Source organism: Rattus norvegicus, chromosome 7 (assembly GCF_036323735.1).
Source record: "Rattus norvegicus strain BN/NHsdMcwi chromosome 7, GRCr8, whole genome shotgun sequence".
NCBI classification, from domain to species: Eukaryota; Metazoa; Chordata; class Mammalia; order Rodentia; family Muridae; genus Rattus; species Rattus norvegicus.
Window position 1 is genome coordinate 131,177,227 of NC_086025.1, and position 1,023,461 is coordinate 132,200,687.

The following is a 1,023,461-nucleotide window of genomic DNA, read 5'->3' on the forward strand; positions in this document are numbered from 1 at the left end:
GGCTAATTTTTGGTTTTGGGAAATCAATTCTCTTATCTGTCCAATATATATCTTAAGTTATTTATTTAAACATTCTGACCCCGGGGTACTTTAAGATAGTTTAATTTGGTTTTATTTTAACAGCAGCAGTAAGACCGGCATAGATGAAACAGTTCTTTGGTGCCATGAAAATTTCCCTGGCTAGACACTCTTCACCACCAAGACATACAACCAGGGGAACCCAAGAACACACTTGCAGTTACTGAACTACTAGTGACCAATAACCCTCACCCACCCTTAGTTTTTTCTATAGTTAGATGGCACTGTTAATAAGTTTCTCCTTCCCAGATTCTTATAAACTCAGTAGTTTTGATCACTTGCCTTCTGGCTTCTTTTTATCAAAGTGATATTAGCATGTTATAGCCTACAAGTTGACTACATTCCCAGTCTATGTAATCTCTAAATCTATTATAACCAATTTTTCTTCTTCCTCCTTCTCTCCTCTACCCTCTGAGTAAGGGAAGGGGTTTTCACAAAGGACAGGGGTGTTTAGTGGGTATCTAAACATGGGTACTAGGGGCACTGACCCTACAGCCGTTAATAATTCACTCAATTGCGCGGCTGTGCAGTGTTAACTCAGATTTAGAAACACTACAGTTCGGTCCATCAAGAAAATGATTCAGCTGAGGTCTCCGAATCACTAAGGAATGAAACGAAATTGTATTCAGGTCTTTTGAAGTCCACTGTGCGTGGGCTGGAGATTTCTGGAGAATCCTGGAGAAGAGAATGGTACTTGGTGGCTCTTTTTTAAGTATCCATTCCACAGATACATTATGCATCCGCTTTCTGCGTCTCGGACGCTATTTTAAGCGCCGGGGATCCTGTGATGGAGGGCGCAGAAGAGGGGAATCTGTTGGTATGGAGTTTTCATTCTCAGAATTCACTTAGCTTCATCATTCTCGTAAACTCTCAGCAACCTGGATAGAAACAGCTGGGTCCCGTAAGGGACTGAATCTCACCCTGAGCTTTCTGGAGGGAGGGAAAATTGGTTATGCTGCAGAAGGGAGAGGCAGATCGGTCGTGCCTCCGCCTCCCTCTGCACCGCCAGGCCTGGTGCGTCCAGCTCGCCTGGGATTATTAACAATCGCTACCCAGTCCTGCGGCCCGGAAGGATCTGGCTCTCGCTCGGTCCTCCGAGGAAGGAATGCGGAGAGCGGGTGAACCCCTCCGCCCACCCCTTCCCCAAAAGCAGACGGTCCCTCTCCGGCTTGGGGGTGGGGGTCGTGCAGCAAACTGCTTTCTCATGCTGTCCTATTAAACATTGCAGCCACATGCTCTTTGCAGCTTCTCTGAGGCTACTGCAGCGTCCCTGCCCCGCCCGTCAGCCCATACAACAGTGCTCCACTGCAGCTTCGGAACCCTGTTCTTTTTCTTCTTCACTTCCTCGTTGCCATGGAGACATACGTCATTTACGTGCCGTGCGTCGCCTTGGAAACGGGGGAGCATCCGCGGCGCCGCCGGGAGACCCGCCCCTGCCGCTCCAGCCGCACTCGCGGGCACTGCTGGTGGATGGCCGAGGGGAGTCCCGAGACCGACACGCTGCGGGTCCCCGTCTGGACCCCGAGCCCCTCTGCATGCGCCTCTGTGACCTGGGGGACACTCTTTGCTGATGATTACCGGGAGGGCGGCAGGGACATAGGTACCACACTGGAAGCGAGCGGGCAAGCCACTTTTGCCCCTGGGAAAGCCTGAAGACGCTCGTCCCGGGACCCTAGACGGGTCTTCGTCCTGTCGACTCTTCTCAGCCCTCCTTGATCCTGTCCGCGCCCTTTGCCTGGTGCAGCTCTCTTCACGTCGGCTCCCCGCCCCTCTAGGGAGCCTAGGTGTCACTGGGCTCCACCCCGTCCCTCCCGGGACCTCTCCCCCTCCACACCCTTCCCCCCACCCTGGAGGCCCGGCTGGACACGACCCAGAGCTGCCATCGCCCGCTTCTGCCACTCAATGGAGGACAGTCTGCTGGAGATCATGACCAAGGACGGCGGCGACATGCCGGCTCCTCTGGAGGTGTCCACGGTGCCAGCCGTGGGGGACGTGATCTCTGGGGAGTATAACGGCGGTATGAAGGAACTGATGGAGCACCTGAAGGCCCAGCTGCAGGCCCTGTTTGAGGACGTGAGGGCCATGCGAGGGGCACTGGACGAGCAGGCCTCGCACATCCAGGTTCTGTCGGACGACGTGTGCGCCAACCAGCGGGCCATAGTCTCCATGTGCCAGATTATGACCACTGCGCCCCGCCAGGGAGGCTTGGGCGTGGCCGGCGGAAAGGGGAGCTTCCCCAGTGTTCCCCATGAGCCAGAAACACCTTCGCCTGGGATTGGGGACAGCGGCTTGCTGGGTCGAGATCCTGATGAAGAGGACGAGGAGGAAGAGGAGGAGAAAGAGACGGCTAGCCCCGCCACACCCACCAGTCACTGCGAGCGCTCTGAGAGCCCGGGTCTCCTTGGGGAGAATGGGCCACTTGTGGAGCCCCTCGACCTGCCTGACATTACCCTTCTGCAGCTGGAGGGCGAGGCCTCTCTGTGAGGGGGACCCCACCGGGGAAACAACTACCCGGGCTGGCTTTGGGTTTCCAAGTGCTTAACCCGAGGGGACTGAACAGTGCGGTGCAGAGTTCTTCTCTCCAAAACGTACGTGGTTCTTATAGGTCAGGGAGAGAGACTCCCTCAAAGAAGGATTTGTAGGGTGAAGGACTTTGGAAGCATCGCGAATTCCACCAACCAGGCATCATAACAAACTACAGAAAGGTGAGGAAAGGAAGTGCCCATCTCTGGACTCCCATCCATTCCCTTACCTTGCCCTCCGCCTCTTCCTAGGAAACAGGAGGACCATTGAATTATGTAAATAAAATTCTGCCTTTTCTATTCTGAAAAAGGAGTCATCTAGGACTTTGGCAAATAATCTCTATTTACCTAGAAATTAAGGAGTTGGGGTATTCTATTCTGGCAACAGGAAATTTTACCCTTTTGCTGACATCCAAGCTGTACAGTGCTCTGTGGAAAGCTCTCCCCCTTACAGATCTCTGCAGCTGCCGACTGGTAAAGGAAGCTTGAGGAGGGAACTGCAGCCCCAGGAATCTGGGGACGTGGGTTCCCAGGGCCCCAGGGCTGGGAGGAGCAGGCTATGAATGTGCCTGAAGACAGCTGGAGCTCTGGCCTTGAGCATGCAGAGCAGAACCTGCCTGTCATGTCACTGACTTCACCTGGGATTGCTTTGCCACTCACCTGGGCCTAGAGAACCAAGTGCTCTGGTCACAGGCAGAGACTTGGGACTGCTCAGCAGCAGTCCAGATTTAGGGGACGGTTGAGGAACTCTTGGGGGGAGGGGGTGGCGCTGTAGCCCCCGAACTGTCTTTTCTGGCTATACCTGCTTAACCTTGGTTCCTTCTTCTGTCAATATGTCAGTGCCCTCTGCTTCTTGGTGTCGCCTCCATAATGTCTTGTGTCACGTGTGTGCCCACCTGTGTAGTAGTGTGTGAGCCCTCAGGGCCAGGGCTTGTGGCTCTAGCATTAGGTTCAGGGGGCTTCAGACCCGTCTGGGAGCCCCAGGCAATCATGGCATTTTCTGCTCCTTTCCCCTTTGCCCCACTCCTCAACCAGGGCATGGAGCATGTGGCTGTCCTGAGGTTCCTTAACTTGATGTGCCTCCCTCCTACCTTCTGAAGTGGTGACTGTGTGCGCCCTTCCCCCCTCCTCTGTGTATCCTTTCTCAGTGCTTTGCTTGGTGTCAACCTTAATAAAAAGGCATCATCTCCCCTCTTGCTGACTGGTACTAAGCGGGTTTAAGGCTGGGGCTTCTAGGTCTGCCATGTGGAGCAGGGCTTAGAAAAATTTAGGGAGCATGCCTTCCCTCCTCTCTCTTTGCCCCCAGTCCCAAAGAGTTAACTGACCTTGTCCTGATTGGGACAAGATTGCCAGCTCTGTCTGCTCTCCCTTCTGCCCTGGTCCCTGATCCAGAGGACCTGGAAATGCAGTGGGAATGCCCAGTTCACAAGGGCTCGGGTGGCCAGCACTCCACACCTGCAAGAGCTTTCTTTTTAGTGAGGCAAGCCCCACGGGTGTGTGTGTGTGTGTGTGTGACTTCTGAATGAGAGCCCTGGTACAGCAGGCATGCCACCTGTTTTAGGGATGGAGTGGGAGTCACTGTTCTGGAGAGGTTGCCCAGGGTTCTGGAGTGGAGTGACACATCACTAAGGAAACCACAGTAACTGCCTCCGGCCTCCAGTGAAAGATGCGGGCAAGGAACTCCCCGGAGAGTCAACACTGACATCATCTCTAGGCAGCTCCCTCGGGTGATGGAGATTTCCCGAGGCTGCCCCAGAACAAAGGGTGGGAGTTGACTAGGCCTCGTGTGTGTGTGTGTGTGTGTGTGTGTGTGTGTGTTGTGTGTGTTGTGGTGTGTGTGTATGTGTGAGTGTGAGTGGGTGTGAGAGTGAGTGTGTGGTGTGTGTGTGAGTGAGTGTGAGTGTGTGTGTGCATTGTGGTGTGTGTGTGGTGTGGTGTGTGTTTGTGTAGTGAGTGTGTGAGTGTTGTGTGTGTGTGAGTGTTGTGTGTGTGTGTTGTGTGTGTGTTGTGGTGTGTGTATGTGTGAGTGTGAGTGGGTGTGAGAGTGAGTGTGTGGTGTGTGTGTGAGAGTGAGTGTGAGTGTGTGTGTGCATTGTGGTGTGTGTGTGGTGTGGTGTGTGTTTGTGTAGTGAGTGTGAGTGTTGTGTGTGTGTGAGTGTTGTGTGTGTTTGTGTAGTGTGTGTGCATTGTGTTGTGTGTGTTGTGTGTGTTGTGGTGTGTGTTTGTGTAGTGAGTGTGTGTGTGTGTTGTGTGTGTGAGTGTTGTGGTGTGTGTTTGTGTAGTGTGTGTGGTGTGTGTGTGTTGTGTGTGTGAGTGTTGTGGTGTGTGTTTGTGTAGTGTGTGTGGTGTGTGTGTGAGAGTGAGTGTGTTTGTGTGTGTGCATTGTGGTGTGTGTGTGGTGTATGTGTGTTTGTGTGTGTGTGTGGGGGGTGGTGTATATGTGATAATTCCAACACTGAGTTGACTGCCCGAGACTTGCTCTGCACAATCCATATGATAAGAATAAAAAATATAGGATTCTGAGGATGTCTGGTGCAAAGGCTAGTTTCCTTATAGTTCTCCTGGGGATGCAGGATGGGGATGAGTCCTCCAGCAAAGCAGAACCAGGGTGGGTCTTAGATACAACCCCCTGCCCCAGTTTTAAAGGTTTATTATTGGTGTACGCGTGCATTTGTGCCTCTGCATTTGCACATATACGTATGGAGCCACAGAAAAGCCAGAAGAGAGCGTCAGAGTCCCAGGAGCTGGGGCTCTGTGCACTGATTGACGTGGGTGCTGGGGACCACTCATGTCCCCTGGAAGGACAGCACATGTTAGTAGTCAAGACATTTCTCCAGCTCTTATTTTACAGGTCAGCTTTGTGTCACCCTTCCTTTCTTACTCCCTTTCTTTTCCCCTTCCCCCTTTTCCCTCTTTTTCTTCTTTTTTTTTTTTGGTTCTTTTTTTCGGAGCTGGGGACCGAACCCAGGGCCTTGCGCTTCCTAGGTAAGCGCTCTACCACTGAGCTAAATCCCCAGCCCCCTCTTTTTCTTCTTGAGACAGGGTCTCACCATCTAGTGCCTCATGGCTTGGAACTTACTACGTAGAGCAGGCTGGCCTCGGACATGGAGTGTCATCTGCTTTCGCCTCCTGAGCACACTCTTTGAATATAATCTTTTCCTATGTAAAGAACCCTTGTCCTTGAGGACAGAACTAAGGAAAAGGGCATGGTTAGCTCCTCGAGAGAGTGGGGAGAGCTCGTCTTAGGTAGAGATGAGCCAAAAAGGCTGGAGGACTAGCCCTGAAATTCAGAATATGCCAGAGGAAGCCTTGAGGTGTACAGTCCTTGGGTAATGAATGCTGGGCCCCTCAGGAGAACAGCTAAGAGTATATAGCTGAGGTCACGGACTTAGGTTTTTGCTAAAAATTTCAACGTTCAGCATTGATTACCATGGCAATGATCGGTTCTTGAGCTCCGATTTTTATCTCCCAGCGATTCTATGAGGTAGAAACCCTTGTTACTTTTACATAACAGCTCAGAAAGAGATTTAAGACTTCAAGGTCACAGACTGGAATCTGGCAAAGCCAGGAACTAACACCGAGACGGTTTGATTTAAAGGAGCCTGAGATAGAAACCGTCTCCCTGATTGCTCTTTTATTTGGCTCTTCACAGAGCTCGGGAGAATCCTGAAAAAGAAATCAACCACATTTGGGCAGTCTTCAGCTTCTCAGTTTGAAGAGATTGCAGTCAGGCCTTGGTTTGAGACCTTTCTCAGCATTGGGTGGGTGAGAATTTACGAACTGCACAGCTTGGACCTGCTGTTAGAGAGGAAACCTCCAATGCTTGCAGGCATCCCCGTCAGTTTCTTCAGTAGGTGTGCTCTTTGTGTTCCCTATAGGTCAGATTCTCTGCCATTTGACCGGTATCCCAAAGGCAGCACGCACAGCCCATTTAGACTCCATAGAAAGTTCTGGTTGAGTCCTTCAGTGTTCCTATGCACACTGCTCTCCGTGTGCCCTCAGCCCCTAACTTATAACCTGCAACCCTGCAAGTCCAGATAGAAACCTTCCCACAGAGAACAATTGTTCTGCCCCCCTCTTATCTGCGTCAAGAGATTTTGCACAGGTTACCCCCTCACCCCTGTTTCTTCCTTCTCTGTTTCCCTCTGGCCTCTGAGGCTGCTTCAACTTGCTGGTGAAGAAGTTTGAGCTGGAGTTGAGGGAGCAACAAACACTGGACGTTAGATACAAACGCCTGCAAATACATATTCTCTCTAGAGATAAAGGGTCATTGTTTTGACTTGGTCCTCAAGAGTAAGAACCTGGCTTTTGTGAAGTGGTGAGAGTCATTGAGTAAAGTGTAACGAGATGTTTCAACTCAGAAAGCACCAAGGAAGAAACCACCGTGAGCTGGGCCCTTCCGGCATCCATGCCTCCTGAGCCTCCAGAGGATTTCCTGCCTGGAATTGGAATAGCATCTCCATCTAATTACTCAACACTTTCTTGATGAATTTTAATTACATCAGCATCTATCGGGTGCTGCAGTCCTGGGTCCCATCACTTCCAAACCTCTAACAGTAGAGGTTTGTCAAAGTGAGGCTAAGAAATGTCTGAGTTCCCCTGGGAACGCACAAGCACATCCCCATTCACCCCAGATAAGACACCAGAGACAAGTCGATGAACCATTTCACCCAAGTCTAGGTTGGAGAACGAGTGAGTTCATTGGGTTGTTTAGTAGAGGGGTTGGGACTGAAAGGAGTATTATTTACAGTTAGCCTGGCTAAGTCCAAGGCATCGCAAACAGCCCACCCCAGCCTGCGTGGCTGCTCCCAAGAGTTGCGTCCATGGAACTCCCTAGCCTACTGGCAGGCAGCTCTCTCTAACACCCATAAGTCCTATTTCTTACCCAACCTTTCAAAGGTGGCTCTCCCGAAGTATGTAACTTTCAGATCTCCCCCTCCCTTCTGGAAGGCACATTTTAACTAAGAAAATAATTTCATATCAACCTCCATGGCTTCAAGCTAAACTTTCAGTTTGGGGCCAAATCCAATCCCACACACAACTCATCACTACTTCTCTACTTTGACCTGTCCCTGTCATTTAGTTCATGTTTCTGGAACTGTCGTTTCTAGCCTGACCAAAGTGCCTCTCGAAGAGGTCTGTTCTTAATCTCAGAGACAAAGCACATACAGTGTCACAGAAATAAGCTACAACTTTAACCTGGTACAGCCAAACTCTGCTCTTGGAGAATGGCTTGCTTCCCTGTGGTATAAACTGGCCGTCCCCACAGCACTCAGACTTACGGGCTCACAGTGGTGCTGCAGATTATGCTTTCTGCTTGACGTCTGCAGTGGAAAATTTCCTAGGACCACGCTACACCTCGAACATATGTCTATATTTCTCAAACGTCTTGCTTTGAAAGGCAGCTTTTCATAAACTTCTTCCTTCTTAAAATGCTTAACATAGAAACTGTACTCAAGGCACTACTGTAGTGGGAATACTGAAACACATAACGGTTGTTCATCAGTCTTTTATACTAGCTATCACCCACCCCACCCCTACCACACACATTCTACATTGTCCTGGGAAGGTGAGTTCCCACTGGAAAAAACAAAAACAAAAACAAAAACGGCTTCTCTGCTTGGAAGCACTGTGTTTAGAGAAAGAATCCGGCCCTGCAAATATTGCTGTAATAGCGCCACCTGTCGCGGAATAGAGGCATTACAAGAGGAACCTCAAAGTGGATTTACGTCTTTTCTCTTCGGGACTGGCAAATGCCTATAAAAGCTTGGCTTCCTGCCATGCGGTGGGTAGTGAGACAGGAAAACTGAGTAAGTAGAATGGATCTGAAGAATATAAAAAGCAACTGCAATAAACTAGGTTCGCTCCTCCCGCAGTTACCTACTGCAGAAATTAATCTTCCTAAACCAGAGTTCTGAATAGTTTATCCTCCTCAACAATCTGTGACATCTCCCCAGTGCTCCCCATATTAAATATAAAATACGGCATGCCCCCGCCCCCATATATTTCTTTCCCTAGCTACTAATGGGTAAAGTCGAAAGGAATAGTGAACCTGTGGCCAAAGGGTCCTGCTCCTCATTCTCGGGAGATGCCTCTGCGTCCCAGCACTTGGTAAATCTGACTTCTCTACTTTGACCTGTCCCTGTCGTTTAGATAAAATCCTCTCCATTCTTCAAAGCTCTTCAGCGCTTCCACTTAAGACGTGGAGAAATGTGTCTGACGTTTCTTTGCGTTTGGCGGCTGCAGCAGCAGCGGGAGGGATGGGGGCGGGGTTCGGGGGGAGGCGTGAGGATATGACAACAACCTTACTGTCTTTTTGCCTGCTTGTGTTCAGCCCTGGGCACACTGTCCAACGCTTTCCAGACTTATGGGAACCTCGAGAGCTGCAACTGTCTATTCATGCCTATAGCCTCTGAGATGTCTACCGGGACTTAACGGTACTGTTGATTGAGTGGCACCTCATTGAAGGAGCCCCAAAGAAAGGGAAGAATGCTGCCAATCACAATCATTGTTTTCTTATCACCTGGGGTCTTAAAGTTCCATTCTTATTTAAATATCGTTTACTTCTCATTTTCAAAAGGAACTTAAAAATATCACTACTACATACACAGCTACAACTAAAAGTCAATACACAATTATAATTTCTTTCAGAGTCTGGCACTTCTGAATCACTTTTGGCGTTGTCTGTATTTTTCCACACATTTCTATGATGGGCCATAACGAGTTTTAGGAGAGCAGAGTTTCTTAGGAAGAAATTGTTGCCTCTGGGAGTTCCCTCTGGGGCCCTATTCTTAATCTCCAATGCTGCACTTCCTTTGATCTTGCCAGAGAGAGTTTAAGGTAAGTGTTTGAACAACACCCAGCACCAGTATTTCTTCAGGGTGTCCTTAGAGGACCCTTAGAGGGTTGGTGAACTGAAGGTTTCCAGTCACTTTGAATGGCTTGTGCAGTGTGATCTTTGTGTCATGACTTCCGGGAGCTGACAGGAATTGGAAGCTACCATCGGTTGTATAGGGCATTCCATTTGAAAGATGTGTAGATGTGCGAGAGAAAACAGGTGTCACTGGAATTACATTACTGTTACTGTTTTTCTGAGAAAAGAGCTCACTCAGTAGAGCAGTCTGGCCTCGAACTCACAGAGATCCACCTGCCTTTGCCTTGAGAGTGCTGGGATTAAATATGTACCCCATCACACCAAGCAAAATTTACATGATTATAAAGGACCATCTTGATTATAGTCCAAAAAAGTGTTCAGTTGAACAACAAAAGGAAAAAAGGAGCAATTGAGAAGCAGAGGCCAGGATGGAACTGAAACATTGTCACCTCTCAGAATCCCTAAATGTTTTTTTTTTTTTTTCTGAAAGAAACTTTGTTGATGTTTGCCCAGCTGTTTCATATATAAGCTAGATGTCTGAAGGGACTTCCCAGTTCTACTAGATCTGATTGAATTTGACACAAATTCCAGTTCCTAAGCCTGGGAAGTCTGCAGAATCCCAGACAGCTCCTGCAGTGTCTGGTGGGAACTACTCAGTGCCCACACCCAGACTTCATGCAGGCAGTCTCAGTGTGACTCGTCAGGAACCCTAAGACACACAAAGCATAGCCCCTTTTCAGCAGTATACCAGGAAATAGAATTCTACTCGACGTTTTAAGCCTTTCCTTGTAGACAACTAGAAAAGTGGGATGGGTGAGAGAGCGGTGAAGAGCAACCATGGGGAGTCCCACTGAGGAGCCTATGCCTTTTGCAGACTTCTACCCCACCTCCCCACTTTCTTATGGTGCTCACCATATCCTGATAAGGCAATGCTATGTTCTTGAGTAGGGGCACTGTGGGTGCTTCTCAGAAGACGGAAGGAAAAGCCTCTGCTCTGTGAGTATCGATGACTAAATTGGGAATATTTCAATGTATAAATGACATGTTGTATGGGTGGCCTTGGTGGGGACAGCAGAACAAGGTTCCTGCCCCTTGGGGTATTAGGCTTCTTTGTATAATAAGGTATTTTCATATCCCTCTGAGGAATGTCCTCCCTATTAATGTTAATGACTGCATGATAATCAGACAGCAGAAGGTGAAGGTGTGGCTAATGTCTCAGCAGAATGGTAATGACTGGGACCTTCAGGACAGCCCTTAAGGCTGTGGGAAAGAAAATATATACTTAGCCAACTATACAAAAACTAAGGATGCACTAGGAATTATATGAGGGGCTTCGTGAATCTAAAGGAACAGAGGCAGCTGCATTAATGGGCCAGCTTGTCAGAAAGATACAAAGGCAAGCAGATTCCTGAGTTCAAAGTCAGCGTGGGACACAGCTAGTCCAGGCGCGAAGGGGAAAAGATGGTAATTTCAGTAGGGGTCCCACCCAGCTAGTTTATCTTCTGTGCTTAACCGAGGCAGGCAGGCAGGCAGGCAGGCAGGCAGGCAGATTTCTGAATTCTTTTGCAATGTTAAAAGGAAATATGTGCTTCCTGTCTCTTAAGAATTAAGGGGTTGGGAACTTAGGATGCTGATTCATAGGATAATCAAAGGGAACCTGGAGTGAATCACTGAATTGATATGTAAAATAAAAAACCATTGGTCTATAGGGGATGAGCTAGCAGAGAGTGACAGCAATTCTTCCTTAGAATTTTCTCTAGAGACATCTCTGGAGGTGTCTGGAGAATGAAAAACAGGGTTTCTGACTTGGTCAGACTTGGTCAGAAATCCCAAGAATTGCTCAGAGAGCTGATGCAGCTCTTTTAGAATGTTTTCTAGCAGCTATCCGGAGAAGGCTGTCTGAAGAGAGAACATAGCTCTGGTAGAAATCTTTCTGATTTTCTGATTTTAGTCAGAAAACCCATGAGCTATCCAGAGAGCTTTTACAGTTTTTACTAGGAGAGAGAGCTGTCTCAACTAGAGTTTTTAGAATAGAAAAAAAAAAGCTGTCTAGAACAGAGCAGAACACACACACACACACACACACACACACACACACACACACACACACACAGGGGACGGGGAGGAGGTCTGGAAAGCAGAACCTAGGCTGCCAACTTGGATCCACAATTTGACTTTGAGTTATTTTTTTTGACATTTCCAGACACCCCTTCTCTCAGGAAGCCCACTCCAAGCCGAGGCTGGTCCTTGGCATACAGGGAAAGTAGGTGTGTATGCAGGCAGGACAAGGTACAATAGAAATGAAGTACTATAAAGATTTACAGTACAGAGAATATGTAATATAACATTGGAAGCAAAACAGCAGCTGGTGTGGCATTGGACTCTGGGAAAAGGAAGTAGAGTGGTCTTGGCCAAACTTCCAACAAAATTTCCCTAAATGAACTGCATATTGTCACCAATAAACAAAGTATATTGTGTAAAATAGTTCTTGTATTTTACACACAGAGACAAAGTATCACAAGCAAAAGAGAAACAATTAGACCGGAACTCCTGACTGAAACATGGCACTGAAAAAGAGCCAGTTCCTTGTTCCAAAGAAACAGAGCTAAGTTCTGGTGTGGAAGAAGGGCTTGCACACTACACACAGGTCACAGACTGTGTGTTCTTGTTCTCCTGGGACAGAAGCAGCTCATTGTAATCCACAGAACATTGGCCTTGCATTTGCAAACTTTAGGAAGAAGAGGTTAGGGAGAGGATGACAAAGCCAGGTAGGTGCAGGCCATAAAATCACACTCAAAGGGAGAAAGAAAGGCAGAGCATAATTTCACATTACAAAGGCAGCGCTCTGTACTGAACTCCCACATCCCAGAGTGGGACTCAAAAAGGAGTCACTTCCGTAAATAGGAGAAGGAAGAAGTACCTTTGTAAAAATGTGTCAGAGGCTAAGAAAACAGACAAATAGGTAGGATTACGCTCAAGAACAAACAAGGGCATGAAGCCAGGTTCCAGAAAGAAGGGGAAAGTTAATTTAATGAAAATGTTATGAGGCTGGAGAGATGGCTCAGTGGTTTAGAGCACTGACTGCTCTTCCAGAGGTCCTGAGTTCAAATCCCAGCAACCATATAGTGGCTCACAACCATCTGATATGAGATCTGATGCTCTGTTCTGGTGTGTGTGAAGACAGCTATAGTGTACTCATATAAATGAAATAAATCTTAAGCCCAAAAAACAAAACAAAACAAAAAAAAAACACCTTAGCCCTTAGAACAGTGGTTCTCAACCCGTGGGTCGTGACCCCCTTTCACAGTGCTCATACATCAGATATCCTGCATACCAGATATCTGTATTACGATTCATGACAGTAGGAAACTCTGAATTAGCAACAGTTGGAAGTCGCTGTAACTTGAGAACTTGTGTTAAAGGGTCAGAGATAGCAAGGTTGAGGACCACTGTTATAGAAGGAGGGGCAGCAGAAGTTGCTACTGTGGGTCTAATTGTTCCTCAGGAAAGTCTCGAAGGTAACCATGTGGATGAGTTCCTTATACCCAGGAGATCAGGTGAAATAGAAAACAAGCAAGCAAACCTCACTGCAAACGCTTAGATCATAGCCTTTTTGTAGTTGGAAAGTCTATGGGAATAAAGGTTCAAAGGCGACACCTAGTCGATAGAACGGCCTTAGAGGAGTGTATGCCATGGCTGGTGGGAGCCCACCTAAAGAACATGCAGAAAATCGACTTAACTGAGAGAGTGGTACCCACACACCAGTGCTTTCAAAAGCACCACAAGGACGCTGCTCACAAATTTTAAAATGTCTGAGATTAATAATAAAAAGGTAACTGTGGCCAGAGAAACGGTTTGGCAGTTAGCACTTGCTGCTCTTTCAGAGTTGCTGAACTCAGGTCCCAGAACCCACTTTGGTTGGCCCATAACCGCCTGTAATTCCAGCTTCTGGTATTTGCCGCCCTCTTCTGGCCCCAGGGGGCACTGCATGCTTGTTCCTCAAAGGCTCGCTCGCGCACAGGGTCTTGTTCTCATCCCACCATCTTTGGAAAGTCATTCCGCCTTTCTTACACATGTGAAATAGAGCTGTAACTAGTGGCTTTACACAATAGAAGATACATCTTTTTACAGTCCCAGAATGGACTAAGCAAGGATGCCCGATGTACTTATAACCTTGTGAGCAGAGCTGAAGGGTGACATCGGCGTCTGCCACTGTAGAGTGGGCCAGGAGAGGCAGAATAAATGTCAGCATCTGGCAAAGTGCATGGAGCTGGACAGCCATGCTCAGTGAATCAAGAAAGCATAGGACAGGGCATGTCTGTCAGCAGCTTTGGAGAACTAGAAAAACGAGTGACTAGGAAGGGGGTTTGGCTCACTCATGCCGAGCATGAGCAAGGCCCTGGGTTCAATCCCCAGCAGAAAGAAAAAAAAATCCACAAATATACACAGTAGAAAATTATTAACCTATCATAAAAGCAGAAAGATGAGAGTAGAGACAAAAGATATGACTCAAACAAGAGAGTTTTTACTTGCAGATACTAATAGTGGTGCATGCCATGAGCCTGGGGATGGCTAACTTGATCTCTCGGGCAGCAAATAGAACATAGTGACGATCTCTCAGAACGATGTCCGGAAGAGGAAGGGCCGGAATGAGAAAATCTTGCAGAAGAAAGTTCCCCAACTCTGACAGCAAAATGAACTTGTTTTTCCAAGTAAGTACAGAGAAGAGATTCGTGGAAGTCAGGGCCCTCAGGGCATTGCTAATAGTTGTTAGTGTTGGTGGTAACATTTCCCGAGCCTTCTATAAGGCTGTAAGGTTGTTCCACAAATCAAGGTGCAAAATGTTAGACTGACACAAAGTGTGTGTGTGTGTGTGTGTGGGGGGGCGGCGGCATTATCTTAGGTTCTTTCCTTGGAGACATGGCCTTTTATTTCTGTTCTCCCCACCCCCAACTTCAACAGACTCTCTCTGCGCACCAATTTTTTTTTTTTTTTGTCAGTCAGGTGCTCCATAGCTCGAGGCTATAGGGTCAGCTGTAGTGATGGTGGGTGGATGCGATACAGAATTCCTTGGTGGCAACTGTTATTCCAAATAAGTACAGAGAAGAGATGTGTGGTACCCCTGTGGGGGAAGAGTTCTTGAAAGGTAGGCTGTGCAGCGTAACAGACGCACTCCAAAGTATCTATGCCTCATAGGTTCGCCAAGTGAGCGTCATGTTCAGATTCGCCTATCTCCGGGGACCCCGTCATCCCTTTCAGATGTTCCTATGTGAGGTGATGGTTTCTGCTCCCCAGTAAGGGAGGCCGGTCTTGTATTAGGGTAGGATAATTTGAATAGAATTTAATGAGGAGTTATTTTTCAAGACCCAGGTGTGGGTGGGCTGTAGAAAAATCACACAAAAAATATCTAGAAGCAGAGAGCTCTGTTCCAAATAGTGGAGACAGAACCTGGAGGAGATAGTAAAAATAGGGACCCCCCCTAAAAAGAAAGCGGATAAGGTAGGGTGGGGTGGGGTGGGGTGGGATGGGGGGGACTAGATATCCAACCTCGGGCTCCACCTTGCCATTCTTGGATCGAACCGGATGGAAGAACGAGAGCAGTTTATGCAGGTCAGTCTTCCACGCCCTGAGATGGATAGCAAGGACGAGGAGTTGATGAGTCAGACAGAAGACATCTAGGTCTTTAGATTTAGTGATACAAATTTTTAGAGTTAGCGTTTAATTTTCGTGACCCGCATACGCTCTATTTCCGTATGCTAAACTGTTTCACAAGACTCGGGGACTTGTGGGGTGAGGACTCTATAAATACTCCCTCTCCTGTCCTGTTGGAGAAGCTTTGCTTTTTTTTTTTTTTTTTTTTTTTGCTTGATTTTGCAAGGAATACCATCACAACACGTACGGTCAAAGCACTCGCGCCAAGGGTTGAACATATACTAGTTGGGTAAAGAGAAAAGTAAATCACTCAAAAATAACGAGGGCGTACAGAGATAAGACACACATCGTGGGAACTCAGAGGTCCCAGGGACTCCACGTACGTGGCAAGAGGGTCTTCTCGAGTTGTTAACTGAAAGGGAGCGATAAGGCGGCTGAGGACACTGCAGTTGTTTACGGGCGGGAAGAGCAGCCCAGCATTACACAATTCGCTAAAAATGGAGCTATCGCTTGGAGAGATTCAGGCTCCGCATCCTCAGACTGGACTGGCAGCTACCGAGCCTTAACGTGATTGGTAGAGGGCTCTCCGGCTATGCTCCGCCCACACCCCAGCCTCCGCCAAAGGGGAGGGTACGCGGTTGGATGGGTATCCCACGCCCTGAGCTCCTGGGCTGCATCCTGCAGCTGCCCACCAAGGCCGCTGCAGTCATCCCGAAATAGACCTTGTTTCTCAGAGGTGGACAAATCTGGATCCGGCGCGGGAGGGTTGGCCAAGGAGACGCCTCTCATTGGTTGCACAGGGCGCGCCGAGAGGCTGAGGAAGGCTGATTGGTGGCAGGTTCCGCCTGGTTCTAATCAGGTCAAGGCGTGCTGCATCCTCGGGTGCTGCCACCAGGTGGAGCTGTGCAGGGAGATGTGAGGACCTCGGGGAAGAACCTCAGAACTTCTGGGTTCCCTTCCTGTTTCTAGCGGGCTGAGCTAACTCTAATGCAGTGGTTCTCAACCTTCCGAATGCTGCGACCCTTTAATACAGTTCCTAATGTTTGGTGAAGCCGCCAACCATAAAATCATTTTTGTTGCTACTTCATAACAAGTTTTGCTACTGTTATAAATAGTAATGTAAATATCTGATATGCAGGATATCTGATAAGAAACCCAAAGGAGTCGAGACCCACAAGTTAAGAGCCGCTGCTTCAGGCCCACCTAGTCATCTTGTCTTCTTGAATCCAGTCAGACCCCAGCCTCTCCAGAGCCCTTCTTAAGTAGTTGTCTGGCTTTTTGTGAACCCTGCAGCTCTTCCCTTCCGGGAAGATCTGGCGCCGGCAGTAGTTTTCCTTGTGAGCCTTTCTTGTGACCTGTTCCTCTTGGGAGGCTTGACAGTTCCAGGTCACCCCAGGTCAGATTTCTTAGTAATTCCTGGCCCCAACTCACCTTCTGACATGCTCGTTGAACGCAAATCTGCAAGAAATCAACTGGGGGGGGGGGCGGGTGTTGGAATTTTAGTCCTAATAGCCAGTATCCCTTCCCGATCTGCACCTAACCGCTTCTCCGTATTCTTCATGGTTTAGCTAACATCACCTCCTTGGCATTCTTCCGGACCTCCAGAGGTGAGCTAAGGACAGTAACAAAGTTCCACCCCAGTGTAGCTGGTGAACCAATGAGTTTATTTGACGTCAGTCTCAGGGGTACTGACTACCCAGGGGCAGGTATGCTGTTAAAGAAAATATTGCTCTCCTTGAAATCCTTGACCCTGGATATCCCCAGTTCTGCTCCCTCTATTAACTAGCTAGGTGTCTTTAGGAAGAGGAGAAGTCTCATAAGTCCCTCCCCTTCCCCTTCAGTGACTAGTCAATGGTGTGCTCAATCACCTTTAGGTAATCACAGCTGCGGAGGAAGAGGTCCAGAGGATAATAACAGGGTCATCCCAGAGGAGGAGGGGCCTAAGTTGTGGGGACAGGGCACCTGAGTGAGAACGGTAGCTACGCCCTTTAAATGCTGTGTAATTTGAAAAGAAAAACAACTTCTAGAAACTTCTGCTTTTGATATCAAATAGTGCACGATAGTATCCCATAATGATCCTACTATCGTGGAATTCAACTGTAAAGGTTTTAGGACCAAAGTACTTAATAACCTTGAGCTGCTGTTATCTGTGCTCCAATGGTGTTTTTTTTCCAGACCTTTTAATAATGCAGCCTTTGCTGACCTGCCCTGTTCACCGCGCCCATTGTCTACAAGTGCGCAGAACTGCCAGGGAGCGGTTCTCAACCTGTGGGTCATGACCCTTTCACAGGGGTCACCCAAGCCCATCAGAAAACATTACGATTCATAATAGTAGCAGAATTACAGTTATGAAGTAGCAACAAAAAGAAGCTTATGGCTGGGGGTCACCACAGCATGAGGAAAGGTATTAAGGGCTCTCAGCGTCAGGATGGTAGAGAAGCACTGTTGCACAGCTATGATGTAATTCTCAAAAAAAAAAAAAAAAAAAAGCCTCACAAGCACACTGTTTCCTTTCTCTGCCTGAACTTTACCGGCTTGCTTTTCCTTTTCAAAGGCTTTTTGCAGATTGGGATTTCAAACTTAGGGAAGCCAGGACTACAGACAGGAAGACAAGGTTTCTTTTCCTCCGTGGTGATCTGGAAGGCCTAGACCTTCCCCCGAGTTTGACAACTTTAGACATGGTTCTTCTGGGTTGCAAGTCACTCCTCTCTCTTTTTTCTTTTTTCTCTTTTTTCTTACTTCAGCATACTTGCAACGGCTAATTTTCTCTGGGCCTTTGATATATATAAATAAATCTTGGAAATTTACTGACAGTTTTGGGACCTAAAGAAGGTCTTCTCAGGACCTGAGCTATTGAAGGTGCCAGCCTTGAGGAAGATGGTGTCCTCTCTCCCTGAGGATGCGTTAGGAACCCGACTCCACGTGGGTAAACGAATAGTCTTAAAGACACAGGACAAGTTTACTTTCCCTTAGGTAAGACTGATTAGCGGTTCAGGGGCCTGTTTCACTTCTAGCAACCCTCCCTTCCTGGGAGTTGGTTTTGTCAGTATGACTTCCAGGAGTTGCTTACCTTTTACTTGAGGAGCCACCTCCCCACCTCTCTCTCCCCCTCCCTCCCTCCCTCCCTCCTTCTCTCTCCCCCCTTCTACTGTTTTGTTTGAAACAGGGTCTCAATATATAGCACTGGCTATCGAGCATCCCTTTTAAAAATATTTTTATTTAGCTTACAGAGTAGCAAGATCTACAAAGTGGATCAGGAAGCCTTTTCCCACCTTTTTGCATTTCCGTTAGTCCTCCCGACCCTTTTTCTTCCCGTATTCATCCTGCTTGGATCTCCCCTATACGCTCACACCGAATGTGTCCCGCTCCTCTTCCCTCACTTGAGGCCCTTCCCTTACACAGCCCTCGGCCCCCTTTCTAGCTTTCTGGTCCCTACAGGCCTTCCAAGTCAACGACACAAATCCCCAACTTTGACTCTAAGATCTGAGAACATGCATCGTTCATCGGTTACCGTGGCGCGATGTTCCCCAGTTCATTCCATTTTCCTACGGGTTTCACGTTTTAATGATGAATGAAACCGCACTGCGTGCAGGCGCCGCATTTTCGTTATCCGTTCTTCAGGCAACGGGCAGCTAGGCTGGTACGCTTTTCTAGTTATTACGAATCGAGCCTCTGGTTCAGGATACGGAGCCCTCTGGGTATAATGCCGTACGTGTGATAGCTGGCTCTTATGTTAGCTCTATTCTCAGCGTTTCCAGAACCTCTGTAGGGATTTCCTTAGAGGGGGCACCAGTCTACGGTCCCACAGCGATCAAGGGACCCACTTTCTCTACAGCCTCCCCAGCATTTGAAGACGGAGGCTGATTGCATTCTTTGTTTCGATTCTTCAAACATTTATTTTGTGTGTGTGTGTGTGTGTGTGTGTGTGTGTGTGTGTGTGTGTGTGTGTGTGCATTTGCAAGCACCTACAAACCACAGTGCCTATATGGAAGGCAGAGGCCAGAGTCTATGTGGAAAGCAGAGAACAGCTTGTGGAGTTGGTTATCTCCTTCTAGCAGTGTGACTTCCAGGGGTTGCTTACCTCAAGCTCCTTCGCTTGACGAGGAGCCCTCTCATCTCCCTGACCCAGTCATTTCATTTCCTTTTTGCTTTTGGAGACAGGGTCTCACTATATAGCCCTGGCTGTGCTGGAACTCACAAGGTAGACCAAGCTGGCCTCGAACTCACTGCCACCACACTCGGCTGTCACTTGTTTTCTTGATGACAGCCATGAGACAGAATCTCGAAGTAGTTTTAATTTGCATTTGCCTAATGAATTGGCAAATGACATTGGACATTTAAAAAAACACATTGAGTTGTTTTCTTCATGTTTAGCTTTTTTTTAAAAAAAAGTTCTTCATATATTCTAGACATTAACCCTCTGTTCATTGTATAAATAAGAAAGATTTTCTTGCAATTTATAGATTGCCTCTTCACTTGCCTGACAGTTTTTTTTTTTCTTTTTCTTTTTCGACACAAGGATTCTCTGTGTAGCCCTGGTTGTCCTGGAACTCACTCTGTAGACCAGGCTGGACTTGAACTCGCAGAGATCCCCTTGCCTCTGTCTATCAAGTGCTGGGATTAAAGGCAAGTGCCACCACTGCCCAGCAGTTTATTTTGCTGCACAGATTCCTTTTAACCACACAAGGTCCCGTTTGTTGGTTGTTGTCTGGCGTTCTACTCAAAAAAGCCTGTACCTTGAAGTATAACCCCACATCTTCCCCTAGCAGCTACCTTCAGAGTGTCATGTCTCACGTTGGGGTTCTTGATATGTTTGGAGTTCGTTTTTGGATATCTACAAGTAGACACCCAGTTTCCCCAGAACCGTCTGCTGAAGAGGCTACCCTTCTGCAAAGAGTAGTTTGACCATCTATCTTCATTTCTTTTTCTCTTGCTGGGGAAAATACCCCAGCAAGAGCAACCACAACAACAAAAAAGGAATTAATTGCAGGAATTAATTACACCTGAAGAACATAGAGTCCATTCAGACCAGAGAGATAAGGTGGCAGGAGCTTGAAGCAGCCGTTCACGTTGTATCCACACTCAGAGAGCAGTGTGAAAAGCAACCTTCTACTCCCCATTGGGGAAACTTCTCTACATGCCCTCTTTCTGGGCAGATGCTGCCTAAGCCAGTCTGCCTCTCCCAAAAGCCCTCCCCATGGCGCCCTTCATTTCCTTGTTGCGGAAGCTGTAGATGACTGGGTTGCACATGGGCATGATGATGGTGTAGAGGAGGGAGAAAGGCTTGTCTTTGTCAGGTCCATGTGTACTTCGGGGATTCATGTAAGAGAACATGGCTGAGGTGTACAAAAAGACGACCACGGTCAGGTGGGAGGCACAAGTGGAGAATGTCTTCCCCCTACCTGAGGAGGAGGAGGCCCTGTGGAGGATGGAGGCCAGGATTCGGGCATAGGAGGTGACGATGAGCACCATGGGGCTGAGTAACACCACAATGGCATCAACAAAGATCAACTTCATGCTGAACTTGAGGTCCCCACAGGAGAGGGCGATCACTATGGGCGCCTCACAGAAGAAGTTTTCTATGTGGTTGCCTTTGCAGAAGGGATTCCTGAAAGACATGTACTCAAGAAAGATGCCATTGACCATCCCAAAGACCCAGGAAGTCACCACCAGCCTGACACACACCTTGTGGCTCATGATCTGGGCATAGTTCAGTGGGTGGCAGATGGCAACGTAACGGTCATAGGCCATGAAAGCCAAGAGGATGCACTCGGCCACACCCACTAGAAAGACTAAGTACATCTGGGTCATGCAAGAGACAAAGGAGACCGTGTGGTTCTTGGTCACCAGGTGGACCAACATCTGTGGGATGGTGGTGGTGATGAAGCAGATGTCCAGGAAAGACAGGTGTCCGAGGAAGAAGTACATGGGGCTGTTGAGCCTGGGGTCAGTCCATGTGATGAGGATGATGAGGCCATTCATGGCCATGGCGAGGCTGTAGAGAGCCAGGAAGAGGGTGAAGAGCAGTGCCCGGGTGGAAGGGGAGCTGTGCTCAAAGCCCACGAGGATGAACTCAGTCACTGTGCTGCCGTTCCTCAGGTCTGCTGTCTGGGGCCTGTGTGAGGATGGGGGCAGGGAAATCACAAAGGAGGCCGTTGTGTGGAAGTCAGATGGTCACCTGGACCACACCCAGCAAGAGGCTTTCCCTGGGTGATGGTAAAAGCTTTAGAACTTAGCAAGCTCTGGACAACCTGTGTAGTGAGGACATAGTAATGACAGATGCCAGGGTCACCACGGGCTCTATGCATAAATTCTAAATCTAGAGTCAAGGGTGGTTCCCCTTGACTGTGGACTCACCGGATGCCCTGTGGCCTGTGTGTGCTCCCTTTGTCCACTTCCTCTTATTTCTCGCCCCATGAAGTACTAGCTTCCCTGTACCCCGATGTCAGTGCCTGGCAGTCATTTCAGTCATTCATGCTTTCCCAGCCAGACTTCCCTAGAAGTGCTCAACAGCCATGCTGTACACAAGTTAAGGGGGCATGGCTGGAGGAGACCCTTCAATACATGGCACGTTTCCTTTCCAATCTGTCTTACATATATATACCATCCAGCAGAAAGGATGTTGGGGAGAAGGGAGGTCAGCAACAGCTGCGAGGAGTGGAAGGAGAAACTGCTTGGGATGTCTTGTTTGTGAGAATAATCTATTTTCAATTAAACATAAAACCCAACCACATCTTTGAGAACGGGGCATGGATGAGCAAGGCTCACAGATGCCAGCCTTTCTGGGTCTGGGCCTGCAGAGAACACTGAGTGTGTGCGTACTTGAGTCCTGTGAGTCCAGAGTGTTTATTTTTACATCTTTGGAGACTTACTATGCTCTTTTCTCATTACGGTAACATTTAGGGAGTTCAGATTATGTTCAAATTAAATCCCTTGTACGTTCATCACGTTTGGAGCTAAGATGCCCCCCCTCCCGCTGCAGGTGCTTTAGATGCCAGGCTGTGCCTGCTGAAGCCAGTTCTTCTGCTTTTTCATCTTCTCTTTTTGCATCATTTATACCCCCCAACTCCTGCTAATTCTCACTGTTGTCTTCTCCCCCGGCTTTCCCATCTTTCCTGGTTACCACACAGCTATCGAAGTTGAATTGAAGGCTCTAACCTTCCAAGGTCTCATCCTCCCTTCTTGCCTCATGGAGGCTACCTACCCTGTTATGGCCACCCCTTACAGGACTAGATTCCCTCCATGTGGGATTTTTTTGGTTGACCAAGGCATCAGCAGGGCCTGTTCCTGTCATCTCCCCATGGGAGAGTTCTGCTAACTAGGGATATTCTTGTGGTCTGGAAAAAGAAGGAAAGTTGAGGGGAGGCAAAGGAAGGGGAGGAGAACGAAGGGAAGGTAGAGGACATAGTTTAATACGGGCCCACAATCCTTCACTTGGCAGACATGTTGACACTAAGATAATGATTGGGCAATGTATGTCACCAGTGAGCCACAATCCACAGAGTTCTTGGACTTGGCCAAGAAGACGTTGGAATTTAACTCAAGGACTCACTGAGCCCCACTAAAGGTCAATGCTTGCCCATAGTTCACTGAGTAGAAATAATCTGTGCCTGCCAGCATCTTGTGCCTTGTTAGGTACCTTAGGGCTGGCCAGTCAGGCACCTGTGTCCACTCACGGGATTTTGTGACTCGAGCCACGCCTACCTCATCTCGTGACTCTGCTGCTCTTGCTGTCACTGAATCGCTGTCCCCAGAAACAGAGGTGGCATGCTGTTTGAGGAAGAGCTGCTCCAGGGAGGATGGTCTGAGCTGGTGGGCCAGTCTGGAAGACAGTGGTACCTGGTGAGCTGTCCAGTTCTTTGGCATCTGTGATGCCACAGAGGGAAGCCATCTTAAGCACGTCACCACAGTGCGTGTGCAGGGCAGCTTCTGGTGTAGGCGAGAGCTGTCTGCCTCCTTCTGCCGTTTGCCGACTCACGCTTTTCCTCTACCTGTATTTCAGGCTGTGTACTTTGGTCTTTAGTTTTTCTGTCCATGCCTGACTTAAAAATCCCATCCTCTAGCTGGGTGGTGGTGGCACACGCCTTTGATCCCAGCACTTGACAGATAAAGGCCAATGGGAGACTGGGAGTTCGAGGACAGCCTGGTCTACAGAGTGAGTTCCAGGGCAGCTAGGGCTATGGAGAGAAACCCTGTCTCAAAACAAAATGAAGAACAAAACAAAACCCCACGCTCTTCTGTTATTTTAAGAAATTCAATAAAAAGAAAACTGTAATTCTGTTGCAAGCTCCAACTGAAATATCCTCACTCTCAAAAAATATTACTTCTGAAAAGAATGTCTTAAAAAAGAACCCAGGTTCAGAGCACTTTCTGCTCTTCAGAGAGCCCAAGTTTGGTTCCTAGTACTCACATCTGGGTATCACGACCATCTATAACTTCAGCTCCAGTAGGTCCGGACCCTGTGGCCTCTGTGTGTCCTTGCTCTCATATGCATACACCCACATGTAGACAGACACACAGCTGCACATACTTAAAAACAATTAAAATGGGGGCTGGAGAGAGATGGCTCAGTGGTTAAGGGCACTGACTGCTTTTCCAGAGATCTTGAGTTCAAATCCCAGCAACCACATGGTGGCTCACAACCATCTGTAATGAGATCTGATGCCTTCTTCTGGTGTGTCTGAGGACAGCTACAGTGTATTCATATATAATAAATAAATAACTCTAAATAAATTAAAACAAAATGGTAACCAAACTAAAATAAATGTTAAACAAATAAAATAAATTTAGAATATAATAAGTAGAAATAAGAACTAAGTGGTAGAAACTGTTTATGCCCCGAGCAACCGACATTAAGCGCTGACATGTGTTCAGAATGGTCTTTTTTTTTTTTTGGTTCTTTTTTTCGGAGCTGGGGACCAAACCCAGGGCCTTGTGCTTCCTAGGTAAGCGCTCTACCACTGAGCTAAATCCCCAGCCCCCAGAATGGTCTTAAGTAATAGTAGTGGTGATATGAATGTGTTTATCTTTCCAAATGACATATCTGTGTACACTGACACATACACTGGAGGGAATCCTTGTCAAATCAGAAGAGTATCGAAACTGCCCTCTGCAGACTTGAAAAAGCACTATTTACAGTTATACTGATTCCCTATTCAAAAGCTGGACCATCCGAGGTCTCTTAAATGAGCAGCAATTGTCAAAGCAGTTCAAAAGCCTGGTGATGTTCCAGGCTGTATTTTGTTGCTGTCCTTTCATGAGGCAGTTTAATCTCATTGAGGACTTGCTAATACATTGCATCGATGGCGACGCTGACCGTGGCTTGGCCATAGAAAAGAAGAGTGCGGATTTTCCCTGGGTCTAGTGCTGTCACAGCTGTTAATGTGACCCATTGTTATGATCATTTCAGAACCATCTGTAAGTGAAAGAGGGAGTTCCAAAATGTCCAACATCTCAGAAGAGGAGTGACTAGTCCTGTGGGGTCTCCCGTGGACAGGGGGGTGGCGAAGACTGCCAACCACAGACATAACAAGGTCGGTGGATAAACTGAAGGTCTCTGAATAAAATGGTAGACACTGTTCAGTGTGGAAAGAGAAGAGGAAGAGAGACACTGCTCTTCCGTTTCTGCTGCTTTTTTCCACATGAAGGGGAATCATCTGAATTCCTTTACACCATCACAGAGGTCAGCAAGTGGCTACCCGAGTGGTCTTTTTTTTTTTTCTTAAAGGGAAAGCTATCACTTCTGTTTTCCAAGGCGGGCGTTGCTGTCTGGTGCTACCAGTGGCTGGGGAATGAGTCTAAGTGCACACAGAAGTCCACGTAGATATTGTTAATAAGGCTAATGTATTGACCACTCCATTTGTCGACTCTCTCCCCAGTTTCTTCAGTTTATTCGATAGCGGATAAAAGAGCAGTAAGTACTTACCGGCCCCCTCAGAGCCCCAAGTGGTTATTTAATGCTAATGGTAGCCCATATATAAAGATACGCTACGAGCAAAGGAATATGATAGAGCTGAGGCTGCACTGAAAAGCAGCTCTGAGCTAATCACAATCTGTGGCGGATCCTGAAAGGGAGAGCATTCTGCAGCCTTCCATACTCTGAACTATGAAAGCACACCACGGGTGAGCTAAGGTGAGCTCTCCACCCGTGACGACAGGAGCACACAGAATGGAAGGCGATACCTGAGGGAACGGTCTCGTGCCTGCATGAAGCTGGGATTCTTGCCATATCTACTGAAGTCAAGGAGAGACCGGAAGATCTCTGAGCTTACTGGAGCCCTGGCTCAATCAATGCGCTCACAGTCAGTGAGGCACTCGGTCTCGAAAGGTAAAGACAGAGAGCAAGTGGAGAAGACACCAGACACAGGTCTTTGGTCTCCATATGTGTGCACACACATATGTATTTGTACATGAGCACACATGGTATTGCATACACACAGACAAAGAAAGCAAGTTAATCGTATCAGAAACATGTGAAGGACTTGAAAATACATTTTTTTCCATGGAAGAAAGATGTAAAGATATATAGTCAACATGCAAAGGAAGACATAAAATTCAACATTAGTGATGGTCAGGGAAGAGAACCCTCACTCCAGTGACATGTGACTTCCATCAGCCGCTGTGGTAAGGTAAACAGAGGCAGAAGAGGGGCTGGAGTGGTGCTCAGTGTCAAGAGTAGGAACTGCCTTTGCAATGGACTGGTTCAGTTCCCAGCACCCATGTAGTAGGGAGCACAAGCACCTGTAACCCAGCTCCAGGGGACCTGACATCTTTTTCTGGTCTCTGTGGGCACTAGACTGATGGGCACAGCCTCTTACACATATACTCATCGTTAAATATACTCATAATTAACTATAACAATGCAATCAGGACAATGGAGATGGCTAAGCAGTTTAGGAATGGGCACTGCCTTTCAGGGGGACAATTGGTTCCCTGCACCTCTGTCTGTCAGCACACAGTTGCCTATAACCCCAGCTGCAGGGGATCTGATGCCCTCTTCTGGGTTCCAAGGCTCTATGTTCACATGTATGAGCATATACATTTGCACACACGCAAACACAATTAAAAGTAAAATTTTTTTACAGATAAAATAATAAATAAAATTATTATATATTACTTAATATTAATCAATATTAATATTAATTAATGTGAATTAATATTAAATTGACATTATATGTTATTATTATAGATATGGAAGATAAGTGTTAGCCAGGATGTAATGGAAAAGGACCCTTTTTGTACACTGCTGGAGGGACTTTGAGTTCAGCCGTTATATTAAACATTATGGGCCTTCCAAAACAAACTCAAAATGTACTTATCATTGGATAAAGTATGTTTGAAGGAAATTAAACTAGCATGTTGGAGACACGTCTTTGCTGCAGTGTCCACTGGAGTGTAGCTTACAACTGTTAAGATGTAGATTTAATGGTCATATCCATCCATAAATGCCACACATTTTAAAAATGTGGTGTTTAATAGCGAAATATAATTTAATCTTAAAAAATTAGGAGATCCTTTCATTTTGGATAATATGAATTAAACTAAAAGAGTATCATCATGTGTAAAATCAATACGGAAACTATTTCATTAATACCGTATGACGTCACTAATATATATGGAATCTAAGACTCCACTTCAAAGACACAGAGAGTAGGGAGGTGGTCGTCAGAGGTGGAGTGGAGGCTGGGATTGGTCTAAGGACATACACCCTGAGTCAGCCATGAGAAATAAATTTGTGAAATCTGTTCTACGACGTGGTGACTATGTTTAATAATTATGTGTTATACACTTGAAATTGTTGAGTCAACGTTTTCTTTTTAACACTTCTCGCCTCCAACAGGTGACTTTATGAGGTGATCAATATGTCGATGGGATTAGTTTTTTTTGTTTTTTTTTTTTTTGGTTCTTTTTTTCGGAGCTGGGGACCGAACCCAGGGCCTTGCGCTTCCTAGGCAAGCGCTCTACCACTGAGCTAAATCCCCAACCCAATGGGATTAATTTTTACAACATTTGCATATATAAAGACATCAGTGGCGCACTGAGGCACTGAGGACGTAACTCAGTAGGAGGGAACTTGCCCACTAGGGGCAAAGCCCTGGTTTCAATCTTTCTGAAGCTCAAGAACTTCAGAAAACAGGCAAATAAGGGAAGGAACCCCTCTCCCCTGTGTTTGTCTGAGGCTCTCAGCTGTCCTGTAACTCACTGTGTAGACCAGGCTGCTCTAGAACTCGAGAAGCTCCACCTGCCTCTGCCTCCCGGTTAAAGGTGTGTGCCACCATACCAGGCCAAGAAATACCGCATCTTATACCACACATAAATGGAACATTTACTTGTAAATGAAAAAAAATGATGTACAAAGTGAAATGACATCATTAATTCAAGCTAAGCGTCTTATAGGACAGTTATTTCCCTTGAAATTTTAATCTTCCCCCATACAGAACCATCTAAAATTGATCATTAAAGCCAATGTGCACGTTTAACACACACTGTTAATAAATTAATGTTCAGTATTAAAAACAAACACATCCCACTTTTAGCTCTGTCCCCAGTAGACGCAGGGGGACTTTGGTTTGGGTTAGGCGGGCCTGAAATTCAACTCTAGGCATAAGTTGACAGGCAGTGAGGATTAGCTCCAATCATGGTTTTGATTCGGTTTCCTCTCGTCTTCCTATGACTTCAATTCACATCTCCGAGGACAGCTTCAAGGCTGTCTAGCCTGTGACTCAGAGCCCTAGTTGTTGCAGAAATCCAGAGAAGGGAGAGCCTCACACACCCTTTCCAGTCTCCCCTGATTCTTCCTGCTTCTTATCCACAGGGAGTTCTATACACTTAACTTAAAAAAATGTTCCATAACTTATATGTCCTTTCCTCTTATCTGACTCCTGTAGACATTGCAAACTCAAGCCCCCTATCCTATGCTCAGAAAATTCCCAGAAAAATATGGAAAGTGTGTTTTTTATCATAGTTTCTGAAAGAGGACCATCCACAGGACACTTCCTAACTTCCGTTTCTACAGAGAAGGAGGAAGAGAAGGAGGAAGAAGAGGAGGAGGAGGAGGAGGAGGGGAGGAGGAGGAAGGAGAAGAAGAAGAAGAGGAGGAGGAGGAGGAGGAGGAGGGGAGGAGGAGAAAGAAGAAGAAGAAGAAGAAGAAGAAGAAGAAGAAGAAGAAGAAGAGGAGGAGGAGGAGGAGGAGGAGGAGGAGGAGGAAGAGGAGGAGGAAGAGGAGGAGGAGGAAGAGGAGGAGGAGGAGGAGATCAAATAAGTAGAAAATACCAAGATGTACAAACACAATTTTTCCTTAGAAAAATCAAAAACTAAAGAAAAAGAAAGTAATCAGAGTAGAAGGAAAGGCATAGAAAACCAAGGGATTCAACTGACCAAAATATAATAACCCACAAGAAGTGTGGAAATGAACAGGTCAGGACAGAAAATGACTGCAGGTGGGATTCCAGGAGCCCCACCTACAGAGGAGAGGTAAGCAAGACAAACCCAGCATGGAGGGTCAGGAGGGCTGGCAAAAGGCTGTGCCTGCTTGGCTGCATAAAGAGTCAGCACTGGGGAATCTGGTTCTCCGAGTTCTAACAAGAAATATTGATCTGGGTCTTCTTCCTTCTGGGTGTCCAAAGTAAGACTGAGCAAGAGAGGGGAGCTCTCCCTGTCATGTCTAAGTTATGTGTGCCCCAGCCAGGAGGGCAGGTGAGTAGATTGAGAGCTTGAAGTCATTATGGAGAGAAGACATGGAGGAAGAAGGGACCAGTTAAAGATTCAGGACAGCAGAGACTCTGGTAGGCTCCAGAGAGGGAGAAAGCGAGCAAGGGAAAGGTTAACAGAGTCAAAGCTGTGACCCCTCCCTCTCACAGCCGCTGTGTGGTGTGAATGCAGAGAGTCTCTGAGAAACCCAGAGTATGCTTGGCTCTGGTGACAAGGTCAGAGACAACGTCAGCTTCATAGCAGGAGAGAGTTCATTCACTGACCTTGACCGTGGGGTTTAGGACACGCCGAGGAGGGCATTGTGTTGGTCTTGGATGCAGAAGAGGGATCCAGCAGTTCAGAGTGAGGGTGCAGGGCGTTTGCTGCAGACTAGCCGCGCACTTATAGGGCTGTGGACTTGGGTTCCTCTCCTCCCTGCTCTCCTTCCTATCTCTCAGGTGTGCTTGCCTGAGCAGGTGAACCCTTCTCCCTTCCTCAGGCCAATGGGAGCTTCCAGTTGGTTACTATGGCAGCCAACTGAATTAAGGCCAAGAATTTGTTCTCGAGGCCTGACCATTCCAAGTGTGCCCCTGGGGAGGGCGTGGTTTTACTTGGTCCTGTTCAAGGCTCCCTTGTGAGGCCATGCTCATGGCAAGTGGCCTAGAGGGCCCAACACACACTCCTAGGTTTTCTTGAATAATTTGTGTTCTACTATAGATAGCAAGTATGATGGGTGCAGATTCATATACAGGCTAAGAAGTCCTCTGCATGTGTGTGCGTGCATGCATATGTGTGTGTATGTGTGTGTGCATGTGTGTGCGCGCGTGCATGTGTCTCTGTGTGTGTGCATGTGTGTGCGTGTGTGTGCATGCATGTGCGTGTGTGCGTGTGTGCATGTGTCTATGTGTGTGTGCATGTGTGCATGTGTGCGCGTGTGTGTGCGTGCATGTGCGTGTGTGCATATGTGTGTGTGTGTGTTGCATCCATACAGTGTAACTTGTGTCTCTGTTTTCAGGGCTCACCATTTGTCACTGGATAACCAGTTGCTGTGCTCTTTCCTGGGGAGAGCCACCTCTCCCCGCTCCTAGCTTTCCTCAGTTGCCTATCGGTGTTGTATAGGGTTGAGTCCTCACGGGCTTTTCCATATCCACCTTGGTATGTCCATCGGTGCCATCCTTGTTCGGGTCACATTTGACCGTCATGCTGGTGGGACCTCATGGGTGTAGCTTCTGCTGTTGCTAAGAACACACAGTCTCACAGAAGAGTCACGGGCCCTCTGGCCCTTCCAATCTTCCTGCTTCCATCTGCAATGTTTCCTGAGTGTGGGAGTGTTTCGTAGATGTATCCACTGGGACGGGGATCCGGTGTATTGATTGGTGGTTTGCTCTAGTGGTCTCTATCTGATGCAAAGAGCCGTTTTCTTGGTGAGAGGTGAAGACTGCCTTTAACTGTGGATAAGGACAACTCTATAGATTGTTGTTAGGAATTATGGCGGGTTGGTAACTTAGTACTTGTAGATTCTCCCCCAATAGCCATGACTTTGCTAGTACTGAGTAGTTAGCCAGGTGTCCAATACCAGGCCTGGTCTTTTTCTTGTTGAATGAATAGACAGCGGTTGGTACGACCCTGGCATGCCTGCCACTACAGCACCCCTGGGGTTATGAAGCTGTTCATATGTCCATATGTTGATGTGGTTCATAAATGTCATGGCTATTAGGGCTGTTAACTGTTTCCTTCCTTTGGAAGTTTGTACAGCACCTTCTGGTACCATGAAGGCTAGTCCTCTGGGAGGAGACATTCAGGTCAGTTCCAGTCCAGGGTGTACTGGCTGGTATTGTGTGTCAACTTGACACAAGCTGGAGTTATCACAAAGAAAGGAGCCTCCCTTGAGGAAATGCCTCCATGAGACCCAGCTGTAAGGTATTTTCTAAATTAGTGATCAAGGGTGGGAGGGCCCATGGTGGGTGGTGCCATTCCTGGGCTGGTGGTCTTGGGTTCTATAAGAAAGCAAGCTGAGCAAGCCAGGGGAAGCAAACCAGTAAGCAGCATCCCTCCATGGCCTCTGCATCAGTTCCTGCCTCTAGGTTCTTGCCCTGTGGGAGTTCCAGTCCTGACTTCCTTTGGTGATGAAGGGCAATGTGGAAGTGTAAGCTGAGTAAACCCTTTCCTCCCCAGCTTGCTTCTTGGTTGTGATGTTTTGTGCAGGAATAGAAACCCTGACCAAGACACAGGGCCCTCCGGGGCCCTGAAGTGTGTCATGTCTTCAGCAGTAAAGACTAACCTTCCCCCTCAGGGGACAACCAAGAGCACTAGCAATAGGCTGCATGTTCTTGGGAGACTCTTAGACATTTTTGGCTGACAACTTAAAATCTCACCACATCTGGTACTGGGGCTTTTGTTAGGTGGTCTTTGGCTCTTAGAGAGAGTGCCAACAGCTCACATGAGAAAAGTTCAGTAACTATACATACATATATGTCTATGTCTATGTGTATGTGTATGTATATGTGTATGCATATGTATTTATATGTACATGTGTGTGTATGTGTATGTCTATGTATATGTGTTTGTCTATGTGTATGTGTATGTGTATGTATATGCCTATGTCTATATCTATGTCTATGTCTATATCTGTCTATGTGTATGTATATGTATATGTGTATGTATATGCTTATGTGTATGTGTATGCTTATGTGTATGTATATGTATATATATGCATATGTGTATGTATATGTATATGTATGTGTATTTATACACTGAATCACATACTTTATAGGAGTTTTTTTTTTTTTTTTCGGAGCTGGGGACCGAGCCCAGGGCCTTGCACTTGCTAGGCAAGCGCTCTACCACTGAGCTAAATCCCCAACCCCACTTTATAGGAGTTTTAAAGGTGATTTCTTGTGGCTTTTTAGGCATCCAAGTTGCCATTTATTTATTTATTTATTTATTTATTTATTTATTTATTTATTTATTTATTTTGCTTCCCTCCACCCTTATTTACCTTCCTTCCCCCAGGGAGTCTCCTCTTTTTTCTATTTCCCATCGGCTCAGTTGTTGTACCCCAGCTCTTCCCCTGTATTCCCACCTCCTTCAGCCTCTGCCCTTCCCCTGTACTCCCACCTCCTTCAGCCTTTGCCCTCCCCCCTCAGGAGCCCTCCTTCCCATTTCCCTGATCAGTTGTATCCTTCTATCCCCTCTGTGTTCTCCCAATTCCCCAAATCCTGGCCTTGATACCATGCTACTTTCCTGGTTTCTATAGTCACTGCAGCCTGTGTGCTCACATCTGAAGATTTGGAGCTAGGAGCCGCCAAGAGAGAACGTGTGACATTTGTCTTTGGGGGCCTGGGTTTCATCACTCAATATGACCTTTCCTAGTTCCATCCATGGACCGGCAAAGTTCATGACTTCATCTTTTCTTTACAGCTGAATAGTATTCCACAGAGTACATGCACCACACTTTCATTAGCTACTCAGTGGTTGTAGGGTACTATGTCATTTCCATTCCCTGTCTGTGGCTGACCTTTGCCACTTTTTGGGTTCTGCTTTCCCCCAACCCTTTACTCACCAAGCTTCAACTCTAGAAAGAAGAATAGACAGACAGACAGACAGACAGACAGACAGACAGACAGACACACACACACACACACACACACACACAGACACGCTGGAATCTCTGAATCTAATTTCTTTGTTCTCGTTTCTTTGTCTGTAGCTGGATTTTGCTACCTTGTGGGTTCTTTTTTCCACCCTTCATGCCCCTGGTTTCACCCCTAACACTAGAAAGAGAAAGAAGGAAGGGAGGAGAGATAGAGATCTCTGAAACTAAATTATTTCTTGTCGTTCCTTCTTTGACCATGACTACTAACAAACCATATCCAATCCCCCCTGACACCAATACCCACCCACTCTGCTCTCGGGGCCCTAGCATTTATTACACCCTCTGAAGAGTTCCCTGAATTCCAAACGTCACACAATTGCAGAAACTATCAGCAGCTGGAAAAACCACGCCTGTGCTAGAGCATGAGGCAAATCATAGTCAGCTGCTGTGTACAGTCTGAAGCAGCCCCACATCCCACACCTGGGATTAAAACAAAAACATATCCTTATATTTCTGTGTTTTTAAAAGAAAGCTAAATCCCACAATGTCTCGACATCTATTTATTCTGAATAGAGCTGCAGAGAATGTGGCTAGGAGGCATCTGAGGAGTTATGTCAAGTCCTTCGGGCACATGCCAAGGAGAGGTAGAGCTGGGTAATGTCCTAGATTTGTTTTTAGCCTTCGGAGAATTCTCCACACTGACTTCCAGAGTGGCAGCACCATTCTGCAATCCCATCAACAATGGATGAGGGGTTCCCCCCAACCCCTCATTCTCTCCAGCATCTGTTGTCAGTTGTTTTGTTGATTTTTGCCACCCTGACTGGAGTAAGATGAAATCTCAGAGCTGTTTTGATTTGCATGTCCATAATTTCGAGGGATGATGGGGAGTTTTTGAGCCATTTCTTAGTGATTTTTCTTCCTTGAGGACTCTCTATTCAGGCACCAGGCCCATTCTTTAAATGAGTCTTGTTTGTTTGCTTGTTTTACTTTGTTTATTTATATCCCAAATGTTGCCCCTCTTAATCTCCCCTCGAAGATTTCTCCCCAACCCCTCCCCTTCGCCTCTGAGAGGACAATCCTACTCCCACCCCAGGTATTGCCCTATCCCGGTGCATCAAGTCTCTGCAGAATTTGGCACATCTTCTCCTATGGAGGCCAGATATGGCAGCCTCTGCTGCATATGTGCTGGGGCTGTGTAAGCTCTTTGGTTGGTGGCTCAGGCTCTGGGAGCCCCTGAGGACCAGTTTCGTTGACACTGTTGGTCTTCTGTTGAGTTGCCATCCCCTTGGGGGCCTTCAGTCCTTCCTGTAACTCTTCCATAGGGGTGGGTCCTAGAGCTCTTGTTTGTCTGTGGGTGTCTGTCTTAGTTAGGGTCTTACTGCTGTGAACAGACACCACGACCAATAGTTTTATAAAGGACAACATTTCATTGGGGCTGGCTTACAGGTTCAGAGGTTCAGTCCATTATCATCAAGGCAGGAGCATGGCAGCATCCAGGCAGGCATGGTGCAGGAGGAGCTGAGTTCTACATCTTCACCCAAAGGAAGCCAGGAGCAGACTGAGCATCCTCAGGCAGCTAGGAGGAGGGTCTCCAAGACCACCCCATGTGCCAAAACAAGGCCACACCTTCTAATAGTGCCACTCCCTGGGCCAAACCATCACAGTATGTGACTCTGTGTTTGCTTGTTTGTTCGATTTGACTCTCTGCTTTTCATCTCTTTGTATACTGGATACCAGTGCCCCGGCAAATGAATATCTGAGAAGATTCTCTCCCATTCCGTGGGCCTTGTCTTCAGTCAATTGTTTCCTTCACCATGCAGAGCCTTTTAGTTTTATGAAGTCCCACTTGTCAGTTGTCCTTAGTTCCTAGGCAAATGGAGTCCTGATCAGAAAATCCTTTTCTACATCTACATCACGTAGGCATTGTGTGTGTGTGTGTGTTTAATTTATTCTTCTCTCATATATTAATCCTGACTACAGTTTTCCTTCCCCCCTTTAGTCTCTCCCCCTCACCTCCTTCTCCCCAAGACCCACCCCCTTCACCTCCCTTAGAAAAGAGCAGGCCTTCCAGGAGCATCCATGAAATATGGCATAACAAGCCACAATAAGACCAGGCTCATACCCTCATAGTCAAGGCTGGACAAGGCAACCCAGTAGGGGGAAAGGGGCTCAAAGGCAGGCAGAAGAGTCAGAGGCAGCCCCTTCCCACTGTCAGGAATCCCACAAGAACACTGAGCTATACGACCACCACACATATGCATAGGACCTAGTTAGACCCACACAGACTTCCTGTGTCCACTTGAGTCCCAGTCAGTTGGCTCTATGGGTCGTGTTCTTGGTGCTGTCCTGGATCCCTCTGGCTCCTTCTATCCTTCCTCTCCCTCCTCCACAGGACCCCTGGAGCACCATTTGTATTTGGCTGTGGGACTTTGCATCTGCTCCCATCAGTTGCTGGATGAAGTCTCTGGTCTTTATGACGATGATGCTAAGCTCTGGTCCTAAGGCATCCATGTTTACCTTTCTGGTCTGGGTTACCTAACTCTGGATGACTTTCTTCTAGTCTGCCTGTGTTTTCTTAGAGCAGTTTAAATGTCTCAGGTGTCAGTGTAGGTGTTTGTCCCTTGTGGTGTTACCTTTGGTGAAAGGTGATAGACTCACGTCTAACGTCATCCTTCCCCGTGTGACGTACGGTTCTACGCGCACCTTTCGTTGAGATACTTTCTTTTTCTCCAGCTTTTTTGTCATCTTGGTCAAATAATTAAGTGGTTGAAGTTACATGGGCTCATGTTTGAGTCCTTGACTTTGTTTCATTGGTCTACGAGTCCGTTTTTTGCCAATCCCACATTACTTTTATTGCTATATCTCTGTACTGTGTATTTAGACCTGGAACTGTAAACCTCCAACCGCCCTCACTGCCCACCATTGTTTTGTCTTTGTGGGATCTTTTATGAATCCATGTGAATTTAAAGCTCATTTCCCTTTTTGATTTCTTCAAAGAATGAGAGGCGGATTTTGATTGGTACTGCATTAATCTAGAAATAGCTTTTGGTAGGATGGTCATTTCCACAGTTAATTCTACCAATCCCCAAGCACGGACGCCATTCCATTTTCTATTGCCTCTATCTCTTCGGAGGTTTAACGTTTTCAATGTAGATGTCCTTTGCTTTGTTACACTCCACCAACAAACCTACAGAGAAGGCGGCCATAGACACAACAGTCGTCAAATAAAATAAAATAGAAATACCCTGGCCCTCTTTTTCTTCTTGGTCACAATATGTTTTTGCTTTACTTCATATGCAAGCCGTCGTATCCTGCCTTGCCACAGGCCTGAAACAGTCAATCACAATTATCAACCCAATGGGGGCTGGAGAGATGGTTCAAAGGTTAAGAGCACTGGCTGCTCTTCCAGAGGACCTGAGTTCAGTTCCCAACAACCACATGGTGGCTCACAACCATCTGTAATGGGATCTGAAAGCCTCTTCTGGTGTGTCTGAGGGTATCTACAGTGTACTCATATACATAAATAGTTCCTTAAAAAAGAAAATACACATATACATATAATTAAAGTAACATATTTAAAAAAATCAACCCAAATAAATCTTTCCTCCATACACAGTCCTGTCTTAAGTATTTTGTGATAATGAGAAAAAAAGGTCAAAATTAAAACACAAAAAACCCCCCAAGAACCAATACAAATATATTAGGAAAAAGGAAGCATCTCAACTTTTAAATGAAGTTACCATGAATTCAACACCCAAATCTAACAGAACAAAAATCAATTTTCTTAGATTATAGTAACAGAATTCTTATACAAACTTCCATCAATCTGTACCTTACAAGATATTCAAATTAATACTCTATATTATAAATTAAGTTTATTTTAATTCATAATTGATTGAACATTAAAAAGTGAATTATTATAAACCACCATATTAACGGACAAATGAAAATGACAGATGATCTCAATTTATTTAGAAAATCCACCTACTTGATTGCAAATTCACAACATCTTAATTTTTACATTTTTTTTTTTGGTTCTTTTTTTCGGAGCTGGGGACCGAACCCGGGGCCTTGCGCTTCCTAGGCAAGCGCTCTACCACTGAGCTAAATCCCCAGCCCTTAATTTTTACATTTTATTTTTGGAAAGGCCTTTAGCTAACCAGGAATGTGAAAGAAGTGTGAGCTGTTTTTTTTTTTTTTGTTTGTTTGTTTGGTTTTTTTTTTTTTTGGTTCTTTTTTTCAGAGCTGGGGACCGAACCCGGGGCCTTGCGCTTCCTAGGCAAGCGCTCTACCACTGAGCTAAATCCCCAGCCCCGAAGTGTGAGCTGTTAAGATTGCAGACTAACAGACACAAACCCAGATCTAGGAAAAAATTGTCTACACTACAGTTGTTGGCCAGTAAGGTCCCACAGACCCCCAAATATCACAGGCTACCATTGCTCTTGGAACGTAACAGGAAGACCCTGTTGCTGAAGAGACCTCACAGCTGAGTCATAAAACAGAAAAATCAAGCTGGTATTTGACCTGGAATCTTCTTTCCTACTGGTTAGTTTCACGGTGCCAGGAGGTGGGATGAATGTTACCAGAAAAGTAATCACGTCATACCAGCCGTGAACCCTCTGAGCTACAACGCAACTGGCCTGCTATGGCATGATAGTCCCATCGTGGCACAAACACGGGAGTAACCAACCTCTTTCTACTCAAGTCGGGTTCGCTTTGTGGGTGACCATTTCCGTTTCACAGAGAATTTTCCCCTGGATCCTGACAGCTGTTCCAGATAGAAGCTGACCCTTACAGGAGTGCCTGGGGTCCTGAATACCAGCCTAACAGGAAATGACACTTCAACCATACAACAACACGTCACCCCTGAACATTACAAACACCTCCGATGAAAGAAGATGACTTAAATAAATAAAACCCACTCACCACGACCGATCTAACACCAGAAATCAAAGCCCCAACCTATAGATAAAAAGAACCTTAGTGTATTCTCTGGTTTTGTGTCACTTTGACACAAGCTAGAGTCATCAGAGAGAAAGGAGCCTCAGTTGAGGAAATGCCTCCATGAGATCCAGCTGTAAGGCATTTTCTCAACTAGACATCAATAAAGGAGGGCCCCACCACTTTCTGGTTGGACTTAAAGCCCCCTCCACAAGATAAAACCTGTCCCTAGCACCAATTTCAGAACCCAGAACCTGTGGCTAGACAGTAGGTACATTCATCTAGATGTATGCAGTATTACACGACTTTCTGATGACTTACCATCACACCTACAGATTAAAGTATCCCTCATCACAGGCTCTTGGATGAAACTCGATGGCAAACAATACAGAGGCCAACGATTGGTCATGGTGCAGGGGGTGAGATACTGAAGAATTTCCAACCCTATGTGAGGCATGTGTTTCACACCCCTCCTTTCACGGCTTAGTGATTCTTACAGAAGATGGAGTACAGAGAGCATAGAAGCCGGAAGCGGTATGTGACTATACAAGTAAATAATAGTTTTCAGAGAGCAACTGCACATATAAACTAACAGACATTGGGATAGCATGTATACCTGCAAGAGCTCAAGCCAGGTCATGTGAAATCCCAGCATGCAAGGGGAGATAGTCATCAACTCCCATCCCTAGCCAAAACGTTATTGACACCAGCTACAGCACTCGGGAGAGTGGGCCCTTCACCCTGCCTAGGCGGCAGAGGAGAGCTGCCCCTGGCAGCAGAGATTGGGTGTGGGGCATAGAGTTGGCCTGAGGGGGTAAGAGCAGGAGAGCTGGCCCTGCCCCTTGCCTAAGCAAAGCAGGCGCTGGCTGTGGTGGTGTGGGCATGGGCAAGCAACTGGGCTGACAAACTCAGTTTCCACCCAGGCCCAGATCCAGGGCTTGGATTTGGCTCAACCCAACATCTACGTGTATCTATGCATAAACTGCTGGGGCAGGTGAAGGCACTGGTCCTGCAGATCCAAAGATTCAGGATCTCCATGACACAGGGCAACAACAGGTTATCCAAGAGAATTCCTGGGGAGCATCCAGTACTGATCGCGCAGCAGAAGCCAGAGGACATGGACCAGGCCAATGACTCATTGCAATGAACACTTCCAAATAAAGCTGTGTGTACAAAAGGGCCTACTGTGTGAAATGCCTCAGCTTCCTCGGTGAGATGGCATCTTTTCTTTTCTTTTCTTTTACATTTCTATGCAATGCCCACAAACTCTTTTAAAGAAGCCAGCGTTGCTTTGATAGCAAAACCAGACAAATGTACAAACAAGAAGCTGTCTACAGACTGATGTCCTTGATGAACATAGGTTCAAGTGTTCTCACCAAAATACTTGCACTTGACTACAGGAACACAGCGGAAAGATCATTCTCTGGGGACATTTTATTGATTAGTGATTGATGTGAAAGGGTCCCAATGGCTGCGGGATGCACATCCCCTGAGCAGGTGATCTGGGGTGTACAAAAGCAAGCTGAACAAGCCACGGAGAGCAAGCCAGTAGGCAGCTCTCGTCCACTGACTGCTCTTTCAGTGCCTGCCTTCAGGTCCTGCCTTGAGTTCCTATTCTGACTTCCTTCAGTGAGCACCGTGTACGCCGAACCAACCATTTCCTCCCCAAGTTGCCTTTGATCTTTATCACAGCCACAGAGAGCAGACCAGAGAAAGAGTGCTCAGGACAAAAAGACAGATATTGGTCAAAGTGAGGATCCTGCAAGTGAACGAGAGACAAAAGGTGAATTTCTAGGAGGTTTTCCTACAGGAAGGCATTCTCCAGGTCATAGAGTTTGCTGAGTTCTCCGGGGGAGGCTGGGGCAGGCAGACTCACCAGCTGTGAGTGACTTATGAATAGAATGTACATCCCGGCTAGTGACATATTACAAGAATCACAAATGATTGTGAATCCGAGTCATACCTGGACTTGGAGACTAGGCTAAGAGGACCAAGACTTGAAGGCCCTGCCTCAAAAAAGAGAAACAATTTCAACCATTTGTAAGTAAATTTGTGTGTATGACAGATTATTATCATCAGTGCACATGTATTTGAATCTGTACAAATAAATAACGTACACAACAGGTACACATGTAATTAACACACACATAGACACACCACATACACACACACAGGCACCCACACAGACACAGACACATACAGATACAGACACACAGACACAGACAGACGCATACACACACAGACACACAGACACAGACACAGACACACACACACACACACACACACACACTCTCAAACACATAGTACTTCTCCTAAAACATGATCTGATATATCTTCTTCAATTGCTTTACCTCAATTCATGAAATCAGTTCTGTGCATTGCACTTCTGTACAAGAATAAAAGTGTGTTACTAAGGTGTTGGGGACACAGAGGTCTTTATGCTCACAGACATGCAGTAGGGGAACCCGGGATGTTAAGCACATGGGGTTATTCCTTCAACGGAAGGAACCCAACACATGTTTTCCTACCAGATGGCTAAAGTGGACCTGCTCTCTAACCTGGTGATCTTTGTGCCATCTGTGTGTCCAGGGATGTTCTGGCCCAGGACCCTCCCTCTGACCCTTCTAGTAAACTCATTTTTCTCAGTCAGTCTTTAGAACCTATCTTTATGGAAGCTGTCACATGTACCTTACAAAGAGTTTTGATGCAGTCACGTCTGATCTGTATTTAGCCAACTTGGTTCCGCAGAGAGATTTATGTGGGCTCTGTTTTGCTCACAGGGTTGGGTCTTACTCCTCAGAAGTATAGTTTTCACCAGATTGTACCATGTTTACATACGCCTAAATAGCAATTTGGGTCAGACATCAAGATTGAACCAACATTGACTACCAAGTTATGTTTTGCTGAACGGCCTCCTGAGCTTGTCTCTCTGTTGAAGAGAATCCCGCTCTCCACAACAACGATAGTCAGAGAAGATTTGTTTGTGCTGAAAGCCAACTAGAGACACAAGATATGGACACCACCTTAGTTAGGGTTTCTATTGCCATAAAGAGACACCATGACTAAGGCAACTCTTATACGGACACCATTTAATTGAGGTTGGCTTACACTTCAGAGCTTCAGTCCATTACCATCATGGCAGGAAGCAAGGCAGTGTGCATGCAGACATGGTGCTGGGGACCTGAGAGTTCCTGTTGATCTGAAGGCATCCAGGAGAAGTAGGCAGCCAGGATGGGACTCTCTTCCACACAGGATAGAGCTTAAGTACTAGGAGACCACAAAGCCTGCCCACACAGTAACACACTTTCTCCAACAAGGCCACACCTCTAAAGAGTGCCACTTCCCATGGGCCAAGCATATGTAAATTACCACAGACACAAAAGAAATGTCATCTTGAGTCTAATGCTATGGTGTCAATGAATGCTCATTCCTGGACTCTGGCAGAAATGACGAGGTCAGGAAGGAGTTAACTCTTCACGATCCAGTGGAGGGAACTTCTTCCCTGTGAAGCTTTTTTCTAGACAGACTCTGCCTGAGCCAGGTTGACTCTCCCAAGAGCCCTCCCCATGGCCCCCTTCATTTCCTTGTTGCGGAAGCTGTAGATGACTGGGTTGCACATGGGGGTGATGATGGTGTAGAGGAGGGAGAAAGGCTTGTCTTTGTCAGGTCCATGTGTACTGCGGGGATTCATGTAAGAGAACATGGCTGAGGTGTAGAAAAAGACAACCACGGTTAGGTGGGAGGCACAAGTGGAGAATGTCTTCCCCCTACCTGAGGAGGAGGAGGCCCTGCGGAGGATGGAGGCCAGGATTCGGGCATAGGAGGTGACGATGAGCACCATGGGACTGAGCAACACCACAATGGCATCAACAAAGATCAACTTCATGCTGAACTCGGGGTCCCCACAGGAGAGGGCGATCACTATGGGAGCCTCACAGAAGAAGTTTTCTATGTGGTTGTCTTTGCAGAAGGGATTCCTGAAAGACATGTACTCAAGAAGGATGCCATTGACCATCCCAAAGACCCAGGAAGAACACACCAGCCTGATACACACCTTGTGGCTCATGATCTGGGCATAGTTCAGGGGGTGGCAGATGGCAACGTAACGGTCATAGGCCATGAAAGCCAAGAGGATGCACTCGGCCACACCCACTAGAAAGACCAAGTACATCTGGGTCATGCAAGAGACAAAGGAGACCGTGTGGTTCTTGGTCACCAGGTGGACCAACATCTGTGGGATGGTGGTGGTGATGAAGCAGATGTCCAGGAAAGACAGGTGTCCGAGGAAGAAGTACATGGGGCTGTTGAGCTTGGGGTCAGTCCATGTGATGAGGATGATGAGGCCGTTCATGGCCATGGCGAGGCTGTAGAGAGCCAGGAAGAGGGTGAAGAGCAGTGCCCGGGTGGAAGGGGAGCTGTGCTCAAAGCCCACGAGGATGAACTCAGTCACTGTGCTGCCGTTCCTCAGGTCTGCTGTCTGGGGCCTGTGTGAGGGTGGGGGCAGGGAAATCACAAAGGAGGCCGTTGTGTGGAAGTCAGATGGTCACCTGGACCACACCCAGCAAGAGGCTTTCCCTGGGTGATGGTAAAAGCTTTAGAACTTAGCAAGCTCTGGACAATCTGTGTAGTGGGGACATAGTAATGACAGATGCCAGGGTCACCACAGGCTCTATGCATAAATTCTAAATCTAGAGTCAAGGGTGGTTCCCCTTGACTGTGGACTCACCGGATGCCCTGTGGCCTGTGTGTGCTCCCTTTGTCCACTTCCTCTTATTTCTCGCCCCATGAAGTACTAGCTTCCCTGTACCCCAATGGCAGTGCCTGGCAGTCATTTCAGTCATTCATGCTTTCCCAGCCAGACTTCCCTAGAAGTGCTCAACAGCCATGCTGTACACAAGTTAAGGGGGCATGGCTGGAGGAGACCCTTCAATACATGGCACGTTTCCTTTCCAATCTGTCTTACATATATATACCATCCAGCAGAAAGGATGTTGGGGAGAAGGGAGGTCAGCAACAGCTGCGAGGAGTGGAAGGAGAAACTGCTTGGGATGTCTTGTTTGTGAGAATAATCTATTTTCAATTAAACATAAAACCCAACCACATCTTTAAGAACGGGGCATGGATGAGCAAAGCTCACAGATGCCAGCCTTTCTGGGTCTGGGCCTGCAGAGAGCATTGAGTGCGTGCGTACTTGAGTCCTGTGAGGACAGAGTGTTTATTTTTACATCTTTGGAGACTTACTATGCTCTTTTCTCATTACGGTAACATTTAGGGAGTTCAGATTATGTTCAAATTAAATCCCTTGTACGCTCATCTCGTTTGGAGCTAAGATGTCGTCCCCCTCCCCGCTGCAGGTGCTTTAGATGCCAGGCTGTGCCTGCTGAAGCCCGTTCTTTAGCGCCCCCTTCTGTTTTTTCATCTTCTCTTTTTGCTGTATACTCATTTACCTGTGACACGAGCCCCCAACTCCTGCTAATTCTCACCGTTGTCTTCTCCCCTGGCTTTCCCATCTTTCCTGGTTACCACACAGCTATCGAAGTTGAATTGAAGGCTCTAACCTTCCAAGGTCTCATCCTCCCTTCTTGCTTCATGGAGGCTACCTGCCCTGTTATGGCCACCCCTTACGGGACTAGATTCCCTCCACGTAGGATTTTTTTGGTTGACCAAGGCATCAGCAGGACCTGTTCCTGTCATCTCCCCATGGGAGAGTTCTGTCATCTAGGGATACTCTTGTGGTCTGGAAAAAGAAGGAAAGGGAAGGGGAGACAAAGGGAGGGGAGGGGAACCAAGGGAAGGTAGAGGACATAGTTTAATACGGGCCCACAATCCTTCACTTGGCAGACATGTTGAGACTAAGGTAATGATTGGACAATGATGTATGTCATCAGTGAGCCACAATCCACAGAGTTCTCGGACTTGGCCTAGAAGAAGCTGGAATTTAACTCAAGGACTCACTGAGCCCCACTAAAGGTCAATGCTTGCCCGGAGTTCACTGAGTAGAAATAATCTGTGCCTGCCAGCATCTTGTGCCTTGTTAGGTACCTTAGGGCTGGCCAGTCAGGCACCTGTGTCCACTCACAGGATTTTGTGACTCGAGCTATGCCTACCTCATCTCGTGGCTCTGCTGCTCTTGCTGTCACTGAATTGCTGTCCCCAGAAACAGAGGTGGCATGCTGTTTGAGGAAGAGCTGCTCCAGGGAGGATGGTCTGAGCTGGTGGGCCAGTCTGGAAGACAGTGGTACCTGGTGAGCTGTCCAGTTCTTTGGCATCTGTGATGCCACAGAGGGAAGCCATCTTAAGCACGTCACCACAGTGCGTGTGCAGGGCAGCTTCTGGTGTAGGCGAGAGCTGTCTGCCTCCTGCTGCCATTTGCCGACATATACATTTTCTCTACCTGCCTTTGCTACCTGCCTTTTGGGCTGTGTATTTTGAACTTTTTGTCCTTTTACATTTTTTTTGGGTCCATGCCTGACTTAAAAACCCCATGCTCTGAAGGAATCTTAGAAAGGACTGGAAGAGCTTGAAGGGGCTCGAGACCCCATATGAACAACAATGCCAAACAACCAGAGCTTCCAGAGACTAAGCCACCACCCAAAGACTATGCATGGACTGACCCTGGGCTCCAACATCATAGGTAGCAATGAATAGCCTAGTAAGAGCATCAGTGGAAGGGGAAGCCCTTGGTCCTGCCAAGACTGAACCCCCAGTGAACGGGAGTGTTGGGGGGAGGGCGGTAATGGGGGGAGGCTGGGGAGGGGAACACCCATATAGAAGGGGAGGGGGATGTTGGCCTGGAAACCGGGAAGGGGAATAACAATCAAAATGTAAATAAGAAATACTCAAGTTAATAAAGATGAAAAAAGAAAGAAAGAAATAAGACATAAAATATTTAAGACTGTTTTTTGCATTTTCTTTTTAATTTTATTTCATTGTGTTTTTCAAAATTGTATTGTTTTGTCTATTTTGAAGTATAATATAAAGTAAATTATACTGCAAAAAAAACCCATGCTCTTTTTTTCATTTAAGAAATACAAAGAAAATGAAGATATTAATTCTCCTTCAGTTTCAGATGAATCCACACTATTCTCTTGCAAAAACAAAGCAAACAAACCAGATAGAAATAGCCTCACTAAAACAAATCACTTCTGACAATAAACTGTAGAAGTTTCAGTTACATCTTCTTAAAATAATCTCTCTCTCTCTCTCTCTCTCTCTCTCTCTCTCTCTCTCTCTCTGTGTGTGTGTGTGTGTGTGTGTGTGTGTGTGTGTGTGGTGTGTTTTGAGACAGGGTTTCTCTGTGTAGCACTAGTTGTCCTGAAACTCTCTCTGTAGACAAGGTTGGCCTCAAACTCACAAAGATCCTCCTGCCTCTGCCTCCTGAGTGCTGGGATCAAAGGTGTGTGACACCACCTTCCACCATCTCTTCAACTTATTTTAACATCCAAAATGTAATCAGAGTTGTTTGTCTTAACATAAATGATGATATTTAAATTGATGTCATTTTTTTCCGAAGGATACGCATGTAAACACTGTCATACATACTTGTGGTTTCTCTGGTAAGCTAGAAGAACATCATAATTGCCCTCTGCCGATCATAGAGAGAAAAGGCACCATCCTCAACTCTACTGACTCCCACTTAAAGTCAGAGGGTCTTTGGTCTCAGTTAAATTAGCAACAATTTTCAAAATAGTTTATGCATATCACGATGTTTGAGCCTCTATTTTATTACCTTAATGAGGTAATTCAATCTTATTGAACAGTCGTAGGTAATTCAGTTTTCACAATGGAGTCACACAGCTTTCAGTAGAGAAGGACAGAGAATGAATTTTCTGTAAATCTTGGGTGGTCATCATTGATTTAACTGACCCATGGTTTTGATAACATTTCAGAACCATCTGCAAGCAAAATACAAACTTCCCAAAGGTTCAAGAGCTTCTTTAAAGAGTAGCTATTTGTACTGGCAGATCAGTTACATGAGAATGTAGCATGGTCACCTTGATTACTACTGTCCCTTCGGTTAGCCGTAGGCTTAATGGATAGGAAAGTAAAAATCTAAACACTACTAGATGTTGTCTTAGGAGTATCTAGAGGAACAGAATAGATAGAATGATCAATATATTATGATTTATTAGATATATATTATCAATATCAATATATATTATGATTTATTAGAGTATGGTACAGGCTCCCATCCAGCTAGTCCAATAGCTGTTTCCCAACAGCAAGTCCAACAATCAAATAGCTGTTCATCCGTGAGGCTGGATGTCTCACGGAGTCAGCTGGTCTTTTGTCTATGACAGAGTCCTGAAAACCTAGGCACTATTATCAGTGAAGGAATGTCTCAGCCACAGGATAGATAAACTTGCCGTGGAGAATGAGAGGAAGGAGGCAGATAGCAAAAGTTTCTTCCTTTCATGTCCTTTATGATGGCTGCTATGAGAGGGTGTGACCTAGATTAAAGACCTTCTTACTTCAAATGATCTGGACTTTTAAGGTGGGTTTTCAGAACTCACATGATCTGGATTAAGAAAACTCCCTCACCCGTGCGCAAGGCTGCTTGGGTCATTAGTTAATTCCACATGTAGTCAAGCCTACAACCAATAACAGCCACCACAAAGGTCCTGATACTGTTTGCCAGGTGAAGGGCATTGTCACAATGTGTTACTCCTGTTCTGTGCCTGTCCTTCCGCTACACCATCTCGGGGGACAGGACAAATCTACCTAACCGGTGTTTGTAGAAAGGGAAACTCACCACTTGTCCACTGTTTTATTCTGATTCTCCTGGGGCATGGCTTTCTCTAGGACAGTGGTTCTCAACCTGTGGTGTCACGATCCTTTTGGGGGTTCAACCACCCTTTCACAGGGTGGCCTAAGACAACCAGAAAACACAGTTATTTACATTACAATCCGTAACGGCGGGAAAATGGCAGTTATGAGGTAGCAACAAAAGTCACTTTTTGGTTGGAGGTCACCACAACATGAGGAACTGCGTCAAAGGTCGCAGCACTAGGAAGGTTGAGACCCACTCACTGCTTTAGGGCATTCTGTGGCCCTATTTGGGAGGCTTTGTTGCTGTCTAGAGCTTCCAATGACTAGAGAACAAGGCTACTTAACTCCAGGTTTCCAGGCAGAGACACCAAGTAGATCTGTGATCTCAGTTAAATTAGCAACAATTTTCAAAGTCGCTCATACACACCATGCCAGGAAGCACCGGAGTCTCTTAACAGTGTTTAAATTTTCATTTTCCTACCCATTAAGCTTATGGTTAACCAAAGGGGCAGTAGTCAAGACTGCTGTGCTCCATTCACTGAACAAATCACTACTCTTTTGAGTGGCTCTTGTAGAGAGGATCCCCACTCTTCCATATTCTGGATTACAAAGTCTCAGGGCTCTTGAGTTTAGGGGAGGTCTCCATATAGGACCATGAGCTCAAAGAATGAAGTGTGATGTTGCAAACCAGACCTGTGGGGGAAATGTCTCATTGCAATGGGATGCTTGGATTCTTGTCATATTTACAAAGACAAGTCTTTCTGTTGTTCTCCCATCATGCTCTGAACACAGGAAACAAGGGAAATATAGCATCTTATTATTAGCTCATCGTTTAATAGTCAAGTAACCTGTTTTAGAATGAGGTCAGTTCATCTGAGCCTCACTCACATGGCCTCGTTGGCCTTGTTTAAATTATATCTATTATTTCTTCTAAAGCCTCAGTCTGCTATTTTTCAAGTAGTGTGTGCCTCTCATAGTCATGTTTACTATCATCTAACCCTATTTTTAATGTCTATTTAGGACTGTTATTCTTCCGATCAAACCCTTCACTTCATGGTATAGAAAATCATCGTTTTCTGGACAGAAAGCCCATATGGTAGCTCAAACTTGAGGCTCAAGAACCTCCATGAATTGGTATGTCGCAGGATATTTGATCACACTGTGGCCTTGGGATTGTGTTGTTTACTGGAAAAAACTGGTTTTAGCTGGGATGTGGCTCAGTCTCAGCACACACCTTTCAATCTGAAAGACAATAAACCAAATCCTCTTGCTGATTGCATCCTGTGGTCTCGGTCTGGTCATTGAGTTGTAGGGTCTCCATCCCGAGGGAAAGTTCTCCCTGAGAACTTTTCAATTTGGTGCGTTGGCCGGGAAGGGAGATCCTCCACCCAGGGACCACCGACCACCCACTGGGAGGTAAGCCGGCCAGCGTCTGTCTGTCTGTCTGATTCTGTCTCGTTCTGCCCTATTCTGTCTGTTCTGTGAGCGCTCAGCCAGGTTGTTTGGAATTTGGGCGGGACGAAGAAGGAGCTGACGAGCTCGGACTTCTCGCCCCGCAGCCCTGGAAGACGTTCCAAGGGTGTTAGGGGCCCGACTTTTCGGGGCTCAATCTGGGACTCTGGTTAGAGGAGGAGGATCCGGACATACGGCACTTCTGTCTGTAGTTTTGGCTTTCAGAGGGCCCCGGACTTTGCCACCTCCATCTGACTTTTTGCTTTCAGTTTGGTACCAAAGCCGTGCAGCACGCCTGTCTGTTGTTTGTTTGACTGTTGGTGTTGCTTGTTTTCTCTGTGTCCTAATCTTCCTTAGAACTAACATGGGACAGTCTCTAACAATGCCCCTAAGTCTCACTCTTGAAACCTGTCCTCCCGGCAGACCCAAACTCCCCTCTCATAGATCTTCTCTCTGAAGATCCTCCTCCCCCATATCGTTTACCTACAGGCCCGGCTGAAACGGAGGAGGCAGAGCCGCCGGCCAGATCGGTTGCCGGGCCACAGTCTGATAAGGGTTTCTCCCCTGTCGCAGGGAGATTGCACAATAAGTGCGAGGTGATGCCAGATTCAACCTCCCAGGCTTTCCCACTTAGACAGGGAACCGGTGGCCAGACCCAATACTGGCCGTTTTCAGCAGCTGACATTTACAATTGGAAACAACACAACCCTTCTTTCTCCAAAGATCCGGTGGCACTCACCGACCTAATAGAATCTGTTTTACTTACCCACCAGCCTACTTGGGATGACTGCCAACAGCTCTTACAGGCCCTCTTAACCTCAGAAAAAAAACAAAGAGTGTTCCTAGAGGCCAGAAAGCATGTTCTGGGAGATGATGGGCATCCCACCCAGCTGCCTGAGGAAATTGATGCTGCATTCCCACTTAAGAGACCAAACTGGGATTTTAATACAGCTGAAGGTAAGGGACACCTACGCCTTTATCGCCAGTTGCTCCTAGCGGGTCTCCGAGGGGCTATACGACGCCCTACTAATAGAACAATTAAGGAGACTTTATCCAAACTTACGCTTGCAACTGGCTCAAAGGATTGGGTGGCCCTCCTTCCCCTAGTTCTATATCGGGCCCAGAATACCCCGGGCCCCCATGGTCTAACTCCTTTTGAAATAATGTATGGAGCACCACCCCCGTTTGTCCATTTCTTTGATTCAAACATTGCTGATTTTGCTGACAGCCCTTCTCTGAGGGCCCATTTACAGGCCCTACAGATTGTGCAGAGAGATGTCTGGAGACCTTTGGCCGCTGCTTACCAGGACAAGCTTGAGCATCCGGTGGTGCCACACCCGTTCCAGATTGGAGACACCGTGTGGGTGCGCAGACACCAGACCAAGAATCTCGAGCCACGGTGGAAAGGACCCTACACCGTCCTCCTGACTACCCCGACCGCCCTAAAGGTAGACGGAGTCGCGGCTTGGATCCACGCATCACACGTCAAGGCAGTCCGGTCTGAGGAATTGACTAATCACAACACTACACCCCAGACATGGAGAGTTCAGCGCACTCCAAACCCCTTAAAGTTAAAACTCCTAGTCCTTTTGTGGCCTAGAGTCAGTGGGGGAATAAGCCCCCACCACATTTATAACATTACCTGGACAGTCACTAATCTCATGACAGGAAGGCTGGCTAATGCTACCTCCGTAAGGGGGACGCTGGCCGATGCCTTCCCTCCCTTATACTTTGACCTTTGTGATGTGATAGACTACAAGTGGGAGCCTGACACTACCCATAATTGGCATCCCTCAACCACCTACTATGGTTGCAGTCCGGCTTCCCACAGCAAAGAGATCTACGTTTGCCCTGGACACAGAGTGAGCCGGCAGTGCGGAGGGCCGGGGAGCGGGTACTGTGCCCAGTGGGGATGTGAGACTACTGGGGATGTGTATTGGAAGCCATCCTCATCTTGGGACCTGATAACTCTGAAACGAGACGGTCGGCTTTCTTACACCTTGTATAAACGGGGCGCGAAATGCAATCCCCTCGTCCTCCACTTCACCAACTCAGGTAGAAGAGCGACCTGGGACGGGCCCAAATCTTGGGGCCTGCGCTTATACGTAACAGGGACCGATCCGGTGGGTCTGTTCTCTCTAAATAGACAAGTCTCTCCCCTGGCCACTCGACCCATTGGACCCAACCTAGTTCTACCAGATCAGAAGCCTCCCTCGCTCCCAGCACAAGCCCAACCCCCGTCATTGCCTAAGGTCACCCAGGCCCCTGGTAGTACCCCTACAAGCCCCTTCTCCACAACGGGGGGCTCCACCATTTTGATCTCCCCGTCGCCAGGCACCGGGGATCGATTATTCAATTTGGTGGCTGGTGCATATCTGGCTCTCAACTATTCAGACCCTTTTAGGACTCAGGAGTGCTGGTTGTGCCTCGTTTCCGGTCCGCCCTATTATGAAGGGGTGGCAGTCATTGGAAATTATACCAACCTGACTGCTGCCCCAGACAGTTGTGCCAATACCCCCAGCCACAAACTAACTCTGCCCGAGGTCTCGGGACAAGGGTTCTGCTTGGGGAATGTACCCCACACACACCAGACCCTCTACAACACCACTCAGAAGATTCCCATCGGGAACTACTTCCTGGCAGCCCCAAAAGGCACATACTGGGCCTGCAATACCGGACTAACACCCTACATCTCAGCCACAGTCCTCAACCAATCCTCTGACTATTGTGTATTAGTAGAAATTTGGCCCAAAGTCACCTACCATGAATCCGAGTATATATACTCATTTTTCGAGAGACAGACTCGTTTCCGACGAGAGCCTGCCACCCTGACTTTAGCTTTACTCCTAGGAGGAATCACCTTGGGGGGAGTGGCCGAGGGTATAGGGACCGGGACCACTGCACTCATAGAAACTGGTCATTTCCATCAGTTACAAACAGCCATGAATGCAGATCTTAAAGCTATAAAAGAGTCTGTGAGTACATTAGAAAAGTCCTTAACATCGTTGTCTGAAGTGGTCCTCCAAAATAGACGAGGGCTAGATATGTTGTTCCTCCGTGAGGGTAGATTATGTGCTGCTCTAAAAGAAGAGTGCTGTTTCTATGCAGACCATACTAGAATAGTAAGAGATAATATGGCTAAGCTTCGAGAACGCCTGTCCCAAAGACAAAAACTGTTTGATTCCCAACAGGGATGGTTCGAGGGGTGGTTTAACCGATCCCCTTGGTTTGCTACCCTCCTGTCTACCCTGATGGGACCCCTACTTATTCTTCTCCTAATTCTTCTTTTTGGACCCTGCATCCTTAATAGGCTGGTACAGTTCATGAGGGATAGACTTTCAGTCATTCAGACCCTCGTACTGACGCAGCAGTACCATAGGCTGAGATAACAAGAGACAGAAATTTCTTGACCAAGTCGAGTGAAAGATTTCACTCAAAGTTAACAAAAAAATGGGAGAATGAAAGACCCCAGCTTAGCAGCAGTAACGCCATTTTGCAAGGCTGTACTTAAGATGACTGGTTCAGGGAAAGGTTAGAACACTGAGTACACAGCGGCTGCCAAACAGGATGTGTATGGTTGAAGGCCTGGCAACAGGACGACTGCGGTTGAGCACCTGACAATGAGAAAAGCCCCGGGAGAGGTCCCACACCCTGGTGGGGGGCCGAGTCAGCCGTTATGTTCCAGGAAAGTAGCTAGGAAACTTGCCCCCGGGCTGAACCCTTGCCACATTAGAATCCACCAATTATATCCCTGTAACCATGCATCTGCTTCTGTATGCTTGCTTCTGCTCCCCAGAATCCTATAAAAAGCCCATCCTTGGTTCCGTGGCGCGCGCCAGTCCCCCGAGTGACTGAAGCGCCCACAGGTGCCTGTGTATCCCGACAATAAACCAAATCCTCTTGCTGATTGCATCCTGTGGTCTCGGTCTGGTCATTGAGTTGGAGGGTCTCCATCCCGAGAGAAAGTTCTCCCTGAGAACTTTTCACAATCCAAGAGCTTTCTGCTTGAATATTGTAAACAGGATTAAGTAAAGTCAACCAGAGGTCGAGAGGCGAAGCAAGCAGCCAGTTGACAGGAAGTGAACATAGAATTATTATGAGGAAAACAGAGAGAGCAAGAGGGATAGAAGTAACAGGAAGTAGAAGGGAGGGATGTTGAGTTTGAAGGAGGGTTTTTCGAGATAACATGGGAGAGGTCAGATAAGAGGGAATGGCTCCTGAGTCTTCCTTGGTCAAATCAATGATTGAGATTTTGTTAAAAACAACATTGACAACTATCTTTTACACTGTAAGTCCAACCCTGAAACACTGTAGGAAAAGTTGACTATATTAGAGAGTGGGTTTTTTTGTTGTTGTTATTTGTTTATTTTTAAGTTCCATATACTTATCTCCTTTTGATTGAAAAGCACTCTCTTAATTGCTGGATTATTTCCTCAGGAATTTTCTTATGAAGCATGGTTCGGATCGGATGGCATTCAGGGCACAGAGTTCCTTGTGCTCACAGATAAGCACTAGGGAAACCTGGAACGCTAAACACACAGCGTTGTCTCTTCAAAGAAAGAGGTGTATCATCTGTTTTCTACCCAGAAGGCTGGGAATGGATGTGGTTATCAGCCTGGTGAGTTCTATGCTCTCTGTAGGGCCGGGCCACATCCGACTTCCCCAGACTCTGATGTTTATCTCAGTCATCCTCCCTGGACCCTTGAGCACTGCTTCTCAGTCAATAGAATCCATCCTTATGGAAGAGGCAATGCGGACTTTGGAACAAGTTTTAATGTAGCTGCACCATAAGCTTTGTTGCGTGCACAGGATCGAGTTGATTATCACCAGGAAACTGTGTTTTCAAAATAGCGCTGTGCTTCGATATGTCTAAACTACCTGGTGTGTAATTCTAGAAGTTCCAACCAACACGGGGCACTGAGACCTGTTGAACTGAATTTTCTTCTCTCCTCAAATGGCCTTGGTGGTTGCAGAGACCCCCACAGGATTGAACATCTAATCCTACTACCAGGTCTCTCGTGAGGAAGACTTCCACAGAGAGGTCTAGGGAAGTCATTTATTTGGCTCTCAGCTATTATGGGGGAGATGCCCTGCAGCGTGATGAGCTCTTAATTACCTCCTGCTAAAAGTAGCTAGAACACTTTAGACTACTCCCCCATCCATAGGCCTGTCTTCTAATTTCGCCTTCATGGCTAAAAGGAGAAATGACCTAAGGACATCAGGAACCGAGCAGGGACGGAGTGAATAAATTCAGCAGCAGGCTTGTAACAATCAGAAAACGGCATTGCTTTTTTTAGTCACCATCAAGGTGACCCTTCAGGCCTTACGTGTAATAGAAAAACTCAAGACACCGAGAGTCCTTGACTAAAATATAGCTAATTTTCAGTTGTGCAATGTTACACGCTCGAGCAAGTTAGATATTTTAAAGCAACTCCTTAGCAAAAAGAGATAATAATAGATTATCATTTATTCTATTAGAATAGATTATTATTCTAGTAATACTGGAAAAGGGCAAAGGACTTGAGTAGACATTCCTCAAAATAAGATAAAGAGCCAATAGATGTATGAAGAAAACGTTCAACAGCCAATTATCGGGAAAATGCAAACTACCCCGCAGAAGCTAGGAACGTGATAGACGAGCTGCCCTCAAAAATGGAAGCCAAGTGTCGGCGAGGAGGTGGAGAAAAGGGGTCCTTTTCCCTCATGGCCGGCGGGAATACGAGCCCAGCTGTTATATTAAACATAGCGTTTCCTAAACGAGTTTGGAATAGTTTTACCGTCTGACACAGCAGTGTCAAGTTTGGAGGAGTCTGAACCAGCATGGCGAGCATGCCAAAGAAGCTCTTTACTTCTGTCTTCACTGCGGCACTGTTTATAGCAGCTGGGACGCGAAAGCAAAAATCTCATTGCTAATGGAAATTTTGGGGAAGATCTACCTCGGTCGTTACCGGGGAAATCAGGGGACCCTCTTGGGTTTTTTGAGTCTTGTTAATAAAAGAATTTAAGAACAGACTCTGAAGAAAGGTCAAGAGCACGTTTATTAGCATTTAAAATTTTTTTTCCAAAATCTTGGCGGCTGCCCAGAGGAGGGAAATGAAGAGAAAAAGAGGAAATTGGGTCATTTGTAGGCAGCGGCAAGGCAGCGGGGCAGCTGCACGGTGGACCGGCAGCCGCAGGGCAGATGGACAAGCTCATGGTGGGGAGGGGGCTTCAGAGAAAGAGAAAGCCCACACTACCTGAGGTAACATACGTAGACTCTGGCTGGAGACCAAAAAACGCTATGTTTTTCTGAGTCAGGACTCAAGAAGGGTGGGCAGACCTGACAGGCTCCTGGTGGGCTCCATGGTGACTGCGGCAGGCAGTGGGAAAGAAATGTAAACTGTTTCCTTAAAGGGCGGAGAATACGAAAGAAGAAGCTGTGTTAGCAGAGACTGGTTTTCAGATTAGAGCTGCAGTGTTGTGGAGAGGCTGAATTCCGGATCTGAAGGCTGATTACCTTTACCTTATGTAGGTCTAGCTTTAGCACCCGGAACTACTATTCCTTGTCTACCTCTGTCAGAACTAGCATCCTGTGACGAATAGATAAAAAACCTTTTGGAATCTGCTGACTTAGCAGGTTACTAGTTTTCCAGCAAACCGAACTCTAAGAATGACACCAGGTAGCATCCTGCACCTCTGGGACAGCCTCTCCATCTGGGACGATCACCTCTCTGCTGTAACCACCAATGCATTTTAAGCTGGTCTTGTTGCTTGAAGGACCGCCATGACCAAAGCAACTCTCAGGAAAGGGTTTATTTGGCTTCCACATCACAGGTCATAATCAAAGGAAGTCAGGACAGGAACTCACACAGTCCATGGAGGTTGCTGCTTACTGGCTTGCTTATTGTTCATCCTGTTTTCTTGTAGAACCCAGGACCTCCAGCCCAGGGGTGGACTCCACCCACAATGGGCGGGACCTTCCCCATCAATCATTAATTAAGAAAATGCCCTACAGTCTGGCCTACAGCGAGTCTACGGTTGGATTTCCTCCACTGAGGCTCCTGAGGAAGCTTCCTGACTCCATTTTGAAGGTGTGAGCCATTTGAGTATTGTTAAAAACAAGTTTCCCATGTAGGTCCTGAACAACTCAAGCAGGAGGCTATCCCAAAAGCAGTTGCCTGTACGTGGGAAATGTTCTACTTGCCGGCCGCCTCGAATGGCCTCAGTGGGAGAAGAAGCGCCTAGCTCTGCAGAGACTTGAAGTGCCAGTGTGTGTGTGTGTGTGTGTGTGTGTGTGTGTGTGTGTGTGATATCCAGGAGATGGGGGAAAGGAGGATTGTGGGAGGGGGGCTGGGAGGAGGAGCAGTGAACTGGAACACCCTAACCCTCCCTAATTGGTGATGGTGACCACCGGAAGGTGCCTTTCTTCTCTTCTGGAGATTTTTCTGTACTTCCTAACTGTTCTGGTGTCCCCCTTCTGTAAACCTGCTTTGCAACTGCTCGTGACTTTACTCCTTAAAAGGGCCTGAGGTGCAGACTTAGCAGATCCAGCACGCGCTCTCTCTAACCCGAATCAGGAGGCAGTCGGCCAGTTTTCTGATGCAATGAAAAAAATAGAGCTTGCTTCAAATTTGGCCCCCAAATTGTGGCCATGGTTTTATATCCACCCCGTGGGTTTAACTCTCCCTCTTCTCCGATGACTATAGCCTATGTCAGGTTGATGTAAAACTAGCCGGCATACCTTATTTGTTCTGTAAACGCCAAAACTTCAAGAAACTACTCTCACATTGGGACATGGAATTTGGGGTAACCCAGGCCATGGTCACTCAAAATGGTCCCAGAGTAAATTACTCCTAATTCCCTTTAAAAGGAGAGTTTTTAGTTTCCTCTCACAGACAGGGTTGGTTATTCCTCTTATCTCTTCAGTTTTGCCTAAGGGGATCCACTTTCCTGGGTAAGCGGGCACCCCAAATTTACTGAGGGGTGGCCTCACTTTCCTAAGAAAGTGATCATTCTCAACCCCGTGACTGATATGCTTAACTGGGGTGTTGAGGGTGCTTGCTTTTCTGTTTTCTGTTTTCTGTTTTTGTTTTTGTTTTTTGTTTTTAATCTCCAGAACGTCTGACAGCAAACAGGCAATGAGATAGCATGTTATACATCAAAAATGTATGCTGTTTATTTATTAATAAAAAAACCTCAGTCTTGCTTTGAACTTGAATCAGAATCACAAAACAAAATTGTAACTGGCCTGGCAGGGATGACACTGCTTTGAAGGGCCACTTGTGTCCCTTCTTTTGGCTATCAGACCATTGAAACAATGGGCCCCAAGAGCCTAGAATTCACCCCTGAAAGCCTGAAGCCTGGGCCAGCCAGAAGGGAAAGAGATTTGATAGTTGCTAGGTTACTTTATATGTGCGACCTCACCTAGGACCACTTAGTGTGCTTATCTCTGTCTGTCTATTAAAACCTAAACCTCACTTCAGGACCCAAAGATGAACGTGGGGGATGCCTGGACCTGTTTGTTCCCTCCCCAGTGGGGCCACATTGGATAAGTTTCCTTACTCTGCTTTTTATTATTTATTTGGCTATTTTTCTTTACTAAAAAGATTATTATCATTGTTACTTTGTGTGTGTGTACATGTGTGTGTGTATGTATGTGTGCATATGTGTGCATATGTCTGTATGTGTGTGTATGTGTGTGTGCATGTGTATGTGTGTATGTATGTGTGTGCACATGTCTGTATGTGTGTGTATGTGTGTATGTATGTGTGTGTATGTGTGGGTGTATGTGGGTGTGTGCATGTGTGTGTATGTATGTATGTGTGTGCATGTGTGTGTATGTATGTGTGTGTGCATGTGTGCATATGTCTGTACGTGTATGTGTGTGTATGTGTGTGTGCGCATGTGTGAGTGTGTATGTATGTGTGTGTGCATATGTCTGTGTGTGTATGTGTATGTGTGTGTATGTTTGTGTGTGTGGTATATGTGTGTATGTGTGTATGTATGTGTGTGTGTATGTGGTGTATGTATGTGTGTGTGAATGTGTGTGTGAATGGATGACAGGAATGATGTATGGGTGACCACAGAGACAAGAAGAGAATGCTGGATCCCTTGGAGCTTGAGTTATATCGGGTTCTGAGCTGTCTGCTAGAGGAGCTGGGAATAGAACTCAGATCCCCTGTAAGAGCAGCAAGTGCCCTTAACTACCAAGACTCTCTAACCCCAGTCTAGCTGTTTGAATTGGATTATCAAGGATGGGTAATCAAACCTGGCTTCTCAGGGCACAAACTGGGACCTTAAATCTTATAATGAAATGTCTCTGTCATCCCTCGCTGGGTAGCTTGCAATGCCATTATTCCTCTTGAATATAAAACCCATTTTCTTCAGACAGAGTCATTGAGACACGATCTTCAAGGGTAATGCGTTTATTTAGTAACAAAATATGTAGACGCTCATGCACGCCCTCCTCCCAAACCACAGCCCTTTCCTGGAAACAGTGAAATTCTGTGTGTATAGGCAGAGGGACTTTGGGTTGGCCCAGGAGCACCTGAAATTCAATTCTAGAGAAGTGTTGGCCAGCTGAACCTCAAGTTTTTTCTCCTACAAAATGAAGATGAATTCATCTAAGTCGTATGAGGTGGTATACATTAGTTTCAATTGAGTTTTTCCTCATCTCCCTATGGTTTTTTCTTCATATAGAAGGAATGCTACCATGACTTAGTCCCTACTCATAGCCCATCTACTCTGTAGTGGAGAGAGAGGATGCTGCCCTCCTTCTAGCCTCTCAAATTACAACCTAATTCCCAATGATTCCTGCCACCTCACTCCTAACAGCCAGACTTGGGAAAGACACGTGGTGCTAAGAATTTTACTATCAACAAGGAAATGACCACTGATCTCTACTCTAATAGGACTCCATGCCAACAGGTACATTCTCTTAACATCTCTAACAGGATGGGCCACAGTTCCTTCCAGGCAAATCCAGCTCGTGACCTGATGATTTAGAAGCCCTAAAAAGACCAACTTTATCAGATTTAAAAACCTTACCAGGTCCTTAAAGCTCTCAACTCGAAGGTCTTTCATCAGAGAATAGAATCAGCAAGAACTAGACGCTTTCCTTACAAGCTCCAGAACTTACCGTAAAACTTTGACAAATTCTAAATCCCAACATCCCAAGTGGCTTAGAGATGGAGGTAATTTTTTATGGGCAAGGCATAGGCTTCTGCAGTAGTCATTTGTTTTGGGCCCCATCCTGAGCCAGTTCCACTTCAGCCCCCAAACCTGAAACAATCTCACTTAGGGCTCTGCATCTGAGTGCAGAGGTGAGACCTAATATTTATACAGATTTGGCCTACGTATTCTGTATGACCCACACCCATGCAGCCTTCTAGAAAATTCTCTCCACTACCCATAGTCCTCCTAGTAAACATGGCCCCGAGACTTTGGCTCAACCGGAGGCCATGTAGCGTCTGACTCAGGTAGCCACTGTACATTGTGAATCCTACAAGGAGGGTTCTCTGTCTGACAAGAGAGGGCATCAACAGGCAGCTCTAGTTCAGGCTGCCTTAGTTTCTAAGTCCACCCTCAGGAAATAAACAGGTTTTAAACCAGGGCTTTGAGGTCACTCTGAGGCATTGTTGAAGGTAGAACTCAGAAAACAAGGTGCTTCTGCCCGGTCCTCTTAATAGAAGACCCTTAGCAATTGTTACAAAATCTGGGCAGGGCATGGGGGGGGGGAGTCTTTTAAAGCCCGATTGAGTCTCTCCACCGTCATGGGATTTCTATAGACCTTGTAGCTCATCTCTGGAGCTTGTCACACTTGTCGTCAGGCCGGTCCTGAAGGAGCGTTCAGACCCCTTCACAGACTGTCCGGCACAGGGGAGCTATGTCAGGATAAGATTGACATCTACATTTTACCCACACGCCCCCTTACAGGGATGGATGGATAGAGGCTTTCCCCACTAAAACAGACCTCCTGTCCTTAGTTTGATATTAGCATGGTTTTAATTTCCAACGTTACTCAGAGAGTACGAGAGGCTGCTGGAATTGTAACCTCTCCACAGCTTGGCATCCACGGTCCTCCGGGAAGGTGAAGTTTAACTCATAAGAGGGTTTTCACTTTACTCACACCTTCCCGTTCTCATTCTCCCCTCAGTCGTGTCTTTACGGCCCCACACGACTCCCAGGTCCACAAGGCACCTGCATCCCTTTGAAGTCCTTGATGGCAGAGATTTCCTCCAGACACATGGCTTACTAGACCCAGAGACCCACTCTCCGTTTCCATGTGACATCCTTAGGATAGATGGACAAACAAGGCTGTTCCTGGGTACCAGGTTAAGTATAGCCCAAACCAGGCTCTGCCCTTTTTGTGGTGGTGGTGGAGGGATTGTCTCTTTACATCAATCCGGAGATTAGGTCTACCCTCAAACCTTTCCACAAGATAAAAGGTCTCCCAGACCCTGTCAAGTCCTGATGTATTCCTAACTGCAGTCAGGTTACAAAGTCTGTCCCGGCGTGTGTCTGTCTGTCCAGAGTCAAGGTAGCTCTACTCCCAGAAGCTCAAATGGTCTCTTCCTGTCAGCCTCTTAGAGATCCTTGTCTCCTTTTCTGGCAAGGTGCAAGCGAAATCCATCCTTAAACACCTCAGGTCCCAATGGTAAGTCCCGTTGGCTGAACTCCCGTACAGCAGGGTCACTGGGCCCCTGTGCTGGCCACTGGGCTTCCCATCCCCACAAACACTGTTCTCATATTTACCTGTCTTCCCCAGATCTTCCCACAGAGTCCTTTTAAACCACGATGACTTTTGTTACATTTTCTGCACTCCTGAGCCTAGACCCTTCGTTTTTGTTTGAATTCTGCTCTGTTTCTTTGGCCCCTGCTTGTTTAATCTTCCTGTATGATTGGTACCATCCACATTACAGGCTATTAAACTCCAGCTGATATTGTCCCAGGGTTATTAATCATTATCCCCTATATCAAAACCTGTCTCCAGTCACCAAGGACTTCTTGACCTCTAAGCCACACCACAGTCCAGCCTTCAACCTCCTGAGGTTGAACCCTCTTCTCTCCACAGCATGGCTCAAGTATTTTATGACTCATGGTCATATTACCCCATACCACACCAAGGATGCTACGGTCCCTTCTCCTCTCTGAAGCAGAGCCAGAGGCAAAGAGAAGTGTCCCTTGTCAGTGACTCACTCTTGTTGGTTTGTCAGGGGATAAAGGTGGAGACAATAAATCTGGAAGGGCTGAAAGGATAAGCTAAACCCTTCCTCGCCAACACTCAGTCCGTAGCAGCTTGGAGTGTGACCCAGAGAACTGACGCCCTAGAACAAAAACCTAGTGACCAATGGCACTTTACTCCAATGGACAGTCACAGGAAGGGCCAATGATGCTGTAAAATGTGCTTTCTAATAAGCTAGTGACATAGATGACCACCAGTTACCTGTCCAACTAGACACAAATAGATCGAAACACCAGGTGACTTCTCTAAAGTGCTTTAAAGGGATTTCCTTTTCTCCTCAGTACAGCTGATTTCCTCCCATCTCTATCCCCACTTCTATCTCTCTTCTCCCCCTCCTCTCTCCCTCCTTCTCTGGGAATTTTTAAATTGTTTCTGTCTATACTGTCTATTCTTTATTAAAATGTTTATATGGATATCCGTCTGGCAAATGTCTTACCCGTGCCCTGTGGCTTATCATTCCAGATGCACATGCCTCACTTGCTCTTTTACTCAAATATTTAAGGATCCTTTCTCTCTACTTGGCTCCAAGAAACAACCTCTCTCCATTTCCCCAAACCACACAACAACAACAACAACAACATGTGGGACACATGGTCTCTACCACAAGCTGTAAGAGGTCTGACAATGAGTTACTTCTCAACCTCTTTTTCCAAGAGAAAGGAAAAAAAAAGCCAGATGGAAAAACAGACACAAACATAAAGAGAGAGAAAGGGCGAGACAAAGTAATCAGAGAGAGGGAGAAGGGTCTCTCTACCTGTGGCTCATGATCATCGGAAAACACATAGTTCCAATGGTCTTAGGAGCCGAGACACCGCTCCATAGCAAAATTACACTTAGGACGTAGCAAGGAAAACCAGGTTATGGTTGGGGGTTCCTAAGACTATGAGAAATGTGTCTTTTCTCATGGTCACAACCTACAGGTTGAGAACCACTGCACTAAAGAATATAGAAAGACAAGGGGAAGAGAAAGGGAATTGTTTAATTAAATTGAAACACAATGAGAAATTGATTCAAGTGTATATCGAACCTGAATGCTTCTTTCCTTCTGGCCAGCTTTCATAGTGCTAGGAGGTGTAATGTGTGCACAAACATCATGGTCTGTTGTATCCAGCTGTAAACTCTGGGAGCTACAATGATTGACCTGGCATGACATGTCCACGGGTAAAATAGTGGCATTAATTTCATAAGAGTAACCGACCACTTTCTGCTTGGATAAGGCCTACTTCACAAGTTGAAAGCCTTACCTGAAACTGTTACTGAGGTCAAGAACTTGTGGCTAGCCAGCTCAAAAAGCCCATATAAGAACCTCATACCTTGTTAAATGGGCATAAAACTAAACAGACTCCTAATGACGTACTGTTATACCATAGACAGTGTACCTCTTAACCCTCGCCAGAGAAGTTTCTTTTTGCAGGAAATGGCAAATCATACAGAGACTTAGAATTGGTCAAGGTGCAGAGATGAGAGATCAAGGAATGCTTAGCCCTAAATCAACATTTTTATCAAACCCCTTCCTCTCAACGTTCAGGGCTCATTGTGCAGGAGTGGGCAGAAAGAGTCTAAGAGCCCAAGGTGGTGGATGACTGGAAGGAAACCGGGCTTTCCAGGCACACGAGGGCCGCTCTGCATACGAACTTACAACAGTCATGGCAGCATGCACAAGACTGTAGCTGAGCCAGACAAATCCTCAGCATGCAGAGGGGAGGTGGGAATGAAGTTCCACTCCTAGCCAAGGAAGCAAGTGATAGATGCCGGGAGATCGGGAGAGGGAGTCAGCTTTCTTTAAGGGTGTGGTCCCTGGCATGGTGTCCGTGTTCTTGCAGAAGGCCAGTACACTTAGGAGTGTAGACAGAACAAGCTATACTTGATGAGTTAATTAAAAAAGTGCACAAAGTTGGATGAATAGAGGTGGTGGATCTGAGAGGAGCTGGGAGAAAGAATGTGATCAAAGCCTAACAAAATTCCCAATGAACTAATAATACAAATGCCAAAGAAGGGAAATCTGAAAATAAAGAGGTTAATACAGAGAGGCACATCAGGAGATGCAGATAACAAAAGCCTCCATTTACAGATGGGGACAAAGAAATGAGGTAAGAAACCCCTTCTGGAAGGAGCCAGGGAGGCTGGCATGCTTGCTAGTCATGTGGAAGCAGAACTGAGGAGTTGGGTACCACTTCAAGCTCTAGGAAGAAGATGAGCTGTCTCTTTCTGCCTGGTCTTGGAAACTGGACTCTATATGCCAGTTACATCCAAACTATTGGCCTTCAGCCCCAGCCAGGATGGAAACCATGTTGGAATTATAGAAAGAAGAAGACACAGAGGAAGAAGGGACTGGTTAAAGATCCAGGACAGCAGAGACTCTGGTAGACTCCAGAGAGGGAGAAAGCGAGCAAGGGAAAGGTTAAGAGAATCAAAGCTGTGACCCTTCTCTCTCACAGCCGCTGTGCGGTATGAATGCCGAGAGTCTCTGAGAAACCCAGAGTTTGCTTGGCTCTGGTGACAAGGTCAGAGACAACATCAGCTTCATAGTAAAAGAGAGTTCATTCACTGACCTTGACCATGGGGTTTAGGACACGCTGAGGAGGGCATTGTGTTGGTCTTGGATGCAGAAGAGGGATCCAGCAGTTCAGAGTGAGGGTGCAGGGTGTTTGTTGCAGACTAGCCATACATTTATAGGGCTGTGGACTTGGGTTCCTCTCCTCCCTGCTCTCCTTCCTATCTCTCAGCTGTGCTTGACTGAGCACGTGAGCCCTTCTCCCTTCCTCAGGCTGATGGGAGCTTCCAGTTGGTTACTATGGCAGCCAACTGAATTAAGGCCAAGAATTTGTTCTTGAGGTCTGACCATTCCAAGTTTGTCCTTGGGGAGGGAATGGTTTTACTTGGTCCTGTTCAAGGCTCCCTTGTGAGGCCATGCTCATGGCAAGTGGCCTAGAGGGCCCAACACACACTCCTAGGTTTTCTTGAGAAAGTTATGCTCTACTGTAGAAGAGGACCTAGCAAATATGATTGTTGTAACTTCAGACCAGAGAGTCCTTTAACCCTTGTCCACTTAGTTCCCAGCTGAACTTTGAATTGATTTTCTTGTTGGGTTTCTGCTGGCCTAATTGCCATCTCTTATGCTGTCACCAATCGTCTTGTCAAGCCATCGTCCTGTGTTCAATCCAGCAGTCAGCGTTACCACTGACAAGTCAGTGTCACCCACCAGACAGCTTGGTACCAATGCCCTGTCAGCACCATAATAAGGTGGTTAAGCACCCACAGAAGATTTCCCCGATGGAGCAAGTGTGTCTTGAGGTTGATTTCCTCAGATCCGTCATCCTTTTGCCTTCTCTGCTATCACAATTCTCTTCTTAAAAAGGTAGATTTACCCTCCAATTCAATATACTCACCATTCTTTTCAAACCTTGATGTTTTCTGACTTAGCTGCCCTTTAATTCTTCATGGTCTAGACCACTTCCACAGATTCCCAGAAGCTCTTCTACTCCTATGCTTTTCTTCTCAACCTTGAGTCTATTGAATGTGGCGGTTTGAATATGTTTGGCCTAGGGAGTGGCACTACTAGGAGGTGTGGCCTTGTTGGAGTAGGTGTGGCCTTGTTGGAGTAGGTGTGGCCTTGTTGGAGTAGGTGTGGCCTTGTTGAAGGAAGTGCGTTACTGTGGAGATGGGCTTTGAAGCCCACCCAGTGCAGAACAGTCAGTCTTCTACCTCCCTGATCTCAGTCTGCTCCTGGCTTCCTTTGAATGAAGACGTAGAACTCTCAGCTCCGCCTGCACCATGCCTGTCTGGATGCTGCCATATTCCCGTCTTGATGATAATGGACTGAACCTCTGAACCTGTAAATCAGCTCCAATTAAATGTTGTTCTTTGTAAGACTTGCATTGGTCATGGTGTCTGTTCACAGCAGTAAAACCCTAAGACAGAGTGCGAATCTGTGATGCTTGTATTCTAACTTATTCTGAATGTGGAGGGCTCTCTACTCCCAGAATTCCTTCTACCGTCCTCTCCCAGTTTGGGTTTTCATTTGATCTAATATACTTCAGATATCTTGGCAACTTATCTCAATTTGTATATAATAAGGCACAAACTCGAAACATGAAGAAGTAGACATTTAAGTAGATGTCTGATGCTTCTTCATATAGTGTCCTGGTTGGCTTTTTGATTTCTGTAATCAACTTGATGTAATAATCTAGGATTATTTGGGAAGAAGAACCTCAGTTGAAAAAATGTCTGCATCAGAATGCCTGAAGGCAAGACTGCATGATTTTGTTTTTTGGTAATTGACGTGAGAGGGTCCAGCCCTCTGGACAGTGCCACCCCTGGGAAGGTGGTCCTGGGTGTATGGGAAAGCAGACTGAGCAAGTCATGGGGAACAAGGCAGTGTTCAGCACCCTCCATAGCCTTTGTTCAGTTCCTGCTTTCAGGTTCCTGTCCCGGCTTCTCCTGGGGATGAATGTGACCTATAAACCTGCTCCTCCCCCAGGTGCTTTTGGTTATGATGTTTTGTTACAGCAGCAGGAAGTGAGCCAACATATAGAGGCACTCAGAATCTCAGAGGGCAACTCTTCAAAGCTCCTTAAGATGTTTGAGAACAATTTGAGCTGAAAGATGCACGGATGTATGAAGCAAGGAGCTCATTGCTCAGGTTTCTGTAACTTCTGCAACATTTTACTCACAGGATCTCCAACCCAAACACACTGCAGGGTTCTAACTGCTCTTTCTGCTGTTCCTTTCCTACGAAGCATTGTCTCAAGTAAGTTGTGGTCTTGTCTAAACGTTGCAGTATTGAAATGTCACTTCCTTTCTTCATCTCTCATCTATCTATGTTTGTCTGTCTATCAATCATGTATGTATGTGTGTGCATGTATGTATGTATGTGTGTGTATGTACGTGTGTATCTATGTGTATGTATATATGTATGTGTGTATGTATGTATGTGTATATGTGTGTGTATGTGTGTGTGTGTGTGTGTGTGTGTGTGTGTGTGTGTGTGTGGTTTTTGAGACAGGGCTTCATGGAGCCAGCCTGGTCACACACTTGCTGTATAACCAGGGATGGATGACTTGATGTCTGGATCCTCCTGCCTTTACTCACCACGTGTTGAGATTATAGGCATGGACCACCAGGTTTATGCTGTACCAGGTGTTGAACCCATGCCTTATACATACTAGACAGGCACTGTATCAGCTGAGCCCTAACCCCAGCTCCCAAGCTGGGGTTTTATATATATATACATATATATCCTACATAGTTCCATTCATTTAGATTTTATGGCTAGTGCCATTTAATTATTTTGTATGCAGTTTTTTTTCTATGAAGAGTTTCCATTTTTACTAAAATTATTCTAACATGCTTTACATTTTTTATACATTTAAAATGTTATCTCTTTCATATTCAGAACCAGCAAAAGCTGAGCAGTGGAAAGGGAGAATGGAAAAACAGCTGCCAGAGACCAGAGAGAGAAAAAGGGGAAGAGCTGGGGGAGGTTGATCAATGGGGGAGGTTGATCAATGGGGAGAGGTTGATCAATGGGGGAGGTTGATCAATGCGGAGAGGTTGATCAATGGGGAGAGGTTGATCAATGGGGAGAGGTTGATCAATGGGGGAGGTTGATCAATGGGGAGAGGTTGATCAATGGGGAGAGGTTGATCAATGGGGAGAGGTTGATCAATGGGGAGAGGTTGATCAATGGGGAGAGGTTGATCAATGGGGAGAGGTTGATCAATGGGGAGAGGTTGATCAATGGGGAGAGGTTGATCAACGGGGGAGGTTGATCAATGGGGAGAGGTTGATCAATGGGGGAGGTTGATCAATGGGGGAGGTTGATCAATGGGGAGAGGTTGATCAATGGGGAGAAGCTGATCAATGGGGGAGGTTGATCAATGAGTTCAAAGGCATATAACTAGGAGGGATAAATGTTAACATCCCAGTCCAAGGCAGGATGAGCAAAGCAGCATATTGTATTGTATATTCCGATCTAGCTGAATGAGACATTTTAGGATGATTTCACCATCAGAAGTGACAGGATTGCATGGGGATGATGTGGTAATTACCACGACTTCATCATTATATAATGTTTTCATGTATCAAACCATCACCCAGTACTCCATAAATACATATAGTTACCATTAATCAAAAATAATAAAATAGGTCAGTTAGTGTGGTACACACCTTTAACCCCAGCACTTGGGAGACCATTGTAGGCAGATTTCTATGAGTTCTAGGCTACTCAGGGTTACATAATGGGACTGTCTCAAAAAAATTTTAACTTAAAGTTTAATATTTTTACTTTTTTGTAGTGATAGGATGATATTACGTGTGTGTGTGTGTGTGTGTGTGTGTGTGTGTGTGTGTGTGTGTGTGTTAATTTTGTATCCAACGATCTGGGTGGTGGTGGCACACATCTTTAATCTCAGCACTTGGGAGACAGAGGCAGGCTGGCCTGGTCTACAAAGCCCATGAACAAGGTCAGCTTTGAAACACAAAGCCCCTTGTGAGGCAAGGTGGACAGAGACACAGCACTTCACTGCATGCTGGTGGAGGCAGACTGTAGGTAAGCCAGGAGAGGGCACACTGTGTAAGGAGCCTCACCATGGAATGGCAGAGAGATGTCAAGATGCGGGGGCTCACGGGGTGTGGTAGTTGCCGCTCTGCTAGTACATGGAGAACACACAGGCTTGACTCGACATGACCACTGAGCCTACCAGCCTTCAGCTCTACTTGTGTGAATGCCACCAAGGACAACCCCGGGAGCAGAAGCAAGAAGACCCTACTGCGAGAATAGCTTTAAAACATCATCCCCACCCTGGGTTAGCACTTGTTATATGTGTGGATGGGTTGGTGGGGATGGAAGCATGGGTTTGTTTACTTGCTTGTATGTATAACTTAGCTATATTAGTCTTTGTTTTTTGTCTTTCTCCCCTGACACTTTAAAGTATGTTAGTTTCTATTTAAGATTTTATTTATTTTCACGTGCATTGGTGTTTTGCCTGCAAATGTATCTTGTGTGCGGGTGTCAGATTCCCTGGAACTGGAATTACAGACAGCTGTGAGCTGCCATGTGGGTGCTGGGAATTCTCAACAGAAGAGTCTTGAATGGTCGAGAAGCACTGAAAGAAATCATCAACATCCTTAGTCTTCAGGGAAATGCAAAACATTTAGGACCCCAGCCCACCCACAAAACTTTTGAACCCAAATTTGTCCTGTCTACAAGAAAACCAGCAGCAAAGGTGGAGGGGAGACTGAGGATTGGCCAACCAATCACCGGTCCAACTTGAGACCCATCCCATGGGCAAGCACCAATCCCTGACACTATTCATAATCCTTTGTTATGCTTGCAGACAGGAGCCTAGCATGACTGTCCTCTGAGAGGCTCACACCTAGCAGCTGACTGAAACACATGCTGAGCCCCAGAGTCAAACATTGGACAGAGATCAGGGACTCTTATGGAAGAGTTGGGGGAAATATTGAGGGACCTGGAGGGGATAGGAACTCCATGGGAAGACCAACAGTGTCAACTAACCTGGACTCTTACGGCTCTCAGAGACTAAGTCACCAACCAAAGAGCATATGCGGGTTGGACCTAGGCCTCCCTGTTCACATGTAGCAGCTGTGCAGCTTGGTCTTCATGTGGGTCTAGCCTGTTCTGTCTTCTCACCTGTCTCTCTAAAACTGCCCCCTTCTTCTCCTTCTGCCCTGCTCCTTACGTAGCTTCCCTTTCCTCTCTCTCCTCATCAGAGCTGGGCAGATCCTATTCTGTCAAATCTTTCTCTGACTTGTCACTTTGTCTGCTACTCAATTAGACATCACTTTCAAGCATAGGTGCTTCCTTCTACAGACTAACTTTCCCTTCACTGGGGTTAAAGGCGTATGGGAAGGCTGAGCTACACCACAACTAGAAACAGCTGTTTTCAGCAAACAACACCACCCCCAGGATCAAATATCCTGCAACATCCTTCGAATAAGAACAAAGATATGGAAGCGTGTAAACCAAAATAACCCTTTCCTCACCAAGGTGTTTTGGTCATGGTGTTTCATCCCAGTAACCCTAACTAAGACAGTCCCTAAGCAGGAAATGTAGGTAAATCACAGTCCATCTCTGTCCCTGCCACCAGGAGCAAGGCCAGTCTTGTACTGGCCAGAGTCTGAGGTACCTGGGGTTATAGTCACACATTAATTAGCATATCCTATCTGTATCCACCCTATTACCTCATCAGTGTGGCTAGCTCGTACCCAGCATTTATTTGCCACACTCCGTGTTTTATCTTTTATCTGGTTTCAATCGTAACATTCCTCTTAACTGCAACATCTATTTTTACCATGTCAGTCCATGACTCGCCATATGCTACCTTCATATATAGACAGGTCACCTGGGCAAAAATTCAGTGAACACTGGAGGTAACATTATAAATGAAAGAGACCCAACAGACATATCCAGAACTGTCCATCCAAGGGTGACAGAACACACATTCTTGTCAGAAGCCCACGGGACATCTTAAAAAAATAGGCCACGGGGTTGGGGATTTAGCTCAGTGGTAGAGCGCTTGCCTAGCAAGCGCAAGGCCCTGGGTTTGGTCCCCAGCTCCGAAAAAAAAAATAGGCCACATGTTAGAACACCAAACAAATCTTAACAAACATAAGAAAATCGAAATAACTTCCTGCATTCTGTCCGACCACGGCTGAATACCAGCAGCCGGACAGGGTAAAAAAATATACACAAAGTAATGGAGATTAAAATCACGCCAATGGACACAAGACTCCGCACAGCGGCAGGTACACAGGGGAGAGACACCCAGAGGCACACCCACTGCTGCTACTGCTACAGGGAGGCACCACTATGATGTGCAAGATTGTGGTGGAGAGATGGGAGAGAAAGAGAAGCAGATGGTTTGGGCACTGAGAAGAGAGGAGGATCTGGAAATGCAAGGGTGGGTGAGGAGCAGCTTGATGTGACCAGCCTGACTCGCCACTTAAGGCCCTGGTCAAGTCCTGACTCATGCTGCCACCAAGGGCCATGTCTGGATCCATGTCTGCTTTGAAACAGCAGGGGTCTGTGTCAATGTCCATGGCCCATGTTACAACCAAAGGCTATTTGGATATCCCTGTCTGGGATGCCTTCTGGGGCCATCTTGATGTTCAAGGGCTGCTCAAAGTTGGCACCATCCCTCGGTGTCATTGGCATTTCAGAGAGCTGACCCCGTGCCTTGCCGGCTGTGCAGGGGTGTGATCACAGGAGAGTTTTTCCCGACCCCTGGCCCCTCACGACCTTCGGCTAGTGGGAGAGCTGGCCTTGTTCCTCACCTTGGCAGCATGGGAGAACTGGCCAAGGACATGGGAATGAGTGAGCTGGCCCCACCCCTTGCTGGCTGCAGCACTCCAGCCCTGCACCTTGCCTGGGCAGCACAGTACAGTTGGCCTTGGTGGCATATGTGGGAGAGCTGGCACCAACCCCTGGCAACAGCAGGGTGGGCTGGACAAGGAGGGATCCTTCACCTTCCACCTCTTCAGCCTTCAGCAGGCTGGAGAACAGGCCCAGGTGGTGTGGGTGCAGGAGAACTAGTAGGCTGAACACACAGCCACCACCAAGGGCTTTGAGTTGACCTATTCCACTGTCTACAATCTCTATGAAATGCTTGGGCACGTGAAGGGGTCGGCCCTGCAGAACCAAAGCTGCAGGATCTCCATGACACAGGTCAATCACAGCATATCCAAGAGGAGTCCTGGTGAGGATCCAGTATTGGTAGTGCATCAGAAGTCAGAGGCCTCGAACCAGACCAATGACTTACCACACGGAGAGTTTGCAAGTAAAGCTATTTGGACAAAGTGTACTGTGTGACACATTGTGACACACTACAGCTTCCACAGCAAGATGTTTATTTTTTTATATTTAATTTTATGTGAGCACATTATTGCTCTTTTAGGTACACCAGAAGAGGGCATCAAATCCCATTACAGATGGTTGTGAGCCACCATGTGGTTGCTGGGAATTGAACTCAGATTCTCTGGAAGAGCAGTCAGCGCTCTTAACCGTTGAGCCATCTCTCCAGCCCCTATTCTTTTCTTTTTCTTCTTTGTTTCCTTTTTCCCTTTGCCCTCAAGGGCAGAGGGCAGATATGGAGAGATGGCGAGATGAGTGAATTGGGGTGCATGATATGAAATTCACAAAGAATCAATAAAAATTAAGAAAAAGAGAGAAAGCCACACTACTGAATGATGAAGCAATCATCAGAGAGATCAAGAAAGAAATTTATATAATCCTAGAAATGAATGACAGTGAAATTGTATCATATCAAAACCAACAGGATACAGAAGCAGCCCAAAGAGGGATATTTATAGCTACACTTACACAGTATAACCTACATTAAAAAAGCAACAGCAGATAGATTCAAGTAAGTAATGAGGATGGACCTCAGAGCTTTGGAAAAACAAGAACAGATCAAAAGCGGTAGAGTTTCTTTAATACTTCTTGTTGATTTGTTTTAATTTTTCAAGGCAGGGTTTCCCTGGCTGTCATGGAACTCACTCTGTAGACCAGGCTGGTCTCAAACTCAGAAGTCTACCTGCCTCTGTCTCTGCCTCCTGAGTCTTGGGATCGAAGGTGTGCACCACCATGCCTTGAAGTGGAAACTCAAGGGTTCTTTGGAGAGTCAGTGGATGGTGTTTTGCTGGGACAAACACATGAAAGAGTGTTTTCCTGAAGTGGACACAGGTGAAAGACTAAGGCTGACTTGTGGAGGAATGTTTAGCTGAAGCAGACACAGGAGAGAGGATGTTCTGCTAAAGCAAGCACGCGAAAGGACTCGTGATGAAGGATTCTTTGCTAATAGCACACATGTACTGGTCCGTCTTGCGTTGCATAGTTGAGCTCCATTTGCATAGGGAGAATTGCATAGAGAGGAACGCATCACATTCTGGTGATGTGCTGCAATTTCTTGCTGCTTCCTCAGACTTGGGCTAATTGGCAGAGTGATGTCAGCTGAGACAGACGCACGTGCTGAGGCAAGACACGTGCTCAGGGGTAGAAAAGTCTCTTTATTTTGTCACCATGAAGCCAAAGTCAATCATTCCTTATGTTGTTGATGGCAGGTATTTGATCACAGTGACTTAAGAACGACTAATGTGGACTTGGTCCCCAGGGCACTGCCACAGAAAGATGAAGAGTGGGGACCATTGAGAGCCTCAGTGCCATGGAGGTCGTGCCTTTCTTTTTTCTTTCTTTCTTTTTTTTTTTTTTTGGTTGTGAGCCTAGCCACAAGTTTAACGGCTGAGCCATCTCTCCAGCCCAGTCGTGCCTTTCAATGAGGTTGTGAGACCACAATCTCCTCATTAAAAAATTATTTACTTTATATATATATATGAGTACTCTGTAGCTGTCCTCAGACACACCAGAAGAAAGAGGGCATCGGATCCCATTACTGATGATTGTGAGCCACCATGTGGTTGCTGGGAATTGAACCTCTGGAGGAGGAGTCAGTGCTTTTAACCACTGAGCCATCTCTCCAGCCCTCCTCCCCCATCTCCCCTTACTTTGGCTCCTGATTTCAGAGAGATTCCAGTTCTCCAAAGTAGAAGAAAATACAGTGATGGGAGTGACTCCACCCACGGCATCTCGAGCAAGAGACAGTAGCTGTCCACACAGTGTAGACTAACAGAGCCCAAGATGCAAGGCAGACTGAGCATCACCTTTAGAAGCTTGGTACCCGACATCATGGTCTTTTATTGGATATTGTCTTTATTTACATTTCAAATGTTATCCCTTTTCCTGGTTTCCCCTCTGGCAACCCCCATCTCATCCCCCTCACCCTTCTTCTATGAGGGTGGTTCCCAATCCACCCACCCACTCCCTCCCTCCCTCCTCCCTGCCCTGGCATTCCCCTATACAGGGGCATTGGGCCTTCCCAGGACAAAGGGACTCTCTTCCCTTTGATGCCTGACAAGACCATCCTCTGCTACATATGCAGCTGGAGCCATGGGTCCCTCCATGTGGACTCTGGTTGGTGGTTTAGTTTCTGGTTGGTTGATATTGTTGTTCTTCCTATGGAGGTGCAAACCCCTTCAGCTCCTTCAGTCCTTTCTCTAACTCCTCCAATTGGGATCCTGTTCTCAGTCCAATGGTTGGCTATGAGCTGCCGATTCTGTATTTGTCAGGCTCTGGCCGAGTCTCTCAGGAGACATCCATATCAGGCTCCCTCCTGCATGCACTCCTTGGCATCCACAATAGTGTCTGGCTTTGCTGATTGTATATGGGATGGATCCCAAGGTGGAGCACTCTCTGGATGACCTTTCCTTCAGTCTCTGCTCCAAATTTCTGACATCACAGTACCACAAGCCGGGGACCAAGTCTTCAAAGCAGGAGCTTGTTGAGGAACATTCCAGATGGAGAACATAGCAAAGCCTTACCATATGGGCCTTTATGGTCTTCCAAGATCCCGGCTATAGCAATGTTCAAAGGCAGACTTTTCTTCTTGATTGTTTAGTAACATCAAACTGTCTGTCTGTCTGCCTCTATATTTGCAGGGATATTTGAACTGCAGATTTAAATCCATGCATGTTGATGATCTGTTTCTAATTCAACCATATATCACCTTCAGGGGAAAGGAAAGGGAACAGAGATATCTATGACCCTGAGATCAAGGCTGCAGAACCTGGGCGATCAAAGGAGCCAGAAAAAATAAGTGTACCTAAACACCGTCTCTCTGTCTTGTGTTCTGCCAGCAATGTTCCTTAAGTTAACGCAATGACAAGACTCTAAATGACAAGGAAGCTCACTGTAGCCATTAATAAAGATTCAGCTAGCAGGACCCAGCCTAAGAGGGAAATAAAGGCATTAAATGTTGCAACCAGGTCAGTGATTAAAAACTTCAAGTGGAGTCAGGCGTGGTAGCTTGTGAATGCATTTTCACTATTTCCGAAGCTGGGGCAGGAGGATGAAACCAGCAAAGAATGTGCAAACGTTTTAAAGTAGCCCCGCTCTACACTGTTGAGTGGTAGGAGTCCCTCCAAGAGTTCCTGGCTGTAGGGCCTTCTGTGGTACAGAAATCACAATCACAAGCTGCACAGGCTGCTGCCTTGAGCCTTTGGCTCTAGTTCCATTCTCCTTCCTTGGCGTTAATCTAAAATCTTGTGCCTCCTCTTACTGGGTTTGGAAAGTAATAGAAGTCCACTCTCATTAATCCCCCTTTTTTCCTGTGAACTTAAAGAATTTGTGGACCACCACACAGGGATGGGATGCTGCGTCCCTCGCACAATATTCCTCCAACCCACTGCCTCCACATCTTGACTTTCAAACTATTCTGTTCCCTAAGCAAAAGCTCTCCAAATTATTTTGGTTTTTATGCTTGCGGTGATTTGAATAAAAATGGCCTCCACAGGCCTGTAGGGAGCAACACTGTTAGGAGGTGTGGTCTTGTTAGAGTGGGTGTGGCTTTGTTGGAGGAAGTGCGTCACTGGGGGTGGGGCTTTGAGCTCTAGATGCTCAAGCTGATTCTCTTCCTGCTTCCTGCCGATCCGGATGTAGGACACTGATCCTTCTCCAGCATCATGTCTGCCAGCATGTTGTGATGCTTCCTGTTATGACAATAATAGACTAAACCTCTGAACCGTAACCCAGCCCGAGTTAAGTATTTTTCTTTGTAAGAGTTACTGTGGTCGTGCAATAAAACCCTAACTAAGATTATGCTAATTGCTTTATCTTGTAAAGCAAGCCTGTCTCTTCTCAGTTAGTGACATAAGCCCTGTAACATCGCATTTGTCCCTCCAACCCCGAAAACAGATTACCAATAGAAATCAGAGACTCAGTTTATGCTGGGAGCCAACTCAAGACGTCAGGAGAAATTACTTCAAGATCTGAGTCTGCTGCCAAGGAAGACATGAACGTCTTTCTTGGAGCCCTCCAGCATTGGGAACAAAGACTAGGAAGGGGATAAGCTTCTATTTTCAGTAGGCTGAATTCATTCAAGTAATTTCAGGCTAAAAGGACTCTGCCTGAGCCAGGTTGGCTCTCCCAAGAGCCCTCCCCATGGCCCCCTTCATTTCCTTGTTGCGGAAGCTGTAGATGACTGGGTTGCACATGGGGGTGATGATGGTGTAGAGGAGGGAGAAAGGCTTGTCTTTGTCAGGTCCATGTGTACTGCGGGGATTCATGTAAGAGAACATAGCTGAGGTGTAGAAAAAGACAACCACGGTCAGGTGGGAGGCACAAGTGGAGAATGTCTTCCCCCTACCTGAGGAGGAGGAGGCCCTGCGGAGGATGGAGGCCAGGATTCGGGCATAGGAGGTGACGATGAGCACCATGGGACTGAGCAACACCGCAATGGCATCAACAAAGATCACCTTCAGACTGAACTCCGGGTCCCCACAGGAGAGGGCGATCACTATGGGAGCCTCACAGAAGAAGTTTTCTATGTGATTTTCTCTGCAGAATGGACCTCGGAATGTCATGTAATCAAGAAGGATGCCATTGATCATCCCAAAGACCCAGGAAATCACCACCAGCCTGATACACACCTGACGACTTATGATCTGAGCGTAATTCAGAGGGTGGCAGATGGCAACATAACGATCATAGGCCATGAAAGCCAAGAGGATGCACTCGGCCACACCCACACCAAAAACCAGATACATCTGGGTCATGCAAGAGACAAAGGAGACCGTGTGGTTCTTGGTCACCAGGTGGACCAACATCTGTGGGATGGTGGTGGTGATGAAGCAGATGTCCAGGAAAGACAGGTGTCCGAGGAAGAAGTACATGGGGCTGTTGAGCCTGGGGTCAGTCCATGTGATGAGGATGATGAGGCCGTTCATGGCCATGGCGAGGCTGTAGAGAGCCAGGAAGAGGGTGAAGAGCAGTGCCCGGGTGGAAGGGGAGCTGTGCTCAAAGCCCACGAGGATGAACTCAGTCACTGTGCTGCCGTTCCTCGGGTCTCCCTTTGGGGGTCTGCTTCAAGAAGGAAGGACAGGTGAATGGACAGTGTATAGGGGTGCTTTACTTTGCTCCTCTGTTTCTGTGGTAAAATGCTAACTAAAAGCAACTTGGGGGAGGCGACAGGTTTTTTTTTGTTTTTGTTTTTGTTTTTTTTTTTTAGCTTGTAGACAGGAGCTCAAGGCAGGGACTGTGAAGGAACACTGCCTACTGGCTTTCTTCCCTCAGCTTTGCTGAGCTATGTGTTTTTACAGTATCTAAGCACACCCACCCCAATATACCACTGTCCACAGTGGGCTGCCCTGCATTGACTGACAGTTAGAGCAATGGCCCACAGGTGTGCCTGCAGGGCAATCTTGTGGAAGCAAGTTCCTCAAGTGGGATTCCTTCTTCCCTGGTATGCTTAGGTTTGTGTCAGGCTGACGAAGACTAACCAGCATAAGGAGCTGTTTGGATCACCTGCTTCCATAAGCATAGACTCGGGGTGAATAAACAACAAAATAAAAAAAACAAAATAGGCTAACAAATTATAGTTACTCTAAATTCTATTTAAGGCACAGAAGATGCTATTGTAGGCTGCAGTTGTGTGAGCATTAACCATGGATTGCTTATAGGATATTGTGTCTATTAGGTTGGACCTGAAATACCATCTTCGGTCTCTCTCTCTCTCTGTCTGTCTCTTTCTGTCATGCACAAACACACACACACACACACACACACACACACACACACACACACACACACACAGAGAGAGAGAGAGAGAGAGAGAGAGAGAGAGAGAGAGAGAGAGAGAGAGAGAGATTGGTTTAAGATTCACAGCAAGGGGGTTGGGAATTTAGCTCAGCGGTAGAGCGCTTGCCTAGCGAGCGCAAGGCCCTGGGTTCGGTCCCCAGCTCCGGAAAAAAAGAAAAAGAAAAAAAAAGATTCACAGCAAGAGTTGAAGAGAGATTAAGAATTACCTTCAACCCCCACATTATTATACACAGCTCTCCCATCCCCACCCTCAATATCTCATAGCAGAGCATCTGGTAAGTGTTGAGACTACATTGACACCCCCGAGGCACCAACATTAATAGCTTACATTCCAGTTAACTCCTGTTTTTGGCTGTATATTTTCTGGACATTTGGAAAAATAGTAAAAACTTGGGCACTAAAATATCGAGTCTAGTTTTACTCAATCCTAATCTTCTAGCTGTCTGTATACTCCCCCAGCCCACCTCACCACCTGACTGATATTTCCATACTTTTCTGGACTGTCCAAGTGGTCTTGAATGGGTGGGATTGTGTCTAGAGACAAACAGGATGGCACAGGATCTAGAATCACAAACAGACCATTGAAGGGAACGTTGAACTGAAGACACAGGCAGAATCTGAGAGCTCTCTGTAAGCGTGAATAGGTTTCCCACCAAGAAGAGAGAGCTTCCCTTTCCTATGCAACCTCAGTGAGTACGCTGGACTCCAAAACAGCAAAAACAACCACACAACCGCGCCTTTTGCTTCGCAAAACTCTATGATCAGTTTAAAAGCAGGGTGGAAATGGGCATTTTTCTAGATTAACATAACTCACTAAAATTCACTGGAAGAAAAGATGAAGTTAGAGTAATATTCTGACTGAAGTACCTCATTATAGAATGTAGTAAGCGGTTCTGAATGCTCTCTCCATGTTATGGTCTCTTGGAGAATTTTAAAACACCCTGAGCCCGGGGTTGTTCACCAGACCATTAAAACAGAAGGTAATGGGAGGTATCTAGGCATCGATGTGTTAAAATATGAATTGACAAATAATAATCACAGACAGACAAATGGACGAACTGACAGATGAATGGACGGACAGACTGGTGGTGGACACACACACACAACACACAGAGTTGATGGATAGTAATATATAGATAGATGATAGATTTACAGATGGCAGACTGATAGATCGATGGATGGATGGGTAGATGGATGGATGGATGGATAGTCGTGTGTGTGCACTACAACATGATGTTTTGAAATATGTTTATGTTATGGGATGAATCAAAATAATAACATATCCATAGCCTGTCCCCTGCCCCACGAGTAATTTTAGAAGTCCTGCAGGTGATTCTAATGCACAGTCAAGCCTGAGAAAATAGATGAAAATGATAAAGATAAAAATCCCACTAAGAGCCTAATAGCCCCAGCTTCTGATTACCCACAAGGCAAGTCCCTTCTATCCTGTAGCCAGTTTCATGTTTCCCAAGGCTAGGGAGGTTTGTGAAAATAAAAACGAGATCTTTAATATCTTCATAAAGAAATGGAGCTATCAAGAACAAAACCATTGAAAGCACATGAAAGATATCTATAACAAGAGAATGTGCTAATGATGCTGACATGGACAAAACCAATCATTACTGAACAGAATTCAGCATGGCATTTACAGAGGACCAGGCCAAGTGGTGTTCATTGGTGGGTTCTAAGTGTCTTCTAGTAGGACTGCTGCTACATAACTCACTACACTAATATATAAAAAGTTAAATCTTCTAGTAAATTACATCGATGTCCAGAAACATTTGATAAAATTATACATTAGCAACTACCTGCTTAAACAATTCTTAGTAAAATGCAACTAGAAAGAGGTTTCCATGACATTATGTGATTCTACATCAAGATAATTGTAAGACAAATGGTATTACATATTCTGTGTTCTACACGCACATCGTAACTCTTTTAAGGTTCGAGATTATCCTATGTGGTAGATAGCCTTTCTGCCATCTTTGATGTCTATGAAGGATCAATACCTTTCCCAAGATCAGACAGTAAGTAGTGAAGCTCAAATTCGAACTCCGAGACTCTGATTCTAGAAGTTTCTTTGCCAATGAACCATTGCACTACTTATGGGCTCAGGGGGTAGTTCAGCTGGTGGAGTGCTTGCAGGAGTATGAGGAAGGACCTGAGATTTGAATCTCCAGAAACCATGTGAAGTTGGGTGTGACTCTAATCCCACGGCTCTTGTAGTACTCTGTGAAAGCCAGACAGGTGGATCCGTGGAAGCTTCTGAGCCCGCTAGGCTGCATATGCAGAGAATCTGCAGACAGTGCGAAGAGAGACCCTGCTCCAAACTAGGTGGAAGACGAGGACCAAATTCTCGCTTCCACTAATGTGCCGTGGCATGTGCATGCCTCCTCACATATACCTATATTATATACACATGTAAACACGCACCACATACATACATACATACAGACAGACACACACATATACACACACACACATACACAGAGAGAGAGAGAGAGAGAGAGAGAGAGAGACATGCACACACATCATGCACACAAACTGAAAGCATAGATAACAATAAAATGTGGTGACCAAATCAGTGAGCGATGGCTTTTGAGTATTTACTATATTCGGTTTTTTTTTTTTTGGTTCTTTTTTTCGGAGCTGGGGACCGAACCCAGGGCCTTGCGCTTCCTAGGTAAGCTCTCTACCACTGAGCTAAATCCCCAGCCCCACTATGTTCGTTTTTAAGTATAATTCATTTAGTTGTTAGTCAAATTATTTGTTACTAATGACCAGGGACACTGTCCATGGACAGTGGTTCCCTGTGTGACGGCGCATATGCGGAATGGGACTCTTGGAAGGATTCATGCCTTTCTTACCTCATTGTGTTGCCGTGACTAAAATGGTGAGTCACGGAATCACTGCAGCAGGTAAGAGAAGAGACCTCATGATGCTACCCCAGGGAGAGCGCCTGATGTTGGATCCACTCTGGAATAAAATGGCTTGTTAACAGGGGCCAATCTGGAAGGGCATCTTCTTAATTGTGGCTCCCTCTTCCGAAACAACCCTAGCTTGTGTGAAGTTGACATTAAAGTAGCCAGGGCAACCTAACTCCTTTGTCAAATGGACATAGTATCAACATATCTTCTAAACTCATCTCTCTACTCAGAGGTGAGTGTAAGGCTCTCAGACCTCATCAGAGACATTTCTTCGTGGACTTGGTGGTTAACCTAGAGATTCCTCCAACTGGTCAAAGCACAGAGAATCAATGTCCATGGGCACTCAGACACAAACGGGACATCTATGTCTCACCCCTGCAGAAAGGCTCGGGGATCATCTTCAAAGAGGGAGCTTAAAGACAGTAAGAGCCAGAGGTCTAGGAAGACTGCGAAAAGCAGTGTTTCCCAGACATGGCTGGACTGCTACAGGCAAGGAGTCACAATGGCTGAGCTCGCCTGCATGAAACCTGCACAAGGTCAAGTGTGTGGACATCCTAGCAGGGAGGGAGTAGGGTGATGAACCCTGAACGAAGGTTTATTGAACGGCAGGTGATGGTTTGGAGAGAGAGAGAGAGAGAGAGAGAGAGAGAGAGAGAGAGAGAGAGCGCTAGTTTTCCCTAAGGATATGGTTCCTGAGGCTGGCCTCACCCTGAGTATACAGACATCACAAATTCAGGCTGATGGGTTATTAACTTTTTAAACAAAGGGCAGAAAGTGCAGCAAGTAGAGGGGTTTGGAATGTGGGTGGCTCTTGGAGCTGGGGGAGAATACGATCAAAATCTATGGTATGAGATCCTAGGAGAATTAACCGACACATATCCATTCCCTTAGTGTAGAGACCGTTTACCCCGCAGGAAGTTCAAGGACCTGAATTTAAACCCTGGCCCTTCCACTTTGCCAACGGCGCAACCGGAACTGACTTAAGTTACCAGGTTTTAGTTTCCTCACCTCCAAAACAAAAAGTAGCAAAGGCTCTGATATTATTGGGTTAACCTGAGGAAGAAATAAAAAAAAATTCTTATAAGATTCTTGAGAAAGTGCTTTGCCACAAAATGATGTTACAGAGGCTTGCTAAATAAGTAGACATATCCACTTAAAATTTTTCATCTAATAGATTACCAATTAAGAATCTTTACACACAAAATCGTACATCCAAGTGTGATTTATATGGAAAAGATTAGGAATGATCATATGGGGGTTGTTGTTACTTAGAGAAATAAATAAAGTTTCTCGTAGGTAATAAAATTATATTTATGAACTCATGATAACGTTATAATTGAAGTGAAACAAGAAAGCAAGAAGTACACCATTGTGTTTGGAATATTCATAGGCATATTACTTAGAAGCTAATTTCTTTCGCCTCAAAATATTGCTTATAAATGATGGGGCTCTGAGAAGGTTAATTGTTTATTTCATTTTTTGTTTGTCTTGCTGAACTAGACAGTTGCAAAAAAATCAGAAAACTCTGAGAGTTGAAGCACTGTATATCATCGTATGATAAACATTATGGGGTGCTGGAGAGATGGCTCAGTGGTTAAGAGCACTGTCTGCTCTTCCAGAGGTCCTGAGTTCAAATCCCAGCAACCACAGAGTGGCTCACAACCATCTGTAATGGGATCTGTAATGAATAAATAAATCTTTAAAAAAAACCATTATGAATGTGATACGTAGGAATTCTAGGTGACCTGTCATTAGGAAAATGAATCAGTGGACCCACAGTTAGGCTGGCTGTTTCATACTCTGTGTGTTCCCTTTAAGCCACCTTGGAATCAACTTAAATAATTGTTAGGATGGCTCCTGGAATTAAGAGACACTGGTGCTGGATTCATGACTAAGTCCCCGCTACCAGTCTTCTGGTGGAATTAGTTTTGTCCCGGCCTCAGCAAGAACGAGATTTATGTCTAAGCCTTTCTTTATTATGGCTTAGATAAATTTAACAAGTTTTTTAAATATTATAATTTTTAACTGGGACACACCCTGGTTTTGGGGCTAGGTTATAAAGGGTCTTGGGGGAAACCCAGTAATGTTATTCTGCTAATTGGACATAGTATAGACATCCTCCTGAGTCCTTACCCTTATTCCCAAAGACCAATACATCTCTCCACCCACAGCGAAGAAGTGCTTTTGCAGTAGATGGTGATCTGGGCAGAGCCTCACCACTGATTATCTGCAGCACACGAGAGACTCTGACATGCTCAGCTCTACCTGGGACAGTTATATCACACCCCTCCCTCCCAAAACCCAGGAATCATAGTTAAAGTCAGATGTAGTGGGCACTTGCTACAAAACAGTGTTTCCAGGACACGGCAGCACTGTCACACATGTGACCTTAGAGGGGCTATGATTGCCTGGACAAGGCCAAGCCAGCCAAAACGGTCTGTAAATTACAACGATCCAATAAACCTGACCGTAAGACCCTTCTGAGAGTTCTCCCTGAAAGGCTGTTTAATGTGGAAGAACAACATGAAGGGAAGCCTCTATTTTCTAAAATGTACCCAAGCTCACAAAACCCTCAGAGGAATGGAGAAACATCGGTTGAGAATGTGTCCAGTTAGCGCACACACAGAATTAGCCTCTAGATGTAGAGGGTTTGGTTGTTCGCACGGAAGAGGTTTGTAAGGGGCTGTAAGTCAGTTGTCGACTCTGATAACAGCAGGAGTGAGCGCTAGACTGGTTATTCTCAGCGACCCCAGCACGGCCGTGCTTGTGAGGGCTGTAGGAGGGCTGTTTAAGCCCATTTAAAAGCATATACTGATTGTAGAAATAACCGACACAGGACGAGATGACATCTAATCACCTCGGAAAGCCCTTGAGAGAACTAAGCAGTTAGTTGCTCAGTGACAGGGACAGAATTAGGGAGGGAAATGTACATTTATTTCAGACCCAATATTTACACGTGAAAACCATATATGGGCAGGGTAGATAAATACCCAGAGATCAAGGCTGAACTTAGATAAACTAAATCAAATCAAGGATCTCTTAGCTGAAATGCTCAACACCAGAGGCTCTTAGCTTTCAGATGTTTCATATCTGTATATAATGAGATAGCTCGAGGAGGACCCCCCAAATCCAAAAGCAAAATTCACTTATATTTCATATAGTCCTTATGTGCATAGTCTGAAAGTAATTTAAGATAGCATTTTAAATGATTTTGTGCACTTTGAGCCACTAGAAGTAAAGCAAAGGGCTGACTATCTCGGGCACCCATGACAGTGTCTGTGAGAAGGCATATCCAGGTGGAAACGGGCAGGAAGGGTCTTCTTTCTCCCTGGGGACACTGCATCAATGTGTGACCCGTACCCGTGTCTTGATGACTAGTTCCATGAAGTGGTTGATATTGACCCTCAACAGGTTTGGACTTTTAGCCTTTTGTACCATGTGCGTTCAGACTGTGAGTGCTCAAAACCTGCTTACACCTCCGTTCTGTCTCCAGTGCAGAGCCCTTTTGCTAAGACCATTTTCTTGTGTGGGTTGGTGTAAGATCAACGGATAACAGAAATGCTAAAGTCAGTGCAAGCGGTGACCAGTGGTTGTCCACATGTGCCCTCCTATTTCTCGTCACTATTTTTCTTTTTCTCCTTGCACTGCTCATGTTGGAAGAGATCTTTGAAGATTTTGATCTCAATGGTTTGTTTAAAGACCACACTTCTAGGTCAGAAGGTTCTCAGAGAGCTGTCCCGTTGCTTGTAGTTAGGGAGGATGTCTGGTGAGAGTGAAGAGGGCACATGGGAGGTGTTAGAGGAAGGGACAGAAGGGGAGGAGTGATGGATTGCATTTTAATTTAAGCAAATTTAATTTAAAAAACTCCTGTCATATCCTTAACCCCTGTTCTGTTTCTTTTGCAATTTCATTTCTTCTGTGGCTCTTAGAGAGCACGGATCCTTGTGTTATGTAATGTAACATATTTATAAACCTCTGCAGGAAGCACTAATTTTTTTTTCTCAAAGGAGACAGAAAGGAAAATGCATAGACAAACAGAAGATCTATTCACTTGGAGAAAAGAGTGAGAAGAAAGCATTATCCTGGAAAGAGGGGGAGGGATCAGTTAGGAGGCAAAAAATAAAAGGGAGGGGAGGCAGACAAGAAATTGAATCCAGAAATGGGCGCGAACATTAGGAAAAGAGGAAACAAGAGTAGATTGAGGAGACATAACCCTCGTCACAACAGTTTCTTCAACAACAGTTTCTGCAGGACTCTGCAGTTTGCATCCACTTCTATGTGTGTGGCTTGTGAGCAAGGCACAGGGCGTAGTGCAAAAGGTTTCTTGCATCCGACTTATGGATGGGGAAGGCAACCCCAGAAATGCATAAATGTGCTGTGGGGCAGAGGAAGCAAAACTAACTCTTGAGGATCCTCAAATCTCTCTCCCCTTGAGCCACTTAATAATAAGTTATTTAATGGGATAGAGACAGAAGTAGGGCAATACCCTTTTGGCTACTGCTGTGGAAAGATAAGAAAATGGTGAAAAACGAAAGTGATAATGGGTGTAGGCAGAAAGCCAGAGTCCTAGAAATAGAGGACTTGATGAATAGTCAAACAGAAGACAAAGACATCCGCAGAAGTGTAACGGGACTTTCTGATCATTGGTGCACAGGCGACTTCCTAAAGCAGATGTTTGGAATGATTCCACCCCAGCTCTCTGGCTCTGAGAACACTGGGGGCTTTTTGTGTTCTTTCTAAGCACACAGGTCAAGTCAAACGGAGATTCATCCTGACAGTGACACACAAGCCATCTTCCTCTTACCAGAGCCAGGGCAGGTGGGTAGAGAGAGTTCCAGATGGTAACACAAAGAAGAGACACAAAGGGAGAAGCATCTAATCAGACAGAGCTGGGATGGCAGAGACAGAACCAGACATCTCCAGGACAAACAGCAAGGGTGGGGATTTTGGAGTCAAGATCTGTCACCTCTCTGTGGTGCAGGTATGATCTGAATAAGGGATTAGGAAGGACTAGCCTCCAGGATACCCCAGAGATGGCGGGGTCAGCTTTTGTTTGGAAGAGAAGTCACTAACCTTTTCTGTGAGCTGAGACACAGGTGAAGTCATTGGTTCTGTCGATCTTTACATTGGAGCAAAGGTGCAATGACTTACGCTGCAAATCCATTGGACATTTATAGATCGTGAACTGTAGTAATCTCTCTCTCTCTCTCTCTCTCTCTCTCTCTCACACACACACACACACACACACACACACGCACACGCACGCACACGCACACATACACACAGGGGGCGGTGGTTAGGTAGTAGGGCAGCCAATGGGCTTTCAGCACGAAGGAGGAAGGAGCAGCTTCTCACCGGTCACCAATGGGAAGCTGACCCTAACTGACAAATGCTCTGCTCTTGGAGGGCGTCTTAATTTGGCTGGAGTTCAGGAGCCCAGTTACTTTAGTACACTCCTAGACTCCCCGGGGGACTTGCTCACTGACAAAATGCCCTGGAATCTCTGAGAGTTCTCTTTTTGTTTCTTTGTTTTTCTTTTTATTCTTTGAGAATTTCATACATGTATACAATGTAACATCGCCATATCCTCCCGCTTTCTTTCTCAGCTCCAATCTTTTTATAACTCTCTAGTGTGTTCTCTCCCAACTCTCTCTCTCTCTCTCTCTCTCTCTCTCTCTCTCTCTCTCTCTCTCTCTCTCTGTGTGTGTGTGTGTGTGTGTGTGTGTGTGTGTGTGTGTGTGTGTGTGATCCGCTGGCCACACCCTCACAGAAGAAAGAATTCTTCCTGCCCCTGCAACAACCAGCCGCCAGTATACCGATTGTTGGTGTGGGCCAGGGACTGGAGGGCACCTTCTACGTCTATGCTAGAATTTTGGAGGGCGTAATTTCACACAGTCCTGTGCACTCCCGTAGCTGTTTGTTTTGTTTATATTCCTTCTACTCCATCTTTCTCAATGTTTACTGAGTTTCAGACAGCTGGGAAAGATGTTTCCTTTAGGGATGAGCACGCACAAGTCTCGTGTCCTCAGAGCCTGGTTAGTTGTATCTCTCTGTGCTGACTGCTGCCTGCTGCCCCAAAGAAACTTCTCTGATGAAGCCTGAGATCAGCCCAGGTCTTTGAATGAATATATATATTTAGAAGGCAGTTTGACAACATGACGATTTGGCAAAATAATAGTAGTATCTTCTACTCTATGGCCTATGACCCTCCCACCCCCAGCCATGGACTTTTGACCAAGATTGTAGCACCAGACATGAAAGTCTCTCTTTTGGAGTGGCCCTCAAATCCATTTAGAAATTAGTTACCATGTAACGGTCATGACACTATTGTACCAGTGCCCACGTCTTGCCTGGAAATTGTTGTCGCATGCAGGGAACACTTATGTCTTGTCTCCGCCAGATGCCAGCCTATCACCTTCTGGCACTCTAAGATCTAGCCAGCAGGAAGTTTCTTGGTCGGTTTGTGATTTTTCTATGTCGTACACCCACAGTGGGTGGTTTCCTCAGCAATAGATCTTGCTACCTAGTTACGGTGCATAGCTAAGAGCAATGGTGAGAACCTGTGTTATTTTAGAAGCTTCCTGGTCACAGTGGTGATTTAATATTTCCTCTTAGCACTGCCTGGTCTTCACAGCACCGCGTGGATTTTGGTAGGCTGTGCTTCATTTTAATTCATTTTCATTCAATTCTGCAGTGAATCCTCCAAGATTTTTAAATTTTCCTTTTAATTTCTTCAGCAACCCACTTATTGTTCAATAGTTGTTTAATTCCCATGGATTTGCGCTTTCTGAGGTTTCCTTTCTGTTGGCATCTACCCCTATTCAATGGAGGTCAGATAGAATACAGAAAATTCTTTAATTTTCCCTATATTTATTGAGAGTTGCTCTGTGGTATATTTTGGGAAAAAATTCATTCCATGGGTTGTTGAGCAGAGTGTGTATTCTACAGATGTCTATTTAATCCAGTTGACTCTGGTGTCATAAAGAACATTTTAATCGTATTTATTGATTCGATGTCTACATGTGTATGTGTGGGTATGTGCATTTCGCTGCACATGGAGGGAGGTCAGAACACATTGTAGGCATTGTTTCTCTCATTCCATCATGTGGATCTCAGAGACTGAGCTCAGGTGGTCAAGCTTCCCAGCAAATGCCTTTGATTTGTGGTGTCATTTAACTCTGATGTTTCTCTGAATGACCTGTCTCTTGGTGAAAATAGGGTACTGAAGCCACCTGCCATATTGGGATTAATCTGTGGTTTCACATGAAGTATTGTTTCTAGCTCTTCCAGAGTTACCTTCCTATTCGAATTGTCGCTCCTAGTTCTCTCTCTCTCTCTCTCTCTCTCTCTCTCTCTCTCTCTCTCTCTCTCTCTCTCTCTTCCTGTCCTCCTTGCACCCGATCCCTCCTGTTTCCATCCTCACTCCCCCATCTAGATACCCACCCCTTTCCCATGCTCTCCACCAGAAACCTAGTGCAATGGAAACTCCCAGGAATCTAAGACGGGGATCCTAGCTAAGACTCCTAGGAATGGGGCACACAGAACCTAAATCAGTCACCTCCTGTAGCCAGGCAAGACTTCCAATGGAGGGATTGGAACACCAAACCAGCCACAAAACTTTTGGCCTACATTTTGTTCTGCCTACAAGATGTGTTGGAGTAAAGGTGGTGAAGAGGTTTCGGGAGTGGCCAACCAATGACTGGTCCATCTTGAGACAGATGCCATGTAAGAGAGGGAGCCCACCCCTGACCCTGCCTGGAGTGCCAGGAACCAGAGGCTGGATGGCCCAGAGACCTAGAATAGAACCAAATATGAATGGCAGAAAAAAGTCAATGAGATGATTCCCAGCGATATTCTGCTATGCTCATAGACAGTTGGGTGTAACCCAGTTGTCATCAGAGAAGCTTCATCAGCAGCTGATGGGAACAAATGCTGTCAAACATTAGGCAGAGCTTAAGGAATTCCATGGAAGAAGGGGAGGGAGGCTTATAGGAGCCAGAGGGGTCAAGGATACCACAAGAAAATCCCCGGAATAAACTAACCTGGGCTTATAGGGGCTCACAGAGACTGAACCACCAACCAAGGTCTCTCCCTGGAAATGGGATAACAGGCATAGGACTGACCTAGGCCCTCCACATGCTATACAGTTGTGTAGCTTGGTCCTCTTGTGGGACTCTTAACAGCGGAAGCGGGGGCTATCACTGACCCTGTTGCCTGTCTTTAGGACCCTTTCCTCCTACTGGGTTGCCTTGTCTAGCCTTAATAGGAGAGGGCGTGAGTAGTCTTACTGCCATTTGGTATACCATGGCTGGTTGACATCTATGGGAGAACTGCCCTTTTCTGAAGCGGAGGAGTGGATGACTGGGGTGGAGGTGGGGGGGATCACTGGGAGGAGAGAAAGGGGGGGAAACTGTGGATATAAAATTAATTAATCAATCAGTTAAAAAGAAGCATTTGTTTTATGAATTGGGTGATGCAGTGTGCTTGCTGGATGTCTATAACTTTAACCCTCTCCTCATGGGTTGGCCCTTTAATGACTTTGATGCAATCTTTTCTATGTCTTCTAGGTAGGTTTTATTTTGTTTATTTTCTCAGGTATTGGAATAGTTAGGCCTACTTTTTTTTCTACTTCTGTTAGCTTGGGATATCTTTCCTATCACTTAGTTGGTACCTCTCTTGGATGGGGAGTTATCTTTCCTAGAGACAGGAAGAAATCTGGATCCTGTTTTCTAACTGAATCTGGTAGCACCAGAACTGAATCTCTTTCTATTGGGGAATTAGGACCATAAATATCCCGAGACTTATTACTAAAAATTGTTTATTAATTCCTGTTGTTTTGTTGATTTGTGTGCGTCTGTGTGTGTTTTCTTAGACCTCTTCTTGTCAACTGTTCTGGTATTGTTTATTTCCCCCCTGTGGCCTCTTGGGCATGTTACCTTCTCTTTACTCTAAAGCATTTCTTCTGGAATTCTCTGTATTGCTGGCTGTTGATCCTTTAGTTTGATTCCCTTAGTATGCTATTATTATGGGCAGTTTTTATTTATTCCTCAATTTTAATAGGTACTCTTTCCAGGTAGGATAACTTGGGTGGACAGTTGAGGTCTTTCAGAACTTGGAATACATTTTCCCAAGACCTTTAAAAGTTTCCATCAAACTATCATCTGATACTCTTCTTGACCTACCTCTATTATATGGCATGGCTTTTCTCTCTTTCATATTTTCATCTTTCTTTTGTTTGAGTTTTTAGTGTTTTAGCTATACTATTTCATGAGGCATTTCTTTTCAGGTTCTCTATTGTGCTTTCATTCTGTATTGGAAAATATGTACTATGGGCATCTCTCTCTAGATCTGAGAATTTTCCTTCAACAATTTTATTGAAAGTATTTGCTATGCCTTTGGCTTAGACTACTTCATATTCTTTGAATAGAATTAAAATACCTTGTCTCTTCAGGTGTCTTGAATTTTCTGAATATTCCATGCATTGGTGTTCTAGTCAGGGTTTCAATTGATACAATGAAAAATCATGACCGAAGCAACTTGGGGAGGGAAGCATTTATTCGGCTTACACTTCTGTATCACTGTTCATCACTGAAGGAAGTCAGCCAGACACACACACAGAGCAGGAACCTGGAGGCAGGAGCTGATGCAGAGGCCATAGAGGGATGCTGCTTATTAGCTTGCTCCCCATGGCTTGCTCAGTCTGCTCTCTTATAGAACCCGGGTCCACCAGCCCAGGGATGACATCACCCACAGTGGGCGGGGCCCTCCCATATCAACAAGGAATCAAGTGAGACCCCCTCCTCTCTGATGACTGTAGTCATGTCACCTTGATATAGGAAGCCAGGACAACTGACCCTTTGTTAACTCGAAACACAAGCAAGTCAGTATTAAGCTGTAACCTTTCCTTTCTATTTTTAAAAATGTATTTACTCATTTACCTTACATCCTGATTATAGCCTCTTCTCCTTCCTCTCATCCCAGGCCCATTCCCTCACCTCCTTCCCCTTCCCCCATGTCCCTTCCCTTTCTCCTCAGAGAAGAGGGGACCTCCTGTGGATATTGATCCGCTTTGGCATATCAAGTTGCAGTAGGACTAGACGCATCTTCTCCTATTGAGCCTAGCAAGGCAGCCCAGTTAGGGGGAAAGGGTCCAAAGACAGGCAACAGGGTCAGAGACAGCCCCTGCTCCAGTTGTTAGGGCTCCTGCCTGAAGACCAAGGCACATCTGTGTAGGGAGCCTAGGTCTGTTACACGCATGCTCTGTAGTTGGTGGTTCAGTCTCTGCCAGCCTCCACTGGCCCAGACTAGTCCATTCTCAATGTTTTCTTGTGGTGTCCTTAACCTCTCTGGGTCCTCCAATCCTCCCCTCAACCGTTGATTAGATTCCCTGAGCTCCTCCTAATGTTTGGCTGTGGGGCTCTGCATCCATTTCTGTCAGCTGCTGGGCGAAGCCTCTGAGGAGACAGTTATGCTGGGCTCCAGTCTGCATGTACAGCAGAGTGTCATCAATAGTGTCAGGGGTGGGCTGTCTTTCATGGCATGGGTCTTGAGTTCGGCCAGTCATTGTCTGGCCGTTTCTTCAATTTCTGCTCCATTTTTTTATTCCTGCAAGTCTTGTAGGCAGGACAAATTGTGGGTCTTAAGTCTTATGGCTGGATTGGTGTCCCCATTCCTCCACTGGAAATCTTGCCTGGTTACAGGAGGGGGCTATTCCAGGCTCCATATATCCTGCTGCTATGGGTCTTAGCTAGGGTCACCCTCATAGGTTTCTGGGAGTTTCCCTGTACTAGTACTAGGTTTCTAGTTCATTCCAGAACCTTTCCTTGTTCATTCCCAAGATTGCGCACATTAATAAATAACAACATAGAACATTTTACAAACTTAAAAAGTCACATAACCTTAAATATTCAAACACTTTAAAAAGTTGTCTCTTTAAAATATGCAGTCTCTTAAAACCCAGTCTTTGTAAAACTCCAAAATATCTCTCCTCTCTCTCTCTCTCTCTCTCTCTCTCTCTCTTTCTCTCTCAGTCTCTCTCTCTCTCTCTCTCAAAATTTAGTCTCACAACTGTGGGCTCCTATAAAATAAAAAATTAAATTAAATACTTCCTTACTTCAAGAGGGAAGAACCAGGGCAGTTACAATCTGAACAAAGCAAAACCAAACTCCAACGGTGTAAATATCTGGGATTCACTTGTGGATATTCTGTGCTTCTTCGAGGGGCCTGGGTTAATTTTCTGGAGCGCACACAGCTTGTCTTCTAAACTCGGGCAGGCTGCACTCAACTGCTACTGTTCTTGGTGGTCACCCCATGTTACCTGTCTCCCAAAATGCTGGGAACTTCTACTGCAGCCAGGCTGCACTTTTACTGGTAGCCCCTCATAGGCTCGCTTCCTCAACTCCTTGGCATGACTCCTTTAGTCCCGGGTCTTTAACTGCCACTGAGGCTGCACCTTCACCAACAGCCTCTCATGGCCTCTCACAGTGCCAAGCCTCAGCTGCTCTCCATGGCCCCTTCATGCCTTCAAAACAAGTTCCGCCTAGGTGTCTCTTACACTACCAAGTACAGCTGTCAGCATGAGGTACAACCGTGACTACCTTTGGAACACAGTTTCTGTGTGCTGACTCTGAGGCAACGTTTCACAGAGGATTTCACCTCAGTGATGCTGGCTTCTTCTCAATCACTGATAACGTCCAGCTCCACCTAACCAGCTTCCATTGTCCCAGTAATGCAAACAGTTCACTTCACAAACAGTTCACTTCAATGGTGCTGGTCTCTTGTTAATTACGGCTGACTCTTCATCTCCAGCTGACCAGAATGACAGAATCCTAATTCAAAATAGCAAACAGCCTTGCCAGGGTCTTTAAACTCCCTCTGAAACTTCACAAGCCAGGCTTCCACCATCTGCACCAAGACCTTCATTATCTTCCAAGCTCTCAACAGCTCACTGGACTCTCAACACTCAATGGCTTTTCTAGCCCAAAGTCCCAAAGTCCTTCCACAACCCTCCTCAAAATAATATGGCCAGGTCTTTCACAGCAATACCTGACTCTCCGGTACCAATCTTTGTCCTAGTTACAGTTACTATTGATGAGGAGAAAAGTGTTTATTTGGTGTATACTCCATCATAACTGTTCACCATTGAGGAAGTCAGGACAGGAACTCAAGCAAGGCTGGAACCTGGAGGCAGGAGCTGATGCAGAGGCCATGGAGGGGTGCTGCTTATTGGCTTGCTCCCTGTGGCTTGCTCAGTCTGCTTTCTTGTGGAACCCAGAATCACCAGCCCAGGGTTGGCCCCACCCACCGTGAGGTGGACCCTCCCACATCAATCACAGATTAAGAAAATGCCCTGCAGTCTTTCCTATAGCCCAATGTTATTGAAGTATTTTCTCAATTGAGCCTCATCCTCTCTGAGGACTTGAGCTTGTATTGAGTTGACATAAAACTAGCCAGGGCAATCAGTGTTAGAACATTTATAATTTTATGTGATCAGTGATCCAGTTCTATTTGTTCCATAGCCCAGACTGTTGTCTAGGCTTCCCATTTCCTAGTCTTTCCATTTCCCCTCTCATTCGGTTTTGATTTTCTTTGGTGTTTCTATCTCTTCATTGAATTTAATTCACGTCTTGAATTGTCTTTATCATTTTAGTTAGTCATTTGTGTCTTCCTGGACTTGAGTCAGTTTATTCCTGTCTTCCCTGCCAGTCAGGTGTTTAGCCCCCTTAGAGTTCTTTGAACTCACTGAACACATTTATACTTGCTCTTTTAATTCTGTATACTGCATTTTATTTAAGTCGTTTCTTTGTGGGGACTGTGGCTACAGTATTGGTGATTTAGGGGTGAGATGTACTGTCCTCTTGTTTTTTTCAACTGTGTTTTTTGTGATGGGACTTGGGCATCTGGAGTTATGGTTCTTTAGCTCATATATTTAACCCATCTGGACAGAGTGCAAAGGTAAGGCAGCAAGCTAGACAGCCTTCCAGGAGGCAGCACTGAGGGGCTTCTGTCTCTTATTGGGTCCAAGGCTGCAACCATTCACGAAGCAGTTAGAGCCATCACATGGAGTCTCTGGACAGCGAGAGTCCAGGGGCAGGAGGGATGGGTGGAGCCTGAGGTTGGGGCAGATTCTCTTACCAGATCCAGTCTAAGGCTACGGTAATGCTATGGAACAGTTGGCGTGAATGGACCTAGAGGCTGAGGGAACAGGGAACTAATGTGGGGTTGGAAGCCTCTTCCCAGTCTTCACAGGTCCACATAGAACAGACAGAACAACAAGTTCCATGGTAGGGGTTGGAGGGAGGCAGGACAGGGGCGGGATTTCTTACCAGGTCTGGGGCCATGGCCATAGATTCTGTATCTTCATAGGAAATGTCGACTGTTCAACTAAATAGATTTTACCCAAACTTGTTGAGCTGCTCACTGAAGATTTAACGATCCTTCTGTGTGTGTGTGTGTGTGTGTGTGTGTATGTTTATGTATGTGTGTGTGTGTATGTATGTGTGTGTATATGTATGTGTGTGTATGTGTGTGTATGTATATGTGTGTGTATGTGTGTGTGTATGTATGTGTGTGTATGTGTGTGTGTATGTGTGTGTATGTGTGTGTACGTGTGTGTATGCGTGTGTATATATATTAAATATTTTTAAAATTAAAAATATTTAAATGATAAAAACATTAAGAGTTAAATAAAGGGAGTCAATTTCTCATGCAAATGCAGACACATACACTCAGAGGCCCATAGGTCCTGCGGGATTCCCGACAGGACTGTAAGTTTGGGTGCACATTATCTTATCGTTTCATTTAACCTGCTGAAATGTATCATCTTACTTTAAAGAAGAAACCGCACACACGATAGAACACTGCAAGTCCTGGAATCCGCCACAACAGGAAACTTCTGAGATGCCAGGTGCTCCATGTCTCTGGCTCTTTTACCTGCTTGTTGGGGCCCTTGTCCCCCTCCCGGGTTGCGTCATCCAGCCTTGATATGAGGGTTTGTGCCTGGTCTTAGTGCGTCTTGTTATGCCTTATTCAGTTGATCTGAAGGGAATGAGAGGAGCAGTGGATCTGGGGGACAGGGGAGGTGGGGACAACTGGGAGGAGTGGGGAGAGGACGCTGTAGTAGGAATGTTTAAGAATGAAGAGAAAAAAGATTACATTAAAAGAAACTTTTCTTTTCTTTCTTTCTTTTTTTTTTTTAAATTTATTTATTATATTTTAAGTACACTGTAGCTATCTTCAGACTCACCAGAAGAGGGCATCAGATCCCATTACAGATGGTTGTGAGCCACCATGTGGTTGCTGGGATTTGAACTCAGGACCTCTGGAAGAGCAGTCAGTGCTCTTAACCACTGAGTCACCTCTCCAGCCCAAGAAACTTTTCTATAGCCAAAAAAATTCATCCAGAATGATCAATATAGAGATAAGGTTGTTGAAGTATAAAAATTTGTGTGTGTTGTGTATGTATGTGTGTGTGTGTGTGTATGTGTGTGTGTGTGTATGTGTGTGTGTGTGTGTGCACATGTATGTGTGCACATGTATATAGAGACCAGAGGTCAACCTCCTGTATGATTCCACAGGTGCTATGCATGTTGAATTTTGACATAGAATTCTCTTTGGCCTTGGGCTTACCAACTAGGTTGGCCAGTGAGCCTAAGAGGTCCTATGTCTCTAACTCTCCAGTGCTAGGATGACAGGCACATGTCACCATGTCCTGCTTTTTACATACATGTGCCACCATGTCCTGCTTTTTACAGACATGTGCCACCATGCCCTGCTTTTTACAGACATGTGCCACAATGTCCTGCTTTTTTACATATGTGTGCCACCATGCCCTGCTTTTTTACATATGTGTTCTACCATGTCCTGCTTTTTACATACATGTGCCACCATGCCCTGCTTTTTTACGTGTCCTAGGAAACTGAACTTAGTTCTCTGTGCTTGTGAAGTTCATACTTTACCAACAATGCTCTCCTCAGCCTTAAGACTACAGGATTTTAAGCAATATAAAAATTCTTCTCTAGGGGCTGGGGATTTAGCTCAGTGGTAGAGCACTTACCTAGGAAGTGCAAGGCCCTGGGTTTGGTCCCCAGCTCCGAAAAAAAGAACCGAAAAAAAAATTCTTCTCTAAAAAGAAATCTATCACTAATATACACTAATAAAAGTTTCTTTAAAAAAAAAAGAATTGTTTGGGCATCTATATATCCCTATAAATAAAGTCATTTACAAGTTAAAACATATTAGGTTGCATCAGATTTTCAATAGTAAGACCACATACCAGAAGACAATGGAGTAATATATTTTAAATATTCAAGACAGAACATGCGAGTCATGAATTTTACATCTAACCAAACTGACTGTCAAACTGAAACACTGTGAACAAATTCACAAGTAACCAGGAACAAGAGGTTATTGTTTCTGAAAAATCCATTGCAATGACAGGCTCTAGACAATCAAAATGTTTAAGAAGCATTCGCTCAGAGACAGAAAGGCCACCAAACTGCCAGAAGGTTTTTCTGTAATGACAAGTGCAAAATTAATAGAACTAGAACATCGGCATTCTGTAACCTGTGATGGATTCATGGATCTGGTAATGACCGGTAGCCAATACGAAAAACTACCAGATTGCAGATGTACCGTTTCTGACATACGTGTTCCACGCCAATCAGAAGTCGGGAGAAACAAACCCAACGCAAATCAGATGAGTCTCTAGGTCTAACCTCCACTTTATAAAATACAAGGGAAAGAATAATGCCGCATGCATGCAGTCAGAAAAACCATTCAGAACAAACCCGGACTTCATTAACAACTTAGGAAGAGGCATGGGCACAGTCTGAATACTCACAAAGTGGGATCATTTAGGGTACAAACTTACAGGTATAGCAGAGAAGGAGTATCTTTAATAGGTTAGCTGAGGTAGGAAGAACCATCAGAAATGTGACCGGCACCACTTCACCACCTGGGATCCTGGACTGGATAAAAAGGAGAAATGGATGCTCTACTTGGTCTGCTCTTTGGGGCTAGCACAAGTTAAACAGTTTTGTTCACCATAAAATTTCTCAAATATTTCCTATGCCTATGCATGTTATTGATAGAAAAGAAAACAGTTCCCAAACTCCTATGTTTGAATACTTGGATTCTAGTCGGTGGAACTGTATAGGAAGGATTAGGAGGTGTGGCCTTGTTGGGGAAGGTATCACTGGGGCAGGCTTAGAGGTTTCAAAAGATCAAGCCATTCCCAGTATGCTCTCTGGTTCCGGCTTGCAGATCAAGATGTGAATTCTTAGCTGCTGCTCCTGCTGTGCCTTTGTTATGGCATTGACTCTAACCCTCTGGGACAATAGGCCCTATTAAATGTGGTCTTTTTTGAAGTTGGTCTTGGTGTTTTGTCAGAACAATAGGGAAGTAACTGAGACAGACAGTAAAGTGCCTGCCACACAAGTAGGAGGACCTGATTTCTGATCTACAATGCCCACTTCAGAAGCTGACTATGGTGTTGCACGTCTCTAAACTGGGCGATAGGGATGTGGAAACAAGAGGATCATCAGAGGAGGCTGGAGAGCCAGCCTAGTCAAATCTGTGAGCTCCAAGTTTGATGAGAGACTCTGCCTCAAAAAATAGTAGGTAGAAGGGAAGGGGAGAAGGCATGGGGGTTTGTGGAGGGGAGATTGGGAAGGGGAGGACAACATTTGAAATGTTAATAAATTAAAAAAAAAAACAACAACAAAAAATTAAGGTGGACAGAAACTGAGGGAAACACCCAGCATTGATCTTGGGCCTCCGTATACATATGTACATATACGCATGCACACACACAAACAACAACACACATTCAGCAAATTTCTGGTTGGAATCAGTAACAGTTCCAATACGGTAGGAGGCATAATGTCATAGAGGAAGTCAAGAATAGCACATTGTGTGTCATAGCAGATGTCCTATGGCATATGATAACCAGGCCTTGGAATGGCCCATGATGTCAGTTCAGGAGTGCATTCCATTCTGTACCTAGACGGAGAATTTAGTATATGTATAGGTACCGAGAATTTTGTTACTTCGCACACGACTATTAAGAGCTAGGGTGCGGATGCCTAGGGCTATTGCTCAGTGGTAGTGTCTGCCTAACAGGTACAAGGTCCTAGGTTCAATCCTCACTATTGCCACCAAATCGGGGTGGGGGGCACTGGAGAGGTGACTCAACAGTTAATAATGCTTGTTGCTCTTGCAGAGGACCCCAGTCCAGTTCCGGGCACTCATATCATGAACTCAACAATCACCCGTAACTCCAATTCCACAGAGTATGGTCCTTCTGACCTCCAAGAGCACCAGGCACACATAGGTTACCCAGACATACGTGCGGGCAAAGCACTCATGCACACAAAAGAAAAATAAGACGCTTAACGAGAGCTGGGGATACAGCTGTGGGCGTGCCTCTTCGTAATAATCTCCTCAGGTCCAGAGGCAAGAGTGGAGGATTTAGAGGACTGAAAGGCAGAGGTAAGAAGAAGATTAGAGAGATGACAACTTGCGTGGAGCAAACATTTCTACCACACATCTGCTCCGTCCCAGCGCTGATCCCGAGGCGCCCGCTACCATTGACGAAGTGCATTCTTCTACGCATGCGCATGCGTTTAAGCCCATGTGCCGGATGGAAGGGAGGCTTTCTCACTTATAGGCGTCCTTTTGTGTCACTAATGAGATTCAGCCCATTCTCCTACCTCGTCCTCTGTTCACCTCACAGTCTGTCGCAGAGAATCTTCTTTCGTATTGTTCTTTTGTTTTGTGCAATTTGATGAACACTGTCCTGTGAATGGGTGGTTCGTTCAGCTGTTAGCAGTGTGTCGCTGGTCACATTTTGCTCTCACAACCAGTGCTGAGTAAAATCTTTTGAATCCTGCATATATTTCTTGATAACAGGTATGATAGGTAGAGTTCTGCACTGTAGGGCATGCTCGCTGAAAAAATTAGTAAACACCATTAAATCCTCAATGTGTGAGACTGTTTCCCGCTGTTGTTACTGTTGCTTTTCATTGTTTCCCAGTCTGTCATTGTGTTAATTCGCATATCTTTTGATTACTTGTGGCTAAGTATCTTCTCACATGCTTGCTTCCTATACATTTCTGTTCAACTTTCTATTTAATTTCTGTTGCCTTTTTAAATTAGGAATGTTTTCCTTCTTGCTAGTACATGTTGACTGTCTCAATCATAAGCAAGTTATTGCAAATATTCTCTCAGGTAAATAATTTGTCTATTTTGATTGTTATGTCTTTTGTCATACAGAAGGTTTCATTTTGACACAACCAATGCCTTGTCTTAAACTATGGACTTTGCATTTTGTATCCTTTTTTTCTTTTTATTAATTTATTTATCTCCTTGACAAATCGATCACAGCTTCCCCTCCCTCCTCTTTCCCCAGCCCATTCTCTTACCCTTTGTCTTAGTCAGGGTTTCTATTCCTGCACAAAACATCATGACCAAGAAGCAAGTTGGGGAGGAAAGGGTTTATTCAGCTTTCACTTCCACATTGCTGTTCATCACCAAAGGAAGTCAGGACTGGAGCTCAAGCAGGTCAGGAAGCAGGAGCTGATGCAGAGGCCATGGAGGGGTGTTACTTACTGGCTTGCTTCCCCTGGCTTGCTCCGCTTGCTTTCTTATAGAACCCAGTACCACCAGCCCAGGGAAGGCATCACCCACAATGGGCTGGGCCCTCCCACCTTGATCACTAGTTGAGAAAATGCCTTACATCTGGGTCTCATGGAGGCATTTCCTCAAGGGAGGCTCCTTTCTCTCTGATGACTCCAGCTTGTGTCAAGTTGAAATACAAAACCAGCCAGTACAATTGAACCCTTGTCAACTTGATACACAGACACATCACTATTAAGCCTCAACCCTTAATTTCTTATTCATCCCCAAGATCTAAATAACTTTAAAAGCCCCACGGTCTTTACAAATTCTTACATATTAAAATTTCAATTCCTCCTTTCTGCTCTTTGGCGATGCTGAGGAATCATCACTGAAGGCTCTCATCACCCTGTCACCATGTCTAAGTCAGAGTCTTCCAAGGAGCCGGAACAGCTGCAGAAGCTCTTTGTTGGAGGGCTGAGCTTCGAAGCAACACTCGAGAGTCTGAGTCTGACAAGCCATTTTGAGCAATGGGGAACACTCACCGACCATGTGGTAATGAGAGATCCGAACACCAAGAGATCCAGGGGCTTTGGGTTTGTCACATACGCCACTGTGGAGGAAGTGGATGCTGCCATGAATGCAAGGCCACACAAGGTGGGTGGAAGAGCTGTGGAACCTAAGAGAGCTGGGTCATGAAAGATTCTCAGAGACCAGGTGCCCACTTAACTATGAAGAAGATCTTTGTTGGCGGTGTTAAAGAAGACACTGAAGAACATCGCCTACGAGATTATCTTGAGCAGAATGGGAAAACTGAAGTGACTGAAATTACGACTGACAGAGGCAGTGGAAAAGAGGGACTTCGCTTTTGTCACCTTTGATAACAATCTGTGGATAAGATTGTTATTCAGAAATACTCTACTGTGAATGGCCACAACTGTGAAGTAAGAAAGGCTCTGTCGAAACAAGAGATGGCTAGTGCTTCGTCCAGCCAGAGAGGTCGAAGTGGTTCCAGAAACTTTGATGTGGTCGTGGAGGTGGTTTTGGTGGCAGCCATGGTGATGGTTGATATGGTGGCAGTGGGGATGGCTATAAAGGATTTGGCAATGACCGAAGCAATTTTGGAGGTGGTGGAAGTTACAATGATTTTGGCAATTACAACATCCAGTCTTCAAATTTTGGACCGATGAAAGGAGGAAACTTCGGAGGCGGGGGCTCTGGCCCTTATGTTGGCGGAGGCCAGGACTTTGCTAAACCACGAAACCAAGGTGGCTATGGAGGTTCCAGCAGCAGCAGTAGCTAAGGCAGTGAGAGGAAGTTCTAATTACAGCCAGGAAACAAAGCTTATCAGGAGTGGAGAGCCAGAGACGTGACAGGGAAGCTACAGGTTACAACAGATTTGTGAACTCAGCCAAGCACAGTGGTGGCAGGGCCTAGCTGCTACAAAGAAGACATGTTTTAGACAGTACTCATGTGTGTGGGCAAAAACTCCAGGACTGTATCTGTGACTAACTGTATAACAGGTTATTTTAGTTTCTGTTCTGTGGAAAGTGTAAAGCATTCCAATGAAGGGTTTTACTGTAGACCTTTCTCACCCATGCTGTTGATTGCTAAATGTAAAAGTCTGATCATGACGTTGAATAAATGTGTCTTTTCTTTTTTTTAAATGTGCTGTGTAAAGTTAGTCTACTCTGAAGCCATCTTGGTAAACTTCCTCAACAGTGTGAAGTTAGAATTCCTTCAGGGTGGTGCCAAATTCCATTTGGAATTTATTTATGGTTGCTTGGGTGAGGAAGCCATTGTCTTCAAAAACCTTGGTGCTGCTAAACTGTCAGTTACTGTTGTACCTTAATGAGTTTCATCATTGAAAGGGTCATCCAAGCAAGATCACAATTTGGTTATGAAGTGGTTGTTGGAACACCCTATGCAATAACAAAATTGAGTAACGGTATCAGATAAAATAACAGATGGGAATGAAGCTTGTGTATCATTTGTTATCATGTGTACTCAATAAACGATTTAATTCTCTTGAAAAAAATTCCATTCTTTTAAAATATCCAATCTCTCTTAAAATTCAAAGTCTTTTTTCAATTCAAAGTCTCTTAATTGTGGGTGCCACTAAAATACTTTTTTTCAAGAGGGAAAAATATCAGGACACGGACACAATCAAAAGCAAACTCAAACTCTAATCGTCTAATGTCTGAGATCTACCCACAATCTTCTGGGCTCCTCCAAGGGCTTGGGTCACTTCTCCAGCTCTGCCCTTTGTAGCACACACCTTGTCTTCTAGGCTTCAGATGCCTGTACTCCACTGCTGCTGCTACTGTTCTTGGTGGTCATCCCATGGTTCTGGCATCTTCAAAACACTGCTGTCTTCCACTGTAACTCTTCATGGTGCCAAGCCTCAACTCCTTTGCATGACCCCTTCAGTCCTGGGCCATCAACTACAACTGAGGCTGCACCTTCACCAACGGCCTTCCATGGCCTCTCACAGTGCCCAGCCTCAGCTGCTCTTCCTGAACCCTCCATGCCTTCAAAACCAGTACCACCTGGGCGACTCTTACACATTACCAAGTCCAGCCACAGCCTTAACACTTCCCAGAAGATACCAACTTCTGTCTTAGTTAGGATTTTTCTGCTGTGAACAGACACCATGACCAAGACAAGTCTTATAAATGACAACATTTCATTGGGGCTGGCTTACAGGTTCAGAGGTTCAGTCCATTATCATCAAGGCAGGAGCAGGGCAGCATCCAGGCAGGCATGGTGCAGGAGGAGCTGAGAGTTCTACATCTTCATCTGAAGGAAGCCAGGAACAAACTGGGCCTCAGGCAGCTAGGAGGAGGGTCTCACAGCCCACCCCCACAGTGACACACTTCCTCCAACAAGGCCACACCTCCTAATAGTGCCACTTCCTGGGCCAAGCACATGTAAACCATCTCACTCTCCCATGCATCCACCCTCCGCCCCCACTTCTCAGAAAAGGAGAGGCTTCCCATGGATGTCAACCAGCCTTGCCATATCAAGTTGAAGTAAGACTAGGCATATCTTTTTCTGTCAAGGCTAGATGAGGCAGCCCAATTAGGAGAAAGGGATCTAAGGGCAGGCGATGTGGTCAGAAACAGCCCCTGACATTTTGTGTCTTTCGAAGCTGTGTTTTCTAAAACCATGCTAGATTTCTTTCTACTATTTCAAGGAGTCTGTTCTACATTGCACGCTTCCCTTCTGTCTTTTGTTTTTGGTGCTGTGTACTTGTTGGGACTCAATGGAGGTCCTTGGACATGCTAAGCCTAAATCCACCAAGTTCATGCCTACTTTGTACATTTTGTTCTTTAATAAACTTAGACCTTGCCCTTAAAATGTTAGAAATTTTACTTTCTTCCTTTGTGGGATAGCTAACTGCCCTGATGTCATTTATAAATTAATCATTGGTTTCTCTGTGGATCTGAGATATCACACTCTGGTATAAATAAACCTGTTTTTATACATTGTATTCTGTCCCTTGTTCTGTTTCCCAGGGCTTCTCTATTATGTTGCCAAAGCTTTATATGTTTCAATGCAAGAGTTCCCTCCCATTCTTCTTCCTCATTTCCATGGTTCTGAGGATGTAACTCAAGATCTCACAGATGCTGGGCATGCATTTTGCTGCTGCACTACGTCCAGCCCTAACTTGTGTGTGTGTGTGTGTGTGTGTGTGTATGTGTGTCTGCCTGTCTATTTCTCTCTCTCTCTCTCTCTCTCTCTCTCTCTCTCTCTCTCTCTCTAATTTATATATAAGTATACTGTCACTGTCTTCAGACACACCAGTAGGGGGTACCAGATCCCATTACAGATGGTTGTGAGCCACCATGTAGTTGCTAGGAATTGAACTCAGGACCTCTGGAAGAGCAATCATTGCTCTTAACCACTAAGCCATCGCTCCACCCCACCCCACCCTGCCCCCCAACTTGTTTGAAAGAACACATTTGCCATTATTATGTGTATGCTGTCCCCCATTCATTTTGAAACTGATGATTGAATTTAGACAGCTCTTATCAGATCAGAAATAGAAATGTCTTTGATGAAGAGTATCTACTAGAAAAAAAATAGGAGGGCATCTTACTTGGGAAATAGAATCAATTTCCTTGGAACTAGAAATAAGACACGAATAAGACAGGCGAGACAGGAATGTTTGCTACAATGGTTAGTATACAGTGTTGCATTTGAAGTTCTAAGCAATGCCATAGAATAGGAAGAAAGATCCATGAGGTGAATGGGTTACAAAGTGTAAAACTGATGTCAAAATGTTGAAAACCTCAGAGATGCCATTAGAAGTCGAATGAATTATTCCATCATGGAGATTTCTCATCCAATGCTGCTCTCGGCTTTCAGTCCTGAATAGTTTAAATTCACTTTTGATTTCCTCTGAGGTACTGTATCCTGTGTGGCTTGGGTTCTGGAACTCTAGATAGAGGCAGTGATGGAATGAAGAAAGGACAAACACAGACACGCATACAGAAGAGCTGGGCTCAGGTGGGCCATGAACCAACTGCACAGGAACACAGAATCTCAGGTTGTGTTTATTAGGTACACTCCAAGGGGAGGGGTTGGCTAGTCTCTCTAAAGGTTGTATTAGATCGTTGTATGTCAACTTGCCACAAGCTGAAGTATCTAAGAGGAGGGAGCCTCAGTTAAGAAAATGCCTCCATAAGATCAGGCTGTGTAGGTAAGCCTAAAGCATATAGTGTAAATTAATGATGGATGGGAAGGGTGGGAGGGACCCAACCTATTGTGGCTGAGGCTGGTGGTCCTGGGTTCTATAAGAAGTGAGGCTGAGCAAACTAAGGGGAGCAAGCCAGTAAGCAGCACCCATACATGGCCTGTGCATCAGCTCCTGCCTTCAGGCTCCAGTCTTACTTGAACTCCTGTCCTGACTTCCTTCTATGATGAGCAATGATATGGAAGTGTAAGTCATATACACGCTTTCTCCCTCAAGTTGCTTTGGTAATGGTGTTTCCTCATAACAATAGTAACCCTAACTAGGACAGAGGTGCTGTAGGCTGGCAGTCTCAGACTTTAAGCACCGGGGAGAAAGGGACCACAGTTGCTGGGTTTAGCACATTGATTAATAGTTCATAAGCTTGTCCTTTGTACATAGGGTCAACATTTGCACTCAGACCACAGGAAAGTTTTGCCATTTCTGAGCCTGATCCATATGGGGAAGGCGTTGCAATTTCCTATAGGTCTGAGTCCTTGGTCTTCAATATTGACACATTCATTCCTGACTGGGGAGAGGAAATTAGTTTCAAATACTTTGCTTTCTGTTTTAAACCACTTTTTTATGATATGGTCAAGACATAACAACTTGCAAGAATTTAATGTCTTGAAAAGTTTGGAGTTTAATGTGCATCTATAAACCCATCAACACAATGGATGTAAAAAACATCCATTTGTTTTTCTTATTAATTTTCTATATTTTCATGCTTCTCTGTGGTAGGTAGATGGTATTTGACTGGTTTCTGCTTGAGGAATTCGCTGCTATTTTCTGTCTAGCACATTTTCTATATGCTAGTAACTATGACTGTCTTAGTTCCTTTTCTATGCTGTGAAGAGACACTATGACCAAGTCAACTCTTTCTTTCTTTCTTTCTTTCTTTCTTTCTTTCTTTCTTTCTTTCTTTCTTTCTCTTTCTTTCTTTCTTTCTTCCTTCCTTCCTTTCTTTCTTTCTTTCTTTCTTCCTTCCTTCCTTCCTTATTCCTTCCTTTCTTTCTGTCTTGACTCACTTTTCATTCAATAATGAATAAATCAATTAACATGAGTTTATAAGATTTTTGTTGTTTCTGTTGTTGTTGATATCTATTTTTAATCTATGGTGGCCAAATAGGATACAGGGGGTTATTTCAATTTTCTTGTATCTATTGAGACTTGCTTTGTGTTAAGTATGTGGTCAATTTTGGAGAAAGTTCTATGAGTTGCTGAGAAGAAGGTATATTATTTTGTGTCTGCATGAAACACCCTGTAAATATCTGCTAGGCCCATTTATGATGTCATTGAATTCTAACATTTATCTGTTTAGTTTCTGTGGGGATGACCTATCAGTGAGAGTGGGGATTGGAGTCTCCTACTATCACTTGTGTCATTTAAGCCAGAATAATGTTTCCTTTATGAACTCAGGTGCCCGTATTTTGGTGAATATATGTTTAGACTTGCAATATCCTCTTGGTGGACTTTTCCTTTGTCGAGTATGCGATGTCCTTTTCTCTCTTCTGATTAGTGTTGGCTTGAAGTCTATCTTGTCAGGTATTAAAATGAGTGTGTCTGCCTGCTTCCTGTTCCATTTGGTTAGAAACATGCTGTGCCCAGGGAGTGGCACTATTAGGTGTGTCACTGTGGGCGTGGGCCTTTAAGACCCTCATCCTAGCTGCCTGGAAGTCAGTCTTCCATGAGCAGCCTTCAGATGAAGATGTAGGACTCTCAGCTCCTCCTGCACCATGCCTGCCTGGATGCTGCCCTGCTCCCACCTTGATGACAATGGACTGAACCTCTGAACCTGTACGCCAGCCCCATTAAATGCTGCCCTTTAGTGTCTGTTCACAGCACTAAAACCCTAAGACAAACACTCTTTTTATCCTGATGCATCTTCAATGGTAAGGTATGTTTCTTAGATGCAGAAGGAGGGATCCTGTTTTATAATCCTATCTGTTCATCTGTGTATTTATTCAGGAATTGGGACTATTGGTACTGAAGGTCATCAATGACCAGTGTTGATTCCTGTTATTTTGTTGCTATGGTGAGTTTTTCTTCCCATCTTTTAATTTGCTGTTCTGGGATTATTTATTCCCTGCGTTTTCATGGGTGTGGTTAATCTCTTCAGATTGAAGTTTTTTGTTTTTTTGTTTTTTGTTTTTAATGATGTCTTCTGAAAAGCTGGGCTAGTAAATACATGTTTCTTAAATTTGGTTTGATTATGAAGTGTTTTCTCTCTCCATCTATTGTGATTGAAAATTTTTCTAGGTATAGTAGTCTGGTCTGGTATCTCTGAGCTTTTAGATCTTGCAGAACATTCACAGAGGCCCTTGTGGCTCTTAGGGTCTCCACCGAGAAGTTAGGTGTTACTGTAATGGGTCTTCCTTTATATGCTATTTGGTCTTTCCCCTTGCAGCTTTTAAAATTTGTTCTGAGAATTTAGTGCTTTGATCGTGCATTGTGGGGAATTTCTTTCTGGTCTAATCTATTTGATGCTAATTATGCTTCTTATACCGTGATAGGCATCTCCTTTAGGTCAGGCAAATTTTCTCCCATGATTTGGTTGGAGTATTTTCTCTTCCTTCGACCTGGATTTCTTCTTCCTCTATTCCTATTATTCGTAGATTTAGTCTTTGCATAGTGTCTTGGATTTTCTGGATGTTTTGTGCCTTGATTTTTTTTTTCTGTTAGCTGTAACATTTTCTTTGGCAGGGAAATCCCTGTCTTCTATCTTGTTTTCAGTGCCTGAGATTATTTCTTGTAAGTCTTGTTCTCTGTTCGTAAGACTTATCTCTGAGAGTTGGTTTTGCTCGATTTTTTTTTCTTTCCAGTTTTTCCTCAATTTGGATTTTCTTTAGTGACTTGATTTCTACTTCCAGATGTTGAACTGTTTTATTTATTTCCTTCTGTTGTTCTCATATTAAGGGGTTTATTTGTATCCTCTTAGAGGTCCCTGAGCATATCCGTAAGAACAACTTTGAAGTACTTGTCTTGTGTTCCAGCCATATTATTTTTCTCAGGGCTTACTGTGGGAGAGTTGCTGGGTTCTGGTGGAGGCGTATTATTCCTGGTGCTGATGGCTATGTTTTTGCAGTGGCATTTAGGCATCTCTGGTTTTGTGATGATTGTCATCAAAGGTGCTGATATCTGGTCTTGTCATCGTTGGGTGGCTGTTCTGTTCCTTGGTGTCTGTTGCCCTCTCTGAATCTGAGGAAACTGCAGGGACAGTGGGTTGCCTGGTAGGCAGTGCTTCTTTGTCCCTGCCAGGTGTGGCCCCTGGGGGTTCCAGGAAGAATGTGTTCTAGGTATTGGGGACTAGCGCTAAAGAATAGACATGGGCTAGAAGAGTAGGGGGTTCTGGAAGTGTCTACAGGAAGGAAACCTGGTTCTTCCACAAGGTTTGACAAAGTCCCCAGCAGGAAGTGAAGTCAGAGAGTAAGAGGTGGGCTTACATCTCAGAGACTGGAGAATTGCTAATGGGAAACAGAAAGGAGAGTGAAGATGGATTATCTGACTCCTAGGCAGGCGTGGTCCGTGGATTCCCAGTTAGAGTTCCTAAAGGTAGGTTTACTTTCAGGCCTTGTTAATACAGTGCTGTAGCAAATAACTGTATCAGTGCACATGCATAAGTATGCAAACCAGACACTGACGATGTCCCCATGTCCTTGGGCATTTGCTGAGGAGGTGTGACCTAGTCGGAGAAGGTATGGAACTAGAGGCATGCTCCGAGGGTTTCTGACCTGTTGCCCTCTCTGCCTCGTGCTTGCCGTTCAAGGTGGGAGCTCTCTGCTTCTGCTCCAGATGCCATGGTTGTTGCTTTTACTTCACCACTGTGGACCCTTACCCTCTGGAACCGTAAGCCCACCCAAACTGTCTTCTATAAGTTGCCTTGGTCATAGTGTTTTATCACAGCAACAGAAAAGCATCGAATACCAGCACTGTCTGTGCCTGCCCATCTCTCTATAGCCTTGTAGGTTCTGGAACATTCTGGTATGTGTTAATGTAAATACAATCATTATTTAATGTGCAGTTTTCTCATAAGTTGGACCTCTCCATGATTTAAATGGCTACCACTTGTTCTTAACTGTTTATCTTAACAAATATTGAATATTTGATCCTAGAGGGCATCCAGTGTAGTTTAATGGTTTTCTTCAGTTAAAATACTCCCACTTGGAGGGAAGCTCTTTAAAGGACACAAGATAGAAAAAAGGTAAAGCAGTATATTCTAAGGGGAGATGACACATTCCCTCCTGCAGGGCTAGTTAAAACACTGAACAACTCAAAGATTTTCAAAAAGTCCCTGAAATTGACTTGTGGTGTTTTGAATAGGAATGGCCCTCATAGGCTCATAGATTTGAATGCTTGGACACTAGGGAGTGGCACTGCTTGAAAGGGATTAGGTGGTGTGGCCTTGTTGGAGTGGGTGTGGCCTTGTTGGAGGAAGTGTGTCACTGGGTGGGGGGGGGCTTTGGGGTTTCAGAAGCCCAAGCCAGGCTAGTGGCTTTCTCTCTTCCTGCCACCTGCAGATCCTGACGTAGAACTCTTAGCTCCTTGTCTGCCGGTGTGCTGCAATGCTTCTCCTTTTACTCATAATGGACAGACCTCCTGATACTTAAGCAAGCCCCAGCTAAATGCTTTCCTTTTTAAGAGTTTTCCATAGTTGTAGTGTCTCTTCACAGCAATAGAGCACTGGCCAAGTCTCTCCTACCTTCACAGACATTACCTTAAGCTGTAAGGAGTGCTGAGAGACACTCTCAGACCAGGCTAAGACCAAGTGAGCTACCTGGAAAAGATGTTCTCTGACCTCCTGAGTTACCAGTGAGCTGTGCAGTGGGCTCCAGGCTCTCAGCTTTCATGAACTGTCACTTGTTCTAGAATGGGTCTATTTGGTCATACAGCTGTCTTTGAGTCATTTCTGCTCCTATAAGTAACCCCTCACCCATATTCCTGTAAGGAACCCCAGTAAAAGTTATTGGTTCCCCAAGTTGGACTGTGGTGGTGTCCTCCCTTTGATCTGGAGTAAACAGATGTTTATGTCTCCCTGGGAATAGTTATACATAATTGTTTATAACTTTAATGCCCAACAATGATCTGATTAGTATTCTATTAGACAAATTAGGCAACACGAAGTCCAAGAATCAAGTTTGGGGACATTTCATTTGCTTTGATTAAAATAAGCAAAAGGAACAAGTGGTGTTGGTGTGTGCCTTTCATCCCGGCACTCAGGTGACAGAGGAAGGTAGATCTCTGTGAATTTGAGGCCAGCCTGGTCTATGGAGCAAGTTCCAGGACACCTGGTGCTACACAAAGAAACTCTGTCTTAGAAACAAAACAAAACAAAGTACTCAAAGGTTCCCACATGTCTTAGACAGGGTTTCTATTGCTGCAACAAAACTCCATGAACAAAAAGTAAGTTGGGGAGGGAAGGGTTTGTTCAGTTTTTACTTCGTTGCTGTTCATCACTAATGGAAGTCAGGACAGAAACTCAAAAGGGCAAGATCATCAGGGTCCTGGGAGTATGGAGGAGTGCTGCTTACTGGCTTTCTTTCTTTTTTTCCTCAATAGAACCCAGAACTACCAGCCTAGGGATGACACCACCCACAATGGGCTGGGCCCTCCCCCATTGATTACTAATTGAGAAAATGCCTTACAGCTGGATCTCATGGAGCCATTTCCTCAAGGTGAGGCTCCTTTGTCTCTGATGACTCTAGCTTGTGTCAAGTTGACAGAAACCCAGCCAGTACACTGTGAAACATATATAGAAAAGTAGGTATTGTGATTTTTTCCATTTTAGTGTTCTCGGGATACCACCCAGATTCTGCATTAGTGACTGGATGTGAGGGCTCCCATTAGCCGTTTGGAGGAAGTCCTGTCAGAGCATGCAGATAGCCTGAAGACCCAGATCGCCTCAGGGTTTGGATCTCCTAGTTGCTACTGGTCCTAGATAAGGTAGACTCTTCATTAAGTTGCACTGAGCGAGGGCTGGAGAAATGGCTCAGCAGTTAAGAGCACTGACTGCTCTCCCAAAGGTCCTGAGTTCAATTCCCAGCAACCACATGGTGGCTCACAACCATCTGTAATGGGATCTGATGCACTCTTCTGGTGTGTCTGAAGACAGCGACAGTGTACTCATATGCATAAAATTAAAAAAATAGCACTGAGTGAAACTTTGCTAAAACAGACAGCAATACTAGAATTACAGTTGTTTTTAGGAAATGAACCCCAAGTCATCCACAACCTACTTTAGGCAGAAATGGCTAATAGCAGACAACTGTATTCTTCAGGTTACAACAACCCAAGACTACAAGAGCAAGCCAGTCACCCACAGCCATGAGAGCTTTTGGTTAGCTTCGTTCTGTGTTTAATAGATAATGTTTGAGTGCCTCTCTTCAGATGGGCCCCCATTCTAGTTCCTTTTGCTTCGCTCCGCCACTCACATACAAGTGCATAGAACCTCCACATGAGACGCTCTGCCAGTGTGTTTCTGATTTGGCCTTTGTGAGATTCGAACAGTGATTCTTGTGCACAAAAGCAAGTTAAAAACAGCAAGCTAATACACATCACTTAAATACATATTGCTTGAAACACCTATCATTGCTCCCCTTGTGGAAGACAATATTTTTCCTGGGGGGGGGGGGGACACGACCAGGCATACATCCTGGAAAACTCCTATGTCCAGTCTATGCCCTCTTTTCAAGAATAAAAAAATCACCTTCTGGAAGCATCTATTCCTGCAATTATTCGGCTTCACCTGGAAGCAGATTGCCCGCCCAAATGTCTAACTTATCTAGGAAGTTTAGTATCCCAGTCTTCGGTATGAGTACTAACCCCACTGTTTCACCCTTGTACCCCGAACTAAATCATGCATTTGCCAGTACATGGCTTACTGCACCCATTGTAGATTTGTTCAGGAAAAGTGCAAGAGAGAAGAGTTCATAAGCATGTGGTCAATAGTTCCTCTCAGAGTTAGCGCTTCCCAGCTGACAAGCCCCTCGTGAGTCTTGTCAAGCAAAATCTATGCCATGATGCTTAGTCCCTGTTGCAGGATATTTGGTCACACCATAAACCCCAGGATCGTGTTATTTACTGAAGGAAGCTACCTCTAGTTGTGGTGTGACTCAGCCCTAGCACACACCTTTATTTCTTCTGTCTGGAATACAGACACGACCTTAGTATTCACACCTTTAATCCCAAACAGGGAAGGAAAAGTTAGTTTGTAAAAGGGAGCACCCGTATTTGAAAATGACTTCTAGTTGAGCGGCAGACCAAGTGACACATCGGAGAAAAGATTTGACAGAATAGGATCTGCCCAACTCTCATGAGGAGAGGAAAGGGGAGCTACTTAAGGGAGCAGCACAGAGAAAGCGAGAAGAGGCAGTTTTACCAGGAGAGTTTTACAGAGATAGGTTGAAGAGAAACATGTTAGACACAGGTGAAGACAGAGGAGCCAAAGGATGAGAAGGAGCCAGAAGATTCGAACAGATTGACTGAGATAGTTTGAGGTCAAGCAGAGCAATTCAAGAGGAGCTGAGAGAAGCCAGTTTGAGTCAGTCAGCATGGAGAGGAGTTTGACCCAGAAGAGCTGAGTTGAACCTGCCAGTCAGAGATCCGGAAGAACTAGGAAGGGGTGAGAGTATTCAGCTGTAAGTCTCAGAGGCTGAAAACACTTAGACCTAGGTAAGATTGTATGGAGCTAGAAGCTTCCAGGACTAGGTGTAGGTTAGCAGACTGTGGCAATAAGTCTTTGAGGCAACAATTATTACAGGAGAATAAAAGCTACTTTTACAAGTCCTCACTTTACTGACACTTTAAATGTCCTCTGCACAATCCCAGGATCTTACAGAGAAACAGCCCAAGATCACAGATGCTTAGCAAAATGGCTCAGGTCAGAAGAGCAGACTATGGCGGCAACCAGATTTTTCTAAGCCCCCATCCAATGCCTCTCTGCTCCCCAGCAGTGCCCCATCAAGAACTACTCACACACATTCATGCTTGTGCATGAATACTCACACTGTGCCACATCTGGTTTCACACACCTTGTCATTTAACTCGTACTTTCCACACCCAAGAAGGTATGTGGTGGTTTTTTGGTTTTTTTTTTTTGTTTGTTTGTTTTTTTCAATTAAAACACTGTGGTTCAAGACGAAAGCTACAAATTCTGTCATCAAATTTTACTCTAAAATTAATTTTAAGACCACATCTGAACCACTAGGACATTTAAAGACTCTTTTTCTTCTCTTGCCCTCTTCTCAAAACCCGCACTGAGGATTTGACAGTGTTCCTGATGGGCATTCTTGTGTAACCCTGGTGATTTCCCTCTTCCTGTCTCTACTTTTTCCTTTTTCCTTTCCTTTCTTTTCCTTTCCTTTCCTTTCCTTTCCTCTCCTTTCCTCTCCTTTTTTAACTTTAACCCTCGCTCACAGCCACCCCTTCCCACAATCCTCTCCCCCCAACCCCCAGCCTGCCACCATGAAAGGCACTTCTCTGGGTCCTGTGGGATTAGCAGAGTCTCAGCTCTCACTTCCTAAGGCCCAGCTATAGATCTCCCCTCAACAGCCCACCTTTCTCCCTTCCAGTAGTGAGCAAGAGGAAACACAGACACGGGAAGGTCTTGTAAATTGCTTCAATGAAAGAGAGTCGATCTCCTTGGAGCCCATCTGAAAAGGCAACAGTGCCCAGAGGAACATCCCTGGCGTTAAGAAGTCCCTGAGCACCCAGGATGACCACTTTTAGTAGAAGACTTTGTGCATGTTTTTCCTTGTCTGCTGGGAGCGTTGTCTACTTTGACCACAGCTGGCTTCTGGTTGGTTTGTTTTACTGGCCTCTCGGGTTCCTGTCTCTTCTCTTCCCTAGGTTTGGTTCTTGACCTCATCTCATCTGTAGACCAAGGACTGGTATCTTCCATGGTAGTCTGTACTCTGTTGTCGATCGCCTTGATCCTGGCTTCCTCCATGGCTCCGATACGCATCTGTTCCCTGGCCTTGGCACACTCCTGCTCCTTGGTCCTGACATACTCCTGCTCCTTGGCACTGACGTACTGCTGCTCTTTGGCCCTGACATACTCCTGTGCCTTGGCCCTGACACAGTCGTGTGTCCTGGCTCTGGCATGAGCTTGTTCCCTGGCTCTGGTACGAGCCTGTTCCCTGGCCTTGGAACGCACTAGGTCCTTAGCTCTAGACCTGGCCCTTGTCCTTGCCCTTGACCTGGCTCTTGACCTGATGCTTGACCGGGCGCTTGACCGGGCGCTTGACCGCACGCTTGACCGCACGCTTGACCGGGCACTTGACCGGGCGCTTGACCGGGCGCTTGACCGGGCCCTTGAGCTGGCTCTTGACCTAGCCCTTGACCTGGCCCTTGACCGGGCTCTTGACCTGGCCCTTGACCTGGCCCTTGAGCTGGCCCTTGAGCTGGCCCTTGATCTGACCATTGATCTGGCCAGTGATCTGGCCCTCCTGGACCTTGCCTTCAAAGCCCTGGCCTTGCGTCTCCAGACTTCTCTGGCCTTCTTGGCCGCCTTGCGACGCGAGCGGGGCCTGAGTGGTCTTGGGGATTTGAGCACAGTCTTCCCGTGAGAGTGGCTGCCCAGTGTCAACCGGGACCGTGGCGCCTTTCTCCTAGGCTTTGAAATTTTCCAGACCCTGAAGTAGCCTGCAGCGTCGCTGCCACTGACCCTCAGGAGCGTGTATTTCTCCGACCTGGTGGAGTCCCCCGCTTGGTGAGAGGAGATCTTCCTGCGCACTTCGTAGCCGGCGTTTCCCAGCTCCTTCTTGAGTGCAGCCAGAGTCAGGCGCTGGTGGCCAGCAATGGCCCTGAGCAGCAGCTGGGACACTCTGAGCACGGACTGTGCACCCCGCCTGACCGGCGTCCTCAGGGCTCTCTCCACAGGCTGCTGGATCTGGATAGTAAGTTCTGCGCCTTGGGATTCCCCAGTGGGCTGGGCGGCCTCAGCCATGGCCCCGCTTCCCCCCAGCCGCGGGGCCACCCGCTTTGATCTGGCCTCTGGCTTCAGCTGGTGTGGGGTTCTGGGGCGCCTACGTCACAAAGCCCTCCACCCTGACTCCGTGCTTGTGCTTGCGTCCTGGTTGAAAGGCAGATGTAGCTCACTGCTTTCCTTTGACCTCTGCTCCATCCCCACACTTCACATCTGCATGTATCTAACAATTGCCAGTGTAACCATCACCTCCATGGGTTTGTTCCTGGCTGGTTCTTGCTGAAAATGTGAATATTTGGAAAGAATATATACTCTGAAGAAATTAAGGAAGACCTATTTAGAAAGATAAGACTAAGGGGAAGGGAGACAAGAATGAACAAATGAAATGACTGCAAAGAAAACTATTTCTTCAGTCCTCACAGAAAACAAAAACCAAAAACAAATAAACAAAACCAAAAACAAAAAATCCCCCATTCAACTCTTAAGTGAAATTTCCCCAAGGAAAATGAGAGAACACTTTTTTTTTTTTAATTCTGTCTTCTTCTTGTGCTGTTTTGTCCTTGGACATATTTGTGCTGAGAAGCCCCCATGTCCTAGAAAAATGTGTTTTCAGGGAATTTTAGCATGTGCCAAGCAAGGGTCTGAATAGGATAACCTCAGGAAGATAGGGCCAGAGGCCTGTGTAGGAGGTAGAGGGAGCCTCAGGAGGCTGGTAGACTCCCGAACTGCAGTGACTGGGAAATCTCTTTTCCAGAGAAAGCTGAGGAGGAACAAGCTACACCTCGAGCAACCAACACAGGAAGGAACACAAGTGGCCTCAGACCAGAGAAACACAGGTCAAAACAGTTCAGCCCAGGAGGTTCAGTGGTGCTGCCATTTCAGAAGGGGACTCGTCTTCTGCTCCCCTTCAAGACGGGGCACGTCTTCTGCCCTTCTTTCTGGAGTCATTGCCTGGTGAAAGCACCGGTTGGCTCATAAGAACAGCTGTTACCCTGGTACTGTCCCAGGTCAGGGAGAGCCGTAAAAGGCTCTTTGAGCATCTAAAACGGAACATCCCGCCTCATACTTAGGGCTCTTAGCTTGTAGAGCCCGAGTGGCAGAATAGTTTGGGCTACAAAGCAAGACCCTGTCTCAAACCTTCAACCATCCCAACCAAAGAATCTTCTGGAGGGAAAGCAGTGGAAACAGACTTAAGCATCAAAGAGCAAAGGGTGCATAGGATAAGGCCAGAGACTGCAGAGGCCAAAAGGAGCACAGAGAAATGGCAGGTGGAGAGCTGGGGGAGGTGGACACTGGAAGAAAGAGCAGAATCCATAAGCAAAGCAGGCTCCTATATATGTTTGGATGCCTGGTCCTAGTTTGCATTGCTATTTTGGGAGACTGTGGGATCTTTAGGATATGGAAGCTGACTGGAGAAATGGAGTCTGGGGTAGGGAACAGGACATTGCAGATTATATAACCATCATCCTATTGATCTCTCTGCTTCCTGGTCCTCTGGGATGAGAAAGTTCTTGCCCCATCCACATTGTAATGAGCTCTACTGCATCTTCCCCACTATAATGCTATACACTCCTAAGTCGAACTTCCTCCCTTAAGCTGCGCCAAGTCCAAGAAGAGTAAATAGTGCAGAAAATTAACCCAAGAAATGGGGCTACTGCCCTGAAAAAACATGTCCGTGTGGTGTATAAGCCCTGAACTTATTTGCACAAGGAATGCAGAAGAGTTTGCAAGCTAGGAAAGACCTCACATGCTCTAGGGAAGGATTAGTGGGCCAATCCGATAATCATGCCAATCGTACTGTGGACAGTAAAGGTTTGAACATTCCAGAAGGGAGCGCCATCTCTACCTGGATATAAGCAAAAGGCTGTTCTTATTGTTGGGGCGAGGCTGAATTCAAAGGTACTGAATTAATATGTTTAGTGGAGGACATTTCAAGAAAGCCTACGGACTAGTGATTGTTCAATATTCCTAGCCATATTTACAGTGACAAAGAGCAAATGGTGGAGCAGAAGGATGCGAATCGCCATTCTTGACCTCAAACTATACTATAGAGCAACAGTGATCAAAACAGCATGGTATCAGTACAAAGACTGGCAGGTAGATCAATGGAAGAGGATTGAAGACCCAGAAATAAAACCACACACTTACGGACACTTGATCTTTGACAAAGAAGCCAAAAATATACAATGGAGAAAAGAAAGCACCTACAACATATGGTTCTGGTCTAACTTGAAGTTTCTATGTAGGAAAACGAAAATAAATACATATTTGTCACCTTGCACAAAGCTCAAGTCCAAGTTGATCAAGGACCCCACTATAAAACGAGATATACTGAATCTAATAGAAGAGAAAGTGGGAAAGAGTTTCGAACTCATTGGCACAGGGGGAAATTCCCCAAACAGAACTCCAATGTGAGCCAATGTGAGGCTTTAAGAGCAAGAATTGATAAATGGGACCTCATAAAATTGGAAAGCTTTTTTTTTTTCCGGAGCTGGGGACCAAACCCAGGGCCTTGCGTTTGCTAGGCAAGCGCTCTACCACTGAGCTAAATCCCCAACCCCCATGGAAAGCTTTTGTAAGGCAAAGGACATAGTCAATAAGACAAACCAGCAACCAACAGATTGGGAAAAAAATTTCACTAACCCCACATCTGACAGAGGGCGAATATTCAAAATATATAAAAAGCTCAAAAAGCTAACCATGAAAAGAAAACAATTCAATCAAAAAATGGGGTATAGAACTAAATAAAGAATTCACAATAGAGGAATCTCAAATGGCTGAGAAGCACTTAAAGAAATGTTCAGAGTCCTTAGTAATCAGGGAAATGCAAATCAAAACGACCCTGAGATTCTACCTCACACCAGTGAGAATGGCTAAGATAAAAAACTCAGGCGACAGCAGATGCTGGTGAGGATGTGGACAAAGAAGAACACTCCTCCATTGTTGGTGGGATTGCAAGCTGGTACAACCACTCTGGAAATCAATCTGGAGGTTCCTCAGAAAATTGGAAATAGATCTACCTAAAGACCCAGCTATACCACTCTTGGGTATATACCCAAAAGATGTCCCACCAGGCCACAGGGGCACATGCTCCACTATGCTCACAGTGGCCTTATTTGTAATAGCCAGAAGCTAGAAACAACCCAGATGTCCCACAATGGAAGAATGGGATACAGAAAATGTGGTTCATTTACACAATGGAATACTACTCAGCTATTAAGAATGAGGACATCATGAGTTTTGCAGGAAAATGGATGGAAATAGAAAATATCATCCTGAGTGAGGTAACTCAGACCCAAAAGGACATGCATGGTATGTACTCACTAATAAGCAGATATTAGCCAAAAAAGTAGACACAGGACTCAGAAGGTCAACAAGCTGAAGGACCCAAGTGAGGATGTCTCAATCTCACTTGGGAGGGAGAAGAAAGCAGGCACAGGGGGAGGGCAGAGGGAGGGACCTGGGCAGAAGAGGAGACAGGGATGGGAAGGGGGAACATGATCAGATATTGGGGGGATGGCAGGACTGAAGCCCTGAGGGCCAGCAGAAAGAACGGAATCAGGCATCTGAGGTAGGAGGTGGGGGGACCTTCTAGAATGTACCAGAGACCTGGGAGGTGAGAGACTCTCAGGACTCAAAGGGAGGAACCTTGGATGAAGTACTCTATAATGGGAAGGGGGAACTTGTAGAGTCCACACAGGGCATCAAGTGGAGGGATGGGGTTGCTATTCTATAGTCAAAAGCTCTTAACCAGAATTGTTTCTATATGAAGGAACTGCAGGGACAAAAATTGAGAAGAGTATGAGAGAAAGGAGGTCCAGTAACAGGCCCTAATTGGGGTCCATGCTGTGGTGTGCTAGCATGGCTGCCCTCTGTGAGGCCCAACAAGCAGCTCAAAGAGTCAGATGCAGATACTAGCATGCAAACAATGGACAGAAACTGGGGACCCCTGTGGTTGAATTGGGGAAAAGCTGGAAGAAGCTGAGGAGGAGGGTGACCCCACGGGAAGACCGGCAGTCTCACCTAACCTGGACTCCCAAGATCTCTCAGACACTGAGCCACCAACCAGGCAGCATACACCAGCTGATATGAGGTCCCCAGCACATACAGCAGAGGACTGCTAGGTTTGGCTTTAGTCAGAGAAGACGCACCTAATCCTTGAGAGACTTGAGGCCCCAGTGAGTGGGGAGATCTGGTGGGGTGGGAGTTGGGGGGGTGGGGACATCCTCTTGGAGATGGGGGAGGGGGGAGGAGGTATGGGAGGGGGTCTGGGGGGGGTGTGCAGACCGGGAGAAGGATGAAGTCTGGACTGTTAAAAAAGGATTAAAGAATAAAAAATAAATATATTAAAAAAACAAGAGTTTCTATTTCATGTCACTGCTTTCTACAATTTTGTTTCATATGTTGGTTGCTTAGATTTTCTTTCATTCATACTTTTTTGAAATTTGTTTATATTTGCAATTTATCATTTACAAATTTTCAATCACACACACACACACACACACACACACACACACACACATGAGGCTTTCACGAGTGCCCCTTATTCTATATCAACAGTAATTTCTAATATGTTTTGATATGTATGGTTGGTCTTCGACTACCTCTCATTTACTTTTTACCCTCCTCCTTCCTCCTTTTCCCCTTACTTACCTGTTTTATAATGTGCATACCGATTACCTCTCCAATCTATCAACTGCGCTTTCTTAGCTGGACATAGTGGCTTATGTCTGTAATCCCAGTATCCAGGTAGCTGAGGATCACAGTGAGTTAGAGGCTAGCCTGGGCTACATAGACAGTTTCAACAGTTCTACCTTTCCAACTAGCACCCTAATACCACTATCCCTGAACCTTAGTAGGCACATGAATGGACACACAAATGTCTCCTACAGCAAGAGGAACCTGGGAATGCTGGGAAACTAGTGTGAATGTTACTGTCCATCTCGTTCCTAAACTGCAGCAGGAAACAGAGTCCCTAGTGAAGACAAAGCTCTTGCAAGACTAGTATAAAACAAATGAGCCAAAAGAGTGCGTAAAAGTTACAACTAGAAGACAGACCAGTTCCAACAGATGTACCAACCGAAGCAAAGAAAAAGAACACACAACAGCACCCTCCCCCACCCCCCCAGAACACACCCTAACCCAACAGCTTAGTCATCAAGGTAGCTGACATGTTAGAGGAAAAAAGTTCAGAGTTCTTCTTTAAATAAAGATCAGTGACCAAATCAAAGAAGAAAAACCAAGTCAAAAGCCATTCAGGACCTAGACAAGACAACTTTAAAAGGGAAGGAAATGGTAATTTGGAAGAGAAAAATTTAAAATATGGAGGAAAAATCAACCAGAAAATTGGAACACCGAAAAGGAGCCAGAAGGAATATTTGGAAGGGGATTGAGGCTGGGGTTAGGAGGAAGAGGAGGAAGAGGAGGGGAAGAGGAGGAGGGAGATGAGGGTGGGGATTACAGTCATCAGAATATACTTTACGTATCCATAAATCTGTCAAAAAATAAATTCAGTTTAAAAGATAATCCCAAAACAAGACTATCTGAATTCTGACTGGCTTTTAAGGAAGACCAGCAAGAGAAGTAATATTACCAATCTCAGCTTATGAAGTCAGTATGACACTGTGATGGTTAGAGTTAATTGTCAACTTGGCAGGAGTTAGGCTTGCCTGAGAGCTGCTCCTCTGGGTGCACCTAGGAGATGTTGCTTCGATTGTGTTTATTGAGTTGGGAAGACCTACTCTGTTTTACTGCTTTCAATTCCTCAGTGACCCGGCTGAGCCAACCAGGGCTCGCTATCACCCACTTAACTTAAGATCATCAGTTGAGTGAACCTCTTCTTCTTTTTAGAATATTCATACTCAGCTTTATTGAATATTCATTCCATTGCAGCAACGAGAATTGGACCATACAATTGAAATCCATACCCTTCTCTCATTGTTTTCTTTTCTTTTCTTTTTTTGGCCAGGTTGTTTGCTCCTAAGAACTCTACATTTTTGATGAGAAAGGAAAAACGGTAGCTCTCTGTTAGTGTGTGCTTGTAAGCAGTTCTTTAATAGAATTGTTCTCTGATTAAAATAGCCAGATTAGGAGGGGGAAAAACCGGCTTTAGACAAGATTATTGTGTTATTGCAACGGAACAATAAAAAAAAAATGTAAGAACTGTAGTGCAGGGCGGGAATTAGGAGATCTGTGTGCAATTGCATGAATTGCATGGTATATTTCCATAGACATTTCTTGACCCCTGTAAGGTTACACTGACTGAAGAGGTGCACAGTGTGAAGGAATCTCACAGGGAATCTGCTCCACACACAAGGTCCATTAAACTTGAAGCAGGGAATGCAAAACTATGAGTTCAGCCACAAAGTAGCATTTCAAAACTACATTGCAGACATTGTAGCCATGTCTAAACACAGGCAGACAGACACCTGGGCAAATCACAAAAATGACCAAGCAGCCTCTCTTGCAGCTAGCATGAGGGTTTGCTGCTGTTTGTTCATTAGTTCTTGCTCCATGATGTTCCCAACTCACAGATGACAATTAAGACATCCAATCATCCTGTTTCCTGACAGCCCCACTTAGCACAGCACTCTTTTCCCATGTTACTGAGATAACTTCCCAGATTCCCAAGGCTCTTCTCTCTCTCCCTCTCCCTCTCCCTCTCCCTCTCCCTCTCCCTCTCCCTCTCCCTCTCCCTCTCCCTCTCCCTCTCCCTCTCCCTCCCTCTCTCTCTCTCTCCCACCCCCTATGCCTCCCCCTCCCCCTCCCCCTCTCCCTCTCCCTCTCTCGCTCTCTTGTGCTCTCTCACTCTCTCATTCTCTGCTCTCTCACTATCTCTAGCTCTCGCTCTTGCTCTCGCTCTGACTGTAAGAAGCAATAGGCTCACCTCTGCTCCAAGTGCCTCCTGGTGTCTGTGGGTGTCTCCACATCATCTTTTTTGCTGTCAGGCATGAGAAGGATTTTTTCCCCTTGCTCTTCTGATCTCTGAACCCTGTTTGGTCTTTTCTGTCATGGGTAAGTTTCTTATTCTATGTTGCCAGCTTTTAAAATCTTTTCTTACAATGGCTTCTTAGCTTTATGACTTGTTTCTCTACTAGATTATTAGTAAATCATCTTGCATTTTAATATTTTAATATATTTTAACGTTCCCTCCAACCCATCTGAATTTTAATTTTGCAGACATATAATGGGTATGGGGGGGGCTGGTGTTCTTTGTTATTGCAAACCTAGGCTATATCAGGAATTAATTCACAATGACCATTTAAGTTATTTTACACTTGTGAGTGTTGTGTGTGGTGTGTGTGATGGTTTGTATGTGCTTGACCCAGGGAGTGGCACTATTAGGTGTGGCCTTGTTGAAAGAGGTGTGTCATTGTGGGCATGGGCTTAAAACCCTCACCTTAGCTGCCTGGAAGTCAGTCTTCCACTAGCCGCCTTCAGATGAAGATGTAGAACTCTCAGCTCTGCCTGCACCATGCCTGCCTGGATGCTGCCCTGCTCCCACCTTGATGATGATGGACTGAACCTCTGAACCTGTAAGCCAGCCCCGATTAAATGTTGTCCTTATAGGAGTTGCCTTGGTCATGGTGTCTGTTCACAGCAGTGAAACCTTAACTAAGACAGTGTGGAAGGGTGCATACACCATAGTATCAATGTCAAGGTCAGAGGACCTCCTACCCCCTGGGAATCAAACTCAGGTCATCGGGTTTGACAGTGGGCTCCTTTACTGGTGCCACCACCTCTGCAGCCTGCAGCTGTCCTTTTGATGAGGAAGGAGGGCTTCTTAGGATTCTTCCTCCCCTCTAAAGCATGCCTAGCATTGTTTATACAGAGCACACACCAGCGTAGCCATTACTCTATAACAATTTGCTTGCGTGAGAAGCCATGTTTTATTACCATTGGAGAGTCCAACGCTGCTGGAGAATGAACTAATCCTGTGGTCATTGGCACGGCAATAGAGAGTGCCATAGCTGCACGAGCTGGTGCTGGAGTGGCAAAGATTTCTAGGGACACTTGGAACATTGTTGGCTGGCACTGGCCCTTCACTCACTCATTTAATAAAACCCAGCAGCTCCTGGTCCCTTGGTTCTGTCACTTACAGAGTTGCTGTAGGCATCTCCCTAACTAACCTCCTGAGACTCATTTAAAGTCAAAGCAAACTTCAGGCTGCTCTTAATTGATCTGAGGTAAAGCTGCCCATGGAGATTTCCACAGTTGCAACTTCCAGGAAAGTGTAGGTAACAGATGCTAATGATGCCCTGAGAGCCTCCACTCAAGTGCCCTTCCTCCTCAGAAGGCCTACTTCCTCAGACACCAGAGAAGTTTGGAGGATAAGGAGCCTGGACTTCACAGTGAGTGGCTGGGACCCAAGGGTCTCCTCAGCCTATGCTCAGCATTACAACCCAGCCACCCTTGGGAGAAAAGTTCAAAAATACAAAGCCATTCTTGTGAGCCTAGCTAGCAGATGCTAGGCAGTGCCCTGTGTGATTAAAGCTCTTACCTGAGATTATTAAATATGGGGAAAAGATGGAGTCACCTGTACCTTTCTTTCATTTACCTCAGAAAGTAGGGATGTTCATGCTCCCTGGGAAGAGAACTTTTGCAAGGAGCCTGTAAGGCTCTGTCTAGCATGTTGGGACTCTCTCCAAAAGGCTGACTAGCAGAGAAAGTATCCAGGGATCCAATTCATGATGATCCTTTACCTGTACCCTACACCAGCCAAGTCCCCACATCATCCCTTCATTCAGAATAGATATTGTTGTGTGCCAAGCATCATGCTGGCTACTGTGGGGAAAAGAAGACTAAGGTAACAATGACTTTTGCCTTCAGATGGGCAGTACTTGCCAGGAGCCATCAAGGAGAAGCTAAAAACTAGCAGGTCATCTTCCTGAGATGGTTCTGCCATGGATTGTTAAAGTTAATGACATATTTTCTTCTCTAGGCAAGGCCGAGTAGATTACATTTTAGGAAAGATTCCTGCTATTAATATTCTTTTCCTGTTATTATTAAATATATATGTGACAGTAGCTAGGTATTAGCCCACCCTTTTGAGCAGATCTCTGCAGCTCTATAGTGATGCTATATAGACAAATAGATGATGTCTTAATTCTTAATGATGATTCTATAAGAATTCCTAAAATTATATTAGTAATTATTAAGCTCTTTTATAATAGCACTGCTATTAAGTCCTCTCTGATGTCAAAACTGCCAGTCTTCAAGGGCCATCAGTTATTTGCTTCTGAGATAGCAAGAGGCACATACAACTTAGAGCATATTCCAAGAGATGGTAAAACAATTAGCCAAAGGTCATGAAAAGGGAACTAAAGATTTACTGTAGATGCAAGGATATAAGATAAAACATTTACTGGGTTTATCTAAACAAAACTTCCCTAAAACCTTGGTCATAAAAATTATGGTTTTTAACTTTCAGTGAACCAGTTGAGCTAGTGACAGATAATGAATGTTTAGCCAGATAATTGTTCTTAATGGCTGTGTATGTAAACATTCACTGTTGTAAACTTCTCATTCAATTTATGATTTGAGGCTATGTGTAAACTTTTACCATGTGGTCGCGTATTCTGAAAGATGAGTAAGTGCTGAGGACACCGATACAGAAAAAACTTTTTAAGCAGAACTGAAGGACCTTTTTAGAGAGAAGAACCTTTCGGAAGAACTTTCATAGAACACTTTTTAGAAAGAACTTAGGAAAAGAAAGATTAAAATCACTTTTCAAAGTGCCACTCTTTTCTTTTTGTGATTTCGAGTAGCAGGCTGCAGAGATAGAACAAAGGCTACTTGACCTAATCCCCTGCTATGTTAAGATGAGGTCCTAAACCCCAGAGACAGTGGCTTCTGACCTCAGAGGAACTCAGGCAGGCAGGTCAGCTACTGCAGCAAAGTGACTTAGACTTAAGACAGGTAAACATTTTATTATTACACAGCAACCCTAAATATCTTGCGAGATCAAGTCTTGCCCCTCCACCCCCAATGCTCTTCCCCCTTCACTATCTCAACAGGAACCAAGAATAAAGTGCTGGGGCTGGCCCCTGACAAAAACTAGCAGGAACAAAGATTCACCCAAGGCAGTCTCCAAAAAGTATGTTAAGACCCAAAATGGAACACGGAGAAGCAGAAATGGGAGAAACGTTCAGCAATTGGAGATTATGCTCGATTTCTGAGTGGAGAGTGTGTGGATCTCAAGGGGTTAGAAGTCTAACTTTCCAATTTCTCTCCTTCACCCCCAGGCCCAGTGCTTACATCAGTTTCATTCCTTTATGTATCCATTCAATCAATTTTTTTTTGTCCTAGAAACCTACAAAAGTGCTAGCCATGGGTAAGCCCAGGTGAAAGTACGCAACAGTAACCAACCCAGAAAGGACTTTCGGTGTAAGGTAGCTTGTATTTTAGTGAGGGAATCAGTAAACACATAAACCAGAGGGATGATGGGCTAAAATGAGTTTGGAGAATAGAGTGTGCCAGCTTATGAAGGAGAATTAGAGGCCAATAATATAATATATATGTATATATATCATATACATATGCATACACATACATGCACATACATATACATCATATACACATATGAATACATACACATACATATACATATATATTACACATACAAAATATATATCACATGAGCTGGGAATTTACAGCTCCTTGGTAGAAAAATGTGTGTACAGCCTGCGCTCAGGATCAGGGCAAGAGAAATGGGTCAGCAGTTAAGAGTGCTTGCTGCTCAAGCTCAATACTTATTATAAGGTTATAGTAATCAAGACTTTGACAGATCATTAAGCAACAAACATACAAATAAACAATGTTCTTAAAGCTTTAGAACACTCAGTCTCGATGGGACGCCTTATATCAAACCGTCCCCTAAAGGCTCAGGAATCTATGTGGAAGGGGAGGCAGAAAGGCCGTAAGAGCCAGCGATGGAGACTGACTTTAAGGAAACAGTGTCTTGCAGACATGAAGGGACTGGTGCACGTATGAATCCACAGAGACTATAGCTGCACACATGGTACCTCACAGGCTCAAGCCAGAAGGGATCCCGACACTGAGAGGAGGAAGTGGACACAGGGTCTCCCCCTAACCAAGAATCTATCTGCAATGGACAGCCATTGGCAAAGAGGAATTTGTTTTCTCCAATACAATGCCACTGGGTATACCAATCACACCCCAGGACAGGCCCCATGTCTAGGAGTAGTTGGGGAACAGAAAATTAACTACAGTTTGTTTGTTCTCTCTCTCTCTCTCTCTCTCTCTCTCTCTCTCTCTCTCTATCTCTCTCTCTCTCTTTCTCTCTCTCTCTCTCTCTCTGTTTAGGATTGATTTTGGATTTTTGTTTTTGTTTTTGTTTGTTTGTTTTGAGTTATTGGTCTTTTGTTTGTTTGCTTTTTTTGTTTTGGGTTTGGGCTTTTCTGAGAGCTAAAAGGAACATGAAGTTAGGTGGGGAGAAGCTGGAGAAGAGAAAAATGATCAAATATATCATAAAAATTTAATACAAAATTAATTTTAAAAAATTATAAAAGGAAGGTATGAAGATAGAAGGGGCATGTAATGGGGAACCCTAGAGGGTTAGAGTGGGAAATGAAGGGTAAATATCACACACACACACACACACACACACACACACACACACGCACAGATATGAAAAATTCAAAGAATGAGTAAAAGTAAACATAAGAGATTTTGAAAGTATAAAATGGAAGGCAGTTACGGAATACCCCTGGCACTGGCCACACACATTCATGCAGACATGTGCGTGCACACCTGTACACACACATGCACACACAAAGAAAGAAAACCAGCTTGAATCAAAACTTTTTTAAAACGTTAGAAAAGGAAAGATGAAATTTAACCCAACTGTCCTCAACGAAGGACTATGACCAAGAAAAGGGCAAAAGCGATCTCAGACATAAAAATAAAGTTAACGTTATTTTTAACTTTAACTTTAATAGGGCTAAGTAAAATGTAACAGGAGTAAGAAAAGAAAACAATCAATAAAAAAGAAATAAAGCAAACTGTAAAACTAGGAGGTTAATTAAGCAGAGGGAAGGTGGAGTCTCAGAAGATGACGTACAACTGGCTAATAAACATGAAAAACGGTCAACATCCCTAGCCATCGGGGAAACGTGGATTTAAAAGATGGAGGCTCCACGTCCTCCGGGTCAGAATGGCTGCAAATAAGGGGAAAAAAAGAACAACCAAATTCTGGGAGGACGTGGGGGAAGGGAACCCTCAGATGCTGCTGGGGGTGGAAAGGGTCAGTCCTTCCTACCACTGGGAACAGTGTGGAGTTTCTTCAACACACCAAAAGCAGAACTCCCACAGACACAGCTACACAGCTCATGAGAGTGTACCTGACGGACTTTATCAACACACCACGGGGATGCTAGGACAGCTATTCAAATTAGCCAAGTACGGAGTCAGCCCAGGTGCCCCTCGGCACAAAGTCACAAAGAAGACCTGATGGACCAGCCTGACGCCACCTCAAAATTAAAAGGCAGCATATTACAAGGTCAAAATAAGTTCATTCCTTTTTCTACACTCTAGAACCTGGCCATACCCTGACCGCCGTCCTGATAAGATGTCTGCCAAATAATTTTGAGATGTTCTGCCAAGTTCCTACATAAGCAAAAACCCTTGGAACTGCCCTAGCCTTGCAAGTTTTCTGGGCCATATAAGCTCCATTGTCTCCTGTGTCCAATGCTATTCTCTCAAACCTAGCTTTAGGAAGACATCCCTATCTGACAGAAAATAAGGCTTGCTTAATGCAACCGAAAAAATGGTCTTTACTCTTACTTGGTGAGGTTAACATTCGGACGCCCCAGCGAGATTAAGATCCTAACACAAATTCTGAAGCTGGACCTTCTCTCTGGCACCAGAGGACCAGGATGCTGCCTCAGGAGGTGTGCACTTTGAAGATGTTTTGGGCATGGTTTTGGTTTGGCAGATTGATGGAGCTAACTGTCACACTAAAACGAAACCAGCAAGGACCTGTCTGAGGAGACCTCCATCGGTAAGTCATAATAAAGTGTCTCCTGTGACATCTGGTACTATTTCTGGTGGGATTCCATCTGGCGGTGGAGAGGTGCGTGATAAGGTAGACAAACTTCTTTCCAAGGCCCTGGTGAGAAGTCGCATGTTTTGTTTTTGACACATCTTTTCTGACCATGTGAATGTCCTGTGTCTTTGTTCGTTTTCCTTTTTGCTGTCTCTGTCCCTTTAAATTCACAACTGCCCAAAAGCCATGAAGTGGACCTGGTTGGGGAAGACTGACCAGCTCTCCCTTCGCTGTGACCGCTGTTCTGCTCTCAAGATTCAGTCTTTAGGTGTGGATAATCTCAGAATATTACTTTCTGCTGGCCTATGTTATTGAAAGCCTGGCTCTGGCATCGCTTATGGCTTCCGCTGCCCTAACCTCAAGTATGGTCATTTAAAATTTTCTGCCACATGTCAGGCAGAACTTTGTTACTCTCTGTCAGAAAAAAAAATACCTCCTATGTGAGAGTCCTGTCTCTAAGCACAAGATACACTCGAACTATTTAACAGAGATCTCCCGGGGTACAGGCAAAAACCAACCTTCAAGGAGTGGCCCACCACCAAGTTCCCAGTTCAGGCACCTCACCCAGAGGACGGATGGAGTTAACTATAATAAACAATATTTTAACCAATATTCTGTTAGTAAAATACGAAAGCTGCATTCTCCACGCGCTTATATAGAGAACTGAACCTCGCGTTGGGAGCCAAACTCGGTAGCACAAGAGCGATCCAGGCGGTGCTGGCTTTAAAATCGTGAGGTGATCGTGGAGAGAGGCTGAGGCTTAGCACTGTTCAGCGGGACTGGAGACCCTGAGAGAGCCCAGGACCGACCATTGGTGAAAATGCAGCCCAATTGCAGCAAAGAACGCCATCGACTTTGGAAGTGTGAGGGCCATAGGATGCCTGGCCACCAAAAACAGCGGCCACAGTAAAATGGAGCCGGTAGAGCATAGACTAGGGCAGAGGGCAAAGCCTGAGAGATAGCCCGGGTCTCTCAGAGGGACCAAACGGATCATGAATGAATCCAAGACACTAAGCATTGAATTACTGGAATTTTGGTCTTGCCTCGTCCAGATTTTGACCGGGCCCTGGTTTTCCCTCTTGAGAGATCTATCAGAGTCCCCAGACCCTAACGCACCTGATTTCATGACGAAAGTAACATCTAGGCTAAAGCGCAGCATGTAGACAGCATCGCTGGACAGACTGAAAATGAGAGGCTAATGAGACTAAATCGGACAGACAATCAATCTCTCGTGCTCTGTGTGCGCCGCCTGTCCGTAAAAATCTAATTGCCGAAAGCTGAGGAAGGATCTGATAGCGGTGCTCTCGCTGTGCCTTCCCGCAGAGAGGGTCAGGCAGGGGATTTTTCTTTTTTTTAAGACTGGGATGTGGAGAAGATGAATGTAAGGTGATGAGGAGAAGAAACCAGCCACATAAACCAGGTTATAATAAAACCTCGGGTTAGAATAAAAGGGGTAACGAGCACTATTAAGCGTTTGGGTTTTATTCTGGGTTTTGAGGCACAGGTAGCCTGTAGAATGTCTCTCCTGCCCTGACGTCCACTCAGGCTCACGGAGACATAGGTCTTGCCTCCTGGTTTTGCTAACTTTGTTAAGCTTGGCAGATTTTTGATAAACTGAGTCATATAAAAAGCTGGAATGTTCTGTAACGATACACTTTGAACAGACCAGGAGAATAAAGTTGTCAGTCTCCCTATGGACTGCGCTTATGGTTTAAGGTTTTATTTCGATGCTAAAAGAGTTTCAATTCAAAGTTGTAAAAGTTTTTTTAAAAAAGGCTTCTTCATAGGAATAAAAATAAAATTCTTATAAAGGCTACTAGCTTGTTGTAAACTGGAATAGATGATTAAAACATACAGATTGATAGTCACCTTAATTTTTTTTAAAGATTTATTTATTATATATAAGTACACCGTCACTGTCTTCAGACAGTATATAATATATATAATAAATTAATATATATAATATATAATAAATGACATATATAATAAATGAATCTGATCTCATTTCAGATGGTTGTGAGCCACCATGTGGTTGCTGGGATTTGAACTCAGGACTTTTGGAAGAGCAGTAAGTGCTCTAAACCACTGAGCCATCTCTCCAGCCCCAGATAGTCACCTTATATATGTCTTTAATATGTTCAGAACTATACTTGTATATAAGTATACATCTTGTACTTCTAAGTACAGATGCAATTTCTTTACAAGAATAAACTTTGTTCAGCCTCCTATATATGCTTTCAAGGTTAAGCCTGAAGCAAATAACTAAAAACAAGTAAAACTTTATTGAAAGGCAGGTATTTAAAATGTTTTAGGAATAAGCTTCCCACGACAGAAATGCCAGCTCCTGGCAGTGACCCTGAAGTCTCTGAGGAAGATGGTGGATCACAGAGCAATTGCGCCTGGGTTGTGGTAGTGATAACCACTGGGCAAAGTGCTGCCCCATGCCTTGCCTGCAACCAGGTCCCTGCAAAACTGTGGACACTGTTGGACTGACTGACCTACTCTGCCTAAGTCAAGGCAGGCCAGCATTCCCAAGTTCCTCATCCAAAGGAAACTCTCTCAGACCTTTAGGGTCGGACAGCCAAAAGCCTATGCTGTCCTGTGTGACAGCCAAAGTCTGACCTCTGCCTCCAGTGAAACTTCCACTGGAGCCTAGGGTAGTCGTCCAGGTAGCCGGTTCAGGCTCCATCACTTTAAGTGATATAGAGGCCATTTTGGATTATTCTTCCTGCTACAATTTGCCCTTCTCAGGTCTCTGATGATATTGATGGCTAACCGTAGATTGATGAAGGGTCTCTTTATATAGTCTTCGCTGCCCTGGAGCCTGCTATGCAGACCAGGTTGGAACCTCAATCTGATTCCATTGATTCATGTGTCTGTTTATGTGCCATGGTGGTCTGAATATGCTTGGCCCATAAGAAGTGGCACTGTTGGGAGGTGTGGCTTTGTTAGAACTATGTCACTGTGGGGGTGGGCTATGAGACCCTCTTCCTAGCTGCTTGCAAGGCAGTCTTCTACCTGCCTGGATGCTGCCATGCTTCCTGCCTTGATGATAGTGAACTAAACCTCTGAACCTGTAAGCCGGTCTCAGTGAAATGTCGCTTGGTTATGGTGTCTGTTCATAGCAATGGAAACACTAAGATATGTGCCAAGACCATGCTGTTTTTATTACTATATCTCTGTAGTGTAACTTGGAACCAGGGATAGCAAAACTCTGGCAGGTCTTTTATTATTTAGAATTGTATTAGCTATCCTTTCTCTCCTTCCCCCTTCCTCTCCCCTCCCCCTCCCCTCCCCTCCCTCTCTCCTCCTCCCTCCTCTCTTCCTCCTCCTCTCCTCTCTCCTTCCCCCTCACCGCTCCTCCTCACTCTCCCCTCCTCCTGCCCCACCCCTCTATCCCTCCCCCTCACCCCTCCTCCTCACTCTCCCCTCCCCCTTCCCCTCCCTTCTTTCCCTCCCCTCCTCCTCCCCTTTGTTTTGTGTGTGCATTTTCCTGAGAATTGTCCTTTGACTCTCTTTCCGTCTTCTAGGTAATATGGCTAAGAGTCTGTCAACCTTGTTGATTTTCTCCTCCATTTCATTGATTCCCTATATTGTTTGCTTGTTTGTTTCTATTCATTTATTTTATCCAGAAGTGATTATTTCTTGCTGTCTCCTCTTCTTGGTCATTATTTATTCTGTGCTTCTAGAGCTTGACAATGTCTTGCCAAGTCATTAATTTGAGATCTCTCCAGTTTTTGATGTAGGCACTTGATGCTATGAACTTGCCTCTTAGAACTTCTGTCACCATGTTCCACACGTTCGGATATGTTCTGCCTTCATTTTCATTGGTTCTGGTGCATATGTTCTTTTTTTTTTTTTCCCATCTTTATTAACTTGGGTATTTCTTATTTACATTTTGATTGTTATTCCCTTTCCCGGTTTCCGGGCCAACATCCCCCTAACCCCTCCCCCTCCCCTTCTCTACAGCTGTTCCCCTCCCCATCCTCCCCCCATTACCGCCCTCCCGCATAACAATCACGTTCACTGGGGGTTCAGTCTTGGCAGGACCAAGGGCTTCCCCTTCCACTGGTGCTCTTACTAGGCTATTCATTGCTACCTATGAGGTCAGAGTCCAGGGTCAGTCCATGTATAGTCTTTGGGTAGTGGCTTAGTCCCTGGAAGCTCTGGTTGCTTGGCATTGTTGTTCATATGGGGTCTCGAGCCCCCTCAAGCTCTTTCAGTTCTTTCTCTGATTCCTTCAATGGGGGTCCTGTTCTCAGTTCAGTGGATTGCTGTTGGCATTCGCCTCTGTATTTGCTGTATTCTGGCCGTGTCTCTCAGGAGAGATCTACATCCGGTTCCTGTCGGCCTGCACTTCTTTGCTTCATCCATCTTATCTAGTTTGGTGGCTGTATATGCATGGGCCACATGTGGGGTAGGCTCTGAATGGGTGTTCCTTCTGCCTCCGTTCTAAACTTTGTCTCCCTATTCCCTCCCAAGGGTATTCTTGTTCCCTTTTAAAGAAGGAGTGAAGCATTCTGGTGCATATGTTCTTAATGTCCATCTTGATCTCTGTCTTGACTCATTTTTGTCTTTAGGGTTTCCGTGTGTATGTGTATTTTCTTCTGTTTCTGTTGTTGTTGTTGTTGTTGTTGCTGTTGTCCTGCTTTAATTCATGGTGGTCTGATAGGATGCAGGATGTCATTTCAATTCTCTTACATATCTTGAGAGTTGCTTTGTGCCCTAATACATGGTCAGTTTTGGAGAAAGTTCTATAAGCTTACGAGAAGAAAACCTATCCTTTTGTGTTTGCTTGTGTGAAATGTTCTGTAGATATCTGTTGGGTCTGTGTGGTTTGCAATGTCTTTTAGCTTTAGCATGTCTCTGTCTAGCTTTCGTCTGGGTGGCCTGTCTGTTGGAGAGACTGGAGTGCTAACAGGAACCACTGTCCCTGTATGAGGGTCAATGTGTGATTTTAGCTGCAGTAGTGTTTCCTTTACAACTTGGGTGCCCTTGGTTTTGGTGCATATGCATATGTGCTTAGAATCCTAGCATCCTCTTGGAGGACTTACTCATTTGATAAGAATGTATTGTTCCCAATTTCTTTTGGTTACTGTTGGTTTCAAGTCTATCATGTCAGTTATAAAGTAGCAATGCCTGCCTGACTCTTGGTTCTGTTTTGGTTGAAATTCCCATTTCTGTCCTTTTATCCTGGGTGACATCTATTCTTGTTAGTAAGGTGCACCAGAGAGATGGATTCTGCTTTCTAACCCAATCCATCTATGTTTTTATAATTAGGGTGTTGGGAATAGTGAGAGTTATTAATGAGCAGTGTTTGTTAATTCCTGTTATTTTGCTATTTTTCCCCTCCTCTTTTGACATAGTTCTTCTAGTGTTACTTATTCTTCTGTCTTCTAGACCGTAGCTAACTCCACTCCGAACTTACGTTTTCCCTCTAATGCCTTCTGTGCAGCTCCATCAGTGCACAGTGCTTAAATTTGTTTTTTTGTTTTTGTTTTTTTTTTTAAATCATGAAATGTTTTTCCTCTCTCTGTCAGTGTGACTGATATTTTTTGCTAAGCATGGTAGTCTGGGTTGGAATCTCTTGCTTTTTAGAGCGCGTAGACCATCAACTTAGCCTTTTACCTTTCGTGATCTCCACTGGAAAATCAGTGCTATTCAAATGAGCCTGCCTTCCTATGTTAGGTAGTGTCCTTCCCTGGCAGGTTTAATATCCTTTCTTTAATGTCTTGATTATTATGTGTAGTTGGGCGTTTTGGGTCCCATCTGTTTGGTGTTCTGTGTTCTTCCTGTAACTTGAGGCATCTCTTTCTCTAGAATGAGTTGGTTTTCTCCTATAATCGTGTTAAAGATATTTTCTGTGCCTTTGACTGGGATTTCTCTCCTTCTTGGAGCCTTATTTGTAGGTACAGTCTTCTCAGTGTCCCAGATTTCTTGGATGTTTTATGCCTAGATTTGTTTGAATTTAACCTTTTCTTGGACCGATCTATTTCTTTTATCTTCAAGACCTGAAATTCTCTCTTCCATGGCCTTGAATCTCTGGGCAAGGCTTAGCTCCAAGGCGTGTGTCATTCCCAGTTTTATCTCAGCTTATGTCTTAGGTGATTCAGTTTCCTTGTTAATTTCTCCTTCCACGCCTTAAATGGTTTCCACTGTTTCATCCAACTGTTTATGTGTTCATGAAATGAAGCATCCACTCAAGTTATCACGAAGGTCTTTGAACATACTTATTATTGCTATTTTGAATTCCTGTGTTTCAGCTAAGTGGCACTTCTTAGGGCCCTAACTCAATAGGTTTGCTGGCTTCTGGGAAAGGCCTATTTTCTTTTGTTTGTTCATGTTTGTTTGTTTGTCTGCTTGTTTATGCAAAGGCAGAGAGTGTTTTATTCTGTAGAAGTCCATCGTGCTGGGGTCTACCATCTACCCAGACGGAGGTTTCCAAGTGATCTTGGAAGTCCTGATTTAAAGCACACTAGGGGGATTCCGGGGAGGGAGTAGGTGACCTTTTCCTTAATCTGTTGCCTCTATCTTGAGGGATATTCCAGAACCACTGCTGGGGCATGGGGGTCTGGAAACTGTTGCTGGCCCATTGCCCCTGCCTCTGGCCAGGTGGCCTGGCAGCTTCTGATGGCAGGGCGGTTTCTGACTGGCTGTCTGAGGCCTGCTTTGTTTGTTTGTTTGTTTGTTTGTTTGTTTTCAGTAACTGACTTGCCTGGACTTGCCCAGTTCTTGGAAACAGAAATTTAGGTGTAGTCTCCTGAACTGCCAATTTAAGGTCTGTCATGGAATCAGCCTGCCTCACACCACACCTACCCCACCCCCCTACCCCCTCACACCCCCACTAGTGATGAGCCATCTCAATCCCTGAGATGTATCTGTGAGCTGGCGTTGTTTTCGAGTCATCAGCTGATTGGTGGAAGTCTGTTCTTTACCAAACGTAACTAAAGCATTTATTTCACAAGTCAAGGCCAACATCAGTAGGTTAAGAGGGGCCTATCGGGGCGCAGAAACAAGGGTAGTGAGCCAAGGAGACCAGCTGAAGAGGGACTCATACCAACCCTGAGATTGTTCTCTTTCTATTCTTCTCTTGTGTAGGTAGTGTCTTCCTGACTAAGGCCATGGATTCTTTGACCACCCCTGAGTGGTCCACATAGTGGTCCCTCCCCTGTGATCACACAGGGTCGTCCCTGCTGGGGGAACAGCAAGTCTAGGCCTCTTCTGCTCTATAAGGCTACTTCTGCCAGGGAGGGCAGGGAATCCTGCAGGGCCGGGATGGACTTTTCCACCTCCTATATATCTGTGTCTGTCACCATCCACAGGGCCTTGTGATTTTTATTAGTATCAGGGCTGGGGTTCCTACACTAACAGCTCTGGTCACCCCTATGCCAAGGAGAGAACCTAGTAACACAGTGGAAATGGCCACCCCTTTGTACTTGATTGTTTGGAGGTCGTAGCTGGTTGGTGACATCCTCCCCAGAGAAATAAGTCATTCTAGGCACAAGCTGTACTGAAACAAAAAATCCTCCGTCATATTCATAACGAGACCATAAATGCATGGGTAAGCCCTGAGGCACAGGCCCACCAAGCGTTCTCTGGGGCAGCATGTATGATAGATGATGAAATTTAATTCTGATGATTTTCTGGTGACTAAGGCAATGCTGTATGATTCAAACTTTAAGGTCAAAGGCTAAGACTCAAACTTTAAGGACAAAGGCTGCCTTGGGCAAACAGTGTGGCTGGGACATTAACACACTGTCCAAAGAATTTAGGATAACACCGTGTTCCAGGAAATGAGATAACCGCAGTAAGGGCAGCATCCTTCACCATTCCCTCTTTGTGCCAAGATATTTCCCCACCAAGGGCCTCCAATGAATTCAAAGGACAAGGAGGCCACCAGTGAAGTAACAAAGTAATAGGCCCCACCAATGAGAGTAACCAACTCATGCTATAACCTAAAGCCTATACCTGAGACAGTATAAAGGGTGTGGGCCTTTGTTCTTCAGGGTCACCCCAGTGCACTGGATCATTAAACCTCTTGCTTATTGCATCGATCTCCGTCTCTGGGTCTCTGTGAGTAAGACATTCCATACGTAGGGCTTGGGGGCCGAGTCTTACGACGCCATCTCTGCTTGAGTCCTCTTTGTGTTTGTTTAGACAGTTCTCAGCTGTCTACCCCCACGCCAATAGTCACATCAGCCTTGGCAACACATCTGAGATTTCTATCACCCTGTCCAAGGTTCAGATGTATTAACCAAAGCAATTTCTCAAGTGAACTGTCCCATCTGTTTCTTTCTACCCAGAGGTTGAAACCATCGACTATTGCTGAAGTCAGGATAATTTGTATCTTGAAGTCCATTGGTGTGATTTTTTTTTTTATGAGACTGGATGTACCAGAATTTTGAATTGTAACACCTTATCAGTTAGTTGTTCCCGTGAGCAGGATGAAATGGCCTTATTTATGTCTTTTGATTAACTTTTATTTGACGTTTGGTTTGTCAGATATCGTCACAGCAATGTCTGCCTGCTTTCTGGTCCAACTCGCTTGGAATGATGTTTTTGTCTGTTACCCTTTAAAGTGTTGTCTGTTCTGAAAGTAAGATGATTTTCTTATAGACGACAGAAAGGCGGGTTCTTCTTTCAAGCCCTTTCATTTAAGCTATGTCTTTTGATTAAGGCGTCAAGGCCATTGGTGTGTAAAGCCTGAGACTTGCATTTTTGCTTCAACTTGGCAGATAGCTCTGCTGGGTAAGGGGTCAGGGACATTTGTGGGCTTTTGGGTTTTTTTTTTTAAGAACTTAGAGGGAATGCACTGTTCTCTTCTGGTTTTTTGTTTTTATTGAGAAGCCAAATGTTATTCTGATGAATTTACCTTTATAATTTATCTAGAAGGTTATCTAGAACTGATAAAATGTATATGTGCACACACACACACACACACACACACACACACACACACACACACAAATTTATTAGAGTGCCTGTGGTTCAGCTAGTCCAACAATGGCTATCTACCAATGGCAAGTCCAAGAATCCAGTAGTTTTCTCAGTCCCTGAATCCGGGTGTCTCGGCCATGAAGAAGTAGGTTCTAATGTCTGTGAAGGAATGAGGAGATTTGCCAGAGTTCCAGCAAGCAAGCAAAGGGCGAGCCTCCTCCTTCCATGTCCTCTCTATAGGCTGCCAGCAGAAGGTGTGGCCCAGCTTAAAGGAGGATCTTTCTGCCTCTAGAGTTCTTGATAAAAAGTGGGTCCAATTAAGAAAAAAAAAATCTGTTAGAGATAGACCCAGTCACTTGCGTGTAAGAGTTAATTCCAGATGTAGTCAAGTTGGTAACATGACTTGTGATTTTGCTCTTATCAGTGCTGGTAAGTAGGGGTCTAGAGGCTTCTCTCTACAGTGTGGAGTCCCAAGGCCCCTAGACTATGTTCACGCATCCAGGCAGTTCTGTCTGCAGGCCTGAAGCTTGGTATTGAAACAACACATTAGTGGGTCGACCATCAGCCTCTCTGTCCCTGCCCCGCCCCACTCAAAGCAACCCCAGAGCCAGCTTTCTCTATGCCTAACCCCACCTTCGCCCGCTCGATTTAGCTCCTGAAAACATCCAGTTTCTGTGAACTTGGCTAGAGGTCAGTCATTACGTTGGGCTCCACACTATCCATAAAGGCATAGTGTGCACTTACAGAGCAGTCCCAGACTGAGGAAGTCCAAGGTCCCACCCACTCTTTTTCCGGCTGCTGCAGAACCCTATGGAGCTGGTCACGTCAAGGAGCCAGCAGCACCGGAAGCTGAGCAGGATAGGGGGGCGGCTAGGGCCTATCCAGACTGACACACAATCTCCCTTCAGTTCTCCGTGTCACCCCTCAACACAATACTCTGCTGTGGTTTAAAAAAAAAAATCTGGAGAAATGAATGAATTTCTTAGCTACTAAGTCTGTAGTTTTCTTTGGATATGTTGCCCCTATATTAACTCCTCGTCCATCTCCCTGCTTGTGTGCACGAGCACACACCTTTATGTGTGTCCCCTCCCTCAAGTTGAGACAGTTTGAGGCTCAGGAAACACAAATTACGCCGCCCCGCCCCCCGCCCCCCCCCCGCCCCCGCATCAAAGATGGGAAATGCGTTTGAAAGGGAAGACAAGCATCTGGGTAAAGGGGAAAGAGCTAGAGCTGGACCAGGCAGAGGAAGGCGAGCAGTGGGGCAGGGCGGGGCAGTGCACTGTGGGTCCGCACATGGAGGGTGAGATTTTGAATACAGTAGAAGAGGGAGGAAGACAGAGAAAGGAAAGAGAAAAGGAGGGAGGGGAAAGACTAGGCAGCAGGCGAGGTGGGGTGGGGGTGGCGGACAACAGATGGGATTGTGGTGGAGTGGAATTAGCCAGAAACTTAGAGAAACTAAGTTTGCAGGGACAGAAATGGGGCAGAATAAGTACCCCTGGGAAGGGGTGAGATTGCTCAGGCAAAACAAGCTCAATGGAACAACAGAAGTGAGAAGGAAACAAGTAGGGTGATGCCTGTTGGGGAAACAAGAGTTGGAGGAGCAAGACGAGGGGCGGAGCCTGGGGTGTGGAGCTAAACATGTTTGCTTTTTGTTTTGTTTTTTGTCCCCCCCTCCCCTCTTTTTTTCCCCCCAGTGTGAGATATAAGATATTGAAATCCCCAGTCCCAGGCAATTACCAGAGCTTGGCTGAAGGTGGCGACTAACTAGTTCTGAGGGGTTGAGGGAACTAGGGGACAGACCCCAGGACGAGCTCTCTGCGTGTGCTGGTCCATTCAGACGGTGAAGTATCACTGCTCAGATGACAACTGCGTCTCTAGCCAGTGGGTTCTCAATTCCGGAGGGCATGTTAAAACAAAACAAAAAGAAAACAAAAAACTGGTTGTTGGGCCCCAAAGACCACATTTTGAGACCCACAGTGTGGTGTGGCACACAAAGTGAGAGGGAATTTTAGTGGCGCAGTCCTACCCACGGACTCAGTGTGATCACCTGAAGAGAGATAGAAGGAACCTCTAGGCCTGGGGCTGTCCTTGGTGGAAACAAGGAACAGTGGTTTCCTTGTAGGTGTGTTGAGAAGGGAGAGAGGCTCTGTCCCAAACTATGGCCCCTGTACCTCTCCTGAAAGTATAGCATCTCTCTAGCAGGGGGAAAAAAAGCTTCCACTGTGGTTTAAAATGACAAGAGCCTTGAGAAAACACCCTTTGGGAAAGTGTGTTGTGTAAGGGTTCTCCAGAAGGGTGCAAAGGGGCAGAATCCCAGATCGTGACAACGGGTCACAAACCAGGTGCTCCTCCAGGTAGACCTCCCTGTTCTGTAGCTTGCCCAGAGAAAACATTGGCATGTTTAATTAAAGGGGCTAACGTGGGTCTGGAAAGATGACTCCGCCTTTAAGAGCCCCCGTTGCTCTTGCAGAGGACCTGGGTTCCATTCCTAGCATCCACACAGGAGATAAAAACAGTTCATGGAGGTTCACTGCCCACTTCTGACCTCCAAGGGTATCAGACACACGTACATGGCGCACATACATACCACTCAGGCAAAGCATTCTCGCACACATAAAACCTTTAAAATGTAAGGGTCTTGGAGAGTGTGGTCATGACACCCAAGGGTTGAGGAGGTCAAAATTTGGGGCTGACTTCCTATGTGAAGAATCAGACCCATTCACTGGTTTAATGGCCGTTGCTTGTTTTATTGTTTGTCCAAAGGCGTTGGTATTGGACCGAGGTAGAAACCAGAAATGAGTCAAAAGACTGTTCCTTTTACAAAAAAAAAAAAAAAAAGGAAAAGAAAAAAGCCCTTAAACTCTGTGCTGCTTCTCAATTGGGTGCTGTAACTGCACCTACCCCTTGGGTTGGGGGGCTCCACTTTCTATCCCTGCAATTACTAAAGTAGATAAAAGGCTGGAGGTTTAAACTGTTAAGAGGTATCATCTGTTAAGTAGGAACATAACTCCCACAAGTCTTTAAAACCAGTTGTGTGAGCTGAGCCGTGAGCATGGCGATGTTCCCTAAGAGCAGAGTACGGTCAGTATAAGCAGTATCCAAGTCATTGCAGGCCTGGCTCTGTCCTTGTCTCTTGGTGCCTTCCAGTATTTAAGTCCTTAAAATACTTACTGAATCTTGCCTTGTAATTCTTGGCACAGGTATCATGTATACAACAACCAGAGTCAGGCAGGTTAAGTTCCTTCTGTTTTTTTCAGACAGGACGGCATTATATTGCCTTGGCTCATCCAGAACATAGAAGTAATCTCCCTCTGCCTCCCCACCGCTGGGATTAAAGGTGTACGATATCGCTAACAACTATTCCTCCCCTTCGGAGATGCCCAGCAGGCTCAGAGTCCACTTCATGCATATGCAAATGAGTGGGTTGTAAATGTCTACTTTTCTGCAAAGTTAAATTCCAGTTTCCATCAGATTCCCAAGGGATCTCTTAAGTTGAAAGATGTTCTGCTACAGAGAACAGTTCTGGCTTTGCACAGAACTGACTTCTCTTAAATCTTTGTATCAAAGTGGGAGATTTTTTTCTCTCATTCTCATAACACTGGTTCTAGAGTGATTCTAATCCTGGGAGGCCAAGGCCTGCTTGCAAAAGGCTGCCCATTTTTTTGCTTAATTCATCAGAGCATAGGCAAGAGAATGCACCCCAGCTCAGGGAGGGAGGGAGGGAGGAAGGGAAGGAAGGAGGAAGGAGGAAGGAGGGAGGGCATTCTTAGCAGCATCAGAGAGGGGTTGGTGGCTGGGTTGCTCAAATAAACAAAATGCCCAGTCAGCAGAATGACTCCATTTCAATTCCTCTTGAGCCAAGGGCCCAAGGGCTCTGTCTGATTCACCCAGCTTTGCCTGAGCAGAGCGCTCATTAACTAGATTTCTGAAAACCCACTCCCTCCTGGCTCTCTGGCTAATTCCAACAGTGTTGGAGAAATAAATACCTCAAGGAGAAAAAAGTAGCCTGGGAACCTTGAAAACACCCACTTTCACATTCTTCTTTTCCTCCCTCACCCCAAACTTCTCTTAAATAGAGGTTAAGTTGTAAGACGGGCATTAACACAATCACCAAAAAGAAAAAAAAAACGATGAAAACAAATGACCAGACAAGTGTGAGCATGTTTGTCTGAACCCCCCTGGTGCAGGCATTAACCTTCGAGGCGAGAGTCTTGGGTGTGAAGCCCTTCCCAGAACTGGAAGGTTCAACACCGGCAGGAAGCTCATTACCCTCAAGCTGCCAAGGTAAGCGACAGCCTTAGCTCCTCGAGTTCGTTTTCCTGGGAGAATGAGGTGCTCAGCAACAATTCTTCCCTCTGATGAATGCCAAACTAGGATGATGAGAAAGACTCCCAGCGCCATGATCCCTTCCCTAATTACTTTTAGCACTTCACACAGAACAAGACCGAACCCCACGCAACACGAACCACCGTCACATCGCTTGAGGTCAACAACAATCAAAAGTCACTGTCCCTTTCTGTCTCTGCAGGGAAAGAGAATTTCTTCCCAGAGATCCGGACCTAGATATACAAGTCCACAACTGTCTACATCCCGGGAATACCGAGGAAAACTTTGTACACAAGTTAAGCCGTCATTACACCACTCCACCACGACTCCCTTCACCGCTCAGAATACATTTGAACAAAACCAAAAACTCATACTGTCCCCACTACCCTTATCCCTAGAACACAATTCCTAGAAAAGCTAAATTGTACAATTTGCACTGAGCATGCTGTCTTCAAAGACCCTGCACACATATACACACGGACACAAAAACACAGACAAGAGAAAACTCTGTTCAAGGGAATATTTTTCCTTCCGTGTGGGCCTTGATTACTTAGGGGTATAAAATTCACTCTTCAGTTCTGTAACCTGATCTCTCAACCTCATATGTGTGTGTGTGTGTGTGTGTGTGTGTGTGTGTGTGTGTGTGTGTGTGGTGTGCATGTGCATGTGTGTGCATGTGTGTGCACGTGTGTGTTTGTGTGTGTGTGTGTGTGTGTGTGTGTGCAGGATGAGGGGAATACGAATTTCGAGTGAACAGTCACTCTATACTTTGCAGAGGTAGGAGTGAGAGGTGTGTAATCACTGGGGAAGAGAGGCAGACCCACAGAGAATGTCTGGCCCCTGGCTCTCAGGCTCTGAATGCCTGGTCACCATCTCTTTCCTGTTTCCTCCTTGCAGTTTAGCCCAGTGCTCACAGAAGTAAACTTCATGGAGTCACCCATTCTGTGGGATATGAAATAGATCCTGGGGCCAAACAAATTTAGGAAACATTACACAAACAGAAACCATCTGCGGAGGATCTCAGAGCCCTTGATATACTCACAACGGACCCTTTCACCTATTCTCTCTGTAGAGTAAATATTTAGAAATTGGTACCGCATAGACCTCAACCATCACTGCTGGTTCCGCTGTACCCTTGAGAGTAGGTTCAGGATGAATAGGCACAAACAGACTTTGCACCATTTCCCCAAATTTTGCCCAAAGAACTCTGTTTTTGCACGTTGTCTCACAGAAGAGGTGAGAAATACTCCCGTTCTCTGGGTACAGGAGAGGGACGGCTCTGGCAGTGGCTGCTGGTAGCACCGGCTTATAGATATCACCGTAGCTACAGAAGAGACAGATTTCAAAAGGCAGATGTCCCTCTGTCCCAGCTGCTCCCAGGACTCTGTCCCTGGTGGGTCAGCAAGTGCCTGTCCAGGTGGTGCTTACGGCCAAAGCTCTTCTCACAGCGAGGGCAATGGAAGGGCTTCTCCCCAGTATGGGTTAGCCAGTGTCTCACTAGGTGGTGTCTTCGGCCAAAGCTCTTCCCACATTCCGTGCACACGTGGCACTTTGGCACTGGTGGGGCACACTGAGCCCCAGGACTCTCTCCAATTTCTTGGCCCTTGCAGGACTTGCTGTCCGCGTGCACTCTCTGGTGGCTGGCCAGGTGGGAGCTGCATCGGAAAGTCTTGCCACACTCAGGACACCTGCTTGGCTTGTCGTGCAGATGGGTTTTCTGGTGCCTGATCAGGTGATGCCTTCGCCCAAAGCTTTTCTCACACTTGAGGCAGCTGTAGGGCCTCTCTCCAGTGTGTGTTTGCTGGTGTCGGGCAAGGTGGGAGCCCCACACAAACTGTTTCCCACACTGAGGGCACGTATGTGGTTTTAAGAGAGAGTCCGTGTCTGTGCTGCGTAGGAGATGAGAGACGCTGTCCTCCTGAAGGAACCGTGGTCTTGGGAGCGTTCCTGTGGAACTGCTGGGCATGGACCTCCAGCTTGGACCCTGCCCTGGGTTCCAGAGAACAGTTTCTTCAGACATACTGGATAATGTTCTGGAAGGTTCTGTCTCTAGCTCAGGAGTATCACCCTTGGGTTCACCTCCGTCTCCTATGGGGAGGGAAGAATGTAGCTCTTAAAAGGAGAGTCCCATGATAGGATCCCAGCACCCAAGTCCCAGGGAACATTGTTTGATGCCAAACGACAGTGCAGGATAGCACAGTGGCTACGGAGATTTTCAAAAGCCTAGTTTTCATCAGAGACATCTTAACTTTTTAAGTCTTCTTCTGCAAAACGGAATGGATCGTCTGTGTGTGTGTGTGTGTGTGTGTGTGTGTGTGTGTATGTGTGTGTGTGTGTTTGTATATGTGTGGGCATATGTGTGTGTATGTGTATGTATGTGTATATGTGTCTGTCTGTGCATATGTGTATGTGTGTATGTGTGTTTGTATGTGTGGATATATGTGTATTTGTGTATGTGTGTGTATGTATGTCTATAGGTGTGTCTGCCTATCTATGCACGTGTGTATGTGTGTGTATGTATATGTGTATGCATATGTGTATGTGTATTTGTTTGTGTGTGTGTGTCTGTGTGTATATGTGCATGTGTGTGTGTCTAGGTGTCTGCATGTGTATGTGTGTCTTTGTGTGTATATGTGTGTGTGTCTGTGTGTCTGTGTGTGGTGTGTGTCTGTGTGTGTGTCTGTGTGTGTGTGTGTCTCTGTGTGTGTGTGTGTGTGTGTGTGTAGTAGGACTGAACCTCTTCTTTTTTTTTTTTTTTTTGGTTCTTTTTTTCAGAGCTGGGGACCGAACCCAGGGCCTTGCGCTTCCTAGGTAAGCGCTCTACCACTGAGCTAAATCCCCAGCCCCGACTGAACCTCTTCTTAAGGTAATCATATCTGTTCTTGGTCAGCACTCAGTAAGTGATAAATGCTCTCTCACTGCTCTCTAGTCACCAACACTATTTACTTTCACGTTTGCTACTGTGCATCACTACTAGGTACCATCTTCACACTTCTGCATGGAACGAGAGCGAAGGCGTGAGCTGCGGCCATTGCTGGTAGCTGTCAGCGTCCTTGGACAGAGTTGGAAGACATCTCTACCATGGCTCGGATGCTGAACGCCAGCGTCAACTCTCGTCAAGTGCCTGTTATGTGCCTGGGCCCTCGTCTACTGCTCCCGGTGTTAGCGTATTCAACCATAACATCTTAGATAGTAAGGTCTCATGGCTGCAGGCTGCAGGCCAAACCCACACAGCCTGACTTCCATGCCTTCCGCACCCAGCCTTGCTTTTGGAAAACCAAAACTCTCAACGTTTTGGTTAGAGACATGTAAAGATGATGCCCTCGTGCGTATTTCTAGGTCCTCACCTGCATACGTGACCTTCCGGATGTCCCTCCCCTCTACGTCCTGGGGGTCAGGGACCCACTGTTCTTCTCCTCCTTCTAGCTGAGGAAGCATGTCCAGTTTGGGGATGGGAAACCCTGTCCAGGAGAAAAGGAAACAGACACACACCAGGTTAGTTCAACAGCAATTCTGTATTAATGGACAAGACCGCTTCCTAGATTCCTCGCTGGGATGAAAGGACAAAACAGCCAGACACAGCCTCCAGTCACATCTCAAGTCCCTCTTCCTTTTCCTAGAAAACCACAAACTCCTTCCCTAAGAGCCAGTTCTCCTCAAACCCTCGGGCTCTGTCCTTTCCGCTTACAACGTTACCTTAGCACTGCTAAGTCTGACCTGCCCCACCTTTCCCTTCCCCAGGGCAATGCTCCAGTTCCTGGGACCGAGCTCCAGTCGTCCCTTTCTCTGCTGTATGAGGAGCCTCAAGTTTCCAACCAGGACGAGCCTCACCGTTTCACTCCACAGTTTAGCATTGTTTCCAAAGAGATCCCTCACTTCGACTCTTTTGGGCTCAGCACCAACATCTGTCTTTGTTGCCTAGATAGAGTCCCAGCCAAGGAAAGTCTCCTAGGCAGGCAACTTCTAACACCCAGAAGTGGGCAGCCCCACCCTTCTAGGGTACATAAGATCCCGCTTACTCAGAGAGACGACGATCCCACAATTTTCCTGCATGACATATTCTCCGTAAAAGTCTGTCTGGGAGGGGTCCAGGCTCCGCCACTCCTCCTGAGAGAAGCATAAGGACACATCCTTGATAGTTACTAGGCCCTGAAACAAGACAGGCAGTTGTCTGTTAGCAGCTGCTGTGACGGGAAACACGACCTCACTGTGAAGGGCTGAGGCGGTGGACGAAGGAGGGCAAGAGGGGACCCTGAAGAAAACCCACTAGCAGGTCACTCACTAGGCAAGGCACGTGGCTTTCTTAAAGAGAAAAAAGGAAACGAGACCGAGACGTGAACGCGGGTAAAGTGATGAGAGCAAGCTCCCGACTTAGACCCTGAGGAGTCAGAGGCTCCAGGATCCGTCGGGCCCGTGGCTTAGCTACAGGTGTCTACTGTATCCCTTCTTACCTGCCTCAGTCTTTCCTGTAGACTGTACCATAGCCTCCTTCCTCCACTTGACCTTCCCTTCTCTGTCAACACAGCACGATAGAAACAGAACATGCCTGTCTCCCTGGAGTGCTGATGACGTCCCCCGGGTGCTACAACACAACGGATAAGCCCAAAATCTGGAGGCGAATGGATCTTAGCTACTACCGCAGGAGTGGCACCATCCAAAGGCCTCCATCTTCCTCTGCCCCAGTGTTCTCGGAGTGGAGCGACTGAGTTGTTCTCACGGTATTTAGTACGTATAAAGTACGTAGGAAGGCTTCACATGGTAAGCGTTCTGAGATGTTGCCGCTGCCAACACTGCTATCCTTCCACCGCTACTCTCTCGACTTACGTTCTCTTTCCAGCTCTTTGCAAAAGCTCCATGATCTACACCTCCCTGTCTACTTGATGATCTTCAAAGCATTCTTGGCCCCTCTTTTCTCACCTTTTCCAGGATTTTTCTTCTCCTTCCCTTCCTTCCTTCCTCCCTCCCTCCCTCCTTCCCTTCCTTCCTTTCCTTTCTTTCTTTCTTTCTCTCTCTCATAAGGTCTCACTGTGCCACACAGACTGGCCCAAAATTCTTGGGCTCAAGCTGCCCTCCTACAACAGCCTCCCTAGTAACTGGAATTACAAGCAGGCACCACCATGCCTGGTTTCAGATTTTCTTCCTAAAACAATCGGATCAACTAGTCATTCTGAACTCTCCACCCCCATCCCGCAGATAACATACTCACCCAACAACACACCGTGGTACATCCCTTAAACAGAATCTATCCCGTTACAAGCACACCTTAGCGTTCACGGGAAGTAGCAAGCCAGTGGGAGGGTGCCCCAGCTGTAGAACAAGGGGAGCACGGCTCACCTGGGACCCAGCTGCAAGAAGTGCGGCTGCCATTTCCCAGTCTCCAGTGTCCCCCTCCTGGGGGACGGCAGGAACCCAGGGAGCAGACGGTGCTGGTGAGGGGAGAGAGGAGCCGTCAGAGATGAACTACCCATCTTCTTCCCCAGGATGCACTGGGCCCCATTTCTCTTCTCAATCTGCGTTCACGGGTACAACTCAAAAGCACATAGAGGCCCCCACTGACAGAGTTTCACAAGGATCTAGGGACATTTAGTTAGAATAGCTGTAGTTTGGATGGGCACTGCTTGACACTCCTCTCGTCAAGTGTACATATCATTGACCGAGTCCTCCAACTGTCATGGGTCTCCCAGCACTCCGTGCGTCTCCCATGTTGAATACCATTAATGACACACCTGCCCGTAGGAGGAATGACCGTGTGAGAAACAGAAGAGGCTTGTTTACACAGTTTGGAAGATGCAGGACCTCATGGCTTACTGGACAGCAGGGCCCAGGAATAAAAGACTGAACCTGGTGTTTGGTACAGACTTCAGGCAGTGGCAATTGGACGTTGCTATTATTGTTCGAGACAGCGCCGTGTTATGTAGCCCAGGCTGGCCTGGGACTCATGGCAATCCTCCTAACTATCCTCCAAGGATTGAACTTACAAGTGTGAGCCACTGCATGTAGGGATTTTTAATGCCACGTTTTGAGCAGAGACAGAGACTTCTAGTGCTTCCCAACCCCCCCCCCACTCCCCCATGTGCTCTTACCCTTCTCCTGAAGGGACAGTGTCTCGTCTTCAAGACCACTGTGAAGGTGCTCCAGCGGCCTTGGTGCTGTTCTCCACGGGCCCTCTTCCCGGGCTCCTCTTTCTGACCCGGGTTCCGCTGCATCCAGCTGTGCACTCATTGGCTCCCATCCTGCACCCGGGGCTACGCTCTGTTCCGAAAGCATGTCTGCAGTGAGTGCCCGCTAGGACCTGGAACAAGTCAACAACGGATCTACTCATCTATGGAAGAGGATGAGACACAGTTCCCAAGGCTAAGGACAGGAAGCAGAGGAGCCCCGTGGAAGATGTGCTTACAAGGCAGTGTGAGCCTAGCTTTCCTGGAGGAACTCAGGAGCCGACAGGTGATCCACAGTCAGGTCCCGGGTATTCAAAGGCCTCACGCTATAAACAGACCTCACTCGAATTCATTGAAAATGCAGGAAGGAATCCACTCAACAAAGATGGGTGCGAACATACCGAGAGATTCTATGCCTCAGATTTCATTTTCATCAACTGGTGTAGAAGTCCCACCCAGGGGGTAGACCTGTCCTAAGTACCTGTTCAAAATGAACCAGATAGCCCTCCCTTAAGTCTCAGTGAAGGGACCCATGACCTGTCATTCCTACATAGGAAATGAGAACTGAGACAAACACAGCAGAAAGACAGTGACCTGGACCGCTACACAGGCGAGCTGGATGTACCCAGCACAGGCCTGACAGGGAGCAGAAACTGCAGGTCGGTGAAGAGCTGAAGTTTAATTGGGAATGGTGGGAAGATCAGAGCGTGGAGAAGTGGTGGGAAGCGGGAAGGCGGCATTATTAACACAACGTTAGAGGCTGGAGTACGTGATGGGCACCAGTCACAGCGCCTTATAAAGAATATATCGAACTCCAAGAATGGCATGGGGAAGCCGGTGTTTGTTCACGGGAAGAGGTTTGAGTTAAGAAAGGGAAGCTGAAACAGCAGACATAGTTTGGGCTTGACAAGCAACAGAAGGCCGGTCAGTCACGCCACCCATAAAACAGAATAAATGGGGTTTGATCGCAAGAAAGGGATTTAGGTTAGGGTTTGTTTTAGAATCCACAGCAGTCCTAGAACAAGACAGGACCCATTTGACAACCATGGTAGAACCATGGTGCCAATGGATTTCTGTCATTCCTACTCCCTTCCCATGTAGACGGAGCGACCAGTAATCTCCCTAGAACAAGTCAGAATTTCAGGGGCTGTTTTGACTCACAGGATCATTCAGTAACATCTGCAAGACCCCAGGAGGCTTGGAAGGGCTCCAGGCCAGCTACTTCCTGGTCCATTTGCCTGTGACAACAGATTTCTAAGAACAATGTACTAAATGAACAAACTCCTCTTCCCACTGTTGAAGCTCAAAGATGACTCTGGGGCCTCATGGAGGCATCCTGGGCTGATTCCCAGCTTGGGTGGTGTTAGGAGAGGAAGGGAAAGAGGGTAAGGCAGCACTTAGTGGAATTTCCATTTTAGCTCTCCTCTGGATTTCAGCACCTGTGCCCTTTCTCACTTTTAGACACGCAGGACACCAATCACCCTTCTGCACCTCCAGTCCCCCTCATTCCCTCGCTGCCTAGGCAGGCCCTCCAGCAGTTTCCTCTCCAGTTTAGTACTGGGACACCTGTCTCAACCCACTTCCCTGTCACCTCCTTCAGAGGAGAGTCCTCCATGGGAAATGTGTCTGCACACTGGGCGAGCTGGATGAGGACAGAAAACCTGTGGAGATGTTAACAGGAACCGAGCAAAGGATGTCACCTGCTACTGTCACCTGCTTGTATTTCCTAGGGTGTTCGAGGCAGGGCCAGCACCTGGCCTTTCAGCTTTCACCTGTTTTCTTTTTTCCCTTTCCCCTAGTTCAGGACAATCCCAAGTCCGCTGGAGCCTGGGTTCCTGGGCTTTCATTTCTTGCCTGCTTATGTATCTGGGAGGCAGGGCACCTGCTGATTTTTTTTTTTTTTTTTGCAGCAAGTTCTATGGACAGTCTCAGGACCCTGGTTTCAAAAAGTGGCCCAAGGGCACAGGGACGAGAGTGGTTCCCAGTGGCCGGGCCACCACGGGTGTGGCACCTCGGGCCCTGAGCCCGCAGCAGGGTAAGATTTCTTCTCTCCCGGTCACAGCACCACGGGGAGGGTCAGATTTCAGAAGACTCTGGAGCTCCCTAAGTGAGGCCAGAAAACAGGTTCCTGCGAGCCGGGGCTATAGCAAGTGACAGAAGGGTGCTGCGGGGACGCCCATGCCAGTGACAGCGACGGGACCGGGCTTGCGACACCGACGCCACAGTCCCCACGGTCAGGCTGGCGCCCTCCTCCACGCCCACCCGCACCCCGGCCCCACTCACCCGGGCTCGGCCCCTTGGCACTGCCTCCCGCCCGGCGCGGCCGAGCCCGTGGCCCGCAGAGCCAGCGACAGGCGACAGGGCCGGCGTGGGGCGGGCACAGGAAATCCCGCCGCTTCCGGGGCTCCGTGGTGCGGGCGGGGGCGGGCGGGGGCGGAGGGGACCGCTGGACCCAGGCTCCTGTCGCTGCTGCCGCAGCCCAGGGGCTTTGCTACTCCCGGGGCCCCGCCCACAGCCTGCGACCACCCACAGCGCCTGGCGGTGGGGGCGACAAGAGGGCTGGAACCCTCCCCTCAGGCTAGCCCTCCTGACAGACAGACAGACAACCGACTGGACAGTGGACTTCTAATGACGCCTTCCTTCACGTTGGCTCCACCAAGATGGTGCTGTGTGAAGTGGGCTCTGCTGCCGCATTGCCTTCGTATCTGAAGAGACATGAGCTACAAGTGTGCCCGGCACATTTAGAAGACTTGATTTTTTAAAATGCAATGTTTACGCTACATTGGGTTAAGTGTGTTAATTTTGCATATTATAATTGCGACTTGCACCACATTTCTGCTGGGCAGGGCTACCCTAAAGCATTAATAAAATGAAGGAGAGTGGGAAAGACCAGAAACATCTACAAAACAGATAATGGTAGAAAGAACCTAGCTGGTAAATGATACATTCCCGTTGTTTTATCACAGTCGTTCCGCAAAATCTTATAGCCTATCAGTGGAGGCCATGTGCCAAAGGCGTTATCATAAGGTATGTGATACGTGTTTTTAAAAATCTACCCCGAGCCGGGATAGAAGCAAAGAGAAGTGATTGTGTCTGGCAGGGAGGTCAGAGACTCACAGAAATAGAGGAGCAGGGACGATGGGATAAGAGAAGAGGGAGACCTGCAGTTGGGAACCCGTGTAGAGGGCATTCTAGGAGCAGCTCACGGGATGTGTGAGGATGGTCGGACCAGAGCGGCTATCCTCAGCTCCAGAACCAGTGCTGGAAGTTCTCTTAGGTACGGGAGAGGTGCTTATTAGTGTAGCCCAACAAATCGGTACCGTAACTCTAGTAAAGGCTTTTTCATGTCCTTCTCTACATGTGGGTGGACGGTGTGAAACCAGTGGGGGATGGGGAGTGAGAGAGGATCTCTGCTCTTTGTTTTTATGAAAGGACCAGGTTCCTTTCACCTAGCGTCTCCACTGTCTCAAGTGGCCTTAGAATACTCCTGTCCAAGGGTAAGAGGGAAGAGGGCTGTGGCTGGCCTGTCAGCTGTATTAGGAATCAATCCTGCAAATACTGTTTCCTTCCTTCCTTCCTTCCTTCCTTCCTTCCTTCCTTCCTTCTTTCTTTCCTTCTTTCTTTCTTTTCTCTCTCCCTCCTCCTCTCCCCCTCTCCCCCTCCTCCCCCTCCCTCCCTCCACCTCCCCCACCCTCTCTCGACAATAAAAGTGATCTTTATTAGAAAACAATTATTGTTAATTCCTCTATTGTGGATAAGTTCACTCCAAACTTTTTCGCCTGACTAGTCTGTCGTTTGTTATGCACAAGAACTCATGCACGTGTGCATGGGTGTGCACTCACGCACGTGCACGCGCGCGCACACGCCCACACATGCAAAGTATGTATTTTTATTGACCTTTTTTTTTTCTTAAAAAAATTATTCACTTTGCATCCTGATCACAGCCTTCCTCCCCTCTCCTCTCTTCCCAGTCCCATCCTTACAACCCCCCCCCCCATTCCCTTCTCCTCTTCTCCTCAAAGAAAGGGAGCCAGCCTCCTTGGTACCACTCCACTTTAGGACATCTAGTCCCAGCAGGACTAGGCACATCCTCTCCCACTGAGGCCCACCCAGGCAGTCCAGGTAGGGAAAAGGGATTCAATGGCGGGCAAAAGAGACCGAGACAGCCCCTGCTCCACTTGTTCGGGGACCCACATGAAGACCAAGCTGCACATTTGTTACAATTTGTAGCAGATCTAGGTCCAGCGCCTGCATGCTTCCTGGTTTCTGTGAGTCCCTGTGGTTCCAGGTTAGCTGACTCTGTAGGTCTTCTTGTGCCTCGGAGTTGCTCACTTCTGTCCCCCAGTCTTCCACAGGATTCCGGGGGCTCTGCCTGATGTGGATCTCTGCATCTGCCTCCATCCACTGCTGGATGAGGCCTCTCAGGAGACAGTTATGCTAGGCTCCTGTCTGCAAGCATAGCAGAGGATCATTAATAGGGTCAGGGCTTGGCTCTCTAACATGGGCTGGGTCTCAAGGGGCAGTCATTGGTGGCTGACCCCTCAGTCTCTGCTCCATTTTTATCCCTGCACATTTTGTAGGCAGGACAAATTTTGGGTTGAAGGTTTTGTGTGTGGATTGGTGTCCCCCTCTCTCCCCTGGAAGCCCTGCCTGGCTACAGGAGGTGGCCACTTCCGCTGCTATATACCCCTCTTGTAGGAAGCTAATGTAGGGTCACACCCATAGATGCCCATAAACCTACAGGTAATTATCAGCTGTAGGAGTTCTCTGGTAGGGTTTTGGGGGTCACTTCTGTATACTATCACATCATCCGTGAATAGTGATACTTTGACTTCTTCATTTCCAATTTGTATCCCTTTGATCTCTTTTAGTTGCCTTATTGCTCTAGCTAGGACTCCAGATACTATACTAAAGAAAAAGGGAAAGAGTATTTTGTCGCTGATTTTAGTGGAATTGCTTTACGTTCCTCTCCATTTAATTTGATGTTGGCTATTGGCTTGCTGTATACCGCCTTTATTGTGTTTACATATGTGCCTCATATCCCTGATCTCTACAAGACTTTTAACATGAAGGGGTGTTGGCATTTATCAAAGGCTTTTTTTCAGCATCTAATGAGACAATCATGTGATTTTTTTCTTTCAGTTTGTTTATATGATGGATTACGTTGATGGACTTTTGTATATTGAAGTATCCTTGCATCCCTGGGATAAAGCCAATTGGACCATGGTGGATGATGTTTTTGATCTGTGCCTGGATTCAGTTTGCTAGTATTTTATTGAGTATTTTTGCATCAATGTTCATAAGAGAAATTGGTCTGAAATCTCTTTTTGTATTGAATCTTTATGTGCTTTAGGTATCAGGGTGACTGTGGCCTCATAGAGTGAGTTCGGCAGTGTTCCTTCTGTTTCTATTTTGTAGAATAGTTTGAGGAGTATTGGTGTTAGCTCTTCCTTTAAAGTCTAGTAGAATTCTGAAAAACCTTCTGGCCCTGGGCTTTTTGGGGGAGGGGGTGGGGGGAGGCTTTTAATGACTGTTTCTGTTTCTTTAGGGATTATAAGACTGTTTAAATAGTTTACTGATCTTGATTTAACTTGGTAAGTGGTATCTGTTTAGAGAGTCATTCATTTCATTTAGATTTTTCAATTTTGTGGAGTATAGGCTTTTGAAGTAAGACCTAAGGATTCTTGGAATTTCCTCATTGTCTGTTTTTATGTCTCCCTTTTCATTTCTGATTTTGTTAATTTCAATGCTGTTTCTGTCTTTTAGTTTGGTTAAGGGTTTGTCTATCTTGTTGATTTTCTCCTCTTGGTTTCTTTGACTCTTTGTTTTGTTTTCTTGGTTTCTAACTGATTTATTTCAGCCCTGATTTTGATTATTTCCTGCTGTCTACTCCTTTTTGGTGTGCTTGCTTCTTTTTTCTAGAGCTTTCAGGTGTGCTTTTAGTAGCTGGTATGAGAACTTTCTAATTCCTTTATAGAGGTTCTTAGTGCTATGAACTTTCCTCTTAGCACTGCTTTCATTGTGTCCCATAAATTTGGGTCTGTTGTGCCTTCATTTTCATTGAATTCTTGAAAGTCTTTAATTTCTTTCTTTATTTCTTTTTTGACCCAGAGGTCATTAAGTAGAGAGTTGTTCAATTTTCATATGTGTGTAGGTTTTCTGGTGTTTCTTTTGTTGTTGAAGTCTGGCTTTAATTCATGGTGGTCTGATAAGATCCAAGCGTTATTTCAATTTTCTTGTATCTGTTGAGGCTTGCTTTGTGACTAACTATAGGGTCAATTTTGGGAAAGGTTCCATGCGGTACTGGGAAGAAGGTATATTCTTTTGCATTTGCATTTGTTCTGTAGATGTCTGGTACATCCATTTGATTCATAACATTGGTTTCTTTTATTATTTCTCTGTTTAGTTTTTATGACCTGTTGGTTGGTGAGAGTGGGTTGCTGAAGACTCTCACTATTAATGTGTGGGTTTCATTATGCAATTTGAGCTTTAATAAATGTTTCTTTTACAAATGTGGATGCCCTTGTGTTTGGGGCATAGATGTTCAGAATTGAGATGTAATGTTGGTAGATTTCTTTTTTCTTTGATGAGAATGAAGTGCCTTTCCCTTTCTCTTTTGATTAATTTTGGTTGAAAGACTATTTTATTAGATATTAGAGTAACTACTCTAGCTTGCTTCTTGGGATCCGTTTGCTTTTCCAGTCCTTTACTCTGAGGTAATGTCTATCTTTATTGCTGAGATGTGTTTCTCATATGCATCAGAATGATGAATCCTATTTTCCAATTCATTCTGTTAGCCCATGTCTTTTTATTGGGGAATTGAGTCCATGATGTTGAGAGATATTAATGATCAGTGATTGTTAATTCCTATTATTTTGATGGTGCTGGTGTGAGTGTGGTGTGTGTGTGTGTGTGTGTGTGTGTGTGTGTGTGTTTCTCTCTCTCTCTCTCTCTTTTTTTTTTTTTTGCTTGTTTGGAATTGCTTATTTCCTGTGTTTTCTTGGGGGTAGTTTTCCTTCTAATATTTTCTTTAGGGCTGGATTTGTGAACAGATATTTTTAAAATTGGTTTTATCTTGAAATATCTTATTTTCTCCTTCTATGGTGAATGAGAGTTTTGCTGGGTATAGTAGTCTGGGTTGGCATCTGTGGCTTTTTAGAGGTTGCAGGATATCTGTCCAGACCCTCTAGCTTTTAGAGTCTCTATTGAGAAGGCAGGTGTAATTCGGATAGGTCTGCCTTTGTATGTTACCTGGCTTTTCCCCTTGCAGCTTTTAATATTTTTTCTTTGTTTTGATTATTTAGTGTTTTGATTATTATGTGGTGGGAGGAATTTTTTCTGGTCCAGTTTCATTTGGTGTTCTGTAAGCTTCTTGTGTATTTATAGACATCTCTTTCTTTAGGTTGGGAAAGTTTTCTTCTATGATTTTTGTTGAAAATATTTTCTGGTCCTTGTTGCTGGGACTTGTTACATTCTTTTATTCCTAAGTTTGATCTTTTTATGGCACCCCAGACTTCCTGAATGTTTTGTGTCAGGATTTTTTTAGATTTAACATTTTCTAATGTATCAATTTCTTCTATTGTATCTTCTACACCTGAGATTCTGTCTTCCACCTCTTGTATCCTTTTGATGATACTTCCATCCATTGTTCCTGTTCTCTTTCCTAGGTTTTCCATTTCCAGGATTCCCTCAGTTTGTGTTTTCGCTTCTATTTCCATTTTCAGGTTTTGATCAGTTTTATTTATTTCCTTCACCTCTTTAATTGTATTTTCCTGTGTTTCTTTGAGGGGTTTATTTGCTTCCTCTTTAAAGGTCTCTATCATCTTTATAAGATTGGATTTGAGGTCATTTTCTTGTGTTTCTGTTGTATTAGGATAACCAGAGCTTGATGTAGTAGGGTAGCTGTACTCTGAAGATGCCATATTGCCTGACTTTTGTTGATTGTATTCTTTCATGGGCTTTTAGCCATCTGGTTGTCCCTGGATGTTTCTGTTGTAGCAGGTATTGCCTAACCTCAATGATCCTGGTGTGGCAGACCTCTGGTGGGTATCCTTGGCTGGACAGTGGAAATTTGAGGGTGGTGCCAGTCTCCCAGCAGTTGGGTGTGCCCCTAAGGATAGGCAGGAAGGGGATTATGGGGTAGAAGGGAGGTGCAGGGATAGAAGGCCACTCAGGATAGCTGGGCATCCCTAAGAAGACTTGGTGTGCAGGGGAAATGGGTGCAGGAAGGGTTCCAGATCAACAGGCCTGGTGAAGGTGGGCAGAAAAGTGGCCTGATAGTGGAAGGTCCAGGGTGAAGTCATGTCACTCAGGGCAGCAGGGCATGCCCCATAGGGCTCAGTATGGTAAGGAAAAGTGCTGTAACTGGAATTCATACAGTTGGTTACATGGCCACAAGTAAACTCAGGCTGTGAAGTAAAGTGTGCCTGCCTGGTAGAAAAGAAAACACTGTTGTCTGATGCATGGTGTGAAATTAAACTGACCACCTAACCCTTACCTTTATCTGAAAAGCCAAGCTGGGAAAAACTGGAAAATGTTTTCCCCCTGGAAGTGGGGGCATTGTGAGATAATATCCTATGTCCCAAAAGAAGGAAAAGGAAGCAAAATAGGTTTAAATCCAATGACAAGTGGGGCATTAACATCTAATAAATATCTATTCTATGCCAGGCAGGGTATTATTTCAAACGCCACAAGGAATAAATGTAAGATGCAATTATATTTTGTTTTGGCAGTTCCATCTCTTTAGCAATCAATCAACAAACACTTGTCAAGTGTAGACATTGCCTCTACCTGAGTTCAGGGCCACGGAGTAGATGAAGTAGGGAAGAAAGCAAGCCCTGATTTGACTTCTAATCTGGTGCGCCTGTCTCTGGGATGGCATCTTTTTATCTTCCCCTGTAATTGCATGGAAGCCCAAACACCATGCCACATCGCAAGGGGAAACTACACATGTGGAGACCAGCCATCAGATGATGCCACCTTTACATTGTTTGAGGAAGAGTTCCAAGATCAGCTTCGGAGGCGGGGTGTGAGAAACCTTGCCGGCTGCTCAGAAGGTGCTGGTGGATGTGCTGTGTGATATGGGAAACTCACAGACAGAGGGATGTCCATCTAGAGCAGAAAAGAAATAAAATAGGAAGCTGGTGGAGTGGGCCAAGGAGTTAATGTGCTATGTCAAGTGACAGTCACATGTGTTGACAATCACATGATGTATCTCATGGTTCTTACTATGTCATCATTAAGAACCCAATGGTCCCTGACCTGCTCCATTGATGAAACTCTGGTTTGTTTTATGGTTTTTGGTTTTTGGTTTTTTTTTTAATGAATGAATTGTATCTGGTTAGATTCTAACACGTAGAATACAGACTTCCTTAGAATGTAGCAGGTTTCCCTGGGCACAGGGAGAGGTCTCAATCATTTTAGAGTTCTTGGTTCTAAAGAAAACTTGCTATCTTTTTTCCATTGGATGGTTTTGGCTCCTTTGTCAAAAATAAGTGACCATAGGAGTGTGGGTTCATTTCTGGGTCTTTAATTCTATTCCATTGGTCTATCTGTCTGTCTCTGTACCAATACCATGCAGTTTTTATCACTATTGCTCTGTAATACTGCTTGAGTTCATGGATAGTGATTCCCCCTGAAGTCCTTTTATTGTTGAGGATAGTTTTAGCTATCCTGGGTTTTTTGTTATTCCAGATGAATTTGCAAATTGTTCTGTCTAACTCTTTGAAGAATTGGATTGGTATTTTGATGGGGATTGCATTGAATCTGTAGATTGCTTTTGGTAAAATGGCCATTTTTACTATATTAATCCTGCCGATCCATGAGCATGGGAGATCTTTCCATCTTCTGAGGTCTTCTTCAATTTCTTTCCTCAGAGGCTTGAAGTTCTTATTGTACAGATCTTTTACTTGCTTGGTTAAAGTCATGCCGAGGTACTTTGTATTATTTGGGACTATTATGAAGGGTGTTGTTTCCCTAATTTCTTTCTCAGCTTGTTTCTCTTTTGTGTAGAGGAAGGCTACTGATTTATTTGAGTTAATTTTATACCCAGCCACTTTGCTGAAGTTGTTTATCAGCTTTAGTAGTTCTCTGGTGGAACTTTTGAGATCACTTAAATATACTATCATATCATCTGCAAATAGCATTTTCAGCAAATGGTGCTGGTTCAACTGGAGGTCAACATGTAGAAGAATGCATATCAATCCATGCTTATCACCCTGTACAAAGCTTAAGTCCAAGTGAATCAAGGACCTCCACATCAAACCAGATACACTCAAACTAATAGAAGAAAAAATGGGGAAGCATCTCGAAAACATGGGCACTGGAGAAAATTTCCTGAACAAAACACCAATGGCTTATGCTCTAAGATCAAGAATCGACAAATGGGATCTCATAAAACCGCAAAGCTTCTGTAAGGCAAAGGACACTGTGGTTAGGACAAAACAGCAACCAACAGATTGGGAAAAGATCTTTACCAATCCTACAACAGATAGAGGCCTTATATCCAAAATATACAAAGAACTCAAGAAGTTAGACCGCAGGGAGACAAATAACCCTATTAAAAAATGGGGTTCAGAGCTAAACAAAGAATTCACAGCTGAGGAATGCCGAATGGCTGAGAAACACCTAAAGAAATGTTCAACATCTTTAGTCATAAGGGAAATGCAAATCAAAACAACCCTGAGATTTTACCTCACATCAGTGAGAATGGCTAAGATCAAAAACTCAGGTGACAGCAAATGCTGGCGAGGATGTGGAGAAAGAGGAACACTCCTCCACTGTTGGTGGGATTGCACACTGATACAACCATTCTGGAAATCAGTCTGGAGGTTCCTCAGAAAATTGGACATTGAACTACCTGAGGACCCAGCTATACCTCTCTTGGGATATACCCAAAAGATGCCCCAAAATATAAAAAAGACACATGCTCCACTATGTTCATAGCAGCCTTATTTATAATAGCCAGAAACTGGAAAGAACCAGATGCCCTTCAACAGAGGAATGGATACAGAAAATGTGGTACATCTACACAATGGAATATTACTCAACTATCAAAAACAATAACTTTATGAAATTCATAGGCAAATGGATAGAACTGGAAAATATCATCCTGAGTGAGGTAACCCAATCACAGAAAATCACACATGGTATGCATTCATTGATAAGTGGCTATTAGCCCAAATGCTTGAATTACCCTAGATGCACAAAACACATGAAACTCAAGATGGATGATCAAAATGCGAATGCTTCACTCCTTCTTTAAAAGAGGAACAAAAATACCCTTGGCAGGGAATAGGGAGGCAAAGATTAAACAGAGGCAGAAGGAACACCCATTCAGGACCTGTCCCACATGTGGCCCATACATATACAGCCACCCAATTAGACAAGATGGATGAAGCAAAGAAGTGCAGGCCGACAGGAACCGGATGTAGATTTCTCCTGAGAGACACAGCCAGAATACAGCAAATACATAGGCGAATGCCAGTAGCAAACCACTGAACTGAGAACGGGACCCCTGTTGAAGGAATCAGAGAAAGGATTGAAAGAGCTTGAAGGGGCTCGAGACCCCATATGAATAACAATGCCAAGCAACCAGAGCTTCCAGGGACTAAGCCACTACCCAAAGACTATACATGGACTGACCCTGGGCTCCAACCTCATAGGTAGCAATGAATAGCCTAGTAAGAGCACCAGTGGAAGGGGAAGCCCTAGGTCCTGCCAAGAGTGAACCCCCAGTGAACGTGATTGTTGGGGGAGGGCGGTAATGGGGGGAGGATGGGGAGGGGAACACCGATATAGAAGGGGAGGGGGAGGAGGAGGGACTAGGGGGATGTTGGCCTGGAAACCGGGAAAGGAAATAACATTCGAAATGTAAATAAGAAATACTCAAGTTAATAAAGAAAAAAAAAAGGAAAAAAAAAGAAAACTTGCAAATGTCTCAAGAGGTTAGCAGTTGTACTAGCTGGTTTTGTGTGTCAACTTGACACAAGCTGGAGTTATCACCGAGAAAGGACGCTCAGTTGAGAAAATGCCTCCATGAGACCCAGCTGTAAGGCATTTTCTCAATTAGTGGTCAAAGGTGAGAGGGACCAGCTCATTGTGGGTGGTGCTGTCCCTGGGCTGGTGGTCTTGGGTTCTATAAGAGAGCAAGCTGAACAAGCCAGAGGAAGCAAGCCAGTAAGTAACATCCCTCCATGGCTTCTGCATCAGCTCCTGCTTCCTGGCCCACTTGAGTTCCAGTCCTGACTTCCTTGGGTGATGAACAGCAACATGGAAACGTAAGCTGAATAAACCCTTTCCTCCCCACCTTGCTTCTTGGTTGTGATGTTTTGTGCAGGAATAGGAACCCTGACTAAGACAGCAGTCTTTGTGTATTAGCCCTGTCTCCTCTATCTTTGTACATTACCCCATAAACACAGTTTTCAGCACTGGGGAACTTTACAGTATTGGTGCCTGGTTCTCAGACTCATCAAGGCACAAGATTCTGTGTGGGAACAGGACCAAGGATGGGAGTTAAAAGGTATTATAGTCACATGACAAATCCTGGGAATCAGACTTGGGAGAGCAGCATCGGGGTGCAGATCTGAGTTTATTTGCAGCGCATAAGCGCATGTACAATGTTTGAGTCAATCCCAAACTCCTAAATCCTTGGCCAATTGTATCTCCTCACACCATTACTGTGCCCCAATGAAAGCCCCTGCCTGATGAGGTTACTCAGAAAGAGTGTGCTGGGGAGAGAGTAGCCACTACCCTGGGCTCGGTTTCTTTTTATTGTCTCCCTGGTGTTCCGGGAGCCATCTTAGATCTAATGATGTGTATAGCAGATCTGGACTCTTTGAGGAGTCTCAGAAACCTGCAGGGCCTGGCTCTCCATCCCAGTTTTTCCTTCATGAGGTTGACCTTCACATCCTCATAATTCTATTCTAGAGTAGATCTCTGTGGGGTCTTTTTTTTTTCTTTCAATCTTTCTCAGCAATTATTACACTTGCCACCACTGGGGATCACTTCCCTATGAGATCCTTGTTTGAAGCCTAAGACACGAATAAGTAAACACTGTAAAGCACAGCACAGGAAACACAGGGTCACTGGAAATGAGTTTCAAAACCCAGAACACATGTGTTGGTTTCAAACATTTTTTTTAAACCTCTTGCAACTTCGTTTTTTCAGATTAGATATCGTTGAGTGCTGTGAGCTCCCTCTGCCAAAGGAGTTTCTACAGAGTCAAGGATATTTTCCCCTTTTCTTCCCCACCAAGCCAGTTCTTCTGTAGGATTAAACTGTGATCCAAAATCGTGATTTCTGTTACTGTCAGGTGTTCAGAAGTCTAAGGCTGAGGGCAAGATACATAACCAGCCACCAACAGCACCCATGCATCATGGGTGCACCATTTAGACAGAAAAATATTGTGACCAGGTCAGTCTACACAGGAAACATGTCCCACTGATTGGGGGTTCCATTTTGTCCCTAGAGTGTCTGTAAGAAACTCATTAGGTATACCATGACGTAGGACATTCTGACTGGGAACTCCCTAGATCAGCAAATTTATAAATTTCAACACCAGCATACCTAGGCTGCATCAGAACATTTCTTTCTAGTTCATTTTTTAATATAGTCATGTGAACCCCAGATGTATAACTGTGGAATTTCCATGCGCTACACAACCAATTGTACCTGAATCAGCTGTGACCTGTCTGCTGAGAACTGAACGTGCATGTGGATCAGCTAGGCAATGCTCGCAGTGGGGAGATCCTGCCCCAGCCTCACCCACACCAGCATGCCCAGAAAGGAAGGAAGCTTCTACTCATTTTTACCTTTTTTTTTTATCTTTTCATAAAGTCATTCATAAGGCAAGGCATTTTACTCTTTATTTGTACGCAAACACACACCCTCACTCTGATTTGTTTTATCAATGAAGTATTTGAATAAATTATGGATTTTAGTTTCCACATAATAGTATTTATCTACCTTTTTTGGTACTTAGTGCTTTCATGACTTGGTTTTAATCATCGTTCTTTACGGATGATGTCATCGACACTGTAGAATACAATGGTCTCCTGAGTAACCATTCCCACGGACACAGAGATGGCACTGGTAAAGAGAGAAGGGCAGGAAGTTTAGCTCAGTGGTGGAATACTTACTTAAGCACGGCCCAACAGACAAACAAACAAACAAATGAACCAACATGTTTCATGTTTTAGGAGGAACCAGGGAAAATTCACAAATGTGTAGAAACCAAATAGGATATTCCTGAGCAACCAATCTCTTGAAGGAAAAATGAAAGGATGAATTGTTTACAAATCCTCTTGGAAAGGATTGAAAGAGAAATGGATGCAGGAAAAGTGATCCTAAGCGGGAATGTCATAGCCATAGACGGCTAAACATAACAGGACAAATCTCAGCAATTAAACGTCACCTCTTAAGGAACTGTGGAGAAGGACAAACTGAGTCAACCTTAGCACGAGGGCAGAGACAGCAAGAGTCCCATCATGTGAAGGAGATGGGAGAAGGAAGCTAGAGAAGATGGGTGGGACCGGAAGCTGCACTTTTGACAAAAATAAAACCAGCAAACCCTTAACTAGGCCAACACAGAGAAATAGAACTCATAATCAGGAATAAGATACTTACATCCAATACCACAGACACGCAAAGGACAGTCAGATCTACTGTGAACAGGAACAACGCATTGGAAAACCAGGAAGGACTGATACACTCCTGCAAGGCCGCCAGCTGCCCAAATCTACGGGGCCTGTAGATTTTGCTTTATCTCTAAAAATTTCTGAGGGGCCACATAATCAAGCTGTTTTCTATAAATTCAAAATTTCTTGAGACTGGAGCTGTAAAACAAATGACCCCTAAAGCGGTTTCAGACCAAGTCCTTGACATTTAGACAGGAGATTCCCTACCAGAGAAAATGAGAATACTCTGAAGTCGTTGTCACCATAATTTGGAATTGTTCATGCTGACCTTTGCAGCTTCCCAATCCACAGGTAGAACTTCGCCTTCCCTTTCAGTCCTAAAGAAATCCGATCGATGAAAAGAATGGTAGAATGCAGATTGATAAAGTCTCAGACTTTTCTATTGATATGACAGCTCTGTCCTATGCCCCTCCTCCTTCATCATCATCTTTTTCTTCTTCCTCCTCTTCCTCTTCATCCTCCTCTTCTTCCTCCTCTTCTTCCTCTTCTCCTTCCTTCTGCTCCTCCTCTTATTCCTCCTCTTCTTTTCCTCCTCCTCCTCTCTCTCATCACATGGACTAAGAATCAAACCCAGGACCTCATGAACTCTAAGCAAAATTCCCCAAGTGTATTACATTCCTAGCCCTTTAGTCCTTCATCCCAAGCTGAGTTTCCACTGCTGTGAAACAGCCCTGGAACTCCTAACACCAGAACTTAGTAAGAATGGAGGAGCTCGGAGAGTGAGTTTCTGCCACCTGCTTCACATCGAAAGGAAATGATGTAGAATATTCCAATAATTCAGCTTTTTAAGTCTCAGAAGTTGGTTTTCTTTCCCTAACCAAATAAAAACTGAGTAGGTGTCTTAGTTAGGGTTTTACTGTTGTGAACAGACACCGTGACCAAGGCAACTCTTATAAGAGCAACATTAATCGGGACTGGCTTGCAGCTTCAAGATTCAGTCCATTATCATCAAGGTGGGAACATGGCAGCATCCAGGTACACATGGTGCAGGAGGAGCTGAGAGTTCTACATCTTCATCTGCAAGGCCACTAGAAGATGACTGACTCCCACATGGTTAGGAGGAGGGTATATATTTTTTTAAATATTTATTTTATTTATATGAATACAACATTGCTGTCTTCAGACACACCAGAAGAGGGCATCGGATTCCATTACAGATGGTTGTGAGCCATGATGTGGTTGCTGGGACTTGAACTCAGGACCTCTGGAAGAGCATTCAGTGCTCTTAACTGCTGAGCCATCCCTCCAGCCCAGGAGGAAGGTCTTAAAGCCCAAGCCCATAGTAATGCGTTTCCTCCAACAAGGCCACACTTCCAAATATTGCTGCTCCTTGGGCCAAGCATATTCAAACAACCACAGTGGGTAACAACATAGACAACACAGAACATATGTTTAATTTTGGATAGACACAAAAATGTTGGCGCGTGTGCATTCTAGTTGGGTAAACGGTAAAGTGTTGACGTGGGTGCGTTCTGATTGGATAAACACTAAAATGTTAGTATACATGCATTCTGATTTGAATGAGTGCCTGTTAAGAAGCATTGGGCATCTTCATTGTCTTCTTCTTCCTGCTTGTAAGGATGCTCCTGGGCAATCGGTGTGACACTAACACTTTCTCGTTTGTTTTCCTCCTGCTTGGTTGCCCTGTGCTAGGCTGGTTGTAGGTCGATGAATAAATAATTAGGGTGCTGTTTGTCTGGGGGAAGTTCATAGTCACAGAGGAAGTAACAGTATGCGCATGTGTGGAGGGGGTCTTCTTTGGTCTTTAGATTATAACTGAATGCTTACTCAGAGGCCATCTGTGTACAGCCCAGAAGAGGGATAATTAATTGATAAAAAGGTAGATTGACACTTTCTAGAAGGAGGATTCAGCGGCACCCATTATCTTCCTTTTGGAGCTTCTGCAGAAAGCCCAGTGGCCGCCACTGGGTGAACATTTCCCTCTCCACATTGTTACATTGTAACACCCATTTACTTCTGACTCTTATTGCAGGGAGAGAAACCTTGCTGCCATCCTCTTGTTTTGTTCCTTGTGTGAACAGCAATAGCTGTGTTCGGCATGTGTGCAAGAAAGTAACTTCTCTTCGAGACAGCATTATTTTGCTCAGGTCCTGGTGTCCATCAGGCTCCTCTCACCCTGACGCTCTGGCCCACTTTACATCCTTCCCTAAATTGGGCTGTAGCCTTCAGAATGAAAAGCAGCTTGTTAGAGACCTGTCTTTGATGCCCACCTTGACTCTAGGGTCATGTAGTCACCCATGGCCATGTGGCCTAATAAAGAACCTGAGAGAACTTACCACATCCCTTTATCACCTCGTCTGCATGGAACTGGTCACTCTTTGATATTTCACTTTCTATTCCTCTTTGGTCGACTTGTCAGTGTGCTGAGCAAAGCTTGCTGCGTGTGAAACCACACCGTCACGGAGAAGTGATGAATTGCGGGTGTCACTTTAAAAATCCAGTTTCTAGCAAGCACCTCCACAAGTGTTCCAGTCCTCGGTTGTGACATCTTCTAGAAACAAAACTTCTGTGAGCCAGTGGGGACAGCCACCGAGCCACAGGGGAATGCAAAATACCTTCTTCATAACTTGCCTTCCGTCTTTCCTCACTTAGGTTTTAAACTTTTTCTTATCAGCATGCACTATCAACTGGCTGTAGAGGGCCGCAATAACATGCGCGACCATTAGATGGCGCTGGCTTCCACTGCGCCCCACGTGGAAGGCCAAGTCAGTCAAGATGGCGCCAGCCTTCGCTGCGCCAGCTGGCCCCCCTATCAGGAAGTTAACTGTGCACATGTACAAGAGTGCCTTCCTGCCAGGTCTTTGCCCATTCCAGGGCGTGCCTGATGAGATCATGAGTAAACAACCAATCAGGCGTGGATGCGTGCCCGAGGGTTAAATAGGCGCGCCTGGCTGGCGCGCGGGGCTTCTCCATGAGATAGGAATAAAGTATCACTCATAACAAGAATTTCTATGTCTCGCGTGCTTCTTGCCGGCGGAAAGTCGCGCGCGGGACAACTGGCCATAGAGTTCTATACTATTTATTGACTGAATTTTGACCCAGGACTATTACCAAAAAGAAAAAAATAAAGCATCAGTTCTTTTATTTTTTAAGACTTATTTCATGTGTATGAGTACACTGTAGCTGTCCTCAGACACACCAGAAGAGGGCGCCAGACCCCATTACAGATGGTTGTGAGCCACCATGTGGTTGCTGGTGATTGAACTCAGGACCTCTGGAAGAGCAGTCATGGCTGAGCCATCTCTCTCTCTCTCTCTCTTTCTCTCTCTCTCTCTCTCTCTCTCTCTCTCTCTCTCTCTCTCTCTCTCTCTCTCTCTCTCCTGCATCAGTTCTTTTAAAATTATTATTTGTACCTAGCATACAAAACGGTTGGTATCATTACCTCTCACACACGTGTATCACGCACTTTACATTCATGCCTCCCCTCTGGTTACTTCCCTTCTTCCCCTTTAATGGTCCCCACCCCACCGCCAGGGTCCTTTGGAGGCAGTTGCACCATGTTGGTGTGCAGAAAAATAAAGGCCAGACCAAAAAGGAGGAAATGGAGACAGTTGGGGGGATAGTTCCACTTGAAGAGCAGAGTTGTAGGTGATCTTGAGGACAAAATACAGACTAAAGGAAGGAGAGAAAAGTGTTCCAAGAACCCTCATGGGATATCTACCAAGTCATGGCAAACGTAGCTGCCGTGGTTTCCAGTAGAAAGAGCCTCCACCCGCTCTGATCTATGGAGTGAGGATCTCAACAGAACTTTACCCAGAGGGACAGAGCAGCAACCCTTTTTCTCCGGGAAGCTGCCTCCTTTGTCCGCCTAGTTGCCAGTCATCTACAGAAGAAACATTCACTCATGTTTGCTATGTTTCTGTATGTACACCTGCCTGCCCTACCATGACCTTCGGGACTCTGGGCTTGACCTTGCTGGGGTGACAAGGAGGACAGACACATGGAGGAAAGGCTGGGGTTGGGTGAGATACGCACTCTGAGAGAGATGCACCAGCACCTCAGCGGGTTTACGTTAGGACTCTGAAGCGAGATGTGTTTATGGCACAGAGACGAACAAGGCCATTGGGGTTATAGTACATGACTGACCAGGAAGACGGGTTTATATCATACAGATGAACAAGGAAGCAGGCTTAGCTGATCTTGCTAGGAAGTCTCTGTAGTGAGCAGTTTCAGGCTGTACTCAGACCAGCAGAAGGCCTGACGCAGGGAAGGCATTGCCATTCCCATGGGCATGAGGCATCAGGGCTCTTGACACAGCCCATGTCCATGTTAAGCAAAACAATCCACTCCTTACTTCTGCTCCCTGTTTGTCCCCAAAGTTTGTATGTTGGAACCTTAACTTTTCAGCATGGCTGGGTTTAGAAGTAAGACCAACAGGATAGTGTTTGAGTCATGGACTGTGGTGCTCGTGACTGAATTCCTCCTGGACCTGGGTTAGTTCTCCTGGTGTGGAAGTTCTTGCTTTCGTGCATCTGGATCTGTCACCACTAGAGTGTGTTGTCATAAGGGAGCTTGCTCTGAGAGGCCAAATCTTTTCAGTTCAGACTCCATTTTTAGAGAAACTGACCTAAGTTTGAACTCAGGTAAACTAACAGCCTGGTACCTAGCATTAGGTTACAAGTTGCCCCCAACAAAACATGAGCCTAGCTCCAGTCTCTAGGCTAAGCCCCACAAGACCAGCATTTCCAGGTTATTCCCCCATCAAACCTGCACCCCCAGGTCACAAACTCACCCTGTGCCTTACGACCACCAATGCAGAGGGGAGCAGAAATTAAGTTTATGACATGACTCCCAGCAGCGGCCAGTTATGTTAAAGGTCACAGTAGCTCTCCAATTAGATGCTTGCACACTTACCCCTTGCTTGCTGCTTACTAAAAAGCCTTGCCCCATAGATTTTCAGCCCCTCCCCAAAACCATCCTGTGTGATGGCAGTGTGTTGGGGACACACACACACACACACACACACTTGCTCTCCCAGTTTTTGACAATGAATTTCAAGCAGTGGAATGCCAGTGTCGCACTTAGATCGAGAGCCTAAGCGCACTTCTTTCTTTCTAAGTTCCCAAGTCTCAGGTACTCTGTTGCAGCGACAGGAAGTGGATGAAGATGGTGTGCCAGGATAACCCTCCAGGCTCAGCATTCAAAACGTTTCGAGGATCTTCTGATCTTGTGCTACGTTAAGTCAACAAGGAAACACTGATTCTCAGGATACAAACATGTGGGCAGTCACCCAGGCAATCGCACCATTGGTCGGCGTTCGTTTGGTTTGGTTTTTGTTTTTTCCCCATGATTTCCTTATTCTAAGTGTTTCTCTGAGCTGCTATGTAAGTAGACCAGACTCGTCAAGTACAGTAATGCAGAAGGCTAGCTACACCCAGGTAGCTAATGAGTGACAGCTGAGCTTGCCCATCTAGAAGATAGGTGAATTGATGTCTTAAATTTATTAACTGTTTGCTTTCTTGACTTAACTAGCTTAGCAATCTCCTTATATGTATTGAACATGAAACCCTTTTAATTCTGATTTTTTAAAATTTTTTTTTGTTTCAATTCTCTCTCATAGGTTGTGTTAAATAATAAAAATTGAGGGGCTATCCCGCGCTAGCTCCGGCTACCCTCTGGCCCCAACGGTCTCACTGCATCCATGGCTAGCCCCACTCATCGGCCGTCCATCTCCCAGTTAGCTGTCACGAATGCCAGTAAAATCAAAACTCTTCAGGCTCGTAATTTATCAATCAGATTTATATCAGTAAATTCTCACCCCACAAAATGTCCACACAATGAACTCAGAGCCGCTTGATATTGATATAAACTGCCCATCTAGATAAGACAAATTGTCCTGTAATTATCCATCCCTTATAAGAGATTCATAGCTACCTGTGGCTATTTAAAGCCACACGGATGTGGGCCGTCCTTCTCTTCCTCCATCTTCCTTCCTTCTCCCTCTCCATCCTCTCTGTCCCATCTCTAAAATTCTCAGCCCACTTGTCTTTTTCACTACCCAACCACAGGCCCTGTCTTATCTTGTACCTCACCTGCACATAGACAGCAACCCATACTCATACATTACGTCTGGACCAAAGTTTCCCCTCCCTCCCCTCTGCCCAGCCCCTCCCCCACCTCCCCTCCACCCCAGAGCCACCCCTCTTCCATTTCCTTTCAGAAAAGGGCAGTCCATCTAAGGATGTCTAGATTTATTTTTATGTTATGTGTATAAATGTTTTGCCTGAATGCATGTCTGTTCGTTGCATGTGTGCCTGGTCCCTGAGCATCAAGAAGAGGACTTTGGTTATGGCTACTGGGAATAGAGCCTGAATGGCAAGTGCTTTTAACTACTAAGCCACCTCTCCAGCCCCAATGACTCTGTTTTTGTTGTTGTTTGTTTGTTTGTTTGTCTTTGGTTTTTTTTTTTACTTATGTGTGTATGTGTTTGTGTACTTGTGTGAGGGTACCCTAGGAGGCCGAAAATGGGATCAGATACCCTGGGGCTAGAGTTACAGGCAGTTGTGATCATCCTAATATAAGTACTGGGGACTGAACTCTCATCTGCTCGAACAGCAGTGATAGCTCTTAAGTCATCTCTCCTCCCAAAGTTCTCCCTTTACTTTGGAAACCCTGAACTTGTAAATTACTTGTTTGCCTGTTTGAACTGTACAGGAATACTACCTTGACCTCTGGCCAGCTTTACAACCCGGGAATGTCTCTCACAAAGACCTAGGGAGCGACTTTAAAGTAAAAACACTGCAGGGGAAAGCATTTCAGGTTGTGACTCTCTGACAACAGAGACTCAGATGGTCTAACCCTAGTGGCAAACACTTGAAAACTCAGAATGACCCAATGTGCTTGATATATCCCATTGACTAATGTCGTGGATAATATCATCCAGAACCTTCTACTAACTCACTCCAGTGTTTAAACACTGTCCTGCCTTTGGGGTCAGTGGAGCTATCTCTCCACTCTGCCACAATAGTTTCTGGTCTATTTAACTCTGATGCTTCCTTTGGCGACATAATTAGAGGGTGGGTTTAGTTTTACCAAGTACACAAAGGAATGAGCTTAATAGAACGTCTTTGTTCACAGGACATCAGGCCGTAGAGCCCTGTTCACTGTTTTGATACAATGTTTCTAGTCACAGTGTAGTGACTACCGCCCTGTTCACAGCTTCTCTTCAGAACATGTAACTTTCTCTTCCACATAGACATTTCTTCTCCGATATGTTTAGCTCTTACCCATCGGTTTATAGGAATTCTTGACTGTTGTAAATGCCTGTGTTTTTTGAGACAATAAAGATAAAAGTGCTGTAGGTATGAGCGAATTGTACAGACCAGTTATCTTTATTTCTCCAGATTAGTCAAGAGATTCTATAAACAATAAGAACAGAAATGGAATTTTGAATGTGGATGCTGCTGCACATAAAATAGAGGGCACTCTACTGTAAAACAAAAATTTATTTATAAGAGTAAGTGTTGTATTAAAAATAATTGCAATATTAGTTAGAAACTCTGTTTTCAGACTCTTGAATGAAAGCTTTTTCCCGAGACTATATTATTTTCCTTGTCTGATTTTGGTATCAGGATCTCATAAAGTTACTTGAGAATACTGTGCTCTTCTGTGTCTTGGGAGGTCTTGTTTTAAATTTATATTATTGCTTCTCATAAACTTTGTTAAAAATTCACCAGAAGGTTCAGCAGTCTTAGGGTTTCCTTTATGAACGTTTTTAACATACAAACTGAGCTTATCTGAGTCTACTTGAATCTTGAATTGGAAAATACATCTGAAATATATTTCCAATACCGAGTATTGGCAAGGATTTAGAGACCAAATGGGGTTTTCATAGACTATTGATGGGAACAGAATCGTGCAGACACTTTTAAAAGTAGCAAGGCAGGTTCTTATAGACTTAAATATGATAATCATTGAACCCCATAATTCCTCTGCTAGGTATTTATTTACCCAGGTGGATGCCCACATACATCTTCACAAATATTTCTACTCATATATGTGAATTTGAGAATAAATGAATATATCAGGCTTATTGTGGTGAGGGAAAGGAAACAGACACAAACATTTACTTTACACCATGACTGACTGTATCGATGTGAAATTCTAGGAGAGGCAACATTAAAGTCACTGAAGGTTGATCTGTGGTTGCCAAGAGCCAGGAGATGAAAGGAAATATATTGCTAATAGGCCCATGGGCACTTTGTGTTCGTATAGAAATATTTTATTCACGATTGTAGTGGCAATTTCCATTCCTATACATGAAGTTCTCAAAAATGCCTTTATGAAACTCATCACAACAGACAATGAATATAAGCCAGTACCATTGTTAAAAGTAATGATCACGCTGAACCTTAAAATTGGTAATTCTATGTAAGTCATGCCACAGAGATGGATTATTTAAAAGCTATCAGACATCATACAGTCATTCACATGCAAGGAGGAGGGAAATAGATGGGGAAGCTGCCAAGTCACGCTGAAAAGATTATCGCTACAGGAAGCTGGATAGTCTGATCAGTCGGTCACACTCCTGGGAGCTGAAACAGAATGACCAGCCCACAGCATCCCGTGAACATCCCTATTGTAGTAAAAGGCACTGACCCTGATACATAGATAACGGGACACTGGAATTCTGCCCAAAAGAAAGTGGGTCCTGTTACCAAAAAAAAAAAAAAAAGTATTTGGAGTTGGGGGAGACAAACTAAGACATGTCCTCTTCAAGATAAAACAATAGACAAATACTTTTAAAATTAACTTCATAATAGGAGAGTCAGGTGATTTAGGGCTTTGACTCTGAACAGGGTTAACTTGAAGGCCACTGAGGGAAGTGTCATTCCTCAGGGAAAATCCCAGCATTTTCACATAGCGTCTGACTTCTGCGAGTCGTCCCTTTCGTCCCTCTACATCCTGATTTCAGTCTGCTCAAGACTTCACCCTGCGTCTCCGACCAACATACCCAAAATGCTGGCAGCATCTTCCGAGCAGCTTCCTCATAGCCGTCTTCACCTCCTTGTTCTTCAGGCTGTAGATGAAGGGGTTCAGCAAGGGAGTGATGACGCTGTACTGCAGAGAGAAGAACGTTTCCACGGGAGACCCCGAGGTCGGCAGGACGTAGCGCAGGAAGGCGGAACCAAAGTACAAGGTCACTACGGTGAGGTGGGAGGAGCAGGTGGAGAAAGCCTTGCTTCTGCCCCTGGTGGAGCTCATGTTCAGGATGGTGGAGAAAACGCAGCCGTAGGAACATACCATGAGAAGGAAGGTTCCAGAGGCGTGTACGAGAAAAGTCCAGAGCAAGGCAGTGACGTTAGTGGAGACATCAGAGCAGGAGAGAGGGAAGAGGGAAGGAAGCTCACAGTTGTAGTTGTGTACGGTTCCATGGTGACAAAAGTCCAAATTCACAGCTAAGAGGGTATTAATGAGTGAGTTCAGTATGGCCAGGCTCCAGGACCCCCACACGAGCCCCTGACAGAACCAGTTGCTCATCATCTGGTGGTAGAGGAGAGGATGGCAAATGGCCGCGTAGCGGTCATATGCCATAACCGCAAGGAGCAAAGCCTCGGTGCCTCCAATGGCAAACACGAAGAAGGCCTGGGCCAGACAACCCTTCACGGAGATTGTTTTCCTCTCAGACACTAGATTCTCCAGCATCTTGGGCATGGAGACTGACGAATACAAAAGGTCCAGGAAGGAGAGGTGGCCCAGAAAAAAGTACATAGGAGAACGGAGGCGAGCATCAGTCGATATCGCTAGCAGAATCATAGAGTTCCCCGTCAGGGTCAGGACGTAGATCACAAGGAAAACCATAAAGAGTACAGCCTGGACCTGAGCATCAGCAGACAGACCAAGGAGGATGAACTCAGAGACGGCACTCACGTTCCCCATAGCTATGTAGTGCGCCCTCCCTTGGCGTTTGAAAAAGAAAGAGACCTCCTTTTCTGTGATGTCTTCTCTTCTTCAAGTAAATAACTTCCTCAACACCCTGGGATCCAAATTTTGTCCATTGTTGGTCGAGACATGATAATTACTTTGATATTTTAAACATCACACACTTTTTTTTTTTATCATGCCAGCCAACTGTCCACATTGGCCATTCTTACCCTTCAGCCATGGGCTGTTGGGATTTTGTCATTTGGGATTTTTTTGTTTTGTTTGTTTTTTTGTTTGTTTTAGGTCTATGTTCTTCTAAAGAAAGCCGAGGATCTGAAAAATAACATGTCCAAAGAGCAAGGCCACGAGTGGATTCAAAAGACTGGAATTCTCAGTTCAGCCGAGGAGTCACTGGGGTCATGGAGTTGCCTAGCCAAGGATAGTTAGGAAAGAAAGAGAATAGATATAGATTAGATAGATTAGATAGATTAGATAGATTAGATATAGATATAGATATAGATATAGATATAGATATAGATATAGATATAGATATAGATATAGATATAGATATAGATATTGGTCATATAACATTGGCCACAATGGGGATATAGTGGAAGAAAGTCTCTTTGGAAGAAAGAAAAACAATGGCCAGCCTGATCAACTCTTGACCTTCAATGTCCTAAGGCTACACACCGCTTAAAAAAGAAATGTAAAAGAAGGAACCAACCAAAAACACCTGGAAGAAAGCACATAAACAAAAGGATAAAGCGCACAGACGGTGAAGTTGCAGCCACACAGTTGATTATAACTTAACGCCATCTTCTCTTGCCCTGGTTGACAATCAGATATGGACGTCTAGCTCACAGAGGCTGTTCAATGCTCTTGGCTCTGTTTCAGCATCATCCGTGGTCCTCACCCTTTTAATCGCTAGAGGTTAAGACATGGTCTGGGGTCAGGGTTGGTCAGCTTTCACAGGACTTACGCATCTTCCCTAGGTTCTGTGTCAGCATTTGGAGAGTGTATTTCCCATGAGTGCTTTACTAAGGCATGAGAAATGGTTAGCACGCAATGCCTAGAGGGGGTTTCTTGCTTTCCGTTCTGAGATGCACCCCTCATCTCCTGACAGTAGAAGAAAGCACTTGGCAGATAATAACATCAATAAACCATCTCTCCCGAGCACAGAGACCGTGGTGTCTGAGAGTCACAAAGGAAGCCACACGACTGATAGAGTTTGAGACACTTCAGCAAAAAGAAGTGCCCCCCTCGGACAGAGTTAGCCCCAACTGCAATTGCCAGGGCTGACTTGCCTTATAGGGTTGTTTCCAATTTTAGAAATTAAATTGAAAACATAGACCTCGTGTGTGTGTGTGTGTGTGTGTGTGTGTGTGTGTTTGTGTGTGTGTGTGTGAGAGAGAGAGAGAGAGAGAGAGAGAGAGAGCATGTATGTGTGGTTGCATGTGCTACCCATGCCTATGCAGAACCCAGAGACTAGGAGTGCCCATTCCTTGCTCCTTGAGACAGCATTTCTCATTCAACCTGGAGCAAGGCTAGTGGACTATAAGCCCCAGCTATCCTCCTGTCTCCCTGACCCCTGCCACCATTTCCAGGGTTACAGAAGCTCCTGGCCACACCAGCTTTCCACATGTGTTCTAGAAAGTTCCAATTACGTTCTCATGTTTGTGCAAAAATTCTCTTACTTAGAAAAAATATAAAAACTTTTTTGGGGGGTGGTTTCATGTGAAACATACAAGGATATTTAATGACATAATCCAGGATCCTCACAGGGGTTTTTGTCTTTGCTGGAAGAGTCCCAGAAGGGTTGGAGAGGTGGCTCAGTAGTTAAGAGTGCATAGTTCTGAGGAAGAAGATGTAGTTCAGTGCCCAGAACCCACCTGGGCATCTCAGCTCAGGATGTGACACTCCCTTCCAACCTCTGTGGGCCCCATGCACACATGTAAACCTACACAGACACGCATACACATAATTAAAACTACAAGTATTTTAAAACACAGGGTCCCAGAAAAACAAAGCAATATCTATATAATAAAATATATAGGTATATTTCTTTGTCTTCGAAACTGCACTCATTTTAGCAGTTCACGTCTCCAGACTCTAGGTAAAACACAACATGAGCCAAACTTGGGGAAGTATAATAAAAGCGAGTTTAGTAGAAAAGAAATAAATGTAGTACAGTCCAAGGCATTTCCTAGAATAAATTATCCCAGAATCAGACAAGAAATTAAAACTTTCCCACAGACAGTTTAAAAATTGTATTTGAAACAAGGAATAAAAGCAAAGCCCAGACAGTGAACACCATTGTGGGAGCCACCTGGTTATCTTGAAACAAGTTTGGGTCAGCGTCTCTCTGGATGGGTTGTCTGGAATCATGACAGATCTCCAGCTTTACAAAGAAGCAACAGAAAGTTAAGATGAAAGGACACTGTGGATAAACCTGCAGATTTTGTCCTGACAATGCCTGCCATGCCCATACACATGTCTGGTGGCAGAGGTGAGAGGGGTTCTAACAAGAAGTGAGCTCTCTGTAGCCCATAAACATACCTTACTGGATCAGGAGACACAGAACACAGCGATTACATTTTATTCTTTGTATCACCACTTCTTCCCAGCCTTGCTTCAGCAGCTCTGATACAGCTTCCTGACAGTCTAGAAAATCCCTCCAGATTCTGATCCCGGGATGGCATGAGAGGGAACCAGAACAGAGAGAAAGTGGTACTGGAGAAAAATATCGAATTCATTTAACCACTGCACAAGCACGTGTGTGTCTCTGTGTGTCTGTATGTGTCTCTGTGTGTACACGTATGTGTGTGTCTAAGTGTGTATCTGTGTCTCTGTGTGTATCTGTATGTATACATATGCGTGTCTCTGTATGTCTCTGTGTGTACACATGTGTGTCTGTGTGTGTACACAATGGGTGTATAGCTGTATGTCTGTCTCTCTCTGTGTGTATCTGTATGTGTGTGTAGCTATATGTCTGTGTGTGTGTGTGGTTGTATGTCTCTGTGTGTCATTTCCCCCAAATTTACAATGTGATAACAATGCTATTTGCAAAACTCTGAGGACTTAGCACTAAGCACACTACGTCTGGTATTTCTAACCTGCTCATCATTCTAATTTTAATTATTCGGTTGTTACCCACCAAGCTGAAGAGAAAGAAGAAACAGGAAATGAGATGGAGCTGAAAGGCAGAGTGGGGTTGATAATCCACCACTGCCTCTACCTCGTGAAGCAAGCTGGGTCATTAGAGTGCTGAGAGAGAGAGAGAGAGAGAGAGAGAGAGAGAGAGAGAGAGAGAGAGAACTCCATGGTGAGCAATGGAAACATACAGAGGGAAGGGAAGAGGGGATAACCAGCTCCAGGAGGCGGGCGGTCACGTTTCCCTGGTCTTTGCACGCTGCAGATGGAAAGAATGAACCATTAACTGAACCAGTTAATCTGCTTCGACAGCAAACAGCTCTGACCTTAGGAAGCCTTTTCCCAACCATCTAAGTCCTGTAACTGGTAATCCTTTTCTTTCCTAGAAATATCTGTGAATAAATGAGATAACACTTATAGGGATATACTATATATATATATATATATAATATATATGGTCAGAATTGCTCCTGAACTCAGGCTTGTCTGCACCCTTGAAAAGAGAAGCTAGAAACACTAAGTCAAGATTCCCATCCGTTTGTTTTTAATCAACTTGTCTCTGATCACCTCCGTCCCAGGCATGCGTCCATTTCTTCCTTATGGCTTCCACGGTGCTCCCGGCATCAGAGAGCAGTTAGCAGGCACGGAGTTCTCAGGGGTAACACGCAGTCAGCAGGTTTAAATAGTTGGTAGATGGTAGCTGAATTAGATCCCCAAAGACGGCTGGGTTGGTGCCTTGTATTCCTTGAAGGCACAACTTAAAACCAAAACTTTCGACTCATTAACCTGTTACTTGTTTTGGTTTGACTTGATTTTAAATTGGCATCTACGTGTTCGTTAGGCACATAGTGGGACGCTTTAATACAGGTGTGCGCGCTGCCATGATCAATCAGAATAATTAGCACGTCTATCGCCTCAAACACTGTTTCTTGGTGGAGAGTGTGTGAAAATTCTCTTCGTTATTCTGAAACACGAGGTTCGATGTTGAGAGCAACAGCCACCAGAATGTCCCCTCTTAGGTCTGCCTGTTCTTCACCAACCTCTCCCCCTGTGCCTCCCTTGCTCCCTCCACAGCCTGAGGACGGACCCATGTCCTACTTTTGTTGAGCTCAGCTTTCCTACAGAGAGTCCACGCACGAGTGAGACCATGGAGTGCTGACCACGCAGTGCTTGACTTACTGCGTTCCGCGTAGAGATCTTCAGCTTCAAGATTGTCATAAACGACAGGATCTCACTCATTTCATGGCCGACGTGTATTATACTACATTCAAAAACTCCACTCACCTGTCTATGGACATTCAGGCTGCCTCTGTGTCTGGCCTGAGTTCTGCAATAAGCATGTGTGTGCGCAATTCACATTTAACATGCTCACTTTGGCTCCTCTGGCTAACACGGCCAAGGGTGGGGTGGCTGGATCATGTGGTGTTAGTTCCAGCTCTAGTTTTTAAAGGAGCTTCCACAGGGCTCGAGTAAACTTTTCTGCCCACTGAGAGAATGCAAATGTCCCCCTCCCCCACACCCTGACCCACAGACATTTGTTTGTTCTGTCTTACTATGCGCCATCCCAGGCTAATCTCAAATCACCTGCCTCTGCCTCTCAAACGTTTGGATCACAGCCCTATGCTGTGGCTCCTGATTCTTTGCTAACAGTTCATTTTTACTAGGCTTAGGTTATATCTACTTGTGGTCTTGATTTGAATTTCCCTGATGATGAGTGATGTTTAGTGTTTTCTCATGTAGCTGTTAATCATTTGCATACCTCCTTTCAATTGGCCATTTGCATGCCTCCTTTCTATTCATTTGCATGCCTCTTTTTTATTGGCCATTTGCATGCCTCCTTTCTAGTGTCCATTTGCATACCTCCTTCCTATTGGTCATTTGCATACCTTTTTATTGTCCATTTGCATACCTCTTTTCTATTGTTCATTTGCATACCTTTTATTGGTCATTTGCATACCACCCTTTTATTGGCCATTTGCTTACCTCCTTTCTATTGGACATTTGCATGTCTCCTTTCTATTGGCCATTTGCATGTCTCCTTTCTATTGGTCATTTGCATGCCTCCTTTTATTCAGTGTCTGATAGTCAGCCCCTGTTCAGTCGCTTTTCTGGTCTGTCTATTGTTTCTGTTCTTGAGTTGTTAGCTCCCACTACATTCTGGGTATCAGCTCTCTGTCCCTTCCCTGTACACCGTTTCTTTGACCTATTGATCACTCCCTTTGGATCCAGAAACCTTTTAGTCTTATGTAGCTCTAGTTGTCTATTTTTGTCTTTGTTTTCTGGGCTTCTAAAATCTAAAACAAATCCTTGCCCTGCCCTGTTGTAGAAAATATTTAATCCTGACTTGGGGTTTCGACCCTGCCTTTGACCCTTTAGTTCCAGGATGAAAGACACTCACAGTCTTTATATTCACAATAAGCCTTAAACAACACAACAGGTGGGCAGCTGCCCACCCTCCATGCTGTTACGATCTACTTTCCTATTGGTGAACCCGAGTTATTACTGTTTCATCTGGCCTGCTCTTAACTCCAATTGGTCAGCCATCCCTCAGGGCCACAATCTCCGGATTCCGAGCCCACGGCTGCTTCTCCTTCCTCTTCCTCCTCACTCTCTCCCTTGCCCTCCTCTCCCCCAAGCCCTCGACACCTAAACCCCACCTATGTCTCTCCTGCCCAGCTATTGGCTGTTGGCATCTTTATTCACCAATCAGAATTAACTTGGGGGCAGGGTCACAGAGCTACGTGTAGACTCCAGGTCTTTCAGGCCTGCATTTAGCTTTGCAGTAGATGGTGAAAGGCAAAGCCTCAACACTGCCCAATACCAAGAATCATCTGCTGTATATTTTATTCAAGCTGCTTCATAAATTTAAATTTGGTCTTACATTTGCGTGTTCCGTCAGTGCTGAGTTTATTTTGTATGAGCGGGTCATGAGGTCTAGTTCAATTTAGTTTTCAGCTTTCCCAGGAGCAGTTTATTGAGAGGATTGTTCTACTAGTGTGTGTCTTTGATGTCTTCAACAAAAGGAAGTTGGGGGCAGGGGAGGGCGTTGTTCTGTTTCACTGTTCCGTGTCTGTTTTTACACACGCATCCTGCTGGCTGAGCATTGTAGTTTTGTTCTGCTTTCTTCAGATTGCTTTGGCTATTTGAGTCCTTTTGAGGCTCCACAAAAACGTCAGGGTTCCTTTTTTATTTCCTGCACAAAGTGTCATTGGTGTTTTGATGGAGAACGCAGTGAGTTTATGAGCCCCTTAGGGAAGCAGGGCCGTGAGCACCGCTGAGCTTTCTGATCTGAGCGCAGGGGCCTTTCTTTTAACATCCTCCTCTCTGATGCTTTTCACCCTTCCACCATACTTCTTGTAAATGCAGTCTGCCTCTTTGGTTGAAAGTATGTCCGGATAATTTGTGATTGTTACAAATGAGTTCACTCTCTTTTTCAGATTACTCACTGTGAGGATGTCTGAATACCTACTGATTCGTTTGTTTTCTTTCTGTCTCTTTTACTTGTTTGTTTTTATTAATTAATTGTTCCCCCCTACACACATGCAAAGTTCTTCCCCCATCCTTCGCCTTTGGGAGGGTTCCTCTCTGGGTATCCCACCAACCCTGGGAAATCAAGTCTCTGTAGGATTAGATGCGCCCTCTCCCACTGAGGCCAGATAAGGCAGCCCTCTGCTCTACGTGAGCCCAGGGATTTGGACCATCCGGTGTATGCTCTTCGGTTGCTTCAGTCTCTGGGAGCCCAGGGGTCCAGGTTAGTTGACACTGTTGGTCTTCCTAATTCTTCCATTGGTGTTTGACTGTGGAAATCTGCATCTGTCTCAGTCAGCTGCTGGGCTCTCAGAGAATAGCCGTGCTAGGCTCCTGTCTGTACGCTCAGCATTGCATCAGTAATAGTGCCAGGGGCTGGTGCTTGCTGTGGGGTGGACCCCAAGTTGGGCCAGTCACTGCTCAGCCATTCCTTCAGTCTCTACTCCATTTTTGTCCCTGCATTTCATTTAGACAGGAGCAATTTGGGGTTGAAAATTTTGTAGGTGTTCCCATTCCTCCACTGGGGATCTGGTCTCATTATTGGGGGTGGTCTCTTCAGGTTCCACATCCCCTCTGTTGAGCATTTTGGCTAAGGTCACCTGCATTGAGTCCTAGGAGCCTCCCCCACCCCAGGTCTCTGGGACTTCTTAGAAATTCCCCCCATTCCCTTCCCCACAACTGCATATGTCAGTTCATTCTCCTGGCCCTCTGGGCCTCTCTCCTGTTTCTCCTCACACCTGATTCTGCCCCCTCCCCTTCACACTACCCCTCCCTTCCCCTCTCTCACGAATGCCCCTCCCTCCCTCTGCCTCCCATGATTATTTTGTTCCCTCTTCTAAGTGGGATTTAAGTATCCTCATTTGATCCTTCCTTCTTATTTAACTTCTTTGGGTCTGTGGGGTGGATCATGGGTATTTTGTGCTTTATGGCCAGTATCCACTTATCAGTAAGTACATACCATACCATGCTTGTCCTCTTGGGTCTGGGTAACCTCACTCAGGATGCTATTGTCTAGTTCCATCCATTTGTCTGCAGAATTTATAATGTCCTTGTTTTCAATAGTGGGAGAGAATCTCATTATGGAAATGAACCACATTTTCTACATCCATTCTTCTGTTGAGGGACATCTGGGTTGTTTCCGGTTTCTGGCTATTATGAATAAGGCTAAGCTCTAAACATAGAGGAGCACGTGTCCTTATGGTATGGTGGAGCATCTTTTGGGTATATGCCCAGGAGCGGTATAAATGGGTCTTCAGAAAGAACTATTTCCAGTTTTTTTTTTTTTTTGAGAAATTTCCAGATTGATACTAATTTTCATTGTTCCTATTTTAATTATTATACTTTGAAGTTTTCATACTTGTATGTGATATATCTTTATTATATCCACGATTTACTGCCATCCTCCTCCCCTCCCCAAGATAACTCATCATGTCTCCCTCCCAACTTCCTGTTTCCCTCCCAACTCCATGTGTCCTCATTTGATATTTTTAAAGGGTCTTATTGTGTTTTAACCCACTGAGCCCAGTTAGTCCTTCCCATATGTGGGTGTGGGGCCCTGAGTGTGCAAGGGGAACCTACCAGTAGCCACACTCCTGAAGAAAAGTGGTTCTCCCTGAGCAGCCATCAACCACCAGTAACTCTTCCACTAGGGGTAGGGCCATGAGCACCCCTCCAGCCTCTATGCTGGAATTTTTAACTGGCTTGATCCTGCACAGATCTTTTGTGGGTACCCACAGCTGCTGTGAGTTCCTGTGTGCAAATCCTGTGTCATGTTTCGAGGACAGACAGCACTTCACACACTGTTCTCCATCCTCCAGTCTCAGCTCTTCCCTTCCCTCTTCTGCAGTGACCCCTGGGGATGTCGGGGGATGTTGACATAAATGTCCTTTCACGGCGGCATGTTCACAGTCACTCATTTTCTACACGTTGAGCAGGATGTGTCTCTGAATTAAATAACTGCTACCCACCACGGTGAGTAGCATCTCTGACCAAAATTGGAGCAGCACAAATCTATGGATGTAAACATAAGTATTTAGAATTCAGTTTGATGACATGAATATTTATAAGAACAATATTTAGGTTCACTCCTAGATCCAGGGACATCCTTAGCTCTAGGTTCTGACCATGCTATAGGTTCTGACCATGCTATAGGTTCTGACCATGCTCACGGTGCCAACCAATGATTCCCTCCTAGGGAACAAATCTTTGGTTATCCCCACACACAATCTTACCACCAGTGGGCCTATCCCTTCTGGCAGAGAGACACTACAGCATGAAGAGTCTAGCAGTGAATAAATACGCCATTAATGTCTTTTCTTCCCAAGAAAAGAAGCCTGCATAGCACCTCCCAGCACTAGAACACCAATCATCAGGGACAGTTTCCTGGTCAGCCCAAGACCGATTTTCCTCTGTCCTACAGCCAAAGTGTGTACAGTAGTTCAGCAATACGTCTTACAATCTAGTCATGGTGAGCAACCAAGAGGAATAGCAATAGCCTGCATTTAGTGTGCCCCTGGGGCCTCTCTGGCCAACAGCTCATAGGGAGATAATCTGTGTCCGGCACTGGGTTATCATTTGCTAACCCACGTCTTCTAGGAACATCATTATTTACTAATGCGAGGTATTTCCATTCAAGCACCTTTCGAAATTATATGTTTAATTATCTTACACACTAGTGGCGTCTCACAAAGCTGCTTCGTGCATTCTTGGTTCTGGTTAATCAGCTCCTCTCTCTCCTCTCTCCAACGTTCTGTCTCCGTCCTCGCTTGAAGCTCCCAGCATGCTCCTCTGTTCTTTCATGCCACAGATGCCTCCCTGGCTTATAGTTATTTACTTGGGTTACAGAATCCTACGAGGCTTCTCCGGGTAAACTTCACCCTGGTGTCACCCTTCACCTGCCCCCTCCTTCCTCCATTTCTCCCATTGTCTGCTCAAACCATTTGTCCTCTGTGTTCCTCTACCTATTTTCATTTTACCTATATTCTACCATTTCCTCTCCCTGAATGCTCCCCCAGCAATGACCTATTTCCACATATATTTCATGTTAAATATACAAAACGGACAATTTGAAGCTAGGACCCTCATATGAGAAAAGAACTTGCTGTGTTTGTCTTTGGGGCTTTGGTGACCTCGTGCATTTGATTTTTTTTTCTCAAGTTCCACACATTTACTTTCAAATTTCACGATTTCATTTTTCCCTTTGAAACTAAGTAATATTTCATTTTGCATCAGGTTTGTATTATTCCACAGAAATATTGCAGGAAGTATTTGCACACCTGGGTTCAAAGTATGCTACAGAAACGTACGTTATAAAAACAGCATGTTACTGGCATACAAACGGATGTCTTGATCAATGGAATACAATTAAAGATCCAGATAAAATGCCATATAACTATAGCTACTTGGTCTCTGACAATGACGCCGAAACACTCGACTCCAAATAGATGGAGGACCTCAACATAAGACCTGATGCTTGGAAACTTCCGGAGGAAGATGTGAGGAGCAAACTCCAGCTCATAGGCTTGAGTGAGGACTTACTAAACAGTGCTCCCAGTAGCTCAGGGAATAACATCTTCTAAACGGGACCTTGTGAAACCAAACCACTTCTCTCCAGCAAAGGAAACTGTCAATCAAGTGAAGGGGCCGCCCACAGAATGGGAGACGTCTTTGCCAGCTCTCAGACAGAGGGTTAGCATCTAGAAGATACAAAGAAGCTAAGACAAACTAAACACCAAGAAAACAAACCACCCAATTAAAGACAGCCCTTGGAACTGACCAGAAACAACTGGCTTTATCTTGTAAGTTGGCTGAATTTGGCTATGAGCCCTAAGGGTTTTTTTGGGGGGAGCCCTCAGGATTTTATATCTATAAGATAGTGTCCCAGGCAAATAGGAAATCAGAGTTCATCTGATCTACTCCACGTGTCCTTCATTGCTTTCTTTTGTATAATACTCCCAACCAAGGCACCAAAAGTCATGTCAACTCTCAGAGCAAGAGTAAACATCACTGTGTCGTCCCTGGTCTTAGAGTAAGTGTTCTTACCTCTTTATTGTTGACTGTGGTGTTTGCTGGTGCTTGGTTTTACTGCGTTAGGTGCGTTTCCTTCATGCATATCCTGTTGGGAGATTTCATCACAGATGGGTATTAAATCCTGTAGGTGTTTTTCCTACATCTGTTGAGAAGAACACAGGGTTTGGTCCTTCATTCTAATAGGGCGATGTGTCCTATGTCTTGCCTGGCTCCTTTTGCACTATTCGTCCATCCTAAGCGTGAATTCCGTTTGAACATGGAGCTCACTTAACATGGTATCGAGTCGATAGTAGCTAACGAGGGATTTTTCCATCTATGCTTGTCAAAGTTAATAGTCCGTGGTTTTAGTTTCCATGGTGCCCTTGTCTGGCACACACCTCACTGGCTTCATAAAAAAAAAAAAAAAACAAACTCATAAATAAGTTGAAAGATATCCTCTCTCTTCCAGCTTTTGGGAAAATTTGAAAAGACATGTTAGTTCCTAAAATGGTTGATATAATCCAGCACAAAACTAACCTTGCCATTTTCTTCGGTGGGAAACAATAATAAGTAGCTTAATGTTGCTTTGTGTGTGTGTGTGTGTGTGTGTGTGTGTGTGTGCATGTGTGTGTGAATGTGTATATGTGTGTCCATGTATACATGTGTGTGTATGCATGTGTGCATGTGTGTGCGTGTGTGTTTGTACATGTGTGTGTGCATGTATGCATGTGTGTGTGCATGTGTGTGCATGTGTGTATGCATGTGTGTGTTTGTACCTGTGTGTGGTGTGTGGTGTGTGGTGTGTGTGTGTGTGTGTGTGTGTGTGTGTGTGTGTGTGTGTGTGTGTGATTTACCACTTGGTAAATTGTATGTGTCCAGGATGTGAGTTTTCCAAGTCATTGGTATGAATTTTTTTTCAAGTAATCTCTTCCGACTCTTCATGCTTTTGTTGTAACGTCTTTTTATCTCTGATTTTATTTGAATCATCTTTATTCCACTGAAAAGATATAAATTTCTCTGTGGGGGCTATGGAGGAATAAGTGGTTAGCACAGCACCGTGGCTCTTTTGACTCCTTGAGGAGTCCTGATCTGCTGTGTGTGGTGTAGGATCTGAGATGGCACACGGGTGAGACAACACAAAGGACCCGAGGCCAGGGCGGTGGCTGCTTCCCAGTCTTCTTGGAAGTCTTCCTGGGTGACTGACTCCTCCCCTACAAGGTCACGGGCAGATGACTCAGAATCAGTGAAGTAACACGTTGTGCCCCAATTTACCCTTGAATACATAAACATACCCCATTCCGATGAAAAACTGTATATAAGCTTAACACTAAACAATAAAGTTAGATCTGCACCTCATGCTGGTGTCCAGAGTCTGAATCATGGCAATTTCCCCCCACTTCCTGGTCCCTGTGCCCACATTTCTCTTTTTGAAACAATTATTTAATCTTTCACATTGTTTTTAGTCTATATTTTTAAATCTAATTAAGATATAATTACATGATTTACCCCCTTTATTGCTTCAACCCCTTAAATTCTCCCCATTCCTCTGACCCATCTGTGCCCTTTTTCAAATGTATGACCTTTTATTCTTTAATGATTACCGTCACGTCTATGCGAATAGATAGATAAACGCAGCGATTTGAGATTGGTCTGTTTTATTTCTGTTCTGGTATTATTTTTTCCTGCCTACTAACTTTGGATTTGGTTCATTAACATTTTTTACTTTACTTTTGTTTGTTTCTAGTTATCTGAAATCTTTATTTTTTAAGTGGGTGTTTATTGTTACAGGTTTTTTTCTCCCTATGATTCCAGGCTTTGGTACACCGTGTTTCCATTATAATTTGCAATCCCTTTTTATTTTCTACACTGACCCATTAATTGTGCAGAAGCAGGGCATTCTGTTTCTATTTATGTTTGGGATTTCATAGTCGCCCCTTTTATCAGTTTTTATTTTATTCCATTTTGGTCAGAAAATGTACTTGATTTTTTTCATTGTTAGGACTTGTTTTGTATCCTGACGTGGCATGGCCTGCAGAATGTGCACCTGCTGCTGAGAATGTGTGCTCGGGGGTGACTGACTGGGGTGCTCTGTAAGTAGGGCCATCTGGTCTAGAGCTCAGATTAACTCTGATGGTTGTGGGGTTTCTGTCTACATAGGCTATGGCTGAGAGAGGAAGACCACTCTACTGTTACCGCTACCAACCTTTCCAGCCAGGTTTCTATTGCTGTGATAAAACACTCACCAAAACCAACTTAGGGAGGAAAGGGTTTATTTGCTGTACAGGCCACACTCTATCACGGAGGGAAGTCAGGGCGGGAACTCAAGGTAGGAACCTAGAGGCAGGAACCGAAGCAGAGACCTTGGAGGAGCGCTGCTCACAGGCTTCTTCTCTGGGTCCAGGATTGAATCCTGCTACTTTTCTCACACCTACGGGGCCACCTGGGTAGGAATTGAACTGCCTAAGGTGGGCTGTCCTCTCCCACGTCAATCATTAACTAAGAAAACTATCTCACAGGCCAATCAAATAGAAACATTGTCTCAGTTTAATGTTTAAGCTTCCCAGCCTCCCACGGTTGTTCTCAAGCTGACAAAAAAAAAAAAAAAAAAAAAAAAAGAGAACTAAGCAGCACGAGATGTTTTCTCAAGGTCTCTTTGCTTTATATAAACTTAATGCTCCAATGTTGTGTACCTGTGTGTATGTACACACACACACACACACACACACACACACACACACACACACACACCTACAAACATTTGTTACTTTTCAGTTACTATTTGTTCTTTTTCAAGACTTATTTATTTCTTATATGTGAATACACTGTCACTCTTCAGACACACCAGAACAGGGCATCGGACCCCATTACAGATGGTTGTGAGCCACCATGTGGTTGCTGGGAATTGAACTCAGGACCTCTGGAAGAGCAGTCGGTGTTCTTAACCGCTGAGCCATCTCTCCAGCCCTTGTTACTTGTTCTTATACTAATTTTTTTTAAAAATCATTATACAGTTGACTTCTTTCTTAATTTTCAAAATTCTTGACTAAAGTCTTGTTATGGTTTGAATATAAAATACCCCAAACACTCTTGTGTTAAAATCTTGGTGCACAGCTGGTGGCTGGGTTAACCCATTAATGAATTCACAGTTAAAATGTAATTTGGAGGTGGGGCCTAATTGGAGACAGTGTGGCACTGGAGCATGCTTTAAAGTATATACACTGTCTCTTTCCATATGTGCCCCCTTCACCCCCCACCCAACCTCAGACCCCAGGGTTTACACTGCCCCCCTAACCCCCTCCATCCCCAGGGCTTAGCAGTTTTCTGCTGGTCCCCTCTCTCAGGATGCTTCTGCTTCTTACAGCCTGAGGAAAACAGAGACGCCAATCAGAGGTGAAAATTTGGAAACTAAAAAACAAAATCAGTATTTTCTTCATTTATTTGGTACTTTGTCATAGAACTAAAACCTCAATGTGAACACAGAAATGATTCCAAGAAGTGTGGATGCTGCAGGCTGACTGTGTGCTTCAGAGGACACTGGGCTTGTTTGGAGACACAGGTTGGGAAAAATCTTAGTACGATGTGATTCTTTTTCTTTTGTCTTTTTCTTAGTTAAATGTGTCATTTGGTGATTCCATGCATGTATACATGTGTTGCATTCAGATTAGTTCCCAATCTCTTTTACCTGCCACTCATGCCAACCAAACTGCCCTTATTGTGTGACTCTTCCTGGGGAGAAGAAACATCTACTCACACCAGGTAAGTAACCGACTACAGAGCAAAGCTGGGATACCACCAAAGCGCAGTTTGGTGAGCCAAGAGTTTTATTGGGATTGTTTACAGCTGCAGAAATGACTCAAAGATAGCCTCGTCAAAAAAAAATTCCACCCTAGCATTGGTGACAGCTCCAGAAACCTGGAAACCTGGAGCACACAAACATCAGGTAGCTTAAGAGGCTGGAGGCTGTCTCCTTCAGATAGTGCAGGTAACAGAGCCTCCTCCAGTAGCTGGTTCTTTTTGGTTTCTTCTAGATACCTCAGCCTATCTCTCCTTTTTCCAGGCAGTTTGTTTCTTTCAGGTGGTTTGGCCAGTGTGAGCCTATTGGAGGCAGTTCAAGTTTGTGTGAGAATGTCTCTCAGTAATCCTTACTGATTAGATATGTTTGTGGTGAGAAGAGCCCAATGAGGACTAGTGAATCTGGTCAGTTTCAGGGACTTCCTGAGGCTGTTGTACTGTTTACTTTCTAATTTAAGGAGCTTCTCTGTAGGATGAAATGCTTTCCCTCTGTTTAGAATATCCTTCCCTCCAAGAAGGAATGTTTTAATCTTAACAGAAAGTACTATATACGACAGCATCCTGGGAGTTTCTTGGACAATTTTCTGGAGTCTCCTCTCCCTAGCATGTTACTGCTTTTGGAACCTTCCCAGGGGCTTTGTGAATTGTGCAATATTCTGAGCCTTGTTAAGTTTCTTTAGCTTCCTAAAACTTAGGAGCCTCCCTCGAAGAGAGAATGTTTCAACTTGGAGGAAATGGCAATAGCATGTACTGTAAACGGATGTGGCAGGGGAGGCAGCTCTGGAGCCAGACAGATTTATTTCTAAACCTGAGAAGGGCTCTTACCAGGTGTCTTAGTCAGGGCTTCTACTCCTGCATAAACATCATGACCAAGAATCAAGTTAGGGAGGAAAGGGTTTATTCAGCTCACACTTCCACATTGCTGTTCATCACCAAAGGAAGTCAGGACTGGAACTCAAGCAGGTCAGGAAGCAGGAGCTAATGCACAGGCCACAGAGGGATGCTACTCACTGGCTTGCTTCCCCTGGGTTGCTCAGCTTGCTCTCTTATAGAACCCAACACTCCCAGCTCAGGGATGGCACCACCCACTGTGGTCCCTCCCACCCTTGATCACTCATTGAGAAAATGCCTTACAGCTGGGCCTCATGGAGGCATTTCCTCAAGGGAGGCTCCTTTCTCTGTGATGACTCCAGCTTGTGCCGAGTTGACACGCAAAACCAGCCAGTGCACTGGGGGAGGGCGATAGCAAGAGAGCAGTCTGGTCTCGTGTGCAGAGTTTTTTTTTTGGGGGGGAGGGGCTTGGGGAAGGTTACTCGGAGGACTGAGGATTTTCTGGAAGGGGAAAGAAAGGTCCTTACAGCAGGAATTTGGGAAATTGCGAGCATTAGTCACAGGAAAGAGACTGCTCAGGACAGAATGCGGCCGCCTTCTAGATGAGGACATTCCTGTCTGCTCAACTACAACAAGCACAAAGGGACAGTTATACAGCCAAGCCCAGAGGGCAGCTGTTTGACCCTGCGAATATGACATTATTGTATTACAGGGAAGAGATTTGCTGAGAGAGTAGATCCTAAACGTTATTAACGCACAGGGAAATATGTGAGTGAATGTTTGTGTTAATTAGCTTGAAACCCATACAACTTTAAACCAGCAGCTCAGCCTAAATAAAGCTGGGAAAGGAGAGATACATTTGATAAAAACAGCACAAGACTTCTGGTTTCTGCCTGTGCCCAGAGCTGACCCAGTCCCACAGCTCTGTACCCACAGATCTGTACCCAGATCCCCTGGGGAGAGAGCTAGACTCTCAGAAGTGCAGACAATCCTGAGAGCGCAGGGGAGACCTCCACTTCTGCTCACATTCCTGGTCCAAGAGGAACCCGCTGGAGCCCTCTGGCAGGATCCTTCTAGTTTCTGCCTGTGCCCAGAGCTGACCCTGTGACACAGCTCTTGGGAATACCCTTGGGAGGGAATAGGGAAGCAAAATTTAGAATAGAGTCTGAAGGAACACCCATTCAGAACCTGCCCCAAATGTGGCCCATACATATACAGTCACCAAACTAGATAAGATGGATGAAGCAAAGAAGTGCAGGCTGACAGGAACCGAATGTAGATCTCTCCTGAGAGACACAGTCAGAATATGGCAAATACATAGGCCAATGCCATCAGCAAACCAAACTGAGAACAGGACCCCCATTGAAGGAATCAGAGAAAGGACTGAAAGAGCTTGAAGGGGCTTGAGACCCCATATGAACGACAATGCCAAGCAACCAGAGCTTCCAGGGACTAAGCCACTACCCAAAGACATGGACTGACCCTGGGCTCCAACTGCATAGGTAGCAATGAATAGCCTAGTAAAAGCACCAGTGGAAGGGGAAGCCCTTGGTCCTGCCAAGGCTGAACCCCCAGTGAACGTGATTGTTGGGGGGAAGGTGGTAATTGGGGGAGGATGGTAAGAGGAACACCCATATAGAAGGGGAGGGGGAGGGGCTAGGGGATGTAAATAAGAAATACCCAAGTTAATAAAGATGGAGGAAAAAAAACTTCCCTAACCTAAAGAAAGAGATGCCCATAAACATACAAGAAGCCTACAGAACTCCAAATAGATTGGACCAGAAAAGAAGTTCCTCCTGTCACACAATAGTCAAAACACCAAATGCACAAAACAGAAAAAGAATATTAAAAGCAGTAAAGGAAAAAGGTCAAGTAACATATAAAGGCAGACCTATCAGAATTATACCAGACTTCTCACCAGAGACTATGAAGCCAGAAGATCCTGGGAAGATGTCATACAGACCCTAGAAGAACACAAATGCCATCCCAGGCTACCATATCCAGCAAAACTCTCAATTAACAAAGATGGGGAAACCAAGATATTCCATGACAAAACCAAATTTACACAATATCTTTCCACAAATCCAGCCCCACAAAGGATAATAGATGGAAAATTCCAACACAAGGAGGGAAACTACACCCTAGAAAAAGCAAGAAAGTAATCTTCTGGCAACAAACCCTAAAGAAGAGAGCCACACAAACATAATTCCACCTCTAACAACAAAAATAACAGGGATCAACAATCACTATTCCTTCATATCTCTTAGCATCAATGGACTCAATTCCTCAATAAAAAGACATAGACTAACAGACTGGATATGTAAAGAGGACCCAGCATTTTGCTGCATACAGGAAACACACCTAAGTGACAAAGACAGACACTACTTCAGAGTAAAAGGCTGGAAAACAACTTTCCAAGCAAATGGTCACAAGAAACAAGCTGGAGTAGCCATTCTAATATCGAATAAAATCGACTTTCAGCCGAAAGTTATCAAAAAAGATAAGGAAGGGCACTTCATATTCATCAATGGAAAAATCCACCAAGATGAACTCTCAATCCTGAATATGTATGCTCCAAATGTAAGGCCACCTATATTCATAAAAGAAACCTTACTGAAGCTCAAAGCACACACTGTACCCCACACAATAATAGTGGGAGACTTCACACCCCACTCTCACCAGTGCATAGATTATGGAAACAGAAACTAAACAGAGACACAGAGAGACTAACAGAAGTTATGAACCAAATGGATTTAAGAGATATCTATAGAACATTTCATCCTAAACCAAAAGAATATACCTTCTTCTCAGCACCTCATGTTACATTCTCCAAAATTGACCTGTAATTCGTCACAAAACAGGCCTCAACAGATACAAGAAGATTGAAATAATCCCAGGCATCCTTTGAGATTACCACTGACTAAGACTGAACTTCAATAACAATAGAAACAACAAAAATCCCATATACACACTCTACTCAATGATAACTTGGTCAAGGAAGCAATCAAGAAAGAAATTAAAAACTTTTTAGAATTTAATGAAAATAAAGTCACATCATACCCAAACTTATGGGACACAATGAAAACAGTGCTAAGAGGAAAACTCATAGCTCTGAGTGCCTCCAAATAGAAACTGGAGAGAGCATACATTAGCAACTTGACAGCACACCTAAAATCTCAAGAATAAAAAGAAGCAAATACACCCAAGAGGAGTAGAAGGCAGGAAATAATCAAACTCAGGGCTGAAATCAACCAAGTAGAAACAAAAAGAACTACACAAAAAATCAACAAAACCAGGAGCTGGTTCTTTGAGAAAATCAACAAGATAGATAAACCCTTAACCAGACTAACCGGAGGGCACAGAGAGAGTGTTTCCAAATTAACAAAATCAGAAACAAAAAGGGAGACGTAGCAACAGAATCTGAAGAAATTAAAAAAATCATCAGATCCTACTACAAAAGCCTATATTCAACAAAACTGGAAAATCTTGATGAAACGGACAATTTTCTACCAAAGTTAAATCAGGATCAGATAAACCATCTAAACAGTCCCATAACTCCTAAAGAAATAGAAGTAGTTATTAAAAGTCTCCCAACCAAAAAAAGCCCAGGCCTGTATGGGTTTAGTGCAGAATTCTATCAGACCTTCATAGAAGACCTAATACCAATACTGTTGAAACTATTCCACAAAATAGAAACAGAAGGAACACTATCCAATTCTTTCTATGAAGCCACAATTATGCTTATTCCAAAACCACACGAAGACCCAACAAAGAAAGAGAACTTCAGACCAATTTCCCTTATGAATATCGACGGAGCACTACTCAATAAAATTGTCACAAACCAAATCCAAGAGCACATCAAAACAATCATCCATCACAATCAAGTAGCCTTCATCCCAGGGATACAGGGATGGTTTAATATACAGAAATTTATCAACATAATCCCCTATATAAACAAACTCAAAGGAAAAAAAACCACATGATCATTTTATTAGATGCTAAGAAAACATTCGACAAAGTTCAACACTCCTTCATGGGAAAAGTCTTGGAAAGATCAGGAATTCAAGGCCCATACAAAACATAGTAAAAGCAATATACAGCAAACCAGTAGCCACATCAAACCAAATGGAGAGAAACTTGAAGCAATCCCACTAAAATCAGGGACAAACAAGGCAGCCTTGCTCTCTCCCTACTTATTCAATATAGTACTCAAGTCCTATCCAGAGCAATCAGAAACAAAAGGAGATCAAAGGGATACAAATTGGAAAGGAAGAAGTCAAAATAATCACTATTTGCAGATGATATGATTGTGTACTTAAGTGACCCCAAAAGTTCCACCACAGAACTACTAAGCCTGATAAACAACTTCAGTAAAGTGGCTGGATATACAATTAACTCAAATCAGTAGCCTCCTCTACTCTAAGGATAAACAGGCTGAGAAAGAAATTAGGGAAATGATACCCTTCACAATAATCCCAAATAATATGTTACCTCGGTGTGACTCTAACCAAGCAAATTAAAGATCTGTATGACAAGAACTTCAAGTCTCTGAAGAAAGAAATTGAAAACGATCTCAGAAGATGGAAAGATCTCCCATGCTCTTGGATTGGCAGGATTAATATTGTAAAACTGGCTATCTTGTCAAAAGTAATCTACAGATTCAATGCAATCCCCATCAAAATTCCAACTCAATTCTTCATAGAGTTAGAAAGAGCAATTTGCAAATTCATTTGGAATAACAAAAAACCCAGGATAGCAAAAACTATCCTCAACAATAAAAGAACTGGGGAAAATTTCCTGAACAGAACACCAATGGCTTATGCTCTAAGATCAAGAATCGACAAATGGGATCTCATAAAACTGCAAAGCTTTTGTAAAGCAAAAGACACTGTCATTAGGACAAAATGTCAACCAACAGATTTGGAAAAGGTCTTTACCAATCCTACATCTGATAGAGGGCTAATATCCAAAATATAGAAAGAACTCAAGAAGTTAGACTCCAGAGAATCAAATAACCTTATTAAAAATGGTACAGAGCTAAACAAAGAATTCTCAGCTGAGGAACATCAAATGACTGAGGAGCAGATAAAGAAATGTTCAACATCCTTAGTTATCAGGGAAATGCAAATCAAAACAACCCTGAGATTCCATTTCACACCAGTCAGAATGGCTACGATCAAACGTTTACTCAGGTGACAGCAGATGCTGGTGAGGACGTGGAGAAATAGGAACACTCCTGCATGCCACAAGTGGTTGATTGGCGTGGCTCACTTTCTTCAGTGCATTTTAGCAATTAATCCCATATAGCCTCCTTTTCCTGACAGGTCTTTTGTTGTTGTTTTTAATCTACGAAACAAACTGTAGATTTCACTGACAAGTCACATTTCCTGTTTCAAGGCCAGTTACCATCCTTGGGTCTTAAGGAACTGAATCAGATTGTGAGCATACACAGAGGACATGGGAGACGTAGAGGTAGCAGTGATGGGTTGTGTTCAGTAACTGAGAGCATGGCTTAGCCCCAGTTTCCTGGCTTAGGGTCAGGCACCATCGTCTTGCTGATAGCAACTTCTCAAGCACACACATCTTACGTCTTATCTCTTCACAGTAGAACCTCTCTATCCCACGTACCTGTTAAGACGATTATTAAGTAGAATATTCAACGTCATGGTATGCATTAATTTTCTATTACTACCATAACAAATTATTACTAGTTTAGTAGCAGAAAAACTATACCCGTGCCCCCCAACAAACCCATCTATAACACGACCTCTACACTAAAGCTCAGGGAACATGGGAGGAAAGAGGGTGGAGTGGCTGTAAGAGTCAGAGGAACGGGGAGTATGTCGTGAGAACTGAATCTCCTAGAGACGTCAAGAGAAGCTACACCCATGAAGTCTCATCAACATGTGTAGGTTTAGATTTCTTAAACCTACTTTTAATAAGAGTTTTTTTAATGCTTCGACCCCACCCCACCCTCTTGGGGCGATTCCGATCTCTGTCAGGATACCATAGTCCAGTTCAGTAGTGTCAGGATAGCAAACCGAATCAGCAGTAGTGGCATAATCCAGCAGAAACCACCAGGCCTCCTCTACCGAATCAGCATGAGTCAGCAGAGCAACCAGGACCAGCCAGGATGCCTGGAGAAGTTCTCCACTGTGCCTCTCTCAATGATGTGAAGATCAGCGAAGACCAAGTGTTGCAAAGCTAGCTGTGCAAGTGCACCACCACTGTTCGTTGAGTCCTATTTTCACGTGCCCTCCCACGGGTCTTGCTTCAGCAAAACACCATTGTGAGGTAGCTCCTCCGCTTGAGTCTGCATCACCTGACATATCCAGAAACTTCCACTCCAAACATGGCTACCTAAATAGGACACACTACCAATTGAAATGGCAACGTGGGTGGGGGAAATCCCACAGGGCCTCATGCCCAGATGAAACACTGCAGGCAATTAAAGCCTACTGAGAGAGAATCGGACCTTTTCAGGGCTTACCCAGTTAGATCTTAAGTGGTCGACTTTAAACACATATCCACATGAGCAGCACAAAATGGACTCAGTGGGTTGTATGTGTAGGGGCGGGGGGTAGGACAGCAATAATTAAAGAAGAAGAAACTCATGAATGTGAAGAGAAGTGGGGGGGGATATGGGAGTAGTTGTGGATGGGAAAGGGTTTGTGATAAAAATGATGTAAATACAGTACTCGTAGATGAAATTCTAAAAAATGAAATAAAACATGTTTTAAGTCATGAAGATACTTATGTTATAATACATTAGGTCAGAAGTCTGGGTGGGCTGCACACTCTGCATTGCCCAAGGTTTGGCTGATCTGGAGTGCGTGTGAAGAAGCCCTGCCTCTTCAGCCTCTACATCCTCTTCTGCTTCTTCCAGGCTCTGACAAAGCTCAGTGCTGAGAAGCGAGTGCCCGGTCTCCCTGCTGCCTATTGGCTGGTGCTCTTCGCTTCTAGAAGCTGGCCACAGTTCCTGCCTCATGGCCTCTTCATCAAGAACGCCAGCATTGAGAGGCCGGGGTGATAGCAAATCTTTCTTTCGCTTACATTATCTCTGTCCTTCCAGCTTGCCTGGCCTTTTCTGTGTGTCTAGCTGTAGAACGCTCACACTGTATGGATTCGTGGGTAAACCCCCGTGGGTAATCTAGGATACTCATAATCTGAAGTAGATCTGTCCAGAGGCCCCAGGAATTACAAGTGTCGCCTCTTGCTACCCCAGGAATGTTGAGAAATATATCAGATATGACATCGTTATTCTTTCTTCACACATCAACCCAAGGAGAGCTGCAAGAGAACGGGGCTACAGTTCTTTTAAGGAGGTACAGTATTATAGGCTTGGTTCCAAGGGATTTCTTTTTGTTTATAAATAATATTTGGACTTCCTAGAAATGATTCTAGATAACTTTGCTTAAGTCTTGATTTCACTCCAGGTTAGAATGTCTGGGTTGGAACGCTTCATCAGGAGGAAGAGACAAGACTGTCAGCCTCTCCGGGGCCACAGGTTCCTCCAACCCCATGATAGTCATTGTCTCTGGGGGAGTCAGATTTCCTGAAAACTTGGGGTCTATCTCCTTAAACATGAAAGAGTAGTGAGCTGCCAATGATTACAGCTATGTACACAGCTATGAAACATAAATATTGTTGTAAGATGCTCTCCTGGAAAAGAGGCTCCACTGATCCGTTTACCATTTTGTGAATGAGATCTATCACCCAAAGAGTTCTGCTTCTTTCACAAATATTTCCAAAAAGGCAAGAGGCTTGTCCCCAGTAGCACCTTCTCATCGTGGACAACCAGGAACTCTCCTCAGAGCCCATTATTTGGTCACGTAGCACCACGGTTCCGTGTCTGTCTTACCGTAACGTTGTGTGTGATGTTCAAGAGGCTAAAAATGCTTTCTGATCATTCTTCCCATGGCTGCCTTCACCTCCTTGTTCTTCAGGCTGTAGATGAGGGGGTTCAGCATGGGGGTGATCAGGCTATACTGCAAGGAGAAGACCATTTCTAGTGGGGACCCTGAAACCGGTAAGAGATAACTGATGAAACCCGAGCCATAGAACAAGATGACAGTGGTGAGATGGGACAAGCAGGTGGAGAAGGCCTTGCTTCGCCCCGTGGAGGAGCTGACCCTCAGGACCGCGGAGACTATGCGGCCATAAGAGCATACAATCATGACAAGGGTTCCGAAGAAATGCACAACGGAGGAGCACAGCAAGAGTGTGAAGTTGGCGGCAGTGTCAGAGCAGGACAGAGGGAAGAGAGAAGACAGCTCACAGCTGAAGTGAGGGATGGTTTGGTCCTCACAGAAGTCTAAACTGACAGCCAGAAGTATGTTGAGGAGAGCATCCACAATGGCCAGACCCCAGGACAGCCACACCAGCCCCACACAGAGCTGGCTACTCATCACCTGGCTATAGAGCAAAGGGGAGCCGATGGCCACGTAGCGGTCATAGGCCATCGCTGCAAGTAGACAGGCCTCGGTGCCACCGGTGGCGAAGACGAAGAAGGCCTGAGCCAAGCAGCTTTCAACCAGGATGGTTTTCTCCTCAGAAAGTAGATTCTCTAGCATCTTGGGAGCCGTGACAGAAGAATGGCAGAGGTCCAGGAAGGACAGCTGTCTCAAGAAGAAGTACATGGGTGTGTGGAGGTGAGAATCAGCCGCAATCACGAACAACATCAGGGAGTTCCCCACCACGGTGAGGAGGTAAACCAGAAGGAACAGGACAAAGAGAGCAGGCTGAATGTGGGGATCGGTGGACAGTCCAACAAGGACAAACTCACGGACAGCACTGTGATTCCTCATGGCTGTACAGAAGAACAAAAAACAAAAACTAAGATCATTAAAGACCCTTAATTACTCCAGATCAAAATTTTATTCACCATAAATCTCTGCTCAGCTAGTAAAAAATGAACTCCCTGGCCATGGCTAAAACCATTAACATTCTAAATCAGCTATGCTATCTTTTACCATGATGCCTTTCTCTGAGCCCAGTCGCTGCTGAGAGTGACTCGTGTGAGAAATGTTTCCGATCCGAGATAGAGGATGTGCCCAAGGGCGGGTTACCGGGGAGATAAGGAGCTGAGATGGGGATTTTAGCAGGTGCACAAACTCTGTGTGTATTCGACAAACAACAGAAGAAAAAGGCAAGAGTGCTGGAGCAGACACCACAAAGTCAGTCCTTACCTCATTGCTTTCATTTAACTTCTAATGAGATCTTTGCTTGTGTGTGTGTGTGTGTGTGTGTGTGTGTGTGTGCGCGCGCGCGCGCGCGCACGCGCGCACGTGTTTTGCTATGTCTGCTTGCCTGACAGAAGTGAGAAACTCTATAAGCACAAGCCTGTAGGTACATAGCCAATGTGAAGTCTCAGAAATGGCAGGAGAGAGCAAAGTCTCGAAGAACCTGAGGGCTGTGAAATTGAAGTGCTTGGAGTTTTTCTTCTTTGAAAAACACCCAATTGTTTAGCGTTTAGAGTCATACTGTTATTTAATTTTCAAATGTATGCATATAATAACGAACTTTTAGAATGGCGGTCTAGATTTCTAATGCCCTGGAAGTCGGTGGACGTTTATGAGCCATTCTTTGCCTACACTGAGTCATGAGATGCTGCTGACCCCTGCTTGAAGCATGTCCCTGTTAGAAGCCCATTCTAACACCCATTCATGTGATAGACACGCAGTGGCCTCCCATGTGCATAGCATGTGTGGGCTTTGTCAGCCCCTCACAGTACCTAACCCGCCTTCTCACATTTGCGTGCACTGGGCCATGCCAGCCTGAGTCACAAGAGAACTGTCCAATCATCTTGCTTTCTCTCTCTTCTCGCTCGGCCTTAATTCACCCAGTTCTTCTGTGATAACTGTGAGTGACCCCTCTGTCACAGGTGGAGCAGCTAAACTTCCCAGTTTTGGAGAGAAACAAAACCCAACCAGCTCCATTTCTCAGCCGGTCCACCCTGGGTTATGGCATTACATCGAGAGCAACATTTAAAGGGAGAAAGGCCCTGATAGCTAACATTTTATAGACTTAGCATTGATAATATGAAATGGTAAAATCGGAGACCATGTCTAGACGTGTATTTTACTAATTTGACAGGAAGAGAGAAGTCATCTTCTTTCTCTCTTTAGTCATGGAGATTCTCAGATCCCCTCCTCAGACCCGCCCACCCCACCTCAGAGGAAAGCAATGTAGACGAGACCTCAGGTGAAAGTTCCAGTGGCCACGGCGGCCCGCGCTGTGGGATTCCAGGGCCAACACATGTCAAAATCCTCCTTTCCCTCTAAGCACAGCCCAATGGGCTGCCAAGATTCCAGGAGTTATAGAGAGAATCCCAACTTTTAATATTTTTTCTTTACAAGAAATTAAACCTTATTCGTGTAATTCAGATGGCTGCCCATAAGAGCCTCATGTCCAAAAAGGAAAAAGAAAAACTAGTGCTGTGTGACATTGGGATTGAAGGGAAGAAAGGAGTCTAGTGTCACATGCCTTATTTCCTGCTGCCAGGAGGGCAAAGTGAGCAGCAGAAAGAAGGACTGTGCTGGTGGCCATGGAGAGTGCCGGTGGCCAGCATAATACAAGTCATTTCAGAGACCCTCAGGGGAAAAGTCTTTCAAACATAAAATGAAACCTTTCCATTTTGCCTGTGCCTGATGCCTGAAATTCCATCCATCGTTGACTTGTGCAACTTAATGCATCAGACTGAAGTCAAACAATCATGGGATACCACACGAAAGGTTTTCCTTTAGACCCAAGCGCTACTGTTGGTGGTGGGGGGTGATGTTAATTGACTCTTGCTCAAGAGAAAAGGCTCTTTGAGAGCTGTTCATCTCAAAACCAAATAAGAGGTAGCACGCCTAGTAACCGATCCTCTGTGGTTCTCCTTGATAGAATAAAATGAGAGACAGAGATAGAGTAACCGGGAGAGAGGCAGAGAGCACAGCCCAATCTATGTAACTGCAGTGTGAGCATCTGAACAGGTGGAGGTCCCTATGCCACAGACACTTGGCACAAGCAGGAGGGAGAGAAGGGAGAGGCGCCAAGACTGAATCGCCACCACTCACTAAATGCGTCCCGACCTTGCCCAGTGCCTTCTCCCTTCTCCTTCTCCAGTTGGATTCACTGTGCTGTTGGTAACGGGAGGCACCTCTCTTGGTTTTGCTCTGTGAAGCATTCTTTAAAACTGTAGGGTTGACATTACATATATTAGAACGAAGCAAAACCTCATTAGATTTCCATGCAAACCACGGCTGTCTCTGCCGTGCAACCAATTGATGAAGATTTGAAGAGGACATCACCACAGGGCTGGGGAGTGAGCTGAGCACACCACACACGGCAGGCAGCTGAAGTCATCTTACAGAGCGCCCATTCCTGCGTGCCAGGAGGAACACCAACAGCAAAGCACACTGCCTCTCACCTGTGACATCTAGTGCTCAATATCCACCCTAACATTGCAGACTAAATAATGGGGCTTCGTACAGCATGGGGCAAGAAAAGGCGCCATGCCTCTGTGGGGACACAGCGAGAAAGTAGGCAGCCACCTTCGAACCAAGGAAAATGGCCTCCAGGGAAACCAAGCTTAATTTTACCTTGACCTTGGACTGCTAGCTTCACCAGGAATACAATAGAATTTTCTGCTATTAAGACAATAATTCTGCATAAGAGTTGCTTAGAACTGATACACCAGCTCTAAGACAACATAGTACTACTATTACCTGTATTTGAAAATGCTTTCGTATCCAATCTGTCACAAAAGAAGGCTGGCAAGAAGTCTCAGTGTTAACTACCAAGACTGATAACCTGAGCTCCACCCCTGGGATGTGCCCCGCACCCATGGTGGAAGAAGAGAATTGATCGCCGCATGCTGTCTTCACAGCACATGTCTGCCCGTGCTCACATGCAAACATGCATACTCGGTATTAGGTATTGTTTGAGTTGTTGATAATTATCGTAGGGTAGTGGTGGGGCTGAGGTAACACAAGAGGACATGCTTGTTTGTGTGAGTGGAAGAGTTATACCAAGGGGTGAAAGTTACTGCCTCCTAGTACTTCCGAATGATTCAACAGGGCAGATTCTACCGGGGCGTGAGCACAGAGCTGGTAAGAAGGAAAGACGCTTGCACATAGAGAGCAAATTATTAATGCTTGAATCTGAGTGTAGGTTAAGTTATGTTAGTGTATGAGTCTTTCGGCCTCCTTGTATGCTTAAAGTTATTCTAATTTTACAATGCTTTTAAGGGCTAAAGCGACAGTTAACATTTGCCTTACAGCATACAAGTATCTGAGCTCGATAGCTGGAACCCACACATAAAGAGAAGGCTGTGGTGTAGGCAGACCCTGGGGATCGCTAGCCAGCCAGCCTAGCTTGCTTGCCGAGTTCCAGGCCAGTGACAGACACTTTTAAAAGCAAAAGGGAGGAGTCGGAGACAGCTAAGAGCACTGGCTGTTCCTCCAGAGGACCCAGGCTCCTTTCCCAACATCCACATGACAGTTCATAAGTGACTGTAACTCCAGTTCCAGGGGATCAAATGCCCTCTTCTGGACTCTGTGGGTACCAGGCACACACATGGTGCATAGACACACATGCAGGCAAAACACCCATATGCACAAAGTATTTTTTTTAAAAGTCAGAAACAAACAAACAAAAAGCACCTAGTAGACAACACCCAGGATGTCCTTTGGGCTCTACCCACATTCCCAAACAAGTACACTCAACCACACATGAGCACACACACACACAATTTTTTAATTACTTGGTTAAATTTCCACATATACATAAATTAAATGGTTAACTTTTAATTAACAGACTTACCTGTCAAAGGGATTTGAATTAACACAAAATAATATTTTATTTGCAATTATATGTGCATTTATACATGTTATACATGTGAACACACACACACACACACACACACACACACACACACACACACACACCAGCTACATTGTAATTCCCTTGTCCCGTGTGATGCTAACTTCTGGCAAACTGCTGTGCTTGGTTTACACGCACACCCTCCCCCCTCACCAAGGCCCTCTCTACCTACATAGTAGTTATGTGTGTAATTAACAGCTCTTTATATGCTGCTCTTCCTGCTGTCATTGGGTGACTGATGCAGATCATTATCTCTAGGATGCAGAGACATACATAGAACTCACTGAATCTACAGAAAAGATGGCAGACAGTAAGCCAAACAGAAGAGTGACTGAGGGATTCACCTCAGGTCCCTGCAGTAGGAGGACGAGAGTGTTAAGATTTATTATTTGTTAGGAAAATGGTAGTTAGGGAAGCAAAATCAAACCTGTTGTTTTCCCTGTGGCGTGTTAACCACAGAACCAGATCGATGCTTTAACGTTCAATGTGGTGAGGATTCGGCCAGTGACCGATACTCACGGTCCTCAGAATCAGTCAGCCTCTGCCCTGAGCTCTTCTGTTAACAGCTTGAATACCACGTTTCGCTGTCAAAGTTGTCCAGTAGACACAAGTCAGCTCGGTCACAGAGATGGAAAACAGTCTCCAATTACTGTTCAGGCTAATGGCAATTTTTAACTTGATAATTTTTTCTGTGTGTGTGTGTGTGTGTGTGTGTGTGTGTGTCTGTGAGAGAGAGTGTGTGTGTGTGTTTGTGAGTGTGTGTGTGAGTGTGTGTGTGTGTGCACACACACACACTCACACACACTTGAGATCAGGTGCCTCAGAAGCCAGAGGTGTTGGATTCCCTGGAACTGGAGTTACAGGTGGTTGTGAGCTGCTCAACAAGGATGCTAGGGGGGCTGGGGATTTAGCTCAGTGGTAGAGCACTTACCTAGGAAGCGAAAGGCCCTGGGTTCGGTCCCCAGCTCCGAAAAAAAGAACCAAAAAAAAAAAAAAAAACAAAAAAAAAAAAAACAAGGATGCTAGGGACCAAGTTTGGATCTTTCAAACCAAGTTTGAAAGAGTGATCTATGCTCTTAACCACTGAGGCAACCCTCCAGCCCCAATTTTCCCGCCTTCATTTCAGTGCTGTGAGAATTTAATCAAATAATGAAAGAGCTTTAACGAGCTCTGTCTCCAGTTTGATTTAAATGATCAATATTCCAATGGAGGAGAGGTCCATCTGAGAATACATTAGAAAGGCTTAAACCAAGGGAAGAGACTCCTGGAGCTGTGAGTGTAGGAAATCTCAGACTAGAAAAAAGACTCATGACAAAAGGAATTAAAAACGAAACAATAATATCTCAGAAAGGCAGGAAGAGAGAGAAGGACAGGAAAAAGCCTCAAGGAGCTGAGAGAAGAGCTGGGAACATCTAGGCAGCCAGGGACAGCGGTGTGCCCCTGGCGTGTTTCCTGAAACTCAAGAAGCAAGCACGCCTTACCTCAGGTGATTCCCATCAGGAAAACACATCCTTAGCTACTCAGCTCACAAAAATGTGTAGTCTTCAGTCTAGGGAGCTAAGTGAGAAGTGTTTACACGGTCTCCGGAGCTCCCCTAGATAGTTGAGGCCGCTTCCCTAATTTCCGTTTGGGAGTCACCACAGTACACTCCATTTTTTGAACAATTTCTTTCCTGTTTCTTAGTACTGATCACAATCATTTGTCCACTTGACATCTTCCAGGACTGATAGTTTGCTGTTACCATTGGCTGAAAGAACTCTCCAGTGTATAGCATCAGGAAGGCAGCGTGGTTTAGAGTCGATGAGGCCAGCGGATTGAGTCAGGGAGCCTAAGAAGCAGTTGACTCAATGCCAGGAAGTCCCTGGAGTCAGGCAGAAGCTTGACTTTGGCAACGTTAATTAAACAGAACTTTTCTTTAGGGCAACAAGGGACTTTATTATGCATTATCTTTGGAAACTCTGGATTAAATTATTGGACAAGAAATCTTGCTGTGCTGACAACAGCTCACTGGAACAGGACAAAGCCTGTGTCTGTGTAGGAAGACATGATTTTTTTCCAGTGACAAAATCCAAGGGGAGCAAAAGGACCATTGGAGATTGAACATGGAGGCTGAGACAATTTGCTTCCCTCCTGGTTATTTTCCCATGTGTGTGAGGTAGGTTGGGAAGAACAACTGCACTGAGTAGCCAAAGGGCCAAAGGAGGAAGAAGAGTAAACACCTTCTCATTACTACTCTATTACATAAGAAGTTACAAAACGATTTTCCATTACATCATTAGGCACCAGACCTACTTACCTACGCAAAGTGATTTAGCAGATATGCCCAAGGCACTTCTTAGGAATGTGGTCCCCGTCTAGGGCTAGCTTGATTGGTTTTGTCATTTAACCGTGTACCCGAGTGCTTTTTTTCCATGCCTCCAGGAAATAACCAACATACTCATTCATACTAGACACACCATAAAGTCTTTCTCCTACTGAGAACTATTCAAGGTGATTGTAAAGTGAGTCTTCTGTAATCTGTTCTATACTGGGCATTCTATGCCTGCACTGGGTGTGTGTGTGTGCTGGTTCTTCTGTATTCCAACCCTGTACTCTAATGACTGCATCAGAGTATGTGCCTGATAGCCTTGTCTCATGGCTTGGATAGCACACTTCTCATGGCTATCAGCTTGCTAGGTGTATATTTGACTGGCTTCAAGGTAAGGTGTCTGTATGGTACTCACACTCAAAGAAACTGTGCACATCTCTGTGGAAGAAGAGGAGGCCGGATAGTCTATAGTTACAGCACAGAACCACTTAAAGCCGTGATCTAAGAACATTGGCACGAAAGAAGAATGTGCCACAGTAAGAATATTCTACTGAGTCAGGAAAGAAATAGAAATTGGGGGCTGGAGAGATGGCTCAGAGGTTGAGAGCGCTGTCTGCTCTTCCAGAGGTCCTGGGTTCGGTTCCCAGCGACCACGTGGTGGCTCACAACCATCTATAATCAGGTCTGGTGCCCTCTTCTGGCCTGCAGGTGTACATGCAGGCAGAAAGCTGTATGATGTATACATAATAAATAAATAAATGTTTAAAAAAAAGATTTATTTAAAAAAAAAAGAAATAGAAATTGAAGACTTTCTAGAATCCAGTGGCAATGAGTTATGGGTCACAGTGAAAGCAGTGCTAAGAGGAAAGTTCATAGCACTGAGTGCCTTCATAAAAATCGGAGAGATCTCAGACTAGCGACTGAAAAGCACACCCGGAAGCTCTAGAACAAAAAGAAACAAAAACACACAAGAGGATTAGAAGGCAAGAAATAAAGTCAGGGCTGAAATCTGTAACTTAGAAACAAAGACAACAATACAAAGAATCAACAAAAAGAGGAACTGGTTCTTTGTGAAAACCAACAAGATAAACAAACACTTAGTCAAACTAACCAAAAGGCAGAGAGACAGTATCCAAATTGACAAAATCAGAAATGAAAAGAAGGATGTAATAGCAGACCCGGAGGAAATCCAAACGGTCATTATGTCTGTATCCCTTTCACACCAGTAGCCCCAGGACTTTCCAGTGAGGCTGAGCACTTGTTACATGTGGCCTTGGCCTCTATCATTTATCATCCTCCACTCCTGCAACATGAACTAACACTTTATTCCTTTCATACAAAGGAAGGTTCCATTTGTGACCATATTATGGTTTGAATATGAAGTGTCCTCAAGTTGAATGCTAGTCCCTAGTTGTTGGTGCTATCTGGAGGAAGTTCTGGAGACCTTAAGATAAAGGAAATAGGTCACTGGGGTGGGGTATTGTTGGGGGCTACCTCCCCTCTTCTTCCTGGACCCATGAGAGGACCAATGCTGCTCCACATGCTCCTCATCATGATGTCCAGACTCGTAGTGGAACCAACTCTCCGTGGACAAAAACCTTGAAACTGAACCAAACTAAAGCTCTTCTCCTTTTCTTCTCCTTCTTCTGTCAGATATGAATGTTTGTCATAGCAGTGAGGGACTGGGTTTCATAATGGGTTGATCACTTTTGATCTGTTGGGCAACTAAGGATCATTGGATCATTTCTGATCTGGGACTGGTATAACATGGCTATGAGTGTAGTGACAATTGGAATTTTGGTTTATTTTAAAAACACAGAAATATAAGAACATGTTTTTTGTTTGTGGGGCTGCTTCAGATTGTCCACAACAGCTGACTATGATTTGCCTCACGATTTAGCAGGGATGTGGTTTTGCCAGCAGCAGTAAGTTTCAGTGACTATGTGACATTTGGAATTCTGGGGACTTTTCAGAGGGTATATAAATGCTACAGCCCTGAGAGGCATGGTGGGTTGTTGGTTGTTATTGTTTGCTGTTGTTTGTTGTTGGTTGTTTTCTCTTGTTTGTTGTTGGTTGTTTTCTCTTGTTTGTTGTTGGTTGTTTCCTGTTGTTTCGTGTTGGTTGTTTTCTATTGTTTGTTGTTGGTCATTTTCTATTGTTTGTTGTTGGTTGTTTCCTGTTGGTGGCTAGTTGTTTCCTGTTGGTTGCTGTTGGTTGTTGTTAGTTGGTTGCTGTTGTTTGTTGTTGGTTGTTTTCTATTGTTTGTTGTTGGTTGTTTCCTGTTGGTGCCTAGTTGTTTCCTGTTGGTAGTTGGTTGCTGTTGGTTGCTGTTGGTTGTTGGTTGTTTCCTGTTGGTGGCTAGTTGTTTCCTGTTGGTAGTTGGTTGCTGTTGGTTGCTGTTGGTTGTTGGTTGTTTCCTGTTGGTGGCTAGTTGTTTCCTGTTGGTAGTCGGTTGCTGTTGGTTGTTGTTGGTTGGTTGCTGTTGTTTGTTGTTGGTTGTTTCCTGTTGGTGGCTAGTTGTTTCCTGTTGGTAATTGGGTGTTGGTTGATTGCTGTTGGTTGCTTGAAACCCCTAATCAGCAAGATGTAGTCTAATGATAATATTGCCCCCTTTCCTTTCTATCCTTTTCTCTCTCCTATCTAGTGTTAAGGTGTTGAAACTTTGAAAAAAAAAAAGCATAGAGGAGTACCTATGCATTGTAGAACTTACAAAGTAGCAAACACAGGCTACATATGAGTATGCGCACATTTTGTGTTGACATATGTTTTATGTTTTGACTCTTTCTAGTATAGTTCAAGAATTCAGTTCTAGTTCAAACAGTAACTCTGTAGTCCACTGTCTTAGTTACTGTTGCTGTGACAAAACACCATGATCAAGACAATTGGGTGTGTGGCTTTCAGAGAGTTAGAGTCCTTGATGGTGGAACAAAGGTATGCTGACAGAAACAGTTTAATCTGCAAGCAGGAGGCAGAGGATACACTGGGAATGGCACACGTGTTTTGAAACCTAGATGTTCACTCTCTGCAAAACACACTTCCTGTAAGACCACACCTCCTAATCCTTTCCAAAAAGTTCCACCAACTAGGGACCAAACATTCAAATGTATGGGCCTATGGGGGCCATTCTCATTTAAACCATCACACTTATTTTATGAGGAAAAGCAACTAGTTCCTCAACATCCACTATGACTATGGGTGATTTCTAATTTCTCCATAGCCTATCTTTAAAAATATTTAGTGACTTGTGTGTGTGTGTGTGTGTGTGTGTGTGTGTGTGTGTGTGTGTGTGTTGTATATGCTCAGGTGGCTAGGTACACATGAGGTGTGGGGTTGACATGTAGCAATTTTCTCTGAGCTAAAACATTCCATGCTGCTTGGACGCTTGTTATGACACAGGTTGTTCTAAGGGAGGTGAAAGATTCGATTCTGCATGGAAACTCATTAAAGCTCAAGAAAAAACAACTCAAAAGCTTTAGGAAGTCCCTGAAACTGACCATGCACACTAGGTCCCTCCATCTCCAAAAATGTCCAAGAGGTGCTGCCTGGAAGAAGACAAGCCAAGCTTCTAGGCGTTCAGACCAGCTCAGCTGCCTAAAGAGTTAAAGATCAACTGCCCTGCCTGGAGAAGAAATTCTCCATTCTGTTAGGCTACCTGCAGTTATGCAGTGTGCTTCAGATTTCTAGTGTTCATGAGCTCTCATATCACCCACGCTGAGGTGGGCTTAATGGCACGGCTCTCTCTGTGAGTATTTCTGTTCCTGTAAGCAACCCATATTCGTGCAAATGACCCTAATGCGACACATGGCTTCACCAAGTTGGACTTCAGTGGTGCCTTAGTTTGGTTTTATTGTTGGGAAGAGACATCATGGCTGCAGTAACTCTTGTAAAGGACAACATTTAATTGGGGCTAATCTATAGTTTCAGAGGTTCAGTCCATTATCACCATGGTGGGAAGCATGGCCGTGTGCAGGCAGACATGGTGCTAGAGGAGCCAAGAGTTCTACATCTTGGGGTTGGAGATTTAGGTCAGTGGTAGAGCACTTGCCTAGCAAGCGCAAGGCCCTGGGTTTGATCCCCAGCTCCGAAAAAAAGAAAAAAAAAGAGTTCTACATCTTGATCCACAGGCAATAGAAGGAGATTGTGCCACTAGGAGTGGCTTGAGCATATAAGAGACCTCAAAGCCGACCTCCACAGTGGTACACTCCCTCCAACAAGGCCACATCTCCTAATAGTGCCACTTCCTATGAGCCTAGGGGTGGGGGAGCAATTACATTCAAACTGTCACTAATGGGATCCTTACTGAGGTCTGTCATGGGCTCTTTATCTGGAGCGAGTAGAATCTATTAACATCACACTGGGAATAGTGTCACACAACAGAGGGTGCATGTATACATGCATTTGTCTATGTATATGCACACATATATACATACATTCAATATGCATGCATGAGGTTAATGTCAGGAGTCTTCAAGTGTGTTTCCTGGTCAATCCCTACTTCCTTTTTTGAGACAATGTCTCACTAGACCTGGGGCTCATCAATTCAGCTAGACTACCTGACCAATGAGCTCCAGAGATCTTTCTCCCTCCCCACCTTTTTCCAATGCCAGGGTTACACACATGGGCCACCATGGACAGCTCTACCGTGGGTCCTGAAGATCTGAGCTTAGGTCTTCCTGTCTGCATGGCAGACTCTTCGCTAACTAAGCCATCTTAGGGTATTAGCCATATTTTTTCATTTCTTTCTTTTTCATTTCTTCTTTGAGCTATTGGCTATTCAGTTGTGCATTGTTTAATCTCTGGGTATCTGAGGAATTTTTAATTTTTCTCCTGCTACTTATTTATATTTTTTCATATGACTGTGGCTGGAATTGAGATATTATATGATTTTAATCTTTTTAAGTTTATTGAAATGTGTGGGCGAACATCTATCTTAGAATATATTCTACTGCTGTTGGGCAAAACGTGTGACTTGGGTCCAATCTATATTAATTTTTTCTATATTATCTGTCGATTTTTAGGCGCATAGACGTCCCATGATGCTATGGTGCTACTATCTCTTTCTTGCTTTGGATCTGTTAATATTTGTGATATTTATTTAGATCTCCCATTTGAGGTGCCTACATATTTACAGCTGTTATAACATCTTCAGGGATTAACCTCTTCATTACAACATGATGATCTTTTTCTATTACTATTTTGAGCTAATATCTATTATATATGAGTATACCCATCCCTTCTCTCTTGGCTTCCATTTGTTTGAAAATTCCATCCCTTCACTGTCTGTCTGTCTGTCTGTCTGTCTGTCTGTCTGTCTTGTAAAGTCAGTCCTGTCAAGGAAGCACATGGTTAGATATTTCTATTGGATCCTTTAAAGATTCTATAAACTGCTCTATATCTTGTGATGAACTGGACTGATATAATTATTGATAAACTCGGGATTTATTGTCACCCCCCCCCTTGTCTCTGTCCCCTGCTGCCTCTTGCTCTCATCCTTTGTAATTTGATCTTTCATTGGCAGTGGTACTCTTACTTTTGCCTTCTTCTCTGGGCAGCTACAATAGATTTTTTAATGCACAGCCTATATATAAACTTGATGTTTATAACCATTTTTAACCCGACAGCACTTAATTTTCGTTTCACAGGAATATACTGCACTCCTACATCTTCTCTCACGTTTTCTTTTTGATTTTGCAATTTTTATACTGCATACGATGACTATATTATCACAGCTATAGTCATTTTGTCACTTTCGTCTTTTAATTTTTACACTCAAGTTGTAAGTCATTTAAACATCATAACCATACTGTTAAGATTACCTAATTCTACTCTTCATTGTCTTGGTCATAGATGGATGTTTTCTTAATTTTCAGCTTAAAAGTCCCCGGGCGGCCAGTGTGGCGGTAATGAAGACCCCTGGCTTTTGTTTTCTAGATAGGATTTTATCTCTTCTTCATTTCTCGAAGACAGGCTTTCTGGGTATAGCAGCTTTAGCTGATAGACTGTCCTCACCCCAGGAACGCTGAATGTTCCATTCCACTCTCAATGCACTCTCAAGGCAGCAGATCTCCTGACCTCCATCTGGAAGCTCCTTTGTATCCGATGGGCTTCAACTATGGTTTCCCTCAATATTATCTCAGGGTTCTGAAAGGCTGGTTATAATACATATTAGTGAAATCTTCCTTAGGCTCAGGCTTCTTGAACACTTGAGCTTCATGTACGTGAGTGCCCGCATCTGGTACACACCCTTTGGAAGGTTTAGTCATTCTTTTCTTTAAGTAAACATTGTCTTCCTTCCTCTCACTGTCTTCTGTAACCCAGGAATGTGAATTCTCTAGAGGTTAAGCTGTAAACCCTGGAGTACTCACGTGCCCCTCCCACCATACTTGAGATTCTCTGCCATGCCTTACCACTAAGATGGACCCTCTAAAACTGGGAGTAAAAGTCTTCCCTCCTTTAAGTCGCTCAGTCAAGCATTATGTCACCAACATGCAAAAGTAACAAGACAGAAAGCGAGTGTCAAGTGGACAGGGATGTTGCTGCAACCGAATCTGGTCACACAGCTTTAGGCCTCTGGGACTGGTTCGCAAAAAGAATTTAGAAGAGTTTGGAGATGTGGGCCAGAGAAGCTGTAGCATTCTGTAGGCAAAGCTTAGGGGGAAATTCCGGTGGGAGTTTAGAGTAGCAGAACTCTAATAGAAATCCAGTCAATGGGAGCCGAACTCATGAGGTTTCTACGGGGACAGGGACTCCTTTGGGAACTGGATTAGAAGACATTCAAGTTACATTTGGGCAAAGACTTTGTCTACATTTTCCCCGTGTCCTATAATTTTGAGTGAGGCTGATTATCTTAGTTAGGGTTTACTGCTGTGAACAGATACCATGGCCAAGGCAACTCTTATAAGGTCAACATTTAATTAGGGCTGCCTTACAGGTTCAGAGGTTCAGTCCATTCTCACTGAGGAGGGAACATGGCAGCATTCAGGCAGGCATGGTGCAGGAGGAGCTGAGAGTTCTACATCTTCATCTTAAGGCTGCTAGCAGAAGACTGACTTCCACACAGTTAGGATGAGGGTATTAAAGCTCACGTCCACAGTGCCACACCTATTCCAACAAAGCCACACCTCTTTTTTTTCTTTTTTTTGGAGCTGGGGACTGAACCCAGGGCCTTGTGCTTGCTAGGCAAGTGCTCTACCGCTGAGCTAAATCCCCAACCCCAAAGCCACACCTCTTAATAGTGCCACTCCCTGGGCCCAGCCTATGCAAACCATCGCAGCAATTCAAAGGTAGCAGGTTAATCAATGTGATGAAAGATGTTTTAAGACAGCAAAGCATTCAGGATCTGGCTCGGCTGGCACCGGATGCTTTTATCCTGGCTTACCGTGAGAATTGAGAGCAACAGGGAGAGCAGAAAGGTGTGTAAATGTGCCCATTTGGTCCCAGACGGAGCTCATTTGAAGTTGCACACACAGACAAAAGCAGCGGGCGCAGTGATACACACAACTAATCCCTTGGGAGGTTGAAGTAAGATCACGAGGCCACCCTGGGCTAGGTAACAAGACCTCATCTTAAAAAAACAAGAGTAGATAAAACTGCAAACCAACAGTCAGAGTCATTAAAGATTAGTGCTGTAGGAGAGAAATCCACCGTTTTCCACCGGATCCCTGGGAAAGGTGAAGCCATCTGAAGAATCGGTGATAAATCACCTGTCCCAGACTGCAGCGTTCAAGCCACCAACTCATGTAAGATTTCCCTTTGGGAACAGACCGTCTCTATAGCACTGTGTTTACATAGACAACATAGGGAAGTTCTCTTGGGATCATTGATTCAGGACGGTTCTCTTGGGATCATCCTAGGCAGACATCACGGTTGATTCGGGATGGCCTGGCTACCATTCAGACCTGCTGGAGCAGGTTATAGATACTGCTGGCTTTCCAGGAATGCACGCACAGTGATGGAAGGCTATGGGAACTTGCACTGACAGCTCTCAGGAAAGCCTGAGAGGTGAAACACTGTACAACCAAGTCAGAATCCTTAGAGGGAGGGAGACTGGAGAGGGAATGTGCCTAAAGCTGGGACTTCTGGGGTAATTACCCAATAAGCCCGTATGAAAAACACACAGCTCAGTTACTATATTTGTAAGCCAATGTGTTTAGATTGGGCAGATCTGTCACTGCACTAATCTATTCCCCAGCTGGGGGGCCCCTTGTTATTTGTGGTCTCTAGGCCATGAGGTTCTGTTCCATCTTCCTTTCTCCTCCTCCTCCTCCTCCTCCTCCTCCTCCTCCTCCTCCTCCTCCTCCTCCTCCTCCTCCACCAATTTCTTCTCTCTCCTTCTTCCTCTCGGAGACCTCCAGCCTCACCTTTCCCCTCCATTATCCAGTTATCAGCTCTAGCCTTTATTTGGAGTCAGAATGGGAAGAAGGTTCAGTGAGATCACTCAGGTACGTGATCTACTCCTTGCTGGGGGCAGCCCCTCTTGAGGAAGCAGAATTAACGTCAAAATACAAACACCACTAGGGCAACAGTGGGACCACGAACCCAAGTTGCAGTGGAGTCCCCAGGATATTGAAGAACCCACCTGCCAAAGGAAACTGCAGGCACTGAGCAGAGCCAGCCCAGGATGTGGTCGCTTAGGATGCAAATGACAAGGTCATAAAGACTGGGCCCCCCAAAGCCTTTTGGAGCTCATGTGGTACCACTATGTGCCCTGGATGCTGAACATGGATGTATAGTATGGGGTGTTTGCCCTGCTGGGTGCGTCTTAATCTTGCTTTGTTTCCATTCCTCTTTCCTATGCCTAGTGCTTTGACAAAACACCATAACCAAAAAGCAAGTTGGGAAGGAGAAGGGTTTTTTTTTTTTTTTTTTTTGGTTCATATCATGGTTCATCATCAATGAGGTTGGGAAAGGAACTCACATAGGGCAGGAACCTGGAGGTAGGAGCTAATGGAGAGGCCATGGAGGGGAGCTGCTTACTGGCTTTCTCCCCATGGTTCTTATAGAACCCAGCCCAGCTATGGCACCTCCTGAAGTGGCTTGGGGCTTCTGGTGGTTTAGCTAGATATGGCCCCCATAGACTCATGGGTTTGAATGTTTAGACCCATCGAAGGTGGCACTAATAGGAAGTGTGTCCCTGTGGGGAAAGCTTGAGGTCTTCTAGGTTCAAGCTATACCCAGTATGGCACACAGACTCCTTCTGCTGCCTGTGGATCAGGGTGCAGAACTCTCAGCTCCTTCTCTGGCATCACATCCGCCTGCATGCCACCATGCTTCCTGTCATGCTGATAATGGACTGAACCTCTGAAACTGTAAGCCAGCCCCAATGAAACGTTTTCCTTTATAAGAGTCCACAGCAATAGAACCAGGACTAAGATAGGCCCTCCCCACAGCACTCACTAATTAAGAAATGCCTCACAGGATTGCATACAACCTGATTTTACGGAGGTTTTTTTCTTAATGGAGGTTCCCTCCTCTCAGATGGTTTTAGTTTATGCCAAGTTGACAGAAAACTAGCCTGCAAAAGCCTCATTTCTTTCTTTTGAATGTGTAAAGTTTAATTTTCCAGGCATCTTGACTAGACTCAGACCCACTTAGGTGACATAATTCTGGGGCTCTTATGTGGTGGAGTTTCCAAAGGTTATCTGTGGGGAGATGCAACCTGAATATGGGTGGAACCATCCCAAAGACAGAGTTCACAGAAGGAATAAAAGGGGAGGAAGGGAAGGAGGAAAAGGAGGAAAAATAAAGGAGGGAGGGGGAAGGCGGGAAGGAGAGGAGAGGGAAAGGGAAGAGAGGAGAAGAGAAGGAAGGGGAGGGGAATTGAGGAGAGGAGAAAGGAGGGGAGGGGGATTGATAAGAGGGGAAGGGAGGGGAGGGGACTTGTATTCATCTTTCTGCTCCCTGGCTGTAGACGCAATGGAACTGTCAGTCCTATCTGCCCACAGCCATCCCTTCTGATCATGATGGATGACATTCTCAAACTTTAAGCCAAAATAAACCTTTCTTTCCTTAAGTTGCTGTTGTCTGGCAACCAGAAAGGCATTTAATACAGTTGATATGGAATATTACCCAAGTAAATCTAAAGGGTCAGGAAAACACTAAGATGTAGACATATACTGGGACTTTCTGAATTGGTTTCTAGTGCCTGAGGAAATAATGCTAATATTGGTAAAGGGGTCCCATGACATTAACAAAGAAACAGCCGAGTGAGGAGACAGCCTACACAATGGAAGAAAATCTTTGCTATCCACACACCCAAGAGATTCATATCCAGAGTATACAAAAGATTAAAAAAAATCCTCACCAATAATAAACTAAACAAGGCAACCAATAAATAGGCCAAAGAAATGATCAAACTAGTCTCAAAAGATAAGGTACAAATGGCCAATTGACATATAAGTGTCCAGTCTCACAGGTCATCAGATAAGTGTGAATTAACACCACACTGAGACTCTACGTCACCCAAGTGGGAACACTCTTTTTATTAGTCAGGGTTCTCTAGAGTCACGGAACTTATGGAAGGTCTCTATATGTTAAGGGAATTTATCTCGATGACGGACAGTCTGCAGTCCAACTAACCCAATAATGGACAGCTATAAATAGGAAGTCCAAAAATGTAGCAGTTACTCAGTCCTACAAGGCTAGTTGTTTCAGCTGGTCTTCTGTATAAGCTGGAACCCTGAAGAAGTAGGTTCCAACATTTGTACTGGCAAGTAAGTAAGTGCAAGCAGGTGAAGAAGAGTGAGTCTTCCTTCTTCCCACGTCCTTAAGTAGGCGTCCAGCAGAAATGTGTCTCAGATTAAAGGTGGGTACCACCACACCTGGATCAGGAACTTGCTTTGACCCAGGCTAACCCTGAACTCAGAGATCTTCTTGCCTCAGTCTCTTGCCTGGCCCTAAGCTTTTCATAGCCACTATGCCTCAAGATCTCCATTTCAAGATCTGGGTCAGAAGCCTGTGTCTTCCAGCCTCAAGATCTAGATCACAGCTGTGCTCTCCATTTCCGTATTGTAGTTCATTCCAGATGTAGTCAACTCAACAATCGGGAATAGCCATCACATCCTTCATTAAGAAGAGAAATAACAAAAGCTTGTGAGGATGTGGAGAAGGAGTGACCTCTTACACTCTAGCCACTAGGGAATCCAAGGGAGGCTCCTCAGAAAACCGAAAGTAGACCTACTAGATGACACAGTTCTTCCACTCCTGGTATGTACCCAAAGAACTCCACATCAACACATTACAAAGATGCTTCACACTGATGCTTGTTATGGACTCAACCTAGATGTCTATCAACAGAAGAATGGCTTAGGAAAATGTCCTATGTGTATATGATGGAGTTTTTCAGCCATAGGAAGAAGACGGATGCAACCAATAAGAATCATATTGTGTCAATTAAACCAGACTAGGATGGATATCATATATTTTCTCTCACATGTAGGTCATAGATTTTATGCCAGTATGCAAGATCACATGTACATGTACAACCCAAAAGGAGAAGGTAAACTTTTGAGAGGAACAGAGAGGAAGACGAAGAGGGTTGGGATGAACAGAAAGAGTACAGTATGCTTGTATGTAACCCAGTACCGTGTGCAGTGAATATACACTAGTGAACAAAAGCAGACAGTAGTTCCTTCTTTTCTATTTTCTGGAATGAAGTGTACACAGCACAGGTATGCACATGTATGCACTCTTAAAGGACAACAGAATTCACCAACAAGAACATCCATGCCTAAATTGCCCTTGTTTGATTTGTTATATGAAAGGTGTTTCTGAATACAAGCTCGATACTACTGTTCTGTTTTCCTTTACTAAAATTGGACGCTTCAGCTCTTTCAAGGAATGTGGCTATGAAAGAGTCAGAGTTGGTGTCAATCTAAGGCTAGTGGGAAAGTTCTACCACAAACCTCCAAGCACAAAGACCCCTCCCTTCCAGGGAGTAGTTAGTTCCTAGAGCAACTGCAAGCCAAACTGTCAAACAAAGCTACCTGTGACTCTCAACTGACCTCCCCTTGACTCCCAACTGTCCCCCCTGGAACGCCCAGAATGGTCCACTGATTACGAGTCAGCTTGGAGGTCACTTTGCCCCATCAATAATACCCTGCCTAGTTACCAAGTGTTTGAATTTTGCCCCAATTGTTTGCAAGGTATATAACTCCCTGTCAGAGTCTGCTGGGGTCATCTCCCCTTGAAGTGGGAGGACCCCGACATGCTGGAATTAAACACCTCTTGTTATTGCATCGATCACTGTCCCCGTGAGTCTCATTCAAGAGGTCCTGAAAGAGGTTCAATTCAGACCTCACAGCTACTTCATCTAAGTTACCAAACAAGCAGAGAGTTGTGTACTGCACTCTGGCTTTCTTCCCCTGGAGACCTGAAGTTCATGGTCTGATTTTTATTTTGAATGTGCTGCTTTATTATAAGTTTAAGGAAATGGCACATCTCATCACACGATCAGTAACACCGAGAGAAAAATGTTTCTCCTATTGTTGATTTGAGCTTTACTCATGAGGATTGGGTTAAATGGATGGTTTGCACCGTCAACCTCACCTGATTGTGTGCGTGTCGTATAGTAACTGGTGAGGAGCGTTTTTCAGTGTCCACCTACAGCTGTGACTTTGGGTTTCTTCTCATACCTATAGGATTTTGTGCCCCCCTTTTTGAAGCTGTAATTTTAGATCATACACATTTATATTTCTATGCATTTTTGGAGACAAGATTACCTTATCATTGAATAATGACCTTTCTTCCCAAAAGCCTTTATTCCAAAGAATACTTTGACAAATGAGCCCACATGAGCCAACTGTTTTCCTTTAATGCACAATAATCCTTAATTTTTTTCTTTTTATAGAGAGTATACAGTATGATTTTTCCTTTTAGATCAGTTTTGATCACAGTGGCTTACTCTGTGTTTAGTACTTGTCTGGAGAGCTGCCATGCGCATTTTTAAAATAATCTGACTTCATTTTGATAAGCATTTCATTCACGTGGTATAAAATCCTTTAACTGTTTTCCTAAATGTGTGCAGTTCTCCCACCCTGTCCTCATCTGCATCTTTGTCATATGCTGCATTTATACATAAATATTCAACATAACCATTTCCTTTAATCAGACTTTGAGCGTCCAAAGGTTTCTTTTACCTTTAATTTCTTCATATTTGCATTCTTCACTTACTCATGCACACCCAAGCTTCCAGTGTACATCATATTCTGTCTAACCAGGAAACTTCAGTTTACTCTCTTGGTAGGGCTGGTCTTCTAGCAACAGGTTTACTCGTGTTTTGTTTGCCGAGAGAGTCTGAGTTCTACTTTGGAAGGTAACTTTATAGTCTCACCTAAAGATCCCCTTCCCTTGTCTTCTTGCTTCCACCATTCTGATGAGAATCTTGTCTGCAGTGAGGTTCCTCAGCCTTGGTTTCTTCACATTTCTCACAGGGAAAAAAAATCTGACAATAGAGTACACACCCCCTTGTCTACAGCCCCAGGGTCAACACATCTCTCATCCATCTACATCGAGCCTTAATTAGGAATTAGTTTTTTAATGTGCTTATTTTTCCAGTCAATGTAGATGAGTTTGGGTGGCATCAGTTTTAATCTACCCTGCTGGTGTCTTTATCTAGATTTTAAGTTAGTTATTTGCATTTCAACCTGGAAATCTTCCCTGCTTAGGAGTATGTGTTAGCTTGTTAAGTGTCTAGCCAGCATCTAGCACGGAGGTGAGAAATATGGTCTTTCCATATAAAGTTTCGCTTTAGTATTTCTGGTATCTTGCTAATCACAGTTGATTCTTCAGCACCAGCTAACCAAAACCACAGAATACTCACAACAAAATATCAATGGCCCCAATAAGGGTCTTTAATCTTCCCTTTGAAATTTCACAAGCCAGGCCTCCATCATTTGCGCTGTTCTCAACATTATCTTCCAAGCTCCTACAGAATATCCTACAGAGCTCTTAACACCCAATGGCTTATGTAGCTCAAAGTTCCAAAGTCCTTCCACAGTCTTCCCCAAAACACAGTCAGGTTGTCACAGGAATACCCCACTATGCTGGTACCAATTTGTCTTAGTCAGGGTTTGTATTCCTGTATCTGACCTCAACGTATACCTCAGAGTCACAGAAGTAAAATAAAGTACGGTATGGTCTCCAAACAGACACAGAGATCAATCACAGAATATAAGACTCAAAAACAGCCAAAAGACTCACATAGCTACAGTCATATAATTTCTAATAGATTTGTCAACAGTATACGAATCTACAACAGTATACAAGTCTACAACAGTCTTCTGCAAATTGCACAGCAAAAACTGGTTATCAACATGCAGAAGACTAAAGCTAGATTCATGTACCTTACCCTACACATACATACATACACATACATACACACACATACATACATATACATACATACACACATACTCACACATACATAAATACACACACATACATACACATACCTACATATACAAACATACACACACATACACATACACATACACACATATGCATACATGCACACACACAAATACATATATGCACACATATATGCACACACACACACACACAATCAATCATTTCTAAATCAATCAAAGACTTTAATATCAGACCTGAAGCTTTGAAATTGTTGGAAGGAAATTGACAAAGCACTTCCAAAGGTAGGTATAGGCAAAGATGTTCTGAAAGTGTCTCAGACAGGTCGTAAAATAATCCAAAGATTTGATAGATGGAATTAGAACTAAATTATAAAGAAGGAATGGAAATAAAATATAAAAGATTCTGAACAGCAAAATAAGCAATATCCAGAGAAAAGAAATAGCCTAAAGACCAGGAAAATGTGCCCACCATCTTAGGCAGTAGATAAACATCTAGAATTTATAAAGGAGTACAAAAAGTAAACACTAGAAAAATATTCTAACCGGTAAGTGTGCTAAATAGTTCTTAAAGAACCGTGGACAGCCAGTCACTGTTTGGGACAGGGTCCCACATACTCAACCATCAGGGAAATTCAAATGAAAACATCCTTGAAATGCTTTCTCACCCCAGTCAGAGAGGCTGTCATCAAGAAAATAAATGTTGGTGATCCAGAGTATTTGCTGTCCTCGCAGAAGTTCAGTCCTCAGCATGCACCTCGGGCCACACACTAACATCTGTAAGTCTGGTTCCAGAGTTTCTGGTGCCCTCTTCCATAGGCAACACACACACACACGAAAATGAAGCTTCTAAAAAACATTAGCAACAAAGGCCGACCCGGATGTGGGTGAAGAGACCCTTAGGCACAGCTGACATAACTCGTACAGCCATTATGAAAGTCAGCACAGAGGTTCCTCAAAACAGTAAAAGTGGAACTGCTATATGACCAGCTAGCTATCCCATTCCTGATATTCAGCCACGGTTCTGCATCCCATCACAGAGATATTTACACATCCGTGCTTATTGCTGTTCTGGTCATAGAAGCTAAGAAAAGAGCCACGGTAGACACCCATGGGTAAGATCATGGATAAGGAGTGTGCACAGGCGCAAAGGAAGTTTCCTCATCTGTAATGAGAAGGCACAACGGCATCCACAGGAAAGCGGAACTGGAATGTTGCAGCGAGTGAAATCTCTTAACTTGGATAAATATTTTCAAGAAAGAAGCAGGACATAAAAATCGCCACACAAAAACCAGTAGCCTTTCCGTAAACCAGTAACAAACCCACCAGGAAACCGATGTGGTCTCCGATAAACAAAACCTGAATGGAAACGTGTGGGTGGTTGTTAGGTGGGTGTGGTTGTGTAGAACAAGAAACTAGAAGCAGGACTGTGAAAATGGAAGAGGAGATCTTAGAAGAAGAAGAGAAAGGGAAACAGGATTCATGGGATTCGGGAATCGTGAAGTTAGCCAGCCTAGCTGCCAAGTGAGGCGAAGTGCACATTGTAGATTTTCAGGTGAGAGACCATTGCTCCAGGGCACAGTGTGCCTTCCACTTCCAGAGAGACCTTCAAACAGTGAAGCGTTTGGGCCTCTTCCCTCCTCTCCTTTCCCCCTCCCTTACTCCTTCCTTCCCTCCCTCTCTCCCTCCTTCACTTCCTCCCTCCTCCTTCCCTCCTCTCCTTTCTCCTTCCCTCCCTCTCTCCTTCCCTCCCTCTCTCCCTCCTTCACTTCCTCCCTCCTCCTTCCCTCCTCTCCTCTCTCCTTCCCTCCCTCCCTCCCTCCTTGCCTCCTTTCTTTTCTTCCCTCCCTCCGTCCCTCCTTTTTTCCCTCCCTCCTTTCGCTCGTGCCTTAGGAAGACTCAGTCTCCCTCTCGGGGCAGTCATTAGCTCTTCATCGACCATTTTTAGCATTCTTGAAATGGTGGTAGAGACATGAGAAAGTGTCCTGGTTTTGTATTGTTCTCTCTCTCTCACCTCACCTCCCCCCTCCCTCAACCCTGTTTACCTTCCCCCTACCCCTACCCCTCTCCTCTCTCTGTGTGTTTATACTTGTGTATGGTTTTCTTTTGTCCTGTTGTAATTTATGCTCTTTGCTGCTGAGGGACACAACATGAAAGGGAGGGGGAGGGCGACAAGTGACAGCTTGTAAACAAATCAAAACAAAACTAAACAAAAGGACACTCTGAGAAAGAAGTCATTTTGTAGCACAGTAATTTCATCCCCACACCTCTCAGAACTCTAATGGTTAATCCCACCGTCACCTTTCACAGTGTAAGGCGTCTTTGCTGAAACTCTGTCCTTTTCTTCTAGGAGAGTAACATGGTTCCGCCCATCACTCGCTGGGCTGTCGGTGGTCTCACGGTGAGACACCTCGACCTCGGGAGGGCTGAGCTGAAGGACAGAGTTGCTGGCAAGGTGAATAATCTGGGGGATCTTTTCTCATCATCAGGCTTCTCACAGAGCAAAGCAAAAAGAGTTGTTTGACCATTGGGCTAATAGTCTAAAGTAGTCATGTCATTGGTAGTCTCTAGGGACATGGATGGGTCCAATAAGCAGCTGTCGTCAGTTGTCTACATGTAAGTCTATTGTAACATCAATGTCTCTTTTGAGTCCCTTGTTATGAAAATGGCAAGATCTTACCCTGCCTTGAAGTAATAGAAAACAGTGCTGAATATTAAAACAGCACAATTCATTCATGGGCCCGGGATCGCAGGAGGGTCCGTTATCAATACGGCAGTGAAACAGGTAATAAGTCTGCTGGGCTCGAAATTCCAAGCCCATCGCTTACCTCCCCGAGACAGTTTTCTCTTCTTCAGAGTAGAGACAACCGAAATGTTTACTCAACGCCTTTGCTGCGACAGCTTAAATGGGGTGACACATGCAAACAGTTTAACACGGTATGTGACACACGTGAGCATGTAGTGGCGAAGATGCTGTTGCACCTTAGAATCTCCCCTCACTTCTCAGCGTGTAAATGATCTGGACTGCCTCTGTGCTTGCTTCTCCGATACCTGCCAGACCCGAGGCGTGAACACCAACCTGGACTGAGAAAGGACTTTCGAGACACCAAGATGTATGGGCTTTCTGAACCCACATCAAATGAGTTTGATTTCTGGCAGAACACAGACTGAGCAGAAAATACCAGTGTCCATCAGACAATGTATAGGGACTCAATACAGTAATTTACAAGAGAACATGTTAGACTACAAGTTTACCTTATCCTCTGAGTATAACCACACCGATAAAGTAACTCTCCATCTTTAAGAAAAAAGGAAAGGGCTTGCAGAGACATAGCTCTCCGGCCCGTTCAGCATCCGGGCACCATTCAGTAGAGTCCTAGCCACATGCCCACGATTCCGTTTTTATTTGAGACACTGCACATATTTTCTGACCATTTTTCTCACGGCAGCCTTCACCTCCTTGTTCTTCAGGCTGTAGATGAGGGGGTTCAGCATGGGCGTGATGACGCTGTACTGCAGAGAGAAGATCAGCTCTTGAGTTGACCCGGAATTTGGCATGAGGTAACGGAGTAACCCTGAGCCGTAGAAGAAGCTCACTGCAGTGAGGTGGGACGAGCAGGTGGAAAAGGCCTTGCTTCTCCCTGAGGCGGAGCTGATCCCCAGGATGGTCAGCAAGATGCGAATGTAAGACAGGAGTATCAGGAGGAAGTTCCCAAAGAAGTGGATGACGCTGGAGCAGAGGAGGGTGGTGAAGCTTGCAGACACATCAGAGCAAGACAAGGGATAGAGAGAGGGCAGCTCACAGACGAAGTGGTGAATATTCTGAGCCTCACAGAAATCTAAACTCAGAGCGACAAGGATATTGATGAAGGCATCCAGGAAAGCCAGGCTCCAAGAGCCCCACACCAGCCCCGCACACAGCTGCCTGCTCATCACTTGGCCATAGAGCAGAGGAGAGCTGATGGCCACGTAGCGGTCATAGGCCATCACGGCTAGCAGGCAGGACTCGGTGCCTCCGGTGGCGAACACAAAGAAGACCTGAGCCAGACAGCCCTCCACTGAGATGGTTTTCTTCACAGACAGGAGGTTCTCCAACAGCTTGGGCACCGTGACGGAGGAGTGGCAGAGGTCTAGGAAGGACAGCTGTCCCAGGAAGAAGTACATGGGTGTGTGGAGGTGGCGGTCCACCTTGACCACCAACAGCAGCAGCAGGTTCCCCACGAGGGTCAGGAGATATATCACCAGGAAAAGCACGAAGAGAGGAATCTGGATCTGGGTGTCGGCGGACAGCCCGAGCAGGAAGAACTCGGGGACCGTGCTGCGGTTCCTCATTGCCGTTAACGTTTCTTTTGGGGCAGTAGAGAGAAACTGGAGATATCCTTCCCTCTGCCTAGCAGACGTGTGAGCGTCTGGCCCTCTTCCTTAGACAGAGTTTCGAGCTACTTAAAAATGCATGCTCAGAAAAGGTTAACTGGCCCGAGTCACTGGAGCAGAGCCTCGAGCTCCAGAAATACCTTTTCTTGGGAGCGCTGGCTGCTCTTCCGAGGATCCAGGTTCAAACCCACATGGGAGCTCACACCTGTGTACAACTCTAGTTCCAGGGAATTCAACCCCCCCCACACACACACAGACATACATGCAGGCAAAACATCGATGCACATTAAAAAGAAAGAATGAAAATAATGAAGGCCAGAGTAAACATCTTACAAGGTCATCTTCAGGTCGGACCACTTCCAAACTGCTCTCCCCGGAACTAAAGCTCCATCATGGCATGCGCACTCCGTGACATCTTTGTGAAATTCACAGGATTAAAGGCATCCCCCCCCCTCCTTTTTTTTTAACCTGGTGCTGGAGTTCACTGCTCTCAGAGCTTCAGTTATTCAGACCCCGAGACCCAGCTTTCAGGGGGAAGGACTCAGAGAATGTAGGCACGGTTAGCATTTCTGTTGTCCCAGTTACGTACAGTGTGTGTGGCTCTTTTCCAGAAAGGACCTGGCTGGGAAAAACATTTTCAGAAGGGGACGCACAGAAGCATCTAGCTTGGTAAATGGCTCAAATGTGCTCAAAATGCATTATCTCAAAATAAGAATGAATGGGTTGATGAGCGGAGGGCAACGCGGATGAGCCCGGGAGAACAGCCAGAAACCTTACTATGCAGAGAGCTGGCCTGGGTGGGGACCAACAGGGGATTTCACACAGCCGCGGCTTGCATTAGCACAGATGCAGCAAAGGCAACAGACAAAAGTCTGTCAGCTGGAAAGTTTTGTACCCTGTTCTGTGCTGTGGCAAACCTCAGGGTTACAACTAGCAGGCACACAGATAGTTAAACTGTATGGCTGCTTTCTGTGCCTTGTGCGTTTGGAATTCTTTATGAATCCCTAAGTCTCCCGCAGGTGTCCTCATCTACTCCACCCCTGGTACGTGCATGGCGTTCTCCTACTAGCCCCCCTCAACTTGTAAACAGCCTATCAGCCTTTGTATGTATGAGAGTGAGAGCTCACTACTCTGGAAGGCCATGTGGGGTCACAGGGCGGGTGTGTGAGGGGGTGGGTACTGATTTGAGTCTAGTGCTAAAAACAGCAGAGGTGCTGAAGTGTTGTCCGATTTTCTTTTCCTCACCTCTAACTCATATTGAATTTTCCTTAAAAGTGGTAGAGGAATTATTCTGAGGAGCAAACCAAACTTCTTACATAACAGAAATGACTTTCCATACCAGAGTGGAGCCTGCTAGCCCAGGAGCCAAACTGCAGACAAGAGGTCTGGGTAGGGGGCAGGGAAAGAGAGAGATTGGGAAAAGGCTAGAGTGGTGGACACTGGGAAAGCATCAGAGAAAACCACGGGGGCTGGGGGACGCAGGCATTACCGTGCTCCACCACCGTCTCCCTGTGCAGAAGCATCCCATTTTCCTAAGGTGTTTGGTGTGTCTCTGAATGCAGGAGAAATTCGAAAGAATCTGTGCGAGCACCCGATCTCAGGGACTGATGCTGCCATATCTGTTTAAGGTCTTCCGTGCATCAGCACATGCGCTCGCCCCTCAGTGAGCCTTTCTGGACTTCCACAGCATGGGTGACCCCATTATAGACTTAACTACAAAGGAAAGGAAAGCCATAAGTTTCCAGTTCCTAACGAGCATCACAGCAAAGCTTCCACAATCCTCTTAGCACAACCACCTCTCCGTGGCTGTTAATATACTGCTAAGGCACCATCCTAACAAAGAAGGCTCAGGTCCAGCCGTTTAGATGGGCCACTGTGTAAAGGTGGCCAATGGGACAGAGAAGCAATGACCTGAAAGCCCAGGGGACAGCTGTGTCTCCTGGATGCTAGAAAGCACCTCCTGGGGCAAAATTGGGCTCCTTGGCTTAAAAGGGTTACTAAATGATCCCCCCAGGAATTCCCATTGAGGTTAAGTGATTCACGGTTTATTGTAAAACATCTCCCTAAAGCTGTACTTCTAGATCCACTATATATAATAATCTGATATATATATATGATCTATATGATATATATAATATATAATATATATATATATTATGTAGTTGGTGATGTTTTGCATTAACCAACATACTCACTTACTTTACTCAACTGATCTGCATCCAGAATTGGAAAGGCTCAGTAGCTAAACCAAGAGACCTCAGTGGAAGACTTTGACCCCAATCAGACACAGCTGAAAAAGGGGTCTGACTGGGGAACAGCCGCCCAGGAGCATCTCTTTTCAACTTGAAAGTGTCCCCTCAGGGTTCTGTTCATGGAGCGTCTTCTAGTGATGTTCACCTCTGCATTTTAAGTATATGATTCCATTTTGTGCGGTTTTTTTAACCATTTTTGTTTCCCCATATTTAAGGGCTATCATGCTGTGATCTTTTTATAAGTGATGCCACACATGCACGGTGTGTAATGACCAATGGACACGGACTCCCAACGGATAATATTATTTTTGAGACCAGGTCTCATTACGTAGCTGCTCTACCTGACCCGAGACTCATAGATACCCACCTGCCTCTGATTTTCAAGCACCGTTGGCCACCATGTCTGATCTAATGAATCAATTAAAAACATATGTTTCAAAGCTATCACCATGTTGTCTTCTCGCTCGATGCCGTTTCTTTTAGGAAGTCAGTTTGGCAGTTCAGTTTTACCTCCTCTGGAGTTAATTTTCCTTTTCACGCAGTCCCTCACTACTTTTTCACTGTTTCCCAACTTGACTTCCTAGAACTGCATTTGATAATCACCTACTATAGAGATTTTTACCTCTTCTGTGTCTGCTATATTTGTTTCGGGTTATTTTTTCAAAAATAAGCAATTCGGGGTCTAGAGGTTTCTTTTGGCCATGCCTAGAGCCCCTCTCCTCCTATACACTATACTAAAGTCAAAATGCAGCTTCCACGGCAACAGGATGCCTCCCAAGGGACCTCTGAAACCTCCAGACATGCAGGAGAAGGGCCTGCCATGGGAAAGGGGACTTGGCAGATGGTGTTAAGGTCACAGGTCAGGGAGGGAAAATGGCAGCTGCCCACAGCTCCAGCCAGCCAACGGGCAGCCAGAATAGAAGTCCAGGTAAGCCGTTGGGATCTCTCTCCTTCTCCTCTAGCCCAAGAGGAGATGGTTGTTAGTGACAGTGAGCACTCCCCATCCTGTCCTGCCTCTGAGGCCTTGGGGTGACGCTGCTGTCCATGCCGCTGCTGCTCTGGGAAGCTAAAGACATCTGTTACAATGGCCTTCCAAGCATCCATCCTCTTCGAGATTCTCGGACGGACCAATGGACTTGCCTGCACCAGGATTTCATCGGAATGCAAGGACGGGAAATGTGTTTTATTTCTTAAGACAATGGTAGGTTGTGTGTCAACACTGCCCCAGACCCTGGTCTGACTTCAGACATGTTTACAGAGAGAAGTGGATTCAACAGAGGTCGTTCATTTTTTTCTTCCTCTGTGAGCGCTCATCTTCGGTCTAAAAGCCCCATACCAAGAAGAACAGTTTTCTAGTTTATGAAACAGACAACAGACATAACTCACCATGGCAAGGTAAACAGAACGCAAGGGTCAGAAGTCTACATTGTGACATGCGAACTGATAAGAACTCCCTTTTCTCTACAATACCACTTCCGGCACTGAATTAACTTCTCCATTAAACTGAGACCTTCAGAGAGTGCCCTCTCTATGTGTCGGGGCGTTGTAAAGACCTCTCCCGATGTGATGTGTCATCACAGATTTTGAAGGGCTCACGGGCCCAGCATGACAAAAACAGTGAGGCAGACCCGGCCCCTCCCGCTTCCCTCTCCCTGGCTAAACTGTTCGATTACATTTCCTACAGCTACCTCCAATGAGTGTCTGTTTCCTTATTTGGCCACTGACTTATTCCTGAGACTAAACGTCAAGGTCCAGCCATCAAACCTCATGATTTGGCTACGCTGTCTAAACTGTCCAATCAGGATTTATCAAGTCATCCTAGCATAGACTTCCTTTTTCCTCAGTAAAAGCCACTCTTGCTGCTGCTAATGGTGGTGGTGGTGGTGATGATGATGATGGTAGTGGTGGTGGTGGTGTTGGTGGTGGTGGTGACATCCAATCCAAGCAGCCCACCCTCCCACCCCCATTGCTTGTCCCTCTCAGGTAATAATCCTCCTTCCTGCTGAGAACTTGGTGTCTGGGTGTGTTCTGTACAGACTCCAAAGGGGGAGGGCAACCGCCTTTCAGATCTTGAGTAGATTGCTCACAAGATTGTCTAAGGATAGAAATCCCTTGAAGTAGTCAATGATGTGAGTTAGTTACATTTCTGTGGTAGTAAACACCACCACCAAAAAAAGAGGAAAAAAAATTACAGAACAAAGAGTTTATTTGGGCTTATGGTTCCTGCAAGGTAAGAGTCCACCATGATGTCGTAGCAAGCAGAAGCTGAGAGTTTGCCTCTCAACCTGGAGCAGGAAACAGAGATCTGGTACAAGGCTTTCACTCTCAAACCCTGTCTCTGGTAACGTGCTTCCTCCATCAAGGCTGCACCACCTAAGCCTCCCCAAACGGTGACACCAACTAGTGGCCAAGTGTGGAAATGCTCAAGACTGTGGGGGACATCTCATCCTCAAACCACCTATCAGTTGTTCAGAATATACTGAGCTGTCTCGCTGCCACGACACTCACTTGATACTCAAGGGTGACATCCTGACTGAACACCGAAGACTGTTACGATGAGGCGGTGGCTCTTTGCCGCCACCATTGTAAGTGGCATCCAGCTGCAGAGTGGGGAATCTACCCTGGTAGCATTTTGATGTACCAGCTGTTCGAAAGTCACTTGAATTCATTTGTGGCCAAGAAGACCGGAGCAGAGTTTAAATAGCACTGAAAATAGATGTGACATCGAAGCAAGCCCTGGGATGTTGCTCCACAGGAGACCAGAGTTTGCACTAAAAAACTCTGTTTTTCAACTTCTAGTTACAATCAGGGGTCAGCAGCAGGTGACGCTATAGAGCCATGTTGGCAATGTGCTAACTGTATACTAAGCGTGAGCAGTGGTGGCTGTAATCATACGCCTGTTGTCGTGGTTGTGAGTTACATTGGCTGTGTGCAATAAATCTCTCGTTTAGATTATTTAAGTCTACCAGCTGGTACTTTGGGAGTGAGACAGGAAACCCTGGAGCCGAAAGAAGAAATCCTTCAGCAGCCGGGAAGCCTCGTTGGCACTCCTGTAGGAACTACCTTGATAGTAGGCATTGCTATTCGTGACATGGTCATTGGCCTTCCTGGGGGTAGAGATAAAGCTCATAATCCATATGAAGGCAAGGATGTTTCAAAGGAGACATGGGCTCTGGACATGGTATAAACTGCCTGTTGTTGTGGTAATAATCTGTAACCCCAGTAGGAGCTGCAGTGCCTGTAGGTATTGGTGTCCTTGTTCGGTTATCTTCTGTCTATGACATCGTTCCAATTTTCCTCTGCTCAAGGGGAGATTGGGGGTGCTCAGCCAGAAATGGGAGAGTCAGGATTAAACTCGATAATGAGAATGGTATTGTATCTGTTGGTTTTCTGTCGCCATGAGAAAACACCGTGACCCAGAGCGACACATTGGAGGAGTTTAATTGGCTTGCAGTTCCAGAGTCCATCATGATGGGGACGCTTGGTGACCAGCAGTATGGCAGCTGGAAGCTAAGAGGGAGAGAGAGATAAAGAGGCAAAGAGGAGAGAGAGAGAGAGAGAGAGAGAGAGAGAGAGAGAGAGAGAGAGAGAGACGAGACAGATATTTTGAACTGGAAGTGGCCTGAGGCTTTGCTCTCAAAGACCACACCCAGTGATTCACGTCCTCCAACAAGACTTCCTAAACCTCCCCAAAGAGCACCAGCATCTGGGGAACCAAGTATTCAGGTACCCAAGACTATGGGGACGGGGGGTGTGTGTCTCATTCAAACCACCACATATATAAATGCTGGTGAAACTGTAGACAAACATCAGTGGCAGAACAGAGCACAACCTTGACATAGAAATAGGGGTGTGCTCATGTCTGACCGTTTTATACACACACGCATATATACCTGTTCTGGGGTTCACAGAAACTAAGCAGTTTGTCCAAAGCCTCACAATAGGAATTTGCAGACGGTGAAGAGTCAGGGTTTATTCCTGAGTTTATTTACATCTAAAGCGTTTCACATGGTACCTGCCTCACATACACACGTTTCATGTGTGAAAGAAAGCTAAGTGCCGAGTCATATATCCGTATCTGTTGACGAACATACCAACATGCCAGTCCATACATGTCTGCATGCAAACTTTTGCAGCCAATATGAGAGAACAGAAATTGAGCTATTTCACACCTGGAGTGATTTCTTCTAAATTTGAATAAGACAGACTTAGAGGCTCTGAGCTCAGAGAATTTCCGTCACCGTAGAGAAGTAAAGCTGAGCTCTGAGCTACACTAAGCAAAATCAGTACGGTGTCTCAGTGAGATCAGACCCGTCCGCAGTGCCCATTTGATCCTGCCATGGAAGTTGGGTGGCAGCCATCACGACTATGGGCAGGTAAGGAAGGCTTGGAGATGTGAGGTTTGGCCAAGGAAGTCTGACAGCTGTTGTAGTAAATGTTAATTGGGGGTTTCTAACCCACCTTAAGTCATTCAGTTCCCAAATAAAAGACACAAAACCTTTACATTTATAATAAGCCTTAGAGCACTCAAGCTGGGCAGATATTAAACCCTCTACTTTGCAAAGTTACATAGTATCACTTGGTGTAGGTGAGGATTTCCTGGTTGCTGGGGCAAGCAGACTGGAGGGCCAGTTTTTCTCATCACAATACACAGTAACCAGGCTACTTTCTCCCCTCTGCTTTATCTCTCTTCAGTGTTAGGAAGGATGAGAAGTTATTTAGAATAAGCTCAGGATCGAGAAAGAAGAACATATATTTTTTCTTGATCTCCTGTTTAACATTACATCACCTCTTCCAACATCAAGTCTGAGTCAGAAGACCAAGAGACGTACCGTGAGTGTGTCTCCCTGCCCCGTCAGAGGCTCTGCCCATAGAGTCTCCCCCGGAGCTGAACAAGAGGAGTAACAATAGGTTTGCTCCTATGGATGAGGGAACACAGAGAACCAGGGAACAAGGACTCTGAGGGCAGAAGTGGTCTCCCCAGGGAAGAGCACACAGTACCAAGTGGTCAACCCTGATAATATGAGTGCATGTAGCATTATACACATATATGCAGGTAACCACAATGAACGAAGTATGCCCCAAATTTGAAAGAGAGTAAAAAGCGATACAGAGCTTGGAGAAAGGAAAGGGAGGGGGAAATGTTGTAATTATAACATCAAAATTTAATAATAATCGTTTATTACGTTTAGTGTTGTGTAACCATTGTCACTGGTTTAAAAATTGCAAGGTGAAGGTCATAAACGTAGCTCCACGAGAGAGTAAAAAGTCCGCCTCCTCCAGACCTCCCGCTAGGCCCTCCATTGCCCCCTGGTGGCACCTCTTCAGAATGACAAGTTCCCATCACTGCAAGTTTCTTCAAATCGGTTTGACAGGGCCATACGTAGCACACAGGAAAAACTGTCAATGGTCTTAGAGAGGCAGAGGCAAGATGCAGTATGAGCATTGAAGAAGATCTTGTGTCAGGGCCCCAGACCTGTATACAGAAAGACTAAGAGAGTCACCTAAGTAGTGAGAGGACTTGGAGTTGAGAAGCCCCCAAATGAATAGTCACACATGACTGCACAGAAAGAATGACGGACATTTGCATCAAGTCCAGACAGCAGGCTCTGCTTTTCACATGCCACATAAGATTCTGTGTGTGTGTCTGTGTGTGTCTGTGTGTGTGTCTGTGTGTGTGTTTGTGTGTCTGTGTGTGTCTGTGCATGTGTCTGTGCATGTGTCTGTGTGTGTGTGTCTGTGTGTCTGTGTGTGTCTGTGCGTGTGAATGTCTGTGTCTGTGTGTCTGTGTCTATGTGTGTGTGTGTGTGTGTGTGTGTCTGTGTGTGTGTGTTACTGTGTCTGGTCAGGTGTCTGTGTGTGTGTCTGCATGTATGTGTGTGTGTGTGTGTATGTGTGTGTGTTACTTTCTGGCCGTGCATCTGTGTGTGTGTGCCTGTCTCTGTATGTGTCTGTGTATCTGTGTGTTTGTGTGTCTGTGTGTCTGTGTATTTGTGTGTATGTCTCTGTGTCTGTATGTCTGTGTGTGTATGTGTATGTGTACGTGTATTGTGTCTGTATATATATATGTACATATATGTGTGTATGTGTGTGTTACTGTCTTCTGTGTGTGTTTATATCTGTGTGTCTGTGTGTGTCTTTGTATGTGTGTCTGTGTCTGTATTTCTGTCTGTCTGTATGTGTGTGTCTGTTGTGTGTCTGTGTGTTGTATTTTTTTCTCTCTCTCTCTGTCTGTTGTGTGTCTGTGTGTCTGTATTTCTCTGTCTCTGTCTGTGTGTGTGTGTGTGTGTGTGTGTGTGTGTGTGTGTGTGTGTGTGTATTACTATCTAACCGTGTGTAAGTTGCTGGCCTTTTGTCAGGCATTTTCTCGTTTCTAGAATAGCCACAATCATAGCAAGCACTCACTGAATTCTACCTTGAAATAAGATTCTGGAGTTCTTTACCACGCACCACATTTTCCGTGCTTCACGTTGTCTTACTCAGCCCATACCTAAGCACACAGAGCTCTCAGGCGCTGCCACCAGCAGCTCATTCTCACCAAGTCCCGGAGTTTGAAGTCTATCAAGTTCTGCATCTCAATCAAGGAAGACAAACACATTTGTTTAAACACGCCAGACTGCAGTGATCTCCCCTCCCCACCCCCAGGCTCCTGGGATATAAAGATGAACGTGTCAGACTCTGCCTCTAAAACACCCGCCACGCAGCGACAAGAGAAAAACATGTCGTCAGCTAGAGTGCGGTGTAAGGGGTTACTTTACACCAGTGTGGCAAGACCACCACCGTATGAGCTCAGGGAAGGAAGAGCCAAGCTGTGACGGCGAGGAAAATCCCATAGGTCATTCTGTGTCACCCTATGTGCACGAGCAAGTGTAAGGCGGGCAGATGGAAGAGAAATCATCCAGGTGGGGACCATAATTCAGTGTACAATGTTAGAGATGGCCAATGTGGATACTGGCGTGAATAATTTCAGACTGAGGCTAAAGGCGATTTGCACAGGTAATTGGATGTAACCTTCAAAATGGAAGCTCCCTCAGAGCCCCTGGGACTTCTTCCCCCTCTCTGCATTTCTGCAACTTTTGATGAGTGGACTCTGAAGACAGTGTGGGCATCTGGCCAACTTCTTTGTAAGTCTCCAGATGAGGGAGAGGGTGCACAGGCTCTCTTTGTCCCTGGCTGAGTTGTTCCTGGGCCAGACCCCTGGGAGGTGTGTCCGAGTTCTTCCTAAACTAACTTTCCTGAGACCTGCCAGCAAAGACAGTAACAAGACCCCAAGACACCTGGACAGAATCGCACTCCCACGCACCCAACCTTCCCTTCCTTAATAATGCTCAGTGGGACCACAGCTCTTTCTCTCTAAGACAGAACAGTAGTGCCACCGTGGCTGGAGAGAAATATGTGCTAATGCCAGAAGAGGCAGGGCCTGGAACAGTCGTAATCTCAAGGATCGGAGGCAGGCTTGACTAGCCCACGAGAGACTCGCATAAGCCAAGTGCTTGTTGGTCCCTGGCCGATGGTGTCAATGTTTCTCACTGGTTCTTGGGACAACAGCAGCAGCACTGCCCAGAAGGTCAACAAGAAACGTTCAAAGCTTGGATCACATGGTCAGACCCTGACTGCTACACCCTAGCCCTGCAGTTCTTGGTTTAGTAGAAAATTTGCCTTTCTGATGACTTCTTATACGGTGCTGATAATTCTGATGCTACGGTTCCTTTTGTTTTGAATTGTCATGTGCAAGCACGGGGTGAGGAGCTAGCAATTAAATCCAGTCAGAGACCTTTCTTTGGCACCAGTTTAGCACTGAGCTTAAAGCATGTTCCTTTGAGTTCTAATGAGAAGCCCTAAGGGCCTTCTCTCAAGTGCCCTATGTTGATCAGATTTGGTTTAATTTCAGTCTCTGGGGTCGTCACTGTGTGCCCAGAAGATGATACAGACAGAGCGCAGGTTCTAACTGGGAGAACACGCTGGGGTTAGAGAATATTCGTTGACTGCAAGGGAGACACATGAGAACAGAAAAGCCTGGAGTTACGAACATCAAATTATTTGAGTTTAACATGCACAGGATTGTATCACCAGGGTGGTAGAGGGGACAGGCTCCTCCTTTGTGTGGGCGCTCACCCAGGCAGCTGTGTGAGTAAGAGCCTGAGTAGTGAGCAGTTTGAAGGAAACCACATTTTTTCAGACAAAACATGGCAGAGGTGCATATGAACTGAGTGCATGCACAGGACCTGTACAAGCTCAAGCCAGACAAAATCTGCATGGAGGCAGGGAAGTGAATGCAATTCCGCCCTAGTCAAGAAGCTATTCTCAAATAGCAGTTAATATGAGAGAGGGGAAATCAGTTCTCTACAATGGAGCGGTACTGAGTACATTAACCACGTTCCAGGGCACCACCCATGCTCAGGAGCCGTTGGCAAGAATAAATCGAACTCCATGGTTTCTAGCGGGTTTTTGTTTTTGTTCTTTCAGAGAAAGAACATGAAATTGCATGGGTAGGGAAGAGGCGTAGGATACCAAGTTGATGCCACAGAAAATCTTTTTTAGAATCACAGAAGGACATGTCCCCAGACTAAGGAACGACGTGTCCATTCAGCTACAAGAGGCGCAGAGAACACCAAAATGCAGGACCAAAGGGAAAGTCCGTGTCATATTACACTTAAAAACTCTAAATATGTAGACATAGGAAAGGTATTGAAAGCTTCTCGAGAAGATATGTGTCATATATCGGGGAAACTCATTGGTAACGACAGCTGACCTTCCCATGGAAGCTTTAAAAGCTAGATCTTGGAGCCGTGTACCCCACAATTTAGAAGACTACAGATGCCAACTCGAACTGCTATACCCAGCAAAACTACCCGTTCTCGTTGACGCAAAAAAGAAAAACTTGCCATGATATAAGTCAGATAAAAGAGCTCATCCCCACCAAACCAGGCCTACGGAGAACACTGGATGTGATCACTTAGATTGAAAAGAGGAGAGGGTGTAACAAAGAGGCCGTGCAAAGACAACAAGAGGCCAAAGGGGAGCAGAAGGCAGCGGCCAACACAAACCTTTTCATAATAACTGTTAGCGCCCTCAATACACCAACCAAAAGATGGAGTTAGATGAATGAATTGAAAAGCAGGAGCCTCTGTTTGTTGGCATCAAAACCCTCATCTTACCTTCCAGGAAAGTCACTGCCATCAACCCAAGACGGAAAAGTTATTCCGATGGATGGGGAAATGGGGCCGTGAGGCGGGCAGGTATCAATATCCGAATGACCTAACGAGATAAACTTCGAGCCAGAATCAACCAGAAAAGACAAGATCAAGAGAACAATCATTTTTATCATTCAGATAAAAGCTAAACAGAAACGTGGGAGTTAAATGATATCATAAATCAAATGGCCCGCCTCATATCTATCGAATGAGATAGGTATTATCACCTATACCACAGAACACACATCTTTCACATGGCCCCACCCTGTCCTGAAAGTCTGGTAGTTGAGGGCTGCGGGAACACAGGAAGTCATAGTCTTCAGTGGTGTAGCCATGGGAAGCTACCTGTGCTCTGGTTTCGCCCCCTTGCTGGAGGGGTTGGCCCTGGTTAACAGGTCACAAAGCAAAACCTCATCCACAAAAGCTAAGATGGCAGGATTAGCCTGCTCTATCCCCATCTCTCTCTCAGTTTTGGAGAAACCAACCCTACCTGGTACCTTAATTTCAGACATTAGATCTCTGTGACCATGAGGAAATACATTTTCATTGCTTTAAAAAAAAAAGATTAAGATAAGTTAAATCTCGTGAAGACAATCAAAAGCTTTTAAACGCCCACCAACTTTGAATTACATAAATGCAAGAACATCGCTTGCTAGATAGGTAACGGGCTTTTCGCCACGGTTGCTCAACTGACCAAACCCACCCATTATTATTTGTTTATTCATTTGACATCCCACCTGCACTCCCCTCCCTTCTCTCTCCCCAGTCCCGCCATAAACCCCCCCATTCCACCTCCCAGAGAGGGGGAGGCCCCTCATGGGTGTTTAAGTCCTCAGTGCTGTGGTAATGCTTTATTACATCTCTAGGAAAACACTTCACAGAGCAATGGACTATTACACAGCATTGCAAAAGAACAAGCTAGTGACACACACAGTAGCATGCGAGTAAACATAAAAAGATCGATCCACAAAAAGTACGCGTTATAAAACGCTACTCATTTAATATGCTACAGCTGTGTTTTCCAGTGACAGGAAGCATATCAGTAATTGCTTTAGGATGGGAAGCGTAATAAAGGCAAATAAGGAGTTAATAATTAAAACCAGAGGGCAGGGGAAGTGGCTCAGCGGTTGAGCGCACTGACTGGTCAGGCACACACTTTGAGGTACAGCCAGTGCCTCTCGACTGTAACTCCAGTTCCTGGGGAATCTGACAGCCTCACAGACAAGCCTGCAGGCAAAACACCAATGCGCTCAAAACCAAAATAGAGAAATCATTTTTTAAAAATGATTTTAAAGAGACACAAGGAAACTGCGTGTCCTGGGGAGGCTTTCGACCGGAGCCATCGGGTGTACCATCTCACGCGGCAAGAGGGAATGGGTGAGTGGAATTAGAACTTGATTTGGGATGGAGTGGAAGTTTCCGTTGATTTGTGGGCTATGTCTGTCCCTGAAGGGATAAAAGTCTATGTGGTGTGAGAAGAGGGAAGAAACTGAGGTAAACAAGGAGGGCTACTGTGAAGGAAATGGTCCCAGACTCTGGTCTCTTCTGGCCACTTATCCTATAAGCAATTCACACTAGCAGGAAAGGGGTGTTCACCTAGGCAGAGGGGCTCTGGAATGTTCTTCTACCTAGGACCATCTTCCTCAACACATGCCAAAGTTCCTACTTTGCTGGGAATGCTCCCCGTTGGCTCACTGCTTCTCTAAGGCCGCTCCTCCTGAGAGTCTGGAAACAAAAGAAGCAAGCAGCCCTTGGTCCTGATGCTTCTGGGACTCATAGGCACATTGGCTTCCACAATAATAGTCACTATCATTCGACAGTTGTTGGGGGTTTTTAGTTATTTTGTTTTTGGCGGTTTTTTTTTCCTAAGTCAGAAACTTTTGAAATTCAGAACAGAAAAGTTTATCTTTACAGAAATCTTGAAGTCAGATTTTTCAGGCCCTCTTTTGAAACTCAGAACAGAAGGTAGAGTCTGCTTTGGGGCTCCCTCTAAAGGTCAGCGGATGTTTTATAAAATTAATAGAGGAACACGAGGAGGCAAAGTCTTCAGAAATTAAACTTAAAATTTTATATCGTCCCTTTGTTTCACCAATGTGGAGGTGGCAGGGCCCGAGGTGAGCTAGGCCTGAGCTGATCCCTGCCCCACATCTATGATGTCATAGCTGAAGTCACAAAGTGTTGGGAGGCAAGGGTCAGCAGCAGAGGAAGGTTGTGATATGGGGTTCAGAAGGGAGGAAGCGTAAGGGGAAGGGTGTGGAACATGGTCAGGTGAGTTGCTGGGCTGCTGGCCTGGTCTCTGATGGTGTGGATGGTGAGGAGGAGTTGGCAGGAAGAGTAGAACGGGTCCCCACCAAAGGCAGGCTTGTTCCTCATCTGGGTTTCTGCTTTGGCCTTGCAGACCCAAGCATGTTGACTGTGGGTTTTCCTTCCCCCTTTTCAAAGTGATTGACAGCGAGAGCTGACTGACCTCTGCCCAGGTTTCTGCCCTTAGCAGATGACTGAGTCCGAATTCACCGTATGATCCTTCCTGTTATTGTCTTAGGTCTTCTCTCAGATCAAGGAGTCTCTGGCCAGCCCCCTTCCTACAATGTTAAATCTGATTTCTTCAGGTCATGAAGGAGAGCGTTCTTTACACATACCTCCCCTACACACACACACACACACACACACACACACACACACACACACACACACACCATGACATAGGTTCCTGTGCAGAAATAAGTATGTTCTTACCGTGTGCCTAAGAGTCTCCTCTTATTTATTTCAGGGCCTGAAACTGTCTCCATCTTCAACTGCAGGGGCCTGGCCATCCCAAAAACAAAGGCAGGAATGACATCTGAGCAGCAAAGAAGGTAGTGTGCACTGCCCTCACGAGGAAAGGCCCTGGGCTTACATTGATCTACGGGAGGAGAAGCAGCTCCCCGCTCCCATCATCTGGCTGTACCTAGGGTGTGGTAAATGAGGACATATTGTGTCCCCATAATCTTCTCGGTAGAAGGGACAACAGTCTTTCCACTCTAGCCAAGAAGGTGGGCTTGCTCTGCTGTTCCTCCATGGGTCGTCTGGGCACTTCATCCTTTAAACACTGATCATCCCGGAGCCAATGCTCTCCGAGCACTTTGTGTCCTTCCTAGTGTGAATCAAAGCCAGACATTCAAAATCATGTTTCCGTATTGGAGAGAAGGCTGGTGGTTTAGAACATTGGCTGTTCTTCCAGAGGACCTGGGTTCAAATCCTAGCACCTACAAGCTAATTCTCAACTTTCTGTAACTCCAAAATCAGACACCTTCACGTAGACGTGCGTGCAGGCAAAACACTGACACACATAAAATAAAAACAATATAAAATACATGCTTCCCTTGGAATAGGATAGAAAAAGACAAGATAAAACAAAAAGGGCATTTCTGTTAAATAAAAGGGGCTAAGTGGGAGACCTGGGCGATGTTAGCTAAAATGAAAAGAGAAATAGAGTTTGCTTTTATATATCAAGGAAGTTTCAGGAAGAAACTGGCACTTGGCTTAAGTCCTTAAAGCATGTGACAGATGTTCTGGGACAAGACATTGTATGAATTAGGACAGAGAGAGAGAGGGCCTCTCATGGGCTCGTAACTGCCTGTCCTAAGAGCTCTGGGTGGTTAGATTTGCCGAGATCGAGCAAGGAACTGAGAGGCTGAAGCTCTGCAAATAGGAGAGGTGTCTCCTGCAGAGCTCCTGACGCCAAGAAGACAATGCCAGGTGTCTTATAGTTTTATATGAATACGCACATAAGCCATGCCGACGTTGTGGGCTCTCTCCTGAAGTGTTGTTGTTGTTGCTGTTGTTGTTGTTGCTGCTGTTGTTGCTGTTGTTGTTGTTGTTGATTTATTGGCAATATAAGAATACAAGACATTGAACAGATAACACGAATCACAATGTTTGGAATGAACTTAACCACTGCAAAGGCCTTCCTATAAGTCTCCAACCCCCCCCCCCCCAGAACTCAGGTCATTCCCCTCGTTTTATAGATGAGAAAATGAACTTATCTAGGCAAAGAGATTTGAAAAAAGACTAGAATTGTGGCCCAAAGTTCCACTCTTCCAACTGTAATCCGCTCTCCTAGAGCTCAACTACAAAGCCAGCAGGTTGTAGTAACTAACACACTGACAGCAATCGAAATGCTATGGTGGGGTCAGGCAGATCTGAGTCGGAATCCAAGCCTTTCCTGGTGACTAAGCGTGTATCACAGCCTGATCTGCTGCGCATGGAGTGGGCCTTTCACATACTCACACTGCAGGCACAGGGTGTCTGCAGACAGAACGCAGGCCGGGACTCAGTTCATGAAGGCTCAGTCTTCTGAGTCCCTCTCATCTTTGTTGTTCTAGCTTAATGACAGCACAAACACATGTGCGCACACACACACACACACACACACACACAGAGAGAGAGAGAAAGAGAGGAGGGGGGGAGAGACTTGTCCCACTGTCCTTACCGAGCATGATTAGTCACCATCTCTGTTTTAAAGAATTTGGATTAAATATCAACATGGGATGGAAAAAAAATGTCTCAGTGTTTAAGAGCAGAGACTGTTCTTGAAAGGACCCAAGTTCAATTCCCAGCATCCATGTCAAACAGCTCAGTCACTTAACTCCAGTTCCAAAGTGATCAAATGCCTCTGGCCTACACACCACACACAGACATGCACACACATACACACACACACACACACACACACACACACAGACACCACACACACACACACCACAGACACCACACACAGAAACACACACACACACCACACACACACACCACACACACACACACACACACCACACACAGACACCACACACACACACACCACACACACACCACACACAGACACACACACACCACAGACACTACACACAGACACACACACACCACACACACACAGACACACACACACAGAGACACCACACACAGACACACACACACCACACACAGACACCACACACACACTCCACACACACATACACTACACACACACACTCCACACACACACATAGACACCACACACACACACACACTACACACACACACCACACACACACATAGACACCACAGACACACAGACACACACACACACACACCACACACACACACACACACACCACAGACACCACACACACACCCCTACATATAACTAAAATAAAGTGCCTCCATAAGCAAAGCCCCTGTGGATCCTAATTTGTTCTCTTTACCCCTGGAGCACAGAACGCCGAGGGAGAGAAGGAAGGGTATTTTAGGACAGGGCCATGGCTTGAATGAGGACCATCTGTGCTCAGATTCCATGGAGGAATCGCGTGAATCACCTGTAGGAATCCTAGGACAATGTCTGCCCTGTTCTAACACGTTGCTCATTAAGGGTCCTGTCTTACGCAGAGATCTTCTGGGGCTCAACATCCTTTGGGGATCCTTCGCTGTCCTCTGTGTCCCCAGACTTCTTGAGATTACAGGCGTTTATGTTTTCCCTTGGAAAAGCTACTTCTGATGACAAGGACAGTTCAAGCAGGACCCAAGACAGAGACAGCAGGGTCCTCAGGTTCTTAACCGTGTTTTCCCCTCCATTCACCTTCCCCTCTCTTGTCAAATCCTGTCCAAGGGGCTCTATCCAGAGAAGCCCGAAGCAGGTCTAGGAGGGAATGGCCTCTTCCTGATCATTGCCAGTCCCTGGTTCTTGTGTCACTCCTACACAGTCCACACACGGCCATAAGATCTGAATGGACTTTATTCCAGTCCCCTCTCCAATCAGATACTACCTACCCCATCCTCAGCCCCTCCCTCTCCGGGGTGACGCTGGCATTCTCGTAGTACTTAGGAATAAGACCTTACTGGACCACAGATGCACTACTGAGGTTTGGCCTGTAACTCACTTCATTTTGACACTATGCCCCTGTACTGCACCACCCTTGTATTGTTCTGTCCCTGGAATTGTACTTCCTTTTTTTAAAAATTTATTTATTATGTAAATACACTGTAGCTGCCTTCAGACACACCAGAAGAGGGCATCAGATCCCATTACAGATGGTTGTGAGCCACCATGTGGTTGCTGGGACTTGAACTCGGGACCTCTGAGGAGCAGTCAGTGCTCCTAACCACTGAGCCATCTCTCCACCCTGGGAATTCCGTCTCCTAAGATACAACACTTGAGGAAAACAAGACCTTCAGTTCTGCTCCCCGGGGTGAGCCAAGCCTTTTTCCAGTTCTTCCTCAGCAGACCACCCCAACTCCATCAGAAGTCACCAAGGAAAACTAGAACACACTTGGGGACACAAAGACTGCGGTTTTATAATTGCAGGCGCCTCCTCCAAGGGGGCCTACGCAGGTCAAAGACAAGAGTGGGAAGCGGCTATATGGGCAGGAGAATGGTAGGTACCACCTTCAGCACAGCGGACCCGTGGCATTCTCGACGCTCTGTATAATAACCCGGCATACCCAGAAGACAAGAGTTCCGGGGCAGCAGGGGGTGGGAGATAGGAGATGTAGGGTAACGAGTATTTCTAAAATTTAAGAATTCCCACTGGTACACTGGAATTGGCTTGTCTTCCTCATAAGATTTCTTTATTTTCAGCACATCCATTGAACAGACAATGAAGCCCCGGGTGAGTGAGTCGGCCACATGCGTTGGTTTTGTGGGGGCTCCCGGAGTGTGGGGGGAGAAGAGAAAAACTGGGTGCCAAATCTTATATCTTTGGGACACATAGGCTTTGTGGTTTGGGTCTTTGAGAGGCCGATAGGTCACCTAGTAGCAAGGCCAGGTCACAGTTCCCACGCCACTTCTGTACCTGGTGGTTCCGGGCCAGGCTATGGGATGTTGCTAAGGCAGGTAAATGTGAACGGCTGTTATTGAGGCTCTCAGCTACTTAGGGTGGGGGTTGGGGAGGAATAGAATATCTTCTAGAATGTCACCTCAGTTCCAAGAAATATCTCTTTACCCACCGCTTACGTGTTATGTCAGGCCAGGTTCGTGGAGAGTTGGGATAATGTTTTCAAGACTTGTCTGTTGTTTCAACAGGAAAAAGATTTGATAATCACTGAAACCCTGTGGGAGCAGGTAAGTCCACGGGTTGCTTTTGACAGCACGGGGACATGGGAGAAAGGGAGGGGCTAATTTTCCTCCCTTTAATGATGAAGAGTCACATCCTGTCCCTTTCACTCTCTGAGCCCCAACGCACCCCCATTCTGTACATCTCTGTGCAGCTTCCAACACCCACCATTCTGGCCCTGTCAGGAGTCCCGTTTGTGGTGTTTGGTTTCACAGCTGTTGAACCCCTCAGTGCTAAGGGGCCGCCACGGACTCGTCAGCGCAGCTTTGGCCTCTCCCGTGGGCTCGACGTGCGTGGGCTCAACGCGCCGCAGCTGTGCTCTGATCCCCCACGGTAAACGTTGGTGTGGCTGCATTCCCAAGCCAGTTTAAATGATTTAGATGTTATCTACTACCTCCATCTGCAAGGGTTTAAAAGAAAACTCAGGTTGGAAAAGAACGCTGCAGATGAGCCCCAGTTCCGAGTTCTCTCCCTGCAACAGCCCCTGCAATAGGGAGATGGAACCCCGTGGAAAACTATCTCCAAGATACAGATTGAAGGAGGACCTTCTGTCCCCAGGGCCACGGACAGAAAACACTCCAGTTAGCGGAGGTCTGTGTAACGGCACGTTTGAGTACCACTGTGTGGCTATTGATGGAACCGCTGTAGTTTTAATTTCCCCGAAGGCTAAAAATGGTAACACTGTTTGAACTGTTTACTCGACAACATTCTGTTCCCTCTTTTGAGAATCGAACGTTCAGTCTATTAACCATTCGCTGATTGGGAGATTTGGGAGGGTGTGGTGTTTGGTTTTTGCAGTTCTTTGTGTAGATATCAGTCCCCTCTGTTGTGTGGTTGGCAGACCCTTCCCCTCATCCTGTAACCGCCTCTTCACCCTGGAGACCCCTTCCCTTGCTGTGCAGACTCTGATGCATGTAACACCCTTTGTCAGTTCTCGCAGTGATTTTTCTGTGCTGCTGAAGTCCCTTCAGAAAGTTTCTACCTTTGACTAGCTGTATAATTACTGTTTTTTATTGTTTTTTTTTTTTCAGTCAGGCATGTACGCCGGGCTATTCTCAAACCAGTGACTTCTCATTAGTGATGCTCAAGGCCAGGGGGATGTGGATTGACACATCTAAGGTCCTGAAAGTAAATAACTGCCAACCAAGATCTCTAGATACAGCAATGCTTTCTTTTTTTTTTTTAATTAACAGACAAATAAAAGCAGATCAAGACTCTGTATTCAAAGTCCACTCGCTTTATACTTATATTTTAAAAAGATTGTTTTGATCCTTTTGAGACAGGGTCTCTCTATTGAGCAGTTCTGAATGGCCTAGAATTGTTTATGTAGACCAGGCTAGCCTCACACTCACAGAGATTCACCTGCCTCGGCCTCCAGAATGCTGGGATTGAAGGCATGCACCACCATTACCAACTTATATAGAAGAATTTAATGAAGTTTTCTTACACTGGGGATAATTCTCCTAAAGGTCAGTTGTAGATTATCAGATAAAACCCAAAGGCCAGATATGGTATAACACCTCCCAAGTTGTTGGTCAGAGGTGTCCAAGGAGCCCCCCAAAACAATAAAAACGATTGCCACGACCCCCAGAACCTAATAGTAAAACCCCATTGCTGAAGACCACGTTCTTTGGTCACATAACATGGGGATAGCAAGGGTGCTTATCAGGAAACTTCCTGAGCAGCTTCCGTAAGATTGGGAAGTGCTGTAACGGCTGCTAGGGGGGAAAGACAGCAGCAGTGTTAGCCAACTGTGAGCCCTGTAAGCTACAACACGAGCAATGTAGCAAGGTATGCCTGCCTGTGAGTGCAGAAGCAGCAGGTTCTGGCCATCTTCCCACCTGAGGGTACCCAGCTTGGTGGTGTGTTCACACATCCTTCTCAGCCTCTCTCTCCAGCTTGATGTGTGTGTCAGTTTGCGTGAGAATGGCCTGAAGTACCCACATTCTATACTGATGCCAGTAAGTTAGGAATGTCAGGCTATACATCAGACCAAATGAGCAAAGTAACTATATATATATATATATATATATATATATATATATATATATATACATATATATATATATATAGTGTGTGTGTGTATGTATATATACATATATATACTTCAGCTCAAAAAAATCAGAGCTTTTTGCAGCTCTTACAGTATTATTAGCTTTTCCTAAGTCTCTTGATATAATTACTTAACCTTCAATATGCAGAAGGAGTTGCTCTGCATATAGAAACTGCTGGATTTATTCTGGATAATTCAGAATTAACTTATATTTATTACAAATATGACAGACAATCCTAAGTAGAAACTATTCACCATAGATCACCCACATTAGGTCTCACACAGGCTTGCCGGGTCCAATGTGGAAATGTGTTGGAAGCCTCAAAATTTCATGAAAAACAGCACGTTAACAGCCAAGGTTCAAAGAAAAAGAATTCTCTCACCTGCCAGCAAGCCAAGGACATTGTAAGGAAATGTCTCACTTATTCCCCCGTATAACCAAACTCCATTACCTGCAGGGAGTAACCCTAGGGACACCAAAAGAAATGAAATCTGGCAGATGGGTGTGTCCCATCTTGCAAAATTGGGAAAACTAAAGTCTGCACCCTACCGTCAATACATGCTCAGGGTTGCAGTGGGCAACTGCTTTGAGTTCTGAGAAGGCTGATTCTGTAATTACACATTTACTGGAAGTAATGGCTACGGTGGGGATGCCTGTACAAATCAACTGACAATATCTCTGCATATGTCTCCGGTAAGATGAAGCAATTCTTTACATATTGTAATATAAAGCACATTACAGGCATACCACACAAACCTTCAGGACAGCCAATTGTAGAAGGATCTAATGGCACCTTAAAGGAAATGCTTAGAAAACAAAAGTGAAGGATAAAGACCCTCCCCCCGCAAGGATGGACTACATAGTGCTCTGTTAACTTTAAATATTCTGAATGTTAACAAGAAAGGATCAGCAGCAGCCGAAAAAAACTGGGTTACAGAAAAAAAAAACTGTGTCATTAAATCAGCCTATGTACCGTAGGGATGTGTTAACATCAGAACAGAAGCCTTTGAAAGTTTTGTGTTGGGGATGCAGATTTGCTGATATTGCCACAGAAATGAAAGGCTGTGGAAACCATCAAAACCGACAAGATTAGAACTGAGCAGAAGAGGTCTCCGGAAAACCTCGGCCACTGACCCAGAAAACACTGATTTCACTGATAATGTCTGTGTTTATAATGTCCTGCTACACCCAGCATAACTGATAACTTAAAGCAAAAAGGGGGAAATGTAGTGAGAATTTTGCTCTGGAATTTTGGTTTCTTAAACACACACACACACACACACACACACACACACACACACAGACACAGATCTGGTGATGGGGTGAAACTGGGGGGATAAAGGGTGGGAAAAAGAAGAACCCACAGAGTAGTAAAAAGACAAGCTACAATGGCCCACATAGGCTCATTTGTTTGAATACTTGGTCTTTAGTTAATGGAACTGCTTGGGAAGGATTAGGAGGTGTGGCCTTCTTGGAGGAGGTGTGTCACTGGGAAGCAGGCAATGAGGTTTCAAAAGTCCATCCTATTCCTCTCTCTCTCCTTTCCCCTCTCCCCTCTCTCCTCTCCCCTATCCCCCGTACCCGATCTGTACACGCAGATCAAGTAGTACTCTTAGCTACTGCTCCAAAACCATGCCTGCCTGCTTCTGGGCTGTCTACCGTGATGGCCATGGAGTCAAACTCTCTGGAACTTTAAGCCCTGTACAAATTATTTCTTCTAGAAGTTACCTTGGTCATGGTGTCTCATCATGCCAATAGATAAACATTGTTCTTAGAGTGCTCATGGGCATGGAGGTGTGGGATGGATACAGCACCTTCCCGGTACCGACCACTGACCTCATGTGGTGGTTTGAATGAGAATGGTACCCTTAGGCTCAGATGTTTGAATGTTTGGTTCTCAGTTTCCTTAACATTCTCCTCCCAGCCCAGGTATTTTTAAATAGATTAATAAAATTCAGTCACCACATGCAAAAATGATAGCCTAGAGATCTATGTAGAGTTGAACTCATTGGGGGCTATTCCTGGGGCTAGAAAGCCCTAGTAGGTGGAACTCACACTGCACACAACGTGGCAATCAGGTTATAATATAACCTGGGAGGTTAGGTGACTTAATTTTCTATATAAGTTCCCTCTAATAAAGTGATACTTTGTAATGCTAACCTTTTTGCCCCTGTCAGGTGCTAATGGCCTTTAAAGGAATACAAAAGGAGGTAAGGTTATTTTGGTTTTCTAAATTCCCTGGAGCTTAACATTCCTTTTTTCCCCATGCCTTGCTGAGATGTGAACCCTTTCCAAGGTTTTCATTTCAAAGTTTTATATGACTGACTTGTCATCCTAAGCAACCGAGACGAGAAGAACCCCCTCTGAGAAACTATAGTAAAATACTGGGGAAAAGATGAACTTACCTGAAATTCTCTCAGCAGAAATTCTTGATCTGGCTATATGAAATGCTGCTCAGAGAATACATTGAGGAGACCCCCTCCAGGTAGTATGATAAACTGCCCTGGGAGGTAGTCTGCCTATTAACTGCAGGAGGTGCAAATTTTAGCCCAGGTTTAAACTTGTGTTCTCTACACAGAGTTCAATTTCTTTTCTAAACACGGATCAAATGTTTAAACGTTACATTGAAGCAAGCACCATACTGCTTACCTTTCCCCAGAGCCTAACTTGACCAAAATGCTGAAGTGTCTCAGATCCTACTTCACCATCAAGATTGCTTCAGTCCCCAGAACAATGTCCCTTTCTGTGGCCCCCGTAGCCACAACATTGTCCTGCTGTGATGTCTGGAACTTCCTCTCTTGAAAATCTTAGCAGGCTTTGCTTCTGACTGAGGTAAAATAGACTCTCAATGGAGATCAGAAGCCTCACAGTCTCACGGGGTGTGTTTTGTTTTGTTTTGTTTTGTTTTGTTTTGCCTCTGGGGTCAAGACACCTTCTCCCTACCTGGAATTTCAATCTCCCAAGACAACAGTCTCCTGCAAACAGAACCCTTTTTCACAGAAGCGAAACTTGTGTGTGTTGGCTTACAGCTTCTCCGAGTGTATGTGAAGTTAACAGTCCATCTGTTCCCCCATCCCTTGCAGAAAGCCTCTCTGGTGCTTTCTCTTGCAGTCTCTTCCCTAATAGATCCTTCGTGTTGGTTCAGACAAGATAACCCAGCCATGGTGTAAGAGAGATTGTTTGAACACAAATGCTAAGATAAATCAAGCATAGTGCTGGAGAGATGTTTCTGCGGTTAAGAATGGTTACTGCTCTCGGCGAGGGTTCCCAGCACCCACAGGCAGCTAACAAAACTGTAACTCCAGTTCCACGGGTACCGCACCCTCCTCTGGCCTCCACAGGCACTGTGGGACATACCAATACATGCTGGGAAAACAATCGTACACATAAAAGAAAGATAAATCTTTTTTAGAAAGAAGTCAAGCAAAAGAGACCATAAACGGTGGGAACCGGGACAGTCCTTATTTCTTACTAGACAAAGCTCAGACCCGCACTAGAGCAACCATCTGGGTGCCTTGCATGAGCTCAGGAGGACCAAAATGACCCGCCAGCAGCTGTGTGTACTCTGCAGTGAGTAGAAAGGACTTGCAAAAGGCCCTTTCCAAGTCTACAGAGAGTCACTGATGTCTCATGAGGAAAGCAAAGGGGGAGAAGAAAAGTCGAAGCAGAAAAGCTGAAGAAAAATAAGTTAAGCTCATCCGTATGTGCTGCTGGGATGTTCAGAAATCTCTACATGCTTTAGGCACTCAGAGTATATGAGCCACATAGTGCATATGAGGCATCATCTTAATCATAAACAACATGGGCTCTGCTGCTAGGGAACATAGAGCTTCACTCCCACATGTTTGTGTTTCCCAAGTACACATCTGACAGCCTCTACATCTGACCAACCTGTAGCCAGCACACTGAACATCCAGGGAAACCAACCGAAGTCTCTGACCGCTCAATCCTCCTTCTCTTTCAGCTTCAAGAAGATGCTCGGACTCGAGGTAAATGAAGAAAATGAAAAGGCCTGGATAGGGAATGAGGGATGGAATTTGAGGGTAAAGAGTTTGCCCCAGAGTCTCATCTGACGATCTGCTATCTGGATCACAGATGGACTCTGGCTTCCTTCCCATCAGGCTGAGCCTGGCTTTCCCGGAAGCCCCTTTCCTACTCCGTGCAGCCTGGTCACCGCTCTCTTGGTTAACACTATTGCCACAGAATGTAGCACTAATGGCTCATAAACCACAGAAATGTATTCCTCCTGGTTCTGGAAGTTAGACAGCCCCCAGAACAATTTAATTTTATAATGGGGTCCAGGCAGGTCTTAGCTGCCTCTCCTCTACTGACCAGAACCAGGCTACTTTCTGGATCATGTCTCTCCTTTCAATTATTTTGTGGGGGTGGCGGTGGGGTGAGGCATAGCAGAAACGGGACAGGCATTGTCTTTTATAAAGACACTAATCTCACTAATCTGAGAACTCTGGTTTAGGGTCTGACCACCTTCCAAAGCTGTACTTCCAAAAACCATCACGACAGGGATTTGGCTTCAGTATATGATTGTGGAAGGGCCATGTCCTTCCGTCCAAAGCTCTTGGACAGTAATGAAAGGATCTTGAGGCGTAAGGAATGACTCTTGAGAGACTGAGAACTCTTAGTACTCAGTCAGGCGTGGCTCTTTGCAGTGGAGAGGCCATACACGGCACAGAACAGCTTTTCCAGTTCTCTGGTTCTGTACGAAGGGCTTAGTCGGGAAGAGAGATTGGAGAGGTTAGCATGGAATTAGGAACCAAGTTACAATTCTTTTAAAGACTTCTGTGTGTGTGTGTGTGTGTGTGTGTGAATGTGTGTGTGAGTGTGAGTGTGTGTGAGAGTGTGTGTGTGAGTGTAAGTGTGTGTGAATATGAGTGTGTGAGTTGAGTGTGTGTGAGTGTGAGTGTGTGTGAGTGTGTGTGAGTGTGTGTGAGTGTGTGTGAATGTGAGTGTGTGTGAGTTGAGTGTGTGTGAGTGTGAGTGTGTGTGTGAGTGTGTGTGAGTGTGAGTGTGTGTGAATGTGTATGTGAGTGTGAGTGTGTGAGTGTGAGTGTGTGTGAATGTGAGTGTGTGTGAGTTGAGTGTGTGTGAATGTGAGTGTGTGTGAGAGTGTGAGTGTGTGAGTGTGAGTGTGTGTGTGAATGTGTGTGTGAGTTGAGTGTGTGTGAGAGTGTGAGTGTGTGTGAGTGTGTGTGAGTGTGAGTGTGTGTGTGAGTGAGTGTAAGTGTGTGTGAATGTGTGTGTGAGTTGAGTGTGTGTGAGAGTGTGAGTGTGTGTGAGTGTGTGAGAGTGTGAGTGTGTGTGAATGTGTATGTGAGTGTGAGTGTGAGTGTGTGTGAGTGTGTTGTGTGAATGTGAGTGTGTGTGAGTTGAGTGTGAGTGTGTGAGTGTGAGTGTGTGTAAGTGTGAGTGTGTGTGAGTGTAAGTGTGTGTGAATGTGAGTGTGTGTGAGTTGAGTGTGTGAGTGTGAGTGTGTGAGAGTGTGTGTGTGAGTGTGAGTGTGTGAGTGTGAGTGTGAGTGTAAGTGTGTGTGAATGTGAGTGTGTGTGAGTTGAGTGTGTGAGAGTGTGTGTGAGTGTGAGTGTGTGTGTGTGAGTGTAAGTGTGTGAATGTGTGTGTGAGTTGAGTGTGTGTGAGAGTGTGAGTGTGTGTGAGTGTGTGTGAGTGTGAGAGTGTGAGTGTGTGTGAGTGTGTGTGAGTGTGTGTGAGAGTGTGAGTGTGTGTGTGAGTGTGTGTGAGTGTAAGTGTGTGTGAATGTGAGTATGTGTGAGTGTGAGTGTGTGTGAGTGTGAATGTGTGTGAGTATGTGTGTGAGTGTGAGTGTGTGTGTGAGTGTGAGTGTGTGTGAGAGTGTGAGTGTGTGTGAGTGTGTGTGAGTGTGAGTGTAAGTGTGTGTGAATGTGAGTGTGTGTGAGTTGAGTGTGTGTGAGTGTGAGTGTGTGTGAGTATGTGTGTGAGTGAGTGTGTGTGTGTGAGTGTGAGTAAATGTGTGTGTGAGTGTGTGTGTGTACCTTCAGAGGCCATCATATCTGCTAGAACTGGAGTTATAGATGGTTGTAGGCTACCCACTGTGGGTACTGGAAGCTCTGGTCATCAGAAAAGACGGCAATTGCTTTTAACCACTGAGTTCTCGCTCCAGTCCAAACTTTAGTTCCCAAAATATACAAGTGTCTGGGATTATCAACAAAGACACACTTGGGGTTCTTCCCTCTACTCATCCAAGAAGAGAACCCATCTGTTGTGGTTCCACTCTATTTCTGTACTTATTCTAATCATCCAGGTCTCTTGCTAAGGGGCACAATCTTACGCAAGAGTCCAAGGGCGGGCTTGAGTTCTTAGGATCCAGATCTGTCTCTCCTGTGATACCAAAGCTGCTAATCTGTCTGTCAGGATGAAATGAGATTAGTTCAAGGGCCTCCAAATGCCATGAAAGGGTTGGTAGGCAAGGGGGTAATATCCTGAAGATTAGGCGGGGAGGGGGCTTCTCCACAGAATAGAACTCATAGAAGTTCAAATCCTGGGAATATTTAAATAGTCTAGAAAAAAAACCCCTCTGATCTTTCTTCAGGCCTGGTCCATCAAGCCCACTCTGGAGCAAGGAACTATGGTCTGGTAGAATCCATTGTGAGATGTTGGCACACAATATTTTCTTAGATAGTGAGCTCTAAGGTCAAAGGACAAAGGGCGACACTTACCCCTACTTGAAGGATCTTCTCTAAGCAAACTTGATCTCTAAGAAGTCATTGTGAGCCACGGGAATCCCTCTCTGAATACCCACACTGTGAAAAGGTGGAGCTGGGGTATAACAGCTATTTTTCCAATATCCTTAAAGAGAAATTCTACCTAGCATGCACAAATCCCTGGGCTCAATATTTAGCACCATGTAAAGCCTATAATTTAAGTACTCAGAGGACAGAGGCAGGAAGAGCAAGAGTCCAACGCCGTCCTAGGATACATCATACTCTGTCCCAAATAATATAAAATCCACAGACTGGGGAAAATTCCGTCAGTAACATACTTGTCATGCAAGTATGAGGACCTGGGTTCAATCCACAGAACCCACGGTGCGTGGTTGCTTGTGCTTATAACCTCATTGATGGAGAGACAAAGATGGGTAGATCTTTGAGGCTTGCTGGCCTCGCCTTACTTGATGAATTCTAGGCCAGTAAGGCATCCTGTCTCAAAAAAGCAGGGTAGACAGTGCCTGATGTTGACCTCTGGTCTACACACACACACACACACACACACACACACACACACACACACACAGCCCCACTTCTTTCCCATAGCCGAAACAAATGTTATAAGAAGTAAGAAACCAAAACTGACCCCTCCAGTGGCACTGTGTGAGATTGAGGCAGTTGACTGGCCAGCACTGACTGAGCAGAGATTGACAGAGTCACAGCTATCTGGTGCCACGCCTACACTCCTCTGACAGATCTGTTACCCTGAGTCTACTCCTCCCACACTAGACCCTTAACCAGAAAAGTGCGCTTATCAACTGGGGAGACATTTCCAGATCTCTGTAACAATTTCCTTCCTCAGGCATGAGCAACCGCACTGTGACATTCATACCACCTGTACTCCCCAGAACTGGGTAAGTGTCCCTATTCTAGCGATCTGCAAAAGGGATGGCATCTACCTGGATATGGGTGTGGTGGCCAGTCATGTAGCTAGCTATGAGCCTGCCTTCAGAAGCCTACAGTTGTAATCCATGCTCTCCTGAAACAGTATGTGTCGATCCTCCCTCGCTGTCAACTGAAGGTGAATGGCAAAGTTAAATTAAGGCTTTCCTCCCCATCCAGAGCCCCCATCAGAAATTCCCCTGGACCTCATCAGAACAGATTTTGGGAAATTCTCCTCATTGAACTGGGGAGCAGGCTTGAAACCTAAGTTTCTCTGTATCTCTCATATGACGCCAAAGCTAACGATAAAGACGCAGGAAAAGACAGGGAATCAGAAAGAAAAGTCATGGAGAACGGAAGGGAACTCAGGGCTTCCTTAGCAGGTTATGAAGAAAAGGAGGAACACTTGAGAGTCCTGTGCCCCGACACTGGACATATTTCCACAGAATAGACTGAGGAGGAAGATCTGCCCTCCTGTTAGGGACTTAATCTAAATATCAAGAATGACTTCTAACCATGGCAGCCGGAAAGGTTTTTAGCAAGTAGTGAAGAAAGACTGTAGCATCATGCTTTGTGTCAATGTAGAGATTTTAAAAATTTATCTATCTGATATGTTTCAGGCATGAACCTGCCTAAACCAAGAACTGGAAAAGGTGAGCCCTCCCCCTCCCCAGAACCATAATTTGTTCCTTTCAGAGCTCTGGCCTCACAAAACCAAGCCACTACCATTTATTCCCTGGGACTCTGTGCAAAGGCCGAGCCAGGCAAGTGCTCTATCACTGAGCTGTATCCTCAGCTCTCTTCTGGGATTGTTCATTGCTCTCACGAAGTTCCCCAGCCTGGCCTCTAATTCATTCAGTAGCCTGGGCAGGCCTTGAACTTTGGCTCCTCCTGCCTCAGCCTTCTACGTGGCTGGAGTTACAGGACTATACACCCATGACCAGCAAAGGCTTTTAAACAGCTTTAACTCGGTTGGTCCTAAATGTGGAACACTGATAAGCAATGTCATTACAGTTTAATTATCATACATGGAACAATTGTGATTGGCCCAAGCTTTTCTAAACCTGTCATCTAATCTCCCTGTTCCTCTGAAGCAAGCCAGAGGCATTTTCCTGGTGAACACTTGGCTCTGCCGGGTTACCCCTCTTAATCCTAACAGCCCCCAAAGACCTTTAAACCATGAAATTGGAACCTCGGAGTCAGTGACACCTGTTTCTGCTGATGCCAAGGTCCAGAGACAATAGAGAACGTGATAGAGACCCAGAGAGTTGTATCTCTCTCCTTTATGGTCTACCAGTCCTCTCATTTGATGCAGAAGCTTCACGCCTCCAGATCTCTCTACATCCCAAAATAAGAATCACAGCTCAAATTCTGGAGAGTAGTCATCGGAAGCCCATTCCTACACACCCAAGGATACAACCCCGTGACCAGCCAGCCTTCTACCCTAGACTCTAAACTTTGTCATCATGAAATGTCTCCAGTGTTTCTTCCAGGTATCTACTCAAATATCCTTCCCCCTTCACTGCCTACCCTCCCTGACTATCCTGCTATACATAGTGGGAACCCAGACTTCCTGGGTACTCTTGGGACAACATGGCAGAGAACTATCTTGGCAAGCAGGTGTGTAGTCCAGAGCAGAGGAACGAGGTTGAAAAAGAAAACAGGTGAGGGCAGGGCTGGCCCATGTTGTTCTGATCTCTGTGGTCAAGAACTAAAGAGAAGGTACCAGGCATAGATGGTTCTGTACGGGAAAGAGTGTTCCAGAATCAGAGAGAAAAATTGGAGGTAAAGATACACAATGGTAAAAGGTTCAAACACTAACAAACACAGAGTCCACAGTTCATTTACAGAAGGTATTTTGCACTTCTCACATTATTTGGGAGACTTAATCCAGTATCAAGAGTCAAACGCTAGACAGACATGCACAATGGGCGAAATGTGTTCTCTGACAGTTTCACACAGCATATAACAACTCCCTCTCTAATCTTCCTCCCACCCCCTTATGATCTGATCCTCCCTAAAGTCTCCCTTCCCGCACTCAGAACCTTTTTGTCTAGGTTGTTGACGTTCTGTGAAGATCCAGTGAGTTTAACCAGAATCACCTGTGGGATCGCGGGTTTGGAATTATCTCTTCTGTGGGTGCTAAAGAAAACGACTGCCTCTCCCCAGAACCCATCGGTAGACAGTAGTTCAGTAATGAGGGGTAGGCCCCATTCTTCCCAGTCCATGACTGGTGGTTGGTAGACTGTGTAAGTTCACTGTAGGCAACCATAAGCATCATGAAGTCGCGGCTACATTGGCTGTGTCAAATGGACCCATGAGACGGTGTCTCACAGCCCTTCCTCCTCTTCCAGCTCCTACATTCCTCCCTTTCCTTTTCTGCCATGTTCCCTAAGCCTCAGGAGGGTGTGGTATTACATGTCCTGTTTAAGGCTGTGTACTCAACTGTCACACTATCTTTGAGCACCCTGAGTGGCCTTGTGTGACCCTGAGTGATCACAGTGACCTTGAGTGACTATGTGTGACCCTGAGTGGCTGTGTGTGACCCTGAGTGGCTGTGTGTGACCCTGAGTGGCCCTGTGTGACCCTGAGTGGCCATATGTGACCCTGAGTGGCTGTGTGTGACCCTGAGTGACCACAGTGACCTTGAGTGGCTGTGTGTGAGCCTGAGTGGCCGTGTGTGACCCTGAGTGGCCGTGTGTGAGCCTGAGTGGCCGTGTGTGAGCCTGAGTGGCCGTGTGTGAGCCTGAGTGGCCGTGTGTGAGCCTGAGTGGCCGTGTGTGAGCCTGAGTGGCCGTGTGTCTTTGCATTCACCACCATGCCCTGCAGAGAGACTTCGCTGATTAAAGGTGAGAGTAGTGTTTGTCTATGGGTAAAAAACATAATATCTAAAGGGACTCAGTTGCCTTCAGATTCTATTTCATAATAGGGTTGATGTAACCCCCACAGACACTACTTAACCAACAAGCCATTTCTTCAACCCTCTTAACACTCTTTACCTCAGGCGCATCTGACTCCTAACCCCACACGCAGAAGACTTTCTCAGATGCTTGCCCTCCCCACAGCCTACCCTACAGTTTACAGAGAATCTCCCTCAAGACACAGACTGAGTTGTGGGTGGTGGGAAAAAATGGTTTCATCTGCCTCAGTCTTAGTAGGGTGAGTGTATATTTTCTTAAGTGTCCCCCTTCAAATATTTTTGTCCTGTTTCCCCAATAATCAAAATAGATGGAGATTCCAATATCCAAAAATAAGATTGCATCTTTCAAAAAACATGAGTCAGTAAGCTTTTGTTATCGCTCAGAAACCCACTTTTTTATATATTTATGATATTTATTTTTAAATATAAAATGCATTGTAACTGAATTCTTTTTTTTATCTTTATTAACTTGAGTATTTCTTATTTACATTTTGATTGTTATTCCCCTTCCCGGTTTCCGGGCCAACATCCCCCTAACCCCTCCCCCTCCCTTTCTATATGGGCTTCCCCTCCCCATCCTCACCCCAATTACCACCCTCCCCCCAACAATCACGTTCACTGGGGGTTCAGTCTTGGCAGGACCAAGGGCTTCCCCTTCCACTGGTGCTCTTACTAGGCTATTCATTGCTACCTGAGGTCAGAGTCCAGGGTCAGTCCATGTATAGTCCTTAGGTAGTGGCTTAGTCCCTGGAAGCTCTGGTTGCTTGGCATTGTTGTACATATGGGGTCTCGAGCCCCCTCAAGCTCTTTCAGTTCTTTCTCTGATTCCTTCAACGGGGGTCCTATTCTCAGTTCAGTGGTTTGCTGCTGGCATTTGCCTCTGTATTTGCTGTATTCTGGCTGTGTCTCTCAGGAGAGATCTACATCCAGTTCCTGTCAGCCTGCACTTCTTTGCTTTATCCATCTTATCTAGTTTGGTGGCTGTATATGTATGGGCCACATGTGGGGCAGGCTCTGAATGAGTGTTCCTTCTGCCTCTGTTCTAAACTTTGCCTCCCTATTCCCTGACAAGGGTATTCTTGTTCCCCAGAAACCCACTTTTGATTCCGATACTTAAGCAGCAATCTTTCCCTTTGGGGCAGGGCCTGCTCAGGCACAGTCTATGGTAAGAGGTAGCTTCCCTTGGGTGTCTGTTCACATCACCAGGAGCACGCCTCACACGGCGCTGACCAGTAAATTATCTTCCAGGGCCTGGCTCAGTTACCTGATACTCAAAGGCTATGACATCATCCTTGCCAGAACCTATGGGCAGCGATTGTGAACTTGGACATCACCCGAGAGCCAGGCACATGCTAACTGCCAAGCAAAGAATCCAGCAGATAAAAAATGGAGGAAATAAATGTGATGTAAAACAAAGGCCTGCTTGGTCCTCCCTGGTTGTGGGATGTGAGGACAGAGCTGGTAAGTCACGGCTCCGTGCAGTGGGAGAAAACCCAAGACACAGTTCGTAAACTCACTTGTGGTCTCTTATTCATCCTTGTGGGGCTCACTGGCCTTCTGTGAAGTGAAGGGGCGTCAGGACTAAGGGATAAAGGAGGCCTTCGAGTCTAACACACCATGACTGGAACAGTCTCAAGGTACCTGTTCCAACACAGTCCCCCGGCCCGTGGGAGGACCACCTAGTCCAACAGAATTCTGTAAACTATAATTTTGTAAATATGAATACGTGTGTCATGTGGTCTGGAAAGACAGCTTTTATTTCTCTTCTGAACAGACTCTGAACAAACAAGCATAGCACATTAAATAACTCGGTGACAGAGCACGTAATCCTAGGAGTAAGAATGTGTCACACAGCCAGTACGACAGTAACTCACTAGAGCAAGATAGTAAGTTCCTGAATTGTCCGCTTCCTTATATGCTGACCTGCTGTTAGTAAGTGCAGACTTTTAACTCGTTCATTAAAATAGGATTACTAGGGGCAGTTGCGTAACAGTCATCAGAAATGACTGGGTTTTTGCTAAAAAACCAACACCGGATGCAGAAATTCTGTTTTCATATTAGTTTACCAGTATTTAAGATATGCTCTGATCCTATTTCTAAAAGCAGAAAGTCAAAGGACAGCCTCTGATGGAGGAGGAGGAAGAGGAGAAGATGAAGAAGAAGACGAAGAAGAAGAAGAAGAAAGGAACCAGCAGCGGGTGAAGGGGAGGAAAAGCACTGTCATGGGGTGCTGTGATAAAAGTATATGGTGTGAATAGACAAGCGCCATAATAAAACTCATTGTCCAGTGAGTGCAGATGCTAGTGACGATTTGAAAGGATTGTCTGCCTCGGAGGGCTATACAAAACTGCAGCCTTTCTCTGCAGTGAGAGAACATCAGTATTTCATTGCATTTAAAGGTGTAAAATATTCCTGAAAATAGAACCAAATGACCAGAAAAAAGGAAGAAAAAACCTACAGAGGCATCTATACCTGACTCATACTGGATTCAGACTCTGATTTGTTTAAGAGAGAGCAAAACAAAGGGTTTCTCTAGAGACCTGGAATCTACAGGGGAAAAAATTTTATATATGTGTGTGTGTGTGTGTGTGTGTGTGCCAAAAATAAGCAGATTGGGAGCAAAAAGAAAAAGAGAAGCTGAGAAAATTGTCAGTAAAATACAACATGCAATGATGAAAATCTTTTAGAAAACAATGAAGTCTAACATGTTTAGAGGCTCAGAGTAGACTATACGACAGAAAAATGCAATCTCATATAAACCAAGGTAAGCAGAAGCTGAGATAGATAGATAGATAGATAGATAGATAGATAGATAGATAGATAGATAGAGAGATAGATAATAGATTAGATAGACTGATAATAGACAGATGGTAGATAGATAGATAGATAGATAATCAATAGATTAAATAGACTGATAATAAATGGATAGATTAGATGACCAATAGATTAGATAGACAGATAATAGATTAGGTGAGCTGATGATTGATTGATAGATAGATAGATAGATAGATAGATAGATAGATAGATCTAGACTGACAGATAATAGATTAGACAGATAATAGATTAGATAATAGATATAGATAGACAGATAATAGATAATAGAGATGGATGGATAGATAGATAAATAGATAGATAGATAGATACATAGATACATAGATACATAGATACATAGATACATAGATACATAGATACATAGATAAAAACAAAGTAAGGGACTTGTCTGGTAACACTGAGGTCATAAAGGCTAGGGAACCAGACTGACAGCTAGACACCTGGTGCGTTCTCTCTCTCTCTCTCTCTCTCTCTCTCTCTCTCTCTCTCTCTCTCTCTCTCTCTCTCTGTGTGTGTGTGTGTGTGTGTGTGTGTGTGTGTGTGTGTGTGTGTGTGTAGTAGCTAGAAGAAGGTGCCAGACAATGCTGACATTGGAGTTACAGGAAGTTGTGAACCACCTAGTGTGGGTGCTAGGTACTGAACTCCCATCCTCTGAAGGAGCTGCACACTTTATCCTGAGAGTGCAAAGGTCTGTGGAGCTGGAAAAGGACTCCTTGCTGCTGTTATTTCTGAGAGACAGCTGAGTAGCATGCCCAGGCTGAGGGTTGCACACAGGAAGCTTGGCGGCGAGGACTGAAGTAATTAGATTCTCTAATACATGAGAGACCCAGAGGCAAGCAGAGCAACTGGCTCTGTGGGCCTCTGTAGTTTACGCTGGGAAATCAAGTAGCCATGGGCCTGCCTTGAAGGAGTCACCTCAAGACTGAAATCTGTTTCCCATCAAACACTAAGTCAGTCTTTTTAAAACTAATGAAAGGAAGTGCTAATTCTAATCTTACACTTTAAAAAGAAAACATACATCAAGTGCTTCAAGGGGCGTGTGGAGAGCGTGCCCTGGCCTCCATCAGCCACGAGGGATCTGGTTAGGATGCCTCGCTCCCTTCCTAGGTGTCCATTCACTGCAGTGGTTTGCAGGAGCTGTCACAGTGGTTCTTCTGGGCCCCATGGCCAGGGACTACCTAGGAGGGAATAGCCTAAAGGACAGGCTACCTTGGCTTGAGAAAACATTGCATGCTGAGGGGGAAAGAACGTACGGATAATTTTACCGAACATTGAACTGCGTTAACCGCAGTAAAGACTGGCACGGCAGGATACACCAGCAGCCAAAATCGCCACATGAAGGTTATGGGAGTAACTGGTTAATTGGATTTAAAACACACTCAGTGGACATGAAGAAGCACATCCTGGTACTACAGATCTGGGCCACAAACCAAAGGTTGAGGAGCTCACAGGCCCCAGGGCTGACTCTATGGCTTTTATTTTGGTAAATGGACTAGTATCGGGCTTTTCTCTAAATCCATATCTCTTCAGTTACAGATTTGTGCAGCTCTTAGACCCCCCCCCCATCAGAAAAGTTCCTTTGTGCAATTAATACGATGGTTAACACAAGCTCACCGTTGGTTAAAGGGCAGAGAATAAGTAGTCCTGGAGTCCTAAGCCGTAAATGGGACAGAGGCTATTGCAACCCTTCCAGAGGCTATCATACCCCGCCCCCAGGCTAAGGCAGCATCTCCAAAGAGGGGACAGAAAGATCGGAAGAGCCAGAGGAGAGGGTAGGGGGCCCTGAAGAAAAACAGTGTTTTCTGGACATGCTGGGACCACCACACTGTCAAACTCTCAGCCACTGTGGCTGCCTGCACAAGACCTTCACAAGATCAAACCAAACAGCATCCCAGCATGGAAGGGAGATGGGCTCACATGTCCCTCCCATAACTGAGCATCTATGAACAGTGGTGGCTTCTGGAAAAGGGGGAGTCAGTTTTCCTCAAGGATGTCTGTGGCTCCTGACATTTGACCACACTCTAGTGGATGGCCGGGGGTATATAGACATCACAAATGGATGTGATTTATTTAAAGGACACAAAATTGGAGGGGAGGGGGTCAGTGCACAGGGGTAGACCTGGGAGGAGTTTTGAGGAGGTCGTTACGCTTGAAAGTGATCAAAGTACATCATATGAAATTCTCAAAATAAACATTGTAAAGCTTCCTGCTTAGCTCTGCCTTCCTCGACCTCTCTCCAAGTTTGCACTATCTCTGGGAATCCAGTCTGCACTGTGCACAGCCTTCTGGGACTTCCTTGACCTCTGCAGCGGTTGATTAAGCAAGGCAGAATGAATGGACAGACCATGGCTGATGCCATCAAACAGCCAATGCCCGTGGGCACTGCCCTGCCACCCTATGGCAAAGCCGAACCTGGCAGTGAAGAGAAACCCAGCCTCTCAAATGTGGTAGGCTGTCCTTCAACCATGGTGCCAAGTATCTTGGAAGACAGATTAGCAGACGTCAACAAGACCCAAGAGAGCGAGGAGCAGAGATGACTCCAAATGTGTGGCAACTTGCAGATCATCAAGCCCCCTCAACCCCGTGCTAGCCCCTCCTTCCTCCTGATAAAGGGTCCTCGGAGACTAATGTGTTCCATCGGGTCCAGCACTCCCAGCTCCGTACACCCTACAAGGAGGGTATTTGTTGCGGCAATGGTGTAAGGAAGTCAAAACCTTTGGGTCTCTGATGACATATGGTCGTGCTGCGTTTACTGCAGTTGTGGAAGATAAAGCGGGTGTTAAGATCCACCCCCAAAACTATTTGATGATAGATCAGAAAAGATCCCAAGGAGGTTCACCATGGAACTAGCAAAGGCGGGATTTCTTGACCTAGGGTTGATGTGCCTTCTCAGATGGGCACAGGTGAAATTGATGGATTATTGATACCTATCCCATCGCCATGGGGTTCCTTGATATCAGTGCACAGGGCTTTTACTGATGAACCCCTCAGTCCCTCGGTCGGGGTTGCATGCAGGGATCTCTGCTATTGACTGTAAGGTTTTCTGTGAGATGAAAACTTCCTCAACAGCCCGTCCTATGTGAGCATTATAGGAATGCCACCAGGGTTTAAAGACAGCACGCGTCTGCTATTGAGAGACTTGGTGACATAGGCCTGCGCATTACAGGATACGTCCATAGCTACAGTGTTGGTGGATCTAATGGGAATCTGTGAAACCCTGATGGCACTGACCCAAAGGAACTGGAAGACTTCAGTTTACAACATGAATCAGTACTGGCTTCCCCAACGCCAACCCCCACAAAGGAAGCATTTTAGAAGCAGACAGTGCCCCATCAATCCCTGCTGCCACCAGGAAGCAGTTGAACAAAGTCAGGGCATCCAGAGCCAAAGCCAAGCTCATAGCTGAAGCTTCCGATGCATTAGCAGCTCCAGAAGCTGAGGCATTTCTGGAGAGAAGCATTCCCACTAGGAAGTCTTTGTTAGCCAGTCAGTGACTACACGGATGTTCAGGATCCCAGTGTAGACCAAGCCTTTCTCAGGGTAACGCTGAAGCACACAAAAACTACATCCTAGGTTGACGTACTTCAGATACAAGAACGGTTAGCCAGAAACAGAACCACAGAAGCCAGAAGAGCAAGGTTAGCCTGTTCAGGGCCTTTCCCAGAGCTACGCACTTTGGTAGACTAGGTCTTTGTTCTTCCTCTGGCTGGTGCTGTTGCCTACACACTGGGTTCCAAGACCTGAGAGTTCATCCCGGGTTCCGTGTCCAAGGCTGGGTTCCATCACTGTGTCTGCTGTGCAAAGATCTGAGGGCCTGTTATACATGTGCTCGTGTCTATTCAAAAGAGCCTAGAGGGGAGGAATGGAGGGCACCAGAACTCTTCCCACTATGCCCACAGCAGTGATCTAGGTGCTTGCAAGGGAGACACCACATTCTGGTTTAGCTCCCGGGAAGAAGGTACACACAGCTACAAAGGGCAACCATGAGAAAAGTTGCCTGTATGCATTCAGGAAGTCTTCAGGGTACCCCTGGCAGCTGCTTTGACCTGCAAGCAGAACCCATTTCCTAGCCTCATCTTCACCCCGCAACCTCTGCGACCTCCCACAAGCTTACACGCAGCCACATCAAGGTCTTTCCAGCGTGGGTGCTGTGCTGAGCCGACACATCTGCAGAGAAGGAATCTGAATGGAGAAAATGCTTCCGACTGACTTGCTCAGTTTTACGAGCACAAAAATAAAAGTCATTTCTTGTGCTACTAGTCTAGAGGAGAATTGTTTTAAAATCACGTGCACGGTACTGTAATAAAATCACCATTAACCACTGAACAAACCTATCCTTGGCTCAAGCAGCGAATCCTTATAAATATATGGGAAAACTAGCATTCGTGACAAAATAGTACCATTTATAATTTATTAGTTCCCTGGTGCTGTCCACCCAAAAGCTGACAATTATTTTCACCATCACAGATGACTGTTATTTTTATTGAAACTCCCCCAAAATTGCTAAATATAATTTCCACATATAATCCAAATAATGCGGTCATATCCTTCTAACTTAGCTGTCTCGTTTATTTGAAGCATCTAACCAGTTGCCTGATTGAGCAGTAATTCAAGTAGCAGAGCCGGCGGGGGCGGGGGGAGATTACTTGAGCCCTCTCTGGAGCCTGCCTCACTTGTCTCAGTATTTCCAGTGCCCCCAACTCTGTTTGGCTCTGCACCTCTTTTCCTTCAAAAGTCACAGCTCAGTTAACAAAGTGTAGCTTGAACATTGGGTTGAGTTCCTAATTTGTGATTTTTTTTTTTGGTCTAGCACCTTTTGAATACCATTTCAAATCAAATACTTAGTTATAAGCTTTCATAAATTTCTAACTAAAATAATCTGCAAGTGTGTGGCTTAACTCGGCAATAGAAGCAGCCATTAGACGTGTATCATCTAAAAATGGAAGAGAAGTATTTTCGGGCAAAATGAGGACATTTGGCATCGGCACACTTGCACAACATTCAGGGTTTCAGCATGTGCGAGGAAAAGGTTTCTGTCGGAAGTATCAAAGTCCAAGAGTGACCAGAAAAAGTGAAAATGTGATCATTTGGGTAATTTAAACAAACAGTAATCTGTAAAACAGCAATGTCGTGTCACATACACACACACACACACATGCACACACACACTCACACATGCACACACACACCCTCACACACACTCACACATGCACACACACTCACACACATGCACACACAAACACACACACTCACACACTCACTCACACACACATGCACACACACACCCTCACACACACACACCCTCACACACACACCCTCACACACACACTCACACATGCACACACACACCCTCACACACACACACTCACACATGCACACACACACTCACACACATGCACACACAAACACACACACTCACACACTCACTCATACACACATACACACACACCTCACACACACACTCACACACACACTCACACATGTGCACACACACACTCACACACACACGCTATAAAAACATACATATGCAAACACGGGTGTATAAAATAAGATATATGATGATAATTCTACAAAAAGGAGCAGAAAGTGTTGAAAACATTAAAAATTCTTACAGCCCAGGAAGAGATGAAGATACAGACAGAAGGAAGGCGGTTGACCACACCCAGGTACAGTCTGCATCCGTTCCTTGAAGGACCCTGGGTAAAAACTATCAAAAGAGGAGGACGGTGCATGAAAAATTGTATCTTTAATACAAATACTTAAAAGAGAATTTTACAAAGCAGGAGAGGGAATCCAGAGTCGGCTCCAGAGGCGTTCGTTTGGTGTGGGAGAGCTCCCCTTACAGACAGACAGTAGCTCGGCCCCGGGCACTGCTGAGAGAGGTGAGTCAGATGGACAGACAGCTCAGGGTTCAGAGAGCTTGATGTGCGGCTGTGTCTCCTGGGAATGTCAGAAGCTACAGCCATGAAGTCTCACCAACATGACTTCCTGAACGTGAGCTGTGCCAGGAGGACTCCAGTGGACATCCCAAAGTGGATGGGGGAAAGCCCTTAAAGGCTTAAAGGCAGCTGAGGAGAGCTGGGAGTGGGAGGGGTGGCCGTCCCCATGGAAGGGGACACCAATTGTTCGGTGCTAAATGGTCCGGCCAGAAAACATACACACAGAGAGCATTTAGGACTAAACAGGCTAGATTTAGGAATATATGTGTATATATGTGTATGGTGGGAGGGGCGCTTCCCTACGGCCTGCACCCGCTCCAGCGGCAGTGTGGGGTCAAACTCCCTGAAATCTGCCGCCTTAAGAGGCGTCCCTGGAAGCGGAGCTGACAACGCAGACCAACACATAAACATATACGCATGCTATAAGAAGAAGAGGCGATGTGTTTAAAGGAGGGTGGGTAGGGGTATGTGGAATGGTTCTGAGGGAAGAAAAGGAAGGAATCAAAAAAATTTTTCAAGATAAGTTCATAAAAGTAGCATGGTCTTTCCAGCCTTGGACATTTTTAAAAGCAGAAGAGAAAGGATTCCAACAAGGAGGCAGCGGCAGAAGTAAGGCAGGGTTTACACGGGACACTCAGCCACAGGGCATCTGCGTGACATTTGAAAAGCAGATGAATGGTCGGCTCAGCAGCCGGTGACCCGTGGTGAACTGCACCTTCAGGAAGCTCGGTGTATCTGGCGAGAGCCCAAACTAAATCTGTTAGCACCCAGTAACTGATTGCCAGGCTGCAGAGCCCTCTCTCCCCATGCACGACCTGTGGCAGCCAGTCTTCAGGGAAACTTAAACACCAGTTTCAGGCAAAATGCCAGACAGTGAAGGCTTGCACAGGGCAGGGCCAGCACTGGCAACTGAATACTGAGGGACCCTTCAGAAGCAAGACAAGCATCTTTGAAGAATTTCCTACTGGCCAGCCATATATATAACCCAGTCTCCCAGAGAAAGGTCCAGAGTCAAACTGATTGCCCAGACATGACACACACTTCTCAGGCTAGGGAACACTCAGACTGCAAACTGGATCTAGCCACGTGGAATTCATACTCCACACCCCAACACAGCTCTCTCCCCTTCTTCTTCCTGTATTCCTGCCCAACCTAGCAAGGCAGCTCTATCCTGCCCAGTTCCTGTCCTGGGTGTTTTCTTTCCCTGTACGCTTACCATTGCTGCTCCCAGAGAGCACAGACTGGCCTGATTTGGGGATCTCTGCACCTAACCCTCCTGAGAACTGAAACTGACGTGCACCTCTTAGTTCTATTTTTTCACCTCTCTCTTCAGTCAACCTTCAGACAAGACTACCTCAACCTTTTCCTCTTTTGAGTACATTTCCTCCTCCTCCTCTTCCTCCTTCCTCTTTCCTCCTCCTCCCTCCTCCTTTGTCCTCCCTCCTCCTCCTTTCTCCTTCCTCTTCCTCTTCTTTCCTCCTCCTTCCTCCTCCTCCTTCCTCCTTTTCCTTCCTCCTCTTCTTCCTTCCTCCTCCTTTTCCTTCCTCCTTCTCTTCTATCCTCCTCCTCCTTCCTTCTCCTCTTTCCTCCTCCTCATGCGTCAACCCAATTCTATTCACCGGTCTTATCCTGACTTCATCCTTCTTTCCCCTCACACCTACAGGAACTGGTGTATTGCTGCACACATTCCCATCAGTGCCCCTTTACTGCCTAAAAACTGGCAACTAGAGGGTGACCAACTTTTTATTTGACTCTTGCTGTACTTTAAACGTGGACATATTCGTTGATACTGATAATCTTACAGACAAGAGTCTAATTCCAAGGGAGTGCTGGAGATTGATCCCGGTGTCCCAGGTCTGACAGGAGCAAGCACCTCAACTCCACAACAACACAGTCCCTCTCGAGCATTGCAAATATCTCCCTCTAAATAAAAAGGGTTTTTTTTTAAAATGATAGATAAAACTTTTTAAACAAACCAATTAAATCAACCAATAACCTAACTTTAGATGCACACGAGCAAACACTTTGAAAAACTAAGGCAACATAATTCCCCAATAAATTACTAGTCCCCCAGTGATTTCCTCCAGTGACAATGGAAGGTTGAAATGCCAGACAAATAATTCAAGAGAATAATATGTGTATTCGAAGGCCTCAAGCGGGACACAAATAAACTCCTGAATGAATTCCAAGAGAAGAGAAACAAATAACCAAGTGAAATTTAAAAGTCAGTGCAAAGTATGAAAGGGGGGGATTTACTTTTAAGAAGAAACTCTGAGAACAACCAAATAAGTTCGGCAAAGAACACGATCCGTCCAGTCAAGGGTTCCACGCGGAGTTTTGCCAATAGGACGGATCGCAGAGAAACCAAGACCTGAGCTGAAGACAAGGCAGAGGAACTGGATAACCTGAGCAAAGACAAAGCTAAGTTAATAAGAAGGTATGATCAATACTTTCAAGATATACAAGGCACTATGGAAAGAACACATCATGGGCATAGAAGAAGGATTTCATTCTACTGGTAGAGAAAACATTTTCTACGAAGCCAGACAAGCTTCCCAAATTATAGAAAGTTACACCAATCTAGGTACAGAGAGCATGTATGACATCTAACAGAAAAGGTTCTCCAGTCATCGTAATAGCAACCTGTAAATACACAGAGCAGAACCTTAATGTCAGCCTCCATTGCTGTCCCTCGGCTCCTCTCCCTGTCCCTCCTGTCTCTTCCTCCTTCTCCGTTCCAGGCTCCTCCTCTTCCTTCAAACTTTTCTCCTGCCCATCGTTCCTTCTCATCCAATGACAGGCCTCCTTCTATCTTGTACCTGCCTCACCTGTGACATCATCCCACAGATATATGCCAAGTTCTGAAAGCAAATTAATTCCAAATTAGACAAACATTCCCCTGCAAAATTACCCATCATAACTCAAGAAAAGCTTCCCGGAATCAGACCACCATGACAGCAATACTAAGAAGGATCAATATAACAATCACTGGTCATTAATATCCCACAAGTAATATTGCTCAACCCATTTTATGAAGCCACAGTTACCCTGTTACCCAAACCATATAGAGACCCAACAAAGAAAGATAATTACAGACCAATTTCCCATGTGAACACAAATACAAAAGTGCTCAATAACTGAATCCAAGAACACATGAAAATGATCATTCACCATGATCAACTAGGCTACATCCCAGAGATGAGGGGATGGCTTAATATATGAAAATAAATACATAAAATCCACCATATAAACACGCTGAAAGACAAAAAGCACATGATCATTTCATTAGCAGAAAAGGTCTTTGACAAAATCCAATACTACTCCATGATTAAAAGTCCTAGAGAAATTAGAGGTACAAGGGACATACTTCAATATAGTCAAGACGGTTTACAGCAAGCCCATAGCCAACATCAACTCAAATGGAGAGAAACACAAAGCAATTCCACTAAAATCAAGAACAGGATAAGATTGTCCACCCTCATCATACCTGTGCAATATAGTACTTGAAGTCTCAGCAAGAGTTTCAGCAATAAGAAAACTGAAGGAAAAAAAAAGATACAAATTGGAAAGAAAGGAGTCAAAATATCTTTATTTTCAGATGATACAATAGTATGCATAAGTGACCCCCAAACTTCCACCAGAAAATTCACAGAACTAATAAACACGTCCAGCTAAGTAGCTGGATATAAAACCAACTCACAAAAACCCAGTAGCCCTACTATACACAAACAAAAAACAGACTGAGAAAAAAAATCAGCGGAATGTTTTCACAGTAGTTTCTAATAATATAAAATATCTTGGGGTAACACCAAGCAAGTCAAACACTTTCAGTGACTTTCTTCAAGTCGTTGAAAAACTTAAAGAAGACATCAAAAGATGGAGGCTCTCCTATGCTCGTGGAGTGATAGAATTAACCTAGCAGCAGTGGCCATCCTGTCATTTTGAATCTACAGATTAATGCAATCCCCATCAAAATTCCAAAACAATTCTTCACAGATCTTGAAAGGACAGTCTTCAGCTTTATATAGAAACACACACACACACACACACACACACACACACACACACACACACACCAAACAAACAAACAAACAAACAAACAAAACAGGATAGCTAAAACAATCCTAAATAATTTGGAGGTATGCCATCACCAATTTCAAGTTATACACAAAGCTATAGTAATAAAAACAGCATGGCATCATCATTAAACCACACACATTGGTCAATAGAATCCAACTGAAGACCCAGACATAAATCCACACCTGTAGACATCTGCTTTTCCTTTATAAAGAAGCCAGAAATACACAGTGGAAAAAAGACAGAATCTTCAACAAGTGCTGCTGGTCAAACTGATGGCTTCATGTAGAAGAATGCAAGTAGACTTAAACTTCTCGTCCTGCACAAAATTCAACTACAAATGGATTAAAAACTTCAAAATAAACCCAGATACACTGAACCCGATAGAAGAGAAAGTGGGATATAGCTTAGAATACATTGTCCCAGGGAAAGACTTTCTGAACAGCACACAAATAGCACAGACGCCAAGATCAACCATTAATAAATGGGGCCTCGTGAAACTGAAAAGCTATGCACAGCAAAGCACACTGTCAACAGGACAGATCGGCACCCTACGGAAAGGGAAAAGAGGTTAACCAACCTCACTTTCTAAAAAGTCTATTTCTCTTTCCTTTCAAGATCTGCCTGTTCTCTCTGGTCCCTCACTTAATACTACCCTCTGTGGTTCTATAGATTGTGGGTTGGTCATCATTGACTTAACAGCTACTATCCAAAATACATAAACAACTCGAGAAACTAGATCTCAAGAAGACAAATGATCCAATTTAAAAATGGAGGGCAGATCTCAACAGAGACTTCTCAACATAGGAAGGGCAAATGACTAAGAAACGCTTTTTTAAAATGTATAAAAACACATTTAAAAATGTTCGACATCAGAAAAATGCTAATCAAAACTACTTTGGGGTCTTATCTTACATCTGTCAGGATTGCTAAGAGCAACAGAAAAATGTCATCTCATGCTGGCAAGGACGTGGAGTTCGGGTTGACTCCACAGGAAGATGGGAATAGATCTGCCTCAAGACCCAGATATACAGCTCTTGAGTATGCACCCAAAAGACATTTCATCCTACCACAGAGATACTTGGTCAGCCATATTTATTGCTGCTCTATTCATAATTACAAAAAGTGGGGAGCAACACAGATGCCCCTCAACAGAAGACTAGATGGAGAAACCGGTATATTTTCACTACTCAGCCATTTTTTTAGATGACATGAGATTTGCTGGTAAACGGTTGGAAGTAGGGAAAAAAATCATTCTGAGTGAGGTAACCCTGACCCAGAAAGACAAATATGTTGTGTATTTGCTTATATGTCAATATGAGCTGTTAAATCGATGATGGCCAACCTAACAGTCCATAGAATCTCAGAGGGTAGATATAAAGGAAAGGACCAAACAGGACAGGTAGATCTTGTAAGGGAAGAGAAGTAGATATTTATGGATGGATGAGGGTCTGAAGTGCGAGGATCAAGTGGATAAGGGAAGGAGTAATGGGTTACTGGAAGGGAATATAGGAAGAGACATGTAAGATACAGGGACATTTGAGGAGTAGTATGGAAAGGTAATATACTAGAAACCTCTTAAAATAATACATACATGAAGACAATTGTCTTAGTCAGGGTTTCTATTCCTGCATAAAACGTCATAACAAGATGCAAGTTGGGGAGGGAAGGGTTTATTCAGCTCACACTTCCACATTGCTGTTCATCACCAGAGGAAGTCAGGACTGGAACTCAAGCAGGTCAGGAAGCAGGAGCTGATGCAGAGGCCATGGAGGGATGTTTCTTACTGGCTTGCTTCCCCTGGCTTGCTCAGCTTGCTTTCTTATAGAACCCAGGACTACCAGCCCAAGGACGGCACCACCCACAATGGGCCCTCTCACCCTTGATCACTAACTGAGAAAATGTCTTATAGCTGGATCTCACGGAGGCATTTTCTCGAGGGAGTCTCCTCTGTCTGAGGCTGCAGCTTGTGTCAAGTTGACACACAAACCAGACGGTACAACTGACCCCCTGGTCAACTTGACACATAAACACATTGAGCCTCGACCCTTACTTTCTTATTCATTCCCAAGATCTAAATAATTTTAAAAGTCCCACAGTCTTTACAAATTCTCCACCATGAGAACATGGCCCACAGAATCAACTAAGAAGGATACAGGGGCTCACAGAGACTGACTGACGTGACAATACGGACCCTGTGTGGGTCTGAGCTGGGTCCTCTACATATACTTTATGGTCGTGTAGCATGCTAGCCTTGTGAGACTCCTAACAGTGGGTGAGGGTGTCTCTAACTTTTTTGCCTGCTTTTGGGACCCTTTTCCTCCTACTAGTCTACCTCGTCCTGCTTTGATATAAGTGTGCATGCCTAGACTTACTGTAACTTTTTATACTATGTTCAGTTGATATCCCTGGGAGGGTTACTCTTTTTTTTTTAAGGGAAATGGAACAGAAGTGGATCTGGGAGAGAGGAGAGATAGGGGGCATGTTAGGAGGAGAGGGAGGAGAGGAAACTATGTTTGGGATGTAATGTATGAGAGAAGAATTTAAAGAAATACTCTGTCCTAAAATATCGAAGAGGATAAAAGGGAGAGAGGACTTAGCTAGTTCTCACAGATCTTCAGTAAGATCCTGCCACACTGTGACCACTTGCTAAAAGCCCCAACTGTGGAAACTGTTGCATTTGGAACTGCCTCAGTACAAATTTTTGAGGGGACACAAATATTCAAGCCACAACACTCAGCAAGAAGAAGCCAGGACCTACCTTCAACTCTTTTCAGAATGTCCTTACTTAAGTATACAAGTTCATTACTTACAAGTTAGTTTTCCTAGCAACTGTAGAACATAACCCGTCTAAATTTACGGGACCACATATAAAGATTTTCTTTTTCTCCAGTGTCCAGTGGGGGAAAAGTATGTCTCGTGCAGCAACTTCAATATTCATATTCCTACCAACAGTGGTCAAAATGAAACATAAATTCTCTAACACAATAGAAGCTGCCTTTGCTGAGCCCCTCAGTTCAAACTGACCCTCACTAAAATATCTCTGAGCAGCCATATTTCAGATTCTTTAAGAAAATTCAAGTCTTTCTATCCTGGGCTTCAGAATTCTTCTTGTATCTAATCATTACTTAATTCTAATGCTTCTAATATAGTTTACATTAACATCCCATGTCTGGTGGCAAAATTTTCTACTTTAGTTTCTGGAGCTACTATTAACAGACTCTTAGCTGCATAGAACAATGGAAATGTATTCTCTCGTGGTTCTGGAGTTCGAAAGCTTTTGTCCCTTTGGAGGCCCCTAGGGGCTGCATGTTCTGTACCTCTTCAGCTTCTGGTAACTGTCAACAACTGGCTACATCTTTACCTTCATGGCCACACTGCCCTCTTCCCTTTCTAGAATTTTCTCCCTCAATCTATTCCATTGTGAGGACACCTGACATTAGGATTTAGGGCTTGCAGGGTAATCCAAGATGATCTCATCACGACATCTTTAGTTTAATTTAATAAAATTTTCCATGGCTTTTACAAGTTCTGCATATTAGGACTTGGGGGCACTGTTTGGAAGGCACCATTTACCCACCACATAGTGAGATACAATAGCATAGCTGGGATAAAATAATACCCGGGTTAAAGAGATAGGGAAGTATAATTTGAGTTCATCCTTTTTTCAATAACCTTAACTTGGTTTTTCTTGTATAAGTCAAACTATAGATATGTTGAAACAAAACAGAGAAAGTTAACACGCTTTCTTTAAATGAGAGGAATTAGATGATAATAATAATAATAATAATAATAATAATAATAATAATAATAATAAAGAGAAGTCTATATGATGGCTATTACATAAGAAAAGTGAATGGCGCTCGGTAATGTGTCTTAGCTCTGCTCACTTTGATCTCCCTAAAGAGCACTTTAGTTCCCGTGTGGTCAGGAAGAAAATAAACTTGGTTGAGAACTAATTTCCTAAAAAGATACCTTCTTATTCCTCCCTAATCTCCATCAGTTCTCTTTCAGGCTTTAAACCGCTGTCTTAATTCGGAGAGTTCAAACACCCTTTTCTCCCATTGCTTTCCTGTCTGGCTAATGAGGAACTGTGTAATTAGTGAGTCCAGACATTGGCTTCAGTCTGAGACTTCGGGGATACGGGCCCAGCATCCCCTGGGTGCCAAGCACAACCTATACACAAGCACAGATGACCTTCTGATTGGTTCTGCTAGAGAGTTCCTTAACTAACATTCTTAAAATGACAGCATTCAGAACATCTCGAAGGGAATAAATATTCAGAGTAGCAGGGAGAGGTGACAGCTCACCTGATCCGAGATCATGTGATGAAGTTGTAAAGACATGGGTGCTGCATGGAATATCGGCCTCTTGGGTGGTTTTCCTTAGTGTTTGCCCTGCAGAATGACCTCACTCTAGGGTCCACTGCAGGATTATCTGCTCCAGGAGAACAACAATCTTAATGTTGTAGCACTTCACGTGTTTTTAGGGCATTCTAAACCCAACACTTGTTGGCAGAAGGCAAAGACCTGCTTTTCCCAAAACAATGCTCTTGTGACAAGGCGCTCTCTCTCTCTCTCTCTCTCTCTCTCTCTCTCTCTCTCTCTCTCTCTCTCTCTCTCTCTCCCTCTCCCTCTCCCTCTCCCTCTCCCTTTTCTCTCTCCTTTCCCTTCTTCCCTCTCTCCTTCCTCCTCCCCCTCTTCCTTTCCTCTCTCTCTCCCTCTCCCTCGCTCCCTCTTTCTCCTTCCCTCCCTCCCTCCCTCCCTTCCCACCCCATAGAAGACTTTACGTACAGTGCATTGACTTTCATAGGAGAGCCAGAGTGTGAAGAGGCTTCCTCCTCCAGAAGATTCCAGAAGCATGGTACTGTATGCTGGATAGCTGGTGCTCCTCCTAATCTTTCTTTCTGAAAGGCAATAACTTTTAACTTTGCTAACCATCCTTTCCTCCACCCCTGATCCATCCCCGCAACACTAGACACAGAATCTCCTGCTTGGTGCATCCTACTTCCTGCAGCCAAAGATGGGTACATCCCAGCCCTTGGTAAGCCCTCTCCTTCCCTGTGTTAACCTCTGTGGTCTGTTTCTAAACATGTCACTGTTCCAAATGCTCCAGACAGCTTCTCAGAAAGGTCTCTCTCCCCTCACTGCATGACTTAGGGAAGAAACATCTTAAAGCTTTTGCCTAAGTCCCTCCGTATTTTAGGACCCCAAAAGATTGCAGAAAACCTCTCTCTAGAATGCGACAAGAACATCAGAACCCATTAGCTGCTTCTCCCCCCGCTTGCACAGAACCCCTGTTAGTAAGGTTTTCTGTGATTAAAACCACCATGGATATGTTAACCACGGAGACAGTGTGAATAGTACGGATGAGCACAGGAAATGGGTGGGGATATCTTCATCCTAAATAAGAACTACATTTTCCTCCCAGCTGCAAAGATGCTGGGTTAAGTTGTCCAGGCTGACCTTCTAAACCTATGCTCCACCCACCTTCTTATTCCAAAAACAACTCCAAACAACCAATGGGTGGGAGACTATCGAGGGCCCTTCTGAAGTCCTCTTTCTCTAATTTTTACTCTTAATCGTTTCTTACTAAACTTCAGTCTTTAGTTCTCACCCTTCTTTCAATAAATCTGGCATGAGTCTTAAGTGTCAGGATAAAATTAGGCTGAAGTCTTTCACTCAGAATAGTGAGTGGAACCTGAGGCATTCTGCCTGCTTAGAATTTGTTATCCAGAATTTAGGAGAACCTAAAATGTGCATGGTCATTATAAAATCCCTAGAATGTCACCTGGGCTGGCTCATCCCTTGTGAAGCAACCTGGTGGTTCCCCGACAGCCGACACAAGGTGAACTCAGTGGTTCCTTGGGAGATATTTTCTCGAAATTCTCTGCTTGGGCATTCTTTTAAATCTTATTGGACTTTTGCTTATAAATTATGTTTTTTTTTGATTGTGTGTTTTTAAGGATTTTGTACAAGTGTGTGTGTGTTTATGGGTTTATAAGATTGGGTGTCTAGATTTTTATACCTTTGTTTGAGATAAAGTGTGTGTGTGAGTGTGTGTGTGTGTGTGCGCATGTGCATTTTTATGGGTTTGTTTGAGAGTTTGCATGTTGTATGTATGCTTGTTTATAGGTTTGAGTGTGTGTGCATGCGTGTTTATGAGTTTGAGTGTGTGTATATTTTTATGGGTTTGTGTGAGTGTGTGTATATGTGTGTTTATGAGTTTGTTTGAGTGTGTATATTTTTATGCGTTTGAGTGTGTGTGTTTATGAGTTTGAGTGTGTGTGTTTATGGGTTTGTTTGAGTGTGTGTGTGTGCATGTTTATGAGTTTGAGTGTGTGTATATTTTTATGGGTTTGTTTGAGTGTGTGTGTGTGCATGTTTATTAGTTTGAGAGTGTGTGTGCATGTTTATGGATTTGAGTGTGTGTGTGTACATGTTTATGGGTTTGTTTGAGAGTGAGTGTGTGTGCATGTTTATGGGTTTGAGTGTGCACATGTGTGTGTGTGTGTGTATATATACACAATCCATGTACTTCTTATGCTTTTTCTTTGTTTTTGTTTTTCCCTGTTGTTTGCTTTGTTTCATTCTGGTTTGGTTGGTTATTTACCTGCTTGTTTTCTAGAAAGAGTGAGAAGGAAGGCGTGGAGCTTGCTAGGTAGGGAGGGGAGGATCTGGGAGGAGATGCAGGAGGAGAAACCTTGGTCAGAGTATATTGTGTGGTAAAATTTATTTTAAATTTTAAAAATCCCTAGAATCAAGGCTCTGGGGAAATGGCTACATCGGTAAAGTGCTTGCTACGTGAACATGGGGACCCATGGTTGATTCCAAGCACCTACTTAAAATTCCCAGACCAGTGGTGCATGCCATAAAACTAGCACGAGAGAGATGGAGACAGGGAGGTACCCAGTCTTACTTGCCAGCCATTCGGGCTGAATCGGAGAGTTCAGGGTTCAGTGAGAGAGCCTGCCTCAAAAAATAAAGAGCAGTAGAGGAAGACATCACTCAGTGACTCTGGCCTTCACATGCAGTGACCTCTGGCCTTCACATGCACACACACCTATGTGCACACACATATACACATATACACATACACACAAACATAGTTACAATAAAACAAAATATCTCTGGGATCCATTTGAGATGCCCTTTAAGATGAGGAAGATTGGATCCTTTCTTTGAAATGCTTCTAAAAATCATATGACGTAAAAAGATTGATTCCTTCATCCATACAAAACATGAATGTTACAAGAAAAGATCCTCCAGACACGCTACGTTATTTTTGAGTGAGGCTTCAGGCTCCCCAAAAGACCCTGCGCTGGCTTCTCCTTGTGACTAAAAGTAAAATAGTTAGTCATGGTGGATGCTTCACCCACAAACAGTTTTAGAATATCCAAATCCTCGAAAACGATGGGACAAATATTATCACCTCACATTGCTTATATAAACCTTAAGTACAACATTTGCTTTCAACAATGTTCATAAACTTATTTGTGCAGCGTCCTCAGAAGCCGTGACTACAGATGTCCAAGCTTTGGCATCTCTGGGTGCAGCTGAAGGTACGCACACATCGCTCTACTTGGAGACACTCACAGGTAACCTTGGCGGGGATCTGAGACACTCTTTAGCTTTGACTGCTCTTGGGAGCAGAATTTAAGCTGTATTTGAGGAAGGAAATAACAAGATGTTGTGTTGATACTGAAAGGCATATATTAGTTTGGATCTCTAGAATATAAAAGGACATTGAAATGGACAACAGGAGCCAAGCCACCAGAGAAAAGCTTCCTGTTGTTTAAAGGAAAACCTGGTCCAGGCACATGCCTCTAATTCCAGCTTTAACGCAGGAGAAGCAGGAAGTCAGGGTCACCCTGGGCTAAATAAAGACCCAAAGCCTGCTTGGGAACTTTCAGAATTTGTTTGAGAGAGAGAGAGAGAGAGAGAGAGAGAGAGAGAGAGAGAGAGAGAGAGAGAGAGAGAGAGAGAGAGGAGGGGAGGAGGAGGAAGAGGAGGAGGAAGAGGAGGAGGAGGGGGAAGGAAGGAAGGAAGGAAGGAAGGAAGGAAGGAAGGAAGGAGAAGGAAGGAAGGGAAGAAGGGTGGGGCAGAATGGGGCGGGACAGGGCAAGGAAGGGCAGAAAATCAAAAAACAAAACAAACCTGTCCTTTGTGCAGTCAGTCCAGAGCCACAAAAAAATGTCTATCTGTCCACCCCCCTTTCAAAGTTCTAAATCAGAAAGGTGTGATTTATCCTTTTTCTTCTCCTCATTTTCTTTCTGATGCTAGCCAGGGACTAGGCAATCTTTAACATTTGGGGTTTCCACCCTCTCTAAAACTTTCCCCCCTGCTATGTGGTCGCTCGTCCATACCTAACTCAAACAGCATGGCTGCCGTCCTCCAGCTCCCTCCTCTGGAGACTTCGGAGATCTACAGTTTGCTGTCCTAGGGTTTTTCTTTTTAAATTCTAATAAAATTTTCCTCAAGCTTCAAAAATATTGAATAGAAGAGAGACGGAAATGACTGAAAATTAAGCTAGGGTGGGTGAGGGAAATTCCAGAATATTGTTGTAGGAAAATCGGTCTTTACTCATGGGGAGAGCACCTAAAATGCTAGACTAAGAATTAGGAAAACAACGATGGCGTATCTTTCCTGACTCCGCCACTTCAGTGTCACTTTTCGAAAGGGTACAATAAAAGTTACTCTCCGGGCCTCAAATACTTCCTAGAATTGTCCTGAGAACAAATAAGAGTAAGAAAGTCCTCTGGATACAATTGTTATAATGTGAACAAAATGTCATGTGCTGGTAAGTAAAAATCTGTGGCTTCTGCTGAACCGGGAAGGGGGTTAGTGGGGGGGGGGGGTGTTTGGGAACAGCCACTGTCCTGTGTGGAACAGAGTTCTTTAGGTGCAATGAGAGTGAAGGGCTCTGAGCTACACTAGAGCATGGAGTGTATAAATAATCCCGCAGTACTGCATGTCTGGTAAACCCTGCGGAGCAGAAATGGGGCTCTCTGAACCATGCGCAAAAAAGTGATGAAACTCATCCCACGATGTACGCAGAAAGCAACCTGACATGACGTTGTTCCAAGTCAGACAAGGGAGAGGGAAATGTTGAAACACACAAGATGGTGCCTTACATGACAGGGAGAAAGGCCTAGAAAACCTCACCCCGCTTTCCACTTTATTCCAAGGAAATAATCACAAATGGCCTGGAGCAACCACAGCAGCATCACGGAGTTCGTGCTCACCGGGCTCTCTGACGACCCCCTGATCCAGGCTCTACTTTTCACGCTGTTCCTGGGGATTTACATCCTCACCATGACGGGGAACCTGATGATGCTGTTGGTGATCGGGGCTGACTCCCACCTCCACACTCCCATGTACTACTTCTTAAGCAACCTGTCGTTTGTAGATCTCTGCTTCTCAACCGTCACGGTACCGAAGCTGCTGAAGGACCTCCTGTCTGTGAAGAAAAGCATCTCAATAGAGGGCTGCCTGGCTCAGGTCTTCTTCGTGTTTTTTTCTTCTGGTACCGAAGCCTGCCTGCTCTCCGTCATGGCTTACGACCGCTATGCTGCCATCTGCCATCCCCTGCTCTACGGCCAGGTGATGAGAAATGAGTTGTGTGTACGGCTTGTGCTAGTCTCGTGGGGCGTGGCCTCTCTCAATGCAACCATCATCGTGCTCCTGGCTGTGAACCTGGACTTCTGTGAGGCTCAAACCATTCACCACTACACTTGTGAGCTGCCTGCTCTTTTCCCTCTGTCCTGTTCGGATATCTCCATCACCGTCGATGTCCTGCTTTGCTCCAGCTTATTGCACGGGCTGGGGACCTTTATCCCTATCTTCTTCTCCTATGCCCGGATTGTCTCCGCCATCTTGAGCATCAGTTCCACCACCGGGAGGAGCAAAGCCTTCTCCACCTGCTCCTCCCACCTTGCCGCAGTGACCTTGTTCTTCGGGTCCGGCTTTCTTTGCTATCTCATGCCCCCTTCTGGATCTTCCCTGGACTTGCTCTTGTCTTTGCAGTACAGCGCAGTCACGCCCATGTTGAATCCCCTCATCTACAGCCTGAAAAACAAGGAGGTGAAGGCGGCTGTGAAGAGGACCCTGAGAAAGTATTTGCTTTAGGTAGTAAACTGTGTAAAGTTTTCTAATTATATTCTCTTCTCATACATCCCTAAATCACACAGTGTCAAATATTGGGGGGCAGAGGGGTCTCTTCTGAGGTTTATTGAGATCTAATCTTATCATTCCAAGGCATAGTGGGCATTTCTTGATTTTGGACTTTTATTTGGAAAGTCTATAGTCTGTTGGCTGGAAGGGAACGTGAAGATAGTTTTCCACGGAGTAGAATAATATATGATAGCAAAATAACAGAGGTGAACGGAGAGACGTTGGGAACACGCACAGTGGTAGAATGCTTGACTAGTAAGTACACAGCTCCAGGTTCAGAGTTCCCTTGCTCCCACCAAAAAGGAGGAGGAGAGGAGGAAAGAAAGAAAGAAAAGAGGGGGGGGAGATGCAATAGTCACCTAGGGATATCTGGAATCTACCCATGAAGACTTAGTGAATGTTCTAATGACAATTTTACCAAAAAGAAAGAAAATCCTATGTCAGCAAAGGCTCAATAGTGTAGACTATTGTGGACATAAGAATGTTTCATTGTAAAGCTATGAAGCACTGCAACAAAGCCTTCAAGAAAGACAAAATGTATCATTAAGTACCTATTAATAAACAAACTTAAAATGTCTACATGTTCAAATCTAAACTTTGGAAAAATAACAAAGCCTGAGCCCAGGAAGCGGCTCAGCTGGTAGAGTACCTGCCTAGCATTCACCAAGCCTTGGGTTTGATCCCCAACATCTCACACACTGATCACAGTGGCACATGCCTGTTATCCCTCCCCCTGGAGTACAGAGGATCACAAGCTCAAAGCCAGACTGACCCAGGTAGCAAGTTCAAGGCCATTCTCAGCTGCTTGAGAAAAGTGAGGGGAATACTTGGAGACAGGTTTGTCTGTAGAGTGCTTGCAAGCACAAAACCCTGAGTTCAATCCCCGGCAACCACACAAAAAGCTTGGCGTGGCACACTTATAATCCTAGCTCTAGGGAATTAGAAACGGGTGGACTCCTGAAGCTCAATGGCCACCTAACCAGCCAGGGGCCCCAAGTAATAGTGAAAGAACTCTGCCTCAAAAAACAAGGTAGATAGCTCATAAAGAATTTTGAACTCTGGGCCCCTCACACACATAAATCCAGAGGTACACATATCCACACACAAGTGAACATTCACTTACACATACACCAAAAAAGATGAACAAACTAGATATAATAAAAATAGAACAAGATGCATAATTAAAAGTGAAATTAATAGAGTATTAAAAATAAAAAATCTGGGGTTGGGGATTTAGCTCAGTGGTAGAGCACTTGCCTAGCAAGCGCAAGGCCCTGGGTTTGGTCCCCAGCTCCGAAAAAAAGAAAAGAAAAAATAAATAAATAAATAAATAAATAAATAAATAAATAAATAAACTATGTGCCAGTTATTTTTTTAATTATAAAATTTGGCATATTATTGGAGATGATATTCGAGGGAAAAAAAAGATGGAGAAACTAATTATAAACCACTGAGATAAAGAACATTAGCCAGGTGTGGTGGTGCAAACCTGTACTCTTGGCACTTGAAAGACTGAGGCAGGAGGACTACGGATTGGAAGCTAGCATGGACTACACAGCAAGACCCTCCCTCCCTATCTCCAAAGAGATAGAGGAAATGAGATTGAAATAGATAAAGAATGAAAGTGAGATTGGAGTGGGAGGTCAAAGAAGCTGGGCAGGACGGTACACGCCTATAACCTCAGCTCAAAGCAAGCTGAGGCAGGAGGATCGTGAGTTTGTCGCTAACTGAGCTTCTTCACAGTAAGGACTTTTCATAGATAAGATAAAATAATAAAGCAAGGGGTTGGGGATTTAGTTCAGTGGTAGAGCGCTTGCCTAGCAAGCACAAGGCCCTGGGTTCGGTGCCCAGCTCCGGAAAAAAGGGAAAAAAAATGTATGTGTGCATTGGGTTAGGGTTAGGAGCATGAATGCAGTTCCATAGAGACCACATGGATTAGGACCCCCTGGAGTTAGATATGGGAGGCTGTGAGCCCCCTGAATGAGTGTGGGAGTGTAATCGAGGTCCTCTACAAGAACGGTATGAGAGACTCACGCCTAACTGCTGAGCCAAGCCTCCAGACCTCCTGCCGATTCTTATTAAAAGTCAGACGTTTATATCATTATCTAATCCCTACTATTAAAGTTAACTATTATTTTGACCCGAACTGCTTAGTGTAAATTCAGCTCATTCTTTCTTTCATAAAAATATTTACCTTTAGAAAACAAATGGAGGAGGGAATGACCATGAGGACCCCACTCTACACAAAGAACTACAGGCAACTAAGGAATCTGAGAGCCCGAAAAATAGTCTTCCCTGGGGAAGAGCACATCAATTGTTTATTTAATACCAAGTGGTCGGACCTGAAAAATTACATCCAAGTAACAATATACAGACTGGACAGATTATATTTAGGAAATTATATGTACCCACATATATGTATATGCATGCGACAGCAAGTAATTTAAAAGGCCATGAATTTAAAAGAATAAGGAGAAATAGATGCGAGGGTTTGGACAGAGGAAAGGAAAGCAGGGAGTAATGTAATTATATTATACTATTAAAAATAAAAGAAATAGCTAAAAACTTTACCTCTAAAAATATAAAGCCATAAGCTTTATGATACAAAAATCGCAATGAAGCCAAATCATATTGTGAAGAGCAGTGTGTTTTACTAAAGTCTATTAGCTTACATTTTAACAATATTTATAAAACAGATTCGGGCCAACTGACACTCAACAGAACAACTGACTCCATTAGAGTAACAACTAAGCCATTACAGTACCAAGCAAAGATGGTGTGGCAGGATATTTGATCACACCGCAAACCCAAGATTCTGTTGTTTACTGTAAAGACCTGTTTCCAGGTATGGTGTGGCTTGGCCCTATCACATGCCTTTAATCCAAGAACTTTCGGATTGTTATAAACAGGATTAAATAAAGTCAACCATAAATCAAGAGGCAGAGCTAGAAACCAGGTGAAAGGGAATGAACGTAGAACAAAAAGCATAAAGAGTAAGAGGAAGTCAAAAGGATGGATAGAGGGAGACATAGAACTTTGTTTTGGGATGTCAGCTATAGAGGAAGGTCAGCTGGGTGCTTCCTCTGCCTCTCTAAGCTAGCAGGCTTTTACCCCAGCATCTGGCTCCAGAATTTTCATTGGTAAAATTTTTTTAAAAATGGGATTTTGTTAAAAACATTTGGAGCCCAACATGGGGCAAGATCATATGTGTAGGATGATGTCATCACGCAGGTGTAGTCAAGTACAAGTTAGAACGAGGCCTGTCATTGGACAAGAAGGAGGGATGGGCAGGAGAAAAGTTTTAGAGAAGGAGGAAACTGGACGAGAGGTAAAGGAGGAAGCCACCGAGAGAACATGGAGGCTGATGTTAAGATTCCACTCTGTACCTTTACAGGTCGTTATGAAATTTTTTTATTAGATATATTTCTTTATTTACATTTCAAATGTTTCAAACCTTTCCTGGTTCCTGTCCATAAACTCCCATCCCCTCTCCCTCCCCCATACAGGTGTTCACCCCACCCACCCACCCCCATTAACACCGTACCCCCCAACATTCCCCTGCACTGGGGGTCCAGTCTTGGCAGGACAAAGGGCTTCCCCTTCTATTGATGCCCCAACAAGGCTATTCTCTGCTATATATGCAGTTGTAGCCATGAGTCTGTTCATGTATATAGTCTGTGGATAGTAGTTTAGTCCCTGGAAGCTCTGGTTGGCTGGCATTGTTGTTCTTATGGGGTTGCAAGCCCCTTCAGCTCTTTCTGATAAGAACAGATACTACACTTGATCTTAGCCAAAAGGCCGAGAAGCGATGCCCTTCAGCTCTTTCAATCCTTCCTCCAATTCCCCCAAAGGGGGTCCTGTTCTCAGTTCAGTGGTTTGCTGCTAGCATTCACCTCGTTATTTGACATGCTCTGGATGCGTCTCTCAGGAGAGATCTATATCTGCTTCCTGTCAGCATGCACTTTTTAGCTTCATCAATCTTATCTAGTTTTGGCTGCTGTATATATATGGGACACATGTGGGGCAGGCTCTGAATGGCCCTTCCTTCAGTCTCTGCTCTAAACTTTGCCTCCATATCCTCTTCTATGGATATTTTCATTCCCCCTTTTAAGAAGGAGTAGGAGCATCCACATTTTGGTCATCCTTCTTCTTGAGCTTCCTGTGGTCTGTGGATTGCATCTTGGGTAATTCAAGCTTTTTGACTATTAAGGAATGGATGTGTACAGGGCTTTGTATGCTTAGGTGGGCAATGATATCTTATCAATTGGATCAGAGGTTATTGTGTTGTGTGTTCTTTCTTGTGGCGATTTGAGTTTGGGAGAGTGTGTGGCACTAGGCCGCCACAGAATTGGGATGTATGCTTTTGGCGTGGCAGCCTGCCTTGGGAGCTGGATGGGTGGAGGGATTGCTGTCAGGCTCAGAGAGGGGCCTTCGGCAGTGTGATATGGGGTGGAGCAGGGCCAGTGAGAGGCTTTGCTGACTGCGATGAATATGTCTACCAGATGTCTTTGGGCACTGCAGTGCCAGACCTAGTTGAGGATAAAAGACAGCATTTTATTTTTTTGTAATTTTACAGCAACACATATGGACAGAGAAATCATGCCAGCTGCAGAAAAACTGGAAGGCCATCAGACTTGAGAAGTCTTCAAGGATGGGAAATACCAGAATACAAGGTGCTGTATAGCGCTACTTTAGATGGCTTGAAAATGGAAGCAGAAAATGAAAAGGCAAACAACATAGTTGAGATTGACATAATTCTGATTATACTCATGATCAGTCTGGTAATTCATATTTTATCCTTAATAGACATAGTAGTTTCTGTGCCAAATATGAAAAGTAGATTGATGAGGTATAGAAAGACTTACAAATGAAAATGAGAAAAGTACTCAGACACAGACAGAGGAATTTAGACAAGAACCTACTGTACCACTTCATGAAGAAACTGAAGTGTAGCAGCCCAAGGTTGTTAGAAAAATAGGCTTAGTTTGTCCAGTTACTATACAAAAAGTACCAGCAGATGACAGGCATCCCCCCCAGGCTATAAAGAAATTAAATGTAATACTATAGCCATATTAGATTTGAGAAGATTTAAGGAAGCAATTATTTTGTATCGTATGCATTCACCCTATATGAAGCAGATATTAAATTAATGGGCAACTCAGAAAGAATTATCAAGACTAGAAAGATTTGGCAATAGCAATATTGGAAACTGGTCCTCAGTTACAATGGCAAACATGGTAGAAAGAGAAATCTAGGGCCATAGAACAATTAAATATGGCTGGAGGTACTAAGATTGACTCCAGCTGTAAATAGAATACTATCAGATTCAGAATCAGACAAATATTAATCGAATCTTTGGCTTTTAAAAATTCTAATTCTGAAAATTCTAATTCAGAATGCAAAAGGGTGATTAGAACTTTAAAGGCAAAATCAGAACCAAGAGATGAATGGATTAGAAATACGGCTGACATTGGGTCTCATTACCTTTGCCATCAGGAAACACCCTAAATAAATAGCATTGAAATTGAAGGTTTAGTAGACGCAGGGGCAGATGTAACAATAATTTCACCAAAATATTAGCATCCAGTTGGCTTCTTCAAGAGGTGAATATTTCGCATTTAGGGACTGGAATGTTATCTCCGGTAAAAGAAAATGCAAGATGGGATTGAGTGTATCGAGACAGAAGGACAAATAGGAAAATTAAGTCCATATGTGGCTAATATAGCCATTAATTTATGGGATGTGATTTGTTGCAGCAATAGAAAACAAACCACAAGATAAAGAAGTCTTCTGAGAAAAATATTAAAAGGAATTATCAAGAACAGTCATAGACTAACAAGGAATTATCAAGAACAGACATAGACTAACAAGGAATTATCAAGAACAGTCATAGACTAACAAGGAATTATCAAGAACAGACATAGACTAACAAGGAATTAGCTAGAACAGACATAGACTAACAAGGAATTATCAAGAACAGTCATAGACTAACAAGGAATTATCAAGAACAGACATAGACTAACAAGGAATTAGCAAGAACAGACATAGACTAACAAGGAATTATCAAGAACAGTCATAGACTAACAAGGAATTATCAAGAACAGACATAGACTAACAAGGAATTAGCAAGAACAGACATAGACTAACAAGGAATTAGCAAGAACAGACATAGACTAACAAGGAATTAGCTAGAACAGACATAGACTAACAAGGAATTAGCAAGAACAGTCATAGACTAACAAGGAATTATCAAGAACAGTCATAGACTAACAAGGAATTATCAAGAACAGTCATAGACTAACAAGGATATATGCAGGACATGACAGGTGTTGGTCTTTCAGGATACCAAATGCCCTATCTTTAAAACAGTTAACTGACAAACCTGTGTGCTTGGAAAAATGGCCTTTGACATCAGAAAATTAGAGGTACTGGAACAACTGGTACAGATGCAGCTAAATGTTCAACACATTGAAGAATCTACCAACCCATGGAATTACCCTGTCTTTATTATTTAAAAAAAAAAAACAAATCAGGAAAACGGAGGATGTTAACAGGTTTAAGGACCATAAATAAGATGGTTCAGGCAATAGGCTCTTTACAGCCTGGTATCCCATTGCCTTCTTTATTGCCTAAGTAATTTATTTTAAAGATTTTACTTTCACAATCCCTTTGCATGAGCATGATATTCCGGGAAAAGTTTGCTTTTTCAGTACCTACTTGAAATAATAGTTATCCAATAAAGAGATTTTTGTTAAAAAGTGTTACCACAAAGAATATTGAAGTCCTACTTTGTGCCAATATTTTGTAGAACAGCCAATATATATAATTCATAAACAGATTCCTCAACCTAACATTTAGCATTACATGGATGCTATTTTACTGGCTAATTCAGGTGCAGATGCCTTAGGAAAAAATGTTTGATGAAGTAAAGAAAAATTTGCCTTGCTGGGAACTACAGATGACTCCTGAAAAATACAAATAGGAGATTTTGTTAATTATCTAGGATATGTGATAGGTTTACAGAAAATATGACCACAGAAAGTACAAATCAGGAGGAATCAATTACAAACACTTAATGATTTTCAAAAATTGTTGGGAGACATTAACTGGCTATGTCCCATAATTGTATTAACTACTCAAGAGCTAAGTGATTTATTTCAAACCTTACAAAGTGATAAGGAGGGTTGGGGATTTAGCTCAGTGGTAGAGCGCTTGCCTAGCAAACGCAAGGCCCTGGGTTCGGTCCCCAGCTCTGAAAAAAAGAAAAAAAAGTGATAAGGATTTAAATAAACCAATATATTATATTATAATATATATATCATATATATATACATATATATATGATATATATATTAGCTGAGACTGAAAGAGAATGAGTTCTGGTAGAGAATAAATTACAGGATGTTCATGTGAACTGTTTGGATCCAAAGCTGGATTATGTTTTAGTTATTTTGCCCTCTACTCACTTTCCACTGGAATTCTTATGCAGAAAGAAGATAATATCTTAGAATGAATATTTGTAGCATACAGAGTAAAAGATTAAAGACCTATGCAGAAAAGATTTCTGAATTGATTCTGAAAGGAAAAATGATACTTCATCAATTAGCAAGAATAGATCCAGCAGAAATTGCGGTACTCTTTACTAATGCTGAAATTGTCTCATGATAGGCAGAAAATAAACACTGGCAAAGAGCTTGCAGTAACTTTTTGGAAGAGATTAACAACAAATATTCCAAAAGCAAGAGACATCAGTTTATGAAAAGAACTAGTTGGATTCTCCCTCATACAGAATAGAAGCAGCTAAATGTTCAACACATTAAAGAATCTACCAACCCTTTGGAATTCCCCTGTGTTTGTAGAGTAAAAAGGACACCAATTTCTTAAGCCCCTACATTCTATACTGATGCAAATAAATCAGGAAAGTCTGGTTATAAGTTAGGAAAAAATAAGTAAAGTGGCTCAGAGCCCTTATGAGTCAGTCCAAAAATTAGAGCTGCATGCCATTATTATAGAATTATTAGATTTTCTTCGGTCTCTTAATGTAATTACTGACTTTCAATATATAGAAGGAGTTGTTTTACATATTGAAACCATTGAACTTACTACAGATGATTTCAGAATTAACTCTGCTATTTATTCAGCTACAAAAAGTAATCAGAAATAGAAATCATTCACTGTATGTAATACATATCAGATCCCAGATGGGTCTCTAGCACAAGGTAATAATGAAATTGATCAGCTATTAATAGTAAATGTGCTAGAAGTCTCAGAATGCCTGAAGAAACACAATGTAAACAGCAAAGTTTGAAGAAAGATTTTTCTATCACTTGCCAACAAGCCAAAGAAATTATAAAGAAATGTCCTACCTGTTCTTTGTATAACCAGACTCCATGACCTACATGAAGTAGCCCAAAAGGTACCCAAACAAATGAAATTTGATTAATAGTTGTGTTTCATTTTGCAGAGTTTGGAAAATTAAATTATCATAGACATATATTCAGGATTTCAATGAGTAACTACTTTTAGTTTTTAGAAGATTCTATAATTACACATTTATTAGAAGTTATGGCTATTGTGGGGATATCTGACAGTGCTCTAGCATATGTCTCTAGTAAAATGAAACAGCTTTTGCATATTATAACATAAAGCATATTACAAGTATACCACACAATCCTACAGGAGAAACAATTATAGAAAGATCTAATAAGGCTGAAAAGATGGCTCAGTAGTTAAGAGCACTGACGGCTCTTCCAGAGGTCCTGAGTTCAAATCCCAGCAACCACATGGTGACTCACAACCATCTGATGCCCTCTTCTGGTGTGTCTGAAGACAGCTACAGTGTACTTATATATAATAAATAAATCTTTAAAAAAAAGAAAAAGAAAGATCTAATCATACTTTTAAAGGTATGCTTAATAAACAGAAAGGGGTGATAAAGGTTTCCAGAGATATATTACATAGTTCTTTATTAACTTTAAATTTTTAAATGCTAATGAGACAGGAACAACAGCTGAAGAGAGACATTGGATAGTAGAAAAAAAACCGCTGAATTGAGTAGTCCTGTATATTTTAAAGATATGTTGACCTCAGAATGGAAACCAGGATATGTGTTACACTGGGGAAGAGGATTTGTCTTTGTTTCCACAGGAGGAGAAAAGCTGTGTATACAGTCAAATTTGATAAAGACTAGATTCAAACAGGAGAGGTAACTAACCAAGTAGAAGATAGAATAGTTTGAATGGATTAAATAAGTTATGAGATTGTCAGGGAATGAGCCAAAGCTATGGCCAAGGCATTTATTAATAAATAATTAGACTCAGAGTTGTCGTTCCAGGAGAAGAGGCTGGGAAAGGAAAAACTTGGAATTTATTTTACAATAAACATTATCTCAGAACCTATAAGATTATTAATTCTAATTAATTTTATTTTTTTTGGTTCTTTTTTTTCGGAGCTAGGGACCGAACCCAGGGCCTTGTACTTCCTAGGCAAGCGCCCTACCACTGAGCTAAATCCCCAACCCCTCTAATTAATTTTAAACTGTTAATTATTAATCACTAATTAACCAATTCTAGAAGTAAGCCTCATCTAGCTTCCTATGTGTGTTTTCTGGCTTGAGTCTGAATCAGGTGACTACAGACAAAGTTTGTGTGTCTTAGATGTACTTAATATTTGGGGGCCCCCGACCTCTCTGATTTGTGCTCAATAAGACATTTAAAATGTTGAGGTTTTTCTATTATTCCTAACAGTAACCTTTGAGGTCTCCGAGAAGATGATGGGGGAATAGTAACTGCATGCATATATAACAACACTAATCAGAGAGCCACAGGAGTAGCCTAACTAAATAAAAAATCAGGTCTTCTTTTGAAAAAATTAATCCACCAGTCAAAGTAAAGATAAAAGTGCAGGAGAGGGAAAGCCAAGAATCTCGACTTTAGTGACATCATTCTTACCAAACCAAATGTTCCTTATCTGTGTTTTGTTCTTTTTCCAAATTTCTTTTTTTTATTAAAAAAGGATTTGTTCATACAATCTGTTCTGATTGTAGTCTCCCTTCCCCCAACTCATCCCAGATCCTCACCATATATCTACCCAGTCAAATTTACATCTTTTCTTGCTCTCGTGCTCTCTCTCTTCTCTCTCTCTCTTCTCTCTCTCTCTCTCCTCTCTCTCTCTTTCTCTCTCTCTCTCTCCCTCCCTCCCTCCCTCCCTCCCTCACCAGAAAACACACAGGCATTCAAAGAAAAATGAAAAATAATAAAGTAAGATAAAACAAAAAGAAACCTGAATAGAACAAAATAAACAAACAAAAAGAGAAACAAAGAGTCAAAGAAAAAGCCCAAAAAAATAGATACAGTCTGATACACGCACATTGGAAATGCAGAAATCCCATAAAAACACAAAATCTGAACCCATGATATATAAGCAGAAGACCTGCAGGGTAAGAACAAATGGGGGGGCGGGAGGAGGATTCCTCAAACAAAGAATTAGGAGACAGAGAAACCCTCCAAAAATATCACTGTGCTTGTTTTGTATTGGTCATCCACTGCTGGGCAGAGCCTGGTCTTGAAAGTAGTGGACCAAAACCAAATGTTTAACGACAAAACCCAGTGGACTTTTCAGAAGGGCCAGCTTTTCTACCTTTATTCTAGTTCACTAGGTTAGACCCAGATGGCAAGGTGTTGGAATTATTATTTTAAATTAACTTTGGTTTTACTTTCACCCAAAACCATTACCCAGGAGGACAGGAGGAGGAGGAGAAAAAGGAGGAGGAGCAAAAAGAAGAGGAGGAGGAAGAGGAGGAAGAGGAGGGAGAGGAGGAGGGAGAGGAAGGGGAAGAGGAAGAGGAAGAGGAAGAAGAATGAAAGCCCAAGTTTGGATCCCCAGCACAGAGATAAAAGGCTGGATATAAAGATACCGTGGGTGCTATGCTGGCATGAATGCTATGGGGGTAAACAACCACTTTCTAATTAAGTTTAAGTTGTAATCTACAAGAGGAATGTATGGGTGGAATTGTAGATCTGGCCAAGAATCAATGGTGTGGGAGCTGTCCAAGAACCCACAGTTTAGGAGCTCATAGGCACTAGAGATGAAGCTAAGCTTTCTGACTTCATCAGAGCTGTTTCTTTGTACAGAAGACAGTAGTTAACACACTCACAACTATTCTAAGCACAGAGCAAGTGTCTAAGGAGTACTCAGCTATAAATGGGACTTCTACATTACATCATCTCCAGTCAAGGCCCAGAGAACATCTCTGAAGAAATGCTAGAAAGATCCCAAGAGCCAGAAGTCAGGGAGGACTGGGAACAGTGTCTTCTGAACATGACAAGACAGCTTCACGGATGCTCTCCCAGCAGCCACACCACGGTTGTCCACACAAAAGCTTCCCAAGGTCAATCAGCTCTTGCAGGCTGTCCTCTGACCTCCACACATGTGCTATGATAAAGCTCAGTCACATACCACACACATACAAACACACACCACACACACAAAAACACACACCTCACACAGACACACACACACACACACACACACACACACACACACACACACACACACACACACACACACACAAATAGATAAATATTTTAAGCCAAAAACAAAGTCAATGGAGACTAGACACATAGATACAAGGCCTAAATCTATAAAACAGTGTGGAAACTACATGGCATTGGTCTTATTCATGAATTTTTTTTAGATTTCACCCCACAAGTGCAGGCTACAAAACAGATGTATAAAAAGCATCTGGCAAAATCCAAGAGCTTAATATAAGCAATTAAAAAATATGAGCTAAAGAAGGTAAAAAGTAAATTACACAATATGGGTCATATTTTTACAGGGACAGCAAAGGTCACACTCAGTGAAAACTGAAATTTTCCCTTTTTTTCAGCAAATGGGGCAGATGCTCAGTCAGGCACACCACAGGAATGGAGAAGAAAAAGCAATCAGAGGGGAAATAAAAGTCACATATAAATCATAAGAGAAGAAATAAAATGATCTGTTTTCAGATAATACGACCTTACACATAGAAAACACTGACGACTCCCTAAAAATACTAGAAAATAATAACGAATTTAATTAGCTTGCAGGATTCAAACTCGCCATACTAAAGTTGGCTGCAGTCAACGGCGACACCATCCATAAGGAAAATACCACTTATAAAACTTTAATAACAATGAAATACTTAGAAATTACCTTAGTTAAATAACAGAGAAGTGTAAATATATACTAAAATAACAAAATATTAATTAAAGAAGTGTTGTTTGATGATTTCATATGTACAGACTGTGTGCTTTGATCAAACCCCGCCCTTCATCGTTTCCTCCACCGTCACTTTCACCTCCCAACTTCATTGCCCTTTTTTTTTCACCTACTGAGCCCCTTAGTGCTGCCCACATGTGCATGGATGTAGAACCATCTACTGGAGCCTGGGTAGTGTATTGGGGCTGCATCCCTGAAGAAAACTAGTTCTCCCTGCCTATCTTAGAAACTTTCGTACTGCTTTAAAAAAAAACAAAACAAAACACCATAACGAAGGCAACTTATAAAATAAAGTGTTTAATCAGGATTGCCATGGGGGAGGGGGGCGTTGGAGTCCTTGATGGCAGAATGAAGGCATAGCAGCAGGAACAGATGAAGTTCACCTCTTGAACCACAAACAAGAAGCAAAGAGCACAGTAGGGATGACAGGAAGCTTTAAGTGTCAAAATCTGCCTCCATTGAAGCACCTCCTTCACTGAGACCACACCTTCTAATCCTTCCCAAACAGTCCCACTAACTAGGGACCAAGTATTCAAACACATCAATCTATGGGAGCCATTCTCATTGGAACCACCACAATTCCCTAGCACCCAACAGTTGTTGATACCTTCTGAGCTAGGGTAGGGCTTCATGAGTGTCTCCTAATACATGCTAGGATTTTGGCTGTATTTCCCTAGGGCAGGTTGTGCCCATGTGGTCACAGCCATCAGATGCAAAGCAAAACTACATTGAGGTTTCAACTTATACACATTAGAACGGCAAAGATCAATAGCACAAATGACAGCTCATGCTAGCAAGGATGTAGAGTAAGGGGAACACTCATCCAATGCTGGCAGGAGTACGAACTTGTAGAGGCACTGTGGAAATCAGTGTGGCCGTTCCTGAGGAAGACGGGAATCTATCTACCTCAGCATCCAGCTATACCATTGTAAAGGTAACGTTTGTTCACCAAATGTAATTGTCTTCTTGGAGGCTTACTGCTGAGTAAGCTCACCCTTTGTAGCTCTTTCTGATCTATGGTTGGCTGGTTCAACTCAGCTCTTCTGCCTCAAAGCTCCTCTTCAAGCTGACTGATTCAAACCGGCTTCTTTCAAGGCTTCTGACTGAATTGCTCTGCTTGTCCTCAAACTAACTCTGACAATATGTTCTAATCTTCCGGTTCCTTCTCATTCTCTGGCTCATTCTGTTTTCACCTATAACCTGTCTCTGTAAAACTGTCCCAGTAAAATTACCTCTGTGTGTGTGTGTGTGTGTGTGTGTGTGTGTGTGTGTGTGTCTCCCTCTCCCTCACCCTCTCTGTCTCTGTCTCTCTGTCTCTGTCTCTCTGTCTCTCTGTCTCTCTGTCTCTGTCTCTCTCTGTCTCTCTCTGTCTCTCTGTCTCTGTCTCTCTGTCTCTCTGTCTCTGTCTTTCTGTCTCTCTGTCTCTGTCTCTGTCTCTGTCTCTCTCTCTCTCTCTGTGTCCGTGTGTGTATGTATGTGTCTCACTCTCCCTCTCTGTCTCTGTCTCTTTGTCTCTCTGTCTCTCTGTCTCTGTCTCTCTCTGTCTCTCTGTCTCTCTCTCTCTGTCTGTGTGTGTGTGTGCGCGTGTTGGGTCATGTGAATGTTTACCATCTCCTAGACCTTGACACATCCGTGTTTACTGTTCCATCCTAACTTTTAAACTCCTATAAGTACTTCTCTAGCAGTATAAACATGCTGTTTTGTCCCATCATAAAAACCGAAGTTGTCCAAGAACTATGGCACACATCTGTAATTCCAGTGCTTGAGAGGCTGAAATGGGAAAGGCATGTGTTCAGGGTCTATATAGGGAGACGCTATCTCCAAAAAGCTATAAATAACAATCTTCCTTCACTTTTGCTTCTTAGTTTTATGACCTATTGTCAAGGTCACACTCGTATGTTCATAGACTATTGATTCACTGCTAGATAGAAAGATGGTGATCAAGATGCACTGACTTTAAGGAAACTGTCAAGGGTAAACAATGGTGTTGTAAACAGTTAACTATATCCGTACATCGTAGTTTGAACTCAGACCATGAGCACACTGGCTTTCCTTCTTCCATCACGGTTTGCTTGTTCGTCCTAACTTCTTACTGCTGCTCAGAAAACAAAGACTAACATGGCCAGGTGAAGAATGTCAGCGAACACTTACTTAAACAAAAGACATCATAATAAAGAGGACCCTCGAAGAGGTGCTGCCAGGAGGACCTTGACTCCTTATTCCCTGAGACTGAGCTGCCAGGACCTTCTCTCCTTGTCCTCTGCAACTGAGCTGCCAGGACCTTCGCTCCTTGTCCTCTGCAACTGAGCTGCCAGGACCTTCGCTCCTTATCTTCTGCCACTGAGTTATGGGGCTCTTGGTGTGCTGCCTTCTGTACTTCCTGATGGTCACTCCCAGGCACAGAGATGAGCCCACCCCAGTCTGTTTGTCTCTCCACTTCTACCTTCCGTGACATGCCACTGCACACAAAACTCTGTCCTTGGCAATCTTTGCTCTCCACCGTTCATGCTTCCCTGGAATTATTCCATTTACCTCCGTGGGATCAGTGACCACTCACTTGGTACTCACTTTACAATCTATAAATGTGGCGTACTGTTTTATCTCAAGGGAAATATAAAATCAGGCACATTTTTCGTACATTCACAAAACAAATACTGGTTAAATTCACGAGCAATCCTAACACTGAGAACAGGCGCACCCATTACATCATCCCCATGCACCTTTCCCACTAACAAGTTAAGCCCTCTTAGTCTTCATGTTTGCTGCACCTAAGACAGAAGAAACTTACTGTGTGAAAGTCACATGGTCGCCAGCTGTCGCACTTTAAAGCATGTTTGTTTCCAAACTTGGAGTCAACAAGGAGTTAAATTAGATAAAGTGTTTCCAAGTGTATTCTAGCCTCGATTACATTATATTTTTTAATCTAGCATAAGAACATAAGAGATTGGCTAAAATGGACTCATTCTGGATTAAATGACAGCTTTGAGAAGATACAGTCCCTGCCGACACTCTTTTCCTGGCGGTCCCCCCAATAAGTCTACAGGGTGGCTCTGATCCTCACCAAGGAACATCAAGTCCTAACCTTCCAGAAGCACCAAAGGCACTTGATACTTTGTTTATCTTCATGTTCTGGGTCTGCATGCTGGTGTCTTAGTGTTTGTATTGCTTCGACAAAACACCAGGACCAAAAAGCGAGTAGAGTAGAGGAAGAGAGGGTTTAGTCGGCTTACATTTCCACAGCACTGGTCATCACTGAAGGAAGCTCATGCAGGGCAGAAACCTGGAGGCAGGAGCTGAGGCTGAGGCCATGGAGGGTGCTACTTACTGTCTTGCTTCAGATGGGTTGCTCGGTCTGCTTTCTTATAGAACCCAGGACCACCAGCCCTGAGGTGGCCCCACCCACCATAGAATGAACCCTTCCCAATAAATCACTAAGAAAATGTCTTACAGCAGATCTTACAAAGATATTTTCTCAGTTGAATTCTCTCCTTTCAGATGACTCCAATATGTCAAGTTGATGTAAGACTAGCCAGCACACCAGAGTAGGATGTTACAAATGCTGCCAGAATTACACCACATGGGTAATTATTACCCTGCATTTATATGCCTTTATTACCGGCTTGCTTCCTAGAACTGAGATGTTTCTTTTCTAATAAGCCAACAGTGCTCAGGAATCAGTCAAGGCTAGATTTAACTTTGATTGACATTTGAAGATAAGGCTGAGGCCAGGGTTGTAGTTCAGTAGTAAGTGTTTGCCTAGCAAATGCAAGTCTGTACATTGGATGCCCAATGACGTTTAAAAAAAAAAAGGAAATTTCTTTCCAACCTCCATCTCAGAGCCAGCTTGATGTTGATGTCTAAGAAGAATGGGATTTCCATCTATGAAGTCCTTTTTAAGGAAGTCATGATGGCTGCCAAGAAAGAGGTCCACATGGCCAAACACCCCAAGCTGGCAGACAAGGATATGCCCAGCCTTCATGTAATGAAGGTCATGCAGTCTCAAGTCTCGGGGCTCCATGGAGAAGCATTTGCCTGGAGACATTTCTACCGGAACCTTATGAATGAGGGCATCCAGTATCTCCAAGGTTACCTGCACCTACCTGCAGCAGCAGCCATCCTGAGACTGGCAGGCCAAGGTCCAAAGGTTCAGAGAATGAGCAACATATGAAATTCACAAGAGGGGGACAGACAGAGACACCTACAGAGGGAGTGCTGTGCCCCCTGGAGCTGACAAGAAAGCCGAGGCTGGGGCTGGCTCAATAACTGAATTCTGGTTTAGAGGTGGCTTTGGCTGTGAACATGGTCAGCCACCTCAGTGAAGCTAGAGACTGCGTTGTATTGAATAAACTTTAAAGGAAGAAATAAGTAAATAAGTACACAAATGAAGCTTACGTGCACATAAGAGAGCCTTAAGGCTTTAAGGTCATGACGAGTTTTTCCTGGAATCCTGTCCCTCATTGTGCCTGGTCCTTAGCAATAATGCAGTCTCTGTGTTTCTTACCAAGACATCAACTCCATTAAAACACTACTGAGTCTTCCCTGATCAAATAGTAAAACGTTTATCTTAGATACCTTTTAACCCAAGGACGCTTTTGTGCAAGAATTATTTCTATCAGACAAACTGTTAAAAATGTGTTCCATGTGGAACTGGAGAGAGGCTCAGTGGTTAGAGCGCTGGCTCTTCCTCCCAGGAACTTGAGTTCAGCTCCCAACACCCACAAGGCGGCAGCCTCAGATCCAACACCCTCTTCTGGCCTCCTTAGGCACCAAACATGGAATTGGTGCACAGACGTACGTGAAGGCAAAACACCCGTACCCTTTTTAAAAATATGAATTCTGAGTCCCTTTTTTAAAAATGTACCATATATTTGAGATGAAATTGAAGGCTCAATTACTTTTTCAGGACAGAAAAAATAAAGAAACCCTGGGGCTAAGGTTCAGCTGGTACAGCGCTTGCCCAACATTCAACAAAGCCCTGGGCGCTGTCCCCTGCACCACATGAGACCAGGCGTGGTGCCCCACGCCTATAATCCCAAAGTTCAATCATCCTTGAACTTAGTGAGTTCAAGGCCATCCTGGGATGCTTGAGACTCAAAATAAGTAAGTAAATAGTACAACAAACTCAGCATGCACTGGAAAATATGGGGTCTGTAACCTGTCACAGCTCTGCCCCCTTTGTGACCACTGGGCATTCTGGCCCCAGGCTGCCATGAAGAAAATTCCCGTTTTCCAGCTGAGTCTTTTTCTTCACGTCCTTTCCTCTTCTCCCTTTCTCCAGCCCACCCCCAGTGTAATAAGACTTGACGTCTACGCTTCAGATAATTGTCTTAGCTCATAGGTTCGAATATTGCCCTGCGGGCTGTCCCCCGTGCCTCCAAATTCAACTTCTCAGGAAATTGGAAGCCAAGCTCGGCTTTGGGCTGAGACTTCAGGGAACCTGCCTCTGGTCCCTTTCCCTTGGGTACCTGCCTAAGCACAGAGAGGCTTCTCGTTGGTTGGTTGTTTTTTTCTCCCCCCCACCTTAAATAGTACTTCTCCGAGAATATTCAAAGTCACAGATGAGGTCAGGCACTGCACCGGACACCTCTGGAGAAGGTTTGAAAGCGATGCCTGCCCCTTGTTCCAGGTACCAGCGGCTCCGCAGACAACACCCTTGTCTTTCTCTCCAGGGTCCTGCGGTGCAGAATGGCGCTCTAGGTTGAGATGCTCAGAACAACCGTAGTTCTGTGAGGTAACCAACAGTTTCCAAATCTAGTGTCTCTAGTGTCTTTCGCTTGACTGAGATCAAAGAGAGAGCCTGTCTTTTCTACAGTCAGACTCCGATGGTTTGGAATTACATCGTACGAATTTTTTTTTTCCCCTGTGAAATAGTCGTCGTGATGAGAAAGACAGAGAACGTGCAACTACTTCCTCCAAGAGAAGCCAAGAGAATGGTAAGGGGGGCAATCTCTGATCTTCCCGTGCCTCGTGTTGTCTGCGTTCTAATTCTGCTGTGTCTTCAACTTAAGTTTCAATGCTATGCACTTTAAAACTGCACCCCCTTTGTGCACGCCTCTATTATGACTTTACAATGCACCCCCTTCATCCTGATCCTCCTCCAAGCATCCTTCATGCCTAAGCTTCCAGAACCCTAGCCGACCATCTCCTCCGCGTGGGACCCAAATGTCTCTGTGTTTCCTGAATGTCTATTCATACCCCTTGCCTTAAACACCTTATCAGAAAGGTCTTTATTTAACACTGAGGACAGTAATGCCTTAAAAACTGGGCATAAACCTTTTCACTCCAGAATGTACAAAATAAAGAAAGCAGTCGCCTATGATGCCATTAATGTATAGAAATAGATGTTCTGCATGCCCCAGCTTGCTCGGATCTCCGAGTAGGGAAGCGACACTAAGCCTTTGCTGTTACTGAAGCCACCCTCAAATATGTGCACCACAGGCACATCACAAATAGTGTGAGTACATGCAGAAGAGGAGGACAACTCAGAAAACAGCCCTTCCTGCTGCCAGCTCTGCTGTCCTCTCCCTCCCCATGCTAATTCCCCATGCCCCCACAGTTCGAATGTTAGTCCTCCTCTCCCAGGACCCTCTCTCCACCTTCCCATGATTCATCTTCCACACCTAGCCACTCGCTTGTTTCTTCATTCCAATGATGTCTAAAAGCAGCGAGTGTGAGGAAGCCACTTTTTCCTCTCACGTCCTTGTAATAACTTGAGAATCAAAAAGAGCAGAGTAGCTTCAACCTCATACAAAATGTAGGTTCAGAGATGGACGGGGAAAGGTCCTCCGGGAACACCTCAGCACTCTTCACACGAGAGCCTGGTACCCCGATCCTACACTGAGGCCCCTTTTAAAACGAAACAAAACAAAAGAGATTTTTCAGGATAGCTTTATGTGCAGACACCTTGAAACAGCCCAGCCTTTGCAGAGAATGTGTCCCATTTGACTAGCTTACTACGTCATCTCTACAGAATCCTCGGAAGTAACTTCTCCGGCTGCCTGTGTTTCCCCAGCACTGGCTCTGCGCTCTCAGCCTCCCAGAACACAAAGGTAAGTGTTTGTTCGGGTGCACAGCGGACCTAGACTTGGATCTAAGATGGGCTGAAGCCGGGGTTGGTAGAATTGTTAATATATATCAGAAGTAAGTTTCTCTCGATGAGTCGCTACCTGTTTAAGGATTCCTGGCAAGGATATGCGTGTTGGAAACACAGCTGCCTGGATAAACAAAATGAAACTTTATTTAATGCAGAAGCCTATCATAGAAACTGATTACGGAAACCAAACGGAAATGGAATATTGGTAAATTAGGTTACAAGGGGTGGGTGAGCGGGACCTCACCCAGGTCAATGACTTACAGTCCATAATCAGGTTTAAATTATTCTTAGTATCGCCATTACCATGAACAATGTACTTCTGGCCCTCTTGGACAAGAGAAAATAATAAAAGTTTCATGATTCGTGATGATATAGCAGATGAAAATAAAGAATCATATATGGAGAACAGGAATATATATCATATATCTGAGTTAATGGCAGTACTGTTTGAAGCCTCTCCAAAATGGAGGGCATCCGAGGGTGTTGGGTGGTTTACAGGATGCGCTCTGGTGATGAGAGCACCCTTAACATTCAGGAGCTTTGACAAGATCAGCAGGACTTCTGCTGGGCATCACTGTTGTTAAGGGTTACAGGGTTGGGGCTTCCAGAGCAGCATGAGAGGTCTGGTCTGAAACGGCATGAAACGAGTGCTTGTCGGTGCCAAAAGGACGTGACATTTTGAGACCGCTGTTATATGATGGTCTGTATCACAGTCTAGAGGTGAAAACTGAAATACATGTTTGACATGAGAGAAAACACTATTCAGGCTAAGACTAAAGCAAGAGAAACTGTGGGCTGATGAAGGAAGTCACCAAGATAGACTACTTTCTTTAAGTGGTCTTTTAGGTGACAGTGGGAAGACCACGAAAGTTTAGAATTGCAAAACTAAAAGGAGGATATATTTAAAGTGGTAGAAAAAATAAAGTGGCAGAAAATGCAAACAATGACAGAGAAAGAGGCAAATCTTTTATAGCAAAACTAAGCAAAATGGCTGAAAGATTAAGAGTGGACACCTTTCTCAGTAAGAAACCATAGCTCCTCACTGTGATCCAAGCTAGACATTGAGTTGGCAACCAAAGGAAAATTGTGGCATTAATTTTTTTTTGTTCTTTTACATGTTGCCATGCTGACATTACAAAAAATATCCTTGGGTATCAAAATTCTCACAGAAAAAGTAGGGCGGGAACTCCGTTTCCTGGGGACTAGAAGTTCCTAGCTATTCTTAGAGATTCAGATTTTCTTTGAAACCAGCTGAGACATTGACTGAGGAAGTGTTCCGGGTGAGGCTCTACTGAAGTGAGGACTTCCACACACACCAGCTGCTTTTGCATAAAAATTTAATTTATATTTTATGGTTACATTGTCATAAAGATAACTAAAAGTAGCCTCATTATACCTATGGTTTCTGTTTTTCTTTTCTTTTCTTTCTTTCTTTCTTTTTTTTTTCCCCTGAGGTTAACATTTTTATTTTGTACCTGGGATTAGCCCAAAGTGGTCTGGAACTCATAGCAATCCTCCTGCCTTAGCTTCTAAAGTGCTGAGATCTAAGTCTTCACCACCATACCCTAATCTTATAGAAATATATTTTTACCTGTACTGAAAGGTGGTGACCCCAGGAAAACTGTGTCCAGTCACTTAATGGAGTGGTCTCTGGTAAGGAGCCGTTGAATGACTTTGAACAAAAGAGAGAGAGCGAGAGACAGTCAGAGACAGAGACAGAGAGAGTATGGAAAGGGGGAGAGAGGGAAGAGAGAGAGAGAGAGAGAGAGAGAGAGAGAGAGAGAGAGAATAGTCTCTGCAAATATGGGCTACACATCTTTAAATTTCTGAACTGATGAGAGTGCAGTATGAGCTCGGTCTCTGAGTAAGCGAGGATGCAGAGACACTCACTTTTCCTGTAAATGGAATAGAATAGAATTCTCTTGAAGCTGGTGAACACTGTGACCTGAAATCAATGATGACCTAACAGGATCTGAAACTCCCACCCAGGTACAGGTAAGGGCAGCTCTGAGATGCCTGGGCAGGGTCCAGACAAAGCAGAGGGACGTACTAGATGGGACCCCAAAGGACATGGTCGCAATCATTAGAGATGTCAGCTCCTTCTATTTAATTCCAAGGACGCGCCATCCACAAATGGCCCGGAGCAACCACAGCGGCATCACGGAGTTCGTGCTCACCGGGCTCTCTGACGACCCCCTGATCCAGGCTCTACTTTTTGCTCTGTTCCTGGGGATTTACATCCTCACCATGACCGGGAACCTGATGATGCTGGTGGTGATCAGGGCTGACTCCCACCTCCACACGCCCATGTACTACTTCTTAAGCAACCTGTCGTTCCTGGATCTCTGCTTCTCATCCGTCACGGTTCCGAAGCTGCTGAAGGACCTCCTGTCTGCGAAGAAAAGCATCTCTGTGGAGGGCTGCCTGGCTCAGGTCTTCTTCGTGTTCATCACCGCGGGAACGGAAGCCTTTCTTCTTTCAATGATGGCGTATGACCGATACGCTGCTGTCTGCCACCCGCTGCTCTACGGGCAGATGATGAGCAACGAACTCTGCCTGAAGCTGGTTCTGCTCTCCTGGGGCCTGGCCTCTCTCAGTTCAGTAGTCATTGTGCTCTTGGCTGTGAACCTGGACTTCTGTGAGGCCTACACCATTCACCACTACACGTGCGAGCTCCCCTCTCTCTTTCCTCTCTCTTGCTCCGATATCTCCATCAACGTTGACGTCTTGATCTGCTCCACCTTGCTGCATGGGCTGGGAACCTTTCTCCCGATCTTCTTCTCTTACGCACGCATCGTATCCACCGTGCTGAGCATGAAGTCCACCACGGGGAGAAGCAAGGCCTTTAACACTTGCTCTTCTCACCTCATAGCCGTGGTCTTGTTTTTTGGGTCGGGCTTGGTTCGTTATCTTATGCCCACGTCTGGTTCTTCTCTGGACTTGCTCTCTTCCTTGCAGTACAGCGCGGTCACGCCCATGCTGAATCCCCTCATCTATAGCCTGAAGAACCAGGAGGTGAAGACCGCTGTGAAAAGGACATTAGGGAAATGCCTGCGATACTTGGAGTAACGGCACAGACCCGGAATGGCAGGAAGACCAAGGTGGTCAAGCAGACCGCTGATGTAAGGGGAGGCCTACCGGCTCTCCCTAGCTAGGCTAACAAAAGTATATAAAACTGTGTTTAGATAGAAAACATACAGCCCATCTTTTCTTTGCTTTGTTCTCTGACATTTCTATAGCTTTCTTCCTGAGTTACACACTTGAGAGTTACAACCCCTAAACTAATATTTCTTAAATATTCCTATTAATTTTTGAGAAGTTCATCCAATGTTTTCTGACCATTTTCACCCTTACTCTCTCTCCTAACTTCTTTGACATCCACACCAATTGTCCCATCCCCAATTTCAGGTATTTTTTAATTTAAAATTTTTAAGAATCTGATATCAAATTTATATCATTTTTATCCTCCCTCTCCTCTCTCTAACTCTCCCAATGTCCCCCATCTAAATTTCATGACCTTGTCTTCTATAGTTAATATTGTTTGGGGGGTCCTGGGTGCTATACAGAATCAGACTGAGCAAGCCATGAGGAGCAAGTCAGTAAGTAGCACCCCTCTGTGGCCTCTGCATCAGCTCCTGCCTCCAAGATGTTGCCCTGTTTGAGCTCCTGCCCTGACTTCCTTCACATGTATGCACATGTGTGTGTTCATGTGCATTCATGTGTGTATATGTGTGTGTGCATGTGTGTGCATGTGTGCATTCATGTGTGTATGTGTATATGTGCATGTATGTGTGTGTGCATGTGTGTATATGTGTTATAAAACATACAACTCCTTTTAGTGTTACTCGTGTGTTGATGTGTTGAAGGCTGACTGACCACTTATCAGGGCTCTCATCTCTGGAGAAAATCTCGATTCTCCTCAGCAGCCATTGATCACTTATAGCTCTTGATCTAAGGGTAGGACCTTATTTTTTTTTAATGTTTATTTATTTATTGTATAAGAGCACACCGTCACTGTCTTCAGACACACCAAAAGAGGACATCGAATCCCATTACAGATGGTTGCAAGCCACCATGTGGTTGCTGGGAATTGAACTCAGGACCTCTGGAAGAGCAGTCGGTGCTCTTAACCGCTGAGCCATCTCTCCAGCCCAGGACCTTATGACATTGTCCTTTAGTGTTAATATGTTAACTGGTGCTGTCACTGTCCATATCTTGTTTAGGTGACAATATTGTTGGGATTTCTCAAGTGCGGCATCCCAGGCATGACCAGAACACCCTGTTTCACAGCAGACACCCAGGACCTCTGGCTCTCACAATCCTTTCTCTCCCTCTTCCACGGTGTTCCCTGAGCCTCGAGTGTAGGGGTTGTTACATTGTAGACGTATTAGTTGGGGCTGGCCACTCCATGATGTCTCTCTGCATTCTGTCCAGTTTGGATTTCTGAGATCTTCATGGCTTAGGGACTGACCTAACTGGAGTGAGAGGGGAATGTAGAAACCAAAGACGCATAGACATACAGACACACAGACACGTTGTGCTGACAGTTTTATGTCAACTTGACCCAAGTTAGAGTTATCTTCAAGGAGGGCACCTCAACTGAGCAATGGCTCCATTACCTGCAGCTATAAAGCATTTTCTTCATTAGCGATGGGTGTGAGAGGACCCAGCCCATCAGAGGTGATGCCATCCCTGGGCTGGTGGTCCTGGGTGTTGTACAGAAGCAGGCCAAGCAAGCCATGAGGAGCAAGCCAGTATGCAGCATCCCTCCACGACCTCTGAATCCACTCCTGCCTCCTAGATGCTGCCCTGTTTGAGGTCCTTCCCTGACTTCCTTCAGCAATAGATTGTACCCTGGAAATATAAACCAAAGTGGCCCTTTCTCCCCAAGTTTGGTCATGGTGTTTCATCGGAGCAATAGTAACCCTAACTAAGACAGAAATTGGTACCATGATCATGGGGCGTTGCTGGGACAAACCTGACCTTGCTTTGGGAGGTTTGTGCAAGGATTTTGGGTTAGAAGAGCAATTGAGTATTGAGAGCTCAGTGAGCCGTTTTGTAGGAGCTTGGAAGAAAGGGCTGAGAGCGGCGCAGACGACGGAGGCCTGGCTTGTGGAGTCTTAGAGGGAAGCAAAGACTCTACATGGACACTCGTGTGAAGATTCTGTCATCTGGTCCACTGGAGCTGAAGGGCCGGCTGTGGTTAACAAGAATCCAGAACCACTGAAGTAAAATCTTTGCTTTGCTGGGGCAATGGATGCCGGTTACCTGGAGCTGTAGAGTTGACTATGGTTAAGAAGAGATCAGCATCCCAGACCTTCTGGGAAGGTTCCTCAGGGTGAGTACACACAGACGCTGTGTTTTAGAGGCAGCCAAGGTTGTACCTCGTGCAGCAGCCAAACTTGATAATATAAAAGCCAACCAGATGGTACCGGCTTTAAAGGCATGAAGGGGTCATGGAGAGCAGCTGAGGCCTGGCACTGTGAGGGTCCAGGAGAGGCCATTGGTAAAGGTGTAGCCTTAGTGTCAGTTGAAACTCTAGGACTGAAGAGATCATAAAGAGAAATCGAGTCACCATGAAAAGAATCCTGGAGGGGCTGTTGGTGAAAGTGCAGCCCAGTTGCATCAGGAGACTCCAGCATATCGGAGATGCCAGCACCATGGGATGACCACCAAGAACAGCATCAGCAATGGAGTGGAGACAGCCGGTGCCTAGAAGACAAACTGTGTGATGAACCATAGAAGTGAGCCCCTTGGAGGAGCCCAGAAGATCCAGAGTGGATCCCAGATAATTGGTCACTGAGTTATGTACATTTTCGGAGTCTTGTTTTGCTTTGTTCAGATTGTGACTGTGCCCCGCTTCTTCCCTTTCTTTCTTCGAGTAAGAAAGTATTTAATTTATTTCTGATTTCACAGGAGCCCATAGTTGAGAGACTTTGGATTTTAGAGATAATGGATTTTTAAGTGTTTAAATGTTTAAAGATTGTGGGACTTTAAGCTTTTGTAGTATTTGTGTTAATGTTGATGTAATGTATGATCTTGGGGAAGAACAAGAAAGCCGTAACAGTGATGTGTTTGCACGTCAAGTTGACAAGGAGTCAGTTGCGCCGTCTACTTTTATGTTAACTTGACACAAGCTAGAGATACCTTGAAAGGAGGGAACTTCAACTGAGAAAATATCTCCATTAGATCCAGCATTTTCTTAATTAGCATTTGATGGGGAGGGTCCAGCCCTTTGTGAGTGGCGCCACACTTGGGCTGGTGGTCCACGGCAGACTGAGCAAACCGTGAGGAGCAAGCTAACAGGCAGCATCCCTCCCTGGTCTCTGAATCAGCTGCTGCCCTGTTTGCTGCCCTGACTTCCCTCGTTAATAGACTGTTATCTGGAAGTGTAAGGTGAAATAAACTCTTTCTCCCCAAGTTTTTTTTTTTGTCACAATGGTTTTTGGGTTTTTTTAATGTTTATTTATTTATTATATGTATGTACACTGTAGCTGTCTTCAGACATACCAGAAGAGGGCATCAGATCTCATTACAGATGGTTGTGAGCCACCATGTGGTTACTGGGATTTGAACTCAGGACCTCAGGAAGAGCAGTCACTGCTCCTAACCACTGAGCCTTCCCTCCAGCCCTGGTCACGATGTTTTATCACAGTAATAGTAACCCTAACTAGGACACACATACAGAAAAGCTGGGATCGGGTGGACCGTGCACTTTGATGGAGATGTGCCAGCAGCAGTCTAGAAACCTAAGGTGTTTATTTTATACATCTGAATCAAGAAGGAAGGTTTAGCTGATTACCACAGGATACCTCGACCAGGAGAAGTCTCGGGCTGTAAACATCCAGGAGGAAGGAGCTGTGGTTGGCAGTCTCTGCACACACTAGTTTTAAGAAACGGTCAATAATTCATAATGTCTGTACTTGGACCAGAGGAAGGCTTTGCTTTTCCTCTGAGCCTTCCGTAGGTCTGGGACACAGACGTGGTCATGTCCCATCATCTGCTCCTCATAGTGGATTTCTGTAATTTCCTCTAGCTGCTGAAAGAAAAGGAAGCTTCTTTGATAAGGGATGAGGGCCATGTGTCTCTAAATATGAAAAGAGTTTTGAAATTACATTGGTTTAGGATTTGTGCTAGAATTTATAATCTCTCCAGCCATGGGTAGCACACATACAGTTCCAGCTCAGCTCCTCCCAGTGTTCTGTCCAGAGTATGTGGTGTCTTCAACAAGGTCAATGGCTGTGGCCCTCATTGTCTTGGGAGTTCCTTGAACCCCACATCCCCTGCAATGACTAACAACTAAAAGAAGGGAGGTTCCCCATGTGGGCCGCTGGGAGCTTGGTCAGACCATCCATGGTTCTTTCATAAACATTATCATCCGTGGCCCATATATATACAGCCACCAAAACTAGATAAAATTGATGACGCTAAAAAATGCATGCTGAAAGGGACCAGATATAGATCTCTCCTGAAAGACACATCCAGATCATGTCCAACACAGAGGTCAATGCTAGCAGCAAACCACCGAACTGAGAACAAGACCCCCTTGGGGGCAATTAGAGGAAGGATTGAAAGAGTTGAAGGAGCTTGCAACCCCATAAAAACAACAACGCCAACTAACCAGAGCTTCCAGGGACTAAACCACTACCGAAAGACTGGACTGACCCAGGGCTCCAACTGCATATGTAACAGAGGATGGCCTTGTTGGGGCACGAGTGGAAGGGGAACCCCTTGGTCCTGCCAAGGTTGAACCCCCAGTGCAGGGGAATATGGGAGGGGACAATAAGGGGGACGTATAGAGGGAATACCCATATGGGGGAGGGGGGGTAGGGCTTATGGACAGGAAACCGGGAAAGGGAATAACATTTGAAATGTACGTAAAGAAATATATCTAATAAAATTTAAAAAAAAACAAAAAACATTATCATCCATGTGGCATAATTCAACTTAAACAGTGTGTGTGTGAATGTGTATAAACGTATGTGTGTGTGTGTGTGTAGTATTCATATATAATATATGTATTTAAGTAAGCTTATAAAATATTGTTTCCCAGCAGCTTTGTAAACATCCTTAGTATTACTTATCTCTCCCCCTTTGCTCTCTCTATATATATATTGCCTTTCCTTAAAATTCTTTTACTATCAATGTGGAAACACTAAAGTACCTAGGGATCCAAAGTAATCCTGAGCAGAAAATTATAAGGCTTGGGGAATCTGCATTCATGATTTCAATGCAAACTGCAGAGCCATAGTGAATACAAAATGGTGTTGGCACAAACGCAGATCCGTGAGGTCCTGAATCTGACCCCAGCTGCAGACCGTGAGCTATGGTAGAAAACCTGAATGCAGCCCGCAGCTGCAGCCACCCAATCCTTTGCAGAAATACCACAGGCGTATATTGGAGAGACAACAGCCTCTTCTGCAAATGATGCTGAGAGATCCAGATACTCGTGTAGAAGAATGAGGCTAGACTCCCATATCTCACCTTCCACAAGAATAAACTCCAAATGGATAAAGACCTCAGTGTAGGACCTGACACGGGGCTAGAGAGGTATCTTGGTTGGTAAAGCGTGGAGACCCAGACCCCCACGCCCACGTAAAAGTCCTAGCATGATAGCAATCCCAGTGCTGGGGAGACATTGCAGGTGGATCCCTGTGGCTCACTGGACAATCAGTCCAACTTATAGCAAATCTCAGGTCTGAGTTCTTTGTACATTTGACAGAGGATTGATATCTAGAATGTACAAAGAACTCAAAAGTCAACCTGATCAATAAATAATAATAAGTTAATGAAATGATTGGTTCCAAAAGATGTAATGTGAATGGCCAATAGAAATGAAAAATGTTCAACTTCACTAGTCATCAGAAAAATCAAATCAAATCTGGGCTGCGGGTCCATCTTGATGTCTTTCTCCCCCAGCAGCCTGCGACGCTTCTTCCAGTACTAATGAATGTCAGACTTCAGGGAGGAAGCTGCCAGGTCAGTATAACAAACAGCTCGGGCTGGAGAGATGCCTCAGAGGCTAAGAGCACTGTCTGCTCTTCCAGAGGTCCTGAGTTCAATTCCCAGCACCCCCATCGTGGCTCACAACCATCTGTAATGGGATCTGATGCCTTCTTCTGGCCTGCAGCATACATGCAGAGGGACCCCTGTATGCATAATAAATCTTTGAGGAAAAAAAATAGCTTGATTTCTCTAAGTCCTGGGACTAAAGTGTGTAGTGTCGGGTCTTCCCATCAAATTCTGGTACGCAGTCGATACTGAGGTGTTCATGAGGTGAGGCCTCACCTCCTCATCTCATTTCTTCAGGGATGAAAGTCTCTTCCCTCTCACCACACATTGGGTATTTCTGATAACCAGTTCTCATCCTGAAGCTGTCTAGACTACATGGGCATTACCCTAGTTAGAGTAGAAAGCAGACTGGCAATGACCAATAAAAGATTCCTGTCAGGAAATACTTAGAGGATTTAGGAGCTCTGTGCTGTGGAGTACTTACTGTCTTAGTTTGGGTCCTATTGCTGTGAACAGACACCATGACACCAAAATCGTAAGTTTTATAAAGACGACATTTCACTGGGGCTGGCTTACAGGTTCAGAGGTTCAGTCCATTATCATCAAGGCCTTGATCATCATGGCAGCATCCAGGCAGGCACGGTGCAGGAGGAGCTGAGTTCTACATCTTCACCAGAAGGAAGCCAGGAACAGACTGAACATCCTCAGGCAGCTAGGAGGAGGGTCTCTGAGCCCACCCCTCACAGTGACACACTTCCTCCAGCAAGGCCGCACCTTCTAGTAGTGCCACTCCATGAGCCAAGCATGTGCAAACCATCACAAGTACCAAAGTGTGAATCCTGAAGACTATGATAACAGTTGCCCTGAAGTAAGCCCACAGGTGCAGTAGAGGCACGAATATTACAGAGGTGGCTAACCACTTTCTGGTTGGTTCTAAGGCCCACATGACAGGAGGAAATCCATGCCTGGTACTTTAAATCTGGCCGAGGACCCACAGCTATGGAACTCATAGGTCCTAGAAGTGAACCGACTAATATTATGTTGCTAATTGAGCATAGCATCAAACTGTCTTTTAAATATGTAACTCTAAACCTACAGATGACACACTGGTCCTCACTTGAGGAGCATCTGTGTAGCTGTTGATACCAAGATTTCACAACTGGTCAAATACAGAGACAAAGTATCAGTGGAGTTCTCAGCCATCAGTGAGACATCTACATCAAACAGCCTCCTCTGAAGACCCCTCCTCTGACTCTACAGAGGCAGAAAGTAAAGACGGTGAGAGCCAGAAGTCAGTGAGGACTGGGACAGAGTCTTCCAGACAGAGCAAGGCTGCTCCACTCATGAACTCACAGCAGGTGTGGCTGTCTGAAGGAGACATGCACAAACCCAGGCCAGTCCACATTCCAGCACGGATGGGGTAAGGGTACGTGAGTCTGCACCCTTAGCTGAGAGCTCGACAATTGATGACTGCTGTAGGAAGAGAGTTTGTTTTGCTTAAGAGTGTGATGGGTTGGGGGTTGGGGATTTAGCTCAGTGGTAGAGCACTTGCCTAGCAAGCACAAGGCCCTGGGTTCGGTCCCCAGCTCCGAAAAAGAAGAAGAAGAAAAAAAGAGTGTGATGGGTTAACCACGCAACAGTGAACAGCCCCACTCCCATGCATCTAGGGCAGCACTGATTGGACCTGGTGAGCTGTGTCTAACAAGAAGACATAAAGTTTGGAGGAGGACATGGAGGAAGGGATCCAGGAGGAGATAGAAGGGGAGAGAGAGAATGAATACAATCAAAATACATTGTGTGCATGTATAAAATTTCCAAAGAATGAATAAAACATATGTTGTTTTAAAAAAATGAGTAAACAGAGAGCTTGTGGGTTGGTGAACGCATTGAGGTTCAGGGAGGGCAACTCAAGACTGAGGGGCATGAAGGCCCTGTGTACTTCTCCCATTCCATTTCTATACAGCTCTTAGGATTTCACTGTTTCTATGTTGGAGCCTTTATAATACACTGGTGATGATAGGTGATCTCTTTGAGACACTGGGACTAAGGTGAGCGTCCCCTCGTTCCCAATCCTTTCCAGGGTTTGTGGGAGTGAGGGGGTTGGTTCTGGTTTGGTGTGGTTTGGGTTGGGTTGGTTGGTTGGGTTAGTTGGTTCGGTTGGATTGGTTCTGGTTTGGTGTGGTTTGGGTTGGTTGGTTAGTTGGTTGGTTGGTTGGTTAATTGGAGTTTTGGTTTGGGTTTGGTTTTGTTGGTAGTGGTTTTTGGTTTTTGGGTTTGGGTTTTGGTTTTTATTATTTTTTGGTCTTCAGTTTTATTTGGTTGGTTGGGTGGGTGGGTGGGTGGCTGGCTGGGTGGGTGGTTGTTTTGGAGGACAGGGTCTCTCTACATAACCCTGGCTGTCCTGGAACTATGCAGACCAGGCTAACCTTAGACTCTCAGAGGTCAACCTGCCTCTGCCTGCCAAGTGCTGTGATCAAAAGTGTGCACCACCACATCAGGCCCCCGAGAGGTTCTTGAACCAAGCACTCATACTTTATGGCCTTCACTCCGGGGATTGGACTTTCCCATTTGTGTTTCTCATTAAGTAGCCACACTGGGTGTCCGAGGCTAGACTGCTCTTCTGGAGCTGCTGAGTGACGTGAAATTATGTTCTCATGACTAGAATCGCACTTGGTTGGATTGGCCGCTCTTTTCTGATCACACACACACACACACACACAGATATACACACACACATACACACAGATATACACACACATACACACACACATACACATACACATACACACATACACACAGATATACACACACATACACACACACATACACATACACATACACACATACACACAGATATACACACACATACACACACACATACACATACACATACACACACATACACACATACACACACACAGATATACACACACATACACACACACACACACACACACACACACACACACACACACTTCAATTCGTATTCCTTTTAGTTTGTCTAAAATATTTGAGTCCATAGTGCTATGGCCCTTGATAAAATTACAATAATTACAAAGGCAAAAAGGCCTTAAACTGAAATGGAACTGGGAAGCAAGCAGGTGTCACTATTGTAACATCTGGCAAAATAGATTTTATACAAAAATTAGGAAGAAAAAAAAACAGACAAGATAAAGAAGGCCAACTCAAAAAAAAAAAAAGGAAAGAAAAAAGAGTTTGCAAAAACAGGGGTTGGGGATTTAGCTCAGCTGTAGAGCGCTTGCCTAGCAAACGCAAGGCCCTGGGTTCGGTCCCCAGCTCCGAAAAAAAAAAGAAGGCCACCTCATACTTCATCGGCCTGTGAAACTTTCTTTAAAAATTTATGTATTTTTAAAGAAACATTGTGTTTGTCTCAATACAGGAAAGCTAAAACACCTTCCTGCGTCTTATTTGTCCACAGTGGACTAAACCCAGAAATAAGCAATAAGGAACAGTACATAAAATACAAAAAAAATTCGTGAAGATTTTGTAACTCACTATTCAATGATGAGTTGTTGAAGAAATCAAAAAGGGAATAAAAAAATCCTGGATTGGAATAGAAATAAAAATACAGCATTATCAATAATAATTACTTGGCACAGCCAACGTAATTCCATAGCATGGAGAACAGTCCAGTATTTATCAGCATCCACCGCCTCTACTGAGTCGAGACCTGAGACCAAAAACATCTCCAGATTTATAGCGCTATGTCTGGTGAACCCTTTATGCCTGGCTTTAAGTGGCATGTATAGTAGAGGCTTTGTGTCTGGCTTTCAGTGAAATGTTTCAGCAGACCCTTGGCTATGTTTGGGTCAGTTCAGGAGAGGCTGAGAAACTGTTCTGAGAGGATATGAACCTCAAAGAAATGTCTCTCGCTGGTTGCTGCCGCTGCAGAGAGCCCGTGGGCAGCACCCCACGAGCGAACTTGAGCCTCGGGACCACAGGTAAGACCAAATTTTCTGCTGCAAGAAAGCTGTCTGGTGAGCTTGGGACACACGGAAGCAGAATTCCTCTAGGACCAGGCACGTTCTGTGTTTACCGGAAGTCCCACACCCGAGGATCCCGGCCCGCAGCAGCTCTCTGCTCCCAGACCCCGTGAGAGAGAGACCCAACCGCCTGGTCAGGTGGGCACTCCTGAGGCTGCAGAGCGGAAGAGACCACCAACACTGCTCACCCCTGCCCACATCCCTGGCCCAAGAGGAAACTGTATAAGGCCTCTGGGCTCCCGTAGGGGAGGGCCCAGGAGCGGCAGGACACCTGCCTGAGACACCGCCGGAACCTGAAAGAAACAGACCGGATAAACAGTTCTCTGCACCCAAATCCCGTGGGAGGGAGAGCTAAACCTTCAGAGAGGCAGACAAGCCTGGGAAACCAGAAGAGACTGCTCCCTGCACACACATCTCGGACGCCAGAGGAAAAAGCCAAAGACCATCTGGAACCCTGGTGCACTGAAGCTCCCGGAAGGGGCGGCACAGGTCTTCCTGGTTGCTGCCGCTGCAGAGAGCCCGTGGGCAGCACCCCACGAGCGAACTTGAGCCTCGGGACCACAGGTAAGACCAAATTTTCTGCTTCGAGAAAGCTGCCTGGTGAACTCAAGACACAGGCCCACAGGAACAGCTGAAGACCTGTAGAGAGGAAAAACTACACGCCCAAAAGCAGAACACTCTGTCCCCATAACTGACTGAAAGAGAGGAAAACAGGTCTACAGCACTCCTGACACACAGGCTTATAGGACAGTCTAGCCACTGTCAGAAATAGCAGAACAAAGTAACACTAGAGATAATCTGATGGCGAGAGGCAAGCGCAGGAACCCAAGCAACAGAAACCAAGACTACATGGCACCATCGGAGCCCAATTCTCCCATCAAAACAAACATGGAATATCCAAACACACCAGAAAAGCAAGATCTAGTTTCAAAATCATTTTTGATCATGATGCTGGAGGACTTCAAGAAAGACGTGAAGAACTCCCTTAGAGAACAAGTAGAAGCCTACAGAGAGGAATCGCAAAAATGCCTGAAAGAATTCCAGGAAAACATAAATAAACAAGTAGAAGCCCATAGAGAGGAGACACAAAAATCCCTGAAAGAATTCCAGGAAAACACAATCAAACAGTTGAAGGAATTAAAAATGGAAATAGAAGCAATCAAGAAAGAACACATGGAAACAACCCTGGATATAGAAAACCAAAAGAAGAGACAAGGAGCTGTAGATACAAGCTTCACCAACAGAATACAAGAGATGGAAGAGAGAATCTCAGGAGCAGAAGATTCCATAGAAATCATTGACTCAACTGTCAAAGATAATGTAAAGCGGAAAAAGCTACTGGTCCAAAACATACAGGAAATCCAGGACTCAATGAGAAGATCAAACCTAAGGATAATAGGTATAGAACAGAGTGAAGACTCCCAGCTCAAAGGCCCAGTAAATATCTTCAACAAAATCATAGAAGAAAACTTCCCTAACCTAAAAAAAGAGATACCCATAGACATACAAGAAGCCTACAGAACTCCAAATAGATTGGACCAGAAAAGAAACACCTCCCGTCACATAATTGTCAAAACACCAAACGCACAAAATAAAGAAAGAATATTAAAAGCAGTAAGGGAAAAAGGTCAAGTAACATATAAAGTCAGACCTATCAGAATCACACCAGACTTCTCGCCAGAAACTATGAAGGCCAGAAGATCCTGGACTGATGTCATACAGACCCTAAGAGAACACAAATTCCAGCCCAGGTTACTGTATCCAGCAAAACTCTCAATTAACATTGATGGAGAAACCAAGATATTCCATGACAAAACCAAATTTACACAATATCTTTCTACAAATCCAGCACTACAAAGGATAATAAATGGTAAAGCCCAACATAAGGAGGCAAGCTATACCCTAGAAGAAGCAAGAAACTAATCGTCTTGGCAACAAAACAAAGAGAATGAAAGCACACAAACATAACCTCACATCCAAATATGAATATAACGGGAAGCAATAATCACTATTCCTTAATATCTCTCAATATCAATGGCCTCAACTCCCCAATAAAAAGACATAGATTAACAAACTGGATACGCAACGAAGACCCTGCATTCTGCTGCCTACAAGAAACACACCTCAGAGACAAAGACAGACACTACCTCAGAGTGAAAGGCTGGAAAACAACTTTCCAAGCAAATGGTCAGAAGAAGCAAGCTGGAGTAGCCATTCTAATATTAAATAAAATCAATTTCCAACTAAAAGTCATCAAAAAAGATAAGGAAGGACACTTCATATTCATCAAAGGAAAAATCCACCATGATGAACTCTCAATCCTAAATATCTATGCCCCAAATACAAGGGCACCTACATACGTAAAAGAAACCTTACTAAAGCTCAAAACACACATTGCACCTCACACAATAATAGTGGGAGATTTCAACACCCCACTCTCATCAATGGACAGATCATGGAAACAGAAATTAAACAGTGATGTCGACAGACTAAGAGAAGTCATGAGCCAAATGGACTTAACGGATATTTATAGAACATTCTATCCTAAAGCAAAAGGATATACCTTCTTCTCAGCTCCTCATGGTACTTTCTCCAAAATTGACCATATAATTGGTCAAAAAACGGGCCTCAACAGGTACAGAAAGATAGAAATAATCCCATGCGTGCTATCGGACCACCACGGCCTAAAACTGGTCTTCAATAACAATAAGGGAAGAATGCCCACATATACATGGAAATTGAACAATGCTCTACTCAATGATAACCTGGTCAAGGAAGAAATAAAGAAAGAAATTAAAAACTTTTTAGAATTTAATGAAAATGAAGGTACAACATACCCAAACTTATGGGACACAATGAAAGCTGTGCTAAGAGGAAAACTCATAGCGCTGAGTGCCTGCAGAAAGAAACAGGAAAGAGCATATGTCAGCAGCTTGACAGCACACCTAAAAGCTCTAGAACAAAAAGAAGCAAATACACCCAGGAGGAGTAGAAGGCAGGAAATAATCAAACTCAGAGCTGAAATCAACCAAGTAGAAACAAAAAGGACCATAGAAAGAATCAACAGAACCAAAAGTTGGTTCTTTGAGAAAATCAACAAGATAGATAAACCCTTAGCCAGACTAACGAGAGGACACAGAGAGTGCGTCCAAATTAACAAAATCAGAAATGAAAAGGGAGACATAACTACAGATTCAGAGGAAATTCAAAAAATCATCAAATCTTACTATAAAAACCTATATTCAACAAAACTTGAAAATCTTCAGGAAATGGACAATTTCCTAGACAGATACCAGGTATCGAAGTTAAATCAGGAACAGATAAACCAGTTAAACAACCCCATAACTCCTAAAGAAATAGAAGCAGTCATTAAAGGTCTCCCAACCAAAAAGAGCCCAGGTCCAGATGGGTTTAGTGCAGAATTCTATCAAACCTTCATAGAAGACCTCATACCAATATTATCCAAACTATTCCACAAAATTGAAACAGATGGAGCACTACCGAATTCCTTCTACGAAGCCACAATTACTCTTATACCTAAACCACACAAAGACACAACAAAGAAAGCGAACTTCAGACCAATTTCCCTTATGAATATCGACGCAAAAATACTCAATAAAATTCTGGCAAACCGAATTCAAGAGCACATCAAAACAATCATCCACCATGATCAAGTAGGCTTCATCCCAGGCATGCAGGGATGGTTTAATATACGGAAAACCATCAATGTGATCCATTATATAAACAAACTGAAAGAACAGAACCACATGATCATTTCATTAGATGCTGAGAAAGCATTTGACAAAATTCAACACCCCTTCATGATAAAAGTCCTGGAAAGAATAGGAATTCAAGGCCCATACCTAAACATAGTAAAAGCCATATACAGCAAACCAGTTGCTAACATTAAACTAAATGGAGAGAAACTTGAAGCAATCCCACTAAAATCAGGGACTAGACAAGGCTGCCCACTCTCTCCCTACTTATTCAATATAGTTCTTGAAGTTCTAGCCAGAGCAATCAGACAACAAAAGGAGATCAAGGGGATACAGATCGGAAAAGAAGAGGTCAAAATATCACTATTTGCAGATGACATGATAGTATATTTAAGTGATCCCAAAAGTTCCACCAGAGAACTACTAAAGCTGATAAACAACTTCAGCAAAGTGGCTGGGTATAAAATTAACTCAAATAAATCAGTTGCCTTCCTCTATACAAAAGAGAAACAAGCCGAGAAAGAAATTAGGGAAACGACACCCTTCATAATAGACCCAAATAATATAAAGTACCTCGGTGTGACTTTAACCAAGCAAGTAAAAGATCTGTACAATAAGAACTTCAAGACACTGAGGAAAGAAATTGAAGAAGACCTCAGAAGATGGAAAGATCTCCCATGCTCATGGATTGGCAGGATTAATATAGTAAAAATGGCCATTTTACCAAAAGCAATCTACAGATTCAATGCAATCCCCATCAAAATACCAATCCAATTCTTCAAAGAGTTAGACAGAACAATTTGCAAATTCATCTGGAATAACAAAAAACCCAGGATAGCTAAAACTATCCTCAACAATAAAAGGACTTCAGGGGGAATCACTATCCCTGAACTCAAGCAGTATTACAGAGCAATAGTGATAAAAACTGCATGGTATTGGTACAGAGACAGACAGATAGACCAATGGAATAGAATTGAAGACCCAGAAATGAACCCACACACCTATGGTCACTTGATTTTTGACAAAGGAGCCAAAACCATCCAATGGAAAAAAGATAGCATTTTCAGCAAATGGTGCTGGTTCAACTGGAGGTCAACATGTAGAAGAATGCAGATTGATCCATCCTTATCACCCTGTACAAAGCATAAGTCCAAGTGGATCAAGGACCTCCACATCAAACCAGACACACTCAAACTAATAGAAGAAAAACTAGGGAAGCATCTGGAACACATGGGCACTGGAAAAAATTTCCTGAACAAAACACCAATGGCTTATGCTCTAAGATCAAGAATCGACAAATGGGATCTCATAAAACTGCAAAGCTTCTGTAAGGCAAAGGACACTGTGGTTAGGACAAAACGGCAACCAACAGATTGGGAAAAGATCTTTACCAATCCTACAACAGATAGAGGCCTTATATCCAAAATATACAAAGAATTCAAGAAGTTAGACCGCAGGGAAACAATAACCCTATTAAAAATGGGGTTCAGAGCTAAACAAAGAATTCACAGCTGAGGAATGCCGAATGGCTGAGAAACACCTAAAGAAATGTTCAACATCTTTAGTCATAAGGGAAATGCAAATCAAAACAACCCTGAGATTTCACCTCACACCAGTGAGAATGGCTAAGATCAAAAACTCAGGTGACAGCAGATGCTGGCGAGGATGCAGAGAAAGAGGAACACTCCTCCATTGTTGGTGGGATTGCAGACTGGTAAAACCATTCTGGAAATCAGTCTGGAGGTTCCTCAGAAAATTGGACATTGAACTGCCTGAGGATCCAGCTATACCTCTCTTGGGCATATACCCAAAAGATTCCTCAACATACAAAAGAGACACGTGCTCCACTATGTTCATTGCAGCCTTATTTATAATAGCCAGAAACTGGAAAGAACCCAGATGCCCTTCAACAGAGGAATGGATACAGAAAATGTGGTACATCTACACAATGGAATATTACTCAGCTATCAAAAACAACGAGTTTATGAAATTCGTAGGCAAATGGTTGGAACTGGAAAATATCATCCTGAGTGAGCTAACCCATTCACAGAAAGACATACATGGTATGCACTCATTGATAAGTGTCTATTAGCCCAAATGCTTGAATTACCCTAGATCCCTAGAACAAACGAAACTCAAGACGGATGATCAAAATGTGAATGCTTCACTCCTTCTTTAAATGAGGAAAAAGAGTACCCTTGGCAGGGAAGGGAGAGGCAAAGATTAAAACAGAGACTGAAGGAACACCCATTCAGAGCCTGCCCCACATGTGGCCCATACATATACAGCCACCCAATTAGACAAGATGGATGAAGCAAAGAAGTGCAGACCGACAGGAGCCGGATGTAGATCGCTCCTGAGAGACACAGCCAGAATACAGCAAATACAGAGGCGAATGCCAGCAGCAAACCACTGAACTGAGAATAGGTCCCCCGTTGAAGGAATCAGAGAAAGAACTGGAAGAGCTTGAAGGGGCTCGAGACCCCAAAAGTACAACAATGTCAAGCAACCAGAGCTTCCAGGGACTAAGCCACTACCTAAAGACTATACATGGACTGACCCTGGACTCTGACCCCATAGGTAGCAATGAATATCCTAGTAAGAGCACCAGTGGAAGGGGAAGCCCTGGGTCCTGCTAAGACTGAACCCCCAGTGAACTAGACTATGGGGGGAGGGCGGCAATGGGGGGAGGGTTGGGAGGGGAACACCCATAAGGAAGGGGAGGGGGGAGGGGGATGTTTGCCCGGAAACCGGGAAAGGGAATAACACTTGAAATGTATATAAGAAATACTCAAGTTAATAAAAAATATATATATATATATATACAAAAGATTAACCGCAGGATATACTGTTTCATTATAACAAAAAACAGTAGGAAAAATAAGTTGTCACCATCAATGAGTTCATAAAAAAAAAAAAAAAGAAATGTCTCTCTAGAAAATCTGCACTTGCTGCTATGAGAGAGCTTGCACCCGCACCAGCCTCGGTCCTAAGTCACTCTGAGCAAACCTGGAGTTCTTACTTTCAATGCTAGCTGGTCACGGTCAAAAGGGGCTGAGATTTGTGGGGTTGTCTGCTCTCGGGCAGCAGGGGCAAGACTACTGTGGTAGTTGGAACCTCTCCCAGCCCCCATTAATTTTGTGTAATGACTGAATAAAGGTCACTGGAGTGAGCCAGTCAGAGTCAGTCTTTTAGAAGAAGGTTGAACCCCTCTGCTCCTTCAGAAAATGAAGGCTTAGCCTCTTGGTGAGCTTCTCTCTCTACCGCAGCACCTATGACCAACATCGACCAATATCTAGACAAATGCGCCTGGGAGAAATTATCATATCAAATATGTATAAAGCTTCTCCAACTACTTAATCAGGTCTAAATTCCCATTGCAAATCAATTCAACCAGACTTAAAATCATCTTCCTCAGTCTGTACTAGGCGTGTCTCAGGATGCTAACAGCTAATATATTAGATGGTATAGATTTACACTTTCTAAGGTTTCGGCATCGACGTTTAGGCCTTGCCCACCAACGATTCTCTGCACCAAAACGAGCTATCCTAATTCAACTCAACTGGCTTGTGTCTACTGAAATACGGTTCCATTGTGTCCTGTCATGATCAGCCAAACGTTTAAAGACGAAGAGTCCCACTAAAGAAGCGGTCACTTGACCATGTCTGAGACCATAGATCGGTCAGAAATCTATGAAATTTACCTGATTTTCAGTTGATGGAAATAAGGGAGCTGGTGTTTTGGTTTTATTGATTGGTTGGTTGGTTTTGAGACAGGGTCTCTCTGTGTAGCCCTGACTGTCCTGGAACTCACTCTGTAGACCGAGCTGGCCTCAAACTCAGAGATCCACCTGCCTCTGCCTCCAAGTGCCGGAATTAAAGGCATGCACCACCACTGCCTGGGTTTGCCTCCCTGCACACTGTGGTTCTTACCGTGGGCATCACCGCGATTGTATACTTCTCTGGCCTGTGTGTTAGGAAGAGCTCAGACAGACATCCTGCCTCCCAAATGACACCGAAAGCCTCAGTGATCTGGCTGAACACATTTCCCTGTGTCTCCTGCACCTTGAATCACCTCGTGCTTCCCACTGATGTGGATTGGCATTCCAGGGACCCCAGACAGCTCAATTACTCGGAAGAATTACAAGTCACAAATGAGAGTTAGGGTTAAGGCAATCGATGGCAGCTTTTAGTTTTGCTTTGGGAATCTCTTTCCAGAAGAGCCATCATGTAATAAGCTGGAAACTGCAAAGTGCTCTGTGGTTTCTCTCACTGGTTTATCCAGCCAAGACACAGAGAAAATCACACGAAAGGAGTCGGGTTGGTTCTTTTTCCCACTTTCAGATTTTATTTTTCCACCATACTTAGACAAAAACTCAAACGAAGTGAAACAGAAAATAATATACTTTTAGAAGGCAATTTGGTGAGCTTCGTCCTTTTTCTTTCTTTCTTTCTTTCTTTTTTTTTTTATCGCTTGTCTTTAGAACCACAAATTCAGAGTTATTTCTGCACAAATGCTGAAAAAAAGAAAAGGCATTTGCACAACTATTTAACTGCAGCGTTGTTTGTTATAGAAAAAAAAAAGACACTTATCTCTAAGTTGACTCTGCAACTATTCCGTACAGCAATCCGCAGTAAGAGGAATGAGACAAACGGACGAGACCAACTGCAAGGATGTCTGTCCACTGAGAAGAAGGGACTGATGGTATACGACTCAAGATTTCTGAAAGTTGATCGTTTTTATTTTGTGCGTATGGGTGCTTTGTGTGCAAGGCCATCCCCTTCCTGCTGGAGGCTGGAAGAGGTCATCGGATTCCCTGACACTGAACCCCCAGGCAATTGCAAGCTGTCGAGTGGGTGCTGGGAACTGAACCAGGGACCTCTGTAAGAGCAACAAGTGCTCTTAACCACTGAGCCATCTCTCCAGCCCTCAAATTTACTTTTAAAGATATATCCATATGAAAAAAACATTAAATTATAACCTTCTCTTGGAATAGGATGTCAGCTAAATTTCCAGGGTTTAGGGCACTTAGAGGCAAGTTCCTGATATCCTGAAGAGAGCGCTGTGCTTGCTGGCATGTATAATATTTAAGACAGGAAAGAGGCCTGGGTCACTGATGCCTCAACTCTCCAATAACTGCGTATATAAGGAAGATTTTTAAAAAAAAATTACTGGACTGTCGGTAGAAGAACTTTTTGGGCCAGAAGTCTGTCTACAAGACAAACTCCCTCATCTCCATACAGGGAGATTAGGGAGAAAGACCCATGAAAGAGACACTTGGTGAAGCTGGATAAGAAATAGATACATGGTAAAAACACGAGTTTGTAATCATAATAAATCAGGAGCTGGAGAGACGGCTCACTGGTTAAGAACACTTGCCGTTCTCCCAAAAGACCCCAGGCTTCCACAGCAGGCAACTCACACCTCCAGGGTATCTGACCCCTCTACTAGTCACCACCACCTGCACTTATGTACCATGCACTCACATAGACACATACACGTATGTAAATATATATATATAGTGTCTAAACATAATAAATCATATTATTAAAAGAATGGTGTGCTAAGAATTAAAAGCCTAAATAAATCCTCAGAAATTTTCAGCACCAACCTGAACACAACAAAATAAACACACATTGGCAGACATGGTGGTGCGAACCTGCAATCTCACCGCTCAGGAGACTGAGGAAAAGTGGGAAATTACACATGTAATCGTCTATAAGGAACACGTGGCTAACTTGAAACATGCTTAGTACCTGCCGAGGATTTTGAGCGTCAGTTGGACTTGTGTAACTGTGAGTATTAGTTTGAGACCAGCTTGGGCTACAATAAAAAGACCCTCTCTTAAAAAGGGGGAAACTTAACAGACTAGGAAATATTAAATGATAGAAACATAGTTAAAGATTATTCTCCTCACTAGGCGTGGTGGTGCAGCCCTTTAATTCCGTCCAACACTCAGGAGAAGGCAGAAGGATCTCTGTGAGTTCCAGGCCAGTCTGGTCAACAGAGTGAGTTCCAGGACAGCCAGGGCTACATAGTGAGACCCTGATTCAAAAGATACATTTTTAAAAAAAGATTACTCTCCTCAAAGAAATGCAAAGGCTTTACAAATAAATGCAACCAAACTTACAGAAAAACTGGTCATTCCTCTATTACCCAAGATTACTACAAAAAAAAAGTAGGGAATAAAAAAAATCAGTCGGGTTGGGGATTTAGCTCAGTGGTAGAGCACTTGCCTAGCATGTGCAAGGTCCTGGGTTCGGTCCCCAGCTCCGAAAAAAAGAAAAAAGAAAAAAAAAATCAGTCATGGGCTGGGGAGATGGCTCAGTGGTTAAGAGCACTGACTGCTCTTCCAGAGGTCCTGAGTTCAAATCCCAGCAACCACATGGTGGCTCACAACCAACTGTAATGGGATCTGATGCCCTCTTCTGGTGTGTCTGAAGACAGCTACAGTGTACTTATATAGAATAAATAAATAAATAAATCTTTAAACAAAAAAAAAATCAGTCATTTTATGAAGCTTGGTTAACTCCAACAGTCCCATCTTCTGCTCTGAGTGAAAGGATTACAAGGGCTGCTGTGCCCATCCAGTGCCACACCCACGAAGTGCCATGCCCACCCAAAGCCACGCCCATGAAGTGCCAAGCCCGCCCCTATCACACCCACCTGGTGCTGTGCCTGAGCAGTGCCATGCCCATCTAGCGCCGCGCCTACACAGTGCCACGCCCACCTGTGCTTTTCTTGGGTTCTGGATATCCAAAGCCCCATGCCCACGTTTCTGCACCATCTCTTCAGCTAAGTGCTGCTTTCCATTTGCTTGGCAGTGTGACTGTAGTTTGCAATATAGCTTCCCCTTTAACAAAGCCAGAATGGTTTGGCCTTTTTTTTTTAAGAAAAAATATTGTTCAAGAATTTCATACATGTATACGATGTGTTTTGATCAAGTCTCTCCTCCATCCCCTTCCCTCCAGTTCCTTTCCCAATTCCCCCACACCACTGTTCCCTTCCAATATTGTGTGGTGTGTGTGTGTAGTGTGTGTGTGTGTGTGTGTGTGTGTGTGTGTGTGTGTGTGTGTACATGCACGTGCACATGTGTATGTGTATATAGGCTTAGAGTTTTCAAAACCTATTTAATTTGGGTTCATAAATGCTTTAACCTCCCTCCTAACCCACTGATCAGAGGTAGCAGAAGAAGATTAATAGGAAAAAGGGGTTGTGGACCTACTTAGAAGTAATTCTTTGAGATGACTTCTTCACAATCAGGATACCAGCAGTCCAGTCCAAAAGGAAACACCAAACACGAATCAGTAGCAGCTGCTCAATCCAGCAGAAACTGCAGTGCTCCCTCCACCAATCAGTACAAGTCAGCCAAAGCAGCAAGACTCAGTCAAAATGCTATGAAGTTCTTCGGTGCTTTTCTCTCTATGAAGTGGAGACCTACGAAGACCAGCAAAGTGTTTCGAGGAGTAGCAATGCAAGAGCATCCTCTCACTGTTTGTGGGATTATATTTATATTTTCTTTCTAAACATCGCATGCCCTCTCAAGTGTCTGCTTCAGCAAAACATCCTCTCACGAGACAGCTTCCAGAAAAAAATCACGTGACACAAATGAGTTTCCAAAGAAACCAGAAGTTTCCACTTCATCCAATACATATTATACACATAGACATACATATGGTTTTCTAAAACAGGTTCTCTCTATGTAGTCCTGGCTGTTCGAGAGCTCACTACGTGTAGACCAGACTAGCCTCAAGTTCACAGAGATCTGCCTGTCTCTGCCTCCCAAATGTTGGGATTAAAGGCGCGCACACACACAAAGCCCAGCTTATTTTTGAGACTTTCGTTTGAGTACAGTATTTACAGCATCTCCCCCTCCCCTCTGCCTCTTCTAGCCCTCCCATGCCCCCACTTCCCAAATTCATGAAGCTTCTTTGTGGAGCACAGGCCACTACAGAAATATATGAATGGTCAAAATCAACAGAACCCTGGACCAACCGATACTTTTAAAACACAACCCCTGCACTGAAGGCTCAAGGGACACCATGGAAGAAGGGGTGGAGAGGTCACAGAAGCCAGAGGCTCAGGGCATCTGCTGCAAGACAGTGTCTATACATGACAGGGGAGCTGTACACACTGAATCTCAGCCATGTGGCCACCTAAACAAAACCTGAAAAGTGACAATAGTTGGCTTGCCATTGTGGATGGGGAATCAAGGCTCTTCCCCTAGATGAAGAATCACAAGCAAGGGATGACCACTGAAAGAGGAATCAACCAGTCTACTCCAGGGATGAGCCCCCAGCAGGAGAGCCAACCCCCAAGCAACCAGCCCTAAACACATGTACGCATGAGCGATACTAAACAGACTCTGCAAGGTCATTCACCTTTATAAATGTGAGAGCGAGTGTGTGTGCAGCAACAATAATTCAAGAATAAGAGGTCATGCTTTGGGCTCTTTTAACCTCATACCTGAGTAAGCTAAGTTGCAAGCGTGTTCAGTGTGAGGAATGTTTAAGTGGAAAATACTACAACTACTTTTTCAGAGGTCTTTGTTTTCGTTTTGTCAGCTAAACATTTTGTGATATTTGTGGAGATGTCTGAACAGCATGGTGACGTTACAGTTAGTAAAAACTCACTTCGGGGGAAGGAGTCTAAGGGAGGAGGCACAGTAGATATAGAAGCAGAGCTGGGTGATACTAGAGGTAAAAGGGTGTGTGTGTGTGCATGTGTGTGTGCGTGCGTGTCTGTGTGTCTATGCGTGCGCGTGTGTGTGTTTCCAGAATTTTGCGAGTGTATACATTGAGTATACCTATAACCCACTCACATACCAGTGATATTTTTACATAATAATAGAACTAAAACCAGAATGTCGGCCACCTCAGAGCCCTCTTGGAGGATGGAACCCACAAAACGAGAACAACACAAAGAGTCAGCCATGAGGACCCACTCGGAATCAGAGCGGACCTGCATAAGGGTCTCTCTAGGGACTTGCTTCATCCTCTCAGGTCTAGAGATGATTTCAAGTCCCTCTGGCCATTGTTATTTGTAAGTGGAACTTTGGAAAACTACTCTTCCCCCTGGACATAAAGACTATGGGGGATGAATCCTTATTCGGAAGTCTCTTGTGAGCCAGAGAGACAGCTCAACCATTCGAGGCTAAGATTCATAGCCAAACTTTAAAGAGCTGGGTTCCCAGAAGTCCCTTGTCTGCATCCCCTAGGACTGAACCAAGGGAAGCCCACAGAAACCGAGTCATACCCGTGGCTTTGTGCGGTGTTGGGAGGATGTGCTCTGCACATCCTCCTCCAAACCCACCAGGTGTTGGCCTTGGGATGCAGGTAAGGATAAATCTCACATCCATTTTCTCCTAAAGCCGCCCAGTCAGGGAACCCAGAAGGGGATCAGTCATGAGGAGAGGGAGATCCCCACTTATGAACCTTCTATCTATCTTTTGAGAAGAGAGGCACCCTCTTTTCTTCCTCTAGTCTCAACTAAACCTTGTAACTGTCCATTCTGCCAAGTAATGTTTACCCCTCCTCCTTTGGGGTAGATGCTGTCTGTAACTTTCTGAGGCTGCGGGTCTAGAGTTTGTAGGGTTTTATCCATATCCAGTTCAGAGAACCTCAGGTCTTGTGCTGAACCCTGAGAGTGCAGTGAAAACGGAGTGCATTGTACATTCGCTGAAACTAGAAGGCTTTGGAAGGGCTCGGGTACACAGCCCTTGCCTCCACTCTGAGGGCTCCCCCCATCTAGCTTCCATGACACTGTGTGCCACTTCTGCTTGGAGTAGCATACAGGGGGACAAGGGATTTCTATTCAGTAGTAAACACCCCAAAAATACCATGTCTTTCTTAGCATGTCTAAAATGGAACGGACCTTGGAAACCATCTAGTTTTCCAGATTTTTTTTCCTTACATTTATTGGAGATGCTGCATGTTATCCACTGCATGTATGCGGAGTTCAGAGGACAATTTATTTGTAGGGGTCAGCACTCTCCTTCCACTCCGTGGGTCCCAGGGACAGAACTCAGATCATTAGCCTTGTTGCCAAGCACCTTTTTTTTTTTTTTCGGAGCTGGGGATCGAACCCAGGGCCCTGCGCTTCCTAGGCAAGCGCTCTACCACTGAGCTAAATCCCCAACCCCGTTGCCAAGCACCTTTACTGGCTAAGCCATCTGACCTACTCTACTGATTTTTTTTTTTATGAAAAATTCAAGTGATGTACCAACCTGTGAGGACAGAGAGAGGGGGCTTGTACCTCATGATGTACCAACAGTGCTTCTAGCACTTATTCAGAGATCATTATGCTCTGTCATCCAGATAGCCAAAACGTTTGCTGCTGATTTACTGTGCCAGTCAGTCTTCCCGCAGCTTGAGCTTCACCCCCTTTGGAAGCAGAGCAGAACGCCTCTCAGTGTCCTCGGGGTCTTTCCTCAGCTTCTTCCCATTCTTTCTCCTGATTTCTAACCCTCCTTCTCCTTCCCTGCCTTTCCAGGTCTCCTCTACACGCTTTCCACACACCTTCTCCACTTTGGCCAGGTCACTACCCTAAGCTAGAAAGTGCTGAGATTCCCACACAGAAGGAAAGCCACATCTAGGCAAGCCCCGCCCCGCCCCCGACTCAGCCCAGAAGCGCAATTCACCATCCGGGCGGGCGCACAGGTGCACAGGACAGCTGAGCGATCTCCTCAGTGCTCGTCCCTTAGCTTGAATGCTTCATGGAAGTTAGAAATGTCACTGAGTTTGTGCTCCTCGGACTAACCAGCAACCCTCGGAGCCAGGTGGTTCTCTTTGTGCTGTTCTTGGTGATTTACCTCCTGACCCTCGTGGGGAACCTGCTGATGCTGATGCTGATCAGCTCTGACGCCCACCTTCGTACCCCCATGTACTTCTTCCTGAGATACCTCTCCTTCATGGATGCTTTCTACTCTTCGGTCATTGTGCCCAAGTTGCTGAGGAACCTTATTTCTGAGTGGAAGACCATATCCTTCCTTGGGTGTTTCATTCAGATCGCCCTGGTCATATTTTCTGGGGCCACCGAAGCCTGCCTCCTTTCCGCCATGGCCTATGACCGGTTCCAGGCTGTGTGCCACCCGCTGTTGTATGTGGTCACTATGAATGGAAAGGTATGTTCTGGGATGGTGGCTATATCCTGGGCCGTAGGAATGAGCGTTAGCCTGGTTAACACCCTCCTGCTAGCTCAGGAGAACTTCTGTGGCCCGAACGTCATCCACAATTTTGCTTGTGAGCTTCCTCCGGTGCTCTTGTTGGTCTGTTCCAACCCCCACACTACTATTGCCTCCATCCTGACCACGTTGGTGATCTTGGGTTTTGGTTCACTTATCCTCCTGCTGGGATCCTACAGCCGCATCATCAAGACAGCCCTGGGCGTCAACTCGGCCACAGGTCGGAGCAAGATCTTCTCCACATGTTCCTCCCATTTCCTTGTGGTTACCATCTTTTATGGTTCAGGAGTGTTCAGGTGTGTCACGCGGTAGTTCCTACTCATAAGTGTCGAGCGTCCCTCTCCTAACTGCCCTCGACCTACGCAACAGCAAGGCCATGCAGCAGGGAAAAGCCATCCAGAAATTCTGTCCTGGAATTCCAAAGGCTTGTTGAGCTCCTGCACACCTCTGCAGTGGACTGGCTGTGAGGTTTTCAAAAGAAGAAGGAGGGAGGGAGAGGAAGGAAAGAAACAGGAAGGAGGGAGGGAGGGAGGGAGAGAGGGAGAAGGGGAGAGGAGGGGGAGAGAAAGGAAAGAGACGAAGAGGGAGGGAGGGACAGAGTGACAGGATGGGGAAAGACAGAGAGAGAGAGGAGACCCTGTAGGCTAGGCATAGGGGTACACGCCTCCGATCCCCAGCACCTGTGTGTGTCTGTGTGTGTTTTATGTATGTATGTGTGTATGTGTGTATGTGTGTATATACGTGTCTAAGTATGTATGTGTGAGTGTGCACATGTGTGTATGTGTGTGTTCGTATTTTTATATGTGTATGCATGAGTGTGTGAGAATGCATGCATGCATGTGTGTATGTCTGTGTTTGTCTGTGTTTGTGTGTATATGTATATGTATGTGTATGTATATGTATGTGTGTATGTATGTGTGTGTATGGGTATGTCTGTGTTTGTCTGTGTCTGTGTATATATATATATGTGTGTGTATGTGTATGTACATGTGAATATTTGTGTATGTGTATATATGTGTATGCATGTGTGTGAGTGTACATGTATGCATGTGTATTTGTGTATGTCTGTGTTTGTCTGTATTTGTGTATATATGTGTGCATGTGTATATGTATGTGTATGTGTATATGTGTGTTTGTGTATGTTTGTGTACATGTACATGTGTATGTGTGTCTGAATCTATATGTAAGGGTGTATGTGTATGCATGTGTGTATGTGTTTGTATGTGTGTGGGGGTATATGTGGGTATGTATGTGTGTGTATGTGTGTGTATCTCTGTGTCTGTGTGTGTCTGTGTGTATATGTATGTCTGTATATATATGTATATATGTGTGTATATATGTGTGTATGTCTTTTAAATGAAGTCCACAGAGCCCATAATGAACATTCTTGAGATGTCACATTTGTTCCAATGAAGATAATGCCATTGAGAAAGCAATAATGTTTCTTTGGGAAATAACCCGAGGGATACTTAGTTACACCCAGTGATTTAATCTCAGGATGTTAAATTAAAGTCATATGTTCTGCTTAATCCATTTTCGTCTCTCACTTTATTCACTGATTTTGGCTCCTTCTCAAACCAAAGAAAAATGAAACTAAAAACACCGTTCTGCCAGGCATTATAAAAATAATGTGGCTGAAGGCTGAAGAGATGGCTCAGTGGTTAGGAGCACTGGCTGCTCTTGCAGGGGACCAGGTTCAGTTCCCAGCACCCACATGGTGTCTCATAACCATACTTCCAGTTCCAGGAGACTGGGAACCCTCTTCTGACCTCCATGGGTACCAGGCATTCACCTGGTGTGCGTACACATATGCACGCAAACACTCATATACACATGATGATGATGATGATGATGATGATGATGGTGATGGTGATGATTTACTATGATTATGAGAGTAATCATGTGGGAAACAGTGGCAGTGTTGTGAACTAGTCACTTAGTTTTGCTAGAAACAATGTATGTCTGTATGTATGTCTATGTATATATATGTGTATGTATGTGTGTATGTGTCTGTGAGTGTACATGCATACATGTGTGTCTGAATTGTTGAGAATCTAGAGAAAGGGTAGTATTGTTGTCATGGCTACAAGCCAAGATGCTTGGAAGAGTGGTTAGTCCGATCCTAACCTGAGCTCCTCAGTACACAGAACTTGTCCTCGTCTGACTCCTCTCTGTGCATTTACTCATGCTTGGAGGCATGTGAAGGCAGAAGTGACAGACTTCCCATGAAGTTAGTAACAACTGTGGGAGTGAGGTTCCATACTTACACCCACTCTGACCACAGAGAGAAGTTATCGCGCAGTTGGTGTTGGGAGAGCTCGCCCGTTGCCATGGTGACGGTACCCTGAGGTACTCTTTGTGCATTCCACGCGGGAGTGGGATGGACCACAGCTGTGAGTGGTATCGTGATCCTCATCCTGAGTTCCTGAGTTCACATCACTCCTTTGTGTAATTCCTCCTAAGGTACATGACTCCAGCATCCGGCTCAGCCTTGGAGCAAGTGTTGTCTTTACAGTACAGCGTGGTGACCCCGCTGCTAAATCCCCTCATCTACAGCCTGAAAAACAAGGACGTCAAGGCGGCTCTGAGGAGGATGCTGAGCAGGAAGTCCAGACTGACCTTGTAGCCAGACTCTCCCGCTCCATCGAGGGTAGGAGTTGCAGGAGAAAGGTGCTAGAAAAGGTCTTGCCAGTCTGCCACCTCAAGGGAATAGTTTCTCTTCCTCCACTGCCCTGCCCCCTAGTGGCGTGATATTAGGAAACCTCCAGGATAGAGCAGGTGACGCCTGAGCCATCCCAAAGACCCACGTAGTACATTAGGAAATCCTTGGAGCTTCACTAGCCATTTCCACAGCTATTGGTGTTTTAATGAATCAACCCGTCAGACCACCAGCCAGGACAGTGCCACGTTCTGGGTAAGTAGCACTTGCCTGAGTAAGGTTCAACTCCCCACCACCACCACCACCCCCCACAAAAAATCCATTGCAAGATCTAAACCTCCAAGTAAGTGAAAAAGAAACAAAGTAACTGTGTCTCTAGAGTCCTGTCTCCATTCAGGAAAGCAGTACCCAGAGCTGGGGCTCACCGAATTCATAGTAGTTACTTGTGAACCACCTAAGGGATGAATGAAGAAGTATCGAATCCATCTGAAGATGACCTCCTCCTGCATGCTCTTAGGAAATGGGAAGATGAGGACCACCAACTAATGCTAGGTGTCCTGAGGACAGAACTTCTAATAGCTTCTGTGTCCCTGTGGTCTAGGATACGCAGTTACTTAATAGTTACATTAGATAAAGGACAGAGATTAGTGAGTGGTGGGGGAAGGGAAGGGAAAGAACATCTGAAAAGGAACACTGCCTTCCTAAGACATGTGTCAGAGAAAGTAACGGAAGCAGAGAGAAAGAGATGCCATCTTGGAGAGCGCTATCATGAGTCCTCACTGTGAGCTCAGTGAATCCTCTAGGACAGGTCTTCCTCTAGCCTTCCTATCTCCCACTTGAACCTCCTGCTTGAGATTCAGAACGGCTCCAGACCTAGAGGAAAGAGAAGCTGGAGGAGTAGAACAAATGCCCATCCTCTGAGACACTGCTTACAAGAAGTCCGCCCAGATAGAGCTTCAGTTTCCCAGCCCATTTCTTCCCAGATGCCAAGAGAAGTCTGCCGTAAGGGGGTAGAGTGTGGCTTAGTGGTAGGACACGTGCATAGGAGAGGAAGAAAACAGCACCCTCATCATCCCAGGTGGCAGCATGTGACCGTCATTTCACTTGGAAGAAGGAAGGGGAGAGGAGCTAGCTAGTGCTAGCCGTCCGTCGGATGGGATAATCACTCGACTGAATCACAAAGGTAACATTTGTTTTCACAAGACAACTCATAATTCTGCAAATGCCATATCAATTATTGAATGAATAAAATACGCAAGCTAGTGGGCAGAAAGAAGAACAGACTAGGCACATGTCCGTGCCTAAAGGCTGCAAATGCTGACCTCAAATGCCCTCTGCTGTTGCTTGCACAGAACATTAGCATCGCGCTCTGATTACAGAGTGTTTTCCCACTTACCGCACAAAAGCTGAACTGAGGGAAAGTACATTTTAAAACTGTTCTACAGTACTGATACAGCACAGGGATATACATGCATTTGTATGATAACCTTCTGTAGCAATAAAAGACTGGATTTTTAAAAAAAAATGATTCCGTGCTGGCTCCCATGCTGCTTCTTGCTCCCCCAACCTAGAGCAAGGTTGGATGATCTTGTCTCTCCTGTCTTCCTTGTGCAGTTTCTCAGTTGGGGAGGTAATCATTTGATTCCCATGTGCAATCCTGCAGTGATACACTGCCATCTGCCATCCATAACATTCACCTGATGCAGGCCCATCCACCATTTGTAACCATTCGATCTGATACTTTGCCATCCACTATTTGTAACCATTCATCCACCATCTGTAACATTCCATATCTGATACACCGCCAGCCACCATCCGTAACACCTGATCCCCCTGATCCCACGTGCAGTCCGGCAGTGGCCCACTGCTCTTCCCCATCCTCAGGGAAGTCACCATGTGAGAGTCTCAAATCTTGGACCTTGAATCCCCAAGGCGATGGTGCTAATAAACTCATCCCTTTATGAGACAGCTGCCTCAGGTATCCCACAATAATAACGCAGAGGCAGCCGACACCGCCAGAACCATGACACTCATCAGCACAGCCCAGCTTTGGTGGCATTTCTTCTCTAGACATTTGGTGGCGCTGGTTCCTTATATTTTTCAACCATAAGGCCGTCTGAAGCTGCAACTGTGGCAAGTTAACAGTTAAGGGGAAAACAGGCAAGTTAAGGGGCAGAATGAGCCTCCAACTCTGACCTTTCGCACGCGCCTCCTGAGGACTTGGAGAAGCCTTTGTACCGTGACTAGTATGGGGAAGATAACATGCAGTGTCAGAGGAGAAACATCACACTGTGTTTAAATTTACACCGCAGTGTAATGACACATACCAGTTATTTCCTGGGAATTTTCCCAGATACAAGCCAGACCTACACACACACACACACACACACACACACACACACACACACGCCTCTGTTGTGCCTATAGATTTCCTAAGCATGGGAGTTTCATTTTGGAGCTGGTGACTGCTAACACAGGAGAAGCATGACTTGACCTGACTGTCCAAAGCCCCAAAGGTTATTGGGGTAATGCAATGGTTGCTATTGTCTCTCGACTGAGTTTAGAATTGCCATGGAAACGCACATCTCTAGATGTCTAAAGAGGATGGTCCCAAAATGTTTGCGTAAACAGGAAAGACCATGCCTTGAACATGGGCAGCAGTATCCCACAAGCTAGAGTTCCTGACTGAATAAAAAAGAGAAAATGAATGTCAAGTCTGGCATCCGTCTCTCCTGACTTCCTGACAGCTCACAGTGTGGCCAGTTTTCTCTACAATCCTGCTGAGTTGCACCCTCCAACCAAGAGCCATTAAAACCCGTCCTTCCCTGAGTTTTATCTGGAATATCTTCACATCTATTTAAAAAGTAACTAAAAAGCAACTAATACAGTGGAGATCTTTGGAAGGTAGAAAGAAGACAAGGTTTCATTCCCAGCTAATTCAAAATGTAGTAAATCGGGATACGGTTTTGCAGCTTTGAAGCAGGGAATCTCAGAGAACCAGCTCATCCAAAGCTTCTAAGATAAAGGTAAAGCGGGTCGCGCACATGGGGCAGAGGTGAGCAGCTCACACTCGGACCAGCAACCGGTACCAAAAACAAATAGCAACACCCGGATCCAATCCCTGCCACGCATCCTACAGTCAAAATAAGGGAAGTTCTGTAAGCAGCCAGCTAAAAACAAGCAAGGTTTGAGACACACATGGTACAGAAAGAACAAATCAAAAGGCCCCGTGTGAATAAATCCTTAAGAATTGGTAACTTTATAATATCCTGCATATATGCAATCTCCAGAGAACAGGTCTTGTCACGGCTCATCTTGAAAAAATAAATCCCTCAGCTCCCTCAATCATCTACTGACTCCTAACTGTCTGGTTATAACGTCCACCACCTCACATCCTGTCAAAACCCCACCTATACTTCCAAATCCAGCTAAATCCACCCCTGATCGTCTAAGTGTGACCTCCCACCCCTGTAATCCTCAGGGTTGCAGGTGGAGGATAGAGAATGGAAGTTCATTCAGGTCTGAGTTATATAGTGAGATGCTAAGGAAAGAAAAGCCAGGCTGGAGAGATGGCTCATCAGTTGAGAGCACTGACTGCTCTTCCCGAGGTCCTGAGTTCAATTCCCAGCAACCACATGGTGGCTCACAACCACCTGTAATGGGATCTGATGCCCTCTTCTGGTGTGTCTAAAGACAGCTATAGTGTACTCATATGTAATAAATAAATAAATCTTAAAAAAAAAATAAAGGAAAGAAAAGCCACAACTCCCATCCTCTGTGGGAGCTGAGATATAGGTACATGTGTGTTTTTGTCAGTTATACATGTGTGCATGTGAGTGTGGAAGCCAGGGTAACCTGAGGTTTCATTTCTCAGGAGCCAACTTCATTGTTTTTGAGACAGAGTCTGTAAACTTGGACCTGGGGCTCACAGATTAGGCTAGACCGACAGGCCATCAAACCCTGGGCATCCTCCTGAATGAACTGAAACCACAAGCACACACCACACGTGCATGCCCAGTTTTTCATATCAGTGCTTAGGTTCGAACCGGGGTCCTCATACTTGCTTGCCTGACACCTTATCCACCAAGCTAATCCCCCTGCCCATGAATGCTTTCTTGGTCTCGGTTTTCCATTTCTCTGAAATGCAACTTATCTTTCCCCTTAAGAATAGGCAGGACTGGGCTAGAGAGATGGCTCAGCGGTTTAAAACACTATTCCAGAGGACCCAGGTTCAATTCCCAGCAACCATACCTGTCTGTAACTCCAGGTCCAGGGCACCTGATGCCCTCACAGATATACATGCAGGCAAACTACCAAGGCGCATAATATAAAAAATAAATGAGCCCTTTAAAAAATTAAGCATGTGTCCAGAGACAGGCTCAAAGTGGGATCCACTTCAAAGGGAGACCCCAAGACCTGACACCATTACTGAGGCTATGGGGCACTCACAAAAAGGGACCTATCATGACTGCCCTCCAAATGACCCAAGAAGCAGCTGAAAGAGTCAAATGCAGACATGTGCATTGAACCAATGAACAGAAGCTGCTGACCCCTCTGGTTGAATTAGGGAAAAGCTGGAGGAAGCTGAGGAGGAGGGCAGCCCTGTAGAAGGACCAGCAGTCTCAATTAACCTGGATCCCTGAGATCACCAACCAGGCAGCATACACCAGTTGAGATGAGGCCTCCAACACATGTACAGCAGAGGACTCCCAGGTCTGGGTTTAGTCAGAGAAGATGCACCTAACCCTCAAGAGACTGGAGGCCCCAGGGAGTTTAGAGATCTATTGGGGGGGACGGGGGGAGGACATCTTCATGGAGCGGGGGTTGGGGGGTGCTCAGAGAGGAGGTATGGGATGTGTAACAGTCGAAGGGTGGACCGGGAGGGGAATAAAATCAGGAGTGTAAAAATAAATACATTTTTAAAAAATCTAAGCGTGTGCAGAATGTATTTCTAGCCTCTCATTAGTCTTATAGCGCTGCCCCCTGTATTACACCTATCTATATTGTCTCTCCTACTGGTCTTCATAGGATGAACCCTTTTTTTTTTTTTTTTTTTTTTGGTTCTTTTTTTCGGAGCTGGGGACCGAACCCAGGGCCTTGCGCTTCCTAGGTAAGCGCTCTACCACTGAGCTAAATCCCCAGCCCCCGGATGAACCCTTTTAACAACTTTGGACCTCCTGTGGTTACTAGATGACCGATAAAGTGACACAGAAAATGTTGTTCGTGTCCTTGTGGTAAGTTCACGCTCTTCCTTCTGTAGTGGGCGGAGCTTCCTCCGCCCGTATTCCACCCTTTCCCTATAGAAAGAAAACAGCAACAGAGACATCAAATTGGGCCCTTTATTTGGGACAGGGGAGGGTTCTCTTGCATTAGTAAAACCACCATCAAGACCCTTGCCGTCACTAAGCAAGGGTTTGCAGTCCAGTGTGCCAGTCACACGCCTGTTGAATAAAAGTCCTCTAGAGTCCGATGGTGTCACTACAGGATACAAGGCTCAGAGACAGATCATCTTCACGATAGAAAGAGCCAAACTGAGGTAGCCTTAGGGAACAGGTGTTTCTGAATTCAGGGCAGGGACAACAAGGGCAGGAGCTCCCGGCTTCTCACAGCGCCACTGTTCCAGCTTCTCAGAGCACATGGGCTTGTGAGCCTTCCTGATCACGGAGAAATGGACAAAACGAATGGACTGGCTGGAATTTTCTTTTTAACTTGACTATGCCAAATAGCGGGTTCCATTATGACGGTTTCATACATGTTTATCCGTGTGTTTTGCTCAGTTATTACACACTCACACAGACACACACACACACACACACACACACACACTTTCTCTCATGTTGCAGTTGATTAACAATGTCTAGCATAAAACTCCATTTAGGTTCATCCTCAGTGTGAGCTGAAAGATTGTAGAGAAGAAATACAGACATTCTGAGGTCGATGGCAAGGGCTCCTCAGTGGAATGGAGCTCACTATTAATAAAATAATAATAATAATAATAATAATAATAATAATAATAATAATAATATAGGGCTAGTGGTGGTGGTGCATGACTTTAATCTGTGAAGGCATAAGTAAGCAGATCTCTGTGAGTTTGAGGCCAGCCTGGTCTACAGAGCTAGATCCAAGATAGCCAGTGCTACACACACACACACACACACACACACACACACACACACACACCCTCTCAGAAAATCAAAATAAGGTCTGGAGAGATGGCTCAGTGGTTAAGTGCTGGGGTTCAACTCCCAGCAACCACATGGTGGCTCACAACCACCTGTAATGGGATCCAATGTCCTTTTCTGGTGTGTCTGAAGACAGTGACAGTGTACGCACATAGTACAATAAATTAATAAAATCTTCTTTAAAAAAACAAAACAATAATAATGATAAAATCAATAAAGTTCAGATCTAGAAAAGATGTGGAACCACACCAAGTGCTTTAAGGCTGAGAACTGGCCCAGGAAAGAGAGTTCTGAAAGTCAGCCTTCCAACAGGGAATTCTGTATCGGGAAAGTTGTCACACAAGAATGACACAGAAGAGCATTTTAAATATAGACCTTTCGGACTCTAGATGGATTTTGTTTTGGAGACTCCGTCAAAGGCCTAGAAAGGGAAGTGCTAGCGCCCTCCAGAGGAGAGCAGAGGCAATGACTCACCAGTAGTCGATCCCTTTGATAGCCACGATCTTCTTGGCACATACTATGTCATCCGCAAGCTCATCATCCAGGAACTCTAGCGGAGTGTAGGAAGGAACAAGACAGCTAAGAAATACAGCTCAGCGGGCTGGCTCCACTACTCCCACGGTCAGGGGGACTGGTTCTGAGCTGAAGGCTTGGCCTAGAGACTTTCTATATGAAATGGCCAATCTAGTAATGCTTCCCTTTGGTGGGGACTTCATCCCCTTCCCTAGGACACCCCTCAAGAAATCGACAGCTTCATCACACCCTGAAAATACAGCGTATCAGACTTCAAGACTCACAAGTGTCTTGAACTACCCTTCCCCGAGCCTTAGGGGACTCTCTGGGCATGCGGAGATCATGACCAGTTTCTTACTAAGCACCGCCATCTCAAGTCACACGGTACCCAGCACTCCTGCTGCTTTGGAAGACTCAGAGGCAGGTGTGGGGATACAGAAGAACATGATGAAAGAGGGTACTCACTGTCACAGGAGATGTCACAGATGTTCTCTGACTTGGGGAACTCGCTACTCTTGCACCAATTTCTGTTACTGATCTGGAAGAGTCCGTACTCTGTGCTGCCATTGTTCTTGACCATAGCTTGTGAGTCATAGCCACTGGTGTGGAATAAAACACAGGTCCCTGAGGGAGACAGAAGGAAGAACTTTCTCAGAGATGTCTCAGAGAGGCACGATTGAGAAACTAATTTGGAGCAGGGGGGAGGCTTCCCAACCAATCTCCAAAGGTGGTAAAGTCCAGAGCATCTTGGTGAAGTGAGAAAGGCCAGACAATGGGAGACAGGAAGGGCAGGAGAACTAGTTGAATAGAAGAGATCAAGACAGAACAAGAAGAGCTATGAGACCACGAGGACTCGGAGGAGGAGGAGGAGGAGGAGGAGGAGGAGGAGGAGGAGGAGGAGGAGGAGGAGGAGGAGGAGGAGGAGGAGGAGGAGGAGGGAAAGTTGGGAATGAGAGGAAGCAAGGAAGTAGTATAAACTCACATTCAAGCAAGCTGATGCCTTGATAGCCATCCATGTCTTCAATGGCGTGGGACACCTCACATTTTGTAAACTCTGTGGCTTGAAAGGCAGGCAGCGAAATACACGCCAGGAACAGAGGAACAAAACGCATCATTTTGCCTGCTCCCAGACCTTGAATGTGGATCCCACTCACTTCACCTGCTTTTATTTATGAAGAAGGCCTCTGGCCCCCTGGCACCAGGCCTTCTCTCTAGGAAGATGATGATGACGAGAAGTTTCTGCCAAGATAGAAACGCCGAGCCTGCCAACTTCCCTCCATCCTGCCACCCTCCCCACCTCCTGTATCCAGTCAATACCAAGTATTGTTTTCTGCCCATATAGTTCTACAATGATCCAGCTTCTCGCTCAGTTTTGGTAAACCTTTGTTTCTTTCAGGGCTGCTTCTAGGAAGCAGGATGTCCCTAACCTTAGGAACAAAGGAGGCTTCAGGACAGCACAAGTGAGGTGATTGGAAAACACAGTTGACCACAGCCAACTCCATTTCTACCCCGAAACACATACAGAATGTGGAAAGGGATTTATCATATCCTAGGACCAAAGGTGGCGTTTGTCTGGCCTACCTAACCATGGGACAAAGTCCAGGGAAGCCCCTTGATACGGCAGCTCATAGCTGAGAGCCTCGGAGAAAGGGATGGGACACGGTGACATTTGGCATGAGAGCCAAATACAGCTTGGATGTCAAGACTTCCTATGGAGGAAGATAGATAATGGGAAAAGCTTTGTGTGAAAATATCTAGCTGTCCTATAAGAAATTGCCAAGCTCCCTGCCCCTAGTCGCCACTGCCAGGAGATGCTTCTTGGTGTTATTAAGACATTGTGTCAATGCAAGGCAATTTCATAGTAACATTGTTTTTGGATAAGTAGTTCTTGATAGCCCCAAGGTTGGCCACAGACAGGAAAGGGGTCGTGGGTAAACTGTAATAGTCATCTCCTCTAAGCAAGTCAAGGCTGGGTACTAGTACCAAGTGATTACTGTAATTTGCTGTCATGGAACGCTACATTCGTGGTCTTGGTCATCTTTGCCTTCCTACCTACCTATGCTCATTTCATAAGCCTGATTTTTTACTTCTCCCGAGGTCTCCATCCTATCCAAGCCACCTAAGACTTAAAAACTGGAAGTCTTCCCACTGGCTATTATCTGTAAGTCTTCAGAGACAAAGGCGCTCTTCTCTGTTTAACCCCGCCTGCTCTGCTCAGGGTAACCAGCGTATAGCACAGTGTGACTGAAACTCGTGCGGAGGATGTGGAAACCCAAGGTGGATGAACAGAAACTCCTGAATGGGAAGAGATTCGGGCTCAGAAATTCAGCAAATGTGTTGCCTCTGCGGATCTCTCATATCCTACCCAGGACTGGGAAGGTTTGGGACAAGAATGGGAATTCTGTCACACTGAGCAAGTCACATGCAAACTGAGTGGGAATGGGAGGAGGCCCATGAGCCATACAGGAGAGGAACACATAAGAAAAGTTAAGTCCGATGAAGTCTTCCCAGTAGTGGTGTCTGCATAAACTGCCTCTGGCCCTGGGCAGAATGAGTATCTGTGACGGAGGGAAGTGGAGGTCCACAGTCTTAGACCACAGGAGCTTTCCACACCTCCGGGTTCATCCGCTTGCCTACGGTAATGTGATCGTATCTCACATCCGCTTGCTGGTAATATGATCATATCTCTGCCCTTCTCTATAAGCAATAAAAAGCAATATAAGGTCCAGGAATCACAGCTAAGTCCAGAAAAGAAGCCAAGTGGGCCCCAGGCAAGAGGAAGCATTTGTTTATAAGGGCGGGGCCACCTGAGGACCGAGAGCGAATGGGAACAACTGCAAACGTTCAGCGGAAGATGTCAGTTCCTGGAGATGGAACAATCGCCACGGAACTGAAAGAGGAAGAAACGGGAAGGCGGAAGTGTAGCTTTCTGTCTGATTCTCCCGTGCAGGGGTCAGGGGGAAGGGGGTGTTCCTGAGGATCCTTCACGCTGAGATCCAAATCAAATGGTGAGGAGGTATTTGCCACACACTTTTCTGGATTTCTCGGGACTTCCGGAAACTGAGTCCGTCTTCTGCTTCAGCATGATTTACCCTCTGACACCCCAGTTTGAAAGTCCTGGATGAGAGGCCGGGGTTGCTACTTGGAGTGACCCCCTGAAGGCCACATTAAAATCATCATTGCTTCTTACTTGTTTCACTTCTTGTTTCACTTCATTTCCTAAATCAGGAAAATTATACCAGGCAGAGAATGAGACAAAATCTTGAACTTGACCTATAAGATTATGCTATTTGCATTGTTTTGTTTTGATTTTGTTTTGGTTTGGTTTTGGTTTTGGTTTGGTTTTGGTTTGGTTTGGTTTGGTTTGGTTTGAAGATAGGGTCTTATATAGCCCAGGCTACCCTGTAATTCTATATATAACCCAGGCTATCCTTGAATTCATGATCCTCCTGCCTCTGCCTTCTGAATACTGGAATTACAAGTGTATGCTACCAGGCCAGCATAAAAACTTTATATCCTGTGTCAGGGTTTCTATTCCTGCACAAATTTCATGACCAAGAAGCAAGTCGGGGAGGAAAGGGTTTATTCAGCTTACACTTCCACATTGCTGTTCATCACCAAAGGAAGTCAGGACTGGAACTCAAGCAGGTCAGGAAGCAGGAGCTGATGCAGAGGCCATGGAGGGATGTTACTTACTGGCTTGCTCCCCCTGGCTTGCCCAGCTTGCTCTCTTATAGAACCCAGGGCTACAAGCCCAGGGATGGCACCCACAGTGGGCCCTTCCCCTTCATCACTCATTGAGAAAATGCCTTCCAGCTGGATCTCATGGAGGCATTTCCTCAAGGGAGGCTCCTTGCTCTGTGATAACTCCAGCTTGTGTCAAGTTGACACACAAAAGCAGCCAGTACATCCTGACATCAAATATTTAATCTCAAAACATATATATTTCCCTTCGTATGTATTTTATGTACTTTAGTGATGCTTCACGGTACTTTTCACATAGATATGGTGTTTTTAATAAATTTAATCTTACTTAAACATGTGCCATTTTTTAAAGATTTATTTATTATATGTAAGTACACTGTTGCTGCCCTCAGACACACCAGAAGAGGGCATCGGATCCCATTACAGATGGTTGTGAGCCACCATGTGGTTGCGGGGATTTGAACTCAGGACCTCTGGAAGAGCAGCCAGTGCTCTTAAACACTGAACCATCTCTCCAGCACCATTTGCCTCTTATTATGATTAATATGAATAAGATGTTTCCTCTTTCCGTTTTCAGTCATTGATAAGTTAATACAGAGAACAAAAACTTTTTTGCTAATAAGCATTCCATACAGCCACCTCAGCTATGTATAAAATGCTGTATGAGTCACATGATATTACAAATTCCAATGTTTAGGGATTTCTTGTACATAGTCAGATTGTCATTAAAGATGGTAAGTAAGTGTTTTCTGTTCATTCGGCTTCCATGGGTGGGGGGAGAGTACCAAAAAAGACACTTGCCATTGGATGAACTCACGAATTACATAATATATGGCCATTGTCTTGTTCCTGATCAAATCTCAAGTTCACATTTTCGTAACTGTATTCAGTCAAGGAAACTCCAGGCCGAGAAAGTAGAATGTAAGAGAAGCTTTATCTAAAGTTTCCTCTCTGGGCTGGGGATGCAGCTGGTAATGCAACATTTGTCTGGTAGGCACGAAGCCTTGAACCACAAAGAGAAACATCAAAATCCCCCGAAGGTCCTTCAAAGATCTACAGATCGAGTTGTCGAGGTATGAGCTGTAAATATTCCCCAAACACACAAATAAGGCACCAGAATGCAAACGCTAAGCACAAAAGTGAGAACAGTGGTTACATCTGGGAATAGAGAGGCTTGTAGTTAGAAAGGAACCTTCTGAGGGCTGGAGATAGCTCCGCAGTTAAGAGAATCGTCTGCTCTTCCGGTGGCCCTGGGTTCAAGTCCTTACTCCAACAGGGATGGTGGCTCACACCTGTCTGTAACTCTACACCTGAGGGATCTGATCTCTCTTTGGCATCTGCAGCCCATGCAGATGTTGGAGACGTTCACGCAGACAGGACACTCACAACACATTTTTTTAGTGAGACACAGAAAGGAACCTTCTGGAGGTCTGGCTGTGTTCTATTTATTGGCCTGAACATTTACCGCAAAGACGTTTGATTTCCAGTGTTTGGTTAAATGACGCGTTAACTCTTAGTGCTTAATTCTATATCCAGGTTGTCCTGCACACTTGTGCATATATTACCCCTTCTTTACAACCAGTTTCCGAATGTTTAACTTGTTCCTTCTAATTCAGCCATACTTCTCCGTCTCTGTGGAAGTTGGTTTTTGACACGAATCCAGGAAGACACGTGTCTTCTTGGAAGAGAAAATCATTTTTTTTCTTTTTTTCGGAGCTGGGGACCGGACCCAGGGCCTTGCGCTTGCTAGGCAAGCGCTCTACCGCTGAGCTAAATCCCCAACCCCAGAAGAGGAAATCTTAATTGGGAAGATACTGCCATAAGATCAGCTACTGGACAAGACCATGGGATACTGTCTTGATTGATTATTGATGTGGGAAGGCTCAGCCCACCGTGGGTGGCGCCATTCCCTAGGCATGTGATCCTGGATGACCTAAAGAAGCAAGCTGAGCAAGCCAGGAAGAGCAAGCTTGTAATCAATGTGCCTCCATGGCCTCTGCTACAGTTCCTGCCTGCAGGTTCCTGTCTTGACTCCCCGGACGATGGACTACAAACTGTAATATGTAATAATCTTTCCCTTCTCGAATTGTTTTAAGTCATAGTGCTTTATCACAGCAGTAGAATAGTAATTAAGACAGTCTCCCCAGGTTACTGTTCCATTAGGACTTCACTATTTGAAAAACAAATACCAGGCTGGAAGAATGGCTCAGTGGTTAAGAGCACTGAGTGCTCTTCCAGAGGTTCTGAGTTCAAATCCCAGCAACCACGTGGTGGCTCACAACCATCGGTAATGAGATCTGATGCCCTGCCCTGGGTTCGGTCCCCAGCTCCGAAAAAAAGAAAAAAGACAAAGAAAAAGAAAAAGAAAAAGAAAAAGAAAAAGAAAAAGAAAGAAGAGGGGGTTGGGGATTTAGCTCAGTGGTAGAGCGCTTGCCTAGCAAGCGCAAGGCCCTGGGTTCGGTCCCCAGCTCCGAAAAAAAAGAAAAAAGAAAAAGAAAAAGAGATCTTATATGCCCTCTTCTTGTGTGTCAGAAGACAGCTACAGTGTACTTATATATAATAAACAAATAAATCTTAAAAAAGAAAAACAAATACCATCCCAGTCTTGGATGTCTGGTTCCACATAGACAAGACTTTCTCCGTGCATCCCAACTGAAAAATCTGGACACTTTCAAGCTCTTTCTGTGGAAACCTCTCTTCTGGGTTTGTACATGCACTCTCCTAATTTAAAAGGTTTGTTGATTGCTATTCAGATGCATCCTCATATCTGTGATAGTGCAGCTCCTCTTTCACCGGAGACAGCTGTAGTACAGAGCTTGTAACTCAAGGATAGAGCATTTCACTGTAGGAAACACTGGCCAGGGATTGCTTCAAGTGTGGTAGTCTGAATGAAAATGACCCCCATAAGCCCATAGGGGGTTGGCACTATCAGGGGGTATGTCCTTGTTGGAGTGGGTGTGTCCTCGTTGGAGTGGGCGTGGCCTTGGAGGAAGTATGTCAGTGGGGGTGGGCTTTGAGGTTTCAGATGCTCAAGTCAAGCCCAGTGTTGCTCTCTCTTCCTCTGCCTTCGGATGTAGAACTCTCAGCACCATGTCTGCCTGTGTCCTTCCATGCTCCCTGCCATGATGACAATGGACTAAACCTCTGAACTAGAAGCCAGCCCCAATTAGCTTTCCTCTATAAGAGTTGCTGTGGTCACGGTGTCTCTTCACAGCAATAGAATCCCTAACTTAGACATCAGGTGTCCGTTTCTAGTACTGCAAATGTGATCCTGGACCTTGGTTTGGGTGTATGGTTCATGGTGCGTGGATTGTGTGTGTTTTCAGCCATCTGTACTTACCCCGCCCCCATTCCTGTCAGCGTTTAAATCACTCAAAATATAAGGCAGGTCAGTGCAGCATTCTTGGATGAGAATGTTGGTCTACACTTCACCACTTTCCCTTCCCAGGAAGAAGTCAGGAGTTGAAGGGCACAGGTAAGACAATGCTACAAATTTCCTAATAGACTCTAATGGCTTCAACTAATGCAAGGCACACAGACCTGTTCTGCTTCGATTTCTCACAATGGAAATTGGGTTACATAATTATAAAATTATGGGCTACATAATGTAATGTTAAATCTGCATTGAAATGGAGGAAGCGGTCTGTGGAACCTGTCTACCATCTTTCTGATCCTCTTGTTCTAATCCTCCCGTTGGTGGTCATAGGCACCTATCTGTCTCTTGGCACTAATCATTTTGCTGAGTGCTGTATAGAATGGATGTTGTGTTGTTGAATGTCTAGACTTTGAGGAGAGGAAGAGTTCTGGCATTGCATTAATAGCTAGTAACTAGTTAATAAATTGAGTTTGAATATAACGCATATTGAAATTTAGCTTAATCTTTTTAAGTCTCATTATAACACATCTTTGATGGTGTACACCTTCAATCCCAGCACTCAAGAGGGAGAATCGGGCAGATCTCTGTGACCTAGAAGCTAGCCTGGTCTCCACAGCAAGTTCCAAGCCAACCAGAGGTTACAATGAAGTTCTGTAAAAAGAAAACTTCACTCATTCATTAATTCATTAAAAAAAACTAGACCATTTTTCTCATAGAATAATTTATCCCTGTGGACTGTCTGAAACATTTATGGATGGCTTTCAGTTTCCAATGAAATTTCTCCACTCCTGTTGGCTAGAATTCAGATATATCCCCCCCCCTCTACAAGTTTCAGTAGTTAAGTTACAATGTTTCACGAGTTCCCTTATACAGGTTTCCAGATTTCTCTCTGAATATACCTCTTCTTCTGCCCTACAAATTCAAACAGTCCCCGTCTTCCCAAACTCTGTTCTCTGCCTCCTCAGTGTGGCAAGACCACCACGCTTCATTCCTCCCACCTCCCAGTTCTAGAAAGTACGTCCGGCAGACACTGGACCTGACGGCAATGCTTGTCTGGTTAGTCCCTTCTTCTCGGGGGCACTGAAACCGTCTGCCATGCCTCTCCTCAGCCGAGAGCAGATGTTCCATGTCTTTTGTGCGTTTGCAGTCATTCATATCAGGAGAGTTGCTACGAGAGCCAACACTCTCTCACAGGTGGAAATTGCAGTCCTTTTAAACTTTTTTTTAAAGATTGATTGATTGATTGATTGATTGATTGATTGATATGAGTGCTCTATAGCTGTCTTCAGACACCCCAGAAGAGGGCATCGGATCCCATTACAGATGGGAATTGAACTCATTGCCCTCAAATTCTAGCTCAGACTGCATGTACTCTACTGAAGTCACCTACTACTTTTTCTATGATCTCAGTGAACCCTGTAGTTCTTTGGGGGGGCAAGCTATATTATTAAGTTATACTAGTGCATACTGCGCCATAGTGAATCTCCAGGTAAGTCTTATACCTCAAATATCCAGTAATGACTAGCATGTTGTAGAATTCAAAAATATTAATTTTGTGAATAAATCATTCCAAAATGCATTGTCTTCTACTGAAAAGAAATAGATAATATCAGGAACATGATCCCTCCTCATTTCGTAGAAGATTAAAATATAATATGGTTTAATCTCCTCGACTTAACAGCTTTAAGGGAAAGCTATGCCAATTGGGCCACATCTACATAATGAAATTGGAATTTTAAAATGCTCATAATAGGGCTGGAGAGGTGGCTCAGTGGTTAAGAGCGCTGACTGCTCTTCCAGAGGTCCTGAGTTCAAATCCCAGCAACCATATGGTGGCTCACAACCATCTGTAATGGGATCCGATGCCCTCTTCTGGTGTGTCTGAAGATAGTGACAATGTATACATAAAATAAATAAATCTTAAGGGGAAAAATGCTCATAAAAAATAATGATAACTGAGACATCAGAATTCACATTGTATATAAGCTAACTGTACCTGTATAGAAAATATACACTTAAAATCCTGCAAGGGACTCTACTTCAAAATAATTGTTTCGACTTGCATGTGCTAGTTTTTTAACTTGGCACAGATTTTTTTTATTTTCATTTTTATTTGTTTTTTTAAATGTACTCTTCTCTCATACAATATATCCCAAGCACAGTTTTTCTTCTCTCCATTCCTCCCAGTCCCCCTGCCCCACCTCCCTTCTTCCCCAGATCCACTCCTCCATTTTCCTTTCAGAAAAGAGCAGGCCTCCCAGGGATATCAACCGAACACAGCATGACAAGTTGCAGTAAGACTAAGCACACTCCTTCCTGTCAGAGCTGGATGAGGCCACCCGGTAGGAGGAAAAGGGTCCCAAGAGCAGGTGAAAGAATCAGAGACGCCCCCTCCCACTGCCGCGGTTGTTGGCTTCGAGTTTTTCTAGGACTCCTGACGCATGCTTTTTAACCGTGATCTGAGTCTAGCATTAACAGATATTGACCCTGGCTATCTAACTCTCTTCATAAAAGATGACTTAGGGCTATCGATTATTCTGCACCAATACTTCATTTTTACTTCATATCTCCCAACCACGTTCTGAGTTTAGGTGACAGTCCACTCGGCCTCCTGAAGGCTCATTTTGTGGCTAGGGTGTCTTCCAGAGCTCACCAGGAAGTGCATCTCACAGTGACTTACGATAAGGGTACTAGATTGAGCCTGTTGATGACTGACTGAGACCTTCGTTGGACTACCTGCCCTTGTAGCATTTTTCCAGGATAGCATGTGGGCAATCAACCTCCTGGAGACAAGTCAGGTCTCTGTGATACTGCTCATCTGCATGTCTCCTATGGTGCTGAGAATCCGGAGGTAGCCCATGTCTGAAGAGTATTTCCATGGACTGGTTTCTTTTCCAGGGCAATCTGTCATGGCTTGGATCTTCTCCTTAGTCTCTTCTATTTACCTGCCTCCATTATCTAAAAACAAACTCATAACAGAGACGTCTGATGTGAACTCTGGCTCCATCATTTGCTAACTGCATGGTTCTGGATAATGGGCGTGACCTGACCTCGTACATATAGCTTCCTGACACATATAAACCGAAGATAATGATAATAACCACCTCCTGGCAGTCTTAGTAAGTCTCTATTAGACAGTTCTGTAAAAGGAACATTTAGCATTGTTATTTTGCTCTCTGGCTTTAGTACAAATAGATGATAGATAGATAGATAGATAGATAGATAGATAGATAGATAGATAGATAAATAGATAGATAGATAGATAGATATAGTAGATGATAGATAGATGATAGATAGATAGATGATAGATATAGTAGATGATAGATGATAGATAGATTATATTTAGACAGATTATAGATAGATAGATAGATAGATAGATAGATAGATAGATGATAGAAGATGATAGATATAGTAGATGATAGATGATAGATTATAGACAGATTATAGATAGATAGATAGATAGATGATAGATAGATAGATGATAGATATAGATGATAGATAGATGATAGATAGATAGATAGATGATAGATATAGTAGATGATAGATAGATGATAGATAGATAGATAGATGATAGATATAGTAGATGATAGATTATAGATAGATAGATAGATAGATAGATAGATAGATAGATAGATAGAAGACAGATGATAGATAAGTTATACTAATACTATTGATTAATACATACATATAGGGTGTGTGTGTGTGTGTGTGTGTGTGTGTGTGTGTGTGTGTGTACTCTCTCCATCCTTTCCTGAGGCTTTTATCAAGGAGTTGGGATGAGAAATAGAGGCTGACCAAATGAAGTTGAGCCGGACCATGTGTCTATAATTAAGAGGTCTGCATCTCAGTGGGAAAAAAGGACATGTGATAAGAAAATGATGGCCCCATTATTAAAGCGTCAATACATACTCTACTAAATCTTGTGTTGTTTTATGCTCTGTGCCCATAGTAGTGGGGAAAAAAACTGAAATGTCATGAGAATTTCATAAATACTTATTGGGTTAATTAATGTTACAATACGTGTTCATAGGAAAACATAGTTTAATGTTTAAAACAACATAGTGATCCTTCATTTATCCTTTATTTTTTTTTTTTTTTGGTTCTTTTTTTCGGAGCTGAGGACCGAACCCAGGGCCTTGCGCTTCCTAGGTAAGCGCTCTACCACTGAGCTAAATCCCCAGCCCCTCATTTATCCTTTAAACTCCCATATAACATTTCGGAACATGTGCTAAGATGAAACAAACTTTTAGGCACAAGTTGGATATTTTTCTCACAATCATCATCAACTATGTCAATAAACACTAGTGTTCTTCCCTATGCAGAAAATACCCTAACCTGTGTCAGCCTCGGGCTACTCGCACAAGCCAAGGCCTCCATCTCTGTTTTGTATTCTTAGAGAAAATATGCTAGTTAACCTCCTTTTGGTCACCCTTTTCTCGTCCAGAGCTCTGCACTCTGCCCTCTGCCAAAGTGAGATACTCACGCTTCCAGGAAGAGAGCGTCCCCGTCTGTTATTAGGAAGCCCAGCACCCAGCTGCAGGGCTCGTCCTCCTCCTCATACAGATCTTCCTCACGGGCAGGGACTCCGTCCTACAGGAACTGGGTTTCCTGTTCACAAACCTCATTCAGCTACGTACAGTTGACTCCGTGATTTAGAAGAAACCCGACTTGGTTTACTTTTAATGTTAATCTATCAAATTAAACAGAGCAGGTTGTCCTCAGAATTCTGTAGTCATTTCCTCCACTGTCTTCCCTGACCAGAAACAAACCCGACTGAGATCCTGACCCTCACCAGACTGTTAACACAGCCATTCTGGGCACACCCATACTGATCCAAGCCAGAAGTGCAAGAGCAAAGTCAGAGCACACTTCACAGTTCCTCGTAAGGCTCATTCTGAGAACTGACAAACTGAGCAAGTTAACGTGTGCCTTGTGAGGCATAAAGTATTTGATACATACTGGCTCTAATTGCAGCCTTTTAATCTATTTACTGTGTGTATATGTGTCTGTATGTGTGCCTATGTGTGTATGTGTCTGTGTATGCATCTCTACATCTATATACACATACCCATGCACATATACATATATATGTGGGCCTCTGTGTATATGTGTCTGTATGTTTGTATGTGCCTCTGGGTGTGTGCATGTGTGTGTGTGTGTGTGTGTGTGTGTGTGTGTGTGTGTCTGTGTGTCTGTGTGTCTGTGTCTGGGTCTGTGTAAATCTCTTTATCCATCTATCTGTCTGTCTGTCTGTCTGTGCCTCCATGTATATATGCCTGTGTATGTTTGCATGTATGCATGTTTGTGTATGTGTGTATGTAGATGTTCATGCCTCAGCACTGGTGTGGAGGTTAGAGAACACTTGTGGGAATCCATTCTCTCCTCTACCATGTAGACTCTGGGGAGTAAACTTATATTGGAGGCAAGCAGCCTTACCTAGTGAGCCATCTCACTGGTCTCGACATCCCGTCTTGCCGGTCCTTCCAGAGCCCAGGCACAGCTGGTTAGGGCACTAAGCAACGGTCCCTTGAGGGCTAAAGCATCCCCTAGAACCAAGGCACAGAAGCAACTGTTCCAGCTGGCACCCGGCTCCATGTCTGCTCCAAGAAGGCGCCTCTCCAGCCTTCACACAGGAGGGATGGCACCCAGCTCTATAAAGAGTAGCAGTGTCTGCAGCAGCACATACAGAACAGGGACCTCGGTCTTCCGTGAACCCTCTGGGGCTGGGGAAGGCTGCGATGTGGAGGCTTCATGAGAGAGAAGCAGGAAGCCCTGAGAGTTATCTGCTGGCAGAAGAAGTGAATCCCAGGATTCAGACAACCAGGAGAGCAGCAGTGACTCGGAGCATGAAGAACAGGTCAGCCCACCCCATCACTAAGTCTGAAGATCTAGAGTTCCTCTGGTCCAGTAGTGCTCTCTGCTCAGACCCAGCCAAAATAGACAAAGAAGGGAGTGTGCCACATGCCTTCAGTCCCTGTATTTCTCTCTGAGAGTCCAGTGGATGAGGACTATCTGTGTCAACTTCTGGAGGCCAGAGATGGGACTCCTTCCCCTCCACTCTGCCCCTGTGTTCCGTGTGTCTCCTTATTTTCATCCTCAAACCTAAGTCTGTAAACAGCAGTAGTTTTTCCCAGCATGGGTCAGGGTGCTCAGTCTTCTACCACTGCACCCTGAGTAGAGATCTTGGTCTGTATCTGAGCATGTGTAAACTTAAGTCTACTCTCAGTTCTGACGAGCCCCTTGATCAGCTGAGGACAGTCTTTATGGTCTTCCCTCTTTGATTATTTCTACATCCTTCGTACAGTCTTCACATTTAACCCTTCCCACATCATAAATCATAATATCAACAAACAGACCCTCTCTCTCTCTCTCTCTCTCTCTCTCTCTCTCTCTCTCTCTCTCTCTGTGTGTGTGTGTGTGTGTGTGTGTGTGTGTGTGTCCGTCCCTTGAAGCTGGACTTCCAGGCAGTTGTGAGCCATTCGACATGAGTGCTCTGAGCCTACCTCAGGCTCTGCAAGATTTTGCTCTCAACTCCTGAGCCGTCTCTCCAGCCCAAAATCCTCATCGCTTTACGCATCCGTTCTCACCTTTCCTGTACTTGTTCAAACTCATTGCCGAGGTGAACGTGTCCCCTTTAAATATGCTTCCGGCCACCTCCCTTTTCTTTCTTTTTTTTAATTAATTTATTTATTTTATGTATGTGAGTACACTGTCAGACATACCAGAGAGCACTGAATCCCATTACAGATGGTTGTGAGCCACCTTGTGGTTGCTGGGGATTGAACTCAGGACCTCTGGAAGAGCAGTCAGTGCTCTTAACCACTGAGCCATCTCTCCAGCCCCCACTTCCCTTTTCATGTTTCAAATTGCAAGGTTTCTTTGAGTATAATTCTGTTGTCTGTAATATTGGTCGTCCCTTTATTTCATGTTATCTGATCCTTTATGAATCCTGCATGCTAGTCATGTCTACTGAAGTTATTGATAAAATATGGGACAGATGCAGGGTCTAAAACACCTTCCGTATTTTCTATGTAACTTTCCTAAAAGTTAATGTGTAGAGCTTTCTCTGTCCTACTTCATTATTGTCTCAGTAAATGACATTATGTAAGGTTTCTCCTGGAAAGCCTTACAAACCTCTCAGGGATTCTTTGGTGAGGGGTTGAGGCACAGTTTCTTTGTGTAGCCTTGGCTGTCCTGGAGCTGACCAGGCTGGCCTTGAGCTGAGAGATCCTCCTGCCTCTGCCCCCTGAGTGCTGGAATTCAAGGCGTGTACCACCCAGACTCTTTTTTTTTTTTCCGGAGCTGGGGACCGAACCTAGGGCCTTGCACTTGCTAGGCAAGCGCTCTACCACTGAGCTAAATCCCCAACCCCACCACCCAGACTCTTAATGATTCTTTCTTTCTTTCTTTCTTTCTTTCTTTCTTTTTTCGGAGCTGAGGACCGAACCCAGGGCCTTGAGCTTGCTAGGCAAGTGCTATACCACTGAGCTAAATCCCCAACCCCTTTAATGATTCTTTAAGAGACAACTATTCTATAAAATATATATTTAAGAACTTCACCAGGAGGGCCAGGTATGGTGGCATTCAGAAGGCAAAGGCAGACGGATCTCTGTGAGTTTGAGGCCAGACTGTATACATGATGAGTTTCAGACCAGCCTAATTTACAAAGTAAGACTCTGTCTCAAAAGATCAAAAAGAAAAAAGAAGAAGAAAAAGAAAGAAAAAGAAAAAGAATTTCCCCAGCGAACACAGTGCCACACATTTGTGACCCCAGCACTTGGGAGGCTGAGACAGGACGACCATGAGTCTAAGTCTAGCTTGCACTATAGATAAGTTCTGGGCAATCCTGAGCTACATAGCAAGACGAAGTCTCAAATAAAACAGCAACAGTATATCTGTAAACAGACTCAGGGCTGAGAGCAACTGTTGCTCTTGCAGAGAGACTGGCTTCAACTCCTAACACCCACTAATGCTTCACAAGAATCCATAGCTCGGGTTCCAAGGGGATTCTATGACCCTTCTGACCTAAATGAGCATTATGCACACACAAGGCATACATACATACATACATACATACATACATACATACATACATACAAAATAATCAAGCACGTATATAAAGATTTTTAAAACAACATTAAAAATAAAATAATCTCACCAAGCACCAACGTTCACTAGTTGGCAAAGGCACTGGTAACTTTTTCTATCTAAATAAAGCAGGGTTTCACAACCTTCTAGACACTGAGACCATTTAACACAGTTCCTCACGTTGTGGTGACTCCCCAACCATAAAAATGATCTTGGTTGCTATCTCCAAACTGGAATTCTGCTCCTGTTGTGGATTGTAATGTAAACATCTGTGGTTTCTGATGGTCTTGGGCGACCCCTGTGAAGGGGTCATTCGACCTGAACCACAGGTTGAGAACCACTAACTAAAGCATTAATTAGTCCAGGGTACAGACTTGAGGAGTTCGTGATCAGTTCTCTGGTTGGTTCATTTTACTAGTCTGTTCAAACTCTCTAGCAAATCAAGTGTCCTATTCAGGCCCCTTCCTGGATCCTTTAGAAGCTGTTACTATGTAGAAGCTAAAATAAGAGATATAAATAAGAGATATGTTCAGATACATAGAAAAGTGCCCTGTGTGCTCTGTCTCTTTACCCCCATGAGATTTGCATGTGTATATGCATGACGTAAGCCAACAGCACAAAAGAGAGGACAGGACAGGGGCAGGCACACAAAAGTCATGTGCCTTTGCTGTCATCTGACTTTAACTTCAAACCTATTGCCTCCATATCAAGTCGGAGTTGCTAGTTTCCTCCCCCCATCTCTGTCTGTCTGTCTCTTGGACTTTTGTCTCTATTTTCAATGTTAGTTCCATCTCTAACTTTGAGTGGCAGAATCCCAATATTTCCTTAATTAGGAGAGGTCCCTTTAAAAAAAAAAAGATGTATTTATTTATTATATATAAGCACACTGTAGCTATCTTCAGACACACCAGAAGAGGGCATCAGATCCCATCATAGATGGTTGTGAGCCACCATGTGGTTGCTGGGACTTGAACTCAGGACCTCTAGAAGTAGTCAGTGCTCTTAACCACTGAGCCATCTCTCCAGCCCAGAAGAGGTCCTTTACCGCCCATTTAAATGCCTTTTTCTACCAGGCGTAGAGGCTGGTGCCTGTAATCCCAGCATTTGAGAAGCTAAGACAAAAGAATCAACAGAAATCCAGTGCCAGCCTGAGTCTCATGGCCAGTTCTGGGCGAGCCTGGGCTACAGTGTGATGCTTATTCTCAAATGACTGCCTACTCTCTGACTCAAGTATTGATTGTTACAGACTACAATTTCCCCCGGCTGTTTGCCAGCATCTCACCTAGATAAGTCCGTGTCTTATTATTCCTCCCACCGGAGCTCATCAAAAGTCCGCCTTGTATTTGGTGTTAGTTATGCAATAAGAGGATAAACACTGGGGTTTTGTATAATAAAAGACACCAGGACAGAGATCTCTAAAGAACTCACAGACGAGTGGGCTAAATCTGAGGAATATAAAACAGGGGAATCAAAAAAATAAGAAAAATAAACTCTTCAGATTCTGACAAATGACCAGAGGCTGAGCAAAGTTTGTAAACAGCCTTCTCCAGCCTTACTAAAACACTTGTCCAGGAAAATAAAGAACTTCCCAGAGGAGCAGGTTCTAGACGAACCTGGACCTAACTGCACCTCATGGAGTACATGACTCAGATGGTTTCTCTGGGTTTCCAAGTCTTCCTTCCTTCCTTCTTTCCTTTCTTCCTTCCCTTCCTTCCTTCCTTTGTTTTTCTTTCTCTCTTTTTTTCATTTTCTCTTTCTTTCGTGTGTGTGTGTGTGTGCGCACGCGCGCATAAGTGCATGTGCATGTGTGCGTGTACACATATGTATGTGCACATGTGCCCGTGTGTGTGGAAGACAGGGAAACATGTTGGGGATCTTCCTCAATCACGTTCCACCTTTTTTGGAAATCAGGGTCTCTCCCTGACCCTGGAGGTCTTCGACCGGTCTAGACTAGTGGCCAAGCAGCCCAGAGATCCTCTCCTCCCGGTGCTGGGATCACAGCGGTGTAGAGATCCACCTCTCTTCTATGTGGATGCTGGGAAGGAAACAAATCCACCGAGCTGTCTCCCCACCCCACCAAGTCTGGCCTTCTTAGAAAGTCCCAAACGGGTTGCTGCCCCGGGGAAACATGCATGACTTCCAAACTAGGCTGCATCTGTCATCTCAGTACTCACATCCTTCCAGAAAAGTGCGGGGCTCCTACCGGTACCCAGCCGGTATCACCAGGTAGATCGCTGTCTGCTGCGAAGTTTGCTCACGCACGCGTTTCCATCCCCCAGGACAAGGCTTAGGGAAAAGCACTATGGAACGGGGTATTATGCAGGAGATTTAGACCCAAGCAAATGGACTCAAACCATAATTCCCTCAGAGCGATCTTGAATAACTCATGTATACTGTTGGGTATCGGTCTCTCTTAAACTAGAAGGAGACCGTAAAGCCTGTCTCCAATACTTGCTAAGATTTGTAAACAGTAAGCCAGTCATCGAGTGTGGCCCTAATAGACTATTGCTCACTAATGGCCGTCTCCCTCTCTTCTGGGCTCAGATCTCCATGAGTGCTGAGAGTGGGAACCAGACCTCCTGGCTGACCCTAGTGGGCTTTGGGAGGTTGAAACAGCTGGGCTTCCTCCCCTTTGCCCTCTTTCTAGCCATCTATATGGCAACGGTTGGTGGCAATATCCTCCTTGTGCTTGCTGTGGTCTCCAGTCGGACCCTCCACACACCCATGTACTTCTTCCTCTGCCATTTCTCCATGCTGGAGATTGGCTATACAACCAACATCGTGCCTCGGCTGTTACAGAGCTTCCTGGAAGGCGGGGTCGTCATCTCATTGGTCAGCTGCCTCGCCCAGTTCTATGTGTTTGCCTCGCTGGCTGCCGCGGAGTGTCTCATGCTCTCCGCCATGTCGTATGACCGCTACCTAGCCATTTGTCACCCCCTTCATTACCCGGTTCTCATGAGCACCTGGTACTGTGGCTGCCTAGCCACGGGTGCTTGGTTCAGTGGCTTCTTCTTCTCTGCCTTCACTCTGGCCTTGGCAGCCCCTCTGTCCCTCTGTCCCGGCCCCAGGGTGATTGATCACTACTTCTGTGACTTTGCTCCAGTTGTAAGGCTGTTCTGTGGAGAGGTGTGGGTCATGTGGGGGGCTGGTGTGAGTATCTCCGGCTGCCTCACGCTCACCCCCTTCCTGTTGATTGTCACATCCTATGTCTTCATCCTGAGGGCTGTGCTGAGAATACCTTCAGGCCACGGGAGACAGAAAGCCTTCTCCACTTGCTCCTCCCACCTCAGCGTGGTTGCTGTGTTTTACGGCACTCTCATTGTGGTCTATGTGGCCCCGACAGACCACATGGCCCCCTTGCTCCGGAAGGCCTTCTCGGTCCTCTACACAGTGCTCACCCCCATGGTCAACCCCATCATCTACAGTCTCAAGAACCAAGAGGTAAAATGGGCTCTGCGCAGGCTCTGGAGGCGGCTCCTCTGAGGTCACGCCCCGCTGAGGTGCGCCGGACAGCTGTTGACTTCTTCTTCGATTTTTACCTTAGCCCCTTCCTCAAAGTCAGATGGAGAAAGAAGGCCATTGTGTCGAAAAGACCAGACAACGGGTTGAAAGGAAATACCTAAAAACAGAAGGTAACTTCAATTTTCCATTGTGATTGGGTAAAGGTCAAAATCTCATGCCTCAAACAGGGCCTAAGCCCTGTGGACATTTCATAAACATTCGTTTCAAATGAATTAGTGCGAAAATGGATGCAAGGAGGAGTTGAGTGGCAACACCAGATGGGGAATGTTTAGGTTTTTCTTTATTATTTCTGTATTATGTATGGGAGTTTTGTCTGTGTACCAAGTGTGTACTGGCTGATTTTGTGTGTCAACTTGACACAAGCAGGAATTATCACAGAAAAAGGAAATGCCTCCTTCCCTTGAGGAAATGCCTCCACGAGACCCAGCTGTAAGGCATTTTCTCAACTAGTGATCAAGGGAGGAGGGCCCAGCCCATTGTGGGTGGAGCCATCCCTGGGCTGGTGGTCTTGGGTTCTATAAGAGAGCGAGCTGAGCAAGCCAGGGGAAGCAAGCCAGTAAGTAACATCCCTCCATGGCCTCTGCCTCCTGATCCACTTGAGTTCCAGTCCTGACTTCCTTTGGTGATGAACAGCAATGTGGAAGTGTAAGCTGAATAAACCCTTTCCTCCCCAGCTTGCTTCTTGGTCATGGTGTTTGTGCTGGAAGAGAAACCCTAAGACAAAGGTGCATGTCTGGTGCCTGGCACCATGGAGACGAGGGCATTGGATGCCTTGGAACTAGATTTATAGAGAGCTGTGAGTTGCCATTGTGAAACCAAACCAGGAAAAAAAAAAGACCTTGCAGGTTAAAGATTGTTTGCAGTTAAGACAGTTAAGGATAAATGCCTAGGGCTGGAGAGATGGCTCGGTGGTTAAGAGCACTGACTGCTCTTCCAGAGGCCCTGAGTTCAATTCCCAGCAACCACATGGTGGCTCGCAACCATCTGTAATGGGATCTGCTGCCCTCTTCTGGTGTGTCTGAGGGCAGCAATAGTGTACTCACATACATAAAATAAATAAATCTTTGAGGAAAAAAAAGAATAAATTCCTAACCAGGTGGTGGTGGCACACACCTTTAATCAAAGGACTCAACAGGCAGAGATCTCCGTGAGTTCGAGGCCAACCTGGTCAACCTGGTCTACAGAGCGAGTTCCAGGACAGCCAGGGCTACTTGGAGAAGCCTGCCTTGAAAAATAAAAACAAAACAAAACAAAACAAAAAAAAAGGAATACGTTTCTGTTTGTCCCGTGTTTGTTTGATGTGCTTGATCACATGTGGGTGGGAGGTACATGAACAGGAACTACATCGAGTGTATATGCGTGCCCCTGATTGGACCTGATGGGAAACACAGTGTTCCTTTTAAGCATCAACAAAATGTGACTCGTTACCATCTCCTGCAAACCCTGGAATGTTCCTGGCCAGAGCCCATCCACCTAGCCAGTACTAATTAAAGCTTGCTTCAAATTTGGCTCAAAAACTGTGGAACCGGTCTTTGACAATCCTTGGGTTTAACACCATGTGGGTGCTGAGAACTGAACTCAGGTCCTCTGGAAGAGCAGCCAGTACTCGTAACGTGAGCCATCTCTGCAGCCTCTACCTACAGATTCTTAACCCAAGGCTGCCATGTCTAAGGTTGGAAGCGAAGGAAAGGGGGTATCATACACTTCAGGTGCTGTCTCAGAAATGGAGGACTAAACGCGGAGCCCTAGAAGTCCCTGGAGGTGCTAGCCAGAGCAGCAGATGGACAGGGGTTTCCCTTGGAAAACAAAGGTCAGTTAGGAGAGCCAAAAGCTCAAACCACTCAAGCCTAGAGCCCAGGGACCAATTAGGCCAATGTTTAGTGTGTTCCAGTTAGTCCCGTAATTGGTGTTGGACCAATAAAGAGTAAAGGAAGGCAGGAGGCAATTAAACGAGAAGAGAAGGATAAACCCAGTAAGATAATTCTGAGGGCGTCTGAGGGCATCTGAGGGCGTCTGAGGACATCTGAGGGTATCTGAGGGTGTCCGAGAGCGTCTGAAGGCATAGAGAATCTAGGACAGACAGCCTCCCTGCCAGGTAGAAGAGAGGAAAATAATAGAAATTCCTCCATCCAGAAGATTGCTCGGGAAGTGGGTCAGACCTACGCTGAATAAAAGCATTTGGAAATATCTGTGAGACAGAAAACGTCATTCAATGGTAGAGCAGCAGCTTGCTATGCGCAAAAATAAAACCTCTGTGGTATTTATTCTCTGCATTAAAGTCAAAAGGAAAATCCAGCTGGGGCTTGGGTGGTGGTGGCACACACCTCTAATCCCATCACTCAGCAGCCAGAGACAGGCTGTGAGTTCCAGGCCAGCCTGGTCTACATAATGAATTCCAGGACACCTTGCTACATAGTGAGACCCCATCTCAAAAAAGGTAAAACCCTGTGTTGTGTGTGAATGTCCAAGAAAGAGGACGGGGACCGTGTACAAGGAGCAGAGGAGTCCGTGGGACAAGGGGTTCAGTGTCCTCCTCAAGGTGCACCCTCACACTATGCCCAGGACTCTGTTTGTACCCCCATGTAAACATCATTGAGAGTCCAGGAGGCTCAGAAGACATAGACGTCAACAGCCCCAGAAGCCTGGATCCTAGGATCAGAACCAGGTGCATGGCTACCTTCAGCCACATAAATGAGAAACATATTTAAACCCCTTCCTCTGCTCTACCTGTCAGATCATTAGATCATCTAGTAAATGTTAACTCCTTCCTGCCCACAACTTCATTCCAAGAACGCCAGGAGACTTGGTCAGAGCACCACATGGGGCCTTTCCTCAGCTGAGTCCTTGCAGCAAGGAATCATGATGCACGTCCATTCCCTCCTGTCCTTGGAATGAACAGACTGAGGTGACACCAGGAGAATGACAGGTCACCAGAAACCGGACCTGACTAGAGGTCAAGTCCTAGAACTAAGGGTCAGAAAGGAGAAACAAAGACCTAAAAAGAAGGTGTACGGGAGACACAGAACAGAGACACAGAGCAGGGACACAGAGCAGGAGTGCACAGGGAAGAACAGGCAGAGGACGGTGAGTGAGAGCGGAGAAATGTCGAGAGAAGTGGAAACACATAGAAAAGACAGGAGAGGGGTTGGGGATTTAGCTCAGTGGTAGAGCGCTTGCCTAGCAAGCACAAGGCCCTGGGTTCAGTCCCCAGCTCTGAAAAAAAAAAGAAAGAAAGAAAGAAAAGAAAAAAAAAAAGAAAAGACAGGAGAAAAGGGAGGAGGGCTCAGAAATCTTCTTGATTCTTCTGCGTGAACCATGTGTTTGTTTTAATGGAATGTGTTAGTAATCTGGTGGGGCAGGGGCCAATGAAATGGCTCAAACTGCTGCCAAGCCTGAAGACCCAAGTTCAAACACAGGGACCCACAAGGCAGAAGGGAAGAACTGACTCCTCAGCCTTCCTCTGACCCTCACACAGCACCACATGCACACACCACACACACACACATGTGCACACACATAACACACACATGCACACACACAATAAACACATGCATACACATGCACACTCATACACACACAAGTAAGTTTTTTTAAGATTTACTTATTTGGGCTGAAGAGATGGCTCAGTGGTTAAGAGCACTGACTATTCTTCCAGAGGTCATGAGTTCAATTCCCAGCAACCACACGGTGGCTCACAACCATCTGTAATGAGATCTGGTGCCCTCTTCTGGCCTGCAGTCACATATGCAGGCAGAATGCTATACATAAAATAAATAAATAAATCTTTTAAAAAAAATTTACTTATTTACACATGAGTGCTCTATTCGCATGGGTGCCTATATGAGAGAAGAGGTCATTAGATCCCATGACAGATGAGCCACCATGTGGTTGCTGGGATTTGAACTCAGGACCTCTGGAAGAGCAGCCAGTGCTCTTAACCACTGAGCCATCTCTCCAGCCTGTGTAGTAAATTTTTCTTGTTTTCATTTTTGTTTGTAGATTTGTTTGTTTCTAAGCAAGGTTTCTCTGTATAACAGTCCTTGGCTGTCTTGGAACTTGCTTTGTAGACCAGGCTGGCCTCAAACTCACAGAGATTTGCCTGCCTCTGCCTCGGCCTCTCCGGTGCCGGGATTAAAGGTGTGCACCACATGCTGGGCTCCATGTAATGAAATTGTAATTGTGTTTCTTTCTGTGATCACTAAAGACTACCCCTAGGACTTAAGCTCACTTTGCACTCTGAGTTCCTGCTTCTAGATGTCCTCGAAACAACACACGATTACCAGTGGCTGAAAATGTGCAGGATGAAAACACCTAAAAGACTCACAAAATGCCTCAAAATAAGGTAAACGTCTCCGTGGGCCACAGTGGACAAGATATTTAGTGGACACCGCAGAAGCTCAGGCAGGAGCTTTGACGTGCTGGGTTCTAGGCCTGAGCACGTAAAGTGGCTGTAAGCTCAGCTCCCTCACAGACGCTAAAGTGATCCCCCTGCATCAAGGACAGGAACCAGGACCTTCCAGAAGCGGGAGGTGGAGAGTGAGGTCATTTGAAAACTGCTGTTTGAGGGTTGGGGATTTAGCTCAGAGGTAGAGCGCTTGCCTAGCAAGCACAAGGCCCTGGGTTCTGTCCCCAGCTCCGAAAAAAAGAAAAAAAAAAGAAAGAAAGAAAAGAAAACTGCTGTTTGTGACAGGAGGAGGTGGAGGGAGGCAGGGAAGATGGACAGACAACTTCACCACCAGAAGCCCACCCAACAAACGCACCTCTGGATCCTCAACCAGATCTCAACCAATTTCCCACACTGCTGACACAAGGCCCAGTCAGGGGCAGAAAAGAAGCTGGCGCAAGAGAGAAGAGAGGGAGACCTGGGAGGAGGGGAAAGGAGGGATAGAGATGGAAGAGAGAAAGAAGATCGATCCCTCGTCAACCTGTGGTCCAACTTGTGTGACTCGTATGTGAAAATGAACTGGCACGTGTCTCTCTCAGTGCTTGGCCCTTGCCCAACGTGCACAGGGCCTGAGTTTAATTTTCAGCCTGGGAGGGAACCAAGCAAATTCCCGAAAGAATCTGGGGCACGTGTGGTGGTACATGTCTGTAATCCCAGCCCTTGTGGTGTAAAACCGGGAATGCCACAGGTTCAAAGCCAGCCAGGTCTGTACAGAAAACTCCAGGCAACCAGGACTATTCAAAGAGATTTTGACTTTTTTTTTAAAGATTTATTTTATTTATTATATATATAAGTACACCGTAGCTGTCTTCAGATACACCAGAAGAGGGCATCAGATCTCTTTACAGATGGTTGTGAGCCACCATGTGGTTTCTAGGAATTGAACTCAGGACCTCTGGAAGAGCAGTCAGTGCTCTTAACCGCTGAGCCATCTCTCCAGCCCCCAATAAATAATTTTAAAAAGAAGGAAGGGAGGGAGGGAGGGAGGGAGGGAAGGAGAAAGGAAGAAACTTTAACGGGCATGGTGACGTGACTCCCAGTGGGAAGCACTTGATGCTCTTGTAGGACCTCAATATGATTCCAAAGAACTGCATCAGGGTCACAACCACCTTTAACCCCAGGAGCTCCAGTGCCCCCTTCTGGCCTCTCCAGGCACTGTATCTGTTGTTACCTCTTCAAGATCTACGAGGAGGAAGAAGGCTGAACAGAATTAGAAGTCCTGCCCCTAGATGAAGAGCCACGGCCAGTTGATGCCTCTAAGTGATAGAGTCATTTTTGCTCAGTGACGCGTCTATTGGTAGGTCTCATGGACCGTCCTTCTCCCGTGTGCATGTCGGCAGCGCTAATTGGTCTCAGTAATAGAAATGTCTTTAAGGAGAGGGCATGAATTTGGATGGGACATGTTGGGTGGAATCCCAGGGAGTGGGAAGGTAAAATTTGTCATAGACAATTCTTTGGTATAAATATAATTTTACTATTCACTTACAATCAAAGCAAACTTACATATTAATGCAATGGATATGATTCTTTATGTTTTTACACAAAGAACTGTATCCTGGGCTAGGGAGAAGGGCTCACTGAGCAAAAAGCAAACACACACACAATGCCCAGGCCTCGAGCTAGTCCTGCTGAAGCGTCAATCTCTAGGATTAGTGAGAGATCCTGTCTCCAGAAATATGGTGGAGAGCAATAGAGGAAGGCACATGGTGGCCCCAGGCTTACACACATGCTTACACACACACACACACACACACACACACGCACACACACACCCCTGAGCACACACATGCACACACATGTACACATACCTGAACATATGTGCACACATGTGTGTACATGTACCTGATCACACACGTGTATATGTACCTGAACACATGCACACGCATGCATGTGTACATGTACCTGAACATAAACACACATGCATGCACATGTGTACATGCACCTGAACACACATGCACAAACATGTGTGTACATGTACCTGAACATATGTATACATACACACATGTAAGTGCACCTGGTGTACACATACCTAAACATATGCACACACATACACACACACACACACACACACGTGTGGCACACAGTCGTCTTCTGCTGCCTGCAGATCAAGATGTAGAACTCTCAACTCCTTCTCCAGCACCGTGTCTGCCTGCACGCTGCCACCCTTCCCACCATGACGGTAATGGACTGAACCTCTGAACTGTAAGCCAGCCCCCAATTAAATGTTTTCCTTCATGTGAGTTGCCATGGTCGTGGTGTCTCTTCACAGCAATAAAACCCTGACTAAGACAGACAGTAAAAGGGCTTCAGGGGGCTGGGGTTTTAGCTCAGTGGTAGAGCCCTTACCTAGGAAGCGCAAGGCCCTGGGTTCGGTCCCCAGCTCCGAAAAAAAGAACCAAAAAAAAAAAAAAAAAAGGGCTTCAGTTCACACCACGCGTCCAATGTGCACCAAATGTTCCAGATAGTATTCAGTGACACAACACTGTGTGGCCTGATGGCTTTGCACACACTATGTGTTCAAAGCCAGGCTTCAGGCCAGAAAGATGGCTCAGGGGAAAGGGCAATTGATTTCCCCTCCAGAACTGATAAAATCTGAGGTCAATCCCCAAATTGCGGAAGGAGCAAACCAATTCCTGATCATTGTCCTCTGACGTCCACACGAACACAGTGCCAGAGGAGGCCAGAAGTGGGCACGGAACTCTTGGAACCGACGTTCTGGGAGGTGTCGAGCTTCTGCATGGATACCAAGGAGCAACTTGCTTCATCTGTGAGAACAGCCAACATTCTTAACCACTGAGCTCTCTCTCCATACTGGTTTTTTTTTTTAATATTTTATTTATTTATTATATATGAGTACACTGTAGCTGTCTTCAGACACACCAGAAGAGGGCATCAGATCCCATTACAGATGGTTGTGAGCCACCATGTGGTTGCTGGGATTTGAACTCAGGACCTGGGGAAGAGCAGTCGGTGCTCTTAACCGCTGAGCCATCTCTCCAGCCCCATACTGGTTTTTTTTTTTAACTTTTTTTTTTTCCTTTTTTCTTTTTTGGAGCTGGGGACCGAACCCAGGGCCTTGCACTTGCTAGGCAAGCGCTCTACCACTGAGCTAAATCCCCAATCCCTCCATACTGGTTTTTAAGAGACAATATGAAGTCAAAGAAGGTAACAGATACACTACCAGAAGCACCTGGAATTCACGTTTGATTTTGAATTAATCCTTTATTGTTTTGCATTCAGAGTCAAATTTTTCATGACGCCCACACTCATTTGTACGTTCACACATGACCATAGGAGATGTGTCATCTAAGTACCTGGGAGCTACATGCGGATCACCACCAAAGGCATTCTCTTTGCTGGCTGGGGACAAGAGCTGTCAGAGAGGCTAATCTAGTGTCTCCTTAATCCCCAATAAAATAGACCACAGGGATGAGGAAGAGACAGGCACTTTGACACACACACACTATGAGGGTCAGAGGCAGATCTTTGACCTAGATGTGAACACTCCCTTTCCCAGCCTGACTTCCTCTTCCTCTCTTGCTGGGTCAGGCTCTCTAGCCTAAGGATTTCATATGAATCTTTTCCTCTTGGCTCAACCTCAGTGAGTCCTTGTCAAAACTTTTGTCCAAAACAAATCATCTCCCAGGGGATCAGAGAGTCCAGAAGGATAAGGAACAAAAAGGCAGGACTGTTAAAAAAAATATTAAATCCAACTTTTCCTCTCCCAGTTCTGGCTCCTGGAATGACGACTCTGAGACTAAATATGTATTAATAAGTGCCTAGGACGGGCTGGAGAGATGGCTCAGCGGTTAAGAGCACTGACTGCTCTCCCAGAGGTCCTGAGTTCAATTCCCAGCAACCACATCATGGCTCACCACCCTCTGTAATGAGATCTGGGGTTCTCTTCTGGCCTGCAGGTGTAGATGCTGTATAATTAATTAATTAATGGAATAAATACATAAACTTTGACTTATTCCCTGACTCTTTCACTTGGTTAATAACCTCTCCTCGGTCCCATTCCCTCTTCTTCCTTCTCGTCTCCTCCACATCTTCCTCGGCGTCTCTCAGAGTTCATCTACCTGATGGTTTACATCTCTCCTCCGTCCCATCTCCTCTCCAATCTCTCACAGCTCTCCCCCAGCCTCTCTTTTATCGCTTACTATTACCCAGAATCCTCTCTCTTCCTGCCAGTGTCCCACCTCCTACTTCCTGCCTCAGCTCATTGGCCATCGGCTTTTTTATTGACAGGTGATGTTTATAAGCGATTCTCTCTACACAGGACGGTGCCCCTCGTCTAGTTATACTTCCGTCTGAACTGTAGGGGCTTTTTAGAACCTTATGGTGCTTTCTACAGTGGAAATACTCATTCCACCATCAGACCTTCTGCTCGGGGTCCCCTATAGCACGGTCAAGGTCATCACACTTCAAAAAGGAAGAGGAGCTTTGATGCAGGAAGCAATGTTATTGACTGTTGTTCTCTCCAAAAGGGTTTTACAAGTCCCGTGTATCCATGCACATAACATATGCCCAATGTGGAGTAGGCCTCCCTCGTGGTGAGAGTCAGGAATAGGAGGACTCAGACAATTAGGAGACCTGGCCCAGATACAGAAAGAGGAATACAAATCTGGATAAATGGACTGAGAAAATAGATGTCAAGTCATATTCAGAGCCAAAATGTCTACCATGAAAAAGGCATTTTGAAAGGTACAGACTAGATGACTAAAGTCCGTGTGTCAGGTGCTTGATCTCCCCAAAACTGTTTTCTACAGTTGCTCTGGGGTTTTGTCTTTGTTATTTTTAACTATGTCACAGGTGCAGGGGGTTGGTGTGCACACATGAGTGTAGGTGCCCACCAAGGCCAGAGGTGTTCACTCTCCTGGTGATGGTGTCACAGGCAGTCGTGAGCCACCTGACGTGGGTGCTAGGAACCAAATCCTGGTTCTCTGGAAGAGCAGCGACGGCTTCTTTTTTTTTTTTTTTGGTTCTTCGGAGCTGGGGACCGAACCCAGGGCCTTGCGCTTCCTAGGCAAGCGCTCTACCACTGAGCTAAATCCCCAACCCCCAGCTCTCTAGCCTCTCCGAGACTGGCTGTTAATCTAATCTCCTCTCCCTCCCAAGCGCCCTGCATTTGAGGTGAGACAGAAAATCAGTTTGGCTGTCTCCCAAACAGTGAGAATAACTTCATGGTGCCCCGTGGAGGTAGTTGGCTGTTGTATACAAGTAATGGGCCTTCAGCACTCCTGAGCACGGAACAGCCTAGGAGCTATTTCTCCCAAATACCTCAGCTACTAAAAAAAACTCCTCCTTGGAGGAAGAGTGTGGAGTAGAGGGGAGAGCTCGCTGTGAGCCTGGCACTGCGCTCAGCCCTTCGTGCTAACCCGCTCAGTTCACAAAAGCCCCAGGAAGGAAATATTATTATTATTTGCATTTTGTAGCTGGAATGTTTCGAAGGCCCAGCCTTTGTTCCTGGCCAACAGTGCTATCAGGAAATGAAAAAAAAAAAAAAAAAAAAAAAAAAAAACCTTTAAAAGCCGGCCTACTCACAACCAAGCGGTTTTCACAGCAGGGGTCTGTGTCAATGTCTACACCTTTTGTCACCACTAGCAGACACCCCTGGTCTTAGCTGCCACCTAGGGCCATGTTGATGTCCAAGGGCTACACAGAGCTTCACACACACACACACACACACACACACACACACACACACACACACACACCTGAGCAGCACTTAGAGTTGGCCCTGGTGGCAAGCGCTCAGTGAGCCAGCCCCACGGCCTAGAGGAGCAGGAGAGCTGGTCCTGCCTCTTGCTGGCTGCTACCAGGGAGAGACCTGGCCCACCCCTCACCTAGGCAAACCGGGAGAGCTGACCTTGGTTCAGGGGCAGGATAGCTCTCGAGCAGAGCAACTCAGCTTCTACCTAGACCCAGATCCAGGGTTTTGAGTTGACCACCCCAACATACACCCCATCTACAAACTGCTGGAGCGTGTGAAGGGGCCGGTCCTGCAGATCCAAAGCTGCAGGATCTCCATGACACAGGGCAACAACAGGATAACTGGGAGGAGCACCAGTGAGGATCCAGTATGGATGGTGTAGGAGGACCAGAGGCCATGAACCAAACCAATGACTCATAGCAATGAACGTTTGCAACTGAACTGTTTGGGCAAAAGGGTGTGCTGTGTGACACATCGAAACTTCCACAGTGAGATGTTTGTTTGTTACTTTTTGTTTTCTTTGGGAAAGAGGTTAAAAGGATGAAGGGCAGATATCGTGCAAATAGATCACTCATATACATAAATAAATAAATCTTTTTTTTAAAAACCCTAACAAAAGAGCTTAGAGGCTGTGGTGGTTTGAATAAAATGGCCCCATAGGCTCATAGGGAGTGACGCTGTTAGGAGATGTGGCTTTATTGGAGGAAGTGTGTTACTGGGGTGGGGCGAGCTTTGAGGTTTCAGAAGCTCAAGCCAGGCCCAGTGGCTCAGTTGCTCTTCCTGCTGCCTGCCTGTCCAGGTATAAGAACTCTCAGCTCCTCTCCCGCACCATCTCGGCCTGTGTGCCACCAGGCTTCCCACCACCATGACAGTAATGGACTGAACCTCTGAACTGTAAGCCAGCCCCAGTGAAATGTTTCCCTTTATAAGAGTTGTCATGGTCATGGTATCTCTTCACAGCAGTGAAACCCTAGCTAAGCCCGAATTTTAGCTCACAGTTTTATTACTTCATTTTAGCTCACAATCCAGATTCCAGTCCATCACAGTGGCTTGGTCTTAGCAGCAAGAGCTCGGGAGAACTAGCCACATCTGCAGTCAGGAGACAACAACTGGGGACACACTCAGGCCAGCACTCGGCTGCCTCTCTCCTTCTCATCCAGTCTAGGGCCCAGGCACGAAACAGTGCTATCCACATTCAGGGTGGGCTGGAGAAATGGTTCAGCGGTTAAGAGCACTGGCTATTCTAGGGGCTGGGGATTTAGCTCAGTGGTAGAGCGCTTACCTAGGAAGCACAAGGCCCTGGGTTCGGTCCCCAGCTCCGAAAAAAAGAACCAAAAAAAAAAAAAAAAAAAAAGAGAGCACTGGCTGTTCTTCCAGAATCCAGAGGTCCTGAGTTCAAGCTCCCAGCAACCACATGGTGGCTCACAACCATCTGTAGTGGGATCTGATGTCCTCTTCTGGTGTGTCTGAAGACAGCAACAGTGTTCTCACATACATGAAATAAATAAATGCAAAAAGAAAAAGAAAAAAGTTTAATCGCCTGTGAAATATGGTCCTTAACTAGGCAGCCACGTGTCCTGCTAAAACACTATTACAGCATTAGAGAGGATTTCGGTGGACAACTGGCAGTCTGATCCGGCAGTTAAAACATAAGGTGAGATGACTCATCACCCCACTAGGGGTTACATTGAGCAAACACGACCCGTGGATATACACCTCTGACAGTAGACATAACCCTGACATTGGTTTTGTGTCTTGTCACCTCCTGAAATTGATTGTGTGTCAGGCTTTTCCTCCCACCTTTGCCCCATAACTGCTATAATACATAACTCGTGTGCAGTGCCAGGAAAATGTTAGTGTCCCCCTGCAAAACAGACAGGAGCCAACCTGATGCAAATCACGGCAGGGTCTTTTTCCTATTCGAGCTAGCTCTGCCCCACCACCACCAGCCACCATCACAAAGGAAAGTTTTGGTGGTGGTAGGGTGCCCTGAATATCTAATGGAGCAGGTTTTATAGTAAGACGTAAGCAGAGAGTAAGTGTGCAAGCATCTCATTGGAAAGCTACCGTGGCCTCTAACGTAACTGGCGGGTGCTAAAGAGTCGTATCCTAAGTTTAATTTCTGTTCTCCGCATTGGTGGTTGTTAGGCAAGGGGTGGGTTTGTAACCTGGGGGTGCAGGTTTGTTGGGGGAATAACCTGGAGGCGCTGGTCTTGTTGGGGATTAGCCTAGAGACTGGTGCTTTTACTCCCTAGTGTGACCATGCAAGAAGACAAATCTTTTAAGTTCACACTAGGGAGTAAAAGCCTGGTGACTGTCCAAAGATTCCCCCCTCCTCTCTCCAGCTCTCTTCTTGGACTTGCCACCAATTTCTATAGACTGATGAAACAATCAATTTAAAACACAAAACATGGGGGCTGGAGAGATGGCTCAGTGGTTAAGAGCACCCGACTGCTCTTCCAGAGGTCCTGAGTTCAATTCCCAGCAACCACATGGTGGCTACAACCATCTGTAATGGGATCTGATGTCCTCTTCTGGTGTGTCTGAAGATAGCTACAGTGTATTCATATAAATAAAATAAATATTTTTTTTCTTTTTTTCGGAGCTGGGGACCGAACCCAGGGCCTTGCGCTTGCTAGGCAAGTGCTCTACCACTGAGCTAAATCCCCAACCCGATAAAATAAATGTTTTTTAAAAAAGAAAGAAAAGAAAAGATACTTCCATTTAATCCCTTGAAACATCCTTCTAACATTTTACAAAGCATTTTAAGAAGTCAACCTTAAGGCCAGGCCATGATGGTGCACGCCCTTAATTCCAGCACTCAGGAGGCAGAGGCAAGTTGATCTCTATGAGTTCTCTAAGGACAACCTGGTCTACAGAGAAAGTTCCAGGACAGCCAAAACTACATAGAGAAACCCTGTCTTGAAAGAAGAAAAGAAACCCTGTCTTAAGGAAGGGGGGGAGGAAGAGGAGGAGGAAGAAGAAGAGGAAGAGGAGGAGAAAGAGGAGGAAGAGGAAGAGGAGGAGGAGGAAGAGGGAGGAAGAGGAGGAGGAAGAGGGAGGAGGAGGAGAAGGAGGAGGAGGAAGAGGAAGAAGAAGAAGAAGAAGAAGAAGAAGAAGAAGAAGAGGAAGAAGAAGAAGAAGAAGAAGAAGAAGAAGAAGAAGAAGAAGAAGAAGAAGAAGAAGAAGAAGAAGAAGAAGAAGAAGAAGAAGAAGAAGAAGAAGAAGATGATGATGATGATCTTGCTGGGTGTGGTTGTACACACCCACAGTCCTAACACTCAGGAGTCTGGGGCAAGAGGATTAATAGTCCCAGGCCCTTCCTAATTCTCTACCTCCTTCCTCTCTCATGTGATCTTCCTCACTGCAGTGGACAGAGTTTATTTTTTTGGCCATCTGACTTGTTTGGGCAGCAGAATATCAGTAGATGTGATACCAAGAGGAACTAGGAATGTGTTTACATGGCCTTGTCTGAGTTCTTGTTCACCTTTGGTTACAGAAGAGAACGTGCCACAGGAAGAGAGGTGCAGCCCCATACACAACCCCAAACTCCAGTATTAAACCTGAGACACAGGCCTGATCTCAGCCCAGATCCTTCTGTAGTGGCAGATCCCTGGACCACATCCTGCCAGACCCAAGAGCCAGAGAATGCCAGATGCTGTAAGCCACTACGTTTGGCTGTCGGGGGGAGTCACAAGCCAGCAAAGAAACTATAAACTGAATCTTTCCCACCCCCAGAACTTCTCAGCCCAGGGTTCTTTGCAGTTTTTTTTTCTCTCTCTCTCTCTTTTAGCTGTGTATATGACATATATGTATATGTCGTATGTGTATATGCACACATAGGTAAATCAAGCCTCCCATTCCATGTGTGTATAGGATTGGAAGGTGGGCAGCCTTAGTTTGCCTTCTGTGCACAGCGACGCCCCTGGGCAAGCCTTACTAGGCTATATAAGAAAACAGGCTGGGCAAGCCATAGGGAGCAGGCCAGAGAGCAGAGGTCAAGTAAACCCCTTTCCTCCCCACAGTTGCTTCTGGTCCTGGGGTTTATCATAGCAACAGAAAGCAAACAAGGACAGCCTATCTTCCGATTTTGTACAGACACGGACGGTTCACTGATGGCTCACCGATGACTACCAGTCACAAAGCCCTAAACGTAGCCCACTGAGTGAGTTGCCCAACTCCGTCACTGTTTCTGTCCACATCACATCAGTGGGCAAGTGCTCCAACCCTCTTTACCAGTGGCTTACGCCTCCCTGTGGGGGTTTATGGTGCTTTGAATGAGAGTAGTCCTCATAGATTTGAATACTTGGTCACTATTTGAAAGGATTTTGAGGTAGTCTTGGAGGAAGTGTGTCACCGGGTGTGGGCTTTGAGGTTCAAGGGGCCAACCAGGCCCAGTGTCTCACTCTCCCCCTGCTGCCTGTGGATCTAGGTGTACAACTCTCAACTTCTCCAGCACCATGTCTGCCTACATGCCGCAATGCTCCCACCATGACAATAATGCATTAAACTCTGAGGCGGTAAGCAAGCCCCAGTTAAATGTTTTCCTTTTTGAGAGTCTCTGTGGTCATGGGGTCTCTTCAGAGCAGTAGCACACTGACCAGGATGGGGTGCATAGCAGTCCCTTTCCCGTGGGAACTCAGTTCTAAGGAGCTTGTCCCTTAAGAGAATACCTTGTATTCTCATATAGTTTACCGGTCTCAAGGCTCTTGTGCCTCTGTTGACAGGTGACCACTAAGTGTCCCCTACTTTGGTACAGACAAACCAGATAAACACCTCGGAGTTGCTTATCTCCGACTTCCAGGGAAGTTTCCAGAACAGGTCTCAGACTCACAGCCGTGGATTTCCAATAAGTGAGGCTAGCATGATGACAGATCGATCAATAAGATAGATGATAGATAGATAGATAGATAGATAGATAGATAGATAGATAGATAGATAGATAGATGATAGACAAATAGACGGTAGATATAGGATATTATTGGTAGATAAGTAGATGAAAGATGATAGACCAATAGACGGATAGATAGGATAGGTGGATATTGTTGGTAGGTAAGTGATAGACAGACAGACAGGTGGATGGACAGATGGATGGATGGACAGATGGATGTATGAACAGACAGACAGATAGATGATAACAGAGATGTGTGATTTTATAGATATCAGTATAAAGGTACAAAGTGACCACCTTGGGACACCAAACCACAGCAAATAGTAGGGCAACATAAATATTCCTGGGGTAACACCATACTACGAATGCCCATCGCCAATCATCCAAGATGAAAACAAACTGCTCCTGGTGCATCACATAATGGCACTGACACATACACACACACCACACTTACACACACACACGCACGCACACGCACACACCACACTCACATACTTCCACCCCCCACATGACAACGTGGGGCAGAGGCTCTGCAATGCAGGCTTTCGCCAAATGCCGCGCAGACCACACGGGGGCGCTGTCGGGCTGTGTTTTGCTTATATTTTATCAGCTTGTCTCCCAAGCAACCACAGACCACCCATCTTTGGGGTTGGCAGCCTTTGTGGGGAGGGTTGGCCAAGACCCGAAGTGTAAGCACATTTAGAAAGTGAGGTGTGTCTGAGCAGCCAGCCTCGGCCCCACGCAGCATCAGCACCCACCGTGCAAGCAGCGGCAGGTCTGCAGTTTGGGAGAGCACTCCACTGCTCAGCCCACAGAAGCCAGCTATTTCCAGCCCCTGTGCTGAACATTAACCGTGGAGGAATTGTTTACAATGGGACGCCTGGCGCACTCTCAGACTATCCGCATTGTAGAGTTGTTTACTAACCGGCTCTGACATTTCGCCAGCATCCGCCCAATGATAAATCCCAGCAGTCACCTGGCTCGTTAGCAAGTGTTATCCCCGGTTCTGTGGTCCCAGGACCTGTAAACTTTGCTTTAAAGAATACGTTAGAATGAAGGCTAATTTTTCTACCTCCTCCCTAGGCAGGACACTTCACTATCTGCCCGTCCCAGAGACTCAGTAACTAGAGCAACTCCCGTGGACTTTCTCTTCCCTTCCAGGTTCCTGCAAAGCCATTATATTTCAAGGACTGTAGCACATTTATTTTGTGGCTGTCTTCTGCTCCCGGACTGGACAACTTGGGCCCAGGCGCTACTTTCCCCCATTTCTCTGGCCCGGAATACAGCATCGAGGGGACTTGTCCAGAGCCTGTTTTATTTTTTATTTTAAAAATGGGGAGGGGGAGATCTTTTTTTTTTTTTTTTTTTTTTTTTTGTTCTTTTTTTTCGGAGCTGGGGACCGAACCCAGGGCCTTGCGCTTCCTAGGTAAGTGTTCTACCACTGAGCTAAATCCCCAGCCCCGGAGGGGGGGAGATCTTAATGCATTCCTTCCCTAAGCACGAGCTGAAGCTTTGCACTTGTCTCTCGGTTCCCATTTTGTGCGCTTCGGCTTCTCAGCACACTGTCTTGAGAAGGCAGATTCTGTACCTCGTGGGAAGGCTTGCTGTGCTTTCTTCCCCAGCACTGGGGAGAGACCCTTGACGCACGCGCACGCGTGTTAGTAGGTTCTCTGCTCTGAGCTACGGGCGCAGACAGCCCTTGCGTTGAAGTTATGAACATGCTTCCGACACCCTTATTTTGTGATTATTTACCACAAATGGAATTTTTTTTTTCTTTTTTTCGGAGCTGGGGACCGAACCCAGGGCCTTGCGCTTGCTGGGCAAGCACTCTACCACTGAGCTAAATCCCCAACCCCCACAAATGGAAATTTAAGTGACGCTTCCTGGCCTTAGAAATGATGAAAGACTTTTCCTTCCCTTTTCTTTTTTTAAGATTTATTTATCATCTAAGTACACTGTAGCTGTCTTCAGACGCACCAGAAGAGGGCATTACAGGCGGATGTGAGCCACCATTGTGGTTGCTGGGAACTGAACTCTGGACCTCTGGAAGAGCAGTCAGTGCTCTTAACCGCCTGAGCCATCTCTCCAGCCCCAGAGTTTGATTCTTATTCAAAATTTAATCTAATCACTTTCTTCTCCCTATATAAATCCACCAATATTGAGTTTGGGTACCTGTTATCGTGGATGTTAATTCTGAACTTATAAAATAAAAATATTATGGTGGGTTTTAATGTCAGCTTGTCACAGATTAGAACCACCTGAAGAGGGAGCCTCACCTGAGGACGCATCCTGAAGAAGTTGATCTGACTGCTGTGGGAAGACCCACCCAGATTGTGGGTGGGTCTGGTAGCGGCTCAGATAAAAAGGTTATTTTGGTAGGACGTTATCTCGACTTTTGTCCTAGTGGCCTTCCCTCTTACCCTTGAGTTTGTTTGCCCGGGTTACTGTTAATTCCTTCTCTGATCAGCATTTCCAAGTTGTCATCAAGACTAGGCACCAAAGGCTCCCCAGAAACCTTCTGGACTTCTGTGTGCCAGATTAGTACTAAGCTACCCTGTCTTGGGGTGCGGCAAACATCAGCTGACTGACCGCCCCAGTGGGAGAGCATTCCTGAGGGACTATTGGGAGGTGCTTAGCCTCAAAGACCAAGCAGCTCTCAGTAGGTGTCAGCAATCTGCTGCCATTCCGCTGTTGCTACTGTTTAAAACTGGGAAGGCATGTGCAAAAAGGACGACACGCGAGGGACTTAGTCACGTCTGTGACATGCGAACAGGTCAGAAGAGACGAGGCTGGAGACAGATGGTGTAGTCGCTGTCCTCACGACAAAAAGTCATCCTCGAATTCCTTCGGCAGACTTGGCAGGAAGCACAAGGCACCGAGCCCAGCTGCTCTGTTAAGGTTCTTGGAATCGTCTAAGTGTTAAAAATATGTAGATGGAAATTTTGAAGACAGAAAAGCCATTGCGAAAGAGGAATGGAAACCTAGATTTCTCCCCAAGAGGAAACAGATATGCAGTTCCTGCCAGGGCTCCAGCCAAGGCAAGAAGACAAATATAAGTTTAGCGATTGCCTGGGACCACAGGACAAGCCCTAGACCAGCAAGGTTACACAGCAAGATCGTGTCTCTAAAGCAGCTACAGCCGTGGTCCTCTACCTTCCTAATGCTATGACCCTTTAATACAGCTCCTTATGGGTAGGCATCCCTATCCTAAAATTATTTTGTTTGCTACTTCATAACTGAAATTTTCCTACTGTTACGAATCTGATGTCATGTAATATCTGATAGTAATATGTAAATATGTAAATGCAGGGTATCTGATATCTGATACGTGGCCCCTGTGAGAGGATGGTTCGACCCACCCCCAAGGTTGATAACCACTGAATTACAGGATCCTCAACACACCCAAAAGGACTTATAATCATTAATTTTGTTATTGTTATTATTTTTTAAATTGTATGAGTGTAGGTGTTTCACCTTCAAACAGGCATGTGAACCATGTGCGTGCCTTGTGATCTCAGAGATCAGAAGAGGGTACTGGACCCCCTAGTGTAGAGCCGGGGAAGTGTTAGTGATCCCCTAAAACAGACAGGAGCCAATTTGATGCAACTCACGGCAGGGTCTTTATTCTATTCGAGCTAGCTTGCCTGCCCACCACCCCCACCCTCAGCGCACCACCACAGTCACACAGGACAGTTTGGGGGGTGGGGGTGTCCAAATATCTATCGGGACAAGGCTTTTTAATAAGCAGCAAGCAGGGAGTATGTGTGCAAGTGTATAAATGGAGAGCTATTGTGGCCTTTAACACAGTGGGCTGGTGCTGGGAGTCATACGCTAAACTTAATTTCTGTTCCTCTCTGCATTGGTGGTCGTTAGGTAAGGAGTGGGCTTGTAACCTGGGGGTGCAGGTTTGTTGGGGTAATAACCTAGAAAGGCTGGTCTTGAAGGTATAACCTGGAGATGCTGGTCTTGTTGGAGATTAGCCTACAGACTGGAAGAGCTAGGCTCGGGTTTTGTTGGGGGGCAACTTGGAAACTAATGCTAGGTACCAGCCTGTTAGTTTACCTGAGTTCAAACTTAGGTCAGGTTCTCTAAAATGGAGTCTGAACTTACAAGATTTGGTCTCTCACTAGAACTGGCGTTACAGACAGTTGTAAGTCATATGGGAACTGAACCTGGGTCCTCTGGGAAAGCAGTTAAAGGCTTTTAACCACTAAGCCTTCTCTCCAGCCCCGGAGTGGTTAATCTTAATTGTCATGGATTGGCTTGAAAAAAAGATAAGAGATTATGAATGGAGATTATGAATGGGGATTATGGGCTCTCCTGTAGTAACTGTTGTCTGGGCAGCTTTTTGCCTCTGTCTGCTAACCTAGGCCTACCTAGGCCTAGAAGCTTTTAGCTTCCACATAATCCTATCCAGGCCTAGGGCATTTCAGCCTCTGAGACTCACTGTTGAATAAGCTCACCCTTTCCTGTTCTGAGCTCTGGCTGGCTGGCTCAGCTCAGCTGTTCTGATTCAAACTCCTCTCTGAGCTCGACATCTGACGTTTTGCTCTGCCTGGCCTCAGTCTAACTCTGGCAATCTGCTCTAATCTTCTGGCTCCTTCTCATCCTCTGGCTTGTCCTGTCTTCACCTGTGTCTAGCTTGTTCTCTCTCTCTGTGACTTGTCTCTATAAAACTCTTCTCCTGAGAGCTGGGCATATCCCATTTTGTCAAATCTCTCTGATTCGTCACTTTGTCTGACACTCAATTAGACACCCTTTTTTTTTTTTTTTTTTTTTTTTTGGTTCTTTTTTTTCCGGAGCTGGGGACCGAACCCAGGGCCTTGTGCTTCCTAGGCAAGCGCTCTACCACTGAGCTAAATCCCCAGCCCCTAGACACCCCTTTTAAATACAGGTGCTTCCGTCTACAACCTAACTTTACCTTCATTGTTTGCCCTTAAAGGTGTGTACTAAGGTCATGTCTGTATTTCAGCCAGTGATTTAAGTGTATACTAAGGTCCAAGCCACACCACAACTAGAAACAGATTGGGTTTTGTCTTGTTTTTTCAGTAAATAACACAATCTCAGGTTCACAGGGTCATCGAATATCTTACAACACAGAGGTGTGGTTACAATGTCACCAGCATTGTCATACGAACATCTCCTACATCACTGCTGTGTAAAGAATGCGTGCTCCCCCATTATCTCTGGTTGGATACTAAAGAGCTATGACTGGGCAGGGGAGATAGGAAATTTCAATTCCAGCCAGGGGTCCCAGGGAGAGGGAAGGAGGAGGAGCATGAGAAAAGGTTAGAGAGACCACATGGACAGACGAAGATGTGGCCATGAGGCAAAAAGTCCAGAAGTCATGGTGAGCAGGTCACTAAGGGATTTGCCATGAGCAGAGCAAGCCAGGGAGAGATTCGGATTGAAGATGAAGGACCACGTTTCTGAGAGGTAGCCTAGAGGGTTGGACTAGATGACTATGCCCAGCCTAGGCTTCCAGCTTTCTAATAAACTTAATAGGTCTTTATGTCTCTGACTTGGGAGGTAGAATGGGAGCAGATGGGGATTGTTTAAATCACAGACTACACTCCTTCAGCCGTATTTTGACCATCATCGCCTCAGAATCCAGGGAGATAGTCCAAAGAAACTGAGGTGTGGATGAACTCTGCTGCAGATGCAAACGGCCTTAGTAGCAGAAGGCTGACAGACTCATGGAAAATAAAGAAAATGTATTGCTACACAAGGAGCTATAAAGGAAGGGTAAAGACAGCCTTAAAGGGGCGGGGGTGGCATTGTCAAGGCCAGAAAAGGAAAAGCAAAGACTATGAGGAAACTGAGGCAGAGAGACCAGACTGGTGAAGCAAAAGTGACCAGGAATAAAGATGGTTCTAAGGCAGCTTCCTTTTGTCTAAATAAAAGAATCTACCAGTATGAACTTTGGTTTGTTTGTCTGCTCTGGCTGTCCTGCAACTCATTATGTATATGAGGCTGGCCTTTGGCTGCCAGAGATCTGCTCGCCCCTGCCTCGGGAGTGCTGGAATTAAAGGCATGCACCACCACACCCAGATTTCAAGCTAACTTTTTTTTTTTAAGGTTTACTTTTTTTTTTTTAATTTTATGTGTTATGAGCATTTTGCTTACACTTGTGTATCCTGTGCATGTCTAGTGACCTTGGAGACAAGAAGTGGGTGCCCTGGGACAGAATTAGACAGGTACGAGCTACCACGTGGGTGCTGGGAATCAAACCTGGGTCTTCTGGAAGAAGCAGTCTGCTTGCTAGGCCACTCAATAGGCCTAACAAACTAACTTATTTTAAAAGAAAAAAGGGAATCCAGGTGGGAGGGAAGTAAGGAAATAATTTGCAAGACTGTAGGATTTGTGTATTTTGTGTGGGGGTCTTTTCTTGCATGGCTCAGACAGACCTGCTAATGCAGAACAGAAGCTATAAACTACAGGGAGATTAAAACAAGTTCTTGCCTGTGCACAGTAGGAAGGAGCAACACATGGGATGGGTGCTTTTCTCATCTTTGGTTCTAATTCACAGCTGATACAACTGAGAAAGCTACATCTGAGAAGTTGCAGCTACTTTGTTGACATTCTGAGTGTCTTTAAACACCATGTCATTACAATGAAACAGGCCTTTGAAAAGAAGGTATGTGACCAAAGGGCTTCCCTGCCTTGTTAATTACTTAGGGCCCAGAGAAGGGTTTTAGGTCTCCATGGGCTAAGGAGTAACATCCACTCCATTCCACTGTATCATTTCTCTTAGCTTCTGTTCCTCTTTAGCTTTCCACTCTGCTTCCTTCCCATCTTCCCCTTACTTTCACCTGTCTCATACTCCTCCCACGTTTCCTGGTTCTGGGTGATTTCCCCAACCTTAGAGGTTGGCTGGAAATCAGTATTAAAGATTTGTACCTGTCTCTCTAGCTCCCTCTTGTGGTCAGTAATTGACACTGTAGTCATGTTGTTTCCTAGGGAGACCTGACATATGACACACCAAAGAAATGATTCCATCCAAGTAGTTCAGTGGACTGCTGGGCTTATTGGTTTATTCATAGGAGCATGGTTGACTCAAAGACAGGTACATCACTGAAAACAGTATCACCAAAATGGTTACAACCCCGGAGCCCCCTACACTTGCTGAGAGCTGGTTTGCAGTTTGCTGGGTTTAGAGTCTCCAGTCCCCAGAAGTTAATTACTGCTTATCTATCTTTGGGAAGGTGGGACTTGTGAATCTTGTAGGCTTCAGGAACTTGCTGAGATCTCCAAGTTTCACTTACTTCCTGACTCCTTGGGCAGTTAAGAGGATACTGATAAAAGAATGTTAGCAAAGTCCAAATCAGCACAAAGCCCTCAGCACTTTTATCCATCTTGGTCAAAAAGACAATGTTGGGTCCAGCAGCATGTAGGAGTCACTTTCCCACCTGAGCCATCCAACCTTCCCATCCTGGGGTACTGATGTAGGGCCTCCGTGAGTCTCAGCAGTAAGGGGATTCCACTGTTTGGCCTGCCTCTGACAGATGCACCCTAGTCTGCCCTTAGTGCTGTTTGGACCAGCTCCCCTGCTAACAATCTGGTCCAGGACTGTGCTTTTGGGTTTTCCACTGGTCAAACCCAGTGTGATTATTTGAATGAGAAATGCCCACCAGTCTCTGGCACTTAGATACTTGGTACCCATTGGTTGCAGTTTTGGGAGATCTAGGTGATACAGAAATGCTGCAGGAAGTTATCACTGGGGTTGGACTTTGAGGTGAAAAGCGTTATACCACTTCCGGGTTGCTGACTCACGTTAGTGGTTACAATGTGAGCTCACAGCTTCCTGATCCTGCCGCCATGATGTCCTCTAGAACTGTAAGTCTTAGTCCTAAGCAACTGAAAGTCTAAAGCATCCGACAGGGGTCTGGGCTGAACAAATGGTCTTCACTCTCATGCACATCTTCCTTGCAGGGAGAAATGTACAGCTTATACAGTGAAGGGGTACCTGCCCACCCCAGGACAAGCTCAATCTTTTCCGGTGGTAGTTCTATTAGCTTCTTTCTGTGGACGGTTATTCAGGATGAGTAGCTCATTATTTCTAATGTTCCCCTAGAAACTGGCTGGACACAAATCTCACCACTGCCTGCTATCATCCTGACTTGGGCTGACCCAAGTCCTAAGCTCCATACCAGGCCTCCAGCCCCCTACTGAGTTAACTCCAGCTCTCCAGGGAACACAAGTTTACCTGGCCCTGGAACTAGGTACCAAGTGCCACCTTTGTCACTAGTTTCTCCAGAGTGCACGTCAAGGGATAGAAACAGTGTGCACTTTTCCCATCAGATGACAAGCAAAGACCCAGAGGATAATTAATATAGACATTCTCAAATACAAAGAAAATACAATCAACTCAGACTACTTTATATTTTCATAACATTTTAACATTTAATAGAAACTATATACAATAACTTCACTATATCTTACATGAAGGAGCCACCACAGAAATTTACATAAATTAAAAGCAAGAATAATTAAGGAGAACCCAGACCTGTGAACTGCTTTTCTCAGTCGGTTCACTAGGAAAGGGGGTTTATATTGCCCAATGATGTGGAGCAGAGGAAAGGCTTAAATACAGCTTTAGATACGGCTACAGAGACTAAGAGCCAACACCTGAAGAGCACCGTTCTTCACCACAGCCAACCCCGCCTAGACATCCACGTGGATCTCAGCCCATGGCTCAGAAGTCCCAGTATAAATGTCTCCAATAGGCACTGCATCTCAAAGGCAGGGAGCACCTCACGCTCTTCCTCGCAAAAAATCCCAAAACTTAAATACTAACTTGTCATCACAGAGACTTGGGTTATGTTTGTCTACAGCACTCTCAAGCCCCGAAGGAAACAACGTGGTCTGAGCTGTCCCTGTTCAGTGAGAGATGATCAAAGATACACTTGTCTGAAGAATGGAGAGTTCAAATCCAAAGGCGGTGAGCAATCCCAGAATGAACTGTCAACTGATAGAAGTGGGCTCTGGTTTTCCATTTGCAGTAGCCAATCCACGCTGAGGGAATGGTGCACAGGTTTTCTCTACATTATGAGGTCCCTGGGATCTGCACCCATCCCCAGCCACCTGTATCTGTCCCTATTAAAAGAAATAAAGGCACTTTGGTTAGAGACGCCTCCAATGGGCCTGAGGCATGACTCTGACTTATCAATACCCATTTACAGTGGCTAAAGAACAAGACCAGAGAAATTAAGTTATTAGTTTATCCCCAGTACTTTCCCAGTACTCTGCTGTTCCTAAGAATCCGTCATAACTGAAGCTGTCAAACCAGACACAACAAGGGGTTGTTCCTTCCAGATGGAAAAGTCACTCTCTGTTGAAGTCCAGAAGGGCCAACAAACCACAGGAAGACAGCTCTCTAGGCGTCTGCTTGAAACCAACAGCTACAGCACGACCGCTGGTCTTCAGTGAGAGCCATGGGTCACCTATCTTGCCTGTATCTATCACCTGGAGTGATGGGCTCTCCCTTAAAAACGGTCAACTTCTCTATCCCCTTTCACTCAAGTAGATGCACGTCCTGCTCCTGAGGAGAAGAGCCACGAGGAGGAATTCCACAGCTCCTCTGGAAAACTAGTACCAGGCAGAATTCAAAAGCAAAAGACGGTATTTTGTAAGCAGAGTCTCCATGGCCTGTACATCAGCTCCTGCCTCCAGCTTCCCTCAGTAAAGGATGAAATAAGTCCCTTTGTACTCAGGCTGCTTTTGGTTGTGGTGTTTTATTAAAGCAACAGAAAGCCCACAACAAACGTCTACACATTTCTAGCTTAAAAGGGAGCATTTCCATTTTATGGTCTTCACTGAGAAAACCCCACCTTGGTCACTTTTGCATTCTATCTGGAATCACACTACTCCCTGGAACTCACACTAGCCAACAGAGAAAACATCTGCCCAGCCTGGTCACCACATGCGGGAACCTAGCTAAGACACACTGTCAAGATACCCACTGGGCCTCCGGCAATTTCAGTGACGGAATGATCTTCTAGAGTTAGGGAGGGATCAAAGAGCAAGGGCGATGGAGGGCACGGCATGCCATCACCTACGACATCCAAGTCCTAGGGAAAGAGAGAGAGATCCATCAGCAATATCCAGGAAGTCAGTAAGCTAAAACTGACAATTTTCACCAAAGCTCAAGGTAACTCTCAGGTCCCTCCTCTCCTTGCTTAGAAAGCTAGATCAATTAAACAAAACCAACAATAGTGAAAACTTTTCCTTAGCTGACAACACAATACAGAAAAACAGAGTAAAACAGTGACTACCATGAGTGGAGGAAAGAGAAGGGTTAACAGTTACAGAATTTGTTTAACCCAACGGAAATAAAAGATGCCAGCAATGACTGCACAGCACCAATACCAATATCAACACCAATGAACTGTGAATTCCTAAGTGGTTAAAATGACAGATTTACTACACATTTCTATTATAAACAGTGAGCGAAGGCATTGTTAAATGTGATGAACTGAGTTTGAACCCCAGAATCCATGTGATGGAGAGAACAGACCCCCACAACTGTCCTCTGATGTGCACATAACACACACACATGCACACACACAAACCAAGTGTAGAAGAATACTGTTGAGAGGAAAAATAAAGAGAAAATATAGGGCCAGCAGGGTGGCTCAGTGAGCAGTCTAATGACTTGTATTCAGTCACACAGTGGAAGAAGCAAAGAACTCCGATTCTTGCCACAGCACACACGCACACACACACACACGCACACACACGCACGCACACACACAATCAAACTCTTAAGTTCCTCACTGACGCATCCATCTGCCCATGGGCAGAATACCATGAAACCCTGCTGGAAAACACTCAGCAGTCTAAGACTGGCCAACATTCACAAAAAGCAAGCAACTAAAAGAGAGGAAAGGAAGGCTGGGAGAGGAAGGACGGATCACAGAAACTCAGATGTTTCTGAATGGCAAAGCCAAAATATCATGGTTAACTCCCAATCCCTCAAATAAGCGATGTGGCCTGAGGTCTGGTCTGCTACGTCTCAGCCCTCTTCCTCCCTCTACTCTGAAATGGGTCTTACTAAGTCGGCCTGGAACTCACCCTGTGGCCCAGGCAAGACTTGAACTTAGGGTGCTCTGCTTCAGCCTCCCAGGAGCTGGGATTAAGGGCCTGTGCGCCCTGGCCCAGTGAGCCTCTGAGTCTTAAATTAATTAACATAGTTCAAGTATTCTGTTTAAAAAAAAAAAAAGACATTATATTCTAGACTATACTTCCCTATACTATACTTCTGGGTCAGCCATTCCCAGAGACACTGAGTAGATGGCAGATCAAAGACATTATTATTCTTGGCTCCTTTCTGAAACCAACATTAACTTAGGGTCCAAGTCACTATAGTGGTTCAAAATCTATGGCAACCTAACTTCTGAGCCATTGACAAGTTCACTTAATGCTTTCAAGTTCCAGCTAAGCATGTACAGGTCCCACAGTACAGAAAACCAGGCAGAGGGAAGGGAAGGAAAAGGGACAGTAAAAGACTTCAAAGTACACCACATGCCTGTATGAAGATGTCACAAGGAAACCACCATTTTACATAATTATTCAGTATTAAAAATTTTGGTGGGGGTTGGGAATTTAGCACAGTGGTAGAGCGCTTGCCTAGCAAGCACAAGGCCCTGGGTTCGGTCCCCAGCTCCAAAAAAAAAAATTTGGTGTCCTTATCACCAGGAATAGAAATCATAACCTTTTCATAACTAAGGTGGGGGAAGAACACAGTTCTAAAAAGTCTAAAACTTTAATCCCAACACTCAGGAAGCAAAAGACAGGTGGATCTGAGTTTGCCTGGTCTACAGAGCAAGACCTTATCTAAAATAAACTAGACGAACAAAAAGGCAAACATAATTTTAACGGGGGGGGGGGGGGGGGGGGGCGGGGGCCTGGAGAAAGAGCTCAGCAGTTAAGACCACTTCCAGAGAATGCAAGCGCCATGACCAGCATCTGCATGGAGCTCCACACAGAACTCTACTCCACTCCAGGGGACCCAGCGCCTCTTGACTTCTTAAGGCACAAAGTCACGGACATGGCACACATACATGCAGGCAAGACACTGATACACACAGAACTAAACCTTTAGAAAAAAAAATTAAGCCTAAAACTAGCACAGGAGCAGCACTCTGGAGGTAGGCAGAAGCAGGCAAGCCTCTCCCTGAGAGTCCAAGACCAGCCTGGATACACAATGTATCCCATTTGTAAAAAATGCCTTTAAACAAACTACTCAGTGCAAGCAGAAGGAAAGAAACAGCCACACTTCCTCCCATCCATTACAGAGCTACTGGACACATCACTTCATCCACAGAAACCCGCTCTCACACCACTCAGGCTGCGGACACCCCTTTGCTTTCTACAGTTTTTCTCTCTCAGCGTGGTGTTGGTCCCAGTTCTTCCCACCCACAGGTGCATCATATAAACACAGTCTAATTCTGAGAATCCCAGGGACTGAGTGATCAAGAAATTCTTGTCCGCCGGGCAACCAGGAAACACCTATTTGAGTGGGAAGGGAAAGCAGGGGCAAGCTCAAGCAGGAACCACATGGCTCTACACCGTGAACTGAAGAGAAACCCCAGTACCCAGTTCCGTCCTGTGGGAAGGAGGATTGCTAACTTCTCCATCACTGCGTATCTAACTCTAACTCTGAGACCAGGGATTAGACATACTCTGAGTCTCTAGATCACAGCAAAAAAAAAAAGCCAAGATTTATTTATAACATGGACAAGCACTCCAGAGGGGTTCATTCCCTAAAGCCGAATGGGAAAGTGCTTAAAATGTTAGGCCATTTTTGCTTTAAAATAATTACTCAAAATTTATAGCTAAGAGATTTAGACTACATCCTAAGCTGCCAAACTCCAAGAGCAAAGAGGGGTTGGCATCATCTCCGGGCCATGGAGGGAAGTCATTCTGTACAGGACACAGCCTTCCGGGATGACATCCCTGGAAGCAGTGACAACGAAGGCTTTAAGATGCAAGGCGGCTTCTCTTGAGATGGATTTATATCACACATCTATGCTAGAGCCTCAAGAACCTCCCAAGAGTTCACTGAAACCCAGCAACTCTATGGAGAGAAGCCAAGCAGGCTCCATGGACAGAAATACCTATTCACCTTGCAAAGGATCAGGTTCGATTCCCAGCATCTACACGGTAGCAAACAACTGTCTAAAACTTCAGTCCCAGATCTAACCTCTTCTGACCTCTCATGCCAGGTACAGGTACGCATAGGGTGCACACACATACATATATATATTACATACATTATATACAACAAAACACACATTAAATGCCAGTTTTTTTAGGTCATGATTCAAAGCTGGGTTCAAGTGGCAAGCAAAAGAAGAGAAACGCTCAGATCCCATTCATAACAGCATCAAAATACTAAATTAGAATTGAACCATGTAAAGTGTGAACACTGAATAAATTTTGTAATAAAATCTGTCAAAAATAAAATTAAGGGTCAGCAAAAATACCTATGTACCAGAAGAGGATGTTCAAAATCCACCAAACCAACTACAGAGTACCGCTCTGTAGCCATCTCATTAGAGTACTGGTACAAACGTCCTCTAAACACCTTATAAACAACACGGTGTCACACGCTTCCACATAGGTCTCTAACACCAACACTTAGGAGACAGACAGACAGGATCATGAGTTCACGTTCAACTCAGGCTACACAGTGAGGTTGTCTCGGAACAGACTGTCGGGGAGGAGAAGGGTAGAGCACAGAGTGTCTAATAAACACAGCACAGGCGCACGCAACCACAGCGACTGCATCAAGTCATCCTCTTGCTGGAAAACTGCTGACTATTCTCACCACTAGCAGACAGGGCCTTCTCTCAAGGGCCAATCAGAGCAGAGCTTCTCTAACTTACGTCACTGAGCTCCAGTGGTAAGCTCTCAGTGGGCTGAAGCTCGGCAGCACTCAAGTACAGATCCATGGGGCCGGCTTCCAGACCGTCTGGCACAGACAGTACCTGCTCGGGCTTATACATCTGAGGAGGCAACTGGAAGTGCAGTGGACAGCAGGGGTCCTCAGAAAGGCTTACAGGAACTGGTTTGTTACAGGGTACCTCTTCAGATCCCTGGCAGCATTTGAAGAGAACCTGATTTGTATCCTGACAGATATCTACAGAATGGTTAAGGAAAATAAACCAGGACCCATTGGACGAACACAATACAGGAGTATACAGTGCTAAACAAAGTCTGACAATGCAGAGAACTACATTTTCATTGAAAGCCAAATGCAATGAGTTATTTTTAGGGTTCTAAGTGTAATTTTGTGCACATGATTTTAACCCTACCAATAATTTGTAATCCACTTGCAACCTCTTCCCAGGATTCCAGCCATTTAAACCAGAGACAGGAAGTGTCAAGTGGCCAAGGAACATACACTGACAAGAGAGGTCCACACAGAAACAAGTAGCTTGTTGCAGAAAATGTTAATGGTCGTTCCCAATTCCATGATATACTTACTACAAACTCAAGGAGGAGCGACTGTGTGGCCAAGCGTGAACCTGAAGCTGACCATCCACCGGACTCTCGCCTCTGCAGTGCTGGCTTGCACAGCAGCTGGTTTCCATCATTTCCCCCCTACCCCACTCTCCAGCACTCTCTCCACCTTAGCATCTCCTGTTCAATTACAGCCTCCGTCTTGCTCAGTATCCTTGTGTTCTAAGTCTCCAGTCTCCCCTCCACCCCACTCCACCCCTTTGTAGCTCCCGGCCATCACCTGGCCCAAGGTTCCCCATTCCCCTTAGAGCTCATCATTTTGTATGAGTGTTTATATGATACAAGCAGTAACGCTACACCAAGTGTGGGGGCTACACCTGCAATCCCAGGCTAGAAGGCATTAGTATGAAAATTAACCTCAAATACTTCACTAAATAGAATGGGGGAGGGAAGCCACAACCCTTTCCTTTTCTACCAAAGACCAAGATGGGGTTCCCCCTCCTATCAATCTCTTTTTGGGGAGAGGAGAGTTATCTTCATTATTTTATCCCAACTGGCCCAGAACTCCTGGACTCAAGTGATCCTCCTGCCTCAGTCTCCTGACTACCTAGGACTATATTAAAAAGACAACACACTGAACTAACAAAATATTCTGACTTCTAAATACAACAAAACCATTCAGGTTGCACAAAAACTCAATAAACATCACAACTTTTGTAGCCCATCAGCAAATGTAGCATTTCTATACCAGAAAGCACACACCGTATATTGGTTTAAAATCACAAATTAGAAAAAATAGAGGAAATGATCCTGGGGAGAAACCCCATTTTTTTCCCCAAGTTTCTAATTTGAGTAAGTATACAAGTTAGGGCACTAACAATACTACTGCATAAAAATTCACAATACATACTCTTGTTCTGGGCAGAAAACCCACAGTAATCCTTTTTTCTTGGTGACAGATTTAACATATAACTTAATGAACAAAGCTAAATCAGTAAAGCATTAGTATCATACACAAACTAAGGAACCCCACTAAGACCGTCAGCCATACACAGCTGTCACAAACAACATGGCTGTTTCTTTGGCTCCCTGCCCCCACTTCACCTACCCTAGACAGGATTCTGCTGAGGCCCAGGCAGGTTTCAAATTCCCAATCCTCTTGCCTTACCCTCCCAAGTGCTATAATATCACAGAGCTGGGTACCATATCCAGCCAGATGTTTCTTTCTAATGAATTGACCATTACATTTTTAAATTTCTGAAATGGCCAACAGACCATAGAAAGACATTTATTTAGGCACCTGCTTGAAACCAACAGCTTCAGCAAACTGCTGGCCTTGATTCAGGGCCAAAGTAACCAAGCTCTTCAGTGAAACTGATGAGCTCATAACCAGCCTGACTTAACTAGACACTCAGAACCTAGACACACAGTTGTAAAGATACGGGTAAGGCAGTGTCTGGTCATCGGAAGAGACTGATTGGAGCAGCGAACATCATCCACAAAGGCTAAGCACCTCTGACTGGAACGAGTGGTATGAGCCTAAAATTGAGAAAAAAAATACAAATAAACCCCCACAAAAACCATAGACCTGTGGTAGTATTCAGTTATACACGGAAAGTCAATCCACACAAAGTAGGAAACGTTAACATTTAACAAACCTACTCACCAATACTGCAACAATGAAACCTCATGTACATAGAATGGAGTTAATCAATCCTAACCCCAAATGCACCTCTCCACACTGTAGAAGTAATAAAAATGTTTGTCCCTTAACTAGGTTAAACTATAGTCAACCTGGGTCTGAAAACATTAAATACAGAATTAGAGGAATAATCTCTAAGTTGTAAATAGCTTATACTAACTTAACATTGGCATAATTGGCTTATTTATAAATACATAAACACCTGCATGATGATACTACCAAGTTTCAGGCTCCTTCAGGTACCTCAGAAACTACCCCTCGGCTGAGGTAAGGGGGAAAGATGGTATCCTAAACACTGATGCTTTAGCCAGGCACTGTGGTCAATGTATCAATCTCAGCAAAGGCAGAGACAAATCTAGGAGGCCAGCCTTGTCTACACAGAAGTTCCAAGACAACCAGGGGGCTACACAGCGGGAGCCTGACTCAAACATCAAGGTTTTTGGTAATGTTAGGAAATAAACCCAGAATCACACACATGTGCTCTAACACCAAGCTAAATCCCCAGTTCAACTAACTTATCTTTTAACAACTTTTTTGGGGTGCTAGCTGTGATCTCAAGCATGCTAGGCAAATGATTTAAGAAGGCCCTAAGCTCGAGATCCCACACCTCAGTTGCCGCAGCTGCTATGATTAGAGCTGCACCAAGCCCAGCCAACAAAACATTTTTTTTAAATTGCTTGGGGGGGGGGGGCATGGGGGGGATGGGAATGGCTCGGTGGTTAAGAGCACTAGGTGCTCTTCCAGAGTCCAGAGGTCCTGAGTTCAATTCCCAGCAACCACATGGTGGCTCACAACCATCTGTAATGGGATGAGGCCCTCTTCTGGTGTGTCTGAAGACAGCTACAGTGTGCTCACAGACATAGAATACATAAAATACCCTGCATTCTCTAGTGGTTCATCTCACTGGCCAAGAAGCAATTCCACCAGTAGGTACTTGGGCTCTGTGAGGTGGGAGCACTAAGGAGGGAAGACCTCACAGGGTGCTGACTGTGCTCTGCACTGGGGCTCAGACTAAGACCCAGACAAAATAAAATGGAATCAAGATGGAATCAGGAGAAAGCCAGGCACCAAGATGTTCTAGCCCTGACGCACTAGAGCCTCTAACACCGAGCCAACGCTGCCTCCATCCCGTGGGCTGCTGACACCGTGCAGTTCTTTTCACAGCCACACAACTGACAATGCCTGTGGAGCCTCAACAACTACAACAAAAGCAACGACCATGTAATTACCCCGCCTCACTCTGACAGTTAACTGACACTATCCTTTCAACTTTTTAGCCCTCCCATCATCTTTTTTCTTTCTTTCTTTCTTTTTTTCTTTATTTATTATATATGAGTACACCATAGCTCTTCAGACAAACCAGACGACAGAATAGAATCTCATTACAAGATGGTTGTAAGCCACCTTGTGGTTGCTGGGATTTGAACTCAGCATCTCTAGAAGAGTCAGCGCTCAGCCACTGAGCCATCTGTCCAGCCCCAGCATTTGTTTTTCAAAACAGGGTTTCTCAGGGTAAGAGCCTGGACTAGCCTGGAACTCAAGAGATCCATCCTCCTGCCTCAGCCAACAGAATGCTGATCAAAGGTGTGCACCACACCCAGCCATTTTTATTTAATTTTGTGAGTATCTGCCTACAAGTTTATCTACAGTGTGTGCAGTGCCTGAGGAACCCGAAGAGGGCTTTGGGGGCCCTTGGGACTGGACACCCAGCTATTTTTATTTAATTTTGTGAGTATCTGCCTACATGTTTATCTACAGTGTGTGTAGTGCCTGAGGAACCCGAAGAGGGCTTTGGGGCTCTTGGGACTGGAGTTACAGCTGGTTGGAGTGGAGTGTGGGTTCAAGAACTCAAACCTGAGTCCTCTGGAAAAGCTAGCCAACTCTTAACCACTAGGCAGTTCTTCCAGTCCATTCCTATTCTTTTAGAATAATTAGCTGGCTGATTTGCAAAAACCCTGGGTGGGGCAAGCTGATAGCAAGCTTGCGACTGCCTCATCCTCCCACCAAGTGGTGAGATTACCGAAAGGCACGTACCACCACACCCAGTTTGCCTTTTTTTTTTTTTTTTTAAAGATTTCCAAACTGCTTTAGTAAAACTTTTGCCAATTTTCTGAACTAAGGGCTTCCTGAACCAAAGAACTTAGGACTCTACCCCCTAAACCCCTCAATTTGTAAAGTTCTGAAAGCTGCCTGCGAAGGCCCAGGGCTGACTGGACGAGAACAGACTGGAACTCTGTCTTGCTGACATTCAGGTAAGTGCTTTTAGTAGAAGCTGGATTTCAAAGCCAAGGCTGGACATGGTGTTTTGATGATCTTATCAACAAAGTGAATGTACACACCCAGAGTTTGCAGCACATCTGGACTAAAACCATCAATTTTGGCATATTTTGCAAACTACCTGTTGAGCAGCCCCCTCTGTGGCCAGCATTCTGCGTTCCTTCAGCTGCCTGTGTAGTAAGGCTTCTACTCCATAGCGTTGACGGTATCGCCTGAGACATTTTAGTCGCTTTAAATTCTCTCTCTCTTTGGCCAAAAGTCCCTCGGGGCCAGTCAGGAGACTACTACCTAGCGAGTGACCAAAATAATTAAATAAATATCATAAATATCAAGTTTTCCTAAAAGAGAACTTCAGTCTATGTGGCCCTGAGCTCACAACAAACTCCCTACCCTCAGCCTCTCAAGTACCGAGTGGGACACTACAGTCACCACCAAAAAGGCTGCACAGGTCAAGGTGTGACGTGTACAGTGATCAAGGATGCTTTTCTACTTAGACGGGAAGCCTCAGCTGTAATACACGCAGATCCAACTCCACCCAACTTACCTAAAGCTTCGTGTTCCACTTTCCGATTATGTAAGTAACGGCGCTTCTTCTCTTTGAGCAGGTGCTGTAGTCGTTTAAACTGATCAATGTACAAAGACTGCAAACGAATCAGCTTTTCTCTCATGATAAGAGCCACCTCCTCGGCTGTATAGACACCCGCATGTCTGGAATAAAACGATAAATTCAACAAAGCATTAAAAACAATAACAATGATAATCATGGTGATGGATGAGTGCCAATAATCCCAGCACTTGTTAGAGGTGGAAACACAAGAATCAGGAGTTCAAGGCCTGCCAGGACTATGTAGCAAATCCAAGGTAAACCTAGATATGAAACCCTATCTCAGAAACAACATAAGCAACAAGACAGTAAAAGGATGACTAGAGACAGCCTCGATTTGTATTGACAAAGTCAACCCTGACTGACACACTAAACAGGAATATTTTCACAAAGCATTTTACTGAGACATTAAAAATGAAAATGAAAATAAAGAAGGCTTAAGTACAGCACAGCTCAGTGGTAGAGTACAAGGCCCTTGGTTCCTTCTCAGCACTGTGTATGCCGCTGCCGGCCTGCGAGTGCACATGGGGCTCTCAGAGAGCCTGGAGCTGGAGAGTCACAAGTGGTTTGTAAGTGGTCGGGAGTTCGGAACTGAACAGATTCTTTTTAAGATGAGGCGAGAGGGGTTGGGGATTTAGCTCAGTGGTAGAGCGCTTGCCTAGGAAGTGCAAGGCCCTGGGTTCGGTCCCCAGCTCCGAAAAAAAAGGAAAAAAGGAAAAAAAAAAAAAAAAAAAAAAAAAAAAAAAAAAAAAAAAAGATGAGGCGAGAGGGAGAGGGAGAGAGGGAGAACTCTCCTCTCCACAAAAGGATACCAATGCGTTATCTCACAAATTGGAACGGGGTAGAGTGGGGGAGGTCTCATTATTTATACATTTAAAACGAGTAAAGATGGCTGGGCACGGTGGAGCATGCCTTTAAATCACAACATTCCAGAAGCAGAGGCAGGGGATCTCTGTGAGTTTGAAGCCAGCCTAGGTCTACAGAGTGAGTTCCAGGACAGACAGGGCTACACAGAGAAACCCTGTCTCAACAACAAAAGTAAAAATGTGCAACAAGAAAGTTATGCTAATTAACCTGGTCTACTTACATAGTAATTTTAAAAAGGGCCCCACGTCAGAATAACTGAGTATTTTAATGACAAGATATATCATGGGCTGGAGAGAATGGCTCAATGGTTAAGAGAAGAAGATCTGGGTTCGATTCCCAACACTCAAAGCTCACAGCTTAAACTCCAGTTCCAGGGGATCCACCACCGTCTTTGGGCTCCATGTGCACAGACATACATTCAGGCAAACTAACACACGAAGTATCAAAATGACTGTGACTTCTATTTTTCCTTTAAATACAATCTTTTATCATCAAGACTTTGGGCCTTCGTGGTCCAAGGGATTTAGCTCAAAGGCAGACTACTGCTGGTAAAATGCATATATAGCACAGAAAAGGTTCCAGTTCTGATCTCACCACCACCACCCCCAACACACACGTGATAGGTCATGATAGGCCCACTTTCTTCACAATATCCTCAAAATTCAGTCTCCTAGATTGACCCTTTATTACAAAAATGTAGGAGGGCTACATACCAATTTTATTAGTTTGCCTGCCAATCACAAACTTTAAAGATATTCTAGAGGTTAATCTAAAGATTGTTTCCTGCTTCTGAGTCAAGTAATTAAAAATTGGAAGATTAACTTTGGGCAGAGACAGGCAGATCCCTGAGTTCCAGGCCAACCTGGTCTATAGAGTGAGATCCACAACAGCCAGAGCCACACAGAGAAACTCTGTCTCAAAAAACCAGTGAGAATTTGTGTGGTGAGTGTGCACCTGCACAATGTTGAGGACAAATTCTGCTAAGATGATTCAAAACCTAACATTAGGGAAGGCAAAGCCTGAGGTTGGTCAGCCTGATTCAAATACCAAGTTCCAGGCCAGTCAGAGCCACATGAGACTGGCTTCAAAAAATCAGAGATTTTGGAACAGGAAATATTTTGATATTTCTAAATTCTTAAGATGACCAAGGGTTAGAGTAGACCTTAACATAATTAAAACTTGGGTTTCGAAATCAGTTTTCCTTTTACTAGGCATGAAACCAAAGCCAACTACTGACTGAACACTGTTATTTCCCATTTAAAGAGTCAGAAATGAGCTGGAGAGATGGCTCAGTGGTTAAAAGAGCACTGACTGTTCTTCCAGAGGTCCTGAGTTCAATTCCCAGCAACCACATGGTGGCTCACAACCATCTGTGATGGGACCTGATGCCCTCTTCTGGTGTGTCTGAAGATAGCTGCAATACATATACATAATTTTAAAAATTCAGAACCATGGAATTTTACAGCACGTATCTAAGTATAATGAGCCCATATTTCTGAGACTTGGGGCAAGTACCTATCTAAATGCATTCTCCTCGATAGCCAGCCAGCACTTGTCTGACTCCCTCTCATTCTTGTGTCAAAAGAAGTGTTCTTCCCTAAAGCATCTCATGGGCACTACCCGGGTGCCAGTGACAAGACCTCTGCAAAATAATCAAGGAATCTTGCCTTAGAGCAAAACGGTGCTGAACTGTGACCCTTAAACCCACCTACATGTATTGGTTAACCACATGCCACACTACACTCTACATACTAACTACATAAAGCATGTAAAAGTCTCATGTGGAATACAACTTACTTTAGGGGATCTTCTTGATCACTGTCTATGCTATCAGCTTCACTGTCAGGGTCACCTCTCCATGTCTGATCCACAGTAATGGGTTCCTGGTCCCCATCACTCCAGCTGTCTTCATCTGAGGCAAGGAAGGGAAGAGCAGCCATTAAGACTTCCCACCTCTGTAACTCCACATATGAAGCTACATTACTTAGAGATCAACCCAAAACCTTAAAATGCAAAGTTTTTAACTGTTTCAATTGTTAACACAAGGAAAGGTCACCAAGCTGGGAGAAATCTATCTAAACAAACTCTAAATGCAAAACAACCAGCAACCAGCACGAGCAGGCCCGGCACTGCCACCCAGCTCCCAAGGCACTGCAGCGAGCCAAATCGGCTCGCTCGTAAGCACCTTCCTTGCTTACCCAGTATCCGGCTCGCCTCGCTTCGGCTACTCTCTGGGGTCTGCGAGCCCAGCTCTGTTTTAGCATATGAGCTCAACTGGCACAAGAGGGTTTCACCCATAGGGCCTGGGTTACTCTTCTTCATTTGAGCATGAAGTGCTAGGGCATTCCTTCGAGCATGTTCAGCACAGAAAGACACCCTAAGGAGACAAAGCATTAATATTTAATAGGCCCTCTCTTGAAAGAACCAGCAATATTCAGTCACCAGTTGATTTTTTTCTTTAGGAAATATGACTTATAGTCACACCTTGAAGAGCAGTATGAAACCCAGGCATGGTGACTCACGCCTTTAATCCCAGCACTTTAGAGGCAGAGGTGGATCTGTGAGTTCAAGGTCAGCCTGGTATACACAGTTCCAGGACAGCCAGGGTTAAATAGACCCTGTTGTGGGGTTGTGGGTCAGGCAGCAATGTGAATCAAAAATATAACTGCCCTCAAGTAAGCCATTTGGGGTCCTTGGTGAGGTGTGGTGGGGGCGTGGCGTGGCGTGGCGTGGCGTGGCGTGGCATGTGTGCTGTTCAGTCAGGCCCAGAGCTCCAGGCAGGGAAAGCTCTAACTCATGCTGCCTCCCTGGCTCATAGTAGCTGCTCTCAAAGGGAGCGACAAGTAGCTTACCCACTGTTCTAGTTATCAAATCCATTCCAGCTATAAAAATGTTAGCAGTATCTCAGAAAATCAGAGCTGCTTGTATTTTTTTCAAAATAAATTCTGCAAACACATATTAATATCAATCCACTATAGACAGACAATTCTAAAGCAAGAAGATCTATAAAAAATTATCTAGTAAAGTCCTATGTTTGCACAGGTAAGTACATATGATAAAAAACTATGAAGCTCCTTCCAAAACACACATACATATAGTGAGTGTGCCTTTTACTTAACAAGGTTTGGCAAGTGAGTCAGCACTCCAACATGAAGTGCCATCAGTTCAGTGACTCAGCAAACAAAAGCACCTACCACCAAGGCCGGACCACCCAAGTTCCATCACCACCCCACACAGCAGGAAAACCAACTCCAGAGGGTTGTCCTCTGACCACACATGTTTGGCAGCACGTGAATCCACGGAATAAATGTTTAAGGAAGAATTTAGATCTGAGTATGGGAATAATCTGAGAACTCCAGAAGCTGAGGCAGGAGAATTAGGGGTTCAAAATTACTCTGACCACAGTGAGAACTCAAATGTTAATTTTACAAGTAAGCAATTAACTAAATGCCCCTTCCTCAGCAGTGCCTCAAGTGTCCTTCAAGTTCTCATCATTGGCGGAGTTGGGTAGGAGGGTTAAGACAGGGTTTTGTTTAGCCCTGTCTATTCTGGAATTCAACCCTGTAGCCTAGGTTTGCCTGAACTCCTAGATCACCCCAAGTCAGCCTCCCAAGCACTAGGATTAAAGGCCTGCACCACCACCGCCTAGCATCAGTTCTGATCATTTTCGTATTTTGACATGCCTCCCAAAGAATGTATCCTTTAATTCCAATTTTACAAACACATGACCTAAAACTTCACAGATATGACCAACATAAAATAACTACACATGTTCCTCTTTTCACTTTAAAACTGAAGGCAGGGGACAGGCATGGTGACGCACCAACATTCTGTAACTCCATCCAGTTCCTGGAGATCCACCGCCCTCTCCTCCTCAAGCATGAACATGGTACAAACATACAAGCAGGCAAAACACCCATACACGGAAAAAAAATTTAAAAACCGTAAAAGGTTGCCAAAACTGTTCCAAGCCAGTCTTGTCCGCATGAGGAGAAGTTCCGGGAATATAGACTGTCTCAAAAGGGAGGTGGGGGCGTCCATGACTCTGCGAGCCGAGCCTAACGTCCTCCTATTCACCATACCAAGAGGCATTAGAACCGACTCCAACAAATCGGCCACTGACCTCCCCACGTGTCCCTGCACACACAAATCAAACTACAAACCGGAGATAAATGCTTCAAACTATAGTAAAAATAGGCTCGGTGATGCAACCTGTGCTTTACGTGAACCAGACCCAGGGTTCAATCCTCAGCATTGAAAATTAAGGAACGACTCTCAGAGCCCCAAGGCACAACATACCCACGCGCTCTACACATACCCATCTTTCTTCTCAGGCTTTGGGGCAGCACTGGGGCACCTCTTCCCATTCTTCGTCGAAATGTAACTACATTGTTTGAAGGGTGCATTCTTGTCTTCAAGAATATGCTTAAGACAAAACTCCTGCCCCTCCAGACGCGGCTGAGAGCATGGGCGGTGAGTGAACGAACAAGAGAGGGGCTCCTGAGATCTGGGCACTGGGGTGATCCTCCCCCGATTCGTTGGCAAGACGTGAATCCGAATCCTGTTCATACCAAAACCTGCGGGTAGGTGGTCACGGGAAAGATCAAAATGGCCTTAACCTTGCCAGAAGTCCTTGTCTACGTGCTCCCGCAGGTCGGCGGGCCGCAGGACGAGGGTTGCACCGTAACTCCCGCCGCCCTCCAACCTTCCGTTACTAACCCACCCACCCCCGCCTTCTCCCTACCCGCCTACCCGCCCGCCCGCCCGCTCGCTTCTCTGGTCCCTACCACGTTGGCCGAGTCTCCACAGTAGCCGACCGGAAGCGCGGCGCCTGTCCCACGCGGCACAACTGCAACGGCGCGCCCCGCCCCCACGCCCCGGCACGCCGCCTTTGTCCCTGGCCGCCTCAGAGCTCACAGCCCCGGCCCAAGCGCCTACGCCGTCGTCCTGCGAGCGCCATCTTGTCCTACGGCTCCCGGCACCAGAGAACCTGGCTCCCGAAAGCCCAACAATCAGAATGACTCTGACGCTGCAGGAGACGACGTACCGCGCTGAGTTGATAGAAAGGGCGAGCAGCAGCCTAACGGCAAAGGAGAAGAGCCCGGCACGGCGCCATCTTACCTCCCCGCCGCGCTGCGCCGCGCAGCTCGCCCTCTGGCTGCTCCGCCTGCACGGAACTCGGCCCTGCGGCTCCTAAGCGCTGATTGGTCGTTGTATTAAGGCTGCTGTACCTTTATTGGTCAGAATCAACACTAGACCCGAGGAGGGCGGGACAGTGAGACTCCGCAACGCGATTGGCTGATGTGAAGTGTCTGTCAGAAACTCGGCCCGTGAGTGGGCGGTGGGAAAGGCGGGCCACAGCTCCTCGCTGGGTTCAGATATTTTTTTCCATCTCTGTACCGTTGGTTTTCTGGTGGCGGTGGTCTCCAGTCTTCCCAAGCAGCTACCTCTTTACCATCCCTACACAGCAGAAAACTGAACGGTGACTGACCGTGTTTTCTGTTTACACATGAAAAGGTTTTGTTAGTTTTCTATTGTGAACAGTTCAGCTCATTTTTTTGGTCCTTTCATGTAAACACTCCAACTCTTCTTTTTCCTGTCTCGAGACTCATATGTACTAATTAATTTTTGCAGAGCAGCCCTAAAAGGTAGACGCTATTTTTCTCTTAGGTAGACATTATTTACGGATATAGTGACGGAAAATCAAATTTGAGAGTAGGACATGCTTCTCTCAAATCCTCTAACTCCCCTGCTGGATAGTGTATTATAGAAACAGCAGGCTATTCCGTTTTCGTGATTTTTTTTTTAAGGTTTATTTATTTAATGTATGTGAGTGAGTACACTGTCACTGTCTTCAGACACACCACACCAGAAGAGGGCATTGGACCCCATTACAGAGCGTTGTGAGCCACCACGTGGTTGCTGGGAATTGAATTCAAGATCTCTAGAAGAGCAGTCAGCACTCCCGACCACTTGAGCCATCTCTCCAACCCTCCTTTTAATGTTTTCAAAGTACTGTACCCCTGAAGTTTGAAGTAGTTGTGCATAGAGGGTCTTTTCCTTTGTGTAATTTGTAAGATCTACCTTATGTAGCATTCACAACTTTTCCACATTATCAAAAAGTGTAACTTTTCTTCAAAATACATGCCAGACATGGTAGTCCATGCCAGTTATGTTTCTCAGAACTCAAGATCTTGATGTAGCAAGAGGATGCAGTTTGAGGCCAGATGGCTACACAGTGAAACTGTCTTGAATAAAAACATACTGTGTACCAAAGGTTCAGCTGTGTCTTGATGCTTGCTTGCCAAGTGAATGGCTTAGCCTACTATATAGCTAAGCTATTTTTAACTCTTCAGGCACTCCTGCAACAGTACAGCATGAATGTTTCCCCTGCCTACAAGCTACTTTACCCACCAGGTTCACTGTTGAATCTCAGGTCTTTCTAGCAGATTCAACATCCATAGCGTATTGTGTGATAGGAACCTAATACTATTACACAAAGGCAGAGTGGGAACGATTTAACAAACAGTTAAAGACTGGTTTAAGGACATGGAACATGCAAAACGACAATCAAGTATTTTATCATTAACGTTTATTGATGGGATGGATAAATACAGATTGAGAAACATCCTTGACAGCAAGATATCAAACTGATAGCCAGACTATAAAATGTATACAATATCCTTCTTTAAATTTTTTTGCGTTTTTAAAGTTTTTTTACAAAGAGCCCTTATGATAATGGTCACTTCCATTGTACTGTCATTCACCTAACAGCAGTAGAGATCCCAGGAGTAGCACCCAAAACTCAGGTGCCCCACAGAGGACAGAAGCAACAGCAGAATAATATGCTGAGCAGTACAAAAAAAAAAAAATCAGACAAAAAAACAAAACCTCACCACACAATTGTACCTGAGTGACATAAACCGGTAAAAGTGTGACTTTGCTTTTTCATTTTTCTCTTCTTTTTGTTCTTTGGTCTGATAAGAAAATGAACAGTTTTGCGTGTGGCAAGTCAGGTAATAAAGATCAGTCTCCAGTTCAGAACCCTAAATCACACCTACAAGGCTGCTGCAGCACTGTTTCCTTTGGGTTCTTAGGCCAGACAGCCCTTCCGCTCTGTAAGTGATTTCACTATGGTCCTCAGCTCCTCACTTCCTTGCGGCATACACTGGCGTCTCCAGATTACCTGATGGCAGACACACTTGCTCTGGCTTCAGTTAACATGCTGTCAAGCATCCCTCTCGACATTCACATGGCAACACAAAACCCATGAGTTTCTCGCCATACAACCAGGAATACGCACTCATAAAGGAAAGAGTAGACACTGATTTTTATTAAACATTCTTTTCCTTCCCCTTTCCATTGCCAAGTTCATACTAACAATCTCAGAATACTAAAACAGAGTCCACCCACTCTGAAACAACTGTGAACTTAGACCACTCCATCAGGTAAGATCACAGTACCATTCTTCTCCAACCTTCCACCCGCTGAGGGGTAAGAAAGAAATGACAGCGTGCTGTTGTGAGAATGCTTCCTAAACATAAAGATTCAAACCTCAACCAACGCCAGGACATTTGAGGACGTATGAGTCACCGAGAGCTCAGTGGAATGGCAGGAAGCTATTTCTCACTATCTGGTGGGTTGCATAGACTGTTTAAATTCTCCCGAACCCAGGAGAATAAAATAGGCATTCCGATCTCAAGATGGTTTAGTTTCTCCCTTTTCCTAGCACGAGTATCAAAATAACTCATAAAAAAAAAAGAAAAAAATCTTTAAAAAAAAATAATTAGTTCCCAAAATAATGGAAACGCATATATTTAGATTCCAACCATACTAGGATAGATAGGACCCCTCCAATTGCCTTTGTCTAGAAGCAAGGTGTGAGAGGTGAATTATGTTGCAAAGGCCTCAGGAACCCCAGCAGTGATGTCACCATGATTTTGTTTCAATACTCAAATCTACTGCTGTTTGCAATTGGAGATACTCAATTTTTCTATCACCACTGGTGAACCTAATAATACAGGAGTATGTAGGATACACTAAACCAAAACACTAAAATCATTTACAAGAAGGAAAAGATGCTGAGTCTCAGATACAAAAATGCAATGATCCATGAATGAGAAAAGTAGACTAATACTTAAGTATTTTCTAAACCAAAAGGCATAACTGGATACTTCAGAAGACCACACTGGCTTTAGGTTAATAATTCACCAGAATTAGTGAACAACACAGGTATATGACTAAAAGCCCTAGATATAATCCACAGGTATTTATTTCTGCCAACGTAAAAGTCAAGCAAACTCTTAGGAATGAAATTTACAGAAGTTGAGGCTCCAAGCCTGCTTACCACTCTCATTTCTTCTTGACAGTTTAGATTAAAAGAAAAAAGGGAGGCATGTTTGCACAGCTGACTTTAGATACACAAAGACTACTTCCCACCCTTTGAAGGGCTGAAGGCAGGAGACACACATGGCTTAGAAGCCTCATTATACAGAAGCTGGACACGATGCATGCTACTTGGCAGGGTTATCTGCTAACCCCAAAATAACACAATGTAGCAGGTCATGCAGAGCCCCGAGGGAGGGTCAGGACCTATAGACTTAGAAGCAGATACTGCTTATCTAGACAGTGCCAGGAGGAAGTAATATATTAAAGTCTCTAAACTAACCAAACTCAGTGTGGAGCTACAGTAAAGACCAGACTACAGCATGAAGTAGCTCTGTAGGCTTTAATAAGCAGTTATCTCTAGTCCACTACAGACAGAGTTCTAAAAAATTCAACTACAGTATTAACTACTGTGAAGAAATGCCATGACTGCAAATATGACAGCCGTTCTGGTAAGGGACTGCATGTGATCAGAAAATACGTGACATTAACGAAAGTAATTTAAAAAAACCCAGCCAAAATCAAATCATCAATTCCAGACAAAGATACAAAATAAAGGGTATATCATCCCCTTTTGGGAAGGTCAGGATGGGAAACAAAATCTAAACAAACGCCAAGCCTAAATTTAGTAATCATGATGACACATCTATCTTGCACAACACAGGAAATACCAAGAGAGAAAATGTCACTTTAAAGTCACACACCAAGAACTGTCACTGGTTTCTCAGCAAGGAGCTCCTTATTTTGCACAGCAATGGCAGGTACTCCAGACAGTTCAAACATGCAGATTAAGAACCACAAAGTCACCCTAAGATATACTCCTTCCTATACCTTCTTGCCTTTATGGGGCCAGTATATCATCCACAAGAGTAACTGCCTCGGTGTTTTCCTAGTCTCTTCTTGGCAAGCAGCACCTGTACAACTTCTGTTTCCCTATGACTTTCAATGAAAAGAATCTGACTTCTCCCCTAAAAACTACTTGGCACGACAGAAGCTTCATTAATTAAAACAAGAGACAAATTATTTTCATAGCACCATCTTATCCATAGTCAAAAAAAAAAAAAACCTACACATACACACGTGTATACACACACACACACACACACACACACACACACACACACTCATGCAATGAACCAAAAAAATAAAAACAAAAAAAAAAAACAAACCAGCAATGATCTGTGGCTAGGTAGCATTTTCAGTTAGACAGCTTGGCTTACAATTTTTACCTAGTCAGCATTTCTTCAAAGATTTCCTTCATCAAAAATATTTACGTCTAATGTCTGGAACAATCAAGCCCCTAAGAGGACTCCTGACCGACCATTTTCAAGGACTTTAAGCATCTGTCTAGAACCAAAAGCCACCCACTAAGACACGATCTAAACACTGTCTGTTAGCGGCCTTGCTCACTCGTTACACCATGCTGTTGAATTCCAACCGTCTCTCAAGTCAGACAGGCTGCAAACTGCAAGTGTGCAGTTGTTTCCCATTAGATAAACAGATAAAAAGCAAATCTTACATTCATAATGTAACAAACACAAAGTCTTCAGATTCCCAAATCACAATTTCATTGTCTTTAGTATCATTAACTCCCTGGCTTCTCCCAATCCTATTATCACACATGGTCTGGTTTTTCCAGAGAGGACAAGCAAGCATACCTTTCTTCCCTTCAGAGACCTGAGCTTTCACAAAGCCCAACCTGGATTCTGTAGGGAATTGGCCAGCCCTGCTTTTAGGCTTCTTCCTCAAGCCCACTTCCATTCCGCATTGAAAACTCAAAATGGAGTAAAAGGGAAGTTTCCATAATGGTGCTAGAGAGTTAGGGCATTGGCTACACCTGCCCAAACTAGAAGCTAGAGGGCTACTACTCAATTACAAGATAACCATGTGGCGAAGGGAGGGGAGGACTCACACTGTCATTACAGGCCTCTTTATAGCTTCAAGGCCAACTATGCTCTCTAATAGAATGTTGAGATGTGAAAATGGCTAAGAGTGGGAGGAAAAAGGTAACATGATTTTAAACGCACACACGCACGCACGCACACACGCACGCACGCACACACTTTAAAGATCTCAATACTTCAAGTGGCCTGAGCCTATTTCACTCTTGGCCAAAGCCTACCCTCCCGCCCAACCTGCACACATTCCCACCCTCCGACCCCCAGTCATTGCTATGTTCCTCATACACACAGCAAAATCCCTTTCCCCTTCCCAATTATATATAAAAAAAACTAAACAGATAACTTACTTTCTTTAAATTATTTTTTAAAAGTCTCTTAAAGATTTGACGTTTAAATACTTCCTCTCTTCTGATATGTTAAACCCCAAAAGAATCCACACTGCTGGACACGCCCTCCACATTCCAGTTCTGGCGAGAAGAGGGAAGAGAACTACTCCAATCAACCTAGTTAGGATGAGGAGAGGCCATAGCGCGTTCTTAGTCCTCCTTCACAGCTTCCACACAACCCTACCTCTCTAACACCGGTACCAACTACAGGTGTAGGAGGCAGCAGATGTAATAACTGAGGCCCTCCAGCACCCCCCACCTGTCTCAAATAGCAATCTATTCCTTAGGTGACATATTTCATAAGGGATGTAATTTTCGTAGTCTAGTATCAGTAGTCAAAACAAAAAAGAAAAAAACAAAACAAAAAAGTGTTTTTTGTTTTTGAAGTTTTTGCCTTTTTTTTCACTTAGGAAGAGGTGGAAGAGGTGGAGGGGGCTCTGACGGGAGGGGTGGTGGCCGAGGTTTGTCTGTGTTGCCAGATCTGGAGATGCCAGCAGCTCTCGGATTCATATATTCACCATAAGAATGGACAAATTCAAATGCAGGGGGCTGAGTGGGCTGAACACCTTGGGCACTAAGCAGGGAGTGGAGCATATTCACAGTATCTTGATAATCTATTGACTGAGTTGTGTTGTGACCGTTAGCCCCAGGAGGGCCTTTATCCAGTTTCACATGAGGAACTCTGGTTTTACAGCTAGGCTGTGAAAAGGGCAGGCCACTTGTGTCTGAGCTATGCCCAGGCAACTGGGTCATTGTAGGAAGAGGCGGGAAGGGGAAATTCAAGGAAGATGATTTAGTACTCTTGGCAATCTTGGCTGGATGATCAAATACTGCTGCCCCAGTCTCTTCTGGGGGCCCCCTTTTACGAGTAGAGCTTGAAGAAGACAAAGTACTAGACAAGCTATAGGTTTTGTGTGCTAAGGTGCTTGTCTGGCTGCTGTGTTTTGGATCACTTGGTCGTTTGCTCACAGGGCCAACTGGCAGCTGTAAGTGAGAGTGCTTGTGTGAGTGGTGGTTGTGGTGGTGGTGGTGGTTAGACGGGTGAGTCCTCTGCTTCTCTTTGTGCTCTCGGCTCTTGGCAACACTGTCTTCTACAGAGTTGTGCTTGTCACCTGCAGAGTGCACTTTAATGCGCATTTTTATCTCCTCCGGTTTTGAAGAGGCCGCTTTATCTCCACCAGCCACTGGGAGTCTCATTTTCAGGGCTGATTTGTCAGCCTTATCCAGAAAAGGACGTTCAGGATTTTCTGAGCCCTCGATGGGCATTTTCAGAATAACTGAAGAATGGCTGTCATGAGATAGGAGATTCTGGGCAGCATATGCATACTGTGACTTCACATTGGCCTCCATGTTCTCCAGCTGCCTCTTCTGAGCAGCCAGCTCTTCAGCGTGCTTTGCACGGTATTCTTTAAGTGAAACTTTAGCTGATGGCACACTCTTGCTAGTCTGCTTCTGGGAAACAAATGCATTCGAACCATCATGTTGCAAGGAATGATCAACTCCAATAAGTGCTAAATTCTCACTAGTCCGATGACCCTGAGAAGCCTCTAGTTTAAAGGGAGGTTGAGAAGACAGCCACCGCTCGCCTTGCAACATGTCCACGCTAGTTAGACTGCTCGAGGACTCTTCAGAGGCAGGCAGGGAAGGCACTGCACCTGTAGACGCGGCTGACATGCTCATTAAGCCTGCGATAGTTGTGTCTGAAGAGGTCTGAGAAATCATATTGAGAATCGTCTGCTCCGATGTGTTTTCATCCGCTCCCCGGTCATCCGGTTTGGTTTTCATGGCAGCCTGGTATGCCTAGAATGAAGCAACAAGCATTTTACTAAGTTGCAATACACGGAAACAACACCTACAGAGAACTTGTTCATGGCTTTTTGTTCCTTTGTTGTACTGGAGGTGGGTTTTTGTTTGAGACCAGGCATATGAGATCCTCCTGCCTCTACCCCTGAGTACTTAAGAGGCACTCATTTACACCGAGAAAAGGAAGCCGATCTTAAACATTCAGTATAACTGCCTAGGGCTGCGGCCAGCCTTTAAATAAGTTCTAGAAAATTTGTGAGGCTTTGTATGAAAAGAAAAGATTTAAGAAACTCTAAGCTTCTAGAGGCAAAAATTATAATTCGCCAAACTTACAATTAGTCTGAACTAATAAAAAATAAAGGAAATTTCTATGCATGGTGGTGCGTGCTTGCAATCCCAGCACTTAACCCCAGGACTTAAACCAGAGGCAGAGGCAAGAGGATCAAGAGTCAAGGTCAGCCTCCTAACAGCAAGGCTCAAGGCCAGCCGGAGCTCCAAGAGACCTTATCTCAGAGGAGCTGGGCAAAGGAAGGATCTAGTCCGTCTCTGAGTGCAGGTGACTGAATGCAGGGCCTTGTGCATGTGAGTGCTTCCAAGTCCGTCTGACACTGGCGGGAAAGGGAGGGACTCTTTCTTATTCATAAGACTAAGACATCGGCATCACAGCTCCACTGCAACCCACTGAAGAAGAAAGCCCTGGGTAAAGACCCGGCTCAGCAGTTAAGAAAACTGCTGCTGCTGCTGCTGAGGAGTTCTGTTCCCAGCAGCTCTAGTGGCTCACAACCACTTAACTCCTGTTCCAGAGGATCTGACACCTCTGGCCTCCACAGGTACTGCATGCACACAAATGCAGGCAAACACTCATACACAAAAATAAAAATCAATCTTCCCCCACCCCCAGGTCTCAGTATATGTAGCCCCAGGTGGTCTCAGGCTCAGAAAGATCTTCTTGTCTCTGTCTCCCAAGTGCTGGCATTAAAGGTATGCAGCACCATGCCCAACTGTAATGATAAATCTTTTTAAGAAGGAAGGAAGGAGGGAGGGGAGGGATGGAGGAAGGAAAAGAGAAAAATAAAACATTTTTAAAGGTTTCACATTTTAATTAATTAACTAATTAATTATTTAAGTGTAGGAGTGTCTATCTGCATGCATACCTGTATGTCAGAGAGGTATCAGATCCCTTTATAGGTAATCATAAGTCACTATGCGGGTACTAGGAATCGAACCCAGGACCTCTACAAGAACAGCCAGTGTTCTAAACCACTGAGCCACCTCAGCAGCCCTAAAACATTTTTAAAGTAACTAATATCATAGAGAAAATTACACTTGACCTTATAATTCCATCCATTCCACCATTCCCCTACATTCTTTTATTCCCTAAAGAGTGAATCTTAGTTCACACCCATGCTATAAAGTCACAGCTACTGTTAAGTAAGAAGGAAACTCCAAAGCCAGTGCACACATGGATTCTGGCATACGCACTGCTGCAGTCAAAAGAAACACACAACATGTTTGTCAGCACTGTCTTACCCTCCAATTCCGAATACGTTTCAGCCTGCTTGGTGTTTTCTCTAGAATCTGTAGAAATTCATGTGTCAATTCTACAAATGAAACATTCAAGAAATGCTCAGAGACAAGAATGCAATAATAACAAGAATAACCTCAACTAACTCACTGTTTTCAGGTCATGTCTGGCCAGATATGTGACAAATCAAGACGTGCGTTTCAAGGTCCCTTACACTAAAACTTACCATCTAAAAGTTCCAAGGTCACAGTGGCGTCAACATACTCCCACCAGTGCTTCCCGTCAGTTGAGACTGGGATCTCCCAGTTGGACCACTTGCAAGCCAGATGGATGCAGACACAGGCCACCACAGGAGGTGTGTACTGCAGGCTAAATGTGGTCAAATGCAGGCTGACATCAAAGGGAAGGAAACAGAGAGTGTCATGAGCCCTCGAGTCTCAACCCTAAACTAAAACTCTCCATTATTTAAAAAAAAAAAACAAAAAAACCAAAAACAAAATCACAGGAGAGCGAGAAGGGCAAGAAGTATCCTGTGCTCTGACTCAGCATGCAACATGACTTCCTTCTCTCCTTTTTTTTACAGATTTTCTCTCAGTTATATGTACACTTCTGTGTTGGGGTATAAGCACAAGCGAGGGTGTCCAGGGAGGCCAGAGATGTTAATGTCCTATGGCTGGAGTTACAGGTGACGGTGTACCATCACAACAGGTCCTCTGGAAGAGCTAAACTCCTCAGCACCTCAATAGGATTTTCTATTGAAATACTGCTCAGGTTAACGACATTTCTAAATCTCCTAGGATCACACACTGATTAGTGAACAGAAAACCAAAAAAAAAAAAAAAAAAAAAGGAAAAGAAAACAAAGGAGCTAGGTAGTCAGCCTTGATGTGAGGCTCCCTTTAATCCTAGCACTTGGGAGGCAAAGGCTGGCGGTGGGTCTCTTGAGTTTGAGGCCAGCCTAGTCTACATAGCAAATTCCAAGATTGCCAGAGTTATTTAGTGTGACCCTGTCTGTCTCAAACCAAAACCAAAAGAAAAAACAACCAAAGTCAACACAGTAGCAGATGCCAATAATCCCAAAACATGGGAAGTGGAAGTTCAAGACTGAATTAAACAAAACTAGGTCTCAAAAAAAAAAAAAAAAAAAAAAAAAAAAAAAAAAAGTTGCTCTCTCAAATACAAACAAACCTGATTGGTTTTTTCAAAGACTCTGTTTGTGTTTAGACAGGTCTCATTCTTTGGCTGCCTCAAACTCACAGCAGCCCTACCTCCCAATTACAGCACTGTAGCACCCTAATGTCTGACTCTGCTTTACATTTGTTTCATTTCTCCTCCTCCTCCTCCCTGTGTGTGTGTGTGTGTGTGTGTGTGTGTGTCTGACCCCCTGCCTGTATTTATACAACAGTGCAAAATGACTCTGAACTTGCTATATTCCAAGGATGACCTTGAAGTACTCATTCTTCTGCCTCTGTCCTGAGTGCTGGGATCTCAGACTGGGCCACCACACTCAATATAGACAGTGCTGGCTTACTAAAGCTGACCTCACACTTGGTGACTGAGGATTACTGAACAAAACTATGGGAATCAGACATGAGAACAATCAGGTCACTTAGCAGAACAAGTTATATACTAATAGCTTTTTAAAAATATATATGGCAAATCCTTGCAGACTTTCCCTTGCTTGGGCAAAGGAGAAGAAAAAGAACAACCCCCACATTACATGAGCGCTCAGGTTGTCTTGAACATTTTATAGCAATGTCAATGCACAGTTATGTATGCTAAGTAAGTACAGAACCCTAGCAAATCAAAGGGTTTAAAGCAAATACGAGGTAAGTAAAAATAATTCACAGAAAAATCCATTCTCCAGAGCATTGTCGACAATACATTATATCAAAGGTTATTTCTATGGCCTCTGGGCTCTGGTTCAGTAAGTGACCCTATAAACCCTTCAAGAGGTGACAAGCCCAACCCAACCAAATTCCAAACCCAAAAACAGAAGAGGAAAAAAATAAAAATATAAACCTGTTGGTTGCCATGAAGTAAGATGTCTGTGCTAAGTCCTTGCTTGCTAATAAAACAAAAGAAAAAGACATTATTAGTTACATTTTCTCCCACAATACTTAGTAAGCACATACTATTCGTAAGGTACTGCAAATGGTGGTAAACTAGGCAGGCACACTGCCTCAGTACCTGGTGTTCTTCTACCCAAGTAAACAGATCAGAGAGGTCGGGAAGAAGGGTCAGGTGGGATGCTGGTGACTGGAGAGGGTCATTCAGGACAAGTATGTGTTCTACTGATTTCTAATGTGAAGGTTAACAATTATGCTGCTTCCAGATCTAGAGACTCAAGCTTTATTTTGAGCATCAGTTATTAGGGATGTTCATTCAAAACGCAACTCCTCGACCCAGCTTGAATCAGTATTTAGAAAGGACAGAGATTCTGATTCAAGAGGTCACTGAGAAAAAGCAAGGTAAGAGAGGAGCCACTAGGACCTGGCTTCAAAGTCAGAATCCAGAAGGCCCTGACATATTTGGAGAAAGGAACTCTTTGTTTTTAAAAAAGAACTAATTTCGGGGTTGGGGATTTAGCTCAGTGGTAGAGCACTTGCCTAGGAAGCGCAAGGCCCTGGGTTCAGTCCCCAGCTCCGAAAAAAAGAACAAAAAAATAAATAAATAAAAAAGAACCAATTTCAAAAAGAACCAATTTCAACTGAGTAGATCGTGATTTAACCCCTTTACATCAAGTAACACCTGTTTCACACACTACAATGAGAAGTAAAACTCCCATATACCCCACGAAAACCAATCATGCACGACAACCAATTTTTATCTTCTGTAGAATTTCAGAACCTTTTCTACATAGGCTTATATTCATGTCTCTTCAGCCCTAGTCTCGCTGATGCAAAACCTTTAATGCTTTAAAGATGCAGGACTGGGGTTGGGGATTTAGTTCAGTGGTAGAGCGCTCAAGCACAAGGCCCTGGGTTCGGTCCCCAGCTCCAAAGGGGGGAAAAAAATGATGCAGGACTTAGGCAGATGAGGTGAGGGAAAGTTCTCACCAGCGACCTGAGTTCAGTCCCAAGATCTCAACAAAGAACTGACTCCAAAGTTATCCCCCAGCGTCCTGCATCTGCCAAATGGTGGATGAATACCACCCATGTCTCACCTATGACACACACTAAACACCTTTGTTTCAGGTTTTAATGTACAGTACTTGCAGAAACTGGGAATTTTTCTCAAATTTCAATTTTCATAAAACAATATTAAAATAAAAAATAAGGCTAGTCATCAGTGTGGCATATAAAACTAAAAGACATTTATATGCACAATGATATTCAGACCTTCTTTGCAGGGCTTCAGTGTGTGTTAAGCGAATGTTCCACCACTGAGCTACAGCCCCAAATTCTCCTTTTGTTTGCTCTGTGTAGTTGAACAGGTCTTACTATGCAGCCCAGCTTTACCTTGAACTCACAACAAAGCCCAGGATAGCTTAGAACTTAAAATAATCTTCCTGCCTCCCCTCCTAAGGACTGGGATTGTAAGTGCCACCACAACTGGCACCCAGGAGATTATGAACATTATTTAAATAGAAACAACCCTTAAGGATTAGGGATGTAGGGGTTGGGGATTTAGCTCAGTGGTAGAGCGTTTGCCTAGCAAGCGCAAGGCCCTGGGTTCGGTCCCCAGCTCCAAAAAAAAAAAAAAAGAAAGAAAAGGAGAAGAAAAAAGGATTAGGGATGTAATTCAGTGGTAGAGCACTTGCCCAACATATGCAAGCCCTATGTTTAAACTCTACAGCACGAAAACAAACAAAAGACCAGGGCTGGGTATGGTGGTACAAGCACTTAATTCTAGCACTTGGGAGACAGAACTCCCAACTCCAGGCCAGCCTGGCCTATTTAGAAAATTCCAGTCAAGCCAACACTACATAGTGAGACTGTGTCTCAAAAATGAAAATTTATCTACCATTTAAGAACTAATTTTTTTTAATCAGCTCTGGAGAGATAGCTCAGTATTTAAGAGCACTGGCCTTTCTTCCAACGAACCAGGATTTGATTCCCAGTACTGTCATGGTGGCTTTTTTTTTTTTTTTTTTTAAGATTTGCTTATTTAATAAGAACACTGTCGCTGTCTTCATGCACACCAGAAGAGGGCATCGGATCCCATTACAGATGGTTGTGAGTCACCCACCATGTGGTTGCTGGGAATTGAACTCAGGACCTCTGGAAGAGCAGTCAGTGCTCTTAACTGCTGAGCCATCTCTCCAGCCCCATGATGGCTCTTAAGTATAAATCCAGTTCCAGTAACTGTGACTCCCTCATCTAGCCTCCAAGTATATCAGCCACACATGTCCTCCACAGACATAGACTCAGGCAAAACACCCATACACAAAAAATAAATAAGTAATATAATTTTAAGATCCTACCCAATGGACTGTGAGTAACAGAAGTTCAAATGAATTCTCTATCATCGCTGGGATTTCCTTTAATTAGACATGAACTAATAGAAGATCATCCACATTTAAAGATAAACTATACTTGTATACACGCATTTGTACGGCATGTGCGGTTAGGGCACTGGAATACACAGCATGTGTGGAAGTCAAGTCAGGTCTCTCCTCCCACTATGGGATCCAGGGTTCAAAGTCAAGTCACCGGGCTTGTGATTGTTACCGAATGACCCATTTGTTGGTCCAATACCAGCAGCTTTGAAGATTTTCTGAAAAATGCTAACTTACATGAGACTCAGTGACTTTTCCAAATTTGTCCTTACACTTTGTCAAACATACCCCACCAGACAAAAGTTGACTCTCAGTTCCTTTTCCAGTTTGGCTCATAGTGCAATCTGTCATGGTGGAGAAGCCACAACAGCAGGGACATGAAGCAGCAGTCACATTGCATGGAGTCAGGAAACAGAGGGTGCCGACTGCAGGCCACTGCTCGGACCCACTTCTCTACCATGCAGTCTAAAAGCCTAGCAGGGAATGGGGCCATCCACTGTGAGTGAGTCCTCCCACCTCAAGATAATCAATATAATTCTCCACTGGCAAACCCAGGGGCCTGTCTTCCAAGTGATTCTGTCAAAATGACTATTAATGCTAACCTCACAGTCTGGTTAAACTAAAAGATCTAAAAAACAGTTTCCAATAGGTCAGAAGCTAGTGTTTGATTCCAGCCAAGCAGGCCGTTCAGTCTGAATCTGGGACAAGGCAGCTATGCTGTACCTGACTCCAGAGCAAAGTACAGCCCCAAAGAAGTAAGCAATTCAAGCAGTTAGGGTTACTTACCTCGAACAAGTTGGGTGCACTTTACCACATGTGTGTGTGGGTGATCAATTGTAAGTTCAAACCCTTCAAAAAGAAAAAAAAATGTAACTGGTTACTTTTAACAAAGGTAAAACATTCAATATATTTATCTCTCTTTTGCCTGATAGTAATGGCCTGTTTACTTTTCTCTCTCTAAAGTACTATGCAGAGACTAAGTGACTCAAAGTATCCTTTCACACTCTTCTCTACTGTCTCCAAAGAGCTAGCAAAGGTACAAGAAAGATCGAAAGAAAGACCATGGGAGGAGACCACCTCTGACCACAAAAATGTTTTTAGGGATGCTAGAGAGACAGCTCCCTAGTCTACAGTAGGTGTTTCAGAGGACTGAGCTTGACTCCCAGCACCCACACGGTGGGTCACTGTTAACTCCAGTTCCAAAGGAGCTAACACTTTCTTCTGTGGGACCTCTGTGGGCATCAGATATATACACATGGTGCACAGACAAAAATGCAGTTAAAACACTCATACACTAAAATGAAATAAACCTAAAAGAATGTTTTAATCCTTTTCAGAACAAAAGGACACAGCGCAAGGCTGAAAGAAGCAGTCACACCACAATAATGGTGGCTTCTGAAGCTTAGTGTCTCTCATTCGGGAAAGTAGAGCCTGCGGTCAGGCTCACTATGTTGCTGAGAGTTGGTGAATCTAAGATGCTCTTGCCTCCAGCTCCCAAATGCTGAAATACAGGGCTGTGCTACCACACCCAGCTTGGAGCTGAGGACCTAAATATCAAACCCAGGCTCATGGATGCTAAGCAGCCTGCAGGCGCGGCTGCTGCAGCCCTTGGCAACCCTGCCTCTGCCCCTGCCACCCGGGAGCTGGGTTACATACAGCATCTTAACCCCCACCACCCTCCTTTCCATTAGCTCTATTTAATGTGTACTGGCTTCTTCTCCTATTTCCAAAGGTCATTACCAAAATCACTCAACAGGGTCAGTACATTTTCTTTGAGCACATAAATAAAAACCCCAGCCGTGCACAGTGGCACACTCAGGAGGCCTGGCAGATTATGAGGGGTTTTTTGTTTTTTTTCCCTTTTCTTTTTTTCGGAGCTGGGGACCGAATCCAGGGCCTTGTGCTTGCTAGGCAAGCGCTCTACCACTGAGCTAAATCCCCAACCCCAGATTATGAGTTTTTAAAGTCAACTTGGCTACAAAGTAAAACACAAGCACACACATAGAGATAGATACACCCAATCGGAATGCTATTATCTAGACACACTGTCAGACCAGAAAAATTCCTAAGAGAATAAGGCCCCCTCTTTTGTTATTATTTATCAGGTTAAAAACTGCCAAACTAGTTAGGCTATGGCGAGACACATCTTTAAGCCCGGCGCTCGTGAGGGAAGGAGCAGGTGGATTGCGGTTCAAGGCTAGCCTGGTCTACAGAATAACTCCAGGACAGCCAAAGCTAAACATACAAACTGTCTTGAACAACAAACCAAACAAATGAGAGAACAAAAACTAGAAAACTATCAGATAAATCATAAACCTTAAAGTGAGAAAAATTACAACAAACTCTTGAGTAATAGCTATTTCAAAGGTCACCAAGGACCTAACCCCATGGAGGCAGACCAGGGTTCACTGGTGGACTGTTTCCCTGTAATGAGCCCCACAGCCACCATTACCAAGGAACTGACACTTCCCAAGGCCTTCAAAGATTGTCTTCCAGTCTTACAAACCTTAGCATGAAATCATTGTATTCATACACATTTTTTCACGCTTTAAAGGAAAATTAACTCACCTAAGGTCTGCAAAATTATGCTCTCTAAAATCACCAGATCTTGAACTTGTTGTAGGTAGGCCTAAAGGGAAAAAAACAGAAGTTACATCCCACAAAAGGGTAAATAAGCAGAACAATCAAAGGTATGGATGGAGGCCCCTGAGAGATGGCTCTGCAGTTAAGAGCACTTCTTGCAGGAGACCCAGGTTTAATTTTAAGAACCCACAGAAAGGTCAGCCATCTGTAAGCCCAGTTGCGGGGAAACCAACGCTCTCTTCTGGTCTTCACAGGCAATGTACACGTGTGCTACACTTACACTCAGGTAGGCAAACACTAATGCATTAAACTTGTAAAATCTTAGAGAGAGGTGTAATAGAAGGTAAGAGTTAGTGTTAGAACTGGAATATATAGTTTTTATGCCTATCTCATTCAGGACAGAAATAAAGAGCCCAGAACATCAAAAGATAACACTTTATTAATGTAAAGCTACCAAAAAGCACATTGTATTTATTTTCAAATATTTTAAATCTTAGAAGTCAGATAATCTAGACATGAAAAATGGCACACCTCTAAATGCGTCACATTTTATCTGCAGACCCTTTAGCAGTGCTGTAAGCATCTGATAAATATTTGACTCACATTAAATTTTTCCCCTTGTATATTATTCTAAAAATAAACACAAGAGTTGAAAGGAGCTAGGCATTGTAGTACACACCTTTAATCCCAGCATTTGGGAGACAGGGAAGTGAATTGGATTTGAGTTTGAAGCCAGCCTGAGGGTTGGTCTGTTGCTATGTATTGTAATGCTAGATTCTGTACCCACTAAGAGTGGATTCTCACATTTACAAGCTTTGGTTGTACAAACCTTTTCCTTAATCTAAAACTACTGGTCAGGGATAAGAGGTAGGTGGGCTTTGAGTTACCTGGTTAAGGGAGGAGGAGGAGGAATGAGGGAAAAGAGGGTGTCACCTGAGAGGAGATGGCTAGGAGAAACAGTAAGTATTTGGAGGCACACCTTTGGAGGGTAGCCAGGCCAGCAGTTAGAAAAGTAGATTAGGGGTTACCTACCAGTAATTGTCAAAGACGAATAAAATAATCAGCCTTGAGTCTCATTTATTTCTAAGGTAGTCAGGGATAAGCTTAATAAATTGGTTGCCCTACATATCAGCGAACCAACATGGGGCAAGAACTCACTTCGAATCCAAGTCTAGATTACAGGTATACTAGGCAGTCCCTGAAAACACTGCTGCTAGGGACCAGCGAGACTACAATTCCCAGGAAGGCTTTGCTTGCACTCCTGCAGCTGCTGAGAAGAGACACCGTTTGCAGTTTCCAAGAGCTGTTGCATGGTGCTCTGGAAAGCTAGCATTCTGCTTGGTGGAGAGCATGGCTAGTGCCAAGGTCTAGAGAGAAAACAGCAGCCTAATGTGGGCCCACGGAGTCCCAGCCCAACCAAGCATGGCACAGCACACGGGCGAGGAACCAAGGAAGGATGTCAAGGAAAGGTCTAAAGCTGAGCAGAAGCACAGCAGGCTGGAGAGGCCAGGGCTGGCAAAGGTCGCAAGCCACGAGCCTTAAGCTAGTTGGGATGAGGCTTTCACACCACAAGGTATAAACTAAAAAGTCCCAAGAGTCTATTGAGGTATTGAGCTTAAACAATAAAAAGGAAACTAAATTTAAAAAAAAAAAAAAAGGAAAGAAAGAAAGAGAGAAAGAAAGAAAGAAGGAAGGAAGGAAAGAAAGATCTAATTGAAATATAAGGAAAGCAAGTCCTTAGGGAAGTGTTTCTGTGTTCAGGAGGGAGGGAACAATGCCCCACACACTGCGTCTGGGCTGCGTGTGATCTGCCCGCTCATCAGATCAGCACACAAAGTTTTTTCAGTGATTACAGTTTTGTGTATCCTCTTTGGGAGAAATCAGAGTAAGACAGTTTTAAAGAAAGAAGAGACTGAGAAACTAGATACTAAATCAGAGATCATAAAACAGAGATGAAAAGAATCTCTAAATCAAAACAGGAAACCCTTGGAGGAATCCAATCTGGAACATACAGTAATATCAAAAAGCATAGTTCCAGACAGGAAGGTCCACAGGGGCTTCAGAAATTAGAATGGCAACCCATGGAAATATAATTTACTGAATTAAGACTCCAGAGTCTGCTTATAGATTCTAACTTAAAACAATGCCACATAATAGATTGTGTCGCATTTCATAGTTTGCCGAATTGAGATATGTACATATGCCGATACATCATACAATTGATACATACATGTTCAGACTGCTAATGGACCTCTGCCTTGAGCTCTGAGGGGGCTGATACTGAGATTCACATTCATTAGAGACAATGGCTGTCTTGGAGATGCCTTTACAGATTAACTGATGATGCTCAGACATGTATGCCCATTAAAATACAACAATTTTATAGGCATTATGGCATGAAGCCCACTCCAGATACAACTACAGTCCTACAGGTCAAGCCATTACACAAAGACCTAACAGGACTTTGAAGGAAATGCTCATAGAACAGAAGGGAGGCATGATATCTCCCAAAGATGATTTAAAATGTACTTTGTTGACTTTTAATTTTTAAAAAAAGATTTAGAGAGAAAGAGAGAAAGCGAGAGGGCGAGCGCACGCGCGTCCACTGGAAGAGCAGTCAGTGCTCTTTCTTAACCAGTGGTTAAGAACCATCTCTCTAGACCTGACTGTCAATTTTTTTTAAAAGCTAATGAGACAAGTAGCACATGTGCTGAGACACACTTGGCTTTAGAAAAGACTGCTGAGTTAGAAGCCTAGACAAGTCCTAATTTCAAAATGAAAAAAGGAGTTCTTATAGAGGTGGAGATTTTATATTTGTCCCAACAGGAAAAGAAAAATTGTGTTTTCCACCAAATTATAGAAAAGATTTGACTGGGGACAACCCCCTGAAGATCTTGGCTACAGACAAAAAGGAGATTGGCAAGATCAGCAAGACAGGTAATGCACGCGCTGATCCTGCTACTTGAGAACAGCTCTGAACCTGGCCGAGACCAAAAAATAAAAAAATGTTTAGGGTTGGGGATTTAGCTCAGTGGGTTCGGTCCCCAGCTCCGGAAAAAAAAAAATTACTACTATCTGATATAAAATCCAAAGTAACTAAAGGCAGATGTCTTTCATCTGCTCAAAGAGTAGAAAAATCATCCTTAACAGATTTGTGCACCCTGAACATTCCACACACAAGTCTTTATAGAACTGTGTGTTCCTTGTAAGGTCTGTATACTGCAGAATGGAGGCCCCGAGGACAGACAGGCCTTACCGGATTCACACTTGGGAATGCTGAGATGCTATACTTGCTGTTCTAGCTCCCTGCTTGATTGTTCCTTTGTGCATCAAAGCTGTTTTCTCTAAAGACTTGCTTCTGGGACATTTCAAGCCTCTCAGACTAGTCCAATATGGAGTTTCTCAACATACAGAAACTCAACAATGAATGCTACAGAGAGCTGTCTTTCCATTTAACCACTTTCCCAACTTCCTTTTGGGGCCCCAAACAATTCTTTGCCACAATTCAGCAGGTAGCAATTATAAGACTGTCATCCCAGTCCCTTAAGTTTGGGTGAATGGTTTTTGCTCACTTGTTTTTTTTGTTTTTTTTTTTTTTTTCCGAGCTGGGGACCGAACCCAGGGCCTAGTAAGCGCTCTACCACTGAGCTAAATCCCCACCCCTTTTGCTCATTTTATAAATTATACATATGTTGTCACTTTAAGGGATGATTTACGAATAATTATGGTCTTGGACAGGAAACTAAATCAGGAGCTTAGGTTTAGGGATTTCTAGCTTTCCTTTTTTATCCTTTTTTCTCTCTTAGATAAAAAGAAGGGTTAGGAAAAAAGGGATAGTGAAAATTAAAATAAAATTGTGAAATGAAAGCTGAATTTATTGAATTCACCTTTTTTACATTTGTTTATGGTACATGGGGAAGAGGCATGCACACTTTAACTGGTGTGTGCAGGTAAGAGGACAACTTGGGAGGAGTCGGTATCTCCATGCAAATTACCCAGTAAGGCCACTTGTTGACCTACACTGAGTTGTAAAGTCTTCCCTAAAGGAGGCCAGGCCTCACATATATGCTAATAACATGCTCTACCACTGCACTATGCCTCCTCCCCACTCATTCTGAGGATCTGAATAGTTTAACAAAAATTTATTTTTTCAAATTTTACAAATATGGCTCTTATATTTCTGTTAGAAGGAATTCATCTCTAAAGAAAATGAAATCTGAGTAAGGAGTTAAGAAACCATACTGGCCAGAGAGATGCCCAGCAATTAAGACCACTAGCCACTCTTCCACATGACCCATATTCAATTCCCAGCACCCACATGGTGGCTCACAACTATCTCTAACTTCAATTCTCGGAATCTGAATTACACATCTGTGCAGGCAAACTATGCATGCACATAATATAAAGATAAAAATCTGTCAGGCGGGGTTGGGGATTTAGCTCAGTGGTAGAACACTTGCCTAGCAACCTCAAGGCCCTGGGTTCCGTCCCCAGCTCCGAAAAAAAAAAAAGAAAAAAAAAATCTTTCAGGCAGTGGTCACACAGCATTTAATCCTGGTACTCTGATGCAGAGGCAGGCAGATTACTGAGTTCGAAGACTGCCCGCCCCTCTACCCCCCCACCCCCCCCACCCCCGCCCAGTCTCAAGAGTTAAAGGGTCCAGGTGTCAGAATAAAGAGATGGTCCAGCAGTTAAGATGCTGTCAAATTAAGATGTTGCAAGGCTGGGAACCTGAGTCTGACCCCAGAAACCCACGTTAAGGGGGAAAGAGAGAACCTATGCCACAAAACTCTGGTCTGGCCTACAAACACAGCTGGCTGGCTATGGCTGATATACACACATGTGTACACACACACACACACACACACACACACACACACACACACACTTAAATTGAACCAGAAGTGCTCTGACCTCAGTGGATTAATTCAGATGCAGTTATAATCTGGTAGCATTGTTGGGAGGTGAAGGAAACCAGAAGGTTGGGCCTTGGAAGTAGTCACAGAAGCACACCCTTTAAAGAGTGTGTCTTGTCCCTGGCCCCCTGCTGTTGCTCTCCCACCTGCTCCTTCCTGGCCATGATGCTCTGCCTCAAAGCCATGGGACCAAAAGTAACATAGCTAAGTAACCATAGGCTGAAACCTTTCCAACTGAACCAAAAGGAACCAGTGGATACCAATGCACACTTCTGCAGCATATACTAAAATTGGAATATAAAAATTTCCTAAAAATAAAACATATATAAAACTCCATATATCTTCTTCACAAACCGTGATTCTCATACCCATAAAAGACTTAAATAACCTAGTAACAGAAATCTTTAACTTTCCCTCAATTAATGGTGCTAGAATTCTTAATTAACATCTCCAGTCACTGGCTTCTAAAAGCAGAACTGGAGAGACGGCTCAGTAGTTAAGAGCATATAACCAGGACTCACACTCATCAGCTCACTACCTCCAGCTTCGGAAGGATGCAAAGATCTCAGGCCTTTACGGACACCTACACTCACACAGACACATATGTACATATTTAATTAAAATATCATTTTCTTAATATATGAAGAAAACTAGGAGTCATCCTTTTGTACAAAACCCAAGGACTATGGGTGTATTTTTTCTTTTCTATAGGCTGTCACTATGCATCCCTGGCTGCTCTCAGACTCACTATTAGACCATGTTGCCCCTCAAGGAGATCCACCTGCCTCTGCTTGCTAAGTGCTAGGATTAAAGGCGTGCACAACCAATGCAGCTTGGAGAAGATGCTTTGCAATAGAATGTTTGCCCACCATTCTCTGAGGTCCTAGATTCAACACCTAACATCCTAACATCAACACACACATGCACGCACGCACGCACGCACGCACGCACACGGAAGCATGATAAGAAGTAAAAGAAATGCGCACATACACAGGAGAAGGCCCAGAGTACCCATGAACCTGCATTCAATAGCATTCTTATTACAGGAAAAGAGGTGAATTCTAATCTGAAAAGATTTTTAAGAGTTTGACCCCTGACTTGAAAAAATAAAAAATATGAACTTTAATAACGACCATAATGCGTCTCAGCCTTGTGGCTAAAATAAAATGTAGTAATAAACACACAAATTCTTGCTATTGATAGGCATCTGGGTAATTTTCAGACTGATATTTAAGTGTGGCCCTTTCTCATCATCATCATCATCATCATCATCATCATAATAATAATAATAATAATAATAATAATAATAATAATAATAACTCACAACAAAATGTAGGTAGGCAGGACACACTTTTGATCCCAACATTCAAGATGCAGAAGCAGGTGGATCTGTGTTCAAGCCCAGTCTGTTCTATAGAGCTGGTTCTAGGACAACCAGGGCTACACTGAGAAACCATATCTTGAAAAACAACAACAAAATGCTTGTATCGTCAAGAAGCCAGGTGTGGTGGTGCACACCTTTAATCCCAGCACCAGGAGAGGCAGTCCAGGCAGGCTCTTTAGTTCCTTTAGTTCAAGGCCAGGCTGGAATGAGTGATTCCAAGTGAGTTAGAGCTACACAGAAACCCTGTCTCTACACACACACACACACACACACACACACACACACACACACACACAAAAAGGAAGAGAGAAAGAATGAAAGGAAGGAGGGAAGGAAGGAAGGAAACGAAATAACCAACAAAAAGAACGCTTACACCATCAATAAAAAGCTGGAACAGCCAGACAATGGTGGTGCATGCTGTAATCCCAGCTCTCCAGAGGCAGAGGCAGCCAGATCCCTATGAGTTCCAGGTTGGACTGATCTACAAAATGAGTTCCAGCACAGTCAGGGCTACAGAGACTCTGTCTTCAAAACAAAACAAAAACAAAAGAGCTGGAAACCATGCATGCTTCTTGACAGAATGCTTAGAGATCACTGCCACCTGGACACTTTTACACAGGAGAGAATAATAAGAATATGTTGGATATAGAGGGTGGAACTTATCCAGGTGGTGTAATTCTTTGTTCTTATGCAGCTTTCAATTTTAAAACAAATTTTTAGATAAAATTGATATATATATTTTTATATTTTCAAAATTAAACATTGTTGGGGCTGGAGAGATGGCCCCATGGTTAGGAGCACTGACTGCTCTTCCAGAGGTCCTGAGTTCAATTCCCAGCAACCACATGGTGGCTCACAACCATCTGTAATGGGATCCGATGCCCTCTTCTGGTGTGTCTGAGGACAGCAACAGTGCACTCATATACATAAAATAAATCTTTAACAGCCATGGCTACACAGAAAAATCCCATCTCAGACTAAAAAATAAAAATAAATAAAAATTAAACTCTGAAAAGTTTAACAGCCCAGATTCAAAGTTAGAAAATGAAGTTCTGACTTTTAAACGTGTAGACACTTACTCACCTCACTCCTCGTGTCAGGAAGCGACTCCTGTGGATGGAGGCAAGTGTGTGCCACCTTGATGACATGTTCCAATTTTTTTGGTTGTTCTTCTACTTTTGCTGCTAGAAACAAGGCCGCTGGAGCCATAGACTTCAAAGAAGAAAAAAAGGGCATATTTGTTATTTATTTCTAAATGATAATCAATCATCTCGCACCCCTTATTAATACTTCCCACCACCTGTCGTAACCTCGGTCCTCGGCAAACCCTCAGGTATCCACGTGAACGCGGCTGACCTTAGCTGCTTCCCACTGAAAGGCCTGCTGAAGAGGGTCAACACAGATGCTATGAAACAAACACTGACACCTGCCTGCCTAATTTTGTGAATCTGTGGGTGGGGGAGAGTTGGAGAATTTTTAAGAATAAATCTGGGGGCTCAGCAGATGAAGTGGTGACTAGGTCTGAAACTCTAGCACACATTAAGATCCAGGTGCAGCAGCAGCACATCTGTAACGCCAGAATTAAGGTGTAGAGATGGGTGGATCCAAGGGGCTCAGGGGCCAGCCAGTCTAGCCAAAATAGATACCAATGTCTACCCTCTAGTCTCTGCCCCCTACACACAAGAAAACACACAAATGTATACAAGACACATACTAAGTAAAAATGTTTTTGTTGGGCGTGGCAGCCCACCCCTGCAATGCCATCACTCCTTAGATCTCTGAGTTCAAAGCCAGTCTGGTCTACATGTTGAATCCCAGTAACTACATAGTGAGATCCTGTCTCAAAAAAATAAAAACTGTTTTTACTTATAAACCAATCTTTAAGAAAAAAAATTTACAGGTACTAGGACTGTGGCTCATTGGTACAGTACTTACCTTCCATTCACAATACCACAGAAGAAAAGTATGGGGAAAACAAAGAAAAGTGTGGGGGGCAGGGCAGACATAGCAGCACACCCTATAGCCCCAGCACTGGGATCTGTAAATTTGGTCATCTCATTTACATAGAGAATTCAAAGTCAGCCTGGGCCACACAGACTGTCTAAAAAAACAAAAATAAGCTGCTGGTGGTGTCACACGCCGCTAACCCCAGTCTGGGGAGCTGGGGAGGCATAGGCAGGCTCTAAGTTCAAGCCAGCTTAGTCGCCAGTGAGTTCCAGGACAGCTAAGGCTACACAAAGAAACCCTGGAGTGGGAGTGAGGGGGTGAGGATATACATATCACACAACAAAAAATTACAAATAGTCACAAGAGAGAAAACAATTCAGCCAATATACAAGTAAAGACCTCGAAAACGAACCATCACAATCCCTATTTGCAACACTACTACTCCCTAAATTGTAATTTTCTAGATTAAAGTCTGGCATGCTGTACAGATATTTGCACAACCTTCCCTATTCATCCACTATTCTTTTTTTTTTTTTTTTTTTTGGTTCTTTTTTTCGGAGCTGGGGACCGAACCCAGGGCCTTGCGCTTCCTAGGTAAGCGCTCTAACCGCTGAGCTAAATCCCCAGCCCCTCATCCACTATTCTTAAAAGCTAAATTGGAACCAGTCTAGATGTCCAATCTGTCCTAAATGAATAGAGTAAGAAAAGAAGGCATTGGGAGCGTGTCAATTGGCAGAATGCTTGCCCTAGGTTGACCCAGTCAGTCGGCCCCTCCCTCTCTCTCTCTCTCTAGGGATTGAATTCAGGTTGATCGGCTTGACAGCAAGCACCCTTCCCACTGTAAGGCAATTTACTAGACCGGAATCTTTTTATTTAAAAGGCAAGGTCTCCCTATGTTGTGCACTGTTATCCCCAAACTGACAACCCTCTGCCTCAGCCTCCCTAAAACAAGAGTACAGGCACTTGCATCTACTAACTCTAAGGCATTTTTATACAGTTTAGAACTACATTTTCTTCATTAAAAAACAAAAACAAAGCAAGCAAACACCACAGCTAATATTTACCAACTGCTTATTTTGGACAGGAAATCTGAAAATTTAAATATCATAAACTCCTTTGGAAACAGGCACTATTATTACTGAACACGAAGATCAGAAATCTGAGGCATACGATCACTTGCACAAGCCACACAGCTAATAAGCAAATTCCAACTCTAGACACATCTAACCCCAGCGTTCATACTTTTAATAACTAAACTCCACTTTTGTTTTTTTGTTTTCTTTTGTTTTTTGGGGTTTTTGTTTGTTTGTTTGTTTTTGTTTTTTGTAACAGAGCCCAGCTGTCCTGGAACTCACTTTGTAGACCAGGCTGGCCTGGAACTCAGAAATCCACCTGCCTCTGCCTCCTGGGTGCTGGAATTAAAGCCATGCACCACCACACCTGGCCTAAACTTCACTTCTCATAAATCATCAAATAATGAGAGTAAAATATATCCAAATCTGTTGCCTAAACTTCACTTCTCATAAATCATCAAATAATGAGAGTAAAATATATCCAAATCTGTTGCCTAAACTTCACTTCTCATAAATCATCAAATAATGAGAGTAAAATATATCCAAATCTGTTGCCTAAACTTCACTTCTCATAAATCATCAAATAATGAGAGTAAAATATATCCAAATCTGTTGCTATTAAAAAATGGGTCTTTTTTTTCTTTTGGTGCTATGGATTGAACCTAAAACCTCTAGCATGGTAAATACATACCGTATATCATATACATAGCCACGAGGATTTTAAATGTATAAAATACAACATAAACACAAAAACATCAGAAATAATTTACTGAAACTTATATTCCTCTCTTGAAAAGATTCGAGACAGTACTTCTGGAAATTCAGTTGGTGAGGTCCTTAAGTCAAGTGCACAGAAACAGTGGAGGAACGGGAACCAAATATTAATAAATGCTTTCAGGAGCAAAAACTGACAACAAAAGCTTAACTCTGCATACCCTTGGCACTTATACGAAAATGTTTATAAGTGATCTATGTAATATATAGATATAACACCCCCCCCCAGGGCTTCCCCCCTGTGTAGCCCTGGCTGTCATGGAACTCAAGAGATTTTTTTTCCAAGGACTGGGATGAAAGGCCTGCACCACCACCACAAGGGCCCGAGAAATGCTTTCACAACAAATCAGATATCAACCAGAACATTCACCAACAGAGAACTAGTTAAACTGTTATAATGATGTAATACTACACAGCCACTTCCTTTTTTCCTTTCTCCAGCCTAGAGAATCCAGCCTAGAGCTTCACATATACAAGCATGCAAACAGAACCACACCCCAAGTCCTTGTGACTCCCCTTGAAATTGTTTGGGAGAGAGAGGATTCAGAGTTCGGAGCACTAGCTCGCTCATCTCCCAGAAGATACTGGTCTGATTCCTAGCAATGACAGCTCACAACCACGTGTAACTCCAGTCCTCAGGTATCTGATGCCCATTTCCCATCTCCTCAAGCACCAAGCGAGCATGTAGTGTGCAAACGACATATTCAGGGAACATACCCAGAGAAAACAGTTTAAAATTATTTTCAGGGTGTCTGTGTAAGGACAGGAATGTGTCCCAATCTCACTCCATCATTTTTAAACAGGGTCTCCCGCTGAACCTGGAGTTCAAGGGCTTCCCTACGTGCTGGCTAGCAAGCCCTTAAGAGTCCTATCTCCACCTCACCAATTACACCCATGTGCCACTATGTCAAGATTTTTCAAAAACTTCTTTTTCCAGGATGGTCAAATGGCTCAGCGGTTAAGAGCACTGACTGCTCTTCCACAGGTCTTGAGTTCAATTCCCAGCAACCACATGGTGGCTCAAGACCATATAAAGGGATCTGATCCCCTCTTCTTGCAAGCAGGTATACAAGCAGACAGAACACCCCTACATTTAAAAAAATACATAAATAATTTTTAATTATTAAAAAGTTAAGTTCCTGGGGCTGGGGATTTAGCTCAGTGGTAGAGCGCTTACCTAGGAAGCGCAAGGCCCTGGGTTCGGTCCCCAGCTCCAAAAAAAAGAACCAAAAAAAAAAAGTTAAGTTCCTTTTCTACTTGTTTTTACCTATGAGCAGGTACACCTGCATCTGAGGCAGCATTTCTCCAGCCCCACCCCACCACAACCAGGCTGCTTTTACAGAATCTGACAAGACCAAACTCAGGCCATTATGCTTGAATGACAAGCCCTTGACCAAATGATACATCTCCCAGCCCTGAACATCACTCTGCTTGTCCACTGTCGAGGTCTGCTAGCCTCAAACTCTTTGGATCCTCCTGCCTTGGCCCTCAAGATTTGAAATGACAAGTGTGTACTACCATGCCATGTCTTTGTAACCACCTAAATTATGAGAAACAGCATAAAGAGAACGAATGGTCCAGAAAGCTGTACAATAGGGACATGGTGAGGCTCATATACAGAAGTAGGCCTGGAAAGCTGGGCGTCAAATACTGATCAGTGATCACCTCTACAGGCACAGGGGAGCTTTCAAGGCATATATCTCCCTATCATTAATTTTTACTATGCAAATTCATTATATTTGTCAAAAATAAATCAAAATTCATAAGGTGGCTAGCAAGATGGCTTAGCAGGTAAAAGCCTGATGTGCAACTGCCCAAATTTCACAACCTGACTCCATGAAGAAGAGAACCAAAACGTGTCCTCTAACTTACATACGTGCACCACAGCAAGTGTGAGCTGCACTCACTCACACATCATGTACACACACACAAATTCACAAGAACAGGCTTGACAACTTAACATCAATGCCATGTCTTAAGCCCTCTTAAATATAGTTTTAATTAATCACAGCGAAATTCAACTTATAAAATTGTTATATAAAGAGGGTGTGCCGATATACCAGAATATACCAAAGAAACCAATACTCTAAAGAAGATCAACTGCTTGGTTAGAAGGCCAGTTATGGCCGTGTTTGCCTTTAATCCCAATACTCAGAAGACAAAGGCAGGTGAGTCCTATAAACTCCAGGCCAGGCAAGGATGCATAGTAAGGCCATCTCAGAACAAGAGACAGATAAAAACAAATAAAATATGATATCCAAAAGAATGTCTTTGTAATGAAATAATTATCAGGTTATTAATTCAACCAGCTCACTCAATGCAGGTACGCTAGAAATGAACAGAAGTCTGTCTTAACCAAGATCATCACCAGGCGTTACGAAAGCTTGCCATTAAATACGGCAATAGATGCCAACACTGAAACGCAGACTGAACCACCTGATTCAAGACTTCAACTCTTTATTTCAATAAAAGAGAATACTTGTCAGACATGGGTCTCCTGCACATAAGCTAGTGCTTGGAAATTCAAGTCAGCCAGAACTACAGAGTTCAAGTCTAGCCATTACTATATAGTTAAGAAAAGGAGGAGAAAAAGGAAAATGATAAAAAGAAAAGGCAAAAGTTGAATGTAAAAAACCCTCAAAATTACTAATACAACTAGGGAATTCCTCTTTAATTTCATTTATTACTTCTGTTTCATGCTATCAAATAGCACTCAATAAAGGCTAATTGGAACTATAGGCACTAAGGGCAAAAAAAGTCAAAATGACAAATCACCTAAAATTAGCAATACTTTACTATAGATCAAGAGTTTCCTGTTACTCCTAAGTCTAACTCTAATGTAATTTCTTACATTACAGGAATTATATTTAGCTTCAAAGTTTCTCCTTATGACATCAAAACAAGGTAACTCAAGTGTATCATCTAGGCTGGAGAGGGCTCAGTAGTTTGGTTCCCAGTACCCACCTTGGTCGCTCACAGCAGCCTGTTACTCCAGCTCCAGGGAATTCAGTGTCCTCATCTAGCCTCTGTGGATACTCACACACTCCTACCATTCACTAACCCAAACACACACAAAAATAAAACAAAATATTTTTATCCTAAATTTGAAACATGTTTTCTGAAAATTTTTAAAATGTTGCAAAATCTAACTTAAAGCTATACATGACCACTCTGAAAGCTATATTTAAATCATTTTTTTCCCTAACCTTAAAATGGCTAGCCCAAAATTCTAAAATTAAAATCATGGTTCAATAACACCAACCAACCATAAAATAAGCAGCCAGACTCAAACCCAAAGGGCTTCACCACGGGAAATTATACTTACGTATCGATGGAACTGTGTAAAAGACTGGATCATGTAGAACCGGTGCATGTATACTATGGCAGTATTGATCGTCAGTTGTGAGCTGAAAGTGCTTGAGTTAAGGTTCAAAAACAGACAATATAATCTCCTTCCCAAAGGAACAAATGGCCAAGCACAATAGAAGATCCCACAGGAGAGTGAACTTAACTCTTCCACCCAAGGCAGATCAGTTTGCCTTCACTAACTTAGAGGGACAGCATGTGCTCTGCCTTACAGGTGCTTACTATGGACCTAACAAAATAAACAAAACAAGCAGCAAGACGTAAATCAACATACAATGCAGCGCTACATTGGATCTCAGACTTCCTGTCCTGTCACTTGCCTTCTGCAGAGATGATCCTTTAGCTCAGGATAACTTTCTTTACTACATTCACTCTGGGCGGGAGGTGCAGGCCACAGCATGAGTGTGGTGGTCAGAGGGCAACTTGCAGGAGCCGGTTACCTTTCCACCCTGAGTCCCAGGCATAGAATTCAGGTTGTCAGGCTTGTGGATAAGTGCCTTTACCTGCTGGGTCATCTTGCCTGCCCAAGAATAACTTTAAAACGGTTTCTTTTAAAGTGTATCAGCATTTGCCTGATGCACCATGGGCATGTCTGGTGCTCCAGAGGTCAGAAGAGGGCATGAGATTACCCTCAAACTGCAGTTATAGACAACTGTGGCCTGCCATTTGGGCACTGCCTCAACAGTGAGTGCTCTTAACTGCTGAGCCATCTCTCTAGCCCCACCAGCGTAACTTTTTAAGGATATTTACCAGGCCCTCCCTTACTAGGCTCTTGGAACTTTTCTCTCTCCTCTTCAGAACTTCAGTAATTAAGTTTACCAGTTCTACTTTCTTTTCTTTGTGGGGGGTGGGGTGGAGGCAGTGTTCAAGGCAGGATTTTTCTATGAATCCCTGTCTTGAAACTTGCTCTGTAGATCAGGCTGACATCAGAATTAGAGATCTGCTCACCTCCCCATCCAGAGTACCTTTAATGGGATTAAAGGTACACACCACCACACCCTGCTTAGTTCTGATACCTTCAGGAAATAAAGCATGACCTCTGAAGTATAAAACCTTTGAAATGATTTGAAAAAATGGAACTCCTGCCTTCCTCTGGTCCAGTCTTCCATTTGTATAGGCACCATTCCAACCTCCCCAAGAACTTAAGTACTTATCCCCACAGATCTCAGCAACAGTCTGCAGAGAGGTGACAATATGAGGGCAACAAGCTTTTTTTTTTTTTTTCCTTTTTTTTTTTTTCCGGAGCTGGGGACCGAACCCAGGGCCTTGCCCTTGCTAGGCAAGCGCTCTACCACTGAGCTAAATCCCCAACCCCGAGGGCGACAAGCTTAAACACACACTTAAAAGGCGCTGTAAACACACTGGGAAACTGGATTTCAATAGGAAACAATTGGCAATAGAGAAAACACCTATTTGGAACAATACACAACCTTCAGATTTAAACACCACAGACCTAAACTCTGCACCTTTTTTTTTTTTTTTTTTGATACAGGGTCTTACTACGTCCTGCCTCTACTTCCCCAAAGCTCCAATTAAAGGCACTGGACACCAAGACTAGCCCTCAGCATCACTCTTAAATAAATGCTACACAAGTGGAAACTGCAACTAAAAGGAAAAAATATATATACATACATATACATATGTATGTATATATGTATATATGTGTATGTATATATATGTATGTATGTATGTATGTATATATATGTATATATATATGGAGGGGGGCAGGCAGTGGTAAGAACTTTAAAACTACTAATTTTGCCACAAAAGACTACATTTTCATGAGGGAAAAAAACTGGGACAGGAGGGGAAAAAGAATCCACCAAACTACATTATCTCTAAATTGAAAACTGATAAATAAACTGTCACTAGTGCCCTGAAAAACAAGAACTTAATATTCTGAAAACTCTTAAAAGTCTATCAACACATATACCTCCCTACAAACCTAAGTTGACATCTTTCCTTCCTCTTAAATTCTATGAAACAGCTACTGGAACGTTTGAATATCAAGCGTTGTGGTGGACATTGGGGGGACAAAACAAACAATAATTTGACAGGTTAGCCAGCTAGGGAGAGAAATGGGCTTGGAACCAAAACTGGAACACTAATCCTAGACCACCTTCATAAGTCCTTTGAGAATTCCCAGAAACCCTTTTTATACACTTCGGGAGGCAGAGTCGATGGTGAAATGTCTTACATGGAGCCTTAGCTCACGGCAGAAAGGAGACTCTCAAAAGCCACTAAACCAGGGCAGAATTCAGAGAACAGGGGCCGAGGAGGAGTAGCGAAAACACAAAGACAGGAGAGGCACGAATTCGCAGCCCGGCCGGTGGCACCGGTGAGCGAGCGGGAAATTGACTCCGCCTCACTTCCCTCGCGCGAACAGTGGTTCGGCCAGCGCCATTGTGGGCTCTCCCCACTAGACTCCCAGCTCCTGCCACCACCACCACCTTACCCACTTCTGTACCCGCCAGCGTCGCCGGCCCGGACGCCGAAGCATGGCCGGACGCGCTCCGAGGCAGATGGCCTAGGCCGCAAGGATACACGTTAAGACGTTGTCCCATGTCCTGGAGTAGATTGGCCGCCTGCTGGCGATAAGATAGTTCTTTATCTGAGTCCACGCCAAAACGACGCGATGGGCTGTTTTCCAGTTGTTCTCGAGTAAAATACCACCGTTTGTTGTTGTTCTTCCTCTCTCCCTCCATAGTGCTTCAACCAAGAGGCAGCGGCGGGGGCTGCAAGCACTTCCCAGCGTCACCTAAGCGGCGACACACATCCGCCGGGCCCAGACAACTGCGACGTGACGAACTTCCTCCAAGGGTCGACCACCAGGTTGTGACACACTTCCGCTCAGGAAGCCGAAGATTCAAGCGCCTACTTCCGGTATGAACCCTACGACGCCCTGTAGGCGAATCAGCAGCCAGTCCGCGGCCAGGAACGAATAGGAGGCCGGGACTCGGGCGCCGGTAATATGACCCCCCAGTGGGCGGGACTGTCGACGTTGTTCTTTAAAAGTCTCGTGCGTCCGCGCGAGAATTGGGTTAAGGTCGCCTCGCCGGCGGCCCCTGCTTGACTCTTGCTGAGCTCGGCTGGGTCTCTTCCGAGGAGGACGTTCGTGTTGAAGGCCCCTTTGTAGTACGGGGCTTACGGAGCCAGTGGCAGGGAAAATAGGCAAGACTCTCAGAGAACCGAGAAAAGACCGGACAGTGAGTGGCCCTGCCCCGTGTTGGAACGTCGAGGACCCAGCCCGCTTAAAAGCTGCTCTATTTTGTAGCCGACTTTCCTCCGTTTCACTGCAGACAATCAACTGGAAGGAATAAAATCAACGTTACTGACTTCAAGCTTCCACGCCCAAAGGACACGACATATTTTGTTTGGGTGTTGGACTTTGAAGATAAAAGGGTCTTTTTCGCTCTTCATTTTTTTTTTCTTTTTTTCGGAGCTGGGGACGGAACCCAGGGCCTTGCGCTTGCTAGGCAAGCGCTCTACCACTGAGCTAAATCCCCAACCCCGCTCTTCATTTTTTATTTATTTATTTGTCTATTTATTGCAGCCCTGGAACTCAGAAATGCGGCCGGTTTTGCCCAAGTGCTGGGATTAAAGGTGTACACCACCCCTGCCACGCTCTACACTACTCATTGTTTTTATCATTTAGGTCAGGAGGCCTTTTTCTTTTGCATTCTTCCCTCTGGTCGGCGAATGTGATAAGCTTGCCTGCGCAGATTACAATCTTCCAGTCAGGTCCCTAGGCTACGCAAGGGCCCTTGCGGGTCAGGTCAGTAGTTCGAGGAAACCCACCCCTGAGGGAAAGGTTATCAGGTGAAGGAGATCAGGAGATAATTTGTGCACAGCACTGGGAAAGATTATCAAGGGCTGTAAAAAAGCCAGCCGGGGCTGAAGTGTGCCTCAGCCTCCGGTCTACTCCAGGGTGTCTCAGTTCCCAGGCCTCTGTCGCTGAGTTGAACTTGGTACTGATGTTCACACATTCCCAAACTACAGATCCATTGTTTACCACGAGCCCCACTGCAGGATTGGCAATCGATCTTGTCTTGGACTGACTTGCACAAAGACTAAATAGTTTAGAAGTCGCAAAGTGTCCTAGGATCTGCTCATGGATGAACCAAAACTGCTTGTACCATGTGGAAAGTTCCACCAGCACCGTGTGGAAATTTTCTAAGTTCAAGGCCTTTGTTAAATCGGAGCCCAACTCCAGCTTTTCAACCTGAGCAAGCTATTTACCCGGAATACATAACAAGGGCCAGGACTACTTAGAGAGATCTGTCTTAAAAAAAAAAAAAAAAAAAAAAAAAATTCCCATTTTTTTTACTTATGTCTTGTCTCTTTTTCTTTGTTTTGTTTCTCCTCACCAAGATCCCTTCTCCTCCAGGGAATTTTTTTTTTAATTTAAAAACTGAAAACTGAGTGTGTATACATGTGTGCTTGGGTATACCACATGACTTTTCACATGTCAGTGTAAGGCTAGAGGTCAGAGGACAACTTTAGGGTGTTCTTTCTACCACAGGAACCAAAGACTAAACATAGGGTCATCCAGCTTAGTGTCGGACACCTTTACTCAACCAAGTCATCTCTATGACCCTCAAAGGAAACTTTTTTTTTTTTTTTTTGATTGGATTTTCACTGTGAAACAGTCCTAGCTGTCCTGGAGTTAGAGGCAGGCAGATCTGAGTCTGAGGCCCAGCCTGGTCTACATCATGGGTTCCAGGACATAGTAAGACCTGACTCAAAAGGGAAGGGACTTGTAAACCGGGAGGGTCCTGGTAAATGGGGAGAGCTGTCAAATGCCGGACTCCTGACCGGGGCCTGGCTAGAACTAGATCAGGGCAGTCAATAGTCCAGCAAGGACAGGACAGGGCCTTCTGGACCCCATCCTTGGAAACTGATGGCTGCTGAGGGAGAGTCAGTCTTTTGCACATGCCCCAGTGAATGGCTCCACACCCACGTGCAGATAGGCACCGTTAGCTAGACTCACTGAGTACAGAAAGGAGGCCATGCAGTTAGGAAGGAGACAAAATGGAGGGCAATTGGGGTAGTTGGAGGGAGGTGCGGGTGGATGCAGATGAGGCAGTTTTCAAAGGATAAAAACATACCGTTTCTATAAAAGGTAGTGAGCCTGGAAGCCTGCAGCGTGGCACACACCTTTACTGCAGCACTCGGGAGACAGCACCTGTACGCCAGCCTGGTCTACAGAGTGAACTCTCAGACTACACAGAAAACCTGTCTCAAAAGAGAAAAAAGTGTGTGTGTGTGTGTGTGTGTGTGTGTGTGAGAGAGAGAGAGAGAGAGAGAGAGAGAGAGAGAGAGAGAGAGAGCGCGAGAGCGCATGGGCGCTGCAATCTGGATGTAAAGTGAATAAATTAATTGGAAAAAAGGGTGGGGTTGGGGATTTGGCTCAGTGGTAGAGCGCTTGCCTAGGAAGCGCAAGGCCCTGGGTTCGGTCCCCAGCTCCCAAAAAAAGGACCAAAAAAAAAAAAAAAAAAAAAAAAAAAGGGTAATGGGCCTAGCAGTGGTGGCACACACCTTCAGCCCCAGCACTTAGGAGGCAGAGGTTGGCAGTTCTCTGAGTTTGAGGCCAGCCTGGTCTATAGAACAAGTTGCAGGATAGCCAAAGCTACATAGAGAAACTCTATCTTGAAAAAAGTAAGTAAAAAGTAACGCTACCTGATCCCCCAAGCTTCCTGAAATGATTTAGCTCATGCGATTCCAACTCCACGGTGAACCCATATATCCTGTGTTTCACTGGACAAAGGAAGTGCCAGTTACTAACACTTCAAGCCTTTGCCATGGTTACTAGAACCTGGTGCCCCAGTGTAGACATTCTGGAGAGAAGGGGGCGCCAAGATGTCTTTCTTCAACATATATCTACTAGGACACCAGCATTACTTTCGGAGTAAAAAAAGAAACCCAACCAAAGAAACAAGTAAGGAGGACTTAGCGTGGTGGGGCAGAGCAGTGGGCCGTGCCTCTCCTAAACACTCAGCCACTTCCTAGTCGCTCCCTTTCCCAGCAGAGTTACAAATGTACTTTCATTACCAACAGTCAGCACAGTTAAATTGACACCGCGGGGACAGTCGCCATGCGGCCCCACTTTCTGTTATTTCATAGCATTATTAAGATAGATAATTGAGGAGGCTGGAGAGATGGCTCCGGCGGTTAAGAGCACTGACTGCTCTTCCAGAGGTCCTGAGTTCAATTCCCAGCATCCCCATGGTGGGTCACAACCATCTGTAATGGGATCCGATGCCCTCTTCTGGTGTGTCTGAAGACAGCTACAGTGTACTTAATATATCTTTTAAAACTAAACAAAAAAGATAGTTTGTTCAACCAAACAATGTCATTCATTTAGCCAGCACCAACTAGCCCCGTGCTTCCTGTTGGTGACTGAGGGTACAGAGATGGCTAGGTAACTAACTATTGAGTAACAAACTATCTCAGGTGAAACTTGTAATAGTATACAATTCAATATGGACTGCTAACCTCAAAGGGGGAACTACCTGACTCTGTAAGGTTTGGAAATCAAATGAAAAGATTTCACACAGGAACTGTCTCCGGAACCGAGTATGAAATGATACGTGAAGTGCCTCAGGAAAACAGGCAGCAGCCTGGAGGAGGAAGACACAGACCCATACAAAGTTAATTCCAAGGGCTGGCCCAAATGGAGAGTGAAGAAGGTACCATGAAGCAGACCTTGAAAAGAAGGCCAACTAAGTCAGGGTGCTGCCAACCCCGAGAAACATTTGAATCTCCCGGGGAACTGCTGAAGAATTTGAGCATATATTTGTCGTGTACTGTGAAATATATTCACAGTGACCAGCCATGCCTCACATGCAACAAAGCCGTAATATTTCCAGAACGAAGGAATGGTTTTGATTAACTATAAAACAAAGTTGAGGCCAGTTTGTAGGAGATTCCATTTGATTTAGGTCTTTAAAGTTGAGAGCATTGGGACTGGAGAGATGGCTCAGCGGTTAGGAGCACTGACTACCTTTCCAGAGGTCCTGAGTTCAATTCCCAGCAACCACATGGTGGCTCACAACCATCTGTAATGGGATCCGATGCCCTCTTCTGGTGTGTCTGAAGAGACTGACAGAGTACTCACATACATAAATTGTTGTGGTTTGCCCTGAAGTTATCTGTATTTTGATTCTACTTCCACTGCCCCAAGGATAGCTGCCTAGTCAAGTACTCAGGAATCAGGTGACTTCACCAGAACCTTCTCCCCATTGAATTTGTAAAGTACAGGTGAGGGGCAGGTACAAGATAAGATGAGGCCTGTCATTGGAGGAGAAGGAAGGATGGGCGGGAGAGAAGTTTGAAGGTAGAGGAGGAGACTGAAATAGAAAGGAGAAAGGGACAGGAGAGAGAGGGAGAGAAGCAGTTGCAGGAGAATATAGCGGGTGATGTTAAGATTCTGCTATGTTGGGGCTGGAGAGATGGCTCAGCGGTTAAGAGCACTGATTGCTCTGCCAGAGGTTCTGAGTTCAAATCCCAGCAACCACATGGTGGCTCACAACCATCTGTAATGAGATCTGCTGCCCTCTTCTGATGTCTGAAGACAGCTACGGATGGTGTACTTATATATAATAAATAAATAAATCTTAAAAAAAATTCCACTCTGTGTATTTACAGGTTGTTATCAATGTTGCATTGGTACTGGGCTTTGTATGTTTAGGTGGGCAATTATATCTTAACAACTGGGTCAAAGGTTATTGCGTTGTGTGACCTTTCTTTTTTTTTTATTTTTAAAGATTTATTTATTTATCATATACAAATACACTGTAGCTGTCTTCAAATACACCAGAAGAGGGCATCAGATCCCATTACAGATGGTTGTGAGCCACCATGTGGTTGCTGGGAATTGAACTCAGGACCTGTGGAAGAGCAGTCCGTGCTCTTAACCTCTGAGCCATCTCTCCAGCCTGTGATCTTTCATGTATAGATTTAAGTGTAATGGAGTGTGGGGCCACCACCACGGAGTTGGGATTTTGTGTTTCTGGCATGGAAACCTGCCTTGGGAACCAGATGGGTAGAGAGATGGCTGCCAGCTCAGAGAGAGGCCTTCGGCAGTGTGATATGGGATGGAGCAGAGGGGGTGAGACGCTTTGCTGACTGAGACTTAAGATATCTTGGGGCACCGCGGTGCCAGACCTAGAGGGATAAAAGACAAATCATACTTTTTTTATATTTTTACAACAACAATAAGTAAGCTTTTTTTTTTTTTTAAGTTGATAGCAGAGAGGTGGAGGAGAGAGGATCTCGGAGAGAATGGAAATGTGATGAAGGATACTAAGTGTGGCGTGTGGCGTGTGGCGAGGCACTGAGCAAGGCATTGTGGGATTGGGGAAGTGTAAAGCACAGGACTGAAGCCTGACAGACGCTCCCTGAGTCTTCACCCGCTCTCGTCTGTCTAATTCCACCAAAGTCCTGTTTTGCTCTCTAGTTTCCAGGTCAAATGTGGGGTTCCCTATCAAACCCTAGGACCCCACAGTGGTCTTGTATCGGCACCCCTTCCTCCACGCCCCCACCGCACCAGGCCTCAGCCATATGTGATGAGACTATTCTTATTTCAAAGGGAGAGGTCTTTTGTCCCCTGTAGTAGAAAGCACATCCTTTAGAAAACCACACCCGTCCTCACTCCAGACCTGTAGTAGCCTCTGCGGGCTGCTCCAACATACTTACCCCTGTCCTATGGGACTACCTTACCAGAAAGGAAGATGAGTGGCCTGAGATTTCCCTACCCACTTTACTTCTCACTACTCCTGTGGAGACTGAAATGTAGCCCACAGTAAAGCAGTCACCACACCCACTCAAAAATGAAATTTAAAAATTAAGAAAAAATAGGGGTTGGGGATTTAGCTCAGTGGTAGAGCGCTTGCCTAGCAAGCACAAGGCCCTGGGTTCTGTCCCCAGCTCCGAAAAAAAGAAAAAAGAAAAAAAGAGAAAGATCTGGCTGTCAGACGTTTTCCTAATGAGTGATTGATGGGAAAGGGCCTGCCCAGGGCGGTCCTAGGCTCTATAAGAGAGCAGGCCAGGCAAGCCAGGAGGAGCAAGACAGTAAGGAGCACCCATCCACAGCCTCTGCCTCACCTATTGCCTCCAGGTTCCTGCTCTGAGTTCCTGTCCTGACTTCCTCCAGTGAACTTCGATGTGGGTGTGCAACAGTCAAATAAACCCTTTCCTTCCCATGTTGCTTTGGTCACGGTATCTCATCACAGCAACAGCGACCCTAAGAGCATCTTCTGCGGGATAACAGGGATAGCAGCTACTCCAATTTGCTCCTTCTGCTGTTGTGGCATCAGAGTTTTGGCTAAACTGGCGACCTATAGAGAATTCAAGGTTGAAGACTGGACGTCAGGGGCTGGAGAGGTGGCTCAGCGGTTAAGAGCACTGACTGCTCTTCCAGAGGTCCTGAGTTCAATTCCCAGCAACCACATGGTGGCTCACAACCATCTGTAATGAGAGCTGATGCCCTCTTCTGGTGTCTCTGAAGATGGCTACAGTGTACTTACATATAATAAATAAATCTTAAAAAAAAAAAAAAAGACTGGATGTCAAATATATTTCTCCTACCAACTGCTTGCTTTCTATGTTCAGGTGCCTCCTTAAAATATAGACAGACCAGGCTGGGAAGATGGCTGACCGTTTGTGTTTGCTTCGAAAGCATGGGAACCTGTTTGAACCCCAGCATCCTCACGAAGATGAGAGAGACAGAGGCAACCATAAGCCCAGCATTGGAGGACTTAGAGATAGGCAGATCCACAGGGCTCATGAGTCAGGCCTCACCGTGAGGTTTAGGTTCATTGAGAGAGTCTCAAAAACCATTAAGGTGGAGAGAGTTGGAGAGATAGCTCAAAGGATGCTTTTGCAGAGGGCCTGGGTTCAATTCCCAGCACCCACATGACCAGTCTTCAACCGTCTGTAAACTCCAGCCCAGCACGTCTAAACTTTCTTCCATACTCTGCAAGAGTCAGACACACAGAAGATGCACAGACATATGTCCAGGTACTGCACTCATAAAAATAAAATAATGCTTAAAGAAATTAAGGTGGAGAGCAATAGAAAAAAACACCTGAAGATGGCCTCTGGCCTCCACATCCACATAGAGGCAAGTGTGCACGCACACATACCCCACTTGCACACACATGCATATACCACATGCACACGGATATATGGACATATTAAACCACATGTGATGGCACATCCCTGTAATCACAGAACATAGGAGTCTAAGCTGAAGGACTGCCACAAATTCAAGGCTAGCCTGGGCTACAAAGTGAGGCTTGGCCAACAGACTGACCCTGTCTCAAACAAACCAAATACAGGTTATTTCTAGTTAGTAACTTCTTCTTTTTAAGTTATTTCATATATATGAGTGTTTTGCCTACTTATGGGTCTGTGAGCCCAGAGGCCAGAAGATGGCACTGGACTCTGGCACTGGATCCTCTAAGCTACAAGACAGTTGTTAGCAACCTCCGAAGGGCTAAGGACTGAAGCCAGGTCCTCTGCAAGAGCAACTAAGTAGCACTTATTAGTACCATTGTTTTATGTGTAGAGTTGTCTGCATTGAACCTACAATGGCTTTCTTCTAGCCTCACACAGAGTTTCTCACACAGAGAACTCTAACTGGGAGTCTTGAAGGCGTAGCTTCACCTGACTCTGGTTTCCAGCTAGAAGTCTTTCTTTCTTTTTTTTTTTTTAAAGATTTATTTATTTGTTTACTTATTTACTTATTATATGTAAGTACACTGTAGCTGTCTTCAGACACACCAGAAGAGGACATCAGATCTCATTACAGATGGTTATGAGCCACCATGTGGTTGCTGGGATTTGAACTCAGGACCTTTGGTAGAGCAGTCAGTGCTCCTAACCACTGAGCCATCTCTCCAGCCCGAAGCCTTTCTTTTCAGAACGTTTTCATTTCTATTTCCCACTGTTCCGACACTCTGTAAGGATAGACTGCAGTGCAGATCTATCCATGTACTGTGACTGACATCCACTGTTCTCCATCCTGAGACCCATGCCCTTCCTGCCTGAGGAATTTCGTTTCCTTTCATTAGTTGTCTCTTCCCTCCTATCTGTTTCAAGTTCTCATTTGTGAGCTATAAAACCTCCTGAGCTGATCATCTAGCTCATTACATCGTTCTTTATTATTCTATATTCTTTATTACTTACCCAGGGTCAGGCTTCCTCAATGTTATCTCTCAACTACCAATGTTTACTGTATAACAACTTAGCTGAAACATACGCTATGACCGTGTCTTCCCACATTTCCAAGAGAATAGATCTGGAGGCAGCTTAGCTGGAAGGCTCTACATCAGGGTCTGTCTTCTGACTGCAGACAGAATATTAGGAACTGCAGTTATATATGGCCAGAATTTTGGGTAGTCTCTATACGGTAAGGGGATTTGTTGATGACTTACAGTCTGTAGTCCAACTCCCCAACAACGGTCAGCAGTAGCTGTGAATGGAAGTCCAAGGAAGTCCAAGGACCTGGTAGTGGCTCAGTCCCACAAGGCAGGCAGGGGAGAGTGAGACTTCCTCCTTCCAATGTCCTTAAGTAGGAGCAGCAGAAGGTGTGACCCAGATTAAAGGTGTGTACCCCCACGCCTGGATCTGGGACTTGCTTTGTCCCAGGTGACCTTGAACTCAGAGACCTCCTTGCCTTAGTCTCCTGGGGTTCATAGCCACTTTGCCTCAAGATCTCCATGCCAAGATCCAGATCAGAAACTTGCATCTCCCAGCCTCAAGATCAGGATCACAGGTGACCCTTCCATTCTGAATTGTGGTTCATTCCAGAAATAGTCAAGTTGAAAACCAGGAACAGCCACTACAGCCAGACAGGGGAACTACTTCTAAGATGCCTAGAGGTCAAAGCCTCTCTAGCAATTAACAAGACAGCTTTATTTCTATCCGTATTGGCCTCTCCATAGGCTGTGTTTTTATAGCAGCTAACTTTCCTTGTGTGTGTGTGTGTGTGTGTGTGTGTGTGTGTGTGTGTGTGTGTGTGTGTAGGTGGGGGAATGGAGAAATGGAGAAAGGAAGGAAGAAAAGAGGAGTAGGGGAGAAGGAGGGAGGGAAGGGAATGTTAGATGAAAAATAGACAAACATGATAGACAGACATAGACAGATGTGATAGTAAGCACACAAATGACTTTTTTTTTTTTTTGGTTCTTTTTTTCGGAGCTGGGGACCGAACCCAGGGCCTTGCGCTTGCTAGGCAAGCGCTCTACCACTGAGCTAAATCCCCAACCCCACACAAATGACTTTCTATGATCTAGAAGTAACAGTCACATTTATCTTCCTATCACACTGTTATTTGAGTCTGAAACCTCTCTTAAAGAGCCATGTTCTTAAAAGCTTAGCTTTCCAGTATGGGGAGATGACTGGGCCTTTGGGAGTGACTAATAGAAGGTCTTTAGGTCATTGGGGGTGTTCAAAGAGATTATGGGGTCCCTATCTCTTCCTATTTTGCTCTAATATGCTCTGCTACTGTAAAGTATTCCCTCACCTCAGAGACAGAGTCAAGAAATCACAGACCAGAACCTCCAAAACTATGGGAGGAAATAAAACCTTTTCTCTTTATAAACTGATCATCTTGGACATTTTGTTGCAGTGGCAGAAAGCTAATTAACACAGCTTCCCAGAGGAGAGTCACTAAACCAAGCCTCAAGGGAAGAGAAAGGAGACTCAGGTTTTGCAGGGAAGACTATCAGAAGGTGTTGGAGCACCCTGAGTTGGCTATTCCAGTAGTTTCTACATATCTGAGGAGGACATACCCCAAAATCTCCAGTGCAAACCTGAAACAGAACAGTGTCAAATGCTACATATGCCGCTCCTCCCTATACATACATGAGTTTACCTGTTACAAAAACTTTATAAGCTTGTACAGTAAAAAAAGCTAATAATACTAATAAAAATGAACAACTATAGCAATATGCTATAGTAAAAGTTACTTAAAACTTCTTCCGGGAGCCATGCAATAGCTCAGTGAGTAAACCTCTTGCCTTCTAAGCATAAAGACCTGAAGTGAGAACCCATTTTCTCAGTAAACAAAGCCAAGGATGGTGGCATGTTCTCATAACTCCAAACTTGAGGAGTGAAAGACAGTTGGACCTCTGGAATTCGTTAGCCAGTCAGCTGGCCTAGTTAGCAAGTTGCAGGCCAATGAGAGATCTGAACTCAAAAAAGGTAGTGTGGTGAGATGCCCGGAGAGTTGGATCAACACTTAAGATTCTTTTCGAGGGGGGTTGGGGATTTAGCTCAGTGGTAGAGCGCTTGCCTAGCAAGCGCAAGGCCCTGGGCTCGGTCCCCAGCTCCGAAAAAAAGAAAAAAAAAAAAATTCTTTGCTAGGTACGCACGTGGTACACAAACGCCATGCAGGCAAACCATCTATACATATAAAAGGGAAAAATATGTACTAAAGAGGGACCAGTAGGGTGGCTCAGTGGGTAGATGCACTTGCCACTGTGCCAAAGACCTGAGTTCAACCCCCGGGTCCCACACGGTGGTGGGAGAAGAGAACTTAGTCCCACAAGTTGTCTCCTGACCTCTGCACATTCCCCAAGTCGATCTCACATGCATACATGCACACGTATACACCAATAAAACATAATTTTTTTTTTGGAGACAGAATATCTCCATGTAACCCTGGCTGGCCTCGAACTGACAAAGATCTAGCAGCTTCTGCAGAATGCTGGGATCAGATGCATGTGCCATCATGTCCTGCTATAAAACAAACACAAAAACAAACAAGAAGCCCCAGTTTTTTAAAAGTGGATAGTGACAGAGGATCAATACTTGAGAAGTTGTACTCTGTTCTCCATAAGCATTTCTTCCTTCCTTCCCTCCCTCCTTCCTTCCTTTCCCTCTTTCAGGGGTTTTTGCTTAAAACAAAGTATTACATAGCCTAGGCTGGCCTTGAACTTGCTATGTAGGTAAAGCTGTCCTTGAACTGACCCCTCTGCCTGTCTCCACCTCTTAAGTGCTGGGACCACAGATATGTCTCCCATGCCCAGCTTTTATTCTGGACTTTCTCTTTTTCTGTTTTGTGTGTTGGCTGTCCTGAAACTCATTCTGTAGACCAAAGGCTAGACTCTCAACTCACAGAGATCCACCTGCCTCTGCCTCCTGAGACTAGGACTACATCCCATCCCGGTCCCTTTTCTGGGTATTGTTAAAAGATTCCGTTCTTAAAGTTGTATGAATGTGGGAGGAAGGGGAGGGTGCAGTACAGTCCCTGGGGAGGCCAGATCCCCCATAGTTGAAGTTAATGTGACTGAGCTGAGGGCAGGCCCCTTGAAAGACTGATACACATTCTAACTTTTGGATGTCTCTCCAGCCCCTTACTCTGGCATTTTAATCTTTCAATGCCATGACTGACCTAAAAGAAGTGAAACTCAAGAATATGAAAGCACAGATGGAGGAACTAGTGTGTAGTTTAATTTCCAAGGACCATTTGTCCTCCTTCTGGTTTTCTCTTTCTATATATTTTTTCTTTTCTCTACGAATATTATACATTACTTGACATTATTTTGTTTCCTGCCTTAGCTCCTCTTTCTCTGAATCTTTTCCTCTGAGCTTATGGAGGTCTGTGGGTTTTTTGTTTGTTTTGTTTTGTTTTAAGATTTATTTATTTATTTATGTATTGTATGTGAGTGCACTGTAGCCGTCTTCAGACACACCAGAAGAGGGCATCGGATCTCATTACAGATGGTTATGAGCCACCATGTGCTTGGTGGGAACTGAACTCAGAACCTCTGGAAGAGCAGTCAGTGCTCTTAACCACTGAGCCATCTCTCCAGTGTCCTTTTTTGATACGTTAACAAATCTTCAAATAATCTTGGCTCTCCATCCTGCTCAGGAAGAAACAGAAAAGAGGACAAGGAGACTCATGACTGTAATCTCTTTTGGAGGGGTGGGGGTTGAGGTTTCACTGCCCTGGCTGCCCTGGAACTCTGTAGACCAGGCTGGCCTCTAACTCACAGGGCTCTGCCTTTCTCCGCCTCCCGGGTGCTGGGATAAAGGAATGTACCACCCACCACCCAGCATCATGACGTAATCACAACATCCAGGGACTGAATGAAGCGGGGGGGGGGGGGGGGGGGTGTAGGAGGGCATCACAAATTCAATCCTAGACTGGGTTACCTGCTGATTTTGAGTTCTGCTCTGTCCCAGTCTATAAATTGTCTTGGGGATGGAGAGAGGACTCAGCATGAAGAGGACTGGCTGCTCTTGCAGAGGACCCAGGTTCAAGTCCCAGCATCCACACGGCAGCTCGCAACTGTCTATAACTCCAATTCCAAAGAATCCAGCACCCTCACACAGACAGGAATGCAGGCAGAATGCTAATGCACATGAAACAAAAGTAAATAATTAAAGGAAACCAAAATAATACAATATTAATCCTATTAATTCCGCCAGCCAAGAATAGGGTGTGGAGGTCGGAGGACAGCTTGTGGGACATGTTAGGATTAAAGGTGTACGCCAAGATGTCTGGTTATTTTAGCAAAATTGAGAAAGAACAGAAATAAATTCATAGGACCCATCTATCATTTTAAAAAACATTTTTTAAAGATTTATTTATTTATTATATATGAGTACACTGTAGCTGTCTGCAGACACACCAGAGGAGGGCATCAGATCTCATTACAGATGGTTGTGAGCCACCATGTGGTTGCTGGGATTTGAACTCAGGACCTCTGGAAGAGCAGTCAGTGCTCTTAACCACTGAGCCGTCTCTCCAGCCCTTAAAAAACATTTTTGGTGACATAATTTCAAAATTAAAAAATGTAAGACTAGTAAGAGGAAGTTCTCCATCCCCTTTGTCCTAATTAGCCACATGTTACCATTCTGCCAGTCTTTGCTTTGTCTCTTACCCTAGTTGTCTTTTTTCCAGTTAAAAATAATTCCTCATACTCTATCTCTTTACCATCAACATTTCTGTTTGTCTTTCTTTCTTTTTTCTTTCTTTCTTTCTTCTTTTTCCTTTTTGAGACATGGTCTCAATATGTATTTTTACCTGTCCTAGAACTCGCTATGTAACCAGGCTGGCTCAAACTCACAGAGATCCTCCTGCCTCTGACTCAGAAATGCTAGGATTAAAGGAGTGGACCACATACCCTGCCTGTTTGCATTTCTTTTCTTTTCTTTTTTTTTTAAACATGTATTTATTTATTTATTTATTTATTTTATTTATTTTATTTATTTTATTTATTATGTATACATTATACAGCTTTCTGCCTGCATGTATGCAAATACAGGCCAGAAGAGAGCACCAGATTATAGTGAAAGTCCACTGATTATAGGTGGTTGTGAGCCACCATGTGGTTGCTGGGAATTGAACTCAGGATCTCTGGAAGAGCAGACAGTGCTCTTAACCTCTGAGCCATCTCTCCAGCCCTTCTTTTCTTTTTTAAAGATTTATTTATTTATTATATATGAATACACTGTAGCTGCCTTCAGACACACCAGACCCCATTACAGATGGTTGTGAGCCACCATGTGGTTGCTGGGATTTGAACTCAGGACCTCCGGAAGAGCAGTCAGTGCCCTTAACCACTGAGCCACCTCTGCAGCCCTGTTTGCACTTTTGAAGAACAATCACCCACGGCACAGATACAGTTTAGCAAACCGTTAGCACTCCTGTGTCATCTAATTACCTGCAGTCCAAAATTCCCGTTCTGCCAGTTGTCACATTAATGTCCTTACAGCACAATGTTTCCTCTAGGGTCTAATTAAGGGTTGAGCTCTGTACTTAGTGAGCATGTCTCTTCGGTCTCCTTTAATGTGGCACAGTTCCGCTGCCTCTGTTTCATGGCACCGACATTTTTGTAGCATGCAGGCAAGACATTTTGCAGCATGGTCCATTGGGGCGGGGTGGGGGGGAGGTAAGTGACATCAGTACTTTCAATTGTTCAGTGACTGATCCTAAGGACATAACCCCTCCATCGTTCATTCATTCCACCCCATCACTCAGTCTTGCTTGCTCCCCACACCATCGCCAGACGGGTGAGTCCACTATAATGAATTCTAAGAGACACAGGACTTACAGAGTTTTTAAATAGAGTTGCTATTTTACTGTTAGTTATTAATTTCCTACTGCGCATGCTCTATAGGTTAAACCTTATTACCGGGATGTGCATAGAGAAAAGCCATGGTCCATTCAGAGTGCAGCGCTGCCCACGGCCTAAGGCATTTATGAGGGACTTAGCGCAGAATTCCTGCAGACAAAGAGGAGCAATGTACTTCCACCCAAGCGGCCTGACCCTTGTTCTGACCACACGCACTCGGTCTTCAACCTGTCCTGCAAGCTCAGATCAGCCTCGTTCCGACTTGGCCCTTCAGCTAGCCATACCAGCAGCTTTGTAACTGAACCTATTAATAGTCCTCTTCCCAAGCACTCTTACTACCATGGTATATTTTTATCACAATTTTTCTTTGAAGGATGATTTTTTTCCCCTTTCCTAGTGGGTGTGAGTGTATTAAAACATTCAGCTAAAAAAAAAAAAGCTCTCCCTGTTCCCTTATTACAGTCATAATGAAAACTCACCAAGGTGTGTCAACACAGTCAGATCCTTCTCCTGTCCTGAATCCTTCCTTCCTTTCCCTCCTGATCAAAACCAAGAAACAACCCACAGGGCTTGGAGAGATGGCTCAGTAGTTAAGAACAACAGCCGCTCTTCCTGAGGGCCTGGGTTCAGTTCCCAGCACCCACATGGCAGCTCACAACTGTCTGTAACTCCAGTTCCAGGAAGCCACAATTTCCTCTTCTGGTCTCCACGGACAGTGAATGCATGCGGTATACATGCACTCAGACACACACATACACGTAAGACAAAAGTAAACCTCTTTTTAAACTATGCAAGCCAAAGAGGAAACGAATAGGGAGCACTTCATCCCATCCTCAACAGGCAGAGCCTCGGTTCTGTGTGGTACCCAGAGTTCATGTAGTAGCCTGAAGAAAGCTAACACTGTGCAAATCCAAAGTTCCTGGCCCCTCATCTGTAAATGGAGAAGACGCCTACCTTTTTGTCATTGAGATTAAACACGGAGAGCCAAGGGTGGGGTTTCACACTGAATTCCCAGCACGGAAACAGGACAACCCGGGCTAAGCACTGGGTTATTTTCATGTAGAATACAGATGATGTGGGAAGTGGCTTGGTGTGCAAAGCACTTCCGGTTAGAACCTGACAACCTGAGATTCAATCCCAAGAGCACATATAAAATCTGGTGCTGGGGTGCACACTCCTGTCACACCCTATGGAGGAGATGGGAGACTCTGGCAGCAAGCAGAGGTGAGCAACAAGGGAGACCTTGTCTCTAACAAAGCGTAGGCAAGAGCGGACATCCAGGGCTGTCTTTTTATCTAGATACACACACCAGCACACGTGCGTGCGCGCGCGCACACACACACACACATACACACACATACATAGACATACACACATACACACACACGTACACATGCACACACACACAGATATACATACACACATATACAGACATACACACACATACACATAAACACATACACACACATAGATACACACACATACATAGACATCCACACATACATGTGCGCGCGCACGCGCGTGCATGCACACACACACACACACACACACACACACACACACACACACACACCTGAAGAGGGAGGGAAATACTTTCAACGCTAACTGCAATGTCCTCTGCTCAATCTTAGGCTTCTCGGTCTCTCTGAGCCACCTGGCCGGTGACCCGCTTGCTGCCCGCCTGTAAACTCCAGCAGAGGGCACTGTAGTTCCAGCTTTTCAAACAGGAGCACGTGTGGCACTGTGCAGCCAACAGTGAACTTGGCCAGGAACCCTCTGCTCTGCCTTTGTAATACATAGAACTGTATGGAACTGTACCCTGAAAACCTATACCTGCTTATAACCGCCACAGGCCGTCAAGTTACATCCCATGAAACTAGACAGGGAGATGTCCCTGCGCCTCACAACCAGTGATGAAGCCTCCAGAGTGGGCCCACTTCCTCACTAGGGACTTTATAGCATCAGATGAGCCACTTCTCATACAGGGGCTCAGCCTTTCCGCCACTGGTCTTCCCCAATGGGACTGGTCCAACTCACTGGGAGAGCGACCTACCAAGTCCCATCCTTTCTGCTTCTGATGCTGACTTTCAGAAATTACATCCTACATTAGAGCTCAGAGAGCTTGGGCTCTCCCTCTGGATCAAGGCAATGATGTCATATTCCCCCATCCCACTCGAGTCTGTTTGGGTGAGCAGTCACGCTTGCTGAATACCTCCCCCCATCATCCGTGCACATCTCTAAGGGGACTGGTGCTGTCAGTCCAAGTCCCCCATCTCTCCTGGACACCTCCACGTAGCTATTTCAAGAAGCAGTTGTGTGTGGTCAGGAAGAGTACCCCCAGAGCTAAGCAATTCAGGTTAAACTCATGTTTCTGCCACATGTGAGTTTGTGACCACAGGTAATGAGTAAACCTCTCCGGTGTCTCTGTCTCCTTTTGTAAAATAGTGGCCCCTACTTGACAGAGGAGGGTACATGATATTAGCTATCTTTATCCCTAGGAAATCCACTTTACCTAAGTAGTCTGAAGGATTAGGTCGCTCTGCGGCTCATGCCCCATCTGCTTTCCCTACACTCGGAATGAGCAGGCGCACCGCTAAAGGAAGACGCAGAGGCACGGAACCGAAGGCGTGTGGCAAACATACCCTGAGGATCCCGTTCCCTAGGCTCCTGTTTCTGTCTGCTTCCTCCCAAAGCACAGATAACCATCTCGCATCAGGGATGGCAGTAAACACAGGTGGCCCCCCCAAACGCACCTCAGCAAATCATCTTAATATCCCCAGGTCAATGCCACGTGATGTGACCTCCTAGATAGGGATCACTTTTCAGGTTAAAAACATGTTTGTATGTTTGGCCCACATGTGTATATGGCGTCTGCACACGTGTGTGTGAATGAGTGCACCTGTGCTCATGTGGAAACCGAAGGGGAGCACCGATGTCCTCTCGTTCTCTCTACCTTGTTCCTTTGAGGCATGGTCTCCCAAAGAACTTAGAGCTCCCACTTTTTGACCAGAATTGCAGCTGGCTAACACCAGCGATCCCCCTGTCTCCTCCACGTTGGAGTTACAAGCATGCACGCACAGGGCCACACCCAGCCTACTTGTGGGTGTGAGGATATGAACTCTGCTTCTCCAGTTAGCTCGGCAAGCTAACATTCATAACCGCTGGGCCAGCCAGCTAGCTAGCCCAGGGGTCATTGTGTATTTACGTAAAACGCCATAACATCATCTCTCATCCTGACCTCGTATGAATTTCTCTCGAAGTGGTATTACCATTGGTAAACCAGCGAGACCAAGAGCTGTGTGTTGGATACTGTTGCCATTACGAACCAAGAACCTGGTACCAACCCTTAATCTAGAAGTCAGACTTCAAGGAGTCACCGAGCGTGTGGATAACTAGATTCTAGGACCCTCGATCCCCTGCTCACAGGACAGCCTACAATACAAGATCCGACCAAGTACTCTCATATCGTCCAGGATGTCTTCAAAATGCAGTCAAATCCCCAGCTTATGGAGGCCCAATTCTAGAAGAAGCTATTCACAGTCCCTCCTGTTTATTCCCCCACCAGGACCATTCAGGGCAGGGCACCAACTTAGCTATGTGAAGAACCGCTGTTGTACCACCTGCCTACAAGAGGCTGAGTGGCTCCCGAGCGTGAGCATGGCGGAGCTCACCCATTGTGCCCTCCGTAGAGAGTTCACCTCAGCAATCACAGCATGGCTCACACCCACCCTTGGCTCCCCCAAACCTGGGCAGTCTGGGAAAGTCGTGAGTCCCCAAGGATAGCTCCCAGTCTGACAGAAAAGAAAAATGAAAAACAAAACCTAAGGAACCCTAGGAGCAGCGAGGTGTATGCTTGAGTCAAGTGGCAGGCATCCAAGTGGGTGAGACTGTCACACAGACTCCCGACGCAGCCACCTTCCATATGGGAAGCCGAGAGCCTGCTGCATTGCTGCACGGGCTCTTAGAAGTAACAGAGAATATCGTCTGGTTGTATCTTAAGAACAGTCTGACGCCTGAAGACCAGAAGGTGCTCTTGCTGTCGCCTGCATTTAAAACCATAATTTACTCTCAGCCCAGATCCCGACACCCACCGGAAACACATCTACTGTTACTCCTCAACCCAGAGCAATTTGTCCATGGCTATATTGCTACTTCTACCTCGCCTGAAGCTGAATAACCAGGCTCAAATGATACCATTTCCAGAAATGACCCCTCATTGCTGGAACACACGATTAAGTGCAGACCGGTCCCGGCTGCAGGCCAGGATCCCAGAACAGCACTCCAGCCAAGCTATCAGGACAGCCAACCCCTTTTACATCTGCAGCTCACAGAGGGGACTTTTAAACTGCTCCTCACGGCTGTGGGGGTCCTCGGTTGTAGGATGTTAAAGATGTCCTTTGGAGGACAGAATGGAGAGTCGAGGATAGAGGCGGTGAGTGAATGAAGCCGGGCTAGGAAGCTAGAGGAAAGCAGGGATTGGTTGGGAAAGAATGTCACAAAAATAACATCACCCTCACCCTCGAGGAGATGAGTCAGCCATCTTCAACAGTGTCCAGAGAGATGGGTAAATACTGATCTCGTCCCTGACAAGCAGTAATGAGAAGGAAAAAAATAAAAATCCGAGGGAGTGGGTCAGAGCCATAGCTCTGGGAGAACCAAAGAGACATGGAGAACAACGTCAGATAAGAACTGGGTCTTATTAGGGGCCTGGCCAGGGGAGAAGAGGTCAAGGGCCCAGCTTCTTTATGGCTTGGGTGACAAACTGTGTGGAAAGGCCAAAGAGAATCTTGGAGCAACCCTAGACAACGCCCTTCTTTTCACCCCTCACCAGGCCATGCTGTCCTGCATCTTAAAAGTTGTCACCTCGGGGCTGGGGATTTAGCTCAGTGGTAGAGCGCTTACCTAGGAAGCGCAAGGCCCTGGGTTCGGTACCCAGCTCCGGAAAAAAAAAAAAGAACCAAAAAAAAAAGTTGTCACCTCTACTCTGCTTTAGGGTTCTGAGATGTGAGTAGACATTATGGTGGGCACTGCCGGACCCAACAACATGGTTCTGCCGGCTGCTGGGAGAACAGGATGTGCTCACCGGGGCTCATTACTGACAAAACCCCTGTATGGACGCGGCTTCCTTGCAACCCCATTCCCCATTTGACGTTCTATACCAATGTCAGTCGTGGGAAAGTCTAACCTGTTTGCACCTGCACTGGTCCTAAATATCTATCCAAGTCTCCCGAGTACAGTGGGAAGCCACTCAAAATCTGGGAGTCAGAGAAGAGTGGTGAGGGCTTCTTGTGAACCCCGAGTTCTTCCTCCCTCCCCTCTATCACAGGCTTGATGATTAACTACTGGGATCCTGAGAACTGAATGTCAGAGCTAGGGAAGATCCCTATGTACCTAGTTGGCACAGTGACCAGGAAAATCAGAATAAAGAAGTCCCATTTGCCAAGTACTCAGAACGAAATCTTCTCTTTCAGACCAGAAGGATGCAATGGCCACAAGGCTTCCCCCAATCACCTCAGAAGATGGTAATTATTCTGTCCACCAGAACAGCCATGAGAGGTACCAGGAAGCTGTGCGAAAGGTGCTGTTAAGATCATGTAAGTACCTTGGAGTGGAAATCAAGGAATGAGACTGAGCTCTTAAGAGTGGTTAGGATGTCGTGGCACAGTAATGGGGAGACAGGGTGCTGTCCTGTTTTCTATGACTCCCAGAACTGTGAGAATCACGGCACAATGCTGAAATAAGGACAAATGTACTTGGTGTTTGTCACGCTGCTGCACCCGCTGAGGAGAGCCAGCACCAGCTTTGTAACTTGAACTGAGCCCAAACTCCAAACAAGTTGGGTGACCTTGGTGAAGTTCCTTCAGCCATTTAACCTCTCCCAGCCACTTGAAAAATGGAGCGCTTTAGCTTCCTCCAGAAAAGCTTGTAGGACAGACTCTCAATGCATATGGTATGTCGTAGGAATCTTCAAGGAATTGTGTTCCCTACACAAGGCTGTTCCTAGCCTGGCTGTGGTGGTATGCAGCTTTAATCCCAGCACCCACCGGGAGACAGGTGGATTTCTGAGTTTGGGCCAGCATGGTCTACAGAGTGAGTTCTAGGGAAAGCTAGAGCTACAAGAGAAACCCTGTCTCGGGGAAAAAAAACAAACAAATGAAGCAAACAAACAAGCAAAGAGGAAGGGAAGGGAAGTAGGGGGAGGGAGGGGAGAGGGGAGAGGAGAGGGGGAGGGGATAGAGGAAGGGAATGGGGGAGGGAAGGGGAAAGGGAGGGAAGAGAAGGAAAGGGAAGGGAATTGGGGAGGGAAGGGAAGGGAAAAGGAAAAAAGGGAAAAGGAAAAAAAGGGAAAAGGGAGAAAAAGGGAAAAGGGAAAAGGGAAAAAGAAAGGGAAAAAAGGGAAAGGGGGAAAGGGAAGGGGAAGGGGAAAGGGAAAGGGAAGGGAAGGGAAGGGAAGGGAAGGGAAGGGAAGGGAAGGGAAGGGAAGGGAAGAAGGGAAGGGAAGGGAAGGGAAAGGAAGAAGGGAAGGGAAGGGAAGGGACAGGACCAGGATGGGAGCTATTTCTGCACTGGAGAGATAACTCAGTGGTTAAGAGTCCTTACTGTTGGGGTTGGGGATTTAGCTCAGTGGTAGAGCGCTTGCCTAGCAAGTGCAAGGCCCTGGGTTCAGTCCCCAGCTCCGAAAAAAAGAAAAAAAAAAAAAAAGAGTCCTTACTGTTGCTGGTCTACAGAACTGGAATTCTGTTCCCAGCACCCACACAACAGTTCACTGTGACGCCAATCCCAGGGGATCTGACACTCTCTTCTCCTCCACAGACACCCAAGGTGTGGTATACACAACAGACATGCATGCATGCACAAATAAAAGAGAGAAGAAAGCCACTTCCTCTGACTCTGCTCCACCTTCCCTTCCTCACAAACACCCCCCACGCTCCTTCAGCAAACTCCAACTTTGCTTTATCAAAAAAGGCCAGCCCCGAGCAGCCCACAATCCAATCTCCACTTGTGTGGTATTCTTAAAACGACAAAGGTACAGAAACGAACAGAGCAGAGTACCAGACTTTACAGATGGCAACCCTGGATGTTTGAGGATTATCTCTCACAATTCCAAATGTCTTTTGCATAGTCTTACACGTTAATGTTCCAATGTGATGGTGTACTTCGGTCTTGTAAAATGTCACTACCGAGGGTCAGAAAAATCTCCTAGCAGTGTTTCTTATATCTCTGTGACTCTGTAATTATTTCAAGTGAGGGTTGATTTTTTTTCCCCTAGAACTGGGGGGGGGGTGAGAGTGATGGGGGGTGTATTTCACGCTACCATAGGGCTATACCATCAGCCGTATATATAATTTTTTTAAAGGTTTATTTATGGGGTTGGGGATTTAGCTCAGTGGTAGAGCGCTTGCCTAGCAGGAGCAAGGCCCTAGCAAGGCCCTGGGTTCGGTCCCCAGCTCCGAAAAAAAAAAAAAAAGATTTATTTATTTATTGTATTTTTAAAATCAAATTATGGTCTTTTTTTCTGTCTAATCTTGAATTTTTTTTAAAACCTTAATTCATTGACTAAATGTTACATTTTTATCTTTTTTTTTTTCTTTTTTTGGAGCTGGGGACCGAACCCAGGGCCTTGCACTTGCTAGGCAAGCACTCTACCACTGAGCTAAATCCCCAACCCCAGCTGTTTTTCTATTAATTAATAAGTCTTAATTTTTTTTCTGTTAGAAATAACTTAAATAACCCTTTTCTTATATTTGCTGTTTTGATCTCTAAAATTTTTAGTTTAGCTTGGCCTGAGCTGTGGTGAAAGCTTGTAAATGAGTAATCGGTTAATCTGTTATTTGGAAGGCTAAAGCAGACAGACCACATATGTAAGCCTGAACAGTGTAGTTAAGTTCATCTGAAAATAAAAGTGTAAAAAAAGGTGGGGCCGGTGCGATGGCTCAGAGGTTAAGAGCTCTTCCAGAGGTCCTGAGTTCAAATCCCAGCAACCACAGGGTGACTCACAACCATCTGTAATGGGATCTGATGCCCTCTTCTCATGTGTCTAAAGACAGCAACAGTGTACTCATCTATAATAAATAAATAAATACATCTTTAGAACATTTTTAAAAATATGAAATTTTGGGGTTGGGGATTTAGCTCAGTGGTAGAGCGCTTTCTTAGCAAGCGCAAGGCCCTGAGTTCGGTCCCCAGCTCCGGAAAAAAAAAAAAAGAAAAGGAAAAAAAATATGAAATTTTGCAAGGCACAGTGGCCCACCCTTCAATCCCAGCACTGGGAAGGTAGAGGCAGGCAGATCCCTGTGAGTTTGAGGCCAGCCTGGTTTCTATGTATAGTAAGCTCCAGGATAGTCAGAGACATGTAAAGAGACCCTGTCTCAAAAAACAAAAATTAATTAATTAAAAACATTAGATTATTAAAAACAAAAAATAGAGGAAGGCAGCCAACGTTAACCTCTGGTCTCCACACACACACACACACACAGGAATGAGCACACGGGCACACTCATGTGCACAGCACAAAGATACACATACACGCCACACATACATACACATACACATACATACCCACATACCCACATATACACACACCACACACACCCACATATACACACAACACACACACATACACACACATACACACATACCCACATATACACACACCACACACACATACCACACACCACATGCACACACACACACACACACACACACACACACACACACACACACACCTTATATAATATTTTGAGCAGCAGGTACTTGGTTGTATCTGCACGCGGTTCCTCAGAGTGGGTGGTGTCATTGTTTCATTTCAGGGAACTCCCTCAGACAGAAGGAAACAGAGTGGGTGAGGGTGATTGAGAAAAGATACTCCTAGCCCATAGAGATTTAATATGCTGGACAGGGATACCCAGAGGGTCCTACCTACTCAGAAGAGAAGAGATGAGGGGAAGGATTGTGGGAGGAGGTGACTGGGAGGGGATAGTGACTGTAAAGTGAGAAAGTAAAAGAAAAAAATGTAAAAGATAAAAAAGATATTGAATCAATAGACTCCATTTTGTACACTTCCTGAGTGGGTTTCCACCTTTTTCCCTACCTTCTCTGCAAGACTTAGACACGGGCTTACTTAGTAACAGGAAAATCCAAGACTAAACCATCTGACCATGAATGGTGTGAGATGCTGGAATCCAGAAGTGAGGTAGGGTGTGGTGACCACATACCCAGGATCTCTCCGCACCTGGTCACAGCAACTTCCTGGACTGTGATTTTTACCCGGAAACAGAAAAACAAGGGACTCTGGAGAAAATTAACACTTGCCTTTCTTCCAACCCATCCAGTCCCCAATCAGGTCTTCAGAGTCCCTGTGACCGACGCACAGAACTTCAGCTTCTGGCGGTCCAACAGCCCAGGCGTGCGTCCGGAAAACATCATTCCTTGGGTCAAGACTCCACGCCATTGTCTCATCAAAAGCCCAATGACCAGGTGATGTCTCAGCAGGGTCAGGGTGGGAGAGCAGCAGAAGTTCTCTTCCCACACTGGAAACTGTAGTATGTTTCAGCTCCATTTAAGGGATGAACACCTTTAGTCCCAGCGCTCAGTAGGCAAAAGCAAGTGGATCTCTGTGGTCTGTGAGTTCAAAGCCAGCCTGGTTTAGAGTTCCAGGACAGACAGAGCTCAAAAAAGGGTGTGTGTGGGGTGTCAGAGTATAAAAGCAGCTTGAGCCTTATCAGGAAAAGTGTGCTTCACATACCCTGGGCGACCTGATCTCTACATGGTGTAGTTGGATCTGTCTGCTTTGCTTTATGGGTAACACTTTGAACAGACACAAACAACAATGTATCTATCTAACATTCCCCTGGGATCCTGAGGGTGTTTCCACTCCAACCGGCATCCATTAGCAGTAGTCCTAGTCCATCACGTCTGCCCATGTGCCGAGAGGCAGTCATGACGACTGCTTTTTTTTTTTTTTTTTTTTTTTTGGAGCTGGGGACCGAACCCAGGGCCTTGCGCTTGCTAGGCAAGCGCTCTACCACTGAGCTAAATCCCCAACCCTTGACTACCGCTTTTAAGGGTGTCCCTTTCCCTTTATCCTGGGGTGGCCCAGTCTGAGAGGGTTTCTCTCTTTTTCAGATTTGTGGATCATTCTCATCTCAATGACAAAACCTTCAGTCTATACTGAGGAGGGCGCTCCTGCAGGACGAATGAAAACTAGAAGGGGTGGTGAGGAGGGGTGAAAACAGGGGAGGAGGCGGGGAAGAATGCAGAATAAACAAACTGAACTAGAAAGCACTTTTGCACACTGAGTGTGATGGGTATGGGAGTTATCCCAAGGCCCTGACTCCTAAGGGCAAGCACAGAGGTCTAGACGTAACGCGTGACAGGGGTCAGAGTAAACATATGGTGTGACACATTTGTCCTCATGGTACTGAAAGGCCTAGAGTAGTCATGCTCTCTGAAGACGTTGCAGCTCTATCCTGACAGGCAGAAAAACCACAGGAAGCTGTTAGATCACAGATGGCAGAGGCCCAGAGACCCCTGGGCTAGGAGCTTGCCTGTTTTACTCTGTCACTTTCTGACCCCCAACCCTGCACCCAAACAGCTGCAGAGAACAGGGCTTTTTTTTTTTTTTTTTTTACAAAGAGTTTGATTTTATTGATATTTAAATATATTAAATATTTCACTGAAATACATGGTACGTCGCCCTCCCCCACTCCCACAGTGGTTACATTATAAAACCAGAGCCCATGGCCTCCCGTACCCTGACTCCTCCATCAACTGGTGAGGAGAGGGGCAACGGTAACTCAGAGGACACGACAGGCTGGCACTGTGGTGCAGGGAGCCAGGGTGTAGACAAGCCCCTCCCACCTGGTAAGAAGCAGACAAAGTTCCCAAAGCCGAGGTCTCCCTGCTTTGGTTTATACACCTCACGCCCACCCCATCGGCATCGAGTAGTCCCTTCCTAACCAGGGATAGAATATGGCTGGGGGGAGACGGGGAGGTGATCTTCTGCCTGGACCAGATAATCCTCCTCTCTTCTGCCTTGGCTAATTAAGCGCCCAGTGGTCCATCGAGTGGCACATGGAGAGTCCCAGGAAAGTAGTCCCAAGCCCGAAACCAGGCCTCTGCAGAGAACTGGTGGCAAAGGCTTAAGGAAAGGCAAAAGTACTGGCCTGGTCCTCCCATACATCCTGAAACTCCTCTGCCTTTCCTGTCAGCATCTAAGACAAAGCAATCGCTGGTCAAAATCGAGGCGAAACGCCTCTGGCTTAAATAGGTGCAGAGAAATCAAGGCACCAGGCTAATTCAGACCAGAGTCAAGGAGGCTACAAGGGTAAGACAGGACAGAGTACAACCCTTGCGGGCCTCACGAGGATTGGGAGCCAGGACTAGAGTCTAGTCATGCTAGATTCAGGCAGAAAGGCTTGGGACAACCAAGTTCCAAGTTCCTAGGCTCCGTCCCCTTAGTACCAAAATCTGGGTCCTCTGAGAGGGGACCCACACCACCCCAGTCAGAAAGTATTACCACACCCCCGAGACACAAGCTGAGGAATTCAGCAAATGCCTGAGCCTCTACCCACAAACCTCCAACAGTTCAAGTCCGAGGAACACTAGAGATTAAGCAGGTGCTTGGGTCCCCACCCTAGGCAGGGGGACAGTCATACTGCATATGTGGCCCCCCCCTCAAATGGCACTTAGGGATTTGGCACAAAAAGGACTCCTCTCCCCAGACCACTCTCATTTTGCTACCAAACCCCATCCCACTCCTGTGCAACCTGGAAATTACTCTCCATCCCTTGGCATAGGAAACCCCGCCTTAACACCAGAAGACAGAGGCCCATGGGGGAGAGGCAGTCCCCAGTGGAGAGCTGAGGAGCTGGAGCATAAGGACACATGGAGACCTCAGACAGACAGACAGACAGACAGACAGACAGAAAGACAGACACACACACACACAGGGCCTCCCTAGTGCCAGACTTAGGAGGCCAAGTTTAGGGTCAGGATTATCTTTCTTGGAACCCTGACCCTTCGCTATTTGGCAATACAAGGGGTAGAGATGGCCCATGCCCCCTGCCAGCAGACAGCAAGTGAGCACATGGGCCAAGAGAGCTGACCCTGGGCACACTGGGGCCTCAGGTCAATGTGGCCTCCTCCCCCTCCTCCTCCTCCTCCTCCTCCCTGGCTGCGTGCACTCTTCGGCACCTGCAGGTGAACATCCAGTTCCTGTTCTTCTGATGACCTCACACCCAGGCTTGCACCCTGGCTGGTCACTTTCACAGTACCAGTGAGGCCAGATGCCCCTTTCCCTGGAGCATGCAGGAATTGAGGCTAAATTTTCACTGTCAGAGGTCCCTTTGTTCCCCTTTGGGGACAGATCACGGGACTAGGATTTGGCAAATGGAAACATTCCCCTGAAATCTGGTCAGAGCTAGGTCCCACAGCACCTCCTTCCTCTGCCTTGTTGTGCTAGGAAGGAGACTTGGCTGGTACTGGGAGTGCCCAAGACAAATGCTGCTGACACAGGCCAGTGAAGGCAAGCATTCCTCATGCCTGCCCCAGTCTTTGTACAAAAATAGTCCCAGGAAAAATAGGGAAAGAAAGGTCCCAGCCCTGAGCCTGTCGCCCAGACAGGGAAACAGTAGGCAGAGTAAGTTGCCATTTTACTCTCAAACAGGAGGCTCTGCTCTCAGCTGCGTCCAAAGGGGGGGAAAAAAAAAAGCAAACAGCCTTACTCTGATTAAGAAAGTCACTTGGATAATAATCCTCTCGGCGTCCCTTCCTTTGCTGCTCTGAAGGCAGACGGATATGGTCCAAGCACAGCCTGCTGGGGTGTTCCCTTTTGCTGTCAGCAAGACCTGGAGGCTCAGAGCCCCCTGCCACAGCTCCATCCAGTGAGCAGAAAAGTCCACTCAGTGCCCACCTTGGTCCCTTTGGTTGAATTTCCACTGCTGCGCTCTGCTAACTGCTGGGGCCCCCATTGAGGAAGTAGGTGGTCATCTCCCCCTTTCCCTTCACCTTGACCACCCCTCGACACTCCAGTTGGTAGCCCTTGGCAGCTAGAACCTGGTACAGATCCGTGGTCACCTGGGGAAGTGAGAGGGGAGCCTGCTTAGCCTGGGATCTTAGATGTATTGATAAGAAGCCCAGGAGTTCTCTCCCCGCCAACCCCTACCCCAACAGCCATGGGAAACAGGCACCCCTCCCCGCTCCCCTAAAGGTTCAGAGACCAGTGGAAGCCCTCAACACCCATCCAGCTTGGTGACAGACGTCCCCCTCACCTGTATTCGGTCAGGAACTCCTGTGCTGTCCATACGGCTGGAAACATTCACCGTGTTTCCCCAGATGTCATACTGTGGCTTCCGGGCCCCAATGACACCTGCTACAACCGGACCCATGTTCAACCCTGAAGTACAGACAATAGCAAGAGATTGAGGCTAGGCTGTCCCAGGGTCACTCCAGACAGTCATCTCCCCTGGCACCCGGAGAAGAACCCAAAGGAGGAAGAAAAAAAATCAAAGGGGACAATGCTTCTGGTGGCTTAAGAAAAAAAGTGGGGTGGGGGTGGGGCGGGGGTTGGGAAGTGGGACTGGGCATGGGAGCTGAGTTGGCTCCCTTGAATCCAGATGAGGATTGAGGCTCATCTCCTGATCACTTCCCTGGGCACTCGCTGCTCACGTTGCTGCCCCAACTTACGGACAAGCAAGCATGGCTGTGGGGAATCAAGGCAGACCCTGGATGTTATGTTATTTAATCACTGCCTGCCTTCCACCAGAGCATTTGAGCCTGACCACACATATCACACACTTAGATACCAGGCCTTTAGACAAACCTGCCTACTAGTTCTCTAACCTTCTGAGTCATTTCATCTCTGAGCGCCACTCCCCTTATTTTATAGAGGGGCCTTGAATACACTACTCAGAATGTACTCGAAACCTCTGGGACAAAGCCCCAGCCCGTGGAAGACTCAATGGTCTTTATCCTCAGTATTAAACTTGACAGGAAGGTGGGAGGTAGAAACCCCACAGGAGTCCTGATGGAGAACTCACTCTGCCCGACCCACACACTCAGCTTTACCCACAGTCCCAGGCCCTCACCGATCTTCATCTGGAAGTTGTTGAAAGAGTGTTCGTTGATGTGTTTCATTTGCTCCATAAGCCGCATGGCGTAGTCTGCCAGGGCGGTGATGTGCGAGCGGCCGACCTGGTCATAGGTGCTGGCATTTAGCCCGGAGGCGGCCATGTAAGTGCTACCGATGGTCTTGATCTTCTCCAGCTGCCGGAACCTCTCCTCACTGATGATCTGGACAACACGGGAGGGGCGGGGCGATTGGTCAAGCCAGACCCAGATCTTTCCGAAGCTCACTCCTTGTCATGCCCCTCCTCCCTGCAAGAGCCCCATTATTTTAGTGGGTAAGCCCCTTCCGATCGATTGCTATCCGCAAGCCAGTCTAAGAAACCGAGGATACAGGCAGTGCAGGACCCCAGGCGAGGAACTGACTACAGAGCTTCAGAAGTTCAAACCGTAATAGTCCCCTGTAGCAGAAACATTCTGGTATGGTTTGGGGAAACTGTGTCCCAGAGAGAGAGAGAGAGAGAGAGAGAGAGAGAGAGAGAGAGAGAGAGAGAGTGTGTGTGTGTGTGTGTGTGTGTGTGTGTGTGTGTGTGTGTGTGTGGCGGGAGGGCAGTGTTCCCCCAGAACAGTGGACAGCCCATCCTTGACCCAGGTGTCCAGGATACTCCCATTTCCGCTCTTTGAGAGACAATCTTGCTTGCATGGTCTGGCGTCGATTTGCCCACAGACTACCGTGTTCCTCTTCAATGACATCACCTGATACCTATCCCGTCATCCGTCATCCCTGTCCTAGAGCCTCCTGTCCTCCTCTGCTCCTCGGCAAGGACAACCCTGCCCCACTGAGGCTGACCCCCCTCGCTGTCCCTGACCGTGCGAGGGACACTCACCCTGTCTAATCCCTGGCTTTTCCATCCAAAGCCTGCTCCTTTCCTCAGTCCCTAGATCGCCCCTCCGCCCCGTCTGACGACAACAGAACGCACCTCATCAAAGTCCGCGATGATCTCATTGAGCAGTCGCAGGCACTCCACGCCCTCATTGTTCGCCTCCAGTTCCACATAGAACTCAGAGAAGTTGGCGATGGAGGCAAACATGACAGCCACGCACTCGCAGGATTGGTAGTACAGCTCGTCGTTGCGGCGCTCCCGGGCCAGGAAGTGGGCAGCCACGTCCTTGGGAAGGATGTTATGCAGCAGCCGCCGGTTGTAGGCCTGCAACTCCTCCATCTCCTCCTTCTCCCCTGTGGCCTGTGGGCACCACATCCATCAGCCACTGCCCCACACTCACAAAGCCGAGGCCAGAGAATAGGCATCACGGTGACCACGTGGAGGAAGAAGAAAGGCATGGGTGGAGGAGGCCTAGATGATAGGCAAGAGAACCGAAGGAGGCAGGTACAAGACAGGACAGGACACAGGAGATGGACAAAGGCATGGACCCGGGGTGGGCTTGGGTAGTCTTGGCCTTAGCCAGTTAGCAAGAGATGCATTTCTGACTTGGCCTGGGCTCTGCCCCCAGAAGCCTCTCCCTCCCATAGAGGTCCCTCCAAGTCACCTGCAGTTTCCACAGGAAGTCCAGGCGGGCGGTAGATTCCACCTGTTGTGCGTGTAGATACAGTGCCAGGGCGAACACGAGGAGAATCACAGGGGTCATGTATTTGAGCGCTACCCTCCCTACGGCTGGGCTGAGAGGAATCAGAGACAAGCCTGGTGTCTGAAGGAGATCTCTACCAGCCTCATCCTTCTCTGCCCTGGGGTCCCCACTTACCAGTCCAGCCCATCGAAGGTCTCATTGGAGGAAGCCCTGGCAGGAAGATACAAAAGTCATTGGAGGCTGTCTGCTGGGAGGGAAACTGGAGGGGAGACAGAGACTACATTGCTGAGCCCAACCGATACCCAAGCCTGTGGGTAGAGCCTTTGCTCTCATAGATTAGCTCAGTATGGGCAAAGATCAAAACTTTCCCGGCTACGAGCTCCTCCCCTGGCTGCTAAATGGTCCAGGACAAGTCGTTTATAACTCTCTGAGCCTCAGTTTCCCTGTCAGTGAAACGGGTCTGCTCTAACTACGGTTTCTGAAAGGTTTAGCGTATGCTGTAAGGCTTCGGGGCTGTCTGTCACTGTAATGGATAGCGTGAGATGCTGGGGTTTACTAACAAGGAAACCCAAGCTCAGAGAGGCTAACTCACCTGTCCACGCTTATGGGAAGCGGAACAAGGACTCAAACCCAGAAGATTCTTAATTCTTCCTACCCCAAGCTACGGCCACATGTGCATCCCAAAGGGCCAGAACTTTTTAGTCAAAGCTATGCCACCACACAACTCTAAGACCTACGAACAGAGGGTGGAACCCTCAGCAAACAGAGGTAGGCAGAGCTCTGTGAGTTACAGGCCAGCCTGGTCTACAGAGAGAGGTCCAGGGTTGTTAGCCAGGAAAAACTAACAAACAAACAAACAAATAAATACATAAAATAATAATTTAAAAAAATTAAAAATAACCCAACCCAGTGGGTAGGGAAAGGACTGAGCAAATGTGGGGGCTCCAAAGAAAGAAAAGAAAAGAAGAAAAGAAAAGAAAAGAAGAGAAGAAAAGATAGCCTAAAAACACAGGACTTTGTCACAACTGGAATTTCTTTGGGGTAACTGAGGTCACATGTCAGCAACTAACTCTTCCTTCCCTTCCTTTCCCCCACAAGCGAGTTGCACATCCCAAAGGCCAGCCCAGAAGGATCAGGGAGACCCCGGAGAGATAAAAGGGGCTGAGAATTAACTTACAAGCCATGGACGCTAAGCAGTAGATCATAGTTGTCAAAGATGGTGGCTGGGGGACCCAGCAAAAGCAGAAGCAAGTAGATGAACCCCAAGACAAAGGTCATAACTAGCTTGCCAATGCTGCTGATGTGGAGGAAGACGGAGCTGGCCAAGAGACTCAGCAGCACACTCCCGACAAAGTACTGGAGGGAGGGGCGACAGCAGAGGCAGCGTTGGGTGACAGCAAAGACCAGGGCACCCAGAGCAGGAAGAACCCTACTCCCCTGCCTGACTATCCTCCCCCCCACACCTTCAAGCCCCAGCTCCCTATTCAATCCATGCCCAGCTTTACAGGAGGGGCCCCGGTTGCCCCTGGAGTCAGGGAGTTCCAGGCTCCCCTGGTACCCGTCACTAGGCCTGGCACAGAGGGGCCGCTAACTGTGCCAAAACAACACCCCCCTGCCTGAACACTGCTCGGACACCTCAGGGAAGCTGCAGGTGGGTGCGGTGCCCTCACACAGGGGAGCTTCCAGTCCCAGAGAGTAATTGAGCTGTCGTAGGTGGCAGGCGGTGACATCGGACGGTGTTAAGTTCAGCATCCGGGCCGCACAGGTCCTCAGTGGGGTGTGACTGCAGGTGAACTGCAAAGATTGGGTGCAAATCAGGATAACCAGTGAGGGAAAGGTTTACGAGGAACATCAGAGGTACTTCTTCGACTAAAATCTTCAGGGATGACGGAAGAGGAAACAAAGACTAAGAACAAGAGATACCCACTTCCCCCTCCCCATACACCTTCCCCCTCCCCCCCCTCACACCCCCAAACACAGGGGCGGCAGGCTGCCCTGAGGCTGGAGCTCCTCAGAAAGGCTGCAGTTCTCAGAGAGTGCCTGGCACAGGGCATGGGAGAGTTACCATGTTGGCAATGGCAGAGATGAACACAAGCAGAACCGAGAAGACTCCAACAGCCGTGCTGTGCACCCGTGAGCGGACGATACTGCGGGACAGGCGCTGCAGGGCGTTGGGGAAGAACTGCGGCAGTAAGAGACAGACAGTTAGAGACCGCGTCGGTGAAGGAGGGAGACCAGCCAAGAACAGGGTCTGACAAGAGGCACGGCCACCTTTCCCGTGGGAACCCCCTCCTTCACCAACAGCCTCAGGGAAGTCCCCTACTTACAGACCCACAGGAGCACACAGCACAGATGAGCACGGTGACCAGCAGCAAAAGGAAGATCCCGGCATAAATCCCGAGTATCAGGGCGGAGCTGGAGCAGGAGGAAACATCAGTGGAATGTGGGGTGTCCTGGTCCTGGCCCTGAGATAGATCCAAGGCCAGCTTGCATGTGTGTTAGGAATGGAGAGATGGCTCGGCTCTTCCAGAGGTCCTGAGTTCAGATCCCAGCAACCACATGGTGGCTCACAACCATCTGTAATGGGACCTGATGCCCTCTTCTGGTGTGTCTGAGGACAGCCACAGTGTGCTTATAGACGTAAAATAAATTAATAAAATTAAAAAAAAAAAAAAGGAATGCTCAGCATGTGGGGACAGACTCACTGTGGGAATACGAGGAACTGGATGAAACAGATGAAGCAGAAAACCAGGAGGGCACAGGCGACGTAGGCTCCGAAACGAGGGTCTACTTTCCGTGAATACTGAGGGAAGAAAGGAGACCGAGCTGGGTGCTGGGTCCTGGGTCCTACCCTGGCAGACATGTCATAGCAAGAACGGGGCAGTACGGGGGCCTTGGGAAGAACACTTGGCCCAATTTATATGCAAGTCCATCCTGTGCTGTGGTCTCTCCCCATCCCCGCACGTCCTCCTGTCCCTGTGTTCAGTCTCCCAGCCAGGCCTTCCCTCCTCCCAGCCCTCGCTCTTTAGCCCTGTATCCCCCAAACCTTCTTCTCGAGATCCTCCCTCTGGAAGGTGAGCAGGAACCGGCGCACATGGTCCTTACGCAGCTGGTCGATGCTTCGGGCATCGATGGCTCGGCCCAGAAACTCGTCCACCTCATCCTCAGGGTTCAGAGCATCTTGGGCACCCCGGCTGGTAATGGGACGCAGTTTTTACCGGGTGCGTGATTAACGCCACAGGACAAGCGATGAGACGGGCAGGGTTCAGGCAGCAGCAAGAAAGGCTATGTGAGCCGTGCGTGTGGAGCCCTTCCCACCTCTTACTGAGCCCATCCCAGGCTGCCAATGCCTTCTCCCTCCCTCTGTGACCCCGTCCCGTAGACCAACTTACTTCTCTTTGCTAGAGTCATCGATGCCCTGGAGAAAGAAAGGAAGATGTGACTGGGGACAGGAACTGACCGCTTTCACCTCCAGCACCTTCCTGTTTCAGTACCAGGTTGAGAGGGTCCCCACACACACTTGGGGAGAGCTAAGGCACTACTCCCTTTGTTCCCAGTCTTAAAACACATACATGGAATGGAGAAGCCAGCTACAGGAAGAGAGGGGACACTTTGAGGGAAACCAAAAAGTGAGGCCCCCAGGTCCTGGTATGGAGAGGCCCTCACCATCTGTCGGAATGCCTTAGAGTCCTTGGTCCGGGAGAAGGCACGGTCAGGAACCCAGCGGGGCATCAGTCCTTCCATGGAGTTGGCCCGCGTCCGCTGCAGCTTGACCAGCATGGCCTTCTCCTCTTTCTGTTCGGTAGCATGAGCACAGGCTCAGAAGCGGAACCCCAGGGAGGCTTTTGCTAGCACTTCACCATTTGTTCCTCCCCCCCCCCCCCGCCCCCGCCCCTCTCGCCAGCCCTGCCCTGATCCTGACCCGTTTCTGGCTGGCTCCTAGTATGAGGAAGGTCTCAATGCACTGCTCCTTGAGGTACGCGTTGCGCTCACCGCCACGGCCTGGCTCCACCTCATAGTCCCCGTTCAGGTACTGCAGTGTGGCCCGAGTGATGTGGATGCGGCTGTAAGGGGCCAGGAGGTTAAGACCCTGGTTCTCCCACCCACCCTCCTATCCACTCAACCCCTACAACCAACCGGACTCTTCCTTTCACTTACCCGGCCCGGCCCCCCGCCTCCATGTGGTTGGCCAGGGTCACATCGTTGGACCAGACATCAAACTGCCATTTCCGCAGACCAAGGACACCGCAGTGTACACGCCCGCTGTGGATGCCCACGCGCATGTTCACATTTACACCCGTTACCTCACGCACCAGCCTGAGAAGATGGAGCTCTAGATCAGCCCCAAGCTGCCTTCTGATCCTCTAGCCAAGAACCAAAGTGAGGCCAGCGGGATGGCTCGGTGATAAAGGCCTTTGCTACCAAACTTCATTACCTAAGTCTGATCATTCCTGGGACCCATACAGTAGAAAGAAACCAGCTCCGAGTTATCCTGAGCACAATGTATACACTATGGCAGGTGCACACACAGACACACACAGAGACACAGACACACAGACATACACACACAGACACACACAGACACATACACAGACACACACACACATACACAGAGACACAGAGACACAGACACACACAGACACACACACACAGACAGACACATACACAGACACACACAGACACACACAGAGTTAAAGAAATGAATATACTTAAAAAAAGAATCCAAGCAATGCAGGCAAAGACAGACAGGAGGAGGAAGTCACCAGGGACTCAAGAACAAAGGTTTGAGAACTATGTCCAGCAGGGGCTGCCACTGTCCTGCTCTCTGGCATTCTCTGCAGCCACAAACCCCTACTGCCCCAGCTTCCTGCACCTTCTAGCCTGCACCCTGCAGTCTACACTCTGCAGTCTGCACCCTCCAGCCTGCACCCTGCAACCTGCAGCCTCCAGCCTGCACCCTCCAGCCTGCACCCTCCAGCAGGCTGGGGCTGGGAGGGGGACAGGGGTCTCCACACAGACTGGAGGCAGTCCCACTCCCTCCCCAGTGATGAATGCATCTCAGATAAAGAGCTACTTAGAGCAGAGAAAAGTCCCAAAGACACGTCAGAGTAGGAGCCACCCGGGCACCCACAGTTCCGACAGCCCCGGCACCCACAGTCCCGATAGCCTGGGAAGGGGTACTGCTTACGAGATGGCCTCGATCATGTCTACCCCCATCTCCACACAGCAGTGGGCATGGTCTGCCCGGGCCTCCGGCAGCCCCGACACACAGTAGTAACAGTCTCCTAAGATCTTGATCCTCAGACAGTGATTCTCCTAAAGGGAGAGAGGTGGGAGATCACCTGACTCTCCTCACCCAGCACCTTCAATGCCCCCACCCCTCCCGCCCACCACCACGACAACGACAGACTGTATGGTCACCACCTCTAAGCCCCAGGCCCCTCACCGCAGCCAGCTTGTCGAACCGGGCAAAGAGCTCATTCAAGGTCATGACCAGTTCCTGGGCAGTGCACTGGGAGGCCAGGCTGGTGAAGCCCTCGATGTCGGCAAACAGGATGCTGTGGATAACGGCAGGAGAGAGAGGGGCCTGGTAGCCCTCGAGGACTCCTTGGCACCCTGCAACCCTCCTGGCAGCATCCCTACCCCGTCCTACCTGACATTGTCATGCTTCTGGATGTAAATCTTGTGGAACATCATGTCTTCCTTTTTTGTGTTGATATCCTCTTTCATTTCCATGGCAACATGCTGGGGCAACACCGACAGCAGCAGCCGTTCCTAGACCAGTGGTTCCAGCCACTATCCTCTCTGCTTTCCATTTGGATTCTTCTCGTTCCTTTCACATCCCCAGAGCCCTCCCGTACCTCCGCCACCCTTCCCTTTTGGACCCTTGACTTGACACTGCCTAACCCTGCCCTCGGAAGTCATCCATCCTAGCCATCTCTGAGTGACCTCCACTCAACCCCCCAATGCACCCCTGCACTGTCCCTCCCACCCCTGAACAGAACAGGACCCTGAGGGCTTTTGCCATGCACAGTCCTTGGGGACCATTCACACACTGCGGTCTAACCCACAAGGTACTGAGGGTGAAGGGAAGCCTTAGCCAAGGGAAGTGGGCCCCACCTGCTGTCGATTCTCATGCTGCAAGTGCAGCCGGGCCTGGATGTAACCACGGGTCTCCTGAAAGGCTTGGCGCTGAGACACTTCAGCGGGGTAGTGCGTGCAGACACCGATGGCATTGGTGCACAGGAAGAGCACCACGTTAGCACCGAGCTGTTGGGGAGGGTGGCAGAGGTGGATGAGTGACCACCAGCCCAGCACACACGCATACCAGCTCTCTCGAACACCAGCTCTCTGGGGACAGCTTGTGAGCCGGAAATGAAATCCTGCACTCTGTTTGTCCCCGAGCTGTACCATCCTCAGGATTCTCTGTCCGTCCCCCCCCCCCCCCCGACAGATCCCAGCCTGCCTAGATCGTTCTGTGGCCAGAAAGATGAGCTTTTCACAGCTTCAAGAGCAGGAACCCCAACCAGAGCCACACAGGTCATGGGCCCAACCCTGGTACCCTATAAGCTCCTGCCCCACAGACACCCCTAACAAAAGACAAAAGTTCCTTCTGTGTGTGGTCCTCCTTACAGAGCAGATCTGAGCTTCCCATCCTCTTCCAAGTGAACCAGGACAAGTGGCTTCCTCTGTCAAGGTGTCCCCTTACTCATCTACAACCCAAACAGGAGGACTAATCTCTCTAAAGCCTCTGGCTGCCGCCCTGCAATAGCAGAATGACGCTGTTGGGTTGTGGGGTTCAACTGGTTGAATTTTTGAGACAGGGTCTCGCTATGTAACCAAGCCTGCCTTAAACTCACTAGGCAGTGATCCTTTGCTTAGATTCCCAAGCTAATGTTACTGCTGTTATGCCAGTAACCAGTGTGCTGGCCACCTGCAACGTCTACCACCCAGGGGGATCTGTCCCACATATTGACCGATGAACTTCTTACAACTATGAGCCAGGTAACAGTACCCCACTTCACACCCCAGTGACTCGAGAGCCCCATAGCTTGCCCGAGATCACGCGGGGTTGGTTGTGGTTGGCGGGAGATTTGAATCCTGGTCAATCAGATTCCAAAGCCTTTGTCCTAGTTCCACTATCTAGCACAATCCAGGTTTCCGAAAGTTCTTTCTTTGGGGATTCTAGCTCTTGAAAGCCAGGCTCAGAGGCCCGCTCCTTGGCATCTAACGGTTCTACTAATAGAAAGACTACATGGCCACCCCTACCACAAGATACAATTCTCCTCCTCTCCTCTCCCCTCCTTTTCCTCCTCCCTCTCTCTCCCCTTCTCCCAACTCTTACACACATACCTCTGCAGGACCCCATGCCTAAGCCCCCACCCTTCGCATAGCCAGTCCCAAACCACGGTCACTAGAACTGACTAGAGAACAAGTCTGAGGCAAGCCCACTTCAGTGTTGCTGGAGACTCAGGGGTTAACTGGCACTGGGACTCCACCCAAGCTGAATGGGGCAGGGCTATGGTTATGGAGAAAGGAGGGAAGGCTCACCAACTGCCCTGAACCAGAACTAGGCCTGCAGACTTGGACTGGACAATCTTTGATTCCTCTGTGTAAACCGAGGTCTGGCTGACTCCTAGCTCCTAACTCCAGCCCTGACCCCCTAGGACTGGCCTTCAGATGCCCTTCCCAGTCTTCGAAGCTTCCAGAAAACCTACACAGAGCTTCCCTCCCAGCAGCAGGGGTGAAGAGGGGGCACTCTATCTCCCTTGGGGGCTTCTAAGAATAGCCCCCAGTAGGGGGGGCGGGGGGTAATCCAGGCAACTTCCCTTCCTGGCCCCAGGAGCCCAAGAGGAAAATGTGAGTCACAGCGGAGGGAAGAGGAAGAGGGATGAAGGACTGAAATAACCACACTCATCCCTATCTACCGTGAGAAAAAATGGATGCCAACGCTCTGGGGGCCACCCTGGCCTAGTCACTGCTCAGGGTGTCTCAGCGAGTGCATCAGGAAAAACTTCCTCCTAAGGACACAGTGAAGCTGGAGCTGGGAAGGGATTGCCCAAGGAGGCTATGAGCCCTGCTCCATGCACAAACGCCCAGGCCCTAGTGGGCACATGAGTTTGTTTTCAGTTCCCAGATGCTGAATGGGCAGCCAGAGCCCTGCAGATGAGCGCAGCTGGCTGCACAATCTTCTCTACCGTCATCGCAGGAATGTGGAGACCCTGCAGGGTAACACTGAAGCCAGGCACCCTAGGGAGGTAGGAGGCTGGCAGCTCTAGCCTCCCTAGTTCAGCCTCCCCCATCAGGCACAGGGCTGGGCCCTGGGCACCACGCCAGCAGAGAGCAGGGAAGAGCCACACACCCACCTTCTGGCAAGTCTGACAGAGGGGGGGAAGGGAGACACCACTCCTGAGTGTCTTCTCCCCAAGAAGAACAGTTCACCCCAAACCCCCCCCCCCTTCGAAGGCAGCCAAGAAGAGAACTTAGGAACTAGCACAGGAGGGTCTGGCCCTTTAAGAGGTCTGCAACAAAGTAGCTATAAAGTTACTTTTAAAAGGTTTGCTCTGTTCCGCCAGAGCACCCAGCTCCTCACCCTAGGAGCCCCAAGCAACTTTCTCTCTGTTTATGAGGCCATGGTGGGTTACAAACCACAGCTTCTGACAAGGAGGAGAGAGGCCTTGCTTAGAGAAGCTTCACAGAACTCCCTATAGCTGCTTCTGGCTGCTTCTCAGGGGCAAGGACAGGACTTCAGTCTCAGAGGTTAACAAGCGGTCAGAGAGACCCGCCCCTCAGCATGTCAATCCACCTAGGCCACAGAGCTGAAGACTGGTCTGTAATGGTCTACAGACCTGATCCTTAGCGATGCCCACTGACTCAAGTCCCAAACGGAGGCTAGCCCCTGAAACCTGGCCTGATATATCTAGACATGCCTATACCATGTCCTTCCCTGGGCCCGTCCCCTTCCCGTTCTCACCCCACAGCACCTACCTGCTTCCAAAGGAAGGGGTCACCATTGTTGAGATGCCAGGCCAAAATCAAATGCAGGGTGGAAAGACCCAGGCCACTGAGCACGGCCGCTCGCATACGAATGGGAAGAAGTGTGTAGGTGATGTAGACGAAGAACACGGGGCACCAAAGGCCTGCTGAGGGGCTGCGTGGGTTGGCTGCCAGGGCACCCCCGACTTGCACGGCTGCTAGGATGCCCAGAACCACATAGCTCACTACCCACATGGAGTCCTGGCGGAAGCTATGTCGGTTACACACTACCATGAGTACCACAAAAAGGACGGAGGCACAGGTCAGCAGGGCCACATAAGCAGGCTGAGGCAGGGCAGGCGCGGCGTGGAAGGTCAACAGTACAGCCATGAGGAGCACAAGCACCGCCATGAGCAGCGTGAGGCTGCTCTGGTTCATCTGGAAGAAGTACCGCTGGTACAGACGCTCCAGCTTGGCGGAGCGGAACTGCTTAGACTGGAACACCTGCGCTAGCCGGTGCCAGCAGGACGGACCGCTTCGAGGCGATGTGTCGGGTGCCACTTCAGCTGTCCCCATCGGTGTGGTCACCTCAGTGTCATCAAAACCCAAGGCCACTGACCGCAGCCCCAGCTCCACACCCCTTCCCGGGCCAGCCCTCCTGATGAAGGCTTCATCCTGCCAGGGGCACCGAGTGCGAGCTGCAGGAGTGGGGCTGGGTGGCTCCACATTCTTGAGGCAGCTCATGTAGCGGGGCGCGCAGAAGCCACGGGCTCGGGTCGCCTGGCGTGGGCGCTTCTGTCCATTGCGTTCGCCCCAGGCTGTTTTCCGTTCATCCACTTTGGGAACCAGGAGGCCGCTAAACCATGACATGCTGCGGGGAGGAGAGGTAGGGAAAGGTATTAATACCACTGCGTGGCCGCAGCCACCACAGTAGCTTGTGACACTTGCGCTTTGTACAGCTCTGTTCTTCATTCCCACCATCTTGATAAAACCGCCTTGGGGGGAGGTGCGGGGTGGCGGGGGGGGGGGGGGCTGCATCCCCTCTCAACAGGTAAGGAACTGGGACAGACATAGAAACGTGGAAAAGCCACAATAACCATGTAAGTGAAAGAACTAAAGCGGTCCTCTCCTCTGCACCGCCTCAGAGTACTGTTGGAGCTTTGTCCTGCCAAACCATGGCCAGCCCGCTGCGCTCCTTGATGCTACTGCTGGCCGTCCTGGCGGTGGCCTGGGCCGGAACCTCCAGGCCACCCCCGCGATTGTTGGGAGCTCCGCAGGAGGCAGATGCCAGCGAGGAGGGCGTGCAGCGAGCGTTGGACTTCGCAGTAAGCAGTACAAGGGCAGCAAAGATGCATACCACAGCCGCGCGCCGTACAGGTGGTGAGAGCTCGTAAGCAGCTTGTGGCTGGAATAAACTATTATTTGGATGTGGAGATGGGCCGAACTACATGTACCAAGTCCCAGCCAAATTTGACTAACTGTCCTTTCCACGACCAGCCCCATCTGATGAGGAAGGCACTCTGCTCCTTCCAGATCTACAGCGTGCCCTGGAAAGGCACACACACCCTGACAAAATCCAGCTGCAAAAATGTCTAAGAGCTGAGTCTCATAGGACCATGCCAAAGGTCCCTTATTTGTTCCCCTTCCCTGTAGTGTTTAATCTCTGAGAAGGGTGCTCCAGCTCTGGAGGGCATCTCCAGGGTGTTCCCACCAGGAGACAGTAAGGAAGCTGCTGCAGGCAGCTGTCCCCTGGTTCCACTCTTCTCCTTGCAGTACCTGTCATACCTTGCTCTTGCTCAATTAAAAAATTAAAAAAAAGAAAGAAAGAAAGAACTAAGACTCTGGGGGCTGGAGAGACAGCGAAGTGGTTAGGAGCGCAAGTTGTACTTCCAAAGGACCCTGGTTCAATTCCCAGCACCAGCATGGCACAACTTACAACTGTTTATGGCTCCAGTTCCAGGGGGTTTCACACAAACATGCATGAATGCAAAAACACCAATGCACATAAAAAGTGTGTTTTTAAAAATTAAAAACAAAAGAACCAAGATTCTAAGCTTGACTTGAGACATGAGGGCCACCTAGCAGCAGTTGCCTGGTGTCATTGGGGCCCCAGTGGGGTGTGAACTTCTACTTTTTATTTTTTCAGTAGAAGCCAAAGAAAACCTTGGACTTCGATGTGACATCTCTCAATTTTGAAATTTTGATAATTAATATACATTTTATAATACTGCGCACTAAAGCCAAGCGGTGATGACACACTCCTTTAATCCTAGCACTCCAGAGGTGGAGACAGGCAAATCTCTGGGTTTAAGGCCAGCCTGGTCTACAGAGCAAGTTCCAGAACAGCCAGGGCTACACAGAGAAACCCTGTCTCAAACAAAACAAAACAAAACAAAAACACACCACACACAAGCCAAATAAATCGTGTCAATGAAATATGTTCTTCTGTGAACTGTCAATCATCGGTGACCTCTATACAAATGGGATTCTTTCTATATCCCCTTCCTCTCCTTCTCCCTCTCCCTCTCTCTCCAGCAAACTAAATTCAATTTCTCCCACAGGTCACAGTTCAAGAGTTACTTCCTCACGGAAAATTTCCCAGCCCCACCCCGAAGACTAAGTTTGGTCCAGTTTAACCTCTGTTCATTTCCTCCCCGGTACCTACCGCCTTTATAATTCAATCATTCCCTGTTTAACAAATGCCTCCGTCCCTAGGACTATGAGCTTTGTGCCGGTAGAAATTATATTTTTGTCAGCATTTCATCTCCAAAGCTATCGGGGCTAACAGTAGGTGCTCAATAAACACAAGGGCAAGAGATAAGGAGGAAGGGAGGAGGGGAGCGCAGTTCGGTAGTAGAATGCCTGTTTAGAATGCACAAGACAAGGCGTCAGGTTCCATGCTTAGTGCCACACATAAAGAGATGGGCGGAGTGTCCAGAAGGAAGCTCAAGGGTATGGATGCCATAGGGCAGTCCACAACAAATAACTGCTAACAGTGACAGTCCTGGTCCCTCGTCTTCCTTATCGTACCTATCACATCAGTGTGTCTGGTGTTCCCCAGTACGCAGCTCAGCCCGGGCTGGCACCCTGGTACTTGCTGTTCCCAACTGGAACAGAAGCTCCTTTAGGTCACAGCCCAAGTCCCTTATCAGCGCTCCTCTCTTACCAGCCTTTTAAAATAGCAACTCCCTTTCCTGGGGTTCCGTATCTCCCTCCCCGGTTTATAATTTTTCTCTCTCCGCAGCTCTTATCAGCGACTGCTGTTCTACAATTTTCCTTTTGCTTATTTGTCCGTTGTCGCCGCTCCTAACTGGAATGCCAACTCGGTAAAGCCAAACGATTTGGGCGTTTTGTTGTGCACTGCGGTGTACCCCGCTCCTCAGTGTTTGCTGAGCGGAGGAATGGCCAGACGTTAGCTATATTTTTCTCTGTGTCGTAAACCTCCAGTATCTTTTCACAGACCTAACTTCACCTCTTCTTCACCAAAGGCCTGTGAAGCTTGTCCTGTGTCCGCCCAGGGAACAGATTTAAGAGAGGAAAACAGAAAGCTAACATCCAGAGCAGTTTTCCATGGCTCACCAGGACATAGACCCAAGACAACCAAATCGGTCTTAGATCCTAAATTTTCAGAAAAGACAAGCCTTGGACTGGGTGGATGACTCCATGACAACTACCTTACCACAGTCTCCTGGCTGAGCCCAGGTTGAGAACACGAAAGCCATTTCTGTCATCATGACGCCACCACCAGGACCAAACTCCTGTACCCTGAGGGGCCCCTTACACCTGCTGAGCTGGCAGCACTGACATTTGTACTCACTAGGGAACTAGAGAAGCTTACACAGCACCTGCCCCAGGTGGCCACAGAGCCAGAGCTAAGGAGGGATGCACGAAGATACTCCAAGCAACTGCCGGAGGGAGCCAAAGCAGAGGGAAAGTCTGGAAGGACCTTTCTTATACTCCGTCTCTACTTCTCCCTCAGCCACGCTCTGCCAGCGTCCCTTCTACATCCACGGGGCAGCCTGCCCTTCAACTTCTTTAACACCAACAGCACCATCTTGAAGGACAGATCAGAAGTACAAGGTTTCAGGTCAGGCTGGCATTTGGAAAAGGTCACCAGAGAAAGCCTGGCTCTTCACAACACTTCATTGGAAGTATGATCTTTGGCACAAGATCAGGTTTCAGATCTTAAAGTGATTTGTCACCCAGCTGAGACAAGCTATCTACCTGCCACCTCACGCCAGTCTCCTCCCCTGAAGAACCAGAGGGCAATGGTTCTGAGGAGAGACTCTCTCTTTCTCACACACCCTGCCGTGCTACACACTGTGGACATTACTTCTCCCACCATACGAACCTTTGAAGGCAAACCTCTGTCAGGGTCCAAGAGATGGAAAGACAACAGTCATGAGCGAGACCTTGTATCCCTCCAGCCAGTCAGATGCCTGCCTATCAGGTCCTATGTCCCCTGCTGTCAGTCTCCAGGGCTGCAGAGTGCAGTGTCCCACTATGTCACACACCCCTCCCCAACGCACCCCACACACCATGACATTTCCCTTCCGTCTCCTCCCATTCTCCAGTCCCCTTCCCTGTTCTTATCTCCCCACCACCACCACTGGCCCAGATCTCTGTTCCCAAAGGACCTGTTTTTGGCCATGTTCCCAGTCCCCTGGAAGCACATCTCTTGCATCTGGCTCATACCCACAGAGGAAGGGGCAGACTATCAGGGAAACATATGACCCTTCAAGAACACTCTGACTCCCCAAGGGGATAGCTCTGTAACTGGTCAACCAGCTACAAACATTCAGGCGCTGCCCACCCTAGAGGACTCGCAGGCCTCCTCTATGACAGACTCCTAGAGCAGGAGAACAGAAGGCATTGTTCCAAGCCACAAAACTTCTCTATACGCTCCCCAAACCTCCCTGTTCGGGAACCCCTCACCACGAATTCCAAAAGTGCACACCACATCTCTTTTCTGCCTTCAGGCTCTTGAGTCCCATGCCTCTTGACCCCCTCCTCCCCTGGGTCCTTTGGTCTCTCTCACAGATGTGCTATTGCATACACAATCAGCTCCCACAACCAACTCATGTCCACTTAGCCCCAAGTGCCATAGTCCCAGGCCCAGACCTCAAGTCCCTCCCAAATCCTGATCCTTTCCGCCTGAGACCAGGGTCTGGAAGTCAAGGCTTGGCCTCAGGAATGGCTCTGCCCACTACTTTGCCCAACCCTCTTCTGGCCACCTCTAGCCACCTCATCCCCAGGGTCTATCTGCCTCTGGCCTTGTTGGCAAAATGATTTAAAAGTCTTCAGAAAGTTCACACAGAAGACTATGCCCAGGGGGAAGCCCAAAACTCACTCCCGATGCTGAAACCCAGCCCTCTGAATTTCCAGGCCTTTCCAGAGGTAGAAGAACTTCCCCTGGTCTGTTTCTATAGATTCAACACAGCCTTCTCACACCCTGGTTCTCCCCTAAGGACCAAAAAGGGTTCCCACAACCGGCCAGCTCCAACACCCCACCAGGCCCTCTGGCTTCAGAGATACTGTGGGAAGACCCAGGTACGGCAAGACTCTCACACTGCCTAATCTCATCTCTGTTTTTTTCAGTCAGGCCGCTGGGCCTACTCTGAATAAAGTCTGCCCACTCCCCACCCCACCCCTGCCCACCCCGCAACAGGCCTCGGGGAAGTAGGCACTGACACTACCCTTTCATTCCAAAGGTTCAGGGTGAGGGCAGGGAAGGGGCCTCTCCTCTTCAGCACAGCCTCAACACTCCAAACTCACCCCCACATCCCCGATGCCAACCTCTGGGGGCATCCCCTCCCCTCGTGCACGCCTTCTCCCCTTCTCTGGGCAAGCCTGAAAACTCTGGGGAGTGCAGGAAGGAAAGCTCTTGGCGTGGAGCGAGGGTGGAAGCCTCCAGCCCGGCCCGTGGAGCCCGGGTTCCCCACGTCCTCCAGCACTTCCCAGGCGCCCCGCAACTGTTGGGGACTCCGCTGTGCTCGCAGCAGCCCGCTCCCCCATGCTCACCTGCCAAGGGTCGGCGCCTGCCCGGGGCCGCCGCCCCACCGCGCTCGCGGGCTCCGGCCCGGAGGGCCGGCCGTCCCGCCGTCCTGCTCCGTGCCCGCGCCTCCCCGCTGTCCCGCCCGCCCGCCCGCCGGCCGCGCGGCAGAGCCTCCGGCCCTCGCCCCCTCCCTTGTTGTCCAGCGCAGCCGCCCTCTACCCCGGATCCAGAAGTCCCCTCCCCGCCGGCTCCCGGACTCCCCGCCTTAAAGGCACAAGCTCCTTTTGTCTGGGCACCCCCTCCCCCTCCCAGAGGCGGGGGCAAAGCTGCCCACTCCCCTTCCCGGGCCCCGGTCGGGTGAGCGAGGCCAGAGTCCCGCACGCCCCCTCCCCTGTCCGTCGGGTCCTCTCGGGTCTCCGCTAAACAAGCGGCCACTGTTCTGGGCTTCAGACCCCGCGGGAGGGTCGGTGCGCCCGCCCGCCCGCTCGCCTGCCCGCCCGCCCGCACTCCAGCCTCCACCCAGGGCGGCATCCTGCAGGGTGCCCTCCACCCTCACCCGGGGGGTCCACGGAGGCTGGCGAAGCCACCCGCTGGTGGCGAAGATGCCCGCCCCGCCCAGAGGGTCAGCTTCCTTCCTGTCGGGGTGCCCTGCGCCCCCTCCTCACCCCACCTTCCTCCCGGCCCCAGCCCCCACCGTGCCCGCTCGCCCTCCCTCTCCACCGCGGCCCCGGCGGGAGCTGAGTTTAATAATTAATTAAGATTTCATTCCACAAGGCGCCAGGTGTGTGCGCCTGGCACCCGCTCGCCCGCACCCCACTTCTTTCCGCTTCCCCAACCCTCTGGGGCGCCGGGCCCGACGCAAACCTGCTGCGCCCAGAACCGGATCGGGCCACGGGCAGGGGCATTCTTGGTGCCGCCCTCTGGCCCCACGCTCTCAGGGGCAGCCCTTCCCCCGCACCTGCCAACTGGCAAAGTCCCTCCCCCGGCACCTTTTACCCAAAGGGTTGTGCTCCTTTGATGTGGGGGGCTGGGGTGCATTGCCAGGTTCATGAACTGAAAAATTGTTCCGGGATGTTTATTTATTTCCCTCGCAAGCAGCTGCCCAAGTTACCTGGGAGATGGGAAAATCATGTGAAAGCTACTTTAACCCTTTGAGGGGTAGAGTGGTGGAACCAGAAGGGAGAGAAGGGCTCATTCCCGGGCTGTAAATCTGGTTTAAACTTGCCTTGAGTCCCCTCCCCAATCCTCAGCCAGACCAGTAGCTGCAGCCCCACCTGCCAGTCCTGTCTCGCCCCGCGGGGCCTGAGGCTCAGGCGAGCTCCCCTACAGCCTTGTCCTTCAGGACTCAACTGTCCAAACCACCCCAGATCTGATCTAGGGTCTCCTTTGTTCTTCCTAAACTCAGGTCAACATTTGTGGTGAGGAAAAGGTCCTTGACCTAATCCCTAATCCAACGTCTATCACAAAGGCTGTGGATGCCTCGCATAATGGCACACGCGCCTAGGAGTTCGAGGACAGCCTGATTTACATAGAGCGGTCCGGACAGCCAGGGCTACACAGAGAAACGCTGTCTCAATAACAAACAAAATTACTGTGGATAAAACATTCCTTACTGTCTCGAGCCTCATCCCTAAAATGGGTATGATCCTCCTGACCTTTCTCCCAGGCATCTCAAGTTCAGACAGGAAAGCGCTGGTTGTAATGTTTGAGATGAGAAAGCAAGGAGCCCGAGACAAGTCAACCCTCAAGGCCCTGAGAACCTGAGTTTGGCTCCCAGCACTTACTCCAGTTCTACTTCTGCGGAGCTGGACACCCTCTTCTGGCCCCCAAAGCACTGGAACGCTCACAAAGACGAATTAAAATACATATTTCTTTTTAATGAGGACACAGCTGTAGTCTATTCTGCCTTGTACGGTTCTCAGCTGGTTGGGCTGCGCGGTGACGTTTGGGATCTCTGCCTGACTTCTCTCTTTCTTCGTGCAGCCATTGCTCTATTGTGATCTAGATTTCCATCCCACCAGAATCAGGAGGACCCCAAGGCTCCCCTTTTGAAACAACGTATTTGGAACCAGTGGGGGAATTGCAATAGACAATTGAGGCAGAGAAATGGGGTCTGGGGCTGGAGAGATGGCTCAGCAGTTAAGAGCACTGGCTGCTCTTCCAAAGGTTCCAGGCTCCGTTCCAAGCACCCACAACCAATCATAACTCCTCTCCCAGGGGATCTGACAGCCAGGTGGGCACTAGGCACACACATGGTTGGTACACAGACATGTATGGTACACAGATATGTATAGTACCCAGACATGCATACAGGCAAAACACCCATACACATGAAATAAATGTTTATTTTTTTGAGATAGGATTTCTCAACTGAACTGTCCTGGAACTTGTTATATAGACCAGTCTAACCTTGAACTCACAGAGCTCCTTGTTCCTCTGTCTCTGCCTCCCATGTGCTGGAATTAAAGGTGTGTCATCACACCTGGCCAACATGTTTTTTCATATATATACATATACATGTACATACACATATACATATATATGTCAGGGGGTTAAAGAGTTGACTCAGTGGCTAAGAGCACTTGCTTGATTCCCAGCACCCGTCTGACGCTCACAACCATCTGTAACTTTAGTCCCAGGAGATCCAGCACCCTCTTCTGACCTTGACAGGTAACAGGCACACGTGTGGTGTATGAGCATACATGCAGGCAAAACACTCATGCACACAAAATAATGAAAATGTTTTCAACAGGTAGGTGAGTGATCTGGCATGGTGGGTGGTACATTCCTGTAATCCAGGCTCTCTGGAGGCAGAGGCAGGAGGATCACAGCAAGTTCAGCTCAACCCAACTGCAGTGTATCCTCCAAGGCAGTCGGGCCTGTATATTGAAACCATATCTGGTCTACAGAATGAGTTCCAAGCCAGCCAGGCCTAATATTGAAATCTTGTCTCAATAAAAGCAGTGGAGAGCTGAGATGGGCAAAGACTAAAGGGTCTGCCACCAGGCATGGTGCCCTGAATTCAGTGGAAGTGCGTTCATGGTGGAGGAAGAGAAACAACTCCTCCAGGTTGTTTCCTGACTGTTACACACAATGTGCTATGATATGCATGCACCCATACACACATGCACACATACACACATGCACCCATACACACATTCACTCATATACACATACACACATGCACACATACACACATGCACACATACACACATGCACCCATACACACATGCACACATACATACACACATGCACACATACACACATGCACACATACACATTCACACATATGCACACATACACACATGCACCCATACACACATGCACTCATGCACACATACACACATACATATGCACCCATACATAATGCACTCATAAACACATACACACATACACACATACACACATACACACATGCACACATACATATTCACACATATGCACACAGACTCACACACTACACACACAGACTCACTCATACACACTCACACACAGACACACTTATACACACATGCACACAGACTTACACACAGACTCATTCATACACACATGCACCCAAACACACATGCACACATACACACATACACACTTACACACATACTCATTCATACACTTCTACATACTCACACACACATATACACACACACTCACATGCACACAGTCTCACTCATACACATATAAACACATACAGAGAGACTCAGACTTTCTCTCACACACATACACACAGACACACATGCACACACACACACACACACACACACACACACACTATAAGACATGTAAAGTGGGGGTTGGGGATTTAGCTCAGTGGTAGAGCGCTTGCCTAGCAAGCGCAAGGCCCTGGGTTCAGTCCCCAGCTCCAAAAAAAAAAAAGAAAAAAAGAAAAAAGGAAAAAAAAAAAGACATGTAAAGTGTAGGAGCTGGGCCTGGTGTTAACCCTATCACACCAGCTACTCAGAAGGCTAGGGTGGGAATGTTACACATTCACACCTTGGCTAGGCAACTTAGTGGGACCCTGTCTCAAAATAAAAATAAAGTTAATAATTGAATAAGAAGAGGAGGAAGAAAAGAAAGGAAGTCAGACAAGATGGCTCACCAGGTAAAGGTGCTTGCCGCCCAGCCTGAGGACCCGAGCTCTAACCTCTGGTGGAAGAGAACTAGTTCTTTCAAGTAGCCCCGTGGTCTCCACAGAATGTCACACACATGAAAGAAATGAATAAAACATAATGAATTGGGGTTGGGGATTTAGCTCAGTGGTAGAGCGCTTGCCTCGCAAGCACAAGGCCCTGGGTTCGGTCCCCAGCTCCGAAAAAAAATAAAAGAAAAGAAAAAAAAAAACCATAATGAATTTGGTTGGTTGGTTGGTTGGTTTAGTTGGGTTTTCGAGACTCTGTGTAACTCTCTCTTAAAACTCACTCTGTAGACCAGGCTGGCCTTGAACTCAGAATTCTGCCTGCCTCCGCCTCCCAAGTGCTGGGATTAAAGCTGTGAGTTGCCACCACCAGAGGAAAATTGTGTGTTTATAAAGGGAATGTTGTATTTGAAATGAAAGGCCTTATCTTCTTTACTTTTGAGTGAGAAAGAATTTGGACACCGATCAGGAAACTGAAGAAGTAACGCAGGGTTCTTCTCTGGGCTAAGTCCTCAGGTATCTCTACCTAGCAGAACTACACACAGTGTGTCTGCACGGCCTCCTGAGTTCTGTTTTTTTGTGCGTAGCGGGCAGGCCTGACATCAGCATTTCCCTCAGATTCCCACCACCAACTCTGTTCCCGGAATTCTGCAGCCCTGGGACCTTCAGAGTGATTCCCCTCCCGTATTTCACAGAACGGGAAACGTGGAAAAATGTTCCATTGCTAAAGTTGGCTATTTGGGCGGGAGGGTGTCCTAAAGATTATCTAACTCAGCCAGCGGATATGTTTTTGGTAATTATAACAGTGGACGTGTATAACCTTTACCACGGGCTGAACAGTACTCGAAGCCCTTGGCACGTGTAACACCTCGGAGAAACACAGAGAGGGTCAACCATTTCTCCAGGTCAGTGGTGCTCAGACTTTGGCCCAACTACTCTGTCTTTAGTTTTGCGTTTGGCAACCATTGTTCTATAGTAATTGGAGAAGGCAGAGCCCATGAGGTGTGAGGTGGTTTGCCCAGACAGCAAGCCAGTCATTGGTGGGAGGAGAATCAGGACTCACAGCCCCGATTCATTGATATGTTTAATGGTTTTTAATTTTTTATATCGGTTTGTGTATCTATATAAGGGATACATACATTCTATGGCATCGTGTGGAAGCCAGAGGCCGACTTTTGGGAATCAGTTCTCATCTTTCATCACATGGGTCCCAGGGGTTGAGCTCAGGCATCCATCTTGGTACCTACCACGTGCCCTCACCACTGGGCCGGGTCACCGGCCCTCGGTGGTTTTTTGTTTGGTGTGTGTGTGTGTGTGTGTGTGTGTGTGTGTGTGTGTGTGTTCCTTAATTCTCTATTATGATCACACACAACAGTCCTGAATTATTCTGACCCTTTCCTGAGGTTTTTCTCCCAAGGGCAGGCGGGTGTTGGCTCCACGCGGCTAAGGGGATACTACGTTGAGCTGTACCACAGTAGGCCCGTGCTGACCAGAGCAGTGTGTGAACCACTGTTGTTAGCCAGCAACAGAAACCAGGGAATCCTCAGACCAGCACGTTAGAGTCTGGGCCCTCTGCCAAGCCCTTCCACGACAGAGGGCTGCCTGCTCCAGACATGTTTCAGCCAAATTATCTGTCTCCGAAGTGCACTACGCCTGTTTATAAAGGTTTGCTGGAGGATGCTGGGAAAAAAAAAAAGTCCTCTAAGGCTGCCTCCCAGACTTACCCTGAGCTCTGCTGAGAAACAGGACCCTTGGATAGACCATGGCAGGATGTGAATCTGCTGGAATAACCCAATACAGATGTGTACTGTGGCACGAACAGTGGGCATCAAAGTGTTAGAGAAGAATGGGGAAAACTTAAAACGGAGAACATTCTCTTCTTTTCTGTTTGAACAGGAACCCATCTGTCCCTATTCCAAATTCATGGCCAAGCCCTGTGACCCAGCTTGTGGACTACGGACCCTGCTGAGCCCTCTGAGAAGAAAACATCACAGTAACTAAAGAGTTTGGGAAGTGTTAGCTCTGACAAAGAGAAGGGAGAGGGGCCTGGAGAGATGAGATGGCTCAGAGGTTAAGAGCACTGACTACCCTTCCAGAGGTCCTGAGTTCAAATCCCATCAAGCACATGGTGGCTCACAACCACCTGTAATGAGATCCAATGCCCTCTTCTGGCCTGCAGGCATACATGCAGGCGCAAAGCTATATGATGTATACATAATAAATAAATATTTAAAGAGAGAGAGAGAGGGAAAGAAGGGAAAGGGAGAGGCCCTCAGAGTGAGCTGCAGCTAATGGCCAGGCCAGAGACTAATCTCGGTGATCTTTTGGGGTTTTTTATGATACAGACGGGTCGTCAGAGGGGGTCATTCTCTACTTCTCCTTTTCTGGAGGAGGAAATTTCCAGTTGGAGAGTATATGCAAATGTAAGCTCTGTGGAGCTGTGTGTTTCTGGACAACACTAAACACGGCCTGCAAACGCTGTACTATGACATGGAGAAGCTTGGGTTTTCTTCTGCGCCTTCCCTGGGTTGTTCAAATAACAGCTAAGTCCTGGCACCGTTAACAGTGGTTCCCTAACACCCCTGGCTGGCTGCAGCTAAGGTTTCCACACACTTCTGTTGTTGGTGTTGCTGCTGCTGTTGCTTTTCAAGACAGGGTTTCTCTGTAGCCCTGGCTGTCCTGGAACTCACTGCAGACCACTGCTGCGCTGGCCTCTCTGCCCCAGAGCGCTGGGATTAAAGGGCTGCACCACCACCGCCTGGCTCCTGGTGCTGTTCTATGAATAGGCGCTAGGGATGTGGTAATTGAACTAGGGAGACAGGGTCCCTTTTGTTGTAGAGTTTCTTTTCTAGAAACAAATGAGGAGCGGGCATGCTGACAAGCTTTGGGAACCCCAGGACTCGTGAGGCTGAGGCGGACGGATAGGAAGCTGAAGATCAGTCTGAGCTCCACATCGAGACTCTGTTGAACGAACAAACCAAAAACACCACCACCAACGACAAAGGGGGTTGTGGGCTGTGTGTGCACATCTTGCAGAGAGGACTTGAGTTCGGATCCCGGCACAAGCCAGTGCAACCCCCGTGTTAACTCCAGCTCCAGGGGATCTGACACCTTTGACCTCCAGTGGCACGTGCATTCTCGATACATACACCCCACATATATGCATAAGTAGAAATAAAATCTTAAAAATTAACAACAGATAGACAAGAAGTCAGGATAAGAGCTACTGTGATCACCGTTAAATGAGGAATGGATTTGATGGAGTGGCTGGGGAAGAAACCTAGGTTGTCAAGAGCTGTCCCTTGGAGGAAGTGACATTTATGTGGTGACCTAAATGATAAGGAGGAGCCCCTCCAAGCAAAGAATCTGGGTTGGGAGCATTCTAGGCAGAAGGAACAGTTAATGCAAAAGCCCTCTGGCAAGAGCAGCTCACTGGGCTCTAGAAAGACAAAGGAAGCCAGTGAGGCCAAAGCAGTGGATGAGGTCAGCAAGACAGGCATGCCCCAGCTGGTGTAGAAGCGCGCAGGCCGCTGGAAGAAGCCTGGATTTCGCTCAGAGTGTAATGAGAAGCCTTTGGAGGTGTTAAGCTCGGAAGTGGCACACTCTGATTTATGGTTTTAAAAGATCGTGCTGGCCGCTGGGTGAGGAATGAACTGTGGGATGAAGGGATTGGAGGGGAACCACTTAGGAAGCTATTATAGTGGTCCAGCAGAGGGAACCGCAGCTTAGGCAAGGCCAGCAAGAGTGGCTGGGAGAAATTACCAAATCGTTATCACGGGCAACAAACACTCGCCAGGCACCTACTCTGTGCCAAACACCTTACTGGGCACTGAAATACCAGTTCAGAGGAGAAGCCACACTCCACTTCCTTCTGCCCAAGGGCTGGAGGAACATGCCTCACCCTGCTATCCCTGCCCTGTACTCCACAACCAAAGTGGAGTTGATGGGCAGAGGTGGGGGGAGTGGGGTGTTGACAGTTGGAAAATTGATGCCATAAAACGGAGAGTTCAAAGTCCCCTCCAGTGCCGACAGCAGAGAAGCCTCTCTCGGCTCACACTGCTCTTTATCGTCTGAGTTCCCACAGCACAGTCTGTCAGGGCCACCCTCAACCCACATCACCACTGTTTTTTTGTTGTTGTTGTTGTCCCAATCCCCCAACCCCACTTCGGGAAATTTGTTAGTCTCTTGTGCCCTCTGGTGGCGTACTTGGGTACTGCTGTCCGTAGTTGTCTCGGTTTCACTACTTGGGTAATTTGAAGGTCAGTCTGGGAAATTCTGGAAGAGCTGAAATGTCACTGCACCGGGGACTCTATCAGTTTCCCAGGACTGGAGGCAAGATGTAGCTCTCCATCTACTCTGTACACGACGCCAGATTCACCTTTTGTCTATAAAGCAGTGAGCATTAGCCAGCTAGTCTGTCAGTCACCAATGTGTTCAGAGCCTGCTGCAGCTCTGATCTTTGGACATTTCCACCCACAGGTCTGGAGCTGATGACATCGGGCAGGGCGATTAGAATGCATTGTGTCATTGTCGGAACATGAACGGAAAAACCCCCTTCTATTACTCTGTTCCTGCCTGGCTTTCAAGGCTGACACCCTGACCTTTCCAGGCTGAGAAAATATCTCACTAACGTTCTGACAGATGGCTCAGGGGTTAAAGAGCACTGACTGCTCTTCCAGAGGTCCTGAGTTCAAATCCCAGCAACCACATGGTGGCTCTCAATCATCTGTAGTGGGATTTGGCGCCCTCTTCTGGTGTGTCTGAAGACAGCTATAGTGTACTCATATAAATTAAATAAATCTTTTTTTTTTTAAATGCATTTCTGAGTGGGCCTGGTAACCCTAGGGGAAAGCAGCCAGCATGAAAAAAAAAATGCATTTGAGCCAGGTGGTGGTGCACGCCTTTAGTCCGAGTACTGAGGAGGCAGAGGCAGGCAGATTTCTGAATTTGAGGCCAGCCTGGCCTATAGAGCAAGTTCCAGGACAGCCAGTGCGGCACAGAGAAACAGTCTTGAAAACAATTATAGCTAAGTGGCTCTGCCCACCAAGAGACAGGGTGCCATCTACCAACAGAGTGTTCTGTTTTCGGGTAGCAAAGCCACAAGCAAAAGGCCAGTTGGGGATTCAGCCTCACTGGTGACTAGACGGATCCAATACTATGCTCACCACGCGAAAGCTGGTAGGATTTAATTCCTTTTTTAAAGCCGTAAGGCAGTTTCTCAATTAGTGATCAAGGGGAGAGGACCCAGCCCATTGTGGGTGGTGTTATCCCCTGGGTTGGTGGTCCTGGGTTCTACAAGAAAGCAAGCTGAGCCTCCGTGGCCTCTGCATTAGTTCCTGCTTCCTGACCTGCTTGAGTTCCAGTACTGACTTCCTTTGTCGATGAACAGCCATGTGGAAGGAATAGAAACCCTGACTTAAGACAGTAGGCAAGCAAGTTATAAGCATCCACCACCGGAACAAACATAACCGCTGGGGCATCTCTCTAGCACTGAGGTCAGCCTGTTTTACAGAGTGAGTTCCAGGACAGCTGGGGCTACACAGAGAAATTCTGGAAAAACCAAAAGGGGGAGAGGGGAGGAAATATTCCTGAAACACCTCGTGGTAGAATACTGTTGCAAGTAAGTGGAGAGAGAGTCTGACAGGAATGTTGTTTAAAAGGCCCAAACTGTGTCTTATAAGCTCCAGGTCCAGGTTAGGATCTGAACAGAGAAACCAGTTACCCCCTTGCTCACAACCAGCTTGACATACAGATGTTAGGGGTCCGACTCCAGACAGAATGCTATTTTCAACCTCAGACAGAATGCTATTTTCATCTGCTTTTGACCAGATGACATGAGTTCCCAGAGAGGTGAGAGAAGGGGAGGACACTTTGAGGCTGGGCTTGGTTCAGACAGGACCTGAGGCTGCTTCCTCTTGAGGGGTTGGAAGCTTCTGGAGGTGGAATCATCTGGTGGGTTTTTAGCCATAGGGAAAATGTCAGAACGATGGCTCCCCTTCCTTTCTCGGCCTCTCGAAAGTCTGCAGAGGTCCCATCATCCTTCTGTCAGCTCTCCCCATTTCTCTCCTGAGAATAACACCCCGATTGAGAAAAATGCCACGGCAGATGCCTTGTCCAGGGGACCAAATCCAACAGCACCAAAACTGAACGTACGAATTCCATATGACCTCAAATAGATTTGTTAGCAAAGACACAAGGTCACGGGGTGGTATTTGCAACAGAAATGTTCAACCCTAATCGAATTGTGGGCATTTCTTGGGCTGTTGGTTGCACTCTCCCATAATATCAGTGTTAGGATAAAGTTTTAATGAATGTGGACAAACACAGCTAAAGAGTTATAGGACACTTATCTGGCCCAGGTCGTTGATGGGAGTGGTTCCAGATTTATTTATGTGTTTTGTGCGAATGACTGTTTCGCCTGAATGTGTGTCTGTGTCCCTCGTGCATGCCTGTTGTCTTTCTGGAGTGGGTGTCTTTCTGAAACTAGAGTTACAGACAGTTGTGAGCCACCAAATGGGTGCCAGGAATTGCATCCAGGTCCATCTACTTCGAGCAGGAGGACCAAAAGATCAAGGACAGCTTGGCCTGTTTACTAAGATTCTCTCTCTCTCTCTCTTTCTCTCTCTCTCTCTCTCTCTCTCTCTCTCTCTCTCTCTCTGTGTGTCTCTCTCTCTGTCTCTCTCTCTGTCTCTCTCTCTCTGTCTCTCTCTCTGTCTCTCTCTCTCTCTCTCTGTATCTCTCCAAATTTAAATTTAAAAGAAAAAGGAGTAGGGTAGCAGGGAGGGGAGGTTGTGTATGTAACTATGATCTGAAGTATTTAGGAACTCAGTTGGCCCCTGCTCTCACACTCTCATAGGGCTCTGCAGAACCACACATCTGAAAGAGAGTGGGCAAATGTGGGAACTCTGACAGCCAGTAAAAATAGACAAGATGTGCACGTACGTATTCACTGTACTGCTCCGGCCATTTCTCTATGGTGTTAGAAATGACCAAGACAGGAAAATGCCCAGTTTGGGTACCAGCATGATAACACTCCAGTGAGGGAATTAACACAGTACCTCCTTTCCATAGAGTATTACTGAAGGAGCAGTGAAAGCTGGGTACCAGCTGTCAGCAAAGTCACTGAACAATGTTTATTTAAAAGTGATCCCATGTTTGGCATCCCCCCCCAAAAAAAAAAAAAAAAACAAAACCCCATCAATTTGTTATGGGAATCTTCCCAATTTTGTCTGTCTCCTTCATATTTCTACAATTGAATTGAGCGTTTTGTTGTTAGGTGGTTTTTTTTGGTTGGTTGGCTGGCTTTGTTTTGAGACAGGGTCAAATCAGGCTGGCCACAGACTGGCTCTGTTTGATGTCCCTACCTCCCAGAGCTGGAATTAGAGGCTTGTGCTCTAGCACTGCCCCAGCAGGTAGGGCTGAATTGGTTTTCACTGCATGGGGTCATCAGAATATTTCTAGTGCATAGTGTGTTTCTGAGTCCTAATGTGTCCCGAAACCACCCACAGGCAAATAGGCAGAAGGAGCAGGGAGGCAGGGAAACCGGAAACCGGAAGGCCACTGAACGGATTGTAAGCCGTGGGAGCCAGCGGTCTAGAAGGCAGGCGGGCAGGAGGTGGGGCTCCTGGGAAAGCTCTGTAGGAGGCTGGAACTTTACATTTCAGCTTCCTCCTGGCTGACTGGTTACTTTGTTACTGCTTTTGTTTTTCTGCGGGTGTTGGTTTCTTTGTTTGTGGCTGGGGGTTAGATACCTCAAGCCCAATCAGAGTTCAGGAGTTTCACTGTTTGCTTGTTTTGTTTTTTAATTGTTATTCTGAGCTTTACATTGGGTAAAGCAATTTGGTTGTTTGTTTCCCGTGTGCTGCAGAAGACATTCTGGACACACAAAACAATGGGGGCTGGTGGGGGAAGGGACGAATAGGGAGACACAACTCGGGGTTTCTAGTGGAACTCCACTTGTGCTGTAGGGATGGGTGCAAATAGTCACACCCAGCACACAGCCTTCACCGAGAGTCAACTCTGACATAAAGGGAATGATCTGCCTGTGTGTTGTTGGGAGTTGGAGTTGGGGTCGGGGTTGGGGGTGGGGGTGCCGTGCACCTGTACAGAGAGCAGAAACATCAGTGTACCTGCGAGTTTTGCTGAGTTTTGAGGTTGTGTGTGTGTGTGTGTGTGTGTGTGTGTGTGTGTGTGTTTTCCGTATGTATATGCATGTGTGTGCAGGTCCCCCAGAGGTGAGAATGAGGCACCAGATCTTACGAAGCAAGAGTTGCAGGCTGATGTAAGCTGACTTATGTGGGTGCTGCAAATCGGACCAGGGTCCTCTGCAAGAGCAGCAAGCGTCCTTAACCGCTGAGCCATCTCATCGGCCCTTTTGCTGTGAATTTTCAGTTGTTCCGAGGGATGAAGCGTTTCTGTTTTGTCTATGTTAGAATGAAGTGGAACCCAGAGATAGATGAGTCTAGGCAGGGAGCCTGCGGCTGCCAGGTCCTGGTGACACGCAGGAGAGGGATGTGCCTTCACAGCACTGTTGGTGTTTTTGGTTTTGTTCTGTGCTGGGGGATTAAACTCAGAGCCTTAGCACATGCTAGGCAGGCAATCTTTGAACAACACCTCAGCACTGCCTGGCTGTTTTCCAGATGAGTGATAGATACACGAAAAGTGCCTCTCTCATTTCTCGTGTCCTCCAATGCTGGACAGTTGAAACAGCAGCCACAGGTCTACAAGTCACACAGGCAAGGGCGCCCTCTACAACAGCAACCTCTGCCTCCTTGGATTCGGGCCTGGGTGTAAGCGAATGCTCTCCGTGTGACTTGGACCTAAGGATTGCTTCCTGAGGGGTATAATGCAGCAGAGGACGAGATACCCCTTTCAAAATTAGGCTACAAACAGCTCGTGGCTTCTACTCAGATCCACCACAAACTTGCCCCTCACCCCACCCCTACAAGTAAGCTGCCATGTTATAGTGGAGCTGTGAAAAGATTCAGACAGCAAGGAACACATGTATCAGCTAACAGCCTGACAGGACCCAAGGAAGGCCTGCCAACAGTAGATATGCCAGCCCACTGCACATGTATTCGATACATGGCCTTTTGAAGTAACAACTCTGGAGTTTCAGGGGGTCTCTGGAAAACACACACACACAAAAATTCATGGGAATATGTTTTCATTTGAATCCGGGATATGGGGCTGTTTTAGATTGTCTGCAGCAGCTGACTATGATTTGCCTCGTGCTCTGGGAGGGCCGTGATTCTGCCTGTTCCTGTGATGGTGTAGTGGTTGGAATCCCGGGGACTTTTTAGAGTGTACGTAAATGCTAGGGCTCCTGAGAGGTGGGGGGTTGTTGATTGGTTGTTGTTGGTTGAGGTTAAGTAGTACTGGTGCGTGAAGAAGAAACAAGGAGAGAAGAAAGGAGAAGAGAAGGGAGAAGAGAAGGAGGAGGAGGAGCAGCAGTAGCAGGGAGAGGAGGAGGAGGGGGAGGGGGAGGGGAAGGGGGGAGGAGGAGGAGGAGGAGGAAGAGGAGGAGGAGGAGGAGGAGGAAGAGGAGGAGGAGGAGGAGAAGGAGGAGGAGGAGGAGGAGGAGGAGGAGGAGGAGGAGGAGAAGAAGAAGAAGAAGAAGAAGAAGAAGAAGAAGAAGAAGAAGAAGAAGAAGAAGAAGAAGAAGAAGAAGAAATAATTAGATATTCTGACCACAAAGATCAAATTTACCCCAAGGAATTCTAATCAGCAGGGAGTAGTCTAAGGATACCCTTGCCCCCTTTCTGACCCCTGACTTTATTCAGGGATCTCTTTCCTTTCCTTTCCTTTTTTTTTTTCTCTCTTATCTAGTGTTAGGGGGTTGAAAGAGAGGAAGAAGGGGGTGAAGAAGGTGGAAGAAAGAAGAACCCAAAGTAGCCAAAAGACAGCTACAGTCTTTTCTTGAATACTGAACGGCATTTATCAGCATTTGTAGAAGGAAGTTTGGAGTGAATTGGGTATTGACTAAGAATAGATAAAATTAAAATTAAAAAATGTAAAACATCTTTGAATGAAAAAGTCGAATTTTAAACAGCATTCCATTATGATCTCACTTTTCTAAAAAAAAAAATTAGTCTATGTGTATGAAAAGGGATACATTTTATCCTACAATTCCGTTTCTAAGTATATACCTAGGAGAAACAAGTTCATCTGATTACCGAAAGGCATATTCAGAATGTTGGTGGGAATTTTATTTATTATAGACCAAATTGGAACCCTCCCTAGTAGAAAGAAGCATGGAGAGATTACAGTGTGGTATATTCTAAGAATGGCCTACCGCAAGGCTCAGGAGGACCAGCTTCAGAAATACAATGTTACAGCAGCTGAGGAGAGGTCTTAGCAGGAGGGAGCACTTGCTGCTCTTTTTGTTTGTTTGTTTGTTTTTTGTTTTTCTTTCGAAGCTGGGGACTGAACCCAGGGCCTTGCTAGGCAAGCTCTACCACTGAGCTAAATCCCCAACCCTGAGCGCTTGCTGCTCTTACAGAGGGCCCGTTCAGTGCCCTGTGCCCCTTGGGTGGCTTGCAACCTGTAACTCCAGCTTCAGGAGATCTGACCCCCTCCTCTCTGCAGATATCTGTGCACACACAGCATGTGCACACGCATACATGTAAGTTGTAAAAATGTAAACCTCAAAATAGAAGGCTGCCCATCACTGTCATACCAAGGTTAAGTATGCGCAAGCGTAACCTGCAATGGTGTCTGCAGAGTCAAGTCCCTGCAGGAGAGGTGCCAACCAGGAAGGCAGCAGAAGGATGCTTTTAGTGTGAGGTTGATGCCTAAATATTGACTTGGTTACACAGAGGTAGATCCATATACACAAATGCAAAGGCCATCAAATTGTATATTAATATTTGTGGTTTAGGCAATTCAGTTATATCTCATACTTTAAAAAAATGTAAAAGGAAAAATCAAGAGGCTGGGGGTGTAGGTCAGTGGCAGAGGGCTTAATGTGTAGCATTGCAAGAAGAGAGAGAAAAACTTCTAGCAAGAATGATGCAGTCATGTTAGCAGTCCTTGTTCCTAGGTGATGGGTGATGGGAGTATAATGTTTTGATTTGTTTTATTCCTGATCTTTATTTTCTCTCTCTCTCTCTCTCTCTCTCTCTCTCTCTCTCTCTTCTCTCTCTCCTCTCTCTTCTCTCTCTCTCTCCTCTCTCTTCTCTCTCTCTCTCTCCTCTCTCTTCTCTCTCTCTCTCTCTCTCTCTCTCTCTCTCTGTGTGTGTGAGAGAGAGAGAGAGAGAGAGAGAGAGAGAGAGAGAGAGAAACAAGATCCCACTCTCTAGCCCTGGCTGACCTGAAACCCATTATTTAGTCCAGGCGAGCCTTGGACTTGTGGGCAGCCACTAACCTTGGCTTCCGGTTGTCAGTTGAGATTGCGGCTGTAAACTACCCCACCCAGCTGCTAAACTTTATTTTCTTTTTTGCGACATATAGGCAACACTTCTGTAATAATCAAAGGTTATTTTGAGAACTGCATTCCAAATATTTGATTCATAATGCCTCAGGGGGAAGTCAAGAAATCCTACTGCTCCAGTCCGAAGGAGAGAAGGGTGTGGCCTCACATGAGGAATGAAATGCTAATCACCCTGGCACCTGGCTGGGGGAGTGGGGTTGGGGATAGGGGATGGCAGCAGTGTGGCTTTTCAGGGGAAGTCCCAAATGCTGAACAGGAGGAAAGTCCCAATGGGCATGCGCAGTAGTGAAACATAACCGGGATCCCTAAATGAGAAGCTCCAGCTGTTGGTTAGCTGTGGCATTTAAAAGTCATTTAATCTCAGAAGTCTCCCAGTGGCTTAGTCATAGGGCAGGGGCTAAAAGCCCCAACTCTAACCCTGAACAGGTTCTTTCCACCATGCGCCACTTCGCTGGTTTTTGGAATTCCGGGTCCTAACTCTGCCAGAGCAGTTTACACCTGGTGAACCACTGACCTTCCTCCCCCCCCCCCACCCCGAGCTGGGGATCGAACCCAGGGCCTTGCGTTTGCTAGGCAAGCGCTCTACCACTGAGCTAAATCCCCAACCCCACCACTGACCTTCTTGCTCAGTTCTCACAGAGCTTTGTGACAAGAGGGTACTGTTCTTTCCTGTGTTTCTCCTTCTGTGGGTTATATTTCTTGTTTAGTTTTAAGACAGGGTTGCCTAGGATGGCTTTCCAGTCACGCGTGTCCTGATCGGACTTCCTAACTGCTGGAGTCACAGGTGGGCACCACTGGGCCCAATTTTATTATTTTCCTTTCATTTCTCCCCTGGTTTTAATTGTATAGGTGTTTTGCCTACATGTACGTCTGTGTGCTTTGGGTCCACAGAGGCCAGAAGGGGGAGTCAGATCCCCCAGACCTGGACTTACAGATGGTTGCAAGCCACCATGTGGGTGCTGAAAACCAAATTTGAGTCCTTTGGAAGACCCATCATTTAGCGCAGTCTCTCTCTCTCTCTCTCTCTCTCTCTCTCTCTCTCTCTCTCTCTCTCTCTCTCTCCACACACACACCCATGCTTTATTTATTTTAATTTTATGTGAATTGGTGTTTTTCCTGCATGTGTGTCTATATGCTGGTGTTGGATTTCCTGGAATTACAGACAGTTGTGAGCCGCCACCACGTGGGTGCTAGAAATGGAACCTAGGGCCTCTGGAAGAACTCTTACCTGCTATTCTCTTAACTGCCAAGCCATCTCTCCAGCCCCCTTTTTCCCTTTTTTTGATGGTGTCTCCTGTGGAACAGACTGGCCTCCAGCTCCCTGTACAGCGGTGATGGCTTTGACCTCCTGAGTCTCTGTCTGCAGCGCCAGAGGACTGGGGTTATAGGCGTGTGCCCTGGGACTGGATTATTCAGGGCTGAGAATTTATCCCAGCGCTTCAGACTTCTTGTGTATTAGGTAAACACTCTTCCAGCTGAGCTACATTCTCAGCCCTTTTCTTCCCCTCTTTTTTAAAAAAAAAAATATTTATTCTTATGTGTCTGTGTGTTGCTTTGCCTGTGAATCATGTACACACTTGGAACCAAAGGAAGTCAAACGGGGATGTCACATCCCCTGAAACTGAAGTTGTAAGCTTCTGTTTGGGTGCCAGGAATCAAACCCGGATCCTCTGGAAGAGCAAACGGTGTTTTTTTTTTTTGTTTTTTTTTTAAAGATTTATTCATTTATTATATATAAGCACACTGTAGCTGTCTTCAGATACACCAGAAGAGGGCATCGGATCTCTTTACAGATGGTTGTGAGCCACCATGTGGTTGCTGGGAATTGAACTCAGGACCTCCGGAAGAGCAGTCGGTGCTCTTAACCACTGAGCCATCTCTCTGCTCGGTCCTTCTTTCCTTTCTCCTCTTTTAAAAAACAAAGACAAAACACACTTTCTTCCTTCTTTTAAACATACATTGGTGTGTCGCTTGCATGTATGTCAGCGTGAGGGTCCCCTCGAAATGGACAGACATGGGTGCTGGGAACTGAACCCGGGTCTCTCGAAGAGCAGCCGGTGCTCTTAACCACAGAACTCCAGCCCCCTTCTTTCTGTATTTAAAGAGCAGTTTCTGAGGCAATAAATACCACCCACAAGTAGTAACTCGGAGTTAGGCCCTCCCTCCGGTCTTCAGACTCCAAATGATGCCTTCTTTCCAAGATTTTCTGGGCGACCTTTCTGAACCCTGATGCTGCTTAACTACCCACCACACACACACACACACACACACACACACACACACACACGCGCGCGCGCGCGCGCGCGCCTCTCACTAAGCTGCTTTGATGTCATTCAAAAAATCCAGACTTCTGTCTCTATAACCCCGGAGGCCTATAGGAGCCCAAACCTGCAACTTCTAGCAGCCACTTGGCGGCTTGGCGTAGGGTACCTTCCGTTCCTAGTCCCCAGTCTGTTTCAAAGGTGTCAGCTCTCCTAAGAGCAGCCTCCTCACCCGGACATTCTCTACCAGCCGCACGCCTCCTTTCTTCGCAGGAGAGTTCTCTCCTAACGCAGCGCCCCACCCTCCACCCCCATCCAGGGTGCTGCTCTCCCCAGTATCCTTCCCAAGGCCACAAAGCCCCTCAGAGCAGTGAGAAGCAGCAGAGTGACAGGCCATGCTGGGGCCCAAGAGCCAGCAGCTGTGTGCATCTAGCACTACGTCCTCTTCAATAATTCATCTTCCAGCAGGCTGCAGGCACCATGCCCTCATTCTGAGCCAGAGATGGCTGCCACAGCTCTGTGGGGTCGGAGAGGAAGGCTGAAAGGAGCAGAGAGCTGGGAGAACAAGTCAAAGGTGCCCAACCTCCAAGTCCGTGCTGCACACGGCCCGCTATTCCTTGTGAAAAGGGTTTCAGTCTGGGCCGGTACTAGGGGTCCAGACCCGGAAGGACCTCAGAGAGTGCCTGCCGTCAGCTCCCTGCCGAGTGCATACCAGGAGCAGCTTCACGCCCTGGCGGAGCCTCTGCAGGCTGCCTTGCCTTTCTAATGATGTCCACAGCCCTCTGTCCCCTGACACGGCCCAGCTGTCCCTGCTTCCAGAGATCTTCTCTGCTGGAGCTCCCACCACTTAGACGTCCCTAAACCTCTTCTTGGCTGTGTCGGTCCACCCCCATCTCTTCAACCCCAGCCTCTCTGGCTAAGAGCTGATGTTTACAGGACCTTGTAGACCGTGGGGGTGGAGGACCTGAACTGACCCGTGTGTGGCAAGAAGAGGGATTCAGAATCGTAAATGTTAGAGTGTACCAAGCAGTTCTTTGCAGTGTGGAGGGACGGTGGCAAGGTCTGAGCCATATCAGGGACTTTGCCTTCTCAGTTCCCCCACCTTTAGAGACAGCCTGAATTCTGTTCCTATGCTAGCCCTGTTCCTTCTGCAGTCCACTCTGTAACTGGTACATGCAATGGCATTGGAGGGGAAACTGAGCTGAAAGACTAAACCAAACGCTCACAGAGCACCTAGTCCGCACCAGGCTGAGCCAGACCGACCAGCAGAAGCTGAGAGCCAAGCATTTCTGGCTTCCCACTTTCCTCTTTCAAGTGAAGAGGGATTCCTCAAATGGTCAAAGCAGACCCACTGTCTGCCCCAGAGTGGGCAAGAAAGCCCCGGTCCCTCTGGGGGGCCTGGCTTTCCGGAGAGAAGGTGCTATCTTTCTGAGCACTGTCAGCAAGAAACTCTTCAGACATATTTATAGCAAATGCTGCATCAGGAGATGGAGCCTGAGAGAGCCTCAAAGCATCAAATAACTCTATAGGCCCTGAGGTGGAGCCCAGGAAGACAGTACTGATTGCAGCAGGAGAGACTGAGGTTTGATGTCGGAGGAACTTCCCAGAGTAAAATTTGGAGTTGACAGTGGGAATTCCCTGCAGAAGTTACTTCCAAAGAATTTTCTCAGAGGGATAAAGCATCGTGTTTTGGACTAGTGTGTGTGTGTGTGTGTGTGTGTGTGTGTGTGTGTGTGTGTGTGTGTGTGTGTATGATGATGTGGTGGGCCACAGATTCTGTCCTGGTAGTGTCCAGACTACCAAATACCAGGACCGATAAGCAGAGTTGTCCAGGTTATGCCATTCTGAGGAGTCAAGTGGAGACTGAAGGTTGAGCTTGGTTCTGTGTGGGAACCGAGGTTTGGTAGGTCTGCACCAGCAGAGCTGGGGCAGGAGCCCCAGAAACATATTGGACAGGGGCCTCTCCTAAGTAGCCTGCCCAGAGACTCAAGTCCCAAGTGCAAAGCAGGAACTGATAGACCTTAAGTGAAGAGGTGGAGCGTATGTGACCTGCCTATCTGCTCACTGGGAGGAGGGCCTTCGACAGAAAGTCCTGGGGTCCAGTTCTGATACCTACTTTTTTGCCCAAGTGGAGACAGGGTATGTGGTTCAGGTCCCACAGCTTGGGTGAAAATGAACAAACAGGGGTGTGGGCTTCTCCCCCTCCCCCATCTCAGATTCCCTCTGATAAACTCGGAGACCTGATATTTATGCTTTAAAGAGGTGGAGATGGCTTCAGGGGTGTAGGCTCAGGCAGAGGGAGGAGGGAAGCCAGGGACAATCGCTTCTCCTGTGAAAACTGAAGCGCCCCAAGGCCCAGAGGAGCTAGTCCATTAGCTGTGGTCAGCAGGGGAGGCAAGGAGGGAGGGGGGTGGGGGGGGATACATCGTTCCCTCCAGGTCTTATTGCCCAGGCAAAACTTCAGCTCCCTCCATGACAACCCCCAAGACAAAAGGAAAAGAATTAATACCCTCCCTACCCCCTACCCTGTGCCCAAACCTGTCTCCTCTCCAGGGTTGACGCTGAGTGTGTAGGGATGGCAGTAAAGAAACCACAGCGGTGGCAGGAACAGACCACAGAAGAGGGGGAGGGAGGGCAGTGCCCTCCCCAGGCACTCTCCAGGTTAAAGCCAGCCCAAGAGGAACCTGGAATGGAGCGCTCTGAGAATGGACTCTCTTCCACCTTAGCGCTCTCTGGAGTGGGACCAGTGGAAAGTCAGCAGAGTAGAGACAGTCTCTGGAGATCTTCAGGGAACAGGGATGTGGAGGGGAGGGATCCTGAGCCCCCTCTACCCGGAGAAAGTGGGTTTGAAGACGGGCTGAGAAAGGGAGTTTTTCAGTTGGAAAACCCCGAGGTGAAGTTGGAGTCTCCCCCAGGACATTAGATCTCTCAGTTCTGTTTCCATGATGGGGGTCTTCTCCCACCCTCGCCAGGCCCAGGAGCGGTCACTGTCTTAAGAACAGGAAAGGTTCCGGTATGGAATGACCAATGAGAGGTTAGTCCGCTTACAGGGATGTAGGGAGTGAGCCGGGCTGGGTTTACACCCTCGCTCCCCCCTCCCACGCCAGAACTTGGGCTTGTCCGCTTTGACGTGCCCGCCGGAGGGGACGAGAAGGGGTACTGACCCGAGAAGCGGTCCTGCGACTTTGTGCTCTCTGCTGCCCAGACTGAGCTGGGATGCTGCTCGGCTTGCCCGGGCTGCCCCTGAGACCAGGATGGAGGTAAGAGCAGTCTAGGGCTCTGGAGGGGGCAAGAGTTTCTCTAAAGAACCCCACATGGGTGGGGACAGAGTGGGACCCGGGGTTCTCTCCTGGGGCTCCTGGAGAGCGGGGAAAGGCTTCAACCCGGTCTAGACCCAGGCCGAGCCCTCTCCGGCAGCGCCTCCTGCTGGTAGGAGACAGCACTTGCGGTCGATGTAGCCACCTGGAGGGTGGGTGCGGACACCCAGCCATGGAACCTAGGGGGCGCTACAGCGGGTAGGGAAGCGGCTGCCTCACCTCGCCTTGACCTTCCCCTTGGCGGATCTGAGACCTGCAGTGCCCTAACTAACACAGGAGGCGTCCGTGCTGGGCTGTCTCCTAAAGGAGTCTGCAGAAGCCACAGGGTCGGGACCTGGACGGGGTGAGTGGAAGTGGCTTCCCTAGAACTCAGAGGGGCGTCTTGAGGCTTGGTCAAGCGGACTGAACACCTGACTCTTCCTTCTTGGTCTGTTACCCGACTGAGGTGGGGACTCAGTAGGGCTTTACTTCCTAGGGTGCTGGGGATGGGGGACTAGGTGCACGGAGCCTGGAGGGAGCCGAACCCAACCTCCCCCTAAAGCCTGCCTTTGAACCTTCCCTGCCCTCTGCCTGAGGTGGCAGAGCTCCACAGACCCTGTCTTTTCTGGAGACCGGGTGGAGGGGGAGGGGAAGACTGGGTGGGAAAGAGGGGTTGTGATGGAAGGACTGTGGGGGACACCGGATGAATAGGGAATAGGGTGGTAGAGAGGCAAGACTTAAGTGGAGACACACTGGACTGAAAGACGAGGGAAGTGCAAGAGAAATTGAAGGAGGAGGCTAGAAAGAAAGGGAGGAGGGAAGAGGAGGAGGAAAAGGGGTGGAACCAGGAGCGAGGAGAGGGAGCGGGCGGCAGGAGCTGGGCGGGCGCGGGGCGAGGCCAGGCGTGCAGGCTGGAGCGGTGTGCAGAGCCGCGGCCGGGTCCCGCTCCCGCCTCGGAGCCCCTGGCCCGGGGGAGGGAGAGAGGCCGCTAACCCGGTCTATGTCTTTTTCTGACTCCAGTGCAACCTTCCTGCTGAACGAGGTAACCGCTGGGGCCCCCTCCCCAGAAGGGTGGGAGGTAAGCTCCAGCATTTGTGGGAAACTGCAGCATGGAGAGGGAGCAAAAACAGGAGTTGAGACCTCTGGGCTAAGAGAGGAACGGAAGGCTGGAATTGGCGGCTCCTCCAAAATATGCAGAGAGGTCTGACTGGGGAGCTGAGAAAGGGGCTATATTGAAAAGAGGGCCTTGCCAGGCTCCCTCCGTGACCCTCTCTGAGTTCCCGGGGGAGGGGGCAACCTAATAGCTGGAATGCTAGGTGTCTCCACCTGGAGTAGAATTCCTAGTTCCTGCCTCAGTTTCCCCTCTTGCTGTCCAGTTAAGAGTTTTTCTGGAGGTTTTCAGCTCCCAAACCTGGTCGTGTAAGGGCTTTCCTCCTCGGTCCTGCTTCCACAGCTAGACTAGCAGGAGAACTGGCATGGGCAGGTGTGGTTGTTAAGTGGGCACTGGGTGGTAACCCGGAGGTACGGGAGGAGGGAGGGAAGATCAAGTGCCTGCAGGACCCAGGGGATAGACGCCTGTAGGTATGAGGAACTTGAAGCCATCGCCTGGGGAGGTGGTTGGCATGGCGATGGATTTCTCAGAGGCAGACTTAGACACCATTGTCCCAGCTGGGGATGAAGACGACAAGGTGTGATCTGTGATAGTAAATCTACCGCTGTCTACAGTCCAGGGACCCCCATGGGTAGAGCCCCAAAACGAGAGGCCAGGAGAGGAGATGCCAGATAGAACCCTCTTCCAGGAGAAGAGAGCTGGAAGGGTCTCACTCTTTGACACTTCTCTACCCTCTGGGAAGGAGACAAAGGAAAGAGAGGGCACAGGACAAGGCAGTGCTTGGGAACACAGAACATATCTTACTAGCCCCTGAACACAGGACTGGAGCTGTGGAAGCTGGCTCCCCCAATTGCAGCTGGTGCCCTCGGCCACAAGGACTCCAGTAAAGTTGCCTTCAGTCAGTAGGAGACAGACTAGGGTGTCATTAGATGAGGGCCCCCTCCCCTTATCCTCTTCTTTCCAAGGAAGATGAGACATAGGTGAGAAGCCAGTTGGCTTGGGTGTGTGGTCTTCCTGTCTTCCACAGGGTACCTTCTAGAGATCCCATGAACCCCTCCAGATTGGGGCAGGAAGGGCCAAGGATGGGCAAAGTCCTGAACTTACACCCTGCGGGGTTTGAGGTGCTAGAAGTGCAGAGGGCTGAGTTGAGAAAGCGAGACACAGGCATGGCTGATGTCTGCCTCACATCCTCTTGGGTTGGCCAAGCAGGTGGTCAAAATGCAAAAGGAAAATTTTGGTGGTGGGAGGGTGAAAAAAGAGAGAGGGAGCTGAAATGACGGCAGCTTTGGGAAGATCTCTTCCAAGATTAAGACGCGGCTCTTTTCCTCGAATGGCGGGGTGGGGGTGGGGGACGCTGACTGGTGCGGGATGACTAGAACCGGCACCCTGCACAGCATAATTCTGATCTTTTGCAAAGCAGTAGGCTTTACCCTTTCTCCTTCCCGACCACAGCGTCAGGATCTCACCCTCTGCTCCACCCACAACCACCCCCTTGCCTCCACCCTTTAGGCTCACCTAAAACAGCCCCTTTCTGCCCCAGTTCCCGCGGACGCCTTGGCAATGTCTGGCACAATCCTTGGCAGGGAAGTGAGGAAGAGAATCTCCATCCCGGCTTAACTTGGATGAAATCTGCCCGTGCAACAGGTGTGGGAAGGCCTAGCAAGCGTCCCCGAACTTCCCCCCTTCCTCAGGGTCGGCCCTTTACCGCAGCCCGAAACGGAGAGGGCCGGGCACCTGTTGGGACCGGAGCTGCTTTCATGGCACGGGTCTGGGAGCTCAAAACCGTTCTCCCCAGTACCACCGCGGGGTTTGCTTTGGGTGTCTCCAGGACTTCCAGGGAGCCGACATTGCCGGATCACCTGAGACCTCTCCCCATCTGCTGCCCGTCCTCCTTTCGATCTCCATTTTTCTGTCTCCGCGTTCTCCCAGCCTGCAGTCCTCCTCTCCCTCCAGCCATCCTTCCCGCCGCCCGCACCCTCTCGATTCTCCCCCGGGGTCGCGTCTCCTCGCCGCGTCTCTCCCCTTCCCCTCCCCCGCGCCAGCCCTTTGTTTCCCGGCGGAGCAGTTCCTGGGTTGCGAGAGTCCCTGTCTCCGCATCTCTCCTCGCCCCGCCTCCTCCTCGCCGGGATCCGCCCCGCCTGCAGCCTCTCCGCCCTTCTTCCCCGCCGCCCCGGCCCCGGAGGTGCCGGGGACCCACCTTCCCGACTCGCGTGCGCCCGCTTCCGCGGCCCCGGCGGGTCCCCCAACCGCCGCGCCCCCGCCGCCCGCGTCTTCCCGGGAGGGGGTCAGGTGGGCGGGCACTATTGTTGTAGGAGCCGGCGGCAGATTCCTCAGCCGCGCTGGCGCGCTCGGGGTGGGACCGGCTGGGCTGGGGGGTGGGGAGGGGAGCGGTGATCTGAGCTGCGAGCAGCTGGTCTTCGCGGCTCGCTCCTTCCTTCGCGCTCGCGCTCTCCGCCGCCGCCCGCAGGGCTGCGCGGCTCGGTGGCATCTCGGGCGCGGCCCGCCGTCCTCGCCCCCGGCGCCGCTCGCTCCCCCCACCCCACCCCGGACTCCCCCATGTATGACGACTCCTACGTGCCCGGGTTTGAGGACTCGGAGGCGGTAAGTGCCCACGGGGGAGGGTGGGGGTGGGGGAGTCGGGATGACACCTCTCTCTTCAACCCTTCCCCCAGTTCTGGACTTTGAAAAATGGCTTGGCAGCGGGCAGCGCGCGTAAGATGGGGGGCGGGGGGCTCTCTAGGAAAGTGGGGAGATGGCCCCTCATAGCCAGGTATCCCAGATACTTCGGTGTGTGCAAGAGGGACTCTATAGGGGGACGGCTCGAGCAGGTGGCCCCAGAGCTCAGGGCATAGGAGGTTGAGGAGAAGACAGACAGAAGGCCCTGACACCAAGGTTTTAGAGGGAACATGGAACGTTTGGAGTTCCAAATCCTAGGTACATAGGGGTCTGAACACAACAAGGAAAGCTGAGCTTCAGGGGAGACACTCCGGACCTGTGCCTCAAGTAAATGACAAATTGGGGAGCTGGAAGAACATTAGAGAGTGGGGTGCCAGCCTCTGAGGACAGGAATTCTAGAACTTGAGGTCTGTTATTCCCTTCTGCCCACCATCCCTGCGCATGGCCTTGACTCTTCACCATTGCCTATAACCCTGCTTCTTGGAAAGGCCACCAACCACGGGGATGGGCCGTCAGACTGAGTTCAGTCTAGCCCCCTGCCGAGGTTTCCTCTGAGCCCCTGCTCTCCGTGGAGGGTCCGGAGGTGAGGCCAGGGGAGCTCAGGGTATGGGGATGGAAAGGAAGCTCTTCGCTCAGAGAACCAGGCAGCCAATAAATATTTAATTCTCCTCTTTGCTTTTATCTCCTGACCCACTGAGACAAATCGGCTCATTAGGCAGTGATTCCCGGAGCTCAGAGAGCAGGGAGAATGCCTGGAAAGGTGGGACAGGAGTGGGGAGCCGCTTCAGAGCCCCTCGGAGTTGCGGGTCTTCCCTCAGACATCCCACACGAAGGCTTTCTTGGGAAAGGACCGCTAACGCGGCTTGAAAGGGTCCCCTGACAGGATTAGGTTGAGCCTTCCGTCTCAGGCCCAGGAAAGATGAGGAGTGAGCCTCAGAGCGGGCATGTGTCAGTCGATTCTGGGACCAGGCTCCTTCTGGGCCCAATTTTCCATGGGGCTCTGGGGCTAATTACGTTGCAGCGAGAGCAGAGAGATGATTCCGAAGGCTCTGGTGGGCACCTCTTTCTGACAGTTGAAGGGACAGCTGGTGTAGCCCAGGGAGTCAGGATGAGCTTGTGGAGAGATCTCTGTGGGGCTGCCCGGCCTGAGGAGCTTCCTTCTCATCCCTGGTGAGAAGTCAGGGCTGTTGCAAGAGACTGACACGTGGATGTTGTTTGAGGGCAGCCTGCTGACCCTCCCTGGTTCTTGGATCTCCAAACCACCCCCCAACTTCCCTTCCTCCAGCTAGCTCCTTGCTCTCCCTGAGGCCCCCTCTGAAGCAGTAGGAGGGAGATCAGGCTCTAAATAAATCCACTGGGCTCATCCCCCTCCTCTTCTTCCCCCGTGCCAGGCAAGAGAGGAGCTGCAGCCTGCCCACACACTCACCAGGCAAGGGGGGCACCACCAGGGCACTGTGCCAACTCCAGCAGCTCCAGAGTACTGAGAGGTTTTTGGGGCGTAATGGATTGGGAAATAAGACCTCACCATTCTACAGGGTAGAATGTTACCTACTTCCTAATCGATAACCAGACCAGCATAGTCAAACCCCCCAAGACATGAGAATTATGGAAAGTGGCTTCCATTCTGATCACAACTCATTAAAGAATTTAGGGAGAGACTCCCGTCACTTTCTAGGGTTAAGAGGTTACCTAGTCTAGATACCCCAAAGGCATTAAGGACTAAATTAGGCTGACTGCTTGGATCAGATGAGGTCAAAGTTACACTTCCCCCCACCGCCAATAACCTGCTGGGTACACAGAGGAAGTATGGGGGTACTTGCACAGTGGGTGGTCATCCGGCCTCCCTCTGGCCCTTTTCACCTGCTGGTCTCTTAGTCCTTCAGCCAGCCACACCCCACATTTAGCACTTACGTCCTGGGTGTGAGGTCCCTCACCCCTTGTCCAGGTTTTTTCTGGGCCTTAGCCTTGTTTTCCTGTGGCTGGAGAGATGGGGGGCGGGCAGCAGATAGCCTCTACTTCTGCAAAACAAAAGACTCCCCCTCCCTCCCCAGTTCTGGGGCTGCCTCAAGCCATTTGGTTTACAATAGACACAGTCTTTAGAACAGATTCCAGGGCTGCCTGAGCCAACCTGGCCTGCCTTCGCCCTGCACACGCAGCGCTGGGCCCCAGGCCTGGTTGACAGCGGGGTGTGAGTTTGCCTTTTCCAAAGAGGAGTCTGGCTTCTGCTGCTTGTGGGTAGGTAGTCATAGCCTGTGGCTTTAAGAGACTGTTTCTTCAGCCTCAACATCCTGAAACCTCTTTCCTTACGCACATCCTTTTACCTAGCCTGTAAGCTTTTTTTCTGTGGTGCTGACATCTTGGAATACTGGGAAGAATTCCTCCAGGCTCCTGCACATAGGAGACACGGAGTCGGAAAAGGTTTCATTTCTTAACTTTCAGCCGCTTGTCTCAAAAGTTGAGCTTCCCCTATTCATCTGGCCCGTCCTCCTTTCGGAGAAGGTGAACTCTGTAACTCTCCAAATGTAGGCTTCTTGCCCCAGGACCCTACTAAGGGCAGGACTCAATGTCTATCCCTTCCCCGAGGTCCTGTATGTCATCTGGGTTGCCTGGTACAGTCTCCCTCCAGGCCCTGCTGTCCCTTGGGCCCAGGATAGAGAGATACAGGCCAGGTGTACCTGTCTGTATTACTCACACCTGTCCAGTCCCCACAGGACTGAGAAGGAAAGAAAGTGGGGGGAGCCAAGGAGTCTGTAGCTTTGGTCCTGTCTTCAGCCTTCACACACAAGGCAAGGCAAAGCACTCATATCTGTTTGACAGCTTTCAGAAACCTTGTTGGAAGCCAGCTGTCGGGGTACACAAGCACCTGGGAGACAGACAGGTGTCTCTCTCTCTCTCTCCCCCTCTCTCCCTCCTTCCCCTCCCTCTGTCTCTCTCTGTCTCTCTGTCCCCCCACCCCCCTCTCTCGTGTGTATTGGTTTGGTTTTTTTTTTTTTTTTTTTTTTCTCGGAGCTGGGGACCGAACCCAGGTCCTTGCGCTTGCTAGGCAAGTGCTGTACCACTGAGCCAAATCCCCAACCCCTGGTTTGGTTTTTAAGACAGAGTTTCTCTGTGTTGCCTTGGAAATCACTCTGTAGGCCAGGTGCCACCACCACAGGATTCATGTGTGTGTGTGTAAGGTCAGACATATGCATGCCACTGTATGTTTTCATTTACTGTGCATAGAGTCTGTGTAAGTGTGTTAAGCTCAGACACACACACACACACACACACACACACACACATGCTGCTCTGTGTGTATGTTTTAGCTTACTGTGTATTTTCAGAGATGGCTTCTCTACTTCTGTTGGTCCCCTGGATTTACCTCAGGTCATGTTTGAACAGCAAATGCCTTCATACCATCCTGGTCTTGAGGGTGAGGGGGTTGGTCTCATGCAGCCCAGAAGGTGTAAGTCTCTTAGCTACTAAATTGACCCCCCCAAGCGCTGGTGTGCAGCTGGCATCTCCCCCCCCCCCCCGCCCCAGGGCTGGGGATCGAACCCAGGACCTTGCGCTTCCTAGGCAAGTGCTCTACCGCTGAGCCAAATCCCCAACCCCAGGCATCTCTTAGCTAGGTGTACTCTAGTCATCTTTTTTTTTTAATTTAAAGCTGTTTGTTTCTAAAGATTTGTTTATTGTAATATTTATTGTACACTCTAGCTGTCTTCAGATCTCATTCCAGATGGTCGTGAGCCACCGTGTGGTTGCTGGGATTTGAACTCAGGACCTCTGGAAGAGCAGTCAGTGCTCTCAACCACTGAGTCATCTCTCCAGCCCCTTTCCAGTCATCTTAAAGGGATAATGTCCCGGCTACTTCAGGCTAACATGGAGATAAGAGACGGTCCCCTGGATTTAACACCATCTCGAATACATTGTCTTTAGTATTTTGATATTTAGTACAGGGGAGAAGGGAGAGAAAAAGGTAAAGATTTCATTCAGAAATCCAGGTGCGGGGTAGAAGGCCCTGAACTTTGCACATACAGATTGGGCGGCTTCCCTGTAGCCTTAGAGACACCAGGAGACACACAGGAAGCAGCTTAGGGGGTCAAATCATCCCCTAGAAGATGGAGAAGCTGCATCAGGGCTAGGAGGAGGCCCGTATGGTCCCTTTTACACAGATTCTCCCGTCCAGGGTTCAGCCGACTCCTACACCAGCCGCCCCTCTCTGGACTCAGACGTTTCCCTGGAGGAGGACCGGGAGAGTGCCCGGCGAGAAGTGGAGAGTCAGGCTCAGCAGCAGCTGGAAAGAGCCAAGGTGTGTGTGTGTGTGTGTGTGTGTGTGTGTGTGTGTGTGTGTGTGTGTGTGTGTGCTGGTGGGAGGCTAGGCTGGGCACGAATCTGTGCAGAATCTTAGGTCCCCAGGGGCATGTCAGGGTGTAAGTCACCTGTGGAAAAGTGTATGCCTGTAGCAGCTTTCTTGTCTGGGCCTCTGCCTCCCCCTGAGGTACTGTGAGGTGACTCTCTCTCACGGCCCCATGATCAAATTCCCCAGCACAAACCTGTGGCATTTGCTGTGAGGACCAATGTCAGCTACTGTGGAGTTCTGGATGAGGAATGCCCAGTCCAGGGCTCTGGAGTCAACTTCGAGGCCAAAGATTTTCTGCACATTAAAGAGGTAATGAACCTTACTCTCCCCGGAAGCCTACTCTAACACTTAATTCTTCTGTTTGCTGTCACGGCCTCCAGTGCCTCTTTAGTTCTATATCTAAAACAAGCCAGCTTCTCTGCGTGCATGCCTGTATGCCCCTTACACGGGGCCTGATCCCTCGGTTCCCACCATTCTCAGACCTGGCTTGGTCCTGAGTTCTGTCTGGGAGGGTAGAGTAACTAAGCAACCAGTGGTCTTGTGGTGACATCCGGGATTCCACACCCTGAAGCGCAACGGCCTGCGGCTCGAACCTGGCTGTCTTGTTCTATGACACCATTACACGTTCCTTGGCCCTCCCTCTGCTTTCCTTGTGCCAGCGTCCCAGAGTCCTCCCTGAGGAGCATCTCTCACTGCTCTTCCCTCTTCTTATTCCCTCCCAGAAGTACAGCAATGACTGGTGGATCGGGAGGCTAGTGAAAGAAGGTGGCGATATTGCCTTCATCCCCAGCCCCCAACGCCTGGAGAGCATCCGGCTCAAACAGGAACAGAAGGCCAGGTGAGAACAGTGCTGAGATTCAATACACACTCCCCCGAACATGTAATACTGCACCCACAGAACGCAGCTACACATTTACACCACACAATTACACACACAGACACGCACAACTACACACACACACAACTACACACACACAACTACACACACACACACAACTACACACACACACACACACCGTAGATGCCCAGCTGTCATAAACGTAGTTACTAATTTGTAAAACTTTAACATAGAGAACTGTATAGACATTTTTACTGTCCCCTTTCTGTCAGGAGATCCGGGAACCCTTCCAGCCTGAGTGACATTGGCAACCGACGTTCCCCTCCTCCATCTCTAGGTAGCCTCCTCCCCTCAGCTTACCCACCTTGGGTAGGCAAACAAGGGGGTCCTTCCTGTGAACGATATCGGAGCGGGAGGGATCGGAGCAGCCGGGGAACCCTGACCTCCCCTGGGGAAGGGACGCCCAAGCTCCACAGGGCCTTTTCCCTCCACCAACTTTAATCTTTTATTTCCTTTTCCAAAAAGCCAAGCAGAAGCAAAAGCAGGTGAGTCAGAAAGGGACCTGGGCCGGGGGGGTCATGGATTTTGGCTCTGGGGACCCTCCTGGTCAGCCACTGCTGACATCAACAGAACAGAGGGAGGGTGCCCAGAACTCTCCACTCTGCCCCCAGAGCAGTCAGGCCTAAAGTGGGCACTGACCGAGACCAAGATTTTGTCTGACCTCCTGGCCATTCTGCAGGCGGAACATGTCCCCCCGTATGATGTGGTGCCCTCCATGCGGCCTGTGGTGCTGGTGGGACCCTCTCTGAAAGGTTATGAGGTAAGGAATCTCCCAAGCCCAGAGTTACCCCCACCAGAGCTGCCACCGTGGGAAATGTCTGTGCAGGGTGCAAACTTACTTTGGGACACTGTCCCCTTGCTGGAGCCCTCTGTCAGCACCACATCTTCCCCTCCAGGTCACAGACATGATGCAGAAGGCTCTCTTCGACTTCCTTAAACACAGGTTTGATGGCAGGTAAGCCGTCCTGGAGGGGAGTGAGAATCGGGAGGAAAATAATTCCCCCCCGCATGCATGCATGCCCAGAGCTGGTCTCCTCTCAAGGAGAATTAGAGAGCTGGTGTGGGGAGTCCGTGACTTAGATGGCGTGTGTGTGTGTGTGTGTGTGTGTGTTCCTCACACCCAGGATCTCCATCACCCGCGTCACGGCTGACCTCTCACTGGCCAAGCGCTCTGTGCTCAACAATCCTGGCAAGAGGACCATCATCGAGCGCTCTTCTGCCCGCTCCAGCATTGGTGAGGAGTCCTTTGTCCCTGGCTCTCTGCCCGCTTGATGCTAGTGAAAACCTTGAACTCCTTGTGGTCTTGCCCACGCCCCACCACCTGTCCCAAGTGCTGCCCTCCTCCCTTGCCCAGTCCACTGCCCGCCCAGGCTTGCTGGTCCGTTCCATTCGCCGCCGTGTAGCAGCTCTGGAAGCCCTGGCAGTTAGCAGTGGCCAGAGCCCCTGGTGAGCTGCTCCCCTTCCTCAGCTGAGGTGCAGAGTGAGATTGAGCGCATATTCGAGCTGGCCAAATCCCTGCAGCTAGTGGTGTTGGATGCTGACACCATCAACCACCCAGCACAGCTAGCCAAGACCTCACTGGCCCCCATCATCGTCTTCGTCAAAGTGTCCTCGCCAAAGGTAAGTGAACTGGGGTCACTGGGGTCCCCTAGAATACAGTGCACCTCTGCCTGGGTCTTCCCTGGAGTGACCGGTTCCTTTTCCTGCCATTCCTTAACACCCCGAGTCCTCCTCACCCAGTATAAATGTCATTCATAGCACAAGGTGGGAATTGAGCCTAGTTCCTTCCAGGCTCAGATCTCACCAGAGCCCACGAGAAACGCCACGCCCATCCCTGCCCTTCTCCTCCAGGTACTGCAGCGACTGATCCGCTCCAGGGGGAAGTCCCAGATGAAGCACCTCACTGTACAGATGATGGCATATGATAAGCTGGTTCAGTGCCCACCTGTGAGTGCTTGGGTCGGCTGCACCCACGGCCTATGCCAGAGGTTAGAGCTCAGCATCATTGCTGCAGAGAAGCCAAACTCGCTGTGTGCTCTCTCTCCAGGAGTCATTTGATGTGATTCTGGATGAGAACCAGCTGGACGACGCCTGTGAGCACCTAGCTGAATACCTAGAGGTTTACTGGCGCGCTACCCACCACCCAGCACCGGGCCCCGGGATGCTGGGTCCGCCCAGTGCCATCCCTGGACTTCAGGTAGCCATTTCTTTTTTTTTTTTTTTTAAAGATTTATTATTATATATATAAGTACACTGTAGGTGTCTTTAGACACACAAGAAGAGGGCATCAGATCTCATTACAGATGGTTGTGAGCCACCATGTGGTTGCTGGGATTTGAACTAAGGACCTCTGGAAGAGCAGTCAGTGCTCTTAACCACTGAGCCATCTCTCCAGCCCCAGGTAACCATTTCTACTGGGCAAAGCTCCTGGCTTGACCGAGGATTATTCTCAGTCTGTATGTGAAGCCAAGGGACACAGGCCAAGGGACTTCCTGTCTGGACAGCATGGTGACTGAGATTAGAGCTGGTCCTCCTAGGGTCCAAGGAAACACCCCACACCTTTCTCCCAGGCACTTTTTAAGGAAGAGCCTGAATTTGTAAGGAGCTAACAGTCCAGCTTTCTGCCTCTGGCCTGGAAAATGCCCCAGCTTACTCCTTCCTTGCACTGTTCACTCTTTTAAAAACCTAAGAATCAAGACTAAGGGAGGAAGAACCCCACCTCCCTGCCAGAGTCCTGGGAGGAACAAAGGCTAGACCTCCCTTACCTTACTTAGAGCTATTGTATGTCCCCCAGAACCAGCAGCTGCTGGGGGAGCGAGGTGAGGAGCATTCACCCCTGGAGCGGGACAGTTTGATGCCCTCGGATGAGGCCAGTGAGAGCTCCCGCCAGGCCTGGACCGGATCTTCACAGCGCAGCTCCCGCCATCTGGAGGAGGACTATGCAGATGCCTACCAGGACCTGTACCAGCCTCACCGTCAACACACCTCGGGGCTACCCAGTGCTAACGGGCATGACCCCCAAGACCGGCTCCTAGCCCAGGACTCGGAGCATGACCACAATGACCGGAACTGGCAGCGTAACCGGCCTTGGCCTAAGGACAGCTACTGACCACCTCCTGCCCTACCCTGGCAGGCACAGACACAGCGGCTGGGGTGTCCACCTCAGGCAGGTTGGAGTTAGATTGGCGTTAGGCTGCCTCTAGGTTCAGCTCACACAACCCTCTGCCCAGCCCTAGGTCCAGGGCTGACTGTGGTCCCAAGGTTCTGGGAGAAGCAAGGGGCCCCCTCACCTCCTGGGCACAGTGACCCCGTAGGTTCTCATCCAGGTACTAGCTGTGTTCTGCATCCTTGGCACCTTCCCCTGCATAAGAAGCTGCCCCGGTGAGCAATGATCTCAGGCCGGGATCACTTAGCAGGGGTCTTCCAGCCAGAATGGATACCCCTCTAAACAGCAGGAGGGTGTGAGTGCAGGCAATGTAGCATGAGGAAGAGACATGGTTCCTGAGCAGGCGTAAACCCTAAGCAAAGGAACTCCGTTCACGTCACTGCCGCACATTAGAAATGAAGCAATCAGAGCTCAACATGGCGGCACTTCTATCCCATCAGCTGGGGTGGGCACTTACACCTAAGACAGGAGCAGTGCAGGTGAGGCAGGACAGACAGCTCATGGCTGTAGCTCTGTTAGAGAACGGCCCTCCTCACCAAACCAGGAAGCTTAGCATCTGGCAAGACTAGGGAACTGGGGCACAGTCAAGCCCAAAGCCGGCCTGGACTGCGGGGAAGGGGGAGCAGCTTCCAGCCCCCCCACCCCCCTTGCTTTCCTCATTCTTTGCCCTTGCGTCTGTCATTTCTGTTCCTTCCCTCCATGCCTCCTGCAAGATAGGGGCTCCCTGGCTCGTAGCTGCCACTTGTTAAGTTAGGGTTAGATGAGAGGAACAGACACAATGAACAGCCCCAGAGGCTGTCACCTGGCTACCCTTGCCTTATGGCTCTAGCGTTTGACCTACAGAGCATGCTCCATTAAGAACCCGCCCCACCTCATTGTCATCTCCAATAAAACATAACGCACAGTCCCTTGGGTGTCTCTCCTCTGTTCTCTCAAGTGGCTCTGTAAATCTGCAGAGGTGAGGTTCCCTGGCTCATTCTCTGAGGATTCGTGAATTGGGGGAGACCAGCAACTGCAGCAAGAGGCCCTGTATGTGTAGGCACACGGGGGCACCCCAGGCCTGATGACTGGAGGAGGCAGTTGGCGGTACACAAGGCACTCTGAGAAATGAGGAAGTGACAGAGCTTCCCGCTGCTCGCCTCAGGCCAGAGGGCTGCACAGAGCAGCTACAACTTGAATTCATATACTTGCCTCCCTCTGAGGGACGGGGAGGGCCTGCGCCCGAGATGGAAAACCCATCTCCAGTCCTCCAGACCCAGCTGAACCCACCCAGCGAGCAAGGGAAGCAGGGAGTACATGTTGGCTCAAGTGTGGTTCCACACAAAAGCAGGAGAGACACTGCCATCCTGCTCCCTCCATCCCTCCCGTGCAGATAAACAACTATGTGAGAAGCTAGGCCTTCCTTTCACTTAGCCAATGCTGCGGGCCTGACTTGTTTCCCAGAGAGGAGGGCGGAGCCAGGGGCTGACACACTTTAATATTCATGTATTTATTCTCAGAACATACAAACTTATCTTCTCAGAGAATAGAAAACAAATTACTGACTTAAACTCCGAGGGGCGGGGAGAGGAGGGATGCCCAGAGTGCACAGCACCCGTGGCACAGAGGTTGTGTGGCACAGGGCTGCGCAGTTCTAAGGGCGCTCAACCTGCTTTAAACTCCGAATGGGAAACCAGTTGTCAGAGTGACAGAGTCCAAGGTCCACAATCCTCATGATGCCAGATCCCCTGGGTCACTCAGGGCAACTACTGCTGTACAGTCACACAGGTGTGCTGAGGAAGTCCCCTCCAGGTGACCAGGTGTTTGTTCAGGCTGGAGATCGTGCTAGGCAGCTGCCCCATAGCGTGCTGCTCCTGCCTCCTACAGCCCTTCCTGTTCCCTTGGAGCCCACCTCACAGGCTCCAAACCAGGGACTCTGGCTGCTTCCTAAGACCCATGAGCCAAGGACAAGAGCCTGGAGGGGTCATGAGGGCTTAGGACAGGCACCAGTTTCAGAGCATGGCTTCAAATCCACTCAGGTGCTGTGTCAGGCAAAGATGGTCTCTTCCCTGCGCTTCTTGGTAAGGATGGTGCCTGGCTTGTGCTGGGCATCTGGGTGGTTTGCCAGCTCTGGAGGGCAAGAGGACACTGGGCTCTCCAGGATGGCTTGCTTCAGTTCATAGAACACGGCTGAGTCCTCTTTGGTGAGGAAGGTGATGGCTACACCACTCTTGCCTGCTCTTCCTGTGCGGCCAATTCGGTGAATGTAATCTAGGGAGCAGAAGAATGTCACTCGGGACCAAGTCAGATGTCCTGGTGCGTGGTGCCCACTCTTAAAGGAACCCTCTGCCCCACAGACCTCCATGGGCAAGCCATCCACCTCCTGCTGTCTACACCCGGTGAATCCAGAGTGCCCTCCACTCTGCCCATCCCCCACTCCACTGCCTACTTGTCGCACAGCAACACTAACGCTCTCCCAGCCAGAGCCAATCTTTACACACCATGAAGTGTCATCCTAGACACTGGGACGTCGCCCCAGACTCAAGCAGAGTTTTCGGTGCACCCTGACTCTGAGAGGGACAATGTAAGTGGCCTCTCTCCTAACCCTGAAGTGAAGCTACCCCTGCAGGCCTCACCTTCAATGTTTTTGGCCATGTCGTAGTTGACAACCATAGATACGTCTTGGATATCGATACCACGACCAGCCACATCTGTAGCCACCAGAATATCCTTGGCTCCAGCCTTGAGGTTGGACAATGCGAATTCTCGCTGCTCCTGGCCTTTGCCACCATGCAGTGTACAGGCGTTGTACTGTAGGGTAGAAAGCACTAGGCTCAGGGAGAGGGAGCAGAAACAGGGAGGGGGGAGAGCAGGCGATGCTAGAGGAGAGCGGATGATGCTAGGGGAGAGCATAGAAGCCAGAGAAGTTCAGTGAAGTGAGGAAAGAACACAGGAACTAGAGCAAGAATGAACAAAAACATGGCGTCCTGTTGGGGGCAGGCAGGATAGGGACTGAGGCCCAGGAGTGTGCTGAGATGAGGAGCCAGGCAGACGACAGGTTCTAAGGGAGAATCAGGTAAAGGAATGGGGAGGTAACAGGCTAGGAAGGCTACGGACATGAGGAGCTGAGTGCTGAGGACACCCCTTACCTGGTGAGCAGTACAGGCCTGGTCATCAGCACCCCTCCCCCACCCTCATAGGGCTCCAGCCTCACACTGGCCCCACCCGTCTGGCTGCCGGACTAGAAGGGAATCCTAGTAACTGACCAGTTCTCCTCCCTTTCTCAAGCCATGCACTAGTTTCTGTAGCCCTGGTTTGTTAGATGTGTAAAGATTAAAGAGCGAGTGGGAGCCACATCCCCATCCATCCCTAGCTTCAGAGAGCTGCAGCGCTGGCTTTGCTCTGCCTGCCAGACATACCCCCATCTTCTCCAGAGACTTGGCCAACACGTCGCAACCCTTCTTCTGGTTGACAAAGATGATGATGGGTGGATCAAAACCTTGTTCCAGGATTGCCAGCAGCTTTTTCCTGGGGGAGGGGGAGGAGAATAAGGTACACATACCACCCAGACTCAGTAACCCCAACACTCAAGCCCAGCAACTGACAAACCCAAGGTCCTCAACAGAGACCTTGCAAAGGAGGAAACAGCAAGGCAACCACCCCACAGCCGCCCTACGCAGGTCTCCCAGATCAGCCCCGCCCATACCTCTTTTCTGACTCCGACATGAGAAAGACCTTCTGTTCCACCCGCTCATGGGGCTTGCCTGCAGAGCCAATGTACACCACAGCAGGCCGCCGAAGATAGCTCCTGGCTAGACGCTCCACCGCTGGAGGCATGGTAGCCGTGAACATGACTGTCTATAAAACAGGAGGTTCAGCTCGGGCCCAGGCAGATGAACTACATACCCTACTGTCAGCCCAAGCAGCCCGACTCAGGCTAAGACATTAATCTAACACTGCTACCCTGGGAAACAGTGTTCTTTGCCTTTCGTCTCACACTAGGAAGGACCGGGAGCATTTGCTACCACCTGGATCCAAGTAGCATCATGATTCCTCACATCAGGTCATCATCACCATGATCATTACAGGTTTTTCAAGACAGGGTTTCTCTGCAGCCCTGGCTGTCCTTGAACTCACTCTGTAGTCCAGGCTGGCCTCAGATTCAGATCCCCCTGCCTCTGCCTCCCACAGGCTGGACTAAAGGTGTGCCAGTGCCCAGCTTGTCTACTTTTCTTCTTTTAATGCCCCAGTGCTCTCTGTATTACACCTCCACACCAGAAGAGGGCATCAGACCCCCTTCTAGATGCTCACAAGCCACCATGCGCTTGCTGGGAACTTCCCTCCTGAGCTGGCTCATCAGCCCTCAGTCCTTACTTTTGTTTAGCTCTTTTGAGACAGGATCTTGCTGTGCACATCTGCCTGGCCTGGAACTCACATCTAAGACAACCTAGCCTCAGTCTTGGGCAATCTTCCTGCCTCCTCCCGAGTGCTGGGGCTTTAGCCATGAGTCACTATGCCTGGCACCTTTTTCTTCTGCACCACAAGCATGCTGGAAGCATGTACAGTAGTGTTAGCGTGCTGGAAGCGTGTGCACTGGGCCCTCCCTAGGCAAGGAAGGTTGAAAACAAGACTTGGGAACTGGTTCAAGTTCTCCCAAGAAAGCTGCCTACTTGACGGTACTTGTGTTTTCCTGATTCAAAGTTGGCTAACATCTTCTCGGGGTCCTCGGCCTCGTCCGTGTCCGGCTTCTGGTTGCTGACAGGCATGTGCTCCAGGATCTTCTGCACATCTGGCTCGAAGCCCATGTCAATCATCCTGTCGGCCTCATCCAGAACCACATAGGTGCAGCGGCTGAGCACCAGGTAACGGTTCTCCAGCACGTCAATCAGACGTCCTGGGGTGGCGATCACAATCTGGAAGGATCAGTGTAACCATGTATGGCTTTAGCAGACAACTCACCTGTTTCTTTTCTCTGCTATGAACTATCTACCCACTTAGGCAACAGACCTTCAATGCTAAGGAACTTGACCCTCAACCTCCAGCCAGATTTGGTACTTAAGGTCCCAGAGAATGGACCTGAAACTATCTGCTACCTTCAGTTTCCTTCAGGAATAAATGGGGTTTCTAAATAACATCCAGGGGGTTGGGGATTTAGCTCAGTGGTAGAGCGCTTGCCTAGGAAGCGCAAGGCCCTGGGTTCGGTCCCCAGCTCCGAAAAAAAAAAAAAAAAAAAAGAACTAAATAACATCCAGGGTTAGACAGATGGCAGAATCATGAGGAACTAGCTTAGATGGAAAAACACTAGGGAGCACTGTGGAAGGAGAGAGGGCGGGGAGCACTGTGGAAGGAGAGAGGGCGGGGAGCACTGTGGAAGGAGAGGCCGGGGAGCACTGTGGAAGGAGAGAGGCCGGGGAGCACTGTGGAAGGAGAGAGGTCGGGGAGCACTGTGGAAGCAGAGAGGCTGGGGAGCACTGTGGAAGGAGAGAGGCCGGGGAGCACTGTGGAAGGAGAGAGGGCGGGGAGCACTGTGGAAGGAGAGAGGGCGGGGAGCACTGTGGAAGGAGAGAGGGCGGGGAGCACTGTGGAAGGAGAGAGGGCGGGGAGCACTGTGGAAGGAGAGAAGCCGGGGAGCACTGTGGAAGGAGGAACATGCAGGACTACACTGAGAGGTCTACACGAGAATCACGGTCTCAGATCCTCAGAGGATCTTTCCACCTCTGAGGAATGCATGCTGACAACATGCTTTAGTAAGAACACAGGCTTTGGCTGTGAACCATTCCCTCCCTCACAGGGCTCACTGAGAGCTGGCTGTGTTGGACTCCAGGCGAGTTATTAACCTCATCTTCATCTATAAAACTGTGCGATCTCTGTCACTACCTGCTCTCATATGGCTGCTGTGATGGCACTAGTCACTAGTGTTGTAAGTATATACTGGTGTAATTAATTAAAGCTCATTAGAGACACAAACCTCACAACCCATGCGTAGCCTGAAGCCTTGGTCCTCTCTGGAGATGCCACCAATGACAGCCACAGTGCGGATACCTAGTGGCTTTCCGAACTTGATGGTCTCTTCCTCGATCTGCTGAGCCAATTCACGGGTGGGAGCCAGGATGATGGCATAAGGGCCCTGGTCGGACTCTTCGATCCTGCAGTAAACAGGGCGTCCCACAGCTCCGTAAGCTTTGGTCTCGACCAATCACAAGCGGAACAAGACAAACACAAGCGGGACAAGACGAAGTCCCTGGTAAGAGCATCTATGGGAATGGGCGGGTTGGTGATCCCGTGTGAAAACCTGACTACAGATGAGCAAGGGAAGGGGAAGGCAAGACCTCTCTCCACAGCGACTGATTCCAGTCTGCCTCGCCTGCCCTACCCACCAATCCACGCACCTGATGACGAGCCGAGCCTACCTGTCAATTTTGGGAAGTGTGGTGATCCAGACCAGTAATGGGATGAGGAAGGCTGCTGTCTTGCCACTGCCAGTCTCAGCCACGCCAATGATGTCACGATTCTGAAGCCCAATGGGAATGGCCTGACGCTGGATAGGTGTTGGCTCCTACGGTGACCCAGAAGAAAAGTCAAGGGCAGAGAATCACACTATCTGAGATGGACAGTGCTAACACAGTGGGCAAAACATGCTACCACCATAGACCTCAGACACATAGGAATGGGGCCCACAGGAAAACACAGGCCTAAAGGCCCATACTCCCACCACAAAGGGACAGGCGCAGTTAGTTTGGTGCTGTAGGCAGAGAAGACACTAAATAGAGAAGGAACAAAGTTCTCCAGTCCCAACTACATCTACAGTCCTAGAACACAGTGCTCTGGGCCAGTCTGCCCTTACCTTGTAGCCACACTTATCAATGACTTCCAAGATATGTGGGGGCAGAGACGAATCTTTCCAGGACCGAATAGGATTGGGAATCTTGCCACCTTTGGTGGTGATGCTATAGTCTTCCCGAAAGATCCGCCAGTCCCTGTCTGTCATCTCATCTAACTTCTTCTGGGACCAGTGGCGATCATCCCAGCGTTGCTTGGCTTCCTTCTTACGAAGTTTGCGGAGTCTTGCTCTGAAGCAGATATGATGGAGGTTAAACAAAACCCGAAGACTCCTTTTCATAGACCCCAGGCTCCACCCAACCACCCCAACCCAATCAATCACTCACTCCTCCTGCTCCTTTTCTTCCAGGGTTCGTCTCTTTTCCATTAGGTCTCCATAGAAACGTGACTGTTCTCGCTTCTGCTGCTTTAGGTCAATGCCCGCAATGAAGCCCCGCCCCAACAGCTGCACCTGGTGCCGTTCTTTGTACCTGGGACGGAGACAGAGGGAGAAAAACAAGGTGTTCAAGGCAAGGGCAGACTGCCCATGAGTAACAGTTCTCCCCAGCCGGCCTCTTGCCCTGCTCAGGAGGATGGTGAGTGCCGGCCTATCACTTCTCATCCTAGCCCCGCCTGCTTCTTCTGTCATCAGCCTTCAGGACCACCCAGTGTCCAAGCCCCAGGATGTGGGCACAAAGCCACTCACAGGGGGTTGTAGTCAATGGAGGTGTCTTCAGACGCATCCCACTCAAACACAAACTTGCGGTCATTGAGATGCCTTGTCCGGCGCCGTTTTTTGATGCCACCCAGGTAACGCTCCTATCAGGGAAAGAGCACAGAGCTGGTCAGCCTCAGCCCTGACCTGAGACCAGAGTGACAGGTGACTAAGCCTGGTCTGTGGGGTCTCAGCCCGTACCTTAATAGCGTGCAGCTCCTTGCTCTTGTCCTTCTCCTCCCGGATCTTCTGCCGGCCCTCCTCATCCTCGTTGCCATTGGTCTCTCGCTCCATCCTTTCCCTGCGTTCCCTCCGTTCCCTTTCCTGAGGGTCTTCTGCAGACAAAGCAGGAAAGCAGCAGAAAGGCTCAGTAGGAGGAAGAGGTCAGGGAAGGGATCCTGTCAGCAAGGACAAGTGAAGAAAGCGAGGGGACACATGGTAGAATGGGGACCTAACAGATATTTCCATACACTTTCACCATTCTTTCCTTTCCCAAGCCCTGGAACAAACAAGCCCCTGTCCTCCACCCTCCCTTTCTTTTTGTAATGGCTGGAGATCAAACCCAGGGCCTTTTGTATGGTAGGCAAGTTCCACCGTTAGCTACAGCTCCAGTCTGAGCTTCTATCTCTCTCCATAATGTCACCCCACCCTTTCTGCACAGGACAGAAAACCAACCCAGCATCTTCCTGCCCAAATCCTGGAACTGTTTCCTCTTCTTCCTCTCTTCTTCGAGCATCTTCTGTCGCTCCTCCACCTCCTGCTGCCGCCGCTTCAGAGCTTCAGCCTCTCGCTCTGCTTTGGAGAGGAATTTAGGCTTCAAGAGAGAAGGGAAGGGTTAACAGTGTCTAGCAGCTGGAAACGACTGCATCACTGCCAGAGAGACCCAGGAAGGCCCTATCTACTTGCTAAGATGGTAAATATTATGATAAAACACAGAGGCCTAGGACTCTGTTATGGACTAAAGTCTTTGCTCATCAGAAATAGGGCTGCAGGTATAGCCGGGTGTCATGGCGGAAACATAGCAGCTGCCTAGCATGGTAGGTCCATGAGAAAATAACAGATCAGCGCTCTGAGGAGAGGAGTGCCCACAGAGGTGATTGTAAGGACAGCAAAGGCGTCTATCTCTGAGAACAGGGTCGGCAGACTAACTACCGATACCGCAGACAAGGCCTCTCACTCCTGGAACTCCGATGCTGAGGCTGCCCAGTTGGTGGCATTTGTTATGGCCTCCAGAGCATATTAACCCAGACGCCCAAGTCTTACCTTAGCTTCAGCTTCTTCCTCAGCCTTTTTCTTGGCCAGAAGTTCCTCCAGGGACAGTGGCTGGATCTGAGCATAAAACGAGGGAACGTGGTTTATGAAGATCCTCCCACATGGAGCTAGAGACGTGGCTCGGAAGTTAACAGCAGCTGCCCTTCCACAGGACCCAGAATCAGTTCCCACACGGAAGCATACGACTGTCTAACTCCAGTTCCAGGACCCAACACCCCTCACACAGACATGCATACAAACACCAGTGCACATAAAAAATATGAAGGAATCATTGAAAAAAAAAACAAGAAGACCCTCTTCCTGAGCTGGGCACTGACAGTGGTACGCACGTTCAATCCCAGCACTGGGGAGGCAGAGGCAGGATCTCTGTGAGTTCCAGGCCATCCGGGGTTTCACAGAGAGACTGTCTCTGGGGTGGGGGTGGAGGGTATCTCCCTTAAAGGAGACAGAGAGGCATCAGCCCGCCTTTACCTTAGGCCTCTTGTCACCATGCTCATCCTCGTCACCCTTCTTAGAATCTCTGTCCTTCCGAGACTTGAAATCTTTTCCTCGACCAGGAGACAAGCTTTAAGGAAAAAGGAGAAAGGTTCAAAGCTGTCTTCCCCCAGCCCCTGACTGAGATTCAGGCTGAGCCTCCAAAGGAAAACAGACATTACCTACTACTCAGGACTGGTCACTCATCATGTCCTAAAGCTTTCGGAAGCATGGCCTGGTCCCCTGCCTGCTCTGAAACCCAATTAGGCTCCATCTTGGCCCCACTCTGCCTTTTTCAGAAAAGTGGACCTTCACTGCTATTATCAAAAACTCCAAAGAGTCAGCGTGTGGTGACACACACCTTTAATCCCAGGAGCCAGACATAGGCAAACAGAGCTTTGTGAATTTGGGGCCAGCCTGGTCTATATAGTTTTGGGACATCCAGGGCTACACAGAAAGACTTTGTCTTAGGAAAGAAAATTCACACCCATGAAGTCCAGCAACATGATCACCTAAACACGGCCATGCTACCACAGCTAGGGGGAAGCTCTCCTCAACCATACAAAGGACTACAGGCAACCAGGGATGCTGAGATCAAGAGAAAGTGTTCTCTAGGAGTGAGCACACTGACTGTTACATTGTAGGTGCTGAGCAGGCTATCTGTGTACTTCAGAACACACACACACACAACAATTCATGTATGAAAAGGAAAGAGGAGGTCATGAATTTGAAAGAGAGGAGGGAACATGAGAGGGTTTTAAACAGGGGAAGAAAAAAGGGGAAATGCTATTAAAAGAGCAACGAGATGGGCACATCGCCAGCTCACAGCTGGAACTCCAGCACACAGGACTGAGGCAATACCTCCATGGCTACCACGTAGGACCCTGTCTAAAAACCAAAGCCAACCAAACAGAAACAGACGCAGGAGAGATGGTTGGTGGTTAGGTACCTGCTGCCCTCAAGGAAGACCCAGGTTCAGTTCCCAGGACCCATATGGTGGCTCACTACCGTCTGAAACTCCAGTTCTAAGGGATTGGACATCCTCTTTTGACCTCCATGGGCACAAAGGACTCATGTGGTGCACAAACATATTTGAGGCAAAACACTCATATGCATGAAATAAGATAAATAAATCTCAAAAAACAAAAATAAAAACCAGGTATAGTGGTGTATGCCTACAATCTTAGCACTCAAGAGTCTGAGGCAAGAGAATCCAAGTTCTAGGCTAGCCTGTGCTACACAGCGAGTTCCAGGCCAACCTGAAATACAGGACTCTACTTTGCATAGACCCCGAACGAAAACTCTAAAAAGAAAAAAGCTAAAGAGCAGCTGCGCACTGAAAAGTAAAACCGTGCGCCTTATAACACCCAGTGAATTGAAGACACGCACGCGAGCCCTTCCTGCAGAGGAGGTCCTGCGGTTTGCACCCTGGTTCATCTTTCTCCTGCTCAGTATCCCCAGCTCGGCTGCTTTACATGTGCTGTAAGACAGCGCAGGCAAGCCTGCGGAACTCCTGTAAGGTCTGTCCTCCCTTTCCCACACCTCACATGAGTCTGACAGAACTCTCCAGTCGCAGCACAGTGTTTCCTTGGCCTGTCCCGCTCTCGGCTCATTCCTTCTCCCTCTCTTCCCCTCTCCTTCTCTATGGTTTTGCCAGATAGGCTTTCTCTGTGTAGCCCTGGCTGTCCTGGAACTCACTATGTAGACCAAGCCTGGCCGCCTCTGCCTCCCAAGTGCTGGGATTAAAGGCCTGTGCCACCACCACATCCACACAGCTTAAACTTTTCTCTTGCTACATAATGTGTGTGTGTGTGTGTGTGTGTGTGTGTGTGTGTTCGCGCATGCGCATGCACCCAAATGCCTGCAAATATGTCAGAGATGTCAGAGGTCAGAGGAACTGATGGAAGTCAGCTCTCTCCTCTCCTCCTGTGGGTTCTGGGGCTCAGGTCATCAGACTCATTAGTCAGCAAGTGCTTTAAACCGCAGAGCTGTCTTGCCAGTCCTCGGGAACTCTTCCTCACTTTTTCTTAGTAAATCAAAATTTGTTATGCTTTAAAAAAGAAAAAACCGAGGTTGGGATTTAGCTCAGTGGTAGAGCGCTTGCTTAGCAACCTCAAGGCCCTGGGTTCGGTCCCCAGCTAAAAAAAAAAAAAAAAAAAAGAAAAAACCAAAATTCCAAACAAACAAAAAGTTCATGGGGTAAGAACACTGGCTGATCTTGCAGGGGACCCAGGTTCAGTTCCCAGCAGCCTCAGAACCACACGTAACTCCAGTCCCAGAGCATCCAATGCCCCCTCCTGACCTCGGTATGCTCCAGGCACACAGATGGTGCATATGCACACATGTAGGCAACACACACACAAATATATAATAAATCTGTTTTATAGTTAAGAATGCACTTTTATTTTTGATTATGTGTGTGTGTGTGGCGGGGGTGCTCCAGGAGGCCAGAGGCCATGGCTCCTGTGGCACTGGAGTTGCAGGGACTTGTGAAAACACCTGACGTAGGGGCTGGGAGCTGACCCAGGTCCTCTGTAAGAGCAGCCAGTGCTCTTAAGCACGACACAGCTCTCCTGTCCAAATCAAACTTTTTAAAAGATATTCTATTAAAGTTATTTTACGTAGCTTAGGTAAAAATTGAATTTTATAATGGAGCTATTGGCATGTTTGATTAACTGATAAGCTTTTCAAGTAATTTCTCAGTTCCAAAAGTAACCTGGACTTCAAAACGTGACCTGGATTACTGTGCTTGCTGGGGTGTGTGCAGAGGACACAGGAAGGTATCACATGTCTTGCTCCATCACACTCTTCCCTCCTTCGAGACAGAGTTTCTTACTGAACTGGAGCCAGGCTGGCGGCCAGCAAGTCTGAGCAATCCTCCTGCCTCTGCTCCACAGATGCTGAGATTGCAGAGGGAGAACATAGCAGCACTGACTTTCATTGTAGATGCTGGGATCTGAACCCCATTTCATTTTATTTTCTTGTTTTTCTTTTTTTACTTTTGTTTACATTTATTTTATGCTGAATTAATCCCTGTCCCATAAGTCCTTGTTTCTTGGCTTTTTTCTGGGATATCGTTCCCGTTTGTTCAGCCTTTTCTGGCTTGGGAAACAGTCTGTTCCTCTTCCATGAGGATCATCTTAATGAGGAGGGAAGCTCACACACGAGTCAATCTGACTGCAAGCCCCGTAGTGCACCAGCGCATCTGAGGTGCTTTGTTCCCCTGGCTGTTCAGTGCCGAGAGTCACCCTCTAACCCCCCTCTAACCCCCGCTCAGCATCACTCTGCATTTCTCTGCTGGCGCAGCCAACAGTCCGCGCTGTTTGTGAGCACTGACCCTGTGTCTGGCCAGTTGGGCTTGGGCACACCTATAGACTCTATCCTGCTGGGATGCTCAACATCGCTTTTATTTTTTTTATTATTTATTTTTTTTGGTTCTTTTTTTTTTTTTTTTCGGAGCTGGGGACCGAACCCAGGGCCTTGTGCTTCCTAGGTAAGCGCTCTACCACTGAGCTAAATCCCCAGCCCCGCAACACCGCTTTTATAAAGGGACATTTCCAGATACCTGGTGGCTTTTCAAATCTGCATACCCTTGGTGGCCTAGGCGATTACACAGGTGTCAAAATGAGTGTAAAGATTTGGCCTTCTTATTTACTAGGTTTTGTAGGGTTTTCTGGGTCAAGGGAGTACTATTCATTTCCATAGGTCACGGGCTACTCTCTGAAGAACACAGGCTGAGCTGAGACTCACACCTGCAATCCCTCATCTTCCGAGGCAGCAAGAGCAAGAGTTCAAGGCCATCCACAACTGGTCTATACAGGAAGTTGCGGGCCACCCAGGCCATGTAAGAAGACAGTGATTATTCAAACAAACAAATATATGGAAAGGCACATGCGTTCTGAGAAAAATGATTCTGTAGACACTGCCGATGGGATCTCCCATGGAGCTAAGCTTCAGAGCAGGAGAGCTGGATACAGCCCCTAAAGCCCAGTCACCCCTTACCTGGATCTCTTGCGGTCCTTGTCCCGCCGGTGGCCATCCTTGTCCCGCTCCCGCTCCTTCTTACTCCGATCCCGTTCTTTATCTCGTTCCCGTTCTTTGTGCCGTCGTTCCCTGGGAGACAGAAAATTGAAGAAATCCCTTGCTGGTTCTAGAGTTTCTTATCTCCCTGAGGCCTAAGAAGGTTCCCATGCAGTTGCTTCACACTGAAGCCCCACCCCGTGTAACAGAATACAGTCACTTTACCTCTCTGTAGACTTGGAACGGGACCGAGAGCGAGAACGACTACCTCCTCGACGCCTATCCCGTGAGCGATGCCTCTTCCGGTCTTTAGATGGGGAGGACTTCCGGTCCCGGTCTCTATCGCGATCTCTTTCAGGAGTCCGCGATCGCTTCCTTTCTTCCTTGGGTGATGCGTCTCGGTCCTTCTTGTCAGCCAGTTCTCCTGCCATCTTCGTGAGAATGACAAGTTCTCATCATGTACAGTTCTGCAACCCTCAAAACTATCAATGTGTATTGGTATACCTGCTTCACGGAAGAGGAAACTGAGGCATAGGTACACACACTAACTTGCCTGAGGTAACACAAGTTCTAAATAGCAAAGACCTGGTAGTCTATCTGAAAAGCCCATACTCATTCATCACAGTATTTTGTCTCCCTGTGATTTCTTCTTAGATGTTCGCTATTCGATTGTTGGGACAGAGCTAGCCGGGACTATTATCTCAAAAACAGAAAGTAATCAACACCATTTAAAAACAAAACAGCAGAGGAGAAGAAAAACACTTTTACTCAGATTTAAAGAAATGCACCAGTAGGGGCTGGGGAAATGGCTTGGTCTAAGGTGTCCACTGTACAAGCACGAAGACCAGAACCCAGATCCCAGTGCCCATGTGAGGACCCACTAAGGCAGACAGATGAACCTTGAAGCCCAGTGGCCTGCGTGACCAAGCCAATGAGCTCTGGGTTCAGTGAAACCTGTTTCAAAAGACAATGCAGGGCTGGAGAGATGGCTCAGCGGTTAAGAGCACCAACTGCTCTTCAGAGGTCCTGAGTTCAATCCCAGCAACCACATGGTGGCTCACAACCATCTGTAATGAGATCCCATGCCCTCTTCTGGTGTGTCTGAAGATAGTGTACTCATATAAACAAATAAATCTTTAAAACTATGTCTGGGTTGGGGATTTAGCTCAGAGGTAGAGCGCTTGCCTAGCAAGCCCAAGGCCCTGGGTTCGGTCTCCAGCTCCAGAAAAAAAGAAAAAAAAAAACAAAAACAAAAACAAAAACAAAAAACTATGTCTGATTCCCAGAATCTACACAGGGGAAGGAAGAACCGGGTCCTAAAACTCATCCTCTGACTTTTGCACGTGCACTGCGGCAAGTGTGTAAATGCATCCATGCAGAATATAAATAAATGTGAAGTGTCAAGGATTTTTAAATTAAATAAAGTATGGTAGACAGTGACCTCTGATGTCAACTTCTGAACTACCTACCTGACTACCTACACACTACACATACACACACACTACACATATATACACACACTACACACATATATACACACACACTACACACACACACTATACAGTACACATATATATACACACACTACACACATACACACACACTACACATACACACACACACACGCGCGTACACATGCACTGTACCTCTAGTTAAGCAATAGAAAACCTGTGAAGGGTGCATAGGAGCTCCAAGCATTTTTGTCAACTGCCTGGGAACCTCTACTTATTTCAGTATCAAACATAAGCAATGGAAAGTGTCTTATCTAGAAGTCCCAGAGGGGAGTGGCTGACAGGCTGACGATCTCCTCAGGTCTCACAGCCTGGTGGCGGTCTGTCTTCTTTAGGCAGACAGGCCTGTCTACTGTCTTCCTGTGAGATTTGAGCAGGAGTCTAATCTACTCCCCTCCTCCGTGGGGTATGCTGCACAGCACCCCAACCACACTGCCAACTATTCTTTTTTTTTTTTTTTTTGGTTCTTTTTTTCGGAGCTGGGGATCGAACCCAGGGCCTTGCGCTTCCTAGGCAAGCGCTCTACCACTGAGCTAAATCCCCAACCCCACTGCCAACTATTCTTGAGCTACAAAAACTAACTTACTAGGGGTTAAAGGGACACACAAGTCTGAAGCTGCCTCTATTCCATTTCGTCCCTACGACTTGGGACACATTATCTTAAGGGCTTATTTTATTCCTAGATGGCTCGGCTGGAATATCAGTATCCTGAGCATTTTGTTACACTCCTCATCTCCCGTGCCATACGCCTAAGAAGTTAATTACGATGAAATCAAGGAAGAAAAAACCCATTGAACAAACATCGCTTTCTGAAGATGAAGATGACCAAGTTTTATCTCACAATGACCTAAAAAATGACAAACAGTCTTAGTCAGCATGTCATGCACTTCACAGTATGTCTCTCCTACTTACAGCCCTAAGAAAACAGCCCAACAGAAAAAGGAAAAAAAGGCTTTTTTTTTCTTTTTTAAAATTATTTATTATGTATACATGTATACCTGCAGGCCAGAGAGGGCACCAGATCTCATTACAGATGGTAATGAGCCACCATGGGGTTGCTGGGAATTGAACTCAGGACCTCTGGGAGAGCAGACAGTGCTCCTAACCTCTGAGTCATCTCTCCAGCTCCCCAATAAAACTGTTCTTTATAAAGCATCCTTGGGTTTTTTGTTTGTCTGTTTTAAAAGATTTATTATATATAAATACACTGTAGCTGTCTTCAGACACACCAGAAGAGGGCATCGGATCCCATTACAGATGGTTGTGAGCCACCATGTGGTTGCTAGGATTTGAACTCAGGACCTCTGGAAGGGCATCCAGGGTTCTTAACCACTGAGCTGTCTCTCCAGCCTGTTTTTTGATTTTGTTTTTTTGTTTGTTTGTTTGTTTGTTTGTTTTTGGGAATCACCTATCTATATGTCCCTTGGCTGGCCTGAAATTCACTATGTAGACCAGGATGGTCTCAAATTCACAAAGATCTGCCTCAATCTGCTGGGATTAAAAGTGCATGCACCAGGGGTTGGGGATTTAGCTCAGCGGTAGAGCGCTTGCCTAGTGAGCACAAGGCCCTGGGTTCGGTCCCCAGCTCCGGAAAAAAACAAAACAAAACAAAACAAAACAAAACAAAACAAAAAGTGCATGTACCATATCTGGCCTCGTTCTTTCAACATCTGTACACCTTTCTAGTGCCAGGAGCTGTTCTGGGTCCTGGAGAAGACGTTATAACTAACACAAATTCATGGTTTCATGGAGCATGAATTCACTGTGCCACATTATTTCAGATACTCAGAATGAGCTCAAAACGGTAACCAAACAGAGTAATGTGGTCTGGAGATAAGAAGAAACTCTCAGGGAAGACTTCTTAGGCTGGCAGTTACACTGAGGCCTGGTGCTGGAAGAAACAGCCATGGGGTGATCAGGAAAAAGAGCTGACAGACAGAGACAGCAAGCACTGAGGGGATGATGCTCGCTCCCCAGACACTGTGGTTCAGTGGGTACTGACCCGCAGGGACGCTGATGCCAGGTTAGGTCAGTGGGAGGGCCACAGACTGGCTCAGTGGGAAGACAGGCCTGCTACAAGCCTGGCGTCTGAGATCGATCCCTGGGACCCACACCATAGAAAGAGAGCTGACGGGGTGTGGGTGTAAAAAAAAAAAAAAAAAAAGAAAGAAAGAAAGAGAGCTGACCTCCACAACTAACCTACTTTACGATAAAATAGGTAACCAATAATTTTTTTTAAAAAGACAAGGTTAGGGGCTGGAGAGATGGACGGTGGTTAAGAGCACTGGCTGCTCTACCAGAGGACCTGGGTTTGGTCCCCAGTATCCACATGATGACTGGCAAGCAAGCAGCTGCAAATTCCAGTAGATCCAACGCCTTGTTTTGACCTCCTCAAACACTAGGCACTCAAGTGGTGCATGGACATAATGCATGAAAAACACCCATACCAAAAAAAGAAAAAAAAAATCAATGACTAAAGTCAAATCATGTAATTGTTATAAACCATGCCAAAGGTATGTGGTTTTCAACTTAAAACCAAGAGTAGGAACTAAAGATTTGGGGGGCAAAGTGGAGATTAGTGGTGGCTTTCACTATAGCTGTAATAAAAAAAGGAAAAGAAGGGGCTGGAGAGATGGCTCATCTGTTAAGAGCACTGGCTGCTCTTCCAGAGGTTCTGAGTTCAAATCCCAGAAACCACATGGTGGCTCACAACCATCTGTAATGAGAACTGATGCCCTCTTCCGGTGTGTCAAGGACAATGCGGTCCTATACATAAGATAAATAAATAAATCTTAAAAGAAAGAAAGGAAGAAAGAAGAAGACATAACTTGAGTGACGTTTGTCTGGGAGAGAATGGGAACAGGCAATAAAAGCAAAATACCCTGTTAGGGGCCAGGGCAAGGACGTCTAAATTTCAACTTAATCTCAACAAGAACATTAGAAGAACTTTAAGCAGAGTATGATAAAACCAAAAATTATCTTAGAAAAGGATTACTCTGGTGATTTATAAGGAAATATATTGACGTATTTTTTTTTAATTACGGAAAATACTTAGTAGTAACTGTAATCACAGCACTAGGAAGGTGAAGGCAGTACTGAGCGCCCAAAGACAGAACAGAGTAAGCTGCATATTGAATTCAAGGCCAGCTTAAGCTACAAAAGACCGGGTCTCCAAAAGACCCTGGCCGTGCTTCCCAGTTCTTTGTAGGGCAAAGGCCAATTTTCACTTAATTGTTAATCAAGCGCTACTATATATGCACGATTCATTTGTAGGCCCTGTGGAAATTACAAAATGAATTCTGTCCACAGGAAGCTGCAGAAGGCATGAGACACGCCAAGTATAAGCCGCTCAGACGTAGAATCCAAAGTTGCCGTTTCTTTCCATTCGTAAAGAGGATATGGAAGGATCCACAGAGGAAGTAGATCTTTTTAAAGTATGGGTAGAATTTGAAGATATGTGCAACTGTGGGTTAGGGTTAGAACTAATCTCCGGCAAAAGCAATTGATACTGGCAACGCCGAAGCCGGAAGGCACGGAGTGGGTTCTGGGAGCACATCAGAGTTCCAGTCTGGCCGAAGTAAGGGAACAAGAATTAGGTCAGACTGAGGTATAGCAAGCGCGATGTCCATGGGCCAAAGTCTAGGCTCATAATATAGTCCTGGAGGTGGCCTGTGCCCAGGGCAGCCAACACTGCACCCGGGGCCCGCGCCCCTTCGCTTTTGCCCGCCAGAGCTGCCCGGGCTCGTGCCCCTTCCCTGAAGCGTTCTTCCCCGTCCGGTCCCAGAGACTGAAGCTACGGCTATCTTCCTGCTCCTCACCCACTCTCCAAACTCGTGGGAGCCGCCTCCACCGCCAAGACTCACCACCCCGCGCCTGAACCGCCTAACGCGGCCTCAACGTCGCCGAACAGTCGCCATCTTTCGCGTTTCCTGATCACGGAGGAGCACCCTGGCCGCGCGGGGAGCCGGGAAAGCGAGTTCCTGGGCCTTCACCGCGCGAGCTGACGAATTAGCCCCTAAAACTACCAATCCCAGAATGCACGGCGCGAGGGCTGACCAGGTTGCGTGGTCTTCTGGGTAATGTGGTTTGCGAAGATTCGGTGTCTGTAGGAGAAAGAATTTTCCAAATGTTGTCTTTCTACTTTCTTACAAGGTTCTTCTGCAGCACAGGCTTCCTGGAATCTTCTAGTAGATATTGCAGTTGATTGCAGTCAAAGCTGGCAGCTTTCAGGGACCAGGTTTACACGGTAACAAATAATTTACTTTTTTTTGAAGAAATGTTTTTTATAAAAATTGTGAGAGACTATCGCCTCCGTGAATGAATGAAAGATAATGAACTAAAGATTAGTTCACTGGAGTAGCTTAGTAATTCACAATGACGGTAGTACCGTTTTCACAGTAGAACTACTTCAATCGTAAGAAGGTATCTTAGCGGGGTTGGGGATTTAGCTCAGTGGTAGAGCGCTTGCCTAGCAAGCACAAGGCCCTGGGTTCGGTCCCCAGCTCCGAAAAAAAGAAAAAGAAAAAAAAAGGTATCTTAGCAACCTTGGGTCTCCAGAAGGATGAATTCCTTAACACCTCCAAACTGTCCCCCCACTCCCAATAAATAATAAACTAACATCCCAAAGGTTTCCCTGGAAGGACTTCCCCCTAAAGTGTCTTACTGTTTACTCAACATTCCAGAGGGGACCTTGGCTCCCTCGTTTTCTTGATCTTTAGGAACTGCCCACCTGGGCTACTTGTTATTGTTGATTTCTTCCTTCAGGTTCTCTGAACATCAGTCCACTGAACTTTTCTTTCATTTATTTATTTATTATTTATTTATGTTCATTTATATAAGTACATTGCAGCTGCCTTCAGACACACACCAGAAGAGTGCGTGGAATCCCTTTACAGATGGTTGAGAGCCACCATGTGGTTGCTGGGAATTGAACTCAGGACCTCTGGGAGAGTAGATAGTGCTCTTAACCACTGAGCCGTCTCTCCAGCCCCCTGAACTTTTCTTCTAGCCCTATACCCACTTCCTTTCTCTTTGGTTCAAACTGCACTGTCAGCACCTGCCGAAACAATGCAAACGGTGTGTGCTAGGATGGTTGAGATTAACCAAGGTACCTCGAGCTTCCTTTCACAACATTTTTTTCATCCTCAGGTTTGCTTTGATCCCACATAGATGTTGGTCTTTCTTTTTAAAATTTAGTCTTTTTTTCCTGAGGTCCACATCATAATCGAAAAAAAAAATTTAGTCTTTTTTTATGGGCATTGGTGTTTTGCCTGCGCACATGTCTATGTGAGGGTGTCAGAGTCCTTGGAACTGGAGTTACAAACAGTCGTGGTTGCCATATGGGTGCTGGGAATGTGAACCTGGGTCCTCTGGAAGAAAAACCAGTGTTCTTACCGCAGAGCCATCTATCTCTCTAGCCCCAGGTCTGGTTTTTCACCCTGTGTATTCTTTCAGTTCCCAAACAGGGTCTCAGAATGCACCCTAACTCAAAAACGCAGCTTCACTCACAATGGCTCAGTGTCCTTTAGGAGACTTTAGGACAGAGCTCCTGAACCTTTGATATTGCAAATTCTAGTGCAGGGAGGACTCGGTCAGACAGTCTGAATCTATAATGAACGCTAGAGGGCTCTCCACTCATGGACTGAAACCTTACCTCCCCACCCCAGCCCCCAAAAAAAGAAAGAAAAAAAAAATTCACACACAGAAAAAAAAAAAAGAAAAAAGAAAAAAAGACCGACTAAAGATGGGTGGGAACATTAAAAACCTCACACTATTGTTCGACAGTCTTCCAAGTGTTCGGCTCCCGGCTTGACACTTAGGCTAAGGTTCCTTGTCTTAGTCATATTAACAGGGTGAGTTGCGCATTCCTTGATTTTAGCGGATGAGGAAAGTGTAGCCACTACATCTGCCTTGTGAGTCCACAAAGCTAAAAACATGAGGATCTAAGGCCCTCAGGTTCACTTGATCTCAGGCACCTTACCTTTCCCTATTTCAAAATACTGTTCTGTATACTCGCACACAGTGATGATTGCTTAGATTTATTCAATTGTATGTATATGTTGTTCTCTCCCTCTTCCCCCCCCACCCCCGTATGCATCTATGGGAACCTACGGAGCTTGGGGCATAAGAAGTCAGACAAGAGCGTCAGAGCCTCTGACCGGAGTCACAGAGGGTTCTGAGCTGCCATGTGGGTGCTGGGAATCAAACCCAGGTCTCGTGGAGGAGCAGCCAGTGCTCTTAGCTACTGAGCCATCTCTCCAAGCCCGAAATGAATGGTTTTTTAAAAGAGAGTAAACCGAGACTCAGAAAGATGAAAAGGCTTGTCTGAGTTCACAGTGACAGTCTCCTATATTTTGAACTTCTCAGGACACTGGGCTGGGGATTTAGCTCAGTGGTAGAGCGCTTACCTAGGAGCGCAAGGCCCTGGGTTCGTCCCCAGCTCCGAAAAAAAGAACCAAAAAAAAAAAAAAAAAAAAAAAGACACCGATCTTCAAGGTCCTTGTTGATTTTGCTTTTCTTTTTTTTTTTTTAAAGATTTATTTATTTATTATAGATGAGTACACTGTAGCTATCTTCAGACACACCAGAAGAGGGCATCAGATTCTATTACAGATGGTTGTGAGCCACCATGTGGTTGCTGGGATTTGAACTCAGGACCTCTGGAAGAGCAGTTGGGTGCTCTTAACCGCTGAGCCATCTCTCCAGCCCCGATTTTGCTTTTCTAGCTCTCTTACAAACTATTCTTGAGATAAAGGACATAAAGACTGTGGTGGCTGTTTGTGTAAGGTGTTACTCGATGTGCGTTCTTGTGTATAGATGTGTGTGGAGGTCACATGACAACCCACAGTCTCAGTCCTTGCCTGTCCTCTTGTTTCCACCTTCCATCTCACCACGGAAGCGCTGGGATTGTGGACATGTAGCACATGCAGCTTTATGTGCATGCAGGGATTTGAACTCAGACTCCCATGTTTGCAAGGCAAGCACTTTAGCCACTAAGCCACTCTCCAGCCCTCGAGCTTATATCCTTTTAGTAAGGGTCAAAGCTACTTTTCTACTTAGCCACATGGCTAACAATAAGGGGTAATATAGTTAACAGTGAAACTTGGTTTGAATCCTAACTCAGTCACTAATGGTATGATCTTCTGTATATTATAAACTTTATATAATATATAAAATATAATATGCATATTATATTAGCACATTATATAACATTATTATATAACATTATTACATGCTATATAGCATGAATCTTATATAATATGCAATTACATAATATATAAGTCATATAACATACATATTATAGAGTAGATAGTATTTTCTCTTGCATTACTTATCAACCATAAATAACAATACTCCTTGCCTGCAAGGCAGTTAAAAGTACATATTCTTTTTTTTTTAAGATGTATTTATTATATATAAGTACACTGTCACTGTCTTCAGACACTCCCGAAGAGGGTGTCAGATCTCTTTACAGATGGTTGTGAGCCACCATGTGGTTGCTGGGATTTGAACTCAGCACCTCTAGAAGGGCAGTCGCTCTTAACCACTGAGCCATCTCATCAGCCCAAATGTGTATACTCTTTTTTTTTCTTTTTTCTTTTTTTCGGAGCTGGGGACCGAACCCAGGGCCTTGCGCTTGCCTAGCAAGCGCTCTACCATTGAGCTAAATCCCCAACCCCACGTGTATACTCTTGACGCCTGTAGTACCAACTCTTGTGAAGTGAAGGTAGAAGTATCGGCCATTGGTTCAAGGTTACCCTTTGCTGCAGAGTGAGGTCAGGACCAACCAAAGCTGCATAAGACCCAGCGTGCCTTAATCCCAGCAAGGGAGCTGGGCAGAGGCAGGCAGATCTCTGTGACTTCAAGGCCAGTCTGATCTCCAGAGTGAACCAGGGCAGCCCCCAGAAGGCAGAAGGGTACACAAAGAAACCCTGTCTCCAAAAACAAAGAAAACAAACCAGGACCCAGTCTCAGCTCCTACCCTCCCCACAAAATAAATACATACATAAATAAATAAATAAATAAATAAATAAATAAATAAATAAATAAATTAGAAGAAAGCATATGATGTTACCAACTATAGTGTCAAGTGCCAGCTACTCAGGAGGCTGGCCTGAGAGGATCACTTGAGCCCAGAGTTGGAGTCCATCCTGGGCCATTCACCAGGGAACTTCCTCACGACAGAGAGCTCTAGAGTGAGACTAAAAGCAAGATGGACAAGGAGGAGGAGAAAAGACAAAAGAGAAAAGAAAACACATTTTAAGTGCACATTTAAAAGCTAGGCTTGGTACCCAGGCGTGGTGGCACATCCCTGGAATTGCAGCACTCGAGAGATAGACAGGAGGATCCGCTCAAGAAATTCCTCTGGTGCGTTGCAACTTGAAACCACCCTGGCTGCAGCATCTGGGCATAGTGGTGCACACCTTTGATACCAGAACGCAGAAGCAGGCAGGTTTTTGTGACTTCTAGGTCACCTGTGGTTATATATAGTAAGACCCTGTCTCCAGAAAAAGTTCTAGAGTTCTACACCTCCTGGATTTGCATCCCTGTTTAAATACTCCGTGGCTGCATGGTTTCTGCACTCCAATCTCCCAGGACCTCCTTGCCTCTGTAATGGAGTAGGTAATCACTCAAAAGGTCTTCACAGATATATAAAGTGCTCTGACTCACAGCAAACATAAGACGAATGTTAACTAGTTTTCGTTTTGAGGTTACGTTTGATTATTTAAAGCATAAAACGGGGCTGGAGAGATGGTTTGGCACTTAAAAGCACCCACTGTGCTTGCAGAGGACCTGAATTCAGCTCCTAGCACCCACATAGTAAGGCAGCTCATAATAACCTATTAATTCCAGCTCCAGGAGGTCTCATGCCTGTGGTCTCTGAGGGCACCTGTTTTCACATGAACACAGACATGTGCACACATGCATGTGCACACGCACGCATACACACACACACATACACGCATACAATTAAAAAATACAATTAAAAATGAAATCTTGGGGGCTGGAGAGATGGCTCAGTGGTTAAGAGCACTGACTGTTCTTCCAGAGGTCCTGAGTTCAAATCCCAGCAACCACATGGTGGCTCACAACCATCTGTAATAGGATCTGATGCCCTCTTCTGGTGTGTCTGAAGACAGCTACATTGTACTTATATATAAGAAATAAATAAGTCTTTAAAAAAAAGATTATTTTAAAAAAATGAAATCTTTTTAAAGAACAGATGCATAATAAATTATCCTTTGGAGACAAGATCTTGCTACATCACGTGGAGCAGACTAACTCCTTGCCTCAATTCTCCTGCCTCAGCCTCCCAAATGCTGTGCTTCCAGGCATACACCACCATACTTAGTCGTAGTAACTTTTTAAGAGTTTTTTTTTTTTTTAATTTTATGCATACGGGTCTTTTGTCTGCCTGGGTACCACATGCATGTGGTAACCACGGAGGCCAGAAGGCATAAGATCCTCTGGAGCTGCAGTTACGGATGTCAGCCACTGTGTGGATGCTGGGAACAGAACTTGAGTTCTTTGCAAGAATAAGAAGTGCTCTTAACCCCTGGGCCATCTGCCCAGTCCCCATAGTAACCTTTCATTTGTATTACTACTCTATGAGCCTTGGAGAATAAGGGGTGTGAGCTGCTGTGGAAGAGAAGTTACAACTGAGCGACCATCAACAGGTACTAGAACTGGAAAGTCAACAATAGCCACCTCTCCTTGGACCCAGGAGATGGGAATCCCAGGAGCCACCCCTGGGCTTTGAACTCATCTGTGGAGCACCTACCCCACAGCTTGGTCCTCTGAGCTGAGCTTTCCCTCATCCATCTCTGTAGGGACAGTGGGTTTCCACCCGTCTGGGCTCGCCTATCAGATCTTTACATCACGATTCACAACAGTCGCAAGTTATGGTTGGGGGGGTCAGCACAGCCTGAGGAACTGTATTAAAGGGCCAAGATGTCAGAAAGGCTGAGAGCGCTGCTCTAGAGAAGTGGTCCTCAACAGGGAAGTGATTTTATCCAGAGGGCATTCAGCCATACCTAGAGACTTTTTTGGCTGTGACAGTTGGAACGTGCTACTCTCATTTAGAACCGGGGAGGCCAGGCTGCCACTGAACGTTATCTCCTACAAATTACAGCCCCTTAAAAAAATACAGTCTTCACGCCCCGCAGTATCAGCATCCTGAGGTTCGGAAGGAAGCCCCACTCCAGGACCAAGGAGCTCTTTCTTGGCTTTGCAGGATGTGAGTGGGATTCAGGGAAGTGGAACAGGCGCTAGGGGGACCACGGAGACCGCTCTCTCACTCGCAGAAAGGGATCCAAGACAGGTCTTCCACTGATGGTCACGAAAACCGAAGAACAACAAGCCACCAACCTCTTCATATGTTATATTTCATTAATAAATAGGTTTTCTTCTTTAAACACAGAACATATAACGGATCGAAGCGCTCCCCCTCCACCCCCCAGTTCCAAAAACAAGAGTCTATAAAACAAATCCCAGCTGTACTGCCCTGAGGGCAGGAAAGTCTGGTGACGACCCCCCCCCCATCAGTCCTGCCCCTGCAGCACCACCACCCCCACATTCTGCAAAAGAAGGGGGTCTGGGGCTTCTCCCTTGGGCCCGGGGGACTTCAGTGAGAAGCGTGTGAATGTGTGATGTCACCTCTCCATGATGCATGGGCTATGCAAAGATGAGGTCTCCTTTTTAGGCCTGGTCAGCCCTCGCCCTCCTGGTTTCAGTGAGGAAGCATCATCTGGGTTAAGCCCCCAAGGGAGCTGCCTCCAGGTTTTCCTACTCTCCAGTCCACTGCCACTTCGTAAAGGGGAAGAGAGGGGACCAAGGACCCCTCCCACCCGAGCCTGTGTGGGAACGATGTGCGGAAGAGGCTTGATGCTGAAGATGAGTCCATCATGTCCCCATCTCCCCAGTACCCATCCTTCCTCTGGAGTAGGGGGGACACTGGGGCAATGACCCCCTCTCCAGCCTAGCGCCTGGCTTGGGATATGATGGCCCTCACTTAAATGTCAGGCCCTCCTGCCAGGCCTGGCCTCTTCTTCAATACCATTCCTGTCTCCTTCTAAAGCCCTCTCTCCGTGGCCATCTGAAAACGTCTCATCCTCCCTCTCCCCATGCCTCTGTACCCCAAGGGAGGAAGTGGGGGGCTGTCTTCCCCGCCTCCGGCTCCAACTTCACATGATAGAACAGCTTTTGGCCTTCTCCTTCTTGAAGGTAGAAGTGATGAGTTCAGAGCGACTGGGAAGGTGGAGTAGTCGCTTGGAGAGGCTTCGGACAGGGCTCTTCGGGGGCACTGGGCTAGGCTTGTTCAGACACACCATGGATGCCGTCCGGAAGATGCTGTGGATGCTCGTCTCCGAGGTGAAAGCTGAGCCCTCCAGGTAGATCTCTGCACCCAACTGCTTGGCTATCGCACAGCCCTGTGGGAGAGGTGCGGTCATGAATGCGATGGTTTAAGGTGCCTAGGGAACAGTATGGCATTCTATCCAAGTACCACGTGTCCTGCGTCCAAATACCACGCGTCCTGCGTCACCCCACTGCGGGTCTTCCCCCAGCCCCTGCCAGCATCCTCAAACGTGAAGACTGACTGCACCTCAGAATCAAAGCGTACTGATGCCGACCAGATGCAGCCGGATGTCTGGGGATGGCACAGGCCTTAGGTCTTAGCGATGGAACCTGGAGCTTCAAGCGTAGTAACCAAAACGACGTTTTAAAAACATTTCTCTCCTGTGAGTGTCTGTATGTCCGTGTGTGTACACACGCACGCCACAGCATCCACGTGGGCGTCAGCGGACAGTTTGTGGAAGCCAGTTCTCTCCTCCCGCCATGTAGGTCTCGGGGATCAAACTCAGGTCATCTACTCTGTGGCAAGTGCCCTTACCCTCTGGCCATTTCTCCAGCCCCTCATGTCAGGATGTTTAAGAGTACCCCTCCCCACCTCAGGTGATTCTAATAAGAAACATGAGCAGACATTCTTATACTCCTGCATGCATTAAAATTATTCCGGGAGCTAGTGAGACGTCTCAGCAAAGAGAAGGAAAGAGTTCCCACCAAGCCCGGCAATTTGAGTTCAATCCCAGAAGTCCATGTGGCAAAAGGAGAGAACCAACTTTTGAGAGTCCACACACGTGTGTGGCACAAACCGCTCACACAATTAAACAGGTAACTAAAAAGTGCCCTCCAGTCTTGTCATAAAAATACAGATTTCTGTATCGTTCTCCCGGAGTTATTTTACAGGCAGGGAGTGCGGAATTAAAAATCCAATGACTTCTTTTTGTTTGTTTGTTTGAATTTGGTTTTGGCTTTTTGAGACTGGGCCTTATCTTGTAGCCAGACTGGCCTCAAACTTGGAATCCTCCTGGCACCGCCTCCTGAGTTCTGGAATTATAAACTATTACAAACCCTCTCCAGCTCTAACAAGCATCTTTAATGAGTCTGATACATATGGTTTCAAAAGGAAAAAAAAAAAACCTTTAAAAATGCTGGCACATGCTCGGGAGAGGCTCATAAGCTAACCTATGGGAGGGCTCTAATAAGTTCCTGCCACCCCAACCCAGGTGACACTTCGCTATTTATAGATAGCCCTGCCTCCAATACTAACTCTATCTTACCTTAGCCTTTTCTATCCTACCCGCTCACGCGTATACATGCATACACACACCTGTACACACACACACATACACACCTGCTCGTAGGAGATGGGTGCCTGCTTCTGGTGGGACAGTTCCATTAGAGTGCTCAGGTCTGTTCGAAGATCTGTCTTGCAGCCAATAAGCAAAACACGTGTGCTGGGACAATAGTCTAGGATTTCTGTTCTCCACTGAGGGTTGGAGCAAACAGGGCGGGGGCAAGGGGAAAGGAGAGAAAGTCAGTGGTGGACAGATACCAAGAGCCCAGTGGCGCCCGTCCAGCGCATTGCTCAGATTATCAGGTCCCAGTCTTCCCTCTGAGTCACAGCCTCTCTGCTGCACTAATGACATCATCTTCCTGCCCATGAGGCCTTTGGTGGCACCAGTGTGCCAACCCAGGATCCTATCCCTTCAGTCAACAGTACAGTCACCAAAAGGAACGCGGGGCAAGTCTCCCACTCCCTGACACACAGATAAAACATGGATCTGTCTTCTTTCCCCAGTCAAAAAGGCAAATAGGACCCAAATACCTGTAGTTGGGAATGAGGCAATCCCTTCCCTAAGATGCTGGGCAAGTCCCACAGGGTTTCCTGCACCGTCTCATCCCGGGCAGATCCCTACCATCCAAGCCAGCTCTTCCACCCGATAATTGAGACCTGACCTGCCTGACTCAGTGGACCGGAGACAACAGTCCACAGAAGCTCCTCCCAAAAGGCCTCATGGCACACCTCTCGAGAAGGTTCTCTGGGCCTTTGGTGCCCACCCTAGCCTGGCTTCTAGGATAGGAGAAAGGAAAGGCAGAAGGCCAAGGGGGACCCAGGTTCAACCCAGAGCCACACGGCTAATAATAAGGCCTCGAGCAAAACGAGTCTTTCCTGGCTGATGGGCAGGAGGATTATGGGACAAGGCCCCTTCTTGTTCTTCTAGGTAGAAAATGTACATTTATCCTCTCCTCTGCCCCCAATCCTGGGTGTTGAACCCAAGGCTTTGCTTATACAAGGGAGGCACTCCCTCACGGCGAATCACCCCGAGTTCCACCTGATTGTTACTCGGACACAGGGTCTCACTAAGTTGTCTGATCTTGAACTTGAACCTAAGATTCTCCTGCTTCGATGCCTGCCATCCCCCAGGAGCTAAGCCAAGAGCAGACGGCGCCCCACCTCTCAATCAGCCTCACCTTCTTGAGTGCACTGTCCATCGTCTCTGGACGGCTGATGTCGAAGCAGAGCAACACTGCATCCGAGTCGCTGTAGCAGAGTGGACGGACATTGTCATAGTACGGAGAGCCTGGTGTCAGGGGAGAAGAGCCGAGAGTGAGCTTCTACGTCTTCTCTGCTCTAGAGGCCCAAGCCCGGGGATCCCTGGGGAATGCCATTCTTGACCCCTTCGTGTCTGCCTGTGTATCGGGGCACTGAGCTATCTCATGGAAGCTTGGGACAGGACCATCTGCCAGGAACACCATTTCCTTTGGTCCTAAAAGAGGAGTAAGCAAAGCAGGTGGCAGAGTCACTCTGAAAGTGTCTGGGTTTCCTACACTGGGTTTAAGATCCACTCATGTCAGAGCCCCAGAAGATGCTGCCTCTGGAGAGACGAGGATTTGTTCCAGGTTCCCTTCACATGCACCTGCCTGCTGCCCAACATTTGCTTCTCTCTTCTGCTCTAGGGTCTCCCGGTGAAGGAACGGCCCTGCCTGTTACATAACTGGCTACCCTGATTCTTTACCTCAGGGGTCAGAACTTCAGGAGGTTGATGGGGGAGGAAAAAAGCATCCAGAACTGGGAGTTTTACTCTTGACCCACTCAAATCAGTTTACACTACAAAGGGCAAAGGGTCTACCGTGGCCCCCACCCCTCCGGTCTCAGGGAGGCGCTCTCAAAGACCAGGGACACCAATAACTGAGGAGTTAGAGGCCAGAGCAAGGGTCCTCGGTAGAGGGTCCGAAGGAGGCAGTTCTGACCCAGGGTCTAGTGGGGTGAAGGCTAGGAGCTGAGCCCGGGCCCCTCCACCCTGGGTAAGGAACAGTAGCAGATTTGGACTCCAGACGATCCGTGCTTAGAATAGCAAGCAGCCCCTCTCCCTGTACTGCAGTCACCATGGAAACTGGGGGGAATCCAAGCTGAGGTGGGGGTGTCGGTCATAAAAATGAAGAAGTAAGGGGGAGTTGGGATAGCTGCCTGCTCCTTCAGCAATCCACCCCCACCTCTGAGGTGAGGCGGGGGCTGGACCACAGCAGCACTGAGGCAGGGGAGCGCGACCGGCCGGTCCTGGAGGAAGGGGAGGGGGAGGGGGACCGAGTCTCCATTTTGGCTCCAAGCAAGCCCCCTCCCCTAAGACTGGCAAGTGAATAACAGAAACAGGTTCAACGCTGGCCCACATGCAGGGAAGCTTCATCCTACACACGAACGACTGACATTCCCTCTGTCCTCACAGACCTAGTTTAAAACAAGCTGATGGCCTCCATCCTTTCGAAATGAGGGGGTGGGGTGTGACCCGGGGGTAAAAAAGACCATCCCGGCTGATCTTCCATTATCTGGGCTGGGATTTAAGGGCTGTTGGGGGGAGGGGGCATCGAGGATGTAAGGAAGAGAGAAGAGCTGCAGCAAGGTTCAGGGAGGATTGGAAGGTGGGAGGGTACGCCAGGAGAAAACCCATACATCACGCAGCCACGCTGCATTCTGGTCCGATCCGGCCAGCATAGCACAGACCAGGATAACCAGAACCCTGTCTCCCTTTTCCTGGAACTGCAATGGGGGGAACCCGTGTACCTGCCTGAGGAATTTTGGTTGCGGGGAGAGCAAAAGAACTGTCATTTTCTGTTTACACGTTTCTTATCCCCAGTCCTCCCAGACCTCAGAATTGGAGAACACGAACAAGATTGCTTCATAGAAGCAGGGTGGCGTGTCTCTCACACACATGCAGGAAAGCCTTAGTAATCTACAGTTTCCCTACAAACTCGGCTAGGGCAAGTAGGAAACGTCCCCTTCAGTAAAGCATGGATTTTTCTTTTCTCTCTCATATTGCTGGCCCTTACTCTTTAATGATGTCTGAGACAGACTGTTCAGAAGGAGGCCCTGGGGTAGAGAAAGCGGGAAGGACTCAGAAGCAAAGCAAACGTTAGCTGAGCTCTCAGGGCTTGGGGGCGGAGAGTGGGAAAGGTAACTACTTTCTACATTTCCTAAAGACAGGGCATCTCCCACTCGCCCGCCAGGCACCGGGAGAATGAAGTAGACCCCGTGCACTCCCCTGGGCACCAACCCCAGCGTGGACATGCCCGACAGTTACTGTCTCCCCCATCCTCCAAGACATCGATGATGCGTCGTCTCAGTCTCCCAGCCGCAGCCTCTGAGTTGCGGCAAGCAGACAGCAGCGGCCTGAGGAGGGATGCGGGAGAGGAGGAATATTCCCTCCAAAGTGGGCGGCTCTCTTCCCCACCACAGCTGCCCCTAGCAGTACCACTCCTACCTCTCATTTAACTTTGCTCTGGAGAACTCGAGAGGGAGGGAGGGAGAGTGGGGAGAGAGAGAGAGAGAGAGAGAGAGAGAGAGAGAGAGAGAGAGAGAGGGAGGAGTGTGTCTATGAGAAAGAGACAGACAGAGAAGTCTGGTGCTCCCAGGAGTACTCAGGGGTCCCTAGACCTCACCATCCAGAGCTGAACTAAACCAAGGACCTGAGTGGCCCCTAGGCTTGCCATTGCCGTTCAGGATCATCTAAAATCATCAATGCCCCAACCAAAGAATTTTTACATTCCTTCCTTCCTTCACTTTCCTGGCAAGCAACTCTATCCTCAAAGCTGGATCTCCCCCCCTCCCCTCCCCGCCCCGGCTGCCCCTTAAAAAAGCAGCAGCTGCCAATAGAGGTGGGATGGGGCATTTGGGGGGAGGGGGTACAGTCTTACCTGAGGTATCCCAGAGACTAAGCTCCACTCTCTGTTCCTCTGTCTCCAAACAGGCTGTGTAATTCTCAAACACGGTAGGCACATAGGTCTGTGAAGTGACAGGAAACACTCATACCCCAGCAGCATGCCCTCAGAACCCTAGACCAAGCGTTGGCTACACATGCGCTCAAACACTAAAATGTCAGGTGATGAGAAGCCCGAGGAGGGGGATACACAGGGGACTGTAGAGGTACTGACCTTCGCTCCCCAGCCTGGGGACAAGACCCCTACATCCTGGCTGGTCTGAGACACATACATTCCCTTTTTCTTCTCATCGCTAAATTTGTGTCCCATTTTTCAGAGCCACAAGCCTGTTTTAACCTCTGTCTTCTGCCCTCTAGTCCCTTGACACAGGTGAACAGGAGCCACCCTCATAGAACCTTACAGGAGGGGCGGGCAGGTACTGCGTCAAGAACGAAGCCCAGGCCCTCGGGAACCTCCAGGTCTCAGGGATGAAGGCAAGTGGGAGGGGATATGCTGGGTAAAGAGGTGAGGAGGAGCCGACCGGGCGGCAGAAGTGGGTCAGGTCTCAGGGGAAGCAAGACAGGGCAGTCCTCCAGCCAGAAGGCAAGGCAGGGTGGGGCGGCCTGCGGGAGGGTGAGACCGCTGTCCCGGACAGGTGGGGATCGACCCCGGAAATGCAGGGGACTCACCTCGGGATAGCAGTCTTTCGCTAGCACCTGTAACATCGCCGTCTTCCCACACTGCACGTCCCCCACCAGCACAAGCTTACATCTGACCACCACTGGCTGCGGTGTCCGTCTCTCCTTCATGGCTGCAGCCTAGGAGGGACGTGGACTCGGGTTCAGTGAGGAGGAGGTCGCCCCTCAAGCGTCCACACTGGTGCCTAGTTGCCGGTTCCCTGCCTGCCTCCAACTGAGGCGGAGGCTCGCAAGGCTCCCTTATAAGTCTCAGACTGAGCCAATCACAAGAGAAGGCGGACTCTGCCGAAGCCAATCCCTAGGGTGGGATCCCCTGCAGCAGCCAATAGCAGGAGACTCCGTCTCAGCTCTCTCTTCTTCCCTTCCCTTTCTGTTAAAGCTGCACGGTAGCTTGCTTCCTCCTGGAAGGGGATTCCCACGCTTTTTGTGTTGCTGTTAGGAGGTCAGGAGGGGACTGGAAGCTAAGCGATCTCTGACTGTCTGAGAGTTAGTGTCTAGACCCGGAAAGAGCGTTGGAGTCAGGCTGTAGGGTCTGTCCCAGGAAGACAGCAGGACCTGCCTAAATTCTGGACAGGTGGCATTTCTGGGGGAAGAAGGTGACTCCTTAATTTTATATAGTTCCTATTCACTCTGGTTCCACTTCTGGAATCTCCTAATAGAAGTCCCTGCTGTTCCCTCCTTTACAGCCCGACTCCCTCAGGAACCGCCTTCACCAAAACAAATCTACAGCTCGTAACCCAGAGATGGGCAAATGAAACAAAACAAATGAGGGAGTCCTTCGAGTAGAAACAGGAGAGAGAAAGACCAAAGAAACTGTTATCTGTTGGCCAGGCGGCTGCTCTTGCCAGGCCGTGTCATGGTGTTTGTTCTGTGGCCTGGCTTCAGCGTCCCGAATGAATCAGGGGCAGGTCTAGTTTCGGGCTGATAGCAACAGACTCTGACGCACTCATTAGTGTTACCTAGTGAGAGTCCAGCCTGGAAGCCGGAGCTGGGCCTCAGGGATCAGAAATTGAAAACCAATCATTTTAGATTGAGATAAACTACAAACTGCCGACTGGCCCTAACCTTCAGAGCCTCCATGGCTTCTGCAGACCCCTCTACCAGACAGAGCTATGGGGTACACAGCTCAGATAAGCCACTGGCAACCAAAAAGTCCCATAAGGCCTCCAGAGAATTAGGGACCAATTTTGGGTCAACTTGAGAACAACCTAGGGTTCTGCCCACCACCCCGTTTGGTTCGTTTGTTTTTTGTTTGTTTGTTTTTCGTTTGTTTGTTTGTTTGTTTAGAGAATCTCACACTGGAACTTGCTCCATATATCCCAGGATGCAATCTTCCCACTCCAGGCCTGAAATTACGGACAGGGCACACCAGCCCTAGCTCATGGTTGTCTTGAGGTCCCTTCTCGATGACAGGTCCCGAATTTCCAGGGTCCCACACTTCTGGAATGTGCCTGGGTCTTGGTCTTCCCCTACCCCCAACCTTTGCTCATCAGTCAGTCTTTGCTGCCCACCCAAGGACATTTCCCTGACATACATGAAGGACCTTTCAAAGGCCCTATGGATATCTAAGAGTAAGACAACCAGGCCCGCAGGAACGGAGAATGGATCGGGCAATACAGTACAGCCAGTATCCCTTTAGTCTATACTTGTGGTTTACAGACTCCTCAGTGGGCTCGCAGGAGGGCGGGGCTGCCCTCTACCCATCTGCGATCACCTCCAGGAACAGCGTCTCTGAGGGAACCAATGGAGTGTCCAGGGTTACCGCACGTGATTGATTATCCCCTCCATGAGATTCTCTGGAAGGTTCTTCACCTTCTCTCCACCGACACTCCGTCCTCAGCCTTCACAGAAATTTCAGTCTCTGGAATCCCTCCCCTTCTGTCCCTTTCCAGCTTCCTGGTGGCCTCTCAGAGCTAAGTGTGGTTTGGAGGGGTTCTATGGTCTGTCTCAACCTGGAGTCCTTTCCCTCAGCTTGACCACTTTCAGTATCGGCCCGCCCCAGTGGCTCACCTAACGTGGGTCTGCAGGTGTCAGTAGGGTCCCCGTGCGTTCTCTTAACCCTGAACCAGGTTTCCTCCAAGTACGACATGAAAGGTTTCAGCATTCTCTTCCCATTCTCTTCCAGAGAGACAGACAGACAGAAACACACACACACACAGAGTAAATATGTAATAAAAATGAAAATCTAAGAAAGCAGATTAGAAACTGCTAAGGGTGGTAGGGTGGAGGGGAGACGGAGGGACATTACAAATCCACTGAACCGGGCTGGAGAGATGGCTCTGCGGTTAAAAGCACTGGCTGCAAATAAAAAATACTCAAGTTAATAAAGATTAAAAAAAAAAGGGGGTGGGGTTGGGGATTTAGCTCAGTGGTAGAGTGTTTGCCTAGGAAGTGCAAGGCCCTGGGTTTGATCCCCAGCTCCGAAAAAAAGAACAAAAAAAAAAAAAAAAAAAAAAAAAAGCACTGGCTGCTCTTCCAGAGGTCCTGAGTTCAATTCCCAGCAACCATGTGGTGGCTCACAACCATCTGTGATGAGATCTGATGCCCTCTTCTGATGTGTCTGAAGACAACTACAATGTACCTTTATATAATAAATAAATAAATCTTAAAAAAAAAAAGAAACAAATCCACTGAACCACACAGCCCAAACTGGCAAACTGTTATTGTGTGTGTGCTTTATCTCCACAGGGCAAAGTTATGCTCAGGCTGGCGTGCTTTAACTCACAGAACACACACACACACACACACACACACACACACACACACACACACACACACACTCAGACTTTAATAGACAGAACACTTGCCTCGAGGAATCCAGGCACAGAGCACTGGGTTCGCGGTCCCTAGGGCTACCAGAACAGACCATAATCTAGGTGCGATGGTGCATAATCTGTTACCCCAGTGTGCAGGAGGTGGAGGCAGGAGGATCAGGAAGGTCCACTACATAATGAGCTTGAGGCCATCCTGGGCTACACGACAGCCTGTCTCAAAAACCAAACAAACCAGGAGTTGGCCACCAATCCTGATGCTCTGAGTTCAATCCCTTAGGGGCCCATGTGGTGGGAGACCTGACTGTTACAACTTGCCCTCTGACCTACACTCCCAGGCAAGCACACGCAATAGAGGGTGCCATTTATAAGGTTTGTTAAAGCTTTCGGAATTCATAGAAGACTGAACTCCTCCTTCTCCCACTTCTTCCTCTCAAATGCTGGGATTACAGACAGGCATAGGTTTCTGCAGCTGGCCCCTAGCTTTTTTTATAGCCTCAATTATTTTCTCCTTGAAACTTTTGGTTTGCTAGCTAAGGTTTGGTTGTTGTTTGTTTTATTGTTTTTGTTTGTCTTTTTTTTTTTTTTTTTGAGACAGGGTTGTTCCTTTTTGTAAAAATCCTGGCTGTCCTGGAACTCACTCTGTAGACCAGCCTGGCCTCGAACTCAGAGACCCACCTACCTCTGCCTCTCAAGCTCAGGGATTAATGGTGTATGCCACTATGGCTGGGCTGGAAACTTTTTTTTTTAAAATCCCATTTCTTTTTAAAGGATTTTTAAAAGTAAACTTTATGATAAAAAATTACAAAAAAAATTATTGCACATTAAAATTAACCAGAGGAGGACTAGAAAGTCGGCTCAGCAGCTGCTGCTCAGAGGACCCAGGTTTGATTGGCAGCACTTACCTGGGGGCTCAACTGTAACTCTGGTTCCAGAGGATCCAATGCCCTCTTCTGACTTGGGTGAGCACTAGACCCACGTGCAGCGTGTATATGCACACGCTGGCAAAATGCTCATACACATAAAACAAAATGTAAAAGCTAGCCAGACAGACCCAAAGTCTATACATCTCAGTGAACGTCTAAGCAGAATAGCATTTGGTGTGGAAGCTGCTGGGCTCCATGTTGGATTTTACACTTTCACTACAGAATGTATTTTTAGCCATCTCTACAGAAAATGAAAAATCCGAGACAGAGTTAGAACTAGAAAACCAATTTAACTTGATTTCCTTTCTCGTAACTCATGCCCATTGTCAACAGCCAAGTCCTTTGCTGTCTCCTGAGTTTTAAATTTTGCCTTTCCTGTTCTCTTTTCTGCAGTGCCCCAGCGTACACTTGTTACTTATATACTACGGTGCTGCTTCACCTCGCACGCAAGGGAGAGCACGAGATTAAGTGACCTCACTTAACATTATATACCCTAATTCCACCCATGTTCCTACACGTTTTGCAATTAAATAGTATTTTGTGTGTGTTGGGGGCGGGGAACAGTGGATAACTTGTGGGAATTGGTCCCCTCTCTCTTCACCATGTGGGTCCTGGGTATGGAATGTGGGGCACCAGGCTTGGCAGTGAGAACCTCTATCTGCTGAGCTGTCTCGCAGCCCACGAGTTGCTTTAAGAAATGAGGTTGACTGTTCCCCCAGCATTTGGAATCTTGCCAATGGATTGATCGTATCTCCAACAGTGTCATTTACAAGTTAAGGAAAATTTTACCCCAGCCCTGCTCTCATCACCGCTTGAACTCGCAAGCTAATTCTTTTTTTTTTTTTTTAAGATTTATTTTGTTTATTATATATAAGTACACTGTTGCTCTCTTCAGACACACCAGAAGAGGGCATCGGATCTCATTACAGATGGTTGTGAGCCACCATGTGGTCGCTGGGATTTGAACTCAGGACCTCTGGAAGAACAGTCAATGCTCTTAACCACTGAGCCATCTCTCCAGCCCGCAAGCTAATTCTTTAAAACGAGTCTTGTGAAGAGTCTTAAACAAAGGTGGAGATGAAGCTTCTCTTGCCTGAGTTAGAGTTGGTGTTTGCCATGGGGCTCATTCTGCTCCTACTCCTGTGAAAAGGATAAACCCTGGGAACACAGTTTAAAGCCACTAAATCCAAGTAATATTTTCTTTTTTTTTTTTTTTTTTTTTTTTTTGGTTCTTTTTTCGGAGCTGGGGACCAAACCCAGGGCCTTGCGCTTCCTAGGCAAGCGCTCTACCACTGAGCTAAATCCCCAACCCCCGAGTAATATTTTCTACACACACACACAGACACACACACACACACACACACACACACACACACAGACACACACACACACACAGACACACACACAGAGACACACACATATACACACACAGACACACACAGACACACACAGAGACACACACACAGAGAGACACACACACAGACACACACATTTATACACACACACACAGAGACACACACAGAGACACACGCACACACACACGCGCGCGCGCACACACACAGAAAAAAGAGAGACAGAGACAGAGACAGAGACTGAGTCACACACGCGCACAGAAAGAGAGATAACACCACGTGCTCAAACCTCAGAACTGCCTTTATCTTTTTTCCGGTTCTGATTACTCTGATAAGTTCCCATTCTGGGACAGACACATAATACACAAAGATGTTCAGGGCAGCAGCAAATTAAAATTCACCCTGATTTTACCAAAGAGTTCACAAGCCCAGAACCTTCTCTGCCCTAGGGACGCTTGCAAAGAGACTCCAGGCACCTTGCCACCTGTGCCTTCCATGCGTCTGAATAGAGTCACACCCACTCTCAAGGTCCCCGAAAATAACTCGCTCCTTAGGGAACGTAGCTGCACTCCATAGTGGGGTTTGTAACTTCTTCTGATCCCTGAAGCCTCTGCCTTTCCATGGTCAAACACGCAAACAGCAGGGTAGGTAACTGGACCATAAGAGCAGTGACTGTGAGGGATGTGGTTAGGGGATCATCCAAGACCCTGGTTTTACCGGGGCCAGGAGGATTTTGGATGCTCCAAGGTGCTTGAGCATGGTCAAGGACTGAAGAATCCTGTCAGGAATGGACAGTGCAGGGTAAAGAGTGGAGAAGTTTGCTGGGGAACAGGAGCTGGAAGGGAAATCTGCTGCTTAAGTACCATGAAATTCATCTCAAAGGCAATGATACGGGGTTTACTCCCCAGAGAAATACATAGATGTGTACGCAACGCAGTCTTTTCTTCTTTTAAAAAAACCACGACGAAAAACGTGTATGTAGCTGTTTTGCCTGCATGTGTGTCTGTGTGACCCAGGCTTGCCTATTGACCACAGAGGCCAGAAGAGGTAGACCCCCCGGAATTAGACAGCTGTGAGCTGTCTTGTGTGTGCTGCTTATTGATGGGAATTGAACCTGGGTCTCTAGGAAAACAGACAGTACCCTAACCATTGAGCTATTTTTCGGGCCTTATTTATTGTTTTAGACAAAGCCCTATTATATAGCCCCAGCTGGATTGGGACTCACTATGTAGATCAGGCTAGCCTTCAATTCACAGAGATGCACTGAAGTGCTGGGATTAAAGGTGCGTGCTACCCTGCCTGGGTAGCGCCCATTGTTCTATATTGTGAATGTCTTCCAGCCAAAGGTGACCAGCAGGCATCTGCAAAATGAGCAGCAAGTTTATTGGTTCATCTCAACAAGGATACACACCGAGGCAGAATGTGGCCTAAACAATGTTAGCTTAAGGTTAGATTTGGGAATGGACTTAATTTTGATGACCTGGGATTGAAGTGGAGGCAATGCCGCTTTGCTCTGACTGGACTCCTTCGGAAAGGGAAACATTGTAAGCAGGATGAAGCCAGGCTAAAGCTCTGACTTGCGGAGGAGCAGCAGCGTAGCCGGGGCAGGCGAATGTGTTCTTATTCTCGTGGCTTGAACAGGTTATTTTGTTTCCATTCAGATCAGATTACAGAGAAGATCTCTCTGTCTTCAGCTATTACCCTCACAGAATGGCCTTTGCCTGACTGTAGTCTTGTGTGAAATGGCTTATGTTCAACCGGAAGAAAGCAAAGCATTGCTTGGAGTGCCCACCGGATACCCAGCGGGGGTGGGGGGTGAGGGGTGCACTTTCCACCTTGGCTACTCCCTTGCTCCACTTCCTGGTAGGCGGGCCTGTTCCCGACATTTGCTGAGTCAGCAGAAGGGAAACCAGACCTGAGGGGACTCTCCCAAGAAAATAGCCAAGAAATAGCACTGAGTTATGAAGCAATCAGTGACAGCATGTGGGAGCTGGACAGAGTATAGGGAATGTTCTAGACTCTAGAATCTGTAAGAGTAGCCAGGCTTGGAAGTAAAGGATGTAGGTCCAGAGAAGACTATGGTTGGTGTTGGGATGTGTGTGTGTGTGTGTGTGTGTGTGTGTGTGTGTGTGTGTGTGTGTGTGTGTGTGTGTGTGAAGTAGGTAGGTATAGGAGGAGGAGAAGAAAAAAAGAAAACAGCATGCGGGGGGCTTGTGCTTGTAAATCCCAGCTACTCAGAGGACTGGGGAGGGAAGATAATCCCCAAAGCCAGCTTGGGCAGCAGTGAGTTCAAGACCAGCCTGGGCAAGAAAGTTAGACTCTGTCTCAAAAATCAAAATCAAAAACAGAGACTGAAGGGTTAAAATTTCTAAAAGTTAGTCATGAACAAAGTCCAGACATGCCTGAGAGAATTTGAGATAGGGCTCACTGGCCTGACTATCAACTCCCAAGGACACTGGCCATCTGGAGCCACCCCCTCCCCTTCCTTCACTCCCTGAGGATGGGTCATCCCCCTGCTGCAGTGAGATGAGTTGCCCTGCCCACATTGCTGAGATGCTAGATTACACGTATGCTTTGTTGATGTAACTCCGTGCCAAAAGTAACTGTGCACCCTTTGTATTAGCCAATTATGTGTATTCACACGAAACCCCTGGTTTTCCCTATATAAGCTCCTGCCTAGAGAGGCTCGGGGCTTGACTCAATCTCCTGTGTGAGATACGTGTCAGCCCGAGATCTCGTAAATAAAACTGCCTCTTGTTGATTACATCAAGACCGGCTTCTCGTGTTTCCTGGGGGTACCTCAACCCGTGACTGGAGCGAGAGTCTCCCCAAGTCTGGGGGTCTTTCAAGACAAACCAACCAACCAAGCATTCTTTAGTGCTGAGGGTTTACCTCAGAAGCAGAGTTCTGGTTTGACTTTATGAGACACTGCTTTCAATCCCCAATACCAAAAGGGGAGGGGAAAAGGAGGGGAGAAGGGGGAGGGGAGGGAAGGAGAGAGGAAGCCACTTGAGGTTGAGCAAGGGTTAGTGGGGAAGTACGGAGCGCTCTCAAGGATGGGCTGGGGCAGAATTAGGGAGGAACTGAAGGGAGTGGCCGTGAAAAACCTGTATCTGTCCCAGTGGAGCTAAGGTAATGGGTGGCATGCTGGCAGAGAGGGCTGGATGGGAGCTGAAGGACACTACTCAGTAGCGGTCATCCATCTGCCAGCAGCAATGCTGAGGAGACTGGAGAGAGCACGGCCTGTGAGTCTTCCTGTCCCCTTAAGTTTCCACACCAGGGCTAAGCCAAGGGGTGTGGGAGACATTTGAATACAGGCACACAGCCTGGAGCCATCACACCAGGGCCAAGGCAGTTCTATTACTCACAGGTTCAAAGGTTTCTTGTGAAGTTGTTTTCTTTCTGTTTTGAGACTAGGTCTACTATGTAGCCCTGGCTGTCCTGGAACTCCCTATGTAGACTAGGCTAGCCTAGAACTCCCAGGGATCTGCCTGCCTCTGCCTCAGGAGTGCTCAGACTAAAGTTGTGTCCTACCACACCCACTCTCCCTTTTCTGTTTGAGACAAGATTTGATGTATTTCCCAGTCTGGCCTCAAACTTGTGGCAGTCCTCCTGCCTCAGCCTCTCAAGTTTTAGGACTTCAAATGGGTACCACTAAACTGGCCTCTTCCTTCTCTTTCTAGTGCTGGGAATCAAGCTCAAGGGTTTAAATTTATTAGGCATGTATTCTACCACTGAACAAGCTTCCTCCCTGGTCTTTTGTATACTGGATCATATGTAGATAACTGTTAACTGTGCCTGGCCAGAGTTTAACAGAGTAGTGGGAGAGGCAGATAACTGAAGTAGTTCTTTAAAAACAACAACAACAACAAAAAACAGTTGTTAACTGAGCAAAGACGGCGCCTGTGCATAATCTCAGAACTAAGGCAGACTGAAGTAGGCAGATCAAGAGTTCAAGGCCAGCCTTATCTACATTCCAAATTTGAGGGCCAGCCTGGGCTAGGCAAGATCCAGAGCAATCAAGCAAGCAAAACGAACAAGAACAACACAGTATTGAAATTTGAGTTCTGAGAGACCCGGGGAATGTCTCACAGGAGCCTCTGTAGAGGAGGGTGGGTGATAGACAGGCTAAAGCCTCAAGTCTGCAAGGGAGACAAGGATTTTCAGAAGCCCATGCTAGGCCAGATGGAAATTAGGGATGAAGGCCGGAGGAAAGAGAACAGAAACCTGAAAGCCCACATCAGGCCCATGCAGCAGCCTACAGGTGCCTGTAACCGTCCCTTTTGACTACTTTATTGGGTTCTTATATCTACCACCCTTCTCCACCCCAATTCCTTCCAACACCCCAACACTAGGTAGGTAAGAAAGAAGGTTAGAGGGGAAAGGGGCACAGACCTCTTTAGACTACTTCCTGCTGATCAGGGGCATCGAACTCCTTGGGGCAAGTCCAATAGTCAAGATATCTCCAACCAGCAACCCAGCAACCAGCAACCAGCAACCCAGCAACCCAGCAACCCAGCAACCAGCACCCAGCAACCCAGCAACCAGCACCCAGCAACCCAGCAACCAGCAACCCAGCAACCAGCACCCAGCAACCCAGCAACCAGCACCCAGCAACCCAGCACCCAGCAACCCAGCAACCCAGCAACCAGCAACCCAGCAACCAGCAACCCAGCAACCAGCAACCCAGCAACCAGCAACCCAGCAACCAGCAAAAGCAGCATCAGGGACCAGCAGCCACAGCAGCAGCAGCTACAGCAGCCTCTCAGGGCTCTGGCATTTTACACCCTTTCTAAAGTGTGCCCCCCTCCCCAAACCCCAGAATTCCAAACTTCACATAATCACAGAAACTATCTGCAGCTGGCAGAACGACGCCCCTGCCAGAGCCTGAGACAAATCGTAGTCAGCTGCTGTGGACAGTCTGAAGCAGCCCCGTATCCCATACCTGGGATTCAAATGAAAACGTATTCATATAACATACCTGGTTTTTAAAAAGAAACCAAAATTCTCTCTACAGGTTCCAGGAAAGGAGGAAAGTGTGGGTGGGGAACAAGGCTATAGGAGTGTCTTAGGCAGGCCAAGGGTAAGCAGAGATCAATCAGGGAGCCGCATCTCACCTCAAGGACAGAGGAAAGTGGTCAGATGCCAGTGTGCAAGTTTAACATCTGTAACTTCAGGTCCAGAGGCTCCAACACCAACACCCTCTTCTGGCCTCTTCTGGCACTGCACACACATGGTGAACAGATCTGAATGCAAGCAAGACACCCATACTCATAAAAACAATAACTAAGGCTGGAGAGATGGCTCAGTGGTTAAGAGCACTGACTGCTCTTCCAGAGGTCCTGAGTTCAATTCCCAGCAACCCCATGGTGGCTCACAACTATCTGTATTGGGATCCGATGCCCTCTTCTGGTGTGCTTGACTGAAGAATAACAACAGTGTACTCACATAAAATAAATAAATTAAAAAAGACCCAATAACCAGGCTGGAGAGATGGCTCAGTGGTTAAAAGCCCTGTCTGCTCTTTCAGAGGTCCTGAGTTCAATTCCCAGCAACCACATGGTGGCTCATAACCATCTGTAATGAGATCTGGTGCCCTCTTCTGACCTGCTGGTGTACATGCAGGCAGAACATTGTATACATAATAAATAAATAAATCTCTTTTAAAAAAAAAAAACCCAATAACCAATAGTAATCAATGCTAACAATGATAATAATAGAGAAGCGGGGGTTGGGGATTTAGCTCAGTGGCAGAGCACTTGCCTAGCAAGCGCAAGGCCCTGGGTTCAGTCCCCAGCTCCGAAAAAAAGAATAAAAAAAAAAAAATAGAGAAGGGGGAGCCTTGAGGGCTGGGAATGTACCAGATTTCATCTTGGTGGTCAGTCCAGGATCCAGGACGTGGGGCTCCATGTAGAGGTGGTTAGTGTTATTGAGCAGATGTAGAACACTCAGCCTCTGAAGAGAGCCAGAGGTGAAGCATCACTCGAACCATCACAGGGGGGCCTGGATGCAGCTGGAGCCTCCCATCCTGAACAACGCCAAATCCGGGGAATGGAGCACTCCCTTTTTATTGAAAGTACACATTTTTTAGCGAGCACATATATGTATATGCGTGCCAGCATAACTGTGCATGTAGAGGCCTCAGGACAACATGTGGAAACTGGGCTCTCTTCCTTCCTTCACCATGTGGGTTCTGGGACATGCTCAGGTTGTGAGGCTTGCCGACAAGCTCCTTGATCTGACGAACCACTTAGCTGGCCCTCCTCCTGCATTTTAAAAACCGATTCATTTTACATGCATGAGTATTTTGCCTGTGCATATATTTCTGCACCATGTATGTGTCTGGTGTCTTCAGGAGTGAAAGGGAAAAGGTGGTGGGGGTCTCTACACACTCTGTAACTGAAGCTACAGTTGGTTGTGAGCCACCATGCGGCTCTCACCACGTGGGTGCTGGAAATCGAACCCAGGTCCTCTGCAAAAGCAACAAGTGTGCTTAACCACTGAGACGTGGCACATATTTGCTCCTTTCTGTATCAGTCACTGTTCTGCTGCTGTGATAGAACGCTCTCCCCAGGGCTGTGCACTTCCAAGGTTGAATGGCTGTAGGCGGCATCGTCATCCTAATCACCCCTTATGACAGAGAAATCTGATGCCCTCTCTGTCCTGTCCAGCATGGTTTGGTCCTGGAATCCAGACTCGGGGGAGGGGGGGATGAAGGAATGAAGGAAGGCATGGACACAGGACAGCAAAGCTGGGCCATTAGGTAGACCATGCTCTCTCTGAGGGAGTGGAACCGACCATACAACCCCTCAGATCCTCAGTGTGTTTACTGAGGTACAGTGGGAAGGAGGGACTAGCTAGTCTCCTCAGAGGCCTCTGTAGGGAGCTGTCTCAGGCTGCAGTTGTTCTGGAAGAAGAGAGCTGTAAGAGATGCTTTCGGTCAACATTCATACCCGGACCCTATGGAGGAAGGTTTTCTCAATCCCCGCGGGTCTGAGGTATTGGCCCCTGTGTGTCTTAGTCGCTGTCTGATTATTGTGAAGCGACACCATGACCGTGGTCATGCTTACAAAAGAAAGCACTTCCCTGGGGGCTGGCCTACAGTCCTAGAGGTTTAGTTTACTGTCATCACAGTGGGAAGCAGGGCCTCACACGGGCAGGCATAGTGCTGGGGAAGTAGCCCAGAGTTCTAAATCCGGATCTGTAGTAGGCAGCAGGGGATGGGGGTGGGGTGGGAGGTGGGGTAGGGGGCGGGGAGCACCATTGAGCCTAGCTTGAGCATCCCAAACCTCAAAGCCCATCCCCAGTGACACGTTTTTTCTCCAACAAGGCCACGCCCCCAATCCCTCTCAAGTTATGCCACTTCCTAATGACCCAGTGTTCAGATCTATGGTGGGGCTTCTTACCCTCCGCTCCCACTTCTGTGCCTTCCATTGCTTGGTCTTTGGCATCTTTTCCCCTCACAGGAGCAGACAGCTGTCACTCTTGGGCTTGCCCCACCCACCATGGAGCAGGGTGGGTTCTGCCCATCAGTTGTTTCAACTCTAGGACCTTAACCCATTTGTCCCCTGGTCCCTTAAGGAGTATTCCCTGGGGTCAGCCCTGCATTAAGATTGTCTCCACACTTTCACAAAGCGCTCTACAGAGTGGGAAACAGGTCCACCGAATGAAGGAGGAGGAAGAGTGTCTTTCTCTCCATGTAAGCAGGTGTCTTTCTCCCGGTATTATCATTTGGTGCTCCAGGATTCCTGGACAAGATGGAGCACTGTGAGTCACAGTCTGGGTCAAGTGGCCTTTCTGGGTCCACTTAACGTCTTTTCTCCCCTCTGAGGAAAAAATGTGTTTTCCTTCCGAACAGTCAAGTTATACATCTACTCTTTAAATAGTCTAGCTTAGAATCGGGAGCTGCCTCTATAGGAGTATTTAGGTAACACTGAGTGGGAGAAGGCAGGGAGCAGAACAGTGGGCCCACTCAGAACTTTTCCCAAGGAGCTTTTGAAGCAAAGAAAGAAAAATGACCAGAATCAGACAAACCTGGCTCTAAAATTCCAGCTTTGCCAACTTCCTGGCTTGAGTGCTGGTTTGACACACCTACCGTTCTCTCGGGTTCTCTTTCTCATAATAAATAACAGTAAGAGCGAGGATGAAATTGGGGAGCGGAAGATGTGGCTCAGCTGATAGTGGTTGCCTAGCGATCGTGAAGCCCTGGGCTCTAATCCCAGTAGATATGGTGGCTCGCACCCATCTAACTTCAACACACAGGAGTTAGAGGCGGGAGGATCAGAGATTCAAGGTCATCCTCAGCTACATACAGAATTCGAGGCCAGCCTGGGCTACATGAGACCCTGGGTGAGGAAAGGGCAGGAGATAATTCAGCATAGCCCTTCTATCTAGGGACTGTCTTAGTCAGGTTTCTTTTTTTTTTTTTTTTTTTGGTTCTTTTTTTTCGGAGCTGGGGACCGAACCCAGGGCCTTGCGCTTCCTAGGTAAGCGCTCTACCACTGAGCTAAATCCCCAACCCCCTTAGTCAGGTTTCTATTGCTGTGATGAAACACCGTGACCAAGAAGCAAGCTGAGGAGGAAAGGGTTTATTCAGCTTACACTTCCACATCGCTGTTCATCACCAAAGGAAGTCAGGACAGGAACTCACACAGGGCAGGAACCTGGAGGCAGGAGCCGATGCAGAGGCCATGGAGGGTTGGGGCTTTCGGGCTTGCTCAGCGGGCTTTCTTATAGAACTCAGGACTGACAGCCCAGGAGTGGCACAAGCAGCCCTCCTCCACTGCTCATTAACTGAGAAAATGCCTTAGAGCTGCTTCTCATGGAGGCTCCTTCCTCTCTGCCGACTCTAGTTCGTGTCAAGTTGACACACAAAGCCAGCCAGTACAGCTCTTAAGAATTCCCCTCCAAGTTAAATATAAACCGTGTATATAAGTTCATTATAGAGTAAGAACAAAAGCAAAAAGGCACGCACTGTAACCTCGTAGAGCTGTCGGGCGTCGGGTAAGAGGCTGGTCTCAGTGGTCACGGTCCTGGCACAAAGGCACCCTAATGTTGTAATGTTTCCAAAATGAGGTAAAAGTGCCCATGGCCCACTAAAGTCCTTGAAAGACTGTCTCATGTCCCTAGTGACAAGAGGACCCCTCTGCCTTTAAAGAGAAACTCAGGCAGATACAGAGCAAAGAGGGAATCTAATGAGTAGAGGTGGGGAGAAAGTGGGGGCCTGAGTGTCCCCAATGAGTACGGCTTCTGTAGGGGAGTGTATCTGTCATGGACGGGTGTCCTACATGCCTCTGTTGACAGTGTATGCAGAAGGGCTGTGCTGTCCCTGGGACATGGGAGAGTCCTCCCTCCCTCACCTCCCTGCAGTCCCTGGCTTTCTCGATGAGCCGGCTGCCCTCTGGCCTCTTCTCTTTGTTTACCGACTTGGCCGGCTTTCTCCTCTAGAAACAAACAAAAAAAAAAAAGGTGTTTAGTTCTGAGTGGTGCTGGACTGCAGTTCCCAACCCCCAACCTCTTTACCCTTCTCGAGTGGGTTCTGTCTTAGACCAGACCTCTTCTTGCTTCTCAAAGGCCTCCTCTTCCCATACTGAAAAAATTTTAAGTTGGCCTTCCCCCTTTTTTTCTAACAATTTGGCCCCAGCCTCTGTTGTCAATACCCTCCCCAAACCCCAAGCTTTACTTGTCTAGGCCGGAGACAGCTCCTCTCCCCATTGTCTGACCAGGATTTGGAAGCTGTGGTTTCCATAGCAACCCCTGGGCATTTAATTAAGGGAGGAGGCCTTCATCTCTTCCAGGCTGGGCAATTCCAAATCTCAGCCGGAAAAGGATACCCTGAGGGGGCGAGGGAAGAGCGCAGTCCTCCAGAATAGCACCGTTCAGGCGTCTCCCCAGAGCCCGCTGTGGTTTTCCTGGCCCACTCCCTCGCGACTGCCACTCGGATCCCGGTTTCACCCCAGCTGGGAGACCTCTCAAACCGACTTTCAAAGACTTGTCCCAGGATGGCAGAGGTCATGAGGGGTCATGACTGGCTGGAAGACCCCCTGGTAGAAGGAGATACCGTCGTTTGTTTCCTCATCTACGGGCTGAGATAATGGTGGGCGATAATTCGGCATGTCGTTCTATACAGGTTCCTTAGGGACGCTCGAAAACCCCCTCCATGTGTATACACGCTCATTGTAAACCTTTCACCTGGGTTCCAGGCACTCGGCTTTCCTTTGACCCTTGGAATGGTACCCAGCACTGTTGTTTCAGACTTTAGGCACTTTTTTTTTTTTAGATTTATTTATTTATTTTATATGAGTACACTACCGCTGTCTTCAGACAGACCAGAAGAGAACATCGGATTACATTACGGATGGCTGTGAGCCACCATGTGGTTGCTGGGATTTGAACTCAGGACCTCTGGAAGAGCAGTGGGTGCTCTTAACCGCTGAGCCATCTCTCCAGCCCCTTAAGCACTTTTTAAAAACAAAGACACTCTCTGAGACTCTGTGTCAACAGTAAGTGGAGATAACATTTCTTCATTGGGCTGTTGACCTTTGATGACCCTATGGTCAGGGGCTGTGGTGGTAATGTCCATTATTGCTTTAATGAAGGGCCGCCCAGGGGATCCATCCCCACTGCCCTGAGGTGACAGGGTTGGCTGGCTGACAGCCACCTCTCCCACCTTCTTGTTCCTCCTCTGCCCTGCCCAGGCTGCTGGAAAGTGCCCCTGATGGGAAACCTCACTCATCAGAGTGGAATTTCCAGGCTCAGGTCACTGAGTTCCTGAAATTCCTGAATTCCCAGCTCATTTCTCAGTCATTGGCAGCTTCTCTCCACTTCTGGTCAGCTTGGCCAGAGTGAGTGTGTGTGTGTGCGCGCGCGCGCTTCCTTTTCGTGTATTTTTAGACTTTGGAAAGAATAAAGAGTTCACACGGTAGCACCTTCCCGATTCCCACTTCTCAGGCGTGGGCGTTGGGCATTTCTGCCCCTGACCAGTCCTCAGCCCTGCTCCCCCGTGACATATTATCACCTTCTGTTGAACACTCCTCTGTTTATACGGTGTGCTGCCACAGGCCTGTACTCCCAGCACACAGGAAGCCCAGGCAGGCAGGGCATAAGTTTAAGGTCACCCTCAGGCTGGCATGGGACTCGTGAGAACCTGCCCCAAACAACAACAAAAACAAAAAAAGAAAAGAAAAACAGAAAAGAAAAGTTTAATTGAATTCCTGGGGCTGGAGGGATGGTTCAGTGGTTAGGAATGCTGTTGCTCTTGCACAGGACCTTAATTCAGTTTCCAGCACCCACGTGGTTGCTCACAACAGACAACAACGGTCTGTAACTCCAGTTCCCGGAACCCGACACCCTCTTCCGACCTCCACAGGTGCATACAAATAGGCAAAATAATCAAATGCATAAAATAAAATAAATCTTTAAAAAACAAACAAACAAACAAACCTGGCTGGGTGTGGTGGCACTCAGGAGGCAGAGGCAGTCTCAAGGCCGGCCTGCTCTGCAAAGCAAGTTCCAAGCCAGCCAGGACTGTTACACAGAGAAACCCTGTCTTGAAAAACATAAAAAAAAAATCAGGAGGAGGAGGAGAAACAAGAGCAGGAAAAAGAGGAGGAGAAGGAAGAAGAAGAGGAGGAGGAGGAAGAGGAGGAGGAAGAAAAGGAGGAGGAGGAAGAGGAGGAAGAAGAGGAGGAGGAGGAGGAGGAGGAGGAGGAGGAGGAGAAGAAGAAGAAAAAGAAGAAGAAGAAGAAGAAGAAGAAGAAGAAGAAGAAGAAGAAGAAGAAGAAGAAGAAGAAGAAGAAGAAGAAGAAGAAGAAGAAGACGACACTTCTGGGTTTCTCCCATCAGCATTGTGACTTTGAGATGGCAATTGTGACAACTTGCCTCTGTGGCAGTCTTACAACTCACATCCCTATATTGCTGTCTTCTTTCACTCCTAGAAACTCTCTACAGAAAGGCAGAAAGGCAACGGTTTGTGGCTGGCCCACTGCAGCTCTCTCCTTCAGAGGCAGTGCTGTGAATGGGATGAAGAGAGGCTCCGACCCCTGTCAGTTGAATTCAGGTATCGCTGTCAACAAAACAGTGTCAAAGGCATGAGTTAAAAAGGAGGTCTGGCTGGGCATTGACGACACACATGCCTTTTATTCCAGCACTCTGGAGGCAGAGCAGGCAGATCTCTATGAGTTCAAGGCCAGCCTGGTCTACGGAGTGAGTTCCAGGACAGCCAGGGTTACACAGACAGACCTTGTTTCAGGAAACAAAAACAAACAAACAAACAAAAAAGAGGTCTCCGGAAAGTCATTCCAGGAGAGGGTCTAGCCCAGGCTTGCAGGGGCAAAGAACTTGAAAATGAAATGTTATCGTCCGTTAGGCTCCTGAGGACCCAGGGATAGTTCTGCTGCTCAGTTCAGTTTAGCCAGGGTCATGGAGCTGAGCCCAGCAAAACGGTGTCAGGGGAAAATGGTAAGTGGGTTGAGCTCCTGTGAAAGCACAAAATGAGATTTTTTGCTATTCAACATGGAGGAAGCTGGGTGGAGGGAAGAAAGCTCTTTTTTTTTAGATTGAAATTTGTATTTTTTATTTTTTATTGGATATATATACATATATATTAAGATTTATGTATTTATTTCATGTACATGAGTATACTGTAGCTGTCTTCAGACACACCAGAAGAGGGCATCAGATCCCATTACGGATGGTTGTGAACCACCATGTGGTTGCTGGGAATTGAACTCAGGACCTCGGGAAGAGCAGTCAGTGCTCTTAACCACTGAGCCATCTCTCCAACCCTATAGGCAGATCTTACTGAGGCAATATCTCAGCTGAGGCTCCCTCCTCTCCAGTGACTCTAGCTTGTGTCAAGCTGACGTAAAACAAGACAACACATCATTTAAAACTCTTATGCACCTACACCTTCACCTGCACTGTAGATAAGGACAGCTGCACAGTCTATATGTGCACATCTGCCTGCCATCTGGTGCCGAGTGTGCTCTGGGCTGTGATCTAACACGTATTTATGGGCTGGGGTGGAGCTCTAGTGGTAAAGTGCTTGCTTACAGGTGTGAGAACCTGAGTTTGATCCCCCAGGACCCACGTGTGAGCCAGATGCAGATCCCTGGGACTCTGGCTGGGCAGCCTGGTCTTCTAGCTGAGCCCCAGACTAATGTGAGACTGCCTAAAAAACAAGGCGAAAGTGGCTAAGGAATACACACACACGCACACGCATACACGCACATACACACACCACACACTCACACACACACATACACACACCACACACTCACACACAGACATACACACACCACACACACACATACACATATGCACACACACACATACACACACCACACACACACATACACACACCACACACTCACACACAGACATACACACACCGCACACTCACACACACACATACACACACCACACACACACACATACACATACGCACACACACATACACACACCACACACACACATACACATATGCACACACACACATACACACCACACACACACATACACACCACACACTCACACACAGACATACACACACCACACACTCACACACACACATACACACACCACACACACACACATACACATACGCACACACACATACACACACCACACACACACACATACACACACCACACACTCACACACACACATACACACACCACACACACACACCGCACACGCATACACGCACATACACACACCACACACTCACACACACACATACACACACCACACACACACATACACACACCACACACTCACACACACATACACACACCACACACGCACACGCACACATACACACACCACACACTCACACACACACATACACACACCACACACGCACACACACATACACACACCACACACGCACACACACATACACACACCACACACTCACACACACATACACACACCACACACACACATACACATATGCACACACACACATACACACACCACACACACATACACACACCACACACTCACACACACACATACACACACCACACACTCACACACACACCACACACACATACACATACGCACACACACACACACCACACACACACATACACATACGCACACACACACATACACACACCACACGTGCACACACACACCACACGTGCACATACACACACCATACACACACACATACACATACACACACACATACACACACCACACGTGCACACACACACCACACGTGCACATACACACACATGCACACACACACACGCACGTGCAGAAGCATAACTAACAAAGAATACAAACACACACAACTTCTGCATAACTTCTGTATTGTATTAGTCAGGATTCTCTAGACAGAACTTATAGAATATATATATATGTATATATGTGTATATATATATAGAATGAACATATATAATTATATATAAACATATTATATTACATACAACACATTAATGTACATTAATATGTCACTATAATTATATATGAATTCTATAGTAAACATATATGTATATGGTCACATGAATATGTTAAATATGTGTTAGCATATATCAATATATAATATATTAACATGTACTATATATGAATATAATTAGTATTAATAGATTTACATAGTATATATTAGTGTGTTATTATACGATTATAGAATATATCACACATAATATATACCGTGTATAGTGAATAGTGATATACAACATAGATAATGGGATTTTTTGGATGGCTTACAGATTGTGGTCCAGGTAATCCAAAAATGGCTGTCCACCAATGGAAGCCCGGAATCCAGAGGTCGTTTGGTCCGTTAGGCTGCGTGTCTCAGCCTGGTCTTCAGTAGAGGTCAGAACGCCAAGGGGCAGGCTCTAATGCCAGTCTAATGGCAGCGAACGGACCTATCAGTGAGAGGGAACAGGAAAAGACAAAAGCTTCCTAGGTTAGAGGTGGATCTTCACATCTCAAAAGGTCTGGATTAAAAGTGGCTCTTCACGGGGTTGGGGATTTAGCTCAGTGGTAGAGCGCTTGCCTAGCAAGCACAAGGCCCTGGGTTCGGTCCCCAGCTCCGAAAAAAAAAAAAGAAGAAAAAAAAAAAGTGGCTCTTCACACTTCAAGTGATTTAATTAAGAAAAATAAAATCCCTCACAGGTGTACCCAGACACTTGGGTTTTAGTTAATTCCAGATGTTGTCAAGTTGACAACCAAAAGTAGCCATCACCCTCCTTCCCCAAAAATCAAGTACTCCTGTCTGCTGCTCTTGCAGAAGAACTTGGTTTGGTTCCCAGCACCCATGTGGCAATGTAATTCTAGTTCTATGGGATCCAGTGGCCCCTCCTGGCATTTATGGGCACCAGGACTGCATGTTTTTAATTACATGGTATATTCTTTCTGGGGGAGAATCTACACTTTTTGTCATGATCTTAAAAGATCTCCAGATCTGGAGAGATGGCTCACCCGCTAAGCACACTGGCTGCTCTCTCCTGGGAGCCAGGTTCGTTTCCCAGCACCCACGTGGCAGTTCGCTGCCATCTACTCCGATGCCCTCCTTGTCATCCGAGGCACACACGTGGTGCACAAACATACATGCAAACCACCCAGATACAAAAATCAGTTTTTAAAAAAGCGATGTGACACTTCTTCAAAAAAGGTTAAGAATCATTGTGCGGTCTATAAGTATTTGTTCCGATTTTATCTGTGATAGTTGTGTACTCAATAAACAATGAATGAATGAGTAAGCCTCCCCCTCATTAGGATGTTTTTCCAATGGGGGGAAAACAGCAACAGTCCAAAAAAAAAAAAAATCTCAAGAGAAGACTGGGAAATAAGGGTTGATTACTTCGACCGCCTATCTTGTGATCCTAAGTACCGCTCTTTCTCAGCGGGGCCCATCGCTTAAGACCCACACTTCAGTGTCTCCCAGCTCTCGCCAGCACCCATCTCCTGTCCTGAAATCCTGACTGCGACTTTGCAGCTGAGAGGAACCTTGAAACCCGGGGTACCGGCTTGTGAGCCCAGAGAGCCTCGCCGGGTTCTGCGAGGGAGACACTGCCCCCTGCCGGCTGCTGGCTCGTTCGGCCAGGGGAGAGCCAGAGAGCCAGGCGATTCCAGCGCGCAGCAGGCAGAGCGGGTGTGGACAGGGTGGACCCCACACGGGACAGGCTTCTCACCTGCGACCCTGCTTGAGTCTGGGGCGACTCTGCTTGCTTTTTAGGGTTCGAGTCCCCCAGGTTAGCGGGACAGGGGCGAAGAAGTTGTGGAGGCGCTGCTGGATGGAGCTCCAGGGAGGTCTGGTGTCTCAGGCTTGGCTTTCTCAAGGGCCCTGCTGCGACACCTTTCGATTCTAAGACAATTCTCTCCAGCGCCTACACTTGGAGAGCGCTGTACCAGCCTCTTCATCACCATGGAAACAGGAGCCTCTGCATCCATCCTAGAGCAGATTCGCGAAGCTAAGGGAAGAATCTGGATTTGGGAACGAGATTAAAAGAAAAAAAAAAAGAAAAAAAAAAAAACGTGGAGGGAAGGTCGTTAAGATTACCGAGGAGCATGTGCCTTGTGAAGATGGTGAGAAGACCATCCGTCCTCCTGTCCTCTCAGACCATCCAGACTGACCACCTTCTCCTGACACAACCACCAAGCATCACTTTCCTCATGCGTTAAATAAAAATAATACCAGCACTTACTTCACAGGGCTGTCGTAAGAATCCCATTAGGTCAGGCTCACATAACACCTAAGTCAGTGGTTAGCACATAACGAGTGCTCCAAGAGGTGGCTATTGGACATACGTTTCCGCATATTTATTATTTAGGTATTTATTCTTCCTGCTGCTAAATCTCTAGTCCCTTGGTAATAATTCCTTTTGGGCCAGGCATGGTGGTGCACAACTGTAATCCCAGCACTTGGGAGGTGGAGGCAGGAGGATCAGGATGTTCAAGGCTAGCCTCAGCTACATAATGTGTTCAAAGCTAACCTGAACATGAAACTGCCATCTTAGGAGGAGGAGAAGGAGGAGGAAGAAGAGGAGGAGAAGGAAGAAGGAGAGAGACTTTTTGGTCTCTTCTCTCTGTGTGTCTCTGCCTCCCTGTGTGTCTCTGTCTCTCTGTGTGTATGTGTCTCTCTGTCTCTCTGTGTGTCTCTTTCTGTCTTTGTCTCTCCGTCTTTTTCTGTGTCTCTATCTGTTTCTCTCTGTCTCTGTCTGTTTTTCTGTGTCTCTGTCTCTGTGTTTGTCTCTCTGTCTCTGTCTCTTTGTCTTTCTGTCTCTCTGTCTCTATCTGTGTGTGTGTGTGTGTGTGTGTGTGTGTGCGCACGTGCACATGCATGCACAAGCATGAGTATGTGGATCAGATTGTATAATCATTCCTAGAAATGCAGAGACCAGAGCATACTCTGGTGTCTTCCTCAACTGTTCTGTTCTTGCCTTAAGACAGGGTCTCTTTTGAATGGGAAATTCACCATGTTGGCTAGACTAGCTGGCCCACAAGATCTTGGGATCTACCCGGCTTCGTCCACAAAGCTGGGGTTACAGATACAACACAACCATGACAGACTTTTTACTTGTGTGTGCTGGGCTCAAATTCTGGTTCTCATGCCTGTAGAGCAAATGATTTCACCCACTGAGCTACTTCCCCGGCCCTTTTGTTTGCTTTTCTTCACGGCTCTTTGGATTCCCAAATTCCAGCCATGCTTGCCCTGGCACCTTAGGCTGCCACCCTGTTTCTCTGAAGACTACACTCTCCTTACAGAGCAGGCTGCAGTTTGCTTCAGACTCTAACCCAGGGCTGCCTTTCCCTCTTTGTCTCCATTACCTTCCCCCTTCCAGCAGCTGTGGGTTTTTAAATAGCTTGCCTGCCCTGTGGTTTTTCTCTCAAAATCTCATGAAATGGTCCTCAAGTTGAGGAAGGGAAGAAGAGAGGAAGGAGGGAGGGAAGCAGGGAGGCTTGGTTCTATAAAGTCAGCACACAGTACCTGTCTAGTTATCTCCTTTCTATCCCTGTGCCCAGCTCAGTGTCACAGTCAGCACCTCATTTTGGTGACATTAATTCCTTGGTGCAAGAGTTTTGGGGATTGGGGATTTAGCTCAGTGGTAGAGCGCTTGCCTAGCAAGCGCAAGGCCCTGTGTTTGGTCCCCAGCTGGGGGGGGGGGAGTTTCTACATGAAGTCAACCCCCTTCCCTTTTTTTAAAAAAAGATTTATTTGGCTGGGGATTTAGCTTAGTGGTAGAGCGCTTACCTAGGAAGCGCAAGGCCCTGGGTTCAGTCCCCAGCTCCGAAAAAAAGAACCAAAAAAAAAAAAAAAAGATTTATTTATTTCATGTATGAGTACACTGCCGCTGTCTTCAGACACACCAGCAGAGGACATTGGATCCCATTACAGATGGTTGTGAGCCACCATGTGGTTTCTGGGAATTGAACTCAGGACCTCTGGAAGAGCGGGCAGTGCTCTTAACCACTGAGCCATCTCTCCAGCTCATGAAGTCAACCCTTAAGTGTGGACCCCTGAACTTCAAAGTGGAAGCAAAACCCTTAACTGAACCTGCAAACAAAAGCACGTTCACAGGTCAGGACTGGCATTTTGGCTACTGAACACGGGAAGATCAAAAGTTCAAGGCCTGCCTGAGCTACAGAGTAAAATTCAAGGCTAACCTGGGCAAATATGTAAGGTCCTACCTTGAGAGAGAGAGAGAGAGAGAGAGAGAGAGAGAGAGAGAGAGAGAGAGAGAGAGGGAGGCAGCGCTGAGGGTGGTGTTGCATCTCTTTAAGCCAAGCAGAGGAAGCAGAGGCAGGCGGAACTCTGAATTTGAGGTCCACCTGGTCTAATAGTGTGTTTCAGGCCAGCCAGATTTACATAGTGACGCCCTGTCTCAAAACAAAAACGAAATGGACTCTAAACAGGAAAGGTAGGTGTGTGTGTGTGTGTGTGTGTGTGTGTGTGTGTATCACACACACATATTTATTTACACTTGTTTTTTGAGGCAGGGTATTGCGTAGCCCAAGATAGCTTTGAAATGCCTATATATTTTATGCTGATCTTAAACTCCAAATCCTCCTGTCTCCACCTCCAAAATGCTGGGTAAAGATGTGTACTGCTCCCCCATTACATGTGTGACAATCGTAGGAGGAATTACGGGAAATCTAAGTAGAAGAATGTCTGATGATCTAAGACCAGAAGACTCATTCTCCTAAAGCTCCTCAAACACACTTAGAAATTCACTGTGCCTCCCTTCCAACCCTGGCAGACAGAGCAGGCAAGCTGACACCTGAGTCTGTGTAGAAGCACAAGGCCCAAGGGTAAGCACGAGGCTCTATGGAGGGAGCGAGGCTGGCTTCCAGGTCGAGCGCGCATCAATGACTACAGTAAACCTCCAGTACTGGAGACTGGTGCCGGTGGTAAGATAATAAACAAATATAAACAAATAGGCCTCGGAGCAGAATAAAGAATTTAAACACAGCCCTGGTCACATGTGGACTCTTGAGTCGTGGTCAGAATGGAGGTCTGGGAAATGTCTCCAAGGCACAGACCAAACCCCAGGATGGATCAGACATCAGGGGTCAGGTATAAACATAAAAGGTAGAACAATAAAGTTTCTAGGAACTAAGGCAGGAACCAACATTAAAGACTTTAAGAAAACCCTCCCGAAAGGCTATGCGGGAGGGGGGGTGGCTCATGCTGTAGCACTCACCTGGCAGATGCCAGACAACCTGGGCTCCATCCGCAGGGCAGGAGAACAAGGAGAAGTGAACAGAGGAAGGCTAATGTGGCATGCAAATTAAAAAATGTCAGTTAACGCTGAAAAAAAGAAATAAGGGGAGAGAGAGGGGTTGGGGAGAGAGAGAGGTAGTCTAGGGGCCAGTGAGATGGCTTAGTGGGTAAAAAATATTTGCCACCAAACCTCAAGTATCAGAATTGAGCCTAGAAAGCTATCTTCTGACTTCTACTGCTGGGCAGTGTGTGCAGCATACACACACACACACACACACACACACACACACACACACATGCGCACATATACACACACATATACACACATACACACGTATACACACACATAAACACATACACACATATACACATACACATACACACATACACACATATACACATATACATATACACATACACACACACATATACACATAGACATATACACACATACACACATATACACATACACACACACATATATACACATACACAAACACACATATACACATACACACACACTACATAAATGTTTACAAAAAAGCTTTAGGCTGAGAGAAAAAGTTGGAGCATACACTGATAAAGATCCTACAATCTGATCCTGAGGTGAGGGCTGACAATGTAGCTCGGGGGTAGAGCCCTTGCCTAGCACACTCAAGGCACACACACACAAGTACAAATAAATAAACACAGATACAAATAAATTCAAATAAATACAATAAATATAAATAAATATATGAGGTGGAGGGAAGGGAGGGAAGGAAGGCAGGGAAGAGGAGAGCGATGGAGGAGCTAGGATTGGGAGGAGTGGCACAGCTCACCGATTGCCTAACAAACGTTTTCCTGTTCTCTGGTTCTGCTTGACAGGGAGAAATGCTCCCCCTGGGAGGTACACAATGATTTTACAGACCTGGAAGGGGGACTGAGCCTCACCACTTTGGGCTCTGTATGACTTTGAATCAACAGAGCAAGAACAGAGTTGTGGTGTCGTTGGGAAGAATTCCTCTCCACAGGAACACTGCTGCGTGGGAACACTGAGGGTAGGTAAGAAGTCTGAAATGCAGGACACCTCTTAGGGCTCTCCTAATCCTGCCTTGTCTGTGACAAAGGCAAGTGAGAAATGACAACAGTATTATCAGGACAATGAGTAGACCAGATTCTTTAGAAATCCTGGCAGATAAAAGCTCGGCCTGTGTGGGTGCTTACCTTACGCAGAACGCATGGTGTAGACATACATTTTTTTTGAAACCTATTTTTTTTTTCTTTCTTTTTTTCCCCGGAGCTGAGGACCGAACCCAGGGCCTTGAGCTTTCTAGGCAAGCGCTCTACCACTGAGCTAAATCCCCAACCCCTCGCAACCTACTTTTAATTCGGGTTCAACCTCTACTCTAGCCCACCACCCAGCACGACCTTCCAGTCGTGGAAGAGAGAAGTTATTAGGATGTGGGGGAAGGGGGGGACGGCTGTAGTTCAATCCTGAAAACTGCCAGGCTCGCCAAAGGGACAGAGGCGAGGCCGCAGAAGCTGTAAGCTGCTGCAGGAGCCTCACAAGCAGCTCTTGGGAGAGTTTCTCTCAATGGCCGCATTACCACAAGTTGAGGGGAAGAACCAAGGCACACAACCAAGGAATACGTGTCTTTAGCAAAAAATAGCGAGGCAGAGCAAACCAAACCAAGGCTCAGTGATGTCTCCCACTGTCTGTGGGATCACATCTATACTCCATCACGGGGTCTTTCACGTGTCTGCTGTATCCAAACATCCTCCCACCTGCGACTACTTCGGGCAAATATACCCCCACCCCACACCTGCACGAGCAAAACACCCTTTTCCCTGTGTGCCCCCAAGAGAACACCTTTGACCTAACTAACTTTCTAAAGAAACTAGAATTTCCACTTGAGGAAAGAAGGAGGTGGCTCTACAAAGGAGACCATGAGACCTGGTAGAGGACAGAGGATTTTAAGTACTGCTGCTTCGTTTTGCTATCAATGTTTGCACCTAAGAGTAGTCAGCCGGGTACAATGGTGCACACCTTTGATCCCAACACTTGGGAGGGAGAGGCGGACGGATCTCTGTGAGTTCATGGCTAGTCTGGTCTACATAGCAAGCTCCAAGCCAGCTCAGGCTACGTAGAGACCCTCTAAAGTATAATGGCTACATATAGGATACATATATGGTTACATATATGCTTGCGTGCATATATGTATAACACCTGCATGTGTCGCTGGCAGGGGCCAGGAAGGACATCAGATGCCTTGGGACAGGGTTGGGGATTTAGCTCAGTGGTAGAGCGCTTGCCTAGCAAGCGCAAGGCCCTGGGTTCGGTCCCCAGCTCCGAAAAAAAAAAAAAAAAAAGAACCAAAAAAACAGATGCCTTGGGACTGGAGTTTGATGGCCGTAAACAGTCATGCGATAGCTAGGAGCCCAGCCAGCATCCCCTGCAAGAGCTGCACATGGCCATGGCTTCAGGGCCTCGGTGCTTTTTGTTGAGACCGAGTATCTCTATGTAGCCCTGGAACTTCTAATACAGGCCAACCTGGCCATGAACTCCCAGAGATCCACCTGCCTCCTCCACCTCTTGAGTGCTGAGGCTAAAGACTGGCACCACAACACGCATCTTCAATGACTTCTCAAACCAAATTTATCAGGCTGGAGAGATGGCTCAGCGGTTGAGAGGGCTTGCTGCTCTTCCAGAAGATCAGCTTAGTCATCTGCATCCGTAGGTGTCTCACAGCCATCGATAACTCCAGCTACAATGCCCTCTGCTGGCCTTCCCAGGCACCTGCAAATGCCTGCACACACACACACACACACACACACACACACACACACACGCGCGCTATAAATCTTTTATAAAATGTTATTATATGTTATTTATTTATTTTATGTATATGAGAGTGCTCTATCTGGATGTATGCTTGATGGTTCTGAGCCACCATGTGGTTACTGGGAGTTGAACTCAGGACCTCTGGAAGTGCTCTTAACCACTGAGCCATCTCTCCAGTCCACCATATAAATTTTAATTTAAAGCCCACTAAGGGGGCTGGAGAGATGGCTCAGTGGTTAAAAGCACTGTCTGCTCTTCCAGAGGTCCTGAGTTCAATTCCCAGAACCCACATGGTGGCTCACAACCATCTGTAGTGGGATCTGGCGCCCTCTCCTGACCTGCACATGTACATGCAGGCAGAGCACTCACACACACACACACACACACACACAAAAAAAAAAAAAAAAAGGAAAAACAAATTTAAACTGGAAGTAATGGTTCATTCATACATTTGATCCTAGCACTAGGGAGGCTGAAGTGGATGGATTTCTGTGAGTTTGAGGCCAACCTTGTCTCTATAGTGAGTTTCTGGCCAGCCAGGGCTACACAGTGAGACACTGTCTCAATTTTTTGGGTAAGATTTATTTATGTGTACTTGCGTCTTGCTTGCTTGCGTGTGCATATGTGGACCATGTGTCTACCTGGCGTCCACAGAGGTCAGATGAGGGAATCAGATCCCCTGGACCTGGAGTTATGGACAGTTGTGAGCTGCCCACGTGGGTGCTGGGAACCAAACCCAGGTCTTCTGCAAGAGCAGCAAGTGCTCTCTACCTCTGAGCCATCTCTCTATCTCCAAGGAGACAATTTTAAAAAATATCTAAAAATATTTTGTGTGTATGTGTGTGTTTGTGCACGATAACGCAGTGTCCACGGAGGCCAGAGAGAGGGATTTTGATCCCCTGAAGCTGGAGTTTACAGGTGATCGTGATCTCGGGCCATCAGGCTTGGCCACACCTCCCTTACCCACTGAGCCATCTCATCATGTGAATGAATATATGTGTGAATGGTTTGAATCCAACGCTGTCTTCTGACCTCTGCAGGCATCCAGCACACAGGCGGTGCTCCCATACACACGCGGGCAAAACACGCATGCACCATATAAAAAGTAAGATAGAAAACTATGTGAAGACCTTTTTGTTTTTTTAAAGACGGATTGGGGTTCTTAATGATAAAAGGCCCACTTACAAGAACTGATTGCGGTCCTCCAGCGTGCAGGGGGCGCTTTGAAATAGGGCCGCCTCTCAACTTCTTGCCCCGCAGTCTTGGCGGAAGGTCCTTGTTGCTAGGAGACAAGATGCGTCTTTCGGCTCTCCAGCCGCCTGTGACCTGAGCGCTTTTGGCGAAGGACTGAGGTCCAAGGCCCCATTACCTTAGCTCCAGAAGGTCCCTGAAGGGGAACTTTTTCCTTCTAATTTCTCACAAGCGGGCCGTGGCGGCAGGCAGAGGCTCCTTGCCTGCACCCAGTCCGCAGCACAGCCATGCCTAAAAAAGGAAAAAAGCCCAAGTTACCCCTGACGGACGAAGAGCAGCTGATTTTATTTCAGCAGAAGTTGTTGGCCGACGAGGAGGCAGCCAAGAAGAAAGAGAGGCTCCTCACGCAGTTCTTGAAGGTGATGCTTGGCTGCAGTGTCCTGCCCAGACCCTGCGCTAGCGATGTTCGTTGCCTGGGGCTGTGTGATTGTGACAGAGTCATTTTCATCCTTCCCTTCCCTCTGAAGTCCTTGGTCCCAAAATACATGGGCTTCAGACAACCTTGGTTTCTGCCTAGGGCATTCTTTGTGAACCATGGGGAGGAAGAATTGAGTTTCGCGGTATCAACTGCGCCCCCGGACTTAGGACAGTGGATGCTCTCAGGTGTCCAAATTTAGCTCCCTTGAATTCTGATACTGGGTCTGGAGTGGGGTCGTTAGAAACTCTTCTACTCCGATGCTTCACCCTGAAGGAAAAGCATCAGAAACCACGAGCAGAAGCCCCTGAGCGTTGGCCACCAAGGGCTTTGCACTTGGGAACACACAGGAATTGGTATTTTTCAGAGTGGGGTCGATCCATCACACTGTGTTTACTCCTCAGGACAAGTTGGCCAAAGAAGAACACAACAGCTCTCTGAACCTTAATAAGATTAATACGCAGTGGAGAACCGTCCTCAGGGAGGTCAAGACCAGAGAGCTTCACAAGGACATTGAGATCCTCAGCCAAATCTTTGAACGAGTGGTGGACTGCAAAGACAGTGTCATTAAGGTAAGCGCACTCTCCTGAGAGCACTGGGGGGGGGGGGGGGCTTCCAGATCTTCCTGGGTAGAATGGGCCCAGTGAATTATTTACTGTTTATTATTATTTGTTGTTGTTGTTATTTCGGAACAAAGTCCTGTATCCCTACAATGGTCTCAGACTCACACGTAACAGAAGAACCTTGAACTCCCCGTCTGCCTGCCCTGACTTCCCAACCGCTGGCATAGCAGGCATGGGCTACACAGCTGCATCTGCTGAACCGGCCTTCAAGCCCTCACCAGGCACAGGCTGTGACAGACGTAGCCTGTGGGTTCTAGTCACAGTCACTGAGATGAGAAAGGAATTACCAAGCTGTACCCACCCTCCCCTTCTTTAGAGGAACCACCACCCTTTGTCGCCTATGCCCCAAATGAGTTCTGTGGGGCAGCAAGCATCACCACAACTTAAACTCAGACCCATTCCTTTGTTTCAGTATCAGAAGGCTCCGTTCCAGAGAGGGGAACTGACCTCTCCAGAGCTGCCTGGCTCTGGGCAGAAGCCTAGGATTACTGTGCGGATGTTTTGTTCTTTCCGAAGGGTCTCACTCTGTAACTCTGGCTGTCCTGAAACTTGCTATGTAGCCAAGGCTGGTCTCAAACTCAGAGATATCCACCTGCCTCTGCCTCTCAAGTGCTGGGATTAAAGGCGAGCGCCACAGCAACTGGCAAGGTGTAGATGGCTTTGGTTGTCCAGCCTGGCCTCCTTGATTTAACATGAGCGGCCGTGGACAAGGTTGGGAAACCCTCCCTCACAGGGTAAAGAACAATTCTGGATGTCCAAACTATTCAACCAGCCATTTTAATGCTCTTCTGGAGGGAGGCTGGAGACTGGAACAGGATGGCTGTAAATTAGCAATCTTCCTATTATACTGGGATTGCTGGCAGGAGCCATCAGCCTGGATCTGCTTATGCTTTTTTTTTTTTTTTTTTTGGTTCTTTTTTTCGGAGCTGGGGACCGAACCCAGGGCCTTGCGCTTCCTAGGTAAGCGCTCTACCACTGAGCTAAATCCCCAGCCCCCTGCTTATGCTCTTAAGAAGTTCCCGAATCGGGGGCTGGAGAGATGGCTCAGCGGTTAAGAGCACCCTACTGCTCTTCCAGAGGTCATGAGTTCAAATCCCAGCAACCACATGGTGGCTCACAACCATCTGTAAAGAGATCTGATGCCCTCTTCTGGTGTGTCTGAAGACAGCTACAGTGTACTTATATATAATAAATGAATAAATCTTTAAAAAAAAAAAAAAAAAAGAAGTTCCCGAACCACTCTCACCTTTTAAAGGATTTTGATGCATTCATTTCTTTTTTTTTTTAAGTTTTATTTATTTTATGTACGTGAGTACACTGTAGCTATCTTCAGACACACCAGAAGAGGGCATCAGATCTCATTACAGATGGTTGTGAGCCCCCACGTGGTTGCTGGGAATTGAACTCAGGACCTCTGGAAGAGCAGCCAGTGCTCTTAACCACTGAGCCATCTCTCCAGCCCGATGCATCCATTTCTTAAAGACTGTGTGAATGGGGGATGTCTTTTTTTTTTTTTTTTTTTTGGTTCTTTTTTTTTTTTTTTTTTTCGGAGCTGGGGACTGAACCCAGGGCTTTGCGCTTCCTAGGCAAGCGCTCTACCACTGAGCTAAATCCCCAACCCCTAGGGATGTCCTTTTTTTAATCCTACCTTTTACAGACTATCTGTTCACAAACTCCTCTTAATCTTTTCTTCTCAAACAAAACTCCACAAATATTCACTGTACGTCTTTCCTTCTGCCTGAGCCTGGCAGGGATGCGGATTCAGTAGGCCCCGGGCAGCTTCCCACTACCAGTTACAACTTAAGCAAGGCTGAGTTTTTTTCCTTTAAAAAAGTTATTTATTTTTTATTTTATTTTATATTTTGCCTGCATGTGTGTCTGTGCGAGGAGGTCAGGTCCCCTGGAACTGGAGTTACAGACAGTAGTAAGCTGCCAGGTGGTTCCTGGGAACCATCCCAGGTCCTCGGAAGAGCAGTCAGTATTCTTCACCTCAGAGCCAACTCTCCAACCCCAAGCCTCCCCAACCCTCCAGTGCTGGGAGCAAACCCTATTGCTAAGTTACACAGCAAGCCCTGGGAGGTTTTACACTTTGTGTGTGTGTGTGTGTGTGTGTGTGTGTGTGTGTGCTACAGAGCACAAATGTAAGTCAGAGAACAACTTTGTGCAGTCAAGTTCTCTCCCACCTTTAATGTGGGATTGAACTCAAGTCTCTGAATTTGTACAGCAAGCTTTTCCACCCACTGAACCATCTTGCCTTACCCTGTGCTTCTCCAGACTTTCTGAAAGTCAGCAAATAAGAATCAGGTCCGTTTGCTTTGACTAGTCTCTCTATGCAGCACTGACAGCCCTGGAGCTCACCACGTGAACCAGGCTGAGCCAAGCTTAGAGATCCACCTGCCTCTGCCCCCAGTGCTGGGTTTAAAGGTGTGCACTGCTATGCCTGGCAGATGCTTGTTTTCTAATCTAGGCAGCTTTATCCCTGTGGGTGCTCAAACTTTCTGGGTTTTGTTTTGTTTTGATTTTAAATTCCCTGAGCAGGACTCCCCTAGTGAAAGTGTCCCAGTTACCTCTCGATAATAACCGCCCCCTAAGTTAGTAGCTTGCAGAGGTTTCATTATTACACTTTGCGGTTCTGTGGGTAGGCTGAGCTGTGTAGCACTGCATGCTGGGGACCCAGCCAAGGGCTCAGAGCACACTAGACAGGCAACCGCTCAATCACTGGGCTCCATCCTGTTGTAGAGCCATTCCCACCAAAGCAGCCTCATTAAGACATGGGAAGATCCTGAAACAGAAGATACAAGGACCCTCTCCAAGATTATATAAACAGAAACTACTAGGGAGAGGGGACTCTCAGACCAGCTGCGTTTCAGAGCTCTGGGACGTGGCTCTTGTCAGCTATCCCCCATGCTCCTGTAAGTGATGCCAATGAACGAAATGATTCACCAAGGTGGACTTTGGTGGAATCTCTCTCCTACGGTGTAAGTAGATGTTTTTTTGTTCTTTCTCCAGAAAGGCTATAGAACACATCCTTGGACCCATGAAAGACAAAGGTGATTGTCTTTCCCAAGCAAGAATGCTGTCAGTCTCTCGGTTGCTACCACAGTCACCTCAGCCTGGCTGGTCTGGCGTTAGTTCAGCTGTCAGCCAGGAGAGCTGTTGACTAGCACCCAAAATGACCTCTCCAAGTGTTTTGGCTTTCTCACAGCTTGCTGGCTCCCTTCCTGGAGGGAGCATTTCCAAGAACCTGCATTCCAAGAAGCCGGAAGTGCAGGCAGGCCAGACTCAGGGCTGTGTTGGAAGCACCACAGCGCCAAGTACAGTCTTCACCTCTTCTGCTGAGTCCCACAGTCATGAGGTCGCTCAAATTCAAGAGAACACGTTCTTCAGTCCCTTCCTTCCTGCCTTCCCCTTTTCCTTTTTCCTCCTTTCTCTTGAGATGAGTCTTGCTGGCTTCAAACTAATGATCTTTTAAAAAAATATTTTATTCTTTTAAAAGTGTATAAGTGTGTGTGTGTGTGTGTGCGCGCGCGCGCGCGTGCATGCACGCAGGTGAATGCAAATGACCACAGAAGCCAGGGTGTCAGATCCCTTGGAGTTGGAGTTGCAGGTAGCTGTGAGACACCTGACTTCCATGCTGGGAACTGAACTCAGGGCTTTGTGAAAAGAAGCAAATGCTCTTACCTCTAAGTCATCCTCCTGCCTCCCAAATGCTGGGATGGTAAGTATCTGTCACTACATCCAAATGCAACTCCGAATTCGTGGCAGAATGACAAGGTGACCCTGCAGAAAACTGTAGAATGGGGACTCCTACTTGTCTTTTCAGTACAGTATGTCACAAGAGGCCACTTCCTCTTGGCCTCGGAATCACTCTCGTGGCCTGGTTGGTCCTTGATACCTTCTTTGCTTTTTGTTTTGTGCTTGGAGTACTGGTGATCAAACTCAAGCCTCGTGTATGCTAGGGAAACATTTTACCACTGAGCTACATCCCTAACCCTATAAAATAATATTTTCTGGGTATGGTGACGTACACCTTTAATCCTAGCACTAGGGAGGCAGAGGCAGGTGGATCTCTGTGAGTTGAAGGCCAGCCTGGTTTACATAGTAAGACAGTGTCTCAGTGTAGATATACACATATACTATATATACATACATAACACAGACAGACAGACAGACAGACAGACAGACACACACACACACAAAGCAGGCTTCAAACTCATTCTATAGTCCAGGGAATCTGCAATGCTCCTGCCTCAGTGCCCTGGTATGTGCAGCACCAAGGCCACCTTCCTAATTTGTATAAGAAGATAAACTAGGTTCCCATCACTTTCTGCCCTGGGACATCCAGCTCTCCAGGATTCCTGGCTCTTTTTAATGGCGATTCCATCAGTGTAAATGTTTGTGACCCACAAGATGTTTCTCACGTCACACTTTAGAAAAAATATTATTTTCATTTTATCTGTGTGTCTGCATATATGTTAAATGCACCATGTGTATGCAATGCCCATGAAGCGGGTATTGGATCCCCTGAACCCAAAGTTATAAATGGCTGTGAGCCACCATGTGGGTGCTGGGAATCAAAACCTCTGGAAGAGCAGCCAGTGCTCTCAACTGCTAAGCCATCTCTAGCCTGCCTCCTCCTCCTTTTTTTTAAAAAAATAAAGACAGGTCTTACGATGTAGCCCTGGCTGGCCTAGAACTCCCAACTTGACCAAGTTAAGCTTGAACTCACAGATATCCACCTGCCTCTGCCTCCGGAGTGGTGGGAATAAAGGTGTAAGCCAATGGGATTAGCCTCTGCACTTCTATCTAGATGTCATTTTCGGTTTGCATCAAGACCAAACAGCAAGGGCTGGAGAGATGGCTCGGTGGTTACAAGCTCTTGCAGTCCTTTCAGAGGACCCAGATTTGAGTTCTCAAACCCACATAAAGCTCACAACTGCTTGTAGCTCTGATTCCAGGAAATCTGAGGGCCTCTGGTTTCCTGAAGCACCTGAAGTACACTTAACATAAACTTAGAAAGACACGCATACAAATACTAAACAATTCTTAATTTTTAAAGACTGAATGGGAGAGCCAGCATTCCTAAAATCATTAAGAAATAAGAGGAAAAACGCCAGATACCTAAATCCTTGTGTGTGTGTGTGTGTTTGTGTATGTGTGTGTGCTTGTGTGTTTGTGTGTGCATATGTGTTTGTATGTGTGTGTTTGTGTGTGTGTGCTTGTGTGTTTGTGTGTGTGCATGTGTGTATGTATGTGTGCATGTGTGTTTGTGTGTGTGCATGAGTGTGTGTGTTCGTGTGTATGTGTGTGTGTATGTGTGTATGTATGTGCATGTGTGTGTGCATGTGTGTGTGCGCATGTGTGAGCCAGAGGTTGACACCAAGTGTCTTCCTTACTTGCTATCCACCTTAGATTTTAAAGATTTATTTATTTATTATATATAAGCACACTGTAGCTGTCTTCAGATACACCAGAAGAGGGCATCAGATCCCATCACAGATGGTTGTGAGCCACCATGTGGTTGCTGGGATTTGAACTCAGAACCTCTGGCAGAGCAGTCAGTGCTCTTAACCGCTGAGCCATCTCTCCAACCCCCACCTTAGATTTTAAGACAGGAGCTCACCCTCCCATCTCTACTCCCCCAAACCTGAGATTATAGGGGTGCCACCACACCAGACACCTATGGTGCTGAGGGCCTGGCTGCTCCATCTCCCCGGCCTCCTGAATCCATTTTTATTTTCTCACGGATGCCATGTGACCTGGAGGCCTTCTCTCCCTCCCGCCCAGTCTCTGGCGAGGGACCTGACTGAAGCTGAGGAGCAATACGCCCACGCTCTGCGCGGCCACTTGCACAACGTTGACCAGCTCTTGACCCTGCAACGACGCAGGCTCAGCCTCCTGGAGGAAAATTACAACATGGAGCTGGAGGTCCTAACCAAAGAGTTTGAGACCGAAAGGTATGGGCCCCGAGAGCCAAGAGACTGGATTCAGGGGGGTTCCCAGAGCGTGTGCCTGTAAGCAGTGCTGTGGCGCCTCCTTACTGAAGCACGATTCTAAGCACACAGGGTGCCCAGGTCCTTGTAAACGATTTGGGTTTAGTCTTACAGCCTTAGCTTACCTTCCTTCCTGCCAGGGTCCTGGCTGCATCTCCTACTTGCAACTCAGAATTCTATCCATCTAGCAACAGGCAGGGATGGGAGAGTTATCTCACTGTAAACTTATTTAGATTTTTGGCTTTACATCATATGAAGGCATTACCTATTCAAAAATCAAAATAGTCTTATTCATATTTATTTATTTTTATACATACACTGTAGCTGTCTTCAGACACACCAGAAGAGGGCATCAGATCTCTTTACAGATGGTTGTGAGCCACCATGTGGTTGCTGGGAATTGAACTCAGGACCTCTGGAAGAGCAGTCAGTGCTCTTAACCACTGAGCCGTCTGTCCAGCCCCGCTTATTTATTTTTAATGGGGAGAAAACACACACACACACACACACACACACACACACACACACACACACACACACACCAAACATTTTCCTCCCTCCCTGCCAGAGCCTAAAAGTCTGTACCATTCAGTTTCATTTTGTTGTTGCTGTTGGTTTTGTTTGTTTGTTTGGGACAAAGGAGAGCTTCACCATACCTGGCCCATTCATACTACGAATTTCTTTGTCACCTTTGGTCCACGTGCTACATCCATCATGTCTCCTGTAGGAAAGCAATCCTTGACCATCACGATAAGGAAATCCACTACCTGCACGACGTCTTCATGGCCATGGAGCAGAACTATGTGGACTCGGAGTATGAAAGCAAGCTAGAATTCCAGAGCATGTGGGATGACCTGAAAAACAAGGTATAGAAGGGGACGGGTCTGGAGACCACGGGAAATTGCTCAAGGCACCAGAGCGAGCTGAGAGCCCTAGGGCCAACAGTCAATAAAAGTCCATTGCCACCGAGGCATCCCGTGGTTGTGGTCTTGTGAAAACTGCTTGGGAGGCAAGACTGTTCTAAAATGTTATGATGTATTCTTCTCTCTCAAGATACATCCCGAGCACTGTTTCCCCTCCCTCCCCTCCTCCCATCTCCCCATCACCTCCTCCTCTCTCCCCCAGATCCACATTGGATCTCTGTTGGGGTAAAGTTATAAAAAAATGACACTCGTGGGGCTGGGGATTTAGCTCAGTGGTAGAGCGCTTACCTAGGAATCGCAAGGCCCTGGGTTCGGTCCCCAGCTCCGAAAAAAAAAAAAAAACCAAAAAAAAAAAAAAAAATGACACTCGTCCTGGTTCCTGCGAGTTCCCACTCCCGAGGATCTGCGTGCTCTAGCTGTTTCTCTGTTACCGCTTTCAGACTCTGTCCCCTGTCCCCTTGGTAGTTGTTACCACACCTGAGACTCACATAGGGTTCCATGAGCTATGCTAGCGTGGCCCCGCACCATGTTAGCCCCAAGCATTCTATAGACTAGCACGGCTTCCTGCTCACACTCCCAACACACGGTGAAATCATTACTCAGCAAACTGGAACCCAACAACCAGATTTATGTGTTAAATGATCAATGTACAATATATCCACACAATTAACTTACAACCAATTGATAAGACATAATTGCCCACCTAGACACACAAAGCCCAGTACACATCCATCCCTTAAGAATATTCATAATAATCTGTAAAGGTGCAGAGAGGAATTTTATTTATTTATTTATTTATTTTATTAACTTGAGTATTTCTTTTTTTTTTTTTTTTTTTTTTTGGTTCTTTTTTTCGGAGCTGGGGACCGAACCCAGGGCCTTGCGCTTCCTAGGTAAGCGCTCTACCACTGAGCTAAATCCCCAGCCCCAACTTGAGTATTTCTTATTGACATTTCGAGTGTTATTCCCTTTCCCGGTTTAAGGGCAAACATCCCCCTAACCCCTCCCCCTCCCCTTCTTTATGGGTGTTCCCCTCCCCATCCTCCCCCCTTTGCCGCCCTCCCCCCAACAAGCACGTTCACTGGGGGTTCAGTCTTAGCAGGACCAAGGGCTTCCCCTTCCACTGGTGCTCTTACTAGGATACTCATTGCTATCTATGAGGTCAGAGTCCAAGGTCAGTCCATGTATAGTCTTTAGGTAGTGGCTTAGTCCCTGGAAGCTCTGGTTGCTTGGCATTGTTGTTCATATGGGGTCTCGAGCCCCTTCAAGCTTTCCAGTTCTTTCTCTGATTCCTTCAACGGGGGTCCTGTTCTCAGTTCAGTGGTTTGCTGCTGGCATTAGCCTCTGTATTTGCTGTATTCTGGCTGTGTCTCTCAGGAGCGATCTACATCCGGCTCCTGTCTGCCTGCACTTCTTTGCTTCATCCATCTTGTCTAATTGGGTGGCTGTATATGTATGGGCCACATGTGGGGCAGGCTCTGAGTGGGTGTTCCTTCTGTCTCTGTTTTAATCTTTGCCTTGCAGAGAGGAATCTTTTTTTTTTTTAAAGATTTATTTATTTACTATATATAAGTACACTGTAGCTGTCTTCAGACACACCAGAAGAGGGCATCAGATCTCTTTTTTTTTTTTTGGTTCTTTTTTTCGGAGCTGGGGACTGAACCCAGGGCCTTGCGCTTCCTAGGTAAGCGCTCTACCACTGAGCTAAATCCCCAGCCCCAGATCTCTTTACAGATGGCTGTGAGCCACCATGTGGTTGCTGGGAATTGAACTCAGGACCTCTGCAAGAGCAGTCGGTGCTCTTAACCACTGAGCCATCTCTCCAGCCCCAGAGAGGAATCTTAACATCCACCTCCATGTTCTCCCGGCCGCTTCTCTTCCCTAGCTCTAGTCTCCTCCTCTCTCTAAAACTTTTCTCCCACCCATCCTGCCTTCTCGTCCAATGACAGGCTTCGTTCTGTTTGTGCGCGTGATGACATCATCCTACAGATCTCCTCCTCTGTTTCCCTTCAGAAAAGAGCAGGCCTCCCAGGGATGGCAATCAAACAGGGCATCAAGATGTAATAAGACCGGGTTGGGGATTTGGCTCAGTGGTAGAGCGCTTGCCTAGCAAGCGCAAGGCCCTGGGTTCGGTCCTCAACTCCGAAAAAAAGAATAGAAAAAAAAAAGATGTAATAAGACTAGGCACAAGCCTTCCTATCAGGGCTGGGTGAGGCAACCCAGTAGGAGGAAAAGGGTCCCAAGAGCCGGTGAAAGAGTCAGAGACGCCCCACTCCCACCATCAGGAGTCCCACCGAGCTAACAGTGCACTAAGTCTAAAACAAAACAAGACAGAGAAGAGATCACGTGGCTTCAGCCTTATGGGTTGTAGATGAAGAAACAAAAGCCCAAAGTAGCCGATGACCAATTCACTCCCACTGCTAGTTCCGGGTCTATCCAGTACAATCCAGGTCTGTAGAATCCTGGTCAGTAATTCTGTCCATCACAGACTTTGCAAACCTACATGCGGAAGTTCGAGTATAAAGTTCTCGTTTTCACTTATCAATCATTTAACTTACAGCATCTTGCTTTGCCCAGGCTGGCCTTGAACTCACTGTGTAGTAGAGAATGACCTGAAACTACTTTTTTTTTTACCTTAAAAACTTTTGCTCCTCGCGCCTCCACCTCCCCAGCGTGGTAACGGGCATGCGCCGTCACACCCAATCTTATTCGGGCCAAGCAGGCGCTCCGCCGGCGGTGGCTAAACTCCTGCCACAGCCTTTACTTTAGCCCCCACGTTTTATTTCATAATTTGATTAATTTCCTACCCGTGAAAACTGAGGCTTTTCACGTGAGAATCCAAACTATTTGTTTCCCTTTAAAGAGATCTGAGCCGGGCGGCGGGGGCAGGCACACACCTTTAATCCAGGCACTCAGGAGGCAGAGGCAGGTGGATCTCTGAGTCTGAGACCAGCCTGGTCTACAGAATGATTCCAGGACAGCCAGGGCTGCAGAGAAACTCTGTCTTGGAAAATCAAAAAAGGAAAAAAAAAAAGGTTAAGAGATCTAGAACACTGGGCCTCGTTCTGTCTCATGGAGCTGGGCCCAGCCCCACCCTAATGCTCTCTTGTCCCCGTCACTATGGACTAACCGCACTCCCAATATAAGTCACTAAACAATGCTGCAGACAGTTCCTAATACGGCTACTTGCAGGTGCGGGCGGGCACTAGTAGGGTAACTAAGCATTTGGTACTTGGGATCCGCTCCCTAGAATTTAGAAGAGAAGCACTTTCTTCGCCTACAACTGGAGAACGTAGTGGAAGACCTGTGGAGGAGGTTCCAGGATGCACTCAAGAATTACACAGATGCCACGGAGGACCGCAAGATCGCCTTTGAGACCCTGAAGGTGAAGGATGAGAAAAGCTCTAAAGAGATTGAGGTGCAGATGAAGAAGATCCAGAGGCTGCAGGTCAGCGTGCCCGCCGGGGAGACATGGTTTCCACTGCTGCATTTGTCCATCTTCCCCATATTCTTTTGGCGCTCTCACTGGGTGGGTCAGGATGACAGACTGTGCTCCTAGTCCCCCCCACTCCTGTCTCCCCTTTGACCTGTCTCCCTCTGTCAGTTGTTTCTCCTGTCCCTCTAGGAGGCCATCAGTGCCTTGAAAGGGAAGATCGTAGCCCACAGCCGCGAAGGTGAATGGCAGAATCAGTGTATCCGAAACGACAAGGAGCTGGTCCACGTGCAGCTTCGAAAACTTAAGATCCAGAGGACCCAGGCCCGGACCGAATCTCAGGAGAACTTAGTCAAACTCACCCTGGAAAGTAACGCCACCCTCAAGGCCCTGAAAAAGGTTGTGGAGAAGGTAAAGGATAGAGAGAGGTCAATGGGGACAAAACCAAGAAACCTGGCTGGTGAAAACCGGATTCAGGGAGGCGTGGGGGCGGGGCCTCGTGTTGGGCGGGGCCTACCCCTCTCCCTCATACAGTGGACACTCTTTTATCTTTCTCCACCCTCTCTTTTAAATGAAGTCATTGGGATTTTCGGCTTCCTGAGTACCCCCTCTCTGCTTCGCAGAGGGCCTTTTTCTCCGTGTCTGCTGCACGTTTGTGGTTTCCTCAATAAACACCGTCTGTCATCTCCTTGCTGTTTCTGTCCAGCGCTTGGATTTCTCTGCTGCTGTCTGTTACACTTCAGATCTTCCCTGCCTTTTAATTCTTCAACTGGCAGAGGAAAGGAACTCAGCCCCCAGGCTGTGTTATTTCTAGGCTGCATCATTATGGGGTTTGTCCCTGGATTTCTTCTGAAGACAGTGTCATTCTGGGACCTCACCCTGGGATTTCTTTTGAGGACTACTGACTTATGGAGATGCTACTTGTCCCAGAGATAGGCTATCACCAAATGGGTGTCTTAATCATTACCATTGGTTAGGTTTTGTGGCCCTTTAGACCTCCCCTGTGGCCCCTTCGCTGGCTTGAAGCAGCTAAAAGCAGCAGTCATCACCCCCAAACCATCTAAGAGCAGTTAGGGTAGCCTCTGAGATGGGGACAGGGGGGGGGGGATGAGAGACCAGGTTCCCTGGTAAGTTAGACAGAGAAGGAGAGAAGGAGCCATACTAGGTAATAAAGGTGGCCGCTTCTGTCTCCCACCAGCAGTCCCCTGCTGATGGACTGGCTCAGGACATGTCACAGAACAATTAAGGACCAAATCGACCATTCTGACTTCAAACTGCTCAACCCTAAAGTAGGGGAGGAGAGGTCTTCAAGCTTTAACCCCATCCCACCTGTACTCTCAAGAAAAGACTGGACGTTGGGCTTCCCAAATGCCCCCTCTGCTGTGCAGAGAGGCTCTCCCTCTGTGTGTCTGCTGCAGTTTTCCTCATCCCCAATTAAGACCTTTCTTAACTGAAAGGAAAAAAGGAATAGTGATGAATTGTTTGTGGTAAGCATATGAAATGCTAGGGTAGTGCTTTGCAAGCACGGCGTCAAATGTGTTTCCCACAGAGCAGCTTTCCTGGGCTGGAGCAGAAAAACATTTGTTTTCCCTAAACCAGCTCTTCTTAACCCCTCACAGGGTGAGAAGATCCTTAAGCTTGCCGAGATATGTAGGAAATTTGAAACCGAGGAAGAAAAAGTACTGCCTTTCTATTCTTCAGCACTGACCCCCGAGGAGCAGGAGGAGGTCGAGATCCAGAGCCAGGAGGAGATCACAGAGGATCTCGCCAAGGTAGAGAGGGAGAATGTGATCGGGTGAGGAGTGGGGCAGCACCTAACGGCTACTATAACACACCGTTCCCTCTAACTCCACTCTCAGATTATGATGGACTACTTGGGAATGGAGAACTTCTGGAAGAGATACAACAAGGTGAAACTGGAGGTTCTGAGTCTCCAGCACAGGCGGCTGCAGCTGCTGGATATCAGCAGCAAGCTGCGGGAGATGCTCAAGCAGTACTTGGACGGCATCTCGGTGAGCGACGAGGTGCTGAGCCGCCTCAACCCGCTCTTCATAGTAAACCACAAAAGCAACCTGCCCCAGCTGCCCCCATCCGCAGCGCAGCCTGGCGGTGACAGAGGACCTGGTGGCGACAGAAGACTGACTTACAACGTCATCGAGGCGGCCCACATTGCCTCCCATATCCTGTGACCCGAGGAGGAGGAGGAAGCGTTCTAAACCCCAGAGACTTTTTTTCCTTTCTTGAAGCCCGAGTGCTTTGCTCTCATGCTTAGGTGGACACTCCAGCACTGTTCCAGTTACCTACCACCGCCCTATGTGGCATAACCAATTATTAATTTTTTAAAAGAAAAATAGAGAAATAAATAAAATAAAAGAGAAAATTCTCCCCCTGGTTGCGAAGTTTCTTATAAAAACACAAGGTCACCAAAGTGGTGTGGACAGCAGAGCGCACCTTCGATCCCAGCAAGGGAAAGGGGCAGGAGCAGGCGGATCTCTGTGAATTTGAGGCCAGCCTGGTCTACACAGTGAGTTCCAGGACAGCCAAGGCTACACAGAGAAACCCTGTCTGGAAAAACAATAACAACAACAACAAAACCAAGGAAGCAAAGACAGGGTCTGTGCAGGCCTCAGACTCCCGGTGTAGCTGACGGAGCTCAGATCACCCAGCCTCCGCCTGCTCTGGGCTCAGATGTGTCACACATGGTCATTGGTCCTGCGGACCGACCTCAGGATGTTCTGCATCCCAGTGAGCATCCTACAGACTTATCCTAGCCTTGTCAGGTCTTCACTGTGTTTACTTTAAGGATAAGAGGAATGTGGTCTCAGGGAGAGAATGCCTAGGCCCTTACTGGGAGGTGGAATATAGCTTCGCCCACAGCATCATGTGGGTCTTCTAGGCTGAGTCAAGACCTCAGGGTAAACTAGGACAGCAAGAGCAAGAGGAAGGCGCTCCCACCACTCAACCACACACAAGCTCCAGCTCCAGAATGTTCTTTTCTCTGCCCATGAAAACGGCCTCAAAGGACTGGGTAAGCACAGTATGGCGTTACATATCTGAGGTGCTTGGGACGCAAAGCCCAGAGGCTCGTGAGTCTGAGGCCAGTGTGGGCCACAGGACAAACGCAAGACCCTGACTTAAAAGAAAAGGCGGGGGGTTGGGGATTTAGCTCAGTGGTAGAGCGCTTGCCTAGCAAGCACAAGGCCCTGGGTTCGGTCCCCAGCTCCGGAAAAAAAAAAAAAGAAAGAAAAGGGGGGAGCAGAGAAGCTCATCAGAGAAAGCACAAGTCTGATGACCCCAGTTCGGCCCCTGGAACCCACCTGCAGGTGGGAAGAGAGAACCAGCTTTACAGAGCTGTCTGATCTCCACACTCAAGGCAGCATAGGCCACAGTAATAATTCGGAAACAAAGGAAGGGGGTGGGGGCAGCAGTATTGAGTGAAGACTACGACGTTTCGTTAGAAAGCACTATTTATTTCTTCTTACTCTTGTTTCGTTTCTCTTCTTTCAGCTTCTTTTTGGAGACTCTGGGTGTGCTGGCCTTTTTGTATAGGTGATACCCAATCAGGCCCAGGAGTGCTGGCACCATGGCCATGCCTACCAGAGGCAAAATGCCCTTCAGCAGCTTTTGCCAGTAGTTGGCTCGAATCAAGGCGATCAGCTCCACATCATACTGCACCACTGCATCGGCTGGAGGGGCAGAGGGTGGGGAGGGTTAGGATATGCACCCCTGCATCGGCTGGAGAGGGGGGTGGGTGGGGTGTTAGAATCCCTGTGATTTATCCAGGGCTCTGACTTGGGATTGAAACAGGGAGCGTGGGCCACAGAAGACAACCGTGATGCTGGCAGTTTGAAATATGGGGTTGGGTTCCCTCCAAAAAGGCAGAGGAGGGCAGGAACAGGCTAAGGATACCCATGTTGATCTTAACTCCAGCTAAGCATGTGGCATGGAACCGGTGACAGATCTTTGACAGCACAAGAAATCTGTGGATGAGGAACATGCAGGTTCCCCATATTTATAAGCATTTATAAATAAGCATTCTTTTTTAAAATCTCTTTAAAGATTTATTTGTATTTTACGTGTATGGCTGCTTCGCCTATTGTGTGTCTGTGCCAACACACAAGCCGGGTATCCTTGGAGTAAGGAGAGGGTGCTGGATCCCCTGGGAGCTGGAGTGACAAGGGATGCTGAGCCGCCATGTGGCTGCTGGGGACGGAACCTGGATCTTCAGGAGCAGCCAGTGCTCTTAACAGCTCAGTCACCTCTAGCCCAAGTGAGCGTGTGTGTGTGTGTGTGTGTGTGTGTGTGTGTGTATGAATTCTCTATACCGAGTGAACCCCAGTTCCAAACAGCCACATGGATGGAATCTTTGTGGGGCTAAAACTAACTGGAATAAAAGTGGGTATCCTTTATCATACTGCCAGCCAGTGAACACTCGCAACGCAGTTCTTGGCAGATTTTCGAGTGAAGGCTGGAGACGAGGAAAGCTGGGCATGAGGGTGAGGTGCGCGGGAGAGCCGGAAGCAGGGACGCAGCAGCAGTGGGAAGGGCAAGACTTTGCTAAGCGTTTCTAGTTCTGTTTTACTTTTGAGACAGGGTCTCTCTCAGTAGCCCTGGCTGTCCTGAGACTCACTATGTAGAGCAGGCTGGCCTCGAACTCACAGAGATGGACCTGCCTCTGCCTCCCAAGTGCACCATCACCTCAGACTCATTAAGAGAGATTTTGCTTGGTCCTCCCTACTCTCTTCCAGGGCTCCCTACAGGCCACGCTAGTATAAGAATCACGTTCCCAGAGCTGTGTGGAGAAACACATTTTACCTAATAGAACTTGTGTTTTAACCCAAAGCAAGAGACACCCATCCTGGAAAATCTGTGCAGTCTCAGCCCTTAAGAACAAGTATCAGCAGTAATGTGTGAAGATGAATTCTAAGAATCAAGGTCAAGGAGTCAGGGCGTCACCTTGCCAGCTCTACTTTGCTGCTCTGGGATAAGCAGGTGGCTCAAGCAGGTGCCAAAAAGTCACCAGCTGTCCACAGCCAGGCCAAGTGGCCTTCACAGGTGGAGAAGCCCCAGCTCAATTCTTTCCTCAGATTTGATCTGGACTTTTTCAAGTTCTAGGCAGAGTAAAGGATTTGGGCCTCTGTTGTGCCAGGCAGGAGACAGTCGTGGTCAGATTACCTGGGATAGATGGTGGGTACCCTCTCTTTCCATAAGCCAAGTGAGAAGGAATGACTGCTCTTCGCTTCTCCCTGAGGGGAGGAATGAGAATTGCAGGTCGAGGGAGGTGAGCTGGCAGCCTCAACCATCTGAAGCTCCATCAGCAGAAGCGCCTCACCCCCACCTCAGATATGGACACCAAAACATGAATTTCTCCACCTGACGGGTAGACCAGCAAAGCTACCAATCTCCTTACAACGCCTCAACTCCCCGATAAAACTGACGGTCAGAGAAGTGCCCTCAGGGGTCCCATTAACCTGCACTTTTCCAGGATGAAAAGGCCCTCCCTACAGGAGGTGAGATGGTAGAGATTCCTTCTGCCCGGGCAAGGGGCCCGGGTGGTCAGCCCCAGATCTCAGATACTCACCCTACACACATGTCCAGAAGGCTCTGCTCCAGACCTTGAGGAAGAAGACATAACTGAACTAGAAGCTACACATATCCCCCACAGTACCCAGGAGGAAAATCAAAGGCTCCCCGTGGACCTTCATCAAGTGAGTTTAAGTCCACTTCTCCAACTCTTTGCCCCAGTGATATGTGGGACAGGAAGAGAAAACACAAGGTAGCAGAAAGAAGATCCTCGGGGGTATTTATCATTCTAGCTTTTCTAGAATAACTTCGACGTTTAAGACGCTAAGCAAGGGCTTAGGAAGAGGACAAAGGCATGGGTCACATACCTGGGATCACCTGCTTTTGGCCAAGTTCTATGACCAGAGGATCTCTGGTCAGAGAAGTGTCAATAATGCGTCCATCTGCCAAGCTGCCCTGAAGACAAAGAGCAAGAACTAACCCCTCCATTCCTTCCACAAGACAGGCCACACACATCTGGGACCACCCGGATGGAAGCAACCCCTTTAACAAATTTGCATCCTGTACCCATCTCCTTCCACCCCCACCCCCACGCCCATGGGCAAAAAGTAACCGGAAGCCCCACGGGTCTAGCACTTCTTGGAGATCTCTCTATCCTTTTCTCAGTGCTGGAGAGGAGCCGGCGGAAAACAGGGAGGAAAAAGAAGCTGGCGAGAGGACAATCCAGTCCCGCCTCCACGTGCTAGCCGACCCTAGGACTCAAGTTCTCAAGCCCAGCGTGCCACGTGTCCAAGCCAAAGCTGACGTGTTTTAGCTGGGCGCCGCCCCTCCCAGGCCACGCCCTGGCCTCCCAAGCCCCTCACCGTGTAGTGTATGTGGAGCGTGTCTCCAAAGGCAGCGGACTCCGTGCACGATTCAGGGGGCTGCACCTATGATCAGACTACAAGGGTCAAGGCTGCTCCTCCAAGGATCCTGTCACCGTCTGGAGACCCAGCACTTTCTCCCCCAACTCAGTTCCTGCACTTCCTTTCCTCTTCGCTCACAGGTCCATTTAGAGTCCCAGGCTCCCCTGCGATCCCTGGCCTTAAAGGGTGGCGGCGGGGCATGGGGGGAGGGGAGCAGCTCGACAGTCTCCTCACCAGGGTCTCCACTTGGAGGGTCCGGACAGGACTTTCGGTTTCTACCTCAGCCTCAGCCTGGCACACCGCCCCACTGATCAGCAGCAGCAGCAACAGCCGAAGCGGCAGGAGCAAAGGGCGCAGGGTCATGATTGGACTGGGTCAGAGCACCGGGGTACCAGGGCAGGCTGTTCGGGTGCACGCGACCAGGACCGGTTCCCTCACTCCAGGCCAGACTGGTATGGGCGGGTTACAAGGAGCTAGCTCCTCCTCCTCCTCCTGCAGCCCTCCCTCCACTTTGTCCCCACCTCCTAGAGGGGAAGAGGCTGCAGAGTTCCCTACCCTGTGATCGAGGCGGGGGACTCTGACCCACCTTCTAACAGCCTTTCTGTCCCGTGACGAGGGTTGGGTCATGTAATAGCATGTATTTGCCATCACCCACCGTAAAGGGGAGGGGGAATGATTAGTCTCTAATGTTCGAGTGACCAGGCAAGGGAGGCACAATCGTTCCCCTTTCACAGCTAGGGAACTAGCCTAAGGTCATCATGCTCAGTGGTGACAGGACTCAAGCACAGGGCTTATATTTGCTCTCGGCTCTTTCTTCTAAGAGCTGTCCCTTCCCACTAAGCCCAGAGGCAGTCAACCCATCACCTGATCATTCTACTCAGGTACGTCCAGAAAGAGCTGGCCTCTCCTCCACCCCTCCTGTCTTGGAGAGCACTACGGCTATCTTCCTGAAAAAAGTGATCAATCACTGATCCTTTCCTTCCTGCTTTCCTTAAATCCTTTCCACAACAACAGCAGAGACAACCGTCTTGTGTCTGTGCAAGAACTTCCATTGTTTTTAAAGGGGGCTTAACTAATTGTAGGCAGCCTTACCAGTTTTGAGTTTCATGATCTGAACACTTCCTGACAACCTAAGCGGTGGTAACTTCCTGGTCACTCAAAGGCTCCTGTGGTGCCTTGACCATATGTACTCTTAGGCTGCTCCTTGACATACCATACGTACTCTTAGGCTGCTCCTTGGTCCATTGTCCTCATTGCACTGTTACCGTCTGTAAACACAATTCCACCCGAGTGTCTGGCCAGCACCTCAGACTACACACACCCAACGCACACATCCTCTTACTTGAAACAACCTGACCTCCCTGACGTGCGTGGCCTCTCCTCTACCAGTATTCTGAGATTTCTTCCATTTCTTTTTTTTTTTCCGGAGCTGGGGACTGAACCCAGGGCCTTGCGCTTCCTAGGCAAGCGCTCTACCACTGAGCTAAATCCCCAACCCCTCTTCCATTTCTAATATCCAACCAGTTTCCTTTGGGTTTTCCATTCCCAGCCCACCCGTCTAGCGCCCCCATATCTAGGGCCACCACTCTAATGAAGCTCTCATTTTCTCTGGGGGTTGCTTTGTGATATTGGGGATCTTGTCCAGACAGGGCTCTGCTTATACCAGGCCAGCACCTTAGTTAACATCCCTAACCTGGGAATTGTCTTTTAAATGCTCATTGCCAGGGGCTACATAGATGGCTGAGTGCTTAAGAGCATTTGCTGCTCTTCCAAAGACTAGAGTTCAAGTCCCTGCACACCTATCAGATGGCTCAGAAATGCCTGTAACTCCAGCTCCAAGGGTTCCAACACCCCCGTCTAGCCTCCATATATATACATAATAAAAATAAATCTTTAAAAATAACTGCCTGCCAGATGTTGGGGCACACACCTTTAATTCCAACACTCAGGAGCAGAGGCAGACAAATTCCTCTGAGTTTCAGGCCATGTAGGATTACATAGTCAAACTCTCTTCAAAGTAGCAGCAAGAATGAAACACTAGAACCCTCACTGGTACAACGGGGTATGGTGATGCCCACCTAGAGTCCCAGTGTGGCTACATGAAGCCCTCCTTCAAAGACGAACTGAAGTCACAGCCATCAGGAATTCCTGGGGTTGGTGGCACGCTCTGTGTCTTGAGGAAATGGGTTACATAGACAGATTTAAAAACAAGAAACAAAACCTGTCAGATGTGTGCCTAACATCTGTGCGTGTGGCTAGGGAGGTAGCTCAGAGGGAGAGGTAGCTCGGAGGAAGAGGTTTTTGTTTTGTTTGTTTGCTTTTGGTTCTTTGACACAGGCTTTCTGTGTGTAAACCTGTCTGTCTTGGAGCTTGCTCTGTAGACCAGGCTGGCCACAAACTCAGAGATTTGTCTGCCTCTGTTTCCTGAGTGATGAGATTAAAGCACCAAAAACAAACAAACAAACAAACAAATAACGAAATTTGTGTACTTCACTATATGAATATATACTTGAGCAAATACAAAACCACACTTCAGAAGCTCTCTTGGAAACTAGAAGGTTGTGGCTAATGGCCAGACACGTGTTGAAAGCACTGGTTTAGACTTTTACACAAGCTCTTTAAAGGGCACCAAGAGCCGGGATGAACAGTCGTCAGTTCATGCTTACTCTTGTCTCCCTCCCTTCCTACCTGGGAAGTACAAGGGACGAGCTAAGATGAGTTATGCTCTTGCAATCGTATCAGACCAAGCAGAGGGAAGGCAGGTTCTATTTGGATTGTGAACCACAAAGATGGGAGCCTAAGTAAGTGGAGACCCCCATACTAGCCTGGGTTGTCTACCATCAAACAGCTTTTCTTTTTAAGATGTGGGGGGGTCCATTGGGGCACTATTTCTTTTCTTTTTTTATAAGATTTATTTATTATATATAAGTACACTGTAGCTGTCTTTAGTCACACCAGAAGAAGGCATCAGATCCCATTACAGATGGTTGAGCCACCATGTGGTTGCTGGGAATTGAACTCAGGACCTCTGGAAGAGCAATCAGTGCTCTTAACCACTGAGTCGTCTGTCCAGCCCCCACCAAACACCTTCTAATGGAGAGAAAGTTCCGTCTCCATCCTGACCCGCAAGCATCTCTTCAGACCACTGTGTACATACACTGCTCTGTGCATTCATGTCATCAAAGTTTACGTTCTGTGCCAACTGATGCACGGACCAACTCCTTGACGATGAAAAGCTTGTCACCCAGCCCTAACCCTCCATTGGCCATTTATTAAACTGAAAGCCTTCTTCTTTTTATTTTTAATAAGTCCAGGCTGGTTTTGAACTTGGGATCCTCCTGCCTCGGCCTCATAAGTGCTGGGATAGGGGCTGGAGAGCTGGCTCAGTGGTTAGGAGCATTGACTGCTCTTCCAAAGGTCCTGAGTTCAATTCCCAACAGCCATATGGTGCTGGGATAACAGGTGTTCCCTATCGCTCTTGGCTCTGAAAACCTTTTTAGAGATAGAGCTTTGTGTCCCTCATTTTTTTTTTTTTTTTTTTTTGGTTCTTTTTTTTCGGAGCTGGGGACCGGAGCTGGGGACCGAACCCAGGGCCTTGCACTTCCTAGGTAAGCGCTCTACCACTGAGCTAAATCCCCAGCCCCGTGTCCCTCATTTTTGTATCTTTCGTGTTCAGGCCTGACGTGAAAATACTTGCTGAGTCGAGTCAGCTGTGTTCCTGGGCTGTGTCCTCCCTCAGCGCCTTCCCTTACCTTACCTCTCAGCTCTCCCAGGAGAGTTAACTCCTCTCCTTTTCAACTCAGGACTGTCTTAGCCAACAGCTGTTTTCCCGTCCTTTATTTAGTCACTGTGTCCCTCAAAGAGCCAGTTAGCTCACTGGACAAGGACAATGTGTAACAGGCCTAGAGCTCCCTAGATGCTAGCTGCATGGTGCTGGACAAGTGGGATAGCCTCAGAGCCAAGTTGCCTTAAACTCTTAAAAAAACAAAACAGGGGTTGGGGATTTAGCTCAGTGGTAGAGCGCTTGCCTAGGAAGCGCAAGGCCCTGGGTTCGGTCCCCAGCTCCAAAAAAAAGAACCAAAAAAAAACAAAACAAAACAAGGGGTTGGGGATTTAGCTCAGTGGTAGAGCGCTTGCCTAGCAAGCACAAGGCCCTGGGTTCGGTCCCCAGCTGGGGGGGGGGGGGCGACACACAAAACAAAACAAACAAACAAAAAACCTTGCTGACTGATGGCTCACACCTTTAATCCCAGCACTCTGGAGGCAGAGGTGGGGTTGGCTCTCGAGTTTGAGGCCAGCTTGGTCTATAGTAAGTTCAATCACAGGCACAGCAACACCGAGAAACTCTGGAGTCAGAAGACAGGAGGGCTGTTCCACCACATGGGGCACACAAAGAACCCAGACAGGCACCTCCTGCGGAACACCTAACTAGCTCAGCCTTGAACTGGCTCCTCCTACCTCCCACGGGCTGGAACTATAAGCATTCCAACCTCACCCAGCCAAAAGTCCCCCCCCCCCCCCCCCCGGAGCTGGGGACCGAACCCAGGGCCTTGCACTTGCTAGACAAACGCTCTACCACTGAGCTAAATCCCCAATCCCGCCAAAAGTTGTTTCAAACACACCGTTGAACTATTAAATGAGAAACCATTTAAGTATCTAACTATACTGTATGAAAACCTCTTCAGACAGACATACAAGCTTCAGTTTAAGTTAGATAATACATGTGATGTGAACTTACTGCATTCTAACCCCTCCCCACATATGTGTAGGTGCATATATTCAGAAAGGCAGGGCTGCGCTGAGGACTGGGGGTGCAGCTCAGCAGAGTGCTTGCTTACCATGCCTAAAGCCCCGGGTCAACCACAGCATTGCACCAACTGTGCTGTGAACACATCTGTCACGCCAGCCCCTGGGAGGCGGGAGTGGGAGGCTCACAACTGCAAGGCATACATAGTTAAGCTACATAGTTAAGGAGTTCCTAGGTCGGCCTGGGACACACGAGACCCCCTTCCTCTCTCCCTCTGCCCATCCCACTTTGAGACAGGAAGCATGAGCCCGGTGACTGTAGCAACTGAGGGTACCGATGTTTATCTGCACCCAGCCAAGAAGCAATTTCAGGTCTGATGTCTTTGGTTTTGGAGACACTCTCTATGTAGCCCTGGCTAGCCTGGGACTCAAGCTATAGAGGCAGGCTGGTCTTGAACTCACAGAAATCTGCCTGCCTCTGCCTCGTGAGTGCTGAAATTAAAGTCATATATAACTCCACCTGGTTAAGACCAACCTCTTAAAAAATGAAGGAACCCAAAGGATGTTCCCCAAGCGGCTGAGGATGGCTAGGTTTGGGGTGGGAGTGGGAAGTCAGGGGGTGGGTATGATATGCTGTTCTGCATATTTGCGCATTGTATGGATGGATTACTGACAACAAAGGCTGCTTGGCTACACAAAACATGGGATTTGAGTCGATGTGATTGACAGGGGCTCTCAACCTACCGCTGTGACCCCTTAACAGTTCCTCATGCTGTGCTGACCCCCAACCGTAAAGTTATGTCATGGCTACTTCTTAACTGTAACTTTCCTACTGTTATGAATCATAATGTAAGTGTCTGATGTGCGGGGTATCTTGACTCACAGGTTGGGAACTGCTGACCTAAAAACCTATCTATGGGGGCTGGAGAGATGGCTCAGTGGTTAGGAGCACTGGCTGACCTTCCACAGGTCCTGAGTTCAGTTCCCAGCAACCACATGGTGGCTCACAACCAATCATAATCAGATCTGATGCCCTCTTCTGGTATGCAGGTGTACATGTAAATATATACATTAAGTAGACTTTTAGAAAAGTTTATAAAAAAAAAAAAAAGAACTATCTAGAAGGTGCTTAGTGCAAGTGTGCCAATGCCATCAGAGCCACTGTGCCTGGGTGAGTCGGCCAGCAACTCTGTGGAGGAGGGGAGGCCTGAGCTACACCTTATGTGGCACTTTGTTTTGCTTTTATAAATAGTCTCATGTATCCCAGGTTAGCCTCAAACTAGTTATATAGCCAAGGCTGGCCTTGAATTCCAGATCCTCCTGCCTTCACTTTCTTTTTAACTTTATTTTATGTATATGAATACCCCGTAGCTGTCTTCAGACACACCCAGATCTCATTACAGATGGTTGTGAGCCACGTTGTGGTTGCTGGGAACTGAACTCAGGACCTCTGGAAGAGCAGCCAGTGCTCTTAACCGCTGAGTCATCTCCAGCCCTCTGCCTTCACATCCAAGTACTGAGATTACAGCATCTGTTTTTATGCAGTGCTCGGAAATGAACCCAGGCTCCAACACATACTAAGCAAGCACCATCCCCAGCCCCTTGATGTGGTATCCTCTCCCTTTTTTTTTTTCTTTTGGTTGTTGTTGTTTGAGATAGGGTCTCTCCATGTAGTCCTGCATATCTTCGAACTCACTTTGTAGACTAGGCTATCCTTGAACTCAGAGATCCACCTGCTTCTGCCTACCATGTGCTAGGATTAAAGGTGTGTGCCACCATGTCCAGCCTCCTTAATGTGGGATTTTTACCCAAGGCAAAGGGCCAGATGTCCGTAGATCATGGGCCAGTATGGTTAATGCAAAAGCGAAGAGAGACCAATGGAGGGGAAGAGCAGAGCCAGCTATAGAGAGCTGTGCATCTCTAAAACCGTGGAAGCACGCGTCTCAACACAGGTGCTCACACACAACCCAAAAGCAGCGGCTAGCCAGAATGGGTGGCACAGGGAGATGGCTGTCTCTGAAGCTCTGTAAGGCACATGAAGTAGGTAGAAGGGAAAGGTAAGTCTTCTCTCCAACAGTAGCCTGCCCAGAGGCTGGGTGTGGTGGTGTGCCTTTAACTCCAGAGGAGTGGCAGAGGTGGACACACTGCTTTGCAAGTTCTAGGCCAGTAGACCCTGCCTCAAAAATAAAATCCAAAACAGACCCAACCTACCCAGGACAATTTGCTGAATGCTCCAATAAGGGTCAAGGAAGAAGCCTTTCTGTTGAACTGAAGAGGAACTTGAATTGTGACTCTGCAAGAAAGCTGCTGGCCCAGCCCAGCCCAGCCCAGCCCAGCCCAGCTCACAACCACATCCACAAAAGCCTTTGGGAAGTGTCAGGATTCAGCAGGTTCTGTTACCCACAAGACAGCTAGGTGTGAGCAGAGAACTGCTTGCCACAACCCCCTCTGCCACTGGGGACTGGGGCCTTACTGTGTTTGTTTTTTCTAGCACTGCGAATAGAACCCAGAACTTTGAACTCACAAAGCCTATGCTCCACAGATCAGCATTTTAAGGTGATTTGCATACTCGATCATCTGAAAAAGAAGCGGTCACTCCCAAACCCTGTGCTACTCTAATCAAGTACGCTATCCCTCCAGTCACTGCATGATGTGGTGGACAGACCTTCCTCCTGTGTAGAAGCCACAGCACTGTGCTCTTTTTGCTGTATTTGGAAACCAGAGGGAATTCCTGTGGTTCAGAGCCACAAGCTAAACCTTCTATCCCTTAAAAGTCGCAGTATTCAACTCTGTCCTAGGATGGCCCTCACCAAGAAAGTTGTTTTGTGTGTATGCACTACTAAGGGATCAAACCCAGAGCTTCCTACCAAGTGGTCTACCAGTAAGCTACACTCCAGGAGGGAGGCACAGAAAGGCTTAGTCTCAAACCTTCTGCCTTGTCTACCTGCCAGCTAGCTCTCAGGAAGGTGGCCTGTGGGTTGAGTTAGTGGGAGGCCTGTGTAGAGAACTGCCCAGCGTGTACCCACAAGTTTTACCTAAAGTGCCCTGTTCATACCCACACCCAGCTTAGAACACACACCAGCTCTAACTGCAGCTCAGATGTTCCCCTACAGTTGGCAGCTGAAGTGACACGCACATAGCAGACACTTCACCTTGCAGCGTCGACAGTCTGGTCCAACCCCCTCGCCTCCGGACCCTCACAGCCGTCACCGACTTTGCTCTACCACGTTCAAGGTTCCCACTTCCTTGGCCCTAACTGTCTGTACCTTTCTCAAGAACGCAGGGCCATTCTTACCCATTCCAACAATTAGGGTCAGGGAGCCCCATTAGAAAACCTGCAGAGGGGGCTGGGGATTTAGCTCAGTGGTAGAGCGCTGACCTAGGAAGCGCAAGGCCCTGGGTTCGAAAAAAAAAAAAAAAGAGAAAAAAAAAAAAAACCTGCAGAGGAAGGAAGGCATTTGGATTCCGTCGTTCCCCAGTGACCAGCATGATATGCTACCTCTCCAGCTACTGGGTTATCGAGCAGACCAGATGGTGCTTAGTGTGATAACCTGCCCAGGGAGCTCATTCCCTGTACTGACCAGAAGGAAGGGCAGGGCATCCTCCTTGGTCATTACCAAGATTTCAAAAGATTCCAGAGCATCTTGGGACGGACGCCCAGCTGGCCCTGAATACAGAGGCTTAAGCCACCTCAAAGAAATGCCTAAACACAGAGAAGGAAGTTTCCGTGCCTTTTCTGTTCTCATTGAACGTGTGTCTGAACTGGCAGGTGAAATGCAAGGGTTCCCAGCAGCTTCAACTCAAGGATGAGAAGCACAACTGTTTGAGACAGTTTTGCCTCTCATCCCACCTAGGTGGGTCTAAGCCTGTTCATTTCCTACAGAGACATTCTGGAACCTGCTGTACCCAGATTATTCTGAAGCATACACCTGGATCTAGGTCCTTAATCAAATTACAACAAACAAGCCATGGGAAGCGATCTGCTCTAAGGGTCAGGTACACAACTCTCCTTTAGGTTCACTCCCTTTATCTTACAGCCGCTCAAAGCCACAGAGGGCTACCCCACCTCTTTTGAATCTGAGTAACCAAGAGACAGGCAAGAACCAGTCACCTGCTTCTCCAAGTCACTCTAATGTCAAGACTTGTCCACTAGCCTGTCATTCAGTTAAACTTTTTAACTTTTTTAAAAAGAAATTTATTTCATGTATAGGAGTGCTCTGTCTTCAGACACCACAAGAGGACATCGAATCCCATTACAGATGGTTGTGAGCCACCATGTGGGGAATTGAACTCAGGACCTCTGGAAGAGCAGTCAGTGCTCTTAACCACTGAGCCATCTCTCCAGCCCCCTATTTACGTTTCTTTGAGGGAGGAAGATGAGCACCAGACAGATACAGTCCAGGCTGGCCTCACTCTTTCAGAGATTGTCCTGCCTCTGCTTCCTGAGTGCTGGCCTTACAGGCGTGCAAGGCTTCTATTGTTATTGTGTTACTGTGTTACAGCAGAGGATACCAAATGCCTGTAACCCAACTCTGAGGAGAGGAAGGCAGGAGGATAGTTACAAGTTTGAGGTTAGCAAGCAGGTGGTGGCGGCTGCTGTGGCACACGCCTTTATCCCAGTACTCAGGAAGCAGAGGCAGGTGGATCTCTCTGAGTAAAAGGACAGCATGGTCTATAAATCGAGTTCCAGGACAGCCAGGGCCACACAAAGAAACCTTGTCTTTAAAACAAAAACAAGTTTGAAGTCAGCTTGGGCTATACTGAGACCTTATCTCAAAACTACAACGACGACGACAATGACAACAAAATACAGCTCAGAAAGTGATCTATTTACTAGCAAATAAAGGAGGCACTAGAAGAAGATATTCCTAACTTATTAGCTGTAGAAGCCTGGAGGAGCCAGGAAGAGGCAATGTGTCAGATTTTCAGGGAAAGTAATGTTGAAGAAACAGGGTTGGTGATGGGTTGAGATTTAGAAGTCAGAGAAATGGACAAAAAGCAATGGTTCTTGAGAGGGTGACAGTAACTAGAGGGAAAGGAGAGCTGTCAGGAGAGACAGGGAGAGGTGATGAGTGCAGACTAAACGCTTCACAGGACATGGGACTCAAGCTCTAGCCTAAGGAGTGGCACCACACCTTTCCTTTGTGTGGAGTCACTGACAGCAGCGGGAAAGGAGCAGGGGATGTAAGCTTTACTGATCTACTGAAAAGATGCACCCTCAAGACATCCTGTTAGGTTCCGGGTAAGAGTTAGCCACCTGGAAACGGGATCTGCACACCCCGAGTGCAGCTGCTTTATGCTGAGGAAAGTGTTAGGTTTATTATACTGCCCAGATGTTTGCCCTGTGTTCACTGCACTGCCCAGATGGTTGCCCTGTGTTCACTGGACTGCCCAGATGGTTGCCCTGTGTTCACTGCACTGCCCAGATGGTTGCCCTGTGTTTACTGCACTGCCCAGATGTTTGCCCTGTGTTCACTGCACTGCCCAGATGTTTACCCTGTGTTTACTGCGCTGCCCAGATGTTTGCCCTGTGTTCACTGCACTGCCCAGATGTTTACCCAGTGTTTACTATACTGCCCAGATGTTTACCATGTTTACTATACTGCCCAGACGTTTACCCAGTGTTTACTATACTGCCCAGATGTTTACCCAGTGTTTACTATACTGCCCAGATGTTTACCATGTTTACTATACTGCCCAGATGTTTACCATGTTTACTATACTGCCCAGACATTTACACTGTTTACTGTACTGCCCAGACGTTTACCCAGTGTTTACTGCACTGCCCAGACGTTTACCCAGTGTTTACTGCACTGCCCAGATGTTTACGCTGTTCACTGCACTGCCCAGATGTTTACCCAGTGTTTACTATACTGCCCAGATGTTTACCCAGTGTTTACTATACTGCCAGGAGTGTACACTGTGTTTACTGTACTGCCCAGACATTTACCCAGTGTTTACTGCACTGCCCAGATGTTTATGCTGTTTACTGCACTGCCCAGATGTTTATTACACTGTGTTTACTGCACTGCCCAGATGTTTACCCAGTTTACTGCTCTGCCCAGATGTTTACACTCTGTATTTCAGTGCACAAGTGTTAGGATTGCAGCCCCCAGTTTCCACGGTTAGAAAGATCTAAGACCAGAGGAAGTAAGGGGCCCTCCAATTGCTTTAGTCTCTACAGCAAGGGTTTTCAACCTTCCTAATAATGCAACAACCCTTTGTTGCAGTTCCTCATGTTGTGGTGCCTTGCTACTGTTATGAATTGTAATGTAAATGTCTGACATGCAGGCTGATATGTGACCCTCAAAGGGGTCACAGCGCTCCCACATACTAGCACTTGATCATAACCAGTGTTCCCAATAAACCTAAGCTCCTCCATGACGCACTGTACTCTCCCTGCACTGCAGGTGTCCTCCCACTCTGCAGAGGACGACCAGTTTCCCACTGCCGCACAGCTGCTGCTCAAGGATGAAGGGCTGCTCCAAAGCTGCATAAAACAAGTTTAATTTCCAACCAGGGTCACAGCCATTGCATTATCCACATTTCTGAGCAAGGATAGAGAAGGCAAGTTATTAAACACGTACAGTCTACATTCCAGAGACAGCAAAAAGAAAAAACCCACTTCAGAACTGCAGATACCACTGTAACACCATAAATTCTGGAGGTGGAGGGAAGGGAGAGTCCCCACAAAAGAAAGGTAGAACAAGATCAAAAATTAAACTTGAGAAAAGCAAGAGAGGGGTTCACAGAAATGGGATGAAATGCCCAACCCTTAAAGACTGATTAGGGAATGTAGAAAGCTCCCCAACCCCACCACAAAGCCAGATGTTACCAAGATGTCACTGCCCTCTGCTGGACATATCTGGAGCAGCAGGCACCAAGGCAACACTCAAGGCTACTTCAGCCTGCTCAGCCTTAGGTTGGTCCCAGGAGGTGGAGAAAAAGAAGATGCTGTGGTAAGGGGTGCAGTAGTGGAATGAAGTCTGCAATGTACACAACTTATCTGGAACTAGCATCTAAGTAGGAAAGGTCAGAAAGCGTGGCAGAGTAAAAGGCAAAGTCCTCACCAACCTCAAAGCAAAGAGAGAGTAGAAAATCAGATAGAAGACAAAAACTAAATCAAAAACAAACAGGCAAAGTGGTGAGTCAACCGAAAAGGCAAACAGGCGCTCACAGCAGCAACAGAGGGGGTGACTTGAAAACGGCAGAGAGAATGAGAGCGACAGGGGAAGACTCAGGAACTGTAAAGAGAAGAGCGCAGTGTTGGGAATGGAAGGAACCCATTGAAAATGAAACAGAACCCCTGGCACCCCCTGTAGAGATCACACACTCACACATGGCACGCACACACTCACGCACGGACACACACATGGACACCAGGTCTAGAGCACACCCCGCCATGGTGTGGTATCTGGGGTAGCACAGCACTACCTGACTGAGACATATCCTGGAACCTTGCACAAGCACACATTCTCACAGTAAGCTGGGAACCTATCTGCCTGCTGTAGAAGTCAAAGGTGGCAGGAAACCTGGCCATCAAGTACAACTCAGAACAGCCCTCTGGGAAGGGTCCGTTGGCCATGCTGCAGAGAGCCCAGGGTCCTGACCTTAGCAGACAGGATATGGGCAGCTGTTTTGGAGCTCAGGGCGCAGCCAGCACACACAGGAGCCCACAGAACAGCCGCAGCTTCAGTGCAGTGATAAGTCAGGACCCAGGTCAAAGCTTCTGCAACAAGCGCCCTCTACAGACCTGCAGCAGCAGCTGAACAGGCAGAGAATGATTGAGGGAAGGCCCTGAAGATCAGGGTTCCAGCCCCAGCCGTACAGGGTCCTACGGCATCCATTCCACCCCACCATCCTATCCAGGGACAGGTTGAGGACTGGGGAACACTGCCAGAGAGGAGGGGACAGGACCGTGAGCACAGCAGAAGCTCATCTCGTCTGGTCCTGCACTAGACAGAGACTAGACTGGAGAACAGAGGTGACACTGAGGTTGGCTATGTCACCCCAATCCATGGCTTCCTTGTCATTACTCCACTTAGTCAGTGCTCATCGGGTCAGCAGATCTACTGAGGGATCTCTGACAGACAGAACCACCCAGCCCCCAAGGCCCAAAGGCAGGAACAGGCCTGCTCCATGGGTACAAGAGTAAGATGGAAAGTCTGGGCCTTCCTTCCCTAAACCGCTGTCCACCCCCCAACATGCAGGCCCCAATACATCAGGTCCCACTAAGCCACCTCCCTCGAGTTCCTGGGGAGCAGAAGTGAGGTTGATGGGAGAGGAGCAACTGAACACTCCTGACTAGACTGACAACGTGAGTGGGCTCCTTTCCTTCCCACTAATGAAGCAGAGGAGGATGGCATCCCCTTGGAACAGTGACCCAGAGATCAATGCCATTTCGTGTGCTCATAAGGGTGGAGAAGGGAAGAGAAGACAGATGACTGTTGGAGCTCAGTCTCTCCTAACACCCAGGAATGCCGCCTGCAGAGGAAAGCAATGGGACTCACCCACATCCCCTTCTCTCACCCACAGAGGAAAGCAATGGGACTCACCCACATCCCCTTCTCTCACCAACACAGAAGGGCAGGTGACAGGGTCTAGTGTGCAGTGTCCTGGCTGCAAGCCCTGAGCTGCGCTCCACTCCCTCCCCTGACCCCACAGATATATCTCTCTATACACATATATACAGGCGCACACATGCACGCACACACAGAGAGGCCCGTGCAATGTCCAATGTCCATGTAGAATAGGAGGGTGTAGAAGGAAAGGAAGACAGGGAAGAGAGTGGCCAGGGACTCAGGGAAGGGACTCAGATGCCAAGAGCACAGCAACCAGTGCCAAACAGCAAACAGAGGAAACGTCCCCACTCTTCCTCCTGAAACCAAGGGGGACCCCACGAAACCATAACAGCCTCCTTCTGGTTTAAACCCAGTAGATTGGAATGACTCATCATCAGGACAGCAGTGGGGGCTGACCGTGTCAGTGCACAAGGAAGGGGGCGGGAGGCTCAGGAGGAAAGGCGCTTGCTGGGCAGTGGACATGACACCCAGGACCTTGGCCACACTTTCATGAGGAAGAAAGGGGGAAATTGGGGTAAGGAGACAACAGGTATGTTTCAGGAGTGGGTGGGGTAGTCAGAGAGGGCTGCCTGGCTCTCACTTCTTGTTTTTGAGCTGATTGGCCAGCCAGTCCAAGCCTTCATAGAGCCCGTCCCCGCTGGTGGCACAGGTGGCCTGAATGTACCAATTGCGGTGGCGCAGAGAGTGCAGGCCCAGCTTGTCTGTGATCTCAGCAGCATTCATAGCATTCGGCAAATCCTGCAGCGCAAGGGAACACACACAAAGACACCTCAGGATCTCTGAAAGGATCAACTCAGGATCTCTAGAGCACCCATGTGCCAAAGGCACACATATGGCCACCGTCTCCTTTGTCTCAGAAAACCCAGAACAAAATCTGAAGGAAATGTTCCAGGCCCAGTGGTCCCAGAACTGCAGAGCCAGTGAACTAGATAGAGAAGAGGCAGGTTGTAAGTGTGTGTGATTCAGATGACCAAACAATCAAGTGTGACAGCAAGAGCAAGGCCAGCTCTACTGCAGTACACAGAGGTACAACAAGGTAAGATCCTGAACAGACATATCTACCAAATCAATACCCAGGACTAAAAGGTTGCTGCTAAATACAGCTGGGCTGGGGAACAAGGAACAGGGTGTGAAGAAGCCAAGTGCTCCTGTTTCTCACACTTCCAAATGGACAGTAGTTGTCCCAGGCCTGCCTTTCATACATGAGCCCCCAGGCCCCATGACTCCTATAGTCAGGATGCTCTCTCCCAGATGCAGGGAGGGGAGCAGCTCACCTGTTTGTTTGCAAACACAAGCAGCACAGCATCCCGGAGCTCATCCTCCGCCAGCATCCTCATCAGCTCTTCCCGGGCCTCGTTCACTCGCTCCCGGTCATTGCTGTCAACCACAAATATCAAGCCTGGAGAGCAGAGAGAGCATGGGACACACAGAGAGACAGATGTCTCCTGTCCTGTCCCTTACTACATCCCCCAAACACGTCCCCTTTTTTCCACTTCCGGGAGCTGCATCAGAGCAAGGGCTGGCTACCCGTAACTAAGAACAGTCATGCTCTGCAAACCCACCAAGGCCAACCCCAGGAACTTTGTCGTCATACCTTGGGTATTCTGGAAGTAGTGTCTCCAGAGGGGCCGAATCTTGTCCTGGCCACCTACGTCCCATACTGTGAAGCTGATATTCTTATATTCCACTGTCTCCACATTAAACCCTTTGGGGGGAAAAAGTCAATGGCCACTGGCCTCAAACACCAGACATACAATCAACGGCCCGATGAGCTTACTCCCATTTCTGCTTTACATGTGACACCAAAGGCAGAAAGCTTAAGGGACGTGGGGACCTTGTAGTCCTTGCCTGGGTCCTAACAGGAAATCTAAAGGGGCTAGAGAGGGTTCAGTGGTTAAGAGCACTTGTTCTCCCAAAGGAGGGGGTTCAAGTCCCAGCACCTACACAGTGGCTTACAACTGTCCATAACTCCAGTTCCACAGGGTCTGACAGTCTGTCCTGACCTCCATGTTCACTAGATGTGCGTGTATATGGTGCATACACACACACACACACACACACACACACACACACACACACACGGGGAAAATAAATGCACACATAAAAATAAGTGTATGTTCTATTTATATTATAAGGTATTTATTTTTTAGGAAGGAAAATCGAAGAAGTCAACAACAGCCAGCTCTGGTCACAACCACCTGGATAAGATGAGCCACTGTCTTCCTGTTCACTCAGACTCTGTCCTCCATTCTACAAAGAAAGGATTCTATTCTGTCCCTTGATCACTAAAATGTATCTAAGCTAAGATGTGGGGCAATGGGAAACCTGAGACAGGAGCTACCGTGTGGGAACCCCAAGCTCAGGATGATGACCCACAGCCCCCACGTTTGTTTGTAGCAAATGTTCTCCCTCGAACAGGCAGGTCTTAACTAAGATTGCCACTGAAGATCTAAACCAGAGCTATTCCAGGCCTCTGGCAGGAACATCAAAGCCCTTCACCTGCTTTCCACACAACACAAGAACAAACCAACCCTAACGCCTGAGGGCAACTGCTGTGTGCCAGGCTGCGGAAGTTCCCGCATCAGGGAGGGCCAGGGCAGGTGGGCGAACAGCAGCTCTGGCACCTGACAAAGTTAAACAGACGCCCCCTCTGAAGCCCAAAACTGTGTGGGCTTGCCTGGGGAGAGGAGGCCAGGTGGGAGATCTCAGAGCAGCCCCAGCCTTCCCTCAGCCCAGCCGAGCTTCCCTTACCGATGGTGGGAATGGTGGTAACAATCTCGCCAAGCTTCAGCTTATAGAGGATGGTGGTCTTTCCTGCAGCATCCAGGCCCACCATCAGGATGCGCATCTCCTTCTTCCCGATCAGGCTCTTCAGAAGGTTCCCAAAGATATTGCCCATGATTACAGTGGCTGCTTTAAGTCAACAGGGCCCAGGTAGGGGCAGTGGTAATCTGGTTTTAGCCTGGTCCCTGGTATGGAGGGCTTGATCCTAGACAAAGGAAACACAAACTCCTTACCATCAACTGTTTGTAAGGACTTCGCATTCATGGAATTTGCCAAAGTCATGGCTGGAGTTCACTTACTACTGGCTAAACACCAGAAGGGGCTATGAATCCCAAGGCCCACTCACACACAGACTGAATTTTTGAGAGCAGAGGCAAAGCAGGAGACGTGTGGGGCCCTTGTTATGCCAGTGATCCACTGCAGTGACTAGGAAGGTCGCTTACCTCATCTCTGCAGATCTGCACCTAAAAACTGAGAAGGTTCTAGTTGGAGACTTCTAAAGTCATTTCCATTATAATGTTCTGTTACACTCCAGAGCACTGCAAACCCATTTGCCTCTCCCTTCGCCAACTTTAGCCTGAGACTTCTGAGAAGGACAGGAGAGTGGAATGAGGAGTGGCCCTGTAACTCCCGACAAGGCTCAGGCTTGCCAGGTTCCCAACGTTTATGCTCTGCTCTAGCAAAGAGACTGTTCTTCCTCCCCTGTAATTTCATTTTCCTTCCACACCAATGTAATTGAGGAAGTAAAACAGCAAGCATGACTCCTAAGAGAGGCTGGTCATTTATACGCTGAACTGCTGTGCTTGGCCTGTTGATTCAACTGCATCCTGAGCTGAGGGATGGGGAAGGCTTTGCTCTCCCTAGCTCACCCAGAGAGTGCTGTCCTGTCAGGTCACCTGCAAGAAAGTAATCATCTGGGCCCTGTCTTCCCTAACCCTCAGCCCGTTCTCCACAAAACAGCCAAAGTGATTTTAAAGGCCAAACCAGGCCCTTTGGTTCTTCTGTTCAAAACCCTTAGTTGCTTCAAGTTCCCTTTAGTAAAACCGAGAGAGCTTGCAGCACTGTGTCCCTGAAACCTAAGCAGGCTTGGTGCAGATCAACAGTCGACTTCACTCTGAAGATCTCTATCAACCTCACCTCCAGCTCAAGCAAACTGAGTGTTCACAAATGGTTCACAGCAACGGACATCCAGCAACCCCTGCTAAATGGGTGAGGAGAGCTGTGAGAGGAGGTAGGACACCACTGCGGCCAGCAAACAAAGCATACAGCATACACTATGCATTCATTCCCTCTCAAAGGGCAGGACAGCCACAGAGTGTACAGCGAGACAGATGTGACAGCTCACACCTACGAGAGCCCCTCAACCAGGATCTGGGACCAGAAGAATCTAAAGCTCCAAGCCAGTTCCACAGCAAGATCTCCTCTCACAACAACCCCCCAAACAAACAAAAAAGCATTTAAAAATGTCTCACTGCTGTTATACCTACTTACTTTAGGTATGAGGATTTTGCTTGTGTGTCCTTGTGCCCACAGAAGGCATTAGACTCCACTGCAGTATGAATGGCTGTGATGGGGGCTAGAGAGGTGCTCAGTGGCTAAGAGCACTGCCTGCTCTTCTAGAGAGCAGTCCTCAGGCACCACACAGTGGCTCACAACCATTTATTTATTTATTTTTTCTTTTTTTTTTCGGAGCTGGGGACGGAACCCAGGGCCTTGCACTTGCTAGGCAAGCGCTCTACCACTGAGCTAAATCCCCATCCCCCATTTATTTTTTTTAAAGATTTATTTATTTTATGTATATGAGTACATTGTCGCTGTCTTCAGACACACCAGAAGAGGGCATCGGATCCCTTTACAGATGGTTGTGAGCCACCATGTGGTTGCTGGGAATTGAACTCAGGACCTCTGGCAGAGCAGTCAGTGCTCTTAACCGCTGAGCCATCTCTCTCTAGCCCCCTCACAACCATTTATAATGGGATCCAATGCCCTCTTCTGGCGTGAGAGACATACAGACAGAGCACTCATATACATAAAATACATAAATAAATAAATCGTTTTTAAAAAAAACAACTGATTGTGAGGTGCTATGTTGAGTGCTGAGAACTGAACCCAGGTCTTCTGCAAGAACAAGCACTCTTCCCAGAGTCCAATTACCTGAAATGTCTGAGTTAGGGTCCCAGTTGCCCAGGCTGGCCTCAAATTCACTATGTAGCCAAGGATAAACTTGGACTTCTGATCGTCTTACCTCCACTTCCCAAGTGCTAGGAGTACAGGTGAGCACTACGCGCTTGGCCGAGAAATGCACCCCTGAAACTATCATGCAATGGTTCTGGGTGCCTTGGGAGCACGTGTCAGTGGGCAGGTTGTTCAGCGATCATAAGCCAGCTGTTGGCACTCTATTAGTCTGGAAACCAGCGACACACACACACCTCAAACCCAGAAGGCGAAGGGACAGGTCAGGACAGAGCACATCTAAACCCAGGAAAGTGAGAGGTGCATGGCAAAGAATCCTAGTTATGGGCTGGAGAGATGGCTCAGTGGTTAAAGCAATGACTGACCTTCCAGAGGTCCTAAGTTCAAATCCCAGCAACCACATGGTGGCTCACAACCATCTGTAATGGGATCTGATGCCCTCTTCTGGTGTGTCTGAAGACAGCTACTATGTACTTATACATAATAAATAAATAAATAAATAAATCTTAAAAAAGAAAAAAAAGAATCCTAGTTACAAAGTAAGTTGGAAGTCTAGTGGAAGTTTAGTCACTTTTTTGAAAACTTCTTCAGGCTTGTTTTTGTTCTGTTTTGTTTCCCCTATTCCTCTATAGCGAATTCCAGACTAGTGCACAGAAGTCAGATCAACAGCCCCTGGGGACTGACGTTCTAGGCTGTCTAAAAATAAAAAAGAACCGAGTGTAGCAGTGTTTCATCTTCAGGTATCCCCAGACTCCACTAATGAGCCAGGTGTGCCTCTCCCCGCTCTCCCAGATGAGCCTATCTCTGACCCACAAAGCTCACACCCCAGCAACAGGGCTTGTGTGGACTTTAGGACTCAATGTCAGCCCTGCTGCCCTTCCGGCCTCAACTCATCCAGTCAGGTCTAAGGCTCTTGCACATTCCTGAGGTGAGGGCAGGAAGGGGTAGAGGAGTGACAGGGACACTTGTGCAGCTACTAAGATCAGGCCATCCCAACCTCAGCGACCTATGGTAGTTGGTTTCCAGTCCCATGGCCTCCACAGTGAAAACCGTCTCTATGTTTCTGGGGATCAGTGAGATGGTATTAGTTGAAGATTTTATTGGGGTCCGGCAGAGACCTTAAACTTCCATCACATGCTTCTCACCGTCCTTCATGACCAAGCTAGCACTGATTACCTGATCACAGTGAGACCAGCAGCCAATACCCCTTGCTCGGAACCTCTAAATAACCCTCTGCTCTGCTTTGCTCAACTGTCACGCTGAAATTACAATTCAAAGCTGACCCTAACCTGCCACAGACACACAGTTCTGTGCAGCACCATGAGGCAGAAGCAGGATGAGGCGGAAGCAGAATGGCCTCGGGAGAAAGAGAAGCTGGCTGTACATCATCTGCCCTGCAAAGTCCCTGAAAGATGTGAACTTCTCATGCAGCACACGTTACCCTGTGACTTGCTTTCCTATTATCGGGTACATACTCAGCTCCCTAGTTAAGACGTGATCCCCTCTGCAAGGCCTATATCCTTTCTTTCCTCGGGCCTGTCTTCACTCCCATGACCAGATCACTGTGGATGATCCGGCATGCATACTGACTTGAGCTTCAACCAGAGATGTCCCTGTATCATTCTGTCCAGTGGGATTGGTATCTATGACTAATGTTAGTTGATCAATGTTCTGTATAGCTGGGCATGGTGATAGACACCTGTGATCCCAACAGTTAAGACCGGGAAGCAAGAGGATCAGAAGTTCAAGGCTACCCATGGCCATCTCTCAAGTCTGATGCCAGTCTGGGCTACAGGAGTTCTAGTTAATGTGGGTTGGGGCTTGAGGATGTGTCAAGAATGAACATCTTACCAAAGTCATACGCACTTCATCTCCATGTTCACTGCCTACTGTCACCACATACCCTAAATAAAGGCCAGCAGGAGGTGATCCCTCACCTTTAAGCCGCAGACAAAAGTCACAAAGCTACACTAAACCTGCTTTTCCAAAGCCAGCCCAGTCTCTTCCAAAGGCCCTGAGAGACACGAAGATGAGGCAGCCGGGAGGAAGAGGAAGAAGCTGATTATCGAAAGGATAGAAACAGATGTGGAGAAACTGAGGCACTAAGCAGACCAGTCACAGAGAGCGCTGAAGTGCTACAGAGGGCAACAGAAATGTGTGTGCAGGGGGCCTGCATTATGTATGTACACCATGTACATGCCTGATGATGCTGGAGGAGGGTATCAGATCCTGATGGTTCTAAGTCACCGTGTGGATGATGAGACCCAAACCCTAGTCCTCTGTAAAAACAGCACATGCTCTTCACTGCCACCTTTCTAGACCGGTGTGTACACTTTTTATAACTCTCTAGTGGCTATGCAGTTTGAAATGCTACCTTTTATCATTTTATAGAATATGGAGTTTGTTTCACTTTTAAGTTATATTATTAGCACACAGAAGATTTCTTTGTGGGCCAGCAAAGATGACTCAGCCAGGAATGGTGCCTGTTGCCTGATCCCGAGTTAGATTCCCAGGACCCACAGCAAAGGAAACACAGCTCCTGAAAATTCTGCTCTGACCACCTCACGTGTGCGGCAGCATGAGGAACCTACACACACACAAGTAAATGTGATTTTTAAAGGGGGTGTACTTCATTGTTCTAGAGAAACAAGTCATTAACAGAATGTCTCCCAAACTGGACTGACATAGGAGAAGCTCCTTTGTTTGCCAGTTCTGATGCTCTCCTCTCAGCTCCCGAGGAAGAGATTCCTGATGCTGACACAGGTAATAATCACCTTGGCTTTGTCTAGTAGGAACACTCAAAATCAATTTTCTTTCTCATCACTTTATGTGTATATGCACGTGGCAACACATGCACGCACACATGCACGCACACAGACACACACAGACACACAGACACACACACACACACACACACACACACACACACACACACACGTACATCAGAGACAACGAGGGAGCTGCTTCTCTCCTCTCACCATGTGGATTCCAGGAACCAAGCTCAGGCCTTCACACTTGGTGGCAAGCACCTTGACCTGCTGAGCTAGCTCAGTGACCCCTAAAAATTCATTTTTATGTCTTCTTCCTGTCCACCATCACCACAGACTTAATTTTTTAAAGCCAGAGACCTGGTAGATTGTGACCCAGTAAAAAATGGCTTTTGCCTTTATATATGTCAGGAGATCTGGGCAGGGCAGAGGCATCACTAACATGGTGGTTTCTTTTTTTTTTTTTTTTTTTTGGTTCTTTTTTTTCAGAGCTGGGGACCGAACCCAGGGCCTTGCGCTTCCTAGGCAAGCACTCTACCACTGAGCTAAATCCCCAGCCCAAAAATGGTGGTTTCTTACAAGGGCAACAGAGGGTGTGTGTGTGTGTGTGTGTGTGTGTGTGTGTGTGTGTGTGTGTGTATGTGTGTGTGCGCAATCACACTGGTTTACTAATGTTTAACCACATACTTTACAGAAATGGCAATCCTACTACAAACTTCTCTACTCAGAGTCACACAGACTTCCCTGGATGGCTTTTAGGAGTAAGAGACTATTTCATGTAACCGAAGCTCCTAGACTGCCTCAAAGTATCAGCTAGGGATGCCCTGTGATCCTCCTGTCTCCACTCTTCCCCCGTGCCAAGACTGTATGTGTTCGTACTACCACACCTAGTTCTAGGTGCTAGGAAAGTCCTCTCCCAAATCATACTAAACCCTACCCTTTCTTTCGGATTTTTGGTACTTTACAAGGAGGCTTAAAAATTCTGTACAGTTCATGACTGTCCCTCCTGAGATGACTATTCATTAAATATCTACCAGGGTAGTAGTTAAAACAGAAACTGAGTCAAGATGAAGACAGACTGTAGGAACATCTCTCTCTCTCTCTTTTTTTTTCCCCTGGAGCTGAGGACTGAACCCAGGGCCTTGGGCTTGCTAGTCAAGCGCTCTACCACTGAGCTAAATCCCTAACCCTAGGAACATCTCATAACAGAGCATCTCAATACCCTATTTTACTTTCAGAAATTTTTATTCATCAGAGGTAAAAATAATTAAGAGCTCTGAAATTGAATTCAGTCCCTGTGAAGCACAGCAAGCGTCCGGCCAAGCACAGTGACTAAGGGTCCTCCTCATCTGAGGGCCACGTGTACCCCGCCCCCACCCCGTTCCCAGGAAAGGCAGCTAGCTAGCGCTAGAGCTGGCTGTCAGCCATCTTGGCTGGTGTGCTTTGCCTCAACCTTCAGGGCAGTGTGATGGTCAAAAGCCCTGTCACACTCCTCCCATGTGATCGCAATGCTGGACCAAGCGTGTATCCTGAATGCTTCGGAGGGGAAGATGTTGGATCTGGCACCACCATCCTCTTCAGGGTCCCAAGGAAGGCAGAGGAACCTTTCAACCCTCACTGTCTGGCAAGGTAAGTAAAAGCAATGGTGTTCCCAGGTCATTTTCAAATTGAGGACTCTATACCTAAAGGGAATGGTATTTGAAACACAGATAACCACAAGACCAATAGTTTAGGGCACAGTAAGTCTGCATCAGTCTCCTGGACTAATGTGGCTGCTCACAGCAGGAATGTATTCTGTATTTGTTTGCTTTGAGACAGGGCCTATGTGGCTTACTATGTAGACCAGGCTGGCCCTCAGCTCACAGATCCTCTAGGCTCTGCGTTCTAAGTGCTGGGAACACAGCAGTTTGTTACCCAGATTTGCTGCAGTGTCCTGCGCCTTCATCTTTTTATCTCTTGGAGTCAGGATTTTACAATATAACCCTGGCTGGCCAGACACAGATCTGCCTGCCTCTGCCTCCCACATGCTAGGCTCAAAGTATGACCAACCATGTCTGAAGACATCTCTTTTTTTTTTCCTTTTTTCTTTTTTTCGGAGCTGGGGACCGAACCCAGGGCCTCAAGCGCTCTACCACTGAGCTAAATCCCCAACCCCAAGACATCTCTTTTTAAGTTTTATGTTTTGTCTCAAGAACACTTAAGTCAGAACACAAGTAAATTGTAGAATCTTGTGTCCCCTGAGTCATCAAGGGTGCACTGGACGGAAGAGGGCTGCTGTAGAGCTTACCCGGCACACAGAAAGTCTAGCTCAGTCCAGGACGCGCACACAGGGCGCTGTGGCCCACAACCACAGTCTCAGCACTTTAAAGATAGAGGCAGAGATATTCACAACTGTCTGCGAACTCCAGTTTCCGAGGACCCAATGCCCTCTTCTGGCTTCCACAGGCATTGCACACACGGTACACTTAAAAAGATGCAGGCAGGGGTTGGGGATTTAGCTCAGTGGTAGAGCGCTTGCCTAGGAAGCGCAAGGCCCTGGGTTGGGTCCCCAGCTCCGGAAAAAAGAACCAAAAAAAAAAAAAAAAAAAAAGATGCCGGCAAAATGTGCTCATTCACGGAAAAGAAGTTAAATCTTTTGCTGATAGCAAGAGGTAGCAGCAGAAGATAAGAGAGATTTGAAACAATAATGTGGATTCACTGGGCACAGGACTTGCAGAGACTGGAGGATCTGAGTTCAAACCCAGCCTGGTCTAGACAGCAAGATAGCCAGGGCCAAATAGAGAGATCCTGTCTGAGAAAAAGTAGAACTCATGGGGTTAATGATGAACTCCATAAAAGAACAGAAAAGTCAACGATAATTTGGAACGGGATGACAATTCTTCAGACAGGAAAAAGTGAGGAATACACCTGGTAAGGATAGGGAGGCTTGCTTTAAACTTAACACAGGTCTCTTTCTTCTATTCTATTTCTATGGGTGTGGGTGTAGGCGTGTGCATTTGAGTGACAGGGTAGTGGCCAGAAGAGGACATCGGATCCCCAGTGCTGGAGCCACGAGCTGCTGTAAGCTATCTGACTTTACTGCTCTAAGTGGGGTCCTCTGTAAGAGCAGTTTGTGTTTCTATTTTTGATGTGCAAAAATATGAAGTGCCATGGGCAGGGAGGACCGAGAACCTGGCAATCACCCATGCAAACAGTAACTGGTCCTTAAAAGGAGCAAGACAGCCTCAGACGACAAAGATTACTAGCTGCCTCTACCACAGCCTTTCTTTCCTCCCTTTCTTCTAAGCAAACCTCCATTTTGTTTAAAATTGCAGAGCACAGAGTACAAAGGTACATTTCAGCAAAGATTCTTCCTCAGCCTAGAGAATGAAACGACCTGGCTAAGATATGCAGGGCATTTGTTCACGTCTCTTGTCGGTGCAGGCTCACTGATGTCATGCAGAAACAGTCACCAGTGCAATGTGGAAAAGCCCTGGGAGCGTCTGAGAATGGTTTCTTCAACCTTTAACCTCTTGTCTAGCCTTCATTCGATCATACAAAGACGAGATGCTAAACCTGGGTGGCAGCTCACACCTGTGAGCTCAGCACTCCAGAGGCTGGGGCTGGAGGAATGCTGAGTGAAGAAGAGCCGGACCACGGAGACCCTGTCTCAAAGAAACGACCACAAAATCAGCACAGGACCCAAGTCAGAGCCCCAGAGCTCATTCAAAAACAGCCAGCTATGGTGGTTCACACTTGTAACCCCATGGTAAGAAAGCAGAGACAAGAAAGATTCCCTGGGGCTCACTGTCCTGTCTACACAGACTGACTAACGGGTAAGCTCCAGGCAAGAGAACCTGCCTCAAAAGAGACAGATGTCATTCTCAAGGATACCCACAGTTGTCCTTCAGCGTACACATGTACACACACGTACACACACACACACACACACACGCACATTCAGAATGATGTGCACGTACATGCCTCACTCCCATGCACTAAGGAATGGGGGTTCAGCAGGTCAACACACTTGCCACTAAATACGACAGCTTGAATTGATCAAAGGCTATCCATCCTCTAACCCTGGCGTGTGTGTATGGCAGTTGCCTTCTCTCACATACAAAAATAAACATAATTTTTAAAATTTGAAAAATGATAGCTGGGACACCAGAACAACAGCTCAGAGGCTAAGAGCTGGGCACACAGTGAGACCCTATGTCAAATCAAAACAAAACCCCAACTCCTAGGGGTCAGAAAGAGGACTTAGCAATTAAGAAGACGCGTGGCTCTTGCAGAGGACCTGAGTTCAGTTCAGTATCCCACGGTGGCCCTCCTCCTCATCTTCATGGGCACCAGACACACACACTACACACTCACACGCATAGGCAAAGCACTTGAACATGTAAAAACAAAACCCCTAAGGACAGAACAAGACAAGGAGCAAATGCCATCCTAATCAAAGAAAATACAGACACACATAAAGGCTCTACTTAGGAGGCTGAGACAGGAGGATCACAGTATAGGCCAGCCTAGGCTACACTGAGTCTCACAACAGCCTCCTACCCAACAAATAACGAAAACAAACTAGACAGAGTAGGAACACGGGAGGACACGGGTCCTTCAAGGACAAGCCAGCGCGTCAACAGGGGATCAAGTGTTCTACCGTATACTTCCTTCTAAAAATTACAGATAACTTTCCATCTTAAGAGTTTTCAGGTGTACAGTTCAATGTCATTAACACACTTACAGTGCTAACACACACTGCTGACACACTTACAGTGCTGGCTAACACACTTACAGTGCTGACTAACACACACTGCTGACACACAGTGCTGACACACAGTGCTGACTAACACACTTACACTGCTGACTAACACACTTACAGTGCTGACTAACATGCTTAGTGCTGGCTAACACACTTACACTGCTGTGCACCTGCCACCATTACTCACCTCCAGACTTTCTCCACTTTCCAAAGGGAGACTGTCCCTGCAATCAGGCCCTGTAAACCAGCCTTGCATGCTGGGGGTGTGGCACTTGCTTCCAACTGCAGTGCAGCAGAAAGAAGTCTCCTCCCCCCATGCAGCTGCCACTCCTCTCTGGTGTTTGAATTCGCATTGTGATACATGTGTGGAGGTCAGAGGACAGTTTTTAACAACTGGTTCTTTTCTTCTGCCACATAAGTTCCAAGGATCAGACTGAGGTTGTCAGGCCTGGTGACAAGTACCTTTATCTGATAAGCAATCTCACTGTTCCCTTTCTATACCGATTAGTCTGTCAACTTGACACAACCTGTAATCATCTCTGAAGAGGGCAACTCCACTGATAAAATGTTTCCATCCCATTGGCCTGTAGGCGAGTCTGAGACACTGTCCTGATTGATGAAGTAAGAGGCCCTGGCCCACTGCAGACAGCATCTCCTCTGGCAGGTGGTCCTGGGTTATATGAGAAAGCAGGCTGAGCAAGCCATGGGCACTCCGTCACGGTCTCTGTACTGACTCTTGCCTCCAGCTTCCTGCCTTGAGTTCCCTCCATGATAAACTACAAGCTGTGAGGGAGAGCTGCTTTCTCTCCAGGCTGCTTTCGTCGGAGTCTTAATTCTAGCACCACAAACTGAACAGAAACTGCTGCAGCTGTCCTCCTCCTCCTCCCCCTCCTCCCCTTCTTCCCCCTCCTGGATTTACTGCTTTCTACTCTACCTTGTGAAAGAACAAGAGCCGTATCCACCTTTTCATACCAGCCTTATTTCAACCCCATCTCTTGCTACTTTACTAAGTTCAAGGCCATCCTCAACTACTACATCGCAAGTTCATGGCTCCCTGGGCTAAATGAGATCCTCTCTCTGAAATAAATAATAAATTCTAGCTGGGTATAGTATGGTAGGATATGTCTTTAATTCCAGAATTCAGGAGGCGAGGCAAGGCAAGACAAGGTAAGGCAAGGCAAGAGGATCTTTGTGTATTTGAAGTCGGCCTAGTTCAAATTCCAAGCCAGCAGGGCTACAAAGTAAGATCCTGCCTTTAAAAAAGCAAAACAAAAAAACAAAAACCATAAACGAGAACTTTTGAGCCAGAGACGGCTCCATGGGTAAAGTCGGTGTGCTGTTTTAAGATAGTCACAGTGCCGCCTGCCTTATCTTGTGTGCACGCTATGTCTAAGTATGACTGCACCAAGAGGGTGCCTGGGCCTGCAAGGGACAGAAGAGGAGGTTGGACCCTGAGAGCTGGAGGTACAGACAGTTGAGAGTTGTTATGTGGGTGCTGGGAACTGAACCTGGATCCTCTTAGTTTATGCTAAACCATCTCACCAGCCCCTGCTCTGTGTTCTATTTCTTAAAACCTGAGCAGCTTACAACTGCTCCAAATCTAGCTATGCTGTGGCTGTTGTTTCCTCCAGCTGTGGAGAGTCTAAACACTATGCTTCCCTCACTACAAAAACAAACAAACAAACAAACAAATCACTGAATGCAGCGCCTCAGACCCCTGAGCTGTCCAATGTCTGATCTGACTGGAGGCCCACACCATGAAGAGTGAGCCAAGCCTGACATTGCCTGGATGGCTAAGAGGCAGAGGATGGATCAGAACCAAACACAACTGGGGGGTGGTGGTGGTGGTGGTGGTAGGGAGTTAATGTACTGATTCCCAGTGATATTCTGCTATCCTCATAGATCAGTGCCTAGCAACTGTTGGGACCAGATGCTGAAACCCACAACCAAGCATTAGGCAGAGTTCCAGGAACCCTGAAAAGGGGGGAGGAAGGACTATAGGAGCCAGAGGGTTCCAAACACCATGAGAACAAGGTCCACAGAATAAACTAAGCAGGGATCGTGGGGGCCGGCGCACAGGGACTGAAGCGGTAATCAGGGATACATGTTAGAGTTATAAGCTTAGTGTTTCTGTGGGACTCCTGACAGCAGTCAGGTGTCTGACTCTCTCACCAGCTCTTGGGACCCTTTTCCTCCTACTGGGTTGCCTCGCCCAGACCTGATAGGAAGGCTTGTTTTGTCTTTTGTCTTATTGTAACTTGTCGTGTGGTTTTCAGTTGATATCCCCAGAAGGCCTGCTCTTTTCTAAAGGGAAATGGAGGAGTGGATCTGGGGAAGGGGAGTGGGAGGAGGACTGGAAGGAGTGCAGGGAGGGGAAACTGTGGCCGGGATGTAATTGTAAGAGAAAGAACAATAAAGAAAAGAACACTGAAAATGTACCAGTGACTTTAGGTAGATAGTAGAAAGCCTTAAAAACCAATCTGAGCCCTCGGTACAGATCAAGATGGAGTTCACAGAGAACAAGTCAAATGGAAAACCAGAATCTGGACAAGGCCAACCCCTACAGCAGACACTAAGGGGCCTGGAGAGATGGCTCTCGTTGAGAGCACTGGCAGCTCTCAGAGGACTGAAGTTCAACTCTCTGCCCCATGTGGCAGCTCAGAACTGTGTTGTTAACCCTGTCCCGGGAGATCCGACACCTCTGACCTGCACATGCACTGCAGGGGTTGGAGATTTAGCTCAGTGGTAGAGCGCTTGCCTAGCAAGCGCAAGGCCCTGGGTTCGGTCCCCAGCTCCGAAAAAAAGAAAAAAGAAAAGAAACAGAAATGTAGTTAGTTTATTCAAACTTGTCTGTTTCACTTTCCAGAGGTAAAGCTTCCCAAAGCAGCTCTGATGCATTCCATGTCAGTTGGAGATGCTACTCACAAAGCCCATGGGTACCTAGGCAGGCCTTCCGGTGACTATCAGCCCAGGGTTCTAGCTGCTGTCCTAGTATCATTTTCTGTGTATGCCGCAAAAGAGGAAAAGGCTGGGAATCCCCGCACTGACTCTGAGCCCTGTATCTGCATAGGCTACCACGTGCTTCAGGTCCTTGAACAAAGCACCAGGACTGACCTGGACTTAGTGACTGACTCGCTTTGTGTAAATGGCCCCACTGATTAGTGTGTCAAGATACAAAGTCATCTACCTGCAGCCCCCAGTCCCTCTCCTAAATTTGACAAAGTAGAAAAGTGGTTTCCAGGTCCTCAGACTCTAGTGTTCCTGAGGACTGAGGGCCTGCCAAGACACAGAGATGACGTGACGTACACTTGTCATCACAGCACAGGGGAGGCAGAGCCAGGCTGCTGTGGTCTACATAACAAATTCAGGACAGTCTAGAATACATACAATCTTCTCTCAAAAACGGTCAAGATGGCTCATCAAGCAAAAGCACTTATTACCAAGCCTGAAAAATCTGAGTACAATACCCAGGATTTACATGGTGGAAGGAGAAAAAGACAATTTTCATCCTCCTCCGCACACACAGTGGCATGCACACCCCCACACACACAAACAGTGGCATGCACCCCCACCCCCACACACAGTGCCATGCACACCCTCTCACACACACACACAGAGCCATGCACACCCCCACACACAGTGACATGCACACACACACACACACACACACACACACACAGCCATGCACACCCTCTCACACACACAGTGGCATGCTCACCCTCTCTCACACACACAGTGGCATGCTCACCCTCTCTCACACACACAGTGGCATGCATACCCTCTCTCACACACACAGTGGCATGCTCACCCTCTCTCACACACACAGTGGCATGCACACCCTCTCTCACACACACAGTGGCATGCTCACCCTCTCTCACACACACAGTGGCATGCTCACCCTCTCTCACACACACAGTGGCATGCACACCCTCTCTCACACACACAGTGGCATGCTCACCCTCTCTCACACACACAGTAACTATTTTTTTTCTTTTCTTTTTTTCGGAGCTGGGGACCAAACCCAGGGCCTTGTGCTTGCTAGGCAAGCGCTCTACCACTGAGCTAAATCCCCAACCCCAACTATTTTTTTAAAAAGTGAAAGCAGATAAAACATAACTTAAGGTGGAGCTGGAGCCAGCTGGTGATGAAGAGCAAGTGCTGCTCTCTCTGGAGGAGCCAGGGTAGGCTCTCAGCATGGGTGTGGCAGCTCATAGCCATCTTAAGTCCAGCCCCAGGGGATATGACACCTTTGTCCAACCTCCACGGGTACCAGGCACCGCACACATGGTGCACATATACAGACATGTAAGCAATACATGCAAACAAACATAAATCTTTGTTTTACAAGACAGGGTTTCGCTGTGTAGCCCTGGCTGCCCTGGAACTCACTCTGTAGACCAGGCTACCCTAGAACTCAGAGACTCGCCTGCCTCTGCCTCCTGAGTGCTAGGATTAAAATGGGCCACCACTACCTGGCAAATCTTTTTTTAAAAAACAAGAAAAAGTCCAATTACACTTGAAGAAGAGGAAAGAAGCAGCAGCAGCCAGCCGCCTGGGAAGAAGAGGTCACAAATACAAAGGTTCTCATTATGTTGCCCCACTCTCCCCAACACCATACCAGCCCCATTTCCTCAATAAAACATTTTAAGTATTAAAGCTTACAATTTTTCTTAAGGTGAAGTCTAAATGCTTTATTCAAGAGAGAAAATTACAGGACAGGGAATGTAGCTCGGTTGGTGAATGCTTGGCTGGCATGCACAAGGCCAAGAGTTTGGTCCCCAGCACTGACAAACCAGGGGTGGTTACATAAATGCCTGCAAGCCCACCACTACAGAGGTAGAGGCAGAAGGATCATTAGTTCAAAGACATCTTCGACTACATGGCTAGTTTTTGAGGCTAGCCTAGGCTACATAAGACCCCATCACACAAACACAAAATTTTTTTCAATAGAAAGCAAATATTCTCTTGCATCCTAAACTCATTTTAAATTTAAACATTCATAATTGATGCTCACACAGAAAGTAATAGGGTATGTATGCTGGGCTCTTATCAGCAATGGAAGAGTGAAAAGGCACCAAGAGACCTGTCACTCAGTTATGCGATCCTTCTTGGGGATAGACGTTCTTTTTTTTTTTTAATTAACTTGAGTATTTCTTATTTACATTTCGAATGTTTTTCCCTTTCCCGGTTTCCGGGCCAATATCCCCCTAACCCCTGCCCCTCCCCTTCTCTAGAGGTGTTCCCCTCCCCAAGGGGATAGACATTCTTAAGCCATTTCTTTCTAACAGACCCTTTCTGGAAATCTGTAAGAAAACTCTAGAATGGGGTTGGGGATTTAGCTCAGCGATAGAGCGCTTGCCTAGGAAGCGCAAGGCCCTGGGATCAGTCCCCAGCGCCAAAAAAAAAGAACCAAAAAAAAAAAAAAAAAAAGAAAACTCTAGAACGTTCACAGAAAAGGTCCCAGCTTGGACAATACTTCCCAACTAGAATAAGAACCCTTCACTTTAAAAAGAAAAAGAAGGGGCTGGGGATTTAGCTCAGTGGTAGAGCGCTTACCTAGGAAGCGCAAAGCCCTGGGTTCGGTCCCCAGCTCAAAAAAAAAAAAAAGAAAAAGAAAAAAAGAAACCCACACAAATGTTTGTAGCTGGCAATGTGGCAGATGCCTTTAATCCCAGCACAGGTGGGATTAGGCAGAGGTGGGAGGGAAGGCTGGGGGGTGGTATTGGGGGGTTGGAGAAGGCCTCCATGGCTGAATACGGGCTGCTCTTCCAGAGGAAACTGGATCAGCTCCCAGCACTGACACATCAGCTTCAATAACCTTTAACTTCTGTTCCAGGGAATCTGACAGCTCTTCTGACCTCCTCCAGCCCCTACATGTGTGGCGCATGAGCACATGTGCAGCCAAACACCAAGCAAGACACAGGAACTGTTAGAAATACAGTCAGTCGGTCAGTCGGTCTGTCTGTCTATCGATGGAGTCTCATGTACTCTGGCTGGCCCAGGACAAATTCTGTAGACCAGGCTGGTCTTGAACTCTCCGCCTGCCTCTGACTCCCTAGCCCTGGGATTAAAGGTGGGCAACCGCAGCCCTGGAGAGTGGGGCATATACTCGTGAGTGTAGGTGGGTACAGAGGAAGCCGGAGAGACTGAGCCTTGGGTCACCTGGAGCTCAAGTTAAGAGACAGAAAATGCCCAATATGGTTGCCAGGTAGGACCAGCCACTGAACCATCTCTCTAGTTTACACTTTAATTTTGTGTGTATGTGACATATGTAGGCAGATGTGCCATTTCATGTGGAGATTAAAGAACAACTTTTGAGCACTGGTTCCTTTCCACCATATGGGTTCCAGGACTCATACGGGGTCTTCAGGCTAGGCTTCAAGTGCCCTTACATAAGCTAAGTCAGTGGTTCACAACCTTCCTAACACTGTGACTCTCTAATACAGTCCACCGTGTTGTGCTGACCCACAGGCTGAGAACCACTGGGTTAAGCCCAAAACCTCCCTGCCCCCTGAAGTCTTTGTTTCATTTGGTTGGTTAGTTGGTTTCTAAGGATAGGGTCTCAGTGCTAAGAAACGGCTCAGCTCAGGGGGCTGGAGAGATGGCTCAGCGGTTAAGAGCACCCGACTGCTCTTCCAGAGGTCATGAGTTCAATTCCCAGCAACCACATGGTGGCTCACAACCATCTGTAAAGAGATCCGATGCCCTCTTCTGGTGTGTCTGAAGACAGCTACAGTGTACTTATATATAATAAATAAATCTTTAAAAAAAAAAAAAAAGAAAGAAAGAAAGAAACGGCTCAGCTCTTCAGAGCACCAGCTGCTCTTTCAGAGGACCTGAGTTCAGCACCCACAATGGCAGCTCACAACCATCTGTAACTCCAGTTCCAGAGGTTCTGACGCCTTCACTCACATATATGCAGGCAAAACATCAATGCACATAAAATCAAAATGATTTAAAATCAAATAAGTAAAATAAAGATAGGAACTCACTATGTGACTCAGACTGGCCTCAAGCTCAGGGGTTCATCTGCCTCTGCCCAAGTGCTAGGACTAAGGGTGTCACCATGTCCGAGGAAGCCCTCACTTTTCTGGGACTCTTTCCAAATGTTCTCTGAGTTCCTTTATCATGGAAGTGTTTCATTAGCTCTCCACCCTATTCACCACAGATCTCCAACAGAGAAGGCTCAAGAGAAAACTAAGGACAGCATACTCTCTGGACTTTAACACAATATATGTGAGACAGACACACAGCTTAACATCTTCAAAGGACAGAGCTGAAAAGTTAGTCGCGGAGACCCTGAATTTCCAGCAAACAAAACCTCTAAACTCTACCAGGATGATCAGTCACCCCTCCAAGTGGCCCTTCACTCTTCAGACTTGTTTTGTTACACAGGGACTCATTTATTCCAGGATGGCCTCAAATTCATGTGTAGCTGAAAATGACCTGTGACCTTGTAGAAGAATTTTCATTTACTTTACGGCTTCTGGTGTCTTGCTTGCACAGACGCCTGTGCTGCCCTTGTGCCTGGTGACTGCAGAGGCCATGTGAGTCGAGTTCGGGTCCTAGAAGAAGTCTCCACTGCTGACTACTGAGCCACCTTTACATCCCCGATCTGTAACTTCTGACCCTCCCACATCTCATCTCCCAAAGGTAGGGGCACCACACCCCTGGACACAGCCACCAGGAAGCACTGACCAAGGAAGCACTCTGCAACTAAGCCACACCCCGACTCCATTCGTACAAGATTTACTTATTTTCTGTGCACCCATGTTTTGTCTTCATGTATGTGCATCATGTGCCTGCCTGGTGCCCCCTAAGCCAGCAGACACCGGGTCCCTGGAACTGAAGATAAGGATGGCTTTGAGCCCTCGGGTGGGTGCTGAAGAAACAAACTGGGAGCCAGAAGGTGCAAGAGTAGTGCTCCCACTGATGAGCCATCTCTTCAACCCCACCCTCTGTTTTTTCTTTTTTTAATTAAATCATGTGTGTGCATGCAGTACCCCCATGAGGCCAATAGAGGTTTTGCTGGATCTCCTGGGGCTGAAGCTGCAGGTGTTGTAAGCCCCAGGAGTGGGTGCTAGGAACTGAACCAAAGTCTTCTGAACAAGAACCAACCAAGGGCTAGCCACTGAGCCAACTGGGGAGGGGACTTTTTGTTATTCAAACAAGATCTCATGTAGCATTTGCTGGCTTCTACCTCCTAATACCCTTGCCTCTACCTTCCAAGTACTAGGATTACACGTTGTCTTGCTTGTCACACGCAGCCATGGAGGGGCTTTTCTTTTCACGTTATTTTTGTCTGGAAGCCAGAGAGTAACTCTGGAAGAATCAGGTCTCTCCCTCCACCACGTGGGCCTAGGGCAGGAGGATGGAGTCAAACTCAGGTCTTCAAGCTTGCTGGCAGGAGCTCTTATCCACTAACCCACCTAGCCAGCCCCTCGGTGACCTTTCTAAGGAACACTACTCTGAATCACCACGCGCCCTTACATCCGAGAGGACGTTCTCAGCCCCTGCCTTGCCCCAGCTTCACTTCTTGTTGAAGCATCAAGAGCTAAAGCTATAAGCTGACACAGACAAGAATAAGGTGCTACCACTCAAAGGACACGGGGGAAAGTCGCTGTAACAACTGTCCCTTCACACAGGCCCATGCCGCTCTTCTGTGAACTTGCTTTTACAGCAGCCCCAAGTGTTGGTGTCATGCTATAGGACGGCTACAACTGCAGCTAACACGTACTAGGTGTGTGCTCTGTACAGTACTCAATAACTTACATTTGCCATTTAACTCCCATGACGCTGCCCTCTTTATGCACAAGGAAAAAGGAAACTTAAGTGTGAACAAGAAATTTATCAAATACATACAACAAGACAGCATGGGCAGGAGGTAAGCCCACCCCCATCTGGTCTGCTCCTACAACCCAGCTTCAGTTACTGTGGCATCTGGCCTCTAAAAGCACCATTAGCCAAACACATTGGTGTGTTCTGGCTGGAAGGCCTCTTGGTATCTATTTCCAAAGTCAGGTGAGGAAGCAGATTCCACAGTTTCTGTCAGCTACAGCCTCGGTTTTAAAGAAGTCTCTCCTTCTAATCAACAGAGAATGCCTCTGTCCTTTAATTCTATTTCCCCTCATTGTAAGTGCTGAAGAGGGTTTAGATGAACACATACTTAAGGTTTGAGAACCTCTCTAACAAGATTTCTCAACTGTTCAACCATCTCCAATGTGTCGGGGTTTTTGTTGGATTTTATTTATTTTGTTTTGTCTGAGACAGTCTTGCTATGTAACCCAGGGGGGCCTAACTCTACCTGCTGTCTACATCTTCCTAGCGCTGAGATGATAGGCCTGCCACCACACCTGGCCCTCTTTACCTCTTCCTTAAGCAGTAGCTAGAAACCTTGCACACTTCTACACATTGCTATCCCATGTTGTTCTTATAAAAGCAAGATTCTTAAGTTCGAACCCAGCCTGTCTGAAAAAAAAGGAAGTGAGGCTCTGTGGCGGCTCCCAGGTCAACCTCAGCGCCCAAGAGACAGAGAGGCACCAGCTGTTCGGTTGAGGCGAGCAAGGGAACTTCACAGAGAAACCTTGTCTCAAACAAAGAAGTAAGGGAGGGGGGAAAGGAAGGAGAGGAAGAAGGGAAGGAAAACTGTGCAGGAGTGATTATGTGACACTTTTCCAGCTGCCTCCAAGGTCAGTGACTCGTTCTGTAAAAAGCTGAACCTAAGTGGATCTTTCCTAAGTGGCCCTTTCTTTTTTTTTTTTTTTTTTTTTGTTCTTTTTTTTTCGGAGCTGGGAACCAAACCCAGGGCCTTGCGCTTCCTAGGTAAGCGCTCTACCACTGAGCTAAATCCCCAGCCCCTAAGTGGCCCTTTCTTAAAACAGCCTTTAACAATGTATTCAAGTGCTGGTCCAATATGCGAAAGACCAACCCATTGGCCACTCACTGCAGCACACCCCCAAACAGGTCTCAGACAAAATGGCAGCAAAGACAGTTTCTATCTACCTGTCTGGGGACAGAGATGGAGGTATGCAGAGACTAGATTCTTTCCTGTTGCAATGACTCAAGCAATCAGACTCCTGCAGCAGATCTCCTCCCAATAAAACTTTCATGCCATGGACCCAAGGGTGACCCAATCCAACAGCGGCAGAGACAGGTTTTACATTACCCGTCTCCCTCACCCTAATGACCTCACTATTTTCTTCTTAGTCCTGACCACATACTCCTCCACCACATTCTTCCTGGCCCAGAGACCAGCGGCAATATAACCCCCAGAAAGAATCAAGTCTCTCAACAGAGAGTTACGACTTAATTAAAAGACCCTGAGTTTTTAACAGGGAACATTACCTCCCCACCTCCCCCTCCTTCCTTCAAAGGACTGGCGTAAGCAAAGGCTTCATTTTCTGTTCCGGGAATCCTGGTACTTCCTAGAGAAAGAAAGCGGATTGGAAGACACAAACTCAGGGCCAGTGACAAGATGCTCCCTCCTTCGGTGAGACCGCCCCCGCTACGCCTGGGGGAGGAAGGCCCCACCTCTCTCCTCCAAGCTAGCTCGGGTCCCCCTCCCCCTTCTCCAGCCTCCTCTCCACCCTCTCCCCACCTGCTGCCCTCTTCCCAACCTGCCCTGCCCAACACCCCAAAGCAGAGCGCAACCTCCGTGAAAACCGTGCGCAGCCGTGCCCCCTCAGGAGGCCCTGATGCTAAGCCCCGGCCCCCATGCCTCGCGATGGGTGAGGGGGAATAACCACGGCAAGGCTTTTCTTTGGTCCCCCCACAGCTCAGGCGGGGGAGGGAGAGAGAAAAGGCAGCATTCCTCACAGCCCTTAAACACAAGGAAAAAGATCCTAACAGACACACCGCCCCCGCGTCACCTCCCACCGTGGGTCAGTTCCCCCTCCGCCCCAACCCTCCAAAGCTCACCTCTGCAGCCCAGGTCGCCCCCTCGGGCGAGGCCGAGGACAAATCCGTGTGCGCCCCCCGCCCCCACCCCAGCTCGGCGTCCTTCAGCTGCGGGGGCAGGAGTGGGACTGGGGTCCCCAGCTCTGCGAGGATCGCCCCCTGCACCTCGCCAGGCCGTGAGAGGCGGACCGCGACGAGGGACCTCGGGCTCCCACCCTGACCCAGCCTCTTCCCTGCCCGGACCCGCCTTCCCTCTCCAGCTCCGAACCTGTTCCTGCTCTCTGCGCCCCGGCTGCCACCGCCGCCTCCGCCCCCGCAGGTTCCGCCTGGCTCTCCGGCCGCTGCCTCCCGCTCCGCAAGCCGACCGCGGCGTAGCTGGTCCGCTGGCCCGCTCCCGGCGGCTCCCTCCTGCCCTCCCTCCACCTAGCACCGGAAGCCGCGACGGCGACAGGAGCTGTGCGGCGAACACCCACCCCCAGCCCGGGATACTTCCCACCTCCACGATCGCGCGAGAAGTGCGCGCTAGCGAGCGGCAGTTCTCGCGAGACCCATCACCATGGCAGCGGCTGCAGCAAAAGCAGCCGGTGCTGAAGCTGAGTCTAGGCGGGGGCCTGTGTGGGGGCTGGAGGAGCCGGAGGCACGGTGTGGAGAGGAGGCTGCGGGCACAGAGGTGAGGCTCCCGAGCTAGCTCCGGGGCCTTGCCACGTTCTGGCTGCCCTGGCCACAAGGCTCGGGCCATGGAGTCTCTGGGGTTTCTTAGAGCCTCAGTGGGGTATGGATAGCGAAAACGGTTGCTGTAACCTATCCTGGTCCAACTTTTTCCTAATAAACAGCGCTTCGCACGCACCCCACCTGCTAATCCGCTCAACTCCCTAATCCCTAAGGATACTTTCTTGGAGATCCTTTCTCATAAAGGAAGAAGAGAAAGAACGATGCATTCGAGATCGTAGAGGAAACCATCATCAGGATGCGGGTCATCTAGGAGGCTGAACTTGAAAGACAGTGGGCAGAAACTCAGAGACAGCTCTCATGAAGTCTCTCTAGATGAGTCTGGATTTTAGTATCCCAAGGAAAGAGGACCCAGGTCCCTGCCTTCCTTTCTTGACACTCATCTTTTGACATGACGGAGACACTGCCTGAGACTAGCCACAAGTTACATTAGAATCTGTGCTAGATGGGTCGTCACTAGAAACACTGAACACCGCTTTCTTTAAATGCATCAAGTACAAGAGCTTGGTGCAACATTAGGACTCGTCTCTCCTTCCAAAACATAGGCTGGAAAGTGACCGCTCAGTGTCTATACCTTGTCACATCCGTCTCTGGGCTATACCTTTATACCAGTTTGCCTTCTCTTGTTTACCTCAAAAAAATAACAGGACTGGCTGGGCGGTGTTGGCACGGGCTTTAATCCCAGCACTGGAGACTCGGGATGCAGAGGCAGGTGGATCTCTGTGAATTAAAGGCCAGCCCGATTTACAGAGCATATTCCAGGACAGTCAAGAAAAAGAAGGTAGGGGTTGGGGATTTAGCTCAGTAGGTCCTGGGTTCGGTCCCCAGCTCCGAAAAAAAAAGAAAGAAAGAAAGAAAGAAAGAAAGAGAGAAAGAAAGAAAGAAAGAAAGAAAGAAAGAAAGAAAGAAAGAAAGAAAACGAGAAGGTGAACTAAGACATAGACAACAAAGAGCTTGTTGATAACGAAGAAAACCATATTGGTCCCCATTCGGGATTCACTGCTGTTGAAAGCCTTTGTTAAGCTCTGGGTTTTGTTTATTTTTTTCGTTTACTAACGTGTGTGTGTGTGTGTGAGCATGCACACACGTGTGCTTATATGAGAGATTGTGGGTGCCCTTGCGCCCCTAGCAAGATGTGAAGGTTAGAGAGGACATCTTTCAAGAATCAATTCTTGACTTTTCCCTTGTTTGGGCAGGATCGATCTCTCCTTTCTGCTGTTGCACACTCTGGGCTAGCTCCATACAATTCTCCTGACCTCATCCCCCATCTTGCTTTAGGAATGCAATTACACCACAGGCATCCAGCTTTTAAAAAAAATATTTATTGTTGTTGTTGTGTTTGAAACAGGCTCACTATGCACCCCGCCCCTGGCCTGGTAACTCACTTTATAGACCAAACTGGCATTGAACTCACAACCTGCCTGCCTCTGCCTCCCGAGTGCCAAGATTAAAGGTATTCACCACACACCCAGCCAAAAGGATTTATTTTTAACTATGCATATGCCCTTATGTCTGTGTGTGCAAGTATGTGCCTGTTAAGTGTGGGTATCTGCTGCAGGGAGAAAAATGTAAGTCTCCCTGGAGACAGTCACAAGCACCTGTGAGTTGTCCCACATGGGTGCTGTGCTGGGAATCAGGTCCTCTTCAAGAGCGGTCAGTAAATGTCTGCTCTCCCGCCACCTTTTAAAACAGGTTCTGAGGCTCAAATCCCAGTCAGGCTTGACTTTCTAGTATTTTTAATGGCAAGACTATCTCCCTAACCCAAACTCTGGGTTTTTAAAGGTAAAAGACTCCCCAAAATATAGCTACCATGCTGGATAGTTTTCTGTCAGCTGGACCCAGCTTTCAGAGTCATGCAGAAAGAGAGAACCTCAATTAAGAAAATGTCTTGCGGGGCTGGGGATTTAGCTCAGTGGTAGAGCGCTTACCTAGGAAGCGCAAGGCCCTGGGTTCGGTCCCCAGCTCCGGAAAAAAAAGAACGGGGGAAAAAAAAAAAAGAAAGAAAGAAAATGTCTTGCGAGGCTCTGCCAGACAGAGGCAGATGCTCGAAGCCAACCATTAGACTGAGCATGGGGCCCCCAATGGAAGAGTTAGAAAAAGGACTGAAGGAGCTGAAGGGGTTTGCAACCCCATAAGAAGAACAATACCAACCAACCAGACCCCCAGAGCTCCCGAGGACTAAAGCACCATCCAAAGAGTCCACATGGAGGGACCCATGGCTCCAGCCGCATATGTAGCAGAGGGTGGCCTTGTCTGACATCAATGGGAGGAGAGACCCTCGGTCCTGTGAAGGCTCAACGCCCCAGTGTAGGGGAACGCCAGGGTGGGGAGGTGGGAGAGGGTGAGTGGGGGAGCACCCTCATAGGAAGCAGGGGAGGATGGGATAGTGTGTTGGGGGGGGATAATGTTTGAAATGTAAATAAATTATCTAGTAAAGGAATAAGAAATGTCTTGCTTCATCAGCTTGGTCTGTAAGCAAGCCCGGGGGACTTTTTTTTTTTTGACTGATAATTAAAAAATCAAGCTCGCTGTAGGAGGTATCACCCCTGAGCAGACGGCCATGAATTGTGTAAGAAATCAGGCTGAGCGATCCTGTATATAAGCAGCCATTCCCCTTGGTGGCCTCTGCTTCCTTTCCTGCCTCCAGGTTCCTACCCTCAGTTCCAACTCAGTGATGAACCATTTCTTCCTTGGGTTGAATTTGCGCAGTAAGACTGAGATGTTGCTGTTACAGGCCTGACCTTGTGTTTTGGGGAGAGTTGTGGTGAGCTCTGAACTCTGGGCTGGAAAAGCCACTGTGTGCTCAGAGCCCAGTGGGCAGTTGTGGGCACTTGGAAGATAAAGCTGAGGGCAGAGTAGGGCAGAGCAGAGCAGAGAGGAAGGAATTCGAGAGTCCCTTAATGAGTCTATGTCTCACACGCTTTGAGTTAAGAAAGGCTGAAGTGCATACTCACACCTTTAATCCCAGGGCTCTGGAGGTAAAGGCAGATAGATTTCTGTGAGTTCACAGCCAATGTGAACAACATAGTAAGTTCCAGGCCAGCCAGGGTTATAGAGAGAGACGCCGTCCAAGAAAAAGAACAACTGAAGTGAACCCCTTACTCTGCTTCGACAGTTGATACTGGACAGCTGGGGCTAAAGAATGAGCTGTGATTCTGGAAACGGCAGGGCAGGGTAGTGGCACCAACCTTTAATCCCTGCATTGGGAAGCAGAGTCAGGTGGATCTCTGACTTTGAGGCCATTCTGGTCTACTGTCACCATGTGCAGGGTCAGAGGAGAGACAGAGAGACAGAGAAATAGAGACAGAGAGAGAGAGAGAGAGAGAGAGAGAGAGAGAGAGAGAGAGAGATGGAAGGAGAGAGGGAGGGAGGGAGGGAGAGAGAGAGAGAGAGAGAGAGAGAGAGAGAGAGAGAGAGAGAACGAGAACAATCCAGGTGCAGCAGAGACCCTGCATCATTTTGGAGATGCCGGAACAATGGGGCAGATACATATCACAGACCACATGAAGCTCAAGAAGAAAGACGACCAAAGTGCAGATGGTTCAGTCCTTCTTAGAAGGGGAAACAAAAATATTCATAGGAGGAGATACAGAGACAAAGTTTGGAGCAGAGACTGAAGGAAAGGCCATTCAGAGACTGCCTGACTTGGGGATCCAGCCCATATGCAGCCACCAAACCCAGACACTATGACTGATGCCAAGAAGTGCTTGCTGACAGGAGCCTGATATAGCTCTCTCCTGAGAGGCTCTGCCAGAGCATGACCAATACAGAGGTGAATGCTAGCAGCCAACCATTGAACTGAGAACAGGGATCCATTGGAGGAGTTAGAGAAACGATTGAAGGAGCTGAAGGGGTTTGCAACCCCATAAGAACAATACCAACCAGAGCTCCTAGTGATTAAACCACCATCCAAAAGCACACATGGACTGACCCATGGATCCAGCTGCATATGCAGCAGAGGATGGCCTTGTTAGGCACCAATGGGAAGAGAAGTCCAGTGTAGAGAAATGTCAGGGTGGGGAGGCAGAAAGGGTTAGGTGGTTGGCTGGGGGAACACCCTCATAGAAGAAGGGGGAGGGGACATGGGCAGGGGGTTTATGGACAGGAAACTGGGAAAGGGGATAACACTTGAAATGTAAATAAAAAATTTCAATAAAAATGTTAAAAAAACAAACAAAAAACCAGAACCATGGGACAACTGCCAAGGACATATGGAACTGGACTAGAGCTGCCCCAGGCCCAGGAGACAAGCTGGCGTTGCTGAGGAAATGGAGCATGTGGGCCCAGAGAACCAGGAGTGGGTCCCAGCACTGACCTTTTTACTGGGTTGGACTTTGCTTTTGCTTTGGTTTGTTTGTAAGTGCCCTGAGTTTTTCCTTTCTGAAGCAATAAAGGATGCAACTTATTTTTTTTTATAGAATTCCACACTTGAGGGAATTTGAAATTTTACAGAGATTTTGAATATTTTAGAAAAACATTGAGGGCTGGAGAGGTGGCTCAGTGATTAAGAGCACTGATTGCTCTTCCAGAGGTCCTGAGTTCAAATTCTAGCACCCACATGGTGGCTCACAACCATCTGTACAGGGATCCGATGCCCTTCTCTGGTGTGTCTGAAGACAAATACAGTGTACTTATATATAATAAATAAATCTTATTTAAAAAAAACATTGGGGCTGGCGAGATGGCTCAGCGGTTCAGAGTACTGTCTGCTCTTCCAGAGGTCTTGAGTTCAATTCCCAGCAACCACATGGTGGCTCACAACCATCTGTAATGACATTGGATGTCCTGTTCTGGCTTGTAGGCATATACGCAGGCAGAAAGCCATATGGGGTATACATAATATATTAATATTTCAAAAAAACATTGAACTTAAGGGGCTGGGGATTTAGCTCAGTGGTAGAGCGCTTACCTAGGAAGCGCAAGGCCCTGGGTTCGGTCCCCAGCTCCGAAAAAAAAGAACCAAAAAAAAAAAAAAATTGAACTTTAAAAGAGGCTTTGGATGTTTTTAAAAAGACCGAATTCCTTTAACTGTTTGGATTTTTTATGTCCTTATCACATGCCATGTTGGGAGCAGCTGAGAAAAGAAAGACTCTAGCTGAATAGTGATGTATTCCTGTGTCAGACTGACAAGGGATCAGCTATACTGATTACTTGATGTCAACTTGATACAAGTTAGCAATCAAGAAATGACCTCATGGGGGGCTGGAGAGGTGATTAAGGGCACTGACTGCTCTTCCAGAGTTCCTGAGTTCAAATCCCAGTGACTATATGAAGGCTCACAACCGTCTGTAGTGGGATCTGAAGCCCTCTTCTGGTGTGTCTGATAACAGAGACAGTGTACTCACGAATAAAACAAAGTAGCCATGTAAAACCTTAAGCCCCCCTCTTCCATTAGCATTAAACATTAAAAAAAGAAAGAAAGAAAGAAATGACCTCATGACAGGGTTGGGGATTTAGCTCAGTTGTAGAGCACTTGCCTAGCAAGCGCAAGGCCCTGGGTTCGGTCTTCAGCTCCGGGGAAGGGGACAGAAACAAAATAATGAGAAATGAGATTGTGAGCGAACCTGTGGGGCATTTCTCTCAATGGATGATTGGTAAGGGAGGACCAGGACACTGGGCAGTGCTACCCTTGAATTTTATAAAGCAGATGAGGGCTGGTTCGACGTCCAGAGGTTAAGGGCACTGACTGCTCCTCCAAAGGTCCTGAGTTCAAATCCCAGCAACTACGTGGTGACTCACAACCATCTGTACAGGGATCCGATGCCCTCTTTTGGTGTGTCTGAAGATAGCGACAGTGTACTCACATACATCAAATAAATAAATCTTTAAAAAAATAAAGATTTTTTTTCAAAAGTCTTTCAAACTTTAGGGCGGGGGGGGGGGGACCAGGAAAGCAAGCTGAGCCAGCTATGGTGATACACACCATTAGCCCCAGCACTCGGGAGGCAGAGGCAGGTGGATCTCTGAGTTTGAGGCCAGCCTGGTCTACACAGCAAGTTCTAGGACAGTCAGGATTCCATAGAAGGGACCCTGTATCAAAACAAAAAGCACCAGCCTTGGGGAACGAACCTCTAGGCAGCACTCCCCCATGGCCTCTGCTTCAGCTCCTGCCTCCAGGCTCCTGCCCTGAGTCCCTGCCTGATGCCCTTCAGTCACTAGAGAACCTGTGAGGTGAAGTCGACCCTGTCCTCCTCAGCTTGCTTTCGGTCACAGCGTCTATCTCATCAATAGAAACCTTAAAACAGTTACACGTTCATACATCCTTCAGTGTGATTATTAACCTCTGCATTTCTCTCCTAAAACTTTGTAATAACAATCCACCACCAAGGTGTCTACCCCAACATTCGTCTCCATATTCTTTTTTTTTTAAAGATTTATTTACTTACTTAATGTATATAAGTACACTGTAGCTGTTGTCTTCAGACACACCCAACCCCATTACAGATGGTTGTGAGCCACCACGTGGTTGCTGGGATTTGAACTCAGGACCTCTGGAAGAGCAGTCAGTGCTCTTAAACTCTGAGCCACCTCTCCAGCCCCTCGTCTCCATATTCTTTACAACCTCTCACCCCACTCTCTAGTGCCTCAACAGCATGCCTCCGTGGAACCCCAACAAGGAGGAGAAACCTGTTGGTGAAGACTTTGAGTCCTCCTGCGAATGTATATGCCAGAGTGAAGGGAAAATAAAAATGGCCTACAGCTTCCTACGGCTCGAGACTCCCAGGTCTTCGGTCCTTCACCCTCTGGTGTGTGGAGAGGCAAGGGTCAGGTGAGGTCAGCCTGACACAAGCAGGGGTGGATAGGGCAGGGCTACTGCCCTGCAACCAGCTGTTCCCTGCCACTCTAAACTTCCTAGCCACTTGGTCAAGGTAGAGGACCAAGAGCTCATCCAGAGCATGAGGAGGCCCGGCAGTCTGACTTACGGTTCATCGGTCTTTCCCCTCCCTAGCTGCCACCGGAGCGCAGTAAAAGCTGACACTGTAGCTAGCCATCAGCTCTGTGGGTTGTATATTCCCACCCCATCGCTGACCCCAGTCCTGGGCCGGAGCCCAGTGCCTGTGCCGCGTGCCGGGAGGGGGTGTTGGCCTTGCTGACCAAATCCAATTGGAATTTGTCAAGGTTGTGGTTTGGGGCTTAAGTTTGCCACAGAGTGTGAGACAAAAAGGAAAGCTAGGAAAAAAGGAGGCAAAGGGACGACAGGGGAAGGGCGGACACGGAAAATTAGAAGACTCTCGCCGCAGCCCAATCGGAGAAGGCTTCTTCCTAGAGGGGAGGGTCTTCAGTCTGGATGTTCCCCCTTGTTCTTGGTTGGATCCAAGCCCACTCAGTCCCCCTCGTTCGCACATTAGGTTAGCAGGTGTCTGACATCTCCTGAGAAGCTGTTGCCATGGAAGCGGGAGGATGGCAGAATTCAGGAGGACCTGAGCTCAGTTCCCAGCACCCATTCCAGGTAGCTCACAACACCCTAACACTTCAACTCCAATGGATTCCAGACTCTCTTCTCGGTACTCACACGTGCACATCCACACATATATTCTTAATTTTGTAAAGATTTATTTGCCTACACATATGTCTGTGTACCGTGTGCATGCCTAGTGCCTTTGGAGGTCAGAATAAGGTGCTGGCTCCCTCGGAAACGGAGTTAAACGGCAGTTGTGAACTGCCATGTGGGAGCTGGAAATCAAACCCAGGGCCTCCTGAAAGAGCAACAAATAGTCAACCATGAGGCCATCTCTCCAACCCTCCTCCCCCCAATTTTTTTGGCTATTGTTTTGGTGTTTTTTTTTTTTTTTTGAGAAAGAGTTTGGTCCCCAACTCCGGAAAAAGAGAGAGAGAGAGAGAGAGAGAGAGAGAGAGAGAGAGAGAGAGAGAGAGAGAGAGAGAGAGAGAGAAAGGGTATCTGTATAGAGGCCTGGCTGCCGTGGAACTCACTTCGTAGACCAGGCTGGCCTTGAACTCACAGAGATCTGTCTGTCTCTGCCTCCTGAATGTCATGCCACCTGGCCTCCCAGACTAAAAAGGTGTAATGTCACCATGGAGTTCTGTCATGATCCAACAGTCTTCAGACTCTTGTGGTACCCCTGGTGCTGCCTCACCAGATAACCTGTCACCTGAAGAAGTGTAGGGAGCTCTTTCTGCACTCCCTCACAGCATCTTTCTGGCTTTGTGTGTGTGTGTGTGTGTGTGTGTGTGTGTGTGTGTGTGTATTTACACCTGTGAGTACACTGCAACTGTCTTCAGACACACCAGAAGAGGGCATCAAATCCCATTACAGATGGTTGTGAGCCACCATGTGGTTGCTGGGATTTGAACTCAAGACCTCTGGAAGAGCAGTCAGTGCTCTTAACCACTGAGCCACCTCCCCAGCCCCTCCACATTGTATCTTAAAGGTGTTCCTTCTCAAAGACTTTAAGCTAGGAATTAGAAATGTTGTAGAAGAATTTCTCTCTAGTTATATCTGAAAAGACAAGGGAGGGGCCAGCAGGATGGCCCAGCAGGTAAGGGTACTCACTCTACACCTGAAGACATAAACTCAGTCCCTCGAACCCAACTGGTAAAAGGCGAGAGCTGGCTTCTGCAAGTTGTCCCATGATTTCCATCCGAGTTTCATAGTGTGGCAGAATCCACTCGCATGTGCACACACACACAAATAAATAGAGAAAAATTTAAAAGATAAAGGAAATTCTTTTACTCATATTAAATACAAAAGGACATTGAATAAAGAAAGACAGAATATATATGCAAATAATTCAATGGCAGAGAATGCTAGTTTTGCTAGAAATATCTAATTTTAGCCAAGTCTGGTAAGGCCATCCTGCAATCACAGTACTCGAGAATGAGGGCACAAGAGAAAGCCTGAGGCCAGCCTAGGATACACATTGACCTCCTGACTAGCCTGTGGTACACAGTGAGACCCTGCCCCGACAAACAACACAGTTTGCATTTTGAGCATAGGAATCCCTTCATATTTTCCCATCCCCTTTGATGTACATTCCCCTCCCCACTTCTCTGGTTCGGACTTAGAGACAATAGTGCCTTCTCCTTTAAGTCCACTTAACTGTTAAGATACATTTAGGCCCCCAGGACTCCCACTACAGGCGTGACCTTGGAGTATAGCAAAGGGATCAACAAATGACAGCCGGAGGACCAGGTCTGGCCCTGCACACCAGATTTGTGAATTGTGTCGAACACAGCTATCCCCATCTACTTCTGTGTGGTCTGTTTCTGCTTTTGTTCGTCCCCTGCCCGTGACTATTTTGGGTCTCAAACAGCAGAATTGACTAATGATGGTAGAGGTGGGTCATTCACATAAAGACCACAGTATAAGTTTACCGTCTAGCCCTTCACAAGGGGCTCAGGGCTCAGGGCGCACAAAGTCTATATACATTTGGGTCTATAAGTCTTCCACACCCACAAGTCCACCTTGGTTTTACAGACTAACAATCTAAACTTAGTCACTAGGCATTGTTGCAAATCCTTTGTGGAAGTCAGCAGGATATACATAAAAAGTCACTGAGTACAGGGGCTGGGGATTTAGCTCAGTGGTAGAGCGCTTACCTAGGAAGCGCAAGGCCCTGGGTTCGGTCCCCAGCTCCGAAAAAAAGAACCAAAAAAAAAAAAAAAAAAGTCACTGAGTACAGACAGGAGTGTAGACTTCACCTAGAGGGGAAAAAACAAAACAAAAAAACAAAAACAAAAAAAACCAAACAAACAAAAAACAACAACAACAAAAAAAACCCCACACAGGCTGCTTCCCCGGAGTGTGTCGAGACATATCACCACCAGCATCTGCCAGTCCAGTAGTCCAGTAACCCAGTAACTTAATTTATTTTAGTTTCAAACAGGAACCAAGAACATGTCTCAGCACAATAAATTATCCATTCCCACCCGCCCTTCCTGCTGGAGAAGGAAAAGAGCCTCCAAGAGTTAGAGCTAAAACCTTTCCCTTTGGAAGGACCCTTTCAACAACTGAACGGAAGGAGAAGCCTCCCTAAGAGCCTGACGAGACAGCTGTCTGAGGGTTCCTTGCCGTACTCTGTCCTCTTCCAACCGAAAACCTCTCATTATTGTCACCCGAGGCCCCATAAGAGGAGGTTCTGGGCTGTAGTGGAGGAGTTTTGAGAACCACAAATAGGAAGAGGTGGTCTCTTGCTATATATACACGGTCTTAATGACTCCACACAAAGCCTGGTGTTATCCTTCGAGGAAGAGGAGCGGCCAAATGATAAGACTCCCTATCCAAAGGAGTAGGAATCTGGGCCCGAGGGACCCTACAGGTAGAGAAGACACTAGACAATACAGTGCATTTCATCCTAGTCTATTCGGGTGTTTAAGAACAGAATGTAGCGGCCACTCCCCCACAAAAGGCTGCTCATTACAGATTTCACCTGACCCGACGCCCCCTAGAGCTGATCTCAGGTAGATGCTTTGAGCTTCCAGGAGCCATGATTAACCGAAATCCGAGCAAAGAGCTGGAAGAGAGCAGCCCCCCACACAGTGCTCCTCCTCCTCCCTAGGAAAGGCTCACCTTCACTTACACACGTTGACCCACTCTGTGACTTTACACTCATCACACAGCACGTAACAGCACCAGTGGAAACGACAGTGGCAGCGCTCCACTCGCGTCTGCCGGAGCACGTTGTGCCCACGGCCACAGCACAGGCTACCACAGCCATCCAATAGGCGGCTGGTCTTGTTGCAAGCCCGGCCTCTCGTGCCTGGGGAGCCCAAAGCGGGGTCTCGCTCACAGAAGTCAGGAGACTTCTCAAAGTAAACCAGCTCCCCTGAGAGACGACGCGGACGTAGGCGGGGCTGGAAAACTCCAGAATTGCGGTTATGGGTATCGATGAAGATGGCTCTGCCCAACCGCTCCCTCAGTGCTGCCCCGATGGCCCGGAACTCTGGGGCTGCCCTCCAACAGGTCTTGAATTGGCAGCTGCCTGATGTGCCATGGCATTTGCACTTCCGCTTCAGGTTTTCGGTTACCACCTACAACATCAGGGTGACAAAGAGGGAAGGGATGAGGGGTGCAAGGAAGGGAACCCGAAGAAAGGATTTGCCCATCTTTGATCACTGGTTCACAACTGCTTGTTTGTCTAACGCCGAGTCCAGGGCTCTTTCCAGAGTAAACACGGATAAAAAAGGAGACTGTTGGCCAGGATACCCCTAAAGTCTGTCGGGGAAGGCAGCTGCTGTAACAGTGTCTATGCAGTGGGCCAAGTACTAGGCACATAGAGAATACAGCATCCGGGGCTGGAGATGTGAGTGGGTAGTTAAGAGCACTGACTGCTGCTCTCCCAGAGGACCTGGGTTCAATTCCCAGCACCCACATGGTGACTCACAACTATAACTCCAGTTCCAGGGACTCCAATGCCCTCCCCTGGCCTCTGAGGGAGGGAGGGCACCACACTCACAAATGGCCTATACATGCAGGCAAAACATTGATACACCTTAAATTAAAAAAAAAAAAAAGTATTTGCTAGCTCCAGCCTTAACATGTGGTAAATGCCACCAAGCAGTTTCCTATAGATTCTAAACATATTTTTAGGTGACTGCTAGTAACAAGTTTACTAGTAACAAGATCACTCATCATTCTCCATCCCATTACTCTGTGGGGCCTCTCCGGCGGGAGGGAGGGCAGGAGGGAGACTGAGAAAAGTAGGGTTTGGCGGCCACACCTACAGTCACGGCACAGGACTGGGAGGATTCCAAATCTGAGGCTAGCCTGTACTATATAGCAAGACTGTGAAGGAGACCCAGGACCAGGTAAGCACACATACCTGGCGCCCCACCCTGTTGTTGTGGATCCGCATTCTCGCCTGGATGTCCCGGGGAGCTTCCCTGGAATCCAAGAAATCCCGAGAGAACTTCTCTCCAAAGTCCATGTCGTGATTACAGCCACCCCATTCCCACGTATCCTGGGGGCCAGGACCGGGGACAGAGCCAGGAATAGGGCTGGGCTGGGAGTGGGGGAAACTCTTGCCCCTAGACAGTGCCTGAAGCTGCAACAACTTGGCCCGAAGCCGGTCCTGCTCACCGCTGCCCTTCCAGCCGCAGCCACAGCTCACCAGCTTACCCAAGCTGCAGGCTGTGGCAACTGCGTGCATGACACCAGCAGCCAGCATGGAGAAGGAGAACGCACTCTCACGGAAACCTGGGGAAGAGACAGACTGGGTAAGGGTTGACAGGCAGCCAAGGGGAAAAGGCAGGTGTGGAGGGGGGACCCCTAAAGCCAAACTTCTGTAAATCTGTCATTTTGGAGTGCTGCAAATGTAAGAGATAGCCTAGGACAATGGTTCTCAACCTTCCTAACACTGTGACCCTTTAATACAAGTTCCCTCATGCTGTGATGACCCCAACCATAAAATTATTTCATTGCTGCTTCATACCTGTAAGTTTGCTATGAATCATAATGTAAATATTTGATATGCAGGATATCTGACATTTGACCCACTCAGGATCAACCCTCGGGGCTTAAAAACACTCTCAGCCCTCCAGAGATTGAGACCCAAGGCCTAGAGAGACCTCTGGATTTGAGACAATTCAGAAAGAGTCCTGGGGACTTGGGAAGGTGGGTTCCAGGGAGTTCTACATCTAAAAGCCTTAGAATTAGAAACTCCCCAACTCTGCAGGGAGCTTGGGGGAGCACCTTTGGGGTTCTTCCCCCACCTTATTAAAGGAGTCTTTAAACCAAGCTCCCCCTGCAGTAAGAACCCTAACGTGCTGGAGCTGCCCACCCCTCCTGGGTTCTAGTTTTATATTTTCCCTTTATGTTTATTCTAACCTGCTATTACCTTATAAAATACTGGGGGGAGGAGAAAGCCGGGAGTGCTTTTCCCAAGGCCCTTTTAAAAGGTTGGCCTCTCTGCTATGTTTGGGGGGGGGGGAGTCATGGAGGAAGAGGAGGAGGAGGAGGAAGAGGGGGAGGAGGAGGAGGCTGGGGATGACAAATCTTTCTCAGGCTTAGAGAGACATCCTCACCATCTGTGTGTCAAAACCTTCCACTGTATCAGTCCCTGCAGAGAAGGAGGGGGTCCTTCATTTCATTTTAAGCAAGGGCACTTGCTAACAAGAGTACTGAGAAGATGAAAGACAGTTGGTTTGGAGGCCAGGCCTCTCTTACCAGGGAATCTAGGGCTCCAGGGCCAGCCCCAAGATCCCCCCCCCCCAACCATCCAAGGGTGAAGCTGTTTGCACACGCCTTGGGAATTCCCCTGCAGATGGCAGCTGCCTATTAACCCCGTAGTCCCCAAAGCCCTACCCCTGGACTGAGCCCCCCCACACCCCTTCCCGTGGATCATTACTCCTCTGGGAGTAGACTTCAGTTGAGTATAGGGAGAGGCAATGGAGCCTCCCAGACCGTTCCTTCTAGACCAGGCCAGCAGTGACCTGTTTTGTGGCCCTCCAGCCATTCCTCACCTGTTCAGGTGAGGGACACCTGGGGCCCTCACAGTCCAGAGGAGGGGGCTACCCCCTGGCTTCAAAGCCAGCAGGGTCTTTGTTCCCAGCTTTGGCTCCTGGGAACCCCAGCAATTAGGGGAGCAGGTTTAACCCTTAAACGGTTGGGGGCGTCACCCCACCCCCGCTGAGACTCTGGGGACACCAGCCTGGACTTGTCTGGGTGGAGAGGGAGGGGAGAGAAAAATATGGGGTTTGAGGGGGGTGTTTGAAGCTTCTTGGGTTGGGGGGCATCTCTTGTTCACAGGTGCATCCCAGACCTGGGTGGAGGCAGAAAAGGGAGGCCCTGGGGTAGGGGAGCAGGGACCCAGCTGCCTTGCCAGCGACGCAGGTGGAAGGCAGGCAGGCAGAGGCCCAGCCGGGTGACCAGACCCAGCTGAGCACAGGCTCCTGGGGAAATTCCCGGAGAGGCCCCTCCCGAAGCCGTGAGCCGGTCCCTTCCCGCCTCCACGCGCCTCGGCCTGCCCCCCGCGCCTGGGCAGCAGCACAGACAGCCGCCCCGTCAGGCTCACCGCGCTTGAGGATGGCGCTGTGGTGCGGCAGCCGGCCGCCACCCTCTAGTGCCGAGCAGTTCCAGCGCTGGTCGCGCAGCTGGTGCTGACACTCGTGAACGGCGATGTGCAGCCCCTGGAGCGCGGACGCCGTCACGTCGGGGCTGCGCAGGCACAGCCCCAGCTGCCGCTTACTCAAGCCGGACAGGGTCAAGCACACGGTGTTGGCCGTCAGCGGCGGCTCACCGGGAAGTTTTAGGCCCAGAATCTCATTGCTTAGAGCCCTGAGGACAAGCGACAAGGGTCTGGGTTCTAGTCGCGCGACCCTCTCCCATCCCCCCTAACCCAGATCGGTGCTTCCCTTCCACCCCGTAGTTGGAAAAAATTCTCACCGACTGAACAAAGCCAAGAACAGGAGACCCGCGAGGCCTAAGGGCGGAGGCCGAGACCGGGGCTCCTCCAGCATGTCGAAGCCCGGAGGCTCCGGTGGGCGAGTCAGTCAGCGCCTGTGAGGACAGGGACATTTGATGAGGACTAGATGGGCTCCTTGGAACTGAAGGATGCTGTTTCAGTTCCTTAAGCCACCAATGAGGCCCCACGGGGTTTTCTCACCCCTCCCCAAACTGGACAATGATAGTCACCCCTTGACTTCCAGTGTCTGCGTTCTGGAACCCGTCAAAGAGGGAGGGTCCGAGCAGCTAAGGCCCTCCGGAGCACCCCTGGAGTCCGACCCAGTCAGACACGACCAGGGTCCTGAGACACTCACATGCCTATTTGAGACCGTTTCCCACAGACCCTCGATCCCTCCTCACCAACCGCTCCCTCTCTGAGGGCCCCACGACTGATTTGCCCGCCCTTACAGGGTTAGAGGGAGGGATTAGAAGGGGGTTCCCCACCACCTGGAGGGGTGTCGCCTCCTCGCGCTGGCAATGACTGGCAAGCTAGGTTAGAAGGCTCTCGGAACCACTCTCCGACCTCCGCGCCCACCAGGGGGAAAGTGGGCTCCCACCAGTGGGAAAGCAATAGGCTCCGAGGGAAACCAGGTGCCCTGCGACAATCCCACAGATTCCCCATCTACCCCCGCCCCTTCCCTAACTACAAGCTCCCTCTGCAGTGCGACACCGTCTAGTCCCCACGGATCCGACCCCAATTCCCACCTCCAGCCCCCATTGCCCTCTGAAACAGGAGGCACTTCTTTATTCTGTAGGTATCCCTAGATCTGGCTTTCTCGGCTTGTCTGTGCTCCTGAGGGGGGGACGCTTGTCTGTCTATCTGTCTGTGTGCCTGTCTGTCCGCCCGCCCGTCTGTCTATCCGCGTGCTTGTCTAGTCTCTGCCCTCCCTGTTCTTTCCCGCCCCATTACCTCCAGCGGTTCAGGTGCAGGATCCACAACGCTCGCGGTTGAGTCACTCGGGCTCGGCTCGTGGGGCTTAAACCGTGGGGAAACTGTGTGGAGTTCAGCCCCCTCGGCGGAGCAGCATTCTTCCAGCGCCCGGCCACTCCTCTTTGCCGCTTCCCCAGCGTCGCCACGGCCGCCCGGAGGAAGGGAGGGTAGAAGGGAGGGAGTGATCCAGATAGCTAGCGAGCGAACCCGGGACAAAACACCGGGGGCTTTGGCTCTGCTCGACCTAACTCACGGGTGGTTCTGCTGGAGCTGAGGGAGTTGCGGCCCCTCCCAGAGCCTGGGGCATCCCCACCCCACCCGCACCCCACCCCTTGCCCTGACCAGGAGAACGCAGTCGCTCCCCCCCTCCAAAGCGTGCACACACACACACACACACACACACACACACACACACACACCCAGGATCACGATTAGCCTCACTCCAGGGACAAGTGATCCGAGCTCCACTCACCTGCTCTGGTGTCTCCCAAAGCTGTAGGGAGAGTGCGGTGACCCTGACCAAGAGGCCAGGACCTTATCCCAAAGACCGTATCTTTCATCGTTTTCCTTTGCCTCCGTTTGTCCACCGAAAGTGGGTGACCGAAGTGCTCCTTTGACACGCTGAGGACGGAGCTGGAGGACCTTCGGGTTTCTGACGGTCTCTTGAAGAGCCCACGAGCCTGTGCGCACCAGGGCACTCTGAGACTGCAAGTGAGGAGCCACTGTGTGGCTTGGCTCCCGCCCACCTCCGAGCCTTACGCCTTCCCCTTGGGAGGGCTCAGGTTTGGCCTCCGAATTTGGCGTCGGTCAAAAGCTCCGGTAGCCCCTAAGACCTCCGGTCAGCCCCCACGCTTCCTTTTTCTGATAGGCATCCTCTCTGGGGGACTCCAATCCAGAATTCCTGGATGAATGCCTGAGATAACCCAAACACATGCTCCAAGCTCGCACGTTTGCTTCACAAGAGCCGAGGAAGGCCTTAGGATCCCAAATGGAGCCCAACTTCAGGGCAGCGGAGGGGAGAGGGACGAGGGGGGGGGCGGGACCTGGCCTGGGTGAGCCCAGGCGAAAGCATTAACCACGGAGCTCTGGCGGCAGTGAAGGGGTTAGGCGCCACCGCACTCGCGCCTGACTCACCCTCCTAGCTCTAACCACTGAGGACTATTTTTGCCAGAGAGGGGCCTCAAGGCTTCCCAACCACCCCTAGCCCCTGCCAGACCGCAGTCCCAAGCACAGCATGGCTGGCCCTGCGCACCCAAGGCACAGCGACTCAGGGCCGACCCCCCAGGAAACAGCACAGGGCTGGTGCCCCCAGTCACAACCATCTCTTGGTTGGTGGTGGCTAGCAGCAGCCAGCCTCTGGTCTACGTTCTTGCAAATCTTGCCTTGTGCTGAAGGGGCATCTCTGGCTAGGTGTCCAGTTCAGAGGAAGTTAGGTATCTGGGGGTTACTACTGCTGCGAAGGTGAGGGCGCTGGAGCCCTAGACAGCCTGAACGACAGCGGGGTACTCTTTCTGATTCCCCCCACCTCTGGAGTAGGGAAGCAGCCCAAGAATTCCTTCCCATTTGGGGGAAGAAGGCCAAACCATGTATGAATGACTGCTGAGATAGACCAGCACTGTCTCAGTAACCTCCATCTTTACTCCAGAATCCAGTATGCTCACCAGCGCCCCACCCTCTCTCCTGCCTGTCAGCCTGGGACGCACCCAGGCCCCTGGAAGGGTATTTAATAGATTTCTTTATCGGCATTCTCCATGTGGCTGTGGTCCCACTCACACGTTGGATTTTTGTCTTGGCCCTATTCGTCCTCTCTCTGATGCTATCTTTGCCTAGCTCGATCATTCAGTCAGATGTCCAGAAGGGGCTGGCGCAAGCTGGGGGTGGTGGTGGTGGTGGTGGTGGTGGTGGTGGTGGTGGTACATGCCTTTACTCCCAACACTTGGGAGGCAGAGGCAGGTGGATCTCTGTGAATTCAAGGCCAGCCTGATCTACATAGTGAATTTCTGGGACGACGATGACGATGGTGATGATAATAATAATAATAATAATAATAATAATAATAATAATAATAATAATAATAATAATTAGAAGGGGCTAAGGAAGATTACTACCCAGAGGTTCAACTTCTTAGTGGTCTGGGGGCTCCCCAAGTTGAACTGTCCCAAACCTCAGAATTCATACTGCTCTTCTCTCCTCTCTCAAGTCTTGCTCTTTGATAAGAGGCCACAGGCAGGCAGTGGGTGGCCTGAGCTGGCCGAGGGTGCCCTCCTGCCGACCGTCTGGCCTGAGCACTGACCCACAGGCAGCTAGAGGGCGGTGGGACAGGCGGGGCCTGGAGAGGGCTGTGGGTGCACACCCATTGCCTAATACCCCAAGCACGCAGCCAGCTCCAAGAAAGGGGAGGGGCAGGAACCAGAGAGACCTTGACAAGGGTTGGGACCAAGAACGAGAGGGGGAAGGAAAGGGGGCTGCCATCACCGCAGGGAGGAAACGGAGCAACCTGGTCCATCTTCCTTTCGATGAGAAAAGTGGAAGACTCCTCCCCCCTCTGGCCCTCACTGGCCCTCACGGGGAGGGGGTGTGTAGCAAAACACTGTGTGAAGAACGTCGAGGCCCTGAAGGGTGGGGAGTGTCAAATGTAAGAGTGGGGACCTCTGGAGATGGGGAAATCAAGCAACTGAGGCGGTGGCTAAAGCCCAGCTACACTCGGGAATCTCCTCCTCCTCCCCCTCCCCTGGTGTTTGCCTTGGCTGGGGTCTTGGGTGACTCATCTGTTGCTAAGCCGCTGATAGGGGCGGCCAGCCCAGGGAACCCAAATTATAGGCCCTGGAGGGATGGATGCGCCTGGCCTGCGGCGGTGAGCTCAGCTGTGCGCCTCCCTCCACCTCACCCGTCTTCCAGTGCAGCACCAAAGGCCACCACCCAGAGGCGCCAGAGATGTTGCAGATGAACTATGGACTCCAGAGAAGCCCCCACATTCAGCAGTTAGCCCCAACAAATCTTCTGGATCATCCTAGATAGACCCCTTGTCTACTAGAGGTTGATGGATGGGTTACACCCTCCCAGCCAGCCGGAGGAGGTAGCGAGCTGGAGAGCGGGGAGAAGCGAGCCTTCTGTCTGCCTTGCTTCAAAGGCATGCCCAAGAACTATGGGCTCTGCCCCAATCTCTCTCTCTCTCTCTCTCTCTCTCTCTCTCTCTCTCTCTCTCTCTCTCTCTCTCTCCCTCTCTCTCCCTCTCTCCCTCTCTCCCTCTCTCCCTCTCTCCCTCTCTCCCTCTCTCCCTCTCTCCCTCTCTCCCTCTCTCCCTCTCTCCCTCTCTCCCTCTCTCCCTCTCTCCCTCTCTCCCTCTCTCCCTCTCTCCCTCTCTCCTAGATCTATTCTAACGTGTGTGTTTTGCTACAAAGTTTCTAGTTCAATCCTTTAGTTAGCTGTAGCCAAAAGTGACAGCGAGCTCCAAGTCACCTATACCTAGAATAAGGACATGGAGGGAAGAAGACCAAGAATTCCAGGTTAGCAGAGGACAGAGCAGCAGTGAAGAGCATTTGTTGCTCTTGCAGAAGACTTAGGTTCAATTCCCCAGCAACTGCAGGGTGGGTCACAGCCATTCATAACCGTAATTCCTTGGGACCCAATAGACGTGAGTCTGGTGCACATATGTGCAAGCAGGTGAAGCACTCATACTACAAAGAAAAATAAATAAATCTAATAGATAATTTTAAAAGATAATTTGAGGCCAGAGCTAGGAGTGGCAGCTCGTGGGCCATGCCTTTAGTTTGAACACAGGAAAATTTTTGTTTATTTACTTTTAAAAGTGTTCGTAAGAGCCTGGATAGCTCAGTCGGTAGAGCATCAGACTTTTAATCTGAGGGTCCAGGGTTCAAGTCCCTGTTCAGGCGGAAGGTTACTTAAAATTGTTCGTTTCTGTGTTTGGAGGCCAGTTCTGTGTTTGGTTGTGAGTTATCTGAAGTGGGAGCAGGGGATTGAACTCAGATCCTCTGCAAGGGCAGTATATGCTCCTTACCCCCTGTGCTGTCTCTCCAGCCTAGCTTGGCTTTTAGAAAGGATGGAGAGAAGGTTGGGAAGGGAAAAGCAGGAGATGTGTACAGACTGAGTTTACAGACTGAGGCTCAGTTGCTGGTAGGGTAACATGAGGTGTAAAACGGATAAGCCAAGGTTGATACAACATTTTAAATCAAGATATATGTGTATGTGTACATGTATGTGTGTACATCTATGACTGAGTCGTGGTGCGTGCCTTTAATCCCAGCTCCGGAGAGGCAGAAGCGGGAGATCTCTGTGAATGTGCAGCCAGCCTGATTTGAGGATTTTTGTCATGAAGATGAAGATCGGAGCTGTCATTCACTGAGAGGAAAATGGTTGAAAAGGGGCTGGAGGGATGGCTCAGTGGTTAGGAGCACTGAGTGCTCTTCCAGAGGTCCTGAGTTCAAATCCCAGCAACCACATGGTGGCTCACAACCATCTGTAACTCCAGTCCCAGGGGATCTGACGCCCTCCTGGACTCCATGGGCAGCAGGACACACATCCATAGACATTAAATAAATAAAACAGAAAGTGTGGAGCCATATAGCTTGCCAAGTGACTTTGACAAGGCCAAGACAGCTATCTTATTTTTTTTAAGATTTATTTATTTATTTTATGTATGTGAGTACACTGTTGCTGTCTTCAGACACACCAGAAGCGGATACCAGATCTCATCACAGATGGTTGTAAGCCACCATGTGGTTGCTGGGAATTGAACTCATGACTTCTGGGAGAACAGTCAGTGCTCTTAGCCACTGAGCCATCTCTCCAGCCCTTGTCATTGTTCTTAAGTCACATGTAGCCCAGGCTAGCTTCAAATTCGATATGTAGTTGAATATGACTTTGAACTACTGCTTCTCAGGTGGTAGGATTACAGTTGTGTGTCAGCGCACATGACTTTATCTTTTCCTTATTTTTATCATACCAATGGTAAAGCTTAGGGCCTCATATATGCTAGGTGAGTCGTGTGTGTGTGTGTGTGTGTGTGTGTGTGTGTGCACATGTGCGCATGTACACATACATTTGTGTGCACATGCAAAGGCCAGAGGTCAAGGGGGGATATCTTTCTCTATTTCTCTCTGCTCTATTTTTTTTTTTTTTGGTTCTTTTTTTTCGGAGCTGGGGACCGTGCTCTATTTTTTATTTTTCATCTTATTTTCAATTTTTTAAAAAGATTTATTCTTTTATTATATATAAGTACACCGTAGCTGTCTTCAGATGCACCAGAAGAGGGCATCAGATCTCATTACAGATGGTTGTGAGCCACCATGTGGTTGCTGGGAATTGAACTCAGGACCTCTGGAAGAGCAGTCAGTGCTCTTAACCACTGAGCCATCTCTCCAGCCCCCTTATTTTCAATTTTTATTTTATCTGTTTTTTTTTTCGGAGCTGGGGACCGAACCCAGGGCCTTGTGCTTGCTAGGCAAGTGCTCTACCGCTGAGCTAAATCCCCAACCCTTATTTTATCTTTAGTGTGAGGGATCGTTGAGTGTGCATCATGGTGACAACCGTTCTTCCTCTCTATTCCCACAGCACTGGTGCTCATAGATGGTTTCCCTGTCTTCCAGCATGCATTCCACATCCATAGAGTCACACCAAAGCACCAGAGCGAGAAAGGTTTACGTGATTGTCTTAGGGTTTTACTGCTGTGAACAGACACCATGACCAAGGCAACTCTTATAAGGACGACAGTTTTTAATTTACATAGGTACACTGTCCCTGTCCTAAGACAAAGTAGAAGAGGGCATCCGATCTCATTACAGATGGTTGTGAGCCACCATGTGGTTGCTGGGATTTGAACTCAGGACCTCCGGAAGAGCAGTCAGTGCTCTTAACCGCTGAGCTGTCTGTCCAGGACAACATTTAATTGAGGCTGACTTAAAGGTTCAGAGGTTCAGTCCATTATCATCAAGGTGGGAGCAGGGCAGCTCACAGGTATCTATGCACGTAGGCAAAACACCAGTGCACATGAAATGGAAACAGATAAATCAAATTTAAGACTCCACCAAGCTTCATTTGGGTCAACATACACCTTGTTTTAAACACATTCACACTCAGGGAGTTAGTTATAGGACTTACCACCAAGTTTAAAGACCTGGGTTCTATCCCTGGAAATTCATACCGGAAGGAGAGAATCAGCCCTTGCAAGTTGTTCTCTGATTATGCATGCTATAGCGCTCTCTCTCTCTCTCTCTCTCTCTCTCTCTCTCTCTCTCTCTCTCTCTCACAGGCACACACATAACACACAACACATGTGATTAAAATTAAACACAAGTACCCCAGGAACAGTAACTAGATCTGTCATTTCTTTCTTAGTGGGAAAGGCTGATCAATGAATTCTGAGAGACAAGCTCTGCAGACTCAGACTTTGGTAATTTACTCAGAAATCATACTTAAAAAGCAGAAGACAGTGAAACAAGAGGTCCTAAAAAGGTGGCAGACCAGACCCAAAAATCATCTTTCTGTGTCAACTCTGACAAGGGACCCCAGCCTGCTGTGCTGCATATCAGGCAGCCACTGAGCCACTGATAATGTAGAAAGAGTGTGCATAGGCTTTGAGTTCAAAGGGGTTATCTGGGCTGGAGAGATGGCTCAGCGGTTAAGAGCACTGACAGCTCTTCCAGAGGTCCTGAGTTCAATTCCCAGCAACCACAGTCATCTATAGTGAGATCTGGTACCCTCTTCTGGTGTGTCTGAAGACAGTTACAATGTACTCACATAAAATAAATAAATGAGGGGCTGGGGATTTAGCTCAGTGGTAGAGCGCTTGCCTAGGAAGCGCAAGGCCCTGTGTTCGGTCCCCAGCTCCGGAAAAAAACAAAAAACAAAAAAACAAAAAAAACTGGGTTCGGTCCCCAGCTCCGAAAAAAAAGAACCAAAAAAAAAAAAAAAAAAGACCTTAAGACCTTATATCAGCAAGTAAACAAACAACAAAACAGAAGCTAGAAATATCACTCAGCATTTAAGACTGCCTGCCCAGGAGAGGGGTGTGTGTTTCCCAGCACACACAGAGCAGCTCACATCTATCTGCAACTCCAGTTCCAGGGAATCTGAAGCCCTCTTCTGGCCACCGTAGGAACTGCATGCACTGGATGCATACGCGTACATGCAGATAAACTACTAAACACATTTAAAAAAAACTTAAGTCTAGTGGTGGAGACGCACGCCTTTAACTCTAGCACTCAGGAGGCAGAAGCAGGCAGATGTCTGAGTTTGAGGCCAGTCTGGCCTACAAATGGAGTTCCAGGACAGCCAGGGCTACTCTGTCTTGGAAAACCAAATAAACACACAAATAAGACCCCTCTACCCCCAAAAAATAATAAAGCAAAAAAAACCCACTGGGTTTGGGTTTGGTTTTGAGATAGGATTTTACTATGTACCCCAGGCTGGCTCTGTAGACCATACTCTAGCCTCATACTCATAGACATGATTCACTTGCCTCTTAACTCCCAAGTGCTGGATTAAACACAGGTGCCACCAAAGCCTGAAGTCCCCAAGGCTTCCAAGTTCTGGAACTGTCAGGCATGTACCCCCACACAGAGTTGGCCTGGGGATTGATTATTTATTGTGTTTTTCATTAATTATTACCTTGTTGTTATTTGAAATGGGATCATGCTACATATCTCGGGATTGTCTCACGTTTGGAGCAAACTTACATTAGCATCTTCTAAGAGCCTGGCCGCCCTGATTCTCTTTGTTTGTTCGCTTATTTATTTAGTGTACGTGTGTGCGTGCATGTATATGTATGCGTGCATGTGTGTGTGCATATGTGTGTGCATGTGCGTGTGTGGGTGTATGCATGTGTGCGTGCACATGTGTGTACATGTGCGTGTGTGTGCATGTGTGTGTGTGTGCACGCACGCGCGCGTGTTTAGACTCAGTGTTCTGCTTTCATCACATGGGTCCCAGGGATGAAACTCAGGTTACCTGCTTTGCCAGAAAACACTTTCACCTACTGGGTCTTCTTTGTTTTTTTGGGGGGGGGCTTTTGTTTTTGTTTGTTGTTGTTTTGTTCACACATTAAAATTTTTTTAAAGATTTATTTATTTTAAGTATGTGAGTACACTGTCACTGTCTTCAGACACACCCGAACACCCGAGGAGGACATTGGATCCCATTACAGATGGTTGTGAGCCACCATGTGGTTGCTGGGAATTGAACTCAGGACCTCTGGAAGAGCAGTCAGTGCTCTTAACTGCTGAGCCATCTCTCCAGCCCCATTAAAGAATTTTAAACGTTTACTTTATAGCTTTTAATTTATGTATGTGTGTATTCACATTTGCATGTAAATGCTCCTGGAGGAAGTTGGAGCAGGAGTTACAGGCATTTATAAGCTGACTGACCTGGGTCCTGGGATTTGAACTCAGGATCTCTGGAAGAGCAGCAAGTCCTCTTAACAAACGAACCATCTATCTGTCCAGTCTACATTTAAATTTTTTTCTTATTTACTTTTCCCCTATGTCTGCATGCATTGAACACTGTGTGCCTATGGAGGTCAGAGGTCAGTCTTCTCTCCTCCATCCAGTAGGGCTCAGGGACCAGGATCCTCAGGCTTGGCAGCAAGTACCTTTACCTACTCCCTCTTCCTCTTAGTCAGGGACTCTCTATGTAGTCCTGGCCACACTGGAACTTGCCATGTAGATCAGGCTAACCTCAAACTCACAGAGATCCATCTGCCTCTGCCTCTGCCTCTGCCTCTGCCTCTGCCTCTGCCTCTGCCTCTGCCTCTGCCTCTGCCTCTGCCTCTGCCTCTGCCTCTGCCTCTGCCTCTGCCTCTGCCTCTGCCTCTGCCTCTGCCTCTGCCTCTGCCTCTGCCTCTGCCTCTGCCTCTGCCTCTGCCTCCCTAGTGCTGGGATTGAAAGGTTGCATCACCACAGGTCTTAAGACCTTTTTGAGAGTGTCTCCAGAGGATAACCTTGAACTTCTGATCTTCCTGCTTCCTGAGGACTGGGGTTACAGCCATGTGCCACCAGTTCCTGGCTTTTGCAGTGCTGGGATCCAAACCAGGGCTTTATGAGGGCTAGGCAAACACTCTACCCGGGTTCCTGGGGATGTAACTTTAACATTGAGACATTTATAAGCTTGGACTTGGAAGCAATTGCCTGGCCAATGTTTCCTCTGTAAAATGGAGGGGAAATAGTAAGATCCTGGGGGAGGGGGTGCGTCTCTGTGTGGTAGTGGTGCACGATAACCAGGCTGGCAGCGCCCTCTGTGTCCCACATAGAGGACAGCAGCCTGATAATCCAAGTTGGGATCTAGAAGAAAGAATTTACAACGGAAGAGTTGAGGTTCTTTGGGTGAGAGTGGGGATACAATAGGATGTTGGGGACACTGTAGAAACCTGGAGAGGAAAAAAAATCCAACGAAGATCAGAAAACACATGGAGGCACAAATTTGTTAATCTTTTCAAAAATATTTTTAGGAGGTGTATTTTCTGTATGTGTGAGTGTTTTGCCTGGGTGTATGTGTATGCACCCATGCATGCTTGGTGCCAGTGGGGTTCAGATGGTTCCTGGAACTGGAGTTACAGGTGGCTTACAGCCACCAAATGGTGCTAAGAACAGAGTCTGGATCCTCTGGAAGAGCAGCCAGTGCTCTTTTTTTTTTTAAGATTTATTCATTTATTATATATAAGTACACTGTAGCTGTCTTCAGATACACCAGAACTCTTTACAGATGGCTGTGAGCCACCATATGGTTGCTGGGAATTGAACTCAGGACTTCTGGAAGAGCAGTTGGTGCTCTTAACCGCTGAGCCATCTCTCCAGCCCGCAGCAGCCAGTGCTCTTAACCACGGAGCCATCTCTCTATATACCCTCAATTTTGTTCATCTTGAGCTGGGCAGGTACAGTGGCATAGGCCTGTAATCCCAGCAGTCAGGTGACCATCACAGATTCTATGTATTAAATCTTTATGTTAGGTAGAGTCATACGGCAAGATCCAGTCACAAAACCCACAACAACAACAAAACCAAACCCAGCCAGCTTCTTCCTGAGGCTGTCCCATCCTTTCTGAGTCTAGTTGCCAGAGAAAGACTTGGCTCATCTTCACTACACGACTCTCTCCACTAAGGACAAGCACAGGTTGACTCAGCATGCCATAGGGTGACACAAGGTACCCAGAATGACAGAATGACACCTACCAGTGCACATGGTTAATCACACACACACACTCATGCACCCACCTGCAAACACAATTCCTCAGCCTTCTGGACCTCTCCTGTCATAGACCCCACCTCCTTCCTGATACACTGCTTTAAGTGGTAACTGTAACAAAATGACTTCATGCTCTCCCTGTCCTGAGCCAAATTACACAATTATTTGGAAAGGGCTCAAAACGTCCTTCTTTACAAGTTTCTGGATACACCAATACACAGGAGCATGCACCCTCAGAACACATGTATGTTTTCGCTTAATCTCGCGGGTGACTCCCAGATGCTTGCACTCCCCTAGCCCACATAGGCAAACTGCTGCGTGCCTCTGAGTTTCTCTCTGCCACCAGCTCGGTTTGCTCAGCCTACCCCTACACCCCACGCCCGGGAATCCCTGACCACAACTCCACCCATGCTCTGTCTCCTTCTTTTCCTTCTCTGTCCAGCCGTCGGGGTTCCTGGGTGAGGAAGCGTCTCCACAGAGTCGCTGGCTAGAACCACAACTTTCATCCTGCCATTCAGGATAGGGAAGAGAAGGGACCACAGCGTGGGGGGCAGGCGCGTTGGGGGGGGGGCAATCCAGGCTGCAAACAGGTTGTCCTCGGCATATTGTCTCCGCGCCCCCTGGCGGATGCCGGTCCCCTACGGGCTCCCGACGCGCAGAAGAGTGAGGCCGGCGCGCGTGGGAGGCCATCCCAAGGGGAGGGGTCGGCGGCCAGTGCAGACCTGGAGGCGGGGGCCACCAGGCAGGGGGCGGGGGTGAGCCCCGACGGCTAGCCTGTCAGCTCTTTGCTCAGACCGGCTAGAGCCACAGCTTCGCTCGCTACTCATTGTCTGTGGCCCTGACCAGTGCGCCCTGGTGCTTTAGTGCGGCCCGGAGGGGCAGCCTCTTCTCACTGCAGTCAGCGCCGCAACTATAAGAGGCGGTGCCTCCTGCAGCGGCTGCTTCAGCCCACCAGCCGGGACAGCGAACCATGCTGCCTGCGGCCCGCCTCCAGACTTTCTAGAGCCAGCCTGAGAATACTCACCACTGCCCTCACCGCTGTGTCCAGTCCCACCGTCGCGGGGAGCAACCAAAGTCGCCAGAACCGCAGCACAGAACCAGCAAGGCCAGGCAGGCCATGGGGCTCTGGGCGCTGCTGCCCAGCTGGGTTTCTGCTACGTTGCTACTGGCACTGACCGCTCTGCCCGCAGCCCTGGGCGCCAACAGTAGTGGCCGATGGTGGTAAGTGAGCTGGTACGGGGTCGCCACTTGTCCTGGGGCAAAGAGCCAGGAACGGGCCCTACCCAGCTCCCACGCTGTGGGGATCACCAACCTACAGACTCCCTCCTGTCCTGTGACTTCATATCCAGGGTGCTCTCACCTAGAACTAGCCCAAAGACAGAAGCTCTGCTGGAGTGGGGCAAATCACTTGCATGCAAAAGGCCAGCTACACCAGGCTCAGAGACCATCCCCGTTTAACACTTCCCCGCTATGGCGGAGCAACAGGTCTTAACCTCGCTGCGGTGGGTGCTCAGGTGTCCCTCAAGTCTCGAACCAAAAAACTAGATATTAGCTTTGAAAAGAGGTGAGAAGGGAGTGGACTTCCTAAGTACATCAAGGCGGGCAAGGCTGCAGGTGGGATTTCCCCTCAGAGGCTGACCTGAAGAAGAGAGGGAGAGCTAGGGTAGGATGCCTTTCCTGTTCACTCACTAGACTCAGAGCTCCTGGAGCTCAGCTCCACCACACTCAAGAAGCTATAATCGATCCTCTGCTGCTCTCTCTAGGCCATGGGGCCAGGCAAGGGCAGGGTGGTACGGCCTGTATGGTTAAGATGCAGGCCCCTTCCCTGTACTGAACCCGTATGCGTCCCACCAGGGGCATCGTGAACATAGCCTCCTCCACGAACCTGCTGACAGATTCCAAGAGTCTACAGCTGGTGCTAGAGCCCAGCCTGCAGCTACTGAGCCGCAAGCAGCGACGACTGATCCGACAGAACCCGGGGATCCTGCACAGCGTGAGCGGAGGGCTGCAGAGCGCCGTTCGAGAGTGCAAGTGGCAATTCCGAAACCGCCGCTGGAACTGCCCCACTGCTCCCGGGCCCCACCTCTTCGGCAAGATCGTCAACCGAGGTGGGTGCCCAGGAAAGCGACGCTTCCGGGATTAAGGGAAAAGCAGGGTCAGCTCCAGGGCATGGGCGGGCGAATGCAGGGAAGACGTCCCAGGGTTCTGTGATCAAACTGCGGGTCGTCTGGTGCCGGGCGCTAACACAGGGCAGCACCGGGTTCTTTCCAGCCATGCGTTTTGAGCATGATCTTTTAACGTTCCTGAGCCACTGACCCACAGAAAGGGAATTCCGGATCGTGGGCGCTGGGCGACAGCAGACTTTCTCTAGCCTTTCTAGTGCCTGGGAAGCTGGTCTCTGAGGGCTAGGGTTGTGCTTCGCACCCAGCAAAGTTTGCACTGCCAATACTAGTTTGGTCTGGCAGAGCGATCTGAGCTATGTGGAGTTGTTCTACTTGGGATCTACTCTTGGAGCTGTCCCGCCAAGGCTCTAGAGTCTCAGTGAAGTATGGTGAGGAGATTATTCGTGGTTCGCGCACACGCACCTGCTCTCCCTATGAGACCTGGAGATCAGTTTTTCACCCCCTGGGTCTGCTGGGTAGTCGGAACTCGAAGGGAGTTGGACTGTAGGGTACCAAGCCTTCCAAAAAGAGTGCTGACTTGGCCCCACGGGTTCTCTCAACTGGTGTGGGGTCGCTTCACCCATAGGCTGCCGAGAAACAGCGTTTATCTTCGCAATCACCTCCGCCGGGGTCACACATTCTGTGGCGCGCTCCTGCTCCGAAGGCTCCATCGAATCCTGCACCTGCGACTACAGGCGGCGCGGTCCTGGGGGCCCCGACTGGCACTGGGGGGGTTGCAGCGACAACATCGATTTCGGTCGCCTCTTCGGCCGAGAGTTCGTGGACTCTGGGGAGAAGGGGCGGGACCTACGCTTCCTCATGAACCTTCACAATAACGAGGCAGGGCGCACGGTACGTCCTGAGCCAGTGGCAGAGAAGTAACGGTCCACAAGGACGGAGGCACAGGGAAGGGTCTTCCCGAGGGAGTGGGACTCTAGGAGGGAAGACAGACAAGGGGTGGTGACTGAGGACAAAGGGATTCCTGAGCTGGTGACAGAACAGAAGAGGTTAGCGGGCTATCAACACGTGGGATGTATTGTCACCTCCATTGCTCACTTGAGCTGGTGTGGCAGAGTCTGGCCATATCTCAGCGGGCCATTGTGCACTTCCTCTCTCCTGAGCTTAGTCACGCCTGGACCTTGGCTGAGGTTTCCACAACATCCACATGACCCGAGTGGGGTCGGGGTGGGGACGTATGGGTGGTGGTTTGTGGGACGTTGGCTTTGACCTTTTCCTTCCCTCTTTCCATCGTCTTCTCCTCCCCCAGACCGTGTTCTCTGAGATGCGCCAAGAGTGCAAATGCCACGGGATGTCCGGTTCCTGCACCGTGCGCACGTGTTGGATGCGGCTGCCCACACTGCGCGCTGTGGGCGACGTGCTGCGCGACCGCTTCGACGGCGCCTCCCGCGTCCTTTACGGCAACCGAGGCAACAACCGCGCTTCGCGGGCGGAGCTGCTGCGCCTGGAGCCCGAAGACCCTGCGCACAAGCCGCCCTCCCCTCACGACCTGGTCTACTTCGAGAAATCGCCCAACTTCTGCACGTACAGTGGACGCCTGGGCACAGCTGGCACAGCTGGGCGAGCTTGCAACAGCTCATCTCCAGCGCTGGACGGCTGCGAGCTGCTGTGCTGTGGCCGAGGCCATCGCACGCGCACGCAGCGCGTCACCGAGCGCTGCAACTGCACCTTCCACTGGTGCTGCCACGTCAGCTGCCGCAACTGCACGCACACGCGCGTACTGCACGAGTGTCTATGAGGCGCTGCGCCTCCGGGAACGCTCTCTTCCAGTTCTCCTCAGACAAACTCGCTGGCTCTGATGTTCGCCCACCCTAGCGCGTACAGCCACAGTCCCGAGGTTCACAGTGACCCATCTCTCCCACCTCCTACCTGGGGACTCCTAAAACCACTTGCCTGAGGCAGCTCGAACCCTTTTGCCATCCTGCGGGCCCTGCCCAAGCCTACCTCCCTCCCTCTTCTCGGGAGACCCCTTTTGCACTGCCCCCCCAATTTGGCCAGAGGGTGAGAGGGAAATTCTTCTTGGGTGTGGGTGGTGGTGGTGGGTCAGCTTGTGAAGGCGTTGCTGTCCCTGTGGTATTGTGCCCCCTCTCCCCGTGACCTCTCTGTGTATCACCTTCCGGTTTTCTCTCCGTGTCCCTATAGGTCCCTAACCACCACACCTGGGCTTCAAGCCCCCCTACACACACCTGTAGCTGAAGTGTTTCCGAGGTGAAAGGGCAAGGAAAGCTGTGATGACGTGGGAAATAAGGTTGGGGAGCCCAGCAGGAAAAACCTACATTCTCCTAGTCTCTGTCACCGAGCCACTGAACAGTGAACCATGCCTCCCTCAGCCACCTCCCACCCCTTCCTGTCCTGCTCCCTCTTCATCAGTGTGTAAATAATTTGCACCGGAACGCGGCCACACAGAGCCACGCGTTCGGTTATGTAAATAAAACTATTTATTGTGCCGGGGGTTTCAGCCTGGGTTGCAGAGCCCACCCTCATCCCAACTCACTCCTCTTGTCTGCCAGCCTTTTTGTTACCCGACCTTTTCTCCAAGGCACCCTGCCCACCGGATCAGCATCTCCTGCCGCTGTAGCTATTAGTGGCTCTTCGCCCCCACCGATGTAGTATCTTCCTCTGAGGAATAAAACATCTATTTTTATCAATGACTCTGGTCCTTGAATCCAGAGCACAGCATGGTTTCCAGTGTCCCCTTCCCCTTCAACGGACTTACTTCTCCTCGTAATCAGACAGAAGAGATAGAGTTGTTGAAGAACTCTTTTCCTGACCCTTGGATGACCCTAATGAGGCCAAGTAGGGATCCAGGTCTTCTGAGAGAAAGGCCTGCTCAGGAGCTCCTGCAGGGTTCTTTCTCCTATTCTAGGAGCAGCCGGTTAAGTGTTAGGAGCAAACATGTCGACCTGATGGGGACTCACCACACCACCAACAGTCCAGTTCTCCTAGTGTGAGAGTTGGAAGAGTTACAATGAAATGACACCTCTGTCCTGAAAAGGGAAAAAGCCCAAGCAGAAAGGGAGTCATTGCCCCTGGGCAGACATCCTCCTCTACTGGCTTGTGAGCTCAAGGGATGGGAAGGTCCGCCTCCTACACACTCCTACAAGACTTAGAAATACTCTATTAGCACCCTGACTCCACTAGAAGTAAGGGGCATCCAGATAACAAGTCATGGACTGGAGCTGAAAAGATGCCCCAGAGGTTAAGAGCACTGTCTGCTGCTCTTCTAGAAGTCCTGAGTTCAATTCCCAGCAACCACATGGCTCACAACCATCTGTAATGGGATCTGATGCCCTCTTCTGACCTTCAGGCACAATGCTGTATACATAATAAGTAAATCTTTAAAAAAAACAAAAACAAACAAACAAACAAACAGAACAAAAAACAAGGGGCTGGAAAGATGGCTCAGCGGTTAAGAGCACTGACTGCTCTTCCAGAGGTCCTGAGTTCAAATCCCAGCAACCACATAGTGGCTCACAACCGTCTGTAATGGGATCTGATGCCCTCTTCTGGTGTGTCTGAAGACAGCTACGGTGTACTTATATATAATAAATAAATAAATCTTTAAAAAAAACAAAAACAAAAACAAAACAAGTCATGGTTAACAGTGGGCCTAGACCTGGACCAGAAAGCTTAAAGAGGCTCTTAGGAAGGAAGGAAGAAGCAGAAAGCTTAGCTTCCAGAGAGGGGTGAGGCTTAGAGCTTAACCAAAAAGGAACCCCAAGAGTCACTAGTCCACAACAAATCAGTAAGCTAGCCACACCCACAAAGAAGCAGAATGAGGATCCCTTTGGGAAGGTAGCTGTTGGCCACTTCTGTGCTCTGTTCACAGTACTAAACCTGACACTAATCACTTCCTTTTTCCTTCCTTGTCCAACCATAGCCTTAGCCCTGAATCAGGGAACACTAACCCTTCCTAAACTCCAACACTGGACCTTTGGCATAGCCTTTTCCCTACAAGAAAGGACCAGAAAGGCATTGACAAAAGCTGCAGAGAACCCCACCTTTGCAAGAGCCATCACTGGTCTCAATCAACTTGAGAGTTACTTCTTCCCAGAATCCTTTGCTGTCACTGCAGGCTATCACCTCTTGGGGGGAGGGGCACTGTGGGTGAACTCTGACCCCTATTGGGTTTTGGACTCTGCATGGGTAGAGGAGTAGATTCAAGTCCTGCTCAAGCCTGCAGTGTGTGTACACAGGTGTGTGTGTGTGTGTGTGTGTGTGTGTGTGTATGTGTGTGTGTGTGTCTGTGTGTGTGTGTCTGTGTGTGTGTGTCTGTGTGTGTGTGTCTGTGTGTGTGTGTCTGTGTGTCTGTGTGTCTGTGTGTATTGCATGCATGCATGTGTATGCGCCTGTGTGAGAGTGTGTAAGCTTGGGCCACTGTTGCTCAATGCCCAGTGTCAGGGAGAAACAGGAACCCAAGCTACCTCCAACCACTCTTACCTAAATCCTAACCCCAGAAAGTGAAGTTATGGAAACTGATGTGTTGGGCTGAGGTGCCTTGCAGTTGGAAAAAGAGAATCCCCTACCCCCTTTTTTGCCCCTAACTAGGTATTCAACACATCTCCTGTCTTCTGTCTCATTTGCCTTGACCCTTAATTGAGAATATTCAAATATCCATCATTGTCATTTAAGGAGGCTATAGACTTCAAATGACATAGTGTCTGTGACAGCTTGGGTTGTGTGGACACCTACTGATACCTTTTCTGTACCAGCCTTACATCATATGCTGGCAGCACAGTGGTCTACAAGCCAGGGAGCAACTATGCCAGCAAACACTGTCAGCCTAACAGGCATACAGGGAAAGGCCGTCTGTGCACAGGAAAGCTTCAGCAGGGCAAGCACCCGTCTCTTGCAGAGGCTCGAACTTGGAAGAAGGGTACCGTGAGAAAATGCAGAATAAGGCTAGGCTGCAACCCCAACATGGCATGCACAAATGAAAGGAAACACTTCGAGTCAAAGTGCTGGATATGTGCCATGTGACGGTAGAGCCTGCATAGGGACTAAGGATGTGGTGGGTTTGATCCTCAGCACTTGACGGTCATGGGGTGAAGGGGCTGTGGGGTCTACAAGTGTTGCTAGGAGCTGAGGACTCTCTTGTCATGATTACCTGTGTTATCTGCACTGCCCTCTCAACTGGATCAGTAGATCAGTAATGGGGGTGGGGGTGGGGCGTACCTAGAAAGAGTCTCAGGGATCAAAACACACAGGGTGATGGCCATAAGATAATGTCATCAGAAATATGCCTGACTCACCTTCCTGAAGCTTCCACCCACTCCTGATCTTTAGATGCAAATACACACCAGGGGGCAGGGACCCTGGACACGGAGCTGACCTCAGTCAGTGCTGCGGGGATGAGTCCTGAAATATCCCAGGGGTGGCGGAAAAGCTGAGAGGACCGAGACAGCCAGCAGCCAGCAGCGGGCTGCACGGTCCCTGGGGGGTCAGCAGGCCGCCGACTCCCCAAACACCCTGACACTAACACCTTGGAAAAACACGGTCAGTGGTAACTGCAAATACCCGAGGGTCCAGCCCCCCTTCCCTAAGGCCCCAGGCAGGCTCAGTCCTCTGCTCCGGCCCCGAGGGAGGAAAATAACAAACCGGGGAGAAAATAAGCTCTTTGGCTGTGGTGTGAGCAGGAATATATCCACGCAGAGCTGCCCACCACTCACCCTTACTCACTCTTTCCACACCGAGCCAGGGCCAAGCATGAGACAGACCACCCCTTTGCCCCCTCCCCCGTCTGGGCTAAAAGCAGACACACTGGGTTGGTGAGAGAGCAGCAGGTTATAAATATGCCCGGAGAACTGCCGCCAACTCGCTCCCCTGTCATCCCCTGGGAGGGGGTAGGGTGGGGTGGCACCTAGGGAGAACCAGGGCTGCCCTATTCCCTGAGGCCCAGGAGGAAGTGGAGCTTCCAACCAGCTGTTGAAATATTTACTGATTTATTTATTTTATCTTTTCCAGGTGAATGCACCACCTTTGACTGGTGCCCTGGACCTTTCCTTACCTCTGGCATGGGATTCCCCACCCTCCCTGGTATATGGCTACATGTTCATCGTGAAAGGGCTCAAAGCCAAGCACTTGGTGTCAAGATGCAGCCCTGGGCCACTTCCTTACACACTCAAGAAAGTAGCTGGTTTATTCATTCACTCACTAAGCAGGCATAGTGAGGGGGTGCGGGCGGGCGCACACCTGCGGTCACCTCACCAGTGCTGCACACCCTGTTCCTGGGTGATCACGTCAGCTCCAGCCTCGGCTGGACCTGTGCTAAGGACGCTGTCCTTTTAAGCGGGCAACCTCCTAGGGGAGGGGAAGGGTGCTATCCAGCACCGTGTCAGAGTAGTTATATGAGGGGCTGGGGAAGATGTGCTGAGAAGACCCCTGAATAGGCTGCCTCCTTTGCTTTTCCTGGTGGATAAGACCTTTCTCTTCCTCATCACAACCATCCTCTGCGTGACTGCTGTGTACCAACCCGTAGGAAGGGACAGTCATTCTGTGGGATGCTGAGGGTATGAACCAGGCTACTAGAGCATCCTGCCTCCCAGACACTTGCTAAGTAGGTGCCCATCTAGGCAAGAGGGGCAGCCCACCTCTTCCAGGACTGAACCCCTCCCTTCTCCCTCCTCCCTATTAATCCTCGGAAGTGAAGGGGCCGTCCCTGGCGGCCCTTCAGCCCTATTGTGGCCCCTCGCCCTCCTCGGCTGGCGTCTAATTAACTCCTCCTGCCCCTGGTTTTGTGTGCCCCCCTTACTCCACCTTGTCGGCCCCGCCCCTCCGCTCGGTCCGCTCCCCCCGACGGACATTCCAGTCAGGCCGGGCCAGTGTGCTGGGGCAACCAGGGCCAGACCGAGGCCTAATCCCCCCTCCGCCTGGCCGGGCTCAGGGAGCCCCACTCACCTCCCGGCTCTCTAGGGGCTGCTCGGCTCTGCTGTGGCGGAGACACACAATCAGGACAAAGGCGCAGCCCCCAGGGGGCTAACTCAGCCTTCACGCCCAGGTTGTGCGGCATTTGGGGAGTTTAATGAATTGTCCATCACGCCTTTCAGGGCCCGCCCGTCAGCCTGGATTAATCTTCGGAGCCCTGGTGGGGTAGGAGACACTAAGCCTGTATTTATTACTCTCCCATTGTCACTAATTGAGGTAATTATCTGTGACTCTGGCCTGGCCAACAATGCCGCATTCACTCCCGGGACCTCGATGGGCCTGGCTCCCACTCTGGGCACCAACCCTCCCTCCCTTCCTCTCCAAAACGCGCCAAGGGCCAAGATGGGCCCTGGAGCATGTTGGGAAAGTGGACAATGTTCCACAATGTTCCACCATCAAGCAATGTCTCCCAAAGCCGCCACCACTATGGAGTTGTGTTGAGGAGAAACATGGTTCTCCTAAAGTTGGCGAGAGAAGAAGGCACATGGGCTTGTCCCCCGCAGAACCCTCAGGCCACCGCCAGGCCCGCACACTTCATTTCCGGGTAAATGGCACCAAGGTCTCACGGGGCCTTCACATGTTCCTACAGGACTTTGGAGTGTTAGGGGGCATATACTATTGCCTACTAGATGCGCTCTGAAGAGGTTCTGGAAGTGGAAAGAACAGGAAAGGGTGTGTCAGGGAGCAGAAGGGCAGGGTGCAGAGCATCCTGGGAAGAAGCAATCTAGAGTCAGAACATTCCCCAGGGCCACACCAACAGGGCCATTAATTAGTGCTGTGGAGCAAGCTCGAGAAAAATCCCAATTTAGACACGTGAGTAGTCCCAAAGAGTAGTAGATGTCATATGAAGATGGCCTTCTGGGTTAAGAAAATAGTCCTGGAACGTAAATGTGTGATGTGTGTGTGTGTGTGTGTGTGTGTGTGTGTGTGTGTGATGTGTGTGTGTGTGTGAGCGCACGCGTATGTATATGTGTAACATGTATGCATGTGTTGTATGTACATGTATGTGTGTGAACTCATCTCTGTATGCTTGTGTAGTGTGTGTGTGTATTCAAGATATAATAAAGAAGGGTAGATTTGGATGAGACTGATTTGGAGATCCTTGACGGCAAATATTATGCTTTGGTTACTGTTACTTTTTTTTTTTTTTTTGGTTCTTTTTTTCAGAGCTGGGGACCGAACCCAGGGCCTTGCGCTTCCTAGGTAAGCACTCTACCACTGAGCTAAATCCCCAGCCCCTGGTTACTGTTATTTTTACAAGATTCTAATATTATACCTCGAACGACAGGATAGATAAGGCCTGTGCTTGCATCGATGTTGCGGTCTGCCAGATCTTCTCTTTTTTTTTTTTTTTTTTTTTTTTTTTTGGTTCTTTTTTTCGGAGCTGGGGACCGAACCCAGGGCCTTGCGCTTCCTAGGTAAGCGCTCTACCACTGAGCTAAATCCCCAGCCCCCAGATCTTCTCTTAAACATCTGTCCTCAGGCTCTTCATTTACCTAGTTCTCGGTAAAAAAGAGATGTCTAGAGCATTCCTGGACAGTCCTGAATGGGCAACTGACCAGCTTGAAGCACTAGGGATCTTGGTAGAGCTCAGAGCTAAAGTTCGAACAGCGCCACCTCGTGGTAAACCTTGGGAGAGCTTCTGGAGACACTAGCTCAGAAGATGGAGCCAGCAGCCGCAGGGGCTCAGGCTCAGGCTGGGCAGAAGCCGTTCTCCTTCATGGCTGTGTTGTCCTCACAGCCTTTTATTTTAAATCGCTCCTCCATTTTTTGAAGTGAAGTATCGTCCACCCCAGGCTGTCCTTAAGTTTCAAATGTGCCTGCACCCCCTGGATGCTAGGGCTTATGGGGCTACCATGTCCAGTTTATAGAGTTCTGGGGACCGACTGCGAGGCCTTTCGAGATCTAGATGAGTATCTCTGAGTTACATCCCCCTGCCTCATTTTCCCCTTCCTACACAATCCTTTTTGGAGGACGTGTTGCATGCCAAGATTTAGTGGCTGCGATCCGTAAGTAAATCATATTTTAGTACCAAATGTCAAAGGGGAATCAAGTCAGCAAAGATGCCGACATGGCGGTGGTGGTGGCACACGCCTTTCCTCACAGCGTCTGGGGAGCAGAGATGGATGGACTTCTGGGAGCTCGAGGGCAGTTTGGTTTAAATAGAGGGTTCCAAGTGAGTTGGGTCTATGTGGTGAGACCCCTACCTCCAATACAGCATCACCATCACCACCAAACCAAACCAATCAAACAGGGAAAACACAGCAAAGGTCACGATGGAGAATGGGAGAAGTATTGGGCTGAAATACAATAAGATACTCCCAGCCCAAAACTATCTGTCATCGCTCTTTCTATTCCTCCCACAAAAGCTCCTGTGTTTCTTTAGCCAGAGGCAGAGCCTCATTGCTTTTCCCATGTTGCATTGGAATTCCTGGGCTCAAGGGATTCCCTACCACAGCCTTCCCCACCCCATGTAACTGGGACTATAGGTCTGTGTTTCTGCCCCTAGTGAAGGTCAGGTACTTTATCCTGGTGACCAAGTCCTCCTTCTTCTTCGGGGCCTTGTTCTCTGTGGAAATCATATGTCGTCTCACATTCTGGACACGCATCCTTCCTCTGTATTCTCAGGTGAGAACTACCTCACACATTCCTATTCAGCTTACCCTTTGGCGGAGTGACCTTGCCTGTCTGAAATGCTTTGCTGATCAGCAGTGCATTCAGTAGACCAGGCTTCCACCTGTCTGAGCACACAGGCTAGGCGTCTTTCCCTTTGCCATCCTTTCCAGCACCAGATACGGACATCATAAGCCCTCATTAGATGATGAATAAGTGGGTTCATGGATGAAGAAATAGATACATGGATGGATGGATATGGAGAGGCACTGGGACGGATGATGGATGAGTTGTGGGTAGATCAGTAAGTGCATAGGTGGGGTGCATAGGATGGATGGGTGGGTGGATAGATGGGCGGGTGTGTGGATAGATGGGTGGGTGGGTGGGTGGATGGGTGAGTGGGTGGATGGTTTGGTGGGTGGGTGGATGGGTGGATGGATGGATGGATGGGTGGGTGGGTGAATGAGTGGATGGATCAATGGATGGATGGATGGGTGGATAGATGGGTGAGTGGGTAGGTGGGTGGGTAGGTGGGTGGGTGGATGAATGGGTGGGTGGATGGATGGGTGGGTGGATGGGTGGATGAATGAATGGATGGGTGGGAGGGTGGGTGAATGAGTGGATGGATCGATGGATGGATGGGTGGGTGGATAGATGGGCAGGTGGGTGGATGGATGGATGGATGGGTAGGTGGGTGGGTGGGTGGGTGGATGGGTGGATGCGTGGATGGATGGGTAGGTGGGTGGATGGATGAGTAGATGGATGGATGGATGAGTAGATGGATGGATAGATGGGTGGGTGGGTGGATGGGTAGATGGGTGTATGGGTGGGTGGATGGTTGTATGTATGTATGTATGTATGGGTGGGTGGATAGATGGATGGATGGGTAGATGGATGGATGGTTGTATAGGTGGGTGGATGGTTGTATAGGTGGATGGATGGGTGGGTGGGTAGATGGATGGATGGGTGGATGGATGGATGGTTGTATGGGTGGGTGGGTGGATGGTTGTATGGGTGGATGGCTGGGTGAGTGAATGGGTGTATAGATGGATGGACGGATGGATGAGTGAGTAGATGAATGGATGATTGTATGGGTGGATGGATGAATAGATGGATAGATGGATGGATGGGTGGGTGGGTGGGTGGATGGGTGGAGCATCCATCCACAAGATGACTTGCATATAGTAGCTAGTACAAGGTGAATCAAAGACGGGAACCTACCCCATGCTATGTCATGCAGGAGCAGGGATACCCCTAGCTTAGAATCTTCTTTATATGTGCACCCTTGGAGACTTGTCTCCCGGAGGCATTCATGGATATATCTCATTTCCTGTAAGTCCAAATCAAGGAGGTGTTCCTCTCTGTGCTTGCCTGTCCTCCTCCCACCTCTTTCCATAAAATATGGAAGGGTTCACAAATTTGAATGTCATTCTTGCATAGGCACCACACTAACCTTCCCTCTATTGCTCCATATTTTGTGTACATGTGAGCTCCCCAAAGGTAGAAGGTCTCCTCAGTCTTCTTGATGCTCCTGGCACATATGGTTCATTGGCAAATGGACAAATGAGTAATTACTGAGAGAACACTACCCTGTCCTCCATGGACAACCCATGCACACATCCCAGGACCCTGCGAGCAGCTCTCCTCTTGCAAACACATCCACATGGCTGATCTCTTCCACCTCTCAGTTACAGCTTGTGATTCCTTGCCCATTTGTAGGGGGGCGCAGGACACCTCAGAGTTCTCTGAAAAGGGCAAGGCTCCTGGCTCCCCTAATGTCTTACATGTGTGGTGCCTAAGCATGACAGAACTCTGGGGCAGAAGATGCTCCCAGGAAGAACTGGCTGTTGGGAGAGTCATGGGATCCCCTGTTAACCTAAGATCTGTTGCCCCCAACAGAGCAGCTCTCCTGTACCTGCTATCTTTTCTCCTGATCAAGGGGGGCAGATCCAGGGAAGGGGTGGTTGTGCCCTCCTTCAGAAGGCTGGGTGGCTGGCAGACATAGCTAGATTTAGAAGTCATTTTCACAGCAGGGAGTCGCTAACTTGCCACCCACAGGGCCCCATGGGGCCTAAGATACTCCTTCCCAGGATCTGGCCCTGAACCCTGCAGTCACTTCTCTCCTCACCCAGAACTTTGGCAGCTGGCTCCGACTCTATCCTTGGCAAGCTCTGGAAGAAGGCGCACGTTGCCCTGACACCCTAAATACCCAAATGTTCCCTCACACAAAAGGGGCGGCTGCTATCTAACCTAAGATTCGTCTTTTTCAATGCTGGGGACCGAAACTCAGGACTGTATCCATTCTAGTCAAACATATTACCACTGAGCCACCACCACAACACTGGCCCCAAGGAATTGCACTCCCCTCCCCTCTTCTTTTTTTGTGTTTTGGAGACAGAATCTTGCTGGACTGAACCAGGATTGGCTGGAATTTGCTATGTAAACCATGCTAGGCTCAAACTTGTAACCATCTTCCTGCTTCTGACTCTAGTCCTGGTTCTCTCTCTCTCTCTCTCTCTCTAAATCAGTTTTCCCCTTACCTTGTAAATATTTATTTAATGTATATGAGTACACTGTAGCTGTCTTCAGACACACCAGAAGAGGGCATCAGATCCCATTACAGATGGTTGTGAGCCACCATGTGGTTGCTGGGATTTGAACTCAGGACTTCTAGAAGAGCATTCAGTGCTCTTAACCTCTGAGCCATCTCTCCAGCCCTCTCCCCCTCCTTCCCATCTTTCTTTAACATATATGTTTCTTTTGCCTGGATGGCAAGCAGCTCACTATGTATACCAGTCTGACCTTGAACACCCAGAGACCCACCAGCCTCTGCCTTCTGAGTGCTGAGATTAAGGGCGAGTGCCACCAACCGGGCTTCCTTCACTAATTTTTTATCTAAATGTCACCTCCTCTGTGAACTCTCCCCAATCTCCTAAAGTTAGAATCTCCCTGGACTGACTCTTTCCAGAACTTAACCCAATCACCCTCAGTGTCAGGCAGGCCCTACCCGTTTTTACCCTTGAGCCCAGCCCAGAGCCTCATTCCTAGGAAGCGCTCAGTAAATGCTAGTTTTGCTTGGCAACAGTAAGACCTGCACTGAACGTGGTAAGACCTTCGGTATCTTTGATCTCTGCCTAGGGTGACCCGGCTTCCTTGGCCTCCTCTACCAAGAGCAACAGGAAATGTGTAGGTTACAGACAGGATCGCAGGAGAATATTCCTGCGGAGTTCTGACCAGTGAACGCCCCTAGAGTTGGGAGAGCCGAATAGGAGACCCTCATTCGCTGAATCAAGGCCAGCCAGGGCTGTGGTCTGGGAGCCCTGCCCCCTCTGAGTCCTGTCTTTGAGTCTCTCTGGGTGTGATGTGAGCTAATTGGAGACTAAAAACCTGAGTGGTTTGAGAGCGGTCTAAGGAGTTGCGGGAGTTAGGGTTAGCGGGAGTAGGGACAGAGGTGGGGCCGGGGACGGGTTCGACCTGGCGACTGAGTCTGGGCAAAGCCCCTGCTCCTGCCCAGCCGGTGGCTAAATTTACCTAGACTGACTCAGCCCTTGCCCGGAATGAGGGGTTGGGGGAGTGCACCGGGGCAGAGGGAAGAGCCGGCAGGGGTGGGGCGGGAGGGGGCAAGGAAGGGAGAGTCCCAGCCAGGGAACAGGATGGACTAGAAGTTTCCACCAGAAAGGAGTCCTCCTCCCCCTCACAATGAGCGGGAAGAAGTCAAGAAGCCCTGAGGGAGGGACAGAGTGGGGCTGGGTCAGCGAAAGAGAAACTCCAGAGCTGCATAAAGGGACGAGTAGATTTATTGGGCGCCTACTATGTGCCAGGCACTGTGCAAGACGCTTTATATACATTACCTCATTAAATCCTCACAACAACCCTGCGAGGTAGGTGTTTATAAACCCCCATTTGACAGATGAGGAAACTGAGGCTCAGGGAGGTGAAGTGATTTGGCCAAGGTCACATGGCTAGTAAGTGGCAGACACAGAGGAAGTGCCCAGGGTTGGAAAGAAGGAAAAGAAAACAGAAAAAGGAAAAGGAAAGACAAAAAAAAAAAAAGACTTGAATGTCAGTCTCAAACCGGTAGGCGTGGATTAATACAAAGAAGGGCTCGGCGCGCCCCAGAAGTCTGGGAGACCGGAGGCCTGCTCCCGGCCCCGCGCGCGGTTTGGAGGTGTCAAGGCGGGAAACCGGCGCCGGGAAATAAGGGATCCAGATAACTGGCAGTGCTGGTGTAGGGGCACTCGAGCACCAGCAACCGGGGGGGAATCCGCGACCTGCGCGCGCCCCGTAGTGGCTACAGCGAGTATCACACCCACACCGTCTGCTGTGATCAACCTTCCTCCTTGCCTGGCTGTTTTCCAGGAGAGACACAGAGATAGTCAGGGTCTATCCGGTGGGCCATACCGTCTGCGTCCGGTAACACGTAGAGCATCACTAAGGACACGGAGATGGAGGAAAGGGGCAGGCCTAAAAGTGTTCCAAGCTGATTCATTGGCTACCTTCCCTCTCCAGCTTGGATCACAGCAGGCCAGAGGCAGTGACCGGACCTTTATCTTGCCCTGCTTTGGGGAGCATTCACCTAAACTCGGGAAATTGGAATAGAAGCCCTTTGCCCGTTTAAATCTGAAAACCCTGACTGTCTTCCGAACTGAGGATGGCAGAAGTGGGTAAGAACCCTCAAATTCTACTCGCTCGTTCACAAAATTCTAGGGACAAAAGAATGGGAGGCAGAAATCGCTCGTTTTACATTTACATTAGTCCCTGATGCCCGGGCAGAAAAGTAGTCACTCTGAGATCCACCAGCTAAGTCAGTGGCAGAGTTGGAATTGAAACTTGAGTTGTAACATCTAGGAGAGCCCTCTTGCCAATTTGCTGGTTGAGTGTATGCATTCTGCATTCATTTCTTCTCTGCTAAAAGCCCTCTGTCTCCTGCACTAGGTCACTAGGTTCAAAAGCCTCTCCGTTACTTTTCCTCTCCTGCCAGGGACCCTGCCCTGCCCTTCACTTTGCCTCTCTGAACAGTTCCACACCGAATGTAGCAGGTGTGGGATCCCACCCTCTCTTTCCCTGAAACTGACTCTTGAGTCAGTTCCCTCGTTCCTCCCCTCTCCTCTGTCTCAAGGGAACAGGTACAGGTAGGAAAGAAGAAAAGGAAGCAAACGAAGCCTGGAGAGAGGAAAGGAGCGCGGTGAGCCCAAGGCTGGCTGGGCCGAGCGACACGAGGACAAGGAGGGGCGTCGCTCACTCTCACTCTCTCTTTCCCTGTGGCGTTTTCCTGGTGTCCTCTCGGACGAGGCCTTCCTCGGTTTGACTGATGACATCTAGAATCTCCCCGATACTGTCGCCCAGCTCTGCTGTCTTCCCGCCTTCCCTGGGCCGGGTGTTCCCAACCGCAGGCAGGGTCCTCTCATTCCGCCAGGAGGCGCCTGGGGCGTCTGTGTCGCTTCCATCAGAGGAGCCACTATGGGCGCTGAGATCCTCGGCTTCGTCTGAGTCCGAATCTGGGGCGGTGTGGCGGCGGATGCGGGACACGGCTTCCCGCAAGGCTCCGGCGTAGGGCCCTGGAGTCCGCGCCCAGCCCCCGCCCGCGCGCCGCGGGACCCCAGCTGCTTCTGGGCCCTTCACGCTGCCCGCGCATCCCGGAGCCGCTGGGCCTAAGGTCGAGTGCTCTGGGCTACCTGGATGCGTGGGGGCATCTCGCGGGTTCACTTCGCCGACAGGGAACCCCAAACCGCTGGAGGAGCGCTCCTCCAATGAAGAATCCCCCTGCTGTCTGCCCTCAGCCTCGAACTCGCGACCCTCACTCGGTGGGTTTAAGACTCGACTGCTCAACAGTCGCTTTTGGCAAACTGAAGGGTTGGCAGCGGCCCCTTTGCCCTCCTCCTCAAGGCAGGGTTTGGGTTGCCTGAGGCTGTCGCTCACGATGCATGACTCCCCAGAGGGCGCGAGCTGCCTCTGCTGGGTTCGAGGGGTTGGAACGTACTGGGACTTTATCACCACGCATGTGGCATCAATGACAAAGATGCCTTCTCTACCAGCGGGACCTCGGGAACTGCGGGGCAGGGTGTGGGCACGGCGGGTCACCTTCCAGACTTCCAGGGTCTCATGCTCTGTCCCCTCTCTTTGACCCAGGGACTCTTTCCACCCGGTGCCTCCAGGAGCCCAGGGTCTGGGGAGGGTCTGGCTATGCCTAACTGGAGGCTTTTTAGGGGAGGAAAGCCAACACGTGGGAAGCCACATCTCCTCACTTCCTTCTTTCCCTTTCCTTGATCCCCTGAGGTGCTGCCTAGACCTGGGAACAGGACGTGGTGGGCTACTGATCGTGGACCCAGAGAGAGCGACCTCCGTGACTGGACCAGTAGTTTTGGCTTGGGAATGACCATCACCACCACTGTTTAGGCCAGCAGCAGCTAGGCCTGAACTTTTCTCTACAGCCCCTTTGCAAGACTCTGGCCTAGCTCTGGCTGCTGCACAGCCTGGAGCTCCTCCTAAGAGTCCCCGTCCCTGTCTGAGACCCCAAGCTCCTAGAACATCCCGGTAGATTCGAGGATCCAGCCTCTTCTTCGTGCGCCCTCCCTCTGTCCTGGTGGTAGCTGGCACTGGGGCTGATGAGGTGGGCGCCCGGGAGAGCTCCGGGCCTCGCTTAGTCCCCAGGGTCCTGTGGGGACCTTCATAAGAAGGTGGAGCCACGTAGGGTGGCGGCCGGTCCCAGCGGCGTCTTGGGGCTGTGCCTGCAGCGCCTCTCAGCAGCAGGTGAGCCTCGTAGCTAGGAGGCCCTGGCCTTCTGCCTCCCCATGGCCCCGCCCATGCAACCCCTGGGTCACCCTGCGGGAGCGCGGATGGTCGGGGCGCTCGCCCCACCTGCCCGAAGCGCTCTGGTCTGGAGAAAACTGGAAACCCTGTAGGTTGGGCCGCCCGAAGGGCGTTCCGGAGCTCTGGGCGGGGCTGACCTAGGGGACTCCGTCGGGCCCCGCCAGCCTTGCGCCTTTTTCTCTCGGTCTCCTTGGCCTCCCGCTCCTGCGACGCCGCCTTTCTTTTCTCCTGTTCTCGGGCTCGGACCTCGGCGGGGGGCCCTGCCCGCCAGTTGGTCGCCTCCTGCAGCACCCTGGAGGCCCAGGGTCGGCGGGGTGGCGGCTCAGGGGATCCGGGGCGCAGCCTACACCTGGGACAATGAGCAGGAACCCAGGTGAGCAGTTTGCGGGGACAAGGAGCCGAGGTCCGGGGAGCTGGGAGCACTGGAGACCACTTGGGGCAGCCATGTGGGAGGGTTCGTGTGAGTGTCTGAGCGAGTGCACGTGCGTATGTGTTAGGGCTGAAGTCGAAATGAGACTCCTCACCATCTCTCCGTGCACACTTTAACAGCGACTGCCCCATCTCACCGCCTGCCACTAGCACCACTCCTGTCCCCCCAAACAGCGCTCAATGAGTCAGGCCCCAGTCCTCGACGAGTGGGGGAGGGAGACGCGGGAAAGAGAAGGGGCCAGCAGCAATCGCTGGTGCCAGCGGGGGGGAGGTCTGGACCCCACTTCCCGCCCCACCACTTGCTGCCCCTCACCCCTCCTTCACTCACGTGCGGTTCTGGGGCCCACGGGCCCAGTAGCTGGCCTGGATGTCCATGGACTGTCGAGAAGCAGCGCGACGGCTATAATGACAGGAAATAGTCTTCACTTCAATCACCAACAGCTTGGACTTCTGCACCCAGAGGCAGCTGCCGGACTCCTCATCCTGGAGCTCCCGGGGGCTGTCGGGCCCCTCGGAGAATAACGGGCCATCCAGCATCCTGCCCCACCCCACCCCGGCCCCCCACCCTCCCACCCGCCCCGTGAGCCCCCTCCCAACCCAGGGAGCCGGCGCCCACTGCAGAGCGGCAGGCCCAGGGACTGGCAACTATATATACCCGGGCACACGTGTGTGCCTGTCTGTGTGTGTGTGAGTGTGTGTGCGAGCGCGCGAGCGCGCGCGCATGTGACACGCCGCCGTGGACGGCTCCGCGCTGCTTCCTCCCCCCATGTGCACGGCCGCCCCCTGGGGCCTGGGATTGGACGCCCCTTCCCACTCACTGCTCAGGTCCCCCAAGCCTAATGGGACCCGCGAGTGGGTGGGGAGAGACTTCGGATTCTTGCCAAGCTTTCGATGCCCTCTCCCCCAGCCCCCATTTCTTCATCCTTCCCGAAGTTTTAACCCTTTGCTTTCCTGTTTGTCAGGTTGCCTAACCACCAGTGCTCTATCTCTGACTGCCTGCCTGCCTGCTCGCCTGGACTCCTTTCTCTTGACAGGGAGTGGTGAGAACAGAACTCAAGGTCTATGCCTGCCACTCGCTGCTGCTTTCCATGGGGTTGGGGTGCAAGAGAGACCGGCCCACAGCTGGGGGGAGCGGGCTATTTTTAGTTTCGGTGGCATTCGGGTGCAGCTGAGATGAGTAACCAGTTCCTAAGCAGTGCAGAGAAGAGGCACCGCTTTCGGGAAGCTTTTGTGCGACTTTGGGGGACAGCTGCTCCCCCAAGATCTCAGAAAGGTGCACCTGTACTCCTCAGCTTTCTCTGCTGAGGCAGAACTCAGTCTATCCTGGTATCAAGCAGCAGGGCAACTCCCACTCTAGATATGGGTGTCCTTGGACACCCACAGAGCCTTCCATGAGCAGCAGGCTAGCTCCCCTAACCCAGAAGCCAGGATTCTAGGGTTACACAGTTCTGTGCCCACACAGCTCTACCAAGCCTTATGTGGAGTGCAGATAGAGTGCTTATATACACTTGTACCCTAACAGAGGCGGATGGACTAGTGTGCTCTTGTGACACAGCCAAATCCCCTAGCAACAGAAAAGATAAAAGTGGCCTTTCTCTCCTAAATTGGGGCTTCCACTCACGACTGTCGCCATGCCTAGTTCATTTGACTGCCCTGATATGCAGCTCACCTTTTGGGCTCACCCTATTCTTGGGGTGGGGTGCTGCTTGCACCCTCAGCATCCCTCCCCCTAAGCCTGTACCAGGTGTCCCCTGATTCACCATGGTAATGTTAGTGGCAGCACAGCCCACGCCAACCCTTCCATGCAGAGACTTAGCAACCATGCCTGGCAACCGTAGCAGCAGCTCAGTGGAGGGGAGGGGTGCAGGGAGCGGGCTGAGAGGGTGGCAATGGCTCCTGAGGAAGAAGGGACCACTTGCATTTGCTGCTCCTGACTTTAAGATCAGAAGCCTGTGAGCTTCCACATTGTATCCCTGGTCTCCTTCAGCTGCTTCCTTGGGCTGAGACTTGTTGGGGTTCTTGGGGGGTAAATGGGAGAGACAAAAGATCACAGTTGGTTTTCCATAAAAATGCATGGAACATTTGGATACAGAGCCTTCTTTCTAAGGGGACAGGGACCAAAAGAGTTGTTATAGTGCACACTCATTGAGAAACAGCAAGGTAGAACCTGACCTCCCCTGGCCCCCTCCCCTGACCCCTTCCCCTGCCCTCAGACCCATGATTCCATGCACCTACCGGCTGCCCTGAAGATGGCTTGCAGGCACTGCTTTTCACCAGGTTCCAATAGAGTCCCACAGCTTTTAAAGCCTTGCCTCCTCCCTGGACAAATCCTCCTTGGTGAAGGAATGTGACACGAGGAGACATTTGTCCTTTCCACCCCCTACACACACATACACACACACACACACATGCTCTAATTATAATCATTTGGAGGCCTCCCTCCCCCAAGCTTGGGAATGTGCTGAGAGCAAAGATGTGGGTGCACTGAAAGCTGACCTCTAACAAGTGCCTGATGTGTTTGCTCCCTGTGTTCCTCAGGAAGCAGGCTTTGTGAAAACATGAATCGTGTGGCCCAGGTTCCTCTGAAGGCATAGGCAAGAGAAGAGAGAATGAACCAGGGAATTACTCAGAACCTGCTCCTGGCTTGGATGCTAATGGGTCCTATCAGCAAGCTGTGGTAGAAGGAGGCAGAGCCTGGCAGTCTTCCGTCCTCAAGGTGTTTGGCATCACTCTCAGCACAGATGATGGGACTGCTGGGTTGACCCCAGCTCTGCTATTCCCCCATAATGTACTCTCTATCTTAGAGGAAAGGCAAGGGGATTGTGGGTTCAAACAGAGTACCGGTCCGGCAGCAACATCCAAACAGTTCAACCTTCCCTTAGTTAGGGTTTTGTTTTGTTGTTTTTTTTTTTTCTTGGAGCTGAGGACCGAACCCAGGGCCTTGCACTTGCTAGGCAAGCGCTCTACCACTGAGCTAAATCCCCAACCCCCTTAGTTAAGGTTTTACTGCTGTGAGCAGACACCCCTTGACCAAGGCAAGTCTTATAAGGACAACATTTAATTGGGGCTGGCTTACAGGTTCAGAGGTTCAGTCCATTATCATCAAGGCAGGAACATGGCAGCATCCAGGCAGGCATAGTGCAGGGGGATGCTGAGAGTTCTATGTCTTCATCTGAAGGCTGCTAGAATACTGACTTCCAGGCAGCTAGGGTGAGGGTCTTAAAGCCCACGCCCACAGTGACACACCTGCTCCAACAAGGCCCCACCTGCAAATGCCACTCCCTCGGCCAAGCATATTCAAACCATGACATTGCTCAAAGACCCTAATGGGTTTCTACTTTCCAGAGACCTGACATGTTAGGAAAATTTGCATGGGCCTTAGCTAACTATGGTCCAAGCAGAGAAAGTAAGGGAGAGTAACTACAGGAAATAAGGTGTGAACAGTCAGCATAGACCAGAGAGGACAAAAATCTGGTGTGAAGTAGGAAGGTGGGTTGAGGATTTAGCTTAATGGTAGAGCGCTTGCCTAGCAAGTGCAAGGCCCTGGTCCTCAGCTGGGGGTGGAGGGGACAAAAAATTTAAAAGGGAGGGGGTGCTGGAGAGATGTCTCAGTGGTTAAGAGCACTGACTGCTCTTCCAGAGGACCTGAGTTCAATTCCCAGCAACCACATGGTGAACATCTGTAATGAGATCCTCTTCTGGTGTGTCTGAAGACAGCTACAGTGTACTCACATACATAAGATTTATTAATCTTTTTTTAAAAAAAAAAGAAAAGAAAAAGAAGGCAGGAAGGCATAAAACTGAGAACCAGACAGCTTAAGTTTAAATGCTAGTTTTTAAATTTTTATTTTGGTTTTTCATTTTTTTTCTTTTTTCCCCGGAGCTGGGGACCAAACCCAGGGCCTTGCGCTTCCTAGGCAAGGGCTCTACCACTGAGCTAAATCCCCAGCCCCTATTTGGGTTTTTCAAACCAGGGTTTCTCCGTGTAGCCCTCCCTGGTTGTCCTGTAACTTGCTCTGTAGACCAGGCTGGCCTCTAACTCAAGAGATCCATGTGCTTCTGCCTCCCAGAGCGCTGTGATTCAAGGTGTGTACCATCACCTGGCTTTTTTTTTTTTTTTAATAATAGACATGAATTCATGATGTAGTTCCTGGAACTTGCTATGTATGTAGACTAGGCTAGCCTAAACTCAAGAGCTGTCTGCCTCTACCTTCCAAATGCTGGAACTAAAGGCATATCCCGCCATGCTTGTCTACCAGTTTTGCCTTAAAACATTTTATTCATGTGTATGCACGATGTTCTATGTGTGTATTGGCACACATGCCATGCTGTACGCATGGAGGTCAGAGGACAACTTTGTGGTGTTTGTTTTCTCTTTCCCCCTTTAAATAAATAAACTTGGGTAACCGGGCTTGCCCGGCTAGTGACTTTACCAGTTAGCCTAGCTTTTCACTAGCAGTGTGGCTCTGGACCACAGCCAGTCTCTGTGCTTCAGTTTAAAAAAAAATTCTCTTAAAACTGGAAAAGGTGCTGGGGAGACAGCTCAGGTGGTAAACACACGTCTTGAAAGCTTGAGGAGCTGGGTCCGATTCTCAGAACCTACATTAAAAAGCCACGTGTGCTTTTTTAATCCCACGGATCTTTGGGGCCTGGTGGCCAGCCAACCTTGTCTATGTGGTGAAAGCCCACCCCATCCCCCATGCCCAGGGGTCCCTCCTGAGGACCCCTGTTTCAGGTTGTCTTCCAACTTACACACGTATGCACACATATCCGTCGTCACAAATGGAATGAGTAGAACGCTGTTTTAAAAGGGGTAGAGGCGGGGTGAAGGGGGAATGGCTTAGCAGTTAAGAACACTGGCTGCTTCTCCAAAGGATCTGGGTTCAATTCTTTCGTTCACAGGACAGTTGACAGCCGTTGGATCCATGGGCACCAGGCACACACACAGCACACAGACATATGTGCAGACAAAACACCTGAACACACAACTGTAAACAAATTATGTTTAGGACCTTGGAAAATGCTACAAGTGTTAGGAGCATGTATTGTTCTCTCAGAGGACCCCAGCTCAATCCCAGCAGTCAGGTACCTCACAATTGCCTATAACCCTTGCTTCAGGTCTGGTGCCTCTGGACTTCTTGGGCAATTACACTCACATGCACACACATGCATACTCAAAAATAAACCTAAAAAAGTCCATAGGTTGAGTGTGGTGGCACCCGTTAATGCCAGCACTTATGTGAAAGAGACAGACAGATCTCTGAGCTTGAGGCTAGTCTGGTCTATACTGTGAGCTTCAGCCAGCCAGGATTACATACTCAAGATCCTGTCTCAAAAAAAATCGTTGTAAAACCAGGCAGGGGTGGCACACACCTTTAATCCTAGCACCTGGGAGGCAGAGGCAGAGGCAGATCTCTGAGTTCAAGGCCAGCCTGGTCTACACAGCAAGTTCCAAGACAGTCAGGGCTACACAGAGAAGCCCTGTCTTGAAAAAGGAAAAAACAAAATCCTGTCTAAAACAAGGGAAAAGTACAGTATTGTTTGTCACAACAAGGTTTGCCTACAGCCTCCATATGCCTGCACACACGCACACACACACACACATATGTATGTGTATATATATATATATGTATATAGTATATATAGTATATATATATTTTAATTTATTTCTTTAAAAATAAAGTCTGACCTTGGATGAACACACCATTAAAATCCCAGTACTTAGGAAGCTGAGGCAAGAGGATTGCTGCAAATCTGAGGGCAGCCTGATCTTGTTTCAATAAAAAAAAGAAGAAGAAGAAGAAGAAAATCAGGCTGGAGAGATGGCTCAGTGGTTAGGAGCACTGACTGTTCTTCTAGAGGTCCTGAGTTCAAATCCCAGCAACCACATGGTGGCTCACAACCATCTGTAATGGGATCCGATGCCCTCTTCTGGTGTGTCTGAAGACAGCTACACTGTTTGTGTGTGTGTGTGTGTGTGTGTGTGTGTGTGTGTGTGTGTGTGTGTGTGTGTGTTTTTCTTTTCTTTTTTTCGGAGCTGGGGACCGAACCCAGGGCCTTGCGCTTGCTAGGCAAGCGCTCTACCACTGAGCTAAATCCCCAACCCCTGTATTTTTTAAAACTAAATCTTTTAAAAAGTTCATAAATCCTCCCCAAACCATACTGCTTATACACTCGGTTAGGACGCAGGCCTGCGTAGGTAAGCGCTGACTGTCTGGTGCTTCTCTGTAAGGTATTACTGCTGCTCTCAGTAAGAGGTGGAGCAGCTTTATGAGGTAGGGAGGTTGGCGAAACAGTGTCTATCAAATGCAGAAATCAAACACTGCAATACCATGATGAAACCTTGTCATTTAATTAGGTTCGCCACAAAAAGCATTAATCTTGGCTCCCTACCCACCGCCCTCCTCCACAGAGCCATCTGCCTTCGTCTGCACAGCCCAGGAGCCGGGACGCACCTCCCGAGACTCATGGGAAGGACTGACAGCAAACAGCCCAGCCTCCTCCACACAGAGTGAAGAAAGAGGAATAAAAATACTTTACCAAGACTTCTGCAGAGCTATTCTCTTAGTGGAGTAAGGGCAGAGACAGAGGTGGGGCGTGGTGAGGTCTAGGGATCTCTTAGAGATCAGGATCTGCCTGAGGAGCACAAAACCCATGGTTCACCCACAAGGGGGCTGTGACGAGCGACTGGGGCTGGCTAGGCTGACAAGTGTTTTCTCAAGTGTAGCACGATGGTGAGAGAAGCTAACAGTCCTTCTCCTCCTTTCCCCTTCTCTAGTTCTAGACAGTGGGCGTGGAGCTCCTGAGGGAAGACTCCGTTCTCTCAGGATTCCATCTGATTCCGGCTCTTACAGCAGGCAGGCAGTGAGGGGGCCATCTCCCCAGGCACTGCCTGTTCCGCCCCATGCTCAGGGCTTCTTCTCTCCACCTGTGAGCACCAGAGCCTGTAAGATGTCAGACAGCGATACAATGCCCTTGACCACGTCATGTTCATCCACCACCACCAGACGGTGAACCTGGCACAGAGGAACAAGAAGTAATGTGAGTGCTAGCTGCAGTTAGGGTAGCTGCCTCACCCCTACCCTCTTGGGGCCACTCCCCACTGGCTGCCTGAGGCTGGCCGCTTCCTACCTCTGCTTCCACCAGTCTATTGATGATTGCTTCTAGAGTCTCATGTAGGTAGCACTTGAGAACACCCTCGAAGTAGTGTGACCGGTGCTGTAGGGCTTTTGTCACAGACACATCTAGGTTGTTGTATGTCTTTTCTGCTGCCAAATTCTGGAAGTGGGGAGCAGGCTTTGAAGGGGAGTCAGTTCCCAAACCCTGGACCAACCCGACCTCACTAGAGGGAGTGAGGGCGCTCTTGACCATTGCTCACAAGCAGTTCTGCCAGCTGGTTCAGGCGGAGGAGACCCCTCTGCTCCCTCTCCACCCCCAGCACCCCCTCCCCTCCCCTATCTCCCAGCCCCACCACTCACAATCACATCAAACTTGGAGTAGATGTCCACCACACGCCCTAGGGAGACAGAGGCAAGTCAGTGAAACAGAGGAGTGTGGTGGCCAAAGCCCCACTCCCTGTGGACCACCTTCCGGGCTGGGTTGGGGAGACCTGCCTGAGCCTGGCAGCCTCCCTCTTCTTGCCCCATCACTCACCTTTCTCATCCACCACAGGCAAGGCGGAGACTCGGTGCTGTACAAAGATGCCCAGAGCCACATAGACAGGTGTAGTGGTACGGACCATGGCAATATTGGCGTAGGTGCCAATCTGTAGCTCTTCCAGAGACTTAGACATGAATTCCGGCTTGGGGAACTCAGTGATCTGAGGAAAGCCATCAGTTTTCAGGAGCTTTCCTGGTAGACCATGAGGTGCTAGGTTCAATCCTCAGCACCAAACCACTGACCTGTCAGCTCGACCTTTAGGGCCCCCAAACTGCTGTGCATATGTCTCCAATCCATCATATAAGACGGATGAGCGGCTGAGGTATACTTACAAACAACTTGAGGAACTTGAGGATCCGCTTGTGAGTAAGAATGTACAAGGTGTTGCCTGACTCCGGGTCAATAACTGGAAGCCTGTGGATCTTATTTCGAATTAATGAAGAGACAGCATCGAACAAGCTGTGAGAAGACAGATCATAGTCAGGTTCCACAGGGCTAAAGCCCAGCTGCACAGCCCCTTAGAGTGTGGTTATAGCTCAGTGCTCAGACTTGACGAGCTGTGTGTAACGGCTGGGCGTGGTGAATACTTGTAAGTCTGTACTAGGACAAACAGAAGAGTTACAGGTTCAGGACAGCCTGAACTCTACAGAAAGGTCAAGGCCAGCTGTGGCTCTGGGAAGACTTCTTCACAAGCAAGCAAACAACCAAAGGCAGCGTGCACGAGGCGGGGTCTTCAGGTGTTTAGGGATAAACACAAAACCAGAACTCACCTGGCATTTGGAGAAATGCAGACAAGTGGCTTAAAGGAGTCTTGCAGGTAGACCTCTGAAGAGAACAGGGACAGTTCACAAACACTGCCACGTAAGTGCTTCCCGGGACACCCTCCATCCCTCATCTGCTACAACTTGTCCATACCTCTCCAAGTCTCTATCTTGTGCTCCTCCAGTTCATAGATCTGCACCTAGAAGCAGGAGCAGCAGACTTGAGACTCACTTCCCCTCTTAACCCAAGGAGCTTGGCTTGGAGGGGAGAAAACAAGGCACAGTGGAGCCAAAGGCAGGGCTGTGGTTTTGGTTCGGAGGTTCAGGTTCCTTACCAGGGCTGACTTGTAGTATCGGTGCAGAATATTGATGAAGTCAGTGATGGTCAGCATGCCTAGAAGCCAAGACAAGAGCCCTCAGCACAGTCCAGAGCTTTTCTCCCTGACTGGCAATAACTGTATTCCAGGAACTTCTGCTTACCCACAAAGCTCTGCTTCTTACTATCCCACAAAGGGGCAGCACGAACACCGTTAGTCACCAGGGCAAAGAAGGCTTTCTTTACCTATGGCCAAGAGAGCAACATCCTAAGGAAAATCCTCACAAGGCACAGCTGCAAGAAGAATGGGTTGGTGTGTGGGGGAGTATGGCGGATGATGACGGGCTTTGGACTAGCGCGTTTGAGGAACGTAGAAAGGAAGGGCTCTACCCACCTGCAGCGAAGTATCAAATACCACCAGCTTGGAGCTTGTGGGGATCAGGTCATAGCAGCGATGAGACTTCATGAAGGTGGTGTACACACTACTGTTCGATTCCGGGGTCTCTATGGGTGGAAGAGTCGTGCATCACTTTTACGTAGGTGGAGAACTCACGGTCCAGGCAAGGCCGTTGCTAATAATACTAAGCGCTCAGTCAACCTGGCCAGAGCATGGAGGACCACCCAAGATTCAGAAATCCAAATGGCGGGGCCTGGCCAGGTTTCCCTCCATTCTTCTGGATTATGACTTTTGGGGTTTTTGTCTTTTTTTTTTTTTTTTTTTTTGGGAGCTGGGGACCGAACCCAGGGCCTTGCGCTTGCTAGGCAAGCGCTCTACCACTGAGCTAAATCCCCAACCCCAGTTTTTGTCTTTTAAATAATTGTAAGGGGTTTTTAAAAGAAAAACTTGATTTTCTTGGGGTGGGGGGGATTTGCTTTTTCTTTTCTTTTTTTTTGGTTCTTTTTTTTTTTCCGGTGCTGGGGACCGAACCCAGGGCCTTGCGCTTCCTAGGCAAGCGCTCTACCACTGAGCTAAATCCCCAACCCGATTTGCTTTTTCTGAATGGGTGTTTTACTTTGTTGCCTGTGCACACATGTGTGCCTGCTGCCTGCTGAGGCCTGGGAATTACCGACAGCTGGGAGCTGCCATGTGGGTGCTGAGTTGACCACTCGTCCTCTGGAAGAGAAGTCAGTGTTCTTACGCTGAGCCAACTCTCTGACTCCTTCATTTACTCGAGATAGAACCTTGCTATACGCCCCGCCTGGCCTCAAGTTTGTAGTAATCCTACTGCCTTCGTTTTCCAAGTGTTGGGATTGCAGGGATGTATGCAGCTATGCCTGACAGTCTGTGTTTTCATCTGCCTGCTCTAATGGGGAGGGCAACCTCCACAGTGACGATCTAGATGTCTGACGTACTTTACACTTCAAAATAATGCATCATTTCATCCCCCACAGGCCCCTTTCCCATTTTTCAAGACAGGGTCTCTCTATGCAGCCCTGGTTGTCCTGGAACTCTCTCGAATTGAGAAACCCACCTGCCTCTGCCTCCCCAGTACTGAGATTAAAGGTGTCTGCCACGCTGCATTCACTCCGAAACTCTGAATTCTTACTGGTCTATTAAGTAAGTATTGTCTTCATGTTTGAAATGAGAATACATGCAGACAGTTAGAAGAACTGTTCAAGGTCGTCATATCATTGAGTTAGTGGCGAGAACCACTTGGAGTCCTGACTAATTCTGTACCTCACTCCCAGTACCCCAGCTGACTAAAAACAACATCTAGCTGGCAGGGGTGGTCTTCGGTCCCAGCACTCAGGAGGCAGAAACAGGTGGAACTCTGAGTTTGAGGCCAGCCTGTTCTACAGAGCCAGTTCCAGGACAGCCAGGGCTTCACAGACAGACGCTGTCTCAAAAACACAAACAAACAAAATAGGATTTCTTTTTTTTTTTTTTTTTGTTCTTTTTTTCGGAGCTGGGGACTGAACCCAGGACCTTGCGCTTCCTAGGTAAGCGCTCTACCACTGAGCTAAATCCCCAGCCCCCCAAAATAGGATTTCTAATCATCTCCCTCTCGGTGCTAGGGAGCAAACCTAGGGCTTTGTAATGCTAGGCACACACTGAGCCACCAGACTGCATATTCCTAGCTTGTGATGTTTGGTCAGGCTAGTCCTGGACTTGGCAGGAAGCCCAGAGCCACTCTGGCCTCTCTGGTGATGGGATTATGGGCAAACCCATGGTTCCTATCAGTGTCCTCAAACAACCACCTGACCCTCCTGCCTCCAGCTCCCACAGGGATGCAATGACACACCCACCCAGCAGAGGGAGTAGTTCTTCAAGGACCCCCCCCCCCCCTTTTTTTTTAAAGATTTATTTATTTCACATGAGTACACTGTAGCTGTCTTCAGACACACCAGAAGAGGGCATATGATCCCATTACAGATGGTTGTGAGCCACCATGTGGTTGCTGGGAACTGAACTCAGAACCTCTGGCAGAGCAGTCAGTGCTCTTAACTGCTGAGCCCTCTCTCCAGCCCCCTCTTCAGGGACCTTAACAGTGCTTCTTTTCCCTTTTCCTAACATTTTTATTTATTTATGTTTGTGTGTGGACATCTTACCTGCATGTAAGTCGCAATATCACAGGCATGCCTGGTGCCGTCAGAGGTCAAAAAGATATCAGATCCCCTGGGACTGGAGTTGTATACATGGCTGTGAGCCACCACATGGGTGCTGGGAATTGAACCTGGGTTCTCTGAAAGAGCAGTCAGCTCTCTTAACCACTGAGCCATCTCTCCAGCCCCATGGATTTTGTTTTTTTTGTTTTGTTTTGTTTTTTAAGTCAGGATCTTGCTATATACTCTCCAAACATTCTTGCTCCAACCTCTGAGAGCTGGGACCACGGGTGTGCGCTCGCACACCCAGACGCTCCTTATTCCCAAGCATCTTGGGTGACGTGCTTACACTGGTGTCTTCTGACTTAACTTCCCTTCAATCATTACCTTCCTGACAAAGACAAGCAGTTTCAATTCTCACCAAGCCAACATCAACAAACACCTCCCATTTTGAAGCCCCTCTCTTCCCAGGAGTTAAAGCTAATGCTGTTTACCATTTGAATAAATATATCAGAGCTAAGTTAAATAAGAACCTTTTGGGGTTGGGGATTTAGCTCAGTGGTAGAGCGCTTGCCTAGCAAGCGCAAGGTCCTGGGATCGGTCCCCAACTCCAAAAAAAAAAAAAAAAAGAAAGAAACGAAAAGAACCTTTTCCTTGGAGCTGGAGAGGTGGCTCAGTGGTTAACGCCACATATTGCTCTTCCAGAAGCTCCAAGTTTGAGTCCTAGTACCTATATGAGACGGCTCACAAGCCCTGGGACTCCATCTCCAGGGGCATCAGACACCTCTGGCCTCTGTGACCACATGTATTCTGATGAGCGTGCTCATACACACAATTGGAAATAATTAAAAAACAAGTTTAAAAAAGAAACATTTTTCTTTGGCACTTTCTATCATCCCTGGAGTTAACAACGGTTTTATTCATTTGTTTAAATTTATATATATGTTTTTTAAAATTTTTCTATATATAACATTCACAAATGATTCAATCGCCAGAGTCTATCAATTATTTGAATCTCAGAAAATCCAGAATTTGGAATATTGGAAGGTGTCTCTTTGAGGCCTTCTGACCTGCCACCTCGGGGTCTCCTTCTCCACTGCTCAGGGGTATTTTATACCCTCCTGTTTGAACTCTGTTTCCTGCACACTTTATCACTGCGCTTTGTTTTGATAGAGACAGTCGTCCAGTAACTCCCTAGGGAAGACACATGTATAAAAGGAAGTGTTTGGGACCCACACATATCTCTGTTGATTTATAATCTGGTTGGCTACTAAGCACTGCTGGTTTTTAGACCTGGGATGCTGTCACTGTCGTCTTGACTCTGGTCTTCCCTTTGTCAGGCTGTTTTCCTCTTTCTGTGAGGTAGACTTAGACACGGGGATTTCCACACTGAGCCCCTCAGGTCTGCTGGGACTCCATTTTTCTTTTTGAGACAAGGTCTCTCTGTGTAGCCCTGGCTGTCTTGGAGCTTGCTATGAAGACCAGGCTGACTTCAAACTCACAGAGATCCGTCTCCCGAGTGCTGGGGAACACTACACAGGGCTCAAATGCTCTTTCATTTAATGTGCAGCTTTTTAAAAGAATTATTACACACACACACACACACACACACACACACACACACACACACACACACAGAAACAAACTAGCTGTCTTCAGACACACTAGAAGAGGGCACCGGATCCATTACAGATGGTTGTGAGCCAATGCAAAGTTGCTGAGAACTGAACTCAGGCCCTCTTGAAGAAGAGTTGGTGTTCCTAACCACTGAGCCATCATTGACGCTTTTGTTCCCTTTTGGCACAGGGGACCATTTAGAGATCACCTTTTTTTTTTTTTTTAAAGATTTATTTATTTATTTATTTAAAGATTTACTTTATTATATATAAGTACGCTGTAGCTGTCTTCAGACACACCAGAAGAGGGCATCGGATCCCATTACAGATGGTTGTGAGCCACCATGTGGTTGCTGGGGTTTGAGCTCAGGACCTCTGGAAGAGCAGTCAGTGTGCTCTTAACCTCTGAACCATCTCTCCAGCCCTATTTATTTATTTTTATGTGAATGCACTGTTGCTATCTTCAGACACACCAGAAGAGGGCATCAGATCCCATTACAGATGGTTCTGGGCCATCATGTGGTTGCTAGGAATTGAACTCATGACCTCTGGAAGAGCAGTCAGTGCTCTTAATCACTGAGCCATCTCTCCAGCCCCCTAGATTAACTTTTTTTTTTTTCTTTTCTTTTTTTCGGAGCTGGGGACCGAACCCAGGGCCTTGCGCTTGCTAGGCAAGTGCTCTACCACTGAGCTAAATCCCCAACCCCTCTAGATTAACTTTTTAAGACTTTCTTTAGATGTCTGCTAATCCTTGGTTTAAGCCAGGATTTGAGGGCTGGGGTGGTGGCTCAGTGATAAAGGGCTTCCCCCAAGGGTCAGAACCTGTGTGAAAACCTGGTCAGGTCCTAGCCCAGGCAGAGGACCCCAGGGCAGGCTAGCCAACTAGACAGTCGTAACTACTGAGCCCTAGGTTCAGTCAATACAGCGGAGGAAGAGAGACAGACTGAAGGAGGCCTAACATCGAGTTCGGGCTCCCACATGCCAGCACATACGGCCCTGACATTCACACGCAGAGAGAAACAGGATTCAAATTCTAGTTTTGATCCTTTTAACCAGAACATATCTTCAGTGCAAACACTTGTACACTGGCCGGATCTCTAAATGTGTAAACAGGTTTTCTGCCCGTAAGCCACTGCAGGAACATCCAATACTTGGGTCTGCAGGTTTTCCCATCCAGGAGAGCCTAATGATTCTTTAATTCTGAGCCTGGAAGACTGGAGTATTTTCTGCTAGTATTTTGGAGGCTGAATTTGGGGGATGAGTGGGAGGGTTCAGGCTCTGGTTTTCAGTGCAGTATATAAGCCCCCCTCCACACCTCCGGCCTTGGCCTGGGCGGAAGACCACCACAGTTCAGCAAGGTGTAATGAGACAGACATTCAGTCGTAGGCCGGCTTCTCATGCTTCCAGGCCTGCTTTACTGCCAGACTCAGACCAGCTAAGTCACTGAATTATCTCCCACATGCTGAAGCTTCCAGAATCCATTTCTTACTTTTGTGTATGTGCTAGGGTGTCTGTGTGTGCGTGCGTGTGTGTAGTTGGTTCTCTCCCTCCACCTGTACGTGGGTTGTGGATAACACACTCAGCTCACCAGGCTTACGTGGAAAGCATCTTTATCTGTCATCTCAGCAGCCCAGGGTTTTAATTTTTATTTTATGTTTGTGGGGGTTTTGTCTGAGTCTATGTGGGCCTACTGTGTGCACACAGTGCCTGTGGAGGCCAGGAGAGGGCATTGGATTCCTTGGAACCGGGACTGCACACAGACAGTTGGGAGCAGCCAGAAGGGTTCTAGGAATGGAACCTAGAGCCCCTGGAAGAGCAGTGGTGCTCTTAATGGGTGAACCATCTCTGAGCCCCTTGCTTTGTTTTTCAAAGAAGGGCTGAGGCCCTGAATCCGCCATGTTAACTGGAAGTGGCAAAGTTGATGTGCAGGAGCAAACGTGAACTCACAGACGCCGAGGCACAGCTTTAGGGACCAGATGAGGGTATGCTAGAGTTAGGTGCTATCACGTTAAGTGGGTGTGGCCTAAGGAGTGTGTCACTGGGAGAAGCCCACGCACATAATGAATTTGGATTTCCCAGTTTTAAAAATAATCTAAATCAGTTTCCAAATTTAAAAACTTTACAGATTTACATAAAAATCCAAATTCTCGGTTTCTTTACAAAAACCAGATCTGGCAAAAAATAGGTCTTAATTGAGCAGAGCTAGATAGTAGCTGCCTCCTTATACGGAGACGCACGTTGTTAAGCTGTTGTGGTTACCCTACCTCATCTGCAAGGATCCACATAAACAAGCTGAGTTTCTGCCACATGTCTTGGAGCTCCCATAGATACTCAGACACTTACAACAGGTACAGATATCATGTGCAATATTCAAAGATAGGAAGGCATCTTGATAACATAACATATGATGACATTGTTTTTTTAAATTTGTTCTTCAAGACAGGGTGTGATGGCTTGATTAAGAATGGCCCCCAGGAGAGCGCTTGCCTAGGGTTCGGTCCCCAGCCCGGGGGGGGGGGGGGGATGGCCCCCCAGGGAGTCATATTTCAATGCCTAGGGAGTGGCATTATGCTAATGTACTACTGTTGGAGTGGGTGTGGCCTAAGGAGTGTGTCACTGGGAGAGGGCTTCAGGGTTTCAAATGCTCAAGCCATCCCTCCCCTCCCCGAATTGGCCATCAGAGTGTAGAACTAACGGTCAGCTCCTTCTCCACACCATGTCCGCCTGTATATCAACATATTTCCCACCATGACGGTAATGGACTGAACCTCTGAACTGTAAGCCAGTCCTAATTAAATGTTTCCCTTTATAAGAGTTGGCAAGGTCGGGGTTGGGGATTTAGCTCAGTGGTAGAGCGCTTGCCTACTGCTCTGACTGCTCTTCCAGAGGTCCTAGGTTCAAATCCCAGCAACTACATGGTGGCTCACAACCATCTGTAGTAATATCTGATGCCCTCTTCTGGGGTGTCTGAAGACAGCTACAGTGTACTTATATATAATAAATAAATCTTAAAAAAAAAAAAAGAAGACATAGGGTTTCTCTGTGTAGCCCTGGCTGTCCTGGAACTCAGAGATCCATCTGCCTCTGCCTCCCAAGTGCTGGGATTAAAGGCCTGGGCCATCATGGGTTGTTATTTTTTGTTTTTGTTTTTGCTTTTTTTAAGACCACTAAAGCAGAATGATTTAAATTTCTTGTCAAAAATTCAAGTCTTTTTTTTTTTTTTGGTTCTTTTTTTCGGAGCTGGGGACCGAACCCAGGGCCTTGTGCTTCCTAGGTAAGCGCTCTACCACTGAGCTAAATCCCCAACCCCAAAAATTCAAGTCTTAATAATATGTCCTGGGGATTTTCAGACACTAGACTATGTTGTGATTTTTTTTTTCTAACTTTGTGTTTCTGTGTATTGGAGTGAATATTTGAATCCTTTCCCCCCCATACATGTATCCAAATGTACGTACACAGGAGTGTGTGTAGAAGTTAAAATAATGCTGAGGGCCTCACTTCCACCTCAGCTACCGTAGGTCCTCCCAAACACTTTCTCTGGGGATCCTCCATCTTTGTGGGATTAGAGGCCACGCCTAATCTGCTTTCATGTGAGTTCTGGAAATTCAGACTCATTCTTTTGAAGTAAAATCTTTTCCTATTTTAGACCAAGGATTAGCAAACATCTAAAGAAAGTGTAGGGGACAGAGAGATGGCTTAGTGGTTAAAAGAATTTCTTGTTCTTATCCAAGACACGGTTCCCACCACCCACATGGTGACTCGCAATTATCTTAAAATTCCAGTTCCAGAGGATCCAACACCGTCTTCTGACTGCCACAGGCACCATCACATACATGGAGCACAGACATACACACAGACAAAACACTCATATGTGCAAAAAAAAATTTTTTTTTAAGTATAAAAAAAGTGACCCGGGGGCTGGAGAGATGGCTCAGTGGTTAAGAGCGCTGACTGCTCTTCCAGAGGTCCTGAGTTCAATTCCCAGCAACCACATGGTGGCTCACAACCATCTGTAATGGGATCTGATGTCCTCTTCTGGTGTGTATGAAGACAGCAACTCACATACATGAAATAAATTTAAAAAAAAGTGATTGGGCACCCAAGAGGCAGAAGAAAGCAGGTCTCTATGGGGGAACCAGCTCTTCATTAACCAGTCAATGGATATGAATTTTCACGCATCACTGAGACACCTTCTCCTCTAAATATGCTCTAAATATGACAATGCCAAAGTCCAGACTGCAACCAGATCTCTGGGCACAGAAATCAGCACCTGAATACACAATGTAGGAAACAATCTCCCAACAGATCACCTCTGTGAGTTCAAGGCCATCCTGGTCTACAGAGTGAGTTCCGGGACAACAGAGCTACACAGAGAAACCCGAAGTAAATACAGTATAAGGAAGGAGACAGAAAGGGGCAACAGGAGGAAAGTTGATAACGAGAATGTCCTCACGTAAAGTGAGGAAAACAGGTAGAAGACTTATGTCTTTTAAAAAGGGAATTTGGGAGCTGGAGAGAGGACTCAGAAGAACACTAACTGTTCTTCTAGAAGACCTGGGTTCGCTCCCCAGCGCTTACATGGTGGTTTACAACTGCCAGCCTGTTAACTCTAGTCTCAAGGGACCCAACACCCTCTTCTGGCCTCCACAGAGACTAGGCACAGATGTGGCATACAGATATACATGCAGACAAAACACCAACACACATAAATCCACAAAATGCTTTTTAAATTTACAGAGGGGATGGATTCTCAGGTTGGGGTGTCGCTCAGTTGTTAGGGTCCTTGCCTAAGTGAGCACACATCCCCAGCTACTGCCCTGGGGCTGCTGTCACCACCGTGAGCAAAGCAACCCGGGTAGGAGACGGTTCACTCGGCTTACATATCCTGAATCAGTCTGCTGAGGAAAAAAACCAAGGCCACTGTCGCTCTCTACCTGTCCCTCCCACTCCCAGGCAGGGTCCCTCCCTGACACTGCGGCCCATGTTTTCCCTGCCACCAGCACACCTTCTGTCTCTGTCCCCTCCCAGCTTGGCATATAGGAGGTGTGGGATGCATGGCTTGTCAGAGGGTCCTCACGATTGCACAGGAAGTGCTTAAAACCTTGAACCATCTCTAGAGATTTCTACTCAGTCTCTATTTTAATCTTTTTAGAAGATGTCTCTCTCTCTTTTTTAAACATGTAGTTATTATGCATAGTGCTCTGCCCGCGTGTACGCCCGCGCGCCAGGAGAGGGCGCCAGATCCCATTATAGATGGTTGTGAGCCACCATGTGGTTGCTGGGAATTGAACTCAGGACCTCTGGAACAGCAGTCAGTGCTCTCAACCTCTGAGTCATCTCTTCGTGCCCAAAATGCATGTCTTAATACAATAAAGATGATAGCAAGGGTGCTCCTGGGCAGAATCCTTTTCCAGAGAGGCAGCAAACTGATTCCTCCATTCATTTGTGGACTTGGGTGTGACTCTAAGGCCTCACATGTGTAGGTAGGCGAGTCCTCTACCACTGAACTACACCCCCAGAAAGCCTGCCTCTGTCCCTAGGAGAACCCCAAGAGACTCGTAGGTGCCACTGAGGACAAGGTCAGGCTATGGCTTTCCCTTCGGTTTCCTTTACTCAGCTGATTTCACGGCAAACATACCTTGAGAGTGTTCATTCTCCGGAGCTGGAGCGCTCTCTGCAGCAACCTGCAAGACAAGAGAAGCAGAGTCACCTCAACTGAGGCTCAATCCTAGCGCCACATTAGGAAAAGGCTACTCCGAAGACTTAGGTGGGAAGGAACATCGTCAGCCAGCCTGGGAGAGAGAGATGCTAAACTATCTCAAAAAGATACAGGAAAAAAGAGAGAGAGAGAGAGAGAGAGAGAGAGAGAGAGAGCTGCAATGGCTTAGGGAGACAGAGTAGTGTCTGATGAACTAATGATTTCCTTTAGAAAGCAAGACTCTTCAAGAAATAGTAGTTTAGTTGAGGATGGTGGCACCCACCACTTGGGAGGGTGAGGAAGAGAGGATCTGGTTTGAAACAGGTTTGAGGTTAGCCTGGGCTACATGAGACTCTGTCTCAACATTCCCTCAAAAGAAGAGAGGAAAGATATTATCTCATTTAGTATTTTTTAACAACCTGAAGTAAACAATGTTATTAACAGTAGGGAAATAAAACTCAAGAGGCAGTAGTGGCCTGTCCAGGCTCACATGGCTGCTAAAAGGTAAGGTAGGTAGGGACCTGAACACTGATCTGTCTGTTTTCAAAGCTCCCGTCCCGTCACAGCCCACTGCTAATGAAACAGTAGGTCCTGGCTGGTTGGTTGGTTGCTTATTTAAGGCAATGTTTCAACTGTAGACTGTGCTGGTCTCACACTTAAGTTCCTCTTGCCTTCTCATAGCTGGCATCAGGTGTGCCCTTCAGTGAAACCAAAACATCGAGTAGCTGGGACAGAGCATGCTTGTAATCTCGGCGCCCTGGAGGCAGACACAGGGGGATCATAAGGAGTGTTGAGACCAGCCTGGTCTATATGGGCTAGCCAGGGCTACAACAGTAAAACTGTCTCAAAAGTCCTAAAGCAAAACCAGAGTTACGGCCAAAATATGAGCTTAAAGTTGGTGCCAAAAGGTTCTCACTGATCTACTTTATTAAAACAAGGGCTCGTAGGGTATGGTATTGCACACCTCTGACCCCACTAGGAAGGCAGAAGCAGAGGGTGACGAATTTGAGGCCACTCTGGGGTATGGTATGAACTTGAGGCAAGCCCCAAACCCACATAAATGCCTTAGATAACATAGCTTTTCCCAAATACGCACAAACACAGCTGTGGTACTAGAGCCTGTCATATGCCTTACTACTGAGAGAGACCCAAGCGGCAGACCATCCCACCGAAACAAACGAAACTTGGCGATAAGGACCGTCTGCAACTGAGGGGGCAGGAGTTCTCTCAGCACCCTTGGGAATCTAAGGGTTGGATACAGGGCTTTCAAGTTTCCTTTCCTGAGAAAGTCTGAGACTCTGGGAGATCTCACACAAGCAAGCTTTCACAGGGCTCTCTCTCGAGTGGAGCATTCAGAAACTGTATTGCTGTCTAGGAACCAAGGGATCATCGAAGTGTCTGCCGTCACCCATACCTTGGCTCCGTCTGCTCTGGGTAACGTGCCCTACATAGACTTAAACGTTACTTCATTGCCACAGTTGATGTGGAGGCGAAGTAAAAGGCCTGGGGTTGAACCTGAAGAGACGGCTGGGGAACGGGGTCCAGGGGGCAGGACAACCCTAAATCTCCTTCCAGTACACTGGGTGGGCAGGTAATTCTCTTTCCTCTGGGCTATCAGCCTGCTCTGACAGTTTTGGGAAGGTTATGGAATGACAACAACCTCATTGTTTAAAACTGGGGCGTGCTCTTCCTCGGTAAAGAGGCACACTTGACATCAGCTCTCATGCTCGACACAAAGGCACAGAGGCAGCTACTTGTGAAAGTGATGGCACCTATCTCATAGCACACAGGGCACTGCGCTACGGTTTATTTTGCGCATTATCTACTGCAACAGATTATGAATTCCCAGAAGCCTTCTACTATCTTATACTTTGTATTTTCCCCCCTAGCATGGGGCACTGTACATAATTTACAGCTTAAAGAAGACTCTAATAATGGTGTAAGCAGACACGAAGAGAAGATATTGAAGAGCCTGCCAGTGCTACTTTCTTTTCTCTTGCTGTGGTAAAACACCCTGACGAAGGGGTGGAGAGATGGCTCGGTGGTTAAGAGCAGTGACTGCTCTTCCAGAGGTCCTGAGTTCAATTCCCAGCAACCACATGGTGGCTCACAACCATCTGTGATGGGATCCGATGCCCTCTTCTGGTGTGTCTGAAGACAGCGACAGTGTACTTATATACGGATACAGCCCATCATTGTGAGGTCACTGTGGGGAGGTCACTGTAGGGAGGACACAGCAGCAGGGACTTCAGGAAGCTGGCCAAATAGTACTCAGTCAAGAGCAGAGAGGAATGAATGGACATACTCTCACTTGCTTGCTTGCTGCACTGTTTCATTTCTCCACTCTCATACAACCGTCTACCTAGGGGATGGTGCCACTCATAGTGGACTAAGTCTTCCCATAGCAGTTACTAAGACAGTATGCCACAGACATGGCCACAGGCCAACCCAATATAGACAGATAACCCTTCATTGAGGCTCTCTTCCCAGGTGATTCCAGGTTGTATCAAGTTGACAAGGCAAACAGTCAGACACAACTAATGAACCCACCATAGAAACAATTAAACGTGACTTCATCCTTCCTGCCTGTTTCTCCACGAGTGGGAGAATTAGGGCCACTCCCCTCTTCCTTTAATGAGACGGGGCTGAGAACTCTGGGCAGTGGTGTACAACTGTGTTCCCAGTGCTCAGGAGACACAGTTAGAAGGATTAGGAGTTCAAGACCAACCTCAGCTACAGAGTGAATTCAAGGTTAGACTGTGCTACATTAGACCCTGACTCAAAACGATAACAAGACACCCAAAACAAACCACTTCAGGGAACCAAAAACATATCACTGTACAACACACGTGTGAAGTATTATTACAGAGACGCAGGCTAGATCCTCTGACACTAAGACAAAACTACTTTCCAAACTCCTGATCTACGCTTCCAGTTGCGTCTCAACCACACGTTACAAAGACTATTGATAAGATAATAGAGAATATCTGTCTTCCCATCCTGTTCTTAACCTGTGACTTTTTTGTTTTTTCAGTGCAACTCTGCCATCTTTCCAGTGCCTGGGATGGTAGTTCTGCTTCCTTACATGTAAGACAGGTTAGAAACGCTCTGCCCCAACTCCGTCCGCTTTGTTGCCCGGCATTCTCTGACTCAGTTTCCCTGCTCTGCATTTTATCGTCTCCTTGCTTTATACTCTGATCAGCTGATAGCTGGAGTAGCTCGTCTGGAGAAAACTTCATATCCAACCACATAAAACATATTTCCCCAGGCTTGTGAGATGGTTCAGTGAATAAAAGAGCTTGCCCCATAAGCCAGATGACCCGTGTTGGATCCCCAAACCTACGTCAGTAGAAAGAGAAAAGCAACTCCAAGAAATTGTCCTTGGCCTCCACATTTGTTCCAAGGCACCAATGCACTTTCTCCCACCCCAATCTCCCTCCCTCCCTCCTTCCCTCTCTCTCTCTCACACACACACACACACCACACACACCACATTCACATACCACACACCACACACACACACACACACACACACACACACACACACACACGTCAAAATAAAAACCAAACCAAACAAAACTTACTTTCTGAGTGGTTTTGTCTGTTCACAGAAAGCTGTTGAGACCATCCCCTGCCTCCTTGCTCATAAATCTCCCACTGGTCCCATTACTACAAAAGGCCAAGCTGGGAGTATTGGCTCATGTCCACACTGACACAGAAAATCTGAGCTACCTACTGGGACCCTGTTTCCAAAAAAGTGTGAGAGAGAGAGAGAGTGTGTGTGTGTGTGTGTGTGTGTGTGAGTGAGTGAGAGAGAGAGAGAGAGAGAGAGAGAGAGAGAGAGAGAGAGAAAACAATGCTCTTAGCCAGTTTTTCTTACACCGGGACCAAAATCCAGTTTCAACATCACCAAGTCATGGGCCTGTACTCACTGTAATTTCTCCTTCCTTTCCTTTCAGGTGTCTGTAGCATGAGGATAGTACTTTAACTACAACCTACCTTAACTAACAGCCTTCCCCATACCTCTCATCTCCATCTCTCTGCAATCCAATAGATATTAAATTTAGCAAAGGGCTAAATTTAACATACAGAAAAGTTGCTTTTAAACTTTATACTCACAGTTTATCATTTATACTTAAGTTGTAAACAATACATCTACAAGTTAAAAAATAAGACTACTTTTGCTGAAAATACTTTCTCTGTAGAAAATGAAATCCTTGCTTGGTAACTGCTTTACAACTGTTATCTTTTCTTTTTTATAAGTCAAGTTATACTATTCCTCTGCAGACAAAGGTGCCAGGGTTGGGGGGTGGGGAGTGGGGTTGCTCCAAGCCAAGTAACTGACTCAAAGAAAATGAGAAAAGAAAAAAAAAAAATCCTAAGGGTGAACGTGCAAGTATTACATAGCTATACAATGGGAGAAGACAAACCCCAAGCTGCCCACAGAAGATATTTAGTTAAAAAACTATGGAACAGGAAGTCGATGGGAGGGCCTTCGGAGTGGCAGAGAAAGGCTCCTGTGAATGAGGTAGGTCAAACAAGTAGCAGATAACCTACAGCATCTGTAAGGAGCTGGCGGGAATCTGCCACCCTTGGTCAACACTGCTCGCCAAGAACGAACTGTCAACACGCATGCATAGCGTCACCAATCAGGACACGACCTAAACTTGTCCAAGGGACACAGTGGCTTCCTGCATTCTTTCCTTCACGGGAAAACTCCATTATGAAAGTAATGGAACCTCACTGATGCAGTATATTCTTTCAGATGTCAGAACTGCTTAAGCGGTCGCATATACGGGGTCCTGGAGCTTTCTGTAAGCCGGGGTCGCTCACCTAAATAAGCGGGATCACAACTCCGCTTTCATGCAAACTTCTCAAAGAACCGGAGGCACTCATAAACAGGGGGGCATGATCATCCTGGTGTTTGTGGGCTCCAAGCTCACAGCCCGCTTCGTCTCTCAGGGTACTGCAGACCCCAGGCGGACACGGGTGTGGCCCAGACCTCGGAGATGCACCCACCGAAGCAGAGGAGGGGAGTCCCGGACTCCCGCGGCAAGCTGGGCCCGGCCCTCCCCGGCTCCTAGCAGGGGGTCTCCGGCTCCACAGCGCCCCCCGCCGCCCCCCTGCGCCACTCACCGACTCCATTGCTAGCACCCGCCAGTTCCTCAGCTTGGAAAGCTCCCTTGCAGTAGGCCCCGCCCCACATCCGGTGCCTCGCGCCACTTCCGCCTACGTCACGCCCCAGGCCCAGGGCGGAAGGCGGGGAACCCACCCTTCCGGCGGTGGCTGAGCCTGCCTTGGATCACCTTCCTCGCCCAGCTCTCCCGGACCTTAAGATCTGGCTAACGGCGAGGGTCATGGGACAGAGGCGCTTTTGTATTTAAAATGTTCTTTTTTTATTTATCGTTTAAAAACAAACTTTGAAGAAGCAAAATCCAAAACTTGCCCTTTGCCTCTCGCAACATAAATTATGTACAGTTCAGAATGATCGCTGATACAAAACATGCCAAGGACAGGGGCGCTGGGGGTGGAGGAAGAGAGAGCGCTTTAAAAAAGGGAACCATTTCATCCGTTGTTACGAAGGACCAACCTTGCTGTACAGGATACACACAACACAAAATAAAGTTCTTCACGGGATTCACACTTGTCAGCGATTTATTTTTTTAAGAAGGGGGAGGGTCCTGGAGGTGAGGGTAGAAGGTAAAAGGGAGAAACTGAAAATTGAGTATGTGCAAGTGTAAACCAACCCAAAATACAAACAGGGGGCGGGGTTGGGGGTGGGATTCTGATGCAATTATACAGGCGGGGTACTTAAAAAAAAAAAAAAACCAACAACAACCAAAATTCCAACCTTGTAGCGTGGGTCTGAGTTATAGTTTATATAAAAATTAAAAGCTGTATAAGGTTTCTTCACTAAATTCTACAGGACTATCGGATACCTAGCATATGCTTACAAAGTCTGCCCCTTCTCCGTTCCCAGTTCTAGGGCCCAAGCCCCAGCCAGAGCCCCACTCACAGGAGACAATCTCCCCCCCCAACCCCCCAACTAATGCCTAGACCTTTCAGCTCTGTGGCTTTGGGGACAGCAAGCCCAGTTTTCCCACTGTCTGATCTAATTACAATGGTTTCTGTGGGAGTGTGTAGGGAGTTGTTATTCTCATAAACATTTGCAGCTTGAAACAGTTGAGGAAGCAGCTTAAAAAAAAAAAAAAAAAAAGCCAGAAAAAAAAAAAAGAAAAAAATCTCCCTACCCCCATCAATCCACAATCCCCCAAGTTTAAAACAAAACAAAAACCTAAAATCACAACAGCAACCGCTCTACCCCTCCAGCAGGCCTGCCCATGTGCCACCATCCAGCCCATCTCTACAGTCCAGATTATCTGATTCTTGAGAATATTAATTACAAAATGCCCTTTGCCCACAGCCCCAGGAGAGAACTGCATAGAAGCTTCATCTCATCCCCTCGGCTCCCTACCAGAGAGGGGTCTGAGGCCTCACACACCCTCTACCCTACTGCCACCCACAGGAAGAGGTTCAACTGCAGCACAAGCTCGGGCAGAAAGAGGAAGGAAAAAGGAAGATAAGGGTACCCCTCACCCTCTGGCTCCCCCTGGGGCCAGCTTACTTTGTGCGTTATAACATAGTCCAGCTTTACAACCCGGGTAAGAATCACCCAGCCTCTCTCTATAACCCCACCTTACAGCAGTCACAGCCAGGGGGTGGGGAGGGGGGAGGAAAGGGCGGTAGGTTGGGTAGTGGAGGGGCCCCCCCACAAGGGGAGCTCCATGTGTCCGCCCCACACCCCCCTACCATTTATAAACTGGTTTTGTAAAAAGAAAATAGATATATTTATATAGAATATATAAAGCACAAAAATTAGTAGTTTTACATTTGCTCTCCCCGGGGGTAGAGGGAGAGGGGAGGGCTCTCGCCTCCGGCCGGCTCCCCCATGCCCCACAAGACTATGTACAACCCCATGTATAAATAGATAAATACCCCCCACCCTCCCCGCGCTGACACTAAGCTCCCCACCCCCACATCACCACCCATTCCCACCAGACCAGCAGCAGTTTGGTGACTGAGGGCAAGTGAGAGCTCTGGGCCACACCCTGCCTCATTGGGTATGGGCACGCCACTCAGGGATAGCCCTCACCCTACCCCCCACACCCCGTCCAGGGGCTGGAGGGCAGACGGGCTCAGGATGAGGCTGGGAAAACAGGAGAGTGAGATCCTGGTCCTAGGTTTAGCACACCCCTCCTGCCTCCATGTCCAGATGGAGAAGGAGGTCCTAGAGCAACTAGAGACCAGTTACCCCAATCTTCATCACCATTTGCCTCAGCCGACATCCCACGCCCATAATTAAAAACAAAGATGGATTTTTGTTGTTGTTATTGTTGTTGTTGTCCTTCTCCTACCCCCCCTTCCACCCACTAGAAGAGGGCAGTGAGGTGGGGGAGAGAGTCGGGGCAGTAGGGGGCTCGGAGAGGGTCTCACATTTCAAAACAGCAAAAAATCCAACACTTAAATGAGGTAGGTGTGGGTGCGGGGTCTCCTTGCCCGGCTTGCCCGGCTTGCCCTCCTGGGCATCTGGATGCCTCTTTCCCGTCATGTTGCATTTGTCAGAGTGGAAAACAAGGAAACACAACCCATAGAGAGACAGAAACACAGAGGAAAAGAGGGGGACAGAGACAGAGAGGAAGGGGTGGGGGTGAGGGTAGGGGCAGGACCCGGCAGGCAGGGCCAGGTGTGGGACCCGGCCTTTGGGATTGTCAAGCTTAGTCAAGTCTCTTTGCAGCCGTGAGTTGGGCCAGCGAGGTTGGTGGAGGCAGCAGGGCTGTGAGGCCCGGCTGCACACCCCTCCTGCTCCCTGACACTTCTGGGTAGTCCCGGCCCATATCCCCCTCAAACCTGAGATGCCCAGTGGCTGCTTCTGTCTGTCCCCTCCTGGAACTGGGGGCAGATGCCAGCCTAAGGGCCGGTGGCAGGGAAGAAGGTTGTCCCTGGTGCCCAGGGTAGGCTTGGCCTAGGGTTCTCCATCCCCAGCCTCCTGCTCCAGGGGCTCCGGTCAGCCGGCAGCCCCAGCCCTGGGTCCTGGCTCTGGCTGCTACCTCTCTTCCCCCTCCTCCCTTTCAGGGAAGAGGCAGGAGTGGGGACTCCCCTGCCTGGTAGCCTCAAAGCTTCTTAGTTCATCCATTTCCTACAGTTCCAGGCTCCACAGTGACAGGGGATCTTGTGCTGATCATCCTCAAAATCAAACTGATAGTCATAGGTCAGCTGGAAGGAAAAGAGGGACAGAGTCAAAGCGAGCCTGTGGGGATGCGGGCAAGGGGCCTCGATGGTCCTGGGAGCCGCAGGGCAAAGGCTCTCCTCTCACCTCCTCTCCTTTTGGGATTCGACGGCTGGAGATGATAATGATTTTGTCCTCCTTGTCAAATGTCACAACCTCCGCTACACAGTTAGGGGCACAGGAGTGGTTAATGTACCTGGATGGCACGACAGAGTCAGTGTCAGAGATACCAGGCAACACCCACAACATGGCCACCAGAGACACATGAATCCTTCCTCTCTCACCTGGCAGGGCCTCCGGTCAGTGTGGCGTCAATCACGTGCTCATTGTTTATCCGGAACATGTAAATGCCTCTGTTCTAGAAAGGCGGTTGGGGAGGAGCAGGAATGTTAGCAAGCAAACCAGACAGGGGCTTATTGGACAGAAGTTCTGCTGTCTTCTCCCTCCCTGCTGTTTTCCAACTGCTTCCTGGGTTCAAACATGCCCCCATGCTCCTAGGCAGAGGGTGTACACTGCACCGCGCCAGCCCCCAGCTCTCCTGTAGTACCTGCTCCTCATAGATTTTCTCCCGCCGATTGGCCACCTCATTGCGAATGATGGTGCCAATGTACTCGATGACCATTGTGTGCTTCTCGAGGTCCTTGGCTGCATAGAGGCCTAGGCCCTGGATACGTGAACGAGCCAGATAAACATTGTTCTTCCACTCGGTACGCAGGCGCCGGTACTGAGATGACTTGGAGTGCACAAACTGCTTGCTGTACGGGGTGTTGGTCTCGCCTGTGAAGGTGCTCTGATATGCCTTAGACATGCTGGTGCTGTTCAAGGTATGGGGCCTGGGAGGCGATACAGTCCATGACACGGCAGACCAAGCAAACCTTGCCCACCTCCTCCCTGGGAATGTGCCATCAGCAAGTACAAGTGCCTGCTGCTGTAGGAGTGGAGTGAAGGCGCCTGGGTCTCAGCTTTGAAGAGGCAGCAACTCCCTGCTGAGACCCTTCCAGACACCCTGGGTAGCAAAGACCACCCAGAACAGGGAGCAGGTAGAAAGGGAAGAGGCACCAATTCCCCTACACTGAGCCCGCTCTCCCACTGCATACTGTCTACCACCCTCATGCCAAACTAGGCTCAATGCCACACTCTCGGAGTCTTGCCCCAGGCCCACAATTTGTGCTGACGGTTTGTTTACTCAGGTGAGTCCTCCTCCGAGTATGCTGTAAGCCCTGAAAACGAGCCGCTGTGCCACAGTGGCTCCATCTGACTCTTAAGGGGCTGGGAGTTCACAGCCTGAAGATGATATTGTCGTCTCTTCAGGCTGTTCCGCTCTGCAGCATAGCATTGGGCTCTGTGCAGACAGCTCAGTGCAGGGGAAGGCTGCTGCCTGGCGGGGGCCTTTCACCGCCCTAGGAAGGCCTGGCCCGGAGCAGTGGTTTTCAAACACTTGGGTGATTTTCTGTTTTATTTAGCGGATTCTTTTCTTCAGCAAAATGTTGACTGTACCTCCAATCCACAGGTGAAAACAGAGATTCTCTGGCTAAGTCCAATCTTAAGAAGGTGCAGTTACACACACAAGGGCAAGTCTGCCCACTGGCTTCTGTGTTCTGGGACTTTGGGAACAATATGCTTATAGTTTGAAAACCACTGTTGTAGAGCTTCAAGGTCTAGGGCTAACTAGGGGTAGAGTGTTCGACATTCTATGACAGCCTTCAAGCCACCAAAGGCCTTCATGGAAAGCCTACTACCGTGGGTTCTGCCTCCCTCTACCCGAGGACCAAGGTTAGGCTACTGTGGTACAGAAAGACCAGCAACCCACAAGTTAAGAGGAGGGCCTAGTCCCAGCTGTGTGACCTTCTAGTCACACAGTCTTTCTGAGACTCAGTTTTCTCAGCTATAACACGGGGTCATACCACCTGCCCTACCTACCTCATGAGGTTGTTGTGAGGATCAAATGAGATAATGGATGTGAAAACGCTTTGAAAAAAAAAGTATAAAGTGCTGTACAATGGAAGGCTGTAGTACTGCTTTTCTATAACTTCTAGTTATTTCCAAATCACCTCAGCTTTGCAAAGGCAATGTGCCCTAGTCACCAAGGGGTGTCTCAAGTTTGGGAGAATCACCGGCCCCTCTGGAAGCAAAACCCAAGAAGAAAGAAGTGACCAGCTCCCATATCTATTTCACCATTGTCTACCAAGAACCTCCCAGGAGCCATTCCCAGGGACCCAAGAGTACTCTGTCCTGCTTCCTGGTCAACCCAGTGACCTGAGCTGATTAGGAAGAAGAAAGGGGTACCCTAGAACACTTGTGTACCTCTAATCAGGTCTAAGGGTGACTCTCAGGTTCTTGGAAACAACTCTGATCTGCATCTCAAACCCTCAGAAAGAGGCCGGATGGCCTTACCCACATCCACACCTACAGCCCGTGGCCCAGTCGCACAAGCTCACCGCTTGTAGTGTGTGAGGATTTTCGGTTCTGATCTAGCACAGCCGGTGGGGTTGATCATGAGCGGTAGTTCCATCAGGGGGTGGCGCCCATAGCGGAATAAATAGTTCTGACAGCTCTCCACCCCAGGTAGCTGTGGACACAGGGATCACTGCCTTACTCATGAGACAGGACCAATGTTCCCGCCGGGCCCCCAGCTCCTTGCCACCCGCTTACCGATTCGGCTATGCGAAGCACAGCATGCACTGTCAGCCCAAAGAGCTCTTCGCCTTTCAGGTACTCGGGGAAGAGCCTCAGCATGTCGGCTTCTTTCCTCATGGCAGCCACAGGCTCGATGATGCGGTTCCACACAGCTAGATGGGAGGCAGACAGCACCCTCTATGGTCTCATTTGCTCACTGATCGCAGCTTAATCCTACTCCTTAGCTCTAGTTTCCACCACGTGGCCATCACTTCCCTATGGCCCTTCAGGATCCTCCTCCTTTCCTAGAGAAGCTCCAATGTGGAGGGGAGTGACAGAGCCTGTGGCAGAGAAGCACAGGGCCCAGAGACCTAGCGGAAGCCACAGTTCTTACTGAATGGACGGACACGCTTTGGAGTTGGAAAGAGTATGCTGAAGTTAGAGTAATGGCTATGGGACTCAAGGCAAACACTCAAGTCTCCCGAGACTCAGTCACTGTGTGTCTACACCCATATGACAGGGCTCACCTCCTGGGTCACAGTGGACAGAACAACCTGCACGACTCATTCTTTTAGCTCAACTGTGACATACGCACATGCTCTCGCAAACCTACTGCCCGCTGCCTTACTTATCATCAATGCAGAAGCAGGGATGAAAGAACGACTCAGCAGTTAGGAACAATGGCTGCTCTCCGAAGGACCCAGGCTCAGTTCCCAGTAACCATCTTTTAACACCACTCCCAGGGGATCTAACAACACCTACTTCTGGCCTCCAAGGGTACTGTATAGATGAAATACAGACATACATGCTGGAAAACACCCGTACACACAATACAAAACAAACAAACATACAGCCATGCAAGGTGGCACACACCTCAAATTCCAGCACGTAGGAGGCAGAAGCAGGTGGATCTCTGAACTCAAGGCCAATCTGGTCTACAAAACTAGTTCCATGACAGCCAGAGTTGTTACACAGAGAAACAGTCTTGAAAAACAAAACCAAAAAACTTTCAAATTAAAAAAAAAATTGGGGGGCTGGAGAGATGGCCTGACGGTTGAAGAGCACAGGCTGCTCTTCCAGAGACCCATGTTCAATCCCAGCACCCACACGGCAGCTTGCAAAAGACTAACTCAATACATGTGGTACATACGCATGGAAAAACACCAATACACACAAAGTTAAAGAAAAAGAAAAGGGGGCTGGAGAGATGGCTCAGCGGTTAAGAGCACTGACTGCTCTTCCAGAGGTCCTGAGTTCAAATCCCAGCAACCACATGGTGGCTCACAACCACCTGTAATGAAATCTGCTGCCCTCTTCTGATGTGTCTGAAGACAGCTATGGTGTACTTATAATAAATAAATAAATAAATAAATAAGTAAATAAATAAATCTTAAAAAAAAAAAAGAGGGCTGGAGAGATGGCTCAGCGGTTAAGAGCACTGACTGCTCTTCCAGAGGTCCTGAGTTCAATTCCCAGCAACCACATGGTGGCTCACAACCATCTGTAAAGAGATCCGATGCCCTCTTCTGGTGTGTCTGAAGACAGCTACAGTGTACTTATATATAATAAATGAATAAATCTTAAAAAAAAAAAAAGGGGGTTGGGGATTTAGCTCAGTGGTAGAGGGCTTGCCTAGGAAGCGCAAGGCCCTGGGTTCGGTCCCCAGCTCCGAAAAAAAAAGAACCAAAAAAAAAAAAAAAAAAGTAGCTTGAAAAAAAAAATTAAAAAAAAAAAAAAAGACATCCTTAATAAAAAAAAAAAAAAAGAAAGAAAAAGAAAAAGAAAAAAGGCCAGGCACCGATGACACACGCCTCACAGGAGCATTTCTGAGTTCAAGGCCAGCATGGTCTACAGAGTGAGTTCCAGGACAGCCACGCCACACAGAAAAAATGTGTCTCAAAAAAAAAAAAAAAAAAAAAAAACCAAAGAAAAAAAATCAAACCACACATGTGCACACTGACACATGCATGAACATGCACACACACACACACCCCCAACCATTTAATCTACCAAGGTCATGGGAAAAAAACTAAAATATGAAACTTTTTTTTTTTTTTTGAAAAAAGGTCTCATGTAGCCCAGGCTGGCTTCCAGTTCACTTGATAGCTGAGGACGGCTTTGAACTCAGGAGCTTCCACCCTTAACCTCCCACGTACTGGGATTATAGGCAGTATGCTTGGCCAAGTTTCAATGGCAAAGGTTTTTTTTTTTTTTTTTTGGTTCTTTTTTTCGGAGCTGGGGACCGAACCCAGGGCCTTGCGCTTGCTAGGTAAGCGCTCTACCACTGAGCTAAATCCCCAGCCCCGGCAAAGGTATTTAAAGTGACTGAGAAAGGCTGAACCCCATTTTTCAGGGCACCATGTAAGAGCTGGACAGACACCTCCTTCTCTGCAAAGTGAACTCCCGGAATAACCTGCCCAGATCCAGAGGTGCTCACCTTGGGGAGATGCATCAGTGAAGACCAGATCCTCTAAACCCTGTTCAATGACTTTGATCACAAACTCAGGCCGTCCATTATTCTCACTGATGGAACAGCGGTAGCAGCAGCGACGATTGTTGGTACGGAGACTCCAGTAGATGCGAGTGGCCTCGTAGCCCACAGGATAGAGGGCAGTGGCACTGTGGAAGTCAGCCATCTGGTGTGGGAGCAGCTGTCCGATGGCATGAAACACAAGGCCCCCTACTCGGAACATGTGTAGCCGCTCCCCGCGCTGGATGATGCTGGCAATCTGCTTCACCTCGTCCCGCTCAATGTAGACCCTCCGGAAGACGGCGAATGAGCTCAGCTCCTGCTCGCAGGGGCCCTTGATCTTGTGCATTGGACACAGCATGGTCTTGTCCTTGAAGAACATGCACTTAGCACGGATGGCACAGGCAAAATGGTAGACATTGGGGCAGCGCATGCGGTTACAGCTGCCGGTGGCACCAGTCCGCTGGCACAGGGAGCATTTGGTTAGCAATCCTCGGTGCAAGGCAACCTCCACATTCATCAATGCCCCACCCTGGGTCTCATACACTTCCGTGGACCACAGGGCACAGTTGAGGTGTACCCAGAGGTCCAAGTCAAGGTTAAGCAGGCGGGCGGGCCCATCAGTGGCACCATCCCCCTCTTCATGACAGAAGCAGCATCGGCGGTTGTCTCGAGGCACCTTGCTTGGTCTCAAAGCTGTACCAAGCTGCTCCATAAACTCTGCCACCTCCCGTTCATCCTCTTGCCGACCACTGCCCTTCTGGATGGTCAGCAGGAGCCGCAGCCGCTTCCAGCGTACCCCTTTCCACTTTTTGAGTCGTGGGGGACGGGAATCTTCGCTCTCGTCAGGGGGCCGGGCTCGGGGTTTGGGGCGGGTAGCTTCGGGGGATGAAGCCAGTGGCAGAGGTGAAGGGATGGGAGGCTCAGCGGGCGGTTCCGCCTGAAGTTCAACCATGGGCTCAGCTGGAGGACTGGCAGGAGAGGGTGCCAAAGGGGACGGAGGTGGGGAAGGTTCCTCAGGAGGCGGGGCAGAGAGCTGCCTCACATCCAGGTTGGAGACATTGTAGGTGTAGCTGTGCTGGATGGATGGCTCTGGGGCAGGACTCTCCTACAGGAACACCCCTGGATGTTAGTGCCAGTTCTTCAGCCAACCAACCCCAGCCCTTCCAACCAGACTCCACTCCCTCACAAGGCCACTGTACTCTCTGCTCCGGGAGCACCACTTCCTAAAACAGACCCTTCTCCCCGACCCACCTGCTTCAAGAGGCTCAAGATGTCTAACTGGCTCTTGAGGGTGTAGCCAGGCAACACTGCATCAAACTGTTTCAGCCAGTCAGGTCCAGTGTCTGGGCCCCTGCCACTCAAACCTTTTTCTTTCCCACCTATAGAAAGGAAGAGGGTCAGTCTTCCAGCACAGCTTCTCTCTGGTCTGAAGGTGGTCTCCTGCTCTACTTACCAGAACCCTCAGTTTCCCCCTTCTTGGGTTCAAGGCCTGCCCGGGCAGGGCCATCTGGGAACAGCACCTCATAGGAGTTGGGGATCTTCATGCTTAGCAGTTCAGCCACGGCTACCATCACACCATTCAGGTTCTGCAGAGGCAGGCAGAAGAGAGGATGTGAGCCAACCCATGGCAGTGTGTGCAGTGAGCACACGGCAAGCACCGATGAGGGCGCTCAGAGCTCCCTGTCCCGCTGAGCTCTCCTCACACAGCCTTTCCTAAGCCATGGCAGGCACACAGAGCTTTGCATCGAGGAACTGCTGCGGTTGTTTTCACTGTTTCCCAGCTTTCTTTGACCATAGACCCTGCAGACTATGACTGCAGACCTGTGACTGGAGGAGGGGAGGACTTGTAGCATCTGACACTTGACAGTCTGTAGGATGATTGGCTCTGTATCTGTGGATGATGAGCCCTAGGAAGGACCTACTTCCCTCACTGAGCCCAGTTCTTAGCCCAACCTTTCAAAAAAAAAAAAGAGCAGGCACTTGGGACAAATATTTGAACAGTTACAATTTTTTTTTTTATCCAGACAAGCTCTGAAGACTATCCTCTGACCCAAGTGCTCCATGGCCTCCAGGTACCCCTGGGACACACCTTGGCAGCGGCGGCAGAGACTGTGAGCATGACTGACACCTCACTCCCCTTGCCCTTCTCCCAAGCTGTGGCGGGTGGTTTTCCAGGGACCTCCAGGTCAAGGACCCCATAAGGTTTGGTATCTGGGAAGACTGGATGGAGAAAAGGAACAGGTATATTCAGTCACTTCCCACCATCACCCTAGTCCCCACGGACTACCCAGCCACACTGTGCCAGCCCCATGCAGGAAGCGGCACATACCAGGGATGCTGGTGCGAGGGATGATAGGGATGACGGGAGAGAGGGCCCGGGTGTCTTGCTCCCACCGGCCAGAGCCCAGCTGAGGGAAACGTGGGGCCTCTTCCCCAAGGATGCTCTCAGGGGATGAAGCTGGCACAATGCTGTCAGGAGAATCACTGTCCTCATCACTCTCCATTCTGCAGGTTGGATGCAAACAGTGTTGGGCTGGCCTCATGGATTCCCCCTCAGAGCTAGAGACCAGGAGGTGCAGCCATAACTACAACCCTCCACCCTGTCCCCACCTGACGTCCTCAGTCTGATTGTGAGGGGGCGTAGGCAGGGCAGCCAGCAGGTCCAAGCTCTTCACTTCTGCGGCATCTGAGGGGTGGGAGGGAGGACAGTCAGGTGAGTCCTGTGAGCTACTGGGATCAACTACCTACTGGACTAACAGTTTGGGGCAGGAGAACTACAGACACTGAGTCTTCCTCGTGTGCCACACTCATTTCAGCACAGGCTAGCTGACTTCATAACCCTACAATCTTTTTCCTTCCTCGGTTTCGACCAGGATCCCAGGTGCGGAGTCACAGTATCTGCATTTACACCCTTTAACAACCGGGAGATGACGTTTACAGTACCCAGTCTATGAGGAGGACGGACTGCATGGCTCAAACAAGTCAATCAAGCTACTTGGCCCAAGTGTCACAGCTAAGCACGCTCATGCGCTAAGGTTTAAATGCGGGTTAGGGGGTTGGGGATTTAGCTCAGTGGTAGAGCGCTTGCCTAGGAAGCACAAGGCCCTGGGTTCGGTCCCCAGCTCCGAAAAAAAAAAAGAACCAAAAAAAAAAAAAAAAAAAAAAATGCGGGTTAGGCTGGGGTTCCATATCCACAAACGCTGGGCCGTTTCTTCTCAAGATGCCCTCAGACTCACCCTGTCACTTCTGCAGGCCTCTGCCCTTCTGAACAGTCCCTTCCCACCAATGTCTCGGTGTAAGTGCAGCAAGGCAGTGCGCAACCCTTCCCCTTTCTGACACTGAGTGGCAGGCGGGACACCACCCTACACCTTGAACTCACCCATCACGTCCAAGACAGGCCAGCTTCTCACTCACCCTTCAGCGTTCTTTCACTGTCCTGGGCAGAGGCTGCGTCCTTGGGGTGCTCCCCCAGCTCCTCAGAAGGAGTGACACCATTCACCATCTTCTGCTGCACCGATGGGGGTGGGGTGGGGGGCAGCGACGAGGGTGGTGTCGGCGGGTTACTCAGGTTATTCTGGGGGGTGGGGTGGGTGTTGTGTGCAAGACGGCATAGGGAGGCTGGAATAACCTCCTGGCCCCACATTCCACCAGCATCTCCCTCCAGCCTTTCATCCCCACCTCCAACCCCAACAATCTTATAATTCCCAAAAAGTATTGCCATTTTTCTGACCTTGGTGAGCAGCTGAGAATAGTAATCAGGGCCGGTGTGTAGAGCCCCACTTCCAAAGGCCCCCCTGAGCTGGCTCTGCCCACCAACTAGGCAGCCACTGCCAAAGGGAGCGAAGAGGCTAAAGTTGGCGGTGATGGTAGGCTCCGTCAGCGGCAGCTGAGACAGCTCCTAGGGGGCAAGATGACAATGCTGGGAAGCTGTGGCCTCCACAGCCGCCCTTCAGACCTTGGAGCACAGGCTACCCCCCTCCTCCTAGCCTGAGGGGACCATGGGACAGGCTCCTGGGATCACCTGTTTTAGTTGTTTCAGTAAGGCCTCATTGGCCCTGACACCATCTTCTTTCCGCAGCTTCTTCCGGGAGCTGGCCAATCTGTCGCTTGTCTTCTGTACCCGCTTAGGCTTTGCCATCAAAGGCTTTCTTGCGGCTGCATCCTAAACCAGAGAAGTGCCATGAAGGCAGCTGCCTTATCTATTGTGGCCCAGCCCTGCTCCTCTGACCTCCGCTGCCACAGCACTCTATCCAAAGCACGCACCTCTTTGCTGCTGGAAGTACCCTGTAGCTTCTGCTCCTGCCCAGACAGCTTGCTGTCCACGTGTCCATTGATCTCAGCTCGAAGCCCCTCAGGCCCCCGCCCAGCACCAAGTTGCACATTCTTTGCTCGCAGAAGCTTCTGCAAGAGCAGATGCCCAGCCTCCGAGCGGGAGCCTGCTAACAGAAGGTGGTTGCTGGTGCCTGGCGCCCCAGCCGGCTCTCCATTGGCCTCCCTTTTCACTGTCTGTGCACCCAGGGCACACGGCTCTTCCCGAGGCTCCTGCTTGATGCTGAGATGGGATGGCTCATGTGCCACCTGTCCGTTCACCTGCTCCAGACGCCCGGCTGCCAGGCTGCTCTGCTCTGGCTTCTGGGCCTCTGGGAGGTTGTCTGAGGGGTCCCAAGGCCCTAGTCCCTTGCCAAAGAACGCATCTGCAAGCTGGGCAGCAGCAGGTGAGACCCTCCCAGGAGGCAGCTCCGAGGCTGGCCCCTGGGGCTTGGGAGTCCCTGGATGGGTTGGGGTTAGCTGGGCACTGGGGGAAGGTAACTGTGAAGGTCTCTTTGGCTCTTGGGGACTGGAAGGTGGAGGTGTGGGATGAACAGGGCCAAGCACTGGTCCTGTAGATAAGGCTCCTTGTGGGACAGGGAGCCGGGGTGGGCCCTGAGGTCGAGACCCTGCCCCTAGCTCCTGGAGGGGTCCTATCTGAGAAGCAGAAAAAACCCCAGGTTGAGGTTGGCAGCCCAGGAGGCCCTGTAGAGGGGAGGGCTGGGTCCCGGACTCCTGGCCTGGTGGCATCTGGCGGACTGCCTGGCTCTGCTGTAGCTGCCTCTGCATGAGGAGTGCCTGGAGCTGCTGCTGTTGCTGGGGGCTGAGGTGCCGCAGCTGCGGGGTTTTAGCCAGGACTCCTTGGAGCTGTGCTCGAAGTTGACCCACTGTAGGCATGACTCCAACTCCAGGAGGACCCTGCCCAGACTGAGGGGCAGGTCCCGATTTGGGAGGCTGTGACCCTGTGTTATTTTGAATGGGTCGCTCTAGCCCAAGAGGCTGCTGGGAGCCCAGAAGGTTCTGAGCCATAGGTCCAGGCTGCTCCCCCAAGGAAACAGAGGGTTGGGCCAACAGGTGGGGTCCAGATGGGGCCTCAGAGGACGATCCACTCCCTAGCTGCTGCCCATGGCTTCCTCCACCTGTCGTGTGAAGCAAGTTCACCTGCTGGGGTTGTCCTGGGAGCCTTAGTGGTGGCTGCAACTGCACTGAGGTGGGCTGAGACTGGACAAGCAAGAGCTGGGAGTCTCCAGAAATGGAGGGCTTTACCTCCCCTGGCTCAACAGACATCGACTCAGGTGTAGTCCCCACTGTTGGTGGCCCTCCTTGATGTGCTGAGGGTCCCTCAGTGACCTCTGAGGGAAGTGCTGTCTCTGCAATGTTTTGTTCCTTGCCTGTCAGCAGGAGGGCTGGGCCTAGGGCTCCAGGACTAGAAAAGTGTTGAAGAGGTTTGACTGGCATGCCAGGGCCAAGTGTCACTTGCTGCTGCTGCTGCTGCTGCTGCTGTGGAGATAATAAAGTTCGATTCTGGTTTAACAGGCTCATCTGTTGCTGCTGCTGCTGAAGCTGCAACTGTTGCTGTTGCAGCTGTTGTTGCTGGTGCAGCTGCTGCTGCAAGTGCAGCTGCTGCTGTTGCTGCTGCTGCTGTTGTTGCTGTTGTAGCTGTTGCTGTTGTTGCTGTAGCTGCTGCATCTGTTGTTGCTGTTGCTGCTGTAGCTGTTGTTGCTGTTGCTGCTGTAGCTGTTGCATCTGTTGCTGTTGCTGCTGTAGCTGCTGCTGTTGTTGCTGCTGCTGCTGTAAAGAACCCAAGGCCTGAACACTCATTTTGGGCTGTCCACCATGTGACATCATTCCTTGCTGAAGCTGGGAAAGCCCGGTCATAGATCCCTGCTGCTGCTGCTGCTGCTGCTGCTGCTGCTGCTGCTGCTGCTGCTGCTGCTGCTGGGCTGTGAGCAGCCGGTGTCCCATAAGGCCATGACCCTGCTGTGCCAGCTGAGGGGAGCTCAGTACCCTGGACTGGGTCATAAGCACCTGTCTGTGAGGGCCCTGAGGACCCAAAGCTCCAGAGTGCTGCTGCTGCTGCTGCTGCTGCTGCTGCTGCTGCTGCTGCTGCTGCTGTTGCAGCACTGCCACCTGGGAAGAACCTAGCATGCCCTGGGACCCCTGTGATTGTTGGGGGGACAACTGTTGAACCAGGAGACCCTGGTGGTTGCTGGGAGGCAGAAGGCCCTGAGGCTTAGGACCCAGAGCCTGGTTCTGTCCTACAGGACCCTGTTGTTGTTGGACTGCCACCTGCCCTAAGAGCTGCTGCTGCTGCTGCTGCTGCTGCTGCTGCTGCTGCTGCTGCAGTTTCTGGGCCAGCTGCATTCGTTGTTGCTGCAGCTGTAGTTGCCTTTCCTGTAAAAGCCTTGAGTCAGGTCCAAGGCTTCGGAGAGCAAGATTGCCAGGGAAGAAGCTCCCCGAGGGGCCAGTCAAGGATCCAGCCACACCAGAATGCTGCTGCTGCTGCTGCTGCTGCTGCTGCTGCTGCTGCTGCTGCTGCTGCTGCTGGGCCAAGGTAGTATTGAGGAACGGACCACCAGACTGTCCAGGTAGTACCATGCCCCCTGGAGGCAGACGAAGACCTCCAGCTTGTCCACCAGGAGGTACCTGTGGCGGCTGTAACCCATGGCCAGGGAGCAGCTGGCCAGGGTGTTTGGTGAGTACCCGAGGATTTTGAGAAGGGCTGACAGCCAGTACTGCTGAGTGCTGCTGCTGTTGTTGCTGCTGCTGCTGTTGCTGCTGCTGCTTGTTCCGATATTCTGCCATGAGATTTGTATGCTCTTTCTGCTGTTTTCGGACCTAACATAGGAGGGTTGGAGAGGTCAGCCTGGGGACTGCCCACCCTGCCATCCCTTTTCCCTGGTCTCTGGGTTTATCTAAGTCGAACTGCTCTCTCCCCACCTGGTCCAGCTGCTTCTGGATCTTGCTCTGCTGCTCTGTGACCAGCTTGAGCTTCTCAGCATCAGCTTCTGGGAACTCACGGCCAGCCTTTTTGGCGGTACGCTGCTTGGCACACAGAGCCTTCCGAGACTTGCGGTGCACACCAATCTGCTCCTCCAGCACCTTCAGCTGCATCTGTAGGAGCTGCTGGGTATGGAACAACCACTCCTCATACTGCCGCTGATCAGCCTCATCTGGGGACAGAGCTTCTATGTTAAGATGCACAAAGCAATGGCCTCCCCCCAGACTCCTCGGCGCCGCTCTGCACCTCCTTCTCTGCCCGTACTCACTGATTACTCCCTGGGCAAACGTGGGTGGGTTGGGACGAGGCTGGGAAGGGTCACTAGCATTTCGTTCCTGTGGTAAGAGAGATTTTTAGAAGGTCATTGTTCATGGCAGGCCCTAAGAGAAGTAGCCCGGTGAGACAGTACACAGGTCTCCATTTCCCCTTACCTGGCCACTCCCAGCTGCCGCATGGTTCTGAAGATCACTGCCAGACGCCCCAGAGAGCCTCTGCGCCAGCAGCGACACTTGCTGCCTACAATTTATAAAGCAGAGGGGATTCTGGTGTCAGTGAAGGCACAGGTCACACACAAACGGGCATGCTGGGAGGAAACCAGGACAACAGACATCATAGCTAAGTCAGCCCCACCCAGCCCTGAGTCTCACCTGTTCATACCAGGGGCCACCCCGATGCTGCCCTGAGCCATCACTTTCTTGATGCCTTTCAAAGCTACCATCTTGGCCTTTGCAATAGGATCAATGATGTCTTCTGCAGCAAATTTGTCCAGGTCTGAGAAAGGAAGAAATAAAGAAACTGGGTCTGAGAGCCAAGGCCCCACAGCCATGGCTGCTTCTCCAATGCCCTGCCCTCTACATAAGAAACTGGGTCTGAGAGCCAAGGCCCCACAGCCATGGCTGCTTCTCCAATGCCCTGCCCTCTACATAAGAACAATGATGTGTCAAGTCCACTCAGTAGGCCAGGAACTTGGTGATGCAGCACCAGTGTCCCTGAAACACGGCCCTCATATCTGTCTGCACACTGTAAGAAGACGGAGTCAGCAGGCATCTGTGCAGTCAGCCGGCATGCGTCACTCTACTGGTTCAAGCCTCAGTGTCTCTCACTTGATGAGAGACAAAGATTGCTACTCTGCCTACCTCCCAGTGCTAGAGAGGATCCCGAGACAAGAATAAGGGAGCGCTTTCTGAGCCAGCCTCTTTCAAGTAGTATTCTACAACCAACACAGCCCGCTTACCCAAGGTAAAGGCACCGTGGCAAAGCCTTAGAAAGCAGTTGTTTGTGACACAAAACATCACCCAACAGCCTGCTGTCCTGCTAGTCTAGGACTACAGTGGTGTGGTGCACATCTGTAATTCCAGCACATGGTGTCTACCATACAGGATTTTATATTTAAGACCAGTCTGTGCTATATAGTGAGACCCTGCCTTAAAAAACAAACCGGGGGGGGGGGGGGGGGCTGGGGATTTAGCTCAGTGGTAGAGTGCTTGCCTAACAAGCACAAGGCCCTGGGTTCGGTCCCCAGCTCTGGGAAAAAAAAAAAAAAAAACAAGGATAAACCAGGTATGGCAGCATATGCTTATAATTCTAGTACTTGATGGCTGAAACAGGAGAGTCCTAAATTCAACATCACCCTCGAACACAGATACAGAGAGTCTGAGGGTTAGCCCTGGGGAACATGAGATCCCACCTCCCGTTCTACTCTTATCCCCTCCCCATCAAACAAACAAAACCATAAAGAAAGCATGAAAAAAACCAAAAAAACAAAAACCAAACCTGTAAAACCCTACACTTTGTTTTTGGGGTGCTTTTATTTAACTGTTTATTTATTTGGGAAAGGGTCTCCCTATATAGCTCTGGCTGTCCTGGAACTCAGTATATAGAATAGACTGGTCTTCAACAGGCAAAGATCCTGCTGCCTCTGTCTCTCGGTGCTGTGATTTACACCACCATGCCCAGCCTACACTGTTGTATCTCTCCTGCTTGGGAAACTGACCCTCAGCTTTGGAAAAGACGAATTAATCTCATGCTCATGAAATTTTAATGCCAGTAAGTTCAGACCCAGTTCTCCTACTTGTATAAGCTCAGACAGGTTACTTAATTTATGCCTCAGTTTCCTCATCTACAATCAAAACCAACTAGACTTATTTCATGAGTCTGTTATGAAATCAAGCATTTGGTGGCAAACAGCACCCAGCACAGTAACTATTCAATAACACTGTCATTTTGAGGAGATCCTCACTACAACCCACTGAACAAGAGCAGTGCCGCTCTCTGCCACACTCACTGCCTGCCACAGCTTCATTTAACCTCACGCACCTTGACTGCACATCCATTTCTCTCCCAGTTCCAAACTTAACCAGACATAAAGTCTTTGTTCATCAGGTTCGTTCCATCCATCCATCCATCCACCCACCCACCCACCCATCCATCTCTCTTCTTAAAAGCCTCAACATTCTTACAGTACTTTGCTATTTCAGCCAACATCCCTGGTGTCCCACCTCCCTTAACTAGACTGAGTGCCCACTTGGTGATAAGCAGCATCAGACTTACAAGCCAATGTGGATTTACCTGTGTCTGGGAAGAAACTGTTAGCCAGCTGCTGCTGCTGCATCGCCAGCTGCTGGGGCTTCATGCACATGGATGCTGGCATGGCATTCATGGGCTTCTGTGCTAATACTGGCTGTGAGCTCTGCTGGGGCACCAGGCCTGTCTGCCCCGCTTGCTGCCCACTTAGCATATGCCCTTGGTTAGACACCATAGCCACAGATGGGGCCAGGCGCTGCTGAAGGGCATGAGCTGGTGACTGGGCAGCCATCATTGACTGCCCCAGGCCTGGCTGTCGGGTACTTCCAAGACCCAGAGCAAGCTGCTGTGGTGGCCCAGACTCATGTGGCAAGGGCAGGGCCTGGGCAGGGCCTGGTACGGGAAGGAGGGGATGCTGGTGTTGCTGCTGCTGCTGCTGCGGCTGTGCAGGGAGCACAGTCTGTGCTGAAAGCTGCTGCCTCTTCTGCAGCTCCTTCTTCTCGTGCTCCAAAAGGTCCTCAATGAGCAGGGGCAGCTCGCTGGCTACCAGTGAGCTCTCCATCTTGTCCAGCTCATCCCCAGGTGCTACATTTCCACTTGGCAAGGTTAGGGTTCCACTTTCTAGCTCAAACTTTTCTAGAAGAGAGGATCCAGCTGAGCCACTCAGTGAGCTGGGGTTCAACAAGTGAGCTGGGGTTCCTCCTGTGGCCCCAAATGGGCCCTTCTCAGCTGTGTGTCCACTGCTGGGGAACGGTCCTGTTCCTACTCCTACTCGAGTGTCCCGGCTCCCCATCACAGTCTGCCCTGGCTTCAGACCCAGGCTTAGGGGAGTGGCAGGAGGAGCTGGCTCCACCTTGGGGGTATTAATGGTGAACTGGCAAGGAGAAGGATGGCGTCCTCCCTCCTCCACTTTGGGCTTCACCTCAGGGAGCACAGATGTTAGGCGAGGCTCAGAGTTATCAGGGGCAGGTGGAGGGCGTTGTTCCTCAGGCCCCAAGGATATTGGCTCCACCCCCCGAAGCAGGGCTTCTCGCTCAGCCTTCTCATTTGCTGACTCCACCAGTCTTAGGTGCTCATTAAAGATGTCCTTCTTGTCACCAGTATCGAGCTCAGGGTCAGTATATGCTAGCAAGTCAAATTCATCTCCGTTCAGGAGGTCATCTAAGTGGGGGTCATTGGTCTCCAGGTGCTCCAGGGTGCCCAATTCATCATCACCCTTGGCCACATCCACACCCAGGCCCAGGTGAGCCAGCTCTTCATCGTCCTCTAGGGCCTTATGGGCATCGAAGTCATCGTCCAGCTCAGGATCCTCGCAAGGCAACTTCCCAGCCTCCAAGGCCAGAGGGGGACGACCAAGGTCAGTGGTCGATGGTGGGCGGCTGACCAGTTCCAAGCCAGCTGGTAGGGTAGGACCCTTGGTATGGGGCGGCTGATGGAGGCTGTTGTTCAACTCAGGGGCTGGTGGGGCTGAGGGCTTTTGAGGGGGAAGGCCTGAAACAGCCAGGCCCCGAAGACCTTCAGGAGCCAATCGATGGGGCTCCTCGCTTATTGGGTAAAAACGGGGCCTCTGAGGGGGGCCTTGACCAGGAAACGGAGATACCCCAGGTCCAAGTCCTTTCTGTACATTATGTCGTAACTCAATGAACTGAGCAGGACCAGCTGGACCAGGAACTGGCTCAGCAGGGCCTGGAAGGCGGGTGGGGATTCCTGCCAAGGGGGAACCTAGTGCTTGGCGGCCAAGTTCAGGTCCAGGAGTTGATGGGAATCGAGCAGACATGGCAAGTCTCATGGAGGTTGCTGCTGCCGCTGCTGCCTGCTGCTGCTGCCACAGTTGTTGTTGCTGTTGCTGTTGCTGTTGCTGCTGCTGCTGCTGCTGCTGCTGCTGCTGCTGCTGCTGCAAGGGCAGGGACCCAGGATAGGGTGTTCGCTGATAGAAGGCCTGGGAGCCTCCAACAAGTTGCCTGGAAAAATATACAGTAGTCTATGAGAATCAATCAGCATGGAGGGCAAGAGCAGAGTGCTTAGGCTAGTGAGGAAAGACAAAAGAGGGAAAGGAGGAGGAAGAGAAAGTCATAACAGAAGAGTCAGTGACAGGAGAAAGACCTGAGGCAGAATATAGTGATGGTAAAATCACACACGTAATCCTGGAACCTCACCTGCTGTTCATGTCCATGGAAGAAGGTGTGGCTGGTGGAAGTGGCCGAGAGAGTCGATCATCACTGGAGAAGGCTCCTGGTCCCAGGATGGGACCACCTAGCTTGCTTGAGGGTAACCCCACAACGCTGTTCCTATCCTAGATGACAGGAACGGATGAAGGTGTAGCCACCTTCAGGGCGCTGGCCCCACCACCCCTTGCCAATCTACCTACCTGAGACCCGGTGAAAGGGGTCTGGGCTCGACTCAGCTGGTCAAAGGCAGGGCCGCTGGGTTCAGCACCCCAGTTGCCTGGAGGCCCCACTGCACCTGCAGCTGCTGCAGCTGTCTCCTTCTCCTGCCGTAGGGTGTTCCGCTGGATCTGCTGTCGAATCAGCAGTTCCCGTAGTCGCTGGCGCTGTCCGGAAAACAGAGAAGTCAGTCCAATCCACTCCAACCATAGGGCTGGTACAGGGTGGGTATGAGCACCGTGGGTGCAGATGTAGATCTGCGCACCTGCCGTTGCTTCTCCAGCTCTGTCTGGCTGAGGCTAGACATGCCTGTGTCCTGGGCACTTGAGAGTTCAGGTGTTGCCACAGAGCTACTACTCATTGTAGCTCCTGGGTCTTCTCTCTTCTCCACTGGAGAGGTGATGCCCACCCTTTGTGAGGCTCCATGTGACAAGTAGGGGAGGGATCCATCAGGTGTGGGAGGTGGCAGAACGGATGCGGGGCGTAGTGGGGACAGCCCATAGCCCTCCCCTGTGGGCCCGCTGTTGGGCCCCAGGGGGCTGCCTGATGGGTGAAAATTCCCCGTGGCTACTGCGTAGTTTGTGCTTTGAGGCTTGCCCAAGGTAGGGCCAGGCCCAAAATGGCTGTTGATCCCATGGGGTGAAGGGAGACCAGGCTGAGGGACAGGGGGTTTTAGGGAAGGCTCCCCTACCCCCTGTGGGAAAGTGAACCGCATGGGAGATGGGGTGCCCGCAAATGTGCCTGTCCCAGGAGAACGGGCAAAATGAGTGGGCTGCCCACTTGGGACCTTGGCATGGAGTTCACCTGCTGGGCCAGAGGGCAGGGCTGCTGGGAAGCCCCCAGCTCCCAGCGGTGTGTGGGCTAGGGGCCCAGCCTTAAAGGCAACTTCAGGGGGCTGGGGTCGGGGTGGCTTATGCAATGGAGCAAAGGGATCACGAGACTGAGGGCGTGAGGGTGGGCGAGAGTAAGGGTCAGGAGACTGGAAGCGAGGGGTCACAGGAGATGGGCAGAAAGCCTCAGTCGACAGAGGACGTGGGGTCAATGGGGACTGGGAACTGGACTGGGACTGTGGACTGGCGGGCACTCTGGAGAAAGGGTCAGAGGGCAGTGAGCGGGGAGGCGGGGCACAGCAGCTCTCAGGGGGTGGTGGCTGGGGCCGAGGAGTCAATGGGGGCTGGGCATAGGGGTCAGGGTATGGGCCAGAACGAAAGATATCTGGATGGTTGGGAGGAGAAGGGGCCAAAGCCTGGGCAGGGGGTGGCTCCTGGGCCCGTAAGCCCAGGCCCGGGCTCTGGGGCTCTACCTGAGATGCCCGAGGGGTTAGGGGGGCTTTGAAGACATCAGGTGCCTTTAACTCCAGGCCACCCAGATGGGGACCTGAAGAAGGTGAGTCAACACAGCCCAGGTTCGGGGGACCATAGCCAGGAGAGGATGCCCCAAGGTCTTCCTTCTTCACTTCTAGGGACTTCCGGGACTCCCCAAAAGGCGGGGGTGAGAGCAGAGGCTCAGAAGCCTTGCCTCCCGCTACCCCTGGGCTCTCAGGCACAGCCAGGTTGTCCAATGAGGGGCAGCGAGGTTTGAGGAAAGGGTCAGGCGTGGAAGGCTGGTGTCTGGGGGTACCCGGTGGGGTAGTATGAAATTCCCCTGGCTGGCCAGTCCCAGGTCGAGTTGTGGTACCCAGCATTGGGGGCTGGACAGGGGCTCCAGTAGGGCTTGGGTAAGGAGGATAAGTGGGTGGTGCCGCAGAGAAGCGGGGCTCCGGGGCGTAGGCAGGGGCCAGTCCAAAGGGGTCCTGCGAAGGCACTTGGGCGGGCACCTGGGGCGGGAGCTTGAGGAAGAGCTCACCAGGTGAGTCAGGGCCGGGTACTGTGCCCGCTGGTGGCTTCAGGAACCCGTCCGCAGAGGTAGACAAGCCAGCAGGGGTGGTGGGGCTGCCAAGGAAAATGGTGGGGGCCGCAGCAGGAGGCGGACTGCCCAGTGCCCCTGGCTGGGAGGGAATGCGGAGATGGAGGGCCGGTCGCTCAGTCTTCCGGGCTACGTCGCCCATCTTGGCTTGCTTGCTGATCTGGCTCTCAGCCTGCTACAGAGACCAAGTGGAGCAGTCAGGCTGCTGATGAAGGTACGATCCACATCCCTCAATCCTAGAACAGTCACCCACTCACCTTTTGCACCTTGTTGATGCGGTGAGCAGCCCGGTTATCTTTGGCCTTTTGCTGAGGGACAAGGACACAACATAGGGCTTCATGCTCAGCCTGCAGCCGAGCTCCATCCCTCCTATCAAACCGCCTCCCCAGAGGTCAGTCCCTCACCCAGGTGCTTAGGGGATGACAGGAAAACAAGGACCTGAGGGAAGCACCTAAAAATGCTACTTCAGGCTTCTAGCTGGCCCATGCTGTCTTACCAGGTAGGGGGCTTTGTCAGCAGCTGGAACCTTTCTCCAGAGCTTCATGATTTGTTTACATCGGCTAGACCAGTCTGGGGAGTAGAGAGGTCAAGTCAGAGGAAACCCCTCCACCTGCCCCAGGCTGTTTCCCTTGCCCTCGCCCAGAACTACCTGGGTAATCTTGCTTGAGATTAGGAAAGTTAATGTTGGCATAGAGTACAGGTGAAATAGTGGAGAGCTGGCCCAGTTCCTCATCTTTCTCCCAACGCTGCAGACTCCGCTGGTTATAGGACAGCCCGTCGCCCTCGCCCTCTGTGGTAGGCGTGGTGGGGGTGGAGGGGGTAGTACCCCCTGAGCCTGTCCAAGGGCTGTCTGGCTCACCGGGTTCTGGGCTAAAGAAGCCCCCGCGCTCCCTGGGGCGCAGGGGCAGAGAGTCATATAGGGCAGGGATTTCAAGACTCACCCCAGACAAACTGCGCAGAACCCCAAGCCCCTGCTTTGCCCCACTTAAGGAAGTCCTATGGCTCAAAGTCAAAAGGAGGCAAAGCAGGCAGCCACGTGGAGGGAAAGGATAACAGGGAACACCAAAGACAGTTAAGCATAGAAACCAACCTAGAATCCAAGAAGGGGGACTGGCAGAGGCCTGGGTAGGAGTCCATTGGGCTACTGGAGGGGAGACTGCCCAGGGCGAGCCCACCTGCAAGAGCATCAGGGTCAGAGGGGAAGAAGCCGCTCAGCCGCTCAGTCACAAGGCTGGCTACAGCAGGCAGACTTGCAGCCCACCTCCTGCCAGAAGTACCTTGGAGAAAGGGCCTCTGCAGTGGCGTACGGCTACCTTCTAGGCCAGGAGTTCCACAACCCAAATGCTGTTCTCGTTCTGAGCCCAGGACATCCTTAAAGAGCTGCTGCAGGTCCTTAGACTCCATTTTGGGCAGTTCTGTGGGAGAATGACAAGGTATACATGCTGCTGAGCTGTATAAGAGAGTGTCACACATCACCACTGATCCACAGCTCATGGCCAAGGAGTGTAAGCAGGCTGCTCCCACCAGAGCAGTACAGATCCAGGCCACAGGTGGGGCCTTCTTTTCCCATGGAGGACCCTCATACCCAGAAGACACCACGCAGGCCTCACCTTCTGTGGGAATCCTGTCTAAGTCAGAGCTAAGCACTCCTTCACCCGGGGTGCCTGGCTTCTCAGGGTCACTGGGCACTGGGGATGCCTTTACAGCCCCATCCTCAAGCCCTATAATACCAGAAGAGAGTACCATCAGCAGAATGGAGGCACAAACACCCTTCAAGCCGATAGGAACCACAAGAGACAAAACGGTGTCCACTGATAACAAGCAAGAGCAAGACAGGGCCCAATCCCCGCAGCCCTCACCTGCTACGTCAGCCGTGCCCTCAGGCCCGTGGGACTCCTCATCTGCAACGTCTGGACCATCATCTCCTAAGAGCAAGGGTCCCACTCCAATCAGAGACGAGTGACGCCTGATGCCCACCCTTAGTTAATACCCCACCCACTCCCACCTCCAGACACCCTTGCCAGCTACAAGGCAGAAGGGAGACTGGACACCTCAGAACAGTTCATTGTTATTAACTAACCTTTGTGCAAGGCTGTCACAAGCTCCTTCCGATCTGAACCTCCGTCCCCTCGGGGTTTTGAGGTTCCCAGTCCAAAGCCTGGACGGCCCACCCCAACTGCAAACAGGGCCTTCCGACTCAGGTCCAGCAGTTCCTTTCCAAAGAAGGCTTCCTGCAGGAAGCATCAAGAGAAATGATTCCTTGATGGCCTGCAGGTACAGCCGTCCCTCACTGCAGGATTGTGACACCTACCTGCAGGTAAGCAGGGAACATGTCCTCCAGCTTGCTCTTTCTGCGTCCTCGTCGCTGTTGCTTCTTCTTCTCATCCCCCTCAGCGAGGCTCTGCTCCACAGAGCCCTCTGCAGGCAGGTCGGCAGGCATCACTGCAGACAAGAGGACGACTCAGGCTTTCTGGAGACACATGGCTGGCTTCAACTCTTACCTCTGCCTTGGTTCCCCAACCAACTAGACCTTACCCCTGCTTTCTCAGGGTGAGTTCACACTCTGGCCTCACTGCCATTGCCCCTGTGCGCTGTGATCCCCACCTTCCCAGAGCCCCCTGGAGCCCTCAATGTCTCACCCTCGTCGGGCTGCCCGTCCCCACTCGATCCTTCCGCCTGTGCAGCAGGTCCCCTCTTCACTCGGGTATGAGACTTCCGCTGCCGGATCATGAAACCCCCGATGCCTGTGGGCAAACACAAGCCAAGAGTGAGCAGCCACCAGAGCCTGTGGGCTGCCCTTTACTGCCCTACACCACCACTCCAGGGCCTCACCCGGCCGATAGGGTTTGCGCTTGCGCTTTTTGCTTTCCTCTGTCTCTTCTTTGCCAAGTTCTACATCAGGGCTGGCGGGGCCTTCTAGTTTAATTTCACATTCCATTTGCTCAACACCACCTGCATGTAACAGAAGAAGATCGGCAGATCAGAGAATGGGTCCTTTTATCCTTATTACGCTGAAGAGGGAACCCAGTAACCTGCCACAGTGCCACCTGAGCAAGACGAAGTGCTAGTGCAAGACCAGGAGTGGCTCTGTAGCCCCTACCCAACATCCCAGCTCAAATGGGCTGTGTCCCGCTCTCTGCCTTTCTCTGAGATCCCAGCCCAACCTTCACCCTTGAGCAGCTCCTCAGTGTCCAGGTCCCCATCCTTCTTGTCATCAGGGCCAAGGGCATCTGAGGGCTCAGAACCCTCCAGCCCTGCCTCGCCTGGGAGGCCTAGCCGTCCTCGCCGCTGGCGCCGCTTGTGCAGTGGTGACATGGTCAGGTTACGCAGCACCGCCATGCCAGTTTCTGTCAGCCACACACCCTCGAAGCGAAAGAACTGGGGCTCTGGACAACAGGGAAAAACATATGACCCCTGGACAGGGGCCCCAGGGAAACCGAAACTCCACACGTCAACCCATGTCCCCAACTGAGACACAAGCAGTGACAGACCAGTCCTGTCTGTTTCTGAAATAGCAGGCCACTAAAGGCTCTAGCAGTGACTGAGGGGTCCTGAGATAAGTCTGCTGTTAGAGAAGCCTAGCCATGTCCAGAACCTACTAACCAACCACAGGTTCACCAAACGGACTCTCTAACTGTCAAGAGACAGGAAGGCCTCTACTTGATGAACGCCAGCATACTTGTTAAGAGTGCTGCCCACACTGGCAGAAAAGATGGCCTTGTCCCATCTGTGAGGAGAAAGCTGTGCTCTCTGGAATGAGATTCGTGTAGTAAAGAAGCTCATTAGCTGATTTGCCTGCTGAAGGAACCATGTCTGGGAATAGGAAAACCTTGGTTCTGATCATAACTTTGCCACTGACTTGGCCATTTACCCTAAGTCTTTAAAAGTTTGGAGGTTGGAGCAGAGGAGATAGTCTATGGTCTTAGCTAGTTTGGTTTGGTGGCTTACCTGGCTCTTTTACCTTCACAGGTACCAACTCTGGTGGGGCAACAGGTACTGTGGAAGGAGGACAGACCAAAGGCAGCTCAGGACACTGTCCAAGGTAAGACACTCATAGCCTCCGTCCTTCTCCAACCCGATACTCACCCACAGGCTTAACCACATAGGGCTGGCAGGAGACACAGTCAAAGCCCTCGTCGGCAGCCTGCTCTACTTCATCCTCTGTGAACAGGCTCTCGCAGCCAGCATGCATCCACCTGGGGAGGGGAAGACGAGGATGAGCCTCAGCAAGGCCAGCCAACAGCAGCACTCGGAGCTGCCTGAGGAGGAAGGGGTGCCCTCACCGTTCACAGTGGCGACACTGGATCAGCAGGTCTTCCTCCACATAGGGAGCATGACAGATAGGACAGGTCACCAGGCTGGCACATGGCCCACAATGTGTGTAACTATTCTGCCATTCACAGTGGAAGCCAGGGGAGGCGGCCCCACACTGCATACACGACACACACCTAGTAGAAGCAGAAAGACCTTCAGCACCCAACCTAGGACCCCAGAGACGCCCCACTGAGAACCATCCCAGCAGGCTGCTCTCTGTAACACAGGGTATCATGCATTCAACATTGTGTCTGCTCTAAGTGTCTCTCAGGCTCATTCACCATCTCCTGTCAGATCCCAGGCTCCTTCTCCTTACCACTTGCACTTCCAGCCACCCTTGGGCACAGTGAGCAGTGGGGGGTCCAGGCAGTATGTGTGGTAGCTAATGTCACAGTCATCACAGAGCAGCAGGCGTGAAGGGTCGGAGGCCTGGCCGCATACCTCGCACACGATACACTCCACACAACGCCAGCCCTTAAGCAGCATCACCTTGGTGATCTGGGGGAGAAAAGACACGCCTCAGCTCAGTGGTGCGAGAAGGTGTGCAGAGCTCACACACTCGAAGGCAGGCAGATCTCTGAGCACACAGGGCTTTGTAGAGCGCACTCTGACATCTAAAAGTGCCTCTCTAGAGACTCCCAGGAGCTGAGTGAACAGACAGCCTCTGGCCACAGCCTCCCTGCGTGAACAACACATCTGTCATTAAGCAGGCACCAAACCGACATGGTTAATTCCCCTCGATTTTTCTTCACCTTTTAGAACCTGTTACTAATACGAGCCAATAAATGTTACTAGTGTATTAATTAATAAGTTGGTAGTTTTAGGACTGATTAGACCTTAGGTTAAAAATAATGCTACCTCTCTGTGCATGTGGAGCTGCAGTTTCGATCCTCTGATCTACTTCCAGCCTGCACCATGGTCTGGTTTTGTTATCTGTCTGGTTTGAGACAAGGTCTCACTATGACTTGGGGCTCACTATGTACACCAGGCTGACCTCAAACTCACAAAGATCTGCCTGTCTCTGTCTGAGATTAAAGGTATGTGCCACTACTCCTGGCCATAACGCATGTTTTCTACTAGTAAATCAAGTGTCAGATGGTGAGACGGCTCAGCAGATAAAGGCCCTTGCCACCAAGCCTGATGACCTGAGTCTGTTCCCTGGAATCCACATGGTGGAAGGAGAGAAGTGATCCAAGTTGTCCTCTGACCTCAACAATTATACCCTGACATATGTGTTCCCCCTCCCCCCACCAGATAAATAAATGTCATAAAATAATGAAATAAATAGTGTGGGGCTTTAGGATAATAGAGAACTGACTCTACCCACTGCCCACACATTCCAGGCCCTGAGCTTACCTTGCTGTTGACACAGTACGGGTGATAGCACTGAGAACACTGCGAACAGGCCAAGAGGTGGCCCTCGGCACCCCGGCCAAAGCTGCCACACACCACACACATGTCCTGCAGAGGAACAAAAACCCCAATGTGCAAGTATGCCTCTGCCTCTGTCTTCTGTCTATCTCTGTCCCTATGTTTGTCTATCTCGAGGTAGGGGATGAAAACAGTATATGGAGGGAGTCAAAGTCTTCCTCTATTATATTGCACCCTTTTTTTGAGACACAGTCTCACTGAACCCAAAGTTCACAATTCCAACTAAGATAGTTAGCCAACAAGCAAGCCCTGCGATCTCCCTCCCCGAACACCGGTACTGACATGCACGGCCAGAGCCAGCTTTTAAATAGGTCCTGGGGATCTAAACTCAGGGCCTCTTGTTTGCAGAGCAATCATTACTCCAAAGCCATCTACCCAGCCCTGTAAACATGTCTGTTGTCCCCAGTCCCAGCCAAAGACCAGGGAATCAGAAGTCCATCCCAAAGTATTAAGACAGCACTAGGTCACCAGGAGTCCCTTACATCTCCCTCCCAATTCAGAAGAGCTGTGCCCCTAGGAAACCTTCCTGGTCTAATTGAGTAACTAGAAATATAGTCTATCACCAGTTTAAGGAGTTACAGGAAGACCAGCCAGGTAGAGACTTATTCAGTAAGAGCTGTTTGTGACAACAAAGAAAGTAGGCTCAAGATTATCTGGGGGCAACTGCACAGGCTCCCTGGGCTACATTTCCTACCCTTTCCAGTCCTTTGCAGCATTTACAAGCCATCTCACCAGGTAGGCATTCAAACAGGCAAAATAAGCCCCAGATTCTTCCCATCCACCTGCTCAGCAAAGTAAGCTCATGAGCAAGCACACACACACACACACACACACACACACACACACACACACACACACGCACGCACGCACACACGCACATATGGGGGGGAGCCGAGATGGAGCGATGGAGAGAGAAGGTGACATAGAGCAGTGGAGAGAGATGGGGAGATAAGAGAGAGGGCAAGATGGAGAGATGGAGAGAGAGAGAGAGAGAGAAAGAGAGAGGGCGAGATAGAGTGATGGGGAGAGAGAGATGCCAAGATAGAAAGAGAGAGAAAGAGAGCGAATGCACTCAGCATGCCTTCTCTTACTGCTAAAGCTGGGTCATTGCAGCTCAGTACAGTACCTGCATTAGGACAAATTTGTCTGTGTTAGAGAAGAGAACCACGGTATTTTGCATGGTGTCATCATCTTCCTCCTCCTCCTCCTTGCTAGGAGAACTATCAATATCAGCCACCTTAATAAGCAGAAAGTTGTAGAAAGTGAAGAAGAAAGTCTGCCTCAGCTAAGCTGCCCTCTCTCCCATACTCAGAAAACAGGTGTGAATGCCTGGCTAAGCTAAAGGCCTGAGAGACAGAACACTGACTCCCCTGCTGGGGGCCCATGGCAGAGGTTTTAAGAATCCTCAGGGCAAACAACGGACTGACAGGATTCTAAGCATGCTTAACTTTTAAGGAACATGAGGCATGCTTGGGGGGCGGGGTGTGTGTGTGCAAAGTCTGTCCTTACTACCAGTGTCTCAATGGAAGAAGTGGTTGATTTTAGTCGGGCCCGTCCTCTCCCTCGTCCTCCATGTGCTGCTCCTCCACGAGGCCGGCGTCTTCCTGGGAAACTGCTACTCCGACCCTAAGTGATGGGAGAGGCCCATTACAGGACTGGGTATGTTGGACCCACAGGCTTGGAGGGAAAGATGACAAATGAAGAATCTAACAGCATTTTTAAAACGACCCAGATGTCCCACTCAAAGGACAGAAAAAAAAACGGGCTGGAGAGATGGCTCAGCGATTAAGAGCACTGACTGCTCTTCCAGAGGTCCTGAGTTCAATTCCCAGCAACCACATGGTGGCTCACAACCACCTGTAATGAGATCTGATGCCCTCTTCTGGTGTGTGAAGACAGCGACAATGTACTCATATACATAAAATAAAAGAGGAACTTTAAAAAAACAGAAAAAAAGTCAAAGTTCCAAATATCGACAAATACTGAGTGAGTGGCCTTGCCTTCCAAGAACAGACACCACAGGAGAAGGACAAAAGCAACAAGAAATGACTTCAGAGTACCGAGTTTTCAGTCCCAATTGTATTTCTGAGTGGCCATGAACCAGGGTAAATCATTTACCTCCTCTACGCATGGCAGTCAGCGAAGTTGGACTACAGGATCTATAGTCTAGGCTGCACAAAGTCAAGTGCAAAGGTAGCGCCAGGCTCTGACTCATGGCAGGCAGCAGGAGCTTGAGCACATCTGGGGCACAAGAGCCTCTTACCTGTTTGATTCGGGACCGGGCGGGGGAACTGCGCCGCCGCCCTTTGTCCCCCTCAGCTTTGCCTCCACTGGTGGCTGTCCCAGTGTCACACAACAGGGAGTCATCAGTCTCTGGCAGCGAGTCGGTGCAGAGGCGCAGGGAGCCCTCATCCCGGGCTGGACTAACATCTGTAGACACTCCCAGCTCCATGGACAAGGAGCCAGCTCCCTCAGGGTCAGGAGAGCCCAGGAGGGGCTCTGAACCAGGAAAACTGGCACTAGCATCACCCTGGCTCAGATTAGAGATCTCATTGACGATGTCGGATTTGATGAGCGTGGGTGGCATAGGGGCCATTGGTGCACCAGGCTCCTCCTGCTCTTCACAGGGTGAGCCCTGCTCTGCCTGCTTGCATTCTGGGCCATAGACCTCCATAGGGGTCACAGGGATCAGCTCCTCAGGGTCCAGGAGCACAGGAGAACCTTTAAGTTCACTAGCCAAACTGCCAGAGTTCTGTCCAGTCTGTGACTGCAAAGGATCAGCATCAGTCCCATCTAGGGGCGTTGTGTCTTCTCCCAAGCCAGAGAAGTCATCCAGGGCTGGGGCAGGGCTGGGGGCAGGGCAAGAGAGGTCCCCCATAGGGGATGGCAGAGGACTGGTGGCCCTGGGTTCCAAGGCTGGGCACTCAGGCTCTGGACCCTTCTCAGTCTCCATCTCGTGCAGCCCAGCTTCACCTGAGACACCCACCTCCTTCTGCACAGGACTCAGTGGGGAGGGAACAGAGAGGGGCAGGGCAGGAGGTGAGCAGTGGGAGGGAGGAGGGGTTGGAGGAGGCAAGGAGTGCTGAAGGAGCGGAGAGCAAGGTGGTGGAAGCGGCCCCATGAGGATCGGAGAAGCAGGCCCCATCGGGGAGCCCGGAGATGGGGGAAGAATCATGGGGGGTACAGGCTCAGGGTCAGTGCAGTTGGCTTCTGGTGGAGGGCTGATAGGTGTCTCGAGGATGGGGGCCGCCAACGGTGACTCAGGGTCACTGTCCCCTTTGGCACCAAAGGGGTACTCTAGCTCCCCCAAAGGAGACAAGGCTGGAGGGGCTGCAGCTGGGATAATGGGTGAGAGTGGAGGAGGAAGAGGATCTGGGGGAGAAGAGAAAATGAGGCTCTTAGATTAGATCTGCCATAGTGTTAAGACTACCCCAAGTAATGGGACAATACTACCTCCTTACCTGGTGGCATCAGCTGAGGTGACAAGACTGGCTCCCCCGACAGGGACAAGGGCAGCTCCTCAGGAAGTGGGGATAGAGGTGGTTCCCCAGGCTCAGACAGGGCTGGCTCTCTAAGCATTGGGGATAAAGGTGGCTCCCTACTTGGGGGAAACAAGGACAGCTCCTTGGGTGCAGGACACTGGCTTGGTTCCTCAGGAGGCTCTTGAGGCTGAGGAGAGCGGTGTAGTTCCTCAGGCTGCGAGTACAGGCATGGCTCCTCAGGCATGGGGGACAGGCATGGCTCCTCAGATTGGGGAGACAGGTGGAGCTGCTTAGGCTGAGGGGACAGGTGTGGTTCCTGAGGCACAGGGGACAAGCGCAGTTCCTCAGGCTGAGAAGATAGGCAGGGCTCTGCAAGCACAGGGGACAAGCATGGCTCCTCCGACTGTGGGGACAGCGGCAGCTCCTCGGGCTGGAGACAAAGTCGGGGCTCCTCAGGCTGAGGAGACAGGTAGGGTTCCTCGGGCTGAGGGCAGAGTCTCAGCTCCTCAGGCAGTGGCGACAAGGGTGACTCCTCCATCGGCAAGGACATAAGTGAGTCCTCTGGTGGTGGTGAAGCAGGTGACTCTTCATGGGGAGGGGACAGTTGGGAAGCTTCAGGTGGAGGTGAGGCAGGAGAGTCCTCCGGTGGTGGGGACAGTCGAGAAGCTTCAGGTGGAGGTGAAGTGGGAGAATCTTCAGGTGGTGGGGACAGGGGAGATTCTTCAGGTGGCGGGGACAGCCGTGATACCTCAGGCAGAGGGGACAGATGTGACAGGACAGGCAGAGGCGAGAAGCGTGATACCTCAGGTGGGGGGGACATGGGTGAATCTTCAGGTGGGGGAGACATGGGCGAGTCCTCGGGGGGTGGGGAAAGCCGTGATGCCTCTGGAGGTGGGGACAGAGGAGAGTCCTCTGGTGGAGGAGATAGGGGAGACTCTTCAAATGGTGGGAAAAGACGAGATGCCTCAGGTGGAGGGGACATGGGTGACTCTTCTGGTGGAGGGGACATGGGCGACTCTTCGGGTGGTGGAGACAGGCGAGATGCTTCAGGTGGCGGAGAAGAGGGCAGTTCCTCTGGTGGGGGGGACAGAGGAGACTCCTCAAATGGTGGAGATAGGGGTGAGGCTTCAGGCGGTGGAGACAGGGGTGTGTCTAGTGCAGGAGATGGGGGAGACTCCTCCAGTGGAGAAAAAGGTGATGACTCAGGGGGTGGAGAAAGGGGTGACTCCTCAGTTGGTGGGGACAGGCGAGAGGCCTCAGGTGGTGGAGATGTTGGTGATTCTTCAGGTGGTGGAGACAGGGGTGACTCCTCAGGTGGGGGCAGCAGTGGCATCTCCTCATTTAGGGGAGCCTCCAACTGGGCTTCAAGTTGGGTCCCTTCTCTCCCTGTAGACACAACACATCGTCTTCCTACCTAGTTCAGATTGAACTCTACAAAAAGTGCAGGGTCTGAGGCAAAGCAAAAACTGTCTCTTGCCACAGGGACCTTTAAGCCCTACTCACCTAGTGGTTTGGCTTCACATTGCAGGGGCCCCGGTTCCTTGGGTTGCACAGAGGTCACGTGTGTGCCTTTTGGCTGCCCTTGGCATGTGACGTACAGAGCGCTGGGCTCCTCGGTGGGCGTCTCACCAGGCTCTGGGGGTGAAAATCTGCAGAAGGTGCAGGGGAGCAAGCACTGTGGCTCTCTCCAGCTAACGAGACTCCTAGGAGCCTACTGGGACGAGGTGTCGGTGGGCGGGGCTGCACTGCAGGCTGGCTGCCTACTTAACCCAGCCCATTCAGTCTCACCCCTCCTGATGCCCTGTCCTGAGTCAGTTGACACTACTTACCTGCTACAGACAGCTGGGTGCTGTTCAGCAACAGAAATGACAGGCTGGCTTCCCTGGACTTTATGACAGCGGTGACAGAGTGAATAGTTCTCAAACCACTCGGAGTTGGGATTCAAATCCGCTGAGCCTGCCCCACAGGCCCGACATATCCGGCATGTCTAGGGAAGCGAGAAGGCAAGATAGACACTAGTCAAAGCACAGCTGGACACAGGCATGCACGTGACCCACGAGCCCAAGGCGACTGTGGACGTGCTAAGGGGCTATCAGCAGACACTCACCTTACACTTCCACGAGTGAGCGGGCAGGTCCTCAATGGGTGGCTTTAAGCAGAAGGTATGGTACCCTTTGTCACACGTCTCACAGACCAACATTTTAGAATCATTCCCAGGTTTCCTAAAAGGCACAGGACACATTGTTGGATCCCTCCTAGCCTCATTTTCTATCCAAACTTTGCATATGGCTACTCTTTAGCCCTCACACTCTTACCTGCAGGCTTGGCACACTTTGCATTCAGGGCACTGCCAACCGGCACGCTTGCGAGCAGTCAGAGCAGTGTCCAGACAGGCTCCATGATAGTGATGCCCACAGCTGGTACAGAAGAACAAGTCACACAGCTCCCCTGGCCCCTCACACACTGCACAGTGAGCCTCCTCTACAGTAGGAAGGAAGGAAAGTCCAGGTCAGTGACGGAGAGCTCATGCTACTCAAGACAGTCACACAGAGCTAACAGGTATACTAGTCTAGGCACTGCAGACACTGGAGTGTCTACAGACAGGCAAATACGGGCAGAGCCCCTGTACTCACAAAGTTTGCATCTATTTTGCAGGGACAGAAAGACTATAGTTTCTGACTGAATAACGTTTGTGGAGTACCAAAGTCAAAGGCACACTCGGCCCCCTTTGCTCTCTCACCCAAATGTGCAGCTCCGTCACTGTGCTCCGGGCAGAGCAGCTGCAGTGTTCTCATGGATAAGAAGGAGCCACTGGCAGTCGCACAGGGAAAGTGGTAAAGCCGTGAACATCCGGGTGAGCGGCAAGGAACGGAGGCACCGAACCTGGCGCAGTGGGAGCAGCGCTGCAAGGAGGTGAGAGCCTCAGAGCCAACCAGCTCAACAAAGGTTAGCCGCTAGCCCTTCCCCAGTTCTGCCCACTCCGCCCTCACCTACGCGATCATTTGACCTTAACCTTACCTGTGAGATCCCTGAGAAGACGGCCTTGTCCACACCACATAGTTCTGGGCCCTCCTGCCCCCATACACCTGCTGACCATGCTGCACACCAATGATGTGCCCAGCAGTGCCCTTGATGGGTAGAATGAGGTAAACAGAGAGGAACAGGTTAACACTGTGACCAGCTCAGGACGATCCAGCCTCCACCCTGCTTCCAAACCCACTTACCTCCAGGCTCTCCTAGGTGGGCAGGCGTAAGGCCCTCAGGGAAACCAATTTGTGATAGGTCCTCATTGGGCAGCACTGCCTCACAGGGACCTGAGCTTCCCCCAGAGGATACCACTGGAAACCCGGGCCAGTCAGATGGCAATTCAAAGCGCTGCAGCTCCCTCTGCCCATGCAGACTGGGCTCCCCACAGTTACAGAGCGCACAACGCCGTGCTGGACCCCCACTGTGGACACACAGACATCAGCACCATGGCAGACAACACCCCTCACCCCCGTAACCCTGTGATCTGGCAAACCCGTGCATCCTACTCACACTTCTGGAAAGCCCTTGCCTCTCCAATCAAATCCCTGTGTGCCCATAAAGCCCCGTTTTCCACAAACAAGTTACCTGCAGTCATGAGGCGGCTTCTGAAGCCTAGAACTCCCAGAACTGGGGACTGAGACCTCCCCGATACACAGGATGGGAAGGTGTGGCTCAGTGGCACCTGGCTTCTCAGGGGCTGCAAGTCCATCAGCTGAATGAACAGAGAGGAGATGGCATTTAAACTTTTGTCTGAAAGAACAAAGTTCTTCAGCAATCTACCTGTGTATTTTAGACTGAGCCAGGATTTGTGCCAGGACCAGAAATAAAGGGCTACCCCTGAGGAGCCAAAAGCTGTCAGCAAACTAGGAGATGCGTCCTCCTCACCTGCCGGGTCTGAATCTTTATCTTCAGCAGGCGGCTTCTGGCTGTCCATCCCTCTCTCCGACTGGGCAGGGCCCTCTCGGGGAGACCTGTCGGTGCCAAAAGATACTTGTATGTCCACTAAGCTTCCCCAGTGAGCCCTCTTCCCATTATAAGAAGTCAGTTAATGGTAAGCAGACCCTTTAGATATCAGAGACAAGCCTTGTCTACAAATCTCTGTCGTAGTGCCTAGGGAATTCATTTTCTGACTCTTACCCCACTGCCCACTTCTCCTCCAAGCACATACCTCCTTCTCTCATCCTGGATTCTCAGGTGTCCATTCCATTTTCCCACTTCCACCCGCCTCTGTAACAGTTCCTAGGGCAATCATTCCAACTAAAACCACATCCATTGCCTCATCTTAACCCCTGGCCTATCCCTGGCCTTTATTCTTAGGTCTCAGGTCAGCTACTGTCTTACAGGCCTGAACGTTGCAACCCACTTGACCCAGAAGTCTTAGTCATGTCAAAATCCCTCTCACAAAAAGCAGAGTCCTAGGTTCTTGCAAGAGTCAACACAACACTAATCTAAAGGATAGCTATGAATGGATCTCCACTGCTTTTAACAAGGATATCCCAAATACAACAGAAGGAACCTCGATTGCCAGGCATATGAAACTCAGGACCACCACTGGCCCCAGCCCTAAATGAGCCCTGGGTCTCACCTAACATGAAGGCCTCAGGTTTGTTGCCCTTAGCAACGCCAACTGCCCTTCTTCCTTAGATGCTCCTAGTTAACAGAAGTGGGCCTTAAGAGTTACTGAGCATGTGTAAGGAGACCTGGGGCTAAGCATGCTGGGAGTTGTAGTCTCAGGAAGCACACTGCTACTTGGAGGAGGGCTAAATGGGGCAGGACCTAACAGAGCAGAATAGTTTCCTTCCTCTTAAGTCAAGCTGGGTTTCCAAATACTCAAGAGTTAATGGTCCCTCTTTCCTATTTCATATAGTCCAATGTATCTCAAAAACCAAATGAAACACGCTAAAGCCTCATCAGAAAACTTAAGACTCATGCAACACTGGGTGTATTTTTGTTGCCCTCCAAGGCAGCACACTGAAGTAGAGTACAAAGACTGAGAGGAGTCGAAAGTAAGAATTACAGATGCTAGGCCTGGTGGCAGACACTGATGACACCATAACTTGGAAGACAGAGCAGAGGGATCAAAGTTGGAGAACAGCTTGGTCTACACTGAAAGCTCCAAGCCAACCAGAGCTTCACAGTGAAACTGTTTAAACAGACAAACATTCCCAAAATTATGAATAGGAAAGAAACCCCACATAAGAAAGCTGAGACGGGATTAGTGCCTGCAGCTGTTGGTAGACCTTCTCACCAGTGTCTAGTGCTTGTAAAGGTGGTGGTGTGAGGTAAGAAGACTCCCTTAAAAACAACTGTAAATGATAAAGGGCTGAACAATTCATCTCCCCTTGTTTAGTCAGTGACCACACCAACCTGGGTACAGATAATCCTGTCCTCTAACACTGGAAGGCAAATACCACAGCCAATCACAGCAAGGGAACCCTCCAAGTGCTTGATGACCAGTGAATCAATTCCCAGCTACCACAGTATCAGTTTCCTTCCCTGAGCTCACAATTCCACTCCCAAATGTTGGCGATCCCTGTGAGCCACGTGGAAGTAATGATGCTACTTTGCTTTTTCCTTCTAACTCTCTGAACCTGCCAGAGAAGGAGCAGCACATCACCTGACACCCATCACCGCCATTCCCAAAGCACCTCTTCCCAAGCGTCAGGCGCAACAGTCCGTTTGCAGGAAGGCAGGGTGTTTATCTAGCTGCTTACAGCACATGCTCTGAGATTCAAGTCAGGACCCTCTTGACACTCAACCCCTCAAAGCCTGGTCGCACCAAAGGTCCACAAGGACTTTAAAAGTTTTCCAAATGTTTGCCATCTAACCATGTCTTCCTAACAGATCCTCTTCCAACTTTGTTCTCAGAGTTGAGGCCAAGGGAGTCACAAACAGCAACAAATAGAAGGCAACAGTGATGATACAGTGGGTAGGAGGGCCGCCTGACACAAGGCCAGAGGGACACATTCCTCGGCCCTCCCCCAAGCGCAGCTCTCTCAGGCCGCTAAAGCTACAGATGCCCAAGAAAGTACAGAAACTACCTTCTTCATCCAGCCTTGAGGGTCAGAGTAGGAACCCCGAAAAAGGAAGCACCCCACTCTCAGACCCATGGACCAGCAAACTGTCCTTTTTCTGTACCATAAAGAGTCCAGGGACATCTCCAAGAGGCCTGAAACCTTAGCCTCTTAACTACTCAAGCTTTCGGCCCAGCGTCTCTACCAAAACGCCAAGTACCATAGCAATCAAGTTCCTGGAGGCATCTGAGCAGAGAAGGCCCCTGTCCCATCATTCATAGCCGGTAAACAGAGGCACACATATATCCCAGGGGCTTTCCCTGGGTCAAGCTAGGCTAACACCTGGGCCAGGCTTGCTCTGAGCTAGGGAGCTGACACTCTTAGACCTGAAACACCCAAAACGGCAAGAAAGGTGGCAGAGATTTACTCCAACCACTCTCCTTCCTGTGTTCACCCTAGACCAGTAAGACTTCACTCCATTTTCTCTGCAAGGGAGGAAATGGAGGCTTGGAGGGGTGAAAGGCTGGAGACGGCCTGAGTGAACCAACAGTTCTTCAGTGGGACTCAGGACTTCCTGGTTCCCAGCTAGGAAATCAAACCACACCTCTCTCCACCCCCATTTTTGGGTCAGCCTTCTAGGAAGGACCCAAATGGTAACACATTGTCCCTGGGTAGCCTAGGGGGCAGCCAGAGCTAACAAGATACTGTCCCACCTAAGGTTGTTAACCTAAGAGCAGACTAGAGAGGCAGAGGCCACAGATGACAGCTCACCTTACTCCACACCCCTATGCCACCTCCCAGAAATCTTTCAAGGGCAAACCCCCTACTTTTCCCTTTCTGAGACAAGACTCAAGGAGACTGAGCAAATGTATTTTGGAGGGGGTGGAATGAGGGAGCAAAATGCACTAGCCAAATTCCTGCTGGGCAACTCGACAGGTGTGAGAGAGGCTGTCCCAGCCCAGGGCCCAGAGGCTGAGGCGGGAGGCTCATGCTGTACATACACACCCCTTCTCCCCAGCACCTCCTACCAGGGCTGGAAACACTGGCTTCCAGCAGAAAAGAGCATAAATAAAGTCATTTCTCCATCAAAGACGTGCAAGCTACCCCTATTCTGTACAGCCGGGGCAGCACCTGAGAACTATTTACCACTCGGTAGCCTGAAAAGCATTGTAGAGGTCTGGCAGGGGCTTTCAGGATTGGCCAGGGACTCATGGGCAGCTAACTCTACACTAGGCCCGGAGAAAGCAGGAGACAAAAGCCATTTTTTTGCAGCCCACATTCGTAGAGAACAGATCTCAACGGTCTCTTCTATAATCCCCCAGAGATTATGTCCATCCCAAGAGGAGGGGAAGCAAAGCAGGCTAAGACACCACTAGGCCTTGCTGGGGTCACTTTGCAAGGCAGAGGTAGTTAAGTTGAACGGCAGGGACAGAGCTGCCCCAGCTCCCCTCTTCACCGCTTCCCACACACCCGACCCTGGTGAAGGACCCAGGGCTCCTTGAGTTCCCCACAGATTGTTTTGGGTGCCCAGGTGGGTAGGAACAACATTAAAGTCCAATCTGGCAGTAAGTCCGACCTGGCAGTGCCACCCCCCCCCAAAGTAGTTCTGTCCCAAGGAACCCTGGGGGTGGGGGTAGGGGTAGGGGTGGGGGTGGGGGATAGTAGCCTGGGATTGGTGTTGGCACTGGCATCGGGGCCTGGGTTCTAGTTTGGTCGAACTCCCTCAACACAAAAATAAACAGGCAGAGAGGCTATCTGGACATGTTCCCAAACTCCTGTAGTTCCCTGAACCCCCAATCTTTAAAGAGGCACACCCCAAGAAACCAGGCCTCAGTTCTGCCGTGGCAACTGGCTCAGATTCCCCTTGACAGACCCTGCCAAAGGAACCCTCCCCAGCTCTGGCACCCCTTTCTCCAACCTAAAGGCCAGCACCGGCCAAGATAGTCCATCTGGCTGTGCCCCCAGTCCAACCCTTTCTGGGCCCAGGCCGGGCGGACTTCACTCACCTCTTCACAGGGCGATCCAGAAATCCTCATCCGAGAACATGGCCAGAGCCCGGGCCGCTCCCCGACCTCCAACCGCCAGAGCGAGCACAGCCGCCCCCCACTCGGGGGGGCTTAGGGAGGCCAAGAACGGTAAATCCAGGTCGGAGTGGTCACCCTTCCCCCGGGTTTAAAAAAAAAAAAAAAAAAAAGCAGCAAGAATCCAAGAGGGCTCTCTGCCTCGGGTTCCAGCAGTTTAGGTTTCCATGAACAGCCCCAGGGCGGCGAATCCCGAGCGGACACAAAGAGAGCACCGGTGGCTTTGATCTTGGGCAAGCAGGCTCCGCATCCGCGTCGCGGGGCGGCCTCTCAGTCCTAGGGCCCGGCCAGCGCCCCGGCCGCCCGCGCCGGGCTCGGGCGGAACGTCGAGGCTCTCCAGATGGAACGTCGAGGCGCCTCCCCAGCAGCCCGGAAGGAATGCCGCGCCGCGCCGCGCCGCGCGCCGGGCCCGGATGGAACGTGAGCCCCTCGCAGCCGCGCCGAACCCCTCTCCCCGCCCGGCCGGCGCCCCGGGGCCGCGCGAGCTACGGCGACGCGGAGCCGGCGGGGCCGAACCTGACACACACCCAGCGCCCGGCTCCGCGACCCCGAGCGTCCCCCCTCGGCGGCTTCGAGCCCCCCACCTTCTGCTCCCCCCGGGGAAGGGAGGAGGGTTGGTGGGCGAGGAAGAGGAAGGGGCGGGCGGTGCGAGCCCTCTGCCCGCTCCCCTCCGGCCGCTCCAGGCCCAGCGCTCGCCTCCCTTCCCCTCTGGCCTCGGGAGCTGCCCCGCCCCCGGCCTGGCCGGCTGTGGTCCGCAGCACCCCCTAGACCCCCGGCAGGCTCTGATCGCGGGGGGTCTAGAGGTGCATGGTCCAACCCCGGCTCCCGGCGCCGGGGGGTCAGGAAACTGAGCGGAAAGTGGGGAACGAGGCAGCCATTTGCAACCGGAGAGGAAAGTAGTGCAGCGCGGCGCCGCTCCGCCTCCCCCCTCCGCCTCCTGCTCGGCCGGTAGGGTGGTTCCTGCGAAGAGGCTTTTTCCTCGCCTGGGATCTGGGCAGCGGTCGTAGAGACTCGTGGAGCGTCCGGCGCGAGATCCAGGGGGGCCTTTTGCTTGAGGAACCCCACTCAAGAAGGGGAGAAAGGAGAAGAGGAGGCCCTATTTTGTGTTGGAGCGGGGCGGCGGAGGGGTACAGCCCTCTTGGAGGAAAGGCTGTGACTCTGCAGTTCTACGCACACGCTGAGGGATCCCTCCGCCGCAGATTAACCCCGACTGCGCCAGGCTGGCCGCCGGGCAGACACGTGGGAATAAAGCCCCCCTCTTCTTCACCCCGGCCCAGGAGCTGCCTCCTTTACCTTCTGGGTGGTAAAGCTGGGATTCTGACCACTTTTTAATTCTGTTCCCTAAAGTCACTGACCCTTGGAACTCCTTGCTTTGGCCGGGGACAATCTTTGCCAAGGGGGGTTGGGGGGTGGAAAGAGCCTGGAGATTGGCCGCAGCTCTGCATCCTGGGAACTGGAGTCCGCAAATGGAGAAAGTGAGGCACGGTGCCTGGCGCTGTAAAGGGTGGGTTCTTGCCACGTTTGGGGGCCGGAAGAAAGCTGGACGACTCTAAGGTCTTCTAACTCCAAGACCCTTTGGTGCAGAAGTATTGTCGGTGTCCTCACGATCCCCAACCAACCACTTCCCTACCAAAACATCAATGTAGTGTGTCCCCACCCCATATTTAATTTTCCCGAAAATCTTCTGAACCTGTCTTTTTTTTCTTCCTTAAACTAAGATAAATACTCTGCTACTTGGTTGGAATATTGTTAATCTGGATAAGACCCTCAAACTCCTGCACTCCAAGTCTGGGAGATAGGAAGACTAGAATTTCCTTTCTGCATAGACTGTATACATGGAATAAACAGGTTGAGACAAATTAACTGTGTACTGGATACTTTATATCCCCGTTTTTCCTCACCAAGATTGTGGAATTATCTCCATATCGCAAATGAAAAGGATGAGGCTAAACAAGAGGAAATCGCCCAAGGAATCACTCTGAGAAGTTAACCCTTAATGCAAACCAGAGGGAACATCCCCCCCCCCTAGTTTAAAAAAAAAAAAAAAAGATTTAAGGGTCTATAAGATGGCCTGGAGGGTAAAAGACACTTACTGTCAAGCCTTAAGACCTGGGTTCCATCCCTCTGGCCCACATAGTGGAGAGAGAAAACTGAATCCAAATTGTTCTCTGACCTTCACAGGTCCAGGATGCTCCCCCCCGCCCCCCTTGCACGCACACACAAATGCACAAGATAAAATAAATGTAACTTTTAAAAAAAGATTTAAGAGGAAAAAAGCGAAAAGAAACTGGCAAGTAAGGTCTGAGTCTATTTCAGTGGAAAAAGTACAGCATGGTTCGTTCTGGTGGGAATGTGCTTTATCCTCAGAAAGAGCCACTAGATACATGTAGCTATTGAGTACTTTGAAATGTAGGTGGTGCAACTCAGTAACTTAATTATAACTATGTTAGTCCTAACCTTGTGAGATTTCCATATTGGACGTGTGGATCTGGCCATGGTGGAGGAGAGATCAATAGCAGGCACATCCTACTATCTGTACATAGCGTCAAGGTTTCTAGTCTGATTGCTAAAGCCAATTTCAACAAAATTCTTAGAAAAGAAACTTCAGGTGATCCCACAAATTATCTCAGCTATAGTACAAGTTTATCTAGGAATTGAAAAGTCGAAGGCATCTCCCCATTGCCTAGACCCAAAACTGAAAAGCAGACCCCCCCACTAGAAGATAATACTAATTAATCTATCATGGACTATCCTAAACCTTGGGTATATTACCTCAGTTCTCACGGGCGGGTGTCATGGTCTTATGTAACACTGACCTGGAATCTGACAAGGCTGCCCCTCAACTGGAGAGACAACCCCTGTTACTTCTCCCTCCTGAGAGCTGGAATCACACACGGATGTACCACACCCGGCCCCTCATTCCCTCTTTTATCCTCTTGAGAGAGACTTAAAAGTTTTATTTATGACGTGTAGTTCTGTGAACTTCTATGTACTATACAGACCCTCCGGAAGTCAGAATAGGCCATGAGAGCCCTTAAAACTGGAGTTACAGGTGGTTGTGAGCCACTGTATGGATGCCGGGAACAACAAAACCTAGGTCCTCCCCAAGAGCAGTGAGCCCTCTTAACCACTGAGCCCCAAGACTCCTTTTATTACAAGCTCTTGAGCCAAGTTTGACACTGCAGTCCTGTGACCTAGCACTTGGGATGTGAAGGCAAAGGATGATGAGGACTTCAAAGTCACTCTCTAAGCTGAGGTGGCTCCGTAGGAAGTTCAATACCGCACCTCATGAATTTGATTCCCAGGACCCAGAGTGGATGTAGAGAGCCAATTCCTGAAAGTTGTCCTCTGACCTCCACACTTGCACCAAAGCACACCTGTCTCACACACACACACACACACACACACACACACACACACACCACATTCACACAATCTCATCAAAAGAACGACACACAAAAAGATTTTAAAAGAAACACCACGCTTGGGTTCTCACAATCTGTGATTCACAATCTGGAACCTGTAGTTGTAGCTATTGGGAAGGGGAGAGCAGGATCAGCAGACTCAAGGCCTGCCTGGGCAACTAGGGAAGGAAACGCTATTTCAGTCCATTCAGAGGCTGAGTTGGTCATTCAGTGGCTAAGAGCACTCCTTGCTTGCTTGGTCTTCCAGCAAACCTAGGTTTGGTTCCCAGAACCGACTTGGTTCACAACCATCCCTAACTCCATTTCCAAGAGGTCTGATGCCCTCTTCTGGCCTTAGAGGACACTGCTCAGATGTGGTGTTGAGATGTACGTAGGCATAACACTAAAAAAACCATTCATAGAAAAGAATTCCTTGTTTATTCAACACAGGTTTTCCCTGTATAGCCCTGGCTGTCCTGGAACTTGCTCTGTAGACCAGGCTGGCCTCAAACTCAGAGATCTCCCTGCCTCTGCATCCCAAAGTGCTGGGATTAAAAGTGTGTGCTACCATCGTCTAGCTAAAAATAAATCTTAAAAAAAAAAATTATAACTGTACAGATGGCTCAGGGGTTAATGAGTACTTGTTCCTCTGGAGGACCTAGGATTCATTCCCAATGGTGGCTCACAACATCTTTAACTCTAGCTCCAAAGGATTTGATGCCGTCTTCTGATTTAACACCTAAAAAATACAGCACAATTCCAAAGGTGCATAAAGCACAAAAAGATGACCAAATAGATAAAGGACTCTAGGCACCAGGCACACTGGTGACGCAGACAAGCAGGCAGGCAAAACACTCAAAGATAAAAATTAGTAAAGCTGGGGCTAGAGAGATGATGGCTCAGCAGCTTAGAGCACTGACTGCTCTTCCAGAGGTCCTAAGTTCAATTCTCAGCAACCACACGGTGGCTCACAACCATCTGTAATGGGATCCGATGCCCTCTTCTTATGTCTGAAGACAGCTACAATTTACTCATCCTTTTCCTATGTCTGAAGACAGCTACAATTTACTCATATATATAAAATAAAACTTATTTTTTAAAAAAGGAGTATGGCACCTGTTGGTGGTGTCAACACGCCTTTAATTACAATACTTAGGAGGCACAGACAGATTATCTCTGACTTTGAGGCCAACTTGGTCAACAGCCAGGGGTACACAGAGAAACCCTGTCTCAAAAAAAAAAAAAAAAAAAAGAACTCTCTAAAGGGCTGACAAGATGGCTCAACGAATAAAAGACACTTTGCTGCCAGACCTGAAGATCTGAGTCCTAGGACCCACAATGTAGGAGAGGATCAATTCTTGCAAGTTGCGTTCTAATTTCCACTTGCATGTTATGGCCGGAACATGCACGCACACACACACACACACACACACTTTTACAAAAGGACTGAAGCTACAGCTCAATGGTAGAATATTTGGCTAGTATGTAACATCTTTATATATAGCCCAGGATGGCCTCCTGCCTCAGCCTTCAAATCCTAGGATTACATGTGTCTGTGTGTGTGTGTGTGTGTGTGTGTGTGTGTGTGTGTGTGTGTGTGTCACAACACTCAGCTTCTGAAGACTATTCAACCATACTTTACAAACGGGAAACTTAGGCTAATTGGATACTTCAGCTTCCCACAGTCAGCAGAGAAGGTCCTTGTCCTCTACTACGCTACAGTGGCTCTTAGGTCACCCTTACAACTCTCTGAGGGTGAACTGGTTGAGTAGTCAAGGCAGACAATTGAGGGCTGGAGAGATGGCTCAGCAATTAAGAGTACACGCTGCTTGTGCCTAGGACCGGTGTACAGTGCCCAGTACTCATGTTCAGTGGCTTATAATACCTGTATTCTCATGCAAACACGTAATTTAAAAATCGAAGAAGACCTACCGATTACTAGCAAACAGCCATCCTACTGTCACACCCTGAATGAGAAAAACAACATCTTTAACACTAAAAAATACAGCACAGTCCCAAAGGTGTGCGAGGTGCCAAAACATGACCAGATGGATAAAGGAAAAAGAAATGGCTCTTAGAAAGCAGTGTATAGGATCCCTGTGAGTTCCAGGACAGTCAGGACTACACAGAGAAACCCCATGGAGGGTTGGGAGGTAGGAGTATAAAAGGGGGGGTTAGAGGCACGGGGGTTACTAGAGTACATTCACACCAAGCTCATCCTTTCTCCTCTCAGATTCTTGGGTTATCACACACTTCTAGTCTCTGCCTACACACTCCTTGACATCATTCGAAACGAGGGGACACAGCAAATGTCAAGGTCCCAGGACAACAGCGAGTCAGCATATAGCAATTAGCCACTAGAGGGCAATATATCTGTAGTTAAGGGGATCTTCAGAACCCACAAACTTAGATGGGTGGGGCAGCCCAATAGAACTTGGTGAAGCAAAAATAAACCAAACAAACAAACAAAACAAAACATAGCAAAACAAACAAAAAAGAAACATCAAAATAGATGGAAAGGGAGAGAAGTTATGTCTTAGGGTAGGGTCCTTAGTGAGGAGTAAGACAAGAGGCCATACTAAATACTGAAGCCACCAGTCCTCAGCTCTCCCCAGACAAAAAAGTCAACAACAAAAGATTTCTCAGTTTATTTGGAAATATACAGTTACCCCAGTAGACAGTTCTACTTCTTTTTTTTTTTTTTTTTGGTTCTTTTTTTCGGAGCTGGGTACCGAACCCAGGACCTTGCGCTTCCTAGGTAAGCGCTCTACCACTGAGCTAAATCCCCAGCCCGGACAGTTCTACTTCTGAACTGCCAAGTGACCAACACCCTTACCCAACCAACACCCAAAATATACCCAGGAGGGCAGATCCTCGGTAATCAATGCCCAAGACTCATCCCAACTGTACAGACTATAAAAATTCGTTTAGGAAAACAAGGAGTTAGAAGCCAGTGTCCCTGAGACGTTTTGCCCCTTTGTAAACATTAACATCCAGGTTACCAGAACCTGGGATGAGTGTGCAAAAATAAGGGTCCCCTACTGTGTGCCCAGAGGAGTAAGGACATAGTTGGCAACCCTAGTACTTAAGTCCTGAGGGTCGACCCCACTGCTGCAGGTTGGTCAATGCCTGTGGCCGAAACAGGGCAGTTATTCCATGCCAAGAGTTCACATAAGACAGCATCGGCGGTCTTGTCCATAAGAATTCTCCACACGGGCAATCTCCTGGATGACTCTGATGAAGATGTCCTGAATTAGCTACAAGGAATAAGATCTGTGGTCCATCGATTGGGTCAGGGCCAATACTACCCAGCCCTGAGGCAAACACAGCACTCCCTCACTGTCCCCACCACCGAGCCTCAAGGAAGGAAGACACTGCTAGCCATGCCACCAAGTATAATCTTTACGTACAGCACCTGATTATCCCGTGCAGATGACTCCATAAATGTTGCACCCCAGGACTCTGCTAGCTTCTTCCCTTCAACTGCCTGCACCTCTCTGGAAGCAGATTTGGAACATAAAGAGAGAAAGCAAAGAAAAACGTCAGCAAGTTCTCTGAAAAATCTTTAGGATTTAGATTCCTTCTGATAATACACACACACACACACACACACACACACACACACACACACACACCCCAAGGTTTGAGGAGGTGAGAAGAAAATATATATATATAAACAAAAGCACGATACATAAGTATTAATACTGAAATATCAATTATGATAAGATCATCCTTAAGTGACCTTCAAAGTAAGGATGAAAAGCTGGGGGGGGGGGCAGCGGATGGACGGATGGACAGGGACAGAGATGGACCAGCTAGGCATGGTGACCCACTGCTACATTCTAGGCTAGCACTATTTAGAAAGCTAGAGGATTGGGAGTTAAAGGATAGCCTGGGCTACATGGTGAAGAAGATCCTGTCTCAAAAAAACAAAAACAAAAACAAAAACAAAAACAAAAAAAAAAAAAACGGGGTTGGGGATTTAGTTCAGCGGAAGAGCACTTGCCTAGCGAGCGCAAGGCCCTGGGTTTGGTCCCCAGCTCCGAAAAAAAAGAAAAAAGAAAAAAAAGAAAAAAAAAAAAAAACCAGACAACAACATAAAAAAAAAAAAAAAACCAAAAAACCAAGCTGTAAAATTGCTTCAGTCAAGCAGCAGAGCTGGGAAGGACTACATCGTGATGGATCCCTGGTACAGGTCACTTTTCCTTTGCCGAGCAGCAGAGTCTTACGCACCTGTCTGCAGAGAGATCTGCCTTGTTCCCCACAAGCAGCACTGGCAGTCTGGGATGAAAAAGCAGTTACTACAGTTATGCTTGTAAGATCCCCTTCTCCCATCCTCCACGGACCCCATCTACTCCAACTCCATCAAGGCTAGGTGATTCCCCAAACAAGCCAGCCATCATCTACCTCTAGCCTCCTTGAAGAGTTTACCCTTTGGCTTCCTTCCACCCCCTCACGTCTCTATGTCCTAGGGCCACTTACCGAGTTTTACCATGGCCTTCCTGTAGCTTTTGGTACAGGTTCTTAACGATTTGGAAGCTTCAGACATAAGAAACAGAGCTATAGTTTTAGTTCTAGGATTAGACGTTAGTCTTGACGAGCCCCCACTCAGAATCCCAGTCACATACCTGCGCAGGGAGGTAACGTTGTACACAAGCACGTAACCATGGACCCCAATGATGAAGGAATAGGGCAGAATGCTGTACTTATCCTAGAATCAAACAAAAATGTGAGTATTTACACCCATGCCATGCAAACGGCGTAAGCTGGTGGCACAGCAAACGAGTGACTCTCCCTGGGCCATCCCTTGCTCCAGTCTCTTCCATTAAATAAGTTTTTAGGAAGCAGCTCCACTGAGCCTTGCACACTGCTAACAGCTAAATGCTTTTCTTCTCATACTATGTCCCACATGAACCACACACACACCACCAGACTTCTTTATATAGGGCTGAACTATAACATTTGGACACCCTACCACACTGGTACCTGCCCTGCTGTGTCCACTAGATGTAGGTGAAACTCATCTTTGCCAAGAGTCACTGTCTTGCTGTAAGCTGGAAAATCAAACAACAACAACAAAAAAAAAAAAAGCTTCTTGACTGTGAGGTGATTGGTAGTGCCAGTGACGTGTGTTCCTATAGATTCCGGCCCCCAGGAGTGACACACACAGACTTAAGTGTTTTCATCAACACCTGTGGTTCTCATCCTTCCTAATACTGTGACCCTTTAAAACACTCCCTTGTGTTGTGGTGACCCTCAACCATAAAATTACATTTGTTGCTACTTCATAGCTATGGTTTTGCTATGGTTGTGAATCATGATGTATACATATTTTTGGAGATACAGGGTTTCAAAGGGTGTCTCAACCTACAGATTGGGAACCACTGATCCATACTATCCCTGGACAAACCTTGCAAACTCCACTTTCTAGACACTTACAGAACAGGATTCCCAGAACTGATCAAAGGAATATATAAATAAACCAGCCTCTTGGCAAAAAAGAAATCTCAAATTATGGAGTTAGAGAGGGCACCCAATCTATCTAGGTTCTGTTTCCTTCACACTAAAAGAAAATTACTCATGCCAGGCGGTTGTGGCACATTAATCCCAGTATTCCAGAGGCAGAGGCAGGCGGATCTCAGAATTGGTCTACAGAGCTAGTTCTAGGACAGCCAAGGCTACATAAAGAAAGCCTGTTTCCAAACAAACACAGAGGGGGTGGGGGGGATGCTACTCACTATTCTCCACTGTAGGATCGTAGCCTTTCAGGAACTCCCCTTCCACAAATTGATGTGCCAAAGATGTCTTCCCTTTCAGGACCAGAGATCGTTGTAATACAATCATCCACCCACAGTCACACCTTTTGTCCTTTCGGACTGTGGCCAGGACCAAAGAGCACCCCAAATCAGCTTCCTAGGCTGTGGGAGCCCCTCAAGCAGTGCTTTCCCTTGGTCTTTTATTGCCACCATCCTTACGTATAGATTCCACAGCGTTTTAGCTACTCAATGCATTCAGTGACGCCCGCAGGAAACCCTCCCCTCCCCCACCCAACCCTCCCCCACCCCATCTCACCCTTTGGAAAAGATTCCCCAGGATCTCCTTCACCAGGCCAAGGAAACTAAGGACTGTCTACCCTGCGCAGATCCCCACCACGCCTTCAAATACTGATCCCACCCCCACTCCCAGAGTAACGCGGGGATGACTGGTGCAACCACAGCCCGATACACTTTAACCCTTGCGCGCTCCTCTTCCAGCATCCCTCCACCCTTCCATCTCCTGCCAGTAAACCCGATTTCTTCCCAAGCCACATTGGGTCCTCGTGTCACATTTCCGCGACAGCGCGCCTCTTCTGGCCACAAAGCAACGGTGCTCTCGGGAGGGCGGGGACTCACCTACGGAGCGGTACCCCAGGATGGCCACCTTCCTGTAGCGCACTAGCGGCATGACAGGACGCCGCCCCGCGGGGCTCGTCAGAGTGCGGGCTGAGGGAGCCCAAAGATCAGCCGAGGTGCAGGCCTGGGTGGACACGGGGAAGGACAGTAGCTCACCGGAGCTCACCCGGCAAACGCAAGGAAAAACCAAAACAAGCCGCGCGCCCCGGGCAGCCCACGTGATCACAACACAGCGGCTGTACGCAGGGGAGCCCAGCGCGGGGGGGGGGGGGGCAGGGGAGGGGACAAGAGGAGCGGGATACCTAGCCGGGCGGCTCCCGGCTCCGCCCCACATGCTGCTCCCCATTGGTCTATTAGAATGGGGGAGGGCGGAGTCACCCACAGGGAGGGAAGGGTGGGCCTCACGTGGAGCGGGATCTTTGGGAGCTGCACATGCGTAGACGTGAGCCTGTTCATTCATAAAGAAAGAGAAAGGAACTCGGGGTCCTAGAGGACCTTGCTGCGGAGCCAACGAAGATGTGAATTTCAGGTGGAAAACACCTGTTGTGAAAGTACAAAAAAAAAAAGGAAAATATCTGTTGTGGTTGGGCTGGAGTGTTTGTTTTTGAGACAGGGTCTTACTGGTGTAACCTGGCTGGCCTACAGCTCTCACTGGAAACTATGCTGGGCTTCAAACTCACAGGGATCCACTTGCCTCCTCCTCCCCAGTACTGGATCAAAGGGTGCACCACTACACGTGGCTTCGTGGCTTCGAGCTGGAGGTTTTGTTGAAAAGATTCTAGGCCTCTGAAGCACGAATTTAATCCCAGCATTCTGGAGGCAGACAAGCGAATCTCAAGAGTTTGAGGCCAACCAGATCAACAGAGTGAGTTTCAGGACAACCAGGGATACACAGAGAAACCCATTCTCAGGAGGGGTTGGGGGTGGGGTATGGGATTTTAGGTCTCTGTTTTCACAGAACTGGAGTTCTTGTTCTTGGGGAAATTTCTTTAGTGTGTGTGTGCAGTCTCAGGTTTCCTTATCATACCAGGGACATTCACATATTCAACAAATACTGAGGCAGGAGGATGCTGTGACTTTGAGATCCGCCTGGGCTATACACGATCAAGCCATCCAAGACCTTGGGGGGGGGGGAAGGAAAAGAAAAGCCTTGGTCTTTAATCGGAGGATTTAAGAGGCGAAGACAGGAAGGTCAGGAGTTCAAATTCATTATGGCCTCAGCTACATGGTGAGCTTGAGCCCAAGAGACCCTGCCTTAGAAAAAGAAATTTGCGCATATTCGACATGCTCTGGACAAGACACTGGTAGGTTTGCTCAAAGAGATAAGCGCGTGCACACACACACACACACAACCTTAGGGAGACAAGTATGTCATGGACAGCTTCAAATTAATCAGTGGTTTTTTTCATCCCTTTGAGGTAGAACTGAGGAGGTCGGTCACTGGTGGAGAGTGGTCTTGAGGTTCTGGTTCACTCTGGACCCTTCCTATCTGCCTAGTTTTGTTTGCTGTCGGCCGAGAAGAAGCTCCTCCATCACATGCTCCCACTATCCATGAGACTTCGTCATGGCGGGCACAAACTTAGAGCCCAGTGATCATAGACTAACCATGTGCAATTCTGAGCCAAAAAGAAAACTCTCCAGGGGGATGGAGAGATGGCTCAGTGGTTAAGAGCACTGACTGCTCTTCCAGAGTTCCTGAGTTCAAATCCCAGCAACCACATGGTGGCTCACAACCATCCGTAAGGGGATTCGATGCCCTCTTCTGGTGTGTCTGAAGACAGCTACAGTATAGTCACATACATAAATTTTTAAAAAAGAAAGAAAGAAACCTCTCCCCCCTTGAAGTGTATTGTTCTCAGTTATTTGGACACAGCAATACAAAATTCTGACTAACACTATGCTTCCTAGGACGTCTTTGTTTTCCACAGCTAAGAATTCACCTCCTCCTTGGTGTATAAGAAGTGTCCTTATCATCTTTTGCGGATTTAGCTCAGCAGTAGAGCACTAGAGGCCCTGGTTTCGGTCCCCAGCTCCAAAGGGGAAAAAAAAAAAAGAAGTGTCCTTGTCATCATGAACAACACCACTGGCAGTGGTGGGCACACCTTTAATTTCAGGACTCAGCAAGCAGAGGCAGGCAGGTCTCTGAATTCAAGCCCAGCCTGGTCTACAGAGCAAGTTCCAGGACAGCCAGGGCTATACAGAGAAACCCTGTCTTGAGAAAATAATAATAATAATAATAATAATAATAATAATAATAATAATAATAACAACAACAACAATAATAATAGTAATAATCAACATTACTTAGTGGCTTTGGCTTAACAATATGGAGTTTGGGGAGATTTTTATTCTTTTTGCATTTTGTTGTTGTTTGAGTTGGGTTTGGGTTTTTTGAGACAGGATCTCTCTACTACATAACTCTGACTTTTCCTGGAATAGGTTGGCCTTGAACTCACAGAGATCTGCCTGCCTCTGCCTCCCTGTGCTAAGATAAAGGTGATCGCCACAAGACTGGCTTTCTTGCCTTTTTTTTCTTCCCTTCCCTTCCCTTCCCTTTCCTTTTCTTGAGACACTGTCTCACTATGTATCCCTGGCTGGCCTAGAGAACTCTTTGTCATAGATACTAACTAGCCTTGAACACACAGAGATGCACCTGCTTCTCCTTCCAACTGCTGGCCCAGAAAAACAGTGTGTTCTCTGGGATCCGAGGGCTCAATTAGCTGCTCTCTTGTTTCCTGTCTTCTATTTGTTCCTGGGGTTGGCGTCTCAACGGAAGTAGAAAGTCCAGAAGGACCTTGAGTATCTGGGCCTGTGTGCTGAGTATTGGCTGAGTCTGACTCCTCTCTGTCTCTGCCCCTCCCCCACTCCCTTCATGTGTTTTTCGTCAATGAGTGATGGAGCCTGAACTTTCCTACAAGGATGTAGAAGGCCATAGGAAGGGAAGGGCCTCTTGGGCTTTGGGCCCTGGAAGTGGCAAATCCTTGATAGAGGAATCAAGAAGAAGGAAAGTGTTCAATCCTCGGACACACAGCCACAACTTATAAAATAGCACAAGTTCCCAACCTGCCTGAACTACCTAATGAGACCTTGCCTCACAAAAATAATGAACAGCTTGGGACAGCCAGCCTCCGACTGTCAAGGATGAGCCTGAACTTTATTTATTTATTTTTAAGGTTTATTTATTTAGTAATGTGAGTACCCTGTTGCTATCTTTAGACACACCAGAAGGAGGCATTGGATCCCATTACAGATGGTTGTGAGCCACCATGTGGTTGCTGGGATTTGAACTCAGGACCTCTGGAAGACTCTTACCCACTGAGCCTTATCTCCAGCCCTAATTATTATTTTTTTTTAATGAGTCCGGGTGTATTATCTACATATGATCCCCCGGAACTGGATTTTCACAGTTGTGAGCTGCCATGCGGGTGCTTGGAAATAGACCTACTGAACTTGGAATCCTCCTGCCTCGGACTCCAGAAAGCTGGAAGGATCCATGTTGCTGGTGATTGAATCCTGGGCTTTAAGCCATGTGAACTCCAGTCCACATTCATGGCTGTTGTAGCCTGGAGACGATTCCGTGGCTCTCATTCCATCTCCATTGCTGCCCGGTGTCTTAAGGAGAAACCGATTATCTGCAGCCCCACCCTTTCTCCTTATACGCCACTCTTTTTTTTTTTTATTTACTTATTTAATATATATGAGTACACTGTAGCTGCCTTCACACACACCAGATCTCATTACAGATGGTTGTGAGCCACCATGTGGTTGCTGGGAATTGAACTCAGGACCTCTGGAAGAGCAGTCAGTGCTCTTAACCACTGAGCCATTTCTCCGGCCCCTATACTCCACTCTTAACTTCTTAGCTCCAACCCAAGCGAGTCTCCATTCAGGAATATTTCTTCTTCCAAGAGTCAGGGTTTCTCTGTGTAGCCCTGGCTGTCCTAAAACTCCCTTCATAGACCGGGCTGGGCTGGCCACGAACTCAAGAGATCCTCCTGCCTCCACCTTCCCAATGCCGGGATAGAGTCCTATGCCACTGCACTTGGCTATTTGGTTTTACCAGAGGTGGCATGTCTCTTCTAACCAAGTTTAATTTTAATTGAACTCAAATTTAATTTTGACAGCATCGTGGTTTATTGGCAGCCTATACTATTTATTTAAAATAGTTTTACCATATAGCCAATGCTGGCCACAAACTGAAAATCCTCTTGTCTCAGGCTCCCAGTTGCTAAGATCAGAGTTTTAAGCCACCACACCTGGCATCAAGTGATTTTTTTTTTTTTTTAAGATTTTGGAGACAGTAGTTTTCTATACTCCTGGCTGTCCTAGAACTTCCTTTGTAGACCAGACTAAACTTGACCTCAAAGAGATCTGCCTGCATCTGCCTCCTGGGTGCTGGGATTAAAGGCCTGAGGGTGATTCTTATTAAATTATTCATTTATGTCTTTTTTTTGAGGGGTGTAGGTGGTAGAGATGGATCAGCAGTTAAAATTGCATTCTGTTCTTCCTAAGGATCTGAGTTATATTCCTAACACCCATGTCAGTCACTTTCTGCGACCCCAGTTTCAGATGCTATCTTCTGGTCCTCCTGGTACCCAAACACTCATGGCCCCATACATCCAGGGACACAGATATATACATATAACCAAAAATTAAATTAAATATTGGCTGGACATAGTGGCACATGCCTTTAGTCCCTGGGATTCAGGAGATAGAGTCAGAAGGGTCCCTGTGACTTTGAGGTCTGTATATTGAGTTCCAGGATACCTAGAACAACATAGAGAGATCCTGTCTCAAATAAAACAAAACAAATATAGATAAAATTGTGTGTGTGTGTGTGTGTGTGTGTGTGTGTGTGTGTTTGTGTGTTCACAGGGGTGGTGCATGTGTGTGTGGAGGCCAAATATCGATCTATTCATCTTGGGTATCATGTTTTATTTGTAGTTACTTTTTATTATCATAGTGTTGTTGTTGTTGTTTTATTTGTATTGGGGAAGGGCACTCACATAAAGGTCAAAGACACATGTTGTCGGATCTGCTTTCTCCCTTCATCTTCATGTAGTTTCCTTGGAGTGAACTCAGGTTGCCAGGCTTTGGAGGCCATTTCCTCACTGAGCTGCCTCAACAGCCCTGCCTTTTCCATTAGGGTCTCTCCATAGGACGTAGGGGTGGTTTGGGTAGCAGGACTAGGTGAGGTTCTCTGCTGCCCATGAACCCTGGGATTCTCTCTGTGCCACTTCTCCAGGGCTGGGACTTCATGAGCAGGACAGGACGGGCAGCTTTTCACATGGCACTGGGTCAGACCCCAGCACTCATATTTGCATGGCTGCTGCTTACTGAGCTCTCTTCACAGCTCCTACTGATGCTATATTGATTGTATTTTTGTTTGTTTGAGAATTGGTTTTAAACTCTGGATTCTCCACCTCCCGTGTGTGTGTGTGTGTGTGTGTGTGTGTGTGTGTGTGTGTGTGTGTGTGTAGTAATGGTGGGGTAGTCTTGAGAATTGTTCATGGGGCCCACACATTCTAGGCAACTCTGCACTACCAAGACTGAATTATCGTCCCTATGCATTTTTTTCTTTTTTTTTTTCCTTTTTTTTTTCCTTTTTTTTTTTTTTTTTCAGAGCTGGGGACCGAACCCAGGGCCTTGTGCTTGCTAGGCAAGCGCTCTACCACTGAGCTAAATCCCCAACCCCGTCCCTATGCATTTTTAAACTTTATATTTCAAGGGGCTTGCTGACATGGCCCAGCAGTTAAATGCACTTTCTGGTCTTCAAGGGGACTCTGGTTCAGTTTCTAGCACCCACATGCAGCTGACAACCATCTGTAACCACAGTACCGTGGGATCTGATGCTATCCTCTGGCCCCTGGCACACCAGGCACTCACATGCTGTACACTCATGCATCCAGGCAGAACACTTATACACATAAAATTAAAATAGTAAACCTTGAGCTGGAGAGATGGCTCAGTGGTTAAGAGCACTGACTACTCTTCCTAGAGGTCCTGAGTTCAAATCCCAGAAACCACATGGTGGCTCACAAGCATCTGTAATGGGATATGATGCCCTCTTCTGTTATGACTGAAGACAGCTACAGTGTACTTTTTTTTTTTTTCTTTTTTTCAGAGCTGGGGACCGAACCCAGGGCCTTGTGCTTGCTAGGCAAGCGCTCTACCACTGAGCTAAATCCCCAACCCCAAGTTTATATTTTGAATCAGGGTCATACTAAGTTAACCAGGCTGGCTGGTCTTGAACTTACAGCCCCAAGGTGCATGAGCCATGATTCCCTGGATTCAGCCTCCTGAGCAGGGCCATTAACTATTATACCTGGTTCTATGACAGCAGAGAGAGCAGGCATGCCGCCACATTGGGACTCAAACAAAGCTTAGGACCTTTAAAAGCTCAAGTTTGATTGTACCACCCCCCCAATCTAAAATTTAATTGTATTAATATATCTACTCAAATCACTTCATTTTAAAAATCTCCTGAGTATTGCAGCAGACACTTGTAGTCCCTGCTATTAGAGTTGAGGCAGGGGTGTTGCATTAATGCCCAGGTGGAGCCGGGTGCTCACGGCTGGCAGGAAAGCAAGACATCATCAACCAGAAAGGTGGACAGGGAGATGTCCTTACTACAGCACAAAACCTATCAGTAATGGCGGGCCCTGATAAGTATTTGCAGCAAAGAGAAGCAAGTCTCTGGATCTGATCTTTCCCCGTGTGCTAATTCACCTTTTTTTGTTTAAATTGTTTAATTATTTAATTGTTTAAATCTTTTTTTAAAAAAAAAGATTTATTTTATGTATATAAGTACACTGTAGCTGTCTTCAAACACACCAAAAGAGGGCATCGGATCCCATTACAGATGGGTGTGAGCCACCATGTGGGTGCTGGGAATTGAACTCAGGACCTCTAGCTCTTCACCACTGAGCTATCTCTCCAGCTCCCTAATTTTTAAATCTTATAGCATCTGTTATCCAGCCTCCCGGGAGCACCTTACCATATCCTCAAGCACCCCAAACAAAGTGATTTCCTTAAGGACACGACTGTTGGGTAAAAGCCTAAAAGTACAGAATAAACGGACAAACAAGCAGGGCGGGGTGATAGAGGTGGCCGCTGTATCTGTGCGTGCCTTTATTCCGGCACTGACTGAGGAGACAGAGGCAGGCAGGCAGATCTCAGGCTACACAGAGAAACATTGTTTCAAAAACAACATCAAGGAACCAAAAAGTATAACAGTACATACAGCTCTATTGTTTTCAGACGTGCAGTCTCCTTCCCATGAGAAGCAACCGGTTTAAAAGTGAGGACCTCCAGCATGACACGGGTTCTCCCCAAGACACTGCCAACAATTTCTAAGACTTAGCTTGGTCTTTGAAAGAAACAGAAACCCAATCTACCTTCTCATCCTACCAATGTCTTCACCACTAGACTTTGTCACTGAAAACGGAACTCCATTCTTACTCCATATGCTGAAATACTCCATTCCTATCCGTTTATAAGAGGGAGGGAGGGGTTGGGGATTTAGCTCAGTGGTAGAGCGCTTGCCTAGCAAGCACAAGGCCCTGGGTTCGGTCCCCAGCTCTGGAAAAAAAAAAAAAAAAAAAAAGAAAAGAAAAGAATAAGAGGGAGGGAAAGAGGAGGCTGTGTGTAGGAGTCAGACTCATGCAATGCTTCCTATCCAGGTCCAAGGGTATTGGGCCAGCGGTGCCAGGGAGAAGTAGGTAGGAAACTTAGCTCATTTAGTTTAAAAAAAAAAAAATCCATAATAAGGTTCTAGGTGGTTTTAAGCCCGGCATGATGCTGCACACTTTCAATGCCAACAGAGGCAGGAGGGTATCTGTGAGTTCAAGACCAGGTTGGTCTCTATAGTGAGTTCCAGGAGAGCAGAACTGCCAATGAGACCCTGTCTCAAGAAAACAAAAGCTCTGAGACTCGGCAGGCTAGCCCAGGAGTATAACAAGGAAGGGATGTGCCGTGTGGTGGATATGAGATTAATCTCAGCTGCTGCAGCTGCTGAGGACTTAAGCACCTGTCCCCTGGGCAGCTGCAGTCTCCAGCTGCAGTCTCCAGGCCTGGCTGCTAGGGTGGCAGCTCTGTCTTAGCCAGTAGCCATCAGCTCCAACAAGGCCAAGGTTCTCCTCAGAGAACCGCTTGAAAGCAACAGGGAACAGCAGAGAACGTGTCCCTACTTCTAAAGAGTTCGTTTGCACAACTGTATACTTAGGGTATAGGGAGACAGATTAAGAGACAGTTTGGACTTGGGTTTCCAAAGCAGCAAAGACCTTGCATCCTGCTCTGTTCTCAGCCCAGCCTGGTGTCACTTCCACCTGTTTTCATAGCATGAGAGTGGGAACATTTCCTACTCGTGGCTGAAGCTCCAGCCTGGAAACTCAGACTTTCAGATGAGAAAAATCTATCTAGAGATGAAGAGATGAGGACACTTCAAAAGCCCTGTCTGATGCCGAATTCTAATTTAATTTAATTTAATTTAATGGGTGTTTCGCCTGCAAGGGTACCACTTGCATGCCTGGTGGAAGTGGGGACCAGAAGATGTCAGATCCCCTGGAACTAAACTTACAGACAATTGTGTGCTGGAATCCAGCTGAGTCCTCAACAAAAGCTACAAATTCTGTTAGCCACTGAGCCATCTCTCCAGCTCCCAGATTCTCATTTATTTGTTTGGTTTTGGAGACACGGTTTTTCCATAGAACCCTGAATATCGTGGATTGAGGGTATGTGCCACCACACTTGGCTCGTGGCCTTTTTTCTACAGACAGCTGCCTCAGTTTCCCCACCTGAGAGGAAAGCTCCTCTGATAAGCACAGCTCACAAAAATATCGTTAGAGATCCAGACAGGGATTCTTAATGAAAATGCTCATTTTCTTTCCCTATTTTCTTTTTTCTTCCTTTTGTTTGTCCTTTTGGGGGGGGTGTTCCTTTTCTTTTGTTTTGATGATTTGGGGGTCTGGAGAGATGGTTCAGAGGATAAGACCACCGACTGCTCTTCCAGAGGACAGGGCTCAGTTTCCAGCACCCACATGGTAGCTCACAACTTTCTGTAACTCCTCCTCTTCCAGGGAGACGTATATGCAGGCAAAACACCAATGAACTAAATAAAATACAAATAAATTATATGAAAGAGAGATGATAATTTTCATGAATTTTTTTGTTTTATTTAAAGGTTTTACTTTTAGGTTTTAATGTTTTAGTGGTGTGTGTGTGTGTGTGTGTGTGTGTGTGTGTGTGTGTGTGTACATGGATGCACTGTCTGCAGAGGCCAGCAGAGGACATTGGACATTTGGATCCCCTGAAGTTGGAGCTTCAAGTCGTTGTCAGCAGCCCCTAATATGGTCCCTGGAAATCAAACTCTAGTTCTCTGGAAGAGTAGTGGGCGCTGAGGTCAGAGGTCACTCTACAACTCACAATGTAGCCAAAGCTGACCCAGAGCTCTGCTCTTCCAGCTTCTGTCTTCTGAGTGCAGGATTGTGGGTGTGGGCCCTCACCTCCAGCAAAAGAGAGGACTATTTTTATTAAGTAAAGTCTTTGCCTTATTTCTGATCTCTTCCTAAAGATTGGAAGTCTCTATTTCTTGACTACCATAGTCAAACATCACAGACATGTGATAGCTTGAGTCTGTGCTCCTAACACTAAAGAGACACACACTGTGTTGGGTTGGAGAGATGGCTCAGTGGTTGAGAACACTGACTGCTCTTCCAGAGGTCCTGAGTTCAATTCCCCGTAACCACATGGTGGCTCACAACCATCTGTAATGAGATCTGATGCCCTCTTCTGGTGTGTCTGAAGACAGCAACAGTGTACTAATATATAATAAATAAATAAATCTTAAAAAAAAAGACAAAATGGCTCATTTAGAGAGAGAGAGAGAGTACTGTGTGAGAGTGATGTCTGCCTGCCTTAAAAAGTGAGCACCAGGCCAGCCTGGACTGCAGAATGAGAGTCTCCGTAATGGTAATGGTAATGGTAACACATCATTACCATAACTAGAGTTTGGGAGACCAGCATCAACATTCTTCCCAATTAAGGGTTTTAGACAGAGCCTTCCCATATGTTCTCACATGTGGTTCTTCCCCAAGACTTAGGAGGGGCAGAGGGCTGGCTCAATGGCTAAGGGCATTTGCTGCTTTTACAGAGGACCTGGGTTTGGTTCCCAGCCCCAACACAGCGACTCTCAACTGTTGGTAACTTCAGTTTAATGGGAATAATGCCCTCTTCTGGCCTATAGAAGAACTACACTCACTCGCTAGACTTACACACTTGTAGTCAAAATACCTATTCACAAATACTAAAAATAAATAAAAATAACGAATGTTTAAAAGGTGTATGAGAGGTGGGATGTTTTGATATTTCTTCTTTAAAGTGGTCTAGTCCTATAGCATTGGGACACCACCCATACTTCAAACTTTAGTTAACTTTTTGGTTTGCTGTTTGCTTGTTTTTTGTTTTTTTTGTTTTTTTGTTTTTTTTGTTTTTTGTTTTTTTTGTTTTTTTTTGTTTTCAGACAGGGTATCATGTAGTCTAGGATGGCCTCCATGAAGAAACTTAGACTCCCAAGACTGTAGGAATGAATCACCTGGTTTTTTTTTTTTTTTTTTTTTTTTTTTTTTTTTTTGGTTTTTTTTTTTTAAGACAGGATCTTCTGTCTTACTGTGTTGCCCCTGGTGACCTTGCCCTCACTATGTAGACCAGGCTGTCCTTGAACTCACATTGGTCTATCTGCTGACATAGTGACCTCATAGCCAACTTTTTTTTTAATTTTATAAACATTTATTATGTATAAGTACATTGTAGCTGTCTCCAGACACACCAGAAGAGGGCATCAGATCTCATTACAGATGGTTGTGAGCCACCATGTGGTTGCTGGGAATTGAACTCAGGACCTTTGGAAGAGCAGTCAGTGCTCTTAACCACTGAGCCATCTCTCCAGCCCCATAGCCAACTTTTTAAAAATTGAAACAGGGTCTCATTCTATAGGCCAGGGGTGGCCTGCAACTCACAATGTAATCAGAGTGCTCTTGACCAGTAAGTCATCTCTTTTCTCAACTTGCTGAATGCTGGTTGCAGCCGTGGGTCACTGACCCACCTCAGTTCACCTTAATTACTTCTTCTGAAACCCTGTGTGTTCAGTACATTGCAGAGCTCTGTCCGAAAAGAACTGTGCTGCTGACTCAAAGCCAGAGCTTTGCCCACATTAGGCATGTGTGCCACCACTGAATCTGTCCTTTTCTCTCTTACCCTTTTCCTCACCGGTTCTAGCCTGCTGGAAACCTGAACACTGTGTATTTCTTTTACTGGATGGCTATGTTATTTTAATTAAGGAGGCAAGACACTTAATGTAGAAGAAAAAAGTAGGCAATGTTAATAGCATATAAGGGGACTGGAGAGATGGCTCGGTGGTTAAGAGAACAGCATTTAAGTTGCTTTTATTGTGATGCTATGAGGATTCAATGGGAATTTGCAGAGCATGCTAGAACAGGGCCTATTGTGTACTGAGTTTTCAGAAATATAAGCTATATATATATATATATAACTTACTTTTATTTTTATTAGTCTCTTGTCTGTATGTATGTCTGTGTGAGGGTGTTGGATCTCTAGAACTGGAGTTAGAGACAGGTTGAGCTGTCATGTGGGTGCTGGGAATTGAACCTGGGTTCTCTGGGAGAGCAGCCAGTGCTCCTAAACACCGAACCATCTCTCCAGCCACACACCCCACTGACCAGTGTCTACTGTCAAATATCCTCCCTGACGCCAAGCTCTTGCCTGAGATACCCTTTCCAGCCTTGACCGCCTACACACCCCTCAAAAACGCCATTTCAGCTCCCCCCTATTCATAAGGCCCTCTATACTGACATGGTATATTCTGACAATTGGCTTGCTCCTAGATAATAATATTGCTTTAAGTAGTATAATATTCCTAAGCCTAGGAATTTATACATTAATGGCTACTTTTCCAAGAAAACAGTTTCTTGATCGTTTGTGTATGGTGTTTTATACCATAAGTGGTCAGCAATTCTTGTTTAAAAAAAAAAAAAGATGGATTTAAAGTGACCCAAACCTTTAAGTAGTGGCTTTAACTCTGATGACCCTGTATGTAGAGGTCTTGTCAGGGTTATCACAAATTGTTCTGAAATTCTCAAAAGAGAGTCAGTTTTCTGTTCTTAACTTCTGAGCTGGGATTGGGGATTTACTCAGTGGTAGAGCGATTGCCTAATAAGCACAAGGTCGTGGGTTTGGTCCTCAGCTCCGGAAATAAAAATTAAGACAAAATAAGTTTTGAGCCATCTCTCTAGCCAAAAGTCATTTGTTTGTTTGTTTGTTTTATATCTTTGTGTTGAAAGGTTGTTTCTGACACTTGGTCTCTCTGTTTAGTCCTAGCTGGCCTGGTGCACTTTTTTTTTTTTTTTTTTTTTTTTTTTCCGGAGCTGGGGACCGAACCCAGGGCCTTGTGCTTGCTAGGCAAACGCTCTACCACTGAGCTAAATCCCCGACCCCAGGTGCACTCTTTATAGATTAGATCAGCCTCAGATTCACAGAGACCAAGCTGCCTCTGTCTTCCAAGAGTGGGGATTAAAAGTGGGCACCACCAGGCCAGAGTGCCTAGTATTTGTACTTCTTCTTTTTCTTCCTTTTTTTTAAAAAGATTTATTTGTTTATTATATAAGTACACTGTAGCTGTCTTCAGACACATCAGAAGAGGGCATAGGATCCCATCACAGATGGTTGTGAGCCACCATGTGGTTGCTGGGATTTGAACTCAAGACCTCTGGAAGAGCAGCCAGTGCTCCCAACCACTGAGCCATCTCTCCAGCCCTTCTTTTTCTTTTTTAATATGGCTCTTTGAGATGGGGTATCTCTGTAGCCCTGGCTGTTCAGGAACTCACTCTGGAGACCAGGCTGGCCTGAACTCAGGGATCTCCCTACCTCTGCCTCTCAAGTGCAGGGATTAAATGTGTGCACCATCATGTTTCTCGAAATTATTCTTTTATCCTAAAACAAATCCAATCCCAATGTTCTGGAAACTGAAACAGGAATATTATGAGCTCAAGGGCAGACTGAATCTCAAAATAAATAAACAAATAAATAAATCCGATTTGTCATGTTGCGTCTGATTTTAAATATTAAGATTTATTTGTGGCAGGGCTTTACTAAGTAGCCCAGGCTGCCCTTGAACTCAAGACATTCCTCCTTTCTTCGCCCAGCTTGAAAAAACAAAACAAAATTCAGCCCTGAAATGCGTAGGCTGACAACGCTTTCAGTGGAATCTTAGAAAGTAGACAGCAGAGAGCAACAACAGCAGTGAGAGAGGAATGTGAAGCCAGTGTGCTCGGTTCCTGGGTTGAGAACAGTTGCTGCTGTTTGAAGGTGCGGGCAGCCAAGTTAAGTGTGCTCATCTGTGGCCAGCACGTGGTGCATTTACCTGTTTACAGACTTTTCACATAGCTGGGAGGGGCCTCAGGACGACAAGAATGAGGGGAAGGGCCTCGAGGGGACAGAATCTGGGGAGGGACCTCAAGGGGATAAAATAAGGGGAGGAGCCTCAAGGGAACAGAATGGGGGGAGGGACCTCAAGGGTTTAAAATAAGGGGAGGAGCCTCAAGGGAACAGAATGGGGAGGGACTTCAAGGGTTTAAAATAAGGGGAGGGTCCTCAAGGGAACAGAACGGAGGGAGGGGCCTCAAGGGGACAGAATGAGGGGAGGGACCTCAAGGGGACAGAATGAGAGGAGGGGCCTCAAAGGGATAAGAATGAGGGGAAGGGGGGTTGGGGATTTAGCTCAGTGGTAGAGCGCTTGCCAGACCCTGGGTTCGGTACCCAGCTCCGAAAAAAAAGAAAAAAAAAAAAAGAATGAGGGGAGGGGCCTCAAGGGATAAAATTGGAGGGAGAGGTGAGCCTCAAACCTGGGAAGTAACCTATAGGATATGATTTAATGAAAACCAATGAGGGGCTGGAGAGATGGCACTGACTGCTCTTCCAGAGGTCCTGAGTTCAATTCCCAGCAACCACATGGTGGCTCACAACCATCTGTAATGGGATATGATGCCCTCTTCTGAGCAATGGTATACTCATATAAATAAAATAAATCTTTAAAAAAAAAAAAGAAAACCAATGAATTCTTCTCCCCCAATATATTACCAATATATTACATAACCATTTGAGTGGTACTGGAGATTGAAATTGGGGCTCTGGGCACACTAGGCTAATGTCAGCTTAGATACAAGTAGTACTTAGGGAAGGTAGTGGTACACAGATTGCCAGGTACCACAGAAAGACTAGTTAGCTTATCAGACTGTTCATCACCTGGGTGATAACAGGAGGTACCAGGATCTAAGAGATGCAGGCAAGATACGGTAAGAAAGTAGAAAAGGCTATTATTGTTTGAGATGTGTCTCCGAGGCAGGGAGAAGGCAGGGTGGCAACAGGCATTTGGTGTCTGCAGACTTGGACATTGGTGAATAGAGGACCTTTACCAGGAACTATGTGAAGCTCTATTTACTATTATCTTCTGACCACACGACTTTAGGGTCACCAGAGTGAGGGACACTCTGCACTTTATCTATACTTTGAGCTTCCCAGAGCCCCAGAGCTGAACTAGGCACAAGGGCTGTAAAAAATGCCAAGGACTGAGAAAGAATCAGGCAGGTTCCTTACCATCTCCTGACACAGTAGCACCATAAAAAAAAGTTAGTGCAAGTCACATATATCTGCCCTCTCGGGTAGTTCCTATGAGCAAATCTGGTGCAACACTGCAATACATTTCCCTTTGGTGCAGAGGGAACCCAAGCTTAGAATTGTCTCCAATGCCACCAGAGGGCAGCGTATTTACAGCATGGACTTGGTTGGCTTGGAAGAGCCAATCGTCCTTGCAACAATTGTAGCCGACTTGGACCCACTTCCTGGAAGTACCAGCCACCCTTAACTACCCCTCATACCCTTAACTACCCCTCATACCCTTAACTACCCCTCATACCCTTAACTACCCTCATATCCTTAACTATCCCTCATACCCTTAACTACCCCTCACACCCTTAACTAACTATCCCTCATACCCTTAACTACCCCTCATACCCTTAACTACCCCTCATACCCTTAACTACCCCTCATACCCTTAACTACCCCTCATACCCTTAACTACCCCTCATACCCTTAACTACCCCTCATACCCTTAACTACCCCTCATACCCTTAACTACCCCTCATACCCTTAACTACCCCTCATACCCTTAACTACCCCTCATACCCTTAACTACCCCTCATACCCTTAACTACCCTCATATCCTTAACTATCCCTCATACCCTTAACTACCCCTCACACCCTTAACTAACTACCCCTCATACCCTTAACTACCCCTCATACCCTTAACTACCCCTCATACCCTTAACTACCCCTCATACCCTTAACTACCCCTCATACCCTTAACTACCCCTCATACCCTTAACTACCCTCATATCCTTAACTATCCCTCATACCCTTAACTACCCCTCACACCCTTAACTAACTATCCCTCATACCCTTAACTACCCCTCATACCCTTAACTACCCCTCATACCCTTAACTACCCCTCATACCCTTAACTAACTATCCCTCATACCCTTAACTACCCCTCATACCCTTAACTACCCCTCATACCCTTAACTACCCCTCATACCCTTAACTACCCCTCATACCCTTAACTACCCCTCATACCCTTAACTACCCCTCATACCCTTAACTACCCCTCATACCCTTAACTACCCCTCATACCCTTAACTACCCCTCATACCCTTAACTACCCCTCATACCCTTAACTACCCCTCACACCCTTAACTACCCCTCATATCCTTAACTAACTATCCCTCATATCCTTAACTACCCCTCATACCCTTAACTACCCCTCATACCCTTAACTACCCCTCATACCCTTAACTACCCCTCATACCCTTAACTACCCCTCATACCCTTAACTACCCCTCACACCCTTAACTACCCCTCACACCCTTAACTACCCCTCATACCCTTAACTACCCCTCACACCCTTAACTACCCTTCATACCCTTAACTACCCCTCATACCCTTAACTACCCCTCATACCCTTAACTAACTATCCCTCATACCCTTAACTACCCCTCATACCCTTAACTACCCCTCATACCCTTAACTACCCCTCATACCCTTAACTACCCCTCACACCCTTAACTACCCCTCATACCCTTAACTACCCCTCACACCCTTAACTACCCCTCATACCCTTAACTACCCCTCATACCCTTAACTACCCCTCATACCCTTAACTACCCCTCATACCCTTAACTACCCCTCACACCCTTAACTACCCCTCATATCCTTAACTAACTATCCCTCATATCCTTAACTACCCCTCATACCCTTAACTACCCCTCATACCCTTAACTACCCCTCATACCCTTAACTACCCCTCATACCCTTAACTACCCCTCATACCCTTAACTACCCCTCACACCCTTAACTACCCCTCACACCCTTAACTACCCCTCATACCCTTAACTACCCCTCACACCCTTAACTACCCTTCATACCCTTAACTACCCCTCATACCCTTAACTACCCCTCATACCCTTAACTAACTATCCCTCATACCCTTAACTACCCCTCATACCCTTAACTACCCCTCATACCCTTAACTACCCCTCATACCCTTAACTACCCCTCATACCCTTAACTACCCCTCACACCCTTAACTACCCCTCATACCCTTACACCCTTAACTACCCCTCATACCCTTAACTATCCCTCATACCCTTAACTACCCCTCACACCCTTAACTACCCCTCATACCCTTAACTACCCCTCATACCCTTAACTACCCCTCATACCCTTAACTACCCCTCATACCCTTAACTACCCCTCACACCCTTAACTACCCCTCATACCCTTAACTACCCCTCACACCCTTAACTACCCTTCATACCCTTAACTACCCCTCATACCCTTAACTACCCCTCATACCCTTAACTACCCCTCATACCCTTAACTACCCCTCATACCCTTAACTACCCCTCACACCCTTAACTACCCCTCATACCCTTAACTACCCCTCACACCCTTAACTACCCTTCATACCCTTAACTACCCCTCATACCCTTAACTACCCCTCATACCCTTAACTACCCCTCATACCCTTAACTACCCCTCATACCCTTAACTACCCCTCACACCCTTAACTACCCCTCACACCCTTAACTACCCCTCATACCCTTAACTACCCCTCATACCCTTAACTACCCCTCACACCCTTAACTACCCCTCATACCCTTAACTACCCCTCACACCCTTAACTACCCCTCATACCCTTAACTACCCCTCATACCCTTAACTACCCCTCACACCCTTAACTACCCCTCATACCCTTAACTACCCCTCATACCCTTAACTACCCCTCATATCCTTAACTACCCCTCATACCCTTAACTACCCCTCATACCCTTAACTACCCCTCATACCCTTAACTACCCCTCATACCCTTAACTACCCCTCATACCCTTAACTACCCCTCATATCCTTAACTACCCCTCATACCCTTAACTACCCTCATACCCTTAACTACCCCTCATACCCTTAACTACCCCTCATACCCTTAACTACCCCTCATATCCTTAACTACCCCTCATACCCTTAACTACCCCTCATACCCTTAACTACCCTCATACCCTTAACTACCCCTCATACCCTTAACTACCCCTCATACCCTTAACTATCCCTCATACCCTTAACTACCCCTCATACCCTTAACTACCCCTCATACCCTTAACTACCCCTCATACCCTTAACTACCCCTCATATCCTTAACTACCCCTCATACCCTTAACTACCCCTCATACCCTTAACTACCCCTCATACCCTTAACTACCCCTCATACCCTTAACTATCCCTCATACCCTTAACTACCCCTCATACCCTTAACTACCCCTCATACCCTTAACTACCCCTCATACCCTTAACTACCCTCATATCCTTAACTACCCCTCATACCCTTAACTACCCCTCATATCCTTAACTACCCCTCATACCCTTAACTACCCCTCATATCCTTAACTACCCCTCATATCCTTAACTACCCCTCATACCCTTAACTACCCCTCATACCCTTAACTACCCCTCACACCCTTAACTACCCTCATATCCTTAACTACCCCTCATACCCTTAACTACCCCTCATATCCTTAACTACCCCTCATATCCTTAACTACCCCTCATATCCTTAACTACCCCTCATACCCTTAACTACCCCTCATACCCTTAACTACCCCTCATATCCTTAACTACCCCTCATACCCTTAACTACCCCTCATATCCTTAACTATCCCTCATACCCTTAACTACCCCTCATATCCTTAACTACCCCTCATATCCTTAACTACCCCTCATACCCTTAACTACCCCTCATACCCTTAACTACCCCTCATATCCTTAACTATCCCTCATATCCTTAACTACCCCTCATATCCTTAACTATCCCTCATACCCTTAACTACCCCTCATATCCTTAACTATCCCTCATATCCTTAACTAACTATCCCTCATACCCTTAACTACCCCTCATACCCTTAACTAACTACCCCTCATATCCTTAACTACCCCTCATACCCTTAACTACCCCTCATACCCTTAACTACCCCTCATATCCTTAACTACCCCTCATATCCTTAACTACCCCTCATATCCTTAACTACCCCTCATACCCTTAACTACCCCTCATACCCTTAACTACCCCTCATACCCTTAACTACCCCTCATACCCTTAACTACCCCTCATACCCTTAACTACCCCTCATACCCTTAACTATCCCTCATACCCTTAACTACCCCTCATACCCTTAACTACCCTCATATCCTTAACTACCCCTCATACCCTTAACTACCCCTCATACCCTTAACTACCCCTCATACCCTTAACTACCCCTCATACCCTTAACTACCCCTCATATCCTTAACTACCCCTCATACCCTTAACTACCCCTCATACCCTTAACTACCCCTCACACCCTTAACTACCCTCATATCCTTAACTACCCCTCATACCCTTAACTACCCCTCATATCCTTAACTACCCCTCATATCCTTAACTACCCCTCATATCCTTAACTACCCCTCATACCCTTAACTACCCCTCATACCCTTAACTACCCCTCATATCCTTAACTACCCCTCATACCCTTAACTACCCCTCATATCCTTAACTATCCCTCATACCCTTAACTACCCCTCATATCCTTAACTACCCCTCATATCCTTAACTACCCCTCATACCCTTAACTACCCCTCATACCCTTAACTACCCCTCATATCCTTAACTATCCCTCATATCCTTAACTACCCCTCATATCCTTAACTATCCCTCATACCCTTAACTACCCCTCATATCCTTAACTATCCCTCATATCCTTAACTAACTATCCCTCATACCCTTAACTATCCCTCATACCCTTAACTAACTATCCCTCATATCCTTAACTACCCCTCATACCCTTAACTACCCCTCATACCCTTAACTACCCCTCATATCCTTAACTACCCCTCATATCCTTAACTACCCCTCATATCCTTAACTACCCCTCATACCCTTAACTACCACTCATACCCTTAACTACCCCTCATACCCTTAACTACCCCTCATACCCTTAACTACCCCTCATATCCTTAACTACCCCTCATATCCTTTACTACCCCTCATACCCTTAACTACCCCTCATACCCTTAACTACCCCTCATACCCTTAACTACCCCTCATACCCTTAACTACCCCTCATATCCTTAACTACCCCTCATATCCTTAACTACCCCTCATACCCTTAACTACCCCTCATATCCTTAACTACCCCTCATACCCTTAACTACCCCTCATACCCTTAACTACCCCTCATACCCTTAACTACCCCTCATACCCTTAACTACCCCTCATATCCTTAACTATCCCTCATATCCTTAACTATCCCTCATATCCTTAACTATCCCTCATACCCTTAACTACCCCTCATATCCTTAACTATCCCTCATACCCTTAACTATCCCTCATACCCTTAACTATCCCTCATACCCTTAACTATCCCTCATACCCTTAACTATCCCTCATACCCTTAACTATCCCTCATACCCTTAACTATCCCTCATACCCTTAACTATCCCTCATATCCTTAACTATCCCTCATACCCTTAACTATCCCTCATATCCTTAACTATCCCTCATATCCTTAACTATCCCTCATATCCTTAACTATCCCTCATATCCTACACACCCACTTCCAGGGCAGTCCTACGTGCCAGTCCCTAACTCAGAGACAACAACCTAGCTGCACTTCAGCGGTCTGCAGCTGCAACATTGGAATTCAAAAACTCTCCAAACGCCCAGAGAAACCAGAGAAGCCCAGCCAGTAAGGAGAGACAGGGAAGAAAGGGTGGATGGGGAACCAGCAGAAACAACCACTGGACTGAAGGAGGAAACTCACAATGCCTTACTAGAACTTGACAGAGGAGCCCCTTTTCCTCTGATACACCCAGGCCAAAACCTGTTTCCAGCAGTTCATGAGAAAGTATTCCCTTCGGCTTCTCTCTGTCACTGTCTATGTCTCTCTCTGTCTCTCTGTCTGTCTGCCTGTCTCTCTGTCTCTGTCACTGTCTCTCTCTCTGTGTCTCTCTGTCTCTCTCTGTTCATCTGTCTCTGTCACTGTCTCTGACTCTCTCTGTCTCTCTGTTTCTCTCTCTCTCTCTCTCTCTCTTTCTCTCTCTCTCTTTCTCCCTTTCTCTCTGTCCTACTGTGCAGCCCAAGTTAGCCTTGAATTCATGAACCTCCTGTTCTATCCTTTTTCCGTCTCCAAAGTGTTGGGATTGCAAGTGTGTACTCCTGTAATTTGACCACCATTCCTGCTCACTCTAGGATCTTTATTTTGGCCACGAATGTGTGGTGAACTGTAAGGAACACCCATGGTTCATCAGTTGGCCTAACAAAATCCCAGGATAAAAATCAGACCACTTCAGCAGGCAGGATGACTGCTGGGCTGATCCAGTCTACAGGGTTAGGTCACAATAGCTAACAATAGAAAACTCCAAATGGGTCGAGCATCAATCTTCGTGCTCCCTTGGTAAGTCCCACCCCACTCAAAGTTGGTACACATCCTCATAAGCAAAGTTCTGGTCCCGGCTAGTAGTGGAACCAGTACCTTAAAAAGGACAGGATATTTCTGGTCCATTCCTGACAGATTGGGGCACCCTTTTCAGCAAGAGGGTTTGGAAGATCCTGCTGAGGAAGAAGGGCGAGCTGGAAGCAAGGTGTGGACTCGATTAGTCCTAGTTCTCCTCCTCTTTGGAGGTGAATCACCCAAGTGAAGGTGTTTTCCAATAAGCCTTCCCTTTATTAACCCACCTGAGGAGGAGAAAGTGAAAGTGTGAGCTGTCAGGCTGACTGGCTGGGTCAGACAGTGTTAAAGCCACACTCCAGGTCCTCACCTTGGTGGGCTGAGCAAGCGCATCATCATATTACAAATTATAAATAGGAAATAAAATTATCCGTGCGACTGGGGAAACCGCAAAAAAGTCCTCCTTAAAGAGTGCCTACCAGGGGTTGGGATTTAGCTCAGTGGTAGAGCGCTTGCCTAGGAAGCGCAAGGCCCTGGGTTCGGTCCCCAGCTCCAAAAAAAAAAAAAAAAAAAAAAAAAAAGAGTGCCTACCAGCAAAACCCAGTTATCAAGGACCAGGTACCACTCCTCTCAGATTGCCTAAACCACAGCCCACCTTTTTTTCTCTCTCTTTCCCGCCGCCCTCTCTCCCACCTGCTGCCCACATCTTCAGATCTCAGCTAGCAGGTCTCGGGGCCTTCGGTTTCTTGCAAAGCCTGGTGGACCTCTGTCCTTGGAAGCTCAACCCATTAACTCCTCCGCCAAGCGGTAAAGGAGGCGCGAGTACCAATGCATGCCAGTCGGCTGGACTGCACCCCCGGGGAGCAGCGCCCCGAGCGCGTGCAGCAAACGCAAAGGAGCAAAGGCGCGGTGGGCCCACTGGTGACTCTCTAGAACCGCGTAGCAGGAGGCGAGGACGTCGTTGACCAGCAGCGTCCCGTGAGCCGTGAGCGGTGCGAACACGCCCACGGCTTCCTCGCGCGCCACGCGGGCTACGCGCGCAGGCCGGAGCGCGTCCCCGCCGGGAGCCAGTACCGAGTCCCCAGCGCGTAAGCGGCGCGCGAACACCGGTGCAAAGTCACCTGGAGCAGGCGCTGGCCCCCGAGCGGCGAACACCAGATGCCAGGGTGTGAGCAACAGTTTGCGCGGTGGCCGCTCGGTCTCCACAGCCACGAACGAGGCGCGGCGCTGCAGGTCCCGGTCCAGGAAGAGCAGCACCGGCGTGGGTACCACTCGGCCCGCTGCATCAGCGGCCAGTACCCAGTCACCACGATGGAGTTCCCTCAGCCCCTTCCGTTCGCCGCTCCGCAAGCGCACCGTGGCATTTCCCGGAAAGCAGCCTCCGGCTCGGACCGCCAATGAGTTATCTGCAAGCCACAATCATAAAAAGGATTAAGTACCCATCAGCCAGTGCAAGTACCGTCTCGAAAATGTAGGTTAAGCCCAAGGCAGATCTCACCAGCCCCGGGACAGTTTAATTTCCCAAGGATCCAGCCCCACCGTGAGCGGAAATGGAAGTGTTTTACAACACTAATGCCTGTTTGGTCTCCCTTAGGGTAGCAAGAAGGCTATAGTAGACTCGGTTTCCTAAGAAAAGCCCCTTTGGACAGAACATCATCTGGCCTCTACTGTACCAGCTTTGACCGACACGTGGATGTGGTTGCGGGACTCGTAGTAGACCCAGTCGAATCCGGCTTCCACTGCTAGGCGCGCCAACAAACCATACTTATTACGGTCACGGTCAGACGTGGTGATGTCCAGGGCACGGCCTTCGTAGTGCAGTGAGTCCTGTGCGTGGTGGCCATCCTCGTCCCAACCTTCAGTCACGCGTAGGCGTACTCCGGGCCACATGTTCATCACCGCGATGGCTAGAGCATTCACCCGCTCTTTGCAACGCTAATGGGGGTCGGGGGAAAATAAAGGAGCGGTTCTCTGGATACCCTTCACTCCCTCCCAGCGTTTGGGAGTCGTGGGGAAGAGAGGATCTGAATAGGTGTAGTCACCAACCTGTACTCCTTTGCCTGGGCATGTTTAGAGAACCAAACCAGGAGGGTAACCCTTCTGAGGTTGAAAGGGGCTTACATACCTAGTTATTCCCCCATTTCCAATGTTTGCCCTCACTCTTATTTGTTCCAGGACCTCAGCCCAATCAGAAAGAGAACCATAGTAGAGAGGGAGAATGGAAGTTTGGCTAGGGAGGGCCTGGCTCCCCGAATCGAGCCCTATTTGAGCTTGACCCCCGCCCCGGGCCTCAGCTGCCCTCCCTGTGTCTGATTCATCTTTTGTTTGGTTGCCTTCCCTGGCACTGGGCATTGCTTCCTTCCTTCCTTCCTTCCTCCTCCTCCTCCTTTCAGCCTCTAGCATTAACCCATTGGTGGTCTGGGTGCGCCCCTACAGAGGTGCCCAAGAGGAGCCGCGTGGGATCAAGGCTGCTGGAAAAAGGGTTGGGTGGCGGGGGCTGCACGCAGTACAATGGCCATTCTCCGGGATGACTTAACTAAGCGAGAATCTCGGGCCGGGGCCGGGAACGCGTCGGGAGAAGCGGACTCAGCAGCCACAGCTACAAAGACGCTTTTCAGCCGCCCCGGCTCAGGGAGAGGAAAGGGCAGAGCGCCGCGCCCTACATCCCCGCTCCCGCCCGCCAGGTCCCCTCCCCCAGCGTGGCCAGCCGGCCACTGTGTCAGTCCTGAGAGCCCCCCATCTCTCCCGTCTCTATTCCAGAATCGTCCCTGAAAGGCGTGGGAGCAGCAGCACCTGAGAATGGAGCTGCCCCGGCGTGAAGCTGCCCCCACTTCCCCGCTCAGGGTGGGAGTGGAGGAAAAGGAGCCACAGCCGCAGGCCCGCACCCCCGGGGGAGGGATGCCACAGTTATCTTGGCTGCTCCGGTATGGGAGTTGGAGACCTTGGCGCACCAGAGCTGGGGACACTGCTGGAGCAGAAGCACAGGAGGACCGGCAGAAAGCAACTTTTTTTTTTTTTTTTTTTTTTTTGTCTCTCATCTCAAACTTGGACTCAACATGAAGAGAGAGACATTTGCCCCTACCCTTCTTTATAGTCAACTTCACCTCTGCAGAGGCACAGGACAAGCGGTAGCTCTTTCTAACTGTTTTGTCCCCTAAGAAGGCCCTGACCTGCGGGGGCAGTAGCCCAGTACAGAGCCAACTCAATGGAGTCCTTTTGCAGTCATGGTGTGGGAGATAAGCAAGACTGGGTGTGTGTGTGTTAGGGGGTTTCCCAGGCCCTTGGAAGCCTCCTAAGCGTAGCCCTTGTTCTATCTACTGCAGGTTTCTGCAACTTTCGGCCAGAGGCAAAACCTTGGTCAGGTTGCAGTGTCCCCTGATCAAGGTAAGGAAGGGATGCTCCGTCCAGATTTACTGGAAAGAGGATGGCTTCATCACTGGAATAAGAAGGAATTCTTGGCTTGGAGTGATTGGTTCTCGCCTTTAATCCCAGCAATCAGGATGCAGAGGCAGGAGGATTTCTATGAATGCTACATAGCAAGTTCTAGGTTGTCAGGGCTACATAGTGTCTCAATAAATAAGGAAGTAAGTAAAGGAAGAAAGAGAAAGAAAGAAATTCTTCTCTGTACGGGTTTTCCAAACCACATAACTTGGAAAACTATGGCAGTTAGTCAGAGGAAATCCGCACTCCCCCCCGCCCCCCACACACACAATTAGGTGATGTGATGGAAAGTATATAGGACTCAGAACCAGGAGTCCTGAATTCTAGTCTCAGCAATGCTACTGTTTGGCTGTGAGGCCTTGGTTAAATGCCTTTTCCTCCTGAAGCCCAGCACTCAGATATAAAATGAGGTGGGGAGGAGAAATATATCCTCTGAATTTCCTTTCAGACACCTCCAGCACTGGCCATAGGGCATTTGGGCCCTTTCCTTCCAAGCCCTGGTCCACTGAATCAGGTCGGTTCAGTGCCCCTCTTTAGTACGTGTTCCAGAATGGTAGTTGAATTTATTTATTCGAAGCAAAGTCCTCAAGCTAAGCTGAGTTTAGATGGCCCAGAAACCCTTGATTCTCAGGTGTGTCGATCTGTTCAGAGGACTGCTCCCCCACCTTCATCCTAGTACAGGCCTGTACTGATTAGCAACGACAATTCCTGACTACCCCATTCTCAGGTAGACGGTCTGGTAACCTGACTCTTGCCCATCTCTTTCCCAGCCCCCTTCTTTTTGGCTCACAGAGCTTTTGCACAGTAGACTAAGGGCCAGGCTAAGTATAAAGCCTTATGTAGGCTACCTTTCCTAGCCAGCTTCTGGCCCCCAGCTCACCCCAGCCCTTCCTGCCTGGCTCGGTAGCTGACCCCCGGTCCACGCCTCAGCCATTTCCCGTCTCGCCTGCCGCCATCCTCCTTTCCCCGCCCTCCCTCCAGCCTCTCCCAGATTCACTCTCACTAGCCAGTTTCTCCTCCCCCTCCCCATCCCAGGCTCTCGCCCCGTTTGGATACCTCCAAACCACTATCTAGCCACAAGGTTATTTGCTTTCTTGAGGGATGTGGTGAAGGAGATCTTACTTTATTTTAGTTTAGTTTAGGGTCTCTGAGGATGAAGGGACAATTTATCCTCCAGGGCTGTGGTGGGAAAATTGGGGACCTGGTGGTGTATGGTATAGCAGGTGGGGAGAAACTCTCCTTACCTCTGTCATCAGGCGGTCAGCGCCGCTGTTCTCCTCATCCTTGAAGATTATGTCGGGGTTGTAGTTGGGGACGAGGTCCCGGAAGCGCTCCGACCCCCTTGTTACCCTCCCCTCCGCTGGCCCACTCGCGCCAAGGGTCCGCTCGGGCATACTAGGCACAAACTGCTTGTAGAGCAGAGGCACAAGTTGCTTGCGCACGTAACGCCGCCGGCCAACCGGTCCTCGGCCTGGCCCGCAGCTCTGGACAGATAGTGCCAGGAGTGCCAAGCAGCACAGGGGCAACAGACTGGCTGGCAGAGCCATGGGTGCAGTGGACTTGGGTCGAAAGGGAGCGTTCTTGTCCTTACTGGCTCTCCTGTCAGTTTGGCATCTCCGCAGGAGCTAGAGAGCACTGCAGATAGAGAAAGTCCCAGAGTACCTGGAGCGCTGTGGCTCTGACCACTTGGCAGCCGCTAACTCTGCCTACATGCCCTGGGGAACCTGGAACCTACTACTGATAGACTACCATTACAGGGCAGGTGGGTCGAGGGTGAGTGCCAGCCCAGGCGGTTTCTGCTGCCCAGCTCCGGTGCTCCCAGAAACGCCCTGACTCCGCCTTAAGTGGTCCCTGGCCCCGCCCCCCGCCCTTCTCCCAGGGCTGTCCCGCCCCCTCCCACCCGGGCGGGGGATCTAGCGGTCACCACTGTTCCATTACTCCATTGAAGTGTGTCCCATCCTGGAAACCATGCAGGCACCTGCTTAGGAAATCCCTGAAGCTTTAGAGTCCTGGCTGCCTGGATAAGCATCCTTCTACCTCCGAGTCTAAATTAGGAACCAAGCTATCTTCCTGGGCACTGGTCTTTGCTCTCCTAAAGTCTACCCTGGCAGACCATGTCCTCTGCTGTCCTCCAGGAAGTGTGAGTTCCAAGGCCATCCAAGCCCTTTGGGCAAACCATCAAAGCCTCCCTTCTCTGTGCTCCTCAAGTCCTCCCGGGTTTCTCTTCATACTCACCCATAACCAAGGCTGACGCCCAGAGGAGCATTTTCCTTGGTGGTTTTATGTCTTCTTGGGAACAGAGCCTGACACTCACAATCCAGTTTGGGACATATTTTTTTGTCACTGCTGTGTCTGTATATGTTGTGCGTGTGCAGGACGCCATAGCACACCTGTGGAGGTCAGAGGGCTTTTTAGAGTCGGCTTTCTTCTTCCACAGTGGGACGTTAATTGGGCATGTGCGTTAAGTGATGTTACCTGCTGATCTACCAAACCAGGACTTTCCAAGGTTGGTGTCCTCTCAAATGGTTGCCAGATACTCGAGGGTCACTTTTTATTCCCCCTCTCCTCTTTTGACAGGATCAAATGTAGTTCAGGATTGGTCTCAAACTCACTTCACAGAGAAGGATGTCCTTGAGTGTTTTCTCCTTTGGCCTCTAGCTTTCCAGCACTGAACTGTCATGTTTATGTGGTGCTGAGCAATAGCTCAGCAGTTCAGAGCACTGGCTGCTTTTCCAGAGGACCTGAGTTAGACTCATAGCACCCACTCGGTGGCTAACTAACCCCCTACCAGGGGTCCATGCTGTCTTCTGGTCTCCTCGGGCAACAGGCATGCAATCGGTGCACAGATACACATGCAAGCAAAACACCCACACATGTAAAACAAAACCTCAGGGCTGGTGTGGTTTTAATCCCAGCACCTGGGGAGCAGGGGCAGGCAGATCCTGTGAGTTTGAGGCCAGCCTGGTCTACAAAGTGAGTTCCAGGACAGCCGGGGCTACACAGAGAGACATTTTTAAAAAATCAAAAATAAAAACCAGAAAAAAAATAAGTAATTAAAAATAAAAACCCGGGACTTCGGGCATGCTAGGCAAGCACACGACTGATCTTCATGTATTGAGCAGCAGTCCCACTTCCCTCTGATTGAGACAGTCACATGTAGCCAAGCTGGCATCAGACCTGTTGCGCTGAATGCTGGGATTGTAAGCCTGGGCTCCATCCAGCTCATCATTGTCTGAGTTGTCATTCGGAAGCTGCTGAAGGACCGTGGGCACCTAAAGTCCTCGTCTGTAGAGAACGGCTCCCTTCCCCTTCCATCCTCTACATCCTCCCTCTGGACCGCGGAATCGATTTCCAGTCCCTCAGGCCTCATGGCAGAGACACTTCGCCCACTAGTTCCTAGCTAGCATTTAAGTCAGTTCCTCTATGAGGAATGTCGTGGAGAACATGAGGTACCAGAAGCCACTTGGGGAGGAAAGAATCAGTTCACATGTTCCAAACGCAGTCCATTCATGAAGGGATGTCAAGACAAGAGCATCAGGAAGGGGACTGGAGAGATGGCTCAGCAGTTAAAAGCACTGGCTGCTCTTCCTGGAGGACCCAGGTTCTGTTCCATGGTGGTTCACAATTATGCACAACTCCAGCTCCAGGGAGTCTGATAACCTCCTGAGATTTTGGGGGACCAGGCACATACATGGTAAATATACGTTCATGCCCATAAAGCTCTCACATACATAAAATAAACACAAAAGTCCAAAGTAAAAACCTTAAGCCAGGAACCTGGAGGAAGGGCCTAAAACAGAAGCCGCAGAGGAATGCTGGCTTGCTCCTCATGGCTTGCTCAGTCTGTTTCTTACGCAACCCAGGACCACCGGCCTCAGGGTAGCACCGCCCCGCAGTGGGCTGAGCCCTCCCAGGACCACCTGCCTCAGGATAGCACCGCCCCACACTGGGCTGGGCCCTTTCACATCAGTTATTAAAGAGAATGCTCTGCAGATCTGCCTACAGGCCACTCTTATGGAGGTATTTTCTCAAGATTCTTTTTCCCACATATGTCTAGATTTGTTACAAGTTGCCAAAAGCTACCCCGTTTGCTGTGGTAAAGGTGGAGAGATGGTTCAGCTGCTTTTCCAAAGGCCACTTGGCAGCTGACCATTAGTCCATATTTCCAATACCAGGGGATCCAACACCTTCTTCTGGCCTCCACAGGCACTCGACTCACGTGGCACACAGGCATACATTCAGGCAAAACACTCACACACATAAAATAAAAACAAAATCTAAATCAAAAGCTTTAAAGCTAATTCAAATGTAAACAGCAGTGTTTTTTTTTTTTTTTTTTTTTTTGGTTTGGTTTTTTTTTTTGTTGTTCTTTTCTTTTTTTTTCCGGAGCTGGGGACCGAACCCAGGGCCTTGCGCTTCCTAGGCAAGCGCTCTACCACTGAGCTAAATCCCCAACCCTGAACAGCAGTGGTTTTAGAGACACCCAGCATGTAAGAGCGCATCCTGCTCGCTCCTTCAGAAGACCCAGGTGTGTCCCCCAGCTCACAACTGTAACTTGGCTCTAGGGGATACAACACCACTCTCCAGCATCGTGGGCAAGTGTGCACACGCTACACACATGAATAAACAATACAAGATCTTTAGGGCTGGAAAGGAGGCCACTCGGTTAGGAGCACTGGCTGTTAACGCAGTAAGACCTGTGTTTGGCTCTTGGCACGCACTTGGTGGTTCACAACTTTCTGTAATTCCAATTCCAAAGAGTAAGATGCCGTCCGTCTTCTGAACTCCAGGAGGCATGAGGAATGCCCATAGTACATACATGCAGGGGTTGGGGATTTAGCTCAATGGTAGCCCTGGGTTCGGTCCCCAGCTCTGGAAAAAAAAAAAAAGCTCATGCAAAGACACTCATACGTGTAAGCTAAAAACCAAATATTTATTTTTACATTTATGAGTGCTGTCTGCATGTACACCTGCTTACCAGAAGAGGGCATGGGATTATTACAGATGGTTGTGAGCCACCCTGTGATTGCTGGGAATTGATCTCAGGACCTCTGGGAGAGCAGCAGACAGTGCTCTTAACCAGAGCCATCTTTCCAGCCCTTAAAAAAACTTTAAAAAAAAATTTTTTTTTTGGACAGGGTCTACATACCCCTGACTGTCCTGGAACTGGCTATGTAGATTAGGCTAGCCTCAACTTCACAGAGATCTATCTGCCTCTGCCTCTTGAGTGCTGATATTAAAAGTGTGCACCACACAACTGGCCAAAGGTTTTGTTTGCATGGTATTGCAAAACCTTTATCCCAGTGACCAGGAGGTAGAAACAGAGGCAACTAGCCCTCTGTGATTTGGAAGCCAGCCTAGTCTGGTTTACATATTGAGTTCCAAGCCAGCCGAGGCTACATATAATGGGACTGTCTCAAAACGAAGTAAGGCTGGGGAGATGGCTCAGTATGTAAAAGCTTGCTACCAAGCCTGACAGCCTGATTCCAATCTGAACCCACGTAGTGAGAGGAAGAACCCAAACAATTTGTTCCCTCACCAGTGCAATCATGGGTACACACAAAATAAACCCTACAAAGTTAAAAAAAAAAAACAAACTCTTGCTGTAGGGCACTGCGGTTGCTGTCCTGCTGTAGGGCACTGCGGTATTAGATCAGTCCCTCAGACAAGGAAGCTCTTCTGCACCAGCTGGCTTATCGTGCATTTCCAAGGTCGTCTAGTCTAGCTTACAGTACTGTACTTGGCAAGTATTTGTGGAATCTACACTTTTTGTGTTCCTGTTTGCCCTCCCCTCACCCGGTTCCAAGGCTAGCACTCCGTGGTTTTGTATGAACCAGAACAAAACCCAGAGGACTTGAAACCCCTCTGATGTCTGTCTTCCATTTACAAGGAAGTGGTCTTGGAGACGGGAAGGCAGCTTTGTGACATGGAGACTGCCTAACAAGCACAGGTCCGGAGTGTGTCACCACCAGCCCCAGGAGGGCAAAGCCAGTGGGACTGGCTCAGCAGACAGAGCACTGAGTTTGATTCCCCAGGATCCATGCAATGGAAGGGAAGTTAGGTAGGAATAAAACACTGCTGGCCTGGCACCCTTACAGCCAACTGCTGAGAGCAGATCAGGGCTGCAGGTGGACAGGGAAGCCATCTTAGATGTGTACACACGCCCTTCTACCCCAACTCCCAAGGTATAGAAACAGAGCCCCAAGTAGAGGGGAGAGTCTAGGAGACTAGACAACTCTTTTGGGGTGTGTGTGTGTGTGTGTGTGTGTGTGTGTGTGTGTGTGTGTGTGTGTGTCTGTGTTTTATTGAACATAAGGGCTCACCATGTAACCTTGGCTGGCCTGAAACTTGCAATGTAGACCAGGCTAGTCTCAAAAACATCATCCACTTTCTGTCTGCCTCTGCTTCCTGCGCACTGCAGTAACTGTGGGGGCCACTACTGCCAGTGGAGAGAGCCCACTTCAAGTAAAGCTGTGGGAAGAAGGGCAGCCCTCTGCAGATCCCACACAGGTAGGCCCACAGAGGGGAAGGAACAGATGGGACAGAATAAAGAGAGAGAAAGACAGGCTCTTTACAAAAGAACGAAGAAAACCCTGGGATCAACTTTATTGCTCATGGGTGCAGCCTCCTCCCCGCACCCTTGGTCTCTCCAGTGGTCCACGCCCTCCCTCCACAGGACAGCACAGTGCTTCGGCTCTCCTGGGCCAGAGGCAAGGAAGACAACCTGTGTCCAGAACCCACCCCTGCCCAGCCCCCCGACTCCCACCCACCCTATTGCACGTCAAATCATGTAAACATGGCTTCAGGCATGGCCTGGAGCAGGATTGAGGCAGATAGATGTGTAAACGTATCTGGGACCAGGAACTAAAGCAAGCCCCGAGCTCCAACACTCAGGCCACAGCTACATCTGGAAAGGCAGGAGGCCGGGCCAGGTCCCAAACTCTGGCTCAGATTAAGCAACAGTGCAGATGGTCCGTCCCCTCTGTCACCCACCCTCTCAGATTCCAGGTCCTGAGGTCCAGCCACTTAGGGCTCTCCTCCAGGCCTAGGCAGTGCCTAGTTTTCTCCTTCTCAACCCCCAGCTGGAGGTCATTGATGCTGCTTCTTCCTAGAACCTCGGGGGAAACCAGAGACAGGCAGCGGCAGTCTGTCCAGCCCTGGAAGAGACGTAGGAAGTAAGAGGAGGACACAGGTCAGCTCCTTATGGGGAGGTGACAGGATAGAACAATGGGTGGGTGAGATGGGTAAGGCATAAACAGGTAGCACATCCTCTTCCCTGCTGGGCCACCCCTGCTCCACTCCTTACAAAGGCTGGGCCACCCCTGCTCCACTCCTTACAAAGGCTGGGCCACCCGTGCTCCACTCCTTACCAAAGGCTGGGCCACCCCTGCTCCACTCCTTACAAAGGCTGGGCCACCCGTGCTCCACTCCTTTTTTTTTTTTTTTTCCCGGAGCTGGGGACCGAACCCAGGGCCACCCGTGCTCCACTCCTTACCAAAGACTGGGCCACCCCTGCTCCACACTCCTTACCAAAGGCTGGGCCACCCCTGCTCCACTCCTTACAAAGGCTGGGCCACCCGTGCTCCACTCCTTACCAAAGACTGGGCCACCCCTGCTCCACACTCCTTACCAAAGGCTGGGCCACCCCTGCTCCACTCCTTACAAAGGCTGGGCCACCCGTGCTCCACTCCTTACCAAAGGCTGGGCCACCCCTGCTCCACTCCTTACAAAGGCTGGGCCACCCGTGCTCCACTCCTTACCAAAGGCTGGGCCACCCCTGCTCCACTCCTTACAAAGGCTGGGCCACCCGTGCTCCACTCCTTTTTTTTTTTTTTTTCCCGGAGCTGGGGACCGAACCCAGGGCCACCCGTGCTCCACTCCTTACCAAAGACTGGGTCACCCCTGCTCCACTCCTTACAAAGGCTGGGCCACCCCTGCTCCACTCCTTACAAAGGCTGGGCCACCCCTGCTCCACTCCTTACAAAGGCTGGGCCACCCCTGCTCCACTCCTTACAAAGGCTGGGCCACCCCTGCTCCACTCCTTACAAAGGCTGGGCCACCCCTGCTCCACTCCTTACCAAAGGCTGGGCCACCCCTGCTCCACTCCTTACCAAAGGCTGGGCCACCCCTGCTCCACTCCTTACCAAAGGCTCGGATCAGCTCTGCCCTCACAGCTGCAGTGAAGGTCTTCACCAGACAGAGTGTGGTGAGACCAGCAAAGGCTGCATTGTAGAGGAACACGATGTAGAAATTGCCTAGCCAGTTGAAGCGTCCAAAGTCACCCAGCAGGTCAAAGCGTGTCAGCCCTGAAGCAGAGTCTGCAATCAGAAGTGGGAATCCCCCAAGCCCTCTCCTCAAAGGAGCCCAACTTTCTGCTGCCTCCTAGTGGCCACGACCAAACATCACACCTGCAAGCTAGCACCTGCCATGCATGCCTTACAAGCCCACGCCAAGGCCAGATCAGGACTCCTGAACACATCAGGAGCTCAGGTCACAGCTGTTCCTCCTCCCAGACACTTGTATCTTTTCCTTCAGCGGGGCTGCCTCTAGCCTCAGGCATCTCTAGGCTCCCAGGAGTATAAGTGGTTCCTGACTAGGAAGCTAGAGTTGGCCACTAGGTTTCCACTAGTGCACAGCAGAGTGCACAGGCATCGCACTGCTTCCTATCCCAGTTCCACTTCTAGACAGCCGAATGACACGGGCAAGTTCCTGACATGCTCTAGACCTGTCTCTCAATGTAAACCGAGAAAACAATGGGCGATGACAATGAAGGCCTATGCATCATGCAAGCCTGTGACAGGGGCTATTAACTGCCCACCTCTGAGACAGTCTCCTACCTAGACTATGTAGCTGAGGGTGACCAACAACTTGTCATTCTTTTGCTGCCAGCTTCCCAGGACTGTAAGTGCAAGCCACTGTGCCTAGCTCCTTCTAAACCCCATCACGCTCTCAAGTCATAGGCCTGAACCCCATTTAAATATGCATCCACTGGGGATAATTAGTGGGCCAGTAAGCCCAACCTCCTCCAAATCCCTATGGCATTCACGAGAAATCACGTGTTGAACATTCCTAATCCAAGTTACAAAATTGGACCAAGAGACGGATCACGGTAGATGGCTGCTGCCCAGCGGTGACCTGAGTTCAATTCCCCACATGGTACAAGACAAGACCAACTCCTGCAAGTTTTCCTCTGATACACTTCCCACCCACACATAAAATAATGTAATCTTAAAAACTAAAAGGTTATTAAAGAGGGAGTTCCCAGCACTATGGGGGCTCAGACAGGATGATAAGTAAGACCTGGGCCGTTTTCTTTCGTTACAGGGTTTCCCTATGTAGCTGAGCCTGAAACCCCTACTAAGCACAGATTGCCACCTCCTCTTCACTACTCACCAAGGGTTCGAGAAAAGACAGGAAGTGCTGAGCTGAGGACCAGGAGACAGACACAGTTCCCAATTATCTGGATGAGAGCAGAGAAGAGGAAAAGGTAGCAAGGTCGGTCAGCACTGCTGGGTGCAGTGGTCCTGCCTTTAATCCCAGTGTTTGGAAGGCAGAGACAGGAGGATCTCTAAGAGTTCTTTACAGTCAGGGCTGTTAGAGAGGAGCTCTGTCTGGAGTGGGGGACCCACCCAAATGTAGAAAAGCTGCCAGCACCCAGTACATCTGCCTCCCCTGGCTAGCTACCTGTGTCATAGATGTGTCATGCCATCTAGGTCTCAGGCTTCCGAAGAGTGGAGAGCTGTAGAAGCCCACTACCGAGGACACCATCAGATAACTGCCACCAGGTTAGGGAAGAACTTGCCAGCTTCTAAGAAGTACTGACTGCCTCTCTCAGACCTTTTCAAGATCAAGGCTTTCTGTATGGTGTACACATGTGTACGCAGAGGCCACAGGTCAAGGCTGGGTGTCTTCTATCATTCTCCATATTACCTACTATTATGTCGTGTGCCTGTGTACATGCACGCTACTGCACACACACACACACACACACACACACACACACACACACACACACACACACAGCTTCAGGGGTCAGTTCTCTCACACCACTCTGAGTTCCCAGGGATGGGACTCAGGCTGTCAGGCTTCTTCCATAGCAGACACTTTTACCCACTGAACCAACTGTCTTTTTTTTTTTTTTTTCTTTTTTTTCGGAGCTGGGGACCGAACCCAGGGCCTTGCGCTTGCTAGGCAAGTGCTCTACCACTGAGCTAAATTCCCAACCCCCAACCGTCTTTTTAAAACAATACTTCCGGGGTTGGGGATTTAGCTCAGTGGTAAAGTGCTTGCCTAGGAAGCGCAAGGCCCTGGGTTCGATCCCCAGCTCCGGAAAAAAAAAAAAAAAACAAAAAAAAAAAAAACAATACTTCCTAGGGCTGGAGAGATGGCTCAGCAGTTAGAGCACTAGCTGCTCTCCCAGAGATCCTGAGTTCAAATCCCAGCTCAAAACTGTAACTTCAGCTTCAGGGGTTCCAACACACATACAGGCAAGACACCAATGCACATAACAGTGAGTTATTTAAGAAGATATAAATCGGGGCTGGAGAGATGGCTCAGCGGTTAAGAGCACTGACTGCTCTTCCAGAGGTCCTGAGTTCAATTCCCAGCAACCACATGGTGGCTCACAACCATCTGTAACGGAATCTGATGCCCTCTTCTGGTGTGTCTGAAGACAGCTACAGTGTACTCATATATACATTAAATAAATAAATCTTTAAAAAAAAAAGGTATAAATCTAGTTGTGGGCATGAATGTAATGCCTGCAAAGGTCAGGATAGTCGGGTCCTAGAGCTGGAGTTACAGATAGCAGTGAGCCACTTGACCTGGGTGCTGTGAAATGAACCCAAGCTCTCCGGAGAGAGCATCAGGCACTTCGAATGGCTGAGTCTTCCCTCGGTTCGCTGGACCATCCTACCAGCCCCTGCCTTACTATGTTTTGAGAGAGAGAGTATTTCAATCCTGAAGTTTGGCTAGAAGGACTCTTGAAAAAGCTACTAGGATCTGTCTGTCTGTACGTAACCGACTGAGTTATCTCCCCAGTCCTCAAGACCAAGTATTTCCTTCTCTCTGAACCCAAGTTAGATGACGACTTATGCCCTCCCTGGCACTCCCCCCGTCCCCCAGTGCTCCCCAGGGGTCTACGAAGAGTTCCAGGAGGCAGGTTTAGTAGGCAGAGGGCACAGGAATTTCCAGAAGGATACAAGATCAGCACGACCTGGATGATGGCACCAAAGGACCCCAGTTTGGAGAAGGAGACCTGGCCCAGGGCAGCATCCTGTGGGGTGGGGTGGCATTAGTAAGGGACATCCACAACCGGGAACACCAGGGCCACCCAGCCTCTCCTCTGTCCTGATTCTGCCTCTTTCTCTCTCCAACCTCCCCCTTTAAGCTGTAGTACAAACTGGAGGATCTTTAACGACGTAGATCATTCTGGCCTGGAACCCGGGGCAACCTACCAGCTTCAGGTAGGATAATAGCAGGAGACACTATCCAGCCTCCCCACCCTTTCAGAATTATGTCAGAGTTAGAGAGCCCGAGAGCCCTTACCTGCATGCCCCGCGGCATGGCAGCCTCGTCAATGAGCAGCTCCAGGATGTGGACAGCCACAATGAGCACAGACAGGCCCTGTGTGCAGCAAGGTCACCAGCTCCCATCACCCCTGCCCTGCCTGCCCCACAAGCATGAGCTCTCTAACTTGGCATTTTCAGTTTGCTTGCCTCCCTCCGGCTGCTGCCAGCATTGCAGCCCCCTCTGAGGATGCTACTCTAGGAGCTGCTTGCAATGGTCCACTGTGGAAGCCTGACTACAAAGAACACGCACCTATAGGGATGGGGAGGGGTCACTATGCTGAGTACTTGCTCAGAGTGCAAAGTCTGGGTCACTCTCCAGCACACCCCCTCCCCTACATGTGAGATGATCTAGGAAAAGGTACCTTTTCCTCTTAGATTATTCCTGAAGCCCTGATTTACTCTCGCTCCAAGGAAATCTGTATACCTTCCCAGTGACTGTGCAGTTTGGAACAAGTCAGTTTTATTTCCTTGCCCACAAAGTGGGCTTAGCACAGGGCGGCATATAAAATTGGCCCTCTCAGTGGCTACTTCTCTGACTGATGACCATCATGTCAACATGCATCTCTGTCCTCCCCATGGATACATCCACTTACTCCCTCCCCACCAGGGCTGGCAAACCCACCGTCAGCACCAGCAAGCACAGCATGGCCAGAGGGTAGCCCAGGTTCCGCTGCCAGGCTGACGCCTTCCGCCGCTTTTCTGTGCAGGGGTGGGAGGTTGTTAGTAAGTACTTGGAACAAGGAACTACTCCCCTTGGGTAAACTACCAGGCCACGTACCCAGGAGGACCCTCTGCGCCTGCAGAGCCAGGACCTGTCTATGCAGCAGCTCCATGTCCAGCGGCAGCCAGCAGGATGTGGGATCTAGGGCAGAGGACAAACTTCCCTCCAGTGCTCAGGCTTGCCAAGGCCAGGCCACCACCCAAGCAAGCGGGATTTAGACTCACTGCAGATTCTTCGAGTCAGAGCTGCCTCCTCAAAGGCTGAGCAGTTCAGCTGTTCTTCCAGGTCTTCCAGTAGCTGAGGGCAGCGGACAGGAAGGGGCTGTCAGAGGTTCCCTGATCCCAGCAGTTCTCCCACACTCTCAGTGCTCCCTCTAACTCCTCTGCACCACCCTGTGTCCAGCATTTTTGGTTCTTTTTTTTTTTTTTTTTTTTTTTTTCAGCTGGGGACCGAACCCAAGTGTGTCCAGCATTTTTGTCCTATCCCTTCCAATTCCTCGTGTTCTGACCAGCTCCTGATGATTGGGGGGCGGGGGCATAGAAGCCAAGCAAGGGTGTGGTCTTCTGCAAGTTGTGCACACCACCACTGCAGGTCCACTTCATGGTTCGGCCTCAGATGTAGGCACACAAGAGGCAAGGAGCACTACATACCCGGGGCTTGACCAGCAACTTCCCAGTGACGGAGAACATGCGGGCGAGACCTAGTGGAGTGCACACTGGACGCACAAGAGCTGGTCAGTCAGACGTCAGACCTTTCATTCCCTCCCCAACCCTCCTCCAACCCTTCTCCTTCCACCTGACTGCAGCCCAGGATGCCCTCTTTCTCTCCCAGATTCCAACACTCACCCAGAAGCAGCAGGACTCCGAGGAAGGAGATACAGGAGTAGAGATAGGGGAGGTAGTACTCCCAGAAGTCTAGGGACAACGAAAGGCATGTCAGCTTGTCTTGCTCACATCTGAGTACCTTGAGGTGACAGGGCTCAGGGTCTAGACAAGGACACATGTCAGACACCTATAGTCAAGCAGCACGTGTGGGGACAACTGGCCCAGGGTTAGAGACGGAGCAGTGGGTAAACCAAGGATCCTCATTTATAGAAAAGGACAGCTGCCACCTGATCCAGGGGATGGGCTAAGTGCAGCCAGACCCTCTCCTTCATCAAGCAAGGCAGATAGTAAGATGAAATTCTCAATTCTAAGACGGGAGGCCAGGTATGCTGGCATATACCTGTGATCCCAGGAGAACCAGGACGGTGAGGTGGAAAGATTTCAAGGGCAGCCTGGGCCTTACAGTGGACTGCCATCTATCTACTATTTAAAACAGGCCTCACTGGTAGCTCCCTGGCTAGCCTGGAACTCAGAGATCCGCTTCCTGAATGCTGGGATTAAAATTGTATGCTACCATACCTAGCTGATTATCTACCTTTTAGATCCAAGGGGTATCTCTATATGTTGGATGTGTACAGTGTCAGTTTGGACCTTTAGCCTACACAAGTGGTGACAGACTTTTCCACTTGAAGAGGCTACAGAGGATTAAATGCACATGGCTAACTGAAGAGCCAGTATTTTTGTCTTTGTCTTTACAGATACGCGAACCACATACGTGCCTGGTGCAGTGGATCAAGCCCCTGGAACTGGAGTTACATACAGCTGTGAGGTGCCACCTGAGTGCAGGAAACTGAACCCAGGTCCCCTAAAGCAGCAGCCACCACTCTCAACTGCTGAGTCATCTCTTCAGCCCCCTTCCCTTTGTTTTTGAGACAGCATCTTTCTCTATAGCCCTGGACGGCCTCAAACTCACTATACGAACCTACGAACTCATGGCAGTTACCCTGACTTAGTCTCCTGAGCTCGGATTACAAGATACGTTCTAAAGAGTCAGTCTTAAGAGGAGGTATGATGAGGGGAGAGGGTGGCTCAGTGGTGAAGATGGCTGGCTGCTCTTCAGAGGACCCAGGTTCAGCAGCACCCTCAAGCCAGCTCACAACCATCTCTAACTGCAGTCCCAGAGGATCCAATGACCTCTTCTGTTTTCTGTTGGCACTGCATAGATGTGGTTCACAGACAGACGGACGGACGGACGGACGGACGGACACACACACACACACACACACACACACACACACACACACACACACACAAAAGTTAGGGGCTGGAGAGATGGCTCAGCAGTTGAGAGCACCCAACTACTCTTCCAGAGATCCTGAGTTCAATTCCCAGCAACCACATGGTGGCTCACAACCATCTGTAAAGAGATCCGATGCCCTCTTCTGGTGTGTCTGAAGACAGCAACAATGTACTTATATAGAATAAATAAATAAATCTTTAAAAAAAAAAGTAAGTCTTTAAAAAAGAGGAAAAAACCAGAGCTCTGTTTTGGTTTAGATATAAAATGGTCTTGCAAAACTTGAATGTTTGGGGTGGGGGATTTAGCTCAGTGGTAGAACGCTTGTCTAGCAAACGCAAGGCCCTGGGTTCGGTCCCCAGCTCCGAAAAAAAGAAAAAGGGAAAAAACAAAAAAAAAAACAAAGAACTTTAATGTTTGACCAGGAAGTGGTGTCACATACTTTTAATCCCAATAGTCAAGAGGCAAAAGCAGAGGGATCTCTGAGTTTGAGGCCAGCCTGGCCTACAAAGTAAGTTCCAGGACTTCCAGGGCTACACAGAGAAATCCTGCCTCTCATAAAGCAAACAACCAAACGAAAACCCACAGCTTGACTGTTAAAGGTTTGGTCAGCACTGCAACGTGCAGAGCCGTGCTTTGGGGTGACCAGAGCTGGAGCACTGGCCACTCGTGGCCTCATGAGCTGGAGCACTGGCCACTTGTGGCCTCGTGAGCTGGAGCACTGGCCACTCGTGGCCTCGTGAGCTGGAGCACTGGCCACTCGTGGCCTCGTGAGCCTGGCGGCACTCGAGGTTCTTCCCGCTTCATCACAGCCCCGGACCAGAGCTGCATGAACACAGCCTGGAACCTCTGAAGCCGTGTGAGCCAAGACTTTCTTTAAATCAGTGACAGGCAGTTTAATTCTCACCATAGAGTGACTCCCTGCTGGCCTTGTCATTGTCTACAATGGCTGATGCCACCCACACCATGCCCAGCACAAGCAGAGTGAGGAGTATCAACATCACCACTGTCTCGTAGACCCGGCCCAGGACACCCTACAATAGGAAGAAATGGGTAAAGCAGAGGGGTACATCAGGAAGGAAGGAGACACCAGAGCTATGCCGGGCTTGGGGACCCAGGATTCAGCAGATAGGGGTGCTTCTCTCTCTTCACTTGTAAACCCATCCCCAGACACCTTCAGTTCACCCTCTGTTCAGAGGACATGATCCCATGTCTGCAGCATGAGAGCTCTCTGCTCTCTCAAGTCTGGGTTAGTCTGCCCAATGCAAGGATCAGCAGGGAAGCAGAAGGCAGTGGAACAAGCCCGAATTCCTACGCTTCCTCTCACCTTTGGCACAATGGCTTCCAGGAGCAGCTACAACAGTAAGATATTAACTCTCCTGCTGAGAGATCTCTGTCTCAACTTTAACTCTCAATGGTTCTACAAAGGACGGCCCACACTGACTTCCATGTTACTACAGCCTGGACTCCTTGTTCCAGCCCTTAACTCCGACTGAAGGCTACGAACTATCTGCTGATGCCAGTTGCCTGGAACAGAGTTCTGCCTCCAGCTCGGGTTGACCAACACTTCCCTCACTCACCTTTCTGGAGCCAGCAAAGCCTTCAGACTCTGTGAAGAAATATGCAAAGGGCATAAGGAAGACGAGGGACAGATTGGAGAACAGGAAAACGAGGTTCCAAAGACCTAGAGCCAAGAAGGAAAAGCAGAGCTGGTCACTGAGGGGCCGATCAACAGGTGGGGGACATGATCCATGAGCCCGAGGCTGCCGTGTCTCCTAATTCCCTGCCCTACTCCCTAGCCCACGCTCTGGTCCAGCCACATACCATGGATGAGGGAGCCATTGAGCCACTGGATGTAGTAGTTGCGTGGCAGTGAGAGTAGCACCTCATTGCTGATGATGGAGAAGGGCAAGAGTAAGACAGCGCCCAGGGCGACTGCCAGGGTAAAAGTGCACAGCTCCAGCCTGAAAGGGGAAGAGGGCCTGTCAGCCCAGCACTCACTGTCCCTGCTGACCTAGAAGTCATTTCTTTCCTGAGGGCACCCAGGCTTTTAGAACCAGCTGTAGCCATGGGAAGGAGTTATCCATCTGGGCTTTGCCTACTGCCATTCCAGGTTGGTCCTCACCTACAGGGCAGCCTTGGCACACAAGATGGGCACAGCTCAGGCATTCATGGGTACCTTGTTACCCGCCACATGTCACTTGTCTGGGCTATCCCAGGACTGTGATCGATAGCCCAGGACTGTGATCCTCCCCATACATCCTACAGAGCTCCATGGTAATGCTAACAAAGCAAGGGGTGGCCCCTCTTCTCCACTGAGGGATCCAGGTTCTGAGCTCACCTCGTTGGATAAGAGCTCAGCCACTCCATATGGTATGTGTGCCCTTTAAGAAGGCATTAGCGCACAGGATAAAGGCCGGCTAAAACCCAACCTCACAGATACTGCCTGTGCCAAGGGCTGCACCAGCTGGAAACGAATTCACGAAAGGAGACCAATGGTGTCTAGCCTGCCAGCGCAGGGAGGGCACCTCCTCACTCCTCTGCAGGTGCTGTTACTGACCAGGCAGTGCCTATAACAAAGTCCCTTCTAAGACCAGTTTTGCCCTCAGGGTGTCCTCAGGGTTGTGGGACTGATCTTCGCCAAACCCTGTCCTGTTTCCATTCGCTTGTCTCCCCTTCCATTCCCACCCACATTGACAGTTGGGAGGTGAAGCCAAGCTGAAGCCATTTCCTGATGACTCAGGCCCTAGGTGACATCCTGATGGTGAAGCTCCTGGCCTAACTAGGGAGACAGGAAGAGCAGCTTTTCTGGGCATCCCTGGGATGAGGTTAAGCCGGAAAATGGCAGAAACAGGGTGGAAGTAGAGACTCCCTCTATTGGACGCCTCTAGGGGACTCTAGATCCTAGCTCCTAAGTCACTGGAGTATGTCAGGCCTGAGGGTAGCGACACTCACGCAATCTTGTTAACTGTGGCGTCTTCATCATCCACTGCAAGAGACAAACAGGAAGGGGAGCAGCAAGACATCAGAGGGCAGCTCTGGGACCAAAGGTATTATAACATGTCCCCTGCCCCTCCTCCGAAGCCAGTGCTCAACGAGAGGCTCTGGCAGATCTTACACTGCAGACCTCACAACCTGTTCTCTGAACAAGGTAGCAGTGTAATGATCAGGGGTCCTGGATCATCACACAGAACACAGACCCCAAATTCCTGCTCCTCTCCCTCCTCCCCACCGTCACTGTCAAAACAGGTTCCTCCTTATATGGGCTCAGGCAGAATAAACAGATTGAATCTGTGAGGTTGTTCCAAGAAGGGCTGGGTGAGGCGAAATAAATGCTAGGGGGAAAAGGGGGATTCCCAGAGAGAGGTCCCCAAGGGAAGGGTACTAATGGAGACAGCTTGGCTGGAAGTCTGAGCAGGTTTGACTCTGAAACTGTGTTTTCTGTCTCCATCACAGATGTACGGGACGAAAAGCCACAGTCTGAGAATATTTAGGCTCTACACAGAGAAAGACTACCATTACCAAACCTTGGGAAGCGTTGGGTCCCAGTAGGAGAGTGCTAGAAATGAGCCAACATTTTGGAGGAAGAAACAGGATTGGAGAGGCTAAATGGGTGCCCGGTGGTAGTGGTACATGCCTTTAATCACAGAATTTGGGGAGCGGAGGCAGATGAATCTCTGTGAGCTCAAGGCCAGCCTGGTCTACAGACTGAGTTCCAGGAAGACTCGACTACACAGAGGGAAAAAAGGGAAAACCTACTCGGACAGGAAGGAGGCAGCACACACCAGGAGACCAGGATTTGGGAGGCAGAGACAGGAATTCAAGGTCATCCTTAGCTACATAAAGGGCTTGAGGCCAGCCACGGGTACATGAAATGTTGTCAGTAAAATAAAACCAAGAGAGCAGTACCTGATTTTGAAAAATCCACAATAAAACATTAGTTTGCTCTCTAACTTAAAAACACAGACAAAAAAACTAAGGAACAAAGAATAAGAAGAGAAAGAAATAAGAGCCATGTAGGCACATTAGCCTGAAGCTTGGAGATGTCCCACCGAGGCCGCCTACCTACCAGCCCCTGGCTCTGTAGTCAACAACAGGGGCTGAAGAAGCGGAGGTTGCATAGTGGCCCAGCAGTCACCTGTCCTTTCCCAGCAGGCACTGCACACTCCCCTCTGAGGCCAGCCCCATGGCAACCAGGACTCTGGCTGAGAATAGGGAAGTCAGAGTACCTGTGGTGAACTCAGCAGGCTTCTTGAAGCGGGTCAGGAAGATGTGGCAGAGGATGTAGAGTGTTGCAAACAGAAGTATTGAGATCTGTGGCAAAAAGCAATCTGGAATGAGAAGTTCTATATCCGATAGCACACTCCTCAGCCTTGAGGGCCTTCGTGGGGTTCTACAGGTATCACCAGTACCTTCCTTCCCTCTAGTTAAGCCACAGGGGGAGGAGGGGAGGGAGGGCTTAAGGACCAAACAAAGGTCATCCCTGGGAAAACAATGCCAAACCAGCCCTGGTACTGAGCTTCAAGCACACTTTGAGGGTAACAGAGAAATTGTAGAAATAACACATATGCACGTACACACATACCCCACAGCCTAAATCAAGCCTTAGAAGGAAAGAGACTGACTGACTTTGAGAACATTCTGGGAAAGTAACAGGCTTGAGGAAAAGATGTCTATGCTGTCTTGGCATGTGCTCTTTCCCAACTGCAGTTGCTATCATGAGAAAGTAGGCTCCAGGCACTACTACGTAAGAATCACATCTGTAGGGTAAATCAGAACTTCTACTTCAAACTAGAGCCCATCCATTCAGCTCAGGAGGCGGCTTTGGTCAGGCCCATCGTTTCCAGAGCTGGTAATCTGTCACTTTAAAAGTAGACAATTCAGGGTTGGGGATTTAGCTCAGTGGTAGAGCGCTTGCCTAGCAAGCGCAAGGCCCTGGGTTCGGTCCCCAGCTCCAAAAAAAAAGAAAAAGTAGACAATTCAGGCTGGAGAGATGGCTCAATGGTTAAGACCACCGACTGCTCTCCCAGAGGTCCTGAGTTCAAATTCCATCCCAGCAACCACACAGTGGCTCACAACCAGTAATGAGGTCTGATGCTCCCTTCTGGTGTGTCTGAAGACAGCACCAGTATATGCATATACGTAAAATAAATAAATTTTAAAAATTAGTCAATTCTGAGGCCCTACCGCAAGTAATTTCTGACGTCTGGGCCTTGAGTGGTCAGACCTCCAAAGGACAGGACAGAACTTGGAGAGATAATTAGTACTAAGCACTACATCTCTATACTACGCCATGGTTGGAGGGGGAAAAAAGAAAAACACAAAAGAGATAAGCACAGACAAGGTCCATCTCGTGTGTCTTCTAGTCTCCAAGATAAAGTGACCCCAGAGGAAATCTGTAAAGTGACAAGGAGGAGACCAAGAAAGTCCTGCGTGTAGTATAAAGTGGTACCTTTTGCCTTAGGGAATCCCCGTATACGGAGCCACTAAGCTGAATTTTTACAGCAGACTGTTCTGCCCCTTTCCATCTTGAACTTGTGTAATAGCCAAGAAGGTAGTCTGTCTGTCTGTGTCTGTCTGTCTATCTGTCTGTCTGTCTGTCTGTCTCTCTCTCTGGTTTTTCAAGATAGGGTTTCCTTGTTAGCCCTGGCTGTCTTGGAACTTCTGTATATCAGGCTGGCTTCGAACTCAGAGATCCACGTGCCTGTGCCTCCTGAGTGCTGGAACTGAAGGCACGCACCACCACCTCCTACCTAGGCTGTTCTCTAGTTTCAAGATGGGAGCCACATGTAGGAGGCACTAGAAAGTTTCACCTGCCCTTGGCTGGAGCTGATGTCCTAAGCTAATGGCTTAGGAGGCAGAAACATGCATGGAGCAGTTTCTGAGGGCTCATTCCTCCCAGGTTGTCAATATCTTATAAGGTCTGGATGTGTGTCCATGATATGCCCAATCCCCAATGTGTACCTCTCCCAAGGAACACATAAGGGACACCACTGGATTCTTAACCTTGGAGCCACACACTCATTGATAAAGGCAGACCTAGGTATATCCTGTTTCTCTCTACCCTTTCCTCAAAGCATGCCAAGGGGTAGCCTAAAACTCAGCCTGAGAAAAATGAAGGATGACTTCATCTGGGCAAGAGCCATTCCTCTAAACCCTTCTCTTCTCATTTAGTATGTGCAGAGCGCTGTGAAAGAAATAGCAGACAGATTATTCAAAGCAGGACCAAGGAAAATATATTTCCCTAAGTCCCACTGGGTGCTCCCACCCTAGAGTAATATGCTGCTGTGTGGAAGGTTCAGCTGCAATTCTAGGTTATGCTGAGGGAGTGACAAACACAGGCTAGAAGCGCTCAGGATCAAAACACACACACACACACACACACACACACACACACACACACACGTGTGTGTGTGTGTGTGTGTGTGTGTGTGCGAGAACTCCTCGAATGGCTGGAAAGCTGGAAACCCAGCCTTCCAGAGAGTCAAACAAATTATCCGGAAGTGGTGCGGGGTGTGTGTCATTGTATTGGCTTGTGTTTGGCATGCTGCACGCCAGAGGCCCGGGATTCAATCACAGAAGGAATGAAAACAACCACTACTAAAGGGGTGAGAAAACAGGCGGGGAAACCTCGGTGTTCCTCCATCTCCACTTCTTTTTTTTTTTTTAATTTCTTTTTTCCATCTCCACTTCTTGCAACCCATCTCGGACAGGATTACTTTCTTCCTTAGTGGGAAGACCCGACTCTTCCCTCGCCCCTCGCGCCACCACCGCACTTCCCTAGCTAACTGCTCAATGTGACCGGGTCTCCCTTCATTCCAACATCAGCCATAGTTGCCTTTCATCTACTTTTAAGGGGAACAAGCACACCACTAGTCCCGAAGCAAATCCAAGCAAATCCATCCTTTTCGAGAGATCAGACGCCCCACACCAGAGGACCCACCGCCAGGAACGCCCACGGGGGTGGAGTAGAAGGGGCGGGGGGAGGGGCGAGCGGCCGAGGAACGGAAACCCGGCGGCTTTGTTTACAGCTCAGGGACCCAGCCGATCCGACCTAGGAGGTCACCATCCCGGCCCGGGCGCTCGCAGGGGTCGAGGTGCTCCGGAGGCCCGGCAGCAAGACTTCCCGTCTCTACCGCCGCCCGCGCCCCTCCCACATCGGCCCGGCCCCTTCCCGCCCTGGTCCCGGACTCACGATGCACTCGCGGACCCTATCGTGGAACAGCTGCTCTCGCACGGATAGCACTTCGTAGTCAGCTGCTTCCATACTCTGCTCAGCATGACTGGGGCGGGGGTGTCTCCGGGCCCGGGGAGGACGAGCGGGGATGAGGCCGCCGCCGCCCCCCGCCAAGCACCCGGACCCAGCCTAGGAGCTGCGCCTCGCTGCCCGTGACGGAAACTCAAGGTAATCTGGGGCTCAGATTCTGCCGTCGGACGCCCCGCCCTTAAAGGGGCAGGCCGCAGCCCGCCTAGTCTTAAAGGGCTCGGGTCCCCCTCGGTTCCCTCCCCTTTAAGGTGGGGCCACTCACAATCAGATTTCAACGCAAGTACCCGCCGCCCGGCTTCGCGGAAGCGCCAGGCTTGGTGCCCACTGACGACACAACGCCTGGGCGGGTTTCTTCAGAAGAACGGAGCTTATTGGCTCCTGGGAGACTGTCGGTCATCGCTACGGGAGCGTTGATAGGACATTCTGTGGAAGGAGGCGGGATGTTTTGGGCTTGCCTTAGAAGCTGTTGGAAATCCGCGCTTGAGATGTGAGGGTTCCAGGATAAGTACCCGCCAGGATTTTGGTTTAAAAGAATAAGGTTGGGATCAGGCCAACCCCTCGAGATGTAAGCCCCACGGGGCTTTCAGAAAGAACGGCTGCCTGTGACCCAAGGGCCCAGAGGGTTTTCTAGAAGTCTATTTGTTCCCCTTCCACTCCAAACAGCTTTCGCGCAATCATTTTTGTGGAAGGCCTAGGGTATTAGAGAACAAATAGTTAAAACAAACAACAAAACCAAAAAACGAATAGGATACTTTTAAAAAGGTCATGAAACTTTTGTTTTGTTGAGACAGGTCTTGCTATGCAAGCCAGGCTAGCCTTGAATTCTCAGCGATCTTCCTTAGCTTCCTAGTTGATTGCTAAGTGACAGGCATGTGCTACCAGGCCCAGGCTATCCTGAAACTGTGAGGAAATGTCACAGGGAATATTGGTGAGTGGACTGAATAAAACATTAACTCCCAAACATTAACTAACTACCTGCTATGTGCCTTTTTTTTTTAAATAGCCTTTATCTAATTTTAACATCATAACAATTTGAGACTAGAAAATAGAGGTTGGCCGGGTCGCTACTTGAGACTTAGAAACCAGCTGGGCTCGGTAGCACAAGTCATTTATTTTAGCACTAGGAAGGCAGAAGCAGGTGGATCCATACATTCAAGGCCAGACTGGTTTACATATGTTTTATGCCAAGCAGGGTAACATGGTGGGAACTTGTCTCAAAAAGCAAAAAATACATCCTTGTGTAGACATATATGTTTACATAGTTGGCCCTCTGCATTGTTGGGTTCAACTAATCTCAAAACCAAAACGAAAACAAGAAACCATTTGTGAAGGTAGCTATAGAGATGACTCAGTTGGTAAAGGGCTACCCTGCAGGGAGGAGGGAGCTAAGTTCCATTCCTAACACCCACAATTGGTGAAGCCAGCCCTGGGGCTGGACTGGGGAGGTTCTGACAAGAGGATCCCTAGGGCTTACTGACTAGCCAGAGAACCCCATGCATGTAGCCCCAAATCCTAGTGAGAGACGAAGTCTAAAAATCCATCTGGGATACAAAGAGAGACCCTGTCTCTAAAAAACGACAGAAAATACATTTTGGGGCTGGGAATGTAATTCAGTGGTAAAGAACTTAGCATGTACAAGACCTTGAATTTGATCCCTAACACCTTGAAAAAAAGTCTGGGGAACAAAATTATGTCTGTACTGAACATACGCAGATTTCGTGTTCTTGCCGTTATTTCCTAAGCCATTTATATAGCGTTTACACTGTATTAAGGGTTATAGGTGCTCTAGGGTTGATTCTAAATGTTCTGGGGGACATGCATACATTATACGCAAATTCTATGTTGTTGGGTGTTTTTTTGTTTTTTTTTTGTTTTTTTTTGTTTTTTTTTTTTTTTTTTCCGGAGCTGGGGACCGAACCCAGGGCCTTGCGCTTCCTAGGTAAGCGCTCTACCACTGAGCTAAATCCCCAGCCCCGGTGTTTTTGTTTTTAAGACAAGGCCCTCTCTACATAGCCCTTCCTGGCTTTCTTAAAATTCAATATTTGGAGAAGGCTGGCCTCAAATTCAGAGATCCTTCTGCCTCTTCTCCCCACTCTACACCACTGTTTTAAGTTTTACACTTGGGCTGGAGAGATGGCTCAGTGGTTAAGAGCACTGACTGCTCTTCCAGAGGTCATGAGTTCAATTCCCATCAACCACATGGTGGCTCACAACCATCTGTAATGAGATCTGGTGCCTTCTTCTGGCCTGCAGTCACATATGCAGGCAGAATGCTGTACATAAAAGAAAATAAATAAATCTTTAAGTTTTACACTTATACATGTGTTTCTCTCTGTGTGTGTGCACACACATGAGAGCAAGTTCATGCCAAGGTACATGTGTAGAGGTCACAGGACAATTTTGGGGAGTTAATTTTCTCCTTACACATACTGTGGGTCCCAGCAACTGAACTGAGGTTATCAGGCTTGGCCAGCAAAGTGCTTTTAAAGCCACCAGAGTCCTCAGATACTTATTTCAACTATGAGAAGCACTGTGCTCTAATGACAGTATTGAAATGCAAATCAGGTTGGGAGAAGGAGTGTTGGTTCAGGCCTGTAATTCCAAAGCTGTGGCAGAAGGGTGTAGGTTGGCCAGCTCGAGTTAGTGAGTTCCAGTCCAACTGGGACTACCTATCAAGACCTTGTTGCAAAAATAAAAATAGACATGGTCTCAACAAACAAGAGCAAAGATAACTGAAAGACTTAAGAGTCAAACCAGAGCATTTCATTCCTATTAACTTAACTGGCATGCTTAAGATTCAGGCCCATGAGATGCCAGGTGTTAGGCGTGGTGAGTAGACAGACATGAAGGGTCTAGCTCCTCCCTTAGAGAACTCAGAACTTGTAGGAATGATAAACAGTGAGAAGGAGGGCGTGGTAGTTCAGTAGGCAGAGTGTTGCCAAGCATGCACAAAACCCAGGGTTTGCTCCCCAACAATGCATAAACGAGTCTGGCGGTGTCCATCTGTAATCTCAGCACTTGAGTACAGAGTCAAGGTCACCCTTGCCTATATGGCAAGTTCAAAGCCAGCCAGAGATACATGAAACACTGTCTTTAAAACTTAAAAAGTGCAGTGTGGTGAAAGACACTTTTAATTCCCAGCACTTGGGAGGCAGGTAGATGGCTGAGTTTGAGTCCAGCCTGGTCGATAGAGTGAGTTCCAGCACAAGGGGTCACACAGAAAAACCCTGTCTTGAAGATCCAAAATATAAACTCATAAACATGTCTGTAGACAAAAAAGACCACTCAGGGGCTTAGAGGGATGGCTCAGCGGTTAAGAGCACTGACTGCTCTTCCAGAGGTCCTGAGTTCAATTCCTAGCAACCACATGGTGGCTCACAACCATCTGTAATGGGATCCAATACCCTCTTCTGGTGTATCTGAAGACAGCAATGTTGTATTCATATAAATAAAATAAATTAAAAAAAAAAAAGACCACTCAGTAGGGGGCTGGCGAGATGGCTCAGTGGTTAAAAGTACTTACGGCTCCTGAGGAGGAAAGAAGTCAAGTTTCCAGCACCCAGAGCAGGTGTAACTCCAGTTCTAGAGAGATCCAATAGTCCTGACCCCTTGAGGCATTTACCCACACAAACCAACACATTGTGGTGTTTTGTTTGTTTTCTTTTTTTTTTTTTTTTTTTTCAGAGCTGGGGACCGAACCCAGGGCCTTGTGCTTGCTAGGCAAGCACTCTACCACTGAGCTAAATCCCCAACCCCACATTGTGGTGTTTTGAATGAGAATGAGCATAGGCTCATTATATTTAAATACTTAGTATCCCAGTGGTGGAACTGTTTGGGAAGGATTAAGAGGTGTGGCCTTGCTGGAGGAGGCATATTACTGGAAGCAGGCTTTGAGATTTCAAAGCCCATGCCTTTCCCTCACTATCTGCTTCCTGCTTGTGGATCAGATGTAAGCTCTCAGCTACTGCTCCAGAGCCATGGCTGCCTGCCTGACCCACACTCCTTGCAGACTCAACCTCTGAACTCTAGGCTCCCAATAACCTCTTTGTTCTATAAGTTGCTTTGGTCATAGTACCTCATCACTACAACTTAAAACTCACTAAGATGTAAATTGGTACCAGGAAGTGGGTTACTACTGTGACAGGCCTGACGGTGCTGGTTTTTGGGGGACTGTGGAAGACTTCTGGAATTTGCAATAGGAAATTTAATGAATGCTGTAATTGGGGCTTAACATAGTACTGAGAGCAGTGTCGACTATGGAGACCCACCTCCAAAGGTTTCAGAAGGAACAATATTAACAACTGAACTAGAGATCATTCTTGTCCTAAGATTCTGCCTGGGACTAAACTGAAGAGTTTGGCTGGCAGAGGTGATTTCAGACGGCCTCATGTTGACCTTGTTTAGTCATCAGTTATTAGTGACCCCTCTTCTGCAGGTCTACTGTGAGAGAGCATGTGGGGCAGAAAGAAACAAAAGGTACAGATGAGGCAACAAAGAACATCGGGAAATGTAAGGTTGGAGCCAAAGCTTGTGCTGAAGGACAAGACAGACCTGAAGCAGAAGACAGCAAAGGGAGCAGTGTCCTCAGACCAAGACCTCCACTCAGCTAATTCTGCAACTTGTGAAAAGAAAAGCTGACCCAACAAAGGAAAGTAACCAATCAAATCTCCTGAAAGAATAATTCAAGGAAGGGGCCAGCTTCCAAACAGCCAGCCTAAAGTGGCAACCTCAGCCACATAGTTACTTCTTTCTTCCCTTCCCTCTTCTTTTCTCCTCCCCCGCCCCTCCTTGTTTTTTTAAGACAGGGTTTCTCTGTGTAGCCCTGGCTGTCCTGAAAATCACTCAGTAGACCATGCTGGCCTCAAGCTCAGCGAGACCTGCTCACTTCTGCACTGCCCATCTTGCACTGCTGCCACTGCCACCACCACCCAGATGGTTCTTTGTTTAGAGTCTTGAAGGACACAGGAGTGAAGGGGTTGTAGCATCTTCCCCCACAATAAAGGAAAGAGAGCCACTGTGGCCAGGTATGTGACAGGGAGCCCTGTGTAGAGGTCAGAATAGGCCATCTTAGGAAGCTGTGAAAGTGAAGCCTCGATTGCAGTGGAGACCCCAAAATGTTGGAGGTGCCAGAGCTGTGGTATATCTGCCAAGGAATGCGTCAGACAGGCAGTGGAACCAGGCCAAGCGGAAAAAAATGTGTTGTAATCAGCAAAGCTGGAAGAGCGAAGCCATGTGAGTCCTTGGACTTAAGACACAGAATTACAGGAGCTAGAGTTTGCCCTGCTGCTTTCTGTCCGGTATTTCCTTACTTTATCCCATTACTCTCCTTTGGAATGATAATGTATATTCTATCCTGTCATATGTTAGAAGTATGCATTTTGCTTCTGTTTTTTATTTACAGGAGGTTATAATTAAAGGATTGCTGTGAGTCTCAGACTTTAGTCTTTTTTTTTTTTTTTCTTTTTTTGGAGCTGGGGACTGAACCCAGGGCCTTGCGCTTGCTAGGCAAGCGCCCTACCACTGAGCTAAATCCCCAACCCCCAGACTTTAGTCTTTTAAACTATGTTGAAACTGTCACCCACTGTGGAGACTTGTGAGGTTGGACTGGGCTAGGGATTATTCTTGTGATTTTTTTTTGGGGGGGGCTATTTTGATATTTTGTGTTACACAGTGGAACTGATTGGGAAGGACTAGGAGGTGTGGCCTTGTTGGGGGAAGCATGTCACTGTGGTAAGCTTGGAGGTTTCAGAAGCCCAAGCCAGCTATGTTTCTGGCTCCAGCTTGTGGATCAGATGTGAGCTCTCAGCTACTGCTCCAGAGCCACGCCCGCCTGCTGCTGTGCCCCCCACCATGGTGCTCGTGGACTCTCGCCCTCTGGAGCTGTGAGCCCCAAACTAAAGCTTTCTTTTATAAGTTGCCTTGGTCACAGTTTTTTTTTTTTTTTGTCACAGCAATAGAACAGTAACTGAGACATTCGTATACATAATTTAAAATATTAAAAATAGGGGGTTGGGGATTTAGCTCAGTGGTAGAGCGCTTGCCTAGGAAGCGCAAGGCCCTGGGTTCAGTCCCCAGCTCCGAAAAAAAAAAAAAAAAAAAAAAAAAAAACGAAAAAATATTAAAAATAAAGTAATTTTTAAAAATAAAAGTAGGTCAGGTGTGATGGCACATGCCTTTAATCCCAGCACTCTTGAGACAAGGCAATCAAATCTCTGTGAGTGTGAGGCCAGCCTGGTCTACATAGGACATCCAGGGCCATAGACGCTGTCTCAGTTAATTGATTAATTAGTTAATTAATTTTAAAGAGAGGCGGCTCAGAGCTTAAGAGCATGCACTGCTTTTGCAAAGGACCTGAGCTAGATTCTTATCACCCATGCTGCACGGTTCATAGCTACCTGTAACTTCAGCTCTAGGGAGAATCTGTGTCCATACACATGCACACACACACACACACACACACACACACACACTTATACTCTCACGATTTAAAAAAATAAAAAATTTTAAAAATAGGGGCTGGGGATTTAGCTCAGTGGTAGAGCGCTTACCTAGGAAGCGCAAGGCCCTGGGTTCAGTCCCCAGCTCCGAAAAAAAGAACCAAAAAAAAAAAAAAAAAAAAATTTAAAATAAATTAGTAAAGTATTGCAAGTTGATTGGGGTAAGGGAGATTCATGCCCTCACAGGTCGAACAATAGAGTGGCTTTGGTTTGATTTGTATCAATCTTTTTTAAACAAATCTCAACCATGGGGTTTGATGTCACACCACTTCCTCCCCTCCCCCTCGTGCTTGTGCATGAGAGGGGGGGGGAGGGGCTGGGGATTGAACAAAGGACCTTGTATGTAGTATGGCAAACACTACTTCTGACCTACACAGAGATCTGAGTTGGAGGCTACCCTGGTCTACAGAGCAAGTTCCAGGATAGCCAGTGCTACAGAGAGAAAACCCTCTGTTTTTAAAAAGAAAAACAAAAAACAAACAATACCCCACCAGAACAGGGACTGCAGATCCACGGCCCTCTGGATGGGCTGGGATGTGTGCCCTGATGCACAATCCACCTCACTTAGGTTTCCACCATGCCAAATTCTCTGTGTATTTTGTATCTGAGATCTAGGCCCCCTCTACTGTAACCTGGTGCTGTTCTCATTCCGGCCTTCTATCTGTCCCTGGCGGGCCCTGCCCCACCCTTTCTGACCTCAGGACTCTGGATTTATTTCCTTTATCTAAGATAACTCCCACTCACTTCTGGCTGGCTCCCATAGCCCAGGATGGCCTTGAAACTTGTGATCTTCCCCCCCCCCCCAATTTATCTCCTGGTTTAAACTACAGCTCAGAGTAGTCTCCCTCACCACCTTATCTAAAACAACCGACTTTATTATTTTTAAATTGCTCCTCTACGTGTATCCAGGTACATTCACGGTGCTGTAAAGTATGGAGCTCAGAGAACAACTTCCAGCAATGGGCTCCCTCCTCCTATCACGGGGGTCTTGGGGCTCACACTCAAGTCTTCAGATTTGGCGCCTTTACAGGCCAAAGCCATTTCACCAGCCCAAGCAACCTGTTTCTTCGTGTTATCAGAGGTTGCCGTAATTAGATTTAACTTGTTTACATTGATTTGTTGGCTGCCTTCCCATGTAGACTTCTCTAGAGAAAGAATCATGTTTGTCTTGAACAGAGTGATTTTCTCAGCTTTTAACCTGAGGACAAACATTTGCAAACGTAGTAAAAAAACAAGCTAGCGCTCCCTACAACCCCAGGGTGCTTTGCGGTGCCCGGTCCCTTCCGCTCAGCCATTCTCCTGTACAGGAGGCAGCCATGGCGCCCAGCCGGAATGGCATGATCCTGAAGCCCCACTTCCACAAGGACTGGCAGCAGCGAGTGGACACGTGGTTCAACCAGCCGGCACGCAAGATCCGCAGATGCAAGGCCAGGTAGGCGAAAAGCGCGCCGCATCGCCCCTCGCCCCGCGTCTGGTCCCATCAGGCCCATCGTGAGGTGCCCTACAGTTAGATACCACACCAAGGTCCGGGCTGGCAGGGGCTTCAGCCTGGAGGAACTCAGGGTGGCTGGTATCCACAAGAAAATGGCACGCACCATCGGCATCTCTGTGGACCCAAGGAGGCGAAACAAATCCACTGAGTCACTGCAGGCCAACGTGCAGTGCCTGAAGGAGTACCGCTCCAAGCTCATACTTCTCCCCAGGAAGCCTTCTGCTCCGAAGAAGGGAGACAGTTCTGCTGAAGAACTTAAATTGGCCACGCAGCTAACAGGACCTGTGATGCCCATCCGGAATGTGTACAAAAAGGAGAAGGCCAGAGCCATCACGGAAGAGGAGAAGAACTTTAAGGCTTTCGCCAGCCTTCGCATGGCCCGAGCCAATGCCCGGCTCTTCGGCATCCGAGCAAAGAGGGCGAAAGAAGCCGCAGAGCAAGATGTTGAGAAGAAGTAATGCGCGGCTGGAGAGTTGTAATAAATTTTCCATAAAGCAAAAAAAAAAAGAAAAGAAAAAAAAGAAAACAAGCTAGCATTACTAATAATCAAAACACTTGGACTCTGAGTCTACCAGTCTGCTGTCCCGAGATAACTCACTGTATCTCATCTTACAGTCAGATGTTTTTAATAAAGATTTTATTCTATATAAGTACACCGTAGCTGTCTTCAGACACCAGAAGAGGGCATCAAATCTCATTACAGATGGTTGTGAGCCACCATGTGGTTGCTGGGAATTGAACTCAGGACCTCTGGAAGAGCAGTCAGTGCCCTTAACCACTGAGCCATCTCTCCAGCCCCACCCCCCCTTTTTTTAGCCTGTGCTGGAGATCAAATCCAGGCTTAGTACATGCTAGGTAAACACTCTACCATTGATCTATGGTCCAGCTCTCCAGACGCCACTTTTTTTTTTCTTTTTTCTTTTTTTCGGAGCTGGGGACCGAACCCAGGGCCTTGAGCTTGCTAGGCACAGACGCCACTTTTTTGTATTAAGTCAGGGCTCTACTCCGTAGCCCAGGCTGGTTAGAAATGAACTATGTGATCTAGGCTATCATCTTCAAACTCACAGAGGTCCTCCTGCCTCAGATCCGTACAGGCACTCTGATTCCGTAGAGGAATCTGAGTATAAACTTAACATCTACTACACAGAGATGTGGAGAACTGATTTGAATCTCATTTATTCTGAGACAAGGTCTCACTGTGTAACTCAGCTAGCCTCCCAGTGCTGGGATTATGGAAACACAGCTCTACATCTGGCCTGAAGTGAACTTTAAAAGGCAAAATATCTAGGACTACAGAGACTGCTCAGCAGCTCAGAGCACTTACTCTGAGGCAGAGGCTGGCAGATCTTTATGAGTTCGAGGCCATAAAGACCAATTACAGACCAACTTCCAGGACAGCCAGGGCTGCACAGAGAACCTGGGTTAAGTTCTGAGCACCTACATGGCAGCTCACGACTAACTCCCTGTAACTGTAGTCCTACAAGAATTCATCACCCTCTTCTGGTCTGGCCTTCCTTAGGACTTGCACACTTTGTCTGTCTTTTGGTCTGTTTTGAGAATGAATCTTACTGTGTAACTCTAGCTGGCCTAAACATGTTGACTAGTCTGACTTCAAACTTGTGGGTCAAAAGTAAAATTTGATGATGATGATGATGATGATGATGATGATAGTGGTGGTGGTGGTGGAGGAGGAGGAGGAGGGAGAGGAGGAAGAAGAGGAGGAAGAGGAGGAGGAGGAGGGGCTGGAGAGATGGCTCAGCGGTTAAGAGCACCCGACTACTCTTCCAGAGGTCCTGAGTTCAATTCCCAGCAACCACATGGTGACTCACAACCATCTGTAAAGAGATCCCATTCCCTCTTCTGGTGTATCTGAAGACAGCTACAGTGTACTTATATATAATAAATGAATAAATCTTTAAAAGAAGAAGAAGAAGAAGAAGAAGAAGAAGAAGAAGAAGAAGGAGGAGGAGGAGGAGGAGGAGGAGGAGGAGGAGGAGGAGGAGGAGGAGAAGAAGAAGAATGCAGAGCTAGGCAGTGGTGGCACACACCTTTAATCCAGCATTCATACTCAGGAGGCAGAGGCAGGCAGATCTTTATGAGTTCGAGGCCAACTTGGTCTACAGACCAACTTCCAGGACAGCCAGGGCTGCACAGAGAAAACTTCTCTAAATCAATCAATCAATAGTAAAATGCAGGCCAGGTGACCCAGTATATGCCTTTAATCATAGCACTAGGGAGGCAGAGGCAGGCGGATCTGAGTTCAAGGACAGCCTGGTCTACAGAGTGAGTTCCAGGATAGCCAGAGCTATGAGGAGAAACCTTGTCTCGAAAAATGGGGGAAAAAAGTACCAGTGAGTAATGAACAAAGGTCCGTTCATGCTTTGCACTGCCCCAGTCTTCTCAAACCATTTCTCCTGCCTCAGCTGACTAAAGACTTAGGATCATGAGCACAGCACTCACCCACCCCTTTGGTTCGGTGCAAGAGTGCCTGTTTGGTAGGCACGAGGCCCTGAGTTGCATCCTCAGTGCCAATAAAAAGACAAAGAAGGTCTGTCGGAATGATTGCCCTGCATGCACAAGACTCTGGGAACATGCACGCCCAGGCGCGCACACACAGACACAGACACAAAATGATAAATATGACTTTCTTCCTTTTGTTTTTTGGTTTTGTTTTGTTTTCAGTTAAAAAGATAAGGTTTCACTCTGTGGTTCTGGGTGTTCTGGAACACATAGATCAAGCTGGCTCGAATTCACAGAGATCCATCCACCTGCCTCTGACTCATAGATCCCGAGATAAAAGGCATGCACCACCATTGCCCAGCAACTCTGCCTTCCTCATTTAAACTCTCACTCTGAACATTTGAACACAGTAGCATCCAGAAAGCTGTCTGTTGGGAGTGGCAGAAGGGAAGAAGCTAGTTTTAGCAACATAATGTCAACAGTAGCAGTCTGGAGATGACCATCAGTGATTATTTCTTTGTATCAGTATTTAATTTAATTTAATTTAATGTAGCTATGACATTGGCTTCCTTAGTTCATGTTGACCCAAAACCATGATTTCTTTTGTTTGTTTTTTTGTTTTTTTTTTTTTTTTAACTATTGTCCTGGAGTAGGAGTGGAGGGGTTGGGTCTCAGGTCAAGAAACTTCTTGGGTATGAGGTTGCCTGTGACTGCCTGATTCACAGTAATGGAACACCAGGCACAGCTTCCTCCAGTAACTGTCAGAGTAAAATTTGACGAGCAGGTGAATGCTAGGCATGTCCTGTGGGTCACTTCCTGTTTGTTGCATTTTTTGAGCCTTACCTCCAAGGTGATGGCAAGGGCAGACGAAGTTTACAAGGCTTGGCTTGACTCTCCTGGACAGAACTCCTTGTCGGTGGTGCCATCTGCAGGGCATAAAGGAATTTGCTAGGCATTTTCTGGGAATGGGAGGTATATTTTTTTCTCATTCTTCCTTCTCAGACTAAAATGTTCCTCCTGCCTTCCTTGATTCAATCTTTTACTCTTACTATCTACCCTCGACCACAGCATGGATCCTCCTTAAGTCTGAAAGACCCATCCATATTCGCTCTAATCTTTTAACAGGCAATAGATAAGGCAGGGCCCAAAGCTGATGGATCATCTGCTTCTCTGCTTGCCAATTAAATCTGTCATCCGTGAGATGAGTAACTGGAGTCCTCCCATTTTAACAATGACTTCTGGCAGAAGGTGAAGAATGAACGCTAAGCCCTGAGCCCATTTTAGCATGGTGAGCTTTTTGTTGTTTGTTGTTGTTTTTGTCTTTAGCAAATGCTTAAGGCTAATGAGATGCCAGTTTGACCACCTAAGTTTGACCCCAGAATCGATATGGTGGAAGAAGGGGACCATCTCTTGCTTTCTTTTTTTCTTTTAATTTATTTATTTAATGTATGTGACTACACTGTCACTGTCTTCAGACACACCAGAAGACAGCATCAGATCTCATTACAGATAGTTGTGAGCCACCATGTAGTTACTGGGAATTGAACTCAGGACCTCTGGAAGAGCAGTCAGTGTGGTTAAGTCAGTGGTTAAGAAACCACTGAACCATCTCTCCAGCCCCATCTCTTGCTTTCATGCTTACAGGGCCTGACAGGGTCCTATTAACACCTATGAGCAAGGCTACTGGAAATCTGCGGTGCAAGAGAAGAAGCGACCCGATCCGGGAGGTAAGGGGGCCTCATAACAGAACAAGAGCCAACTCTCTCTCTGACCCTTAACCCTTTGGGACTCCTCTTCTCCAGAAGGGCTTAAAGAGAATGGGAGGCGAATGTGTGAGTTTTATAAACCTTTAAAATGTACAGACATGGGTTGGAGAGATGGCTCTGAAGTTAAGAGCACTGACTGCTCTTCCAGAGGTCCTGAGTTCAATTCCTAGCAACCACATGGTGGCTCACAACCATCTGTAATGGGATCTGATGCCCTCTTCTGGTGTGTCTGAAGGCAGCTACAGTGTATATGATATATAAATATTTTTTAAAAATGTATGTACATTGACTATGAACAATGAAGATTTTAGGATGGCCACATACCCTTGTACTTTCCTGTGATCCTAGTATTTGGGAAGCTGAGGCAGAAGGAGTGCCATAAATTAAAAAACAAGCAAACAAAACAAAGCCAGGGTGTAGTGGCAGATGCCTTTTTTAGCCCACCATTTAGCCAGAGGCAGAGGCAGGAGGCAGAAGCAGAGGCAGAGGATCTCTCTTTCTCTCTGTGAGTTCCAGGCTCGCCTGGTCTACAGAGCTGGACAGCCAGGACTACACAGAGAAACCCTGTCTCAAAAACCCAAAACAAACAAAACCCCAAAACAGCAACTATAACCAACCATGCTTAGGAGGGAAATGATCATGATTTAATAATTTTGCAGCCTTCACTGGGTCACAGGCTTCACCAGGCACTGCAACCTCGATCTGATCCTCCTGCCTCCACCTCTCAAGTACTGAGATTATAGGCCTCAGCCGTCATGCCAGGATGAATGCAGGGCTAGGGTTCAAACCCAGGGCTTCATGAATGCGGGGCCAGCATTCTACTAAACTAAGCTACAAATGCACTTCTGCATCCCCACAGTTGTTGCTTTGAGACAGGGTCTGTGTGATCCTAGTGGTCCCAGAACCTAGTGTACGAGAGGCCTTCCTTGACTTGAGACTCACCTGTCTCTCTGCCTCCTGCACACTGATATTAAAAGCGTGTGCCACCATACCTGACACGATCTCCCTTGTGACGATGTTCCTTTCTGTAGGTGTGCGTGGGTGTGTGCACTCATAAGAATGTGAGCATGTGTGAAGGTCAGAGGTCATCCTCAATGTTTTCTCAGGAGCTGTCCACCTTGTTTTGGGTCCTTTCTAGACTTATTATATGTACACATGTGGCTAAGGTACAGGCACCAGAACGCAGTGGGGTCAGATCTCCCTGGAACTGGAGATAGTAAACCAAGAGATGTGAGTGTGGGCGAACTTGGGTCCTATGCAAAAAAATCTATACTGGATAGGCCATCTACTAGTCTCTACTGTGGTTTTTTAGATTGACCTCTCACTGGGATATGGGGCTTGACTGGGTTCGACTTCCTTAGCAAGCACAAAGGTATCTTCCTCTGCATATCCAGCCCCAGCTCACAGATGCCACCACACCTAGTTTGTAGCTTTGATTTGCTCCCCTTGGGACAGGGTCATTAAGACTCAGGTGGGCCAGCCTTGTATTCCTGATCCTCCAGCTTTTATTTCAGGGCTTTAATCCCACACGTGGGAGGCAGAAGCAGCCCTGGGATACATACTGAGAGATCAAACAGTGGATCAGCAGTGCAACATTTGTCTAGCATGCCTGAGGCCTTGTTTGAAATTTGTACCAAATATCCTCAAGCCTAGTGGTGTACATGGATTCCTTCCAACCTTTACCTATGTCCCCACATCCTGGAATGCAGTCCCTACCAGTAGACATGGACCATGTTCTTTCTTTGGCTTGTTCCTAGTAGGAAACGACCAGTTAAAGGTCACCCCTGTAGACTTTCCTTTAGCACTGAGGGTCAAACACAACTTCCCTCCTGGGTTTGGTAAGCCCTAATCTTCAACCTGGAATCGGGGCCTTTATATCACCTTCAAAGTGTTTGCAGTTCACAGCCCTCACACCCTCCCCAAGCTCTATGTAAGCCTGGACTTAGCATAGATATTAAAGGAAATCACAGACCAGCCTCAAGGACCATCTGACATGGCAAATGTTTTAGGTAGTGTGCAGTCAGAGAAGCTAACATGTCATACAGACTTTCTCAGTCTAGTGCTCCCCTAGCACACAAGAAGCCACGAATCACCCAGGTAGTTACCTCTAATTACTATCATAGGGATTAAAACAGGAGGGGCAGGCCTAGGCTGATCTAGGATACAAGAGGTTTATCCTAAGTAAAAAGTACACAAAGACGAATTCTTTTCTTAAAGCTTTTACTTTGAGACGTCATGGGAAACTTAAGAGGTACACATGGAGAAGACATGATCACAGAAGGGAAACAGCATAGAAGCATCGATGCCTGCAGCTAGTGCTGGAGCTGGAGTTGAGTTTGACATGATACAGGGACTGCAGGAATGAACTAGTATTCCTCTCCTTCTTCCTCACCCTCACCCTCCACAGAATCCACACCAACCTCCTCATAATCCTTCTCTAGGGCAGCCATGTCCTCACGGGCTTCAGAGAACTCTCCCTCCTCCATGCCCTCACCCACATACCAGTGCACAAAGGCACGCTTGGCATACATCAGATCAAACTTGTGATCCAGGCGAGCCCAAGCCTCAGCAATGGCTGTGGTGTTGCTCAGCATACACACAGCTCTCTGGACCTTGGCCAGGTCGCCACCAGGTACCACAGTGGGAGGCTGGTAATTAATGCCAACCTTGAAGCCAGTGGGGCACCAGTCCACAAACTGGATGCTGCGCTTGGTCTTGATGGTGGCAATGGCAGCATTGACATCTTTGGGGACCACATCACCACGGTACAGCAGGCAGCAAGCCATGTATTTACCATGGCGAGGGTCACATTTCACCATCTGGTTGGCTGGCTCAAAGCAGGCATTGGTGATCTCTGCTACAGAAAGCTGTTCATGGTAGGCTTTCTCAGCAGAGATGACAGGGGCATAAGTGGCCAGAGGGAAGTGGATGCGAGGGTAGGGCACCAGGTTGGTCTGGAATTCTGTCAGATCAACATTCAGGGCCCCATCAAATCTGAGGGAAGCAGTGATGGAAGACACAATCTGGCTAATAAGGCGGTTAAGGTTAGTGTAGGTTGGGCGCTCAATGTCGAGGTTTCTACGACAGATGTCATAGATGGCCTCATTGTCTACCATGAAGGCACAATCAGAGTGCTCCAGGGTGGTGTGGGTGGTGAGGATGGAATTGTAGGGCTCAACCACAGCAGTGGAAACCTGGGGGGCTGGGTAAATGGAGAACTCCAGCTTGGACTTCTTTCCGTAGTCGACAGAGAGCCTCTCCATCAGCAGGGAGGTGAACCCAGAGCCAGTTCCCCCACCAAAGCTGTGGAAAACCAAGAAGCCCTGGAGACCCGTGCACTGGTCAGCCTGTGGGAGAAAAGGACATATAATGTCTTATTACCAGGGCATACACTATTTCAATTCCTTTAGACTGTGAGCCATCTCTACCTGATAGGAAAGACCTGACACATTTTGACAGATACCAAGACACCCTCCCACTGCATTTTAAACCCATCCACATAGGGTATTTACCAGCTTGCGAATTCTGTCCAAGACAAGGTCAATGATCTCCTTGCCAATGGTGTAGTGGCCACGGGCATAGTTATTGGCAGCATCTTCCTTGCCTGTGATGAGCTGCTCTGGGTGGAAGAGCTGGCGGTAGGTGCCAGTGCGAACTTCATCTGAAAAAGGAGAAGACGTCAGCCATCACCACCAAGGACCCCACAAGCTCACTCACCCTTCCGGGTCTGGAGAGACATTCTGAGTATGTGACCAAGAAGGACTGCCCCAGGGAAGCCCCCAGTCCACTTACCAATAACTGTGGGTTCCAGGTCTACGAACACCGCCCGGGGCACGTGCTTGCCAGCTCCTGTCTCACTGAAGAAGGTGTTGAAGGAGTCATCTCCTCCCCCAATGGTCTTGTCGCTTGGCATCTGGCCATCAGGCTGGATGCCATGTTCCAGGCAGTAGAGCTCCCAGCAGGCATTGCCGATCTGGACACCAGCCTGGCCGACGTGGATGGAGATGCACTCACGCTGTGGAAGGGAAGGAAGAAAAGAATATTAGCAATGTTGCAAGCAATTGAGTTCTTAGTGGCACAATGTGACAAATTCGGCCACTTAGGCGTGGTTACGGCTTTCCCTTTCTGAATACCAATATACAAAGGCCGTTCATCTACCGTCTCAGCTCTACTTTTGCTCTGGTGTCCAGATTTCAGAACAATTCTAGGCACAGGAAGCACTCAGCTGGAGCAGGGCAGGGAGGTGCCTCGCTGCAGGGACAAGGGGCTGGGCTCTGCCGCAGGTGGTAAAGGAGCAATTTTGAGAGCATGCGCCTTGAGCAGCCTGGAGGCTGTTGGCTTTCAGCTTCCTCTATTTGTAGGCACAGAGTTCAGCTCCTCCACATCTGTCTTGGTTCAGCAGGGGATTATCAACTGCTGCGATCCGATTTCTGTTCCCTCAAAACACGTCAATGTCATCATCTGGTCCCACCCAAATTTCTGACTGGAGATTTGAGGGAATATTGCCCAAATTCCTTATTGCTTTCATTAAAAGCAAAAAGGTCGTGGCTGAGATTGCAACTCGGCAGTAGCTGGTTTAGGATGGTAGAGATCCTACGTTTGAACTTCAGCTTAAAACAGGGATCCAACTGGAGACACACCCAAACGAATTAAACCCGCAGTGCCTCAGCGCGCACGCGCACACTGCGGAGGCTCTTCCCGCCGCTCTCAGGCGGGAATGTAACGGTTGCGCATGCGTCCTTTGTCTCCGGCGCCTTCCCGCCCCCGCCTTTTCGCGCTAAAGAGGAAGTGAGGGCGGGGAAAAGCCGCGCGCGCCCGAAAAGCAGCAAGCAAGTCAGGGATGGGGGAAGGGCCCCCGCGGGAAGACAGCAGTCTGAAAGCGCCACGCTGCAGGTTTTGCGCAGGGTGTGATGATTGGAGACCGGATTCCAGAGAGATCCGAGTGCTTCCCTTCTGCCCCAAACCACGGACGTCCCCAGCATCATGGGGCCCAAGCTCTTCCGCACGCGCACCCCTCGATCATAGCCCCGGGCGAGCTCCTCCCTCCCCTCCATCTCCCCTCTCCAGACCAAACCACTCACCATGATAGCTACGGGTTAGAAGGCGAGGGTGATAGAAGCAGACACCGGGTCCCGGTTACCGTTCCCGACAACTAAGAGTCGAGGTAAGTAACGCAATGAGGCGGAGGCGCCCGCGCCGGAGCCTCTTAAGTAGCAGCTGAGGAGGGGCGGGCGCGACCGCTGGTCACGGTCCCTCCCCGGACCAGCCGCGTCCATTGGGCGCCCGGCCTGACCGCCGCAGAGGCGGGCTCGGCTCCGAGCCCCCTCCCTGCGTGGGCCCGCGGGGCGGGGCCGCCGCCGCCGGGGCGCGCGCCTTGCTGCAGCCAGGGGCGCGCCGCTGCAATGCGGGGCGGCAGCGGGAGCTGCGGCAGAGGTAACTAGGGGAGATTCACACTATGTGGGCGAACCCTGGAACCTGGCCGGCCCGCAGTTTTAAAGGTGAAGAAGCATCCTAAAATGCTTGTGGTCCAGATAGCTCGGTTGATTCTATTCATGTGGTCACACTGGATGAGTGAGTTTTATCTTGCTCCTTGCTTCCTTTAACGCCTGTGCATTTTGAACTTACCTGCGGTGAAAGCCCCCTTTGAAGGCGAGTCGCCATACTTGATACATTGCTCGTCCTCGATACTAAGGGTATCAAGTACTGGAAGCACTTTCAATCACCCAAGGAAAGGGTGGTAGTAGCTAAGCATGAAATATTGAGCTTATTGAAGTAAGGGCAGAGTAGGCCCCATCTTTAGCCTTAAGCTATCAACTGGATGGAATAACCTAAGTAAGGACTCTTTGAAAAGATTTCTAAACATTTGAGGCAGTAGCTAAATGGAACAAGTGAGGCGAAACTAGAAGGAAAATGTCTCACAGAAGAATATTAGGGATTTCTTGTGCTATGTAAGTTTCCTAAAAGGATTGCTTGGCGCTGTGTTGCATATCGGATTATAAACTACCCCCGAATTTATTTCAGGACCATAAACTACTATTCATAAGGTGATCGGCGCTAACGTGTGGCTTTAAAATTGCCCTCACATTGCAATTACTAAACTATTCAAAATGTCCTCCCGGCAGAGGCGGCACAGAGCACAGATCCTTTGCAGCTGTGCAGCCTGAGAACTCCCCCTTTCAGATCCTCAGGCGCCTCTTAGTCAGGTGCCCTGGGATTCTTGTCATAGTGCAGCTAAACACAATTCCAGGAGTCACAGTAAAGGAATGCTGTAGCCAGTTAATTAGGAGAAGGAGCAGACAGGAGTTGAGAGCAGGATGCCCCCTGTTAGAAGAGGAGGGTCTAGAAGCTTCAGCAGCAGTTTTGTGGGTAATTTGGGGGTCTAGGAAATGGTTCAGTTAGGACCGGAGCTTGATTCCCCAGAGCCCAGAGGGCGTGGGGGGACAGTCATGGTGGCTGGTGCTTGTATTGCCAGTGCTGCAGAGACACAGGCTCAGAGGCTAGCCAGAATAGCCGTTCTGGATTAGTTCCAGGTCAGTGAAACCATGTAACAAAAACAAGCAAACAAGGGGGAAAACAGAAATACACCCATATATAAATTGGTAGGTGTGATAAATTTAAAACAAAACTAAAGTTGATCACTCAATCATATGATGCTCACCTATGTGCTATGTATACACACACACACACACACACACATAACACACACACACCAAAATAAGTAAAAGATTTGCGGAAAACATGATCTAATTTCCTTGTCAAAAGAAGGCTTCTTACCTAGCAAGCGCAAGGCCCTGGGTTCGGTCCCCAGCTCCGAAAAAAAGAAAAGAAAAAAAAAAAAAGGTTTCCAGTTTTGTTTTGAGACAGTGTTTCATATAACCCAGGTGACCTCAAGTCATGGAGAGGTCGCCTTAGAACTCTTCCTCATCCTCTGTCTCTACCCTCCAAATGCTAGGATTACAGAGACCCACCACTCTGCCTGGCTGAAGGAATTTTTGATGTGGTTACTGATATTTCTTTTGTCTCAAATGTTCCAATTTGCTTTGAAACTTACTTAGCCAAGAATGACGTTGAACTAATTTTCTTTGTTTCTTCTCTTTCTTTCTTTCTTTCTTTCTTTCTTTCTTTCTTTCTTCCTTCCTTCCTTCCTTTCTTCCTTTCTTCCTTTCTTTCTTTCTTGTTTGATTTTGTTTGAAACTGAGTCTCACTATGTCGTTGTTGTGCCTGCTGGCCTGGACTTTACCATGTAGACCAGGCTGGCCTCAAACACACAGAGATCTGCCTGCCACTGACTCTTGAGCACTGAAATTAAAGGCATTTGCCACCATGTCTGGCAACTTTTTATTTAAAATTTAATTTGTGCATTTCGTGTGTGTGTGGAGGGGGGTATATGCCAGAGAGCACATGGAAGTCACAGGACGATTTGCAGAGATCAACTGTCTCTTCTGCCTCGTGAGACCCAGAGATCCAGCTCTCATGGGAGTGGTCTGTGGCAGGGGTGGGGGAGGATATATATGAATTGAACCCAATGACAGATGTGTGCTAGGCAGGTACTCTACCACAGAACTCACTGTATAGCCCAGGCTGATGCTATCCTCTGCCTCAAACATTCATGCACTGGGATTATAGGTAAGAGTTAGCATTCTCAGCCTCATTCCCTCTCATTCGTGGAGACAGAATCTCTAGCTTGGTCTGTAGCTGATACTAAACTGCTGATCCTCCTGCCTCCACTTTCCTAATGCTGGGTGTCTTAGGATTACGGCTGTGAAGAGACACCATAACCAAGGCAACTCTTACAAAGGACAATATTTAATTGGGGCTGGCTTACAGGTTCAGAGGTCCAGTCCATTACCATCACGGTGGGAAGCAGGGCAGGCCTGGCACTGGAGGAGTTAAGAGGTTAAGAGTTCTACAACTTGGGGTTGGGGATTTAGCTCAATGGTAGAGCGCTTGCCTAGGAAGCGCAAGGCCCTTGGTTCGGTCCCCAGCTCCGGAAAAAAAGAACCAAAAAAAAAAAAAAAAATTGCCGGTGCTGGAGAGTTGGCTCAGTGGTTAAGAGCACTGCTGCTCTTGCAGAGGACCCAGCTCAGTTCCCACCACCCACATGACAGCTCATAACTATCTGTAACTCCAGTTCCAGGCAGCCAAGCAGGTCAGGCACACGAGTGGTGCACAAACCCACACAACTGACTACATGGCAGACTGCAGGCTTTATCCCACTTCTCTGAGAGGAGCAGGGGCGGTTGGGGATTTAGCTCAGCAGTAGAGCGCTTGCCTAGCAAGCGCAAGGCCCTGGGTTCGGTCCCCAGCTCCGAAAAAAAGAAAAGAAAAAAAAAGAAAAAAAAATTAAAAAGAAAGGAGCAGGGGCATGTCCTCCTTGTCACACCACCGAAATCAGTCAGGCACAGTACCCTGAGACACGGTGAAGTAGAAGAGCTAACATAGAATTGAACAGAGAGCATCACTACCACCTCCCCTTAGGCCAAGTCACCCCTGGTCACGTGGGTACCATCCTGTGACAATCCGGAGGTCTCATCTTTAGAGGCCTATCTTAGCCACTTCCAAGTCACTTAGAAGTGACAATGGTGGTTGAATATGCTTGGCCCAGGGAGTGGCACTATTAGGGGGTGTGGCCTGGTAGCAGTGGGTGTGGCCTTTGGAGGAGGTGTGTCACTGTGGTGGCAGGCAATGAGACCCTGCTCCTAACCACTTGGGAGCCAGTCTTCTGTTTGCCTTTGGAAGATGCAGAACTCTCAGCTCCCCCCTTCCCTTCATGACTTCCTGGACACTGCCATACTCCTACCTAAATGATAATATACTAAACCCTTGAACCTGTAAGGGAGCCCCAATTAAATGTTGTCCTTTTATAAGACTTGCCTTGGTCATGGTGTCTGTTCACTGTAGTAAAAATCTAACTAAGGCAGGCACATACTTTTTTTCGATATTTTTTTTTATTTATTCTTTTTTTTTTTCTATTTTTTTTTTCCGGAGCTGGGGACCGAACCCAGGGTCTTGAGCTTGCTAAGCAAGCGCTCTACCACTGAGCTAAATCCCCAACCGCCCCCCTTTTTTTTTTAAGATTTATTTAGCTGTCTGTAGCAGTCTTCATGTACACCAGAAGAGGGCATCAGATCCCATTACAGATGGTTGTGAGCCACCATGTGGTTGCTGGAATTTGAATTCAGGACCTCTGGAAGAGCAGTCAGTGTTCTTAACCGCTGAGCCATCTCTCCAGCCCCTCTTCTTTAGGTTTTTAAGACAGAGTCTCACTGTGTAACTCTGGCTGTCCCAGAATCTACCCTATAGACCAAACTGGCTTTGAATTTGGAAATCCACCTGCCTCTGCCTCCCAAGTGCTGGGGTTAAAGGCTTGTGCCACCACTGCCTGGCTTGGTACATACCTTTAATCTTGGTCCCTTAGAAGACTGAGGCAGGAAGACTATAAGTTTGAGACCAGCCGGGGTTGGGGATTTAGCTCAGTGGTAGAGCGCTTGCCTAGCAAGCGCAAGGCCCTGGGTTCAGTCCCCCAGCTCCGAAAAAAAGAAAAAAAAAAGAAAAGAAAAGAAAAACAAAGTTTGAGACCAGCCTAGGCAATGTAGAGAGTTCCCTTTTCTCAGAATAAATGGGGGTGGTGATGAAATGGGTCCTTTTCAGAAGCAATCACTTACATGGAGGGAAACAGAAACCTCTCTCGAAATGACTTCTCTTTTATATCCCGTTGGTCAAAATCAGGTTCAAATGTGAAGGAGGAGGCTAGGGAGGCAAAGTGTTTGCTCTAATTTATCCCCCAGGAGTGACCACTGACCCCTTCCTCTCAGCGGGAAAGCACAGGAAGAAGGCGGATTAGATGCTTGCTACAGCTAAAATCTTGAATGTCTCTTAGACGGCCATGAGTTGAAGGCATGATTCCCATCTGTTTGCACCACTGGAGGCAGTAGAACTTTTAGGAGGTAGAACCTGAAGGAAGGAAATCTCAGTCAGTGACTTAGAAGTGGATACTAGGGGCTGAGGATTTAGCTCAGTGGTAGAGCGCTTACCTAGGAAGCGCAAGGCCCTGGGTTCGGTCCCCAGCTCCGAAAAAAAGAACCAAAAAAAAAAAAAAGAAGTGGATACTAGGATGTGGGCCCTTGTCTTTCTTTCACCTCCTGGCTGCCACAGGCTACTTCTGCTAGGCACTCCAAACATTGGTGTGCTGAAGCAGATGCATCTCTGAAAGGGTCACCCCAGTATAGGGGAAGTCTCACAGAAGCTGCACTCCTAGAGTTCCCTTGCACAGTTTGCATGTGCGCCCCCCTCACACGCCCACAAACTCTCTAAATAAGCATGTAAAATATATAAAAATCAAATACAGCCCCGGTGAGGTAAAACACAGTGGTTTGGGAGATGCTCAGTCAGCAAATGTCTTACACAACTGCGAGGACCTGAGTCCTCTGTCCACTAGTCACGTACATCAAAGCTGGCCCTCGTAGTGCGCACCTGAAACCCCCAGTGTGGAAAGCAGGAACTGGGGGAGAAGTATCCTGGTGCTCTCTGGGTAGCCATCTTAACTGAATCTATGAGCTCTTAGGTTCAGTGAGAAAGCCTGGCCTAAGAAAATACTGTGGAGGATTGGGGATTTAGCTCAGTGGTAGAGCGTTTGCCTAGCAAGCACAAGGCCCTCGGTTTGGTCCCCAGCTCCGAAAAAAAGAAAAAAAAAAAAAAAAAAAAAAAAAGAGTTCATCTTGGGCTGGAGAGATGGCTCAGCGGTTAAGAGCACCCGACTACTCTTCCAGAGGTCCTGAGTTCAATTCCTAGCAACCACATGGTGGCTCACAACCATCTGTAAAGAGATCCGATGCCCTCTTCTGGTGTATCTGAAGACAGCTACAGTGTACTTATATATAATAAATGAATAAATCTTTAAAAAAAAAATACTGTGGTAGGGCTGGAGAGATGGCTCAGTGGTTGAGAAAGCCTGAGTTCAGTTCTGCACACTCTGTCAGGTGGCTCGCAACCCCGTTAAATTCAGCTCCAGGAGATCCGATGCCTCTACCTCCAAGGGCACCGCATTCATGTGCATATACCCATGTGGAGGCACACACAAACAGAAAATTAAATATAAGAAAGGTAGAGGCCTGTCCTAGTGGTGCATGCCTCTGATCCCAGCACTCAGGACGCAGAGGCCAGTCTGGGCTACAGAGTGAGTTTGGGGATAGCCAGGGATATACAGAGAGATAACCCCTCCCTGTCATCAAAAGAGAGAGAACAAAAAAAGTATTGACTGAAGAAGATCCCCTCTGTAGACGTCTGACCTCTTGGACACATGCATATATACATGCACCCATATACATATGGGCACCCATATACATATACGCAGATGTGTGTGCGCTCGAACACACACACACACACACACACACACACTGCTCCTCAGTCTCTCTTCCTTAATAACAGAGCCCTAATTTTGTGAGGAGTAGGGTTCTATATATTGGCCATGTCTGTGTGAATGCTTAGTGGAGCCTTTTGCTGGTGGTCATCAGACAGTTCTGAAGGGCGGGGGTGGGGCATGGGGGGGGCGTGACCAGCACTTGGGAGGGAGGAGGAGGGAAGCGAACAGAGGTGGAGGGAGGTAGATCTTTGTCTCAAAAACAAACAACAAGGGTTGGGGATTTAGCTCAGCGGTAGAGCGCTTGCCTAGTAAGCGCAAGGCCCTGGGTTCGGTCCCCAGCTCCGAAAAAAAAAAAAAAAAAAGAAACAAACAACAAAAACAAGACTTTCCTAACTGTTCTTGTTTTTTCTTGCCTAGAATGTGGATCAGTGACAACCCTGAGTCACATGCTGACGATGGAGGAGGACAGAACATAGGTCGGCCGTGACGCTGCAGAGCTATGGAAGCCTTGGCCTGCTGCATTGGCTGAGCACATCAGTAATAAACCCGAGTCCAATAATGCATTGGGGACACGATTGGGAAAGAAATCAAAGCCTTTCCCCTTGGTGACATTTAACCCAGAGTGAGCCCAGACTCAAATTCTCTGCTCGATTCTTCCTGTGTGTCCTCTGTCTGTCCTGAGTGCTGTCCCGCGTCTGCTCCTGTGTGCTCCTAATAAAGTGTTCTGCTCTTGCTTTCATTGGCCAGCACAGAAAGCATCAAATAGGAAAGGAATGGAGGGTACTTCATAGAAGTCTTTTAAGAGTTTTACAAGAATGAAGTCACCGACCCAGATAGCAAATGCTGCCAAGCACATCCTCATGCTGCCTCAGCGTTTACAGTGGATATTTGTTTCATAAAGTTGCCTTTCGCCTATTTGCTCTTTTCAGAATTTATTACCATAACACACACACACACACACACACACACACACACACACACACACACACACACATCAGGGCAACAGAAGACAGAAGTTTTAGGTTGTAAAAAAAAAAGGGGGGGGGTTGGGGTTTTAGCTCATCGGTAGAGCACTTGCCTAGCAGGCGCAAGGCCCTGGGTTCGATCCCCAGCTCCGGAAAAAAAAAAAAAAAGATTACATTGGAAATCCAACACAAAAAGTTTGATTGTTCTCAGGTTAAACTGGCTGAGTTCCCAGCACAGCACACCTCAAGGGGTATTACGAACGCTGGCTGTGAGGTCGAGCGAAAGTTCCAGTCCTTTAGAATGTAAGACTATTTCTACCATACTGCATGGCCGCAGGCTACCTACCTCCAGATTTTCCACTGTAGAAGAAAATACTAGGAATTTGGTGTGTGTGTGATGGTGTGGTGGGGTGTGTTTCTGTGATTAGGAGCTAGTGGAATTCACCAGTGTATTGTCCTTGTGGCTCACACCGTCATGCCAGCATCCGAGAAAGCAGAAGCAGGAGGATGGGCATTTGTTCAAGGCCAGGTTGGTTACACAGTTCTAGGCCAGCCAGGACTATTTAGTGAGTTGGGGTGTTTTGTTTAAATAGCCCTGGTGGGGTTGGGGATTTAGCTCAGTGGTAGAGCACTTGCCTAGCAAGCGTAAGGCCCTGGGTTCGGTCCCCAGCTCTGGAAAAAAAAAAAAAAGAAAATAAGAAAGATTTTAAATAGCCCTGGTGATCTTGGAACTCACGATATAGACTGGGTTGGCTTTGAACTCACAGAGGCTCACCTACCTCCCAAACGCTGGGATTAAAGATTAAAGGCATCTATCTGACCTGGCACCCCGGCCTGAGACTATGCAAAACAAAAATGAAGCAAAAACTCAAAGTAAAACACAAGCATAATATTAAAGCATTGTTTGAGAGATGTTTTCTAAATAATCTCCATCCAGATTAGTGGGTCTAATTTTTTGGACTCTATGGTACCAGTAAATGTACTTATCTTCTCTCCACCTGTGTGTAAGCCCTGTTCTGTGTATGTTATCACTTCAAAACTTACCTACTTAGAACAACCATTCATAAACAGAAAACTATTATTCCTCTTGATACCTTGTGTCATCCATCACCAACACGTATCTTGGGCTCCTCTCTGTTGGATGGGATACAGTGTTTCTTTTCCACATCACCTTCCTTCCCCCCACATGTTCTTTTATCCACTGTTAATCTAGCTGGAGCTTCTTTGCAGGGCCACTTGCCCTTAAAAGAATGAGAACAAAGCTCCAGGCTTCTTAAGGGCTTGACCTGGATCTGGTGCACATCCCTCCTGCTGCAGGCCAGCCATCAAGTGCAGCAGGCACTTAGACACAGCTTTGGCTACAAAAGGGTGACTCACCAGGCTGAAAGCCCGAGATGCGTCATTGTCCTAAAACTGCAGTCACTCAAGCCTTGGAAGACAGAACATCCCCCACACACAGCAGAGGAGATGAGGGCACTGCAGCATCCTTGGCGCAGGCGCAGAAGTAAAGATTAACCACAATAGCTGAGATTAGGAGCCGGTCAGCTGTCCTGCAGGACTGGAGCAGAGACAGATGGACAGGACCACCCCGACCAGAACCCCCTCCCTTTTTTTGTGATGTGCATTGGTGTTTTGCCTGTGCGTCTGTGCGGTGTGTCAGATCCCCTGAACTGGGATTACAGACAGTTGTGAACCGCCATGTGGTTGCTGGGACTTGAACCTGGGTCCTCTGGGAGAGCAGCCAATGCTCTTAACCACCGAACCATCTCTCCAGCCTGAGCCCCCGACTAGGACTCTAATTTTTTTTTTTCTTTTTTTTTTTCGGAGCTGGGGACCGAACCCAGGGCCTTGCGCTTGCTAGGCAAGCGCCCTACCGCTGAGCTAAATCCCCAACCCCAGGACTCTAAATTCTGAATGTATCTTCCTGCCCCGGGCCTTTGCTTAAAGCTGAGCTTGAATCAATACCCGATAAACTTGGAGTCCACAGGGCTCTCTTTGTGTTCCCCGAAGAAAGATGAAATCTCCTCTCCCTGATTCACACCATTGTTCACGGCTTGAAAGGTTACACTGGGGCGAGTGATCAAGCCCGGCGGCTGAGGCTTCTGCTCTAAAACAACTTGCACGAGTCACAGACCTTGGGGCCTCAGCCATTAGTAACAGGTAACCATAAAAGAGTGGGAAAGATCCAATGGTCCCGTAGTGACGCTGGGATCACTTTTATTATAGCGACTTTTCTTTTGACTTGGGCAAAGACTACTGCTTTCTATCATTTGATAAGGCAGAGAGACACAACTGTTTGTGGTCCATGGGCTCTAGAGACTTGACTTAAATTCCCTAATCTGGTTGCTTGTGCTGTTCCAGGTCAGCTTGGAGGCCCTTTGGAGCTGTTTGGACATCTGCCATTTGCCCTGAAATACTGTCACTTTTGCTCCGGGGTTCTTTTTTTTTTTTTTTCCCCGGAGCTGGGGACCGAACCCAGGGCCTTGCGCTTGCTAGGCAAGTGCTCTACCACTGAGCTAAGTCCCCAACCCCCCGGGGTTCTTTTGAACTATTTGAGTATCCACTCTGTCTAACAGGCCTTGTCTTTGGGCTCTTTTGAGCAAATCTGAATTCATTTGAATTATTAGGCATCTGCTAAAGGTGCCAGGGAAGTTTGGACTGTCTCTGTCTCTGTCTGTCTCTGTCTCTGTCTCCCCCCCCACCCCACCCCATCCCCGGCCTCCACTCTCTCCCCTCAAGATAGGGTTCTGTGTGTAACACAGGCTAGAATTCTCGAACTCACAGAGATCCATCTGTCTCAGTCTCTGAAGTGCTGAGATTAAAGGCATGCACCGCCACCACCTGGCTGTACCTAGACTTTTAACATACAGAATTGGACAGTAAAGTTCTTTTGATGTTTCTACCTCCTGTCATTAGTACTTTTTATTTGTGTATGTGCTTCAGCTATTAGAGCCTGGCCCTTCCTCGTGTATTAGTCTATCAAGAAACCTGGAAAGGGGGTTGAGGATTTAGCTCAGTGGTAGAGCGCTTGCCTAGGAAGCGCAAGGCCCTGGGTTCGATCCCCAGCTCCGGAAAAAAAAGAACCAAAAAAAAAAAAAAAGAAACCTGGAAAGCCAGGTTAGCAGACACCCCAGTTCCCTCGAGATTGAGGAGTATTCAAACACAAGAGAGGAATTGGGAGTCATTTAGAAGCTACTTTTGTTACAAACTGTCGTCTCTTCAGGAAGAAGCTAAGTGCTTGTCTTCAACATGCAGTCACTTTGGATTCCAGAAGAGTAAACCATCAGCCAGCTCCTCCCCCCACCGGCCCGCCCGGCCCAGCTCCCCCACACCTCACACAGAGGGAGCAGTTACTTAAGGAGGGCAAAGCTGCACTCTGGAGCAGAAACAATCACCTCACAGAAACTAGTGATGCAGGTGAACAGTTCGCCAGCCGCCCTCCTGGACTGGAGCTAAGCTAAGAGATGGGCTACACCTTCACTTAATTCTCCTACTTGTTCTTCCTCTTGTCGAACCTCGGTTAAAGTTGTTCCTTCCCAGCCTGTCAGTTAAATGCATCTCCTCTGCTCTCTCAGTCATTTGTCTCTGGTTGGCCATATTGGGACAGGTGAGGAGCCTAACTGGGTGGTGCTGCCTAAGCTAGAACTTCCTCTGCAAGAGCAACACACACACACACACACACACACACTAATGAAAAATTAAAAACACCTTACTCAGCCCCACTGGTTAGGTTTGTACTGATAGACTGAATCTTGTAAATTCAGACTCCATTTTAGAGAACCTGACCTAAGTTTGAACTCCGGTAAACTAACAGGCTGGTACCTAGCATTAGTTTCCAAGTTGTCCCCAACAAAACATGAGCCTAGCTCCAGTCTCTAGGCTAATCCCCAACAAGACCAGTGGCTCCAGGCTATTCCCCCATCAAACCTGCACCCCCATGTTACAAGCACCAATGCAGAGGGGAGCAGAAATTAAGCTTATGATAGGACCCCCAGCAGCAGCCAGTTATGTCAAAGGCCACGGTAGCTCTCCAATGAGTTGTTTGCACACTCACCGCCCAACCCCCGGCTTGCTGCTTACTATAACGTCTTGCCCTGATAGATATTCTGGGACCCCTAACCCCACCCGGCCCAGCCAAAACCATTCTTCGTGACAGCAGTCCGTTGAGGAGGCCAGAGCTAGATTGAATAGAATAAAGACCTTGCTGTGTGTTGCATCAGATCATCTCCTGTCTGTTTTTTTTTTTGAGGGACTATTAATATTTCCCTGGCACTAGAGTACTACTTCCTTATACCATGGACCGAGGGCAGTAAACCATTTAGGGACATTCCAAATCAAAATTACAGTATCAACCAGCACCCCTTTACCCCAGAACCACAGTCAAGATGTGGGAGTGGCCAGTGAGGAAAATACATACTGAAGTTTATACACTATGGTCTTTCTCCATTTTTTCCAATTATGTTTTCCAATTATATGTTACCCATGTGCATTCCAGTGTGTTCGAGGGTGCATGTGTGTGCACGTGTGTGTGTGTGCATGTGTGTGTGTGTGCACGCACTTGCAAGTCCACTCTCGTGCCCACACGAGTGTGTTTAAGACAGCGTCTCATGGGACCAGAATGGTGGTTTAATGATTAAGAGAAAGTATTGCTCTGTGAAGGACCAGAGTTTGGTTCCCAGCACCCACAAGGCTGCTCGAAACCACCTGTAACAATTCTTCCAAGGGATCTGACCTCTGTAGGCTTCTGTCTGCACATGGTGTACATATATATATACTCAGGTTCTCTTCCTTCCTCTCCCTCCCCCTACTCACATGTGTGCACACGTGCGTGTACACACACACACGCACACACACATGCACGCATGGGCATACACATATACACATATACAGACAGACAGACACACACACACACATGCATGCATGGGCATACACATACACATATGTACAGACGCACACGAAAATGAGAAACAGGATCTCACCCAGTAGCCCAGGCTGGCCCACCTGTCCCTGAGCGCAGAGGGCTGGTTTAAAGGCCTGCACCATGGCACTTTGCATTCCTTAGCCTTTGTGAGGGGATTACAGTGTGTGCCATGTCTTTGGGTCTCTATTGCTGTGTAGAGACACGATGATCACAGCCAGTCTAACAAGGGAAAATACCGAGCTGGGGCTGACTTACATACAGGTTCAGAGGCTTAGCCCATTATCATCATGGCAAGAAACATGGCAGCGTGCAGGCAGGCATGGGGCTGAGGAGCTGAGAGTTCTATACCTCAATCCTCAGGCAACGAAAGAGACTTGAGTATCTCTGGGTGTAGCTTGAGTGTAGGAGACCTTAAAGCCTCCCTCATAGTGACTCACTTCTTCCAACAAGGTCACACCTCCTAAGAGTGCCACTCCCCAGGGGACTCTGAGGTCTGTTCCTATTCAAACTGCCTGTGCCACTATACCCAGTTTTCGTTGTTTTTTGTTTGTTGTTGGTTTGATTTGGCTTTGGTGCTGGGGATCTGATTTCAAGTCCTCACATTTGCACAGCAAGCACTGTATCCATGTCCTCTCAGCCCCACTTCTGACTTTTAATATCACACTGTACCAAATAAATAGATACAATTACCATATATCCACTAGAAATTCAGCCTGCTAACTGCAGGATATTGGGTATAGGAGGATTGCCACAAGTTCAAGGCTAGCCTGGGCTACAAAGTGAGTTCCAGGTCAAGATGACCTATGGAATGAGAGCAATCTCAGAACAAATCAAAGTTGAATTTTAAAAGGGGGCTGGAGAGGGGCTGGGGATTTAGCTCAGTGGTAGAGCCCTTACCTTGGAAGCGCAAGGCCCTGGGTTCGGTCCCCAGCTCCGAAAAAAAGAACCAAAAAAAAAAAAAGGGGGGGGGGCTGGAGAGATGGTTCAGCAGATTAAAATTTACTGCTTTAAGAGCTGTTTTTTGATCCTAGTACATATACGGTGGCTCACGGCCATCTGTAATTCCAGTTCCGGGAGCCAGTACATTCTCCCAACCTCTCCAGGCTCCTGCATGCACGTGGTACATTGACTCAAGCACACCCACATGAATAAAAATTTTTTAATAAGCTGGAATGATGCACTCGTTGCCCTTACAGAAGACCAGGGTTCAATTCCCAGAATTTACATGGTGGCTCACAACCATCTGTAACTCCAGGTCCAGGGGATCTAATATATTTTCTGATCTCCTTGGTAGCAGGGACACACAAGGTGTATGTATGTACATAAAGGTACAACAGTCATACACAGCCTGGCATAGTGGCAAATGCCTTTAATCCCAGTACATGGGAAGGTAGAGGTAAATGGGTCTCTGTGACTTCAAGGCCAGCTTGATCTATATAGTGAGTTCCAGGACAGCCAGAGCTACAGAGTGAGACAGTTGTTAAGCAACCCCACCCTCACCTCACCTCACCCCACCCTGCCACATACACACACACACACACACACACACACACACACACACAAACACAGGCACACAAACACATGCACACACACACACACATACACATCATAGACATAACACATAAAATTTTTTAATTTGAAAACACGATAATTTAAAACAATACCTTCACCCAATTCCTTGTGATCGCTGTCCTGTTATTTTCTTTCTCTGGATTTGCTTGTTAGGACGTTTTGTTCATCCACATTAATGGGTTCCCTCCACCTTGTGCCCTTTGTGAATTCAGGTACTATGAACATATATACAACCATAAACACTTGTTCCCATTTCTCTTTACTATTTGTTGAGGTTTTAGTCTGAAGAGTCCCTGAAAGGTGTCCTGCCTGATCGATGGATTAATCTACTGTTGGATTCATAGTCTGTTGATGCTGTAGGGAGATGGTACAAGTTAGGAGGTGAGACCTCGTTGAAGGAGGTAGGTTGCCAGGGATGTGTCATTGAAGGGTAAACTTTATCCTCTGGTCCCTTCTCTCTGACTCCTGTTCTCCATGAGATGAGTTACGCTGTCCTACCACACTCCCAAGGCTTGCCATACATGGGACAGGGTGACAAAGCCAGGGACCAAGTACTGAAAGCATGATTCTAATGGTTTGTTTTTTGTTTTTTGTTTTTTTAAGATTTTATTCATTATATATAAGTACACTTGTAGCTGTCTTCAGACACCAGAAGAGGGCATCAGGTCTCATTACAGATGGTTGTGAGCCACATGTGGTTGCTGGGAATTGAACTCAGGACCTCTCCTGCCCTAATGTTTTCTTTCTTTTCTTTTTCTTTTTTTTTTTTTTTCTTTTTTTTTTCGGAGCTGGGGACCGAACCCAGGGCCTTGCGCTTCCTAGGCAAGCGCTCTACCACTGAGCTAAATCCCCAACTCCCAATGTTTTCTTTAAGTACTTAGTTTTTATCGGGTATTCTCCACAGAAAAACCAAGCAACAAGGGCATAGTTCTTCAAGTATCTGCCGATAGCTGCTGGGTCATAGAAGAATTCTATTTCATTTTGTAAAGGAAACGCCACATTGCTTGCTCCTGTGTTTGGTCGGTTGTGTGTTTGCTTGCTTGTGCATTTTGTTGGTTGCATGGGTTTTATGATGTTCCTTGAGACATTTTCACGTATCCAAAGTTGGCCCCAGACTCTTCAGATCCTCTCAACTGTGTCTAGAGTGTTAGGATTACAGGCACGTGTCACTTCCATAGGCTTGATCATTGCTGGGATCAAACCCAGGGCTTGCTGCACATCAACCAAGCGCTCCACCCACCGAGCTTCATCTGCAGCTCCGTCTTGGTCTTTGTGTTGTTTTTCAGTGCCCGAGCGAGCGTTGGACACACCGTTCCCTGTGCTGAGTGCGTGCTCTTCTGCTGAGCTAGCCCTCCAGTCCAGCTTCTGGCCCGTTTGTTTGTTGCATTGGACTGTCGGAGTTTTGTTCTTTTTTTTTTTTTTTTTTTTTTTTTTCGGAGCTGGGGACCGAACCCAGGGCCTTGCGCTTCCTAGGCAAGCGCTCTACCGCTGAGCTAAATCCCCAACCCCCGGAGTTTTGTTCTTTTGAGTCAGAATCTCACTTAAACCGGATTGCTACACGGATGAAGGTGACCTGGAACTCCTGTGCCCTCTGCTGCCACACCCACGGGCTGAGGTTGTAGGCGTGTCTAGTCTACCACACTCCACTTCAGCCTGCTTCTTGTATTTCATTAGGTTTGTTGACACAATAAACTCAAACTTCAGTTACTATTAATTTTCTTTGTTGCTATTGTTGGTTTTTTGTTTGTTTGTTGGTTGGTTGGTTGGTTTTTCTTTGTATAAAATAGAGCTTATTCAAGGCATGGGGAGGGGAGCCCCAAGGGTAGCAGAGACAGAGAAAGGCAGAGAGAGTAGAGAAGCAGAGGAATAGAAACCGGGGCCATGAGCACATGGAGAGGGGGGGAGGGGAATCGGCAGGGGGGTGGGACAAGAGAACAGAGAGAGAGAGAGAGAGAGAGAGAGAGGGAGAGAGAGAGAGAAAGAGAGAGAGAGAGAGAGGAGAGCGTGCACAAGAAAGCAAGAGTGCTATTGTTTTTTGTTTTTTGAGTTTTTTTTGTTGGTAGTGATTTGTTTTGTTTCTCACCGTGTAACTCTGCCTGGCCTGTAAGTGTTGTGTAGACCACACTGATCTTGAACTCACAGAGATCCACCTGCCTCTACACTACTCGCTTTGATAAAAGATGTGTAATAATTATCTTTAAAACAGACAAAGAAACAAAACGTGTTAGTTTGTTGCTAATTAAAATGGTTCTTACCAGGCGAGATAACACATGCCTTTAAACCCAGCATTCAGGAGGCAGAGACAGGTAGATCTCTGTGAGTTCAAAACCAGTGTTGTCTACACAGCAAACTCCAGGCTAGCTAGCACCAGGCTGCGTAGTAGGACCCTTTCTCAAATAAGCAGCAATCACAAAGAGAAAGTTGGAAAAAAAATAATTTTTTTTTTATGTTTGCTTGTTTGTCTTGGGTTTTGGCTTTTGGTTGAGACATTGTTTCTGTGCAACAGCCCCTGCTATCCTGAAATCTACAGAGTTCTGCCTGCCTCTGCCTCTGAGTGCTGGAACTAAAGGCATGTGCCACCACATCCTGCTAAAGTTGTTTTGTTTTTAGCTGGAATTTAGTAAAAGGAGATACTTATGCACAGGGTCTCAGAGAGAAAAAGTAAGGCACACCCAAGAGTGCGCCTGTGTGGGCTACTCAGAGGATTGTCACTTAACTGTCCTTTAACAATGTCACCCTTGTGTATAATACCTTCTAATTGCCTTAATTCTCTTCTTCTCACATCTCCCTCCCAGGCAGGCCGATCAGATCACTGCTCCTCTCTCCAATTCCCTTTCCTACGTTCATTTGGTAAGCCTGTTTTTATTACACTTCATGGTTTCTTTTTGCTTTCTTTTACTGAGGCAGGATTGCACTACATAGCCCCGTCTGTCCTGATTTTACTCTGTAGACCAGGCTTGCCTTGAACTCACAGAGATCCACCTGCCTCTGCTTCCCGAATGCAGAGACTGACGGCTTGAGCCACTATGTCCAGTCTCATTGCACTTGGCTTTAAGTTGTTCCTGTGTGTGTGTGTGTGTGTGTGTGTGTGTGTGTGTGTGTGTGTGTGTGTGTATGGGGGTGGGTGGAGGTCAGAGGACAACTTTCAGGACTCAGTTCTTTCCTTCCACCCTGTGGATCCTGAGGCTAGAACTTAGGTGGTCAGACATGGTGACAAACACTGCTACCTGCTCTTTGGCCCTCAAATTCATGACTCTCTTCTGTTCTGTGACAACTGCCTTTAACCAAGGCCATTTTTATAACTGTGGGTTCAGTACTAGCCTCAGAGCCAGCCTGAGTGGCACAAGACTTTAATCCTAGTGACTCAAGAGGCAGAGATCTTTGTGGGCAGCCTGGTCTGCACAGTGAGACTCCAGATAGCCAGGGCTACATAGCGAGAGCCTGTCTTAAGAAAACAAAATCAAGGGCTGGAGAGATGGCTCAGCGGTTAAGAGCACTGACTGCTCTTCCAGAGGTCCTGAGTTCAATTCCCAGCAACCACGTGGTGGCTCACAACCATCTGTGATGGGATCTGATGCCTTCTGGTGTGTCTGAAGACAGCTACAGTGTACTCATAAAAAAAAAAAAAAAAAAAAGCCCAGCTACGTGCGGAGCTCCAGGCCTCACTGGTGGACACATAGCTGAGTATTTGAGTAACTACATTTACCATTTATATCACCTTACCTGGCCGTGTCAAATAAAAAGAGCAAGTAGGGGGCTGGAGAGGTGGCTCAGCGGTTAAGAGCACCCGACTGCTCTTCCAGAGGTCCTGAGTTCAATTCCCAGCAACCACATGGTGGCTCACAACCATTTGTAAAGAGATCCGATGCCCTCTTCTGGTATATCTGAAGACAGCTACAGTGTACTTATATATAATAAATGAATAAATCTTTAAAACAAAAAAAGAGCAAGTAAAGTTCACTAAAAAGAACAACTGATACGGGGTTGGGGATTTAGCTCAGTGGTAGAGCGCTTGCCTAGGAAGCGCAAGGCCCTGGGTTCGGTCCCCAGCTCTGAAAAAAAGAACCAAAAAAAAAAAAAAAAAAAAAAAAAACAACTGATACAAAAAATATAATTTGTTTCCACTAAGTAATAACTCAGAGCAGAAAGAAATGTAATAATGTTACAGACAGTAGGCTCCTCTGCCCAGTTAGATTTCCCTCAGGGCTCAGTTTCTAAAGAAATGCTCAGTCTAACAGTATTGCTAATCTGAGTGACAGCTCAGGGAATGAAGACGTCAGCAAGCTGACCCATCCCTGGAGCCACAGAGTGAAAGGAGGGAACTCTGCCTTCCACAATGCTGCTCCGACCTGTGCCTCACAGCCCTGAGCACACAGCATGCACAAAAGTGATTTGTAAACCTAACTGTTCGGGAGTTGAGCCGCCGCCTGCGTTTCCACATTCCTGTTCTTTGGATGTATTGGCCTGTGTTACGGTAAGGATATCCTTAGAGAGTTATCCAGATTTAATTAACACATTAGATTGACTAAATTCATTAGGTTTTCAACTTGATATTCAGCTAAAGAGACACTTGCTTGGAGAACAGGCATCTTTTGGGAAATTTGGACAGCGGAAGTGGAAGCGTGTGGGACAGACACACATGCCAAGGTAGCAGCTGTCCAGGGAGCATGAAAAGCAGCTGATAGGACCCCAGGACACATTTACAAAAGTCACCATTTTCTCTGTTAGTGTCATATGCATCAGCAGTTAACCAAATGATTCTGACCATTAATTAGCAAATTTTCAACACCTAAAGTTCAAGGACAGCCTGCGCTATCTAGAGCAGCCTGTTAGAAACAAAAACCAAAAACCAACCAATATTTTCAGTAATATTAATGAAGTGAAAATGTAATTCTAAAAACAATTATTTTTTTTATTTTAATCTGTGTGATGGCATTTTCTTTCTGCTTTTGTTTGTTTGCTGTTTGAGACAAGGTTTCTCTTTATGACAACTCTGGCTGTCCTGGAACTTGCTTTGTAGACCAGGCTAGCCTTGGCTTCACAGAGAGCTGCCCCTGTGACACATTTTCATTTTGTGTGCCATATCTCAGTCACTCCCTCACTGTCCTGTGCCCCCATTGGCTATTTCCTTCTCTTTCCCTCCTGCGGTAATACCTACATACATACTTTGTATCAGTTTAATACACTAAGATAACTTAAAAGCAACTGTAGCATTTCGGAAGCTAGCAGCAACAGTTCTATTGTTTGCATTTAAAGACCTCATCTGCAACCCTAGATGGCCTGCAACTTGCTATGTACTGTGGGCTGGCCTCAAACTCAGAGATCTCCCTCTGCCTCTTGAGTACTGGGATTAAAGGCATACACCAACACGCCTGGCATTTATGCATATGTACGTGGATATGTATATACTCCAACCATTTTTTTCCATTTTGCAAAGGTCTCACGAAGTCCAAGCTGGTCTTCAGTTTGCTCTACATTATGTGACCATTTAATCCCCCTGCCTCTGCTTCCCAGGTCTGAACCACAAAATCTTTTTTATATAGTACGTTGTTCTTCCTTAAGGTACTAAATTTTCATACTCTGTGGTGGTCATCTGTCAGCATCCCACGGGAAGAGGAGGCACCTCCACGATGTTGGCCTGCAATTAAGTCTTTGGTAGCATTTTCTTGATTAATGATTGGTGTGGGAAGGCTGGGTCCACAGTGGGTGGTGCCAGTAGGCCCTGGGTAGATAAAGTGCAAACAGAGCCCAGCATGGTACAAGCCAGGAGGCAGCTCCTTCACAGCCTTTCAGTTCCTGCCTCAGCTCCCCATGATGCACAGTGAGATACAATAAACCCTTTCCTCCCTGGGTCTCTTTTGGTCGTGGTCTTGATAGCCAAAGCATGAAAGCTGGGACGCACCCAAATACAGAACGCAAGACAACGTTTAAGACAGGGAGTATTTTATTTAAAACCCATCAGTGAAGTGGACGGCTCGGGTCTCTGACAAATCATTCACACTTAAAGTCAGTAACTGTATGAAAGCACACATTGCCACATACAAATTAACTGATCAGCCCACAACTTTCTATGTTGGACCAGAATAAACATCCCTGTGAAAGCAGCACCTTGTGACATTTAATTTAGTATTCCTCTCCTTCTTCCTCACCCTCACCCTCCACAGAATCCACACCAACCTCCTCATAATCCTTCTCTAGGGCAGCCATGTCCTCACGGGCCTCAGAGAACTCTCCCTCCTCCATGCCCTCACCCACGTACCAGTGCACAAAGGCACGCTTGGCATACATCAGATCAAACTTGTGATCCAGGCGAGCCCAGGCCTCAGCAATGGCTGTGGTGTTGCTCAGCATACACACAGCTCTCTGGACCTTGGCCAGGTCGCCACCAGGGACCACAGTGGGAGGCTGGTAATTAATGCCAACCTTGAAGCCAGTGGGGCACCAGTCCACAAACTGGATGGTACGCTTGGTCTTGATGGTGGCAATGGCAGCATTGACATCTTTGGGGACCACATCACCACGGTACAGCAGGCAGCAAGCCATGTATTTACCATGGCGAGGGTCACATTTCACCATCTGGTTGGCTGGCTCAAAGCAGGCATTGGTGATCTCTGCTACAGAAAGCTGTTCATGGTAGGCTTTCTCAGCAGAGATGACAGGGGCATAAGTGGCCAGAGGGAAGTGGATGCGAGGGTAGGGCACCAGGTTGGTCTGGAATTCTGTCAGATCAACATTCAGGGCCCCATCAAATCTGAGGGAAGCAGTGATGGAAGACACAATTTGACCTATCAACCTGTTTAAGTTAGTGTAGGTTGGGCGCTCAATGTCGAGGTTTCTACGACAGATGTCATAGATGGCCTCATTGTCTACCATGAAGGCACAATCAGAGTGCTCCAGGGTGGTGTGGGTGGTGAGGATGGAATTGTAGGGCTCAACCACAGCAGTGGAAACCTGGGGGGCTGGGTAAATGGAGAACTCCAGCTTGGACTTCTTTCCGTAGTCGACAGAGAGCCGCTCCATCAGCAGGGAGGTGAACCCAGAGCCAGTTCCCCCACCAAAGCTGTGGAAAACCAAGAAGCCCTGGAGACCCGTGCACTGGTCAGCCTGTGGGAGAAAAGGACATATAATGTCTTATTACCAGGGCATACACTATTTCAATTCCTTTAGACTGTGAGCCATCTCTACCTGATAGGAAAGACCTGACACATTTTGACAGATACCAAGACACCCTCCCACTGCATTTTAAACCCATCCACATAGGGCATTTACCAGCTTGCGAATTCTGTCCAAGACAAGGTCAATGATCTCCTTGCCAATGGTGTAGTGGCCACGGGCATAGTTATTGGCAGCATCTTCCTTGCCTGTGATGAGCTGCTCTGGGTGGAAGAGCTGGCGGTAGGTGCCAGTGCGAACTTCATCTGAAAAAGGAGAAGACATCAGCCATCACCACCAAGGACCCCACAAGCTCACTCACCCTTCCGGGTCTGGAGAGACATTCTGAGTATGTGACCAAGAAGGACTGCCCCAGGGAAGCCCCCAGTCCACTTACCAATAACTGTGGGTTCCAGGTCTACGAACACCGCCCGGGGCACGTGCTTGCCAGCTCCTGTCTCACTGAAGAAGGTGTTGAAGGAGTCATCTCCTCCCCCAATGGTCTTGTCGCTTGGCATCTGGCCATCAGGCTGGATGCCATGTTCCAGGCAGTAGAGCTCCCAGCAGGCATTGCCGATCTGGACACCAGCCTGGCCGACGTGGATGGAGATACACTCACGCTGTGGAAAGGGGGAAAAAATATCATAAAATTAAGTTGTTGTAATATTAAGCTGTACTTCTATTTTAGATTTTAATAGATTTCTAAAGTGTTTCTAAAAATACAAACATTGTTTAAATTTATTTAGTGTCATATCCCTAATATGACAGACACAATGAGGAAGGAGTACCCACTACCAATACTGAAAGTGGGTGTGGCCTCAATGTCACCTTAGTACTGCTTAAGACATGGTGCCAACCCATTGTTCCCATAGCAGTGTTTGAATAGAAGTCTTCATATTTGAAAAATATTCAAAACATAGATTCTGTAAAATGAAATAATTACCCGAAATTACATTAATTGCTTCTTTTCTTGTTAAGTAAGGATGAAGGTTTCATCCTACAGGACCTGGTATTTCAACGTGGACATCTGCAGTGCGGCTGAGGCCAGCAGCCACACCCTTCTGTGGACCCCATTAGTACTCTGGCTAAGCTGCAAGCTAGACCGAGTCTCACAAAGTTTAAGGTTTCATCCTATAGGACCTGGTATTTCAATGTGGACATCTGCAGTGCGGCTGAGGCCAGCAGCCACACCCTTCTGTGGGCCCGGTCAGTACTAGGCTAGGTTACCTGCTATTGAGTCTGACTTCTGCATTGCCGCGTTCTCTGTGCCTGGCTCTAGCCTGTGGTCTGTTACATTATTTAACAGAGAAAGCTCTATTTCCAGAAGCTGTCTACGTGATCTCTTTGTGCAGCTTTCTGCGTGCCTCCCAACCCTGCCTGGGGCCATCTGCCTGAATTAATGAATGAGTGTCATATATTAGAACAAAAGGCAGTCGGGTGCAGAGTATCATTTTTTTTTTCTTTGCAGCAGAATCATTATGGTTTTTGAAGGTTTTCTATTGGATGGGACGGAAACATTCTTAAAGCAGGCTAAGTTAGAAACACAGTGCACACAATTAGTGCCAACAATTAAAAAAAAAACAAGTGAAAAGATAACTAATATTTAAAAGTAGAAAATAGTATTTTTATCCGATGAATCTCTACATACAACATAATAAACCACTATTCTATAGAGAGAGACACTTCTGCCTTGGAGGGACAACTTTCATTGTCTGCGGGGGTTGGGGGCGGGGAAGGGCGTTTCCCTGGGTTCTGACCGTCAGCTACTCGGGCTTCACAAAGTGGGCTTTGTCATTCCCAACCATCCAGCTCCCCTCCCCCCACCCAGCGAGATGGCCCCGTGGAGCATCTCGTAAGACTACAATTCCCCAACGATTCTTTTTAAAAATAAAAATTAATAATAATAATAATAAAAAACCCAGCTCGGGAGTGAGGCTTAGTGAGAGCGAACCCCTCCCAAAACGCCACGGAAGCAAGAGACAAACAACCCCGCCCCTGCGCCTCCCTGACAGCGGCTGCCATGGATCCCAGGCAAACTATTTTCCCAGCGAGTTAGGGCGGCGTTTCTGGAGTGCGGGCTCGGCCGCCGCCCTGCCCTCCTGCTGCAGCAGACCCTGCGGCACCCTCCCTCTCCCCCGCCGGTCCCCTGTGGTCCCGGGCTCTGCCAGCAATCGCTCGCCGGCGCAGCCTTTGTTCTTCCCGGTCTGGGCGTTTCCGTGTCCCGCACTGCGGCGGCGGGACTCACGGACTAAGCTAAACTTAAAGCATCCAGACCACCCTTCCCCGCAGAGATGACAAAAGGCTTAGGCGTCTCCTTGCAGACTGAGCCGGCTGACACCCACCCGCTCCTGAGAGCCCGGGAAGGTTTGCTCACCATGGTTGCTGCTTCGCGGCTGCCGGGTGGATGGCGGAGGCGAGGAGGAGGTGTTGCTTCTTACAGCGCGACTCTTAAGCGGTCGATGTAAGAGAACCTGCGGCACTTGGGCGGATGCGCCTCCTTATATACAGCTCGGTCACCATGGGGATGGGCCAAGGCCTTTTCCTGTTGGTCCAGACCCCTCCGTCTGCCCAGAGAAGCCGCGACAGGAGAGTGGTGATTGGTGCAAGCGACATGGTATGAGGTAATCTCTCCCCCCTTCCCCCCCTCGCTAGCATCCGTAGATTTTGCATCCTTCAGACAAAGGCCTCGCAAAAGCAACTAGCCGAGCATCCATTATGGGGTGGAGCTGGGGAGGGGTAGAGAGGGAAGAAAGAAAACGGGGGTTGGGTGATTATACGGAGCTTAAACCTTAAACTGTAGTTAGGATAATTTAAGGTTTTCCCCAACACTTAATCACAGAATTTGTGTTGAGATTCTTTATGGTAAATTCCAGCTTTTCATTTATACTACACTAAATTTAAATACGTTCCGTCAGGATTCAACATCTCTGTTCGCTTTAAATAAAGTAGCAAGAGCTATGGGAATGATGGTCAAAAAGGCGTGGGTAAATGTTTAGTTTTACAGTTGTATTATTGTGGTTATTATTATTATTACTATTATTATTAATATTTGAGCAAAATTCAGAAGCTCAGTATGAATAGACCACGCCTATGACCCTCAACAGCACCTGGGAGGCAGAGGCAGGAAGACTTGCAGCTCAAGGTCATCATAACCGCCCTTAGTGGTTTATGCCTGTAAATCCCAGCATTGGGAAGCGGAGGACTGCGGTTATTTTGTACCCGGCCTGGATATATAGTGTGATATCCTGTCTCAAAAACCAAAAACAAACAAAGAGAGAGAGAGAGAGAAAGGAAAAAAGAGAAACAATATACAAAGTAGTACTTAACGCTTTACTAGAGAGCTTGCTTTCTTTAGCGGTAGTGCTCTCCCATCACCCCTCCCCGCTCGCCCCCTTACCCGACCCTACCTCACCCCAGAGCCTGTGTTATTTTGTCCCTAGAAATGAGCCATCCCTTCTAATACGGAATTCAGAAACTGTAAGGAGAAAGGAGTGAGTTTAAAAACGAGCTCTTTGTGTGGGCTTGTATTTCTCCAGCGCTCCTTTTTTTTGAGGGGGAGGGGGTGATACCAAGTAAAAAATAGCTGAGATGCCAAATTAAAAAGAGGAGAGTATTATAATATAAAAAGGAAACCATTTTTGCGATGTTGTTTTCATCCCCAGACAACTGTGCAGTGCCAGCCCTGTGCAGTTTTGTGTAGTTCCCTGAATTCCGTAAATAGCCCCTTTCCGCAGCTGGGCTTCTTTCTGACTGTGGGAACTGTAGAGGCTCGCCCCACTGCTACTGTGGTCGTTGCTCAATTGCCCCTTGGGACAAAAATGCCTTGCTTTCACCCCTAGGAGATAGATTACAGTGGCACTCTTTTGCTATGTAGAAAGGCTCCGTTGTCGGCAAGGAAGATCTATATAGAGAGTCTCCGAGCTGCAGACCACTGGTAATTTGCAGGATGAAATTTTAGAGGAAAAGAGATTATTTGTTTGGGCACCAAGCTGAAAATGTGGATTTTGACAGATGGCTTCCCCTTCAGTAGCAGGGACTTGGTAATCTGCGACACTGTTGCTGAGCCCTGTGGAGTCCATTCATTCCGGCTGGTGTGGGATCGAGGGCCTTGGGAATGTAGCAGCTGCAGGTTGTGCTAACAATGGTGGCCATGAGTTCTTCTAGCCTGCCGCCCACGGCTCTGCCTTTTTTGTTTAAATTTATCCTGAAAGTCTTTTCTAGGGAAAAACAAATCAACATATCCCACATACAGGCAAATAATTTACTTCTTGTATATTTCATAGGGAAACAACCCCCATATCCTCATTATTTCATAACAGAAGAATAGAGATGACTTCACTGCTTCTAACATGTAAGTACATTAACAGTAAGACCTAAGTGCTGTCAGCGTTCCCTCAGAGAAGCCCACACCCGTGCGCTCAGGATATTTTCCTGAGAAATTCTCTTTTAACTTTTAGGTTTAAAGTCGATGGTAATGAATAAACCCCAACTCTGCTTCATTAAAAATAATTGAATGGCGCAGAGAACGTAAGGATTGATAAATAGCTTGTTGAAAATATTGTCACGATTAAAAACTATTGCCTTTGTATACGTATGTGTGTGTGCGGGTGTGCATGTGTGTTTGAGGGGCTGTGTGTGGGTGGGTATGTTTGTGTCTTTAGAGGCCAGAGGACAGCTACAGGGGCAGATTTTCTTCTTTCACCGTTGGAGTCCCAGGGACAAAACTCACCTCCTCGGCCATGGTGGCAAGTGTCTTCAGCCTCCCCTCCTTCCCCCAGATCATCACCATCACCATCACCATCACCATCACCATCACCATCACCATCACCATCACCATCATCATCATCATCATCATCATCATCATCATGCACTACAGCGCCATGATGAAGTATAATACATTTTTTTAAATACAGTGATTCATTTCTATTTCTTGACAATACAAAAAGAGAGAGAGAGAGAGAAAGAGAGAAAGAGAGAGATGCCTTCTGTTCTTTATGTGTTTTATAGGAGGATTAAAATGATTCTTTGTCACATCCCCTCAGAGCCTTTCAGTTCCTTATGCAAATGAGAGGCTTTTTTTCTCACCCCTTGAGCATAAATAACTTAAGATCTAGGTCAGAAACAGACTATTGTCTTGAAGACTGAAATCTTAAATATATGAGGGAGATCAGTGAGGAGAGGTTAATCTGTTCTTTTTGTTCCTTTCCTGATTTAATAGAACAAAAACTATGGAACACACACACACACACACACACACACACACACACACACGTTGCTAGTTCTTATTTTACTGTTAACCTCTTTACTTACATCAACAGACAGGTATATATTAGGGCATGCCGCTAACAGGTCTGTTCTGTACACATAGATATTAGTAGAAAATCTTAATTAATGCTTGTGCAGTCTAATTATCTATTTGCAGGTTCAGACCTTGCCCTATACTTTATCTTCTTATTCCTTCCCTTTCAACCCTTGTGCATGCCAGGCAAGTGCTTTACCCCCGAGCTACATCTGAGCCCTGCATGATGTCTCCTCTTAGCTCCAGATCATCTTAGCAGTCTCAAACATGCAGCTATGAAGGGTTCTGTGGTCACTAACGGCTCTGTATACCTGGCTTCCGAAGTCAGAGACAACCGTTATAGACTTCTCTCTCACCTGTTTTGGGCCCCATGGAAACATGTCCAGTCTACCTCACAGATCTTTTTCCTTTGTCATTTTGAGAAATGGCTCATGCAGCCTGGGCTAGCTTCAAACTTGATTCCAGCTAAGGCTGGCCTTGAACTCCCGATCTTCCGACCTCCATGTCCCAAGGGCTGAGATTATGGGCATATGCCGTCACAAAAGCTCTCAAATCTCCTTTTTAAAAAACTTGTTATTGTTGTTTTGAGACAGGGTTTCTCTGTGTGGCCCTGGCTGTCCTGGAACTCACTCTGTAGACGAGGTTGGCCTCTTAACTCAGTGATCTCTCTGCCTCTGCCTCCAGACTGCTGAGATTAAAGGTATGCACCACCACTACCCAGCCTCAAATCTCATTTTTAGTAATTAAAAATTATTTAAATGTATTTATGGGTTGATTGTACATGTTCATGCGTGACAGCATAGAAGACGCTGTTAGAAACATAAAAGAGGTCAGTTAGAAGGCTGAGGGCTGGAGAGATGGCTCAGCGGTTAAGAGCACTGACTGCTCTTCCAAAGGTCCTGAGTTCCCAGCAACCACATGGTGGCTCACAACCATCTGTAATGGGATCTTATGTGCTCTTCTGATGTGTCTGAAGACAGCTATGGTGTACTTATAATAAATAAATAAATAAATAAATAAGTAAATAAATAAATCTTAAAAAAAAAAAAGAGGGCTGGAGAGATGGCTCAGCGGTTAAGAGCACTGACTGCTCTTCCAGAGGTCCTGAGTTCAATTCCCAGCAACCACATGGTGGCTCACAACCATCTGTAAAGAGATCCGATGCCCTCTTCTGGTGTATCTGAAGACAGCTACAGTGTACTTATATATAATAAATGAATACATCTTTAAAAAAAAAAAAAAAAGAAGAAAACAGGCTGAGTCTGTCTTTTCCACGGAAAACTCAGGATCGGAATTCAGGTTGTCAGAGTACAAGGGCTTTTACTAGCTGAGTAGACTTTCAGCCCACTCTTTTTGTTTTTGGAGTGTGTCTTAGTGACTTTTCTATTGCTGTGATAAAACACCATAACCAAGGCAACTTGCAGCAAGTTTTCAATTGGGGAGAGTAAAATGGCTGCCGGCTCCTCCTCCTCCTTGTCAGGGTTTCTCTGTCATGACCATCCTGGAACTCACTCTGTAGATCAGGCTGACCTCAAACTCACAGAGATCTACCTGTCTCCTGCCTTCGGAGTGCTAGGATTAAAGTCATGTGCCAAAGCAAAGCCACCACCACAGGGCTTCACTAGTCTTTTGAAACCTCAAATCCCACCCCTGGTGACACACCTCCTCAAATAAGGACACACCTCCTAATCCTTCTGGACCAAATGTTCAAATTCAAGCCTTATGAGGGGTTGTCCTTATTCAAACCACCAGAGTGTGTGTGTGTGTGTGTGTGTGTGTGTGTGTGTGTGTGTGTGTGTCCCAGACGACCCCTTCCTTCTCACAAGTTCATGACTTCCTCTTCTTCCTCTTCTCTCCTAAGGCCATCCAGCTGAATCTCTTACAGAATAGCCGCACTGCTTTTAGAGTAATAGTGCTTATATATCACAAATCACGTCGTTCTACTATTTAAAGTAGCTCAATGACTATGTAAGGTGACAATTCCAAATCTTCACCACTCACCTGTTTGAATTTCATACCAGAAGAAGCACATTTTATACTTAAAAATATCTGACAGCTCTGGGCTGGGGAGATGGCACCGTGGATTAGAAGAGCGCCGGGCTGCAGCCTCTGTGCGCACTGATTTTAAATTGACATTACAATGAAAACGATTGTTCTAGAAGTTGGTATGGAAAACGGTACTGAGGCTTGAAAGGCCAGAAGAGGCATTGGAGAAGGTGCAGCCTCAGATGCAGTGGAGACCGCCCCCCCCCAGACCCCTAGGACATTGGAAATGCAGGAAACACAGGGCATTTACCAAGGACAGTGGGAGTTGTGGAATGGATCCGGCTGAGCCTGTAAGACAAGCTCTCCGTGGATGTCAGGAGAGGAGAGAGTGCCCAAGCCCTGTGGAGCCCAGAAGTTCATGAGTGAGCTACAAATGCTGAACCCTGAGGCTTTTATATGGGTGCGTTTTGGTTTCACATTGATCTGATAACTCGCTCTTTTTTTCCACACTGCTGGAATGAGGAAGTATGTTTGAGGTAGAATCCCACTGGATCTTCCGGAACTCACTGAATTCACAGCTGGCCTTAAGTTCACAAAGATCTGCCTGCCTCTGCCTCCCAAGTCCTGGTATTTAAAGGTGTGATCCAGGAGGCCCAACCTTATGTTGTTGTGGAGACAAACTTCTTTTTTACTTTACAGGAGCCCAATGTTGCAAGACAGATTTCTAAAAAAAAAATCTTAGAAGTCTGTTTGTGTTTGTTTGTATGTATGTATGTATGTATGTATGTATGTATGTATGTATGTTATTTGAGCTCTTGAACTTTTAAAACATTGAAAGGTTCTAGTTTGAAATGAAATGTTTGGGCTGGAGAGATGGCTCAGTGGTTAAGAGCACTGACTACTCTTCCAGAGGACCTGAGTTCAAATCCCAGCAACCACATGGTGGCTCACAACCATCTGTAATGAGAACTGATACCCTCTTCTGGTGTGTCTGAAGACAGCTACAGTGCACTCATATAAATAAAATAAATAAATCTTTAAAAAAAAAAGAAATGACATGTTTGTGCGTCAGGGTTGACTGGGGTGGAGGTGGGGGTACAATGTCATAGTTATCTTTAGCTGTCAGCCTAGTACAGACCTAGAGTTACTTGGGAAGCAGAAACAACAGCTCTCCCTTTCTGTCTCTTATTAGAAAACACTATTATCATCATCATCATCATCATCATTATTATTATTTCTAAGACATATGCAAAAGACCTGGTGCCGACTGATTCATTTGTTTAGATGACCTTGTTTTCTTGGTGACCTCCATCCCCTCCAGCTCTCACACTAGTTCTGCTTCCTCTTCCACAGGGTTCCCTGAGCCCGAGAGGGAGGAGTCTGATAGACAACCAGTTCAGGGCTGAGTGTTCCAAGATCCCTCTCCGCATAATGTCTGGCTGTGTTTGTGTTTCCATCGGCTGCAGGAGGAAGCTTCTCTGATGGCAGCTGAGGCAGGAGCCGATCTATGAGTACAGCAGGATGTTTTAGGTCTTTATTTATCTAAGATGATTGGCTTGTATAGGACGTGTAGTTGGAAAAAGTGTTTCCCCATCTGTAGAGTGTTAGTAGTTTTAGTCGTGCAGAAGCTTTTCAGTTTCATGAGGTCCCATTTGTTTATTTGTTGATCCTAGAATCTGGGCTAATGGTGCCCTGTTCCGAAAGTCTTTCCCTGTGCCAATGTATTCAAGGCTATTCCCTTCTTTCTCTTCTGTCAGGTTCTGTGTATCCGGGTTTAGGTTGAGGTCTTTGACCCATGTGGAGTTGAGTTTCGTGCTGGGTGCTAAGTATGGATCTATTTGGATTCTTCTACATGGGGAGGGCCATCCAGCATGACCAGCAGCACTTGTTGAAGATACCTTTTTTCCAGTGTGTATTTCTGGCTTCTTTATCAAAAACCAAGTATTCATAGGTTTGTGGGTTAATGGGTCTTCAATTGGAATCCATTGCTCGATATGTCTGATTTGTGTCAATACCATGTCAGGTTTTTTACTATAGCTTTGTACATACATCTTGAAATCAGGGGTAGTGGTGCGTCCTGAAGTTCTTTTAGCATCCAGCATTGTTTTAGCTGTCTTGGGCTTTTGTGCCTCCATATGAAGCTGAAAATTGACCTCTGGAAGAGCAGTCAGTGCTCTTTTTTTTTTAATGGTGAAAAGAAGTGTATATTTAGAGTTAGCCATCTGGACTCACTTTAGATGATCCCAATCTTGTTGGCAACATCTAAAGTCTCACAGTCAGGAGCAAAGCGAACAAACGCCACCTTCTCTCCATCAGGCCGTATCGGGTATTGACTTTGGCCACATCAATGTCATAGTTTCTTCACGACTTGTTTGATCCGGTGCTTGTTGGCCTTGACTTCCACAATGAACACAAGCATGTTGTTGTCCTCTTATTTTCTTCATGGTTGACTCGGTGGTCAGTGGGAATTTGATAGCATAGTGGTCAAGTTTGTTTCTCTTGGGCGCACTCTTTCATGGATATTTTGGCTGCCTCCGGAGCCGCAGGGTCTTGGGCTGCCGGAAAGTGGGTGACGTTCGGATCTTCTTTTTGTGGCTGTGGACACCTTTCAGCACTGCCTTGTTAGCTTTCAAGGCCTTTGCTTTGGCTTCTGCTTTAGGAGGGGCAGGAGTTTCCTTCTTCGCTTTCGGCGCCATCTTGGTGAAAAGGGTTGCCCAGCCTCATTCCCCAGTCAGTGCTCCAACCACTGAGCCATCTCTCCAGCCCCAGATTTTTATCATACACATTTTTCACTTGCTTGGTTAGAGTTACCTCAAGAGATTTTATTATTTGAGGCTGTTGTGAGGGGTGTTGTTTCCTGATTTCTTCCTCGTTGTTTGAACATATAAAGGCTACTGATTCTGTGAGGTAATTTTGTATCCAGCTACTTTGCTGAAAGTGTTTATCAGCTGGAAGAGTTTCCTGGTGGAATTCTCCACTGACGTTGGCTATGGGCTTACCGCAACTGCTCCGGTCCTTGGTTTCTCTTGACCTTTCTGGTTCTTAGGAGAGTGTGGTGATTGTATGTTGCCTGGTAGGAAAATTTTCTGGGATCCTGATAGATGTGGCCACCGGGGGTTCCAGGTAAAATATGTTTTTAAGTATTGGGAGCTAACAGGAATGGAGATGGGCTAGGATTGCTGAGGAGGTCCACAAAAGGAGAAAAAGCAGAGTGGTCCACTAGGATGTTTAGTGCCTGGTGATTGGGGGCAGAGAGTGAGGAGAGGCCACAGCAGAAGGGCGGCTACAGAGCTGGGGATGAGACCAGGGGATGGACTTGGAGGGAGAGGTGAGGATGTAGTTAACCTGCCTGCTTCCCTCCCAGGCGTGACCTATGGGTCCCCAGGAAGCATGTGCTGGAGTCTGCTGGCTCTTGTGGGGTCCTGAGCCTTTCTCAGATGAATGAACTTTTTTTTTTTTTTTTTTTTTTTTTTAAAGATTTATTTATTTAATGTATATGAGTACACCGGAGCTGTCTTCAGAAACACCAGAAGAGGGCAGCAGATTTCATTACAGATGGTTGGGAGCCACCATGTGGTTGCTGGGATTTGAACTCAGGACCTCTGGAAGAGCAGTCAGTGCTCTTAACCACTGAGCCATCTCTCCAGCCCAGATGAATGAACTTTTAAGAACAAGAACCATGTTCTGGGTTGACAAGAACAGTCAGCCGGAAGCGGAACTACAGAAGGCAAAAAGCAAACTTAGTATGTTTAGAGACTTTCCAAGAACTGTGGGCGTGGGTGGATTAGGTCTCTGTCTTAGTTTTGGTGGGCAGTGGGATCTGCATGCTGACTTTTTCAGCCTGAAAGGCAATTCCATCATGGAGTCACTTGTGCAAGGTCTAGGGGCCCTGTTTCTTTGGGGGCTGGACAAATCAATTAGTGTGGGGGTTATTAGGAGGGATAGATGTATGAGACCCTCTGGTGATGTGCTTCGGGGGAGGGGCTCAGCAGGTGGTCTGCTGGCCAGCTAGGAAAGAGATTGGGGGATTGGATTTGGGGGAAGGGAGGGAGAGTGAAGATCTACAGTTAACCTACTTGTTTCCTTGGTCAGAGTGGTCCTACCCTCTCATTTAAACAATGGAATGACATGAGTATGGTGCCATAGTGAATTTACTTTGATCTTAATTTTAGGGTTTAGTAGCAATGTATTGAAGAGATGGCTTGCACTTGTATGGCTTTAAAAGACTGCTAAAGTTCTGTTAAAATTTTAGATAAGACTGTGACTCACACACACACACACAGACACACACACACAGACACACACACACACACAGACACACACACACACACACACCATGTGTGTGCATTGCGCCTTGTTGTCAGAAAAGGGCATCAGATCCCCTGGAACTGGAGTTACACCGATAGTTGTGAGTCACTATGTGCTGTGTGGGTGCTGGGAATTGAAGCCTCGTCTTCTGCAGGAACAAGTGATCCTAACTTCCGAGCCATCTCTCCAGCCCTGTGTTTAGTTTTGAGAGAGTGTTTCTAATAGTCTAGGCTGACTTTGAACTTGGGATTTAGCTAAGGATGACCTTCAACTCCTACTCCATAGTGCTGGAAGTCCATGAGTGCATCTCCCCAATAACGTCAATGAGGTTCTATTTTAGAAGTAAAATTTGGGGGACTGGCCACTATGAATTAGGCTCTGCTCCAATGAGCATATAGAGTTTTTCTTTTCTTTTTTCTTGGTGGGGGGTGTGTTGGTCACAGGGGATGGGGAGTGACTTAGTGTTCTATTCCTGCACAAACATCATGACCAAGAAGCAAGTCGGGGAGGAAAGGGTTTATTCAGCTCACACTTCCACATTGCTGTTCATCACCAAAGGAAGTCAGGACTGGAACTCAAGCAGGTCAGGAAGCAGGAGCTGATGCAGAGGCCATGGAGAGATGTTATTTACTGGCTTGCTCCCCCTGGCTTGCTCAGCTTGCTCTCTTATAGAACCCAAGACCACCAGCCCAGGGATGGCACCACCCACAATGGACGGGACCCTCCCCCCTTGATCACTAGTTGAGAAAATGCCTTACAGCTGGGTCTCATGAGGTTCCTTTCTCTGTGGTAACTTTAGCTTGTGTCAAGTTGACACACAAAACCAGCCAGTATAGGGAGCAAATGTCGGAAAACTGGGAGGTGAGTGCAATCGATTGGGGTGTATGATGTGAGATTCTCAAATAATCAGTGAAGAAGAGGGAGGAGGAGGAGGAAGAGGATGAGGATGAGGAAGAGGAGGAGGAGGAAGAGGAAGAAAAGGAGGAGGAAGAAGAGGAGGAGGAGGAAGAAGAGGAGGAAGAGGAAGAGGAGGAGGAGGAACAGGAGGAGGAGAAACAGGAGGAGGAGGAGGAGAAGAAGAAGAAGAAGAAGAAGAAGAAGAAGAAGAAGAAGAAGAAGAAGAAGAAGAAGAAGAAGAAGAAGAAGAAGAAGAAGAAGAAAAGAAGAAGAAGCAGAAGAAGAAGAAAAGAAGAAGAAGCAGAAGAAGAAGCAGAAGCAGCAGCAACAGCAGAAGCAGCAGCAGCAGCAGAAGCAGCAGCAGCAGCAGCAGCAGAAGCAGAAGCAGAAGCAGAAGCAGCAGGAATAGAATACCACAGCAGTTGAGAATGTGACTCAGTGCTTGCTTACCCTGCACAGCACCCTGAGCTCCTTCCCCAGTACAAAATGAAACTGTCACCTCCGTATCACACTTCCGTATCTGGCACTGGGAGAGAATCTTGAAGTCAGAGGCAGTGGTGGCACACACGTTGCAGGATATTTGACACCGCGACCACCGAGATTGTGTTATTTACTGAAAAATCCTGTTTCTAGTTGTGGTGCGGCTCAGTCGTAGCACACACCTTCAATCCCTCCGGCTGAAATGCAGACAAGACCTTCGGATTCACCTTTAATCCCAAACAATGGAGGTAAAGTTAGTTTGTAGCAGGAAGCACCAATGTTTGAAAGTGATGTCTAGTTGAGAGGCAGACAAAGTGACAAATCAGAGACAGATTCGAGAGACTAGGGTATGCCCAACTCTCAGGAGAGGAAAGGGAAACTATGTGAGGGAGCAATGCAGAGAGGAAGTGGGAAAGAGTTTTACCAGGACAGCTGTACAGAGACAGGTTGCAGAGAGAACAAGGTGGATACAGATGAGAACAGAGGGAGCCAGAGACTGAGAAGGAGCCAGAAGATTAGAACAGATCTCCAGAATAGTATGAGGCCAAGCAGAGCAATTCAGGGAGAGGCAGAGAGAAAAGAAGCCAGATTGAGTCAGCCATTTTGGAGAGAAGTTTGAGCTAGAACAACTGAGTTGAACCAGCCAGAGTCCAGAAAGAACTAGGAAGGGGTAAGTTTATTCAGCCGTTGCCGCACCCAACCTCGACCAGCAAGGAAGACACGACCACAGGAGATCTTCTCCAAGCAGTTTTATTCAGGAACCTTGATTCAATCTTCTGACCTCTCTCTCTTCTGGCTCTCTCTCCCTGGGGAACGCCCTGCACCATACTTAAATAGCTAGCACTGGCCAGTACTAGCAAGCCATGTGTGTCATGTAGATAGGCTGTCACTATGCAGAAGCTAGCGGGCCAGGCAGACATAGCCAAATAAGGACTTGTTTACTGCAAGGAGCGCTCACCGTTGGGAGGGTGGAAGGCGGAAACCAGCGCCATCTTTGAGGCGCGGCACGTCGCAGCTCTCTACAAGCCGTAAAGTCTCAGAGGGTGAAAACATTCTAGGCCTAGATTAAATAGTATGGAGTTTAGAAGCTTCCAGGACTAGGCAGACTAAAAGGCAGTAAGCCTTGGAGACCATAATTACACCAGGCAAATAAAAGTTACAATTACATGCACCCCTTTACTCCCAGCACTTGGGAGGCAGAGGCAGGTAGATCTCTTGAGTTTGAGACCAGCCTGGTCTACAGAGTGAGTTCCAGGCTCGCCAGGGCTGCACAAAGAAACCCTGTCTCAGGGAAAAAAAAATCTTTTGAAGTCGCTCATTGATGTGCAAGTACTGAACTTACCTTCTAAGCTGTTCACTGTTTTTTACAAACTTAACCTCTCTTCCTCCTTCTCCTCTCCCTTTTCATTCTCTCCATCCTCCTCCTTCTCTTGAAACAGTCTCACATACCCCAAGACAGCCTCAAACTTTCTATACTGCAGAGGATGACCTTGGACAACTGATCCCGGCCTGCACTCTGGAGCGCTGTGGATATCTGACAGGCTTGTGCTATCACAGAGTGGAGAATCAAAGCCCATGATAAGCAAGGACTGTACCAGCCGAGCCACCTCCCCAGCCAGCAGGAATCCCAGTTTTTGTAGAACACAGTTTTTAATTTAGTTCCTTTTCATTGACTTAAATTATGCACACTCGCCGAGTGTATGTTGAACCACCTTTGTCCGGCTCCCTTTGTTCTTCGAAGCAGATGGAAATGAGGTGGCAGACTGGGAAGGTTGCCATGGTGCTGTGGCTACAGGGATTTAACAGTAATCAAAAGAAGCTCCGGAGTCCCCTCCCCCACGATCCAGCACCGGTTTCTCACATTTCTTGTCCTTTGTGGCTAAACTGCCTGCTCCATGATTCCCACAGAAGCTCTTCTCTCTGCTTTCCCAGTGTTGAGGTTACCGGCATGTGCCACTCGGCCTGGTTTTATAGGGGGATTGAACTCAAGTCCTCACGGCTTGTGTGGCAAGCATATTACTTCTGTCTGAGCCATCACCCCAACCTTTCCATGCACTGTGGTAAATATATTATATATATATTATTATTATATTTACTTAAATCAATCCTATCCAATCATGAACTTCTGACAATTACATTTAAAGATCATCCTAGGAACGCCTGGAGGAGCGAGCAAATGACCTTCCGAAACTCCACTTCTTTTGTGAATCGGAGAGCCTGATGGAAGACAGGATGTGACTGAATGTTTGCAGCTCCATCCTTGACTTTAAACATTGTATTAGTTTTCCAGTAGTTACTTTTCTGTTGCCGTGAAAAAACACTAAAAAGTATCACATGGAAGAAAGGGTTTAGTTGCAGAGGGAGAGTCCCCTAATGGCCAGGGGGCACTGCAGCAAACGTCACATCCTCGACAAACAGGAAGCAGAGCAAAGAAACTGGGTCAAGGCTGGAAGCCCAGGGACTTCCTCCAACAAGGCCATACCCTTAGAGTTTTTATAACTTCCCTGAACAGTGCCAAAGCCAAAAGGCTTCACTTGCAGGGGACCAGGGTTCAACTACCTGAGCAGGTCAGAGACATTTATCATTCCAGCCACCACAAATATGTAAACTCCAACACTAGCCAAGCTCCCAAACTCCCGAGTGCTGGCTCTCCGTGGTGTGCTGAAACTGCTGTGCTGCTCAAAGGTTTCTGTTTCCTTAACCAGAGCTAATTCAACAGCTCTTCTCTTACTCAGCCAATAGGGTTCTTTTAGAAATAGCAGTTTGCCCTCTTGGAAACCTTGCAGTTTTGGTGTAAGTGGTATGGATATGTTATCTCTAAGGTCTGATAATTCCTACGTAAACGGACTGAAATAATAATAATCTCTCAGTAGTGTCTGGCATGAGGGTTTGTTTGTTTTATATTTGTTTATTTAGTGTGTGTGTGGTGGGGGAGAGGACACAGCAGAAGTCAGAGGACAATTTCAGGGAGTCAGTTCCTCTCTGCCATCTGGGTCCCAGGGCGCAAACTCAGTTTTCGGGTCTGGATGAAGAGTTCCATTACCTACTGAGTACCATCCCAGGTTCCGTGTCTTTCTTTGGGGCAGGATTTCATGTAGTCCAGGCTAGCTTGAACTAGTTTTCCTCCTGCCTCTACATCCCACATGCTTGGATTAGAGACATGAGCCCTTGCTTCAGGCTTACAAGGATATTTAGAAAAACATTTTTTCTTCATCTTCTTTTAGATTTAAAAACTGATTAAGAGTTGAACCCTGGAACTCTGGAAGAGCAGATAGTGACCTTAACCAGTGAGCCTGAACTTGAATTAAAAACGAAACACACCTATTTAATTAATATGGAGTATCATGTGTGTGCCACAGATATTAAGCTCAGAGAACAGCTTGTGGGCGTTGGTTTTCTCCTCTAACCATGTGGTCCAGCGATGGTCAGGCTTGGCGGCCAGCACCTTTACCAGCTGATTGTCCGGTAGCTCGCCCCTCCCTCGAACTTAAGAACTGATTATGGATGCACAGCAGCAATAAGATCAGAAAAGGCTGCAGGTCTTTTTCTTTTTTTTTTAAACCTTTCTTCTGTTTCTATGTACAACAAATTATTATTGTACGCTGTAAGAGATGTAGAGGTTCACCTGCGCTAAGCACCCCCCCCCCGCTTGTAAGATTGTCTCTGTATTTAGTATATTTAATAAAAGACCCCGCTGATGAGTCTTTTTTTTTTTTAATGTTTTCTGTATTTTTAGACTCGCAAGAGGGGCAGCACTCTTGCCTCTCTTGTTGCTAAGCAACAAACCGTACAGTTGCTAGGAGACGGACTAGCAAGGTTGCAGGGGCGGAGGGAGGGGATAATTCTTAATCCAGCCACCACCTTTCACTTCACCTGACTTTAGAGCTTCAGGCACAAGAGAAAATGTGTCAGATAAAGCGAGAGCCGGGTGGTCGGGTATTCAGGGGATGAAATACCGCAGCCAGTAAGGATTTGAGGGGAAGCACGGGTGGGAGAGGCACTTACGCAATTTGCTCGCATTAGTCATGGAAAAACCTTCAACTGCCCTGCTGAATTTGATCTTCTGCATGCATCTGCCTTTATCTGAAAGACAAATTAGAGAACAAACCCCAAGACGGAATCTTCCGGTTGGCCTTCCTAAATGCATACAGGAGAGTGGAAATCGGTAGTGATGTTCACAGAAGACTGGCAGTTACAAAAAAGTTTAGGATTATTTAAAAATCCCCAAGTCTGGAGGCTGTGGGTGCAGGCCCAGCTCAGTCCACAGCACCAGGTAAGCACAGGTAAAACAGACCCGGTGTTGGGCAGAGGGAGCTTGAAGCTTGCCTAGGAAACACACGGCTCAGAGAGAGAGAGAGAGAGAGAGAGAGAGAGAGAGAGAGAGAGAGAGAGATTTGTGGGGAAGCCTGAGGACCCACATTCCATCCCTGAGCCTCATATACAGGAGTAGTCTACCTTCTACATGAGCTGTGACATGTGTGCGTATGTAAAAAATATTAAAAATTAATAAAATGCCCGAGTCAGATACACAACCCCGTGTCCTTCTGCTTCTCCCTGACACTAATAAAATGAGGCAGAATTGAGAAGAAATTAGAATGTGTTCTTGACCAGATTTAGAAGGAAAATGGTCACACAGACTAGTGTGCATCTTTGCTGCTACACATAAACAAACAAACAAACAAACAAGTAAACAAATAAGTTCAAAATCTACTCTGGGGGCTGCAGAGATGTTCAGTGGTTAGAGCACTCGCTCGCTGCTTTCCAGAGGACCCCGAGTTCGGTTTCTAGTATCCACACCTGATGACTTACAACTCCATGGTCTCATGTCTTCTACCAACCCCCACGGATGCGCAAAAATACGTGGTATATACTCACACACGCATACGCATAAATCCAGGTAAAAATAAATGCTTGAAACGTGAAGTAAAGCTGGATGCTTTAACCTCAGCACTCAAAGGCAGAGGCAGCCGGCTCTACAGAGTGTAAGGGTCCCTGATCCATTGGAGAACGTAAACGTGGAGTGTTTTATTCTGCAGAAGTCCAGCTTGCTGGGGTCTCCCTATTACCAAGAGAGACCCTGGAAGTGTGCTTGCAGACCCAATGTAAAGCACCTTAGAATCCCGGGGTAGTGGACTTTGTGCTTGGACTCTGTCTTGCTCTATCTCTAAGGACATTCTATTACTGGGGCATGAGGGCTGGCTGGAAACTGCTGACCCATTGTCCTGTTTCTGGCCAGGCGGTGGGGCAGTTTCTGACTAGCTGCCTGAAGCCTGGATTTTTAGGCCTAGTGTCTTTAACTGCCAATTTGGAGCCTGTCGTGGAATCAGCCTTCTCAAGAGCAAATTCCAGGACAGCCCGAGCTACTTGAAGAAACCCTGCCTGGAAAAACCAAACAACAACAAAAAAAGCCAAACAAAACTAAATAGTGTAAGAAAATGCCTCCCGGGGCTGGGGATTTAGCTCAGTGGTAGAGCGCTTACCTAGGAAACGCAAGGCCCTGGGTTCGGTCCCCAGCTCCGAAAAAGAGAACCAAAAAAAAAAAAAAAAAAAAGAGAGAGAAGAAAATGCCTCCCTGCTCCCAGATACAAACAAATATGGAGTCCATTTCGTATTGGCCATTTCTGGGCAAAAAGACATGCCCTGGAGTGTGGTTGATAAACCCGGTGATACTCTATTGGGGAAAATTGATTTTCCCTTTGCCAGGGGGTATTAACTGTAAATAGCTTCTCGGTCACGGATGAGATCCGGTGTCCACTTCCCCTGCTCTGTGAGAGGACCCTGTGTAGCAGGAACCTGGGCAGGCCTGTGCATGCTGCCTCCTCCTCTGTGAATTCTCTGTGTGTCAGTCCCGCTGTGTCTGGAAGACAGTTTCCTTGCAGAAAGCCTTTGTGCTTTATCTCCGTTGTGTCTGAAATTAGAAACCCAGCGCCAGGCTTCCCAGGGTCCTGTGAAAGACTGAGTCTTTGGGGCTCTGTGGTAGCTCTTGCTGATGGTAGTAGTTACTGTTACCAGCAACCAGGAAGCTCCCAGGTTTTATTGCAAGGCACTCTGGAGCCTCTGTTTGCCTAAACCCCAAGCCAGTGCCAGGGGCACCGCAGATAAAGATCATCGCAAAACCTGCAGCTTCCATTATCCCCCAGTGATTTCAGGGCAAACCGTCTGTTTTGTGTTCAGAGAAAATCAGTCTGAAATGGTGGCTCCGGGAATGCAAGTTTTCACTGCTGAGCGGGAATGCAAGTTTTCACTGCTGAGCTCTAGAAAGATGTTCTGGAATAGATCCGTTACGATAAAGTGCATGTTCTGGTGTCGCCAGCTTTAAACGCATGTAAAGAATCTGAACACAGAGGCAGGGAAGTGACTCGGCAGGTAAAGGTCCTTGGCGCCAAATCGGATGGCCTCAGTTCAATCCCTGGAAGTAACCACAGGAAGGAGTTCTCTAACCTCCTCGAGCAACCGGTGTGCGACCGTGCACACATACACACACTAATGACAACATCGCTAATACTATAAATAAAACATTTTAATGGAGGAAAAAAGAGGGAACCGGTGTGTGTTGGGGATTTAGCTCAGTGGTAGAGCGCTTGTCTAGCAAGCGCAAGGCCCTGGGTTCGGTCCCCAGCTCCGAAAAAAAGAAAAAAAAAAAAACTTGAAAGAGGGAGATGGAAGGATTGTTGCAAATTCAAGGGCAGCCTGAGCTACATAGAGAGTACCAGGCTAGCCAGGACTGTTATGACTTAACCGGACCATATCATGAAACAAACAAACAAACAAACAAACAAACAAACAAGAAACTTAGACAAGAAATGGAGACAAGGATTTAAGCTGAGGGGTGATGGTGTGGTGCAATTAATCCTGGCACTCAGGAGGCAGAGGCAGGCCGATCTCTGTGAGTTTGAGGCCAGTCTGGTCTCCAGAGTGACTTCCAGGACAGTCAGGTGAAACCCTGTCAAAAAAAAGAAAGAAAAAAAGAAAGGAAGAAAGGAAGAAAGAAAGAAAGAAAGAAAGAAAGGAAAAGAGAAAAGAAAAAAGAAGGGGGGAGAGAAAGAGAGAGAGAGAGAGAGAGACCTCAACAGTTGAAAGGACTGAGAGGACCCGGGTTCAATTCCCAGCACTTACATGGCAGCTTACAACTGTCTGTAACTCAAGGATCTGACACCCTCACACAGACATACATGCAGGCAAAACACCAATGTACAGAAGAGAAAAACTAAAAATATAGGTAAAATAAAAGTAAAATATTTATAGAATTAATTGATTTATTTATTAATTAAATTGTGACATCTAGTCCGGGGAGTGAGTTCAATAATTGCTGCCAAGTCTAAGTAAGGTTTGTCCCTAGAACCCAAGGGGTAGATGGAAAGAACTGACCCCTGCTTTTTTGACCTCCACACACAAAATAAATAAATAAATAAAAGGTACAACAATTGACATATGCCAGCCCAGTTATGGACATTATTTTCTATTTTGTTTTATTTTAGTTTGTGTGTATGGGTGTTTTGCCTGCCGTATATTTATAGACCACATGGTACCGGTGTCCAGGATGTCCAGGAGATGATCTGAAATACTTTAGAACTAGAGTTACATATTGTTGTGAACACCATGCGGGCACCTGAACCCAGGTCCTCTGGAAGAGCGGCCCACGATCTTAACCCCTGAGCCATTTTTCCAGCGCCAGTCAGCAAACATTTCTTAAGTAATTACTATCTACCAGTCTCTGTGCCAGGCATCTTTCCCTGTAGCCCAGGAGGCCTTAGATGTGTGATCTTTTTATCTCAGTTGTCTGGACATGCTTTGTAATTTCTGTTTGGTGTGTGTTTTATTTAAAATAGTCTTTCTGTATATCCAGGTTGGCCTGGAACTCGTTCTGTAGAGTAGGCTGGCTTTGAACTCGAAGATGCATCTGGCTCTGCCTCCAGAGGGATGTGATTAAAGGCTGGAACCACCAGCTTAAAGGGATTTTAAAAAAAATATTTCAGTGTTTGCCTGGGTGTCTGTGTGTTCGCCCTGTGCCCACGGAAGACAGAAGAAACACTGCATCCCCTAAAATAGGAGCTAGGACGATTGTAGGCCTCCATCCCAGTGCCGGGTATAAAATCCAGGTCCACTGCAAGACCTGTCTGTCTAGTAATAGCGCCCCCCACCCCCCCTAGATACCACCTTTAAGATTTACACTTGTTTACTGGGGGAGAGGTTCCCCATGTTACAGGCACAGAGGGACCCCTGTAGGGAGTCAGTTTTCTCCCAGGGATTGAATTCAAGTCTGTCAGGCTTGTCGAGAGGTGACTTTTCCTGAGTCATCTCAGTGACTAATAGTTTTTCATCCTAAATTCACTGTAGAATCTGGCACTTGACACAGCCTGTAATCCCAGCCCTCGGGCAATGGAGGTAGATTGGCCAACACTCATCCTAAGCCACATCCTGAGTTTAAGGCCAGCCTGAGCTACTTGAGACCTTACCTAAGTGTGAGCTGGAGAGACTTCCAGCTGGCAAAGGGGCAGCCGCAAAAAGCCCGAAGACCTGGGTTTGGATGCCCGATGCGTACAGAAGAGCTGGTGTGGCAGATCCAGTCTGTAAGCCCAGCACTGGAGGGTTAGAGACTAATGCTCCTTGGTCAGCTAGCTTAGCCAAATCCACCAAAACTCACCAGATTCAGTGAGAGATCCTGTCTCCAGAACAAAACAAACCAAAACAAACAAAAACACCAGGGGCGACAATAGCGAAAACTCTAAATATAGTAAATAAAGAAATAAACTCATAAAGAGATTTGCACTTAGGGCTAAGGACAGAGCTCCTTTGGTAGAATGCTTGCCTGGTGTGCATGAGGCACTGCGCGCGCGCGCGCGCGCGCACACACACACACACACACACACACACACACACACACACACACACACACACCGTGTGCATGTATGTGTGCGTGTAAGGACAGTAACAGGACCAAGGCCCTGTGTACCTATAATCCAAGTCACCTAGGCTGAGGAGGAAAGGCCGGCAGTTCGAGACTGGTCTTTGACAATTCAGTAAGAATTCATCTGTTTATTTTCAGGGATCTAGTTCTCTCTCTCCACCATGTGGGCTCTGGGCGTGGAACCCAGATCATTGGGGTTCGTGCAGAACAAATGCCTTTACCCCATGAGCCACCTCACCTGCCCTTGGCTTGGTTTTGCTTTTGGTCAGGCTGGCTTCACATGCTCCAGATGTCTGATCTTCCAATTTCCTCCTCCAATTTGCTGACATTATAGACAGTTGTCCGTGTGCCCGGCTAGCAACCTCTCTTTACAGGGGCCAAGCCAACTCTCTTTGCTGATACTCACTCTAACCCTCTCATGGCCTCTTTCCCTACCAGCGGAATGTGAGAGGGGAAAACCCCTACTTGTGTTTTGTTTTGTTTTTTAAGGCCCCAGGACACATGCTGCTTGTGTGAACTCTGTGACCAACCAGCTGAAATGACTCACTTTTGCAGAATTCAACAGACACCTTTGCCTGGAACGTTGGCTGCTGTAGAAAACGTCCTGCTTGACCTCATTCTGCAGATCGCTGGGAAGTAGGATTATGTTCCTCTCAGACCGTAACTAGAGGCCTGGAGTTCCAGGGGGTTTCCTGTCAGCAATGCTGGTACTACTTGGACTACAATTCTAGCTGACTGTTTTCTTTCTTTCTTTCTTTCTTTCTTTCTTTCTTTCTTTCTTTCTTTCTTTCTCTCCCTCTTTCTTTTTTTCCTTCTTTCTTAAGATTTTATTTATTTCATGAAGAGGACATCAGATCCCATTACAGATGGTTGTGAGCCACCATGTGGTTGCTGGGAATTGAACTCAGGACCTCTGGAAGAGCAGTCGGTGCTCTTTTTTTTTTTCGGAGCTGGGGACCGAACCCAGGGCCTTGTGCTTCCTAGGCAAGCGCTCTACCACTGAGCTAAATCCCCAACCCCGCAGTTGGTGCTCTTAACCGCTGAGCCATTTCTCCAGCCCGACTGTTTTCTTTCTCTCTCTCTCTTTCTTTCTTTCTTTCTTTCTTTCTTTCTTTCTTTCTCTCTCTCTCTCTCTTTCTTTCTTTTCTATTTTTTGGAGCTGGGGACCGAACCCAGGGCCTTGTGCTTGGTAGGCAAGTGCTCTACCACTGAGCTAAATCCCCAACACCCCCCCCAACTGTTTTCTTGATTGCTCAAATAGGAACTGTTTTACACTTCTTTTAGTGCTGAGCTGGCACTCCCTGACAGTCTAGTCCTTTTGGGGACATTGTTAGAGTCTCTGAGGCCAGCTACAGCCAGGCAAGTCACTGCCAGTGACCTTTATGTGTCATTGTACCAGTCAAGGGCCTTCCCTTCTGCTCAGGGAACGAGCCCTTCTTTCCTCTACTGAACTCCCTCTCCACACACACGGGGCGATCATTTAGGCTGGACAGCAATTAGCATACTGTATAGAAGGCTGGTGGCCTCAAAACCTGAAGGGGCTGGAACTACACTCCAAACGGTGTTGGTTGGGAAGGACGGAAAGGAACAGTTTTTTGGTGGGCTTTTAAAAGGCGTTTTCTAAAGCAGCAGGAGTGGTTCTTTTTCCATCCTGGGGTGAGGGACAGGGGCGAAGCTCTCCCAGAAAACAGGTGCAGAGGAGAAGCCGTTACTGGAAGCACAAAGAGCAGCTTAATGTTGGGAGGGAGGCTGGATGGGTGCCAGGAGACATCCCAGGAGAGGGTACTGCCAAGCAACGGGCACACAGAGAGCTGACGGAGCCTTCTTCTAAACGCTGACCGCTGGCTCCGAGAGGTTCTATCAGAGCACTGCATCGGAAAGCTCCGTAGGCTTTAAAATAATCATGGAGACTCTGGAGCAGCCCGAAGTCTGGGAGTCTAAGAAGCAAGTAGGGAGATGGCGAATCCATCAGCTCTCAGTGGAATGGCTCTTCGGCTCCACACGGCCAGACATTCAGTGTCGCCGCCTTGTCTGTGCCTTTGAAATGGCCACTTTCAATCTAAGTGTCTCCTAAATGCTTCCCAGACACTTCTTGGGGGAGGAGGGGAACGTATAAAGAACACACCATTTTAGCCAGCCAGCATAGGGTTAACTGTGCTTCTGTACAGGCAGAACTGAAAGTCAGAGGCTAGAGGCTAAGGCGGGTGGGCAGACAGGACAGGGAAGGGGGGTAACTGGGAAGGGGGGGTTATCATTTGAGACGTAAACAAATGGGATGATTAATTAAGAGAGAGAGGGGGTTGGTGGGGAGAAAGAGGGTGAGTTTGGGATGTTTCCTAACCATCAGCGGTCGTCTGACTAGTGGGGACTCTTAGGCCAGAAAAGCAAAATCCAGAGAGGCAGAACCCAGTGTGGACAGAGCCAGGCCTTTTGGCTCTTCAGCTGGCAGCACACACCCACTCCAGCGTTTGAAGAGGTTTGGGCAAAGGAAACCACAGAGCAGGTGGTGCAGTGACTCAGACCGATGTCTCGCCCGTCCCAAAGCAACACAGCAATTCTGTTTTTCACTCACCTCTTAGTTTTTAATCTGTCCTTCTCAAATGTGGTATTGTAGTGTACTAGACAGTGGATGTAGGCACTGGGGGGGACAATGGGGGGAGCATCCTACAGACATTCTTTGAACAGTTAACTTTCCGCCTCCTTTCACGATAGGCTGCAATCTGTCTGCACAGGCTTGATGACCTTCTAGGCAGTGTCAGCTACCGCAGTAACCTATTCCTGCCGCACAGCACTGGTTTCTCTTCTCCATAGCAACCGAATCCCAAGGCTCTTTACTAGGATGCAATCCAGGGACCACAGGAGACACGAAGCAAAGCGTCAGCTCCTCAAGCTGGTTGATGCCTGAATAAGTAATAAGGAGAGGGCTGTGGTAATTGGTATGATATAAAAATGTAATAACAGGATGTGTCTAGAGCTTGGCTGTGGGCCTTTAATTACCTTCTCGTCACCTTTATTACTGTCTTCTGCTCTCCTAGATACACAGTCCCCTCAGCCGCCAGGCAGTCGCTGGGGGGGACTTGTTCGTTCTTTGAGAACAACCGATCAAAAGGAGACAACCAGTCAAATGGGAACTTTTTCTTTATTTTATTTTATTTTTTTCTCGGAGCTGGGGACCGAATCCAGGGCCTTGTGCTTGCTAGGCAAGCGCTCAACCACTGAGCTAAATCCCCAACCCCCAAATGGGAACTTTTTATACAAATGTTTGTTTGTTTGTTATGTGTTTGTTTGGTATCTTAGGGTTTCTGTTGCTGCAGTGAACCACCGTGACCAAGAAGCAAGTTGGGGAGGAAAGGGTTTATTCAGCTTACACTTCCACATTGCTGTTCATCACCAAAGGAAGTCAGGACTGGAACTCAAGCAGGTCAGGAAGCAGGAGCTGATGCAGAGGCCATGGAGGGGTGTTACTTACTGGCTTGCTTCCCCTGGCTTGATCAGCCTGCTCTCTTATAGAACCCAAGACCACCAGCCCAGGGACGGCTCCACCCACAATAGGTTGAGCCCTTTCACCTTGATCACTAATTGAGAAAATGTCCTACCCATAATGGGTTGAGCCCTCTCACCTTGATCACTAATTGAGAAAATGTCCTACAGTTAGATCTCATGGTGGCATTTCCTCAACAGAGGCTCCTTACTCTCCGATGACTCTTACTTGTGTCAAGTTGTCACATAAAACCAGCCAGTACGGGGTTGGAGATTTACCTCAGTGGTAGAGCGCTTGCCTAGCAAGCGCAAGGCCCTGGGTTTGGTCCCCAGTTCCAAAAAAAAAAAAAAAAAAAAAAAAGGAAAAAAAATAGCAGCCGAAGGATTCTTTAAGTGTGCTCCATGTCTGTAAGGCGCCGCACGCCATCCACGTGAAGTAGGCACTTCACGGTTTTTTTCTACGTTTCCATTTTTTGTTTGTTTTGTTTTAAAACAGAGTCTTACCACATAACCCAGGCTGGCCCGAAATTTTTATTTCTGGGTTAATTTTGGGTATTAGGACATAGACGAGAGAAGGTGAGCCATTTTCTTGATGGCATAAGATAGCTCTGTGAAACAGCCCGGATTGGAGAATATAGTCAAATTCTAGAACTTCTGACTGAAAGAAATATAAATTATGGTCCATACACTGGATAAATCCAGTTGAAGGGAACATGATTAGTGTGTACTTTTAGCAGCCTGGTGAATTACACAACACACACATTATAATTAAGTGCCAAGCGCTTCAGGAGTCTGGAGGTTGAGAGGGCAGGGACTAGCAAGCGAGATCTTATGAAGAATGATCTTGGAGCTGAGCATTGGATGATCTCTCAGATGTGCATGAGGAAAGGAACGAGGAGGACCTTGTCCTAGAGGGTGAAACAGCCATCTTGCCCACAGCTGAGTGCAGCTGATGGGACTGGCCGGACCAGCTTTGAAGGCCTTTAAAGTAAGGCAGAGTTTAAGCTTACAGCTTAACAAGAATACAGTCATTAAAGGCCCTAGATCAGTCGAGCAGCACAACAAAAGGGTGTTTAAAGAGGATGTGTTTGGTTGCTAGTTTTGGTGGCTCAGATCTGTAATCCTAGCACTCAAGAGGCTGACCCAAGAGGATTGCTTCGAATTTAAGGCCAGCCAGAGCCGCAGGATGAGGTAAAGGAAAGGCCCCCGAAGAGGTGACACACAAGCTGGGCTCTGATACAATTGGCCTTCTTAGCAAGAGCCGTCATCCTGGCAAAGGCTCGGAGTCGGGTGTGAGAGAGGATACTCATTCCAGGCTGAGCCCAGGAAGAGCAATGTGTTGATGAGGCTTGGGAAGAGGAGAAAAGCTACAGAATATAGGGTTCAGGGAGCGGGCCCAGCCTGACAGGGCTGATGTCAGAGACACATTGAGGAACGAAGTAAATGGAAAAGAGAAGTATTTATTTATTTATTTATTTATTTATTTATTTATTTATTTATTTATTTATTTATTTATTGCAGTGTGTGTGTGTGTGTGTGTGTGTGTGTGTAGAGGTTAGAGGATAACTGTATGTTGTAACCATCCATTCTGGGTTCAAGTTTGTCAGCGCACCACACTGCACCTGCCAATATTTGTGGTGCTGCCGACCTGTGCGTGCTAGAGTAGCGTTTACCTCCGGAAGTACAAGTCTCTCACTTTTTAGTTAAAGCCAGGCACGATGGTACAGTTCTATCCTCCCCTCATTTTGGAGGTAGTGGCAAGAGGAACATAGCGAATGTGTGGCCAGCCTGGTCTACTATTAAGTTCCAGGCCAGGTATGCACAAGACTGACTCTTGTTTCAAAAGACAAAACAAGGGCTGGGGATTTAGCTCAGTGGTAGAGCGCTTACCTAGGAAGCGCAAGGCCCTGGGTTCGGTCCCCAGCTCCGAAAAAAAAAAAAAGAACCAAAAAAAAAAAAAAAAAAAAAAAGACAAAACAAAAATGTTGGCAGCATAGCTGAGCACGTGACGTGACGTCTGGGCACGTGACGTCTGGGCACGTGGCGTCTGGGCTCGTGGCGTCTGGCACCGTGGCATTTGTTAACTTCCAAGCTGCTTGGTAGACAGAGAGAGGGGAAGAGTCATTTGAGCTTAGATGTTCACAGACATCGTAAACAACGCAGTAAGACCCTCATCTAAAGAAGAAAAAGAAAGAAGAAATGTATTTATATTGGCAGTGGTCTCTGTCAGTCTTTGCCTTCAGGCTTGTTTCTTCCTGTCGGGGCCCCTACCATCGGAATCGACGGTCCACCTTACCATCGGAATGTTCTAAAATGTACTTTGGAGGGGCCAGCAAGACGGCTCATCAGATAAAGGCTCTTGCCTGATGACCCAAGTTCATTCTCTAGGACCCCCAGACTGCAGGAGAGAACTGACTTCCTCGGGTTGTTCCGTGCCCTCCATGTGCTGTGGCAAGCCACGTACAAATAAACAAGTATGATAACTAGGGCCTCAAGAGGGGGCTCTTCCAGAAGACCTGGGTTTGGTTCCCAGCACCCAAACTGCAGCTCTCAACTCTCTAACTCAAAGCCTCTTCCTTCTTTCCTTAAAAAGATATGTATTTATTTTTACGTGTATGGGTGTTTTGCCTGCATGCATGTCTATCCACCATGTACATATTGTGCCCAGGGGATGTCAGACCTCTCAGAACTGGAGTTGCCTTGTGGGTTTAGTGCCCAGCCCCCACATAATGGTTCATATCAGTTCATAACTCCCGACCCAGGGATCTGACCCTCCCTTCTGGCTTCCTCAGGATTTGGATGTACAAATAGTTCGCATATGTACATGAAGGCAAACACTCATCTGCATGAATTAAAATTTAAAAGAACCTATGTCCAGGTGTAGTGGCGCAGGCCTTTAATCCCAGTACTTGGGAGACAGAGGCAGGGGGATCTCTGTGAGTTCGAGGTCAACTTTGTCTGGTTTATAGAGCTCTGTAGTGAAAACCTGTTTGGAGAAAAGAACAAAACACCCACCCCAATCCCTAAATCAACAAACAACCACAGTTTGGATCATGTCACTTCCTTGCTGAATTATAGACCTTACCAACCCAGACTCCTTTGTCTCTTTTGTATTTCACTGAGCTTCCCCCCCCCACCCCCCCAGCAGCTGAGGACCAAACCCAGGGCCTTGAGCTTGCTAGGCAAGCGCTCTACCACTGAGCTAAATCCCCGACCCGGAGCTCCCCTCTTCTTGAGGCTGCTTCTTTAAACTATGCATTAAAACTTGCCCCTGGGGCTGGAGAGATGACTCAGTAGTGGTTGAGAGCACTGACTGCTCTTCCAGAGGTCCTGAGTTCAATTCCCAGCAACCACATGGTGGCTCACAGCCGTCTGTAATGAGATCAGATTACAGATTACTGATCGCATACATAAAATAAAGAAATCTTTAAAAAAAAAACTTTCCTCTTACAGGTTCATAGTCTGTCTCCTTGTCTGTCTCTGTCTCTTCTCTGTCTGTCTGTCCCTCTCTAGCATACAGCTTAGGCTGGCCTTACTATGGTAGGTAATGTTAGCTTTTTCTTTTTCTTTTCTTTCTTTTTTTAAAAAATAAAGTCTCTTTTTTTATTTTACTTTATGTCTGTGAGTATGCTGTTGCTATCCTCAGACACACCAGAAGAGGGCATCAGATCTCATTATAGATGGTTGTGAATCACCATGTGGTTGTTGGGATTTGAACTCAGGACCTCTGGAAGAACAGTCACTGCTCGTAATCGCTGAGCATCTCTCCAGCCCCTCTTTTTGCTCTTTTGATATAGGGTCTCACTATGTAACTCTGGCTAGCCTGGAACTCACTCTAGACCAGCCTGGTCTAGAACTCACAGAGATCCACTACCTCTGTCTCAAAAGTGCAGGGATTACATATGGTGCCATTCCCTAGCAATTTCCCCCAACACATACTTCCTGGTTTTTTGTTTGTCTGTTTGTTTGTTTGTGGCTGTTCTTTGGTGACAGGGTCTCATGTAGCCCAGGCTAGCTTCAAACTTTCTATATAGTTAAGGATCATCTTAAAAGGACAGCTTCTAGATTGCAGGCATGGATTCCCAAGCTAGGCTACATGGCCGATCCTCAGCTACAAGCCCTGAGTTTGCACCCAACCACTCCCTGGAGGCTTGGGAGGGAGTAACATTTATTTCTCACAGCTTGGCTACAGTATCACCTCTCCTGTGATTTTTTTTTTTTTTTTTTTTTGGTTCTTTTTTTCGGAGCTGGGGACCGAACCCAGGGCCTTGTGCTTCCTAGGCAAGCGCTCTACCACTGAGCTAAATCCCCAACCCCTCTCCTGTGATTTTTATATAATCACTTGAACCTCCAGCAAGGGAAATTCACCACTCCTCCCTTCCATCCTGGTCCCGTAGTGGGGGTTCCTCTGCACAGAAGAAGCGTCTCCTCCCCCGGCTCCTTCACAAGCTCCACTCCACTCAGTGATTCACATCTTCTCTGGAGTCAGTGTTTGGGGGGCTGAGAGCTCAGTGGTTATGTGCTTTAAAAGACCTTTGAGTAGGTGAATGGACTCGGTGATTGGGCTACATCCTTGCCTGGTAAGCGGCCTGTCTCAAGAACTTTCTAAAAGTCTGGCTTACAGTTCTTCAGGCCAAGGTCACAGCCAGGGCCACTCCCAAGCCTGTGGTCCCTAAGTGTCCATTGCTATTTGATGAGTCAGCATCTGCTGTAAGAGCGCTCTCAGGAAGAGTCTAGTTCTGGCGATCCTCTCCTGCACTGAGAATTCCTTCTGCGAGGGAAGAGTGGTTTTCCTGACCAGTGTGGTTTATTATCAAGGATGGGGAGAGGGGTGTCAATGAGGGGGCTATGCCAGGACCAAAGAATCAGCAGGTTCCTGTTCAGGGTCAGGGGTTATTGGCTGTTAGTGAATACCTCTGTGCTTGTCAGTTGTCAGATCCACTGTTTTCTGTCTGCTTTCTAACCTCCCAAACAAAGCTATGAGGTTAGATGACCTCATATAGATAGATTTGAATGAGCTCATATATCCGAATACAGTCATCTAAACTAATATGTAACGTGTGTGTGTGTGTGTGTGTGTGTGTAGCTCAGAGACAACATGTGGGACACTAGGTCTTTCCCCCCATCAGGTAGGCTCTGGGCATGGAACTTAGATCTTAGAGAGAAGCAGCCTTACCCACTGAGCCCTTCGACTGTTCTTAGACTAGATGACCTCTAAGGTCACTTTCAGTAACCATTTCAAGGCATAACTCTTTTTTTCTTTTTAATGCTCATACCCTGGTATATTTTTAGAATTTATTTATTTATTTGTTTGCTTACTTATTATAAATACACTTAAGATGTCTTCAGACACACCAGAAGAGGGCATGGGATCTCATTACAGATGGCTGTGAGCCACCATGTGGTTGCTAGGATTTGAACTCAGGACCTCTGGAAGAGCAGTCAGTGCTCTTAACCGCTGAGCCATCTCTCCAGCCCATGAATGTAATTTTAAAATAAAGAAAAATAGACTGGTGGAGGCAGAGGCAGGATGATTTCCACAAATTTAGATCCAATCTGGTCTATATAGCAAGTTCCAAGACAGCCAAGGCTATATGGTTAGACTGGGTACCCTGGGCAGAACAGTAGGAAGAGTGCTTGGCTAGCGTGTACAATCCCTAGGTTAGACTTCCATTGCTGAACCAGAGATATAGGAGGCCCTGAAGAAACAAAGAAAGGAAGGAAGGGAAGAAGGGGGGGAGGGGAGGGGAGGAGAGGGGAAGGAGAGAGAGTGTGTATACCTAATCCCCCTTTCTGAGGCTTGCAGAAAAAACAAAGGTCACAGTGTTACAGACAAAGATTACAGTGTTACAGACAAAGGTAACAGTGTTACAAAGGTTACAGTGTTAATATGAACAATATAGGGTATCACTTAACAATACTCCCATAACCTACACAGGTGATCCCCTTTCAGTATTGAGGGTAAGAAAACTCAGACTGCCAGGAGCTTTTACTGAAAGAGCAGAGCTTTAACCGACAGGCAAAGAAAGACTGAGAAAGAGAGAAAGAAAAAAAGAAAGAAAAAAAACCCGACAGACTGAAAGCTGCTGGTATGTATTTCTATCATCTGTTGACTAGGACGAGGGGCTCCAGTCCCACGGGCACAATGACAAGGTCGGCCCCCATCTCTTCTCTGTGTTCTTGGCAACAGCCAGTCAAACCAGAAAGAACAATCTGTCAAATCTAATTAGAGTAGAAGAAAGTGAACAATGGATGCCCAGTTCTGAACTGATAGCCCTGGTTAATGACGGGAGGACCTCAGAAGGACAAGGGAGGGTGTATTTCCTGTGCTTGGAAACGGGTCCTTCAGATCAATCCTTTTCTTCAGAGTGTAAAGCGTCTCTAACTGGATTCTTATCTACCTCACCATAAATCTTCAGGTCGCTTTGCTTTTTAAAATTGTGACACTGTGTGCATGCTGTTGACCATGGGGCTGCGTGTATGCTGTTGCTAATGGGGCTGTGTGCATGCTGTTAATGTCATGAGTGGGTTCTTATTTCTTTTCTTTTCTTTTCTTTTTTTTTTTTGGAGCTGGGGACCGAACCCAGGGCCTTGTGCTTGCTAGACAAGCGCTCTACCACTGAGCTAAATCCCCAACCCCAGGTTCTTATTTCTTATTTTTTTTTCTTTTTTTTTTTTTTTTTTTTTCCGGGGCTGGGGACTGAACCCAGGACCTTGCGCTTCCTAGGTAAGCGCTCTACCACAGAGCCAAATCCCCAACCCCTCTTATTTCTTTTTTTGTGTGTGTTAAGTTATACCAATGACATTAGCATTTCTCGGGGTTGGGGATTTAGCTCAGTGGAAGAGCGATTGCCTAGTAAGCACAAGGCCCTGGGTTCGGTCCCCAGCTGGGGTGGGGGGGGCAAAGACATTAGCATTTCTCTATCTTTGAAATCCTCTTAATACAAGGCTTATGATTTCATTGCTGAAATTTCACAAGCGTCTGAAGTTTTATTAGGGTCATAAATAACCCTGTAAGATTAAGGTGCAGATGTAACCCTTACACACTGTAAGCTGCCAAACTATTTACGTTTTTTTTTTTTTTTTTCTTCTTCTTCTTCATTTTTTTTTTTTTTTCCGGAGCTGGGGACCGAACTCAGGGCCTTGTGCTTGCTAGGCAAGCGCTCTTCCACTGAGCTAAATCCCCAACCCCCTATTTACGTTTTTGATTTGTATTTTAAACGGCCTCTCCGATCTGGGTGATTGATCTAACATATCGAAAAACGGATTTCACAGGGAAGAGAGATGTATTTTTTTTCATTCGGTTAAATATATTTCTTAAAAATTAATAGATGAACCAGATTATTGTTGCTTAAAAAGATACATTTGTACAATGTAAAGTTTCAAATCAGTGAAGACTGTCTGTCAAGCTATTATATCAGATTCCAATGCTTTATTCATTTAACTTGGCATCGTGTGGGCATTTAGTCATGAACAAATGTTCTCAGGGTGGACATTTGGGTATCTTACAAAGATAAAATTAAAAATCAGGTGAGGGTGAAGGACTGGGGTGGGGCAAGAGAGAGCAGCCAGGCGGGGACCCACAAGTTCCAGTGGCCTGAGCGATTGTCCATTTAATCCTCACAGCACTTTCAGGAACCTGTTTCTTTCTATTCTCTCAACTCAGTAGATAAGGAAATTAGTTCAACAACACAAAGGAACAGAGTCAGGCCTCCCCCAGTCCGGGCTGGTCCCGTTCCAAGAGCCACACTTGAGAACCTTTCCGATTGACTTAAGAAACATTAAATATTAAAAACCATTGAATTCACGATGAGACGTTAAGCCGAGCCAACATCTATCTGTCTCTATGGACACAGACGGTGGCTTTAGCCTGGTGTGTTCACGCCACTCCCATTACAGCTCGTGGTTAATCTTCTATTTTCTTTTCAAAAAATGTTTATTAGATTTTTTTTATTCTGATCTATTTTCTGACAGCGTCTTTGCCCGCCCCACCCAGTCCTTTGTCCCCTTCCTCTCACACACCCATTACGTTAATAAACCTTGCAAAATATCACTACTCTCTCACCGCGAGCCCGGCCCCCGCCCAGAGAACCAAGATTCCCCACATTTCTCCTTCGGTCATCATGGATGTATGTGTATAAGTGTGTCATTGTTCTGTGTGACTTTTAAAAACAGAAACGGCGCCATGCTGTATTTTCTGTTTGAAGAGCCCTTTTCCTACCCGTGCCCTACCGAGCTCCTTTTAAATGTTTCCGCCTCTTCCTCCCAGCTGTTGTGCGGCCAGCTTCAGAACCGCTTTCGCTTGTTTTCACTCTTGAAATGACTTCATGGCACAAGTCAACAACATCTAACTGGGTTTGTATTCACGGGGCGTGTTGAAAACAGGCATCCGCGTTATGGCTGACTGGAGTGTTACTAACAACACAGAGGAAAGGGAAGTAGCAGGCGGCCGGTATCTGCACTGTGAGCTCAAAGAGAGTCCCAGCGCAGGCGCGCTTTGTTCTCGCCATTATCGTCAGCCCCCTGCCTCCGGGTAGTTAACCCACACTCTCTGGTCTTTTATTCGTTTCACTTGAGGTAGTAGTGACCGACTCACGATGACAATGTTGTAAAGACGAAGTGAGGTAGCATAGGGATCGATGGCAAACCTGGTGTACTGAGTGCTTTCACTTCTCAGGGGGGCGGGGCTGGTCTTTCAGAGGAAGCACTTAACTGAGGCTCAAAGAAGGGCTCATGAATGGCGCTATGGGTGTGGTCGGCAGCCTTGAAGCTCCTGGAGGACAGAAATGATGATGCCCACCTGTGATCCAAATCCTTGGTAGAGTGAAGAAGCCAGCCTGTCCGATACCGGGAGACCCTGTCCAAAACCAAACCAAACAGAAACAACAGCAACCACAAAACTAAATTAGAGGCCCTGGAGAACGGCAGCTGGGACCACTGTTGAGGAGCTTGTGGTGTTTCTTGTGTGACGTCTGTTACATATAAAATAGGGTAATCGTAATGTCTGATTTGTTCCAAGTGCCCCGTCCTAAAATCCTCACAGCAGCACTCGTGTCGCGGCCTGCGTTTCTAAATGAGATAATCTGTGAATGGAAAGCACTTAGTATATTTTGGGCATAAATGATGTATGGGGTATTGTACTATGCTGACAGTGTGGTATAAACGTGGGATTAGCCGACATTCACTGTCTAATGCTTTTCTTAGTTGTTTTATTTCTTTTTGAGATGACCTCAAGGAGTTGGGGTGGGGTGCCGCGCGGGGGAGGGTATCCTGTCTTTGAACTCTTGAATTTCCTACTTCTGCCTCCTGAGTGCTGGGGTTACAAGCTTACGCCATCACACCGGACTAGTGCAGCACACCTGATTAATTCCCTGGATGAATTCCCCGGATACCCTCTGCATGTCACCACCTGTGACTTTTAATAATTTTTTTCAGATTATGAAAATTTTTTATCAACCTTTTTCTTTAACTGAGAAGGTAAAGATAAGCCTGTGACATCGGCTTATTGTTCTAGCTGGGGCTCGAATCCGAAAGGGGAGCCTCCGGAGAGTCTCTGGGAGGAGGGCTGAGAGGAGGGCTGGAGCAGCTGCAGGCAGCTTGTCTCCTGCTGCTTAGCTCTCTCAGAAGCACTGGAGCACGCAAATATTCCATTGTTGTGGGCACAGCGCAAGCGGATATCTAGCAGGCAGATGAAACTTGGTAGGAACTAAAACTCACAGGAGCAATGAGCCGGCATACGTAGGAAAGGAGCCTGATTTGGGGGGTGTGGGGGAAGTCCAAGTAATAAACCTGAGTCGTTTTAAAAATGTCTGCCTGGGGTTGGGGATTTAGCTCAGTGGTAGAGTGCTTGCCTAGCAAGCGCAAGGCCCTGGGTTCGGTCCCCAGCTCCGGAAAAAAAAAAAAAAAAAGTCTGCCTATCCCTCTCAGCTCAGAGAGATTTCTCTAACCCACAGAACCTGTTTTTAGGGTGTGTGTGTGTGTGTGTGTGTGTGTGTGTGTGTGTGTGTGTGTGAACTCATCCCAGCCAGCCCCAAACTGAAATTCCAATTCAACAAAAAAAGACGACTTCAGCTGTCAAGAGCTGGAGCCACATGTGAATTTTGGTCTGAGTCAGGCAGCAGATGGGCCAAGTGTTCCGGGGAATGTGACAGAGCCCGAGGCCTGAGCCAAGCCCCTTTGCCTTAATTCCAGGCTTAGCTCAGAGAGAAACAATTCGGAATGGCTTTCTTTTAAAGGGACAATGTTAAAATATTCTTTTGGTTTTGTGTGTTATTTATTGACTTGGGGTATTAGGGGTTGAAGTCTGTAGCATGCACTGCAAAAGCTCTACCTTTTTTTTTTTCTATTGTTTCTTTGACAGGGTTTTTACCTTGTAACCAGGGTGGCCTTGAACATGACACCCTACTGCTTTGGCGACCAGAGTGCTAAGTGTGCCCCACCATGCCCAGGTTAGATTACTTTTATAAGAAAACCAACTAATTATGTGAAAACAGTGTGCTAAAAAAAGCCCCCTTTTTACACTGAAAGAGATTTCTCTTCTTCCTTCTCCTTTCTAGCCTGGGCCCCCCAGAAAGGATTTCTTTGTGTAGCCCTGGCTGTTCCTAAACCCACAGAGAGTCATTGTCTCTGCCTCCTGACACTGAAGAGATTTCTTAGCAGACAAATTTCTCTGATGGTGTGTGATAAGTTAATTCTCTGCTGCTTGTGAACTGAGCCAGTTCAAGCCAGATTAGGTTATACTGAAGGCAGGTTTATTAGGGGGAACTCGCTGGCCCCAAGCACTAAAGCCAGGGGAGTTGCCAAGGGGAGAGAAGGGGGAGAGGGAGAAGGAAAGAGAGAAAGAGAGAGAGCACAAAATGTTTGGACTATATAGGGAAGAGTCCTTGGGGAAGGGCAGCCCAACCCCTGGGCTGGAAAGTTTAGGGTTGGGGGCAGGGTATGCCAGGTAGGGACTGAGGAATGCTGGGAGAACCTGGAGGGCTGGTCTACTTTGGTATGTAAAATATGCAGCTCAGTGCCTTGTCTTGGGGTCTGAAACCGAACAGTGTATAGTTGTTGAGTTAAGCAGTTGGACACTAGCAACACCACTGTTATAAGGTGCATAGGTTGATAAACCATTGCCTCAGTCCCTCTATATTCCAAAGAAACTGGTAAAAGAAAGTACATTTAATAATAGTTTGGCCAAAACAGAGAGACTTCTCTCCTCCCCATGTTACAGGTTAGCAGAAAAAAAAAACGGGCCTCACATCTACATGCCTTACACATGTTAGCTTTCTGTCTAGGCTCTGCCCCAGTTATCTGGTTACAGCAGTTATGCCTGTCACTATAAAAGGGGCCGCTTGCCCCCTCTTGCTCTCTTACCCTCTTTCTCCCCTTTGTCCCTTCTCTCCCCATTCCCTTCCCCACCCCCGAACTCCTACATGCTCATAGCCGGCTTCTACTACTTTTCTCTCTCTCTCTCTCTTTCTCTGCCCCTACTACCCTTTCAACCCCCCTCCCCGTGCCCTGAATGAATTCTCTTCTATACTATACGGGTCGTGTGGCTGGTCTCTCAGGGCAAGGGATGACTCAGCATGAGCCCGCAGGTTAGCAGAAACCCTTCCCCAACACCTCACCACACCTCCATAGAACATATCCCCCTCTCTTTATCTTTTTATCAACACATCACCACAGCCCTGCAGTGATACAAGAACTTACGATCTGAGAATGGATTCTTTTTAGAGTTAAAAAACAACATCAACAACAAACCAAGGCGGACCAGTTATAAGTTTCAGCAGCTCCAGGGTGGGCCGAAAGGAAACTAATAACAATAAAAAGCCCATGTCGTTTGTGTCAGGTCGGACATGGGGAACAAGGAGCCACGTGGTGCTCTGGAGACTTTAGAGAAAGGAGGGAAACGCAGGGGGGGTGTGGGGGGCAGTGTGAAGCAAAACGTGCTTAGAAAAGAGAAGAGCAGGAGAAGTTACGTTTTTCTGAATAATTCAGAATAGTACCTGGCTGTGGTTCCACAGCCCTGCAAGCTGCTGCACTAGGGGTGGATTCTGGGAAGAAAATATAGTGTCTCATTAAAGAACTGTTAAATTACGATGTGAGTCTCTTTATCATGGTCTAAGGAGGCCTAGTGATGGCCCCTTGGCTAAAAGACAGACTCCACCTAACTGAAAGATTGAGCCTCTGTGTTAGCATTCTGTCTAAGCTCCATCCCCACAGCTACCTGGCAACAGCCAGGTATGCTCCGCCCCAGTTGCCTGGCAACAGCCAGGTATGCCTGACTCTATATAAGGGGCTACTTGGCCACTCCTCTTGCCCTCTTCCCCTTCATCCCTTCTCTCTCCATCCTCCCCTCCCCTCTTCCCTCCACGTGCCCATGGCCGGCCTCCTTGCTTCTCCCCTTTTCTACTCTTCTTCTCTCTTTAAGCCTTTCCACATGGAATCATGTTGGTTTGGGGTGCTTTGTCCGAATGTGGGCCTAGGTCAGATATTTCACCAGCTCTTTGCTCTAACACCCACCTCTTACACAAACAATAGCAGTAAATACAATTTAAAAAAATGCAAAGAGGGGTTGGGGATTTAGCTCAGTGGTAGAGAAGGCCCTGGGTTCAGTCCTTAGCTGGGGGGGGGGGGGGAGGCAAAGATCGTTTGTTTTGAAAGAGAAAATGACCGGTGTTTCAGTGCCACACCCAGTCCGCACTGCAGACTTCTTCCCAGTGTAACAGTTTTTTCCTCCGAGGTTACCTCAGGCTCTGCACACTGAGTTTGCAAATGAAAAAACGGCAAAGGGTGGGATGGCCGAAGAGAGGGAGGGCTCTGGCGACTCTTTCCCGATTCAGCTTCAGTTTAGGATCTGGACCGAGTTGCCTCTTCCTGAGGGTGGTCTTTGTGTTTTATTTCATTCTGAGGAGAAAGGACTCACTTATGAGATTTTGCTTGGAAGCTCAGATCAAAAATTTTAAAAGATGGGAGTGTTGCTGACTTAGAGTGCAATAACTGAAGGAGAAAAGCAAAACTCAGCAGGTTAGAATTCTAAATATAGCTGGACCTTGCTTTTCACAGTTCTGGGCTCCGGAAGATTCAAGGCTCAGATAGTAGGGGCGAGGAATTTATTTTGCCACCTCCTCCTAAGAGAGGGAAGCAGCTGGTGGAAGAGGGGGAGGAACAGGTGAGAAGCCGGGAGGGGGAGGAAGAGAGAGAGAGAGCATTCTCTATAACAAAAAGCCCATTCCCCTTTCCTCCTCAGAAGTGCTTGGCTTTGTGAGACCTGCCTTTCTCTGCGGAGTGTCTCCACGGGAGGCTTCAGCCGTGCCTTTGGCTCTATAGTCCTTGACCGAGGGAGATGTAAGCCTGCATTGTATTAACTTTTTCTGCTTCTCTGCTTGCATATCTTCTGGCTGAAGGACACTTACGTACAGTACTGGGAGGCATTCTCCTCCTCCCTCTCTGCAGATAAACAAATCTCAAACATCTTCCAGGATCTGCCTGATTCACTAAAACTTACTAAATACCCCCCTTTGTGCTCAAAACAAAGAACCCCTAGTGCTCATCTGGTTGGATCCGGATTGTGAGGGCTTGGAGCCCAGGCACCTATGGGACCTACTAACCCAGCTTTCTTTCTCTTGCTATTGAGCTCCTAATTCAGGTTTTTCTGGCACTGCTGTTGTGAACAAGAGCCTATAGTTAATGCTTACCGATGGGCTGCGCCGAGAATCTCAGTCTTCAGGTCAAACAGGGACCCAGGAAATAGCATTCCTTTTACATCTCCTGCAGTGAACTTTCATACACTGGGCGTGGAGATACATGCCTTTCATCTCCAGAGGCAGGAGGATAAAGCTCTATGGATTAAATGCCATCCAGTGTTACTTGATAAGACCTCTCTCAAATAAACAAAAATCATCTAAATATATACATGGTGCATTTTGATTATTGTTATTGCCCAGTTTCTCTGTTTCCCTCCCACCTCTAGAACCTCCTACTGGTTCTGTTTTGTTCCCCGCTGAGCTAGCCAGGGCTCCTTTGTGACCACAGACCGTTTGCTACCGCATGGATACAGGATGAAGACAATGCCTGTCCCTCCCAGAGTCCCATCAGAGGGGTTCGGAGTTTAGGTCGGAAGTGTGGCCACGAGGGCCTTCCGGGATCTCTGATAGATCTCTGACAGCCATCTGCATAATTTCAGGGGCAAGTGTGCTATGAAATCGCCCATCTGTGGGTCTTCATTCTCTTAACAAGAAGTCAGACAAAGTTACGAAAGATTCTTAAGCAATCGCTGTGAGTGGAAGGGACTAAGGAAGACCTAATCACTGAATAATGAGAACGCAGGGTTGTCCATGAGACAGCACCTGCTGCCTAATGAGAGGCAGCACAGTAAGAGCTGCCTTAGCATCATCCTGCTGGCTTCCCGGCAACCAGGCAGGCTGAAGAGCAGATAGCGATCCGTCATCTTTCTGCCGGCTTCAGCCATAGGAGGAAAAGGTGGTACCACAATCCTCTCTTCCAGTGGATGACGACGACGTGTTCTAAGGAGATGGGTGCAGAGGCTCTTGCCAAATGAGGGGAGAGAAAACGGAAGTGGGGAGAGGAGGCGGGACTCCAGAAACCTCACTGCAATCTTCCTAGAATAAAATTATCAGGCAGAAATGACTAGCGCATCTACCTTTAAAACGCAACCCCCTGCTCATATTTAAAGCCTGCCTTATAGCCTCTTTAATAATTGGCAAGTCCCTTTGAGACAGGATAAAATAAAAGTGCACCCCTATTAGGTTCTGTTTTCCATTCTCCACTAGAGTGGTCTAAAGTGACAACGTTATACAAATCAAATTCACCCCTTTTAGCTTTAGGAACCATTAAAACCGCTAAAAAACCCTCAGGGAGATTGTCTTCCCTGACTATAGCAGGCATCGAACCTTCTCGTCCCGGCAGAGGGACGGCTCAAGCTATGTCCCTGGCTCCTAAAGTCCTTGTGAGCTCTCTGGAATGTGCAGGGTCCACGCCCTGCGGGCCCAGCTCTCTGTCGCCTTTGACCAGCAGGCGGCGCTGTCCCGGCGCTGCGGCCACCGCCCGGCTTCCTCCGTGGCCATTTCCGTCGCAGCGGATGAGCTCACCGCCGCCACGCCTTGGAAGTCACCCTGGGCGATTGCTTAGGTTTTTGGACCTCCATGGCTCATTTTTAAGTAACATTTTTTTTCTTGCTTTTAACGTTTCATACATTTACACGCCGTGCATTGATCATAGCCCAGAATTCGATCGCTGCGCTGTATCCTCAACGCCATCGAGCTCCCGTGGCAATTTCTACTGTTTGAAAACGTGGGCAGGCCAAAGGGCTCAGTGGAGAAAAGCGCTTGCAGTTCAGGTCCTGCTCACTGAGAGTAATCCTGGAACACACTTGGAAACCACGACACCGCAATCAGTGGTGCTTTGCCCTGCACACGTGTTCCCACTCAAATACTTAGGACTGGAGCGACGGCTCGGTAGTAAAGAGCGCGTACTGATCTCGGAGAGGACGAGGTCCGGCTCCATAGCCCCCACATTCTCGCTGCTCACAACTGCCTGTTACTCCAGTTCTAAGAGATCGGGTGACTTCAAACCTCTATGCAGGTGGTGCACATAAACTCACACAGCTACATGTGGTACGTGTACATGAAGATAATAAATAAATCCTCTTTTCTTTTTACAAAAGTGGGAAGCCTAATGAACAAATATTCCTTAAATTTTTTTTAATATTCCTTAAAAAAAAACCTGCATTTTTTTTGTTTTAGTCGACTTTTTTAAAGACCTCAACTTTAATTCCACCAATTCTTATAAAAAGGGCCTCTGACACGACAAAGGAGGCTTTATATGATGAAAAGGAAGATATCTCTTTTAACTCTTGGGTTTTTTTTTTTCCCCAGTCTTCTGCAAGCATGGCGTACACAAGAACTGGAGAAAATTCAGCTGTGGCGCCATCTGCTGGACACTGATATGCCGAAAGAACTTGCAGGTCGAACTTGTAAGGCGTCGCGGTTATCAGTGAAAACCTTGCTTTTTTGCCCAGGAAATAGCTCCAAGGTAACATTTACACGCTGTCTGCTCATCCAAAAACAAATTAATAATAATAACAATAACAACAACAACAACAACAATAATAAATTTATCCGGGAAGTTGTAGCGCATGCTTTTAATTCTAGTACTTCGGAGTTTGAGGCTAGCCTGGTCTAAAAGTGAGTTCTAGGACAGCTAAGGCTACACAGATAAACGCTGTCTTCAAAATACAAAACAAAAACAACCCCTATGAAACCGGCCCTTTGCTAGAAAAATGGATTGGGATTGACGCTCACAGGAAATCCGGGCCACATACAGTATGGCCAGAGGCAGAATTCACTTAATTATGTGCCTTCATGTTGAGCACTGGCTGAAAACTAAAAGCTTGTTTTCCAGCGCTGCACACAGGGACCAGGGACAGAAGTCACCGTTCTCTTGTCCTCCTGAATGGACTGATTTTGTTGAAGGAAAGCTGGCAGCTGGAAGGTGGTCAGATGTAGGCTGGATGTGGGGTTTGGAACACAATCATTAAGCCCTGCCTCCGTTTCTCAAACTCCAGTAGGATCTGATTTACTTGACGATTTTTCTATTTCGGAGAGGCAGGCCCTTGCCACACAAGAGTCTAAACCCATTTGCAAACCCATTTATTCCGAGGCTTTCCCGTAAACATTGTTGATTTGAAATACTTCATTCAACATCCTTGCAATTTTGTTGCAACACATTCAGAAGCCACCTGGGGAAACCGGCTAAAAGCAGAAATGTAGATCAGATTAAAACTGGCCCACCCGCCTGGGAAATTGGGGTTCCACTGCAGAAGCCCTGGTAATGGGAGCACATTAACAAAACATAGCGCTGACCACAGGAGCGCCAGAGTCACCTTGAACAAGACTAAGTTTTTATATTCTGGAATGAGCTTTTAGTGCTTATCCTGGCATGAAATAACAGTGCAGCCTGCAGGGGCCCCACTGGTTACAAAGTCCTCAGGTCCATGTCAGGTGACTTCCACACTCAGTCAATGTGTTCTGAAGGCTTCCTCTGCTTCTTCAGTAACTAGGCTATGGAGGGTGAAGCTGTCCGATCGTCTGCTAGCAGCACTAACACTCTGCAGGGGCGCCTGGAGAAGATATGGCAGCCACCGAGAAGACAGTGGGAAATGAGCCTCCTCTAGCGAGGTCTGGATGGATGGCTGTCGGAGAATGAGAGAGGGGCTTTGTTGGTTTGCTGGACTTTTAAAGCAATCTTTCTGTCTAGCTCAGGCTAGCCTCAAACTTGGGGTAGCATAGCCTCAGCTTGCTGAGCACTGGAGCAACTTGTCTAACCATAAATTACGCACGGATGTTCCCCTATATCGAGTTTCTAGTTTGCTAATCATGTAGGGAACAGTAAATGCGTAGTGGCTGTGAAGATGTCTGGGTTTGTGTCTTCAGAAAAAAAGGAGGGAGCAGGTAGAGAGGCAACTAGGAAAACTGAAATGGGGAAAGATTATCCCGAGAGTCAGGGAGCCTCAGAAAACCGGCTCTGTCTCAGATGATAGCAAGAAATTCTAAAAGGGGGTTGGAGGGATGGCTCAGTGGTTAAGAGCACTGGCTGCTCTTCCAGAGGACCTGAGTTCAAATCCCAGGAACCACATGGTGGCTCACAACCATCTGTAAAGGGATCTGATGCCCTCTTCTGGTGTGTCTGAAGACAGCCACAGTGTACTGTGTGTGTATATGTGTGTGTGTGTGTGTGTGTGTGTGTGTGTGTGTGTGTGTATATATATATATATATATATATATATATATATATATATATATATATATGCTCTAACTCACGGGAAGGTTTCTACATATGGAAAGAAATACAATTATTAAATAAATATGGCTATAAATAGAGAATGTTCCGGACTCGAGGGCATGGTATACTTCCTGGAATGATAATATAGATAACTGAAAAAATGTAAGGTGCTTTTCCTTTCTTTACCCTTGTGCCCTTTGTTTTTGCTTTGTGGAGTGGGGCCTCAGACCTAGAGGTGCCTTACACGTTCAGCAAGCACCATATCCCTGAGCTTTAGCTCCAGCTGGAATGGCCCCTTAAAAATATTTTATTTATTTTGGGGTTGGGGATTTGGCTCAGTGGTAGAGCGCTTACCTAGGAAGCGCAAGGCCCTGGGTTCGGTCCCCAGCTCCGAAAAAAAGAACCAAAAAAAAAATATTTTATTTACTCATGTGTCAGGTTCCCTAGAACTGGAGTTACAGACAGTTGTGAGCCGCCATGTAGATGCTGGGAATCAAACCCAGGTCTCCTAGAAGAGCCTTCAGTGCTCTTAACTGCTGAGCCAACTCCTCAGCCCCAGGCGTGGTTTCTTGATTACAGGAAAGGTTTGAGGAAGAAGGCTTTGCTGTGTTGTGGAGTAAAAACGGAGGCACCATTTCAGCCTCTGTGAGGAGAGGGAGGATTCAAAAGCATCAAGTTTTGGAGAAATACAGGCCTAAGCAGAACAAAGCCAAAAGCCATCCCATTGGAAATAAACCGTGAGAGTTTAGAGACGAAAACCGATTTTCTGTGGTTGTCTTCCAGAATGGAGCTGGCAAAAGCCAGGCCTGGTGGGATAAGCTTCTAATCACAACTACTAGGGAGGCTAGGGATCTTAAGGCAGTATTATGGGGTATCCACCAGAGAAGACCGCTTGGGGATTTAAGCCAATAGAAAGTCTTTTTTTTTTTTTCTTTTCTTTTTTTTTTTTTGGAGCTGGGGACCGAACCCAGGGCCTTGTGCTTCCTAGGCAAGCGCTCTACCACTAAGCTAAATCCCCAACCCCCCAATAGAAAGTCTTTATTAGCTAGCAACCTTGGGTGTTCAGATCCCACTGTAGCACCAAACCTTTCTCAGGTGAGCTTTTAAGCACAAAATCCGTGTTCTGGATTGACATACTTCAGTAAAGAACAGTTAGCCAGAAGCAGAGCTACAAGAAGCCAAAAGCAAGGTTAGTACATTTAGAGAGTTTCCCGGAGCTATGGACTTGGATGGATTACGTCATTGTTTTAGTTTTGGCAGGTGGGGCTGTCTACACACTGAGTTCTACAGCCTGAAAGGCATGGAGTCAACTCGGCTAAGATCTGCCGCCCTGTTACAGTTGGAAATAGCAAGTTCTCAAGTTCAAGGCCTGCCTGTTTACAGAAACCATAGCTAGTATGGCATATGCAAATCCCTAATGAAAGGGAGGAGGGTTCAAAATGCTGCTCAGGTCAGAGAAGGCGACTTGTAAGGAGTCTAGTGGGTGGGCTGGGGCATGGCTCAGTTGATAGAGTCCTTGCCTAACGTGTGGGAAGGCCTGGGTTTGAGCCCCAGCATCACCCAAGCCAGGTATGATGGCACATAGGTGTAATCCTGCCACTGAGAAGGTAAAAGAGTTCAAGGCCATCCTTAGCTACATAGTGAATTCAAGGCCAGCCTTGTCCAGAGAGTGTGACCCTGTCTTAGACAGAAAACTAAGAGAAATGAACAAAAGCCCAAACTTACTTTCTGAGGGTTTGACAAAACACATTCTTTTTTTTTTTTTAGATTTATTTATTATATAAGTACACTGTCGCTGTCTTCAGACACACCAGAAGAGGGGATCGGATCCCATTACAGATGGTTGTAAGCCACCATGTGGTTGCTGGGAATTGAACTCAGGACCTCTGGAAGAGCAGTCGGTGCTCTTAACCGCTGATCCATCTCCCCAGCCCTTTGTTTATGTCTTAAGGACTGACCATATTCTTCATATGTGCCCAGAATGATATAAAAGCAGACTGGAGAAAATTAAACCCACCTCAGCCTCCGAACTGGCTGGGATCATGCTACAGTGTTGTCTAATTGCCTTTCTTCTTCTTCTTCTTCTTCTTCTTCTTTTTTTTTTTTTTGGTTCTTTTTTTCCGGAGCTGGGGACCGAACCCAGGGCCTTGTGCTTCCTAGGTAAGGGCTCTACCACTGAGCTAAATCCCCAGCCCCGCCTTTCTTCTTTTTAATCCTCACTCCTGCCCTGGAGAACCTGTTGACTGACTGAGTTGGCTTAGTCAGGAGTTTAGCAGTTTGTATCCTTTGCTTTTTCTGGCTGTGGATGCAAAGTAGCCCTCCGTTTCAAGCTTCTGTTGTCTGGATTGCCCTATAAGATGGACAGCAGTGGGGGGATCTCTGCGCACACAAGCCCAACAGAGTGTCTCCATGAGCCGAGAAGAAAGTCTGCTTGGTTCAAACTTCAAAGAGTATGACACCCACCGGGCAGTTTATTTCAGGCACATTTAAGTAGAGTACAACTTGGGGAAAAGTTTCCCAGTGTAACACAGTCCTGTGTGTACAATAAAAGCTAAAGAACAATTACATCAAAACTTGTTTAAAAGTACATGTCGCCTCTTCCGGGAAGATGGGTTCTATAGATGGACTACAGAGTCATCTGAAGGGTCTGGGAGGATCTGGTGTGGTCTCAGTCACACAGGTGGAGCAGAGGTCACTCTGACTACTAACCACATACATCCCCAGCTTTCTGGGTAGAAAACAGATTATACATCTCATGTCTTCACTGTTTACCTTCCCTGGTTTCTCTAGTACAGCAGTTCTCAAGTGTGGGTGGCTGTAGGGGTCGAATGTCAGATAATGTGCACATCAGAGAGTTACCATTCGGAGCAGCCAAGTTGCCATTATGAAGTAGCAGTGAAACAGTTCTATGGTTGGGGTCATCACAGCCTGAGGAACTGAGGCTGTAGCCTCAGGAAGTTATACAACGTCTGATCTAGTGCTTTTCAGTGAGCACAAGGACCTTGTGTCCTCTACAGAACCGTGAACCACAATCAAATAAACCCTTTCTCCACTAAGTTGCCTTTGTCGGTGCCTTATCACAGCAACGGGAAAAGGAACTAAGACACATATTTTTAAAAAAAACTCTCACAAGAAAACCTAGGCAGAGTGATGTGTGCCTTTAGTACCAACACTCAGAAGGCAGAGGCAGGCAGATCCATGAGTTCGAGGCCAGGCTGGTCTGCAGAGTTAGACCTGTATGTAGCCAGACCTGCATAGTGAGACACTGTTTTGAAAACAAAACAAAACAAAAACGACTTGTCTAGGGAGCTTGGTAAGAAGGCTAGTGCTTAAGAGGACCTGCTGCCCTTACTTAAGGAGGACTTAAGTTCTGTCCCCAGCTCGTGACTGTCCTTAACTATAGTTTCAAAGGATCTGACACACTCTTTCAGTCTCTCCTGACACCAAGTGCTAATCTAATTGTGCGAACTCACGTGCAAGAAAAACACTGGTACACGTTTTTCAAAAGAGTCTTCTCAAAAAGCAAACAAGCAAACAAACAAAACCGCTCACAGGCAATCTGGGAATTATGAGTTCAGCAGACAGTGCTTGCCAAGCAAGCCACAAGTCCAGGGGTCAATCCCTAGCACAACAGGAATCAGATGTGGGAGCATCTGCCTGTAATTCTAGCACTTACAGAGGCAGGAGGATCCATAGTTCAAGGTCAGCATCCTCTGTCTGTCTGTCTGTCTGTCTGCCTGCCTGCCTGCCTATCTTGTCTGTCTGTCTTTCTGTCTGTCTATCCATCTATCCTTTGAGGCCAGCGTAGGCTATAGAAGACTGTATAAAAAAGCAATTAAAAAAACCCCTCAAGGGCTGGAGAGATGGCTCAGCGGTTAAGAGCACCGACTGCTCTTCCAGAGGTCCTGAGTCCAATTCCCAGCAACCACATGGTGGCTCACAACCATCTGTAAAGAGATCCGATGCCCTCTTCTGGTGTATCTGAAGACAGCTACAGTGTACTTATATATAATAAATGAATAAATCTTAAAAAAAAAAAAAAAAACCCTTAAACCCACCAAGGATATACTTTTAGAATACAAAATATTTGATTATATTTGTGCTGAGAGATGGCTCAGCAGCTATGATGTGTCCCAGAATGTCAGGGCTGAAAACACCTCTGGGAGGATGCTCCCTGGTGCCCTCAGGCTGCTCCGTGGAAACCAGGGCCTGAGAGGAGCTCCTGGAGTAGCTACCAAGGTCACGTAGAACACAAGCATGTCTCCAGTCTCTAAAATAAGAGATGAAGTACAGTGAGTTCTGGAACTTTTCAACTAGAAAGTAAAATCAGCTAAGTGTCCGTGCAGGGTTATTTTTATTTGAATGTATGACCAGGGACTGAACTCAGGTTTTATTTCAAAAATTTCCAGTAGGGGGCAGCAAACCTTAGCACGGAACTCAAGCCTTGCAGTATTTCTACAGTATGAGAACACTTTAAAACGGTTTATTAAAAATATTTATTAAGTGTTTGAGTGTATGTATACCATGTGTGTGCCTGGTTGCCACACTTGTCAGATGAGGGGTTTGCATCCCCTGGAACTGGAGTTGAGGACGGTTGTGAGCCACCGTATAGGAGCTGGGATTTGTTCTCTGTGTCCTCTGCCAGAGCAGTTCGTGCTCTTAGCCACTGAGCTATCTCTCCTGCCCCCAAATAAATCTTAAAAGAAACAATTTCCACATAGCTAGACCCATGTTTCTTTTTTTTTTTTTTTTTTTCCGGAGCTGGGGACCGAACCCAGGGCCTTGCACTTTCTAGGCAAGCGCTCTACCACTGAGCTAAATCCCCAACCCCCGTTTCTTTTTTTTTTTATCTTGTCAACTTATAAAGGTATCCACTGCACCTGAAAAGTTGCCTTATGATCTCCTGTATGAAAAGAGAAGGGAACAGAGGGAGGAGAAGGGAAGGGACAGGTACACTTGGGATGAGTGAAGGTAAGCAAAGGCCAGCCTTAGCTACAGGAGACCCTGTCTCAAAAGGAGAGGAAAAAGAAAAACCACGAAGGCACTGTGGCCCACTCCTGTGGTCCCAGCACCTGGAAGGCAGAGGACAGACTGCCTGAGTTGTCGGCCAACTTCTCTCCACAGACAGTTTAGGCCAGCCCTGGCTACATAGTAAAACCCTGTCTGAAAATAAAAACATTCCTTGAAACCCCTCTGAGCAATGGATACTATGTTGGTTTTTTCCCTGGGAGACACAAAGGCCTGTTCTTTCCACAGAGGGCGCCAGCACAGCAAGGACCAATTCCACCCAAGTTTAACTTCAGAGTCAGTGAGTTTATCTGAGCATGGGTGATCCCCCAAACAGTGGAAACACCGAAGCCCCTGCATGGGAGCCGGCCTCCTGAAAGCTGCATGGCTTTAATGATGAGCCTTTTACTTCCTGTACTTGCTAATGCCTCAGGAGCCGAGCAGCTGACACAGTATCCCCTGCACCTGGGGATGGTGGCCAGGAAGGTGTGTGACTGCAGCCTATGCTTAGGTCTGTGGATGAGCGAATGCAAATCAGCCTGATCTTGGTGGGGTCACAGCTGCTCTGCTGAGCGTGGAACAGCTCTGTTCTGCACAGAGGGCAATGACTTCAGGAATTTCACATACAGTACTGCTGAGAACTGCCCAAGGCACACATGTGGCTGTTGAGAAATGCAGATGCAGCATTTCGTGAGAAGCCTGAGACTGCTCTGGCGCGATCTCTTGACCTTTTGTCCTCCTCCTCTTCCTCCCCCTCTGACTCTCCTCCCCTCCCTTTCCCTCTCCTTCCCTATGCACTCCCTCCCCCCCCCTTACTTTTTGAAACCAACTCTCAGACTATGCTGGCCTGGAACTCACAAAGCTCCACTTTCCTGCCCCTGCAATGGAGACTCTAAAATGTTGGAGATGGCAGAGCCATAGGGTACCTGCCCAGGAGAGCTGTAGGCAGGAGTGGAAACAGCCCAGGGTGAGAAGTGTGTTACAGTCAATAAAGCTAGAAGGAGCTCTGAAGAGCGCTTTGACATCAGACATGGACCACAGGATTTGGGGTTTGCCCTGCCGGGTTTCAGCCTTGCTTTGGTCCAGGATTTCCTCACTGTGCCCCCCACTTCCTCCTTTGGAATTGTAATGTGTATTCTCAGCCGCTCTATGTTGGCAGAATGCAATTTACTTTTCAATTGTACTGGGGGGAGGGTTACAGTTAAGAGATAGCAATGAGTCTCAGGAGAGACTTTGGACTTTGAAATAGTCTTGAGACTGTAAAGGACTACGGGACTTTTGGATTTGGAATGAATGCATTTTGCGTTATGATATGGCTAGAAAATACCAGGGCGCAGGAGTGGTAGATGGTAGTTTGAGTGAGAACGGCTCCCTCAGGCTCAAATATTTGAGTACTTGGTCCCTAGTTGGACTCTTCAGGAAGATTAGGAGGTGTGGCTTTGGTGGAAGAGGTGTGTCACTGGTGTGGCTTTGAGGTTTCAATCTTCTCTCTCTCTCTCTCTCCCTCCCTCTCTCTCTCTCTCTCTCTATCTCTGCTTCTATATTGCAGATCAGATGTAAGCTCTGAGCTTCCGCTCCAACACCATGTCTTCGTGCCTGCTGCCATGCTGACGGACTAACCTTCTGAACCAAAGAAAACCCCCAGTTAAATGTCTTCCTTTATGGGGTTGGGGATTTAGCTCAGTGGTAGAGCGCTTCCCTAGGAAGCGCAAGGCCCTGGGTTCGGTCCCCAGCTCTGAAAAAAAAGAACAACAACAACAAAAAAATGTCTTCCTTTATAAGCCTTGGTCATAGTGTTTCTTCACAGCAACAGAAATAACTAAGACATGTAACACAAACACACAAACTGTCACACACACACACTCACAAACACACACAGTCATTCACACACACATATACACACCCTCACACACATACACACACACTCACACACACACACACACAACACACACACACACACACACACACACACACGATGGATCTCTTTAAATGTTTGGACCTACACAGAAGGGTCTGGGGAACCTGACTTGGGGGACAAGGGGATGAAGAAAGACAGACAGGCAAAAGTATGGAAAAGTGGGGTCTGGGTGAGCCATGCTCTCTGCTGGAGCCCCCGACCATGAGCAGCCTGGAAGCCAGGCATGTAGACACCTGGAGGAGGCAGCTTCAGTCTCAACTATTGGCATCCTCGCCGAGGTCATGCTCCTGACAACACCACACATTTACCCAGGACTTCACATGCTTAAATGAAATTAAATTAAGCTTGTGCTCCTAGGGCTGGAGAGGTGGCTCAGTGGTTAAGAGCACTGACTGCTCTTCCAGAGGTCCTGTGTTCAAATTCCAGCAACCACATGGTGGCTCACAACCATCTGTAATGGGATCTGATGCCCTCTTCTGGTGTGTCCTAAAGAGCAACAATGTACTCACAGCTTACTCACATAGAATAAATCTTAAAAAAACAAAAACAAACTTGTGACCCCTTCTGCCTCAGCCCCCTAAGCAGCTGTGTTACGCATGTCCACCATGCCCTAGCTTCTACCCGTTCATCTTTCCCAGGTAGCATTTCTCCCCCACCTTCTTTCTTTGAGACAGGGTTTCTCTGAATAGCCCTGGCTGTCCTGAAACTCAGTTTGTAGACCAGGTTGGCCTCGAACTCAGAAATCCAACTCCTCTGCCTCTCAAGTGCAGGGACAGGCACGTGCCCCCACCTCTGGCCCAGGTAGCTTGCTTTTGCACTCAAGTATAACTAAAGGCTCCCTGATGAATGGGGACTTCTGGATCTATTCTACCGGGTTGCCCCTCCACCAGCCATGACCTTCAAGTTTTTATTTAAACCTCACAGGTTGCAACTCATTATGTTATGCTATGTTGCAATTCTCACCCACAAGCTTCTCAACTCCGCTCTACTTTTCTTCTTATAACAGAGTAGCCAAACCCGGATTGGACTGGCAGTCATGGTTCTTGTCTCCTGAGTGCTTGCTTGGGTTGCAGTACCAGGCCAGAGAGATGAGCTGTGCTGCTAAAAATCTGTGTGTGGTGTATGTGTGAGTAATGACATGCTTGTGTGTATACACACATGTATAGTCCAGAGGCCCATGTGGGGTGTCTTCCTCTCCTATTCTATTTATTTATTTTTAGTTTTTTGGGACAGGGTTTTGCTGTGTGACCCTGGCCAGCTATCCTAAAACTTCCTCCATTGACCAAGCTGGCCTTGAACTCAGAGATTCTGCCTCTGCCTCCTGAGTTCTGGGAATCAAAAGATGTGCATTGTCACTGCCTAATGTGACCTCTTCTTCTTCTTCTTTTTTAAAATTATTTATTCATTTATGTTATGAGTACACTATTGCTGTTTTCAGGCACACCAGAAGAGGGCATCAGATCTCATTACAGATGGTTGTGAGCCACCATGTGGTTGCTGGGAATTGAACTCAGAACCTTGGGAAGAACAGTCGGTGCTCCTAACCGCTGAGCCATTTCTCCAGCCTGTGACCCCTTCTTCTTACCTCATTTATTAAAAAAAAATTTTTTTTTTGAGTCTGATCTCAGTTCTCAGCACTCACATTTGTCAACTTAGAGCTTGTGACTCCAACTCCAGGGGAGCCTGGTCCCCTTTCTGGTTGCCACAAACACCCACACCAAATTACACACTCATTCACACTGTTGTTTAAAAGAGAATGGCCCCCATAGGCTCAGAGGTTTGAATGCTTGGTCTCCAGTTGGTGGAACTGTTTGGGAAGGAATAGGGGGCGTGGCCCTATTGGCAAAGGTGTGCCTCAGGGGGAGAAGGGAGCTTTGAGGCTTCTGAGGAGTTGTGAGACTCCAGGTGGCTCTGTCTAATAGTGTTTATGAATCAAGACGTAAGCTCTCAACTACTGAGCTATGCCAGACTGTGCCTGCCTGTCTGCTGCCGTACTTCCCACTATGATGGCCATAGATTCTAATTCTCTGGAACTGTGAGTCCCAAACTGAACACCTTCTTTAATAAGTTGCCTTCATCTTGGTGTCTTGCTACAGCAATAGAAAAGTAACGTGCACACACACATACAAACACAGGTTTTTTTAAGGTTACATTTTTTTTTCCTTTTCTTTTTTTTTGGAGCTGGGGACCGAACCCAGGGCCTTGCGCTTCCTCGGCAAGCGCTCTACCACTGAGCTAAATCCCCAACCCCAAGCCCCCAAGCCTACGGTTTTTAATCAAGAAACCCATCTTTATTTTTGTTTTTTGTTTGCTTGCTTTTTTAAAAAAGATATGCATTTTACTTATGTGTTTAAGTGTTTTGCCTGCACGTGGTGTGTGTGTGTGTGTGTGTGTGTGTGTGTGTGTGTGTGTGTGTGTGTACCATATGTGTGCAGTGCCTATGAAGGCCAGAAGAGGGCAGAAGAACCCATGAAAATGGAGTTACAGAAGCTGTGAGCCACCAGCGGGTGCTAGGAACCAAACCAAGGTGTTCTGGAAGAGCAGAAAGCCCTTTCAACCACTGAGCCATCTCTCCAACCCTGTTTGTCTCACTATGTAACCCTCACTGGCTTCAAGCTCACAGAGATCCACTTGCATCTGCCTCCCAAGCACTGGGACTAAAGGTGTGAGCTATCACAGTTGGCTTCTTGTTGCTTTTCAATCACCATAAAATGGTTTGGTCAATCAGCTCCAACTCTTTTCAGCTATGTGGCCAAAATAGTGCGGTTGTAATGGTGCATGCCTTTAATCTCAGCACTTAGGAGTCAGAGGCAGGAGGATCTCTGTGAGTTAGAGGCCACCCTGGTCTAGCATAGCTATAAGACAGTCAGAACTACATTAAGGGACTCTGCCTCAAGACAAAAAACCAAAATGTTCTAGCTCAGAATCACCCACACCTCTCCTGACCGATCACTGCATTCCGCCTGGTCAGTGTCCTCCAGCACCTCCTCAGCGACCAGGTGACCAGCTTCCGAGTGGAGAGAGCTGGATTCGGATCTGGGACTCCGCCACAGCTCCGAGATCGGTCCACGTGAGCTGCATGCCTCCTGGTCTTCCCTTGCAAGTTGGTCACTGGTCGCCAGGACAGCTCCACTCCTCGGATGACGGACTGGTTTCCGCGGGGTGACCTCCCATGTTATCCCAGGCAATCATCTCAATCCGTGGGTCCTTTCCCTCCCTTCAATTCGGTCCTCCAAGAACTCTCTGAACATTGGTTGGTTGTGCAGCCGACAATATCCGTCTCCATGACGACACGCTCCGATGTTTAAATGAAACGAACAGTTAAAACTTTGTCTTTCTCCTCGTGGAAGATGGAGGCCAAGTCCTGACCATGTTGGCCACGGGCAGCACTGCCTCCTCTGCCTGTGATTCCACGCCGATTATACTGTCTCAGGACACCGGGTCCTTAAGCTTCCAAACGCCTTCCCTACTCCCTCAACCGAGCTGGCCCAGTGTTCTCCTGCTGTTGCTGTCCCTTTCCGTTTTCAGCTTCCTCTGTGCAGTTATTTGAACTTTTGAGCCAATCAGCACCCTCTGCACGCGGTGCAGGGTTAGGAGGTCCAGTGCCCTGGCCCCTGTGCTGAATGTGCATAAAGCCTCTCCCTCGCTTTATCGAAGGTGCTGCCTCCTGGAACATGGCTGATCCTGAAGGCCTCGTGGTCTGTGTCAGGTGATTTCTGTATTCCGTCAATGCTTCCCAAGGGTTTCTTTAGCAAGTAATTCCCGCAAGCCCGGGGTGGGGGGGGTGGGGGTGAAACTGTCCAGCTCTATTGTTAGTAACATTAGCTCTCTCCAGGGGAGCTTGTAGAAGATGCTCACACCCCCAAAAACGGTGTGGGAATGTAGCAATGAATGTAGTAATGGATGAACCATCAGAAAACTAGAATGTGAGCGTGGCGTTTTTGTTTTTGTTTTTAGATCTCTTGGTTGGTTTGTGTTTTGAGACAGACTCATTCTCAACTTAGACAGGTCTAGAACTCACTTGATAGCTCAGGCTGGCTTCAAGCTCAGAGCACTACTCCCAGTGAGGCCCCAGAATCTGGAGCCACCACACAAGGCAGTAGAAAATTAAACACAGGGCAGAAGAGATGGCTCAGTGGTTGTGTGGTTGCGGTGAAGGGTCTCACAGTTCTTAGAGAGTTTCAGGCATCCACTTTTGAAACCCACATACTCACAGACACACTTAATTAAACAATACTTAGAGCCCGATGGTGGTGGTGCACCTTTAAAACCAGCACTCGGGAAGCAGGGGCAGGTGGAGCTCTGAGTTCATGGCCAGCCTGGTCTACAGAGTGAATTAGGACAGCCAGGGCTACACAGAGAAACTGTGTCTCGAAAAACCAGAAAATAAGTGAATATTACATAATGAAATACTGTGTGATTAAATAATGAGGGAAGCAGAATGCATGAGCCACCAGGAGATTTGACGGGGGTCCCCACCTTTGAGGCCTGAGGCAGAAATGCAAATTTTCCTTTTCTTTTTCTGTCTCTTTTTTTCTGGAAGCTGGCCTGAACCAAAGTATACTTTTCTGATACTTTGGGCTTTTTCCCTTCCTTCCTTCCCTCCCTCCTTCCTTCCCTCCTTCTTTCCTTCCTTCCTGTTTTCCTTCCTTCCTTCCCTCCCTTCCCACCGCATGGCCACTTGCCCACCATGTCTGCTGACCTCCTTGCTGGCTTAAAGAGCATGGTTTGTCCTCCGTTGTTCTGTTCTTTCCTCCTATTTGTTTAGTTTGCTCTTGCTGTTCTTGATACGTGGTCTCACCGTGTAGACCAGACTGGCCATGACCTCACAGAGATGCCCCTGCCTCTGCCTCCTCAGTTCTGGGATTAAAGATGGCCACCCCCATGCCTGGCTGTATTCCATTCTTCCCCTTAGGAAAGCTGCTATTTACAGCCTCCTTGCTGTGGGTTTACTGTTTTCTTTTTCTTTCTATATTTTTCAAGTAGGGTTTCTCTGTGTAGCCCTGGCTGTCCTGGAACTCACTCTGTAGACCAGGCTGGCCTCAAACTCACAGAGATCCACCTGCCTCTGCCTCCCAAGTGCTGGGATAAAGGGCACGTGACACCATCACCTGAGATTTTTTATTGTTTTTATTATTATTATTTTTTTTTTTTTTGGTTCTTTTTTTCGGAGCTGGGGACCGAACCCAGGGCCTTGCGCTTCCTAGGCAAGCGCTCTACCACTGAGCTAAATCCCCAACCCCTTATTATTATTTTTAATTATGTGTGTGTGTGTGTGTGTGTGTGTGTGTGTGGGTGTGTGTGTGCTCTTGTGGGTACAGGTGTTCTCAAAGGCCAGAGGCAGATGCCTCTGAAACTGGGATAACAAGAGGTCTTCTGTTTCCCAACAGGGCTGCCAGGAACTGCACTCAGGTCCTCTGAAAGAGCAGTCGGTGCTCACAAATGTTGAGCCATCTCCTCAACCCCTAAAAATAAGACTTTAAAAATAAAATTGGGGGGGTTGGGGATTTAGTTCAGTGGTAGAGCGCTTGTCTAGCAAGCGCAAGGCCCTGGGTTCAGTCCCCAGGTCTGAAAAAATAAAATAAAATAAAATAAAATTGGGGAGCTAGAAAGATGGCTCAGCGGTTAGGAGCACTGACTGCTCTTCCGGAGGTCCTGAGTTCAAATCCCAGCAACCACATGGTGGCTCTCAACCATCTGTGATGGGATCTGATGCCCTCTTCTGGTGTGTCTGAAGACAGCTACAGTGTACTCACATAAATAAAACATAAAATTTAAAAATCTTTTTTTAAAAAAGTGGGTGGGATAGCAGCACAGGCGTTCTGGGAGGCAGAAGCAGACAGATAATTATGAATTATAGGCCAGCCTGGTCTACATATCAAGTTCTAGATCAGCCAGGGATACATAGTGAGACTCTGTTATAATAACATAAAATAAAACAAATTTTTAAAAAGAAGCCAGGCACAGTGACTCATGACTATAATTCTATCACTTAGGAAGCTGAGGCAGGAGGATTACCATGACTTTGAGGTCATACTAGATTACATAGTATATTCCAGGTCAATCTGGACTACAGAGAGACTTTATCTCAAAAAACAAAAACAGGGGGCTGGAGAGATGGCTCAGAGGTTAAGAGCACTGAATGCTCTTCCATAGGACTTGAGTTCAATTCCCAGCAACCACATGGTGGCTCACAACTATCTATAGTGGGACTGATGCCCTCTTCTGGTGTGTCTGAAGATAGCTACAGTGCACACATATACATTAAATAATAAATAAATCTTTAAAAAAATTTTAGGGGCTGGGGATTTAGCTCAGTGGTAGAGCGCTTACCTAGGAAGCGCAAGGCCCTGGGTTCGGTCCCCAGCTCCGAAAAAAAGAACCAAAAAAAAAAAATTTTTTTTTAAAAAACAAAAAAACAAAAAAAGGATCCCCAAAACAAAAAACACCGATAGCAGCTGCCTGTGTGGCACGCTGGTAATCCTAGAACTTGTGGATCAGAGGCACAGGAAAATCAAAAGTTTAAAGTCATTTTAGGCTACACAGTAACTTGAAGACCGGCATGGGCTTCATGAAACCCTGTCTGGAAACAAACAAATCAGTGTGTGTGTGTGTGTGTGTGTGTGTGTGTGTGTGTGTGTATTCTATTCTGTGGAAACTGTTTTTGCATTTCTTTTTTTTTTTTTTTTTTTTTTTTTTGGTTCTTTTTTTCGGAGCTGGGGACCGAACCCAGGGCCTTGCGCTTCCTAGGCAAGCGCTCTACCGCTGAGCTAAATCCCCAGCCCCTGTTTTTGCATTTCAAATTGTGACCTGTAAAAGGGTCAGCTTATGTCTTTCATGTTTCCCTCCTATTAACTCCGCATAGATGTCTTGAGTTGAAGCAAGCAGCTCGACAGCCGTGTATGTGTTGTCCTTGGGTAGAACTGAGCATCTCTCCTGATGTGCATCCAGGGCCTCTGTGGGAGCACAGAGGGAGAAGCGAAGCAGGGCTCTTCAGGCCTCTTGAAACCTCACAGCCTCTCAGTCCCAGCTGTGGCTCCAGAGAAGCATTAACTAGGATATTTTCTCCTCTCTGCTTTTCTGGACTTCTCTGATTTGCTGACTTGAAAGCCTTAATGCTAGAACAAACTACACCCACAGGAGTGGCCCATCACTCTCTTCCCACTGCCCCAGGAAACAAGCCACACCCACAGGAGCTGCCCATCACTGGGGCAGAGGAGTCTCACTGCCCCAGGACCCATCCCTGCAACATGTCTACAGAGCTTCCTATAAAAGGCTCAGCAAGTGGACTTGGAGTTCAGATATTTGTGCTTGGCAACAAGCAAGGGAAAATTTTTTAGAGATGACCTTTCCCTCGACCTTCAGCTTGTTCTATAATAGGGTTTTGAGAGTTTGTGGCTATTCTGAAAAGTATAAACTAGATTCATGTTTCATTTTTGTTTAAGATTTGTTTATTTTATGTACATGAATACACTGTAGCTGTCTTCAGACACACCAGTAGAGGGCATCGGATCCCATCACAGATGGTCGTGAGCCACCATGTGGTTGCTGGGAATTGAACTCAGGACCTCTGGAAGAGCAGTCGGTGCCCTTAACTGCTGAGCCACCTCTCCAGCCCTCTCTCTCTTTTTCTTCTGTCTGTCTCTCTCTCCCCACTTTCTCCTGTCTGTCTCTCTCCCCTTCTTTCTGTCTCTGTCTCTCTGTCTCTGTCTCTCTTTCTCTCTCTGTGGTGTGTGTCTTCTTTTAAGGCAAGGCCTCCCATAGCTGGGTTTGTCTCACGCTCCATGCATAGCTGACCAAGGTCTCTATCTCCCAAGGTCTGGTTAATAGGCCTGAGCCGCTATGTCCAGCACCAGCCCCTCTCGTCGACTGAAAACAATTATACTTTTGGGAGGGCATCCAGCCTCTCCCTGAGGCTTCTGGCTCCAAGAGTCAGCTGTCCCTGCACAAAGGCTGCTAGTGAGTTTGTCAAGTCATAAAACGAGATACTGTCAGTGTTTCTTACTTTTTACCACAAGAAATCTTCCCCCATCGGCGCATGGTGGCACATACCTACAATCCCAGCACTCCAAGGCCTGGCAGGAAGATCGTGAGTTCAAGGTTATCCTTAGCTACATAGAGAGTTGGAGACCAGCCCAGAACATGAGACCTGGGCAGGGTGAGAGAGATCCATTAGACACGACAAATGTCTGAAGCCCAGGGTGTGGAGGGATACATACTCTTCTGATGTGAAGGCAGGTGTTGTGGTAAATATTATAAAACTGGTAACCTTTTATCCCGCACTAGCTCCAGCACCCATGGGGCCACATGGCACTGCAGGGTACTTTTTGATATATATATTTTTTTTATTCATTTATTATATATAAGTACACTGTAGCTGTCTTCAGATACACCAGAAGAGGGCATAATATCTCATTACAGATGGTTGTGAGCCACCATGTGGTTGCTGGGAATTGAACTCATGACCTCTGGAAGAGCAGTCGGGTGCTCTTAACCGCTGAGCCATCTCTCCAGCCCCATGCAGGGTACTTTTATCTCAGCCACTCCACACTGTCCCCAAGTACTCTCTGACCAGACAGTCTGTGGGCCATTCCAGCGTGGCACCTTGTCACTCTGGTCTCTGGGGTCAGTTCTGGCATCCGTGGAGCCATATGCAACTAACCGTGATTTATCTCTGGTTAATATCTCTCACGGCGGCTCTCTGCTAGCTGCACATTCTCTGGTTCCAGCGACCTGGTAAAATCAAGACTCAGTAAACTGCAACCCAACCGTCAGGTTTATATGTTAAATTCTCAACCCACAGTACATCCACACGATAAACTCACAACCAATTGATAAGGATATAAACCGCCCACCAAGACGTATAGAAATCTATCCCTTAAGAAACATTCATGGGTTGGGGATTTAGCTCAGTGGTAGAGCGCTTGCCTAGCAAGCGCAAGGCCCTGGGTTCGGTCCCCAGCTCCGAAAAAAAAGAAAAAAAAAAAAAAAGAAAAAGAAACATTCATAACTCCCTTGGCAAGTCAAGACCACCCGGATCTGGGTTGTCCTTCTCAGTCTGCATCTTGATTCTCCTCTCCTTCCCCTTCTCTCCTGCCTTACAAAAGCTTTGTCCCTGCCTTAGTGTTTCACTGTCCAATCACGGCCTTGACCACTTGTGCCAGCCCTCACCTGCATAGTGACATCACCTACAGGCAGAGAGCTGGGATTGTCCATGCACATAACCTTATCTGTGTGCGTGGAAGCATGTGTGTGTGTGTGTGTATGTGACCATGTGTGTGAGTCAGAGAACAAGCTTGGATATGGGTCCTCACCTTCCGCCATATTGGAGACAGGGTCCTTTTGTTCCCTACTGCACACACCCCACTAGCTGAACCATGACTTCTAGCAATTCTCACGTCCCTCCCACCCATCTCCTGGTAGTAAGTGCACTGGGACTATAGATGTTTTCCATATTCTGACAGCTTCTGTGTGGGGTCTGTTTAGCTCATCTGCAAATGTGTGTGTGTGTGTGTGTGTGTGTGTACATATCTTTTTCCTGTATACGTGTATAGGCCAACCCTGGGTATTGATCCTCACCTTGTTCAAGACAAGATCTCTTTGTTGTACGCCCTGTGTATTCCAGGCTAGGTGGTCACTGAGCTGCCAGGAACTCTCCTGTCCCCGGCCCCTTCTTGCTATAGAAACTAGGGTTTCAAGGCTTGCGCACTGGGTCGTTTTTCCGTGGGCTCCAGGGATGTGCATGTAGGCCCTCATGCTTGCCCACGGACCATCTCTACATTCCTCTCTTTACCTTTTTGGTCATATTCTTCTTGGAAATGAATTGAATTTTATTTATTTGTTTTTAAATGTTAAAATATGGTACAAGTGTGATGTCTGTGTATGGGTGTGTGCATGTGGACGTGGTATAGTGGAAGCCAGGAGAGGGTGTCAGGTCCTCCAGAGCTGGGGCTGTGAGTGATTGTGAGCTTCCTGACATGGGTGCTGGAAACCAAACTCAGGCTCTCTGGAAGAGCAGTATTGGCTCTTATGTGAATCATCTCTCCAGTCCTGTTTGTGATGTGTGTGTGTGTGTGTGTGTGTGTGTGTGCGCACACACACACACACACACACACATGAAGGTCAGAGGATAGCTTGAGGGAACTGACTCTCATCACCATGTGGGTCCTAGGGTTATGACTGGGGTTTTTCTCTTGGCAGCAAGCACCTTTACCTAAAAGTCATCTCACCATTCTGACAACTGGAGTTTGAACACCAGAAATCACATAAAGTTGGAAGGAGAGAACCAGTTCTACACACACACACACACACACACACACACACACACACACACACACACTCAAATGCACAAGCATAATAATTTTAAAGCATACAATTTTCAAGTACATTGTACACATTGTGCATATAGACAGAGTAGAATATGTACATGTTATACATACATACATACACAGACATTACATGCACATATACATACAGAAGCCTTAGAGAAAACCAGTGTGGATAAGCACCAGTGGTCAAGCAGATCCAGGAACACTTACCTCTTAGGAACAATAGAGAAACACTGAAGGCTTCTAAATAAGGAGTGGAATAGAGGTCATTGCGACATTGAAGAACAGTGTCAGGTATCAAGGAGCATCCGAGGAATTAGCACGACCACCTTCAGAGAGCTAGAAGAGACCATCAACCCAGCTGCTCAGTGGGCAGAGCAAGAAGGAAGAGAAGGAAGGCAAACTCAGGATTAGCTGGAGCCCTTTGTCCAAGCATGGCCAAGGCCATGGGTATGATCCCCAATAGTTGGGGGTGGGAAATGCTAAAGAACTGATTGCTGTTTGGCTTGAAAGATGGCTCAGTGGTTAAGAGTCACTGGCTGTTCTTCCAGAAGACCTAGGTTCAATTCCCAACACCCACTTGGCAGCTGACAAATGTCTGTAACTCCAGCTCCAGGGAATCAGACACCCTCACACAGACCCTCATGCAGGCAAAACACCAATGCACATAAAAAAAAAGTAACTAGGGCTGGAGAGATGGCTCAGTGGTTAAGAGCACTGACTGTTCTTCCAGAGGACCTGAGTTCAAATCCCAGCAACCACATGGTGGCTCACAACCATCTGTAATGGGATCCAATGTCCTCTTCTGGTGTCTGAAGACAGCCACAGTGTACTTATATATAATAAATAAATCTTAAAAAAAATAACTGTGAAAAAAAAACAAAAGTAACCGACACACAGAAAAACAAATGGTGGTGACAGGCACAGTCCCAGGATAACCGAGGGAAGGGTCATAGAAAAAGCTTGAGAGCAAGCAAAGCAAAAACAAACAAAAAAAGCACTTTTTAAAAACTGCAGTTGCTGCACAAAGGGCTGAGTTCTCCCCAGTTCCAAGTGGCCGGCCACGGTATTTCCATCCCACATTCCACATATTTTGTTTGGCTACAGTTCCCCACGCCCACCCCCTTCTCCATTTCTAACCACCAAATTGATGCTTAGTTTCTGACTTGGGAAAACCAGCAACTTCAGTTCTTAAGAAGGAACATTTAAAATGTACAAGATGGAAACAAGCAAAAGCTGGGGCTGGAGAGATGGCAGCACAGACGGTGCTTCGGGATGGCACCTCGGGGATGGCACCATCGAGGTGGCGCTGTGGAGATTGCGGTGGCGAGGACCAGGCACTTCAGGGCAGCCAGGAACCCCAGGTCCTAGGGGATCTGCCACCCTCTAACCTCAGAGGGCACTTACACACATGTACTACATAGAATCTTTTTTTCCCTTGATTTTTCATATGAGTACACTGTTGTCTTCAGACACACCAGAAGAGGGCATCAGATCCCGTTACAGATGGCTGTGAGCCACTGGCCTTGTGTTTGCTGGGAACTGAACTCAGGACCTGTGGAAGAGCAGCCAGTGCTCTTAACCACTGAGCCATCTCTCCAGCCCGCACAGAAACTCTTACAGGCTCACGTACATACTTATAATAAATTAGTAAATAATGAAAGTTTAAGATGACTGTGGTGTCTGAGGACTGAATCCAGCATTTAAGAGACTGAAGTGAAATAAAAAAAAAGTTTGAGGCCAGCCTGGGCTACATAATAAATTCTAGAACAGCTTAGTCTACAGAGGAAGACCCTATTTAATAAGCTAAAATGAAAAAGGCCATATTATGCAAGACTGTAAATAAGTCCCAGTACCCAGCGGGCAGAGGCAGGTGGATCTCTGAGTTCTGAGTTCAAGGCCAGCCTAGTCTAGAGAGTGAGTTCCAGGGCAGCTCTGATAGTTGTGTGGTACCTACATAGCTACAGCTCATCTTAGCGCTTGGGGAATGGAGGCAGGAAGATCAGGGGTTTGCTTTGTTTTGTTTTTAAGATTTATTTATTTTATGTGAGTACATTGTCGCTGTCTTCAGGCACACCAGGAGAGGGCATTAGATCCTGTTACAGATGGTTGTGAGTCACCATGTGGATGCTGGGAATTGAACTCAGGACCTCTGGAAGAGCAGTCAGTGCTCTAAACCACTGAGCCATCTCTCCAGCCCCCGAAGATCAGGTTTTTGAGGCTAGCCTGAGCTACATGAGATACTGCATCAAAATAAAAATAACAAAATAAGACAAGTGTGGTAGCACACGCCTTGCCTCTCAATACTCAGGGGGAAAAGACAGGTTGACCTTTGTGAGTTGAAGACCAGTTTCATCTACATAGAGAGTTCCAGGTCTGTCAGGACTATGATGAAACACTGTCTCCAAACAAAACAAAACAAACAAAATAACCAACCAAACAAGCAAAACAACAACAACAACAACAGCAGCAGCAAAAACCAAAGTTCAAATAAGAAAAGCAAAAACAGTATTTGGGAAATCCCCAAGAATTTTGAATTTAAACAGGGCTTAAAATAGTCCAAGAGGGGTAGGGGATTTAGCTCAGTGGTAGAGCGCTTGCCTAGGAAGCGCAAGGCCCTGGGTTCGGTCCCCAGCTCTGAAAAAAAAGAACCAAAAAAAAAAAAAAATAGTCCAAGAGCCTACGGAATCATCAGGAACTTTTAAAATGTTTTGAACTGAATGAAAATGAAAATACAATGTATCAAAATGTAGGAGAAGCAGAAACTATCCGCCACCGAAACTAACAAAGGTTATGGGAAGCCCCTGGAAGGACTTAGAAACATATTTGCCAGAAAACAGAAGTCACAGGATGCTGTAAAACATATCTTTGTTTTCCTGAAATATCACTCATAAAATCTCCGGACTCTCCAAATCCATGTGCCTTTGTATGCTAACGATTGATGGATAGCTGGTTAGAACCAGGGTAGGAGATTAAGAGAGGCCAGAACATTTGTCCTCACCCCTTGTGCTGGCTAGTCCTATGTGAGCTTCACAGGCAAACTAGGGATATCTGAGAGGAGGGAATGTTAATTGGGAAGATGCCTCCATAAGATCAGGCTGTAAGGCAGTTTCTTAGTGATTGATGGGGGAGGGCCCCGCCCATTGTGGGTGGAGCCATCCTTGGGCTGCTGGTCTTGTGTTCTATAAGAAAGTAGGAGTGAGCCTGAGCGCATGCCGGTAAGCAGCTCCCCTCCACAGCCTCTGCATCAGCTCCTGTCCTGTTGGAGTTCCTGTCTTGATGTCTTTTGATGTTTTAAAGGGATATGGAAGCGAAACCTGAATAAACCCTTTCCTCCCCAACCTGCTTTTGGTCATGTTATTTTGTTGTAGCAATAGAAACCCCTAGCTAAGACAAGTTGGTATGGGGGTGGGGTGGGGGGAGATAATGCTCTGACTGATCTTTTAGGGGGTATTGTAGAAGGACTCCAATTGGAACTTTGGGCTAGAAGAGCCATTGAGTGTTGAGAGTCCAGTGAGCTGTTCTGTGGGAGCTTGGAAGATCAGACTGGTGAGAGCAGTGCAGAAGATGGAGGCCTGGCTCGTGAAGTTTCAGAGGGAAGTTTAAGACTTTTCCAGGGCTGTTTGCTTCTTTGATGTAAGATTCCGAGGTTTTGGTGATCTGGGGCTAAAGAATCAGCTGTGATTAACAAGATATTGGAATTACTAAAGCAAAATCTTTGCTTTGCTGGGATCTTTAATGCTGGCTGGCTAGAGTTGAGGATCAAGAAGATGTCAGCACCACTGAGGTTTCTCGAGAACACAGAGAAGCTGTGTTCCAGAGATGGCCACGGTTGTACCTGGTGTTCCCAGCTGAACTTGGTGATGTCTAAGAGTCGCCCACTAGGGGTTGGGGATTTAGCTCAGTGGTAGAGCACTTGCCTAGCAAGTGCAAGGCCCTGGGTTCGGTCCCCAGCTCCGGAAAAAAAAAAAAAAGAGTCGCCCACTGTTACTGGTTTTGAAGGCCCAGCACAGGAGGGATCAGGCAGAGAAGTTGAGGCTTGGCACCACAAGGAAAGCCTATGACAGACTATTGGTGAAAGCACAGCCCAGTTGCAGAAGACCCCGGCATTTTGGAGATGCCAGTACCACGGGATGACCGCCAGGGACAGCCGAGCAGTGGAGTGGAGCCTGCCTGAGCTGTGTGTTCTGCAGAGGGTAGAGCTGCAGAACTGATCCAAGCCCTTTGGAAGAGCCCAGAAGATAATGTGTGGATCCCAGATATCAGACATTGTGCTTTATACAGTTGAAGTTTAATTTTGCTTTGACTTGATTGTGACTGTGCCCTGATTTTTCTTTCCCTTCTTGAGTTAAGGAAGTATTTGGCTTATTTTTTATCTTACTGGAGCCCACAGTTGAGTGACTTTGGAATTTTAAACCCCTTTGGATATGAAAAGGACTGAAATTTTAATGTGTTTGAATTTGTAAAGGCTGTGTGTGGGACTTTGAAGTTATTTATGTTCTTCTTTTTTTTTTTTATATCAAAAAGAACTTTTATTCCTTGCATGGCCTCCTGCTTTCGTGCCAGCTGCCTTTGAAGCAGGTGCTTTCGGGGGGCTGTCTTCTTGATCATCAGTAAGCTGGGCATTCCACCAGCCACTGTTAATGTTACTAGGACGGCAGCTAGCCACATTGTAGCCCAAAAACTGTGCAGTACCCAGGACAGCCATATGTATTTTTTTTTAAACAAAATCCCAATCGTTAGATTTTACCAATGAAGACTCCGGAGCCAGATGCCAGGGTGAAATTCCGCTAGCTCAGAAAGGCAGAGAAAGCACCCTGCTAACTGACCTTCCTTCTCTGCCAACGTCCCAAAAGAAAGTTCTTCGAAACCTCCTCAATATCGAATGTGTGTCTTCCTGTGTGTCTCTCTATCCATCCTCCTGACTTCCTCTCACTGTCTATGGGGCTTTTTAACCCCCTCCCCCCTATGTTCACTTCCTGTCAACTGATTGCTTGCACAGCCTCTTGACCTATGGTTGGTTGACTTTATTTAATCCTGTTTACTATAAACAGCTCTTGGATTAAAAACGTGTGTGTGCTAAAGTTGAGTCACACCACAACTAGAAAGCAGGTTTTCCCAGTTAGTAACACAACCTCGGGGTTCACAGTGTGATCAAATATCCTGCAACACACGAGTTCCAGAAAGTGTGTATGTCAACCACACTTCAGGACAGGCCCCATGTGCCACACCCACTCCAGTGGAGTCTGTGTTACATGAAGCTCTTATGCCTCATTTCTATCCAGAACAGAGGCATGTGCCTGCAATGGCTTGGCCTCCTGGAGGTCCCTGGCAGTCTCCCTACAAAAAGATGATGACTGGGGTCTATGCTTGCGGTGGAGGTGCCTTCTGTGTTCTGGCCTTGGTGATCTTAGCAACTTTAAGCCTGTTAACAGTATCTGATTTTAAGAATATGGCAGTGTGGGAAGATGGCCATGTACCTTTAAATGTCTCAGGAACTGAAAGTTCAGAGACGGAAATGTCTCACATCATCATGATCCTGATAAACTCAACGGCTGCGATGAACTCAACTGCTGCACCCATTAGTTTCCAATAAATAGGAGAGAAATTAATTACAGCTACTAAGAACATGACTGTTCCAGAAAAGTCTTTTCCTCCTTTTGGAAAAGTTTTGTTTAGCATGATTCGAAACAGTAATGATTCTTTTAGAAAGATTATAGACAAGTTCCAACAAGTTGAACAAACTTATCAAGAGTTAACTATGGGGGTTGGGGATTTAGCTCAGTGGTAGAGCACTTGCCTAGCAAGCGCAAGGCCCTGGGTTCAGTCCCCAGCTCCGGGGGGGGGGGGGGGGCTGGGTGGTGGGTGGGAAGAGTTTAAACTTTATTAAAACAAAGGTAAATGTTGAATGCATATCTGGTGCCTACAAGTCTGGCAGTATAACTGCAGTTTTCTAAACTATTGTTTGTGGCTGAGAACTGTTTCCTGGACTGTACGTTCTGCTTTCCTCCTTGCAAGGGACATTTGGTGGGGTGATGAATAAGAGCTGGATGATTGCCAATTATGAGGTACCTGTTCTAACTGCTTAAATCTATACCAAGAAGTAAAACTTTTTACAACAACACACACCTCGAGTTTGTGTCTGTCTGTCACGCCGAATCCGTTCTCTACCTGAAATCCAAGCCTTGGTCCCTCTGCTGACACACTCCCCTGGGTAGTCTTCGGCACCCATGCTCAAGAGTGGGTGGCCAGGGGCTGGAGAGATGCTCAGTGGTTAAGAGCACTGACTGCTCCTCCAGAGGTCCTGAGTTCAAATCCCAGCAACCACATGGTGGCTCACAACCATCTGTAATGAGATCTGATGCCCTCTTCTGGTGTGGTCTGAAGACAGCAACAGTGTACTCACATACATAAAATGAATAAATAAATATTAAAAAAAAAAGAGTGGATGGCCAACACAAATCAGACACATCAATTTCTAACAGCCTTTTTTTTTTTTTTTTAAAGAGATTGAAGGAACATGAAGTTGGAAGGACAGGGAATGGGAAGGACCTAGGGAGAGCTGGGGACAAGAAAAGAATGATAAAAATTTATTGTATGAAAATTTAAATTTATTTATTTATTTTTTCTTTTTTTCGGAGCTGGGGACCGAACCCAGAGCCTTGGGCTTGCTAGGCAAGCACTCTACCACTGAGCTAAATCCCCAACCCCTATTTATTTTTTTATTTGCTTTTTGAGACAAGGTTTCTCTGTGTAGTCCTGGCTGTCCTGGAACTTGTTCTGTAGACCAGGCTGGCCTTGAATTCAGAGAGCCACCTGCCTCTGCTTTCAAGTGCTGGGACTAAAAGTGTGTCCCCGCCCCCTGGCTACAACAAGTATTCTTGAGAACTGAGCCATCTCTCCAGCCCCAGGAATCATATAATTTAGCATTTCCAGAAAATCTTTACAGTTTTCAGGGTGCGGGATAAAAATGGCTGAATTGCGTCTGACAAATGATAAGGAGCAAAGGAGCACCAAGAAAGTGTGGTTTCACAGCTGGCTCAGTTCCTTATGCTAAAGCCAGGTCATCCGGCCTTCTCCAATCTCAGGCCAGCGACCCAGGCCGTTCCAGAGTAAGGGTCATCTCTCCTCACACACGGAAAACTTGGCTCAAATATAGCTGGGGGCCTTTTCAGCACTCCTGGCAATTGCAATAGCTCAGATTTTGTCAAAAGAGCAGAGCCTGCTTCCTGCTACCTGACCTGCTTCCCTTTCACACAGTACCTTCCACATAGAGCTCCACCCTGCCTTGTCTTCAGATTTTGCCACTTCTGGCTAAGAGACTGCCTTCCCCACTAACCTCTTCTAATTCCCTAACAATGTACCTAGAGTTGAGTCTTGTGGGTAGAGAAGCCATCGAGACCCAGCACAAAGGAGCAAACAAACATCAGGAAAGTGTGGTTTCACAGCTTGTCGGGCGGCCCACAGACCAGGTTCATTTTTTCCCCTCACTGTACAACAATTCCCTTACTACAGTTCATTTCAACGAAGAAGGAGGGAGACAGCCAAGCAAGCTGAATTTTAAGTTTGTTTCTTTGTTTTGAACACAGAGGAATTTTCTCCCCCCCCTCAGTATGTGAGCCAGGCTCTGTCCCTTGGGCTCCATACAAATACAGAGCTGTGGAGGGAAGAGAGTAAGTTGATTTTTGTAGCTACAAGCTGTTCCACATCAAGTATTTACAAGGTCAGCAGGGACCACGGCTTACCAAAACAGAGAACTATGTAATTTAAAATGAGGAAATCTTGATCTACCAGAAACATGAGACCTTTCAGGGTTTCTAAATAGCTTATATTCCAGACTCGGCTGGAACAAAATATGCTGGAGGGGAGGAAAAAGCATGAACTGCCGTGCAGGGTAAAATAGCAAAGAGCTTTAAAAATAAAGGCCTTCCAGCATGGGTCCTCTTCCCTTGCCAAAGTTCCTCAAGTGCTGGACCATTCTAGATTTGAATGAGAGGAAATGGATATGGTTACAGTTGTACAAATGAAATTGGTTCTATACTGACATGTTATGATTGTTTTGATATATTTATGTAACGTGTGTGTGTGCCTGTGTGTGTGTGTGTGTGTGTGCATGTGCATATGCCACAGCACACCCCTTCGGAAGTCAGAACAAACCAAAGGAAATGGTTCTCTCCTCTTATCATGAGTTTCCTGGGGGATCAAACTCAGAACACTGGGTTTTGTGGCAGGTGCCTGGAGACACTGAGCCACCTTCCTGACCCCCTTTAGGTTTTATGAGAAGACGGACTTGTGTAGCCCAGGCTGGCCATGAATTCACAACATAGCTAAAGTTGGCTCTGCGTTCTTAATCCTTCAGCCTGAACCTCATAAATGCCGGGACAGTATGCTTCCTACTCGTGATTCACTGTTGTTTTTGGACAGAAGATGGTGGTTCGGGAAGGAAGGCATTAGCCACACTAGGCATTCCCTTACTCCTTGAACCCCAGTATGGCAGGCAGGACCCAGAGGTCAGCCAGGGTTGCATAGCAAGACCTGATTTCAGCCATGTGCATGGTACATACCTGTTACTCTAGCATTTGAGAAACAGAGGCAGGAGGATCACCACAAATTCAAGGCCAGCCTGGTCTACTCTCTATAGAGTTCGAGACCAGTGCCAGACTACATACTGAGACCCTATCTCAAAAGACAAAATAAATACATAAATCATTTTTTAGAAGACTCTGTCACCCTCTCTCCCACCCCTACCCGAACCCCCAACTAATCACAGCACTGGAGAGCCAGAGGCAGGAGCATTGGAGAGCACAAGGTCATCCTCCAACAGCTTTGGCAATCTCAAAGCTAACCTGTGTTACATGAGACCTGTCACAAGAAGAAAAAAGAATGGAGGGAGAAAAAGAGAAAGAAGGGAAAAAAAAATGAAACTGGAAGGATGGCTCAGTGGTTAAGAGCGCTGGCTGCTCTTCCAGAGATCCTGAGTTCATTTCCCAGCACCCACATGGCAGCTCAAAACAGTCAGTAACTCCTGTTCCAGGGGATCTGACACTCTCACAGAGACGTAAATGCAGGCAAAACACGAATGCACATAAAATAAAAATAAATAAAGCAGCCCCTCTGTGTTGGCACACCCCTTTAGTTCCAACCCTTGGGAGACAGAGGCAGGTGGATCTCTGTGAGTTCCAGGCCAGCCTGTTCTACAGAGTGAGGTCCAGGACGGCCAGGGCTACACAGAGAAACCCCATCTCCAAAACAAACAAACAAACAAACAAACAAACAAACAAATAATAGGAAAACAATTACAGGCCCGTAATCCCAGCATTTGGGAGGTAGAGGCAGCACAGTCAGGAGTTAAAGTTATTATCTGAAACCTCCACTCTCTCTGGGCTACACGAGACCCTGTCACAGCAAACAAGCAACCAACCAGAACAAAACAAGAATAAATGGCTGGAATGTGGGGATTCCTTGACATAGGGACAAAGCCCAGGGTGGTGAGGCTGCAGTTACTGTGGAGTGCTGGGTGAGGTGGGCCGAGTAAGAGGTTGGTGTCTTTTAGATAAAGCATCAGGAAAAAGAAAACGGGGGCTGAGGGTATAGCAAAGCGCCACGCGCTCGGATGGGGACCCTGTGTTCAGCTCCCAGGACCAGAACCAAACCAAAGAAGCCCATCAGTGAGCCAGTTAGGAGAGGGGACCGGGAATGAAGCTGCTTCGGGAGAAAGCGGGCTGGCCTTTGGGGTTCAGTTGGCTGCGAGAACGGGATTCAACCCGGTGCCAGTGAATGAACCAGGTTTTGAAACTAAAACGACCATTTGATGCTAAAAACAAAACAACTAAGAAAAATAACCTAATATGGTCTAGGATAGAAGTGGAGGCAAGTGATACGCGGGCTGTAGGGAGGTTTTTTATTTCCTTTTATCCTCAGAAGCTTCTAGAATTTTACCTATGAAATGCACAGACAATACAGAGATTTACGGGGGTCGGGGAGGAGTCATACAACTTTAGTCACGTCAGTATGCACGGAGGCCATGCGCAAACGAGTCAGAAGCAAGATGGACGAGCCTTACATAGAACTAAAAAAGGCCAAGGGGAGAGGGTTAAGGCAGAGCAGCAGAGGCTATTGGCTGCGAGAAAGAGGTGCACAGAGCGCCAAGGTTGACTATGAAAAGGGAGCCTCCCGGAAATCCCTGCGGTGGTCCGCTCTGTCTGCCCTGTCCGCTCTGTCCCCGCCAAGGGTCAGACACCCACTTTCCATAAAGAAGCAAGGCTCCTTGGACCTGAGAAAAGCCGACGCCTACAAGGCTGGGTACTAATGTTCTCAGGGATAAACTTCTTTGGTCAAAGCACAGTTCTTTGAGCTACTCTCATTTCTGCAGAAGGGCGGCGGGTCTGGGGACTTGGGGAACTATCCTGAGAGTTAGGGGACCCTCGGAAAACCAGCGCTGTCTCAGCTGGTGGTGAGAAGCTATAAAAGGAACAAAAACCGTCAGAGGCATTCCCCTTCTGGCTGCCTGGGTGCTTTCTATGCTCGGGAATAAATATAATTATTGAATAAACATTGCTATAAATAGGGAAGTTTCCAAACCCCAGGGTACGGTATACTTACTAGAATAATAATGCACTTAACTGAAAAATGTGAGTAGGTATTTTTAATCTCCTGCAACAGAATTTTAAGCTTGTACCCTAAAGGGATGAGGGGTCAGAGGGACTTTTGTTAGTGGTGTTGGTTTGTGGAGCTAAGGATTAAACCTAGGGTCTCCTTACATGCTAGGCAGAAGGCCTGTAAGAAAGCTGGTCCGTTGTGTTAGAACGTGGAAAGAGAGCAGGGTTTCATCAGAGATGAAAGCTGGTTTTCTGCAGTTACCTTCCAGAATGGAGCTAGCAAAGCCAGGCCTGGTGAGACAGCTGCTGGGGAGGCTGAGGCAGGAAATTTAAGGCTCGCCTATCTACAGAAACCATAGCTAGTACGGTATATGCAAATTACTAACGAAAGGGGGCGGGGTCCAAAATGCTGCTCAGGTCAGAGAACACAACTTGTAAGAACTCCAGTGGGTGGGCTGGGGCGTGGCTCAGTTGATAGAGTCTTTGCCGAACGTGCAGGAAGGCCTGGGTTTGAGCCCCAGCGTCACCCAAGCCAGGTATGATGGCACATAGGTATAATCCTAGCATTCATTCAGAAGGTGAAGACAGGAAGATTAAGGAGTTCAAAGCCGTCCCGGGCTAAATAGGGAATTCAAGGCCATCTAGTCTAAAGGTCTCAGTAAAGAGCAGAAGTAAGATGAAAACGCTCTTTTTTTAAATTTATCTTTATTAATGTGTCTGTGTGAGTGATTGCTACATGTATGTGGGTACCCAAGGAGACCTGAAGAGGGTATTATATACACGGAGTTAGAATTACAGGTAGTTAGGAGCCTCCTGATGTGAGTGCTGGGGACTAAACTTGGGTTCTCTACAAGAGCATAGAGTACTTCCAACCATTGAGTCTAGTTTCCAAACTCCATTTCTGAGTGTTTGGTAAAACATGTTTCCAGCATCGCAATAAATAATAAGTAAATAAATAAACAAGCCTCATCATGATGATTATTGTCAACTTGATAGATATTCTGTGTCTCTCAGGAGGCAGGCCTCTAGGATTCTTATGGGCAATTATCTTGACAGCCTTGAGGAGGGAAGATCTGTCCACTGTGGGCGGCACCATTCCCTAGCTGGATCCTGGAGTGGACGAGTTGAGAAAGGGAGCAGAGCAGCAGGGTACCCTCATTGCTCTGTCTCTTGACCGATGATTCATGTGATCCGCTACCCAAGCTTCTGCTGCCTTGACAACTTGTGCCAACATCAAACCTTCTCTCCTCATTTGCTTTTGTCAAGCCAATAGATAACGTTACTAAGAGGTTTGTTTAAACACCTGGGCTTGTAGCTCACTTGAAGTATGCCTCTAGCATACCAAGCCCAGAGTTTTGTCCTTGGCACAGCACAGATCAGGTGTGATACCCCTCAGCAGAAGGTCATATAAAAGGCCAGTGTAGGGTTGGAGAGACTGAATCAAGAAACAAAAGGAAGGGGCTAGAGAGGTGGCTCAGCAGTTAAGAGCACTGACTACTCTTTCAGAGGTCCTGAGTTCAATTCCTAGCAACCGCATGGTGGCTCACAACCATCTGTCATGGGATCCGATACCCTCTTCTGGGTCTTTTACTCTGATAAGTGTCTCTGAAAAAGACTTCTGCATCTTGGCCATGATCCCCTTCTGTTTGATGGGGTCAGTGCCCTGAGCCTTGTCTTCCAAGGCTCTAGTAAGCCACATGGCTTCTCTAGTAGGCCACTTGGCAGGGGCTGGACCTGAGATAAACAGTGGGCCAGAACTGGACTAAGCCTGTTTTGTGCACCCAAGCTGGCTTTAAACTCTATGTAGCCCAGGCTAGCCCAGAACTTGATGAGCTCTCCTGCCTCAGTCTGAGTACTCAGGTTACAGGAGAGGCCTCTAAGCTCAACCTTCTCAACCTTCCTGATGTTTGTCGACCCTCCCTTTAATACAGTTCCTAAGGTTGTGCAGATCCCAACCATAAAAAAATATTTTTGTTGCTACGTCATAACTGTAATTTTGCTGTTGTGAATCACAATGTAAATATCTGTGTTTTCTCATGGTCCTAGGCAACCCCTGTGAAAAGGTTGTTGGGGATTGTCACCTTCAGGTTGAGAACTTTCAACCTGTGGGTCTGAAGTCTTTCCCCTGTCTTGTGGCTTTGCCAAATGACAGTGACTTACAGTCTCTGTTTTCTCAAGCAGAGTAGGTCTATAGGGCTTTTCACTGAGTAGGACTCAGTAGGGCTTCTCTCTGAAGGGTTATTTTTATTTTGGTAAAGACTTAGGAAGGAATCGCAGAGCCTTGAGAATGCGAAGCCAAGAGCTCTACCAGCTCAATTTTCAAAAACCTCCAGCAGGGGGCAGCAAACCTTAACATGGATCTCAACGCTTACAATTATTTAACAAGAGTACTTTTTGTATGTGTGTTGGAGAGGAACAAAAAGGTCTCCTACAACCCCTGGCTGACCTGGAACTCCCTATGTAGACCAGTATGGCCTTGAACTCTCAGATATCCTCCTCCTGTCTCCACATCCTGGACACCAGAATACAAGCAAGAGTACATTAACAACAATAAAAGCATTCCATTGATCACAATCCCAAATCACACTGTTAGTGTGGAGCTGAAAGGAAGGCTTGCAAAAGATGGTCTGTCCTTCTACCACGTGGGCCCTGGGTTTGAATGTAGATCATCGGGTTTAGCAGTGAACATCGTCGTCACCCATGGAACAATTAATTCTACTGGCCAAAGAGAACTTTTTTTTTTCCGGAGCTGGGGACCGAACCCAGGACCTTGCGCTTGCTAGGCAAGCGCTCTACCACTGAGACAAATCCCCAACCCCCCCTTTTTTTTAAATAATATTTTTATTTTATGTGTATTGTTTTGCCTGCATGCACGTCTGTGTGAGGACATGGAACCGAAGTTACAGACAATTGTGAGCTGCCCCGTGGGTGCTGGAAACTGAATCAGAATCCTTTGGAAGAGCAGCCAGTGCTCCCAACCACTGAGGAAAAGGTAATTTACTTTGTGGGTCATGGGCGACTTCAAAACAGCGGAGTCACGGAAGCCCCGCCCTGCATGGGAGCCGGCCTCCTGAAAGCTGCATGGCTTTAATGATGAGCCTTTTACTTCCTGTACTTGCTAATGCCTCAGGAGCCGAGCAGCTGACACAGTATCCCCTGCACCTCGGGATGGTGGCCAGGAGGGTGTGTGACTGCAGCCTACGCTTAGGTCTGTGGATGAGCGAATGCAACTCAGCCTGATCTTGGTGGGGTCGCAGCTGCTCTGTTGAGAGTGGAACAGCTCCGCACAGAAGGCAGCAGCAAAGCGGCAACTTCAGGAATATCACAGACAGTACTGCTGAGAATCGTAGCTGTAGCCCTCTTGAGCAGCCTGATCCTACTCTAGGACTGTGATTTTTGCCTTTTTAGTTACATCTCTTAAAAAAAGTGTTTTATTTTATATGAGTACATTGGTGCTGTCCTCAGACACACCAGAAGAGGGCATCAGATCCCATTACAGATGGTTGTGAGCCACCATGTGGTTGCTGGGAATTGAACTCAGGACCTCTGGAAGAGCACCCAGTGCTCTTAACCGCTGAGCCATTTCTCCAGCCATTTTGGTTTCTTTTTAAACTTTTCTCTTCCCTAATATTGCCTGTGTTTCAGTTTATATAAAGATTTTATTTTGTGTGCGGGTGTTCTGCCTGCACGTTTATGTACTGTGTGCATGCAGTGACCGGAGGCCAGCAGAGGGAGTTGAGTTCCCTGGAACTTGAGTTACAGACTGTAGCTCGTGGGTTCTGTGCCTCAAACTTGCGTCCTCCGGAAGAGGTGGTGGTGTTAACTGCTGAGCCGTTTCTCTAGCCCCTTACATATGTACTAAAACTGAAACGTGCACAAACTTCCTTTCCACCCCTTCACTGGGAACTAAACTCAATCTATCACAAATGCTAGGAAAGCCCTCTACCCCGGAGCTGCACACCTCTATGCAGATGAAGTCTCCCAAATTATTGAGGCTGACTTCAAATGTGTGACCTTCTGCTTCAGCCTCCTCAGCATACTGTAGCTCCTCACTGCATCATTTCTACCCCTCTGGTCCTCCCAAGAACACCACAGGCTTCACATAACTGGAAGCTTTTGCTCCAATGACTGCCATGTCTATTCCTTTTTGTTTGTTTTGAGGCAGGGTCTCAGTGTAGTCCTGACTGTCCTAGAACTCATTCTGTAGACCAGGCTGGCCTTGGACTCTGGGGTTTGCCTGCCTCTGCCTCCAGAGTGCTGGGATTAAAGCTGCATACCACCACACTGAGTTTCCCTGGCCTATTCTTCTGTCTGATTGTCCCCATATTCACGGTTTAAGTTTTAATTCAAATCTTACACAACACAAATAATACTGCTACTTTTAATTTTTTTACTTTTTTATTTATTTAGTGTGTGTGTGTGTGTTTGCTATGTGTGGAGGTCAGAGGACAACTTTCAGGTATTACAGGATATTTGATTATTGTACATAGAAAACCTAATTGTTAGCAACATATAAAAGCTTAACCAGATAATTGCATTTGTCAGGTGCAGTTAAGTGTGTGCCTATGGAGGCACAGTTTGGGTGTGCCTCTAAGAGCCTCATTAGATAAGAATTTGAAAGAATGGAAAGTTCTTGTTAATTTTAAGGCAACTTGCTTGGGAGAGTCTCTCTCTCTCTCTGTCTCTGTCTCTCTCTCTTTCTTTCTCAGCTTGTAAGAGCCTTCTCTATGGAAGGAGCTACATGTAAGAGATAGGGTTTTCTCTTTGGGTTGCAGGAACGACAGAGAAGCATTTGACTGCACACAGGTAAAACAATATTCTAGGGAAGAGAGCTAAGGAGTTCTCGAGTTTAGAGGAGCTCAAGAAAAAGGTAGACTAGCTCTGTAGAATGACTCAGAAAAACTGCTAAAGAGCTAGCAGTTTAGTTGTAGAATTAGGCTTGTGAATAGATATTTTGTCGATAGATAAGAAATAAAGTTACCTTGCAGGGCTGGCAGGCCTTTACCTTTAGTTTATGCCTCCAGTGTCTTTATTGGTACAAAGATTAGCTCATTTAAGTGGTTAAAATTGGTTTTCTTCTGGGAGTCAAACTTGGTTCTTGGCAAATAAATAAATAAGATTAACTTATTATGTATACAGTATTTTGACTGAATATATGCCTATACACCAGAAGAGGGCGCCAAGATAACATCACAGATGGTTGTGAGCCATCATGTAGTTACTGGGACTTGAACTCAGGACCTCTGGAAGAGCAGCCAATGCTCCTAACCGCTGAGCCACCTCTCCAGCTCTCCACCTCAATTTTTAAAAACAAGATTCTTCACTGAACTCTGATACTGTAAGAGCAGCTGGCCCGTGAGCTCCAGACTCTTCCTGTCTCTCTCCTCAGCATGAGGACTACAGGCAAGCGCCACTACAGCTCCTTACACGTTCTCAGGGAGCCATCTATCTCCTTAGCAGGGCTGGATGGCACTTCTGAGAAATCTGCTTTGCGGAGTTGTTCAGACAAGTCTGTTTAGCGTAGGTCAGTGCTGCAGAAGTCCAACTTCTCCCACAATGGAGACGCTTACCTAATTTGTTTCCCTGAACTCTCATCTCCTCATGATTTTTAAGATGGGGACAACAACCACCGGGCTCTTGGACCAGATAGAATGTGGTACCACAGTGTGGACATTCAATTCTGCATCCCACAGAATCAGAGAAAGGGATTAGTGTGGATCGTTTGAGGCCAGTTTGAGCACTGCAACGGGAACCCATCTTTGAGGTGGGGGGGGAATGAAGTTACAAGTTCCTTTCATAATGGATCGTATCTACCAGGGTAAGGCTCTTAAAACCCGAATGTTCACTTAAAGGGGAGCTGAGGCAGACTCTGCCTTCAAAAATAAAAGGGCGCTGGGGATACGCGGGTAGATTGATATCCTCAGGACTTGGGGTGGGAGAAGAGAGGAAGGAGGGAAGGGCTAGCCTTCTAGAGGGTAGGAGTAAAAAGTGCTTAGGACCCGCTGGCGGGTATTGAGACCTAGGTTAGGAAAGATTGCCTTCAGGAGCTGCAGCCTGATGATGCTGTAACCGGCTTTGGCCTCGGCTAACTTCAGCTCCACCCTTCCCACTGTGCCGTCAAGTTAACTGGGCGTTTCCATCCTAGCCCCCTGAAGCGGTCGCAGTCACCACCCAGCCGGCAGCCGCAGGTCACCCGGTCACCTCTCAGGCTCACTCTTCCCGGCTCCAAGACCTGGGTGGGGCGACCGAGCCACAAGTGCCGTGGCGACCAGCTGTGAGTCCCCGGGGGCCGATCCAGGCCGCCCCCCTCTACCTGGGACTTTCTTCCGGTCAGAGCTCCACAAAGATCTCGCTGTCCTCCAACTTCCAATCGCCTTCTCCACCTCCTTCCCCGCCCCACCTGGCCCTGGCGTGGATCCTGGGTGTCTCCTCCCCTTCCCACTTCCAGCTCCTTCTACGGAGTTTGATTTGAACTTTCGAACTCGCCAATCATCGGCCTCCGTGCGGCCCGGGGCGGGGTCCGGTGTCCGTCCTCCCGACGCGTGGCCCGGCCAGGGTATATAAGCACTCTCCGGGAGGCGGACCTCACACAGCTTCTCCCCCGGACTCCTTGGTAGTCTGCTAGTGGGAGACCTTCGTCACCCCCCTCTTCACTTCCTCAGTTTTCGCGGACCACTTCAAGGACTAAATATGGTAAGTGTGGCTTTGGGGCAGCGGCGAGGTCGTCTGAAGGGACCGCGGGAGCTGAGGACTGCCCGGGAGACCGTACCTGCCCTAGCCCCCGACGGCCGCCTCCAGTTAAACTGGCTTCTGGCGACCAGGGTTTGAGAGCCCAAGTCCATCAAACTAGTGTCGCTTTAGGCTAGAAGACTCGTCCCGGTACCTCTGTCTCGATCGTACTGGGAGAGCATCCCGTCTAGGCCGCCAGTCGCTCTCGGAAAGACAGAGAACTTTCACAATGACCGCAAGAGTTTGCAGAAACTAAAAGCTCTTCATTTTCTCAAATGCTGTCGCTCTCTCAGCTGGGATAACCAGAGGACCTCGTGCGCTGCGGACAGGGCTGAGCAAATACTTCCGGGCACCGTCTCCACGCCCTGTGACTCGCTGCTGAGTCACCTGTGGCCAGTCCCGGGACCTTCCAGCTGTGTACCTGGGAAGGCGAGCTCCTCCGTAGGAGGGGAATAATGGACGTCAGATCCCCTAGGCCAGTCTAGTTTCTAGTGTGTTAGTTCAGTGGCATGAAAAATGTCTATAAAGATTTTTTTCTATAAAGTTAAACTACCAACAGCATTCCGTCCCCCCCCCCCCCCCCCATAAAGGGTTTCTCTGTGTAGCCCTGGCTGTCATGGAACTCACTGTGTAGACTAGGATGGCCTCCAGCTCGGAGATCCGCCTGCCTCTGCCTCCCGAGCTGGGGTTAAACGCAAGCCTAATTTTGGTTTTTGAGTGTCTTATGAAGCTCATGCCGGCCTTGAAATCACTATGTGGCCAAGCATGACCTTTCATTAAAATTAGGATCCTTCTGTCTCCACCACCAAGGCCTAGGATTACTCACCCTGGCTAACAATGCATTAGTTCAGTTTTCTCGGGACAGTGGCTGGGCTCTGGAGGCAGAGGCAGGCGAATCCTCTGAGTTCAGGTAAGCCAGGGGTACATAGTGAGACTCAGCACAGCTTGGAGGGAGCAGCTAGTTCTCTAATCTTTGGAGGCTGAGACAGGGGGATTGTTCATGAGTTTGGGGCTTCTCAGGCTCCCCGGTGAGTCCCAGGCTAGTGTGGGCTACAGAGTGACTAATTTTGGTAAAAGGCCCCTCCTTGCTAAATAAGTTTAATTATTTGGAAGACCATGTACTTAGCGTAGAAGCTACTGGGTTTTCATCAGAAGAGAAGGAAACAAAATCAGACACATGGTCAGCTGCCAATAGAAATGTAAAAGAAAACCCCATCCCGGCATAGGGCGTAGTTTCACAATCCAAGCTAACTCCATTGATCACCTTTTGACTTAGCAGCTCCTTCCCACTTGTTTCTTATGAAACAGTCAAGGTCGTCTCCCCACACCAGAGGGTTCAGCTGTTCCAGAGCAGCCCAGGGATAGTGAAAATAAGGAGCAATCATTTAAGATCTATGGAAGCTTTGGGGAGGTGGGGTATACAGTCCTCACGTAGCCCAAGCTGCCTCTAAGGATCTGAGTTGTGGATGACCTTGAACTGCTGATCTCCTACCTCCTACACTAGGACCGGGAGCCTGAGCCACCATTTTGTGTGGTGTCGGGATGGAGCACAGAACTTCACACATGCTACACAAGACCTCTCCCCACTGAGCTAAATCCACAGCCCAAAGGCTGTTGTTGCCTTCTGTTTCACTCGCTTTTGTGAGTGTACTTTGAGGTGGTTGGTGTGCTTTCGGGGGCAGGAGAGGACAGTTTTCCTCAGAGTTGAACTCCGAGTTCAGGCTCAGTGGTAAGCTTTTTCCAGGTGAGCCTACTGGCCTCCCACACTCCGGGAGACTTTCAAAATTGTATTCTGAAAGAGGGATTCGGTGAGTATGAGTAACCGGACCTTAATTACAAAAGTGTAACAACGACTCTGTAGTTACAAAAGTGTAACAACCGACTCTGAGGTTACAAAAGTGTAACAACCGGCTTGCTTTTGATCAAGCAAACCCACAAAGATACAGTTCAGAAAAGCCCCAGGCTCACCTATTAGGCAAGCGTGGGCTTAAGTGTATGGTTTCGCTACACAAGCAAGCCTCTTATCCAGTTGAGGCTAGACTAAATGATTCATGTGTGCCTCTTGACTTTTCCTTCTTAGCTGCCAGGAGTGGGTTTGTGAAATCTTAAAGATTTCACATTTATCAAGTGGATGCATGTGTGCCACGGCATGCCTGTGGGAATGAGACAACTTGGGAAGTTGGTTCCCTCTTTCTTTACACTAAGGTCCCTTAGATTGAACTCAGGTCATCAGGCTTGGCAGAAATCGACCTTAACTCTTCTTTCAAGCCATCTTGCCAGCACAACAAAGCCGTTTAGAACCAGAAATTGGGGGACCAAAAGGCTACAGTTGAAGTGCCTCGTTAGAATCAATGGGCCTCAGACACTGCTTCCCTGGGCCTTGTGCCTCTGTCTAGCTTCTGGGGACTGGAGGTTCTAAAGTCCAGGTAAAGGTCACTTGAACCAGAGCTGCCCCTCCCCCACAGTCCTCAGGGCAGGAGACCCTGAGCTCACCGATGTGGTCAGAACCCTTGATTGTTTTATGGGAAACACAGAGGGACGGGTCAAAGGTTGTGAGGAATGGCTTCTTGTTTGATTACTCTGGCCTGAGAAGCTTCTCCTTAGAAAACCTGGGTGTTGAATGAGTTTCCTACCAAGGACTTTTAAAAGCCTGAGAGACTTTACTACTTAAGGAGAATAGCAACAGTTGGAGACTTTTTATGTCAAATTTGAAGGAAGGTTTTGCTGCCAAATTCAAAGTGCTCACCTCACACTGAATTATGAATGCTGGGGTTTCACTGGGGGGTATGGTGAATCCTGTGGGTTCAGCATCTGCACTCATTGGACCAATCAGGAATGGTAACTTTGGTAACTTCAGAGTGACTGTTGAGCAAGGAAAGGAAAACCATTGCGTCCCCTGACCTCCATGGTTAAATTCTTGTAATTACTTTTCCACAAGTGCCAGAAATATGCAATCTGATCTACTAGGGAACCGCTAATTTCCCCTTTCTTCTCCCACCTCTCCTGCCCCATTTCTTACTATTACGGTAAAGTTTTAGGAGAGAGACCGGGAAGGAAAACTGTTCAGGCAGATTAGTGTGCTCACTGGGGGCAAGGCTGCTTCTGGCCACACTTAGCATACAACTGTCTGCTTATCTGGCATTTTCTGTGAGTCACGGGGCTAGTTTAAGCTGGTTTTAAAGGGAAGAGGAAGTTTTGTCTCCTAAAGAGGGAATAAAGAAGAACTGTAGTGAGCTCAGGGGTGACAGTCACCCTTGACTCAGCCCTAGGATGGAAAGGTTCCGCTTTCAGTCCAAGGGTTCAGCTGGGGAATTCTGGCATGAACTTGACTGCCGCTCTATAGTATTAGAAAACTGATCCTGAACTACTGTGAACACAATCTGTGGAGGGGCCTGGCCCTGCCTAGTAGGTCATTATTAGCGTTAATGCCTTCCAGAGTACTTTTTCCCTTGAGTTAGCTCTTCAGTAAAAATTCTTGGTTGTGAAATGTCCCAGGCAGGAGTGGCCTCTGAAAAGTGATCCTATCTTGAGTCAAGCCCCAGGTCCTGGTGCGTCATGCTCTGACACTTTCTTCCGTCCCTTCCACAGCGTGAGTGCATCTCCATCCACGTTGGCCAGGCTGGTGTCCAGATCGGCAATGCCTGCTGGGAGCTCTACTGCCTGGAACATGGCATCCAGCCTGATGGCCAGATGCCAAGTGACAAGACCATTGGGGGAGGAGATGACTCCTTCAACACCTTCTTCAGTGAGACAGGAGCTGGCAAGCACGTGCCCCGGGCGGTGTTCGTAGACCTGGAACCCACAGTTATTGGTAAGCGGACTGGGGGCTTCCCTGGGGCAGTCCTTCTTGGTCACATACTCAGAATGTCTCTCCAGACCCGGAAGGGTGAGTGAGCTTGTGGGGTCCTTGGTGGTGTTGGCTGATGTCTTCTCCTTTTTCAGATGAAGTTCGAACTGGCACCTACCGCCAGCTCTTCCACCCAGAGCAGCTCATCACAGGCAAGGAAGATGCTGCCAATAACTATGCCCGTGGCCACTACACCATTGGCAAGGAGATCATTGACCTTGTCTTGGACAGAATTCGCAAGCTGGTAAGAATAGTGGGTTGTGTTCTGTGTTCTAACCAAGACTTGGGGGTCTTATGTATATTGAGTGAGACCAGCAAGCTTCCCAGTCCCCTAATCCTGAAGGCCATGTTAAGTCTCTTCGTTTCAAGCTCAGACATTCACATCCCTTTTTAGGTCCTCTCTGTCACACTGAGTAGGTGGCTAAGGCCTACATGTGACTAATAAGTAAAGCTCGTTTGGAAATCTGGACTGGAGTTTCATGTGAATAAAACTCGTTCATAGAGCAGCCAACTTGGCATACACAGGCCCCAGGGTTCAGTCTTCAGAACAGAAGAAACAAAGTTTCAGAGCCCAAGAAGCTGGTTTGACACCATTTATAGGGGCTGCAAGAGGTAGCTTAGCACTTAAGAGCACTGGCTGCTTGTCCAGAGGACCTAAGTTTGATTCGCAGCATCCATGTGGTGGCTCACAAAATACCTGTAACTCAAATCCTAGGGAATCTGTTGCTCTCTTCTGGCCTCTGTGGGCACCACACATAAGGCATGGAGATCTACATCCAGGCAACATCATATACATAAAGTAAAATTAAACCAGGAAATGAGGCGGCCTACAGAAGAACCCTTAAGCTAGCCAGGTGGTAGTGGCAGAGGCCTTTAATCCCAATACTTGGAAGGCAGAGGCAGGTGGATCTCTGAGTTCAAGGACAGCCTGGTCTACAGAGTGAGTTCCTGGACATCCAGGGCTGCATAGAGAGACCCTGTCTCAGAAAAAGATTAAAAAAAAAAAAAGAAAGAAAAGTAAAGCAAACAAACAAAAGTAGTCTTCCTCCAGCAAAGCTTGAGATGGAGTCAGGAGATTCCATATTGCAAAACACAACCTATGTTGATGGCACTCTGAAGTTCTAAGGTTAGAAATCCCAGAAAAACAATTTCCTAGCACTCAGGGATGCGAACTGGCTCTGGCGGGCCAGTCCTAAGCAACTCTAGTCCTAGACGCCCTTACCTCTTCTGGGAAGTGTGTTTTAATGAGCAGTCTGGCAATCAGATGACCACTCTACCCACTCTGTGAGGCTTGTAAGTGATTAACCAGAAAGGAAGCAGGCAGGCAGGCAGGTGGGGTGGAGTGGCTTGTCGGGAAAGTCAATCACTTTGTGCTAAGTCCAACCACACATGGTCTGTTCTAAAAAGCACCAGTTTTACCTCAGCCTCACACATGGAAAGATTGTAGCAAATGGCTGTAGCTAAGGACATTTCAGCAACAACACAGACTTGGGATGTTAGGGACCTGCCTTCCAAGGCACAGAAAGCAAGTAAAAGGCATTTACAGTTCTGGGATGACCACAACCAGAAGAATTGACCTTGGTGTCACTGTGTACCCCAGTGGCATGATGGATGTGACTCGACGAGGATCTTCCTGATAGTCCTCGTATGTCATCAGAATATGGACGACGCATGAGTGACCTGAAGGGTCAGTTATTAAATGTCTGCGGAGTTAAGAGTCTCAACAGAAGACTATTTGAAATAATTAGGGGTAGGGAGATAGCCGGGCAGTAGAAATACTTAGTACGTACCAGGTTCTCTCCCTGGGTATCAGGTCAGATTTGGCCTGCAGTCAGAGTAGACCACTTGGATGGAGCGGAAACCATTCTAGGCCTAGTGGAATGTTAATGTATAAGGAGCTCTCCTTGCCCAGAATGAATCAGCCCCACATACCGAGTGTGTACTGTGCCAAGCATCATTCCCAGTACTCTTAATTCCCAACCTGAACTAATAAGTGAGGCAGAGGAATTTAATTTGTCAGGTCACACATGAGGAGGTAGGGCCACCCACCTCCAGCCTGACACTAACTTGGGCAGTGAAACTTGGCTGTCCTGACATTTCACACCGACTTGGCAACATATCTGCAAGTCTGAATCCTGCCCTTTTGATAACTCCAACTGATAAGAGAGGTGCATGTGCCTGTGATCGGACCCACAGCAAGGTCACCAGAGACAACCTCCCAGCAACCACTTAGGGGGACTGGAGAGATGGTTCAGAGGTTTAGAGCACTGTCTGCTCTTCCAGAGGTCCTGAGTTCAAATCCCAGCAACTACATGGGTGGCTCACAACCATCTGTGATGAGGTCTAATGCTCTCATCTGGTGTGTATGAAAAAAAAATCGGTTTTGGGAAATGCCCCTATTCCTCAGAGGTTCTCAGTCACTGAGCACTTCGAATCCTTTTGCAACTCTTCTAGATGTTCTGAAGACTCCCAAGGTTATAAATTGTTAATTGCAAACTCAGAAACACCCATTGCAGCTCTCACAAAATATCAACATTGAAATGAACTTTTCTCCCACAGGCTGACCAGTGCACGGGTCTCCAGGGCTTCTTGGTTTTCCACAGCTTTGGTGGGGGAACTGGCTCTGGGTTCACCTCCCTGCTGATGGAGAGGCTCTCTGTCGACTACGGAAAGAAGTCCAAGCTGGAGTTCTCCATTTACCCAGCCCCCCAGGTTTCCACTGCTGTGGTTGAGCCCTACAATTCCATCCTCACCACCCACACCACCCTGGAGCACTCTGATTGTGCCTTCATGGTAGACAATGAGGCCATCTATGACATCTGTCGTAGAAACCTCGACATTGAGCGCCCAACCTACACTAACCTTAACCGCCTTATTAGCCAGATTGTGTCTTCCATCACTGCTTCCCTCAGATTTGATGGGGCCCTGAATGTTGATCTGACAGAATTCCAGACCAACCTGGTGCCCTACCCTCGAATCCACTTCCCTCTGGCCACTTATGCCCCTGTCATCTCTGCTGAGAAAGCCTACCATGAGCAACTTACAGTAGCAGAGATCACCAATGCCTGCTTTGAGCCAGCCAACCAGATGGTGAAATGTGACCCTCGCCATGGTAAATACATGGCTTGCTGCCTGCTGTACCGTGGTGATGTGGTCCCCAAGGATGTCAATGCTGCCATTGCCACCATCAAGACCAAGCGTACCATCCAGTTTGTGGACTGGTGCCCCACTGGCTTCAAGGTTGGCATTAATTACCAGCCTCCCACTGTGGTACCTGGTGGCGACCTGGCCAGGGTGCAGAGAGCTGTGTGTATGCTGAGCAACACCACAGCCATTGCTGAGGCCTGGGCTCGCCTGGATCACAAGTTTGATCTGATGTATGCCAAGCGTGCCTTTGTGCACTGGTATGTGGGTGAGGGCATGGAGGAGGGGGAGTTCTCTGAGGCCCGTGAGGATATGGCTGCCCTAGAGAAGGATTATGAGGAGGTTGGGGCAGATAGTGCTGAAGGAGACGATGAGGGTGAAGAATATTAACTCCTGTGCTGCAACTTTACACCTCTGTGGTCTCATCTTTGTCCTTGCGTGCGTTTTAACTGTCCTATACTGTCAATAAAGGTGTTTCCGTTTTAAGTGGGAAACTGGCTTCTGGTTCACAGCTCTCTCCCCTTTCCCCTTTAAGATTGCATCTCTCTAGATAATCCAGGCTGGCTTCCTGCCCCTGTCACATAGCTGTCACTGTCCCTGATTTGGATCACGGATTCATCACCCATTGAGTGGGTCCAGGTGGGACTAGTGATGAGTTGACCATTTTCTTTATTTTTTTCTTTTATTAGATATTTTTATTTACATTTCAAATGTTATTCCCTTTCCCAGTTTCCCAGACATAAGCTCCCTATCCCGTCCCCTTCCCCTTCTATAAGGGTGTTCCCTTCCCCTTTCCCTGCAACATTCCCCCTACACTGGGGAGTCCAACCTTGGCAGGACCAAGGGCTTCTCCTTCCATTGGTGTTCAACAAGGCCATCCTCTGCTACATATGCAGCTATGGGTCAATCCATGTGGACTCTTTGGTTGGTGGTTTAGTCCTTGGGAGCTCTGGTTGGTTGGTATTGTGGTTCTTTTGAGCAGTTGACCATTTTCTAGTTTCTATTAGCTGCTATGTTCTGTGCTCACTGATTAAAAACAATGTGTAAGTTTGGACTGGAGAGATGGCTCAGCGGTTAAGAGCACCGACTGCTCTTCCAGAAGCCCTGAGTTCAATTCCCAGCAACCACATGGTGGCTCACAACCATCTGTAATGGGATCCGATGCCCTCTTCTGGTGTCTGAAGACAACCACAGTGTACTTATATAATAAATCTTTAAAAACAAAACAAAACTTCCAAATGGAAGTGTACTTCAGGTATTTCAGGAGGAAAATTTTCCAGTCTCCCAAGCAATAGGACTTGGCCCTGCCAAATCCCCAACAAAAGACATGTCCCAGACTGGAAGGGGTTCTCACTGCAATCCTATAGTTAACCACAGGGAAGCAATGGTGACTGATAGAAAAAACTTTGTGCCACTCGTACTGAAGAGCAGCTGTTCTGTCAGATATTAACATTAGCGTGCAGAATGACTGGCTGGCTCTGATGTGGGACTGTAATTTAGTAGTTACCACATGGTTTGAGTTCAGGTTCCGTGTGCACAGCCTATGATGGTAAGTGTACATGTACTTAGGATGCTGACAACTGGGGTTGGGGATTTAGCTCAGTGGTAGAGCGCTTGCCTAGCAAGCGCAAGGCCCTGGGTTCAGTCCCCAGCTCCGAAAAAAAAAATGACAAAAATGTTCCTAGAGCCCAGGCAGTGGTGTTGGTGCCTTCCTTTAATCCCTGCACTTGGAGGGCAAAGGAAGGTGGGTCTCTGACTTTGAGGCCAGTCTGGTCTACAGAGTGAGTTCAGGACAGCCAGGGCCACACAGAGAATCCATGTCTTGAAAAACATTACTAGAGTAGGTGAGGCTGCTAAAGGCCATTTGCGACCCAGACAGGTCACAAATGCAGGTCATCCTACACCCTCCGTTAGTAGGGTCGTGGCATAGCTCAAACGGTAGAGTGCTTTCCCGTGTGCTCATAGTTTGATCCCTGTGCCGCATAAGAGACACAATGCTACCCTAACGTGTACCACTTTCCTGTAACCCAGCACTGGGGAGGTAGAGGCGGGGCCGTGAGAAACTGAAGACCATTCAAAGCCAGCTTAGATACAGGAGACCTTACCTCAGAGGATGAGTAATAGTCAAAACATTAAGGTGCTCATGTGGAGCAGAAGAACAAATAAACAGACCCAGCACTGCCTGAGCCCTTCCGGTACAGACAGGAGGTTAAGTTTAAATGGACGCTGAGTAAGCAGGGTTCCGCCCATTACTGACTGCCCTGCGCAGTCTCAGTTCTCATCTGCCTTCAGGGTTGCCCGTAAGTTGTCAGAACTGTGTAACTGATGTCCTCTGGCACCAGAGTGTCAGACTAGCCTTTCCCCCTGGTATGAAATAGCAAATTTGAGTTATTTGGGGTTCATTGTTTCGTCTGATAGCCAAAGGGAGGAAAAGGCACAAAGGTCTGCGTTGTCAGTGGGAAGAGGGCGTGGTTGCTGTGGCTGGTGGGCCATCGTAGCCTGGTGAGAATTATGGTGGTGTCGGTAAGTTTGGAACTAAGCAGCTGTCACAGTCTCTTGTGCAGAAGGGACAGGTTCTGAGTGCTGCTTGAGTTCGTGCCTAGTCACTGCCATGGACAAGCTAGCAGAGCTGCTGATGTGGCCACCTTTATCCCGTGACCCACTCCAGTGGGACCTGGTTACCCACTTTCCCACGATGGCTCTGTACTTTATGTCAGGTCACAGCTTCCGTTACTCTGTGAGGAGCACACCTTGAAACTGTCGGGCTGGAGAGATGGCTCAGTGGTTAAGAGCACCGACTGCTCTTCCAGAGGTCCTGAGTTCAATTCCCAGCAACCACATGGTGGCTCACAACCATCTGAAGACAGCGACAATGTACTCATATATACTAAATAAATGAAATATTTTTTTTAAAAAAAGACCCCAATGCATTGCGCAAGGCATGTCTGTGAGCACAGCTTAGCTAGTATTTTTTTGTGTGTGTGTGTTTCAGATAGAATCTCTGTTCTAGAACTTTCTGCAGCAGTCCTACGAGCAGCGTTGCGGGGGTAATTTTCCCTCCTCGGGGGTAAGCCTGCTACAGAGCCTCAGCTCTAAGCTGAACGTGACCCAATTCTTCCTGAAGCTGAGGGGTGGCAATGGGGCTGGGGGACTAGGTAGGATGACCACCAAATGTCTGCATTCTGTATTGACCACAGTGCATGACTGGGGAAAATGGGACAGCCAGTTATGGGAACCAGATAAATACATTTCCAGCTAGCGTGATACCCCAGAACACCTGAGGGGTTTATTTTCCAAGCCTGCATTTCCCATTAAAACTGCCCCAAAGAAAACACATTTTCAAATGCCCATACGTGGTCCCTTCAGCTTTCGGAATGACCTGGTAGAGCCTGAAGCCCCTTCCCCCAATGCCCGGCAGCCACCCCTAGCCAGGAGCAGCCCTTGCCAACTCCTTCGGGAAGCCTTTCGGATGAGTTCTTTTATACATGAGCCAAGATGTGAGGAGCTGGGACGCTTTCAGCCGGGTGAGGAAAGGTGAACGCAGGCTGGCTTAGCCAAGGAAAAATGTCTCAGCGCGGAGCCTGGAGAATTGAAGAGCAAAGTGCCAGCGGTCGGTCGGGGAGGAATGTGTCCTTGTAATGATGATTTTTCCCTCTCCTGTGTGGGTGGGAAAGTGCATAGAAGTTAGCCTCCAGCAAGAGCAAATATACCCCAAGGTCCGGGTCACCGCTTTGTGGCTGACAATCATAAGATCTGCCCTTGAGCGCAGATGGAAAGTCTGGGCTCAGAATCGCTTTGGAAGTCTGACGGGATAAACGGACTGGGAGGTATACGTGCTTCTGAGGGTCCAGCCTCATTGTCCGGATGCGAGCGAGGGCTTTCTCTGCCCTCACCTGACCTATGCCTCCTCTCTCCTGCCGCCCTCCTCGTGGTGGTCCCGAGGGGCGGGCAGGCAGTAGCAAAGCTCCTCCAGTGCGAGCAAGAAGAAACAGAGGGAGCAAATGCTTGCTCAAGTGTGCAGGCAGCTGGTAGTGAATGTTCATGCACCCGCAGAAAAGCTGTCAGGCTGTGCATGCTTTATAAGTTAGAAAACCTAAGAATCCAGGTTGGAGAGAGGGTGGCTCGGCCGCTAAGAGCACTTGCTATTCCTGCAGAGGACCAGGGTTTGGGTCCCAGCGCCCACATGGCCACTCAGAGTCATCTGTAAGTTCAGTTCCAGGGGCCTCTCCTGGCCTCCATGGGCACCAGACACACACATATAGGCACTCAAACACTTAGGGAGTCTTTAGGGAGCCTTGTCTTCAGACCTCTGACCTCTGGAATGTTCTGTGGGACCCTGAAGGGGTTGTGGGAGGAAAGGCTACATTCACATCTTATTTTAGTGTTCACCCGAACTTGCAGGCATTGACAGACCACGCGTGGAGAGATAGATCAAATATCTAGCCTGAAGCTGCACAGAGACCAACTGAAATCTGACCCCCAAACTCTGACTGAAAGTACCTGTCAGCCTTTCCAGTCATGGGGACTGTGCCACAACCTTGAGTTCTGGGTGGATAGAACTATAACCAGAGGAGACCTTGAGTCACCGGTCATCACCATACATCCCAAGAGCCCCAGCTAGCATTAAACAGATCCAGAGAGGCAAAGCCGGTGATCTAGCACCCAGGATTAGGCTTCCCTAGAGTGCAGGACTGCTTTTTCTTCTAGAAGAAGTCAGAGACTCTCTGTGAGTAAAGTCTCCAATCATGGGGAGATACAGTGTCCTTGAGAGAGGACTGCCAATATTCACCTGGACCCCTGCTGATGTGATAGTGTCTGATATCTGATGGGACAGCTCAGGTCTGGAATATTGCCCCCTTCATCATCGGGTCAGGCTGGCCAGTGCCTGTCAGCCAAGGCCAAAAGGTGGGGCATCCAGAGATGACATTGGCAGATGGTGTTTGGGTGGCTGTCCAGGAGACATAGCAGCAGAAGCTAAGAGCAGAGCCCTGTGTGCACATGGGCAGGGTGTGGAAACTCACCTTCAGCCTCATGGAGAGCCTTAGTCCCTTTTGCTGACATCTCAGCCTGTCAGCACCCCGTTCATTCCAGAAACCTTGTGTTAGAGTTAGTCAACGCTGTGCATGTTTGGGTAAAGTGGTTCATTCCTCCTCTCCTGCTCAAGTCAGCATTCGGCAGAACTCGACACATCTGCCTGAGGTGAGGCAGGAAATCTACCCCCTTACATAACAGGATCCATCTCTTTAAAGTATTTATGTGTATGTGTGCATGTGGTGGGGGTTGGGTCTGTGCATGTGCTCATAGAGGCCAGAAAGGGGTGTAGGACCTCCTGGGGCTGGAGTTACCAATGGTGTAAGCCACCCTGTGTGGGTGCTGGGAACTGACCTCATGTTTTTTAGAAGGCCTTGCAAAAGTCTTGACCACAGAGCTGTCTCTTTGGCCCTTGGGTACATCTCTTTAAGTAAGACAGGAAGTGCTTTGAAAGGCTTCCTCACCACCAGATTTCCTTCTCCTTTCTCCTTCTCCCTCACCACCTTCCTCTCTTTTTCTTTCTTTCTTTTTTTTTTAAAGATTTATTCATTTATTATATATAAGTACACTGTAGCTGTCTTCAGATACACCAGAAGAGGGCATCGGATCTCTTTACAGATGGTTGTGAGCCACCATGTGGTTGCTGGGAATTGAACTCAGGACTTCTGGAAGAGCAGTCGGTGCTCTTAACCACTGAGCCATCTCTCCAGCCCTCTCTTTTTCTTTCTTACAGTGTAAAACTCAAGGCTTCTCACATGCAATGGATAATCATTTTCTCTCCTGGAAGCTTGCTTTCCCTTTCTTTCTCCCTTTCTCCCTTCCTCTCTTTCTTTCTTTCTTTCTTTCTCCCTTCCTTTTTCCCTTTCTCCCTTCCATCCTTCCTTCCTTTCTTTCTGTCCTTCTTTCTTTCTTTCTTTCCTTTCTTTTTGCTTCTTTGTTGCTCGTGGTTTTTGTTTTTTGGTTTTCTGAGTCAGCGTCTCTCTGTACGGTCCTGGAATTCACTCTGTAGACCAGGCTGGCCTCAGACTCACAGAGACCCACCTGCCTCTGTCCCCCGAGTGCTGGGGTCAAAGGCTGGGGTGTGCGTGTATGCGCTGTGAGTGTGGGTCCTGTGTGCCGCGCACGTGTGTGGAGGTCTCTCCTTCCACCTTTATGTGGGTTCCAGAGAGCCACCTCACAGGAGTCCAGAAGGTTTCTTCTTAGAACTGCTACAGACAACAAGCAAGGAGACTCACACACTTGGGAGACTGGAGTGGGAGGGTGGCCGTAAGTTTCAGGGTAAGCCTGGACTGGAATAAAATCCTATTTAAAAAGAAACTAAGTGGGGCTGGGGATTTAGCTCAGTGGTAGAGCGCTTACCTAGGAAGCGCAAGGCCCTGGGTTCCGTCCCCAGCTCCGGAAAAAAAAGAACCAAAAAAAAAAAAAAAAGAAAAAAGAAACTAAGTAAACCTGAGGGCAGGTGTGGTGCCACATGCCCACCCCCACTACTAACACTCTGGAAGCAGGCAGGATAACGGGCATGGGTTTCAGGGCTATTGTTCTACATGGCACAGTCCAGGCCAGCTGTGGTGACGCACACCTTTAATCTCCCTGAGACTAGAGTTGAAGACAGTTGTAAACCACCATGTTGGTGCTGGAAATCAAACCCTGAACCTCTGGAAGAGCAGCCAATACTCCTAACCACTGAGCTATCCCTCCAGACCCTCCTCCCAGTTTTAGTTTTATTTGCATATTCATTTTTGAATCTAACACTCTCTTTTCATTAATTAAAATTTTAAATAATTCATTTATTTTTATTTTACGTGCATTGGTGTTTTGCCTGGGTAGTTTTTTTTGTTTTGTTTTGTTTTTAAGATTTATCTATTTTTTTTTTTTTTGGTTCTTTTTTTCGGAGCTGGGGACCGAACCCAGGGCCTTGCGCTTCCTAGGTAAGCGCTCTACCACTGAGCTAAATCCCCAGCCCCAAGATTTATCTATTTTATGTATATGAGTACACTGTCGCTGTCTTCAGACACACCAGAAGAGGGCCTTACAGATGGGTGTGAGCCACCATGTGGTTGCTAGGATTTGAACTCAGGACCTCTGGAAGAGCAGTCAGTGCTCTTAACCACTGAGCCATCTCTCCAGTCCAACCTGTGTGTTTGACTATATGAGGGCATCAGATCCCCTGGAACAGGAGTTACAGTTTTGAGCTGCATGTGGTTGCTGGGAATTGAACTGGATCCTCTGAAGAGCAGTCAGTGCTCTTAACCGCTGAGCCATCTCTCCAGCCCCCTCTACTAGTGTTTAATCGTGTATATGAGTGTGCATGAGTGTGTGCACATGACTGTAGAAGCCAGAAAGCAGCAAATTCCCCTGGAGCTGGAGGTACAGGTGGCTCTGAGCAGAGCGATGTGTACTGGGCTGGGAATGGAACTGTGGTCCTCTGCACGAGCAGTAGGCACTCTCTCATTGTGCTCACAGATGCCGTCGAACACTAGAGTAAGCAAAACCTAGAGTGCTCTTGGCAAAGGTTGTCCATTCTTCCCCTTTCTGATCTTTCCTTTCCATTCACTCAGTAGACATCGAAGGCACACCCAGAGGAGTAGCCCCAATCCCATCAAATTGACAAAATCAAACATCAGGAAGCTCGCAGTGGTGGTGCACAAGGTGGTGGCTCACACCTTTGCTTTCTGTGCTTCAGAGGCAGAGGCAGGCAGATCTCCAAACCCAGTCTGGTCCACAGAGTAAGTTCCAGGACAGCCCGGGCTATGTAGTGAAACCTTGTCTAGAAAACCAACCAACCAGCAACAAAAACCATTATGCACTGTGCTGTGGAATCCACTGTAGAAATGTGTGTGAGAGCCTGTGCACGCCTGTAGTTTGGTTTTATGCTTAAATAGAGTATCACATTAGCCTACGCTGCCCTCGATTTCACAGCAATCCCCTCCTGCCTCAGCCTCTGAGTGCCTGAGCTGGCCTGGTTCTAGCTCCTTGCTGACCTGGCTGACACAACTGGTTCTATTCCAGTCCCAGGCATTCAGTCTGTCAGAGCCAGGCCTTCCCACCACCAGGGTAAACCCTTGCTGAAACACATCAAGGTAATTTCAGTCCCCTTGCCAGGGATTGGTTGAGGAACCAGCAAGTGATGTCATTATGGAAATGGGAGATGAGGTAATGTCTGCTGGTGCGGGGGAGGGGCCAAGGAAAAGATTCTTGCTCTGGAAAAGGAGTCTGGGAAAAGGGTTCTCTTTCTTGCAACCTTTGGACAGCTTGTGAGTGTGTGATAGTTGTGCAAACTGCTTACTGCTGTTGCAGCTACCTCGAGACAAGGAACAAACGTAAGACCAGATGCTAACCCTTAAACATGAGACAGCAGAGAAATAAAAAGGTAGTGGTTCCTGTTGATATTTTGAGCCCCTGATTTACTTGGTTCTGTAACTCTGCCTCTCATTTCTTGCCAAGGGAGATTCAGACATTTGAGATTTTTCCAGCCAAAGACATTGCAACATAAAACCCTACACAAGCATTCATAAAGATTTTTACTGACTTTTTTCCATTTATTTATTTTTGTCTTGATGTGTAGGGTGGTGAAGTTCAGAGGTCAACCTGGTGGAAGTTGGGTCTCCTTCCACCAAATGGGTCTCAGAGGTTGAACTCAGACCAAGTTTTCTGGTCAATGTACGTGTGTGCTCTCTTCCTTCCCCTTCCCTTTCCCCTCCCCCTTCCCCTCCCCATTTCCCTCCTCCTCTGTGTGTGTGTGTGTGTGTGTGTGTGTGTGTGTGCACATGTGTGCGTGTGTGCCGACCTGGAACTCATGTAGCTGAGAGATGTCTTTTTTTTTTGTAATTTTTTATTAGATATATTTCTTTGCTTACATTTCAAATGTTATTCCCATTCCCAGTTTCCTGTCCATAAGCTCCCCCATCCCCTCCCCCTGCCCCTCCCCCTGCCCCTCCCCCATACAGGTATTTCCCCCCCCCATACATCCCCCTTACTGCCCCCCATATTCCCCTGCACTGGGGGTCCAACCTTGGCAGGACCAAGGGCTTCCCCTTCCCCTGGTGCCCCAACAAGGCTATTCTCTGCTACATATGCAGTTGGAGCCCTGGGTCAGTCTATGTATAGTCTTTCGGTAGTGGTTTAGTCCCTGGAAGCTCTGGTTGGCTGGCATTGTTGTTCTTATGGGGTTGCAAGCTCCTTCAACTCTTTCAATCCTTCCTCTAATTCCCCCTAAGGGGGTCCTTTTCTCAGTTCGGTGGTTTGCTGCTAGCATTGACCTCTGTATTGAACTTGCTCTGGATGTGTCTCTCAGGAGAGATCTATATCCGGTCCCCTTCACATGCATTTTTTAGCTTCATCAATCTTATCTAGTTTTGGTGGCTGTATATATATGGGCCACATGTGGGGCAGGCTCTGAATGGCCATTCCTTGAGACACTGCTCTAAACTTTGCTTCCATATCCCCTCCTATGGATATTTTTCCCCTTTTAAGAAGGAGTGGCTGGGAGAGGTCTCCCCAATCTCCTGCTTCTACCCCTCAAGCGCTGAGTTTACAGCACGAACCACCACAGTGGCTCATAGAAACTTTTAGTTACATAGTAACAATAGTAAGGCCCTAGCAGGGCATGGTGGCTCATTCTCATAATCCTAGCACTCACTCGGGAGGCTAAATTTGAGCCGGGTCTGAGCTACAATGTGTCTCAAAAGACAGAGAGGATAAGATGCTAGCAGTTTGATTTTTTATTTTTTTTGAGACAGTGTGGCTGTGTCTATGTTCCAGGCTGAGGTGATGGGCTCACTCAGCCTCTCCAGTAGCTGGTGCTTCAGACATGTACCACTCTGTCCTGTGTCTCCTGCACTCCCCCACTCCCTCCCCGACCCACTTTGTTCTGCCTACTCCTTACCCCCACCCACCTCTGCTGCTCCAGGGGCTGAATTTCCTTTTAAACACCTAAGACCAAGTGCCAGTACAAAAGTGCAGGACAGAGGGAATTCACCCCATGAGAGAACATTCTAACGCACTGAGCCAGCTGTCCACTGCTGAGACCTACCTGAGAAAATCGAGTTTTGGCCAGCTGGTTCCAATGCTTTCAGGCTTGTGACAAAGTTGATTTTCTTGTGGAGGCATGGTAGCAGGAGAATACTTAGGTAGCTCCTCACTGCAAGACAGCTGGAAGCAAAATGAGAGAGGTCAAGGGATAAGATCTCTCCCTCAGGATAAAACTGCTGTGGCCAATTTCCTGTAGACCCCCTGCTTCCTCCTCCCTCACTTGAAGGTTTTTAAACTGTGTGTACATGTGTGTGGGTATGTGAGTGCTACAAACGCAGAAGAGCCTCTGAAAACTGTCCTGGTAGGCATAGCTGCTGTCCTGTCTCACCTCAGGTGAGGCCTGTCTACAGCTTACCTTTCAGTCCCCTCATCAGGAAACAGGGCTGGATGAGCTCCATGTTCCATCCCACTTTAGCCTGGGGGTCTAGGCCGAAGAGGAGCCTTGGGAAGGAAGGATGGGTGGACCTAGCACCACCTGTACTTCTCCAGACAATCCTTAACAGTGTGGGGAAGTGCCCCCTCCTTGGACCACTTGACTGTGATCTGTTTAAAAGCAGGGACGAGGGGCTGGAGAGATGGCTCAGTGGTTAAGAGCACCGACTGCTCTTCCCAAGGTCCTGAGTTCAAATCCCAGCAACCACATGGTGGCTCACAACCATCTGAAATGAGTCTGATGCCCTCTTCTGGTGTGTCTGAAGATAGCGACAGTGTAATCATAATATATAATAAATAAATAAAATGTTTAAAAAAAAAAAAAGCAGGGACGAGGGTAATAGAAGAATAAATGCTTAGTAGGTACAAGGTCCTTGGTTCAACCCCCAGCACCACACAAGACACAGAGACTGAGAGAAAAAGAGATGGTGGATAGTGGAGGGAGGGAAGGAGGGAGGGAGGGAGGAAAGAAGGGAGGAAGGGAGGGAATACATCAGAGGCCAAAGGTGGTGGTGCATGCCTATAATCCTGGCACTCTAGAGATGGAGGATCATGAGTTCAAGGCCAGCCTCAGCTATATAGGAAGGTTGAGGCCAGCCTGGGCTACATGAGATGGTATCACAAAAGAAAAGAAGTTGGGCTGGAGAAATGGCTCAGTGGTTAAGAGCCCTGGCTGATCTTCCAGAGGTCCTGAGTTCAATTCCCAGCAAGCACATGGTGGCTCACAACCATCTGTAATGGGTTCTGATGCCTCCTTCTGGTGTTTCTGAAGACAGTGACAGTGAATTCTTATAAATAAACCTTTAAAAAATGAAAGAAAAGGAAAAAAAGTCTTGGACTAGAAGCATAGCGTGCACGTGTGCACACACACACTCTTAACTATGATTTACTAAGGCCCCAAGGCCTCTAGATCCTTCCTATCCATGTAACCTCACACTGTTTTAGATCTTACCTGGATTTCTCCAATTTCTCACCGTGTCTGCCACATCCCATCCTTGACCTTCAGGTTCTTCCTCCGAGATAAGACATTTTTTTGTTTGTTTGTTTTGCTAACTTTTTGACTCTAAGTCTTTCTATAATCCTGGAACTTACTCTGTAGTCTAGGCTGGCCTGGAACTCATGGTCCTCCTGTTTTAGTCTCTTGAAAACCGAGATTATAGCTAAGCACCAACATGTCTGGTTCAATTTGGAATCACTGAATCCTGAAAGCTATATAGCAAGACCGTTTGTTTGTTTTCTTTCTTTCTTTCTTCTCTTTTTTTCTTTTTCTTTTTTCTTTTTTTCTTTTTTTTGGTTTCTTTCTTCTCTCTTTTTTCTTTTTCTTTTTTTTTTTTTTGGGTTCTTTTTTTCGGAGCTGGGGACCGAACCCAGGGCCTTGCGCTTCCTAGGTATCTTTCTTCTCTTAAGAAAAGGTTTTACCCTTGCCTGGCCTCAGTGGGAAAGGAAGTACCTAGCCTTGTAGAGACTTGAAGTGCCAGGGATGGGGGATATCCAGCTCAGAGGAGAAAGAGAAGGGGGATGGGGGAAGGATTGTGAGAGGGGGTGAATGGGAGGGGGCAGTGAGCAGGATGTAAAGTGAACAAGTAAAAAATAAAACTATATTAAAAAGAAAAAAAGAAAAGAAAAGGTTTGACTATGTAACTATGTAGACTTGACTGGCCCAGAATTCTGGAATTTGCTATGTAGAGCAGACTTGCCTGGAACTCATTGCCCAGCTGCTGGGGTCATGCTTCACCACAACTGCCCTGCCCTGGGTTCTGGGACAATAAGAAGCTGCCAGAGCCTGGGGGCGGGGGGGTGGTGGTGGTAGTTGTGGTGGTGAATGGAGCCAGGACTCAAACCAGTGTAAAAGTAAAGGACTTTTCTACGCCTACCCTTGCTCTGGAATATGACCCCGAGACCTGGTATTTTATTAATCAGTTTCTTGCACTGTAACTGGATAGAAACTGAGCTGTTCTAACCCAACTATGCTGACCCGGCCCACGTCCCACCACAGGGCATTACCTGCCATCTTAGTCTTGCTCTGGCTGCTCCTCCTCGACTCCCTCAGGGCAACTCTTCTCCTCTCCCCACCAGAGCCCCCTCTTCTGGGATCAGAAGTCCTGCCTCAGATCTTTACGGGCCAATCAGAGATGATGGAAAACAATTTTTACACTGAGGCAGGAGAGCTCGGCAATGTCAGCGTCCAGGCTGCAAGCAGATCTCTGCGCTCAGTAGCCAGTGTCTGAATACACAGTGCACAAAACTATCTCCCCGGGGGTTGGGGATTTAGCTCAGTGGTAGAGCGCTTGCCTAGCAAGCGCAAGGCCCTGGGTTCGGTCCCCAGCTCCGAAAAAAAGAAAAAAAAAAAGACTATCTCCCCACCAGCAAAGGAGCACGCCGAATATTTTTGAAGCATCCTACATCCCAGGATCCCAAAGGCTCGACTCTAGTAAGCCCCTCAAACCAGCACACAACAGATTGTAGATGTGCCATTCGGGCTCCTGACCAGTAGGTGGCAGCAACACCTTTATCTTTCAGAACAACAGAAAAAATAGGTCGGAGAGGAAAGGAAAGATGGGAACAGAAGTTCAACTACCTCATAGGCATTTTGTTGGCCTAGGTTTGAAGCTAGATAACCCAGACACCAGGGCAAAAGCTGACATCTGCTCTCCGTAAGAGAAGAGAGGGTCTTGGGGAGGAGGTGTCAGCTCTAATCCACTGTGAGACTTGGAGCAAGTGGCTTCAACTGTTTATCTTCATTTTATTTAATGGGTTTTTTTTTTTTGCAGGTTGTTTTTAAAGACATTTATTTATTTATTTCACGTACGTGGGTACACTGTCACTGTTGTCAGACATATCAGAAGAGGGCATCGAATCCCATTACAGATGGTTGTGAGCCACCATGTGTTTGCTGAGTTCAAGATTGTGAGTCACCATGTGGTTGCTGGGATTTGAACTCAGGACCTCTGGAAGAGCAGTCAGTGCTCTTAATTGCTGAGCCATCTCTCCAGCCCCCCTCCCTTTTTTAAAAAGATTTTTACATTTATTTTTACTTTGTGTGTGTTAGCGCTTTTTGCCAGCATGTATTATCTGCGGACGACACGCATGCAGTACTCACGAAAACCAGAAGAGGGCGTCAGATCCCCTGGAACTAGAGTTACAAAGGGTTGTGAGCCACTCGTGTGGGGGCTGGGACTAGAACCCACTTCCTCCAGAAGAATAGCCAGTGCTCTTAACTGCTAAGCCATCTCTTCAGCATCACCCTGCCCCCAACCCCAACCCCAACCCACGTACATTTTATTTTGTAAATTAAGCAACAGCAGCAGTAATACCGTGATACTAGGAAGTGACTCAAAGTGTCAAATGCTTGTCGCAGTGCTTGAAAAATACCGAATGTTAGTACTAATAAAGCACACTGAGACACAGTAGGTGGTAAAGATGAGTCAGGGTATCCCCTAACTGGAGAGGCGGAGCTCCACAACAGATACTGAAGGAAGAATTCTGCTCCTGGAGCAACTCTGTAGCTGGGATCCCTGTTCTCTGACTCTCCCTTGAAAAGTGGATCCCAGACCCCACTTCTTTTTTTCTTTTTATAAGATTTTTTTTTAATATATATTTAAGTGCACTGTAGCTGTCTTCAGACACACCAGAAGAGGGCATCAGATCCCATTTACAGATGGCTGTGAGCCACCGTGTGGTTGCTGGGATTTGAACTTTGAAGAGCAGTCAGTGCTCTTAACCACTGAGCCATCTCTCCAGACCCCACTTCTACTAGAGGTGTCCTTGGTCCCAGATACCAGAGCCTAGAACACCCTGAGAACCCTGTAAGGCCCTCCTGTGGCCACCAGTTCAGAGAAGGCTCCTTCTGCAACTGCAGATTCTGTGCCCGTCTGAGCTTAGGTTCTACCTAAGTGATGGGGGAAGGAGGAGCCCATGGAGCCAAGGGACTTCATGACAGTCGATGGCACAGTGATCCAAGGGTAAAGGGAAGCAGGCACTTAGGGTCTTGGAGACAGGAAGCACGGGGGAGGGTAACCACATTTCTTTTTTTTTTTTAATTTTTTTTTAAATTTTTTTTGGTTCTTTTTTTTCGGAGCTGGGGACCGAACCCAGGGCCTTGCGCTTCCTAGGCAAGCGCTCTACCACTGAGCTAAATCCCCAACCCCAAGTAACCACATTTCTAAGTGGACTAAGTTGAACTCCTGAGCTCTCCTCCCTCAGCAGCCGAAGCTGGGACCTTAGATGTGAGCCACAGGGCCTGACTAGAAAAGAAATATTAAGGACACTGGCCTACCTTGGGGACATGGAATGAAGGTGTGCCCCAATCCTGAACCTGGACCCGAAGGGCCTCCAGCTAATACTTGGTTACAAGGAATCCATGTGCCATGCGGCATGCTCTCCTGTTCCTGTCCCTCTGTCCTGTGGCAGAGGTAAATGACCTTGTTGTTGAGCACCCACTGTGAGTAGCATTTGTTGAGCACCCACTGTGAGTAACATTTGTTGAGCACCTACTGTGAGTAGCATTTGTCAAGCACCTACTGTGAGTAGCATTTGTTGAGCACCCACTGTGAGTAGCTTGGTTGAGCACCCACTGTGAGTAGCATTTGTTGAGCACCCACTGTGAGTAGCATTTGTTGAGCACCCACTGTGAGTAGCTTGGTTGAGCACCCACTGTGAGTAGCATTTGTTGAGCACCCACTGTGAGTAGCATTTGTTGAGCACCCACTGTGAGTAGCTTGGTTGAGCACCCACTGTGAGTAGCATTTGTTGAGCACCCACTGTGAGTAGCATTTGTTGAGCACCCACTGTGAGTAGCATTTGTTGAGCACCCACTGTGAGTAGCATTTGTTGAGCACCCACTGTGAGCCTCACAGGAGACTGTCACCAGCTCTGTTCCGGAAATCTCAGAAGACAATGGTTCACTTTGGGTCATGCAGTGGTTGAGAATTCAGGCTGGCTGGCTGACCTTGTCTGCCAGGACAACTCCCTCTACACCACCTTAGCCTCAGCTACCCACATCCTCCGAAATATCTTGGGAATCTTGCCATCCATAAAGACTGAGCTCCCAATCCTCAGCCCTGTGCATTACACTCTCTCCTCGAAGGCCACCTCCTCCTCTGCCTCTCCACAGTCCAGCTGTAGAACCTTTCACTCCCTTCTTCCCATCCCCACAAGCCTGCACACTACCTCTCCGAACCCAGTGTTGGGTCCCCAGTACATAACTGACTGGTTCCCTTGCTGGTGACCCACAGGTCAACACTCACCTTTTTTGCAGTTCTTGCCGTCCCCCCCCCCCCCCACACACACACACAGCTATTTCTCTGTAAACTTGCAGGGCAACTGGGAGCAGGAGGGAGAAGAGCACTGGCCAAGCACCAAGTGCCTAATATCTTATAACTCATCAGCTTCTCCTAATGATATGACATAGGTACGGCTGTTAGCATTCCTGGTTAAAGAAAACTGGACAGACCCTTTGTACTGGCTGGTGTTGTGTGTCAACCTGACACAAGCTGCAGTTACCACAGAGAAAGGAGCCTCCCTTGAGGCTGTATGCCCAGCTGTAAGGCATTTTCTCAATTAGTGATCAAGGGTGGGAGGGCCCAGCCCATTGTGGGTGGAGCCATCCCTGGGCTGGTGGTCTTGAGTTCTATAAGAGAGCAAGCTGAGCAAGCCAGGGGAAGCAAGCCAGTAAGAAACATCCCTTCATGGCCTCTGCATCAGCTCCTGCTTCCTGACCTGCTTGAGTTCAGTCCTGACTTCCTTGGGTGATGAACAGCAATGTGGAAGTGTAAGCTGAGTAAACCCTTTCCTCCCCAACCTGCTTCTTGGTCATGACGTTTGTGCAGGAAGAGAAACCCTGACTAAGACACCCATCGAGAAAGCCCAAAGCATACTCCTCATTACATTGAACAGCCACGTCCCGAGTCCCAGCACACTAAGGAAGGACAAGCCCACCTTCCCCTCCAGCCATCAGCTAAGTGGTACGTGGGTCCTTCTACCTGGGGTCCAGCGCTATGCTCAGCCACTGGAGGTCGACAACGTGATCATAGCAAAACCAACAAACAAAACAAAACGAAACCCCAACAAGACCAGATTGCTTCTTCCTCCTTTACCATGTATGTGTTAAGCATGTGCATAGATTTATTCCTTTAGTTCAGTGGTTGCATATCAGATATTTACATTTCGATCCCTCACAGTAGCAAAATCACATCTATGAAGTAGCAATGAGGTACGTTTATGACTGGGGGTCAGCACAGCAGGAGGAACTGTGTTAAAGGATTATAGCGTTAGGAAGGTTAAGAACCACTGGTTTCCTTCTCCATTGCTTTGCTGACAGGAAAAGAAGGCCAGCGATGAGGGCCGTTCTCTAGGACGTTGTTGGGGAAGGGCGGCAGCTACAGAAATCTTACCTGTGACGTCTTCTCCTCTTTCTCCTCCAAGAGCTCCCAGCCTGGCTCCTCCCCACTAGGAATGAAACCTTCTCTGCCTTTGCCTTGCTGTATCCCTCTCACAGGCTGGCCTCCCTCAGTCCACACTAACAGAGCCCTCCTAGCTTTCTGGCCCCCTCTCTTCTAAGGCCTTCTGGTAGTGATCTGGGGGCTTAAGCAAAAGGGGCAGATGGAGACAGAAACTTCATTTCTGTCTCTCTGGGCTCAGAACCTCCCCTGCTCTGCCCAGCCCCTACCACAGCTGTCTCAAAGGCACAGCTCTGCCGCCAGCTCCCTGTGCAAGGTTCGTGCTGGTCCTCTGCTTGCCTTGTCTCCTGGGCCCATCATTTGCTCTTAGAGCTGGACTGGGTGGAGCCCCAGACCAAAGGCAGCAGTTGCTCAGAGCCCTGGTCTGCTGCAGAAAGCGCCAAGGCACTCAGGCTTCTACAAGCTCATCTCTGACCTACCAGCCCCTTACCCCAGCCCAGACGGGATGGTACGGTACCCCTCTCCACTCCAGGAATTGGGGTGTGGCAGGCTCTGATTTATTTGCCTTGCTCCCCCTTCCCCGACCCCCCTTTTCTCATCCCCCTAGCAACCAGACTAGATCCGTCAAGGAGCAGGACCTGGCAGCTGATCTGGGAGAGACTAATAGCCCGGAAGGAAGGAGGGGCCTGGAGAGGAGAGGAAGGCTAGGGCTGTAAGCCAGCACTGGGCGTTGGCTCTGGCCCATCTCTGAGGACACACAGAAGATGCAGTTCTCTGCTCTGCAGTATGAAGGACCTGGGCAGCAGGGAGCCATCCGTATACCAGTCAGGCATCTAGCCTAGAACCCCAAACCTGCTTCTCTTACACCATCTTGTTCTCAGGACCCACCTGAGGTAGACCCATTTCATTTGAGAGTCCCAGAGTCCCCAGTGGCAGCAGGCACATGGCTCCCAGCAAACCCAAAGGGCCTCAGCATCCTTTCTCCCACAGAGCATCCAAACAGTCTCTGTCCACTCCTGGACTGCCTATGTCTGCATTCTGGAAGTTGTGTGACACACAAAGGCCAGACATCAGCCTTTCTGCTAACCAGGGATGAGGGCGCTGTTAAGGGGTGTAGTTGTATATCCCTGGGATGTGTGTGCACACAGGCTGTGGGGCAGACACATCCATATTTGTAGACCTACAAGCTGGCTCAGTGAGTAGTGGGCAATCTTTCCGTGGACCTGTGTGAGGACTTCTCTCTCTCTAACAGGCAGTAGTGGGCGGGCATCTTCTTTCCCATCTCCTCTCCCTTTATCTGCACCATGCCTCCGTACCTGCACCTCCTTGGTACTGGAGACTGGTGCCTACTAGTCTACATGTCTTTTCAGCCCTGCCACCCCTCAAACCCCTCCCCTTCCTACTTCAGGAATTTCTCTGGTTCCCGTAAGACCTGTGACTGATCGGCAGATGCTGAGGTGGGGGAGCGGATCCAATAAAAGCCAAAAGTGTACCACAGGCCCACTCTGTTTAGCCTCTGGCATGGCACAGACCCTCAGAGCCCCGGACACCCTCACTCCCCCCCACCAAGAGGTGCCCACTCTTGTTGGAGCATTTGTTAAATCCAAGTTTGAGGGTGGGGGCTGTGCCTTTAAGGTGGAAACATCTGCATGCAACTTCTGCTAGGCCAAGGGCAGGGGGAGGGGAGCTGGTCAGTCAGTCCATTAGCCGCAGAGCCGGCGCCAATCACCAGCCCTTTACTGTGCCCTGGGGAGTAGCCAGAGATAAGCCCTTTCCCAGCCCCCTCTGCTTCAGCCCTCGGTTATGGCCAGTGATGGGGGGGGGCAGCTGACAACAGGTGAATGAAGAACCCCAGTTTCAGGAGACAGGAGGGGGCGCAAATACCCTGGCTTAGGCCAGGTTAGCTCTCCCTCCACCTACCCCATTTCTCATTGCCCAAAGGTTCTTCTATTCCCTAATTTTTACCTCCTTTTCTGAGGGGGCACCCCAGGTCAAGCCATGTCCTCCCGCCCTAGGCTCCCGCGTTGGGTTCATGCTCAAAGGCTAGGATCCTTAGCCCATCTCCATCCTGCCATTTACATCCCGGATCTCAGCCAACAAGGGGGAATCAAGCAGGCAGGGCGCCAGCAACCAGGAGAGGGAAGGGGTGGTGTCGCCGCTCTGCAGGGTGGGGCATCCCCCTCCCCACACAGCCCAAGGCTGAAGTCAGGCCAGTGGGAGGAGCTGTCGTGCCCCCCCAGTAAACCCCCCCCCCATACCGCAGGGCTATAAAGCCGCCCCGCATCGGTCTGCAGCTCCTTCCCGCCCGGCCTAGTTCTGCCAAGCGCTGAATGCCATCTTCCGCCAGCATGAGCCATCACTCGTCGGGCCTCCGGTCCAGCATCAGCTCCACCTCATACCGCCGGACCTTCGGGCCACCGCCCTCACTGTCCCCCGGGGCTTTCTCCTACTCATCCAGCTCTCGCTTCTCCAGCAGCCGCCTGCTGGGCTCGGGGTCCCCGAGCTCCTCGGCGCGGCTGGGCAGCTTCCGTGCCCCTCGAGCGGGGGCCCTGCGCTTGCCCTCGGAGCGCCTCGACTTCTCCATGGCCGAGGCCCTCAACCAGGAGTTCCTGGCCACTCGGAGCAACGAGAAGCAAGAGCTACAGGAGCTCAACGACCGCTTCGCCAACTTCATCGAGAAGGTGCGCTTCCTGGAGCAGCAGAACGCAGCCCTGCGCGGGGAGCTGAGCCAGGCGCGGGGCCAGGAGCCGGCGCGCGCCGACCAGCTGTGCCAGCAGGAGCTGCGCGAGCTGCGGCGCGAACTGGAGCTGCTGGGCCGGGAGCGCGACCGGGTGCAGGTGGAGCGCGACGGGCTGGCGGAGGACCTGGGGGCGCTCAAGCAGAGGTCAGAGGGCAGGACCGGGCCTGCCAGACACTCCCTCTGCTCCCCCTGTCTTTCCCCTCGGGATCTAACAACCATAGGGCGTGGTCGGGCTGGCCAACCCCAGCCCGGAGCCTGCAGCATCCTAGCGGGCCCTCTGCCAGCACTTTGCTCCGAGAGCCTAGGGGAAGTGACCAGACATTAAGGGGACTGACACCCTTCTCTGTCCCAATCCGTTAGACGGGAAGGCCGAATCCCTCGCTTTAGATCCACGACAGCTGCAGAAGTAGATGGGGGCGGGGTGCTGGATGTAGCACGAGGTCTGGGAGGTCACCCGGCAGCTCAGTGTCTTCCCACTCTGCCTATCAGGTTAGAAGAAGAAACTCGCAAGCGGGAGGATGCGGAGCACAACCTGGTGCTCTTCCGTAAGGTGAGTGAGGGGTCACGTCGTCGAGTCCCAGCACCCTAGCTGCACCCCAGCTGCATCTCCAGGGTGGCATCGGTGGGTTGGGGGGTCACTTCTGTGCTTCTGAGGCAGACAGGGAAGACCTGGCCCTTCCTTTGCCTGAAGAGCCCTCCTTTCTCTTGAACTCCCCATTCCCACTCACGAAGGACGTGGACGACGCCACGCTGTCCCGCCTAGAACTAGAGCGCAAGATCGAATCTCTGATGGACGAAATTGAGTTCCTCAAGAAGCTACACGAAGAGGTGGGTGGTTGGGGTGTCTGGGAAGGCTTGGGAGAGACCTCGCAGAAGCTGCGGAGACAACAGGGATGCGTCGTGAGGACAGCCCCACCCTTTACAGGTGTTTTTGATTCCCACCCATGCGCCACCTGTTGGCAAGAGGGGTAGCTACACCCTGAACCTGACAACTGGCTTAAGGGCAGCCTGGGCTCAGGTCTCAGAATGCAGGGCGGGGTGCACTCCCTAGCGCCCCCTTCTGTTCATGCATGTGCCCCCCCCTTTTTTTTCTATTCACAATCTCCACTTTTCCTGTCCTGCAGGAGCTTCGAGACCTGCAGGTGAGCGTGGAGAGCCAGCAGGTGCAGCAGGTGGAGGTAGAGGCAACAGTGAAGCCAGAGCTGACCGCGGCGCTGAGGGACATCCGTGCACAGTATGAGAACATCGCGGCGAAGAATCTGCAGGAGGCAGAGGAGTGGTATAAGTCAAAAGTGCGAGAGCAGGGGAGGATTCTGGGGGGGGTGCGGGGGGGAGGGCACTGGGAATGGCGGCGCGCATCCCAGCCGGGCTTGTCTGCCACTGAGCAGTACGCTGACCTGTCCGATGCTGCCAACCGCAACCATGAGGCCCTACGTCAGGCCAAGCAGGAGATGAACGAGTCCCGACGTCAGATCCAGAGTCTGACGTGCGAAGTGGACGGGCTTCGTGGCACGGTGAGCACTAAGAGGCTATCGGGGGGCAGTGGGTGGATTCTGAAAACCCTTCGGACTGCCTCCATCTTCTTCCCCTACACCAGAACGAGGCACTGCTCAGACAGTTGCGGGAGCTGGAGGAGCAGTTCGCCCTGGAGGCTGGAGGGTACCAAGCAGGCGCAGCACGGCTGGAGGAAGAGCTTCGACAGCTGAAGGAAGAGATGGCGAGGCACCTGCGAGAGTACCAGGAGCTCCTCAACGTCAAGATGGCCCTGGACATCGAGATAGCCACCTACAGGAAGCTACTGGAAGGGGAAGAGAGCCGGTGAGTGGAGAGGCTACTGGGACAGGATGGGGATGGCAGGCACTGGGGCCTGGCCAAGGGAATGACCATACTGTGGCTTTGCCCGCAGGATCTCAGTGCCCGTTCATTCCTTTGCTTCCCTAAGTTTAAAGACGACTGGTGAGTCCTCCATGCCTGGCTTCCAGCCTGCATCTCCTGCCCTGATTGTTCTGGCTGTGCTCATCCTAGATTGACCCCTCTTCATGTACTGAGGTTCCTGGCCTTCAGAGGTTTGGCGTGGGAGCCTGAAAAGAGAGACTCTCAAACCTAGCCTTGTCCTCTCTCCTGCCTTCTCCAGTGCCTGAGGTGGAGCCTCCCCAGGACAGCCACAGCCGGAAGATGGTTCTGATCAGGACTATCGAGACTCGGGATGGGGAGGTGAGATGAACCGCTTGATCCAGAAATCCACCCTTTTTAATGTTTCTGAGCCTCAATCTGGCCTAGCTCAGATATTAGGGTGTTGAGGGTACATTTTTTCAAGTAGAAGGTGTGTGTGTGTGTGTGTGTGTGTGTGTGTGTGTGTGTGTGTGTAGGCACACCTGTGCCATTGTCAAGAGTCACTTCTCTCCCTTTGCTGTGAGTTTTAGGAGTCAAACTCAGTAAGGTTTGTGTGACAAGTTCCTCTGAGCCTGAGCGGGACATAGAGGGAGATAGGTGTGTGGATAGCCAGGCGGTGGTGGTGCACACCTTTAGTCCCAGCACTTGGGGAGCAGAGGCAGGCAGATCTCTGAGTTTGAGGCTAGCCTGGTCTACAGGGTGAGTTCCAGGACAGCCAAGGCTACACAGAGAAACTCCGTCTCAGAAAAACAAAACAAAGGGGCTAGAGAGATGGTTCAGGAACTAAGAGCACTGGCTGCTCTTCCAGAGGACCTGGGTTCAATTCCCAGCACCCACACGACAGCTCACAATTGTGTCTAACTCCTGTTGCAGGGGATCAGACACCTTCACACAGACATAACATCAGCCAAATCACCAATGTACATACAACAAAAATAAATAAATCATTACAAACAACAACAACAACAAGAACAGAGTGTTTACTTTAAGCTGTAGTTTTGGTAAGCTCAACAGGCAGGGCACAGGATGATTTTGGGGAGGGCGGTGCTGATTGTCCTCTGTATTCCTTATCCCCAGAAGGTGGTGACAGAGTCTCAGAAGGAGCAGCACAGTGAACTGGACAAGTCTTCTATTCACAGCTACTGAGGCCTCAGCTGGATCTCTGAGGCTGACTGAAGCCCGTTCCTAAGCTCGAACCCTCCCTTGCACCAGTCTGCAACCAGTCCTGCTCAGCATGTGGCACCCTCCTAGCCGAGCTCCAGCCCGATCCTGAGGCTGGACCTCTCCCTGATGCATTGATGTGACCCATAGCTTTCCTGTCCTTGGAAGAGGCGATGAAGAAACCCAGGACAGCAGATCTGCTCAAGAATGACCCCATGGACTGTGGGGTGGGCCAGAGTGTGAGATTCACTCTGAGTCAAATAAAATCGCTACCGAGAGAAACTCTGTACTGCGTGTGTCTGGGGTAATTTCTTTTCTGACTCTCATTTTCTTGGCACTCGTGACTCCAGTGGACCCAGTTGGGTTTTCTCAAACTTCTCTGTTCCTTTTCAACTTTTTAAAAAACAGGATCTTCATGTGTACCCCAGGCTAGCCTTGGACTAACTTTCAATCTTGCCTCAGTGTCACAAAGGTTGAGATTACAGAAGAGTGCATCCATGTCTATAACCTTCTCCATGTGAGCACCATGGCACAGGGCTGTCTACACACGTGCGCGCACACACACACACACACACACACACACACACACACACACAGAGATACACATATACACACAGAGACACACACAGACACAAGGAAAGACACACAGAGACATACACAGACACACACAGAGACACACACACAGACACTCATGTCACACACACACACACACCATACACATACCACCCACACCACACACATACACCACAGAGAGACACACACAGACACTCATGTCACACGTGCACACACACACACACACACACACTAAATTACAAAGCCCAGTAGGATATGCATAGTTGCTGGGTGGTGGCAGCACACACCTTCAATTCCAGCACTTGGGAGGCTGTGAGGTTCTGGATCCATGAGATCCAGCTGTAGGGCATTTTCTCAACCAGTGATTGATGTGGGAGGAGCCAGCCCATTGTGGACGAGGTCATCCCTGGGCTGGTGGTCCTGAGTTCTATAAGAAAGCAGGCTGAGCAATCCATGTAGAACAAGCCAGTAAGCAGCCCCCCTCCATGGCCTCTGCATCAGCTCCTGCCTCCAGGTTCCTGCACTGTTTGAGTTCCTGTCCTGACTTCCTTTGATGAACAACAACAATGCAGAGTGTAAGCTGAATAAACCCTTTCTTCCCCAACTTATTTGATCATGGTGTTTTCATTACAACAATAGAAACCCCAACCAAGACCCAGCATTCCTCTGTGTAGCCCTGGGTGTTCTGGAACTCACTCTGTAGATCTGCCTGCCTCTGCCTCCTGAGTGCTGGGATTACCTTACTGGCATTTTTTTTTTCCAGATAAGGTCTTTTCTATACTTTTGAGCTAATGTGAAATTTACTCTGTAGCCTAGAAGAGACTCAGGCTTCTGATGATTTTCCTGCCTCACTCTCCTCAGTACTAGAATTGCAGGCATATAGCACTATAACCACTCCCTCTCAACTTCTCTTTCCCCCCCTGGATGTGCTGAATGTCTGTTCATCTTCCCTTAGTGTTGTACCTCATTCGAGAGCCCAAAAAGACCAACTAGGAGGAGACACTGATGTAATCACGTTAGGGTTTCTTTATTACAAAATCAAGTTTGGGCTTATTCTTTGATCGACTGTTGCTAGGATCCTTGACAGTTGGTAGGGAAAGTAGCTTGAGAGTGACTCTGAGCAAGGACAAGCCATGGGGTCCTTCCTGGTACTGGGGTGCAGCTTGGGTTCAGTTGCAGGTCAATTTCTCAGGCTATTTTCTTTTAAGATAGAGTCCAGTCTCAAGGTGGAGAAGATTTGATCTCTCATGAGGATGGTAAAAGTTAACATGTCCAAATAGAGCTCCCCGTGGAGCTGTAGCCATGTTCTTCTCTCTGGATCTCCACCCCAAAGAAAATATTGGAATCTCTCTCAGGAAGAGTCCATCTTACCTGTTTGCTGTTGTTGTTGTTGCTGTTTGTTTGTTGTGTTTTGTTTTTGTTTTGCTATTATTTTCTAGGCAGGGTCTTGAGAAGCCAGATTGCCTTTGAACTCCCTACATAGTTGTTGTGTGACACTGTTCCTTGGGAGATCTGATAAACGTCTACTTGTCCCAGCCATGGGATAACCGAGAAATAAATAATACCACCAAAGTTCAGTGGGGTGAGCCAATGAGCTTACTGGAGATACTTACAGGAGTGTGGGTGACAGGTCAGTTACAGAAGTATGGACAGCTCAAAGGCAGCTGTGTTACCAAAAGTCCACCCCACATGAATGACAGTTCATGACTGCCAGAGCCCTGGTTGCACAATTTGCAGACAGCTTGATGGGTCAGAGTCCTTATCACTTGTGTAACCTCAGGAACGGAGGGGCCTTGTGAATCTGGGAAGTTTCAGAGCTCTCAGAGCTTGTATGCCTATGAACATGAGTGTGGGTACCTGAAGAGGCCAGAAGAGGGTGTCAGATCTCCCAGGAGCTGGAGTTATTGGCTAGCGTGATCTACTTAATGTGAGTGCTGGGACACATGCATGCTCCTATCCGTAAACACAAGTACACCAAATAAAAAATAAACACTTGGAGCAAAGAAAGACCTATGTTTGGGAAAGAAAATTTTGCCTCCACATGGTGGAACCGCCATGCACACCACGGAGTTTGCACACACATAAATAATGGATAAATGTGTATTTTTTTCTAATATGCAGAAGAATATGTTTTGGATTGAGAAGACAGGAGAGTAATAACAATGGCAATTGGATCCTTTTTGCAGAAGGCCACTGTTGGGAAAGCCTGGTGAAACCTGAGTGAATAAGGCCAAGGGTGGATGGGCTGCAGCAAGTGGGGGATGGGATCAGGCAAGTGGGGAGAGGGATGCAGCAAGAGATGGATGGGACCCAGCAAACTTTCTTCTTTGCAGGGGACAAATATATGCTGTGGTACTTGACAGAGACAAGCTGATGTGATAGAACTTATTGCCAAAATAATATGACCGGAAGGTAAGGAACACTTGTGCAAATTCCCTGTATGTTTTAGGTTGTTTCATAAGAACCATGGGAGTGGCCAGTAAGATGGCTCAGTGATTAACAGCATCTGTTCTCGCAGAGAATCAGAGTTCAATTCCCAGCACCTACATGTCGGGTCGTGACCATCCAAGCCCTCTTCTGACGGTCACAGGTGAGAAAAATCACTTTTAAAATGTCTTTGCTCTGAGTTTTTTGTTTGTTTGTTTGTTTCTTTCTTTTTTTTTCGGAGCTGGGGACCAAACCCAGGGCCTTGCGCTTCCTAGGCAAGCGCTCTACCACTGAGCTAAATCCCCAACCCCGAGTTTATTTTTTTGTGTTTGTTTGTTTGTTTCTTTTGAGACTGGGTTTCTCTGTGTAGTCCCAGCTATCCTGGAACTCACTCTGTAGACCAGGCTGGCCTTGATCTCACAGAGAGTCCCCTGCCTCTGCTTCCCAAGTGCTAGGACTGAAGGTGTGTGCCACCATGCCCAGCTTACTACATATGGGTGACCAGGAAAGTGCAGTGACATATCTGCCTCTGCCTCAGAGTGCTCAGGTTCGAGGTGTGTATAACCATGTCTGGTCTTTAAAAACATTTTAATGGGGGTTGGGGATTTAGCTCAGTGGTAGAGCGCTTGCCTAGCAAGCGCAAGGCCCTGGGTTCGGTCCCCAGCTCCGAAAAAAAGAAAAAAGAAAAAAAAACATTTTAATGACTTCTTTTTTTAACTTTTTTTTAAAAATAAATTTATTTATTTATTATGTATACATCATACAGCCTTCTGCCTGCGTGTATTCCTGCAGGCCAGAAGAGGGCACCAGACCTGATTATAAGTGGTTGTGTGCCACCATGTGGTTGCTGGGAATTGAACTCAGGACCTCTGGAAGAGCAGACAGCGCTCTTAACCTCTGAGCCATCTCTCCAGCCCTAATAACCTCTTTCTTTGTTTGTCTGTGTTTACCCATCATGCGTACGCCTGATGCCCCAGGTGAGAAGGCGATATCAGATCTTCCGGAACCAAACTTACAGATGCTTGAAATCCACTATGAATGCTGGGAACTGAACCTGGGCCCTCCTGCAAGAGCAAGAAGTAACCTTTACCACTGAACCGTTTCTCCAGCACCATAAAGAATTGTAATTTTAGGCCAGGCATGCTGGCGGGTACCCTAAACCCTAGTACTATAGAGGAATAGGCAGGCAGATCTCTGTGAGTTCCGAGCTGAAAGTACAAAGTGAGACCCTGCTTCAAATTTTTTTTTTAAAAAAAAATCGTATATTTCAAGATGGTTAGAAGATTTTGAATGTTCTTATCGGAAATAAATAGTATTTAAGGTGCTTGGTATGCTAATTAAATCACCACAGAATATATACATATAAAAGGCACAAATACATCCCATAAATATGTGTAATTATTATGTGTCGGTTGAACATAAAATCAGAACAGTGAAATGGCTTGGGGGTCAAGGTGACTGACGTTGAGCGTGACTGGCTGAGTTCCATCCCCTGGACCCACACAATGGAAGCAGAGAACTGACTGTGAAAAACTGTCCCCTCACCTCCAAACCTGTGACATTTGCACACGGGCACGGGCGTGCATGCGCGTGCACACACACACACACACACACATAAAATAAACTTGAAAAAATAGTTTAAAAATCAAAGAAGAGACCTATACACACTCGTCTTCACCTACAACAATAAACAATGCTCAAAAGCACTGAAGGGAACCAGGCACAGCGTTGCAACAGTGTATGTCTACACGTCTACTCAGGAGGCTGGCACAAAAGGAGCCTTACTTTTTGATTTATCTATGTTTTTATGTTTTTAACTATTTTAGTATGTATGTGTCTCACCATGCATGTGCCAAGGCACATGTGTAGAACTCAGAGGGTAACTAGTAGGAATCTGTTCTCTCCTTATCCAATGTGGGTCCTGGTGATCAAAGCCGAGTCACCAGGCTTGGTGGCAGGTGTCCTTACCCACTGTAGTAGTTACTTCGTGTTGGTGTGATAAACTATGATGATCAAAAGCGACTTAAGGGGCAGTTTATTTTGGCTTATGGTTCCGGAGGGCTATCTGTCCACAGCGGCAGAGAAGGCATGATGACCACAGAAGAAAGCTGAAAGACCACTTCTCAACTGCACACAGAAGCAACGAGACAGCCATCTGTAAGTAGGGCAAGGTTATCGATCTCAAAGCCTATCCCCAGTGACACACTTCCTCCGGGAGAGCCCCTGTCATACAAGTTCCATAACCTCCCCAAATAGTCCCTCCAAATGAGGGCCAAGCACTTACACCCATGAGCTTGTGGAAGACATTTCTCATTCAAACTACCATGCCACAGGCCCCATGATGATCCTCAGTGCTAAGGCAGCCCTAGCTTTAAAATTAAACCTTGTCAAATAAATAATAAGCAGGACTGTTGTGGATTGTCCTGGTGCTGTTTGTCTTTTGTGTTTTGTGCCAATTTTGCTTCCTCAAGGGGGCGGGGAGGGGGGTGCCCCTTTGAGGAGTGGATCACGTACTCGGGTGATTCCATGTGAACCGTCTCCCCGTTTTTAACTGGGTAATAAAGACAGCAGAAGCTAATCGTTGAGAAAAGGATGAGATGGGATTTCCGGGTCCCAGGAGGAGGAGAAAGAGAAGGAGAGGGATTGGGACCAGGCTGTGGCGCAGATAGGAAGTAGCAGACATGTAACTCTTGGGAAGCGATAGTTTGTAGCCTCCCCAGGCCCTTGCAGAGGCTAAAGGGGATGGGGCAAGATATTTTTCACTCAGCCATTGAGTTATCTGGCTGTTTTTTTGTTTTTTTGGTTCTTTTTTTTTGGAGCTGGGGACCGAACCCAGGGCCTTGCGCTTCCTAGGCAAGCGCTCTACCACTGAGCTAAATCCCCAACCCCATGGCTGGTTTTAAAATATTAAAGCTGTCTGGTATTTTCCATCTGCGGCGACTCAGGTGGGCAGGAGGAAGGGCACAGGTGCGGGGTCGACCTTAGAGGTTTGGCGAAGCTAGCCGTGGGAGCTGGGTGAGACAGCCGTTGCCACCAGGCAAGGAACAGAGACCACCGAAGAAGCTAAATGTGGGAGCTGGATGAGACCACCGTTGCCGGCACCAGGAAAGGAGCAACTGTGGTTTTTAAAATGACAGCACAGGACTTTGCCTTCTATAAATTGAAAAAGGAGATTTTTGCCGAGTGTAGTGGTGTGTGCTATAATCCTAGCACTTGAGAGGAGGAAGATCCATTCAAACATTACCCTTGGCTACATAGCAAGCTCAACAAGGCTGGGGGTACAACTCAGTGGTTAGCAGGCATGCAGCCTGGGCTCTGATCCTTAGCACCAAGTAGAAGGGACATAGCAGCAGCCCATTTAGGAAGGCTTGGGGAGTGGGGGGACCAGGAGGATCAGAACTTCAAGGTTTTTAGAGATCAATACACAATACTCAGTTCTTATGTGGGCTATGTGACACTTTACTAAAAAAAGTTATGTGTGTGTGGGCTGTTGGAGAGATGGCTCAGTGGTGAAAACACACAGATTGCTCTTCCAGAGGAACTGGAAGTGCACAAACATACATGCAGGCAAAATACTCATTCACATGAAATAAAAATAAATGAATATAACAAAAAGTTAAGGAAGAAAGAAAGAAAGAAAGAAAGTCCATTCTCAAAAAGAAAAGCAAAAAGGGCTACTATGGACATAGCTCAGAGATAGAACATACTGGAGGCCCTACATTCTTTCCAGCACAACAAACAAAAACACAAAATTGTTATGTTTGCACAAAACAGAAAATTCAGTAGAATTAATAGATAAGCTAAGAGTTCACTCATATCTCTGGATAGAGCTGAATGTGGTGACTCACATCTCTAATCCTGGCGTTCTGGAGGCAGAGACTGGTGGAGTCATATGAATTTTGAGGCCAGTCTGGTCTACAGAACAAGTTCCAGGACAGTCAGAGCTACATAGAGAGAGACCTTGTCTTAAACAAAACAAAACAGAATTGATTGGATAGAAATCAATTTCCTACCTCCACAAAGGAGAGAGTTACAATGTTTATCTTTTTTCATGTATTTATTTTACTTACTCACTTTACATTCAATCTTAGTCAAAGTGCATATTGAGGGGCTGGAGAGAGATGGCTCAGCAGTTAAGAGCACTGGCTGTTCTTCCAGAGGTCCTGAGTTCAATTCCCAGCAACCACATGGGGGGGTCTCATGACCACCTGTAATGGGATCTGGTGCCCTCTTCTGGCCTGCAGGTGTGCATGCAGATAGAGCACTGACTTTAATCCATAGCAGGAAAAGGAAGGAAGGAAGGAAGGAAGGAAGGAAGGAAGGAAGGAAGGAAGGAAGGAAGGAAGGAAGGAAGAAGGAAAAACTAAAAAGGAAACTGACCAGATGTTGATAGGTCTGGTCTCTCTACCTGAGCACTGGTATTTCTTCAAGTCTCTCTGTCTCTGTCTCTCTCTCTGTCTGTCTCTCTGTCTCTCTCTCTCTGTCTCTGTCTCTGTCTCTCTCTCTCTCTCTCTGTGTGTGTGTGTGTGTGTGTGTGTGTGTGTGTGTGTGTGTGTGTGTGTATGCTCAGGACACCCCAAGACCACAAAGGAGAAGGGGGAAGGGAATTTTCCAGGGTTGGAGGCAGGAACAAAGAACGGCCTCTGAATAGACAGAGGTGACCCATAGAAAAATGTCAGTTTATACAGGTTAGTAAAGGGGGAAAACCTCCATGTTAGGACGAATTTTGATTGGGCAGGTTAATTAGGTGAGCCAATGGGGGCTTTGGATTACTGGACTTCAGTACTTTGATAGCTGGACCTTGGTAATTAGCCTCAGGAGACAAAATGGCTACCAGAGTGGTGTTTGCCATGCTGGTGCTGGCTAGAGTCCCTTCAGTGTGTATCTGTGTGCAGGTACACACATGTGCATACACCTGTAGAGGCCAGATGTCAACCTCCAGCTGGTCTTTCAGCTTGTTTTTCTTTAAATCTGTATGAGTATATGTGTGTATGTCTGAGTGCACGTCACGTGTTTAGGTACCCATAGAGGCCAGAAGAGAGTGTCAGATCCTTGTAGCTGGAGTTACCGATAGATGTGAGAAGGAGCTGCAGTGCTGAGAACCAAACTCAGGTTCTCTGGAAGGACAGCGTGGGCTGGGAACTGTTGAGCCATGGCTCTAGGCAGTTTGATGTTTTGAAACAGTCTCACTAGAACTTAGGTCCGACCAGTGTATCATGTAGTTTTAATCTACCGCCGTCACTCTCGCTAGGCCTGCAGCTTATAACTATTGTAACTGAGTTGTGTGGTTTTTGCACGAGTTTACTGGGGTTGGGGATTTACTGCAACAGACCGTCTAGGCCCAGAGGTCTCCCTTTCCATGCCTGCTCAGCACCGGGGTTCTAAGCGTGAGCCACCACACCCTGCTTTTTGTGTGGGTCCTAGGGATAGAACTCTGGTCCTCATGCTTGAATGGCAAGCACTTTACCGACTGAGCCCTCTACTCAACCCCTCCCCCCTCATTTTAGAGACGAGGTCTTACTCTGTGGCCCTGACTGACCTTCAACATATGATCTTTCTGCTTTTGCCTTCAAGAGCTTGGGTATCACTTTCAATGTTTCCTCTTGAATTCATTCACAGACTCATTCAGCAAAGATTTAGGTCTCTATAAAAATGTTCCCTACAAGTCACTGAAAGTCTGAAGGCAAAGGAAACAGAGTTGCAGTTCTCAACCTGTGGGCCATGACCCATTTGGGGTAGCATATCAAATTTCCTGGGTGTCACCTATTTACAATATGATTAATAACCGTAGCAAAAATAGTTATTAAGTAGCAATGAAACAATGTTATGGTTGGGGGGCACCACAACATGAGGAAGTGGATTAAAGGGCCACAGCATAGGAAGGCTGAGAACACTGAGATAGAGGGTCATCTCAGCATCGTCTGTCAGGAAAGGCAGAGGTTGATAATCATTGTATTCTTTTTTTCTTTTTTTTGGAGCTGGGGACCAAACCCAGGGACTTGCTCTACCACTGAGCTAAATCCCCAACCCCTCAGTGTATTTTTTTAAAGATTTATTTATTTATTATATATAAGTACACACCAGAAGAAGACATCTGACTCCATTAAAGATGGTTGTGAGCCACCATGTGGTTGCTGGGATTTGAACTCAGGACCTCTGGAAGAGCAGTCAGTGCTCTTAACCACTGAGCCATCTCTCCAGCCCTAATTATTGTATTCTTACTGATGAATATATAATTCCCAGCTGAGCTCCATACCCTGAGTAAATCAACACCACATATAACCAGAGTTAGCCAGACAGCTTTGAGGGTAGAGAGAACTGACCAAGACGTCGTTCCTAGACTGAGTGGGTGTGTCCAGAAGGGCTCCAGGAGAGCCTGTCTGAGGAAGAAATAATGGATGGACAGATGGTAACATGGACAGAAGTAAGGAGGCATTCCAGCCAGAGGCATAGAGGAAGCAGGACAGATATGAGGACTTAGGTGAGGTCATGAAGTCAGAAGTGTCAGTGCAAACAGGTCTCAACTCAGAGAGAAGCTTATTCTGATTCCAAATCCTAGTGGCTAGGACCCGGGACCTGGATTTAGGTCATCCCAAGTTCCACTGTTCCGAGGTGGAAGCATGGTGTTTGGATGGCAACAGAACAAAGAATAAATCAAGGCATTTTATTTTATTTTATTGAGGCAGGACAGGGTTTATTATTCAGCCTTGGCTGGTCTGGAATTTATTATGTAGACAAGGCTGGTCTCAAATTCACAGGGACTTGCAGGTCTCGGCATCCAGTGTGCTAAGATTAGAGGTGTGCATCCCCATTTCTTGCCCTTCAGAGCATTTTAAAAACACATTGGGGAGCTGGAGAGATGGCTCAGTGGTTAAGAGCACTGACTGCTCTTCCTTGAGGTCCTGAGTTCAAATCCCAGCAACCACATGGTGGCTCACAACCATCTGTAATTGGATCTGATGCCCTCTTCTGGTGTGTCTGAAGACAGCTACAGTGTACTCACATACATAAAATAAATAAATATATCTTTAAAAAAAATACATTGGTGGGGACTGGAGAGGTGGCTCAGTGGTTAAGAACACTTGTGGTTGCAAAGGACCTAGGTTTGATTCCCACATGGAGGCTCATAATCATTCAACTCCAGCTCCAGGGTATCTGATGTCATCTTCTGACCTCTGCAGGCATCAGACATATCAGACATGCATACCATACGCATGTGTGTGTGTGTGTGTGTGCAGGCAAAACACACAAATAAAATACATCAAAATAAAATAAAAAATTGGTGGCAAAGAACAACTTGTGAGGGAATCTCAACTACAGGCCCACATGGAATGAGAGTATTTTTAGCCCCTTGATGGGCAGAAAACTGGGTCTTGTTAATATGATCCACCAAGTTGCCAACTGTACAGAGGTAGGCAAAGAGCGGACAGGGAACTAAAGATGCCCCAAGGTAAATTGTAGTTTTAAGGTTTATTTTATGTAAATGAGTGCTCTGTCTGTATGTACACCTGCATGCCAGAAGAGGGCAGCAGACCCTAGGATAGATGGTTGTGAGCCACCATGTGGATGCTGGGAATTGAACTCAGGGCCTCTGGAAGGGCAGACAGTGCTCTTAACCGCTGAGCCATCTCTCTAGCCCTTAATGGGTTTCTTAACTGTAACATTGCAGCTACTTCAGTCACTGAAGTTTTATTTATGTTTTATGTACATTGGCTGTTTTGCCTGCATGTATGAGGGAGTCAGATCCTGTGGAACAGGAGTTACAGTTGTGAGTTGCCACAAGCAGCTAGTGCACTTAACCTCTGAGGCATCTCTTTAGACCCCAGTCACTGAGGTTTTAACCAGCCTTTGCGGACACACCTTCCTTTTGAGAATTCTCCTTCCCAGAAGACAGAGAGCAAGTGGGCAGAGTGGCATGGCACAGAATGCTAGGTTTAGTGTGCAGAAAACTGAGGCACAACATTTCAGAAAATTTCTCTACTATAAGAAATGGATTTCTGTGGACAGAAAGACTGGGGCTCCCCTGAGGGCTCAAGGAGCTATTCAGAAGAGAAGGCAGAAAGATGTTAAGAGACAGAGAGGTTGGATGACTCCAAAGTACATCGTCTCTCAGACACAGCAGGACTGATGCACCTATGAGCTCACAGAGGCTGTGGCAGCACCCACAGGTTCACGCCAGACTGGTAGCCAATGTTTTTGTAGCCTCCTTGTCTCATATGGCTTTGGTTGGCATTATTTGTCTAACTGGTATTTTGCTTGTATATTATGGTTTCCGACTTTGTGTTTTTATAGGCTTTGTGTTTTGTGTGTTTCTTGTGCTTTTTTTTTCTTTTTCTGTTCTGGTGTTTGTTTTCTAAGGAAAGTGTGGGTGGAGAGGGAAGAGGAAACTGTTTATCAGAATATATTGCATAAAAATTATTTCTGGTGAGACGGTTCAGAGGTTCAGAGGTTACGAACACTGGCTGCTCTTCTAGAGGTCCTGAGTTCAATTCCCAGCAACCACATGGTGGCTCAAGACCATCTGCAATGGGATCTGGTGCCCTCTTCTGGCATGTAGCTGTACATGCAAATAGAGCATCCCTACATTAAAAAAAATATATAATATTATATATTATATATATAATTTTAAATATTTTTCAACTAAAATCATATGTATTTAAAATAAAAAGACTGGAGGGGTTGGGCAAGGAGACTATTTGGAAGACAATGGCTTTCTAGACCAAGCTGGCTGTCTTTGCGTGCTACGCTTTGTCTGGCTAAACAGCTGAGTAGATGCTCTAAGATATGAAGTCCGTAGGTGTGAAAAGAGATGGTGTATGGAAGGGGAGATCCGGAAGCACTTGTTCCTGGCTTGCTTATCAGTGTCCTTTAAACTCCAAACGGATGTCTATGCAGCGGGTGTGCAATCCTTGCACAATGGAAGCTGAAGCAGGAAGCTGCGAGTTTGAGGCCAGTCTGGGATAGAAAGAGCTTTTGTGTGTGCGCGGGTGGAATGAGACATTTGTCTATTCTCATATCCATCATCTGCCAATGAGTAGCGGGTGAGCCCTCCAGACAAGTGGAAGGCAACCTGAAGATGCAGAGATCTCCCCACACTCGAGGAGCCCCTTCAATTCTGAATAACAAAACTCCAGCCACCCTGGGTCTGACCACACCCCACCAGGTTGTGGGGTCCGAGTGGACAAATGATTTCTTGGCTCCTCGTTCTTGATGGGTTCAGTTCGGTTACCTCCAGCCCTCTCGCCCATCAGGTTCCTCATCCCCCTTAAGAAGTGCCCATGCTTCCTGAAGTGTTTCCCAAAACCCGGCCTTGCACTGCGTTCAGAGTCTGGTCAATAGTGTGCTCGATGGCCATTCTTTCCCACAATTCCGCGGCCTTCAAGAGAGGACAGACCTCGCTCGGCTGGCTCCTGATCTCGCGAGAGTACTGTAATGCCCGTTGCAGCCCAGAGTCGCCTTCCCGGGCTTCAGAACAGCATCCTCCCTGGCTGTCCCCCAATCCGGCCACTCGCGCTCCGTTTTCGGATTGGCTGAAGAGCTGGTCAGTTGTTTTCCCATCCAGAAAACGTTTCGGCGACTTGTCCCTCTCTGGCCCCGCCCTCGAAGCCTGCGGATTGGTTGGCTGCGTGTGACGTCACGCGCCTTCGCGTCAGCGGGAACTAGCCAATCACAAGCTTGGCGTATTTTACAAACCGGGGAAGCCTCAGCAGCAGCAGCAGCAGCAGCAGCAGCAGCAGTAGAAATCCAGAAAATCGGCGAAAAAAACCTGAGAAAGTAGAGGTGACCCCGAGGAGCTCCTGGAATGGTGCGGCACGGGGATCTTAGGGGAGTCCTGCCGAGGTTCCTGGGGAGGAGAGCAGTTTGGGGCGAGATAGCAGTCTTGGGTTTCTGGAGGAGTCGCCAGGAGAGAGGCCTTGCTGCCGGTGTGGGCTTCTAGGCACATGGATTAGGACCAAGGGAGAAAAATCAGGGATATCAGCACCCATAGCCTGAGAATGATTTGCTTCGTTCCTCAGTCCTGTCTGCCTTTTTCTCTCGTCTCAATTATAGCCGCCATGACTACCCTCCAAACCAGTAAGGACCCGCACCTCCGAGGTGTATCTCCCAACCCTAGCAAAATTCCAGTACTCTCTCAAAGATGCTCGGATTTTTCCTCAGCCAAGTCGGGCTCTCTGGACCAGGAGAACCAAGATCCAAGGGTAAGAGGGGCATGATGGGTGAAAAGAGTAACCACAAGGAGGCAGCTCCCGTCTGCACTGAACCCCCACCTCCGCGCTGAACCCCAACTTTTTCCCTCTCCCCTCAGAGATCAGCGAAGAAACCACTGCACCGTACTCAACGTCCCCTCACTGACACGGCAGGCCTCAGATCGAAAGCCCTGCACCAGACAGAAAAATCACAAAGACTGAGGATCACTCAGCCGCGGAACCCTTTGGAGGAACTCAAGCCTAGCTCTGGGGGATCAAATGTGGGGCTCACCCATCCCCAGACAGGTACCTGTTGGAGGCCGGGGGACAGCCTACTTGGCGGAGCAAGGATGAGAGACACAAAGTGGGGGTTTTGTATGCCTTCTGGTCTCTTGCATACTGTAAGAGTCCTGGGCCTTGTCCCGGAAGCTCTGTGCTCTATGAAGCCATTACAGCTAAGTGCCACCTTTTGCCTGGCATGGTGACTCATGCCTCTAATCCCAGCACTTTAGGGGGCAGAGGCAGGTGGTCTCTGTGAATCGGAGGCCTTGTCTATATAGTGAGTTCCAGGCCTACACAGTGATATCCTGTCTCAAAAGAAAAAAAAAAAAAATCAACCATCAGTCACATCTTCTGGGCCTTTTCAGCAACCCCAATCAGGACAGTCACCATCAATCGCTCAGCTAAACTGAGTCTTTATAATCTGCCCAAACTTCAGCTTTAACTTCTTCCTTTCAATAATAGTTTTATATTTAAAGATTTATTTTTATTCTGTGTGAGTCCATGCAGTGCCCATGGAGTTCAGAAGAGGACATCAGAATCCCTGGAGCTAAAGTTATAGCCGGCTGTGAGCTATAATTGGCTGTGGGTGCCGGAAATATAACCCAGGTCTCTCAGAAGAACAATGGCTCTTAACCAATAAGCCATCCCTCTAGCCCCTAAGAAGAGGTTATTTTTAATGGTGTATGTGTGGGTGTATGTGATGCTCGTAGAGGACAGGCATTGGATTGTCTTAGAGCTGGAGTTCCAGGCCAGCCACCTGACATAGATGCTGAGAGCTTAAGACCAGTCAGCCCTATGCAAGAAGAGTAACGGTGTGTTCCTAGTCCTCACGGCCTCCCTCCAGCCCCCGGTGATATGCTCTGTATGGCAAAACCTTTGTTTTATTTTATACCCCACTGTCCAGAGCAAAGCCTTACATGAAATTCTTTAAACATTGGTGAGCTTAGGTTCAACCCAATGATCTCTTTCTGTCTCTCAAGATGGCTCTGGGCTCTCTATGAGCTGGCGGCTGGCCTTGAACACCTGGTTCTCTTGCCTCAGTGTCCTAAATTCTGGGATTGTAGCTGTGTGCACCACATATCCTGGCTCTGATGTTTCTTTTGCTCACTGTTGCTAGCCCTCAGTGTCCTCTATTCCTGTCTCCTCTAATCCTGTCTCTTCCCTTTCAGAGGCCTCAGGGGCTATAGAGTTTGTTGCTGACCCTGCAGCCCTGGCCACCATCCTGTCAGGTGAGGGAGTGAAGAGCTGTCCCCTGGAGTCCCGGTCCAGTCTGGCTCAGAGAGTGCTAGTGCGTGAGAGAAAGGGAGGCACCCACATCCAGAGGGGCCAGGTAATGAGACGGATATGAGACCAGGCTAGGGTGGGCTAAGGGGTAAATTCTGAGTCTTGCTGATAGCCTCTGTCGGCGGTCCAGAGTGCACGGTCTTCCGCATACCTGGCTCCCAGAATCCGCGCCCACCAAGCGGATCCCGCCAGGGCTTCCTGCTTCTCAAGGCTGGAGGGCCCAGGGCTCCGAGACCGCACTTTTTCCTCACAGAGGTCAGAGGCTCTGGTGAGTACTCTTGAGGGGCTGACTCTCAGTCCTTCTAGAAGCTTCTTCCTGGAACAGAGTAGGCCTTGGGACAACATCTCAAGATGAAGCCCTGGGCTGTTGGGAGAGATGGGGTGAGGTTTGTGTCAAGCTCGGGGTCTGCTTCTGACTCTGTCCTCCTGTCTTGTCCTGGATCAGAACCCACGTGCAGGTTCCTCCTTTCATTCCTCCGCTCGCCCCAGTTTACAGGAGCTCAGAAGAGAGACCTGTGGCGGTAGCAGGTACAGAGAGAGTAGATTCCCTTTGGACCCCAGAGGGGATGGGCAAACATGTCCCTGGGTGGGGCAATGGGGTTCAGACTCTGATGGCTGGGCCTTATCTCAGACGTGGAGGAACTTGGAGGTACACGAAGGGCTCTTTGATTGGCTACAGTAAATAGCTTTTGAGTTTAATTCCCGACGCTTACCACTGCTAGCCGTGCAGGCTTACCTTAACCTGTCTGTAGCTTGGCTTCCGTATCCATTGGCCAAATGAGGATAGCACCAGTACTGGGAGAAGCTACTGAGATGGTGCTGGCAGAGCCCTTCGCTAATTCCCAGCCCTTGCTTGACACTCAGGGATGGATCCTGTACTGACAGCAGGACCTCAGCAAGCCAGGCCTCGAGACTGCTCCTGAAGACCCCGGTGCAGCCTGGTGAGTGTGTGTGGGTACAGGAGCAAAGCAAGGGTGAAGGCCTGCACCAGGAACGAGGCAGGGGCGTGATCAACGGGCCTTGGGGAGTGGGGGAAGGGAGATGTTGGAAGTCTAGCTCAGTGGTGAGTACTCACCAAGCATCCACATCCCAGAACACACACCCATAACACACAAAGCAGACAAGACCTCCTGGGAAGGCCAGAGGTTGGCCTGGTTGTACATGTGTCTCTGTTTCTGACCTCTCCCTGCCACTTCCTGCAAGACAATTTCTACTGTGTTCTCTATCCCAGTCCCTTGTGAGCCATGGCCACCTCCAGCCCAGCCAGGGCATTGGGATTGATAAGTGTTTGCCAAGGTATTATTGTGCTCTGAGGGGTTGCTGAACGGGTAGACTTTGGTTCTAGACACTACGGTAAACGAACGTCCTGTCTCCTCCCAGCTTCCTTAACCCTCAGAGGAGACCACGAGGCTGTTCCTCACTCAGGTGGAGAAGGAGGACCCAAACTGGGTCTGGCTCAACGAGTTCCATTAAAAGAAAGCCTAACACACACCAGGGTGAGAGGAGACCCTTCTGGGATGGGGCGGGGTGGAATGGTGGCCCACTGAGGATTGTGGGTAGAATCATTAGACCTGGGACTCGAAGTATTTGGTCTTTTGATGGAACTGGGACCACGCCCTCTTCAGGGTAGATCTGACTTCCTTTACTGGGTCTCTGGGGCCTGGGGTCAGAGGTGACAGACTGTTATATATGTCACCTTCAAATCAGTGCCGTGGCCAAGACACGACCAACACTTTTCAACCAACATATTAATTCCTTTATTCCACAGGTATTTGCTGATTGGCTTTTGAATGCAGCCATGGTTCTAGTTCCAGAATATGTATATTCTAGAAAGGGTAGGGGGAAAAAAAACAAAAGAGAAAAAGCCACAAATGTAAAATGTATAGGATGTCACATGGCAGCACGTTCTTTCTAAAGCAAAATGCATAAGGTACTGAAAGGATTTGGAAGGGTAGTTGGTATCATATATTGGTAGTTTAGAGCCATGCTTGGTGGTACACGACTGCAGACCAGCATCTGGAGGCAGGAGCACCTGGGCTGCACCATGGTGAATGTCAGGACAGCCTCGGCTATGTAGCAAGACCTTGTGTTTAAAAATAGAAGGCGCCTGGGTTCGATCCCCAGCTCCGAAAAAAAGAACCAAAAAAAAAAAAAAAAAAAAAAAATAGAAGGCGCGTGTGTGCATGCTTGTAGGGCTGGTAACTTAGCTCCCACTGGCTCTAAACTTACAATCGCCTGTAATTCCCACTTAGGGCATCCAATGCCCTCTTCTGGCACCCAATACACTTACATGTAAATTAGGAAAAAAATTTTAATGTTTGGAAGGGGTTGCTTAAGCAGTCTTTTTACCAAATGTAGTTTGGCTAGGGCACTGTCATTGGGAAGATGAGGCTTGCTTATGAGACCAAGAGGTGAGGCAGGCTCAGACAGCTGGGGGTGGGGGTGGGGATAGGGGGATATTTAACCCTGGGCTGCAGATGCAGAAGCCCTGAGGAAAGGAGGTATCTAGTATTTGAGAGCCAGCAAAACACACAAGTGGGATTGAAGCCTAGGTGAGAAGAGGGTCCAAGACGAATTGACAGTGATGACAGGTGAGATCAGGTAAGGGCGGACAGACCAGTGTGTGTTCTTGTAAGGACAGACAGACAAACCAGTGTAAGTTCTTGGTAAGCACAGACAGACAAACCAGTGTAAGTTCTTGGTAAAGACAGACAGACAGAGCAGTGTAAGTTCTTGGTAAGGACAGACAGATAGAGCAGTGTAAGTTCTTGGTAAGGACAGACAGACAGAGCAGTGTAAGTCCTTGGTAAGGACAGACAGACAGAGCAGTGTAAGTCCTTGGTAAGGACAGACAGACAGAGCAGTGTAAGTCCTTGGTAAGGACAGACAGACAGAGCAGTGTAAGTTCTTGGTAAGGATGTACAAACCAGTATAAGTTCTCGGCTCGTAGTCTGAACAGGAAGCCAGGGGAAAGTGTGAATAGGAAGAGATAATTGGTTTCTCTCTTGAAATAAACGTGCAAGCATGCACATAGTGGGAGGCAGAGGCAGGAGGCTCAGACGTTCCAAGCCAGGCTCTAAGTTGCATGGGCCCCTAAGGAGCAGCTGCTGCAGTGGTGAGAACAGGAAGAATAAGACACAGGAGGGAGAATTCAGGAGGCCACTCTTCCTACCTTTTTCCTCCAGTGACAGTGATGGCTCTCTGCACCCTCTCCTGTCCCTACAGCCCAGCCCATAGCCAGCCATACAGTACCTACCACCTTTCTCACCAAGCAGTCACCTTTTTAGACAGGCTGAGGCGTTTGCTCCCCAGGCCTCTCAGCTGTGATTTGTGTCAACAGCCCTTGGGCTGGGCAGGATAAGAAGTGTTTGGCTGGAAAGCCATGTTCACTCAGCCAACCACATCTCTCCTCAGACCACATATTCATCCATGAAACGCTTTACCACTCGACGGAAAACCCAATTCACACCCCTCCGGTCACTACCTAGAGTCCAGCAGGTAAGAGAAAGCAGAGGAGGTAACCGTAACCAGTGTGGGCTGGGACTAGGGAGGAAGGGAGAGGGCAGGCAGGCACTAGATAGGGATGGGGGTAAGGTATGACAGGCCGGAGGAGTGGGTGTCACTCATGGGTGGTCTGTCCTGTCTGACACAGGCCCAATGGCTGAGTGGCCTCTCTCCTCATTCCTCCCCTGAAGAGCCTGCCCTGCCCTGGGTAAGTGTCAAAAACCTTCCTGTACTGAGGTCTGTGGCACTCCCCCACGGCCTGGAGGGCTGGCAGCCTTGTGATTTGAGGTAGGTGTATTTGCTGTTCGCCTCTCCTTCCTATTCAATATTTAGAATGTCAGTCTATCTCTATCTATCTTCTGCTAGTCCCACACTTTGAAAAAAATTATTCTCTCTCTCCTCTCTCTCTGTGTGTGTGTGTGTGTGTGTGTGTGTGTGTGTGTGTGTGTGTGTGTGTGCGCGCGCGTGCGCATCTCAACAGCCTGAGCTGCAAACTTTTGATTCTCCCGCCTTTGCTTCTCAGGGCTAATATCTGCTCTATCGTAGGCCTGCCACACCATACCTGGTTTTTAGAAGAACGACCAGGGAACTTTGATCCATTCCAGGAGGGTGGGGACAGTATTCTTTCCCACCTCAATGTGGCTTCTTCACCCGCCCCCTTTCCTTCTGTTTCAGGAGCAGATTGCTGTGAAGTTGTTTGACCAGGAGAGTCTCATCGCTTTGCAGAAGGGACCTGGGAAACCATCTGTGGCAAGCACTTCTGGACCTCAGTCCACGAGAACCCCCAGCCACCAGGAGCTAAAGATGCAGGTGGGCCTGTAGGGGCCGCAGCTCTGATGGCTTCTCCTCCACAAGAAGGCTGGGGAGGGGGAGCGGGGAGAAAGGCTGGGGGTGTGTGACAGGGGCCTTGAACACACAGTGGTGACACGCTGGGATACTCTCTCCCACCACAGCGCATCCATATTTTGCAGCAGCTCTTGCGGCAGGAAGTAGAGGGGCTGGCAACGGGCAATTGTGCAGCTCTGAATGGAGGCTCCGCTTTAGATACGACCGAACGTCAGCCCCCAGTGGCTGAAGACTCTAGCACTCTGAGTGCTCCAGCACACAAGTCTGAAACTCCCCTTGCACTGCCAGAACACTCTGGTGTGACAGAGGCCCTCCCTGCGGAAGAGCGTGAGGAGCCACAGGCTTGCCCTGGGGAAGACACTAAGGAGTCACAGCCCTGCTCTACCACAGAACTAAAGCCCCCAGTGCCACATAGAGCTGAGCCAGAGCCGCCAGCACCTTGCCTTCCAGCACTGGCAGGACCCCCTCTGCCTAGTTGTCGGGGACAGGCTGAGCCCCCTGAGGCTCGCCCTGGGATACAGCTGGGAGCATCGGCAGCCAGCGCTCTGCAAGCTGGAAACCCAGAGTCTAGCCCAGAGCCCTGTTGCAGTCAGGGGCCTCCAGCAGCCACCAGCCTGACCTCGACACAAAGCCCAGTGTGTGCCAGCTTCCCTATCCACTCACTGCACTCTTCGAGATCCCCGACAGGCCGCTCAGGTAAGGAACTGGCTGAGAAAGACCATGAGGAAAGGGCCCTGTCTGGGAGCGGGTCCTGCCTTGCACCTCCCCATGCCATGCTTTATTTCCCCTGTACTTCTAAGTGGCTGTGCTCATAGGGAGGTGCGGGGTGGGGATGGGGGGGGGGTGGACCTGGAAGAAATATAACTCCAGAGGCCCCTCTGAATTCTCCATGGCCTTCAGGCCCCAGCAGTGTGGCCCCTCGAACCCTGGCCCTGAGGCAGCGCCTCAGAGCTTGTCTCACCACCATCCACTGTTTCCACGAGGCTCGCCTGGATGACGAATGTGCCTTCTACACCAGTCGAGCCCTGCCCCCAGGGCCTACCAGGGTCTGCACCAATCCTGTTGCTACAATGCTTGAATGGCAAGATGCCCTGGTGAGCCTTTGGTGTATAGCCAGCACGCCGCAAGCCTGTGGGACAGTGGCAGGCTGACCTTGCCCTCTCTATGGAGAAGTTATGGAATATGACAGCCCTCTTCTTTTTTTTTTTTTTTTTTTTTTTTTCTGCAGCGTTTCATTCCAGTTGGCCCTGTGGCCCCACAGGACTCTCCGTCGTGACTCTGGCCTTTTCTGGGCTTCTGCCCTGCTGTACTCACCCCTTCCTTTAGCCTTATTTATTGTCGACCTGCCCATTGGACTGGGAGCCAACGCCCTTTTATCCTTTATAATAAAGTTTCTATAAATTGTGTTTGAATGGGGCAGCCAGAGCTGTTGCTCTCCAGTGGCCCACATGGTGGCAGTGTGCTCCAATTTAGAGGAGATTAAGCACTTGGGACCATAGGCTTCCTCTTCAGCAGCTGTCCTCCAGAAAGCGGCCGCCCAGTCTGCCTTCTCAGGCTTCTTGAGTGGATTAGGGGGAAATTACAGAACTTGTTCTCTCTGAGATCAGTCCCACTCTAGGGGGGCCACCAGGTATTCCCACATCTAGAACACCTCTGTTAGAACTCTCAGTTGGGCACCTGTGACCCTAAGCTGCCTGGAGGCTAAGGCAGGAGAATCACTTGAACCCAAGAGTTGGAGGCAACCCTGGGCAAAAAGCCATGACCCATCTCAAAAGGAGAAAAACTACAAATAAACCAACACCAAGGAAGAAAAGAAATGCTAGAATTCTTTTCCTATGCAGGCAGAGCAGACCCTCACCCTTAGAATCTTCCTCATCCCTGCCTGTGAGGGCAGCACTCCTCCCTCCACTCCGTCTTCCCTTGCCTTCTCCTTTCTGGAGAGGCAAGCCTGGCCAGGCTTAACTGCATAGATCAGAGACAGATCACCCTGCTGAGATAGACAAGCCTTTCAGGGTGTCAGGCAAAGGGCCAGCCACTCTCCTGTTGTCCCTCCAACTCTGTACCAAGGCAGGCAGGCACACACAATCCCCAACCTCACTTTATTGGGAGGAGTGACAGCATCTGTAGCTCCAGGACCTACCCTGGAGAGGGGCGAAATGGGCACTGTACAAAATGGGTTCTTAATGCTAGGAAGTCCTTGGTTCCTCCAGTTCACAGGGAGGCTGCCTTGGTTGGAGCCTGAAAAATGGAGATGGGGAAGGGGAAGAAAGTGGCTACTGAGGTCCACATCTAAACTGTGCCAGAGTCTCCTGTCACCTGGACAGGTTCCTTCTGTTTCTGCCCTTTTCTCCCTAGCTGTCAAGATGTCCCCCTTTTCACACGAGACTTTGATCTCCATTAGTAAAGCTTCCCCCAAGCTCCAGGCAGAAGGGAGGCCCATGCACAAATTTCTCTCTCTGGCCCAGTTTCATTGGAGCACAAGGTAGTCAGTCCCCTTCCTAAGTGGCTCTCTTCATCCTGGCCTTCCCATCTCTAGACTCCCCCAACCACTTAAAACCCTTGAGCCCCAAGAATCTGATTGCCCCCGTTTAGGTGGCCTGGGGAGCGGGAGTCCGCAGGCCCTGAGGATGGAGCTTGGGTAGGGCTAGCTGGAGGTGGGTGTGGGTGAGAGCGAGGGGTTGAGGGGGCGGGCGAACGAACATGAGAGTCAGAGAAGGTGCTGGGCTCAGTCGGGATAGATGATGAATCCCGAGAAGGTGCTGTACTTGTTGGTGTTGCCGCCATGCACCTTCCCACCGTCCAGCTTGATAAAGACCTCATCTCCCACATCTAGGTGCAGAATGACGCTGTTGCTGGCATAGTCATAGTTCTGATCTGCATCCTGAGCAATGGCGCTGGCACGGACCTAGTGAGGAAGGAGGAAAAAAAAAACCAGACCCATTGGTTCTCACCCTGTGCAGAGCTGAATTGATTGACCAAGGGGGTTAAGTTGGTTGGTGGCTGGAACAAGGGTGGCTTAGGTCCTGGGGGAGCGGTTCTCAACCTGTGGTTCTCAATTGACCCGTTTGGAAATTGTATATCAAATATCCTGCATATCAGATATTTATATTATGATCACAACTAGCAAAATTATAGCAATGAAATAATTTTATGATTGGGGACCACCACAAAATGAAGAACTGTATTGAAAGAGTTGCAGCATAACCACTGAACTAGGAGACCTCAGATCTTCTCAGGCATGACCCGGGCACACACGTCATGTCTTCTTTGGGCCTCTACTAGAGCAATAAGGGGTAATAGTAGTGGAATATGCCTCATGAGGTGGTTAAGATTAAATGAGTAATTACTCCTGGAGTTTAGAACCATGTTCTGTATATAGAAAATGTTACATAGAATTGCTGTTCTCATGCTAAAAAAAAAAAAGCTTTCAGGATACTTCTAGGATTTTACGTTGGCCTGGAATTCCTAAATTAGCTTCCCAAAGGTGTGGGGCAAACGCATCTACACTTATGCCATACCTGTGTTGTACCAGTAGGAAAGTGAACTGTTTGCCTCTTGGCCTCCTGGGCTTCATGTGGGGGACTGCCTTTGGTCTGTGATCTCTGGTCTGCAGCAGTCATACTGCCAGCCCCTTCCCCCGGTTCCCATCCCATCGGGACTGGTTATTAAATCATTAATTATTCATTATTATTCTAATCACTATTTACCATTCCCAGGGCTGCAGTGTCTGTCGGCTCCATAGAATACAGAGTGGGAGCTGCACCACCCCGCCCCTCCCCTAAAACCACCCCGCTCCAACTGGGTTCCTGGCACAGACCAAGTCTACCTACTCGGTGGCACAAGAAGAAAGACACCAAGCTCTATCCACACTCTGGCCTTCCACGGTCACGGGTACACTTGGATCATGTGGACACTCACTCCCTTACAAACACTATCAACCCCATAAAGGCTTGCACGGCCTGGCAGCTCCCTTTCCTCATGCTCCAGTGGGAGGGCTTGCTAGGAACAGACCCCAAAGCTGAAGCAGAAGGTGGGCTGGGGTGGTGTCCTCTTGGAATCTGAGAGCTTTTCAGCCATACAGCAGGGTTCAAGGCTTAAGGGACCCTGATTAGTGCATCAGGGTCCCGCCCCTCCCCTGGAACATCCAGAGGTCACTGTTCAGTCCAAACCCTCCTCATCCTGCAGGGTAGAGGTAGCTGTCTCCACCCAGCCCATGGCATCTTGCTTGTTCAAACACGTGAGTCTTTTGGGGGGCTATCCCCTCAAACCTGAGGTGGCAATGCTTTTTGACTATGCACTGAGGCAACACCTAGCGGAATCTGAGAGGGTGCTGGGGAGGGTGTAGGCCCTATAGACCAGGCCTCCCTTCTTCCTGTCCATTGTCTCCCAGCGTATCCAAATTGGTTCATCCCACTATTTCTGTAGCCCCTGAGCCAGCAGACCACTGTCCACATCTGCCTACAGACTCAATGTTAGCTGAGGCCAAGGCTTGGTCTAGATTTGGCCCCAGGCCCTGGGGATAAACAAATAGGTCCTAGCAAAGAGGCAAGCTAGTGTTTTCTGCCCCACTCCAATCCCCTTCTGCTTTTCTTTGAAAATCCAAGCTGAATGACTTCACCTGGGGGAAGAGGACACAAAACAAGAAATTCTATTCTATTCCCTGAAGCCAGGTTCTATAATAGCTTGTTCCTCATCAGGGCTAGGAAGCCCACTAACTGAGAAGACTGCCCCAGGAGAGAGGGCAGAGAGAGAGAGAGAAGAAGCTAAGGGGTGGGTAAGACACCAAGAACATTTGATCTGGCAGGCTACGGTTGGAGGTTGGAGCCTGAGGTTGAGGCTGCTGCGAAATAATACTTCGAGTCCTGAGTTCTAGTTCTGACCTCAGTCTAATGCCCTGTGAGACTCTCCACAGGTGATTTTCCTTTCCAGGCCCCCAATTCCTCCTCTTTGACTAAATTAAGTGACATTAGAATTTTGGTAGCCTGGCAGTTTTGGATATCCTGATAGTGTTTCAGGGAGGAGCTGGGATGTAAACTGAGCACAGGAAGTTTTAGGAAGTCATTAGCAAGATCTGGGGCTAAGTAGAGGGGCAACCTCACCTGTCCGTTCTTCATCAGATCGGCCCACATGCTGGTACCGTCACCACCGCGCATGAGCACATGGTAAGCGAAGAAGTAGACGCCTGGCATGGGACAGGTGAACTTGCCACTGGCTGCCTCGTAAGCGTTGCCCACGTTGGTCACCACGTCGTCAAAGCGCAACACTTCATAACCCTCATGAGGCCGCCTTAGGCCCGCATAGAAGGCAATTCGGGGTACATAGCCGGCAGGGGGCGCTGCCCCTCCAGGGCCTGGGCCAGGAGGACCTGGAGGACCTGGCCTGCCTGGCTCTCCAGGGGGCCCTCTGGGACCCGGGGGTCCTGGGGGTCCCCGCAGGCCCGCCTTCCCTCGCCGCCCTACCTCTCCTTTGGCACCTGGAGGGAAGGGAGGCACCGAGGAGGGCGCGCCGTCGGAGCCTTGACCTCGGGATGCGTGGGGGTCACACACCATGCGACAGCGACCTAGCATCTCATAGTGTGTTGGTCCGCGAGAGCTGTGCACCAGTAGCGGGATGGCTACCAGCAGCAGCAGCACCATGGCCACCCCGACGGCTGCGCCCGCCACCCGTTTGCGGCGGCTCAGCCGTGACGCGGCCAGGGCCAGCAAATCCTCCTCACTTTTGGGCGCAATGGCGGCGGAGGCCCGGGGCTCTCCGCGGGCTCGGGCCCCGGTCTGGATCTCCCGACGGCTGTGCCCGACCACCTTGCCGCGGTGAATTCCTCCTGTGACAGCAGTGCTGTTCCCCAAACCGCCTGTCAGGGTGGCGATCTCCCCCGTGAGTTGGGCCAAGGACAGCCCTTGAGGGTTCAGAACTTATAGTCTGATATTACCCTCGGGTGCAGCTCTAATGATCCAGGGCGCCTGAGACCTGCAGCTTCTTGGACGGCTGGTTTCTCACAGGTCTAAGATGCCACTTCTCCAGACAGTTGCTTTCTTGCGGATGGCAGTGTCTGGGTCCCGGACACCCCTCGTTGATTTCTCCCGGCTAGACCAGGGACCTCTCCCCGCTCTCCCGACGTCCCAGGCTCTGAGCTGGCGGGGGTTGGGGGACTCTCACTGGATGAGACCTCGTCGGAGATTTTGCACTCTAGCTCGTGGAAAGCACTACCTGCCTCCTTCGGCAGCGGTGGCCGCAGCCCTCCTCAGAGCCCTAGCCAGGCGTCCCTCTCCCGCCAGCGCTCTCCCTCTCTGCGTCCCTAACCTTCCTCCCTGGCAGCAGTGCGGGTGGTGTGAGCCGCTGCGCGGCAGGAACCACTATAAGCGGCCGCAGGCGGAGCGACCCCTGGCGCCCAGAGCGGGAAGCACGGGGGCGGGGCAGGCCGCGCCACCTCCCCCCACCTCCCCGCCGAGCCCCTAGCCTCCAGGTTCCCTGCCTGCTCCCAGGGCTCTGCAGCGATCCTCAGCCCTCACCGTATGTATCTTCACTTTCACCCTGTACCTGGAGTTTGGCATTCTTAGAGCTTAAAGGAAGATGGACATGGTGATGGGGTAAACAGGGGTCAGGCTACAATATACATATAAAACCTCAGAGGGGAACTGCAGAGCCAAACCAGGGGCGAGGGGACTCATATATAACAAATAGGAAACAGAAATAAATAGCAATTCGCCATCACACGCTCCTCGGTGACCCCAACTAAATATCGAATATGGCAAAGGGTTCAACCGGTACTTGTTGACCAGACTGGGAAAAGGCAAATCTGCCGCCCCTACCCTGGTCTCTATGATTTGGGGGTCTCACACAGCACATAGCAGCAGAGAGAGGAGAGAGAGGAGAGAGAGGAGAGAGAGAGAGAGAGAGAGAGAGAGAGAGAGAGAGAGAGAGAGAGAGAGAGAGAGAGAGACTAGAGCAGGAAATGGACAGCCAGCCGAGAAATCAGAGACAGAAACAGAGACAGAGAGACAAAGCTTCGAAAAGAGACTGACAGCCCCAGAGCGGGAGAGGGAGAGACAGAGACAGAGAGAGAGAGAAGGGAGCCCAGACAGGTTGACAGATCGAGAGAGAAATGTAAATGGCGCGCTGCAGAGAGACACCCAGGTCCGTGTTCGGACTCCAATGTGACATATCAACTGTGAAGAAGACGCGGGGGCGGGGCAGTTCTGCAAGCCGAGTGGTAGGCTATGGGTCTGTGTTTTGTGACAGCGCTGGATGCTGTGTGTATGGTGGGATGGCCCTAAGAGCCTGGCCTTGCTGTCCCTGGGTGAGTAGGACTGTGAATTGTGGGCTGTCTTTGTGTACACGTGTGTGAGGCTGCTTGAAGAGGATATTTGTGTGTCTCTGTCTTAGTACTAAAGTCTGAGACCCACAGAAGCCAGTTATCCTGCCTGAGGACTGAAGCCCGTGGAATCTCCTGGTGAGAAAGTCAGAAAGCTTGTCTCACTTGCTCTGCCCAGACTGGCACAGCCTCTGTCTTGCCCTAGCCCAGTCTTCATCAGCCCCAGTCTTGGCTCCTTTTGATCTCCTCAACCGTTTATTAATTAGAGAAAATCTAGAAAAATCAGGCCTCAGGTAATGGATGTTTGGTTGACTGTGCATAGTAACACAATTCAAATATGGATTGAGTATTAGGTGACAGATAGCCTGTAAAGGTGACTAGGTCTGCTCTCAGAGTGACCAAGAAGGAATACTGACTTTCATCAGAGTGCAAGGGACAGCCAGTACCTGCACCCTCTCAGGGGATGGAAGGTCAGAGGCTGGGAGAGTGGGGATTAGGACTGAAGGATCTAGGGACATTTGGAGGCCTAGCAGGAGACAGCAGCAGAGACCTCTTAGAGAGTAGGGCAAGCCAAGAGTGTGGAGTGTGGAGGGCACAAGGCACCCACCAGGGCATAGGTGTCGGTAGAAGGCAATTTCTTCAATTTCTTCATCTCTCATTTCCTGCACTCCTATCTTGTCATTGTCAACCTGGAGAAAGAAGTGGCTGGGATTGGGGCTGGGGGTTTGCTGGGAGTGGGGTGAGGTCTCAACCTGCCTGAAAGGATTGGTAGAGAAAGGATTGGCAGGCAGTGGGGGAAGGGCTCCTCCTCCTCCATAAATACAAATTTTATTCAAGGTCTTTGTCACCATTTGTCTTCGGGGGGTGGGGGCTGAGGGCCATGTCTGCCCTGTGCATGTCTAATGCTATATCTGCTCCCCCAGGCTGCCTGATGGATGGATCCGAGAAAGCAAGTCCCGGTTCACACCGGTCTCCCCTGCATAGCCTCAGGCCTCATCCACCCCAAGTCCTGACACCCCTCTTCTTTCCATATTCTTCTCTCTCCATTCATCAGAGGGCCCCTCTGTCCAGCTGTTCATCCACCCAACTAAACCTAGTTCCCAACACCCCCTTTTTTACCCCCTCACCTTAACCCCTTTCTGATGCAGGTTGCTTCTCTAGAGCGCTCCCTCTGCTATCTCCAGCCCAGGTTGTGAGCAGCAGTGACCAGCCGGGCTGCAGGAGGCAGCGGTTGTGTTTGGTGCGTGCGTGTGTGTGTGTGTGTGTGTGTGTGTGTGTGTGTGTGTGTGTGTGTAGGGGGGAGCAGGCTTGGCTCACAGGGAGCCAAGGGGCCAGCTCTATGAATTTATTCATGTTCTGTTGCTCTTTCCCCACGCTCTGGAATGAAGCCGCCAGCTCACCAAGTCCTCATAGCTTCCCCTGCAGCTGTCCAAGGAGGTATCCAGTTAGGGCTAATCCAGGAGGTCTTCCCGGGGCCAAGATCTATGGGAGAACGCTGGCAACTGGGGAGGGGTCAGGAACAGTTCAACTAAAGACTCTCTGGGGATCAAACTAGGAGGTCCCAGTGGAGCACTGAACCTGAAAGGAAGATGGGCAGCCTGGGGGTGCAGTCAGGTGACAGAAGCATGGTTTGGGGTTGGTGGGAAGGAGGTGAGGAGGGATGGCTTCCACAATATCCTAATCAAACAGGCCCAGTCAGAATCCTGCACCAACCTCTACCAATGACTCTGCATTTATGCTGATCCTAATCTCAGATTACACACTCAACTCTTCTCCAATCCTAAAACGAACATAAATCCTGTACCAAGACCCTAAGGGGAATCCTTACCTTCCTGGAACCCTGGGGTTTCCCCAGAATTTCCCCTCAAGGCTATATAGCCAAGGTGTGTATCAGAGCTCCAAGGGCCAGACTTTAAATTAGCATGTGATTAGCATATGATTTGCATGTGTTATGTGCCTTCTACTCTGCAGAAGTTTCCATGTTAAATTTTTATGAAGTCTCGCAGAAAGGTCCTGGCTCCTTGAAGGTTCTTTCTTTTAGTTCTTTCTCTCATACTTATTGTCACTGACCCAGATGCCCTCTAGGGAAGAAAAGGGGTGAAGAGGTCGGTGATTCTCAGTTTCCTCATCTGGGGTGGGGGGGGGGGAGAGAGAGAGAGAGAGAGAGAGAGAGAGAGAGAGAGAGAGAGAGAGAGAGAGAGAGAAGCGAGCAGCTGGCTGATATTCCATCAAACTTCAAACTCTAACAACCCCCTTCCTTTCCTCCTCTTCAGCTCTTCAGGACCAGTAGAGAATTACATTCTCCCTCCCCTTCCCCTTCTGTGCTTCTGTGGTCTGGCTCTCAATTCCATTTTAGAGGAATCACATGCTAGAAGCAGCTTGGGTTGCCTGACATTAGACCCATGTACAAAAAGGAGAGAACTTTGTCCATCTTTGAGCACAGGCCATTGCATAAGATTGCATAGGAGTGGAGATAACATTGTTAAGGGTTTATTTTACTGCAAGGCTTTGGACATGCAAGTCCTCATCGAATCCTTTCTGCAGCCCTGAGAGATGGCTTTTATCCCTGCCTGTAAAAGATGCACAAACTTGGGTCCAGAACTGGGAGGTCATTTGTCCAGTTACCACCGTGTAAGGAGATATTCTTAAGTGGGCTTGGGAAAGAGACAATGGTACCAGAGTCAATGCAAGGGTGAGAGAAGCTGGACAGCTGGATGTTTATAGGGACCCAACAACGCACAGTGCTGAAGGCAACAGTAGTCTCCCCATCCCTACCCCCCACCCCAATAGCTGAAGACCGAACCCAGGGCCTTGCACTTGCTAGGCAAGCGCTCTACCACTGAGCTAAATCCCCAACCCCATAATAATAGTCTTAACTTACACACCACTGGGCTTTAACTTCTGTTCCCAACCTGTGCTCTGGCTGTCAACTTTGACACCCACCAAAGTTAAACTATTGGCCAACAAAAGGTCAAAATTGGTTACAAAGAATGGTTCTGCTATCTAGGGGAGGAGGGGGAGGAGGTGCAGGAAAAAGAGGGATGAAGTCAGGGGAAAGTGTTGCCAAATGCCCTCAAAGGGAAAACCGGAAAGTCACTCCCTCCGAGGTCTAAAAGCTGGTGGCTAGACCTAAGCTAGACTTTCTTCCTTTTGGCTCATCAAAGGCTCGGAGGGCACTTGCAGACACCAAGCCAGCGTTTCCATTCATCAGCTAGTCCCCTTGCCCTAGAGCTCTAGACAGCCTTTGGTTCAAGGTCCCTCTGGCCTGGGAGCGGCTCCTCACTCCCTAGCTGATTGAGTGCTTCCAAAATCTTTACTAGGCCCGAGGAGTGCTGTCTTCTCTTCGCAGCCCTACACTTATCCAGAAGTGGCTTCTCCCCTTCCTCACCCTCTCCACCTCCTTTGGAGACGGCAACCCCACCCCTTGCCCTCATCACCACCTCTGGCCCTCTCCAGCCTCTGGGTAATGAAATGTGTTACTTGACTATACAGACAGTTGTCATAACCCTCATTTCTCCACCGGGATACTGAATCCCTCCCCGTCTGGAGGCCGACAGGTGAAAGGAGGCGGATGAGGTGCAGGAGGAGGGGTGTGGACCGTTGAGAGTTGAGAGCCCAGGAAGAAGGGCCAAGCTCCAAGTCTCCAGAGCTCAGCTAAGTGAGGTAGGCTCTAAGATGCTTTTTCTGTTCGGGGGGGGGGCTAGTTCTTGGACAAGCAGCCCCATACCCACCACCCTCAGACAATAGTGGACCTCACACTTACTGCCCTACACCCTGGGCCAAGCCTGGCTTCGGTGAGCTCAGCAAGCATCGCCTCAGAGCCCGCGGCGGCAGGAGCCCAGTGCTTCCTGCCATCTCCTTCTATCCCTTCCCACTCGCTCCCCCTCCTTCCCGAGCTCCCTCCCCCGCGGCCGCGGCCTTTATTAGGGATTCCGCGGCTGTCGGTCCCGCCATCCATCCTGTCCGCCAGCAATTAGGCGGCCAGACAAAGAGCAGCTTCGGATGGATGAGGGTCCCGGCGGATCGGAAATGTGAAGGGTCAGCGCTGCCGCCCGCGGCGCACCCCGCTCCCCCTCCCGCATAATCACCCGCTGCCCGTCACTCAGCCCGCCGCCGGGGAGCTCCCGGGCCCGGGAGAGGGCGGGGCTGGAACAGCAACCTAGGCGCCCCGGGCCGGGGCGGAGCAGACTCCTGCAGGTGCGGCTCCTGCTGGAGAGCGCAGAGCATCCCTCCGAGGCCCTCGGAGGAAGAGGAAGGAATTTGGGCATCCCCAAGGGGAACTTGGTACCCGCGCCCTAAAGCCTTGGGGGTGGGGAGAAGTGGAGACTAAGTAGTTGCCAGAGAGAGCCAGATCAAAGTCCTGGGTGTCCCCTGCTGGGAGATTGGAGGACTAAGTCTTTGGGGTCTCCATTCCCCGCCAATGGAACTAAACCCAAGGCCACATCCTTTCAGGAAAATGCCAGGCCTCAAGCCTATGGCGCCTCCTATCGAACTAGAACGACACTGCGTTTCTTATCTCCGCTCTCCTGAGTAAAATCCAAACCATCCACATCAAATCAAGAAATGCTCCAAATCCGGGCGAGCCCAAGTGGAGCCAAGAGGAAGTTCAAGGAGTCCAGGTTTTACTGCGGATTCTTTGGCTCTGGCTCCCCAGCTGACAAATCAACATCTCAATCTGACAATTAGTGGTCCGGGGTTGGGCTGGGGGGGTTGGGGGGAGCAGGGCCCTTGCTGCGGTGAAGCCCTCCCGGCGGGAGGCAGAGGTGGGCGGTGCTGGCAGTGATGAACGACTCAGGGGGGGCCCAGGGCCCGGAGCGCGCATTCATTACTTCACTGACAGGCGGACGGGGGCCGGGTGGGCGGCGAGTGGACGTGCTGGGAAAGAGGCCAGTGGCAGAAGCGGGAGCAAGGGAGCGTTTAACAGTCCCACCGCTCCCTCTATTTCTGGTTTTTCACTTCGACCCCCGGCCCTGACCACCTTGAACTTGGACTCCCGGCTGTTGGCCATCTCCTTAATTAAGGAATGAGAGAGTCAGAGTTGGAGACAAACTCTGTCCTTGGATTAGGTGATTTAAGGTCAGATACTGAAAAGGGACGTAGTTAGGTTTTAAAACTAGGTGCTTTGGTGCCTGACCTCAGAAGAATTGTGCTTGGTTGCTTACTCAGACAATGGCGTGCCTGGCAGCAACGGATAGAGCGGATGGTGTAACGGCATCAGTGACGGTGATGTGTCCCACTGATTTTATCAGTGTAGGACCAGCCACCACACCCCTCCCAGTATATACCCTCACTTGCTGTCAGCTCTGTCTGCAGTTCTTGGGGAAATGGCAGCGTGGCAGCAGCACAGGGTGACAGCTGAGGTGTGCTCCTGAGGGTGTGTAGTGTGTTAACTGTGAGAGTGCTGTGACAACCGATCCATCCCTCCCAGTCCCTAACCCAAGCACTGAGAGCGGAGGACACTCTCCTCTCTCCCAAGTCTAGATATCTAATTGCTTAGTCTTGGGAAAGTGATTTCTGCAAGAGTTCTTCACGACCTACAGCCCTCCATGGACAGCTGGACAACATATGCAGTCTGCAGTATGTGATCTCTAACCCATCTGGTTTCCCCTGGTTGGTAGTGACCTCAGAGAAAGGAGTGACTACTGAGCAGACACCTGTGTGAGGCTCAGGGTGAGAAAAACCAGATTCTCTTCCTTCCTTCCTTCCTTCCTTCATTTCTTTCTTCCTTCTCCTTTTCTCTCTTTTCTCTTTTTATTTTCGTTGTTCAAAACGGGGTTTCTCTGTGTAGCCTTGGCCAAATTCACTCTTCAACCAGGCTGGCCTCAGAGATCCACCTGCCTCTTCCCTCCCAATGTTGGGGTTAAAGGCGTGACCTGGGATACAGACACCACCTAGCAGAAAGACCAGATCTTTTGATCTCTAAGTGAATCCATCTCTCTCTCTCTCTCTCTCTCTCTCTCTCTCTCTCTCTCTCTCTCTCTTTGTTCTTTTTTCTCCGGAGCTGGGGACCAAACCCAGGGCCTTGCTCTTCCTAGGCAAGCGCTCTACCACTGAGCTAAATCCCCAACCCCGTGATTCTATCTCTTAGGGCCTGGAGAAACAGTAGTTGCTGGAGGCCCAACTCTTTGGACTCGTGGGCCTAGCTAATTACTAATTCACACCTTGGGAAGACAATACTTATTATACTACAACCATCTCTTTTCCATCAAGCTCTGTCTCCACTCTTCCATTTCATTCTAAAACCACTAAGAAGTGGCGCCTACCCTAGCCAGGGCTGAACCTCCCGGACTTATAGAGACATCAGGGGATTCTGGATCTCTGGGACATTGGTTTATGCGGGGTATCTTTAAGGCAGTTTCCATTTGCTTTGCTCTTCCCAGGCCTACGTTGTTCTTGGGGTCACTATAGTTTTGTCTCTTTCCCCTATGTTTTAACCTTTAGGGGTCCCTTTCATTTTTTTGTCTTGTCAAATTTGGCGTGGCCTTTGCTCCTCTTTGGGCTCCTGTCTCTGGGAATGACCCAGTGTGGTAGTGAAGTGCTGTGGAATCAAGGCAGTAGGGGTAGAGCTTCCCTGTTGCCACAAATGAGAACACAAGAATGACCAGGCCATGCCAGGGCACGCCCGCCTTCGCTTTTCATTCTGGGCACAGGCGCCTGGTCGATGCCCTGCTGTCCACCCTCCCTTGCAAACGGCCCTCCTCCTGCCCCCGCCCCCTCCACCGGCTTGGAAAAGGCAAATTTGACATTTTTAAATCCCGAGCCTTAGAGGGATCGATGCGGCCCGAGGGCCCCGCCCGGGGTCGATATTCCTGATTGGGAAGCGGCCGCTGAGCGGAGCCCGGGTGTAAATCACCCGGACTGGGGGGCGTGGGGGGCGGGGACCGGGTAGCCTACTGAATCCCACGCGCGCTCAGCGGGAAGGGTCCCGGCTCAGGCTGGACCAAGGGCGACCAACTGAGAAAGACAGGATTTAAAAGAAGCCGAGAGGAGCCCACCCAGGGCCTCCCCCCCTCCCGCGTCTAGCCCTGCCAACTCCCGCGGCCGGCCGACTCTGGTCTCGCTTCAGCGGCCTCCATCCTCCGTTGCCCCTGGAGCCGCGAGGGAGGCCGGTGTCGGAGCCAGCCATGCAGCGTCTCCTCTCCGGCCGCTCCCGCGGGGCCCGGGCTTCGGCGGCGGCTGTCACGGAGCCGACAGGCTGGGCTGGCGGGGAGGAGGCGCGCCGGGGGGTTGGTGGTGATGGGGGTAGAGAGGGGGGGCAGCTGGAAGCTAGGGCAGTTCTCGCTCAGTGGGCGCAACAGATGTCTGCAGAATTGAGGAGCGGCAAGGTGGTCTAGGGTAGCGAGCGTCGCGGGGGGAGGCGAGGGCATGTGAGCACACTTGGGAGTGAGAGTGGCAAACCTTGGCAAACCTGCGACGTGAGCAGGCGCTCACGAGGGCGCGGGCCAGAGAGACTAGGGAAAGGCTAAGGAACTTCTGCTCGCTCATACCTGGTCATCGCCTCTGCCTCCAATACCTGCCGCGCTCGGTTGGGGAAACTGAGGCAGCTGAGACCGAGAGAGGCCTGGAAGGTGAAAATCGGAATTACTGGTGAAGGTTGGGGTGGCCATCAATTTCCTCTTGGGTTTCTGTATCAGCCAAGGACAACCTCGTGCCAGTGGCGGGTAAATATGTTACCAAGTCCTCCACAGCTGCTCACACGCTCCCCTCCGGTTTCAGCTTGTCAGATCCCCCCACCCCCCACCCCCCACCCCGCGCCAGTTTATAGAACAACAATTTGGGGAAAACAATCCCGACCGAGTGACGGCCCCGTAATTGTGACAAAGTGAGTGCGGACGGCTGGAGAGAGCGCTAGGGCGGGAGCGAGGCAGGGCGAGGCGCAGGCAGGGGCGCCTCTCGCCCACCCCGTCACCCCTCTTCTCATTCCGGTCACCGCTCATCCCTCTCCTTGACTCTTCTTCAATCTTCTCCTCTAGGTCCCCGGTGCCTCCCTTCTCGTTTCTCCATCGCTCTGCCCTTTCCTCACCGTAATGGTTCTTCTCTCGCCCCTCACCTTCCGCCACCCTCCTCCAGATGTGCCTTTTCCTTGCTCATTTCTCACTCTTTTCTCCATCCTCCACTCTTTTCTCCATCTTTTCCACGCGCTTACATTGCCCTTGGGTCTCAAGGTTCTATGGCAAAATCTGCTTCGCTCCCTCCCTAGTCCTTCCTTCCCAGGCTGGGCCCGGAGCCTTCATCCCTCCCGGGTTTCTGGCCACTTCTGGGTCCCTCCTGAGGGCCCGAGGCCTGGCTCCCCGGGGTCCCTTCCCCCTCCCGGCGTTTCCCACTGGCCTCCAGGCACCCTATCCAGTTTGTTTGTCCAGCGGCGGCGGCGGCGGCTGCTCGCGCTGTTTGCCAAGCTTAGCGCGCCGCCGCGCAGAGCGGGCCCAATTAAGTCTCATTCATTATTCAGCGCCCCTGTCCGCCCCCGTCCCCAGCCGTGGCTGGGTTGTCGTTTTGTCGCCCCTCCTTAGCCCTAAAGAGGCTATATCCCGAGCCGCATTCCCACCCCAGCTAGGGTTAGACATTGGATGAAGCTAAAACATTCTGCCTACTGTTGACAGGTGACCCTAAGTGAGGCCACCGGATTCATCCCTACCTCTAGCCAAGCCTGGGAAATCTCGTGGAGCCAAGCTTCTTTAAAAAGAAACTGAAGCCCAGGAAAGGGTGTGACTTGGCCAAGGTCATGGAGCTGCACCGGGATTGGAGCCTGGAATGTTGAAGGCATCTTGTATGCCAGCTCCCAAGCGAGAAGGCAGGTTCGTCTCCCCCTGAGTCCTAGGTTTGGCCTTACTCTTCTGATGGTATGCCTCCCCCATACTGTATCCCTGGCTGGTGTCCCCAGGATTAGAACAGCTTCGGGCTTTCTGGATTCTGGGCTATGCAGGCTCAGACTCTCGGATCTGGATGCGGAGTCCCCTGACTGGAAGGCCTAGAAGCAAAATAGTGAGGCAAAACTGGGGTCCTTGATGGGCTCTCCCTTTGCTTATGGGTGGATGTCTCTCCCTTAAGAAATTAGAAGGGATCCTATAAATGGCCGTCTTGGAGTATGGAGAGAGAAGCCTGCAGCCTGAAGTGAGACAGGGATCACCTCCCATTTGTAGCGGAGAGAAGACGAAATTGAGATTTTTAATTTTGTTGATAAGGTCGCCTTTTTTCTCCCGCCAGGTAGCCGCACAGTCCGGGCAGCTTTGACCCATGTCCCAATGTTACAAAAAGGAGATGTGGGACTTTTTAGGACTCTCCCTTCCGTAAGCGGCAGCGCCACCTGGCGGTTGTAGTGACGTGCTGCAAGAGGTGCGCTCCGCCGGGAGTGGGGCGCGGTTCCAGGTCCTACAGTAACAAACTGGGCGAGCCTGGGGAAAGCTTCCCGAAGAGTTCAGGGGAGTTGGCGAGCAGAGAAGTGCAGGACCGGAAGGTGGCTCCGAAGGGGCTGACCAGGGCTTTCGGGGCGGGGCCTGGAGGAGGTGGCCTGACTTCAGACGCACAGTCAGCACTGAGGGACAAAGTCCACTTATGTGGAAGTGGGATCAGTAACAGAGGGGCCATTTTGAATCTGTGGTCAAAGGAAATGACTGGTCTGAAGCGGCTTGGCAGCCTGAGCAGTCAGGTACTGCGGCTCTACTGGCACTGCCTGAGGGTGAGTTCGCTTGAAGTAGGTAAGACATATTGGCAGATCGATTTGATATTCTGAGGATTTTTGTAGCCTCTTTGTAGAGGCGCTTCAATCTTGTTGATAGGGGTAGGTTGGCCGGACTGTGGGGTGCTAAGGTCTAGATCAAAATGTTTTCTAGAATGTTTAAGTGGAAGGAGTTCAGGATCCCTTTCAAATTTGACTTGTGGGAGAAGAACATGGTCTGGGGAGGTGGGAAAGCTGGAGAAAGGCTAAAACCTTTGACCAGGTAATAGAGCGCGCGCGCGCGCGCGCGCGCGCGCACACACACACACACACACACACACACACACACACACTCGGTGTTAAAGGGATGAACTTGGATAAGACACTGGCTTTCAAAGCCTTCCCTGGTAAGTCATTTCTATTCCAGAGTCCGAGGGGAGGATAGAAATGTTAGCTTCTTTTTTTTCTCCTTCTTATTCTTTTTAAATTTTACTTTATGTGCTTGGGTGTTTTCCTTGAATCTTTGTGTGTGTACTGAATGCACACCTAATGCCCTGGGAGACCAGAAGAGGGCACCTATGAGCTGCTATTTGAGTGCTGGGAATTGAATCCCGGTCCTCTGGAAGAGCAGTAAGTGACCCGTGGGTCACCCTTTTAGTTCCAAGCTTCTGATTTATTGTTGTTCAGGCACCTAGTTCTTGGTGTCCCAACTGAAGTCACTTAAAACATTCTCTTCCCTGGATATGGTGGCACATGCCTATAACCCTAGCACTTGGGAAGGTGGGGGCAGGAAGATCAGGTCATCCTCAGTGATGGCCACATAAGACCAGTTTGGGGCATATAATAAGACTGCATGGGGGCTGGAGAGATGGCTCAGTGGTTAAGAGCACTGACCGCTTTTCCAGAGGTCCTGAGTTCAATTCCCAGCAACCACATGGTGGCTCACAACCATCTGTAATGAGATCTGATGCCCTCGTCTGTTGTGTCTGAAGACAGCTATAATGTAATCATATATAATAAATAAATAAATCTTTTTTTTTTTTTTTGGTTCTTTTTTTCGGAGCTGGGGACCGAACCCAGGGCCTTGCGCTTCCTAGGTAAGCGCTCTACCACTGAGCTAAATCCCCAGCCCCATAAATAAATCTTTAAATAAAAAAGAGACTGTGCCTCAAATATTAATTAATATAAGTAAATGAAAAAAGTAATTGAAGCATTTTTCTCCCCTAAATATTTCCATATCATTGTGACTGTAAATAATGGGACTGGGGTACTAACCAAAGATAGGAGACATTTAGTACCTGAGAGACCCTGAGGTAGGACTAACTTGACTTTTATTACTGCTGAGTCTTTCTCCTTGCTCCACCTCTCAGGTCCAAGGACTGTGGTGATTCTCATGGAGGACCCTGAGATTTCTGCAATCTGATCAGTGTCAAATGCCACTGGATTCGCTCTGAGACTCTTGCCCTAGAGGATGGCCAAAGGGCTCCTGATGACCTATGCCCTTTGGGCTTTTGGGGGCCCTGTTGGACTACACCACCTGTATCTGGGAAGGGACAGCCATGCCCTGCTCTGGATGCTCACCCTGGGAGGTGGTGGGTTGGGCTGGCTCTGGGAATTCTGGAAGCTTCCAAGCTTTGTGGCTCAAGCCAACGGAGTCCAGAGCTGGAAACAGAGGCCAGAAGAGGAGAGACCCCCTCTGAGTCTCCTTCGCTTTGCTTCCCAGATGGTAGTAGGTGTCTATTTTGGTCTCGTGGCTCTGATCAGCCTTTCTTCCACAGCCAACTTCTATATAGTGGGCCTCCCACTGGCCGTTGGCTTAGGGGTCTTGCTGGTAGCTGCTGTTGGTAACCAGACCTCAGACTTTAAGAACACCTTAGGAGCAGCCTTCCTCACTTCCCCTGTGTTCTATGGCCGCCCCATAGCCATCCTGCCCATCAGTTTGGCTGCCAGCATTACAGCCCAGAAGCATCGCCGATACAAAGTTTCAGCAGTGTCAGAGACACTTAGTGTGCGCCTCTACCGTGTGGGCTTAGCTTACCTCGCCTTCACAGGCCCACTGGCCTACAGTACCCTGTACAATACAGCTGCCACCATTAACTACGCAGCAGAAACCCTTGGTTCTTTCTTGAGTTGGTTCAACTTTTTCCCACTTCTCGGTCGTCTCGTGGAGTCTGTCTTGCTTCTGCCTTGCCGGATCTGGTGGCTACTGGTTGGGGCTCCTGGCTTCAATAGCAGCCAGTTCCAGGAATGGGAAAAGCTCTATGAATTTGTTGACAGTTTTCAGGATGAGAAACGTCAGCTGGCTCACCAGGTAAGCTTCTCTTCCCTGTCTTTGGGTAAGTCTCTTCAGGTAAGTCTCCTCAGGCCTGTCTGGACTCTAAGAGCTGGAAGTCTTGCAGGAGCTGGTAATTTGCTTGAGGGAGCTCTACATTGAGGTCTGCTTGCTATGCCCTAAAAGGAGATCCTGGCTTCTTTGGGCTTTTGCATGTACTGCATGAAGGTACATGAGAAAGACACAAGAATAATACTTTTTAGTCAAATTCTAACATAGTTTTTCTTTTCTTTTTAAGATTTATTTATTTTATGTATGTGAGCACACTGTCACTATCTTCAGATACACCAGAAGAGGGCATCAGATTCCATTACAGATGGTTGTGAGCCACCATGTGGTTGCTGGGATTTGAACTCAGGACCTCTGGAGGAGCAGTCAGTGCTCTTAACCACTGAGCCATCTCTCCAGCCCCATAGTTTTTCTAAGGTTGTGTATCGGGCTCTTGGGTTGAGGTGTGGAACAATACCAGCTCCAAGAAGACTCCTTCCTGTCTCTCCCCAATCTATACTCCTATCTTGGAGGTTACCTCCTTTCTGACGTCTTCCACAGTGGATTAGGGGTTCTGTTTGTTTCACAGTGTGGGAGTTTACACTCAGAACCCGTAGGTACACTACATGGACACAATAACACTGAGCCACACCCCAAGTCCTATCAGGATATATTAGGTTCAAGAATGTGTCAATGTGGGGCTGGGGATTTAGCTCAGTGGTAGAGCGCTTGCCTAGCGAGCGCAAGGCCCTGGGTTCGGTCCCCAGCTCCAAAAAAAAAAAAAAAAAAAAAGAAAAAAGAAAAAGAAAAAAGAAAAGAGAAAGAAAAAGAAAAAAGAAAAGAGAAAAAAGAAAGAAAAGAATGTGTCAATGTGTGTGAGTCCCGGTCCTGTGTCATAGCGTCAGTGGAGAGGTCAGAGGGCAACTGGCAAGACTGGAATCTCTCCTTCCAGCATGTGTATTCCAGGGATGGAAGCCACCAGGCTTGCAGTAAGTTGTCTACTGCCCTGCCTACCTTGCCAGTTACCACCCCACCCCTGTTTTGCTTTTCTTTTCTTTTTTTTTTTCTTTTTCTTTTTTTGGAGACATGTTTGCACTATGTAGCCTTTAGCTGGCCTAAACCAGGCTAATATGGAGGCCTAGACTATGTGATCCTCTTGCTTCTGCCTCTCAAGTGCTGGATATTAACAGCACATACCACCATGTCAGCTAGATGAGGTTTTTAGTTTTTCCTTCCTTCCTTCCTTCCTTCCTTCCTTTCTTTTTCTTTTTTTTTTTTTTTTTTTTTTGGTTTTTTTTTCGGAGCTGGGGACCAAACCCAGGGCCTTGCACTACCTAGGCAAGCGCTCTACCACTGAGCCAAATCCCCAACCCCCCTTCCTTCCTTTCTTCTTTCCTTCCTTCCTTCCTTCCCTCCTTTATTTCTTCCTTTCCTTCCCTCCCTCCTTATTTTTCTATGTCCACGTTTTGTCTGTTCTTGACCATCAAATAAACGTGGTCACTTGGTACTGATGTGGCTTTTCCCATTCAATGCTCTGTTTATTAGATGTACTCCCCTTTAACATGGACTTGAGACAGCCTGGGCCCCTTGCTGTGTCGGATCCTGCCGCTTCTTATTTAGTCACTCTATTGTTAATATTTAGGTCATTTCTAGCTTAGGACTTTTTTCGATGATGTTCCTGTAAGCATCTTCTTGGGTTTTCGGTGGGCGAGCATACACTTATTTCTCTTGTGGAGAGGAGATCTTGTCGAGGAGATGGAGTTCTAGGCTGGAAACGGCAGTGCCATTAAAGGAATCCTGGGACTGACATGATACCCTGAGGTTTTTTTTTGGGGGGGGGAGGGGTTGTTTTTGTTTGTTTGGGTTCTTTTCTTTTTTTTAAAAAAAAAGATTTATTTATTTTTATGTATATGAGTACACTGTAGTTGTCTTCAGACACACCAGAAGAGAGCATCAGATCTCATCACAGATGGTTGTGAGCCACCATGTGGTTGCTGGGATTTGAACTCAGGTCCTCATGAAGAGCAGTCAGTGCTCCTAACCACTGAGCCACTTCTCCAGCCCTGGGTTCTTTTCTACTTCTCTCACTGCTGCGGATCAAAGCCTGGAGCTTACTCCAGTCAGGGACGTGCTCTACTACTGGAATATACTCTTGGCCAAGGACTAAAGTTCTGTCTGAGGCTCTGGGCCATTCTACTGCTAACTAGTATGATTTAGCAGGAAGCAGGGAGAAGCCCTGGGACCCTGAGCACTTATGAGATGCTAATTTGTGAGCTCTGTTCCTCCGAGGTTCTGGGCATTCCAGAAGGAGCCACCAATGAAGAAATACATCGGAGTTACCGAGACCTGGTGAAGGTCTGGCACCCAGACCACAACCGGCACCAGACGGAGGAGGCCCAGAGGCACTTCCTAGAGATCCAGGCTGCCTATGAAGTCTTGAGTCAGCCCAAGAAGCCCAGAGCATCCTGGAGGTGAAAGCAACCCCTCAAGGATGGGCTCAGTCTTGTCAGCACAGTCTTCAAAACCCAGGACCTAACAGTCTTAAAGAAGCTGCTCGATAGAGGCGAGGGGAACTTTAAAGGAATGAGGAAGCATGTGGTAGAAAATATATTTATGTGTTAAATTTCTAAATTCTCGACTACTGTCTCCTTGATTATACTTTTTTTTTTTTTTTTTGGTTCTTTTTTTTTTTTTCGGAGCTGGGGACCGAACCCAGGGCCTTGCGCTTCCTAGGTAAGCGCTCTACCACTGAGCTAAATCCCCAGCCCCTTGATTATACTTTCTTAAGACCTCAGAATAGGACTGGAGAGATGGCTCAGCGGTTAAGGGCACTGGCTGCTCTTCTAGAGGTCCTGAGTTCAATTCCCAGCAACCACATGGTGGCTCACAACCATCTGTAATGAGAGCTGATGCCCTCTTCTGCTGTGTCTGAAGACAGCAATGGGGTACTTACATACATGAATTTAATAAAAAATAAAAAAAAGGACAACAGAGTAAAATGAATATTATAAAATTAATAAAATACCTTTCAAAAAAACACCACCATGGAACCCTACCCCAGGATACTGATGCGCGATGAAGAGATTGTTTAGCTCCTAAAATTATCTACAGCACTGAGTTAGGGTTCTAAAGGAAGCTGGGAAGGTTCTGACATTTCACATGCTGTCCTATGACAAGAGAGATTTCAACAGGTGAGACGGATGGTTAAATGTCAAAGTGCCAGAAACATGTTTTTATTCCTTTTGTACTTTCTGGTCCTATACTTAAGATAGAAAGAAAGAAAAGGGGGAAGAGAGAAGAAGAGCAGGAGAGAGAGAGAGAGGTAGAGAGGAAAGAGAGAAAGAAAGAAAGAAGCAAAGAGTGAGCCACTGTTTAGATCAGGTTGGCCTATGATAGGTCTGTGAGGGTTTTTTTTTTAATTTTATGCATTTATTATATATAAGTGCACTGTTGCTTTCTTCAGACACACCAGAAGAGGACATTGGATCCCATTACAGATGGTTGTGAGCCACCATGTGGTTGCTGGGATTTGAACTCAGGACCTCTGGAGAAGCAGTCAGTGTTCTTAACTGCTGAGCCATCTCTCCAGACCTTGTGAGAAATTTTCTTTTCTTTCCTTTTTCTTTTTCTTTTTCTTTTTTTTAAAGATTTTATTTATTTTATGTATATGAGTATACTGTTGCTGTCTTCAGACACACCAGAAGACAGACCAGAATTGGATCCCATTACAGATGGTTGTGGGTCACCATGTGGTTGCTGGGTATTGAACTCAGAACTCTGGAAGAACAGTCCATGCTCTTAACCACTGAGCCACCTCTCTGGCCCAGGGATTTTTCTTAACTAGGCTGATTGGGGTAGGAAATCCACCTTGACTGCAGGCAGCACTGTCCTCATGGACTGAACCCAGGACTGAATGAAAGGAGGAAACATTGTCATACTGGTACACACTTGTTCATTCAGAGTGCTCTGCTCCTGATCACGTGACCAGCGCCCTCGGGGTCCTGCCTTGACTGCCCACACATGATGGACTGTACTTGACCTGTAAGTCAGAATGAATCCTTTTCTCTTAAGCTGTTTTTGTCAGGGTCTTTTATCACGGCAACAGGAAATGACACTGAGACAGGCCTCATGGGAAGATTCATGATTTTATATCCCATGTGTCTTTGAGGCAAGCTGGGGGAAGCCCGGGGGGAATAGCAGTTTGTGTAATTCGAGAAAGCCTTATTCAATTCTAGCCAGACATGGAAAAGGAGACCAGGATGTCTCACTTTGCAGAGGAAGGCCGAAAACAAGAAACGTGTTAAAATTACATACCTTTATTTGCTGATTTCCTTGGTCTTTTTTCCTGGATGTTAACTCTGAGTAGTTAAAACACTGTGTTTTAAGCTAGAGGTTTGTCCTGACAGCATGTGTCTAGCATGCGTGAGACCCCAGGACCATGTAAGCTGAGCTCAGTGATATCAACTTCCTCAGACTGAAAGGTATTTGTTTTGTTTTGTTTGTTTGTTTTGCTTTGCTTGACTAGCATCAAACACATTCTCTCTCTCTCTCTCTCTCTCTCTCTCTCTCTCTCTCTCTCTCTCTCTGTGTGTGTGTGTGTGTGTAGTTTTAAAATAGTGATGGCCAAAATACCCCTGAGACACTGAGAACCAGTACTTACTTGGTCCTTGAGGGTGGGCACCTCAATAGTTGTAGCCCCAGAACAGCTGTCCTTTACCGGTGGACAACAACCCATAATTGCTTAGTGCACAAGGCAGGATGCTTTGGTCCTCCCAGTCTGGCCCGAGGAGCAAGGTGTCTGGAGAGATGCTGGTCTTTATTCCACAGCGAAAGTTTCAGAACACAGGTCTGCTATCAGCGAAGTGATCCCCATCTGCAACGGGAAGTGCAAACCATTAACCCAGCATGGAGAGGGAGGCCAAGTCTACCGGAAGAAGGAGCAGGCCCTCACCAGGGCTTTCCTATGCCAATCAAGAGCAATCAGGACGCTTCAGGTGAGACACCGTACTCAGGTGGTGAGCTCTAATTTGTGACAGGTTAATATTGAAACCAGCCACAGTGCGACTGTGCCCTTTTCTTGTGTTTTCATTAAATAAGTCCCGCCTGCGAGGAGATGATAAAAGCACGCATTGACTCTGAATAGATTTTTATTAGTCTACTATCAGTTTCCTAAGCCCCCTTCAGTTCCCCCAAAGAACAGTCTGCTTTTTGTTTGAGCACTGGACCCACTGGTTCACCTAGAACTGTGTCCTGCTTGCTTTCTGAACTGTCACCTTCTCCATTTTGTACCCTCCTTCCATGGAGAAGGGCAGATGAGCATCTGGACCCGACTGTGGGTAATCATTTGCCTGTGGTGGTTCTCCTTGTAGGTGTGCGTATGACTGTGTGTATTTCTCTGGTAAATGTATTGATCGTCAGTTTATTCTAGCCAAACGTCATCGTCTTCACAAGGCCATCGGGGCTGGCGGAGTGAGCCACTTCACAGCAGCTGACACGCTGAGGTACGGGCATCACCGTGGGCCAGATGGGAGATCCTGTCAAAGAGCAAGGCAGCAGCAACAAACTGTAGACAATTTCCTTTAGTATTCACACATTTTTAAACAACAACAACAACAAAACAAACAACCCTCCCCCCACCTCCACTGGGTAGTGGTGACTCATGATTTTGAAGCAGAGGCAGGCAGATCCCTGAGTTCAAGGACAGCCTGGTCTACAAAGGAAGTTCCAGGACAGTCAGGGCTACAGAGAAAACAAAAACAAACAAGCAAACAAACACCCCAGACCAAACCAAACAAACGAACACCAAAACCACAAAAGCCAAACTAACCAACCAAGTACCCCTCTCTCCACTTTTTATCTTGAAATTTTTATTTTGTGTGCAGGCAACAAACAGCTTGAAGGAGTCAGGGTTCACCTTCCACCATGGGGCTCCTGGGGCTTCAGGCTTGGCAGCAGCTGTCCCCCCAGCCTTATAAAGAATTTGGTCTTTTTTTTTTTCTGGGACTGGAGGGATGGTGGTTAAGAGCACTGGCTGCTCTTGCATAGGATCTGGCTCTGTTTTCTGTGTATTCACACGGCAGTTAGTAACTGTCCTTGACTCTGACTCCCGGGGATCCAGCACCCACCTCTAGTCTCCTTGGGCAACATTTGTTTGTTTGTTTGTTTGCTTGCTTGCTTTTGAGGCAGGGTCTCTCTATAAAGCCCTGGATGTCCTGGAACTCACTGCACAGACTAGGCTGGCTTTTGCATCAGGGATTAAAGGTGTGCACCACCACAGCCTGAATCTAAAATTCCAAGGTTCCTAGGCTCCGTATTGGAAGGGAATTGAGAAAGCCCCAGCCTCAGTACCACATACCATAGGATCTTGGGACTTGCTTGCCTCACGTACAACCATTTTCACAGATCCCTTCTCTTTCCCACTTTGGGACATGTGTGTATGTGGTTTAGAAACTGAACTGTGAGTTGAACCCGGGGCCCCTCGGGTGGTAGGCCAGAGCTGTATCTCAGAGCTGGATATCGTCAAGGTGAGTTTTCTATACCACTTTGGCTCCTAGTGGACTGCACATGCGCACCCAGCTAGGCACTATCTTTGTATCTGCAAATGAAACACACACACACACACACACACACACACACACACACACACACACACACACAAGCTTGTTTTTGAATGCCTTGACTTCCTCAAAGGCTGGGCACTCCTAAACCTTCCCCTGCTGCCCCAGGCCCAATCGGAAGTAGCTGGTTGGCTTTATCTCCTACCTGCACCCCATCCCCAGCCTTGGTGATTTCTCTCTTCCTCTCCGAATCCTACGCACACAACTAAGTGTCCCGCCCCGTGCCCAGCCATTCGCCATTGGCCTCTTTATTGGATCAAAAACACTGAAGACTCCCAAATGAATCAAAGCATTAGATCCAGTCTCTTGTTGGTCAGCCTTTCCTTACCTTTTATTTCAAAGTCTTGCTAAGTTGCCTGGTTGTCCTAGAACTCACTCTCTAGCCCAGGCACTACTTGAACTTGTGATTCCCCTGTCCTCCTGCATCAGTTTCGACCAGCAAGCTCAGTGGAAGTTATTTAATGATTTTAATGATCTGGCTGAGAAGCTTCCCTGGCCTAGAACTCACTATATAGACTAGTCTAGCCTTTCCCTTACAGCAATCCTCCCAAGGCTGGAGTCACAGGCACCAGCCTATCCTCAGACACAACAGAAGAAGGTGCCAGATCCCATTACAGATGGTTGTGAGCCACCATGTGGTTGCTGGGATTCAAACTCAGGACCTCTGGAAGAGTAGTCAGAGTTCTTAACCACTGAGCCATCTCTCCAGCCCCCTTGCCTCCGTTTTAAGAGTGCTTTTGAAGCCCCAATTTGATTCCCAGCCCTGAAAAGGAGGAAAACCAGTCATTACTTTATTTCATGGGGGGGGGGGTTAAAATTTTCTTAGATATAATTCCTTTTTAAATTCACCACCTCTTGCCACAAAGACCAAAAACACCACCTCTTTCTTGAGGAGAACCTGTCCTTCGCTTCCCTCCATTTTTCCTTTTCCTTATTAAATAAGATACTTTTGAAAACACACTATAGTTTTGTGGACACAAGGGGGAAAAAGATGTGGGAGGAGCTGGGCTCTCCTCCTGCCTCTTCAGTCAGGGTCTCACTTTGCCCTGGCTGACCTCAAACTTGCTACACAGGGCATAGTTCTCTTACTGTGGGAGATCCCAGGTGTCCAGCCTCCAGGCCCAGCTCCTTCTGCCTTTCCTGCTGACTTCGAGGGTGACCCGATGGGTCTTGACCGTCACTGCCTTGTTTTCTTCCTTGTAATGTGAGGAAGTGAGACTTTGGTGACCTTTAAGATAACAGTGAACATTGGGGCCTGTGGTTCTTTTCACTTGAGGCTTCTGTTAAACAATCTGGCTTGTCACCTTCTGCCTGCCCTCTCCTGGACATTATTTTGGAAGAAAATAAATTAACAGGGCTAGTGGCGCAAGCCTCTAATTCCAGCACTCGAGAGGATGAGGCAGGAAGATGTCTGTGAGTTCCAAGCCAGCCTGGTCTACTTAGAGAGTGCAGGGCCAAGGCTATGTAGTGAGACCCTGTCTCTAAATAAACAAATCATTTATTTTTTGAGTGGGGGTCTTGTAAGTTGCCTAGACACTCAACTCTTCCTGACTTTGCTCCCCGGTGCTGGGATTATAGGCAGGACTCACAATATCTGGCTAAGAGAAAAAGTTGTTTTTTGTTTTTTGTATTTTGTTTTTTTTTCCGGAGCTGGGGACCGAACCCAGGGCCTTGTGCTTCCTAGGCAAGCGCTCTACCACTGAGCTAAATCCCCAACCCAAAAAGTTTTTTTTTTTAAGTTAAAAATTTGAATTAAGGGTTGGGGATTTAGCTCAGTGGTAGAGCGCTTGCCTAGGAAGCGCAAGGCCCTGGGTTTGGTCCCCAGCTCCGAAAAAAAGAACCAAAAAAAAAAAATGAATTAAACTTATTATTATTCTCATAGTGTGTGCACCTATCTGTGAGTGTGCCTTGGGGCATATCTGGAATCTGATTCAGTTTTCTTCCACACTGGATCTGGGAACTGAACTCAGGCCATCAGGCTTTTGCAAACAATGTTTTTGTTCACTAAGTCATTGTGCTAGTCTTACAAAAAAACACTAGAGGGTGAGTTGGGGGTGTTGGGGAATGTAGTTTAGTGATAAAGTTAAGTATCCCCAGGACCTTGTTTTAGGGCACAGCATAGTACCCTAAAACAGTGCCTCTCAAACTGTGGTTAACATCCCTTTTGGGGGTCAAATTACCCTTTCACATGAGTCCCCTAAGATCATCAGAAAACACAGATATTTACATTATGATTCAGAATAGAGCAAAATTACAGTTATGAAGTAGCAACAAAAAACAATTTTATGGTTGAGGGTCATCAAAGCCTGAGGAACTCTATTAAAGGTCACAGGGTTAGGAGGGCTGAGAAGCACTGCCCTAAAAGGAAAACCGAGGCTTTGTCAAATATAACCTTGCGAGTTTCATTTTCTTTGTTGAGACAGTGTCTTAGTCAGGGTTTCTCTTCCTGCACAAACATCATGACCAACAAGCAAATTGGGGAGGAAAGGGTTTATTCAGCTTACACTTCCACATTGCTGTTCATCACCAAAGGAAGTCAGGACAGGAACTCGCAGGTCAGGAAGCAGGAGCTGATGCAGAGGCCACGGAGGGATGTTTTTTACTGCCTTGCTTCCCCTGGTTTGCTCAGCCTGCTCTCTTATAGAACCCAGGGCTACAAGCACCTGGTCGGCATCACCCACAATGGGCGGGGCCCTCCCCCCCTTGATCACTAATTGAGAAAATGCCTTACAGCTGGGTCTCATGCAGGCATTTCCTCAAGGGAGACTCCTTTCTCTGTGATAACTACAGCTTGTGTCAAGTTGACACACAAAAACAGGGCCTTATTCTTACAACCCAGTCTGGACTCAAACTCACAATCTTTCTGTTACTTCTGCCCAAGAACTCCAGGCATATATCACCATGCCTAGCAAATTCATCCATTTTTGTTCCGTGTTATTTTATGGCAAGGGGTCATGTGACCCAGGCCGGACTTGAGTTCTCTGTGGCTGAGACTGATCCTGAGATACCAATCTTCCTGGCTCCACTTTCGGAATCCTGACTACAGGCACACAGAACTGCCTAGCTAATCGTCCTTTTAAAGTATACAGTGTTGGAGGGGTTGGGGATTTAGCTCAGTGATAGAGCGCTTGCCTAGTAAGCGCAAGGCCCTGGGTTCGGTATACAGTGTTGGGCGGAGAGATAGCTCAGTGACTAGGAGCACTGGCTGCTCTTTCAGAGGTCCTGAGTTCAATTCCCGACAACTACATGTGGCTCACAACCATCTATAAGGGAAATCTGATGCCCTCTTCTGGCTTGTGTGTGTATATACAGCAGATACTCATGCATTAAATACATTAAAAAGAAGTATACAGTCTTAACCCCAGTGCTTGGGAGGTAGTGGTAGATTAATCTCTGTGTGAGTTTAAGGAGGCCAGCCTGGTCTACATAAAGAGTTCTAGGACAGCCTGGGCTACATTAAGTTTACAACGTTAGGGTGTCAGGACTTTTTTTTTTTTAAGATTTATTTATTTAATTTATATGAGCATACTACTGTCGTTGTCTTCAGACACACCAGAAGAGGGCATCGGATCCCATTACAGATGGTTGTGAGCCACCATGTGGTTGCTGGGAATTGAACTCAGGACCTCTGGGAGAGCAATCAGTGCTCTTAACAACTGAGCCATCTCTCCAGCCCACCAGCTCTCATTCTTGTCCACCTTCCGGGGTTTATTTTATTTTTTTCAGTCAGGGTCTCATGCATCCCAGGCCGACTACGACCTTAAACTTCTGAGCTTCCCAAGTGTTGGTATGACAGACATGTTCTACCATGGCTGATTTATCCGTTTTGTGTTTTGAGACAGGCTCTTACACTGTAGCTCATGCCGGCCTCAAACGCCTGCCAATCATTCTGCCTCAGTTTCCCGAGTGCCAGGATCTCAGTCACAGGCTGCCACTCCTAGCTCTCTCGTGGATATTTTTATATAAATGGAACCAGACAATATGTCACCCTTTGTGTGCGTGCCGGACTTCTTTCGTGTAGCGTGATTTTTCGGGGTTCATCCATGTTATCGTATGCATCATCGTATTTCTTTTATAAATAGTTCACATCTTAAAGCTACTAAAGGTTTGAAGAAATCTTTATTTTATACACGAAGGTATGTATACATAGTAAAGAATGCTGCGTCGATGATGCCTTCATGCCTAGAATTCATCTATTCTCTTGAGTTATCCCCTTAGAATAAATTCCCGTGGGTGAGATTATTAGGTCAAAGGGCACGAACATTTTTACAGCTCTTGTCAATATTGCTCTTAAATTGTGGTGCCCAGAACTAATGCAATTCGCACCATGTTCAGACAGAACAGGGCACCGTGGGGGCTATTAAGTTCTCAAGGTCTGGACAATATATCATCCTTTAAATCAGGCAGTCCCAGAATTTATTAGTGTTCCCTCTTTTTTTTTCCCTTTTCTTTCTCCCCCTCTCTCTTTCCCTCTCTCCCCTTTCTTTCTTTGTTTCTGGTTTGTATGCCTGTTATTCTTTGAGTTTCTAGCTTGTTTGTTTTGAGCCAGGATCTCAAGTATGAAGCTGAGAATAGCTTTGAATTGCTACCCCCACCTCCCAAAGGCGGAGATTACGGACAAGCACCGCCCAGTTTGGGTCACGTGGTACTGAGACTCAAACCCAGGTGTGCTAACAGAGCTGTCTAATTAAGCCGCCAACCCCCCTCTCCACGCACCGCTTGTTAAAGCTGTGTTTGCAGCTATTCTCAGACAGACCTACGGGCTTTTTGAGGATCCTGAACTTGAATTTATTCTGTCGTGGTTTCCTTAATATTTTTTTAACCTTTATTTTTGTTTTATGTGTATGTGTATTTTGCTGCCGTGTCTGCATAGCACATGCTGGCAGTACCGGAAGAGGCAAGAAGATAGGGAAGCCCTTGGGGATGGAGTTGCAAAATGATTGTGAGCTACCCTGTGGATGACAGGAACGAACACTGATCCTTTGGAAGAGCAGCCAGTACTCTTAACCACTGAGCCACCTTTCCAGCCCATTTTTTTTTCTTCTTTTATGTTGGGTGGTCCCAATAAACTAGCTGAGGCTGGAGAGATGGCTCAGTGGTTAAGAGCACTATTTGCTCTTCCAGAGGTCCCGAGTTCAATTCCCAGCAACCACATGGTGGCTCACAACCATCTGTAATGGGACCTGATGCCCTCTTCTGGCATGCAGGTGTATATGCAGATAGAACATTCATACATTAAGTTACTTTTTTAACTAGTTGAAGGTATAGTTTCTTACTCTTATTTATTTATTTTATTTATACTAGTACACTGTAGCTGTCTTTAGACACACCAGAAGAGGGCATCAGATCCCATTACAGGTTGTGAACTCCCAACAGTTTGAGAGCGAGACCGGAAATTGAACCCAGGTCCTCTGGAAAACAGTCAGTGCTCTGAACTGCTGAGCTATTTCTCCGTGCAGACTTCTGCCTGTGCTTTTAAAAAGTCTGGAAGTCGCCCGTTAGGAGGATAATTTCCAGAGTTTAATTATCCCCCCACCCGTTTTGTTTGTTTGTTTGTTGGTGAAAAGGATGGAGGAACTGTGAAGCCGAATTAGTGTTTTTTTTGGGGGGGGGGTTCTTTTTTTCGGAGCTGGGGACCGAACCCAGGGCCTTGCGCTTCCTAGGTAAGCGCTCTACCACTGAGCTAAATCCCCAGCCCCCAAATTAGTGTTGTTAAAGGCAGGCTCCAGATACAGGGCTGTCTTCTTCAGTCACCCTGTAATTCCCTGGGGGATCTGTCGGTTCATTTTGCTTGGGTTCGGTGGATAAAGGCCCACCTATGCAGCTTGTGGGCCTGAGCTGAATCCCAAGATCCCCCACGGTGGCAGGCAGAGAACAAACCCGAGAGCTGTCCTCTGAGGTGCTCAGGTGCACTCTGACCTGGTTTTCACCTCACTTCAGGCACCCGTTTACTTCCAAGATTCTTAGGCCACCACGGGGAACAAACCACATTTTGTTGGTTGGGTTTAATTTGGTTTTGCTTTTGCTAAAGCGAGTCTCTGAAAGTTCATGTGGTGTTCTGGCTGGATGAGATGTCATTTCCTTCTTTCTCTTTATCTGCCTCCTCCACCCTCCCCCACCCCACTCTCTTCCTTTGTCTCAACGAGCATCCAAACTTTATCTGTTCCTCCGTTTATTGGTAAAAGATGATAACTCTGTGCAAGGACTTCGGACTTTGGGCGGTTTAAGCTGTGCTGACCAGCTTCAACAGGATAAAAACAGTGTCTTGGGTGGGAAGGTTGAAAAGGGACAATTTTAACCCATTCCGTTCCAGACCTTCTCAGTTCCTCTTCTGTGTCCAGGGCGGTGAATCGGTTAGCTTGGAAAACATGGCTTTTATCTATCTACACTTTATCTGTCTGTCTGTCTGTCTATCTATCTATCTATCTATCTATCTATCTATCTATCTATCTATGTTTAAATTCAGTGTGTGTGTGTGTGTGTGTGTGTGTGTGTGTGTGTGTGTGTGTTGGGAACATGACCGAGTGGGTGCGGTGCTCAAAGAGGGTGTTAGAGTCCCTGGAGCTGGAGCTATTCATGATCACTGTAGTCACCTGTGGTCACCTGTAGTCTCTTTTTTTTGTTTGTTTGTTTTGTTTTGTTTTTTTTTTTCTGGACCTGGGGACCGAACCCAGGGCCTTCTGCTTGCTAGGCAAGTGCTCTACCACTGAGCTAAATCCCCAAACCCTTCACCTGTAGTCTCTTAAAATAATGTGTATGGGGCTGGAGAGATGGCTCAGTGGTTAAGAGCACTGGCTGCTCTTCTAGAGGTCCTGAGTTCAGTTCCCAGTACCCACATGGTGACTCATGACCATCAATAACTGTAGTCCCATGGGATCCAATGCCCTCTTCTGGTGTGCAAATGTACACACAGGCATACACATAAATCTTTTTTAAAAATTGTGTATGTGTGTGGGGCAGGGCTCTTGTAGCCTTTGCGGCACATGGTACAGACATACGCTTAGGGGAAGCGCCACCCACGTTTAAAATAAGTAAGTAAAGAAAGGAAGGAGTGGTTCAGGCCTTTAATCCCAGCACTTAGGAGGCAGAGGTGGGGAGATCTCTGAGTTCTAGGCCTGAGTTCTCTGGTCTACAGAGTGAGTTCCAGGACAGCCAGGGCTAAACAGGGAAATTCTGTTTTGAAAAGCAAAAAGGAATGACAGAACTAAAAAGAAAGCAAACAAGAGCTTGGAGCAAACAAGGAAGGACTTGGTGACTGTCAGCACGGTCTACTTTGTCCTCCTCGCACAGATCTAGGAGCCATCATGGTGCCAGTTACTTCTCTGGACTTGATTTGTCTTTTGTTTTGTTTTTCTCTCTCTTCCCTTCCTGGGACCCCTCATCAGCAACTGCTTAGTCCAGACACATGGACAAGGAACACACTTGTCTTCCTAACATTACAGGGGGAGCATCCTGCTTCTTTTTTTTTTTTTTTTTTTTCCGGAGTTGGGGACCAAACCCAGGGCCTTGCGCTTGCTAGGCAAGCGCTCTACCACTGAGCTAAATCCCCAACCCCGAGCATCCTGCTTCTTAAGACCTTCAGGCTACCCTTCTCCATCAGGGCATTTGTTGCTCTGCTGGTCCTATCTTTGCTGATGTCACTGTCCCTTCTGACAATTCTTTTTCCATCTGCTGCTAGTCTGACTCCTTGAATGTCTTTTACGACCTAGCTTAAGGGTTATCCTTTCACTGATTGGTTCAAGGTTCGGTAATCTCTCCCCGAGTTCCGTTAGCCCACTTGTCTAAGTTGTGCGGGTCTCTGGAACATCTCCTCACGAGTTACTACGCAATTGTTCTGTCTCACGTTTACAAGTCTTTCCTTAGCTTCCCTCAACTCCTTAAGGGCAAGAGTTGCCTTCTTCTGAAGCAAATAACAGACCGTTTAATAAATCTGTAATCTTGGATAAATTATTTAACCAGTTTGAGGTTCGGTTTTCTTGTTTCGTACATGGGGATAATGTTCCCTGTATCACGGGGATGATGAAACAGAGATGATTTACTGAGAGTTCTTTATAAATTATAAAATATTGTTAGAGCAACTAGGCAGGACTTTTTGGTATGTAGCCCAGTGAGCCTCAGATTTACCATCTCCAACCTTAGCCTCCTGGGTGCTGAAGTTTATGTAGATTTCTCTGAGGTTGGCTTTTTATTTTGAATCTTGTTATTACTGTTGTGTGTGTGCACGTGTGTGTGTGTGTGTGTGTGTGTGTGATGCTGATGACGGGGTGTATGTGCACGGATCTGTGTATGTGCATGTGTACGGATGAATGCATGTTACAGTGCACATAGAGAGGTTATAGAACAGGAGAGGGTTCTTCCTTTTCACTGCGTCTTCCAGGAATCTAACTCAAATCACCAGGCTTTTGAGACGATCACTTTCACACACTCAGCCATGCTCCTGGCTGTGGCTGGGTAATTCTTAAGAAAAGAATTAGGACAGAATGCAGAAATGAAAGCGTGTGCTAAAGTTTTAGGTTAGCTTTTAACATTGAAGTGTCACATTACAGTATTGGTGATGTCAGAGTCGAAACTCAGGTTACAGTAAAGCAGTGTTAATTTCATCCCTTACACAGGGACAAATTCACTAAAGGTTACGTTGAAGGTGTTTGTTTGCAGTGCTGGAGATTAATCCCAGGGCCTCCAGCATGCTAGGCAGTTAAGGTCTCTATGCAGACCTGCTTTTTATTTTTATTTTTTTAAAGATTTATTTATTTATTTATATGAGTACACTGTTGCTGTCTTCAGACACACCAGAAGAGGGCATCAGATCTCATTACAGATGGTTGTGAGCCACCATGTGGTTGCGGGGAATTGAACTCAGGACCTCTGGAAGACCAGTCAGTTCTCTTAACCACTGAGCCATCTGTCCAGCCCTACTTTTTAGTTTTTGATATAGGCTCTTTGCTACATTGGCCATGTTACCCTTGAACTTGAAATCATCCTGCCTCAGCCTCCCAAGTGTTGGAATTACAGCTGTGCTCCAGCATGCCTGGCTTGGATCTCAGTTTTGTTCTGTAATGTGGTGAACGCTGAGCTGATTGAGCCCCTTAAATAGGATATCATGAGTTAATCCAGAGGACCTGGGTTCAATTCCCAGTACCCACATGGTGGCCCACAAACGCTATAATTCCAGTTCCAAGGGCTCCAACACCCTTTTCTGGTCTGTGTGGGTACTGCATACATGTGCATGCATGCAAGAACACATACACACATTAAAAAATATTTTTAAAATGTTGGAGCTGGCTGTCGTGATAAATGCTTTCATCTCAGCACTTGGGAGAGGGAGGTGGCCGTCTATGAGTTCCAGACCAGTTTAGCTCAGTGGTAGAGCGCTTGCCTAGCAAGGGTAAGGCCCTGGGTTCCGTCCCCAGCTCTGAAAAAAAAAAAAAAAACCCAAAACAAAAAAAAGACCACCTCCCCTCCCAAAAATGTTGTGAAAAAGCTCTTAAACCTCAGAAACCTCTTAGGAAAAAGCTCTTAAACCTCAGAAACCTCTTAGGAAGGGGTTTCTTCTTTGGAGAAAGCTGCAGAGTCTATAATAGTCTGTTTCTGGGCTGGGGGGATGGCTCAGCGGTTGAGAGCACCAGCTGCTCTTCCAGAGGTCCTGAGTTCAAATCCCAGCAACCACATGGTGGCTCACAACCATTTGTAATGGGGTCCGATGCCCTCTTCTGGTGTGTCTGAAAACAGCTATAGTATGCTCATATATAATAAATAAATAAACCTTTAAAAAATAGTCTGTTTCCCTCAATGTGAACAAGGCATATTACTGAATTATTAAATACTCTGATGAAAGCTCCATGTTTTCTAAGATCATCTGCTTGTGAAATAGTTTTCTTAGATAGTATCCCCTGAATATTCCACGGAGCTAATTTTTTGAGACTTGGTTTGGACTGCTGCTGTAATGTTTTGAGTAGAAGTGGCGGACTGTAGAAATGTCTCACTTTGTAAAGCTCTTGCCATGCAAGCAAGAAGACGAGTTTGATCCCTAGACCATAATAAAAGGCTGGGCGTTGTGGTCCGCCTTATACTTCCAGTGCTGGGGAGGTGGAGACCACTGGGTCTCTCCTGCTCACTGGCCATTCAGTCTAGCTTACTTAGTGCGTTCCAAGCCACTGAAAGACTGACTTTAAAAAAAAAAAACTTAGGTCGAGAAATGGCTCAGTAGTTAAGAACACTGGCTGCTCTTCTAGAGGACCCAGGTTCAATTCCCAGCACCCACACGGCAGCTCACAATTGTCTGTAACTCCAGTTACAGGGAATCTGTCTGACACCATCTCTTAGCCTCCATGGACATCATATACCAGAGAGGTGGGTGCACAGACATACACACAGGCAGAACACCCATACACACTGAAGGAGGAGGAGGGGCAGGGGAGGAGGACAGAGAAAAGGAGAAAGAGGAAGAAGAGAAGGAAGAGGAGGAGGGAGGAGGGAGAAAAGGAGAAAGAGGAAGGCGAGAAGGAAGAAAAGGAAGAGGAGGAGGAAGAGTGAATCACTTTCCTCTGGCCTCCATATGCACATGCATAGACGTTGAGTCACACACAAATGCGTGGGCACACACATACGCACACACAGAGATAAGAAGCACAGGCAAAGGAGAACCACAGGGTTTTGGCTCTTCTCTGCCCCCTTTTGCGCCTGTTATGGTTTCCAGCTTCAGTCAGCACCACTGGAAAGTTAAAAGTTTTCTCTTTTCAGTGCCGGGGATCAAACTCAGGGCTAGGCAAGTGCTCTCACTGGACTATGTCCCCAGCCCTGTGTATTCCAGTCAGAGTCTTCTGATGTTGCTCAGGCCGCCCAGGAACTCCTGATCCTCTAGCTTTCTACTTGGCAAGTGTTCCACCACTGAGCTATATAGCCCGAGACCTTGATGCTAGCTTTATTTTTGTTTTTGTTTTTTTGAGACAGGGTAACCTTGGCTGGACTGGAACTCACTATATAGACCAAAGTGACTTTAAACTCATAGAGATCCTCCTGCCTCTGCCTCCCAATGCTAGGGCTGAAGGTGTGCACAACCACACCCTGCTAGATGGTTGTTTTTTTTTTAATGATTTATTTTTTTTTATGTGCATTGGTGTTTTGTCTGCATGTGTGTCTGTGTGAAGGAGTCAGAAGCTCTAAAACTAGAGTCACAGATAGGTGTGATTGCCATGTGGGTGTTGGGAATTGGACCAGGGTCCTCTGGAAGAGCAGCCAGTGCTCCTAACTACTGAGCCATCTCTCCAGATCCTAGAGGGCAGAGTTTTAAAAAGTAAATCTTGTGAGGAGACTTTTTCTGCTGTCACCCAAGGGACTGAGCATTCTTCTCAACTTCTCAGAATTTTTCTATGAAGATATACTAAATACAGTATTATAGTGATTTGTGAGTGTGTGTGTACACGCGCAGGGGTGTGGGAGTTCCACACATGTAGAGACTAGAGGAAACCCTCAGATGTGTGGTGGGGACTTAACCTGGGAACTTGCACATCTTTAGGCAAAGTGCTTTGCCACTAGCTGCAACTATAGCCTTCCAATGATTCTGGCCTGGAGCTCTGTGTAGCCCAATATTACCTGGGACCCCTGCTTCCACATGCCAACTGCTACGATTACAGGTGGGGACAACCGCACTCCCCTTGTCAGTGACATCTGAATAATGCTCACAAATTGGGTAAGATGTGTTCTATAAACTATTTTTCCTCCTCCGCCCCCACCCCTTCAGCAACCCTCCCCACCCCTCCTAAGTGATCAAGAGGCTGAGACAAGAGGATCCAGAGTGGGAGGCCAGCAGAGAGCTATATCATTCATGGCCAGATCTTCTCACAACAAACAGAAATAAAAACAGTGCAAAGCAAAAAGAACAAGGATCCGATGAAGATACATGACTTGGCAGACACATACTGTACCACGGTCAATTATGAGATCTAGGACTGGAGTGATAACGTATGGATGAACTGTGCCCCTGCCTGTAGCGCCCATCTAAAAGCACACACTAGAGGTAGTTCAGTCCAAAGCTCCTTTGTTTGGCCTCAAAGAAAGGGAATGAGACGGCTAAACTGTTCAGTGGTGATTTAGTTTAAATCTCAGCCTCTACCAGGAGTATCCAACCTTTTGATATCGTGACATGATTGTCTTCCACAAAGTTCACTATTCAGATTTTGAAAATAATCGCCCAAACAGGTCTCATGTTTAAAGGAAGTTCCTCAGCTTGAATGTGGGTTGGACATGCCCTTTCTAACCTCTCTCCTGACCAGCCAACCCGTAAGACACTAACTCAAAAGATACATCAATACTAGAGATGATTCTGGCCCCTGGAGAGACTGGAGATTTCGAGTAATGATTACTAAGATAGGTATTTAACAAAAAGATTAGAGTACTGATTACGAAGATAGGTATTTAACAGAAAGATTCGACAACAGGAGTTACTGGTCACAGCCACGTAGAGGGATGCAGAAAGTGTGAGGTCATTCGCCCCACAATCTCTCTCCTGACCTCTCACCAGGCTGTGTGGCTCGCTGGCTCTGAAATGACCTTTAGGAGCAGAAGGTGGTCCGGAAGTGGGCAAAGTTAAAGGGAGTTAGTGGCTGAATTGTTCCTGGCTAGAGAGGACGTAAGTGACTGCAGACCTGGAGCAAAAAGCTCTAGGTTCTCATTGGGGATCTTCGGCCACCTCCGGAGAGTTTCGGCTCTTTCCGTCAGTTCCCGCTCGGCTCTTCACTTAGGGGCACGCTGGCGCCCACTCCCAGCCGGGCCGCTTCAGGTCGCCTTTCCCGCACGCGGACGCGAGTACGCGCCCCGCTCATCTCGCCGTTCCTTCCCGTTTGGCCCCTGACCCGCTCCTTCAACCCCTCAGTAATTTCCCGTCTCCCGCACCTCAGGCGCGCGAATCGGGCGCGAAGGGACGGCGCCGGAGAGGAGCGGTAACCGGGCCGCGCGCCCCCTCGGCTCGGGTCTCCCGCGCGCGGCGCGTCGGGGTCGCGCCGGCGCGAGTACGCGCCCTGCGCTCCGGCTGGCGGGGGCGCACGCGCGCGCGCGCACGCGCGGGCTCCGAGGCGGGGCGAGGGGGGCGAGCGGCGCGAGTGCGGGCGGGCGAGGGTCGCTGTGGATCCGCGGGCACTCCGGCCCCAGCCGCGCCTGCGAAGTCTCTGTCCGCCGCCGGGCGGACGAGGGAAGCGGGGAAGGCGGCGGTGGGGGCGGGGCGGCGTCGGGCCTTGGGCGAGCTGGGGGAGGAGCGCGGTAGCGACGGCGGCGGCTCCCGAGGACGAGGGCGAGGAGGAGGCGGAGGCTCTTCTTTCCTCATCCCAGACCGGGGAGCGTCCGGAACGCAGAGCCCGGAACTGGGGGACGCGGCGGCTGCAGGGAGCCCGGGCTAGGTGAGGATGGGGGTGTTGGGTGAGGTGGGTGGCGGGGGCGAGAGGGGCCGGAGGTGGAGGGAGGGCTCGAGGAAGGGAAAAGAGGGAAGGGGCAGTTGTTGGGGGTTGGGGTACCGAGAGGAGGGGGACCGGGAGCCCTTTGGGACCTGCAGTGTGGAGAGGGCCGCGGGTTTCTGGGGTTAATGGGGCGAGCGGGGCACACGGGTCCGAGTTGGGGAGTTTCCAGAGGATAGGCCGGAGAAACAATGGAGTGAGGGGGACTCTGGTGTGAGCGTGTGTGCGGTCCTAGATTTAAGAAACTACGTGCGGGATCGAAAAGAATGAAATAATGGGTCATTTGAAATGTGAGGTACGGCGAGATGGGCATGTGTAAAGTCTTCTGCATGGTGTCAGCTGTGCTTAGGACGCAAGTGCCATCATCGGACTTAAAGGGTAGAAGGACAATTTCGGAATTTGAGAGGAAAACGAGACTAAGAAAGGCAAAGAGAGGTAAAGAAATACGAGTTTGTTCTTGAATTAAAACAGAGCCTAGGATAGATGAACAAGAGGGGTCTTCGTCTCCTAATTCATCCAAGATGAGTGGATTTTTTTTTTTAAAGTGGGTTAGTCTTGGCCCCTTGCTAAGGCATGCAAGCCAGTCTCCCAATAATTTTATTATTATTATTATTATTATTATTATTATTATTTATAGTTCATTTTATTGTAAGGCAAAACTGTAATATTTCAGCAGACTACTGTACATAATTTCTCCGTATTTATTGAAGCGAGAGAGAACACATTACCAGCAAGTACTTTACCATGAGTGAGGTCAGCGATACTGCGGAGTTCAAGGTGTTTGGGCTGAAAAGTTATGAATAACTGTGATTTAAAAAAAAATTTAAGTTGTCTGTCCTTTGTAAGAATTTTCGTTTCCCACTGAGAAATGTTCCCGCTGAAAAATGTTCATAGACCATCTAATTCTGGTTTTGTGCTTGGGGAAGAGATTTGGGGGTTTTTTGTTTGTTTTTGGAAATTGTGATTCCTGATGGGCAAGCTGCCTCAGTATTCTTGCATTTTGAGTTAAGATGGCTTGGGAATACTGTGAAAAAGTATTTCTGGGTTATGGACTTTGTATCCCCCTCCAGACCTCCCCCATTGGGAGGGGGTCCTCAGTCTTTATCTGTAACCTAGGCTGGCTTGTGACCTATTGTGTAACTCCAGTTGCCTTGGAGTGGCCAGTTTGCCTCAGACTCCCAGCTGCTGGGATTACAGGTGTGAGCCACTTTGCTGGACTTGTATTTTCTTGCAGCTTTGATTTCCAGAGCAGATTTGATCCAGCACTCACTAGGAGATCACTGATTTTGAAGCTATAATTATCATTATACATCCATAGATGTGTGCTTGCGCTTTTCATCTGTGAGACATGAAGTTTTGCTGACTCATCTAAACTAAAATTTCTGGGCAGTCATCGGTTTATATTTTTCAGCTGTGTTTCTGGTAGCAGGCAGCATTGGGCTACCTTATACATATCCAAAAATCATGATCTAAAATATACCGTTGGTGGGGGTGCATGCCTTAATCTCGGCACCCAGGAGGCAGAAGCAGGCAGGTCTCTGGGCGTTCGAGGCCATCCTGGTTTACAGAGTGAGTTTTGGGACAGCCAGGGCTATGTAGAGAAATCCTATCTCGAATAACAAACAAAAATAAATAAATAAAAAAGTAAAGATCAATGAAAAAATTTAAAAATTAAAAAAATTCTTATTATTTTAAGTGATGGGTGTGTCAGTGTGTTTGTGCATTCCAGTGCAGTGCCCCCAGAAGAGGGGGCGGGATTCTCTGCAACTGGAGATCGGTCAGTTTTGACCCTCATGGGGGAGGGGGCGGTACTGGGAATAGAACTCTGATCCTCTGCACGATCAGTACACACTCTTAACCACTAGAGCCATTTGCCAAGTCATTAGATTGTATTTAAATTTAAGAAAATATTTTAGAGACACTTATCACTCTGTAGCCCAAGCCGGCCCATAATTCATAATTAATTCTGTCTCAGCCTCCTGCGTCCTGGGTTACAGGCAAATGAGGCAGCCATGCCTGGATGAATGGGGCTTTTCCTGTACAAGAGTCAAGTGAGCCTCCAGATTACACTGGTGCCAGAGAGGGGTTTCGGCCCTTGGGAAGTGGAGGCCTGAGGGTCAGAAGCTCCAGGGCATCCATCTTTGCATACACAGTTTGAGATCATTCTGGACTTGGCACTGCTGGAGGCCCATCTCACCCCTCACCTCCAGCTCAAAGCCAGGAGAGAGACCTTTTAGTGGGCAAAGAGCTAAGATTGCTTTTTCATGCATAATCTCATTTCATTAGTCATCACATTTAATATGTCACTTTATAAGTTTAGAGATTAAACAAAAAAAAAAAAAAAAAAAAAAAAAAAGCCAGGCAGCAGTGGCACAGGTCTTTAATCTTAGCACTCAGGAGGCAGAGGCAGATCTCTGAGTTCGAGGCCAGCCTGGTCTACAGAGTGAGTTTCAGGACAGCCAGGACTACACAGAGAAATCTTGTTTAGAAAAACTTTAAAAAAAAGAACAATACGTTTAGAGATTAAATAATTTGCTACGGTCACAGAGTGAGTGAGGGGAGGGGATCCAGACCTATCTCTGTTTGCCTGGCTTCTTTAGTTTTTTCAGTCCTCCTGCTCCTACCTCCTGCAGGCCAGGATTATAGGGGATTATAGACATGGTAGCCATGCCCCGTTCATGCAGCATGGAACCTGGGGCTCCGTGTACCCGGCCAACTGACTGAGACACGTGTCCCTCTTCTCTTGTGTTTTCTCCTTTTCTTTTGAGGCAGTCTCACCATAGCCCCTGCTGACTGGGATCTCTGTTAGACGAGGCCGGTCTTAGACTCACAGAGAGCCATCCACCTCTGGCTCCTGAGATTTGGATGAACGAGTGCCTGCAGACCAGGTCCTCTGGTCCTCTCTTACTCTTCTGACACAGGTTTTATAGGTTTCACCCCGTAGCGCAGGCTCTCATCCTACCTCAGCCTCCCGACTGTGGGCATTGGAGGAGTGAACTGCCATATCCACCCTTCTCAGAATAGATCGTGTGTGTGTGTGTGTGTGTGTGTGTCTGTGTCTGTGTCTGTGTCTGTCTGTCTGTCTGTCTGTCTGTCTGTCTGTCTGTCTGTCTGTGTGTATGCGGTGTGTATGTTGGAGTTACAGGCGACCATGAGCTCCCTGATGTGGGAACCAAACTCCCCTGGAAGAGCTCCTAACTGCTAAGTCATACTGCTGTAAAGCATTATGAACTGGTTGAAACCTGAGTCTGTTACGATAACAGTAATTCTTTCCTTCCTCGCCTCGCCTCCCCTCCCGTCCTCTGTCCTGCTGGAGAGAGATGGTCTTGTAATTGTAATACGGCCCGGGCTTTCCTTAGTCTTTTTGCCTTAGCCTTCCAGGTGTTGTGATTGTAGGATGCGCACATCTGTCTTGACAGCAAATGGTGCTTTTGCTCCGGTTGGTTTGTAGAGTAACCCCATCTGTAGACTCTTTTTTTTTTTTTTTTTTTTAACTTTTTTTTTTTCTTCCTTTTTCTTTTTTTTTTTCGGAGCTGGGGACCGAACCCAGGGCCTTGCGCTTCCTAGGCAAGCGCTCTACCACTGAGCTAAATCCCCAACCCCCCATCTGTAGACTCTTAAAAAGTTTGCTGCTCCTGTGGTTTTTAAAGACTTCCAGGGTTCTGGTAGTAGTGCTAAAACATCTCACTGAGATTCGTCTCGCGATCGCGATTTTCTGTTTAGTCAAGTTGAAGAAGTATTCATACCTAGAGGAGTCAAGGCAGCCAGTTGCAGGCCCAGAACCAATTAACTTGGGAAAACAATCGAAAACTGCTCAGTGCTCAAGGGCACTCTCCAAGCACCTGTTGATCCCACGGTTGATACTGGCATTATATCTAAATATAGACAAGAAACCCAGAATGGGTAGAACAGAGAAACAGCTGGGGCCTGAGGGAGGAGCTGTAGGTTACTGGCCAAAAACACCGGCATGATCCTTAGAGGCCCATCAGGCTACAGATGCTAGTGAATAACAGGAGGGGAGGGGAGGGGAGGGGAGGGGAGGGGAGGGATCGGAGGGAGGGCATTTTCTTTTGTTGAGGTTTTATTTGTTCCAGGTGCCGAACAGTCACCCAATATTGGTATCGGAAGAAATTTCTATGTACTGTTTTTTTTTTGTTTTTTGTTTTTTTTTTTTTGTTTTTTTGTTTTTTTTTTTTTATTAACTTGAGTATTTCTTATATACATTTCGAGTGTTATTCCCTTTCCCGGTTTCCGGGCAAACATCCCCCTCCCCCCTCCCCTTCCTTATGGGTGTTCCCCTCCCAACCCTCCCCCCATTGCCGCCCTCCCCCCATAGACTAGTTCACTGGGGGTTCAGTCTTAGCAGGACCCAGGGCTTCCCCTTCCACTGGTGCTCTTACTAGGATATTCATTGCTACCTATGGGGTCAGAGTCCAGGGTCAGTCCATGTATAGTCTTTAGGTAGTGGCTTAGTCCCTGGATATGTACTGTTTTTTAAAATTGCTACCTGTGGTTTCCCATTGTAGACCCACGGTATTAAAGCTGGGAATGACAAAATAACATTCTTTTGGAGCACTTTGCTTAGAAGTACAAATGCTTAGATCGGTCTTGCTGCTTTCACTGGAAGCTGGTAGGAAAGGCCCGAGGGTAGTTTTGTTTTGTCTCAGGGAAGGAGGAGCCCCTTCATCACCCGACCAACCCTGTAGGGTAGGGCTCAGCTATCTTAGCTGCTAAGAGCCTGTGTTCAGCCTTGGGAGGACGCCCTTCCCTTCCCTGTGTACTGAGGGCCTGACTTCCTGGGTAACTTGTCTGTGCTCCAGTCAGCAAGGCATGCCTGGCCTGTCACCTTACCTTTTTTGGTTTTTTGGATATATTTTTGCCACAAAAGGTTAAGCATTTTTTCTTGGTTGTCTGTCTATATGTATGTCTGTGTGTGTGTATGTATTTATTTATTTATTACTGTGGTAAAATATAAATCCAGTTCAGTCAGGTCTACACAAGGAAACTGTCTCTCAAACAAATAAACAAATCGAGAACTTTTACTAATTTATTGAACCAGAATCAAGTTAGAGGACATCTTGATCATTTTAAATGTAAATGCATTAGATACTCTCATGGCTGGACACTGTCATCTACCTGAACTTTTTTCTTCCAAAAGGAAAATGGTCACTGTGTACTAAACATCAACTCCTCATTCTCCGTCTCTGGGAGCCTGTCAACCCTGATTCTACTGTTTCCCTCCTGCCCCTGTGAGTGGAAGTATTCTCTGTATTCTGTAGATAATGGGATCCTGTATTTTTCTCGGTGTCTGTCTGTCTTTCTGTGTGTGTCTGTGTATGTTCATGCTTGAGTGCACTGGGGGTTGAATTTACGGCCATACGCACTAAGCCATTGAATTCCTGGGTTCCAATAAGCCTCCCGTCTCACCCTCTGAGTAGCTGAGCCCAGGTGTTCACTAGAGCATCCTGTAACACTGTTAATTTGTTTCTGCATCCTCAGTGGGCATCTAGGTTGTTGATGCCTTTGGGCTATTATGAATAATATCTAGAGTCCTTTCAGTTTTTAGTGCTATTACTGGCTCAAGCAAGGTGCTGTGGCTTGTGCAGGCAGCTGAAAACTCCAGGGACTTCGTTCCAGGGCAGCCTGGTCTACAGCAGTGGGCTGCTTCACAAAATCCAGCTATAACAGTGAAGAGTCACTGTATGACCCAGCAAGGTGTTTTTCCTTTGAGATCAGGTGGTTGTAGCCAGATAGGCCTCAGGCTTAAGGTACACCTTAGATGATCTCTCTCTCTCTCTCTCTCTCTCTCTCTCTCTCTCTCTTTCTCTCTCTATCCCAAAGTGGAATGGAATTTAAAATGTAGTCCAGGTTGACTTTGTGTTTGCTTGGTTTGTTCTGTAACAGGTGTAACAGGGTCTCTCTGTGAAGCCCTGGCTGGCCTGGAGCTCAGTATGTAGACCAGGCTGACCTGGAGCTCAGTATGTAGACCAGGCTGGCCTGGAACTCACAGAGATCTGCCTGCCTGGGATAAAGGGGTGCGTCCCCATGTCAGCCTTTCAGGTTGGCCTTGAACTCAAGAGAGCCCTCTTAGCTTTCCCTTCCAGATATGTGCCACATGCCTGGATCTCAACATACAATGTTTTGAGAAGGTTTAGTTACTTCAAAATGTTAATTTTGTTACCTGCTTGGCTGAAGACAGCACTCAACTCACGTATAAGGGGTGGTGCTTGCTCACTAACCTTGCAGTAGAAATAATTTCAAAGGAAATGTTTTGGTCAGTTTTTCTTTTAAAGATTTATTTATTTATTTATTATGTATAAGTACATTGTAGCTGTCTTTAGATACACCAGAAGAGGGCGTTGGACCCCATTACAGATGGTTGTGAGCCACCATGTGGTTGCTGGGATTTGAACTCCGGTCCTCTGGAAGAGCAGTCAGTGTTCTTAACTGCTGAGCCACCTCTCCAGCCCTTGGTCAGTTTTTCTAACGGAGAAGGAACTATTTATCATGTACAGATCTTTTCATCCACTTATGCAAATGTGAATGCTGTCTTCAGAGTGTTGTAGCTATAAAAAAGTGTCAGTAGTATAGAAAGTTTTCAGTACACTTGCCTGGGTGCACCTTTCTTCATTTTTAGAGGTTTTACCTGTATCAGTTGCTGGTCACTGTTGATCTTTTATATTTAGTTCATTCATTGAAAATGATCTAACTGCCAGACATGTGCTTGATTTTTGTTGTTGTTTGTTTAGCTTTTGATTTTAGACAGGGTCTTGTTGTTTAGGCTGGGCTGGTCTCAAATTCCCTATGTAATCAAGACTGGCCTGGAAACTTGAGCCAGTCCAGACAATCCTTATGCCTCGGTGTCTTGGGATTACAGATGTATGCCACCACACCTAGCTACTTCAAATATTTGTGATAGCTCGCTGGAATGCTTGAATAGAACAGAAGTTTGTTAAACTGAAGTCATTTGATTCCAGTTCTCTCTCTTCATGGGTCTGACTTGTCACATAATACCAAACCTAGAGGCTGCAATAGCTCTACCGAACCGTCCCTTAGGACGGTCTCTGCTCCCGTTTTATTCTTTCTAAATGTCCCAAGGAGGTTACTTATGCCTACGTCTTGCCTATGGTTGTTGGGTCTCACAGTGACTCTGGGTTCATATGCTGTTTGCCTGGAGCTTTGTGGAAACTTAGTGAGGCCACACTCAACTGTGGAGGGGTCTCTCTGTGAAGCTCAGGTCAACTGTTGGATAGTTGAATTGACCCTGAGCCCTTACACATTTGAGGTTCTTAGTTTGCTGAACAGCGGCGAGGCTTCACCAGAGGCCAGGATTTACTGCCAAGTGTTCACGCGCAGCATGGCGGGCGGCTAGTAGAAGTGGGTTTTGAAGTGCACTTCGTTGCTGTTCACGTTCTGTGGAAGCCCCAAACCTTTAAGACATTCTCAGAGTGAAGATGAAGCTTAGCCTAGCTTAGCCAGTGTCCTGTGATGAGTCTGTGGCTAGGTACAAGTAGATAGGAGTTTTGGGGGATTGTCACCAGTTGTGGGAGGGCTTTTTTTTACTGGCCCAGACCCTAAATTAACATTGGAATTCTGGTAATATGGAGTTTTTTAAAACATTCAACTAGAAGGATAACATGATTGTTGGCAGTGGAGTGTATATATGTGCGTGCATCCTTTAGTCAGGCTAAAGAGTGTTGGGACTGAGGAGGAGAATCAGGATAAAACCATTATATAATCTAGTTAAATAATGCGCGTGTGTGTGCGCGTGTGTGTGCGCGTGTGTGTGTGCGCGTGCGTGTGTGCGTGTGTGTGTGCATGCGTGTGTGTGTGTGTGTGTGTGTGTGTGTGTAAGAATATGAAAACACTGCTGATATCAGTTCCTTTGGTGTGGTTAGTAGTGAAAACATCAGTTTGTAAAGCCTGCAGTGTCTTCTATGTTGACTGCATAGTTCTGTTGAGTAGTAATTGGCTTGCTGCTGTTTTAAGCCTACTCTTAACCCCAGAGCACTGTTTCTCCTTGAATTACCCACTTGGTCTGTGATTATAGCTTGTCGATGTGGTTAGCACACAGCTGGTTCTTGCAGGCCTACTGTTAGATTTAAGTATGCATTAGTGTGTCACACAAGTGGCTTTTCTGCTGATTCTGTGTGGTGACAGTAAGTTGCTTTGTAAGCCCACCTGCATGTTCTGAACAAACCCCTCAATGTAAGGATCTGGTCATGGGGGGCTCTATTATATTTACATTTTAGTTAATTGACTAAGTTTAATTTTTTTGACAGGATCTCACTATTAGTCCTGGTTGGCTGGGAACTTGCTCTGAGGCTTTGAACTCACAGAGCTCCACCTGCTTCTGCAGGAACTGAACCCAGGTTCTTTATAAGAGCAACAAGAGCTCGTAACTGCTGAGCCAGCTCTCCAGCCCCTTAAAATTTCATTTTTATTTCATGTGTGTAGGGTTTTGCCCTCATTCATATACGCGTACCATCTGAATGCTTGGTACTCTTGAGGGACAGAAGGGGGTGCCATCCCTGGAACCCAGTTGCAGATGGTTGTGGGCCTCCACGTGGGTGCTGGGAACCTAACCCGGCTTCAGGTCGTGAGCTGCCGTGTGAGTGCTGGGAGCTGAACCGGGGCCTCTGCAAGAGCAACAGTAATCTAACTTGTGAGCTGTCTGTTCAGCCTCGGTGTTACATCCTACCTGACTTCTACTGAGTACACAGTGTAATGGGTTTCACCATGGCATTTTCATACACAGTATCATCAGATTTTCCTTTTTTTCTTCTCCTGAGGCAGAACGTCCATATGTAACCAAGGGCATTCATACTTCTGGTCCTCCTGCCTTTGTGGAAGGTAACCACCAGTCTGAAACCCGAAATGAAGATCCACCGGATGATGGTGCAACTAAGCCAGAACTGATTACAGTCACAGTATTTCTGGCAGAATCGTACTCGTTTTTGTGGGCAAATCCTATTTTTTGAAGTATGGATGGCACGTTCTGTTTCTCTTTTGGTCGTTGGTCCTTTCTATCTCTGGCTATCATGACAAGTGCCGCTGTGCATGGGCCTGGATTCATTTAATCCCAGCATGCAGAGGGGGAGGCAGACTGATCTCTGAGTTCTCGAGACCAGCCTGGTCTACCTAGTAAGCTCTAGCTGGGCCTGCCCCGGCTCCATAGTGAGAGATTGTTTTAAGCAGAGGGTGTCGCCGGGAACACTGGTGACTTGTGTTATCTGAGGGCCTGTTCTTGGTCCTTTTGGATCTGCACTTGAGTGGAACCGATGGGTTGAGGAGGGATTCTATAGTAAGGTTTGGGGCGCTACCATGGGGGTTCCCAGAGAGGCAGCACTTTACCTGGCGCTAGCATACATGCTGGTCTGAGTTTCTCCATGTCCTTCCTAACTCTCCATCTCTCCCAGGACTTGTTTGTTATTGTAGACATCTTAGGTGTGAGGTTGTTATGTGGGTTTTGTTGGGTATTTTTGTTTTGTTTTGATTTTGAGACAGGGCCTCATGTAGCTCTAGCTGGGCTCAGTTATTTAGTCTGGGCTCCAGTTGGAGATGACAGGATTTCTGATCCTCCTGACTTCACCCAAGTGCTGGGACTATAGATGTGCACCACATCCAGTTTATGTCACATTTGGGATCGAACTCACAGCTTCATGTATGTTAGCCAAGGACTCTACCAAACTCTGCCTCCAGCTCCAGTTAAGTTATGTATATGGGTGTTTGGCCTGTGTGTGTCATGTGTGTGCCTGGTGCCCACAGAGGACAAAAGAGGGCATTGCATCCCCCAGAACTCAAATTATGAACAATCGTGAGCTGCCATGTAGGTTCAGGGACCCAAATCTGGGTCTTTTGCAAGAGCAACCAGTGCTTTTAACCACTGAGCTGCCTCCCCAGCCCTTCTTGTTGTGGTCCTGATTTATACTTCAGTGACTAATGGTGTTGAGTATCTTAAGAAAAAAATGTATGGGCTGGAGAGATGGCTCAGCGGTTAAGAGCACTGACTGCTCTTCCAGTGGTCCTGAGTTCAATTCCCAGCAACCACATGGTGGCTCACAACCATCTGTAATGGGATCTGATGTCTTCTTCTGGTGTGTCTGAAGTCAGCTACAGTTTACTCATATACATAAAATAAATAAATCTTTAAAAAAAAGAAAAAAATGTATATATGTGTATGTATACATGCACACATGTATGTGTCTATGTGTGTGCATGTGCACTTGCATGAGTTTGTGTCTCCTGTGTGTGCAGCAGTCTGTGGAGAACAGAAGAGGGCACCGTATCCCCTAGAGCTGGAGTTACCCACAGTTTTGGGTCCCCATGTGGGTGCTGGGAATTGAACCAGGGTCCTCTGGAAGAGCAGTAAGTTCTCTTCAGCACTCAGCACCCAGACGTCGAATTTTTCAGCCCATAGTTGAGTATTTTATGTTGTACCTTTTTATATTTTCTCTAGAGGAATGAATTTGAAGTCTTTTGGGCATTTTTAGAATTAATTAAATCCATCAGTTAGTTTTGAGACAGGGTCTTTATCTAACCAAGGCTGGCCTGGTCTAGCCTTAGACATGTGATCCCCTGTTTTAGGTTCCCTGTGACTGTTGAACCTCAGTGGCTACAAACACTTAGCCCTGTGAGTGTGCGTGGCTCGCACTCAATGAACGTTAGCCGATACCACAGTTAACATCACATTTGCCATCTGCGACTTGCATTGCAGAAAATACTGCTTACTCTTCCCGAAGGAGGTGAGGCTACAAGGATCTACGTTTACTGTCAGTTAGAGGTTAACTGTCAGCATTGATATTTGCCTTTAGTTAATGCCAGAATCCTCAGTGTCTCAGTCATCCTTGGGGCCATTCTGACCAGTCAGCTGTCTGGGGTCCTAAAGTTCTCCCCAGCTAAGAATTGTGGGTAGGAAAGACCAGCGCTTACTTGAGTACCAGTTTAGAGGCTGATCTGGTGGATCCAGAGGCCTGTAGCTCTAAGTCCTGAAACTGGGGCCTGTTGCTCTAAGCTTTAGAAGACATTACCATACAGTCATAGGCCGGCTTGTTGCGGTGTGTTGTGTGTCGTTCTGGGCTTCAACCACCATTCGGTGGCAGCTAGTCACAAACCTCGGCTTCCAGCAACAGTATGGGGAAGCCCACCTCAGCAGGAAACAGCAGATGGCTTTGAATAAGCCTCTCTTGGCCCTAAGTGACAGTCTTAGGGCTCTTGGGTCCAGGATATCAGGATCCTCAGCTCCTGGCAGTGGCCAGTTTTACAGTCTTCATACCTAGTGTCTTAGTCAGGGTTTCTCTTCCTGCACAAACATCATGACCAAGAAGCAAGTTGGGGAGGAAAGAGTTTATTCAGCTTACACTTCCACATTGCTGTCCATCATCAAAGGAAGTCAGGACTGGAACTCACACAGGTCAGGAAGCAGGAGCTGATGCAGAGGCCATGGAGGGATGTTACTTACTGGCTTGCTTCCTCTGGCTTGCTCAGCTTGCTCTCTTATAGAACCCAAGACCACCAGCCCAGGGATGGCTCCACCCACAATGGGCTGGGTCCTCCCACCTTGATCACTAGTTGAGAAAATGCCTTACAGCTGGGTCTCATGAAGGCATTTTCACAACTGAGGCTCCTTTTCTGTGACAACTCCAGCTTGTGTCAGTTGACACATAGAACCAGCCAGCACACCTAGGGAATCTGAACCCCTTGGTTCTTTAGTGTTGGCACCTCTTTGGAAAGCTTCCATTGACCAGGTCCTGTAGCTTCTTCCTTTGTCCCTTGATGTCCCTGCAGCCTCTTCTCCCTGCGGTTTTTCTTCATCAACCAGTTTGTCACTGCTGCTGTCTTCACCCTGCTCCCACTTGCTGCTGCTTCTGCTGTCCTTTCTTCTTGCTCCGAGCTCAGTCTGCTCAACTGGTGATAAAGGACAAAAATAGGCTAGGGAGGACTGGGCACCGTGGTGCCTGTGGTTCCGGAACTCAGGGTACTGGCAGAGAACTTCTAGGCCAGCACTGAATTTAAGGCTGGCCTGACCTGCTTGAGATGGGGAGCAGAGATGCTCAGCGGTTACAGCAGTTTGGTCCCAGCACCCACGTGGCGACCCCATCTGTAACTCCAGGTCTGCTCTGCAGGATCTTGCATGTGTGTTGGGTTCATGAAGCCACAACACATAAACATAAACATAAAAGATAATTAATTAATTAATAAAAATTGTTATTTATCAGTTTGAAACAGTAATCTTGAGAAACATTATCAGTTAGGAGTTCCTCTTCCTCTCTCTGTCTCCATCTCTCCTGTGATCGCCTCCCTTTTCTTAGATTTCACCAGCCACAGGTAGGGTGTGAGAGGTAAGCTGTCTGGGAGAGTCAGTTACTCAAGCGCTGTTTTTTCTTGAGTGCTTGGTGTTTCTTGCTCTGCCGGTTCTGTCCCAGCTTGAAGCACATGTCCGAGCTGACCGACTTTACTCGGGTGATCACTCCAGGCAGGACCCTGTGTTCCACCTTTCAATCCAGTGGGTCCCAGCCTCATCAGCGTTTCCTCCCGTTGGTGCTGCCTCTATTTTCCAGGTTTTGGGTCAATCCTCTTGCCTCAGCCTCTAGAGTGCTGTGATTATAGCACCACCAGCAGCTGAGACCAGCCTGTTACTGGGCCAAAGGTGATGTTGGGAGCAACACCAGAACAGGCTGGAAAAGTGTAGAACCAGGAAGGGCGTGGATGGGGGGAAGGGGGCAAGGGTGTTTGCATCTACTGCGGAAGACCTTCATGTACGTGAAGAACTCTGTACCAATCACACTGCAGTCCCTCATTCCGAAAGGGCTTATTTCCACCAGTCATGGCACAGCTCACAAAAGAAAAGCTGAATTTGCACCAGTCCCAGGTCTCCTGCTGGCTACCAAGGGAGTTGCTTCTTTTGTAGCCTGGGTGAAAGTAGCCGCAGGGTCATTTAGGTCCCCTGAGACCTGTGAGGCTAGCAGATGTCCAGCACTGGCTGTTAGAAGCCCCTGCGGCTGAGAGGGGCCTGTAGAAGGAGCAGGCAGCTGTGGCTGCTACGCAGATTCCTCAAAGGCAGCCACAGGCCATTCAGAGCTGAGGTGTTAGGAGAGCGGCCTGTCTAGCTGTTTGGTTGGTTCTTCAGTGAGGTCTGGTGGGGACAAGGGATGGGTCTAGCAGCTGTCAGTCACAGGACCATTTGCAAAGGAAGAATAAACATTAAAGATGCTTTGCATACATTCGACATTCACAGTGAACTTACAGTACAGTGCTCGAAGTGTTTAGCTCTCCCCGAGTATCTCGGGGAGATCATCTAGTCATCATCTGGTTATAGCTGAGGCTTAGACAGTTTTTCCTGCATCTGTCCCGGTATGAGACAGTTGCTTGTAAATGCCACAGAGTGTCTTTGGGAGCTCGTTGGGGAAGCCCACTCTTTCCATTTAATGGCACTAGAGGTGCATTGCTTTTCCCATCCCTATTTGATGCTGGGGGAGGTGGAGGCAGGGAGTCTCCTAGCTGAGCCGTGCAGTCAGCCAGCGCTGGATGGCCACCATCTACTGTAATGTGGCTTATTAGCTGCTCAGAGAAGACAGAGATAGGAGGTCACAGTTAGTGTTAACTTAGACTTTTACTCTGCGCGGAGGGCTTTCCTTTGTTTGTTCAACACGGTCTTACTGTGTAGTCCAGTGTGGCCTCACTCCTGCCTCAGCCAGCTGAGTGGTCGAGCAGGGGAGTGCATCACTGCCACCTTGACCTGATGACTGTTTCCTGACAGGGCTGCTCATTTCGTCCTGCTGTGATTTAGAGAGGGTTGGTTGTTTTAAGCAGAATATACAGAGAGGAGCACAAATCCAAACCCGAGTATTTTCTTGGGGTAAGTTGTTTGGACTGTGTGTATTCAGATGCTGTCTGATGCTCTTGTCTGTCTGTCTGTCTGTCTCTCTGTCTCTTTCTCTGTTACCCGGGTTTCTCCTGAGCTCTTTTGTCCTTCACCAGGTCTCTACCATTTCTGTGACTTGTGTCTGGAATATCATTGGATTGAATGAATTTTATTTTATGTATGTAGGTATTTTTATTTATCTTTATTTTATTACAGGTTGTGTATTCATACATAATATAGTATGTATTATATACCATATTATTTTATACACACACACACACACACATTGCGTGCAGAAATCAGAGGGTAACTTTCAAGACTTGTCCCACTTTCTGCCATGTGGAGTCCAGGGATGAAACCTAAGTTTTCAGGGCTTGGTAGCAAGTGCTACCCTTGAGCCTTCTTACACCCAACCCCTGACTTGTTTTGTTCTTTTGAGGCAGAGTCTTGCTGTACAGCCCTGGCTGCCCTGGTTCTTGCTCTGAGGCTCAGGCTGGACTCAAACGTGAGGCAGTGCTGCCGCCTCATCCTCCCAGCTGGGGTCCCGGGCGGTGCCACACTCTTGTAGCCCCACTTCTCTGATGAGCAACTTCGACTTGTTATTTCTTTCATCATCTGTAATAAGATGCCCTTCTGTCTGTGTACTACTAGAAAGGCACAGACTCTGTCTGTCTGTCGAAGGACCACTGAGACAGCTGAGGAAGCATACGACTGTTCATGAAGCCAGGCATGCCGGTACAAGCCTGTAATCCGAGCACGCAGCAGGCTCAGGCTAAACCATTGTGAATTCCAGGCCACTGTAGGCTCCTAGCAAGATCCTGAGTCCAGAAAAAGGAAGGAAACAAGGTAAACCAGAGTGAATCCACCATTCAGAGCTGTACAGGGCGACTAGTGTCTCAGCCAAGGCCTGGTGAAGCCACAGAAAGGAAAGCCTTTTTTGGGGAATATGAACTGGTTTCCAGTTTGAATTCACATAGCCTGCAGGCTACCAAAATCTCAACTGGAGAGTTTACAAGTTGTTTCAGTGGGGCTGGAGAGGTGACTCAACAGTTAACAGCACAGGCCGCTCTTCCAGAGAACAGTGGTTCAGAGCCCAGCAACCACTTAGCAGCTCATAACCAGCCATAACTCCAATTTCAGGGGATCCTGTCGTAGTTACTGTTGTATTATGTGTAGAGACTCCATGGCCAAGGCAACTTGTAAAAGAATGCAGTTGACAGTTCCGGAGGGTCAGTCCATGTCTGTCATGGCAGGAAGCATGGCAGCAGGCAGGCAGGATTGGTGTGGAGCAGTAGCTGAGAGCTTACATCTGATCCACAGGCACAGGAGAGAGAGACTGGGCCTGGTGTGGGGTTTTGAAACCTCAAAGTCCACCACAGGCAACACACCTCCTCCAACAGAGCCACACCTCCTCTGACAGAGCCACACCTCCTCCAACAAAGCCACACCTCCTCCAACAAAGCCACACCTCCTCCAACAGAGCCACACCTCCTCCAACAGAGCCACACCTCCTCCAACAGAGCCACACCTCCTCCAACAGAGCCACACCTCCTCCAACAGAGCCACACCTCCTCCAACAAAGCCACACCTCCTCCAACAGAGCCACACCTCCTCCGACAGAGCCACACCTCCCAGTCCAATACCAAGTAGGGAGGAAGTGTTCAGATCTTCAGCCTGGGCCATTCTCATTCAAACCACTGCAGATTCAAAGCTCCTCTGCCTTTTGTGGGCACTAGGAACACTGCAGACACACAAACCAGCAAATCACCCTTACACACAAAATAAAAAACAAGTTAAAAAACACTGCAAGCTGTTTCAAGGTTGGGAGTGGCTCAGTTGGTAGGGTGCTTACAGAGCTTTCTAGAGGCTCTGGTATGACCCACAACAATGCATAAGTCTGGAGTCATGGCACCCCCTATCTAGCCTTTCCGGGATAGAGACTGGTGCTGAGGTCTTTGCTGTGTACTCTAAGATGCACGGGAGCTGTTTGTAAACACAAGGCTGTCTCAGGAGTCTAGTGCCAGCCTGGGGGAGGTGGCAGCATACGCCTTTAACCCCAGCTCTTAGACTGCCACCCAGAGTCAGGCAGAGGCCTGAGGGTCTAATGCCCTCCTTCTGAAGCATGTAGTAAATTTTGTGTATTGCCTTTCCTGTTTACTTTCTCTTTTTCCAGATTAGTAGAGGCCCAGGAACTTGGAATATATACATAACAATAAAAAACTGTCAGCTGTGTCTGATTTTCAGATATGTTTAGTTATTAAAAAGGGTGCTGGAAAGATGGCTTACAAGCTAAGAGCACTTAACTACTTTCTTCCAGAGGACATGAGTTTGGTTCCCAGCGCTCAAGTCAGGTAGCTCACAGCCGCCTGGGACTCCAGCCCCAGGGATTCAGTTCCTTTTTCTGGCCTCTGTGGCCATGCACACCACACACACACACATCCATAACTAGGGCTGGAGATAGGGCTCAGTGACTAAGAGCACTGGCGGCTCTTACAGAAGACCTGCTCCTAAGCTGGTTTCAAGCTGGAGTTCTCTCTCCTTGAGCCTCCTGAGAGCTGCCTTTTAGGTACGTATTACCATCTGGATGTGTCTCTCTTGACGACTTAGGTTGAATGTAATTTGGGGCAGTTTTTAAATTTTTGAAATAATTTTCTTTAATGTGTATGAATATTTTGCCTACATGTAAGTCTGTGCCTAGTACCTGAAGAGGCCACACGAGGTTCAGGTCCTTTGGATTGGAGTTAGGGATGGTTGTGAACCTCTGGGTGCTGGGAACTGAACCTGGAGCGACCTGCTCTCAACTGTTGGCCATCTCCGCAGCCCCAGGAGTGGTTTTCCTGAGGCAGGGTCAGTTGAATTCATAATCGTTCTGTCACCTGAGTGCTGGTGTTGTAGGCATGCTCCACCATCCTGACTCATACCAGTCTTCAGTTTTTTTTAAGAGTAATATAGCTGTGGCTAGTGCTGACCCTCCAGGCCTCTGCCTCTGTCTCCTAGGTGTGAAGATTATTGGCCTGTACCACCATGGGCCCCTGGCTGTTTTTGATTTTTTTTTTTTTTTCTTCAGTGATGGAGATCAAACTTAGGCTCATGTGTTCTCTGGGAAGGACTCTACCACTGAGCTACATTCCAGCCTTTTAATTTTTATTTAAATTTATCTTATATGGACAAGTGTTTTGCCTGCATGTATATGTGTATACCTTGTGTGTGCCTGGTTCCCAGGGAGATCAGAAAAAGGTGTTGGATCCCTGGAACTGGCATTGAAATTGGTTGTGAGTCACCATGTGGGTGGGTGCTGAGATCCAGACCTGGGTGCTCTGCGAGAGCAACAAATGCTCTTACTGCTGAGCCACCTGTCTCTGCAGCCCCAGGCCTCCCCTGACCCCCGTGTGTGTGTGTGTGTGTGTGTGTGTGTGTGTGTGTGTGTGTGTGTGTGTAAGACAGACAGAGATAAGGACTCACTGTGAAGCTCAGGTTGGCGTCTAGGTACTCAGTACAGGTGCGTACTGCCATGCTCAGCAGTTGCTGACAGGTCTGAAGTAGTTTTATTAAAATAGAACAAAGCAAAGGTGGGTTTGCTAGGTGGTGGGTGTCACTGTGGAAGCAGTGCTCGCCAAGTGGAAAGTGCTCGGACAGCTAGCATAGCTGTGCTCCCGTGACAAAGCACTGCACACAGCAGGCAGGAAGTTCCAGGCCGTCGTGGACAAGACAGAACCAAAGCAAACACATTTTTTTTTAAAAGTAGGATCTAAATATTTGCCCTGTGAGCAGGAGAGATCCCTTCTCCCTTTGGATTAGAGGACTTTTCTTTGCTATCAGTCCCAAAGCCCAGACAAATATTTACATCAGCCACATTGTGTGGTTGCAGTGGTGCACGCCTTTAATCTCAGCCCTGAGGAGACAGAAGCAGGCCAGCCTCTGAGATCCAGGTCATCCAGTGGCATAGTGGCAACCTGCCTCAAAAATAATAACAAAAGAAAAACAGACAAACCCCCAAGCACACTGTGGGTTAAGTAGATGGTTTTGGTTTTTTTGAAATGAGCCTTTGCTATGACTCTCAGGCTAGCCTTGCACTCCCAGCAGTCTTCTTGCCTCAGCCTCCAAGTGCTGAGACTGTAGGCATCCCCCAACCTTTCCTTCCTTTTGGTGAGTGATGCAAAATCTCTTCAAATAGTTCCGTGCGTGGAATAGTCTTGGGTAGGAGCTGGAGAGATGGCTTAGGGGCTGAGAGCATTTGCTGCTGTGCTCCTGTAAGGACCTGGGCATTTCTCACTCTTCTAGAACACCAGTTCCAGGGGGTCTGGTTACTCTCTTCTGGACTCTGCATGTGGTGCATTTAACATGCCTTCCGTGGGGCTGGAGAGATGGCTCAGTGGTTAGGAGCACTGACTGCCCTTCCAGAGGACCTGAGTTCAATTCCCAGCAACCACATGGTAGCTCACAACCATCTGTAATGGGATCTGATGCCCTCTTCTGGTGTGTCTGACAACCACAGTCTACTCATATAAATAAAATAAATTAAAGAAATGCTTTCAAAATATTTATACAGATAATAAAAATAAATCTTAAAAATATTTTCAAATACCTATATTATTTGCTATGTAAAGAATCATCAACAGAATATATATCTTATTCCCTAAGATGCCTTACTAGATTATGATCATACAGATATATTGGTATTTGCTAAAACAAACATTTAACTGTCTAGGAAGAAGTGAAGAAAGGTTAATTAAACTGCTGCTAAATAATTCAGGGTGTTTGAGTGACTTAGCAGATGAAAGCTAGCACTTTCAAATGTCTGTTTGGAAGTTCTCACATGATGGGGAAAGCAATTACTTTTCCGTAGGTCTGTGTTGCCTTGCCCTCCTGCTTTCTCTTCTTCTATGCCTTTTCCATTCTGTTGGAGCCAGTTAGTTTTTGTCGGAAGTAGTTTTAATTTTCTTGCAGAAGTTATGCTTCATGTAATTGCAATCCGTACATTAAGAATTTAAAAAATTTCTTGTTTATGGGTGTTTTACCTGCATGTATGTCTGGTAACCACTTGCAGGCCAGGTGCCTGTGGAGGCTAGAAGAAGGCATTGATCCCTTGGAACTTGAGGTGCAGACCCATAGTGAGCAACCATATGGGTGCTGGGAATTGAACCTGAGTCTTCTGCAAGACTTAGTTAGGGTGTCTGTTGCTGTGCAGCGATGCCGTGGCAGAGGTAAAAGCCAGCATTGGATTGGGGCCTCCAGGTACAGAGGTTCAGTCCATTATTATCAAGGTGGGAAGCATGACAAGGTCCAGGCCAGTGTGGTACTGGAAGAGGAGCTGAGAGTTGTACATCTTGTCCTGAGGGGAAGCAGAAGACTGTCCTATAGGCAGCTAGTGTCCGAGGACAGCTAGGAAGAGGGTCTCAAAGCCCACCTCCTCAGTGACACTCTTCCTCCAACAAGGCCACCCCTCCTAATAGTCCACTCCCTGGACCAAGCATATTCAAACCACCACATTCCACTCCCTGACTCCCATAGACCTGTTTTAAACACATGAGTCTATGGCAGTAATACCTAGTCATAGCAAAATATGTTTATTACAACTTCAAATGCCCCATAGTCTGTTACAGTCTCAACAGTGTTAAAAGTCTCTTCTGAGACTCATCCAGTCAGTTACTGTCAAAAACAGATCACACACCTCCACCATCACAGGGTGTACACTACCATTCCAAAATGTCATGCTGAGGAAATACTGGGCCAGAGCAAGACCAAAGGCCAGCTGGGCAAGCTACAAACTCCATGTCTGATGGCAAAGCGCTCTTCAGATCCCCAACTCCTTTCATTCTTTTTGACTGCTATTGGCAAATCTGGCATTCACCAGGAAAAAAAAAATTTATTCTCTTGGGCTACTTTCACTCCCTGTTAGCAGCTTTCCTCAGCAGACAGCCCACAGCTCTGGTATCGCTAACATCCTGGGGCCTTCAAGGCAACTTCAGTGTTACAGCTTCTTGTTCTATGTCTGGGATCCACACATGATCTTCTGGGCACCTTCAATGGGCTTGGGTCACTTCTCCAGCTCTGTTCTCTGTAGTACATTAGGCTCTGGTTGATCCACTCCACTGCTGCTGTTCTTCATAGTTCTGGCTGTTCTGGAACTTGCTATGTAGGCCAGGCTGGCCTCAAGCTCACAAAGATCTGTCTACGAGGATTAAAGGCATGAGCCACCACACTTAGTTTGTTATTTTTAAATTAAAAAAACCTGGGCTGGAGAGATGGCTCAGCGGTTAAGAGCACCCGACTGCTCTTCCAGAGGTCATGAGTTCAATTCCCAGCAACCACATGGTGGCTCACAACCATCTGTAAAGAGATCTGATGCCCTCTTCTGGTGTATCTGAAGACAGCTACAGTGTACTTATATATAATAAATAAATAAATCTTTAAAAAAAAAATAAAAAAACCTTAAGTTTGGTTTACTAGAAAGACACCAATATGTGTCTCCTAGCTTAGTGACCAATTAATGATTGGGTAAGGATTGTCCTTCCACCCCCTGCCTGTAGGGGTGTGTGTGTGTGTGTGTGTGTGTGTGTGTGTGTGTGTGTGTGTGTCTTTCATGACAGAGTCTCATGACTTTTTGCACCTGTGTGCAGGTTAGGGATCAGCCAGGGATGTGTGGGAAGTTTGGACCCACTGTGACTCTATCTTGAATCTGTGGAACACTCCAAGGTTCGCTGGTTCTATTTTCAGGTTTCACCTTTAATTTCTGTCTGATCTCCTTGTCTTGTTATTTGTGTCAACAATGACAGTAACTTTAGACTGAGTCCTGCTGTTACCAAGGATACCAGTCATTACAGACACTAAGGTGAGAGAGGACTCACGGGCCTCTGACCTTTGACACTGCAGCATGATTGTCATTTGTGTACGAAGGGCGCAAAGCTTTTTTAAAGAATATATATAGTCCAGGGTTCCCACAGATGGTGGGTCGCATGTGCTTGTTTTATATGATGCAACAAAGAAGTTCTCAGGTGATGCTGGGCCAGTGGCTCGGTTAACAGCACCGACTAATCTTCCAGAGGATCAAAGTTCAGTTCCCACCACCCCAAAGAAGGCTCACAGTCCTCTGTAACCCTAGACCCAGGAGGTCTGACACCCTTTTCAGGGTACTGTATGCGAGTGGTGAACAGTCATACATGCAGCTAATCACCCATGCATATTGAATGAATGAATGAATGAATGAATGAAGTTCACAGGAGTTACTTCCAAGGTTTTCTCTTGTTAACAGGCATGTCAAAACAGTATATTTTGAGCACTCTTGACAGACACTGGGCTATAACTGTATTTTTCTTTTTTTTTTTTAAGATTTATTTTATGTATATGAGTACACTGTAGCTGTCTTCAGACACACCAGAAGAGGGCACCATATCTCATCACAGAAGGTTGTGAGCCACCATGTGGTTGCTGGGGATTGAACTCAGGACCTCTGGAAGAACAGTCAGTGCTCTTAACCGCTGAGCCATCTCTCCAGCCCCAACTGTATTTTTCATTTCAGTTTTATGTTTGGGTGTTTTGCCTGCATGCACATACATATCCCTGGAACTAGCTGTACAGACGGTTGTGAGCCATCATGTAGGTGCTGGGGATTGAACTTGGGTCCTCTAGAGGAGCAGCCAGTGCTCTCAACTGCTGAGCCACCTCTTCATTCCCTTGATTGTATTTCTTCATAGTTATTTCTGGTAAATTTGAAGAAATTTGAAGAAGTAAAAATCAATCCCCCCACCTCCCTTTGGAGACAGGGTTTCTCTGTGTAACCCTGGCTGTCCTGGAACTTGATTTGTAGACTAGGCTGGCCTTGAACTCAGATCCATCTGCCTCTGTCTCCCGAATGCTGGGATTAAAGGTGTGCACCACTACTACCCAGCATAAATATATCTCAAAATAAAAATGAAAATGTACTTTTAAAATATATTAAAATATATCATTTTTTCCCTCTGTCTTACCTCTTCCATGTTCTGCCGGCTTCCTCCTGTCTCAAAGTCATGGCCTCTTTTCCCTTAATTATTTTTACATATATGTATGTATGTATGTATGTATGTATGTATGTATGCAGTAAATATATACGTGCCATCTGCTTAGTCCCTTGGGTGTTGTTTCTCTGTGTGGGTTTCTGGGCTGAGCCTTGGCATTGGGTAGCCACTTGGAGACTCATCCCTGGGGAGACTAATTCTCCCTCTCAGCACTTACTGCCTGTGTCTCCCCATCTAAGGATGAGGCCTGGAGGGAATCCCCTCATCCACGGCCTGCCAGCTGGTGTTGTCACTGTCAGGTCTTATTTGGACAGCTGTATTTATAGTTGAGTGCCATGGGTGTAGCTCCCTTGTCATATCTAGACACAGTCTTCTGGTCCTCTGTCTCCTGCAGTCCTCCCCCATCTTTCTCAGTGTTCCCCAAACCTCAAGTATATCGGTTGTGTTTAGATGCATCAGCCTAGGCCCCGGGTGAGCGGTTCTCAGCTTGGGTCGGGCGCCACAGGTGAGCAGTTCTCTGCATTTTGGTCACTGTGGTTTCCTGTAATAATCTCCATTTGCTGCAAAAAGATGCTTCGGCGAGGGATTGGCTCTATGCTTACAGCACCGTGCCATGCCGGTGAGCTAGTGCCAGAGATGTCAGTCCCAAAGAGAAGAAAAGGGTCATGTTCAACTAACATCAGATTCTAAGAGATTTTTATTTTATGTATGTGAGTACACTGTAGCTGTCTTCAGACACACCAGAAGGGGGCATCGGATCCCATTACAGATGGCTGTGAGCCACCATGTGGTTGCTGGGAATTGAACTCAGGACCTCTGGAAGAGCAGTCAGTGCTCTTAACCGCTGAGCCATCTCTCCAGCCTGATAGTGCTTTTTATTAACTGAAACTAGTTTCGTAGAATTTCAGATCCCATGAATAATACTTGTTACTATAATAGTAAATGTGTTTGTATTTTTGCTTTTAGAATCTCCCTGGGGAAAGACATGACTGACTGCAATGATACATCCTGACAAGAAGTTGATACCAGAGAAGGAAAGGAAACTGACAGCTAGTGAACAGAATTTTAAACAACCAGGATTTTGTATTTATTACTCCCAACTATAGACTTCTATTGCCACTTTTAAATCAGCAGGATTCCCAGAACTTGGACGAAGATATTTCTTCTGTTTTGGGTTTTTTTTTTTTCTTCCTCTTTTTTGTTTTCCTTTTTTAAAATTTGATCGTGAGGAAACTGCAATGTCTAGGAAACAAAGCCAGAAAGGTAAGATCACATATGTGCATAAATTGTTAAAAGAATAACTGTTGCCGTCTGGGGATGTGTGTAGCTTAGTGGTGGATGCTTGCCCAGCATGCACAGGGCCCTGGGTTTTAGTCTTGTGCATTGTGAAAGTAAGTGAGCCCAGAGCATGGGGATGGGAAATAAAGCTCAGGGCTTCGGGCCCTCCTGGCACTGGTGTGGATTTGATCAAAGTGTAGCTAGCGGTGGAGTGCTGATCCTCAGGTAAGTAAGTCTGTGGTTTGAAACTGTTCGTTTATTAACGTCCTGGAAGACTTTGCAAGTACTGTATTAGGTTTAGTTCTGAGTGTAAGTCTGGGGATTGATCTCCTTAGGAGTTTCTACTCGAGACAGATCTGTCCAGCTGTAATAAATTTGTCAGAGGGCGAGGCATGAGCTGCTGGTACCTTTTGTAGAGTGGGTATATACCCCAGGGAAGTATGGTGGGAGACACTTCCTGCCTGGTGTTTCCTGTTCCCAGGGGAAGGAAACGGTGCAAGCAGGCGCTTCCAGGCTCATTTCCTCCTTCAGCCTTCCAGGCTTGCCACCCCAGCAAAATGGAAGGCACAGGCAGGAAGTATGAAGAGAGGTTATGCTGAGGGAACAAAACAGGCTGCACAGGACCCTTCTCCAGTACACTGGAGCGGCCAGGAGAGCCACCACACAGGGCCGCTCTGTGCTCATTTTAGGAGTGGCCATAGGTGTCTTGACTTTCTTCTCTTGTTCATTTTAATTTTCAGTATAGCATTCTATAGTTCAAAACACAACTCCATGGACTGAGGTCATCAAATATTAAATATGCTTCTAATTGCTATTTGACAGTTCAGAACCCTCATAAGAAAACAGTATGGCAAAGCCACTTACGTTTTCAAAGCCATCATATGTTTCGTCATATGACAGATTTTCATAAAGAAAACTTAAGCTGTAAGGAATAGTTAGATTACTAAGAATGTTCAAGTGGAGTGACATAAACTGGAGAAGATTTTACAACATTTGCTTTTAGTCTACAACACGATTGATCTCCAGTTATGCTTGGAGAGTCAAACGTGTGCTTCCTCCTGCAACTGAGAACTACAGTAACAAAAGTGAAAAGTGAACGCACCACTCGGGAGTCAGTGATTGATCTGACAGGAGGCGCCTTTGTGTGTGTGTGTGTGTGTGTGTGTGTGTGTGTGTGTGTGTGTGTGTGTGTGTGTGTGTGTAGGTAGGTGTGTGGGTATGTGTGTGTGTGCGCAAATGCATACATATGCTTGCAGAGTGTATGCGCAGGTGTCCACAGGGGCCAGAAGAACCTGTCAGAGCCCCAGGAACTGGAGTTGCCAGTGGTTGTGAGGCTCCGTGTGGGTGTCAGGAACCAAACCTGCTCTTCTGTAAGAGCAGCCAGTGGAGACTTAAAAAATATAATATAATTACATTACTTCCCCCTCCCAGGCCCTTTTATCTACCCCTCCTTGCTCTCTCTTTCACACTGATGGTGTCTTTTCAGTGTGTTTGCTTTAGGAAGGCTGCTGGAGCATACTGCAGTGGTGGTGTTCAGAGCGAGCTAGAAATCCTACCACGTGGTGTTTGTCATCCAAACTTCCCGACTCTGATTTGTTCCCTTCCAAGCATGATTCTCCATTATTTGAACATTTGAGGGTTTGTGGTTTTGTTTGGTGTGCACACATGCATGCGTACAAGCACACAAGACTGAGGACAACCTCAGGTTTGTTCCTCCTTAAGTCCTGTCCACGTGATTTTTGAAACAAGGCCTCTCTGTAGCCTGGGCCTTGCCAATTAGGCTAGGCTGGCTGGCCAGCAAGCTTCCAGTAGTCAACCTGCCTCTTACCACCAGTGCTAGAATTATAGGCACATGCCGCCAAGCCCGGCTTTGGTTTTAGACATTAACCAGGGTCTCATCCTTGTGAAGCAGGAGCATTATGTATGGAGTGTGCTATCTCCTCAACTGATTGTCTTTGTTTTTCTAAATGCCATTTTTTTCTTAATACAATAGTCCTTTTCTTCATTTATTTATTTATTTTTTGGTTCTTTTTTTCGGAGCTGGGGACCGAACCCAGGGCCTTGCGCTTCCTCGGCAAGTGCTCTACCACTGAGCTAAGTCCCCAACCCCCTTTTCTTCATTATTAAGTACTATTAGTAGAATAGAAGATTATCACTTTGATACTAAAATTGGTGATATCTTCAGTTCTAAAGCTTGAGAATGCCTAAGCATTAGTTATCAGTTCTGTGACAGTAGCTAGTTAGCTGCCTCCCTTCCTTCCTTCCTTCTTCCTTCTTGCTTTCTTACTTTCTTGCTTTCTTGAGACAAGCTCTTTCTACATTGTAGCTCTGCCTGCCTTTGCCCCATGAGTTAGTGGGACTAAAGCTGGGCACTGCACCACTTGGTGCTTGTACTGTGCGCTTACATTTGCAGCAGAATCTGAGCTCCTACAGATTCCAATAGTTCATGTGAAGAGATGGCTCCATGTATAATTTTATAATTGGTATGAAAATGGCAGGTCTGAGGCTCATTGATAAGGAAAGAGATAAGATATAACCTTACTTAGTAGCCGTATTTCTTTCTGGCAACTTGCTGACCCATCTTTTATGACCTACCATGTAGGTCACCTCTCTGCTTTGCCCCTCATCCATGCATGTTCCCTCCCTCCATCCCTCCCCTTCCCTCCCTTTTTCCCTTCTACCTGAACCTCCTTTCTTCCCTCCTTCCTATCCTCCTCTCTCTCCTCACCTCCCTTCTTTTGTCCCCTTTTCTTTTCTTCCTTTCTATCTTGTAATCCAGTGCTGGAAACAGAGGCTGATTTCTGGTATTCACCTGCCAGCCAGCCTAGTCTAGTTGCAAGCTCAGACCAGAGAGGGACACTGTCTGAAATGCTAGGTGTGTCCAATTCATCCAGAACCTCTTCTCTAAGAGTTTACATTTGTTCAGACACTTCTTTTCACTTTACTTTTAAAAGAAATTTTATCTTTGTTTTCTTATTTATTTTCTGTGTGCATTTATCTGTAGATCACGCATGACACAGTTTTGTGTGTGAGTGATGTGGCTTCCGTGTGGAGCTCAGAGGAAAACTTGGAGGAGTCCATTCTCTCCTTCTGCCATGTGAACCCCAGGGCTCCAACTCAGATCGCCAGGTCTGGCAGTGAGACCGTCGCCTGCTGATTCATTGTGTGGGCTCCTGAGTTTACCTTTCAATTCTCTATGCAGCCTTGGAACTCGCTCTGTAGACCAGGCTGGTCTCCAACTCACAGAGATCCCCTGCCTCTGCCTCCCGAGTGCAGGGATTAAAGGAGTGCACCACCACGCCTGGCTTGCTTTTTCATTTTCAAAAGAGAGTTGAATAAAGGAAGAAAGATGGCTACTGATAGTCTGATAATCACCCTTCCAGGTTTTCTGGGCCTCCAGACTTCTTCCCTCTAACTCTCCCTCCATCTAATTGGGTCTTTACCTTTTCTTGCCCCTCTTTGGCCATGGTAAATGTAAGTCGTATTGTTCCTCATCTCATTTCCGTCTGCGTAAGGCATGCCAATGAGTTATGACGAGAACCTAAGAGAGCTGACATGCCGCGCACTGTTGGAGTAGTGGGACTCTGAAGTAGATGGCGTTAGGTGAGCGGTACAGCACGACACGCCGACTCCCTGGGCTGCACTGGGCTCAGCGTGTCACTTAGGACAGGGATGGTACTATAACTGATTTTCTCAGTTTTTTCGTCAGTGAATAATTAAGCCCCAGACTAGGAGCTTTACTCAGGCAGAACTTCTGCCTAGCATGCAGGAAGCCTTGGGTTTGATACCCAGCACAGAGGAGTATGAGGAGGGAGTCTCAGGTTATAATGCCAGTTTTCAACTTACTTCATCAAAGGAAATACTTTGTCATCATTTATATGGTGGGAAATGGTGTAATAAGTCTAAATAAAAGATACAAATTTAGTAGCTCCCTGAGAAACTCTAGACGAACTCCACAGCTGCGTCAAATCTTCTGCACACTTAAGCTTGCTAAGCAGTCTAGAGTGGAGAGTGGGCATGGCTTCTGATGAAGAGAAATCTGTTAATACGAGTCCCTTCAGCGCTTCACAGAACCTCTGTGCATTCAGGTCACCTTTGGACTTCTCACAGCAGGGCCCAAGCTGTGGCAGTTTTCATAGTCTCTATTCCAGAAGTCTATTGCATGGTTGATTATAATGATGATGGTGGTGTTGGTGGTGGTGGTGGTGGTGGTGGTGGTGGTGGTGGTGCTGATGGTGATGGTGGTGCTGATGGTGATGGTGATGCTGCTGCTGCTGCTGCTGCTGCTGCTGCTGCTGCTGCTGGTGATATTTACTTTTTTTGTTATATATTTTGAGACAGGGCCTCACTTTGTAACCCTGGCTGGGCTGGGTAGGACTTACTGTGTGGACCAAAACTGGCCTCGAACTCCCAGATCCACCCACCTCTGCCTCCTGAGTGCTGGGGTAAAGCTGTGCCCCCCACCTGGCTGTGCATGTTTTCAGTTGTGCAGTGTAATCGGCTAGCACTTAGCTGCTTACGTATTAAGATAGTGTATTTGTATTGATCTGTTTTCAATTCTTCTGTCGTATATCCTGAATTGTAGGGTAATTCTGATTAATCTTTAATGGGACCACCATTTGGTTACAGTAGAATTGTCCCTCATATTACAGCAGCCAAGCTCCCAGGCTCCGGTTGCCCCAGCTCTTCGCCAGGGCTTGTTTTCTGGGGTTTCTTTTGCCTTGTGCCATCATTAGGCCTAAAACAACTTTGCCTGATTTCTTTCCTCTCTTCCTCTCTCCTCCCCTTCTCTTTTCTCCTCCTTTTCTCTTTCTCTTTCCCCTCCTTCTTTCTCTTCTTCCCCTCTCCTCTCCTCCCCTCTCCCTCCCTCTTCTCTCTTCCTGCCTCAGCCCTCCAGGTGCTGAGGTGATAAGCCAGACACCATTTCCTGACCCTCTGGTTGTTGAAGCCCACAAAGCAATAATTAAAACTTAGTGTTTATAGCGGGGGGGGGGGGGTTGGCTGATGGGGAGGTGGTACACACCTTTAATTCCAGCACTTGGAGGCAGAGGCAGTCAGATCTCTGAGTTAGAGAACAGCCAGGTCTACAGAGTTCTAGGACAAGCACTGTATCAAAAAGCAAAAACGAAACCCAACACATTTGGTGTTTATAAAGATGTCAGTAATAATTTGTGACACTGTTTTCTGATGGTCTTAAGTGTGTGCTAACTGAAATAAGTGTAAGAATTTCAAGCTAATTCCTGACAGTGGGGAGTGGGTGATAGTAGGAAAGCTCAGGCAGGCATGGGTGGCTTTTACCAAAGAAGGTTGAATTTAGAGGAGGCTGCATCTTGTTTGAATCTTGCCTAAGAAAAATGTAACACAGTTTCTTTCTTTAAAAATGTATCTCTGAAGACTTAGGACTGGGACTATTGAATGTTCAGGAGTAAGTGGGGTATTTATATCACTTCCTCCAAAGCCCAAGGCATGTCTTGAGGGAAGGACAGAAGCAGTGTGGACTTCTGGGTGCAGCCCGCCCGCTACATTTTTGACCTCATGACAGCTGTGATAACTTCCACAAACTGTACCCAAGATTGAGCCTGCTGTGCTGTCGTAGAAGAGGGAGGGACTCCTGGGACCCCCATCCCTCCCCGAGGATATATGCAGTTAATAGTTGGTGAGGACAGGAGATGATTTCTTTTGTGGTGAAGTCATGGCTAGCTTTCCATGCTCCTGTGACCAACTCTAATGAAATTTATTGGTTCATTACAAAAGGAGTGGTGGCCGGAGAGACGGCTCAGGGTTAAGAACAGGGGTGGTTCTTGATCTTCAGGTGGGAGGTGCTTATAGTGCAAACAGGAGCACTTGAACCCATCTTGAGCCCAGGCATGCTCTGTAAAGCCCAGCACTGGAGAGGTAGAGGTAGGGACCATGCCTTAAACAACAACAACAAGCAGGCTCTTACCACAGCTAAACAGAAAACGAATTCCAGCTTAGATTTTGTGTGGGGGTACAGATGCCTTGTGGACCCAGAGTCCAGGCTTGGGTATCATTCCTCAGGAGCCATCCACTTTGGGTTTTGAGACAGGGTCTTCATTGGCCTGGACCTCACTGACAGACTAGTCTAAGCGGGTTGACCAGCAAGCCCCAGGGACCTCACTGTCTCTGCTTCCCCAGGCTGGGATACAAACACAAACACCTGGCTTTGTGAAAATGGGTTCTGGGATTGCAGCGCTGGCTCAGTGGTTAAAAGGATTGGCTGCTTTTCAGAGTACCCAGTTCAGTTGCCACACCCACATGGCCGCTCACAACCATCCATAACTGTAGTCGAAGGGGATCCAGCATACTGTTATGGCTTCCACTAGCATTGAGCTAGCTCCCTAGTCCCCTGACTCTTTAGGCCTTGTGGGTATGGACGGGTATTTCATTATGAGCCGAGACCTGGTGGTGTACCAGGACCTTCAAAAACAGACCCTTATGTAAACCACCTCGCTGTTGTCCATCATCGTCCCTTCTGCTCCCCCAACCCCACCGCCCCTTTCCTTTCCTTACCCATCTCGTTCTGCCATTACAAACGTGCGCCACCCACTTCACTTTATGTACTTGGTTTTTGTTAACTGGCGTGCTGGATAAACTCAAATGATGTGGGATTTGAGTGCAGAACTGCCATTTGAACCCTCATGGTTTTTGTTTTTTTTTTGTTTTTTTGTTTTTTTGGGTTTTTTTTTTTTGGTTCTTTTTTTCGGAGCTGGGGACCGAACCCAGGGCCTTGCGCTTCCTAGGTAAGCGCTCTACCACTGAGCTAAATCCCCAACCCCCTCTGTAGTTTTTTGTTTGCTGGTGTGTTGTTAGGAGGACAATTAACAGGCTAGTAAGAATCCTCTTCTAAAATAGGCCATACTTGGATAATTTGCTCTAAGCGTGTCCCTCTGTTCTAAGAGATTGGTGGTTTGTGTCTCTAATAATGAGCTCTTGATTGGTGTCTTGGGTGTCACCCTTTGGTCACTGATAGGCCTTCCGGTGCAGGGGAGCACACTACAGCTGTCAGACCACATCATTGGATTGGTCTGCAGCGAGTGAGGAGGTGTCTCGGTGCCTTGGCCATGTGCGGTCTTCCTCTTTCTGCTGCTTCTCTTTCACTTGATAAGGGTAATTGAGAATTAACCATGTTGTGTCGTCATCTGGAAGACTGAGGCTTACACACACTGGGTTTGTGTAATGCCCAATTTTTTTGTACAAACAGGTTTTTTTGTTTTTTTTGGTTTTTTTTTTATCTAAATGGACTCACAGTTTATTGGCAAACATGATTTCTCTTAAGAACGACAGGCTCTAGTCATGTTCTCTTTCACACTTGTACTCAGATCTGACCAGAACATAGACCTTGGACCTTCCTTAGCAACTAGGAGGTATTTGGAATGAAGGTAGAATTATAGCTCTAAATGAAACTTTAACTAAAATACTTATGTTTGTAATCATAGAAAAGAATTTGGAATATACTATCATATTCAATATTTTTTATACTCCCTTTGTCAGAATTTCCCCTATCACTTGCTTTGCTGTGTTTTAATTCCCAAACTACTCCCAAGTGGGTTTCAGGAATCAGTGATGCTGAAACTGTCTGAGAGGGATCTTAGGCCTTAGTCTAGACTGTTGAGGCCCAGCCTACATTTTGGCATAAGATTTCTCAGAAGGTACACGTGCACAGCAGAATCCGAGAAGCACGCTAGCCTTTTTCCCAGGACGGCTTGTCGTAGACTTGAAGCATTCAGTGCTGAGGTAGAGGGGTAGCTGTGGATGTCACTTAGTGCAGAGCTCGTGCCTGCCAGGTGCAAGTCAGTGGCTGCGTCTCGTGCAGACACACACATGTACTGTGGTTATTACTGATTGTACAGTCACAGTCTAGGAACAAACTTGAAAAAAGAATAACTCGTTGGAGGTTTGGTTTTGTTTACCTTACTGATTGAGTTTCATTTGCTGAGTACAAACTTGGATACTGTGTTGGTGGTAGACTTGGGTGTGGTGTTGGTAGTAGACTTGGGTGTAATGTTGGTAGTAGACTTGGGTGTGGTGTTGGTAGTAGACTTGGGTGTGATGTTGGTAGCAGACTTGGGTGTGGTGTTGGTAGTAGACTTGGGTGTAATGTTGGTAGTAGACTTGGGTGTGGTGTTGGTTGCAGACTTGGGTGTGGTGTTAGTAATAGACTTGGGTGTGGTGTTGGTTGCAGACTTGAGTATGGTGTTGGTAGTAGACTTGGGTGTGGTGTTGGTAGTAGACTTAGATGTGGTGTTGGTAGTAGACTTAGATGTGGTGTTGGTAGCAGACTTGGGTGTGGTGTTAGTAATAGACTTGGGTGTGGTGTTGGTAGTAGACTTAGATGTGGTGTTGGTAGTAGACTTAGATGTGGTGTTGGTAGCAGACTTGGATGTGGTGTTGGTAGCAGACTTGGGTGTGGTGTTAGTAATAGACTTGGGTGTGGTGTTGGTAGTAGACTTAGATGTGGTGTTGGTAGTAGACTTAGATGTGGTGTTGGTAGTAGACTTGGGTGTGGTGTTGGTAGTAGACTTGGGTGTGGTGTTGGTCGTAGACTTGGATGTGGTGTTGGTAGCAGACTCGGGTGTGGTGTTGGTAGTAGACTTGGATACATTGCTTCATCACCTCCAGCCCGGGAGCATCAGTTGATGAGTGCATTCATGAGGTTCATACATGGTAGCCTAGGAGACAGATTCCTTCTGTTTTCGTGAACTGTTAGGAGAGATGCCCCCACACCTCTCGCAATCAGTTACTTGCGTACGACATTTAGGGGGCTTATAAATTAAGGTCGGATAACTAAGAAAGAGATGAAGGATTATAGAATATTCTTTTTTAAAATTTTATCTGGCTTCATGCATAGTATAAATATATTTATTCTTTTTCCTTTTTTTAAATTGGATATTTTATTATTTACATTTCAGATGCTACCCCCTTCCCAGTTTCCCCTTCGCAAACCCCCTATCCCATCCCCCTCCCCTGCTTCTTTGAGCGTGCTCCTCCACCCACCCACCACTCCTGCCTCACTGCCCTAGCATCCCCTACACTGGGGCACTGAGCCTTCACAGGACCAAGGGCCTCTTTTTTTTTTTTTTTTGGTTCTTTTTTTCGGAGCTGGGGACCGAACCCAGGGCCTTGCGCTTCCTAGGTAAGCGCTCTACCACTGAGCTAAATCCCCAGCCCCGACCAAGGGCCTCTTAATATGCTTGGCATATTGCTAGTTTCCTCAAAACACACTTTAAAATATAAACTGTTGAGAGCACTTGCTGCCCTTGCAAAGAACCTAGGTTTGGTTCCAGTCCCTACATGGTGGAGACAACCATCCACCACCACAGTTCTAGGGCCTTCAATGCCCTTATGTCCTCTGCAGGTACCAGACACACAGGGTGCACACACATACATGCAGCAAACACTTACACAGTAAAAATACTTCTCTATTGGAGACAAGTCTCACTGTATAGCTCTACTATCCTGGAGCTCCCCATATAGACCAGGCTGGCCTCAAACAGAGACATAGCTGTCTCTGCCTCCTAAGTGCTGGGATTAAAGGCGTGCACCTCCACACCTGATAAAAATAAATAAAAATTTAAAGAATGTTTTATTTTATGACTAACTCAAAATATATATGAATTATCTATGTAGTAGAAATATCCGAGTAGTTTCTAAATCGTTAGTAATTATGAGGGAAAAAGTAGTTAGTCTGGGATGAATAGAACACATGGGTTATATCAGGGTTGAATATATTTTTCTTTTATATTCTTTCAGATTCATCAGGATTCATTTTTGATTTGCAGTCCAATACGGTACTGGCCCAGGGAGGAACCTTTGAGAACATGAAGGAGAAGGTAAGACTAATTACTAAGGATATTTGAACATTATAGGAAAATGTATTAATATAAGCAGTGACTATCACAAATGCATTCTTTTTTTTTTTTTTTTTTTTTTTTTTTAGATTTATTTATTTATTATATATAAGTACACTGTAGCTGTCTTCAGATACACCAGAAGAGGGCATCAGATCTCTTTACAGATGGTTGTGAGCCACCATGTGGTTGCTGGGAATTGAACTCATGACCTCTGGAAGAGCGGTCGGGCGCTCTTAACCGCTGAGCCATCTCTCCAGCCCCACAAATGCATTCTGAAAATGAAATCTGGTGGGCATAGTGGCATGCGCCTCTCATGTGCTTGGAGGCCGAGGCTGGTGGATCTCTGAAACCAGCAATCTGGTCTACACAGCAAGTTCTAGACCAACCAGGGCCTCATTGTGAGACCTGACTCGAAAGAAAGGGGTTTAGGGAGAAAGAAGAAAATGGACTCCTAGGAACAAACAGAATGTCACTGCACCGTGACATCCTAGTGGCAATAAGCCTCTGCAGCTCTGGGTCTTTAGATCTACCATTTCCTACCAAAACCTCTCCTAGCACTTCCTTAAGAAATAATTAATTATACATTGTACAGTAAGACAGATAAAATTGAAAAGGAAGAAAATACAGTTATCTACACAGAAAAATCCATGAAAACAAGTGATTAGGACAAACGAGTTTATTTTAAAAAAAGTGCACATTGAAATTGCTAGCTATAAAATAGATACATAATAATAAGATATTTGGGGCTGGAGAGATTTCAGTTCTTTAACTTTTTATTATTATTAATTTTTTTTTTTGGGTTCTTTTTTTTCGGAGCTGGGGACCGAACCCAGGACCTTGCGCTTCCTAGGCAAGCGCTCTACCACTGAGCTAAATCCCCAACCCCTAACTTTTTATTATTTTATGTATATGAGTGTTTGCCTGCATGGACAGGTGTGTGCCTGACATAGTCAAGGCCGAAGAGAACGTCATGGAAACAGAAAGCTGGGTGTAGCAGTGCATGTTGGTAATCCTAGCACTGTGGTGCACACAAGTTTGCTGGCCAGCCCAGCCCAGCCCAGCCAGCCCAGGGCAGTCAGAGAACCTGTCTCAAAAATGATGGACACCTGAGGTTAAATCCTCTGGCCTCCACACGTGTGCTCACATGTACCTGCATACACACATACATGTGAACATTCAGTGGTTGTAAACTATGTGGATGGTTGTTTTGCATGCATGTATGTCTGTGCAGCATGTGCTTGCTGTGTCTGCAGAGGTCAGATCCCTTGAACTAGAGTTGCAGGCTGATGTTAGACGCCATGTGGGCACTGGGTCCTCTTGAAGAGCAACCAGTGCTCTTAACCACTAAGCCATCTCTCCAACTCCTATAAACTGTATTTTTCATTTCAAAAAATATGTTTGACAAAATTGCCTATCTGCCAGGCATGGTGGCATATGCCTTTAATCACAGCACTCAGGAGGCAGAGGCAGGCAACATCTATGAGTTTGAAAAGCAAGTTCTAGGCCATCCAAAGCTACATAGTGAGACCCAAACCAAACATAAGCCAGTTGGGTGTGTCCATTTCCTAGAGCAGTTGGAAATGATCAGTAAGCACTGGTTATAGGCTCTGTGCTATTCAGAATTCTGACAGTTACACAGAGCACCTGATGTTACGTTGTTCTAGGCACTGAGGACTCAGCCACACACAAACATAAACTAGTGGTCTAGGATTGGTGCTCCATAGTGAGCGCTTGCTTTGCGTGAACGAGACACCCTGGGTTTTACCTCAAGCACTGCAAAAACAAAACAAGCAAACCAACATCTAATGTCTGCCAACAGGAGAGTGAGTGAATTAGTGTATGGTACAGTAGGAGTGCTGTGTACAGTGTATGTTAACTATATGAGGAACAGATACATGTTAACTACGTGAATAACATGTACAAATCAATATGAAGAAATGCTCTGACAAAATTGAAAATAAGCTTGCATGATGAATAATGATATTTATATAATATAAAATAGATTGCCTATGCAGATATACATCATGAAAATGCAAATATATTGAAATTGAATCAAATTCTGAGTAGAGATTTCTGGAGAGGGAAATGCGATATAATGAGTGTTCATTGTGGAGAGATGGCTCAGTGGTTAAAAGCACTGACTGCTAGTTCCCTGAGTTCAAATTCCAGCAACCACATGGTGGCTCACAACCATCTGTAATGGGGTCCGATGCCCTCTCCTGGTGTGTCTGAAAAAAGTGACAGTGTACTCATATACATAAATAATTCTTTTAAAAAAATGAATTTGGGGGTTGGGGATTTAGCGCAGTGGTAGAGCATTTACCTAGCAAGCACAAGGCCCTGGGTTCGGTCCTCAGCTCCAAAAAAAAAAAAAAAAAAAAAAAATAAATTTGGGCTTCGTTTGAGTTTTGTTTTATTAAGCTGGGTTATCACCAGTTGTCTCTTATGTCTTATGCACCTAAAACAGCTTATAACAATTCTCTAAGTTACCTCTGTAGAGTTTTCACACAGCTGAATAACAGACAGACAGACTTAAACAGTGCTGTGTGGGAATCTCAGCTGCTGGGCTGGAGAAAGAGCTCAGTAGGTAAGGGCATTTGCTGTACACACATGAAGACTTGCCCTCACACCCACAGAACCCACACAGACAGACAGATAGACAGACAGACAGACAGACAGACAGACAGACCTGACATACCTATGTCCCCAGCAATGTGACAGGCAGGGGCAGGAGATCACTGGAGCCTTTTGGCTGCCAGCCTCATGCTAGGTTCAGTGAGAGACCCCGTGTCAAGGAAATAAAGTGGAGACTTACAGAGTAAAAGAGTCTGTGTCCTCTGGCTTCTGCAGTGTGCATGGGTGCTACCTACACACATGTATTCATATATACCACATTCACACATTCATACCACAGCCATTTTCAAAAATCTGAGCTGTTATGGTTAATGGTTCATTAAATTTCTACTTTCCCTATAGCATAGTGGCAAACCACTGATGCTAAGATTAAAAGCTGGTACCTAATTAAACTTTTCTTTCTTTTCTTTTCCTTCCTTCCTTTCTTTATTCTTTTTTTTTTAATTTATTTTATTTATATGAGTACACTGTAACTGTTTTCAGACACGCCAAGAGGGCATCAGATCCCATTACAGATGGTTGTGAGCCACCATGTAGTTGCTGGGATTTGAACTCAGGACCTCTGGAAGAGCAGTCAGTGCTCTTAACCACTGAGCCATCTCTCCAGCTCCCCCTTTCCTTATTCTTTCTTTCTTTCTTTTTTTTCTTTTTTCTTTTTTTTTTTTTTTTTTGGAGACTGGATTTCTCTGTAGCCCTGGCTATCCTGGAATTTGCACTGTAGACCAGGCTGGCCTCAAATTCACAGAGATCTCCCTGCCTCTGCCTCCCATGCTGGGATTAACAGATTGTGCAGCCATACCCAGCACTTTCTCACTTTAAAAATATAAAAATAAAAATTGTGTGTGTGTGTGTGTGTGTGTGTGTGTGTGTGTGTGTGTGTGTGTGTGTGAGAGAGAGAGACAGACAGACAGACAGACAGACAGAGACAGAAACCAAGAGACTACAGATGTGCACCTGGTAGCTTGTGTGGAGGTCAGAGGGCAGCTTGGAGACTTCAGGTTTTCCACACTATTGTAAATGCTTTTATTCACTGACCCGCCTCTCGGTTGGTCCCTTCTATTTCTATAAATGTTCTGTGTTTTTGAATCAAAATTGAGCTTTCATGTGGTGTTACTGTTTTCCTACTTACTATTCCTGGTGTGATGGTTTCGTGTGTTCTTCCTGACATTAAGCAGTGGTCACACTGCTGACCTGCACTGACACTGTTATTCGCCCCATGCACTTCTGCTGCCTGGTGACCTGCTCATGTCATCTTTTGCAGATAAATGCGGTGCGTGCAATAGTTCCCAATAAGAGCAATAATGAGATCATCCTGGTTCTGCAGCACTTTGATAACTGTGTGGACAAAACAGTGCAAGCGTTCATGGAAGGTAACGTCACCTCAAGTTTAGACTTTGGGACCTGAGCCGCAGTGCAGTCCCATGACAGAGCCACATACCGTCCTTTTGTTAATATAGGACACATTCCCAAGCTATAGAGAAACTGGAAGAGACAAGCTAAGAAAGCTCCTTTATTATTAGATATGTTTTCCCCTCCCCAGACAAAGAAACCATGCCGCCGGTGGACTATGGGTGGATTTGAATGGAATTAGATAAAGTAATTTAAGCCAGCGGCCCAGGATCACATGACCAGTTCCAGACTCAGCACTTATTTCCAGACTCCAGGGACAGGGGACTCAGATGCACGGGTTTCCTTATGTTTTCTATATGCTAGGTAGAAAAAGGACAGCCCTGTCCAACTCCTAAGATTCGTTAATCAGTGTTTCTTAAAATTCTTTCCATAGAGCTTGTTTGAAAAAACTTTACTTGAAACTGTTTTGTCTTTGAACAGAGTGGTCAGGGCTCCTTGATGAATTTTCCTGAATTTGCAAGTCTAGGATGAACAGGTCCAAATACTATACTTTTTTTTTTCTGTAGTCATGTTTTCTTCATAATTTGAGGGTTTGAGTCTAGTGTAGGGTGCAGCTTTTCCCAAACACCACAGTCAAGATGGTGTGCTTGGGTAAAGACTAGTCGTCTTTTTTTTTTTTTTTTTTTTTTTTTTTTTGGTTCTTTTTTTCGGGGCTGGGGACCGAACCCAGGGCCTTGCGCTTCCTAGGTAAGCACTCTACCACTGAGCTAAATCCCCAGCCCCGACTAGTCGTCTTTATAGTCAGACTAGGATGTATGGATAAAGAATCTTGAGTGACCAGGAGATCTCAGCAGGCCAGTACAGCAGAAGGACTGACTGCCTCCGTCCAATGTGTAGCAGTGATTTAATGCACTGACTCCTTGACCTTGAGTGGCAGAGGAGAAAATCTTCATCTGATTTCTCTTTCAGGAAGTGCCAGTGAAGTGCTCAAAGAATGGATAGTAACTGGCAAAAAAAAGGTAAAATGAATTACGTGTTAGAATGTGATATTTATATTGATTTTTATTTTTAAAATTAGACTTTAGGCAAGATGTCTTAACAGGTAAGATTAGCATACTGCTCTTGCAGAGGACCTGGGTGCAGTCCCCAGCACCCACATGCCAGCTTCCTTGCCATCGGCAAATCCAGTTCTAAGTAGTCTGGACCTATTTGACCTCCACAGGCATTAGGTGCATGTATGTGTGATGCACATACATACATCATGAGGACATGCATTAGGTGCATGTATGTGTGATGCACATACATACATCATGAGGACAGGTATTAGGTTCATGTGTAGTGCACATACATACATGAGGGCAGAGCACTCCACATAGATTTTGAAAAGAAAAAGGGCTTTAAAGAATATTTGATAATATTAAAGCGCTTGTTGGAGCTCCAGCAGGGGAGCATAGGGACACTCACAGCAGTGAGGGCGGAGTGGGACGCCTGCCTAGCTCCCCAGGTCAGCCAGATCCGCCCTGTTGATAGTGGGCTGACATGCCACGGCCTTCTCACCTGTGCATCCTGTGGTACTTGAAAGACAGTGTTTCCATGTCTTCTGATTTCCATCTCAACAGTGCCAGTCTGGACAGTGAGATCTCAGAGTATCACACAGTGAGCTCCCTGGGCTTGAGAGCAGAGCACAGTTTGCTGGTGCCGTCGCTGCGGTGCTCTAGACAAGAGTTGACACAAGTGAGCATGTCGGAGAGAGCCCGGCTTCTCCAGGGAGGGGCTGGTTCTCAGCAGGACTTGTTTCCTAGATTAGCTAAAACAGTTTAGATTGCAGGCCAGGTCACCTTGCTACAGAGTCCCCGCTACTAGTGACCTCTCACTTCACTTAAAGCCAAACAAATGGCAGCGTTTCCTTCTTAAACCGCCTCTGTCTCTCTGTGTGTACTCATGGTTGGTTTGCATGTGGTGAGCTCCCAGTGGTTGGAGCACAGCTCTGCTCTGTCCTCTCTTTTCACCTGAGTGTGCTTCCTGGGTGCCAGCTTTGACTGGCAGCTGTGGGTGCTGCCCATCTTCCACAGCCCAGGCTGTGTGCCTTCCAGAGGCAGCTGGTATGCGTTAGAGAGTGGAGGGCGAGTGGGCTTCTGTTGGTCAGAGCTGGTCTTCTGTCCTGTTCGACTTTGCCTGGTCTTGTGAGCTGTGGGTATTGTTTAGTTTGCTCCTCTAGAAAGTAGAAAGATACAGATGTAGTGCTCCACACCTGTGATCTGGGGCATCGGAGGGTCAGGAGTTCAAGGCCATTGTGGGCTGGCTACATAGGGGAAAGACAACAGAAGAAAAGTAATATTACTACATATGCATTCTCATTACAGCGCCTAGCATATTAGCTGTTAATCCCTCACCTATATCCATTTAGATCCAGATGCCTCCCTCACAGGTTACTAGCTGGGTTCAGATTCTTTCCACGTCTCCACCCCAGATGTGGTTCCTTTAAGAAATGCTTGGGTACGGCTTTTTGACTAAGTACCAGCTTGGGTCAGGAGTGTCCTTCCTGCACTAGGTTAGTGTTGCTTTCTGAAATGCTTTTCTTTAAATTTCACTGTTGTGTTTGTGTGGGGTGTACGTGCCATGATGCACGACAGCTTTTGGGAGTTGGTTCTCTCCTTCCACATGGATTCCAGGGATTGAATTCAGGTTGTCAGGCTTGTGTGCCAAGGACTTTTAACCATGAGAGGTCCTGCCAGCCCTGAAATGATTTCTTGACCAATCCAGGCTTGGCTGCTGCTTCCTCCCCCTCCCCCCTCTTCTTCCTCTTCCTCTTCCTCCTCCTCTTCTTCGTCATTGTCATCGTCATCATCATCATCAACAACACCATCATTATCATCCTTTGGATTTTTATTTATTTATTTTTTTAATTTTAAATTTTTTATTGGATTTTTTTAAAATTTACATTTCAAATGTTATCCCTTTTCCCCCACCCAACCATCTTTTGGATTTTCAAGCCAGGGTTTCTCTGTAGCCTGGCTGTCTTGGCACAGGTTGGCTTTATTGACCTTGGAGAATTTCCCAGAGGCCTATGACACTTCCAGCTCTCTCGAGGTTTCCCTGCCTTCCATGTTTCACCTTCTTGCGCCCAGCAAGCATAGCTTTGCGTAGTCAAGAAAACACCAGTGAACACCAGTGTCATAATTTATTGACCTCAGAATATAAACTGTTAACAACTCATGATATATTTGTGGTTGAACAAGTATGTGTGTGAGATAGTATATAAATTTCTTAAGATCTGGAGAAAGACAAATGGATTTGGTTTGGTACTGTGCAGTATGAAAATCTGTGGTAGCTGACTGTTGGGATTGGTTCAGTGAGAAGTGGTTGTGGCCTGAGAGTGTTGGGACTTGGTCTGTGCACATGGGGGAAAGTCGATGCCAAGTTGAGGAGTCACCCTGCTCGACAGGCATGGAGGGCTTGGAGGCCAGGAGGATGGATCTCTCTTATCTCCCAGCTTTAGAGTTAGTGTTTGCCAGTGTAGCTATCCGTTGTTAAAACAAGGACTTTCAGATGTCTAAGGTGTAAGTGTGAATACCACGAAACAACTCCCACCATCCCCCACCCCCCCCACCCCCACCCCGGAGCTGAGGACCAAACCCAGGGCCTTGCGCTCTCCCACTGAGCTAAATCCCCAACCCACCACGAAACAACTTTATCCCATCTCTTTCTCCTGCCCTTGGTGCCCGTTTCTCCCCCAGAGTCTTACTAATTCATTACTAATTCATTCTCTTGCTTGCTTGCCTGTTTCCGCATTGGAGAGTAAACGTGGGGCCTGGTGCACGCAGGCGAGTGCTCTGCCACTGACCTACACCCCAGCTCTCAGGACCGTCTTATGCGGCTTCTAAGATACTTCATTCACATTAAACGATTAGGAACATATATTCTCTTTTTGCACATTCCGCATAACAGATCCTGGAATGTGTAAGTCCCCTACTGATCTACATCTGCATGACTTCTAGTCTTTATTGATATTAATGTAACAGTTCTGCAAGGAAGAGTCTTGTGTACGTTTATCAGTCCCGGCCAGGAGATATTAGACTTGTAGTCGAAAGGTGTGTGCATTTGCAACTTCGAAAAGCTTTGCTTTTTCACTCATGCCAGTGTTCATGAGGTTGCCTGTCCCATGGAGCCAGGGACCTTACGTATTTAAACTGTGACCTTTGCCAGTCTGCTCGGCGAAAAGCCGCACTGCAGTGCGGGCTTCATTATTTGTCGATTATTGGACCGAGGTTATGCCTCATTCATTTATTTATAGATTTTTTCATTTGGGTTATTGTGGTTATCTAGTGTTCTGTTTATATTTCACTTTAAAATATAGTTACAATTTTTTTTAAAAGATTTATTTATTTATTATATGTAAGTACACTGTAGCAGTCTTCAGATACACCAGAAGAGGGCATTGGATCTCTTTACAGATGGTTGT

At 47.5% G+C, this 1,023,461-nt stretch overlaps 38 protein-coding genes, 5 long non-coding RNA genes, 3 other non-coding genes and 9 pseudogenes across 140 annotated transcripts in view; 21 read left to right on the forward strand and 34 right to left on the reverse strand.

Moving 5' to 3' along the window:
- The first annotated feature begins 1,505 nt into the window (after nt 1-1,505).
- Nucleotides 1,506-2,910, forward strand: Ccdc184 (coiled-coil domain containing 184). Its single transcript, NM_001024909.1, has one exon. It carries the CDS (start codon nt 1,981-1,983, stop codon nt 2,560-2,562), a length of 582 nt encoding a protein of 193 aa, NP_001020080.1. The 5' UTR covers nt 1,506-1,980; the 3' UTR covers nt 2,563-2,910.
- On the reverse strand, nt 20,290-21,114 carry Or10ad1 (olfactory receptor family 10 subfamily AD member 1; annotated as a pseudogene).
- Olr1102 (olfactory receptor 1102) lies at nt 39,698-43,720 on the reverse strand. Its single transcript, XM_063264469.1, has 3 exons — nt 43,594-43,720; nt 42,489-42,549; nt 39,698-41,835 (listed from the first exon to the last, which is right to left on the reverse strand). The coding sequence occupies exons 1-3, from the start codon at nt 43,718-43,720 to the stop codon at nt 40,869-40,871; spliced, it is 1,155 nt and encodes a 384-aa protein (XP_063120539.1). The 3' UTR covers nt 39,698-40,868.
- A 26,299-nt stretch (nt 43,721-70,019) lies between these two features.
- Olr1877 (olfactory receptor 1877) lies at nt 70,020-83,666 on the reverse strand. Of its 4 annotated transcripts, none has more exons than XM_039080564.2 (4): nt 83,466-83,665; nt 79,401-79,445; nt 78,333-78,441; nt 70,020-74,727 (listed from the first exon to the last, which is right to left on the reverse strand). In XM_039080564.2, exons 3-4 carry the CDS (start codon nt 78,335-78,337, stop codon nt 73,761-73,763), a joined length of 972 nt encoding a protein of 323 aa, XP_038936492.1. In that variant the 5' UTR covers nt 78,338-78,441; nt 79,401-79,445; nt 83,466-83,665; the 3' UTR covers nt 70,020-73,760. The 4 variants fall into 4 exon arrangements, with proteins under 4 accessions (XP_038936492.1, XP_038936491.1, XP_008764074.1 ...); XM_039080563.2 differs by having other exon boundaries at nt 70,020-74,730; XM_008765852.4 differs by lacking the exon at nt 79,401-79,445.
- Nucleotides 83,667-97,424: 13,758 nt separating this feature from the next.
- On the forward strand, nt 97,425-98,847 carry Hnrnpa1-ps4 (heterogeneous nuclear ribonucleoprotein A1, pseudogene 4; annotated as a pseudogene).
- Nucleotides 98,848-110,342: 11,495 nt separating this feature from the next.
- H1f7 (H1.7 linker histone) lies at nt 110,343-111,710 on the reverse strand. The gene has a single exon (NM_001024356.1). The coding sequence runs from the start codon at nt 111,683-111,685 to the stop codon at nt 110,429-110,431; it is 1,257 nt and encodes a 418-aa protein (NP_001019527.1). The 5' UTR covers nt 111,686-111,710; the 3' UTR covers nt 110,343-110,428.
- Nucleotides 111,711-136,393: 24,683 nt separating this feature from the next.
- On the reverse strand, nt 136,394-146,923 carry Zfp641 (zinc finger protein 641). Of its 6 annotated transcripts, XM_039078915.2 has the most exons (7): nt 146,435-146,923; nt 144,391-144,632; nt 144,077-144,285; nt 143,328-143,419; nt 142,013-142,142; nt 141,341-141,454; nt 136,394-140,081 (listed from the first exon to the last, which is right to left on the reverse strand). In XM_039078915.2, exons 3-7 carry the CDS (start codon nt 144,258-144,260, stop codon nt 139,336-139,338), a joined length of 1,266 nt encoding a protein of 421 aa, XP_038934843.1. In that variant the 5' UTR covers nt 144,261-144,285; nt 144,391-144,632; nt 146,435-146,923; the 3' UTR covers nt 136,394-139,335. The 6 variants fall into 6 exon arrangements, with proteins under 6 accessions (XP_038934843.1, XP_038934844.1, XP_038934842.1 ...); XM_039078916.2 differs by lacking the exon at nt 144,391-144,632 and having other exon boundaries at nt 142,013-142,100; XM_039078914.2 differs by having other exon boundaries at nt 144,391-146,923.
- Nucleotides 146,924-167,787: 20,864 nt separating this feature from the next.
- Nucleotides 167,788-168,747, reverse strand: Or8s16 (olfactory receptor family 8 subfamily S member 16). Its single transcript, NM_001000906.1, has one exon. It carries the CDS (start codon nt 168,745-168,747, stop codon nt 167,788-167,790), a length of 960 nt encoding a protein of 319 aa, NP_001000906.1.
- A 23,186-nt stretch (nt 168,748-191,933) lies between these two features.
- Nucleotides 191,934-192,851, reverse strand: Or8s5 (olfactory receptor family 8 subfamily S member 5). The gene has a single exon (NM_001001078.1). It carries the CDS (start codon nt 192,849-192,851, stop codon nt 191,934-191,936), a length of 918 nt encoding a protein of 305 aa, NP_001001078.1.
- Nucleotides 192,852-216,984: 24,133 nt separating this feature from the next.
- Nucleotides 216,985-217,914, reverse strand: Or8s2 (olfactory receptor family 8 subfamily S member 2). The gene has a single exon (NM_001000423.1). The coding sequence runs from the start codon at nt 217,912-217,914 to the stop codon at nt 216,985-216,987; it is 930 nt and encodes a 309-aa protein (NP_001000423.1).
- Nucleotides 217,915-231,632: 13,718 nt separating this feature from the next.
- On the forward strand, nt 231,633-250,496 carry C7h12orf54 (similar to human chromosome 12 open reading frame 54). The gene is made up of 10 exons (NR_036618.2): nt 231,633-231,670; nt 232,173-232,257; nt 235,992-236,022; nt 236,436-236,474; nt 240,698-240,730; nt 242,485-242,509; nt 246,081-246,132; nt 246,781-246,813; nt 247,476-247,653; nt 250,329-250,496. It is a non-coding gene; the product is annotated as a similar to human chromosome 12 open reading frame 54 (long non-coding RNA).
- A 6,768-nt stretch (nt 250,497-257,264) lies between these two features.
- On the forward strand, nt 257,265-283,010 carry Or8s10 (olfactory receptor family 8 subfamily S member 10). Of its 4 annotated transcripts, none has more exons than XM_039078920.2 (5): nt 257,265-257,578; nt 269,430-269,525; nt 271,116-271,530; nt 276,677-276,773; nt 282,838-283,010. In XM_039078920.2, the coding sequence occupies exons 3-5, from the start codon at nt 271,129-271,131 to the stop codon at nt 282,960-282,962; spliced, it is 624 nt and encodes a 207-aa protein (XP_038934848.2). In that variant the 5' UTR covers nt 257,265-257,578; nt 269,430-269,525; nt 271,116-271,128; the 3' UTR covers nt 282,963-283,010. The 4 variants fall into 4 exon arrangements, with proteins under 4 accessions (XP_038934848.2, XP_006242382.1, XP_063119443.1 ...); XM_063263373.1 differs by lacking the exon at nt 257,265-257,578 and adding an exon at nt 257,696-257,794; XM_006242320.5 differs by lacking the exons at nt 276,677-276,773; nt 282,838-283,010 and having other exon boundaries at nt 271,116-272,109.
- LOC120094029 (U2 spliceosomal RNA) lies at nt 275,809-275,910 on the reverse strand (annotated as a pseudogene).
- Nucleotides 288,176-288,716, forward strand: Rps10-ps3 (ribosomal protein S10, pseudogene 3; annotated as a pseudogene).
- On the forward strand, nt 293,585-294,520 carry Or8s8 (olfactory receptor family 8 subfamily S member 8). The gene has a single exon (NM_001000993.1). The coding sequence runs from the start codon at nt 293,585-293,587 to the stop codon at nt 294,518-294,520; it is 936 nt and encodes a 311-aa protein (NP_001000993.1).
- Nucleotides 294,521-312,510: 17,990 nt separating this feature from the next.
- Nucleotides 312,511-321,870, reverse strand: LOC134479784 (uncharacterized). Of its 3 annotated transcripts, XR_010053529.1 has the most exons (3): nt 321,633-321,870; nt 315,409-315,620; nt 312,511-312,699 (listed from the first exon to the last, which is right to left on the reverse strand). It is a non-coding gene; the product is annotated as an uncharacterized LOC134479784 (long non-coding RNA). The 3 variants fall into 3 exon arrangements; XR_010053530.1 differs by lacking the exon at nt 321,633-321,870 and having other exon boundaries at nt 315,409-316,103; XR_010053528.1 differs by lacking the exons at nt 315,409-315,620; nt 321,633-321,870 and adding an exon at nt 314,850-315,056.
- Or5bs2-ps1 (olfactory receptor family 5 subfamily BS member 2, pseudogene 1) lies at nt 318,898-319,677 on the forward strand (annotated as a pseudogene).
- Olr1110-ps (olfactory receptor pseudogene 1110) lies at nt 321,818-321,991 on the forward strand (annotated as a pseudogene).
- Nucleotides 327,346-343,481, reverse strand: Lalba (lactalbumin, alpha). Of its 3 annotated transcripts, none has more exons than XM_063262984.1 (5): nt 340,284-343,481; nt 329,702-329,958; nt 329,185-329,343; nt 328,681-328,756; nt 327,346-327,678 (listed from the first exon to the last, which is right to left on the reverse strand). In XM_063262984.1, the coding sequence occupies exons 2-5, from the start codon at nt 329,832-329,834 to the stop codon at nt 327,567-327,569; spliced, it is 480 nt and encodes a 159-aa protein (XP_063119054.1). In that variant the 5' UTR covers nt 329,835-329,958; nt 340,284-343,481; the 3' UTR covers nt 327,346-327,566.
- Nucleotides 343,482-346,438: 2,957 nt separating this feature from the next.
- Or11m3 (olfactory receptor family 11 subfamily M member 3) lies at nt 346,439-347,371 on the forward strand. The gene has a single exon (NM_001000425.1). It carries the CDS (start codon nt 346,439-346,441, stop codon nt 347,369-347,371), a length of 933 nt encoding a protein of 310 aa, NP_001000425.1.
- Nucleotides 347,372-370,835: 23,464 nt separating this feature from the next.
- On the reverse strand, nt 370,836-387,650 carry Kansl2 (KAT8 regulatory NSL complex subunit 2). Of its 5 annotated transcripts, none has more exons than XM_008765693.4 (10): nt 387,422-387,556; nt 386,693-386,951; nt 384,573-384,751; nt 384,172-384,286; nt 381,448-381,611; nt 381,025-381,191; nt 378,367-378,463; nt 376,348-376,601; nt 372,421-372,528; nt 370,836-371,554 (listed from the first exon to the last, which is right to left on the reverse strand). In XM_008765693.4, the coding sequence occupies exons 2-10, from the start codon at nt 386,941-386,943 to the stop codon at nt 371,423-371,425; spliced, it is 1,467 nt and encodes a 488-aa protein (XP_008763915.1). In that variant the 5' UTR covers nt 386,944-386,951; nt 387,422-387,556; the 3' UTR covers nt 370,836-371,422. The 5 variants fall into 5 exon arrangements, with proteins under 5 accessions (XP_008763915.1, NP_001408237.1, XP_063119444.1 ...); NM_001421308.1 differs by having other exon boundaries at nt 387,162-387,527; NM_001004244.3 differs by having other exon boundaries at nt 370,842-371,554; nt 387,496-387,554.
- Snora2l2 (small nucleolar RNA, H/ACA box 2 like2) lies at nt 371,759-371,894 on the reverse strand. Its single transcript, XR_005487670.1, has one exon. It is a non-coding gene; the product is annotated as a small nucleolar RNA SNORA2/SNORA34 family (small nucleolar RNA).
- Nucleotides 378,139-378,275, reverse strand: Snora2b (small nucleolar RNA, H/ACA box 2B). The gene has a single exon (XR_005487669.1). It is a non-coding gene; the product is annotated as a small nucleolar RNA SNORA2/SNORA34 family (small nucleolar RNA).
- A 1,299-nt stretch (nt 387,651-388,949) lies between the features above and the next one.
- On the reverse strand, nt 388,950-419,762 carry Ccnt1 (cyclin T1). 4 transcript variants are annotated; one of them, XM_063263670.1, is made up of 10 exons: nt 419,462-419,491; nt 416,877-416,958; nt 416,516-416,607; nt 410,841-410,969; nt 403,443-403,503; nt 401,661-401,723; nt 398,396-398,441; nt 396,601-396,764; nt 396,380-396,450; nt 388,950-394,846 (listed from the first exon to the last, which is right to left on the reverse strand). In XM_063263670.1, the coding sequence occupies exons 4-10, from the start codon at nt 410,964-410,966 to the stop codon at nt 393,449-393,451; spliced, it is 1,929 nt and encodes a 642-aa protein (XP_063119740.1). In that variant the 5' UTR covers nt 410,967-410,969; nt 416,516-416,607; nt 416,877-416,958; nt 419,462-419,491; the 3' UTR covers nt 388,950-393,448. The 4 variants fall into 4 exon arrangements, 3 of the variants coding, with proteins under 3 accessions (XP_063119740.1, NP_001399552.1, XP_063119741.1); NM_001412623.1 differs by lacking the exon at nt 416,516-416,607 and having other exon boundaries at nt 419,462-419,712; XR_593621.4 differs by lacking the exons at nt 396,601-396,764; nt 416,516-416,607 and having other exon boundaries at nt 394,707-394,846; nt 419,462-419,762.
- A 2,988-nt stretch (nt 419,763-422,750) lies between these two features.
- Nucleotides 422,751-444,282, forward strand: Spmip11 (sperm microtubule inner protein 11). Its single transcript, NM_001134528.1, has 4 exons — nt 422,751-422,855; nt 439,476-439,598; nt 443,337-443,481; nt 444,130-444,282. The coding sequence occupies exons 1-4, from the start codon at nt 422,777-422,779 to the stop codon at nt 444,176-444,178; spliced, it is 396 nt and encodes a 131-aa protein (NP_001128000.1). The 5' UTR covers nt 422,751-422,776; the 3' UTR covers nt 444,179-444,282.
- A 351-nt stretch (nt 444,283-444,633) lies between these two features.
- Nucleotides 444,634-465,697, reverse strand: Adcy6 (adenylate cyclase 6). 7 transcript variants are annotated; one of them, NM_001270785.1, is made up of 22 exons: nt 465,491-465,544; nt 458,644-459,502; nt 455,776-455,925; nt 455,309-455,430; nt 455,102-455,213; nt 454,844-454,971; nt 453,814-453,972; nt 453,578-453,719; nt 453,322-453,450; nt 453,048-453,073; nt 452,702-452,849; nt 452,361-452,458; nt 451,983-452,070; nt 451,721-451,837; nt 451,291-451,449; nt 450,833-451,011; nt 449,830-449,865; nt 449,617-449,746; nt 449,049-449,312; nt 448,092-448,296; nt 447,276-447,400; nt 444,634-447,081 (listed from the first exon to the last, which is right to left on the reverse strand). In NM_001270785.1, the coding sequence occupies exons 1-22, from the start codon at nt 465,529-465,531 to the stop codon at nt 446,956-446,958; spliced, it is 3,543 nt and encodes a 1,180-aa protein (NP_001257714.1). In that variant the 5' UTR covers nt 465,532-465,544; the 3' UTR covers nt 444,634-446,955. The 7 variants fall into 7 exon arrangements, 6 of the variants coding, with proteins under 6 accessions (NP_001257714.1, NP_036953.5, XP_017450159.1 ...); NM_012821.5 differs by lacking the exon at nt 465,491-465,544 and adding an exon at nt 464,653-464,741; XM_017594670.3 differs by lacking the exon at nt 465,491-465,544 and adding an exon at nt 465,623-465,697 and having other exon boundaries at nt 446,639-447,081.
- Nucleotides 459,748-901,363, forward strand: Tuba1c (tubulin, alpha 1C). Of its 6 annotated transcripts, none has more exons than XM_063263384.1 (4): nt 459,748-460,495; nt 897,378-897,689; nt 897,821-897,969; nt 900,285-901,363. In XM_063263384.1, the coding sequence occupies exons 2-4, from the start codon at nt 897,569-897,571 to the stop codon at nt 901,257-901,259; spliced, it is 1,245 nt and encodes a 414-aa protein (XP_063119454.1). In that variant the 5' UTR covers nt 459,748-460,495; nt 897,378-897,568; the 3' UTR covers nt 901,260-901,363. The 6 variants fall into 6 exon arrangements, with proteins under 6 accessions (XP_063119454.1, XP_063119453.1, XP_063119452.1 ...); XM_063263383.1 differs by having other exon boundaries at nt 459,753-460,514; nt 897,421-897,689; XM_063263382.1 differs by having other exon boundaries at nt 459,790-460,514.
- Nucleotides 459,807-460,461, forward strand: Cst3-ps1 (cystatin C, pseudogene 1; annotated as a pseudogene).
- Nucleotides 486,584-498,859, forward strand: Cacnb3 (calcium voltage-gated channel auxiliary subunit beta 3). Of its 5 annotated transcripts, none has more exons than XM_006257329.4 (13): nt 486,584-486,788; nt 493,702-493,824; nt 494,062-494,184; nt 494,598-494,713; nt 494,986-495,050; nt 495,239-495,258; nt 495,453-495,533; nt 495,670-495,728; nt 495,898-496,007; nt 496,242-496,393; nt 496,625-496,720; nt 496,821-496,970; nt 497,568-498,846. In XM_006257329.4, the coding sequence occupies exons 1-13, from the start codon at nt 486,747-486,749 to the stop codon at nt 497,880-497,882; spliced, it is 1,452 nt and encodes a 483-aa protein (XP_006257391.1). In that variant the 5' UTR covers nt 486,584-486,746; the 3' UTR covers nt 497,883-498,846. The 5 variants fall into 5 exon arrangements, with proteins under 5 accessions (XP_006257391.1, XP_038934388.1, XP_017450162.1 ...); XM_017594673.3 differs by having other exon boundaries at nt 486,647-486,824; NM_012828.3 differs by lacking the exon at nt 486,584-486,788 and adding an exon at nt 489,325-489,458 and having other exon boundaries at nt 497,568-498,859.
- Ddx23 (DEAD-box helicase 23) lies at nt 499,410-516,691 on the reverse strand. Of its 2 annotated transcripts, none has more exons than NM_001106793.2 (17): nt 516,593-516,651; nt 511,444-511,649; nt 511,201-511,311; nt 507,196-507,289; nt 506,716-506,781; nt 506,128-506,266; nt 505,654-505,787; nt 505,444-505,556; nt 505,085-505,228; nt 504,763-504,988; nt 504,329-504,474; nt 503,887-504,064; nt 502,589-502,831; nt 501,625-501,776; nt 501,338-501,446; nt 500,555-500,729; nt 499,410-500,189 (listed from the first exon to the last, which is right to left on the reverse strand). In NM_001106793.2, the coding sequence occupies exons 2-17, from the start codon at nt 511,647-511,649 to the stop codon at nt 499,966-499,968; spliced, it is 2,460 nt and encodes an 819-aa protein (NP_001100263.2). In that variant the 5' UTR covers nt 516,593-516,651; the 3' UTR covers nt 499,410-499,965. The 2 variants fall into 2 exon arrangements, with proteins under 2 accessions (NP_001100263.2, XP_006257405.1); XM_006257343.5 differs by having other exon boundaries at nt 499,413-500,189; nt 516,548-516,691.
- Rnd1 (Rho family GTPase 1) lies at nt 523,095-530,166 on the reverse strand. Its single transcript, NM_001013222.1, is given in 5 exon segments — nt 523,095-524,158; nt 525,424-525,558; nt 526,545-526,654; nt 529,263-529,350; nt 529,955-530,166. Coding segments are annotated over 5 exon segments (699 nt in total). The 5' UTR covers nt 530,075-530,166; the 3' UTR covers nt 523,095-523,912.
- On the reverse strand, nt 542,287-558,826 carry LOC103692978 (uncharacterized). 2 transcript variants are annotated; one of them, XR_005487583.2, is made up of 3 exons: nt 551,161-557,700; nt 549,731-549,891; nt 542,287-544,455 (listed from the first exon to the last, which is right to left on the reverse strand). It is a non-coding gene; the product is annotated as an uncharacterized LOC103692978 (long non-coding RNA). The 2 variants fall into 2 exon arrangements; XR_010053086.1 differs by lacking the exon at nt 542,287-544,455 and adding an exon at nt 558,700-558,826 and having other exon boundaries at nt 549,626-549,891; nt 551,161-551,452.
- On the forward strand, nt 558,776-572,535 carry Ccdc65 (coiled-coil domain containing 65). 4 transcript variants are annotated; one of them, NM_001014203.1, is made up of 8 exons: nt 558,864-559,124; nt 559,585-559,752; nt 565,591-565,760; nt 566,524-566,662; nt 569,970-570,167; nt 570,345-570,563; nt 571,772-571,924; nt 572,012-572,535. In NM_001014203.1, exons 1-8 carry the CDS (start codon nt 558,993-558,995, stop codon nt 572,339-572,341), a joined length of 1,509 nt encoding a protein of 502 aa, NP_001014225.1. In that variant the 5' UTR covers nt 558,864-558,992; the 3' UTR covers nt 572,342-572,535. The 4 variants fall into 4 exon arrangements, with proteins under 4 accessions (XP_063120022.1, XP_063120023.1, XP_063120024.1 ...); XM_063263952.1 differs by lacking the exon at nt 572,012-572,535 and having other exon boundaries at nt 558,776-559,124; nt 570,345-571,810; XM_063263953.1 differs by lacking the exons at nt 571,772-571,924; nt 572,012-572,535 and having other exon boundaries at nt 558,776-559,124; nt 569,970-570,248; nt 570,324-570,563.
- Fkbp11 (FKBP prolyl isomerase 11) lies at nt 573,602-580,558 on the reverse strand. 5 transcript variants are annotated; one of them, NM_001013105.2, is made up of 6 exons: nt 576,815-577,035; nt 576,539-576,604; nt 576,044-576,131; nt 575,734-575,767; nt 575,328-575,398; nt 573,602-573,838 (listed from the first exon to the last, which is right to left on the reverse strand). In NM_001013105.2, the coding sequence occupies exons 1-6, from the start codon at nt 576,941-576,943 to the stop codon at nt 573,621-573,623; spliced, it is 606 nt and encodes a 201-aa protein (NP_001013123.2). In that variant the 5' UTR covers nt 576,944-577,035; the 3' UTR covers nt 573,602-573,620. The 5 variants fall into 5 exon arrangements, with proteins under 5 accessions (NP_001013123.2, XP_006257406.1, XP_063119448.1 ...); XM_006257344.5 differs by lacking the exon at nt 576,539-576,604 and having other exon boundaries at nt 576,815-580,558; XM_063263378.1 differs by lacking the exons at nt 576,539-576,604; nt 576,815-577,035 and adding an exon at nt 576,312-576,497.
- Arf3 (ADP-ribosylation factor 3) lies at nt 587,813-614,849 on the reverse strand. Of its 6 annotated transcripts, XR_010052930.1 has the most exons (7): nt 613,562-614,849; nt 612,742-612,821; nt 592,660-592,897; nt 591,503-591,613; nt 591,183-591,307; nt 589,856-590,646; nt 587,813-589,810 (listed from the first exon to the last, which is right to left on the reverse strand). XR_010052930.1 is itself a non-coding variant. In XM_017594635.3 (6 exons), the coding sequence occupies exons 3-6, from the start codon at nt 592,805-592,807 to the stop codon at nt 590,485-590,487; spliced, it is 546 nt and encodes a 181-aa protein (XP_017450124.1). In that variant the 5' UTR covers nt 592,808-592,897; nt 612,742-612,821; nt 613,562-614,849; the 3' UTR covers nt 587,813-590,484. The 6 variants fall into 6 exon arrangements, 3 of the variants coding, with proteins under 3 accessions (XP_017450124.1, XP_017450125.1, NP_543180.1); XR_010052929.1 differs by lacking the exon at nt 612,742-612,821; XR_010052931.1 differs by lacking the exon at nt 612,742-612,821 and having other exon boundaries at nt 613,315-614,849.
- Wnt10b (Wnt family member 10B) lies at nt 623,820-629,624 on the reverse strand. Its single transcript, NM_001108111.1, is given in 5 exon segments — nt 623,820-625,011; nt 625,803-626,176; nt 627,993-628,255; nt 628,364-628,477; nt 629,334-629,624. Coding segments are annotated over 4 exon segments (1,170 nt in total). The 5' UTR covers nt 628,438-628,477; nt 629,334-629,624; the 3' UTR covers nt 623,820-624,552.
- On the forward strand, nt 633,175-633,247 carry Trnak-uuu3 (transfer RNA lysine (anticodon UUU) 3). Its single transcript has one exon. It is a non-coding gene; the product is annotated as a tRNA-Lys (tRNA).
- On the forward strand, nt 640,332-644,379 carry Wnt1 (Wnt family member 1). The gene is made up of 4 exons (NM_001105714.1): nt 640,332-640,768; nt 641,402-641,655; nt 642,296-642,561; nt 642,977-644,379. Exons 1-4 carry the CDS (start codon nt 640,665-640,667, stop codon nt 643,463-643,465), a joined length of 1,113 nt encoding a protein of 370 aa, NP_001099184.1. The 5' UTR covers nt 640,332-640,664; the 3' UTR covers nt 643,466-644,379.
- Nucleotides 655,044-659,026, reverse strand: Ddn (dendrin). Its single transcript, NM_030993.2, has 2 exons — nt 658,832-659,026; nt 655,044-658,423 (listed from the first exon to the last, which is right to left on the reverse strand). The coding sequence occupies exons 1-2, from the start codon at nt 658,876-658,878 to the stop codon at nt 656,509-656,511; spliced, it is 1,962 nt and encodes a 653-aa protein (NP_112255.1). The 5' UTR covers nt 658,879-659,026; the 3' UTR covers nt 655,044-656,508.
- Prkag1 (protein kinase AMP-activated non-catalytic subunit gamma 1) lies at nt 664,832-682,258 on the reverse strand. Of its 2 annotated transcripts, none has more exons than XM_006257331.5 (12): nt 681,931-682,189; nt 677,038-677,083; nt 667,634-667,743; nt 667,404-667,485; nt 667,259-667,317; nt 667,078-667,123; nt 666,933-666,987; nt 666,495-666,621; nt 666,157-666,322; nt 665,982-666,019; nt 665,635-665,781; nt 664,832-665,519 (listed from the first exon to the last, which is right to left on the reverse strand). In XM_006257331.5, exons 3-12 carry the CDS (start codon nt 667,703-667,705, stop codon nt 665,412-665,414), a joined length of 900 nt encoding a protein of 299 aa, XP_006257393.1. In that variant the 5' UTR covers nt 667,706-667,743; nt 677,038-677,083; nt 681,931-682,189; the 3' UTR covers nt 664,832-665,411. The 2 variants fall into 2 exon arrangements, with proteins under 2 accessions (XP_006257393.1, NP_037142.1); NM_013010.2 differs by lacking the exon at nt 681,931-682,189 and adding an exon at nt 682,234-682,258 and having other exon boundaries at nt 664,837-665,519.
- Nucleotides 682,470-723,806, reverse strand: Kmt2d (lysine methyltransferase 2D). 13 transcript variants are annotated; one of them, XM_063262841.1, is made up of 56 exons: nt 721,869-723,806; nt 717,734-717,819; nt 717,434-717,560; nt 717,046-717,269; nt 716,840-716,949; nt 716,562-716,724; nt 716,137-716,302; nt 715,929-716,043; nt 715,651-715,808; nt 715,325-715,470; nt 713,801-715,207; nt 712,603-713,711; nt 711,852-711,965; nt 711,466-711,576; nt 710,265-710,369; nt 709,225-709,406; nt 708,878-709,042; nt 708,681-708,790; nt 708,543-708,590; nt 707,759-707,980; nt 707,427-707,546; nt 707,234-707,338; nt 706,906-707,036; nt 706,675-706,825; nt 706,454-706,519; nt 706,205-706,315; nt 705,872-706,009; nt 705,685-705,769; nt 705,244-705,485; nt 705,091-705,164; nt 704,852-704,902; nt 702,955-704,766; nt 702,674-702,856; nt 702,462-702,598; nt 700,351-702,266; nt 698,430-698,553; nt 698,214-698,298; nt 698,051-698,117; nt 697,722-697,969; nt 694,737-697,619; nt 694,495-694,635; nt 694,204-694,371; nt 693,888-694,047; nt 693,084-693,159; nt 692,803-692,978; nt 692,563-692,693; nt 691,927-692,059; nt 691,725-691,852; nt 690,438-691,578; nt 688,037-688,173; nt 687,823-687,953; nt 687,305-687,352; nt 685,932-686,217; nt 685,669-685,742; nt 685,472-685,580; nt 682,470-685,371 (listed from the first exon to the last, which is right to left on the reverse strand). In XM_063262841.1, the coding sequence occupies exons 2-56, from the start codon at nt 717,780-717,782 to the stop codon at nt 685,279-685,281; spliced, it is 16,692 nt and encodes a 5,563-aa protein (XP_063118911.1). In that variant the 5' UTR covers nt 717,783-717,819; nt 721,869-723,806; the 3' UTR covers nt 682,470-685,278. The 13 variants fall into 13 exon arrangements, with proteins under 13 accessions (XP_063118911.1, XP_063118909.1, XP_063118912.1 ...); XM_063262839.1 differs by having other exon boundaries at nt 702,955-704,769; XM_063262842.1 differs by having other exon boundaries at nt 702,955-704,769; nt 707,765-707,980; nt 711,849-711,965.
- Nucleotides 727,981-732,862, reverse strand: Rhebl1 (RHEB like 1). 6 transcript variants are annotated; one of them, XM_039079359.2, is made up of 8 exons: nt 731,740-732,835; nt 731,086-731,157; nt 730,334-730,401; nt 729,976-730,058; nt 729,830-729,886; nt 729,581-729,628; nt 728,758-728,844; nt 727,981-728,581 (listed from the first exon to the last, which is right to left on the reverse strand). In XM_039079359.2, exons 1-8 carry the CDS (start codon nt 732,197-732,199, stop codon nt 728,515-728,517), a joined length of 942 nt encoding a protein of 313 aa, XP_038935287.2. In that variant the 5' UTR covers nt 732,200-732,835; the 3' UTR covers nt 727,981-728,514. The 6 variants fall into 6 exon arrangements, 5 of the variants coding, with proteins under 5 accessions (XP_038935287.2, XP_008763976.2, NP_877977.1 ...); XM_008765754.4 differs by having other exon boundaries at nt 728,763-728,844; nt 731,740-732,816; NM_182825.2 differs by having other exon boundaries at nt 727,981-728,604; nt 728,763-728,844; nt 731,740-731,965.
- Dhh (desert hedgehog signaling molecule) lies at nt 752,631-758,126 on the reverse strand. The gene is made up of 3 exons (NM_053367.1): nt 757,529-758,126; nt 754,517-754,778; nt 752,631-754,249 (listed from the first exon to the last, which is right to left on the reverse strand). The coding sequence occupies exons 1-3, from the start codon at nt 757,829-757,831 to the stop codon at nt 753,624-753,626; spliced, it is 1,191 nt and encodes a 396-aa protein (NP_445819.1). The 5' UTR covers nt 757,832-758,126; the 3' UTR covers nt 752,631-753,623.
- Lmbr1l (limb development membrane protein 1-like) lies at nt 762,855-781,606 on the reverse strand. Of its 8 annotated transcripts, none has more exons than XM_039078923.2 (17): nt 777,892-781,594; nt 774,926-775,010; nt 773,652-773,685; nt 772,521-772,660; nt 772,277-772,380; nt 771,604-771,730; nt 769,421-769,489; nt 769,226-769,290; nt 768,800-768,872; nt 768,633-768,716; nt 768,477-768,553; nt 767,832-767,909; nt 767,486-767,559; nt 765,969-766,059; nt 765,678-765,744; nt 764,429-764,602; nt 762,855-763,441 (listed from the first exon to the last, which is right to left on the reverse strand). In XM_039078923.2, the coding sequence occupies exons 1-17, from the start codon at nt 777,961-777,963 to the stop codon at nt 763,374-763,376; spliced, it is 1,482 nt and encodes a 493-aa protein (XP_038934851.1). In that variant the 5' UTR covers nt 777,964-781,594; the 3' UTR covers nt 762,855-763,373. The 8 variants fall into 8 exon arrangements, with proteins under 8 accessions (XP_038934851.1, NP_001382658.1, XP_038934850.1 ...); NM_001395729.1 differs by having other exon boundaries at nt 764,429-764,590; nt 777,892-778,098; XM_039078922.2 differs by having other exon boundaries at nt 762,855-764,602; nt 777,892-781,601.
- Nucleotides 785,381-786,602, forward strand: Rpl13-ps3 (ribosomal protein L13, pseudogene 3; annotated as a pseudogene).
- Tuba1b (tubulin, alpha 1B) lies at nt 792,380-795,361 on the reverse strand. Its single transcript, NM_001044270.3, has 4 exons — nt 795,260-795,361; nt 793,971-794,193; nt 793,691-793,839; nt 792,380-793,525 (listed from the first exon to the last, which is right to left on the reverse strand). The coding sequence occupies exons 1-4, from the start codon at nt 795,260-795,262 to the stop codon at nt 792,545-792,547; spliced, it is 1,356 nt and encodes a 451-aa protein (NP_001037735.1). The 5' UTR covers nt 795,263-795,361; the 3' UTR covers nt 792,380-792,544.
- On the reverse strand, nt 814,925-819,624 carry Tuba1a (tubulin, alpha 1A). Of its 4 annotated transcripts, none has more exons than XM_063264207.1 (5): nt 819,558-819,624; nt 818,525-818,714; nt 816,548-816,770; nt 816,268-816,416; nt 814,925-816,102 (listed from the first exon to the last, which is right to left on the reverse strand). In XM_063264207.1, exons 2-5 carry the CDS (start codon nt 818,525-818,527, stop codon nt 815,122-815,124), a joined length of 1,356 nt encoding a protein of 451 aa, XP_063120277.1. In that variant the 5' UTR covers nt 818,528-818,714; nt 819,558-819,624; the 3' UTR covers nt 814,925-815,121.
- Rpl23a-ps8 (ribosomal protein L23a, pseudogene 8) lies at nt 825,594-826,233 on the reverse strand (annotated as a pseudogene).
- LOC120093830 (uncharacterized) lies at nt 848,924-857,523 on the reverse strand. Of its 3 annotated transcripts, XR_010053087.1 has the most exons (3): nt 855,533-857,523; nt 855,194-855,337; nt 848,924-854,402 (listed from the first exon to the last, which is right to left on the reverse strand). It is a non-coding gene; the product is annotated as an uncharacterized LOC120093830 (long non-coding RNA). The 3 variants fall into 3 exon arrangements; XR_005487585.2 differs by having other exon boundaries at nt 848,924-850,365; nt 855,194-857,523; XR_005487584.2 differs by having other exon boundaries at nt 855,194-857,523.
- Nucleotides 901,364-904,046: 2,683 nt separating the features above from the next.
- Nucleotides 904,047-918,413, reverse strand: LOC102546594 (uncharacterized). 2 transcript variants are annotated; one of them, XR_362545.5, is made up of 3 exons: nt 917,756-918,413; nt 910,933-911,051; nt 904,047-904,526 (listed from the first exon to the last, which is right to left on the reverse strand). It is a non-coding gene; the product is annotated as an uncharacterized LOC102546594 (long non-coding RNA). The 2 variants fall into 2 exon arrangements; XR_010053085.1 differs by lacking the exons at nt 910,933-911,051; nt 917,756-918,413 and adding an exon at nt 905,891-906,178.
- A 1,248-nt stretch (nt 918,414-919,661) lies between these two features.
- Nucleotides 919,662-923,844, forward strand: Prph (peripherin). Of its 4 annotated transcripts, none has more exons than XM_063262998.1 (9): nt 919,690-920,645; nt 920,991-921,051; nt 921,234-921,329; nt 921,626-921,793; nt 921,890-922,015; nt 922,099-922,319; nt 922,408-922,457; nt 922,636-922,715; nt 923,475-923,844. In XM_063262998.1, exons 1-9 carry the CDS (start codon nt 920,092-920,094, stop codon nt 923,538-923,540), a joined length of 1,422 nt encoding a protein of 473 aa, XP_063119068.1. In that variant the 5' UTR covers nt 919,690-920,091; the 3' UTR covers nt 923,541-923,844. The 4 variants fall into 4 exon arrangements, with proteins under 4 accessions (XP_008763891.1, XP_006257383.1, XP_063119068.1 ...); NM_012633.3 differs by having other exon boundaries at nt 920,063-920,645; nt 923,472-923,840; XM_008765669.4 differs by having other exon boundaries at nt 919,662-920,645; nt 921,626-922,015.
- A 10,821-nt stretch (nt 923,845-934,665) lies between these two features.
- Nucleotides 934,666-944,070, forward strand: Troap (trophinin associated protein). Of its 4 annotated transcripts, NM_001271243.1 has the most exons (14): nt 936,262-936,360; nt 936,606-936,754; nt 936,862-937,048; nt 938,194-938,354; nt 938,439-938,576; nt 938,754-938,836; nt 939,173-939,249; nt 939,689-939,804; nt 941,723-941,806; nt 941,961-942,020; nt 942,488-942,622; nt 942,766-943,354; nt 943,559-943,752; nt 943,887-944,070. In NM_001271243.1, the coding sequence occupies exons 2-14, from the start codon at nt 936,611-936,613 to the stop codon at nt 943,932-943,934; spliced, it is 2,016 nt and encodes a 671-aa protein (NP_001258172.1). In that variant the 5' UTR covers nt 936,262-936,360; nt 936,606-936,610; the 3' UTR covers nt 943,935-944,070. The 4 variants fall into 4 exon arrangements, 3 of the variants coding, with proteins under 3 accessions (XP_006257410.1, NP_001258172.1, XP_038934855.1); XM_006257348.5 differs by lacking the exon at nt 938,439-938,576 and having other exon boundaries at nt 934,879-936,360; XR_005486593.2 differs by lacking the exons at nt 943,559-943,752; nt 943,887-944,070 and having other exon boundaries at nt 934,666-936,360; nt 941,961-942,100; nt 942,766-942,902.
- Nucleotides 944,071-945,310: 1,240 nt separating this feature from the next.
- Nucleotides 945,311-948,383, reverse strand: C1ql4 (complement C1q like 4). The gene is made up of 2 exons (NM_001271242.2): nt 947,758-948,383; nt 945,311-945,563 (listed from the first exon to the last, which is right to left on the reverse strand). Exons 1-2 carry the CDS (start codon nt 948,292-948,294, stop codon nt 945,384-945,386), a joined length of 717 nt encoding a protein of 238 aa, NP_001258171.1. The 5' UTR covers nt 948,295-948,383; the 3' UTR covers nt 945,311-945,383.
- A 10,906-nt stretch (nt 948,384-959,289) lies between these two features.
- On the forward strand, nt 959,290-964,576 carry Dnajc22 (DnaJ heat shock protein family (Hsp40) member C22). Of its 2 annotated transcripts, none has more exons than XM_006257363.5 (3): nt 959,290-959,665; nt 960,996-961,936; nt 964,235-964,576. In XM_006257363.5, the coding sequence occupies exons 2-3, from the start codon at nt 961,097-961,099 to the stop codon at nt 964,418-964,420; spliced, it is 1,026 nt and encodes a 341-aa protein (XP_006257425.1). In that variant the 5' UTR covers nt 959,290-959,665; nt 960,996-961,096; the 3' UTR covers nt 964,421-964,576. The 2 variants fall into 2 exon arrangements, with proteins under 2 accessions (XP_006257425.1, NP_001014226.1); NM_001014204.1 differs by having other exon boundaries at nt 959,582-959,646.
- A 17,218-nt stretch (nt 964,577-981,794) lies between these two features.
- The window catches only part of Spats2 (spermatogenesis associated, serine-rich 2), a 73,276-nt gene continuing 31,609 nt past the window's right edge, over nt 981,795-1,023,461 (forward strand). Inside the window, exons 1-7 of one of the 6 annotated variants that reach the window (XM_039078929.1) lie at nt 981,817-981,953; nt 995,767-995,865; nt 996,523-996,717; nt 1,004,832-1,005,128; nt 1,014,915-1,014,994; nt 1,018,911-1,019,019; nt 1,019,969-1,020,018. In XM_039078929.1, the coding sequence (XP_038934857.1) occupies nt 1,005,104-1,005,128; nt 1,014,915-1,014,994; nt 1,018,911-1,019,019; nt 1,019,969-1,020,018 (264 nt within the window). In that variant the 5' untranslated portion in view covers nt 981,817-981,953; nt 995,767-995,865; nt 996,523-996,717; nt 1,004,832-1,005,103. Of the gene's footprint in view, nt 981,954-987,234; nt 987,257-995,766; nt 995,866-996,522; nt 996,718-1,004,831; nt 1,005,129-1,014,914; nt 1,014,995-1,018,910; nt 1,019,020-1,019,968; nt 1,020,019-1,023,461 lie in introns of those variants that run through there. The other 5 variants (XM_039078931.1, XM_039078930.2, NM_001395111.1 and 2 more) reach the window with 5 other exon arrangements.

Bases quoted from the DNA above. Each gene is read 5' to 3' on its own strand.
- Rhebl1 (XM_008765754.4), bottom strand. From the start codon at position 732,199: ATGAATGAACAGGCTCACGTCTACGCATGTGCAGCTCCCAAAGATCCC. The intron at 730,402-731,085 runs GTGAGTAGCATC...TTGATTTTCCAG, and splicing joins CGATCCTACAGTGGAGAATA to CTTACAGCAAGACAGTGACT. The intron at 730,059-730,333 runs GTACCAGTGTGG...GTTTGATTCTAG, and splicing joins TAGTGGACACAGCAGGGCAG to GATAAGTACAGCATTCTGCC.
- Dnajc22 (XM_006257363.5), top strand. From the start codon at position 961,097: ATGGCCAAAGGGCTCCTGATGACCTATGCCCTTTGGGCTTTTGGGGGC. The intron at 961,937-964,234 runs GTAAGCTTCTCT...TGTTCCTCCGAG, and splicing joins AACGTCAGCTGGCTCACCAG to GTTCTGGGCATTCCAGAAGG.
- H1f7 (NM_001024356.1), bottom strand. From the start codon at position 111,685: ATGGCTGAGGCCGCCCAGCCCACTGGGGAATCCCAAGGCGCAGAACTT.
- Ccnt1 (NM_001412623.1), bottom strand. From the start codon at position 419,622: ATGGAGGGAGAGAGGAAGAACAACAACAAACGGTGGTATTTTACTCGA. The intron at 401,724-403,442 runs GTGAGTTAATTT...TTCTTTTTGAAG, and splicing joins CATAATTTTGCAGACCTTAG to GGTTTGAACTTACAATTGAT. The intron at 396,765-398,395 runs GTTTATATTTTT...CTTTGATGTCAG, and splicing joins TACTTCATGGCAACCAACAG to CCTGCATTTGACCACATTTA.
- Spmip11 (NM_001134528.1), top strand. From the start codon at position 422,777: ATGTCTTTCTTCAACATATATCTACTAGGACACCAGCATTACTTTCGG. The intron at 422,856-439,475 runs GTAAGGAGGACT...CTTCTCTTTCAG, and splicing joins AAACCCAACCAAAGAAACAA to ACCAGAAGGATGCAATGGCC. The intron at 443,482-444,129 runs GTGATGTCTCAG...TCTCTTTTTCAG, and splicing joins ATCAAAAGCCCAATGACCAG to ATTTGTGGATCATTCTCATC.
- Or11m3 (NM_001000425.1), top strand. From the start codon at position 346,439: ATGAGTGCTGAGAGTGGGAACCAGACCTCCTGGCTGACCCTAGTGGGC.
- Ddn (NM_030993.2), bottom strand. From the start codon at position 658,878: ATGGACATCCAGGCCAGCTACTGGGCCCGTGGGCCCCAGAACCGCAC. The intron at 658,424-658,831 runs GTGAGTGAAGGA...TCATTGTCCCAG, and splicing joins CGTGGGCCCCAGAACCGCAC to GTGTAGGCTGCGCCCCGGAT.
- Troap (NM_001271243.1), top strand. From the start codon at position 936,611: ATGACTACCCTCCAAACCAGTAAGGACCCGCACCTCCGAGGTGTATCT. The intron at 936,755-936,861 runs GTAAGAGGGGCA...CTCTCCCCTCAG, and splicing joins AGGAGAACCAAGATCCAAGG to AGATCAGCGAAGAAACCACT. The intron at 938,355-938,438 runs GTAATGAGACGG...TCGGCGGTCCAG, and splicing joins CCCACATCCAGAGGGGCCAG to AGTGCACGGTCTTCCGCATA.
- Cacnb3 (XM_017594673.3), top strand. From the start codon at position 486,747: ATGTCTTTTTCTGACTCCAGTGCAACCTTCCTGCTGAACGAGGTAACC. The intron at 486,825-493,701 runs GTAAGCTCCAGC...TCTCCCGTCCAG, and splicing joins CCTCCCCAGAAGGGTGGGAG to GGTTCAGCCGACTCCTACAC. The intron at 496,008-496,241 runs GTGAGGAGTCCT...CCCCTTCCTCAG, and splicing joins TTCTGCCCGCTCCAGCATTG to CTGAGGTGCAGAGTGAGATT.
- Ccdc184 (NM_001024909.1), top strand. From the start codon at position 1,981: ATGGAGGACAGTCTGCTGGAGATCATGACCAAGGACGGCGGCGACATG.
- Tuba1a (XM_063264207.1), bottom strand. The intron at 816,417-816,547 runs GTAAGTGGACTG...CTCCTTTTTCAG, and splicing joins CCTGGAACCCACAGTTATTG to ATGAAGTTCGCACTGGCACC. The intron at 816,103-816,267 runs GTAAATGCCCTA...TTTCTCCCACAG, and splicing joins TGGACAGAATTCGCAAGCTG to GCTGACCAGTGCACGGGTCT.
- Olr1102 (XM_063264469.1), bottom strand. From the start codon at position 43,720: ATGGCAGCAGGAGGCAGACAGCTCTCGCCTACACCAGAAGCTGCCCTG. The intron at 42,550-43,593 runs GTACCACTGTCT...CTGTCCTCACAG, and splicing joins AGAACTGGACAGCTCACCAG to GACTCAAGTACGCACGCACT. The intron at 41,836-42,488 runs GTGAGCTTTGCT...ACCCTCACACAG, and splicing joins ACCCAGAAAGGCTGGCATCT to GCCCCAGACAGCAGACCTGA.
- Zfp641 (XM_039078915.2), bottom strand. From the start codon at position 144,260: ATGCTTTCGGAACAGAGCGTAGCCCCGGGTGCAGGATGGGAGCCAATG. The intron at 141,455-142,012 runs GTAAGCGGGATC...TCTCCTGGACAG, and splicing joins TGGGATCGTCGTCTCTCTGA to GGTTTCCCATCCCCAAACTG. The intron at 140,082-141,340 runs GTGAGGACCTAG...CCCTCCCCATAG, and splicing joins CCGGAAGGTCACGTATGCAG to GAGACGGAGGTGAACCCAAG.
- Ccdc65 (XM_063263952.1), top strand. From the start codon at position 558,993: ATGCCTAAAAAAGGAAAAAAGCCCAAGTTACCCCTGACGGACGAAGAG. The intron at 559,753-565,590 runs GTAAGCGCACTC...CCTCCCGCCCAG, and splicing joins GCAAAGACAGTGTCATTAAG to TCTCTGGCGAGGGACCTGAC. The intron at 566,663-569,969 runs GTATAGAAGGGG...TCCGCTCCCTAG, and splicing joins GGGATGACCTGAAAAACAAG to AATTTAGAAGAGAAGCACTT.
- Prph (XM_006257321.5), top strand. From the start codon at position 920,092: ATGCCATCTTCCGCCAGCATGAGCCATCACTCGTCGGGCCTCCGGTCC. The intron at 921,330-921,625 runs GTGGGTGGTTGG...CCTGTCCTGCAG, and splicing joins TCAAGAAGCTACACGAAGAG to GAGCTTCGAGACCTGCAGGT. The intron at 922,458-922,635 runs GTGAGTCCTCCA...TGCCTTCTCCAG, and splicing joins CCTAAGTTTAAAGACGACTG to TGCCTGAGGTGGAGCCTCCC.
- Or8s5 (NM_001001078.1), bottom strand. From the start codon at position 192,851: ATGAGGAATCACAGTGCTGTCCGTGAGTTTGTCCTTGTTGGACTGTCC.
- Ddx23 (NM_001106793.2), bottom strand. From the start codon at position 511,649: ATGGCAGGAGAACTGGCTGACAAGAAGGACCGAGACGCATCACCCAAG. The intron at 504,989-505,084 runs GTGAGTGATTGA...TATCTGCTTCAG, and splicing joins GAAGAAAAGGAGCAGGAGGA to AGCAAGACTCCGCAAACTTC. The intron at 504,475-504,762 runs GTAAGGGCAGAC...GGGTCACCGTAG, and splicing joins TTGATAAGTGTGGCTACAAG to GAGCCAACACCTATCCAGCG.
- Kmt2d (XM_063262838.1), bottom strand. From the start codon at position 717,782: ATGGACAGCCAGAAGCCGCCTGCTGAAGATAAAGATTCAGACCCGGCA. The intron at 707,037-707,233 runs GTGAGACATTGA...TCTTGTCTGCAG, and splicing joins GGACGGGCAGCCCGACGAGG to TGATGCCTGCCGACCTGCCT. The intron at 688,174-690,437 runs GTGAGCACCTCT...CCTCCCATCTAG, and splicing joins CACTGATGCATCTCCCCAAG to CTGTGTGGAACCGCATCATC.
- Adcy6 (NM_001270785.1), bottom strand. From the start codon at position 465,531: ATGCCCCTGCCCGTGGCCCGATCCGGTTCTGGGCGCAGCAG. The intron at 449,747-449,829 runs GTAAGTGGGGAC...GATTCCTCTCAG, and splicing joins ACCTTCGATGGGCTGGACTG to CCCAGCCGTAGGGAGGGTAG. The intron at 448,297-449,048 runs GTGCGTTCTGTT...CGTGTTGTCCAG, and splicing joins TCATCGCGGACTTTGATGAG to ATCATCAGTGAGGAGAGGTT.
- Prkag1 (NM_013010.2), bottom strand. The intron at 666,622-666,932 runs GTGAGTTCTGGT...GTCTTCTCACAG, and splicing joins TGCATTTCTCCAAATGCCAG to CTTGTTCGATGCTGTCTCTT. The intron at 666,323-666,494 runs GTAAGTATACCT...GGCTTTCCTCAG, and splicing joins TCAAGTTCCTCAAGTTGTTT to ATCACTGAGTTCCCCAAGCC.
- Lmbr1l (XM_039078922.2), bottom strand. From the start codon at position 777,963: ATGGAAGCAGCTGACTACGAAGTGCTATCCGTGCGAGAGCAGCTGTTC. The intron at 766,060-767,485 runs GTATCCTTCTGG...ACCTGGTGGCAG, and splicing joins ATCCAGGTCGTGCTGATCTT to TTATCTGATGGTGTCCTCGG. The intron at 764,603-765,677 runs GTGAGTAGTGAA...TTCTGATTGCAG, and splicing joins TGTCTTTTCTCGAACCCTTG to ACTCTGCTTCAGGGCTGACA.
- Or8s10 (XM_006242320.5), top strand. From the start codon at position 271,129: ATGGCCTGGAGCAACCACAGCAGCATCACGGAGTTCGTGCTCACCGGG.
- Tuba1b (NM_001044270.3), bottom strand. The intron at 793,840-793,970 runs GTAAGTGGACTG...CTCCTTTTTCAG, and splicing joins CCTGGAACCCACAGTTATTG to ATGAAGTTCGCACTGGCACC. The intron at 793,526-793,690 runs GTAAATACCCTA...TTTCTCCCACAG, and splicing joins TGGACAGAATTCGCAAGCTG to GCTGACCAGTGCACGGGTCT.
- Fkbp11 (NM_001013105.2), bottom strand. From the start codon at position 576,943: ATGACCCTGCGCCCTTTGCTCCTGCCGCTTCGGCTGTTGCTGCTGCTG. The intron at 576,605-576,814 runs GTGAGGAGACTG...GTCTGATCATAG, and splicing joins CCCTCCAAGTGGAGACCCTG to GTGCAGCCCCCTGAATCGTG. The intron at 575,399-575,733 runs GTGAGTATCTGA...TCCTCCCCTCAG, and splicing joins CTTCTGGACATGTGTGTAGG to GGAGAAGCGAAGAGCAGTCA.
- Or8s8 (NM_001000993.1), top strand. From the start codon at position 293,585: ATGGCCCGGAGCAACCACAGCGGCATCACGGAGTTCGTGCTCACCGGG.
- C1ql4 (NM_001271242.2), bottom strand. From the start codon at position 948,294: ATGGTGCTGCTGCTGCTGGTAGCCATCCCGCTACTGGTGCACAGCTCT. The intron at 945,564-947,757 runs GTGAGGTTGCCC...CTTCCTCACTAG, and splicing joins ATCTGATGAAGAACGGACAG to GTCCGTGCCAGCGCCATTGC.
- Wnt1 (NM_001105714.1), top strand. From the start codon at position 640,665: ATGGGGCTCTGGGCGCTGCTGCCCAGCTGGGTTTCTGCTACGTTGCTA. The intron at 641,656-642,295 runs GTGGGTGCCCAG...CTTCACCCATAG, and splicing joins CGGCAAGATCGTCAACCGAG to GCTGCCGAGAAACAGCGTTT. The intron at 642,562-642,976 runs GTACGTCCTGAG...CTCCTCCCCCAG, and splicing joins ATAACGAGGCAGGGCGCACG to ACCGTGTTCTCTGAGATGCG.
- Arf3 (XM_017594635.3), bottom strand. From the start codon at position 592,807: ATGGGCAATATCTTTGGGAACCTTCTGAAGAGCCTGATCGGGAAGAAG. The intron at 591,308-591,502 runs GTATGACGACAA...TCTGCTCTCCAG, and splicing joins CTACTTCCAGAATACCCAAG to GCTTGATATTTGTGGTTGAC. The intron at 590,647-591,182 runs GTGAGCTGCTCC...CTTGCGCTGCAG, and splicing joins TTGTGTTTGCAAACAAACAG to GATTTGCCGAATGCTATGAA.
- Tuba1c (NM_001011995.1), top strand. The intron at 897,690-897,820 runs GTAAGCGGACTG...CTCCTTTTTCAG, and splicing joins CCTGGAACCCACAGTTATTG to ATGAAGTTCGAACTGGCACC. The intron at 897,970-900,284 runs GTAAGAATAGTG...TTTCTCCCACAG, and splicing joins TGGACAGAATTCGCAAGCTG to GCTGACCAGTGCACGGGTCT.
- Or8s16 (NM_001000906.1), bottom strand. From the start codon at position 168,747: ATGGGGAACGTGAGTGCCGTCTCTGAGTTCATCCTCCTTGGTCTGTCT.
- Kansl2 (XM_008765693.4), bottom strand. From the start codon at position 386,943: ATGAACAGGATTCGGATTCACGTCTTGCCAACGAATCGGGGGAGGATC. The intron at 384,752-386,692 runs GTATGTGTAGAG...TTGTCTCCTTAG, and splicing joins AAGCCTGAGAAGAAAGATGG to GGTGTCTTTCTGTGCTGAAC. The intron at 372,529-376,347 runs GTAAGTTAGAGA...CTCTTTCCCTAG, and splicing joins TACCACTGGAGCTCAGTGAC to GACTTGGATGTCGTAGGTGA.
- Or8s2 (NM_001000423.1), bottom strand. From the start codon at position 217,914: ATGAGGAACCGCAGCACGGTCCCCGAGTTCTTCCTGCTCGGGCTGTCC.
- Dhh (NM_053367.1), bottom strand. From the start codon at position 757,831: ATGGCTCTGCCAGCCAGTCTGTTGCCCCTGTGCTGCTTGGCACTCCTG. The intron at 754,779-757,528 runs GTAAGGAGAGTT...GACCCCCATTAG, and splicing joins CTGACCGCCTGATGACAGAG to CGTTGCAAAGAGCGGGTGAA. The intron at 754,250-754,516 runs GTACAGTAGAGG...TGTGGCTTGCAG, and splicing joins CCACGTGTCGGTCAAAGCTG to ATAACTCATTGGCGGTCCGA.
- Lalba (XM_063262984.1), bottom strand. From the start codon at position 329,834: ATGATGCGTTTTGTTCCTCTGTTCCTGGCGTGTATTTCGCTGCCTGCC. The intron at 329,344-329,701 runs GTGAGTTTATAC...TGTCTCCCTCAG, and splicing joins AGGCATCAGCTTGCTTGAAT to GGACCTGTGTTTTATTCCAC. The intron at 328,757-329,184 runs GTGAGTACCCTC...ACACTCCGCTAG, and splicing joins CTGTGACATCTCCTGTGACA to AGTTCCTGGATGATGAGCTT.